This window comes from Callithrix jacchus, chromosome 3, assembly GCF_049354715.1.
Source record: "Callithrix jacchus isolate 240 chromosome 3, calJac240_pri, whole genome shotgun sequence".
Lineage (NCBI taxonomy): Eukaryota > Metazoa > Chordata > Mammalia > Primates > Cebidae > Callithrix > Callithrix jacchus.
The window spans coordinates 33,854,694-35,008,126 of record NC_133504.1 but is presented as its reverse complement, the minus strand read 5'-3'; the positions used below and the strand labels follow the sequence as shown (position 1 = coordinate 35,008,126).

General features: G+C 34.7%; 2 protein-coding genes and 1 pseudogene across 9 annotated transcripts; 1 reads left to right on the top strand and 2 right to left on the bottom strand.

The window, feature by feature from the left end:
* The first annotated feature begins 172,168 nt into the window (after window positions 1–172,168).
* On the top strand, window positions 172,169–175,614 carry LOC100385660 (glutathione S-transferase Mu 5 pseudogene; annotated as a pseudogene).
* Window positions 175,615–240,306: 64,692 nt separating this feature from the next.
* On the bottom strand, window positions 240,307–1,088,334 carry FSTL5 (follistatin like 5). 8 transcript variants are annotated; one of them, XM_002745278.7, is made up of 16 exons: window positions 1,087,915–1,088,334; window positions 1,039,747–1,039,888; window positions 953,365–953,398; window positions 822,552–822,800; window positions 675,276–675,472; window positions 654,954–655,074; window positions 542,722–542,888; window positions 483,358–483,478; window positions 425,440–425,601; window positions 420,688–420,822; window positions 383,810–383,836; window positions 373,366–373,484; window positions 346,759–346,908; window positions 326,661–326,768; window positions 322,390–322,514; window positions 240,307–242,831 (listed from the first exon to the last, which is right to left on the bottom strand). In XM_002745278.7, the coding sequence occupies exons 2-16, from the start codon at window positions 1,039,870–1,039,872 to the stop codon at window positions 242,129–242,131; spliced, it is 2,544 nt and encodes an 847-aa protein (XP_002745324.3). In that variant the 5' UTR covers window positions 1,039,873–1,039,888; window positions 1,087,915–1,088,334; the 3' UTR covers window positions 240,307–242,128. The 8 variants fall into 8 exon arrangements, with proteins under 8 accessions (XP_002745324.3, XP_008990771.2, XP_035148651.1 ...); XM_008992523.5 differs by having other exon boundaries at window positions 953,365–953,395; XM_035292760.3 differs by lacking the exon at window positions 1,087,915–1,088,334 and adding an exon at window positions 1,086,947–1,087,188.
* LOC100413631 (large ribosomal subunit protein eL38) lies at window positions 525,842–526,200 on the bottom strand. The gene has a single exon (XM_035292762.3). The coding sequence runs from the start codon at window positions 526,102–526,104 to the stop codon at window positions 525,892–525,894; it is 213 nt and encodes a 70-aa protein (XP_035148653.3). The 5' UTR covers window positions 526,105–526,200; the 3' UTR covers window positions 525,842–525,891.
* Window positions 1,088,335–1,153,433: the final 65,099 nt, after the last annotated feature.

The window sequence follows — 1,153,433 nt, the reverse complement described above, 5'->3', positions numbered from 1 at the left end:
TTTACACTGTTGGTGGGAGTGTAAATTAGTTCAACCATTGTGGAAGACAGTGTGGCGATTCCTCAAGGCCTTAGAAATAGAAATTCCATTTGACCCAGCAATCCCATTACTGGGTATATATCCAAAAGACTATAAATCGTTCTACTATAAGGACACATGTACACGAATGTTCATTGCAGCACTGTTTACAATAGCAAAGACCTGGAATCAACCCAAATGCCCATTGATAATAGACTGGATTGGAAAAATGTGGCACATATACACCATGGAATATTATGCAGCAATCAGAAATGATGAGTTTGTGTCGTTTGTAGGGACATGGATGAATCTGTAGAACATCATCCTCAGCAAACTGACACAAGAACAGAAAATGAAACACCGCATATTCTCACTCATAGGTGGGTGAAGAAAAATGAGAACACATGGACACAGAAAGGGGAGTACTAAACACTGGGGACTATTGGGGGAAAAGGGGAGGGCCAGTGGGAGGGGGAGGTGGGGAGGGATAGCCTGGGAAGAAATGCCAAATGTGGGTGAAGGGGAGAAGAAGAGCAAAGCACACTACCATGTGTGTACCTACGCAACTGTCTTGCATGCTCTGCTCATGTACCCCAAAACCTATAATCCAATAAAAAATTAAAAAAAAAAAATTCTTTACAGCATTCTTGGCTTTTTCTAGTACATACTTGAAAACACTTCCAGCCACAACCCATTATCCAGTTATAAGGCACTTCCAGATTTTTATAGTAACACCCCACTTCTCTGTACCAATTATTGTCTTAACTTAATATCTGTAACACAATATCATAGATTAGGTGGGTTATACCACAGATATTTATTTCTTAGACTCTGGAGGCTGCAGGATCCAAGTTCAAGGCTGGCAGACCTGGTGTCTGGGAAGGCCCAATTCCTGGCTTGAAAACAGTTGCCTTATATCTGCATGCTTACATGGCAGAGAAAGAGACAGGCAGAAAGAGAAAGAGATAAATGAAATGAGGGGGCAGAGAGAGACAGAGTGGAGAAGGAGAAGGCAGAGAGAGAATTCACTCTGTTCTCTTTTCTTGTAAGAATACTAATCTCATCATGAGGGCATCTCCCTCATGCCCTCATCTCAACCTAGTTACCTACCAAAGACTGACCTCCAAATGACATCACACTAGGGGTCCGGGCTTCAAGATATGAATATCTTGAAGACACAAAAATTCAGTTCCTAGGGGAATGGAAGGCAGACACAATGACAGGACATGTTTAAAGTGTTAAAATAAATTGTGCAACTTCTAAACCTCTACCCATTACAAATACCATTCCATGGCTATTATTAAAATGTCAAAAAATAATAGGTGCTGATGAGGTTGCAGCGAAAAATGAATGCTTATATACTGTTGGTGGGAGTGTACATCAGTTCAGCAATTGTGGAAAACTGTGTGGCAATTCTTCAAAGACCTTAAAACAGAGGTCACCTTCAACCCAGTAATCCCATTACTGGGTATATGTCCAAGGGAATAGAAATCACTCTATTGTAAATATACAATGCACAGTGTGTGTTCATTGCCACACTCTTCAGAATAGCATAGACATGGAACCAACCTAAATGTCCATCAGTGGAAGACTGGATAAAGAAGATGTCATACATATATGCTACGGTATACTATGCAACCATAAAAAATAACAAGATCATGTCCTTTGCAAGAACATGGATGGAGCTACAGGCCATTATCCTTAGCAAACTCTCATAGGAATAGAAAAACAAATACCACAATTTCTCACTTGTAAGTAGGAGCTAAATGGTGAGAACACATGAACACAAAGAGGGGAAGAGCAGACACTGGAGCCTACCAGAGGATGGAGGGTGGGAGGAGGGAGGGCACCAGGAAAAATAACTAATGGGTAAGAGCCTTAATACCTGGATGATGAAATCATCTGTACAGAAAACACCCATGACATGAGTTTACCTGTATAACAAACCTACACATGTACCCCTGAACCTAAAATAAAAGTTAAATAAATAAAAGAAAAAATAATAAATCATTCCAAAGAAAAGTAAACATAAGACCTTTCCAAAGAAACAAAACCTGAAAGAGTGAACTGCTGAGAGGTTGTGCTAAAAGAAAAACTTAAAATATCTTCATGTGGAAAGAATATGATAGCTGATAGACACTAAGATTCACACAAAGAAAGATCTTTGCAATGGAATCTATGAAGCAAATATAAAATAATTATTTTTTCTTTTTAAATTATAATTGACTAACACAAAAATAATATAATAATTTGTAAGGAGGTTTAGAACTAATGTCAAAGAAAAATGTATGATAAGAATCACAGGTTTCCAGTTACTTAGCAGGATGAAAAGCTTGTAGCCCACAAATCTATTGCCCCCAAATTATAAGAATCTCATTAATTAATAGTTAATATTAGCTTTTAATCTTGAATTATTAGATTATTCAATCTACATTTCCCGAGATTGATATTTTTTAGTGTCATGCCTCATTAAACATAAATTATTGATTATTAAATTATTTAGATTAAAGAGAAAGTAGATTTAATTCTCTAGGTGTTTAGTATATGCAGTAAAATGTACAAAAGGAAGATCCCAGTGTAAGTCTTGACTGGAACCCTTTTCGTTCAAAACTGGTTTGGAAGACTGTTGAAAAAAAACCATGTCCAAAATAAGTTCCAGAGTTGTAAAATCCAGCTTTTTTATTAGAAAAAAGGTAGTTTATTTAGAGACCTCTGTGGCTTAGTCATATAAGCATGCTCATTGTTATTACATTGTGAAAAAATGAAAATATGCAGAGTGTATAGCTTTTCTTTACATGGTGCTAAATTCATTCTGTGCTCCAATTATGAGTATCTGTGTTTGTATGTTCACTCTGTGGGTTCATCTTTGTTATGTATGGGAGGAGGAGGTGCAGAGCGATAGGAAAAAAATATGAAAATAGAGTAAATTGGCATATGTAATTTTTCCTTTGTGTTTGTTTCACTTGAATAGACAATACTGTTTGAACTCATTTACAGTTTACAAAATTTGTGTTTTAGAAAAATGTAACACAAGATAGTATTTTCAAAGATTCCTGGTTGGGAAGAAATAACTAGGGTTATTGAGATCATGTCCCTAGAGAATATACAGTAGGTATTTTGTTTCTCTGTTCATAGTGCAATAAATAGTCGCAACCTGGTTTCCAGTGATGTGTGAAACAGTCTTAGGAGATACATTGACTTTTATTTATTTATAGAAACCAAATGCGTAATGAACATGTCCAGAGGAGCTGAAGTGTCAGTTTGAGTCCGCTGAGTGTCATCTAATCAAATTTCATGAATTAATGTTCTCAGCGAGCATTATTTCTTGGAGATATATTGGCTAAGGTGAAAAGTGGAAATGTAGATTAATTGAGAATCAATTTTTCGAACAGATAATGAATGGGTTCTTAGGTAATATCCCACTGGTAGGTAAGCTTAAATGCTCTGGAAAATAAAAGAGATGCTAATTGCATGGAATTTTTGGCCATTGTTCATTATGTAATAGTCCCTAATTTCATAAATATTACTAGGAGTATAATTATTTGTGTTTATGTTGGCTTTTTGAAAGCCGTATTATTTGGTTTTAAAAACTGTGGTACTTCGATTTATTTTGTAGTGTCACTCAAACTGCTACAATTTATCATTTGCAGTTCTCACTCTGTAAATTCAGGGCTTCTATAAGCTCCTGGGTGTATTCTCCCAGTAATGAGACATTTATAGTGAAGGGGTATTAAGATGAAACATTTCATTGAAAAAGTCATTAGAGATCTAAATTTATAAGTAAGCCTATTTGAATGATGTTGTAATGACCTGTTCATAAGTAGTAGAAAAATCCTTAAAGATGTGTTATTACTGGAAATAAAACTGCAAATATATGTTTAAAATTAATTGTTATTCAGTAAGTCAGATGTAAAAGCTTTAAGAGAGACTGAAGCTCATTTAGATTTGTAGTTTCCATGTGAGGTTGCACAGTAGAATATTCTGGTCTCTAGAAGTTCTTGTTCAGCAAGACTCTTTGGGAGGCCAGAAATATGTGTTTCAAGAATGATAACAAAAAAATTCTTCACATAATTTCAACACAGCCAATCTGTATAATTGCACTTGAGAATTCCTGTTCAAGAATAGTTCTTTAATTTATATAAAAAGAAGGTGACATGCAGAAATAATAAGACCCCAGGTTAAAAAACAAGAAGATCTCAGGTTAACAATCAATTTTAAATTTATTTTAAATTTTGTCCAGTTTCTTTGTTATTTAGAGAAGAGGGGAAAGTTGAGTACCAGTTATTCCAACATGGAGGCTGCTGACATTCAAATAATTATTTCATGTATTATTTATTTTCTATACATAATTGTTGGGTATACTTCCTTTGATATTCATACTGGTTATTTAAGGGCTAAAATAGGCATTATTAATTGATGAAAATACATTTAGAGTCAATATTGCATTACTTGCACTTTGTTCTACATACCTCATTCTCTGTATTTCATGCTTCACCCTTCACAATTATCAATTTTTGGTTCCAGACTTCTATTTCTGACTTTTCACATGAAATAATGCCATAGGAGTACAATTCTCTGTATCTACCCTCTTATCAACATGCAAGCATGATTTCATGCATTGTTGTCATATCTTGTATTACCATATGTAATATATACCCCATTTTATATTTTTAATAATTTCATTTTCATCTGTTATGTCCTAAGAATGACATAAAAACAAAACAAACAATCCTGAAGTCCTTTATGCACATTGACTTATTTACCTTTATTGGAACTCTTCTTTCCTCCCAGGAGATCAGTGTTTCTGTTTGATGTACATATCTTTCAGCATGAAAACAGCCTTCTGCATTTCTTGTAAGGGCCTTCGGACAACCAAATCTCTCAGTTTTCATTCATCTAAGCACATTTCTATTTTACTTTTGCTTTTATAATAAGAGTAGACAGAATCTAGTTTTGTTTGTGTATCTTTCCCTCCCTCCTTCCTTCCTTCCTTTCTTTTCTTTTTTCTTTCTTTCTTTTTTTATTGTTTCACTTTAGTTACCCATGCTGGAGTACAATGGCATGATCTTGGCTCACCACAACCTCTGCTTCCTGTGTTCCAGCAATTCTCCTGCCTCAGCCTCCTTAGTAGCTGAGATTACAGGCATGCACCACCATGCCCAGCTAATTTTGTATTATTAGTAGAGACAGAGTTTCTCCATGTTGGTCTGATGGCCTAAAATTCCTGATCTCAGGTGATCCACCTTCAGCCTCCCAAAGTGCTGGGATTACAGGTATAAGCCACCGCACCTGGCCCCATTTGTGGGCCTTTCTTTTTTACAGCCTTTTAAAATACCATTTTTTGGACTTCCATTATTTCTGATGAGTAGGTAGAATTTTGTACCATTGATTCTCTGTGTGTAATATTTCTTTTTTTCTTTGAATGCTTTCAGATTTTCTACATTTTTTCTGCAGTGTTGAATATTTCAAGTTCATTTGTTTATTTCACATTTGTGAAGTTATTCTCCACTCTTTCTTCAAAAACATGCCCTACCCCAATCACATATTATTCTGTTTCCAGAACTGTCGTTACATGTATACTAAACTGTTTTATTTTGTTCCTCAATTGCTATTATGTGTATCTTTGTCTCAAATGTATTTCCTTCTCTCATTTAGGTAGTATAATTTCTACTGATTTATTATCAAGTTCACCGATTCTCCCCTAATGTATAATGCACTGTGAAGCACAGAAAACTTTCCCTCAGTGATTATTTTTTGTTTTAGATTTTTATTCTTTATAAATCTCATCTCTTTAATGACATTTCATCTATTTGCACATTTTATCCCCTTATTTTTTTCTATTTTTGTTTCAGTAGTTTTAAAATAATTATAAAACCTGTTTTACTTCTTTGAACTAAATAATATCTGCTTTAAACTTCTTGTCTGCTGTATTTCACATACAGGTTATCACTGATTGGATATCTATTGAATGCTTGTTTTACTAATAATCACACAGTCCAGAGTTTCTTTGTATATCTAATAGTTAAATTTATGTTTTACTGAATGTTGTTGATGAGACATTGTAAAGACTCCAGATTCTGTTAACCTCCTCTAAAGTGCATTTATTTTCTTCTGCTGAGGAGTTTAATTACTTGATGATCAAACAGTCCTTATTTATGTAGGCTTTACTAACATTTGTTGCAAAGGATCTTTGGGAAGTCCAAATTGTTTCTCAAGGACATCTAACTTCATAGGATTTAACCAAACTCTGTCTTGTGGGATGTGCAGGGCTTGATTTTAGCTATGCTAGGAAAGAGGTAGTGTAGGCATCCTTTAGATCATGGAACTTACTCATAGCTCTGATCTTTCTGGTACAACTGCAAGAACAAGGGTTAAGGTGGTGTAATGAGATTTCTTCCTTTGGGTGAACTTAGCTACCAATGTCTCTGAGCACTATTTCATCTCCTGGTTCTCTGTTTGATTCTCAACTTTACAGTCACTGTTGTATTGAAGCAGGAGTTAGGAGAAGCAAACCTCTCGAATACTGAACTGAGAAAGGAAGTGGCTTTTTATTTGGCCGGAAGTTGTAGGGGACTACAGCCTCATTCACTGAGCTCCCTGAGAAGCAGCTTCTTTCTCCGCTTTTATAGGCTTACAAGCTAAAGGGGAAACTGAGGTGAAACTAGGTCATTGTCCATTGGTTGGACATCCAACTTTACAATCTTTTGGCTTCATTGATTTGCTAGTTCATATGCAGCATGAGCAGGAAAAGGCAGGGGAGGTGGCTTACAGAGACAAGACAATGACAGTAAATAATTAGTTGGCAGAGGTGTTTCCAGGAGGGAGCCTGGGCCACGCAGACTTGGGGGCTTAACCCAGAGCAGGGCTCCAGACAGTAGGGATAACATTCATTTGCAACTCTTTTAGGGTTTACAGATACCAGAGATGCTGGGAACTGAAAAGGGAGTTATTTTCTCAGCTCTTTGGTTCCTTCCTTCCTTCCTTCCTTCCTTCCTTCCTTCCTTCCTTCCTTCCTTCCTTCCTTCCTTCCTTCCTTCCCCTTCCTTCCTTCCTTCCTTCCTTCCTTCCTTCCTTCCTTCCTTCCTTCCTTCCTTCCTTCCTTCCTTCCTTCCTTCCTTCCTTCCTTCCTTCCTTCCTTCTTTCTTTCTTTCTTTCTTTCTTTCTTTCTTTCTTTCTTTCTTTCTTTCTTTCTTTCTTTCTTTCTTTCTTTCTTTCTTTCTTTCTTCTCCTCCTTCCTGTCCAGAGGGGAGGAGCAGGTGAAGGCCAGGAAGCAAGAGGAGGGGAAGGGGTCTCCCCTCTCAGTATGGTAAATCCTGCAGTCTTCTATTGTGTACATGAGACCTTGTCTTGAGCTTTAGATTTGTGAGGAAACCTCACACACATATCTGGGAATACCCTGTGCATGGATTGCTCCTCTTAAAGTGACCTCATCAGCAGAATTTCGCTGCTAGCACACTTATGAATTCTGATCTCTCTCTCTCTCTCTCTCTCTCTCTCTCTCTCTCTATCTCAGTTCAACCATCATGATTCTGCTTGGAGTCCAGATTGTTGATCCATCATTAGGAAATTTTCTGCTGATAGAGAGATGATTGTGGAGCTCACCTCATAAATTTCCTTGCATCACGAATCTGCAGTTGTACATTCCTTACTTTCCAATTTATAATTGTTACCTTATATATTTTCTGTTTCCTCAGCTGTTTACAATAGAAGGTCTAACCTACTGTCACACCATCATACTTGGAAGTAAAATGTCTGTGTTGAATGTGTAGTGTATTTGGTATTAATAACAGACAAACACGTGAGACTTAATTGTACCTAAAAAAATAAAATTGTTTTCAATGTTGAAAAAGTAAGAGTAAACCTAAAGCCCATGTGAGTTCAAGACAAAAAGAACACAAGTGCTTGTGTTATCTTATTAAAAGGCAATGATAAATCAATAGATAATGTTTAAAATTATCTAAAGTGAATATCTTAGTTAAAAACCAATCAATAATTAGAAAATTATATAACTATTCCACACGGGGTAAAAATAAATGGGAATCAACAGAATAATGTTACTAAGATAAATTACCATATTTTGTTGAAAACAATAGATTCTGTCTAATACTAATAAATCTAGAATTTAAGCAGGAAAATCATCATGAGAAATACTGCATATGAATTGAATAAATAGCACGTTACTGAAGAAAGATGAAAAAAATAAAGGAAATTGTTGTTCTCCTTTCTAATCTCCTTTTCAAATTTATGTATCTTAAAAACTTATAAAATACTATATAATGAATAAACATATTAGTTTTGACATTCACTTATTACATGATAATTGGTCAATCTGGGTTATATGATGAAAATATCTCATTTTTATTCCCTATGTGATGATTTTATTATTTCATTAACTTATTTATTTTTGAGATGGACTTTTACTCTTGTCACCCAGGCTAAAGTGCAATGGCATGATCTATGCTCACTGCAACCTCCACCTCCTGGGTGAAAGTGATTCTCCTGACTCAGCTTCCCGAGTAGCTGGGATTAGAGGTGTGCACTACCACACCCAGTTAATTTTGTATTTTTGGTAGAGATGGGGTTTCACCAGGTTGGCCAGGCTTGTATCAAACTCCTGACCTCAGGTGATCCACCCACCTCAACCTCCCAAAGTGCTGGGATTACAAGTATGAGCCATTGTACCTAATCTGATAAATTTAGGCAATTAAAAATGCTTAAATAAATGTTATTTTAATGTGTAAAAATTGCACAGTCATGCAAATATTAAGCACAGTGCTCCATTTGTATTTGTCATCTGGTTTTGTGTTTGTTAGCCTGTATTTATATATATATATATATATATATATATATATATATATATATATATATATATATCAGTTGTTTATTTGTCTGCCTCAACATTCCTCAATAACCTGGAGACCCTCATAAGTAACTGTCCCTAAACTACCTAATGACATCCAAGAATTTCACTCATGCTTTAGCGAAATTTGTTCTAATGAATTTTTTCTGCTTTTACCATGGATTAGTATTTTACCTGCTGCAAATGAAATGAATTTTTTTTTTCCTGAAAATTGTATCCAACCAGTATACAGAGCTAGCTAACTTGGGATCCTAAACCCACTTTATGTTTGCTACTTTAAATCTGCGATCATCTCATAAGCAGCACCCGTGGTGACTGGTCATTGTGTCTAAGTAGTCAATAAGCTGGTATAGTTTTAATTCCCATCTTCTCCACTACCATCAATTAGGTTTGTCGTGTACATGAAATATGGTGTGGTAGTTCAGTATTCTCCTGAGAATACTGTGAAACTTCATTACTTTAGAGGTTTTTTGCGTCTGAAAACGGAAGCAAAAACAGCACTCTCCAAGAGGATGACTTGTGATACCAGGTGGAAGATGGTATGTTGAATCATGCTTCAGAGCCTTTTGGATAGGCAATGACCAATAATGAGACTACGCTCGTTCTACTGCGGTGTACAGTTATCATTACACAATTCACCACTGACGTTTACCATAGGTTATAAACATGCTACAAAAAAAGTAAACAAATATATTTAACATTCTGCTCTCTCCTGTGTATTGTGTTTTCTACATATTTTCTGAACTTTATTTCTTTGCAAACTTGCTGACATTGCATTTTATTCAAAAAGTTGTAACTCCTAAACTTAAGTGGAAAGGTTCATTTTCCTAAGATGACTATCCTGCTTAGTTTTATTTTGTACCACTTCACATTTTACGGCATAAAATAAAATATCTTTAGATAGTAGACGTATGAATCATTTAGTGTCCTGGAAAATATGAATATAATTGACATCTAAAACTATAGAAAATACATAAAAGAATTTGAGCTCCATGGGCAAATTTTTGTCTTGTGGAATACTATATCACACAATAATGACAAAGAGAATATAGACTGTGTAATTCAATAATCATCTCCATATAAAGACTGAACTCAAGCCTATGTGGTTATTTAGTAGAGAAATAACTCTGATTATTAATATAGGGAATGTTTAATATAGTATGCTAGTTATCCCAATGTATTCTACTGTAATAAAACTCATTTTACTTTGATATTTTCCTGAATTCACCTACAAGAGAAAGGTAATTAAAAAATGAAGATGAAATGCTTATTCCCATCACACATCATACTTTATTGTAATGCATACTTTTAGATACACATTTAAAGGGCATCCATCATAAATTTTTATGTTGTACATGAAAAAAGTGGGTAATATTCCAAATAGGTAATAACTTTACAAATTGTATGGAAATGAATGGCACAAATGCATCGGTACTGCTTCATTTTAGAAACACACAGCAGTAAAATTCATCATTTAGGAAGATTTTTATTCAAATGCTTATGTGCTCAGAAATCTTCCTCTATCAAGGCCTTTTTTCCTGTTTCTTTTGTTGTTGTTGATTTTGTTACTAATATAGAAAAGAAGTGAATAATTGAACTAGAATTCAAAAGATATTGTTTTCCAGTATGTATTTTGAAGTTCAGGCATAATTTCTTGGAGCATCAGGGGTCTGTCACACACACAGACGTTTTCACATCTCTTTTTTCTTTCTCAAGGTCTTTGTGCAGGAATGGGATTGATCTAGGGACAGAGAATTCATCCATTAAAATCTGAATGGTTTGAAAATTAAGTCCAATGTCAAGCACTGATGTAGGGAGATAAAATATTGTGGTACAATCACGTACATATTTTAAAGCTATCTATCACTTTCTTCCAATGAATTTTCACTTGGAAATTCAAAGTGTGTATCAACTGCTGTGGCTGAAGCATGCATGGGCTTTCTTTTATCTTCCGTGCTTCACCTCTTAGATTTTAACAGTTCTTTCTTAGTATATCCTGCACCTAGAAGGGCCCATAAAAATGTTGTTTCAGCATTGAAGAAAAATCATGGACATTTTAAAAATGTGTATATTCCATCTCAGTTCCATCATTTATAATAAGAAAATAATAGTGGTTATTTCCAGAAGTTATAAGTAAAGTAACTGAAATAATGGATTTTACATGTCCTTAAGAGTTACTTAGAAGTAACAAGTTCAAGGCCAAGAGCCACTGCTCAGACCTGTAATTCAAGTAGCTTGGTAGGCTTAGGGTGGCAGATAGCTTGAGCCCTGGAGTTTCAGACTAGCGTGGGCAATATGGTGAAACCATATATCTACAAAAAATATAAACCAAAAAACTAGCCAGATGTGATGATGCATGCCTGTAGTCCTTTCTGCTAAGGAGTCTGAGGTGAGAAGATTTTTTGAGCTCATTGGCTCAAGGTTACAGTGAGCCATGGTTGCAACACTACTCCAGCCTAAGGAGGCAAAGTAAGACCCTGTCTCAAAAACCAAACAACGAGCTCGAAACAGGTGTTAGATCTATCTTCTTTAGATTTACTTGCAAGAAAGACTACCCACAATATAATCACATAGGAATCCAAAGTAAAATGTCCTCATTCTCTAGAAACAATTAAATGGTTACTAAAATTTATGAGTTTCAATAGTCACACAGCTCTAACAATAACTTGTATTTTTTTAACTTTATTTGGGTAGGCTAGACACTGGAAGAATAATGACCTTAATTCTTTTCATTATTTATTCATTAATTTACAAAGTATCAAGGGTCTGCTGTAAGGTAGGCACTGTGTGAAGTTCTGGGGATAAAATACTAAACAAGGCAGACATGCTCCCTTCCATTGTGGCATCTATAACTTAGCTGAGAATAAATGTATTTAATAAATACAAGTAATATGGTATGGCTGTGTCCCCACCCAAATCTCAGTTTGAATTGTAATAATCCCCATGTGTCAAGGGTGGGGCAAGGTGGAGATAATTCAATTATGGAAACAGTTCCCCCCATACTTTTCATGGTAGTGAATAAGTCTCATAGATGTTATGGTTTTATAAATGGGAGTTCACTGGACATTGTCTGTGGCGTGCTGCCATGTAAGATGTGATTTTGCTCATCTGCTTTCTGCACTGTAATATCATACTCCTAGCTCATCAGCTTTTGGACTCTTGGACTTACACCAATAATTTGCCAGGGGTTCTCAGGCTTTCAGCCACAGACTGAAGGCAGCACTATCCGATTCCTTATTTTTGAGGTTTTGGAATTTGGACTGGCTTCCTGGCTCCTCAGCTTGTAGATGGCATATTATGGGACTTCACCTGGTGATTGTGTGAGTCAATTCTTCTATAAAACTCCCTTTCATATATTCATCTATCCTATTAGTTCTTTCCCTTTAGAGAACCCTCATTTCATTTTATAAAATAGTATATTTAAAATACGTATAATAGATATAAAAACTTGCAGGAGGAGGAAGATGAATGAAAGTAGCAAGCATTGCTATGAAAATACACACCGGTAGAACTTTCTCTTTAATAAAATGGGGTTTCAATGTGGATTAATATCCTTCCTCAGTCAAGACTGTACACACACACACACACACACACACACACACACATTTATATATATAGCCAGGTTGTGTGGTGTAGGGGAGCACTTAGCTCCTCTGAGAGGACATTTTTACAGGTTCTTGATTTCTCATTGACCAAAGAATGGCAGAGGGGACCACACTAGGTTCAGTAGGCTCATAAAGTAAATACCAGACTCCAGGAAGTTTTTGAAGACAGTGATTTATTTAGGCAGAGAAAGAAAAAAAGGAGAGAGAAAAATACTTCCACAAAGAATGTGGAAGGGGACCTAAGTGTGGAATCCAGGAGAGGAATAGCAGCTTCAACAAGAGTGGAAGGGGACCCCAGAGGGGGGAAGTCCGTCCAGATGAAGGAGACAGGGGCTTTTAACCTAGGAGGAATTCCCACCTTCTTCAAGCCTCCTGGCCAATAAAAAGAGTTCCTTTAAACTTCTGCTGGAGTGATTGACTTTTGATTCTTTCCCACACCCATGAAAATTAAAGCAGAAATTGTTAAATCTCCCTGATGGAGAGGTATGGGAGGGGGCATAGTCACTTGGAAGTTCTTGCCCTTAAAACGACGACCCCTTGTGGACCTGGAAAGAGAATATATATATACACACATATATGTGTGTCTGTATATATATATACACACACATATGTGTATACACATATACATATATACATAAACACATATATACACATGTGTATACACATATACATATATACATAAACACATATATACACATGTGTATACACATATGTATATATACACATATACATATACACACATATACACATATGTGTATACACATATACATATATACATATGGCATATACACATATACATATATACATATACGTATATACATATGGCATATACACATACGTGTATACACATATATATGTATATTTATTTTTGTAGACAAAAATAAATGAATTTAGTATACACATACCCACTAATTCAATTATGTCAGAGCATGAAGTTGGCAGCTGCTTATATTTAATTCAGCCCCTCTAAAAAGCACATATAGTCTGTACTTTGTTTATGAGTATCTTAGGCCCTCTGTGCCCCCAAATTTATATTTTGGTGAAGCTGTGGTGCACTATTAATTTTCTGTTACAAAATGCAGTCTAAAGATGCAATAAATATGATGACCTTGATAGTTTTAATGAAATACTCAATTCCTGCAGCTACTGTGTTTCGGAAAGTGATTAAGCAATATTCCTCAAACCTGATGATTCTTGGATATTTAGCTATTGTCCTCCAAAGAGTCGTCATTTCACATTTTCAAAGATGTGCTTTGTGCTGAAGATAATTGTCAGATATCCTGTGCTTCCAGAGTATTTTTATCTTCAGTTTTATTTAATATTGTTTCATTTTGTTTTCAGAAGACAATGTTTCAGATATGTAATGGGGCAAACCACTATAGATTTCTGTTGGATAGAAAAATGAAAGGTTACTAATAAGTTTAAATTGATCCTTCAATGACTATCAGTACTGTTGATATACTAAATAGAATGTATGTCTCAGAAGATGATTTCTGTTTAAATTTATGGTCAAGTTACAACAACTGAATTCTAATATGGATTAAAAACTCCAGGTAAATATTTAAAAAAAATTTTTTATATATTTTTGAAAGGCAAATCAGAAAGATAAAAGGATTCTGATTCTTTTTTTTTTTTTTTTTTTGAGACTGAGTCCTGCTCTGACGCCCAGGCTGGAGCGCTGGAATGTAATGGTATGATCTCAGCTCACCACAACCTCCACCTCTCAGGCTCAAGCAACTCTTCTGCCCCATTCTCCCGAGTAGCTGGGATCACAGGCAGGCGCCACCACACCCAGCTAGTTTTTGTATTTTTAGTAAAGACAGGGTTTCACCACGTTGGTCAGGCTGGTCTCGAACTCCTGACCTCGTCATCCGTCCCTACCTCACCTCCCAAAATACTGGATTACATGCGAGAGCCACCGCGTCCGGCACAGGATCCTGATTCTTACATGTTCTGCAACTATTTTCTTTAAACTCTCCTGTCTCAGAAAAGGTGGAATGGGGGTCATGCTTACTCCTGCATATCAAACCAATGAGTACTGGGCTTTCTGACTCCCAGAAAGCCTGAATCATCTGAAATGTTGACTCATGAACCTCAGGTGTCTGAAATGGAATGTGAACCAAGTTAGCTTTCCAAGGCATCTTTGTATTTTCACTTTCCTTTCTCCCCCGCCCCGCTCTTTGGATGACTCACTCTCCTACCACGTAAGAGTCCAGCAGCAGGCAGGGAGGACCCCAAACCCTCTTTGGAAGAAGAGCAGACTTTCAAATGGTCGGCCCCAGATCCCCAGTTAATTCAGCACAGCTGTTTTGCCTGCCAATTCTAGAGCCTGCAGTTTAGACTGAGCCTGTCAAAAATATGTACATATAAATATACATATGTATACATATGGCATATACACATATACACATATATATATATATATATATATATACACACATACACACACACATATGTGTATATGCCAGATGGCTAGATAGATAGATACATAGATACATAAATGATTGAAACACATCTTGCCATCCTAGAATGTATGGGAGTGGGTGAAAAGAAATAAAAATAGGTTGATCTCTCAAAGTAACTAAAAAAAGAAGTATGAATATAGAGTATTGGTCCAAGGAGAGTGATGCCAATTGGTCTTAGAAGTAAGGGAGGGTGATATAAACAATGCCGAACATTAAATTACTCTGAATTTGTAGGACAGAGGAAATATAATTATGAATATCCAACAAAGGAAGCTAGAGGAGTTAAATATCCCTTTCTTACAGCTCTACAAAAATAAATGTAAATGAAAGAGATTACCTTGATGCTTAAATCCTAAGGGATATCTAGAGAAATTAAAACAAAAACAGACAAACAAAAACAACTGAGGATTTAAAGGTTTGTAATTTGGGAAGAAAAACAGGTAAGTGGAAATTGCTGATGTTCATCCAAGGCATATTTAGTGGAAACTCAGTGGGAGATCCAAAGAAACATTCTGTCCCACCCAGTGGGCTCTCAGTTATGTCCAGTTTTGAAGATGTAAGGTTTTTTTTGTTTTTTTTTTTTTTTGTAGGACACACTTTCTATCCTTTTAGATGTTGTGGGCATCTTGGGGAGTGTTTTTCTGGCATTTCTGAAATCCGGGCCAGCATTTGGCAAGAAAACCATGTAAAACCAGAAGTATTTTACATTAAACTCAACACATTTAACAAAATGGTGCCAACAAATTAAATTGCACTAGATTGAGCAGTAATGGTGCTAAATGTATTGGTGTTGGGTAAACGTCATCTTGGTTCAGAAAAAAAGATTAAAGTTACAAGGTTATGTCTCAGATCCAAACACATTTCTCCGGATGACATAGCATAACCATGAAAGTTGTACACTGAAATGTCTTCAGAATTGCTAAAATTATCCCAACTTGGGAACTTAAAATCCTCAGTTTTGCTGATTAAGGAGCTGAGTATCTCTCCACAGAGCCACTACATCTCCTTGGATTAGTAGTTCATGGTACCAGGATGCATAAGGTCAGCATCATCACCTGAATGACACATACAGCATTTTGGTGTCACATAGTGGGGTTTTTTTTTTCTAATGCACCTTTTATTTACACAGGAAAGTTATTTTAAGTAATAGATAACATGAACCAAAAATATTCATATATGATCTATAATATGCACTTACCAAAGGGAAACATTATACTTCATAATTCACAATGAGATTCATGATTTTAAATTTTAAACACAAATTCTACATGATCACATAAAATGACGGAATTGAAATAACAGGTCCTCTCTTTCCTTGTCTTTGTACTTATTATGCTATTGTTGCTTATTTCAAATCTACTGATTAAGTATAGGAAAATGTTTCATAATAAGGGCTGGAGACAAACCTGAATCTTAAGTGAGCCAAAACAAACACAAATTTGATTAATTTACTCTTAAAAATGCATAACTCTTTAAAAAGCTGAATTTGTATGATTTAGGTAGTGACTACATAACTCGGAGTTTTCTAGATTAATTTACTTGTAGAATATATAGAGAGTACAATGTTCATTATGGTATAAATAATAAAAGATGTGCTAATTTGAAAACCACCCTCACATGTGCACACACACATGCACACCCCACACATATGTGTATATATATATATATATATATATATATATACATATATATATATATATATTCATTATGAAGTACATAATGCTTTGAAACTCAGACCAGTATAATTTTTATTGAGGAATACTTTATTACTAACTTTATTTGAATTTGCCTGTTCATGTTTATATTATAAAGCCTACCAATTGTTAGTTGATTTTATTTGGTTCTTAAATTCTCTATAGAAAGTGTGTTGCCTTGTTGCATGTACCCAGGACAAATAACTCCCACATACCAACCTGGCACTCCACTGAACCACACCCACTTAAGAAACCCCTGCTTGATATCAGGAGAGATGTTGAATTGAGTAGCAAATGCCTCTGTATGCTAGCTGGGGCTTACAAACCCCACACAGCATTAGAATTAAATTCCCTACTTTCCATTAAACTGCAGCTCAGCAAAATGATTTCCCTTTTTAAGCTTACCTATCACTAAGTTCATAATTTGATAAGTCCCTATTGTGTCAGTGGTAAGAAAACAATATCCATCCATTTTCTTGCCTTCTGTTTATCTTCTGTACAAGAGAGAAAAATCTCTCTGCTTTCAATGCAGTCATTTCCAGTCTTCAAAAACTTGAATGACATCACAGGGAAAAGTACAATTTCTCACTCAATGATTAGGATGTGAGCTGAGCAAGAGTGGAATCAACTCAACATTTAAAAAATCTGTAGCTTTACTTAAAGGCAGTGGACACAGAAGACGTAAATTACATAATCCTAAAGCCCTGCAGATGGGAATAAAGACTTCCCTAGATAGGGATTAAGGTTTGGTAGAATGGGAAAAGACCTGAAGAGAGTAATGGAAACCTGCACATGATAGGAAACTCATGGTGGGAGGTTGCAAAGTGGTGATTTGTAATGGGTAAACGTTCTTCACAAACACAAGGAAGAAGGAGAAATGCTCTAGGAACCAAAGGGATTATTACTAATTAGTGGTTTACTTTATAGATTTCCACTATGCTCCATAAATTAACTGAGAAAGACATGAGTACTTTCAGAAATACTACCCTGTGATTCTAATAACTATGCAGGCGACTATGGACACTTTTGAAAATAGCAGGAAGTATGTGTTTCTTCTGATCATATGCACCTGCAGATATTCAGGTATAATTTCAATTTGGTGCATTTAAAAGAAATTGTTTATACTAAGATAATCTATTCAAAATAATGTCAACCTGAGAAGCTACTAGAATTAGGATACACTGGCATTCGTTTTCCCTCCTTTTTAAAAGAACATCAGAACTTGTATGGCATTATTTAGAACAAAAATCTTTAATGTGATTAAGAAAGAAAGGACAGAAAACATGTTTGCCCTTTATGGATTCCTGGCTTGAACCTAGACAAAGAAAAGATGAATTCCTGACAATGAAAAGGCTTAACACATCTATATTTTCCAAAATTGTTACAGGTAGTGAGAACCATTCATGTTCTTGAGGAGAACCCTAGGAGATTTTACAGAATTAACTTGATGAAGACTGCAGCTGAAAGAGCAAAGGAAGCAAAGGCCACTCATGTTGATCCACTCCATTTCCTGCAGAACATGTGCCCTGATACCAAGCTCAAATTCCCCAGCAGTGATCCAAACTAGACTGCACAGAGTGGCTCTCCTCCCAGCTTCACCTCTCTCAATCTATCAATGCCATGACTGTAAAAAGATTAGAGAAAATAGTTGAAATGATAACCCAGCGAATCCCACAGCTTCAGGATATCTAGAGTCAAAATGTGACAAAATGTTTTCTAGAATACGACATGAAGATATTAGAGAGGAAAATGACGTGGAGATGTGTGATTCTTGGAATTCAAAGAGAGTGACAAGCAACAGCTCCAAACCAAATCCACCAGAAAATCTGTGACTATTTTTGTAAAAGAAAAAAAATTTCCTTTTATCTATCATTACAAAAAAGAAAAAAGAAATTCCAGAATATTTGCTCAAAACTTTCTCAGTGTAAATGCAGCATACTGTATTATTTCTAATGCAAAGAGGAAAATGTGTCTCAAAGACACATAAATACCAAATACAAATCTAGTAAAACCTCAACCAAGTGGCCTTATGAGCCCATTTCAAAAATTTGTTTTTTGTATTAACTAAAGGACTTACGGGATACTTTGTATGCTCATGTTCCTTCAAGTCTTCATTGTGATATTCTTACATAATCTGCTACTCTATATATTTTTTCCTTATAAAAGGTCTTTATTTTTACTATACTGTTGAGATTCTATGCTGCCTAATGCCATTTTTCAAGGTTCTTGACAAATCTTAGACATACAGAAGTTATCTGATAGGCAGAGTGAAGTAAACAAAAACTAATGAATCTAAAATTTTACAAAACAGAGAGAAAAGTATTTATTTTGTGGCCCTAAAGTAGCATTTGAAAGTCAATCAGGATGTGCAAAAAAATCACTCAAATAAAAAGTAAATGAACAAAACAAAGGGGAAAAAAAAAAAAGAAAGAAAAAGAAAAATCTGTGAACTTATTTACCTCAATGGCATATTGGAATAAGTTAACTAACAAACTTGATCCCCAAAGAGAGTAAAACCACAAATATTTAACTTTAATGTTTTTATATCTGATGATATAACCCCATCCCTGAGAATACCTGACTTAATTATATGGTGAATCCTGATCATTAATAATCTTATTCTTACTTAGAAGAGCTAATGTTCCTCTCATTTAGTTTATACTTTGGCTATATTTGTTCCTGACAATAAGCCCCTGACCTCCATTTTCCTAGGGCATTTAATTTACAAAACACATAGTTGTACGCTTTTTCTCTGCCTCTCCCAGCCTCGTGCCAGTTTTAGAACCCAGGGATGTATTTCTCAATGAGATGAGCACTATCCTGTTCAAATGTAATCATTAAGGACATAGGATCCCAATTTCCCAGCTTGTGTTTCAAGTTGAGTTCAACCTCTCTTGCCTATTGCAATAGTCTTGAATAAAGCCTTTCTTGCTTACTTATACCTGTAATTTTGTTTACACTTCCTTCTTAAAATTTGAGAGAGGCATCATCAGATTCAACCTTTGATAGCCAAGAATTACCAATATCTCAGTACAAAACTAAAATTTATTGGGATAATTCTATATCTAAAAATAAATAGTAAAACAAAGATAAAACAGCTGCCCTTGGTGTGAGAGTTATTTTAAACTCTTCGTTTATCCAGCATTTTCCACACCTACCCATGACCAAGGTAATGGTATAGGTTAGGAGTTTTCCCCTTACAACTCTATTAATTGGCTCATAAGTAAATTCTAACAAAAAGAATTTTAAGTGTATTCATTCAAATATAAGGAGTGGCATGTTATAGCAAATTAAGAAGGTATTTGCAAATATGTATTTAATTTTTCTATGGTCCAGTAACTTAAAAAATTAGACCTTGATAATTTCTCCTCACCCCCCATAACAAGCAATCTATTATTTCTGTGAGTATATTCACAAGAAACTACACATAGCCACAATTACTGAATCAACACTGCTATATGTCATAGAATTTTATTGTTTCCGTGTTTTGTAACTCTTCTGCTTATCAAATTCCCCGACTGAGCACTTTTAGATCTTTTTTCCCTTAATTGTCCAGCAGCTACTATAAAATTTTAAAACCACAAATTCATTATATACTGTGGTCCTTTAGAAATCCACACACCTTTGTAGTATCATAGATATACTGATTCCCAAAGAACAATTTTCACATCTTTGAAGGTGTTACCACTCACTTTGAGAATGCATGGTTCAGATAATTATTTTGACAAGAGACAAATTGCATTCTTCTCTATAATATGGTGAGTATAAATACAAAATCTATCTCTACCAATTGATTTATATGCATCTTATATAAACCTCATTACTTTACCAATTTAAATGCCATTTTAGCTCACCAGAGTCAGGAAAGAGGAAGTGGGAGGGCACGTTGTGGAGGTGGTAACAGAAATTCAAATTACTCTTGGAGAGGACACACCTTTTTAAGCTTATTCTGGAAAATATTATCAAAATGAGCCCATATACAATTAACAATGACCATAATAGGAGCAGTTAAAGGACCTAAAAATATTGAGAGAGGAAGAATTAGTCCCCTAAAAAGCAGCTTTGTGCATTCATTATTATCCCCATTTATATCTGTTTTATTATATATGTCTTTTTTATATGATGTTGACAAACAGACAATTTTCTATTCACCCTGGAAAGTCCCACAGCATGTCAATCATTTTCTTCTGAGTTCTTAATGAGATGCTTTACATTTCAATAAAGAATGTTGTTTCATTTGGGAACTCATAAGGAGTTTTCAGCAATTCATTCTCAGACAACGTTTTATGGCATCATGATGCCAACTTTTTACGAAATAATTTCACTCAAATCATTCAATAGGAAAATACCTCTGTACCTAGTTTTCCTGAGGTTCACAGCATCAAGTAATGGCAGCCTTTAAAAAAATCCTACTACAATATTGTTGTTGAATGCAAAATGTTGAGTTTGATGATTTCATTATATCAAATGCTTCAATCAGAACCAATTAGTGACCCTATGATGTAATGGTATTTTTAACATATGTTGTATATATATTTACATATACCTGTTATATATATACCTATGTTTATATATATATATATATATATATATATATATACACACACACATATATATGTGTGCCTGTATGTATATGTATACAAATAATATTTTACCTCTTTTAATTTGCAGCATTTTACCCCAATTAAAGCCAGGTTTACATATGCAGGGAAAAATGGAAATGTAATATTTAGAGATTAATTATAAACCTTTTATTAAAAGCAATTGTTGAAACAGTAAGATAATTCAATCAAAGCATCTTTTTGTTGTTTAAAATTCTAAATGATTGCTTTGGTTCTCTTTCCTTTATGTGTATAAAATATGCTAGAGTAATATAAGAAAATAACTGTGATTTAATATTGGGTACTTTTTATAATAATAAACTAATTCTATAACAAACAAATCCTTAACCTTCGATAATGCATTTAGCTATTAAATTTAAATACATGGAAATTCAAACAAGTGGAAATTAAACCTATCTGTTGGGAGCATGGATTTTGGAACAGAGCTGCTAAGCTTGGACCTCAGCTCTGACATCTACTGTCTGAATAACCTTCACCTAATAATAATCAGTCACTAATTATTTATTCTTCTTACCTTACTTTCCTTTTTTTGTGAAAGAGGATATTAACAGTGTTTAGATAGAAAGAAATCAGACACAAGAGTTTATATTGTATGATCCCATTTGGGTGAAAATTGAAAAATGAAGATGTTTGACTGTAGCACTTTACTATTTTATTTTTTTGATACATTATGTATATATTTATGGGGCAATGAGGCATATATCAAATTTTATTACATGCATAGAATGTGTAATAAGTCAAAGTGGTTAAGGTATCCATCACTAAAATATTTGTCATTTTTACATCTTGAGAACATTTCAGGACTCTCTTATAGCTATTTTGAAAAACATAATAAAATGTCCACTCTCAAACATTAGAAATAATTTCTTCTATCTGTTTGTACACATTAACTGACCTCTCTACATCCCTCATCTTCCACCCATGCATCCTTCCAAGTTTGTGATATGGTTTCACTCTCTACTGCCATGTGATCAACTTTTTCAGCTCCCACATATGAGTGACAACATTCAATATTTGTCTTTCTGTGCCTGAATTTCACTCAACTTCCATATAGTTCCATCTGTATCACTGTAAATGACATGATTGTGTATATTTTTATGGATGAATAGTATTTAATTGTGTGTATATAAAATACATTTTCTTTATCTACTTTTTCATTGATTGACACTTATGCCAATTCCCATTCCTTTGCTATTGTGGATAGTGCTGCAATAATTACTGGAGTGTGCCTATCCTTTGACATATTTATTTCTTTTCTTTGCATAAATATTCAGTAGAGAGATTGTTAAATTGTATGGTAGTTCTATTTTTAGTTTTTTGTGAAATCTCCATGCTGCTTTCCATACTGCCTGAACTAATTTACATTCCTACCCGCTGCATGATATTTTAGGCAATTCAAACTAAACCCTGATAGAATTCAGAAGAGATGATTAGTGATAGTAATCAACTGGGAAAAGCTGCAAAAATTTTTGCCATGAGAGGATGTTCAGTATCATAATAGAGGAATCAGTTACGTGGATGTATGTATTTGTCAAAATTAATCGTTTTCCCTTAATATATCTTAGTTTCTTTCAATACTTTAAAAAAATATGATGATAAAAATATTCAATGTAAATGTACTCAAGTATAGAGTAAATGTATCCTAATCAAATGTCAATGACTTCTGTGGATGTCAGGACCCTATTTTGCCCATTACAATGCTTCTAATTGTTAGTTTTGCACCGTATCATCTTCCTTCATCAAGTTACATTTTGTGTGCCTTCATATGTAATTACATCAAATACACAACTCCTTCTATCAGGAAACTGAAAGTGAAAGTGAAGCTAAACTTAACCTTCCTTAGCTTTCCTCCTCATCTATAAAAGGAAAGTTTGATGATTTTAAGTTGTCCTTTAAGCTTAAGCTAAATTGGGAATTCATTGTTCATAAAACAGAACTATGTCTCATCTGACTGGAAGTACACTTGGATCTACAGAATAAAAATATGGCGTTTTGGCTCCTATTTTCTTCTGTCCATTTATAAATTGTTTTTCTTTGCATATTTTTTTTTCTGTTTTGTATTAGACACATTCATAAGGCCAGGAAAATTGGTGGAAATCTACTGACTGACACTCACAAGTGTTTGTCTTAAAGAATGACAGACCCTTTTTTACCCATGGTACCTCTGTCAAAAATCAGACAAATATTGCTTGTCTGGCCCTATAGCATAAATTTCTGGTAAAACTGTATTCACATAAATCCCATGGAATAGGTTTCCTACAAGAAGTAAGACTCAGTTAGGTGGAAAATGAATGATGGGATACCAATTACACCAAAACAATCATCACATACACTGAAAAGTAGAGTTTAGAAAAACCACATACTGGGTACAAAAGCAGGTGTCACAAGTTGTTTGCTATATGCTTTTATAAATTTACTTAAAATCTTAGTGTTTAAATTTCATTATTCTTGTGTCAGTTTGCTGAGAATGATGGTTTCCAGATCCACCCATGTCCCCACAAAGGACACAAACTCATCATTGTTTACGGCTGAGTAGTATTCTGTGATATATATGTGCCACAGTCTCTTTGTCCAGGCTATCAAACCATCTTGCCATGTATGTTCCTATGCAACGATCCTGCATGATCTGCACATGTACCCCAAACCTAAACAAAAAAACTTTTCATTATTTTAAAAATATCAAGCATAATAATATCTACCTCATAGTTAGTAAACTAACATAACAAAAAGAAGCATTTAAAATGACCTCTGGGTCTATGTAAATGTTTGACTCATAAAATCTGAACTCCACAATATTACTCCACAATTGTTTCTATTGTCATCGTTGTACTAGTAGTTACAAACTGCAGATACATTCTGAAACCTCCAAATACTTCAAAAGACCATGAAATTGAAATCCTGTTTCCGAAGACCAAGCACAATAAATAGACCTTCATGCAGGATCTGTTCCTTCCTTGGAGTTTAGTTTTCAATAATATAAGAATGGAATGCAATAGCCCCTTAAACATGCCGGTTTGAAAGATACATATATATCATCAAACTATATATAGATAAAACTTCAGTGCATTGTAAAAGCTATGAAACTATGGATGTAAAATAAATAATTGCTTGTGGTTGTCACAAAAGAAAGTTAATTTCATCAAAATTTTAGTATTCAAATGCAGCATCTTATAAATGTCAAAAATTACATTTTAGCTTAAATTTGCCAAATGTGAGTTCTTACCTGGGTTTTAAAATACTGAGATATCAGGGGAGAATTTTTGTCATTTCACTGTGGAATATGATAATATATCTGGGTATTTTGGAAACCTAGAGACTGCAGAAAATCATTCTCTTTCTCTTCGGACTCTTTATAGAGATGCATATAAATATGTGACATTTTCTTTTACCTTTCAGTAGCAATGGTGTATCCCCACTGACTTCATGGATTACATCGTGATAAAAAGTAACAGTGCTTTACCACCACACTTTATGCCACAAGTAATTTCCTTTGGAACCTAAGAGAGCCCAGCAACTTTATATTCTTCACTTGAGGGAGCCACTTCTGGTGTTAAAACAAAACAAAAATAAAACACCAAAAAAAGTCAGCACCTTCGTTTTTCAAAGTTGCGTTCATCCAAAGACTTCCCATGATCAAACACAAAACAGCTGTAAAACCTAAATGAAGGGCTAGAGTCAAATAATTCTTAATTGCCTAGTTTTCAATACCGTCTGTTCATTTGCTTTACTTGGTAATGTGCCACTAAATAAGTGAAAACAAGTTTGTTACACTGTATTACTCTAAAAAGATTTAATGTGTTAGTAAAGATCATGAACCTTTGTTTATGTTGGCTTCTAGAAATAGATTAAATAAATAAAAATGCCTTTCTCTATGAATGAATTGTAAATGCATTCCATTCCTATTCATATTTTGCTTTATGTCGGCTTGCTAATAGGTGAGGTATTGAGATTAAGGAGTTTTACTTGGAAGCACTGCAAAATATATGGCATTATTTATAATAGAAAGGCAATCATCACCATTGTTGAACAATTATGCTTTTCTGTGTGTGTCTCTCAGAGGGTCTTACAATGTTCTATTCCTGGTTACTATTGAGAGAAAGGTCATTTATATTCAGAAGGAGGCTATCTAATAACCAGTTAAGGTGGAAAGTAAAACTAAACAAGTGTTTGTCTTCCTGCATAAGAAATAAATGATGCTTCAGTTCATTGATTTAATTCATGCATCTTTGTGTTTGTATACAAAGCTAGTGATTAAAAGAATGTTTATCTAGCCACAGAAAAATAGCCTGTGATGTTATTATTTTCTCAAAATAATGAGAGAACAATTCTGTTCCAACAAGCTCTAGAGAGTTACTTCCTTTTTTCTGGACATGAAGTTAATTAGGAAAAGAGGAAAGCTAATAAAAATAATTGAGTGTTTACCAGATGCCAGCTGCTTATCAAATATCAAGAACAGTGCCAGAAATGGTAGTAGAGGGCTTAAGTACACAGGCTTTAGAGTAGGACATAATTCAATTTTGATTAACTTTTTGATGACCTTCAGCAAATTTCTTACTTCTCTACAAGAACCATCCCCTCAAGCATAAAATAGAAATAATATTGTGAAGCACCCTTAGTGATTTCTGTAAGAATGAAAGAAAATAACATGCAAAAGCTTTAAGTACCTAAAATATTTTCTGTCATTAATTCATAATGGTTATGTTTAATCTTCACAAATTTGAGACATACATATTGTTTTCATTATACAAATGAGAAGAATGAGGTTCAGAGAATTTACATGAGTTGGCCAAATTATGCTTCTATTTAAAGTAATTTTAACACAAATCTTTAACACCCATTTGTTTTTTTATTGAAGTATGCTATGCTCACTTGTCATTTTTCTGGTGTCTTTTTAGGTAATGATTTTTCTGTCCATACCATACCACCATATAGTTCATTGTGTATGAAACAGGTAAACTATTCACATAGAGAACATCAAGCTTACAATTTTGGTGCATATCGTAATAAAATCATCATTTAATAGTCACTTCCTTTACCTGCTGGGCATAGTATAAGAATAAAAGTAATTATCCCATTTAAGTTTCAGGACATCCTGAAAAGCAGGCATTATTACTTTTTATTTTGCAGTGAGAAAATTGCAGATTGCAAAGGTTAAGTGATTTGTTTATGATCAGGCGAAAATGTGAAGATTCATTCCTTGTAACTATGTCTATCATATTCTAAAGTTTATAATGTAATCACAAAGCAATACTGCCCCCAATCTGGGTCCAGAAAATAAGGTTAGATTTGTAATTTCAAGAATTGCTCCTGCCAGCATGAAATGTCACATTCACCTCTACTCTGAGAGACATGTTACTGGGTCATACACCATACATTTATGACTTCCAGCTTTTATGGCAGTAGCAGAAATATTAGTATTAAATATTAGATTGGTGCAAAAGTAATTGCAGTTTGTGCATTAGTTTTAATGGCAAAACTGCAATTATTTTCCACCAAGCTGATAGGTGGGAAGTTTAAAAAGCAAACTATCTCCTCTTATTTTCTTGGAGTATTCAGAGTGCCAAAACAGTGGCAGTTTCCTGAATAGCTTTAAAGTAAACCAGTCCAGAGGTTTTCGATGGCAGCAGTATGAAATACTAGACCTTATACTTTTAGAGAAGTAGTATGATGTATATAAAGTAAAATCTAGGCCTATATTTTGGGATATTATCATACATAAGAATAGAGATTCTTGTTAGAAAATCCAGCCCTGGGAATTCTAGATTTGCTTAGCCAGATCCTACAACTATGTGTCCTAATTCCTGGCAATAAATCCATGTAAAATTAAATAACTCATTCATAAATTACATAAATATGTATCCCGCTAGTTCTGATTTTATGGTTGAATGCTTCCCAATACAACTACCTTTTCCTTAATCAGTTAAAACTTCCTGATTAGACTAAGCAAATTAAAAAGAAGATTGGTACTCATAGATTCCAGACAGTTTTTTTTTTACTGAGGGGGGGATAGTGGATGGCACACTCTCCTGAAGATCACTGGCTACCCTCTAATCAAACTAGCTGCATATGCTATTTCCCTTTTCAAATGTGCAGTTTCTTTTGAGTCATCATAGTTTTTGTTCTTTGCCCTTGGACAATCCAATGGATAAGAGTGAGCACATTGATTTTTAAAATTTTATCTATAATGTCTAGCTAAATATTTTGTGTCTCCAATTACAAGCTGTGCTCCACAAAGCTGGTGGTATTGAGCACTGTGTGCCTTTGGTTGCATGCTCCTACTTGCTTGCCCTTCTCATCACAGGTATGTTCCCCAAGCTAGCAGGAGCTTTCCTTATAGGGGAAACACATGGAAGAGGAAATACATGGAAGTCAGTTGGCATGGAGAGATATCTAAGGAAGCTGGATAGGATGAAGAAAAGGTTCCAGTTTGGTCCGTAAGATGGAGTGATCCCCTAAGGAGCTTGCCAGTGGCTAATAATTTGGGGCAGAGATTCAGGGAAACCAGATAACTGCAAATAAAACTTAAAGGCACATGTTTTGTAAGGATGAGACATGTCCTTAAACATAAATCAGTCTACATAGTTCTTAGAAGAAATAACAAACTAGGAGTTTGGAAAAGTAGTTCCCTAGTGGGAGGACAGTTAAAAATTACAACTGTTAATTTTCATTTCAAATGCCTGCCATACAAAGTTCCTTGGACTGGACGGTGACTATTGTTCTGTTGGCTTTCTGTGTCAAAATAGCAGTTGGAATTGCTTATTGTGACCTTTACCGATGGCTTCAAAGCAGCAACTGTTGCCAAAAAAAAAAAAAAAAATTGCTGATAGAAAAGTCCACAAAAGAAAGGCAATCAATACTCAGACCCCCTATTGTGACAAAACTCAAAACTTACAAGTAAGCGGAGGATGGAGAATCTTGGCGAGCTCTGCTTTGTAACAGCTTTGAACTTAGCAGGCAGATGGATGGATGGATGGATGTCTTAGCAGGCAATTCCTAATGCTTAGATGAAGGGCAGCTAGATGGATACAATTTGGGCACTGATTTCATTTCAGGTGGTTCCACAGATACTCTCTTGTGTTGCCAGAGATCACATATGGTGGCAGAATGTTCTCTGCTGGGTAAAAAAGAAGTTTCACACTCAAGGGGATGAAAATCCCACTTCATTAGTAATAAATACTGCTAAACTCCTGAAAGTGGGATCAGAAGGATAATATCTTCCTCTCTCTTTTATTCTGTTCTTGACTCAGTTAATAAGGATTATGTTTGATTATTCCTTCAGAGCAAGAGTTCACTGGGCAGAGACAAACAGGATTTTCTGCAAGATTAAAGACTATGACAATTCTGTTTGCATTACTTAGTGATGATCCAATGTGTACCACTGCTAGGTGGTAGAAGAATCTGTGAACTGCTTCAGCATTCTTTAAGGTTTTCCAGTGACCTCCGTAAGTAGCTGGTGTCCAATCTCAGGCTGCTAATATACCATTTTTAATTTCATTCAAACACTTTTTGCATAACAATGTAGAATATATTTTGCTAAAAATTCTTCCCCTGGAGAACCATGTTATTTCCAGCTGTGCCTAGTCCAAACATGTCTTTCTTTTCAAAAGATGCCAAGAGAGCAGGGGGCTGCTGGTAACTTTCTTCTTTCTAGTTGACAAATATGATACTTAATAGTGTTTGCCTGAGCAAATAAATTCATCATACACATGACACCACAATTGCAATAACTGTTCTCAGCTTTTCCACACATTTCTAGACAGACACTCAGACACTGGAAATGAGGCCAATGTTGATGTACAGTATAACATACCTCCTCACACTGTTTGGTATGTACTTTAACCTTAGCAATGTCACACACAGAGACATATATATTTGGGCATTTTCCTAGGAGTGAGCAAAATATGATACATATAAAATAATAAAACATATCTTATAGTTTTGAATTTAGAAACACCATTTGATGTGTACCTTGTATATTCTCACAATTATAAGCTAGTGAATTTTTCTGTCCTAAATTAGCTCATATGTAAACAATTTTAAGTCATGTCCCACCCATAGCACTGTGTGTATAAATGTACTTTTTTATATTCACATATATGTAAATGTACCAATTGGTGAAACATTATCCAATAAAATTACTCAAGTTTCTAATAGCAATTTGACTATACTAGCAACTTAATCATGCTTTTCATAGCAGCAACTCCAAATCCTGCAAGTTCTGATCTTGAATGCCAGACAAAGGCACTAAAACTATTTTAATTATTGCCTTTCTTTCATCATCTAGAAAGAAATTCAAATCCTTAAGAAAAGTAGTTTTCTTGAAATTCTGTGGAAGAAAACAGTTTTATGTTTACTGGAGGAGACAGTTTCAATTTCTGAATTTATTTAATTACATAGCTTTACTCCATAAGTTGTTATAACACATAAGTCTCAAAATCTAAGATGAAGTCTTCAAGAAAAGAACTGATAAATGCAGATGACAAATGTTTCAACCACTGAATTACTTCTAAATCAGCTACAGAAAATTAGTAATTACAGTAGATTTCCATTCTTTAATTGCATCTATAAAAGATTACCAAAAGGTAATTAATTCAAAACCTATATCAAAATTTTTAAAATTCCTGCTTTTCTACCCAATTTTATTGACACCACAACTCTTCTGTAGTTTCTCATGCCGGTAAACCACAACTCAGCTATCTCCAGCTCACAACATTGTTTCTCTTCTCTTTCTCTCCTCTTTTGAACTTTTTGTTAAGTGAAGTAACCCAGCCCCTCTCTTCCACTGATTAATAGTATGTTCTATTTAGAGTATAATATAATAATGACAGGAGAAATAGACAAATGCAACGATCTTGGAGAGCAAACAAGGGTTTACAGTCCTCAGTGTTCACATGCATGTTTTCAGTTCCTCCCTGTATCTGTCACTTGCTGTCTGACATAACTGATGGAAGTTAAGATAATAAGAGCCTAAGTTAGAGATTATGTGAAAAACAAGCGCAGTAACAACCTCTCCCTAATAGCATCATCCTGCTTCTGCTATGCATTGCATGACACCTGTGACAGTGCTTGGAGAGACCATCATTTTTCTTTCACAAATGGATCTCATAAGGTTCTATGGTTTCTCTTATGCACAATGCAATTCCTCATAGTTTTATGATAACATGTAAGAATCGTCTATTCTTCTTACAACTATTCCAAAGTGTGCAAAGTGCAAGATGTCATAGACAAATGTTCACATTTTAAAGACAAGTTTTTGTTAGTTAAGATAAAATAAAATGGGTTTAAGAGGTTTGGAAGTAAAATATAGCAACACTATTTGTTGCTGTTGTGAGCATAACTCCAAGGAAATGGGATTGAGTCCATTATATGCTCTTATCTTGAGTTTAATGGAATACTTGAAACTAAAGAGTGCCATTTTGGGGGCACAAAGATGGTGTCTACTGTATCCATGAATGAGACTGGGCTTTTTAAAAATGCGTATTTAGGTAACTGTAATGCTGAGTGCATCATTTGAGACCATGAGCATACACAGGAACATTGAGAATTCATTCTTGTTACAATACTGGTTCTGTTTTTATTCATCTGTTGGGTGACCTTTTTTGGAAGTTTCACAGGAAATATGCAACTCATAGTGTTGGTCATCCCTCATTGCATTTCTCAGAAACAAGACTTTATTATGCACAATTAAGTCTGCTTAAAAGAACTTCAAATGTTTTTAATATGGTTGCCACCATAAAGATCTCAGTATTTTATGAAAATTTATAATATTCTCTTTCTTACTTTATAACACAGTGCAGTTATTATAATTGTTAATTTTCTCCATGGCTGCTTTTACCATTCATATAATTCATTTGTTGCCTTTTTCTTTATCTTGTCACAAAAACAATTTGTGACATTGAGAAATAGAAGAACTAAATATACTTTTCTTAACTTCATCTTTGTATATTTATGAAAAAATTTACTAATACCCGTGTTGAAATATATTTGTCAGCATAGCATACTGTCATATTCATCTATGTTACGCTCTTCTAAAGGCATGGCATCCACAGTTTTAATGTCTAAGCCCTTTCAACATATAATGTAATCACAATGCTGCTGCCAGTATTATTATATCTATTCACTAAAATTTGTTAATGACATTTTATGGGCAAAATTAATAGCAAAGTATAAGCACTCAAAAGTTATTTAAATTTTGAACATAAAATATATTGATAAAAATAAAAATTAAATTACAAAATTCCAAATTTAAAAAATCTTTCTTCACTTATATATTCAAATCCTTAAGGGTCAAAGTTGAGGAAGTTTAATATTACATTCTACAGAGTTACATCTGTAGATTTTTGCTAAATGTCAAATTTACTCTTGTCTAAAGCTATCATTTTTTTAAAAATAGGAAAGTATTTGACCGTAGAGGAATAAGGATAGAATTTATGGACATACATTTACAGTTTGCCTTTTGATTAGCTGTTTGAGTGCAAAAAGATCTCGTTTATAGAGAGGAGAGAAGTAGTAGATAATATTATTCTTGGAATTCTCATTCTTTTCATTACAGAAACCAAGACACAGTTCCCAAAGGTTAATTTGATTTAGAACTTTGTAGCTCAAACCTTTATTATAGATCACTTCAATTTCCCTGGAGTGGAGGAGATACTAATCAAAGAAGAGACAAACTGAGAAATGTATAGCTATGGGGAATAAAATATTTGTCTATATATTGAAATATAGGAAAAAGGCATAAGACTTTATTCAAACTAGTTTGTGTCAAACTCGATTGAGTCTATGTGCAGATTTCCTTAATAATCATTCCAGAAGTCAAATCGTGATTCAAAGTTATCCTTGTTGATGCTTCACTAGCATTTTGCTTATCTCTAATTGACTCTCTAGTGTTTGTCCCACAGGTACTATCACACAAGGATTCATTTTACTTTATGTTCCCAAGCTCAGCTCATTCTCACTCCCCCTCAATAATGTAACTTGTCTCGTACCTAATAGAAAATCCTGATTTTTTTCTTATATCTTGATGTCATCCCAGTATAGCAGTAAAAATACATGTACCATTTGTGAAATTAGCATACAATATCTTTTCTCTAGTTATCATCTTTTGATGTATATGAGGCATTTTTCTTAAGAATATGTCCTTCTTTTCTAACATGTCCAGACTTGTGCTAAGTGTATCTTTCTTTATTGATTTAATTAATTTTTTTTTTTTTGAGATAGGGTCTCACTCTGTTGCCTAGGCTGGAAGGCAGTGATGCAATAATAGCTCACTGCAGTCTCAATGTCCCAGGCTAAGATGCTCAGATGATCATCCTCTTCAGCCTCCTGAGTAGCTGAGACCATAGGCATGTGCTACCATACCTGACCAATTTTTTTTTTTTTTTTTTTTTTGTAGAGATGGACTCTCACTATGTTACCCAGGCTTGTCCAGAACTCCTAGGCTCAAGCAGTCCTCCCACCTTGGCCTCCCAAAGTGCTAGAATTATAGGCATAAGGCACTGTCCCAGTGCCAGATTTTTTGAAACATTTGGTGTCACTGATCTCCCATTATATGTAATTCTTTTCATTTTTCATGACATTGTGCCCTGTTGGGATTCTTAATGCAGTGGTAAATTTCTCTTCTGTATCATTGTCTCTCTTTATTTTTTTTCTTACTTCCCAGGTGGTGTCTCTAAAGCTTCATTTCCATGCTTTAAAAGTAACACTCACAATGCCAACTAAGCCTTTAAAACTAATTTACAAAAAGTTTTGACTAAATCTAAATTGTTTTTATGTTTATTTGACAACGATTGCATCTATTTATGAGGTACAACATGATGTTTTAATATACATATATGTTGTGAAATAATTATCACAATCAATTTAATCAATAGATACATCTCCTCACATACTTTTTTTTTTGAGTGAGGAACATATAAAATCTACACTTTCAGCAATTTTTAAATATATAATGCATTATTATTGGCTATAGTCACTATGCTATATAGATTTCTAAAACTTATTCCTCTTTTATAGCTGAAACTTTGTACCCTTTGACCAACATCTCTCCATTCCCCACCCTTCATCTTTTCCAAATGTGATAACCAGCATTCCACTCTCTACTTGTATGAGTTTTGACTTTTATTGATTCCACATATAATTGAGATCATGCACTATGGTGCCTGGCTTCTTTCACTTAGCATGATGTCCTCCATGTTGTTGCAAATGACAAAATTTCCTTTGATTTTAAGGCTAAATAATATTTCACTATTTATATATTCCACATTTTCTTTTTTTATTTTTTTTTAAATTTTTTATTGGATTTTAGGTTTTGGGGTACATGAGCAGAGCATGCAAGACAGTTGCGTAGGTACACACATGGCAGTGTGCTTTGCTTTCCTTCTCCCCTTCATCCACATTTGGCATTTCTCCCCAGGCTATCCCTTCCCACCTCCCCCTCCCACTGGCCCTCCCCTTTTCCCCCCAATTGTCCCCAGTGTTTAGTACTCCCCTTTCTGTGTCCATGTGTTCTCATTTTTCATCACCCGCCTATGAGTGAGAATATGCGGTGTTTCATTTTCTGTTCTTGTGTCAGTTTGCTGAGGATGATGTTCTCCAGATTCATCCATGTCCCTACAAACGACACAAACTCATCATTTCTGATTGCTGCATAATATTCCATGGTGTATATATTCCACATTTTCTTATCCATTTGTCTGTCAATGGGTATGGGTTTTTTCATATCTTTGCTATTATGTGTAATATTACAACACACACGAGAGCAGATAACACTTCAAGGTATTGACTTACTTTTCTTTGGATGTATATTCATATTGTGATGGTTGGATCATTGCTTCATAGACCAGGAAAGGGCAATTAGAGGGCATCTTCTGGATAACTCTTTAGAGCCAATTGTATGAGACAATCTTTCTACCTCTTTTTAGGAAAAGAGGTTCTGATACTTGAAGGAGGGTTCTATGTCATTATCTCTCTTGTCAAGTTCAATCAATTGGAATCAGGCTACATATCTTCTCAACATAAACACTGAGCCTGAAGTACTTAGAATTTCACTTACCAGAAACAAATTGTAGAAGTAGGTACCAGTTCTCCAAAACTGTCCACATGCTTATATCACAGGCTGGTTCTGGTAGACCAGCTACTTGTCAATCATGTTCTTTGCACTTATAAATTTATTATTTTCATTTCTAAAATGTCCATAATTTTTTTAATTCCTCTGAAGCACATTGATGTCATTGTGAATTAAACATCTTTAATTCAGGGAAAATCATTTTAAAGCACAGAGGTAATATAGATTTATAAAATTTAAGCCAAATTTCAAATAGGTTAATTTTAGTAAAAACATAAAGAAGTTTTCTTTAAGTTGGCTTATCTTTTCTGATGTATTTTTTCCTATTTTAAAGCAGTTTTATTTCTATAATCTTAGTCATTTTTGTCACTGTAAAATTTGTTTCACCCTTCATATAACAGTGAACAAACTAAATTCAATCCTTTTCTTGGCTCCTTATGTCCTCTTCAAAGATCATCAAACAGTTTTAGATAAACAGTTTTATCTCACCTGCTTTACTGAATTTTTTTGCCCATTGTCATCCTCAGTGTATCTCTAAATTAAAGAAGGACATTCTATTTCCCCACACTTTGAAAATACGATTTTATAGCAAACCAACATTTAAAAATCTTCTCAGTAGCCAGCAGCAATGATGACCATCTTGTAGGCATATGTCTAAGGAGGTTATCTCTTTCCATTTCCATAAAGTTGAAATCTCAATAAGTGCTTATACGTATGTTAGGAAAACTGAAAAGTGAGCAAAATCTTTATTATGAAAGTCTCGATATCTCAAGTAAGGGAATCTCATTTTTTTTTAGAAATGTTGTGTTCCAAGATGTGCAGGGTACATAACAGGTAAGATGTTTTCATTTTTAGCGTAAGAAGTTTATAAACTAAATAGAATTTACAAAAAAATACATTTGCATCATGAGTGACACATGCAGACAGATGATCAAAAACTGGTTTGTATTTGGACAAGATATCAATGATCATTTGTCTCATGTTTTCTGCAGTTTTATTAAAATCCTTTTGAAAATCAAGAAGATAATTTGAAACTCTACCTGTCAGATTAAATACAATTCAACATACTTGGTAAACCATAGGAAGCATGATTATTGGTAAGCTCTCCATAATTAGTACTATACTGTAAAAGACCGCAACATCCATTATTAAAATATTCCTTTGTGACTGCTCACCTGACATTCTATTGTCACCTCTGAATCACGAAATGTATTTTACTCAGTTTTGTAGATAACTCAAAGGAACAACAGGAAAGCGTGTGTTTGTTACTGTGTTTTGCCCGCGTTAATTTAGCAGCCGCTACTTTCCATATATTGTTCCTGTCTTTTGGGGAGATTAAATATCTTTTGGTTGGTTTAAAAGTATTTGTATGTCTCATCCTGGATTTGTGAATTTCCATCTCCATGTATGCTTTCACATGTTCTGCTCCACCAGGTCCAATCACAAATTCTTTGCAGATTGTCCAGTTGACTCTGTTGAGGTTATTTACCTCCCTGATCTAGTGGTATGTGTCCTATCTGTCATTGAAATAACACAGTTGGTTAGTCCTCTTTTTCACTAATGTCTGGCCCCTCTTGGCATTGATATTGTAATGATTCATTCTGATTATTATTATCTTAATTTTTAGAAAATTTGGTCACAATATGTTAAAATGTTTCAAATGATAAAAATTAAGCTAGCATTATCACAATACAAAGCATTACAGCTGACTTTGCCAGAGAAAAGTTAACAATAAAATATTAACCTTTGCAATTATAAACACAAATTGCACATGTAAATCACACAATTTGGAAGAACGGAACAATGAGGGATCTATGACCGTGCACTGCAGATCAGAGTTGCTAATATCAGAAGCCAGAAAAAAGTACGAGAGTACTGAAGGCAGATAGTCAGTGACATATCCATTTAAGGCTAACAACAGTGTTGATTTTAGACTCAATATTGGTGACTGCAATATGGGTTCTATATTTTTCTTGCAAACTTCAAAATTTGTTATAAAAATTAAGACTTTTTAAATCCTGGAGAGGATTTTTTCCAAGGTGCAGCATTTTTTATTGCTAAAATCAAAGAAATCCCAGAAAAATTGTCCTGAACAGTTTTTAACTCCATTATGTTAACCCCTAGCAATTTTTTTTTTTTTTTTTTTTTTTTTGCCTAGATGACAATACATGGATCAAACTGCCTACTCTTTCTCAGAAGGCTAAAAAGCACTGGAAAGGAGAAGACAAGAGAGGCAGCATGTTTGTTAAACTGGCACATTGGCATCCAGCAACCTTGTTGAGAAATGGAGCAGCCGTTTATCAAAATAACAACAGGCTAGGTACAGTGGCTGACACCTGTAATCCCAGCACTTTAGGAGGCTCAAATGAGAGGATTGGTTGAGCCTGGGAGTTTGAGACCAGTCTGGGCAACACAGTGATGCCCAGTCTCTACCAAAAAAAAAAAAATTGCCAGGATGGTGGCATGTATCTGTAGTTTCAGCTACCCAGGAGGCTGGGTGGAAGCATAGCTTAAGCCCCAGAGTTTGCAATGAGTCCTGTTTGCACCCCTGCACTCCAGCTTGGGTGACAGAGCAAGGCTCTGTCTCAAAAAAAAAGAACACATGATAGCAAAAATATTATCCTGCAAATAGACATATACGCATGAGATAATCTCTGAGAGTTCCTATGAATAGAATCAGGAGAGGAGACTGGGAACAAGAAAGTGTGAGAGTGTGTGTGTGTGTGTGTGTGTGTGTACTATAAATCAAAATGTTTCTGAGACAAATCTAAATTAATTTAGAGGTTTATTTCACCAAAGTTGAAGACATACTCAAGAAAAAGAAATACGAGTTATAGTAGTATCTGTGGCCTGTGCTTTTTCCAAAGAGGATCTTAAATTCTTCAATATTTTAAAGGGAAAGAACAAGCATGAGGGGTGAAGGGAGAAAACGAAGAAGGATAGGCAATGAGGAAAGTGGTTACAGTCTTCTGAGGCTTTAATTAGAGCTCACAGAATCCACATTTTACATGAGAAAAGAGAGGAGTAGGGATGAAATGTCAAACGTGCATTTGTGTCACGCTTGGTAGATCTATATTTTACACAAGACAAAGTTAAGATTATAGCTATCTATTTGGAATTTGTAAAGAGGCAATTTTTGCATGACTCCATTCCCATGTTTAACTTTTCATTTGGCATAGTGAGTTTGGGGCATCGAGATTTTATTCTGCTTTTGTAATACACACATGCACTCACATATAGGTACATATATACCCAAAGTTTCTTACTTTTACAGTAAGCGAATTATTATACAAACATATGTGTGTATATATATATTATACATACAATTTTACTGCTTTTATAGTATACCTGCTATTTAAGCCATATATGACAAATTTTTTAAAATTGTGTTCCATTATTCCATACATTTGATTTTGCTTCTGGAAGGCAGCAAGATTAAAATAAAGAGGAAGAAAGAAAAAAGAGAAAAAGAAAAATATGAGAAAAAGTGTTCTGAAAATTAATTAAAATTAGATAATAAATGAAAATAGAAAACAACAAGGATATAGGTGTATGTGAATTGAACAAAATAAAGTATTTCAAAAATTTTAATATCTACTAGAAAATGTGTCATGATTACCCCAATAATGTAGTAAATTTTTCTTAATGTTTTTTGATAGATTTAACTGTATCTTATTAAAAGTACTATTATGGCAAAAATCACATTTAATAAATGTTATAGCTTTAAATATTCCTAGAAAAGGCTGAAGTTTTGCAAATTAGAAAAAATGTATAGTCATCTATGGATATTTTTCTCTTCAAATACTTTATACATACCTGTTATGCTATCAAAATACGTTTCAAAATCTTAGAATTATAGTAGTAGTCACCTTTCCTTTACCATTAATATCAATTTTATTTGAAGAAAGAAGTGCTAGTATTTTCTATTTAGCTGGTCTGAATACAGTTGTACATTGTTTTGTCCTTTCAATGTAAATACAATATGTTTTATTGGTTTTATTCATATTGTGGGATTTGCAACTATAATTTACACAAATCTTTAAAAGGCAAAATAATGTCCATTTCTTTGAGGATCTCTTAGATTAATATACCCTTTCTAATTCTAGCTACATGGAACCTATTTAAACTGTTATCTCTATGCAAGTATTCACTTCTATAGGTTAGATATTTGTACTCTTAAAATATTGCTATTCTGAACCTAACTTAGTAGTTAAAAGTTAAGCTATATATTTTTGTAAGAAATTATTTTTTATCACAGACATATTTTTTTTTTAATTGTGCTTTAGGTTCTGGAGTACATGTGGAGATCACATAGGATTGTTGCATAGGTACACACATGGCAATGTCCTTTGCTGCCTCCATCCCTTTATCACCTACATCTGGCATTTCTCCCCATATTATCCCTCTCCGACCTCCCCAACACCTTGCTGTTCCTCCATTGCCCCCCCCAACAGACCCCAGTGTGTGGTGCTCCCCTCCCTATGTCCCTGTGCTCTCATCGTTCAACACCTACCAATGAGCGAGAACATGTTGTGGTTGATTTTCTGTTCTTGTGTCAGTTTGCTGAGAATGATGGTTTCCAGTTTCATCCATTCCCTACAAAGGACACAAACTCATCATTTTTTATGGCTGCATAGTATTCCATGGTATATATGTGCCACATTTTCCTTGTCCAGTCTATCATCAATAGGCATTTGGGTTGGTTATAGGTCTTTACTATTGTAAATTGTGCCACTATGAACATATGTGTGCATGTGTCTTTATAACAGAATGATTTGTAATCCGTTGGGTATATACCCAGTAATGGGATTGCTAGGTCAAATGGAATTTCTATTTCTAGGTCCTTGAGGAAGTGCCACACTGTCTTCCATAATGGTTGAATTAGTTTACACTCCCACCAACAGTGTAAAAGTGTTCTGATCTCTCCACATCCTCTCCAGCATCTGTTGTCTCCAGAGTTTTTAATGATCACCATTCGAACTGTCATGAGATGGTATCTCAATGCGGTTTTGATTTGCATTTCTCTAATAATCAGTGATGATGAGTATTTTTCATATGTTTGTTGGCCTCATAGATGTTTTCTTTTGAAAAGTGTCTCTTCATATCCTTTGCTCACTTTTGGATGGGTTTGTTTGTTTTTCTCTTGTAAATCTGTTTTAGATCTTTGTAGATTCTGGTTATCAGCCCTTTGTCAGAGGGGTAGATTACAAAAAATTTATCCCATTTCATTGGTTGCCGGTTCACTCTAATCATTGTGTTTTTTTTGCTGTACAGAAGCAATGGAGTTCAATTTGTTTATTTTGGCTTTTATTGCCAATGACTTTGGTGTTTTAGTCATGAAGTCCTTGCCTACGCTATGGCCTAAATAGTGTTGCCTAGGTTTTCTCCTAGGGTTTTTATGGTGTTAGGTCTTATGTGGAAGTCTTTGATCCATCTGGAGTTAATTTTAATGTAAGGTGTCAGGAACGGGTCCAGTTTCTGCTTCCTGCACATGGAAAGCCAATTTTCCCAATACCATTTATTAAACAGTGAATACTTTACCCATTGCTTGTTTTTGTCAGGTTTGTCAAAGATCAGATGTTTGTAGATGTGTGGCATTGCCTCCGAGGCCTCTGTTCTTTTCCATTGATCTATATCTCTGTTTTGGTACCAGTGCCATGCTGTTTTGATTACTCTGGCCTTGTAGTTTAGTTTGAAATCAGGTAGCATGATGCCTCTGGCTTTGGCCTTTTTGCTTAGGATTGTCTTGCCTATATGGGCTCTCTTTTGGTTCCATATGAAGGTTTAAGGTGTTTTTTCCAGTTCTGTGAAGAAGGTCCTAGGTAGATTGATGGGGATAGCATTGAATCTATAAGTCACTCTGGGCAGTAATTTGGCTCTCTGTTAGTCTGTTATTGGTGTAAAGACAGAATAATTTAGCTCTCTGTAAGTCTGTTATTGGTGTATAGAAATGCTTTGATTTCTGCACATTGATTTTGTATCCTGAGACTGCTGAAGTTGCTTACCAGTTTAAGGAGATTTTGGGCTGAGATGATTAGGTCTTCTAAATATACAATATCATCTGCAAATAGGGAGAATTTGACTTCTTTCTTTCCTAATTGAATGCCCTTTATTTATTTTTTTTTTCTTGCCTAATTTCTCTGTCTAGAACTTCCAATACTACATTGAATAGGAGTGGTGAGAGGGGGCATCCTTGTCTAATGTCAGATTTCAAAGGTAATGCTTCCAGTTTTTGCCCATTCAGTATGATATTGGCTGTAGGTTTATTATAAATAGCTATAATTGTTTTGAGATACGTTCCTTTGATACTTAGTTTATTGAGAGTTTTTAGCATAAATGCTGCTGAATTTTGTCAAAGGCCTTTTTTGCATCTGTTGAGATAATCATGGGTTTTTTTTGTTTGGTTCTGTTTATGTGGTGGATTAAGTTTATAGTCTTGCATATGTTGAACCAGCTTTGCATTCCGGGATGAAGCCTAATGATCGTGATAGATAAGCTTTTTGATGTGCTGTTGCAATCAGTTTGCCAGTATTTTATTGAAGGTTTTTGCGTCAATGATAATCATGGATATTGGCCTGACGTTTTCTTTTTTTTTTTTGTTGAGTTTCTGCTGGGTTTTGGTATCAGGATGATGTTGGTCTCATAAAATGATTTGTATTTTTGTATTGCTTGGAATAGTTTCAGAGGGAATGCTCCCAGCTCCTCTTTGTATGTCTGGTAGAATTCAGCTATGAATCCATCTGGACCTGGGCTTTTTTTGGTTGCTAGGCTATTAATTACAGCCTCAACTTCAGCCCTTGTTATTGGTCTGTTCAAAGTTTCAACTTCTTCCTGGTTTAGGCTTGGGAGGGTGAAAGTGTCCAGGAATTTATCCATTTCTTCCAGGTTTACTTGTTTATGTGCATAGAGTTGTTTGTAGTAATCTCTGATAGTAGCTTTTATTTCTGTGGAATTGGTGGTGACATCCCATTTTTTTGTTTTTTATTACGTCTATTTAATTCTTCTCTCTTTTTTCTTTTATTAATCTGGCTAGCAGTCTGTCTATTTTATTGATCTTTTCAAAAGACAAGCTCCTGGATTTATTAATTTTTGAAGGGTTTTTGTGTCTCTAACTCCCTCAGATCTCCTCTGATCTTAGCTATTTCTTGTCTTCTGCTAGCTTTTGAGTTTTTTTTTTTTTATCTTATTCCTCTAGCTCTTCCAATTTTGATAATAGGGTGTTGATTTTAGATATTTCCTCACTTCTCTGGTGGGCATTTATTGCTATAAATTTCCCTCTAGACACTGCTTTAAATGTGTCCCAGACATTCTGGTACATTGTGTCTTCATTCTCATTGGTTTCAAAGAACATCTTTACTTCAGCCTTCATTTCATTGTTTATCCAGTCAACATTCAGGAACAGGTTGTTCAGTTTCCATGAAGTTGTGAGGCTCTGAGTTAGTTTCTTAATTCTGAGTTCTAATTTGATTGCCCTGGGGTATGAGAGACTGTTTGTTATAATTTCCCTTCTTTTGCATTTTCTGAGAAGTGATTTACTTCCAATTATGTGGTCAGTTTTAGAGTAGATGCAATGCAGTGCTAAGAAGAATGTATATTCTATGGATTTGGGGTGGAGATTTATGTAGATATCTATTAGGTCTGCTTAGTCGAGATCTGAGTTCAAGTCCTGGATATCCTTATTAATTTTCTGTATTGTTGATCCGTCTAATATTGATAGTGAAGTGTTAAAGTCTCTCATTATTATTGTGTGGGAGTCTAAGTCTCTTTGTAGATCATTAAGAGCTCACTTTATGTACCTGGGTGCTACTGTATTGGGTGCATGTATATTTAGGTTCATTAGCTCTTCTTGATGCATTGATCCTTTTACCATTATGTAATTCCCTTCTTTGTCTCTTTTGATCTTTGTTGGTTTAAAGTCTATTTTATCAGAGACTAGGAGTGCAACTCCTGCTTTTTTTTTTTTTTTTTGCTCTCCATTTGCTTAATAAATCTTCCTCTGTCCCTTTATTTTTAGCCTATGTGTGTCCTTGCACATGAGATGGGTGTCCTGAATACAGCACACCCATGGGTCTTGACTATTTATGCAATTTGCCAGTCTGTGCCTTTTGACTGGGGCATTTAGCTTATTTACACTTAAGGTTAATATCATCATGTGTGAATTTGATCCTGCCATTTTGAATCTAGCTGGATGATTTGCCTATTAGTTGATGCATTTTCTTCATTGTGACATTGGTCTTTACCATTTGGTATGTTTTTGGAGTGGCTGGTACTGGTTGTTCCTTTTTGTTTAGCGCTTCTTTCAGGAGCTCCTGTAAGGCAGGCCTGGTGGTGGTGAAATCTCTGAGCAATTGCTTATTTATAAAAAATTTTGTTTCTCCTTTACTTTTGAAGCTTAGTTTGGCTGAATATGAAATTCTAGGTTGAAAATTCCTTTCTTTAAGGATGTTAAATACTGGCCCCCACTGTCTTCTGGCTTGCAGGGTTTATACAGAGAGATCTGCTGTGAGTCTGATGGCCTTCCCTTTGTGGGTAACCTAATCTTTCTCCCTGGCTGCCCTTAGCATTTTCTCCTTCATTTCAACCCTGGTGAATCTAATGATTAAGTGCTTTGGGGTTGCTCTTGTTGAGGAATACCTTTGTGGTGTTTTCTGCATTTCCAGGACTTGAATGTTGGCCTGCCTTGCTAGGTTGGGGAAGTTCTCCTGGATAATATCATGAAGAGTGTTTTCCAACTTGGATTCATTCTCTCTGTCACATTCAGGTACACATATCAAATGCAGATTAGGTCTTCTCACATAATCCCATATTTCTTGGAGGTTGTGTTCATTTCTTTTCATTCTTTCTTCTCTAATCTTGCCTTCTCATGTTATTTCATTGAGTTGATCTTCAATCTCTGGTGTCCTTTCTTCTGCTTGGTCTATTCAGCTATTGAAACTTGTGCATGCTTCGCAATATTCTTGTACTGTGTTTTTCACCTCCATTGGGTCATGTATATTCTTCTCTAAGTGGTTTATTCTAGTTGGCATCTCATCTAACCTTTTTTCTCAGTTTTCAGTTTCTTTGCATTGGGGTAGCACATGCTCTTTTAGCTCCGAGAAGTTTGTTATTTTCCACTTTTTGAAGCCTGTTTCTGTCAATTCATCAGATTCATTCTCCATCCATCTTTGATCCCTAGCTGATGAGGAGTTGTGATCCCTTGGAGCCACAGACTCTGCCCAGCTGCTGTGTGAACTACATCGGTAGTGGTGGACTGCCTCGGTAGTGGTAGACTCCCTTCCCCGCACTGAGCTGGACTGTCCTGTATCAGATTGCTTGTTTTGTGGGGGTGGTACCCACCAAGCCAGATCACCTGACTCCCTGCCTCAGCCCCCTCCCTTTCAGTTCAATGGGCGGCTCTGTTTCCCAGGTGTTCCAGGAGCCAGTTGAAATGGCTGCCCAGATTAGTGTGAGTTTCTGTGAACCAACCCGCGGCACCAGCCATGCTGAAAACTCGTGGCACTTTTTGGCTCAGGAATAGCCTGGTCTGTGGGCAATGAAAACTTGTTTGGAAATGCAGTGAGCACTCACCCTCTGTGTTGTTCTTGCTGGGAACTACACTCCAGAGCTGTTTCTATTCGGCCATCTTGGATCCTCCCATCCACAGGCATATTTTACCAAGTCTATGTAAAGACAAGAAGCATTGGAATTTAAAAACAATGGTGGTAAATTTATTTTTAATGGTGTTTATGAAACATTCTTTGGTTTCTTTGGTATATTTCACATATATATGAAGTCATATTTTTCATAATATAAATTACTTTATAAATTATTATAAGGGAAACTTCAGGTGTTGCATTCATAAATAATATTAACAAAACTCAAAATATTGAGAGATCTAGAGACAAATGTCATTGTTTTATTGCTGAAAGGCAAGAGGAACCCTATGTGTGCTGAATTTGGAATAAAGCATCTAATGAAACAAAAATTTGTGCTTCATTTGAGATTAGTGGGAAAAACTCACAGCACAACAGTGGGGGAACTGTGGAGGATAATGGAGTTTTGGGCATGCGATTGCAGATGGAAAAGAATCTCAAGTGTTCATGAAAGGAATCATGCGTTTGAATCATACTAATCTCTATATTCGACACATCTGATACAATGTGTTCTAAATTATTGCCGATTTTCTCCTGAAATATCATAAACCTCTTCTGCTAAGTGTTTAAAATAGAAAACAGGTCAATGTATTTATTTCCATTTATACTCCTTCTGTGTCTCTAATTCTTACTATTGTGTACAAGAAAAATCTTCATTGCCAAAGACATTATCCTGATAACATAAAATATCAAATGTACTCAAATAAACATTTAAGTTAATCATATATACGTATTAATCTAACATTTAAATTGGAGAGAAATTTACACATGATCATTAGTTATACATAGGCCACACAACAACAACTTTCAACTCTGCATAATATCTCACTCTATACACCTAATTTTGAAATCACTTGCTTTGGTTAAATTGATGGCATTCACAGATACAGGTTGAAGAATGTGCTTAGTAACTTTTTCCAGGGATCATTATCTAATGTTTCTCTTATTTTATTATCAGTGCATATAAAATTACTGTTTTAGTTTTATTATGGTCTGATTCCCTTTTTAAAAGTCCAAGAAGTTTAACTGAAAGTAGAAAAAAATAAGCTTTAGCTTAATTCACTCCAGGTCTACATTTGCAAAATGAGAAGGCTGATAGAGTCTGCACAGCAGCTCCAGCCTTGCTCTCTCTCATTGAGAAAATAAAATTTCTTTAAGCCTCAAAATTTAGAATGCTAAACCTTGAACTTTCCACAATTTAAAAAAGTATAGCATTAAAATGATATATGTTGTCATACTGATATTATAGACAGAACACTATATATAACTCCTTCTCCCCACATCCCAGACAAAAAACAATATCCCCAGAATATAGAAGGTTAAAGGAATCAAAAATGTATATAAAGAGCTTTACACTTAGATTTGTCAAACACCACAACAGAAATTCACTGGTAGCTGCTGGAAAAGAAGCAATGAAAATAGTCAGACACAAGATATCAATCAGTCTTCTTTGGTTGTTCAGAATTATGACACGTGAACTTAAATAAATTTGGAAAAAATCAAGAAAACATCAAGATTAGTAGGAGTGCTATGCATTTACTATTGTGGCCAAACAATTTAGTTATGCATTACTTCTTAATTTTCATTTCTTGTTTTAGCATCATGTTTCTTTGTTTAATGTCATTATCTGGTTGTTTATAAATGGAAAAAAGACTAATATTTGATACAGAGAATGAGTAAAGTTTTTTGATGTAGAGTTATTTGACTTGTATTAAATATGATCATAATTCAGTCAACAAAGAGAGCCATGATTTATTGGTGATCTCTCTGCTATCCCTACTGTCAACCCAAAGAGTCAAACTTCCTGAAATATTTAAACAGATTTATTCTGAGCCAAGTATGTGTGACCAGTGTACCATGACATGGGCCCAAGGGAATCCTAAGAACATGAGGTCAAAGTGGTCAGCCTACATCCTGGTTAAATATATTTTAGGGAGGTATAGGACACCCATCAATACATGTAAGATATACATTGGTTTGGTTGAGAAAGGCAGGGTAACTGGAAGCAGGGGCTTCCAGGTCACAAGTCAATTCAAAGATTTTCTGACTGGCAGTTGGTTGAAAGAATTATCTCGAGACCTGGAATGTCTGGATTAAAGTAAGAGATTGTGGAGATGCAGGAGATCTGTCAGAGACGTGGGAGAAACTATAGCGAAAGGAGCAGGCCTTCGGAAAGGGAGCTTCAGGAGAGAATAGCTGAAGACAGCTGATTCTAACCCTGAGGCAGAGGGCAAGGAGAAGGTACAAGGGAGTGTGCGGGAATTTATCTTAAACAGGCTTGTTTACTTATGTTGACTAGGAACTGACCTTTGGTCATTCACACATGTGACTGTTCCTTGAAATGGGAACAATAAATGTCAATTACCTACAGGTTGTATTTGCTGCTGGTTTTCAGCATGGTGCCTGCACTGAATAAAAAGCAAGCCACTCCAGCTTCTTGGGGCTGCCTCTCTGGCCACAAGAGCCAGGCAGTCACCTAGCTTCCTTACACTGTATACCTGTGTCTGAGTACTCATTTCATCCATCGGTAGTCCAGGGTTTGCGGGACAGACCTAGCATGGAGACCAAGCTTTCATCATGCTTCTGAAGTCTCCAGGTAACAGGTTTCAGAGAGGATAGATTGTAAATGTTTGCAATCACACTTAAAGAGACTGTTCTACCAGTTTTAAGATCTCTGAGTTGATGTTAATGCTGGTTACCTGTTCCTGAATTCCAAAAACAAGGTGGGTATATAAGGAGGCATGCCCAACACCCCCCTTCCCATCATGTCTTAAACTTGTTAACTTTGTCCAAAACAGATTAATTTGTCCAAACAAATCAACTTTGGAATGCCTTTGGCCAAGGGTCAGATCTATCAGTCAGCTGGGGGACTTCGAATATTGTTTTTCTGTTGACACAACATTTATTTTGTCATACAGGAACAGTGAGAAATTAAAAATAATTGAACAGTGGCCTTTAGAAAGATGAAAGCATGTAGCTGAACATCTGGAAGTCTCATGAATGTGTCCATATAATCATGGTGTGTAGAGCCTTTTACTAGGTCTGATTGTCCCTTCAAGTCATACAGGTGATTTTGCTGCTATCTGGACAAAAAGCTTTAAGTTTTCAAGGCAAGTTACTTAAAAAAATCACTTTATCCCTTTTTCTATATTTTCCCAATTATGCTCCAGTTGAAGGTCATAGGCAGACAGAGCCCTTAGTTATGAACCTAAGGAAAATGAACCTCTCAGGCATGTCCCAATCTTCTTTGATGGAAGTTCAGAGTAAGAATTCATTAGAGGGTCAATATTAGTTGTTAGCAAATGGAATCACACCTCACCCCAACTCTCCCACAATGAAACTGGCAGGCAGCTAACATTTGAATAGTCTCCTACATAAGGAAAAGGAAGCCCACACAGTTGTTGTTGGCATTAAATAGAAAGAAAAAGAGATGGGCTGGCTACAGGCTTCTTTAGTAAGAGACTTAGCAAGTTTTCAGTGTGTTTACTTCAACTTGGAAATGTTTAGAAATAAATCAGTAAGAACAGTGACTAATAAGTTTGTTTTTTAAGAAATTTACTGTTAAAGATACCACAGATCTGGATTCCAAAAGCCAGTTGTAGCAGATGGTATTGATCCTATCCCATATTTGAGTTCACCTGCAGGTATGCAAGTCAATTTCCATCAGAAACTCCCTCTTCATGCACTTTTGTCCCTCCACAGACTAAGAGCTGACCAAAGAATGGGGGCTGGGGTTGGTGTTAAAACCCAGAAGATTCTAGATGCAACACTGAGAACATATGGGTTTGAATGAATAAATGCCTCAAATGGGATAATTCCTCTGCTGAGGCAACTTTGATATATCCTGTGTGGTTTCTCAGGGATTCACTGTGGAATTAAACTCCAGTTGCTCACACAGCTACCGTCGTTAATTTTGCAGCCTTTTTGAGTTTCTTCATTCATTCTCTAACTGTCCTCATTTGTCTTCTCTGAATTACCTTTTTCTCAACACTCTGGACCCAACTGCTCATTTTGAGGTCTTTTTGAGATCCCAAAAGTTGTACTAGTAGGAAATAGGCTATGAAACAGCATAACCTCCAAAGAAGGATAGAAAAGAAAATTATCCCCAAGAGCAAAACCAGTGCTAGCCAGATGGCTTACTCCTCTCTCAAGGTGGGGATTTTTGAAATTATCAGACTAGCAAAATGTTTAGATTGCTATGGACAGCTGACTAGTGTGTGCTTTTTATTCATGTAGAGAATGCTGGCTGTTTAACAAGATTTATATTCCTGCACATCTGTCTTAGATAAGAATATGGATGTCCAATCTAGCCACATTTCTCAGCCTCTTTTTCATTTGTTGTTTACCTGTGACAAACTTCTATCCAGTGAATTCTGAGCCAAAGCATATGGGCAACATCTGAACATGGGCAAAATTTAAATCTCTGAAGTGTTCATACTTTACATTTTGGGAGCTTTTATTCAAGCAAATTAATAATCTGTAAATATTGTAGCATTCTTCCTTTTTCTAAGTGAAAATTTTTATGAGGTTTATTGTATTTTTTCCCTGACATTATATAAGGTAGATATGTTTGCTTTATTTTTTATTTGTTTTATTTGTTTATTCGTTTATTGGAGACAGAGTCTTAGTCTGTTGCCCAGGCTGGACTGTATTGGCATGATCTTGGCTCAACTCCATCTCCAAGGTTCAAATGATTCTTCTGCCTCAGCATCCCAAGCACCACCACACCCAGTGAAACCAACAAAGAAGGTGGGTGATTTCTGCATTTCCAACTCAGGTACCTATTTCATCTGACTGGAACTGGTTATATAGTGGGTGCAGGCCATGGAGGACAAGCAGAAGCAGGGTGGGCTATTGCCTCACCCAGGAAGTGCAAGGGTCCAGGGAACTTCCTCCCCTACCCAAGGGGTGTCATAAGGGACTGTGCTATCTCTCAAAGATACTATGCTTTGCCAACAGTTTTTGTAACCCACACACCAGGAGATTCCCTCATGTGCCTACACCACCAAGGGACTGGGTTTCAAGCACAAATGTAGGTGGCTGTTTGTGCAGACACTGAGCTAGCTGCAAGAGCTTCCCATCCGTCCCACTCCCGTACATCAATGGCACCTAAAACTCCAGCAAGACAGAACCATTCACTCCCCTGGAAAGGGGGATAAAGCCAGGAAGCGAAGTTGTCTCACTCATTGGGTCCCAATCCCATGAAGCCTAGCATGCTAAGAACCACTGGCTTGAAATTCTCACTGCTAGCACTGAAGTCAACCTGAAACAATTGAGCATGGTAAGGGGAGGGGCATCTGCCATTACCACTCAGAACATAGGCATGGGCAAAAACTTTATGACTAAAAGAGCATAAGCAATTGCATCAAAAGCTAAAATTGGCAAATAGGATCTAAACTAAAGAGCTTCTGAACAGCAAAACAAACTATCATCAGAGTGAACAGGCAACCTAGGGAATAGGAGAATATTTTTTTAATCTATCCATTTGACAAAGGCTAATATTCAGAATCTACAAAGAACTTAAACAAATTTACATGAAAAAAAAAAACAACAAAAAACAACCCCATCAAAAAGTGGGCAAAGGATATGCACAGATGTTTTTCCAAAGAAGACATTATGCAGCCAACAAACATATGAAAAATACCTCATCATCACTGGTCATTAGAGAAACACAAATCAAAACCCTAATGCGATACCATCTCACGCCAGTTAGAATGATGATCATTGAATAGTCATCACACTACCTGACTTCAAACTATACTACAAGGCTACAGTACTCAAAACAGCATGGTACTGGTACCAAAACAGAGATATAGACCAATGGTTAAAAAAATTTGGAGACAACAGATGCTGGAGAGGATGTGGAGAAATAGGAACACTTTTACACTGTTGGTGGGAGTGTAAATTAGTTCAACCATTATGGAAGACAGTGTGGTGATTCCTCAAGGACCTATAAAGGGAAATTCCATTTGACCCAGCAATCCCATTACTGGGTATATACCCAAAGGATTATAAATTATTCTACTATAAGGACACATGCACACAAATGTTCATTGCAGCACTGTTTACAATAGCAAAGACCTGGAACCAACCGAAATCCCCATCAATGATAGACTGGATAAGGAAAATGTGGCACAGATATATCATGTAATACTATGAAGCCATAAGAAATGATGAGTTCATGTCCTTTGTAGGGACATTGATGAAGCAAACTGATACAATAACAGAAAATAAAACACTGCATGTTCTCACTCATAGGTGGCTATTGAACAATGAGAACACATGGGCACAGGGAGGGGAGCATCACACACTGGGGTCTGTTGAGGGGGAATAGGGAAGGTACAACTGGGTTAGGGAGGCTGGGGAGGGATAACATAGGGAGAAATGCCAGATATAGGTGATGTGTGGATGGAGGCAGCAAACCATATTGCCATGTATGTACCTATGCAACAATCCTGTATGTTCTGCATACGTACCCCAGAACCTAAAGTGCAATAAATAAATAAATATATACACACACAAAGTCAGGAAACAGACACTGGAGAGGATGTGGAGGAATAGGAACGCTTTTACACTGTTGATGAGAGTAAACAACTCTAATGTAAATTAGTTCTTGTGGAAGACAGCATGACAATTTCTCAGGGATCTGCAACCAGAAATACTATTTGACCCAGCAATCCCATTACTGGATATATACCCAAAGGATAATATTCTGTTATATAGATACGTGCACAGGTATATTTATTGCAGGACTATTTACAATAGCAAAGACTTGAAGCCAACCCAAATGCCTATCAATGATAGACTGGATAAAGAAAATGTGGCACATATATACCATGGAATACTATGCAGTCATAAAAAATAATTAGTGCATGTCCTTTGCAGGGACATGGATGAAGGTGAAAACCATCATACTCAGCAAACGAACACAGGAACAGAAAACCAAGCATTGCATGTTCTCACTCATAAGTGGGAGGTGAGCAAGGAGAACACATGGACACAGGAAGGAGAACATCGCACACCAGGGCCTGTCGGGGCGGGGGGGGGCAAGTGGAGGGAGAGCATTAGGACAAGTACCTAATGCATGCAGGGCTTAAAACCTAGATGATGGGTTGATGGGTGCAGCAAACCACCATGGCACATGTATTCCTATGTAACAAACCTGCAGGGTCTGCACATGTATCCCAGAACTTAAAGTATCATTAAAAATTAATGAAATCAAAGAATATTTAATGCTAATGCCTAGCAACACTATATCTTTTCTAAAAAAAAAAAAAAATTGTACGTAAATAAATATACTTAAGCCAGCAGCACCATGTAACAAATCAACCAGAGTACAGTTTTAGAATTTCTAAGTGAATAAAGATATAATATTCATATGCTTGTTAAAAATAAGATTATTTTAAAAATAACCTGTATACTCTGAAACGATTATTAGAACAACATGTAAAAAATGGTTTGTATATCCAATTTCTTAGTTGACAAAAATTTGACTAACAATCACAAATGAAAACAGGAATTAAAATAGGACATTTTAATTGTAGAATTTCATGAACAGAAAAGTAAAAATAGGGCCGGGCACTGTGGCTCATGCCTGTAATCCTAACACTTTGGGAGGCCGAGGCGGCTGGATCACCTGATGTCAGAAGTTTGAGACCAGCTTGACCAACATGGAGAAACCCTGTCCCTACTAAGAATACAAAATTAGCCTGTCGTGGTGGTACATGCCTGTATTCGTGCTTACTCAGGAGGCTGAGGCAGGGGAATCACCAGGAGAACCTGGGAGGCTGAGGTTGCGGTGAGCAGAGATCACGCCAGTGCACTCCAGCCTGGGCCACAAAAGCAAAACTCCGTCTCAACAAAACAAAGTGAAAATATTTTCATACCTCAAAACATTTATATTAATAATGTTAATAAACTACTAAAGAAGTTTATAGAGCTATTGCTGATAAAATAACTTCAAAGAAAGCCTTAACATTCAATATGATTACATTTTAGACAAATAGTTGATTTCTTGCAACATAATAATTCTAAATAAGCAACATACACCTGGATCAAAAACTACATCAGCATGCGGCTGACTAAAACATGCAAAACATTTTCTATTTCTTTTTAGTAATGTATCCATTAAGAGAAACAAATTAAAAACAAAGAAGTTTTAGAAGGATATCTGCATTTCACAGACTTTGTATTAAATGAGTATAGCAGTGAAAGGACCAATAGGCCTCACCTGTGACTTTATTAAAGATGAATGTAAATTTTCTTAATATAAAAAATACATATTATGACTTTTTCTGTAGTCACATCTATAAGTAAACAAAAAACATCGATTTTTCCTAAATATATTATTGTATATGTTGTTTGTAGGAGGCCACAGGTAAGCATTTTATGAAATTGTCATGGAGAATATTGGGCTCAAACTAGCTCTTTGATGTATTTGCTAGGGGAATTTGGCCATATTGCTAGCTTTTGTGACACTCAGCTGTTTGTTTTCTCTTTTTTTTTTTTTTTTCTTTTTGAGACGGAGTCTTGATCTGTCACCCACGCTGGAGTTCCGTGGCTGCAATCTTGGCTCACTGCAACCTCTGCCTCCCAGATTCAAGCAATTCTCCTGCCTCAGCCTTCTGAGTAGCTGAGGTATGTGCCACCACATCTGGCTAATTTTTGGTTTTTTTTTTAGTAGACATGGGTGATCACCTTGTGATCTGGCGACCTTGAGCTTCCAAAGGGCTGGGATTATAGGTGTGAGCCATCGTGCCCAGCCTGTTTTAATTTTTTAATGTAAAAAGTATGGAAAAAATCTATAACTTGCAGCATTTGTTTAAAACCCTTATTATCTGCTGAGCACTATGCTGTTAGGGAGATAAAAAGTTAACAAAGACGAATCTTCTTTAAATAATATTATATCCCAGGGGGAGAGATGGACAAATATGTCAATGACAGCAAGAAAGTATTATGTGTGCAGGGTGTTAAAAGTCCACAGCATGGGCCGGGCGTGGTGGCTCATGCCTGTAATCCCAGCACTTTGGGAGGCCGAGGCGGGTGGATCACGAGGTCAAGAGATTGAGACAATCCTGGTCAACATGGTGAAACCCCGTCTCTACTAAAAATACAAAAAATTAGCTGGGCATGGTGGTGCGTGCCTGTAATCCCAGCTACTAGGGAGGCTAAGGCAGGAGAATTGCCTGAACCCAGGAGGCGGAGGTTGCAGTGAGCAGAGATCGCCGTTGCACTCCAGCCTGGGTAACAAGAGCGAAACTCCATCTCAAAAATAAATAAATAAATAAATAAAGTCCACAGCATTCTATGTGTTTAGGAAGGGAGAGTGAAGATCTGCCAGCAAATGAAGCCATGGGGGCTCCTTGTAGGAAATAATGCTTACCCTGTGCCTTGAAAATGGACTGGAGTTAGCTGGATGAAAGGGAGATGTGTGTTTCAGGAAAGAGCACGTGCAATGCCGCTGAGGCATAAGATGACAGATAGAGATTGGTGATAAATGAGACAAAGCAGCAGGCACCAGCCAATTATAAAGCCTTTAAGCTCTAAACTAAGCATTTTAAAATAACAATGTACTGCTACTGAAATATTTAAAGCACGTCTGCATTTTAGAAAATTTATTTGGTTATGTGTGGAGGATGGGTGAATGTTCTTGAAAACAAGAGCAAGAAGTGCAATTGGGAGTCAAATTTGGATATTTAGGCAGAAATAGCGAAAGGAATACAATAGCTAGAGGCAGTGGAAATGGAGAGAAGGTGAAGCTGCAAAATTTAACAAGAAGGGAAATGAACAGGAACAGATGGTTGATCAGGTGTATGACTGAGAGGGAGAGAAAATAATTCCTTAGTCTGGGGGCTGGCCAACTGTAGAAGTAGGGACATTCATGAACAAAGCAGGAAAAGAGGACATTTCGGGGGCAGATCATCCTTAGGTCTGTACCTACTTAGCTTAATTTTTGAGAAAATTCAGTACAGGGCTTTGGTTCAAAGGATAAACCAGAATTAGATTTGGAGTTATTGGGAGTTTTGGTATGTATTAATCAAAAAATTATTAAGATGAGGTCATCCAGGAAGGACATATGTCAGCTAGATATAGTTTTTGAACATTTTAAAACAAATAATGATATAATGTTTATATGCTTGTTAAAAAGTAAGAGTACTGTTCAAAAAATAATATGTATCGTCTCAGCTGATTATCAGAGAAAGCAGAGCTCTGGGAGCAAGGACGGATAACAGACAAACAGAAAGGCTCCACAGATTTTTTGTGACGACTAATTTAAAAAAACCTTGATTTTATATGGTAGTAAATGCAAAAATGTTGACCATTTGTCATATGTATAATTTGGCATATGTAATTATATATAATAAAATATATAACATAATAAACACATAATGTAATATATGAAAAATTGTGTTCAATATTTAAGTAAGTATATATATGGCATGTGTACTCACATATGTGTGTACATGTATATATCTCTAGATATAGATATAGATATAAATAATTAGTAGATTCCTGTAGCTCTAGAGTATACGGCAACTCTAAAAGAAACAGCCTGGCCAGGCATGGTGGCTCATGCCTTTAATCCCAGCACTTTGGGAGGCAGATCACCTAAGGTCAGGAGTTCGAGACTAGCCTGGCCAACATGGAAAAACCCCATCCCTACGAAAAATACAAAAATTAGCCAGGCATGGTGGCAGGCACCTGTTATCCCACCTACTAGGGAGGCTTAGGCAGGAGAATTGCTTGAACCCAGGAGGTGGAGGTTGCAGAGAGCTGAGATAGCACCATTGCATTCCAGTCTCAGAGACAAGAGCAAAATTCCATCTCAAAAAAAAAAAAAGGAAAAAGAAAGCAAGAAACAGCCTTCTTGAATGATTATAAAATAAAGTATATTTTTATATATACATACATATATATATTTTAAATGTTTCCATTTTCATAATAAAATGTGGGAAAATAATTTAATAGCAAATCTAAATTATGCCATTTAGTGCCATAAACTTTCATTTTTTTTTAACCTTTCCTACTGTAGTCTTTAAATTAGTTTCACTAATTTTTCCCTCATGTGGCATCCTCTGTTTCTCCATTGCATTTCACCCACCTCAGACATCTTGGAAACATTTATTGGCATAAAAAATTAAATTGATCAGAACAAGTGTCAGCCAGATATAAGCGCATTTTGTAGAAGATAAAAGAAACATCTGGCAAGAATAGAAGTTAATATTATATTCTTATAATACTTTGTATGTGGCTTATTTTAAAAAATTGAAATAAATTGTTTCCTAGAATCTATAACATATCATGATGACTTTTCATTATATTGCAGAATGAATAGAATAAAAGAAATTGTATTATTATATAAGTGCCTTTTATGTGTCCTGAATGAAAATTTACTGCATGATAAACAACAGATGATTGTTTTATGATCTAATAGCCATAGACATCTGAGCACACAGCTTCAATAAATGTGTGATGAAGCTAGGCTGCCTGAAGTCTTCAATTAAGAAAAAAAAAAACACAGCCTTCAGGTCATTGGAGGAGAATAGAAAACTGCATTGCAATTAAGGTTTCCACTGGGAGAAATAGCTCAATCTAATTCCATTTATAAATAACAAAAGGAACAATGATAGGAATTTATCACCAGTCATTGCCAAGAAAATGCACTGAAAAAGATAACCAGAAAGATTAAACACAAACTAGGTTTGTGTGCTGGGCGGGGTGCCTAAACCAAAACTAAGTGTGGCAAATTTGGGGGGACATTCAAATCTGCTTATGATTTCATTTTCACTTTAAGAAATCAAAACTTAAAAAAAATGTTCCACATATTTATTGACAAATAAAAATGTGTATACTTGGCTGGGCTCACACCTGTAATCTCAGCACTTTGGGAGGCCAAGGTGGGCGGAGCACGAGGTCAAGAGATCCACACCATCTTGGCCAACATGGGGAAACCCTTTATCAACTAATAATACCAAAATTAGCCAGGCATGTGGCACATGCCTGTAATCCCAACTACTCAGGCAGCTGAGGCAGTAGAATTGCTTGAACCTGGGATGCGCAGATTACAGTGAGCCGAGATCATGCCACTGCACTCCAGCCTGTCAACAGAACAAGACTTCATCTCAAAAAAAAAAAGTATATATTTAAGGTGCACAATGAGATGTTTTGTTATATACATATATTGTTAAATGATTACCACAATCAAACTAACAGATACATTACATCACCTATTTATCAGTTGTATGTGGGGTAAGAAGAGTTTTTTACTATCTCTGAAAATTGTGAGTAAGTAATATGTTATTATTAACTATAGTCCCCTGGCTGTATATAAGGTCGCCACACTTATTTATCTTATAACACAAAGTTTTTGACCAATATCTCCCTTTCTCTCCACCCCCTCCATTCACTGGTAACTATCCATTATTTTAGTTTCTGCTTCTACGATCTCAACTTTCCCAATTCCACATATAGGTAAAATCATGCAGTATTTGGCTATGTCTGGCTTATTTCACTTAGCACAATGCCTTCCAGCTTCATCAGTGTTACCACAAATGGCAGGATGTCCTTCCTTTTTTAAGGCTGAATAATATTTCATTGTATATACATGGTACAATCTCTTTATCCATTCATCCATAAACAGAAACTTAAGTTGTTTTCATATTCTGGCTTCTATGAATAATGCTGCAATGGCAGATAATTTTTGGGGATAATTATTTAATTTCCTTTGCATATAGACCCAAAAGTAGGTTTACTGGACATATGCTATTCTATTTTTACTTTTTTGACAAAACTCCATGTTTTTTTTACAATGGCTATACCTATCTACATTTCCACAAGCAGTGCATCAGGGTTCCTTTTTATCACATCCTATATTGTGCCCAGCCAAATATACACATTTGTTATCTTTTGACTTTTTGAGAATAGCCATAATAACAGGTGATCAGTGATGTTAAGCAGCTCCATCAAAAATGGGCAAAGGATCTGAACGGACAGTTTTCAGAAGACATTTATGTAGCCAACAAACATATGAAAAAAGATCATCATCACTGGTCATCAGAGAAATGCAAATCAAAACCACATTGAAATACCATCTCATACCAGTTGGAATGGCATTCATTAAAAAATCTGGAGACAACGGATGCTGGAGAGGATGTGCAGAAAGAGGAATGCTTTTACTCTGTTGGTGGGAATGTAAATTAGTTCAACCATTATGGAAGACAGTGTGGCAATTACTCAAAGACCTAGAAATAGAAATTTCATTTGACCCAGCAATCCCATTACTGGGTATATATCCAAAGGACTATAAATTGTTCTACTATAAGGACACATGCACACGAATGTTCATTGCAGCACTGTTTACAATAGCAAAGACTTGGAACCAACCCAAATGCCTGTTAATGATAGACTGAATAAAGAAAATATGGCACATATACACCATGGAATACTATGCAGCCATAAAAAAGATGAGTTCATATCCTTTGCAGGGACATGTATAAAGCTGTAAGCCATCATTCTCAGCAAACTAACACAAGAATAGAAAACCAAACACTGCATGTTCTCACTTACAAGTGGGTGTTGAACAATGAGAACATATAGACACATGTAGGGGAACATTACACACTGGGGCCTGTCTGGTTGGGGGGAAGGTTAGGGGTGGGATAGCATTAGGAAAAATACCTAATGTTGGTGATGGGGTGATGGATGCAGCAAACCACCGTGGGACATGTATTCCTATGTAACAAACCTGCACAATCTGCACATGTACCCCAGAACTTAAAATATAATTTAAAAAAATTTTTAATTATCTTATTTGCAACAACATGGATCTTTCTGGAGGATATATGCATCGTAAGTCAGAAACAAAAAGACAAGTACTTCATGATCTCATTCATATGTGGAATATTAAAAAGTTGAACTAGAAGGAGAAAGTAGAATGATGGTTACTAGAGGCTGGGGACAGTGGAATGGGCAGTTGTTGATCAATTGATACAAATTTCAGATAAACAGGAAGAATAGGTTTTGAGATCTGTTGCAAAGCAGAGGATTGTGATTATTAAGAATATATTGCAGGCCTAGTGCAGTGGTTCATGCCTGTAATCCCTAAACTTTGGGAGGCTGAGGCAGGCAGATCACCTGAGGTCAGGAGTTTGAGACCAGCCTGACCAACATGGAGAAACCATGTCTCTACTACAAATACATAATTAGCCAGGTATGGTGGCACATGGCTGTAATCCCAGCTACTTGGGAGTCTGAGGCAGGAGAATTGCTTGAACCTGGGACACAGAGGTTGAGGTGACCCAAGACATGCCACTGCACTCTAGTCTTGGTGACAGAGGAGACTCCATCTCAAAAAAAAAAGAAAAGAAAATACATGGTAGATTGGGCACAGTGGCTCACGCCTGTAATTCCAGCACTCTGAAAGGACAGGGTGGGTGGATTACCTGAGGTCAGGAGTTCGAGACCAGCCTGGTCAACATGGTGAAACCCCATGTCCACTAAAAATACAAAATTAGCCAGATGTGGTGACATGCGCCTGTAATCCCAGCTACCTGGGAGGCTGAGGCAGAATTGCTTGAACCCAGGAGATGGAGGTTGCAGTAAGCCAAGATTGCACCACTGAACTCCAGCATAGGCAAAAAAGAGCAAAACTACATCTTAAAATTAAAAAAAGGAATACATTGCATATTCAAAATAATTCAGAGGATAAATTTCCAGTGTCTAGCCATAAAAAATGGTGACAGAAATGTTAATAATGTTTTATTTCCTCACTGCACATTTTATACATATAGCAAAATATATATATGCAATGTATCATGCTATATTACATAAATATATTTGATTTCAATTTGTCAAATATAATACATTATATCTCATAAATATGTATAACTATAATTTGTCAGTCATATATCATATTAATTTTTTAAATAAAAATTAGTTGAAATCTTTTTAAAAGCTAATATAGTGGTCCTGTCTTCATTCTGCTTCCAGTTAAGTAAACTAGGGCTCTACTCATGTTGTATTTATTCTTTCCAAAATTTCAGGCTAACTGCATAACTTGTGACTTTAGCTCCCTGGTAGGTTCAAGAAAAGATATGATTTTGTATAATATCTAGAATTATCTTATTAGTGTGATAATACAGGGTGTATGGCAACATTCTCTAGAACTTTCTATACAGTAAGCAAAAGTCAAAATATATTTTGCAAATAGTGTGGTTTTTTATAATAGCCTTTAAGGTAATAATAAGGCCAGGCATGGTGGCTCACACCTGTAATCCCAGCACTTTGGGAGGCCAAGGTGGGCAGATCACAAGGTCAGGAGTTCAAGACCAGCCTAGTCAACATAGTGAAACCCAGTCTCCACTAAAAATACAGAAAATTAGCTGGGCATGGTGGTAGGTGCCTGTAATCCTGGCTACTCAGGAGGCTGAGGCAGGAGAATCCCTTGAACCTGGGTTGTGGAGGTTGCGGTGAGTGGAGATCGTGCCACCGCACTCCAGCTTGGGGGACAGTGTGAGACTCCATCTCAAAATAAAATAAATAAAATAAAAATAAATATTACAAGTTTAATTTCAAAACAATAAATTCTTAGAGTACAGGTCAAATCTTATTAAAAAGAGAGAATCTAAGGCCAGTGTAAATTCCAAAATCATCTATAATTATAGATTATTGTAGAAATATTGTTATGACTAAAAACAGTTGACAGATTTTGGTAGTATAAAAAGACAGATTTTAAGTACTTTGTTTCTGGAAAACTAATTTAATTAAAAGAATTTATTTTATATAAAGTTTAAAAGAGAAATATAATCAATAAACTATGCTTCCTATACTGTCATTGATTGTGAGTAAACTTCAAGAATATTTTTGAATTACAGTTTACACTAAAGAAAGACTTAGATTTTATTCTGTCACGTAGTGAGCCTTGACAATATTTCTCGTGCATTTATGTATTTGTCAATAGCATGTCTAGGACATTTCTATATAAAAAGGTGGTCCTCACAATAGCAGGATGACTTCAGCTGGGAGCTTATTAGAAATCATGTCTGTAATCCCAGCACGTTGGGAGGCCAAGGCGGGTGCATCACAAGATGGAGAGATTGAGACCATCCTGGTGAACATGGTGAAGCCTGTCTCTAATAAATATACAAAAATTAGCTCTGCATGGTGGCACTCACCTGTAGTCCCAGCTATTTGGGAGGCTGGAGCAGGAGCATTGCTTGAATCTGTGAGGTGGAGGTTGCAGTGAACCAAGATCGTGCCATTGCACTCCAGCCTGGCACCAGAGCGAGACTCCATCTCAAAATATATATATATATACTGAATCTTAGGCCTCATTTTAGACCTGCATCACAATCTATATTTTAATAAGGTTGTTGGTTGATCTATATATACCTAAGGTTTTAATATTTGACTAGTGCTTTACTTGACCCTCAGCTTAATTTAGTCACTGGTCAAATATTAAAAGCGAATGTATGTCACAGATGATATAACCATAATGGAATGTTGGACAAGTCACTACAACTTAGAAGGCATGATTTCTTTTAGTTTTTTAAACTCAACGTGACCCAGCACAGCAAAATACACTTTTCCACTGAGAATAACTTCTCAACACAAGTTTCTCAGAAAAAAAGAAAAGAAACAAAGAGAAAAAGGAAACAATCAATTTTCTGAATTCAGTCAGTGAGTCTGCTTTCTCTGAGTTGAATGACTCACCATATTCTATCAAAGGTAGCCATAGAGATGTATTATCAGGATGAATGTACCTCCTGTGTAGATGTAGAAGGAAGGCAATGCAAGTCCTTGTCAAAAACTCAAATTGCTTCACCAGTTTTTAAAAATACTTATGATAAAACTATTCAAGTATATACATTAAGCATAATAATCATGAAACTGTATCACCAATATCAAATTTAAGATACCAAATCATGAGTAAAAATATGTTATATTTATTTAGTTCACTTGTATGCATTTAAAAGTATAATTAACAATCTTTGTTCTTTAAGTTGTGAATTGTAATGGCTTTGTATGGAAGCAAAAATTACACAGACTCACTAATTTGTGTTTCAGACTGAATTCTCTTTTACTTTCCTCTGGAACAGTTTGTGTGTGTGTGTGTGTGTGTGCATAGTGTGTTTAAATTATAAATATATAGTCTGTTATATATACAGAATAAATTATACTGTGACTGTACTTATATACATATATACACACAAATACTACACACACACACACAAAAACACATAATACAAAATTCTGATTCACACACACAGAATAAATATTCTGAGTCTCCAGACAACCCAGACTAATACAGAGATACGCTCTCAATTAAAGTATGCACTATCGGAAATACAACTGCCTGCAAAAGGCAGTGCCGAATAATATACTTCTGTCTCAGCATAGGCGCTGGAATTTGTAAACACAATTCTATCTTTAGTCATGTTTGGGTCTGAATTAACAAAATATAGGCAGTCTGGGAAATTAATGAATTTTGTATAAAGTGTTTATGATTTGACAGCATCCTGAGCAACTAAGAGATACTCAAGAAATTCCTCTTTGGATGTAATTACATCCAGGCCTCAAAGATACCTTTGATGGATATTCACAAAATACTAATTCATGCTAAATAAAAGAGAAAAACCTGAATGTTTGATATGACAAAAGGGATGGAACCAAGTTGATAAACTGGGTAAAAAACAGCATTTTCAACCAAGAGCGGTGGAACATATGCTTATGTACACAACGAAAAACAGAAAATCCTTGACTTTCACTTTGCAGCATATATAGTAATTAACTCAAAATGGATCCTAGATCACAACGTAAAATGTCAAACTGTAAAATGTCTACAAGGGAAGGTAGGACAAAATTTTTGTGACCTTCTATAAAGAAAGGATTTGAGGGACTGGGCACAAAACAGCATAAATTGTTAACAGATAAATCAACTTCAAAGCCTAAAGGAGCTCTTCAAAATGCACCAGAAGAAAAGTAAAAGCCAAGCCACAGATAGGAAGAAAATATTATTAATACAAAGTATTGACAAGGACTGGTATTTGGAATATATAAATAACTATTACAACTCAATAAGACAAACATTGTTCCAGTTTTAAAAGTCTAAAATATCTGAAGTGAAGTCCAAAAAGACTATTCAAATAGCTAATATATATCTTTAAAGATGTACATTGCCTTTATTTTTTTATTGCATTTTAGGTTTTGGGGTACATGTGAAGAACATGCAAGATAGTTGCATAGGTACACACTTGGCAGTGTGATTTGCTGCCTTCCTCCCCTTCACCTATATCTGGCATTTCTCCCCATGCTCTCTCTCCCCAACTCCCCACCCCCCACTGTGCTTTCCCTATTTCCCTCAACAGACCCCAGTGGTAGTGCTCCCCTCCCTGTGTCCATGTGTTCTCATTGTTCAATACCTGCCTATGAGTGAGAACATGTGGTATTTCATTTTCTGTTCTTGTGTCAGTTTGCTGAGAATGATGGTCTCCAGATCCATTCATGTCCCTACAAAGGACACCAACTCATCATTTTTGATGGCTGCATAATATTCCATAGTGTATATATGCCACATTTTCCCTGTCCAGTCTATCATCGATGGGCATTTGGGTTGGTTCCAGGTCTTTGCTATTGTAAACAGTGCTGTGATGAACATTCATGTGCATGTGACCTTATAGTAGAACAATTTATAATCCTTTGCATATATACCCAGTAATTGGATTGCTGGGTCAAATGGAATTTCTATTTCTAGATCCTTGAGGAATCACCACAGTCTTCCACAATGGTTGAACTAATTTACACTCCCACCAACAGTGTAAAAGTGTTCCTATTTCTCCACATCCTCTCCAGCATCTGCTGTCTCCAGATTTTTTAATAATCACCATTCTAACTGGTGTGAGATGGTATCTCAATGTAGTTTGCAATTGCATTTCTCTAATGACCAGTGATAATGAGCATTTTTTCATATGTTTCTTGGCCTCATGTATGTCTTCTTTTGTAAAGTGTCTGTTCATATCCTTTGCCCACTTTTGAATGGGCTTGTTTGTTTTTTTCTTGTAAATCTGTTTTAGTTCTTTGTAAATTCTGGATATCAGCCCTTTGTCAGATGGGTAAACTGTAAAAATTTTTTCCCATTCTGTTGACTGCCAATTCACTCTAATGACTGTTTCTTTTGCCATACAGATGCTGTGGAGTCTTCTCAATTTTCTTTAAAGGTATATATTAGTCATTATTTATGAAAGAAATACAAATTAAAACCATTCTGTGATGTTACTACATATCAACTAGTATAGGCACAATTAAAAAGACCAAAAATACTCAATGATGGCAGGGATTCAGAGAAACTGGGACCCATACTTTGATGATTTTAATGTAAAATGACATTGTCATCTTGAAATGCAGTTTGGAAGTTTCTCAGAAAATTTAAAATGCACTTATTTTATTACACAACAGATCAATTTCCACGTATTTGCCTAAGAAAAATGAAAACATATATTAACTCAAAGATTGGTGAGAGATCCAAGATGGCTGATCATTAACAGTTTGGGATTGTGGCTCCCAGTGAAAGCACAGCAAACGAGAGGACGCCACACTTTCAGATGAATTTTTGTTGCTCACAGACCAGAAGATTCCCAGCGGAGGAGCCCCACGGGTTGCCACTGCAACTCTTGTTGCCAGTGCAGCTGTTTTGCCGGCGCCTTGGCATGGCAGTTCTTGGTGCAGAGTGAACGGGACTGGTTCCCCTTTTGGATGACATTTGGGGATCCGGGAAGGTAGAGTTGAAGGAATTTCCGACCAGAGATTCCTGGGCAGAAAAGCAGCAACAATCTTAACACCACTGTTTTAGCCACTGCAGTGGGTTGCTCAGATTCCAGCGCTGGTGAATCAATAAATTGGACATCCACTCAGAAACCTAATTAGAAAGTCAGTAATTACAAAGACAACAGATGGATAAATTTATAATGAAGGGAAGAAACCAGCCTAAAAAGGCTGAGAATATCCAGAATCAGAATGCCTCTCCCTCTGCAGGGGATCACAGTTCCTCATCAGCAAAGGAACGAGGCCTGATGGAGAATGACTGTGTTCCATTAACAGAAATAGGCTTCAAAAGGTGGATGATGAGAAACTTCTGGGAATTAAAAGAACTTGTTTTAACCCAATGCAAAGAATCGAAGAACTTTGAAAAAAGGTTTGATGAAATACTAACAAGAATAGACAATATAGAGAGGAATACAAGTGAATTAAGAGTTGAAAAACACAACAAAAGAACTTTGAGAAGTATGCATAAGTTTAACAGCTTAATTGATCAAGCAGAAGAAAAAATATCAGAGGTGGAAGACCAACTTAATGAAATAAAATGAGAAGACAAGAATAGAGCAAAAAGGATAAAAAGGAATGAGCAAAGTCTCCAAGAAATATGGGACTATGTGAAAAGACCTAATCTACATTTCATAGGTGTACCTGAATGTGACGAAGAGAATGAATCCAAGCTGGAAAATACTCTTCAGGATATTATTCAGGAAAACTTTCCCAACCTAGTAAGGCAGGACAATATACAACTCCAGGTAATACAGAGATCACCACAAAGATATTCCACAAGAAGAGCAACCCCAAGGCATATAATCCTTAGATTCACCAGGGTTGAAATGAAGGAGAAAATACTAAGGGTAGCCAGAGAGAAGGGTCAGGTTACCCACAAAGGGAAGCCTATCAGACATAGCAGATCTCTCAGCAGAAACCCTACAAGCCAGAGGAGAGTGGGGGCCAATATTTAACATCCTTAAAGAAAAGAGCTTTCAGCCCAGGATTTTATATCCAGCCAAACTAAGCTTCATGAGCTAAGGAAAAATAAAATCTTTTGTGAACAATTAAGTACTCAGAGATTTCATTACCACCAGGCCTGCTTTACAAGAGCTTCTGAAAGAAGCATTACACATAGAAAGGAACAACCAGTATTAGCCTTTCTAAAAATATACCAAAAAGTAAAGAGAATCAACATAATGAAGAATTTACATCAACTAATGGGCAAAATAGCCAGTTAACATCAAATGGAAATCCCCCAATCAAAAGATACAGCCAGAAATCCATAGGTATGTTGCATCCAGATCCATCTTACAAGCAAGGATACATACAGACTCAAAACAAAGGCATAAACAAATATTTGCTAACCAAATGGAGAGTAAAAATAAATAAATAAAAAGCAGAGGTTGCAATTCTCACCTCTGATGGAATGGATTTTAAAGCAACAAAGACCAAAAGAAGACAAAATGATAAAAGGATCAACGCAACAAGAAGAGCTGACAATTGTGGTTGTGTATGCACCCAATACACGACAGAAAATTAATAAGGATATCAAGGGCTTGAACTCAGATCCGGAACAAGTAAACTTAATAAACATTTATAGAACTTTCCACTTTAAACACACAAGATATGCACTCTTCTCAGTACCACATCACACCTACTCACAGGTTTAAATGAAATATTGGTTGGCTATTATTAAGCACAATTGATGGTATAAGGGAGGTTTTCAATACCCATTTTTAGACTGTATTCTAGACTGGGCAATTAAGTAACACTCCTGTTCTCTCTCCCTCTTCCTCTTCCTCTTTTTCCCTCTTCTTCATTTCTTTCTTTCTTTCTTTCTTTCTTTCTTTCTTTCTTTCTTTCTTTCTTACTTATATGAAAAAAAGAAATCACATATTTTTCTCTGGTTATTTAACTTTTTGTTATGTACTTTTAAGTAAAATTTACTTTTTCAAAACCTTTTCAATTTATCCCTAACAGAAAGTACAAATCAATCAGTATACCTTTCTAAGACTACCAAATGTGAAAGAGAGTAATTTTTTTTTTACTTATGAAGTTGTTTGTCTACTTAAAGTATTTATATGCAATATGTCAGTTCATTCACTTAAGATGATTCACCTCAGTGAATAATTTAGCAGATTCAGGATTTGTTTATCTTTCTTATAAAAAAAAGAGATTTCCACCAGCTTCTGTAGCAGTTAGCATAATGTACATGTCCATTAACTAACAAATGGTTAAACAAATATTCCTGTAATGGAATATTACTCTGAGATACAAAGAAATCTGTTACTGATATTTGCAACAACATAGACAGACTTGAAAATCATCTTGCTGAATAAAAACAATCTAGACACAAATGAACATATAGCTATGACTCATTTATATTAAACTAGAGAGAAGATAACTCAAGCACAATAGTGGTGGCCTTGGGTCAGGCACGAAAGTCACTGCAAATGGGAAAAGGGAAATTTGAGACGATAAATATTTTATATCTTAATTGTGGTTGTATTTACAAAAGTATATATATATTTGTTAAAACAATTTAATTTTGTCATTTTAATTCTTTTCTACCACGTTACTTTTAATGAATATTAAGTTTAAATACCAGATTACACTCAATTTAAAGGAAATATATAAGTTGTCAAATAGATTTGTAAAGTGTTGAGAATGCAGAAATATGCACAGAAAAATTTAGACAATAAGAACAAAGGTGAAAAACTTTGGAAAAGTTTCAGGAAAAGAAATTAGAAAAAAAAAAAAATATGGGCTATTAAATCTCTGAAGAGTTAATGACCAAAAATTGATGGAAATTGTAAACCCTTAGATACAAGAATAACATATTTCAAACAAGGTAGAAATCTAAAGTATCCTCAAACATATTGCAAAAATCTGTAGAATGTCAAAAACTAACAGAAGATCTTAAAAATATCAATGTAGAAAGAGAGAGAACCTTCTGGGAAAAGTACAAAAACAGTGAAAAATGTTATCAAAATTATTCTCAGCACCATCTTAACAGCTACAATGAATATTTTGGCATTTTACCTCTTTTATTATGAATTCTAAATTTTGAGAAAGAACATTGCAGGCTTAGAAGTATTAACAAAAATAGACGAACAGAGAGAAGAAAGCTAAACTTGGATAAAAGAAACATTTCTTTTCCCAAATTGAATCCACTCTGGCAAGATTGTATAGTATAGTTTTAAAAAAAATTTACATCTTGGGTCAGAAAACATATGTATGAATAACTATGTTGATGGAAAATAGGTTGGTTTACGCTGCCAAATCAACTCCTCTGGCTCTATCAAAGAAAGGGGAAGGTTACAGAGAATTTAGACAAATGGGGTTGTGTATGTCTGCCAGTACTAACCTCTGATAATTCATTACAAAAGTGAATACACTGCTTTTTCTCTCAAACTTGCTTCTCCTTCCAGTGATACATTTTGCAAAACAACACAACTGTTCACTTAGTTAATAGAGCAGGAAGCTTATGTAATTTACTGACTTTTCCTGACACCTCATCTGCCTATATTCAATCTATTAATTGCTGTTTTATCTACCTGTGCAATGTGTCTCAAACTGGTTTTTTCTTTGATTTTCTACTCCATTCCCATTTACATTGCTTTATTTGAGGTTTTGGCCTATTTCAGTTGGCAATAAATGTTAATTTATTATTTAATTTTTACCATATTTACTCTTTATTAGACTTTCAAAGTGAGTTTTCTGAATGAAAATTTGACCATTTAACTCACCCACATAAAATATCTTATGGATTTATACTATGTGCAAAATAGAATTAAAATCTGTATCATATTTGGTCATACACACTTCTGTTTAAATTGTTTTAATTACTGATATACTAGGGTTTTGTTTCTCTCATTTTGGAGCTTCTTTATGTCTTTTAGAGCATTAGATTTCCTTACTGTGATTTTTATTGGAGAGTGCATGTTTTTTGTTTTTGTCAGATATACAATGAAGTTTAAAACATATTAAGGTAGTAGAAACACATATGTCTTAAATATATGATCTTGAATATATATTTTAAATATAGGTCTTAAATATATATATATATTACTTTCTCAAATCATGGAGAAATACTTGGCCATATGAACACATACATTTGAATGGCCATTGTCAGGGAAGGGCCCATTCAAGTAAAGTTCTCTTTTCAGCTTTGCCTTACTGGCCTCTGCCTGGGATGGGTACTAAGACTTCTAAAAGCAGAGACGAGCCAGTATAATGCTGAGCAGATGTGTTTCTGGAAGAACACTGCCAGTGTTTGAATGCACCACTTATTAGCTGTATGACTTTCACTGAGTTACTGAAACTTTGCATTTCTAGTTCTTATACTCCTATCAGTAACAACACCCAATCCATAGGGTTGTTCTGAAGGTTAAGTGGGTAAACACATGTGAGACAATTAAGATAGTACCTAGAAAATAGCAAGTACTCAATAAATGTTAGTTATTTTCATCAGCATTATAACTTAAAATGTTATACATAACAAATTGATCAATCAAATGTATGGGTAAAATAAGTGCCTTATTCAAGACTTAAATGGGCCCAAATTCACATCCTACAAACCTGTTTCAGGGACGTTGTAAGGATATGTTGCAGCAATGGAAGATATAAATTGAGCAAAGGGAAGACTGGGGTCCTATAAAGAGTGGTTTCATGCTAGAAATGCTCCACAGAATGGCAGGTGATTGGCTAATAATACAAAACCACAGTGGAGCAGAAAACTTGAAGGTGAAGGGAGGGAAATTCTAACCAATTAAGAAGACTCAATAGGAATTCATTAATAAGACAGTTTGTGAAAATAATTGGTTATTATAAAGGCATGTATTTCATTTAAAAAATCTGAATATACATTAAAATAGTATATACAGCTATTTCTATAGTGTATTGGTATGTTTCATAGTGAAAACTTTTGTACAAATATAATAATGTAAACGCTTGATTATGTTTTCTTATCTTTAGATGAAAACTAAGGATAGTGCCATGCAGTGTTTAAAGGACAGAATGTAAAATTATTTACCTGGAAAATATAGCATTATAGTAGAGACTGCAGCTATCAAGGGGTGGAAGCACCTTAAGAGAGGATAAGGTTTATAGTGCCTTCATCAATAGGAAGTCAAGTGATATTTAATTTATGTTTGCGAGACTATTTAAGAAAATCAATGCAGCAGATAGAGTAATTAAAACAGGGATATACATATGGTGGGAAGATGTTTGGGTGTAAGGTCAAATAAATGAGCAAAGTTCTCATATATTGTCAGAGTAAAGTAATAGCTATTATCTGAAATTCATAAATTAAACATATGTGAGAAAGCATATTAAGTATTTATGTAGTGGTAAGTGACAGAAGAATGACCTAAAAGAGTCAAGGGAGCTTGCCTGGGAAACAGTAACAAGAACTGGTAGATGATGATAGTGGGGGGTAGTGGCTCCTTTTTCTTAATGCTATATTTTTCTTTTTAAAACTGTGAATATATTGCATTGATAATAACAGTAAACATAATACACTAAATAATAAATACATTTCATAGCATACAAAAATATGTTTTTTCATACTAGCAATCAAATAATTTCTAAATTTTAAAAATTATGTGGGATGCTTATTTTTGTTCAAGTTAGACAAAAATGTTAAATTATGATATAAATAAGAGGCTACAAGTCATAAGATGTGCCAGTGCACATCTTGGTTCTAGTAGAACCATAATTTAAAAAATTATATTTTATAGCAAATTAGCATTAAGTGTTAAATATTTTTAAATTTCCTCTGTAGAAATCTGTTCTAGGTAAATAATCAGAAATTTAAATAAAATTAGACTATTAGAATGCAAATACTAATAATTGAATATTCATTATACATTGCATCTGTAATTTTAAATTCCTGTCTTGATTTAAAAATGAGAATTATATAAATACATTGCACAATCCAGAAATTTAGATTATGCATTTAGAAAACTAACTGCATTAATAAATTAGTTTAAAATAAGAATAATCAAATCAATGTTGACAATATTCAAAATTATCAGCCCTCCTCATGATATTCATAACAAAATAAATAAAATTATGTAATCATATGCTAATTGCATTTGTTTTGTGTAAAGGAAGTTTTTTGGGTAGATGACATGTTCCAGCATGTGCTCGAGCTGCAGAAAATTGTTATTAATCTGCTCATTGCAACTATGCAGATTACATAATCTCATAAGGAAAAATAATTTGCTATTCTGTTTTTACAGCTAAATTCTCAGGATGTAGTAAAGTAACTCTCTTAGCAGGTTTTCATGAGCACTTGTCAAATAATTAATTAATGAAGAATTTAGAACCACTTCTTATTTTTGATGATGGATTTAGAAGAGTATTTTACTTACCAGGGAAACAAGGAGATAGTCATTCGATGTACACCACAGTATACCTGTGAAATCCTAAGGGCCATCTATTGAATTCATAATACTCTTGATGTGGCTGGATTTCTTGATTAAGTCATTATAGTTTTACAGGCTGAGGTAGCCATGAAAATGTTAAGATTCAAGAATTTACCGAAATCTGAGTTAAGTAGTTGAAATTTCCACAATACCTGGGCTAGACAGGAATATAAGCAAATTTTTCCTTTATCTACATGTAGCTAATAACTAGCATGTAAGTGTCATATGGGTTTCAGTTTGAAGGTTATATGATTTTTTTCTAATCTTCAGAATAGCGTACAAAAGAATTAGCATCCTCTTTTTATTTTCCAAGACATTTAAATTCTGAAGACATTTAATGTATTTATTCAGCATCTTTGGCAAATTCTACTAAGACATTAGGAGTTTTATGAAACTATTATGTTGAGATCTGAAAATTAGAGAAGTAGACTCAGTGGAAAATAGAACAAAGAAAATATGGAACCTGTTGACGCAAGATTGATCTAGGAAGGCTTTGATTGTGAGATGTGACAGAAGAAACAAGATGATTAATGCACCTTATAATCATCAGTTTTATTTGTAGTCACATATTGTATATTTGCTAAACTTTCCATCTAAGTTAGAATATTAAAATGAATATCATAGATATATTTTATAAACACAGAATATTGAGTTTCATCATGGTGAATATATATTTGAAAAGTTATTATGTCAGAACTCTATATTTATCAAAAGACTTTTCACAGCCTGTGAATTTTTTCTTTTCTTTTTCCAAGAAAGTTAATAAAAAGCAAGAGAAAATTCACTGCAGCTGAGAAAAAGCAAACAGCTGGTACATAAACATGATTATAGATTCATTAGATCATGAATACATATTCACACTTACCTACCATTCCAAGGTGAGAAAACTTTTAGTTATTGTGAAGACCATAGTGTTGCAATAGCTCATTGGACTTGAGACTGCTTAAAATATTATAAGTAAGACATCTAAGGCAATCTTATGGGGAAAAGGGAAACAAATGTAGCTGAAGCCAAGAAGAAAATAACGCTACCCATATGGCTCTACAAAACCGCTGCCAATAAAATATATTCCCAGCAAATATAACTGTCTTTATTATAGAGGTTGACTATAATTCTAAGTACTATGAAAACAACTCTCCTTTGTCTGGAAGTAGTCTAAGAAAACACTACTTTTCCCTAGTCCAATATAAAGCCCACACCCATAGACCTTATGTATTATATGTAGTAATAAGATCTGAAGAAAAAGAGAAGGATGTTTCAGTGAACTGATGGCAAAAAAGACTAAATATGTACTTAAAAGCCTATAGTCTTTGAAAAATTAGAGGAGAAATGAAAATTTTACACATTTTGCATATAAATTTTGTATGATAAAAGGAAAGCATTCTGTTTAATCAGTAACTAAACTGGTTATTCAGTACATCCAGAGATTAATAGAGGACATTGTTTGAAATGAAAACTTGAATTAGTGGCAGTGGCAAACAACAGCTGAGATCACCTTTCAGAAACTTCCAGAGCAATTTTCATAGAAAAATATTTCTTCTTACTTTTCAATGTTTAAGAATGAAAATCATAAAAGAGGTTCTGTATTTGCATTTTAACATTTGCATAATACAAATGCCTAACAATTTCATGGGTTCTAGAAAAATATTATTTTAAAAATACCATGTAATATTTTGGATGAAATTGGCTCTGGCTACAAGTTTTACTGATGAATGTGGTTTCAGTTCATCCAAATATGAAATTATTGCATCTTGTCTTAATTAGTTCCACTATCATTCCACATTTTCATTTTATTCTTTAAAATATGCAAGATAGATTGATTCATGTATAAGCCTGCTTTAACACTGCTATAAAGAACTACCTGAAGCTGGGTAATTTATAAAGAAAAGGGGTTTAATTGACTCACAGTTCTGCATGGCTCAGGCTGCCTCAAGAAACTTAGAATCATGGTGGAAGGTGAAGGTGAAGCAAGGCACATCTTATGTGGTTTCAAGACAGAGAGAAGAGGAAATACCACACACTTTTAAACCATTAGCTCTAATGAGAACTCACTAACTCTCGTGAGAATAGCAAGTGGGAGGTCTGCCCTCATGATTCAAATACCTCCATCCGGGCCCTTCCCACAACATGGAATTACAATTTGAGATGTAATTAAGTCACCATTAACTCAAAAGTCCATATCCAAAGTCTCATGTGAATCAAGCAAGTTTCTTCTGCCTATGAGTCTGTAAAATCAAAAATGATTTAGTTACTTCCAAGATACAGTGAGGGCAGAGACACTGGGTAAATGCTCACATTTCAAAAAGACAAAATTGTCCAAAACAAAGGGGCCATAAGACCCATGCAAGTCTGAAACAACAGGAAAGTCACTAGGTCTTAAAGCTCATGATTAATCTCCTTTGATTCTATGTCTCAAATCCAGGGCACACTGATGCAAGGGGTAGGCAGCTCCCCGGGTCTTGTACAGCTCTGCCCTCTGGCTCTGCAGCCTCTCCACCACAGCTGCTTTCATGGACTGGTGTTGAGTGCCTCCACCTTTTCCAGGTACACAATGCAAGATATCAGTAGATCTACCATTCTGAGGTCTGGAGGATGGTGACTCTCCTCTCACAGCTCCACTAGGCAGTGCCCCAGGGGAAACTCTGTGTTGGGGGCTCCAACCCGGTATTTCTTCTCCACACTTTCCTAGTAGATGTTCTTCATGAGGGCTCTGCCCCTGCAGCAGACTTCTTCCTAGATATCCAGGCATTTCTATACATCCTCTGAAATCTAGGAATACACTCCTAAATCTCAACTCTTGTCTTCTGCACAGAAAATACATGGGCCCAACACCACATTGAAACAGCCAAGGTTTATGGGCTTGAACCCTCTGAAGAAATGGCCTAAGCTGTTCTTGTCCCCTTTAGCCAAAGCTGGAGCTAGAGTGGCTGGGACACAGGGTGTCATGTCCTGAGGTGGTGCAGAAGAGTGGGGCCCTAAGCCTAGCCCAGTAAACCATTTTTTTCTTTCTAGGCCTCCAGGCCTGTGATGGGAGGGGCTGACATAAAGGCTCTGAAATGCCCTGAAGACATCTTCTTCATTGTCTTGGTGATTAATACTCAGCTCCTCATTACCTATGCAAATTTCTGCAGCTTTCAGTTTCTCCCCAGAAAATGTTTCCTTTTTTTTTTCCTACCACGTGGCTGGGCTGCAAATTTTTCAAACTTTTATGATATGTTACTTTTTCAAATATAAGTTCCACTTTCAGATCATCTATTACTGAGTGCACCTGACTTTGTGCTTTTAGAAACAGCTAGGACACATCCTGAACACTTTGCTGCTTAGAAATTTCTTCCACTAGATACTCTAAATTGTCTCTCTCAAGTTAAAGTTCCAAAGATTTCTAGGGCATGGGCAAAATGCCACCAGTTTCCTGACTAAAACAAAGCAAGGGTGATTTATACTTCAGTTCCCAATAAGTTCCTAATCTCCATCTGATACCACCTCAGCCTGGACCTCACTGTCCATATCACTATAAGTATTTTGGTCAAACCACTCAACAAGTCTCTAGAAAATTCTAAACTTTCCCGCATCTTCCTCTCTTCCTCTGAGCCCTCCGAATTGCTCCAACTTCTGCTCATTATCTAGTTCAAAAGTTGCTTCAACATTTGAAGGTATCTTGATAGCAGTGCCAAACTCTTCTGGTACCAATTTTCTGTGTTGGTCTTTTTTTCATACTGCTATAAAGAACTACCTGAGACTGGGTAATTTATATTTAAAAAGAAAATGATTAATTGACTCACAGTTCTGCATGGGTGGGGAGGTCTCAGGAAACTTACAATCATGGCAGAAGGAAAAGGGGAAGCCAGGCACCTCTTACATTGTGGCAGAATATATATATATAGAGAGAAGAGGGAACTGCCACGCACTTTTAAAACATCAGGCTTGTGAGAAATCACTCATAACAATGAGAACAGCAAGGAAGAAGTCCACCCCCATGATTCAATCACCTCCCACCAGGCCCCTCTCCCATACACATGGGGATTATAATTTGAGATGAGATTTGGGTAGGGACACAGAGCGAAACCATATCAGTTCACCACAATCCTTATTTAGTTATATTCTAGCATTGACTTGCAGAGGTCTCTTGTTAAAAATCCTTAAGAGAAATGCAGATTGACTTTCTTTTTATTTTAATATATTTGGCTTCATCTGAATATTTTGTTTCTAGAATAGCAGTATCTAAGGTAGTAATCTGAATATCCTGTTTCTAGAGTACTTTAACAACATAATCAGATGAAACAAATAGTACCCCAAAACTCTAAGAAAGTTAATAAATTATTCCAAATAAGCAATATCACTTCAGATAATCTGAACTCAAATAGATTTTGTGTTGACCTATGTACAGCTCTGAATACAGGATGTTCCAAAATTTGATATCTTAATCTTTAGTCGACATATTGACATGTCTGTTTTGTTGCCCCAAAATATTTAAATTGAGTCATACAAAAATAATTGTTTTATAAAAATAACAAACATTTTTATTATTTGGGAAACAATTTTTGCAGCAAAGTTTATTAATGAAATTAATTATTTGTTTTCTTAAAAGCATAACAGTACTTTTAAAATGTAATTTTGGGCCAGGCACAGTGGCTCAAGCCTGTAACCCCAGCACTTTGGGAGGCCGAGACTGGTGGATCACGAGGTCAACAGATTGAGACCATCCTGGTCAACATGGTGAAACCCCGTCTCTACTAAAAATACAAAAAAAAAAAAAATTAGCTGGGCATGGTGGCACATGCCTGTAATCCCAGCTACTCAGGAGGCTGAGGCAGGAGAATTGTCTGAACCCAGGAGGCGGAGGTTGCCGTGAGCCGAGATCACGCCATTGCATGGGTAACAAGAGCAAAACTCCGTCTCAAAAATAAATAAATAAATAAAATTAAATTAAATATAATTTTACTCAAAATTATTTGGCATCACTTATTTGCCTTGATAACTTTTAAGCAAATATTCAATAAGAAGTTATGGTTAATGCCTATTTTGATGACTTATGGGTTGAACTATTGTTAATAATATTTTTGGTTAAGTTTTACAAATAAGTCTATTATTTCTGGATTACATTATTATGGTATGTTTTATTTGAAGTGTTCAGTCTTCTGTTAATTTATTCTTAAACTGTTAATTCTGTTTTTAAAGCAGTTAATAATTTTAGAATTTGTACTTTTAGACATCTTTAATTTGATTTTCTATTGAGTTTTTATCCAATTGTGGGTTATTATTTTTCTTAATTTTTGTGGTTTTCAGATTTAGAATTATAATAATGAAGATATAATTTCTTATTCATACCAAATTATTTTGAATTAAGCTTTAAAAACTTTTCTTGAATTTCTTTCTAAAATTGCTTACAGTTAGGAATTGAAAATAATTGTTATGTAGTATGTAATTCATAAGAGGTTACTCCATGCTGCTTTATTTTCTAAATTAGTGTGTGAGTTACACATTTCTTCAGTACATTTCTGATCATTTTACCACAATATCTATGCCTTAAAAGTGTTTAGAGGCCAGGTGTGGTGGCAGATGCCTATAATCCCAGCACTTTGGGAGGCCAACGTGGGCAGATGACAAGATCTGGGGATCAAGATCATCCCAGACAACATGGTGAAAACCCATTTCTACTGAAAATACAAAAAGTAACTGGGCATGGTGGTGTGTGCCTGTATTCCCAGCTATTCAGGATGCTACATCAGGAGAATTGCTTGAATCTGGGAGGCAGAGTTTGCAGTGAGCCAAGATTGCACCACTGCACTCCAGCCTGGACAACAGAGCCAGACCCAATCTCAAAAAAAAAAATAAAAAAAGTGATTGGAAAGGTCATATTAATTTCAGAGAGCAGAGGTATTCTTATTTTATAGCAGATTTTGTAGCTTAAAAATAAGCATTAAAAATGCAATAATTAGAACAATTTGATAGACTTTTAGAATTCCAACTTATATGTAATTCTGTTCTTGGATATGCAAAAACAGAATTATCAGCAAGATTGGTCATCTTAGAAATACTGTTTGAAAAAAATTCTCTAATTTGAGGTGTGTTATCTTTATGTCACAGTGTCCAAGGATTGCTGCAGTTTTCTACATTTAGAATAAGCAAAACCAACTAAGTATTGAATATACAAATCAGCTCACCAGCTACCAATTCATGAAATACTGGACTTCCTATAAACTTTGTTTTTCATATATTCCCTTTTTTTTTCTCCTTGGATTCAATCTTATTGTTTTCTTTGACTCCTATACAATTTTTATAGGAACATAATTCAGGATATCTTTTTTGTTACTGATATAAAAATGCTATGGATGACTTAAAAGAAATGATACCCCAGGAGTAATAAGCAAACTCAGCACCCAGATCTTTGTTTACAATAACATTCTTCAATGAAAGATACTAGGTCTCCTTGGAGAAATGGCTGACTTTTGAAGTAGAGCTGAAAACTTTCAAAATGAGCCTAGAGAATCTGGTAGTGCCAGAAAGAAAGAAAGTGCTCAAAAACAAAAATAAAATGCATTGACGGGAGTGTGTTAAAAGCGGCACAGCAGACAAGCTAAGAGCTTCCAATAGTAAATGCTGTAACAATTGGATAAAAGAAATAAAGTAGTCAAATAGGATTATAACCTAAATTATAAAATAAATATCTATGAATCCATACCAATGTAAACAAATGACTTAAAAACAAATAAATGAGGGAGGAAAGGCAAATCTCTTATGAAAGAATTCCAAATAGTTATGTAGATAAACAATTGCACTCAAAAGATAAATCATAATTCTCCACTCCTTATCTGCACACTATATATACTGACTTTCTTCTGAAGAGTAAATATGAAAATGGCGAGGGTGGAAGAAAACATAACTTTGCACTGAGGAAACGTAAGAAGCACTATTTCAGCCAGGCGATCAAGCTCACTGTCAACAATTAAATTAACGTTGGTAAAGTGCACCCTGGATATTTGATGAAAATGAAACTTTATCTCTGCTTACTTCCTCACAAACTCCTAATCTTAGTATTAACATGAGAAAAACATCAGAGAAACTCCAATAAACCATATTCCTACAAAATACCTCATCAGTGCTCTTCAAAGTGTTAATATAAAAAATTACTGTGAATGTTTGAGAAGGTGTCAAATCCAAGAGGAACTCAAGAAGCCAGGACAACTTAAAAGCAATGTATCCTGGATGCAACTGATGAGCAATAAGAAAACATTAAGTCAGAACTAAGGATACATGAATAAACTATGGAATATAATGATGATAATGTTTCACTATTGGTTAAGTAATTATAATAAATGTACTACATTAGTGTAAGAAGTTAATAGGGAAGTCTTTGTACAGGGCATATGAGAACTGACTACATTTTTTCTCAATTTTTTTCTGCACATCTAAAATGGTTCTAAAAACTAACGTATATTACAAATACTATGGCTTACTACTGTTAAATATTTTCCCTGTGGGACATATCCTGTAGCCACAACAGAATTCAAATATTCAACACACAATTAGACTCATGGCCTAATGCTCCATTCACAGAGTGAAATTAGCAGAAGTCATTTTGCCAGCTATATTGTGCAATAAGTGTTTTAACAGTGAAACACTCAGGTGCTCCGGATGTCTATTCTCATTCTGTGAAGAGTGCTTACACAGTACTTGTCCATGAACCATTTAGTTTGCAGAGAGCAAGCCCTGAAAGTCTTCCATAGGATAACTTATTCAAGTATTACTTTAAAATTCCACTTATTTGAGACCTCTTTCATCTTACTTATGAGCAGGATGCAGTAGACTATGACCAGCTGTGACTCCTGCTAAAATAGAAAAAACATCAAAAGAGCAAACCATATTTTTTGTATTCACTATTTTTTTACTTAACAGACTTTATTTCTTGGGGCAGTTTTAGATTCACACAATAATTGGACATACCTTGTAATTCCATGTACTCTTTTTCTACCTACTTAATTTCTCCCATTATTAGTAACTTTTTTTAATGCTGTATATTTGTTTCAATTCATAAAAAAATACCGATACATTCTTATGAAAGTTCATAATTGGTGTGAGGGTTCACTTTTTGTGTTGTACAGTTCCATGGGTTTTGCCAAATGCATAACGGCATGTATTCATCATCACAGAATTATATGGAATCGTTTTGCAGCTCTTAAAAATTTACCTATTCCTCTCTTACTCATTCCCCAAGCCCTACTCCAGACACTGGCAACCATTGATGTTTTGGCTGTCACTATAGTTTGTTTGGCTTTTTCAGTATATCACGTAGTTGCAATTATATAGTATGTAGACTTTTTAGCCTGCTTTTCACTTACCAATATATGCTTTCATTGGCTTAATATTTCATTCCTTTTTATTGCTGGATAGTATTCTACTAAGTGGATGTAGCACAGTTTGATTATTCACTTACCTGTTGACAAATAACTTGATGGTTTTCCAGTTTTGTTAATGATGAATAAAGCTCCCAAATATCTATGGGCAGGTATTTGTGTGGACATAAGTTTTCAAATCCTTTGGGTAAATATCAAGAAGTGGCATCACTAGAATGTATTTAGTTTGTATAGCAAACCACCAAGCTGTCTTCCAAAGTGGCTCTATCTTTTTGCATAACCACCAACAATGAAGAAGAGTTCCTGTTGCTCTGCAATCTCATCAGCATTTGATGTCAGTGTTTTGGATTTTAACCATTTGTAAAGGCTAATATCAAATGTCAACTAGATTGGATTGAAAGGTGCAAAGTATTGTTCCTGGCTGTGCCTCTGAGGGTGTTGTTAAGGAGATTAATATTTGAGTGAGTGGACTGGGAGAAGCAGAACTACACCATATATTCAGTTGCAAGCATGGCCAGAATAAGAAGCAGACAGAAGAACATGAGGAGACTAGACTGGCTTAGCCTCCCAGCCTACATGTTTCTCCCACGAAGGATGCTTCCTGACCTCGAACATTGGACTGTAAGTTCTTCAGCTTTGGGTTGAACTGGCTTCCTTGCTTCTCAGCTTACAAATGGCCTATTGTGGGACCTTGAGATCATGTGAGTCAATACTCCTTAATAAACTCTCCTTTATATATACATCTATCCTATTAGTTCTGTCCCTCTAGAGAACCATGACCAATACACCATTCTAATAGGAATGTAGTGGTAGCTCACTGTTGTTTAATTTGTAAATCACTAATAATATCTGATGTTGAAAATCATTTCATATGTTTATTTTCATATCTTTTTAGTAAAGCGTTGATGAATATCTTTTGCCAACTTTTAAACAGGATTGCCATCTGTTGAGTTTTAAGATTTTTTTTGTATAATTTGGATAATATTCCTTTATTATAAATGTATTTTGAAAATATTTTCCCCAGTTTGTTGCTTGTTTTTTCATTCTCTTAATGATGTTATTCACAGATCATAATTCTAATGTTGTTCAGCTCATAATGTATTCCTTCCATAATAATAATTTTTTGTGGTATCCAAAAACCCATTGAAAACCAAAGGTAGATTCACCCCTTTGTTATCTTCTAGAAGTTTTATGGTTTTCTTTTGCATTTGGTATATAATTCATTTTAATTAACTTCTGTTAAAGGTGTAAATTAAATGTCAAGATATAAGTTTTTTCATGAGTATGTTCAGGTTACAGCACCATTTTCCATTTGATTGCCTTTGCTTCTCTGGCAGGGATCAGTTGACTATGTTGATGCAATTCCATTTCTGGGCTTTCTATTCTGAACCAGTGGTACGTCTATTCTTTTAACAATATCACACTTTCTAAATAAGAGTATAGTAAATCTTGAAGCTGATTAGTGTCTGTTCCTCAACTGTGTTCTTCTTAAGTATTGTGTTGACTATCCTGGGTTTTTGTGTTTGCTTGTTTGTTTTTATATAAACGTTATCAGTCTTTCAATATGCAAAAAATAACTTCTCAAGATGTTGGGGATTGGGTTGAATCTATAGATAATGTTGGGAAGAACTAATATCTTAACAATAAAAAGTTTTCATCCATGAACATGGAATGCATCTTTATTTATTTAGAACTTCTTTCTCTCATCAGCATTTTGTAGTTTTCATTATATAAATCGTGTACATCCTTTGTTAGATTTACATCTTAAAATTTTATTATTTAATGTTAAATGATGTTGCATTTTAATTTCAAATTCTGATTGCTCATTGCTGATATACAGGAGGAAAATTAACTTTTCATATTTACCTTGTGTCCTATAACATTACCATAATATATTCTTAGGTTTATAAGTTTTTAAATTGATTAATTCAGGCTTTCTACATCTGATTTTGAACTAAGACAGTTGTACTTCTTTTCCAATCTCTAAATCTTTATTTCTTTTTGTGGCCTGAATGCTGCATCCAGTAGGACTTCTAACATGATCTTGAAAAGGAATGAGAAAGGAGACAACCTTCTCTTGTTTCTGATTTTAGAGGAAGAACTTTTAGTGTCTCTCCATTAAAGATGATGTTATGCATGTTAGTTGTAGGTTTCTATATACACTTTATCAAGTAGAGAAAGTTCTTCTCAGTTCCCAGTTTTCTAAGGGTCATCATCATAAATGGGTGCTGGCAGAACAGAAATCCATTTTCAAAAACACCAGAACACAATGGAAATAATAAGTACTAAAATAAACTAATATTAGATTAAAATTCCATAAAAAAAAATTTTCCTAATTAACCTGATGATGAGCAGCCATTTTTCCCATGAGGGGATTTGCCAACTCTCCATGTGACATGTTAATCAGGATTAGCCCAACAGAACATTCTCTGTGGGGGCGAGGGGGGATGAAAATCTTTAAGGTTACTTGGACTGGCCTGACAATTCACCAACACACAAAAAAGTCTGGATTTACCCCTGGCACATCTGATGTATTCTGATTTCTGGAGTGACACAGAAATGTGGATGTCTGGGTCATAAAGACAAAGTAAAAGCGTCCAACATACAGTGTCACACTGCTTGAAATACAAAGGAGTGCTGGCAATACAAACATAGTCTCTCCCTCATAACATAGGTCAGACTGTCATAGTGTGTAGAAAAAAGCTAAGGAGCTCAACTCAAAACTTCTGAGAGATAGAATGTGGTTTTTCACATCTGTTAGCTCTGAGGAATCAGAAACTTGCCACATTCTCAATCAATGACTAGTAGAGAGCCACTGTTTAGACTTTGGCCTACAAAGCTTCTACAGAAACAACTCTTTTGTAAATTAAAAACAAACTCTGGATTAGATACTAAAATCCTAAAGATAGTGGAGGGTGAACAAAGCAACCCAACTGGATGACACTTGAAGGAGGGGAATGCCCCAGAGTAGGTTTTATGGCTTTTGGCTTGAGGCAGGCTGCTGGCAGTGCTACTTGGAGAGCTGAATTTTTAAAAGAAAATGTGAAATCTTTCTGGCATGAAGAAGAAAAGTACTAAGTTTTAGACCACCACAGGGCTGGACAGTGGGAGTGGACTCTAAGGAGAGAATCGGAGAAAGAATACTCCAAAATCTATGTAATCACTGCTTAAATATGTAGGTGACCCTTGAACCGTATGTATGTGGGCGGACACCAAACAGCTAAAACTAAGAACTAAAGAACTAAATTACACTTGAGCTTCTACACAAGACACTGTTGTTTGAGTCAACTAAGTTAATTGCCAAATAGAAGACACACAAAAATTGAGCAAATATTTGCTATTTTGATGCTTCCAGCAGTCTTATTTTTGGCTTCAGCCAGGATACTTCATTCCAGTTATGCTTAATTTTTGTAGAATGAATTTTGTTAAATGAACTATTTAAAATTATTTTGAAATAAAGGCATATGTGAAATAGTTCAAAAGCATTTGTAATTTTCTACTATGTATGAAGCTAAAAAAACCATACATTTAAATTACTGTAATATTACTTACATTACTACATTTCTTTACATGTGTAGCAGTTTTGTCACTACAATATTTGTTTTTTCAAGCCATTTTGCCACACCAGAGGCTATTTTGCATGCCATTTCTTTTGGAAATGCCGAACTTTATCAGAAAAAAAACAACAAAACAAAACACTAAGCACCCTTAAATAAAAACTAATGCACTAAGTCATATAATATGAAACCTCACACACAGAAATATTCACTGTGTGAAGTATTGAAACCAGTTTGTGATACAATAACATGAACACTGATGATTTCTTTTTAAACAATTCCCAACCTTAAAATAATTTAAAGGAGAATTTAAACAATTCTCCTTTAAATTATTTGCCTGGTTGTCTACCCATGCATTCATGCACGCATCCATCCATCCAACTATCCATCCATCCACACTTCCATCCAACCACCCATCCACCCACCCACCTACTCATTCAACCATTACTCATCCATCTGGCACAACAGCAAAAACTGAATTATAGATATACTCAGGAGAGGTTATCCATTCTGACTTAAGGGTCAGTGAACTGACTACTACACTTACAATTTAGAGATTTCACAATTAGAGCATTTTTTAACAAAATAATTTCTGGGTCCATATGTCTAATTTTTTTTCTTTCTGTGCTATCCAAATAATTTTGGATGCTTGAGCTACAGATTACATTTGTATGGTGTAATTTTTTTTTCCTTTGGTCCTGTGTCACAATGCGGGGTAATTCAGCGGAGTGTAGAGTAATTCCTAAAATGGGAATGGCCAGCCATACTCTGTAAGTCCTAGAAATACATTCCACTAAACTGGAAGATTTACTAAAAGATTCCACTAAAAGGAGAACATTCCTCAACTCGTCAAGGACTCAATAAGGAATTTGAGTCCCTAGCTGAACTCAAAAGTGTCCATGATTTTGTCTAGTATCAGCTAGTATGAGGAAAAAAGTGAAGGATGGTAAGATAAACAATTAAGAAGTAGGAGTTTTTAGTAATTCTGTTTAAAATCTTACTTTGAAAGTATTACAAAATACAGAACTTGAACAACAAATATCCCTGAGCCCTTCCATAAGCTTTGGAAAAATCCCATGAAAGTGAAAGCCCCAAAGTTTGAGTTTTGTTAGCCTCATTTTAGCATTGTTAATTTGCTAATTACTGGTTGAAATTCCTAATGAAGGCATAAAGGGAAGAAAACCTTACGTTTTTTCATACTTATCTTTCCATAGGGGACAACAATTTAGCAACAGGGTCAAAATATGTAATATTTCCCTCATTCATACATGAAAACCAGAGCAAACTATATTTCCTAAAATTACGCCTATGTAGAAGTTATTTTGTGAGCAGAAAAAAACATAAGCATACACTTAAGATGTTTCCATGTCTATTTTGTTTCAAAAGTTTTGGAAAAGAAACACAAATGTTTTGGAAACTTAAAATTGTTCAAATAAGACATCCATTCGAATCTCCTCATTAATAAAAACTATCTTTGTATTTTATAGCATTGTTTTTGCATTGCCTAAGGAAAAGGGATAAAACCACTTTGCTTGGTATTCAAGGGTTTCTAAAAAACTATTAATACCTCTATTCAACTAAAATCTTTTGTATTTTCAAGGCTTCAGCCAAATGGATTTTCTTTCTTTTTATATGGGCACCATGTGTTTTCTCACCACCCATGCTGTTTCTTCTTCTGGAGTATTTTCACCTTTCTTGTTGAATAAGTCCTATCTTCAAGAACCAGCTCTTTAATACAAGCATTCTCTCTGTGCTCAAAATTCATGCAACAATGTATCCTTTTTTCTGTTTTAAATACTAGGAATTTGAGCCTTAAAATCCAGCTCACCTTTCCTACTAATTGCAAACTCCTAACGGCGTATTTTTACTTTGATTTCCCCAATGTTACCTTGACAGTACCATACAAAATATCCATACAATAATTATTTGTTCAAAAGAGGGACAAAATTATACACTATACATTAAAACAATAACATAGTTATACCTAATTTGGACCCCATATGAATTATCTCTGGGCCTTCCCTGTTCTAAAACACAGCAAGTCTTCTCAACCGCCTATTTATCTGATTAGATTTTCCTAATATACATATTTAAAGTTAATGTTGCTGTAAGAAAAATCCAAATATTTATGAATACTTTTCTACACCATACATATACATTGATTTTATCTTTATTTTTACGTTCAATCTCAATGCACTGGCCCAGTTATTTTGACTCAGTACAAAATAACAACAACAAACCACCTTATTTATAGTAGTTACATTGTAGAGTATAAATGGGAAATGCCTGCTTCTCTCATAAATCGTCAAATACCACAGGGAATGTGAGAGAATGATATACAAAATCCATCCTTAATAAAACAAGGTGACAAAGGGCTTCAAGGAGGCTAAAGACAACCCCTACTGGCTCAGATCTCAGGGATGTGGGGCAGAAAATTGTTTTTTAAAGGAGGCAGCACATCTTGAAAAGAAAAATATCCACCCTTTTTTAAAGCAACGGGAACATGGTCCAGGGATTAACATGAGCTTTTTTGGACACGTTTACTATGAAGAAGGAGCTGGAAAAGTTAGCATACCTGTGAAATCCTTAAGATATGCCATATTTATACGAAGCTGCCTGTTGGTGAGAAAATATGGTTCAAGAGCAAATTATGATCAGCCCTATATCTGCAGATACCTGACAGCAGGAAATCATAAAAGCTAACACAATATCACAAATTTACCCTGCATCATAAATAACTTAACTGATACTGAAGGGAATTTTCCTTATGCTTAGATACTCTTCATTTAGTAAACTTTTCTAGCATTTAGAATTTTACTTCATTTATATGTTATGTAACAGATAAAATGACTTAATTTAAAAAATAAACTGCCTGTATGACTGTTCCTCATTAGGTAGTTAGCAAGTGCTTTGCTTGTGGGCTTGTATTTCAGAAGGTAGTAGCAATGGGAAGTCCACTGTGTATTTCAGCATATTACTGAGGCATCCTCCTGACTTCGGCACTATTACTGTACTTCCACTGAGTAGTGTGGTGAAAATTAATAAAATAATTATTAGAAACAGTACTGCTTCTTTTTAGATAAATGTTTACTACTATTGTTATTGTTATACTTATATAAGTCCAGTTAATACAATAAGCAGAGAATAAGGATAGGCAGTAAATATAATTCCTTAAACTTGCAAGTCACATGCATTTAAAATAGGTCATCAATTTATAGGTGGCAGCTACTCTGGAAAAATATATTTCTTAGATGTTGGCTGAATTATAGGAAATAATCCTTGAGTGAAGTGAAAAATTCTATAAGCCACTTACTTTATTCACATGACCCAAATAAAAAATATTTTGCTCTTTGTTTTTGATTCCAAAACTGTTTAGATCACCAGTTTTTATGCACCAGTTGCCCCATTTCAAAATTAAATATGATAGCCCATAGACTCTTCGTTATTTAACATTTTTGTTTTTCCATACCTAGAGGTAACTGAAAGTTGAGTAGAAGTTAGAACTGGGTGTTGATAATCAGAAGGGAATGTTTAGAGTTTGCTAGCTTAATTATTTCATTTGAAACATGTTCACAGGTTGTAGAGACACATTCTTATTTGGAAAGTGTTTGCGCAGCAGTAATGAATACATGATAGCAGCGGGTCCATATAATACCTATGATGTCAGTAATAACAGCATTTGTGAACTGGTAAGTAGCATTTTCAAGACATGAAGCACAAAGCAGTGAAGTAATGCCTCATTCATATCCTTCTAAAAGCAAACTTGATTTTGATACTTCGGTTGGAAGTGAAAAACAGTCTTTACATTCACAATAGTCTCTTGTTTGCCTAAGAAATAATACCACTGCAGAAGCAGTTGTAAATGCAAAGTAGAAAGCATTATGAAGAAAAGCAAAATTCAGCCACGCTTGCTGTGTTTGAAATATAGTCACTACAATAAGAACATACATTAACAGGTGTGCAATTGATGACTGGCAGACTGAATTAACAGATTTTCACACAACTCTATAGGAACACAAATAAACCACAATAAAGGAACATATGTCCAGTCAAAACATTAGGATGAAACATGTGATGTCTCGACTTCATAGATTTTTGCAGTTTGTGTGTGTGTGTGTGTGGGTGCACGCATGCATGTGTATATGTGCCTGTGTGCACACATGCATATATTCATGCTTCCTAACTTAAAGCTGTAGAGATTTTAATCAGTACCCAGAGGATAACATAAGGGAACTAATAACGGGGAAAGACTGTCTTCCTATAATACAAATTGGAAAAACTGATGTAGAGTAAATGAGATTAGCCTTCTACTAAAGTAACTAAAAATAAAGCAAAATCTGTAATCATTGAATAAAATGCATCTTGAGTAGCCTTAATCTAGTCAGGGTGTCTAGACTATAGTTTCTTTTACATGATCATTTTAGTAAGTAAAACTTAGTCATTATCTTATCTACATGGGTCTTGAACTAACACAATTTTTAAAACATTTATTTTCAAACTTTTTTCTGTAAATATAATAATCTAACTATAGAAAAATATATCTTACTGGCTTGTGCCAGTATTTCAGATCCTATAATGGTTCTGATTTAAAATAAGTATTTTTCCAGTAGGAGTATAATTATTGACACATAGCAAATACAGACTTGGTAAGTACCCATTTACAATTGTACATTATCAAGGTAAAAGTACACCAATGGAAAGAGGGTTAGGGTTTATTCTATGACTATTATTCTTTTTCCTCAATATCACTAAGTCAGAATTTATGGCTGTTTTTGATCCTTCCCTGTGCTAACAGCATTTCTGGATATGGAAGCATTTCTGTGGACTGGATAAGGAAGATAACTAACATAAATTTATTTATTCATTAATTTTGTCAATACTGATCAGGTACTTTGTGTTCAGGGCATGCACTTAAATATGTTGAAAGCACAAAGAAAAATGAGGCATTTTATTCTTCCTCAAGGTGATAAAAGTCTAGTCACCCACCATCACTGTAAAAATGGCAGTTTTTTAGGACTATCACTTTCTTCATTTCTAATGACCTTGCTGTATCTCTTTCCTTATAGGTTAATTTATGTGTGATGATATAATTACTTATTCTCTATGTAAGATTTCTTGGGAATCTGTCTAAAGAGAAGTCACTGGCACTTCAAAGAAAGCAGTGGAAAATAAAGGTTTATAATATCATGGAACTAGTTTTTCGGGAGGAGAAGCAGTAAGCAGAAAATTATGCATTTAATTATTCAGCGTTAATAAGTCCTACAAATAAACAAGGGGTACTGGCCAGGAGCGGTGGTTCCCAACTGTAATCCCAGCACTTTGGGAGACCAAGGTTGGCGCTGTCTGAGCTCAGGAGCTGGCGACCAGCCTGGGCAACACAGTGAAACCCCGTCTCTACTAAATACAAAAAATTAGCTGGTCGTGGTGGTGGGCGCCTGTAGTCCCAGCTACTCCGGAGGCTGAGGCAGGAGAATTGCTTGAACTCGGGAGGCGGAGATTGCAGTGAGCAGAGATCGCGCCACTGAACTCCAGCCTGGCGACAGACTGAGATTCGGTCTCAAAAACAAACTAACTAACTAACTAACTAAATAAATGGTGCTAAATAGCACATACATGGAAATTAGAGTTCATGTATCAGAGAAAACTAGTCTGAAAAACAAGATTAGGTTGAGATTGAATAAAATTAGGACTAAGGTTGAGATGGAATAAATATAAAACAGATGTTTGGCATTAAGAGAGAGAGAGAGTGTGTAAATGGTCTGGAAGCTCAGAGTTGTGTTAAGCACTCGAAGTAATGACCTTATACAATAAATTTCTTTCCATCTAAACGTTTTTGAATCTGAATATTTCTTCTTTAATCTTCTTTTTAACTGACCTACAACTTTTATTGAGATGTAAGACTTTGAAAAGATGTTCATTATCTTTTCATGAGTGTGACTTCCCGAAAACTTACCTAAGAAGCAAAAATCATTTGTTCTCACAATCGCTCTATTAATACAAAAAAAAAATCAAATATCAAACACTTTCCTTTCAAAGTTCTCCCGTAAGCACTTCGGACTATTTGCAAATGAATCTTGTACAGTGGTCTCCAAGGACTCTCACTTACTGCAGCGTTTTGTCTTTCACAGGTGAGAAACTTCAAGTGCCTACAATAATTTTATTTGAGCCTTAACTATCCTTTCAAAGCAGGTGCGAAAACCCAAGGAGCCATGATATTCATCACTCAGCAAGATTTTTATGTATCTAACATTGAAAGAAAGGTGCAAGTTTTATTTGGGATTACTTTAACAATCCCAAGAGAACTGAGTTATCCCTCAGCAGCTTGCCTGACATACTCCATTTATTCACAATTACGTTGATTATACCCTGTCAGACTTCAAGGAATTTCACTTAAATTCACATTCACATGGATATTCTGAAAAATGGTCTTATTCACATTGCTAAATAAGGGAAGCAACATCCTTAAAAATATTTTGTATAGGGCAGAAGACGTTTGTATTGGTCTCTTTGGGCTGGTACCACAAAGCACTACAGATCAGGTGGCTTATCAATATAAAAATTGATTTCTTAACATTTTGGAGGTGGGGCATCCCCAGATTGAGGGGCAGGTAGATTCATTGTCTGGTGAAGGTCTGCTTCCTGGTTCTAGATGGCCATCCCCTAGCTAAGTAATCGCATAAAGGAAGTGGGCGGGGCCTGCCTGGTGGCTGTTTTATAAGAATTCCATGAGAATGAAATCCTCAAGACCTAATCACCTCCCAAAGGCCCTACCTTCTAATAACATCATCTCAAGGGTTAGGATTTCAACATCTGAATTTGGAAGGCGACACAAATAGCCAGATCACAGAAGGCTAGTATCTTAAATGAGATGCTAGAACTATACATTGCTCTGTGCTAATAAAATAAAATTGTATTTACCAATTGTTCATGCAAAGGTTCAACAGGAATTTTCATTATGAATGTCACCACAGTCAAGTATTATGAGCATGTTCATATATTTCTGCCATCACAATATATAATTAACATAGGGAAGTAATTCATATAAAAATACCAAATGTTTCCCCTAAGTGATTATTTTACTATGAAATTGCAAAAGTAAATTTATTTATAAAATACAGTATCAAATATTTATGTATGCTTTTTAGATGCGGTCAACTTTGCAGGATCTTTCCTAGGAGAACTAAGATGTTGCAAAAATAAGAAATAACCCAAAAGTTATTGTTATTTTTCTTTGGATTCAAATCACAGAAACACTCAGATATACATCTTTATTATCTTATGATGCCAAATGGTATATCCAGTTTGACCTATGCAATAACAATTATTACTTATGTATATAGACAGTGGACTTTTAGAGAAATTAACTTTAATTGACAATGACATTCTTGAAATATTTTTTTCTGAATCTAAGACAAAACCTAAATCTTTCTCTCCCATTTTAACAACTGTTTCTTCATAGTTTTGTACACACAGATATCTTTAGTTTTCAAACTAATGAAGATTATTGTTCATGAATATTTTCATGCTTATGAAACATAAAATACCAGCATCATCCACTCTATTTATTAAAGAAGACTGGCAAACATAGTTGAAGGCCGATTCAATAGGAAAAAATGCTTTGAAGGCTGGAGATGCCTGGCAGGTCAGGCAGGTCTCCCTGATGGCTGAACTGGCAGACCTCAAGAACAACTGTTTCAGCACTTACTGAGTGGTTAAGCTAAATATTAAAAGCTCATAGAGCTCCCACCTGTAATCCCAGCACTTTGGGAGGCCGAGGCCGGCACATAATGAGGTCAGGAGATTGAGACCATCCTGGCTGAAATGGTGAAACCCCGTTTCTACTAAAAAGACAAAAAAAATTAGCCAGTTGTGGTGGCCTGCACCTGTAATCCTAGCTACTCAGGAGGCTGAGGCAGGAGAATCACTTGAACTGGGGAGGTGGAGGTTGGAGTGAGCCGAGATGGCGCGATGGCGCCACGGAACTCCAGCGTGGGCGACAGAGCGAGACTCCATTTCAAAAATGTAACAAAAACCCACCAAGAGTTTTCCCTAGGCCTTTCCTAGGCTTTAAAGCATGACAAGATAATGAAGAAATTCTTAATAGGACCTGTTTAGGATTAAACAAGTTTTATTGGGAGTCTGAAGGAACTCCCCAAACTTGCATGATTTAGCAGGAGACAAGGTAAAAGTAATCACCCCAGCTCCTGTACACACTTAGATTAAGTAAATTTACTGAGGATCCAGAGGAAGCTCTTGAGGACTCAGATCTTAGTTACAGATAAAAAGAAATTAATTACTTATGTCTTTAGATGAATCACACTTCCACATAAATATGTAGCTTAGACGGTATATAAGCTCTGGAAAACTTACTAATTTTGAGTTTGTCTGGCAACATTTTCCAGGCCTTCTCCTTGTACCTGGTTACAGAAATAAACACGCTATTCTTTTTCAGTTCATCTGCATCTTGTTATTGGGCCAAGAGAATAAGCGACCCAATCCATGGTTTATTCCAGGAACAACAGTGTTTTTTTGTTTTTGTTTTTGTTTTTTTTCCTGAAGAGAGTTAGAGACTTTTTTCCACCCATCTGTTTACAATGCAGGATAAGGAAGCCAGAGAGCTTTCTCCCCTCCACAGAGATTTGTTTATGTGCCACTGTTTCTCTCTCCCTAGAGGAGAGAAGGATCAATGTGCCAATCACCACTTGGTTTATGCTCCAAGTCTCATCATTCCATCATCATTCTCCGGTAGCACAATCCCACTGCATGCATCAGGTAACATCATGCTTTTACCTCATTACCCTGTGGAAAATGGAGCTAGGAGAACCAATGCTAAGATGTGCTGAAGGTAATAAACAGGCTGCCTTCTGATCCTAAGACCTTATGTTTCACATCAGAGTAGGTGTGTGTAAATTCACCCACATGAAAGCAAGATTCAACGACAAAGCACTAGAACAAGTAAAATGCACTTGCTTACGGGTTGCTTTGCAAGGAAGTCAGACCTCAGAAAGATTCGCTCATCAAATAAAACACACACACACACACACACACGCACACACACACACTCACACACAAAGCATTTTAAGACAGGAAAAAAACTGCAAAATTACCAGAGTTAGCATGTTACTACCAGTTATGGAAAATGGACTCTCATATAATTTCTATATCCTCATAGAATGTAACATATCTTCCAAAATCAGCATTGCACAGCCCAGGGATAATGGAGTTTTTGCTTCTGTGTTTGTTTTCTCACATCCTAGTCACCAACGAAAAGAAAATGCTTAAACTATTACACTCTTTGTTTATCTCAGGGAACAAAGTAACACATACTTTATCAAAAATGCTCAAGATATTATACTGTTTGTTCATCTCAGGGTAAAAACTATTCCATATTTTATAAAGTCTAGGAAATTATATTTCTGTTTTTTCCTGAAGGCAGTTTAACTAAATGTCAGTTTTGGTTCCCCAGTTTTTTCTTGTGATCAAACCTCTGCTCCTAAGGCACAGAAGTTGATATTGAAATGTTTGGAATTCAATACCATTAATTTTTCATTGGCCAGGTTTATCTGCATACATAACAACAAAATATGTTAAATAATATGTCAACACTTACTTGTCAAGAGATAATGATTAGTGGACAAAGCCATTCTTACTTTCTGGTTAAGAAAACTGAAACCTACACAGTCTTCTAAAGTCTCTAGGGTTGTAATTTATTTCAAAAAGTCAGAAGTATTTCATTTCCCATATCATCTTCTCTGCAAAATCAGAAACCAAGAACCTTTGAATCTAACTCATCCATGTTTTACCTGTGGTACCTGTAACTATAAAGGTATATTCTGTCTTTCTGAGATCCCAAGGTTGTTAATATTCCTTTCCTGCCAGAAGGTAATGTTCTTTACTACCTTTGTTTGTAATTTTATAAATTGTAGAAAGATAAAAGGCTCGCTTCCAGGTATCATTATTAAATGTGAAAAGAAATCCTATATTATATTTATCATACCTAAGTAATGAGATTTCTATCATGGTTTAGCTACATATTTATCTAATTATGTCCTTTTAGGAAAAGGTTATATTCCTAAACCTAAGTAGAGAATTACATAGATATCAAAAGTAAAGAAATACGGTAAATGCACTTGGGAAATATTTAAATACTATCACTACGGTTTTGAACATTTTTTGTAAATAAGACCAATTAATACTTATAATTATTTTCCAAAAGTGTTATTATTGTTTCCCTGAAAAGTATTACCATATAAACAGTGGTAATCATTTTGGTAAGATAATTTTGTTTAATTCTAAAGATTAGATATATCCCTTTGTTTAAGGGATATACTATATCCCTTAGTGATATATGATATATGATAAATCATTGTTGAATTCCTGTTTGTATCAAATTTATGTACAGTATAGCTATTCTATATGCACATGGATATAATTAATATTTATATTATTGTATAAATGTTGTAAATCATTGTTTCAAGATAAAATACATGGTCCATTTTTTTCTGTTTGAATAATATTTATTTTTTATGACCATACAAATGATGACTATTTGTGATAAAAATTTGGAAAATTAAGAAAAGTAAATTTTAAAAATTCACCTATAATTAGAGGCAACTTATAAATCTGGCTCATTTTTTATATGTATATACATATATTTATGCATCTAATTTTAACATTCAGTTGAGATTTAATGTATATAATTTTTGGATTCTGCTTTGCATTCATGTTATGCTATAAGCCATTTTTCTCTATTATTTAATATCATTTAAAAATATTTTTAATGGTTAACAAGATTCTATTGGCTGGGTGTAATATAAAAATTTATTTAACCATTAGTTTATGTGAAATATGTAGAATATACTTAGGTTCTCAATTTACTTACTAAAAGGGTAGGATTTTATTTTTTTTTTCAAGAAACAACAAACATACAAAAATGAACATTGCTGGAAAAAAAGAAAAAAAACCCAGTCAAGCCGGGAACAGTGGCTCACTCCTGTAATCCCAGCACTTTGGGAGGCCAAGACAGGCGGATCACGAGGTCAAGAGATCTAGATCATCCTAGCCAACATGGTGAAACCCCGTCTCTACTAAAAAAAATACAAAAATTAGCTGGGCATGGTGGTGCGCACCTGTAGTCCCAGCTACTCGGGAGGCTGAGGCAGGAGAATTGCTTGAACCTGGGAGGCGGAAGATACAGTGAGCCGAGATTGCACTCCAGCCTGATGCCTGGGGTTGGAGCGAGACTCTGTACCAAAAAAGAAAAAAAAAAGACACAGGCGAGAAGTTACCTATACTTGAGTTATATTATAGTAAGATATCCCATACCTTATGGACATTATGAAAAAAAAGTTGTTGGCTTAAGTTAGGACATCTCTGCAACAAAAAAATCTGGTTGGTAATAGAATTAACCAGTACTTTAATAATAAAATACTAAATAGGTGAGTTTACCTGTTTTTTGTAAAACAACTGGTTTTCCTTATGATGTAAGACATGAAATGGGGTATTGTGGTGGGAGAAGTTGAGGGTTTTGAATAAATCTATTTGTATGGAATGATTTTTATTTTACCTGAAATTGGTTAAATGTTCAAATTTCTAAACCACATATTTAGAGTGTTCTATAGTGAAATGAGAGAGTTCCATGACCCCCTAGCAGGACATGCAACAGGGGTGTGGCTTGTCTGTTAGGCCACTGTACACTCAAACCCTCTACAGAAAGGGGAAGGACACAGACAGGCAGGTGCAGGAGCTGGGGCAAGCCATGCTAGCAAGTAATGGTGGGTGCCTGTGACTCCCAAAGCCAGTTGGGTGTGTTAACAGTTCTCTTTTAGCTCTGCTATCTTCAGAGGGCTTAAATGTTAACCAGCACAGTGCCCTCTTTCTACCCAGTTCTTGTCTGACATACAGGAAGAATAAGGCCAGAGAGACAAATTAAAGGATTGTAAAGGCTGGGAATTGTATTGCCAGATGGATTTGGCTCCCAGAAGGATGGATGGAGAGCTGGAAAGGAGATAGAGTGGAAAGATGATCTTCCGCTAGAGTTCGGCCGTCCTGTGACGGATCTCCAGTTTATCCCCAGCCCAGCTCCTCTTGATATTCCAACACTCCTTCTCTTCTCTGCTCTTCTGCTCTTCTGTTCATGGAGGCTGAAGTTTGGAGTTTACACAGGTACAGGATAGGGAGGTGTGGCAGGCCAAAAGGCAACAATGAGGTGCAAATATGTAAAAGTCTGTTCCCATTTAGGCCTGTGGGTTTCTAGGCTTGACAGTGGGGCCTTTGATGAGGAACTGCCCTCTTCTACTCAATATCTCTCTGCCTCCTGTCTGTATCAATAGTATCAAAGTAGAAATCTAAAATAAATGTCAACTGTTTTTATTTATAGCCTAACTAGAAAAGGAATTGAAAATGCTGGGTTTCATTATGTATTCAGGTTGATTTGACACAAAACTCATTACTGCTATTATCTAACCAATTACTGGGGACTTAATTTTGTCAATTACATTTATAAAAATTATATCTAATTACTATTCTAAATTTCCCAGTTCCACAGAATTAAAATATATATTTTCTTTGTATGACAAATATTTTTATTTTACAGATAAAAATCTTTTTACATAAAACATGCAAAGTAAGTAAAAGGAATTTTTCAGCTTCTCCACTTATTCTCATATACTAATAGCAAAAATAGTTAACCAATTAGGAGCTTATCCTTTCAGGTATTTGTAATATATATGTTTATGTAGAAAATTTCTATTTTATAAATAACACACATGTATTTACAAAATATTTATATATAGATATGATGTTTAGTATATTATCTAGAATATTATATTACATACAGTATATTAAAACAATGTTATTCAGTATTAGGTTTTCACTTCACAATATTTATTGTGTCCCATTCAAGGTCAGTGAATAAAGATCTAGCTCATTCTTTTTAAAAGCGTCATAGTGTTTCATGTCACATGGACAATAACACAATTTGTTTTTGATATTTGTTATATTTTGGATCAGCTGATAATTTCTCTTATAACTGAGCATCACCATTTAATTTTGGAGTCAGTGTTTGGTGTGCTCTTTATTAATGATTTGGTGACAAGTAGTTCTACTTTAACCTGGAAGAGTGAATGCACATTGAACTTTGAAGATGTGACTTAAAAAATGTTTTCATATCAAGTGAAATCTCAGTGATATCATCACCTTGTACACATTAAAGTTCAACAATAGTTCCAAATTTTGTAAATGACAGAATTTAATCCTGATATGTCACTCATAAATCTAGAAATGACAAATTCAGAAGAATTTCTCATTCTGTTGACATTAATATCATAATTAAGCCTCTCTCAGGAACTAAACATCAGCACATCATTCAGAACATTAATTTGCTAATTAAAATTTCTGTTTGTATAGATCTGTCAATATTTAATTTGTAAATTTGATTTGATTGTATAGCTTCATAGGAAATACAAGCATAAGAGATTGTATCTAGATTTTAAAAGTACTGAAAGTATTATTATATTTATATTTTAATAAAATATGTGAAAGACTGGGAGTTTACAATAATTTAAGTATTTTCTTAAAAAGAGGCCATACTCTCTTCAGCTTTAAGAGACACTGTCCTAGGAAATAGTCTTAAGAAAGGTAATACTTGCTGTGTAATGTACATTTAGCTACTGAAAATGTGTGTGAATTTTATACTTTAAGCTGTTTCAATTTCATAATTAAAAATGAAAGAGGGCATATCTAGGTCTTTCAGTTACAAGAAGACAGAAGTTAAGCAAAGGAAGAGTTTTTTGATATTATTAATGGAAATATGTAAAATTCAATAGAGCAATGATGTAATAATATATTCACCATGGTTTTTCCAGTGTCTAGAAAATTTTGTTTGTTCAATAAGTATCTGTTTACAATAAATTTGTGAATGAATATACACATATGTGAATAACAGATTATCTCATATTGTAAATAAGTGTATTGTTTTTCTTATTAAGAAGCACATTTGATAAATAATTATTTGGGTGGAGACCTGAGAAGTTAGTGTTAGAATTAAACCCCTAATCTTTTTTTGGAAAAAGAAAATTCTGTCTAAATTTTAATAGAGAATGTCACAAGAAATATTAATATAGAGAGGAAGCCTTAAAGCATTACTTTTCCACAAACGAAGATTACTCAGCCTCCAAGCACTAATAAAAGAGTAAATAGAAAGGCCGAACTTACAGAGTGGCAGAAGAAGGTCCTCCAAAAATTTACATAATCAAAAAGGCATCATGAAACTGTCAACAATATGAAAATCATACTTTTTTTCAAAACTCTGAAATTAACCACAAGCTTGTGATAATTTGAGACATGCTTATTTAAAAATGAATTTCATAAAAACAGTGATTTTGGAACATGTTAACTTGCCCTTTTCCCATCCACCTCTCCCCAGGTACATAGAAGACTTTAAAATGGCAGCCTCCAAACCATGAAGCTATAAAATCTAGCAACCTAGTAGCCATTGGATGGGGGAAAGGCTAGTATGTAGCTCATTCAAAAGTCCATACCTAAAAATTTTTTACTGTTTGGCATTTTGGAACACCCTGTCAAAGTCTCATTTCTATAGCTGACTGTTATTAGATTCTATTCTGAGCTTGCTTAATAAAAAATGTTCTGTTGCCCAAGAAGTTGCTGAAAAGTTACTTTCAGCTATTTAACATTGCAGTTGACAAATGCAATGATATCAGTTGGGACAAATAAGAAGAATTCAAAACACTTATAAGAAATATATGAGAAATAAGTTGTTCACAGTGGCTTTGAAACCTCTTCATTTTCCTAGGGACCTAAAAAGTTTGTGTGACAGTGCACATGCTCAGAAAAGCCCAAAGTATGCAATAATACCTCACTCTTATCTGATTGTGAGACTCAATGCAAACAGGAAATGAAAGCCAAAGCAGAGTAAAAAGCTGCTCACAAGTGCATTGAACACATGACTAATACCAGAAAGAGAGGACCTTGGCAAACTCTGGGAGACTTATTGATTCAAGCCATTTAGGAAAATCTCTGTCTGAAACATTACTTAATTACGAAGTTAAATAAACAGAGACTTTAGTAACCATAACTGTCAAGGAATACAGACTTTATAGATTCTTTTCAGGGTTGTTACTAAACAAACAAACCACAAAAATAATAAGAAAATCACTTCCACCACTAAAACCTAGGAAAGAAAGAGGAATCTGATATCCAGGCTTACAATTCAATTTATACTATCTAAAAAATGCAGTTTTCTATATGAATGTTTTTAAGAAAATTTTTTTAAAAAGCATTAAATTATGCCCCATGCCAATAAAACAAGCAGTCAATAGAAGCTAACACCAAGGAATAACAGGTATTGGACTTACTAGATAAAGATTTTAAATTAGCTACTTTAAATATATTTAAATAACTAAAGAGAATCATATCTAAAAGACTAAAGTATAAGATTGACATCTCATCAAAGTATCAATAAAAAGACAGAAATTCAAAGAAGAACCCAAAAAGCAATTCTGAATATAGAAAGTATATTAATTGAAGTTTAAAATCATCGTAAGAATGACTCAACAGCAGATTTAATTTACTTAAAAAAAAGAATTAGAACAATTAAAAAATAAGTAAATAGAATTTATTCAGTCTGTGGAGCAAAGAGAAAGAAGAATGACAAAAGTGGGCAGAGCCTCAGAGGTCTGAGGGACACCACAACACATACCAACATACAAAATACTTGGGGCATAAGAAGAGCAGAGAGAGAAAGAGACAGTAGAGGAAACAATCAGAAAGCTCCATATATGATGAAAACATGATTTATACATTCAAGCAATTTCAAGCTTCCAAGTAATATAAAATCAATTATATTTGTCACAGGATTCTTTGGGTGTCACTTTTCTGGCCAGAAACCTCTGTGGCCAGTAGCACCTTTGCCCAAATTTCACTCAGGCCCATTCTGCCCACTCAGCCTTGCAGGCTTTGCTTGACCTATGCTACTCACCTGGATCCCACACCTGCCAAGGGTGAGCCAGGCAAGGAATGGTGAGGGGTATCTGAGTAAGTGAGCATGGGGTCCAGTCCTGCACACAGCCAGGCACACTGGCTGAAGTGGGGCAGGAAGCTCCAGGCACCAGCATGGGTGCCAGCTCCTTTCAAGGCTGCGGTTGGACCAGGTGTACTGCAATCAGCTTCCATGGCTAGCCTGGAGAACACAGTGGCACCTAGAAGTTTGGAGACAGCAGGAGCCACAGAACCTAAAAGAGGGAGTCAGCTCCTCCTGACTTGGGGAGCTCCTAGTTCTGGGCTTCCCAAAGGGGTACAGCTCTTCTCTCCTTCTCATTGCCTGCAACATTGACAGCAAGGGATGTGTTTCAGCCCTATTTTTATTACAGCTCCTTTAGCCCTGCTATTCAGTGGTATTGACTTCTTGTCCTGCCTTCAGGAAGAACGAGGTATGCAGACAAATAGAGGCTGAGCAAGGTGAAGAGGTGCTTTATTGAGTCATAGAACAGCTCAGAGGAGACCCACAATGAGAATCTCCTCTCCACAGGCAGGTTGTTTGTTTGATGCCTCAAATCTGGCTGAGTCCAGGGTTTTTATGGGCTTCAGAGGAAAGGAAGCATGTGCTGATTGGTCCATAGGCGGCCATGGGCAGGCCCAGAAAAAGCACCATAAGTTTTAACTCAGGTCCATGGAACTGACAGCTCAGCCCTCAGGCTTAAGGCCATCCTTGAATTGACGGTGGGGCTTCACCAGGAACCTACCCCTTTCCAGCCAGTACCCTGTTTCCTGCTGAAATTAACCTGCCATCCATGGTACCCACAGTGCCCAGGCTATTCCTGCTGAGGGGTACCTGCAGGCCCACGCTGAGCAGCCATCAGCCCTCCCTCAGCTTCCCCATGCTTATTGATGCTTGAAGTCCAGAGGGAGTTGAGGCAGCAGGGGGCTGGTGTGTCAGCACTGCCCTGAACATGTGCTAACCTGGCCAGGTCATGACTATTCCTGTGCTTGGCAACAACCTTGCTCTAAATTTGGAACAGGCACTAGATGTGGGAAGAGGCCAGGCAGCAGGAGCAGGCACCTCTGAGTCTGTTGGGGAAGTGGGGCTTCCCAGGCCTCTGAGCATGCAGAGATGCCCGGGTTCCCAGTCATCACTGGGCAGCTGCAGCTGCATGTGGGACAGGGGGACTGTTGCCCCTCCAACTTGGAAGTGGGCAGGGCTTCCACTTGTTCCCAGCTCCTGCAAGCTCATGGAGCTCACAGCCCCTGATGTACCACCTTTACTGCAGCTGACATCATGACAGCGGCCATCCCAGACAGAAAACTGCTGCTGTTATATTCCCACATTGACACATTTTAGTCAAACTTTCAAAAGCCAAAAACAGAGACCTTCAAAAGCATCATGAGACAAAGAACTCATGAAATAGAAAGGATTTACAATAACACTAACAGCAGCATTCTCACAAGAACTACAGAGACCAGAAAGCAATTTCTCTGAATGATGTATTTGAATTGTTGGGGGGAAAAAAAAGGCCATCATTAGGTTGGATGCAGAAGCTCAAGCCTATAATCTCAGCACTTTGGGATGCCAAGGCAGGAGGATTTCTTGAAGCATAGGAGTTTGAAACCAGCCTGGAAAACAGGATTACCTCATCTACACACACACACACACACACACACACACACACACACACACACACACACAAATTAACCAGGCTTGGTGGAACATGCTTGTAGTCACAGCTAACTGAGAATCTGAGGTGGGAAGATTACTCGAGACTAGGTGTTCAGGGCTTCCAAGAGTTATTATGGTGCCACTGCATGCTATCCTGGGTGAAACAGTGAGAAAGAGAGAAAAGACAAAAAGACAGAAAGACAGTAAGACAGCAAGGAAGGAAAGAAGGAAGGAAGGAAGGAAGGGAGGGAGGGAGGGAGGGAGGGAGGGAGGGAGAGATCATCAACTAAAATTTATGCAGCAAAAAAAACCCTCAAAAATATAGTTTTATGTAGATATAAAAATTGTAACCCCAGAGCAACCATAAAGAAAATATCTCACAATATATATTAAAAGGAAAAACAAGGAAAATAAAAGAGAACTAAAAAGAATTTATTTTACACAAAAGAAAACAAATAGAAAGAGACGAACATTGAAAATAAACCTGATACACACACACACAGACACACACACACGTAAACATATGTATGAAATAAAATATTATAACTAATCTTAATTTATCAGTAATTTCACTTATTGTAGATTTGTTGAACATTCCAATCAAAAGATGTGTTGGAAGAATGATAAAAAATATCCAATTATATGTTACATATGAGGACACACTTTATATTAAAAAGCACAAGTGGCCAGGTGCAGTGGCTCACACCTGTATTCCCAGCACTTTGGGAGACCAATGAGGGTGGATCATGAAGTCTGGAGTGTGAGACCAGTTTGGCCAACATAGTGAAACCCTGTCTCTACTAAGAATACAAAAAATTGGTCAGGTGTGGTGGTAATGCACATGTAATCCCAGCTTCTCAGGAGGCTGAGGCAGGATAATCATGAACCTGGGAAGAGGAAGTTGCAGTGAGCCAAGACCACACTATTGCACTCCAGCCTGAGTGACAGTGTGAGACTCTGTCTCAAAAAAAAAAAAAAAAAGGGGGGGCATAAGTAAGTTAAAAGTTAATGGGTAGAAAATATACCATTCAAACAGAAACCAAAAGATACCTAGAATTGTTCTATTAATGACAAAAAGTATGATTTAAGAAGAAATGTTATTAGAGAGACGGAAATATATTTTAAATGATAAAGAAGTCAAAATATCAGGGAGGGCCAACAATTACAAACATACAGCTTTTAATAGCCAAGCTTTAAAATAAATGAAGAAATAACAGAGAGAACTGAATGAAAGCATAGGTAACTTAACAGTAATAGTTGGAGACTCAAATATCCATCTTTTAACAAAGGGTAGAACAAATAGCCAGAAGACAAATCCAGGAATAAAATTTTAAACAACATATTCCTAATAGACATTATATTCATACATCAATAGTTAACGATACAAAAATTATTCCACCCACAATAGTAATACAGCTTTCATGACTGTAGGAACACCAGAGACCTTGGTTTTGTACCAATAGGATTGATGACAGGGACACATGTGGAGTGGTTTTAAGAAGTGAAAAATTTAATAGGCAAGAAAGGAGAAAGATAGAAGAAAACAGAGACAGAAGGAGGTGGGCTTGGTAACAAAGAGGAACCCCATGTGCAGCAGAAAGGCAGTCAGTCCATTATATCAGGAAGCTGGAGGAGGTGTTGTCTGGTTTGCACAGGAGTCAAAACAAGACACCTCCTCCAGACAACACCTCCTTCTGCATAGGGCCCAGAGGATTTGTTTGACCCAGTGTGTTGGTGAGTCATTAACATAGCCCTCCCATCTTAGCCTTTTATTTTTTTATTTTATTTTATTTTTGAGATGGAGTTTCGCTCTCGTTACCCAGGCTGGAGTGCAATGGCACAATCTCGGCTCACTGCTACCTCTGCCTCCTGGGTTCAGGCAATTCTCTTGCCTCAGCCTCCCGAGTAGCTGGGATTAAAGGCACGCGCCACCATGCCCAGCTAATTTTTTTAAAATATATTTTTAGTAGAGACGGGGTTTCACCATGTTGACCTTTTAATATGCAAATGTGGGTACTCATGATGTTTTGAATATGTGGTGTTGTGTGGGGCAGCTATGACACTTGGCACACCTGGTAACAAGGAGAAGATGGTGGCAATCACCATGTTGGGTAGACCCAGTTTGTATTTTCTGGCCTTTGAATATCAAAGATTGATGGCCTGGCTTTTTAATCCACCTTTCTGTTAGTTTCCACCAAGAATCTTTACCCTATCTAGCTGCCTAAAATAATTTCCTAATAATTCCTGTATTAATCCCCCCTCAAAGAGAAGTAAGCCTAATTACTGTTACGGGGTGCTGAACGACAATTCTTTCTGGCTACTTCCTGAAGAAAGGGGGTATTTGTGAGGGAATTGCAGTTGTGCTCCCTGAGGTTGATCTAAGGGTTCTCAGAATAATGCCGTGTCCATGTGTGGCTTTGCTCGCAGCACCGTTTGGAGTTTGATTCCTTCCAGGTGAAAAGAGATAAATTTTACAAGAAGGTTTAAAATACAGTGTTTGAATATGAGCATTAATATTACCACCATTAGTGGGGGTCCTTTACACTATAACTGACAGTTTGACACCTGTTATTATACCAATGGACTGCAGTACTGATGTGCCTCTGCTAGATGCTGCTGTACATTACTAGAAATGTTAATATAAAAGTAACATTTTTCTAGAGAAAACCATATATTTTTCCTTGGCTTGCCATGAGAGAGTAACTTTAAGCTTAGGCCATTTTTACAACTTGTAATATGATTGGGAGAGATACATTATTGGGTGGCTAAAATAACTTTAGCAGTAATTATAACAATTCCTTTTCTTTAATTATTAAATTATTTTATGACTTGTATAGACCATTTTACATTATTAAATTTTTTGAATTTTTAAAAATACCAATTATTTAAACAAGCAGTAATTTGTTTTTAGGACAAGTATTTACCACACGGAACTTTTCCTTATATAAAAGTTCTTTCTTTATAACTGTTTTTCATAGTTTGGAGTGCATTATATTACCAATCTTCAGTTAAAAAGTCTTATTAAATTTAATGATGGTAAAACTTTTTTGCTTATTTGTTATTAATAACTATAAGTAAATTCTGCTATAGGAAAAACAATCTGGATTAAATTTTTTCTGCAATTATTAATCATGTTATAAGGATGACAATCAGGCAAAATATTATACTAAGAATTTTACAAGCAGAATTTCACATTGTAGGTGCCATAGTATAAATGATAGGGTGACTATAATAATTTCCACAAGGGTGGTGTAGTAAATAATTTTTGTCTAAAACTTTACTTGCCAAGATATAATAACGTTTTCCCTTGAGGATTTAAAAAGTTACACATGTAGTCCCATGTTTATTTAAAACTAACCCCGTAAACATGTATTAAAAAGAAATATTAATATTTGGTGGCAAATTTGGGAGGAAAGGGTAAAAACAATATTTGGTATTTGGTGAGGTAGGGGTGGGACTGAGTGAAATGAGTAGTCCTTACTCAGTTACTTCTGTTTTTTGACTTCCAGCTTAAGATATTCTTTTTTTTTTTTTTAATTCAGGACGTTCCTCTGGGCTGTCAGAGGTTGCTCCCAAGCTCTTCAGGCTTGACTTGAGTGTGACGTATCCAGGAGTTTATTCCTGTAACTTTCACTGCCGAGGGTCTTGAAAGCACCGTGTAGAGTGCTTCTCAGCTTGGGATAGGGAAGGAGACAAGAGATGAGAGTTCACGCTAATATCAAATTTCCTGGGTTAAACAGAGGTGGTTTCTGTTGGAAGTGAGCTAGAGAAGTTACATGCGTTACCAATTTGGAGGTTTTCTGCCTGTAAACAATCTCTGACCGTACTGAAGTTTTATCCTTTCCCAAGGGAAAAGCTTGGTGAAGGATTTTAAGGACTTTCCATTGGCTGAGGACTGGCAAATAGAGTTTGCCATCTTGACTGTAGCCATCCTAAGGGCTGAAAAGAATGTCCTTGACTGGTGGCCCATTTTATTTTTGCAAGGAGATACCGAGGTTTAATTTTTCTTATGGAGTCTTCCTAGATTAGAAGGGGTGTGAAGTGTGTTAACGCTTTGAGGCTTTCCCCCTCCGATTAGCTGCCTGATTAGATAATTAGCTACCTTATTTGTTTCTGTTTGATGTTCCCTACAACATATCCTTGCTAATTCTCATGGAAGAAAAACTGAGGGTAATAACCTGTTAATTTCCTGGTACTATTTTATGGGAATTTATTAGTGGTAAAAAAATACTTTTCCCTTTAAATGGCAGCATGAGCATAGAGAATTAGGAAAGCATGCTTGGAGTTAGTGTAAGTGTAAGCTACTTTTCCCTTGCTTAATTTAAGTGCTTTTGTATGAGCTGCTAGCTCAGCTAATTGAGTGCTTGTGCCTGGGGTGAAATGTTACTTAGAGCAACCACTGCTTATCCCACGTTATGAAATTCTTGCTTTACCATCTGTTTGTTAGCTAAGAGCTCCCCCTAGAGGACAGCCATCCTGCGGCCTTATGTGGAGTGTAAAGAGTTAAATGATGTCCTAGGGCTAACTTGGAGGCTTTTCTGACTAGTGGTAATATCCTGACTATGACCTGGAAGCAAGTGTAAATAACCGCAACTTTTAACTCCAACTCAGGTTGAGAAACATATTGGATGAAAGTTTCTCCTGAGGTGCCCCTTACAGCCATGCTATGGGAAGAGGAGAGGCCTGGATTAGAGAGGAGAAAAAAGAGAGACTGACTTCAGTGTTTAGAAGGAGGTTTACTTTCCCTTCTTTAATTTCCAGAATCACAAAGGGATTCTGTGCTATAATGGCAGTTTGAGCCACTGGAGCTGGCGCTTGAGCCTCAGGTCCTGCTGAATCACCTGAGAGACTGGTTCTGAACCCAGTGACCTCTGTCTCTGGGAGTTCAGTACACATAGGTTTCCACCACAGGCTGGACAGGGTTGAGGGGCTATTGTTTTACTGTGTGAGCATTCCTTTTTAAAATGTCGTGGCCTGCTACACCGAAAGCAACTAGCAAATGCACCTTGGGTATCTTGGACTTTGTAAGCCTGCAAAGCTGCTACCAGAGGCTTTGTTCTTCTGTGCTCTCTGTCTTTCCTTTGGTCCCTATTATTAAAGACCAAAGTGGCCACTTTCAGGAGATTCTTTAAGGTGCTTTCTGGTCCTGTAGCTTGCTTCTGTAGATTCCTTCTAATACTGGGAGCTGCCTGTGTAATAAACTTGTCCTCCAGAATGAGCTGTTCTTTGACTGAATCAGGGCATAAGCAGGTATGCTCCATTAGTTTCTTTCTTATTCTTTCCATAAAGGCTACAGGATTCTTATTTGGCTTTTGGTCTATTATACACAGTTTATAATAGTTGAGAACACTTAAAAAGTGCTTCCTTTTCTGTTTATTTTCTGGGCTATTGGGTTTTCAGTCAGGGTTGTTTACCAAATATTGCTTCCCTCCCTCTTAGGAATGATGTTTCTGCTAATTTTTTTTTTCTTTTCCTATCTGCTTTTTCTTCTTTTGGTTAATTATAGGAGATATTTGGTGTAGCTCCAAAATTCTTTGCTGTTTTGCAGAACTGCCTACTTTCTGTCTGCAATTAGGGTCTGATTTAGGAGCAATATAACATCCCTTTATGTGAGGTTAAACAGCTGAAATAAATTTTGGGAAGCTTCTATACACCTATTAGGATCTTTAGAAAAATCAGCCTAAGTTTTACATTATTTGCCTAAGGTTCTTTAATGAGAATGGAACTTGAGGGGGTCTCAAATAAGAAGACTCTTTGAAGGTTCCCCTGGAAGTTGCTTTTTTAATTTTAGGGGACCATTTCCTCTGGGCCTGCCCAATATGATTGTTAAAAGAGCTGCATTGATCTTACAACACTTGCAAAGGTACAGTAAGAATGTCATGCCCTTGAGCAAAAGCAAATGAGTCACTTACCTCTTCAAAGTCCTGAGGATGAAGAAGTTCCTGTGTAAGAGTGCACTTCAGAGGCGTGCAACCTGAAGATAATCTGTTACACATCTAGAAAAAGAAGTGAAAATAAAAATGTCCTCTTAGCCTTTTTCCTTTCTATATGACCCAGAGCAGAGGAGAAGACAGGGGACGTTCTCTAACTGTTTCCTCTCCCTGGTTTCTGGATCCTTCATCATGTTAAATGTGTCGGTTGAAGGCATGATCCTGCAAGCCATGGAACTGGATGAACTAAGTGATGGGACTAACCATGCTTACCCATGCAACTTGGCTTATCTCCATTGTGTGATTCCCGTTTGACTTCCTGAACCTGTGTGATTTGCCTGGCTCCCCAAAAAATGGTTATTCCGAGAGACTGTGTTGCCTTTGGGCAAGGATCCACTTACAGAGACAATATACTAGATTGCCTGCTATTATGGCAGTGATAAAGCATCTATCCTTAAATAAAAAAATGGTCTGGGGTAACTTCTGAACTTAAAATCCCCTTATTAATTAAGTACTGTTTTAATTGGAGACAATAGGTGACTTAAAAGTACCTAGAAACTAAATGACCATTTTCCTGCTGATGAGACAATATTGAGACTAAAATCTGGCTACGTAAGACATCTAACTTCTAATCTGTTGAAAGAAAAATTTCCTGGCAGCAGAAGCAGCATAGAGCCTAGTTTCCACTAGAATAGCTCAAAAAGGAAAAGCTGGAAAGCTGCAATGTACCTCAGAGAACCAGTAAGGTGTCTCCTGAGAAGGATTTCTATTTCCACTAGGTTGGAAAGTTAGCTTAGAAATACCATGTACTCACCAGAGAATTAGTAGCAAGTAACCTTACCATGGGGAGAAAGAGAAGAACTCTGTTTCAAAAAGATTCAAAAGGCATTTTCCTGAGTTTATTTTTTTGACACTATATCATTTTCTGATCTTTCCAAACAGCATTACTTCCTGTTAGGCTGTAAACATTCCTTCACATTTAATACACAGAGAATAAAAGGCCACAGATAGAGAGAGAAGTTTTGGTGGCAGGTTAGCTGGAAGAGAGCCTTGAGATTAAAGGGGACATTCAAAGTCGGTCAAGATTTGCTCCATACTTACCCCTCCAATGAATGATTTCCCAGCCAACAAACCAAAACGATCGGCTCCGATGACTTGAAGAACACCAGGGTCTTTAGTCTTGCATCAGTAGGGTTAACAACATGGACTCATGTGTAGTGGTTTTAGGGAGCAAAATATTTAATACACAAGAAAGAAGAAAGATAGAAGAAAACAGCTTTCACTTACAGAGGCAGAGGGGCCTCAGAACAAAGAGGAATCCTGTGTGCAGCAGAAAGACAGTCCATTATATTGGGAGGCTGGAGGAGGCAGCGTCTGGTTTGCATAGGGCACAGGGAATTAATTTCACCAGATGTGTGAGTCACATAGCCCACAACAATCCTGGCCCTCCCACCTTAGTCCATTAACATACAAATGTAGATCACCATGAGGTTTTGAACACATGGTGCTATGTGGGGGCCACCATGACACCTGACACTCCTGGTGACAAAGAGAAGATACCAGCAATCACCATGTTGTGTAGATCCAGTTTCTATTTGTCAGCATTTGCATATCAAAGCTTGCCAGCCTGGCTCTTTAAGCCACCTTTCTGTTAGTTTCCACTGAGAACCTATCTAGTGACCTACAATTATTTCTTAACAACTCCTATATTATTAGCATCAAAAGCACTATACTTCTTTGAAATATGCTTTTCAAAAGAAGTGAAAATTTTTCACAATGAAAACTAACAACTATTAACTATATTTTTAGAATTTATAAATTAAATATGGTTATAAAAATTTCAAAATATGAAAAGGTATTATATGCTCATGAAGAAGAAAACTGAATATTATGGCAAAATACCCCAAATTGATCTAAGATTCAATGAAATCCTTATTCAGTGATAATAATCCAGATGAGGTCATCTTGAAGATTTTACACCTGTTCCTTACCCTGTCCAATAAGTCAATTTCTGAATCTACTGTTTTTTAATGTTAAAATATTTTCATATGTCTACAAACGTCTTGTAACATTAGAACAGAATAGAAGTTCAATTTCCTATTTTGTCACTTGAATTTTACACAGTAGCCTTCATTCTAAAGCAAAAAAGGTAAGGTATTCAGAACATCAGCAAACCATTTATCTACATAGTAAATTAATTTGTCTCTAATGAAAACAGTGCATTATAAAATCACTGAAAAGTTTCTAGTGTTCTATTTTAAATGTTGCAAAAAAGTAATGATCTATGACAACAGCTACAGATTCCTTCAGATCAGTTGGTGTGAAAGACAGTTTTCTACAGGTATGACTGATTTATAAGCCACGTCTATCATTATTTTAAAAAATTTTAACAAGTAAGAAATAAATGCTAGGATATTTTATTTCCATTTAACAAAGGAGAAGTTAATATTACCTTCTTTCAAATGGTAAAATTTGATCATTGGTATATAAGACACATCTAAAGATGTCATTTACAAGTCTATTCTTTGTTTTTTCTTTCTTAGTAACAGGAAGAGACATTTAGTAGTAATAAGACCTGGATCTTATACTAATTCAGAAGTTGAAAGGAAAATTAGGTCTGTTTCCTTAATTAGCCTAATTGCTTCTAACAGGAGTATGCTATGTAAATAGAGTTGCTAGAAGGAGAGCCTAGAAACAATTTACATCAGTGTCAAATGCAAATCATGCTTAAAGATTTTGGAGTCTAAGAACCGACGGTAAGGTAGGAACATCTAGTATAATTAAACCTGTGTATGAAACCAGAATAAAACTATAAAACTCACCCTTTAAAGAATATTGAAGTGTCATACCTGAGAGTGACAGCTTTCCAAAACATGTTTTTAAGTGAATTTTAACAATCACAATATCTATAATTTATTTTATTAATACATAAAAGAGTAAGCCCATTAAAAATAATAGTGTATGTAGTAAATTCTTTTTTTTTTTTTTTTTGAGATGGAGTTTCACTCTTGTTACCCGGGTTGGAGTGCAATGGCATGATCTCAGCTCACCACAACCTCCGCCTCCTGAGTTCAGGCAATTCTCCTGCCTCAGCCTCCTGAGTAGCTGGGATTACAGACATGCGCCACCATGCCCAGATAATTTCTTGTATTTTTAGTAGAGACGGGGTTTCACCATGTTGACCAGGATGGTTTTGATCTGTTGACCTCGTGATCCACCCGCCTCGGCCTCCCAAAGTGCTGGGATTGCAGGCGTGAGCCACTGCCCCTGGCCTGTATTAAATTCTAAATGTAAGAGTATCAATTCAGCCTAGAAATATCCTTTTATGCACACATGTATTTTAAAAACTGCTGCAATATCTCCCCTTTGTTTAAGCCAAATTGATTAGGATCCACTGAATACAACAAAATTTTGGATTTTATTATTTTGTTAAACTAAGCTCAATAAATGAGCAGTCCTTAATCTCTTAAATTAATAATGTGTTAAAAATCAAGGATAAAATTATCCCCATATGTGATCAATAAAATAAGTGAGGAAATATATTCAAATAATTATGTGGCTCATGAGGACATTAAAATGCCAATTAATTTATCTTTAGATTATAAGTTATCACTTTTCCTGTCTTCCGTTTGCTTTGTGAATGGCTTTGATGTCTAAAGAAAATCCGTCTTCCTGCAGTAAATAGTATGAGTGTGCGAAAGAAAAAAAAGTGAATGAGGAGAATGAGATGGGACAGAGAGATGAGGGAGGGAGGGAGAGAGAGAGAGAGAGACAGAGAGAGAGAAAATTTCTTACCTGAACAGAGAGCGATCTATGCTAGGGAAACTAAATGTGTCCATCTGGGAGATTAAAAAAATCCTATAAAATGAATACGGTTAAAATTTTTACATCTTTGATGGGCTGAGAAATAAAAGGGAGATTATTTTGACTAAAAGAAAATGAAATAAATGTCACTTATTTTGCACAACTGATTTTGCAGTATAAGATTCAAACCTACCACAATCAGAAGAAAGTTTGTAAATAATGCTACACGTATGTAACATAGTTAATACTAACGAACAGAAAACAAGTCATTTGGGAGATTCTGGTGTTATGAATGATGTTAAGAGTCCTTTAAAACAAAAATACCATCTTAAAATAGCATTTTAATAAAATCATTTAATTTTACCAAGTTATTTTATTTTAAAATATATTATTTGAATGTTGATGGCTTTAAGAAAATATTTTATTTTAGTTAACAATGTTTAAGCTTTCATTTGCAACATAGGGGCTAACAGTGACCCATAAAACATGTCAGATTAGGTAAGGCTTTGGTCCAGAAATTTTCAGACTTCTCATCTCATCCCAAGTAACTTCAAAGTTCTCACAAGCACCTTTAAAATTCTACATGACCTGACCCTTAATTCACCTCTATCTGACATCATCTTCTCTTTGCCTTGCTTCCTGGTCTCCCGCTCCATTGGCCTCCTTGCAGTTATAGCCATGTCCCCTCTTTCAGGTCTTGCTCCTCATTGTACATTGTACATACAACCTGCACACCTACATCTAGTTTGTTGTTGTTGTTGATTATATAGTTTTATTCAGCATTTCTAACAATAACTAAAATGTGTAAAATATATGGCAAGGGGGAGGACTCAAGATGGCGATGTGAGAACAACCCAGGATTGAAGCTCTCACTGGATGCACAGAGAGGGTGAGTCGGGGACGCATTTCCAGAGGGATCTTCATTGCCCACAGAACGGGGAAATTCCCAGGTATAAAAGAGATGCGGGACACCAGGCAGAGGTCTTGGCTGGTGTAGCTGGCAGCTGGTGCAGCTCCGGCCTGCGCCAGAGTGCAGAGGCACTCCACAGCGCTCCAAACAAAAGTGCACTGTTACGGATGCCCTGTTGAACCAGCAAACTGAGACCTGAGAGGGCTGAACTTGAGACTGAATGGGACTTGGACAGTGAGCCAGCCCAGGAAATCCCAGGGCACAGCATTTGGGATAGCGCAGTTTGACAAACAAAACAGGGATTCCAAACGCTCCTGGTGAGGAGGTTTTCTTAAAGCGCAGCTCCGTGGGGGAGGGACGTCCACCATTACTGAGGCAATCAGCCCCCACTGAGGTACACGCCCATTGCTGACACAGCTTGCCATTGCAGAGGCAACCTGGTACAACAGAAAGACTCCACTGCAGGGCTTAGCTGATGGCAACAAGGCAGAGACCGCAGCAGAAGGGCAGAGCCTGCAGCAACAGGGCGAACCTCACACCAACAGGGTGGAGCCTCAGCAGGCAAATAGTGACTAGACTGCCTCCTAGCTGGGCAGGACAGTGAGGTGGACACTCAGAAGGAAAGCCCCAACCCCCCCCAGACAGAGCATCTGAAAAAGAAGGGGTGTTTTTATGAGTTATGTTGCAGCAGAATTAAACATAGCAGCCTAACAGCCCTGAATAAAAAACAGAGCTCACAGCTCAGCACTTCAGAGCTCCTAAAAAGTACAGACTGTCTCCTCAAGCAGCTCCCTGACCCCTCTATATTCAAAAGACTGACATTTGGCAGGCAGCATTCTGGGACAAAGATAGCAGAAACTGGTAGCATCCCTCGCTGTTCCGCAGCTGCTATAGATGCACCCCAGACAAGCAGGGCCTGGAGTGGACCTCAGCAGTTGTACAGTGAAGGGGCTAGACTGGTAAAAGGAAAACCAAGTAACAGAAATACTTCACCATCAACAATCTGGGTGTCCACTCAGAGATCCAATCGAAAAGTCAGCAACTACACAGACGACAGGTGGAGAAATCCACAAAGATGGGAAGAAACCAGTGCAAAAAGGAGGAAAACACCTGAAACCAGAACACCTCACCACCAAGAAAGGACCAAAACTCCTCACCAGCAAGGGAACACAGCTGGATGGAAAATGACTGTGACGAAATGACGGAATTAGACTTCAGAAGGTGGATAATCAGAAACTTTTGTGAGCTAAAAGAGCATGTTTTAAATCAATGCAAAGAAACTAAGAACCTTGAAAAAAGATTTGAGGAAATGATAACACAAATGGATACCTTAGAGAGGAGTATGAATGAATTAAAGGAGCTGAAAAACACAATACGAGAACTTGGCGAAGCATGCACAAGTTTCAATGGCCAAATTGACCAAGCAGAAGAAAGAATATCAGAAGTCGAAGATCAACTCAATGAAATAAAATGAGAAACCAAGATCAGAGAAAAAAGCGCAAAAAGGAATGCACAAAGTCTCCAAGAAATGTGGGACTATGTGAAGAGACCTAACCTAAGTTTGATAGGCGTACCAGAATGTGATGAAGAGAATGAATCCCAGCTGGAAAATAATCTTCAGGACATTATCCAGGAAAATTCCCCCACCTAGCAAGACAGGCCAACACTCAAATGCAGGAAATACAGAGAACACCACAAAGATATTCAGCAAGAAGAGCAAGCCCAAGGCACATAATCATCAGATTCAACAAGGTTAAAATAAAGGAGAAAATACTAAGGGCAGCCAGGGAGAAAGGGCGGGTCATCCACAAAGGGAAGCCCATCAGACTCACAGCAGATCACGCGGCAGAAACTCTACAAACCAGAAGAGAGTGGGGGCCAATATTCAACATCCTTAAAGAAAAGAACTTTCAACCCAGAATTTCATATCCAGCCAAACTGAGCTTCAGAAGTGAAGGAAAAATAAAATCCTTTGTGAACAAGCAAGTACTCAGAGATTTTGTCACCACCAGGCCTGCTTTACAAGAGCTCCTGAAAGAGGCACTACACATAGAAAGGAACAACCAGTACCAGCCATTCCAAAATCACACTGAATGCTAAAGAGCATCAACATAATGAAGAATCTACAACAACTAACGGGCAAAACAGCCAGCTAGCATCAAAATGGCAGTATCAAATTCACACATAACAATATTAACCCTAAATGTAGATGGACTAAATGCACCAATCAAAAGATACAGACTGGCAAACTGGATAAAAAGCCAAAACCCGTCAGTGTGCTGTATCCAGGAAACCCATCTCACATGCAAGGATACACAAAGGCTCAAAATAAAGGGATGGAGGAAAATTTACCAAGCAAATGGAGGGCAAAAGAAAGCAGGAGTTGCAATTCTCATCTCTGATAAAATAGACTTTAAAGCAACAAAGATCAAAAGAGACAAAGAAGGCCATTACATAATGGTAAAAGGATCGATACAACAAGAAGAGCTAACAATTCTAAACATATATGGACCCAATACAGGAGCACCCAGATAAATAAGGCAAGTTCTTAACGACTTACAAAAAGACTTAGTCTCCCACACAATAATAGTGGGATACTTTAACATTCCACTGTCAATATTAGACAGATCAACCAGACAGAAAATCAACAAGGATATCCAGGGCTTGAGCTCAGACCTAGAGCAAGCAAACCTGATAGACATTTACAGAACTCTCCACCCCAAATCCACAGAATATACATTCTTCTCAGCACCACATCACACCTACTCTAAAATTGACCACATAATAGGAAGTAAAGCACTGCTCAGCAAATGCAAAACAACTGAAATCATAACAAACAGCCTCTCAGACCATAGTGCAATCAAGTTAGAACTCAGAATTCAGAAACCAACCCAGAACCGCACAGCTTCATGGAAACTGAACAACTGGCTCTTGAATGTTGACTGGATAAACAACGAAATGAAGACAGAAATAAAGAAGTTCTTTGAAACCAATGAGAACAAAGACACAACATGCCAGAATCTCTGGGACACATTTAAAGCAGTTTCTAGAGGAAAGTATATAGCAATATGTGCCCATATGAGAAGAATGGAGAGATCCAAAATTGACACCCTATCATCAAAATTGAAAGAGCTAGAGGAGCAAGATCAAAAAACTCAAAACCCAGCAGAAGACAAGAAATAACTAAGATCAGAGCTGAACTGAAGGAGATTGAGACCGAAATACCCTCCAAAAAATCAATAAATCCAAGAGCTGGTTTTTTGAAAAGATCAACAAAATAGACAGACCACTAGCCAGATTGATTAAAAAGAAAAAAGAGAACAACCAAATAGATGCAATAAAAAATGATAAAGGGGAAATCACCACAGATTCCACAGAAATTCAAACCATCATCAGAGAATATTACAAACAACTCTATGCACATAAACTAGTAAACCTGGAAGAAATGGATAAATTCCTGGACTCCTGTGTCCTCCCAAGCCTAAACCAGGAGGAAGCTGAAACTATGAATAGACCAATAACAAGGTCAGAAGTCGAGGCAGCAATTAAGAGCCTACCACACAAAAAAAGCCCAGGTCCAGACGGGTTCACAGCTGAATTCTACCAGACACACAAAGAGGAGCTGGTACCATTTCTTCTGAAACTATTCCAAATAATCCAAATTGAAGGAATCCTTCTCAAATCATTCTATGAGACAAATACCATCCTGATACCAAAACCCGGTAGAGACCCAACAAGAAAAGAAAACTTCAGGCCAATATCCATGATGAACATAGATGCAAAAATCTTCAATAAAATATTGGCAAGCCGATTGCAACAGCAAATCAAAAAACTTATTCACCATGATCAAGTAGGATTCATCCCGAGGATGCAAGGCTGGTTCAACATACGCAAGTCTATAAACATAATTCACCACATAAACAGAACCAAAAACAAAAACAACATGATTATCTCAATTGATGCAGAGAAGGCATTTGACAAAATTCAACAGTCCTTTATGCTAAATACCCTCAATAAACTCGGTATCGATGGAACGTATTTCAAAGTAATAAAAGCTATTTATGACAAACCAACAGCCAATATCATACTTAATGGGCAAAAACTGGAAGCATTCCCTTTGAAATCTGTCACTAGACAAGGATGCCCGCTGTCACCACTCCTATTCAATATAGTACTGGAAGTTCTAGGCACAGCAATCAGGCAAAAAGAAGAAATAAAGGGTATTCAAATAAAAAAGGTGGAAGCCAAATTGTCTCTATTTGCAGACTACATGATAGTATACCTAGAAGACCCCATCACCTCAGCCCAAAAACTCCTGAAACTGATAAGCAACTTCAGCAAAGTCTCAGGATATAAAATCAATGTGCAAAACTCAGAAGCATTCACTACACCAATAACAGACTTAAAGAGAGCCAAATCAAGAATGAACTGCCATTCACAATTGCTACAAAAAGAATAAAATACCTTGGAATACAACTCACAAGGAACGTAAGGGACCTCTTCAGGGAAAACTACAAACCACTGCTCAACGAAATCAGAGAGGACACAAACAGATGGAGAAACATTCCATGTTCATGGTTAGGAAGAATTAATATCGTAAAAATGGCTATACTGCCCAAAGTAATTTACAGAATCAATGCTATACCCATCAAGCTACCATTGACTTTCTTCACAGAACTGGAAAAAACCACCATGAACTTCATATGGAACCAAAAGAGAGCCCGCATAGCCAAGTCAATTCTAAGCAAAAAGAACACAACGGGGGGCATCACACTACCGGATTTCAAACTATACTACAAGGCTACAGTAATCAAAACAGCATGGTACTGGTACCAAAACAGAGATATAGACCAACGGAACAGAACAGAGGTATCAGAGGCAACACAACATATCTACAACCATACAATCTTTGATAAACCTGACAAAAACAAGCAATGGGGAAAGGATTCCCTGTTCAACAAATGGTGCTGGGAAAATTGGCTAGCCATGTGCAGAAAGCAGAAACTGGACCCCTTCCTGACCCCTCACACCAAAATTACCTCCAAATGGATTAAAGACTTAAACATAAGACCTGGCACCATAAAAACCCTAGAAGGAAATCTAGGCAAAAACATCCAGGACATAGGAGTAGGCATGGACTTCATGAACAAAACACCAAAAGCATTGGCAGCAAAGGCCAAAATAGACAAATGGGACCTAATGAAACTCCACAGCTTCACAGCAAAAGAAACAGTCTCTAGTGTGAATTGGCAACCAACAGAATGGGAAAAAATTTTTGCAGTTTACCCATCTGACAAAGGGCTGATATCCAGAATTTACAAAGAACTCAAACAGATTTACAGAAACAAAAACAAAAAAGCCCATTCAAAAGTGGGCAAAGGATATGAACAGACACTTTACGAAAGAAGACATATATGAGGCCAACAATCATATGAAAAAATGCTCATCATCACTGGTCATCAGAGAGATGCAAATCAAAACCACATTGAGATACCATCTCACGCCAGTTAGAATGGCTATCATTAAAAAATCTGGAGACAACAGATGCTGGAGAGGATGTGGAGAAAAAGGAACACTTTTACACTGTTGGTGGGAGTGTAAATTAGCCCAACCATTGTGGAAGACAGTGTGGTGATTCCTCAAGGCCTTAGAAATAGAAATTCCATTTGACCCAGCAATCCCATTACTGGGTATATATCCAAAGGACTATAAATCGTTCTACTATAAGGACACATGCACACGAATGTTCATTGCAGCACTGTTTACAATAGCAAAGACCTGGAATCAACACAAATGCCCATTGATGATAGACTGGATTGGGAAAATGTGACACATATACACCATGGAATATTATGCAGCAATCAGAAATGATGAGTTCGTGTTGTTTGCAGGGACATGGATGAATCTGGAGAACATCATTCTCAGCAAACTGACACAAGAACAGAAAATGAAACACCGCATATTCTCACTCATAGGCGGGTGATGAAAAATGAGAACACATGGACACAGAGAGGGGAGTACTAAACACTGGGGTCTATTGGGGGGAAAAGGGGAGGGCCAGTGGGAGGGGGAGGTGGGGAGGGATAGCCTGGGGAGAAATGCCAAATGTGGGTGAAGGGGAGAAAGCAAACAAAACACACTGCCATGTGTGTACCTATGCAACTGTATTGCATGCTCTGCACATGTACCCCAAAACCTAAAATGCAATAAAAAAAAAATTTTAGCTTACAGATGTTAAAAAAAAAAATATATATATATATATATATATATATATATATATATATATATATGGCAAAATCAACAGTTCTTAGCTACCAAATATATAAGCCTAAATTTGCAAAACTAGGCAAATGTCAGAAAAAATGTAAGAAAGCCTTCAATTCTCTCTCTTTCTCCACTATTTGGCTTTCTTAAGGTATTTGTTAATTCCAACATTAGGTTAAAGTTATCTTTGGCAGCAGATCTTTACTGTGTTTTTTCAAATAGAATTATAAGCACCATCATAGTAGATAATTCAGAACAGACAAAGCTGATGAAGTATGGTGAGCAGGATGGAGGTCATTAGAGCTGTTAGTCTCTGAGGCTTTGCCACATTACATCAGGACTACGTGTTAAAAACCACTGGTGTTTTATATATTTATTGTTAAACTGCTAATATTTGCTTGCCTCTTTGAAATTTTCTGGTAATTTGTCCATCAGATCCCTTTTATCTGATGTTTTCTTCCTGTGTCTCTGGTGGTTTAAAATCAGTTTTGCTGATTTTGCTCAAATTAACTTTCTAAAATAGTAATAAGGCAAGATTCTTTGTTGGTTTTGTTTTAGGTCAAGATTGTCTTTCAAATTTTAGAGTCTGGATATTCCCATGGACTACTTCAGAATAACATTCTTAGATTCATAAAATAAAATGTGTGAGGCTGAAATAAAGGCATTATTAAAATGTATGTTTAAAAATATCTTTTATAGGTAAGGTATATGCTTCATTTGCAATACATTAAGTAACACAATCTAGTGTCTGCTACATTTTGAAGTGGTGATATCTTTGACAACTTTATTATGATATTAATATTTGATTTTCCAGTTGACAAAGTCACAAGCACTGCAAATAATGGTGTTTATTGCCCATATTCATAACAGAAGAAAGTCAGTGAAAATTAAGTGATATTTTTCTCATTTATGTGCATGGATCATGGCAATATTTCCCATAATAATAATTCCTGGGGCAGGGGGAAATTAATGATTCAAAGCTACTTTACCAGCAATGAGAAAATAATTTGGCCATTGATTTTTTTCAGGCTAATTGAACTTTTATCATTATATAAGGATTTTCTATGTCAAGAGTAATGCATTTTAGTTTAAGTTTATATTGCCAGATATTTGCATAGGTATCCTACTTTTATATAGCTGGCATTTTCATTTCTTTTTTATCACTTTGTTTTTACACATTCTCATGGTCTTGTGTTTAGGCTATGTAGGTTATGATAGTATTTAGTTGATTTTTAAAAAAATTTCCATTGGAAGTATGCCTTCTAGTATTATTTGATATCTATTGGTTTATTATTTGCTGTTTTCCACATGTTCTATTCTCTCTTTCTCTCATCTACCATCCCTCCTTTCCTTTCTCTCTCTATTCTTATTCTGAATTGAATTGTGTGCTTTTTAAAATCTTTTGTTCTAACTATGATACAGGAAAAGTAGATTATTTCCATCAATTTTATTATTACTCCATAATTTAGAACTGAATAGGGTCTAAGGCATAACAATTACTTACTACCCTTCAAAGTAGTAATAGTTTCTCTGTATCCATCACCCAACCTGAACACTACTACTTTCAGTATTTTGATTTAGTCTTTATTGTCATAGTTAAAACATTGTTACTGCTATTACTAGCACTCTGCTGGTCTATTTAAATTTAGCTACAGGTTAACCAACAACTCTGTTTACCCTTCCTTCCAGTATATCAGCCTCCTTTATAGTGTGTTTTATTACTAAGGGAACTTCTCTTTAACATAGATCTATTACTGGTAATTGCTTATAGTTTTATTGTCCTCTTTTCATGTGTCTTTATTTTTCTCATTTAATTGAAAGATTACTTACCCTACATACATTTCTAGTATTCTCATTTCATGTTGACTAAAAATTATCTTCTGTATTCCTTTGTCATATTTCCCAAATATTCAGCTGGTAATCTATTATCCCACTGTAGATTATCTGTCTTTTTTCTAAGTGCTTTCAGAATCTTATATTTATTTTTGGCCTTTCTGCAATTTTACTAGATACAAATTTATTTTAATTCATCCTGTTTGGAAAAAATTGTGATTTTTGTATTAATTATTAATGCCTTACATTGAGTCTGGAAATTCCTCAATCATTAATTCTTTGCCTTATCATCTTCCTGTTTTCTCTTTCTGGAACTCAGAGTAGAAAATGTGAGGCTTTCTAAATACTCCTTATGATTTATTTCATATTTTCAATTTCTAGTATTCCTGGAGTACCTTCCATATAACTTCTTCACATTTTCTTTTCATTTCTCTGACCCTCTCCTCAGCTCTCTGAAATCTATTATTTAACTCATTCAATCCATTTTTCAAGTTTTTAAAATAATATATTTCTGGATTTTTTGCCAAATCTTTCTTCTGCTTTCTATTATTTCTCATTGTTCTTAGTAATTTCATTTTACAATAATATTTCTTCTTTTACATTATTCTTTAGAAACATTCATTCTAAATGCAAATTTTATGGTCACTGATAATTCTGATGTCTGAAATCTTTGGAGAACTGATTACACTGTTTATGTTCTACTAATTCTCACTAATGGTCCTTCCTTGACTCCTTGACACCCTTTGGTTATAAACTCTTAATAGGCTGATCTTGTAAGTGGAAATTCTGGCTCTAATTTTCAAATTCTGTCCTCCAAACAGAATTTGCATGTGTTTCTTATAGAAATCAAAAGTAACTACTAAGTCAGGGCCACATTATCTCCTTTGCATTTGCCTTGGCTTAATTTGAGGACTGCAGATACTGCTCGCCTGCCTTAACCACTAGCAAAATACTTCATTTCAATGCTGAAATACTGACATACACACTTGTTTTTTCTGGGCAACCTCTTTTTATTATATTTCCTCTCTTCTCAGATACCACTATTTCTCTGATTTCATCTCCACTTTTTCTCTTCTTTGATATTTATTTTATTTCCTGTTACCTATGGAATATAATGAAAATTATGTTTTTATGTGTAAATTACTATTAAGAACATCTATTTTAAATGTTATTTCATAACTGTTTTTAAGGTAAAGCATAATAAACTTTAGATACTGAATTTTATATGAATGAGGGTAGAATAAATCAAATGAAATTTTTTATTAACCTGGTATAAAACTCAGGAGTAGTGTTGAATATTACAAAATGACACTGTCAGATCATCACTTTCTTGCTTATTCTTTCTCTACAATTAAGCAACTAACTTTCCTTTCTAAGCTTTGATTTTAGAACTCTAAATTGGGGAAATTAATAATACACAATTTGTATTATTTTGTATTGGTTCTTAGTTGTGTTTCCACCTAGTAAATGCTCAATATCGGGCAGCCATTATTTGTCACTATTTATCAATATTTGTTAGCTAATGCAGCGATAAGGAAAGGAAAGGACAGGAGGGGTAGCAGAACAGTAAGAAAGTTAATCAAGAGCAAATATTCAGTTGTATGTGGCATAAGATAGAAAGAGCAGAAAACTGAGAGAAACAGAAAGATGAAAGGAAACATAAACAAGCATAAAAGCTCTTGAAATAAGATATAGCAAAAAAAGAGGTCTTTAGGTTCAGACAGAATAGATCAGATGCAAATAAGGAAAAGTGAATACAGATAAACAAATTAAGAGAAAAATCAAGAGACAGTGAGAGACTCTGTAGATACTGAGTTGAATTATATTTGTAAATATTTATACTTAAGTCACTGAGTATAAAGAAATTATAAAATTTCTTTGAATTCAGGCTATTTCTATTTTCAATTATTTGTGAATGTTATTACAACCTTTTTCAATTCATTTTTGTATTTATATAATTCAGTTAAATAAAACAATATTTACTATTTTAATATCTACTTTTACAAGAATAAAGCATGAAAATTTATATTCTTAAGATGGTCAAATTATACCTAACTGGTTAATTTTTAAAATTCAGTTGTATTAATTTATTTCTACTGCCTTTTCTGTAATTGTCTCAAGTTACAGCAAAAGTTAGGTTTATAATTACTATCAGCAGTGGGGGAAAGAAAGAAAACTCAGAAAATCTATCTATAGTTTGATTAATTGGAGAAAACATATAATAAGAATCAAAACACAGAATATAGTTTCCAGGAAGACAGAAGCTACATATTATGTGTGTTCACACCCATAAAATCTATTGAAATGTTTGGCATATATGAATAAACAAATGCATGAATGAATCACCAAATATATAGAAAAGTAAGAAAAGCATGAGGAATACAGACATTTATGGAATGCCTGCCAAGATGTATTAAGCATCCTTCTTTTGTGCGCCATTTAGTATGCACAACTATCTTGTTTGAAAAGAATTACCCAGCTCATTTTCAAACTAAGCTGACGTTCAGGGACTCTTAGTAACTCACTCAAGGTCACACTGAGGTTCAGTAGTATAATCAAGCTTCCTATTACAGTTTGCTAGGTTTCAAACCCATTAACTTTCCACTCCAGTTTGCTCCATCACCAGCACAAAAATATAATTCTCAGAATTAAGTAATTAGATACCTTATTAAACTTCAGAAATCTATCATTATTAATATAGATTCAGCAACTCACTTATTGTGAAGGATTATTCTCTAGACTGCAACTCACCTCACCTTATTCAAATTAAATTGAATATAGCACATGGAAAATTGCACAAGCAGTCCTGAAAACAAGTTTCTAGTCCTACTTATGGCATCAGCTAGAAACATGACTTCGGAAAATTTACCTAATATTTACCATCTATTATTAAATCTCTCATAAAATAAGATTTAGATTAAAATGTCCACAATAATTAGTTTAGATAATTTAAAACCCTAATCAACATTTTCACCTTGTATATTCAACTAAAACTTGTAGCATGCTGTAAATTAAACATCTGAACATCACATGCCTACTTGTCCATTCTCAGTATATTTCACAAGCTATTATGCCATTTAGCATTCTTTTCCTAATGGAAAATCCATCTATTTCTTGATGTCTACCCTTATGGTAGACATAATCCTTGCTTGAGTTAGCATTTGTGCATAGGGTCACTGACTAAAATTTGTTCTATTCAAATTCTAAAAGTCATTCAAATTTGTAATTATGTTTTTCTATATCTTATTTTCTCATTTTAATCTTGGTGCCTGTGAAGAATTGGCATAGAATTTGAAATGAGTTGATAACCAAAGTTTAGTGGCTGGTAGTAACTTACACTAATTCTAAGTGCATGATATGTTCTGTGTATATATCTTATATGTTTGGTTTGTGAAGCCTCCAAATTTGAGACAAGTCTCAGTTAATTTAGAAAATTTATTTTGCCAAGGTTGAGGACACATATCTGTGATACAACCTCAGGAGGTCTTGACAACATGTGCCCAAGGCAGTCAGAGAACAGCTTGATTTTATACATTTTAGGGAAACATGAGACATCAATCAACATGTGTAAAATAAACATTGTTTTGGTCCATTAAGGTGGGACCACTTAGAGTAAAAGTGGGACAACTTGAAGCTTCCAAGTCACAGATAGGTGAGAGATAAATGATTGCATTCTTTTGAGTTTCTGATTAGCTTTTCCAAGGAGGCAATCAGATAAGATATGCATTTATCTCAGTGAGCAGAGATTGACTTTAAATAAAATGGAAGTCAGCTTTGCCCTAGGTGTTCCTAGCTCGAATATTCCCTTTAGCTTATGATTTTGGGGGTCCAAGATATTTTCCATTCACTGTATGTATGTTAATATATATGTATTCACCTTCGAGGTGATTTCACAGGCTGGTGTTGAGTGTCTGTGGGTTTTCCAGGATTATGGTTCATGCTGTCAGTGCCTCTACCATTCTGGGATCTGGAGAACAGAGGACCTCTTACCACAGCTCCACTAAGGAGTGCCCCAGAGAAGACTCTGTGTGGGAGCTCCAACCCCACGTTTCCCTTAGGCAGTACCATAGCACAGTTTCTTTATGAGGGCTATGCTTTTGCAGCAAACTTCTACCTGGACATCTAGGCATTACCATATATCCTTTGAAATATAGGCTGAGGTTCACAAACCTCAATTCTTGACTTCTGTACACCTGTAGATTCAACATCATGTGAAAGCTGCCAGTGCTTGGGGCTTGCACCCTCTGAAGCTTGAGCTGTACCTTGGCCCCTTTTAGCCATGGCTGGAGCTGAACAGCTGGGATGCAGTGCACCATATCCTGAGGTTGCATAGAGCAGTGATGCCCTAGATCCCTCCCACAAAACCATTTTTCCCTTCTAGGCCTGTGGCCCTGTGATGAGAGTGGCTGCCATTAAGGTCTTGGACATGCCCTGGAACATATTCTCCATTGTATTAGTGATTAACATTTGAGGCCTTGATACTTATGTAAATTTCTCCCCAGAAAATGAGTTTTTCTTCCCCTTATTTATTTATTTATTTTTTTGAGATGAGGTCTTGCCTCGCTCTGTCACCCAGGATGGAGTGCAATGGCACAATCTCAGCTCACTGTAACCTCTGACTCCCAAGTTCAAGTGAATCTCCTGTCTGAGGCTTCTGTGTAGCTGGGATGACAGGCACATGCAACCACACCTGGCTAATTTTTGTATTTTTAATAGACAGGAGGTTTCACAAGTTGGCCAGGTTAGTCTTGAACTCCTAACCTCAGGTGATCTGCCCACCTTTGCCTTTCAAAGTGCTGGTATTATAGGCGTGAGCCACTGTGCCCAGCTGAAAACACTTTTTCTTTTCATTGCATCATCAGGTTGAAAATTCTCTAAACTTTTATGCTCTTCTCTCACTTGAATGCTTATTACTTAGAAATTTTTTCTACCATATACCCTAAATCGTCTCAAATTTCAAAGTTCCACAGATCTCTAGGGCAGAGGCAAAATGCTGCTGGTCTCTTTACATAGGAAGAATGACCTATATTCCAGTTCTTGACAGGTTTCTCATTTCCATCTGAGACCACCTCATCCTGGACTTTACTGTCCGTATCACTATCACCATTTCAGTCAAACCCATCCAACAAGCCTCTAGGAAGTTATAAAGTTTCTCACTCCTTCCTGTATTCTGATCCCTCCAAACCTCTAGGAGGTTCCAAATTTGCCCACATTTTCCTGTCTTCTCTGACCCCTTCAAACTGTTCCAGCCTCTGCATGTTACCCAGCTCCAAAGTAGCTTCCACATTTTTTGGGTATCTTTACAGCAGTACCCCTACTCCTCTTAGTACCAATTTACTGTACTAGTCCATTCTCACTCTGCTATACGGGCATTTCCAAGACTGGGTAACTAATGAAGAAAAGGAGAGAGATTTAAGGGACTCACAGTTCCACAAGGCTGGGGAGGCCTCACATTCATGGTGGAAAGCGAAGGAGGAGCAACGTCCCATCTTACATGGAGGCAGGTAAGAGAGAATGTGCAGGGGAACTGCCCTTTAGAAAACCATCGGATCTTGTGGGGACTGATTCACTATCACGAGAACTGCACGGGACAAACCTGCCCCCATGATTCAACTACCTCCCACTGGGTGCCTCCCATTATACATGGGGATTATGGGAGCTACATACAATTCAAGATGAGATTTGGGTGGGGACACAGCCAACCATATCAGGGTATGATAAAGAGAGGATGATTAATGGGTACAAATATAGAGTTAGGTAGAATAAAAAAATTCTAATGTTGAATAGTGGAGTAGGATGACTATAGTTAACAGCAATGTATGATACATTTCAAAATAGCTAAAAGTGAGGACTTCAAATGGTATCAACACATAGAAATGATAAATGTACATGGTGATGGATATCTTAAATACTTGACTTGATCATTACATATTTCATGCATGTAACACAAAGACATAGTTTTAAAAATCAATGTAATATAGACACCATACATTGCCTTGAGAAAATAAAGTAAAAGAGACACTACCGTGAGGAAGTATCACGAAGTATTCTTAATAATATTGTTAAAACTAAAAAATGTATTGCTACCATATTTGGTATATAGAAACTTGTTTCACACAACTGAGTTGACATTATTGCTGATTTAAACTTTTTATCTTCTTTTTCCTCTGAAAATCAACACGCTGCATTTTAGTGAGATACAAGGTCTATTATAAAGAAAACATGGAAACAGAGGAAAAAGGAAAGTAATTCTAATTTTTTGTAGTTTTAATGCACTTGTTCCAAGAATGGTTAAAAACTGTTATATTTTATTCTAAAAGTCACATATTCTTACTATAATATCAGTAAAATACTAATAAAAAGGAAAATTAAAGGTTATTTTAATTTTAAAGCCTATTCTCATTTTTTTCTTCCAAGGCTTCTAAGTATGTGTATCATTTAGATTCATGTATATGCATATAATATGGTTTGCATTGCATATTTATATTTTATATGACATTTAAAAGCATGTTTTGAAAGGCATTTATTATCATTAACCTTAATAATCATTAATGTGTGTGATTTCAACTTATCACTATCCCATAATATTTTTAAATTCCAAGAATGAATAATATTTCTGTTTCCAATTCAAACATTTCTGTCAATGGCATTTTAAATATAAAACACTGAATGAGATAAAAACGGAGATACTTAAATTTATGGCAATCATTTACACATTATTATTGAGAGCTATTCTTAGTTTTTCTTGAATTCTAAAGCAAAGGGAGTAAATTATTAAATATGATAGCATAAAAGAGGCCTAATTTATTTATATGTAGAGAAAAGTTTCATTTATTTACTAATAGTGCAGAAAGAAAGCAAAGTAGAAAATTCAGTAGACCTTATGTTTTAGATCTGGTGGCTGGTAAGGAATAAATGTATTGAGAAAGTAATAATGGAGATTGAAAAATGAGAAAGATAATTTTGAAGTAATTTCTGGAAGCTTCATACTGTTTTCTTTCTTTCTTTCTTTCTTTCTTTCTTTCTTTCTTTCTTTCTTTCTTTCTTTCTTTCTCTTTCTCTCTTTCTCTCTTTCTCTCTTTCCTCCCTCTCTCTCTTTCCTCCCTCTCCCTCTCCCTCTCCTCCCTCTCCTCCCTCTCCTCCCTCTCCTCCCTCTCCCTCTCTCTCTTTCTTTCATTTCGAGACAGAGTTTTGCTCTTGTTACCCAGGCTGGAGTGCAATGGTGCCATCTCAGCTCACCACAACCTCTGCCTCCTTCTCCGGCCTCAGTCTCCTGAGTAGCTGGGATTATAGGCACACGCCACCATGCCCAGCTAATTTTTTGTATTTTTAGTAGAGACGGGGTTTCACCATGTTGACCAGGATGGTCTCTATCTCTTGACCTCGTGATCCACCGGCCTCGACCTCCCAAAGTGCTGGGATTACAGGTGTGAGCCACCACGCCCGGCCCCTTTACTGTTTTCTTTCATATTCTACTAGCTAATCCAAAAGTGTCTTCATTCTAAATGAAAATCAATATTTTTAAGACAAAATGTGATTTATCAGTACGTTTATTTTAAGATCATACTTTCTTTTAAACCTTGTTTTCAATGACTTAGCTGATTAAAAGGTGGTTTGGGATGTTCCAATAAACAGAACATATTTATTATAGTCATGTATAGTTTATGTATATTTTCAAATAAAAATTAAGCCACTTTGGTTTTTAGTATCTAACAGAGATAATTATATTTTTTCCCACAGACTTTATACATGCAGCTTGTGAAAAAACAATAGCATCACCACCAGCATTCATTCACTATTATGCATCTATGATCAATCCACTGTGTTCTCGTTACAGAAGAAAAGGCATACACTACAGTGACCTCAGAGGGAGATAAACGCCATTGCAGTTCATAAACCTGACTACTCTTCCTGCCTACAGATACATTTCTGCCAAGGTGAAGTGAGAAGGAAATAGGAAAGAAAAGCCAGTGGAGACCCATTTTTCTTATCAATTCCATTAACAAAATACAAAGATTCAGAATCTGAAGTCAATAGACAGTAAATCACTTCATAGCTAACTTCATACACAGAGAAGCCCTATGAAAGATTATTATAAAAAATTCCTTTTACGGGGTGTTCACAGAATAGAGATAAGCGTAAGATTTTTCTCTAACTCCTTGCTGAAAAATTAATGAGCATTCAGATAATAAGCTCATTTTTTTCCCAAGCTAAATCAGGAAGTTACTTTCTTTCATTGTAGCAGTACAAAGTGAAGCTGGAACCAACATGTTTGAACCAGATAATTTAATTCTGCAAATATTCCAATAAATGTTTTCTTTATTTATTTCCATTTTGAGGAAAAATAACCAAGAACTAAGAATTTCCCCTTCATATGGTGTTTTGAGAGAACTGTTGAATAATAAACCTTAACTCCAGCTAAGGGGTTAATGTTTTAGGTCTCTGAATGAAATATGGTGATTGTTAAAGGAAGAATAGTGATGCTTACCACTGAAGAATTACCTGGCCCATGCTTCTTAGAAAATTAAGTAAAAGAGATGGGTTGAAGTGACATTTAAATAATTTAAGTACATTTTTAAAGTCTTTTAAGATTGTCTTCACAACAGTTTGTGACTGGAGAAGTTCATTTTTTTGAAATGGTTCAGAGGTGAAAAACATATATTTCCAAATCCAAAACTCTGATCTGTGTATTTTTTCAGAAAGCACTTGGTATTATAATTATAAATCAAATTCGTATTACATTATCTGGATAAGTTTCTGTAATAACCATTCCTTGTTATATGCCTCCTCCTTGAAACATTTCTCCTTTATGTATTTTAAATACTGTGTTGCTCCTAATTATGGAGATATTTAACATTTAAGCTTTATGGGAAATAAAACATCTTAAAGGTGATTATGTTTTAATTTGTCTAGTAGCATGAATTCTAAGTTAGGTTATTTATAAGAAACAACATTCATCTGAGCTGATCCTCCTCCTCCCCAGCCCCGCCATGTACTAGTGGTTAAAGCATGGCCTGGAAAGCCATCTAGTATACCTGGTCACAGTAATTTTCTCCAGGGTAGGAAAAAAATTGGATAAAGACACAAAATAATTATTTTTTCCTTGATTATTGTTTAATGAAGTCCTCTTTTTTTTTTCTTTGTCAAATGTATGAAAAAAAAGACAAACCTAGATCTGATCCCAGGATTCTGACTAAAATTTAGCTATCCTTGAAGCCAGAAGTCTCCTAGAGGTTTCAGTTTATGTAGCTCAATATATACTCTATTTGTGTAAGCAACATTGGTTCAGGATTTTGGCACTTATAAAGAAAAATCACAGAGTAATATAAGAGGAATTAAACTTATATGTGGAATTTCAGGAACATGAGCCAAGAAGCCATGATAGTTTTTTGGTTTGTTTTGATTCTAAAGATGGTGCCCCCAAGCTATCATTGTTAAGTCACCTCTATGTCAGACACAAATTTTTAAACATGTAATTAGCCAATTATCACTCATCTTGGTCATAATTTATATTTCCACATGAATACCACTGTATCTCATCTATTTTGGTAAGAACATCTTGTAAATTTATGAAGAAACAGACTTTTGGCCTAAAAAGATACATTACTCTTCTTGAATGTCTTGAGCAAATGTGTGTAAATGTACTCTTTTTTTAAAAAGTGGCATATATAAGACAAATTTTATATTTATTTGATTTCTCTGATCAAAAGTTTTCCAAAGCACTCTTCTCAGATGGTAATAAAAGTAATTGGTAACCACATCTGTCTTTAAACTCCTTTCAGTGGGTTTGCATGTGAGATATGGCAGGTTTACAGCATTTCAGTAAATTAGTGGAAATGACAATTAGACATCAACATTCCATTTTTATGGTGTTTGTGGTATTTTCTTTTAAAAACGTAACATGAGTCCTTGATTGACTGTTTAATATTTACTGAATACCAATATGAGCTTGGTGGCATACTTTATTACTACACTTTGAGATATCTATGTTACACTTAAGCAGAACACATTTGTATTTATTCTACTCACTTGGAAAAGAGCATAATCTCTGGATCAAATGTACTTGAAATATTTGTTGTAATTTTAGAATATTTGTTGCTAATTTCAGCTAGCAAATGCAGTCCTGTCACGTTGATATTCTTAAATATAGATATTGTTACAATGAACATGTAGATAATATTATTTTATTGTTTCCTTGACGTATTGGTGTAGAACTTCTTCAGGAAGTAGGCTGTAAAAATGTAAGTGCTTTCGTTGGCTAAAAACAAACTGTGTCAACAGCAATGGGAAGTCAACATAAATATATGTAGAATTAAAACTTTTAATGAGGATTTACCATGTGCCAGTTAGTGTTCTATCTAAGTGCTTTTGCATACAATTCTTATTTCTTATTCTTCAGTTCCAAGAATGGGAGATGGATTCAAGAAAATAGATTAGAGGAGGGACAAAGGAAAGAAAGAAAGGAAACCACAAAGAAAATAAGGCAATGTTTCTGGGAAGGCCAGTCTTCTCAGATATTTCCTTTCGATGGCTGACTATGGCATAAGAATGAATTGACTTTTTCAAATAATTTTTGGAGAAACGGTGAAATAAGTCAGTTGGACTTAAGCACTAATTTTTCAAGAAAACTTACAGCACAATGGAAATAGGAAGTCATTTGAAAAATGCTTTTAGCAATTGCATCTAAACTGCTAAGGATAGTACAGTTCAGCCATATAGTTTGGGGAGAAAATGAGATATGCTAAGGTCTTAATACAAAATTTCTATAGCCAGATATTTCACTGAGGATTCGATCAAGGAAACAGAGTCATTACAAGTATTATGGATGAGAGATTCACTATATAAGTTTCACCTTTTACTTTTATGAAAGTAGCTGGAGCAGCAAAAGGCTGGGAGGGAAATTAAAGAAACAGAGAAATTGCTAACCAATCAATCTTAAAGAACAAGCATGTCCAGGCACAATTGTGGGACTGAGAAAGAAAACCTCATGGTGAGATCTACAAGAAGAGGCTGCTCTGTGTAGCTGTCATCTCTGTGAGTCCATGGCTAAGCATGTGGTATGGGTGTGGAGCCCTCTTGGTCAATGCAATTTGAAAGGAAAACTGAGGAGAACAAGGAGAAGTTGGAACCCATGGGTGTGTGACAATCTTGAGAGAGCAATGACTCCTGCTTCTCTCCCATTTTCCAAATCTTATGTACACTTTGCTTTTAGCCAACTCTAACCTAGAACTATACAGGGAAAGAGATTCTGAAAAACATAGTTCCAGCTTAATCAAATCAACAGAACCCAAAACATGACCAGGGTTTTAATATCATGTTGTCTAAAACCAACCTTGAGAGAACAAAATAAACCAAAGAGGGTGTACAACCTTGAGCAATGCTGGCAGAAAAGCACATATTGAGTAGCAATACATACAACATTTTCACTTAACTAAAGACAATCAATTTTGATCAAAATCTTGGTGTTTATATATGTACAGCTTTAACTGTGACTACGAAAGTGTTGTTCATAAAAACTGACTCCAGGAAAGGCAATGTCACACACACACAAAATAGAAATGATAAGAGAAGTGCAATTTTCCTGACTAGACAGAGAAAAATGCCTTGTATATAGCAGTAAAACATAAAGAATGGATGAACAAATGCAAAAAGACTGAGATAGATGAAAGCCAGAGTAGTCATAGGAAAACTAAAGAAAAGAAGTACCTCTTACAGTTTCAAGAAATTGGTGCATAGAGGATACAAAAGGGATTGCAATGACACACTCTTTTTTTTTTTCTTTTGAGATGGAGTCTGGCTCTGTTGCCCAGGCTGCAGTGTTAATCTTGGCTCACTGCAACCTCTACCTTCTGTGTTCAAGTGATTCTCCTGCCTCAGCCTCACAAGTAGTTGGAATTACAGGCTCCCGCCACCATGCCCAGCTAATTTTTGTATTTTTTAGTAGACACGGGGTTTCTCCATGTTGGCCAGGCTGGTCTTGAACTCCGGACCCCAGGTGAACCACCCGCCTACGCCTCCTACAGGCATGAGCCACCACGCCAGGTCTGGAATGACACACTTAACTATCATTGCCTGAGGAGAAAATTACTAGCCTAGGAGGACAATACAGATTCCATGGATTGAAGGACACCACACAAAAGTGGTACAGCATAGGGCATTGCCTCTAGTTAGCTATCTTTCACTACAACACTGGAATAGTTCTTGATAAAGAGAAATGAGCAACTGAACAAAAGAAGGCTATTGTTAGAAAAAAAATTTATAATATATATCCCTCCATATTAAACTTTTAATTAATTTATGATATTTTACTTATTGTATTATTACAGATTATTTTAGAATTTGCATTTAATTCTGAAGTACAATTTGAAGTAATCCTTTTGTTGTTAACATACAAAATCTCTTATCCAAGCGGAACTAATTAACAATTTCAAAATAATTTTGATGTATGTATTGGTAATTGCTAACCAACTGGTTCATTGACATTTAGCTGCTCAGACATGAACTAATCATAATGGGTGTCTCTCTCAGAATACAATTTCTTATGTGTTGCTGCGTACTGTTCAAAAATTACTAGCAGTTTACTTATACATTTCCAACTCTCTATCTCCCCTCCTTTACCACAAAAGTTGAAAGACTAATGCTACATTTGTCATTCTCCTTTGCAGGTAGAGTTCAATATCTATTTATAAGGAATACTCTCATGAAATTTGAAAGAAAGTGAAGCATTCTATCAAGTAAGATCTGGCATATATAAATATTTGTGGCTGATTCCACGTTTTTGTATTTAGCCACAAGTTTCATAGTTGTGAGCCAAACATGAAGACGCAATGGTGATAGCCATACTTGAATATTTCTTACCATCTGGCCTCCCCATCTTTCAACCAATATTGTAACCAAACACTTCCTCTATTAACGTGTTCCTGATAAAATACCTGAAGGGTATTTGTACACTGGTTTCTTACATTAAACTTTGACAGGTACACATGAGCCTCTCTGAATCACTGCTAGGTCACATTGATATCAACTGGAATCCTAATGAACAATCACAAGAGAAACTAAATTATACATACTTTGGCATAATATTTGCTTCATTGAGAGGAAAAGTGTCCTGTTGGACTGTAAGGGAGTGACTGCACAGTCGTACATTTCACACATCAAAGTAACCTAAGAACATAAACAATATGGCTTGCCTTAAGTCTTATGTTACTTTCCCTCAATTTCCCCAAATCACCTGCGCCTTACTTATCTTATAAGTAAGATTAGATATGCACAAACCTATTGGAACACTCCCAAGCAATAATTATGTATGACTTTCAACGATTATACTTGCAGTTATATAAAGGTAATGTGATAGTACCTCTCACCCTCAAAAATATGTAGATACTTTTGATTCTGCAATTGTAAATAAGAAAAAAATTGGTATAACATATTTAAAATCAATCATTTGTTCATTATCTGTATTTTTACTATGCTTTACTTATGTGTAGTATTAATGCCTCATTTGATATTGTTGATAAGCTTATTTCTACACACCATACAATGTCCCCACTTGCCTTACTCTCTTGCTTCCCTCAGTTTAAAGTAATAATGTTTATCAACTAAAGATTTCATCTGACCATATCCTGAGCAGGCTACTCAACACACTGACATCTCGTACATAGCCGCTGACAGACTATGCAGTTAGTGTCACTGAAGCCCTGGTATTTAGTGTGTAGAAAAGCCCTCCCTGGTCCACCACCTTTTCCTTCCATCTTTCACCTCTACCCCTTTCATTATCATGTTGCTGCATCTTTGTAACTGGATTTCTACCAGCCTGGATTTCTCTGTTCAGCAGTTGTGTGCTCAAATTCCGACACTTCACCAATCAAAGGCAAGCTGGTTGAAGCTCTCACCTTCTATCATTTTTTTTTGCCAGTCCCTCCCCCAAAATTGTGTTTCTTCAGCAGTGGCCCTATTCTAAGCAGACTGGTCCACTATTACCTGTATTCTTCCAAAAATTGTGTATCATCTGTGTTCTCACTTTATTTTTCAACCAACTTAATGGGTCTTGTCAGCTCTCCAGGGCTGTCCAAACCCAGGCAGAGTTAAGCATGGCCTCTTGGATGCAGCCGGCTCTGAAGTGCCCTATGTTTCTGCGGATCAGGGCCTCCTTAGTCAGGTTACAGTGATCAGACTTTTTGCCACTCCATCTCATCTGCTTTAGCACCTCTCTCTCCCCTTCTGTTAACATAATAGTCTGAAAGCTCAGCTTTTCTCTGCTACACATAATGAAAGCATTTCAGTTTTTCTTTTCTGTTACACTCTGCAGACCTCATAAATCTTACACTCTTTCAGAGCAAGATAAGCAGCTTTCAAGCATTTAAAAACTTATTTAGATGTTTTTCTGGATGTGTAGCTTTTTATTCTGAATGATTGGAAGTGTATAGGGAAGCTAAATAATTATCAACAGATAGTATCAGACTATTCCACATTCTAGGAGTAAAAGAAATATTGATTAAAAGGACTTCCAAGCTGTTCTGCAACATACACTCTTTTCATTGTTGTCGATTTCTTGACAAATTTCCCTGACCTATTATTTCAATATAAATAGCTTTTCCGGAAGTTTTACACAGATCAAAAACACAGGATAAAGAAGTGTTAGATGTCCTTGTGTGTAATACCTTCTTTATACAGTTTTTTTTTTCTTTTAAGAGGAAAATCCCCTTATGATGTATTAACTGAAGTCAATCATAATGTGTGCTACTTTTTAAGTTAGAGTTAGATTTGTCATACTGAGAATTGATTTTGCTGACATATCAATAATAAGGGAAAACTTGAAAACAAAGTACATTTATTAAAAAAACACAAAATAACAAATGCTTATTAGTTCCACATGAATGTTCAATTACCACATAAATATTTTGCACAATTAAAAATAACCATTGTTAATTCTATTTTCTTGGTGCCTCTTTCTTATTTTTAAAAATTCAATGCATTGGCTAACTGTGGGTGCACTTTCTATGACAGCCCTGCTCTGCATGGAGCAGAATGAATAAATGAACAAAAAATAAAATTCAATAAATGAGAAAAATTATGTTTGATTATAGTTCTGAAATTCTTAGTTCTATAAGTCCAAGAAAAGCCCCAATCTTATTAACCTAATTGAGAAAGGATGTGTCAAAAGATAATGCCAACTGAAATAATAAATTGTTTTCTTATGATTATATTCAAGTTTAAAATGGTTTTATTTAAAATCAATATAATAAACTCTCATTTAAAAATTTTTAAACATGAAATTATATTTAATAAAAAGAAAACAGCCTCCTTTCAAAAAGCTGTATACTTTGAATGTACTATAAAAAATTAAAAGTTTATTAAAATTATTGCCCTATTGTGGTGTATAATGAGAAATAGTTACTCCTGAATGTGAGTCTTTAAATCTAAATTTAATCTAGTTTAAACTTGATGGTAAAATTCAGAAAACATGTATTTTTTTAAATCTACTTTTTTTATCATTACATAAAATGATTTTTTTAAATGCCATGAATGCCATATAGGGAAATATACTGTTAGTACAATGTAATTTAGACTCTGTAATACAATCTGTAATTTGGACAATGTAATACAATCTGTAATTTGGACTCTGGGATAATCTAATAATAAGTTTTAGTTGAGGAGGAGTCAGGTATGGTTGCGGAATACAGGTATAGGATAAGTAGACAAAAATCTGGTTTGGGTTCCATCCCTAACTGTCTGTATGACCTTGGTTATTCTTTTATGAAGTCTGATGTCAACTCTTCCATGAAGTGGGTGGGATAGACTGAAAAAGTTGCATAGCTCACTTCAACTCTAAAATCCTGTATTCCTGTGAGTCTAAGTACAGACATCCCCTTTACATTGCTTTCTAAACTAAAAATCAGGGCATGTGATCGCCTGATGAAATTCAGTATTCTTTCCATTCATGGGAAGCAGTTTAGATGTGGTGGAGATGCCAAAATGATATATGTGAAACAGCGGTAGCACAGTGGCTAGAGCATAATAAGCACTCAGCAAATACTAGCTTCCCTTCTTCCCACTTTCCATCCTTCCCACACTATGGCTAGGATGATTTCCCAACAGTAAATTTTGGTGAAGGGGGAAGTGTTAGGGTGGATTCTAAAGAGAAGACATTGTGAGAGAGAAATATTCATGCAAACTTGTCCCTACATTGTGACTGGCCTATGGTCCCTGATCCCATCTGACATCTCTGTGTCCTGGTCTAAGTGTGGTCTATGCCTGTTATTTATTTTTAAACTTATACATGTATTTGCTCCCTAAGTACAGTCTTGCACCAAAGACAGCAGAAGACTGCTTCACTGCCAGGCATCCTAAGTAACATCAATGTGGCCTGGCTAACAGAAAAGACTTTTCAAAATAAAAACAAGTCACCTGAGCAAGTATAAACTCATGAAACTTCTTGTGGTCAAATTTTATATGGTCACTTCTGAAAAGTGATCCTCAGCAAAAACACACTAGCTGCATGTCAGAATAACCTGTGGAACTTTCTAAATTCAGGGACTTTACCTGTATTATCTGACGAGTGTTATGTGATACATTGCAAGTTCTTGCCCTTTCTCTCTTCTGAAAATTACCGCTATTATGGCTTTGAGTGATGGTGAGAGTATGATGTAACCTTTCAGTGAAAATATTTGGCAGCACAAATGGTTGAAAATGTAGCATACTGCTACATTTCTTGATTATAGCAAAGAACCAGTTAGTTTAATGTACCTCTTCTCATGCTCACACTGTATTATATTTCCAAACATATATCATAAATGTAGATATCATATAAGATTTTACTTTGATACATTTACTAAAGAGGTGACACTGAAAGTTGAAGTAACTTTTTTTTAAGTCCCATTTTTCTAACTGGATGAATTTGAGAATGTAGCATTCAAGGTGCCTGACATAAATGTGTATAGCAAACTATTGTTACACATGTCTAAAACTTAGACTCATGTCAGGTACCGATAAGAGCAAAGAGTTATTTAAAATTACTTGATAACCTTCATTGCTTTTTGAATTGACTCTGAGACAAATATATTCTAATATTTAGGGAAGCTTGGCTGAGAAAATAAGACAAAAGATATGATACTTGAAGATATAGATGTAATTTGAAGGGAAGATTTTGATAATATAGATTACAGTAAAAGATATTTTAGAAAAGAGTGAATAGAAAGAAATGTCAGCAGTACAAAAGAAAAAAGAAGCAAGCTTCTGTAGTAAATGGGAGGAAGTTTAATTCAGAATTCAAGGGTCATACTACCAGACTCATTACCAATAATGAGTCTCATTTGTTGTCAAAATTAAGCAGATAAATCATTTACCAAACATCATAAATTTTTACCCACTCTCATTTGCCAACTGGATGAATAAAATATATACGCAATAAAAGTATTACTATTAATATTTCTGGCCTCTAAAGATCGTGGACCACAAATATAAGGAAACTTAAATCCTTTAAAAGGAAGATACCACTCAGGGCAAACTATTTCAAGTTGTTCAGCATTTGAACCAAAAACTATCTGACAAAGAAAATATATTGTCATATTTCTGCCCTTTGTGAGTCAGAACTGATTAGTAATTTACTGACAGAAAAGAAATTCTAAATTAGAGTCCTGAAAACTGCTAACCTCAAGGGATTTTTGTCTGTAGATTTTTTTTTTTTAATTTACTAGTTAACCAGATATTGACAGTGAGGTTGTGCACAGCATTTTAGTTCAGTATATAGATAATAATATTTCTAGTATCACAGTTTTACATTTTCAAAAGCTAAAATATTTATGTCCAAATCCAGAGAGAATTTAAACAAATTTTATTAAAAATAAATTCAAATAACTATAAAATCTAAAGTCTAATACAGTAAATAATGTATATGGTTCATGTATTTCTATAATTTTTAATTCTACAGTTTTCAAACAATAGATCACTAACTTTAAAATCAATAACTCCTTAACAAATATTCTTGAATATAGGGATAACCTCTTTATGTTTAAAAATTTTGTTATCATTTCTTTAGTTCTATACAAATCACATACTTTGCATTTTCCTGAGTTAATTTATATGATACATATAAATTATAAATATATAAACATATATGTAATAACTTTTGTTATAATTATTGTATATTATTTCAATTATGGCTGAAATTTCTCTGGATCTATGGTAGAAACTTTTTGAGATCAATTCAGCGTGATAGAAATCTAAAGTATTAAATAGTAAGCAAGTAGTTGAAATTCGTACGTGAGTACTGCCACTCATTCTATAAATAAGGATTTTGGACTCTGAAAATGTGAATTAGAAAACAGAAGCTTTTTGTCTTCCTCACTCAAAGTCGTACCCTCCATGGGCTTCATTATTTTGTTTCACTTTCAAGACCTCAGACTGGGTGAATATCCTCCCTAAATACAATCTTTTGTCACCAGTCTTTAACACCTCACACTTTGTTTCCCACAACTGCCCACACTTACCCACCGAACTTGGGCTTGACTAGACTGTAATCAGCCTTCTGCAGACCCACACGCTCTTAAACTTTCGCTTGCTCTCAGGATTGTGCAAGCAGCAAAACATTACGGTTAACAATACTCCTCTCAGTAGCTCATTTTGATAATCAGCCAATCACAGAAACAATTCCGTCTGATGCATTCTGACTTACCACCTGGTCACGACCCACACTTGCCTTCTCCCACAAAGTTCCTGCTAGTCCACTTATGCATTTATATAAAATAAATGTTTGCAATTTTTTTTAGGTCAGAGCATCCTACTTATTGTGAAACCCTTTTCTGAAAAAATAAAGGCTCTATTTATCTAAGTTAAGATTTATTTTTACACTGATCTTCTCTCTCACAATGATAGCTAATCACTGATCAATTGCGTCCTTCAAACCCTATCTAGATGTGGTTATACCAGCTATTAATTCTTTTCTATTCCTAGACATCGATACAACCAAACTATGAATCTATAACTTAATATTCTCAGATTGATTATTAATTGTTAAGTAACAAATGTTTTACGTGGATTGTATAATGATGCATTTTACAACCCTGCCTTATGTGTGCTGTATATTAAATGCTATAAGGAGTCCTATAGTGGGAGCACCTGCTTGAATTTTTGCTATGTTAACCACAGAAATATTTTTATCTTAACTACTATTACAACTTTAAAACTATTTTTAAAGAACTGACAATTGCTGCCTCAATGTTTTCAAGAAAAACAAGATAATTAGCATACGGATGTCTAAAATTTTCATCAAGGTAAACAATTGTGCTCTAGATACCATACTATCTAGATATCACCTAGAAACTGCCCTGGATAATTGACATGTCATTTAACTGCAGTTAACTCTTTGACATTCTTCCTCCACTCTCTTTTCCTTCTCTTCATATTAACCACAAAACACTCCAGGAAAATAACCCTGGCCCATGCTTTAATTTACTCTCTATTCTTCTGGTTAGATGACTTACAATCCTAGTAAATATACATTATTTTATTGTGTCTCTTACTACTATGATACAATCACATTCACTTTGAATCTTCCTCACTTACTCTAAAATTTCTCTCTTTTTTTTCCCTCAATTTTCACTGTTAATTTTAGTTTTTTTTTCTGAATTTTGGAATAGTCCCTCGATTATTCTTTCTTTTAATTTGTTTTCAAGAAAAACTTGTAGAGTTATTTTATTCTTCTTGAAGAACTTCTAATGATAATGCAGACTGGTCAAAAGATTCAAAATAAAAAGTTGTCTCTCTCTATCTTACATAAAAAAAAAAAATCTACAATCACACTTAGCTTCCTGATGTATTTTTTGATATCTCATAAAATAACCATTAACTTATCTAAATAATACATCCACTATTTCTTCTTCTTTTTTTATTTTTATTTTTATTTTTTTTTTTGAGACAGAGTTTTGTTTTGTTGCCAGGTGCCAGGCTGGAATGCAGTGGTGCAATCTCGGCTCACTGCAACCTCTGTCTCCTGGGTTCAAGCAATTCTCCTACCTCAGCCTAGTGAGTAGGTGTGACTACAGGCATGTGTCACCATGCCCAGCTAATTTTTGTATTTTATTAGAGACAGGGTTTCACCATGTTGGCCAGGATGGTCTCGATCTCTTGACCTTGTGATTAGCCTCCCAAAGTGCTGGGATTACAGGTGTGAGCCACTGCGCCCAGCCCACTGTTTCTTAATGTAATTTATATTTCCTTTCTTGTTATATTTAATAAGCTTAAATTCCTTAAATTTTATCCAACTTTATATGTGATAAGTATTAATAATATAGAGGGGATTAAGAATGTAAACATAGAAAACAAATTTTGTTAATTTTAAAAAGTTAAAAAAATTTTTAAATTTCCTCCAAATGATAATATTATTAAATGACTTTTTAAAAAGTCTTTGGAACTTTGTTTTTCCTCACTCCTCATGTGGGCATTTGGTGCTATAAATTTCCCTCAAGACACTGCTTTAAATGTGTCCCAGAATTTCTGGTACTTTGTGTCTTCATTCTCATTGGTTTCAAAGAACATCTTTATTTCTGCCTTCATTTCATTATCTATCCAGTAGTCATTCAGGAGCAGATTGTTCAGTTTCCACGTAGTTGTGTGGTTTTGAGTGAGTTTCTTAATTCCGAGTTCTAACTTGATTGTACTGTGGTCCAAGAGACTGTTTATTAATTTTTCATTCTTTTGCATTTGCTGAGGAGTGATTTACTTCAAATTATGTGGTCAGTTTTGCAGTAAGTGTTATGTGGTCCCGAGAAGAATGTACATGTGTATTTGGGTTGGAGAGTTCTGTAGATGTCTATTAGGTTTGCTTGGTCCAGATCTGAGTTCAAGTCCTGGATAACCTTGTTAGTTTTCTGTTTTGTTGAACTGTCTAATACTGACAGTGGAGTGTTAAAGTCTCCCACTATAATTGTGTGACAGTCCGAATCTCTTTGTAAGTCATTAAGAACTTTCTTTCTGTATCTGGGTGTTTCTGTATCAAGCTACCATTGACCTTCTGCACAGAATTGGAAAAAAAAACACATTAAACTTCATATGGGATCAAAAGAAAGCCCACATAGCCAAGACAATCCTAAGCAAAGAAAACTAGCTGGAGGCATAACACTACCTGATTTCAGACTATACTATAAAGGTATAGTATAGTAATCAAAACAGCATGGTAATGGTACCAAAACAGACATATGGACCAATGGAACAGAACAGAGGCCTCAGAAATACCTCCACACATCTACAAACATCTGATATTTGACAAACCTGACAAAAACAAGCAATGGGGAAAGGATTCCCTATTTAATAAATGTTGTTGGGAAAACTGGATAGCCATAAGTAGAGGGCAGAAACTGGATCCCTTCCTTACACATAATACAAAAATTAACTCCAGCTGGATTAAAGATTTAAATGTAAGACCAATCATAAAAACCCTAGAAAAAAACCTAAGCAATACCATTCAGGACATAGGCGTATGCAAGGACATTAGGACTAAAACACCAAAAACAATGGTAAAAAAAGCCAAACTAGACAAATAGGATCTAATGAAACTAAAGAGCTTCTATACAGCAAAAGAAATTATCATCAGAGTGAACCAGCAACCAACACAATGGGAAAAAATTTTGCAATCTACCCATCTGACAAAGGGCTAATATCCAGAACCTACAAAGAACTTAAACAAATTTAAAAGAAAAAAAAAACAAACAACACCATCAAAAAGTGGGAGATGGACATGAACAGACACTTCTCAAAAGAAGACATTTATGCAGCCAAGAAACACATAAAAAAAGCTCATCATCACTGGTCATTAGAGAAATGCAAATCAAAACCACATTGAGATGCCATTCCATGCCAGTTAGAATGATGATCATTAAAAAATCTGGAAACAACAGATGCTGGAGAAGATGTGGAGAAATAGGAACACTTCTACACTGTTGGTGGGAGTGTAAATTAGTTCAACCATTGTGGAAGACAGTGTGGCAATTCCTCAAGGATCTAGAAATAGATATACCATTTGACTCAGAAATCCCATTACTGGGTGTATACTGAAAGGATTATAAAACATTCAATTATAAAGACACATGCACATGTATGTTCAATGCAGCACTGTTTACAATAGAAAAGACTTGGAACAAACCCAAATGCCCTTCAATGATAGTCTAGATAAAGAAATTGTGGCACATATACACCATGGAATACTATGCAGCCAATAAAATGGATGAGTTCATATCCTTTGAAGGGACATGAATGAATCTGGAAATCATCATTCTCAGCAAACTGACACAAAAACAGAAAACCAAACACTGCATGTTCTCACTCATAAATGGGTGTTGAACAGTGAGAACACCTGGATACTGAGAAAGTACATCACACATCGGGGCCTGTTGGGGGTTGGGGGGGCTAGAGGAAGAATAGCAGGGATTGAGGGGATGGGGGACAGATAACATTAGGAGAAACACCTAACGTAGATGATAGGGGATGAATGCAACAAACCGCCATGGGATGTGTGTATCTATGTAATAAACCTGCATGATCTGTACATGTACCCCAGAATTTAAAGTATTAAAACAAGTCTATGGAAGACTGTGGAATAATTTTTTTAAAACTTAATGCACATTATTAGACTTCCATTTTTCAGTTTTTTGTTTTTTTTTCTTGAGACGGAGTTTCGCTCTTGTTACCCAGGTTGGAGTGCAATGGCACAATCTCTGCTCACCGCAAACTCCACCTCCTGAGTTCAGGCAATTCTCCTGCCTCAGCCTCCTGAGTAGCTGGGATTACAGGTGGGTGCAGGAATGTCAGCAGCTGTCCTGACAACAAGTAAAGAGATGATCACATTGAAAAATCAATAACTCCTCTTAGAGTCATGAGGAAGGGAGGGCACGTGACAAACCACTGTCCCCAAAATGAGAGTGACAGACTAAATTGCTTCATGCTTCTGGCTGGATGAAAGGAAATCTTTTTTTTTTTTTTTTGAGATGAATATTGCTCTATTGCCCAGGCTAGTGTGCAGTGGCATGATCTCAGCTTACTGCAACCTCCGCCTCCTGGGTTCAAGTAATTCTCCTGCCACAGCCTCCTGACTAGCTGGAATTACAGGCACTTGCCACCACATCTGGTTAATTTTTATTTATTTATTTATTTTTGTATTTTTAGCAAAGACTGAGTTTCATCATGTAGGCCATGCTGGTTTCGAACTCCTGACATCAAGTGAGTCCCGCATTTCAGCCTCCTAAAGTGCAGGGATTACAGGCACCATGGAAGAAATACTTAAGAGCACTGTGTTATTCCTAACATGGCTTGCCCTTGGGGGAAATAAGTTAACCAGAGTCTAACCTGCTGGGATATTATGAGAGACCGACCTCAAGAGAGAAAATACCCAACTTTATTCAGCTGTAACTTTCTGTATATGAGAAATACCCAACTCCAGCCATTCTAGCTATACTGGCCCACGTCCAGGGAGAGAGAAAAACCTGAGAAACATTTGTGAAGTTAACAATTCAAGGGAATGCTTTCCTTATCCCCACAACTTACCACCACATTACTAAAGGCCTATTTGCATTAGTTCCTTTTATGTAGTACAGCACATCTGGCTAATAAGAAAAAATTACACGACATGGCAAAAGGAAAAAAAAAATGAAAGAGAGCAAGCATCAGAATCAGACATGATAGAGATGTTGGAGTTATGAGCTTGGATACTGAAAACAACTATAATTAATATGCTTAGACTATCTATAATGGATAGACAGCTGAGATAACAGATGAGCAATATAATCAGAGGAGGAAATACCAAGAAAAATCAAAAAGATATGCTAGAGATCAAAAGCATTGTAACAGAAACAAAAGATGCCTTTGACGGACTTACTAGTAGACTAAGCATACCCGAGTAAAGAGTCTGAGTTTGAGAACTCAGAAACTTCAAAGATGAAAAGTAAAAAGAAAATTCAGACTTCCCAGCCACATGGCCAAATAGGAACAGCTCCGGTCTGTGGCTCCCAGTGAGATCCATGCAGAAGGTGGGTGATTTCTGCATTTCCAGCTGAGGTACCTGGTTCATCTCATTCGGACTGGTTGAACAGCAGTGTATCCCATGGAGGGCCAGCCAAAGCAGTGGGGTGTAGTTTCACCTGGGAAGCACAAAGGGTCTGGGGATTCAACTCAACTCCCCTAGCCAAGGGAAGCCCTGAGAAACTGTATCAAGAGGAATGGTACATTCTAGCTAAGATATTGCACCTATTAGAATGGCCAAAATCTGAAACGTTAATAACACCAAATGCTGGCAAGGTTGTGAAGAAACCCTCATTCATTGCTGGAGGAAATTCAAAACTATATACCCCTTTGAAAGACAGTTTGTCAATTTATTAAAAAAATAAACATACTCTGCAATATGATCCAGCAATCATACTGCTTGGTTTTTACCTAAAGAAGTTAAAAAGTTATGTCCACACAAAAATCCACACACAGGTGTTTGTATCATCTTTATTAACAATGATCAAAGCTTGGAAGTAACTAAGATTTCTTCAGTAGGTAAATGATTAAACAAACTGTGGTTCATCAAACAATAAAATATTATTCAGCACTAAAATGAAGTGAAATGTCAAACCACAAAAAGACATGGAGGATTCATAAATGCATATTACCAAGATAAGCCAGTCTGAAAAGACTACATGCTGTATGATTCCCACTACATGGCATTATGTTAAAGTCAAAATCATGAAGAGAATAAAAGATCCATCATTCCAAGGGGTTAGAGTGTTGAGAATGCTCAATAGGCAGAGCACAGAGGATTTATAGGGCAGTGAAAGTGCTCTGTTTGGTAGTATAATGTTGGATACATGCCATTTGCATATGTCCAAACTCATAGAATGTACGACATCAAGAGTGAATCCTAATGTAAACTATGGGCTTTGGGTAATTATGATGTGTCAGTATAGGCTCATCGATTGTAAGAATGGACCACTCTGGTGGGGCATGTTAATAATGACACGATAAAGAGTATATGGGAAATCTCTATACCTTGCTCTTTTGCTCTGAACCTAAATCTTCTCTAAAAATGTCTTAAGAAAATATAATGTTCAAATCACAAAAATAAATGCTGATAAATTTGACTACATTTTAATCAAGAGCATCTTTATACAATTAAAAATAATAACATAAGGGATAAACAGAAAGGGAAAAACTGGCAGAAAACATTTGCTTTGCATACAGTCAGAAATGTTTTAGTGTTCAGAATATGTAGCGTATCTACCAGTAAGAGACACAAGCACTATGACAAAATACTGGGGTAAAATCATGTTCAAATATTTCACAGAAGTAAAAATAAACCTAGTTGATAAAGATTTTATGAAATTTCATTATCATTATTAACATGAAAACTAGAAACTAAATACACAATTGAATACCATTTCATACTTACCAGATTGAAAAACAAAATAATAAGCCTCAAAACTAATAACTTGGAGAAGCATCAAGTATTAATAATGGCTAAAACAACACTCTCAGTGGAATATAAATGGAAACAAACACTTTTGAAAACAATTATGGATTACCCTGTGAAGTTCAATATATGCAATTTCATTCCTAGAAATATTCTTACACGTCTGTACCAGTAGTTATGTATAAGAATGCACATAATAGCTTTACTTCTAGAAATAAAACACGACAAAAAAAATCATATTGATATTTGAATGTACAAGTCAGGTTTTAGAAATTCATACAATTAAATATTCAACTGTTAAAAGTAATTAACTGCCATCAAATTCATCAACATATATAAACTGTAAAGGAGTTATTTAATGAAAAACTCAAGTCACAGTCAGTATGCATAATTAAATTGAAATAACAATCGACTGTATAAAGTTTTGAAGTTAGTAAAGATACATAAATAGACTATAATGCTATGAAATAATAGATGGTAAATGAATTTCTGGGTAGTGACCATCTTTCTCAAGAGGGAGAATTATTTTAGAACATAGCCAATGAAAAACTTGATTGTAAGAGTAACATTGCAATCAAGGTTGGTGGTTGCTATTGATAGTTATTTTATTATTGTCTCAAAATATTTCTAGACACTTTATACATTCTAGGCATTTTATGCATTCTTTTTTATGTATATTTATTAAAAATGGGTAAAGAGAGAAAGAAATGGAAAAGGAGAGCGAGTGGCAACATTGGAGCCAGACAGGCTGGTTTCACATTTTGTCTTTTCTACTTCCAGAGGTAAGTAGGTGAATTACTAACTCTTCTGTGTAGTTTTTTTTCTTATGTGTACATGAGTAATAATAATGGCTGTATCAGAGTTTTCATGAATAGTAAGTTAAATGAAACATGTAAAACGATTTAGACACTAGCCACTAGGAACTAGTATATACTAAATAAATGTCCATTTTCATTATTTCAGAAGAAAAAAATCTCATCTTTGTACATTATACCATTGACGTGGTGGAAACAGTAAATAACTCGAACATGTTATTAACACTAATATTCTAAATATTTGTTGGATTTTAATAAAACAATTAATTACAAAAATAATATTACAAAAAATCTCTCTATACACGGAAACGCACACGTGCACATCCACACATAGAGTTTATAAATTCCCTGAATGCTCTGGGTCCTGCCAACCTTTCTTCACTCTTCAAAATCAGTTGGTATCAGATGCATTTCCTGCTGCTATTTTTGCCATGTCAAATGCATTATCTGCTGCTGGTATCAGATGCATTTTCTCTGCCATTTTTATGTGCTGTTTCATTTATCTAGAATCCTGTATACTCAACTCTTTACATATTTGGTCCACTTTCATAGGTTAATTCTGTTCATATGTGTCCCTTCCTAAGATAGATCTGCACAAGATCTTTATCCAAAACGTCAATCTATATAACTTCATTTATATTCTCTTTATAGCACCTTTCACCAGAATTAATATAATTCCTTGTTTTTGCCTGTTTTATTCCAACACATAGTTACTTAAATGTTATGGAGTCTGGAGCGACTTAATCTTGCTGTGCACTGTATCTTCATCATTAAGAAATGTGCCTAGAACTAAGTAGGTGATCATACATATTCATTAAATAAATGGTTGAATAAATTAATACACTCTTTTCTTTTATACTGTTAGATGTTTAGTTATTGCTTTATAATTTAGTCACATAACTTAGCTGATTATTTTTATTTCCATGATCAAAATGTTTGCTTCTCTTTTTTTGATGAGGAAAAATCGTTATTTCACAAAATCTGTTGTGAAATATAACGGCGATTGTGTTAGCAGAAGTTTTCAGTAGATAGATCTGCAAGTCCACAGTGAATCCCCTTAAAAATGACTGAAGTCATGCATTTCAGCTGAATGGTGAAATGTGTGAGAGTTTATGAAGAATTAGGCAGAAAGGAGTAATTGCCATAGATAGGTTGAGGAGTGGTGCCTTTCCCCAGCTATAAAATTGTTGACATGGATGATATAAGCAGTAGTAAAACTTTTTAAAATGTCATGTTGAAGACAGCTAGGAAAAGAAAACCAGTAATAATCCTTTTGAGAAACAGTTATTCAATACTAAATTTATATCTCTAGATTACTTTTAAACCATAAGCTATCTCTGAGACCATTAATGTTTAAGAAACTAGGTTAATACATTTAAAAGTAAGTTATGAGCAGTTCATATTGAAAAGTTGGAGCCTTAGAGCTACTTAAAATGTCAGAATTGCCTTCGTAGGATGAAGTGAGGGTGGGAAGTAGAAAGTCTTAAATGCAAACAATATATTACTTTACAGATTTGCTTTCTATATTTGCCTTGGTCTTCTTCAGCTGATTCTCATAATGCTATAAGTGCATTTCCCCCCATCGGCGCTGTTCTTAAGCAACTCAGATGGCAAGAACATAAACCATATTACTTGCAAATATCTTATGCAAAATGGAAACAATGTAGACAGGTGAGTCATATAAGTGAAACTATCTTTCAAACGCTATACCAAAAACCAAGAAGTAAATAAATAAATAAAGCACTTTCAAATGAAATATTTCAATAAAAATAAAGGTGCTTATTGATCAGTGGGTTGCTGGTTTGTTACTTTTTAAAGAGAAGCTTCATGGATTCTAAATAAAAATCTATAACAAAGAAGCATTTCAAGAACAAAACTGATATGGTGAATAAATTCTTCAGAGTCTCAACAATCAATATGTGGAATCTTTTACAGGCAGTGTTTCTGTAGTTTAGGCAGCTATTTTGAATGGTCTTCTTCAAGAGGCTTTGGCAGCGGGACACTCAGTGAGGATCCACATCAATCACTGGCAAATCATTCCAGCTCACATAATAGTGAGAGCTACTAAGGTGAATCCTAGAGTTTAAACTTGATAAAACAAACTTGAAAGACTATATTTTGCAATCCTTGTATATCAACTGGAAGTATCCTGAAAAAATATGAATAACAACTTGAGGACATTGATTTATAATTCTCAGTTTTTTTAAACATATCATAACTTTAACATAAAAAGAGTCTCTGCTTGTGGATAACAACAATGTGAAATGCTTATTTGTTTTTTATTTTACTGTGCAGAGCAGTTTTATATTTATTCATTTTTACTTTTGTATTGCATATGTTTATGGGGCACAATATGATGTTTTGATACAGCTGTACCTTGTGAAATGATTCCATTGAACTAATTAACATATCAATTTTCCAACATACTTACCATTTTGTGTGTGTGTGTGGTAATAGCATTTAAAATCTAGTCTGGTAGCTCATGCCTGTAATCCCAGCACTTTGGGAGGCCAAGGTGGTTGGATCACTTGAGGTCAGGGGTTCAAGACCAGCCTGGCCAACATGGTAAAACCTCATCTGTACTAAAAATACAAAAATTAGCCAAACGTGGTGGTGCACTCCTGTAATCTTAGCTACTTGGTAGGCTGAGGCAGGAGAATTGCTTAAACTAGGGAGGTGGAGGCTGCAGTGAGCAGAGATTTTGCCACTGCAGTCCGGCCTGGGCAACAGAGTGAGAACTCCATCTCAAAAATGAATGAATGAATAAATAAATAAAATAAAATCTAGTATGTTAGTAATTTTCAATTTCACATTTTTATTAATCATAGTCATCATGCTGTGCTATGGATATGCAGAATTTATTCCTCCAGTTTAGCTGAAACCCTTTAATTAACGTCTTTCCATCCTTCCCCACCCTGCCAAACACTGGTAAGTACCATTGTATGGTAAGTGCGATTGACGTATGGTTTAAATTTAAATTTTTCATTTTTAAGTTAATTTTTAATAGAAACTTTTCATGTGTTTTAACATGGATAACTTACTTAGCATCACAGGATAACCCTAAATTCAAGCCACCTATTCTTTCTGTAACTTCAAAATGCTACGTAAGAGTCTATAACTCATTGAGAATTTGGGTCTTCATTGTGAAGCCTCCCATGTGTAAATGTTAAATAATGTATATGCCTTTTCTCCTATTTAAAAAACAAAACAGGCTGGACGTGGTGGCTCATGCCTACAATCCCAGCACTTTGGGAGTCCGAGGTGGGCAGATTATGAAGTCAGGAGATCAAGACCATCCTACCCAACATGATGAAACCCCATCTCTACTAAAAATATAAAAATTACCTGGGCATGGTGGCATGTACCTGTAATCCCAGCTACTCAGGAGTCTGAGGCAGAAGAATTGCTTGAACCCAGGAGGTAGAGGTTGCAGTGAGCCAAGATCACGCCACTGCACTCCAGCTGGTAACAGAGTGAGACTCCAATGCAAACAAACAAACAAACAAACAAAAAAAAAACAAAACAAAACAAAACAACAGTACTTATCATTTGACCTCTGTTTTTCTGTTTTTTTCTTTTTAATAGAGACAAAATGATGAACAAAAATGAAAATTATTTTAAATATCAGTTTTAAGTTATCCTTTAATGAGAGGCAACATTGTGTGGCAGATACAATTTAGAGGACCAGCCTCAGTTTAAGATCAACTTCAACAATGATAAATTTTGACCTTGGGTAATCTTATTTTAACTTCTTTGTGCCATCATTTTTCTTGGTAAGAAACAAAAAACAAACAAACCAAAACTTATGATGGGATCCATCTCAGGTGTTGTTTATATAACCTTATACAACATACACAGAATTGAGACTGGTATAAAATGTGTGTGTGGGCTTGTGTGTGTGTGTGTGTGTGTGTGTGTGTGTGTGTGTATAAACACATATATTTCCAAATTCTTTTGAACTTGTGTAATTTTCATCTTATTTAGGATTACTATAAAAAACTAAATGTAATAGATTTATTTTCATGATCAATTCTGTCAGATTTTCTAGGATTATCTACATATAAAATATATTTTTTACACTGATTTTTTAAATTGCATTTTAGGTTTTGGGGTACATGTGAAGAACATGCAAGATTGTTGCATATTTTCCATTGTTCCCACTGGTGTTACCATTACATTCACACCTATAATATTTGTAAGTCTTGATTATTACAAGCACCAATGCCATTTTGAAATAATATTAAAATTCACATAGAAAAACTAATGTTTTGATAAAATCTATTTGACAACACAATAGCACTATGACTCTTGTCTACTACAATTTTTAAAAATTAACATTTGTGGCCGGGCACGGTGGCTCAAGCCTGTAATCCCAGCACTTTGGGAGGCCGAGGCGGGTGGATCACAAGGTCAAGAGATCGAGACCATCCTGGTCAACATGGTGAAACCCCGTTTCTACTAAAAATACAAAAAAATTAGCTGGGCACGGTGGCGTCTGCCTGTAATCCCCACTACTCAGGAGGCTGAGGCAGGAGAATTGCCTGAACCCAGGAGGCGGAGGTTGCGGTGAGCCGAGATCGCGCCATTGCACTCCAGCCTGGGTAACAAGAGTGAAACTCCATCTCAAAAATAAAAAGAAAAAAAAAAAAATTAACATTTGTTTTCGTAATAAATAGTAGTAGCCAACACAGGATACTTTTAAGAGCTTTCATATAAAACCAAAAACGCTCTCCTTATCATAATTCTGGTGTCTAAGAAAGGATTACTGGGATAAAATAAACTCAAACAGCTTGCTCCACTGAGTATTTAAGAATGTCCATCACAACACCTATATGACTTAAATATGACTAGGGAAAGAAAATCTCTCAGATAGTTTTTAGGATAAACAAGAAGCAGAGCTCTCAAATTGTCATGCTGAGTGTTTTCCTAAGGGGACTTTATTTTTGCTCAGGGCCTAAATGTCTGAAACACTTTTTTTTCTGCACATATGATGTCAAATTTAATATCACTCTTCCTATAAGAAACCTAGACAGTGAACTAAATAAAAAATACATGGTATCATGCTTAAGTTGCAATATAAGACAACTGAAATAACACTCAAATACGTTCCCGGGTCTTCTAAATCCACATGCTTAGCAGGGCCTCATATATAATATTAATATAAATAAAAATTTAAATCAAATCATCAATTATGAACATTTACTGAGCAGATACCTTGCTATTCTTTCTGTCTCCGATGAACATTAGGAAAAAATGCTTTTCTGTAATTAAATAAAATTATTACAATACATTCTCATAGAAACATATGCTGTTCTTCCAACCACATACTAAAAATATCCTTAGAAGGCATACACTAGAAAACATTCTAGCTCTACTGGGCACGGTGGTGTGTGCCTGTAATCCCAGCTACTCGGAAGGCTGAGGCAGGAGAATTGCCTGAACCCAGGAGGCGGAGGTTGCGGTGAGCCGAGATCGCGCCATTGCACTCCAGCCTGGGTAACAAGAGCAAAAAACTCAGTCTCAAAAAAAAAAAAAAAAAAAAAAAAGAGAACATTCTAGCTCGAATATTTATTTCTCATTGAGAATTATATATTTCCACTTCTGCTCCTAAGTTACAGTTTAGAAATTGGGGTTACACTTGAGTTCTCTTTGAGATAACAGACATTCAGAGTTAGAACGGTATCTTCACTAAGTGTTTCCACTTTAAGAAAAAAAAGCAGGCCGGGCACAGTGGCTCATGCCTGTAATCCCAGCACTTTGGGAGGCCAAGGCGGGTGGATCACGAGGTCAAGAGATTGAGACCATCCTGGTCAACATGGTGAAACCTTGTCTCTACCAAAAAATACAAGTCCCAGCTACTCAGGAGGCTGAGGCAGGGTTACCAAAAAAAAAGTCCAACCAGCACATTTCTATGAATCTGTCATCATCATGCTTTTGTCCAATTCATCAACAATCCCTTCCGAGCATAGAGAGAACACTCTATACTACTGCCAAACAAATTTGGATCCTCCCCAAGGTGAATAAGCGTCCTGCTTTTCTTGTGTGAACCTTTACATGCTAAAACCGGGAACGCTCAGGCACACAGGCATAAGTCGGTCACTGTATTATTTGTCTCCGGTCTGTTGCCTCAGTTCCATTGTGAAGCACTCATGGCATTAAAGAATGGATTACTTTGAAAAAAAAAGTTGATTTGATTTATCAATTCTAGTACCTTAATAGCTATCCAACAAGTCATTAACATACAGAAACATGCATCATGAGAAGCAAGAAATATCACCCATCCCTTCTCCATATTAGCAACTTGTCACTCCTGAGCAACAGTGCTTGAACCCAGGAGGCAGAGGTTGCGGTGAGCAGAGACCGTGCCATTGCACTCCAGCCTGGGTAACAAGAGTGAAACTCTGTTTCAAAAAAAAAAAAAAGGAAAATTCTATTTAACATATAAGGAAATATTAAGTAAGTCCGGAAAATTAAACAGTAAATTTATTGACTATATTTTATATGGTAAAATATGTAAGAAATGCTAGCCACATGATTAAATGTCATTTACATTTTTAAAACATTTTATGAGAAAAATGACATATAAATTGATGTAAAAATTTGGAAAATTTACAAAAATTATAAGTAAATAAAAATAAATTTCGATTAACAACAACCTAGAAAAATTCTCACAACATTTTCATATACAAATTTTTTAATGTTTTAAAATATTTTAAATTTTTTTGAGATGGAGTCTTGCTCTGTTGCTAAGCTGGAGTGCAGTGGCGCAATCTCAGTTACTGCAACCTCCACCTCCCAGGTTCAAGCGATTCTCGTGCCTCAGCCTCCCAAGTAGCTGTAGCTAGAACTACAGGTTTGTGACATCATACACAGCTAATTTTTGTATTTTTAGTAGAGACTGTGTTTCACCTTGTTGGCCAGAGTGGTCTTGATCTCTTAACCTTGTGATCTGCCCACCTCTACCTTCCAAAGCACTGGGATTACAGGCATAAGCCATGGTGCCTGTCACTTTTATTTTTCTATGACTAGAGATGATTACAAGAAGAACTAAGTTTCAAATGGCCAGGCTAAAATTAGATTGCTGTATTACTAAGTTTCACTCCAAAAATAGTTTACTCTCTTCTGTCTTGCTTTTTAAAATAGCACTTACATTGAAAATTAATTGTTTAACAGAATTAAGTATCAAATGAATAGCATATATAAACCTCAGTATATAAGGAAATTTAATGTAAATAAATACATTCTAACAGCTGTCAACTTTTATTTAAAAACTGATAAGAGATAAGAAGATAAAGGATACTTTCCTTCTGGCTCATTGCAAATATGTAATAGATCAATTGCTTCTACCTGACTCCTGTGAGAAGTCTAACAATAAAACACTTTTGAGCTTTTATACTTCTTTGAGACTTGAGTAAAGACAACCTCAGAATTGGTATTTTTCGAGTGTTCCGCTTAAAACTCTTTTTTTGTGAGTAAAATGAAACCTTATGTTTAAAAAAAAGAACCACAGAGAATAACAGACAGTTAAAAATGTCAGAAGTGAAAATAGAGTTAATGGGAGACTTAATAATAAATTTAGTAATAGTTTTCAATCCTTCACTACCTCTCCATAATGTGTTATACATTCACATCATTTTGCCACTTAGCTTTACAGTAGCTCTCAGTAGAACAGGCAGAGTATATATTACCACCCACTGACCATGTAACTTGCTTGGAAAATAAAAAATTAACAGATGTGATCTAAACAGAAGTTTCAAAATGGGTGTTGTTGGACTCAGTCACCTGGGCTTCTACCACCTTCTATGAAAAGAATATGCTCTAGCTAACTGTTGGCACTTGCAATGAAGAATACATTGAGTCTAGCTAAGATCAAACAAGTCCAGCAGAGATTAAACAGTAGCCGACTGACAGATTGATAAGCAAGAAAAAAAAGTATTTGCTGTTGTATGCCATTGAGCTTAAAGATTGTTATACAACAGCATCACAGTAACTGCTTGATAATACGGTTTTTAAGGCTTTGAAGAGTCAGTCTGACTCTGGATCCAGATGCCTGTGTTTTCATTCTTAACACTACTATTTTTTAATTGAATAACATTGGTTAAATTAATGGCATTCTACTGCAGGATCCTTTTTTTTTTCTTTGAGACAGAGTCTTGCTCTGTTGCCCAGGCTGGAGTGCAGTGGTGTGATCTTGGCTCATCGCAAATTCCACCTCCTAGACTCAAGTGATTCTCCTGTCTCAACCTCCTGAGTAGTTGGGATTACAGGTGCATGCCACCACACCTGGCTATTTTTATATTTTAAGTAGAGACAGGCTTTCACTATGTTGGCCAGGCTGGTCTTGAACTTCTGACCTCGTAATCTGACCACCTTGGCCTCCCAAAGTGCTGGGTTTACAAGCGTGAGCCACCACACTGGTCTGTAGGATCTTCTTTTAGGCAAAGGAGGTATAAATAAATTTAAAACATCATTGTTAGAATTAGACAAACTGAGGCATATAACATGTTTAGGATAAGTATGTGAAATGTAAATGAGATTCAATTGTTTAATACAGTATAATATTCTATATAACTTCACTTCAAATGATGGTTTTTATTTTAAAAAGGATTACAAACTATCAGTTTCTAAATATAAATAACAAGGCTAACTGAAAGTTAATAGATAATTGTGTGTGTGTGTGTGTGTGTGTGTGTGTAAATCCTAGATGTAACTGGTAAGTAATTGATTCATCTACAATGGCTCAAAAAAATTAATACATTTTGATATTTTTTGACCTTACAATCGATTGTCGAGAAAATTAAATAGCATGACCACAAATGTTTCAATAGAGCAGGACTTTGCAATTTCTGAGTGGAAAAATATTTAGATCAGCATTCATTTTCGATTGCTGCTGTGATAAGTTACCAGGAGTTTAGTAGCTTGACAAATACAATTTGTTATCTTAAAGTCTATAGGTCAGAATTCTGAAATAGGTCTCACTGGACTAATATGAAGGCATTCCTAGGGCTGAGTTCCTTCTGGAGGCTCTGAAAGAGAATTTGATTTCTTGCTTTTGCCATCATTTAGAGATGGCATGTATTCCTTGGCTTGTGGACTCGCTGTTCCATCTTAAAAGACAGCAAACTGACAGCTCTTATTTTTAATTCCAATACCCTCTTTCACTTTGAAGTCCCCCGTGATTGCAGTGAGCTCAGTAGATAGTCTAGAATAATTTGTGTATTTTGTGATAAACTGATGAGCAAATTTAACTGCCCATTTAACCGTTATTCCCCTTTGCTGCTAGAACATTTCACAGGTTCTAGAGAACAGACATAAACATCTGGAGAAGAGGGGTGTTATTTTTCGGCCTACTACAAATACTCCATTCCTGAGGGTGAAATATATTGCCAGTTCTATTACAGTAAAAATCAGGGACTTATTGCCACAAAGTCCATCATGGAACAATATACAATTTTTGTGGGTTGCTCTTTTTGTGAATTTTCACTAAGGATCTTTAGATATTTTCATATCTATTATGTTTGATTGTGCATGTGAATGTGTCAATATGAAAATATGCACCTACTTACAATAATAACACATTATATTTTATACATCATATTACATTGTATATTGTGTGTGTGTATCTACTATTTAGAAACCATTGTCAACAACAGAGGTGTTTTAAAATTGTCTAACTTAGAATACAAAAAATCAGTACACATCTATTCTTTATCATGGCTGTTCTATTATGAACGTCTTATTTTTAGTAAATCATTTTTTACTCTTATACACTAATATCTATGACACAGTGCAATGACAACACTTTTATATGAAGCAAGGTAAAATTCCACAGGATATGTTTTGTCTACTTGTGGCAGTCAGAGAAACACATGTGTACTTCAATTTAAATATGAAATCTATCATAAATGTGTGTTTTTATTCTATTTTCTTAAAATTAGCAAAGTTTACATTCTCACATTGCTTCAGCTTTTCCTCCTAAATTATGGAGAAAACTCTTGTTTTACAGAGCAAGACATGAAGTACTTTGTTTGTACTTAGGGCATAGTTAAATACAATAAAATTTAGTATGATACAATTAGTTAAATGTTATATAATAGCATGATACAATTATTTTTATAGATATGATCTATAAATCAATATACAACTGCTATCAATCACTATACAAAGAATTACGGAAAAATCTTAGTGTAAAATGTAATCTTGTTACTTTCAGTCCCTTATTTTTCCTTTTGGAAATGTATTACAGGGAAAGAGTTGTTAAGAAATGCCGGGAGATCAATTAATATGAAAACCACCACTGGATGGTTGAACTCTGGGCATCATTTGACAGTGATCAAGATTGTATGGTACAAAAGCCTTCCTTTTCACCCTCATTTAGATCTTTTACAATAAGGCATGCTAACTATTAGATTTAATATGACATCTATTGAGTCATTTAAGTCTTAAAAACTGAAAGCACAACTGACTAAAGATTGTTTATTGGTATAACATTCTAAACAAGCCAAGGGTAAACCTGCTGACAGAGTGACTTTGCTAAAGAAAATTAACAATTTCGGCTGTGTAAACTTCCAGTAGGACACACGAAGATACATTTCTGTAGACTCTGAAGATTGTCACAAAATGCCAGTTATACTGAACTTCTAAAAGCCTGTAGGCCTGCAAATAGCAAACATTACATGATTTAAAAAATGGTAAACCCAGTAAGGGGCAGAATAAAGTACATTTTTAGGTCAATAGCCTTTTAATGCCTAGGCTGGCAAAATTGGTACCATTATTGCAAATTTCTAACCATGAGGTCGTTCTACTTATTTCTGTTTTGTAAAAGAAAAAGGATAAATTTTAGGGAAGATGGCTACCAGACAAAATTCAGCTCTAAGATGGTTTATCTTCAGGTTGCAAAATGATGGACCCTTTTAAAAAATATTATAGTTCCTCAAACGTTTCTAAAGTAGCAAAATATTAGAAGCCTTTATGTGACCTGGAACACATTATCTTTATCTTGTTTATGTATTTGTTTCCCTTCCTTAAAGACACTCTAAGGAAGAGTTTACTTCCTCTGTTCTCAGCTAGCTCTGATATATCGTGTTATTTTCAAGAGTTCTGAATTTTACAGGGCTTACATTTACGACTTTAATTTTCATTGTCATGTTCTTTCCAAGTGCCAATAAAAGCTGACTTTAAAAACATAAAAGCAGGAAGCAGTTGACTATGTAATCTTATTTGGCCTTTAAACAATCAAGTTTCTAATAATTGCTCATTTTCCAACTTGGAAATAACAATAGAAATGTTATAATGGCAAGGTGTTCATTCTATCTCCTAATTAAATTCAAAATAGATTTTAAATATAAATGTATTTAAAGAAAATTTAAACTTTAAAAACTGTGATTTCATACTCACCATATTTATTCTAATGAAACTGCCTAGATAAAACAGTTTAAAATATAGCATATATGAAAATGAATATAAACAATACAAAGTAATTATCCCTTACTCTCTTGGCAACCTGAAGTTAATTATGATTAAAACTATTCTTTGTATATTATTTTGAGAACCAGAAAACACAATCACTTGCCATGGCTTATTTTTTAATTTAAAAAGGTTTGCTAGATGATATGATTTGAAAATTATAATGAGTCATAATAAAAGTAAATGAAAAGCTCTGAAGCATAAACATATTCATGTAAATTTTAAATGTGCATAGTTATGTCATTACCCAGATATAGAGTTGGAAGAAGGACACATTTCAGAACCAAAAAGTTTTAATTGAATGTGTTTGTCTGCAAAATATTCTTCTAAATTAATCCCTCCCATGCCATGCCCACCTTGCAGCTTTGAGAAATATATAATCAATACAAGTTTAAAGTTTTGCATGAGGTATGTTACAATATTCAACACACTTTTTTCCATCACTCATTGCAGTCAAAGTCTAGAACTTCTCAGTCTATCTTCAATTTAGCAAAACACCTCCATGTATAAGGCGGAAGTAGCTCTTAAACAAACTTGAGTATGCTTTATCCAAAATTATGCCACTTTTCTCCTTAGTTACTGCTTTAATTATTTTTCTAGAATAAAATATCCAGATGAATTGATGTGTTTTAATGTAAATCCACATAAGAGAAGTATGTTGATTCTCCTGGAACACGTTCTTGCTGAAGGATGTAATTTATATCTATCGGCACTTACCCAAATATTCCCAGTTACTAGTTTTCCTGTCAGAGAATAGCTATATAAAATGGCATTGGGAGGCTGAGGCAGGAGAATTTCTTGAACCTGGGAGGTGGAGGTTGCAGTGAACCAAGATGGCATCATTGCACTTCAGCCTGGGAAACCAGAGTGAAATTCCGTCTCAACAAAATAAAATAAAATAATAAAAACATAATAACAATCCTCAGTTGAAGAAGTGCCTTAATCCTTAGAAAAATGTCTTTGAAGCTAATACTGTTCCACCTGAACATTTTTCTTCCTGCCACAAATTAGCCGCAATTAAGTGGGAAGAAAAGCATAAGCTTTAAGAATCAAATAAATTAAGTAGACATGAGAACTATGCATCAAGAAAGTTTTGTAGGATTTTACTGACAGCTTGAAATGCCTGCAGCAAACGGATCAGAAACATAGTACATTTTTTTTTTTTGAGGGAATTGTTTTGTCAAAGAAACAACAAATCCAGTATATAAAAAAAAAACCACTTTGACATTTTTTCTTCAACCCTTGCTGTTCAGAGCTGCACAAGTAAGAAGAGCACTACAAAGACTCTATCAGACAGGTGATTTTTCTTCCAAATTACACTCACTTCAGATATAACCATAGAGGGTTACAAACAAGAGGAATGTCTGAGAAAATAAAAGAAGTCAAAGAACAATGAGGGAAAATAAGGACGGTCTGATTAAGGTATTTCTCCATTGAAGTAGGAGTTCCTATAGTGTCTGGACTACAACGTTTTATTATTATTTTGGAAAAGTGATTTTGGTGTGTTTCTCATTCTCTACTTTGCCAAATGGGACTTTTTATCAAGGTTATTCATCTGCTTCTCCTTCATAGAAGTGTACAGATGTAAAAGGAGACATATAAGCAGATAGGCAAAATGTCTTTTGGTTTTTAGGTTATCAAACAATAAGGGGTCCATCAATATCAAGTGAATTACCTAGAGATCTTGAATACAGTTGAGCACAGTAATTAGACAGAAGTTTGTTTTATCTTATCTGAAAATACTGGGTTGACTGTTGCTAAGACAAGATATGTGTTTACCAAACCTAATCTCTTCTTGGAGATCCAGTAACAGTGTTTATGCTGGCCTCCTTAGTATTTGGATGGACTATAAGCAGAATTGATGTGAACCACTCCTAGAACTAGCTTTTAAAAACTTCCTATGTGGCTGGGTGCAGTGGTTCATGCGTGTAATCCCAGCACTTTGGGAGGCCAAGGTGGATGAATCACGAGGTCAGAAGTTCAAGACAAGCCGAGCCAACATAGTGAAACCCTCTCTCTACTAAAAATAAATATATAAAAGTAGCTGGGTGCGGTGATGGGTGCCTGTACTCCCAGCTACTCGGGAGGCTGAGGCATAGAATTACTTGAACCTAGGAGGCAGAGGTTGCAGTGAGCCTAGATCATACCACTGCACTCCAGCCAGGGCAACAGAGTGAGACTTCGTCTAAACAACAACAAGAACAACAAAACTTTCTATGTATATTCTTCATGATTTTTCTTCCCTGCCAACTGAATTAGAGAAGCATAACAACTTTAAAACCCACATGTTGAAGATGATGGGCCTAAAAGACGGTATTTTCTTGTTTTTTAATCATCACTCAGAGAAATACCCATTTTAGACTGTGTAGGATTCAAAAAATAAATTAATCCATAACAAATTATAATTCTTGTTTAAAATAAACCTTTACAAATGTGTGAGTTTATTTGCAGTCTTCCAGGTTTACCTTATCTAGTAGACATAGGTCATGAAACAATATGATATAATTTATGCATGTCATGTAATTTGTACATATGCCTCTTATTTATAAATTTAATCAGTTTGTTATTCACAGATTATCTCAAGTTAATTCATTCAATTAAACAAATAGCTCTGAGTAACCATTTATATGCGATACTGAGCTAGTACTGGAGATACACCAGTAAGACAATAATGTTGTCATGAAGAATCCTATGGTACACAAGAACTTAGATAAATGCAGTCAAGCACCACATAATGATGTTTGGATTATTAATAGACCATATAAATGATGGTGGTCCCATAAGATTATAACAGAGATGAAAAATTTCTGTTGCCTAGAGATGACATCATCGCCATCATAATGTCATCATAGTGCAATATGTTATCACACATTTGTGATGATGCTGGTGTAAACAAACCTACTGTGCTGCCAGTTGTATAAAAGTATAGCACATATCTGGGTGTTGTGGCTTACACCTGTAATCCCAGCATTTTGGGAGGCAGAGGTGGGTGGATCACCTGAGGTCAAGGGTTCAAGACCAACCTGGCCAGGTTTCAGATGATGAAACCTCATCTTTACTAAAAATACAAAAAAAGAAAAAGTTAGCTGGATGAAGTGGCAGGTACCCATAATCCCAGCTACTCAGGAGGCTGAGGCAGGATAATCATTTGAACTTGGGAGGCAGAGGTTGCAGTGAGTCAAGATTGAACCATTGCACTCCACCCTGGGTGACAAGAACAAAACTCCATTAAAAAAAAAAAAGTATAGCACACAAAATTATGTACTGTATGTAATACCTTGCATTTATAATAAATGACTATGTTGCTAATTTACTTACTTATGATACTATGCCTTAATCATTATTTTTTAGTATACTTCTAATTTTTTAAAGAAAATATTGCAGGAAGAAAGCCTCAGGCAGGTCATTCAGAAGGCATTCCAGAAGAAGACGTTGTTCTCATAGAGATGACAGCTCCATGGGTGTTACTGCCAGTGGGACAAGTAGACCTTCCATTGCAGTGAGATGTGGAGGTAAAGGCAGTGATATTGATGAACTTGGCCCTGTAGAAGAATAAACTAAGGTATCTTATTTAAAAAAATTAAAAAATAAAAAACAAAACTGAAAATAGAAAAAATCTTACAGCATAAGGATATAAAGGGAGGAAAATCTTCTTGTTTAGCTGTGCAATGTAAAATGTGATTGTGTTTTAAGCTAAGTGTTACAACAAAAGTCAAAAATTTAAAAAAAACTTACAAAGTGTATAAGGTAAAAGAAATGTTACAGTCAGCTAAGTTAATCTATTATTGAAGAAAGGAAAAAATATTGTTTGTTAATTTAATGTAAACTAAGTGTCCCATGTTTTTAAAGACTGCAGTAGGGCACAGTGAGGTCCTAGGCCTTCACACTCACTCAGCACTCATTCACTGGCATAGCCACATCAACTTCTAGTCCTACAGGCTCTATTCACAGAAAGCACCCTACATGTGTATCATTTTCAATCTTTTATACCATTTTTTTTTTTTTTTTTGGAGACGGAGTTTCGCTCTCGTTACCCAGGCTGGAGTACAATGGCGCAATCTCGGCTCACCACTACCTCCACCTCCTGGGTTCAGGCAATTCTCCTGCCTCAGCTTCCTGAGTAGCTGGGATTACAGGTGCACGCCACAACGCCCAGCTAATTTTTTTGTATTTTTAATAGAGACGGGGTTTCACCATGTTGACCAGGATGGTCTCGATCTCTTGACCTCGTGATCCACCCGCCTCGGCCTCCCAAAGTGCTGGGATTACAGGCTTGAGCCACCGCGCCCGGCCTATACCATATTTTTACTGTACCATTTCTATTTAGATATGTTTGTATGCACAAATACTTCCCACTGTATTACAATTGCCTGTAGTATTCAGTGCAGTACTTGCTGTACTGATTTGTAGCCTAGGAGCAATAGGCTATACCAGCGGTCCCCAATCCCTGGGCCAGAAACTGGTCCATGGCCTATTAGAAACTGAGCCACACACAACAGGAGGTGAGAGAACAGCAGAAGAGTGAGCAAAGTTTCATCTCTATTTATAACTGCTCTCCATTGCTTGCATTACTGCCTAAGCTCTGTCTCCTGTTAGATCAGCAGCAGAATTACATTCTCATATGAGTGTGAACCCTGTTGTGAACTGTGGATATGAGGGAGATTGCACACTCCTCACAAGAATCTAATGCCTGATGATCTGGGATCATCTAGTTGTGGGAAAACTGAACCTACATTATGGTGAGTTACATACTTACTTCATTATATATTACAAGTGTTTTCCTCTGTTTTCAAGCTGCTTATAAAGACATTCCCAAGGCTGGGTAATTTACAAAAGAAAGAGGTTGAATGGACTCAGTTCCAGGTGCCTGATGAGGCCTCACAATCATGGCAGAAGGTGAAAGGCACATCTCGCATGGTGGCAGACAAAAGGAGAGAATGAGAACCAACAGAAAGGGGTTTACCCTTACAAAACTGTCAGATCTTATGACACTTATCCACTACCACAAGAATGGTGTGGGGAAACTTCTCCCATGATTTACTTATCTCCCAATGGGTCCCTCCCATAACATAAGAGAATTATGGGAGCTACAATTCAAGATGAGATTTGGGTGTGGACACAGCCAAACCATATCAACAAGGTAATAATAATAGAAATAAAGTGCACAATAAATGTATTGTGTTTATCCCAAAACAATCGTCCCCTCTCCAGTCTGTAGAAAAATTGTCTTCCATGAAAGCAGTCCCTGGTAGGAACCATGCACTCTTGTCAAGGGAAAAGGAGAGGGATAGAGACTTTTCTGTGGTTCTTATATATGGGAACCTATATGACATTATATCCAGGTCTCCTTTGAGAAAAAAATTAATATTAAATGACATCTGGAAGTTTGGGGACAAACATGTGACCCATGATATTGATCAGCTTGTGGTCCTTATTGGCCAGTAGGTAAAGCTATTTCAGGTGTCAGTTACTATGTGTTCCCACTCCCTGATGCTGAGTGCATTATAGGCGTTAACATTTTGGCTGCTGGTGGCATAGAACATCAATGCCACCTGAGGGCCCCCTAACACATAAGAATTTGAGCCGTCATAGCAGGGCAAATCCACGCCTGTCTCCCATCTGAGTTAGTCCAAGGGTTATTCAACAAAAGCAGTACTGTGTATTAAATGGAGAAAAAGACATTACTTTGTTAACTCAGGACTTGATACAAATGACTGTGTCATTGCATAACAGCACAGTTTGGCTAGTCGAAGATGTCTTCAGGCCATGGAGACTGACAGTGGATTGTTGCAGACTAAATGCCAAGACTATGTGGACAGGAAGCCAAAAATATTTTAGATACGGTCAAATAAAATGTTTAACTCTGGCAGCATCCACTAATAAAAGGGAGATCCAATAGTTGGAAGGCCCTTTGGGTACTGGCCCCAGCACATACTTCACTTGACTGTTCCTCTGGTCCCCTTTGTCAAGATTACCAAGATTACCACCAACTTTGGATGGGTGTCTTTGCAGTAGCAAGCCTTGAAAGCATTCAACAAAGCCATGGTCTAGGTACTCCCTTTAAAACTTTTAGAGGCTGCTAACCCAATACAATTATAGATGACTACAATCCGCATGTCTGCAGATTAGAGTCTGTGGCAAAAGAAAACTGCCAGTGGGGTGCACAAGCCTCTTGGACTTAAAAACATAAACTGCCTGAGGCAGTCAGAAGACATACCCATTTTGAAAGTTAACTCCTTGCTCACTACTGGGCACTTGTGCAGATTTAGCATGTGTGGCTGGAGTGTCATATGTGATATGTTTGACAAACTCTGTTTACACTGGGAATGTTTCTGGAGCCTTGGGGTACCAGTTAACGATGGAGCCCAAGATTATTTTATCCCTTACTGCCCTATCAGTAAGAAATAAATTGGCTTCATATAACTTGTTGCATGTGAGTGTGTTCTGTCTCACTGAACTCAGACAAACCAGAAATCAGCGCATGGCAAACCTGCTTTGCTGTGGATTAAAATGTGTGTTGTAGACCGAATGTTTATGTCTCTCCCAAATTCTTATGTTGAAATCCTAACACTCAATGGGATGCATTTGGGGGTAGAGCCTTTGGAAGGTGATTAGATCAGTTTAGGGCCCTTATAAAAAAAAAAAAACTCCAAAGAGCTTCCTTGCTGCTTCCATTCTGTTAGGAAACAGTGAAAAAAGATGGCCTTTAGGGAGTAGGAAGCTGGCCTTCACCAGATAATCAATCTGCTAGCACATTATCTTGGACTTCCCAGCCTCCCTGATCTTTGAGAGCTAATTTCTTTTGTTTATAATCCACTCCGACGATGATATTGTGTTACTGCAGCCTGAATAAAACAATATAATGAATTCAGTCTGAATTCAGGATACAAAAAATGTGAAACATTTTTATGCAGGAGAATTTCTGTCTGAAGTAAGATAAAAATATTTGACAAAAAGGAAAGTAGCCATATTCAAGAGTCGGAGGAAATACTAATAAGATAAGATTGTTTATTTCATGATTGATGGATGAATATGATCACAGTGGGATGTAATTAATTAAGATCTTCTGGTTTCTGGCATGATATTACTTATTGAATTAGAGAAAACAGGAGTTGAAATTAAGTTTTGGATGTATTAAGAAGAATTACATATTAGTACTGTGGCAATGCTAGACAGAATTATTTTATAGCTGCACTGGAACTCAGAAATTGATCTTGACTAAAAATATGCACTAGAAATGGGTAAACCAAGAGCATAGAGAACAACATAAAAATTGAACACAATGTGTTATATTATAATGCAATATTTTTGACATCTTCAAAACCAACATTATAAAATACATGCAACTAAAATATTTGCTTCTAAACTTAATACTCTATTCCTCATTCCTCTGTCCTTAGATCATTGAAAATATCAAAGATGACCAAATACATCTTTTAAAATGTAGTAGTATACAATTATGTATTTCTAACTATTTACAGTTGTACTGCTGGAGACATTAAATATTACCACCAAGTGTTATTTACTACTATCAGTCCTGAAATATGCTAGCTTTACCATCCACACTGTAACATACCAATCAGCATACATGTTATCTCTTAAATTCTAGTTCAGTGTAACATACCAATCAGCATACATGTTATCTCTTAAACTCTACTATGAATGGTATGTAGCTTTATTTATTTTTATATATAATAGCTTCCAGGGTAAATCAGTGGAAGCGCAGTCTTTTTTTTCTTTTTATCCTGTGAGATGATAATTAAAATAAACATGGCAACTGATTACTTTGTGTTATGGTTTGAATGTAAGTGTCTCTCCAAAATTCAGATGCTGGAACTTAAACTTCAAGGTGATAAAGAGGTAGGGTCTCTTGGCAAGTGTGGTCTCTCGGCTCTGCACTCAGAAATGGAATTAATGCCATTATAAATACTGTTTGGAGAACTGTTAGACTTCCCATTTTTTTCTGCCATGTGAAAAGCAGCAGGAATGTACAATCTTGGAAGAAAAGGGTAGCCCTCGCAAGATATAGAATCCACTGGTGCTTTGATCTTGTACTTCCCAGCCTCCAGAGCTGGAGAAATAAATTTCTACTATATATAAATTATAAATTCTATGGTATTCTGTTATAGCATCAGGAACAGGTTAAGACACTTGGTAAATATAGTGGTGGTACAATATATATGTTTAGAAAGTCCTCATATTAAAAGACACTAAGGGAATGGAGAAAAATAGTGAAGTTTCCACTGCAGCAAATGCTAACAAGTATTTTGAGTTGTAATGTAGTGATTAAATGAAAGTGAAAATGGTCTTATACATATTTGAATTACATGTCAAAAAATAAAGTACCCATGCACAGCACTGATATTATGCTCAGTGCATCGATTTTGTCATATCATACACAGATCTATTTAATATCACTGTGAAAACATTTAAGAGTTTAAATATAAGGGCCGGGCGTGGTGGCTCAAGCCTGTAATCCCAGCACTTTGGGAGGCCGAGGCGGGTGGATCACGAGGTCAACAGATCGAGACCATCCTGGTCAAAATGGTGAAACCCCGTCTCTACTAAAGATACAAAAAACTAGCTGGGCATGGTGGCGCGTGCCTGTAATCCCAGCTACTCAGGAAGCTGAGGCAGGAGAATTGCCTGAACCCAGGAGGCGGAGGTTGCGGTGAGCCTAGATCGCGCCATTGCACTCCAGCCTGGATAACAAGAGCGAAACTCCGTCTCAAAAAAAAAAAAAAAAAAAAAAGAGTTTAAATATAATGTATCCTATATAATGTGGCTATATTAATATTAGATAGTTTAGGTAGAACTGTACTGGCTCTCATTGTCTGAAGGTTCTCTTTCAAACTACTGGAGAAAGGTTTTACTATTAATATTTATTTATTTAATGTGGTCTTACAATATTTCATGACATATTTATTGCTTTAGTGGATATCATTATATATTTGTTATTATCAAAATATGCTTTTTTAAGTACTGTATTTCTGTGTTTTGGGATCCTCCGTCTATAATATGTATTTAGATAATGACATTTCTCAGTTTTATTTTTCATGGAAATTTCTATAATCTGTATCCCTCATGAATGACAAGAGATTTCTATATAGGAGGTAGATAACTATTTATTTAAATCTCATCAGTAGAGTTGCCTGTTAAGTTGCACATTTTTAGCAAGTCCAATTTTTTAAAATAATAGTAAATAAACACACTGTGTTTGACTATATAACATTGGAGGTTATATAAGATTCAGCAAATAAATGTTGTACTTTTAAAACCGGTATAAAATTTGAATATTATGACTGTTTACTATATTTTAAAATGAAAAATAAGAGTTAGAAAGCTGTATGTCACACGTGTACTTTGTTCATATCTCACTTCAAGGCATAGTAATTGAAACTTATTGCTTTGAGAACTACAATCATCAATATACTTTTATTATTTTTTGCTACACAATGTTTCCAATTCTTTCTGTCTTTGAATTATACATTCTGAAAAATACCACAAATTTTAAAAATGACTATATTAAATTTAGAATAATCTATCAGTTTTTTCTATAATTATAAATTTTGTATTTATCAGATGTTGCTAAATTCTGAAGTTATAATGATGTCCAAATAACCCTATTATAAATTGATAAACTACAATTAAATATTCATCCACTAACGTTTTTCTTACCAGTGTTATAAACATTCATTTTTCTTTTGGGCATAGGCTATTACTTATTACCTAAACTGTAGAGTAATAGTTCTTTTATGTCTTTTCTCAATCTTGATTTTGTATAATAGAAAAAAATCAACATAGAATGAAAAGACATAGGTCCAAGTGCTAACCATGTTGAGTGCTTTTGCTGAGGACTTTCTTCTTTGCTGAACCTCATTTTGTCAAGTGACAGTGAGAGCTGGTGGAGTTGAGTGAAACAATATCATCATGATGATTTCTTCCTATTCCAAAGTCTCCTTTTTTGCTTATGGACACTCTCTATACATTTGTTTTCTGAAACTGTGACTTTATTAATAACATTCAGCATTTTTATTATTATGGTTGTTTTTATTTTCATATTTAGTGTTGTCTTTTTGAGATGGTATGAATATCACCTTAAATGAGGATATATATTATTGTGTACCAAATAAATTATAATTATTTTACTCCCAAATATGTATACCTATATGAGAAATTATTGGAGAGGAGAAAACCCAATCAAATTGGACCTGTACTCAAGAAGCTTCCATTGTAGCAGAAGATAGTTATGGGAACACAGCGCACTTAGCAAAAATACATTTATATTGAGCATGTTTAAAATCTACAGCATCTCCTATCATTTGTAATGATAATACAGAAAACTAAGATCAAAGAAGATTGAAATCTCTGAAAATATCTCATGGAAGATGTAACTTTTGAGCTACAGCTTAACAATAGATTAACTTTTGACTTGCAAGGATTTTTGAGAGAGGGATTGAGTGAGTGGCAATGTTTTCAGTCCATTTTGTGCTGCCATAACAGAATACTTGACACTAAGTCATCTGCAATGAATAGAAACATATTAGCTCACATTTTGGAAGTTTGGAATTGCAAGACAAAGAGGTTGTCACCTGGCAAGCCTCACTGTTTCATAGCAGAAGGCAGAAGAAAAAGAGAGGGTGAGAGGGAGGGAAAGGCAAAAGAAAAGAACCTATTATCTTAATAAGAGCATGAATCCATTCAGTATACCCTCATGGCCTAATCACCTCTCATTAGGCCTCACTGTCTAATACTGTTGCATTTGAGATTAAGTTTCCCACACATGTTCTTAAGGGACATATTGAAACCACAGCTCTCATTAACTATACTCTACCTTTATGTGGTCTTCTAGTTCCAAACACGTAGTGACAAATCTTATAAAGGCGAAGTGTCTAATGACTTTTGCATTTTTTTTACTACTCCTAAGGCAATTATAAGCTTTGAGAATATTTATGGAGATCTGATTAGCTACACCTTCATGCACAAAAATTGTCAGACAGTTTTCTTTTTTTTTATTTTTTTATTTATTTTATTTTATTTTATTTTTTTTAAAAAGAAGGGGAAAAAAAGAAAAAGAGGGAAAAAGGAATATTACTTCATTCCTAAAATGGGTTTCAATAATGGCCGATCAATATTTTGAGTGTTTAAAGTGGTTAATGCATATTTTATGTGTTTAAAATGGAGACCTCTATTGTGTTTATTTGTTCTGGCTCTGAGTTCAAATCCTGGATATCGTTATCAATTTGTTGTCTCGTTGAATCTAAATCTCACTATGTGTCTTATGTATCTGGGTGTTAAGATCTCTTATTGTTACATTAATCCTTTTACCCTTGTATCCTTATAGCTTTGAAATCTATTTTGTCAAATGTGAAAATTGCAACTCCTGCTTTTCATTTATTTATTTTTGCTCTCCATTTGGTTGGTACGTTTTTTTTTTTCCAACCCTTTATTTTGAGTCTATGTATATCTTTGGATATACCGTTGGATTTTGTCTGTATCTTTTGATTGGGAGATTTGGTTGATTTAACTTTAGGGTTACTGCCATTTGATATTAACTGGCTATTTTGTCCTTTTGTTGATAAAAATTCTTCTTTATGTTAATGCTCTTTACTTTTTGGTGTATTTTTAGAAAGGATCATACTGGTTGTTCCTTTCTGTGTATAATGCTTCTTTTAGAAGTTCTTGTAAAGCAGGCCTGGTGGTAATAAAATCTCTGAGTACTTGCTTGTTCCTAAAAGATTTTATTTTTCCTTCAAATGTAAAGCTTAAATTGGCAGGATATGAAATTCTGGGCTGAAAGTTTTGTTCTTTAAGTATATTGAATATTGGCCCCCACTCTCTTCTAGCTTGTAGGGTTTCCGTTGAGAGATCTGCTGTAAGCCTAATAGGCTTACCTTTATGGGTAACTTGATCTTTCTCTCTGGCTGCCCTTAATATTTTCTCCTTCGTTTCGATCTTGGTGAATCTAACAATTATGTGCCTTGGGGTTGGTCTTCTTGAGGAATATCTTTGTGGTGTTCTCTGTATTGCCTGGGGTTGAATAGTGTCCTGCTTTGCTAAATTAGGAAAATTTTCCTGGATAATGTCCTGGAGAGTATTTTCCAGCTTGACTTCATTCTCTCCGTCACATTCAGGTACACCAATCAAGCGTATATTAGGTCTTTTCACATAGTCCCATATTGCTTGGAGACTTTGCTCATTCCTTTTTATCCTTTTTTCTCTATTCTTGTCTTGTCGTTTTGTTTCATTAAGTTGGTCTTCGACCTCTAATACCCTTTCTTCTGCTTGATCCATTCGGCTGTTTAAGCTTGTACATATTTCACTCAGTTCTCGTGTTGTATTTTTCAACTCCATAAGTTCATTTGTATTCCTCTCTATATTGTCTATTCTTTTCAACATTTCATCGAACCTTTTTTCCAAGTTCTTAGTTTCTTTACATTGGGTTAGAACAAGTTCCTTTAACTCCCAGAAGTTTCTTATCATCCACCTTTTAAAGCCTACTTCAGATAATGGAACACAGTCCTTTTCCATCAGGGCTTGTTCCGTTACTGATGAGTCCTTTTCCATCAGGGCTTGTTCGGTTGCTGATGAGTCCTTTTCCATCAGGGCTTGTTCCGTTGCTGATGGGTTCTGATTTTGAGTATATTCGGCCTTCTTAGGCTGTTTTTTTCCCTTCATTATAGATGAACCGCCTTTCTAATTAGTTTTCTGAGTCGACGTCCGACTTACTGATTCCCAGTGCTGGGATCCGAGCCACCCACTGTGGCAGCCTAAATAGCAGCGATAAGACTTATGGTGCTCTTCTGCCCGGGAATCTCTGGTCTGGCTTCCCTCTTGAGTCCGCAACAAGCTGCTCTGACTTCCGGAGCTCCAAACTCTGGTCAGTAGGGGAAGCAGTCCCGTTGGCTCTACGTGAAGAGCTGCTGCGCCGAGACGCTGGCAAAACCGCTGCGGCAGCCACAAGAGTCGCGCTGGCGACCCGTGGGGCTCCTCCACTGGGAATTGGCTAATCGGTGAGTGACGAAAATTCGTCTAAAGATGTGGCGTCGTCTCGTTCTCTGAGCTTTCACTGGGAGCTACAATCCTGAGCTGTTAGTGGTCGGCCATCTTGAATCTAGACAATTTTCAATGTAGGAATTAAAATGAAAACGAACTTACCTGCAAAAGGTTGATTCTGCAATGGAAGCGTATATTGTTACAATTATAAATATCCGGAGATCACCTAATTTTAAATCTATTCATTATGGAGATCTTTTCTGCAGTAGCTTTTATAAGTAATCCTGACACTCTTTCAGGACCTTAGCTGATACAGTTTCCATATCCTGTTTTTATTAAACACATCTTTATTCATCAACAGTTGTGTAAATCTGGGCACATAAATATCAGTAAGATATTGCTTGTGTCATAAGACAGAATGAGATTTCTTTTTTACTTTGTTTTGTGTCTGTCTTATATTGAGCTTGCCACTGAATTTAGCATATGGCATTATGATTACTGTTAATTTGCTCCTCTAGTACACAGTCTGCATTATTTGTATTTATATCCTTGAGATGTAGCAAAATACTTGTCACGTATTTGATAACCCATAAATATTTGTTGTAAGACCAAATCAACCTTCGAGAAACTAAGATTTTATGAGGATGTGATTGAATCTGAGTCTTAAAGATGGTGAACACATAGCTCGAAGGGAAAGAAGCAAAATATAGGAGAAATTCAGTCTTTGCTGAAGGAAAATTGTATATGAAAGAACAGCGTCTAAAAGGAGTGTTAACAATTTAAGTGTGAAGATAGTCAGTGACAGTGACCTGTCAAAAACTTAATAATGATCATAAAGATAGCTAATATTCAGGCAGGATTGGAATAAATTCACTCTAATAGAAAACTTCAGAATTTTTTTGTCTCCATTCTCAAAGTGTTTCATATCATTTGCTTAATGTATTATATCATGTGGTAAATGACTCTGCTATGATTTTTTTCCTTTTTATCATTGTCTTAGACAAGTATACTAAATTATTATATGAACGCTTTTGGTTTTGGTAAGGTAAGAAAATATTTTTTGAGGGGTGTTGAATTAGAGTATCACACAATTTAGGTATAACATATCTACATAATTTTAAAGTTTTGATGTATGGCATGGAGTAATTAGAAGATTGCCCATCAGTCATATTTGGCGTTACAAATCATGAAATGGCAAAGAAAGAAAAACCCCTTGCAATAAGGAAAAGGAATTATTCTCCACCTTCATAAAAGTTCACCACTGTGGGTGAGAAGAGAAATTAGGAGGAAACAGGAGAAGATAACAGCAGTTTCTGTGACAAATTCAGTCTATTGGGTGACATTTATAGGTATATGCTCACTATACGGCCAACACATTTTCATTAATATAACTAGAGAGCTTCTGACTCCATGTTACTTAAATATTGGAAGGAGTTTGTTTATTATGGCCTATTAAAGAGAAGGAATCAGCATGAAATTTTCAGAATACTGAATGGTGACCTCAAATGAATCACATCTACTAGAACTTAAAATATGCAAGGTGAGAAGAGGAAGACCACAAGGTGGCAGTATTAAGGGCCTGACTACTGTGCTGTGGATGGATGTGTGGTGCCAAGGAGTTTTTAACCTGACACTTTAAAATTAAGTAGAGTTTTTTCAAGAAAGAAGGTAAGAGCAAATGGTACAGAGAAGTCACCAGGGAGGAGACTAGAGAAAAGGGAAATCTTGATTTTTTTTGTTATTGTTGTTCCAGGAGTTACATGGAGTACTATATAGCCAAAAGATAAAATGTCCCAAGAAGATAAACAATTTTTTTTGATGGAGTCTTACTCTGTTGCCAGGCTGAAGTGCAGTGGTGCGATCTCAGCTCACTGCAACGTCCACCTCCCCGGTTCAAGAGATTCTCCTGCCTCAGCCTCCCGAGTAGCTGGGACTACAGGCATGCACCACTACACCCAGCTAATTTTTGTATTTTTAGTAGAGATGGCGCTTCATCATGTTGGCCAGGATGGTCTCGATCTCTCGACCTCATGATCCACCAGCCTTAGCCTCCAAAAATTCTGGGATTACAGAGGTGAGCCACTGCACCTAGTCATATGAACAGATCTTAATACAATCTACCAGTACATCTTTGGAGATCCAAATATGATTTTGGCTGGAAGAGCATGTGTGCTTATTTTATTTTTGATGTGGTACTAAAATTAGTATTTTGCAGAAAGACTAAGAGCTTCCAAAACATAAGTTCATGCAGTTTTCTATTGCTGATTATCGCTGATATATTAACAGCTCAGAAAAGCCACAGAGTATTTTGTTACTACTAAAAGTTTTTTTAGATATGATTGTAAGTTCACTGAGGGCACAAACTCAGAGGGTGTATAGATGTTTTCTCCTGGCCTGTCATAATTATGGTACATATTATGAACACCTATGTTAATATATATTTGTTTAGCAAATGAAAACAAGGTTATTTCAGGACTGTTCTCCAGATGACCTTGGACCAATCTAGTGCTTTTCCCTTTCTCACTTAAAGTTCTTAAGAATAACTGTAGAATGTGCTGGGAATGCAACATCTTGAGATGGGGGAGTGGTCAAAACAGTTCAGGTGGTGTTTCAGCCACTCCCAAAACAAGATGTTTTTCAGTGCTTCAGTCCAGTGAGTCATGTTGCCCCTTGGTATAAGATATGGTTTGGATCTGCGTCCTCAACAAAATTCCATGTCAAATTGCAATTTCCAATGTTGGAAGTCAGGCCTCCTGGAAGGTGATTTGATCAAGGAGGCATTTCTCATGAATGGCTTGACACCATCTCCTTGGTGCTGTTCTCATGATAGTGAGTGAGTTCTCAGGAGATCAAGTTGTTTAGTACCAGTGGTGTGTAGCACCTCCCACTTTGCTCTCTCTTTCTCTCTTTCTCGCTTCTGTTCCTACCATGTAAGACATGCCTGCTCCAGCTTCACCTTCCAACATGATTGTAAGTTTCCTGATGCCTCCTCATCCATGCTTCCTGTATAGTCTGTGGAGCTATGAGCCAACCAAACATCTATTCTTTATAAATTACCCAGTCTCGAGTATTTCTTTACAGCAATACAAGAATGGACTAATACAATATAAAAGCCAGGAAGGATGCTTTCCAGGGCTCCTTAGCTGTGGTGCAAGTGAGAAATTTGTAGACAAGAATCCATCTGCCTGGGCAGCTTTCCTAAGCTGTGGGTGATCAACTCGCCCAGAATCCTTCTGTTGCCTGTTGCTGACAGTCGGTAAGTACTAAACCCACTTGTAACTTGTATGTTTAAGTGTTCTGTCTCACTGGACTTGGGCAAGTAGTAACAGTCATGCAATGGTGAATTAAGAGAATAAATCAAGAGTCAATAGTGCTCAGATTAACTGCCCATCAAAACAGACTTTGACTCATTCAAATTCTTAGACCTCAACAGTTGCATTTAGCCCTGGCTCTGCACTTATAATTTCTTATTTTTCATTTTTTAAATTGTTTTTCTATTTTTGACTCTTGGGTAGGCCAGTCAGAGTCTAAGATAAAAAAGAAGTATTAGAGCAATTAGACCGATTGTTTTTTATTCCCTAAGATAAAATTTAAAGAAAATAACAATGCCAACAGAAAGATACTACAACCAAAGGACACATTATTAATGTATTTAATATGTATAAGCCTGCTTCTGTGTATACCGGAACACATGCACATATACACATGCACACTCAAAAAGAATTCTAATGGGTTAGTTTTCAACACAGTCAAAGGCAGTTGGTTACAGAAGAAAGGTGAGACTTTGAGCCAGAAGTTGATTCAAATTATTTTTCTATCATTTATTAAATGTGAGGCCTTAGTAAAATATTTGATCATATTGAGCCTCAATTTTCTATTTTATAAAAGGAAAAAAATCAATTCTCTTGTATCCCTTGGAATACTTATGAAGATAAACTATAGTATTACAGGAAAATGTTTAATGCAGTGACTGAGTTAAAAACAAAAACTTGCCAAATATTAATTTCAATATCTATTATCAAAGAGCCATTGCCTGTTAGCGTAGATCCAATAATTAATTGGACGGAAATTTGAAAGAACAAAACTGAAAACTCTTTGCAAAATGTCTGAGAACAGGTGTACTGATTGGCGTCTTCGATTAGGCAGGTTATGTGGATACTTGTGTCACATATAATTGTCCATCAGAAGACATCCCCTGTGGAGAAGGCTCTCTTGGCTTTAATTACTGACAAGACGACTCACCATAAATAACATGACTTTCATGGCAGGAATGGAGGTTTTATCAGGGACCAGTGACAAACATTTTCCTTATAGGAGACTCTTTTATCCACCAATGCTATTGAACGAATGCACAATTTTCTAAGAACACAATCCACCACTGAGTTTCTGATAGGGTGCCAGAGGGCTACCTGCTATGAAGTGCATTATACTGACCCTCTCTTATCATGTATGAACATTACTGTCCTCCTACAGAGATGGAAAAATATTCCAGATAAGAATATGCCTCCTCTTTCCACAGGGCTTCTGTCACCATTGTAATTCCTTATCCTTTCCATTGTTGTATGACAGTGTCCTTTATATTCAGGAAGCATGTTGTGTGGCAAAAGAACCTGGCAGTGACATTGTGCTTATGGATTTCACTGACAATAACACATTTTTATCACTCAGTGGCAGCAACTTTATTGTCAGTGAAGTCTCCATTTAATGTCATGTTATCTAATAGGCCTTGATATATACATATATATATATATATATATATATATATATATATATATATATATATATAATTTTTGCTTCAGGAACCTCATTATTGGGCCAGGAGAGGTGGCTCACGCCTGTAATTCCAGACCTTTGGGAGGTGGAGGCAGGTGGATCACAAGGTCAAGAGATCGAGACCATCTTGGTCAACATGGTGAAACCTCGTCTCTACTAAAAACACAAAAATTAGCTGGGCGTGGTGGCACTCGCCTGTGGTCCCAGCTACTCAGAAAGCTGAGGTGGAAGAATTGCTCGAACCCAGGAGGCGGAGGTTGCAGTGATCCGAGATTGCGCCACTGCACTCCAGCCTGGCGACAGAGCAAGACTCCATCTCAAAAAAAAAAAAAAAAACCCTCATTGTCAACTACCAGATACCAAGTTACAACCCTACGTGAAAGATTTTAATTGTGTCTCTGCTGAAGGACCTGTTCAATTCATACTAGATATTAAGACATTTGTACCTGATGTTTATCAGCCCATATTCAGTGTAGTCATATCTGAAATTATATGAAATAAAAGAGACAACAGACTAAGACAGAATCCTTAGTGCAAGCATCAACCCTCCTTCTGTTCTTACTTCTGCATGCTCCAGCTACCTCTCCTTGTCTTCTACTAGCTAACCCAGCTGAGGATACCATCATTATATGAATTGAATAGACACATTTCTGTCTTGCATTACTGAATATTTTCATTCAAAGGATATCTTCCATCTGAAGATGCTTTACAGTTTTTTTAGCCAATTCAACTTCTATCTATTTTGGAAGACAATACTTTATGAATATTTCATGGCCTAGCTCCAGTGAACAAAGTGCATTGACAATCTTCCTCGGAAGCTAGACATAGTGTCTTCTTCCAGATCAGAAGACATTTGCTTCATGATCAGCAAAACAAAGATAGAGAATGTCTATCAGCAACCTTTCTAGGACAGTGAAATAGCCTTGTGTACCTCTCAGAGTAAAGATAAAGCCTCACTATCTCATTGGAGAAAAACATGAGCAGACTATTAGCTTTCCTAATTTCTGAGTTCCTCTTCTCTTATGCACCCCACTGCATACGTGGGTGTCATTTGTTCCTCAGTGGGTCACCGCGTAGAAATTGGAACTCAGGAAACCAGAGCAAATATTGCTCTGTTTGCTGGACTTTCCCAATCTGCCCTACTTGATTGATGGGGCTCACAAGATCACTCAGAGAAACGCCATCCTGCACTACATTGCCTGCGAGCCCAACCTGTGTGGGAGACAGGAGAGAAGATTCAGGTGGACATTTTGGAGAATCAGACCATGGACCACCGGACACAGCTGGTCATGATCTGCTATGACCCAGAAGTTGAGACACTGAAGCCAAAGTACTTGGAGGAACTCCCTGAAACATTAAAGCTCTACTCAGAGTTTCTGGGGCAGTGGCCATGGTTTGCAGGAGACAAGATCACCTTTGTGGATTTCCTAACCTATGACATCATTGACCTGAATCGTATATTTGAACCCAGCTGCCTGGACGCCTTCCCCAACCTGAAGGACTTCCTCTCCCAATTTGAGGGTCTGAAGAAGATATCTGCTTACATGAAGTCCAGCAGATTCATCCAAGGTGCTTTGTTTGGGAAGTCAGCTACGTGGAATGGCAAATAAGGCCCCATGTTGCCAGAAGATAGGAGGGACGAGCCTACCCTGCTGCCTGGGGAGAACGCTGGAGAGCAGCCCAACTCCCTGGACCAGACTTCTTCCTTTTCCTTCTTTCCACTTGCTGTTCCCCAAGGCTTCACTGACTTCCTTTCTTCTAAATGATCCCTCGCTGCATTGAGGCTATTTAAAGCTTCAGCTCCATACTCTCCTCCATCAAAGTCCCCCTCCTAACGTCTCCCTTTTCCTGCACCAACGCCAGCCTGACTGCTTTTCCTATCAGTGCTCGTCTCTTCTTTGAGAAGCCAGACTGATCTCATAGTTCCTCAGCATCGTCCTCAAAGATCATCTGCAGGCTCTGCTCCCTTTGCTGGGTCTCTATACCCAGTCCTGTGTGATGCTCAATAAAGCCTTAACCATGAAAAAGAAAATCTGGTCTTTGTGACTCAGATTTCTTAGTTTTTCTTAGTATATGTATATAAAACTGACAGGCCACTTGTTAACTTACAAGTAGAGTAAAATCTCATACCTTCCACAGTTTTCTACGGTGGTCCTAGCTCTGGAAGAAGCCCTCTAGGATTTTGTCTCTCTTAATTCTCTAATCGCTCTCTTATTATCATTAGGGAACTCACATGGAACTTCTTTCCCCATAGCAAGCTACTTGAAGTCAGAATACTGATGGTGAGACATCTATCCTTTCATTTGCCTCACACAAATTATCTCAGTACTCGGATGTTTTGAGGGCACCCCGCCAAATTGGGGATCCAGTACCAGAGTAGCTGGCAACCCTGCCAGGACAGAAAATAAAAGAGAACTGGATATGAGTGTTTACTGTGTGCCTTATGTGGGATAATTTCTTTTTTATCAAGTGGATAATCTAATGCCTAATTGGGTAACTAGTAATCAGTGGGTCTGTGACCAAGTAACTTGTTTATATTGGCAGATGTGTTTATAGCTTTGCTGACCCATAACCTGCTTATGCCTGCCTGACTATAGCCCTGGCATGAGGAGCCTTATCTTGTCTCCTCATTTCATAAGTCCAGGAAAAATTCAGCTTGGGGTCTCCCAGATTGTTCAAATGGAAGGCACAAATTCAATACATCACCACAATAAGCAAGTTCCAAGAATTTTACTTATAGATCTTGGGCAGGGAGGGCATAATTATCAGAAAGATAGGCCTCTATCCACAGGTCATATGAGGCAGGAATGAAAAGTCAGATAGAGAGAGAAAAGAAAGAAAATACCCATGTCAACTACCAGTATATAACTAGAAATATACACATATATAACAGGGTGCAGGTCACCCTAAGTTCACAGGCAAATGCCTGAATGGTCCATTGAAAAAAAGTGATGGGAAAGCCCAGTCTGCCAGATGTGAGAGATATCTCTAAGCTCTCATGTTTGACCACTGGCTTGGGCCATTTGGGTGTGATGTTCTACTTGCAGTGACTAGAAACAGTCTTTGGTGTGTCATTTTTCTAACATCAATTCATATCGAGTTTTATTAAAGTAAACCAGATTTGAAAATGTTTTTGAACATTCTGAAATTTTCTTCCACTTTGGTATTTACTTCCTTTTTACTTGTATTTGTGTTTGATTATTCCAGTCTGTGATTTCTTTATAACCAGTACTTTTCCCCTCATACATTAAAAATTGCCAACGCAAATAGTTTTGTGTTTAGTAACAGTTGTTCCAGTAACAACAGATATGTCACATCTGTCCTTGTTTTAAATCAGAGTAAATGCTTTTTCATCCTAATCAATATTTTCTGATGTAGCTATAACACAGAGCTTACTAATTTATCATGCTTTTATTGTCTAAACAGCTGTATATTTTTCTAACTTTTGTATTTTGTGCATTGTTTATATACCTGCTTAAGGTATGCTGCAAATACAAACCCTCTTAGAAGCAAATGTTTCTATGAAAGAAATTAAATGAGGTGTCTGAAAGGATTATTATAATATATATTTATTTTAAACGGGTTGTAGTAAAATTTGACTATTACAGTTTACTTTATATAAAAGATTATGCCAATGAGGATATCAGTATGACTTTTACCTAGTTGTACATTAGGCCAAGAACACCTCTGAAATATAAATATCTGCAGTTAGAAGGATTATCATTCATCCCTCAAGATACTTTGTTTTCTATTTCATTCTTTGTGTATTTGACCTCTTGCTATTTAGAATAGGCTGTGCAATAAAAAATTTAAACCATTGTAAGTCTATTGAAAAAACCTTGTAAGAAGTCTTCCTTTACTTCATTTCATGTATGATATTGTATCTATGTGGTAGCTTTTTATAGAAAAAATCAGTGTTATGTAAATAAGCATATTTTCAATAATAATCTAACTTTTCAGTAATTCTCATTCAGATTACTTCCCTATGAGACATAGGGATGTATGTATCTGTGTGAACATTTGACTATTGAGTGTGTGTTAATGAATATGATTGTTTTGTGAGTGTGAGTAGTGTGATCATAGATACGTTAGCGTATCAATGTGAATGTATATGAGAATGCTATATATACATATTTATGTTTAACCCTTTAATTTTCAAGGAGTAAATATCATCTGAGTTTGTTGTTGTTTCATTGGCTAATAGGATGGTTTATATCTGACAAATAGATTTCAGTTTAAGAATAAGTCACCAAAAATTCTCATATATTTAAAAAATACTTCTACTGATCTGAAAAAGATGTCACTTTCACTAGTGAAATTTTAATAATAATGCACACTCTTTATTTTGTTTAGTTGTGCACTATGACCGTACAGAAGCACATCTTGTTCTCAATTCTTTAGTTTGCTGCTGTGTTGTATAAATACCACTGTATTGGCCAGGCACAGTGGCTCATGCCTGTAATCCTAACACTTTGGGAGGCCAAGGCAGGTGGATCACAAGATCAAGAGATGAAGATCATCCTGGCCAACATGGTTAAACCCCATCTCTACCAAAAATACAAAAATTAGCTAGGCGTGGTGGCACACACCGGTAGTCCCAGCTACTCAGGAGACTGAGACAGGAGAATTGCTTGAACCCTGGAGGCGGAGATTCCAGTGAGCCCAGATCACACTATTGTACTCCAGCCTGGAAACAGAACGAGACTCTGTCTCAAAAAAAAAAAAAAATCCTCTATCTTCCATCATGAGCACATTCATTACAGATTAATGTAACCCAATTCAAATGTCCACTACTTTATTCCCAGAAAGAGAAATAACTTACTCTTAAAGTTCAAACTGAACGTTTATCATTAACATCAGTGGAGTTTTCATTGATTTAAAATAATAATGAGATAGAAATTATTAAATTGTGGTAAAACGTCATACACAACTGATGTGTAATATAAATACCACTACTAATAATCCACTCCAGTGCTTCTGATATGAAATTACCTCATTTTATCTACTTTATTCTCCATTGCATGGGCCTGTCTGGCCTTGGTGCAATGCTTAGAGTATCTGGAGATCCACCATTGATTTTAGCTGTTCAACATTATCCTCCTGCCCTTGGCACTGGCAGCACTTGATATTGTGACTCCACAGAGGTTTTGCTCACACTGAGAGAACTTGGTATGCAGCTACTGATATTGCAATGCACTTTTTTGACATCTTTCTGCACTTAAATAATCAGGATCAATTTGCCTGTCTGTGTAATGGGCTGCAGTACAACTTTAGAGCCATACTTGCCAGATCCATGAGAGAGAAGCCATGAAAATTCTGACAATGTCCTAGACTAAGCATACATACACAGACTGATACTGTCGTCAGAAGATGCTGAACTAGCATGAAAAACCAGTCCCGCTTGGCAAACCTAGATAAAGCTAAAGATACAGTCCAAGGAAGAAATGACTTTGGCCAACGGGCCAGGGAATTCTTCAAAGATAGATCATGTTGGCTCCTGAATCCCATCCACAGTATTTCACTGCATCTTACTGCAGCTGACAAATTTTCCAGAATTGACATAGTCCACCTTCTATATTCCTCTGACTGGGGCCAAATTCTCCATGTCCTACAAGACAAATTTATCGCCTATTCAGGTTCCCTGAACATATTATTAGCTGATATTGGCCCTAGATCTACAGCTCAAGCTTCACAATACTGGAAGCAATCATGGGCTATACCATGAATTCTACATGCTCCATATTAACCCCAAGCCATAAATATAAACATTTTAATGGAAAGTTAGATGGCAGGCTTTAAGCTGCTGATGAGAGGGAATGAGATAACCATGGCCTGAACTACCCATCTCAAGCTAGCGTCCTTGGATCTCAATGCAGGGATTCCCTGAGAAGGTTATTCTTATTCATACCCCTTATTTGATCAGGCTGTCATCCCTGTTCCTCATTTTCTACATCATTCTTTTACAATTATTGGGGCTTTTTTTTTTTTTTTGAGATGGAGTTTTGCTTTTGTTACCCAGGCTGGAGTGCAATGGTGCAATCTCGGCTCACTGCAACCTCCGCCTCCTGGGTTCAGGCAATTCTCTTGCCTCAGCCTCCTGAGTAGCTAGGATTACAGGCACGCACCACAAGCCCAGCTAATTTTTTGTATTTTTAGTAGAGACAGGTTTTCACCATGCTGACCAGGATGGTCTCGATCTCTTGACCTCGTGATGCACCCGCCTCGGCCTCCCAAAGTGCTGGGATTACAGGCATGAGCCACCGCGCTCGGCCTATAAGGGCTTTTTATCCCCTTTGACCCTTTGCTGAAGACGCAAACCAAAGGGAGATCAGGATGGACATTAAAAACAATAGGTGGTAGACAATGAACTCCTTTATTTATCTCCCAGTTGCAAGGCCCAGGTTTTTGTCTATAAGGTGGGAGACAATGAATTCCTTCTTCATTTGTCTCCCCGGTACAAGACATAGGTTTTTGTCTGCAAGGACCACAAAAATAAAGACCATCAACTTGAAGTCCTTTTCTATTTAGAATAGGCTGTGTAATCAAAAATTTAAACTACTATATTGAAATGCCTTTGTTAAGCATTTTCCTTAATGTGGCCCTTCCACTTTACCAAGTATAGCCCCATGAGACAAATATATAAAACAGATCATTTTATTGTGCAGTACAGAAGAGGATGTAAGTCTAATTTTATGAATTTGCCATCCTGGAGGTTAGGTCAAGGGTTCTATCATTAGCAGTGATATAGGACAGATTGCCCAGGTCAGAGTCAGTGGGGAGAATTCCACCCCCTAGCTGACAGGGTGCGAACGAGCACATTCACACTGAAGAGCTCACCTCTGAGGGAAAAGAATAAATCAAACATTTCTTCTTTCTCTTCCACAGGATAGGTAGCCCAGGTGACCTGTGTTTTGCCAGATTTCTGGGTTTGCCTATTCTAGACAGTTACCATTATCTTGAACTTGATCAACTATTGGATGCCACCTTTGCCGAATCCTGCAGATAAACATGTGATAACTATGTCACTGTATATCACAAATGGACATTTCTCTAGCAATAGAAATTTCTATTATACCAGGTGTCCCAACCTTACTAATTTAGACCTGATGAATTACTGCAACTGGAGTTTGTCAGCGAAGGACTAAAACACCTTCCTAAATGTCAGTGATCTCTTAACAAAGCCGATGGCAGTGGGGTCAACTGGAACATCTGGAGGAGGGGGCATGGGATCCAACACTAGGGCTATTTTGCCCGTGAAAGCAAGAGTCTTAGCCTCTGCCATACTCACCCCCCACTCTGCAGACTGTTCAATTACATTCAGGGACTCTGTCTACCAGGAGAGACTCCCAGTTGGTTGAGTCCCAGAGCAGTCAGCGATTCTTACACTCAATTCCTTATGTATTTCTTTCAAACATGTTGGCTAGCCTATTGTTTTCCCTCTTGTTATTCACCACCTTGGGCAGCTGCCATATTGCTGCCAGCTTGTTAGCACTAGAAAAGTCTCAGACAGTTTAAATAAAGCCAGCTTTGTAAATTCAGTTTTCTAGAGAATGCTAGACATATAAAATAGTTTTAAAAATCTCTTAAAATGCAGTTTTGAAGAGACTCCAATCCAATTTTATAACCTCTAGTGGATACCAGGTGACTGGCTTTTACTGTGACTGTGATCCATTGATTTATCAAGGTGACCAGAGAGGAGAAGGGGAAGTTGAGATGAGGATAAGTTAAAATGTCACAAAGCTAGTTATTCTTTTTTTATTTAGCTTTTTTTCTTAAATGAATGTTTACCAGATTGCTGAAAGTTTTTGGCTAATTTCCAGAATCTAAAAAAATTGATTTTGATTTTGATTTTTTTTTTGGCCAGTGTCCTTGTTGCTTTTATGGTTAAGAAGATATCAGGCCTGGCATAGTAGCTCTAGCTAGTTATCCCCAAATTTTGGGAGGATGAGATGAGTAAATCATTTGAGTCCAGGAGATCGAGAACAGCCTGAGCAAGATGGTGAAACTCCCTTCTCTACAAAAAATACAAAAATTAGCTAGGCATTGTGGTACACACCTATAATTCCAGCTACTCATGAGGCTGAGGTGGGAGGATCCCTGAGGTTGAGGCTGCAGTGCACTGTGATAGTGCCACTGCACTCCAGCTTGGGTGACAAAGTGAGACTCCATCTCAAAAAATAAAATGATAAAATAAAGCTTGGGGCCAAGCTTGAGGACTGCAGCCAGGGACTGTAGATTCAAGTCGCCATGAATGTACACTCTGATTAGCGGCAGTTACAAGTAGATTTTTAAAGAAATGAAAGGCAGTTCCTGAGTCGTTTATCAAGAATGTATTTAAGAAGGCCTTGAATATATTTTAGGCCTTCTTGGGGATCCTGGCATTTTTCTCACTACTTACGTAAGTGTATATATTACAAATTGATATTTTGAAGCTATTTATCTATATCTCTATGGATATATCAATATATATCAATCTATATTTCTATATATATCAATATATATCTTCTAAATATCCACTTTTAATTAAGCTGACCTCTGGCCATAGTGCTCTAAAAGGAAACCTTTCCAAATCCCGGCTTACTGGATTTCAGCCGGACAAACAAGAAGTAGGTCTCTCTTTTAGTTTTCCTGGATCGAAAACAGCTTTTTTCAAAAATTACGCATGCAAATGAATTATTTTAAATATTTCGAAGGATCCCTATTTTGGCTACTACTGATTATGACTGCCCAGGTTAGGCAGGCCCACTTTCCTGCCTATTTACAAGAGGTTGCCTTCTGAGTGGTATGCATAAATCCATCTGGTGTTTCTAAAAGGAGTGTTCAGATTTTGAGACTTGATTTTTCCTTAATTTTGGGAAAGCGATCAAGGCTGGAAATGTATTTTGGGTTTAAGTGTGACATGTCTCAGACTGTCTCTAACTGCCAAGTGGTAACACAGTGCTCAAAGCATGGGACATAAGACCCCGTGTTACACCTGCCTAGAAGAGCAAAAACAGGGCACACTTTTCAGTTAGGAACTAACAGGAATAGGTCACGAATGATCGAAAACAACTGTAGTCATAAACGAACGCTGTATAAAATGAAACCAACAGTACCTATTGCTAATCTTTTGACTTGAACCTCTGCTGTGAGACTAAGGTGGAAATAGAGGCAGTTCTCCGCGGAGACCTTTCCCTAATTCTCTCTCTTCAAAGACAGAAATTGAAAGGAAACAGAGGGTTTGAAAAATAGTCCAAATAAAGTCTAGACTTTCAGCCAAAGAGTGGGAGGTCCAAATTCAGGATAACTCACTCAAAACAACTCATGAGACTTCTGAGGACAGAGAGTTCCTGCTGGTACCAAGCCCCACTTTCAGAGAAAGACAAGGTGTTCATAAGGAGTCTCTGTGAATCCTGTTGACTTACACCATGTATGTTGACCTAAGTCGAGGAAGCTGAGGCAAAAATTAATGTAAGTAGGGAGTTTATTTGTTTGTTTGCTTTTGTTTTGAGGCGGATTCTCTATCTGTCGCCCAGGTTGGAGCACGATGACATGATCTCGACTCATTGCAACTTCCGCCTCCTGAGTTCAAATGATTCTCCTTCTCTACCTCCCCAGTAGCTGGGATTACAGGCACCCACCAGCATGCCCAGCTAATTTTTGTATTTTCAGTAGAGATGGGGTTTCCCCATGTTAACCAGGCTGGTCTCAAACTCCTGACCTCGTGATCTGCCCAAAGTGCTGGGGTTACAGCCGTGAGCCACCGTGCCCAGCAAATAGAGAATTTATGGGGGCCAAACTTGAGAATTGTAAGCAGGGGTCATAGATTCAAATTGTTGTGAAAATACTCATTAGTGGCAGTCACATGTAGCTTTTTAAAAGCAAAGACAAAGCAGTTCCTGAGTTGTTTGCCAAGAATTTACATTAAAATAACATAAGCTATTGACTGACTCTACTTTCTTTGTATCACAAGTTGCAAGAATGTGAAGATAAGGGTGAGAAGCTTGTCAGGAAGAAAATGCCTTTAAACAATTGCCCATGGCATGGGTACCGGGATCATGACTGAAGTCTCATACTCATGTCTCTCTGGGTCCGCGGACCTCATATAGCCCAGACCATTCTGCCCATTTTTATTCCCTCTGTAATCAAACTGATGTTATATGTGAGTGCACATGTCTTAGGCACTGTCTCTCAGTTGGTCCAGGATATGGCCAAGGAGTATGAGTGTCATTCACCAGTCTCCACAGCCTCCGGTATTATGAAAAACACTATAAAAATTGTTCAGACTTAACATAAGGATCTCTATACTTCAAAAGGTTTAGTTACAAACAAATTAACAAGAACTCATTGAATGTTTAGTATATATCAAATATCCCCTCTTTAGTATATATCAAATGCAATCTATATTTTATATTTAATTCAAATTCTTCTTCATAAGGAGACTACTTACTAAGAGATTTTGGTAAGCACTAATCTCTAGACTATCTGACAATACATTATCTGTATTAAAAATTAAATAGTTCTGTTGTTTACTTAGCTTTGTGTTAGATGGCATAGCTTCCCAAAAAGAGAAATGCATTCTGAAAAACAAATATGATTAGAATGTTTGTCCCCTCCAAATCTCATGTTGAAATGTGACCCCTTCATGTTTGGAAAAAGGCCTACTGGGAGGTATGTGGTTCGTCACGATGGATCCCTCATGAATGGTTTGCTACCAACCCTTGGTGACGGGTGTGTTCTCACTCTGTTAGTTCACATGAAAGCTGGTTGTTTAAAAGAACATAGCACTGCTCCCTGTACTTTATGTTCCCTCTCACCATGTGACACACTTGCTCCCGCTTTGTGTTCTGTGATGACTGGAAGATTCCTGGGACCTTAGCGGAAGCAGATGGTGGTATCATGCTTTCTGTGCAGTCTGTAGAAACATAAACCAACTAAATCTCTTTTCTTGGTCTGCTACCCAGTCTCAGGTAATTCCTTGATAACCACAGAAAATGGACTAATACAACGAACCTAAATTTTTTAAATTTCTCTGGATATTAATTCATAGAAAATTAATACACTTTCAAGTTCTCAACTTGAAATAATAAAAAGGGTCAGAATCCAGTTCTAAAGAGTTAATACAAATAAAGCTACCCAGGAGGTAAAAACTCCAGCAAAATGTGGTCAGCGCCTCAAAGTGAAAAGTTAAGTATTGTTTTTATAGGTAGAAAACAAAGGAGTTTAACAGGATTACAGCATTTCCTAGTCGTGGCTGGTTTGAGATTGCAACTAATTAGTTGCAGTTCATTTTCCTTTCTTTACCACCTGTTTTCATTTGTTTACAGCTGGTTTTCATTCTCTTTCCAGTTTAAAGAGTGCATTTAACAGTTCACCTTAAGACAATGTGATAGCTATGAAGTTATCCTGTGAGAAGAGGGAGTTTAATCTGTTGTGAAGGCAAAACATGTAGAAGGAAGGAAGCTTTCCCTGGTGCCTTTCAGACATTTACATCTTACAGGATGATACAGATAAGGAAGAGAGATTCATCTGTAATCAGACACAGTTTACAGCTTCCTTGGTTATAGCTGCCTATCACGTGACTTTAAGGCTCGAAAAATTTAGTTTCAGTAGCCAAGACTTTTAGTTACTTACTTTCATAAAGTAGCATTTATTGATTGGGGATATAAAATATATTAAAGTATGATCCAACATCAACAACATGGTAAAGTAGAGGATAACTAATTTTGTTTATAAATGTTTCTGTCACTTTAAAATAATAACCCCAGAAAAAATTTTCAATTTTTTTAAATATATAAATTAGAATAACACTTATTCTATAAGATGGTTATGCTTATTAAATGCAATAATTTATATAGTATGTAAGACATAATAAAGATCAGTTGCCTTCCCTGCTTATTCTGGGGACACTAAATATTTTATTTTAAAGTATTTATTTTAAATATGGCTTAATGTGTTTAGTAAAACCTCTTGACTCTTTTTTGTAGTTGTGGCTTATCATATTTGTAAGCCACATGTTTTTTCCAATATGTGTGACAGTTGAACAGGAATGTTCTGTTTTGTTTTGTTTTTCTCCATGATTCTGGAATAGACCATCAATGCAAAATATTAAAAATATTATTTTTTCTAATTAAGAACTTGGCAGTATTTGAAAACAGGGTTGATCTTTTGTATAACACTCTTATCTATGATATAATATTTGTTAAGCATAATGTCAGGTCCACCTTCAAACTTTAATTAACAGAAATAATCAGAGGCACAGTTGGTAACTTGCCACTTGAATAGGAATATTATATAAGTATTCGTCCTGGAGTTTAACAGAATCTTCAGGAATTAACAATACCTGAGAAGTGTCTTCTCAACCAATGTCATACATTTCATTTGTCTGATGACTTAGCTTAATACTCACGGGTAGGAATTTGGTAATTACCTCACTACAGGCATTGTCAGATGAAATTTTCTTTGTGAGTTTGCTTAGAATCTTAATACTATTCTATTCCTTCTCCACAATATAAGTTAAAACTTTTTTTCTTTCTTAGCTCTCTCACTCTCTCATATCTTCATGTATTTTAGATAATTCAATAAAAAGTACTTTAATAGTTAACACTTATTGGGCACTTACTACATACCATTATTGCTCTAAGGATATAGTTGTTTATTAAACATTTATAATACCACTTTCAGGTGGATGCCATTAAATTCCAAAGTTCATGAATAAGAAATCTGAGTTATAATGAAGTTTAACACCTACTGGCCTGTTTTCCTGGTTATTAAGCTAGTGTCTTATTACATCAAATCTACCCTACTAATCTACCTTACAATTGATCCTGAGTTTCAAGCTCTGCAAACATTTCTCATTGCAACTGCCTTCTTATTACCTTCTGACAATAGATGGCAACACAAGAAAGAAACTATGAGGCAAAGTAAAGAAAGATGTTTTTCTTTCCTGTGTGCTTTCTACTCTTGTCACCATCACCATAATGAAAGCAGTCCACCCCAGCACCAGCAGTTAGTTCTGCCTCCAGGTCCTTTTTGCTCTCCAGCACTGGCATCCTTGAAACATTTCCTGGAACTAGTAGCAATTGGCTCAGATGTCTTCCTTAGAAGTCTAACCTCCAGCTTTGCAGGACCACTCTTTCCACAGTCTGCATTATGATAATCCTAACTTTTTCTTTTTACTCCCCCAGATTTAAAGGTGACAGACTCTCTTGGAAGTTATTATCTCTGACTTACCTCAGGGTTTTCTTTTCTTACTCATTTAGTTTATTCAGCACCTATATAAGCAACTCCCCGCAAAATTCCTGCATTTCAAATAGAGTAGGGTTTCTGTCTTTCCTACCAGCCTCCCGGTCGATAAACTCTCTTGGTCCATTTTATTTTTATTTTATTTTATTTTATTTTATTTTATTTTATTTATTTTATTTTATTTTATTTATTTTATTTTTAGAGACAGTGTCTTGTTCTGTCACGCAATGCAGTGGCCTGATCATAGCTCACTGTAGCCTCGAACTCCTGGGTTCAAGAGATTCCCCTTCCTCAGTCTTCCTAGTAACTGGAATTGCAGGCATGTGACACAATTCTTTCTCTTTAATGTTAGAACTCCTAATTTAAGTACCTTGTGTACCAAAAAGTAAATTCTATGTTTTATGCCATTTTGAATCATTATTGCTATAAACAAACAAATGCAAATACTTCTTACATCCTGGCTGAGAATAACAATCAACTAAGTAATGAGAATGACCTGACAGCTCACAGTGCCAAGGCCCATGCCAGCTAGAAAGGGTACATAGTATGCCCACAGGCTCATTTCTGTGTGGTCTTTGGTCTCCTGGGTTCTGACCAATATTACTCGTACTCAGAACCTGCCAATAGGTTTCAGAAGTGCAACTCTCCATCAGTCAAAATCATGCCAATATCTACCGTCCTTGTATCAACTCCTTACCTTTCCATGCCATCTTATTTTAAAAATCTGAACCCATGTCCAAGTTTCAAAAGAAATTAAGCATTACCACGCATATTAACTCATACAAATAGAGAGATAGTATGTGTTATGTTGACTATGTTCCTGAGGGCTTGATATGCCCATCCAAACACTGGAGGTTTCAGAATGACTCAGTAGCCAATTAGCAATGTGTGAATCTAGTTTATTGAGAGGCCTTTACACCTCACCAATCATGCAACTTGTATTCCACACACATAGGCAGTTATAAAAGGAAAGTAACACACCAAAGCCATGTCTGAGGAGTTCATCACAAACACAGCCAGGTCCTGGCTGCTTTTATAATCCCCACAGATGGATCTGCTATGATCTCAGCCACCTTGCACTGGCTCTGGGTTCCTTTCCGGGTTAGGATGATATCAGGCAGCTGCAAGTGTATGAGCTCAGTCTATTACATGCACGTTTATGGGGAAACAACTTTACAGTGGGCTTAAAATGCTACTGGACATGAGTGACTACATTTTGAGATATCAAGATAGCAAATTATTGTGATATAGCAGAGAGATAGATGAGAGGAGAGAGAGAGAGAGCGAGGATGTGTCTGTGTGCATTTGTGTGTGTTAGAGTATAGGTGGTGTTGATGGTGATCCCGCATGCCTGTTAATCTCCAATGTTAAGTTCATCCTGGCTGAACCGTCTGACTCAACCGCACTAGACAGGTGGACAGGACTGGCCTTTGTCATTTGCTAGTCCTGGGATTTTGAATAAATTACTCAAACTCCTTGTGCCTTAGTTTTCTTATATCTAAATGGAGATCTTGAAAGTATCCAACTTGAAGATTATTATAAAGTTAAGTGTGTTAATAAACATAAAATGCTTAGAAAGTGGAATTGTCATATGACAATTACTAAATGAGTGTCAACTAATTTTATTATTGTTATTTATACTGTGCCCTAGACTTACATAGGCTGAAGAAATACAAACTAGAAAAAATATTATATTTTAAAACATATGCGGAAAATTTCCGTAAACTAGAGTTTGCTCAAAAATACAGAAAGTATAAATTTGTCATTATTTTTTCCTTATGCTTGGTTTACTGATGGGTAGAACTAACCCATGTATTACTATTTCACCCTTCTGGACAAGGGAGTGCCTCAGGTCAAAGGAAGTGTGAAAACACTTACTTCAACTTCCTACCCCTCATTTCACCAGTCCCATATGTTTCTGGAAGAAATGTTAAGGCAAATACCAAAGGCATAGGTAGTTTTCATACTACTTATAGAAAATGTCTGCGGATAAACTGCAAATGCTTTATTTGTTTCCTTTAGACAATTTTCTTAATCCTGTATGATTGGATCCAAATAATTCAGGTTAAAGAAAACTTTTCATATTTCCCTATTTTCTGTATAGATCCTCCTGTCAGAGACTTCTCCAACGATGAACATTTAGTTCAGAATAACTGTTGCTATAATGTGTGCTAAAACGGAGATCAGAGAAAATACTTTTTAAAAAATCTCAACTTTGCCAATCTGATTCTAATCACAGGATACTGCTTTCTTTGTTTTAACTGAAACATTTTCAATGAAAAATATGGAAAATAGTTATATGAGTATGCTACCTTATCCTGTGAGGAAAACATGTTGCAGAGAAATAGAAAATATCTATCAATATCTAATCATGGACAGTCTTTCTATTTCAGAAGAGAGATATGCGCTGGAGAAGGCAGTTCTGACAACACAGTACATGAAAAGGAAATATCACCTGTGCTCCCATGTGGAGTTATCTAACTCCTAGTTATTTAAAAAAAAAGTGTGAGCAGGTGTAGGTGTGGAACCTACTTACATATAGTGTCACAATGCGATTCATTAATAACTGCATAACCTGCATTTTTATCTAGTGTGACATGTAATCATCACTGGAGTTAATATGCCTGTTCTCTTTCAGACTGAAAATCAGTTACCCTGGTCCTAGAAATCTCTTTTTTCCTCTATCTCTAGCCTTGTTTCTTTCTCTTACTGATTCCCTTTTCTTTTCTCTATGTATCTAACATTTCCCCTCTATTTTAAATGCATTTTTATTCCATGAAATGTAATAACATTTTGATTGACAAAACAACATGCTCTTCCAACATATAAATTTTTTATATGCTTATTTATTTTTTAAGAAGAGCAACTGAGATCCTCAAAAGAAAAACAAAAACCAGTGGGAAGAGGAAGTCACGGGGAAGTTACATTTCCTAAATAATGTTTAAATTCTTGTTTGTTACTAATTTCTACATTTGCCTCAATCCACCCTGTTGAATCTCCATTTCTAGCAATATTATAACAAAAACTTCTGCTCTTGTAAAATTTTATATACATTAAAATCAAAGAACTCCAAGAGTTAGGTTTATAAAAAACTAAAGAATTTGTCCTGCTTCATTCTGTTACATTTTCTTGTATTTTTTAAACAAAACTCAATTTATCAATTTGAGAGAGGGTAGAACATAAAAGTAAAGGATGTTGCCATAAAAGTTGGAAATATATCCTCTATAACAGCTTCTGGGGCTGATCTGCATAGCAAACTCTCGGTTGTTTATTCAGTGTGAAAGCTAATAAATCTATTTGTGAGAACTCCTAAAAGGCAATCATTTCCAGAAAGAGCAAATTCTGGCAAAAGCTATTGTTTCAGCAAATCCAAATGACAAGTGCTGTAATATGACAACATTTGCAGTTCTGAGGGCACAGTACATTTTGGAATCATAAAAGTAGCAACACATTCTGTGTGGCAAGACATACTGTTGTTTAAATCTGTCTTACTGCAATGAGCTGCTAATGGATATGTACAATTTATTAAGAGGCGGAAGAATGACAAATTATAAACCTACAGAGATCTAGTCATTTTGCAAGAAAATCTTTATTTCCTTTCTTTATATTTAGCTTTTCATCCATCTGTTTTAGTTAAAACATACTCTCCAAATTCAGTTAGAAAGTCTTTCTCTGGAGAGCCTTCTCTCACTGTGTTTCTGCTTTTCTTTATGGGGCATGCATTAGATTTCCCAATAAAAATAACCTTTTACTCTATTGACAGCAGTAAACAAAATTTAGTTATTTTTACATTCATGAATTAAAATACATTTTTTTATTTTTAATATGTGTACAAAGGAATGATTTGTGATGCCTTGGAAGGTAAAATTCAGTTTTCATTTAGTTTACCTCTTCTGTTTCTTTCTCTCTCTCGTTTTCTTTTTTTCTTTCTTTTTATCTCTGGAATACAGTGCACTGAACATTGTGGAAAATGAAAAGTTGATAGTCTTTGCCCTGAAGCTTACAATCTGAGAATAAAAACTTGAGACAGGCAGAGTTAAAATAGCAAAGCTGTAGCAAAGTGAAGTAAACGTTGTTAGAGGTAAGCAATAAGAAGGAAAAACAATATCCTGTAAACTTGAAAGTAGAGACAAAAAAATTGTGTTTATATAAGAACTGCCAGTCTCTCAAACTATATGCTCCTAGATGACTACTAAAAATCGTAATGGGCTTAGATTTTTTTTTTTTAGAGACAGCTCTTTGCCTGGACTGTGATTCCTGCCTCAATCCATACATACATAGCATTGCTGGGAAAACACACTGAATTTCTAGAGGCATTTCCTCACACACTGTAATCTGCCCCAGTGTTTTCTATCACATTTAATCTAACCTTTTCAGCTAAGTCTTTTTTCTTTTCTTTTCTTTGTTATTTTTTTGGAGACAGAGTCTTAATCTATAGCCCAGGCTGTAGTGCAATGGCGCGATCTCGGCTCACTGCACCCTCCACTTCTTGGGTCCCGGTTCAAGCAATTCCCCTGCCTCAGCCTCCCGAGTAGCTGGGATTACAGGCACGTGCCATCATACAAAGCTAGTTTTTGTATTTTTAGTAGAGACAGGGTTTCACCATGTTGGACAGGCTGGGCTTGTGTTCCTGATCTCATGATCCACCTGCCTCGGCCTCCCAAAGTGCTGGAACTACAGGTGTCAGCCACCGTGACTAGCCTAATCTTTTAAAGTTCTCCCTGCTGTAGACCCACTTTCCTAATAGGTCCACTCTTCCTAGTCAATATTCAGACCAGATTCCTTGTGACCCACCACTTAATTGAAGTACTTGGTTCTGTGCTCTACTTATTCAAATCCCAATGTCACTAAAGTTTAGGTTAACATTCACTTCCTCCACCATTCTAATACTTGGTTATTTTATAGCTCTCAATGACTAAATCACACAGAGGTTTGCTTTGTAGATTTTCAGTCACTCTGTGTTTCTCTCTCAACTAGAGAATGTGCTGCTTGAGGAAATCTATGATGCAATACTCCAATATCTCTCAAAATGCCTGGAATAGAACGTGTGCGCTATCAACTCAAAACCATTCTTGTGGGAGCTAATTAGAAATGAACATGACTATGTTTCTTAGACAAGTTCTTCATTAATAAGCATACAAATATAAATGATGAGTTAAGGGAAATGTGACTAAATGCACTTTAAACCTTTAATGTTTATTCTTAGAAAAAGTGTTTGGAATATAACATTTGACTCTTGGATATGTTTCCATAATCATATTTTTTTTTCCTAATTTTCCTCCACTTACTTCCATCCTAATTAATGTGAAGGGGAGGAAAGATTTTCTGTTGTAATTTCTGGTTGACATAATACAAGTGAGAATAGTGTATAGTCTCTTGAATACACAGATATACATACGTATATTGACTTCAGCTTACCTATTTTAAATTATTAATGGGTTACACTGCCTTATCACTAGCATATCATTTCATCACACTTATCGAATGTTTTTCTTTGTAAATAACTTATATATAGGATATGCAGGCACATAATCATATTTATTGTCTTTGTTAACTTATTTTAGATTCATGGGTACATGTGAAGGTTTGTTATTTAGGTGAACTCATGTCACAGGGATTTGTTGTAGACATGACTCTGTCACCCAGGTGTCATGCCTACTAACTGATCCACTCCCTCCTCCTGGCCCCACATTCAAGTACACCTCAGTGTCTTTTGTTCCCTTCTTTGCATTCATGAGTTCCCATCATTCAGCTCCCATTTGTAAGTGAGAACATGTGGTACTTAGATTTCTGTTCCTGTGTTAGTTTGCTAAGGTTAAGGGCCTCCAGTTCCATCCATGTTCCCATAAAAATATCTCATTTTTTTTATGGCTGCATAGCGTTCCATGGTGTATATGTACCATATTTTCTGTATCCAATCTGTCACTGATGGGCATTTAGGTTGATTCCATGTCTTTGCAATAGTGAAGAGTGCATGCATGTGTCTTTATGGTGGAATGAATTCTATTCCTCTGGTTATATACCCAGTACTGGAATTGCTGGATAAAATGGTAGTTCTACTTTTAGCTCTTTGAAGAATTGCCATACTGCTTTCCACAATGCTTGAACTAAACTTACCCTCCCACCAACAATGTATAAATGTTCCCTTTCTTCACAACTTTGCCAACTCCTGTTATCTTTTAACTTTTTATTAATAACCATTCTGACTGGTGTAAAATAGTTTCTCATTGTGGTTTTGATTTGCATGTCTCTAGTGTTCAGTGATATTGAGGATTTTTTCATACTTATGTTGGCTGCATGTATGTCTTCTTTTGAAAAGTGTCTGTTCATGTCTTTTTCTCTCTTTTTAATAAAGTTGTTTTTCTCTTGTGAATTTGCTTAAATTCCTTAAATACACTGGATATTAGATGCATGGTTTTATGCATCTAAACCTTGTCAGGTTTGTAAAATATGTTCTCTAATTGTCTTGGTTTTCTTTTTACTCTGTTGATAGTTTCTTTTGCTTCACAGAAGCTCTTAAGTTTAATTAGACCCATTTGTCAATTTTTGCTTTTGTTACAATTGCTTTTGGTGTCTTTGTTATGATATCTTTGCCTGTTCCTATTTCCAGAATAGTATTACCTAGGTTGTCTTTCAAGATTTGTATAGTTTTGGGCTTTACATTTATGTCTTCAATCCATCTTGAGTTGATTTTTGTATATGGTATAAAGAAGGAATCCAGCTTCAATTTTCTGCCTGTGGCTACCCAGTTATCCCTGCACAATTTATCAAATAAAGGAGCCCTTTGCCCAACCATCACTTGTTTTGTCATCTTTGTTGAGGATCAGATGGTAACAGGTGTGTAGCTTTATTTCTGGGCTCTCTATTGTGTTCCATTTTCTATGTTCCTGTTTTTGTACCAGTACCATACTGTTTTTATAACTGTAGCCCTGTAGTATCGTTTGAAGTCAGTTTTGTGATTTTTGTTTAGTATTGCCTTGGCTATTTGAGTTCTTTTTGGGTTCCATATAAATTTTTAAATAGTTTTTTGTTTGTTTGTTTAGTCCTGTGAAGAATACTATTGGTAGCTTGATAGGAAAATAATTGAAATATAAATGGCTTTGGGCAGTATGGCCATTTTAACAATATTGATTCTTCCTATCTATGAGAATGGGATTTTTTCCATTTGTTTGTGTCTTTTTTTGTTTTCTCTGAGCTGTATTTTGCAATTCTTCTGGTAGAGAACTTTTACTTCCCTAGTTTAGTGTGTTCATAGGTATATTATTATTTTGTGGCAATTATGAATGAGATTGCCTTCCTGATTTAGCTCTCAGCTTGAATGTTGTTAGTAAGTGAAAGTGTTAATAATTTTTGTAAGTTGATTTTGTATCTGATACTTTGCTGAAGTTGTTTTTCAGCTTAAAGAACTTTTGGGCTGAGACCATGCAGTTTTCTAGATACAGAATCATATTGTCTGCAAACAGAGATAATTTGACATCCTCTCTTCCTATTTGGATGCCATTTATTTCTTTTTCATCTGATTGCTCTGGCTAGGACTTCCAGTACTACATTGAATAGGAAGATAAGAGTGGGCATCTTTGTCTTGTGCCAGCTTTCAAGGAGAATGCTTCCAGCTTTTGCCCATTCAGTATGATGTTCACTTTGGATTTGTCAGAGATGGCTCTCACCATTTTGAGATATATTCCTTGAATACGTATTTTATTGAGAGTTTTTGACATGAGGGGTTATTGAAGTTCTTCTACAGCAATTTTCTGCCTCTACTGAGATAATCATGTGCTTTACATCTTCAGTTTTTTTATTTGATGAATTGCTTTTATTGATTTGAACATGTTGAACCAAACTTGTATACTGGGGATTAAGCCTATTTATCATGATGGATTAGCTTTTGGACATGTTGCTGGATTCAGTTTGCAAGTATTATGTTGAGGTTTTTTTCATTGATGTTCATCCAAGATATATGTCTGAAGTTTTCTTTTTGTTGTGTCTCTGCCAGATTTTGGTATCAGGAGTTGAGGAGGAGTCTGGTTTTCTCAATTTTTTGAAATAGTTTTAGTAGGAATATTACCAGCTGTATTTTATACATCTGGCAGAATTTGGCTGTGAATCCATCAGGTCATGGAATTTTTTTTGTTGTTGGTGGTGGTGGTAGGATATTCATTACTAATTTAATTTTTAAGCTTGCTATCGATACATTCAGGGAATCAATTTCTTCCTGCCTCATTCCTGGGAAAATTTGTATGTACAGGAATTTATTCATGTCTTTCAAGTTTTCTAGTTTGTGTGCATGGAGACATTTGTAGTAGTTTCTGACGGTTGTTTTATTTCAGTCGTAACATCCCCTTTGACATTTCTAATTGTATTTACTTGCATATTCTGTATTTTCTTCTTTATTAGTGTAGCTAGCAGCCTGTCTATCTTTCTAACTTTTTAAAAAAAAATCAACTCTTGAATTCATTGATTTTTTTTGAATTTTATTTTGTGTGTGTGTGTGTCTAAATTTCCTTCAGTTCTCCTTCATTTTGGTTATTTCTTGTCTTCTGATAGCTCTGGAGTTGATTTTCCTTGCTTCTCTAATACTTTCAGTTTTGATGTTAATTTTAGATCTTTCTAACTTTTGATGTGTGCATTTAATGCTATGAATTTCCATCTTAACAATACCCTAGCTTTGTCTCAGAGATTCTGGTATGTTGTATCTTTGTTCTCATTAGTTTCAAAGAACTTCTTGATTTCTCTTAAATTCATTATTTACCCAAAACAATTCAGGAGCATATTTTTTAATTTCCATGTGATTGTGTGGTTTGGGGCAATTTTCTTAGTCTTCACTTCTCTTTTTATTGCAGTATAGCTCAAGACTGTGTTTGTTGTAATTTTAGTTTTCTTGCATTGACTGAGGATTGTTTTATGTTCACTATGTGGTCAGTTTTAGAGTGTGTGACATGTGGTGATGAGAAGAATGTATGTTCTGTTGTTTTGGGATGGAAAGTTTTGTAGAGGTCAATCGGCTCCATTTGGTTCAATGTTAAGTTCAATTGCTAAATCTTTGATAATCTGTTTAATACTGTCATTGGAGTATTGAAGTATCCCACTATTATTGTGTGGGAGTCTATGTCTCTTTGTAGATCTCTGATAACTTGCTTTAAGAATCTCAGTGCTGCTGTGTTGGGTGCATATATATTTAGGGTAATTTGGTCTTCTTGTTTAACTGAACCCTTTACCATTATGTATTGCCCTTCTTTGTCTCTTTTGATCTTTGCTAATTTAAACTTTGTTTTGTCTAAAATTAGGATTGAAGCCCTTGCTTTTTATTTGTTTTCCGTTTTATTGGTAGATTTTTCCTCTAGCTCTTTATTTTGAGCCTGTTGGTGTCATGTTAGATAGGTCTCTTGAAGACAGCATACCACTGGGTCTTGCTTTCTTTTCACTTTTCTTTCTTTTTTTTTTTTCTTTTTTGATTCAGCTTGCCACTCTATGCCTTTTAAGTGGGGGCATTTGGGCCATTTGTGTTGAAGGTTAGTATTATATGCATGGACTTGATCCTGTCATTGTGTTGTTAGCTGATTATTACACTGGCTTGTTTGTGTGGTTGCTTTATGGTGTCACTAGTCTGTGTATTTAAATGTGTTTTTGTATAAGCTGATAGCAATCTTTTCTTTTCAAATTTATTCCTTCTTTCAAAAATCTCTTGTAAGGCAGGTCTGGTGGTAATGCATTCCCTGGAAATTTACTTATCTGAAGATTATCTTATTACTCCTTCACTTAGGAAGCTTAGTTTGGCTGAATATGAAATTTTTGGTGGAATAATTTTTTCTTTAAGAATATTAAATGTGGGGCCCCAATCACTTCTGGCTTGTTGGAGTTCAGCCGAGAGGTATGCTGTTAGCCTAATGGGTTTCCCTTTGAGGGTGACCTGCCTTTTCTCAAGCTGCCTTTAGCATTGTTCCTTTCATTTTGGCCTTGGAAAATCTGATTATGTCTTGGATGTGATCTTCTTGTGTATAATCTTGTAGTAATTCTCTATATTACCTGAATTTGACTGTCAGCCTCTGTAGAAAGTTAGGAAAGTTTTCACGAATGATATCTTGAAATATGTTTCCTAAGTTGTTTGCTTTTTTCCCGTCCTTTTCAGGGATGCCAGTGATTCACAATTTTGGCCCCTATATAATCACACACTTCTCAGAGGTTTTGTTCATTCCTTTTAATGTTTTTTTATTTATTTTTGTCTGACTTTTATTTCAGAGAGCAGGTCTTCAAGTTCTAAGATTATTTCCTTCACTTGGTCTTTTCTGCTGCTAAGACTTGTGATTATGTTGAAAATTCTTGTGTTATTTACCTCTGTCAGACCCATTCGGCTCTTTTCTATTCTGGCTATTTCATCCTTCAGCTTCTGTATTGTTTTATTGTGATTCTTATTTTCCTTTGAATGGGTTTCACCATTCTCCTGAATCTCAATGATCTTCATTTCTATCCATATTCTGAGTTTTATTCCTGTATTTTCAATCAGCTCAGTCCAGTAAAAAGTTCTTGCCAACAAACTGGTGTGGTCATTTGGAGGACATATGATACAGGCCAGTTGAGTTACTGGAGTTCTTGTGTGGGATCTTACTCATCCCTGCATGTGAGTGTTTCATGAACTGCATGTAGTGTAGATTGAGTACAGTCAATAGACTTCTTTTCTGGATATTTTCACAGGACTGAAGCTTTGTGCGGGGTATTTATCTAAAGCTGACCTCTTTGGCTTTAGAGTGGATATGTTAGTGATATATTTCTGTGTCAAATCCTTGGGGTATGATCCAGTAGGTGGCATGTAGGTATATTGGTTACTTGGTAGACACTTGCTTGGTTGTGTGGCTCCCTTATGTTTCCTCACAGTTTCAATTGTGTTCCCTCTCAATGCTCTGAAATTGTGGGTCCCTCACTCCCTTGAATGCTGGCTATAGATGGCAGCTTGGCACTTCTGGGCTGCTCACTAGAGTTCTGGGATGATCTCAGGGTTTATGTTCTTCTCCAACTTGGAGGCAGCAGAGCAAGGGACCTTAGTAGTTGTTGTGGCCAAGGGTGTTTTCCTTGTCTCCTGGGGGCTCCACCCCAGAGAGATGCAGGCCAGCAATTGCTCAGTGTAATCAGCATAGAACAAAGGGTCTCTGCTGTGGACCTAAGCTCGAGGTCCCTTGTCTGGTGACAAAGGCTGGGGGATAGATGGAAGCCCTGGAACTAATTTTGTTGGGTTGTCTGAAGCTTGGTGTGGATAAGGAACTTAGGGTCTTTGCTCTTTTGTTAGTCTGGGGCTAGCAAGGGCAGTTCCACTGCAGAGGCAGTGGCAGAGAGGGTTTTAGTAGACCCTGGGGATTTTGTTAATTGAGTTACAGAGCTGCTATTGGCATTATAGCTCTGCTAGAAGTTGGCTGGAAGTCCAGGCCTAGAGGACCGACTGGTGAAGAGATACAAGAATGGGCCCCCCATGCAACAGTTGGGCCACTTTTCCATAGGGCTGCTGTGGTATGCTAGGGGTCTGCTCCAGTCCCTAGTCACCTTGGATTTTCAAGTACCTGAAAGTATCAACAGTGAAGGCTGTGAAAAGATGGCAGCTTGCCCCTCCCACTGGGAGTTCCATCCCCGGGAAGTACAGACCTGTTGCCTTCCCGAATGTAACTGTAGAAGGTGGGTGGAGACCCTGGTTGGGAGGTCCTGCTCAGAAAGGGGTAATAGCATTGGGGACCCACTTAAAAATTCAGTGTGGTCATGTTTTTGTAGAGCCACTGTACTGTTCTGGGGATCCACTCCAGCTCCTGATTGCCAAAAGGTGGAATGGATAAGTAACCCAAACAACAAAGATGGCTACCTGCCCCTTCCCCTGGGAGCTCCACCCAAGGGAGGCTTGAAATTTCTGCTGTCTGGAGAACACCAGTGGGGTTTACTGGAGACCCAAGTTGTGAAGTCCCACTTGGTGATGAGGAATGGGACCAGAGATCCACTTATAAAAGCAATCTGGACACATTTTTGTAGAGCAGCTGTGTGGAGCTGCTCTGGGGGGTCTGCTTCAGTACCTGGTTACCCCAGACTCTCCAAAACCAGAAGGCCAGAATGGCAAAGTCACCCAGACAGCAAAGATAGTGGCTACCCCTCCTTCTGGGAGCTCTGTCCCAGAAAGATTTGAAATCTTCATAGGCTGGAGAAAATCAACAGGGATGGCTGAAGATCGCAGTTCAGAGGTCCTACCTAGTGAGGAGGAATGGGATCAAGGACCTACTTTAAAAAGCAGCCTAGCAACATTTTCATAGAGCAGCTCTGTTGTGCTGGGAGCCACTTTAGCCCTCAATTGCCTTGAACTCTCCAAAGCCTAAAGGCTAGAATAGCTAAGTTGGTCAAATAGCAAAAATGGTTGCCTGCTCCTGCCCCTGGGAGCTCCAACTTGGAGAAATGCAATGCTGCTATGGGTGGCTGGCTGGAGTTCCATGGCACCATATTCTGTGAGGTGCCCAGGAAGCAGTGCCTGCAGACTGTCGCTACTCAGGCCCATGGATTCAGCCCCTTTCCTAGGGCTGTGTACACTTTGCCAGAGTTGCAGCTGCTTTTGCTGGGAAGCATGGAAAGCTTGGCTCTCAGGTCTCTGAGCATTCCTGCATAGCTGCTCTGCTGAGACTCCATGTAGCTCTGTGTGTCAGATGAAAGGCCTGGTGGAGTGGGTCATGAGGGGATCGTCTAACCAGAGTTGCAAATATCCATGGGAGAAGCGTGGGTTCCCAGGGTCACACATTCACTCACTGCTTCCTTTGGTTGGGGGAGGTTCCCCAGCTCCACGATATTCCTCAGTGGACTGTTGTCCTGCCTTACTTTTCTCTGTTCTCCATTGATCGAGTTGTTTTCTTGATTAGTCCCAATGTGTGTACCGGGATGTTCCAGCTGAAGGTGCTGGATTTACTTGTCTGGTTCATTCTTCTCTGTGAGAGTGGTGCACACTAGCTGCTTCTAGTTGGTTGTCTTGGCCTCAGTCATATTTATTTCCTGTGAGCTTAAATTCTTTCAGATATTGTTTGCTTTGGTTTTGGCTTAAATTCAGTAATATTGTCTGGGTGTGATGGCTCATACCCATAATCCCAGCACTTTGGGAGGCTGAGATGGGTGGATCATGAGGTCAGGAATTTGAGACCAGCCTGACCAACATGGTGAAACTCCAACTATACTAAAAATACAAAAATTAGCTAGGCATGGTGGCACATGCCTGTAATCCCAGTTACTCAGGAGCTGAGGCAGGAGAATTGCTTGAAACGGGAAGATGGAGCTTGCAGTCAGCTGAGATAGTGCCACGGCACTATAGCCTGGGCGACAAGCAAGGCTCCATCTCAAAAAAGCCCCAAATCAGTAACATTACTAGGTAAATAATGCAACACAGATTAGTGAAAGATTTACTGAAGTAATTTATACTACTATAGTCAGTGTTGTTACCGATATTAATAGCATTTTTATAGTATTCCCAGGAAATAGTCAATTTTCCTAGGTATATCCTAAGTAGAAAATGTAAAATGAAATGAGATTCAAATTCTGATCACTCTGCTTCTGATGCCTGTTTTTTTCCACTTTCCCATGTTTTTCTGTTTTTACATGCTTAAAGTGGAAAAGTGACAGTAAAGAACATCACAAATACTGAGGAAGTTCTTATACACAAAATTACTCATAAGCATGTTTTAGGTAGGTTTTTTTTTTAACAGTATCAATGTTAAATAGTGAATATCATTATTTACCTGTCTCTGACTCATAGAAAGTGTGTATGTTCATGTGTGTGTGTGTGTGTGTAATTACTATCTGAAATATATTTCTACAGTAATTCTCACATTTCACTTATAATACAGTTCAAACAATTACCTGTATTTCATTCAACTTTTCTATTACTGTCCTCACAGGCACTCTAATCTGAACCCAGCTCAAATTTCTTGTAGTTTTAAAAATATAACCCGATCTTTTTCATCAATCTCTTCACCTCTCCTCCTCTCGTTTCCTGAGATTATTTCCATTTTCCTCTTAATTGCTAGCTTTAAACTCAAGGGTTGTTTTCTACTTGAAGCTGTCATGAGATATTTCTTTTCTCAATCTAGTTTCCATATCCTTCTCTTGGCATTCAGGAATCGCCAAGTATTCTCTTTTCCTGCACTTCACAGGCTATTATGTGGGCCATAGAAGTGTGGTCTTAGTCATCCTAGTGAGTCAAACATCAAAGGCAGTGGTTGAGCAACAATGGGTACTCAATAAAATGTTACTGCTATTGTTGGAGATACATCATGTGGAATTTTTCATGAAGGATGGAGTTTAAAAGTTTCAGAAGCCTCAATTTTCAGAAATAGGAGGTTTAGAGACTGTCGTTTGAAATACTTATAATAGAAATTTGTGGGAGTATAGACACTTGTAGCTTCCCTAGGCTGATATCCTCAAAAAAAGAGTGTTTTAGGAAATAATAGATGAAAAGCCCAGAAGGTAAGGTATAGTCTTTATTGTGCTTGTGCTGTTTCACTCCTAAATAGACAGTTCTAAAACACATAGCATCCTACATGTGTATATGGGCAATTGCAACACTTATAAAATACTTTTATGATTTTTGTGCCTAATTTCATAGTTATAATGATAAATAATGTAAAGCATAAGCTAATATTATTATGAAACTTAAAGATTAAGAGATCAGGCCCTAGAAAAATATTTCTCTAATGTAATTACTTTGTTAAATGAGGAAAGTTTAATTTAATATGACAGACTTCCATAACCTTAATAACGTGAACAAGATATTTCAACATTCTCTTTTCTATCCACCATATTGCCTCTCTGCTCATTCAGCTGTGGATTTAGTTTAAAAAGCATTAAAAAGTAATTGTCTACACTCAGGTTCAACCCACATCTCAACTAATGTTTCAAAAACAAAATTGCTTTCCGGTCGGGCACGGTGGCTCACGCCTGTAATCCCAGCACTCTGGGAGTAGCAGGCAGGCTGGTCAGGAGGTTGAGACCAGCCTGCCCAATATGGTGAAACCCCATCTCTTCTAAAAATACAAAAATTAGCAGGGCTTGGGGGCACACACCTGTAATCTCAGCTATATGGGAGGCTGAGGCAGGAGAATCACTTGAACCGGGGAGGCAGAGGTTGCTGTAAGCCAAGATTACCCTGTTGCACTCCAGCCTGGGGGACAGGGTGAGAGTCCATCTCAAACAACAATAATAATAATAGTAATACTTTATGTATTCTATAAATAAATCGTTCCTAATTGGGAAGTGGAGTTAGTTTTGAGTTCATATGTGTTAATTGCAATCACTCCATACTGTTTTTTAAACATTATTTTATCTATCAATTGCCAAATTTCCCCTTTAGGTTACATTCTATTCATTGTATCAGTGTATCTTATAGAGAGTATTTATATATGGCTAATTAATTTTTATTTTTATTTTATTTTATTATTATAATTTTTTTTTTTTTTTTTTTTGAGATGGAATTTCGCTCTTGTTTACCCAGGCTGGAGAGTGCAATAACTCCGATCTCGGCTCACTGCAACCTCCGCCTCCTGGATTCAGGCAATTCTCCTGCCTCAGCATCCTGAGTAGCTGGGATTACAGGCACGCGCCACTATGCCCAGCTAATTTTTTTGTATTTTTAGTAGAGACGGGGTTTCACCATGTTGACTAGGATGGTCTCCATCTCTTGACCTCGTGATGCACCCGCCTCAGCCTTCCAAAGTGCTGGGATTACAGGCGTGAGCCACTGCACCCAGCATTAATTTTTATTTTATACTTATTCAAAATGTTATTAAGATCTTACTCAAAATTACGTTTTCTATGCATAAGGTTTATGTGAAACCAAGATCCTCTTCCTGATCCTCACATTTTGTTAATTATTTCAGTTGGTACTGAGATCAGGTTATGGGGCGTGGGGGAGGCTCTGCCCCCGCTGCTAGGATGTGTTCTTCCAGGTCATTGGTCCCTCCCTCACCCAAGAATGGGAGAGAGGACTCCACTGGGCACAGTGGCTTATTTGAATAAATATCAGTCCCCAAAGAGTTTTTGCAGAAAGTGATTTATTTCGGCACAGAGAAAAAAAGGAGAGAGAAAGAGAGAGAGAGAGAGAGAGAGAGAGAGAGAGAGAGAGAGAGAGAGAGAGAGAAAGAGAAAGAGAGAGAGAGAGAGCAGCTCCCTTGAGGTCGTGGAAGGGGATCCAGAAATGGAGTCCACCTGGATGTGGGAGAAGGGGACTTTTAACCTGGTAGATATTCCTGCCCATTTAACTTTTCTGGCCTATGAAAGGAGTTCCTTTAAACTTCTGCTGAAGTGATTGACCTTTGATTCCCCGCTTCCCCACTGCACAGACAAAAGTTAAACAAAGACCTCTAGTCTCCTGAATGGAGATGTGGGTGGAGGTATGGGGCTGGGAAGTTCTTGCCTTTGAAACTACACCCCGTTCTGGACGCTGGAAGAGAATACATTGTCTTCTTAGAGTTTCCTAGAAAACTGAAACTTTAAGAAGAGAAAGTTCAGACTTCTGCCACACTGCCAGCACCTGTACACATACTCTACTTTCCGTTCAGTATTTGGCTTCTTCCACTGTGTTCTGAATCCTATCTGCACTCATGTTCTCAAGAATATGCCTCTAGCAATTTTGCTTTTTCTATTCTAATTGCAATTATTAAAAAACAATGTTCTTAGATTTTCCTAAGAAGCTAATTTACATAATGTTATTTCTACATGTTTAGGAAAATACTAAATATTTGCTAGTGGTAGCCACTATCCCGATTCACTACTTGGCTATTCATGATCAACTTTCTGACTCCAGTTTTCTTCTCATTGCCCCTTAAACACAATATAATCAGGCTTTCAAACGCACCTCTGCACCAAAACTGTTCTACTCCAGGGAACCAACAGTATCTACATTGATAAATCATGCTGTCAGCTCTTCATACGTATCTTCTATCACACATTAAGTATGTTTAGCATATTTACTGCTACCGATAGTCATTTTTAAAATAGCGATTGTAATATTATATTAAATTATTTTTCATCTATGTCACTTCTCTTGCTCCAGTTCTATTTTTCCTCAAGATCACCTTATGTTAGTTCCTAGTCCCCTTCTTTTTTCTATTTGTAAACATTCTCTTGGTGATCTCATTTAGTTCCATGAATTTAAATATGATTGAAAATTGACTAATTTACACATTTATATCCCTAACTTCTATATCAAATACACATCTAATACTCAATGAATCTACTAGTGAACTCTTAACTTTTTTCTTCCAAGCCTGCCCTATCCTATCCTTCCCTAGCCTGGCCTTCCCATTCTTTGCTGATGATAACGCCAACTTTCCTATTTATTGGTTAGAAAAATCATAGTCCTTCCTGATGCTACTCTCACCTACCACATCCACCAGGATATCTTGTTATCATCTAGATTTCATATTTCAATGATTTCTCTCTGTCTCTTAACTTCTTAGTCTCTTCACCCTGGTCTAAGTCGTTGTCCTGTCAAGTCTGGATTGCTGCAATAACTGGGGGTTCTGCTCTTGCCCCTGTAGTCTCTTTTTAAGATTGATGCTGCAGCAATCCTATACAATGTGATGCAAATCTGGTCTCCTCTCTAATCAGAACCAGGCAATGACTTTCCATTTCTCTCAGAGTGAAAACCAACACTTCAACATGAGTGCCCTGCAAAGTCTAACCATGCTGTGGACTGAACTGTGCCTTCCTCCCCCAAATACATATGTTGAGGCCCAAACCCCAATGTGATGGTATTTGGAGAAGGGGCCTTTGGTAGATAATTAGGTTTAGATGAAATCATGAGGGTGTGGCCCTCATGATGGGATTAGTGCCCTTATAGGAAAAATCACCAGAGAGTTTGCTCTCTCACTTTTCTGCCATGTGGAGATACAATGAGACGGTGACTGAGTGTAATTCAGAAAAAGGGCCCCCAACAGAACTGGACCATACTGTCATCCTGATCTCAGACTCCCAGCCTCCAGACCTCTGAGAAAATATATTTCTGTTGTTCAATGCACCTAGTATTTGGTATTTTATTATGGCAGCAAAAGTAGACTGATACTGACCTTTACTAACTTTCAGAAATATCCTTCTAATATCTTCTTTACTCCAATCTCAGCTTTTTTTTTTTTTTTTTAAATTCATAAAACCACAAGGCAAAACCCTCCACTAGGATTACTTCTAACTCTTCACTCTGCCTGGAATAACCTTTTGGAGGACATCCACTAGCCAAAAGATTTTACCTCATTCAAGGCATGGTTAAAATTACTCTTTCTCAGCAAAGCCCTATTTTATACAGCACAAGCTGTCACATCTACACCTCTTCTCAAGACTCTTAGACTTCTCACTCTGCTCTAATTTTTTTTCTCATATAACATACATCTTCTAATCCTAAGTTTGATGCTGCGGTGACCCTAACATCTAAGGATGAAACTTTAAGGTATTTTATACTATCTAGGTTAATTTTTGCTTGATAACTCAGAATATTCATTTCTTATGTTAATTATTATGGAACAGATTTCATAACCATTTTCCTCCTAAAATGTGTGTAATAAACATTTATTTGTAATCTTCACTATTAACATTAAAACCTTTGTATGTATGTGCCTTACTATTTTTAAACTTTCACTTTGTTAATACAAAAGTCATAAACTCATTAGATTATTTCTTTTGAAATATTAAATTTACACTTTCCTAATGTGCCTTATCTAGCACAGAATATTTATTTCAAAGATCTAGAGTTCTTATTGTGAAACCCTTTGCAATATCATATAATCCAAAGTATTTGGTAAATATGTGATCAAAACAAAAACATGTCTATCCTCAGTCTTATATTATCATGATTATATCTCACATATCCTGTAGCTATGAATCCAGGATACAAACACTATTTTTGAGTTACAAACACCATTATTATCTTTTGACCATTTTCTTTTACAGAAGTTTCTTTTATGCCATAAGGCTTGTATTGGAACTTTCTCAAAGTCACTGTTGAAACCATTCTTATTCTACTCACAATGTCCTTTCCAATTTATACATTTTGACCTTTAATTTTCATTCTTTATGTTAAGATGTTTCTCTGAAACCTACATTTGTGGCATTTTAAAAAGCTTTTCTTTGTTCTTGTGGATTGTGAATTTCTCTTTAATAAGTCAATATATGTTAAACAACTTTAAGACAGATGTAAGTTTTTAATATTCATTGCTCTTTTTTTGGCTTATACATAATATAACTTTATTCTGTTTAATCAGCACTTTTAAAAATTCTAGACTGTAATAAAAATTATAAACTTTTTGTTATAGTTTACTCCTTTCTTTTTATTATTTTGTACAGATTTCTTTCAGTTGGTTTTTTAAAAAACCTTACTGTCTCTCCATTATCAGAATGAATCTAGAAGGTTTTATTCACAAGTTTACTCTTTGGACTCAATTCCCTGCCTGAGAGTGAATTAGGAACTTAGAGAAGAACATTAACACCTACAATGCATGAGTAATGTTCAAAACAGAACCCAAGTGCCTACAAAAAATTATGCACCCAATGCCAAAAATACTTACAGGGCCTGAATAAGGTACCAGAGGAAAGGAATAACAGAATGAGTTAGAAAGGATCCTGGGAGATTGCATTAGTTTATTCTCACACTGCTATAAGGACATACCCAAGACTGGGTAATTTATGAATAAATAGGTTTAATTGACTCACAGTTCCCCAGGGTTGGGGAGGCCTCAGGAAACTTCCAATAATTGTAGAAGGGGAAGCAAACATGTCCTTCTTCACATGGTGGCAGCAAGAGGAAGTGCAGAGCAAAGTGCAGGGATAACCCCTTATGACACTATCAGATCTTATGAGAACTCACTATCCCAGGAACAGCATGGAGGTAACCACCCCCATTATTCAATTACCTCCCACTTGGTCTCTCCATGACATATGGGGATCATGGGAACTACAGTTAAAGATAAGATTTGGGTGGGTACACAGCCAAACCATATCAGAGATCATCTGCTCTAGTTCTTTGCCTTCAGGCAGACACATGTCAAAACTATCCAGGACAGATTTTATTCTAATATTGTTCTAGAGATCTAGTGTTCCTTTTTTCTTCTCTTTAAACTTACGATAGTTGCACAATGCTATGTACCAGGTGCTCACTGACACTTTCTAAATAGAATGCTTACCTTGGATCATTTGTTTTCTGTTTGTAAATATTCACATGACCAAGTGTAATACTGACCCCTATTTTATTTGAACTAATATTAGTATTCTACTGCTTTAAATATAGATATTGAAGATAAACTAGGATAGGTAACCTAAAAGTATAAACAAATATTTTATTAGGAATCAGAAGAGATTCAATATGATTCTGTCACCAGAGTCTTGCCACCTCAAAGACAGCATTTTCTTTCCTTGTAAGTTGTTAAAAGTATTTAACAGGGGTATTTACATTGACTACGTCATTGGATTGTTGTAAGAATTAAATAAACAAATGCATGTGACAGTGCCAAGAAATCTACAGGATGCTGTTTAATCATAAGGCCTTTAATCACTACCTCTTTTATGCCACTCACAGATTTTGTTTACATAGCTATTAGAGCACTCAGGACATCATTTCCTAGGATTAAATGTCTCTCTTCAATTTCTCATCACCAAGATTGTAAACTGTTAGAAAACAGGGCTCCACTTTATTGTTATATTCCCTGATTATTAAGAATTCCATGCTGTAAATATAATAGCCAATGCATAAGAATGCAATTAATCAGTAAATGAAATATGTAAATTTTATGTAATGATTTACAAAATTAATATGAGTAACTATCCTATGTTAGAAACAGAAAACAAATGTATAGTAAAAATAGTCTGAGTTGTAAACTACCAGATTTCAATGGTAAAAAGTTACGTAGTTTACTTAATTGTTTTAATTTCTAGCTCCCACAGATAAGTGAGAATTTGTGAAGCCTCTCTTTGTGCTTGGCTTATTTCACTTAACATAACATCCTCCAGTTCCAACCATTTTGTTATAAATGACAGGATCTCATTTTTGTTTTTGCTGTTGAATAATTTTCCATTGATCACATGGAGCTAAAGAGTAGAATGATGGTTATCAGAGGCTGGGAAGGGTAGTTGGGAAAAAGGGGAAAAGTGGGGATGGTTAATTGGTAGAAAAATATCATTAGATAGAATGAATAAGATCTAATGTATCACAGCATAAAAGGGTGACTATAATAAACAACAAATTATTGTATATTTTAAAATAACTAAAATAATGGAAAGTTCGTAACACAAAGAAATGATAAATGCTTAAGGTGAGAGATACCCATTTACCCTGACATGATTATTACACACTGTATGTCTGTATCTCATAAATATATATATATATACTGTGTATTCACAAACATTCACAATTTAAAAAAAACATATGTAATGTAAATTTCTACCACAAATGTATTACCAACACACATTTTGAAGAGAATATTAATGCTTTAAACCTATTTGAGAGAGATAACTCATTTCAAAAATTAAAGGTCTAATATTATCATTTCTAACTATGTCTGCTCCCAGTACAAAAGTCCAGTGTACTATGCCCTAAGGAGTGATGGGATACCTGTGTAAATACTAGTTCTGTCATATTGTCATATCAAGTATGATCTTAGGAAATTGTGACATTTATGGTTCATAAAGGACAGTGATATCTACTACCTAATTCTAAATATTATGAAGTATTGCCCTGCTTTGTAACCATCTCATTTCATGTTTCAAGCCTGCTATGGTTTGGGTCTGTGTCCCTACACAAATCTCATGTCAAATTGTAATCCCCAATGTTGGAAGTGGGGACTGGTGCGAGGTGATTAGCTCGTGGGAGAAGATTTCCCTTCTGGTGCTGTTCTGGCTTTAGTGTGTGAGGTTTTATGAGTTATGGTTGTTTAAAAGCGTGTAGCGCCTCTTCCTTCTCTCTCTTGCCTCTGCTCCAGCCATGTAAGACATTCCTGCTTCCACTTTGCCCTCTGCCACTATTGTAAGTTTCCTCACTATTGTGAGTTTCCCAGCCTGCAGAACCAGCCAGTTAAACTTCTTTCCTTTAGAAATTAACTAGTCTCAGGTAGTTCTTTATAGCAGTGTGAGAACGAATTAATATGAAAGCTTTAGTTAAACCTGCTCAAATTTGTGGGAATTCAGGAAATTAGAGGTAGATAATTCAACAAATGCAGTAATTTAGAGTCTAGCACAACTAATAGAAATATAAAAACATCATTAGCTGGGCATGGTGGTGGGCACCTGTAATCCCAGCTACTTGGGAGACTGAGGCAGGAGAATTGCTTGAACCTGAAAGGCAGAGTTTGCAGTGAGCTGAGATCGTGCCCCCACACCCCAGCCTGGACAACAGCGATACTGCATCTCAAAAAAAAAATGACAACCCACAAATATAAAAACATCAAGGACAACCTGAAATATTTGAATAAGTCCTTAGTTATCACCATATTTGGGAGACATATTAAGTCAATATTACTTTAACATAAAAAAAAGAAAAAGGCTATTTTGAGAAAGCTTGAGGATGCTGACAAAATTGTGGTATACTTCAGAGAAAAAGAAAAACTATGTACAAATACAGAGCATAGTCTATTTACAAAATAGTGAGACTTTTCACCTGAAATTAACTTCTTAGAGTTTTGTTGAAATTATTGAGATTGCAAAATATCTTCTGCTGCTGCCCTGCGTTCCTGGGCTTACAGCCACATCACCCCAATCTCAAATCACCTCCTCCTTTGTGTTTCTCTGTGTAAAATCTCCCTCTGACTCTATTTTATTAGGACACTTGTGAGTGCATTTAGGGCTTATCCAGCTAATAGGATTATCTCTTCAAGTCAAGATTATTAATTACATTTCCAAAGGCATATTTTCTTTTTCAAATAAGGTAACGTTAACAATTCTGGAGATTAGGACTTGAAGATTACTGGTCCTCAATATTCAACATACTATGTAAGGGCTTTGACTATTGCTGTGTGTATAACTTCTAGATATTTGGATGATTTTATTTTATGACTAAACTTATCACTGTTAAATAACAGATGAGCATAGTCAAAGTAGGGAATTCAGCAGTAGACACAAGAAGAAAAAATATCTGGGGCAAAGGAGGAAGGCTCAGGAGTAGCATGAATTCTCAATGATAGCTGAAGAAAGGATGAGCCATATTGCAAAAGAAAAAATAGTAAAACTATGAGAAAAAAGTGTGCAAAATACAACACAATAAAACAATAATAATAAATAGGTGTATTAAAATTATGTTTTTCAACTTGATATATAAGTACTTCAATAATATAGCTAAGATGATTAACACCTTGGAATGAACATGATGTCTTTTTTTGAGGCGTCTATTTTACTTGGTAAATTGCATAAAAGCACTTGCTGAAATAAAATTGACTAATGTTTTGGGGATATTTATTTGTATTTGTCCTTTAAGAACTCTATTATTTCTATTGAGATGAAGAAAACCAACCCTGAATCCCATCTTGACTTTTTATTTTCCTTGAGCTATTTCCTAATCCATTTGCAATATCAGCCAGGATACTGATAAAAAACAAATAGAGAAAAATTTGCATCATTTAAAAAAGTGTGGGCAGGTTTAAAAACAGCTTGAAGAGATGGGACAGTTCTTTAGTTGTCGCAACGTTAGGGCGCTGTCACTAACACTGGGCCTATAGGAGCCAGGCAAGATGCATTTACGGGAATTTAAGAGAGAGCTGAATGGAGAAGCCTTTCTGGCTTAAGTTATGTACTTTGATGGAGTCGTTGAACCATGTTATGGTGGTGCAGTAGACAGGGAGCCAGCGAAAAAATCCTGACTTTACCGGCTTCCTGCTTTATCATATTCTTGTTTCTCACGGTGGATACTGGAGGACGCAGTGCTCATGATATACACCATATGGGTCATCTCTGCAGGCCACGGCATCTGGAAAGATAAGGAGTCATGGGTGCCAAGAGCAGGTATCCACCTACATTTTCTTAGAACTTTTGGATCCTTCCTCTGCCCAATTTATAATATCATTTCATGTACTCTTTGCATGTAAACAATTAGCTGTGTTGTGTAATAACATCCTTGTTTAAATGCATTTTAGATGTCACCAAGTACAGTCTTGGGACCTCTTTTCATAGAGTTATTTGATATTCTTAAGTAATGAGATGAGTCTCACCCAGTGCCAAGCTGCTGGATAATAATTATCTTTCAAAAAGGGAATAAATGACAAGTATAATCACTGTGCCCAAAATCTATGGATGCTGCAGAGAAACTTCTGACAGTTTTTTCAGAGGCTTCTGTCTCTTTGTAACTCTTGTGGGTGACACTTAAAATGTCACAGAACAAATATGAAATTTATTAACATCTTCAGAACATCCTTTTCTAACCTGACACATATGTTCTTAAATTATATCCAGTTTAAATATATGATTTCACCGAAGTCCAAATCGTTTTACTTCTTGATAAAAGTGAGAACAGATATCAAAATAACCTTTTTTTTCTTTATCTGTAATAGTCTATCTTAGTAGGTCATGTGTCTTTGCAAATTGAAAATCATTTCTCTTTGTGCATTAAGAAATCAATACAATTTGTCAGAGTACAGGTTGTGATTGCCACAATATTTCCTGACACACTACTACTCTTCATACAGTATTATTATCATTAAATAATGATTGCTGCCATTAATAATAATGACTATTATCATTGAAGAAGAATTCACCTATTGCTAGAATGACATACTAAGGTATTTTGCATTTTTTTCCCAAATAAATGTAAACCTTCTAATTATCTTTGGTAATAGATGGAAAAGCGAGCGTTAGCAGGACTGATGACAGTATATTCTGTTCCTCTGGCTTGCTGGACTTCTACTTCTCTCATAATTAAAAGCATGGACTCTGGAACCAGACATCCTAGATTCAAATTCCAGCTCCACTTCTTATTAGCTGTGTGACTTTGGCCAAATTCTTTAATCTCTCTGTGCTTTATTTTCTTTAATTGGTAAAGTGAGCTTTAATAGTATGTACTTCATGGAGCTTTTGTGAGCATTAAAAGGATTAAAACATGTAAAACATAAGAGCCTAGAAACATAAAATGGTGTTTGCTATTATTCTTATGCCCCAAACTTTAGTATATACTAAAGTTTGTACTGTATATATTAAGTTTGTATATAATTAAAGTATATACTTCCTTTAATTGGAAGTCATATTTTCTGAGATCAATCTGAAAGTCTATGCAGTTTAAAATTTTCCACTGCTTTTAGCTTAAGTAAAAGAGATCAGAGGGGTTTCTATAAATCTTCCCACTTAAATCTGAGAGAGGGGCAGGCACCCTATATATCAGTGAGATTTTGGTATTTAGTTGTAATTTCTACATGACTGTCTTATAATAATCACCATGCCACTCGGAGCAGATATCATGCTAAACATTTGTACCTTTCTCTTCATCACTTTGACCTTTCACTACTACAGCCCGACATCTGTCAAATGTTACAATAAATGCTGTGTCTCACAATTCAGAAATAATGGCATAAGCCACAGAACCAGAAGTCTCTTCCGTAGTATTTGTGCAAACTTTGTTGTCTCAATCTTCTCTGGAGCAGCTACCAGCAACCAGGGGAATGCAATAATTTATTCTTTTAAAAATTGTAATGTAATCTAATGAGCCAGACCACTAAGATGAGCGTAATAGTCATACTCCACTGGGAATCCTACTTGTCATGATGTATCTTAATATCTGAGTCAAGGGAGATCATCAGCCCAACAAAGCATTACATCCTTCTTCCCCACCTCCATTCCCTTTATCACCCTGAAATTTTTCTACTGAGATTTGTCCTAAATGGTCGAGTTTCCATGGCAATTTCATCTAAACTATACATACATAAGTTAGTGCAGTCAAGATATGTGACACAGACAATCATTATTCTTCATAAGAAACAGTGGTACTTGGTCTTGTAAAAACAAGGAATGTCGAGAATTATTAAATATAATGTTGGGTCAGGCATGGTGGCTCACCCTGCGATCCCTGTACTTTAAGAGATTGAGGCAGGAGGATCCCTAAGGCCAGGAGTTTGAGAACAGCTTGGGCAACATAGTGAGAGACCCTTTCTACAAAACAGAAAAGAAAAAAAGGAGAAATTATGGTATGAAATTGTAAAACTTAAAAATTCTCATCTGCTTAAGGAAGTAATAACATGAGAATTACATCAGATTTCCAGGATGCTCAAATAAACCATCCAGACTCAGCCATATATTTATCAAATTGTTTTGTAATGACATATTTGTGCCGTGATTGCTAAAAAATTCAGTAAAAGGTGGAAAGTCATATTAGTGTGTAATGATTCTAATGAACTATGACTATTACATTTGCATTTAGAAGACACTCAGTGACTCTAAGTTGAATTGACAGTGGCATGACAATCTTGATAAAGAGATTATTAGTGACTATGGAAAAAAGCGCCAAGGCTAGCTTTGTGGAATGTCATCCCTTCTCTATGTTTTAACTCAACAGCAGTACATTTGTGTATATATATATATGTCTCTTCTTCTATCCCTTTCCTCTGGGAGCCCTGTGCACTGATTGACAGAAGAAGGAAGATAGAATCACCTGGTGAGAGGTAGATAACAAAGCATAGAAAGTAGAAATCGGAATTGGATGAAGCGCAACTTCTGAAACCACTACGAAGAGCACTGAGGGTGGGGGAAGGAGTGAAAGAGTTAAGAAAGAAGAATAACAGGAAGCTTCTCCTCCTGTCTCCTACCCCAATACCCACTAGGACGTAAGTTCTGTTAAAGGCAGGTCTTTGGTTCTCATATAACCAGCCAACTGTGATTTGTTCCTATATAACCAGCACCTAGAGCAAAGCCTAACAATATATACTTAATAAATATTTCATAAGTGAATGAATAAGAGAACAAAAGTAGTAGCACAGAAAAAGGAGAATTTGAAGATTAGAGGATCGATGTAGCTAAGGAAATTGAGAACACTTCTGCTACAAGCGTCTGGTTGCTAATATAGGAAATGCCCATCATTCCTAGAGTAAATATTTATTGATTCAGGGAAAGCTTCACTCTATAAAGCACAGTAAAATCACACTCATATAATGCCTATTTATCAAGTGCCGAAATTAACAGTGTTGCAAAAGACAAATGTAAATGATTGAACTGATACAGTTAAAAATGTCATCAAACAACAGTTGAAAAATATTTGCTTAATTTGGTTGTTTATTCCTTTCTGGATTAGTAACCTCTCATGGACAGGAGTATCTCATTGGTCTTTGTTCCCTGGTAGTTCGCGTTATCTGATTCAGAGTAGTCATGCATTTATTAATTTAATTGAACTGAATCCCAAGCAACATTCTCAGCAAAACATACATCCTGGCAGATCAAATAAGGCCTCTCCTAATCTGTGAAAACAAAGGAAGATAGTGTTGTTACACAGTTAAATCTTCTGTAAAACAGGTAACATTAGGAAATTCTTCCTCTGGTTTTAAAGAACACGTGCATTGACACTAATTTGATTTTCTTTTAAATGTTTTGCTTTATGTAATTCTGTCAGTTGAGCCTTGCACTGCGAATCTGTCTTGTCAGAAAACTTGTAGCCACCCACTGCCTGTCAGCTTCTCAGAGGATGGTGGCTCTGTCAGAGAAAAAGCATTTATACCTCTGATGATTCAACCGATTGATTTGGGAAAGCACCACTTCTAAGAGAGCACAGCTTCCACACAATGAGAAAAGCTTGTACTTCAGTTCCTTGGGCTACAGTTTGATTTGTGTTGAAAAGTGTTGTCAATATGTTCCAACTGAGACTGGGGAGACTAGTATATTCAGCAAAACAGCAGACATACATATTTTAAACAAAACGGTGACAGTGGGAGGTGAGATAATATGTAGAAACATGGGATCTTAAAGTGTTCTAATATATTTCAAGGATAAGTAAATAATTCTGAGGGGATTATAGCCTAATCAGCTTTACACAGATAAGAAGAGGTAAGAATAGACTGAATTAGAAGTCATATATCCTATGTATTAGATGAAGAGTTTCCACTAAATTAAAGGCTTTCAAACTGGAAGCTTGAGAAGTCTACTGCTGTTCAGTATGATAGACATTAGTGTCATGTAAGTGAAAAGAAATTTTAAATTAATTAAATAAAATTACAAATTTCTTTCCTCACTCACATTAACCACCTTTCAAATTTCCAGTAACCATAGTGGAGTTGGCAAAATACAGGATAGGGAAGGCTCAGAACTTTCCCATCAGTGCGGAAGGCAACTTTGAACATTACAACTCTTAGATTTTGTTTGCCAGTGACTGCTGCTTTGGAGTTCATACTCATCTCAGAGTAGTAAGTATTTCTGCATGTTCCTCGAACCTCCTGTATTTGATTTCCACATAGGATTTCGCATAGAAATCATCTTAAAATAATGTAATATAACAGCAACTGTTTGACTTTGTTTCTGTTGCTCCAAGGATAGTCCCATAATCCTGCTTAGAAATGATCTATCCTGCATTTTTTATTTATGATATGTTGTTACACTGGTTTTCTAGGGCTGCTGTAACGAAATAACACAAACTAAGGAGCTTAAAACAACAGAAATGCAGTCTCATAGTTCTGGAGGATGGAAATCTCAGATGAAGGTGTTAGCAGGCCCATGCTGCCTCTGAAACCTGTGGGGGGAGAATTTATTCTATGCCTCTTCCTAGTTTCCAGTAGTGCTCAGCAATCCTTGGCATTCTTGGGCTTGCAGCTGTCACACTTTAATTGCCCCCCTGTGATTAAACAGTCTTGTCACATGGTCTTCTTTTCTCTTCTGTCTGTATCTCTTCATCTCTCATTTATGAGGACACCAGTCATACTGGACTAAGGGCCCATCACACTAGTATGACTTTATCTTAACAAACTACACCTTCAATGACCCTATTTTCAAATAAGATCACATTCTCAGGTACTGGGGATTAGAAATTTACACATCTTTTTGAAGGGAAAAAATTCAACCCACAAGAGTTACTTACAAAATTTCTTATAAACTTTCATATATATATATGGGTGTGTGTGTGTGGGTGTGTGTGTGTGTGCACATGTGTGTATATGAAAATATAATAAATATACATGTGTATATTTCCACATGGGAACACACATTCAGAGTTAAATCACAAAATAAGAAACTGTAACTTGATCATAAAACAGATTTGCCGTAATTGGCAAGTATGTTATTTATTCATATCATTCATAAAAACTGACATTAGGCCAGGCAAACTGGCTCACACCTGTAATCCCAGCACTTTGGGAGGCCAAGGTAGGATGATCATTTGAGGTCAGTATTTGGAGACCAGCCTGGTCAACATGGTGAAATGTCATCCCTACTAAAAATACAGAAATTAGCCAGGCATGATGGCTGGCACCTGTAATCCCAGCTACCTGGGAGGCTGAAGCAGGAGAATCCCTTGAACCTGGGAAGCAAAGATGGCAGTGAGCCGAGATCACACCCACTGCACACCAGCCTGGGCAACAGAGCCAGACTGAGTCTCAAAACAAACAATCAATCAACAAACAAACAGAAGAACCCTGATATTAATATAAATATAGTACTCTATTTCAATATAAATACAAAATGTTAAAAATATTTTAAGATAAATATAGACTTGGAGTCTATATATATGTCATGACCACATATATCTTACAATATAATGTGTACTCTTCACCCAAGCTCCATTAATGTTAACATCTAGCATAAGATAGCACAATATCAAAACCAGGAAATTACTAGAAATTCAAAGTACAGAGTTTATTCAGAATTCAGCAGTTATCCATGAGCTCATGTGTATGTGTGTATGCATCCTCATGTAGCTCTGTGAAGCTTGATTACATGGATAGCTGCATGTGCTCACCATTAATCAGGACACTGAATGGTACTGTCACAGAACTTCCACATGCTACTTCCTTTGTACCCATGTCTTCTCCACCCTGCCCCCAACCCAGCAGCCACCATTCTGTCCCTGTCTCTATAATTCTGTAACTTAACAAATGTTGTATAAATGGAATCATGCAATATGTATCACTTTGTAATTAGCTTTCTTTATTCATTTCAATTTTCTTGAAGTTCATCTAAGTTGTGTGTCTCAATAGTTTGTTCCTTTATATTGCTGAGGAGGACTCCATGATTCAGATGTTCCACTGTTTGTTTAACCATTCACCCACTGAAAAACATTTTAAGAGTTTCCTGTTTTTGGCAATTATGAATAAGGCTGCTATGAATGTTTATGTATAAATGACCATATGTAAAAAATTTCAGTTGTCTGGAATATTTGCCAACAGTGCAATTCAATTTGTGGGTCATATGTTAAGACTATCTTTAGTCTTAAAAGTAACTGTCAAACTCTTTTCTGAGGTTACTGTACAATTTTACATCCAAACTGTTAATTTATGAGTCACCTAGTTTTGACACATTGTTGACAGTATTTGTGGTGTTATCACCATCTTTAAATTTAGGCATTCTGAGAGGGAGGTGTATACTGATATCTTATTGTGCTTTTAATGTGTTTTCCTTTTTTCTTTTTTTTTCTGAAACAATTCCAAACAATCCAAAACCAGAGAATCTTTCCCAGATCATTTTATGAGACCAATATCATCCTGATACCAAAGCCTGGCAGAGACTCAACAAGAAAGGACATTTCAAGCTAATATCCATGATGAACATTGATGCAAAAATCTTCAATGAAATATTGTCAAACCAATTGCAACAGCACATCAAACAGCTTATCTATCACGATCAAGTAGGCTTCATCTGGGGGATGCAAGGCTGGTTCAACATACACAAATCTATAAACGTAATTCACCACATAAACAGAACCAAAGACAAAACCCACATGATTATCTCAATAGATGCAGAGAAGGCTTTTGACAAAATTCAACAGCCCTTTAAGGACATGATTGTGTATTTACAAGACCCCATCGTCTCAGCCCAAAGTCTCCTGAAACTGATAAGAAACTTCAGCAAAGTCTCAGGATACAAAATCAATGTGCAAAAATCATGAGCATTCCTATATACAAATAACAGACTTAAAGAGAGTCAAATCAACAATGAGCTGCCATTCACAGTTGCCACAAAGAGAATAAAATACCTAGGAATACAATTAACAAAGGATGTAAAGGATCTCTTCAAGGAGAACTATGAACCATTGTTCAAGGAAATAAGAGAGGACACAAACAGATGGAAAAGCATTCCATGCTCATGGTCAGGAAGAATCAATACTGTGAAAATGCCCATACTGTCTAAAGAAATTTATAGATTCAATGCTGTCCTCATCAAGCTGCCTATGATCCTCTTCACAGAACTGGAAAAAACTACCTTAAACTTCATATGGAATCAAAAGAGAGTCTGCATAGTGAAGTCAATTCTAAGCAAAAAGAACAAAGCTGGAGGCACCACACTACCTGACTTCAAACTATACTACAAGCCTACAGTAATCAAAACAGCATAGTAGTGGTAGCAAAACAGAGATATAGACCAATGGAACAGAACAGAGGCCTCAAAGACAACGCCACACATTTACAACCATCTGATCTCTGACAAACATGACAAAAATAAGCAATGGGGAAAGAATTTCCTGTTTAATAAATGGTGTTAAGAAAACTGTCTAGCCATGTGCAGAAAGCATTAACTGGATGCCCTCTTGAAACCTTACACTAAAATTAACTCCAGATGGATTAAAGACTTAAACATAACACCTAACACCATAAAAACCCTAGAAGAAAACCTAGGCAAAACCATTCAGGACATAGACATAGGCAAGGACTTCATGACTAAAATACCAAAAGCATTGACAACAAAAGCCAAAATAGACAAATGGGATCTAATTAAACTCCAGAGCTTATACACAGCAAAAGAAACAATCATTAGATTGAACCGGCAACCAACAGAATGTAAAAAATTTTTGCAATCTACCCATCTGACGAAGGGCTAATATTCAGAATGTACAACGAACTAAAACAGATTTACAAGAAAAAAACAAACAATCTCATTCAAAAGTGGACAAAGGATATGAACAGACACTTTTCAAAAGAAGACATTTATGTGGCCAATCCACATATGAAAAAATGCTCATCATCACTGGTCATTAGAGAAATGCAAATCAAAACCACATTGAGATACCATCTAATGCCATGTAGAATGGTGGTCATTAAAAAGTCAGGAGGCAACAGATGCTGGAGAAGATGTGGAGAAATAGGAACACTTTTACACTGTTGGTGGGAGTGTAAATTAGTTCAACCATTGTGGAAGACAGTGTGGCTATTCCTCGAAGATCTGGAAACAGATATACTATTTGACCCAGTTATCCCATTCCTGGGTATATACCCAAAGGATTATAAATCATTCTATTATAAAGACATACACACAAGTATGTTCATTCCGGCAAGGTTTACAATAGCAAAGACTTGGAACCAACCCAAATGCCCATCAGTGATAAACTGATAAAGAAAATGTGGCATATATACACCATAGTATACTATGCAGTCATAAAAAGTATGAGTTCATGTCCTTTACAGGGACATATATGAATCTGGAAACCATCATTCTCAGCAAACTGACACAAGAACAGAAAACCAAACGCCACATGTTCTCACTCATAAGTGGTGCTGAATAATGAGAACACATGGACAAAAGAGGGAAACAACACATACTGGCTTCTGTTGGGGGGTGGGGAGCTAGGAAGGGATTGTAGCAGGTGGGGATATTGAGGAAGGATAACATTAGGAGAAATACCTAATGTAGGTGATGGGGGGATGGAGGCAGCAAACCACCATGGCATGTGTATACTTATGTAACAATCCTGCAAGATCTGCAGGATTTTTTTATGTTTACCCCAGAACATAAAAAAACAACTTTCAATAATATGTTGACTGAGAAGGTAAGAGAAGACATCCTTGCTTTCTTCACTGTTAAGTGATAACGCATTAAGCCTTTTACCATTTGTTTAATGTCATCTATAGGAATTTTATAGATGCTCTTCATTAAGTTATGGTCACAGCTTGTATTGAGATTTATGAGAAATGTATGAGAAATTTTGTCCATTTTTGTCTACATAGATTAATATGATTATTTGCATAATTACTCTTGATTGACTTTCACATTCTGAACCTGTCCTGTCTATGGAATAAAGCCCACTAAATCATAATGTATTATTCTTTGTGTACATTGCTGGGTTGAAAAGGCAAAAAATAAAAATGAAAAGTTTAGATTTAAATTCATGCCAGATTTTGTTCTGAATGTTTTCATTGTTGCTTTATTTTGCTTTTCTTTGCCTTTGATTTTGGTTCAAGGATAAGTCTAATCTCTCAGAAAATGGGGCCAGGGAAGGATATTATGCATTATTGCATAGTGAGAGACATTATGTAAAATTGTTGTTAATCCTTTGAATATTTGGTAGAATTCTCCAGTGAAAACAATTTATCCTGGAGATTGGCGATTGCTTTTTCAGGATTTTAAAAATTACAAATTCAATTTTTTTTCTCTTAAAACCTTTTATTTTAGGTTCAGGGGTACATGTGCAGGTTTGTTATCTAGGTAAACTTGTGTCACGCAAGCTTGTACAGTTTATTTTGTCACCGAGGTACTAAGACTGGTACCTAATAGTTATTTTTTCTGCTTCTCTCCTTCCTTCTACCCTCCACCCTCAAGTAGGACCCAGTGTCTGATGTTCTCTTCTTTGTATTCATGAGTTCTCATAATTTAGATCCCAATTATAAGTGAGAACATGTGGTATTTGGTTTTTAGTACCTGTGTTAGTTTGCTAAGAATGACAATCAATATCCCTGATGAACATCGATGCAAAAATCCTCAGTAAAATACTGGCAAGCTAGATCCACCAGCAGATCAAAAAACTTATCTAACACGGACAAGTCAGCTTCATTCCCAAGATGCAAGACTGGTTAAACAAAATTAAAAAAAAAAAATTTGGGCGTGGTAGTGCATACCTGTGGTCCCAGCTACTTAGGAGGCTGAGTTGGGCGGATCACTTGAGTCCAGGAAGTCGACTGTGATCGGGCCATGCACTCAGCATGGATGACACTGTGAGACTCTGTCTTAAAAAATAAAAATGAAAATAAAAAATAAATTTAAACATTAATATACTTAAGTATTGATTTGTACAATTTAATGTGTTTAAATTTTTTGGCTAATTACTTTGGCTAGAACATTCATTACAATGTTAAATAGAAGCGGCAAAAGTGAACATCCTTGTGTTATTCCTGATATTAGGTTTAAAGCATCAAATAATTCACCATTAAATATTATGTAAGCCATGAGTTATTCATACATGCTGTTTTTCATATTGAAGAATTCAAATATTTGTGTCATGAAAGGTAATTTTCCATTATGAGTTGTTATCACTTCTTTATTCCAATAAAGCTTACACAACATATTTTTTCTGTTGTATATTATCGAACTAAAAATAAAATTACAAGCATATTATATGTGAAATTGTGTTTTAAATGTGAGAAAGGAGAAGACATATATATTTAGATTGTCTTTTATAATTACATAATAACCATTACCAGACTTTTAAAAAATACAGATTCAAATTACTATCTCAGGTCCTATACTTTTAGACTAAAGAGCTTTTAGAATTTATTTTCTGTTAAGCCTGAAAGCAATATATTCTGTTTTGTTTCTCTGAGAATCTTATTTTGCTTTTTTTCTTTTTAAAAGGATAGTTTTGCTGGATATAAAATTAAGGTTAAAAGTTATTTTCTTTCAGTATGTCATTCCACTGCTATATGGCCTCCACTGTATATGATGATGCATCCACTGTTAATCTTGTTGGTATCCATATAACTAACAATAATTTCTCTGTTTCTGTTATGATGATTTTCTCCTTATCATTTGATTTTAACATTTTTAGTATTACATGTCTAGATGTGAATATCTTGGCATTTATTTAATTTTTATTGAACTTCTTGGATGTAAATGTTAATATTTTCTATAAAATTTATAAAATTTTTCACCATTATTTCTTCAAATCTTCTTTTTCTGTACTCCATTTATACATTTTGACATGCTTAATGATGCTCTACATTTATATTAGGCTCTGTTCATAGGCCTTTATTCTCTTTTGTCTTTTCTTTACATTGAATAATCATTATGCATCAATTTTCAAGGTCATTCAGTTTATCTTCTGTCAATGTTAATGTACTGTTGAGTCTCTCTAATGAATTTTTCTTTCCAGTTTTTATATTTTTCAGCTTAATAATCTTCGTAACTTCACTTTGTTTCCTTTTTAATTTCCATCTCTTTATTCATGTTCTCCTTTTGAGGAAATGTATTCTCTTCCCAGGTCCATGAAGAGGCATAGTTTCAAGGCCAAGAACTTCCCAGCACCATTTCTCCCTCCCCTCTCTCCATCCGTTGATTAGAGGTCTTTGTTTAAATTTTCAAGGGCTCGGGAAAATAATCAAAGTTAATCACACTATCAGAAGTTTAAAGCAACTCCTTTCATAGGTCAAAGGGCTTGGAAGAGGAGGGAATTCCTCCCAGGTTAAAATTCCCCTTTTTCCATACTCTATTGGATTCCATATTTGGGTCTCCTTCCACAATCTTCACAGAAGATTTCTCTCTGTCATCTTTTTCTCTCTCTTTTTTCTCTTTCTCTGCCTAAATAAATCACTTTCTGCAAAACCTCTTTGGGGTCTGATATTTACTTGTGAGCACACCTCGCCTGCATAGTCCCCTCCCCCATTATTGGGTGAATGAGGTACCAAGCCTGGAAGAACAGCCCACAGGAGAGCAAGCTGAGTGCTCCCCTGCACCCCAAAACCTGGCAACACTTTCATAAGACATTGTCATTATATGTTCCTTTATTTCATTAAGCATTTTTTCCTTTACTTTCTTGAACATATTTATATTGACTGCTTTGAAGACCTTTCTGTTCAATGCAACAGCTGGGCTCTCTCAAAAGCAGTTCTACTACTTGCTTTTTTTGCATTTCCAATTTATTTATTTATTTATTAAAAGCAGTATCTGCTAGACAACTTATTTTGGAAAATCTGAATACCCCAAAACAGAGCTTATTGTTGCTGGCTTGCTTATTAATTTAGTGATTTAGCTGGATTATTGTAGTGAAATATACTCCTCCCATACCATTAGGCCTTTCATATCACTACTCAGTTGGTGTAGCCTTTGGTATTCTTACAATCCTTATGGAATGAGATTGGTTCGAGCAGAGCTTTCTTTGACTATTTCTTTGCATGAATTCTGTTAAGCTGTCTTTCTGTGTGTGTGTATGTGTATGTGTGTGTGTGTATGTGTAGGTGTAGGTGTAGGGGTGTGTGTGTGTGTGTATTGATATAGCATCCAGTTGTTAGGCTCCACTAACAGTTTATTGATTTTGCTATTATTTTCAACAATGCCTTGGAGTACAAGCTACTCCACAGTGTGGTCAAATGAAATGCTGGCTCTTCTGCAAGTATGGTATTTGATGCCCATGTTTGTGGTTTATTGTGACACCCGGAATGTTCTTCCTGTCTCTTTCCTTGATTGTCTCTAGTAAATTAGTTAGCCTACAACTTACCTTGTTACTGTCATGAAGCTATCAGCATTCACTTAATTGCTCACAACCAAAATCTTTGTAGTTTTCAGGAATGCCATTAGGCTTGAATTTCTTCATACTTTTTAAAAAATACTCTGCTCTCTGGAGGCTAATTTTGGAGATCTCTGCTCATACAACCTGTTTGTCCTCCTGGGAAAAATGTCTGGCTACTCCTCTGGAAGTAAATGTGGGGAAAGGGACCCACTTTTCTCTGGCTGCTGACACTCATGTTTGAAGAGCAGAACACTGAACCTGGATTATAGACACTGGTATTCTTGAATTTCCTCTCCTTTCATTAACGTCCAGCTTTTAAGTAAGCTGTATGTGGTTAGTCATGGTATCAGCATTTTCAGTTTGTCTAGGCTCACACAGATGCTCTGCTCTTCAAGTGAGCCGCTGCCAACATCTTGTTTTATGATTCAACATATCAGGTACTACTGGTTTCATGAGGTACAGTTGAAGTCAAATGGTAAGTTTGTCCAACATAGTCAAATGTTTAGTTTCTACTTACACCCTGTAGCAAAGAATCAGCTACTTTTTATTTAAAGAAATCTTTCTGTCCCAGCTACTCAGGAGGCTGAGGCAGGAGAATTGCCTGAACCCAGGAGGCGGAGGTTGCAGTGAGCTGAGATCGCACCATTGCACTCCAGCCTGGGTAACAAGAGTGAAACTCCATCTCAAAGAAAAAAAAAAGAAAAGAAATCTTTCTCTCAAAAGATGATGTGAATATACTTCAAAGCACAGAAGAACTTGCTAGAAGTTCTTCCAATAGCACTAGTACTGTTGGTTTAATAATGAAGCAGCAGGGCACCTGATATTGCCACTTGGACCTTTTATTAATCAAATTACTACCTCATTCTATTAACAATGAAATACCTTATGCCATTAGCAATGCTTATTTTAAAGTTTTATAATATTATGGTTGGAACTTTAAATTGGATAGAGTTAGATAACACAATGTACAATTTATACATAATACATTAGAGCTAAAAGAATTCAAAAATAATGTATATCAGTGTAGAAAGCAGAAATTCATCAATCTTAAAAAGTTTAAATAAAATTATAGTTATTTTTAGTATTGAATGGTATACTTTTTATTTGATGAATTAATCTGAAGACATAAATATGAATTACCAGCTCATATTGCTATAAGACACCATAAATACAACATTCTTTAATATAAGCATGTTTCTTGTAGTAAGGCTAATATGTAAAGAACATGCCGCCTCTATAAATAACTAAAGGACTGTGTATATTAATTTAGAGTTTAATAATATATGAAAGAGATTAATTTTTAACAAAACAAACATCATGTTTACATAAGCAATTACATTTACATTGAAATGGCAAATATTTTTAAAAGACATTATCTATTCAAATATTCATTATGTGTCTATTAGCTCTAATACATTAGAGAATTAGGGTATATTAAATAGAAAACACCTGCCTGAATGTTTTTACTTTTAATTATCAGAGTTTAATAACATTCAAGGCATGCAATTTGCCATGATTTGAGAATCTTAAAAAGTTAAACACAGAGGACAAAAAAAAGAGGGCAAGAGTTGAATAAAACAGCAATTCAATCATCTCTCATATCTTTAGTGACTGCCTAATATCTGTCTCCTACATACAGAGCCTTGTTGTGGATGAGGTTTAAATAAAACAGACAAAAATCCTTTCTTAATAAATTGCATTTTTGTATGTGTTGGATGGGGTGATGTAGGTAATAAACAAATAAAATTAAACATATAACACATTAAATGTCTACAAAATATGGAAATGCATAAGCAGCATGGTTGAATAGGCATATTTTGGATATTGTGGAAGGTGACTTTCAATTTTGCTTAAGGTAATCAGGAATTCTTATTGATAGACAGACACTTGAAGAAGGTAAAGAGACCATTCATGAGGATATCTGAGGAATGTGTATTTGCAGTGGAAGAAACAGCAAATATAAAGGCCCTAGTCAAGAGTATGTATGTTCCTTTAAGAGAAGGGAAGTCATATGACTGGAAAGATATAAGTGAGGGAGAAAGGGTAAAGAAAGATTACCAGATGTTAGGAGAACTAACAGGGTGCTACATCATGTAGGTCCATGTAGACATTTTCTTTTTTTTTTTTTTTTTTTTTTTTGAGACAGAGTCTTACTTTGTCACCAGGCTGGAGTGCAGTGACACGATCTTGGCTCACTATAACCTCTGCTTCCTGGGTTCAAGCAATTATCCTGCCACAACCTCTGCAGTAGCTGGGATTACAGGTGCCTGCCACCACGTCCAGTATTTTTTTTTTCCTTTTTGTATTTTTAGTAGAGACAGTGTTTTACCAAGTTGGCCAGGCTGGTCTTGAACTCCTGACCTCAGCTGATCTGCCCACCTCAGCTTCCCAAAGTTTTGAGATTACAGGCATGAGACACTGTGCTTAGCCTAGACCATTTTAAGGTTTTAGAATTAGAAAAGCTAGCAAAGAAAAATGGAGACTACCTATCTCCCACCTTGTCCTACTCATAAAGCTAGAGTGTCACTTCAAGCGTAAAGGGCATGGTGGCTCATGCCTGTAATCCAGCACTTTGGGAGGCCGAGGAGGGTGGATCATGAGGTCAAGAGATCGAGACCATCCTGGTCAACATGGTGAAACCCCGTCTCTACTAAAAATACAGAAAATTAGCTGGGCACGGTGGTGTGTGCCTGTAATCCCAGCTACTCAGGAGGTTGAGGCAGGAGAATTGCCTGAACCCAGGAGGCGGAGGTTACGGTGAGCCAAGATCACATCATTGCACTCCAGCCTGGATAACAAGAGCAAAACTCCATCTCAAAAAAAAAAAAAAAGAGTAGAGGGCAACAATCTTCACCACCAGCTCAAGAGCTGTGGTCCAGATATTTTGCAGATGATAATAACAGAGGGAGAAGTTAAAAAAAAAAAAGGCAGGAGACTATTCTTATAAAAACAATGAGGTAACTCAGATTATTCTGTATGTGGGCAACATAGGACTTTAATCTTGGGGCAGCCAATTTGCCAGATGTATCCAGAAAAAAAGACAACAAAATAAAGCAAGGTCAGGACAGACCTGTAGGGCAGAGACCAAAATGGCACCTGCAAAGGAGTCTGAATTTAACTGGAACATACTGTGGAGAAACTTGTTTCCCAGATAATAAAAACATCTGGAATAACAGTAAAATTATTGATACCAATAACAAATTCAGTCAGCAATTAGTGAAGACAAACAGGTGTGTATTACGTAAAACAGGCTGACCAATGTCATCACAGGATTATTATACACGTGCCCAGTGCTGTGCGCACTGAGATGTGATATCAAACTTTCACAATGTGTGGGATTTATATTTCACTACAGTAGTCCAGCTAAGTCACTAAACAAATAAACAGGGATGCAATAATAACAAAAAGCTTAGGGAGAGAGAATATTCAGAGTTGCTACAATGTCTTATCCAAAATGACCTGATATTAACAAAAAATATGCTACATGCAAAGAAACAAACAAAAAAAAATGTTTCCCACACAAGGTAAAATACCATGAACATCCAAAAACCTTTCAGAGGATCCAGTTGTTACATTTAATAAGTAAAGACTTCAAATAAGTCATTATAAATATGTTCAAAGAATTAATTGGAATCATTTAAAGACTAAAGGAAGGCAAGATGCCAATGGCTTATCAAAAAGATAATATCAGTAAAAAGGTAGAATTGATATAAAAATAGAATTCTGGGTTTGAAAATCAAAGAAAAATAAAATTTTACTAGAATGGTTAAGCAGAAAATTTGGACTGGTCGAAAATAGAATAATGCCCTTGAAGGTAGATGGATAAAAAGTCTACAATCCAAATGTTAGAATTCTTTTAAAAATGCACTAAGCTTCAGATAAACGTGGGGTACTGCTAATCATACTAACATACATATAATCAATTGACATGAAGAGGAAGAAGTGAAAGGGAAAGTAACAGAAAACTTACTAAAATTTACAATGTCTGACAAGTCCTCAAACTTAATGTAAAATAATATTCTAAACATTGAAAACGCTCAATAATCCCCAGTTACATAAACTAGAGGAAATAAAAACCCAGACATGTCATAGTAAAAATATTAAAAGACAAAAACAAATACTTTTTTTCTCCTTTTGTGAGACAGGGTCTCATTCTGTCACCCATACTGGAGTGCAGTGGCGCAATCTCAGGTCACCAGCAATCTCCTACTCCCAGGCTCAAGCAATTCTCCTGCCTCAGCTTCCAAGCAGCTGGGATTACAGGCATGCACCACTATCACCTGGCTATTTTTCTCATTTTTAATAGAGACTTGGTTTCTCTATCTAGCCCAAGCTGGTATCAAATTCCTGACCTCAAATGATCCACCCACCTCGGCCTCTCAATGTGCTGGGATTACAGTCATGAGGTACCATGCCTGGCCAAATACACAATTTCAAAAGCAGCACATCACATTTATAAGAATCTCAGTAATAATTTTAGCATATTATAACAAAAAAACAATGAAGTGTAACAGATAATGGGATGACATATTCAAGTTGCTAAAATAAAAAAATTCAATAAAAAATCTAATATCTGGAAAATTCAGCTTTCATAAATGAAGGTGAAATGAAGATCATACCAGAGAAAAAAAAATTGAGAGAATTTCTTGATAGCAAATCCACCTAAAAAGAATTAAATAAATTTCTTTAGTGAATATAGGAAATATTTGAATATGGATACATGCACACACGCGCACGCGTGCACACACACACACAGGTGCACAATAGAAATTTTTTTGACAAAGCACCAATAACACAAAGCACAATATACACAGTAGACAAAGCACCAATAATAATTACACAATGAAGACATTATAAATGCCTATATCGTCTCTTTTCTGCTTTTTCACTGATAAGAAATAATTTGTTTTAAAATGCGTATTTTATTGCAGACCTCCCACATATAGTTATGCAATATATTTGACAGTAAAAGCAAAAAGGAGGTCCCTCTATTGCAATGAGAAAGGGGTAGCATTAAATCCACAGACACCTATAAAGAGAAACAGAAATAGTAAATAAGAACATTTTTGTAACAATAAATAGATGTACTTCTCCTTTTTTCTCATTTAAAAAAAACACAAGATTATGTAAAGTAACAATATAGATAATATCAGGCATTTTTCAAATATAACCAAAATCGCACAAAATAAGGAAACAATAGTGAGAGTTACATAGGACTGACATGTCTGCATCTCCCTGGAATTTAGTTAGTACAAATCTGAAGCTCATTCTAGTAAGTTAAAATTTATACGGTAAGCCCCAGAGCAACAACTACAAAAACAATTTTTAAAAAGTGAAAATATCATTAAAGGAATTGAAATGTTACTGTAGGAAATATTCACTTAATTGAAAAGAAAGTAGTAAATGAGGGATAGAAAGCAGGAAATACACAAGACCTATAAAAATTAGCACAGAAGTTTTAAATTCGACAATAGCAATAATACATTTAATGCAAATGGAGTAAACAATACAATACAAATACAAATATAGACTGATGAGAGTAAAAAGAGAGATCCAAATATATGGTGTTTAAAGGAGATAAATTTCAGATTGGAAAATCCAAATAGATAATAAAGAAAGGAAACAAAATATGCAAAAAGCATCTGTAAGAAAGCTGGAGTGGCTCTGCTAATGTCAAACAAATTAGTCTTAATTAAAAAGTGTTATTAAAGTGTATCTCTTTAAAAGTAAGTGCTGTACTTTTTCTCACATTTCACTAGAAATGTTTCACTGCTCCTCCTGCAGAAGTGAAAGTCTTAGTCTTTTGGCAGCAATATATTGACCTGTGCTTTGCAGATGAAGAAGAGAGTATTTGCCATCCCCTCGTCAGAGGCAACAGGTTTTGCTTTTACTCCTTCTAGAAGCAATGGACCCTTCCCTGTTCCGTGGCGGTGAGAAAGATGCCTGCCCCTGCCTTAGCTACTTAACACTTTTGCTTCTTAGGGCAGAAGAGTAAGGACAAGGGGACAAGCTCATCTCCCCAAAGCAGTTGATCTCTACTTGCTCACCACACTACCAACGAAGCTAGCCATTTCTGGTCTCCCACCCTGCCTTTTTCTAAGCACATGGTGAAGTTCTGTGGAAAACATTTTATGAGTATAAACTCTTCCTGTGTCTGAGGCCCCCAGTCTTTCCAAACTGACAAGCAAGCCTACACATTTCCTTTAAGAAGTTATTAAAGCGTTAGCTGATTTCTTTCTACATGCATTTATGTAGGCCATTTCTTTCCCCTGTGCTGTGCCAAGGGTGAAATTATTCTTTGTCCCTCATTGGAAATTAGTTTACTTGGTGAACTTATAAACCCAGCTGTCTAATAGGCTCAAGTAACAATATGATTTTGTGGATTTTCTAGCTTTTTCTCCCAGAGTGTGTATATGGGGGAGGGGTTACTTGCGTTGCAGCTTTGTTCTGTCTAAGCAATGTAAGGATCTCCATATTATTTCTGCAGCATAGTGTTAGCATCATTATTTAGAAAATCTGTAGTTTGTACAGATCTCAATTTGATTTCATCTTTATAGTGCTACTTGTGAATAGTTTTGCATATACATGCTTATGTATTTGTTTACATACATATTATTTGTTAAGTAATTGAAATTTTTCTCATTTTATTCCAATGAATTTAGACTGTTTTCTAGTTTCCCTTTATTGAATTCGTGATTGCAATTGATTTAAAATATATTTAGTGATTGTGAAATATATCAAGGAAGCAATTTTAATGCATATGCATATGTATGTATTTGTATATTTGTTTATTAGAGCTATTACATCATACAGAGTCTGTATATAATGACACATCCTAATTTACTTGATCTTATAGAATCTCCAGACCCAAGGCCCACTGATTTTGTGTTTCTCTGATTTCTCCTCATATCTTGGGAATCTATATATTTTTATTTTACTTTAGGTGAATACTACATCTGGCATTTCTCCCCATGTTTTTCCTCCCCACCTCTCCATCACCTACTGTCTCTCCCCTACTGCCCCAACTGCCCCCACTGTGTGATGTTCCTCTCCCTGAGTCCACGTGTTCTTATTGTCCAACACCCACCTATGAGTGAGAACACGTGGTGTTTGGCTTTCCGTTCTTGTGTCAGTTTGCTGAGAATGATGGTTTCCAGATGCATCCAAGTCCCTACATAGGAACTCATTGTTTTTTATGATGTATATGTACCACATTTTCTTTGTCCAGTCTATCATTGATGGGCATTTGGGTTGGTTCCAGGTCTTTGCTATGGTTTGCTATGGTACACAGGACTGCAATGAACATAGGTGTGCATGTGTCTTTATAGTAGAATGATTTATAGTTCTTTGGGTATATACCCAGTAATGGGATTGCTGGGTCAAATGGCATTTCTATTTCTAGATCCTTGAGAAATTGCCACACTTTCTTCCACAATGGGTGAACTCATTTACACTCCCACCAACTGTGTAACAGTGCTCCTATTTTTCCATATCCTTTCCAGCATCTATCATCTCCAGATTTTTTAATCATCGCCATTCTAACTGGGGTGAGATGGCATCTCAATGTGGTTTTGATTTGCATTTCTCTAAAGACTAGTGGTGAGCTTTTTTTAGTATGTTTGTAGGCCTCATATATGTTTTGTTTTGCAAAGTGTCTGTTCATATCCTTCACCCACTTTCAAATAGGGTTGCTTGTTTTTTTCTTGTGTATCTGTTTTAGTTCTTTGTAGATTCTGGATATTAGCCCTTTGTCAGATGGGTATATTGCAAAAATTTTTTCTCATTCTGTTTTGGCTGGTTCACTCTAATGATTGTTTCTTTTACTGTATGGAAACTCTGAATTTTAATTAGATCCCATTTGTCTATTTGGCTTTTGTTGCCATTGCTTTTGATGTTTTAGTCATGAAGTCCTTGCCTATACGTATGTCCTGAATGGTTTTGCCTGTGTTTCTTCTAGTGTTTTTATGGTGTTAGGTTTTATGTTTAAATCTTTAATCCATCTGGAGTTAATTTTAGTGTAAGGTGACAGGTAGGGGTCCAGTTTCTGCTTTCTGCACACTGCTAGCCAGTCTTCCCAACACTATTTATTAATCAGGGAATCCTTTCTCCATTGCTTGTTTTTGTCAGGTTTGTCAAAGGTCAGGCGATTGTGGATGTGTGGTATTGCCTCCAAGGCTTCTGTTCTGTTCCATTGGTCTATAGCTCTGTTTTGGTACCAGTACTATGCTGTTTTGATTACTGTAGCCGTGTAGTATAGTTTGAAGTCCAGCAGTGTGATGCTTCTGGCTTTGTTCTTTTTGCTCAGGATTGCCTTGACTATGCAGGCTATCTTGTGATTCTATATGAAGTTTAAAGTCGTTTTTTCCAGTTCTGTGAAGAAGGTCATTGGTAGCTTGATGGGGATAGCATTGAGTCTATAGATTACTTTGGGCAGTATGGCCATTTTCACAATATTAATTCTTTCTAACCATGAGCATGGAATGTTTTTCCATCTGTTTGTGTCCTCTCTTATTTTCTTGAGCAGTGGTTTGTAGTTTTCTTAAAGGGTCCTTTACATCCTTTGTTAGTTGTATTCCTAGGTATTTTATTCTCTTTATAGCAGTTGTGGATGGGAGTTCACTCTTGATTTGGCTCTCTGTCTGTTAATGGTACATAGGAATGCTTGTGATTTCTGCACATTGATTTTGTATCCTGAGACTCTGCTGAAGTTGCTTATCTGTTTGAGAAGATTTTGGGCTAAGATGATTGGGTCTTGAAGATATACAATCATGTCATCTTCAAATAGAGACAATTTGACTTCCTCCTTTCCTAATTGAATACACTTTATATCTTTTTCTTGCCTGATTGCTCTCACTAAAACGTCCAATACTATATTGAATAGGAGTGGTGAGAGAGGCCATCCTTCTCTAGTGCCTGATTTCAAAGGGAATTCTTCCATCTTTTGACCATTCATAAAAAGGTTTGTCATCTATTGCCTTTATCATTTTATGATACATTCCATCGATACCTGGTTTATTGAGAATTTTTAGCATAAAGGGCTGCTGAATTTTGTTGAAGGCCTTCTCTGCATCTTGAGATAATCATGTGGTTTCTGTCTTTGGTTCTGTTTATGTTATGAATTACATCTATGGATTTGCATATGTTGAACCAGCCTTGCCTTCCTGGGATGAAGCCTACTTGGTCGTGATGGATAAGCTTCCTGATATGCTGTTGCAATCTGTTTGCCAGTATTTTATTGAAGATTTTTGCATTGATATTCATCACAGGTATTGGCCTGAAGCTCTCTTTTTTAGTTGAGTCTCTGCCTGGTTTTGGTATCAGGATGATGTTGGTTTCATACGATGAGTTAGAAAGGATTCCCTCCTTTTCTATTGTATGATACAGTTTCAGAAGGAATGGAACCAGCTCCTCTTTCTACGGTTGTTAGAATTCAGCCATTAACCCATTCAGACCTGGACTTTTTTTGGTTGGTAGGCTATTGATTGCTGCCTCTACTTCAGCCCTTGTTATTGATCTATTCAGGGTTTCAACTTCCTCCTGGTTTAGTCTTGGTAGAGTACAAGTGTCTAGGAATTTATCCATTTCTTCCTGTTTTACTGGTTTATGTCCATAGAGCTGTTTGTAGCAATCTTTGGTAGTAATTTGTATTTCTGTGGGATCAGTGGTAATATCCTCATTATCATTTTTATTGCATCTATTTGATTCTTCTCCCTTTTCTTTTTTATTAATCTCGCTAGAGGTCTGTCTATTTTGTTGACCTTTTCAAAAAATCAACTCCTGTATTGATTCAAAAATCAATAGATTTTTTGAAAGGATTTTTGTGTCTCTATCTCCTTTAGTTCTGCTCTGATCTTACTTATTTCTTGTCTTCTGTTAGCTTTTGAGTTTTTTGTTTATCTTCCTCCTCTAGCTCTTTCAATTTTGATGATAGGGTGTCAATTTTAGGTCTTTCCTTGTTTCTCATGTGGGCATTTATTACTATAAATTTCCCTCTCGACACTGCCTTAAAGGTGTCCCAGAGATTCTGGTAAGTTGTGTCTTCATTCTGATAGGTTCTGAAGAACATCTTTATTTCTGCCTTCATTTCCTTGTTTATCCAGTCGACACTCAGAAGCAAGTTGTTCAGTTTCCAAGTGATTGTGTGGGTTTGAGTGTGTTTCTTAATCCTGAGTTCTACTCTGATTGTGCTGTGGTCTGATAGACCATTATTATTTCTGTTCTTTTGCATTTGCTGAGGAGTGATTTGCTTCCAATGATATGATCAGTTTTAGAGTAAGTGCAATGTGGTGCTGAGAAGAATGTATATACTGTGGATCTGGGGTGGAGCTTTCTGTATATGTCTATTAGGTCTGCTTGGTCCAGCTCTGCATTCAAGTCCTGGGTGTCCTTGTTAATTTTCTGTCCCATTGATCTGCCTAATATTGACAGTGGAGTATTGAAAGCTACCACTATTATTGTGTTGGAGTCTAAATCTCATTTTAGGTCTTTAAGAACTTGCTTTATGTATCTGGGTGCTCCTGTGTTGGGTGCATATATATTTAGGATAGTTACCTCTTCATGTTGGATTGATACTTTTACCATTATGTAGTGCTCTTCTTTGTCTCTTTTGAACTTTGTTGGTTTGAAGTCCATTTTATCAGAGATTAGGATTGCATCCCCTGCCTTTTTTGTTCTCCATTTGCTTGGTAAATCTTCTTCCATCCCTTTATTTTGAGTCTATGTGTGCCTTTGTATGTGAGATGGGTTTCCTGAATACAGCACACAGATGGGTCTTGACTTTTTATCCAGTTTGCCAGTCTGTGTCTTTTGATTGGGGCGTTTAGGCCATTTACATTCAATTTTACTATTGTTATGTGTAAATTTGATTCTGCCCTTTTGTTACTGGCTAGTTTTCTTTCCTGTTAGTTGATTCATTTTCTTAATGGTATTTTTGGTCTTTGCAAACTGGTTTGCTTTTGCAGTGACTGGTGCTTGTTCCTTTCTGTGCTTAGTGTTTCTTTCAGGAACTCCTGTAGGGCAGGTCTGGTGGTGATAAAATCTCTCAGTAATTGCTTGTCCGTAATGGATTTTATTTCTCCTTCACTTACAAAGCTTAGTTTGGCTAGATATGAGGTTCTGGGTTGAAAGTTCTTTGCTTTAAGGATGTTGAATATTGGCCCCCACTCTCTTCTGGCTTGTAGGGTTTCTTCCGTGAGATCTGCTGTTAGTCTGATTGGCTTCCTATGTGGGTGACCTGACCTTTCTCTCTGGCTGCCCTTAGAATTTTTTTCTTCATTTCAACCCTGGTGATTCTGATGATTATGTGCCTTGGGGTTGCTCTTTTTGAGGAATATCTTTGTGGAGTTCTCTTTATTTCTTTTTATTTATTTATTTATTTTTTTGAGATGGAGTTTCACTCTTGTTACCCAGGCTGGAGTGCAATGGCGTGATCTCGGCTCACTGCAACCTCTGCCTCCCGGGTTCTCTTTATTTCTTGAATTTGAATGTTGGACTGCCTTGCTAGGCTTGGGAAGTTTTCCTAGATAATATCCTGTAGTGTGTTTTCCAGCTTGGATTCATTCTCCTTGTCATATTCAGGTACACTGATCAAGCGTAGATTAGGTCTTTTCACATAATCCCATATTTCTTGGAGGCTTTGTTCCTTTCTTTTAACATTTTTTTCTCTTGTCTTACCTTCTCTTATTATTTCATTGAGTTGATCTTCAATCTCTGATATCCTTTCTTCTGCTTAATTGAGCTATTAAAACTTGTGTTTGCTTCATATAGTTCTTGTGCTGTGTTTTTCAACTCCATCAAGTCATTTATGTTCTTCTTTAAGATGGTTATTCTAGTTAGCATTTCATCTAACCTTTTTTCAATGTTTTTGGTTTCTCTGCATTGAGTTAGAACATGTACTTAGCTCAGAAAAGTTTATTATCCACCTTCTGAAGCCTGTTTCTATCAATTTGTCTCACTCCTTCTCAGTCATGTTGTGTTCCTGTGTTGTTGAAGAGTTGTGATCCCTTGAAGGAGAAGAGGTGTTCTGGTCTTTAATTGCTTCATTTTTTTGCACTTTTTTTTTTTTCCATCTTTGTGGATTTACCCGGCTGTGTTGTCAGGGAGCTGCTTGATGAGGTTGCTTTTCGGCCTGTCGAGTCCTGACTGGGTTGCTAGGGACTCCTTCAGGTTACTAGGGAAGCTTCCTGTGTCTCTTTTGTTTACAATGTGGGTTTAGGCCCACCTCTTTCACTGACCTGTTGGTGCTGCTGGGTGGTCAAGAATGCAGTCCCATTGCTATGTAGGCTTTCTGTATATTTTGTTAAACATGTAGCCCAGTTCCACCCCTCTAATGGTGGGTTGTGCCTGTCCTCCACTGGGCTGGATCATTCAGGGTTCAGCTCAGACTGTGGCACTGGCTGTGCAACTGGCTAGAGTCAGAGCTGCAGCTCTCTGGGGTTTGTAGGGGAGGGTAGAGACCTGCCCAGTTGCACGAGGCCATCTCCCCCTTTCAGCTTCCTCTCTCTCCAGTCAAGGGATAGGGGCCTGCCCAGCTGCTCCCACTTACAACTCCCTCTCTCTCCGGGCGAGGGGAGGGGGCTGTAGCTCCATCCACTGGCTTTCCTGGCGCCTTTTTGGGCTTATGCATCTCTTTAGGTCTGTGCTCCAATCTGGGACACCATCCTGGATTATTATTCAACTCTGTGCTTGTAATTTCTGGTGTCTGACTGGCAAAGATCACCTGTTCTGTGTATTGCTGAGGCTTTGAGGGAAGCACTGTATCTGGACCAGAGTGCAAGAGGGGGAACCTCCAGCTTGCCAGTCAGATACACTTTCTGGGTGAAGCAGCACACATCCCTACCTTGGTCTGCCCTGCATGAGCTTTGCTCACCCTCAGACCAGACCCATTAAAATGCACCTGGTACCTCGGTTGGAGCTAGGAGGTTTCTGGATTTCTGTGTCTCCTTCACTGGGTGTTGTGCACCAGAGTTGTGTCTATTTAGCCATCTAGGAGTGAGGGAATCTATATTTTTATCTATTTGAATGCTATGAAAGACGTGAGATTCTGTGATCCATAATCATTCTGCAAATTTATACAGAAATCCTATATTGTAATAATCTTTATATAACTCACTATCATGGTTCTAGATTTAATTGTCATTCCAAAATAGTAATATGTTTGAATGTTAAACTTCATTCTCCAATGTGCCTAGATGTACTTCAACTTTCGTACCCTCAAATTAAAACACACACACGTGCACATGCACGCACACACAGTGAGGTGTTTACTTCCTCAGAGTGGAAAAGTGCATGGTATATGGTAGATTTGCACCAAAATAGACAAAATAAAAATGATACTTCTATCAGCAAGCAACTTTTAAAAATGCTATAAAGTTAAAATGTTATGTGTTAGCAACTTATCAATATCTTCACTTTTGCTCAATTTATAACAATTATCCTATAGAAAAATTCATGTTTGAAGATAATGTTTATTAATAAAGAGAAAGTGATAAATTATACTTTATAAGGTCAAATGTTGATTTTTCTGGCTAGTCTTTGTTAATAGTTCTGAAAGGACAGAAAATGAAGAGCAAAAGTAGTTTAAAAGCAGGTGGGTGAGCAGAGTCATAGCAGAATAAGTAATATCTAACATTTTTTTTTCTTTTGAGATGGTGTCTTGCTCTGTTGCCAGGCTGGAGTGCAGTGGCAGGATTTCAACTCACTGCAACCTCTGCCATCTGGGTTCAAGCGATTTTCCTGAGTAGCTGAGACTACAGGCGTGTGCCACCACTCCCAGCTAATGTTTGTAGTTTTAGTAGAGACCAGGTTTCACCATGTTGGCCAAGATGGTCTCAATCTTTTGACTTTGTGATCTGCCCATCTTGGCCTCCCAAGTGCAGGGATAACAGGCGTGGGACACTGACCAACCATATTTGACATTTTTTAAAGAGTTATTTGTTTTCACATATCTGCCTTGATTATCATGAGATATTTTATTTATATTTTGTAACTTTGAACAAGTTTATGGATCCAGGTGTAAAATAACACTGTTTGTTTTAATGGAAATACAAAAAGGATCTTGAATAATAAATACTTAAATAATTATTGAATATTTGAATAACTGAATGTCTACTTAAATAATGTGGACATTTTTCCAATTGAAATATAAATATTCTTTTGACACTGAGGTGATTTAGATTCTTCTTCTAAAAAGGAGAATAATGTGTATTTAGAAATATTCTTTCAATACATTTACAAAACATCAAAACAGAGTATGTTGGATATTTTGGTGTGTTGTTTGTCAATTTCAGCCAAACTTAATTATAGCCTTAAAAACAAGTCCCAAAATATTGAGAATATTATTGGTAAACTCTAGTGTAAAAGAACAACTGTTAAAACTTTTCCACTTCACCAACTAGCTGTAAATTACTGTAAAATAGCTGTACAGTATCCACTAAAAACCAGAGACAGTTTCATTTTGCTGCTGAATATTACTGAAAAGCTAAGTGCTTTTCCATTTGCTAACAGGACTATGCAATTTATTAAAGGCAAAAAAAAAAAAAAAGCTATGCTCCTATGGTGAAGATTTAGTCTTCTAGAAAGAGGGGAAAATTTATCATGACTTAAGGCAGCAGATGACAATTTCCATAGCATGAATTTCAGAATATGTTTCTGCCTCTGAAGTTTCTCAGGAGAGGTAAATGATATTAGACTGGGATTGAAAGAAAAGTAAAAGAAGATGTTTGGTAGGGGCTTCATTTGTTCTCTTTGCTCATTCATAAAGAACATGGTAAATGCAGCATGTGAAAATATGAGTTCCTAAAATTGCAAATTTGGTTTGTACGTTTTTATTTCATTTTATTGGTTTCCATAAATAGTGAAAACATCATATAAAGATGTTTTCCTGAATATCAATAATGTTCTTAACCTTTTTCTGTCTTTAAATATTTGCACAATATAATAAGTTGTCAGGTATTATTAAACATTATTTTATTATGTAAAATCTTGGTTAGTAAAATTCAACTGAATTAATTTCATTAAAGAAAATTCTGAGAATAACTTTCGAGTGAGAATCAGAAAGGTAATTAGGTCCTAAATCACAAATTTTTTTGAGTGCTTCAACTTTACATGGATATAATTAGTCAGAAGGTAGAATGACTCCTAAAAATTGTATTATTTGCTGTATATGATGACACTTCCCTGGTAGTATATCCATTGCCCTGTATTTCCAATTAATTTGTCTCTTATCCAGCTCTTCATTCTGTCACCTGAATTCAGTTCTCCTTTATGGCTTTTTTATTTCTATCAATGGTGTCATATTTTAGTCTCATCATTTTTATTCCGTTTGTGATCCATATTTATTCAGTTGCCATTTCAGATATGGTTCCTTAACAAGTCTTATTTTTTAAAATTTGCTTTCAATTTAATTGTCATGCATTAAAGGTCCCAAACTCACATTTTTGCAAAAGTTAGCTGAGTAATTCCATTTCCTCCAATTTTCTTATTCTTCAGTTAAATTTTAATTCCACTAAAAAATCATAAATTTAAAAAAATATTGTTTTCACTATCATTTTCTTTTTTTAGAAATTAGTTTTTCAGTATCTACAGAAGCAATAAAGAAATTATAATATTGATCCAAAAATGTGGATTAATTCCAAAATTTTTAACCAGTTTCAATCTTCACCTTTCTCCCTTAAAAGCTGTTTACAACCTACTTTGTCTTACTTATATCAACAATTTTAAATAAATCATTTACTTTCTTTTTCAATTTTGCTCAATTACCTCCCTACACTGTATTTTTATTTTTGCTTTCATACCTTTGCTCATTCCATGCCTGTCATTGCTATAATTTCATTTTTATATTTTGTCTGTTAACAATCTACTCTTTGGGGTTATAGCTTCTTTTTAAGGCAGTTTACTCATAAATTTATCCTAGTTTTTCTTCACTTTCACTTTTTACATACACCCACATTAGTGCTGATAAGACTCTTTACAGTACGCTTTAATCAGGGTGTGCATAGAATCATACACTGCATGCTATTACTTACTCAACCTTTTACTCTGTCTTTGAAGAAAGAAATATCTACTTCTGATGTAACTGTAGCATAAATGTTCATCTGATGTTTTTAAAGCTCACAAATATTAGTATTTTAAAAAGTGACTCAATATTTGTATGATTAATGCTGTAAGGTCATGGAAAGAAAAGCATTTTCTTCTGAGTATAATTTTGATATTCCAGTTCAATATTTTCATGAATACACAACAAAAGAAGAGATTCTGTAGAAATAGACATCATGTTATGAATATATGCCTTGTTGTAAACATTGAAAAATCAAGGGATATTCAATTTAGATTTCATATAAAAAGACAAACTAACTTCTTCTTCCTTGATTGATCTCAGTTTACCTTACCTTCACCTGATCTCATCACTTTAAGAATAATGCCGAGTACTACACTATATCTGAAGCATTGGGAGAATTTTAAAAAAATGTTATGCATATTAAATCACTGACTGAACTCTCAAGGGTTAAAATGTAAGAGGTTTATTCTCCTTTTATCAAGCAATGTCTACAGACAGAGCATCCACATGATGTAAGCTACAAAAGAGGAATGTATGCGACAGACTTATATTAAATCATTAAGTCACAGACATTTTATATGATTCATGTTCACAAGGAAGAAAACTGCTAAAAAGTAAAGCAGATTCAATAAGTAGAAACATAAGCTGATTTTTGTTGTTTATTAAATCTACCTTGCATAATGTTTCTGCTAAGAAGAAATCCACTGTATCACACAGCTCAGGATGCTATATACACATAAGATATTACACACTATAAAATTTCAGGTTTCTAAGCAGTTTTACACAATTTAAACTTGAGTAAAATTTGTGTATTTAAAAAAGACCTTACTGGATTATCTTAAGTAAACGGAGGTCATTTCAACAGCCCATGAACATTTTTGCAACAAGAAAAACAAAAATAGGTATGAAGATTTTCAAAACATGTAAGCTATTACTTTAAGCCTGGATAATTATCTGCTTATTTCAATAAACTACCTCTCTAGCTTTAATCTACTTCTGCTGGCCTTCTCATTTCCTCTTAAATCAGAAGAGAAGCAACGATTTTTACTTCTCTACAGTGTCTCAGTAGGAGGATTAGTTAGGTTTCAAATTATAGCACATAGTGAGAAGGTGCTTTTAGGATTACATACATGAATTAAAGAAATCATTTGGGGAAGTTATTTGGAATAAAGGTTTTTGATACATTATATTTAAATAGCAAAATCAATGAAGAAGTGTATTTTACTTACCATTGTGGGGCTACCCCTTTATTCCCAACTTATATTACTAATTCTTCTAAGCCACTAATACCTCATCAATTCTATTGCCAGTTTTCTTTTCCTAGATTTTAATTTCCCTTATATGATTTACTTTAGCAGACCAAGGTAAATATTTCTTTTTTTGAACTGAAAGCTCCTGATGATGCAATATTGGGCTACATGAAAGTAACTATCTATTAAGAAAGAGTCTATTCTGCTAGTAATAAACATCTGTAGGCAGTTGACATCCCAGACAAACTTGCATTAAAAATATAATGCACTCTAGTGATTGATAGCAAAATGAGTAGATTGCAAATATTTTGATTGTAATTATTTTTTCTCCCTTCCTCCCCATCTTCTATAGCATGCTGCAGATTATACAGTAAATGTCAAGTAGAGATTGATACCTGTATACAACCTAAGGCCAACGTATGCCTTCAACTGATATTTCATTGAGGATTAGACAGAAGACTGAAAGCAGGATTTGGCGCAAGAGATGTTTTCTAACAACAAGAGATTTATAGTTATGAGGGCATTTAGTATGCAGGCTTTAGTCTTCTTTTTCCTCCTTTGACATTCCCTTCAAGGCACAAAATATTATAAACAGTGGACAGGACCGAATGTTTTGAATTAAGAATTTTAAGGTTCCACAACACCTTTTATTTCTTGTTTAATCATACCAAAAGGACAGAGAAAAAAAATAAACTACCCTCAAAATGAAATAATGCTTAAGTCATCTGAAATTCCCTGCAGTTTAGTTTTTTAAATGATTTAAATCCTATTTTATTGTTTAAAGCATAATTACACATTTGATTCTTGTGACTCATGATTTCTCATTAAATATTGTGGTAAAGATTTCTAATTAACCAATATTAATAATTGTGTATGTCTTAGTCAAAAACAATTTATTTTATTTAGACCAACCAAGTAAATTTTGTTTGGCTAGGATATAAACTTGCAAAGTTGTTAAACAATGGATTAAGTGCAATGTATTGTAAAACTCTTCATTCAATAATTGTATCATAGGGCTTTTAGGCATCTCCAACCCAAATGACTGTATTTCCTTTCTCAACTTCAGTGATCTCACAGTTTAATTTATTGAGTCGTCCATCTAGTATAAAGAGAGAGTCCTTGGAAGGTGTCATCAGGTATTGACCGAACAAGCCACTGTCCTGGATTTGCCTGTTTTTCTTGTTCCACGGCCATTCTTCTGCCTTGAGTGGTTCCTTGAGACTCTTTATCATCTTGACCTTCCCAGAAGAGAGCTCTACAAAAAGCACATCAGTTTGTGTGCTTGAACTACCATAGATGTTATATTGGTGGGCTTCGGTAAAGGATGGCTGAAATGCTAGATCAGATATGTGCAGATTTGTGTGAATAACAAAAGCCTCCTGTATTTCTCCTCTGATGGTTATATATTGAACCCTTACAAGACCTTTCACGTCATTAATGCTGACAAGGTAGTGGCCATCTGGAGAAACATATGGAGTGCCCGTCACATCACTATTAAACCCAATGACTGAGTCAGTTACACCGTCCACCATGACCTGGGAGGGAACTGCCCCAGTGCTGTCAGGTTTGCAGCCAATGAAGTAGTAGCCTCCCATGTGCGTATAAGCCAGTGACTGAGGAACACACTTATAGTCCTTCAAGTTAATTGTCTTGATGTACGACATGGTTTCAAGATCAATTTTTTGTAGTGCAGCTTCATCTTTATGAAGAATAAATCCAAATCTGAAAAAAATAAAAATCTGAGTTAGACAGGAAAAACAATCGAGTTTTTGCCTTAAGAAAAAACTATATACAGGTAGAAAGTTCCATCACAAGCCCAGGCTCTAATTCTCAGGCAAAGCAGCAATTTGTGTTACAATTGTGCTAGAATTAATCTTTAGCTTGTGCCACTCTCCTTCTTTCTCTAGGTCATTCTTTCATTACATCCAAATCATCATAACTCATGATGTAGAAAGAAAGATAATTAAAAGCAATACATCTAGTTAATTGCAGCAACAAATTTTAACATAGAGGGGAAGAAGTATACATTATTTCAAAATTCTGTAAACCATCTGATCTTAAATAAACTTGGTTAACTACTGACAACCCAGAAAGTGTAAAAGGCTTGAATATATATCAGTTTCATTTATTTGATTTACTTATTATATTGTGTTTTGACCATCAAATAAGTGCGACACTCATGATTATTTAGATAAAGTTAAGGAGAACATTTTTCAACCTTTCCATGTTTATATTGTTATTTTTAAAGATATGCTTGCATTTTATTTGTTATCCTATAATGAATAATGAATAACTTTATTTTTGTATTAAAGCCAATTAAACAATTTTTGTTTGTTTGCTTTGTTGGTCTTAGATTATTGCAGTACTTTTCAAAGCATTTGCACTAAATGTTGGCTAATAATGAATAGAGATACCTGTGCAAGTATAAATATAGTTTTAAACTCACCTAGAACACAAGCAGCTTTCTAGCAAAAATAAGTTAAACAAGACACAATGAAATAGAAACTATTAAACAAAATTATATCCAAAGTGGATTTGGTCAATGGAATTGTAAAGGACTTTTATTTATGTTTGAATTAATAATATTGATTAAGTCACCTCCTAATAGTTCTAAAAGCTCATAAAAATAAAAACAAGAGAAATATTTTTCTATTCCCTATGTTCATAAGTAAAACAATGAAATGACCTTACTATAAGTATTAAGATAAAGCAAAACAAAAACTCTAAAGATAGCCAATTATGTTATCATCACCTTTGTAATTATCTTTATGCTAATTATCACACATAGTTTTATTTATGTAAAAATAAAATGACCATTTCCACAAATAGTACAAAATATGGTGCAATCAGGGTAATATCTCCTTAAAATTTCAAATGTAAGCATGTAGCAAGCTCAAAAATATACATGAACTTAGGTATCAAATATCATAGAAAAATAAATATTCTCAAAAATCAGTCCTGTTGTGCAATTGCAGAAGAAAGAGAGTGCCTAAGCACAGATGCTTTACAAAAATAGACATAAAATTGTAATTGCTTCCATTCTTCTTACATTAAATGTGGTTGACAAACCATATTATCATTTGAACTATATTTAAAATTTATGATGAGACTATTTGTTGTCATTGGAAATAATAGAAATTCTTCTATATGAAAGAAAATTTTCAATGTATATTTATAAAGCTTTCTTAAATATTTGTTAAACAATTAGTAAATACAAGACACTGGAAATGTATTGGAGATCAACGTAACTCTCCCTGTCTCCAATGAGTCTACACATTTTGTGTGATAACAAAGTGAAACAGGGCTAGTGAATAAAGCTTGATTTTAGTATTCTGCTATACTATTATCTAATTTAGTAACTGTTTCTTGTTCCATATATTTGAAATGGCAAAAAGCAACATATTTGAAAATAATATTTTGAGTGTATCTCTGAATCATGCCCACCACTTGTAGCTTTTTTGCTAGCTCTTTATTCTGTCCTTAATAAATGTGTTTGTGACTTTTCAGTAAACACAGCTCATACCGTACCCATTCAGGATAAATCTTTAGTCTTGATTATGATGGTATGAAGAAACATTCACACTGTTGATAATTACTTATAAATATTTTCATTTAAATATTAATGCCTTGTACATAAACCTAGTGTAGTTTTAAAATCCTGAGTACTAATGTATAAAAAAGTTTCAAACTGTCAACTGAGTCCCATATTTCTGTGTCTGCAGCAAAAAATTATAAACATCTTAAGTATCACTATGTAACCTCAGATTTGTCTGATAAAATAACTCCATTTACTATAAACAAAAATATAATATTTTTCTGTTAATGGACCACTGTTAAGGATATTTAGGTGGGTAAATATATTGGTATTATTTGAAAATCATGAATTATGTTGAAAAATATATTTCTGTTATAAATTGTACATGAGCCCAGAGGAAAAGCCGTAATAGGCTCATTGAATAAAAGCAATAAGCCAAACAAGGTTTGGCATTTCAGCTCTCCTCTTAACCTTGAGTCTTCTAGTCCCTTTGGGCTAGATTTCTGAATGCTAATGAGGAAGAATGAGACAAGCTCTCTTTACTCCTGAACAATTTTAACTTTGATACTATCAAATGTACTCAAGTTGTCTGTGATAAAATCTAGCTACTTTTGGAAGTAATTAAAATTTTAAAAAATGGTCCACTTAAAAATGCAGAAGATCCATGAGGGGGGCTAAAATTACATCTATTTTGGCATCTGCATTGTATCTCCTTTAGGGCTAGAGATCTAGCTACATAAGCAGATGCATGAGAATGCCTGCAGTTTTTCACCACTGATTTATTGGTTAGGAAGTGGTGTCTCTAATTCAAAATTTCCCCTAGTACAGATTGATATTCAGAAGTCTCCCACTGTTCATTAGTCTCTGATTAATATTTACGAGGCTCTCAACTTTCATGCCTGCTTAGTATAAAATCCTGCACAGTATTAGGTCTAACATAGTTTGTCTAGTATTTGTCAGGATGTATACAGAAAGTTGAAGATTGAGAAATAAGAGAGTTAAAATTGCTCTCAAAATCACTGCTTTTTCTGGAAATTCATGCCCTAAGAAAGTATGGGCTCTCTGTATAGCATTGTGTGGATTGTCAAATTTGGTGAAAAGAGTTATAATAACTTTTTATTTCCAAATCGTTTTCTGAATGTCTGATCAATGTAGTTTATTATAAAGTTCATAAAAGCCTCAACTTTAATTATTGCTTTTATGATTTAAGCTAAGATTCTGAAATGATTCATATGAAGAGATTTGTTTTGGATGAAGTAAGGGCTTTCATTCCAAGCTAACTTATTTTCATGATCCAGATTTTCAAAATAATAGACCTTACATAAATGTGACCTTACGTAAAGTCCTTGACTTCCAGGAGTTCCAATTCCCTCATCAGCAGGAAAAAGATAAAAGTACTACCTTCTCTGAGGATGACAGTAAATGCATGCATATAACCAGGCACGCAGTAGATTCTCAATAAATAGAAATTGCCAGTCCTTTACAACTTGAATAGCCTTATTTTCTGATTATTAATCACATAAAACATTTTCTATGGGACAAAAGATTATTATAACCCAAGGATGAGAAAAACAAAACAAACCTATTATCAATTTTTCTGTGCAGCTAATATCTGCACAGTGTTAAAAATAAATAGTGATACCCAAGTGTGGCTATAAAAATACATGTTTTTCTTCTTGCTCTCACTTGTGCCAACAGTATCAATGTCTGGTCCACATACTGGTTTATCCCCAAATACATCACATTGTTAAAAATGAAGACAGTCTAGCTCGCTCCACCTCCACCTTCATTAGAGGCACTGCCTCAGTACCTACTGAGAACATAGAGGAGGGGCTGTGGTGGACTAGGTGAACCCGAGCTCTGCACAGATGATGAGATTTGAAATAGATCCTTGGCTTACTCAAGAATATTAGCTAAAAGTCACAAAAAAATGTTCTGGCTTACTTTAGGACCTCAATATCTATGGATATGGAGAGTGGTAGTCAGCATTTATGTTATGGCAATTCAGGAGACTTGTAAGGGAAATTATTTGGCAGAGGAAGACAGAGAACAGTTTTGAGATGCATGGTTGAAACACCACAAAGCCTGATAGAGTCAGTGTGTGAAGGTCTCCACATCCCAAAAAGCCAACCAGCAGTTCTTGCAGTTGAATAATGAATAGTTTCCCATGTCCTTTGCTCAGTCCCCAATCACACAGTCTCATAAAAGAGGATTTCAGTCTCTGTCACTTGAGCACTTGCCATGTTGTAGTGTTCCTAATCACCTGAGATGCTACTGAAGAAATCTCATGATTGCAAGCAATTCCTGTGTAAATTTGTCACGGTCATCACCAAGAGCAATGTCCTCATATGGTCCCAGATACATTAAAGCTTATAAGTAAAGAACTCCAGAAGATTTGCACAATAACAATTTTTGTGTCTCCTGGTTCTTAACACAGCATGAACCGTCTCCAGAGTCCCTGAAGCTTATCATCTCAACTGTTCTTCTTACTACTGACTTTCAGTGTTTAACCACTGTGGCTCAACCTCCATACAAATAGCTGGGAAAGGACTAGATGCTTCCTCTCCATTCCTATATGATCGTCATCCTCAAACACCATCATCTACACCACCTCAGATTTGAAAACAAGTCTTTGCATGCGCATTAATGGTTTCAAATGAAAATTAGTGAGTGGTGACTGGTTGTATTTGAGGAATGGGTTAGCCAGACACTCTCCTGTTATAAACACCAACCGTGCTGCAATTCACATCTAAAACAAAAGCATTTTGAAAGCTGTTCTGAGGTCCCAATTATTCAAGTCATATTCTTTGAAAAAAAAATTTCCAGAATCACAGATTTTGACCAGCCATAGGAATTGTATGATGGGAATTTTACTTGTGAAGGCTTAAACCCAAAACACACAATGAAGTGGTTAATGTTTAATAAATAAGTGTGAATAGGATTATTAATATCTAGCTTTTCTTATGGGATTATAAATGTCATGCTCTTCTAACTGAAAGGTAAAAAATGCTGAACATTTAAGATACTATAATCATAATTTTTCCCATATGCATAATTAATATATAAACTCACATGTACAATATGCTGTTTCAATGACATCTTCCATTATGCTACAGCTGACACAGTATTTTCATGGACGTAAACCATAAATCTGACATGAGTTATCATTCATTTATTTATGAATAAATAAATATAAAGGAATTTATATTTAGTTGTTTTCTATTATCACACACCAAACCTTGTAAGAAAAGATGGAATGCTCTTCCTCTTTTTACTCAAGTACTAGAGGATTTAGTTTTTATCTGAACATCATCACATAGATAGTTCGGCAAAACAAATCTGTTTATAAAGAGTGGTCACATTCAGGTTTGGGAGAAGAGAAGCAGAAAGAAGCAGAATTGCCACATTTTGTAAAGATTTATTATGAGAGCAAGGACAGTTTCTCAATGGTCCTAATGCTTAGATGTTTTTGAGAATTATAGCATTTTTAAGTTTTCTGTTTCCAAAGCACAGAATGTACTTCTGTAAGTACATTATAGAAATTCTACATTACACATTTTTGCTACATTACTTCTTTCTTAAATTTTCATTTTAAATTTTTTTGTTAAAGAATGTGCCTCTGAATATGGAAGTCCTCATTTTCTTTCAGTATTTTATTTATTCTGATATGTAGGGAGTCTAGTTGTTCTAGGCAAAATCAAAACTTAAATGCATAATTTAGTTATAGAACATTCAGAATGTCTAATTGCTTAACAAACTTGGTATTGTAGTATAGAGGTCTATCACTTCTAGTGAGTAATTGGTACATATGGCAAAGTCAGATTTTTAAATTTTAGACTTTATTTACTTATTTTTTGGAAAAGGGTTTTTACTCTGTTGCCCAGGCTGGAGTACAGTGACCTGATCTTAAGTAACTGTAGCCTCTGACTCCTGGGATCAAGGGAATCCCTGTCTCAGATTTCTGAGTAGCTAGGACTAGAGGCATATACTAGCATGCTCTGATAATCTAATATTTTGTATAGATGGATCTTGCTGTGTTGCCAAGGCTAGCCTTGAACTCCTGGATTCAAGGGATCCTCCCACCTTGGCCTCACAGTGTGCTGAGATTATAGAAATAAACCACTGTGCCCTGCTAAAATCTATGTGCATCACATATATTGTAGATTGTATTTCAAATATTAAAGCCCTCTACCTCTTTTTGAGGAGATTAAGAGCTTAGGACACAAAACTGACTATTATGTTTTAAGGTGGTATTTTATATAATTGGTTTTTCCTCCTACTTTGGGATTGAAAAAACAACCTGAAAATCTGAAAAGAGTAGCCTCCCTAAAGTTACTCATTTTTCTGATTAAGATGTGTTTTATGTAGAAGTTGATCGATTCAGAGGTGGAATAGCAGAAACAGAGTAAGCAATTAAAAGAGGTAGAAACAGAAAAGTCAGATGAAACAAAGGCAAAAGCATGGCCGGGCCCTGTGGCTCGTGCCTGCAATCTCAGCACACTGGGAGGCCGGGACAGGTGGATCCCTTGAGGCCATGTATTCAAGACCAGCCTGGTCAACACAGCGAAACACCCTCTCTACTAAAAATACAAAAGTTAGCCAGGTTTGGTGGCATGCACCTGTAGTCCTGGCTACTTGGGATGCTGATATGGGAAGATCACTTGAACCCAGGAAGTGGAGGTTGCAGTGAGTCAAGATCAAGCCACTGCACTTCAGCCTGCAGAAAAGAGTTAGACTTTCTCAAAAAAAAAAAAAAAAAGCAAAAGCAGTTTTAAGGTCTATTAATCAGTCAAAAATATTATCAACGTGTCCATTCTAAACATGCAAGACAGAAATGGTAAGTGAAAGAAAAGTTTTATGAAGAAACAGGTTTTGCATGGGTTGGATTCTAGATACCATATGACCAAATTCAATAATTATTCATAACCTACTATGTGTATACACTGTGTAAAATACTATGAAGGAAATGGAGGAAAATAAATGGTCTCTATCCTTAAGGTAGACTACAGTCAAGCAGCAGGGTGCTTCTACTCCTATGCCCTGACTTTCAAAGAGTGTTTCCGGAATCTCTTCAAAGATGGGAGAAGGGATGGATGTAGCTACATCCTGACTTCAACTAATAAATTACATTTTTTGTTATGTTAGGCTTTCATTTGAAGAGAGAGTTTATACTGGTCTAGATCCCAGAAGAAAAGGGAAAATGCTAATTGGAATAGATCAAGACAGGCACAATAAGGTGACTATTTGCAGAGAAGTGTCAACTGACCACAAGGGATAGTGCAGTAATATGAGGAGAGTAACAATGAAGCTGTTACCCCTGCTAGTCCTGGAAGAAAGGAGCTATTTGCAAATGTGTGCTTTGTGAGAAGCTGTGAACTCTGATCTGAGGAAACCACTGCTCTCTGCAAATGAGCAGACAAGGAGCTGATGGCAGGGACTAGGACTCTGGTCCCACTCCTTGTAATCAGTCAGACCTCTCATTTTCCAAGCCAACCAGTATTGGGATGGAGGGCAAGGTGGAGATACCTGGAGATGAAATGCAGAACAGGGTTCCTTAGCTAAATAGTCTGAAAAACTCAAGGCTACTGAATGTATAGAGCTACGTGGAATGAGGATTGTGACATGTATATTTAGTTTCTAATTGGGATAATTAGCCAACTGATAAAGAAAAACTGTATCAACTTTGCAAGTTGAAGAACATAATTTTTTTAACTTTTTACCCAAAATGAACATTTAGGTAATATTTTTTTACTTCTGGTAAAGTTTCAGAAAATGCTTCTTAACATTTAATTAAAGGTAAAATACACATAATTTTAATCACCGTGTAGTAAAGTTTACACACATGATAGATACTAGTTGCTGTACTATTTTCCTAAAACCGTTAACATTTTTTTCAGAGACACTAAAAGTGCCTGAGTAATTACTGCTTACCAGACTATATAATATACATAAAATAGGTTGTAATATATGTTTAGAAACTTATCTGGATCTGCTTATGTGTAAATTAGGGAAAATAAGGTCAAAGTTGTGTTTTGCTTTTAGAGTCTCCAAATTACCTCTAAATAAACATTTGGAAGAATTTTAGCCTTTGACTCCTATGTTTTACTTGACCTATTCAATTAATGGTTGGTTTTATTTAACTATAACTGATTTAAGAAGAAATAGCCTTTTTGTAGATAGCAAATTTTGAATCAAAGACAAGATAAATCCTGAAGGGATTTAAGTAGCAAACAGATTCTAGAAGCGAGTATTCTGAAAACCTCCAAGTGAACTAATTCACCAGGTCAAAGGCTATTACCAAAATTATATTTTAGAACTAAAAATATAATATTAACCATTATAACAATAAAAGATGAAGATTTTTAGCTGATTAGAAATTGCAAAGAGGGAGCAAAGATAATAAAATAGAATACAGGTAGCACTAGAAAATCAACTATAAACCTACTGTTAAAATGGAATAATTCAAAATGTCAAGGGGCACAAAATAATATTCAGATATTAATATTTGTATACATACAAAAACTAACTGAGAGAGAATGGGAAAAATGACTGACTAATATTAGCAACTAAAAAGGTAAAATATCTATAAACACCCTGAAACAGAAATATATTTTTCTTTATATTACAATTAAACGTGACTAAAATAAGTAGAAATCCATCGTATTCCTTTAAAATATGTTACAACTCAGTCTATAAATTTAACATACTCTTTCAAAATATTAACATTTAGCAATTAGATTGGATAATTCTAAAATCTAAACACACTAATGCTGTTTAACTTGGTAAACTTAGTGTAAAGTTTATGAAAACCCTACCAAAAAGGAGCCAATAAGTTTTGAGAAGAAAAACTGTGGGAAAGTTATTCTTCTGCATATTCATTCATATTATATAGGTTCTATAAGGAAGACAGTGAATAATTTATTTATGAAGAAAGAGAAAGACCAATGAAATAAACAGAACATTCAAATATACTACGTATTCAGAGGCTGCAGGTGGAAAGTAATGGACTATTCAATAAAATCGAGACCGATACAAAGCTACCTAAACAGAAAAACGAACAGTTGAACTACTGCCTTAAATGCTAGATCATTATAATAGTGGTCTCCAACTAATCCTACCTGCCAGTATCAATGCCTTGGGTAGTTCTCTCCCACACTGACCCTGTTTATGCCCATGGAACATAAGCAAACAGGAGGGAAGCAGAGACTTGATCACTTAGGGATTTACTCTTAGAGTACTGCAGTCACTTTTCAAAGAATGTTGTATAGCATAATTGATGATAAAAAAAAAAACACACACACACACACAAAGAGAAGCCCACCCATCCTAGGTATCCTAGCTGAGCTCAGCCACCAACCAATCTAAAAGTGACCAAAGTTACATGAACGCATACACGATGGATTAAGTAAAATATGGTGGGCCAAACTATAGATTTCTATAGATGATTATAAAACAGTAGACTAAATATGTACAAAGCAACAAGAATATTTCTTCAAAATGTAGAATTGAAAGAAAATAAGTAAGACACAAGTGTGGTGACTCATGCCTGTAATCCTAGCACTTTGGGAGATCAAGGTGCAGATCACCTGAGGTCAAGTTCGAGACAAGCCTGGCCAACGTGGTGAAACTCCACCTTTACTAAAAATACAAAGAAAAAAAAAAAACAGCTGGGCATAGTGGTGTGTGCCTTTAATCCCAGCTACTCAGGAGGCTGAAGAAGGAGAATGGCTTGAACCTGGGAGGCAAAGGTTACAGTGAGCTGAGATTGTGCCACTGTACTCCAGGTGGGTGATAGGGCAAGACTCTGTCTCAAAAAAAAAAAAAAAAAAAAAGAAAAAGAAAAGAAGTAAGACACAGTACAGAATATAGGCCATATTATTATTTATATAAATAAAAAATGGAAAAAAAAAAACAGACAAGCCAAAAAGCAACACCCTTACACCCATTTTATAAGACAAATACAAAGCAAAGGATACTTTAAACATGAGAGGTGTTGACTACGTGGTTTGGAGAATGAAATTAAAGTGTGGAATAAAAATAAAAACAATTGGCCATGGGTGATGGCTCACCCCTGTAATCCCGGTGCTCTGAGAGGCTGAGGTGGACGGATCACCTGAGTTTGGGAGTTGGAGACCAGATTGACGAACATGGAGAAACCTGGTCTCTACTAAAAATACAAAATTAGCCAGTATGGTGGCACATGCTACTCAGGAGGCTGAGGCAGGAGAATCACTTGAACCTGGGAGGTGGAGGTTGAAGTGAGCTGAGATTATGCCATTGCACTCCAGCCTGGACAAGAAATGTGAAACTCTTTTCTGAAAAGAAAAGAAAGGAAGAAGAAAGGAAGAAGAAAGGAAGAGAGAGAAGGAAGGAAGGAAGGAAAGAAGGGAGGGAGGGAGGGAGGAAGGAAGGAAGGAAGGAAGGAAGGAAGGAAGGAAGGAAGGAAGGAAGGAAGGAAGGAAAGAAGGAAGGAAGGAGGGAATGAGGAAGGAGGGAAGGAGGAAAGGAGGGAAGGAGGGAGGGAGGGAAGGAGGAAAGGAGGAAGGGAGGGAGGGAGGGAAGGAAGGAAGGAAGGAAGGAAGGAAGGAAGGAAGGAAGGAAGGAAGGAAGGAAGGTTGAAAAATAAAAGAAGGATCTTGTACATATAAAAAATTTTGATATTCTGTAAACTAGGGAGTCTAATGAATTAACTCAACTCTCTTTACTCTCTTCCACCCAAAATAAAAAGAGCAATTGTGTATTTTGAGGATGAGAGTAGCCCTTTACAAGTGTAGAAACTGTTAGGTGAAAGGCAGGGGACAGAAGGGAGATTTTTAAGGATATATAACTTCTGTATGCATGTTTTTCACCATGTGAATTTCTTACGCATTCAACAAATTTTGTTCTAGGGCAGAAGGACAAAGAAAAACTGTTAGATGTTATTTTCCAAAATATAATATAAATTTCCTGATTTTATATAGTACTTGGATATGTATGTATACATGCCCATAAAAAATTATATATATGCACATACATAGTACACTCCACTGTTATCTATTTAAACAATGTAGTGATGTTTTAACAAGGCAGAAAATATTGATGGTATAGAATAAAGACTTTAGAAGCAAACATATCATATGTGTAAAATTAATAATAAAATAAAGGTAGCATTTTATATCAGCAGGAAGATTTAGGCTATATGATAGAGTGGCTTGAGCTAACCACTGTATAATCTAGTGTATTGAGGTAATTTAATATTAAAAATCATGTATAATATTTGAAGATTGGTGTCAGTACTATTATGACACTATTAGAAACAATACATAATTGAGGAAGAGGCTTTTTAAAGCAAGATAAATGTCATATAAATTAAAAGCATAAAGCTTGATAAAGGTGACTATTACAAATAAACACATGAGAGAAAATATGATAGAAAAGGTCAATATTCTGACTATAAAATGAATTATTAATAATCAAAAAGAAAATAACTGAAAAGAAAATGTAACAAAAAATGACTAGTACTCGTATAGGAGAAGAATTAATAATCTATAAATATCAGAAGATTCACAACCTTATAAATAATTAGTTGAATGTAAATTAAATCCCTAAAAGATACATTTATTTTCACCAATTAATTAGCAACAATAAAGTGTGTTAAGATCCAAGACTGGTAAAGATGTGAACAAATATAATCTCTCATATATTATTGGTAGAAACAATTGTTTTAGGTTTTCTGGATAATAATTTGGCATTATTTCATAAAAGTTGTGACTCTGCTTTGAAAAAGCAATAATGTCTGTCAGTATTTCCCCTTAATAAATGCTTATAAATGTCCACAAAGTAGCACACACAAGGATATTTATTGCAGCTCTGGTTGCAACAAGAAAATGTAGAAATATTCAAATGTAAAACAATAGAGAAATGCTTAAACTATGAACTTTCCACCAAATGAAATTCCACACTACAGTTGTAAAAATGATAGTGTATTAGTATTGACACAGAGATGTCTCCAAAATTATTCATTTTTAATTGAATACATTCCATATACAAAAATACTACATATTTTAATAATCTTTTATGTAATTTCTTCAGTATATAGTCAGAGATTACTCAACAACCTGTCCCATTCTCCTAAAGTGCTAGGAGCCCTTATAAAAACAAACTTTTACTTATTATCATATATACTTCTGCATGGATTGGCTAGCACTTCTATGCATCAAAATATAGAAAGAAAATATTCAGTCCCTGAATGCACCCAATCTTGTCTGATCTTGGAAGCTAAGCAGGGTCAGACCCGGTTAGTACTTGAATGGGAGAAAATATTCAACTTTTCAACTTCATTATTTTTTAACTAAATGAAATTGCATCAGTTAGATATCATTTTAATTTTCACAAATTAGAAGAACATAATTTTAAAGAGTGCTCAATGGAATTGACACTTTCTTCTATTCCTAATGGCAGTGTAACTTGTATGTACAAAATAATTAGTAATTAGCATAAAAGGTCTTCCACATATGACTGCCCCTTGTGATACTGACTCACTTCCTGGTCAAGTATTCTCAGGAAATAATAATAAATATGTATAAAACTTTATACACAAACACATTCTTATTATTATGTGTGGTGCAAAACATTTTAAGCAATTCAAAAGCCCAGATATAAATAAATATGGAAATGACAAGCGGTATAGCCACTTGGTGTAATAGAATACACATATTGTGAGGATGTTTCTTAAACATTCATTTAAGACTCAATAAATTATATAAAAAATAGCACAGTGGTGTATGAATAGTGCTAAAAATAAAATAAGCAAAGTCTATACATGGACCAAAGAGATACATGCTCAGAGGTTAACTGTGGTTATGGAGAACTGCATTAAAACGTAGGGGATAGACACTGATGTCATGCATGGTCAAAAACTTTTCGCTCTCCAAAAATGTAATTACTAATAGTCTACTGTTGATCTGAAGCCTTATTAATATAAACATTTAATTAACACATATTTTGTGTGTTACATAAATTATATACTTTATTCTTACAATAAAGTAAGTTAGAGGAAAGAAAATGCTATTTAGAAAATCATAAGGAAGAGAAAATAAATTTACAGTACTGTACTATATTTCTCATTGCCATAAGCTTGCATCATCTGTTTACAACACGAATAATCTGTCTAAAATGGCAGGAAACCACAGCTATAGACCTGAATCTACAGTACATATCAAGCAAATGAACCTTTTTTTTTTAACATCGTGACTTTATTCTGATCCTTGGGAGCACTTCCACATCACTTAGTGGTACTTTGTATGTGACTCATAGTGTTATTCAAAGTTTATGGCATTGCATGGAACATGGTAAAAAATACTTGAGCACCGTGAGTGAGTGATCATTGTTTACTGTGATACGAAATTTACTGGAGAAGATGAAATGCTCACGCGGAGTGGAGAAGATTGCATTTTAAGAGGATACTCCCAACACTTAAGCTCACTGAAAGAGCAGTAGGAGGTGGCTAAGTAGTACAGTATGTACTACAGTTAATTTTATGCAGTCATTATTTAATATTGAATCTTGGTTTGTTTACATTTCTCTGGACTGTGAATGGCAAGTGATTCTGTGCACAAGTCTGGATAAATTTTAACTTATAGTAGATTTGTGTGTATTTAATAATAATAAATAATAAAATAGACTAGTATCTAAATATGTGCTTCATAATATATGTAACTTTTATTTCATTTCTTCTTACATGGTTCATCTGAGAATTTTTTTCAAATTGTCCAAATCTCCAAAACAAATTTTAATATATTTATTGAAATAACATCAGTGTTTAAGTGAGCCAATGTTCAAACCTATATTATTCAAGGGTCAACTGCATTTTAACTTGTTTGGTTTGTGTTTGCAGTCTTTGCTCAGTAGACATAAATGCTTTTGTACTAACAAAAAATATATACATAGATACATAATTAGATGAGTAGATAAAAATACAAAAATATATATGAGCTCTAGATAAAATTTCAGATAGTTCTCATGATTACTTATCATTTTAAACTTGAATGAACATATGTTTCTCGGAATCCATATATATATATATATGCAGACAGTACTTGATGCTTTGGTGAAAAGATTCATCCATATAAAAGATCCATCTTTAAGGAACTATAGGTTCAAGATACACGTGGTGAATCATTTACAAAATACCAGAATATGTTTAGATATAAAACTTAATAGAAATATTTATAAATAAAAAGATTCCTTATAGTATAGTTGAATCAATCAGGGGAATAATAAAGCTATAAGTAAATAGTATAAGAAAAGGCATAGTAACTAAATATCATGTAGAGAAACAATGACAGCATTATAATCTATTAAATAATATAGGCAAATAAATTTTGTATTACAATGACACTAAAGGTTTCCAGGATAAAATGCTTGCAGGTATTATTTTAGTAAATAGAAGTGTACATGAGGAAACAATTCAATAGTAAAATTATAATAAATTATTTATCCTCTTAAGACATCGTTCTATTGTTAATCAGAGATAATTTTTTATAGTTCCCTAAACTATTCTCTCCTTGAAAATCTATTTTGAATTTCAACCCAGGATTAACTAATTACTTTTCACAACTTCTGTACTCAAAATGACACCTTTGATAATTTTCTTGACTCTCATTTTCAACAACATTTGATTGTTTTCATTTTTAATTTTATCATGTGCAATTTAGTGACTGAACTTTAGAATTTAACATTGAATGTGGTTTTGCTGCAATTTTCTGAGAAGGCATAGTTATATTAGAGATTGAACTAAGCACACAAAATACATAGGTGAAGACAAACAAGACTGAAGTTGTTGAATATTATAACTACTTCATCCATTCTACCTGAAAACGTAATCTTACTAAATTTAGTATCTTTTCTCTGATGACTACTTTTTTAATTGACACAGTGATGTTATGGAGAAACATGTTGAGAACTTTTATGAGGAAGAAAGTAGAAGCAGAAAGCCAAAGTATGTTGAAAATACTTAAGTTGTAAGTCTGCCTCAATACTGTCATTGCACTGGTTTGGTTTTTGTTTATAATGGTGATTATGCTAAATTCAAGAATATTCAGAGAATAAATTAGTTTTAAGAATCTCAGTGTTTTAAATCATAAAATTTCTACAAATGGAAAAGTACATATATAGATTGTTTATAATACCAAACTGAAAATTGGTTGCAATTCACTTGGATGGAAATTTATTGCTGTTACGTGTTTAAAATATGTAATTAATGCTAACTAATTTATCACTTAATAATGACAGATATTTCTTATTTTGCTAATTGATTTTAAATTTCTTATAATTATTAGATTTGATCTTTTCATTTACCCAAAGTATTTGTAAAGTGCTTTACATATCTCTATATGACCGGCAGTCAATTAAGTGTAGATGAAAGGCACAAAGGAATTCTTACTAGAAGGATCTAGCTGCAGGGTTCTAGCTAACACTTTCGATGAAAGCCTGGAAGAAAAGAAAATGAAACACAAGCACACACACTTCAGAAAATGCATCACTTGCAACAAAAAGCCATCATTTAAAAAATTATGTGCAAAACATATTTTTAGCATTATTTCAAATAAAAATGAATGTTAGTTATCACTAAAAATCTGAAATATTCATAATGTAAATTATTAATCACTTTGGATTAATTCTTCCGTTGAAGGATCTACACAGCTGAACTCTTCTGTACAATACTCACAATATTAGGAGCTGAGCAAAGCATTTTTGAAAAAATGGCACATCGTGTTTTCTTTTCAGAATATATTTGTAGCATCTACAGATTATGTAAATTCTTTTTATTTGAGTGCTGGGATTCAGTAAGGTTTGTTCCTGGAAGGAAATTACTCAGATTCTCTTTGCTTATATCTCAATCTAGTGTTCTTCCTTGTGTTGGCTATACATACACTATACAACCCCCGTACAATATTAGGTTGTTGGAATGGGTCTGATCTGCTGTCACTTTTATAGCACTTGCACCATCTTTTATAGAGCTTTGAAAATGTAGATTCAAATCCCACTTAGGCCGTCTACCATGCAATCACAGGCAAGTGATTTAGCTATTCTTTGAACCCAATTTGTTTTTCTGAAAACATCAAAATAGCAATTAGTACCTCCCAGAACTATTAATAATAATTAACAACAGTCAAAATATTGACTCACTTTAAATATTTAAACGCCATAAAAATCACTACCATTTTTCTTAATTCTACATAGAGGATTTCCTGATTTACAAACTTCTTAGGTGCTAGAATTTCTTGCAGCCTTCACAAGACTACCACAGATTTTTTTAAAATGAAAAACAAGAGAAACTTTTAAAAAATTAAAAAGTCTGAAAAGGTTTTTAAAAATTTAAAGAACTACTGATTACTCCAGCAAATATGACCTACTTTATCACCATGGAAATATATTCAATGTAGGCTAGTTTTCTGCATTTCCTTCCTATAGCATTCACCAGAAATTTTTCTGCTTTTATTCTATTGTTAATTTATGTTTGAAAATAGAATTTATCCCATCTTTTTTTCTCTTTTTAGAAAAATAACACAGGATTCATAATAAGAAATTGCACCTATGCCTTCTTCAGCAAGAGGGATATATATAACCTATATTGGAGCCATAGCATTTTTTCAATGGTCTAGTTATTGGAAAAATTATATGCCAAGAATATGGTTAAAGCAAAAGACATCACTACTCATTCCATTTTAAGTAAAGAAATACATGGATTTCACTAAATGTCATTAGCAAAAACAATTTGGAAGTAAATTCTAAGGGTCTGTCCCTGCACACAAATAGAATAAAGACTGCCAGAGTCAACTTCGGAGCCTGGGAAAATTGTCAAAGATTTACAGCAACAAAGCCTATAAGTGAACTCTGTGGCATTTCAACTTAACCTAGCCTTGCCTCATCCCTCTTCCTAATTGGTGGCAGTCTTGAAAATAGAAGCCTACATTCCCAGTGTGGTTACCTGATTGCAGAGTTAGCAGAGTGGAACTTGTTGCCAAGTGACTGTGTTTGTGCATTTCTAGTAGTCTTAAAGTTCCCTGAAGTACTAAATGCAAGGTGCTTGCCTTTGTTTTGCTCACCAAAATAAAACTCTCTTAATGAGGAGAAACAGCTAAGCAGAGGGTGTTACTGAAAAATATCAAGAGGCAAATGAAAAAACTATTGAAGCCTGGGTCAATTGATTACAATTGGGCCAATCAGTAGATATATTAGAAGCCTTGACAGAAAATTCTCAGAAGAGGATTATTTTGACAAATGAAAACTTTGAAAATTCTTAATGTATAGTGCAGATCCCAGATAAATGTGGCAGTACACATGTTCAGTGAGACCTAGAAGATCCTAAGCTTTTAGCTACAAATATCCTGTAGATGCATGTAAATAGGAAGTAAAGGCTAAGGAAGAGTTTTAAGTTTATCACTAACAGTGGAAAGAGTGCCTCAACATAGGGCCAATCCTGTGTTGGCCAGCAGATTAGATAATTTTTTTTTGCTTTATTTATGTATGTTTGTATGTTTGTATTTCTTGGCTTTCAGGCATTTAGAAAATCTTTGTTAAACCACAAGCTGGCCAAAAGGTAAAGTAACTAAAGTTTAAGTGACAGTATACACAATAAATAACATATTAATGAAAGTGTTTGAGATAAGTGACTTAACCCCCAAACAACAATGATAATACACAGAAAATAACAATAAACTTTGAGGAGGGAAAAAATTATTTCTGGTGTTTCTACATTATAGATTAAATATGTTGAGTTTAAAACAAAATGTTTTGCAATATATAAAGAAATAAGTAATTACAGACCACATCCAGGAAAAAAAAAAAAAGAGATAAATACAAACTTTCTGAGGAAGAACAAACATTTGAATAACCACACAAAAATTTTAACTTAGCCAATTAAAACTTTGCTCATAGCTAGGTGTAGTGGCTCCTACTTGTAATCCCAGCATTTTGGGAGGCCAAGGTGGGTGGATTACCTGTTGTCAGGAGCTGGAGGCCAACCTGACCAACATGGTGAGACCTCATCTTTACTAAAAATAGAAAAAAATTAGCAGGGCATTGTGGCACGCACCTGTATTCCCAACTACTTGGGAGGCTGAGGCAAGAGAATCGCTTGAACTCAGGAGGTGGAAGTTGCAGTGAGCTGAGGCTGCACCACTGCACTCTGGCCTGGACAACAAGAGTGAAACTTTGTCTCAAAAACAAAACAAGACAAACAAACAACAACAAAAATGTGCTCATGAAGCTAAAGGAAAGCATGGATCAAAGAACAAACTAAACTAAAGGAAACTAGGAGAATGATATATAAACAAGCAAAAATTAACAAAGAATTATACATATAAAAATGAGTAAACCAAAAATTCTGGAGCTGAAAATTATAATAACTTCAATGAAATATTTACTGGAAGTTTTCAGTAGCAGATAGGAGTGTGCAGAAGAAAGAATCAGCAAATTTGCAGAGGTAAATGAAATTACTCTGAAGACCAGGAAGAAGAAAAATAAATGGAGCTTAAAAGGCCTATGAGACACTGACAAGCATATCAAAATACCAGTTATGCAGTTTTCCAAAAAGAGAGGAGAGATCACGGAAAGTGTGCTTGAAGAAATAATGCCCCAAACTCCCCAAATTTAATAAAGTAAATGAATCTATATGTCAAAGAACTATAACCATTTGAAGAAGAATAAATACAAAGAGATCCACATGATAACATTTTGTACCCAAATTGCTAAGGACAAAGAGAGAATCACCAAAGCACCATAAAAGAAGTGACTCATCATGAACAAAAGATCCTAAATAAGATTAACAATATATTTATAATCAGAAGCCATGAAGTCCAGAAAACAATAGCATGCTAGTTTCAATGTGCTGAAAGAAAAGATCTGTCAACCAAGAATTCTATGTCTCACAAAACTATCCTTCAAAAATTGAGGTGGATTGAAGGCATTCTCAGATTTTTAAAAATTGAGAGAATTCACATTACTAGATTTATCACATAATAAATTCTTAAAACTGTCCCGCAGAATGAAGTGAAAAGGCACTAGATAGAATTTGGATAAAATCTTATAAAACAGAAACCCCCAAACTTATATAATTCATGTAAAGCAACATGAATATATAAAGACACATGTAAATGTAATTACATGGGTAAAAAAGACAGGCAATGTTATTGTGTCTTAGTCTTATTATACCATGTTTTTGTTTTCATTTGCCTCAAAGTATTTTCAAACTTCCTTCTGATTTGTTATTTGACTCACTTTTTGCTTAGAGTGTATTAATTTCTACATAATTAACTTTTGAATTTTCCAGCTTCCCTTCTGTTAGTGATTTCTATTTTTATTCCATTGTTTATGAAGAAGATACTTTGTGTAATTTCAATCTTTTAAAATTTATCAAGACTTGTTCTACGTCTTAATAAGTGTTCTATCCCAGAGAATATTCTGTATTTTCTTGAGAAAAATGTATAAGTTCACCTTTGGAGATATTAAGTACTCCTTTGGAGGTAATCAAGCCAAAATGCTATTTGGGGGATGAAATTTTTCAAATATGTCTGTAAGTTCTGAGTAGATTATAATCATTTAAGTCTCATTTTTCTTTATTAAAAATCAATCTGGTTTTTGCTCTAATATCAAAAATAAGTATTATAGTCTCTATTCCTGTAGAACTGTCTATTTCACTTTCAATGCTGTCAATACTTGCTTCACATGTTTTAGGACTCTTTAACAGTTTCCACTTAAAATCTGTTTTGTCTGGTATTAGCATAACCATACCATCTCTTCTGTGGTTACTATTTGCATGGAATATCTTTTTCCATCTTTTCCTCTTCAACCTATTTGTGTTTTTAAATCTAATGTCAGTCTATTACACATAGAATAGAGTGGATAATGTGTTTAATTCTAATCAATTTTGTTCACATCTACCTTTCTTAAGGTTCCAGAATAAGTATATATCTGTCTATTATAGTGTTCACTTGATTTATATTTAATGTATTTTATATGTCTAATATCATTTTTTTCTCCTTTCTCCTCCAGTACTGTCTTTTTTTTTTGTAGTAAATTCCTGGAATTGGGGCAAGAGAAATGGGAAGCAATTTGTAATTTCATATAGGTTCTCCTTTGGAGGTAATCAAAACATTTAGAAACTAGAGAGAGATGATGGGTGCCTAATACTGTCAATGTATCATTGTCATGAATTGCATTCTTGAAAGTTTTTGATTTTGGATTTTATGCTTAGCAACAGTGCTTTCCAGAATCTTTTTGGAGAAGATGGTCTAGCAGGTACACTATTTTATTTAGCAAGATGGCCAAGTAGATGCAGCCAGGAAGTGCTGCTCCCAGAAAAAAAAAAAAAAAGATTTCAACCACACCAACATAATTTGAACAGATCTTTAGAGATAGAACACCAAATGAGGATGGGGAAGAGAGCAGTCACCAATCCTGAAGAGGGAGGAAGCTGGAAACCTAGCATGAGAGGCCTCAACAATATGGCTAGTTCCCCTCTCCAGCAGTGCTTTGCAAAGGGATAAGTGAAGGAAATGAAGAACCGTCTACCCTCACTGTGGATCTCTGGATTCCTAGCTGCCAGGACTCCACACCTCCACAGAGGTATAAGCTGGAAAGGGCATCTTCCTGGAGATTAGATGAGGAGACAGAGTTGTATCCTTTAGAGTTGTCAGCTCTAGCAGTGCCTGACTATAAGTGGCCACCTGCCGGGGCTAACCATCTATCTCTGAGAGGCTCTGGCCCCAGCTAATCTCTATGGAGAAAGTGGAGAAAGTAGGACCTGCTTCCCCACGAGACTGGGACACATCTATCCCACAGGCCTACCTACCTTCCACCCCTCCCTGGGTCCTGGCTGCCTCAGGAATGTGTACATAGTTCAGCCTCTATTGCCCAGCCTGATTGCTTGGCTCCACCTGAATGTGTTCCAACAGCATGGGAACCCTTCATATTTCACATCACACAAAGAACCCAGTCTCAAGCAACCAGAGGGGATAACCATGAGGAGGTCCTAGTATACCAGAGCTGTGGGCTGTAGCTAAGAAGGGCCTAGCTGACATTTGAATGAAAGAAGAGGTCTCACTCGCAGAAAACAGAGAACCAAGTCACACAGGTTTGTGGGCTGGTGTGGGACCTAACTGTCACTCCCTTCACAAGGTTGTTTTGTAACAGTGTGGCATTGGAGGTAGCTTTCCCAAGGCCCATGAACAGACATGGTGAGAGGATCACCTCTCTTCTCCTCATACCACAGAACACAACTTCAAATGCAGAGACACACAAAGGAACCATGTGACTGAATAAGAACCTATCTACCGCCCATTGCTCTCAATCAGCACTTATTGAATCACAGCCTAAACTTCAACACCAAAAATCCCTTTACTAATTCTCTCTCACTCAAAACCAAGAGCAATAATTCTACCATCAATGAAGACCCTGTACGGTGCTTTAGTCCTCAAAAAACATCCAGAAATAAAGTCAAAAGATGACACTCAATTTATACCACAATTAAAGAAATACCAGTCCTTTCAAATGAGAAAACATCAGCACAAGAATGCTGGCAATTCAGAACCAAAGTATCCCCTTATCTCCAAATGAGTCCACTAGCTCCTGAGAAATAATTCTTAACTATTCTGAATTGTCTAAAATGACATATATGAAATTCAGAATCTGGATGGCAGGAAAACTCATTGAGATCAAAGAGAAAGTTAAAACTCAGTCCAAGGAAGTCTATCAATACAGTAAAATAATTCAAGAGCTAAAAGACAAAGTTCTCATTGTAAGAAGCATCCAAACTGAGCTTTTTGGGCTGAGAAATTCACTACAAGAACTCCATAATGCAATCAGAAGTATTAGCAGAAGAAGTTGAGGAAAGAATCTTAGAGCATGAAGATTAGTTTATCAAATCAACTTGGTCAGACAAAAATTAAAAAAAAAAGAATTAATAAAGTTGAACAAACCTCTGAGACACATGGGACTTTGTGAAGAGACCATATCCATGTCTCATATTTCATATCCATGACATATCAGCATTCTTGAGAGAGTATGAGAAAAATAAACAACTTATATTTGAGGATGTAGTTCATGAAAATTCCCCTAATCTTGCTAGATAAGTCAATCTGCAAATCTAAAGAATACAGAGAATCCCAACAAGATACTACACAAGATGACTATTTCCAAGGCACACAGCCATGAGATTCACCAAGGTCAATGCAAAATAAAAAAATCTTAAAGGTTGCTAAAGAGAAAGATCAAGAGACCTACATAGAGAACCCTATCAGGCTAGCATCCGACCACTCAGCAGAATTCTTATAAGCTAGAAGAGAATGGGAGCCTATTTTCAATGTTCTCAAAGAAATAAATTTCATTCAAGAATTTCATAACTTACCAAACTAAGCTTCTTAAATGAGGGAGAAATAAACCATTCCCTGACAGCAAATGCTGAGGGAATATGTTTCAGCTAGACCAGGCTTGCAAGAGGGCCTCAGGCACATGCTAAACATGGACTCAAAAGAACAAATCTGCTACCACAACAGCAACCTTTAACACATAGGCCACAGGCACCATTAGCAACTACACAATCACATCTATATTTTAAATAACAAACAGCTAGCAACACCATGACAGGATTAAAATCACATATCAATTTTAACCTTGAACGTTAACCCCCCACTTAAAAGACAGAGTGTAACAGGTTGCATAAAAAGACAAGATCTAACCATCTGCTCCCTTTAAGAGACCCATTTCACAGCTAGTAATACCCACAGGCTCAAAGTAAAAGTGTGGAGTAAGATCTACCATGCAAACAGAAAACAAAACCAAAGAAAAGCCAGAGTTGCTATTCTTATATCAGATAAAACAGACTTTAAACCAATAAAACTAAAAATAATAGTGAAGGACATTACATAATGATAAAAACCATCAGGAAGCTATAATTATCCAAAAAAATGTATGCACCAACATTGGAACACCCAGATTTATACAACAAGTTATTCTTTGCCTATGAAAAAAATTAGTAAACCAATCATAATAGTGGGAGACTCGAACACCCCATTCACCATTAGAGAGATCACCAAGGTAAAAAACTAACAAACACTGTACTTAACCTTGACGCTTGACCAACTGAACCTAGTAGACATATACTGAACACTCCACCCAACAATCATAGACTATACATTTTTTTTCTTATCTGTGCATGGAATGTATTCTAAGATCAACAAAATTCTCAGTTATAAAGCAAGCCTTCACAAATTTAAAACAATGAAAATTGTAGCAATTACACTCTTGGACAACAATGAAATAAAATACAAATTAATACCAAGAAGATCTCTCAAAACTACATAAAAACATAGAAATTGAACAAGCTTATGGCTTTAAAATATCTTCATTAAGAAGTTAGAAAGCTCTCAAATTAACAGTATAATTTTGCATTTAAAGGAATGAGGAGAAAAAAAAAAGTCAACACCCAAGCTAGCAGAAGAAAATAAATAACTAAAATTAGAGAATAACTTAATGAAATTGAAATGCAAAAATTTATATGAAAGATTAATGAACCTAAGGGTGGGTTGTTAAAAAAAATTAAGACTGATAGAACTTTATCTAGATTAACAAAGAAATAAAGAGAAGATCCAAATAAGCAAAATCAGAAATGACAAAGATGAGATTGCAACTGATCCCACAGAAATACAAAAGATCCTCAGAGACTACTATGAACAACTCAATGCACAGAAAATATAGAAGAAATAAATCCCAGAAGTAGACAGTCTCCCAAGATGAATTAGGAAGAGATTGAAATCCTGAATAGATCAATATGAACTTCTCAAATTAAATCAGTAGAAAATAATCTGCCAACCACACAAAAAAAAACCCTGACCAGACAGATTCACAGCCAAATTCTACCAGACACACAAAAAAGAACTGATACCATGACACTCCTACTAAAAATTTTTCAAATAATTGAGAATGAGGGATTCCTTTCTAACTTATTCTATGAAGCCATCATCAGCCTGACACCAAAATCTGTCAGAGACAAAACAAATAATTAAAACTTAAGGCCAATATCCCTGATAAAAATAGATGCAAAAATCCTCAACAAAATAATAGCAAATAAAATCCAGTAGCACATTAAAAAGTTAATACACTATGAACAAGTAGGCTTTATTCCTGTCACACAAGACTAATTCAACATATGCAAATAAATAAGTGATATATCACCTAAACAGAATCAAAAGGAGAAACCATATGGTCAACTCAATAGACGCAGAGGAGGCTTTCAATAAAATCAACATCCCTGCATGACTAAAACCCTCAACAGACTAGACATCAAAGAACATACCTAGAAATAATAAAGAGCCATTTATGACAAAGCCACAGCCAACATCATACTAAATGGGCAAAAGCTCAAACCATCCCTTTTGAGAACTAGAAAAAGGCAAGAATACCCACTCTCACCACTCCCATTTAACATAGTACTAGAAGTCCTAGCTAGAACAATCAATCAAGAGAAAGAAAAGAAAGGAAAAAGGGCATCCAAATAGGAAAGAAATTCAAACTAACTCTCTTCACTGATAATGTGATTCTACACATAGAAAATTATAACATCTCTGCTAAAAGGTAGAATTGATAAACAATTTAGTAAGGTTTCGGGATAATCAATCAATGTACAAAAATCAGTGACATTTCCATAAACTAACAACATCCAGGCTGAGAGTGAAATCGAGAGCACAGTTCCACATACAATAGCCGAAAAGAAAAAAAATCTAGGTATACAGCTAAACAAGGTGAAAGACCTTTACAAAGAGAACTAGGAACACTGCAGAAAGAAATCAGAGATGGCACAAATAAATGGAAACAAATTAAGTGCTCATGAATGGGAAGAATCAATGTCATAAGAATGGCCATACTACCCAAAGCAATTTACAAATGCAATGCTATTCCAATCAAACTACCAATATCCATCTTCACAGAATTAGAAATAAACTAATCTAAAATTCATATGGAACCAAAAGGCCCAAATAGCCAAAGCAATCCTAAGCAAAAGAACAATCTTAGAGGCATCATATTACCTGACTTAACACTATACGGTAAAATCACAGTAACCAAAATAGTTTGGTACCGGCACTAAAACAGACACATAGATGAATGGAAAAGAATAGACAACTCAGAAATAAAATCATATTCCTACAACCATCTGATCTTCAATGAGGCAAAAGAAAACAAAAAAACAATGTGGAAAGGACTCTCTATTCATTATACAGTGCTGGGATAACTGGCTAGCCATATGCAAAAGATTTATGCTGGATTTCTAACTTTTAACATATAAAAAAATTAATTCAAAATATATCAAAGATTTAAATGTAAGTTCTCAAATTATAGAAATCCTGGAAGACAATCTAGGGAACACTCTTCTCAGCACTGGCCTTGGCAAAGAATTTTTGCCTAAGTCCCCAAAAGCAATTTTAATAAAAACCAAAACAAAGAAGTGGGACCCTTTTAAACTAAACAGCTTCTGCACAGCAAAATAAACTATCAATAGAATAAACAGACAACCTACAGAATGGGAGAAGATCTTTTGAACCTATGCATCTGACAAAGGCCTAATATTCAGAATCTATAGGGAACTTCAATTGACAGGCAAAAAAAAAAATAAAAAGTTAAAAAATGGGCAAAGGGTATAAATAGACACTTCTCAAAAAAAAAAAAAAACATATAAGTGGCCAACAAGCATAGCAAAAACATATTCAGTATCATTAATCATCACAGAAATGCAAATCAAAAACCACAATGAGATACCATCTAACACCAGTCATAATAGCTATTAGTAAAAAGCCAAGATTGTGGAGAAAAAGTCAAGCTTATACAATTATTATGGAAATGTAAATTACTTCAGCCACTGCGGAAAGAAGTATGGCAATTTCTCAAAAGACTTAAAACAGAAATTAAATCCAGCAATCCCGTTATACTAGGCATATACTCAAAAGAAAATAAATCAAAAAACCAGCTCCTGGATTCGCTGATTTTTTGAAGGGTTCTTTGTGTTTCTGTATCCTTCAGTTCTGCTCTGGTCTTAGTTATTTCTTGTCTTCTGCTAGCCTTTAAATTTGTTTGATCTTTCTCCTCTAGTTCTTTTAATTGTGACTTTAGGGTGTCAATTTTAGATCTTTCCTTGCTCTCACATGGGCATTAAGTGCTGTAAATTTCCCTCTAGACACTGCTTTAAATGTGTCCCAGAGATTTTGGTACATTGTGTCTTCATTCTCATTGGTTTTGAAGAACATCTTTATTTCTGCCTTCATTTCTTTGTTTATCCAGTAGTCATTCAGGAGCAGGTTGTTCCGTTTCCATGTAGTTGTCTGGTTTTGAGTGAGTTTCTTAATCCTGAGTTCTAATTTGGTTATACTATGGTTTGAGAGACTGTTTTCTAGCCAGACTAATAAAAGAAAAGAGAAGAATCAAATACATGCAATGAAAAATAATAAAGGGGATATCACCACCAATTCCACAGAAGTACAATCTCCCATCAGAGATTACTACAAACAACTCTATGCATATAAATCAGTAAATCTAGAAGAAATGGATATATTTCTGGACACTTACACTCTCCCAAGACTACACCAGGAAGAAATTGAATCCCTGAATAGAACAATAACGAAGTCTTAAGTTGAGGCAGAATTAATAGTCTATCAACAAAAAAACTCCAGGATCAGATGGGTTCACAGCTGAATTCTACCAGAGGTACAAAGAGGAGCCTCTACCATTCCTTCTGAAACTATACCAAACAGTACAAAAAGAGGGAATACCCCCTAACTTATTTTATGAGACCAACATCATCCTAAAACCAAAACCTGCCAGAGACACAACTAAAAAAGGAAATTTCAGGTCAATATCCACAATGAACACTGATGTAAAAATCTTCAATAAAATACTGGCAAAAGGAATTCAACAGCACATGAAAAAGCTTACCTATCACAATCAAGTTGGCTTCATCCCAAGGATGCAAGGCTGGTTCAACATACAAATCTATAAACATAATCCATCACATGAACAGAACCAAAGACAATGACCACATGATTATCTCAATAGATGCAGAAAAGTCCTTTAAGAAAATGTAACAGCCCTTTATGCTAAAAACTCTCAATAAACTAGGTATTGATGGAACATGTATCAAAATAATAAAACTATTTATGACAAACCCACAGCCAATATCATACTGAATGTGGAAAAATTGGAAGCATCCCCTTTGAAAACTGGCACAAGATAAGGGTGCCCTCTTTCACCACTCCTGTTCAACATAGGATTAGAAGTTCTGGCCAGAGCAATCAGGCAAGAAAAAGAAAGAAAGGGTATTCAACTAGAAAAAGAGGAAGTCAAATTGTCCCTGTTTGCAGATGACATGATTGTATATTTACAAGACCCCATCATCTCAGCTCAAAATCTCCTTCAGCTGATAAGCAACTTCAGCAAAGTCTTGGGATACAAAAATCAATGTGCAAAATTCACAAGCATACCTAAACACCAATAAAAGACAAACAGAGAGGGAAATCATGAGTGAACTGCCATTCACAATTGCACAATTCCAAAAAAAAAAAAATATCTAGGAATACAACTAACAGAGGATGTGAAGGACCTCTTCAAGCAGTACTACAAACCACTGCTCAATGAAATAAGAGAAGACACAAATGGATGGAAAAACATTCCATGATTATGGTTAGGAAGAATCAATATCATGAAAATGGTCCTACTGCCCAAAGTAATTTACAGATTCAATGCTATCGCCATGTAGCTACTATTGACCTTCTTCACAGAACTGGAAAAAAACACCTTAAAGTTCATATACAACCAAAAAAGAGCTGCATAGCCAAGATAATACTGAGTGAAATAAAAAAGCAAAGTTGGAGGCATTATGCTACATGACTTCAAACTATACTACAAGTCTACAGTAATCAAGACAGCATAGTATTGAAACCAAAACAAAGCTATAGACCAATGGGACAGAACAGAGGCCTCAGAGGCCATACCAAACATCTACAGCCATCTGAGCTTTGACAAACCTGACCAAAAAAAAGGAATGGGGAAGTGATTCCCTGTTTAATAAATGGTGTTGGGAAGACTGGCTAGCAGTGTGCAGAAAGCAGAAACCAGACCCCTTCCTGACACCATACAGTATAATTAAATCCAGATGGATTAAAGACTTAAGCATAAGACCTAACATGATAAAAACTCTAGAAGAAAATCTAGGCAAAACCATTCAGGCAAGGACTTCATGACTGCAACACCAAAAGCAATGGCAACAAAAGCCAAAATAGACAAATGGAATCTAATTAAACTTAAGAGCTTCTGCACAGCAAAAGAAACAATCATCAGGGTGAAGGGGCAACCAAAAGAATTGCAAATCTACCCATCTGACAAACGGCTAATATCTAGAATCTATAAAAAACTTAAACATCTCTGTTTTGGTACCAGTACCATGCTGTTTTGATTACTGTAGCCTTGTAGTATAGTTTGAAGTCCGGTAGTGTGATGCCTCCTGCTGTGTTCTTTTTGCTTAGAATTGACTTGGCTATGTGGGCTCTCTTTTGGTTCCATATGAAGTTCAAGGTGGTTTTTTCCAGTTCTGTGAAGAAAGTCAATGGTAGCTTGATGGGGATAGCATTGAGTTTGTAAATTACTTTGGGCAGTATGGCCATTTTCACGATATTGATTCTTCCTAACCATGAACATGGAGTGTTTCTCCATCTGTTTGTGTCCTCTCTTATTTCGTTGAGCAGTGGTCTGTAGTTTTCCTTGAAGAGGTCCCTTACGTCCCTTGCAAGTTGTATTCGTAGGTATTTTATTCTCTTTGTAGCAATTGTGAATGGCAGTTCTTTCTTGATTTGGCTCTCTTTCAGTCTGTTATTGGTATATAGGAACGCTTGTGATTTTTGCACATTGATTTTATATCCTGAGACTTTGCAGAAGTTGCTTATCAGTTTCAGGAGTTTCTGGGCTGAGACAATGGGGTCTTCTAGATATACTATCATGTCGTGGGGAGGGATAGCATGGAGAGAAATGCCCAATGTGGGTGAAGGGGAGGAAGGCAGCAAAACACACTGCCACGTGTGTACCTATACAACTATCTTGCATGTTCTGCACATGTACCCCAAAACCTAATATGCAATTAAAAAAAAAAAACTTTAACAAATTTACAATAAAAAAAATGAACTCAGTCGAAAGTAGGCAAAGTATATGAACAGACAATTCTCAAAAGAAGGCATTTATGCATCCAATCAACATATGAAAAAATGCTCATCATCACAGGTCATTAGAGAAATGCAAATCAAAACCACATTAAGATACTAAGATACAATGTAAGATACAATGTAACCACACTAAGATACAAAAACACATTAGATACTAAGATCTAATGCCAGTTAGAATGGTGATTATTTAAAAAATCAGGAGACAACAGATGCTGGAGAGGATGTGGAGAAATAGGAATGCTTTTACACTGTTGGCGTGATGGTAAATTAGTTCAACCATTGTGGAAGACAATGTGGTGATTCCTCAAGGATCTAGAAATAGAAATACCATTTGACCCAGCAATCCCATTAATGAGTATATACCCAAAGGATTATAAATCATTCTATTATAAAGACACATGCAGACATATGTTCATTGAGGCACTGTTTAAAATAGCAAAGACTTGGAACCAACCCAAATGCCCATCAATGATAGAGACTGAATTAAAAAAAAACGTGGCACATATACAGCATAGAATACTATGCAGCAATAAAAAAGAATGAGTTCATGTCCTTTGAAGGGACATGAATGAAGCTGAAAACAATAATTCTCAGCAAACTGACACAAGAACAGAAAAACAGACACCACACATTCTCACTCATAAGTGGTGTTGAACAATGAGAACACATGGACACAAAGAGGGGAACATCACACCCCAGACCTGCTGGGGAGTCGGGGAGCAAGGGGAGGGATAGCAGGGGGTGGAGGCATTGGGGAGGGATAACATTAGGAGAAATACCTAATATAGGTGACCGAGGTGATGGATGCAGCAAGCCACCATGGCATTTGTATAGCTATGTAACAATCCTGCACGATCTGTGCAAGTACCCCAGAACTTAAAGTATATTTAAAAAAAATAAATAAATAAATCATTATACCAAGAAAGACATGCACTTATATGTTTATCACTGTGCTTTTTATAGTACAAAGACAAGAAAACTACCCAGGTGTTCATCAATTATAGATTGGATAAAGAAAATATGGTACATAGATACTATGGATACCATGCAGCCATAAAATGCAATGAAATCAAGTTCTTTGCAGCAGCATAGGTGTAGCTGAAGGCCATAATCCAAAGCAAATTAATGTAGAAACAGATAACCAAATACTGCATGTTCTCCCCTATAAATGGTAACTAAGCATTTCACATGGAAATAAATACAGGAGCAATAGGCACTGAAGAACACTAGAGGGTGGAGGGCAAAGAAAATGGGGTAGGAAAACTACCAATTGGGTATCATGCTAACTACGGTGAAAGGATCCCATTCTCCAAACATCTGTATCACCCAATATTCCCATGTAAAATACCTGCTGCAGATATACCCCTTGTATCTAAAATAAAATGTTGAAATAAAAACAAATAAAATGCTTAATTTAGTGTCAGGAAAATTTCACTTCAATAAAAAAATATTAAAATAAATAATTTAATTGTAAATATTAATTGATGATTAAGCTGAAACTAATTCATATCGAAGACAAGTAGAAATCAATGTTCAATTCTAACTCAAAATAACACTGATGACATAGAATCCTGTCTCTGCCTTGTGGAATATTTGAATAGTAGTTTTATCACATCTGCACTTAATTTTAATTACCCTTCAATCTACCATTAATTTTAATTAATAGATTATATAACCATCCACAGAAGACCATAGTAGTCATTTAGAAGCAGAAATAAAATGAGACAAAATATTATACATACAATTTAGATTATTTACCTGAAATAAAAACATTAAAATGTGTGCCTTTAGAGAACTTCTGAGTCTACCAGCATCAGAGCGTCAGGGCTCTAGAATCATTGGTGGAATTTTAGCATACAGTTCAAAGAGGCTGTTTATTTATCATCAGAACATCAGTCAGGTGTCATGAATCATTTTATCCTTAACAATTTACATAGGAAAATCAGTGTAGGTCCAAACTAGATGAATGTCTGATATTTATCATTTAAACCCATTAAAAAGGTTAAAAAATTACAGGTAGAGAAGCCACAAAAGCAAGAAAAGATTCAGAAAAACATAAAAGATAAGAATAACACCAACAAACCAGCAATCCCAAAAGCAAACTAACTGATGGTTCATTTCCTTCTGCATTTGTAAAAAAAAAAAAAAAAAAAAAAAAATAGGATTTACTATTTTCTTTTTTTAAAAATAATAATATGAATTCTAATGTCAAAAGAAAATATTCTGATTCAGGTTTCTAATGATTCTTTGGTGAAAATACATGTTCTGGAGTTAGATCTGACTTTGAGTACTGGTCTCATATATCTTAGTTTATGACACATTGAATAAGCAACTTTAAACTTTAGTGTTTTTCTTTGTTTCTTTCTTAATAATGTTTCTTTGATTACTTTCTAATAATACATAACCAGTGAAAATTAGTAAAAAATATAGTTGAAATCTGATATATTGGAGGTGCCTAGTAAGTTATAGCTATTATCATTAAGAATAATTTTATGGGGGGTGGAGCAGCTCTAAGTGCAGTTCTCATCAAGAACAGAGCAGAGGGTGAGTGCTCACTGCATTTCCAAACAAGTTTTCACTCCTCACAGACCAGGAGATTACAGGGCAGAAAAGCACCACAAGTTTTCAGAATGGCAGTTTCAGCCAGTGCCAGGTCTGTGCACAGAAACTCACACAAGTCTGGGCGGCCCTTTTAACTGGTGCCTGGAATGCCTGGAAGACAGAGCTGCCCATTCAACTGAAAGGGAGGGGGCTGAGACAGGGAGCCAGGCAATCTGGCTCAGTGGGTATCACCCCCACAAAATAAGTAATCTGAAATGCTCTGGATTGAGAGTTTCACAGCAAGTGCAGCTGGACCCAGGATGGTTAAGTTCAGTGGGGGGAAGGGCATCCACCGCTACTGAGGCAGTTCACACAGCAGCTGGGCAAAGCCTGTGGCAGCTCAGTAATGCCTCTGCTGGCAGACTGCAACTAGACTACTCCTTGCAGTGCAGAGCATCTATGAAAAAAGGCAGCAGCATGACAGTAACTTACAAATAAAGCTGACCTTCCTAGGACAGAGCACCTGGGAAAAGAGGTGGTTATGAGTTCAGCTGCAGCAGACTTAAAGGTACCTGCCCAGAATCTCTGCATTCAACAACAGAGCTCCCAGCACAGCACTTGAGCTCCTACAAGGGACAGACTGTCTCCTCAAGCAGCTGCTTGACCCCCATTTAACCCAAAGAGACACCTCACAAAGGAGAGCTCAAGCCAACATCAGTGGGTACCCTTCTGGGAAGAGGGTAGCAGAGGAAGAAACTGGTGGCAACCCTTGCTGTTCTGTAGCCCCCGCAGGTGATCCCCAGGCAAGCAGGGTCTGGAATGGTTGTCCAGCAGTCCTGCAGCAGAGGAGCCATGACTGTTAGAAGAAAAAGTAAGAAGCAGAAAGAAATAAATTCAACATCAACAAAAAGGATGTCCACTCAGAGACCCCATCCAAAAGTCACCAACTGTGAAGGCCACAGGCAGATAAAGTCACTAAGATGGGAAGAAACCAGTGCAAAACAATGAAAACACCAAAACCCAGAATGCTTCTAGTCCTCCAAAGAATCACAACTCCTCACCAGCTAGGGTTCAAGGATGGATGGAGAATGAATCTGATGAATTGACAGAAACAGGCTTCAGAAGGTGGGTAATTACAGACTTCTCAGAGCTAAAAGAACATGTGCTAACCCAATGCAAAGAAACTAAGAACCTACAAAAAAGGTTAGATGAGATGCTAACTAGAATAAACAGCTTAGAGAAGAATATAAACAAGCAGATGGAGCTGAAAAACACAGCACGAAAACTTCACAAAACATATGCAAGTTTCAATAACTGAATCAACCAAGTAGAAGAAAGGATATTAGAGATTTAAGATCAACTCAATGAAATTAAATGAGAAGGCAGAAATAGAGAAAAAAGAGTGAAAAGAAATGAACAAAGCCTCCAAAAAATATGGGGTTATGTGAAAAGACCTAATCTACCTTTGACAGATGTACCTGAGTATTATGGAAAGAATGAATCCAAGCTGAAAAACACTCTTCAGGATATTATCCAGGAGAACTTCCCCAATCTAGCAAGGCAGGCCAACATTCAAGTCCAGGAAATAGAATACAACAAAGGTATTCCCCAAGAAGAGCAACCTCAAGGCACATAATCATCAGATTCACCAGGGTTGAAATGAAGGAAAAATGCTAAGAGAAGCCAAAAAGAAAAGTCAGATTACCCACAACAGGAAACCCATCAGACTCACAGTGGATCTCTCAGCAGAAACCCTACAAGTCAGAAGAGAGTTGGGGGCCAATATTCATTCAACATCCTTAAAGAAAATAACTTTCAAGTAGAATTTTACATCCAGCTAAACTAAGCTTCATAAGTGAAGGAGAAAGAAAATCCTTATGGAAAAGCAATAGCTGAGAGATTTCATCACACCAGGCCTGCCTCACAGGAGCTCCTGAAAGGAGCACTAAACAAGGAAAGGAACAACCAGTACCAGACACTCCAAAACGTACCAAATGGTAAAGATCATAGAAACAATGAAGAAAATGTGTCAACTAATGGGCAGAACATCCATCTAGCATCAAAATGGCAGGATCAATTTCACACATAGCAATACTAACCTTAAATGTAAATGGGCTAAATACCCCAATCAAAAGACACAGACTGGCAAATTGGATAAAAATCAAAACCCATTGCTGTGCTGTATTCAGTTATTCCATCTCTTATGGAAGGACACACATAGGCTCAAAATAAAGGAATGGAGGAAGATTTACCAAGCAAATGGAGAGCCAAAAAAAGCAGAAGTTGCAATCCTAGTCTCTGATTGGTTGGTTAAAATAGACTTTAAACCAATAAAGATCAAAAAAGACAAAGAAGGGCATTACATAATGGTAAAAGGATCAATGAATCAAGAACTAACAAGCCTAAATATATGCCCACCCAATAGAGGAGCACCCAAGTACATAAAGTAAATTCTTAACGACCTACAAAGAGACTTAGACTCCCACACAATAATAGTGGGAGACTTAAACACTCTACTGTCAATATTAGGCAGATCAACCAGACAGAAAATTAACAAGGATATTCAGGACTTTAACTCAGATCTGGACCAAGCAGATCTAATAGATATCTACAGAAATCTTCACCCAAAAGCCACAGAATATACATGCTTCTCAGCATCACATGGCACCTACTCTAAAATTGACCACATAGTTGGAAGTAAATCACTCCTCAGCAAATGCAAAAGAACAGAAATCATTAGAAACAGTCTCTCAGACCACAGGGCAATCAAATTAGAACTCAAAATTAAGAAACTAAGTCAGAACCAAACAACTTCATGGAAACTGAACAACTGGCTCCTGAATGTTGACTGGACAAACAATGAAATCAAGGCAGAAATAAATATGTGCTTTGAAACCAATGAGAATGAAGACACAACATACTGGAATCTCTGGGACACATTTAAAGCAGTGTCTAGAGGGAAATTTATAGCAATAGATGCCCACCAGAGAAGCAAGGAAAAATCTAAAATCAACACTCTATTATCAAAATTGAAAGAGTTAGAAGAGTAATCAAGTAAACTCAAAAAGCTAGCAGAATAACTAAGTTCAGAGCAGAACTGAAGAAGATAGAGACACAAAATATCCTTCAAAAAATCAATAAATCCAGGAGCTGGTTTTTTGAAAAGATCCACAAGATAGACCACTAGCCAGATTAATAAAAAAGAAAATGGAGAATAATCAAATAGATGCAATGAAAAATGATAAAGGGGATATCACTGCTGACTCCACAGAAATACAAACTACAATCAGAGATTACAACAAACAATGCTATGCACATAAACCAATAAACCTGGAAGAAATGGTTAAATTCCTGGACACTTGCACACTCCCAAGCCTAAACCATGAAGAAGTTGAAAACTTGAATAGACCAATAATAAGGGCTGAAGTTGAGGTAGCAACTAATAGCCTACAAACCAAAAAAAGTCCAACTCCAACAGGTTCCCAGCTGAATACCACCAGACATACAAAGTGGAGCTGGTACCATTCCTTCAGAAACTATTCCAAACAATACAAAAACATGGAATTCTTCCCAAATCATTTTTATTTAATTTTTCTTTATTTTGCAGAAGTGGCTTCCTACAGCTCTGCCACTGAGGACTTTGAATATAGTTTTCTTTTTTTTTTTTTTCTTTATTGCATTTTAGGTTTTGGGGTACATGTGAAGAACATGCAAGATAGTTGCATAGGTTCACATGTGGCAGTGTGATTTGCTGCCTTCCTCCCCTTCACCTATATCTGGCATTTCTCCCCCTGCTATCTCTCTCCAACTCCCCGCACCCTCCCCGTCCCTTCCCTATTCCCTCGAACAGGCCCTAGTGTGTAGTGCTCCCCTCCCTGTGTCCATGTGTTCTCATTGTTTAACACCCGCCTATGAGTGAGAACATGCAGTATTTAATTTTCTGTTCTTGTGTCAGTTTGCTGAGAATGATGGTCTCCAGGTTCATCCATGTCCCTACAAAGGACACAAACTCATTGTTTTTGATTGCTGCATAATATTCCATGGTGTATGCATGCCACATTTTCCCTGTCCAGTCTATCATTGATGGGCATTTGGGTTGTTTCCAATTCTTTGTTATTGTAAACAGTGCTGCAATGAACGTTCGTGTGCATGTGTCCTTATAGTAGAATGATTTATAGTCCTTTGGATATATACCTAGTAATGGGATTGATGGGTCGAATGAAATTTCTATTTCTAGGTCCTTGCAGAATCACTACAGTCTTCCACAATTGTTCACTAATTTACACTCCTACCAGCAGTGTAAAAGTGTTCTGATTTCTCCACATCCTCTCCAGCATCTGTTGTCTCCCGATTTTTTAATGATCGCCATTCTAACTGGTATGAGATGTTATCTCAATGTAGTTTTGATTTGCATCTCTCTAATGACCAGAGATGATGAGCATTTTTTTCACATGTTTGTTGGCCTCATGTCTGTCTTCTTTTGTAAAGTGTCTGTTCATAACCCTTGCCCAGTTTTGAATGGGCTTGTTTGTTTTTTTCTTGTAAATCTGTTTTAGTTCCTTGTAGATTCTGGATATTAGCCCTTTGTCAGATGGGTAGACTGCAAAAATTTTTTCCCATTCTGTTGGTTTCCAATTCACTCTAATGACTGTTTATTTTGCCATGCAGAAGCTGTATAGTTTGATTAGGTCCCATTTGTCTATTTTGGCTTTTGTTGCCAATGCTTTTGGTGTTTTGGTCATGAAGTCCTTGTCTACTCCTATGTCCTGAATGGTTTTGCCTAGGTTTTCTTCTAGGTTTTTATGGTTTTAGACATTATGTTTAAGTCTTTAATCCATCTGGAGTTAATTTTAGTTTAAGATGTCATGAAAGCATCCAGTTTCTGCTTTCTGCACATGGCTAACCAGTTTTCCCAACACCATTTATTAAACAGGGAATCCTTTCCCCATTGCTTGTTTTTGTCAGTTTTATCAAAGATCGTATCATTGTAGATATGTTGTGTTGCCTTTGATGTCTCTGTTCTGTTCCATTGGTCTATATCTCTGTTTTGGTACCAGTACCATGCTGTTTTGATTACTGTAGCCTTATAGTATAGTTTGAAGCCTGGTAGTGTGATGCCTCCTGCTGTGTTCTTTTGCTTAGAATTGATTTGAATATGTGGGCTCTCTTTTAGTTTTATATGAAGTTTAAAGTGGTTTTTTTTTTCAGTTCTGTGAAGAAGTCATTGGTAGCTTCATGGGGATAGCATTGAATCTGTAAATTACTTTGGGCAGTATGGCTATTTTCACGATATTGATTCTTCCTAACCATGAACATGGAATATTTCTCCATATGTTTGTGTCGTCTCTTATTTTGTTGAGCAGTGGTTTGTAGTTCTCCTTGAAGAGGTCCTTTATGTTCCTTGTTAGTTGTATTCCTAGGTATTTTATTCTCTTTGTAGCAATTGTGAATGGCAGTTTGTTCTTGATTTGGCTCTCTTTAAGTCTATTATTGGTGTATAGGAATGCTTGTGAGTTTTTCACATTGATTTTGTATTCTGAGACTTTGCTGAAGTTGCTCATCAGTTTCAAAATATTTTGGGCTGAGACAATGGGTCTTCTAGATATGCTAACATGTAGTCCACAAATAGAGACAATTTGTCTTCCTCCTTTGCTATTTGAATACCCTTTATTTCTTTTTATTGCCTCATTCCTCTGGCTAGAACTTCCAGTACTATATTGAATAGGAGTGGTGAGAGAGGGCATCCTTGTCTAGTGCCAGATTTCAAAGGAAATGCTTCCAGTTTTTGCCCATTCAGTATGATAGAGGCTGTTGGTTTGTTGTAAACAGCACTTATTATTTTGAGGTATGTTCCATCAATACCTAGTTTATTGAGGATTTTTAGCATAAAGGGCTGTTGAATTTTGTCACAGGCCTTCTCTGTGTCAATTGAGATAATCATGTGGTTTTTTGTCTTTGGTTCTGTTTATGTGGTGGATTACATTTATAGACTTGCATATGTTGAACCAGCCTTGCATCCCCAGGATGAATCCTACTTGATCAAGATGGATAAGCGTTTTGATGTGCTGTTGCAATCGGCTTGCCAGCATTTAATTGAAGATTTTTGCATCTATGCTCATCATGGATATTGGCCTGATGTTTTCTTTTCTTGTTGAGTCTCTGCCGGGTTTTGGGATTAGGATGATGTTGGTCTCATAAAATGATTTTGGAAGGATTCCCTCTTTTTGGATTACTTGGAATAGTTTCAGAAGGAATGGTAACAGTTCCTCTTTGTGTGCCTGGTAGAATTTGGCTGTGAACCCATCTGGAACTGGGCTTTTTTTGTGTGGTAGGCTCTTAATTGCTGCCTCAACTTTAGATCTTGTTATTGGTCTATTCATGGTTTTGACTTCTTCCTGCTTTAGGCTTGGGAGGATGCAAGTGTCCAGGAATTTATCCATTTCTTTTAGGTTTACTAGTTTATGTGCATAGAGTTGTTTGTAATAGTCTCTCATGATGGTTTGAATTTCTGTGGAATCTGTGGTGATTTCCCCTTTATCATTTTTTATTGCATCTATTTGGTTATTCTTTCTTTTCTTTTTTCCAAATCTAGCTAGTGGTCTGTTTATTCTGTTGATCTTTTCAAAAAACCAGCTCCTAGATTTATTGATTTTTTGAAGGCTTTTTTTTGTGTGTGTCTCTATCTCCTTCAGTTCTGCTCTGATCTTAGTTATTTCTTGTCTTCTACTAGGTTTTGAGTTTTTTTAATCTTGCTCCTCTAGCTCTTTTAATTTTGATGATAGGGTGTCAATTTTTCATCTCTCCTTTCTTCTCATGTGGGCACTTATTGCTATATATTTTCCTCTAGAGACTGCTTTAAAGGATGTCCCAGAGATTCTAGTATGTTGTGACTTTGTTCTTGTTAGTTTCAAAGAACTTCTTTATTTCTGCCTTTATTTCATTGTTTATTCAGTCAACATTCAAGAGCCAGCAGTTTCCATGAAGCTGTGGGGTTCTGAGTTAGTTTCTGAATACTGAGTTCTAACTTGATTGCACTGTGGTCTGAGAGACCGTTTTTTATGATTTCTGTTTTTTGCATTTGCTGAGGAGTGATTTACTTCCAATTATGTGGTCAATTTTAGAGTAGGTGTGATGTGGTGCTGAGAAGAATGTATATTCTGTTGATTTGGGGTGGAAAGTTCTGTAAATGTCTATCAGTTTTGCTTGTTCCAGGTCTGAGTTCAAGTCCTGGATATCCTTATTAATTTTCTGTCTTGTTGATCTAATACTGAGAGTGGAGTGTTAAAGTCTCCCACTATTATTGTGTGGGAGTCTAAGTCTCTTTGTAAGTCATTAAGAACTTGCCTTATGTATCTGGGTGCTCCCGTATTGGATCCATGTATATTTAGAATCATTAGCTCTTCTTGTTGTATTGATCCTTTTACCATTATGTAATGTCCTTCTTTGTCTCTTTTGAGCTTTGTTGCTTTAAAGTCTATATTATCAGAGACCAGAATTGCAACTCCTGCTTTTTTTTTGCTCTTCATTTGCTTGGTAAATCTTCCTCCATCCCTTTATTTTGAGCCTTTGTGTATCCTTGTATGTGAGATGGGTTTCCTGGATACAGCACACCGATGGGTTTGGCTTTTTATCCAATTTGCCAGTCTGTGTCTTTCGATTGGTGCATTTAGCCCATTTACATTTAGGGTTAATATTGTTATGTGTGAATTTGATGCTGCCATTTTGATACTAGCTGGCTGTTTTGACCATTAGTTGATGCAGAATCTTCATTTTGTTGATGCTCTTTACTATTTGGTATGTTTTTGGAGTGGCTGGTACTGGTTGTACCTTTCAATGTGTAGTGCTTCTTTCAGGAGCTCTTGTAAAGCAGGCCTGGTGATGACAAAATCTCTGAGTACTTGCTTGTTCACAAAGGATTTTATTTTTCCTTCACTTATGAAGCTCAGCTTGGCTGGGTATGAAATTCTGGGTTGAAAGTTCTTTTCTTTAAGGATGTTGAATATTGGCCCCCACTCTCTTCTGTCTTGTAGGGTTTCTTCCAGGAGATCTGCTGTGAGTCTGATGGGCTTCCCTTTGTGGGTAACCAGACCTTTCTCTTTGGCTGCCCTTAGTATTTTCTCCTTCATTTCAACCCTGGTGAATCTGTCGATTATGTGCCTTGTGGTTGCTCTTCTTGAGAAATACCTTTGTGGGGTTCTCTGTATTTCCTGGACTTGAATATTGGCCTGCTTTGCTCGGTTAGGGAAGTTTTCCTGGATAATATCCTGAAGAGTATTTTCCAGCTTGGATTTATTCTCTTCATCAAATTCAGGTACACCTATCAAATGTAGTTTAGGTCTTTTCGCATAGTCCTCTATTTCTTGAATACTTTTTTCATTTCTTTTTGTGCTTTTTACTCTAATCTTGCCTTCTCATTTTATTTCATTGAGTTAATCTTCGACCTCTGATATCCTTTCTTCTGCTTGGTCAATTCAGCTGTTGAAACTGGTGCATGCTTCACAAAGTTCTCGTGTTGTGTTTTTCATCTCCCTCAATTCACTTACATTCCTCTCTAAGTTGTCCATTCTTGTTATCATTTCTTCAAATCTTTTTTTAAGTTTCTTAGTTTCTTTGCATTGAGTTAGATCATGTTCTTTTTGGCTCACAGAGGTTTCTCATTGCCCAACTTCTGAAGTCTGATTCTGTCATTTCATCACACTCATTCTCCATCCAGCCTTGTTCCCTTGCTGGTGAGAAGTTGTGATCCCTTGTAGGAGGAGAGTTGTTCTGGTTACAGGTGTTTTCCTCCTTTTTGTGCTGGTTTCTTCCCATCTTTGTGGATTTATCCATCTTTTGTTTGTGTAGTTGCTGATTTTCAGATTGGTTCTCTGAGTGGACAGCCAGGTTGTTGATGATAAAGTTATTTCTGTTTCTTAATTTTCCTTCTAACAGTCTGGCCCTTCTGCTGTAGGACTGCTGAGGTCCACTCCAGGCCCTTCTTGCCTGGGGACCATCTGCACCAGCTACAGAACAGTAAGGGTTGCTACCAGTTTCTTCTTCTGCTATCTTCGTCCCAGAATGGTGCCTGCCAAATGTCTAATCAGTCCTTTGTGAGGTAACTCTTTGGATATATGGGGGTCAGGGGGCTACTTGAGGAGACAGCCTGTCCTTTATAGGAACTCAAGTGCTGATCTGTGAGCTCCATTGTTCATTCAGAGCTGCTAGGCAGGTACATTTAAGTCTGCTGCCGCAAATCTCATAAACCCCTTTTCTTTTCTATGGTGCTCTGTCACAGGGAGTTAGGGCTTTATTTATGAGTTTCTGTTGTGCTGCTGCCTTTTTTTTCCAGGGCTGCCATGCCCAGCAAGGAGGCAGCCTGGTCACTGTCTGCCTGCAGAGGCTTTGCTGAGCTGCTATGGGCTCCACCCTGCTGCCATGTGAATTTCCCTGCAGTCCTGTATATATGGGTGTGGTTAGAACTGCCTTGCAATGGTGGCCCGCCTCTGTAATGGAGGACTCTCTCTGTTATGGCAGGTTGCCTCAGCGACAACAGGTTGCCTCAGCAACTGCAGGCTGCCTCAGCAATGGAAGACTACCTCCATAGGGGTGGAGTGCCTCAGTAATGCCAGATGCCCCTACCCCACAGAGCTGCACCATCCTGGGTTTAGCTTGCCATGAAAGTCTCAACCTTGAGCATTTCCAATTGCTGCTTTTTTTTTCTTTGTGGGGGTGGGACCCACCGAGCCTGATCACCTGGCTCCATGACTCAGAGCCTTTTTATTTTTTTTAAGTTTTATGGTTGACTCTCTCCTAAGTGTTCCAGTTGCCTGCTGAAAAGGTGCTGGGATCTATGTGATTTCCCATGTGGTGACCCACTGAGCAGGCTGAAACAGCAGCACTGAGATTCGTGGTGCTTTTTTGCCTGGGAATCTCCTGACCTGGCTCCCTATTTGAGTCCCCTGTTTAATTAGATGAATGGGCAAATCTGCCTTCTTGGAGCTACAATTGCCAGCTTAAAAGGTCAACCAGACCAGTGAGTTTTGTACAGAGAACTGTCACACCGGGGCACCAGCAAACCAGCTGTGCCAGCCAAAACAGCCACACTGGTGACACTTGGGGCTCCTCTGCCTGGGAATCTCCTGGTCTGTCGGCAATAAAAATTTATCTGAAAATGGGGCATCCACTCACCCTCTGCACTTTCACTGCGAGCTGCAATCCTGAGCTGTTCCCAAATGGCCATCTTGCTTCACCTCCCCCAAATCATTTTTTGAGACCAACGTCATCATGATACCTAAACCAGGCAGAGACTCAACAAAAAGAGAATGTCAGGCCAATATCCATGATTAACACAGACGGAAAAATCTTAATAAAATGCTAGCAAACTGATTGCAACAGCACATCAAAAAGCTTATCCATCGCAATCAAGTAGGCTTCATTCCAGGAATGCAAGGCTGGTTCAACATATTGCAAGTCTATAAACGTAATCCACCACATAAACAGAACCAAAGACAAAAACCACATGATTATCTCAATAGATGCAGAGAAGGCCTTTGACAAAATTCAACAGCCCTTTATTCAAAAAACTCAATAAACTAGATATCAAAGGAACATATCTCAAAATAATAAAAGCTATTTACAACAAACCTACAGCCAATATCATACTGAATGGGCAAAAACTGGAGATGTTCCCTTTGAAATCTGGAACTAGACAAGGATGCCCTCACTCACCACTCCTATTCAACATAGTATTGGATGTTTTAGTTAGAGCAATCAGGGAAGAAAAAGAAATAAAGAGTATTCAGTTAAGAAAAGAGGAAGTCAAATTGTCTCTACTTGCAGATGACATGATTATATGTTTAGAAGACCCTATCATCTCACCCCAAAATCTCCTTAAACTGATAAGCAATTTCAGCAAAGTCTCAGGATACAAAATCAACAAGCATTTCTACATACCAGTAACAGACTAACAGAGAGCCAATTCATGAGCAAAAACTCCCAATTGCAATTGCTACAAAAATAATAAAATACCTTGGAATACAACTAACAAAGGATGGAAAAAACTTCTTCAAGAGAACTACAAACCACTGCTCAACAAAATAAGAGAGGGCACAAACAGATGGAGAAACATTTCATGCTCATGGTTAGGAAGAATCAATATCATAAAAATGGCCATACTACACAAAGTAATTTATAGATTCAATGCAATCCTTATCAAGCTACCAGTTCTTTACAGAACTGTAAAAAACCACCTTCAACTTCTTATGGAACCAAAAGAGACCCCACATAGCCAAGGCAATCCTAAGCAAAAAGAACAAAGCCAGATACATCATGCTACCTGATTTCAAACTATACTACAAAGCTCCAGTAATCAAAAAGCATTGTACCGGTACCAAAACAGAGACATAGACCAATGGAACAGAACGGAGGCCTTGGAGGCAACACCACACATCCACAACCATCTGATCTTTGAAAAACCTGACCAAAACAAGCAACAAAGAAAAGATTTCCTGTTTAATAAATGGTGTTGGGAAGACTGGCTAGCATTGTGCAGAAAGCAGAAACCAGACCCCTTCCTGACACTTTACAGTAAAATTAACTCCAGGTGGTTTAAAGACTTAAACATAAGACCTAACACCATAAAAACCCTAGGAGAAAATCTAGGCAAGACCAATCAGGACATAGGCATAGTAAAGGACTTCATGATTAAACCATCAAAAGCATTGGCCACAAAAGCCAAAATAGACAAAGAGGACCTAACTAAACTCCAGAGCTTCTGCACAGCAAAAGAAACAATCATTAGAGTGAAACAGCAACCAACAGAATGGGAAAAATTATTTTGCAATCTACCCATCTGACAAAGGGCTAATATCCAGAATCTACAAAAACTAAAACAGATTTACAAGAAAAAAACAAACCCATCCAAAATTCAGAGAAGGATATGGACCGACATTTTTCAAAAGAAGACATATATGAGGCTAAGGAACATATTAAAAAATGCTCATCATCACTGGTCATTAGAGAAATGCAAATCAAAACCACATTGAGATACCACCTCATGCCAGGTAGAATGGCTATCATTACAAGATCTGGAGACAACAGATGCTGGAGAGGATGGGGAGAAATAGGATCACTTTTACACTGTTGGCAGGAGTATAAACTGGTTCAACCATTGTGGAAGACAGTGTGGCACTTCCTCAAGGACCTAGAAATAGAAATGCCATTTGACCCAGCAATCCCATTACTGGGTATATACCCAAAGAATTATAAATCATTCTATTATAAAGACATATGCACATGTATGTTCATAGCAGCACTATTTACAATAGCAGAACTGGAACCAACCCAAATGTTCATTGACAATAGACTGGACAATGAAAGTGTGGCACATATACACCATGGAACACTAGGCAGCCATGAAAAACAATGAGTTTGCGTCGTTTGTAGGGACATGGATGAATCTGGAAACCATCATTCTCAGCAAACTGACACAAAGAAAATCAAACACCTCATGTTCTCACTCATAGGCGGGTGTTGAACAATGAGAACACAGAGAAACAGGGAGGGGAGCATCGCACACTGGGATCTGCTGCAGGGGGGCCAAGGGAGGGACAGCAGTGGGGTGGGGAGGTCGGGGAGGGATAATATAGGGAGAAATGCCAGATGTAGGTGACGGGGGGGATGGCGGCAGCAAACCACATTGCCATATTTGTACCTATGCAACAATCCTGCATGATCTGCAGGTGTACCCCAGAGCCTAAATACAATTAAAATAATAATAATAATAATAATAAAACAAAAGAATAACTGTATAGTGTCAAGAAAATACATTAAAATTATAAAAATGCAAATAACACTCACCAAAAATTTCTATCATTTCACTGAGAAAGTAAGACACATAAATATACGTAAGAGTTACATGTTTCCCCCTTGGGCCAGTATTTTTTGTCTCTTCCCTTTTTTTTTTTTTTGAGGTGGAGCTTCCCTCTGTTGCCCAGGCTGGAGTGCAATGGTACAATCTCAGCTCAATGCAACCTCCACCTCCTGGGTTCAAGCGATACTCTTGCCTCAAACTCTTTTGAGGTTCGCTTAGCTACTTTGGTTGAAAAGAATTTCTCATCTTTTACCTACTCAAAAAGAAACATGTTGTATTATAGGAGATATACGTGTGTGTGTGTGTGTATATATATATATATATATAACATGTGTATATATGTATATATACATACATATATATAATATGTGATATATGTATATATACATGCATACATATAGCATATCATATATATATATATATATATATATATATATATATATATATAATTTCAAAGCACAAGAGCTGCTATTTGACATTGCTCTTTAATTTATGTCTACCGTGGGTAAGTGCATGATGATAGCCTGTGCAGATTGCTTCTTTATTCATAACACTCAGATTTTTTTTAAATGTCATATGGAGAAATATTTCAGGTTAGCACAGTCAATATATAAGACAATGTTTACTTTAAGTCTAATTCCACATCTTTATATATATTTGCTGATGAGGGTTTTCTGTTTTTTTTTGTTGTTTTGTTTTATTTTTTTGTGACGGAGTTTTGCTCTTGTTACCCAGGCTGGAGCACAATGGCGTGATCTCGGCTCACCGCAACCTCCGCCTCCTGGGTTCAGGCAATTCTCCTGCCTCAGCCTCCTGAGTAGCTGGGACTACAAGCACGTGGCACCATGCCCAGCTAATTTTTTGTATTATCAGTAGAGACTGGGTTTCACCATGTTGACCAGGATGGTCTCGATCTCTTCACCTCATGATCCGCCCGCCTCGGCCTCCAAAGTGCTAGGATTACAGGCTTGAGCCACCGCGCCCGGCCCTGTTGATGAGTTTTTAAGGTCAATTCATCAACCTATATAGCTGGAATGGCAAGTGTTTTTCCTAAAGCACAATGATCTAGTGCAACACATAATTTTGTCATTATTATCTCAAGAGAAAAATTTTTTAAAACTCCATATGATAGACAGGTCACCAAATGCTTTTCTTTTTCTCTGATGAGTATGAAAGGTTAAAAGTATTGTTAGATTCCTATGGCTTATTAGAATAATCAATTTTGTTTAGACAATTGACAGAGCCAGTGACCTTTCATTTAACTTTTGAAATTTCTCTGTGCCATTAATAACTTTAAAATTGTCATTGTATATCTTTCACAAGCTTTTTCTGTTTGTTGTTTTTATTTATATGCAAGATTTTCTTTCCATATATTTGTCTATTTTAAATGTGAATGAAATCATTAATTGCTCTGTCATCACGATAGTTTCAGTTACATACAATGTGTTAATCCATCAGCACATTTTTCTGAATTAATTTCTGTAAGTTTTAAAAATATTCTGCATGAAACCATTACCCATTATTGGTGCTTTTTCTTCTCTGTATAAATAAATTGACCATATTCTAAAAGAACCTCATCTCTACCTGTAATATTCGGTATGCTATACTAAATTATCTGCATTCAAGGGCTTCTTTTTATGCTGTTTATTTAACAAGCATAAATAACACTATTTTATATTTCAACAGTAGCCTAAATCTGATGTAGCATGAGATAGATATTTAACTGTTTTTGTTTGTTTGCTTTAACTCTAGCTAATTTTGCACAACAACCAATAACTCTCCATGCTAATGTACCCTGACTGTGCTCCTCCCTCCTGTAATCATGCCATCCATAAAATAATTTGTGTGTTATTTCATACTAATTTGCAGTAATGACACCTTACACTTCAGCCAAATTTACAAAGTTACTATTTTATTTAATAATCCTTTCCAGAAAATTTTAAATTTCCTCTTTTCATAGTGTACCGTTTAAAAACTAGCCTAGATACTAGAATTACATCATTGTATGTGCAATGTCATTATGCTTGAGGAATTTACAGTTGATTAAGAATTAAGGATTGGGCCCAGGGGCCAGGTTACCTGCCTTCAAATCCTACCAAATACTAACTATGTATCCCTTCGAGATCTAGTTTTCTCATCTGTAAGATGACAATAATAGTAACATTCACTCACAGGCGTCTTGTAAAGATAAAATTAGTTAAATCACATAACACAAATAAAACAGTATCTTGGACATACGTCCACATTCATTTGTTAAATACTTAAAAGGGATGCTAATGGATGCATAAATTACTGTAGTACCATGTACTTGGTGTTATGAATAGTCATGAAGTTCCATTGGAAAATGAACAATTTACACAGACTGATGGAGATTATGAAAGTCTTTCTGGAGGAAATTAAGTACAGCAGGTCCTTGAATAATGTTTAGTTCAATACTATTTCATTGTGACATTGATGAGAAAAAAAATTCATCCCAAGACCACTGTGTGAAGCTTACAAGTGCTCCCAATGTCTGGGTGGCTTTAAAACTCAAGTCCTACAACCCAGTGATGCATACATTAGGTTCACTGGTGTGTTTATATGCCGCCAGCGTAGTGCGAGTGTGGGTGCATGTGTGCGATTGTGCCCTGCCATGGGATGACATTCTATCTATGGCTGGTTCTTCCACTGCTCTCCAAGCTGCCAGGATAAGCTCTGTCCACCATGACCCTGAACTTGAATAAGTGGTTTACAAAATAAAAAATAAATGAATATAAATTATTGACAAATAACAATTTGTAAAGCAGATGATAATCATACAAATACATTACAACAAATGATACAGTACAAAAACACTCAGCAAACCCACCATATTTGTTACTGCTTGTTTTTGACTGCAAGGTGAGAAATGGTGCTTCTTATAATTTTTGCTCTGCAAATATTTCTTCTTTGGTTTAACCCACCACCATTATGACACAGATCACTCATTAATTCACCAAAAGTTGGATAAATAAAATAATTATATTGCTCTTTTATATTAATCTTTATGTATAGCTCACATTTAATTCAATGTTTATTCTTGAAAGTGTCTTGGGTTTTATTTAGAAGATTGGTGATGTTTATATTAATTTGTCTATAGGAGAACTGGCTTTAAGTCATTAGTTTATATGTCATTTAGTTTAAAGTCACAATTTCCAAGAAGCTATTCATAATGGTAAAGACTTACTGTATTGAAAAATGTTAGTCAGATAAAGAAAGGATAAAACCCATTCAAATATTGGGAACAAAATAGGTAACATAGTCTGTAATAGCAAATACAAGCTGTCTTGCATTATGTAAGTGAAATGTGTACAGTGAAGATGTATTTCATTCTCTTTTTTAAGCTCCTTGAGATGTAAGTCTTCGGCTAGCCCATCTGCAGTCATCGTAGTGTCTAACACAGAGCTTTTATATAAGAGTCACTCATCAGCTCATGCATTATTCATAAAACAGCTTTCTAAACATCTTAAACACACTTCTCAATCATCATTTCAATCTATTTCATGTAGAGCTTCCAGGATAACCTATAATACACACATAATCCCTCAAAAGAAGAACAGACTGAAGATCTTCAGTTGTTTTTTACCAATGGAGTTGAACACATAGTTTTTCTTCTGGCACTAGTCATATATTTTTTTCATAATTTAGGTCCTCTTTATTATTTATTCAGCCTTTGTAATCATTTAAGTTATTTTTCTTCTGTTTAAATTATACATATTTGCCAAATAGTTGATACAAACATGATTTTCCTAACAATTACATATGTATTTTTGTATAGCATTATTTAAATAAGGACATTAAAAAATGTAGTGGGATAAGCAGGCAAAGCACCAGCCAAAAAAAAAAAAAAAAGAAAAAAGGAAGAAAATTATCCTAAAGAAAACAGGTATGTTTTAGAATACTATTTCTGACTACCATGTCCTTAAGGAATCACTGCCCTGAGGTCTTGTCCTTAGATTTCAACGTCTACATTACCTTACGAACAGTTTGCCAAGCTCTGTGTTCTAAGAATCTAATCCCAACATCATACAATGACACTTTGACACTTTTCTAATGAAAATCAGATTCCATCACATTTCTGATGAAAGCTTCCAGTGGCTTTCCCCTCACTCAGAATAAAATGCAACTGGCCCTGTCTCTCCAAACTCATCTCCTAACTCTAAAGCTCAGATTCATAGGTTCAGGAACCAAGGGGTAGAAACAAGAGTGGCCCCAGTCATTATTATACCCCGTGATCCATTAGCAGAATTTCCTATTTCTGCAACTGTATGCTGGGCTGGCCTAGAGGTCTTAATTTCAGAGGGAGGAATGCTTCTGCCAGAAGACACAACAATTATTCCACTGAAGAGGAAGTTAAAACTATCACAAGGGCCTGGTTGAGTTCCTCATGCCTCTGAATCAACAAGCAAAGAAGAGAGTTATGGTGCTGGCTGAGGTAATTGATTTTTGATTACCAACAGGAAACTGCTACTCTGCAATGGAGGTAAGGAAGAGCATGTCTGGAACAAAGAGGACCCCTTGGGGCATCTCTTAGTATTACAGTATCCTGTGATTAAGGTCAAAGGAAAACTACAAGTAAATCCCGGTAGAACCACTAATGATACAGACTCTCCAGGAATCAAAGTTTGGGTAACCCCACCAGGTAAAGAACCACAACCAGCTAAGCTGCTTACTGAAGGCAAAGGGGATACACAATGAGTATGGAAGAAGGCAGTTATAAATACTAGTTACGGCCATGCAATCAGTTACAAAAACAAGGATTTTTTATACTTATGACTATTAATGGTCATAAGTATCTCCACCTTAGCTTGTTATGAAAGTGTATGTGTATGTAAGCTGTGTGTGTGTGTGTGTGTGTGTGTGTGTGTTAGCAAATGTCTTTAAATATATTTTGATTTAAAGAGAGGGTTATTATCCTTCCTCTCTTATTTCCTTATCATGCAACATAAGATAGACTGACTTTATTATAGTATTAAGTATTTAAGTGTTGTTGATTTTATATCACAGTATTTGAGTTAAAGAATAACAAGGGGAAGAGTAAAAGCCAATACCTGATAATAAATCTCTTCATATACTCATATATTATATACCATATCTGTGCCACATATACAACATTATATATGGCATATATATTTTCATGTGTTGAATATATGATATTGAATGTATGCAATATCATATATATGCCATATACATAATATTATATATGGCATATATATTTTCATGTATTGAATATATGGATATTGAATATGTAAATATGTAAAGAGATGTATTACATATTATATAAGCTATAACATATGTATGGTGTTACACATGTATATTATATATATATAGTGTTGGTTTTCTCTAGAGAAACCAGATTAATATAGTTGTCATTACATAATTTTTATATTTTACTCTCTATTAATATCTATAAATTTCTGATGTAAAGGATTATTATGAACACTGCAAATATTATAAAGAACTCAGTAGATAGCCTAGCACAAAATAATGTACATGTGTCAAAGACATTATCTCTTCTTCTAGGTGAGAGATAGATAGTTGTACACAAAATAATTTTATCATTTTGGTTGGAACTTTGTTATTGTCTTTATTTTGAGATTATGGTTTGAGGAGATGTGTATGGGAGCCAAGTTGAAAAGGAGAGGACCTGTGACGGTTAATTTTATGTGTTGACTTGACTAGAACACAGGATGCCCAGATATCTAATTGAATATTATTTCTGGGTATGTCTGTGAGTGTTTCTGAAAGATTCACATTTGAATTGGTGGACTGGGTAAGGCAGATGGCTCTCCCTAATGTGGGTGGGCATTGTCCAATCTGTTGAGGGCTTGAATAGAACAAAAAGGAGGAGGAGGCTTAAATTTGCTTCCAGCCTGACCGCATGAGCTGGGGCATTGGTTTTTCTACTGCCATAAATGCTCCTGATTCTCAAATCTTTAGAAAATGACTGGAACCTACACCTTCAGCTTTCCAGATCTCAGGCCTGCAACTATACCACCAAATTCTCTTAATCTCCAGCTTGTAGACAGCAGATTGTGTGACTTTTCAGCCTTCATAATTGCATGAGCCAATAACTTATAATAAATCTCTTCATATATTCATATATTCAATGTCTTATATGTGCTATATATATTATATATGTCTCATATATTTTCATGTATTGAATATATGAATATATGGAGAGACTTATGTGTATTATGTAGGCCATGGTATGTATATGGTATTGTATATATGGTATTGATTCTGTTTCTCTAGAGAAGCCAGACTAATATAGTTGGCATTACATAATTTCCATATTTCATTCTCTATTGATATCTATAAATTTCTGTTGTCAAGAACACTGTAAATGTTATAAATTAAATACCCAGTAGATGGTCCAGCATGAAATATTGTGTGTGTCTGTGTGTGTTAAGAAAATATCTTTCTAGGTAAAGACAATCTACTATTACTATGATTGATATTCTAATGAGAGCCATGATACTTTTGAACAAAAAACAATTTTTTCTCCTGAGCTAGTGAGAATCTTTTTAAAAGTCCAGAACCAGTTTTCTTATTTTGATTGCCTTTGAATATTTCAGAAACTAGGAAGGTTTGGAATGATCATAGAGAAGGTGATGATGGTGCCCAAGAGATGTAAAGTAAAAGCATGAAAGCACTAGCATATCTCAGAGAACCTGAGCATCTATGCTGGACGTTAGGGCTGTCTACATTGCTAACCCTTACTTCCTTCTAGCAGACTGTGTGCAGCAACAACAAAAATAGCAACTGCTTTAAGAATTCCCGGCAGGACACCTAAATACTACTCTTCAAAGTACCCTAGGGAGTTTGCTTTATTTTTCTGAGCTAAATCATACCAAAATGCATCACATTTCTTCCTTAGGAAAGGAGAATACAAAAGAAGTCAGCGTTGCTTTGGAATGAACCTATGGACTGAAAACACATTACAGCATAATACAATCCGATCACAGCTTCACTTATCTATTTGGAAAGGCATTTATATTGCACTTATTACCTAGTACCTGTTAAAGCTGTTTATGGAGACCACAAGGAAGAAATAATTTTTATGCTTCTTTTAGTTTGCTATAAATTCAGAAACAATTTTGCTTGAACAGCTGATCTGTGAATTAATAATGAGAGACTATAACTTTTTTTCACTGCAGTATGTCAAGTACTTCCTTTATGCTTAAAAATTGATGAGGCTTAAAACTCCATTTCTTTACAGGAAACCAATTTCAAAGGGACAACTTCCCATATGAGGGAAATGGGACAATCACCATTTCCCTCATATGGAAGGTCGTTTCCAAGTTCATGTCTTGACTAGTAAAAAATAAATAAAAACAGTTAGTGTTGAGTTTAGTATAAAATATTATAATCCTTCTTTAAAGGTTTCCTGGAAATATTCTTTTGAAACATCATGTGAAGAGTAATTTTTAGTAAAATATATTGTGATTTATCTCAGAAATGCTGGCTATCAAAAGAAACAACTGGCTGAATCTTTAAAGAGAAAAATCCTCTCAATTGCCTTCATTGACTATGTGTTTGAAATTTTAGATTTTTAGAAATTTTTGTTTATGTTTTTTGAAAGTGGATAATTCTCTTATGCGTTCCAGTTTCCTTCGTATCTTTATTTGACATGATAGCTCATTATTTTCCTTTTTTAAAAAGTTAATTAAGGACTTTATTTGTTTAGCCCTACTATATCTTTCATTCAGTATTAGCTTGAATTCCCCAAGACTGAAACATTAGTGAAAGAAAGCACTTGCATTCCATCATTGAGATAATTGGACAGATACAGGCCATAATGGAAATACCTTCTTCCAGGGTGATGTGTTAGTCCTGCAAATGAAATAACAGCAGTTCACCCAAAGCCAACTCGAAAGTGGCTTAAGGCAGCAGACAAGGCTTGATCTTTTCTCGTTTTTCAAATTGCGTAGCATTATAATGGGAAGGGGAAATAGGCTTGTGCTGACCTTGAAAGATTGCTCAGATTATCCATGTAATAAGAGTAATTCTTGAAGTGGTTTTAATATTATTATTTTGTCTTTGGATATATATTGTTCATTTCATTAAAATATTCATTTACTGTTAGTGGGAACATAGGGCATAGTGTCCATGATATAATGTTTTGCAGGCAACTAGTTTACTTTTCTTAAGGTTTTATTTTTGAGGAGCAGGAAGAGAATTTCTGAAATGTTTCCTGTAGAAGACTTGCATTTTTGTTTATTTAAATAAAAGCTTACATCTCCTTTTCCTCCTTTGTAACATTCCCTCATCTATCTCTTTTTGCATTTTTTCTAAAGAAAGGGAATGTTGCTTCTCTTTTATTTTTTTCTAAAACTCATTATGCTGGTAAGATTTTGCAAATAACCAGAGTCTAAGTGTAGAGATTGGAAATGTTAAAGGAAAATTCTGGGAGGCCGCTATTTTGGACTAAGATCCTCTACAAGGTCCCCGCAGACAAGTACAAATGAAAATGAAGTCACTTCTGCTAAATGTCAGATAATCAAACTCAAACTTTATAGAAGTAGATTGATTTCAAAACAAACCAGTTTTTCCCCAAAACAGAAGATTTCATTCTTCCAGAGTCAGTGTAATAAGGGAGTCCTCTCTGCTTTAACCCTTACAAAAAAAAGCAAACTCAAATAACTAAATGTTAATCAATAGGCTTTTTTCTATTGTTCTATTTTCTTGTTCTCACCTTACAAAATTAACTGTTTTGCCACTGTCCAGTGTGAGCTCTCATTACATTCTTTTGGATGGAGCCAGCCTCAATTCATGAATGGCAAATGAAAGCCATTAAATCTATAAATAAATTGGTTGTAATTTTTTCTTTCACAGAAATTGTCAGAATGTGGTAGAATACTACTTTGGATCTTAGAAAATAACACACTGCAAATGAGCTTTAATTTTAAGAATTAAAAAAATAATTATATATTGTTGAAAGTTTTTAGAGGCTGACACTTAAGTTAAAGAAAATCTGAGAGCTAGGAAAAAATATATATAATCCAGAAAATATACCATCATGATTTAATGTCCAAGTTTTCCATATTTACCTATCAGCGGTATTGAGGTATGTTAGACACCAGATCCAACGAATATGGGTTTGTCTGTTTCTGGTAGGATGTCAACAGAATAGGTTTTATAGAGCCTCGGATTTATTTATACTTAAGTATAAATAAATACTTATTTATATTTAATTTATAAATAAGTACTTGTGCACTACCACAAGATATTAGAGAGAAGAATAGCACAGAAAGCCGGATGTTCTGGTCTGAGGCAATCTTAAGACCCTAGAGTTTGCTTTGCCGCTGGAGTGACTTTGGAGATGATCTGGTTCAATCCCCTCACTTTACAGTTGAAAATCTTGAAACCCAGTGAGATTAAAGGATATACCTGAGATCACACAGCTCACTTTGAAGAGTTTAGATTAGATCCCATGTTCCCTAATTCTCTTCTCTTTCTTTCTCTCTCTCAGGAATAAGGTGGTCAAGCTTAAAGGTGCTGTAAGGATTTTTTTTTTTATTTTAAATTGGTGCACAGAAAAAAAAGAAAGATTAGTTTATCAAAGATTCTAAACTTTACAAAGGGTTAGAAAAAATGCTTAATGACAAAAAATGAACATCTTCTAACTGGTATCTCAATCCAGACTACTTGCTTAATAGTATTTATGCTGTGCAGCTCATAAACATTTTTGTATCTGCATATTAATCATTATATATAATGATTAAATTTTTTAATTAATTAGCTATATGTACCTATGCAAATAGCACTTACTTACCAACAATTGTCTGCTAATTATTTCACTGTGTGAACAGTTAACAAATTCTAGTACCTAACATCTACAATCTTAGTATCTAGACAAGTGCAAAGATAAACAATATGATAAATGTTGCAATAGCGTTAATTATAGTGTTGAGAATATAAGAAGGAATCAGGGTAATATCACTGAAGCTGGGCAATGGTACAGGAGAAATCTGGAAAGATTCTTAGAACTAACAGACAGAATTCAGGGTGAATTTAAACAAAAGACAGGGCTTGTAAGCAGATATGAAGATGAATATTTTGGCACAGAAATCATTCAGCCTTCACTTCTGCCCCTTCCCCCACCTCCTCTCTAAGCTTGAAAGAACAAATCATCTAATAGAAGATTTTTTTTTTTTTTTGGAGATGGAGTCTCACTCTATCACCCAGGCCGGAGTGCAGTGGGGTGATCTGGCTCACTGCAACCTCTGCCTCCTGGGTTCAAGCAATTCTCCTACCTCAATCTCCCCAGTAGTTGTGAAGAAAAGTAAAACAAACTTATTTTGTGTGATCTCTTGCTATCAGGGACTTTAAAATAATTTTTACGTAATGCTTGTTTACCTAATGGTCTCTAGCCACTAAAATGTTTGCCAACTATCTCAGAGAAAACAGCAAAATATACTTTACTAAAATATACATATTTCTTACCAAAGATCATTTAAATATAAATTATATCAATACTATGACAACAGATTTTAATGGTCTAAATGAATCATTGAGTTGAAAATGTAAATAATATAATATCTAATATAGAAAACCAAGTGTTACTAACATGCAGATATTATAAGGATATGAAATAGAAGTTAGCTAGGTTAGAGGACTCCTACATTAGACACTAATGTTTGATAATAGAAGTTAACTTTACAGTTTTGTCCAGATCTTAATAAATTTACATAGGACAGGGTCCCCCTTTCTATTCTTATTTCTAATTCAGTATAACTAAATTTATTTTATTATACTTCTGCTGAATATTAACTTCTGTAGCAGCCACTTTTTATGCTAGGTCAGCCATGGGAATGAGCCTATCAGATCTTCTACTCCGGGGAGCTTAATTTGACAAGGGTCCCACATCTTTGCTTTGAAACCTATAGCTGGCTTTGTAAAATAACCGTGTTTTTCACAAGCTGTTCTGAGCCAGTGACTGAATCTAGCGCTGATGCTAAAGCAGAGATGATGTGAGGATTCACTGCATAAGGACTTCGGCTCTGGAGCTTCCAACAGCATTGCTAAGCATTCCTTAGACTCTATTTCAGTCTAAGATGCCTTCATCCAAACTGACCTTTTTTGTTATCATCATTTTCACTCAAGGTCAGACCTTCACCGTGGTCAGACTTACTCTGCTCCCTCTCCATTTTTTATCAAAAAGGTGTTTCCCCAAATAAACTGCTTGTAATCAGCTTGGTGTCTGCTTCTTAATGGACTCAGAATAAAACACACATATATAAATAAAACACACATATATAAATGTTAAAAGACAATGTCCAATAACAATAAGTCATATTTTGAATGTGACAAACTGTCAACAGAAACAACAAATTATTTTTAATCAAGAAGTTGAGGAGGTGGGGCAAGATGGCTGAATAGAAGACTTCACCAATTCTCCTCCCTGCAGGGACACCAAACTGAACAGTGATCAATACAAAATACCACCTTCATAAAAAAAGCCAAAAATCAGATGAGTGATCACACTATTTATTTTTAACTTCATATCACTAACAGAGGCACTGAAGAGGACAGATAGAAAAGACAGTCTTGTATTCCAATGTAGCTCCTCCCTCATCCCATAGCAGCAGCCACATGGCACAGAGAGAAATCAGTGTTCTCGGGAAAGGAAAGTGCAGTGGTCTTAGGACTTCATATTGGAACTCAATGCCATTCTGTCAGAACAGAAAGCTTAACAGCAAGAAGACTTCAGATGGAACCCATGGAGGGATAATTTAGCCCAGCATTCCATCTATCCCAGGTGTCAGAACTTGAGTTTTCATAGGGGTCAGAACTTGAGTTTCCACAAATCTCATTCCCATGGGCTAAAGGGGTCTGGGATCCTAAATAAACTTGGTCACAGTGGTGTTTGTGTCACCCCTCCCCGCCCCCCGAGCTCCATTGAGTTCAACACAGAGAGACTTTGTTTGAGAGGACGTAAGGAAGAAAGAAAGAGTCTCTGCCAGGTAATCAGGTGACTCTTCTGGACCTTATCTAGGAGCATCAAGGCAATACCTTTCAGAATTTGCAGGAGCCACAGTGTTACTGAACTTGGGGTGCCCTCTAATGCAGATATAGCTGCAGAGAACAAAAGCTCAGATTACAACACAGGAGTCCCTTCTAATATCTGGAAAGCCTTCCCAAGAAGGCTGGGTATGAATAGCCCGGATGGAGAAAACTTAATCCGAAATTCATAAAATAGAAATAATAAAGATAAGAGCAGAAATAAATTGAAAAAAATTACAAAAGATCAATGAAATGAAAAATTTAGTTTTTTGAAATATAAGTAAAACTAACAAATATTTAGCCAGACAAGGAAAAAAAATAAGACTCAAATAAATACAACCAGAGATTTTTTTTAAGCAGATATTAGAACTAATACCACAGAAATTCAAAGGATGATGGGAAGCTACTGTGAGCAACTATATGACAAAATATTAGAAAACTTAAAGGAAATAAATACATTTCTAGATACATACAATCTACCAAGATTGAACAATGAATAAATTTAAACCTGAGCATACCAATAACAAGTAATAAGATTAAAGCTGTTATAAATAGTCTTTGAGCAAAGAAAAGCCCAGGACATGATGACATCACTGTTGAATTTTACCAAATGATTGAAAAAATGAATAGGAATCATACTCAAACTATTCCAATCAAAAGACAAGAAAATAATTCTAAACTCATTCTATAAGACCAGCATCACCCTGTTACCAAAACCAGAGAAAGACACATTAAAAAAACCTATATGCTAATATCCCTTATGAACGTTGATGTAAAAATCCTCAGTGAAATATGAGCAAACTAAGTTCAACAATACATTTTGAAATTATTCAACATGACCAAGTGTGATTTATTCTAGAAATGCAATGATGGTTTGACATACGTAAATCAATCAGTGTGATACATCATATTCACAGAATGAAGCATAAAAACCATATGATCATTATAATTGATGCAGAAAAAACTCTTGATAAAATTCCATATCCCTTTATGATTAAAAAAAACCTCAAAAGACTTGGTATAGAAGGAGCATGCCTCAAAATAATAAAAGCCACATACAAGAGAACCACAGGTAGTATCATACTGAGTGGGGAAACATTTAAGCCTTTCCTTTAAGAGCTCAAACAGGACAGGAATGCCCATTTACACTACTATTATTCAATACAATACCGGAGTTTCAGGCTAAAGCGATCAGACCACAGAGAGAAATAAAGGGCATCCAATTTGAAAAGGAAAAAGTCAAATTATTCTTGTCTGCAGATTATATAATCTTATATTTGGTAAACCTAAAGATTCCACAGAAAACAATTAGAGCTGATAAACAAATTCAGTAAAGTTGCAGGATAAAAAATCAACATACAAAATCAGTAGCATTTTATGTGCTGACAGCAAACAATCTGAAAAAGAAATCAAGAAAATTATCCCATATGTAATAGCTAAAATAAAATTACATACTTAGGAATTAATGAAGTATCTCAACAATGAAAGCTATAAGCACTGATGAAAGAAATTAAAGAGGACAAAAATTAAAAATAGAAAGTCCACATTCTGAATTGAAAGAATCAATATTTTTTAAATGTTCAAACTACCTAAAGCAATCTATAGATTCAATGCAATCACTATTAAAATACCACTGACATTCTTCTCAAAAATAGAAAAAAAATCCTAAGATTTATATGGAAACAAAAAAGTCCCGGAATAGCCAAAGCAATCCTGAGCAAAGAGGACAAAACTGGAGAAGTCACATTACCTGACTTCAAATTATACTACAGTGCTGTAGTAACCAAAACAGTATGGTATTGGCATAAAACAGACACATAAATCAATGCAACGAATTAGAGAATCCAGAAACAAATCCATACACATATACGTAGTGAAGTCATTTTCAACAAGTTGCCAGGAATATACATTCAGGAAAGGACAGTTTCTTCAGTAACTGGTGCTGGGAAAACTGGATATCCATATGCAGAAGAATAAAACTAGACCCCATCTCTTGCCACATATAATAATCAAATCAAAATGGATTAAAGATTTAAATATAAGACCTTAAAATATAAAAGTACTACAATAAAACAGAGAAAACTTTCCAGGACATTGGACTAGGCAAAGATTTTTCATATCCAGTAAGCACAGGTAACCACGACAAAAATGAACAAGTGGGATCACATCAAATTAAAAAGCTTCTGCACAACAAAGAAACAATCAACAAAGTGAAGAGACAATGTATTGAATGGGAGAAAATATTTGCAAACTACCGTCTGACAGGGGGTTAATAACCAGAATATATAAGAAGCTCCAAAAATTCTATAAGAAAAATATCTAATAATCCAGTTAAATGGCAAATAGGAGTATGATAGAGTATAACAGGTGCTAACATTGATCCTCAAAGAAATATGGATCAATACGACAATGAAATATTATCTCACTTAGGTAAAATGGCTTTTATTCACCAACTAAAATTGGTGAGTATGGAAAGAAAAGGGAACCCTTGGGACAGCTAGTGGCAATGCATATTAGAAAATCCACCGTGGGGAATAGTTTGGAAGTCCCTCAAAATAACTAAAAGCAGAGTTACCATATTACCCAGAAATCCCATTGCTAGGTATATACCAAAAAGAAAGGAAATCAGTATTTTGAAGCAATATCTACACATCTATGTTTTTTTTTTCAACACTGTTCACAATGACCAAGATTTGGGAAGGAACTAAGTGCCCATCACCAGACAAAGGATAAAGAAAATGCATATATACACAATAAAGTATTGATCAGCTATTCAAAGAAATGAGATCCTGTGATTTACAACAACATGGATATAACACAAGGTCATTACAGAAAGACAAATATCACATGTTCTCACTTATCTATGAGAGCTAAAATTTCAAACAATTAAACTAATCCAGATAGAGACTAGAATCATGGTTACCAGAGGCTGAAAAGTGTAACCGGGGAGGGGAATGGAGAGAAGTGGGGATGGTTAGTGGATCCAAAAATATAGTTAGATAGAATGAATAAAATCTAGTATTTGATGGCAGAACAGGGTGACTACAGTTAACAATCATTTCTTGCACATTTAAAAATGACTATAAGAGTATAACTGGATTGTTTGTAACACAGAAAAGAACAAATGCTTGAGTTGATAAAAACTCCGTTTACCCTGATTTGATTATTATGCATTTCAGGCCCATATCAAAATATCTCAGGTAATCCATAGATATATGTATAACTCCATATATATAAAAACATTCACAAATTAAAAAGTTTTTTAAAAGGAGTTGAGTCTTCATAGTAAGCCATCAAAACCAGACGATCCATCAGCAACTCTCAGAAACACGAGTCAGATTTGTCAGTAAAAGTAGCACTTATAATTCTACCATAAAGAAACAATTGGACATCCCCGCAAAGAACCAAAACATTTTCTTTTCTGAGACAGAGTCTCACTTTATTGCCAGGCTGGAGTGCAGCTCACTGAGTCCCAGCTCACTGCAACCTTCCCTTTCCAATTTCAAGTAATTCTCCTGACTCAGCCTCCCGAGTAGCTGTGGCTACTGGCACGCACCACCACGCCCAGTAAATTTTGTGTGTGTGTGTTTTTAGTAGAGATGGGATTTCATCATGGTGGCCAGGATGGTCTCAATCTCTGGACTTGGTGATCCACTTGCCTCGGCCTCCCAAAGTGCTGGGATTACAGGCATGAGCCACCAGGCCCCGACCAACCAAAACATTTTTTTTTAATTTTACTTTATTATAAAGTGCACCATACTTTTTCATTTAAACCAGGCTTTATATGTGTTATTTTCTTTTTTGTTGTTTGTTTTGTATTTAGTAGAGATGGGGTTTCACCATATTGGGCAGGCAGGTATCCAACTCCTGACCTTGTGGTCCACCCACCTTGGCTTCCCAAAGTGCTGGGATTACAGGCATGAGCCACTGCACCTGGCCATGTTTCCTCACATTTCTTGTGTTTCCTCACATTTCTTGCCTTGATTGGCTGACAAATCCCTTATGGTGCAAAGTTTTGTAGTTGTCATAGAATAAAAATTTTCTAAGAGAATAGAGCAAAAAATACTTATTCTTTTAAAGGAGGTCAAATACATAAGAGAGCTCTGTGTAGTAACCAATTCAGGCAGGGGACACAGCAGAATGCTTCCAGTTGGAGGGGTAATTTTCCTAGCCTTGAAGTCCCCATAAAAGTACCCAACTATTCATGATAGCCTTTAAATAGGGTAAAAATCTAAACAATTTTTTCTTCCTCTCCTTCTCAGGACACTTACATACTCTCCTAGTTTCTCCTAACTCATAGGAAGCTATTGCTTGCTTGCCTGCCTAATGTGGGAAAATCATAATAGTTCCTGAATATTTGGTGGTTAATTAATGTTCAGTTTTCTTGGCAAACTATCCCTTGACAGTTTCATGTGCCAAGCTTTACTTTCTCCCATTTCTTCAGCATCCATTTTGTGCATCGTTGTGTAGGCCACATTTCTTCTGACTTCTCCAGAATGGGTCCACCTTCACTTCTGTGTGAAGTGTCTCAATGATACTTCTATGATAACACAACATAATGCACCCAACTCTGTTTATGCATTAAGCTATTATAATAATGAGGGTCAGTCTTCATTACAATATAGGTATATGTAATATCTGTATCAAAACCCTTTCTCCATGCCTATGTCCCGTCTATGCCCACAGATGGTCAGATTGGGCCCGTCAGAACTTTGGAAAATTTATGTCATTTTGAGTAATTAGGATTATCAGCTCTTGCTTGCAATAGAGAAAATAAAAGAAAATCTTAAGGAGTTTTAAGATTGAGGATAAAGTTTTCAAGGAAGTCAGGAAGTAACTTCTACTGAGTATATTCAATAATTCCTTCACTTAACATTCTGAATTTGTACCATACACCATGCAATAAACTATGCACTGGGAGTAACAATACAATTATTATAATTTTGTTATTAAAGGCCTTATTCTCATAATGAAGACAAATATGTGAAAAAATATTTAAAAAATGAATTCTACTATTATAAAAGCTTGCATATAATTCTATTAAAATGGAAATTGTAGGGATTGGAATAGGTTCAACAGAGGAGGTGAGGAGAAAAGAAACACTGAAGCCTAAGAGAGCTTGGCATGAAAGAGGCTCTGTCAGTAGTTTGACAGAAGAAGATCACTGTGAGTTTGACAGTAGGACTGCCAGCTGGTGAGGGCAGGGAAAAAAGAAAGGAAAGAAAACAATGAGGTCATGAAAGGTCTTAATCCCATGAAAGTATTTTTTTTTATTTCTTTTAAAGAGAATGGGTATTTTATCGTATTTGAAGCAATGACTTAATTACAAACGCAATATGAGCAATAAGGCAATGCAACAAATTAAAATATACCTGTTGGTGATAGAATTGTTAGCATTCGGTAATCTGAATGTGAGAAGTGAGATGGTGGATGGATTTTCCACATGGAAGCAGAAGTCACTTGGCAGGGCTTGGCATAGAGAAAAAGGAAGTTCATGATGTTGTCAATAGGATTTTCATAAAAGGGTGGCTTTGATGCTGTGAGATAACAAGTAAGAAGACTTGGGAGTGATACAATTGAGACAGGAAGACTTACTCCTCTAAGAGGATGCTTTTGTCTTTTTCTCACGTTGGTAGAGGATTATCCATAAATGACAGTGTAGGCAAAAATGGGCAAGGCAAACAAATCCCCCCCTCATTCCTGCACAAGTCAAAGCTGTTTAGAAAAGAATACCAGGCATATGTGCACAAGAAGCCTTCAATAAGAAGAATGGATTTCATTAAAGGCAAGAAGGGTGAAGAAATATACTGGGGAAAGTCTATGGATGTAAGGAAATTTAACTTAAATAGCTGTCTATAAAAGCGAGATAATGTTGAGCCATCTGAAGTGATTCTCTGCCTATGAGCACATCTGGCCATTTCAGGTTTTCCTATTTATCTGTAAGTGGGCCAAAGCTTATTCTTACTATTTTCTTCTTTTATGTGCTTAATGTACTAGAGAGAAAATAACAACTGCTACTCAGAATAAGTGAGCAGCTCATTGTACTAGATGCGCTCATAGTGAAAATGAATATCCCACTCAACAAAAGGATTTTATCTAAAATCTTTTATATGTTGCCTTTTAATTTCCCCTTTTATTTCTTACTAATGATAAAAAATAAGCTGCCCAATTAGCTTCTTATACAGCTACAGAATGATGTTTTTACAATGTCTCATGGTGAAAGTATTTATAACATTCTAAAGAACACCCGAAATCATTTTGAGTTCTATGCCACATAAATAGGAATGAACAAAATGTAATTGAATTGAATTGAAGTATATCAATATGTACAAGGATTCAAAAGTAAAATTAAATCGATGAATCAAATGTAATGAAGTAACTGATACTCCAAATGATTAATTTTTTTACAAACTACTATATATGAAGTAATGTTTAGAAAGAGACAAGTAATGTATTTTGATATAATAGATTACAGGTGAAAATATATTTTATAGTTATTATTTTCCCTTATGGTAAAAACATAAGTATAGGTTATATCTCTTCTAAAGTCCATTCTAATATTATATGACAGTGAGTACAAATATTGATGATTACAGTTTTTTGAAAAAAAGAACCACATTGACAGCTGTAAGGGACACTCTTAGATGATACTGAAAATAATGAATGAGCATGCTTATTTTCTCCTGGAAATAATATAAGCATTGAAAATACCAGAACATAGCAAGTACTGAATTGTTATGAAATGGATAATCAATATAATTTTATTCAGTCCATGTCTTTTAAAATGACATAGAATTTATTGCCAATTAACAATAGACATATCTCAAAAGCCTGCCCTTTAAACAAGTTTCAGAAATATATCTGACCATATAATAGTTTCAACATGCCTCCACAGAACAAACAAACAAATGGTGGCTATGTAAACAAAGACAAGGCAAATGTTAAATGGCGGTGAGTGTGTATGTTTGGTGTTTGTGGGTGAGTGAGTCGGAGGCAGGTAGTGCCAACAGCTGGGTGAAGTGCCTTAGGAAACTGACACACAGCACTGCAACCAGACTACGGATTGTTTCCCAAATCCACAATTCAACAACCATATATTCTTGTGTGAATCACTTTGATGTATCTGTGAGTCTGTTTTCTAATTCATGAAATAAATTATTATGATACAGTTGTTATGATTCATAAAGCACTTAATTATGACTAGTTATTTGTGAAGTGATGTTAAAAATATCTGCCCATTACTAGGTAACAAACACCAAGAATTAGAATCTTTGACAAGCTTAAGACAAGCCCTGATTGTTTAATACACACACATATGCACACACAAGCACATACACAATGCAGATAGATGATAGATAGATAGATAGATAGATAGATAGATAGATAGATAGATAATAGATAGATAAATGATTACAGTTTTTTATAGTTTTTCTTAAACACACTGAAATCTGTAAGGGACACTTACATTCTTATACACACACACACATATTTATATGGTCGTGTGTTTGTGTACGTGTATGTGTGTATGCCTTTCTACAAATATATGTATATACAAGGTGATTTGAAATCAATTGACACTTTCAAATTTTTTACTCAAAAGTAAGTTATATAGACATCAAGTTATAGAGTTACTTTTTGTGCATCTAAGAATTGTTTCAGGCAGCTTCCCAAGTAAATCACCAAAGTGGGTGGGGTCCAAATTAGGCATTTTCTCATCCACTGGTCAGGCAAATTTCCCATAAGTAATTGATGATAGAGTATTGCCATTTCTAGAATTTGCGGTGTCTGACCGAAGTAGATAATTCCAAACAATCTGATAATATTATAAGATTTATGGAGAAGATTAAGATGACTTTCCAGGTCAACACACAATGAAACATTACTATTTATTTTTCCCTTTTGAGCAGAAAGAAGAATAGCCTTAATGCTCCACAAAAGGCACTAAAAATGAGCAAACCACCATTAAACATGTAAGGGATTCACCAACAAACAGAGATTTATTTCATTAATTTTTGTACAGAACATAATGAGAGCAACATCGCATATCTGGACTTGAAGTATTTTTCTCTCCTATACCATGATTGATGTCCAAACTTTTGCCTTTCCTGAGCCATAATGTAAGAAGAAGCATTGTCTTGGGGTACACATAAAATACACTAACACTAATCACAGCTAATGAACTACAAAAAAAGGTCTGTGCATAATTTTTGTAATATTCACCACAAGAAACAGATAAGCGGAAAAGTCCTGCATTCACAGGGTTGGGCACAGCTGTTTTACACCTACAGAAAGTCTCTGACAACTTCATTTTCCAGAAAAATGTGGTTCTGTCGTGCTTTCCTCATGCTTTTCTGACTTTCCTAATAAATACCTACTATGATGCTGACTTGCTCATTCTGTTTCTGACACTGATCTGCTTCTGGATTGCTATATATCACATTTCAATGACTTCTTATTTTAGATATTCTTGTTTTCATTACATTTTTCCTTTTGGCCTTGAAGAAAGAAAAGTCTCAGTAACAGCTATGATTTTAACCCCTGATGGTGTTTTTCCTCAAAGGGTTGAGGTAAATTACATTATAAGATTGAAATTTACATTTTAGACCAATGGCACCCATTGAGGATGATAGAAATCATTGTGAGATCCATTACTAATTTATTTTGCATGTATATTGATATTCTTATTAAATTGCCTAATAAATCTTGAGTGTCTAACCATTTACTTGCCTGAAACATATAAGATAATAAGCATACAAGTTCATTATTTGATTACTGACATTTAGAAAAATCCTCCAGCATTCCATTTAATAGTCATTTATTTAGAAATCTTCCATATCATCTTTGTTACAGGATGTTTTTCCTCTAAATATTTCTGGTAATATATAAGGCACTCAGGGGAACTACGGCACACCCTAAGAGTTGTGTGAATCATCATTGCTCATGATTGACAAACAGACAAACAAAAACTGTCCTACATTTTGAATATCTTCCATCTTTTGTTTGCTGACAACTATGATTTGCTTTCTCTACAACACCAATACTGAAACTCCAAATTAAGTGAACAAACAAGGCTTCCTGAGCTTTATACATTACTTATTAAAAATATTTAATATCGACTTTAGATGATATTGTTTTTTATTGTTACAATTTAATAACGTTCAATTTTCAAAAAAAAAAAAAACAGCATTAAAGTCTGTGCAGAAATATCAGCCTTGAGGTCGTTGAGATTCCAACTTATAAACTTCACCAACAACCATTTCTGTAAACTAGGTTAGTACTAAATAAAAACTGAGAAGCCTAATGAAATATTCACCCCAATAGGCTTTGCTTTGAACCAGAGAAAATTTCACTGAGTAAAGTCTCTAGGGATTCTTCAGAATTGTGTGAAAAACAAATTTTGAACAAGCAATTTAGGAGATTTAAAATAAAATCTACCTGAGGAAAAAATAGGTTCTCTAAACCCTACAAGAATTTTATTATTCCCAGGGTTCAAGGTTTTGTGAATCATAAGTTTCAATTAAATCCTAAACAAAATAAATGGTTTCCCTTTGAGGAAAGCCCGTGAACTTTCTCTTCTTGATAGCACTGTTAGAATAAAACGGTGAATCCCCTGAGCAGACCATGGCCAGTTAAGCCATGAAGCCAACCTTGACTTTTGCAGTCATAAGCACAACTTAACTTGGGATATTCACTAACATAAGTGAAACTTAACTTGAGCTAGTTCTTGTAAATGCTTTCTTATATTAAAGAAAAGTGAAACTTCAGCTTAACCAACTAATTTCAGAAGCTACCAACTAATTTATAGTTACATAACTAGTGACTTTCAAAGGCATAAACTAAAAAGGTAACTAAATAATTGTAACCAATCAAGACTTTGCCTTGCTTTGCTTTCAGTTCACCCTATAAAAGGGTCCTTTGGGTTCCCTCAGCAGAGGCCAAAAATCACCTTCAGTTCGGTGCTTCCTAAATAAACTCTAAATATTTCATTGTGTCTTAGTTTACCTTTTAAAAGCAATTAAAGAAAATGTGAATTTGTATATGCCATACAGATAGATGCCCAGATAAATTAAACCAGTGGCTCCATCAATAACTGTTATAATTTCAAAGACACTGAGAAAATCTCTAAGAGTGGCATGACGTTAGTTTAATTGTTACTTTTGAGGTAACTCAAGTGCCACAAATATCTTCAAAATGAGTTACCATTATATGGTGTTATGCAAGTGGCTGATAACTGGCAGTTCTGTGTCCTCAACACCTAAGCCCATGGAGAAGTTTCAGTAAGATAAAAATTGGGACTTGGCTCACTGTAAATGTTTCTTTTATGAAGAATTACCACGGTAGCCAGATATTTAAAGAAACTTTCTTAAGTGCATTATTTTCCATGAAAATTCACTGAGTGCTAATTATTATAACCACTATAGGAAATACTATGCCAATTCATCGTACCAGTGAAAAAAGAAAGTAGCATTTGTTAATCACTCATTGCATGCCAGTAACTCTACAAGAGGATGCAATCAAACCAAACTAGTGTGAAGTGGATAATATACATGCTTTAGAAATCAGAAAAACTATTATCTTCTTTTGTAAATAATAGAAAATTAATTCTAAATTTTTAAAAGCCAAATAGAATTTGGGGCCTCACAGGTAGAAATTCTGGAGTTAGGACTAGCTAAACCATAGCTGAATTTTTGTCTACACTAATGTAATCATAACCTATTTTTTTTCTTAATCTGGAAGATAAAAAAAAATGGCTCCTGCATTTTCAATATTAGCTTCAAAGTCAGGCTTCAAATGCTGTGACTGCCATCTCTTGAGAGTCTAGGGTGGTAAACACAAAAGAAAGCAAGTCTCTTTCCAAAAGTCCCAGTAAAAGTCTCACTGCAACACATGGTTTCTGAATGGAGTGCATGCCCACCCTGAACTACTCACTGTGGTTAGAGAGAACTCAAGGGCAAATTTGCTTAGGACTGTGTCAGGAGCTCTTCTTCTTTATTTGATAAATGAAAAAACTTAGGCAAAAGACACAGACCAGCAAAGAGGGAGGGTGAATCCTTAGCGGATTAATTTTTTTAAGTTTATTCCATTTAATTTACCTGGAATCACACTATAGTAAGTGGCAGAACATGAATTATGATTTATATCTTTATCATTCCAAATTACGAGTTTAAGAAAAATCTTCATTTTTAAATATTTATTAAACTATAGTAATATTTATATAGTACAGTAGCAAAATAAGAGAAAATCTGTATGCCATTTCCTATTGGAGCCCGGAATTGTGTCTGGGATTTGAAAAGTTGGTATTATTTGCAATCTTATTGAATAAACGAAGTGTGTTCATAACTGATGTAAGGTTGAATGCCTTCAACAAGAAGTAACTTCTGAGGAGAATGCTATCTTTTTTTTGTTGCATTTTAGGTTTTGGAGTACATGTGAAGAACATGTAAGATTGTTGCTCAGGTACACACATGGCAGTGTGGTTTGCTGCCTTCCTCCCCATCACCTATATCTGGCATTTCTCCGCATGTTATCCCTCCCCAACTCCCCACCCACTGCTGTCCCTCCCTTAGTTCCCCACCCTCCACAGACCCCAGTGTGTGATGCTCCCCTCCCTGTGTCCATGTATTCTCATTGTTCAACATGTGCCTATCTTAAATGACCAGAGGAGCAGGAAAAGTTGCATGAATAAAAGTGATATTGAGTTTGGCTAGCAGATTGCTAACAATTAAGATGATCTAACTCAGAATTGGAAAGGGCGTTTTAGACAAAACAAGTAATTACATGAAAGCAGGAAAGTATGGGAGCTACTCAGATTCTTCTGGCCTGGACCATATAATGTGTGCAGATCAACATTAGGATGTGAGGCTGGTGAAGGAGGGAGCTTCAATGTAGCTGCGAAATAATCTGTAAGCAACAGGAAGCCCATCAGTTTTTTTTTCTTTCAATTGGAGTATTATATCATTCTAGATATAACCTAAAAAGAGGAATCTAGTGGTTCTGTTTGGTAAACTGAAATATGCAGAAAATGATAAATATGGAAAACAGGAAAGAGTTAATTGTGTTAAGAAGTTGAGAGGCAAGAGGCCTCAGCTTGGGGCTGTGTCTGTGAGACTGGAGAGGAACAGATTAATGAGCAGACTTTATGAAGCTCGACATGAGCAGACAGCAAAAATTACTGCAGGGTCTGCAGGGACTACCGGCACAACACTATATTTTTGTCTCTCCCTTCTGAAATCATTTACCTTTGGAAGAGGAAAATCAAACTGATCTAGGAGATATTAAATACTCTGTTAAAGGTCTCAAAAGAGCTGGAAATTGAGTTTCCAGCCTAGGTCCGTGTGGTCTCAAATTCTTGCTTCTGCATGCATCTCATACAAATGAAAAATAATGAAAATTTAAATTGCCAAGAGGACTTCAATTAGGGAAATTTCAACAAATTTTATAAACAGTGGCTTTAAGGTAGACCTGGAAGGATTTATTAATATCAGGCAGAGGATAAAGAAACAAAGTTTTCTGCAAGTGAATACAGATAAGCACAGAAATATAGTGTAGATCTGTTGTGAGGAGTTGAGTTTTGCTGTAGTAAAATCACGTAAATGGGAGAAAAGGGAGTTTGCTAAGCTTGGCTTGGGATGACTTGTACAGTGCATCAGTCATTAGGTTTTACCCTGAGAATGAGGAAATAACTTGAATTCTATCATGTATTGAGTGGCAACTCTAAATTTGGACTGAACTGAGTTTATAGCTCATTCCAATACATATGAAATGATTCACCATTTGTAGAATAGGAAAAAAAAATATGTTGCTGCTAGTTTTAAATGAGACAGAGCATAAAAATTGCTTAGCTCAGAATCTGGCATAGAGTAAGTACTCAATGTTTGTTAATTACTATTAACATATATAATAATCTTAGTGATAAATACAAAAATCTACAATTGAGCAATATAACCTGAAGGCATGAAAGTGGTATGGTAAACTCGAACACTTTAAATGATTATTGTGCATAGGAAAAAAAAAGATAGAAATTATTACTGAAACTCTATGTTGGACTATATGAATAAATAGTAGTATAGTGCCTCTTTCAGTAAGTTTCTCATATATCTGGTTCACTTTTCTTTAAAATTGTCATCTGTTTATTTCTTACTAAAATTCAAATTCTTGACATTTCTATACTTGACATAAAATCACTCTATTTACCGTAATAAAAAAGTTAATCTTTCAATTATTTACATTATAGACTTAAAATAAAAATTGAACTTTTTTATGTTTTACAAGAAAACAGGATTTCCTAATGAATTTGAAATTTTAACAGTGAAATTATTAATAAGAATAAATATTATTTATTCTTCCTCTGTAAACCGAATATTGTGTTAGTCCAAAAACTGTTTTTAAGTATTTTAAAATATTAAAAGATGTTAAAACAGGTCAATTTCTAATTTATCTGTTAAAATTGATCTGTTAGTGGTAGAAGTATCAAAAGGATTATCAACACATCATTTTCAACCATGATAGATGATAATTTAGATAAAATACACTTTCTCCACGTATCTACTAATTTGCTGGATATCCCTGTTATGGTTCATTTTTAAAGCTCCATGTCATCATTTTCATGTACTTCATTTTTGTTTGAACCATATCTTAAAGAAGCGAAAAACCTGACATTTTATTGAATTATTTCTTGTTCATAAGGAAAAGCAAGACATAAAACATTATACCAGAAAAAGTAAATGTGAACAAATAATCACACCTGAATAAAATAAAATAAAATTTAAATTTAAAAAGGAATGTGATTGTTTGAATATTTGCCTCAAAATAACCAGTAATTTCTTTATTGTATATGGATAGCTATAGGGAAGATATAACAGCAGATTTACAACTCAACTAAAATGATCCAAAGTATTAATTTTTTACAGCTTCATATCATTGTGAAGATGTAGCATAGCAGTGCCACCACTGGTGCCCACCCAGAGACAGCCACCAAAACCACCACCACTAATGTTACATGTAAATTAACTTTGCTTTAATGATCAAACAAAACAAAAAACTGATGTGTATATAATAGAAGCATTTAACCATATGCAAAGAACATTTCCAAATGTCTTATCATTATTTTATGCATGCATTCTCAAAGAGCAGTTATTTATTTAATGGCGTTGCTTTGTTGAACCACAGTAGAATGCTTTAATTTAAGGGTTTCTGTTAAGTTATATACTCCTATATGTGAAGTTTTATCATTTTAATAATTACATCAATAAAAATTTCATAAATTCATAAAACCAATGCTATGATAAAATATAGCATGTGCCATTTTCCTTTGACAGAAAAATAATATATCCACTTAATGCAACAAAGAATTAAAGACCTCAGTGTACATTGTCTTTTTCTTTACCAAAACTTTGTGAGACCTAGCTAATGCTATCTATGATTAATTAATAATATTACAGTCTACTGTGTTAAATATATGTATTCATAGGCCATGCAATGTACACATTCAATTCATGTAAGAAAATGCTTAAATTCTCACAATGAACTCTGCCCATCTCTTGTGGTATATTCATTACATTGTATCTTAACTTTTGGCATATTTCTTCATTCATTTTAATTCATATTTGGGAGTGATTTACTAATGAACAAACAGAGTAATCTCTGCAACCTTATAACTGACTCGTTTAGGGTAAGGTAAGTGTGATTTACCATTATCAGTAAACCCCAAGTCATATGTATGAAAGGAAAAAAATACCTATATATGCATATATATTTGCTTATGTTTGTATGCCACAGTTGTCTCTCAGGAGAATACTGGATCCCGTGAGATGGACAATCCTGTTTTGCTGAACACTTTGATAAGTTACATAAGGACCTCTGAGAGAAGCAAGAGCTATTTAACTTTGCATAATAAAACTCAAGAGTCAAATTGGCAATGTGGAGTGTTTCTAAATTATGTGCTATTAGTGCTCCATTGACTTCTTCACTAAAAATTGTTATAAAATAAGTCTATTTAGAGTCTTTATTAAATTTTAGAGCTTAGAGTCTACCAATAATACCTGTACAAACTCTTATTTTTTAAAATAATCACATATATGTATATTAAAAATAACTTGTTCTTTAAATCCAATCTCATTCACCAAAAATATTACATAGCAAATGTATGCTAGTAACATGTCTAACAAAACATTCTGTGAAAAGAGGTGCAAGTCTATTTTGTTCATTCACTTTGGATGCGAGACTCCTTTCTTACAAGTGTCAGAGCAGAGCACAGTTAACCCAGAACAGAGACCGAGAAGGGAAACAGACAGGGTCCTCTTACTCAAAAATTAATAAAGGTAACAAACTAAATGGCACTCTGTTTTTTCTACATAAGCGTTTTCCACTCAACATGTGGTCGGTATTAATATGCTAAAGAAAGCTGAAAGTATTGCTTAAAATAAAAGCAAAGCAGGAAATCATAATGAAAAAGAAAGAGTAACATTATAGATCAAAGCTTAAAGGGTATCATGTGCTTACGTCATTAGAAATAAGACAAAGAAAGTTATCCAGTGTTTATGTAGATGAAGCTTTGCACCCATAGAAGAATGTTGGGAGGTTTGCTAGCAGCGGTTTGCATGTATATACACATAAGCATATATAAAAGTATATGTGTATACTTGTTTTGACAATTTTTCAATATCTTTTGTTTTCAGATAGTGCAGTAGCTCTGAGGAGGTAGGTATCCCATGAGATAACAGGGTCTACAAATACAGAATTTGTCTTTGTGTGGAGTGGAGAGGGGGTGTAAAGAAGGCAAGAAAAACTGTGAAAGGGAAGGTCACAATTTCAGAACTTAGGCATATTTGAATATTCACTGTTTCAGAGAGTGCAGACAGAGTTGGCTCTTGGGATATTCGGAATTCTTTGTTAGTTTCTCTTTGTGGAAGCATGCATATCAGGAAGCATATCAGGATGAATGGAGTTAAAACACACCTCACTGAATTGTGACTTTTGTGAGATTTTCATCTACAAAGCATTTTTTGAAACAATTTTAATTGCAGCTTATCATCCCAAGATTTTACTTTTCTCTAAATGCCGTGGAATGACAGGTATTTTCAATTTCTGCTGTGCTAGGATTTCAATGTAACCAAAGCTGTTTAGTGCTAAAATTGTGTCTCTCTACACCTGATCCATGAATCAAGTTATAGATGAGTTGTCTTGATATATGGTTACCCATATATATAATTTTTGCTTTAACGGATTTGATAAAATATGGGGGAGAATGATATACTTTAACTTTCACTTTCACAGAATGTTTATTTTTCCCTTGGAGGAGCTTTAAGAAAACATATATCAAACTCAATCCCTTCTTAATCATTTCCTTGCTGTAATTTATGACAGAAAAGGAGTGCTATAGACCACTCTCCAGACTGCCAGAGCAGTATCCGCTACTTATTCTCTCATCTTACTTCATCGTTGTAGCAAAGCCATAGCCATTGGCTGTGCAGGGATTATTACAGATCAGAAATGAGATAAATCCTTAGCCCCTTACTACCCCATTTAGCTCCAAGTACTCTTACACTCTTAGCACTTATTTCACTGTTAAGGATCCTAAAGGAGTGCCTTCCAACTACCCTGGTCCCTTCCAACCCATTTATATTGAAGATTAACACTGAGGTCTGGTTCCTGGAATTCCTGAATTATCCTATAATACTCAATTCCAAACCAACATCATCTTGGGGTATGGTGCTGGGGAGGGAAGGGATGTTATAAGAAAACCTCTTGAACCCTAGTGGTTTGTTTTCTTGTTTCATTTAGCAGGTCAAGTCATGCCAAATGAAGCAAGCAAACAGAGGAGGAAAAAGTTGTGGGAACTGGCATTTCTATGATTTTACATGAATGCCTGTTGCTTAAAGTCTCCCTGTCAGTGTGATTTACAAATCTCTATTCATCTTATTGCTTATCATATAATCACTGACTGAAATAAATACATGTACATGCACAGGTACATACACATCATTCCACATGCATTCATTTTAAGACACTACATAATCAACCAATCAACCTCTAAACAAAAATGGCAGTAATAAGTATATCAATTTCCTAACTGTTGCATTTTCCTCTCAAGAAATAAGAGCAACTTAAAGATTTATTTTTATAGAAATACAACCCAAAAAGATGAAAGCAGTGGTTTGAAATTCTAAACAATATAATCAAATGGTAGTTGGGGTAGAGGGGATGGTTTCAAGAGTAGCTAAGCCTTTCAAGACATTTCAAATAGCATCACCCAAGTTTCTGCCTTCCCTCACTTCCCACAGGACTAGTCCTGGAGTGAATGTATAAATCATAAATCATCTCCTTGAATTCACTCTAAGTGACCTCTGTGCCAATTGACATCAGCATGTTTCAGCTAGATCGGATTAAATTTGTTTCTGCTTGAACTCTAACTGGGAGAGACAGGAGAAGAAATGGGAAAGGAATGATTTGCAGGTGCTACAAAGGGCAGGCTATAATACATCTTTATTTTTTGTCATCAAATAACACTTGTTTTAGATTGTACCAGAGGTATTATTTTAGTCAGTAAGAACTTTAAAGGATTTCTACTTATAACACCCAATAACCCAAATGTTAGCTGTTCTCTTGCTATCCAGGAGAAAATATTTTGCTGTTATTCTCCTGCCAACCCGTTATATTCATGCTACATCAAAAGCTCTAGGAAAGACTTCTGCTAATTCTTGCATTTGTGGTAGATTACACTTTCTGGCCTTCCTGGTAGCCGGCACTCAGATTTATTACATTTCCCTCCTCTGTACCACATTGGCCTCCATGTAGTTCTCACTTTCTTTCTTTCTTTCTTTCTTTCTTTCTTTCTTTTCTTTTCTGTTTTGTTTTGAGATGGATTTTTGTTCTTGTTGCCCAGGCTGGAATGCAATGGCGCCATCTCAGCTCATTGCAACCTCCACCTCGCAGGTTCAAGCGATTCTCCTGCCTTAGTTTCTTGAGTGGCTGGGAATACAGGTATGTGCCACCACACCTGGCTAATTTTTTGTATTTTTAGTAGACACATTTCTCCATGTTGGTCAGGCTGGTCTCAAACTCCCAACCTCAGGTGATCCATCTGCCTCAGCCTCCCAAAGTGCTAGGATTACAGGCGGGAGTCACCACACCCAGCCATTGTTCTCACTTTCATCCCCTTCTATCCCAAAGAAATAATTCTCAGGAAGAACCAATGGAGATTTTTTTGACGGAGGTTCTATGGAAAAGCTCCATGGAAATTATTTATTGCCTAATATCTGCCATCTTCTAAGTGTCTCCCCTTCTTTTATCATTTATCCTCACCTTTCTAGAATCTTTACTTATGAAAAAAATATAATGTAACTGCCTAACCTATTGATACTAATTTATTATGCAAATTCTAGTTGCACCTGTACAGCAAGCTACAATGTTCACACATAAGAAACTGATACTTAAATTGTTCTTTCTTCACAATGGCAGCAAAAGTAAAACAATTGATTATGTAAATCCTCATGCTTTATGAGAATTACTTGTTTTGAAATTTAACACAAGCATTGTGAAAACTGTTTCACCAAATCTCCTATTCATTAACCATATAATTAAAAAAATTAACAATAGTAGAATTATATTATTCAAATATATCTATTTACATGCAATGATATTGTAATTTCAATTTAATATGACAACTAAGTTGTAAAGCTTACTTCTTTGGGTACAAATTACACATAGAATAATGAAACGTTGCTTTACATTTGTTTACAGTTGATTTTAAAAGGTAATGTATTATTTCAAATTTTATTAAATTAGACATAATTGACTGTTATGAGAATTACATTCATCTTCATTTTTAACAGTCTCTTCTAATTTTACCTATCTGTATATTTTTATTTATAAAAATCTAAATTGAAATTCTTCCTGTAAGAAATTTATATTTCTTATGTCATTCCAAAATATACTTCTTTTGCCCTTACAAATCTTTTCAACTTCAGAACTACGGTTCCTGTAGCTTATTAACTTCTTGCTGAAGTTTAAATTTTTTTAAGAAAATTATTTACTAACTTCAAAATGAAAATTTGTCTTAAATGGTATTCTTAAATTCCTCAGTCATTATTTACTTTATGACACCACATGCTTATGTGATATGCTTAAAGACTACATTAAAGAAGCCTGAAAATTCCAGGCACAGAAACAGAAAAACTGGAGGAAAATGAGACAAAATCAGGCAGGGAAAACACAGATTTTTAGGAAAATCGTAAATAATCACAGGGGAGCCATCGTTCCAGTGGAGATTATGAAGTGTGGACAACAGCTAGTGAGCAGCTGAATACTCAAGCATTATTTTATTCCAGTCCTTAGAAAGTAATGAAGGAAATTGGCTAAGGTCACCAGAGTCAATGATGAATGGTGTTGCTGGGATGTTCAGGCTTAGATCTGTCTGAAAGCAGATGTAAATTATTATTACTGTAGTTTATTGGTTCCATACAATTTGTGTGCTCTGAACACCATCTCCATGTAACGCTGATAATGCACTAGATGCTGAGAAATCCATATATAGGAAACACAGTTCTTCCCTCAGTACCATATAATCTGGTTTAGGAAATACCATAGCACTTTCTTCCCTCTTCCATTCCTATGAGAAACATAGTGGTTTTTGGACACTAAGAATATAAAAGCCTGACACTTGTCAAGAAGCTTTTCAGACACTGAAGATATAAATTATTTGAAAGAAGTGTACTAGCATGAGAGAGAAGCAGATTAATGTGATGGAGAGTCAGAGAAAGAAAACTAATATTAATTCAACACATATGTTTAAGACCCCCTGCCTGGCATGGAAGTATGTACTGAATCCAACAGTCAGAAAGTAGTGTCAAATTCTGAAAAACACGAGTCATAACAATTCAATCTCAGCAACACATATTTAAATACATGCTGAATTTGCTTAGAAATATACTATATGGCCAGGCGCGGTGGCTCAAGCCTGTAATCCCAGAACTTTGGGAGGCCGAGGCGGGTGGATCACGAGGTCAAGAGATTGAGACCATCCTGGTAAACATGATGAAACGCTGTCTCTACTAAAAATACAAAAAAATTAGCTGGGCATGGTGGCACGTGCCTGTAATCCCAGCTACTCGGGAGGCTGAGGCAGGAGAATTGCCTGAACCCAGGAAGCGGAGGTTGTGGTGAGCCGAGATTGCGCCATTGCACTCCAGCCTGGGTAACAAGAGCAAAATTCCATAAAAAGAAAGAAAGAAAGAAAGAGAGAGAGAGAGAGAGAGAGGGAGGGAGGGAGGGAGGGAGGGAAACATATTATACGAGCTGGGCATGGTGGCTCACTTCTGTAATCCCAGCACTTTGGAAGGCCGAGGCAAGTGGATCACCTGGAATTCAGGAGTTCAAGACCAGCCTGACCAAGATAGCAAAACCCCATCTCTACTAAAAATACAAAAATTAGCTGGGAGTGGTGAAACTCCTGTAATCCCAGGCACACTCCTGTAATCCCAGCTACTCAGGAGGCTGAGGTAGGAGAATCACCTGAACCCAGGAGGCAGAAAGCCGAGATCACACCATTGCACTCCAGCCTGGGCTACAGAGTGAGACTTCATCCCAAAATAAATAAATAAATAAAAGATAAGAAATATACTATGTTAAACTGGTAGGCAACCATATTCATTGCTCAAGTGTTCCTGATGTGGAATAAATCCTCATTATGTTAAAAAAAAACCTTACGTAGTTAACAGTTTATTTTTGGAAATGCATGCTAATTTTTACTCCTCACATTCACTGTAGTAAAATGAGTAATTACTTTGAAATGCACTAAGAAATTCGATGATCATTCATGTTCATTAAAATGGGATTCTATATGCAGGTAGAATTGCTATAATTTGATTTTTATTCTTACTAAATTACTTTTACTAAATTAAATACATATAAATAAAGTACTGACAAAATACCCATGCATTTACTGCAAATTCTTCAAAGGAATATAAAGATGCTTAAAAATATCCTCTGTTATACTTTTAAGACTTTTTCATATTATATAGAACTAAATAATAGAAATTTGTGCCTTATAGTTGTTCACAATATTTAGATGTTTTCTGAATTAATATTAGCTCCAATTCGAGCTCTGAGGTAATCATTTAGAGCCCGAAGAGATGCTATGCTCTGACAACATATAAATTATTTCTAAAAATACAGAATTACACATAGCACTTACTGCATGCAACCAGTCTATACCCTTGCCTCCAGTAAGTATTTTAACATAATAATCACTTTACATATTATAGAGTGAAAACACTCCCAGCTATAAACAATTATATCTAGAAGTGTCACAGACACTAGAATTTTTCTCATAGAAATTGTATTAATAGTAGATTTTTAAGAAATAAAGTTGAATAGCATATTAAATACAATAATAGGAAATAGGAAAGTGGAATAAACAAAAACAAAGGCTATATATTTAATTATTGATTAATTGTCAATAACCTGAAAATAACAAAGGAATATTTATTAGTCACAACACCCAATGTCAATTAAATGAAATTTTATCCTTATCAAATATGTATGAAAACTTCATATATTCTGTAGACATCATTTTAAGTGGTACCAATTTAGTTCAACTCTAATTATTTAAGTTCCTGAGCTATTACCATCAGAACCTAAAAACTGTTATTTTTATCAGATATTCTGTAGTTTCAATAATTTATTTTCCATAAAAATGTATAATATTTGTTTCCTTTTTTTGACACAATCTTGCTCTGTCCCCGAGGCTGCAGTGCAAGGTGTGATCTAAGCTCACTGTAACTTCCACCTCTCAGGATCAAGCGATCCTCCTGCCTCTGCCTTGTGAGTAGCTGGGACTACAGGCGTGTGCCATCATGCCCAAGTGATTTTTGTAATTTTAGTAGAGACAGGGTGTCTGCATGTTGCCCAGGCTAGGTTCAATCTCCTATACTCAAGCGACGCCACGGCCTTAGCCTCCCAAAATGCTGGAATTATAGGGGTGAGCCACCCTGCCCAGCCTGCACATTATGTTATTTAAACACTTTATTGCTGAGTACCTAATAGGCATTCTGAAAATAATGGGTAATACATATCAAACTTTGAAAATATACTTGGCTGTGCCACAAATAATTTATTCTATTTTTGACTATGAGTTACAATTCTGGTTTATTAGTACTGCTTTTGATTTTTGCAAAGTTGAATTTTGCTCTCTTTCTTAATTCCCGCAACTGCAATTTTTAGATGATATAATATTTAATTTAATATAAGGAAAAAATATGCAAATAATCTGATAATGACACATATAACATAGCTAGAGCAGTTCCCACATATCAGAATTAACCTGAGAGAAAGGCCAGTCTTTGGTTCAGATTCAATTTTAACATTGCTGAGCAACTATTTTTTAAATCGCCTCAATAAATGCTAAAGATACATAATAGTAAATATCATGATATGCCAATCTTCTCCTCATTTTAGCATTTAAACTTTTTTTATAAAGATTTGGAGTTATAGCACTAGAAGTTAACGTTACTTTTTTACCTCTTGTAAACACATAAAGAGATAAAACACACTATTTCTCAAAGTGCAGACCTCAAACACTTCAACTTCTTGTATTTCCTAATACAATTTTATATCAACTTCAAAATGACCAAGAAATAATATAACAGTGAACAAAATATTTATATTGAATATATTTCTGACTGTGGCTGCTTTATGATAGCAAGTTCCAACTAACATTCTCTCCATTTGAGAAGTGATTTTATCCTTTAAATTATTTATTTTGGGGAAAAATGCCAGCATTTTGCAAGAGCCCAGTAAGAGAAATATTAATGACAATTTGAAAAAACATTGTTAAAGTGATTTCAAAAAATAAAATTCTATTTTCACAAATTCACATCTCTATTAGGCATAAAGAGAAACAACACTTTATGGGAAATTCATTATTAATGTTGATAAACAAAGGTTCAGTAAGCCGATATGACACAGCTAAAGCAAGCGCAATTGTACATGTGTATTTTTTATAACCAAATTTATTTATGATTCCACATGGCTTTCTATTAAAATTGGAGAGAAATCTTTAAAAAGTTGATCACTCAACTCAGCACTTACCTCATATGGGTGATAATGAGTGTTGTGGTGGGAATGAAAAAATCATCCACTCTGTCAAATTGCTTTCCCACTGGTTGGGTGTGGATCGTGTGGTGAGGTACATTCCCACTGGCCAGGGTAATTACCTACACAGAACACATCTTGGTTAGCCCTCAACAATGCAGTCACCCAATAGTATAAGCTTTAATGTTATTTAGAGATAAAATAAATGTTTCCGGCAATTTCTCGCATAGGCTTTATGCCATTCTCAAAATTAACATATTATTATCCAAATTCCAATTCTGATATTGTGTTGCTTGTTTTCAATATAGAAACGTTTGTTTCCATAAAGAAAAAAATAGAAAAATACATGTCTTAAACAATTTCAGCTTAAAATATAAAATAAATAGGTATATAAGTAACTTCTGCATTAGAAAACTCCTAATCTCCTTTTAATGAGAAAGATAAATGCAAACATACAGATAATGTGAAATATCAGAACACAATTTCTCCAGTATAACATAACTAGCAACATAGTTCTGGAAACTTCAAAATAAATTATGTGAAACATTCAAAAGTTTTAAAATCTTAGAAAACATAAAACCATATTCTAAAACTTTTCCTCCTATCATTGAAATATAACTGTTTTAAGTGTTTTAATAAAAGAGATTTCATCTTTTATAATAAATTGTTTTTTAAACTTTTATGGTGTTTTAAATAAAAGGTCGCTATATTTAAACTAGTTGATTTCTCCTATTCCATTAGTTAACAAACCCTATTAGTTCGTTCTTCAGATCTGTTTGTACCCGTAACCATTCATGTTTCCCACTGCACAATCATTGTTCTGGGAGCCTTTTAAAGGGCTTTTTTCCTGCTTTGATTTATCCCCTTTTAAGTACGTTCTACATATGGTCACCAAAGCAACTTCCTAAATTACTAAGTGCTAATTAGTGGTTGTGCCTCAAGACTAAAATTTTCCTTTGGTTTCTATGACAAGATTTTATTTAATTCGTTTTATTTTTAGAGTTTGTTTTTCTTAAAGGGCCATTTTTCTTCATTTAAATGAATATACTTTCATTGAGTTCCATCAGAATTCCACCTTGTTGGGGCTGAATTCCTGAACAACAGCAAAATGGAAGACCTTTATTTCAAGTTATTTCCTGGGAATATCTTCCTCTCTAATTACTGTGCATTTGATAGGACATTAATTATACAACAATTATGCAATTTGTGGATTACAGAATCATTATAATTTTTAAAACAGCATTTCAAAAGGTTTATAAGACACATGTGACTTTTAAAAATTAAACAAATTATAATAAATATTTGAGAATCCATCTGAGGACACTAATTGGAAAATATTGTCATATATCTAAAATTCTGAAACTTAGTTTTTACCAATTATAAATACCTCAGAAAATACACATTTGGCTTTCATATTTGACAAAGATGTATGGATTAAATTGTAATAAAAGTTAAAGCACAAAGAAAAAAGTTAAGTAGAATTTTCTGATCCTTGAGATCATGCTTCAAGGGTCAGTGGGTACCATTAGAAGATATACTGCATCAGGGAAAAAAAAAAAATTAACTTCCTACCCTTTGCAAACTAGCATTGATTTCTTTTCCAGCCTAATCTTTTAACATTATGGCATGGGAAACACTAGAGCCAAAATGAGGGTTTGCCCATATTTTTGACTTTGTGAATTCAGTTTCTCCAAAGGAAACATATCTTAACTTCTGTTTCCTTTGTGAATGGTTCCTGATAATCTTTTGGGAGACAATTATCCATGAATATTTTGACATTTCTGCGTGTGAGGTCTTTCACAACAAAGAGCATTGGCAAACTAGGTTTAAGGCTGATGGCATAGCAAAAATGCCTCGGAGACTAGTGATACTATCTTGCTCATGAGAAATTTAGAGAATTATCTCTTTTGAACCATTTGCTGATGTTCAAGGGAATTGACCTACCCTCCCCTTCCAGGGGAAGATCTTCATACATTCCAGAGTAATGATGATTATCTCTCCAGACAGAGGAAAGACTGATATGTTAGCAGTTTAAAAACCACAGACTTATAATTCTAGGGTCTCTCTCCTTTAATGCAACTTTGCTGGACACACAGGGTAGCATTAGTTTCTCCACATGACACAAAGTCTATTTGGGCTGGGGCATAAACACTAATATGCCTCATGAGTGAGACATGGTCTATTCTCTGATCCAGAGACCTTGTGTTTCTTATCATATTGTTTGCCTATCTATCTATCTATCTAATCAATCATCTATTTAATCAATCTTATACCTATATTCACATAACACACACACACATAAACTTTATGTAAATAAATCTTCTTGTATATACCTTTGTAAAGAATACTTCTTAATTCCTACACTTCATTTTATATTTTCAGTTGTGACACTTACCTTTCACTCCCACCCAGGAAATATTTTTAAAATTTACTATATTCCATTATCACGAAATATTTTTATTAAGCATCCAGAGAAAAATAAAGAACCCATTTTTAGATAACTGGATAACGTGTGTAAAGAATACCTCTATAAAGCTTTTTTCTCTGTACAATATCAAAGGAATTTGTTTAAATTATTTTGTGGCAGAATTGTAACACTGGGAAGGTTGTTAATCTATCCAAGTAGGATGGTTCAAAGGGGAGAGGAAGGGATCAACTCTGAAGAAAATTGTATATTAAAAATATATGCAGCTTTATTTTTTATAAAAGATATGAAAAAAAGTAAACATTTAAGCTATGCTAATCTTAAAATTAATAGTGTATTAAAATAATTTATAAGAGGATTTTTTAAAAAATCATATATATTGACCTGTTTTACTCATCTTGTCAAGGGTATACTTAAATACAAACTCTCAAATAACAAACAACTATTACCATATTGTGATAGATCATTGTAAAAGTTGCCCACTATGAAGACTGTGCTTTTTCCACCAATCACTCTGTCACTCCATCCTCTTGAATCTGGGCAGGCAACATGACTTGCTTTGATGAATAGGTTGTGGCAAAAACGGCTTTATGTGAATTTGGAAGCCCATACCTTGCCTGGTCTTGTAGCTTCCACTTTTGTAACCTGAAACCATTATGCTGTGAAGATGCAGGATGAGTGTCACATGCAAGGGACACAAGGCACCCAGCTGAGCACTAACACCATGTGATAGACATGAGGGTGAGGCCATTCTGAACCTTCCACCTCTAGCCAAGTTATCAGTAACTGGAGTCCATGAGTGCTCCCAGATCACATCAGCAGAGCTGCCCAGGTAGCCAACTCACAGAATTGTGTGTCATCCTTCAATTTTATGACCTCATGTTTTGAGAGCAGATTCATTTGCAAAATAAATAACTGAAATACTATAATATAGTTTCAATGTTTCATATGACACATATTTCTAGTGAATATAAAATGACCCATCATTATACTAGCTATATGAAAATATTCTATTTAAATAAAAATTTCACTTGTAAGTTAAATATTGCAATATTGAAAATAACTCAGAAACGTTAAAATCTTGGTAGTGACAACTGACTAAAAATATAACTATTTTATTTAACAGAATTTATTTTTAAATGCCCAAAAGTTAATAATTTGGGGTTTTGTTAAGAGAGGGATATTCAAGGCAGTAGTAAAATTGCAAAGCATCTTGAAAAATATTGTAGCATAAAACTCATTTCCAGGGCCACACACTCCTTCCCATTCCCTTTCTGTTTCTGCTTAAACTTGTAATTATAAAAGTCTAAAGACTGTTTGAAAGGGTCATGATCAAAATGAAGATTTTTGTTTTTCTGATCTGTGAAGTTCTCACATAAACAACTTCAAGGCAGAGGTAAAATCCACAAGAATAACACCACTATTCTTCCTTTAGAAATAAGCCTGTGCTCAGATAATACAATATTATCAGATTAGAGAAAAATGGAGATGGTTTTGAGGACTTAGCTGTTGAATTCTCTTTGTCTCTATTGCACATGCCTTACCAAAATTGTTGAATGGTAAATTATGTCTTTTTTCCCCCCTCTGATGGCATCAGCTTTGTCACTATAGGTTATTCTTTTGGCTTATAAATATAACCGTTAATACATATAAGCTATGATTTTTCCCAATCTGAAAGCACTTGAGGGTCAACTATTTTGCCCTTTTCTTTGCCTTTCTAGTTATGATTAAAGGTAAAGACCTCAAATGGAAAATAATCATTGTTAAATGATCACAAATATCCAACAAAATGTCGAAAGCTTTAAGGATCATTATTTTCTCAAGTATACTGAGATGCACTTACCTGTAGTGTTGGTGACGTCTTCTCCAAAGAACCCCAGCTTAGCACCCAGACCTGATCATGCGATTTGTCATAGTGTAATTTAACTGGGACAGGGTCTGTGCTCACCGCCTTCAATAAATAAGAATGGAAAGAAATGTTTTAGACTAAACTATTAGTTAAAAGCTAGGCCAGAAATTCTGAAGATTCTAATTTAGAAATCAGATTAAAAATTTAGTTTGCTAAATATATAGTTTCCTAAGCTCTTATCTGATCAATTTGGAAATGTCATACTTTAATATGATCTTTCTAAATTATCATATTTTGTCATATATGATTATCATGATCACAATTATTATGTACATGATAAACATTTTGTTTATCATTTGCACAACTGTACATAGCTTTAAGTTCATTCATTACCTATGCACATTGTGAGGCTAGGATAAGCTACTTAGAAATTCAAGATAGAAAACATTAATATGTTCACTTTAGTTAAATGTTGAATCCAGGTGGGAACTATGTTTACACAATTAGACTTATTTGATCCCAATTCTGGTTATGGGATTTTACTGTCTGTAATGTTAAAATGCCAGCAATCTGATATATGGCTGTAACTCTAAGGAATGATTAGCTAATTAAGTTTCCTTAATGAGAAACTCAAAACCACAGAAGAAAAATGAATGCCGCTTCTTTCCGTTTTTCTTTTTTCTTTTTGCAATATGCTTGGTATGAAAATGTGTTTTTCTGCTAATATTTAGCATTTACTTAAAACAAAATTCTCAGAAAACAAATTGATGCCAGGAAGCTACTTCATTCACCTTAATTTTATTCTATTCATATTACAAGCTAACAACCTTTAGAATTAATTTCCAGGTGTAGGTACTTATATATTTTCTGATTATATAACATAAAACAAACTTTATCCAAAAGTGAAAGCATTTCTTCCCAAGGCTCTATTAAATAGCCTTAGAGAATTTTCTAAGTACTTATCCATAATTCAATGTTCTTCTCAATGCATTAGTAACAGATAAACTATCATTGTGGTTGGAAACATAGAAATTCATATTTTAAATTAAATGTTAGCAATTAAGTCTTACTAAGGCATCTCTTTTCTAAAATAAGGCCCTTTACTTGGCCTATTTAAAACTCTTAATATTCTTGGATTACTGAAGTAATTATTGGATTTTGGAGGAAATCCACTTAAACATTTTTATATTAGAGTCTTTACCCCTTTTTTCCTTGCTAAGAGAGCCAATATACTGTTATGGAATCAGATGGGCAGCAATGTCCTCAGGAAAGGTAGCCCACTTGGCCAGCACCACGGATCCAAGGTATAGACTAATTTTATATCCTTTTGATTAATATTGAGTTTTCTGGCCTCTTCAGAGGCTAGGAGTGGTCACATTGCATATTCTATTTTCTATATGTAAAGATTAAAAGAGTGCATGATTTCTGAGAACGATACTGCATTTCATGAACAGAGGTAACAGGAGAAGGCTTCCATCCACCAAACGTTCTCTTATTTCCCACTGTGAATGCAGTCCTGTGGGGATATTAAACCTCTAGTTTCCGAAGTCATTTTGTGGCCATGAAGCTATTAGGTTAAGAGGAAAGCCCAATACTTTGAGGGTACAGAGGAGAAAAATAAAAGGAAACTGAATACTTTTATAACTTTGAGTTGCTACACAAACATAGAACAGCTATTCCCAGATTTTATTTTATTTAGGTAATTAAGTAGTTGTAAAAGAATAGTTAATCTAAATTTTGTTAGTTGTGTTTGAAAGCCAGATGTTTCATTTAATTTTTTTCATGTACTAATCAATAATTTCAAAGCATATATAGCCCTAAAAACCCATAATTAATCACTACACTAATGACCAAGCCATGGGAATCTTTTGATTTTTCATATTTTATTTTTATATGTTAAACTTGATCTATATGTGAATGTAATAGCCTATTTTGCATGCAGCTTTAAGTGGAATAATCTTTAGATCTTTAAAATGTTAAGATAAAATAGCTTAACACAAATGACAAAAGCAACAATAAAAATGATCTTATTGTTACTTAATTGTAAGAATATATCAAAGGTCTGTAAGTAACTATAAGGATCTGGGAACAATTTGAATGAAAATTTCCAGCGTGCCAGCTCTCACAAGTTGCTTTTCTTTTCACCAGACTTTTCCTAAGTATTATCTTACAGAAAAATTCTACAAACCATAGGTTATGCTAACACCCACATTTAATGGGATAAGGAAAGGGAGGATCAGTCATGGTGGTCGTCAGCCAATAATCAGGACAGCTGAGATCTGATAGCTTGTGTTACTTTTCGATATGGGAACCTCACTGCATGTGAAAGACACTCCCTCCTAGATGGTTGTTTATTCTGGGAATGTGTGGATATGTTGCTCTCTTATTTATGCCTCATGCATAAAAAAACATTCTTTTGGGTCTTTTTTTTCTGTATTGGAGATTGAAAAGAAACCCAAGGGGCTCAAATACATTCTGTCATCTCTAGAAGCAATACAATCCTAGCAGAGAATCACTGAAAGTCAGTATAGATCATGTTTCTGAGCATGTATTTTTAGTCAATTTCTAACTTTAACTCACTTACAATAATAATGACTGCAACAACAATAATAGTACCTTGGGAAGTTACTAAATTTTTCTGTGGCTCAGTTTCCTCTACAATAAAATGGAGACTGTAATAACATCTTCTTCAAAGGGTTATAATGAGTATTAGGTGAGACAGTAAAGTGCTTAGGCTGTACCTGGTGAATATTAAGCACCATGGAAATATCACTCATACTACTACTGTTACCATTAGAAACACTAACTGAGCTAGATATTTTAGTGACTATAGCATCATAATGTTTTAAGGTTAGATAGTGCAATTTCTTTCTTTAATAAGTGAAAGAACTGAGACCTACAAGAGAAAATAAATCCATTTCTGTCCTTGAAGAATTTATAGACTAGAGGGTGAAAACAGCACTTAAAGCAACTTGATGTGTGTCACAAAATAAAAATAAGGACCAAGCACTATGAAAGCCCAGAGGTAAAAGTACAATGCAGCATAAAATATAAGGAGAAGAGGTAAGGCTTTGATTGAGCCTTAAAGAATAAATATTTTTATGAGTGGAAAGAAAGAATATTTTTAAAAGTTAAATTATGGGAATATTTTACAGGAAGTGTCAGAAGGTAGTTCATGATGAATTGCCTTCACATAAATTAGGATATATGTATTTGGAGGAGAAAAATATCAATCAATTTTCAAAATAACTTCAGACTTTGAAAAATGTCTGCCCAATGATCTCCAAAAGCTGTGAACATTTTGTTTCAGCATTTCAAAAGTTTTGTACTAAATTCAGTTATTTTGCTGTCTGGTTATAAAAGTTCACCAGAACTGGAAAAGACATGAAGAACAAAATAAAGAAATGTAATGTAACATTATTTGGAAAAATCATAATTTTTAAGAAAATGTATCTATATTCAAATATGATATAACACATTTTACACAAGAAATATTTATATGATTTTCTATGTCAATAGAATCATATTTTAAGGATAAAAAATATTCCCAAGTGAATATTTTCAGGAAAATATTTCCATGACCCAAGTTTGGGTCAGAAAAGCAAGTATGTTACTATTAATACCATCAGCTTTGGCAAGGGAATAAATTATGTGTTGGATTTTACAAAATACCTGCTAGTATGCTATTGAAATTGATTTTAAAGAATCAGTAAATTTAGACCAATTGCTGTTTGTAGAACAGAAGGGCAATATTTTTTACACTTACAAAATTTTGTTTTGCCACAAGACAACTTCTGAACTTCTTTGTCACAAAAAATTTGAAATGGTTCTCTACATGTTACACAAAGGATTGAAAGATTCTGTCATCTTTGGCCACAGTCTTCCTCCCACACTTCACAACCTCAGGAAAGGCTATGGAATCTACCTTCTAGTGATCCCTTTGCAACGTCTCTGCTAGCCCCAGGAACACAGTCACCATTATCATTATCCTATGGTGTCTATGGTGTCTAACTTTTAACCTTATACACCTCGGTCTTTCTCACAGATTTGTCTCAGTGATTTTTTTCTTTTTCTTTTTTCTTTTGAGATGGAGTTTCACTCTGTCATGCAGGCTGGAGTGCAGTGGTGTGATCTCGGCTCACTGCAATCTCCACCTCCCTGGTTCAAGTGATTCTCCTGCCTCAGCCTCCCGAGTAGCTGGGAATACAGGTATGCGTCACCATGCTCGGCTAATTTTTTTGTGTTTTTGGTAGAGATTGGGTTTCACTGTGCTACCCAGGATTGTCTCCACCTCCTGACCTTGTGATCCATCTGCCTGGGCCTCCCAAAGTGCTGGAATTAAAGGCGTGAGGCACCAAGCCTGGCCTCTTTTCATTCTTTAAGCATCAGACAAGTCATGATAGTCATCAGCTCAAAGCCATCAATTTTTGAAAGGGATAAAATGTGTGTTGGATTTTACAAAATACCTGCTAGGATACTCTTGAAATTTATAGACTCTTCTAATTTGTTTTAGGGTGAAAGCCAAAAGTCCTTATGTTGACTACCTGGCCTTACCTGAGCTGACACCTCTGCAGTCTTCAGCCTTGTCACCTTCTACACCCTCCTTGATATCTCTGATACAGAATCTCCTGGCCTCCTTTGCTGTTCATCCAATATGTCAGCCATGTTCTGCCTTTTGGAGGGTCTTTCCCTGTAAAGTTCTTGCCGAGAATCCCAGTGACTGCTTCCTCAGCATCTCTGCTCATAATTCACTTTCTCAGCATGGCCAGATGTATCACCCTATTTAATAATAAAACCTTCCTTCCCCAACACATACCCCTTCTCAGCTTTTCCAAGCCCCCCTGTCCTTGTTCTGTGGTTTTACATTTTCCAAAAGCACTTAACATCTTGCATATCACATAATTTATACTTTAGTGTATTTATTTCTTTTTGTATGCCTCCATCTAATAGATTCTGTGCTCCCAGAAGTTAATCTTTGTGTTTGTTTAGGTCAATGATATAAACCACGCACTTAGAATAATACTTTGTGAAATAATATTCTCAATTTATAATTAATAAACTTCTAAGTCTGCTTAATTGTAAAAAGTTGCAAAATTGTGTAGCATGGCAACTAGTTATTATTATTAAGATCATTTTATTATTGTTTTCTTAAACATATTCTCTCTTCTGATGTTGATATTGATATTATTATTTTATATAACAAAAATAATTATACTCCTGCACCAGGCTTATACAACCTGGCTCTTTTAATGAGGTATTTTACAGATATTTGTATGAGATACCAATTGTAAAAATTTAATTTTCATAACAATCTTTCTGTTGAAGTATGCACTATTGTTATCCCTTTTATACATATAGGTAAGAGTAAACAGAAGACTAAGATTACCAGTGTTGATCCCTTCATATTGTAAACTCCCACTTTCCTCTCAAGACACTAGGGTTCCCTATATGTTACCTGACCATCCAACATGCAGATAACTTTAGGTCTTCAATATTGATCCATATATTAACTTTTTATTTAATAAAATATGATTTTTTAAGATTTAAAAAACTTAAACAGATCTTATGTATTCTCTTCCCATAACTAGTCACCTGTAAGTTCTTTGGGTTTCAATGCTCCACTTTGGAGACCATTGATGTGCACACTTCTTGATTATGCAGTCACCATCCAATTAATTTAGGAGAATGACATGAAGTAAATGCAACATTCAGGAATATATGATTAGGAAAAAGCATTGGTTATGTGCTCATAGTTTATTTGAAATATTAACCTATATAATGCTTATTTATTGCTTATTCTAATTTACATAAAAAAATAAAGATGGGTCTTCCTAGTTGCCCAGGCTGGCCTCCAACTTCTGGGCCCCAGCAATTTTCCCACCTCAGCCTCCCAAGTAGCTATGGACACGTGCCACCACAACCACCAGTATAATTTACATTTGACTACCCATATTTATTTTGCTAGAAAAGTTGTTTTCACACTCTTGAGAAGCCTATGAAAATGAGACTTACTTATAACTGGCCATTCAAATCCCCATCATAATAGAACAAAGGCAAGAAGTTTGCATCTATTGAGTGTTACTGTAAGATTTTATTTAAGTGATACCTTCCAATTATAAATTTGGAATTTCTCTCCTACATAAAAATCACTAAAATAAATGTTGTTGACACAGTAGTCTTTGCTTAGCTTGGTGATATGGAGGTTATTAGTTTTATTGAATTATTAAACATTTTCAAAAAAGTTTCCAATAATTTTTAAAATTGTACTAAATGGATAGAAGCGGTTTATATATTGGAGTTCTCAAATCTACATTTCTTAGTTTCTTATACAAGTACAATTTTCAGTGTAATATTGTTATGATCAATAAACTTTTTACCTTATTGCTTTGTAAAATATGTTAACATAAAATATACAGTGTAATAATAAAAATGCTTTTATTTGTTGTAGCTTTATACACATATGGATAAAAACATTTTTTCTTTGCCATTTTAAAAACATTGCTGAAGGATACACAATTATTTATAATATAAGATTTTTTTTATTTCTTTTGTTGCTATCTAAACTTAACTCCCTCATAATTCCAACATGCATAATATTAAAAAAATTATCAATTTTCTTGATGGGGTGCCTATACAACAAATTTAAAACAGATGATATCGTAGTCAAGGACCAGTTGTATCAACTTCTAAATATGAAATACTGACAAAAGCAGCAAAGATACACTGAACTTGCGGTTTGTTCTTGACATGAAGGAACAGTGAAGCACAGCTTGTTTATCAGTCTGACAAGGAAAGTACCAGCTGGCTAATTAAGTGAACCTAATTTAAAATAATGATGCAGTTCTCAAGATAACGCTCTAATGGCTGAAGGAGACTGCTGATGATACTTAAGAATACTCCTGAGGTGTTACAATAAGCCCCTTCTGCAGGCAAGCAAAACTTGATCTTTCTCCATAGACGACAAAATGAGGCCAGTTGTTTACTAGCTAATCTTTCATACTACAAAACATCACCCGTATGACATTCTTACAAAAACTTTAATGGTGAGAAAAGCAATAACTGAAACAATTTGACATTTAAAGCAACACGAAGTTTATAGATTCCATTAAAAAAAGGTGACCTTTACTTTTTTAGCTGCAGATAAAAAATGATATTCATTTATTTGCTTAAAACAAATATACCAATGATCTCCTAATGCTAATAATTTATGTTTGTAAAATCTTATATTGTCATGAAAATACTTGTCATTTTAATAATATGTAATATAAAGTTTACATTTTAAAGAATGTTTAGTCTTTAAATACACTTTTAATACCAGTCCACACAGTCAAATACATGCAAAAATCAGAAAATATCTCACAGAACTAGAAAAAACCACCATGAACTTCAAAAAACAAACAAACAAACAAACAAAATCAGAAAATATCATTTCATAGATCAGCATAGCATGAAATACCATGTGCTCAGTTTAATTGGATTGAAAAAGAAAACTTCGAAGTGTAAATTTCAATAAGTTTAACATTATTTTCTTTATTGTTATTGTTTTCAAGAAGGCATTCTGATTTTTCGACTTCACTGTCTCATTTCTATATCCATACTATGTATAATGTATAGCATTTTTATAATGTTTGGGAGATAATTAACTAAATTTTGATAATAATTAGTATTATTCATTGCCTCTGTATAATGTACTCAGATTAGAAAAAAAAAGTAAATAAAAGCACCTCATACAGTAAGGAATTAAAATGTCATTTGGGCATGAAAAAACCTAACTTTGAATCTGGGTTCAGTTGACAAAAGTGGTCAAATTGAGAATTGGTGCTTTACTTTTTACGAAATTAACTTTCTACTTTGCAGTTCACTATAAATGTGTGTGATATCTTTATACACTTAAGTTACTAGAATTATTAATCTATAAAACAGAACTAAATATTTTTGTTTGTAAAATTGACCATTTTACATGTTGTTTTAAATTAGAAAAATCCTCAAGAGAATTTCAAATTCTAAAACATGAACTATTTTCAAGTATAAAAATAGAGTCATTAGCATATTCATAACTCAACTTTAAGAATGTACTTTGAAGACTGAAATTCACATACTCCTAAGGTAATATTAAGACAAATCTAAGGATGAGTTATTTCACCCAGCAGGTAGCAGAGTTATGGAACTCATTATCTAAAGACGTGCACAGGCTAAAATTATACATAGTTTTGAAAAAGCTTAGGCAAATTCAAAAAGAGCACAACTTAAATTTTTTAAAGAGAAATTTATGTATTTTAGTGGCATATATATATATAATACTTGGGGTTGATATTTACAGTCAACAACATGCCTCAAAAAGTACTTTCCCTCTCAGAAAGAATACTACAGAGATATACCCTGTATGGGAAGTTTCATTCCATACACTCAGGTGATCACTAAATTTCTATAGGACAGTTTGTCTAGAATGGCCCAAATAATTGCAGTTCTTATTTTACTCTCCTTTCTAGCAAGGTATTTAATAGCTCTCATAATTGAAAACACCTTTTTTATAATTATAGAAAGGTAATAATCAGCCATATCATATACCTCTCCAGAGTTGAGTGAGCAACATCCACTACATACTACTGTCTCTGTGTTTTGCTTTGAGGATTAAGTGCCCACTTTTTTTTTTAACAGTAGGAACATATTTGATATGTTGCTTTTGCTTCTGACTCTTCTCCTAATGGAGGGCAGCTATAGAAAACGGGGCAATAAGGCTGATAAATGGTGGCATTGGACAGAATGTATCAAGAGAAGGTAAGGATTTGTCTTTGATAGTAGAATATATGAGACTATACAGTGACTATTAGAAAAACTTGAATTATAGCAGCAGGTCTACACTGGCTTTTTAGTTTGCTGTCAGCAACCCTATTCCTCAGGATAGTTGAGAATGTCCTCTTATTTCCAGAGCATGTAGAGAGAAAAAACAAGCAATCAACTGCTTAGTTAATGAAGATACACATTTTTACATTAACAAGAGAATCGTTTTTTGTTTCAGTATTCATAAACCAGTTCATTTGGTCAGTCATAAAATAATTTTTTCTTGATTTCTTCTTGGGTTTCATGTTATTAACTTATATTTTCTCTTTAATTTGGCCTCTCATAGTCTTTTTAAATTTTACTAGCAAGGTTTTAACTTGATATTTTTTAGTTGATTTTATTCTCTGTAAGACTATGTGTATATTTCTTCCTTCATTCAATTCTGATAGTATTAATTGTGATTTTTGTTTTTGTTATTTGCCAAAATTCCCAGATTCACCTACTTCATTAGTCTTTTTCTTTTTTTTAATATATTTTGGTAGACATATTTAACATAAAATTTACCATCTTAACAATTTTTAAGTGTACTGAAATATATTCATAATCTGTGCAACCATCACTACCATGAATCTCCATAATTCTTTTCCTTGCAAAATGGAAACTCTATAGTCATTAATCAATAATTCTTCAATTCTGACTCTTCCTCACCCTGGAAATTACTATTCTACTTTCAGTCTGTATTATTCTGACTACTCTAATTACCTTGTCTAAATGGAATCAATCAGTTTTTGTCTTATTATGACTGCCTTATTTCACTTAGCATAATGTCCTCAGATTACATCCATGTTGTAGCATATTTCAGAATTTCTTTCCCTTTTAAGATTGCATAATATTCCATTCTATTTATAAAGCACATTTTATCTTTTCATCTTTCAACTGACACTTGAGTTATTTCCACGTGAAAATTCTATTTTTAATTTTATAAATAACCACCAAACTGCTTTTCAAAGTAGCTCCTGCATTTTATATTCCCACCAATAATGCACAAAGATTTCAATGTCTCTACCCACTTGCCAAAAGTTATTTTTTGTTTGATAGTAGCCATCCTAATAGATATGACATGACATCCCATTGTAGTTTTGGCTTACATTTCCCTAATGATTACTGATATTGAAAATCTTTTTATATGCATATTTATATGCATATTGAATAGCTTTTTATATGCATATATATAACATGTTTGAAAAAAATGTCTATTGAAGTTCTTTGCCCACTTCTGAATCCAGTTTTACTTGAGTTTTAGTAGTTCTCTATATATATGGGATAGTAATCTCTTATCAGATATATTATCTGTGTATATCTTCTTCTGTTCCATGGGTTGCCCTTTTATTTTTCACTCTATTAATATTATCGTTGAATGAGGAATTTTTTTAACAATGTTGTGAAGTTCAATTTATGTGGTTTTTCATTGGTTGCTCGTACTTTGTTGTCACATCTAAGACATCCTTGCCAAATCCAGTATTATGAAGCTTTTGCTCTCTCTTCTAACAGTTTTGGTTTTACATCTGAAATTTAGTTCTTTTATCAATTTTGTGTTAGTTGTTATTTATGGTGTTATGTAAGGTTTTAACTTCTTTTGCATGTGGATCTCCAGTATCCCAGCATCACTTATACGACTGCCATTGCTCCACTGAATGGCCTTGGAACCTTTATCAAAGAGAATTTGACTATATATGTTTATTTACGAACTTTATATTCTATTTTATTATTCTGTATGTCTGTATTTTTTATGCTAGTACTACACAGTTTTACTTATTGTAGACGTTGCAATAAGTTTTGACATAAAAAATGAGAGTCATCCAGCTTTGTTCTTCTTTCTTAAGATTACATTTACTATTTAGGGTTTCTTAAGATTCCTCTGAATTTTAGTATGGGCTTCTCTATTTCTGAAAAGAATAATGCCTTAGGGATTTTGATAAGAATTTTACTGAATCTGTAGATTGCTTTGGGTAATACTGGCATCCTAACAATATCTAGTCTTTCAGTTCATGAGCATGGGATGTTTTCCCATTTATATATCTCCTTTAATTTATTTCAGCAATATTTTGTAATTTTCCTTGTATATCTTTCACCGTCTCTCTTAATCCCTGTGTATTTAATATTTATTATGTTACTGTAAGTTAAACTGTTTCTGTAATTCTCTTTGTAATTTGTTTATTGTTAGTGTATAGAAATGAAACAGATTCATGCACGTTACTTTCTGTTCTGATATTTTATTAAATTCACTTATTAATTCTAATAATATTTTTGTTTAATTTTTAGGATTTTCTACCTGTAAGATTGTGCCATCTGCAAATCACTATCTACTTTTCTTTTTAATTTGGAAGGCTTTTATCTTTCTAGATTAATTGTTCTGGCTAGAAGGCCCAGTACAATGTTAAGTACAAGTGGCAAAAGTGGGCATCCTTATCTTTTTCCTGATCTTAGAAGAGAAGCTAAGTTTTTTATCATTGGGTTTTTCCCACCTGAGTTTTATATGTTGTACTAGTTTCTTTTCTTTCCTAGTTTTTTGCATATTTTTATCATTAAAGAGTGTTAAATTTTATCAGATGCTTTTTTGCATCAATTGAGATGGTCATGTAATTATTCTCTTTCATTTTGTTAAGGTGGTTTATTACAATGATCTATCTTTGTATGTTGAATTATCCTAGCATTCCAGGAATAAATCCTGCTTAGTCATGGGTATGGATATGATGCAGTTATGTGCTGCTGAACTTGGTTTGCTAATATTTAGTTGCGTGTTTTTACATCAATGTTCACAAAGCATCTTGGGCTGTAGGTGTGTTTTCTTGCAGTCTTTTTGTCTGGTTTTGGTATCATGGCAATGTTTGCTTCATAGAAATAGTTAGGCAGAATTTACTCCTCTTCAATTTTTTAGTAAGGTTTGAGAAATATTGGTGTTAGTTTTCATCAGGTTTAGGGCTTTTGTTGGGATATTTTTGATTACTGATTCAATTTTCTTAGTAATTGAAAGTATATTTATTTTTTCTATATTATTATAATTTAGTCTCACTGCATTTTGTGTGTCCCTAAATTAGTACATTTTATCTAGGTTATGCAATTTGACAACATACAATTTTTCATGATATTTTCTTATAATACTTTGCATTTCTGTAGCATTGGTATAATAGTAATCCCCACTTCGTTTCTGATTTTATTAATTAAAATCTCTTTATTTTCTTATCCCATTTAGCTAACATTTTTGTCAATTTTCCTGGTCTTTTTAAAGAGTTAAGTTTTGGTTTCAATGGTTTCCTCTATTCTCTATTTTATCTCTTTTCTAATTTTTATCAATTCTTTCCTTCTGCTAGCTCTGACTTTAGTTCTTTTTCTTTCAGTTTTTTAAGTTGTAAAAATAGGTTGTTGATTTGAGGATATGTCTTGATTTTTTTAATGTAAGTATTTATCATTCTAAATTCTACTCCCCCCGCTTCCTTCAGCACTGTTTTCCAGTGTCCCATAAGGGCTGGTCTATTGTGCTTTTATTTTCATTTGCCTCTGAGTATTTTCTAATTTTCCTCATAACTTTTTTTTTCATTGGTTGTTTAAGGTTGTTTTAATTTCCACAATTTAAAAAAATTTCCAATTTTACTCTCATTATGGACTTCTAATTTTATACCATTATGCTTAGATAACATAGTTTTTATTACATCTAACTTTTAAAATCTATTGAGACTTAATTTCTGGCAAAAAATATGGTCTATCCTAGAAAACATTCCATGAGTACTTGAGAGAAAAATATATAGTATATGCTGCTGTCATTGGTTAGAGTATTCGGTATATATGTGTTAGATCCGTTGGTTTATTGTGATAAGTCCTCTATTCTCTTTATTATCTTGTGTCTGTTATTTCTATCAATTATTGACAGTGGGGTATTGGCGCTTTCCATTATCATTATAGGACTCTCTATTTCTCTTTCTAATTCTGCCAGCTTCTGCTTCGTACCTTTTGATAATTTGGTATTAAGTATACACATGTTTATAATTTTTAAATCTGCTTTCTGTATTTAATTTTGTATTAATAAATTATCTCCCATTTGTCTCTAGTTTTGTTTTCTTTCTTTCTTTTTTTTTTTTTTTTTTTTGAGACAGAGTCTCACTCTGTCACCCTGGCTGGAGTGCAGTAGTACAATCAAAGCTCACTGCAGCTTTGACTTCCAGGTTCAAGTGATACTCCCACCTCACACACAAAAATGTGGGATTACAGGTGTGTCACCACACCCACCCACCGTATATATATATATATATATAAATATATATATATATATATATATATATATTATATATGCACACACATTTGTATATGTTGTCCAGGTTGGTCTTGAACTCCTGTATATGTTGTCCAGGTTGGTATTGAATTCCTGGGGTCATGCAATGCCCCTGTTCCGACCTCCCAAAGTGCTGGTATTAGATGTGTGAGCCAAAATACCAGGCCCTTGTACTACCTTTTTAATCCCTTAACTTTCAAACTTCTGGTGTGATTATACCTAAAGTGAGCCTCTTGTAGACAGCATATAGTTTGATCATTTTTTAAAATCCATTCTGTCAATCTCTGTCTTTTGATTAAATAAATTAAGCAATTTATATTTAAATTAATTAGTGACAAGAAGGCACTTAACATTTGTTATCTTGCTATTTGTCTTCTATATGTCTCATTGATTTTGCCTCTCATTTCCTGCATTACTGTTTTCATTCATGTTTAGTTAATTTTTTGTAATGAAATGTTTAAACTTCTCATTTTCTTTTGTCTATATTCTGCAGCAATTGTCTTTGTGGTTAGAATGGGGATTACATTTCATATGCCAAGTTGTAGCAGGTCTATAGTAGCTGAACTTCAATAACATACAAGACTCTGCTCCTTTAACAGCTCCATCCTGATCCCTTTCAGTTGTTCATGTTACAAAATTACAGTTTTGCACATCATGCACCAAAATACATAAATGAATAATTTTTATAAATTTATAATTTTCTTAAACTATTTGGAAAACAAAAGGGTTTTTGCAAATCAAAGTTACAATAATGATAGTTTTTGACTAATAATATTTACGCATTGATCTCATATCAGGTAAGAGACAAAAAGTGAAGTTATAAAATTTTGTTATAATCAAATTAGCTTTCATGATTTTCCATGTATTTGCATTTATAAAGACCTTTATTTTTCATATGAGTTCAAGTTACTGTCTAGAGGTTTTTGTTTTTGTTTTGTCTTTTTTTTTTTTTTTTTTGATACAAAGTCTTACTCTATCACCCAGACTGGAGTGCAGTGGCACAATCGCAGCACACTGCAACTTCAACCTCCATCTCTCGGGTTCAAATGATTCTCCTGCCTTAGCTTCCTAAGTACCTGGGACTACAGGTGCATGACACCACACATAGCTAATTTTTGTATTTTTAGTAGAGGCAGGGTTTCACTGTGTTGGGCAGGATGGTCTCAATCTCCTGACCTCATGATCCACCTGCCTCGGTCTCTCAAAGTGCTGGGATTACAGGCATGAGCCACCGTGCCTGGTCTGTCTAGTGTTTTTGTTTGTTCATTTGTTTGTTTAATTTACTGTGCAGGACTACCTCGAACATTTCTTACAGGACAAGTCTAATTATAACAAACTCGGCTATTGTGTATCAGGCAATGTCTTAATTTCTACCTCACTTTTGAAGGATAATTTTTGTGGAATATAGGATTCTTGATTGACTTTTTTTTTTTTACCTTGTATTACTTTGAATATATTGATCCACTGCCTTCTGGCCTCCATAGATTCTAGTAATAAATCTGTTAAAAATCTTATTGAGGATATGCAACATATATTGAGTTTCTTCCCTCTTACTGCTTTCATGATTCTTCCTTTGACTCTGGTTTTTGGAAGTGTAATTCTAATGTGTCTTGATGTTGGTCACTATTGTTTATCTTACTCGGACTTTGTTGATCTTCATGGATGTTTATATTCACGTTTTTCATTAATTGGGAAAGTTTTTAGCCATTATGTCTCCACATATTCTCTTGGCCATGTCTCTCTTATCTTCCTGGGACTGCCACAGTGTATATTTTAGTACTCTTGACTAAGTCTCATAAGTCCCTTAGACTTGGTTCGCTCCTCTTTAATTGTTTTGCTTTCTGGTCCTCAGACTCAATGATTCCATTGTCCTATCTTCAGGTTCATTGACTTTTCTGTCTGCTGGAGTCTGCTTTGGAATACCTCTAGTAAATTTTTCATTTCGATTATTGTACTTTTCGACTTTCAAATTCTTTAAGTTTTTAAAATTCTTTATTAATATTTTTATTTTTTTTGTACATTATTTCCTCAACTTTCTTTATATCTTTAGTGCTTTGAGCATCTTTAAGATAGTTGTTTTAATGTCTTTAAAATCTACCTCCGATCATTTTCAGGAATACATTCTGTTGATTCATTTCTGTTTTTTTAAATGACCATATTTTCCTGTTTCTTTCTATGCATTATGACTTTCTTTTCTTTTTTTTTTTTTTTAAGACTAGGCATTCAAATCTAATGATTGTGATAACTCTGGAGATCAGATTCTTCCCATTCCTTGAGTTTTCGTTTTTTTAATTGCAATTTTTGCTTTTATTTATTATGGTAGGCTATCTCCACGTCAAGGTTCAACCTAATGTAATCTTAAAGTCTTCTTAGGTATTTTTCTAAGCCTTTCTCTAGGCCCAGTTTACCAATTTGTCAATCTATTTTTTCTCCTATATGCAGTTGTTTTTGAATAAACTTGTATTTAATGCCTGGTTCTAAAAAGAAGAACTAGAGAAAAATGAAAGAATATTATAAAAGAACATTAGCCCTTTAAATTTCCTGTAAGTCACTTTGCCAAAGGAAGAGGAGCTTGCAACAATGCACAAGGTGTAACCATGTTCACCCACCTCTCTCTATAGCTCTGTAATCAAAAGTGTCAATCAATAATCAAAGAACAGATATGCAAAAATAAAGGACAGGCTCTTTTTGCTCACCCTGACTCCTGCATTCTGTGTGCAAGCTGCTCCTGTTTTTGTTGTTGTCAACAGTTAATATTTGAATTGATCATATATATACCAATTTCCTTGCTCACTATCAGATCAAATTTATGGCTATTTTTTAATTCCTGAAGTAAACAATTTGTTTCCATGTTGTTTCCATTTACATTGGTAATAATATCCATGTTTTTGTGTGTCTGACACAATAAATAAATCATGCCCTAGGTTTATAATTTTTTAATTGCGACTTAGTCTTTTTGTAATATTTTACTTTATTTTGGTGTTCATTATTTCTACCTAGAATTTGCTACCATCTCATAGTAATTTGTCTGCCTTTTTTTTTTTCAGAGCATCTTTTTTTTATTGCATTTTAGGTTTTGGAGTACATGTGCAGAACATGCAAGACATGGCAGTGTGTTTTGCTTCCTTTCTCCCCTTCACCCACATTTGGCATTTCTCCCCAGGCTATCCCTCCCCACCTCAAGATCTTCCCTTTTGAAGTAATACAACCAGAAAGCAAAAGGAAGATATTAAAAAGACAGATAAATTACTGCCTCTTTAAAGTATATATACATTTTTTTCATTTGAGTTTCATTGTCATCCTGAATCTGAGAATTGACATAAGTGGTTCTATATTTTTTATGTTATATAAATTATTATAGTTTATTATACTTTATGCAATTATTACTTATTTGGACCTAAATATTATTAACTTTTTACTTTTCTATTATCTATTTTAGGAAATATTATTACACATATGTTAGTCCTGACTTTATATCTTAATTTCTCATTTATATTCTCCTCTTTTCTGCAATACACTGCATTATTTAAATTACTACATTATTTGTAATTCAGGTCTATCTCTTAACTTATTTAATCAATCTCCTCTTTTATTTAAACTATTGTTTAATGTATACATAGCAATTTTAATTTTAATAATTAATTTTAATTTTAAAAAATATATTTTGGCATTTTTCAATTTTAATAATCTATTCAAGAAATACTATTATAAAAGTTGAAAACAAAATTATAACAAACAAAATGATCATCAATGTAGAACTATAGAAAAAGTCTCAATTGTGTAAACATTTCACATCTCCGTAATTTTATCAGTAGATTAAATATAATATTAGTTAAAAATTTAGCAGTAAATTATAGAAATTCACTACTGCTAGTCACCTATGCTATTTTTGGAAATGAAATATAATATAACCACTTGGAAAAGTATGCACCTTGGATAGCTTAACATGCATACACTCACATAAACTCACATGTAATATTTGGTCTCACATTTTAACTCATATAAGTCTATGCCCAAAGAATTGTATATTTTAACACACAAAAATAAAGTGCACAAAATTGTAGCAAGTCATACTATTCACCATAGTACAAATTTAAATACACCTTGCATGTCTGTTAGCAGTAGAATGGATAAAGATAAATCTAGTAGTCACGTATAGTAAATTATAATTATTTATGACAGTTTCTCTATAAATCATCACTAACACCAGATTACTGAATACTGATTTCCTAAAGGAAATGAAGAGTTATGTTGTCCTGAGCTTCTTTTCACGTTATTTTAATCAATCAATCATTCAATTCATAACCTTGTTATATGTACGTATCTGTCTAAAGACACCTTATTTAATAAACATCATTGATTGAGGAAGATGGAACTCATGGCCAACAACGTTACTACTCAGGCCTGAACAAAGCTTATCATTAGGCACATCACAACCTTCGTGTATTTGGAACTCTAGACAGCACTTCAACACTATGTGTGGAGGCCATTTTAAACAGCAAAATTGTTAAAAGCACCAATTCTTTTTAAAAGGGACTAAACCGAGCATGAAAAGGATATTCTTTTGGAGTGTGAAAGTTAAAACAAGAAGTCAAAATATCTTCTTGTTCAAATTCAGCTAGGAATGTGTATATTTAGTACTAAAAATTTTTGCCACACCTAGGTATGCCCACAAATGACCATGAAATGACATGGTTATGAATAAGTTTAAGCAAGTAGGAAGGTAACTGCAAATATAGAATCCACAATCTACAGGAACCACAATCTATAGGAATCATATGTTTCTCCACAGCAATAAAATTATTAAATTAGCAACAGCTACAAACAAAATGATTTTGCAATCATAATATAAAACACAGCCAGATTCAGATAGGGAGTATCATATATATCTGTTTATATAATGTTCAAAACCAGCCAATTGTTATATGTGGTAATAGAAATCTACATAATGATTTCCTCCAAATAGGTAATATCTAGAAGGATTAATGCAAATAATAATTATTATAATAACATGGTCATAAGGAGAACCCATTTGGACTGGCCCAAATTTGTCAGCATAAAAATGTGTTAGATACTAAGCTGAAAAATCTCCACAATCATGATTGTATCACAATATTATTATTATATGCTTTAGTATTTTGTGAAGTCTTTTAAATTCCCCTACTATTTCATAGTCATGATAATCATTTTGAAAAATAATACAATTTATGCAATTAGTATCATAGCATTTGAACATTTTATTATTAATATTTTCTGTTAATTTTAAATGTGTCACCCTTATTTGACCGTGGAATTATATAAATAATAAGTGATGTTAGCTTTTTCCACTTTTGAGCATCAAGTAGATAATTTATATTCAGTGAGTGTAGTTCTCTAGTTGAAAACTCAATTTAAAAACCAGCCTGATTATTTCTGAAATATATTTATAATTTTAATCTACCAACAAGGAGTTTCAATAATCCCAAACTGAATGCTTATAATTTGTGTTGGCCTATGTTGTGGCTGAAATAAAAAGCCAACTTAGTTAAAATCCAACAGTCTCAAAAATCAGAAACAAAAGAAATAAAATATAATTTTTTCTCACAATAAATATCAGACCATTAGACCATATATTCATAATAAATGTGTTACCCTCAGGGCCTTAGGGTGTTCTATTAGAATAGCTATTCATTGTTTTACCCATGATTGTAGTGCTCATTTCATATTAGAAACTGAACCATTAGGCCAGTTATTTAATGTCAATTTGTAAACTTGGAAGTGCCAGAACTTCTTAGCAGAAATATTTTTCATTTTTGTATTTGTGAAATAAGAAACACATAATAAGCAATCATTAAATAAATACTGAATACATGGATGAAATGCTAGATGGGCAAATAAATGGATGGATGGATCGAGGGATGAAGGGACTGATGGACAGATGGACAGATGGACAGACAGACAGATGGATGGACGGATGGAATCATGTGAAGCAGTTACTGACTTTTAGAATGGGTAGTCCTACATTGACTACTTAACACTTTTTGAACTTCTAAACACTTTTTGAAGTTCTAGACAGAAATCAAAATTAAAGGGTAAATTTCAAACCAATACTGACTCAAAACATTCTCTGTAAATGTGAGGAATGTTTTGGGTCCAGTTTCCCTAGAAATTTTGATAGGAAATAGGCATATAGCACTTCCATATGCCAAGTTCTACTATAAATGCTTTACATGCATCATTCATCTAATCCTTAAAATAACTTCATAAGATACATATATTTAATATTCCCATTTATCTCATAAAACTATTGAACTTAATTTCCTATGATCTGAGAAGCAAAAGATGAAAATAATTAAGGACTAGACTCTAAACCCATACTGACTAGACACCAACCTTGCCCTTCACCTTGATTGTTGCACAACTGATTTCAGGTAAAGAGCATGGGCTGCAACAGTTAGTGGCTCAAACTTGAAGTATAAATTCAGCGAATTGTGAAAGCATAACCATGACGACATTTAGCAGAGATCGCTTTCTCTAACTTATTTACATATTATTTATTTTACTCCTATCTGGCAAATTCAGCTAAGTTACTGTGATCTAGTGAAGCCTACGATTGTCTTGGTCTTTGCTAATAATAAAATAAGAAGGCCTCAGTTCTGGTTTTGGAATGATAAACAGGAATGTCTTAACTGGCCTCTGCCTGCTCTGACTGTGCCTTGCTCTAGATAGAATATGCAGCTGAAAGATACATTTATGTGGAGCTAGGCTGTTAATATTATGATGTGTTCATGGATCTAATTTTTGAAAACAAAAAAAAATTTAACAATCTCCTGAATTCATTAGGTTTAAGAAACCGAGTGAGAGAAGAGTTTCCAGAAAATTTATAAATTTTATAGTTATTCAAGTAAGGAAACACATTATCAGTGACTATCAAGTTAAAGATTACTGCATTAACACGAATCTTTTTTAGAGATTTACTTTTTCAAGAGTAGTAATTATTCATACCTGAACAACTTTTTGGGACTGCACATCAACAATAAGGACTCTGTCCAAAGTTGGCTGCGTAACATAAATGAACTTGTCTTTGACATTAACAGCTGATGCCCACACACACCTCTGAACGTCATCTCCCTCAGCTTTGGGGCAGACTTCATCCTGTAATTTAGGAAAGAGAAAATGAAATGTATATCTTCAGTTATAACACATGCATGACAATATCATGGCTAAAATTAATGTTTCATACTTTACTAGTTTCAGCATCAAATGTGAAATATATATATGTTTAATTAATAGAACATATTTCAGTTCATTAAATATGTATAGAAAGCAATGGAAATGAGATTCTTTTAAAATAAATTTTATGTTCTTAATTACTTATTTTTCTAGTAAAATGTAGTTCTTCCAGTTTTTCCTACTTGGTTATAACTCAGCAATTTCAAAAAGTCCAATGTTTTTCCCCGAATTTTTCCAGTCTCAAGTTTCTTTAACAGAATAAAGGTCACATTAGAGTATATTCAGAGCTTTTCAGAACATTGGTGGCTGTCCCCATGGCAAATTTATAGTTTTGTCAAGTGTCATATAATCCTCTGGATATGACTGCAAGGGTATTTTAATTTGTAGTAAATCAGAAGCTTAGATAAATTATAATAAGGTAGTTATTCACAATGCTTATTTTATTTTTCAATCAAGGTCAAATTTTATAAAATCTTTCAATATTCCCAACACTTTTATTCTGCTACCTTATCCTAGCACTACCTTCTGGTTGAAGATTCCACACTTTGTGTTAGATGACAATAAATGAGGCCAAAATAACTCCTCTATTTCATCTTTTCCTTCACATTGTCAAAAAATGATTAGCGAAGAGATACACAAGACCTTATGATTTATACTTGGAGTCACAGCATGAGTAAAAATGTAGTAAGTGTTCTCAGGTTTTCTTTTATTAACTGTTTTGTTATGGTTAGAAAAACCACTAATGAGAGATACTGCTTAAAATATATGTGCAGTAAGAAACAGTTGTTTATATAATAACAATAAAATGATAAACAATTATTCCAGTATTTCATCTGAATTTTTGTCTGATAATTAGCAACTAGTGTCTAATTTCATTTATTTTATATCCAGTTATTACCTCTAAGCTAATTTAGAATAACACGATTTTCTAATACATATAAAAACATTAGTTTTTCAGCAGATGCCATTCACTATGTATTTAATAATCATAAGACAAAATCAACCACACTTTCATTATCAGTATCACTAAGCATTTATTTTTAAAGATAACACTGATGGCAGATATACCACATTTGACATTGAGTAACCATATTTAACAACTAAAAATGTAACCCTTCTCAGGCTACATAACCATTATAGGTTGGTTTTCCTTTTTGCATAAAATTTGGAAATTAATGCGAATACCAACGCACTTTCTAATGAGACATCCAGTGTGTTGCCTACTGTTTATGTTCTCCAAATGTCAGCTCTAATTCAGGAAGGCTCTGGAGTGTCCATTAATTTTTAAGATCTGGCTCAGTATTGCATGGTTTAGGAGCATAAAACAATCGTGTTCCCCTCTAAATGGCACAGATTATTCTAAGCTTCTAAGACATAAGTGAGAAAACTGAAAATTAAGCACACAATTTATGATGTTTTAGGTAATCCTGGAGTTATGAAATTAACTCTAAGTACCATGGCCATTACAGGTGATCACTCGTGAGGTCAACCTGCATAAAGTCCAAGGCATTCTCTTTTTTTTTTTTGAGACAGAGTCTTTCTTTGTCACCCAGGTTAGAGTGCAGTGGCGTGATCTCATCTCACTGTAACCTCCACCTCCTGGGTTCAAGTGATTCCCCTGCCTTAGCCCCCTGAGTAGCTGGGATTACAGATGCACATCACCACATTTTCTTTTTTTGTGTATTTTCTTTGTCTATGGAGACGGGGTTTCAACCTGTTGGCCAGGCTGATCTTGAACTCATGACATTGTGAGCTGCCCGCCTTGTCCTTCCAAAGTGCTGGGATTATAAGCGTGAGCCACCATGCCTGGTCAAGTTCAAGGCACTCTTAAGGAGGTAGCCCAAACCTGGAGACAGAAGTCTGTCTTCACTACATACTTAGAATGTAGTATTGCACTTTCATTCAGCAGATCCTACTGACACATTGTTTTTTATGTCAACCTTTTCTTCAGAAGTATACTGAATGTCAAGGACAGGAATCCATTTTACAAGAAACAGACACTAGATAAAATATGTACTTGAGAGACAATAAGAAGTGGGAAAAAAGTAGGAACTAAGATTGGTGAAAGCCTCTGAATACAGGGAAATTGTTTACAAATTCTTCACCATTGTGTAAAACCTGCCAAAGTAATGAAAAGTGTGAGTGACCTGACACATAACTGTCAGCCAAACAACTGCTGAACCACAGACGATTTCCACCCGTTTGTTTGCTACAGAACTATTCAACAGTAAAATAAACTGCTCTGCTGGGAATTATTTTCTATTTGTATGCTGTCCCCATAAGACATCCTTGACCAGACTTAAAATCATTTTTACAAAGCCATTAAAAGCTTCCTGACAGTCATCCTGGATTTTCTTTGCTTTGGTTTATGCTATTATTTCTGATTATATTATATTATTTCTTACTTTACAGTAGCACTCTTTTATTTTCTCAGATTAATATTTATTTCTGTGGAAGAAAATAGTAGAGGAATGTTTTTAACATAAATTAGAGATGTAATGGGAAAAAGAAGACAAAAAGAATTCCAGAGATGAAAAATAACATTAAGATGATAAATACTAATTAGGAAAACTGCCAGGGATTGTATAAAGGAGTATTAGTAAATCACTTTTTACAGAAACGTGTACTAACATTTAGAATGAACAGAATTAATAAGATATTAGAGCTAATAGAGATGAGAGTCAAGGAAAAGGCTATTCTAATTTATAATTAGAATTTATTTCTTTTGGTTTTTTACCATATTTAATCACATATTTCCTATATATGTATTATACTTTCCCAAATGTTAAGGAGTACAAGTTATATCACTACTGATGGTATACATTTTAATTAGCAATTAAGATTATATTACTAATATATGCTTTGCTAAGCTAAAGCAAATCAAACAGAATCATAGATACCCTGGTCTTCTACTAAGACTTTGCCATTTGTATTTATTATACTAATTACCTATTAAAAATACTTTGCCCTAAAATCTTTAAATTCCAATCTTTCCTTCCTTCCTTCTTCTTCTTTCCTTTTTTCTTATTCTTCTTCTCAGGTTATCCTGCTTCATTCTTGGAAAAGACAAATCTGTCTCATAAACACCTCTGTTTTCCTTGTTTCCACCTCAACAAGTTGCTATCAGGACTTCCTCCTCTCATGCTTCTATTTAATCATAAAAGATGTGTTCACTACTCCTTGCTTTCAGAAGGACCTGCCCTAAATTTCTCTTGTAACTCAAAACATTCAAGTCTTCAAACATTCACATTGCCCTATAAATTTAAGAAACACTCCATAAAACAGCTTCAATTGAATTAATCTTTCCATTCCAATCATCAATCTAATTATCTTTAGACTTTTGAACAAGGTTTCTGGAACGTTACTTCCATTTCCCGACCTTAGAGTTTAAAGTGACCACACTTCAAACTGGCTTTCATGGCATTATCTCTTTTAAAAGAGATGTTTTCAAAGTCACCAGTGGTCTTAGAATTTTCAATTATTTCTCTTCACTTCTCATTGGAAAGCATTTATTGAGAGCTTACTATGTGAAGAATATTGTGCAAAGTTAACGTTTGAAAATAAAAACATAAATATGAGAGACTGCTTACTCTCAAATTGCTCCTAATTTCTGCTACATTTAGTTGTTTCAGACACTTGATTTGTCATAAAATGTTCTTTCGTTCTTGCAAGGCAGAGATACGCAAATAATGGTTGCCCAGGCCAAATTTGGCCCGCTGCCTAATTTCGTATGATCCAGAAACTGGGAATGTTTTATCATTTAATGGTTGAAAAAATAGAAAAAGAAGTACATTTTCATGGCAAGTAAACATTATATGAGATTTAAATTTAAATTTACAGAAATGAAGGTGTATTGTAACCCAACTACACCTATTCATTTAAATATTACGGCATATTTCATGTTATAATGAGAGACATAGGCACTGAAAAGTTTAAGATATTTACTTACTATCTGGCCATTTACAGAATAAAAATGTTGCTGATCCCATTTTAGCATACATTCTGACCTTAGTTATCATTTTCTGTCCTATTATTTAAATTCTTTCTGTGTGTAGTGGCTTCTTTATCTTCAGTTCCCTGGTTGCGGCTTCAGAAAAGCCGAGGCTCAGACTTTAGTTTTTTGCTCTATTTCCTTTGCATTAAATTCCTCTGAAAACTCATCCATTCTGATTGCCTAATCACTATCATGGTCAGGTAACACCCAGACACTAGTATGGGTTTGTCACTCACCAGGCTTTCCTCCTCTGTCTCCTTCTAGAAAAATTGTTGAACAGGCAGTTTCAAAGACAGAGATAATATAGAACAAAAAAGTGTAATATCTTAAACTATTAAAGTTGATCCAAAACTTAAAGAAAAAAATAAACCAAAGGATAAAATACTTGCATACCTGAACACAAAGAAAGAGTGATTTGTATTACAAACGTTTTGAAAAACTGAGTAGTTCTATAAAATAGGAGACTATTGGATAGTAAAATAACAAAGTAAAATTCACAATAAAAATATTCTGAACTTATATATTGAACATAATTATAGTTTATATGTTAAATGTCTTTTAGAAAAAAGGAGTGAAAGTATGGACTTTGGAAGACAGAGAATTAAATCACTGAAAGACTCACTAATTGAAACACTAATGAGGCTGGGCACGATGGCTCAGGCCTGTAATCCCAGCATTTTGGGAGGCTGAGCCTGGCAGATCACTTGAGGTCAAGAGTTCAATACCAGCCTGGCCAACATGGTGAAACTCTCTCTGCTAAAAATAGAAATACAAAAATTAGCCAAGTGTGGTGGAACATGCCTGTAATCCCAGGTACTCTGGAGTCCAAGGCAGGAGGATTGCTTGAACCTGGGAGGCAGAGGTTGTAGTGAGCTGAGATTGTGCCACTGCACTCCAGCCTGGGCGACAGAGGGAGACTCCGTCTCAAACAGCAATGACATGGACAACAACAAAACAACAAAACATGCTAATGAGACAGGTTTTTCTCGGATATAAAGATAATATCTGGTTCTCTGTATAATTTGGATTACCAATGCATTCTGTAATTTATGTGAATAAAAGCAAACTGTCACTGAGATTATGAAGAATGCAGAAATACAAATGTGATAAATAAGGTGACCTAAGATGTATACATTCAACTTGGGTTCTGAATTAGGGAACCTTGTAGATCTGCCTGTGTTTGTTATGTAGACACAGCTAGACAAGTACTGAAAGAAAACAGATGTCGAGACAAAGGTGGAGAGAGAGGGTTTGGTGTCTTAATATATCAATAAACAAAGGCATTTAAGTCTGAAAACTTGTGGCAGCCCTGCAGACCTGGTTCACTCACTGATCTAGGTAGTAGTTATGAAAAATGAACATATTTTAGTAGTTTTGCATTGTTTTACTTTTATGCTTCTCTACCAATCAGGTTCCTAAGACAGGCAGAGAGTCCTTATCCACTTGCTGGAGTTGAAAATTGAATTAGGATATTCTCTGGGCTGCCAAAGTGTGTAAATTAACCACTCTCGGCTCCTTCCTGCTACAAATAATGCATAACATTGCATCATAGGGAAGAGAAAGAGCTGCCAACACAATCTTTTCTGTTTTCTACAGTTTCTTTTAATTATTCTTCCCCTCATTTGTAAAAACGATAATAAATTTTTGTGTGAATTTTAATTAATTACAAATGTATATTTGTTACATCCATTGTTCATCAACAAATGTCCTGTCCATTAGCTAAAACATTCTACTTAATATTTCATGAAAAACAATGATTTTCCACGCTATAGAAAAGCACCCCAAATACTTTAGTGAAATTATTTTCAATCTATATTTGGCAGCCAAATTTCCAAAGCCTACATAATTCATTCCTAACTTCTAGGGGTTTCACTGATTTTCTTCTTGTCTGAAATTTCACAGAATTTATATTTTGTGACACATAAATTGGCAATGAACCATATATTATATTTCCAATTAAAATGTTAGCCTTTGCTATTCCTGTATTTCTACACTTCCTAAAAATAATGCTGAAGGTACAATATTTGCTTGGTAAATATGTGTTTAACTGTCACTTATAATAGCCAAAAAAATAGTCAAGAAGTGATGCATATTACTCAGTCATGATGCTAACCAGCATGCATTGTCACGCAGAATCATTGAGAACTGAATTCTAGAGCATTACTAATCAAAATGTGGTCTGTAAACTGTTGCCAGTTGGCACAGCCTTTGCTACCAAGCTGAGGATTGCATAGAAATTGAAAAGAACTGTTTAGAACCTTTTATAGCAATTTGACATTGCCATAATATCCACGTATGTGAGCAGTAGACCTACCTACTTTAACAGTATTTAAACCAGTTTGGGTATTATCAAATTTGCCTGGAGGATTTCATGTGGTAAAAACTACCCACTGGTTTTACAAGAGAAAAACAGACTGAGCAAAAATCAGTGATTTTTTTCCCTCCCACAGAGTTTAGGAAGAGCTTATTTTATGCTTTTTATTCTAGCTCCCTCTCTTTCTTTCTCTCTTTCCGTGTTTCTTTATTTTAAGTATATATTTTTAACTGAAGTTGTCACAATCTGAGTCTATTGCTGTAAATTTTAAAAATGAATAATGTAATACTTGGAGAATTAATATTCAGTTTATCAAGTGCAAGGAATATAAATAATTCTGAATGATGATTTTTTTCAGTTTGTCATAAATCAAAGCAAATACAACAAGATTTCTTTTGTACTGAATTAGAATATTCAGGTTTGGATTCCTAGGATATATTTATAATCATGTAGAAATAAGTATCTGTATACAAATATGATCAAGGCTGAGCTATCTGTGAATATGCTAGATAAAGTGTTCCTTTCAATATTGTTTGCAATATTGGGAAAAATCAATCTTACAAAAATACATTAAACAATTTATAGCATTGAATAGCTTCCTAATTTGGCCATTTTTTAAAGCACTGAGGATAAAATGCTTTCATCAATATTTAATTGAGATTACTGCTTATAACCAAAGCAAGACATGTTTTTTTCTAAAATGAGATATATTCAATTTATCCCATTCAATTTGCAATTTTATTTATAAATATCATAAGTAGTCTTTCTCATATTAGTCAGAACATAGGTAGTCATGGTAACTTGAGGGCTATATTTTCCTAATTTGTGCTGCATTGACATACTGTCTCGTAGCATGATTTTGCTTTAGGATATCAAAGGTTCAAAGGCTACATTACAGAAATTTCTATGCTTTCTTTTAATATATTATGTCTTTCAGCAATACAATAAAAATAAAAAGTTTATGACACTATGCTATCATCAACTGAGCATTGTTTTCGCTGTATAGGTAGTGTATTACAGAGGTTAAATAGGCTTTGAGGCCAAACAGACCTCAAAGTAATGTCCAAGGGTGCACTTATATTATTTGTGCAAGTTCCCCTGTTGAGCCTTGTTATCTCATTGGTAAATTGGGTATAATAATATCACCTATCACATGGAGTTATTGTGAGAAGTAAATAAAATAATATTCAAAAAGTTCAAGTGATCAATAAAAGTTACCTCTTATTTTCATATAGAAAATTATCGATTTACCACATTTGGCAAAAACTGTAACAGTCTACATATTTTTAAAGCAAACTTTTAAAAAAAAATTTACCAAATGTTTTGGAGGGAAGTTTGCTGTGCATGTTCAAGAGATTTAGAGGCTACTTTAAATGTGGCATGATTATTGCATATAGGACAAGGAGAATTTTAGTCTCTCTATCTGGCATTTGGCAGTTCTGTGACCACGCAAATCACTTGATCTTTCTCATTTATCTGAAAATTGAGAGAATTAAATTAGAACTTTGTCATAAAAGGAAAAAAACAGTTTATCTGAATTATTTCAACTCTGCTTAAATGTAAAATGTTATAATGATTTATAAAATATAAAATTAGGTAAGAATAGCTGGTTGAAAAAATACAACTGTTTGATGTCAAATTTCAAATGCTTACAGAACGTGGAAAACAAACTCGAGAAGCTTTGTGAATGCAGGAGTAGATGACTGCTTTTCCGGTTTTTGTAACTATTTTAAAGGAGCTGCAATACTAGCCAGTAGGAAGGTTCAGGGGCCAGTAGACACTGAGAACAGGAGAGGCAGGCACTTAACGTCCGTTCGGAAAGGCATACATTTGAATAACAGGGAAAACAAATTAATTATCAAGACAAAAGTTCTAGAGTTAGGTCAAAAAAACAATAAATACAGCTTGACAAAATGTGCTGGAATTGAAAGCTAACATTAAAGCATTAGAGAAATAGGACAATTACTAGGTAGGTATCTGTAAATGTAAACTGTATGAACCCTGAGGGTTTACGGATCATACAATTTTATACCTAGTATAAATAGTTGAAATTAAAGAATTAGATGTGTTTAATTTTTCTCAAATAAAACGAATATTTAAATTGTATAACAGCCATGATATTTTTCTTTAACTTGTGTTACACAGCACAATTAGTAGGTTGGTTAGTGAGGGAAAAAATAAACTAAAAAAATAATTATCTTATAATAAATGAAGTTAACTGACCACCAGCTGCGGATTAATAAATTTTTATTTTTAAAAAATCAATAAAATATTTATTTTAAATGCCAAAGTACACATCTTTCTGTACAAGTTTTCTAACAATAGATATCCATCCTTTTTATTAAACTTTGAAAAGAGGGAGTTTGGGATTTTTTTTTTTTAATTTTTTATTGGATTTTAGGTTTTCGGGTACATGAGCAGAGCATGCAAGACAGTTGCGTAGGTACACACATGGCAGTGTGCTTTGCTTTTCTTCTCCCCTTCACCCACATTTGGCATTTCTCCCCAGGCTATCCCTCCCCACCTCCCCCTCCCACTGGCCCTCCCATTTTCCCCCCAATAGACCCCAGTGTTTAGTACTCCCCTTTCTGTGTCCATGTGTTCTCATTTTTCATCACCCGCCTATGAGTGAGAGTATGCGGTGTTTCATTTGTGTCAGTTTGCTGAGGATGATGTTCTCCAGATTCATCCATGTCCCTACAAATGACACAAACTCATCATTTCTGATTGCTGCATAATATTCCATGGTGTATATGTGCCACATTTTTCCAATCCAGTCTATTATCAATGGGCATTTGGGTTGATTCCAGGTCTTTGCTATTGTAAACAGTGCTGCAATGAACATTTGTGTACATGTGTCCTTATAGTAGAACGATTTATAGTCTTTTGGATATATACCCAGTAATGGGATTGCTGGGTCAAATGGAATTTCTATTTCTAAGGCCTTGAGGAATCGCCACACTGTCTTCCACAATGGTTGAACTAATTTACACTCCCACCAACAGTGTAAAAATGTTCCTTTTTCTCCACATCCTCTCCAGCATCTGTTGTCTCCAGACTTTTTAATGATCGCCATTCTAACTGGCGTGAGATGGTATCTCAATGTGGTTTTGATTTGCATCTCTCTGATGACCAGTGACGATGAGCATTTTTTCATATGATTGTTGGCCTCATATATGTCTTCTTTCGTAAAGTATCTGTTCATATCCTTTGCCCACTTTTGAATGGGCTTGTTTGTTTTTTTCCTGTAAATCTGTTTGAGTTCTTTGTAAATTCTGGATATCAGCCCTTTGTCAGATGGGTAGACTGCGAAAATTTTTTCCCATTCTGTTGGTTGCCGATCCACTCTAGTGACTGTTTCTTTTGCCGTACAGAAGCTGTGGAGTTTCATTAGGTCCCATTTGTCTATTTTGGCTTTTGTTGCCAATGCTTTTGGTGTTTTGTTCATGAAGTCCTTGCCTACTCCTATGTCCTGGATAGTTTTGCCTAGATTTCCTTCTAGGGTTTTTATGGTGCCAGGTCTTATGTTTAAGTCTTTAATCCATCTGGAGTTAATTTTAGTGTAAGGTGTCAGGAACGGGTCCAGTTTCTGTTTTCTACACATGGCTAGCCAGTTTTCCCAACACCATTTGTTAAACAGGGAATCCTTTCCCCATTGCTTGTTTTTGTCAGGTTTATCAAAGACTGTATAGTTGTATGTATGTTGTGTTGCCTCCGGTGCCTCTGTTTTGTTCCATTGGTCTATATCTCTGTTTTGGTACCAGTACCATGCTGTTTTGGTTACTGTAGCCTTGTAGTATAGTTTGAAATCCGGTAGTTTGATGCCCCCCGCTGTGTTCTTTTTGCTTAGAATTGACTTGGCTATGCGGGCTCTCTTTTGGTTCCATATGAAGTTCATGGTGGTTTTTTCCAGTTCTGTGAAGAAAGTCAATGGTAGCTTGATGGGGATAGCGTTGATTCTGTAAATTACTTTGGGCTGTATAGCCCTTTTCACGATATTAATTCTTCCTAACCATGAACATGGAATGTTTCTCCATCTGTATGTGTCCTCTCTGATTTCATTGAGCAGTGGTTTGTAGTTCTCCTTGAAGAGGTCTCTTAAGTTCCTTGTGAGTTGTATTCCAAGGTATTTTATTCTTTTTGTAGCAATTGTGAATGGCAGTTCGTTCTTGATTTGGCTTTCTTTAAGTCTGTTATTGGTGTAGACGAATGCTTGTGATTTTTGCACATTAATTTTATATCCTGAGACTTTGCTGAAGTTGCTTATCAGTTTCAGGAGTTTTTGGGCTTAGGCAATGGGGTCTTCTAGGTATACTATCATGTCGTCTGCAAATAGAGACAATTTGGCTTCCACCTTTCCTATCTGAATACCCTTTATTTCTTTTTCTTGCCTGATTGCTCTGGCTAGAACTTCCAGAACTATATTGAATAGGAGTGGTGAAAGAGGGTATCCTTGTCTAGTGCCAGATTTCAAAGGGAATGCTTCCAGTTTTTGCCCATTCAGTATGATATTGGCTGTTGGTTCGTCATAAATAGCTTTTATTACTTTGAGATACGTTCCATCGATACCGAGTTTATTGAGGGTTTTTAGCATAAAGGGCTGTTGAATTTTGTCAAATGCCTTCTCTGCGTCAATTGAGATAATCATGTGGTTTTTGTTTTTGGTTCTGTTTATGTGGTGAATTACGTTGATAGACTTGCGTATGTTGAACCAGCCTTGCATCCCCGGGATGAATCCTACTTTATCATGGTGAATAAGTTTTTTGATTTGTTGTTGCATTCGGCCTGCCAATATTTTATTGAAGATTTTTGCATCTATGTTCATCATGGATATTGGCCTGAAGTTTTCTTTTCTTGTTGGGTCTCTGCCGGGTTTTGGTATCAGAATGATGTTTGTCTCATAAAATGATTTGGGAAGGATTCCCTCTTTTTGGATTGTTTGAAATAATTTTAGAAGAAATGGTACCAGCTCTTCCTTGTGTGTCTGGTAGAATTCGGCTGTGAACCCGTCTGGACCTGGGCGTTTTTTGTGTGGTAGGCTCTTAATTGCTGCCTCAACTTCAGACGTTGTTATTGGTCTATTCATAGTTTCAGCTTCCTACTGGTTTAGGCTTGGGAGGACACAGGAATCCAGGAATTTATCCATTTCTTCCAGGTTTACTAGTTTATGTGCATAGAGTTGTTTGTAATATTCTCTGATGATGGTTTGAATTTCTGTGGAATCTGTGGTGATTTCCCCTTTATCATTTTTTATTGCATCTATTTGGTTGTTCTCTCTTTTATTTTTAATCAATCTGGCTAGTGGTCTGTCTATTTTGTGGATCTTTTCAAAAAACCAGCTCTTGAATTTATTGATTTTTTGAAGGGTTTTTCATGTCTCAATCTCCTTCAGCTCAGCTCTGATCTTAGTAATTTCTTGTCTTCTGCTGGGTTTTGAGTTTTGTTGATCTTGCTCCTCTAGCTCTTTCAATTTTGACGATAGGGTGTCAATTTTGGATCTCTCCATTCTCCTCATATGGGCACTTATTGCTATATACTTTCCTCTAGAGACTGCTTTAAATGTGTCCCAGAGGTTCTGGCACGTTGTGTCTTCGTTCTCATTGGTTTCGAAGAACTTCTTTATTTCTGACTTCATTTCATTGTTTACCCAGTCAACATTCAAGAGCCAGTTGTTCAGTTTCCATGAAGCTGTGCGGTTCTGGGTCTGTTTCTGAATTCTGAGTTCTAACTTGATTGCACTATGGTCTGAGAGGCTGTTTGTTATGATTTCAGTTGTTTTGCATTTGTTGAGCAGTGCTTTACTTCCAATTATGTGGTCTATTTTAGAGTAGGTGTGATGTGGTGCTGAGAAGAATGTGTATTCTGTGAATTTGGGGTGGAGAGTTCTGTAAATGTCTATCAGGTTTGCTTGCTCCAGGTCTGAGTTCAAGCCCTGGATATCCTTGTTGATTTTCTGTCTGATTGATCTGTCTAGTATTGACAGTGGAGTGTTAAAGTCTTCCACTCTTATTGTGTGGGAGTCTAAGTCCTTTTGTAAGTCCTTAAGAACTTGCCTTATGTATCTGGGTGCTCCTGCATTGGGTCCATATATGTTTAGGATCGTTAGCTCTTCTTGTTGTATCGATCCTTTTACCATTATGTAATGACCTTCTTTGTCTCTTTTGATCTTTGTTGCTTTAAAGTCTATTTTATCGGAGATGAGAATTGCAACTCCTGCTTTTTTTTGCTTTCCATTTGCTTGGTAAATCTTCCTCCATCCCCTTATTTTGAGCCTTTGTGTATCCTTGCATGTGAGATGGGTTTCCTGGATACAGCACACTGATGGGTTTTGGATTTTTATCCAATTTGTCAGTCTGTGTCTTTTGATTGGTGCGTTTAGTCCATTTACATTTAGGGTTAATATTGTTATGTGTGAATTTGATACTTCCATTTTGATGCTAAGTGGCTGTTTTGCTTGTTAGTTATTGTAGATTCTTCATTATGTTGATGCTCTTTAGCATTCAGTGTGATTTTGGAATGGCTGGTACTGGTTGATCCCTTCTATGTGTAGTGCCTCTTTTAGGAGCTCTTGTAAAGCAGGCCTGGTGGTGACAAAATCTCTGAGTACTTGCTTGTTCGCAAAGGATTTTATTTTTCCTTCACTTCTGAAGCTCAGTTTGGCTGGATATGAAATTCTGGGTTGAAAGTTCTTTTCTTTAAGAATGTTGAATATTGGCCCCCACTCTCTTCTGGCTTGTAGCGTTTCTGCTGAGAGATGTGCTGTGAGTCTGATGGGCTTCCCTTTGTGGGTAACTCGACCTTTCTTTCTGGCTGCCCTTAGTATTTTCTCCTTTATTTCAACCCTGTTGAATCTGACGATTATGTGCCTTGGGGTTGCTCTTCTTGCGGAATATCTTTGTGGTGTTCTCTGAATTTCCTGCAATTGAGTGTTGGGCTGTCTTGCTAGGTGGGGGAAGTTTTCCTGGGTGATGTCCTGAAGAGTATTTTCCAGCTTGGATTCATTCTCTTCGTCCCCTTCTGGGACACCTATCAAACGTAGGTTAGGTCTTTTCACATAGTCCCACATTTCTTGGAGACTTTGTTCATTCCTTTTTGCGCTTTTTTCTCTAATCTTGGTTTCTCATTTTATTTCATTAAGTTGGTCTTCGACTTCAGATATTCTTTCTTCTCCTTGGTCAATTCGGCTATTGAAACTTGTGCATGCTTCATGAAGTTCTCGTGTTGTGTTTTTCAGCTCCTTTAATTCATTCATATTCCTCTCTAAGTTATCCATTCTTGTTATCATTTCCTCGAAAGTTTTTTCAAATCTTTTTTCAAGGTTCTTAGTTTCTTTGCATTGATTTAATACATGATCTTTTAGCTCACAAAAGTTTCTCATTATCCATCTTCTGAAGTCTAATTCCGTCATTTCGTCTCAGTCATTCTCCGTCCAGCTTTGTTCCCTTGCTGGTGAGGAGTTTTTGTCCTTTATAGGAGGCGAGGTGTTCTGGTTTCGGGTGTTTTCCTCCTTTTTTCGCTGGTTTCTTCCCATCTTTGTGGATTTGTCTGCTGGTCGTCTGCGTAGTTGCTGACTTTTAATTGGGTCTCTGAGTGGACACCCTGAATGTTGATGATGAAGTATTTCTGTTGCTTGGTTTTCCTTCTACCAGTCTAGCCCCTTCGCTGTACGACTGCTGAGGTCCGCTCCAGACCCTGCTTTTCTAGCGAGGGATGCTACCAGTTTCTTTTTCTGCTATCTTTGTCCCAGGATGATACCTGCCTAATGTCAGTCTTTTGGATATTGAGGGGTCAGGGAGCTGCTTGAGAAGACAGTTTGTACTTTATAGGGGCTTAATTGCTGAGCTGTGAGCTCTGTTGTTCATTCAGGGCTGTTAGTCTGCTATGTTTGATTCTGCTGCAACAGAGCTCATTAAAAAAAACCTTTTTTTTCTCAAATGCTCTGTGTTGAGGGGTTTTGTCTTTATTTTTAGATGTCCGTTGAGGTCCTGCCCAGCTAGGACGCAGACTAGCCACTGTTTGCCTGCCGAGGCTCCGCCCTGCTGTTGTGAGGCTCGCCCTGGCTCTGCTGTTCTGCTGTTCTCTGCCACTCCCTGCGGCGGAGTCTCTCTGTTGTAGCGGGTTGCCTCGGCAATGGCTGGCTGCGTCAGCAGTGGGCGTGTATCTCAGTAGGGACGGGTTGCCTCGTCAACGGCTGGCTGCGTCAGCAATGGGCGTGTATCTCAGTTGGGGTGGGTTGCCTCGGTAATGGTGGCCGCTCCTCCCCCTCAGAGCATCTCAGGCTGTCTGCATGGGGCTTGTTTGAAATCGCAGTTTTGTTCGTCCCACTGGGCCAACCCTAACGCTCTGTCCCGGCAATCCCCTGGTCTGGCCCACTGTCCAAGTCTAGCTCAGTCTCAAGTCCCACCCTCTCACGTCTTCGGTTGCCGGTTCAATGGGGCACCTGGACAAGCACGCCCTGTGGGGAGCACTGGGTAGGGCCGGCCGCCGCCACCCCGGCTGCCGGCTTCGCCAGGCGGAATATCTGCCTGGCGTCCCGCGTGTCCTCCTCACTTGGGAATTTCCCCATTCCGTGGGCAACAAAGATCAGTCTGTAAATGCAGCTCAGACTCACCTCTCCGCGGACACAATGAGAACTCCAATCCTGGGTTGTTCTCACAGTGCCATCTTGAGTCCTCCACTCTAAATCTGCTTCTTTATCTGGATCAGGATATTTTGTTAATGCAGCTTTCAAAACATGGCCGTCGAAATTAAAATTCAGATTTTTCTTTTTTTTTTTTGTACTTCAGTGCTATCTTGTAGAATTTATTTTCTCAGCCTGATGTTTCATTTCAAAGGTATTAGTTATTTCAAAATATACATTATATTTGTTTTATTCATATAAGAAAATAGAGATGTGAAATTTGTTGAAATAAAAATTCTAGTTTATAAAAGACATTTAATATGAATTCTAGTTGAATTTAATATACTGTGATCCTCTGAATTGCTAATATTATTGTGGAATAAATTTCATTATTTCTTGTCATTACAAATTCATAAAAAAGGGAAACAAACTTTTAAGGAAAAGCATCATACAGTAAATGATTGTTTTTCCTTTTAGTAATGACACATGAGTTCTGATAACACATGTTGTACAACGTGTATGTTTGGGAAGCTTAGTTAAGGAGTGAGAAAGGTTTTATTAATTACTGTTCTAGATATGCATACCTAGGCTTTCTCTGTGATTATCTCACTCCGTCTACTAATTTTAAAAATGCTGACATGGAAGTCTTACAGAATATTCAGAAAACCAGAGAGACCAATGGGTGAAACAGGAGGTTTTTATTAAGGTGGCCACTAGCTCAGCAGATTGGCATTCCCAGACTGAGCCTGGAGAAAGAAAACATGTTACTTTTTACACATCCTGGATAACATAGCAGCTAACAGATTTAGATAAGCCAGAACAAAGAACATTTAGTTAATTGGTAACATGAAAAACAGAAGTGTTGAGATGCCTGGAAACTTTGCTGAGAATGTGGGGAGAATAGATGAGGTAAGTTTTACAGGGAATTCCTGTACGTTGTACAACATGTGTTATCAGAACTCATGTGTCGTTACTAAAAGGAAAAACAATCATTTACTGTATGATGCTTTTCCTTAAAAGTTTGTTTCCCTTTTATATGAATTTGTAATGACAAGAAATAATAAAATTTATTCCACAATAATATTAGAAATTCAGAGGATCACAGTATATTAAATTCAACTAGAATTTAATTTTAAGCAGAACTGGGGGTTAAGTTTTATATTAAACAGCACATAACACAGCAAAATTTACTTTATTATATAGCAACTACAAATTATAATGTTTTGTTTTTACTATTATTGCTATTATTTAATTTCCTTCTTCAAAAAGATAAATCAGGTGGATTTTCTGATTGCTGGATTATCCACATTTGATTCACTACAGTATATCACTTAGGAATTAAACTTTTTTTTCCTGTGGCACATTATCTCACAATGCAGACGGTGTTACATCATTTTAACTTAGTTCTTCTATCTTTTCATATTGTCTTCCATATATTACATGAAAGAAAGACTTAATAGGTTTTGCAAGAAAATAGGTATTGGCTGAAAAAATTACTCTGAAGTGTAATCAATTTGTCTTTAAAAATTATAAATGTTTTATGAGATAATTATGTGTATGTAATTTTTAAGCATTACTGTAATTACAGTAATTCACACATAAATTTGTTCTACATAAGAATGACTACAAAGAACTCTGCATTCAATTTCTTACAGTTATATGGTAAAATAATATTGAACAAACAATTGTCATATGTGTATCCTATTGCTATGTTTTATTAATCAAAGAAAAAGCATAAAAATATTTTTTTCAAAAAGCGTCTTTTAAAATCTGTACTTACCTTAATTTTAGATGAAAACATAGAAATGAAAGGTACATTATCTTTGTCTACTACCTTTAAAACTATATATTTTTTATTATATATTATCAAAAAATTACATTTTGTCTGGCCTCTTTAAGTAAATAAAATTTAAATAGGAGTCCAGGTCACATTATCCATTTTAGGAAAATTCTTCAAAGTAAAAACTTGAAAACAATATTGAGAATTCACGAAAACTGACCTGGAGATTTACAGTTGAATGCAAATCCTTAGAAATATATACAGATTATATAATCAGTAATACTATTATTTAATTCTATCCTTGTATTTTTCAAATAAGTTCCAAAGGGAGCTATTGGCTCTTAGATATATTTTGTGAAATTATATTAAATACTGTTTAGTGCAAATCACAGATTACAGAGTTAAGTATTTTTAACGTAAATGATACTAAATATACAGATATTTAACCATGTAATCTCATTCTCCTTTTCTCCTATCATAAGGAGTTAAGTTTACACTTTAAAATAGAGATGGTATAGAACTGATGGCTTCTCTTTCAGGAAGGAAGCAGTAGCACTTTTAAGAGAGCCAACAGGCCCCGCATGGTGGCACATGCCTGTAATCCTAGCACTTTGGGAGACCAAGCCGGACAGATCACCTGAGGTAAGGAGTTCCAGACCAGCCAGGACAACATGGTAAAACCCCATCTCTACTAAAAATACCATAATGAGCCTGGCATGGTGGTGTTAGCTTGTAATCCCAGCCACTTGGGAAGTGGAAGCAGGAGAATCGCTTGAACCTGGAAGGCGGAGGTTGCAATGAGTCAAGATTGGGCCACTGCACTCCAGACTGTGTAACAGAGTAATATTCTGTCTCAAAAAAAAAAAAAAAAAATAGATCCCACTCCCCATTCAAGCAGAAACACCACCTTGGTAGTGCTTTTAGGCAACATCTTTATGCTGCCAGTAGCTGCACCCTTTAAATGTGTTTTATGTTACATTTTCTTTAAAGCTATATAGATGAGATTTAAAATGGGATTATACATACACAGCTATATGTCAATTTTATCTCCCTTCTACCCTTGTATATCTTTAAGACAGCTCAGTTTCCTGATATTTTGAAAGATATTTAGGTCAGAAGAAATTCAATAGTACTATTTCCTTTTTGTACCCCCAGTGTGCATCTGTCCGTAAGAGCAACCCTTATACTTGATTGTGCTTAAAATTTATGTATCTTTTACATTATTTTTTTCTCTGCCCTGCCTATCACAATACTTGACACAAAGCAAATTCCAAATATAGATACACAAGTAAACAAAGCTCAGCCCATTAGTGATAATTTGGAAGTCAATATTTAATACATCAAAGGTAGATATCTATAAACTATTGTAGAAGTATACTATGAAATATTTATTTTAAAGTATAGCTAGAAACATATATTTCATGTATGTCTATTATTAACTTCTAGTATAACTTTCTATTAACATGTATATATGCATATATATGTAATACGTATTTACACGAAAATGGCAGCTGCTTTAATTCTGTTGTTTTTTGAAATGAAGAAATGGGTATATAGCATAGCTCCTGGTACAATATGGTTTTTTTTGTTGTCATTTTGTTTTTAAGATGGTGTCTTGCTCTGTCACCAGGCTGGAGTACAGTGGCACAATCTCAGCTCACTGCAACCTTCACCTCCCAGATCCAAGAGATCTCATGAGTACCTCAGCCTCATGAGTACCTGGAATTACAGATGCCCACTACGACACCCAGCTAATTTTTGTGTTTTCAATAGAGTCGGGGTTACACCATGTTAGCTAGGCTGGTCTCAAACTCCTGACCTCAAGTGATCCACTTGCTTTGGCCTCCCAAAGTGCTGGGATTATGGGCATGAGCCACTGCACCTGGCCAAGTATAGCTATGTTGTTATTTGTAAGTTCTAGATGAAATAGTGACCCTGCCATTGATTTGCCAAATGATCCATAATATGTCCTGTAGAATTGGATCAAGAACATTTTGAAAATAAATGACTAAGATAGAAAAAACGAATTATAATGGGCAATAACTTGGCAGCTTAAGTACTTAAAATATGAGTGTTAATTCTGAAGTTTAAGTTATTTTCATTGTAGTTCTTATTATTTCATTGTAATTTCGTTCATTGTAAAATTATTATATAGTTCTTTCTTAATTTCCATGTAGACAACATAGTATATAAAATAATTGTGTAGTATATGGATAAATGTAAATGTATCTTTAAATACTGAGGAGTTATTTTTTAATATTTACCAATACAAACATTTAGTAAAATAAAATTGAAACACAATTTCCTGTAGTGTGCTTTTCTTTCTTCACCGCCTCCCAAATGCATTTGTGACTTTTTTAAAATATAGAAAAAATTTAAAGAAATTGATGTCTTCAACTGAAATAGAAATTAAAATTGAACTGTTAAATTGAAATTGTGAGAATTATTGTTGAAATATTAAAAGTAAACAATGAGAAATGAAGCCAGTGTTCAGAAACTTATATAGCTATTTGAAAATTTTTATAAATTTTGAGAAAAAGAAAGCTGAAGATTGAAATAATCATTAGAAGTATCAATTTGATCCATGAGTAGGCTAAAATAATTATGTAATTTTCAATATATTTAGAAAGAAAAAATATTAGAATTATATAAACAAAATTATTTTTTTTTATAGAGGAATACTAACAGATAATAGTTAATATTGATAATTTTTTTTTCTTTCTTTTTTTTTTTTTAATATAGGGCTGGGGTCTCTATGTTGCATAGGCTGGTCTCCAACTTCTGGCCTCAAGTGACCCTCCTGACAGCCTATCAAAGTTCTGGGATTACAGGTGTCAGCCACCACACCTGGCCTATGATACATTGCTAAATGAATCCCTGCGAATCCTGAAATCACCACTGCAAAACTATAACTGAGACCGTGAAAGAGATCTGACCTAAGTGACCGCATCTGTCTTCTTTTTTTTTTTTTTTTTTTTTAATTTTTTATTGCATTTTAGGTTTGGGGGTACATGTGCAGAACATGCAAGACAGTTGCATAGGTACACACATGGCAGTGTGTTTTGCTTTCTTTCTCCCCTTCACCCACATTTGGCATTTCTCCCCAGGCAGAGAGAGGGGATATTAAATTAAATATTGATAATTTAAGAAATGTCTCTAAGTACGTTTTTTAGTGATTAAATGTAGCAATTGATTGTATGAGCTAGCACTAGACATAGGGAGACATGAAGGAAAAATCTATTATATTTTATAATAAGATATTTTGTTTTGTTTTACATTTGTCATGAAAATATATTTACCTCAAAAAATTAGGTAATTTTTGTATTTAAATAAATCTTATATGGAAAGACACATTTAATATGATAAATTTGTGTGATTTTGTAAATCTCAGCTAAAAGGTTTTGATGTAGAAAGATATTTGTATCAATAATTTTTTGTCAAAATTTTCAATTTAAGTAGTTTCTATCGAAAAATCTAAATAACCTTAAACACGTTTATTTGTAAAGTGTGTGGAATGCACTTTCGTATATGTATAAGTGAGTCCTAATTAGTTGTACAAAAATGTCATCCATGGATTGTCTAAGACACACATCATTGTAATCACATCCCTTCAAATACCTTGGCTACTTCTTATCCATAATCTCTTCAAAGGACCTCATAGCTGCTTGGCCCACTTAATACACCTCTACCACTCCATTACATTTATAAGCCTTCCCACTGTTGTTCCCCCCAATTTTAGGCATACATATTAAAGCTTAACAGAAATACAAAGTGTGAATTATAAAACAGTGTGATTATTAAGGAACTTTTGTAAGACCTCTTTACATCTATGATGGCAAGCATCAATTTCTTAAATTTATTTCTTTTTAAAACTAGAGAATAATTTTCTAAGGAATAGTTAGAAGTAGTTTACATTCCTCTCTTCAGGAAGCTCTTTGCAGGATATCATTGCAACCACAAAGGGACAAAAGCTCACATTTTTATCATTCTATAACACTCTGTAAGTTAAGCCATGTTTGAATACAGACACCCTGAGAAAAAGAAATAAGAGGGGAAACATTCTGATTGCCTTTCTGAAAGAAGGTGGTGTTGTATTCAAAAGGATACTCACTGGCTTCACAGAAAAATTCATTGTCTGCATCATGTAAAGGGGCTTGTAAAAGGAATATTTTTAAGGCCAAGTTTGCAGACGTATAATTGGACTAGAAACAGAACAAGATGGTTGATGAACGCCCTGAAGGCTGCTTTGCTTGAGATAAAGGGCAACTACATCAGAGAAAGAAACGTGGACCACTGACGTTCCCAATTTCTAATCTCAGCTTCAGTTTCTTGAAACGCAAATATTCTGGAATTTATCAACAACCTGTTTCTATGAAGAATTCTTTTCTAACAGACTACTAATAGTATGTTATAAAGGTAAAATAATTTTGGTATGTCGAAACTCCAAACCTGGGTAACAGACATTTTAGAGGAGACTTACAACAAACTCCCTGTATAAAGTATAGTGAGTTCAGTTCTACAGTTCAGTATTATTCAAGGTAGCATTAAAAACAGGAATAGGCTGGATAAGGTGGCTCATGGCTGTAATCCCAGAGTTCTCAGAGGTTAAGTCAGGAGATTATCTTGAGTCCAGGAATTAGAAACTAGCCTGGGCAGCTTTTTGATGCCCCATCTCTACAAAAAAAATTTTTTTTAATTAATCACGTGCAGTGGCTTGCACTTGTAATTTCAGCTACCCATGAGGCTGAGACAGGAGGATCACTTGTACCCAGGAACTTGGGCCTACAGTGAGCTATGAATGCACCACTACACTCCAACCTTGGCGAAAGAGTGAGACCCTGTCTCAACAAAACAAAACAACAACAAAAAATCTGTAGTAGAGCTTTCAGGATCCATAATATAAGGCATATGCATAGTAAGACACGTGGATCCTTTTAAAGTTATTTTAGTATTCATTAAATACTAAGTAACACCTTGGTATATGTGAAGAGCAGCAGCTAGATCTATAACAAACAAAGAAGGTGACTGAATGAAAAAGTATCAAAGAATAGAAGAGTGATAGAAAAGGATGGAACAGTAGCAGAAAACCGGAAGAGTAACAAAGTTCGTAATCTTGGGAAAGCTTGTTTTTGAGCCTGTAATTTTAGCCATTTTCCAAACTCCTTTTCAGTTTGAGTTCTGAATCCCTAAGTCTGAAATAGAATTTTACTTGCTTGAAGTTCATACCCTAGGTGACAAGATGAAATCGTGTGTACAACTAGGATGAATATAGAAATAATCACATCTAGTAAAACTACATAACGAGATGGAAAAAAAGATGAAAAAATAGCTAAAAGTATGTTGTATATATCCTCACCAACTCACTATCAAAAGTTGAAATCTAATGTAATCTGACATTGCACCAAAATTGAATTTTTATTTACAGCAAGCAAACACCATTTTCAGAGAGATTTGATTCTATATTCTAAATATATCAGGTCTTATCTAAACTTTATTGATCAATGAGTTATACTGGGAAGTACACAGCTGCTCTCCCTTAATGTCAACCATAAATTTGAAAAATATAATATTCACATTTAATTCCTTTTCATGGAAAAAATTATTCCAAAGGCACATTTCCACCACTGGTATTCAAGAAATCTAATCTCTAAAATCAACTACATTAGCGTTTTTTTTTTTCTGTACTAAAAACTCATATATAGTGCATTCGCGTAGAAACTTTTCGTTATTTGTTCCTGAATTAATAAACCCATGAGGTTATAGTCACTCTAAAACAATTCAAAGATAAATTACTTTATGAAACATTTTTCACAAACACATTGAAAGAAGAACACTGGTGGCAATTGTAAATTAAGGGGAAATGTTAAGATGAAAAGAGAATTAGATGTATACATCTTTAAACTTAGAGAATGCATAAAACGATGAATAACTAAGGCTCAAAGAAATAGAATTTTTGTTAAATTCATTTAGCAAATGTTTCTTGGCCCGTCACATGTAGGACTTGTACCGAGCGTGTTGAGAATACAAACACTAATCAAACTTAATCCTTGACTACAAGAGACAGAAAGATGTGATGATTGATTTATATGTCAGCATGGCTAGACTATGATGCCCAGTTGTTCAGCCAAACACTTGTCTAGATGTTGCTCTGAAGATGCTTGTGGAGGTGATTAGCATTTATAATTAGTTGACTTGAAGTAAATAGATTACCCTCCCTACTGTTTATGGGCCTCATCTAATCAGTTAAAAGAATTAAGAGCAAAGACTAAGGTTTTCTCAAAAAGAAGGGATTCTACCTTAAGACTTCAATATAGAAATCCTGCCTGAGGTTCCAGCCTTCTCTATGATTTAAAGATTCAAGACTACAACATCAACTCCTCTTTAGGTTTCCAGACTGATGACCTGACCAGTAGATTTTGGACTTAAGACAGCAACAACATCAACTCTTATTTGAATTTCCTGCTGGCTAGCTAACCCTACAAAATTTGGACTTGACATATTCCATCTACAATTGTGTTAGCCAATTCCTTAAAATAAAACTCTCAGTATAGGAGAGACATAGAGAAAAAATAGAGATAGAGACAGAGAGAGAGATCAAACCAAAAAGAGACAGAGAGAAAGGTAGCGGTAGACATAGTGGTGGGAATAGAGGTAGAGGCAGATAGCAATAGAAATAGAGAGCCTAATGATTCTGTTTCTCTAGAGAAATATTTTCTTACTGCACAATATTCAACAAATTTCTCCTGAAATTACTTCATAATTAGAAATATATTCTTAAGAGAATGAGGCACCAAATAGCTTCCACACTCAGAAATTGCCATCTATCTTGTTTTTAAATGTAGAAAATATTAATTGTATGTAAAATTATTTAGTTCAACACTTATTCTCAAAGTAGAAGATGATCAATGTGCTTTTCATAATACTATTGCTGTATATTTGTATATACCTGACAGAATTTGTGTATATATATTCTAATTATTTATGCTTATTTTACATTAAAGAATGAAAAATGACAGAGTAATATAAGAGTTTATGCTAGTCTTTTTCATACATGTGGCACATAATAATTACATAAGAAATATCTTTCCTTTATGTCATGAGTGATTGTCCGCATATTCTGTATTTAAAAATAATAAGCAGAATTTAGTTATAGCAATTCATTTTCCTTATATTATTCTTGGTGCTTTACAAAATGTTGGTCAGCTTAAATTTTGAGCTGTATTTTAATTTCAACATCCAATGCAGTAAAAATGTCATAAATGTTTTCAAAACCAAAACACTATTTGATAGTTTTCTCTCTTCTTAAAAATGCAAACATGCTTTTCTTTTTACTCTTTTCATTACTCTTCCATAAAAGTACAGAAACCTTTATAAACTGTTTATTATAGTATAGGAATGCAAACTTTCTATCCTTGCATGCATTTTGATTTTGAAGTATATGTTTCCAGAATAACTTCATGTTCTAGAATAATATTTATCTCACATGTAAGATGACTATAGATTTCCAGAGACTGTGACATTAGAAATCTGATGTAGTAGGTTAGTTATTAGTAACTAATTATCCCTGCTTTGTCACTGTTGGTGTATGCTTGTGGATAATGCTTCATTGGTTGAAGAAAATAAGTTAAGGTTATCACCATTGATATTTGATTTCTATTTTCTCTTTAATAATTGTTATCAGAAAATTATTCATAGTTTGTATATGCAATTTTTCTCTGTATTAATATGTTATGTATATTTCTCTATGTATGTATACATAAATACATAAGTATCCATAGAGAGCTGTATACATCACATTGCTTTGGCCTACAACTTTATGTCCTCTCTGTATATATATATACATATATGTATACATAGAGAGAAATAAATATACACACTTATTTGGATACATAGATAATATGTGTATACATAGAAAAATAAATACACACATTTCTACATTTTTTTTAGTTGCTTTAGAAGAACATCTGAGTATTATAAAGCTTTAAAAGAGAGAAATTCAGGTAAATAATGCTCATGTCTTTGTTGCCCTGACATGTTGCAAAACTGTCACATCAAATTTTTGCTTGTTTTTTCAACTTGAGATTCCAAGGGATTAAATTAACTCACTCAGAGCTGTCAAGAAATGTTCTGGAAAAGCATGCTCTTTAAGACTTAAGTCAGGCAGTAATGAAGCATTTACTGTTACCCTAAAATATCACACATGTGGTGCAGGAAGAATATTCTTTGTCTCTAAATTTGCAAATCAGATTCTTGAAGTGATAGTTTTGTGATGAAGAGTATGGATTTCACAGCCTATCTTATTAGTATTAGTAATTGAAGTTTCGAATTCTGTGCTATAACCAAGACGTGTGTCATTAGCTGCAAAACTGCTAGTCCTGTAGAAATCAGAGAGATACAATCTCCTATAAAATTATTTTGCTCTGATCTGAATAACAATATTTATATTTGACACCACACTACCTATATCTGCATATTAGTCTACGTTTCTCATTCAGAATATTTTTGTAAAAATAAGGGTGTGGCTTACCTTATTTGTTTTATCAGCAGTAATTTGTTTTTATTCATGTACTTATGTATTATACACATACATGCAGACAAACACAACTTATTCAAAGACTGACAATATTAATAATGTAAGATCATAAAAGAAAATAGATTCAGGCATAGTGTAATCCTAGCACTTTGGGAGTCCAAGGAGGGTGGATCATGAGGTCAGGAGTTTGAAATCAGCCTGGCCGATATGGTGAAACCCCATCTCTATTAAAAAGACAAAATTGGCCAGAGGTGGTGGCACGTGCCCATAATCCCAGCTATGAGAAAGGCTAAGGCAGGAGAATTGCTTAAACCCAGGAGGTGAAGGTTGCAGTGAGCCGAGATCGTGTTATTGCACTCCAGCCTGGGTGACAGAGCAAGACACCACTTGAAAAAATAAAATAAATTTGCATGTGCAATTCAAGACTTTTTGTACATATAATTAAGTTATAACCTAACCAAAATGGTAAGAATATTACTTAATCATTTAGCCTATGGCTGAAATAGTTTTAAATAAAAGGACATTATATGTCTTTGTCCTACAGAAAATCTAGAAGGAAACTGACCTATCTTATCTTCTCCGATAATTTTTTTTCTTCTTTGCATTCCAAGGCATAGATTTAAGGTATAAATTATTATATCCATATATTAGTATATAACAGCAACACCACCTATGGATAGGCTGAAATGAGTAGTTGAAAAAAATTGATATTTTCCCTTATTTATCTGAATTGTTCATTCAATTAAAACCATATGAAGAATGAGATAAAGAATAAAAGTGGTTTTACATTTATTTATAATGTATATAATATACACCAACTTCCCACCAGATTATTTACAGGATTTTTTTTTCTTTAAGTATTACATTACCTACAAATACAGGAGGTAATCTAAATTGCAGAGTGGGCAAAGATATTGCAGGTTGCACATCCCTAGCATTTCACTTTTCTTACCTTCATTTAAATTACAAACAAATACTTAGGATACATAGTCTATTATTTTCCTCCTCAGATACAAAACCTGCAAAGAATAATACTGAATATCATGGGTTTCATAATTTTCTTCCAACGCAAGTCTCATATGTGTGTAGGTTTTGTTATACTTCCACGAAACTTCAAAGGAAACTTTTAGATACTTGCCTGAAATCCAAGGAGCTTTTCACTAGGCTTAATGTGCCTCTGAAATTCACATTCTATGGGTTGTATCACTTTGATTCCATCTTCATAAAAAACATAGAACATGTTCCCAATTCCCAGACCTTAGGAATAAAAACACATTTAAATGTTCAAAATATAATTATTATGAAACTTTACAACAAAAAATCAGTGCCTCTCATAGCTGTAGCAGGAGACCCATTTGTGAAGTTGTGTAATGCTAATAAAGCAAACCATACAGGACCTTTACTGTATACCCACACCACTTTGTTTTACTATGCAGACATTATACTTCATTGTTCCTGAGCAGCAATTCAGTGGTTTCTTTAAATTAATTCCATAAGTGTTTCATGGTTTATAACAATTATAAATAGGGAGATAAACTCTTGACATATAGATTATATTGGATACCTTCCCCACTTAATGTAGGTGTTATTAAGGAATAAAAGCACATTTTGAAGAATCAAATATATTTTACTATTTTTTTTTTGGAGTTCACTAGGAAAAGTTTAATTTTGTTCTTTGCAGGAATTTAGTTTATATGAAGATTTTTAGGAAGAAAAGGATCAAATGTCCTAGATTTTGTAGACATGTATTATATATATTTTCTGAAACTAATTTTTGCTAAAATAATTCTAAGTAGAGATCTTACATATCAGTTTTAATATTGTCAATTTGGGAGGTCTATTTCTATACCTTAAAACAAATTATTTAAAGGTCTTTGAAAAATCTTAATGTTTAAATATTAATCTAATGTTAAAAATCTTAATTTAATGTTTCTTTTTCATACTATAGATCTGAGTGTGTGAAATCTCAGAAATTCAAATTCATCTCCCCAAACTTTTTGTTGTTGTCATTGTTGAGATGAAGTCACGCTGTCGCCAGGCTGGAGTGTAGTGGCACAATCTCAACTCACTGCAACCTCTGCCTTCCAGGTTCAAGCAATTATTCTGTGTCAGCCTTCCAAGTATTTGGGACTACAGGCATGTGCCACTTGGCAAATTTTTTATACTTTTAGTAGAGAAAGAGTTTCACCATGTTAGCCAGGATGGCCTCAATCTCCTGACCTCATGGTCTGCCCACCTTGGCCTCCCAAAGAGCTGGGATTACAGGCTTGAGCCACTACACCCAGCCCATCTTCCACCACTTTCTAAATCCATGGCCAATGGGTGCAGGAGGCTAGTTCAGAACCTGTGTAGCTTAACCAAAGCTTAAGCCTAGGGAACTTCTGCATACTCGTGAACACCTGTTCTCTTTGTTTTCTCAGCTTCTCCCCATTCCAATGTGCCCAGCCCTGAGCTCTTGTAATCCTTCCTTTTCTAATCCTTGCCTATATAGCTCTTTTGTCCTGTTGTATTGGTTTACACAGATTTATTCAATATAATTATGTCTTGCATAATTCAGTGATAGCATGTGCTCTTTAAAAGATAGCAATAATATTAAAATCTTGATAGTTTGGAAAGTCAAACTATTGTGGCTCACAGTGTTTACATTCTAAAAACATTTGTAAAGAGAAAGATAATTTCTTTAAATACAAAAATAATTTTCTAAGCATAATTAATTTTTTCAATTGTGAACTCCTGCAAGATCCAGCCTGGGTCTTACATCCATTGAGAATCACAAAAAAAAAATGTTTATTGATTTGTAAAAAAATATGTTTATTGAGCTTAAGTCATATTTTATCGCAGAATATATATGTTCCTAGGGAATAAAAAGTTATCAGTTTTTCCCATACAACTATGTATCCATATATTCTTACGATTCAGAGAAAAATGTATACACACTAAACTATTATTTTATTAGTGTTTATACACAGTGTGCATACAATTTTTCTTTTAACACATGAAATTATTTATAATAATATATATATACTTTACTCCAGGTTGTTTGATGCAGCTTATTATTTTATAAATTATTCTCAGTACTTCTATTTTAATAATGCAATCTTTGTAATTATCCATTATCATTCCAGAGAGCAATACATAATGATGGAATATTCCTGAACAGTAGGAGAAGTGGCAAGAACTAAACTCAAGGCATGTTTTTTAATAAAAAAATTTAGCAGTTGTCAGCTATTGTTTATAATCATAGTTGTGCTTAAAGAAATATAAATATTACATGCACAAAAGAGAAAGCTGAAGCAAAGCACATAAGTGTTTATGCAAACGTGTTTTGATTTGTATCAGCAAAGCCTCCATGTAAACATTAACATAAGATCAATGTATGCTTTATATCAATAACTATCAATTTAACATTATTGGTTTCTGAATACTGTTGTTGAAACTTATGAACATAACAAAGTCATAATGTGGTGCCTGATTTTCATTTGTGTCTGTTACATACTATGCTTGATTTTTATTACTAAGCTCTTAACATTTTTCAGGGAATATGACTACATTTCTTTAACTTTGCCAAAATACTGTTCTACAATTATGAATTTGAATGTGTTTGGGCCTGACAACTACTTTAAGTCCAGACTGTTTGTCATGTTTCTTGAAATATTTCCTTCCCTTACTGCTATGCATACTTTTATTAGGTTATTTTACCATATTCTACACAGAAAAGAGTCAGCAGAATTCCACTATGGTATGTTGCACTGGTGGAATTTGTGAGCTGTATTTTCCACTAAATATCACTTAATCCATTCAAATCACTCTTTCAAGTTCTAGAGTATATTTTCTTACTTTAAAAATTATGAATTACAGATCAATATTTTTACAAAACATAAACTACTTTTCAGGTTACAAGTTATTTAGGAAATACAGATATTACTCAAGATTTTTTCAATTTTTTATTTGACTCTTTTCTTTCTTTTCTTAGTGTTTATGAAACAGTAATGCCAATAAATTATACAACTAGATTAGTTAAAATAGCAATTATAAAATAAATGCCTATATGTTGATAACTCAGCTTATAAAATAAAACTTCTAATATATTTAATACTGTGAGTCTCCTACATACACAAGACTTGATATTTTGCCATTTACTTGTTTGAAAGGCATATTTTCGTCCTCAAAAGTTTTATTTGGATTTTTGCAGCAAAATTTCTGATCTGAACATATGACCTGATGTGTTTCTCTTTCAATATGCTGCTTTGATATTGTGCACATATAAATTAATTAAGAGTATACTCAGCTATAGGTAATGTAAACTACCTGATGATGGAGATACTGGAAACTGAAGACACATGCACATTTCATTTGAGACATTCATTAGCTTTATCAGTAAAAAAACCTATATGTATATGTTTCCATATATTCTTACTAGCTACTAAGTTTATATATATTATATTTCTTGATAAGTGTAGGGATGAGGAACTATGACAAAGAGAGAGGATGAATTTCATTATCTGCATTCAGACAGATCAGAGGCAAATCATAGCTATAGCACTTACTCTTTTACCATGAGAATGTTAATTAGACTGTGTGACAATTTCCCCATATCGAATTTAAAGATAATAATTATACTATGTCAGGCAGCTGTTGTAAGATTTAAATTAGGTAGAGAATGTAAAATATTTAGCAGTGTAACACACACAGTAAGATTTCAAAGAATTTGTACCTTTATTTTTTTTCGCAGCTATCTATTCATGAAACACTACCGAAAAAGCAAATGATGACATGATATATAACCAGAATTTGATTACGATTCTCATTTTTCCTCAAACCCATGCTGTGGAATATACTGCTAAATTTTAATTTTCTATGCCATAAAATGTTTTCTTTTTTCCCAGAATCCCTAGCCAACTAAAAGATCAACTTTATTTTCTAGTAAAGCATTTATTAAATTTGACCCCTTCAGGGAGTCTACCAAGCCCAAACTGTTTTCCTAATTCACCTAAGATGTCACTCACATTTATTCCTCTATTTTTTTTAACGTAGGATTTAGTTTGCAACAGGCTACATGAAGTTTAATGTTACGTGAGGTATCACAACAATTCAATGCAGAAGCAGATATAAGAATCCAACATCTTCTATTAAGCCAGAAAGTTAAAGGACTTGCAAAACGTAAATGGTGTATTACCTTTTAATTTTTTGAAAGCATAGCTTTCAGAAGATCATATGCTGTTTATGGCTCCATGTAACGGGTTTATTAGGGCTATTTTAACAAGTTAATAAATGTGTATTTTAAAATTTTCTATTTGCATTTCTAATACTAACTATGAGTAGGTAGAAATACTCCTCCCCTCCTGACACACACACACAAACACAAAGGTCAAGTTCTCAATATGTCAGTGTAAAAAGATTGAGTCTCAAAAAGTTTGAGTAGTGGTGATCGTTACTTCTCTCCATGAACACATCGTGGTGAAGGCAGACACAAACACTTTATCTTTTGGGGGGTTGATTGTTAATCTAACAGAATTCAGTGACTCTAGAAGTTATCCATAATTTGTTTGTTCCTTGAGAGCTTTCTTTTTGCTTTTTCTTTCTATACACAGAAAAGACATAAGCAAGAATTACTCCTGCAGTCTCATAAGACAGAAGTATTTCCCAGAGGATTTTCTAATCAATATTGTACCCTTAAATACATGAAATGGAATGAGAAAAAAATAAATGTAATGCACATTCTTATCTTCATCCTTTGGAAATGGGAACCACTCAAGAACAGTAGTGTACTGTGAAACATAGTTATACTACTTATTATATAGAGTGGACATATGATATGTAATGTATATTAGCAATACAATTTGATTAATTTCTGATTATTGGATGCATGTTTATGTGCATGATAAAAAAGATTTTATTGTGATGGTTTTTTTCCTCTGGCTTACTGTCATTACTTTCGTATTCATATTATAGTCAATTAGACGTTAAAACTCTATGACGTTATTTGGTAGCTAATCAAAGGTGCTTCAATAAATTATGGTTTTATACAAAATCCTTCATTTGTTGATATTATCCTTTTCACTTTCAAGTGATCCTAAAGTTATGCATACTTTTGAAATATAGAAGAAATCTCCCCTCTTTAGATAAAGAATAACAAAGGCAAGACTAGATTGTCTGCATTGCATTTCTCACGGAATAGCTCAGCAGGGATAGATTTTTTGTTCATGAATGTTCTCATTTACTATATCCTGACTTTGGAGCTAAAACCGTCTTTGTACATTGAGTAAAATCATACCATTTCACATCAATAAAGTCTTTATATTATGTGCAACTTGAACAAGACTTGCTTATTCTTTCATTCTTGCTAGAAAGTTTTCTGCGAGTGAGTGTGTCAATCTCTTTATTTATGCCCTGTCAATCCAGGAAGTGGGTATCATCTGACCACTATCTATATTGGGCAGAGTGTTATTGTTCTAAAATCAGTCTTTTTAAGCAAGTATACCATCTCCTTAATTTCCACAGATGTACTGGAAAAAACTGAAGGGAAATCTGCTTTATTAACTTCACACAATAATTAGCAGGGCAAATGCCATAATGTAATAGAATACTTGTCTGCATTATAAATGACATTAGTTGAAATCATCTATAATTATGTCTATGTGGCTGGGCATGGTGGCTCATGCCTGTAATCTCAGCACTTTGGGAGGCCGAGGCAGGTGGATCACGAGGTCAAGCGTTCGAGACCATCCTGGTCAATGTGGTGAAACCCCGTCTCTATTAAAAATACAAGAAATTAGCTGGGCATGGTGGTGCATGCCAGTAATCCCAGCTACTCAGGAGACTGAGGCAGGAAAATTGCCTGAACCCAGGAGGCAGAGGTGGTGGTGAGCCGAGATTGTGCCATTGCACTCCAGCCTGGGTAACAAGAGCGAAACTCTCTCTCAAAAACAAATTATGTCTATGCACACATATATGTATCACATAAGCATCTATATTATTTAAGCCAATATCATTATACACCTTATGTACAGGTGCACATATATAAATATTGCTGCAAATAGATATCTCTTACAAGATCACATTTTTTATTTAAAAAATTGTAAAATGATTTAAAGAGCTTAGATTTACATAAGTTTTTAGCAGATGGGTTAGTGAACTAGCCAGTGGAAATAACAACAGATTGATTGTGATTTAATTGGCATCATGTACTAGTCATCAGAGAATATAGTCTTCCACTCTCCCCATACTGTGAGTACATCTCATGTATTCAGAAGACTTATTCTCTGAATGTCTTTTTATTTTATATTAATACTTGTTTAGGCCCTGTTATTTTTGAGCCAGGATATTCCTTTGTTACCCAGTTTGGACAGTGGTGTGGGTGGCATAGAGGGCAGTGGAGTGATCACTGCAGCTTGAGCTTTCGAGTTTAAACGAACCTTCCACCACAGTCTTCTGAGTAGCTGGGACTACAGGCATGAGCCATCACTCTTGGATAATTTTTTGTTTTTTTAATATTTTGTAGAGGCGGATTTTTGCTATGTTGCCTAGGCTGTTCTCAAACTCTGGCCTCGAGCAATCCTCCCTCTTTGGTCTCCCAAATTACCGGGATTATAGGTGTCATCCACCGTACCCTGATCTTTTTCATTTTATTATTATTTCAGTAACATTTTGAGACAGTATTATTTTTAATTTTTTATTGCCATACATCTTTGGGGAACAGGTGGTGTTTGGTTGTATGAGTAAGTTCTTTAGCAGGGATTTGTGAGATTTTGGTGAACCTATCTCCTGAGCAATATACACTGAACCCAGTTTGTAATCTTTTATTCTTTTCTGTAAAAAAAGAGTTATACCAGAGGTTTTTGAACCACACTTAGTAGCTATATGCTCTTCTGTATGTCCCAATCTCCCTAGCAGTGTCCTTTTTTTGTGGCTAATCAAATTTTAAATAATTTTAGTCTGAGGAAGCTAAGCTGGACTGTTTTTCAATCTGTTTTCCCCCAACTAGATGGCATTGGAAACCTCATATTACAGATCATGGAACTATTCATGAAGTGTAATGTAATATATCAATTTTATGACATAATTTCAGTGCATTTCTTTTTTTTTTTTTTTTGGTTTGGTGTTAACCCAACTAAATACGATTTATTTTAAATGTTTCTATAACATATTTTTGTGCGAATAGATACATAAATTTTACAAGGAATAAAAAAGACAATTTTTCTAAATATGAATCTTTTTCTGCTTTTAAATTATTCAAATATTATATGAAACCAGCGTTTTCCAAGGTATGTTATGTTCTATTCAATATTGATTTAAACAATATTTATCAAAATAATTCATGAACTAACAAATTTAAAGAATGCCATGTTATATACTGACTCATCCCACATCTCTCCTTGGAGATTGAAACTAGCATATGTCAAGTTTATATAAATCCTTCAATGAATCGAATGATTTAAATTAGTATAATTGAGTGCCCATATGATCTAAAACATATGTTATAAACTTAGACCTCATAGCATAAACTTATGCCCACAAAATAGACATTAAAAATACTTTATTAAATTATATTTAATTATAAATACCTTAAATATAATAAAAATAAAAACCAACCATAATGACTATTTTAATATATATGTAGACATATATATTAATACATGTATTTTTATGTGTATTATCTAATATATTGTAAAACTACTCGTCAGTAAGAAAGGTTTATGCTTGAACCTTCTAGATTGAACATTTCTTTGGAGCACATACTAGATCTTATTCATCTATGAATTTACAATATTTTCAAAGTGTTTTAATTTAATAGAATCTTTAAAAATTTGTCAACAAATGAGTGAGATATTTCCATTAACACTGTCTTTTTATTCTCCTATAAAATATAAAGATAAGTAGAAAAGAACTAAAAGTGAAACCCAGAGAAGTAGAGGATGTTGTGTTCCAAGTTTATATATTGATGCAATTGGTAAGATAATGCATATTAAATTCAGCTGAATCTATTTGGATTCTAAACTTTTCACTAAACTAGATTCTGATGTTCATGCTTAAAAAAATCATTTTATAATTATTAGCATATATTAAAATAACATAGGTTTAACATCTGGAGATGAGTTAAATGGCATTATGAGAGGAATTATCATTTCAACTCTTGCCATTATTGGCCCTAAATGGCCTACGTTCTAAGGTTCTCTCTGAGATAGATTTTTCTTGGCTATAGTAAAGAGGTAAATATATAAATATAAAACACTGGTAGAATGAAGATAAAAGTGGATCTCAGAAATATGTAGCTCATATTTTTTTATTCTAATTTTAAAAACAGAGAGACAATTTCCTTAGAAAATTAGTTACCTATAATTTTAATTATTTGTGTGCAATACTTATGCTCAATGATGGGGTTCAGTGATTCCTCAAGCCGGTTTTTTATCTCTGGTCACCATTATTACTATTAGTGCATTCAATCATTTTTATTGTATTGCCTTGTCAATAATTTTGGCATTATAAAATAAGTTACAGATGTCTACGAATGAAAGTCAAATATGCTTTCTTCTTTAACCTATTTTTAAAATGTTCTCTATTATAGAAAACAACAAAGTACTCTTATAATAGCTGTATATAGAAAAGAAGGACTTTAATAATTTACCCAAAGACACTTGTTTTATGTGACTTAAGAGTATCTGTAAATTATATTTTTGTCAAGCACATTTTATGTGTCGAATGAAATCATAAAGCATAAGAACATTATTCTTAATGGAGAATGATTACTGAGGTTATAAAGTTCCAAAAACTGACAATACATTTTTAAATAGGAAATAATCTGGTTTTATATAATGAATTTCATCATGATTTTAATTAATCTGAAAGCTTCTATATTTTGAGGGTGGTCTTGAGCATTGTTATTATTATATATTAAAATTACTATAATAATGTCATGGTGGTTATCGAAGTTCATATATAAGAAAGAGTAGTTCCACATGCTTCAAGTTGGTTTACATAGCACAGATTGGTGAGGTGAGTATCATCTCTATTTCAAGTATTGTTTTGGAAGCATCTGGCTCAGCAAGGCAAAATAACTCATCCAAATTTTCCCAGCAATTAACCATCAGAGCTAGATCTGTCCTTTGACTCAATAGGTGTTATTATTCTCATTACAATGATAAAATAAAATCAATTTTTTAAATGCCCAGAGAAATCTTGCCCAGAGAGAAGACAGTATAATGAAATGTTGTTTAACAGATATGTGGGCCTGTTGCAGTGGCTCATGCCTGTAACCCCAGAAATTTGGGTGGCTGAGACAGGAAGATAACCTGAGATCAGGGGTTTGTGTCCAGCCTGGCCCACATGGCGAAACTTGGTCTCTACTAAAAACACAAAAATTAGACAGGCATGGTGGCTCACACCTGTAATCCCAGCTACTGGGAAGGCTGAGGCAGGAAAATCATCTGTACCCGGGAAGCGTAGGTTGCAGTGAGCTGAGATTGTGCCATTGCACTCCAGCCTGGGCAACAAGAGTGAAACTCCCATCTCAAAATAAATAAATAAATACTGATATGTCAAGACTACTTTCAATAACGACAGAATTAGGTACACTTAAAGGTGAAATATTTGAAGTGGAATAAAAATAGAGGGTATAGTTATACCAGAACTTCTTTAATAAGACCAGGTTTTAACGGAGCTCACACAAAAGAGTTAAGGAGCAACAAGTTCTAAGAGAAAAAAATAAGTGAACTGACTCATCCCTGAGCATGAAATTGAGATGGCTAAATTCCAGAACTACTTGTGGTTATGAGACTGGCTGTCACAGGACACAGAGACTTGGGTTCCTACAGGAAGCTATAATCAGGGGAGAGAAATGATGTCTAGGGTGGGTTGTGAAGGCAAGTTTTGGCCATTGCTTACTGGGAACATAATGATGACTTTTAGCTATTTTTCCCCTAGGAATTTTATTTAACCACAACTGATGGACTATTTAAACAGCTGAGCACACATATTCTTCCCAGCCTTTGTGACTAAATGAGGAAAAACAATGACAATTGCAATAATATATAAAAACTGTTACTGTTTATTGAGTGCTGATGATAACTAAAGAACTGATAACAACCCTCCCGAGTATTAACAACTACTATATTCCTTTTCCATATAAGAAGATTATGCAGGGTAACTTACCTTACTGTTTGTAAACTTAAAGACCACATTTGAAGCCAGATCCTTCAAGTTTATAACCCACATTTTAAAATAATTTACTATATCCCTTTGATAAGGCATGTTTTTATAAATATTCTTACTCTGACATAATCAGTTATTATGTAAATTATGTTTAACTGAGATTGCTTTTATTTCTTTGATGTGATTTTATACTCTTAAAACATTTCAATATATTGCAATGAAACTTTCTGGCTATGTATCAATAATTAATCAAGCTGATGAGAAGTGATAAATATGTGTAATGGTAGCGGGCTTACTCAAGAATATTGAAATACAATCAGTTAAAATATTGGATCTGAATGAAAAAGAAGCTAGTTAACATGCAAAAGATAATCAACAAATCTAATAATCAAGCAAAATTGTCACAACAATATAAAAACAATTCAATTTAGTACCTTCTTCTCTCCATAATATGTTAGCTACTGCAGCATGTTGAAAAGAAAGAGCAGAAAAAGAAAATGAGTAAAGAGGGCTTTTGCTATATAGTGTATGAATATCATTAAAGAGGTCAAAAATCTCTGTGATAGAATGTGTATATAAACATAGTGACAGTTAATTCAATGACCTGCTTTAACAGAACCATAGCATGTTGGAATTAGCTAATAATGCTTTGTACATTTTTTGATATAGCCAATTATTATTTGTCATACAGATTTTGTTAACAAACAAGAACATTTTACTCTGCATTGAAAAGAACAGGGGGTTTAAGTTAATTTAATTAAAATATATTTTTAGAGCAAGCATTGGTAGTTAAAACTATTAGGCTGACAGTTTAAGTTAATAATAGCAAAAGTTATATTCTTAAAATTTGCAATAATCACAATATATGATGTTCCTACATAATACGAAATTTCCTGAACAATAAGAGATCTTGAAAATCCAACATCTTAAACACAAAATTGGCCTATTTTTACGTGGTGTATGTTTTTACTGTTTTAAAACATATAGAAAATAGATCTAAGTATACTTTGCTTATTTTAAAACATACCGAATTGTTCTTGAACAATAGATTTAAGAAATACTATATAGAGACTCAAGAGCTAATATATTAAGATAGAAATTAAGAAAAAATATCTAGTCGAAAGTATTTTCAAGGAAATGCCTGCCTCTTTAATAATTCAAAATTACAATAACTCTATATGTTCCTAAAGCAAAATTATAAAAGTGTAACTAATAGAAAATCTCATACACAGCAAATTACTTTCAGTATTTTGACTATATTAAAACTTAATCATTTGTTTTTTCAACTGAACCCACATGTGTATGTTTCAGAGGCAAGAATAGAGTGTAGCACTCCTCACTTCAGTTTATGGCCCAAATCATGAAGTTTTCAGCATCTGCTGTATTTCTTTAAAAAAATAAATTAATAATGCTAAACATTTTCAATTTTTAGTTTTTAATAATATTTATTCAAATGCAAACACATTATATGTGCATTCCTGTAGCACATTTTGTGCTGTTGGTCTTCTGCCTGCAGTGCACTTCAAACAAATATGAACAAAGTTTAACTTTCAATGATGAGTAAGTTCTGGACATGTAATGTACAATGTGGGTGATGATGGATGTGTTAATAGATTGTGATAATTATTACATAATGTATACATCACCCTTTCATCTTAAACATACTCAATCTTTGTCAAGTAAATATGTTATAAAATAGTAAAATGACAAATCTTACTCTCAAGGAGACGATATAGACATAGGAGGAAAGAGAACCATGAAAACAGAGGGGAGGATCCAAGGTGATCAAAGAGTAACAGCTCTGGAGTGCAGATCCCAGCAAGAACAATGCAGAGGGTGAATGCCCACCACATTTACACACAAATTTTCACTGCCCACAGACCAGGAGATTCCCAGGCCAAAAAGTGCCATGAGTTTTCAGCACAGCAATTTCAGCTGGTGCTCGGTTGGCACATAGAAATTCACACAAATCTGGGTGGCCGTTTCAACTGGTTCCTGGAATGCCTGGGATACAGAGCCACTCATTCAACTGAAAGGGAGGGGGCAGAGACAGGGAGCCAGGTAATCTGGCTAAATGGGTACCACGCCCACAAAATAAGCAATCTGCAGGCTCTGGATTGAATGTTTCATGGCAAGCACAACTAGACACAGGATGGTCCAGCTCAGTTGGGGGAAGGGTGACCACCACTACTGGGGCAGTCCACCACTTCCGAGGTAGTTCACACAGCAGCTGGGCAGAGCTGGTGGCAGCTCAGCAACAACACTGCTGGCAGACTGTGACTAGATTGCTTCATGTTGGGTAGAACACCTATGAAAAAAGGCAGCAGCATGACAGGAACTTATAAATAAAGCTGACATTCTTAGGACAGAGCACCTGGGAAAAGAGGCAGTTATGAGTTCTGCTGCAGCAGACTAAAACATACCTGCCCAGAAGCTCTGAAAAGAACAACAGAGCTCACAGCTATGCCCTTGAGCTCCTATGAAGGACAGAGTATCTACTCAAGCAGCTCCCTGATCCCTGTATAACCAAAGAGACCCCTCATAAAGGAGAGCTCAGGCTGACATCTGGCAGGTACCCTTCTGGGACAAAGATAACAGAAGAAGAAACCAGCAGCAACCCTTACTGTTCGGCAGTCCCTGTGGATGATCCCCAGGCAAGCAGGGTCTGGAGTGGACCTCCAGGAGTCCTGCAGCAGAGGGGCCTGACTGTTAGAAGGAAAATTAAGAAACAGAAAGAAATAACTTCATCATCAATAAAAAGGATGTCCACTCAGAGACCCCATGGAAAAGTCACCAACTACAAAGACCACAGGTAGATAAAGCCACTAATACGGGAAGAAAGCAGTGTAAAAAGATGAAAACACCAAAAACAAGAACACCTCTCCTCTTCCAAGGGATCACAACTCCTCATCAGCTAGGGATCAAAGATGGATGGAGATCAAAGATGGATGGAGAGAGAGAGAGATCCAAGATGTCTGATCACGAGCAGCTCAGGATTGTAGCTCCCAGTGAACACACAGAGAATGAGAGGACACCAAACTTTTAGATGAATTTTTGTTGCTCATGGACCAGGAGATTCCCAGCGGAGGAGCCCCATGGGTCGCCAGCATGACTCTTGCAGCCAGCACAGCAGTTCCTGGTGCAGAGTAAATGGGACTCGGTCCCCTTTTGGTTAACGTTTGGAGCTCCAGGAAGGCAGGGCCCCAAATCAGCTGATTGAAGAACGGATTCAAGAAGGAAGCCAGACTGGAGGTTCCCAGGCAGAAAAGCACCATCAATTTTAATGCTGCTGTTTTAGCCAGCACAGTGGGTTGCTCAGATTCCAGCCCTGGGAATCAACAAATTGGATGTCCACTCAGAAACCTAATTAGAAAGTCGGTAATTACAAAGATGACAGATGGATAAATTTATAACGAAGGGAAGAAACCAGCCTAATAATGCTGAGAATATCCAAAATCAGAACACCTCTCCCTCTACAGGGGATCACAGTTCCTCATCAGCAATGGAACAAGTCCTGATAGAAAAGGAGTGTGTTCCATTAACAGAAGTAGGCTTCAGAAGGTGGATGATAAGAAACTTCTGGGAGTTAAAAAAACTTGTTCTAACCCAACGCAAAGAAACTAAGACTTTGAAAAAAGGTTTGACGAAATGCTAACAAGAATAGACAATATAGAGAGGAATATAAATGAATTAATGGAGTTGAAAAACACAACACAAGAACTTTGAGAAGTATGCATAAGTTTTAACAGCCGAATTGATCAAGCAGAGGAAAGGATATCAGAGGTCGAAAATCAACTTCATGAAATAAAATGAGAAGACAAGATTAAGGAAAAAAGGATAAAAAGGAATGAGCAAAGTCTCCAAGAAATATGGGACTATGTGAAAAGACCTAATCTACGTTTGATAGGTGTACCTGAGTGTGACAAAGAGAATGAATCCAAGCTGAAAAATACTCTTCAGGATACTATTCAGGAAAACTTTCCCAATCTAGCAAGTCAGGACAATATTCAACTCCTGGTAATACAGAGAACACCACAAAGATATTCCTCAAGAAGAGCAACCCCAAGGCACATAATTGTTAGATTCACCAGGGTTGAAATGAAGGAGAAAGCACTAATGTCAGCCAGAGAGAAAGGTCTGGTTACCCACAAAGGGAAGCCTATCAGACTCACAGCAGATCTCTCAGCAGAGACCCTACAAACCAGAAGAGAGTGGGGGCCAATGCTTAAATCCTTAAAGAAAAGAACTTTCAGCCTAGAATTTTATATCCAGCCAAACTAAGCTTCACAAGCAAAGGAAAAATAAAATCTTCTGTGAACAAGCAAGTACTCAGAGATTTCATCACCACCAGGTCTGCTTTACAAGAACTTCTGAAAGAAGCATTACACATAGAAAGGAGCAACCAGTATTAGCCTTTCCAAAAATATATCAAAAAGTAAAGAGCATCAACATAACAAAGAATTTACATCAACTAGTGGGCAAAACAGCCAGCTAACATCAAATGGAAGTAATAAACTCACATATATTATTATTAATCCTAAATTTAAATTGACTAAATACCCCAATCAAAAGACACAGCCAAAACTCATTGGTATGCGGCATCTAGACCCAACTCACATGCAAGGATCCATAAAGACTCAAAAGAAAGGGATGGAGAAAGATTTACCAACCACATGGAGGGCAAAAATAAATAAATAAATTTAAAGCAGGAGTTGCAATTCTTGCCTCTAATAAAATAGATTTTAAAAATAAAATATATTTTAAAGCAACAAAGATCAAAAGAGGCAAAAAAGGTCATTACATAAAAATGGTAAAAGAATCAATGCAACAAGAAGAGCTAATGATCCTAAATATATATGCACCCAGTAGAGGAACACCCAGATACATAAGACTTATTAAGAGACTTAGGCTCCCACGCAATAAAAGTGGGGGACTTCAACATCAATATTAGATAGATTAATGAGACAGAAAATTAACAAGGATATTCTGGACTTGAACTCAGATCTGGAACAAGTAAACTTAATAAACATTTATAGAACTCTCCACTTTAAATACTCAAAATATACACTCTTACCAGTACCACATCACACCTACTCACAGGATTAAATGAAATATTGGTTGGCTACTTGTTTGTTATTTTCTTCCCTCATTTTTTTCTGTATCCATTATTAAGCACAATTATTGGCATAAAAGAGGTTTTCAATACCCATTTTTAGACTGCATTCTAACCAGGGAAATAAAGTAACACTCCCTTTCTCTCTCCTTCTTCCTCTTTCTCTTTCTTCCTCTCCTTCATTCTATTTTTTTCTTTCTCTCTCTCTTTCTTTATTTTTTTCTTTAAAATAAAAAGAAATGCTAATTAAAGGACAGACCTCACAATCACACAAAAGAAGCTCTGCACAAAAGTCTTTTTATTTCATTAAAAAAAAGAGAGAGAGCAAAATGGCAAAATGAAATTACATACTCTTCATCCTCTCACTCAACTTTCCAAGGACCAAACACAATTACTTTCTGTTAGGCTTTAGCTTGAGGAAAATGCTTTGTCTCTAGGAGATTCTCTACCCTTTAAGGTATAAGAAAAGGAACACTGGATAACCCAAAGTGTTTCCCTTTTTTCTTTCTCCCAGGAACCTTTCAATCAAATTTAAAAACAAAAAAAAGATGGAGAATGAATTTGATGAATTTACAGAAACAGGCTTCAGAAGGTGGGCAATAACAAACTTCTCAGAGCTAAAAGAACATGTGCTAACCCAATGCGAAGAAATTAAGAACCTAGAAAGAAGGTTAGAGGAGATGCTAACTAGAATAAACAGCTTAGAGAAGAATATAAACAACTTCATGGAGCTGAAAACAAAGCAGGAAAATTTCGCAAAGCATATACAAGTTTCAATAGCCGAATAGACCAGACAGAAGAAAGGATATCAGAAATTGAAGATCAGCTCAAGGAAATAAAACCAGAAGTCAATAATAGAGAAAAAAGAGTGAAAAGAAATGAACAAAGCCTCCAAGAAATACGGTATTATGTGAAAAGACCTAATCTATGTTTGATAGGTGTATCTTAATATGACAGAGAGAATGAATTCAAGCTGGAAAACACACTTCAGGAAATTATCCAGGAGAACTTCCCCAGACTAGCAAGACAGGCCAACATTCAAGTCCCAGAAATACAGAGAACACTACGAAGATATTTCTCAAGAAGAGCAAACCCAAGGCACATAATCATCAGATTCACCAGGGTTGAAATGAAGGAAAATGTGCTAAGGGCAGCCAGAGAGAAAGATCGGGTTACCCACAAAGGGAAGCCCATCAGACTCACAGTGGATCCCTTGGCAGAAACCCTACAAGCCAGAAGAGAGTGGGGGCCAATATTCAACATCCTTAAAGAAGAGAACTTTCAACTAGAATTTTATATCCAGCCAAAGTAAGCTTCATAAGTGAAAGAGAAAGAAAATCCTTTATAGGCAAGCAATTGCTGAGAGATTTTGTCACCACCAGGCCTGCCATACAAGAGCTCCTGAAAGAAGCACTAAGCAAGGAAAGGAACAACCAGTACCAGCCCCTCTAAAAACATACCAAACGGTAAAGACTATAGACATAATTAAGAAAATGTGTCAACTAATGGGCAAAATATCCAGCTAGCATCAAAATGGCAGGATCACATTCACACATAACAATATTAACCTTAAATGTAAATGGGCTAAATGCCCCCAATCAAAAGACACAGACTGGCATATTGGATAAAAAGTCAAGACCCATCAGTGTGCTGTATTCAGGAAACCCATCTTATGTGCAAGGCACACATAGGCTCTAAATAAAGGGTTGGAGGAAGACTTATCAAGCAAATGGAGAGCATGAAAAGCAGGAGATGCAATCCTAGTCTCTGATAAAATGGACTTTAAACCAACAAAGATCAAAAGAGACAAAGAAGGGCATTACGTAATGGTAAAAGGATCAATGCATCAAGGAGTGCTAATGATTCTAAATATACACGCACCCAATACAGGAGCACCCAGATACATAAAGCAGGTTGTTAACAAAGTACGAAGAGACTTAGACTCCCACACAATAATAGTGGAAGACTTTAACACTCCACAAAATTATCAAGGATATCTAGGACTTGAACTCAGAGCTGGACCAAGCAGACCAAATAGACATCTACAGAAATCTTCACCCCAAGACCACAGAATACATGTTGTTCTCAGCACTTCATTACACCTACTCTAAAAATGACCACATAATTGCAAGTAAATCACTCCTCAGCAAATGCAAAAGAATGGTAATCATAAAAGTGTCTCAGACAACAGGGCAATCAAATTCAAACTCGGAGTTAAGAAACTAACTCAGAATCACACAGCTTCATGGAAACTGAACAACTGGCTCCCAAATGTCGACTAGACAAACAATGAAATGAAGGCAGAAATAATGTTGTTCCTTGAAACCAACAAGAATTAAGGCACAACATACCAGAATCTCTGGGACACATTTAAAGCAGTGTCTAGATGAAATTTATAGCAATAAATGCCCACATTAGAAGCCAGGTAAGATCTAATATCATCAAAATTGAAAGAGCTAGAAGAGCAAGATCAAAAAAACTCAAAAGTTAGCAGAAGACAATAAATAACTAAGATCAGAGCAGAACTGAAGGAGATAGAGACACAAAAAACACTTCAAAAAGTCAATACATCCAGGAGGGGTTTTTTTGAAAAGATCAACAGAATAGACCACTTGCAAGATTAATAAAAAAGAAAATGGAGAAGAATCAAATAGATGCAATAAAAAACAATAAAGGAGATATTACCACTGATTACACAGAAATACAAACTACAATCAGAGACTACTACAAACAATTATATGCATATGAACCACTAAACCTGGAAGAAATGGATAAATCCTGGACACTGGCCCACTCCCAAGCCTAAATCAAGAAGAATTTGAAACCTTGAATAGACCAATTACAAGGGCTGAAGTTGAGGCAGCAATTAGTAGCCTACGAACCAAAAAGAGCCCAGGTCCAGACAGGTTCACAGCTGAATTCTACCAGACATACAAAGAAGAGCTGGTACCACTCCTTTCAAAACTATTCCAAACAATACAAAAGGAGTGAATCCATCCCAAATAAGTTATGAGACCAACATTATCCTGGTACCAAAACCCAGAAAAAACTTAACAAAAATAGAAAACTTCAGGCCAATATCCATTATGAACATAGATGCAAATATCTTCAATAAAATACTGGCAAACTGATTGCAACAGCACATCTAAAAGCTTATCCATCATGATCAAGTAGGCTTCATTCTGGGATACAAGCCTGGTTCAACATATGCAAGCCTATAAACATAATTCACCACATAAACAGAACCAAAGACAAAAATGACATGATTATCTCAATAGATGCAGAGAAGGCCTTTGACAAAATTCAACAGCTCTTTATGCTAAAAATTCTGAATAAACTAGGTATCCAAGGATCATATCTCAAAACAATAAAAGCTATGTATGACAAACCTACAGCCAATATCATACTGAATGGGCAAAAACTGGAAGCATTCCCTTTGAAATATGGCACTAGACAAGGATGCCCTCGCTCACCACTCCTATTCAATATAGTATTGAAAGTTTTGCCAGAGCAATTAGGCAAGAAAAAAAAAATAAAGCGTATTCAATTAGGAAAGTAGGAAGTCAGATTATCTCTATTTGCAGAAGACATGATTGCATATTTAGAAGACCCTATCATCTCACCCCAAAATCTCCTTAAACTGATAAGCAACTTCAGCAAATTCTCAGGATACAAAATCAATATGCAAAAATCACACGCATTTCTATACACCAATAATAGACTAACAGAGAGCTAAGTCATGAGCAAATTCCCATTCACAATTGCTACAAAGAGAATAAAATACCTAGGAATACAACTAACAAAGGATGTAAAAACCTCTTCAAGGAGAACTACAAACCACTACTCAACAAAATAAGAAAGGACAGAAACAGATGGAGAAACATTCCATTCTCATGGTTAGGAAGAATCAATATCAGGAAAATGGTCATTCTGCCCAAAGTAATTTATAGATTCAACGCTATCCCCATCAAGCTACCAATGACCTTCTCCACAGAACTGGAAAAAACCACCTTAAACTTCTTATGGAAGCAAAAGAGAGCCCGCATACCCAAGACAATCCTAAGCAAAAAGAACAAAGCTGAGGCATCACGCTATCTGATTTCAAACTATACTATAAGTCTACAGTAATCAAAACAACATGGTACTGGTACCAAAACAGAGATATAGACGAATGGAACAGAACAGAGGCCCTGGAGGCAACACTACACATCCACCACCATCTGATCTTTGACAAACCTGAGAAAAACAAGCAATGGGGAAAGGATTCCATGTTTAATAAATGATGTTGGGAAAACTGGCTACCAGTGGGCAGAAAGAAGAAACCGGACCCCTTCCTGATGCCTTACACTAAAATTATCTTCAGATGGATTAAAGACTTTAAAATAAGACCTAACATTATAAAAACCCTAGATGAAAACCAAGGCAAAACCATTCAGAACATAGGCATAGGCAAGGACTTCATGACTAAACCACCAAAAGCATTGGCAACAAAACCCAAAGTAGACAAATGGGACCTAATTAAACTCCAGAGATTCTGTACAGCAAAAGAAAGAGTCATTAGAGTGAACTGGCAACCAAGAGAATGGGAAAAAATTTTTGCAATCCACCCATCTGACAAAGGGCTAATATACAGTATCTACAAAGAACTAAAACAGATTTAAAAGAAAAAAAAAACCCATCCGAAACTGGGGAAGGATATGAACAGACACTTTTCAAAAGAAGACATATATAAGGCCAACAAACCTATAAAGAAATGCTCATCATCACTAGTCATTAGAGAAATTCAAAACAAAACCACATTGAGACACCATCTTACGCCAGTTAGAATGGCAATCATTAAAAAATCTGGAGACAACAGATGCTGGAGAGGATGTGGAGAAATAAGAACACTTTTACACTGTTGGTGGGAGGGTAAACTAGTTTAACCATTGTGGAAGACAGTGTGGGACTTCCTCAAGGACATAGAAATAGAAATTCCATTTGACCCAACAACCCCAAAGGATTATAAATCATTCTATTATAAAGACACATGCACAGGTATGTTCAAAGTAAAATTGTTTACAATAGTAAAGACCAGGAATCAACCCAAATGCCCACTGACAATAGACTGGACAAGGAAAATGTGGCACATATACACCATGAAATACTATGCAGCCATAAAAAATGATGAGTTTGTGTCCTTTGTAGGGACATGGATAAATCTGGAAACCCTCATTCTCAGCAAACTGACACAGGAACAGAAAAGCAGACACCACATGTTCTCACTCATAGGCGGGTGATGAACAATAAGAATAGAGGGACGCAGGGAGAACCACACACTGGGGTCTGTTGTGAGGAGCCAAGGGAGGGACAGTGGATGGGTGGGAAGGTTGAGGATTAAATGTGTAGAAATGCCAGATGTAGGTGAAAGGGGGATGGAAGCAGAAAGCCACATTGCCATGTGTGTACCTATGCAACAATCCTACATGATCTGCACATGTATCCCAGAACCTAAAGTACAATTAAAAAAAAAGAATTTGTTAAAAATAAAAAAAGAAAACAGATAATAGCAAACATGATAAATGAAATAGAAGAAGCAAATTTCAAAATCAGCAAATGTGGACAAGATAGAATGATCATCTCTGAGAAGAGATTGGGAACTAGAAGGACAGCTTCATTAAGATGGTGCTCCACAAGAAATGTAGCATTACTAAAGCTTACAATTGTGCTATGTAGGGTAGGGGGCTAGAGAAGTTATTCCATACATTAGAAAAAAAAAGAAAATATATTCAAGGTGTATCAACCAGAAGCATCAGAACATATTGAGAGAACGTGTCAAGTAATTTGGTATATTTGGAGGGTAAGACTGGTTTAAAAAGATAAAGCTGGAGAATTTATTCATGATTAAATCAAGTCAGTCTGCATACACAAGAAAAAAGAAATGGACTTTTTTGGTAGTTTTAGGAACGGTTGAAATATGATTAGTCTTATAATTCTTTCCTTGGCCTGTAAAAAATAACTAAGCATGTTATTTCCTTATATCTCCATCCACTCACTTGGTGAGTACCAATTGATTACCTAACATATGTTAGATGTTGTATCCAGCACTACCGTACATAGGTTAGAACAGGCAATCTTTGTGTTCATGAAGCCTATATTCTAACTGGGGTGACAAAAAGTAATCAAATGATGACAGAAAAAAAGTTTAAAGTTATGAATTTAGTGTGTTATTAGAAGAGAGAAACTTAGTAATGTGAATGCATTTATTGGGTAGATTAGACATCCTTAAACTGGGGAAACTTCTCCAATTATGATCAAGGTGAAGTTTGAGAAATGAGTAAGAATAAACTAAGTGAAGGATATGATTCAATTTCCAGATACAAAAAAAGCATGTGAAAAATTCTAGTGGCATATTAAAGCACCACTATTTTAAATGAGTAAGGACATTAGAACTATGGATAAGGACATTTTTAAGGTTAGAAGTCATGTAGGAATACACCCAAAAAAGTACAGAGTTTGTAATACTAAAATAAGATAAAATAAAATTCAAGGCACTTCATATTGATTTTAAAATTATATAAGCTAAAACATTGTATTAAAATAGGAGACAGAAACTGTTAAGGTTGGATGTAAAATTAATAAATCACAATCACAGTCTGTTGTTGGGGATTTTTTTGTTTGCTTGTTTTTTGAGACAGAGTCTTGCACTGTTGTCCAGGCTAGAGTGGAATGTCATGATCTTGGCTCACTGCAACCTTCGCATCCCAGATTCAAGCGATTCTCCTGCCTCCTGAGTAGCTGGGATTACAGGCACATGCCACCACACCTGGCTAAATTTTGTATTTTTGGTAGAGACAGGGTTTCACCATATTGGTCAGGCTGGTCTCAAACTTCTTACCTTGTGATCCACCTGCCTTGGGCTCCCAAAGTGCTAGGAATACAGGCATGAGCCACCACGCCCAGCCCAAGTTCTGTTTCATTAACATATTACTCTCAGTATTTGAAAAATAAAAAAAAAAAAGACAAAGTTTTAAAAATACAATTATCAAGATTGAATTACTGTATTTGTAATGAATGCTTCCTACACAAACAGAAAGCATTTTCCAGTTTTATTAACAGATGTTCGAGGGTGGCCACAAAGTGAACTACAAAATAAAAGCCTTGAAGCCTAGCTCTGCTCTGTAAATATGTTCCAATAATCAGTGATTGTTTCTGCATTTTCAGACAACAATAAAGATGCAAATATTCAAACCTTTAAACCCACAAAAGCCATCAACAAATTGAATATTTGTAAAAACCAAATATAACCACAATTTATATAAAACACAACAACAACAAAAAAGAAAATTAACCATGCGGACCCAAAGTGTTTTAGAAAAAGGACAATGCATGGATTTAACTGAAGCACTATTGAGCCAAACAAAAGAGAGTTTGAGAGAGAGAGACAGACAGAGAGAGAGAAAGAGAGAGAAAGAAACAGGAGGAGGATGAGGAGGAAGAGGAAGAATGGGAGGAGGACAGAGGGAAGGAGAAAGACATGGGAGGGAAGGAAGAAATGATGATAGTTAAAATAGTTTTAAATTAGTGAATTTAATAATGTGGATATTATTTAAAAATCTAAGGAAATACAAATTTCCAAACTGAACATGAAGAAACTTAAATATAAATAACCGTGGCACTAATTAAAATATTTTTGAAAATAATTTTCTTCCAAAATATTCAAGAGTCTGAGGTTTTTATCCTGAGTATTTATTAATTTTATGAATCATAATATTCCAAATGTATTGGAATATATTCTTAGAATATAGTTAAAGACAAAACACCCCTATTTGGTTTATAAAGTCAGCAATTTTGATGTAAGTACCTCATAATATCAGAATAGAAAAGGAATTATAGTACAATTTTACTAGTGATCAAAAATATAAATAAAATGCCAACAAAATTTACCAGAACATGAAAAATCTGATTACAGACAAAAATTATTCTGGAATGAAACAATAATTTAACAGAAAGTTAAGAAATTAACTAATACATGGAAATCAAGACCAAGAAAATCACTCAAAACCATACAATCTCATGAAAATTAAGTAAACTGCTCATGAATGACTTTGGGGTAAATAAAAAAATTAAAGGAGGAAAAAAGAAGTTCTTTGAAACTAATTATAACAAAGATACAACATACCAGAATCTTGAACACAGCTAAAGCAGCATTAAGAGGGAAATTTATAGCACTAAATGTCCAAATAAATCACAATTTGCTAACCTAACATCACAAGTAACAGAATTAGAAAACCAAGAGCTAACAAACCCAAAGCAAGCAAAATACAAGAAATAACCAAAATTAGAGGTGACCTTAAAGAAGTAGACACACACACACACACACACACACACACACTCACGTACAAAACATTCAGAAGATCAATGAATCCAAGAGCTGATTTAAAAAAAAAATTAATAAAATAGATAGTCCTCTGTCTAGAATAATGAAGAAGAAAACAGAGAAGATTCAAAAGAAGCACAATTAGAAATGACAACGGAGGGCCGGGTGCAGTGGCTCACGCCTGTAATCCCAGCACTTTGGGAGGCCAAGGTGGGTGGATCACGAGGTCAAGAGATTGAGACCATCTTGGTCAACATGGTGAAACCCCGTCTCTACTAAAAATACAAAAAAATTAGCTGGGCGTGGTGGCGCATGCCTGTAATCCCAGCTACTTGAGAGGCTGAGGCAGGAGAATTGCCTGAACCCAGGAGGCGGAGGTTGCGGTGAGCCGAGATCGCACCATTGCACTCCAGCCTTGGTAACAAGAGCGAAACTCCGTCTCAAAAAAGAAAAAAGAAAAGGAAACAAAAAAGAAATGACAAGGAAATTTGACTACTGACCCCAGAAAAATACATATGACAATCAGAGAATATTAAGAACATCTCTACACCCACAAACTGGAAAATCTAGAAGGAATGAATAAATTCCTGGACACCTACACCCTCCCAAGACTGAACCAGGAAGAAATTGAATCCCTGAACAGACAACAAGCTCCGATACAGAATCAGTAATAAATAGCCTACCAACCAAGAATAAGCCTGGGACCAGAGGAATTCACCAGATGTACAAATTGTACCCAATGTACAAAGCAGAGCTAATACCATTCCTACTGAATCTAGTTCAAAAATTGAGGAGAGGGGTCTACTCCTTAACTCGTTCTATGAGGCCAGAATCATCCTGACACCAAAACCTGGCAGAGACCCAAAGGCATAAAAAGAAAACTTCAGGCCAATATTCCTGATGGTCATTGATTAAGAAATCCTCAACAAAATAGTGGCAAACTGAATCTAGCAGCACATCAAAAAGGTAATCTATCATGATCCAGGAAGCTTTATCCAGGGGACATAAGTTTGGTTCAACATATGCAAGTCAATAAATGTTATTAAGTAAATAACAAAATTAAAGACATAAAACTCATGATTACCTCACTAGATGCAGAAAGGCTTCTTGTTAAAAACTCTCAATAAACTTGATATTGAAGGAATGTACCTCAAATAATAAGACCCATCTATTACAAACCCACAGCCTACTAAAAGGGAAAATGCTGCAATCATTCTTCTTGAAACCTGGTACAAGACAAGGATACTCTCTCTCACCATCCTACTGAATGTAGTATTTATTGCAAATTTTGCCCAGAGCAAGTAGGCAAGAGAAGGAAAGAAATGGCATCCAAAAATGGAGAGAGGAAGTCAAGCTATCCCTGCTTGCAGAGAACATAATCCTATATGGAGAACACTCCATGCTTTCAGCCCAAAGCTCTTTCAGCTGATAAACAATGTCAGCAAAGTCTCAGGATACAAAATCAACATAAAAAATCAGTGGCATTTCCATACACCCACAACAGTCAAGCCAAGAGCCATATCAGGAATACAATTTTATTCACAATTAACCCAGAAGGAAAAACAAATACCTAGGAATACAGCCAACTAGGGAGGTGAAAGATGTCTACGATGAGAACTACAAGATACTGCTCAGAGAAATCAGAGACAACACAAACAAATGAAAAAACATTCCGTACTCATCAATAGGCAGAATCAGATTGTTAACATGGCCGTACTACCCAAAGCAATTTATAAATTCAATGCTATTTCTATCAAACTACCAGTGACATTCTTCACAAAATCAGAAAAAAAAAAACTATTTAAAAATTCACATGGAATCAAAAAAGAGTTCAGATACCCAAGGCAATCCTAAACAAAAGAAAACAAACAAACAAAAAACTGGATAAATCATGCTACCCAACTTTAATATATACTACAAGACTATAATAACCAAAACAGCATGGTGCTGATGCAAAACCAGACACATAGACTAATGGATCATAATAGAGAGCCTAGAAATAAGGTCACACACCTACAACCATCTGATATTTGACAAAGCTGCCAAAAACAACCCATGGTGAAAGGACTTCCTATTTAATAAATGGCGCTGGAATAACTGGCTAGTCATAACCAGAAGATTGAAAGTAAATCCCTTCCTCATACCATTTGCAAAAATCGATTCAAGATAAATTAAATACTTAAATGTAAAACCCAAAATTGCAAAATCCCTGGAAGACAATCTAGGTCATACCATTTTGGACATAGGAACAAATAAATATTTTCTGACAAGACAACAAAAGCAAAAATTGACAAATGGGATCTAATTAAACTAAAGAGTATCTGCACAGCAAAAGAAACTATGAACAGAGTAAACAGAAAACCCACAGAATGGGAGAAAATATTTGCAAACTCCACAAGTGACAAAGATCTAATATCTAGCATCTGTAAAGAACTTAAACAAATTTACCAGAAAAAAAAAACCATTAAAAAGTGAGCAAATGACCAAAACTGACATTTTTTCAAAAAAAGACATACATGCATCCAACAATCATATGCAAAAAAAGCTCAACATCACTTGTCATAAGAGAAATGCAAATCAAAACCACAATGAAATACTATCTCACACCAGTCAGAGTCAGAGTGGCTACTATTAAAAAAGCAAAAAAAAAAAAAAATTGTAATAACGGATGCTGACAAGGTTGTGGAGAAAAAGAAATGGTTATATACTGTTGGAGGGAGTGTAAATTAGTTCAGTCATTATGGAAGGCACTGAGAGATTCATCAAAGTCATAAAAATCAGAAATACCATTTGACACAGAAATACCATTACTGGGTATATACCCAAATGTGTATAAATCATTCTATTATAAAGACACATGCACACATATATTCATTGCAGCACTATTCACAATAGCAAAGACAAGGATTATTTTTTCATAAAAGATGGTAAAATGTATTTGTTTCTTCATAAAAATTATGGGTTTGCAAAATTTTTATATGTTTAGCTACATTCCTATGATTCTTTAACTTTGACCTCTCAAATCTTGTGTCCTCATATTTCAAAACCAATCATGCCTTCCTAACAGTCCCACAGGTCTTATTTCAGCATTAACCCAAAGTCCACAGTCCATAGTCTTATATGAGTAAAGGCAAATCCCTTCCACCTATGAAGCTGTAAAATCAAAAGCAAGCTAGTTACTTCCTAAATGTCCATCAGTGGTAGCTTGGGTAAAGAAAATGTGGACTAAATACACCATGGAATACTTTGCAGTCATAAAAAAGAATGAGATCATGTCATTTGCAGGACCTTGGATGGAGCTGGAGGCCATTATACGTAGCAAACTAATGTGGAAACAGAAAAAGAAATACCACATGTTCTCACTTATAAGGGATCTGAATGATGAGAACACATGGACACATAAAAGAGAACACACTGGGGCATATTGGAGGGTGGTGGATGGTTGGAGGAAGAGTATCAAGAAAAGTAACTCATGGGCACTAGGTTAATACTTGCATGATGAATAATCTGTACAACAAACCCCCATGACACACATTTACCTATGTATCAAATCTGAACATGTACCCCTGAACTTAAAATTTTAACAAAAATAAATTAATTTAAACATCACATTAGTTTGTCAATTAAGGACAATCAATATAATTTAACCAAACAGAAATGCAATTTGTTAAAATACATCACATATTACTAAGTATAATATAAATGCTCTTAGTGAACTAATAAACTAAGTATAGCGGGATATATAAATTAATAAAAAAACATACACCAGAATAATAAATGTGACCATCAATGGATGATTGGATAAAGAAAGCATTACACACACACACACACACACACACACACACACACACCATGGAATGCTACTCAGCCATAAAAAGGAATGAAATTGTGTCTTCTGCAGTAACATGGATGGAACCACAGGCCAGTCTCCTAAATAAAATAACTCAGAAACAGAAATTCACATATTGAATTTTCTCACGTAAAGGGAGATCTGGAAAATGGGTACACATGCACATAGAGAAAGCAATACTAGACACCAGTGGGAGGGTGAAGAGTGGGTGAGGAATAAAAAATGACGTGTTGGGTACAATGTTTATTATTCAGGTGATAGTTATAATAAAGGCCTAGAAGATCCGTGTAACAAAACTGCATTTGTATCCCCTAAGTCTATAAAAGTAAAATTGTAAAAATAGATATATACATGGAGAATCAAAATATTGAATTGTGATTATTACTTAAAATTAATTTTTGATTGGTTGATCAATTCATTAATCTAAGAAACAAATATAAATTGCAGAAATATTATAAATAGAAAACAATCAAAATTTAAAGGTAAAATGAGTCACAAAAGATTAAAGTAAAAGTACAAATGAAGTTCATAAGACAGATCAGTTATTTAGCAAGATACAAGATAAATATTCAGTATCTATATTCTTCTTCCTTTAGAATAAAATCCAGTATGCAATTTTGTTTACAATAACTTAAAAGCATAAAATAATGAGGGTTTACTAGAATATAAAAAGCGTAGCAAATCAAGTGTAATAGTCATGAAAGATAAGCTAGATGTGAATATGAACTATTTCTAGATGAAGATAATGAATACTATGTAGATAAAATGTATTCTGATATTTCTGATATTACTTAACTTAAAAATTATGCATATTGTTATTGTATGTTTAAAATATATTCCATTTTATGTACAAAGTTAGAATGTGCATTAAATTAAAATATACCTGGAATTTAATTGCCCTGGTATAATAATACATTATCTTTTTGTTTGTTCAGTTCTGGGGTTGTTTGCTTTGAGATGGAGTCCCCCTCTGTTGCCCAGGATGGAGTGCAATGGCACGATCTCGGCTCACTACAACCTCTGCCTATTGGGTTCAAGAGATTCTCCTGCCTCAGCCACCTGAGTAGCTGGGATTACAGGTTCCCGCCACCATGCCACTCTTTTTTTTTTTAATTTAATTTTACTTTTTATTTTTAGTAGAGACTGGGTTTCACCATGTTTGTCATGCTAGTCTCGAACTCCTGACCTCAGGTGATTCACCAGCCTCAGCCTCCCAAAGTGCTGGGATTACAGGCATATAATATATTTTTTATGTCTTTTCATTATTTTTCTGATTTTCTTATAAATGCCTACATATATGGAAATGTATCTGATAAAATATATAAATATATGATATATAAATGTAAGTTTACATTCTTTTTATTCATTTGTTATAACATGTCTAATCTAGTCTTTATACAAAGTTTCAAACACTGTTTCATCATATGAATCTCTGCCTTTTAAAAACATTATGATTTACTTCTTTATTAAATTCTAACCTAGTACCAATATCAGAGGCTAGTATAAATAATAGAACCTCAATAAATACCATGGACTTTTATCAGTCATACAGGTGAATGTGTATGTGTGTGTGTAGGTGATTACTGTGGTGACCCTCCCACTAAGTAATTATTTCCAGTAGTATATGTTCCTGCAAGAGGTATGAGAGTCTTTAAAACATTTAATATATGCCAGGTTGATTTCCAAAAGATTGTTACCAGCACCACTAGCAATCTGTGAAATTATGCATCTCAAACACTTCAGGTGAACTATTATTGCATGCGTAAGTGTGTGTGTATGACTGTGTGCACAGCTTACCAAATATGAATATATATACACATAGATCATATATATATATATATAAAATTTAAAAAGAAAATGTATTATATATTTATATATGTTTGTTTGGTTATCAGTGATATTGACTATATTTGCAAATATTTAGAGAAAACTTTTAACTTCTGCTTATGTCCTCAGCTCCTTATTTATATTAGGGTATTGCCATATATATATTTGACATTTTTAACAGCTGCATATATTGGAATGACTTTGTTTCATCACATTAATATATCCTTCATATAATATAAACAGCTACATATAATAAATTCAGGCTTAAATATGTCACTACTGTGAGATATATATATATATATGTATAAATATATAGATGTGTGTGTGTCTGTGTGAATTTATCATATGTAAATATGCATATTTACATATTTTTTCTCAGCGTCCTTAGTATGTGTGTGTGCATATATAAACACACTAAGCATATGTGTATGGTGAATTTATTATATATATATATATAAACCCACACACACACACCCACACATATTTTTTTCTCAGTGTCCTTAGTATAGCACATAGGAGCTTCCATGATATGTCCTTGTCATTTTCAACTCACATTCCAAACATCAGGTCTCTTTGAATCTTTTTATTTTAAGGGATATCCTTACCAGAATTCTCCACCTAGTTTTTTCCTCCAGTCATCTTTTACGACTCAGGCTCTGTCACCTAGGGTAGAGTGCAGTGGCTCAATCTCTGCTCAATGAAACCTTCACCTCCCAGGTTCAAGTGATTCCTGTGCCTCAGCCTCCTGAGTAGCAGGAATTACAGGTGCACACCACCACACCCAGCTAATTTTTGTATTTTTCGTAGAGATGGGGTTTCACCATTTTAGCCAGGCTGGTCTCGAACTCTGTACCTCAGATGATCTGCCCACCTCGGCATCCCAAAGTGTTGTAATTACAGGTGTGAGTTGCCATGCCAGGCGGACCCAGCTTAGTTTTTAAACAATAGTCTGTCTGGAACCAAGACTTTGGACTAAGTAACTTTTCCCTTCACACATGGAATCCTGTGAAACACCTAATGCACTCAATATACAATAAACATTATCTGTTTTAATATTTTTTTTTCAAAATTAAACAATAAAAACCTCAAAGTTATATATCACTTAATTTAATATGTATTCACTACATAACTGAAGTGTAAAGATTTTTTTTAAAGATAATATACACCTTATACTGAAAATGTGGCTCAATGAAATAGGTACCTGAAAGGATTAGCTGAAACCTTTATTAGTGCCTTTTAGTAAATTGCCTTATTTTATATATTAGGATCTTACACCTATTTTTAAAGTGATAGATCTTGTATTAAATATGCTGTCTATATAAAGAAATTTATGTGGAGAGCTGAGAGACACTACATAAGCAACAGCAGTAACATACTTACTTAACAGCATGCTGTACTACTGAGGAGCTACTTTCCTTGGCTATTCATGTGTAAGTTGCCTGAATATTAATTTAAATAGTTTTTTTTTCTTGTCCCTCTCCTTGTCTGAAAGTTTAAGGTTTTCACATTGCAAATCATTTTTTGATAAAGTGAATTTATGTAAGGATAACATTGAAAGTAGATGTCTTATTGACTGCTTTCCTTTCAGATTTAAGAAACTGATCCAAATTCAGCAGGCAAATTAAAAAGGGCAACCTTAAAACAAAAATGTGGAGAAAAGCGTAATCTGTAAAAATGTATGGTTAGTGCTATGGCAGTTGAAATTTCTTTGAATATACATATGGAGAATGAACTGAGACATTTAAACTATGCTATTTTTAGGCTAGAAACAACATTAGATATGTCAAGAACACTGCCTGCCATATGCCAAATTCAAAGCCACTTTCAAATAAACCTATCATTCTTTGGAAATTAATTGAAGATGAATTCCCTCTGTGACCGCACCAACCTCTAACCTAGGGTCTAACATTAGCGATTAGGCTGTAGCGTCTGGTTTATATTCGGGCATGAAATACAGAAACCAGCCAGAAAACCGTGGCCTTCATTTTTATAAAGTGATGAAATGGGATAATCAGATTCTTTTGGGAGGTAACTGGAATCAAGAAATGACACTAGAAAAGCAGAGATCAGAGAGAACAAGAGCTTTAAGAATGCAGAGCAAAAGGCACCATAAGGTGGTATAGTCAGGACTATGATAACTTGTGACTCAAGAAGGTATGACGTGGAAGAAGAGTCCACGCAACCCAGGAAAGAGGCAAGAAAAGTCAGAAATTGACTATGTAATGCAGCTTTCTGGGTCTTGAAAGTGGATGCATCCCTGACTGCTTCACATTGCCAGTTTAAAGTTACTGTAACATGCCAATAATTGTTAAAGGTCACAATTTCTAATAGTTATATTACTACTACATACTCTGAGCTCCTCACTGTTTAACATTTATTTAAGTGTGTATTTGAAATATATAATATATGTAAGCTTAACATATAAATATAATTGTATTTACAATATAAAATAAAACAGCCCATCTTAGAAGGAAATTGACTACTTTAAAACAATATTTATTATCAAGATAAAGATTGCTATTTTGTGAGGGAAATTATAAATTAAAATTGAAAACATTGGATGCATCTAATGCATACATATCCTGCTATTTAGGCATTCTGGGTAAATACATAGTTTATAATTCAAGTAAACTGGCTTATTTTTAAAGACATATAGGCATAAAGACATTCTATAATCTACCATACCAACTAATTATATGTGGTTAGAACAAAGGAATAACTAACTCTAGAACTGAAGTTTTCTTTAAAGTACTTTAAATAGATCTTGGTTCTTGAACAAGTCTGTGATAGAGAATTATACAGTAAGAATTTTGATATCAAAAAATGGAGAATTACAAAACAATTTATTTCATAAACAATGAAAGTTTAAACATGGCAGAACTTAGGATCTTGAATTAAAATGTATCCTGGTGGTCCCAAGAAGATGCATTAATTGTAGAATTAATTTGCTGGCCATTTTATTTGTTTGTTAAATCATTTTGTTGAATTTTGGATGATTTGTCACTGGCCAACTCATCGTTAGCCTGGGGTATCTCTGATTCTTTTATTCTTGGATATTTTTTTCTTCTCTGTGATTAAATTTTGAAAGTAGCACTTACTCAAGAAACATTAATCTCTTTGCTTTACTTGCATTAGTGGGGACAGAGTGGCAGCTTCTGCTTAAAATGTCATAAGCTCTAGATGTTTTGATCCCAACTCTTCAGTGTTACCACTTATAGTATCTGATGGAGGCCTGGCAGGGTGGCTCACTCCTGTAATCCCAGCACTTTGGGAGGTCAAGGCGAGGGGATCACAAGGTCAGGAGTTCCAGGCCATCCTGCCCAACATGGTGAAACCCCATCTCTATTAAACTATAAAAAAATTAGCCAGGCATGGTGGCACGCACCTGTAGTCCCAGCTACTTGGAAGACTGAGGCAGGAGAATCGCTTGAGCCTGGGAAACAGAGGTTGCAGTAAGCTGAGATTGTGCCACTGCCCTCTGGTCTGGGGGTCTCAGAGAAAAAAATGATGGTTAGGCTTCTACTTAGTATAATTTACCTATCTCACTAGATGAATTAAGTGAAATTCATGATGATTTGAATATTACAAATTAAGAATCTCAATATATTTAAAGAGAAAGGAAAATGTTCAAATTAGAAAAATGTCTCAAGTCACCCACAGTGTTTTATTTCCTGTGATAACTTACATGTCTTACATTAATATTAATACATTAAATCCTCTGGTCATAATGCTACCTGATTTTAAATCTCTATTTTGTCAGAAGCCTTAAGTCTTCTCTGTTGAGAAGTTGTCATTAATATTTTTAAGTGCCTGTAAATGAGTTTGAGAACCACAATTTTTCTCCTTAGTTTAGAAGGAAAAATTAAAGCATAGAAAAGTAACATCAATATCTAAGGCTGGTTAAACAAAAACCGATGCTCCACAACTACAAACTTCAGATTATGAATTTGGAGTCACTGTCCATATTGTTTTATCACTTCTTGTCTTCTTTCTTTGAAACATTATTGCTCCAGTTAGGGGCTGTCTCACTAATCCAAATTGTTACAATGGAGAAACACGTGCTGGAATATGACAAATATGCCTGTTCTTCCCTAGACCTACCTTCCCTCTCTCTCCCCTTCTTTTCAGTTTCCACCCCCATACAATATCGTACTATATTAATAAGAGAGAGCAATGTCAGCTGTTCTTCCTCCAATTGTCAACACTGAAACAAGGGCAGAACAAACAGCAGATAGCAGCTGCAGTTACTGGCACAGAGAAAAAAGAATGGGGTCGAAGATGCTCAGCAGAGAAGTGGCAGGGCTAGCAAGAAAATTAGGCCAAGTAGCAGCAGTGTAGCCAACTGTGGCTGTGCTAAGAATGAACATGGGCACTGAAATGTGAGAGCATTTCCAGCTGACACCTTCTGATATCACAGAGGCTTCACACAAATGTAAACTTTAATTACTGCTCACTGTTCAAAATAAGATGTGGTCAAGCAAGACTTTGAGAATAGGATATAAAAAGGCTTTCCCTCCTATACATATATATATATATATATATATATATATAGTAAATAAAAGATATGTTTTTTACTAATAAAATACACATGTTACCAAAAAATATATTCTGCTAATATAGATATAGCAAATACAATATATGTTGCATATATATATATATATATATATATATATATATATTTTTAATAACATTTTGGAAACTTATCTTTCCCATACTTTACAAGACAGACAGCAAAGAAAAATGATCAGATTTAAGTGAAACTATATAATGTTCCTGGAGAATTCTTCTCAAACTCGAAGACTAAATGTTTCATGTGAATGTGATATTCAAAAATGGAATGTAGCTTCTCTGAAGGGTAAAATTATACCTAGATACAAGAAGAAACAGTCGAATAGTTGATTGCCATGATTCTAATAAAAGTATAAGCAATTCCTAAAATATTTGAATTTAAAGTATTTTAATATTAAATATAAATATAAAATATCTCATTTATCTTTTCTTAAATAGTCCTGTATCTAGAATATTGTACTATTATTTTTGCCCATTTGAATAATTTTTATCCACTATGAAAATTTTAAATCTAACAATCATCAACCTGGAATAATAACAATAATGATAATCAGGGGAAACATTTATTGAGCCCTCATTACGTGTTAGACATTGCCAAGTATCCTAGAACACTGGAGCCACTAAAATTTCACTTTTACAAATGTCTCTAATCAAGTTCTATAAAAGCTTAATATGAAAAAGCAAAATCGGCTGGGTGAGGTAGCTCAAACCTGTAATCTCAGCACTTTGAGAGGCCAAGTCTGACAGATCACCTGAGGTCAGGAGTTTGAGACCAGCCTGGCCAACATGGTGAAACCCCATCTCTAGTAAAAATACCAAAATTAGCTGAGCATTGTGGCAGGCACCTGTAATCTCAGCTACTTAGGAGGCTGAGGCAGGAGAATTGCTTGAACTCGAGAGGCAGAATTTGCAGTGAGCTGAGATTGCGCCATTGCACTCCAGATTGGGGGACAAGAGCAAGACTTCATCTCAAATAGTAAATAAATAAACAAGCAAATAAAACAAGCATGTGTTGAAAAAAGATGAGAGTAATCAAATAGGGTGTAGTCAGTAAGAAAATAATTTTGTAAAAGCAAATTGACAAGCAGAACATCTGTTTCTTTTAAATACTACATAAAATATTTTCAGGTTAGGCTCCGTAGACAAAATTGTCTTTCTGACCAAACCTGTACCAATCTTATGTATATATAGGCATGAAGGAAAGGATGCTCAGTGAACCACAAAGGCATGAAAAATGGACAGCAGATTATTTTCTATTATAGGAAGTTTTTTTAAATGTCAGTTTCGCTCCAATTTAATTCTCATCATTTCATAGGCATAAGAAGCCCAAGGCATAATTCAGTCTTTATTTTGATAACATTCCACAAAATGAAAAATAATATCTTGTGAATGCACTGGTTTTATTCCTAGAAGTTCACATAGGCTGTTAAGCCAAGTAACATTATCTTTTAGGAAATTCTATTATGAAAAATAATATTCAATAGATGGATAAAGGAAGATAATTGAATACCTATATTAACTGAGTTCCAGCAGCATGGTGTAATGAGTTTCCACAATAGATATTTTCCCCTTAAGATTAAATAGTGAACTACAAGACAATTTGTCTTATAAACTTTGCTGGGAATTGGAATTTGGATTAAATCTACCTTGTATAATAAATAATATACTTAAATGCCTACTGTATGTGAAACATAAAATCCAGCATAAAAATGTTTATTGTGGTATCTCCAGGATAAACATTAATAATGAATTTGTAGAAAAGAACTTTTACCTTTGAAGTGTAAACCAAAAATAAAATTCTAAGGTCCCCAAGCCTAACCATCTGAACGGACTTTCTCCTCAGTCAGGACTCTTAAAATTTAACCATAAGGGCTGGGAGCGGTGGCTCACACCTGTAATACCAGGACTTTGGATGGCTGAGGAGGGCGGATCACCTTAGGTCGGGAGTTCGAGACCACCCTAACCAACATGGAGAAACCCCATCTCTACTAAAAATATAAAATTAGCACATGGTGGCACATGCCTGTAGTCCCAGCTACCCGGGAGGCTGAGGCAGGAAAATTGCTTGAACCCAGAAGGCGGAGGTTGTGAGGTTGTGGTGAGCCAAGATCGTGCCACTGCACTCCAGCCTGGGCAACAAGAGCAAAAAACTCAGTCTCAAAATAATAATAATAATAATAATAATAATCATCATCATCATCATCATCTAAAAGGCTGTTTCAGGTTGGTAAGGCTGTTCCCATGACGGGAAGTGGGGATGGAACATGTCTCACTATACCTGTCTGGCATTAACTCAACACAGACTTAAAGTCTGACAAGAAACATTTTACAGCCTATTCTTTCTGAAGCCTGCTAGCTAAAAGCTTCATCTGCATAGTAAAACTTTGGTCTCTACAACTTCTTATCGCAATCAAGACAGCCTTTTCTATTGATGCCAGGTCTTTAGACAAATTCTACCAACAACCAGAAAATGCTTAAATTTACCGATATAGCCTGGAAACCCATCCCTCCTCACCCCTACTTTGAGTTGTCCTGCCTTTCTGGACCAAGTTAATGTATTTATTGAATGTATTTGATTGATGTCTCATGCCTCCCCAAAATGTGTAAAACCAAGCTGTACCCCGACCACCAGGGGCACACGTTCTTAGATCCTCCTGAGGGCTGTGTCACACTGTGGTTACTCATATTTAGATTGGAATAAATCTCTACAAATATTTTACAGTGTTTGACTCTTTTCATTGACAGACGAAATACAGCTTTTATGTCTTTTCTAATTTGGCTTGTTTTTATTACACTTCAATGTCTTTCTTAATTGGATTCTACATCACAATACATTCTCATCTAGTATTGTAAATATTTTTATAAAGTTAACCAAACACACCATGTATTAATATTTCCTGACTCTTACCTAGGTTTGAGGTTCTCTTAAGTCTCCAGCTATGGAAGTGTCACCACAGCCACCAAAGATCAGCTCAATGTTCATTACCTCAATAGTGACTACTTGTTTCTGTGTCTGCAGTGTCATCACGCTGTGCTTATGTGCATATTAACAGCATACTAACATTGTATTGGTTGCCTTCAGGAGAAAATGTTAGGACTCTCTTTGAGATTTTACAATTCCAAAGGCTTTTTATGTAGTTAAACCTTTACCAAATAACTGTGTTCTTAAGTTTAACATGTATTATTATTGCCCTTCATTCCCACGGGCACTCAACTTTCTTTCTGAAAGAAGGACTTCAGACTTTTTGAAAATAGAGAATTGATGTATTCAGTGTTGACCACCTGCTAGCAACATTTGTTTCTTTGTTCCTCAAGAAATACTTAAAAGGTGAAAGCATGTATGAACAAACCTATTGTTCTCTGCAGAATTTTTATTCTCCTAACAATGAAAGCTCTTAGTCACCTTCTAAATTTTGTAAATGTCTCTTTTCTAATGTACAATTAAGAAACAAATAGTTAAGTCTGGGGTAATACTTTCTTGGTATTCACATACTTTGCAAGGTAGCTAGCTTCACACAAATTTGAATTATAGGGGTCAAATTACAGCCATTTCAAAGTGTATGCTTTAAATTAAGTCAGTTTAGTTCAATACAAATGTTCAATTCAAAGACAAAAAAATTATAGCAAAATATTCAATCCATGGGAGATTCTTCCTAAACAGTTTCTGGATGTATGGGAATTCAATGCATCTCTAATGTGGGAAGGTGCTGGCTCTAAAGGTACAGGCAAAATTAACTCTAACAGATAATACCAAAATGCTTCCCAAAGGGCAGTAAAACTAATACTACTGCTGGCAATGTATAACAATTCCTAATTTTTCATATCTCACCAAGTCTTGGTAATATGTAACTTTTTAACTTTTGTATTATAGTGGATGTGAATATGATTTCTCTCTTATTTTAGGTATTTCTCTATGATTTTAATGTTTTGTTTTTTTTTACAATATTGAGGATTAGCATCTTTACATAATGTATAGTGATACTTCATTTTTCCTTGTCTCTGAAATGCCTTCTTAAACCTATAGGCTAGTTTTTGAGGGGTTGACTTTATTTATGATAACTAGGTTCTGTCAGCTACTTGTGTTGACAATAACTTTAGGCGAATTTTTAATATTACAACTTCTTAATCTTAATTATACAGGGTCCTCTGGTGTTTTATTCTGCATTGTTAAACATAACTCTGAAATTACATTCTTACAATAATATTAGTACAAATATAACTTATACAATAATAGTTGAACTATGAATATTATACACACACAAAAGTTTTACTTTATAGTAAGAAATTGTATTTTCAAACACATTTTGACCTATTAGGGCATGTTTGAAATAAAAGTAGAAACATTTTATTCATTAATAATTTGATTCTATTAAAATTTTTCTATTGTATAGTGTTTCCAAAGGATGTATTATCATGTATTATTCTTTATACCAGAGTTGAGTATAACCATATGTGTTGAAGAGCATATCAATTTAGGGGACAGATATTGAAATGGGCATATAATTTTACTGCATGAGATAGAAAAGTATCCTTTAAGAAATTTCATATTTAACAACATTTTGTATTTAACATGAATACAAAATGCATAATAGTTGGGATATAAAACAAATAAGGAGAAAAAAACAATAATCAAACGGAATGACTTACCCTTCCTGCCTAATTCAGCCACAGTCAGACTTTATCAGAATTCAGATATTTGTGTAAACAGAGGACAATAAGATACATGTATGTATAATCTGGGCTGTTGGCACACAGTTAATAAAAATATATGGCATAAATTGGATTTCACAAAACTTTGAGAAAACACCTGACTTCAGCCCCTCACCCTAGAGCCTGGGCATTTCAAAGGTATATTTGTTTTGCTAACTCTTTGCACATTTACTCCATTATCTGACTGAATTCCTACAACAGAGGACACTAAGAATCATGAAGTGATGGTAATTCTACCTTTGTTAAACTTAAGAACACAGTTATTTGGTAAAGGATTAACTACGTGTAAATCCTTTGGAATTGTAAAATCTCTCTAAAAAGAGTCCTAACATTTTCTCCTGAACACAACCAATACAATGTTAGTATGTAAATATTTTAAAAGTTTATAGAAATTGTATACTCAGTGCTGTCACTATATGTAAGTGTATTTAGGCTACATGCCTAAAATCAGATAAATAAAATTTCTTCATCATAATCACTTATCCTAAAATTAATCAGTGATGTTGGCATTGTGTAATATGTGATAGGAGGTCCATTAAAGTTATATAATGCCTTGTGAAGAAAATTTAGGCAATAGATCAAAATGAGAAAGTTTTACCTCTTATTTTGTAGTGTAGACAATAGTTTATGGTTGCTGAAAACCTATCAATTTGTGACATTCAGGTCACATAGCATCTTCTTAGATAACAAATCTCTGCTTTTGTGCAAAAAAAGGGCAACATGTTAGAAACAGATCTATTTAATGACTGACATTGAAGGGTATTATTTTTAAAATATAGTCTTCAGATACAGAAATCACAAGGCAGATATTTTCAGTATGTTCTGGGTCAAAAGATGAAAAGATTTATAGAACAAGTTACCTCAAGGATGTAGCAATGTCATTGGCCCAATTGAGAAGCATGAATATTGGAATTTATTATAAGTAATGAAAGCTTATAAAATAATAAATGCTTATCAAGCATGGTTAACCTCGACATGACTCTTTAAGGGCATTTTATTTCATGATAAGCTTATTGCTATATAAATGTCTATATCAAATATTAAATAATTTGGGGCTTTTCAAAAAGAAATATGAATTGTTCATTCTGCTTTAAATTATAAATAGTATATATCTTCTATTGAATTACATTTAATAAAATATATAAAAATTAATATTTTTATTCATTGATTTATTTTTTCCATAAATATTTGTTTTAATTTGGTTCTATTTGACTCAAGCTTTTAGCTCATGACTATCAGAAGGAAATCTTACCCAGGCTGTGATGTTTGCACCTTATCTTTAACTATAGATTTTCTCTATATGTTATTATTCTACCTATCTCACAGCTATTGAGTGTAAAAAACAAAACCAAACAGAGCAATTATTAATCTGATGACTGCTGCACCTAACATTGGCTGAGTTTAGAAATAACCACTTTTGCATCTGGCTTCATTTATAGCACTTTATAGACAATATTATTCAACTGTTTATATTATCTTAGTAGCCTCTGTAGAGATTAATAAGATCCTTATAAGTGATCTCATTAAATCCATGCAACCTTCTTTTTGAAGTATTTTCTCCATTCTATAGAAACAGAAAGTAAATGAAGACAAAAGAGGGTAATTAATCCGCTTATGTTACCGGAATCTATTCTACTTCTAAAGTTTACAATAGTCAGATTCACACTATCTTTATAGGTAAAAAGACTGTGTTCTAATCTATTTTAAGACCCTTTCTTTTACTTCTAAACTTGTAAGTTACCTCATAAGCATTCATGTTTTCAAAATTTTTTTTCAAGATAGTTGGAAACAAATGGCTGGATTTTACAATATTGCTAAATCGATTATACTTATTTCATTTAATAATAATTATTAACTTACATAAATATTATGCTTCTATTTGTTTATTCAAATAATCTTATAGACCTTAGCCATTAGAAATGTGTTTTTTAAAATCTTCAAAGTGTTTTATTTTATAATAAATTATGAACCATCAAAATATTAACTTTTTTAGATATACAGCCAACTAATGTTAATTTACTGGAGCTAATTCTAAAGAATTATTGCAATAAGGTAATATTTTTAATGGCTTATGACAATAATTTTTAAAAGGTGCATATAGCATTATAGTGTATTATCTTTAGACTATAAAATTCTATTATAATATATTTAGACATATTCTAATAATCTAAAACAGCTGGATTAATTATATTCCTTACTAAAATCATAACAAGGTGTGAGTCAGTCTGTTTTCAGCACTTAATGCACCCAGTAGCTTAAAAGCTTTCTATAAAAGCTATGTTCACACCACTTTTTATTTACCTTCATATTGAGGATGAATCACTATTATCTGGAAATTGACTTCCCTTGGGAATGAAAATATGTCAAGTGCTCATGCTACGTACAAGATGTTTTCAAACAAATTATGTGTTACCTCTATCTAAATCCCTTCACATAATTTATATCTTCTCCTACTCCCTGTTGTGAGCACCATACAATCCCCTATAGTCCACTTTTACTGTTCTTTGCATTTAAATCCTCCCTGTATATCACGCCATTAAATCTTATTTATAAAAACCTATCCCTAATGTAACTCTAGAGTATATTATTTTGAAGCACATATTTTTTTGTAGTTCAATTTCTCACATGAGAAAATTTCCAGTGAAATTTGTTGACAAAGTTAGACACTGTAAATCAAAGTTTCCCATTTCAAAGATTAGGGTAGAAGCAACACACAAACTCCTTAGCCATGTGGCACTTTGCATGAATTGTTCTCTCAATAGTACCATACTTCTGGCAAAGGTAGTGTAGGAAAAGATGTGATTAATACTACTATGAGCTCTTTACTATGTAGAAAATAGCTGGATGATTACTCTGAAGCTGTTTCCAAACAAAGTAACTATTTGTTGTGTTGTTTACCCCCAGAGTTACAAATCTTTCCCCATTTTTATTGCTGTTTACATGGGATTAAATACCTTTCTTCTCTGCATCTTTCAAAAACAGAAGAAAAGTGCATTATAGAATAATTCTCAAAATATAATAGAAATATAAATTGACTCAATGTCAAGGGAGACTAAAGTGTAGCTTCTGCTTTGTGACAAAAGTGAACTCTGGCAAAAGATTTTGACTTTTTATTAAAAGTATATTAATGTATATGCTAAATGATAGAATGCATATTCGAAACAGTTGAGTCCATTTTTTAAATTTGAAGAGAGATATTTCATATTTGAATGCATAACAATGAATGCCCCTACATATGCATATACTCATATCTACCTATAGCTATGTTATCAATATCTGTATACATCATTAGAAAACTGATTTCTAGCAATTACTAGGTTTTCTAGGCTATTGAGAGATAGATTTTTGTCAGTGTTTTTAGCAAGCAATTAGAAATTATATTTATAAAACAAACATGAGTCAGAGGAAGACCTACTTTATGTCTCACACTATGAAAAGTGCTTTATAATGATATCTAAACAGAAATCTCTTAGTGTATTAGTATTTATTTTATATTGAAGATAAGAAAACTAAAGCTCGTGGTAGCCCCAAATAGGAGAGGTATCATGTGATTCCAACCATTCCATTGGCATATATTCCAGTACATTCCATTTTGCAAAATATATACTATTCTGTTACAACAGTCTGATTTTTCATTTAAAAATTGAATTCTACAAAAAATATTGTATTCTATCACTACTAACAACAATCTCTGAATTTATTTTGGTAGATTTATATGTCAACAATTTCTTAATATGTGCAAATAAGAAGAGTGTATTTAATACTGATGGGTCTGTGATTGGTTCCTTTGGCAGTTTTGAAAATATATTTCCAGACACACAATAATAGTGGAGGACTTCAACCTGCCACTGACAGCATTAGACAGATCATTGCAGCAGAAAACTGATGAAAGTAATTATGGACTTAAATTAACAGCTAGCCAATGAGACTTAATAAACAGCTATGGAATACTCCACTGAATAACCCCAGAATATACATTCTTCTCTTTTGCACATGGATTGACCACATGCTTGGCCATATACAGTCTTAATAAATTCAAAATAATAAAAATAAAAATAACATCAAGCACTCTTTCAAACCACACTGCAATGAAAAGAGAAGTCAATACCAAGAAGATCTCTCAAAACAACACAAATACAGAGACATCAAACAACTTGCTTCTGAATAACTCTGGAGTGAATAAAATCAAGCAGAAATAAATAGAATCTTGGAAATTAATGAAAACAGAGACACAACTTAAAATTTTTGGGATGCACCTTAAGTAGTGTTAAGAGAAAAGTTTAGAGTGTTAAACGTCTGCATCAAGAGGTTAGATAGACCTCAAATTAGCAATCTAACATCAGTCTGAGAGGAATGAGGAAAACAAAGAGGGCAATCCACTTCCAAAGATGTTAGAAGAAAATAACTAGAATCAGAGAAGAACTGAGCAAAACTGAGAACTAAAAGTCCATACAAAAGATTAATGAAAGCAAGAGTTTGTTTTTTTGGAAGAATAAAAATGATTGACCACTAGCAAGATTAACAAAGAAAAAAAAGGAGAAGATCCAAATGATTTGATTGAAATCACCAGTGACAAAGATGACATTGCAAATGATCCTTCAGAAATACAAAAGATCCTCTGAGACCATTATGAACACTTCTATGCACACGAATTAGAAAATTGAGATGGAATGTATAAATTCCCGGAAAGACATAACACTTCTGGATTGAACAAGAACGAAAGTGAAAACCTGTGCAGAACAGTAAGTTTGGAAATTGAGTAAATAAATAATAAGAAATGTACCGACCAAAAAGAGCCCTGGACCAGAAGATGAACAACCAAATTCTACCAGATATACAAAAAAGCGCTGATACCAAAATTCCACTGAAAGTAATCAAAACAATTGAGGAAGAGAGCCTTCTCTTTAACTTATTCTATGAAGCACGCATCATCCTGATACCAAAATCTGGCAGAGACACAACAACAGCAACAAATAAAACTTCAGGATAATATCCCTGATGAATACAGATGCAAAAATCGTCAATAAAGTACTAGCAAACTGAGTCCAGTAGCACATCAAAAGGATAATTCATCATGATCTAGTATGCTTTCTTCCTAGATTCACGGGTGGTTCACCATATAAGTAGAATTAAAAACAAAGACCATACGATCTGTCAATAGATGCAGGAAAAGCCTTTGATAAAATCCAATATTCATTCATATTTCTGTTGGTAAAACCTCAACAGAATAGGCATCAAAGGAACATAACTCAAAATAATAAGAACCACCTATGACAAACCCACAGCCAACATCACCTCAATGAGCAAAAGCTAGAAGCATTTCTCTGGAGAACTGGAACAAGATAAGAATGCTTGCTCTCACTACTCCTATTCAACATAGTACTGGAAGTCCTACTCAGAGCAATCAGGCAAGAGAAAGAAACAGAAGGCATCCAAATAGGAAAGGAAAAAGTCACAGTATCTCTCTTTGCTGGGAATATGATCCTATACATAAAAAAAACCCTAATGACTCTGCAAAAAGTCTCATGGAACTGACAAATTCAGTAAAGTTTCAGGATACAAAATCAATGTACAAAAACCAGCAACATTTTTTTTAATTAGTATACCTTAAGTTCTGGGTTACATGTGCAGATCTTGCATGATTGTTAACACAGGTATACACATGCATGGTGGTTTGCTGCCTCCATCCCCCCGTCACCTACATTAGGTATTTCTCCTAATATCATCCCTCCCTCACCTCCCTACCCCCTGCTATCATTCCCCTAGCCCCCACCTCACAACAGGCCCTGGTGTGTGATGTTACCCTCCCTGTGTCCATGTGTTCTCATTGTTCAACACCCACTTATGAGTGAGAACATGTAAAACCCAGCAACATTTCTATATACCTATACCATTCTAGTTGAGAAGCAACTTGAAAACACGGTTCCATTTATAATAGCTAAAAATATATATAATATCTAGGAATTATTTAACCAATGATGTGAAAGGTCTCTACAAGTATAACTGCAAAACACTGCTGAAAGAAGTCAGGGATGACACAATTGAATGGAAAAGTGTCTCATGTTCATGTACTGGAAGAATCAATATTGTCAACATGGCCATGCTATTTAAAGCAATTTATAGATTAAAAGATGTCTCTACTAAAATACTAACGTCATATCTCACTAATTTAGAAAAATCTACTCTCAAATTAATTTGGAGCCAAAAGAGAGCACAAGTAGCCAACACAATCCTGAGCAAAAAGAACAAAGCCATAGCCATCACATTACAGCACTTCATACTATACTACAGGGCTACAGTATCCAAAACAGCATTGTACTGATATAAAAACAAACACAGACCAATGGAATGAAATGTACACCCCAGAAATAGACCCATCCACTTACAACCATCTTATCTTTGACAAAACAGACAAAAATAAGCAACAGGGAAAGGACTCCCTTTTCAATAAATGGTCCTGGGATAACTGGCTAGCCACATGCAGAAGAATGAAACTACCACTACCTCTTACTATACAGACAGATTAACTCGAGATAGGTTAAAGACTTTCATGTAAGACCTTAAATGATAAACATTCTAAAAGTAATGGTAGGAAATACCCTCCTCAACATTGGCTTTGGCAGAGAATTTATGGTTAAGTACCCAAATACAATCACAACAAAAACAATAATTGATAAAAGTACTAATTAAACTAAAGAGCTTCTGTATAGCAAAAGAAATTACCAACAAAGTAAACTGTGTACAGAATGGGAGAAAATATATGTAAAGTATGCATGCAATAAAAGTCTAATATCCAGAATCTACGATGTACTTAAATCAACAAGCCAAAAACAAATAATCCAATATAAAAAATGGGCAAAGCATAAGAATAGACATTTCTCGAAGGAAGCCATACAAATGGTCAGCAAACATCTGAAAAATGCTCCACATCACTAATCATCAGAGAAATGCAAATCAAAACTGCTATGAGATAGCATCTCACATCAGTCGGAATGGCTATGACTAAAAATTTCAAAAAATAGTAGATGCTGGCAAGGCTATGGAGAAAAGAGAATGCTTGTATCCTGTTGGTAAGAGGACAAACTTGTTCAGTCACTGTGAAAAGTAGTTTGGAGATTTCTCAAAGAACTTTAAACAGACATATCATTTGACCCAGCAGTCCCATTTCTGAGTTTATATCCAAAAGAAAATAAATCATTCTACCAGAAAGGCATATGCACTTGCATGTTTGTTACGGCACTGTTTACTATAGCAAAGACATAGAATCAATCTAGTTGCCTACCAATGGTGGGCTGGGTAAAGAAAATGTGGTATGTATACATCATGGAATACTATGCAGCCATAAAGAAGAATGAAATCCTACCCTTTGCAACAACATAAATGAAGCTAGAGGCCATTATCCTAAGTGAATTAATGTAAGAACAGAAAACTTAAAACCACATGTTCTTACTTATAAGTAGGAGCTAAACATTGAATACACATAGACATAAAGAAGGGAAAATAGACACTGGGGACTCCAAAAGAAGCAAGGTCTGGAAGGAGGCATGGGCTGAAAGACAACATGTTGAGTGCTATGCTCACTACCTGGATGATGTGATCATTTGCATCCCAAACCTCAGCATCAAGTAATATAACTATGTAATAAGCCTGGATGTTTCCTGTTTATAATAAAATTTAAATTATTGACAGAATAAAATTCAAAAATAAAGAAAATATCTAGCACTCCAAAATACAAATGTGCCATGTATAACTAGTATTGGTCTCTTTCCACGAAATTACTAGAAAAGATCCCAGATCCACAATCCTTAAAATGGGGATTACAAAAGGCAGTGATTTTCACTAATGTGACATCCATGTAATTTTGGTTTTATTTTGTTATGCAGGATTCTAGCATTTAACTATTGGGAAGTATCCCAAGGGAAACTGTCTTCTATCAAGCAGACATTATTACTTTTGCGGTTCATATTTTTCTGGAGTTACTAACATTCTATTCGGTTTACTTATCTAGCATTGTCCTGATTTTAATCATATACATTATTATTTTTTAAATGGGCACTTGTACTTCAACAAGATTTAAACCTTGTTGAAAATTTAATTCTGTTGAATCTTCCCCTTAAATTTTCCTAGAATTTACACACTAAAAGGTTGTATGATTTACAGATTAAAGAAGCTTTGGCTAGGTGTTTTACTGTTGTAATGAGGGAAATATATTAAAAGGTACATGACAAACACTGAAAGAAAGTAAATAGAGTTGAAAATCTATTTTATAAACATCATCATAAGGGCAAAGAAAACAAACATTTTTAATTACTTGTCCCCTAAAATTAATTTTTAACAGAAAGAGAATTATAAATTAGTGCTGGCTGTACTGCATAAAAGGAATAGAGTAAAGGAATTATGGGGCAGTGAGTGCCTTGGAGTGGCAGTTACCACTGAACCTTCTGTAGAGAAGGATGCTGTACAGGTCTTAATCCAGTGACGGCAATGTAACTGACAGGAAAAGAAATATAGTAATTCATTCCACCTATAAGACACACCTTGGATACATCTGGGGCCTTGAATTCCCCACATTTAATTGAGGAGAGGGATTTTGCCAGAGATATAAATTCCTCCAAGAGCAAATGGGAAGACAGGACCTGAAACACCATATGAACACTTGCAAAAAACATAAAATCTAGTGTTGTAATGAAAATTTCACAACTTTTTTTTCATCTTGAAATCTGCTTTGAGTATTTCAAGATTTCTATCCTTTCTACATATAAAATCTATTTGTTATAATGCATTGTGAAATTCACAGTTTTCTGGTGCCTTTACTTTTTAAAAAAGCTGTAAAAATGTATGTTGAGTATGGTGTGTGCATGGTGGGGGGCAGTTCAATACATACGGGTCTTTCTAGCAGAGTCTTCCACAAAAAGAGAAGAGATATCTTCATCCACTCCTGCTTCATTCTTTGCGATACAAGTGTATGCTCCAGTGTCTTCATAGCGCACGTTGCTTATGTGGACCTCACTGCCATTTGCTGAAAAAAGAAGGGAAATGCAACTTGTAAACTACAATTTCAGTTTTGGTACAGTGCTTTCTGGTTACACAAACAGTTCTCTTGACTTGTCCTAACTAAACCGTTTTCCTTCTTACTTCCATACTTTGAAGGCATGCTAAATGATTCCAGAAGCATTCAAGTGTGCATAAATTGTGCTGTCATTTTGTAATAGAAAGCCCGATACTCTATATCAAATGCATATTTTATGTATTGTATCATTCCCTATATTCTACATTGTATATGAGGTATTTCATAATGGTAAGTATAATTCCATTTATGTATTTACTTAAAATATTCAGAACTTGCATTCCCCTAAGCTTTACAGAAGTCTGTAATAGCAACATAATTAATTTGCAGGTAAATATATATGAAAGATGTTTTCATAATTAATTGAGCAATATTATGCAGCTTTACTATTGCCATTCATCAAGCTTTATCTTTTATTTTTTTGAGACGAAGTCTAGCTCCATCGCCCAGGCTGGAGTGCACTGCAACCACTGCCTCCCAGGTTCAAGCAATTTTCCTGCCTCAGCCTCCTGAGTAGCTAGGACTACAGGCACACGCTGCCACACTCGGCTAACTTTTTTTGTATTTCAGTACAGACAGGGTTTCACCATGTTGCCCAGGCTGGTCGAGAACTCCTGACCTCAAGCAATCAGCCTGCCTCAGCCTCTCAAAGTGCTAGGATTACAGGCGTGAGCCAATATGCCCAGCCCAATCAACTTTATTGAGTTCTTATTCTATGTCTGTTATTATTAGGTAAAGAGGACAGAAAGATAATCACACATGACTTGTATACAAAAGTTTCAGTCTATTGTCAGAACTATATGTAAGATAAACATGGAAAATATAGAAGTTGATATAGAATGTATGAACAGAGAGTTAAGGGTGTGATTAATCTAAGTTTTACATCTTGGTGAGATAATTTTTAAGCTAACCCTTGAATAATGAGTAGAATTCTCCAATGTGAAAAATCGGGGTATAATCAATCATTTACTATATATTGGCAAGATTCTAGGAACTTTCACATGTATTATCCTTCAACATCTCAGATAATACATAACTATTAGGTGAGGAATCGGGGAGTATAGAAAGAAGTTGAGCGTGTCATTTGACTGTAAGTATAAAAGCTGAACTTTTGACCTATCTTGCTCTAAAGCTGAGTATTTACTATAGTCATTTGTTTAAGTTTCTCTTTCTTTTCTTTTTCTTTGTTTTCCTTGTTTTCTTTCTGTGTGCCTGTGTATGCTTTGTGTGTTTGTGTGCATATTCGTGTCTGTGTGATCCATGTTGTTCAGTTACAAGAACCACACATGACTATCTGTGGTTGTTTGGAGAAAAAAGGGTAGAAAGCCAGTGAGAAAAGAGCTTGATTGCCATTGCTAGGAGCCAGTAGCTCTCAAGGGATCTAAGATATGGAGAGGCAGTGGATGTGAATGTTTTAGAGAGAATAACTTGAACTTCTTCTTTCTTTATTTGCTAATGCAAATACATGTTGTCATGTATATACATCCTTATTCCCCTCATCACTCGTCGAGAATCACTACTCCAAAAAAGAGGTTGGCAGGTTTTCATGTTGTCGCAAAAGGCCAGGTGTAAATAATTTAGGCTTTGCGGGCCACATAGTTTCTGTGGCAACTACTCACCTCTGCCATAGCAGCATTAAAGCAGTCACACAATAAATGAGTGCCACTGTATTCTAAAAACTAACCGCCACCACCAACAAAAGCAAAAGCAAACAAACAAAAAATACCATTACTTACAAAAACAGACAGCTATTTAGATATGGTCTATGAGTCTTAGTTTATAGGAACCTGCTCTAAAAGATAGGTAGTAAACAACATATTTAGATTTGCTTCACCTTCTTATTTTATATAAAATATGGCCTCCTCCAAAATCATACCATTTTTTTTTTCAGGATCCACATACTTAACAAACTAAATTCTCTAGGCTTTGTTTTGAAGCATCAAATAAATTGTTTCCTTCTTTAAATACTGTCTCCTAACATTTTTACATGTTCTCCTAACCACTATGTCCCATTGTCTTTCCTTCCCTTCTTGTGTAATCTAGCATTCTTAGATGTTACCACTCTATTGCCAGAACTATCATCTCTTTGTCTATTTACCATCCTGACACATCTGCCTTACTAACCTCTAGAACTAGAATAAGCTAACCTATCTCTGCACCTGGTGTCCTTGAAGCTAGGTCTTTGAGAAAGTTATGAGACTATTGCAAAAGCAAGTTTATAATTTTCAAATTCAGTTTATAATTCCCAGGACATTCAAAACTACTTGCTATTCATTTCACTTGACCTTTACAGTAAGGTGCCTTTCATATCTGCCTCTACTTTTACTTCAAATCTTTATATACTTTGTTTGATGTTTCCCATCATAATACTAACTTGACTCTCAGCAAGTGATCTTGATCTTTCAATCGTGAGGTAAATAGAAGTGATCAGAAAGTGACCTCAAAACTTCCTGTTCGTAGATTCCCTTTGATTTTCTTCTCACAGGAAATTTTCTGTTTGTTTCCAAGGCAAATCTCCCTTATTTCTTATTGATTTCTATGACTCTTCCTGCATCCTTCAACCTTCTCATTTCTCCCTACTGCTACTTTCGCAAGATTGAGAAATTATCCAAGAAGAAATAACTCAATTAGTCCTAAGCCTCCCCAACAGAAGCTGCTGCCTTCTATTTTTTTTTCCTTTCAAAATCTGGCCAAAGAAGATTTGTGTATTCCTTGTCTTCTTTTCATTTCTAAACCCACTGAAAACTGATTGTTACCAATACTGTTTTTCTAAATGTCATAAGAACAAGCTGATCACCTGAAGTAAACACTTACCAATAACTTTTGCAATAAAAATAACCTTTCTATGCATTTGCCATTGTCAAACTCTATTTTTAACTTGCTCCTCTTCCATACTATCATCTAGTCTTCTGCCTCTTGATGAATTTTAGTTTCTTTCTATTACGTTCTTCCCTTGCCTGTTAATAAAATATTTATGCTTTGGGAAAGCACAAATATTTTATTTACAGGCAAGGGAAGAACGTAATAGAAAGAGATTAAAATTTCTTTCTTTCACTCTCTAATTAACATATTATCCCAGCGATTGTCATAAACAATGTCCTGGACTTTGACTTCACATACAAACACCAAAGAAACATCTGATGGGTGAGTAGATAATTAAATAGGATTAAGCCACATGGAGTTTTATACCCCACGTACCTAGTATGATCTCTTCAGTTAACCTCCCTTCCTTCCTTTTATTTTGTGCAATATTCTCTCAAAACTTTAACTATTTTTTCCTGTCTTAAAAATTAACAGTAATTTCTTTGCAAGCACCTCCTCCTTTTAAATGCTGAGTCTGGAGTGTTAGAACTTCAAAAATTTGTTGCCATGTATATACCTGAAAGCAAAAATTATATATACTTTTATAATATGGTTTACTGCTATTAAATTGGCAAGAGACAAAATCAGAAGCTAATTAGACTTTTATTCATTTCATTTACGTTAATTAGATACATCTCTTCTCAGATTAAAGACCTCTTGATGTAATCAGTAGGTATATGTGTAAATGTTTCTGACCTACATATACACATTAGTGATTTCCAGGATTAAAGTTTTTAAAGTTTAAGGACACTGAAAGACATGTCTCTGTTGACTTCCAAAAATAAGTAAAAGTTTTAATAAGTTTTATTTAAAAATGTGTAATGATTAAATATATCCAGTGTTAAAGCAAAATAATAAAACTCTATGTAATAAAGTGACAAAATATATTTATGTTTAATAGTATAAATTAAAAAAATTTAAAGTCACAAAATAAGAAATGTAATTTCCCCGCAGAAGACACTCCAGTAAAACGAGTGTTGTGTGCTACCCCAACAATGAAAAAGAGCTTTCTGCTTTTTTTTTCCTGACAATATAATCAATATATTATTTGCAGCTGCTTTTGGACTATTCAAATTATTTGACCTTACAGATCTTGCCCGGTTTTGTTTATTTTCCACATATTTGGGAATGTTTTTTATCTATTATATAGTAACTTATTTATGTCTACACATTAGAATATTAGAATATGTAAAATATTTTATATACTAAAATATAGTACAGACTTTAAAAAATGTAAATGGAAAACGTAACTTTTTGATATTTTTCTTCTTTCATTTACAGAATATGCTAAAAAATTCACTAAAAAATTCTGTATTGAAATTCCCTATAATACATATTTAATGTATTATTTAAACATTTTCAAAGTAACTTCAGAAACAAATTTCTATGAAGATATCTAATGATTCTGTTCAGCATAACTGCTATAATTCACAGGACAAGTATTTTAAAGACACATAATTTAATAATTTTGCCTATCACCAAAATAATGACATCATTCATCATTATGACAAGACTATTATTAAAAACATTAAAATGCTAAAAGACTCTTTTCCATATAATTTCTTAGATATAAGCATTTTTTTATATTCATGACATTTCTGTTGCCACCAACACTCATTTTTCTCTTTTTTTCCAAAAAACGTTATAAATTTTAGTATAAATCTTCAACGTGGTCATTTAAGAGAAATAAATGCAAGGAAAAGGCACCTTGAAGCGTGAGTTGTTTTGACAGCTTTGATGTAATATCAATTCCATTCTTCAACCAGCCAAGCTGAGGGTTTGGAATGCCCTCTGCATGGCACCTAAGACTGGCAGTTACCCCAGGCTCTCTAGCCTGGCTCTCTGGATACACCCGGATGACTGGAGGAACTAAGGAAAGAAATGAAAGAGAAAGTGAATTAGTGATTCATATTTTGTATTTAATTTTCCAAAAGAAACAAAAATTGCAATAAGAGAAATCATAAATTATGCTATACATAAATGATGCTATACATTTCTACGTAGTTTCCAAATAGCATAATACACTGAAATATACAAGTGTTACCTGGATAAAAATCTATTCTGGGATTTTGCTAGGGAATATATAAAATAAGCCTGGAATACCTTGTTTCAGAAATTACAGAAGTCCTCAAAGAATGATGAGACATACTAGACATACTAAAAGAATATAGAAACCAGTTTAAAGAGACTCCAATTTGCTAAAGATGGGACAATATGTTAACGGAAATAATTAGTAATTACAAGGGAGTATAAGGAATTAAATGAAACCATTAATTCAGTTATATAAATAAATGAATGAATATATAATGGAAGGAAAATAAAGTCTGTTTATTATTATAGCACGTTGGGAAATTAATAATTCCATTTACAATAGTATCAAAAATTAGGTATAAAGTTCACCAAAGAAATGCAAAACTTTCATATTAAATACTATGAAACTTTGTTGAAAGAATTTAAGGAAGACCTAAATAAATAGGAAGCCATCTTGTATTCCTGGATTGAACGAATTGATTGGTAACATAGTACAAATTGATAAAGACTATTGGTAAGATGAACATACTCCCAAATTGACAAAGACAAGTAAAGGAAAGACAAAGGTACAATGTAATTCTTACCAGAATTCTAACTGCATTTTTTTTGAGAAATGAAAGAGCTAATCCTCAGATAAATATGAAATTACAGGAGACCTCCAAGTAGCAAAAATTTAAAAAATTTTTTGAAAAAGTATGAAGGTGGAGGGCTTATACCTGCTGATTTCAAAACATCCAATGAAGCCACAGTAATTAAAGGAGTGCAGTAGTGACACAAGGATGGAATAGAGTTGAAAGTGCAGAAATGTACACATACATTGATGGTCAGTTTTTCTTTTCAATCATTCTGGGGCAATTGGAAAACCATAAGCAAGAAAATAAACCTGAATTCCTACCTTATATCATGAATAAAATTGAATTCAGAATGAATCAAAGCCCTAAATGTAGGAGCTAAAACAATAAACTTTCAGAAGAAAACATGGAGTAAGTGTTTCTGATCTAGGAGTGGATAATGGTTTCTTCTAGATATAACACCAAAGCACAAGCAACAATAAAACAAAATAAATATATTAGATTTTGTGGCTCATCAAAAAAAAGCATAAATACAACTCACAAAACAGGAAAAGATATTTGCAAATTCTGACAGTATCCATAACATGTAAAGAACTGTTAAAAATCAGCAACTAAAAAGCCAACAACTTAATTAAAATTGGGGACAAAAAATTGAATAGCTGTTTATCCACTGAAGACATATAAGCACAAGAAAATACTCGAAAATTTTAAAAAAATCAAAAAGAGGGAAACGTAAATCAAAACCACTATATGATACCACTTTACACCCTCTAGAATGGCTATTTAAAGAAATAAACAAAACCCAGAAAATAACATGTTGTTGAGTACATGGAGAAACTGGAACTCTTGGCCATTGCTGGTGAGAATATAAAATGATGTAGCCATGCAGTAAAAGGAGGAAAATACTAATGCATTCTACAGTATGAATACTGGAGGCTTTGTGCTAAGTGAGAGGAATCTTACACAAATGTCCACATATTATATTAATCCATATATAAAACATCCGGAATGAGCAAATCCATGGACATAGAAAGTATATTGATCATTGCTAGGGAATGAGGAAAGGGAGGAATGGGAAATGACTGCTTAATGGATATAAGGTTTATTTTGGAGGTGATAAAACTGTTCTAGGGGCTTACGTATCGGCGATGGTTACACAATCTTGTAAATGTGTTATAAGCTACTGAATGGTACATTTGGACACAGATAAATGGCATGTGGATTTTATCTGAATAAAATAAAGAGGGAAGGCAAAGGATGGCCAATGAAACACTCTTTTATTGAAACTCATCAATAAAAGAGATGAGTTACAAGAAATAAATAAAACATGCAAATAAATATTGGGTCTTGGACTAGGAAAAATAAGCTATAAAGTATATTACTAACAGAATTGACAAAATTTAAATATGGTCCCTGTATTAGATATTGAGATACTACTAATGTAACATTTCTTGTTTTGATAATTGCATTTTGATTAAGTAAAATAATTTTCTTTATAAAAATTCCACACTGAATTAACTAGTATTGAATAAAATCTCAAACATTTTTGCCATTACATATATATGTAATGTATATACACATATATACGTATGTATGTGTGTGTGTGTATATATATATATATATATATATATATATATATATATATATAATCATTGGTATTAAAATGTCTTAAATACAACATTGGGCATAATTATGGAAAGACTCAATAATTAAAAGTGAGATCCAGATCAATTGATAACTTTCTGTTTCTAGTAATGTTGAAAAAGTGAAAATGATTGATTCTGATCAATTATCTTCCTGACTAGAACTTAAAGACCTGGAAAAGTCTGCAGAAAGCATTTTCAGAAAACATAAGTAACTCAGGGATATAATGGGGAATGGCAGAATGAGTACAGAAGAAACTTTAAGGCTCAAGGAAGTGAGCTACAGCTGTTTCTTCCTCAGGAATATTTCGCAAACCAGGTGGAGATTCTGAAGTCAGAGTTGATTACTAATCAAAGGCATTTTATATCTGTCTCTCCCTCCTGTGTATATACATACATAGATGTGTGTGTGTGTGTGTGTGTGCGTGTGTGTAATTTAAAAAATAAGACATCTTGAGAGGTTTTGTATTTTTTTTTCTTTTAGCTATTAATTAATTCAGTGTGTGTTTCTTTAAGATCTGGCCCTATTACTGCATTGAATCAAATACGGTGATTTATCTCTTCTACCTTACCAGACCCCAAAACTTCTGGAAACCCAGGATTATGTGTTTATTTATGGTTTCCAAATACATGCTAATATCTGGGAATCAGCTGATTCTGGTAGTCAGCCTCAGCTAAAGTAAACCAACTTAGTATTGTGGCCCACAATTATTTTGTCTGGAGATCATGGCATAGTAATCCTTTTTCTCTGTACTGGGTCACTAGTTGCATTGAATTCAAGTGGCCTGAAAATGTCCAAAGATTCATTGCAGCCTCTCTAGTACCCCAGCGCCTGGTAGTTATGGATGAAATAACTCTCTTAACCTATTTTCTTTAGATTTCAAATAATTTCTAAAATGGTTTATTAAATCAAGTTGGCTGAATGCAACACAATATCTCAAGACTTTCCTCAAGAAAATACAAACTTAACCAGTAAGAATAAAAACAACAGCCAACTTTTAAAGAGCCACAAAACTCTGGTAACTGAAGTTATTACTCATGTATGTTTCCTGTGTTTAACGGGTTGATAGCTAAGCATAAAAAAGTTTGGAAGTTATAAAACATAATGTTGTAATTAAAATGAATCAACTAGAAACGCTATATTTTTAATGACAAAAAAGAAATTATAAATTTTTATATTTAACCCAGATTAGATACAGCTGAAGAACAAAAAGAGCTAATAGAAAGTTAAGACAGAAAAGAAAAATCGTATCCAAAATAAAGCACAGAGGTATAAAATACAGAAAATACAGATCAGAGAGTAAGTGAATACAGAATAGATTAAGAGTATCTTATATATATTTAACAGAAGTAAAAGAAGAGAGCAATATTTGAAGAGGTAACCATTGTGATATTGTCAGACCTGTGTAAGACATCAAACCAGTGATTCCAAAATCCCACTGATTATGAGCTTCCTAAAAAAGGTTGATGTATAGACATTACAGTAAAACTATATAATACCAAAGAAGAAAAGAAAAGTCATTAAAAGCAACTCCAAAAAACAAAATGGCAAACCAAGAAAGTCCGATTGAGAACTAAATTCTTACAGAAATGGTACAAACTAAAGAGAACAAATTATAGACAGTTTTATACCAACACATAACTTTAAATAAAATGAACAGATTTCTGGAAACACAAGCATCTAGCAGAACCACATAAAAAGTAGTACAAAACCTTAAAAGTCTTATAACATTTAAATAAATTTAATGTATTTAAAAACTTTTAATCAAAGAAAACTTAGAACTTTTCCAAAATAAAGTAAAAATAACACCAATCTTATACAAACTCTTCTAGAAAATAAAATGGGGCTGGAGGCATCTCTTTGGTACTATTAAAATATCTCTATCAATTTTTGACACTCCTGCCTTCAAAAGCTAGAGACTAACGTTCCTTACTTTACACATGGGACCTGTGGGCTGGATTTAATGATATACTGTTAATGAGCAGATCTGTGGCAAAGTAATGGTGCCAAATATTCAACATTAGGTCATAAAAGGTATTGCAATATTCTCGTTGTTCTCTTGCTCTTGAAGAATTCAGCTGCCATGTCATAAGACACTTAATCAGTCTTATGGGGATGCTTATATGCTAAGGGGCAGAAAGAGGGCCCATGACAACAGCCAGCAAAAAACTAAGGCCTCCTGCTAGTAGTCATTTGAGTAACCTTGGAATTAGATACACCAGTCTCAATCAAGCTTTCAGATGACTATAGCTCTGAGCAACAAGAAATGCCAAATGTGGGTGAAGGGGAGGAAGGCAGCAAAACACAATGCCATGCGTGTACCTATGCAACTATCTTGCATGTTCTGCACATATACCCCAAAACCTAAAATGCAATAAAAAATAAATAAATAAATAAAAAGAAATCTCAGAAAAGATCTTATGCCAGGATCACCTAGCAGAGCTGTTCTCAAATTATTTGATTCTCTCATTTTTGTATTAATTATTGCATATCTTGATTTTCCTACTATCTCAAAGGACATAAATGTTGTTGTTTTAACCCACTAATATTTTCACTAATTTATTATGCAGCAGAGATAACTAATAAAATCCCCAGCTTCGTTTTATGAGGTCGACATGAACTTAATGCCAAAATGTGGCAAGACATTAGAAGAAAGAACAATTAGTGATCAATGTCACTCAAAATAGATGAAAATTCCCATACAAAATACTATCAATCAAAATATATCAGAACACTAAAACAGTAATATACCATAACACATTGGTTAATCATAGACATTCAAAAAATAATTGAATTTAATTCACTATATTAACATTTTAAAGAAGTAAAATTGTATGATCTTTTTCATAATTGCAGAAAAGTCACTTACTTTTAGAAAACAAGAAAATATTTTCTTTATTAAGAGTTATCTTAAGCATTTTTAGATGGCATAGAGTAAATTAAAATACAAAAGATTATTTAGACAAATTGTGATAACAAGTGAATTTGGTAAGTTTGCATGATGCAAGTTTGCATATTTGCAAATATCAGTAACAAAATATTTCAAATATTTTAAATTTAATAAAGCAAAAATATACTATCTATAAATGTATTTAACATATGGTCTTCAAACCCTTTGAGGAAACATTCCAAAACGTTATTTAAAATGGTATTGATAAAAATGAAATAAGACTAAAATCAATGGAGTAATAAACCATGTCCATGGTACCTTTAGTTATTATTGCCTTTAGTTACCATTATGTTAATTTTAGCCATCAAATGTTTTTTTCATTTCCATTCCCGTTCCACAAAATTGGTAAAAACGATCTTTGTAGAAACCATCTAAATATTGTACCACTTATGAAATACTAACTTTTGTTCATTTAATTAGTCATTCATTGATTACTTAACATATGTGATAAACTGTAAACTGTTAATTGACATAGATGGACAAGGCATGTCTCGTATTCTCAAAGTATGTGCTGCTCAATAATGAGAACCAGAAAACAATAATTGTAACAGAACACTTTATGTCCTGTAGTAGACTTGAAAGAGGTGTGGTAGTTACATAAAAAAGGGAGTTATCAACACAAAGTGCTTTAATCGTATTTTGAAGTGTTTAGGGGAGTATGACAGGCAGTGTAGTGAATGTGGCTGTGGAGAAGACATTTACAGTATATACATGATGCTGAGTATTTTACACTTTTCCAGTGATGAGTTATGTCATAGGTTGTTTGATAAATGTCACACACAATTGTATGGACAGTCAATTACCCCATTTACCAGCAAAAATGCTGTGAAAGAAATCCTGCACTCATTGAGTAAATGTATATGTATTGATTATCTGCAAGTGCCAAGCATTCCAAGAACACCATAATTGTCATTATAATGTACTAAACTTTGTGGGAAATGATTCAGAAATTATGCAATGATGGACTATTAATTGTATAATTTTCAAATAATCATTCTATGTAAAGTTTTGAGGTTAGATGACATTTGGATATATTAGGGCAAATGGTTTAGACATTTTAATTCCAATATCCAAAAGCATGCAGTTCTTTCCAAAAAAAATTAACATGCTATCTCTAACACAAATATTAATTCTATTCACATTGAAAGCTAATTATTCTGGACAGCTGAATTTTCTTAATTGAGGAAATGGTACTTAAGATTTAAGATGCATATTATTTTATGAAAGTGTTCCTTAAGTGAGTTCTGGACCTCAGATTTTGAAAAATTCCTGCTAATAAAAATGTATTTATTTGTTGTCATTTAAAGACATTTAGACTGAGACAAATGAAGATTTTGAGTCTGCATTCTGCTGCTCAATAGTTATGTGATCTTGAGTTCATTTTCAAACTTTTTGAGTCTTTTTCCTTATATATAAAATAAATGTTGTACCATATTTTAAGGTTTCAAAAATCAAACAGAATTACAAAAATACAAAGAGTTGTATATTGCAAAGCAATATGTTATAAAACAATATATATCATACAGCAATATATGATATGCTATAGATGATTAATAATAGGCTCTTTGAGAGAAGAGGTTTTGCCTTATTTAATTACTAAATTCCTTTATGTAGCTGAGTGACTGATGCAGTGAAGACCATGAGGAAGTGTTCCACAGGATGTGTGTGGCAGGCTTATCACAGTTATTCCTTTCTCACAGTTATAATTTAGCATTTGCTATTTAGAATGAGCATGAGAGTATACATAAGATACATTGTCCTTAATAAGATATATGACTTGGTAAATAAGGAAGAGGACTCTAGTTCTCTGTCAAAGAAGCTTCTGCAGGAGATATCTTATCAAAAGCAAAAACAGGACATAAAAGTTTTGTTCACCTGGACCATCCACTCTCTGGTTAATGCATGTAGTTTGAACTACCTGATATCCTTTCCTTTCAGTCATCAGGATGCCAATAAAAAACTACGAGGTCCAAAACCAAACTGAGACTCTATTTGGTGATTCAAATACAATGCAAAGTTAATCTCACCACTTTTTTTGTAGTGTCTGAAGGGTCCATTGTATATACAAATTTCATTGACTATTGAATAAGCTCCAATCTTCCAGATTTACTAAAACTATAAAGTAGTGGAAACCAAGAGACTAGTTAAAGCCACCACGTCAGGACTACAGCCTACCACTCTACTGCCTATTAGTTCCCTTTCCCAGCTATACTCTGGAAGTATTAAAAATTTAGACAGCCTAAGTCTGCTTGAGAATTAGTTTGAAAGGAAACACACCGATCACCTAAATAAGAGCAATAGATGACACATTATTCACATTGAAAAATATCCATATTATATGGGCCACTTACACTGTCACTCATACTCCCCAAAGGAAACCTTTTAAAATAAGATGTTCAATTTTCTCCTTCATTCCTAGCTGCTTCTACTTTATTGATGTACTTATGAAGGCACAGAAAGAAAGCTGGTGAATAATAACTTTTGTCATATGTAACTTTAATTCTCATATAGATTGTATATATGTATGAAAAAAGAATATCTTTATGTAATTAACATGTGTCTCAGTTTATTGGTGTTAAGTGATTTTCTGAAAAGTGTCTCTTAACTCACGTAGAAATGAAGGATAAGTGATTGGCATAGCAACTATTTAACCTCAGTGACAAGCTACACATTTAAAAGTAGCTTACTTCTCCCAGGATACATATTATGAAATATAAATGAGGATTGATGGCAGCCTGAATTAAAAAGTCAATAATCCTCCAGAGAACATTTCAAACCATTTGTTACAGTCATTTTTTGTTAGAAAGTGCACTCTATAAACTTGTCTTTTTTTTTTCTATTGAAAATGCATGAAAAAAAGAAATTGATGAAGACCACCTAAGTGTTTTCACATTGGATTGAGGATCCAATGTGCATGGACTACCATGAAAAGCTATAAATAGGCTCCTAACAGTTTATGAAAAAGGTGATATTTAAAGATAAGCTTCTAAACGCTAAATAATTCCAAATGATATTTGATGTCTTTAATATAGCTCAGGAAATGCCTTCAACTTAAACAGTTTAAACTGATTGGTTTTATATAATTATATCCAACACAATCATATAATATCCTGTCAAACAATATAATTTTGTGTATATATTAATACAGAAACATTATAAATAGCATTGACATTTCATATTCAAATTTATTCTACAAACATGTAATCAAATAAACTTCTACTACCTAAAATGGAAGGAGATACAACAGGATGTAAATGTATATATTTTATTCAAAAATTAGGTAAAGCATAAAATTTGATTTATTTTTGAGTTTAAAGATAATAATATATAGCTATTCACTGAGAAACTTCTGAGCACAATACATTGTGCTGGTAACTTTGCCTATTTCTCACTTTCTTGTCTATATTACACATCCAATGAGTGATAGATTCAAGTTGAAATTAGCCAAGTGGAGCACTAAAAAAAAAATGCAATCTTACCTTAAATTGTTTCATCTGGTCTTAATAATAAAATATACATCTTCATAAAAGTATCCACTAGAATTTGACTACATGGCATCCACAGTCATTAAATTATGAATTAGATTGTGAGCTATAATACATAAGGCATGTTTAAAATCCTGGAAGCAATTATATTTAAAAGTAAAGGTCAAATAAATTAGTGCATTTAGAGTATTTCAGAGCAGTATTAATAAGGCATCTCTAACTTTTCAAGGAAACTGAACTATTGCTCAGTTTAAAAGTGATATCACCATTTAAATAAATCAAACAAATCTAATAACATTTTATTTAGTTTAATGGTTTTTAATGCATCAAATGCAAATAATCAGACATGCACTGTATACTCACGACCAATTGCTCTAAGAATACATAAGACTAGTACATTTTAAGATTATACAAATTCAGAAATTAAGGTGATGTTCTGACACTTAAAAAATAGAAATGAAAAATGGAGGAAATTAATAAAAGAAAATATATTTACATTCACACAGGTTTTAACTTTGGTGTTTATATGAAATCCTTGTAAACATTTATCATCACAAAACCATTATGTGTTTCATGATGATGGTAGGAAAATAAAAGAAGGGTAGATAGATATATTTCTCAAAGGCCCATAACTTAACTGCATTAGATTAGAGCAGTACTTCTCTCTATATTAGGAAGGATCTAATAGAATTCATTTAATTTAATAATACTTCTAATCTAATATTAGATTCTAATGTGATTTTTAAAAATCTCTGTAAGACTAAATCTTATTTTTTTCTTATTCTTCATACTTTCATACTCTGATCTTTCTTTAGAAGTTTCTACGTTATTGCCAGAAAGTATGGAGACAGTATAACCTGGCTGTTTTCAAAGCCTGAATTTAGTCCAGAGGCAGAGATCACTGACCCAATACAGTGACTTCATTCTAACTGAAAACAAAAATGAATTTAAGGTGCATCGTCAGGTCACTGGTACATAAACAACTAAGCACTGGCTATTTTTTTTTTTCTGATGCTATTATCTTGTATTCTCTTGAAAAATTCTATCATGGTTCTTCCACAAATTATTCAAACAGCTGCAACTGTTAGAAAAGGTTCTAAGAAAGCTTGAGGGTAAGAATATAAATGTCTCTGAAGTAGTGCTGACTCACAGCAGCAGCTGGATTGTTCTGTTTGTATTATGACTTCCTTTGTCATTAAAGTAACATTCCTATGAAAAATTACAGACTCGGTTTAATAAATATTTTAAATGCTACTGAGCTTGTCCAATGCCTTTTGTCTCTGACATTATTAAAGCCATCAATTTCTCTTTAACTTTGTCCCAAAGCAGTCTTTTTATATTCATGACTTTCACACTGTCTCTTGTCAATATTACAAAACCCTCTGATCACATTATTGCAGTCTTCATGAAAGTGTAGAGGATGCAACAAATGTTGAATGCAAAATATAAATTAAGAATAACATTCTTAGGGTCATAAACTTTGGTGAGTTTTTTTATTAGGTCTTCCTGTTTATCCTACATCATTGTAAGAAATTACAACTCTTTAACCTATTTTGAAAGAGAGAGTTCACCCTAGTGTAATTAACTTAGATGTAGTCTATTAATCCTTAAAGTTAGTGGCCTTTTTAATCCCCAATTTCAAAGTCTGAAAAGCCACCATTTTAAGAAATTGTGTCTGAAACACAAAGGAAACTATAACAAAAGTATTTAAGATGATAATATACATAAGATGTTGTTTCTTTTAACCTAAAGAAAAGAAAAAATAAATGAGGAAAAATATAGCCTGGCATATGCTGGATGCTGGTCTCTTTTTGATAGACCTTAACTAATTTTATTTAATGTATATCTAACTTAGAGATCAGGAGTTCTCGAAATGATTATTTGAGGCAGGAGTTGTGTAGCTGATATGTCACAGTAACCTCCTACTAAGCAGAAAATTTGAAAGCATCTCTAACACTTTCTGCTATGCTGTAAGAGATAAAATATTCCATTTCCGAGTCTTGATTTCTCCATTTGTAAAATTTGAAACTCTTCGGAGGATTAAATGGATTAAAGGAAACACTCTGGTAAATTCCCAGCCAATTGCTAGGCATGAGTCAGCATGCAAATGTTAGGTGTCTACTCACAAGTTTTGCTGTTTTTGAAAATATGAGGATTTTTTTGGCTAGTTACACAGAATGTCTAAGACTTAATAAGAGGAATGGAACATGTGTTTAATTTCACTTGTCAATACCAACTGATTAGTAGAAATGACCTTCTTAGAGATGAGAATTGAACCTGCTTAATCCCAGGAACTAGTTCAACAGGAAAGAAAACTGTAATTGATCAGCAATGTCTATCAGGACTAGAGACAGGGAAGTGGAAGCATGACATATTCCAAACGGGTTTAATGTTCCAGATGTAAATGTAAACCCTATCTAAATACAGTGTAGAAAGAGATCTATTCAAGGCTGTATCTAAACACATTTTAAACAGATTAAACACATTCTTAGCTCTTTCACTCACATTTGCACCTGAATTGTAAGTGATGTATTTGTGTGTGTGTGTATACCCTGTAAATAGGTATTTTGCAACTGAAAGGTAATAAAAACATTGCATTAGGGCTTAAACATAAAGAAAACATTTGTCTTTCAATATTATATTGAAATGTGTTGCAAAATATATATGATTCTGGAAGCTTTTGTTTACAAATTTTTTTACAGCTAGTTCTCTACCTAGCCTGTCTTCTACCACCATTTGTGTAAGAAACAGAAGAATTTTAACAACATGTAAGACTATAAAATACAACATGCCATGAATCAGACAGGATTACTCAAGAGGAAGATTTTGATTTCAACTTGTAACTGACTAGCTATGTGATTTTAGAAGACTCACTCCAACTCTATGAGTACTTTTTTACTCATTTGTAAAATTAACATTATAAGGAAAATAATATGACAACACTTAAAAATATAAAATGCTATGGAGATAGAAATGAATTCATGACAATATTGTTGAAAATCTTTCCAATAAAGTAGGAGATAAAAATTACTAATATTAGATAATTTTACTCAAGAAGTGTTATTACATTTAATATATGTAAAAAAGCAAAAAAAAAAAATAGAAGACTTAGTTGGTTATAGTCATCCATATGTTAAGAATAACAAACTTAGTTACTTTGTAATTCTCCGAAAATGATTATATATATATATTGTTTTATCGTGGATTCAGTTCATTTTGTCAAGATTAAGTAATTTCTTTAGAAACTACCTAATTTGTCTTAGAACAATTTTTATATAAACTGACACACTGAGAGTTATAAATATAATTTTCTAATATCAGAATAGCTTCATATTGGGAATTGTAAATGAAACCTACTTTTACTTGGAAGTTGTCATGTAATACAGATCTATAAAATTAATTTAATAAAGTCATGTGAAAGAGAGGACTCAAGATGGCGCTGTGAGAACAACACAGGATTGGAGCTCTCGTTGAATCCGCAAAGAGGTGAGTCGGAGCAGCATTTGCAGACTGATCTTTGTTGCCCACAGAACGGGGAAACTCCCAAGTATAAAAAAAGAAATGGGACGCCAGGCAGTATGTCTGCCTGGCGAAGCCGGCAGCCGGGGCGGCGGCGGCCGGCCCTACCCAGCAATCCCCACAGGGCGCGCTAGTCCGGGTGCCCTGTTGAACCGGCAACCCGAGACTTGAGAGGGCTGAACTTGAGACTGAATGAGACTTGGACAGTAGGCCAGCCCAGGGGATTGCAGGGACAGAGTGTTCAGGGTACCCAGTGGGACGAACAAAACCGCGATTTCAAACAATCCCGAGCAGACGGTCTGAGACGCTCTATGTGGGAGGGGCGTCCACCACTACCGAGGCAACCCGCCCCAACTGAGATACACGCCCACTGCTGACGCAGCCAGCCGTTGCCGAGGCAACGCGTCCCTACTGAGATACACGCCCACTGCTGAGGCAGCCTCCCGTTGCCGAGGCAACCTGTCCTTACTGAGATACTCACCCACTGCTGAGGCAGCCTGCCGTTGCCGAGGCAACACACTACAAGGAAGAGACTCTGCCGCAGGGCATGGCGGAGACCACAGCAGAGCCTGCGGGAACAGGGCAAATCACACAACAGCAGGGCGGAGCCTCGGCAGGCAAACAGTGGCTAGTCTGCCTCCTAGCTGGGCAGGACACCTCAACGGACATCGAAAATAAAAGCTCGAACCCCCCAACACAGAGCATTTGAGAAAAAAAGGGTTTTTTTAATGAGCTCTGTTGCAGCAGAATCAAACATAGCAGCCTAACAGCCCTGAATGAACAACAGAGTTCACAGCTCAGCAATTGAGCTCCTAAAAAGTACTGACTGTCTCCTCAAGCAGCTCCCTGACCCCTCTATATCCAAAAGACTGACATTTGGCAGGCATCATCCTGGGACAAAGATAGCAGAAAAAGAAACGGCTAGCATCCCTACTGTTCCGCAGCTGCTATAGGTGTACCCCAAACAAGCAGGGCCTGGAGTGGACCTCAGCAGTCGTACAGCGAAGGGGCTAGGCTGGTAGAAGGAAAACCAAGTAACAGAAATACTTCATCATCAGCAATCTGGGTGTCCACTCAGAGACCCAATCAAAAAGTCAGCAACTACGCAGACGACAAGCGGATAAACCCACAAAGATGGGAAGAAACCAGCAAAAAAAGGAGGAAAACACCCGAAACCAGAACACCTCACCTCCTAGAAAGGACCAAAACTTCTCACCAGCAAGGGAACAAAGCTGGACAGAGAATGACCGTGACGAAATGACGGAATTAGACTTCAGAAGGTGGATAATGAGAAACTTTTGTGAGCTAAAAGAACATGTTTAAATCAATGCGAAGAAACTAAGGAACTTAAAAAAACATATGAGGAAATGATAACAAGAATGGATAACTTAGAGAGGAATATGAATGAATTAAAAGAGCTGAAAAACACAATACGAGAACTTCGCGAAGCATGCACAAGTTTCAATAGCCGAATTGACCAAGCAGAAGAAAGAATATCTGAAGTCGAAGAATAACTCAATGAAATTAAATGAGAAACCAAGATCAGAGAAAACAGTGCAAAAAGGAATGAACAAAGTCTCCATGAAATGTGGGACTATGTGAAAAGACCTAACCTACGTTTGATAGGTGTACCAGAAGGGGATGAAGAGAATGAATCCCAGCTGGAAAATACTCTTCAGGACATCATCCAGGAAAACTTCCCCCACCTAGCAAGACAGGCCAACACTCAAATGCAGGAAATACAGAGAACACCACAAAGATATTCCGCAAGAAGAGCAACCCCAAGGCACATAATCGTCAGATTCAACAAGGTTGAAATAAAGGAGAAAATACTAAGGGCAGCCAGAGAGAAAGGTCGAGTTACCCACAAAGGGAAGCCCATCAGACTCACAGCACATCTCTCAGCAGAAACACTACAAGCCAGAAGAGAGTGGGGGCCAATTTTCAACATTCTTAAAGATAAGAACTTTCAACCAAGAATTTCATACCAGCCAAACTGAGCTTCAGAAGTGAAGGAAAAATAAAATCCTTTGCGAACAAGCAAGTACTCAGAGATTTTGTCACCACCAGGCCCGCTTTACAAGAGCTCCTAAAAGAGGCACTACACATAGAAAGGAACAACCAGTACCAGCCATTCCAAAATCACACTAAATGCTAAAGAGCATCAACATAATGAAGAATCTACAACAACTAACAGGCAAAACAGCCTCTTAGCATCAAAATGGCAGTATCAAATTCACACATAACAATATTAACCCTAAATGTAAATGGACTAAATGCACCAATCAAAAGAAACAGACTGGCAAATTGGATAAAAATCCAAAACCCATCAGTGTGCTGTATCCAGGAAACACATCTCACATTCAAGGATACACAAAGGCTCAAAATAAAGGGATGGAGGAAGATTTACCAAGCAAATGGAGAGCAAAAAAAAACAGGAGTTGCAATTCTCATCTCTGATGAAATAGACATTAAAGCAACAAAGATCAAAAGAGACAAAGAAGGCCATTACATAATGGTAAAAGGATCAATACAACAAGAAGAGCTAACGATCCTAAACATATATGGACCCAATGCAGGAGCACCCAGATACATAAGGCAAGTTCTTAAGGACTTACAAAGAGACTTAGACTCCCACACAATAATAGTGGGAGACTTTAACACTCCACTGTCAATACTAGACAGATCAACCAGACAGAAAATCAACAAGGATATCCAGGGCTTGAACTCAGACCTGGAGCAAGCAAACCTGATAGACATTTACAGAACTCTCCACTCCAAATCCACAGAATATACATTCTTCTCAGCACCACATCACACCTACTCTAAAATTGACCACTTAATTGGAAGTAAAGCACTGTTCAACAAATGCAAAACAACTGAAATCATAACAAACAGCCTCTCAGACCATAGTGCAATCAAGTTAGAACTCAGAATACAGAAACCAACCCAGAACCGCACAGCTTCATGGAAACTGAACAACTGGCTCTTGAATGTTGACTGGGTAATCAATGAAATGAAGGCAGAAATAAAGAAGTTCTTCGAAACCAATGAGAGCGAAGACACAACATGCCAGAACTTCTGGGACACATTTAAAGCAGTCTTTAGAGGAAAGTATATAGCAATAAGTGCCCATATGAGGAGAATGGAGAGATCCAAAATTGACACCCTATCGTCAAAATTGAAAGAGCTAGAGGAGCAAGATCAAAAAAAACTCAAAACCCAGCAGAAGACAAGAAATAACTAAGATCAGAGCTGAGCTGAAGGAGATTGAGACACGAAAAACCCTTCAAAAAAATCAATAAATTCAAGAGCTGGTTTTTTGAAAAGATCAACAAAATAGACAGACCACTAGCCAGATTGATTAAAAAGAAAAGAGAGTACAACCAAATAGATGCAATGAAAAATGATAAAGGGGAAATCACCACAGATTCCACAGAAATACAAACCATCATCAGAGAATATTACAAACAACTCTATGCACATAAACTAGTAAACCTGGAAGAAATGGATAAATTCCTGGACTCCTGTGTCCTCCCAAGCCTAAACCAGGAGGAGGCTGAAACTATGAATAGAAAAATAACAAGGTCAGAAGTCGAGGCAGCAATTCAGAGCCTACCACACAAAAAAAGCCCAGGTCTAGATGGGTTCACAGCCGAATTCTACCAGACACAAAACTCCTGAAACTGATAAGCAACTTCAGCAAAGTCTCAGGATATAAAATCAATGTGCAAAAATCACAAGCTTTCCTCTACACCAATAACAGACTTAAAGAATGCCAAATCAAGAACGAACTGCCATTCACAATTGCTACAAAAAGAATAAAATACCTTGGAATACAACTCACAAGGAACGTAAGGGACCTCTTCAAGGAGAACTACAAACCACTGCTCAACGAAATCAGAGAGAACACAAACAGATGGAGAAACATTCCATGTTCATGGTTAGGAAGAATTAATATCATGAAAATGGCTATACTGCCCAAAGTAATTTACAGAATCAATGCTATCCCCATCAAGCTACCATTGACTTTCTTCACAGAACTGGAAAAAACCACCATGAACTTCATATGGAACCAAAAGAGAGCCCGCATAGCCAAGTCAATTCTAAGCAAAAAGAACACAGCGGGGGGCATCACACTACTGGATTTCAAACTATACTACAAGGCTACAGTAATCAAAACAGCATGGTACTGGTACCAAAACAGAGATATAGAGCAATGGAACAAAACAGAGGCGCCGGAGGAAACACAACATATCTACAACTATACAATCTTTGATAAACCTGACAAAAACAAGCAATGGGGAAAGGATTCCCTGTTTAACAAATGGTGTTGGGAAAACTGGCTAGCCATGTGCAGAAAGAAGAAACTGGACCCCTTCCTGACACCTTACACTAAAATTAACTCCAGATGGATTAAAGACTTAAACATAAGACCTGGCACGATAAAAACCCTAGAAGGAAATCTAGGCAAAACTATCCAGGACATAGGAGTAGGCAAGGACTTCATGAACAAAACACCAAAAGCATTGGCAACAAAAGCCAAAATAGACAATGGGGACCTAATGAAACTCCACAGCTTCTGCACGGCAAAAGAAACCGTCACTAGAGTGGATCGGCAACCAACAGAATGGGAAAAAATTTTTGCAGTTTACCCATCTGACAAAGGGCTGATATCCAGAATTTACAAAGAGCTCAAACGGATTTACAGGAAAAAAACAAACAAGCCCATTCAAAAGTGGGCAAAGGATATGAACAGACACTTTACGAAAGAAGACATATATGAGGCCAACAATCATATGAAAAAATGCTCATTGTCACTGGTCATCAGAGAGATGCAAATCAAAACCACATTGAGATACCATCTCACGGCAGTTAGAGTGGCGATCATTAAAAAATCTGGAGACAACAGATGCTGGAGAGGATGTGGAGAAAAAGGAACACTTTTACACTGTTGGTGGGAGTGTAAATTAGTTCAACCATTGTGGAAGACAGTGTGGCAATTCCTCAAGGCCTTAGAATTAGAAATTCCATTTGACCCAGCAATCTCATTACTGGGTATATATCCAAAAGACTATAAATCGTTCTACTATAAGGACACATGTACACGAATGTTCATTGCAGCACTGTTTACAGTAGCAAAGACCTGGAATCATCCCAAATGCCCATTGATAATAGACTGGATTGGAAAAATGTGGCACATATACACCATGGAATATTATGCAGCAATCAGAAATGATGAGTTTGTGTCGTTTGTAGGGACATGGATGAATCTGGAGAACGTCATCCTCAGCAAACTGACACAAGAACAGAAAATGAAGCACCGCATATTCTCACTCATAGGCGGGTGATGAAAAATGAGAACACATGGACACAGAAAGGGGAGTACTAAACACTGGGGTCTATTGGGGGAAAAAGGGGAGGGCCAGTGGGAGGGCGAGGTGGGGAGGGAGAGCCTGGGGAGAAATGCCAAATGTGGGTGAAGGGGAGAAGGAAAGAAAAGCACACTGCCATGTGTGTTCCTACGCAACTGTCTTGCATGCTCTGCTCATGTACCCGAAAACTTAAAACCAAATAAAATTTAAAATAATAAAAAATAAAGTCATGTGGATAATTAATTCTTGGAAGAGCACTCTAAAATAAAGCAATAGTAACACATGTTTGGGTATCATCACTTCATACTTTAACCAACAACAACTTTTAAAAGAAGTCTTTATATTTCAAAATTACAAATAAAAGAACAGCCTTAAGCATTATGTATAAATCATAGTAAGCCTAAAACTTGCTAAGCAAAGGTAAAATATATCTGTACCTTATTTACATAATTTATTATGTAATTTGTTCTCGTACTTTTAAGTATGCTAGAATTTTTAATCTTCAGTCCTCAAATCTATAAAATAATTCATGACAAGCATACTAAACTGGCTAACTCTGAATAGAGAAGAGATATGCTGTTATTTTACACTTAGTAAAATTAAAAATGTTTACAATATTCCTTAACTTGACAGACAATGACATAGTTAATTTTCCATAATCAAAACCTGGTATTTTTATCATCTTATAGAGACATGAGGCAAAGATCAGTGTGTGTCTTTGCTTCATCTAAAATCATGGGTCACATGGAACCAGACCGATCAAGGCTGGAGGTCATAAGCTCAGAAAACTTAGGATATTTAGCCTTAGAAATCTCAGTCATGTGCACTTGCAAACTTCCTAAGCTTTCTTGTTCTGAATAAACAATCATAAAGTCAGCATAATAGCCAGTAATCTCCAAGGATAGTTGAGAAATAAAAGAGAAATCACGCCTGTAGAAAAGTCATTAAAACAATGCTGAAAAACAGAAATTATTTATGTTGGTTATCACTTTCTTCTTTTTATTATGTCTGTGTTATTGATTTCTCAAGGCATCTCACATTTGTTACAAATACATTATATACAGTTCATAAAATATTATCTTCCTCTACCACAGATTTGGAAATAACCAGGCTTAACCGTTTAATATGGAAATATATTTGTATTTGCTAAAGTTTTATTTATTCTAAGCTATTGGAAAAAATAAAGAAAAATATTTCTCAATTGTAAATAACTCATGAAGAACATACAAAGCAAAAGCTAGTATGTGCCCAATGAATAGAATAAAACTTCCTAAGCAAAATATAAAAGCTAAAGGATTTCTGATTGAAACTGTAACAATGGTGAGGATTTTAATATATGCTTTAAAAAGAATTTAACAAATGAACTAATTAAGAATTAAGCAAGAATAAAGATGTTAACTCAATCAGTATGTTTGAGATACAGTTTAGATAGATAGATGTCTGGATGGCTATTATACCAGTGCTCTCAGTTATTCATTTTTAAAATCATGTTTTGTCTGAATAAGAGTGGGGTTTTGTTGAATTTCATAATAGTTGGTTCTGAAAAGTATCTGAAAAAAATCAGCTCTGATTCTTAAAAATTCTAAATTACATATAAAGTGAATCAAGCTATATTTTATAATGCTTAGTTTTAAAATACTAACTAATAAGATCAAGGACACTAAAGGAAAAAAAACCTCACTAAAGAGTGGGCAAAGAAGATGAACAGACACTAGACCCTTCTTTTTTTTTTTTTTTTTTTTTAATTTTTTATTGGATTATAGGTTTTGGGGTACATGAGCAGAGCATGCAAGACAGTTGCGTAGGTACACACATGGCAGTGTGCTTTGCTTTTCTTCTCCCCTTCACCCACATTTGGCATTTCTCCCCTGGCTATCCCTCCCCACTTCCCCCTCCCACTGACCCTCCCCTTTTCCCCCCAATAGACCCCAGTGTTTAGTACTCCCCTCCCTGTGTCCATGTGTTCTCATTTTTCATCACCCACCTATGAGTGAGAATATGCGGTGTTTCATTTTCTGTTCTTGTGTCAGTTTGCTGAGGATGATGTTTTCCAGATTCATCCATGTCCCTACAAACGACACGAACTCATCATTTCTGATTGCTGCATAATATTCCATGGTGTATATGTGCCACATTTTTCCAATCCAGTCTATTATCAATGGGCATTTGGGTTGATTCCAGGTCTTTGCTATTGTAAACAGTGCTGCAATGAACATTCGTGTACATGTGTCCTTATAGTAGAACGATTTATAGACTAGACCCTTCTTAAAAGAACATACATGTGGCCAACAATCAATCATGTGAAAAAAAAGTCAACATCAATGATCATTAGGGAAATGCAAATAAATCCACAATGAGATCCCATCTCAAACCAATCAGAGTGACTGTTATTAAAAAGTCAAATAACAGATGCTGAGGAGGTTGTGGAGAAGAAGGAATACTTATACACTCTTGTTGGGAGTGTAAATTAGTTCAGTCATTGTGGAAGACACTGGGTGATTCCTCAAACAGCTAAAAACAGAAATACCATTTGACACAGCAATCCCATTACTGGGTATATACCCAAATGTATATATATATATATATCATTCTATTATAAAAACACATGCATGTATATATTCATTGCAGCACTATTCACAATAGCAAAGGTATGGAATCAATCTAAATGCCCATCAATGATAGATTGGATAAAGAAAATGTGGTATATTTGTACCATGGAATACCACACAGCCATAAAAAAGAATGAGATTATGTTCTTGGCAGGAACATGGCTGGAGCTGAAGGCCATTATCCTTAGCAAACTAATACAGGAACAGAAATCCAAGTACCGTATCTTCTTATTCATAAGTGGGAGCTAATGATCAAAGCAAAGGGACATATACATGGAAACAAAACAAACTGGGGCCTTTTGATGGGTAGAGGAAAGGAGGGAGAGGGCCAGGAAAAATAACTAGGTACTAGGCTTAATATCTCAGTGATGAAATAATTTGTACTACACACCCTCATAACCCACTTTTACCTGTGTAACAAGTCTGCACTTTTACCTGTGAACTTAAAAGCTTAAAAAAGAAACTTTTTTTAACATCTAAAGAAGACAAAATAGGGTTATGACCTACCATAAATATTCACTGTTTTTCAAAATTGCTTTGAAGTTTAAAAATATAAATATTATATAATAGCATTGAAAGACTTTATTTGCAGATGATATGATGGCTTACTTCTGAAACTCAGAAGACCAAAATCTAAAAGTATTTTAACTAAAAGCAAATTAGGGTTCACAGACTTTATTATCTATAAGTATATATAAAACACACATTTTCCATTAAAAGCAAAATAAAAGTTTAAGAAACAAATAGCACAAAAGTTCTACATTACAATTTTAAAAAACTATAATTATAGTAAAAGACTTAGAAAATAATGAGACAAAGCATGGTGCCTCATGCCTGTAATCCCAGCATATTGGGAAGCCAAGGTGGGCGTACCAAGAGGCCAGAAGTTCAAGACCAAACTGGCCAACGTGGTGAAACCCTGTCTCTACTAAAAACTACAAAAATTAGCTGGGCATGGTGGCTTGTGTCTGTAATCCCAGCTACTTGGGAGGCTGAGGTAGGAGAATTGCTTGAACCTGGACTCAGGAGGCAGAGGTTGCAATAAGCCGAGATTGCGCCACTGCTCTCCAGCCTGGGCTACAGAGCAAGACTCTATCTCAAAAAAAAAAAAGAAAAGAAAAGAAAAGAAAAGAAAAGAAAAGAAAAGAAAAGAAAGGAAGGAAGGAAGGAAGGAAGGAAGGAAGGAAGGAAGGAAGGAAGGAAGGAAGGAAGAGAAAATTAAAGAAAAGAATGAATCCACTGATGTTTCTAGATTGGCATATGTCTTAATTTAAAATAATGTACACTTTCTTAAGTGATAAGTTTAATGCAATTTATATCAGAATAGTGTCTACGTTTCCTTCCTTTGCTGTTTGTTTCTTTATTTTCCTTTCCCCCTTCCTCCCTACTTCTTCTCTTCTTCCCTTTTTCTCTCTTCTTGCCTACATTTTCTTCTGAAAAAATGAATAAATATGGGGAAAGTACTTAAAAACTGATAGAATGAATAATTTGAATACATTTGTTGTTAAGGATTCAAAGACTTACTTTAAAGCCATGTTAACCAAAAATATGATACAGATCCATGGAGTAAATAGAATTGATACCAGAAACAGATACAGTTTGTATGCTTGTAAAATTATTTCATGTGTAAACATATCATAGTGTGTATATAAAACAGAAAATAAAAGTGAACATGTAAGATATATGATAAAAATATTACAATGATTATTAAAATATTATATATAAGTGTGATGAAAAGAGAATATCAAATTATGGAGAATATATTGTTTTATTCATCGGTAGTATGTAGGATATAGTTGGCCATTATCCTTAGCAAACTAATGCAGGAAGAGAACATTACATACTGCATGTTCTCATGCGTAAGTGGGAACTTAATGATAGGAATACATGGACACATAGGAACAACAGGCTATGGGGCCTATTGGACAGTGAAGGGTGGGAAAAAAAATCAGAAAAAATAACTAATGTGTAATAGGCTCAATACCTGGTTGAAAATAATCTCTACAACAAATCCCCATGATACAAGTTTATGTATGTAACAAATCTGCACATGTACCCCAGAACTTAGGCTGAGGCAGGAGGATCACTTGAGGTCAGGAATTTAAGATCAGACTGGCCAACATGGTGACACCTCATCTCTACTAAAAATGCAAAAACTAGCCACATTTGGTAGTTTCCACCTGTAACCCCAGCTACTCAGGAGGCTGAGGCAGGAGAATCACATGAACCTGGGAGGTAGAGGTTGCAGTGAGCCAAGATCGCACCACTGCACTCCAGCCTGGGTGACAGAGAGAGACTCTGTCTTAAAAAGAAAAGAAAGAAAGAAAGAAAAAAAAAAAAAACAGAGAAACAGAGAGATAAAATTAGGTTTTTAACATAGTGTGCAAAAATGTTATAAATCTCACAGGCAAATAGATTTCAAATTAGATTGTCATCTAATTCTAAATAAAATTGTGTTAAAGTAAAATAAAATTTAGAATTCATTATTTAGAAATGTATTCCTATAACTTTGAATATAGGGGTTAATATTTCTTTAGTAAGACTAGAAATTAGGTAGGACAAAATAAATGTTTGAAATGTGGCATTAAATAAAATTATTGTGCATTGTAGTTATTCAACAGAAATGGAGTTAACATATGTAAAATATGTGAAATTAAGGATCATTGTACATTTCTCCACTTGAATAAGTGTTACCACATATTGAAAGAAAAGTGAGCAAGGGCTATAAGCAATCAATTCAAAGAATAAATCAAAATGGCTGAGTATATGAAAACATACTCAAGTAATAATTAGTGAAATTACTAATTTTAATGAGGAAACATTTTTCAAAATTAAGAAAGATTAATACAAGGTATTTGGGTGAATTTGTGGAAAATGGACATCCATACATTTCTTAATATTGGGAGAATAAATTGCTACAAAATTATAGCATAGCAATATAGCATTATCTATCCAATTTTAAATGCATATGATATTTAATGTAGCAATTCTTCTTTGATCAAGCTAAAAGAAATGAAATCGCCAGTATGTAAGTACAAGCATGATTCTGTAAATAATTGTGTAGAATAGAAACTTGTGAAATCTGAATCATCAATATTAAAATTGGTGAATACATTATCATGTCATACTGTGAAATATTATTAATCAATTAAAAACAATGAGATAAGTTACATATATTGCATGTATTGCTCAAATATACATCTAAGATATCTTAAATTAAAAAAAAATCCTGAGTAACTTACCGAGAATCAGCCCATATTTGAGAAACAAACATGTGCATATGTGTTATATGGGAGCATGAGGTTATACAGAGGTACACCTTAAAGTTTAGTCATGTGTCCCTTAAATACGGTGATGAGAATGACTAAAATAAAACAGTGACAATGCCAAATACTGACAAGGATGTAGAGAAACTGAATTACTCATACATTACTAGTGATAATGTGAAATAATCCACATATTTTGTTAATTTCTAAAAAAAAAATTAAGCTACCATACTACTTGGCAATTAAACTCCTGAGTATTTATCCCAGAAAATGAAAATCTATGTTTACAGAAAAGCTTGTACATGAAAGGTTTTATTTTTTGTTTGTTGGTTTGTTTTATCGGCAGCTTTATTTATAAAAAACAACTGGAATCAGCCAAAATGTTCCTCTGCAGCTAATGTTTAAACAAACTCTTTTGCATACATACCATAGAATACTGTTCAGCAATAAAAGGTATGAACTGTGGATATTTGCAACAGTGCAGATAGATATCCAGACAATTATGCTGAGTGAAAAACCTTTTATAAAACAATCGCAGAAGGATATACATTATATTATTCCGTTTATGTAATATTTTTGAAATAATAAACTACGGGAATGAAGAACAGATTAGTGGTTGTCAGTGCTTAATGAGGTGGTGGGAGCAGGAGAGAGCTCAGTGTGGCTCCAAAGGGTGTCATTAGGGCCTTTGTGGTGATGAAACTCTTCTGCCACTTGACTATCAATGTCAATCTGTTGGTCTAACGTACTACCATTTTACAGGATCTTTCTGCCTTGTTACTTTAAACTACATAAGAATTTACAGTTATCTCAAAATTAAAAAGTGTAATAAAATATTTTGGTCTACTTTAAAGAAACATGATTTATTTCAGTAGTAAAAAGAAGTTGTCAGTGAGTAGCTCAAAGAAAATTGCCACCTCCCTGGACCTCTCAAAATGCTACTCTTTCTCACTCAATCCTCTGTTCCTTGTCCTGAGTTATTCTCTGCATGCACACTGTTCTGGTTGGCTCTGGTTGTACTTAATATAGTTCACTGCTTTTCCACACTACTAGTGGAAATGCGGCTGCTGGCACCAACAATTCACAGAGGTCACCTCTCAATACACCACCTTCTATTTAAAAACAGCACACTTCCTGTAAGTTCATTGGAAAGCAGTGAAGTCACTATGTGTCTAGCCAGACTAGAAAACTGGTAGTCCTCTGTGACTTTTCACTCTAACTCATTAGTAACTCTCCCAACCAATCAACAACCCAGTTATATTTATGGCAACATATTTATTCCCAATTTTATCTCAATTTTTTACGTTTTTCTTCCTTCACTTTAGACCCTTACTGTTTCTAGCCTTTGTGTAAAACCTGCAAACTGCTCTTCCTCTCAACGGCCCTGCATAAATCCATTCTTCACACTGCTGACAAAATTATTTTTAAATTAGAAGTATGATGTTGCAACTAATCCAATTAAAATCCTTTACTGTATCCCTTTTTTTTTTCAGATTAATATCCTTAATTACCTGGTCTACATTAGCCTCTCAAGATTTATATATGGTGAATCTCTTCATAAAAACATGCATTGATGTTTCCAAACTATGTCCTCTCCTTTCTTTCTCTTCCTACTTAGACTCCTCTTTCTAACTCTTAACTTTCTGACAACTCCTAAAATATCTCCTATTTCCTTCCATCCTCCTCCTCTTCTTCATTTTCTCCTTCTAATGATTCTCCCGCTTTCCTTTCCAGCTCTTTTAGTTTCCTTCACTTTTCTTCATTGTCCTTTATCTCTTTATTCATCCTCTACTGTTTCCACTTTTTAAATTTATGTTTTGGTTTTAAATTTTGCACTGTTAATTTCATTATTATTTTTGAACAGATAATGCGTTAGCATAGTTGAAAAGATAAACACAAAAAGTAAGCTGTGAAGTCTCCCTCTCATCTTTATCTCCCTGTTTTCTACTTCTCTCTCTTCCTGGAAGTTTGTTTCTCATGCATTCTGAGGGAGCCTATACGTATATAGTCATATATATAATTATGCATAATAAGTACATAATATGCATGTATAATATACTCATGCCTTAACAAAGGTGATACGTTCTGAGAAATATGTTCTTAGGTGATATCGTCATAGTGGGAAGCTCATTGAGTACATAATCAAACCTACTACACACCCAAGGTATAAGGTATAGCCTATTGTTCCTAGGCTACAAACCTGTACAGTATCTTACCGAACTGAATACTGTAGATCAAGCTTTTCCAAGTCGCAGGCCCCAGGCCACATACAACCCAGGACTGCTTTGAATGCATCCCAACACAAATTCATAAACTTTCTTAAAACATTATGAGTTGTTTTGGGTATTTTTTTGCCTTTTAGCTCATCAGCTATCATTAGTGTTAATGTAGTTTCTATGTGGCCCAAGACAATTCTTCTTCCAGTGTGGCCCAGAGAAGTGAAAAGATTGGCCATCTCTGCTGCGGTCAATTATAACACGATAGTATTAATATATCTAAACATATGAAAGGTGAAGTAAAAATAAGGTATAGTAGAAAAGATGGTGCTCCTGTACAGGGTACTTACCATGGATGAAGCTTAGAGGATTGGATGTTGCTGAGTCAGTGAGTATGTAGTGAGTGAATATAAAGGCCTAGGACATTCTTATACACCACTGTACACTTTATAAACACCAAACACTCAGGCTGTGTTAGATTTATTTTTAAAAATTTCTTTCTTCAATAATACATTTCCCTTAGCCTATTATAGCTTTGTTACTTTATAAACCTTTTAATTTTTTTCAACTTTTTGACTCTGTAATAACAGTTTCAGTTATTTGTACAGTTCATACAACTGTACAAATTTTTATATCTTTTATAAGATTTTTTCTGTTGATATAATTTTTTAATTTTTCCTTTTTAAAATTTGTTTATTAAAAACTAAGGCACAAACCCACACATTAGTTTAGGGATACACAAGGTCAGGACCTGTGTCAGTCCTGTCTTTATATGACTGCCTTCCACCTCTACATCTTGTCTCACCAGAAGGCTTTCAGGGGCAATAACCCATATGGAGTTGTCATCTCCTGTGATAACAATGACACGTTCTAGAATACTTACTGAATGACCTGCCTGAAGCCATTTTAACATTAACATTTTTTAATAAGTAGAGGAAATATACTCTAAAATAACACTAAAATCTATAGTAAAGATGAACCAGTAACATAGTCATTTATTATTATTATCAAGCATTATGTAGTACACATAATTGTATATGCTATATATTTACATTACTGGCAGCACAGCAGAATTTTTACGCCAGCATCACTACAAATGTGAGTAATGCATTGCATGGTGACATTGCAATAGCTATGACGTCCCTAGGAAATAGGAAGATTTCAGCTCCATTATAATCTTATAAGACCACGATCTTACATGTGGTTCATCATTGACAGAAACATTGTTATGCAGTGCTTGACTGTATTTCAGATAGATAGATAGATAGATAGATAGATAGATAGATAGATAGATAGATAGATACACAGATACACAGATAGATACATAGATAGATATTTGTTGCAGGGATTTGACCTTATAAAATTCTACTGTAGGAGCTGGAAAAGGTATCTCTGTAAGATTCCTATCTTCCTGATTTGGGGCTTGATGTTCACAGAGCAGGCAGTCAAATGGGAAGATCAAATGGAAAGTGAGAGAATAGGTAAATCCACAGAGAGAGTAGATCAGTGATTTCCAGGAACTACATGGTTTGAGATAGATGCTCTGTGGCTGTAAATTGGCTCAGGATTACTTTTTGGGCTGGTGAAAATGTTGTCAAGTTAAGATAGTGATGAAGATTGTAAAACTCTGAGGCTATTCAAAAAAACATTAAATTGTGCACTTTAAAGGTGAATTTAATAGGGTGGAAACTGTAGCTCAAAAAATAAAAAACAATAAAAACAAAGCAAGAAAATGAAGACAAATGTGTGCAGTATGTTTTCATTAGTGTGAAGAAAAAGCAAAAAATAATAGTGGTATGTAAATGTCTGAACTCCGGCCAGGCCCAGAATTCTTTTTCTTCTACATTTCCAGTTAGGATGGGTCATATTTAATTTTGCTCAAAGTTTTGGGGGCAAAGAAAAGTTAAAGCCACTTTGAGTGCTGTGGCACAGTCACTGTGATCTTGTAGCCCATACACATTGCTGCAAAGCTAAGGAGCGTGTTGTTGGTATGGAACAAGAGTATGTAACTGCTCCACTTTCCCTAAGCTTTGCCGATTTCTTGGCATGGCATGCATCTGGTTCTGTCCAATGGGAGCCAGAATCTCAGGACACCCACCTTACTGAGAGTGGAGGTGATGAGAATGGACATGCAATGGGAAGGGACATGGGTAACTAAGCCAATCTCATGGACTCCAGTTTATGCTCATGGTTTGCCATCTTTTTTTTTTTGCTCTTCCCCACTGGACATTCATTTTTCCCTCCTCTAATTCTTTCAGTTTTGTTTCATTCATCTATGTCTATGCTGTGTCAGTATCACACCACTGACATTACTGTCACTTGGTGGTCAGTTTTGAAGCTGGGAAGTTTGAGGTCCTGAGGTTTGTTCTTCACATGCAGGATGGTTTTGACAATTCCAGATCCTTTGAATTTTCTCATAAATTTTAAGATTAGCCTGTGAATTTCTGACAGCTGCAATTCTCATAGGAACTGCATTGAATCTGACCATTAATTTGGAGAGTATTGCCATTTTAATAAAATTAAGTATTGTAATTTATGACCTACTATGTTTTTCCATTTATTTAGGTCTTCTATAATTTATTTCTATAATTCTATAATTTATTATTTGTATGGCTTTCAGTATAAAAGTCTCCTACTTATTTGGTAATTAAATGTACTCTTAATGACCTTAGTTTTGGATACTACTATAAATGGATTCTTTTCCCTAATGTTGTTTTTGAATTGATCATCACTAGTGTGTACAAATCTATTTGATTCTTTTCAACTTGTTTATTGTGGCAAAATACACATAATATAAAATGTACCCTCTTACCACTTATAAGTATACAGTGCAGTGGTATTAAACAAATAGATAAGGTGCAACCATTACCACCAACCGGCTACATAACTCTTGCTATTGAAATTCCATAACTATTACACAATAACTACTTTTTGCCTCTATGATTATAGACCTCTGAAAGTACTGCATCTACATAGAATTATGCCATATTTATCTTTTATAACTGGCTTATTTCAGTTAGCATAATGTCCTCGAGGTTCATGCACATTGCGGCATACTGCATAATTGTCTTCTTTTTTTAAGTCTGAATGATGTAACAACAACATGAGCCCTAGATTAGCAGCAATATGAGTGGGCTACAGGGTCACATAGTGACTGTGCCCCAGCATTCAAAAGTAGCTTTGGCTTTTCTTCTGCCATCCAAACTGTGAACATTATTAAATATGACTCAACCTAACTGGAAACATATTTTATGGACTTACCACATTTTACTTGGATTGCTTCCAGTGTTTGTTGATTTTAGCTCTTGTAAATAGTACTGTTATGAATGCGGGTATAAAAATATTACTTTGAGATCTCATTTTGAACAGTTTTGGCTATATATCAAAAAATGGAAATGGTGAATCATATGACTATTGCTAATTTCTGCAGAAATGAATATACTGTTTTCTAGAGTAGCACTAACATTTTACATTCCCACTTATAGTGAATAAGGGTTCCAAATTATCCACATTCTCAACATTTGTTATTTTCTGGATTTTGTTCATTTGTTTGATAGTGACCATTGTAACAGAGGTGATAATTCTCATCGTGGTTTTGATTTACATAGTTCTAATCATTAGTGATGTTGGAAATCTTTTCGTGTGCTTATTGGCCATTTCTCTATCTTCTTTGTAGAAACATCTATTCGAGTAGCATTTTGGCATCAGGTTGTTTATCTGTTTTGGTGGTGGAGTTTTAGGAGTTCTCTCTACATTTTGGAGATTAATCTCTTAACAGATAAATGATTTGCAAATATTTTCTCCCATTCTGTGGGTATTCTTTTTTTTTCACATTCCTTGGTGGAACAGTCACTTCTTTTTTTTTTTTTTTGATTTTTTATTGCATTTTAGGTTTTGGGGTGCATGTGCAGAACATGCAAGACAGTTGCATAGGTACACACATGGCAGTGTGTTTTGCTTCCTTTCTCCCCTTCACCCACATTTGGCATTTCTCCCCAGGCTATCCCTCCCCAGCTCCCCGCGCTTGCTGGCCCTCCCCTTTTCCTTCCAATAGATCCCAGTGTTTAGTACTCCCCTCCCTGTGTCCATGTGTTCTCATTTTTCATCACCCGCCTATGAATGAGAATATGCAGTATTTCATTTTCTGTTCTTCTGTCAGTTTGCTGAGAATGATGTTCTCCAGATGCCTCCATGTCCCTACAAATGACACAAACTCATCATTTCTGATTGCTGCATAATATTCCATGGTGTATATGTGCCACATTTTCCCAATCCAGTCTATCATGTTTTTAATCTATTAGTAATGTCATTTTATGCCAAAAAATGTATATTTTCGTGCAGTCTAATTAGCCTAGTTTTTCTACTTTTTCTTTTATTGCTTGTGCCTTTAGTGTCATATCCAAGAAATCATTACCCAGTTCAATACCACAAAGTTTGTTCTTTTTGTTGTTGTTGGTTGTGGTGGTGGTTTTTTTCTACAAGTTGCAGGGTTTTAGGTTCTACATTTAGGTCTCTGATTCATTTTTAAGTTAATTTTTAATTTTTAATGGTGTTAGAAAATGGTCCAATTTAATTATTTTTCATTTGGTTATACAGAGTATCAAGAATAATTCGTTGAAAATACTACTTTTTAACCATTAAATGGTCCCGTCACCCGTGTCAAATATCATTTAAGTATATACTTAAGGGTTCATTTCTGGTTACACTATATATTTCATTGGCATTTATGTTTATTTTTATGCCAGTGTCATACTGTTTTGACTATTGTAGCTTTTAGCAGCTTTTGAAAACAGAATGTGTAAGTCCTTCAGCTTTATTTTTTAGATTGTTTCAGCTATTAAAGTTTCAATTGCTTTCTGTATGTATTCTGCAAAATTTCTGACTCATTTGTTAATTCTAATAGTCTCTTTGTGTTTAGACTTCTTAGTATTTTCTTTATAAAATCTCATGTTATCTGCAAATACATAAAGTTTTACTTTGTCCCCTCCTATCTGGATGCCTTTCATTTCTTTCTCTTACGCAAGCGTTCCAGCTAGAACCACCAGTAAAATGTTCACGAGAATTGGTGAGAGCAGATATCCTTGTCTTATTACTGATGTTAGGAGGGAAACTTTCAGTCTTTCACAATGAAGTCTTCCATTAAAATGTGTGGGGTTTTTTGTTGATGTTTTTTATCAGGTTGAGAAAGTTCCCCTCTATTCTTAGTTTGTTGCATTTTTTAAGTCACGAAAGTGTGTTGGATTTTGTCTTTTTTGTGTGTGTTTGTCTACTGAGATGACCATATAGTTTCTGTCTTGTAATCCTTTTCCTTTGGTTCTACTGCAGTCTGTATTCCTTACTATGCCTTGCCTCTTGTCTCTGCTCTCTTACTTTTCTTTGATGCTAAGCTTTTGTATAGGCTGCATCCTCTGGTGGAAACAACCCTAATCTCATAAATTCCCTCTATATACTTAAATGATTATCTATATACTTAAATGATATTTGACAAGGGTGCAAGGACCATTTAATGGGGAAAGAAACAGTATTTTCAACAAATTATGCTGGAGACTCTGGATAGCCATTCCCTTTGTCTGTCTCCCCAGAGTCCCAATGTCTGCTCAGCTGTCCTTTTATCTTTCTCCTACTCATTTCCAAGCACACCCATCACTCATGGCTGTGCAGGTTGTGTACTTTGGAAACCTCTAAGTCTCACTGATATTATTCCTTATCATAAAGGTCTGTATTGATTATAATTTCTGACTGAAGGTAGCAAAGTTTTTTGAGGAAACGGTAGTTTCTACTCAAATATATAGGAAGATGGTCTAGCAGCAAGGATTATAGTAAGCTCTCAAAGAAGATAAAGTCATTCCTTGTATCCATGGGAAATTGGTTCTAGTTCCCTCCACTTTCAACATCAAAATCCATTTATGCTCAAGTCCCTGATATAAAATGATATAGTATTTGCATATAACCTATGTACATCCTCTCATACATTTTAAATCATCTCTAGGTTATTTATAATACCTAATACAAAGTAAATGCTATGTAAATAGTTGCTATGCTATATTGTTTAGAGAATAATGACAAGAAAAATGTCTGTGCATATTTAGTACAGGCACAGTCTTCCATTTTAAAAAATACTTTAGAATCTTGGTTGGTTGAATATATGGCTGTGGAATCTACTAGTATGTAAGGTCAAGTATAATAATATTTGTTCATTATTGGGTCCTCAGCATCAAGTATAATATATAATAAATAAATATATGCCAGAAAATAAATAAATTACAGACATGTAAGTAAATGAATGAGATCTTGACAACCTTTTAATTCTGATAGTCACCATCATAATACCAAAGTTGGTTCTAATCTCATCTCAGCTTCCATTTGTGTGCCTCACCACTTAGGCTGTGCTTCTTTATGATTATATCTGCTCTGATCAATCTTACTGCCTCCTCCATGGTACCTATTAATGCTGTAGCATACATGTCCTTTCAGCAGATAATCTAATCACACCTTAGGAGTCAATGGATGTTACCACTGCTGTCTACTCTTGTCTTTTCCGTAGCCTTATTTCTCCCCAACAATCTGGCCAGACAGTGCACAGATTGTTCTTGTCAGGTATACCATGAAAAATTTGGAAAAGTTATGGTATGATTTAGAATTATTGAGAATAACATTACTATAATCTAAATTGGTTAGATGTGCCAACCTGATTTGAAAGTTTTCTAAGTAGTAGCACATTATCATATGTAATTAAGCCAAAATTAAAAGAAAAAAAAAAAGACAAAAAAATTGTCATAGTAGGATGCTAAAAAAAGATATGCAAATGCATACATGTTAAGATATTATCTGCATATTAAAATAAAAGGAATAAAAATAAAACTATATCCCTCATCCATCCAGTAGTATTTATTGCCTAGACATTTAAAAAGCATTTGATATTAATTCTCTTCAGTGAATAATATATTTGTATTCAAATTTACATTATTCAGATAAATCACAGCCAGCCCAATTAAATCTACAACAGTACTTAATGTGTGTTATCAGAAATGTCAAATTATGAATCATATATATGTATATATGCATGTATACATGTATATACACACATGCATGTACACACACATTTTAAACACAGTTCCAGTATTTAACCTGATCACATAATAACATAATAATAATCATAACAATAAGGAATCATTAGCTCTGGAATTGTATACCTATAAATATAAAAGTGTTAAGTTTACTTAAGAAGAAACTGTTGTTTTTAGTTTTATCAATAGATGGCACTACTATTTACGATACTTTTTGCTAAAATATAACAAAATATTTGCTGAAATATATCAATTGATAACTAATATAATTATTTAATTAAATCAAAAAATTAATTTAATTTAATTTTTCAACGTAAAAACTTGCTTTCAATAAGCCATTTATTTTTTCCTTGAAATAGTAATTATCACCTGTAAATATTCATTTTCAAAATGATACTTATAATCTTTCATCTTTCATTAATACAACATGATAATTACTCTAAAATGCATTTTTGTTATTTACAGACTTTTTAGATACTTTCTAGGACACATTATTGTATTATTATTATTTTAGGCATTCTAACTCAGAATAGCATTTGTAGGGAAGATGTCTATTGCAGGTGTCAAGAGCAGTGTTTTCACTCGGTGTTCTGCTCGCATATTATTTGTTTTTATTCTAAAACTTCAGTGGTGTTAAATCAAAAAAAAATGAGCTGGAGTAAATTTCCAATTCAATAGCATAAATTATCTATAACAGTGATAGAACACTGATCATCACAAATGATATATTGTCTATTGATAATACTTTATAAAACTATATGATGGACAATATTATACATATTTTGTTATGAAACGCACTTCCAAATCACTATCATAGAAGCCACAGTATACAGAATCTTCTACTTACCCTCTGGCAAAGTTTACTTAAAATGAATTGTGTTAAGTGGAAATGTGGGGCCGAAAGCAAAGAATTTGTAAGTGCCTCTCAGACTTCTTTATTAAAAGCAAACCAATCAGAGTCCTCAACTCTATACAGATTTCTGGGATTCATTTGACATACATTGCCTATCATCATCATCGTCATCATCATCATCATTCTATTTATTATAATTAGCCATAAGAACAACATCTTATTGCATTTGACTAATATGAATGTTTTGATTGACATTAAACTCTTAGAAGTAGGTTGCCTAGTAAATGTCAACTAAATTGAAATCCACTTAAATTTAATATAATCTCAGTAAATATATTGAAATAAATACTTACATAGGTTTTTGAAGGAAAATGCTATTTGCATTAACACATTTTTCTTTGTGATCCTCATATATAATTACTTATCTTACCTGAGTGGCAATCTCGATTATTAAAAGAAAATTTAAGCAGACCAGAAATGAAATCTTGGCACCTTTTTAGGCTGTTTTCCTTTTGCACTGTACACACAGCTTTCTGGACTCATCTGACACCTCAAATTTCAAAAATCCTACGTGGGTCAGAATGATATTTTTGTTGTGGCACAAGAACATTTAATTGGTAACTTAACCTGTTATAAAATTAGTCTGAGGGCTGATTACCTTCTTGTGAGCATAGTATTACTTAAGATATAAATGCAATGGTTTCATATAGAATGGCCAATTTCCACTTATCCACAAATCATTTAATTAATTACTTCAATATATTTATTTTTTAATTCCAGTTTAACAAACAACGTTGATCATTAAAAATTTATTTACTGTCTACTATTCACAAAATTAAACCTGTGAGATAAAACAAAGAATTTATGAGATATGGCTATTATTCATTGGATACCTAATTATTAAGACTACATATACATGAAAACCCTGATAAAGGTGACATACTTATCAAATTAATTACTACTACTTGAAAAGTATTTAGTAATGCATGATGTCTGAGGTGGAATACATTACTGTGAACTACAATGTTTGCTGGCATCTTGAGGTAAAACATAAATTGGGCTTTCAAAAAATGATCTGACTTCTGGTCACGGTGGCTCACAACTGCAATCCCAGCACTTTGGGAGGCTGAGTCAGGCAGATCATGAGGTCAGGAGTTTAAGACCAGCCTGGCCAAGATTATGAAACCCCATCTCTATAAAAATACAAAAATTAGCCAGGCATAGTGGCAGGCACCTGTAATCACAGCTACTCGGGAGGCTGAGGCAGGAGAACTGCTTGAACTAGGGAAGCGAAGGTTGCAGTGAGCCAAGACCATGAAATTGCACTTCAGCCTGGGCAACAGAGCAAGACTCCATCTCAAAAAAAAAAAAAAAAAGAATGATCTGACATAGGCCAGAGAAAGTGAAACACACATGCCAATACTTGTGCCCTGATAAACTTTAAGAACTAATGGGCTGTAATAGCAAAAGAAATAATCAATGGAGTAAATAGATAACCTACAAAATGGGAGATAGTATTCACAAACTAGACATCTGACAAAGGACTAGTATTCAGAATTCACAAGAAGCTCAAATTGGCCAAAAGAAACAAATCTTATCCATTAAAAAGTGGGCAAAAGCTATGAACAGATATTTTATTAAAAAGACATACAAATGGCCAACAAACATATATTTTAAAATATTTAACATCACTAATCATCAAGGAAATGGGAATTAAGACCACCATGAGACATTAAGCCTGGTCAGAATGGCCATTATTAAAAAGCCAATAAACAATACATGTTGGCACAAATGCAGTGAAAAGGTAACACTTAGACACTGTTGGTAGGAATGTATATTACTACAACGTCTATGGAAAACTGGTGATTTCTCAAAGAACTAAATGTGGATCTGTCATTCAACCCAGCAATACCACTCCAAGATATCATCATATAAATAGGTCATCATATAAACAAGACATCTGCACATATATGTTCATAATAATACAATTCACAATTGCAAAGATATGGAACCAATCTAAGTCCCCATCAACCCATGAGTAGATAAAGAAAATGTCATATATATATACACTGTGGAATGCTCCTCAACTATAAAAGAATAACATAATAATGTCTTTTGCAGCAACTTGGATGGAACTATAGGCAATTATCCTAAGTGAAGTAACTCAGAAATGGAGAATACATACATGTTCTTACTTATAAGTGGAAGCTAAGCTGTGGGTATACAGTGGCATAATGGACACAAGATTGAGAAGGGAGGATGGGAGAGTGGTAAGGGGTGAAAAATTGCCTATAGGGTACAATGCAAACCATTGGTGTGATGGGTAACCTCAAAACCCACTTTATCACTAGACAATTCATCTATGTAACCAAAAACCATTTCTATCCCTAAAGCTATAGAAATAAAAATGAATACACAAACAAATAAACAAATAAAATAATTAATGTATTAAAGAGCAAACTGCATTGAAAAAGTTCCTGGATCATTTTCATTAAATTTTATTTTAAAGTAAATAATTGAACGTATTTTTATTTATTTATTTTTTTAAACTTTCATTATAGGTTCAAAGGGCACATGTGCAGTTTTGTTACAAGGGTATATTATGAGCTGCTGAGGTTAGGGTTAGGAGTGAATCCATCTCACAGACAGTGAACATAGACTCCAATAGGTAATTTTTCAGCCCCAGTGCCATCCTCCTCCTCACCTTTTGTACTCCCTAGTGTCTTTTGTTGCCATCTTTATGTCCACTTGTACCCAATGTTTAGCTCCCACTCATCAGTGAGGATATGCAGTGTTTAGTTTTCTGTTTCAGCCTTAGTTCACTTACAATAAATTGCCTCCAGCTGCATCTTTGTTGCTGCAAAAAATGACCTCCTCTTTTCTATGACTGCATAGCATTCCATGTGCCACAGTACATACATGTACCTCAGTTTCTTTATCCAATGCAGGGTTGATGGGCACCTAGATTGATTCCACGTCTTTACTATTGTGAATAGCACAGTAATGAACACAGGGTTGCATACGTATTTTGATAGAACAATTTATTTTCTCCTGAGTATATACCCAGTATGAAATCTCTGGATTGAACGATAGTTCAAGATTTAGTTCTTTGAGAAATCACCAAACTGTTCTCCACGGTGGCTATACTAATTTACACTCCCACCAGCAGCATGTAAGTATTCCTGTCTCCACAGCCTTGCCCTCATCTGTTGTTTTCAGACTTTTTAACAAAGGCCATTCTAACTGGTGTGAGATGGTATCTCATCTAGGTTTTGATTTGCATTTCTCTAATGATGACAAACATATTTTCATATCTCATGGAGGGAGCGAATAGCAAAAATCAAGGAAGTGAATTATAATAATTACTCATAAGTATAAGAAAGGCATTAAAAGATATTAATCTGGGCCAGGCAGGCACGGTGGCTCACGCCTAATCCCAGCAATTTGAGAGGCCAAGGCAGACAGATCACAAGGTCAGGAGATTGAGACCATCCTGGCTAACACAGTAAAACCCTATCTCTACTAAAAATACAAAATACAAAAAATTAGCTGGGCATGGTGGTGCATGCCTGTAGTCCCAGCTACTTGGGAGTCTGAGGCAGGAGAATTGCTTGAACCAGAGAGGCAGAGGTTGCAGTGAGCTGAGATTGGGCCACTGCACTCCAGCCTGGACAACAAAGAGAGACTGTATCTCAAAAAAAAAAAAAAAAAAAGAAGAAGTATTAATCTGGAGAACTCATAAAAGCCCATGTGTATTCTGTATTTTCCCGGGGCACCAGAGACAGCATATTATTTCCGAAATTCCTATTACATATGATGCTCTGTTTTATTGTTAATTTCTAAGACATTCTTCCCATTAGATCAAGTTCAAAAATGACACAGATGTCAAAGAATGAAACCAAATATGCTATATATTACATGATTCAATGAAGGATGCTAAACAATAGAAAGATTAGAGAATTCCAGTCATAACTTGTCATAACCACCTATTTTTTTAAACTTTAGAAATGTCACTGTACTATTTTAAATTGAACTACAATTGAAACACGATATAGAAGAAATAATCATAAATTATACACAAAGATTTGACAAAGCACCATCACTAATAGTAAAACAACACAGAGAAAGAGATTAGATAAATTAAATGAAGTGAAATTTATTTTTAAAACATATGGATTAACAAGCACACATGCAAATTGAAAAAGGTGCTTAAAATCTAATTAAGCTATCTTGAGAGTGTCCTCATGTTAAATCTTTAAGATCAAATAAGCCTCATTATCATATTAACCTTCTTTCCACTCTCTTGTTATACAAGTGTCATTACATTAATTAGTCATTATACTGTTTTTTAAGTGCTGGCCACCTCAAGAGTGTTTTGTAACATTACCTGGTACCTGTATACACAGAAGTAATCTGTGATATATCACTCCTACTCCAGGAAACCATACCATGCTAATTTAAATATGTGTGTAGATATAACCAGATTATAATTTTATGTAGAAAATAATTTTGTAATATCAAAGACAAGATACAGTACATTCAAATTACCCGTGTAAAAATTCTGGCTGAATGAATCTAAGTTTAAGTCAATCGTAGATGAATACAAAATAATAGTATCTGAGATGAGTCACCTATCTGAGATTTATTCCTATAAACAAGAGAATCTATACATGTATTTGATTCATATAGAGGATTTTCTTTCCTCAACCCTTACAAATGATGTTATTTTATTGCTACTTAATTTCTAAAATGATCTTCCTACTTGGTCAAAGGAGGAAGAGGGAAGAATTGTCATTTGGTGTGTTTTGAGAAAGATTAAGCACATTGAGCTCATCCTTTCTCATGTTTTGGATCTGCCTGAAACGAGGATGCATTCTATTCTGCTCTCTTGGCAATATGAGGTCAGCAGTGTGGGCTCTGCCTCTGTGTGCTGAAGTCTATGGTTGTCCAGCAATGCCCATGACTTGGTAAATTCTGGAGTCCATATTTGCCATATATCTTAACCACCTTCTCTAGGCAGCTTTACCCACAATGTAGGTAATATTTTGTCCTTTATATCAATCAGTATTGCATCTTTCTCTTAAGTGGGTCTGAAGACAAGGATCAGGAGGAAGAAGAGAGTGGTGTTAATTTACTGATCTCTTATATGCACAACATCTGATGCTTTGAGAACTCTTGAGAAATTTACAAAGAATAAAGTGTAGATGACACAGTGACACCAGGAGGAATCAAAGATTTTGAAAGGGCTCCAGTGGGCAACTTAGCCCTGATGGTATAAGCCTCAGGTCTGATCTTTTTTATAGTAGGGAAGTTAGCATTTATATGCTGCAGCCTCAGCAGGTGTCTTTGAATGTTAAGCTTTATTAAATATGACATAATTCAATGTTATCCTATTGGGTGACTTTTCCCCATAAGTGAATAGTTCTGTTTGTGCAGGCAGAGCTGTGTCTAACAAATACAGACATTTGGAAGCAAGTCACTCTACATAGGAGCTCTCATTATTCAGCTTTGAATTACACAGATCAAGTTTGGTCTGGTATAAAAATCAAGGTTAAGGCAGAGGTAAGTCATCTTATGTATCAGTAAGTGGCTTCTGCTATGTTTCTTAACCAGGTTTCTAAGCAGTTTTTCTTTTTTTGTTTACCTAATGCATAGGCAGCTAATTTCCATTAGTAATACAAAGCACAAATATGGATGATAGCAGCTATAGTAAGCTATAGCAGCTATAATAAGTAGAATTAAACTGACGAGCTGACTAACAAAATTCCTTGTACTACCTTTAGTTATATAGAAGGAATCTTGCAGGGTTAACTTTCTATAGAGAGGCTTGTTCAAAGGTAACAAGTATCCCAATTCTGTTATGTATGTATTTTCTTATCATGTCTGTCCACAATGTGTTGTCACCCAAAGAAATAACATATATTATATTATATTTTATTAATTTAGTTTACTTTTTTGATATAAGGTCTTGCTCTGTCACTCAGGCTGGAGTGCAGTGGCATGATCATGGCTCATTACACCATCAACCTCTTGGGTTCAAGCAATTATTGCACCTCAGCCTCCTTAGTAGCCGGGACTATAGAAACACAGGTGTGCATTACTATGCCTGGATAATTTTTTAAAAAATTTTTAGTAGACATAAGATCTCACTATGTTACCCAGATCAGTCTTAAACCAGCTTTGATGTTTCCTCTTTGGCCTCCCAGAGTGCTAGGATTACAAGCATGAGCCGTTAATGAACAAATAGAAAGTAAAAAGCCATAGCTGCTATAAACATTTCTTGGTATCTAAGATCTGGGTCCAAGGGTTTCCTGTTTCAAATACCAAAATTACCTCATAGAAGTTGCAAAGGCCACCATTAATCCAAGGAATGTCTCAAACTATTACACCAAGAAAAAAGTATCTTATTTTAGAGAAACCAATTTCAAGGGATGGGTAGAGAAACAACTCAAAGAATGGGTTGCCAACTTAAAGCCTAAGACCAGTAATTCTATTTCTGTTCCTCCACTGTCTCTAAGAATTGGGTTTGCTCAAGATACAACTGAAGTGATTTGAAAACATACACCTTTGATTTTCCATCACAACATAAGTAGTGGAAAATGAAAGCAAAATGCAGGAAGAAAGACTGATTATGCTGGATGAGGTTTATTTAAGAGGACGTCTTGGAGGACATAACAGCCAGATATGAAAAGAAAAATGAGATATTTAAGTCCAACACCACACACACACACACACACACATACACACACACACCCCACAGAGTGGCTCCAAGGACTAAATTATTTTAAGGATAGTGTCATTAGAAAATGAGGAAATGCTTTAGTTGTCTAGCGAATAAAACCTTAGGTGGGATCTAGCAATGTAACAGAACGTGAAAAATTTCAGGGAGTAGAAAGAGTGGACATGGCAAACTATCCAGGACCAGGAACTAATGAGAAACATCTATTCTACTCATGTGCGTTTATTCGGCAAGTATTTGCATCAGAATTATGTGCAAGCCACTGTTCTACTTACCTATAAGCAGCAAGAGAGAGAAAGAGAAAGAAAAAAAATCTCTAGTGAAAGTGGACCCCCAAAAATCTATTGACATATTAAATAAGTAGTTTACCTTATCTAATTGAATCTAAAATATTATTTGCATACCAAAAGAGAAAAATGCTACCTCTTTAATAGATACCTTTGTTTCTTTTGTAACAATATAATGGAATGTATCCTTATTTCAAAGACATTAGTACAGGAAGAAAAAATAGTGTATAAAGAATATGTTAGGCTATGTGCAATTTTATAGAAGGTAAAAAAAACTGTGCTGTGAAAAAGAATGAGTGAAGAGTGGGGTGGGAGTGTAATTAAAATTTTAAATAGTGAAGTCTGGGTAAGCTTCACTGAGAATGTGACATTTAAGCAGAGTTGAAAGAGTTTGAAAGAGACTTGTGGAGATCTGGCAAAGAATCTTTTGGGCAGGGGAAATAGCCAGGTGCAAACACTTGTTATGTATAAGGCTCCAAAGGAAGTGCACATTGAATGCAGCTGAATTACATTTTTTTTTTTTTTTTTTTTGCAAAGGAAAGTGTAGTAGGGTCGGAAGATATCCGAAGTACTGATAAGTCAGAACATTTATGGTTATTTAGGGCATTCAAAGACTGGCTTTTAATCTAAGAGACACTGGGAGCCAATGGGATTTTAAGTAGAGAAGGGATATGACTTGACCTCATAAGCATGAAGTTGGAGACACATAAAACTAAGAATAATTGAGAAAATTCCTAATATTCAGAGATCATTATCAAGTGTTTACAAAAATTGTGGATAACATTGTGTAAGAAAGACAACACTACAATTCTCATGGCATCTCTCAATGTATTTCAAAATACCACTTGGTAGGTGAACATGCAGCTGTCCCCTGGATCTAAAGGCACATGACCAGGAAATCTATGGAGTTAAGACTCCAAGGGAAGACTCTGCCAAGATGAAACATAGTAAAAGGAATCTGGAGAAGAAAGCAATGGATCATGTCAAGATATACATTAGATGTTGCTCTAATGGGAGAAAAGCCCTCAGATGCAATCAGACAAATCACTAAGGAAAAGGTGTAAAGTATTTGAACAGTGGATGGTTTTGGCACGCAGAGATCATATTTCCATATCTCTCACTGTGACAGACCCCATAGAAAAATATAGAGAAGAATACATGAGAAGAAAAATATTTGGGCCAGAAAGCAGAGGGAAGTAAAAAGGAATGAAGACAAATTTCTGGCATACCGCCGTCCCAAAGGAAAAAAGAAAAAAGTCCAGATCAAAAAGCAGAGTAAGCTGTTAGAAAATGACTGACTTCTCCCAAAACAAAGAATGGAACAATTAAGGAAAATAGAAGATTAGAAGGAGGGGGAAAATGTAACAAAAATACCGCACAAGATTGAGAGCCTTTATAAATGGAGGAAATGACATTTTATGGACTTTTTGTTGGGGTGTAGGTCTGCTGGATCCCCTGGAGGATGCAGTCTTCAGAAACATTAATCTCAATTTTAGATTTAGAATAAGCTAAAGAATATATGGCAACCGAAACAATGTGGAACCTTGGTGAGATCCTGTGGACTGCATTTCATAAACACAGGTAATTCTGTTGTGTTGCTGTTCCCAAGAGGCACCATGAGTGTCTTAAATGTTTTCTCAGAGTAGTGACTCTGCAGAAACTTTTCTTATCCAAAGGCTCTGAGCATTGTGATCTTGTGACAAAATTAGGCTAGAGACACAATAAGCATATCCCCTCTTCTTTCTTAAATACACAACTAGCTGTCTTTCAGTAGAACGCACTGATTATGGACCAAGCACAGTGGCTCACCCCTGTAATCCCAGCACTTTCAGAGGCTTGAGATGGATGGATCACCAGAGGTCAGAAGTTTGAGACCACTGATACCAGCCTGATCAATATGGTGAAACCTCGCCTCTACTAAAAATACAAAAATTAGTGGGCGTGGTGGTGCACGCCTGTAATCCCGACTACTGGGGAGGCTGAGGCAGGAGAATTGCTTGAATCCAGGAGGCAGAGGTTGCAGTGAATCCAAGATTATGCCACTGCACTCCAGTCTGGGCAACAGAGCAAGACTCTGTCTCAAAAAAAAAAAAAAAAAAAAAAGAGGGAGAGAAAAAGAATGCAGTGATTATGACCCCTAACAAGTAGGCAAAAGTGTTGTTGGCTGCACAAGGCCTTCCCTACAAAACCTCACACACCTTCCTTCACACTCTTCTGTTGTCTCCCAAACAGACCCAGAAGACTCAGTGAAGGCCTCCAAGGCTTTAGGGAAGTGATGCTAAAATGACTTGTGGTGGGAATCTATTTTCCCACCAATTTTTGTACTTATCAGAAAATAAGATTACTTACATAGATACCATAGCAATATAAACTTTCTAGCAAAATTTTTAAAGCTTACTCATAGTTTCTATACTTTGTCTCATGTACAGGTAACAAGTAGTGCATAGACTAGAGTGAGAACATGGAATAGCATTGCCTTGTGTGATACTCTGACCTCAAGAGAGAAGATGTCTGCATCCCTGGGTGAGTGCATGAAACAGAATTCCTCTACCAACCTGTAATCGGACTATAAGAGAAGTGAGAAATAAACTTGACAAATAAAGGTAGGATATGGTTTAAACTTCTAGAATAAAGTAACCAAAAACATAGTGCATTAAAAAGACATAAATCCTGATATTTAATCATAAAGTGATGTGGTGGCTCGATGATTTGGGTATGGGGCAAGCTGTCATAACAAAGAGACCCCTAGCAGGTGGTCTAATCAAGATGTAAGTAAACCAGCCCTCCTAGATGGTCAAAAGACAGTTCAGTAATTAGATCTAATTGCATAACTCAGTGTATTGTTTCTTATTGCTGCTATAAGAAATTTCACAAATTTGGTCAGGCATGATGGCTCACGCCTGTAATCCCAGCACTTTGGGAAGCTGAGTCAAGCAAATGGCTTGAGTCAAGGAGTTTGAGGCCAGCCTGGTGAACATGGCAAAAACCTGTCTCCACTAAAAATACAAAAATTAGCTGAGTATGGTGGCACTTGCCTGTAGTCCCTGCTATCTTGGAGGTTGAGGTGGGAGGATTGCCTGTGCCCAGGAGGTAGAGCTTGCAGTGAGCCTTGATTGCACCACTGCCCTTGATTCCAGCCTAGACAACAGATTGAAACCCTGTCTCGACAAACAGAGAAAAGAAAATAAAAGAGAGAAGGGAAGAAAGAAAAGAGAAGAAGAAAAGATCACAAATTTAATGGCTTAAGGCAACACAAATGCATTCTCTTATGTTCTGGAGGCCAGAATACCAAAATCAGTTTCACTGAACTAGAGTCAAGTTGTGGGCACAGTTAGTTCTGCTTGGAGCTCCAAAGGATAATCCATGTACAAAATGCAATTTCTGGCTTATTGAAGATGTCTGCATTTCTTGGTTGATGACTCATTCATCAAATCACTCCAACCCCTTGTCCTATTATCACATATCCTGCTTCCTTCTTTTACCTTCTTGCCTTCATCTGATGAGGACTCTTATATTTAGCACCCACCTGGATAATTGCACCATCTCAGATTCTTAACCTAATCATATGTGCAAGTCCCCCCCACCCTGCCACAGACCTTTGCCATATAAGGTAACATTCACATGCTCCAAGAATTAGAATGTGGATATCTTTTGGAGAGACTATTCACCTGGCCACACCCAGGCACCTTCTATCTTTTCCTTCTGCTACAAAACATGACTTTCCTTATTAAAAAAAATTATTTATTTTAAATTTAACTTTAAGTTTTGAGATGCATTTACAGAACGTGCAGGTTTGATACATTGGTATAAGTGTACCAGGGTGGTTTTCTGCAACCATAAACTCAATCATCTAGGTTTTAAGCCCTGCGTTCATTAGATATTTGTCCTAATCCTCTCCTTCCCTTGCCTCCAATGCCTTGACAGGTCCCAGTATGTAATGCTCCCCCTCCTTGTGTCTAAGTGTTCTCATTATTCAACTCCCACTTAAAAGTGAGAACATGTGGTTTTTGCTTTTCTGTTCTTGTATTAGTTTGCTGAGAATGATGGCTTCCAGCTTCATCCATGTTCCTGAAAAGGAGATCAACTCATTCTTTTTTATGACTGCATAATATCCTATGGTATATATGTGCCACATTTTCTTTATCCAGTCTATCATTGATCAGCATTTGAGTTGGTTCCAAGACTTTGCTATTGTAAATAGTGCTGCAGTAAACATACAAGTGCACATGTCCTTATAGTAGAATGATTTATAATCCTTTGGGTATATACACAGTAATGATATTGCTGGGTCAAATGATATTTCTGGTTCTAGATCCTTGAGAAATCGCCATACTGACCTCCACAATGGTTGAACAATTAATTTACACTCCCATCAACAGGGTAAAACTGTTCCTATTTCTCCACAGCCTCGCCAGAATCCATTGTTTCTTGGGTTTTTAATAATTACCATTCTGACTGGTGTGAGATAGTGCCTCACTGGGGCTTTGATTTGCATTTCTCTAATGACCAGCAGTGATGAGCTTTCTTTATATGTTTGTTGGCTGCATAAATGTCTTCTTTTGAGAAGTGTCTATTCGTATACTTGGCCCACTTTTTGATGGGTTACTTTATTTTATTTTTTTGAAATTTTTAAAAATTGTATATTCTGGATATTAGACCAGTTTAAAAGAAGTTTTCTCCTATTCTGTAGGTTAACTGTTCACTCTGATGATAGTTTATTTTGTTGTGCAGAAATTCTTTAGTTTAATTAGATCCCATTTGTCAAATTTGGCTTTTGTTGCAGTTGCTTTTGGTGTTTTTGTCATGAAGGCACCTTCTATCTTTGTCCATGCCTAGGTCCTGAATGGTATTGCCTAGATTTTCTTCTACAGTGTTTATGTTTTTCTTCTACAGTTTTTATGTTTTAGGGTTTCACATTTAAGTCTTTAATTCATCTTGAGTTAATCAGGCAAGAGCAAGAAATGAAGAATATTCAAATAGGAAGAATGTTTAACAAATTGTCTCTGTTTGCAGATTACATGATTGTATATTTTGAAAACCCCATCATCTCAGCCCTGAAACTCCTTAAGCTGATAAGAAACTTGAGCAAAGTCTAAGGATATAAAATCAATGTGCAAAAATCATAAGCATTCCTATATACCAAAAATAAACAAGTAGAGAGCAAAATCATGATTGAAAGCCCATTCACAATTGCTTCAAAGAGAATAAAATACCTAGGGATACAACTTACAAGGGACATGAAGGACCTCTTCAAGGAAAACTACAAATCAGTGCTCAAAGAACTAAGAGAGGACACAAACAAATGGAAAAAAATTCCATGCTAATAAATAGAAAGAATCAGTGTCAGGAAAATGGCCATACTGTCCAAAGTAATTTACAGATTCAATGATATTCTCATCAAGCTACCATTGACTTTCTTCACAGAATTAGATAAAAAAAAATACTTTAAATTTTATATGGAACCACAAAAGAGCCTGTATGGCCAAGACAATCCTAAGCAGAAAGAACAAAGCTGGAAGCATCATGCTATCTGACTTCAAACTATACTATAAAGCTATAGCAACCAAAACAGCATGGTACTGGTACAAAAACAGATATATATATACCAATGGAACAGAACAGAGACCTCAGAAATAATGCCACACAACTATAATCATCTGATATTCAACAAACTTGGTGAAAACAAGCAACAGGGAAAGGATTGTCTATTTAATAAATGGTGCTGGGAAAACTGGCTAGCCATATGTAGAAAACAAAAACTTGACCCATTTCTTATACCCTCAACTTTCCTTTTTCAAACTGAAAATAACTCCTCCAACTATCAACATCACACTCATTTTTCAACAAACAGAAAGAGAAATAGATGACCTATAGCTCTCCTTTTATTATCATAATTGAGATATGAAAATCAATAGTTACCTTCACAACTATTGGCCAAAAATTTGTCACAAAAAGTTTCAAGGAGGTCTGAGGAAGGTAATCTTTAGGTAGGTGGCTATAAGCTGGCTAATATTGAGCTTCAATTACTAAGGAAAACTATCAAGATTTACTTGGTTGATCACAAATACACAGTGATGAAATTAACCTTTCCATGAGAAGTTATGATACATTCATATAAGTTCTTTAAATTTATTCCATTGCTATAGGAAAACTGTATTTTAGCACAAATAACTCTTCTTTTTAGAGGAGGGATTTGTTCTCCTTTCTTGTACTACTGAGTATATGCTATGGTTTTTTGACAGAATTATGTACTAGACTCAGAGAACAAAATAGGTGTTACTTAAATTTTCTAAATTTATTGGCTGTAGAGCAGATATTGCCAATATTAGCCATGTCTACTAACTTTCAGAACTTTTTACAAATGAGAGGTGTTTTGTTTTGTTTTGTATGTTTTGTTTTGAGACAGATTTTTACTCTTGTTGCCAAGGCTGGAGTGCAATGGTGAGATCTCAGCCTAATGCAACCTCTGCCTCTTAAGTTCAAGTGATTCTCCTGTCTCAGTCTGCTGAGTAGCTGGAATTACAGGCATGAACCACCACGCCTGGCTAATTCTTTTGCATTATTAGTAGAGATGGTGTTTCTCCATGTTGGTCAGGCTGGTCTCGAACTTCTGACCTCAGGTGATCCACCTGCCTCGGCCTCGCAAAGTGCTGGGATTGCAGGCATGAGCCACCGCACCCAGCCACTAATGAGGATCTTAAGAAAACTCTCCTTTATCCCATACAAGTTTAAGGCCTTTAAGAATAATTGACATGATGGAGGTTATGGTGGAAAACTTATAACTTAAAACTTGTAAGCTATCTGCCATAGGTAAATAGAACAAATATGAAATGAGTGTTACAAAACATTGGAAAACGAGCAGCAGAAAATAGCAATCCCTGAAAGAAGAGAAAAAAAAGATGAAAAAATATATATGACGTGGTATAATTGTCTTGGCTTTCTTCTTGGCAGCATTCATTGACATTGATGCAGAATGACTGAACAGAAGGGTCTCGCTGAACTAAGGGTAAAAGTGGTTGGAATTCACTAAAAGTTATCAGCTGCATTTTCTAGAGAAGCATAGAACCCTGCAGAGAAATAGCTACAGGAATCTAAATACAGGTCTGCTGGGGCTTTGGCTCAACACCTAGGATGAAATTATTCAAAATCAGGCAAAAATTTATGACTAAGGAAACAACTACAATCAGGAAGCTTATGTTTAAAAGCTACAAGAGCTTATACAAGGATAGGTGTCACGTGAGTTATATTAACCAGAGTGGAGAAACTTAACTGAAAAAGCAGGTTGCGGAGACTTCACAAAACACCTCATAACGCATATCATAAGGTGAGTGAAACAAACCCTACTGTAAAGACTACTCTAGACAAACTCAAATATAGTCGTCTGTTTTTTTCTTTTTTAATGTCTTGAAAAGATTCAATTCATCCCTAAACAAAATTCAACACTTCTCAAAATATTGGCAAATCTATACTCTCAACGATGTTTGGCATTCAATAAAACAATTAACAGATGTAAGAAGGAGTGAAAAAGTATAACTCATGCAAGAAAAATGTTAGTGAATAGAAAGAGATGATAATTTCCAGACATGATAGAATTTGCAAGCAAGGATTTTAATTAGCCAATATAAATAGGTTTAAATGTTTAAAGGAAAACACAAATACAATGAAAGAGTAACAGAGATTTGTTTTTTAAGGAGAATTTATATGTTTGAAAAATATAATATCTAAAATAAATTTAGGAAAAACAAACTATGATTGAGATTAACAGTTGATTAGACATACAGATAAAAGACGAAACTGTCACCTTAAAATCAAACTATAAAAACTATCTAAGGTGAAGTGCAGTAAGTACAAATGTTGAAGAGACAGAGAGAAGAAAAGGAACAGAACTCAGTGATTTATGGTAAAATATCTAGGAGACACATGTACTTATAATTTGAGTTCAAAGAGATGGAGAAAGCAGAAATCTATTTGAAAAAAATAATGGCCAAATATTTATTCAAATATTTTTTAAAATATATATCCCAAAGTCCAAGTATTTGAGTTATCTCTAGCAGAAAAAAATCCAAGTAAAGAAAAGCTAACCAAGGCTTACCATATATAAAATCCTCATCTCCAATGTTAGAGAAAATCTTCAAAGCAGTCAAAAAAAACAACAAAAAAAGACTAGAAATACAGCAAATGTCCTGTTAGAAACCAGGCAAGTGCAAGCCAGAAGACAACAGAATATCTGTACATTGTTAAAAGAAAAGTAAAAACCAAAAACTGTCTGCTTAAAATATAACGTCCAAAATAACTATTATTCAATAAAAAAATAAAACAACTTCACACAAATAATGGACGAGAAAATGTATCAGGAGCAGACCTGAATTTCAGGTTATTAAAGTATGTTTATTAGGGTAAAGGCAAACTCAGAAATTCAGTTTTACATGAAAAAATGAAGAGAATCAGAAATGCAGATGTTTTGTTCTCTTGCTTATTTTTAAAAACCTCTTTGAAAAATATTTAACTTTTAAACCAAAAATGGAACAACATATTGTGTGTTTTATAACACATGTAGAAGTTAAATGTTTAATAATATCCTTACAAAGGATACAAAGGGGAGAGATCTAGGTGTGCTATTTTAAGGTTCTTACTTTATACATTAGGTAGTAAACATTATTTAAAAATATATGACAATAAGTTAAGTTTCATATTGTTAAGCCTGGCTTATAGCACCTAACACAAATGTTTTTAAAAAGGTATAACAAAGAAATCAGTAGTAGAGATAAGATGGAATTCTAAATGTTATGTGAAATACAACAGAAATCCAATATAAAAAGAAATACAGAATAAAGAATGGATGTGGTCCCACGTGGTGGCTCATGTCTGTAATCCCAACACTTTGGGAGGTCGAGATGGGTGGATCGCTTGAGGTCAGAAGTTCAAGACCAGCCTGGCCAACGTGGTGAAACCCCCTCTCCATTAAAATACAAAAATTAGCTGGGCATGGTGTCAGGCACCTGTGATTGCAACTATTCAGGAGGCTGAAACAGGAGAATCGCTTGAACCTGGGAGGCAGAGGTTGCAGTGAGTCAAGATTATGCCATTACACTCCAGCCTGGACGATAGAACCAGACTCTCTCACAAAAAAAAAAAAAAAAAAAAAAAAAGATGTGTTCTTTTGACAATGAATGGCAAAACCCAGTGAAAATAAGCCTAGGATGCAAATGTTTAAGTTATCCCCAAGACATACATTTTCAAGGACTTCTTTTCCCTGAAAGTGACCAAAATAAAAATCAGGGAAAAACTCGGTTCTTCCAACTTTGCATGTACTTTAAACTTTTAGACTTTCTTTAGACTTTAAATTATAAGGACAGAAAAATTTAATTTTGGATATTAATTACTTTGGAACAATTCTTTTGGATCTTAATCTCTTCAGTTTTATTTCTTTCTGGGTATTCATAATTGGAACATTTATATATTAATTTTTGAGCATGTCTATATTCTTGCTATTCAATAACTGAAGTATCTTGACATCATGATTTAATTTAATCACAGAGCGTCTGAAGAACTCTATTGTAAACTCAACATCACTAGTGTAACTCAACATAATTTAACATGAGACACAATATATAGAGGAAATTTTGAGGCTTTGAAGTTAATGAATTAATGTACCGTTTTATTATAGTTCAAAGCCTTCTGTAAACAAACATATAGTGCCCATTAGTAATTCTTAGAGGAGGCTACAATAAAGCAGCAATTGTGAAGAACTTTAAATTTATTTAATGAGTATCTCCCAAAGCAGCTCTGAGAAAAGACCCTGGGTTAACTAGTTTTTATTTGAGAAGTGGTCCCACGAGACACAAGTGTGAAAGGGGGAAACCTTAGACAATGGAAAGGAAAACAGCAATAAAAAGTACGAGAAAAAAGGGGATGCATGCATGAGATTCATCACTATGGGAAAAGAAAAGGGACCAGATTCTAGTGTGGAACCCTTGAAAAATGTTCCATGCACCTCAGGACCTTCCCATTGAGTGAGTGGGTGGCTGCGCTTCTTACCCACTGATTTGTGTCCTTCTTTGATTAATGATGGTCACTGGCGACATTCAATCCCTGGCATATTAGTGCTGCCTTCAGTGTAGCTGATAAAGATTCTTGTGCAATTAGGTTAAAGCAAAAGTAATTGCAGTTTCGCCATTATAAGTGAGGGCAGGGCCGGGCGTGGTGGCTCACACCTGTAATCCCAGCACTTTGGGAGGCAGGCGAATCATGAGGTCAGGAGTTTGAGACCAACATGGTGAAAGCCATGTCTACTAAAAATACAAAATATTAGCTGAGCGTAGTGGCGGGTGCCTTTAATCTTAGCTACTCAGGAGGCTGTGGCAGGAGAATCACTTGAACCCAGGAGGTGGAGATTGCAGTGAGCTGAGATGGCACTACTGCACTCTAGCCTGGGTGGCAACAGGGTGGCAACAGAGTGAGATTGGCAAAAAAAATAAAAATAAAAAATAAAGCAATTACTTTTGCCCCATCCTACCTTATAAATAAAATCTTAAGGAACCGTTGCATGGCAGAGAGATTAGCTTTTGCAGTAAGAAGCTATCAAGGGACATTCACCATAAATCAGGGAGCCTGCCTGGGCTATGGAGCAAGACATGAATACTCTCTGCTGGGGGGCATCATGAGGGAAAAGGCTGAATGATATATGGCTGATATCACCCCCCAAGCAAGAGCCTATATCTCCCAGATGACAATCAACTGAAAGTTTTAATTCAAAATTGAAAGAATAAAGAATTGACTGATACGAAGAAGGAAAATATATTCCCACCTATTAATTTTTCAGAAGGGAAACTGGTAGAATAGTAGTTCTCAAACTTTATCTTCAGGATGACCCGGAAGGTTTGTTAGAACACAAGATGTTCTATGCCATACTTAGAGCTTGTGACTCAGTAGGCACAGATGATCCCTGAAAATTTGTCTTTAAAACAGGTTGCTGTTGCTCCTGGTGCATGAACCATAGTTCGATAATCACTGAGCAAGAGTAACCCTCTAGTTTTTTACTCCCTCATCCTTTCTTAACTCATAGTGGGAGGAGAAGAGAGGGTGAAGGAGAGCTCTTACTTCCTGCTTTCTAGATTTCACTGTTTACAGACAGGTTTTATTTTCCTCTGCACTCTGGCCACGCTTAGCTAGGAAGGTTTAACACACCCAGCGCAGAGATTTCAATGTTGCCTATAACTAGATGAGGAAGCTGAATTCTATGATGCAAGAAAGAAAGCTATTGTTGCCCAAGACTTAAGCTGGTTTTCGAAATAATAGCTTTGTCAGCAATGACACATTTGCATCTGTTTATCTGGCTCCTGTGTCTTTCTTACAGATGTTTCCAAACTTTGAAGGAGAAACATAGGGGTGTTCTATATAGACAGCTTGTAAAAGCAACAAATAACAACCACTTTATGCAGAATTTTTTTTATTTCAGTAGGAAAAAACTCCACACAATATTATGTCTGAGGACTTAAGTAATTTGAATGAGAGAGAAGTAACAGTGTACATATAGGTTTACTGTGAATATGGACAAGCTTTCTGCCCAGAGGGGAGTGTAAACACTGATGACTTTTAAAAATTTCAAACATTCTGTATTATAAGCTTAAGATCTAAAACCGATTTGCTTTATGTAAAAAGAGAAAGAAAAGCATGAAATGAAATCCACTGGTACAGTCAAGCTACTTTGATTTATACATAATGTTTTTCCAGACAATGACACAGAGCACTTTCATATTTCAATAATCTAATTTTACATTGTTTGAAAAGGAACAAGGCTATAGATAGATTTTTATTTGGCTTATGCCCTAGGATATTTAAATAGACTTGAACTTCAAAAATACTCTTTTACAAATTCCAATAGCTTGTGGTATTTTCAGTGCTTGTCATGGGAATCAATGATATATTTTATTTTTATTAAGAATTGGCAAATTGTTAAGATAAATATTTTAAATTCTGAAAACAGGATTTTCTAAAGGTTTTTTTAACATTTTCTAAGTGAATGAAAAATATAAGATGAGTTAAACAGTTTTAGAGATTTATTGAATTCAACAAATGTGCTATTTGGTAGATAATTTGCATTTTCTTGCATTTTCATTGTATTTTGGCCAGTGTTATTCCTCATTCCCAACTACTGTTTTTGTTACTAACTTGTAACACTTGAGTAATCCCAAGTTTATTATACTTGGTTACATTAAAAAGACATGTGGTTAAAGTATTATTCCAAATACAAAGTACCATAAAACCAAAGGAAAGGAGCACACCAAAAAGATATAGCACCAATTTTAGGGCTGTGGTTGTATAATTTATCCCACCATTTCTAGATATGTTACTATAAAGTGTCATTCTATTTTTGTTTGGCAAAGTATTTTGATACATCAGAAACTTTGTAAATAAGGTGGCTAGTTACCTATTCAATATTTATTTCCCCCTTTCTTCTAATTAACATAATCTTTATATTGTTGTGGGTGACTACACATCAAAGTCAGAGAAATACATCGTACTATGTCTTTGCATTAAGGGAGAATCAATGGAAGTTATCCCTGGTGCTTTCATTAAAATGTTTTAAAAAGTGCTTTCTCATGTGTCAGGTGTGCCTTCCCCCTTCCTCCCACTTCCAGTTTCCCTGTTGAAAGGTCTACAGAATTTCCACCCATTTTGAAATCCCATCACAGGATTTCAAAATGGGTAGAAACTACATGCTAATCATAATAGGGGAAGCTTATGATATTGATGACCATATAGATCTTCCATCCCCAAACCGCCTTATCTTGCCTTACTTTATAAATTAGAAAAATACACTTGTATCTCTTTGAGCCTCTGTCTTTTTGGGTCTATGTTATAGCAGTTAAATGCAATCCCTCACTGTTAAAAATAAAAACAAAATGGACATTGAAACACACTTACTGCCTTCCCTTGTTGATAAAAATGCGGTAGAACAAGTTTTTGCTCAATGGTGGTTGAATTGGATAAATCACTGTTATTTTATACCTTATTTCTCCTGTGGTTAAGGCTCGAACTGGCAAATTAGATTTAGAACTTTTGGGCTGCTTAAAACCCTAGCAAACCTTAGTGGTCCATACATTCCTTTATATAGACGTGACCTAACTAGAAACATTTTTTCATAAACAGAAATTTCCAGCTTCTTTGAATGAGAGTATTACATATCTTCCTCTCTAGCACCTCATCCTAGTAATATTTGACCAACTTGACAATGCTAGTCAATTTTCATGTCACATTTATTATGTCCTTGTTTGTGTCCTTATCTCACACTTAGTGTCTGGTCTACCCTAATCACTCCCTTGTAAACTTATTTAACTTCTTCACTCCTAACTATCTCCCACTTACTCACCTGATAAACCAAACACTCGCTAAATCAAAATCTTTTATTCCTCTCATGGCCACTTTATAGTCAGCCACAACAGAGGGAAAACATAAGTCATGAATACTCCAAGCTCTTCCCTACATACAAACTACATATTGCTATTTCAATCTCCCTCCTGCACTGCAAGATAATTATTTTACATCTCTCCCCCTCCTCAAACCACTAAAGCTATTAGAAACTCTTCACTTTCAACCGTCAATATTATTCATTTCCCTGAATAAAATGTAGGTGGTGCAAAAAAAAATATCCTCATCCTCCTACACAGTGAATCTTTTCCCAAACAGTTTGTCTTTCTCCCCGTTTCAACAGATGAACTATTCATCTTCCAAACACCAGTCCCTTATTCTGTAAATTAGATCACATAAATTTTATATTTAATTGATTTGTTACTATAATTATCCTTTTAGCCTTATAAATTATATGTTTTTCATCTTTACTTGATTATTCCCATCAGCATAAAAGATGATCATATCTATAACTTTTATAAATTTCGCTCCCTTGAATGCAGGCACTTTGCAGCTACTGCAAAGTTCTCTCTTTACTTTCAGCAAATGTTCTCCTTTAAAAGAGTTAATTATAGAAGTGTTCATTTTTCCACTTTCCATTCTCTCTTGAATTGACTATAATCATAGTTTTATTGCCAATACTTGGCAAAAGCTGGTCTTGGAAAGGTTAATAATGGCACACAAGTACTGAAAGCAAGTGCTTAAATTATACTCCTCATCTTGTTTGCCTTCTCAGCAATGATAATATCATTGTTTTTCTCCACAAATCCCATCCCTTCCTGAAAACCTTTATACCAAGAAAGTCAGAGCAGTTTAAATGTTGTGGGATGTAATGGAAAAAAACTGCTTTTGCGACCTGTGAGATATTGGTTCAGGGACCCTTGCACCTAGAAAAGAAAAAGTGTTAGAGTTTAGCACAAGCAATCACTACTAATATTGAATTCCTATTGATTAATTCATAAAGCTAAGGTTGATAGGGAGCACTCTGTTTCTGAGACCTCATTATTTCTTTATTCCTGTATTCTATCTTCAGAAAAACCTGAGATCAGAGAGTAAGCAGTTTATTCACAGGGGGAGATGAAATAGGGAAGCCGCCTTTCGCCAGTGCTGCTCAGTGCAATCTTGCAACATGAAAGTCCGCAGTTTGACTCAAAGTCTCCTTCCTGGGTTTCCCAGCTGGAGCATGGCAAATGAGTAAGTTATGTAAGAAACCTACATCAGACATGAATGAGGAGCAGCAACTCCTGAAGAGCAGCCGTTTAGAACAGTTGTCACACTTTACCATGTATCACAATTTCCTGGGAAGCTTTGCAAAATGCAGATTTCAAATCAGACTTCCTGAGTGTGCTGGTGAAGGCCAGCTTCTATGCTTGTGATTTTTTTTTTTTTTTTGTCATTCTGATACAGGCAGGGAACATGCAACATACACTCTAAAAACTACTAAGAACTCTTTCACAGAAGAACTAGGACTGGGAGTGAGGATAAGAAATAAAAGACAGAATTAATTGTCAGCCAAAAATGAAACTGGAGACTCTCTATCTCTAATACTAAAAAAGAAAAGAAAAGAAAAGAAAAAAAGCAGGGCATTAATCTTGTTGAATGCGCAGTCAGTCAGTAAGCATTCACCACAAAATAGAAGGTGAGGGCCAGACGCCCAAGAACAATTTCCCCGAGGATGCAGCATCTACATCCAGAGGAACAGTCTCAGCACAGATTTGTCCTACCCTCTCAAGATCATGTATGAGCAGGTACAATTGCTATATATATGAAAGTCCATCTCCAAACATCTGAGGCCACTGGGAACAGCATGAATCTACTTTGAATCTGGCCTGCTTTCTTCCCTGATTTCATTGAAAACTGGGTTCAAAGCTGGGCGTGGTTCCTCATGCCTGTAATCCCAACACTTTGGGAGGCTGAGGAGGGCAGATCACGAAGTCAAGAGATTGAGACCATCATGGTCAACATGGTGAAACCCCATCTCCACTAAAAATACAAAAATTAGCTGGGCATAGTGGCACACGCCTGTGGTCCCAGCTACTCGGGAGGCTGAGGCAGAAGAACTACTTGAACCTGGGAGGCGGAGGTTGCAGTCAGCCGAGATCGCACCACTGCACACCAGCCTGGCACCTGGGGACAGAGCAAGACTCTGTCTCAAACACACACACACACAAATGAACAAAAAACTGGGTTCAAAGACTTGATCGTGTCTAGATGCCAACTGGATTTTCATCAGAAACCAAGAACTAGATCTGCTTCCCTTGAATGTCAACAATAGTCCAATCAGATTACCCAATATTTTCAAACTTTTGGGCATGTTTCCTCTGACTTCTAAGTCATTCCTCTGACTTCATATCCATATATGCTCATTTCTAAAGAGACCTCATTAGGCTCAGATTTATGACTTTAAATGCAATGTATATACATTGTTATTATCTGAACATAGGACTTTGAGCTTTCATGTTCCTCACTTGAATACTTGCCATTTCCATTGATAATTATATTTAAGTTAACATGCCAAAATTGAATCATACCCAATCTCAAAGTGTGTTCCTTCTTCAAAGCAGTAAATGCCCCACCCCATAGCCAACTGCTTCCTTCAGATTCCTTAGGCTCATATTTTCACAGTCTCTCAAACTCACATGCTATTCCTCAGTGATACTGACAGAATTACTTTCAAAATATATTCCAAATGTGACCACCTCTTTACAACTCCACCATTAAGACTACATTTTGAGCTACCACTGTCTCTTACTTGGACACTAAAATAATTTCTGAATTATTCATATATTTTAAAACAAATCAGAATGTGCTACTCCATATACTAAACACTTCGATAGCTTCCCCTTACACTTAGAATGGAAATCCAAATATTTACCTAGGTCCACAGGGCTCCATGGGATCTGCCCCGAGGCTACCTCGGCAAGCTTATTATCTGCCAATTTCCTCTTAATTCATGCCCATCACACTAGCCATCTTGCTGTTCCTACAGAAAGCCAAGTAAGTTTCTGCCTCCTTTTTACAAATCGTAGACTAACATATGTTACAATAAATTATGGAAATGAAATATTTACTAATAAATTATATATGCAATCCTGTATTAATTCAAGTAAATAACCAAAATTTGAATTAAATCAGGAATAAAGAAAAGTTCTGATTGTAGGAGTGATAAGCCCACTGGGGCTTATCATAAATAGCCATTAATTAACCATCAAGAATATAAAATTTGCTATACATGAATAATAGTATTCTATATCATTAGTACAAACAGATTATCTGTTTAAATTTTGTTTTAATAATCCATGCTTCCATAATTGTTAATATTCCAAACTAAAATAATATAAATTTCCTGTGTTTTAATTTTCCAGTTACAGTGAGTTACTCTAATATTTTATGATAATAAAAATAAAGTACCAATTTATAGTGTTTATTTACTTGGAAACTTTGTAACTTTGTACAGCTTTTTTTTTTACTTAAAAGACGTTTACATTTTCAGTTAAGTCTCAAAACTTGAAATATTATTAGTACCTTATAAAAATTAAAATATTGAAGCCTTCCCTTGTGGTGTTCTTTGAATAGCGAGGGTAACAAAAATCACTTCTTACCATTCACTTGGAAGATGTGAGTCTGACGGACTTGTTCATAGCCATCTGCATAGCAGGTGTAATTGCCCATGTGAGTTGTGGTAACCTTAGTAATATACAAGGACCCATCATCTCCAAAGTCCTATTTAAAAAAAAAAGTAAAATAAAATAAAACTTTGCATTTAAAGTTAGTTGTAACAATTGTACTTTTTAAAATGTGTATTCAGGTGCAAAACTAATAGACAAATATGTTTTAAAATTATCAAAATGAGCATTGTTGGGTGTGTAAATGTAAATATCTATAATTATAATTTTCTAACGATTTGTTTTGTTTAAAAGGATAATATCACTCATAAATATAGCTTTTACATATTTATTTGAAATGCATTTTTAATATATTAAGTAACTTAATTTCCACATATGTGTTCTAATTTAGTTCCCATTTTTAAGATTAGTACAGGCTGGGCACAGTGGCTCACACCTGCAATCCCAGCACCTTCAAAGGCAGAGGCAGGCAGATCACTTGAGATCAGCAGTTTTAAGACCAGCCTGGCCAACATGGTGAAGACATGTCTCTACTAAAAATATGAAAATTAGCTGGGTGTGGTGGCAGGACCTGTAGTCCCGGCTACTTGGGAGGCTTAGGTAGGAGAATTGCTTGAACCTGTGACGCAGAGGTTGCAGTGAGCTGAGAACACGCCACTGCACTCCGGCCTGGGCAACAGAGTGAGACTGTCTCAAAATAAACAAATAAATAAACAAACAAACAAATAAATGAATATTTAAAAATAAAAAAAGATTAGTGCAGCTATAATGTGTTTTCTTATTTATAGCTAAAACAAACACCTGCCAACTGCATTCTTCACACAGGTAGTTACCCAATACTCTTTTATTATTTAATTATATATTTACCAATAAAAATAATTATTAAAGTAGTGTGATCTCAGTGATAACACTTAGAGCCATATCATAAAATAGCATTTATTTTGCAAGCCCAGATATCATCAACACGTTCAAATAAAAATAGTGAAGACAAATGCATTTTGGAAAAAAAGAAATAAAAAAAAACCTTCACTCTCTGAATCAAATCTATGGAGCACCTCCAGAACAGCAAAGAACAGAAAATCTTCTCTTCCATTAAACTGACTATTCTGGCAAAAAATGCCAAAATTAATTTTTTTTTTTCAGAATTCTGTTAATAGAGAAATGCTCACAATAGTCCACAGAGTATTTATTCAAGAAGTAGCTTTGTCTTATCATGAATGGCAAAATGTATGAAGCATTTTAACGTTACTTCCTCAATACCTCTCCACAGCTGCATGTTGGCCTTGAACCAGCAGCCTTGAAACTATGCCAGCTATGAAACTCATCATCCTAGAAGACATTGGTAGGAAAAGACCAGGTCTTAAGCTCTCCAAGGCCTCATCCTCAGAGAATTGTTCTTGTTGGATAGATCCAGCAGGTCTGCCAAAACTTACATTTTCATTACTTTTTATTCGAGCAAGACTTAAAGCTCACTCTGTGTAAAGAGCCCTCTCCCTAAACTGAGTCTTGGGTTTAATCAATTCTCCTGCCTCAGCCAACCCAAGTTGCCAGGGCCACAGGCGCATGTCATCATGCCTGGCTAATTTTTGTATTTTTAGTAGACAGGTTTTCACCACGTTGGACAGACTGGTTTCAAGTGACCTGCCTGCCTCAGCCACTCAAAGTGCTGTGATTACAGCCATCAGCTACAGTGCCTGTCCCCTAAAGTCTCTGTTGAAAGAAAACAACAGTAGTTGTTTAACATTACAACTTCCCAACTTCCTGCAACAGAGATACTAGTTTTAGGTAACAATAGTCTGACTAAAAAGCATTACAAAATAAATCTAAGGAATGGGATCTCTGCAGAGAAATGGAAGAGTTCCACATATTCCTAGGAGTCTAGAAGGCCATACAAATGTGAAGGACTGTGTGCATGCTCAAAAGAAATGTATGAATCCCTACAGTCTTATCTCATATGGTTCTACACAAGTAGAAATTGAAGGCTAAGGCAGAGTTGGGAATTATATATGAACACTCATAGTGTGACACAAACAGAGATAGAGAACCTCAATAAAGCCTGGGAGATTTACTGATGTAAAGCATTTAATTAAATTCCTGTTCAATCATTAGATCATCGCTAAGATAGTTGAGCAAAGCTTTTAGCGGCCACACAGAACATATTAAAAAAAAATAGGTAAATTCAACTTCATCAAAATTAAAATATTTTGCTCCTCAAAAGACATTATCAAGAAAAAAAAGATGCCCAATAGAATAGAGAAAATATTTGAAGAAAATTTATCTGATAGGGATCTTCTATTCTGAATATATAAAGAGTTATTACAATTCAACAATCAAAAAGCAAATAGTAAAGCTGGGTGTGGTAGTCACACCTGTAACCCCAGCACTTTCAGAAGCTGAGGCAAGTGGATCACATGAGGTAAGGAGTATGAGACCAGACTGGCCAACATGGGGAAACTCCATCTCTACAAAAAATACAAAAATTAACTGGGTATGGTGGTGCATGCCTGTAATCTCAGCTACTGGGGAGGCTGAGGCATGAGAATTGATTAAACCTGAAAGGTGGAGGCTGCAGTGCAACACTGCACTCCAGCCTGGGTGACAGAGTGAGATTCCATCTCAAAAAAAAACAAACAAAACAAAAACAAATAGTCTAATTCAAATAATGGCTACAGGATTCAAATGAACACTTCTCAAAAGATTTAGAAATGAACAATAAGCACATAAAAGCATGGTTACTAAGGATATGCAAATAAAGACCTCAGTGAGATACTACTTCATATGCTCTACATTGGCTTAAATAAGAAAGAGACAATTGCAAGTATTGAAGAGAATGTGGAAAATTTGGAACCTTCATACATTGCTAGTGCGAATATTAAATGGTGCCTCTGCTTTGGATAACAGAGTAGCCAATTTGGCCACTCCTGAAAAAAATTAAACAAAGTTACCTAAGACTAGCAATTCATTTCTGTGTACATACCCAAAGGAACTGAATACACGTCTAATACTAACTGTATGCAAATGTGCGTGAAAGGCAAAAAGGGAAAACAACCTAAATGTCTATCACTGGATGAATGGATAAATAAAATGGAGTCTATCTGTACAATAAAATATTATTTGGCAATATAAAGGAATAAAGTACTGATAAACATTGCAACATGAATAAACCTTTTTTTCAGTCTTAGCACTTTTGTATGAATCTTGAAAATAATATGCTAAGTGAGAGGAGCCAGATACAAAAGGCCACAAATTGTATGAATCTAATTATATGATATGTCCAGAATGACCACATCCATAGATACAGAAGATAGATTTGTGGTAACCAGGGACTGAGGGAATGGGGTGGGGGGATAACTGCTAATAAGTCTGAAGTTCTTTTTAGAGGAATGAAAATATTCTAAACTTTGATAGCAATGATGGCTGCACAATTTTGGAATATACTGCAAAGCACTGAATTGCACATTTTAAATAGGTTAATTTTATGGTTTGTGGAGTATTAGACAGTAAAGCTGATGTTAAAATAAAATCAATGAGAAATACTTAAATACAAAAAATTATGTATGTCATAACAAAACTATATATATATTCTTAATGAAACCTTCACTAAGTATGAAAAAAATTAGAAATCAAAAAAGAAAGAATAATTGACATGTTTATATGAAGAAGAAACAATCTTGGATTTCAAAACATTGCAAGCTGTACAGAAAGCTAATTAACCATACATTATCTATCAAAATATTAAAGACAGAACTCAATGCATTTAATCTTTATTTATATAGCAGTCAGCTGTATGCCAGACACTACTGTAAATACTTCACAAAAATGGACACATTTCATCTGTATGTTAAACCTGTAAAACAAGATCTATTAAAATTCTACCTTGTATAGCCGGGGATGCCATGATGTCAAGTAAGCTCCTAGTTCCACTTGGCCTCTAATTAGTGGAGTTAGGATTGGAAACCAGGTAAGCTTACCCTACAGTCTGTGTTTCTTGCCCCACACCACACTGCCTTCCTTGTCAATCATAAGTTGAAATAGGGAGAAAGACAGGAAAAGAGAACAAAGAGGAAATTTGAAGCAAAATGCTCAAAACAAAGAGGTCAAATGCACTATGAGGTTTGAAGAAAAGAGGCTGGAAATACAGTGAGAGTTCATGCGCCATACAAGAAAGGCTGAGCAGATCCACTGAAGTTCGAGTCAAAAGACAACATTGCAGAACATGTCAGCCTCTGTATTCTTCCTTTTCTCAGCTATAGAGAATGAGCATATGAGGGTGCTGGAATGGAAATTTTGTTTTAAGATGTAATTGACAAATTTTGAATAGAAGTAGTCTTAAAGATTTTTTTCTCATATATTTACTCTCAGAATTTACCCTCCAAGAGTTTTTAGTTCATTTCCACTTTGCAATTTTAATTTTGGTTTTAGAATTTTTCGTGTTTACTTCTAAACTTTTAATGTGTTGCTCAGTTTTTAATTATATATATTTATCCATATAAAGCTAGCATTTATCTTCATTTTTGTAAAATGTAACTAATTGTGTTAGCATCTTTTGGTAAAGAAACTGTTTTCTCTATGAATTCTGATTTTTAAAAAATGTTTATTTATTTAAAATATGATAGTATTCACTGACTTATCAATGTTCACATACTAGTACTCCAAAAGCGTATCTTATATATTTCTGACATTATTTATGCTAGGTGGATTTCTATTAAAAATAGCTTCCCTCAAACTGATACCCACTATAGATTTGTTGAAAATGAGAAAATTATTGTGGAGCTAAAGAACCTGGCCTTAAAAATGATGAAAATCTGACAGAGGAAAAATAAAAAAGATCAGAGGAGAGAAGAAAAAAATTGGGGAAGAGAAGAGGAGAAGGAGGATGAGGAAGTCAAGGAAGAAGAGGTGAGAAGAAAAGGAGGAGAAGGAGGGGAAACGTACTGTATACTCTGCTATCATACTGTTTAACTGAATATTTCCTTAATAACTCTCAGTAAAATATAAATCCTCAACATCATATCATATAAGAATAATCCTACCACATTTCTACAACTCCCAGAGGAAACTGTCATGGTGCCACCCTCACTGACTTAATGAGAGAAAGCCTTATGAGCTACACAATAGGAGAGGATTTGGAGCTTGAACCTCAACAAGAAAGCAACTATGTGATACAAACAGGGTAATATAACTCCAGGCTTCACCACAGGCTACCATTAAAAACATGGCTCATACAGAGAGAACACTGTTAGGGAACTGAAATTCTGAGTAAAAAGACAAAAGGCCGTATCCCACGTGAATAGTAAGCAGATATTTGACATTTGTAGAGTAGAATGAGGGAAAGCCAAACTTTTGTAGAAATCAGTTGAGAAAGTTTAGAATTAAAATATTTTTAGGAAGATTCTGAGCAAAAAAATCATTGTTGATAATTGGAAATACAACACCAAGATATCTAGTCTGCATGATATAGACATAAATGCAGGGAAACCACGTAAAACTCATTCCAACCAGAAAATATCATGGAGACCAGATCACAACAAAGAATTTTTTCACTGGAAAAGAATAATTAAAAACAATAGTGAAAATTCTGAATATATGTAGATGGCACTTCTGATTATGTTTCTATTCAAACATATGCCAAACTGTTTATTAACCTTGTCATGTATATTTTCAGATAATTCTTTTAAAATGTCCTTAAAACCTGAAGTAAACAACTTTTGCACACATTTTATGTAACTACCTACACAGTATAGTCTTTCCTTTTCTACTATAATCAAGATTCCTTCATCCAATGATGTAAAAATTATCCAAGACTACAACTTTTAAAGTATTTTACTGAAATACGTGTTATTCCATAACACCAAATCTCTTTTTGTTAGAATGCTCGTCTTTCTAAATTACCATATCTAAGTTACCATTACCATTTATAAGCTATATTTGTTGGTTCATGGTTTTATCTCTTTCCTCTAAAAGGAATTAAAATATTCCAGCCAAAATTTTCTCTAATATACAATTTTATAAACATCTTTTCAGACAGCTGTTTGAATGAGGTAGACTTTAAATAATATCCTCTTAGGAGTTTGAATAAGGCATAAAGGGTAGATATTTTCAATATATTTAAAATAAAACAGTATATTTTAGTATATTTAAAATAAATAATATTTATCAATTATGTAAATATGTTGAGTGCTATGCTAAACAATTTAAATGAAACATAAAATTTTATCCTTTAAACAACTTTGCCAAAAGGTCCCATCCTTAACCCCATTTTGCAGAGAAGAAAACTAAAATATACTGATGTTGAGTAACTTGGTTGAGGTCACCAAACAAGGTGAGGGGGTCTCTGATTAGCATCCCAACAGACTGTGAAATTTAGCTGTTCTTGTTATATAATTCTTAACACATTTAACACCTCCTTTTTTTTTCTAGAATCCCCGTTAATTTTAGCCAAGCCTCAAAATTATGCTTTGAGTTTTGTTATATGTATAAACATATATCAAACCTACTCTTTACCTCCATCCTGATACAGCATTTCTGATCTTTTATTTTCTCAGCAGTTTTCTATCTTAAATAGATCAAATGAAATGTGTGATGTTGGGGCTCAGCCATGGTTGAGAGTTACGGCCTTAGAAAGACACTCTGAATTCAGGGACAAAATCTTGCCCTTATTCTGAACCCCTGTTACACCTTTATAATCTTGCTGCCAATAGACACTCCATAAATATTTCCTCAGCGATTAAATCTTTATGAGCCTCTACACCATTACAGAGTTGCCTTAAGGCATTGATGTCTAGAAAGAGTTTATAGGAAAAAACACAAAATCATTTATTTTGTTGAGTTGATTGCTTATATTTTTTTCCAGGTACTGGAAATGGGAACTTTGGAAAAAAGAACATATGTAAAATTGTGAAAATTTTTATGGCAGCTACCAATTTATTATAATCAATTATGTAGGAGTAACAAAACATTTAAAACCCATAGATGTTGAGCACTGATTAATTAGAAAGTACAAGGCAGGAAAAACCAGGTATTGGTTATATCAGAACATAACAGCTGAACTTGAGGTTCATTTTTAGCCACATGTTTTTAACCACATTGTTTAGATTGTTCCAATCTGAGTTTCATCTGTTATAAAATGGTAAATTTTCAATGTAAGTCCACCTTCTTTTTCATATTATGTTTCTCCTTTTAGTTCTAAATTGTATGGTACCAATATTACTTACACTTTAAAAAGTTTCTGTATAGTCTATTAAGCACACAGGGCTGAAGCAACTTGATAAGGTTAGCCATATAGAAAATTCTAAACTGGACTTCTACCTCACAGCATATACGAAACTCAAGAGCAAAGAAACAGTACACATAGGTTAAAGATAGAACTTTAAATATTTTAGTATAAAATTTAAGAAAGTATCTTCATAGTATTCGGCATTTGGATATTGGATGACATCTTAAATTGAGAAACAAAATGAAGAAATCATTTAAAAAGTAATTTAAAAATTAACCCATGTCAAGATGAAAAATACATCACAAAGACGATGAAAATAAAGCCGTAACTGGACAAAGAAACCCATTATCTGTAACTGACAAAGGGGGGAAAAAAGCTAAAAACTCAATTAAAAAACAAATAAAGATGTAAAAAGACATGTCCTGAAAATGAAATTGCAAATATCGCTTATATTTATAAAAAGATATTCAATATCACTACTAAAAAATCATTACAATTAAATTTACTGCAACAACAAGGACACCTTTTAAACATCTATTTGATTTACAAAACTAAAATGCCGAATCCCAAGTGCTGACCGACGTTACAGTCTATGAAAAGTCTCTGGAGAAATGCCAAATGTGGATGAAGGGGAGAAAGGAAGCAAAACACACTGCCATGTGTGTACCTACGCAACTGTCTTGCATGCTCTGCTCATGTACCCCCAAACCTAAAATGCAATAAAAAATTAAAAAAAAAAAAGAAAAGTGTCTTAGACTGCTAATGAAATTGTAACTTGCCAAAACTAATCTGTCAAATATAAGCTGAAATATGAGTGTATTCTACAACTCAAACATATGAATGGACACACAGAAATTTTACTATTGTAATGTTTATAGCACCATTTTTAATAGTAAAAATCTGGAAAATAACCGTAAGTACAACAGATTAATCATTCAACACAATCATGGTGAGTACTAAAAATACTACTTCAATAAAAGCACTATTCCAAGTGTTTTAAATATATGCAGAGTCAGATTTGCCATGAAGCTAATAACGGCCAAGTTTATTAAAAACGCCACACTTGAACAAAACCATTCCAAAGATCTGATAGCAGCTCTGCACATGGCCACGTATTTCTGTAAAATTTGCAAATAAATTTATGATTTGTTGTAATTTATTTTCTCTTTGAAAATAAACATCCATTAACATAGCTAACTGTTATTTATAATTTGTATTCTTTCTCCAAAATGTAGGTGCTTTAAAACTTCAAGATGACCCTTATAACCTTGAAACACTCCTATCTATATTATCTATGTATTGACAATACCATATTTTGCACATAAAGAAAAAAAATTCAGAAAGTTTAAGTAATTTCCCTGTGAAGGTTATTAAGTTCACAGTACAAAATTCAAAACTAGGTCATCTAAATCTACATTTCACATTCTGAAATTCCATACATACATTGCTACAGATATCAGCATGAATGAATCCCCAAACACAATGTCAATAAATACACACATACACACAAACAGTATGCTTCCCTTTATGCAACATTCAAAAACAGCCAAAAATGCACTCTGTCTTAGGCATGTATATATTTATGGTAAAAATATAAAGAACAGCAAAGAAAAGGTTAACATGTAATTCATGGCAGGAGTCATATGCACAGGAGAAGGAGACTGTAATGAAGACAAGGGTAGAGGGGGCTTCAGATTCATTGGTAATGGCATATTTTGTAAAAGGTTGTCAAGTCTGGATGTATCATCTTGTTTTAATTGTAAGTGACCTATATAAACCCTTGGGTTTAGGTAACGCTGAAATGCAACACAAACTGATATAGAAAAAAATATCAAACTAAGCTTTAAATAAGTATCTCAAAGTAAATAACTTCCCCTATGTACATGCAGAATATCCCAGTTTCTTGTTTCCTAAATCAACTTGGATTGTACTTCTTAAAAATTAATTAGAAAAAAATAGCCCATTTAGGTTTTAAACTATATTATGTCATGTTTCGAAAGCAATACAAGTTTATCTTGGTTTCATCAAAAATATTCATAACCCAATGGCCCAAAAACCCTAAAATTCTAGTAACTCTTGTATCATTAGTAAACTAATACACATTCCAAAATTCTGGCTTTATCTTTGGACATAAATGGAAAGAGTTGCTATCCAAACAATGAGATGAAGCTAATAATCTACACAATAATTTCTTTCTGGAGTTCATCTGAGTGCTAACTTTGCAGATCAACTGACTATCTTAAAATCTGAGGACCCTGAGCCTCTAGAAAGAGATAAAACACCAGCAATTATTCACCTACACTAGAGCTTTGGAAAAAACAAGGTACCATACAAGCAGGTACCAAAAATGTCAACTGATTTTTTAAAAAATAGCTTAAAAGCTGAACTTGCACAAGTTGTGAGAGTATAAAGCCCTGGGAGCACAGACATCGAGATCAGTAACTTTTGCAACGTCCTCTTCATAGACCACACACTTTGCTCTTCAGAAAGACTGGAGACAGGAGAGGCATTTCTTACGGTAAAACAGGCCGGGTGTTGAGTAACAGCTGTTGCTGAGGTGAAAAACCAAACAAACGAAAAACTCAGTTCTTACCTACATCCTTCTTTCTAGTGACATGAAGTCTTAAATTTATATATATAAAGGCCGGGTGTGGTGGCTCAGACCTGAAATCCCAACACTTTGGGAGGCCGAGACAGGCAGACCACAAGGTCAGGAGTTTGAGACCAGCCTGACCAACATGGTGAAACACCGTCTTTACTAAAAATACAAAAATGCGAAGGGCATGGTGGCACACGCTTGTAATCCCAGCTACTCAGGAAGCTGAGGCAGAGGTTGCAGTGAGCCAAGATAATGCCACTGCACTCCAGCTTGAGCAACAGAGCGGGACTCTGTCTAAAAAAAACAAAAACAAAGAAAAACAGTGGGGGTCCAGGCACAGTGGCTCACACCTGTAATCCCAGCACTTCTGGGAGGCCAAGTCGGGCAGATGACCTGAGGTTAGGAGTTTGAGACCAACCTGGCCAAAAAGGCGAAACACCATCTCTACGAAAAACACACACAAAAAATTAGCCAGGCATGGTGGTAGGCACCTGTAATCCCAGCTACTAAGGATTTCAAGGGAAGAGAATCACTTGAACCTGGGAGGCGGGAGTTGCAGTGAGCCCAGATCACGCTATTGCACTCCAGCCTGGAGGAGAAGAAGGAGACTTCATCTCAAAAACAAAACACAAAAAACAAACAAACCAACAACCAAAACAACAATAACAAAGGGCAGCCACTCCTGTCCCTTTCAAAACACATGTGAAAACTCACTGAATTTTTAAAAAGGTAAAAGATCCTTCTTGTTCCAGCAAATTAACAATCCTTTACCAATGTGAACAGATAGAACACAGAAAATTCTGCTCAAAAGGCTTAAAGGCATATAACTACCTAAGGTTGATACTGAGTGAAAAAATGTATAATACCACCTTGTCCCCCACTACCCATGCTAGCGAAGAACAAAGAGTCAAGAAACAAGCAACAGCAAACTACCCCTGGTAGAGGAACAAGAGCATGAAGAAACAACTTCTCTTGGGTGCAGGTTCACAGTGAACACTTGAAATTCATCATGGATCAGGCACACTCAAGAATGTGATCAATTAATCCATATCCCACCATAAGCACAAAGTCTAAAGGAATAAATATATTGTAATCATAGTGGCTAACAAAACTGAAACAAGCTCAAAGTCTCAATAAAAATTTCTCAGAAAAAGATGCATGCCTACTTTCAGGCATAAATACTTTAAGCTTGTTCTCCACTACCTGGCACAGAATAATATATACATTTTAATTAAAAATTATGAGACACACAAAAAAGAAAGAAGAAATAATAGGCTGTTAAGAGACAAAACAACCAATGGAATGAGTCTCAAATATAATTCTATTTTTGAAAAAATTAGAAAGGGAATTTAAAATTACTATGATGAATATGTTAATCTTCCTGGGGGAAAGACCTGAAGAAATCCATGAATTGATGGGTAATGGTAGCAGAGAAATAGAAAAAAGCAACAAAGTGTTGAAGGACATGCTATAAATAAATATGACACACACACACACACACACACACAAACACAAACACGCACATATACACACACACAGACTGAGAGAAACAGAAAAAGAAAGAGAGAGAGGATTGATGCATCAGTGGCCTTGGAAGACTCATCAATAGTCCTGACACATTCAAGAAAAGACTCAGTGAACCTGAATATAGGTCAGTGGACGTTATTGAAACTGAAACACAAATGGCAAATTAGTGAGAAAAAGAATAGAAAAGGGTACCCAAGAAAAATCAGTCAACATCAGTTGATTGATTTCCAGAAAAAAAGACACATACTACATACAGAAAGGCAAATGTAAAAATTACTGCAGGCTTCTTATCAGAAGTTATGAAAGTCATAAGACAATAAAGGCTGACATACTGCTAGAGTATGGATGAAGCAGGGGGTGGGGAGAATTAAGGGACTGTCAGCCCAGAATGTTATGTACAGCAAAAGTACCTTTGTGGTGTGAGAAAAAAAAAATTTGTTCAGTCAAAAACTGAGAATTCATTAACAGCAGATTTGCATTGCAAGAAATCCTACAGGGAACTCTTCAGGAAGAAGGAATGTAATACCAGAAAGACAGTTGGATGTGTACAAATAAATAACAACTTTCTATTTTGGTATATTTATAATTTACCATATTAAACAAAAAAAAGATATTTGTGTATTTGCATCAATGTGAGAGTAAAATGCATAACAACAATAGAAAAAAAGAGATGAGAGGGAGTATTTGAGGGTACAGAGTTCTAAGGAGCTGACATGTCACTTTATGTGGAACAGTATATGAAAATATATAGTAATCATACACACACACATTGAAGTACCTTGGATTTATTGTAGGTGCAGTTTCAGACCTTTGCAATCAAGTGAATATGTCAATAAAGAGAGCCACGCAATTTTTTTTTTTGGTTTCCCAGTAAAAAGCACATATAACAAGTTATGTTTCCACTGTATTATAGTTTATTAAGTGTGCAGCAGCATTACAACATTATGTTTAAAAATAAAGATGGTATCCCAATCAAATAGGATTGGTAGCAGTTTTATAATAAGAGGAAGAGCTCAGTCTTCCTCTCTCTCTCTCTCTCTCTCTCTCTCTCTCTCTCTCTTTCTCTTTCTCTCTCTCTCTTTTGCTCTACTTGCACTCACCAAGAAAACACCATGTGAAAACACAAAGTAAAGGTGGCTGTCTGCCATCCAGGAAAAGAACCCTCCCCAGAATCTTAATATGATGGCATCCTAATCTGAGATTTCCGGCATCCAGAACTGAGAGAAAATAAAGTTCTGCTATTAAAGCCACCAAGTCTGTGTTATTTCATTTTACATCTCAAGCTAAGACAATACATATATTTTTAAAAATATTTTTCAGTATAGGGAAGAATGAGATAACTGCACTTAAGTTGTGTACTATATACAACATGGATCAGAGCAGAGAGTCCAGAATGGTGTTTAAGAGATAGAACGTCTCCTAAACAATAACCAAAGTAAAGGAGTCAACATACCTGAAAAAAATATTGCTTATAATTTAGAAGAAGCAATGTTATGCCCCAAAGATTAAGAAAAATCAGGATGTAAGGGAATAATGTCAGTTCTCCAGTACAATGTATTTTTTTTACCTGGCAAAGAGAAATTGGATCACTTGGTCATCGATAGCCTTTGTTAAAATTAATCAATCAATCAATTAATTGTGCAGGAATAGGTTAGCAACAAATATGTGCAATTTTAAAAATAATCATATTCTGATGTCCCTATACCTACAAATCATAAAACTAACGAACTCTTGATATTTGTGCTTCAATAATTTAATTTCTTATTATTTTTTCTATGGCATTTTGCTAATCATCTTTTCAGCATGTTCTTGGGTTGATTTTAATATTCAGTTCTCTTAATAGATATTTTAATGGTCATGGAATAAATTATAAATACACTATTATGCAAAAAACTACTCTTAGCACTGTTATCACGGATCATCGGTTTTGAATCAGAAGAACTCTGGGGTCCTGAATAAGGCAAGCACATCATTTAGGAACGGATCAGAAGATAAAAATCACACAGTAACTTGGACATGGAAATTTTAAATAAAAATAAACTGTTAACTATAACAGGGAATTGGACTAATGAAAAATTATCTACTAAAGAATGAAGGGTACTCTAAAAAATACTAAAAAACAAAAAACAGATATATGGCAAACCACTACCCCTTGGAATGACCTAGTACTCCCAAGGAACAGACTCTTCTCTAGCACTATTGAGATGCAGACTTCTTTTTTTTTTCCTTTGAGACAAAGTCTTGCTCTGTAGCACAGGCTGGAGTTTAGTGGCGCGATCTTAGCTCACTGCAACCTCCGCTTCCCCAGTTCAAGCAATTATCTGACTCAGCCTCCCGAGTAGCTGGGATTACAGGCTTCCACCACCACATGCAGGTATTTGTTGTATTTTTAGTAGAGACGAGGTTTCACCATCTTGGCCAGGCTGGTCTTGAACTCCTGACCTCATGATCCACTCGTCCCTGCCTCCAAAGTGCTGGGATTAGAGGTATGAGCCACCGTGTCTGGCCTGAGAGTGAGCATATCCATGATTCACTGGACAGTAGAGAAACTCACTGGGGTTCCAGAACCACCCACGGGGGTACAGGAAGACTTTTGTTTTGTTGTGAGACTTCAGCTCTTTCACCAGGCTGGTGTGCAGTGACATGATCTCGGCTCACTGCAACCTCCGCCTCCCGGGTTCAAGCGATTCCCCAGCTGGATTACTGGCACGAGCCACCACGCCTGGCTAATTTTTTGTATTTTAGTAGAGGCGGGGTTTCAAAATGGTCAGGATGGTCTCGATCTCCTGATCTCATGATCCGCCCGCCTCGGTCCCCCAAAGTGCTGGGATTACAGGCTTAAGCCACTGTGCCTGGCCTGGGAGGACATTTTTAATGGGATGTGCCATATTGGAAACCCTCCATTGAGAAGGCACTCATGGTGTTACTGGGAAAATCTGCCCATGGGGACTGCTGTGAGCTGCTATTTATCAAGCACTGTTGGATCTAGGAACACCTAAGTTTCATGTTCTGCTGGAGCCTGAGCATTCAGGAAGTTGCACACAGTGCAGGAGCCTGCCTAAAAGAACACAGCAGAACCAGAACGAGAAACCCCTTTCCTCATTCACAGTTAAGTAGGTGAAATATTTACAGAATCTGTGCTTACATATTGTATAGGAGTTATTTCAGGGTGATTTAGAGCACAGAGTCAATGCATTATAACCAGTAGCTGAATTTTTAATATACGGCAGGGAAAACGCCAAGTTAAGAAAACAAATGGTCAACTATGTGGTCTACTGCGGGCCACATGTTTTGCTCTGTACTCATTTTATATCCTACTTACCCGCCAATAAGAAGGGAAAGAAAAGGGATTCGCGCTTAGAAAATAAATTCAGAAGTATGCCAGAGCTGGTTACATGAGTGCTTTTAATTTGTGAAATTTTATTTACCCATGTGTCTATATCGTTTTTATACTTAAATAAAAACTTGTGCAGTAAAATATCCCATAGCCCATAGCCTTCCACAGTATCCATGAACTGAGCCATATTGACACATGTTGTTATGCTGTAATTGCCTATTTAATGGCAACGATTTAATTACTTATAATTTTATTTCTAGGCTCTAAATATATGTAAATCTTAAATAAATATTTGTTAAAAAGAAATTGAAGAGTATATCTATTAACACTTGCAAGCATTCAAGTTAAGCATTCAAAATACTTTTCCCCAAAACTTCTCAGCTTTTAGCTTGTAAGTGAACACCATTGCCATAAGAAATGCTATGAGGAAACTGCCTTCAAGAGTATTAATTATTTTCTGGTAAAAAACAAATAACCTCTATTTCATTACAAAATTCTTGTCCTTTCATGAAAGTTACTCCTTGGAGATCCAATTATTCCCCAAATGACTGAAAATTGAAATGTCTTCACCCTTCAGTGGAGAATCATTTCCTGTCTTTGAAGATAAGTCTTTTGAACAGTGTTGTGAACAAATGAATTGCCTTTTGTGGTAGACTGATTTCATTGATGGTCTTAATTGCTTTTCTAAACCATGTCCTTTGTTCTGTAACTTTCTGGTCTTCTTTTTTTTGGACTATGTGCTGTGCTGTGTTAATTTATCTGGCTGAAGTGCTATTAGCAATGTAATGCAAGCAGAGACTTGGAAAAAGAAAAGTGTGCATTTCTTCTCGTTCTATCACTGCATGACATGGCTGCTCTCTCTTGGATCCTTGCCATCAATATGAGAACAGACAAGTTTACTGGAAGGTGAGACACCACCTGGTGTACAAGAAAGGCATCTCAGCTGAGGCCATCCAAGACTAGTTGGCTTATATGTTACCCATAAGTTTAGATATGAGTAAATGAGTAAACCCAACCAAGATCAGTGAAGTTCAATCCAGATCAGCAGAACCTCTAAGCCGACCCCCAAATTTTCCAGAAATAATGATTATCTGTGATTTTAAGTCACTAAATTTTGAAGTAACGTGTCATGTTTGTAACAAGAACTAGAATACATTTTTTTTCCTTGAGCTGAGTTTTTTCTCACTTGATTACTTTTTAAAATTTGTTTTATATTAAAATTTGTTTTGTTTTCTTAAGAAATAATGTTCAGAGCAATTTACAGGAGTCATTGCATTGGAAAATTAAATGAAGAACAAAAAACTGAGATTCTAATAAGAGATGGTCAGTTGGATTTCTGAATATCTGGAGAACATTTTTCTTCACACTGGCAATGGGAGATTGTGAATCTAAATTGCATTACAATGAAAATACAGACTATCATGTACCATAAACTTTTACGGTTATATGGGAAGAGATAAAAGTTCACATTTAAAACTCCATAAATGTTGAGTCTGCCAAATGACATAATTGGTTAAAAAATAAAAATTAAAGAATAATATTAGTTATTCAATTTTCTCATTAGGAGAGTTTGCAAGAGTTAAATGAAATGACTTGAAGGTTATTCAGAAATGTTTTACAACAAAAAAGGTGATAATTCAATAACATATACATACTGACAGTTGGTTTCACAGAGTGCGCTAACCCACAAGTTGTTATTAGTAATATAATGAATTTGATGACTGTCAATTAGGTAACGATAAATAGCTGCAGAAAATTGTACCGTTTATGTTCTACATTATTATGAAAATGTAGAGGAAAAAATCTTAAGACTTACGTATGAGAAATATACTGCTAAATTTTATAATCTTTTTTTCTGTGTGCAGCTAGATGATACTACAGTTGTTGACCCAGCTGCCTCAAGTCGGGAAAGAATTGGGGGTTTTGCTGTGTTAATTGCAACACATGATGGCTGACATATATATCATACAATAAAGCAACAGCTTTTTTTCATATGTATGCTGTCTGTTTCTGCAATAAAAATAGCTAAAAGTTAAGAAAATCTAGAGCATTAAAAACTTTCTCTAAGACAATTTGCTTTTTTTCAGGAAATGTTTGTTGGGTACCTTTTTTTTTTTTTTTTTTTTTGAGATGGAGTCTTGCTCTGTCACCAGGCTGGAGTGCAGTGGCAAGATCCCGGCTCGCTGCAACCTTCATTCCCGGGTTCAAGCGATTCTCCTGTCTTAGGCTCCCAAGTTGCTGGGACTATAGGCATGCACTACCATGCCTGGCTAATGTTTGTATTTTCAGTAGAAATGAGGTTTCACCATGTTTGTCAGGATGGTCTTGATCTCTTGACTTGGTGATCCACCCAATTCGACCTCCCAAAGAGCTGGGATTACAGGTGTGAGCCACCGTGCCCGACCAGGCACCTGTTCTTTCTGGTCACTAATAAAGATTGCATGGCTATATTTTCAGATGTCCTATGGGAACGGATAGTTTTCTTTTAACTAATCACAAAGAGAAAGATAGAACTGGTTTGAGAACTGGAATAAAGCAAGCTGGTTCTTGTGCCACTTCTAATCTTAAATCAGTCCACTCACCAGTTCGATGTAGGCTTATGTCAAACAAAAGTTATCTAGAGTATTCACCAGATGCTGATTGCTATCTTTAAATATTTATTTTCCTATTCATTCTTTCTGCTTCCTTCAGCTATGGTGGATGATATTATATAACCACACGTACACAATACTTTTTTCCATCTAAACTGTGCTTCCCAAAGAAGTGGTGTTGTTGCTTTTGTTACCTTTATAATAATTTAAATGCAAGTATTTAGCTTGTCAAGTATTTGGAAATAAAGACTTGGATCTGAAACGCAGCTTTGATACTGATGCATTTTAAGAAATTGGACAAATTTATTACCGTTTTCTAGGTTTCAATTTCCTAATATGCCCAATGGGAATTAAAACATCTGCTCACCCTTCCTCACAAGTAGATATTAAGAACAAATTAAATAATATTTAGGAAAATTCTTTGTAAATTAAAATAAAATGTCAAGTCTCTTAATCATAAGGAATAAATAACTTGAATATCCACACATCTAATTTTGCATGATTATAAATTTCTAAATGGGAATCAACTTGTTAAGATAACAAGGAGTACTATTTTAGAATTTCTTCTAACAGTTCATCTCAATGCCAATGGTCAACATGTTTTCTTTAATGTGATTGGTAAATTTAAGATGTGCTGGAGTTCTTTGATAAGTGAAAGTGGATATTCTTCCTTCCTCATGACAGGACTATTTCTTGTCTTTTTGCGGGGGAAATAGGCTCAGACACCTTCTTTTAAGAAAAATGTGTAAAAAGATTAATTGTAAATAAGTTATACTTTATAATTTGGAAATTTTCTACACATTTCTAAAATTACAGAAAATGATGAAGTAAAAACATGACTATGAATCTTTAAAAAATAATATGATTGGTTTCTAGAGTAAATACAGTATAATCTACAATAATGTAAATATCTGTAACAAATATTTTACACCTTAGCTTAACATTTGTAAGAGAAAGGAGGATATATGGTGTAATAATAAAATGTCATATGAGTTTTAAATTTCACATTAAAAACGTATCTGATGACTTCCCTAGACTTTTCTCCTGCAAATAGGCTCCATTCACAGTGATCTCTGTCAGATCTTTCAACTGGCCACAGTCTTTTCCACATTGGAGTTTTCACACTTATTTCCTGGTATATACTTTCCAGAATATCTTCTGCGTTCTTGTGATATTACTTTAAATCGCCCATTGCATAACATAAATTAGGTCCCCTTTGTATATTTTATCATACTAACCTATAATTTTATTCTACTTTTAATGTAATTATTAACACCTTTTAAATTTTGTGTGATTTGTTAATTGTCTAAATTGAAGGCCTAATACATGAAGGTGGATGCTGTTTAGTTCACTGTGTTATCCTCAGCATGCAGCACAATGATTGGTGCATACGCAGTGTTCAATGGGCATTTAAATGAATTAATAAATACATTAATTATAACTTCTTATTGTTTTAGCTCACAGGGATTTATTTGGGAAAAGTATTTTTAAAAACTTTTAAAACATACATAATGCTGAAAACAAGTCGCTTTTTATCTTTGACTAGATTTACTACTAAGTGATATATTAAGTTTTGCCATTTAGATTTATCAAACTTCCTTGGATAATACTTCCATAGATGTTTGTGTAATGATTTAGATTATTATCTAACACCATGCTGAGCTTTCCAGTTTCCAAACCAACAAATATATGTAAACACTTAAATTATTTATTTCAATGGATTATGTAGTAATTTTTTTTTTTTTTTTTTTTTTGAGACGGAGTTTTGCTCTTGTTACCCAGGCTGGAGTGCAATGGCGCAATCTCGGCTCACCGCAACATCCGCCTCCTGGGTTCAGGCAATTCTCCTGCCTCAGCCTACTGAGTAGTGGGGATTACAGGCATGCGCCACCATGCCCAGCTAATTTTTTGCATTTTTAGTAGAGACGGGGTTTCACCATGTTGACCAGGATGGTCTCGATCTATTGACCTCGTGATCCACCTTCCTCGGCCTCCCAAAGTGCTGGGATTACAGGCTTTAGCCACCACGCCTGGCCTGAAAAAATTTTATTTAGACATGATTATCAAATTAAATTCAATTTTAATATCGCACATGATTGTTTTTCTAGATTAAATCAGTTTAAGTTGTCAAGAACTATGAATAAACTAATATTTTTCCATATTTTAAGCTAATAATTCATCCTGACCCAGTTTCATGAATACTGGAAGAAGATACAAGATTCATGAATCAGAGACAAGGTACAGCAAGCATCATGAGCTTCATACGTGCATCATTCCTTTTGTTCTCTAAGTCCCATTGGGCCAATGCAAAGTAGCTCAGGTGACTGCTGCAGACAGTAAAGAAAGCTGTCCTCTGGTCCACAGGGAGATACTATTTCTGTTTTCAAAGACTGTTTGCTACACATATATTCTTGTAAATATATTCCAGAACTAAAATTGTCAATGTTCTGCTCACCAGACATGCAAGAACATGAGGGACCCAGGGAAAATTGTCTCCGAATGTACTCTTCCGATATTAATGTAAATGTTGCAGTTCATACTTTGGAATAACCACCTTATTCATTTTATCTGAGTATTATGTGTGTCTGTTAAAAATTTTAAATTTCAATAGGGTAAATTTGAAACTGCTAATACTGTACTAGAGAAATTATATACTGGATTATTGAAACTCTTCTTGCTAGTAAAGAAGGATAACAATATGAGGTTTTAAAAAATGAATGTTGACTTTACCTCTTAGATTGTATTTATATAATCAATCATGTTGCATACACTTGTAAAGTGCCTGTTGTATGTGTAAAAATTAAGCATGCTGTAATCACCAAACTGTACTCTTTATTATAGATCTTTCAGCTGGCAACAGTGATAAAGATGACTTAGTCAAAAATGGCACACCATGTATAACACTGAAAATCAATTATATCGGTTTTTCAATCCCAGCAGGTGTAGATGGCCTAAGAAGGAAACTGATTCTATCCCTTTGTTACAGCAAAGTTACAGCTTAACTTTGCTTTAAGTTTGAGAAACTGAGGTGATCCCATGACCAAGGCCAATATGTAAAACCCAGCTTTATAAGATCTAATGCAGGACTGCACTAAACAAGGAAGCAGGGAGCATTGGTGCAGTACAGGCAACACTTTCCTTCTCCTGTGTAAAACTAAATCCGAATCTAATGGAGAGATGTTGAAATTGGAAACTAGGAATCTGCTGCAAATTTCCTTCTTGAAATAATTAAGTCAGCCTGCTGACACATTGATATGAAATCGTTAACATACTTAAATCGATTTCCTTTTTAATTTATTTTATTGATATTTTGGTTGTAGATGACGTTTTTCTGTGGAGATTTTCTGTGCCATAATTTATATCTGGTAATTTCAGGTGTAGGTATAACAAAATAATCTAGACTCTGCTAGATCTAGATTCCCAAAGCTATTATATCGACTTTTCACAGCCCCTTATCTCATTCATAAGACAAAATGGGCACCACAATTAAACTTTAAGCTTACAGAAGATGGATATATAATTAATGGCAACAGTACTTAATTCAGCATTCTTTATTTTATCAGAAAATAAACTGAAACATAGAAAATCTGCAGAATTTGCCCAAGGTCTCAGAGGAAGTGAGGAGAAGAAAAGAAAGATGTTTGTATACAACTTTCTGAATCAGTAGATTGTGTCATTTATTACACGAAGGCCTGTTTATGCCTGCAATTTTAACATTAATTTATCAAAAAAAAGGAGATTTATTTTCTTTACATTTCTTCATTCATCTATTATGCATACACCTAACAAATATTAATTTATAACCTTCTGTATATACTCTTATAGCAAAGCCTTACCACTAAATAGCTAAAATTTAGCAATGTGTTACATGTTTCCATTTATGCATGAAATTTTAACATCAATTTATAAATATTTACATAATACATATTTGGGAATAAACACTATTCAAGGCACCGTGTATATAGAAGTGAATCTACTAACCAATGAATTGTCCTCATCAGGAGGCATAATTCCAGGGAGGAGCATCATACAGTGAACACATAGAAATTCTAATTTTGTGGTGTAACAATTATGGTAGGGAAAAAAATAGGATAGAAATGTTACTTTAGATGCAATGCTGATAAAATTTCCATCTACCAGGAGGTAACATACTTTCTAACAGAAATATAAATGTTGAAAAGAAAGCAACATTGGTGGAGTCAGAAAGTGAAAACCAGGAAAAGGTCCTCCAAACTCAAAGCCCCAAAGGGAGCAAAGGAAAAGGTCAGAGCTGATGTAGTTAAAACTGCAAATGTCATGTGTACTTAATTCAGGGCTAGATTAGTTAATTTGAGGAAGGGAAGAGGGTTGAGGCCAAAGCCTCCAAAATCCAGAGGTGGTTAGTTGAGGATCCACTGGCAAAAGAGAGGACTAAGGAGCAACACTGAGCAGAAATAAAAGCAGCCATGTGTGGGAAGCCAAAAGAGAAAAGAGTTTCTTCACATTGTGTTCTTTATAATAATTAGCAACTTACATTGCAGAACTTCAACTAACTGCAAAACATGTGAAGAAAATAGTCATTCAAAGCACAAAGTTCACTTTTAACATTACTTTAGAATAAAGAGAAATCAATAAAATAAAATATAGAGGAAAATGAATTTTGAGTTAATGAATGGAAGTATTGTACTCATACAAATAAATAAAAATTTATTCCTACTAATTTTCAGGGTAATACAATGTCATTTAATAGCAAAGTAATAAAGTAACCAAGATTTATCTCTACCAAAGTATTAATTCTTGCGTTGTTCACTCAAGGAAAATATAGTGGCAGTCTAGAGGGCTAGAGAAGTCAAATTTCTGTACTTTTGCATTTCAACACAACTGTTCTGTGATTAGAATAAATGAATTTGGTGCTTTAAATCCATACTACTAAATTCAACTATTGAGCTCTGACATGTGTTAGCCTCCATTAAGACATTAAAATAGAGTTGTGATATAATTTTATAAATGATTTTAACAGAAACAAAAAGTCATGTAATTCACTTGGGGATGAAAAGTATGAAGGCCAAGTTCCTTCATTAGCATATTACCTCAATGAAGCCATGTGACACTATAAAACATCAGAAGAAATTTCTTTTCTGGACTGACAAACTGGCTGACATGAAGGTTAGGGATTGGGAGTTGTGGGGAACAGTATCGAAGTAGGATACACATACACAATACAAACAATGATGTGATTCTTTTTTCAGACTTATCTTCTATAAAATAGGGATGTCAGGGGTATCAATTATGTTACAAGAATAAATGATCTAATTTTCATAAACTACAAATGTGTGGCCCAGCATGTGGCTCACGCTTGTAATCCCAGCACTTTGTGGGGCCAAGGCAGGTAGATCGACTGTGGTCAGGATTCATGATCAGCCTGGCCAACATGGTGAAACCCTGCCAACTGAAAATAAAACAATTAGCCAGGCATGGTGGCGCAAACCTGTAATCCCAGCTACTTGGAAGGCTGAGGCAGGAGAATCACTTGAACCCGAGAGGCAGAGACTGAGGTGAGCTGAGATCCTGCAACAGCACTCCAGTTTGGCCGACAGAGGGAGAGTCCAACTCAAAAAACAAAAACAAACAAAAACCAAACGTGTCTGTGAATGTGAATGTAATATAATGGTATATTAGTGTTCTTTTGTTACAACTTTAACAGTTGTATCTTAGGTTGAATGCTGGAATCAAACAAGCTTCGAACTAAATTAGATAGTAACAGATCTTTTAGCCCTGTCAGAGGGTGACTAATATGTAATGAAACCAAAAGATAATCAGAGCATTTCTTGGAAAGTAGGACGAATACATAATAATTCACTAATGCAGCGCCTCATATAATGCTTCCAACATTTAATAATGATAACCTGTAATCCCAGCACTTTGGGAGGCCGAGGCGGGTGGATCACAAGGTCAACAGATCGAGACCATCTTGGTCAACATGGTGAAACCCCGTCTTTACTACAATTACAAAAAAATTAGCTGGGCACGGTGGTGCGTGCCTGTAATCCCAGCTGCTCTGGAGGCTGAGGCAGGAGAATTGCCTGAACCCAGGAGGCGGAGATTGCGGTGAGCCGAGATCGCGCCATTGCCCTCCAGCCTGGGTAACAAGAGCGAAACTCTGTCTCAAAAAAAAAAAAAAGATAAATAAATAAATAATGATAGCCTAGTCATATGATAGGTACTCAATAGTTGGTAAGGCTGATCATAGACAGACAGTCACGAAGAGGGTAATTAGATAATGTAGAATGGGAGTGCAGGACCAGGAGACAGGGAGACAGAAGACAAAAATTCCCACATGACTTCTGCAAATATTATCCACGGTAAGAAAACACTTGTGTAAACCTAAAGGAAAAAGTCTCGTTTACATTTCAAATCTATTCACCTAATCTTTAAAGAACACATTTCCTTAGCATCTTTTAAATCATTAATTATGGATTTTGTTTCATGTGTAAAATTTCTGGAACATATTTGTTCTGTAACTGACTAAATTTAAAATTATATGAAAGCAAAAAAAAATGTAACTCTAAAAGTCATGTTTGACATATTTATTTTCTGCTAAACACTTTGAAGCAAAGTATGCAAAGTGAATTTCTAATATAGCTTAATTATATACATCATTGACTAATTAAATCGTGTTTATTTTATTTTTAATCACTAGATATCACATTTCCAAGTGCTTTTTATGTTTGAAGACACAAAATTTCTGAGGGTGTAAATAATAAAAATGATTGGCTTGGAATAGATTATTTCTATTTAAAATACTTTATTTTACAATTTATTTTTTTAATTGCATTTTAGGTTTTGGGGTACATGAGCAGAATGTGCAAGATAGTTGCATAGGTACACATATGGCAGTGTGTTTTGCTGCCTTCCTCCCCTTCACCCACAATTGGCATTTCTCCCAAGGCTATCCCTCCCCAGCTCCCCTCCCCTGCTGTCCCTCCCCTATTCCCCTCAATAGACCCCAGTGTGTAGTATCCCCTTACCTGTGTCCATGTGTTCTCATTTTTCCTCACCCACCTATGAGTGAGAATATGTGGTATTTCATTTTCTGTTCTTTTGTCAGGTTGCTGAGAATGATGTTCTCCAGATTCATCCACGTCCTTACAAAGGACACGAACTCATCATTTTTGATTGCTGCATAATATTCCATGGTGCATATGTGCCACATTTTCCCTGTCCAGTCTATCATCGATGGGCATTTGGGTTGGTTCCAGGTCTTTGCTATTGTAAACAGTGCTGCAATGAACATTCCTGTGCATGTGTCCTTACAGTAGAACAATTTATACTCCTTTGGATATATACCCAGTAATGGGATTGCTGGGTCAAATGGAATTTCTATTTCTAAGGCCTTGAGGAATTGCCACACTGTCTTCCACAATGGTTGAACTAATTTACACTCCCACCAACAGTGTAGAAGTGTTCCTATTTCTCCACATCCTCTCCAGCATCTGTTGTCTCCAGAGTTTTTAATGATTGCCATTCTAACTGGTGTGAGATGGTATCTCAATGTGGTTTTGATTTGCATTTCTCTAATGACGAGTGATGATGAGCATTTTTTCCTATGTTTGTTGGCCTCATGTATGTCTTCTTTAGTAAAGTGTCTGTTCATATCCTTTGCACATTTTTGAATGGGCTTCTCTGTTTTTTTCCTGTAAATCTGTTTGAGTTCTTCATAAATTCTGGATATCAGCCCTTTGTCAAATGGGTAAACTTCAAAAATTTTTTCCCATTCTGTTGTTTGCCAATTCACTCTAGTGACTGTTTCTTTTGCTGTGCAGAAGCTGTGGAGTTTGATTAGGTCCCATTTGTCTATTTTGGCTTTTGTTGCCAATGCTTTTGGTGTTTTGTTCATGAAGTCCTTGCCTACTCCTATGTCCTGAATGGTTTTGCCTAGATTTTCTTCTAGGGTTTTTATGGTGTTAGGTCTTATGTTTAAGTCTTTAATCCATCTGGAGTTAATTTTAGTGTAAGGTGTCAGGAAGGGGTCCAGTTTCTTCTTTCTGCACATGGCTAGCCAGTTTTCCCAACATTATTTATTAAACAGGGAATCCTTTCCCCATTGCTTGTTTTTGTCAGGTTTATCAAAGATTGTATGGTTGTAGATATGTTGTGTTGCCTCCGATGCCTCTGTTCTGTTCCATTGGTCTATATCTCTGTTTTGGTACCAGTACCATGCTGGTTTGAATACTGTTGCCTTATAGTATAGTTTGAAGTCCGTAGTGTGATGCTTCCCACTGTGTTCTTTTTGCTTAGATTTGACTTGGCTATATGGGCTCTCTTTTGGTTCCATATGAAGTTCATGGTGGTTTTTCCAGTTCTGTGAAGAAATTTAACAGTAGCTTGATGGGGATAGCGTTGATTCTGTAAATTACTCTGGGCAGTATGGCCATTTTCACGATGTTGATTCTTCCTAACCATGAACATGGAATGTTTCTCCATCTGTTTGTGTTCTCTCTTATTTTGTTGAGCAGTGGTTTGTAGTTCTCCTTGAAGAGGTCCTTTACGTTCCTTGTTAGTTCTATTCCTAGGTATTTTATTCTTTATGTAGCAATTGTGAATGGCAGTTTGTTTTTTATTTGGCTCTCTTTCAGTCTGTTATTGGTGTATAGGAATGCTTGTGATTTTTGCACATTGATTTTATATCCTGAGACTTTGCTGAAGTTGCTTATCAGTTTCAGGAGTTTTTGGGCTGAGGTGATGGGGTCTTCCAGGTATACTATCATGTCATCTGCAAATAGAGACAATTGGGCTTCCACCTTTCCTATTTGAGTACCCTTTATTTCTTTTTCTTACCTGATTGCTCTGACTAGAACTTCCAGTACTATATTCAATAGGAGTGGTGAGAGAGGGAGGGATTTCAAAGGGAATGCTTCCAGTTTTTGCCCATTCAGTATGATATTGGCTGTTGGTTTGTCATAAATAGCTTTTATTATTTTGAGATACGTTCCATCAATACCGAGTTTATTGAGGGTTTTTAGCATAAAGGCCTGCTGAATTTTGTCGAATGCCTTCTCTGCGTCAATTAAGATAATCATGTGGTTTTTGTTTTTGGTTCTGTTTATGTTGTGAATTACGTTTATAGACTTGCATATGTTGAACCAAGCTTGCATCCCCGGGATGAATCCTACTTGATCATGATGGATAAGTTTTATGATGGGCTGTTGCCATCGGCTTGCCCGTATTTTATTCAAGATTTTTTCATTTATGTTCATCATGGTTATTGGCCTGAAGTTTCTTTTTCTTGTTGAGTCTCTCCCGGGTTTTGGTATCAGAATGATGTTGGTGTCATAAAATGATTTGGGAAGGATTCCCTCTTTTTGGATAATTTGGAATAGTTTCAGAAGGAATGGTAACAGTTCCTCTTTGTGTGTCTGGTAGAATTTGGCTCTGAACCCATCTGGAACTGGGTTTTTTTTTGTGCGGTAGGCTCTTAATTGCTACCTCGACTTCAGACCTTGTTATTGGTCTATTCATAGTTTCAGCTTCCTCCTGGTTTAGGCTGGGAGGACACAGGTGTCCATGAATTTATCCATTTCTTCCAGGTTTACTAGTTTATGTGCAAAGAATTGTTTGTAGTATTCTCTGATGATGGTTTGAATTTCTGTGGAATCTGTGGTGATTTCCCCTTTGTCATTTTTTATTGCATCTATTTGGTTGTTCTCTCTTTTCTTTTTTATCTGTCAGGCTAGTGATCTGTCTATTTTCTTGATCTTTTCAAAAAACCATCTCTTGGATTTATTGATTTTTTGAAGGGTTTTTCGTGTCTCTATCTCCTTCAGTTCTGCTCTGATCTTAGTTATTTCTTGTCTTCTGCTGGGTTTTGAGTTTTTTTGATCTTGCTCCTTTAGCTCTTTCAATTTTGACGATAAGGTGTCAATTTTGGATCTCAGCACTCTTCTTATGTGGGCACTTATTGCTATATATTTTCCTCTGGAGACTGCTTTAAATGTGTCCCAGAGATTCTGGTATGTTGTGTCTTCGTTCTCATTGGTTTCAAAGAACTTCTTTATTTCTGCCTTCATTTCATTGTTTACCCAGTCAACATTCAAGAGCCAGTTGTTCAGTTTCCATGAAGCTGTGTGGTTCTGGGTTGGTTTCTGTATTCTGAGTTCTAACTTGATTGCACTATGGTCTGAGAGGCTGTTTGTTATGATTTCAGTTGTTTTGCATTTGTTGAGCAGTGCTTTACTTCCAATTATGTAGTCAATTTTAGAGTAGGTGTGATGTGGTGCTGAGAAGAATGTATATTCTGTGAATTTGGGGTGGAGAGTTCCGTAAATGTCTATCAGGTTTGCTTGTTCCAGGTCTGATTTCAAGCCCTGGATATCCTTGTTAATTTTCTGTCTGGTTGATCTGTCTAATATTGACAGTGGAGTGTTAAAATCTCCCACTATTATTGTGTGGGAGTCTAAGTCTCTTTGTAAGTCATTAAGAACTTACCTTATATATCTGGGTGCTCCTTTATTGGGTCCATATATATTTAGGATCATTAGTTGTTCTTGTTGTATCGATCCTTTTACCATTATGTAATGATCTTCTTTGTTTCTTTTGATCTTTGTTGCTTTAAAGTCTATTTTATTGGAGACAAGAATTGCAACTCCTACTTTTTTTTGCTCTCCATTTGCTTGGTAAATCTTCCTTCATTCCTTTATTTTGAGCCTTTGTGTATCCTTGCATGTGAGATGGGTTTTCTGGACACAGCACACCAATTGGTTTTGGTTTTTTTAATCGAATTTGCCAGTCTGTGTCTTTTGATTTGTTCATTTAGCCCATTTACATTTAGGGTTAATATTATTATGTGTGCATTTGATAATGCCATTTTGATGCTAGCTGGCTGTTTTGCCTGTTAGTTGATGCAGATTCTTTATTTTGTTGATGCTTTTCAGCATTTGGTGTGTTTTTAGAATGGCTGGTACTGGTTGTTCCTTTCTATGTGTAGTGCCTCTTTCAGGAGCTCTTGTAAAGCAGGCCTGGTGGTGACAAAATCTCTGAGTACTTGCTTGTTCGCAAAGGATTTTATTTTTTCTTCACTTATGAAACTCAGTTTGACTGGATATGAAATTCTGGGTTGAAATATTTTTTTCTTTAAGAATGTTGAATATTGGCCCCCACTCTCTTCTGGCTTGTAGAGTTTCTGCCGAGGGATCTGCCATGAGTCTGATGGGCTTCCCTTTGTGGGTGATCTGACCTTTCTCTCTGGCTGCCCTTAGTATTTTCTCCTTCATTTCAACCCTGTTGAATCTGACAATTATGTGCCTTGGGGTTGCTCTTCTCACGGGATATCTTTGTGGTGTTCTCTGTATTTCCTGGACTTGAATATTGGCCTGCCTTGCTAGGCTGGGGAAGTTTTCCTGGATAATATCCCAAAGAGTATTTTCCAGCTTGGATTCATTCTCGTCATATTCTGGTACACCTATCAAACGTAGGTTAGGTCTCTTCACATAGTCCCACATTTCTTGGAGACTTTGTTCATTCCTTTTTACGTTTTTTTCTCTAATCTTGGTTTCTCGTTTTATTTCATTGAGTTGATCTTCGACTTCTGATATTCTTTCTTCTGCTTGGTCAATGCGGCTATTGAAATTTGTACATGCTTTGCGAAGTTCTCGTGTTGTGTTTTTCAGCTCCTTCAATTCATTCATATTTCTCTCTAAGTTGTCCATTCTTGTTATCATTTCCTCAAATCTTTTTTCAAATCTTTTTTCAAGGTTCTTGGTTTCTTTGAATTGATTTAGAACATGTTCTTTTAGCTCACAGAAGTTTCTCATTATCCACCTTCTGAAGTCTGATTCCATCATTTCATCACACTCATTCTCCATCCAGTTTTGTTCCCTTGCTGGTGAGGAGTTTGGGTCCTTTGTTAGAGGTGAGGTGTTTTGGTTTCGGGTGTTTTCCTCCTTTTTGCACTGGTTTCTTCCCATCTTTGTGGATTTATTCACCTGTCGTCTGAGTAGTTGCTGACTTTTCGATTGGTCTCTGAGTGGACGCCCAGATTGTTGATGACAAAGTATTTCTGTTACTTAGTTTTCCTTCTAACAGTCTAGCCCCTCTGCTGTACAACTGCTGAGGTTCACTCCAGGCCCTGCTTGTCTGGGGTAAACCTGTAGCAGCTGTGGAACAGTGAGGGATGCTACCAGTTTCTTTTTCTGCTATCTTTGTCCCAGAATGATGCCCGCCAAATGTCAGTCTAATCAGTCCTTTTTGAGGTGACTCTTTGGATATACAGGGGTCAGGGAGCTGCTTGAGGAGACGGTCTGTACTTTATAGAAGCTCAAGTGCTGAGCTGTGAGCTCCATTTTTCATTCAGAGCTGTTAGGCAGGTGTGTTTAAGTCTGCTGCAGCAGAACTTATAAAACCCCTTTTTTTCTCAGATACTCTGTCTCGGGGCATTAGGGCTTTCTTTATGAGTATCCATTGCACTATCCTGCCCAGCTAGGAGGTAGCCTAGTCACTATTTGCCTGCTGCAGCCTCACCCTGCTACCACGGGGTCCACCCTGTTGCCACGGGGCTCTGCCGTGCTGTCATGGGCTCTGCCCTATTGCTGTGTGCTTCGCCCTACTGTCGTGGGCTCTGCCCTGTTGCCTGTGAGCTCTACCATGCTGTCATGGGCTCCACCCTGTTGGCAGAGTCTCTCTGTTATGGAGGGTTGCCTTGGCAATGGCAGGCTGCGTCAGCAATGGGAGTGTACCTTAGTAGGAGTGGGATGCCTCAGTAATGGCGGATGCCCCTCCCCCACTGAGCTGCACTGTCCTGGATTCTGCTGTGCCCGCAGTGAAACTCTCAACCCCAATCGTTTTGAATCTCCATTTTGTTTGTCCCTGTGGGGGTGGGACCCACCGAGCCTGATCACCTAGCTCACTGCCTCAGAGCCCTTTTTCTCTCTGTCGTTTTTTTTTTTTTTTTTTAGTTCAACGGTTGACTCTCTCCCAGGTGTTTTAGACACCTGCTGATAGGGCACCAGGATCGGTGTGATTTCCCATGCAGCGACCCACTGCGCAGGCTCAAATATCGCTTCCCGGGAATCTTCTGGTCTGGCTCACTGTCCATGTCCCGTTTAATCAGATGGATATGTTAATCTGCCCTCTCAAATCTCAGATTGCTGGTTTAACTGGCTCCCAGACCAGTGCATTTTGTGTGGGTTGCCGCTGCACTGTGCCACCAGCCGATGAGGCAGCTCAAGCTGAAAGGGCTGTGCTGGTGTCCCGTGTCTCTCCTACACCTGGGAATTTCCCTGTTCTGTGGGCAACAAAGATCCATCTGGAAATGTGGCTCAGACTCACCCTCTGCGTCTTCACTGAGAGCTGCAATCCTGAGTTGTTCCTACCGCGCCACCTTGGACTTCTCCCGCCACTTATGTGTTATTAGGTGCTTGACTGTGCCCGTCCTAGGCCTGGTGGGAAACATACTGGTTGCTGTTCTACAATTGATTTAATCTCCCTAAAGTAGGGGATTCACAGTGCAGTTTTGTCTTAGACAGTTCTAAACTCTTCTGTCATATATGAAAGCTCTTGTTTAATAATTATTGTATCTCAGATTTACAACAAATTGATTTAATTAGTATGAATATTAAAGATTTTGTGTTCTGCATGAACTCTGATAAAATTCTCAATCTTGTTCTAGTGTGAACCAAATACCTGATGTTTAACAGTTGTATCATGCTGAGAAGATAAGTTGAGCTCTTTGAGTATGTTTTCTTATCTTCAAAATAAGGTTAATAAAACTTCCTTCATTTTAAATAAATAAGTTGCAGTTAGTAAGTCTTCTAGTATACTGCCTGTCACAAAATAGACCTTCGTTAAATCAGAAGTATGAAAGGTAATTTAGCAGAGTGACAAAAAGTCAAGGTTTCTGAAATTAGAACAACCTTAGAAAGAACTGGAATTCATATACAGTATACTTACTGTATATGTTTCAAAAAATATTTGACTTCATTATTAAGAAGAAAAATGTTTATGTTGCATGATATATACACATGACATCTCCAGTACATTGTAAGTAATCACTATCATTTACAATTTATGATTATATAATATACATTTATATTCCAACTCAGTGTGCTCATTAACATATTTTCTACCTATACACTGATAGCAAGTTATTACTATATTCCAACCACTGTACAAAACATTGTAATTAAAATAATTTTATTCTCAGGGTTTAAGTATTCACAATATTTTAAAAACTAATGAACCACTTTTTGATTATTCAAAACATTGAAACAAAGGAGAATTTAACTTTAATATATGAACACTGAATTATCTATTGCTATCTCTTATGGATCCTCAAATAGAAAAAGTCTATTGAGATGATAGAAACTGTAATCAATCAACAAAAATAAAGTGATCAGGCAGAGTACCTAAAGAAATAAAGGGCTCCTAATTAATTATATATTTCTTCCTCCAGATTTTTTTTTTGGTTGTAGTTTTTTTGAGATGGAGTTGCCCAGGTTGGAGTGCAATGGCGTGATACTGCTCATTGCAACTTCTGCCACCCATGTTCAAGTGATTCTCCTGTCTCAACCTCCCGAGTAGCTGAGATTACAGGCACCTGCCACCACGCTTGGCTAATTTTTTGTTTTTAGTAGAGATGGGATTTCACTATGTTGGCTAAGCTGCCCTGACCTCAGGCAATGCACCCTCCTCAGCCTCCCAATGTGCTGAAATTACAGGCGTGAGCCACCTGTGTCTGGCTTTTCCTCCAGATTTATGTACACATCTACACAGACACACACACACACACACACACAGGCACACACAAAAACTGCATTTATCAAATGGTATAATTATATCTAGGGTGAAAAATTATAAGTTTTTTCCCCTTAAATATTAAAATCTTTAAACATAAAAAAGATTTCAAGGGTTTTATTTCCCACAAAAACATGAATTGTTTCATGGTAAGCATATCACCGTCTGTAGCGCAGTGTGAAATGTTAAGGTTAAATGTTAAATGCTAAAATGACAATAAGATTGAATTCTCCTTGATAGATAAAATAAACCTTAGAACCGATGCACAAATATTCTTCATTTTTTCACAGGGTTGCTGTATTTACACTATCATATTTCTGACACCATCAATATTTTCCATAAAATATAAGACTTTTTAACAGGCCAATGTAACAATCTATTTTTAAAATGTAACGCAATTCATTTTTCTTCATTCAAAAGTTATTTTATTATGCCACACCTTTAAAATTATTCAGATTCTACTTGCTATTCTTTAATTTTTCCTAGTAATATGATTTACAATAAAGCAACACTTGCTCTTTCTTTCATTAGGGTTTCTTTTCTTTTGTTTCTTTCTTTCTTTCTTTTTTTTTTTTGAGATGGTGTTTTGCTCTTGTAGCCCAGGCTGTAGTGCAATGGCAATATCTCAGCTTACTGCAACCTCTGCCTCCCAGGTTTAAGTGGTTTTCCTGACTCCATCTCCCAAGTAGCTGGGAATATAGGTACCCACCACTACACCCAGCTAATTTTTTTGTATGTTTATTAGAGACAGGGTTTCACTGTGTTGTCTAGGTTGGTCTCGAACTCCTGAACTCAGCTGATCTACCCACCTCAGCCTTCCAAAGTGCTGAAGAATGTGGAAACACTCGATTGGCTTAGTCCTGCAGCCTACATCTTCCTCTCGTTTTGGATGCTTCGTGCCCTCGAACACTGGACTCCAGATTCCTCAGCTTTTGGATTCTTGGACCTTTGGCCACAGACTGAAGGCTGCACTGTCAGCTTCCCTACTTTTGAGGTTTTGGTACTCAGACTGGTTCCTTTGTTCGTCAGCATACAGATGGCCCATTATGGACTTCACCTTGTGATTGTGTGAGTCAATACTCCTGAATAAACTCTCCTTTATATATACATCTATCCTATTTGTCCTGTCCTTCTAGAGAACCCTGACTAATACAGAGGGGAACAACCCACACTGTGGTCTGTTGGGGGCGAGAGTGGGGTGGAGTAGGGTGAAGAACACAAGGATAAATAGCTATGGCATACAGGGCTTAATAGCTCAGTGACAAGTTGATAGGTGCAGCAAATCACCATGACACATGTTCACCTATGTAACAAACCTGCACATCTTGCACACATTTAACATTAAATTAAATTTAAAAACATAACCAGAGTAACCTTAATGTATGTTCTTATTGTCTAGTACCCAATTTAAAATCAATCAGACATGCTAACAAGAAAATGTGTGCAAACTCAGGAGAAAAAGAACTAAATATCTATCAATAAAAACTTAACCTTTGATGATTTAGTTATTGGAGTAAGTACCAAAAGACTTTACAAGTTTATAGACATACTGCTCATAAAAAAATAAAAAAGTTTCCTTCCAAATTATTACTGCTCATTGACAATGCACCTAGTCAACCAGGAGCTCTGATGGAGATGTGCAAGGATGTGAATCTTGCTTTTATGACTGCTATCACCACATTCATTCTGCAATACATGGATCAAAAAAACTTTTCTTTTCTAGTCTTGTGATTTAAGAAACACAGTTTTGTAAGGCTACAGCTGCCACAGAAACATCTGGGCGTGATAAATTGAAAATTTGTTGGAAAGGATTCACCATTCTTGATATCATTAAGAACATTCATGATTTATGCGAAGAGGTCAAATATTTATATTAACAGTAGTTCGGAAGAAGTTGAATCTAATCCTCATGGATTGCTTCAAGTGGTTCAAGAGTTACAGATGTGGTGCAAATACCAAAATTAGAATGAGAAGTGGAGCCTGAAGATGTGAATGAGTTGCTACAATCACATAATAAAACTTGAACAGATTAATTGCTTCTAATGGATAAGCAAACAAAGAGTTTTCCTGAGATGCAAGCTACTGGGGAAGATGCCATGAAAATTGTTTAATGATGAAAAATGATATAGAAGATTATGTAAACTTAGTTGATAAAGGCTTTAAGATAATTGACTCCAATTTTGAAAGAAATTCTACTATGTGTAAAACAGTATGAAACAGTATTATATGCTGCAGATAAATCTTTAAAAAAGAGTCGATTGATACAGCAAACTTTATTGTTGTCTTATTTTGAGAAATGGATACAGCCACCACAATTTTCAGCCTCTACCGCTCTGCTCAGTCAACAGCTATCAACAGAGAAAAGACCCTCCACCAGCAAAAAGAGTATGACTTGCTGAAGCTTTGGATAATTTTTAGCCATTTTTTAGAAATAACATACTTTTAATTAAGGTATGTATATTTATATTTTATAAATAATGCTATTACACTTAATATGCTTAATACACTAAAAATATCTATGAATACATGTTAGACATACATTGTAGTATAAATATAACTTTTTATACGCACTGGGAAATCAAAATAATTAGTGTGACTCTCTTTATAGCAATATTTGCTTTATTGCAATGGCCTATAACCAAATCTTCAAGATCTCCAAGGTATGCCTGTAGGTCTAGAAAATGTGTTTTTGTTAGATACCTTTATTCAAAAGTACAGAACCTCAAAATATCTTAACGGTTTATTATGTAATATGAACTTTAATAATTCACCATATATTTATACCCATTACTATATTTCATATAACAAAAGTAGTATACAGCCAGATAATTTTCCATATAATAGTTTTGAATATCACAAAATATTTTTCTGGAGTATTAAAGTGAAAGTTGACTAAAATAAAAGCATTCTAGTCTGTATATTAAAAATCATATAATTTTACATCTGATACAAAATTATTATAAGAATAATTTTTATTTATATTGCCATGGTCATACAGATATAGACTTTGAAAGAATTTTATGATGGTAACATATGCCAATATAACTCATTTTTAATTTAAATCCGATATCCATAAAAGAATTAGCCATGAAAGGAAACATTCCCACACAGACAAAATAGTACCATTTGGAACCAAAAAATCTAGCTTTTAATTCTTGCTTTACCTCTTGCTTTCCTTTTGGTTACATAAGTACCTGAGCCTCAGTTTTCTCAGACATAAATGGAGAACGATGCCCCTTTCCATACAACATTTGTATGATGGTTAATTGAACAAATTAATATAGCACATTCACACTGTGTCTGGCCTGTGAAAGGTACTCAAAAATGCTAATGCTCTTCCCCATAAGTTTCTAACATTCTTATATAGACTTAATTGAAAAATCCATAATCTCTTTTCCTGATATAGATTATTCTAGTTGTAGAAAATTATTTTAAAAAGCAAGAAAATATTGAAATTAAAGTATCAGTGGGATCCTGATTGGTCTAAAAGTCTTTTTAGATGGAAATGTTACGCTCCAACGAGAAATATGACAGCATTGATAAAAACTGCTTAAAGGAACCACAGAAATTGCAGCTCCATTTTAAACATTATGTCTAAAAATTAATATATAAAATATAATATCAGAGTATAATTATTTTACTAAGATTAACCAAAGATGAATGATAGTCATATTACTTTTAATGTGCAGAGAGGTGCCAAAAAGGACATCTGAAATCACTTTAGCTCATTAAGTGTAACATTAAGTCCCAATGAAATTTAAGTTTGAATTCTACAATGCATCTCAATCTTAAACCTCCACCACTAATTGGTAATTTATTTCTCTTTACTTCCTATCAGGTTGGCCTTGCCAATCTTATTCCCTTGATCACAATGCTTCACTTGCTCATTTCAAATGTCAAGAATCAGACTGCTAATGGACAGCCATGAAATTCTGCCTGGCTGTACCATGAAAATCACTGATCTCCAGAAATAATAAAGGTCTATATATCTTATTACCTGGTTATCATATTCAACTCAACAATATTTATTAAAAAAATCTTCTATAGAGGTATAATTTTGGTATTTATTATAGGGATACAATTTCTCAAAGATCCTGGAATTTAGCGGAGGAGCTACAACAAAACATCTATAGATACGTGTTAGACAAATTAGAAAGAAATGACATCAATTATTGGTTAAAACTAAGTTAGTTTTGTCCCTGAAGAGCAGTGGTTTTCATGGTATAACACAGGCAGCAGAACCCTGTGGCTGTCCAACGGAAGTCTCATCACAAGCTGCTTCTGCTTCCTTCGTGTTTTAAGTGACCTGCTAACACATACTACTCTACATACAGCTCTGTTTTCTGTTCCAAGATACAATGAACATTTCCAAACATATGTTTTATTAGTAAGGAACAGTAAAAACACAAGAGACTAAATGAAAATCAGTAAAGTTTTAGTAAATTACATAATTTTGTTTTTGAGACAGAGTTTCGCTCTTGTGGTCCAGGCTGGAGTGCAATGGCACGATCTCGGCTCACTGCAACTTCCACGTCCTGGGTTCAAGCAATTCTCCTGTCTCGGCCTCCAGAGTAGCTGTGATTACAGGCAGGCACCACTACTCCCAGCTAATTTTTGTATTTTTTATTAGATATAGGGTTTTACCATGTTGACCAGGCTGGTCCTGAACTTCTCACCTCAGGTGATCCACTTTCCTCAACCTCCCAAAGTGCTGGGATTACAGGCGTGAGCCACAGTGCCCTGCACATATAATGTTTTTAATGAGAACAGCTTGAAGGGAAGAAAATGTTTTTTCCTTTTTTCCCCAAGCCATACCTGTATATGTTTTTGGCCAAGTCAGTTCACACCAAAATTATTGAGAAGCTGGGCTCCTGGCCAAATACTCATGTGTGAACCTTTAGGCCTGACTACAGGAAATTACAGAGGCTTTACCTGGCAGGTGTCAGAGGGGAAATCTATCCTCTGCACAACAGAGTTGGTGCACAGCCAGTACACTGCAGTCTATGATGAGACTTGCAGAGACTCAGGATGTGCTGGCCAGCCATTCTCTTACGCATATCTTCATTTGTAGCCCAGGGGCCTATGGAGGAGTCTTCTTTAGACAGCTCAGCTGAGGCCTTTTAGTGGGGGAATGGGGGAGAATTAGGAGATACTTTACTAAGTTTTAGTATTTTTATTTCCTAATCCTTACTTCTCCTTCCCCTTCCCTCCCCAACCCCGCTCCACGTCCATAAAACTGCAGAGTCTTTTTGTTCAGCTTCACTGTGCAGTGAGGTGATTCACCATCTTTGTGCTAATCCAGCTGACCCTTGGCAGGTGCTGTTTCATGTGGGAAAATGAATTGTGGGGTGAGTTAGTGCCAGGTCTCATTTAGCCCCTGGCTCATATTTTCATGCTAAGTGATCACAGTCTTGACAGTTCCTTTCGTTTTGGTTTGTGGTTTCCATCAGCTACTACAGCACCTGGCAATACAGCTCTCTCCAGGTCAGCTCAAGCCCTTGAAATTATGTGCTTTATGAGCCTTTCTTGTTTGTGAAACAGAGGCAGCAATAACCTTCTCATCATAAGTATAATAGATAGTATATGTGAATTTCCTAGGACAAAACCAGCATTGAACAGTAGTAATTTCAAAACCACAATTGTAACTGGAAATGTGAAGGATCAGAAAGAGAGTTAATGATGGTGACTGGATATAGCAATAACTTTAAATATTGATATGTCTCTACAAAGATTAATAACAAATATGACTTTGAACTATACACAGTTCATTCAATCACCTCAAAGTCAACATATGCATATAAAAACTATACTATTATTCCAAAAGAAAACCAACTTAAACAATTCTTCTTTTCTACCAATGATACTTTCATTTTTTGTCACATGGCCCCAAAATATTTACTTATATTTTGTGTCTGCTTTTGTCCTCATCTGTTGACAGAACTTTGCTTTATGTGAACTTGTCACAGAAATTCTTTCTTATTGCTTTTATTGTTTTCTTAACAGGAATCCGACACAAATGCTTTTCTGTGTTTTTCCAATATTCTCATAATATATGTGTTCAATAATAAACAATCAAGCAAAATATAAGAAACTAATTCATTATATGCCATGCTAATTGATTAAATGTACCAGGCATTTTTTTGTATTGGTTTAGGTTCAAGAAAACTTATTCTTCACTGGTTCCTTATACCAAAAGCCACTACAGCAATGTAATTGTTTGATTCTATGCCCTATGAATAATATTTGCCCATTTCTACCTTCATACTAAAGCCACTACGATTAGAGTTTTCTCGTATTCCGTTAGAATTATTCTACTTCTTCTTGTCTTTCAAGAATAAAGTTTGAATTCCTCCATTAAACTTTTTAGTTCACCAGTTCATAATCTGTCCTTCTATTAATAATTCATGTGGACGGATCCTGCATTTTGGGAGGCCAAAGCAGGTGGATCATCTGAGGTCAGGAGTTCAAGACCAGCCTGGGCAACATGGCAAAACCCATCTCTACTAAAAATACAAAAACTATCCAGGAATGGTGGCAGGCACCTGTAATTATAGAAGTTACTCAGGAGGCTGAGGCGAGAGAATCACTTGAATCCAGGGGACGGAGGTTGCAGTGAGCCTAGATTTTACCACTTCACTCCAGACTGGGTGAAATAATGAGACTCTGTCTCAAAATAAATAATAAATAAATAAATTTATTAATTAAAATCAATAATTCATGTGGCACATAACACTAATTTGCCGCTTGATGCTATGTTATTAAATTTATTTAGTAATATGACTATTATTCAAGGGGCCATAGAACCTCCTTTGACACACAAATTACTACAAAATTTTGACTGGACAACACTAATAGCAAACTAAAAGATTTAAACTACATCTTTATTATTCATGTAAGAAAAATAGTTTCAAATTTGTACAAGTGCCTAAATAAATTTGGTAATTAAAGAACACTTTACAATAAATTTTAGCATCTTATTTATGTGAGAACTCAGGTATTTTCTTACTGTTTCTCATTTAAAGTTCCTTTCATTTAGAAGTACAATGAAGCTATATTTGGTTCATGCAAAATTTATCTTAGTGTATAGAAAGATCAACTCCAACTCTGACAACTGTTTTCAATTGAATGACTTTCCCGCTGCACAGAAGTAAATTTTTAAGAGAAAAATGGATTCAAGTTAACATGGGGCAATAGTACATTTAGACATTGCTGTGCAGTTTTTCAAAGTCCTAAAAATAAAATTACTTAATGGCCAATAACATGTCTTTCTAAGTAAATAATCTGGCCACAAATAACTTTCTATAAATGCAAGTGTATTCAGTTGACTATTCTTCTACATTTATAGCTTGTGCATTTAACTCTGTGAATTTACATCAAAAATATATATATATTCTCTAAAATTACTAGTCTGAGTTTAAAGAAAGAGTTTCTTATTGATTTCTGCATTTTTTAGTTAGAAGGTAAGCATTACATATTTCTGCAAAGTATGTATTGGAGTTATATATACTTTTTTCTAATTTGTTTACAAGTTGATTTTTTAGTATTTTCATGAATAAAATATTCAAATACAATAGAAAATGAAGAAGGGAATTTAAACAAGGGCCAGAGAAGTAAGAGTGAAAGTCCTTTGAGGGATGGAAAACTAAATTTTATTCAATATTCACTACTTACCTGATTTTACCATAAAAATGTATATTTCATTTAATATAGTTTCTTTTTTTCAGAAATCTCTAAGAGAAGTTGCTAGAATGAATTTTGTTTACCTTATAAGTAAGAAGGTTGTTATTTAGAATGATTGTTAGTTTTGCTAACATCCTGTTACCTAAGAAATGATAGCACAGTGAGAGAGTAGAATGGTGGTTGTCAGGATCTGGGAATTAGAAAAATGGGAAGACATGGCTCAAAGGGTTCAGAGTTTCTATAACGCAGGATGATTAAATTATTGAGATCCGATGAAAAGACTTGTGACTATAGGTAATAATGTTTATTGTATACTTAAAATTGTTAAAAAAAAGATGCTAATTACTATCATCACACACATATGAGATGGCAACTCTGTGAGGTAATAGATACGTTAATTGCTTGATGTTTTAATCCTTTCACAATGTACATGTGTAACAAACTATCACATTGTATGTCATAAATGTATACTACAATTTTTATTTGTCAATTATACCTCAATAAAGCTGAAACAAATCTTGTCATGAAACTATGTTTGCTCAGATTTTCTCTTAAAAACCATATCTTCCTCCTACACAAAATGTCAATTCACTGACTACTAGCTTCATTTTTGATGCCGGAGTTGTTCTTATTACAAATTTTTAAAAATCCATCTAGCAAATCTAACATCACATAACACAAAATATTTCCCACATCCTAAACTCATACATATCTGTTGATGCTTTACAAAAGGTCATCGATAAAGTTGTTGAAAACATCTATTCAAGTTAACTCATAGTTAACTACAACATGGTAGAATAGAAATAAGTAAGAGAGGGATGGCTATTTTTCTCAAGAACCACTACTGATTCATTATGTTTAGACAAAAGTTATAACAAAATCATATTGCATTTTCTCCACTGAAAGAAATGTTATTCATCATGATAATGTCAGTATAAAGATACTTGAACATTGGCTATAATTGGAGAATGTTTACTAGACATATCCACCATAAATACAATTCATTTTCAGGAGTAAAAAGCAGTACTTTGCAAACAGTTGCCAACAAACATGTTTCTAATACAACTTTGATTTCACATACCTCTGCATCAACAAATTCCTTAAGTGGGAAAAAAATTGTTTTTTCTGTTATTTGTGTTTTTGTTTCCTCGTGTAATTTTAATAACATATGTAGTTAGGAAGAAAAGATATGATAGTATCCACTGTATTCTAAAACTCTGCTAATTGACAGAAAAAAATGTCCTTGAAGGAAAGGTAAAATTGGATATCATTAAATAATTTATTTTCTCTTCTGATTAATCACCTCTAATATTTTTAAATTTCTGTCCCTAAGGTACTGAAGAATACTCAGAATTATGCTGTTAATGGTGTATATGGATACTGTTTAGAGTCAAACTGTACCAAAAGGGGCAAGATAAGGCAAATATGAATCAAACATAAAGTAACCGGTTGTCTTTGTATGTTAAACATTATCCATAATATCTTGTGCCTTCAATCATGTAAGAATATTTTAACTTTTTGAATTCTGGTGGTTGTTAAGCAACTAAAACACTATAATTTTCCTCTTAGTTCTGAAAAAAGGTAACTTTGGAGCAGATACATCTCTGACAATCTAGGCACTATTATAAATGTGAGGCAGAAACCTAACTGTAATTAAAGGGTAATGAAAAGTCTATTGTGAAATGATGATTATATAGTTGATGGGATTGGCAAGATCACTTTGCATAAGCTACGTATTCTTCCTGTGGTGCTTGCTCTTCTGTGCTATGGAACTGAAAAGTTGCTTAATATAGCTGCATTGTTTATTTAATTACAGTTTCACCTAAATATATGACCCAGGTGTCTAGAGGAAGATATGCTGCAAAAAAACCATAAATTATTATTGTAATTACAGAGTTAAAAATCAATTTAAATGAATTTTGAGAAGATGGTGGAGTTCAAAGCACCAGGAACCTGACCTAGACAATAACTGCACTGGCAGCCTTTGCCTGATGTAGCTGTTTTTAAATTCTAGAGTCTGTGGAAGGCTTGGAAGGTAACTTGAGATGAATTTCCATAAATTTCAGCTATTATTGTCATAGAAGCCACTCGTTTCCTGGCTGGCAGCTGAGCACGTCTTCTAGAAGCAGCTTTCACACAGCTTGCAGGAGCCACGGTTGGGAAAGGGGATCCTGTCATCGAAATATGGGGATTTGTACTCTGCTGCTTCTGATCCCACAGGTTCAGACGATGAAGTGGGTGGTCACTGTTTGCTCCAGGTTGCAAGCTCCCCTCCCTCAGCTAAAATGCCTTGCAGAGTATTTAAATGTTCAGTGCCCTTTTCCTCCCTGCTTCCTTTATTGTTTTCTTCTTCACCTTTTTGGAACAAGACTTTTAAGTAAGAATTTTCAAAGGAAACTTGAATACAGAGAAAACTAGAAAGTGACTGGATGTGCCTAGGAGAATGCACAGGCTCAGAAAAATTCTCAGAAAATCTTACATCTCAGACAGATCTTTTCGTACAGACAGACTGCAACAGTAAATACAAACTAAAACAATAAAAAAAAATCAAAAAGAAGAAAATTCTGGGGAAGAAAGAGAATCTGATATTGAGTTACAGTATTAGATTCAACTGTCTAGTTTTCTATAAAAATATAGCACGTACATGAAGAAATGGGAAAGCCTGGCTCATTCAAAGGAAACTAGTAAATAGACAGAAAATATCTCTGAAGAAGATCTGATATCAGATCTATGCAACAAAAATATTTTTTTTTTATTTTTAGTATTTTAATACAGGTCAAATCAGTGTTTTGGTTCATTTCAGTTCCTTCACTGCCAAACCAGGGGGCAGGGACTGCTTCAGTTTCTCTGCCTTCTCCTTGTAAGTGATGACCAGGGTGTAAAGGTATCGGCTGCATCGAACTTTAAACTTCACATTGTCCTTATTTTTCTTGATCTTGACAGATTTGGCATCTTTTCGTCGGGCTGTGAGCAGAAAGTCCTTGATTTCCTCAATTTTCTGAGGCATGATGACGAGACGCGCTGGGAACCGGCGCGCACCGGGACCTTCTCACCGGCTTACCACCCTACAGACGCTCACAGAGAGCAATAACCGAGGAAGAGCCAAAAATGTTAAACAATTGTTTTCTAGAGTCTCAAAAAACTAAGAAAGATGTGAAGAATGTCAAGAAAAGCATGTGCAAACAAACATCCATAAAGAATTAGGAAGCCTAAATAGAAACCAGAAAGAAATTCTGGAGCTGAAAATACAGTAACTAAAATGCAAAGTTCACTAATAGGATTCAAATCCAGATTTTTTTCAGGAAGAAAAAAGAATCAGTGAACCTGAACGTAAGACAGTAGTAATCACTGAGCCTCAAGAACAGAAAGAAAAATGATTGAACAAAAGTGAACCAAGCCTATGTGATTTGTAGAATACCATCAAGAGTTCCAACATATGAATTGTGGAATCTTCAAAAGAACAAGAGGAAGAAGAAGAGAAAATATTTGAAAGATAATGGCTGAAAACTCTCCCAATTTAATAAAAAACATGAATCTAAACATCCGGAGTCTCAACATACTCCAAATAAGATGAACTCAAAGAGTCACACACCTAAACACATTACAATCAAACTTCAAGAGCAAAAAGAAAGAGAGAATTTTGAAAGCAGCAGGAGAGCAGCAATGCATTACATAGAAGAGATCCTTATTATAATTGTTCTCAGCATTTTTAATCAGAAACTCTGAAGGTCAGAACGTGGTAGGTTAATATATGCAAAGAGCTAAAAGAAATAATCTGCCAACCAATAAGCCTATTTCTGGCTTAGTTCCTTCACACTAAAGAAGAATTAAGATATTCCCACATAAACAAAATCTGAGGGAATTTGAGATCTGTTCTCCTGTCCTGCTAAAAATACTTAAGGGAGCTCTGCAGGGTGAAATGAAAGTTTACTAGACCATAACTGAAATCTATATAAAAAAATAAGGATCTTAATAAAGATAAATGGAAGGACAATTATAAAAGCTAGTTTTGTTGTAATAGTGCATTGTAGCTCCACTTTTTAATTTCTACATGATAAAAGCCAAATTATTACAACTTTGGTTTGTAACTCCACATTTCTTTTTCTATATAACTTATTGAGACTACTTCTTTTGAATTAAGTAAGAGTTTCTATTTTGTGGTACGCAATATAAAAAGATGTGATTTTATGACATCAATAACTAAAGTGTTGGTGGAGCTGTTAAAGGGGCAGAATTTTGTATGTTATTGAAGTTGGTAAATATTCAAAGTAGAGTGGTTTAAGTTGAGAATGTTAAATGGAATTCCTGTGGTAAACACAAGGAAATACTATAGAATATATGTAAAAGAAAATGAGAAAAGAATTAAAACTTCTCACTACAAAATATCAACTACCCACAAAAAAGATAATAATGCAAGAAATGACAGAAAAAAAGCTCTAAGGCATATAGAAGACAAATAGAAAAATGAGAAATAAAATTTTTCCTCACCAGTAATTGTTTTCAACTTTACAAAGACAGAGTTGAAAAATAAAAATTGTGTATGTTTAAGGTATGCAGCTTGATGATTTTATATATGTATACGTTGTGAAATATTTGCCACAGTCAAGTTAACTAACATAGCCATTACCTCACATGGTTACCTTTGTGTGTGTGTGTGTGGTGAGATCACATAAGACCTCTTAAATTTTGCTAAGACACTCTTAGCAGATTTATGTATACAATACAACATTGTCTATTATAAGCATATTGTTCTGGCAATGTACAAAAGTGATTTCCAGAACTTACCTTGCTTAACTAAAATTTGTACCCCTTCCCCATGTAAGTATTACTTTAAATGGCAATAAATTAAGTTTTCCAATCAAAAGACAAAATTGGCAAAATGTATAAAATCATGATAACTATGTGCCTTCTACAAGAGACTCACTTTAGAAAGATACAAATATATTGAAATGAAAAGAAGAAAGAAAATATGCCAATAGTAACCAAAATTCACCAGGATGGCTATACTAATATCAAACAAAATAGAAATTAAATTTTAAACCGTTACAATATTTAAGGAAGAAAATTACATTTTAATAAAATTTCAATCCAATAAGGAGATACAATTAAATATTTACATTTGATAAGACAAGGGACGAATCTTGAGGTATTCTGCTAAGTGAAATAAGAACCAAAAGGTAAATACTCTATCATTTTATTGATACTTAGAGTATGAAAAAGACAGAAAGCAGCATGATGGCTGCTGGGGCTGAAGAGGAAGAAAAAAATGGGGCATTCGTGTTTCATTGGTATAGAGCTTCAACTTTACAAGATGGAAAGAATTATGGAAATAAATGTTGGAGATGGCTGTGTAACATTATGGTTGTATTTAATACCACTGTCCCTCATACTTAAAACGATGAAGTGGGCCAGGCACAGTGGCTCATGCCTGTAATCCCAGCACATTGGGAGGCCGAGGTGGGCAGATCACCTGAGGTCAGGAGTTCCAGATCAGCCTGACCAACATGGGGAAACCCGGTCTCTACTAGAAATACAAAATTAGCCAGGCATAATGCACATGCCTGTAGTCCCAGCTACTCTGGAGGTTGAGGCAGGAGACTCGCTTGAACCTGGGAGGCAGAGTTTATGGTAAGCCAAGATTGCACCATTTCACTGGGCAACAAGATAGAAACTCCATCTCAAAAAAAAAAAAAAAATAAAGTGGTAGATTTTTATGTTATGTGTATTCAACCACAATTTAAAATTGGAAAAACTCAATTTAAACATTCACCTTGTGTATGGACATAGAAATGTTGGTTTACATAAGTCTTGTTTTGCTAAATACCTGAGTTAATATTTTTAAATTATGATTTACAATGTTTGAAAAGCATTAAGTATTCAAGTGCTATATTGTGTCATATGTTTTAAATATAAATGAACAATTCAATAATCAGATTCAGAAATGAGTTTAGTTCTCATATTCAAGCCTATTCTTGTTCACAATAGTAGCCTATTCTTAGGCATAAGAATGGACTTTGAACTTCACTGAATGTACCAGCCTTTCTCAAGTCTGTGGTTCTCTTACCGGGAACACTGATCTATTACACTCTTTCCCCTTGCTATCACCTAAACTGAAAGACCAGTGTGTTATTAGAAGTGTACTTTGGCCTTCAGCAATTATATTTGACTTCCCTTTCTGATTATTACATAGTGTATATATTTCTGAAACTGTTTTATATTGCATTATTAAATGTAATGAGGTTGTTTTCTTTTTCTTTTTTTTTTTCAACTTTTCAATCAGTAAAATTTTGAAGACTGAAATGATATCTCTTACAATTATACCTTTAGTATTTAACTGAATGCCTAGAAAAGCATAGCAGTTAAATCAATATTTGTTAAATGCATGAAGATTAAACAATGATTATGTATGTATTTCCCCTCATCTTTTTCTTGCCTACTTTATTGCATATGATGGGAGATTAAATTGAAAGTGTAGCAAAAAAATCAATATGCCTAATGAAAACTGTTATTGAAATTGAATCTAGAAATCGTTGAGCTGTGCTAGGTTTAAATGATTGATTGCCAATAAACATCAGTTGATTGATAATTCTGCACGTGGCTACCATAAGAAAATAAAATTTTCAACATTTTAAATAAGGTAATTCACAAAAATTCAACCATGCATAATTTCAAATATAAGAACCATCACTACATGACTTGTTATTTGCACATTTAAAAAATACTGAGTACCCACTATGTGTGAATACAGTGCAAACATTGTAACACAAAATTGAATTGGTAAAAGTCCTTTGCACAGAATTTCTAGTCCAGAGAAGAAAATGAGAATAGTAATAGTTTTATTCTGATGCAACAAGTACTCTAGTTTTTGGAAGAAGAACTTAAAATAAGAGCAAGTACAGGCGCAAGAGGCATTTGTTAACTTTTAAATGACACGCTGCATTTAGGTAGATAAAAACAAGAAAAGGTTTTTCATTAGAGAGAGAGAAGAATGTGTTCAAGAACAGTAGTAATTAAACAACACAATTAGAGAACAGCTTGTGTTAGGAGAGCTTGTAGTAAAGAGTGAATATGGGAGAATAGTAGGAAGAATTAATAAAGAAATAAGTTTTCTGGAATACGCTATTTTTTTTCTCAGAAAGCTACAAGAAGCCATTAAGGGATTTTCAAGGGGAAAGTGAAATGGTCGCATGTAAATTTTATGAAGATATCTCTGGCTATGATATGAAGTGCAGGTTCAAAGTGAAGAAGCAGTCGCAATAGTCAAGGATAAAGTTTGAAGGTGAGAAATGACAGGCCTTAAACTAAGACAGCTACAGGGGAAATGAGACGACATAAAGAATTTGAGATAAATCAAAAAGTTAAATTCACAAGGTTTTGTGACAGATTAGAGTTGAGGAAAAATTGAGGGTTAAAACCCGGACAGACTGAGTTTTCTAGTTATGTGGATGTTAACTAGAAAACACCACTAGCATAGGTTTGAAGATAAAAATATTTTTAAAAATTTTGCATATTCAGATGAAAAAATTGAGACTAAAAAGACAAATTGCAAGTGAGACTTAACTTTGGAATTTCTCAAGGTAAACATAGCAGTTGTAGCCATGAGTTCAGAAAGATATGCAAAAAATAAATAAAAACACATGCTTCATACATTTAAAAATAAATATAAATAGTCACTTAGCTAAAATTCTTATTTAAAGAAAAGAAAGTCATGGTAAAATTATGTTTCTATATTAATATTCTTTTTGAATTTGTAAATAATTTAAAAATAATTTTAGAAACACAACTTAAAATTACCAGGTACACCACAAACTCCTTTGTAAATATTTCTGCCACTCACTTACATGTGGACATTGTGTTTTTATATATTGCTATCTTTACTGGTAAGTTCCAAAGCAATATGAATAAAGACTTTTAAAAATACATTTTAAATTACTGATTTTAAGAGTTATTTGAGAAATGAATTAAAATACCCAGCACTCTAATAAATCCCCAGAAAAAAAGTAATTTAGAAAGAATACTCATTTTAAAACAGTGTACTATTAGACAATATTTATGATTACATGCCATTTCTCTAATTTAATAGTTACTATTAAACCTACAAAACCTGCATTAATTTTCTGTATTTTGGCAGCAAATTAATGCATGCATGCTGCTTGTTTTAAATTTGTGAAAGAAATCCATCTTCCTCAGCCATGCCAGTACTCCCTGCTTTATTAGGCTTAGAAGCATTTGAATCATAACTATTCTCTGCTTTCACTTGGATTTTAAAAGCCACAATGTCCTCAGGCCTATATTAAAAATGAATCAGTGATGAAAAATTATATGGCAAATGATGTATTCTATTCAAAACATTAAATTTCTACAATTTTAGTTAAGTGGAATAAGAAGTATATTAATTGTAGTCTAGAGAAAAAAAATGTCAATAGCTGTATTTTTAAATATCTGGGTTTGATGGTAACGTCTACCACACACTATCTTAAAAAACAACATGCTAGGTTTCTAAAATATTAAAAAACAATTTTTCAGATTATTTTTATCAGTGATATAAAATTTGGGTTCTGTTAGCAATAAATAGCCTAAAGGGCAAAAATAGCCCTTACATATATATGTATGTGTATAGTCTTTAAATTTATACTTTTAAGGAGAAAAGTTGTATTTTTATACTGTTTTAAATATTAAAATTCAGTGGTTCAGTTAGAAGCCTCAACTATTAAAATCTCTTAGTCTATGAAATCTTGATATAACTTGAGTATATTACTTATAATTTTGAAGTATAATACATATTCAGCAATCTTTTTATGATTAAGATAAAAGATTAATATAAGATATAATAAGATATTAAGAATGTAATGACTTTTAAAATTCAGACATATCATGAAAATTTTATTATGTTTTGTTATGTTTCTCCCCATTTCTAATTTTGCTAGCTATATACTAGAGAAAATCTACTTTTTTACAAACAGGAAGGTAATCTGGCAAGCTACCTCACCTGCAATTGAGTTCTGGTTGACTTAAAATTATAATGTTGATTGTTTATTATCTGTCTGTTTTTCTTTTCAGCAGAACACTTTACTTTAAATAGAGATCAACTGTATATGCTATGAGCCACTTCAAATAAGTTGCAGAAAGAGAATTACCTTACAAATGATCTTTTAACCAGGTTACTATTGTTTTTATTATTACTATTTTTATTTATTGTTTTCAATTGAGTGGTATGAGCTATTGATTGTTTCCTTTGCTATGCAGAAACTGTTTAGTTTGATGTACTCTCACTTACCTATTTTTGCTTTTGCTGTCTGTGCTTTTGGCATCATATTCAAGAAATCACTGCCAAGACCAATGCCATGAGCATTCCTCAAGGCTATGTTTTCATTTAGGAATTTTATAGTGACAGATATTTATTTAGATACTCATTTCATTTTGAGCTGACTTTTGTATAAGGTGGAAGATAGAAGTCCAACAAGACTCTTTTGCATGTGAATATCCAGTTCTCTCAACAAGTTAAAGAAATGATACTTTCTCTAGTGTGTATTTTTGGCACCTTTCTAGAAGATCAATTGAACATCCATGCATAGACCCTGTATTTTTTTCCATAAGTCAATATATATCTGTCTTTATGCTGGTGCCATGCTGCTTTAATTACCGTGGCTTAGTAGTAAGTTTTTAAGTAAGAAAATAAACTACTCTAGTTTTGTTTCTTTTTTCTTAGTATTATTTTGGCTAGTCAGGGTCCTTTGCGGTTCCATATAAATTTCAGGATTGTTGCTTTTATTTCTGTAAAAAAAATCCCATTAAGATTTTGGTAAAGATTAAACTGGTTCTGTACATTGCTTTGAATAATATGGACATTTTAATAATAGTTTTCTGTTCACTGAACATGGAATGTCTTTCCATTTATTTGTGTCTTCTTACTTTCTTTTTGAAAGTTAGGTTGATTTTAATGTATTAAGTCTTTCACTTCTCTCGTTGAGATTATTCCTAAGCATTTTATTTTTTTTATTCTATTATAAATGGAATTATTTTCCTAATTTCTTCTTAGATGATTTATTGTTACTGCATAGATTTACTCAAATCAACAACTGAAATATGTTAATGTGGTATCTTTCAACTCTACTGAATTTATTTATTACCCCTAATGTGTTGGGGAGATGTGGGTGTAGTTTTAGGGTTTTCTACACATATGATCATGTCTTTTGCAAACATATATAATTTTACCTGTGCCTTTATAAGTCAGATGCCTTTTAATTCTTTTACTTGCCTAATTGTTCTGACTAAAACTTCCAGTCTATGTTGAAAGAAGTGTTGAGAGTTGCATTCTTGCTCTGTTTCTGCTAGTAGAAAAATAGGTGTATTTTTCAACATTGAGTATGATGTTAGGGGTAGGATATTTTACGTGATTTTATTTTATTAATCCCCTCTATACTTAGTTTGTTTAAAGTTTTTATGGTGAAATGGCATTGCATGCTGTGTACCTTTTCTGTGTTTCAACAACAGCCCCCCACACACACACACAAACGATTAAAAAAGAGTAAGAGAATTGAATAGACATTTCTCTAAAAAAGACATACACATTTCCAACAGATGTTTGAAAAAACGTTCAACATAATTAATCATCGGGGGAACTCAAGCCCCAAGCACAGTATGATATCACCTCACATGTTAGGAGAGATTCTATCTGTCTATCTATCTATCTATCTATCTATCTATCTATCTATCTATCTATAAAACACTTGCTATCATGTGTGTGTGTGCGTGTGTGTGTATGTGTATGTGTGTTTTCAAGGGTATGCACACTGTTGGTAATGTAAATTTGTGCATCCACTATAGAAAACAGGATGGAGGTTCCTCAAAATATTAAAAAAATGGAACTATGATATGATACAATAATCCCACTTCCAGTATAACTATAATAATTGAAATCAGGCCGGGCGCGGTGGCTCAAGCCTGTAATCCCAGCACTTTGGGAGGCCGAGGCGGGTGGATCATGAGGTCGAGAGATCGAGACCAACCTGGTCAACATGGTGAAACCCCGTCTCTACTAAAATACAAAAAATTAGCTGGGCATGGTGGCGCGTGCCTGTAATCCCAGCTACTCGGGAGGCTGAGGCAGGAGAATTGCCTGAACCCAGGAGGCGGAGGTTGCGGTGAGCCGAGATCGCGCCATTGCACTCCAGCCTGGGTAACAAGAGCGAAACTCCGTCTCAAAAAAAAAAAAAATAAAATAAAAAATAAAATAAAAAATAATTGAAATTATTATCTCAAAGAGAATCTACACACACGTTATTGTAGCGTTGCTTACCATCGTCATAAAAGGAGATAACATAGTGTCCATCAACAGATGAAAGGATATATATATAAATAAAATAAAATAATTCTTTCTTAAAAAAGAAGAGAATATCTTGCTGTAAGTCACAATATAGATCAACATGAAGGATATCATGCTGAAGGTAATCAGCCAGTTATAGAAAATAAATGCTTCATGATTCCACTTATTTGAGAAATCTAAAGAAGTCAAAGTCATAGTAACAGAGAGTAGAATGGTGGTTTCCAGGGGTTCCAGGAAGGGGAAACAGGGAGTTGTTCTTACAGGGTATAAAGTTTTAGTAACGCAAGATAAATAGGTTTTAGGGATCTGCTGTAAACAACATGCTGACAGTTGACATATTGTGTTGTGCACTTCAGAAAGTGTTAATTATACGGGAGTGCTGAGAAGAGAAAAGCGTGGTCCTTTGAAATGATTCAGAAAGGGGGAGGGAAGGGAAGTGCTGGGTAGAGGAGTGTTTGAGCCCAGGGTAAGGCTCCACTCCCACGGACATACGTCAGAACAGCCATTTTTGTTTTTCTGCCCAAATGTTGCATTTCCCAAAACCACCTGGCCTATCACACTCCCATCCTGTGCCTATAAAAACCCCCAGTTCCCTAGTAGGCAGACACACAGGCAGCTGGATGTCGAGAGAAACACTGACAGGCACCAGCCCACCGACAGGCACCTGCACACTAGCAGGCCTGGGCACACTGGCAGGCCACTGACTGGCAGAAGGACACAGAGTTTTGCTTCAGCAGTTGGAGGAGAGCCCAGGCCACCAAGCAGCCTGACTCCAGGGGAAAACCATCTCCCTTCTGGCTCCCCAATCTGCTGAGAGTTATTTCCACTCAATAAAACTTGCACTCACTCTCCAAGCCCATGTGTGATCCTATTATTCTTGTATACCATGGCAAAAACCTTGGGATACAGAAAGCCCTCTGTCCTTATGACAAGGTAGAGGGTCTAATTGAGCTGGTTACCACAAGCTGCCTATAGAATGCAAAACTAAAAGAGCACCCTGTAACACAAGCCCACTGGGGCTTCAGCTGTAAGCATTCACCCCTAGACACTGCCATGAGGATAGAATCCCACAGCCTGCCCATCAGTATGCTCCCTTAGAGATTTGAGCAGTGGGGCACTGAAGAAGTGAGCTACACCCCATTGTATGCCCTGCAAGGGGGACAAGGGAACTTTTCTCATTTCATAAAAGGTAGAGCTTATGTTAAGTGTTTTTACCTCAATTTTTAAAAAAGAAGTGAATTGGGGAGAAAAACATCTCTTTAGCACTTCTTTCATGATTACTGAATCTCATGGTTCTAAAAATGGCACCTAATGCACAAATTTGCTGTAAGACAAGAATAAATCCAAGATTTGTCAGGTCTAATGTTTACACAATTTGGGCTTGGTCCTCTTTAAAAAAAAATAATGCAAAACTATGAATACAAAATTGCCAGTGCCCCTCCTGTGACATGTACGATCTATGCACTGAAGGGCACCAAATTTAGGTTCTATTAGCAACACTAAAAAGATGCCTGTCTTATGGTACTAGAGACACGATTTTTTGGAAAGTTGGAGTTTAAATTCACAAGTGCCACATCTTTTTCATTTACTGATTGGCTCCTGAATGTGTACATAACAGTAGGTTTTATGGATAAAAGCTAAGAACATGTTCTGTCAATAGTGGAGATCTTCTACAACTTTTGGAAAATTTCAATAAGCACAAAGACTTCAATAGGTCCAGGCTGATGAGAGCAGCTCAAAAAAAAGCTACTAGAGTCAGATATGCAAAGAACAAAATTTCTAATGAAAACTATATTGAACTGTTAATAGTCAGCTCAAACAACTACACAACAGAACATCTGAACCAGATGTTCAGATGACTAGAGGGAAAAATTTGGTCTAATTAAAAATCTTAAAACCTATCTAATGAGAAAGATAATTCAGCATCTTGTAATTTACATGTGGACTCAGAATTTTAATTTTAAATTAGTATGTCTGCAAATTCCTTTTCTCAAACTGTTTATGAAACTGATGTTTATACTTCTTTTCTAGACAGTTGAGGTTCTCATGAAACCTGTTATATTTTTCTCCCTTGACAGCAGAAATAAACTCAGTCCTTACACACACACAAAAAGTTTAGCATAAAAACACATCAATCTGAATGTCAATAAACAAATAAATAAGTCTTATTTAAGAAAAGACCTATAAAAGCAAAACAAACAACAAACAAACTGAAGTCTGGTTCAGTTTACCAAAGTTATAAAAATGGTATGCAGAGTTGCTTAGATTTGAAATACATTAGATACTCATATTTAATCAATTCAGAAAAACAAATATATATATATATATATATATATATATATATATATATATACTTGGATATATATAAATCCATTCTTCTGTTCTTCCTTTGTAACAGAATGCTAAGTAGTGTGCTTAGCGAAATGATTATATTTACTAGCCTCACTGCTATGATTTTTGTAGTTATTGCAGGCCAGAGACCTTTAAACGGTTGTGGGATATCCAGGAAGACTCTTTTTAACAGCAACAATAAGTGTCCTTTATCTTTAACCTGCTTTGTACTGCTATGGAACTGGAATACAGATGGATAGAATATAATTGATGGCTGGGGCTCCAGAAGCCCGCTTGAACCCTGAGATTACCTTGTGGATGAAAGCTATGGTCTTGGAATGCTAGAGAAAAAGATAAGTGATTGAGATCCAGATACTTATGGAGCAAAAATCATGACAGCTGAATACAGTATGTTTTATAAAATAATAAATTCCAATAAGTTTAACTTATTTTTCCTCCAATCTATTCTACTCAATGCTGGAAACTAATAATAACACAGTTTAGTTAGATGGAGAGAAGAAAATACTAAGAGGAACAATGAGAAAACAAAACAAATATACGAAAGTAACAGATAAAATTCACATGATATCTTGACAGTTTGAACATTAGATCCCAGTGATATAAGCTACATTATTATTTGTAGGAAAGTCGCTTAAAATATATAGTAATCAAATCAATTGAGTTTCATGTAAGTAGAGTGCCAAACTTATCAAATATAGCATTGGAAGAATTAAATTAATGTTGAATTTCAGATAAACACAAATGATTATTGTAAGAGTATATAATACATAAAAATATTTGTGGTATATATGAAATTCAAATTTACTTGGGAGTTCTGTATTTTGTTTAGCAACTCTACCTATAAAGTGGTTGAATTATATTAATACAAATCTCGTAACATTTTCTACAAAGAAATATTTTTTGGAGCTTACTATTATAATTAGATAAAATTTGGTTCCAGCATTTTCTGTGAATTCCCCATCTTTCTTGGTACTATATGTGACCTAATAGTCAATTCCTATTGTTTAAGATAGGTTAATGGCATCTGTACTCCTTGAATCATATATAAGGAGGAAGAGAAGAAAGGGGCAGGGAGGGGAAGAAAGGAAAAGAAAGAGAAAATGCAGATGTAGTTTCATATAAAACTTGCAATGTGCCTCATATGGTGTTAACAGATTTAAAGTGTTTTAGCTCATTAATTCTCACCAAAAAATGAATTAATTATATTGTTATCTTTGTTTTACAGATAAGGGTGCTGAGGCACAGAGAGTTTAAATAATTTTCTTGAGATCACATCATTCCTAAGTGACTGAAGATTAATTGGAATAAAGGCACTTTGAATCTATAGCTCCTGCTGCAAACCAGTGTCATACTGGCTCCTGGAGTTTGGTGATATGCTTTTATTCATTTGATGCAACATATAAAAGAGACAAAATGAAAACCTTAAAACATCTATTGAATATCAATCAGACCCACACATAATAGCACAGCATAGCAAATCTAGCTGTAACATATAAAGGTTAGAATTATTTGGGATGTATTTTCCAAAAAGCACCACAAAACTCTGATTGCCTCATTTGTACACCGTAGTTAAACTCCTGATCTTGAGGCAATCAGGCTATGTAAAAATCTAGCACGTAATACCACTTAGTTCAGTGACCTTGGGTAAACAGTTACGTACCTCTATCTCTTTTATCATAAATGTTTAGGCCAGACATGGTGGCTCATGCCTGTAAACCCAGAGATTTGAGAGGCCACGGCAGGAGGATCACTTGAGGCTAGGATATTAAGACCAGCCTGGGCAACCCAGAAGCCCATCTCTACAGAAAATTTTAAAAATAGCTAGGTTCAGTGGCTCATGTCTGTTTTCCTAGCTACTTGGGAAGCTGAGGTGGGAGGATCACTTGAGCCCAGGAGTTCAAGCGTACAGTGATTCTACCACTGCAAGCCAGCCTGGGCAACGAACCAGACTATTTACAGGACAAAAAAAAAAGTTCACCTATGTAAATGGGCAAAAATCCCTGCTTAATGAAGTTGGTTTTCTTAGAACTAGTGAGATAATGAGGTAATGAGATAATGAAATAATATTAACCCATCCTATTAAAGAAATAAAATCGTATATGAAATGCATGAAAGGAGTAAATGTATGCATATGGGATTTTTTCTACACTTAAGAATTGAATAAAAATATTTTTAATTAAATATGGCAATATAAAAGTGAGGGAATATAAAAATGAGTGGCAGTTATGTTTTTAAAATACATCTGTATTATTTTAATTGTTTGCAATCAGAATGTGTTTTTGTATTGTCTAGGTGACTATATATTTAATCTTACCTAATAAACATATTTAGAAGTCAAAACAGATATTGCAAATTGTCATTGCTTTCCTTTGACATGAAAGGTGCTTATTAATTTAACTTTATATAATTTAATGGGAATTAAATCCATTTTTGTACAAATAGATAATGTACTTATAAGGTATATAAACTGACTCACATATGACCTTTTTGAAAGTCTATTAACACAGAAGAAATCCATATCTAACAATGAAAAACTCATTTTATGCAAATAGAATTATAGGTTTCTTAATGTAATTAAATCTCAAATTAATTAGACCACATTCTTAATGGCAAACAGCAGAACCCATTCCAGCTAGTTTTAAGCAGGCAAGAAATTTAATAAATACTATTAGGAAGCTCATAGAACATTCAAGGGAGCAGAGCCTTAAGCTTGGGTTCTAAAATGCCAGCAGAGATGTCCAAGCCACATATTGAAACTGGCCTATTGGAGACCCCATTGTAGCTGAGCACTGAACAACTCCAGAGCTTTTGTCACTGTTGTCCTTGAAAACAGTGTCCTCTGTCACAGGAAGAATGGTGGGGAGTATCCATTTTGTAAAACGCCTGCATTTTCCTGTTCTTACTCATAAAATAGAATCTGGTTCATGGGTTTCTTTGTAAGATCCTTATTTATATATCTGCTCCCTAATTACAAGGAGGACTAAGCAAGTAAGATTTTTAGTTTCCAACTCTGACAGCAAAAGTAATAGGGTAAGAACTGCAAAACTCGAAAGGTCTGTTCCAAAGGGGTTGGGTAACCAGAAAACACATCAAATACCCACTAGACAGTGCTGAAAAATGAATAAATAAATATATATGTTGTTTATTTACATAGCAAAGCCCTCATTCACAGATTTTAAGCATAAATATCAAATAAAACACAGTGAAATTTTACAACATTTATCACATTATATAGTTATATTGATAAATGCTTCAAAAGGTATTTTGATAATTTGACTGTTGATACTATAGTACTTAAACAAAACACTAAGAATATATTGGAAAATTGAATAAATATTCCTCTGTGAAAGATATCTTTGTACTTTGCTGTTTTAATTTTGAGAGGTTGATAGTTCTATGTACACTATAGATTGGGAATGTTTGTTCAGCTTAACTAAATAGGGCTCAAAATGAAACTGAAACTTTCTAAATATTGAAAACGTTTTTAAAATTCTCAAAATGTATCTCTTCTATAAAGTTTATCCAAGAAAAATAAATCTATTGGAGCTTACTTAATATTTATATATATTTTAAAGACCTGACTTATCCAGTGATTATTTTTTTTTAAATTTTGAATTTCTGAAACAAAGTGAAGTATTAGGATGGAAATGAAATAATTTCTCAGATCCATGTACAAAGATGTATCCACTTTGGGCCAGGTGCAGTGGCTCACGCCTGTAATTCCAGCACTTTGGGATGCCAAGGAGGGGTGATCACAACATCAGGAATTTGAGACTAGCCTGGCCAACGTGGTCAAAACCCATGTCTACTAAAAATACAAAAATTTTCTGGGCGTGGTGGCACACATCTGTAATCCCAGCTACTCAGGAGGCTGAGGCAGGAGAATTGCTTGAACGTGGGAGGTGGAGGTTGCAGTGAGCTGTGATCCTGCTGCTGCACTCCAGCCTGGGAGGCAGAGCAAGATTCCATATCAAAAAAAAAAAAAAAAAAAAAAGTCCACTTTTGCAAGATGTCCAGAGAATATCACTCATAGATACTTTCAAGTTATTTTAGAAATAATTTAAATGAGCTTGCTTTTATTTTTGTGGTTTTAAGACCACAGTACCCTTGAATACATTAATTAGGTTTATTAAAAACAATACTGGGAAGTGGAAGAGTATGGATGGCTGTAAAAATAAAAGATAGAGTAGAGAAATGACAACCCATTAAGCAAATCCATAATTTGTCTCTCAAAGTAGCTTAAATGCTCCTGAGATAGTTCAATATTCTTAGTTTCTTAGAGAATTAAGCATTATTCTCTAGATAGTCTTTGAGAAAAGTTTCCACAAATATGCAAACTTAGAAAACCTCCATCAAAATAAAAAATGATGAAAGTTGAAGAAGCTCTGTGTTTTTGATATATTCTAGAACATTAAGCAAAAATATTAGGAAGCCATAACAAGTAGGACTTTGGGCTTGGATCTCAGGCCTGTGTTTTAGGGGTTCTTTATGAAGCAGCAAAGAATAAGAGGAAAGGTGATGGCTTTTTCAAGTGATGATAAAAAATATGAAAGAGAACGTGAAACTTCAAAAATCACTGAGGTAAGGGATTGCCCCACCTGATTTCCACAGATATCCTATTAGCACATAATTTTTACTTTTTATCTTGTAGGATAATGTTCACATATCGCTGCTCCCTTTCAACAGATAGCATGGAAGGAACAGATGACTGTCCTTGTTTTGTTTTTTGTGCACTTTTGAAGCTGTATTTTATTGAATTGAGTTTAAATTCTGAATTTCTTAAACAGAACCTGAGTAGAAAGACATGTTCTTTCATGCTGGGAAAATATATATTTGCTTTGATTAATATTTCTTGTCTCTAATACATTATGACATACTGAAAGCAAAATGTGCTTTTATTGTCTTCTGATTTGTCACAAGCTATAGGCTGTTTCTCAACCATAAGAGTGTTAAATAATGATTGTTGATAATTATAGATATTCTGAGAGTCAGACCTTTGACATACAAACATTATTTCTAGAGATGATTAACCAAGACTAATAGAGTACAAAGGCTTCTGAGAGCTTTTCTTTTTCTTGACCTACTCATTCATTGAGAAACTATCCAGCTCTTACTCAATAATAACATAGATGACTTCATGGGAGTTGGTATTGTCCATATTGGCCCAGTGAACACATGACCCCAGACTGACCAATCAGAGTATTATATTCTTGTACTTACTGTAATTATTTCAGTGAAAGCTACCTGATGCCAGTTATACAAATTTGCAATCTTTCTAGAATGTGTTTCATAGGTGTTAGAACATTATTAATAAGTGACTATGCCAAGTATTAGTTTTTAAAATCCTTTCTTATTTAAAATTAATATATGCAAACATTAGAAATGCAAAAAGTGACAAAGAATATCTCTTGGAAGACTAATTCTGTCCTGATCCCATCCCTATCCTTAGAACCAACACTGAATTGTTTCATAGAAATAGTTTTACAAATTTTCTATAAATTAACAACATACACTCGTACAATCCTATTTCCTATAGATGGCATTCTAATTGCTCCTTTTACAAAATTGTGAAGGTGAACAATTTCATACTATGTACTTGAATACACATATAAGTTTATTAATAGGAATAAATCCCAGATGTGGATTTAAAGGATAAGGATATTCACATGTTAAAACTTAATAGATATTTTCTGTAAAGATTTTGTACCAATTTATTTTCTCACCAATACATTGCCACATAACCTTTTTCCCACACCAATAGAAATAATTTGGATAATTCCAAAGGACCTATAGTGCACCTCTCAGTAAATAGATTGGTTATAGCAATGTTCCAATAATTATCTTTTACTCTACATCCAATATTCATTAAGCTCCCCAGACATCACAAGTCTAGAGTAGATTATGTGAAATATACACATTATAAAGCAACTCTATTTATGTACTCACATTGATGTCTTCCAAATCTAAAGTATTTAGAATAATATTGTTCCTTTTCCAAATGATGGGAGGTCTAAGAGTTCCTTGAATGGCACAGCTCAAAACGGCACTTTGTCCCACCGTTGCTGCAGTGATGCTTAGTTTCTGATCTTCTGGCAGACTCAATTGGATCACCTCTGTAAAGAGAAAGATACAGTGTCAGTAATGTTGATAACTCATATAGTTTTGTAAGGTTAAGTGGTATAAAGTTTCTGAATACTAGTAATTAAGGCTTTTAATTCGAATAAAAGGGAAAAAAGCTTGTGATGAAATGAAAAAAGAGAAAATTGTTTCCAATAAAAGGTCAGAATGACATTTCAATTTAATTGATTGACAAGCATCCTCATGAGGCAAAGAACTATTAAGCATGAAATGAATATCAGAAGTAGAGTTATAATAAGCCTGGCAGATTGCACCCAAAAGAGAGATAAATTATTTAACTGCCAAAACGACATGTAGTGTGTCATCGGCACTGGAATAAAAATGATGCTGTTTATTCACTGATAGATTTATATTGTAGGTGAGGTGAGATCATCGCTGGCTGCCTTCAGAGAACACTAGCACAGTGGAATGGGTAAAAGGCATCTTTATGCTGGGAAACATATTGACTCTGAAGGAATAAGATTTGGTTGGGAAGTTGAAGAAGTGAAAATCTGAAGTTCACTGACCAAACAGCAATTAAGTAAAATTCTATCAGCTCTCTTTTTCAGAACACATTGGTATTGAATTATTTCATCATTCTTAAATTTTAGAATTAAATATATTTAAACTAAGCAGTGTACACATTACTACTGAAAATTTCTGCCAATGTACACATTTCTGTCTATTGCTGGACAACATTACTGAAATCTGAATCTGGCTTTCCTTTTGGTTTTCAGACAATCCTTACCAACTAGGAGAATTATCAACAGTGTCATTGTCAATTACCATGAAAGAAGACTAGGATAATATCTACCAATTCTGCATCTGTGTAAAAAGTGCCCTTTGGTTTCCTGCTGGCATTCACAGACATGAAGTTTTCTACATTATGATGTGAGTCTTGCCTTTTGATTTTGTTCAGTCTTGACCACATTAGAAATACCTCAAATGACTATTCTGACTTAAATGTCAATGTAGAGAAGTGAAATAATGTAAATATCCACTAAAGAGTTATTTGGTTTTTGGTACCATCACAAATTGCAATGCCAAGCATGGTTTATGCGTATGGATTAAGACCTGGATTAAACATATAATCCATTACCCCCTCAACACACACACACATGTTAAATGTTGCATAATCTGCAGTGTTACCACTGGCTGACACCTCATTGTCTGATTACAAGAAACAGAAATACACTGGCACTCATATTCTGTTATATTGTATCTAATCTCTAAACCAAAAGTCACGCTTATTTAAATTATCAATATTTTGTGTTGTCAAAGTGAACAGAAATGATCTTGCAATTGGATAATTCTACTAGAGAAAGGCTCAGCCCAAACTTATTCTTTGGTTTGTTACATGACCCAAAATAGAGACAGATAATCAGATAAAAATGGGTCACAAACATCTTGTCCATTCCTTTGTGTAAAGAATCTAACCTTGATTTACATTTATCTATAATCCCATTTATTTCAATGCTTCCTGAGTAATAAGAACATAGGAAGGCTGGGCTCAGTGGTTCAAGCCTGTAATTCCAGCACTTTGGGAGGCCGAGGTGGGTGGATCGCTTGAGGCCAGGAGTTTCAGCCTGGCCAAATGGTGAAACCCCATCTCTACTGAAAATACAAAAATTAGCCAAGTGTGGTGATGCAAGCCTGCAGTCCCAGCTACTCAGTAGGCTGAGGCAGGAGAATCTCTTGAATCAGAGAGGTGGAGGTTGCAGTGAGCCAAGATTGTGCCACTACACTCCAGCCTGAGCATTGCAGTGAGACTTTCTCAAAAAAAAAAAGAAGACAGGGAATATTTACAGTCTGTTTTACGTTATTCATATGACATGTCTCTATCATATATCATATATGTGTACACATACAAAACTACACAGAAACATAAACACACACATACACTCCTATAGAGATGTATACATAGATATGTAAAACATTATTCAATTAAATAGAAACATTGAAAGTTGAAATCTGCAGGCAGTATTTATGTCTTTAATGTTACAAACTTACAGAAAGTGAGAACATTATAAAAGTAATAGCATCGTGTAGAGTACCATGTAAGAATTATTAATAATTTCCAATTTACATTCCTGAATTTCAGCTTCTGGTTCCTCATTAAATTATAGAGGAGATAATGGGACATCTGGTTCTAAAAACAGCATGTTAACGTTGGCTATTCTGCCATTTAGAAATACAATTGCTACTAAGTTACCCTGGAATCTCTTCACTAACCTTCCGCATCTGTTATTAGGTCCCAGGCCATTTGAATTGGTTGTGCTTTTTATAGTTATACATTACAATGGTAATTAGATAATGTAATCATCTTAGAATAAATGCTGAGATTTGGCATTACATTATGTGGGCAATCTTTCTAAAATGTATTTTTTAGAAGCTGTGTAATTAGAATAAAGAATTACTATTCATTAGGAATATTAACATGCACAGAAAACTTATTTTTTAATTTTATGACTACATTTTAAAATGATTTTAAATATTTTTCTTGGTAAAATATATTTTTAAATAACTATATATTTGATAATTTCTTAGATTTGTTTTCTGCATATTTCACATTTTATGTTTCACTTTGCCTCTACTATGTTGTACAGAAAAAAACACCAAACCAATTATGTTTACTGGTTACAACTCAAAATCCAGTGGACTTTTCCTGAAATAAATTTTGCAGCACGATTTATTTTAGCTACAAAATTGCCATGATCTTCTTTACTTGTTTTGTGATAGTCATTAAGAAGCACAGATTAGCACAGATTTAATCTTTAGTACAAATTAAAAATATTAAGAATTTTTATCCTTAAATTATATCAATAATGTTTTAATATTGAGTGAAACGCTTATAAAATGCCCAAATTATAAGTTCTGTGGATACATAATCATTACTTCTAGAAATGCATTACTACTTGAAACAATAACTATGAATCAGGCTGTAATTTAATATAAAAATGATTTTTGTATCTATTATTGTATATTGTCTCTGAGTGTGCCTGTACGTTTTAGTGACTATAGTTGCTACTTTAAAGAATTTTGGAACAAAATATTGAAAAGAATATTTTTGTAACTATGGTTAATCAATGTTTTCTTGGATATACATTAATAATGACATTTCATTTTATTGCATTCTATCTGCAAACAGCTTATGCTAGTTATGTACGGAAACTATATTTGCAACAAATAGCACCAACCAGTTTATACCCCTCTGCATCCTTTCTGCTCTAATGATCTCGACATGTATCATGTATTGAGAGTCAACTGGTGCCCAACAAAAGGTAAACACTTATATTCAAAGTATAACACATGGTACTGAGTGTTTTGACACACTTCAATCCTTTTTTTGTCTATAAACTTCGCTTCCTTTTGGAAGCCTTCTCGAGTATTTAAGGCAGAATTTTAATGATTTTTTGTTCTGATCTCACATTATGAGGACAATTACTACCTTTTTAATCCAACTTTTGCTTTTGATTACTTAGGGAAGTTAAGAAGCAAGTAAAGAAGCAAAAAGCATACTAGCATTAAAATTAACGTCTCAGTAATCAGTATTAACATTTCTGAGGACCATTATTAATTCTGAGAACTGAAATTGGTGCCTTGCAAGAAAGTTTACGAGCTCTGTCAACAAGCATTCAAGGTTACATCTGCTAGCAGAGTAGTGTTAGGAACCTGGCCTTATTCTCCGACAATCGCAATTTTTCCTTCTTTTTGTAAATTGGAGAAGATACACTTGGCATCATGTATGAAGGCTAACTTGTTCATGCATTTCCCAGACTATTTATGGGGAATTGCAATTTAAGTTGTTGAAAAGTATTAATATGGTATTAAGCTTAAATAATACATAATGGGACTAAATCGCCCATTAAGCCACTGTTATTTTTTCTTCCTATCTGGCAGGGCACTTGATCCATTCCAAAGTCGAAAACTGGACTGAAGCTAAATTTGTACTTTTCATAATATACATTCTGCTTCTGGCTTATCTTCTTGGTACATCAATATTAATTGTAAAGTTTATTGTGTAGTATTTAACCGCTGAATTTCCTATTTTATGTTGTGCTTATGTGAACCCCTTTGTGAAGGTCCCTTTTTCTTGGATGTGAACTTGTATGATCCTTTTAAATGTACAGATATTTTGCTATAAAATCGGTGCAGTTTTTTATGATTTTCACACTTCTCTTTAATTCCCACCTAAGCCTCTGGGTAATATTGTAAATATTGTTTTAAAATGCATCAGCCTATGCTATACAATCTGAATGTTATTTTATCTTATAGTTTTTTTTAAATATATAGATTTAACTACAAGGACAGTTTAGGGAACAAGTTACCTACCACATTTCACTTTAGTGTAACTATTTACGGAAAGTTTAAACTGCCACCTGTGGCCACATTCCCATAAATGTGTACTTTAAAAAGAACATGCCAAGATTTTGTCTTTCTGTGGAATCAACATTTATTTTGATTAAAAATAGCAATTTGACCATAATACAGATAGTTGGACTTCCACTACAAAGCAGCTGTTTTCCAAAATTCAATGCTGACCTGTATATGTTAAAATAATTGCCTATTTATCTACAAGTAGACAATGTTGGCATGTTCTTTTCCATTTATTAATAGGCCTGCTTCTTAGCAGTATTAGAATGTTTTATAAAAGCAGTTCATGTTACTTTTTAATTTAAAAAAAAAAGTACCCAAGATGGCTGATCGTTAGCAGCTCGGGATTGTGGCTCCCAGTGAAAGTGCAGAAAACGAGAGGACGCCGCACTTTTAGACGAATTTTTGCTGCTCACGGACCAGGAGATTCCCAGTGGAGGAGCCCCACAGGTTGCCACCACGACTCTTGTGGCCAGCGCAGTGGTTTTGCCGGCGCCTTGGCACAGCAGTTTTTGGTGCAGTCAGAAAAGCACCATCAATCTTAACACTGCTGTTTTAGCCGGTGCATTGGTTTGCTCAGATTCCTGCACTGGTGAATCAATAAATTGGACGTCCACTCAGAAACCTAATTAGAAAGGCAGTAATTACAAACACGACAGTTGGATAAATTTATAGTAAAGGGAAGAAATCAGCCTAAAAAGGCTGAGAATACCCAAAATCAGAATGCCTCTCCCTCTGCAGGGGATTACAGTTCCTCATCAGCAGAGGAACAAGGCCTGATGGAGAAAGACTGTGTTCCATTAACAGAGGCAGGCTTCAGAAGGTGGATGATAAAAAACTTCTGGGAGTTAAAAGAACTTGTTCTAACCCAATGTAAAGAAACTAACAACTTTGAAAAAAGGTGTGATGAAATGCTAACAAGAATAGATAATATAGAGAGGAATATAAGTGAATTAATGGAGTTGAAAACTACAACACGTGAACTTTGTGAAGTATGCACAAGTCTTAACAGCTGAATTGATCAAGCAGAAGAAAGGATATCAGAGGTTGAAGACCTACTTAATGAAATAAAACGAGAAGACAAGAATAGAGTAAAAAGGATAAAAAGGAATGAGCAAAGTCTCCAAGAAATATGGGACTATGTGAAAAGACCTAATCTACGTTTGATAGGTGTACCTGAATGTGACGAGGAGAATGAATCCAAGCTGGAAAATACTCTTCAGGATATTATTCAGGAAAATTTTCCCAACCTAGCAAGGCAGGACAATATTCAACTCCAGGTAATACAGAGAACACCACAAAGATATTCCTCAAGAAGAGCAACCCCAAGGCACATAATCGTTAGATACACCAGGGTTGAAACGAAGGAGAAAATACTAAGGGCAGCCAGAGAGAAAGGTCAGGTTACCCACAATGGGAAGCCTATCAGACTTACAGCAGATCTCTCAGCAGAAACTCTACAAGCCAGAGGAGAGTGGGGGCCAATATTTAACATCCTTAAAGAAAAGAACTTTCAACCCAGAATTTCACATCCAGCCAAACTAAGCTTTACAATCAAAGGAAAAATAAAATCTTTTGTGAATAAGCAAGTACTCAGAGATTTCATTACCACCAGGCCTGCTTTACAAGAGCTTCTGAAAGAAGCATTACACATAGAAAGGAACAACCAGTATTAGGCTTTCTAAAAATATACCAAAAAGTAAAGAGAACCAACATAATGAAGAATTTATATCAACTAATGGGCAAAATAGCCAGCTAACATCAAATGGCAATAATCTTAAATTTAAATTGACTAAATCCCCCAATCAAAAGATACAGCCAAAACCCATTGGTATGCTGCATCCAGACCCATCTTACATGCAAGGATACATAAAGAGTCAAAACAAAGGGATGGAGAAAGATTTGTCGACCAAATGGAGAGCAAAAATAAATAAATAAATAAAAAGTTGAGGTTGCAATTCTTGCCTCTGATGGAATGGATTTTAAAGCAACAAAGATCAAAAGAGGACATAATGGTAAAAGGATCAATGCAACAAGAAGAGCTGACGATCCTGGATGTGTATGCACCCAATATAGGATACATAAGACTTGTAAAGAGACTTGGACTCCCATACAGTAGTAGTGGGATATCAACATCAATATTTCAGATCAATGAGACAGAAAATTAACAAGGATATCCAAGACTTGAACTCAGATCCGGAACAAGTAAACTTAATAAACATTTATAGAACTCTCCACTTTAAACACACAAGATGTGCACTCTTATCAGTACCACATCACACCTACTCACAGGTTTAAATGAAATACTGGTTTGCCATTATTAAGCAAAATTGATGGTATAAGGGAGGTTTTCAATACCCATTTTTAGACTGCATTCTAGCCTGGGCAATTAAGCAACACTCCCATTCTCTCTCCCTCCTCCTCTTCCTCTTTTTTCCTCTTCTTCATTCCTTTTTCTTTCTTTCTTTCTCTCTTAAAATAAAAATATAATAAAAAACATTTGCAGTCAGGTACAGAGGCTCATGCCTATAATCCCAGCACTTTGGGAGACTGAGGTGGGCAGATCACTTGAGGTCAGGAGTTCGAGACCAGCCTGGCCAAAGTGGTGAAAACCCATCTCTACTAAAAATACAAAAATTAGTTGGGCTTGATGGTGCATGCCTGTAGTCCCAGCTACTTGAGAGGCTGAGGCAGGAGAATCACTTGAACCCGGGGCTGGAGGTTGCAGTGAACTGAGATTGTTCCTCTGCCCTCCAGCCTGGGCAACAGACCAAGACTCTGTCTCAAAACAAACAAACAAACAAAAAACATTTGTATATATTTATTTTAGAGACAGGGTTTCACTCTGTCACCCAGGCTAGAGTGTAGTAGAGTACAATCATAGTTCACTGCAGCCTCAAACTCCTGGGTTTAAGCAGTCCTCCCACCTCAGTCTCCAAAAAAAAAAAAGAAGAAGAAGCAAGTAAAAAATAGTTTCCCACTGTGAATCCTTCTATATGCTTTCTCATTTTTACAGCCTGGCTTAGAGAAAAATTAAGAGCTTGCTTTAAAGGAATGAAAAATTTGAAGTGGCTGCTAGAAGAATCTGAAGCCAAATAGAAAAGCATAGTTAAGTACAACTTTCAACATGACTACTGGTTATTTATGAGGCATTTATTTCAGTGGCAACTAGGTCCTACCAGTAGTAAAGTACATTTGAGTAAAAATATGATGCAATTTTTTTTAAGTTTTATTTTAAGCTCAGGGATACATGTGTGGGTTTGTTGCGTAAGTCAATGTGTGTCATGGGGATTTGTTGTGCAGATTATTTCATCACCCAGATATTAAGCCTAGTATCCATCAGTTACTTTTCCTGATCCTCTCCTTCCTCCCACCTTCCATGCTCCAATAGGCCCCAGTATGTGTTGTTCCCAGCTATGTGTCCATGTGTTCTCATCATTTAGCTCCCACATATAAGTGAGAACATAGTTGGTTTTCTGTTCTTGAATTAATTTGCTAAAGATTATGGCCTCCAGCTCAATCCATGTCCCTGCAAAGAACATGATCTTGTTCTTTTTTATGGTTTCATAGTATTCCATGATGTATATGTACCATATTTTCTTTATCCAGTCTATCATTGATGGGCATTTAGGCTGAGTCCATGTCTTTGCTATTGTGAACAGTGCTGCTATGAATATTTGTGTGCATGTGTCTTTATAATAGGAGAATTTATATTGTTTGGGGTATATACCCGGTAATGGGATTGCTGGGTCAGTGGGAGTTAAATTAGTACAACCATTGTGGAAGACAGTATGGCAATTCCTCAAAGATCTAATATTATGTAATTTTAATACATATAAAAAAACAAATATTATGAATATTTGTGAAACACTAGTATGACATTAGAAACTTTGATTAAAGGTTTCTTTTAAAATCATAAGAAGAATAAGCTTTTCATAATCAAGATTCTGCTCTTCAAAATGTCTACATCTTTGAAGTCCCTAACTATAGACTTATAGACTTACATTAAATATTTCATTAAATCTGTTTAAACACTAGACTCATAATCTTATTATCCTGATCACACCTATAATTCCTATTATAAAAAGGAAGCCTAGAATACATTTTGTCAGTAATATTTCCTAATAACAAGCACTTTACCTTTCTCTACTTCAGTAAAGAAACTGCTAATTAAATGCAGATAGCAATATAATATTAAGCCAGAAATAGATCAGAAAAAGAAAATCACTTAGAAACCATAAATGAAGTAAGTTAATTATTCTCATATTAAGATAACCACATTACTTAATAACAAAGGTTTTAACTAACAGGGAAATTCTAATGGCATTGTTTTGTCAAGAAATAGGTGATTTCAAATGAATGTTAATTCTTGCATAATTTAGACATATACACAAATTTATTATGATAAAATGCCTAGAATCTTTGAGCCTAAGTATCTACCTGTTAAATATTATATGCTTTTATTATCATTGGTCTTATAAAATTAAAACGATGTTCCAGAAAGTTTGTTTTGGACAAGAGTCCAAAAGTCTTGGACTAACATATTCATAGAAGAAGTGAAACTACAGCAAACAGACACATAAACAGTATGAACCAAATACAAATGCTGTAAGCTAGTAAGTGCAAAATCACCTCTGAGACAGAAGTAAGCCAATTCTGAGGGTCCTTTATTGCTGGCAGCCACAGAGGACTGGCATTTCTCTAACCTGTGGCCCCGAAAGGGGAGTGTCAAGACCTTTTATGCCCATAAACCACCTCCTGGGCAGGGGTGGGGGCGAGGGGCTTTGGACATTCCAAGGGCCAATGGACCTTGGGCATTCTATAAACCATCTCCTGGGTGAGGGTGAGGGTGAGGGGCTTTGGACATTCCGATTGTTACTTAAGTGGTTCACAGAAGTCAAGATAAGTGTTAGTTTACACATTGCCTGGATAGGGTGGAAATTACAGACCTTAGTTACTTATTGCAAGTCACAGGGGCCAAGATGGCGTGGGTTTGGACTGCTTGCCTGTCACATTTGGGTTACAGAGAGCAGTTTCAACAGAAAGCCGAGGTATGGTTGAGGTATGCAGTTTTATGGGGCTTTTACCACGTCACATTCCCCCCTGGTTTTATTTACAGGAATTAAATCATTAATTCTTCCAGTAGGTTAGTATTGTTTGTTTGTTCTAAGAGGGGTTTGCTATAGGGATTTACAGCAAGGATTAGGGTGGTGAAGGTGGTGACCGCGAAGAGCACACAAGTTTTAGCTTTAGTGAACCAGGGAATGAGTGTTGGATGCTCCATTGTTCTTCTGCTGGGGCAGTCTTGATGTGGGTGTGATGAATCCAGGCCGCTAGTCCGTCCACCTTGAGTGTGGTGGATGTGGTCAGGATAACCGTGTAGGGTCCCTTGCAACCGAGGGTGAGGCCAGAGGTGGCGAATCTTTTAACAAGGACAGAGTTTCCAGGCTGGAAGTGGTGTGTAGGCTGGTCTGTGAGGTCCAATGGTGTGGGACACGTATCCTTAATGAGCTGGTGTATCTGGGATTGAACAGACTGGAGAGCCTGTAAGGACTGACTCCATTGACCATGAAGCTGTTGCCATCAACATACAGTACCTCCTCCGGATTCTGGACTGCAGTTGCCATTGCCGATAGCTGGACCATGAGTGGGGTACAGCAACTTGCTAAGCCAGAGGAATTTTCTTGGAACTGGCAGAAGAGGTCTGATGTTGGTGGTTGATTTGGCTCTGAGGATAAAGCTTCCTGCAAAAGATACTTATCTGACAGAGCACAGGTGATAAGGATTTGCTGAGGTGACCTTAAAGGCAAGGGAGGAGGAATTGAGGAGCAAGCTTGACTCTCACAGAAATATTTGCTTGAAGTTTGTGAAGTAAGTCCCATCCTAGGAGTGGGTACAAATACTCTGGCTAAACTAAGACGGAATGGGTAACAGCACCATTTTTTAAGTCAATGACTCGATTTGTGGTCCATGAACTGGTCATGGTTGTTCCTGTGGCCCCCTGGATGACTGTTTTACTACATAGTGGTCCCAGAGGCTGAGTAAGGACTGAGTGGACCAGCCCACTGTCTATGAAAAAACTGATAGGTTTGCTTCCAGTCTTTAAAGTAACCCTGGGCTCCAGGGGGCTTAACAAATAAGAGCCCCAGCCTGGTCAATCCTGACTTTTTAAATTGAGGATAGCCCTCCATGGCTTTTCCTAAGTGGTTACCGGTCTTTTTCTCTCAGGGCACTCATTTTTCTAATGTTTCTCTTTTCTACAGTCTGCACATTGGTTTCTTCCCAAAGGGGGCCAGGGACCCCAGGGGCACTTTTGCAAGGACCCTGCCCTGTCTTCTGAAGGGCTGCTATTACTGACTTAGCAACTTTTTTGTCTTATATGGCTCCAGGAGCATCCCTGTTATTAAAAACCATCTGGGCAATTTCCAGCAATTGGGTAAGATTTATTCCCTGGAATCCATCTAGTTTTTGTAACTTTTTCCGGATATCTGGGGCTGACTAGCAGACAAAGGCTAAGTTAATGGCCCGTTGATTTTCCAGGGCCTCAGGGTCTATAGGAGTATAGGTATGGTAAGCCTCTTGTAGGCATTCCAGGTAAGCAGCCTGCGACTCCTGCAGCCCCTGAGTCACTGTTCCTACCTTGGAGAGGTGGATGGGCCTCCTAGCCACACTTTTAACCCCTGCTAAAAGATACTGGTGAAAAGTGTTCAGAGCCTGGTGACCACCGCAAGGTATTATGGTCCCATTGGGGTCGGGTAGAGGGAAAAACCTCTTTAATTCGGTCCCGGGTCTCTTCTACTCTTCCTCCCCCTGGACCTATGATGGCTTTCAGGGCTTCTGTAATTCTGCCTTTTTCATCTGTGATGAACAGAATCAGTAATAATTGCTGGCAGTTGTCCCAAGTGGGGCAATGAGTCTGGCTGAAGTACAGATTCCAAGAGCCCTGTCAAAGCCTGGGGCTTCTCAGAGAAGGGGGGATGTTGAGCCTACTGACAGAACTTATTCCATTTTAAACCCCGCCAAGCCACCACCTCAAGTTCCCCAGCCTCCCAGCACAACCCCCTCCTGGTGAACTTTCCATTTCAACAGGTTTCTAACCCTCCCCACTCACCATTTTAGCAGTTCTCCACCACGACTCCCTCCCAGGAACTATTAAACTCAGCAGTTCCTCAGCCCCTCCCCTCCTGCACAGCCCCTCACACTGGATGCATCTGCCAGCTTGCAGGCCATAAAAATCCCTTTTGCTACACCTTGGGTGCTGCCAGCCAATTTTGGGTGCAGCCTGGCAGCTCTTCCCTTGCTTTTAATAAAGCTTGTTCCAGCACTTGATGTTTCAGCCCTCTTTTTAATTTATATTACTTGCCAGTTATATAAGTCACTTGACAAGAAGGGGATGTGAACAAAGAATGGGCAACGCTGATTGTTTTCTCCCATTGGAGGCGCCTCTCAGAGATGAAGGACTGCTGGTGGGGGTGGAGCCCTGCTGTGGGTGTGAGGGGGGGCAAGGCTGGTTACTGTCAGGGGTGGGGGTGCTGAGGCCCTGCTTCAGAGGGCCTTGAGTAGGGTAGAGGTAATTCCCGATTCTCAGCTGGGGACGGAAGTATGACTTTCACAGAAGGGGCTTTCTTGGGGCCTGCCAGCATAACCTGTAACCCAGCATGCTTAATGCAGCATTTAAGCCAAGAGGGGGGCTGCCTAGCCACTGTTCAATGTATGGAAACTGATCTGGGTGCCCAGGGGAGCCTGTCACCACATTCCATACAGCATGCATCACCTTGGGAATATATGTCCTAGAATCTGGCCACCCCACCTCAAATGATGGCCACTTGAATTTACACAGAGTGTGGAGTTTTATGGGGTTAGTTTTACCCCATATTGGCCTAAAAATCTAGCCTTGAAATTGGCTGTCATGCACCGGAGGGGGAGTGTGGGGCCAGGAACCAGAAGATCCCATCTGGTTTTTTTTTTTCACCAATTCAGATGGAAAAGTTCTGCTGTAGAGAGAGCCAATCCTAAGCAACACAAATTATACACAGCATAAAGTCCTATATAGCCTTCAGCTTTTAAATTTCTCCAAGAAGCTTTTCCCCATTTAAGACTGGCCCCACTAAGAACTTGAACCAGCAACCTTGTTGTCGCATGCCCTTTACCTTGACTACTGTCCCATTAGGCCATTTGCATTAAATATAGGCAGAAATCTTCCTTAAGCGGTATTTTGGATGCAAATACTGCACCCTGAGGCTGTGTGGCCTGCCTGAAAGCGGGCCCGGCTGGGGGCCGGCAGATTTAAAAAAAGAAAAGCGATTTGCATCGGTTTAAAACTGATCTGGCAGCTGATGGGCCGTTGTGAGTTCCCCACCCCTGAGGCTTCTGGCTGCCTTGACACAGGGACCCTAAAAAGCATTAAATACCTCTCTCCCTATCTCTCTTCTCCAGGGACTCTAGAAAACATTAAATTCCTCTCTCCCTATCTCTCTCTCTCCTCGCTCTCTTTTTCTTCTCTTTTCTTTTTCTTCCTACTTTCTCTTTCTCCCTCTCCTCTCTCCCTCCCCTATCTGTCTCCCTCTCCTCTCTCCCTGCCCTTTCTGTCTCTCTCTCTTTGTTCTGTTTTTTTCTTCCTTCTTTCTCTCTCTACTCTCTCACATCTCCGTCTCTCTCCCTTTTGTCTTTCTGTCTCTTTTTGCGTTCTACTTTGTCTGTCTCTTTTTCTTTTGTCTTTCTGTTTCTCTCTCTTTTTTTTTTGACAGAAGCGTGGTGGCTCAAGCCTGTAATTCCAGCACTTTGGGAGGTCGAGGTTCGTGGATCACGAGGTCAAGAGATCGAGACCATCCTGGTCAACATGATGAAATCCCATCTCTGCTAAAAATACAAAAAAATTAGGTGGGCATGGTGGCGCATGCCTGTAATCCCAGCTACTCATGAGGCTGAGGCAGGAGAATTGCCTGAACGCAGGAGGTGGAGGTTGCGGTAAGCCGAGATTGTGCCATTGCACTCCAGCCTGGGTAACAAGAGCGAAACTCCATCTCAAAAAAAAAAAAAAAAAAAAAGAGAGACAGTTACTCTTTTTTCACCCTAAATGGGTGAAGAGAGCTGGTAGTTTTTTATTTAAGGTTTGATTCCCTAAGACAGAGAAAAAACTACATCCAAATCATTGGGGGCAGAATTTTTTCTCAGACATGAAAAAGACAAAGAATGAGGCCTCAATGATAGAATAAGAAGAAGAAAAGGAAAGAGAACAGAATTATTTCCCGGGGTATAAACTCAATCAGAGTTCCTTGAAGTCAGTGGTCACTTAGGCAATGGAGAATATTATCCACCTCAAGAGTAACAGGTCTAAAGCACTGTATATCAGCTAGTAACTGCCTTAGGAAACTAGGGGACTTACACTAAAGACAGACCACATGAGAGATAGATGGACATAGGGTGGGTGTCCCCCAAGGGAGACCAGTCTGATGCCTGCCCTGCCACGTCCCCGGAGGGATGTTTCAGAGCATCTTGGATATGGTGTTCCCGTATAAATCCCAGGCCTGGTCATCGCGAGGGTGAATCACCATTATGCCCTATGAAGTCCCTGTGGAACTGTGGGTGAAGGCCCACACAAGCCCTGTAGCCTGCCTGCCATGGGACTACACATGTACACTTTCACTCTCACACTCATACAAAGGTTATGGAAGACAACTGAAAATGAAACCAGTGACATCTCACGGTAGGCTTGCCTAGTCAGGGATTAACGACTGTGTCAGGTCTGCTCACCTAGGCCCCTGACAGACCAGTCATCTGATTTCCAGACCTGACTTACCTCCGGAAGTTCCAGAAACCCTGAGGAATTTTGGGTAAATGTCAGCCACGCAGCTGCCCAGTCACCAAGGGGCCGGAAGGGGCCCTGGAACGTCTCATGGGGTGCCTCCCCTAGGGGTCCCTGGGGCAGGGAGTGGCTGTCCGAGCGAGGCTCTGAGGGTTTGTCAGGGTGATGAAAAATCTCACTGGGCCTCCAAATATTGCAACCAAGTGACTACAGCATCACCACTGAGACAAAAGTAAGCCAACACAGAAGGTCACTTATTGCCAGTGGCCACGGAGGACTTGAGTCTCTCTAACCCGTGGTTGTAAGGAGGGTGTCAAGACCTTTTATGCCTGTAAACCACTTCCTGGGCAAGAGTGGGGGCGAGGGGCTTTGGACATTCTGAGTGTCAGTGGACTTTGGACATTCTGTAAAGCACCTCCTGGACAGGGGTAAGGGTGAGGGGCTTTGGACATTCCGATGGTTACTTAAGTGGTTCACAGAAGTCAAGATAAGTGTTAGTTTACACATTGCCTGGGTAGGGTGGAAATTACAGACCTTAGTTACTTATTACAAGTCACAGGGGCCAAGATGGCGTGGGTTTGGACTGCTTGCCTGTCACCTCAGGGTTACAGAGAGCAGTTTCAACAGAAAGCTGAGGTATGGTTGAGGGATGCAGTTTTATGTCGCTTTTACCATGACACACAAATAATGTAATCTTAAAAGCATTAGAGAAATAACAGGATAGTGAGAAATTGCTTGGTCTATGTTCTGAAGAGATCTGTAACTCAGAGATGAGATTACACCTGGAATCACACATTCAGCTGAGTATTTTTTCATTTTGAAGATGTAACAGAGATACTTAGATGTTTTTATGTGGCTTATTGCTTTCCAGGCATATGGAATAGGGAAAATAATGGAATGTGTCCATCTCTGAGCTAGGACTTTAAGGTGCCACAATCTGCAACTGAATGCCTGAACTGCAGCACTCTTATCTAGATGTCTTAAAAATATATCTCTCTGGAGTAAGTTAATATTGTTACATTCATCCAATCCTTCTTATAAACAACTCTGTATTTACAATAACCAGAAAACTATAAACTATTATATGGCCCACCAAAAGAGAAGAATTCATGATGAGAAGGAGCAGAAACAACACATAATGGTAAAAGTAATCCAGTAGGAGTGTAAACTGTATTATGTTTATGAAAATAAAATTCCAGGTTAGAAATTAGAAATGTTGACCAAACAAATAGAACTATGAACATTACAAGACTGTGACATCAGGTAAAAATTATAAAAGTAAAAAGTATCCTAAGTAAAATTAATAATTAAATGTATGTACTTAAGGTCAGATTACACACAGCTAAAAAGAGAAACAGTAAACTAGAAAAGAGATTAAAAGAAACTTTATAGAATAAAAAGCAAAAACCAGATAAGGTTAATGAAACCAGAGTTCTTTTGAATACCAGAATGAGGAAACAGAAAAAAATCGAGGAGAAGTAGTATTTGAAGAAATAGCAGCTGACAGTTTTCCATAAATGTAAAAGACACCAATCAATAGATTGGAAAAGCACATCAAATTTCAAGCAAAGCCAACAAAAACTATACTAATTCACAATGAGTCACTGTATTAGTCTGTTTTCACACTGATGATAATGACATCCTCAAGACTGGAAAGAAAAAGAGGTTTAACTGAACTTACTGGGGAGGCCTCAGAATCATGGCGGGAGGTGAAAGGCACTTCTTACATGGCAGCTGCAAGAGAAAAATGAGGAAGAAGCAAAAGCGGAAACCCCTGATAAGCCCATCAGATCTTGTAAGACTTATTCACTCTCATGAGAATAGCACAGGAAAGACTGACCCCCATGATGCAATTACCTCTGCCTGGGTCCTTCCTACAACATCTGAGAATTCTGGGAGATACAATTCAAATTGAGATTCTAGTGGGGACATAGCCAAAGCATATCATTCCTCCTCTGGCCACTCTAAATCTCATGTCCTAACATTTCAAAACTAATCATGCCTTCCCAACAGTCTCCCTAAGTCTTAACTATTTCAGTATTAACCCAAAAGTCCACAGTCCAAAGTCTCATCCAAGACAAGGCAAGTGCCCTCCTCCTATGACTCTTTAAAACCAAAATAAGCTAGTTACTTCCTAGATACAGTGAGAGTGCAAGTATTGAGTAAATGGAGCCATTCAAAATGGGAGACATTGGCCAAAGCAAAGGGATTATATGGGCATACAAATCCAAAATTCAGTGAGACAGTCACATTTTAAAGCTCCAAAATGATCTCCTTTGACTCCAAGTCTCATTTCCACGTCACGCTGATGCAAGAGGTGGGTTTCTATGCTCTTGGGAAGCTCAGCCCCTGTGGCTTTGCAGGTGTACAGCCTCCCTTCCAGCTGGTTTCACAGGCTGGCACTGAATGTCTGTGGCTTTTCCAGGTGCATGCTGCAAGCTGTCAGTGGATCTACTATTTTGGGTTCTCCAGGATAGTGACCCTCTTCTCACAGCTCCACTAGGCCGTGCCCTAGTCGGGACTGTCTGTGGGGCTCCAAGCCCACATTTCCCTTCCACACTGCCCTAGCAGAGGTTATTCATGAGGGCCCTGCCCCTGCACCAAATTTTTGCCTGGGCATCCAGATATTTCCATACATCCATTGAAATCTAGATTGAGGTTCCCCAACCCCAGTTCTTGACTTCTGTGCACCCACAGGCTCAACAGCATGTGGAAGCTGCCAAGGCAGCTTCCACTCTCTGAAACCACAGCCCATGCTGTATATTGTCTCCTTTCAACCATGGAGTGTGTGGGAATCAGGGCACCAAGTCCCTACCCTGCACACAGGACAGGAACCCTGGGCCCAGCCCAGGAAACCACTTGTTCTTCCTTGCTCTGTATGCAAATTTTTGCAGCCAGCTTGAGTTTCTCCCCAGAAAATGGGTTTCTCTTTAACCTTTATGCTCTGTTTCCCTTTTAAAATAGAATAGTTTTAACAGCACCCAAGTAGCCTTTTGAATGCTTTACTGCTTGGAAATTTCATCTCCAAGATCTTCTAAATCATCTCTCCCAAGTTCAAAGTTTCAGAAATCTCTAGGGCAGAGGCAAAATGCTGCCAGTCTCCTTGCTAAAACATAACAAGAGTCATCTTTGCTCCAGTTCCCAACAACTGCCTCATCTCCATCTGAGACCACCTCAGTCCCAACATTATTGTGTTCATATCACCATCAGCATTTTTGTCAAAGCCATTCAACAAGTCTCTAGGCAGTTACAAACTTTCCCACATTTTCCTGTCTTCTTCTGAGCCTTCCAAACTATTTCAACTTCTGCCTGATATCTAGTTGAAAAGTTGCTTCTACATGTTTAGGTATCTTTTCAGCAATGCCCCACTCTACTCGTACCAGTTTACCATATTAGTTTTCATGCTGCTGATAAAGACATAACTGAGACTGGGAAGAAAAAGAGGCTTAACTGGGTTTACAATTCCACATGGCTGGGCAGGGCATGGATAGAATAATGGTGGGAGGCAGAAGGCCCTTCTTACATGGCAGCACAAGAGAAAAATGAGGAAGAAGCAAAAGCGAAAACCCGATACACCCTTCAGAACTCGTCAGACTTATTCACTATCATGAGAATGACAAGGGAAAGACCAGCCTCCAGAATTCAGTTACCTCCCCCTGGGTCCCTCTCACAACATGTAGGAATTCTAGGAGATATAGTTCAAGTTGAGATTTGTGTGGAGACACTGCCAAACAGTATCAGTCACTAAACAATGAAATTAAACAAAATAAGGAAAGCTCAATTTACCAGTGTAAGAAACCTGCACGTGTAACTCTGAACCTAATGGAAAACTTAAAAAAAAAAAAAAAAAAAAAAAGACTATGCAAGACAGAGAGAAATCTTAAAATTTTCCAAATTGAAAGATACAGCCTGCCTATATGGTCAGTAGAATTAGACAGGTAACTTATTACATCAGCAAAAGTAGAAACAAGAAAACAGTAGAATGATATACTGGAAATTATGCAACAAAATAAAAATTGATCTTAGAATTAAAATAAAATTAATATATTTTCAAAAAATAGAAGAAAGAACATGCATGTCTAGTAAACTTGCCTTAAAGTAAATTCTAAAAATAATCTTCAGACAGAAGAAAAATGATTTTAGATGAACATTCACAGATGCAAGGAGTGGACAACAACAAAAATAAATAAAATTAAAAAGAAGAAAAAAAATTAAATACAAATGTTAAATTTTACCAGTAAACTTTGATGGTGCAAGAATGCCAAATAATATAATATTTCCATAACATTGGCTAGAAAAAGGTTTTTTGTTAACCAGACACAAATGAATTCATCATAAAGTGATTTATAAGTTTGACTACATTATAATTTAAAATATCTATTCCTCAAAAGATACTATTAAAAAACCAAAAACACAAGTCACCAAGCAGAAGATCCTTGTCACAAAACTAACAAAAGCATTATATTTCAAATACATTCTTCTACACGTCACTAAGAAAAAGTTAAACAACTCATTAACAAAACAATCAAGAACTCGACAAAAGACTTCAAGTGCTTTGCGAATTAGTCTATCTGGCTAAGAAAAATCTGTAAATTGTTGAACTATCTATGCAATTAGGGAGACAAATATTTAAGCCAAATCCGTTAAGACTGGCGTGAATTTAAAAGTCGAATGAGAATAACTGTTGAGAAAAATACTAAGCAACATAAATTCTCATATACCACTAACAAAAGTGTAAATGTGTATATAGTCTTGCTCCATTAGTAAATGAAGCCTCATCTAGCAAACATTCCAGGTCAACCCATTTCCAAGGACCAAGTTAGCCATATCCCTTGTAGAAGCTTACAGTTACGACATAGAAAAGGCAGAGTGTTTATCTCATATAAAGAGATAACGGAAGTAAGAACACATACCTTTTAAAGACACCTTTAATATACACGACAGAGAAGAAAGGAGAGTCATATGGGGAGAGAACAGTATGATATGGAATAGGTTAAAAGAATCTGGAGTTTATTCTGAGAAAAAGGGGCCAGTAGAAAGAAAAGTTCTAAATATAAAATTGAGAATAGAATTATTTCTGCCAAATTTCTGAAAGTAATTAGGAGAACTTATAATCACAAATGTAAACAAAAACATTTAGCAACTAGAGTAAAATGGCAATTTCTTCCTATGCTATTAGTGAAGATTGAGAAGTTATAAAAATATATGAATAAAAGACTTTTCAATGAAAGCTTTTCTCAAAATCTGTGAAGAAAAAATTCTTGTGCAAAATTGAAATTTTGTTTTTTATTTCATTATATTCTTTATCCTACAATAAGGATAGTACAATACTAAAGACGGAACTATATTTTGATATTACTTCAAGCAGTTTTACATATTAACAATAGTGAATCTCATTTTCTTTTTTAATTCATAACTGACATTCTTTTAGTGGTCTTATAAATGTACAATTATCTTTAAAAGGATTTGTTCAATTTCATTTAATTTTTCTCTTTCAAATGAATTATATACATTTGAATTTTGAAGTAAAATAAGTAAAGGATCAGTCTACTTGTTCAATGATATGTGTGACACACACAACTTGGAAAACAATTCTTTATTATGCAGAATAGTTTCCATGTGAAACCTAACCTAACAAAAACTGTACTAACTGAGAGAATTGGGTGGCCACTCAAAGTAGTCAAGTTAATTTTAACTTTATGATTTGGAAAAATTCATGGATGCAGACAACGGAATAATTTTAACATTATAAGCATATAGCTTGGAATAGTAAGGTATTGACATTACAAGATTTATTATATTAAGTTTAAAATCTCTTTACAACTGATTTACTCCTTGTAGGACATAGGTAAAAGAAATAATTGTCAGCATTAACTTAACACATATTATTTGCTAGGTATTGTTCAAAGGATTTGATTCATTTAATCTTCATAACTGCCATGTGAAGTAGATACTGAATCTGATTCTGAGTTTGATTTTGATTTTTCTACCTGTGATGCTCTTGTCACTGGGGGAGCAAAATTTCAGCTGGATTGCTTGGTTCCCACACTGGGATTTGAACCTGGGCTGTCTGGGTGACAGGCGCCAAATTCTAACCACTAGACAACACAGGTTCTTGGCCTTGCTAACCCTGAAGAATGGGGACAGGACACTGGAGGCATGGTGAGCTTACCATTCAAATAAATATAGTGGACCCAAAGGGGTTTGTGGAAAAGTAATTTATGAGATAGGGAGAGAGAGAGAGAGGGAGAGAGAGAGGGAGAGTGGGAGAGAGAGAGGGAGAGAGAGAGGGAGAGAGGGAGAGAGAGAGGGGGAGAGAGAGAGGGAGAGAGGGAGAGAGTGAGAGAGAAAGCTCCCATACTGTTGTGGGAGGGGACCCAGAGAAGAAATCCCTATAGGTAGAAACAGCTTGAGGTTTAACCCTTGAGTTATTCCTGCCACATTCATGGTCTTGTCCAATGAGAGGAGTTCTTTCAAACTTTCTCTGGAGTGATTGATCTTTCACTCTGATACCAGATTGGCTACTTGGTCCACAACTCTGAGTAATAGAGCCCTGTCCTCCTGGAGCTTTCCTGGGATTTTTTGGGACAAAGGAGCCTCACCTGGCTTTCTATACCTAGTCCACACGCAGGGGGAAACCCAGACAAAGACCTTTACATTTGAAACCCCTCTGGTTCCCAGATGGAGGTGTGGAGCGGGGAAACTCCTTTCTTTGAAACCATGCCCCTTGCAGACCCAGGAGAGAAGCTTCTATAACACAGTCCCTCACTCTCCTATGAGGAAGAGATAATTTAAGCTTTATTAGCCATCTTGTGGTCATGACGGAAACATTCTCAACGCATTAGAGATGAAAAATGCAAAGAGAAAGGACTTCAAGTCCTTGATTATAATAGGTGAGAAGAGAGAAAACAATCATTTTAAAAAGATTCAGGCATTGAATACATATATTCGAAAAGAGGAAAGATTGAAAATCAATCATCTAAGCTTTTACTTTAGGAAATTAAAAAAAAAAAAAGCAAATTAAATCCAAAGTATGCAGGTAAAAAGAAAGAATAAATATTAGAACAGGAAAAAATAAAATAAAATTGAAAACAAAAAATCAATACAGAAAAATCTATGAAAAAAAAGTTTGGTTATTTGAAAGATAAAACCAATAATCCTCAATCCAGAGTAACTCAGAAAAAAAGAAACAGGGTAAACATTACTAACATCAGAAATAAAATACAGCATTATTACAAATCCCACAGACATTTAAAGGATAATAAAAATTACGCAAAAAATTCTGCACCCACAAATTTGATAACCTAGATTAAATGAACCAATTCTTTGTAAGACACAGTCTGCTATAATTCATTCAAGCAGAAACAGGTAATCTGGATAGGCCTATACTTGTAAAAGAAATTGCATTACTTATTAATCACCCTTCCCAAGCAAAAAGTATCGAGCCCAGATGGATTCATTGATGAATTCCTCCAAACATTTTAAGGAAGAAATTTTATCAATCCTCTATACTCTCTTTCATAAAATAGCAGAAGAAATACTTTCTAACTCATCATATGAGCTCATTATTATCTAATACCAAAACCAGATAAAAGTATTACAAGAAAAGAAAGCTGCAGAAAAATCTCTCTTCTATTTTTGCACTGATACAAAAATCCTCAACAGAATATTAGCATATAGAATCCAATAACATATGAAAAGAATTATCCAGGCCAGTCACAATGGTGGTTCACGCCTGTACTCCCAGCACTTTGGGAGGCCAAGGCAGATGGATGACAAAGTCAGGAGTTCAAAACCAGCCTGGCCAACATAGTGAAACCCCATCTGCACTCCAGCCTGGGTGACACAGGGAGACCTTCTCTCAAAAAAAAAAAAAAAAAAAAAAAAAAAAAAAAATTATACACCATGACACTTTGGTATTTGTCTCAATTATGCAGGACTGAGTCAACATTTAAAAATCAATTAAATTTGCTCATCATATCAACAAGCTAAAGAGGAAAACAAAACACATACAAGATATATATAAGAAAATATTTAAAACTCTGATGAATTTATTAAAGAAGTAAATAAAGAGATAATCCATGCTCATGAAAACCAAAACTCAGTATTATCAAGATGTTAGCTTTTCTCTACTTCATCTATAAATTTAATTCAATCCCAGTCAAAATCCCAGCAAGTCATTTTGTGGATATCAACAAACTGAGCCTGTGTTTTATAGAAAGGCGAAAGATCAAGACGAATGAATGTTGTAGGAGAAAAGCAATGCTAGAGGTCTGATAGTACCTGACTCCAAGAGTTATTATAAAGCTACAATAATCAAGACAGTGTGGTACTGGTGAAAGAATAGGCAAGTAGATCATGGGACAGAGAGGCCAGAAATATATCCAAATAAATATAGTGAACTGATCTCTGACAAAGAGAAATGACAATGCAAGGTAGAAAAGTAACATTTTAAACAAATTGTTCTAGAACACATGGACATTCACATTAAAAAAAAATGACGCTAGACAAAAGCCCTATGCATTCAGAGAAACTAACTGAAAGTACATCACAGACCTAAATACTAAACAAAAAAACTATAAAAATCCTGGATGATCATAGGAGAAAACTAAATAATCTTAGGTTTGGTGATGACCATATTTTATGTACGCAAAATAATATTGGTTTCATTTTCATAGATACTAATTAATAACAAGAGGAAAACCAAGGTCATTTATAGACCATAGGTAAGATAGATTATAAGATGTTTATAATTTAGTTATATTATCACATAAAAACTAAGTGTCCTTAAGGTTGTATTTAAATATATCTACACAAGAAAAAAGACATCAAGTATAAAGATAATCACTCTTTTCCTTACAAAAATATCAATGAAATGTTAAAAAAAATTAAGTATTTTTTCCTGTATGATTTATTGGTGTAAATACCATGTTTGATTTGAAAAAAAAATTGACATTATATTCTAGACTTGTAAAATATTGAATGCATAAAAAATAGAATTAACTTACCAGCTTTAATATATTTTTTTAAGTTTCAATATTTTCTCATACTAATGAAATGCTATGTGGTAGACTGGGGAGAGCAATGGGATATACACATGAAGGAAAGAATCTAATCAGAAGAGTTCACTGTGAATTTTCATTTGCTAGTCAGGGTGAAGCAATCAGTTAATCAATACCCATTTCCTGTATGTTAACAAATGTGTTCAGTGCCATGTTGAAAAGCTATTACAGATGTGAGAGAAGAATGTTAACCTGTGTTCATTTCTTCAACTTATCTCAAGGAAACCCCGGGACATTAATGTTGGAGTCAATCAAATGACATATTATTTGCTCTGTCTTTAATAAATTGAACAATTTTCACTATGCTTTAGATTACAGTCAGTCAGAGCTAAATTAATGAACTAATCCCTCCATGTGGTGTAGTAGAATTTGAGCCTTTCAGACTAAGAAAGACTTTAATATTGTTTGCCTAATTAAAACAATTCAGCTAAAAGAGATGATTATTTGCCTAATAACACACTGCTGTTACTGATAAAACTGAAACTAGGATCCACAGAATTTTCCTTCACTATGAAGTTTTACAGTGAGTGTTCCTTTAGTAGGTTGCAGCAAATAGATGTAAAATATGGGGAATTGAACACTGGCAATCAGTTAATCAGTTAATTTTGGCAGTTCTTCACAGGGTCCGAAGACAGGGCCTTAGCTATGCAAATCTAGAAACAAATTTAACAATTCATCCAGAATTAATTAGGCTACAGGGGATTAACTCAGCTAATCAAAATCACAGGATACCTTTGTTTATACTGGAATACCAATTTATTCACTTACAATGGGAAAAGCATCAGATTTAGTAATGACTGTCAGCTGTGAGCCTGGGAATCTTCCTTCTAATGCACAGGTCAAAAGCTTCATAAGATTGATGAAGAGAAAATTACCAAAAAGGGAGTCGGCTATTCTCAAGGCAGTCAAGCTCTAATCAGCTAATGAATTGCCCTTTTCAACTCTAAAGACATTTCTGTCTAGAGAGCCTTTCTTTTCTTGTCACTTTCAAGTTTATTGACAGATTCTTAACCTCCATTTTACATTGTGCATATCACCATATGTGTGCAACTAGAGTACTAACTCAGGTAGACCATGAAAGAGTTAGGTATATTAGAGCCTTCTTTACATCAACAAATGTTCCCAAGGACTTAGAATCGACAAACTATGCCCATGGACCAAATCTGTTCTGCCACCTGTTTATGAAAAGAAAGTTGTGCTGGAACACAGCCATACCCATTTCTTACTGTCTAGCCTCTATTGCCGTCGATGACTGCTTGCAGCTCTATATATGCAGAGTTGAGCAGTTGCTACTAAGACCTGTGGTATGAAAAGCCTAAAATATTTACTCTCTGGGTTTTTAGGCAAAGTTGCCATTCACTGAAACATTACTTGGCTGCTTTAACATTTCTTAGACATGTGCAAGTTTTTAAAATATGTTCTGTTTATTTCTGTTCATTCTCTTGGTTCAGAAGACTAAACCTAAGATAATTGCATAGAGAGTGCATGAAAATTACTCTCATTTATATATGAGTGAGTTCATAAACTACCCCACTACTTAAAAAAAAATCTTTGAGCTTTCTGCATATAACGACACAGGATGAATTTCTACAACTATGATAGTTGCTACACCCAGAATCCAAAACAACATGAAAAAAGAAAGTCATGTTTGTCTTGTCCAAATGCAATTTCTAGTCCCTGATGGTAGCAGCCTATCAGGTCTGACTTCCTAAGTCTGTCACGCAAAAGAATTATCACTCCTTCTCTCTTCTTAACATCTAATCAAAATACGAATTCCCAGAGCACATTCTCAGCCAGAAGGAAAGCAATCTGATTATCCCATGTAAATCACTCACAGTAATAATCTGTGAAGAAGTTTGATTCTCCAAGAGAGTATTTACATTTTAATAGGGATCATTTTAATCCAAATATGTCTTTAACCAGCAAAATGCTTAGAGAGAAATGCTTTTGAGAAGGAAACCTACCAAATAATTGTTGTGAACTCTTTGCCACCACTTTCTCTCTTAGAAATCAGAGGGACCTGAATCTGACCAAAAGTCCCCAAATGTTTCCCTCTGCCTGACTCAGCTTCAGACAGGTTTGCTCCTCTGACCTCCCTGGGTATTTAGTTTACAAAATTTGCAACTATATATACTTCCTGTGCCCCTTTAAGATAAAAATCTTCATCCAGCTTCTTAACAGTTTAGGACCCAAGATTATTTTTCTCAAAGTGCTGGGAGTCATCACAGAAGGTAATGCCCCTATCTCAGTCTCTGTAGGAGCACAGGAGCCTGACGTCAATCAGTGTCAATAACAAACACAATTAGAAATCAGGTTTTTGTCTTTTTTTTGCTGTAAGAATCACCAAATTTTGCATTTCTCCAACACTCATTTCATTCATGCTTAAGAGAGAGTTTACAAAGTATTAATGAGATGACCAGTAACATTTATTTACAGTTTATAATTCTAAAGACATAGAATTGAAGAAAAATACAAATTATACTCTCCTAGTTTTCACCTGTCCCAAAATAAAAAGCCGCAAACTTAACATTTTTTCTTTATTTTAGTTAAGAAATTTTTAAAAACCCAAAAAACTAATAAAAATGCAAGGTGTTGATTAATTTAATGTAATCTTTAAATTAAAAACTAAAAATTTCTTAAGCCTACAATTATTGCCATACAGTAATCATTTTATATCACATATGTGGCCAGGAATGTATCATTTCTGCAAATGAATAGACTTTTAATTACTTTAAATATGTACTTCTCTTAGTATCTTTTAGACATAATTTAAAAAATATTACTGCCTTGAAACTGCAGGTCTTTAACAATGCTAGGTACTACAGTACAATTGGAAGATTTCCATGAAATCAAATGCTATACAAATGCCTGAGAACTCAGGTTTTTGGCAATTTGTCTTATCATTGAAACAAAAGATGTGAACAAGTATAGAGTTAAACATTGGAAAAAATGCTCTGTACATTTATTGCTAGAAATAATGTATAGGATTTAAATTATATGGATTGAAAATATATTTATATAAAGTATAATTTATAGGATTCTGTCTGTACCTATCTCAGATTTTCTATGGGATATTAGATTATTTAGAAGAGAAGTTGAGAAAAATTGATTTGGGAATCGACATTTTGTGGCTTTTTTTTAATATGTAAAAGTTCTGAACTTTTATGTAATTCAATAGTTGCAGTAAGTTTCTCAATTTTGTAAATATTTTATCATGGTAATATATCCTGATCATTTGAAGTAATTTGCCTAACTGTTTTTAGGAGAAAAATTAAATACATTTCCTCCTTAAAGAAGCTATTGAGACAAATCCAAAAGGATTTAATAATCTTTGAGTAACAGCAATCTAAACTAGTTATAGCCTTTTGTGAAAAACAAATCAAACAGTTATTTTCAGTTAAGTAGACAAAAGTATGAGTAAAACTCACATGCAGATCTATTCTAGCCTCCTACAGTATATTAATTTCTTTTTGTAATAAATAAATGTTAACAAAGTATAGTTCTAGTGTCGTGTCACTGTTTTTATATTTAAGCCTGAGTTTGTGTTATTAATTTTGATATAAAGTTTGTAATTTAGTTTACCAGATATAATTTGTTTACAGTTTTCAATGATTATTTTTAAGAAGTATTTTTATATTCATATTAAATTAATAATACAAATGTTTATAATTTGTTTTAAATATTATAATACATGTAGAATTAATAGAATATTTCAACATGAATTCATAAAATGTCAATTAAAAAAGCATTCTAAACTTTGTAATCTGTCTCATTTAAAATTAAGACCCTTTTAAGACACGATCAAACACTGTATTACATGTAAAATTGTTAATAAGAGTGACTTTATTTAGGCTAGGTACTATTCAGCACACCATTAAAGGAAACAGAGGAGTTACTGCAAAAGAAAAGCAGTACAGATTTTAACAGATTAATAGAACTGGTTTTAAAAAACTATTATGGTAGTATATTAAAAACATATATTTAATAAGAAGCTTTAAAAGCACAAATATATATATAAATATATTAAAAGCACAAATATGTACATACATATATGTAAGAAGCTAAAATTTAATGTTTTACAACATTTACATTATAACTAAAAGAAAATACTTGCAAAGAAAGCCTAAGTGGGAAAGAATAGAAATGAAAGAAAAAATAAAGAAGTTTTGACACAGCAGATTCAATGCAAGTTGTGTACATAATAAAAGATAGAGAAAATGTCTTGTGGAGAATCACATCACCCACTGATTTCTTTTAAGCATTGCTGCCCTGGTATTTGATGTAAAACATACTAAAAATAATATATTGTCTGCATCACTTTATATTTACATTCCTTCTTGGAAGAAAAGAAGAAAAATGATCTAAGACTCAACAGTCAGAACTGCATAGTCTATCAACATATTTTGGATGTTCTCCAGTACCACTGAGGCATGGCACTGCAGTCACATGGATATGTCACACTGTAAAGGGTCTCCATATTCGGCTTGTTTGATTGGGGCATTATACATTTAAGAGGTACATAGTCACCATGCTATGAGTTAAGGTCTGTAACTTAACAGTTTACCAAGAAAAATGTAATAAAGGCAGTCAATATGCAGTAGGCAGAAAGAGAAATGCGGAAGATGCTTTTCAGTCAAGTCATCCTACTCTCGTCATCACAGAGTTGCATATAGATTCTGTCCCTGAGAGTACTCTCCCGGGTTTTCACGTGTAGTGTTCCCACACTTCTGGGGCTCCATTGGGAATGGAGACCCTCTCTTCCACACAGAGGTCTTAAGAATCAGTATCTGAGATTGGCTTTATACTCTGGATTGACTCAGTTGAGATATGTTACTAGACTAACAGCATACCAATCGATATAAAGGTGAATAACAAGAATATAGATAAAGCAGGATACTTCATAAGCATTTCAACTCACCAGATAGGTATGACTCTAAATAGGAATGCTTCGAATCACTTTAATGAAAACTAAAACACATAACAATTGATCAGTAATTATTAAACTACTCATTCACATTAGGAAATAAGACACAAAATTATGTGAGAACATATTTCATTAGTGTTATTCTTTCTATAAAATGAGAAATGGGGCCGGGCGCTGTGGCTCACGCCTGTAATCCCAGCACTTTGGGAGGCTAAGGCGGGTGGATCACGAGGTCAAGAGATCGAGACCATCCTGGTCAACAAGGTGAAACCCCGTGTCTACTAAAAATACAAAAAAATTAGCTGAGCATGGTGGCACACGCCTGTGATTACAGCTATTCGGGAGGCTGAGGCAGGAGAATTGCCTGAACCCAGAAGGCGAAGGTTGCGGTTAGCTGAGATCGCGCCATTGCACTCCAGCCTAGGTAACAAGAGCGAAACTCCGTCTCAAAATAAAAAAGAGAGAGAAATACAGAGATTTGCTATTTTATCTTTGAATTAGGGCTATAAAATGCATATCAACTAGTATTCTATTTATTTTCAAAATCATAATACAAATGAACACACGATACAATATTTATCTAGTATTGCTTAATTATCAATTTAATATTATATAACTCAGATATTAAGTTCACCATTTTGTCAAAATAACCTAAGAACATACTGAGTTCAGAAAAATTACTTTCATATGATCGATTTTTTTATTTATCAAAATTCTCATTTAGTGGTTTTCAAGAGACAAAGAATTTCTGTATTATCATAAAAGCATACATTTGGATGCATTAATTTTCTCATTAGTTCAAAAATTAAAATTGTAGTTAGACAAGAAACTATTTTTTTTCTGAAGGCATGCTTTATAATTAGATTTTAATACATTTCTAAGAAATAGTTCTGTAATGTTCTTTAAAGGAAAAAAATTTTTTAATTTAAACCTGGAACCAATTTATGCTAATGAGATACCACCTGATAAAAATTTTAAAAAAATTGTTAATGTATATCTTATAAGGATAATAAAAGTCATATATTTGTAGAAAAAGAAATATTACAAAGGATGTACTGGGTTTTAATTGCATGAATTATTATAACAAATGAGATATTACCTTGGAATGTGGCATACTACCCAATATAAACTAATTTGTATGATATAATTGTAGGAAGCAAATCAAATTAGATAAATGCAAGCTGCCTTCTAGCATGATTCTGTATTTGAATTCTATCACTTGCTAGTTACAGAATCTAAGTTTCAGCATCTGGAAAGTAAAGGTAATGGTAATAGCTATATCATAGAAATCTTCATTAATTAATATGAAATGTTTAGTAGGCATTCCACAAATGAAAGTTATTAACATAATGAGACTACTGAACATTACCAATCCAAGTAATTCCAATCTTATGGTATGACACCTTATCTACTTAAAACAAACTTATAATTTTTCACATCAGCATTTGGGAAATACACACACAGACACACACACACACACAGAGAAAGTAATATGCAAAAATAATTGCTTTCTTTGAGATCAATGCAGTTTTTAAGGTTATTTTCAGGTTTTCCAAGAATACTCAAACATTAATTAAATCACCTTCTATTCCACACATTAATTTCAACATTAAACATTTAAAATACTCTTTAATATTAAAATATATTATGGTAGCAGTATTTTCAAACAAATTTTAATAAATTGTTAAAAATAGCAATACATTTTTTACCAAATGAATGTGTATGTACAATTCCCTTTTTTCATGTACAATACAATTTAATAAATATTAAAAAATACTTTAAAATAAACAATTGACTTCAACTTAGGAGATTTATATATAACAGATATTGAATTTTGATTATAAAATTACAAAATGCTCTTTTGAGACTACAGAATTTATTTTTTGAGAAATGTTTTGTCATTTAAAGCATTTAATTCACATATATTTCCAAGTAAAGAAAGAATACAATGAGACAGAAAGAGAGCCCGAGGGAAAGAGAGTGAGCCAGAGAGAGGCAGTTAGAGACAAAGAGAAAGAGGAAGTTAGAAGAGTAAAACAAAACAAGAATAAACAAAGCATTGCATCTTAGGGAAAATACATAATCTAAGATTGAAATCAATAGGTGCCACTTCATAATATGTTGCTTTTATTACTTTTTAATGGTCATAGTTTAATTAACAATTATTAGTGTCTGCCTGTTATGTATCATACATTTAGAAACCTTATTCCTTCTCTTTGTGATCATATTAGTACTATCGGAGAATCACAGGACATAAAATACCTACAAAGTTTCAAGAACATCAAAACGAAACTCTGGTCCATGTTGCTTCAGTGTATGAACAGAAAGGAGGGTGTTCACCTTCCTTAAAGCTGACATTTCAGTTTGCACTTTAGTTTTCTCAAGACTAAGAAGACTGCAATTAAAATGTACTCTTTAGGAATTTTCAAGTATACAATACATTGTTATTAACTACAATTATCATGTTGTATAATAAATAGATCTTTTGAACTTATTTCTCCTAACTGAAATTTTGTACTTTTTGACCAACACCTCCCGCATCTCACTACAAATAATGTGATTTAATGCATATATCTATTAGCTTAATTTTGCCATTTCACAATGTATACATAGTCTAAATATCATGCTGCACAGTACATATATAATTTTCATTTGTAAATTAAAACATAAAATTAATTAAAAATATTAACCCCTCAAAAGAAGACTGCAATTGAATGATAAAAAAATAATAAACCAAAACTTAGTTTTTTATAAGCAGGTTGGTAAATATAAATATCTGAGATGAATGCAATGATTTAATGTATTATACAAATATGTTTATTATATTATATAGTTTAATATAACATATAGTATACTTATTATATAATATATAAATGTACAAATATATGTGTGTCTGTGTGTATATATATATGGCCCACACACTTGGAAATAAACCCCAGTGATCAACCTCACTCAGTCCATCCTCATAGAAATCAATTAAATTAATTAAAGGTGTGCTTTTTCCTACTTCAGGGAAAATAGAATAGTGTCAACATTTTTTTTTTTTTTTTTTTTTGGCATTTGGCTTAGAGAAATGAGACAAAAGAAGAGTGAAATAATCTTTGTGGTTTTAAAGGCCCATATTCTTTCAAGTTTTGTTTTCATCTTTATTATTACTTCTGTTGATAGTAGAATCTACACAAATAAAACACTGAAAATATAGAAAGAGGATATTACAATTAAATGAATCAAGTTGGATTTAGAGGGAGCTCTATCATCACTTTTGATCAACAGAAAGAAAAGTATGCATTTTTCACAGCTGCAGATATATTTTCAAAGTAAACTGCAAACTCAGTGAAGGTGGAGAAAGTTTCAGCATGATGAAAAGTGAGAAAGGGAAAGCAGAAAACAGGATGAGATTTAATTTAGATAAATGTAAGGTAATACACAGAAGGAATGCCAAGAGAAAGGAACAAGCTGAAGAGTATTGTTAAGAGAACATCATTTGGAGATTTACTGTGGATTATTTTAGGAGAGAATTTTGATACCTAAGAGTGAAGTAAAAGCTAAATAAAACATTAGTTTTAGCATATTAAGTGGTATTAATATCTTTTTAACTTAATACCTAGGGTACATTTTTATCAAATGGCAATATTGTGAAAAACAGACAATAGTAATTATAATACCTAAAATGTATTAAACACTACGTATGTGCTAGATGTATTAAATTCTTTATCTTAGTATTGAACACTTCAGTAAATATTGAAGCAAGTACTCTTATTATCTCTATGTTCTGATGAAGAATTAGATCTAGAGACCTTAAGTAAATTTTCAAGGTTGTAAAATTATAACAGGAGAATTATGGATGATGTAAAATTGGAAAACTTATAGAGTAAAACTTAAGAAAAATAAAACAAATATTGCAAAAGCACTGGAAATTAATGTATAAGAATAATTTCACGGAAACGTAATGTTCAGAAATGACAACAGCTATCATACACTGAGTACCTACTAGGAGCTATTTACTCTTTTTTTATGCTTTGCACGTTTTGACTTATTTAATAATAAAAAATTATATGAATTAAGAGTATTATTCTATTTGAATATCAGGGACACTGAAGCAGGAAAAAAGTATGTAACTTACTTAAGTCACATAACTATAAAGTGGTAAAGCTGGGATTCAAATTCCACACTTACCATTTCAGCCCTATGAATATGTGCTAGTTATTCCTATGCTATGTTGGCTCTTGTTTTAGAAAAGGGGGGAAATGTAGTAGAAAAGAAGCACAGAAATAATAATATGCAAAAAGAGGATTATTGAAAACCTGTACTTGGTATGCAGTATAATTGTTAACCGATATTTATTGAATGCATAGAAAATAACCTATGTGAATTAGATAAAGTCTGAGACAAACATCTCATTGAGAGAATAAAAATAATAAACCAATTTTATTTCCTCATTCAGTTGACAATATGAATTGATCACATACTATGTGCTAGGTACTCTTCCAGTGTACAGAATACATTTTTTGAAATAGTGAAGGGTCATGCCCTCACCCAGCTTATATTCCAAAAAGCACAAAACAATATTAAACTGGGTCTCAAACATTTGCAATTTTATTCTGAATTATATTTTTCCAACAAATTTGAATCACAACGTAATTTCATGATGTAAAGTAAAATCCATTATTATATCAAAGATAATTAAAAGATACAATTTTAACTTTAAATACTTTTCTTTACATAATCATTTGTTTATGGAAGATAATAATATGTTAAAAATGCATATAACCCAGGTCTCAGTTTAAGTACCTAGTGCTTTTAAATTCAAATTAATTTGATTTAACAGGATACAAAGCCCAATGTCATACGTTTTGCTTGTTTCATTGAATCCTGAGTTCTGAATCCACTTTAATGAGATCCATGTTGGGCCACCTAGTCATTTTGTCTCAACCTAAGCTATTCTTTATTATTTCCCTTACTCATTTCCTCACTCCTTCAACCTTTCCATCTCCGTATTCAGCTTTAGGTCTACTAAGGTTAGATTGACTCATTATTTGATCTGTTTCATAAAGGGTTATTCCAAAGCACGTGAGATAAAGTGGCAATAACTTTCTCTTTTGTTTGTATGTTTTTTTCTTTCTCCCTCTGCTAGCTTTCTTTGGAAGAATAAGAATGTGGTATACACATTCATTTCCCAAATGATATGAATTATGCCACCTTTCTTAAGAGATGAGTTTGCTCTTATTTTAAGTGTTTTATTTTTTATTTCTATTACATAAGAAATAATTTATGGAAATAATTATAGTAAAATATATTTTTTATATGCTCTGGTAAATTTTCCCCGTGAGAAAATGTCTGGAAAACATTTTGTCAAGTAACAAATTTATAAAAGATTAAGTAAACATTTCAGAACACACACTAACTGTAGCATTATAAGGCCTAAAAATATATGGCACATTAAAAGACTGAAAATAGCAAGATTCAAATTCTATGTTTTCTATTCTTTACTGTTTGTAAGCTCCTTTCTGGCATTAAAGGAAAACATAATAAATCATTCAGTTCAGTGAAGTGTAACACTGCAAATGGTAATGATGTGAAGATGCAGTCTAGAAATCAAGCTGAATTACAGAGTCAAAGCAAAAGTTCCGTTACATGAGAGAGTTACTATGGAAATCAATTAATGAAGCAGATGAATTTAATTCTGGGTCACGTGAATTGAGAAAAATAGCCTGTGTATGTGCATGTGAGTGCCTGATTTGAAAATAATCTTATAAAACAGAAATTATTAAACTAAATATGTTTAAATACTCTAATTGAAAACAAACCCCTTAGACCACCACTGGCTTTTGGTTTCTTTTGTTTTCTCTGTTATTAAAGGAAGATAAAAAGCAAAAAACTACATCACCGAAAATTTGAGAAATACAAAATCTAATTAGGAAACAAGTTAGCAGACATAACTAGCATTTTGTAGATTTTTTTCTAGCTATTTTTAAGTGGATGATGTGTGTAGTTTTCAAGCATGTTTGTGGTTATTTTCCATGATTGTAATTAGGGGTATAGTAAACATATTTCACAACGAATATGGCATTGACACTGACCAATAACAACAGGTGGTGCAAGAGACACAAGAGATACTGCAAGATCTACCCATGCCAGTGTCATAACAGGCCTGGAAATAACCAGGATTTGCATGACATTGAAATCTTATTCATAATCATAATTAAAAAATACCTGGAACATACTGTAAGGAATATATATAATTTATTTAAATATTTATCTTTTAGTGCAATAAATACAGTAAAAATAAGGTATATGCTCTTAACTATTTTTTCCCCTCATATTATCTTATCTGAATTTAATTTAATAAAGTAAGTAAATCGAAACATTTAATTTTAGAATATCTTAAAACTTGGTATCTGTTGTCAAATTGCTTTACAAAAGAAAAATAATAACAGGAGGTTGCTATATTTAGTCATGTATCACTTAATGACAGTGACACTTTCTGAGAAATGCAACATTAGGTAATTTCATATTTGTGTGAACATCACAGAGTATACTTACACAAACCTAGATGGTACAGACTACTACATACCTACAGTAGTTGGTATAGCCTATTACCACTAAACTACAAATCGGCATAGCATGTTATGGTAATGAGTACCATTGTGAGCAATTGTAACATAATGGACAGTATTTGTGCATTGAAATATTTCTAGACATAGAAAAGGCGCAATACAAAATTGTTTTAAAATATTAAAAAGTGGTGCCCTTGTATGGGAAATTCACCATGAACGGAGCTTGCCAGACAGAAAGTGGCTCTGGGTAAGTCAGTGAGTGAGTGGTAAGCGTATGTGAAGGCCTAGGACATTCCTGTGTACTACCATAGATTCTAAAACCACTGTACACTTACGTTACACAAAGTTAATTAAAAATTTCTTTCTTTGGTCATAAATTAACCTTATCTTACTGTAACTTTGCACTTTGTAAATTTTACATTTTTTAAAACTTGTTGCCTCTTTTATAATAACACAACTTACAAGATAAATACATTGTACAGCCGCAAAACCATATTTCTTTCTTTATATCTTTAATCTATAAGCATTTTTCTAATTATAAAATGTTTTATTCTTATTTTTAAAATTCGGGAAACTTTTTGTTAAAAAGGAAGAAACAAACACACACTAGCCTTGGGCTACATAGGAACAGGAACATAATCACCATCTCCATCTTCCACGTTTATATCTTATCTCACTAGAAGGTCTTCTAGAGCAAAAACTGATATAGAGCTGTCATCTCCTAGGATAACAATGCCCTCTTCTGAAATACAACCTAAAAGACCTGGCAGAGGCTGTTTTACAGTTAACTTTTCTTTTTTTAATAAGCAGAAGAAGTACAGTCTAAAATAAATATGGAAAGTGTAGTAAATACATAAATCAGTAATATACATAAATCAGTATACTTTTACTATAAAAGTATAGAAAATACACAAATCAGTAATAAGTATTGTAAGTTCATAAATCAGTAATATAGTTATTATCTATATTAAGTGTTATGTACTGTACATAATTGTATGTGCTATTCTTTATATGATGGGCAGCACAGTAGGTTTACTTGTAGCAGTATCACCACAAACACATAAGTAATGCATTACGATACACAACTAGGGGCTAGAAATGTTTTGGCTCCATTGTAATCTTAAGGAACCACCTTCGTCTATGCAATCTATCTTTTAACGAAACACTGTTATGTGGTGCATGATTGGATAGTAACACATATAAAATATATAATACATAATATATGATATATATGTGTGATTTTTGCATTGGCATTATTTGTTTTTCCCTAAGAAGAACAGTGTTAATCAAATTTACTACTTTTCACATTAGAATTTTAATAATTTTACAAATTAAATATATTATCTATAGAATTTTTATAGTATTTGAGAAAAAGACAGAAAAATAAAACTACATTTAAGAATGGTCATCTATAATACTCTACTGAAGTATTTTGATATATGTAGAATAATTATAAAAAGAATCTAAATTCTGCTAAATGTTTATGTGTGTACAAATTATATTATAATATGTATCCATATAACATAAAAATTACATGAGTAACATTTTATCTACAGGTTAGTAACTTTTTTCTTATTAATCATTTTTATTTCTACAGGTTAATGGGGAACAGGTAGTGGTTGGTTACATGAGTAAGTTTTTTGGCAGTGATTTGTGAGATTTTAATGCAACCCTCACCCTTTGCCCAGTGTTTCTCTGGGTCTCCAAAGTCCTTTGTATTATTCTTATACCTTTGAATCCTCATAGCTTGGCTACCACTTATGACTGAAAACATATGATGTTTGTTTTTTCATTCCTGAGTTACTTCACTTAGAATAATAGTCTCATCCAGGTTGCTGTGAATGTTATTAATTAATTCCTTTTTATGGCTGAGTAGTATTCCATGGTACACACATACCACAGTTTCTTTATCCACTCGTTGATTGATGGGCATTTGGGTTGGTTCCACGTTTTTTACAATTGTGAATTGTGTTGCTATCAACATGCATATCCAAGTATATTTTTTTGTAAAATTGCTTCATTTCCCCTGGGTAGATACCCAGTAGTGGGATTACTGGGTCAAATGGTAGTTCAAGTTTTAGTTCTTTAAGGAATCTCCACACTGTTTTCCATAGTGGTTGTACTAACCTACATTCCCATCAGCAATGTAGAAGTGTTCCCTGTTTACTACATCCATGACAACATCTATTATCATTTGATTATGGTGGTTCTTGCAGGAGTTAGGTGGTATCACATTGTGGTTTTGATTTTCATTTCCCTAATCATTAGTGATGCTGAGCATTTTTTCATATGTTTGTTGTTCATTTGCACATCTTTTTTTGACAATACCCTATTCATGTCCTTAGCCCACTTTTTGATGGTATTGTTTTATCTCTTGTTGATTTGTTTGAGTTCTTTGTAGAGTCTGGGTATTAGTCCTTTGTTGTATACATAGTTTGCAAAGATTTTCTACCTCTTTGTGGGTTGTCTGTTTACTCTGCTGACTGTTGCTTTTGCCATGCAAAAGCTCTTTAGTATAATTAGGTCCCCGCAATTTATATTTGGTTTTATTGCATTTGGTTGGTCATGAAATCCTTGCCAAAGCCATTGTCTAAAAGGGTTTTTCCAATGTTATCTTCTAGAATTTTTATAGTTTCAGGTTTTAGGTTTAAGTTCTTAACTTAGCTTGAGTTGGTTTTTGTGTAAGGTGAAAGATGAAGGTCCAATTTCATTCTTCTACAAGTGGCTTGCCAATTATCCCAGCACGATTTGTTGAATAGGTCCTTTCCCTTTTTATGTTTTTGTTTGCTTTGTTGGAGATCAGTTGGCTATAAGTATTTGGGTTTATTTCTGGGTTCTCTATTGTGTTCCACTGGTCTTTATGCCTATTTTTATACCAGTAACATGATGTTTTGGTGACTATGACCTTATAGTATAGTTTGAAGTGAGGAAATGCAGTGTCTCCAGTTTTGTTCTTTTTGTTTAGTCTTGCTTTGTTTATGCAGGCATGTTTTTGGTTCCATATGAATTTTAGGATTTTTTTTTTTCTAGGTCTGGAAGAATGATGGTATTTTGATGGAAATTGCATTTTTTTTTTTTTTTGAACGTATTGTAAAGGGGATTGAGTTCTTGTTTTGATTCTCAGCTTGGTTGCCTCTGGTATATAGAAGAGATACTGATTTGCGTACATTAATTTAGTATCTGGAAACTTGGCTGAATTATTTTGTCAGTTCTGTAAGCTTTTTGGAAGAGTCCTTAGGGTTTTCTCGGAAACAATCATGTCATCAGCAAACAATGACAGTTTTACTTCCTCTTTACCAATTTGGATACCCCTTCTTTCTTTCTGTTGTCTGCTTGTTCTGGCTAGGACTTCCAGTAATATGTTGACGAAGAGTGGTGAGACGAATGTTCCAGTACTTAGAGGGAATGCTTTCAACCATTCCCCATTCAATATTATGTTGACTGTGTTTGCCATAGTTGGCTTTTATAACACTGAGGTGCGTCCCTTGTATGCCAGTTTTGCTGAGAGTTTTAATCATAAAGAAATGCTGAGTTTTGTCAAATGCTTTTTCTGCATCTATTGAGATGGTCATGTAATTTCTGTTTTAATATGTTTATGTGGTTGGTCACATTTATTGACTTGAGTGTGTTAAACAATCCCTGTATCCCTGGTATGAAACCCACTTGATCATGATGGATTACCTTTTTGATATGTTTTTGGATTTGTTTAGCTATTATTTTGTTAAGAATTTTGGCATCTATATTCAACAGGGATATTGGTCTGCAGTTTTCTTTTTTGATTATGTCTTTTCCTCGTTTTGGTATTAGGGTGATACTGGGGTCATAGAATGATTCAGGAAGAGATCCCTCTTTCTTCTTTGCATATATTTGTATCATTGTGATAGTTCTTTGTCTTCTTTTGATAACTGCATTGTATTACCTTCTGTAGAGGCAAAATACTTATAATTTATTTAATCAATATTATATTTTTGGCATTTTTCTCAGTTCCATCTCCATTGCATCTTATTCTAACTAAATGGTAACTTGTGTGTAACAGGAAAACTTTTAAAATAAAATTGTTTTATACATTACATTAAATTCCTAAACATGGAATATGTGAAACAAATTTTGTGCCAAAATGATAATTTAATTTATATCTGAAATTTGACTTGCTAAAATGAATTCAAATTTTTAATTTAACAAACTGGACGAAGATCCTGTGTCTCTCTGGCTCCTGCCAACACTTCATTATCACAAAACAACAGATATGCACGCACACACACACACGGACACACACACACACTTTATTACAATTAAGTAAAAAATTGTGCTTCGTTACTTTAAATTGCACTTTCAATGATATAATAGTGGTTAAATAATATTTATTATATTCATGATGATTTAAGTACCATTTCTAGTGACATTTATCTGCCATAAATGTCACAAATAATTTTGTCATTCATTTATACTATACAGTCATATTTAGTAAATGAAATCCACTTAACACATGTACTTCAGGATATAGTCCATTGGTGCTCTACTCAGATAAGACCCATCTTTATAATATTTTCTTTAATTACTTTATTCTCCTATTAAATATTTTATTATCCTAATTCGTGGATTTTTATATATTTATTTTTTAATTAACAAAAATGTTATCTTTTTAAATTCATTATATATTTTGCAGAACAAACTACCTTAAAACTTGTGACTTGTGGAGACAAACATATACACTCATGAATGTATAGGTAAGCATTTCTGCCTCCATTCAACTAGGCAATTATTTCACTTTGAACTTTTTCACTTTGTTGCATTCGGTTGGTAAATTGCTAGGCTGGAATGTGTAGGAAAGCCTCACTCAAATTTTTTTTTTTTTTTTGAGATGAAGTCTCACTGTGTTGCCCAGGCTCGAGTGCAATGGCTCGTTCTCAGCTCACTGCAACCTCTGATTCCCTGGTTCAAGTGATTCTCCTACCTCAGCCTCCAGAGTAGTTGAGATTACAGACACCTACCACCACACCCAGCTAATTTTTGTATTTTAGTAGAGATGGGGTTTCACCATGTTTGCCAGGATGGTCTCCATCTCTTGACCTCCTGATCTGCCTGCCTTGGCCTCCCAAAGTGCTGGGATTACAGGCGTGAGCCAGTGGGGGCATGTGTGTCACCTCAGTGCTCTTCCACTGAGCCATTCTCTCTCTACCTTGCTCTTCCTCACAACAGAGTGATCTCTTAGTATTTGGACTTCTTACACCTTGCTTATCTTGCAAGGAGGAGAATATCAACAGAAGGAAAATACTCTTCTTTGAATGTGTTCCCCAAAACTCACATGTTGGAAACCTAATCCACAATGCAACAGTGCTGGAAGGTGGGGCTTAATGGGAGGTGGCTCAGTCATGAGGGCTATGCTCTCATTAATGAATTAATCCTGCTTTGGAAAGGCTTAAGGAAGTGGGTTCCTTCTTTTCTGCTCTTCTGCGATGTGAAGACACAGTAAGAAGGCACTAAGGAGAGGCTGGCATCTTGATCTTCTCCAGTATCCTAAATTGTGAGAAATTAATTTCTGTTCTTTATAAATCACCCAATGTGTGATTTTTGTTTTTGTTTTGTTTTGTTTTAAGAGTCAGAGTTTCCCTCTCTTTCACCCATGCCGGAATGCAGTGGAGTGATCACTGCTCACTGCTACCTATAGCTCCTGGGCTCAAGTGATCCTTCCAACTCAGCCTCTGTGGTAGCTGGGACTACAGGTGAGCACCACCACACCCAGCTAATGTTTTTAATTTTTATAGAGATGGAATCTCGTTTTTGCTGCCCAAGCTGGTCTCAGGCTCCTGGCTTCAAGTGATCCTGCCTTGGCCTGTCAAAGTACTGGGATTACAGGCATGAGCCACCAATGCCTCCTGGCCCAGTCTGTGATACTCTGTTATAACACAAAATAGATGAAAACAAAAACTGCAGTTCTCTAAAGGCTTGGCATTAGCTATACAGAAACATTTCTATCACATTTTGTGGGTCAGAGGCAGTCACAGAGGCAGCGCTTACTCAATGGAAAAAGATATACTACACCTCTGGAAAGGAAGCTTGGCAAAGAGATTAGGGCCATTTATATTTCACCGTATCTTTAAAAAGTAGGTTATGGTTTTTCATTTATAGAAATATGACTATATGCTTACAATTCTACAGAATTTAAAATTTCCTATTACAGTTAATATGTTTTTATGAATAAGTTAATAGAAAATATTGAACTATATTCTTTATACAATAAATGGCATCTTTCATTATGTTTTCTAATGTGTATTGCCAGAATCAGGAATACTGCTGCTTGTTCATTCCCCCTTGAAACCAACAGCCTTCTCAATTATAATCCTTTTTAATTGGAAATTTTGGTTTTCTAAATATGCAATTACATCATTTGCAAATAATAATTGACTTTTTCTGCCCTTGTTTCTTACTGATTTTATTAGCCCTATTATGGTTAGTTAATTTCAAAATAAACAAATTACTTGAAGTCATAAATTACTTCATTTCATGCAGCACTAAGTTTTGTTGGGAAACATTTATGTTTTATACACAGCTGTATATATTCTGCTCATACAATATCCTTTTTGGTAGTTTGTAAGTGAAGACTATGGAAAGAGGGAGATGCTATTGTGAGTAGGAAAAAAATGTTTCATTAAAATATTAGTTGCAAAATAGAAACATGTAGTAAATGATGATCATTTAAGTTCAAACAAGTTAAAATTGAAATGAAATGCACTGCTGTTAAAAGAGAAAGGAAGGAAGAAAGAAAGAAAGAAAGAAGAAAGAAAGAAAGAAGAAAGAAAGAGAGAAAGAAAGAAAGAAAGAAAGAAAAGAAAGAAAGAAAGAAAGAAAGAAAGAAAGAAAGAAAGAAAGAAAGAAAGAAAGAAAGAAAGAAAGAAAGAAAGCCTTCTTCACTTTCCTGGGATAGGACTGATGATTTTTTTCCATGTTTAATAAACTCTATACAAAACAAACTGTATAAGGGAAAGTATTTTTTTCTTCATAAGGAGATGACTTTTGCTCACTTCCATAGAAAGGGCTTTTAGTTTCTATTGCTGCATATTCCAGAACAGTAGGCAACAGCCATATGTGATCACTGAGCATTTGAAATGTGGTTGGTTTGAATTGTGATGTGCTGTGAATATAAAATAAATAATTTTATAGACAATACAAAATATAAAAATCTTAAACTGTTATACTAATCATATACTAAGTAATTTTTGATGTGTGGGTTTCAGTAAAATGCATTTTAAATTTAATCTCATACATTCTGTTTTGCATTTTTAACATGACTACTAGAAAATCAAAAATTATACTTGTGGCTTGCAGTATAGTTTTATTTGACAGCACCATTTTACTGAATTTTTTTTTACTGAGATTAAATACACATAACATATAATTCATGATCTTAAACTACACATCTTAGTTCATTAAGTATATTCACAATGTTCTGCAACTACCACCTTACTCTGGTTTCAAAAATTCTGTATAATCTTGGAAGAACACACTGTATTCATTAAGCAATGAATTCTTATTTTACAATTCCCTCATCTCCTGGCAACTACAAATCAGCATAATGTCTCTATCAATTTGCCTATTTTGGTTAGTCCATGCAAAAGAAATCATTCAATATATAACCTTTTTGTCTTTGTTGTTTCACTTATATTTTTGAGATTCATCCAAGTTGTAATATGTATCAGTATTTCATTTGTTTTCATGGCTGGATAATATTCCACTAGGCACATACACCACAGTTCCTTTTCCCATTCACTAATGGATATTTGGGTTATATCTAAATTTTGGCTAGAACATATATAAGCAAGTATTTACTTGAGCTCCTTTTTTTTTTTTTTTTTTTTTTTTTTTTCTTAAGAGATGGAGTCTCACTCTGTTGCTGGGGCTGAAATGCAGTGGTGCAATAGATCACCACAACCTCTACCTCCCAGGTTTAAGTGATTCTCCTGCCTCACCCTCCCGAGTAGCTGGGACTACAGGTGTGCGCCAACATACCTGACTGTTTCACTATGTTGGCCAGCCTGGTCTCGAAGTCCTGACCTAGTGATCTGCCCACCTTGGCCTCCCAAAGTGCTGGAATTACAGGCTCGAACCACCGTGACTGGCCTGAGCTCCTGTTTTTAATTATTTGGAGTAGAAACTGAAGGCTAGGGCATATGGTAAATCTACATTTAACAAACTACCAAAATTTTTTCTACAGTGGCAGCACCATTTTACTTGACCACTAGCAATAGGGTTCAATTTTCTACCTCCTGTCTATACTTGTTATATTCTGTTTTGTTCTTATGGTTCTTATTTTTAAAATGTAATATAATTTTTATTTTATTTTTATTGAGGTAAAATACACATACAAAACTGACCATCTTGTGATGTTATACATTATTTTGGTTTTGAATTGAACTTTAGTAGCAAATGATGTTGAACATTTTTGTATATGCTTGTTGACTATTTGCATGTATTCTGTGGGTAAAGGTCTATTCAAGTATTCAAGTCACTTGCCCATGTTTACATTTGATTGCTTGTCTTTCTGTTGATGAGTTGCAAGAGTTCTTTATAGAGTCTAGATACAAAACTCTCATCAGACATATGATTTGTAAATGATTTTCCCTTTCTGCCGATTGTCTTAAAAACATTGAGTCATTAAAGGATTTTTAGTTTTTTTTTTTTTTAACTTTTGTTTTAAATTGAGGGGCACAAGTCCAGATTTGTTACACAGGTAAACTTGTGTCATGGGTGTCTGTTGTAGAGATTACTTCCTTGCCCAAGTGTTAAGTTTAGTACTCATTAGTTATTTTTTTCTGATCATCTCCCTCCTCTCACCCTCTACTCTATGAAAAGCCCAGTATGTGTTGTTCCCTCTTTTTCTGTGTGTTCTCATCATTATCTCCCACTTAAAAGTGAGAACATGCAGTATTTGCTTTTCTGTTTCTGGATCAGTTTGCTAAGAATTAAGGCCTCTAGCTCTATCCATGTCCCTACAAAGTACATGATTTTATTCTTTTATATGGCTGCATAGTATTCCATGGTATTTATGTACCGCATTTTCTTTACTCAGTCTATTAAATTCCAATTTATCTATTTTTTTTCTTTTATTACTCATGCTTTTTAGGTCAAATCAAATAATACATTGTGAAATTTAGGGTCATGAATATTTGCCCCTATGTTTTCTTCTAATAGTTCTATAGATTTAACTTTGTTAATCAGTTTATTCATTCATTTTAAGTCAAATTTTGAATATTAGGTAGGGTATTCAACCTCATTCATCCACATGTGCCTATCCAGTTGTCCCAGAAATTTCCTTTGTGGATTGCTCATTAGTGAAGTATAGAAGCGCCACTAATTTCTGTCTGCTGATCTTTTATCCTGTATCTATGCTGAATTTGTTGATTATCCCTACCAGTTCTGTGTGTGTGTGTATGTGTGTGTGTGTGTGTGTGTGTGTGTGTGTGTGTATTCTTTGGACTATATATATGTATTCATATACACAAGTATATTCAAAATATATATATACAAAATAATATAATCAAATCACTCAAAAATAGAGGAATAGTTAATTTTTCTTCTTGACTAACTGTTTTTAAGTAAGACTTCCAGTATGATGTTGACCAGCAGTGGTGAATGTGGGCATAATAATATTTTTTTTGAAATTAGCAGAAAAGCTTACACTCTTTCACATTGAGTATGATGTTAACTGCAGAATTTTCATAAATATTCTTTATCACATTAAGGTAGTTCTCATTCTTTCTTATTTTGTTGGGTATTTTTATCATAATAATGTGTTGACTTTTATCAAATGCTTTTTCCATGTCTATTGAGATATGGAGATAGTGTGTGTGTGTATGTGTATGCATATTTTCCCTTAATTCTGCTAGGACAGCATATGACATTGATTTATTCTTTTACCTGTATCACCTTTTTGGGTTAAATAATGTCCCCTCAAAATTAATAGGTTTGAGCCCCCACCCTTACCTCAGAATAAAACAGGTTTTGAAGATAGCACCTGTATAAAACTAGGTTAAAATGAGTTATTAGAATGTGCCCCAATCCAATCTGATTGGTGTACTTATAAAAAGGGAATATTAAGACACACAGAAAGACACCCTGGGTGGATGTGTCTAGGGGGACAACCGTATGAGGAGGCATCAAGAAGGCAATCACCTGTACATGAATTTGAGAGGCCTCAGGGGAAATCAATACTGTTTGTATCTTTATTTTTCTGAGACGGAGTCTCGCTCTGCTGCCAGGTAATCTCGGCTCACTGGAACCTCTGCCTCCCGGGTTCAAGCAATTCTTTTGCCTCAGCCTCTCTAGTAGCTGGGATTACAGGCATGTGCCACCACGCCCACTTAATTTTTGCATTTTTAGTAAGACAGGGTTTCACCATGTTGGCCAGGATGGTTTCAATCTCTCACCACATGATCTGCCCACGTCACCATCCCAATGTGCTGGGATTACAGGCGTGAGCCCACGCATGCAGCCAATTGTATCTTAATATTAGACATCTGGCCTCCAGATTGTGAGACAATTTTTTATTTGTTTGCTTATCACTCAGTATATAATATTTTGTCATGGCAGTTTTAACAAACCTTGACCACCTCTGGATTCCTGGAATAAATTCCACTTGTGCATGGTATACCAATGTGCTGTGAATTTGGTTTGCTGGCATTTTCTTAAAGATTTCCATGCCCGCATTCATAAGGAATGTTAACTTGGAGTTGTCCTTTCTTTTGATATCTTTATCTGGCTCTTGTATCAAAATAATTCTATTCTTATAGAAAATATTATGATGTGTTTCCTCTTATATTTTTGTAAGAGAATTTTCTGTTAAAGTTTGGGAGAATTCAGCATGAAAGCATCTAGTGTTGGAGTTTATTTGCTGATGGATTTATGATTACTGACTCAATATATTTTCTTCTTACAGAGCTATTAGAATTTTGTTTCTTCTTGAGTCAGTTCTAGTAATTTGTGTGTTTCCAGAAATTTGCTCATTTCATCTAGACTGTCTGTTCTGTTGATAAAAGAATGTTGAGGTCTTGATCTCTTGACCACCCACCTCAGCCTCCCAAAGTGCTGGGATTAAAGGGATAAGCCACCGGGCCAGGCCTATTTTCTTGTAATCCTTTGAATCTGTATAAAGGTTTTGTGGTAATGTCTCCACTTTTATTTATTTGAGTTATTTGCTTCTTTCTTTTCTTCTCATTCTAGGTAAAATCTTGTCAAATTTATTAATTTTTTTCAAAGAACAAACTTTTAGATGTATTTGTTCTTTCTGTTGCTTTACTGTTCTCTATAATCTCTTCTCTAATCTTAATTATTTCCTTGCTTCTGCTGATTTTAGGTCTATTAGATTTTCTTTTTTCTCTGCTTGCTTAAGGTGTAAAGTTAAGTAACTGAGAATTTTCTTTTTAAATATAGATATTTAGAACTACATAGAGAAAGAAATAATGTTTTATGCCCCTTTATCTTTTCTTCTCTTTCTGTAATTCCTATAAATGTTACTTTAATACACCTGATGGTAGGTAACTTAGGCTTTGTTATTTTCTTTCTGTTTCCCAGTGAATATTGTATTTTTCTTATGCCTGCTCAAATATGCTACTAAAGCACTCTGGTAAGTTTTTCTGTTCAGGTATTGTATTTTGAAACTACTATTTCCTTTTTTATAATTTCTATTATTGATATGCTCTACTTATTCTTACATTATACCTTGCTTTTCATTATTTATATATCCATAGTTTTCTTAAACTCTTTGGGAATATTTATTCGCGGTTGCCTTTAGCATAGTTAAGAATGTTATAGTCTTGGGATAATAAATTCAATACCTAGGCTTTTTCAGAGATAATTTTTGTGATTTTTTTTTCTGTGAATGGATTTTAATTGTACAATTTTTTAACCAACACGTTTTTTTGAAATATGGTATCTCTGGAAATCAGATTTTTGCCTTTTCCTAGGGATTCCAGGTGTTATTGTTAATGGCTGCAGTTGTTCTTTTGCTTGGTGTTTTTTTTTTTTTTAATGCCTTTCTGTTTACTTTTATTTTCTTTCTTTTTTTTTTTTTTTTTGGCAAAAAGATGTATTCCTTGTCACATGTAATCAAGAAAGTCTTTATTCAATTTTCACTTCAGTAAACCAGTGAATCTGACAGAGATTTTCTTAAATGCATGACTTCAACTAAAAAATTTTAGAAATGTGTTTTATTCTCTTTAAATTCTTTTTTTTTAATTTAATCATCTATTTACCTTTTTAAATTTTTATTTTTTTTTCTTTTATTTCCCTACGTCATTGGGGAACAGGCAGTATTTGTTTACATGTGTAAGGTTTTTAGTGGTGATTTGTGAGATTTTGGTGCACCCATAACCTGAGAAGCATACACTGCACCCTATATATAGTCTTTTATTCCTCATTCCCTTCCCAGCCTTTCCTCCTGAGTCCCCAAAGTCCATTGTGTCATTCTTGGGTCTTTGCATCCTCATAGCTTAGAAAACATACGACGTTTGGTTTTTCATTCCTGAGTTATTTCACTTAGAATAATAGTCTTCAATCTCATCCAGGTCGATATGAAGGCCATTAATTCATTCCTTTTTATGGCTGCATATTATTCCATGGTGGATACATACATATATATAACACAGTTTCTTTATACATTCAGGGGCATTTGAGTTGGTTCAAAGACTTTGCAATTACAAATTGTGCTGCTATAAACATGCATGTGCAAATACTTTTTTCATATAATGACTTTGCCAACATCTATTGTTTTATGAGTTTTTGATTATGGCCATTCTTGGAGAAGTTAGGTGGTATCACATGGCGGTTTTGAGTCACGTTTCCCTGATCATTACTGATGTTGTTTTTTCTAATTCTGTGAAGATTGATGGTGGTATTTTGATGAGAATTGCATTGAATTTGTGGATGGCTATTGACAGTATGGTCATTTTCACAATATTGATTCTACCCACCCATGTACATCGAATGGGATTCCATTGTTTTAGTCATCTGATTTCTTTCAGCAGTTTTTTACAGTTTCCCCTGCAAAGATCTTTCACCTCCTTGGTTAGGTATATTCCTACGTATTTAATATTTTTTGCAGCTATTATAAAATGGGGTTGAGCTCTGAATTTGTTTCTCAGCTTGGTTGCTGTTGGCATATAGAAGAGCTACTGATTTGTGTACGTTAATTTTGTATCCTGAAATTTTGCTGAATTCTTTTATTAATTCTAGGAGCTTTCTGGAGGAGTCTTTATGGTTTTCTAGGTAAACAATCATATAATCAACAAACAGCAACAGTTTGACTTCCTCTTCACCAGTTTGGATGCCCTTTATTTATTTCTCTTGTCTGATTTTTCTGGCTAGGACTTCCAGTACTATGTTGAAGAGAGTGTATATCCTGAATTCTTTATTACCAATGCTGCCTAGGAAGCCATTAAGTCAGCCTCTGCACCAGCAACAAACAGCTCTATCAACACACAACTAAGATCTTTATAACACAACGTGCTGTTGCCCACCTAGACCCCTGTGAGTCACACCAGGAATATGCAATGCCATCCTCAGGGTCGCCTGAATTGGAACTGAGGAATGGGGATGGAAACTACTATTGGAAATATCAAAATTCTTCAAAATTTACCAGACTTTTTCTTTGTCAAGCTCTGCCCTGATCACTAGAACTGTTTGCTTAGACTCTGGAGTTGTGAGACAGTTGATTCTTGTCAGCTCAATATCTTCTTCAGGGGAGGAAATATTTCCTTGAGATTTGTACTTAACCTTCTTCTGTGACATTCTTGTCTTCATTTATTTTTCAAAATGTATTTATTTATTTTTAAATTGGCAAACACAATTGTATATGTTTATTGTGTACAACATAAAGTTTTAAAGTATATCTATATTATGGAATAACATTTCAAAGACATATCGCATTCCCATGTTTATTGTATCACTGATCACAATAGATAAATTACAGAATCAACCTAAGTGCCTGCCAATGGATGAATTAATAAAGAAATTGAGGTATCAATACATAATGGAATACTATTCATCCAGAGAAGAATGGAGGTTATGAGAGACTGGGGTGGCTGAGGGTGAGTTGGGGAAATGTTGAATGATGCAGAACTACAGTTGGATTGGAGGATATAGAATTAACTTCAAGAGAGTTATTACATTGAATTGTGACTATAGTCAATGATGATAAATTGTATTCTTGAAAAATGCTAAGTGAGTTGATGTGAGGGGCTGTTTTGAAAGCAGTGTGGAGAAAGGACAGCTGATAACCAAACCTAAAATTTGAAATTCACAAAAATAATGAAAGTTTGGGAGAAGGTGGAGGGTAAGAGAGAGTGAATCCAAAGAAGAGGAGAAATCATTTGATGAATAATTTAATTACCAGCAATTTTAAAAAGTGAAAAATGTGAGGCATAGAGAAATGAAAGGGAAACTACTTTAATTCCTGGGCCTGCAATTAACTAGCTGCATGACTTTGACTTATTTAATATTTGATAATTTTTTTCTTTATTTTTAGAATAAGGGAATCATGATTTCTTTGATTCTTTTTACCTATAAAATTTTGAAATTTGTGGTCATAAAACCTGAAAGTATTATTTTTTAAACTTTTCATATTAAATTATGCCTTTTTGTAAACCTGTGATGTATACATAAAAAGATTTCATGTAAATGGCTATAGAAATATTTTCACTATCAATTATATAATATTCACCACTAGCTGAACATTGAACATGTGTTATTTTTCACTAGTCACATGGATTCATAGTCTTTTCAGCTCAAAGACAATGCAAAATCAGCCTGTGTTCTGCCTTCTACAACTTCCGTTCCTTGTGTTTTCTAGAAAGAGCCCACTGTGTTTCACAAGTAGCAGCCTGTGTTGAGAAACCTTGGAATTTGTTGTGTGATTTGCAGGCTATTTTCAAGTACAGCTTCTCATTATTTAATATAAAGATAACCTATAAGACACACATTAATTAACTTTCATTTAAGAATTACAATGATAATGTAATTATTGCCATTTTTTAACTGAGCATAAAATACAAATTGTTAAATGTTAGAGTAACATTAGTTTTGCATTATTCATCCCAGACTATGTATCCTGAGAGCATTGCTATTGTGTTACCATTTATTGTTTTTGTGGGACTTGTGGCCTGTATCTGACGCCAGAGTTGATGGGGGCAAAGAATGATTCAAAATCTGGAACAGGAAATGAAAAAGCAACAAAGATCCAGTATTACTCTTTTTTATATTCCATGCTGTTTTTAAAGTATCAAAATCTACCAAGCTTCAAATGTTTAGTAGAGTCATTATCGCTGGATTTCTGTTATCTGTTTAAGTGTTACAGTTCTTAAATTATTTTTCTAGTTTCTAAGAGCAGAATCATTGGCACTTTATGGATTTTTTTCATGAACATTGACAACACAGTTCTTGTTGCATGAAGCAAAAAGTATTAATTTAAGAGCTCATGAGTACATATTGTTTACTATATGCTAGTTACTATTCTAATGTTCACATAAATCAATATATCTAATCCTTAAAATAATTCTGACAAGGTGGTCTACATTTCTGCTCATTCTACTATAGAAAAACTATGGCACAGAGAGGTAAAATATCTTGCCCAGAGTCACACACATCTAATGTATGCTGAAGCCATATTTCAGATCCAGGTAGTCCAATTCCTGAGTCTGTGTTCATCAACGCTATGCTATAATTCCTCTATTCCTAGGTATGAAAATAATAATATAAAATGAAGTGTTAAAAAAGAATTATATGCCCACATGTCAAATATATTCATTTTGGTGGGTGAGGGGAATGATAGTAAATTTATTTTTATTTTTATTTTTTGAAAAATTGTTATTGATTTATTTATTTTGAGACCAGATTAGGAGACTGGCTAATTTTGGAATCTTTGGTAGAGATGAGGATTTGCTATGTTTGCCCAGGGTGGTCTCAAATTCCTAGCCTCAAGCAATCCACCCGCCTGGGCCTCCCAAAGTGCTGGGATTACAGGCATGAACCACTGTGCCTGGCATAGAGTAAAATTTTCTTATCTGCATCAAAAGTAAAGACAACCTACTAAGAATTCAGAATGATGCTCTCAAAAAATTATACTGAATTTCTGTAGAGAATGATGATATACATTTATGTTAATTGGTATATTTTTATGTCTGTATTTTTATAATGCATATACCATTTAAAAATTACAAAATCATTAAGACAGAAAGATTTCTACTCAAAATATGTTTCAATTACATGTTTTCATAACAATAATGTAGTTCACAGCTTCTCATTTTTCTTCTTATTCTGGCTCACAGTTTTCCCAAAACTAATACTAAAATTCTAAACTAATAAGTCTAAACTAATAATATTCTTTATATCTGAAATTAAAGCTGAATTAAGCTTGTATTCTTTTCGTCTCTTTAGAATATAATTTTAAAGCAATCAACATTTAAACTGACACAAAACATTCTACAATCTATAGCCTATGCTTCACATTTAATGAATATTTCACCCTATGCCCATGTATAATTTGATGCACTTTGATGCATTCAAGTATCGAGAAAGAAAATAATAATATATACTTTAAGAGATAATATATGTTTCAAGGGCCTCATTTTCATGCATCTGGATGAAAAAGATACTTGATACTCATTGAAATTAATATTTTGCATTCTCTTAAATGTCATTATCACTTAGAAAAATAGTAAATATATGTTAAAACATCTTTCCAAAGAAACTTTCACAAGTAAAACTCAGGAAACTGTTTTCTCCTAAAAAGAAAACAGATCTATCTTAATATCTGGTTATAAGAAGTGAGAAGGGCCGGTAAATTACAATTTTATAATCTAGTATAAAGTCAGAACAAGTTTTACATAAAAGAAAGTGTGACTTTTATGACCAATTTATTAAATAATATCTGTATTTATGTAATGACCATTCATCCTAACCAATGGTAATGTTCTAAGCAAATGTTCCTTATCATTCAAAGTATGTTAAAGATTTTGTCAAAAGTACATATAGCTAGAGGACTACTTATTTGACTTAAATAGTTGTTAAGTGGTTTATTCAGATGTCACATTCAAACTGTTTGTGTATTCAAAAACAGAAGGCCATGAAACAGTTCAAAAATGGTTTTACTTATGTTTTGATACTTGATATAGTCAGTTGCAATGGTGTATTAGATTTATATACATCCATGCATTACCTACATACAAATATGTTAATATACTTCATTACAATGATATATTTTTATCAGATATTATGTGGCTTTCATATTATATCTTATTATGTACTTCTTTAGTACACATTTAAACACATTCCAAAAGTGTACAAATATGTTCTGACATGGGTAGCATTCATGGGATCTTAAAAAAAAAATGACCACACCCTTCTTGATTTACAAAAAGAAATACAAGCTACTTTAGGACATTGAAATTAATTGTTTTATGACACCCAAGTTGTAAGTAAAACCACAGTAAAAGTTAAAAATTTTTGAATCAAATGAAAGTTTAGGTCTGCATGAAGATGATGATAAGTGTAATCAAAACATTGCATTTTGATAACCACTTTATAAAATTGTTACCAGGTTGATTTAGTTCATTTGAAATCTCTTCGAAGATACCTCTTCTAACTCTAATTCCTCTGTCTTAAGCATAGTTATGGAGAGTGTTAGGAAATTTTCATAGATAGTGATGCATTAATGGCCATTTATCTATTAGCAGCCATACAGTCATCCTCCAACAAGGGATGCCACACCAGGGTGTCACTTTAGAGGAAACTGAGGATGTTTTTACTACCTGGTCTTCATCAGGCTATGATCATTTTGATAATAACAGATATGACTAGCTCCAAAGCTAAAACACGTTTCCCCAGGTTGCCACAGCTGTAGAATGCTATATAAGTTTCTACCTTCTATTGAGTGTTTTCTCCTGTAATAGCACTCATCCCCAGATGCACTTTGGTGTTCTCATTTTCCTTAAAAAAGTACTGACTTCAGTGATTGCTAATCCTCCCATTCTTTATGACAGCAACCAGCACAAAACTGAGCTCCACTTATCCTCTCCCTACTGGGATAAACAACTGATACAGAGTGCAATGGACTGAATTGTGTCCCCTACAAAATTTATATGTGAAGATCCTAATCCCCACTACACATAAATGAGACTGTATTTGGAGAAAAGGCTTTGAAACAGGTAATTCAGTTGCAATGAGCTATTAGAGTGGGCTCTAATCCATGGTTGATATCCTTATAAGAGGAGGAGATTATGACATAAAAAAAAAGGTGCCAGATACATGCACACGTAGAGAAAAGACCATGTGAGGACCCAGAAAGAGAGGGCCATCTGCAAGCAAAGGAGAGAGGCCTCAGGAGAAACCAAACCTACTGACATCTTGATTTTGTACATCTGGCCTCCAGAGCTGTGAGAAAATTTATATCTCTTATTTGAACCACCCAGTCTGTGGCATTTTGTTACAACAGCACTAGCAAACTTGCAATAGTTGTTCTCTGCTTCTCCCAAGCTGTTCTCAGAATCTCTCCATCTAAGCCCAAACTTCACCACACATGCCTCTCTCCCTTTAACATAGATGCTACATGATTCTCCTTCTATGGTCTTCCTTGTTGCATCAAGTTAACATATTTAAATTTCTTTGACCCAAGATTTGTTCCTGGTGGTCTTTAAGTGATGAGCATTATCATCCAATTCTTGAGATTCAAAATTATTCTTGAGCTCAGGTAAATCCTGTTGAAGCAAAAAACTTGCGCTCTCTCTCCCTTTCCTTTTATGTAGTTTTATCCCCTCCGTATGTGTAGACCTTTATAGTAACAGCTTTCTATGAATTGCCTTATGGGACCATCACTCACATTTGGCAATTACTCTGTTTTCCATCCATGAAATTGATTCTGAAAATCTCAGACCCAATGTTGCTAAACAACATATAGGAGAGGTGATATACAATTTTTAATATTCAATTGATGAGTCTATAGAACACAGTCATAAAATTTCTTAATTTCTCAGTTACCTGCTATAATATTGGGACTTATAATGTACACCGAAATCTAGCTCTACCTTTATTCCATGTATATTTCATCCCTTTCTTTGAATATGGAAATGTACTATTAACCTTTGTGCATTAAAAACACACAAAAAAATTTCACAGAAAATAAACTTTGTTTTATCCAATATATAATTTTTAAGCATATTCAACCATAAAGATCCCAGCTCTACCTATTACTTATTAACAACCTCTTGTGAGAGAAAAATAAATCTTGCCCCACCAACCCAAAATCACTAAGCTAAAGAGAAAAGTAAAGCTGGGAACTGCTAGGGCCAATCTGTCTCCCATTCTATTCAAAGCCACCCCTCTGCTCACTGAGATGAATGCATATCTGATTGCCTCCTTTGGAGAGGCTAATCAGAAACTCACAAAAATGCCACCATTTGTCTCTTATCTTACTAGGACCAGGAAGCCCCCTCTCTGCTTTGAGCCTTCCTGCATTTGTTTGGAGTTGTCCTGCCTTCCCAGATCGAACCAATGTTCATCTTGCATATGTTGACTGATGTCTCATGTCTTCTTAAAATGTATAAAAGAAAGCTGTGATCTGACTAACTTGGCCACACGTCGTCAGGCCCTCCTGAGGCTGTATCACAGATGTGCGTTCTCGACCTTGGCAAAATAAACTTTCTAAATTAACTGAGACCTCTCTCAGCTGTTCAGGGTTTTCATTCTTCAAACACACTATGGGGATGTTAAATTCTTAAGAGAATTGATTACTAGTTCTTGTCAAAGTTTCATCACAAACTTGCAATAAGGGACCCCCTTCCAAGAAAGGTCAGTCAATTTTTTTTTTTCTGATAAAGAACTTTTCATAGAAAGAAAGGATGATTTAAAAACACTGGTAAAGTAGTACATAGGCAAAATAGCACCTAGTTAAGTGTATTAGGCTCATTACAGTTGATGGTTACCTAAGCAGTTTACAGATTAAGTCCATCAGTCAATTTCTTCACTCTATTTTCAGAAATGCTACCTACTTCCTAGAAGGGACTGTTAAAACTGAGACAACAGAGGTCCACTCCACATTATCTTTCTCAGGTTTGAGACCATCGTCTTTCTTATCATGAGCTACTACACATCCATTCCTCTGTGTTTTGCTCACAATATTCCCTCTGGCACTTTCCTTGTCTGCCTTACTCGTTTTTATTCCTGAAATCCAGATATGATTTATTTTTCAAACCCTAACATCTATTACTTGAAAAAGCCTCCCGTGGACTCCAGATTGGGTTTATCCATCTGTATTCTCTAATAGCTTCCTATTTGTGTCTCTACTATAATACTTAAAATATTGTTTTCATTCTGAAATTATATTATTTTGAAATCATCTTTCCAAACAGTTTATATACTCCTCAGATACAAGAAAAACATCTTATTTATATTTGCAACTCTATGTTTATAAATGTAGATATATATTTATATATTTATATTTATATTGGCAACTATGTCAACACAAAAATTCTAAGTAGATATTAAGCAAATGTTAAAATGAACTAAACTGGTTATGACAACTGATTAGAGATGACATATTTATTTTCATGAGGAGATTTGGGAAATGTTTTTTCCCTAAAAAGAAAATGCAAACAGTAGTATTGATTTTGAATTTAAAAGAAATGAGAAGTCTCTTAGGAAATCAGGGAAAAAGTATGTCCCTGGTGTTTTATACAAAATAGCTGTGTTTTAAAGTGCCCTAAGTTCAAATTGTAAAGGAGAATAAGCACAATATTAGATAATCATTACGGAAATGTCTTTTTTTTCTTTTATGCTTAAATGCAAAAGATCTTGGTCTGAATTCCAGGTCAACTGCCCACTGCCTGCACTACTCTGTACTTTGTAATTTGATGAAATTCTCCTTTTTTAATTTCAATTTGCTCATCTAAAAATATTAAAGATAATATCTGTTTCACCAATCTTCTGTACAGAGTTACTGTGAATACCAAAAGTTAAAAAATCTTCTCTACAGAGTTACTGTGAATACCAAAAGTTAAAAGGTATAGAAAAGACTGCATCATTATAAAATATTTTTAAATAGTTACCATAATGATAATTTTATTGTAATATAAGTAAACTTAGGAGAATCACTTCAGCCCAGGGAGGTCAAGACTGCATGCCACCGAACTCCAGCCTGGGAGCTTAACTCCAAAAGAAAATATATATATATATATACATATTTTTTACACACACACACACAGAGAGAGAGAGAGAGAGAGAGAGAGAGAAAGAGAGAGAGAGAGAGAGAGAGAGAGAGAGAGAGAAAGAGTATACTTTTTTACTCTTTTGATAATAGGTTTATGGAGTTATCTAGCATACACCACTAACTTTATGCCGGTAAGTTGAGTTTAGTTTGGATTCAAACAGGGAAACAAGAAAGAACAAGTAAAAAATATGTATCTTATGTCACTGGCACCTCTTGAGTCTTAATTGCATTATCTATAGAAACATTCGGCAAATACATTAGCGTTAGAACTTACCTATTAGCTTTTATAGTAAGGAGAAAGAAGCCACTGTCTGTATCCTTTAAAAAGGAAAGCAGTTGATAATAATTTCCTTTTTTTGGTAAAAAGGAGGAAAATTTCATAATTTTAAGCCATTTATTATTTAACAAAATTATTTAACTTTAGATGCAGAAATAACTTATCCTCAATATTTTAATTCTTATTGAAAATAGAGTTTATATATAAAAATGTTACTGAATCATCCAAGCTTGCAGAGTTAAGAAGTGCTAGAAAGAAGGCTGGAAACTGAATGCCCAATTGCCAATCGAATGCTTTTTTAAAAGGGTAACTCTAACAATTTGAAAGGAAAATTAGTGAAAGCTTTTACAGGATATTTGTTAATATTGAGGTGTCCTCTTCTTTTATTCTTTCTTTAAATATATGTCATTTAAATATTTTCATAGATTAAAAGTGATTTATAGATATTTATACTTTTCTAACATAAGTGATTTTTGAGTTAAATAAGAAAACGTACACTTAGTGACATGTTAGGAGATCGCTTAAAAGGTAAATCTGAATGAACCAGATTGTTTAAATTGATCAGATAATATCATATTTCAGAGCAATTAAGTTCCGGATTCGAATTTATGCTCTCAAAATTAGTCTTGTGGATTGAGATCGTTTCATTAACAACATAACCCAACTATTAGGAAAATATTTCATTGAAAAGTGACATGGAATAACCTCAAAATATTTACATATGTAGAACTATTTGCCAATGCTTCCTACATCAAAAGCTAAGGCATTAAATTATTAATATAAGAACACCATACAGTAAAAAGCCCAGGATGGTTTTACTAAATATTTACTAAAAATTTCCATCAAACATTTTGAAGAATTAACACCAATTCTTTAGAAACTCTTTTTAACTCTTTCTACAAAGTCAGTATTACCCTGATATCAAAGCTATTCAAAGACAACACAAGAAAAAAAATTTAATAACAATATCCCTTATGAATATTCATGTAAAAATCCTCAACAAAATACAAACAAACCAATATCAGAAATATAAAAAGAGGGCTACATGCTATGAAAAAGTGGGATTCATCCCATGAATCTGAGGCCGGGTCAACATCTTAAAAGCAATTAACATATAGTGTATCATATCAATAAAATGAAAAATATAAGTACTGGAGCTATCTCTGTAGATGCCAAATAAGCATCTGTCATAATCCAAAACCTTTGTAATAAAAACAATCAATAACCAGGAATAAGGGGGAACTTCCTAAAGCTGACAGAGGTCATCTATGGACAATCAACAGCTAGCAGCATGCTTATTTTGCAAGGCTGAGTGCATTCCTCCAAAGATCAAGTGTAAGAAAAAAATGTGTGTTTTTTTCACCACCAACCAAATGTTGAGGTGGATGGGGAGTGACTGCCAATGTGCAAGGCATCTCCATTTTGGAAGGTAGAAATGATCTAAACTTAGTTGTAGGAAGAGATGCACAACCCTAAATAAACTAACAATCATTGAATTTGTACACTTTATATGAGTGAATTAAATTTTATGTAAATTAAACATTGATATGTGTTTAAAAAGAATGAATAACATAGAGATAAGACCTGTTGTTGTGTAGAAAAAAATTAGTGCTAGTAAATAGTGTGAAATTCATCTAGGTCAAATTTGACCATTGGATTAACCCTCCTGGTAGCAACTCTGTTAAAAGCAAGTACCACGTTCACAAAATAAAGGAGGTCTTCTACAGAAGTAAATCAAGACTAGGAGAGTTTGAATGACAAAATCAGATAATTAGTGCCAACTAGTTGCCTGTATTGATATTTAAACACTTAGAAAATGCTGTTTTCAAATGATACACAGTTACTGATATGCTTTGGATGTTTTCTCCTTCTTCAACATTTGAGGCGGGCCTAGAAGAAGGGGTTTGACTCCCGGGGGCAGATCTCTTATGAATGACTTGGTGCTGTCTTCACATTACTGAATAATTCTCACTCTATGAGTTCATTAGAGATCTCATTGTTTAAAAGAGGTTGACCACTCACCCCTCTCTTTCTTGTTCCCTCTCTCGCATGTGATATGCTGTTTCCTCCTTCACCTTCCACCGTGATTGTAAGCTTTCTAATGCCTCATCAGAAGACAAGCAGATGCTGGTACCATGTGAATTATACCACCTGCAGAACCTCCTTTCTTTATAAATTGCCCAGTCTCAGGTATTCCTTTATAACAACACAAACAGACGAACACAGTTGCCATGTCCAGATAAAGTAAATATTTAGAGGTATAGTGCATAATTAATTCAGGTACAGGTGGTAAGTCCAAGCTCTTCCTAAACAACTTTGTGATTTAAAGGAATGTCTCCTTTCTAGTCTTGCTACAAAAAAAAATTGTCAATAACAACAGTTAATAACATGACAGAAAAACAAAATACTAAAACGTATTTTATAAATGCACATGCTGTTGATAACTTTGCTGGGAAACATGCTGGGCACTGCATAAACAATGGAGGTTAGAGAGTGTTTCCCAGTCCATACTCAGTAGACAGTTGTAACTTACAAGGAGTTTCCTAGTTAAGTAACAGGAAAAAGTTGGATAACACAAAGTCAAATGTGTTTTGTACTGTGTGACTTTACTTTGAAAAGCTAATATTCACCATAACTTTCTAAAAAGGTGTTATTGTATGACATATAATCATAAAATGTTCTTTCACAGAACACATTTTAACTGTTTTCAGAGTGGAAAAACAGTACATGTTCTACATAAGGAATGAAAAAAATATTACCTGAAATCATGAAATCATGACAAAACATTTATTATCCATTCAAAATCACACACACACACACACACACACACACACACACACCCCTACAGGTAACTCTGCATATATTTAGGGTTTTGCATTAATTACATTATTCTCTATATGATACTTTATACTTTATTTTTTTCTTAACATTACAAAATAGGCATATTTTTCTGTGATTACATTTTCATTATTCTTAGCTTCATAGGTTTCTCTATTTTAACTACTTCATTAATGATGGAATTTGGATTGTTTTACATTTTTTCCACTTAGACTTTTAATTGTAAAGTGTTTACATTCTAATTCTTTAACATCTATTGTCACGTTGTTCCTCTAAAATATGTCATTTACACTCTCAATGAACATTCTTTACCCATAACTGTGTGAAGCTTGTGCTGTCACTTTTAAAAACCTATTGTATTTATAGATATTTGAAGCCATCTCATTGTTTTAAATTTTCTTTCACTGTTTACTAGTTAACTAATAGCTTTTTCTGTTTAAATTGTTTCCTTCCTCAAAACACTCTTTGGGAAGAGCTGTTTCAGGAGCCTTCCATCTGAAAGCTTCCATTTGAGCTAGACCACTCAGAGGACAGGTAGAAACTCATTAAAGTGTGGACAAGGATCTGACGTCACTTCCTGACACATTTTCCTCACACAAAGAAAATGTAAATCAAAACCTGAAATTAATATTCAGTTTAGTCACAACCAGTATGCACCTCAGAGTATTGTATTATGAGTTTTGTTTGATTCAGTTAAAAGTGAACTCCATCTTACTTAATTCTGCTTCTATTTTTGACTTAATGTTCAGACATCAAAAATTCAAGAAATAATATACACAGAGAAAGCTATTGTGAATAAGAGAAAAATAATTTTTAAAATGGGTTTCAAACCTCCTAATCCTTTAACAAATCTAATCCATTAGCCTGTCTCTTGTAATAAATGTTCACTCTGTAAGCTGGATTTGCTGTGCTGCTAACTGGATCCTCGCTTCCTACTTTCAGCCTGACACTGTCATCTGCTTACATTTATGATTATCTCAATGTCACCTTTACATACTAACCAATCTCTTCTAGAAAGAAGAAAGCAGAAAAATACCAGCTCTATTTTATAGGTTTTTTTAAATTTCCATACAAGCCACAATTTTTGCACAGAAAGAAATAAACTTGACTTTGCACTGGTTTGATTATAGAAACAAGAGGTGCAGCTTGGTTTTAGATTGATTGAGATTTTTTTCATAAAAGCCTTGGGTTTTTTCTCTATCCAAGATGTACTAGGAATAAAAACTCTGACTGTCAATATCAATCTTAATATACACTTTTTTCTTTCAAAGTTGGAAGTTAATAAATACTAAACTTTAAAGTTTTACTCAATTTAGAGCAGGATGTTTTATATGAGACAAACTATACAGAATGTTTGAACTACTAATAATTTTTGATTATTTAAAATAATAATAGAGGCTATATTATGAGTAGAGCCAGAATTGCTATGATGAGAAACACATGTTCAAAAGAGGAGGGTAGTGAGAGAAAAGAAGAAAAAAGTACTGAGAAACTACTACTTGTGAAACATTTACCAGATATTCAGGTTTGAGACTCCATTTGAAAATACAAACCAAAGTGCCGAAATGTTAAGGTGCAATACTGTTAATATATGCCCATTATTTCATATACAAAAAGGCACTTTTACATAGTTTAGAAATCAAACCAGATTTTTCTAACGCCCAGATGTTTGATAATAGTGAATCATTCTCTCTTTAATAATATATTCTATTTGGCTTCTTAAATGACACAGCCTGTGGTTTTGTTTCCAATCTCTGTGGTCACTTATCCTATATTCTTTGCTGGGTGTTTTTCATCTTCCTGACTTTTAGACAGTGGAGAAAAGCATCACTCACATCTGAGAATATCCATGTGAGCTCTCCATCCTCCACTTTCTCCTGTTCCATGGTTTATCAACCGTAAAGCTAGTGGTTTTGAACTTATAATTTCAATGTCAATTCGTCTTCTAAACTCCTGACTTCTGCAACCAAGAACCATCTCAATATCTCCACTTAGATGTTGACAGGCATCTAAACAGAAAAGGTGTAAAACTTGCTCCTTCCTAAGCCTCCCCTCATGTACAGAAGTTATGTTTATCCAAGTGTTTAGAGCAAAATTCTAAGAATCATCCTTGATTTTCCTTTTTTACTTATTGTACATCCAATGAAAAGATATGTTCTGCCTTTGAAATAAAAATCTGAATAATCTCTAGCCTAGATTAGTGCCCAAGCTAGCATTTTCTTTGCCACTGCCATTCTTGCTCTCTCCCTATTCCATGGACTGCATTCTTTATGTTGCACCCAAATAAATTCCACAAAACAAGTAAATAATCGGCTCATTACACTCAGCAAAACCCTGGCAATAGTTTTAAATAACATTTAGCCTTGGCCACCTCTCTGACAAAGTATCCCCACCACCTTCCTTGGCTCACTGGTCTCCATCTCCATGCAGATCCTTCAATCCAAGGAATACACCCCTGCTATAGGGGTTTCATACTTGTTCTTCTCTTTATCTGACGATGCTCTCTCCTCTTCACACATGCTAGATGTGTGTATGGCTTCTTTGACAGCATTCAACTCTCTTGTTTGCTTCACCTCTGACAGGCCTTTCCTAATTCCTTTATATAAAATAGCACTCCCAGCCAGGTACAGTGGCTCACGCCTGTAATCAAAGCACTTTGGGATGCCGAGGTGGACAGATCACTTGAGGTCAGGAGTTCAAGAGCAGCCTGGCCAACATGGCAAAACTCCATCTATACTAAAAATACAAAAATTAGCCAATGTGGAGTTGTGCATCTGTAGTCTCAGCTACTAGGAAGGCTGAAGGAGGAGAATCACTTGAACCCAGGAGGCAGGAGTTGCAGTGAGCCAAGATCATGCCACCGCATTCAGGCATAGGTGACACAGCAAGACTGTCTCAAAAATAAATAAATGAATAAATAAATAATAGCACTTTCCATCACTTCAAATCCATTACTTTATTACTTTTCATATTATTTCTGCTTGATATTTTACATGATTATTTGTTTATTTCACTCTCTCCACCCTCCAGTAGAATGTGAGACCTCATGTATTTTATTTACTCTTTACCCTTAGTGCCAAGAACAAATCTGTACAGTGCCTGATATAAATATTTGTTCACAAAATGAATAAATGAGATGATTCAAAATAGCTAAAGTCTAGAAGATAAATAATTTTGATTTTATCGAGATCAGGGCATTGAAGGTAGAGAGAAGTGGTTAGATAAAAATACCTGTGTAGTAGATTCATTACAGGCTTAAAAATGGCTTGAAAATTTTTATGCTTAGAAAAGAGAAAAACTCCTAGGTTAAATATGCAACTATTAATTGCTTTTTATCTGGGATTTTAATTCATTTTTGAGGGAAACAGACTTTCCCTTTGTTTTAGAGAATTGTTTTTGGTAGGCAGTAATTCTTGGTTAAGACACCAATGTAGTGACATGACAGGACCCAAATGCCCTTAATTCAAACTGGAAGATCAATGTTCTTTTTATTAAGGGAAACTAGCAAATCTACAGGTATGCAGATTATATTTTCTTGAGAGATTTTATTTCCTGAGCAAATATTTAGAGTGGGCGGAGTACTTACATTGTGGAGCTCCCACAGCTGAGTAGATCAGTAGGAAAGATCATCTCTTTTTCTTTAGGTGAAACTATACCTGGTTTCCCTATCAGTAGCATGTCTATTTTCACTTGGACTTTCCAGAGGCAGTGGGCTCTAGCAACTCTGGGGTGTGCCACAGTAGGTAGGGCCTGGAATTCAACTGACATAGCATGAAAAATCCTACAGCTTACATAAATGAAGAAATTTTTGTCATCCTCACATTCGAATTCCAGTAGGGTCAAATAAGCAAGACTGATGTCTTGAGAGGACTGAATCTTTGGGGTCCTTGAATTGTGCAAAAGAGTCCACTTGATGGAAGGATACATTTCTTGTGATCAGCTAGATGTATGTTATGTAAACTTTTATGTGGAAAAAAAAACTCAAACTTTTTTGTTCTTAACATAAAGTTAAAAATATGTTTTCATTATCAACCAAAACATTAGCATGAAATGATATAAAATCACTTCATTTTTTGATAAACATGTAATTATAAGAAAATATGTTTTTATAGCAAAAGGTTTTTTAATTAATGATAGAATATTTACATGTTTAAAGATATATCATTTTTTCTTATAGAGTAGGTTATAGTTATTAAAATCACATATTTGATAATGCAGCACAAATGATGCAGTAAATCAGTTAGCTAAGGGAAATATTCATTCTGTCATACGTGCAGTCTCTTATTGTATCTTATGGAGTCAAAAAGAAAAAATGAACTATGTTTATCATCTAATATTTGAAAAGATTTCATCTTGTGTCTATAAAATTCAACTGGCATACTTTTATAGTAACGTTCATTTCTTAAATGTAAATAATAATATACACTTGGAAAATTCTCTCTGCCATTTTAAAGTGCTTTTCTTTACATATAGTTGGTTAGACTAATTTATAACTCAATAATTGAAAGGAAATTAGAAATTATTCTCACTGTATTCTCAGTTTATTATGAGTAATGTTTGAAGTCTAAGAGACAGTTTTACATAGTAAGTAAAGAATTAATTTAGCTTAATGATTTTTACTAATTTATGAACATCATCTTGGGGCAATTTGGCAGAATTATTAGCATTTTTATATTATTCACTAAATTGTTTTACATCAAATTTTATTTTAAATCATGGAGAGATGAGAATATAAAAAATACACTTTTTCTTTTGAGATGGAGTCTCATTCTGTCACCCAGGCTGGAGTGCAGTGGTGAGATCTCTACTCACTGCAACCTCCACCTCCTGGGTTTAGGCAAGTCTCCTGCCTCCCAAGTAGCTGATGCCAACACGCCAGGCTGTTTTTGTATTTGTAGTCGATATGGGGTTTCACTGTGTTAGCCAAAATGGTCTCTATCTCCTGACCTTCTTAACCCACCCACCTCAGTATCCCAAAGAGCTGGGGTTACAGGGGTGAGCCACCACACTCGGCCTAGAATAAATATTTTAATATAAACCATGGAGTTTCACTAAAGTATAAGTTTTACCATATGTATCTATCAATTGGAACATGGTATGGTAATGCACTAACACCACAGCAACTATACTAAACACACCAAAAATGTTAAGAAGGATTTGAATCATTTTATACTTTTTTATTTTAACTAAGCAGATGTTTACTTGATAAACAAATTAAAATTCACAATCTTTGCTTTAAATTAGAAAATAAGCCCAAACTCTTCAAAATTCTTTGGAAACCACTAGAAACCCATTGGTTACAGTTGGGATACATTGATATAAATTATTAATGTATAGACTTTCATCTATAGTTTCATCAAACAAAATTCTGAAATTTTAAATGGTTAAACTTGAGCTGATTGATGTAAATGGCCTGAGAGTCAGTTTCATTCGTTTGCATGCAGACATACGGTTTTCACAGCAACGTTTATTGAAGACACTATCTTTTCTTCCTTGTGTATTCTTGGCAGCTTTGTTGAAGTTTAGTTAATTACAACTTTATGGGTTTATTTCTGAGATCTCTATTTTATTTAGTTGGCCTATATGCCTGGATTTATTCCAAGACCACACTGTGTTGATTACTGTAGGTTTGAAATGATTTTTTTTTTTTTTTTTTGAGGTGGAATCTCACTCTGTTGCACAAGCTGGAGTGCAGTGATGCCATCTTGGCTCACTGTAACCTCCACCTCCCAGGTTCAAGCAATTCCCCTGCCTCTGCCTTCCAAGTAGCTGGGATTACAGGTACATGCCAACATACCCAGCTAATTTTTTTGTATTTTTAATAGAGATGAGGTTTCACTGTGTTAGCCAGGATGGTATCAATCTCTTGATCTCATGACCTGCCTAACTCGGCCTCCTAAAGTGCTGGGATTACTGGCATGAGCCACTGTGCCTGGCCTGAAATGGATTTGAAATTAGGATATATGATACTTCCAGCTTGGTTCTTGCTTAAAGTTGTTTTGGCTATTCAGGAAGTTTTTAGAAGTGTGTTTCTTATTTCTGTAAAAAGTGCCATTTTTGTATTTTGATAGAAATTTCACTGTATCTGTAGATCACTTTTGGTTGTATGGCCATTTTAACAGTATTGATTTTTCCAATGCATGAACATAAGATACTTTTCCATTTATGTGTGTCCACTTGGATTTCTTTCATCAATATTTTATAGTTTTTAGTGTATCAGTCCTTCACCACCTTTGTTAAGTTTATTCTTTTTTTTTTATGCCATGTAAAGGGGATTGTTTTTTTAATTTCCTTTTCACACAGTTTATTGTCAGTGTATTACAATGCAAATAATTTTTGTATGTTGATTTTGTTGCCCGCACGTGTTCTAAATTTGTTTATTTCTTCTAACAATGTTTTGGAGACCCTTTAGAAATTTATCTTATACAATACACAAAAAGCAACTAAAAATGGATAGAAAAACTTAAACGTAAAACTTGAAACTTTAAAACTCCTAGAAAAAAACATAGGAAAAATCCTTATGACTTTGGCCTTGGCAAAACTTTATTGGCTCTTATACCAAAAGCATAGGCAACAAAACAATAATAGACAAGTGGAATTACATAAAACTAAAAAGTTTTGCTCAGCAAGGGAAAGAATCAGCAATAGAAAAAGGCAACCTAAATAATAGAATAAAATATTTGCAAACCCAAAGTTGATAAAATGTTAATATCCAAAATATATACTAAACCCCTACAACACAATAGCAAAAAAAAAAATCCAATTAAAAAGGGGGAAAAAGACAAATAGACATTTCTCTAAAGATATACAAAGAGCCTACAGATATACGAATAAAATGCTTGTCATCATTAATCATCATTGAAATGCAAATCTAAATTATAATGAGATATCACCTCATACCTGTTATGATAGCATTATATTTTTTAAGAAAGATAGTGAGTGTTGGCAAGGATATGGAGAACAGAAAACATTTTTACACTATTGGTGGGACTGTAAATTGGTGAAGTTATTAGGAAAAAGCACAGAGATTACTCAAAAACTTTAAAATAGACCCACTATATGATCTAGCAATCCCGCTCCTCAGTATATATCCAAGGAATTGAAATCACGATCTTGTAAAGAAAACTGTACTCTCTTGTTCATTGTGGTATTATTCACTATAGCCAAGACATGGAGCCAACATAAATGTCCATCATTTATGGACAAGTAAATAAAGAAAATACGGTGTATTCTTACAATGAAATATTATTCTGTGCTAATAAATAAATAAATTCCATCATTTGCCACAAAACAGATTATTCCAGAGGCCACTATGCTACATTAAATATGCCAGACACACAAGGGCAAATACTACATAATACCGCTTATAAGAGGAACCCAATATAGTCAAACTCATAGAAGCAGAAAGTAGAATAGTGATTGCCAGGGGTTTAGAGGGGAAAGAAACAAGCAGGTACTGGTCAAAGGGTACAACGTTTACGCTATACAAGATGAGTAAGTCCTGGAGATGTACTGTACAGCATAGCACCTGCAGTTAGCAAAGCAATACCGTATACTCAAAAGTTTTCTAAGAGGATAGATCTTATGTGAAGTGTTCCTATCACAAAAAGTTTTAAAAATACATGTGTAAATACAAATAGATAAAGTCTCCTGGGCAAACATTTATGGAGTTGATTAACTATGTTAATGAAATTGATTATCGTAATGGTTTCACACATAAATACTTATCTCCAAACTCATTAAGTTGTATGTGTTACACACTTACAGTTTTCTGAATGTCAATCATACATGAAAAAGGGGTTTCAAAAAATTCTGAACTGCTCAGGTTGAGACAGAAAGTAGGGGCCCGAACCCCACAAGCCAGGATCCCTCACTTCCTATGTCAACTTTCGAGTTATTCCCTTGTAATGCAAGACCTCCAGAGATCGAATTTTGAAAACCTTGACCTCATGGGCTACGACACAAGTCACATTGTGTCAGAAAAATGAAGTGAGAAAAAAATTAAAGGCACTATGCCATATAGGCAAGCTTTTCTTTGGAATAAAGCTACTTAACTTAATAGAAATTCTTTGAACACTTTCCTTGGTAAAGATTATACAAGAAATTAGTGAGTGCATTTTAAAATAGTTTGCAAAGGGATAGTTTAAAGAGGCATAACCAGGTATCATTGTAGTAGTGAGCCAGGGGTCAAAGTAATTGAAATTGTAAAAAGACACAAAGGATATCTGGTGAATTAAATTATAATAGGAGAGGGATAACATCTTCTTATACATAACATGAATGCAAATACAAATGAAAAAAGAGACTTTTAAAATGTCTTGTTCTTTTGTTTCTCTTTGGAATGACATGCCTAGCTTCTATATCCTTGCCTTAAGGATTATGTGTGTGTCTGGGATTAGTTCCCAGAAATGTTAATATTACTTTATTTTCATCCTCTCAATGATGTGAAAACACAGCTGGGGAATTAAATGCAAATGCAAACATTTTCCTAGGCAAAATTCTTTCTACTCTTGTAAAAAACCTCTTGCATCTATTTGTTTTAATGATGAATACCATTCAAATTTTGTCAGTAAGTTTTAATTAATTCACAACATGGATCTGATTCAAAATGAATAGTTAGGTCATCTAAATCTTTTCAGAATATTTATTTCCAGGTTCTCTTTGGCTATCAAATTACTGAATTTCAAATAATTTTTTCTCCTACACTACAGACAAATCTTATTTAATGCTCAGCTTTCATTTCCTATATCTCCTTTCAGTTCATTTATTTTAGGCAATTTTTTCTACCTGTAGTTTCTAGCACCTTTGAATATTCTGATGTATGTAAATTGCAATGATGTATTTCCTTATAATGGCACTGCTGATCGAGCTACATGCAGAACTAACCCTGTGGCACTTAACTAGGTATTGCCTTCATCTAGACAATTTCCATTGTAATCATTCTCACAGCTTTTATTCTCTTAAATATATTGAATTATATTCTTAGCCGAACTATTTTTAAATGGCATATCTCATAGGGCATGACTGATTACCTTCTGAAACTAAATATACTAAATGTCACTAGAAGGTTCACGGAGGCATAATAATTTTGGGCCACTAAGAATGCCACTGAGACTTCTTGGCCTTAAATAACTATTGTTAAAGCATGTCTTTATTAAAAGTACTCAGTAAAAGCTATATGTGGTTTTTTATAATGTCACTCTTACATTTATAGGGGACCAGCTACATTTCTTTTTGTATGGTATGCAATTTTAAAAGAGCAGAAATCGGCAAGGCCAAGTCATCTAAGGGGCCAGCCAGGAAGTACATTTCTGAAATCAGAATGCATCTTTATAATTAATGTGTACATTTAAGGCATATTTTTTTTTGCCTGCTGAAATGCTACTTGTAAGGAAATGAGGGAATATATGGATATCTATAAGGAGATTTAGCTAAAAGTCAGGCTTTATTAATTGATTTGATTAGACACTTCCTCCATCCACTAAAATACTTATGAAGATAAAATTAGCCCAATCAAAACTTACACTATAAGAAAGTTGTTGTCAGAGGATAGAGGAATTTTTCACCAACTATAAATGGATTACTCTTAACAAACAAACAAACAAACACCATAAGTGGACAACTTAGGCTTTTTTAAAAACAGGCAATTGGTTCTACCCCCACATTCTGTCCTCAGGGACATCAAAAATCTGCACCAAACAGAGTATTAGGCAGGACACAACATCTTTAGGGCAAACTGAATATTTAAACTTTATTTTCCTTTGCTCCCCATTCATATTTCTATATTCTTTTATGAAAGGTACATTACAAATGTATTAAATAGCAATTTGGGGAAAAGAATATTAAATGTGCATTGCATCCTGGGAGATGGAATGGCTTCAGAACTGGAACAATGCCAGCAAACTGAGAAGCATGCTTAAAGCTGTGAAGATCAGTGTATGCACCTTGATTTGAAAATGAAAACTAACACTATCCAGTGTCATTGTGCAGGACTGATATCTAGACAGATGTTTTCATTAAGAAGAGTAAATTGAAGTAAGAAACCTAAAAGAAAACCAACACCAGATTTGAAAAAAGATATTTAGTAAGTGAGAAAGGATTTCCAAGAAGAAGAAACATACATTTGAAAATAATTCTACAAAAAAAACTTACTGTTTCAGATGTTCAATGAAATTTAAATTAGTATTAAAACTATGAAAAGTTGAAAGCTGTAAGAATCATAAAGTCTTTTTGAAAGGATAAAAAGGTAAAATGACAGTACAACCAGATGAGATTAAAATGAATAAGATCATGGAAAGAAAGGATCACAGAGAAAGCTAAATCTTATTAGTAGATTAAAAACTGCATGCAAGGCACAAGAATAGATTTGATAATGCAAAAATCAAATAAATGATGTTGGGGGAAAATGACAAAAATGTTTCTGAATATTTAGAAAAAACTAAAAGAAAATGCAAATGAAGAGAGGTGATAGATAAAGATAACAGGTCTTAAATATTCTTCATGCTCCTGAGTCAACACCAGAATAATAAAATTAGCATTGTTTGCAATTAATGCAATTATTAATAGCAAAAAAGATCTCCTGGAGCTAATAGTCCTGTGTACATAGATCAAGAAAATCCATCATGTTCTAGTCAAAATAAATGGAAAAGTGACAAAAAAGACATATAAACAAAAACATTCACTTATATATGTACATGTAGATATACAAAATATTTGGACATGGATAGGAAGGAATATATAATATGAGTAAATAAAATTATGAATCATTCTAAAGACTTCTCTGGACTTCTTTGAAGGATGTACATACTATGCCTGTGATGTATGATTTTATATTTGCACATTTAAGGCAATCAGGCATATACAATTAATCAGGAAAGATACCAATTACATGTCCTAGTTACAAAACCTTTTTAAAGATATACTCTTGCTAAATGGCATACATCTAAATTAAATGCTTAGTCATTTGGGCAAAGGAATATCGAACATTTTTAAGTGAGGAAGAAGCATAAGATTTAATGTGGAACAGCTCAACAATATAGTTAATGCAAATAGGATATAAACCCATATATTTCATATGCTCATAATTCATAAATGCTTGTGATGTGTTTAGAATAACTCTGAAAATTGGACAGGTGTGGTGGCTCACGTCTGTAGTCCCAGCACTTTGGGAGACTGAGGCAGGTGGATCACAAGATAAGGAGTCTGAAACCATCCTGGCCAACATGGTGAAACCCCCTCTCTACTAAAAACACAAAAATTAGCCGAGCATGCTGGCGTGTGCCTGTAGTCTTAGCTACTTTGGAGGCTGAGGCAGGAGAATCTCTTGAAACAGGTAGGCAGAGGTTGCAATGAGCCAAGATCATGCCACTGCACTCTAACCTGTCTCAATAAAAAAAAAAAAAAGAAAAAAAAAAAATACCTCTGAAAATTTACTTAAATGGCTTGGAATTGGATGCCTCCAGGAAGATGAATTGTGTTTTAGGAAAAAGGAATAAGGGCAAAATTCTTCATTATCATTGACTCTACAAATTCTTCAGTATTATTGATTTTGTACAATGTGCATATAGTTACTAATATTTTAAAAAATAAATGAAAATCAAGTTTAGCAATATTATAATAACTTGACTGTCTTTAAATACTGTTAATTTTTAAAAATAAATCCAAATATAAAATTGAAAATATTTGCTATATTAAAAGTTACTTACAAAGGAAAATTGATAATGTAAACAAAATATTATGAAATATATAAAAATATTCTATATAATTAATATAAACATGTTTTTTGAAAAAAATGTGTTTTATTTATAAGCATCAGTGACAGCAATCATTTTTAGTATTGTCATTCATTGCATTTGTAAAAAGACCAATCATCATTTTGACTAATAAAATAGTCAATTATTTAATCCTAGGAGTCATCTGGATATTCAAAGAGAAAGACAACCTCAATTATGGAAATAATGATAATGGTTGCTGAGTGCACTGTGCAGTGTTCTCAAAATCTGATATATTTATTCATTTATTTTTCATTACAACATTATGAGGTAGGAGGTATTATTAGGTTGTTGCAAAAGTAACTGCCGTTTTTGCCATTAAAAGTAATGGCAAAATATAATATAATCCCCATTTCACAGCTAAAAAAGAGGAATGCTAATTGGTTAAGGAACTTAGCTATGGTGAAAAAGCTGGTGAGGAGCAGAATCAAAATGTAAACACAAGCTCTCTGGGTCCACGTTGCACTAAGCTATTCTGCTTCTAAAATGAATTCAACCAAAAAACCACATTATACATGAAAAATGTTGATGTGATGATCTTTGTAAAAAAATTAGGATGCAGCTCAATGCTGTAAACCTAGTTCTGAAATAAAATCACATATGTATTATGCGTACAAAATGAACTGGAAGAAAATAGTTACAGAGACTTTAACTGTACCTGAATCACGTAGCGCTGTTGTGTAAAATGCCATTCTTTTTACAAAGACTAAAGCATGGTAATTCCTTTCACTATAAGAAATGTTAAAAGTACATTATTTGAAAATGAATGATTATTAAAATCTTTACTATATATACACACACACACACACATATTATCTGGAAGCTGATAACGTCATAGTATTTCAGATTAAGGTAGAGTTATTACTGATTAAGGAAGTCTAACCTATCAAGAGTCACTCAGTACTCTAACGAGTTATTACGCTGAACAACAACAAAATTTAATGTAATTGGCAATGTCTACTGATAAAGAAAAGCATTAAAATACAATCAAAGTGTAATTTTTTAAATTGCATATGCAAGTCTTACTTTAAAACTTTCAGAAAAAAATGAGACATTTTAAAGAGATATTCTGACGGTCAGTGGTATCACTTGCTGATTTTGATGCTGAACTGGGAAAGAAATGTACTTCTTTTGTGCTGCATCAAATGTGAAAATTGTCATGGCTGAACATTTACCCAGGGGCAGAATCCTGCTGTTGCTTGATGTTATACACATTTTTTTGACAACTGACTTCCTTATTTATATCACTAGTCTTAATTCTTTGAGATAATAGTTGCCTTTCATTATTCTTTGACTATATTCTAAAATGATTCAAATTGTTGTTAGTTCTTCACAAGTAGGGAGCCAAAATGAGAGAGCAAGGACATTATGTGTTGCTCTACTTCTAATTTAGATTCAACAAGAATCAGATATATTTCTATATTCCCAGGCAGACAGATACAATTCTGCTTCAGTGGTTTTAAAAGGGAAGCAAATCGTTGAATAGAGTGAAGCTGGCCAATTTGCCAAACGCCACTTCACCTTCGTCATTTAATGAATGGCTAACCTGCAAAATGGCTGAAGAGGCTTCTCACAGTTTTCATGTATTCCCTGACCAGCTGTAATCCCTGACCCTAACCTTGAATTTTTACATGGAGTTTGGTGCCATTTTTCCTAATATAAGCTGTATTTTCGTATACTAGGAAAATATAAGAAAACATACGCCTTTATACACTTACGCCCCTCCCATTGCCCACTTCTGCATTAAATGCCTCGATTTGCCCTTAAAGCAGCAGAAGGGAAGTGGCAACAAATAAAGTGTAAATATAAAAGAAAGTTTTCTGGAAAGGTGGCGTCTTAGTTTTACACTAACTGGAACTAGAGAAAGGAGAAGAAAGGGTGTTTAAGAGTGACTTTCTTAAAACCACGGGTTAAAACAAAACATGGAGGTTGCAATGAGCCAAGGTCGTAACATATTCCAGCCTGGGCAACAGAGTGAGATTCTGTCTCAAACAAACAACCAAAGAACATGTTAAAGCAAGGGTGGCAAATCAAAATTTATGAGGATGGAAAGTGTTATAAATAAGAAAGAAAAACAAAATGATGCTCCAAAGGTAAGCAGAATTCAGATGATAAGAAGTCCGGGCTTGATTCCCAGAGTCATAGGGATCCATGGAGAGATTTATAAAGAGTAATCACTTAACAGTTTTGAAGTTTAAAAATATCTATGGGTTAGCAGCCTAAGGAACAGAAATTAAGTTGAGAATCCTTGAAACAGAAACATTACCATGGAGTGTGTTTAATGATCAACAGAAAAACACTCAAAATCTAGCCAGCTGGCAAACATGTAGATGGAAATGGAGTCATTTGGAGTGATATTTAGCTAAGTCAAATTTTACCATTGATAACTAATTGTAAAAGGTAAGAGGAGAAAGATACTAAGGGCTGTGCAAAGATTTGGGGCTGGAAAATCAGTGCTTACCTAATAGAGGAACTAAGAAAATAATGATGGCATGCAGTGATGATGATAATGTTGATTTATTTTGAGCTAAAATGTTTATAGGACCATTTGAGGGAACATACATGACAATTCATCTAATCACACACACACACACACACACACACATATACACACACACATATATATGACAAAGAATATAATCAATATTCAACCATCTAATACTGAATATGTAATAAAGTAATGTATATCAGGCAAAAGCTATTTTCTTTTTTTTATTTTTATTTTTATTTATTTTTTAGGAAGGGAGAAAGGGAGGAAGGCAGGAAGGGAGGAAAGGAGGAAGGGAGGGAGGAAGGAAGGAAAGGAGGGAGGGAGAGAGGGAAGGAAGGGAGGGAGGGAGGGAGGGAGGGAGGGAGAGAAGGGAAGGAAGGAAATCAAGCAATGAGAGAGACATTGCCGACCTGGATCTAGAGGTCTACAAATTGATTTCTTTTTTTTTCTTTTTTTGAGAGAAGGAAAGAAAAAAAAAAAGGAGTGAAGGAGAGGAAGAAAGAGGAAGAAAATGAGGGAGAGAGAACGGAAATGTTGCTTTTTTCTAAAAAAAAAATGGGTATTAATAATGGCCAATCAATATTTCATTTAAACCTATGAGTAGGTGTGATGTGGTATTGACAAGAATGTATATTTTGTGTGTTTAAAGTGGAGAGTTCTATAAATATTTATTAAGTTTACTTGTTCCGGATCTGAGTTTGAGTCCTTGATATCCTTATTAATTTTCTGTCTCATTGAGTCTAAGTCTCTATGTATCTGGGTGTTAGGATCGTTAGCTCTTGTTGTTGCATTGATCCTTTTACCACTATATCTTTGTTGCTTTAAAATCTATTTTATCCGATATGAGAATTGCAACTCCTGCTTTTTATTTATTCATTTATTTTTGCTCTCCATTTGGTTGGTAAATCTTTCTCCATCCCTTTGTTTTGGTCTTTGTGTATCCTTGCAAGTGAAATGGGTCTGGATGTAACATGCCGTTGGGTTTTGGCTGTGTCTTTTGATTGGGGGATTTAGTCGATTTAAATTTTGGGTTACTGGCATTTAATGTCAACTGGCTGTTTTATCCATTCGTTGATGTAAATTCTTCTTTATGTTGATGCTCTTTACTTTTTGGTATATTTTTAGAAAGGCTAATACTGGTTGTTCCTTTCTATGTGTAATGCTTCTTTCAGAAGCTCTTGTAAAGCAGGCCTGATGGTAATAAAATCTCTGAGTACTTGCTTGTTCATAAAAGATTTTATTTTTCCTTCAGTTGTGAAGCTTAGTTTGGCTGGATATGAAATTCTGGGCTGAAAGTTCTGTTCTTTGAGGATGTTGAATATTGGCCCCCACTCTCTTCTGGCTTGTAGAGTTTCTGCTGAGAGATCTGCTGTAAGTCTGATAGGCTTGCCTTTGTGGGTAACCTGACCTTTCTCTCTGGCTGCCCTTAGTATTTTCTCCTTCGTTTCAACCCTGGTGAATCTAACAATTATGTGCCTTGGGGTTGCTCTTCTTGAGGAATACCTTTGTGGTGTTCTCTGTATTACCTGGAGTTGAATATTGTCCTGCTTTGCTATTTTAGAAAAATTTTCCTGAATAATATCCTGAAGAATATTTTCCAGCTTGGATTCATTCTCTCCGTCACATTCAGGTACACCTATCAAACATAGATTAGGTATTTTCACATAGTCCCACATTTCTTGGAGACTGCTCATTCCTTTTTATCCTTTTTTCTCTATTCTTGTCTTCTCGTTTTATTTCATTAAGTTGGACTTCGACCTCTGATATCCTTTCTTCTTCTTGAACAATTCGAGTGTTTAAACCTGTGCATGCTTCTCGGAGTTCCTGCATTGTATTCTTCAGTTCCATTAATTCACTTATATTCCTCTCTAAGTTGGCTATTCTCATTGTGATTTCATCAAACCTTTTTTCAAAGTTCTTAGTTTCTTTACATTGGGCTACAACATGTTCTTTTAACTCACAGAAGTTTCTTATTATCCATCTTCTGAAGCCTGATTCTGTTAATGAGATGTGCTCCTTCTCCATCAAGTCTTGTTCTCTTGTTGATGAGGAACTGTGATCCTCTTTAGAGGGAGAGCCGTTCTGATTTTTAGTATTCTCAGCCTTCTTATGCTGGTTTCTTCCAATCATTGTAAATTTATCCACCTGTCATCTTTGTAATTACCAACTTTCAAATTAGGTCTCTGAGTGGACGTCCAAGTTGTTAATTCCCAGGGCCAAAATATGAGCAACCCACTGCGCCGGCCAAAACAGCGGCGTTAAGACTGATGGTGCTTTTCTGCCCAGGAATCTCCAGTCTGGCTTCCTTCTTGAGCCCGTAATAGGCGACTCTGCCTTCCAGGAGCTCCAAACCTCAGTCAGAAGGGGAACCAGTCCCGTTTACTCTGCACCAAGAGCTGCTTCTCTGAGGTGCCGGCACAACCGCTGTGCCGGCCACAAGAGTCGTGCTGACGCCCTGTGGAGCTCCTCCACTGGGAAGCTTCTGCTCCGTGAGCGACCAAAATTTGTCTCAAAGTGTGGTATCCTCTTGTTCTCTGAGCTTTCACTGGGAGCTGCAATCCCGAGATGTTAGCGATCAGCCATCTTGGATCATTCCTCGCTATTTTCTATATAAACCCTATATAATAAAACTAAAATTTTAAGTGTAATTAAGATGTGACAATGTAATAAAGACTTGGAGAACCTCTCTGTGAGTAGAATATGAGAGAAATGCAATGGTACATCATGTCCTTTGCGATCTCCCAGTAAAAATTTTCAAATTAATAGATATTATTTTAGAAGTCTTCTTTAACATTGTTAGATTAAAGGAGCCACTACCACTTGCAGTTAACCTTGCCACTGCTACAACACAATAATGGTTGCCATATGCAGCTACCCTATCACTAATCTAAGAATGGCCTCGAAAGCCCTGAAAATCCATCATGAAAGCAGGGTGCACCCACAATTACTTTTTGGAAGCACTGACACAGAGGCTAGCTTTTCCTGAGGCCACCTGAGCCTGACTCTTAACTCTTGCCTCTCAATTCAAAGAGCAGCATATGTATTTATTTGTTATTTTCTGTGATTTTACTATCAGTAATACTGAACCCTGGCTGCCATCCCTCCAATTCAAGATATCCTTTTAGAGAGTGTGGCCAGAATAACAATTTTTTTTTTTAATTTACATTAGGTTCTGGGGTACATGTGCAGGTCATGCAGGATTGTTGCATAGGTATATACATAACCAGGTGGTTTGCTGCCTCTATTCCCCCTTTGAATATATTCAGAATTTCTCCCCATTTTATCCATCCCAACCCTTCCCACCCCCTGCTGTCTCTCCCCTACTCCCCCAACTGCCTTCCGTGTGTGAGGCTCCCCTCCCTGAGTCCACATGTTCTCATTGTTCAACACCTGCCTATGAGTGAGAACATGTGGTGTTTGGCTTTCTGTTCTTATGTCAGTTTGCTGAGAATGATGGTTTCCAGATTCATCCAAGTCCCTACAAAGGACAGGAACTCATCATTTTTTATGGCTGCATAGTATTCCATGGTGTATATGTGCCACATTTTTTTTGTCCAGTCTATCATTGATGGTCAGTTGGGTTGGTTCCAGGTCTTTGCTATTGTACACAGGGCTGCAATGAACATATGTGTGCATGTGTCTTTATAGCAGAACGATTTATCATTCTTTGGATATATACCCAATAGTGGGATTGCTGGGTCAAATGGAATTTCTATTTCTAGATCCTTGGAAATCACCACACTATCTTCTACAATGGTTGAACTAATTTACACTCTCACCAACTGTGTAAGAGTGTTCCTATTTCTTCACATCCTCTCCAGCATCTGTTGTCTCCAGATTTTTTAATGATTGCCATTCTAACTGGCATGAGATGGTATCTCTATGTGGTTTTGATTTGCATTTCTCTAATGACTGGTGATGACGAGAATTTTTTCATATGTTTGTTGGCCTCATATATGTCTTCTTTTGTAAAGTGTCTGTTCATATCCTTCACCCACTTTTGAATGGGGTTGTTTTTTTCTTGTATATCTGTTTTAGTTCTTTGTAGATTCTGGATATTAGCCCTTTGTCAGATGGGTAGACTGCAAAACTTTTTTCCCATTCTGTTGGTTGCCGGTTTTCCCTAATGATGGTTTATTTTGCTGTAGTGAAGCTCTGAATTTTAATTTGTCTATCTTGGCTTTTGTTGCCATTGCTTTTGGCATTTGAGTCATGAACAGAGAGCCAAATCAAAAGGGAACCCCCATTCACAATTGCTACAAAGAAAATAATATACCTAGGAATACAATAAAGGATGTAAAGAACCTGTTCAAGGAGAACTACAAACCACTGCTCAACGAAATAAGAGAGGACGCAAGCAGATGGAAAAATATTTCATGCTCATGGTTAGGAAGAATCAATGTCCTGAAAATGGCCATACTACCCAAAGTAATTCATAGATTCAACGCTACCCCCATCAAGCTACCAATGACCTTCTTCACAAAACTGGAAAAAACCACTTTACACTTCATATGAAATCACAAGAAAGCCCGCATAGACAGGACAATTCTAAGCCAAAAAAAAAAAAAAACAAAATTAAATTTACCTTTGAGAGAGTTTCAAAGCATAATCTAACCCACAACCTCCATTATTAGAAGTTCCTCAATGACTCCCATAAAATAATTATCATACTTTTTTCTTCCCATCAGTTTTTCTGTGAGTTTGGAAGTGCACGGGACCAAGACACATAGGCAGATGAGAATATTTTATGATGTCAGTCATGTCCAGTTTTAAGCTTTATCAGTTTTTAAACACATACTTCTGAATGACTCTACCCACATACCTGATCTTTCTAGCCCAGCAGTCTTAAAAAAGATGGCAATTAGCACTTCATCATATTCAGTGATATATAATTTCTGTCTCCTTTTTATTCTTTTCAGTGGTTTAAAGATTTGGAAGGAAGAACAAAAGTAGATATTTGAAGTAAAAATAATTCTGAATTATAAAAATCTATTGAAAAATACGAAAGCTCCCTCAGCTTTGAAATAAAGCAAGCAAAATCCGACCCTTCCATGTACAACTATTCACTGATTTCCACAGGTGCTTATGATGAAGATGGGCAATAACAGTTGGTTATGATTAAAGCTGACCTTCAAGGAATTTCAGTTAGAGGAAGATGGCAAAGATGGGGGAGGTTATATGCTCTTCTGTACAGCACAGAGGATTCAAAGAGACAACCTGTAGCTAGACTCAATCAGTGTACTACATGCCAGGCAATGCTGATCACTTACTTCCATCTATGTGTAAATATAAGGCTGTAGTAATTTAATATTATAAACATATAGGCTTTATATGTATAGTTTCATAAGAACATACGTAAATTTCAGCCTGGAGCATTCTAAATAGCATTTATTAGACGTGCTTATGTGTGTGTGTTTTATTCATCTTTTAAAGATGAATGCCTTTATTCCATGACAATCTTGTGTCTAAGTTTCTGTGTTTTGTGGCTTCAACTCTTTTTCATGTATATTTAAGCATGTTTGCATGTTGAATCATATGACAGAAGAGCTTTGTATGAAATTAATTTTCTTTTGATGATTAGTGAGCATCTATTTTGAAACACTGGTAATAAAATATAGTATCAGAGTAATTACAAATAGAGTTTTTTGGAGACACTGTTCAATAATATAGTACTCTTCTGAACCCATTTACAACATATATGAAATAGGAAGTATTATTTAATCAAAAAAATTATATAAGAAGGTATTTCATCTTTTAAATTTATTTTAACAAAGAATTTGTTTAAAATTATTTTTTATTTTTAATTGTTTACTATACATTTTAAATAATGCTTCACAAAAATTCATTGAACATATGAAGATTTTTCTGCAACGGCATCCATAGCAGATGGCCTCTAATACAGAAAATTTGCTGCTGTTAGAATCTGTGTTCAATTGTTGACTTTTCATTTCCCTTTTTAGCCAGATTCTCAAAAATCTAGTCCTTTCTCTGAAATGATACTGTGTCCACTACCCAGAATGCAGGGTCTGCTGATCATATATTTAGATTCAACAGTAATCTACATGTTCTTGCTTGCGCTTGAATATAGATACAACAGAGATTTGAAAGAAATTGAGACTTACAGATGAACGTTGAAATACAAGTATCTCATGTGTGCTAAATGGAAATTGTTAATAAAATCACGAATATTCTTTTATCAAAAGACCAAAAATTGAGAATTCACTTGGATGCATCTATCCCCAAAACAAACAAAAACAGATTGTAAGTGCCCATGCAAAGGCAATAAATACAAATCTTTAAATTAATATTTAAGGTTATGTATATTTATTGTAGATCTTTAAAACACTTACAGTTACCAGTCACTATCAAAAGAGGTTTTCTCTTAGTTTTTAGTTAAAATATATGTTTTGCACCTTTAAGGTAAAAAAGTGATATAGGTGAAATTGCACATATTTAAATGCGTGAGTTGACGAGTCTTGGTGTGTACACATATCCATGAAATGTCGCCACACTTGAGATGATAAATCTGCCAAGCCAGGCTTTTTGTGTCCCTTGATAGTCTTTCCTTGCACTATTTATCCCCAACCTCACCCCCTTCCCAGACGAACACCGAGATGGTTTGGCTCTATGTCTCCACCCAAATCTCATTTTGAATTGTAATCCCCAGGTGTCCTGGGAAGCACCTGGTGGGGGAAGGTGATTGGAACATACGGGCAGGTTTTCCCCTCGCTGTTCTTGTGATAGTGGGTGAGATCTCACGAGATCTGATGGTTTAGAAGTCTGTGGCACCTCCCCCTTTACTCTCTCTCCTGGTCTGCCATTGTAAGAGGTACTAGTTTTCCTTCACCTTTCACCATGATTTTTAAGTTTTCTGAGGCTTCCCAGCTATGCTGCCTGTACAGGCTGGAGAACCATGAATGAATTAGAACCTCTTTTCTTCATAAATTACCCAGTCTCATGTACTTCTTTACAGCACTGTGAGAATAGACCAATACAAACATTGACTCTCTCGATTACTATAGATTACTTTGCATTTTTTTTCAGAACTTTTACGAATAGACTCTAGTATGTGCTAATTTTGATCTGGCCTTTTGTACTCAGTGTAATAATTTTGATTAATCCATTTTGTCGTGTGCATTGGTAGTTGATTCCTTTTTATTGCCTAGTTGCTTTCTGTTGTAAAGATACACCACAATTTGTTTATCCATTTATCAGCTAGGGAACATTTGAGCTATTTCCAGTTTTTGACTAAAACAAATTAAATTGTTATAAACATTTTGTTTGACATTTACTTTCTTTTTCATCTTCCTTTTTTTTTTATTGTTCTAAGAGTGCATTGGTTGTGTCATGTGGCAGTTCTATACTGAACTATTGAGAAACTACCTGGTTTCCAAAGCAGTTATTCCATTTTACAGCCTTCAGCAGTGCATAATAATTTCAGTTGCCTCATGTCTTTGCCAATAACAGGTATAGGCAATATGTAACCTAGTAAGATTCTATAGCTCGTTGTGGTTTTAATTCTCATTTATCTAATACATTAGGGTGTTGAGAATTTTGTCCTATGTACATTTATTATAAATAGCTTCTTTAGAAAAAATATATGTATTTTGCTCATTCCTAAAATTAAGTGTTTTTGTTCTCCTATTATTGGGTGGAAAAATTTTTTATCCTTTTTAAATAACATATTTTGTTGAGTATATGGTTTGAAAGAGAGTCCCCATTCTGTGGGGAATCTTTTCAATTTTATAATGATGCTTTCCAATAAACAAGTTTTAATTTCAATATGAAATATTTGAATAATTGTTGTTGCCTAAAGTTAGTGGTTTTTATATACAATTGAGAAAGTTTAGCCAAAAAAATCAAGCAAAATGTATTCTATGTTTTCTTTGAAATTTTGATTTTTTTAGTTCTTGAATTTAGTTTTATAATTTCCTTTGAGTGACTTTCAGTTTGTGATGTGATGTAAGGATTTATTAATTTTGTCTATGCATATTCACTTGTGCCAGGACCGTTTGTTGAAAAGATGGCTCCTTCCTCATTGTATAGCCTTCACACTTTTGTCAAAATCAACTGACCTTATTTGATTTTTTATGATTCTCTAGTCTCTTCAATTATTTTATATGACTGTCTTCATGTACATACCACAGTTTTTAATGCTATAGTTTTGTAATGTTTTAAAATTAGATATTAATTTTTCAGCTTTTCTTTCTTAAAAAATATAGCTTTGGCTATTTTATATACTCTTTCCTTCTGTGTAATTTTATATTCAGGTTGCTGGTTTTTGCTGAAAAGTGTCCTGAGGTTTTATTTGGAATTGTATCTATCCATAGATTAATTTTGGTAGAATTTATATCTTAATATTATTGAGTCTTTTGTTTCCTGAACATAATTTACTTCTCCATTAATTTCTCTCATAAAAATTGGTCTTTGTACTGCACAGGTTTTGCCTATCATTGGTCAGATTTGTCCTAATGTATTTCCTATTTTTTTTGCTATTGTAAACATTTGTTGTGCTCTTGTTGGTATTTTTTAAAAATTTAATTTCTAGTTGTTTGTTGACAGTTCATAGGAATCAACTGATGTTTTTATTAATATTATATTCTTTGCTCTTGCGGAATTTATAAGTTCTAGTAGATTTTAATTTTTCTTTTATAGATTTGTTGGAGTAATAGCACTTATTTTTTAAAGAAAAACATTTTTGCTTAATTTTGAATCTATATGCTTTTCATGTCCTTTTTCACTGACTTATTATTGCACTATCAAACCTTTTTTACTGTAGTTTTTTTTTAGATGGAGTCTCACTCTGAAGCACAGGCTAGAATGAAGCGTCATCATCTCAGCTCACTGCAACCTTCATCTCCCGGCTCACAGTTCAAGCCATTTTCCTGCTGTAGCCTTCCAAGTAGCTGGCATTGTAGGCACGTGCCACCATTCCCAGCTAATATTTTGTATTTTTAGTAGAGACAAGGTTTCACCATGTTGGTCAGGCTGGTCTTGAACTCCTGACCTCGTGATCCATCCACCTCTGGCCTCCCAAGGTGCTGGGATTACAGGGGTGATCCACCCCATCCAGCCTGTATAACCTTTTGTTGAATACACATGAAGAGAGCAGATGCTGTCTTCTCAGTCATAGAAAGAAAGTATGAAGTTTGTCAACTTTAAGTATAATGATTGCTAAAATCTTGCACTGATGTCTTTTAGCAAGTTAAGAAGTTTTCGCCTAAGTTTGCAGACATTTTATATCAGTAATGGATATTGATATATTAAAATTATATTTATACTTATTACTTGAGTACAATTATAAGATATTTTAACTGTATTTACTTATTTTTATAATCAAAACTTATTAAAATATTTGTTTATGTTCTTTTGTATGTAATTAACTTGGTGTATCTTTTTGAAAAGTAGGGAGTTGGAGGAGTTATCTAGTGTAAACCATATATTTAGAGATTAGGATTGTGATTTCCAGTTTGTTTAAATGACTGTCTCAAGGTCACTCAAAATCAAAAGTAAATATACGAAATTTTCTTCTTTCTTCATTTCCTCTCTTCATTAAAATACATTAATTTTTTGAATTACATATTTAATTTATTTACTAAGCTACATTTCCTATTCAATGGGAGAATATGAAAAGATCTTTGGGAAGTGAATAATGCTAATACAAAAGCATTTTAATAGGTGGGGAATAATTTTTTTTTAAACATTACACTGTGCATGAGCTTTTTTGTAAATATCAATTTTGTGAGTACTAATTGGATTTTTTAGTAATAAAAAAGTAAAATTTAGACACAAAATATATAGCCCCAAATAGAAAGTTTCTTTACAAATGGAAATAAAATATTTTTAAAGCAGTTCTAGTTTTTATAATTTACAATTGAGACACGTAAAATATAAGCTACATTGAAGCAATATTGTAGTATGAAAGTAAAGCATGAGCTTAATGTCCAGACAGCTGTGATCAAGTTTCACTGGCTGACACTATCACTTCGTGAAGCCTTGGAAAACTGTCTCTCATCTCTGAGCCTTAATTTTTCTAATCATTTTAATACTGATGTCAATGTAAGTGGTGTTTTGGTTCAATTTTTTTGTAACATCTAATTAGACAGCTTAAGAATATACATTAATGTCTACCTCAAATCAGTGCAGTTGTTTTATTATCCATTAGCTAAATTTCTTTTGATTCTTTGAGTCTAAATGGAACAACAACAAAAATAATATAAAATTAACAAAAAAAAACTGTGACAAACTGTGTTTCCCCTGTCACACCACAACAATCAACACAGGAGACCTCTGTGACCAACTGTCTGGGGGCTTTTCCCCATGTGCCAAGAGAACCAGCAATTCTGGGAACCCACCAGCCAGGTATCTTCCAACTCAATTCATTTCTGACACTTCCCACCTGGAGACAACGGCAGAGCTCACAGGTTGAAGACTCATTTCCCAACACTGGCCCTCAACTCTCCATTGCCAATCACAAGCCCCACGTTGTTTTAACTTACGGGCTATAAATCAGTGTTCCTGTAATCCTCTTTTAGGATTCAATTAATTTGCTAGAAAAGCTCATATAATTTAGGGAAAAGCTTATTTAATGCCTATCAGTTTATTATAGGGAATATTACGAAGTATGTATATGAAGAGATGCATAGGGTGAGGCATGGGGAAGGTGCCTGAAGCTTCTATGCCTTCCCAAGCACACCACTACCCAGGAACCTTCAGTGTCTTACTATTCATACGCTCCCTGAATCCTGTGCTTTTGAGTGTTTATGTAGACTTCATTATTGAGTCATGATTGATTAAGCATTGACATTTGGTGATCAACTTGAGCTTTAGCCCCTCTTATTCTACCCAGAGGCCTTTCCTTGACAGGTAGTCTATCAATATTAAACCTAGATAAATGAAGCTAAATACATAATTTTAAAAATCAGGAGGTTATCCTGTTTTCCATTATCATCTAAGATCAGTTAGCTGAGGTCTAATTGAATCACTTAATGCCAGGCATGTTTTAATTAAGAAAATTTTACATTTTATTTGAAATTTATCATTTATTTGTATAGTATAAATACTTTCATTTGTTATTAATGTATGTATAACTTTAATAAAAAATATCAGAAGATATTTTTAAAACTACTGGTTTATAAACACTTAAGAGATTGCAGTTAGTTTTTGCTTACCTTTAACTAAATGTACATTCTCCCCAGTATACTATGTAATATGGTGAGAATTTACACTGCATTATATATTGATTCTTATAAAGAGGGCAGGTTATAAATTACTTTTTCCTTAAAACTAAGTTATTTTCAAATAGGATAGATTATTCAAAACAACTTTATGAAAAAAGATAGAGACAATAAGAAAGAAAAAAGAAGAGGAAAAAGAAGATCAGTGTAATGTGAGAAAAACTGTTCAGGGGCTGCTCTATTTCATGTTCAGGAATCATAGAGGTCAAACTTCTACAATCGTTAAAGTGGGGTTCTCAGTTCTCTCACTCAGCTTATTAGATGAGGATGCATGACTTTTTTTACGATATTTAACATACTTTAAAGTTTAAAATTGAATCCTATCCCAATATTTGTAACCACACATTTGATTACGGAATGTTGTTTTCTTAAAATTACCAAAATGAATGTTTCATGCTATATGACTCTTTAGAAGATAGTTTACTGTGTCATCTAACTCACTGTTTTATTACCATTTTGTATTAATAAAAATACACATTATTAAGTTTTCTTGCTTAAGAAAATGTGGTATTATTACATAAATTTACTTTAAATTTGAATGTAGAGTAATAAAACGAAGATCCCCAAACAGCTATTTAATGAAGTGAATCTACCACATAAGAAGCAGTTTTGGCTCTATTAATGCCATCCAACAGATTTTGCACTACATAAAAAACAAATATTTTATTGCCTTTCTAAACCTTGTAGATGATATTTTAGTATTGGATAATCAAATGTAACTGAAAGAGTGACTTCACATTGCCCTCCGGGAGAAAACAGAAATAACAATGATCATGCAAATGAATTTTCTATTTTTCTCTTGTATGTAGCTTGGGAACTGTCATTTTGAGAGCTCCTTTAATATTTCTAGAGATCCAGGTGAGAGGGCTGCATAATCTGAAGAGGAAGAATCAGAAAATCTGTCCTGCAGATTAATCAGAGGCAGTTAAAAACAGATTCCTCTGTATGGGGTTAGATTGCACTTGCGGGAGATGCCTGTGGATATGTGAGTCTGCATGCGTATCTACAGTGTGCTACTCCTGGAAGCTGTAAATAAGAAAGAATCATTTCTGTGCCATAAATCAATGAGCAATACTCTAAGTAACTTGGATTTACCCCATCCATATTTACTCTGGACGATCTGGGAAATGAGGATTGCCAACTATAGCGTGAAGATTAACAAAATGGGTCTCAGAGGAATGAGGAAAATTCCCAGAGAGACATCAGTTAGAAAACAGGAAGAGCAAGGAAGGGTAATGACCAGGGAAAGCCATGAAAGAAAGAATGTATTGTTGACTCTGGGTATCTTGGCTTTGGTTTATGGGAATGTCACATTTAAAGTTCCAATTTTTGCTTTTTCTATTTCTATGTATAGTTCCCTTTAGTAAACTTAACCCTTTATCAATATCTGACATGTCTATAAAGCAGTGTGGTTTAGCTTTATGGAAAATGAGGAAAACTGAGAGGAAAAGGAAATAAAATCTGGCCTACAGTCAATCATGGTGGTCTCGTACTGAGGAATATACATGAGACTGTAGTGATAAGCTGAAAAGGAAATTTGTTCCTATAAAATTGAGCAGAAATACTAGGAAGGATCACATAATGTGGGGAAGAAGGTCACATAGGTGATCTTTAAATCAACTATGCTACTGTATAACTTTATTCTGCAACAATAACATACATTTCAAAATATATATTAATTTCAATTTATTATCTTTTGTGCCCATTTCTCACCAGTTGAGCACAAGTATGAAGAAGCTCTTTAGCATTATTTTTGGCATTTTTCATATTAAATTTAAAGGGTAAAGGAAAATCAACAATTAAATACAGTTTAATTTCCAAATAACAAAATCTTTGTATGTAAATCATTTCCAAACTGAGAAATACCATACCCTTTTAATCCCTTATGTTGTATAACTTCCACTGTTGACCCATATTTATGTGTAGATGTTAGAGATCGAGGAAAAAAAGACAGACGGGGAGCAATTTTCAGCCCTTTCTGAGTCAACTACTAAATAATACAATTTATAACTTAATTTTTTTTAAATGGTCATATATGTATTTCAATGTAACCATTCTTACTCATTTTGAGAATCAAAAATCAAGACCCACACTCTTCAGGATTTTAAGGCTTTTGAAGATAGAATGAGCAGGATGATCATATAAATTAAGACCATGTATAAAAATAAGGACATTCGTTTGTTACTGTTTTTTTCTGAGTGATTAAATATACAATAGTTTAAAGAGGATGGCTACTATCTGATAATAATTACGTTATACATTTTCTCTTCTTGCACTGAGTAGGAATAAATATTATTTTATGATTAATAAACTACATTTTCTGGGCAACATTTAGTTTTCTTCAGAGTGTTATTTTACCTGAAGAAAATAAAATGGAGATGGCTCATTAAACAGTTTTTGTGCTGAGAAGTAGCCATTAACCTATAAATAATCCTAACAATGCATCATCTTATGGTTCTGTCTTAAGAAGCCTAGGAAGCCTTTCCAATGCACATGATTTGGCTCAATAATTATAAAATAATAGCTCATCATATAATTAGTAATAATTTTTATCAGTGACAAAATAAGAAGATGAAGAACACTCACTGAGAAAGGAAGTTCATTATTCTTTCCAGTAAAACACTCAAAAAGCAATTGAAAAAATGCATTCTATAAGTAAGAGTAAAATAAAAAGCAGAAAAGCTGGCATTGATAATGACCCAGATAAAAACATAATTAATAAAATAAACTGTGATCAAACTGTAGCTTGAATTATGTCAAAGATTTTCAAAGTGAATAAAGATATAGAAGAGACACCTAGCTGAAAGGTAACCACATTAATTGGTGCTGATCAAACTCAAATAACAATGCTTCACATACTTGGAAAATTGCATGGGAAGACAAAACTGTTTGGCCTAACAGAGTATTAGACTACAAAATAAACCTTTGATTATTCACATATTTTTTGATAACACTTAAAAGCATATTTCCACTGTTTCTTCTAATGATTCTCACATACTTCCATATTTTGGTTAAACCACTTGCACAATTCTTTAATTATACTGACTGTCATCAAGCCCCTTTCAAGTACTCTATTATTTCTAAAACGTGCAAAGAAAAATATTCTTGGCCAAATTTTTTATAATACAGTGTTTGTGAAGAAAAACTTCAACAATTGTTTCATCTTATAATTCATGTTTCAGTTATTTGAAAAAATCTGATGTGACTACTTGTGTTATGTGTTTAACCATACTCCTCCCTAAATTCATATGTTGAAATTCGAATCCCCAATATTTTAGAATGTGACCTTACTTGAAACAGTGTTGTTGCAGAAGTAATTAGTTAAGTTGAAGTCATTAAGGTGGTGGGCCTAAATCCCATAAAACTGATTTCCTTATAAAAAGGGGAAATTTCGACATAGCATCTTGACACACGTATCAGGAGAATGCCAGGTGAACATGAAGATGGCAACCTAAAAGCCAAGGAAAGATGCCTGGAACAGATTCTTCACTCACCCCTCAGAAGGAACCCACCTTTATTTTGAATCTCTAGCCTCTAGAGTTGTGAGATAATAAATTTCTGTTATTTATGCCACTCAGTCTGTGGGATGCTGTTATGGCACACCCCTAGCAAATTAATATCATCTGCTTATGTCTCTTTATCACTAAAATGTTCTGCAAATTTAGGACAATTGTAGAACCACACGTTTTCTACCCACTGAATCAAATATTTGGACAAAGTTGTCTTCTATGGGGACTAGTTGTATAAGCAGAAGGCAAGAACTGGGGACTCCTTGGTGCCCAGGGCAACTCCAGGAACACACCAGAATGAGAACCCAAAGGCAAAGGTAAACACCCTAGATTTGGCCAAAAGTTAAATGTCTACTGAACAGTACAAAAAGGGAAGGAATGGTAGTAGACTGAAATATGTAAAAGGTATCTCTGTTTTGTTGTATCTAGCAAGTATAAAACATCAGTAGCCAGATGAATTCAGTTGTTTTTAAAATTGGGCATAAACGGACTCCATAGAAGTAAAAAAAAAATTGTTGAGCTAGTATCTGGTTTTTTTTGGACTATTCTAAGACATAAAACATCCTTATATTTAAGTTCAAAAGATAATTTGAAGATAAATAATCCCAGATAGTAATTCATGTGTTCTTTATTTATAGTATAGTTTCACTTTATTTATTTATTTATTGAGAGGAAGTTTTGCTCTAGGTTGGAGGACACTAGCATGAACTCCGCTCACTGCAACCTCTGCCTCCCTGGTTCAAGCAAGTCTCCTACCTGAGCCTCCCCAGTGACTCGGAGTACAGACCTGTGACACCATGCCCTGCTAATTTTTGTATTAATAGTAGAAACGAGGTTTCACCATGGTAGGCAGGCTGGTCTTGAACTCTTGATATCAATTGATCTGCCCACCTTACTCTACCAAAGTGCTAGGATTACAGGCGTGAGCCACCATGCCCAGCCTACAATAGTACAGTATTGTTTTTAGTATTTGATTGATGATATCCTAATTGTTTATGGAGGTTTAAGAAGAATTTTTATATACTATCTGAGTAAAGCATTTTTATGAGATAAGTATATTGGACCCTATTTCAACCTCCATGTTATGGAAGAAAAAAACAAGGCAAGTCTCCAAACAAAACATGATTTTCAAGAAATAAACCCTTCAAAGAAAGAATGGTGAGAAGCATAGTTGAGATAAAAATACGTCTCTTGCATTGAATTTCCATGTTATTTATACTATATCACATTGTACTGACACATGGTAAACTTATATCTGTGCAATAATTTTCATAGGTATTGAACAAACATTAAGCTTTACACTTATAAATTTGATATATTTTGGAATTCAGTGATCGATTATTGTTTCATTCATAAAATATGCATTTGGATTACATTATGTACTCAGACAGTGCATGTCTTAGTCTGTTGGGCTGCTGTAACAAAACACCATAAATGGGGAAGTTTATAAACAACAGAAATTTATTTCCCAAAATTCTGGAGCTGGAAATTCCAAGATCAAAGTCCTGACGTATTCAGTGTCTGGTGCAGGATCACTTCCTGGTTTAGATATTCCTTTTCAGTATCTTCTCACATGATGACAGAGGCAAAGAAGCTCTCTGGGACTTCCTTAATAAGGGCACTAATCCCATTCATGAGGGTTCTGCCTCATGATCTAATCACCTTTCAAAAGCCCTGCCTCCTATTGTCATCACACCAGTGATCAAGTTTCAACGTATGAATCTGATGGAGACAAACACATTCAGGTCATAGCAGGGAGGTAGGAAGAATAATGACCCCACCAGAAGATGTCCTCATTGAATCCCAGAATCTTTGTAATGGCTGTTACATGGCAAAGGAGAATTAAATTTACCAGATAGAATTAAGACTGCTAATTAACTGACCTTCAGATGGAGAGATTATTCTGGATTATTTAGGTTGGTCAAATGTAATTATAAGTGTCCTTATAAGTGGAAGAGGGCAGCAGGAAGAAGAGAACCAGAACAATAGTGGTTTTAGGAAGACCTGGCAAAATGTTACTGGTTTTAAAGGTAGAGGGTTGAGCCAAGTAATTCTGGGGGGGGGGGGGGCTCTAGAAGCTGAAAATAGAAAGAACAAAAACTCTTCCCTGTGGGTGAAGGGGTGAAAGCAAACAAAACACACTGCCATGTGTGTACCTATGCAACTGTATTGCATGCTCTGCACATGTACCCCAAAATCTAAAATGCAATAAAAAAAAAGAATAATAAAAAAAAGAAAGAAAATAAAATACCTACTAATAAAAAAAAAAAAAAGAAAAAAAAAAAAGAAAAAACTCTTCTCTGGGACTTCCCAAAGGAATGCAGCCCTGGTACTGACTCCTTGATTTGTTCCCAGGAAGACCTGTGTCTTATTTCTGATTTAAAGTCCTCTAAGTTAATAACTTTGTGTTGTTTTAAGCCAAGGTAGAAATTTCTTATGACAGCAACTGAGAGTGAATACACACTGCGTTCCAGATCAAAGGACTACTCCAACCGAATGAAGAATGCAGCAAAATACACAGAAAATTACAAAAAACCGTGGTAAGTGATAGAGTGGAGAAGTATGATTTTTTAATAAGAATATCTAAAAAGTCTATTAAACACAGCCTAGAGACTGGAAAGGAAGTGAAACCAGAAGCAAGAATGTGTCTTATGAAAAGTGTGAGTTAGTGTTATGACTTAAGGTGAGCGAACAGCTTGTACAAAGACCAAAAAGCAAAAAGGAATGTGGTGGTTTTGGATAATAGGACAAAATGGTAAGTTTGTAATTTGTTGGTAAAAACAAAACAAAACAATGCAGAACAAAACAGCTTAGTAAATAACTAAAGTACTAGTTATTTGAAAGATAAACTTTTTAGGGAGGGTGCACTTGATATTCTGAGGGAACTGAAGGACCATTGAAATGATCTCAGGTTGAGCTTTGCATTTTAGAAAAGATATTCTTGGGGCTCTGTAAAGGGACTGGATTAGGAGTCAACAAAACTAAATGCAGGGGGATCATGCACAAAACTGCATTGTTATCTAGAAATGATGGTGGTCTCAACTATGAGGACTCATATTGAGGACAAAGAGAAGAGACCAGTTTTTCAATTGTTTAGGGAAAAGATTCAAGATGTATTTTTCATTCCTCCAGAAATAAAGGCAAGGGAGAGAATTTCTTTAAATTTTACTATTGCTATAGCAACTGGGTATAGGGTAATGTAATGCTCTCAATTAGAAATACAGAATAGGAGTAGTCCTCAACATGTGGCAAACTGAATTTAGGTTTAAACAAATGGCAGTGAAGTGCCAGAAGAGAGTCCAAGGGAGTGTCCAGTGGGCCAAGGATGGGTTGTAGAGACTGACAGATGAGTATAATAAACTTCGCAAGTTTCACCGTGAAAAATTATGCAGTTGCATCTGCAGTATATTTTAGCTGAAACCTATTTCAAATATCCTAAAATATCCTAATGGTGTTTTTGCAGAAACAGAAAAAATTAAAATAAAAGCCAGTGGCCATCTTCTTGGGTAGATGACCAAAAAGTACATTAAAAGAACATATTGGGCTGGGTGCTATGGCTCACACCTGTAATCCCAGCACTTTGGGAAGCTGAGGGGGGCGGATCACAGGGTCAAGGGACTGAAACCATCCTAGCCAACATGGTGAAACCCTGTCTCTACTAAGAATACAAAAATTAGCTGGGCGTGGTGGCGTGTGCCTGTAGTCCTAGCTATTTGGGATGCTGAGGCAGGAGAATGGCTTGAATCCTTGAAGTGGAGATTGCAGTGAGCCAAGGTCATGCCACTGCATTCTAGCTTGGCAACAGAGGGAGACTCCATCTCAATAAAAGAAAAATATATATAGATATATAGCTATATCTTTAAGTATGTAAAATGGAGATATTTAGGTATTTGCATATCTTTGAAAAACTGTCTATTCAAGTACTTTGCCAATATTTATATTAATCTGTTATTATGTAAATGATTTGCAGTTTTCTCCCATTGCTTGTATGGTCTTTTCACTCTGTTGATAGTGTTCTTTGATGCATGGAAGTTTTTAATTTTGATGAAATCTAATGCATCTATATATTCTTTTGTTACCTGTGTTTTTGTTGTTATAGCCCATAAAACATTACTAAATCAGATGTTGTGAAGAGTTCCTCCTGTGTTTTCTCCTGAGTTTTATAGTTTCAGCTCTTACTTTTGGGTCATTGTTCTATTTTTGAGGGTTTTGTTTTTTGTTCTGGGGGCAAATGGATATTCAGTTTTCCCAGCACTAGTTGCTGAAAAGACTGCTCTTTCTCCATTGAGTGGTTTTGGAACTCTTGAAAATTATTGGACAATTTATAGGAAGGTTTACTTCTAGAATCTCTTTTCTACTCCATTTCTTTGGTTTACATGTGATTTAGTGCCAGTACCATACCGTTTTGATTTCAGTGGCTTTGTACTAAATTTGAAAATAAGGAAGAATGAGATCTTCTCCACCTTTGCTTTTCTTTTATTAAATTGTTTTGGCTACTTAGGATTTCATGATATTCCATATGAACTTTTTTTTTCTATTTCTGAAAAACACTATTAGGATATTGATAGGGATTACATTTAATCTGTAGAATACTTTGAACAATATTGACATTTTAACAATATTAAGTCTTGCAGATATATTTTAAATTTGCCGAATTTGCAGTTCTTTCTTCATAAACTGCTTACAAACAAAAAAATTGGCATAGATCAAAAATGCTTACAAATTTAAAAATAATATAAATACATTTTGGTTATAAAATTATATATTCACAGATCATTTTAAGCTTAGAGATGAGTAAAATAAGCTTCACAAGTTTTCAACAGGAAGAATTATGCAGTTGCATCTGTGATCATGTTTTAGCTGAAACCTATTTCAAACAAAATGTAGCAGAATTTTTAGATTCAAATATGCTTACACTCTTCCTTCTAGTAGAATTCAATATGTGAGTTTACTTGCTAGATTGCTGACAAGTTCAGAAACATTTAATCAGTTATGCTCACCAGTTGCAAATTCTAACACTATTATAAGAACATGAAAAATACAAGGTGTTTTTTTAATCATCCTATTTTTTCAAAGATAGATGCTTTGTACACACTACAGACAAGCATGCTGAAAGTGTGTATGGTCAAGGATGCATAAGGAATGAGCACATCACTATGACAACTTTTTTGGACAGTAACACTCTGTGTGGCCTCTGTCCAGCTAACTTAAGAAATCTATCTGCACCACAAATTTATGAATATGATTTGATTATGCATTCAACTCTTATATATAGCTTTCAGGGCCCAATGAACTGGTAAAGCCAAAGCTGAGATGAGTTGTACCTTCCCCACGTTGTTATAATGTTGAATTATATTTTCTATAACTTGTTATAAAATGGCTTAGCAGCAATAGTGGTACACTTATTTCCCTAATTTTATGTCTATACATTTATGAAGGTGTGGTAAATGAGAAAGCCAATTCTTACACCTAATTCTACCATATATATATATATTTATTCATATAATACCACCTGGCAGTAGAATTAGTTTCTGTTGAGGATGTGACAAGGAATTCATCCACTGCTAACTATCTAAAGTCCCTGATAGTCATTGAAAGGAACTTAATGGCTCTTAACGATCAAATTGGCATAAATCAGTTCTCAACACCCTGAAATCATGTCTCAGCTACAGTCAGAAGAAAAGCCTCATAAAATTGTTCAGAAAACCTTTTTTTTTGGTTTAAACTAACACTTTTAGAATTATGTTATCATGCAAATGTGAAGACAATTTCCAAACTGATATTTTGTTTCTGTGGTGACAGTTACATAATATACAGCCAAATTTTAATGCTTTCAGGTATTAGTCGTTTTTCAGTGGCTGTCTATGCATTGAAAAATGGTAAAAGGTCACATAATACAAATTTGAAAATAAGTTTTAGGAATAGGAAATCTCATATCAATTCATTCTGCTTTATCAGATCAAGAAGCAAAAGTGAATAGTTTCTGGAGAAAAAAAATACTTTCCTAAAAAGGCCAATATAAAAAAAAAAAAAACAGTGACAATATAGACTGGCTTTGGGGGAATATTCTTGATTGAAGCTGATAAATCCCACTATCCCCATAAAGTAAGAAAATTGCCTTTAAAAATTCCAAAATTTCAGCAAGTAATAACTTAATGAGTTCAGTTTGAAATCAGCATTTAAAAATGCTAATATATCCCAAAGAATTAGAAAACACAGATGAAAGAGAAAGTGCGCTCTCATATAAAAACCTTTTACTGGCATTGTTTATTTTGTACATCTGTAACTATATATGGAAATGTGCTACTTTCCTAGATATAAACACCAGAAACACAGTGTTCATACAAAATCTTTTTCCAATGTGATATTAGGATAAATTTATTTAATATGGAGTGATAACAACAGTGCAATATATAGGCAGTGGAGTATATGGCATTTTCACATGTTGTTTAAACATATTTAAAAGGCATTAAAATATTTAATTACATATTTTGGTTGAATGTTAAATGTCTACAAACAGCAGGAAAGTAATCTAGACTTTAATGGAACTCCACAATGATAATATTCTTTCTATAGGAAATGTGTCAAACTATAAGCAAAAAAAAAACAACCCCAAAACTCACTCATTGTATCCGTAAGATAAATTCCTGATATTAGAAGTGTCACCACTTCATATATCCTAGCAGAGATGAAATCATAAAGAATGTTAAGCCATCACCTATGTCATTTTCAGCATGCTAATATAGATAGTTCTTATAAAACATGATTATAATAAAATGAATTATGTCAATGAAAATATGAGTTGTATCTACAGTATTAAACATGACTATAGGTTTGAATATTTAGGTTGCTCAGCTAACATTGATATTCTCTCAATATAAGTTTTTCATCAGTAAGAAAAAAATGTTAAATTTTAACTTTAAAACTTTTGGGCCGGGTGGGGTGGCTCAAGCCTGTAATCCCAGCACTTTGGGAAGCCGAGGAAAGTGGATCACGAGGTCGAGAGATCGAGACCAACCTGGTCAACATGGTGAAACCCTGTCTCTACTAAAAATACAAAAGATTAGCTGGGCATGGTGGCGCGTGCCTGTAATCCCAGCTACTCAGGAGGCTGAGGCAGGAGAATTGCCTGAACCCAGGAGACGGAGGTTGCGGTGAGCCGAGATCGCGCCATAGCACTCCAGCCTGGGTAACAAAAGCAAAACTCCATCTCAAAAAAAAAACAAAACTTTTGATAAGTTCTATTTCTTACCCTTGAGTAGCTCAAAAAGTTTTTAACAAATTCATCAGAAATTATTTTATCTACCAAAATCCATCCCATCACATATATAAATTATTTCTGCTATAATACATTTTTAAATAACATTTCTGGAGATACGGCAAATCTTTTTTTTTTTTTTAATTTGAAGTTTGACAAAGTAAGAATTGTCACCAACTTATTTAGATGTCTTCTCAAAAGTCACAACCAACTTGTTGACAGGATTATTACTAACTTTGAATTTATTTGGGATTGCGCAATGTAAATATTCTAAGACTCTTTTCTAGAAATTCTTAGCCATCTCCATCACCAATTGTGTTGGATCTTTTCTCCTAAATATTCCTTCAATCCATAACCTCTTATTTACCCATTTGCCCTTGTTCAATCCCTCAAAACTTATCACTTAGAGAATTGCAGCCTGAGTGAATAGTGCCCTGGTGAATGTTTACATTCACCTAAATGTAAACGGTGGTGGTAATGTGTTGGGGTAAGGGCGCTGACTGCAGCATTTGACAATATCTGTGCTGTAAAGGTTTTCACCATGGGCCAATTTCAGGTTACCAATGTGACATCATGATAGCACAGTTCTTGAAAATGTAGTCATTAACCCCAAAATACCACTGACTGCACTGATCTAGTTGTTTCTGCTTCTCATGTTATTTCTTAAGGCGTTTTGCACTCAGTTTCACAAATGATCTCTCAAATGTAAATGATAATCCCTGTATCACTGTCAGTGTCTTCACTATACCTACATGAATTATCCAATTTTTCATTATTGTGTTCACTAAGTTTCGAGCTCTAGTCCCTCCCTTCTGAGCCTCTTTTTTCACTAATTTCTAGTTTGTACTTAGTCTCCCTAACTCCCCCAAAGGCTTGCAATTTCCCATACATTAGGCTTTGCTGATGGGCTCCAGTTGGCAGAAAATCACTTGGCTTCTTGGACTTTGTCCCCAGGGAATCTTATTCAGTTTGCATATGTAATTCCAAAGTTATCTTTGCTTAGAATCCATCCCTGTTGGTGTTCCTTTTTCATTGTCCCTTGAGATATTATATTGAAATTGCCTTTTACTTTTTAATTTCCTAAAGAGGAGAGTTTATTATCCATCTTTATATTTGTAGTAACTAGCCTTAAAAATATGTCATAATATGTCATGTATAAGAACATAACAAATGTTGATTTTTGACTATGAAATTAAATATGACTTGAAACATTAATTTAAATGGGTAAAATTACGAAAGTGAGTCATTGCACAGTTGATCAATTTTAAACTACAAAATACTTAAAATATACCACATTTATTATTCTTTGTCTGGCTTTCTTCTTCTCTCGTCAATCTCTCTTTTTCCTTCTCTATTTTCTCTCGGTCTCTCCTCCCCCCACACCTTGCCAACATAACCTTGTGTATTTTTTATTTGAAAAGTTTCCTTCTTTTGGAATTGACAAGTACAATATACCATACACTAAGATGTCTAATTTACTTATTTATTAAATAAACTTTATCATTAATGTTAATTAAGCAACACTGAAAAGAACGAGGGTAATCTTGTGATGTTCTCTAGATAGTATCATTTAATGTTAATTAAGCAACACTGAAAAGAACGAGGGTAATCTTGTGATGTTCTCTAGATAGTACCTATAAATGTGCATATCCTTTCAATGTGATTTGTAATCTGCAACTTCTATAAAGCTTTAAACATCATAGATGCATTTTGTTTGTCCCAGATGATCAGCAACAAGGCTCTGCTTACTTTACTTGAATGATTAGTAACAAGTTTACTGCAGTTTCCTTCCTTTTTATAGCAACAATTTCCATTAGGAAGAACACATTTTACAATGGTGCATTGCAGGTGATATACAGCACTGAGGCCCTAACAAAATCCTCACTCAGGCAGTTACATGGCACTTAGTGTAGACACTTTGTTTCCATTTTTGTTGTTTATTTAACTTCAATCTATTTTTAATTGTCACCTAAAGATATAACAAATATATATTAGCAATTTAACATAAATATACTTTATATCAATTAAAAAATTATATACAAATTTACAGCAATGGTAGATGGTGCTAGAAATTTACACCCAATCACACTACATAAAGAGACATAGATTATAAATTAAAAAGAGAGTATATAAAGAAAATCTTTAAGAAATTAAACTTTGTTATTTGACAAAACAGAATAAAACAAAAGACTGATGAGTACTAAACAGAGTATTAGGCATGAGTGCAATAAATAGCTAATCATCATCAAACTAATTACTTGTATTAAAGCATAAAGATGGATTTGTGTTAACAATTTATTCAGATCCTTGTAAAGGTGTTAAAAGCAAATTTGTTACTGTTTTTGAAATACCTATGAAAGGAATTGCCACAAAAAGTATCATGCACTGAATTACTATAAGACTTGTTAGGGCCAGACATGGTGGCTCACACCTGTAATCTCAGCATTTTGGGAGGCTGAGGTGGGCAAATCACTAGAGGTCAGGAGTTCGAGACCAGCCTGGCCAGCATGGTGAAACCCCATCTTAAAAAAAAAAAAAAGACTTAAGGTATTTTGCACATACCTTTTCAAAAGTAAATATGTGCACATATTTATTTTCATTGTGATGACCCCAAAAAAGTATTTTAGCATTTACTAAATCTTTAAATAATTATGTTCCAGGTATCATAGTAATTTTCCCAGAATTCTCAGAGGTAACAATATTCTGGAGCTATTTGTAAAACTTCAAAACATTGAGTGTAAAACATTAATCCATGTGGTATATAAGGTTGTACAAGCTTCCTACAAGCTGTTTCACTGTTAATTGCTCGACTGAAATAATGCAGAGGGGAACACTTTTTTTCTCAGGCAGAACAGTATCGCACATCAAAAGACTTACATGATTCCTGTTTTTCTTTCAAGTAAGGGACAGACACGAGTCATTAGTTACTAAAATAAGATTATTTTAAAAGTTAGAACAGCTATATTTTAGGTACTAACTGTGGACAGAAGATTTATAGTTTCAATGCCATCAATAAGAGCATTTGAAAAACATTTATAGATGGTGTCATTAAATATATTTTATTGACCTGGGCAAAGGACATGAAGAAATGTTTCTTGGAAAAAGACATGCAAGTGGCAAAATATATATATATATATATGCATTAAAAATGTCTAACATCATTAAGCATCAGATAAGTGCCAATTAAAACCACAATGAAATATCATTTTACAGCAGTCAGAATGGCAATTACTAAAAAGTCAAAAAAAACAACAATTGTTGGCATAGATGCAGAGAAAAGGGAACACTTATACAGTGTTGGTGGGGATGTAAATTAGTTCAGCCACTGTGGAAAGCAGTATGGAGATGCTTCAAAGAACTAAAAATAGAACTACCCTTCCTCCCATCAATCTCACTACTGGATATCTCTCTACCGAATAGAAAGGAAATTGTATATAAAAAAGACACCTGCATTCTTATGTTTATTGCAGCACCATTCACAGTAGCAAAGTCATGAGTCAACCTGAGTGTCCTCTAATGTTTGACTGGAGTTAAAACAATATGGCACATGTGCACCATGAAATACTATGGTGTATTACATTAAAAAGAATGAAATAAAGTCCTTTGCAGCAATACGGAAGGAGCTGGATGCCATTATCCTAAGCAAACTAACACAAAGCAGAAAACCAAGCATCACATGTTCTAATTTATAAGTGGGAGCTAAATAATGGGTACACATGGACATAAAGAGAAAGATAGACTCAGGAGACTCCAAAAAAGGGAGGGTGGGAAGGGGGTGAGAGTTGAAAAATTATTTATTTGGTAAAATCTTCCCTTTGGGTGATGGGTACACAAGAAGCCCCATCCCCACCATTACATCATATACCCATGTGACAAACACAGATCTGAATCTAAAAAATACAATATGATAGATAGATTTAATGTAACCCTTTCTAAAATAAATATTCTATTTAGGTTGAGAATATATATAAATAAGCTTGTCTCTTAGATGAAATTATACTCATTTTAGTGTATAATTTTCTGAATTTCTGAAAAAATAAATATTAATACAAAGTTCACACCATGCTAATTATGTAAAAATGGAATTTGCACTTAAATTCATATTTAAAAATAATTGGAATAAAATTTTAGATGGAGAAATTGTTATTCATTGACACTCTAATGTTACACTGTCCAAGAGGGTAGCCAGTAATTAACTACTTGTGGCTATTGGACATTTGGCTTATCCAAACTGAGGTATCCTGTACTGTAATAATGTAAAATATACCCCTGATTTCAAAGACTTGGTAAGAACAAAGAATGAATAATATTCACTTAATGCTAATATTGATATAATAATAATATTTTGGACATGTTCAAGTAAATAAAATATTATTAAAATCAATTCTCCCTGTTTTTTCTTTTTTTAATGGGACTGCTAGAAAATTTCAAATTATTAGAATGGCCAGCATTTTTTGTTTGTATTATATTTTAATAGACAGTGTTTCTCCAAGGATAAAAGTGATAACTTGAGAATGATAGAAAATAGAGTATTACTTTTATAATTTTGAAGATTATTATACTTTCAAACAATGGTAGCCATTAAAAGATGATATTCATTTGTATTTTAAACAGTTACGGTATAGTCTCACTTATATGTAGAAACTAAAAAGGTCCATCTCTAGAAACAGAGAGGAGACATATCCCTATCCTAGCCATATCAGAGGCTACGAAAATGGGAGAATAGAAGGAGAGAAAAAAGGGAAGAAGTTGATCTTCCAAAGTTTTAGTTAAACAGCAGAAATAACTTTCAGTGATCTATTAATTGCATGGTGACCGAAGTCAATAATAATATATTGTCTATTTCAAAATTGCTAAAATAGGTTTTTAAACAATAAAATTGTCATTTGATGAGGTGATGAATATGTTAAATAGCTTGGTTAAATCTTTCTATAGTGTATACATATATCAGAACATCACATTATACTCCATAAATATAAAAAATTATTTGTCAGTTAAAATTGAAAAAAAATTCCAAAAAATGTTATTTTAAACTATATTTGTTGATGATATGTTTCCACTATTGAATTAAAAGAAAATTAAAACAAATATTGAGCCAATAAAAGTAGTGGCTTTTGATAAAATATATGTGCATGTAGGTCAGGTGCAATGGCTCACATCTGTAATCCTAGCATTTTGGAAGGCTGAGGTGGACAGATCGCTTGAGCCCCAGAGTTTGAGACAAATCTGGGCAACATAGCAAGATTCAGCCTTTACAAAAAAAATAGAAAAATTATCTGGGTGTGGTGGCACGTGCCTGTAGTCCCAGCTACTCAAGAGGCTGTGGTAGGAGGATCAATTGAACCCAAGGAGGTAGAGGCTGCAGTGAGCTATGATAGTGCCACTGCATTCCAGCCTGGGTGAAAGAGTAAGACCCTGTGTGAAAATAATAATAAGAAGAAAATATTTGTGTATATATATGTTATATACAAAAATATACACATATTTTATATCCCACACACACACAAACATGTATGCCTCAGAATGATGACAACTGAATTGTGAAATTAAAGTTGATCCCTGTTTAGTCCCTTATAACTTTTTTTTTTATACTTTTACTAGCACAACACAAAAACAAACATAAGATAAATGGATACAGAATTACAGCAAGCAGGAAAAAGACTTAGTGGAATTTTTAGTAATTGAAAATTTGACTTAAAATTCATAAAAATTAATAAACCCATTATTGTTGTTTTGATTCATTTCTTTTCCTGTTTTTTTATTTAGCAAGACAATGATTTTAACTATTCTTTCTTTAAACTCAAGTTTTATGATTTATGTATGTAATTGATGAAATCTACCTCAAGTTTCATGTTTTCTCTTGTTATATCCATGAAACTTTATGAAAGTTGTAGTGATGGCAGCGATGGTATAAATATACATTTATATTATATATTTATAATATATATAAAATGATATAAACATATCATTTTATATATTATATAAATACATGTTATAGTGACATTTATTTGATAGATAAATGTGCCTTTCTGAAAGATCATTTGGCAGAGCAGAATCCAGTTAAGAAACTTTCAACTGAATAATGTAAATAGAATTCCTCTTCTCCCAAGCTAACCCAGAGAAGGGAGTTCGGAAAACAGCTAGTAATTAAACATGATATATTGCATTCAAATTGCTTTAAATTGTTGAACAATAATTGACTAGTTGAAAATTAAATCCCATCAGTGGAAACAGTTTGGAAATTTGAGATACTTTAAAATGAAGCTAAGGCTTTGGCGCCAGGCTGCAGCAATTCTGTTCAAAGCAGTCAGCCCTGGGCAGCAGTGTAACTGACAACCTTTAGGGTAAAGCCAAGGAATAGAAGTTGCTAGAGAAATTTGGACAAAATCACAGAGCAACCGACTCAAGTTGCTGACAGATTTTGGCCATTATGAGGACGCCATCCAGATAGGGCTGCAGAACCACACACAGGACCATGCAGAGTTCAATTCAAGGAGTTCCTGAGAAATGGTACAAAGCCAATGCCAATGTAACACTGATTTACAGAAATTATTTGAAAGTCTGAAAACATACTCCTTGGGCAAATCCTACCTAAGATTACTGTAGTGTAAACACTGGAAATAAATTTTAGGTTAGATGCACTAAGATATGACTGACAATACATGGTACAATATGGAGAATAAGAATGATTGGTCAATTCTCATTTTATTGTACTGCAATTATGCTTTGAGTCAGAAGAGGCAATTCTCTATCAATATTTATGATGAAAAAGCAAATACTTTACGAAATAAATACAATAAATGTTTCACTTGAACTAATTGTGTCTGCTTTTCGGATTATGACTCATTATGTTAGAAGGCAAAATGTACCAATTAGAGATCAGAGGGTGAAGAATGCCAGAATGCCTCAAGGCACAATAGTGGCAACTCATTAAGGTAATCTCACCAATGTGGGATTCAGGGACAAAATGAAGGACAGGGTTAATTTACAGTGGGAAAAACCTAAGACTTAAAAATATTACAGTTTAAATTTGTATTGCCTCTCTTTCTCTTTTACCATTACAATTGGTGTATACAAATAATTAGCTATGTTTAGGAGCAATAAACTGTCCTTTTGGAATAGATGTCTGTAGGCTGGGTCTCAGCAATCATTTCGGACAATCCTTTTACTAAGAACCCAGATAGCAACAGCAACCCAAAGTAGAAAGCAAGGAAATAATGCTGAGTGGTATTTACCAGTAGAGCCAGGGGAGAGCTATAAATTCTAACATAAAAAGTTATATAATCAGCCCTGGCGCAGGGACTCACACTTGTAATCCCAGCATTTTGGGAGGCTCACTTGAAAGCAAGATTTAGAGACCAGGCTAGGCAACATAGCAAGATCCCATCTCTATTAAAATAAATAAATAAATAAGCCAAATGAGGTGGTGCACTCTTGTAGTCTTAACTACTTGGGAAGCTGAAGTGGGAGGGTTGCTTGAGCCCAGGAGCTCAAGGCTGAAGTGAACTATGATAGTGCCACCACACTCTCGGCCTGGGTGACAAAGGGAGACCTTGTCTCAAAAACAACAACAACAAAGGAATAACCCTGAAAACTAAAATGCACATTATTAATTGTGCAATGCTACTATGTTATAGAAGAATTATTCTCCAAATATGTCAGGTGATTCCCTTGCTGCAAGTTTCATATTATAATAATCTGTGCATATGGGGTTATTTTATGGTAGCTGTAACATTATCTTACACAATGATTCCCGAGTCGAAGTAAGCTTAGGATTAGCATTGCTTTTGTGTTTGAATGTAATTAGTCTTTTAGAGATAATTCATGAGCTCTGTGCCAGAGGTGAATTTAGTTGCCCTGGTAAACTTTGTTGTTTTATTTTTTAAATAGCAGAGATGCAAAATGGTGACACATGATGTATAAAGCAGTACACCTGAACAAAGTAAAGATGTCTGTGAACCCGCTATGCATGTTAAATATAGATGATACATTGTCAGATAGATAGACACATAGATAGATAGATAGACAGAGAGATAGATAGATAGACACATAGATAGTTAGATAGACAGAGAGATAGACAGATAGACACATAGATAGATAGAGAGATAGATAGACACATAGATAGAGAGATAGATAGATACATAGATAGATAGAGAGATAGATAGACACATAGATACATAGATAGATAGATAGACACACAGATAGATAGATAGATAGACAGATAGATAGATAGATAGATAGAACATAGATAGATAGATAGATAGATAGATAGGCAGACAGATAGACACATAAATACATAGATAGATAGATAGACACATAGACAGATAGATAGATAGACACATAGATAGATAGATAGATAGATAGATAGATAGATAGATAGACACATAGATAGATAGATAGACAGATAGATAGATAGACACATAGATAGATAGACAGATAGACACATAGATAGATAGATAGATAGATAGATACATAGATAGATAGATAGATAGATAGATAGATAGATAGACACATAGATAGATAGACAGATAGATAGATAGATAGACACATAGATAGATAGATAGATAGATAGATAGATAGATAGATAGATAGACAGACACATAGATAGACAGATAGACACATAGATAGATAGATAGATAGACACATAGATAGATGGACACATAGATAGATAGATAGACACATAGATAGATAGACACATAGATAGATAGACACATAGATAGACACATACATAGATAGATAGATAGATAGATAGATAGATAGATAGATAGATAGATAGATAGACAGACACATAGATAGATAGATAGATAGATAGATAGATAGATAGATAGATAGATAGATCCATAGAATGTTTCCAGCACCATAGATGACCTGATGTTTTCATCTCATTCATTTTCCTTTCTTGCAAAGGCTACCATCGTATTAACTTCTAAAACCATAGAGGATTTTAGTTGTTTTTGATTTTATCTAAATATATTCATACCTGATGGATGCTTATGTGCTCTGCTTCTTTATCCAACATTATTGTTTTTCAGTCTCCTTACATCCAACTTCTCCACCATCCACACTTTTGCTTCTGACCCTACATCTATATTGAAAGTGTCATGAACAAAGTTACAAGTAAGTTTCTTATGGCCAAACCTAGTGGCCAAGAAGAGCTCACTTTTGGGCCAGGTGCCATGGCTCACACCTGTAATCTCAGTGCTTTGGGAGGCCAAAGCAGGCAGATCATGAGGTTGGGAGTTTGAGATCAGCCTGGCCAACCTGGTGAAATCCCATCTCTACTTAAAATACAAAAATTAGATTGGTGTGGTGGCGAGCACCTATAATCCCAGCTACTCAGGAGGCTGAGGCAGAAGAATCTCTTGAAATCAGAATGTGGAGGTTGCAGTGAGCCGAGATCACACCACTGCACTTCACCCTGGGCAAAAGAGTGAAACTCCCTCTCAAATAAAAAAAAGAAAGACGAATCTTTTGTTTGTTTACTTGTTTGTTTTTGCCTTGTACTCGACTTTGAAAAATGCAAAACTCCCTCTCAAAAATAAAAAGCAAGAAGAGTCTTTTTTTTTTTTTTTTTTGCCTTGTACTCAAGTTTAAAAAATGTTCAATTCTTCTTAGTAAAGTGTCATGGTAGTGCCCTGCTTTGATACAACCTATTAAAGTGCATTTCAGTTTGAATTCCGGTATAGACTGAATTGTGTCTACTCCAACTTCACATGTTAATATTCTAATTCGAATCAATGTGACTATATTTGGAGATAGGGCCTAAAATAACGTTAAGTTTTAATGAGGTCATCAGGTAGGTCCTAATTTGATATGTTTTGTGTCCTTATAAAATGATACATCAGAGGGCGTTCTCTTTCTTCAGTGACAATGCAGCATGATGGACATTTGTTTTCAAGCCAGAAAGACAGCCTTCACCAGACACTGAATTGGCTGGTACCTTTTGCTCGTTCTTTCTCTCTTTTCTCACCTTGAATGATCCAACCTCTTGGTAGAGATTCAGTTTCTATTTATATATTCCCTATCTTTATTTCTAGATGAGGTCCCCTATTAGAACCACAATATTCTCCAACCAGAAGTTTTGTATTTTTAAAAAATGTATACCAACCTGTCCAAAATTTAACTCAATGTCTTTCCCTAAACTTGTATCTCTCTCTGTGTCCCTCGATTTAATAAACAGAGACATCATTCATCTTAGTAGTCAAGCTAGAAATCTGGGTATTATCTTTGACTCAAATCCTTTCCCTGTCATGTATATTTAATCACTCACTGATTCAGGATAATTTTGTTTGTGTTATTGCAGAGATACGGCCACATTCCTGCACTTTTATTATTCTTTGGTTCTGGCACCAACACCACTTTTTGCCTATATTACTGCAACATTCTTAATTTTGTTCACTAAACTCTGCTATTTTTTTTAGCAAAGGTTTTCATATACTAATGATCTAATATCTACAAATGGTAATGCAATATTCATTTTTATTGTTCTAATTATCAGAAGCTTTCAATAAGTAATATTTTAGTGCAGCAGTTCTGCTTTTCCTAGAAAATGGATTTTATTTTCCTCATAATGTCATTATCAAATCTATACTGCATTAAGAAATGTTTCATATAGTGTGATGATATTCTGAATATACACATTAATGATTAGGTGATTTTAAATATCTGTTCTTAGTATTTTAGAATTTTGGAATCATAGTAACTTCTCTTAAAGAAAGAAGAACAATAGAGCTATTATACAATTAGTGTCAACATGATGTTCACAGTTGATGCATTATGCTTACAAAAACTTAATTTGCTTTTTTTTTTTTTTGAGATGGAGTCTTGCTCTGTCACCCAGGCTGGAGTGCAGTGGCACAATCTCAGCTCACTGCAACCTCTGCCTCCTGGGTTTAAACGATTCTAATTTTTGTATTTTTAGTAGAGACAGGGTTTATGCACACTAGAAACATACCTTCTTTTGGGTATTTGTACATATAAAGGGCATGTTGAATTAATAGAAATTTTTAATAGTATAACATTAGAAGTTTAACACACAAGAATACATACACATCTTAAAGTACATATATATGTATATATGTATGTATATATATATATTTGGGAGCTGCATCTTAGAACAGTTTAATAACACCTCAAAAATCTCTCACAGTTACCAAAATGTCTCATGCAGTTTTAAAAGTTCATAGTCTTCATAAAATTTCACACAATTTTAAGGCTTAGTATCACAGTCAAACTAATTTATCATTTAACTCAGGAAATGAAGTACATAGGAAACATTTTCAAAACAGATTCTTTCTCTAGGGAGTTGATTATACCATTCTTGGTTATCTACAAAATCTAAATAAAGTAACTCATTTATAAAAGCAATAAGCATATAATACTCTTTCATCATTTCAATTGAGCTTAGTCACCAAACTAAGTAGATATAGACATTTATTTGAGCATCACTTCCGAAATTAAATGCCTCAATTAGTACATAATAATCTTGTCGGATGACACATCACTTATATTTACTGACAGATTTAAATCAGAAGTATGTTGTTACATGCAAGTCATATATAATGTCACAATTTGATTAAATTTGAATTGGAAGAAAATGAAATATTTAGTACTTGGTATATAATATGGCACTATTAACTCATTTTTAATTCTACCAGAAACTTTTGCACTGAAAGATGAATGCACTTTACTGTATATACTCATGACAATGAAATTCCAAGATGAAGGATGTACACCACCTTACCACCTTAACAGAGGATTTGGTATTTCCTTTCTCTATTCAAAGCATGTTACTAAACTTACTATTTATTGGATCCTATTAAATAGCTTTTCAAGTCTGTTAATCAAACAAGGCATGATATGAAATACTTGATAAACAAAATGAGAATTTATTTTAAATACGTTAGTTAAAATCAAATTATATGTAATACCAAAACTTATAAAAAAATTGAATTGACCGTTCAATATCAATGGTAAAGGATTATAATTATTTGTCTAATCCATAAAGGAAAAAGCTATTTTTGAAAACCATCATATAACTACTGCAATAATATGGCAATAATATAATAATACTTGATAATGTGCTATTTTTTTTAACCATTAGCTTTTTTCTGTTTGCAAATTACCCTGTACTATCTTCCATTTTATACCATAGCTGAGAGAGTAAGAAACTGGAACTCATGAAATCTGTCTACGTTTTTATCCACCAAAAGACAATTAATGGATCATGATAGGCTTCTAACTTCTTCAGCCTTAGTTTATCCCTCTGGATATTCACTGAAGACTTTTCTAGTTTTTTGAGCTTCTTTTTATAAATTGTGTGGAGAAATGCATCCTCAATGTGGAAAAAAGTGATTCATTTTTAGTCTTAATATATCTGTCACTTTGGTCACTGTCTGTCTAAGACGATGTACTCCTAGGGTAAAGGAAACCTGTCTCTGTGAGTCGCTTTGACTTCACAACACTCAATACACAAAGGTACATAATACGTGATTTTTAATAGATCGTTTTTCCCATTAGTGTTATACATTTTTTATTCATGATACCTTAGTATTTTCCAACTTTCTAAAATCATGTCATTTTACAAAGCCTGTCACTAAACTTCACAAAACCCAAGTGGATTTAGTTACCAGGTATTTTTATAGAGGGAGAAAAAGAAATTGATATGTGTTTATAATTCTCATTAAAGTATAAATGTCTTCTCAATAATGCAGGTACAATCCACACAAGTCAGTTCTGTTATCTCTGAGGGATCATTACACAGTTTGATACCTAGTTTAAGTAAGGATGAAGCACTGAAAATGTAATACTTTACAAGAAATTTGCTTGGTGAGATCACAAAGAATATTAAAATATTTCCTGTAATTGCAGCATTACTTAGAAAAAAAATTCCACTAAATGATGTTGTGAACATCATTTTATCATTGTTATGGAATAGTTTTGATTAACTAAAAATAAAAAAATAATAATCTCATGAGTTCTGATTGCCAAGCAATTCATTACCCAACATCTCTTTATGACTATTAAAAATGTAGAACTTTTGTATTATACATAAATTTGACCTAATGACAGAATTATTACTATACTCACTAAATTTAGTGTATTTACTACAAATAATTTCCATACAATTTTTAATGTATTACTTTATTTTTTTTTCTTTTTCTTTTTTTTTTTTTTGAGATGAAGCCTCACATTGCCCATGCAGTGGCGTGATCTCGGCTCACTGCAACCTCCGCCTCCCAGGTTCAAAGGATTCTCCTGCCTCAGCCTCTTGAGTAGATGGGACTACAGGTGCATGCCACCACACCAGGCTAATTTATTGTATTTTTAGTAGAGACCGTGTTTCATCTTATTAGCCAGGATGGTCTCAATCTCCTGACCTCATGATTTGCTTGCCTTGGCTTCCCAAAGTGCTGGGATTACAGGTGTAAGCCACTGTGCCGGCCACATATTACTTTCTAATAGTTAATAAAATCCACATAGATTTCCTTGTCTTCAAATTCAATAATCCCTAGTACTTTTATATGTAATGTGTTTTACTATATATTCATTAAGCTTTTTATTAATTATTTATATTTCTGACTTGTAAAACATTATCAGAACAATGTACTACCTTCTTTTCTCTGGCAACATCAAATTATATCCTAAAACGGAGTATTATTTTTCCCTTTGGCAGGTGCAAGCAGTAGTATTCGAGGCAAGATTATTATTACTGATAGGGTCAGGGATTGTTACTCAGTGTCTTTGCTGGCTGTCATAAAAATAACTTCTTACTCATTCACGTATTTTTATTGTTTCTCTTCCACTTTCACTACCAGCAATAACTCTATATTGAATAAAAATCTTACACAAACGTATTCACTTAATACACTTGTTGATGCTGAGTAAACTATATACCATTGAAATTATTTTCAAGCATGGCTGTAGATTTTGCCTGCTTTTTTTAGCCAAGTCTATATATCTTTCTGTTGAGAGATAAAGGTAGGAGTTAGGAGATTAGACTGCTTATTTATTTAAACTATTTAGTAAAATTGCCAAAATAATTTATACATTTTCATAGAATTTCAAACTGCAACAGATAATGCAGTTGGATTAGCTTTTTCTAAATGCCCTGATATGCCAAGTATATGACTTTTTATTTATGTTATTCTTTCTGTCCAGTACCATTTGCTCATTGCCAAAAATTTAAATCCAGTCATCCTGAACACTAATTTAATTTCCCCCACCTTCATAAGGTATCCATGATTTCTAAAACTAAATATCGTATTTTGAACTCAATATTTCTGTAGGCTTTTAAAATAACATCTATTCTCTTCTATCTTATATGATAGCATCATTCATACAGACATAGGCACACACACATATTATTATATGTACACATAAGTTATTCCCCCACAAACCACATTTTATCCCTGTTATTCTGCCACCACGAGCACACAAAAGAATGGCCACTACAGCATGAAGCATAGTGAAAAACACTTAGACTTCATAATTAGGTCAACATGAGTTTGATTAGAAACTCAGGAACTTATTTCTTAATTTCTGTGTATTTCATCTCCTTCATTTAAAGTAGAATAATGTTGCCTGTCCCCTCCTTCCTTCCTTCCTTCCTTTCTTCCTTCCTTCCTTCCTTCCTTTCTTCCTTCCTTCCTTCCTTTCTTCCTTCCTTCCTTCTTTCCTTCCTTCCTTTCTTCTTTCCTTCCTTGTCTCATTCTCTTGTCCAGGCTGAAGTACAGTGGTGTGATTTCAGCTCACTGCAACCTCCACTTCCTGGGCTCAAGCAATTCTCCTGCCTCAGCCTCCTGGATACCTGGGATTACAGGAGCCCGTCACCATACCAGCAAATTTTTGTATTTTTAGTAGAGATGAAATTTCTCAAAGTTGGTCAAGCTGGTCTCAAACTCCTGACCTCAGATGATCTGCCCACCTAGCCCTCCTAAACAAAGTGCTGGGATTACAGGCAAGAGCGAGCCATCAGGCCGGGCCAATGCTCCTTTTGTTTTATCATTTTTGAAAAGTACCTAATGTGGCAACACCCTTGTAAGGAACTAATGGTTTACCAATCATCCTGTGCTGTATTCTGCCTAGTAACTTAAACTGAATATGTGGCTTAACTATATCCAAAGAGCATATTTTATCCTGATTTAAAAAAATTATAAGAGACAACTTTTTCATATATTATTTTGCTCATATAAAGTATCACATAAAAATATAATACGTTTTAATAAAAATTATCATGCAGTAACAAAATGCTTTATTTATATGAATTTTTAAGAATAAAAATACATTTAATTTCTCCAACATTATACAGCTGATAAATGGCTAAATGTCAGGGTTATAATTCAGAAAAGATCATTTTACACAAGTACATATTCTACTCCATAACTTTTCTGAGGCAAAAAAAAAGAATGTTGGTTTCATGTTCTGAATTAAACTGAATCCTTTTTAATTTTCTTTATTTGGTGATTTATAATACCAACTAGTGAATTTACTTTCTTTCTTTTACACATACCTCCTAAATCCTCTTTGTTTGTTTGTTTATTGCTTCTTAGTTCTTCCTCTTTGAATAATTTTATTTAAAAACCTTTTTTTTTTTTGAGATAGAATCTTGCTCTGTTGCCCAGTCTGGAGTGCAGTGGTGCCATTTCGGCTCACGAAAACCTCCATGCCCAAGTTCAAGCTATCTTCCTACCTTAGCCTCCCAGTAGTTTTAATTATAGGCATGTACCCCAACTCCCAGACAACTTTTTAATTTTAGTGGAGACAAGTTTCTACCATGTTGGCAGGCTGGTCTTGAACTCCTGATTGCAGGTGATCCCCCCACCATGGCCTCCCAAAGTATGGGAATTACAAGTGTCAGCCACCCATTGGCAGCCTCTTTGAATTATTTTTAAAGACTAACCTGATAAGTGATTTTGGTTAATCAAGTCATCTTTATGACTCTGTTCTAAAAAGCACATTTAGTCCATCTGAAGACCACATCGGATTAATCCATTTTGGTTTCCCAGTGAAGTTAAAAAATTTGTGTATATAATTGTATCTGATACCTGGTGACAACTGGTCAGAAGCTGCTCCTCCTCTGAAATAACCTTGGAAGTAGTATTGAGAACCTAATGTCATAGCCGAACGCAATGGCTCACGCTTGTAATCCCAGCACTTTGGGAGGCCAAGGTATGCGGATCACAAGGTCAGGAGTTCGAGACCAGCCTGGCCAATATGATGAAACCCCATCTCTGCTAAAAATACAAAAATTAGCTGGGCATGGTGACGCATGCCTGTAGTCCCAGCTGCTGGCAAGGCTGAGGCAGGAGAATTGCTTGAACCTGAGAGGCAGAAGTTGCAGTAAGCCCAGATCACACCACTGCACTCTCCAGCGTGGCAACAGAGTTGCCAAAAAAAAAAAAAAAAAATCTAATATCTTAAATTATAATCCATCTCCAAAAAAAAAAAAAAGAATCGAATCTCTTAAATTATAATCAATGAGAATTGATGATATTCATGATTATCAAATATTTCTAACTGTTCATTTCGGAGCCACTAAATCCCTTAGCTTTTTCATGTTTCAATACAACTCAAAACTTAAATTCACTAAATTATATCACTTTTCTTCAGAAACAGCTTGTACTATGATAGCAAGCAAACAGACCATATTGTGGAAAGCAACAGGAAAAAGAACAAAGAGAAACTGGAGAATGAATCTTGTACTCACGGAATGCTCTATAAAATTCTTCAAGAGCCAGGTGCTTGTCAGCATTAAAATCATCGTATTTCAGTAGATCATACAAAGTGCAGTCAAAACGATCCTTGCCAAGTTCTTCCTGTTTTATCACCTAAAAAGAAAATTATAAGCATACCTTTATCTTTCTGTCTTAAGATTTCTATAATATAATTTATTATATGTAATAATCACATAACAGATCACTTTATGTCTGCAACAGGGCAAAGAACTCAATTTTTTAAAAATCCTGGTTTTTAGTTCCTGAACAATTATTTTTCACCTTTTCAAAGCTATAACGTTATGATGTTAAGATAGGTAATTAGAATTTTCTTCAAACGTTCTAATATAAAAGTTTCACAGTGGGACTCAACAAATCTGAACACTTAAAGAACATTTTGTATTTCACTCATTTTCTTTGTTCCATTTATACTGACTCAAGGAAATACTTCTGCATGAAAATCGCCTCCTGTGTCTCAGTGACCTATGTCAAAATAAAACAGAGGTCTTTCCCAACAAAAATAGTGAGACAGTTTGCTCCAACTTTCTTCCTTATATGATTTGTAAAATAATGAAGTTAGATTCTTTTTTCTCCTCTGCCTAAACTCCTCCCCAGCTGGAAGTTAAGTCATTTGGGATTGTGCATGAACTCCTTTGGTCACAGAAAAGCTATTAACCAAATGACTGTTTCCCGGAGCCAGATAGAATTAATGCACCGATTGATGGTGAAAGTCTATCCAAGCGCGAGTGAAGAAATTTATCAAACTTCTTTTCCAGTCTGTGCTCAGTCCTATGGAGCACGGCTGTAGCTTTTTGGTACTCCACTGATTTTGACTATTGCCTGTCATTTAAGAGAGCTTCCTAAGATTGTTCAGACATTTCTGCCATGGTAGCTGCAAAGCTGTGTCCGTGGTCTTTCATACTCTCACATACAAAGGCAGTGATTTATATTGCTTGAAGCTGTGTATCACAGTGGTTTTTGTTTGCTTTAAAGGTGGTGCAGTATAATCAGAAATCATAGGCTTCAAAGACAGCTGGCTCTGGGTTTGGGGCCTGCCAATGCCATTCAATACCTCAATAATTTCTGGCAAATCATTTATGCTTTCCTCAATTAGAAAATGAATGTGAACATTTACACACAAACACACACACACATACACAACAGGAAAGAGTCATGTGTAAGACATAACATAGAGCATACACTCAAATGTGATCATTTAACATTAAAAATAATAATTTTTACATAATACATTGGTACTTTAAATAATTCTCTGCAGACTTCCAGACACGGGCTTGTGCATATTATGGTTGCACATTCACAACGAATTATTGTTTCTTTTGGTGGAGCAGAATATCTTGGACTTTCTTTAGTACAGCAAAGGCAGATTGGTGATGCTACTTTTCTAAAGAGTCTCAGATGCTTTGAGCTATTTTTTCAGCTTTTCTGGAACACTCTTGTGTTGAACGTTTCATTATGTCTGAGCGTAGATGGGCTGTGGAGATAACTCTGAAAATGGAGCTGAGCATGTGGGTCACTGGAGCCTCCAGCACCCTCTCCAGCCAGCTAAGCAGCGATATGCAGTGTTAGTACACGCCATGCTAAATAGAACTTTTGCAACATAGCGAGTTCTTTATTTTTGTGTACGTACCAGTGTTAAAATTATATTGGCTAAGCTAATATTTGTTACCTTGAAGAAGAAAAAAGGCAAAAAGCTTATCTGGGTTAACAGATTCATGTAAATAGAAATTGTAGATAGCAAGCCCCAAGCTTTTGCATAGTCCAGCTAGATGGATTAACTACCTAATGCTGAAGCCATCTCTTCTATAAGACCAACTAACAAAATTAATAAATGATAAATGCAGACCAGATATGGTGGCCCACACCTTGTAATCCCAGTGATTTGGGAGGCCGAGGAGGGCGGATCACGAGATCAAAGATCCAGACCATCCTGGCCAACATGGCGAAACCCTGTCAACTAAATATGCAAAAATCAGCCAAGCATGGTGGTGCTAATATTGGCTACTCAGGAGGCTTAGGCAAAAGAATTGCTTGAACCCAGCAGGCAGAGGTTGCAGTGAGCTGAGGATCTCACCACTGCATTGCACTGCAGCCTGGGCAACAGAGTGATACTCCATTTAAAACAACAACAAAAAAAATACCCAAAAAAACTATTTTTCTAATTAGAAAGCAACAGGGCTCTCAGTCATTCTCCATTTCTTATTGGTTAGATCACAGAAAATGACTTTTGAGTTTTCCTGGGAACTGGGAGAAAGGGCAGTGTGCACGATTCTATTCCTCTATGCAGTAAAGATGTGCAATGTTAGCATTGTGGTAATATTTAGGATGCAGTGACATCAGGGTTTGTTCAGATATTTTAATGACTTTTAGTCAGTCTCTTATTTATTTCTAAGTAGAGATGGAGCAGAAAGATGGGGGCAAAGCTTTAGTCATTTTCTGTCTCATTTTTATTTCTGTTTAAATATTTTGTAGAAATCATGTATTAGACCAGGATATTGGACTTCTACCTATATGCTTATCACTGGCTCTTGCATAAGACTAGCTTGATCTTCATTTGATGTTGACATTGCCTTGATCACGATGATACAACTTAAGCTGGGCAGGCCATTTTAATACATGTGATATAGAAAAACCTGTCCTGGCTAATAAACTTTTTATTTTTTAAGTCCTTATCATCTATACTGAAGCATATCCATGCATAGGGCAAAGATGACTCATTTTCTTATTCTAAATATTTCAAATATGTATCTGCTCATTTATTTCATTTAAATGGTCAATGAAATACCCAACTTAAAACATGATTCTTAGTAACTATTCCTCTCCTTCATGTGTCCCAATGGGAAGCTTTGGCACATTCTGGTTTTTACTAATGAGGGAGGTACTTTCCTATGACTTTTCATCTTTTCTGCTTTTTCACATCTTTATTGGGGTATAACTAATATAAAAATGACATGTATTTAATGTATAAAGTTTTATGTGTTTATAGGACATTTTGATCAGAATGGAAAAAATGATTTTGATACCCAAAATTTTTATAGCTTTACAGTCATGAGTGCTTGATGGTCAAAAAGAAAGTATGAAAAACTATTCAAGTAGACTTTCTTCCTCAGTCCACAGTAACGACTCTTTGGTTCAGGAGATCCAAACTTGTAGGGCTTTAATCGTTCCTTGCACTTCTTTCATTTAGTGTTTGACACTGATTCCAAAAACTCACACTAGGCTTTTCAAAAGGCACGTGTTACTTCTCAACTAGCGATTCATGACAGGGCCGGATTCACAGATTATATTTGAATACATCATATTCAAATATCTTACGATACTTCATTATCTCATACCATTTCTTTTCTCTTATACCATTTTACCTCTTATAAATGGTGTAAGAGTTAATAGGTGGTATAAGAGGTAAGGAGATACCCTCTTACGATCTTGATTGGTCAAAAAAGACCAATCATAATTTTCCTTGTTACCTCTGATAAAATGGTGAAGATTTTCCCCAAACTTACCAAAGTTGGTAAACTCCTTAAGGATATAAAAATCAAATCTTTTACACTTTTGTTTTCACTGATCAGAGGTCAAGTTACATGAATCTTGGGCTCTCCAGTGGTTTGGTTCAGTGTGATAAAATAGAAGTATTAGCAGAATGCATGGCATCAGGGAGTTCAGACCCACAGCATCCAGCAGCAAATAGAGAGTCCATTTTGAACTTCAGTGTAATGGAATTGTCAAAGTTGCACAAGGCCGGTAACAAATCAGGAATGACTCACTGTACTGGTACTGTATCCTCTTTTGTTCCAAAAGAAACAATAGAAAACTCATGACCCTCTTCAAAATGAACTATTCTCCTTATTGTCTTTACTTTTCTCCTTCACTCACTTATTCAATCATCCATTTAACAAATCCTTTCAGACTGCCTACTATGTGTCTGGCATTGTCCAAAACTCTGAAAACACAGCAGACAACAAGATAGTCAAAAATCTTTCCCCTATGAAACTCATATCCTGGTGAAGGGTTAGTAAAGAAATATAGTTGTAAATATATATGTTGCCATAGAATGATAAGTGATATACAAATGAATAAAAGTGAGAAGAAAAATTGAGTGTGCCTAAACTGAATGTAAAGGTTTTGTCTCCCTAGTATAGAGAAGTATGGGTGTTATATTTCTGGGATTAAGGGAAGATTTGGAAGTCCAAGATTATTACACTGAATTTCATGAAAGATATACAAGACATGGCATTGATTTTGATAGTGTGAAGGCAATCCATGGCAATAAAGCTATCGGTGTAAGGGAGAGAAGGACAGAAAAGCCGGATCTTCCAGTTCTATGTCCACTTATTTACTCTCTTTGGTGGGACAGGTGATAAATAGCAATTGTGAACTCACAGAGCAACGTACCACTCATATTTTGATGTTATTTGAGTCCTTCTCTATCCTTTGCTAAAATATTTTTCCCAAACTAATCATGTTGAAGTCATATGCACAGTGCCCTGTGCTCCTCTAATTAAAAGAAAGCCCATTTGAGTTCTTTATTGAGTTGAGGAGAGGAATATATACTATTTCTTTACTTGGCAAACATGTACATTACATCAAAGACTAAACATGAGAAAATAAGTTTACTCCTTTGGTAAGAATCCATATTTCCAGGTATTAGATGTATGCTTCTCCCTTACATTCAATATGAGTTGGCTCCTGAACTACTTTGTCTGAACAGCCTCTTGTCTTCCCACTTTCTTTCTTTCTTCTCTTTCCTTTCTTTCTTCTTTCTCTCCTTTCCCTTATTTTCAGCTAACATGTGTCAAAAACTATGCTGCTGCTGGAGGTGAGTTAATAAGAATGACGCAGTCTCTGATCTCATGGAGTTTTTATTCCAGAGAAGATGACTGGAAACATGCAATCTAATTATTAAGTGAGATAATTACATATTATCCACAGTACTCTAAACAATAGATCATGTAAAAGGACAGAGAGTAAGTAATTAATATTGCACATTTTATGTTTTTAATTATATATAACAAATGCTATCCTACAAGAGATGTGGTTTGCTTGTTTTTTTTTTTTTTGAAGGAGAGAGAGAAAGAGAGCATTTCACCCTTTTTTTCACTCTTTTTGCCCTGGCTGAAGTGCAGTGGCACCATGTCAGCTCACTGCAACCTTTGCCTCCTGGTTTCAAGCAATTCTCTTGCTTCAGCCACCCTAGTTGGAACTACAGATGCAGACCACCATGACCAGCTAATTTTTGTATTTTTAGGAGAGGCAGGGTTTCTCCATGGTGGGCAGGCTGGTCTCCAACTCCTGCCTCAAGTGATCCACCTGCTTCAACCTCCTAAAGTGCTGGGATTACAGACGTGAGCCAACACACCCAGCCAGGAGATGTATTTTTTAAAAAGATTGAATGGAAATAATTTAACCTAAGTTTGCTTTTAGGTTTTCTAAATTGACTAATATAACCTTTTTTTTTTTTTTTTTGAGAGGGAGTCTTGCTCTGTCTCCAGGCTGGAGTGCAGTCGCTCCATCTTGGCTCACCTGGGTTCAAGGGATTCTCCTGCCTTCCAGACTCAGCCTCCCTGGGAACTGGGACTACAGAGGTACACCACTTAACAATCAATACAGTGAACTTTAATTCTTTTGAAAGACCAGCTGAAGAGAGATTATTATTTTTATTAAATCACTGGTGGAAAGAAAAGTATTTTACTTGTAAGGTGTCCCACATGCCTCACAAGGACTTTCTGAACACAAATACCAAATTTTTAAAATGCACCTTGGCATTCTAAAGTAAAGATACTATAAATAATATGTTTGAAATTTTGAAGCCTAAATGTTAATACTATAGTTGTCCTGTGTGTGTTATGAACAACGCTTAAAAAATAACTGAAACTACTTACTAACATTTCCAGGTACAATTGAGAGTACTAATTTTTAATTATAGCTTTCAGCTGGGCATAAACCAACAGTTACAGGCTTTACCTTTCTGTTAAGTGGTCATTGTGGCCCTTATTATTCTCAAATCTTTAGCTATTGGCAAGGAAATTGCCAGCACCACTAAAATCTACCTACTGGCATTAACAATGTCATTCTAAGTCAAATACCTGGTTTCCACTCCCTTATTTTGTGTTACTGATAGGATTACGGGCTTTTAAATGCATGAAATAGTTGTCCATTCTGCTCTAAGGGATGATCTGGACAAATACCGTTGTGCTTTATACTCTCTGATGTTAAATAGGATTAATTACCATGGCATTCCCTGGAAATCCTCACTTAATCTCACTCTTCTATCAATCAAGGGCTTATTTATTTGTATTTAGTTTGTTCCACTGAAACAGCATTTTATCTGTGAGACAAAATGATTATTATAAATCTCATAGCAAATAAGTATTTTCACTAAATCAGAACCTTTTTAAAAATACTTATTGTGAAAGACTTTATGAACTCAATGTAAAGATTAACTGTTCATTCCACCATGTAACATTTCTAATAATTTTTAAAGAAAAATACTTAATTTGTACAAATGCTGCAAAAATCTCATTGGCATGCCTATCTTGCAAGCTTGAAAATATACATTCTTATTTATGCTTGCTCTTTATTTAACTCTGTAAGTGTATTCACATATGGTAGTCATTGAGTAAATGGCATTTAAGTAAAATATGTATAACATAACAATCTAAATCCTGTGAATAAGTAGTTTTCATTATTTTAATAAGAGTTGACATATTTATACATAGGAAAGTATTTTATTCTAATGCACAATTTTTTTGAGACAGCATCTTGCTCTATCACCCAGACTAGAGTGCAGTGACATGATCTTAGCTCACTGCAACCTCCATCTCCCAGGTTCAAGTGATTCTCCAGCCTCAGTCTCCCAAATAGCTAGGATTATAGGCATCTGTCACTATGCCCAGCTAATTTTTGTTTTTTTAGTAGATACAGGGTTTACCATCTTGACCAGGCTGCTCTTGAACTCCTGACTTAGTGATCCACCTGCTTAGGCCTCTCCAAGTACTTGGATTACAGGAAAGAGCCACCGCCCAGCCCTAACATGCATTTTTAATGTAAATCAGCTTATTTAGATCTAAATGGGGAAAAACCTAAATCAATGTACTCAATACAGCTGCTTATCTAAACTCACTATCACAGGGGAATGACTTTGCTCACTTAAATTCTGTGAGTGTTATTTGATCAAATGGGGAAAGGCCTAAGAAGCAGATTTTCCATGTTGTTATCACCATTTTACTCCAAGTACTCTGTTTGCTGTTGACAAACTAAGGCCATCATTCTACTAAGTGAAACCTGCTGTGCCGTCCCTCATCTGACACTGTAAACCAAACGACCACAATGCCAGAAATAGTTGCCCATGGGCCTCTAAGGAATACTCTGGACAAACGCTTCTGTATTTCATACCCTGGATTATTTCTGTGACCCAGTGAGATCTATGGTTCCTCATATTGCTCTGCACATTTTCCAGTCTGGCTTCTCCTACCGAAACCCATCATTGTGTCCTCTGGAATTTCTTGTCTCTGATCAGAAAACTCTCTTTTGCCCTCAATTTCTTATACAAATATGTTCTTCACCATACTGACTTTAGAAATATATGGCTGCCCCTCAAAATTATTTGTTCAGTAATTTTAGTAAATTTAATCAGAGACCATTTTTTCTCATGTATCTGTTCCCCTTCAGTGTAAGAAAGGTGCAGATAACTGCTGTATAGGCACTTCTAGATTATTTGTTTTTCTCAAGCAAGTCTTTTTCCAGATAAATAGAAATACAGTGAGATAATAGATGGGTGTATAGATAGATGGTAGAGAGAGAGATAGATCATAGATAGATCCTACTCCTTTGACTTTCAGGTCATTCAGTTCCATGACTCTCCTAGTCTCTCTTCATCATTTAGCTCCTATTTCTTAGTATTTCTGTCTACCTGTAGTCTTTCAACATTCCCAGTGACTTAAGTAACAATGTGAATAAACCACCCAGAAAAGCTCTATGCTCCTTTTCATAAGACATTATCATTAACTTCTTTTTTTGCAGTGACTTTTTTCTACATGTTGGCTTGTCAGAAAGAACATGCCCATAACTTAGATTATTTCATTCAGAATTTTGCTTTTAAGCATTGCCCATTCAGGTCTGTTTTAGGGATAATGCATGTTCCTAAAACCACAAATGTGTTGTGTGACTGACTGCCTGACCACAGTAGACATACATACAATACTTATGGGAGATACTGTGATGCTTTGGTCAAGTTTATCACCACTCTTTCTTCTTTACATGTTTATTGAGGCTTTTCTGGATTTATTCTCTGAGACATTCATTGTAAAATTAAGTCAATTTAGACCATTGTGTTTTCAATCACAATTTTCACTAAGTAAGCATTATTGAAGCTCAGCTTTTACAACAGCCCCAAAGAGAATGCTGAATTCTTACTGTTGGAGAAGATACCTTAAAAGAAGGAACACAAAGATCCTGATAACAAAGATGGACCTCAGACACCTGTTTATATTGTAAAGGGAAAAGCTAAGGCAGAGATTTCACACCTAATGCAAATGGTCCTCAGGAATAGCAGGAACTTTTGGCTCTTCCTTTAGTACCAGAATTCCTTACTGGTAGATTAAGTAGGACCATCCAGAGTTCCACATCCTCATTCTGAATAGGACTCAGACAATATAGCACAGATTTAAACAACAACAACAAAAAGAAGGCCACCCAGATTTAAATATTCAAATTCTCATCTACGTATGTTCAATAAAGAGAAGAAAAGCAATGAAAAACAAAGACACACAAACAGAAAAAAACAGCATGTGTAAAACTTTACCTTTTTTCAGATAGTAATTAAGGCACATATGTGAGAGAGAACAGTTCTGTTCTATTCCTGTAAAACACACATTTGGTAAGTACCACACTCTATCTTATTATGTAAGTCTGTATTTTTTTGGAGAGGAAGAAACCCTCAAGAGAGGGTTAAAAGTGGATATGATACACATTTGATGACACTGACAAATATGAGGATTTTACCTGGCTCTGAAGATGTAAAATATATGGCACAAGACAGAGACCAGGCATTTCCACTAGCCTCTAGAGCTCCAGGTATCTGTGCCTCCTGAGGGAAGCTATGACAAATACTGCTATTAATCTTAATACTATTTTCAACTCTACCTTCCTTTCTTAAAAATGAATGGCAGCTTATAGAAGATATACCTTGCCATTCATTTTCAAGGAAGGTAGATGTTGGTTACTGTGAAATGTGATATATTTGGTCATACAAATTTAGGAGGATATAAATACGATCATATTGTTTTACATAATATGGAATTTGGAGCCTCAGGGAAAGTACAGAAATTAGATCTGAGAGACAGACTTAGCCATTATATCTAGGGTGTAAAGAATGTGAGGCGCATTCTATACAGAATACATGGAAATAAAACATAAAGGAAGTACTCAATCTAAACTGTATTTCAATGTGTGATTTGCGTAATATGTAAGCCAAACCCACCCTCTATCTCTCATATACATCTTCAATCAAATATTCATACCTTTTTGCAAATGGATTTTTGTTTTTCAGAACTCAAAGGGAAGAGCAAAGGAAACAACAAGGCCTACATCAAAAGGGTGGAAAAACTTTAAATAAACACCTAATAAAGCATCTTAAAGAACTTAATGCATCTCAAAAAAAAGTGAAAGCCAACCAAACCCAAAGTCAATAGAAGCAAAAATAATATAAAAATTACACCAGAAATTGATGAAATTGAAGAAAGAAAATAAAACTAATCAGCAAAACAAAAAGTTGGTCTTTTGAAAAGATAAATAAAATTGACGAACCTTTGGTCAGACTAGGATAAAAAGAAAGAAAGCCAAAATAAATAAAATCAGAGATGAAAAACTAGACATTAAAACTGTTACTACAGAAATTCAGAGGATCATTAGATGCTTCTATGAGCAACTATATGCCAATAAATTGGAAAACATAGAAGAAATGACAAATTTCTAGACACATATCACCTACCAATACTGAAGCAGAAAGAAATCCATTATCAGAACAGACTAATAACAAGTAATGAGATCGGAGCTGTAATAAAAATTCCTCCAGCAAAAATAAAGACAGGGACTCAAGCTTCTCTGTTGAATTTTATTAAACATTTAAAGAACTATACTAATATAACTGAAACTATTCTGAAAAACAGAGGAGGAAGGAAAACTTCCAAACATATTCTAAAATGCCAGTATTATCCAGATTCCAAAGCCAGAGAAAGATATATCAAAAAAAAGGAAAACTATTGGCCAATATCCCTGATAAACATTGATGCAAACACCCTAAACAAAAACTAGCAACCTGAATTCAACAATAACTTCAAAAGATCATTCATCATGATCAAGTGGGATTTACCCCAGTGATGCAAGATTGGTTCAACTTACACAAATCAATCAATATAATACATTATATCAACAGAGTGAAGGGTAAATCCATATCATCAATCATCTCAATTGATGCTGAAAAAGCATTTGATAAAATTCAATATTGCTTCATGATAAAAACCCTAAAAAAACTGGGGTTAGAAGAAATATACAACAAACCCACTGACAGCATCATACTGAATGGAGAAAAGCTGAAAGCTTTTCCTCTAAGGTCTAGAACATTACAAGCACTTTCAACACTGCTTTGCAAAATAGTTCTGGAAGTCTTAAACTAGAGCAATCAGAAAAGAGAGAGAAATCAAGGGCATCCAAATTTGGAAAGAAAGAAGTCAAATTACCCTTGATTGTCAGGTGATATAATATTATTATTGAAAAAACCTAAAGACTCCACCAAAAAAAACCTATTCACAATAGTTTAGATTGGGAAGCAATGTAAGTGCTTATCAACAGATAAATGGATAAAGAAAATGTATACATCACAGAGTATTATTCAGCCATAAAAAAGAATAAAATCCAGTCATTTGCAACAACATGGATGGAACTGATGGTCATTATCTTACATAAAATAAGCCAGGCCCAGAAATGCATAATTCACATATTCTTACTTATTTTTGGGAGATAAAAATTAAAATAATTGAACTTACAGTAATAGCGCATAGAATGATGGTTACCAGTTGTTGGGAATGATGGTGGGTGTAGATTGGTGAGAAGTGGAGTTGGTCAATGGGTAAAAAAATATTTAGAAATAGTGAATAAAATCTAGTATTTTATAGCACAACAGAGTGACTATAGACAATGCTAATATTGTACACTTTATACAACTGGAAGTGTTTAATTGGATTGTTTGTAACAAAAAGGAGAGATGCTTGTGGTAATGGATATGCCATTTTCCATGATGCAGTTACTATATATTGCATGCCTATAACAAAGTGTCTCATATACCCCTTATGTATATACACCTACTATGTACCCACAAAATTAAAAATTCATAAAAAGAAGTGACAGAATCTTGATTATAGTCATGTGTAACTAAAGACCTATAACTTTTTCAATAAATTGTAAAATGTAAATAATGAGAATATATTCTTTTATCACACACGTGTGTTCTCTTGTTAAAGAAAATGCTTTCATTATTTTTAAAACTTAACTTTATGAACAAGAAAAAACTGCATGAATTTAAGTATTTAATAATTTAATATATGTGGTCATATTTTAATATAATATTTACTAGCAACTCAAAATGTAATATATGTGATATTTCTTTGAAATTCAGTTTAATTTAACATTTTATCTATAAAGGCATAGACACTATGTTATGTTAAGGGGAAACAGCCCAGTATCACAGTGGTTGCAGAATGACAATGTTTACTTGTCTCTAGGACAGAATTCTTGGGATTAGGAACACTCATGCTAGCTATATGGGACAGGTAGATAAGCTCCTTGAGTGAAATGAACAAAACAAAGCATGCTATCATTTATTTTTCTGATTTCTTGAAATAAGGAAAAAATATTCCTCTTCTATGGCATGACAAATATTTTATTATAAAAATCAGTGTTAAAGTTTTTACTAGCATAAAGTTGTGCACACGGATTTCTGGGTTATAACGGGTGCTTACAATATTTGATTTGTTTTTACCCATTTTCCAACTGTAAGCATTAAAAAAAATTCATCTATCACTCATCCACTATTTCAAGCTTGTATTTTCCCTTTATCTCTATTATAATCTACCACATCTTCACAAAAGGTATGAAAGTATAATTATAACTAACAAATACATCATGCTTTCCATGTGTTGGTGATGTTTTCAATAAGTTTACATGTTCTAAATAATAACAGTGTCACATGAAAATTTTGTACTGGGTACTACTATTAGGACTATTTATATAGAGAGAAACTAAGCCACAGAAGCTTTAAGTAAATTGCCATACTACTTGGAAAGTAGTAGAGGTGTGATTTGAACTCAGGCTTTGTGATGAGTGTTCTCAACCACTATGACATGATCATCAAAAAGACAACTTTTTATAAATATCCTGGGATTTTATCAATTTAGGGCCACTATTCCTCTGCCATTTGAAACATTTTATCTTGGTCTTGAAAATGAAATGCATGCATATTCCATCTTAATCTTTGTTGACATTTCTTCTTTAGTTACAACCTGTTTTAACTCTTCCATATGTTTAATTGATACTAAGGGTTTTAACATCAATGTTGTCAACTTCATAAAACACAGTTCTTGTAAAAGTTTAACATTTCAGCTGGGTGCTGTGGATCATGCCTGTAATCCGAGCACTTCGGGAGTTTAAAATTTCGCTTTGATATATATTTGCATTTTATGTTAGATATTCTCTAAACACAAAATATGTCTCAGACTGAAAGGCTAACTGTGCAATTATAGACAATTTTGTTAAGCTAGAATGATGAAGGGGTGGACTGAATGAGATCTAGTTCTATAACTGGTCAGTTCATTTTAGCAGACCTTTTCACTATGACAACCTGCTAGCTGTGATTCTAAAGAGTCTACCTTCTTTATCTACTGATTTTTTAATTCTCTTTTTCTAACAAAAAGACAGGCCTCTAGGTTCTAATTTACTTAAAAATTTTGAAGTGAAACTCAAGAATATATCTTCATTATGTGGGCTAAGTATAGAATGTGTGCAGCCAGCTTTTCTGCTGCATTTATAAAACCCAGGGACAAGTTATATTCTTTAACTTTTACTTAAGACTGGCTGTAACTTAGACTTATATATTATATTCTTTTCTAGGAGTAGTTTGTAAATTATTATCAGACATCATTAAGATCATTTCTCCTTTTATTCTAATTTAATTTATTTTTAAATTCAATATTAAAGGGTATCCAAATTGGTAAAGAGGAAGTCAATCTTTGCTGTTTGTTGGTGATATGACAGTATACCACAAAACTCTAACAATTCATCCAAAAAGCTCCTAGAACTGATAAATGAATTCAGCAAAGTAGTTTCAGGATACAAAATTAATGTACACAAATCAGTAGCTCTGCTACACACCACCAGCAACCAAGTTGAGAATAAATTCAATAACTCAATGCCTTTTACAATAGCTGCCGAAAGGAAAATATTCAAGAATATACCTAACCAAGGAGGTGAAATACATCTAGGAGAAAATCTAAAAAACTACTGAAAAAAATTATAGATGACATAAACAAATAGAAACACATCGCATGCTCAAAATAGGCAGAATCAATTTTGTAAAACTGACCATACTGCCAAAAGCAATCTATAAATCCAATGCAATTCCCATGAAAATATTTCTGTCATTCTTCACAGAACTAGAAAAAAAAATCTCAAAATTCATATAGAACCAAAAAAGAGCATGCATAGTAGCCAAAGCAAGATTAAACAAAAAGAACAAATCTGGAGGCATCACATTACCTGATTTCATACTATACTGTAAAGCCATACTTACCAAAGCAGCATGGTACTCCTGTAAAAGTAGGCACACAGACCACTAAAACAGAATAGAGAACTCAGAAATAAAGCCAAATACTTACAGCCAACTGATCTTTGACAAAGCAAACAAAAACATAAAGTAAGGCAAGGACACCCTACTCAACAGGTGGTGCTGGGATAATTGGCAAGCCACATGTAGAAGAATGATACTAGATCCTCATCTCTCACCTTATACAAAAATCAACTCAAGGTGGATCAAAGACATAAGTCTAAGACCTGTAGCCATAAAAGTTCTAGAAGACAACATCAGGAAAACCCTTCTAGACATTGGCTTAGGCAAAGAGTTCATGACCAAGAACACAAAAAAGCAAATTCAACAAAAGAAAATATAAATATATGGGACTTAATTAAACTAAAAAGCTTCTGTACAGCAAAACAAAATATCAGCAGAGTTAAAAGACAACCCACAGAGTGGGAGAAAATCTTTGCAATCTGTATATTTGACAAATGACTAATATCCAGAATCCACAAAGAACTCAAACAAATCAGCAAGAAAGAAAAAGCAAAGAAAATTATCAAAAAGTGGGCTATGGACATGAATAGGCAATTCTCAAAGGAAAAAATACAAATGGCAAAAAAATATGAAAAAATACTCAACATATCTAATGATCAGGGAAATGCAAATCAATACCACCATGAGATACTACCTTACTCTTGAAAGAATGGCCATAATCGAAACTTTAGAAAAAGAAAAGTTGATGTGGATGTGGTAAAAGAGAACATTTGTACACTGATGGTGGGAATGTAAACTAGTACAACCAGTATAGAAAACAGTGTGGGAATTCCTTAAAGAACTAAGAGAAGAACTACCATTTGATCTAGCAATTCCACAACTGGGTATCTACCAAGAGTAAAAGAAGTCATCATATGAAATATATAGTTGTGTTTATATCAACACAATTGGCAATTGCAAAAATAAGGAATCAGCCCAAATGTCCATCAATTGATGAATGGATAAATAAGTTGTGTGTGTGTGTGTGTGTGTGTAATATATATATATATATATATATATACTACTCAACCAGAAAAAGGAAGAAAATAATGGCATTCTTAGCTACCTGGATGGAATTGGAGACCATTATTCTAAGTGGAGTAACTCACAAATAAAACATCAACATTGTGTGTTCTCACTCATAAGTGGGAGCTAGGTCATAAGGATGCAAAGGCATATGAATGATACAATGGACTTTGGAGACTCAGGGGTAAGGGTGGGAGGTGGAGTGAGGAATAAAAGACTACACATAGGGGTTCAGTGTACACTGCTCAGGTGATGGTGCACTAAAATCTCAGAAATCACCAGTAAATAACTTATGTAACCAAACACCACCTTGTCCCCAAAAACCTATTGAAATAAAAAATTCAATATTGAGTCATGATATTATATGCTTTCAAGTTTATAGAAAAAATGATATGCATTAATGTTTATAGTATCTAATGCAAAGGTTTTGTAAAAGCACCTGAAACCTAAAAACACAAAGTCAGAAAATATTTTTGCTCTAAATATCTGAAAATTTTTTTATGTGTTTCACAGGGTTTCTGTTAAAGCCTTATGCTTTTTTTCAGAATTCTTACTGATGGATGAGATACTGACATTTCCATTATATACTGATAAAAGAATAAGTGATTTGTGTAGTGTGGGATGGATGCAGAAGAATATCACTAAAAGTCCTATGAACCTCGAAAGAAAAATAAAGAAATACTATGAGAACCTGTATGTCACAAATGTAATATTCTAGATAAAATCAATCAATTTATTGAAAGACATATTTTCAAACTCATATAAGAAGAAACAGACAATCAGAATAGACTTAGATTTCTTAAAGAAATTGAATCACTAGTTACTAGCTTTCCAACACAGAAAGCACAGGCAAGGATGGGATTATTGGTGAATTTTTTCAAACAGTTAAGAAATACTTTGTATCAATTTTCCACAATCTCCTTCAGAAGATAGAAGCAGAGGGAATACTTCCTAAATCATTCTATAAATCTTTATACTAATTTCAAAAACAGACAAAAAGATTACAAGGGAATGTAAACTTCAGACCAACTTCTCTCATCAACATAGATGCAAAAATTCTCACTAAGTATTAGCAAATTGAGTCTAACAATGTATAAAAAGAATTTTACACCATGAGCAAGTGGTATTTCTCCAGTGTTGCAAGATTGTTTTAGCATTTAAAAATCAATTAGTGTAACATATCATACCAACAGCCTAAAGTAGAAAAATCCCATGACTATATCAATTAATGCTGAATAAGCACTTGACAAAATTCAAAAATCACTCAGGACAAAAACTCTCAGTAAACCATTTCCTCAATTTGATAAAGAATATATGTATATACAAAAAACCTATAGCTAACATCATAATTAATAGTGAGAAACTTGAAACTTTTTACAAAAATCAAGAATATGGCAAGGATAACAACCCCTCTAATCACTCCTCTTTGACAGTGTACTAAAGACTTGGCTAATGTCATAAGATAAGAAAAGAAAAGGAAGACATATTATAAAGGAAGAACTAAAACTATCTTTGTTAAAAAATAATATTATTGTCTATGTAGAACATATAAATTAACAAAAATCCTTCTGGGGCTAATATGCAACTACAGTATGTTTGCAGTATAAAAATGTTAATATACAAAAGTCAATTGCTTTTTTGCATACCGTCAATGAACAAGCAGAATTTGAAATTAAAATCATAGTACCATTAACATTAGCACCCACCAAAATGAAATAGGAATACACCTTATAAAACATGTATATAATCTACATGAGGAAAACTACAAAACTGTAATGGATACAATCAAAGAACTAAACAATTGGAGAGAAATTCCATGTGCATGGATAGGTAGGTCAATATTGTTATGATGTCATTTCTTCATAACTTTATCTATAAATTCAATGCAACTTCAATTAAAATCTCAGCAAGTTGTGTCATGGATCTCAACAAACTGATTCTAAAGTTTACATGGAGGGACAAAAGACCTGGAGTGGCCAACACAAAGATAAAGAAAAACATAGTTGAATGATGAACACTCCCAGACTTTAATACTTACTATAACGCTACAGTAATCAAGACCCTGTGTTATTGGTGAAATAATGAACAAACCAATGAATGGTACAACAAAGGAAGCCTAGAAATAGACCCACATAAACTCAGTCAACTGATCTTTGACAACAGCACAAAGGCAATAAAATAAAGCAAAAGTAGTTATTTCAACAAATGGTGCTGGAACAATTATAAATTCACATGTAAAAATAAATAAATATAGACACACACCTTGAATCCTTCACAAGAAATAATTTAAAATGAATCATAGACGTAATTTCAAAATGCAAAACTATAAAACTCCTACAATATAACATAAGAGAAAACCTAGATTACTTTGTGTATGGCAATGACTTTAGATAAAATAGCAAGGGTATGGTCTATAAAAGAAATATTTGATAAGCTGGACTTCATTGAAATTTTAATAAACTTCTGTTACATAAAAGATAATATCAAGTGAGCTAGAAGACAAGTTACAGTCTAGGAGAAAATATTTGCAAAGGCTTATCTAATAAAGGACTATATCTTGAATATACAACTTTTAAAGTATAATAATAATAATAATAATAATACAATTAATAAATAAGTCAATGACCTTAACAGATACCTCACCAAAGAAGATACATAGATGGAAAATAAGCATATGAAAAGATGATCCACATCATCTCATCAGGTAAATGAGAATTAAAACAACAATGAGGTATCATTACATATCTAACAGATTGGACGAAATCCAGAACGCTGACAACACCAATGCTGATGAGGATGTGGAGTAATAGGAACGCTCTCAAAATGTCTTCTGAAGTGGAAATACCATTTTGTATTCCCACCAGCAGCGGGAATGCAAACCACTCTTTGTGTAGAATCTAAAAGGAGATATTTCAAACTCTACTGTGGCCTATGTGAGAAAATCGTGTATCTGGTGATCAAACCTAGAGGCAAGCTATCTGTGAAACTGCTTTGCTATGTGTGCATTCATCTCAGAGACCTGAACCTATGTTTGATTCAGCAGTTTAGAAAAACACTTCATGTAGAATCTAGAAATCAGCAGTGGAAATACAAAATGGTATTTCCACTTCAGAAGACATTTTGGCAGTTTCCTCCCAAACTAAACATATTTTTACTGTATGATTAAACAGCCATGCTCCTTGGTATATATCCCAAGTAGTTAAAACCTTATCTCTACACTAAAATCTACATATGGACATTTATAAAAACCTTACTCATAATTGCCAAAACTTAGACATAATCAAGATGGCCCTCTGTAGGTAATTGGTATGTATGCAGAAGGAAGTCAGTAAACATAAACTTCCCAGACTATTACTTTCATGTACCTCTTGGTTGGCCAAAACATAAATAAGATTATGAAGACATTTTCTGCTCTCACAACATAACTTTCATGTGAATTGAAAGGACCCTTTTCAAACATAATGAAAGTCAAATTAGAGAAAGCTGAAGAAACAAAACCAAACTTCATAGCAAATAAAGTTTCTTATGGGTTGAATTGTGTCTCCCAAAGGAGTTTTAAAGACCTTAGACCCAGTACCATAGAATTTGATCTTATTTGGGAATTGAATCACTGTGGATGTAACTAGATAATTTAAGATGAGGTCCTAATGGATTAGGGTGAATTCTTAATCCAATATGACTGATGTTCTATAAGAAGAGGCAAGACTAGGCAAAGATAAATACACAGAGAGGACAACATATGATTATAGAAGCAGACTGGGGTGATTTCCCGACATTACAAATGCAAGAGAAGTCTTATGGCCACTTGAAGCTGGAAAAAGCAAGAAAGGACCCTTCCCTCACCCCCGCCTCGAGTTCAGAAGAAGTATGGCCCTGTCAGCACCATGATTCAGAACTTCTAGCTTCCAGGAATGACAGAATAAATTTTTGTTGTTTTAGCCACACAGTTTGTAGTATTTTGTTATGGAAGCCCTAGGAAACTAATGCAAAACATGGCAGAAACTTGAAACGTATATGAGTAAAGTGACATGCATTGGCATTCTCCAGTGACCAGCAATCTTTTTTTTAGATTTAGATGTCCAAAGCCAGACTAGACCAATTTGATCTGATCTTTTTTTTTTTTTTTTAAATCAAATCAGTGGCTATAGTGGTGCAGATATATAAATGAGAACTAAAACAACAAAATCAACAAAAATAGATAAAAACTAAAAATATAAAAAGTAAAAACTTTCAAAATACAATATATATATGTTAGGTACACATAGATAAAAGTGACATGATTAAATTATACATTTATTTTATTTTAATTTACTAGTCATTTATTATTACTATAAAGTATAAATTTCATTCTTAAAAAATAAATCATGAGGTATACGACAGTATAGATATCTTAATTAAAATATCTTCCTGTTTTACTCTGAATTCCTTAAATTCCAATGCCTAGGACTTAGTAACTACAAGATAAATGGGAGGCTGCATTGGAAAAGATCATAAAAATGATATGAATTTTAATTAGTTTGCATGATGATACCTATAATCAATTTGCTTACAATGTTACTTTGAGATAAAGTTTTTTAATTAAGTTACACTATTGCAAAGCTTAGAAATACTTGTTTAATAAGACCAATACTTTACAATGTCTGATTTTGGAAATAAGCCATAAAATTAACCAGAAAAAAATGAATAGCATGATACTATAAAAATAGTCTATTTTCCTCCCCAAACCTATATTCACTGTTAAGGGTGGGAGTGAAGTCCACCTCAAGATATGTTACAGGGATCATCATGAAGTCATCATTGTTCCAGGGCCTAAATGGGCTTCTTCCCTTCATTGTCCCCTAAAATCAGTGTATAGTTTTGAAGAAATTCCTTCTCTCTTATTTTATTTTCTACTACTAAACCAAATTGAATATGCTATAATTGATCCTTAATTATTGAAGGCATATTGGAATACATCACTGATTCAACTATTTTAAATCATTTATATACATTTGGTTATAAATATGCTCAGTTGTTGTTCAGTAGCGCCCTTATATGTTGGATAAATCAGCTTTTATTGACTTATAGAAAGTTAAACATTGCATGAGCTCCAGAATATATTAGGAGAGATATTATAAATTCCATAAGATAAAGAACTTGTAATTCCTTGAGGTATTTAAGATATAGATATCTATCAAAAGTAGATATCTATTTTTAATCTGTCAAACACTATATAAATGTTACTTGAAATTAATACTGCTGATGACATAGTCAAATTGCTCTAAAATGTTATTTTCATACTTTTCTATTACTCAAATTAAATATACATTTTATTATTATAGAGTAAATTGAAAAAAGTAAATATAATATGCATGCTATATTTCAGTAAGTTTGTTAATATAGTCACTAATCATACCTGAATTAGTTCATTAATATCTACAAGTCCATTACTGTCTGCATCAAAATATTTAAACATTTGGTCCACCAATAGCTTCTTCCGAGATATGTCGTCGCCATTAGGATTTTCATTTTCTTGCATAATATATTTTTGATTTTGTAAATCTAAGAGCATATTTTTCATCTTGCTGTATTCAGTAGTCTTGCACTTATCTCCTGCAAGAAAAGAACTAGTTATTCTCAAAGCAATATTATTGAAAAGAAATTGTTTATTTTATTAATGTCTAGAGGCTAGTTTATGCATAACATACTATGTACATAATTTTTACTTTTCTAGTGTTGCACGATTTACAACTTGTACAAGAAAAATGAAATGGGCTATTTCCATGGTAAGATAGAAAACTTTTATCTCTATCATATGTGATAACAACATATTTCTGTGTTGTTTGTTTATGAGGAAGGCATTGATGCTGTGAGGGACATAGAAAAGCATGATAGCTCCAGCTGGCTCCAGCATTCAAATTTATGGTTTTTATCCTTGCTGTATATCTCTGCATTGATTTTTTTATAGATGTAAAAAATAAGGTACAAGGAGGTGAAATAAATTGCTGAAGGCAAAGAATTCAATTGTTCTAGAGTTTGTATTTAAACATATCTATATAGTTCCAAAAAATGATCCCACATTTTAAATCTGAAATATGTTTTAGACATTTGGATTTCCATTGATTACATTCATATGTATATATTTACATTTATTTTATTTTTTTAAAAAAATTAATTCTTACAAATAAATAATGGCTGTACATATTTATGGGTTATGTGTGATATTTTGATACAGGCATACAGTGTGCAGTGATTAAAATCAGGGCAATTGGGATATGTATCACCTCAGCCATTTATGACTTCTTTAGGTTAGGGACTTTCCAAATCCAGTTTTTAATTATTTTGAAATATACAATAAATTATTGCTAACTACAATGGCCCTGTTTTGTTACCAAATATTAGATTTTATTTCTTCTAACAGTAATCTGTACTCAACTAATCAACCCATCTTTATTCTCCTGCCATCACCCCTGCCAGTATCTTTCCCAAGCTCTGGTAACCATCATTTTACTCTATACCCATGAGTTCAATTTTTTTTTTTTTTAGCTTAACTCGTATATGAGTGACTACATGTGATATTTGCCTTTCTATGCCTGGTTTTTTTTCACTTAATGTTGTTGCAGATGTCAAGATTTCATTCATTTTTATGACTGAATAATATTCCATTATGTATATATACCATATTTTCTTTATGTATTTATCTGCTGATGAGCCCTTAGGTTGATTCCGTATCTTGACTATTGTGACTAGTGCTGTGATAAACATGAAGGTGCAAATACTCTTTGATGTTCTAATTTCCTATCTTATGGCCATATATCCAGCAGTGGGATTGCCTGTACACTGCGGGTAGAAATGTACAAACACTATGAAGAATACTATGAAGCTTCATAAAAAAACTAAAAATAAATGTATTTTCTTAATTCTGACTTCTTAATAACACTAAGTTCACATTAGTATTCTTCTAACAGTGTTTTCTTACTGTGCTAATATTCATTCTTTTCTTTTTTTTGGGACCCTGGTATATAATGTGATATATATTTGCACTTTATATTTTAAAGTATTAAGTTTGCCTCTCCACAGCTAAATCATAAGCTTCCTGAAGCAAGACTGAATGACAGATATTAATAACCAGCACAATATTGAGAACATCATAGTTAGTGAAAATAATTCCTTGGATTACTGTCTCTCAAAAGTAAATAACATCTGGGTATGGTGGCTCATGTGCATAAATAATCTCAGCACTTTGGGAGGCCGAGGTCAGTGGATCACCTGAGATTAGCAGTTCAATACCAGCTTGGCCAACATGGTGAAACCTCACATGTACTAAAAATACAAAAATTGACTGGTTGGGGTGGCAGGTGCCTCTAATCCCATCTACTCAGGAGGCTGATGCAGGAGAATTCCTGAAACCTCATAGGCAGAGGTTGCAGTGAGCTGAGATTGCACCACTGCACTGCAACCTGGGTGACAGAGTGAGACTTCGTCTCAACAGGTAAATAAATTACTCTGATATCTTTACATAATTTTTTATGTGAGAAAAAATTATTTTACTTACAATGGCCTCAAGATACTATCTTTACCAGTGGTGTATTGAAATTGTATGTATGTATACTGCCAATGGTAAGTGGGATATGAAATTTACAAAAATGCAGTGCATAATATAATTTGAAAATTAAATAATAGGTTTTATATTAGCTGAGATTTTTTATAACATATTTTTAGAAAAAATTCTAACTTTAATTATGATCAATTTTGACAATTAGACTTAAAAGCATCTACAATTTTAAAAGAAAATGTCTAAAGATATTTACATATGTGTCTGAGAAACATAGGGCTGCAAAACACTATTTGAATCTCATTCTTTTCTGAGACAAAATGCACAACGATCTCTTCCAGAGAGATGATAGACTGTCTTTATTTTTCAAAGACAGTGAAATTACTATTGTTCACTTTTCATTTCTAGCAATCCTGTCAACAAGTTCTTTCTCACAACAAAATGTAAACTTTGTGCTGCAGATTAAGTCAATTTTGTATCATTCTGTTCTCACTAAAGAATAATAATAAGAATATGTTTTCATAATAGCAAGAAACTCATTGACAAAAGAGAGAAGTAATCAAATCCGTAGCCATTGCTAGCAATTTTGGTATCTGGGAAAGCAGCACAAAGGGAGCCTTCAAATAGCGAACTCGTGTTTATCAGTGCACAGGTGTGCATCAGGAAGGAGAAAAATATGTGACGAAAAAATGCTGAAAAGGATTATACATAATTCCAATAGCCTCTCCTTGGATTTATGTATATGACCCTGTATCTGTATTGCTTTCATTTCTATCAGCTGCCAGTGGGTGCCATATGGAACGGGGGGGCTGACCTTTGACCAATGGCAAGGGGGAGATCGGAATGTTGGAGCGAGGTGGATGGGAAATAGGAATTAAACACTGAAGACCTTTCACTAATATTTAAAACGAGGGAAAGGATAGAGTTTGGGTTGCTCCACTCTAATTTTGATCTAATCTAATCATTGTGATCATCATAACACTCTCACTAATGCTTCATTTCCCAAACGGTTGTAAATTTCTTCTCGAGTCCAGAAATTGGGGTAGTTGCTGGAAATCCAAATAAAATAACCATAAAAACATTGCAGTTAAGGCGTTCATATTCTGTAAGTATGTACAATATGTAGGTGATTATTTAAATTTTTGTAAACTTGGCTAGTTTAAACAACTTCTGTCATAGATTTTTAGTTATAATTAGGTATATCTGTTATTAATAAAACAGTGCATGTAAGTCATGTAAGAAAGCCTTCCTACGTGCCAGAAACTTTACATATATTAAGCCATTTTATACATATTGAATCTTCACAACAATCCAAAAAGAAAATCAATGTGAGAACCATCATTTTACAGATAAAGAACAAAGGCACAAAGATGTAAAATAACTCGTTCAAGGTAACAGAGCTAGGAAGGGCAGATTTATTTTAACATACGTGCCATATCTCCCTTTTATCCAATAACTTGACTTCGCTTGTTTTCAGAATTGAGCTTTTCAACTATTTTATTTAGTAATTAAAATTAAATACCGTCTAGAGTCTGTAATTTGTCCAAGAGTAATTTGTAAAGTGAGAGATAGATGTCATAATAAACCCTAGTCAGTATCACTGTTTATATTACAGAAGGAGAATTATATACACACCACACACACACTCACACACACACAAATGTAGTATATAAGAGGTAACATGTAAACTATTAGAATGTATTGAACAGAAAGCTAAAGGGGAATCACTTTTCTTTTTTTTTGAGACGGAGTTTCCCTCTTGTTTACCCAGGCTGGAGTGCAATGGCGCGATCTCGGCTCACCACAACCTCCGCCTCCTGGGTTCAGGCAATTCTCCTGCCTCAGCCTCCTGAGTAGCTGGGATTACAGGCAGGTGCCACAGTGCCCAGCTAATTTTTTGTATTTTTAGTAGAGACGGGTTTTCACCATGCTGACCAGTATGGTCTCGATCTCTTGACCTCGTGATCCACCCGCCTCGGCCTCCCAAAGTGCTGGGATTACAGGCGTGAGCCACAAATGTATTGAACAGAAAGCTAAAGGGAAATAACTTTTCTAGCAATAGAGTATGATGAAATGTAAGACATTTGAGAGTAAAAGCAAGATAAACAAAACATGCCCATTGGAGTCCTTAAACTGGAGGTAATTAGTAACTTTAAAGAAAAATGCTAGTGACTAAATGGTGCAAATTTTACATTACAGTGGGTTGTATAGGGTAACACATATTTAATATTTCTAATTCCCCACTTTGTATTTTCAAAGAGGTAAATACAAAGTGAGAGTTTGGAAATATTAAATATGTACTATCCTTTTTATAATTATTGATAGGAAAGAAAAACAAATAACATGATTAATAAAGAAGAATAGACATTTAGAAATTATGCCCCTGCCCCAAATCCAAAAATAGCACCAAGCAGGAAGGAAAGACTTTCTTGTTTGTTTATATGGTTACTTTGATAAAACCATTTTCTTAAGTTACTCGACAGGCAATGTGAGATTGGCATAGCTAAAGAAAAGAAACATTTTCCTAGATTCACCTCAGGCTCTGAGAGACCAGTGCAAAATCTCCTCTGCTATTCCTGTTCTAGAGACAGAGAATATACTGGTGAACATGACAAAAATCCTTATTTACTGGTATCTATACATCATCTTCCTTCTCATGTACTCTGTGTCTCTAGGGCTGTGCTGACTTTTGACTCGGAGTCATCCTAAGGGCAGGGAAAATCCACTGGCCTTGTGGGGACTTCGAGGATGCTGAATCACTGACACCCAAATGCCTGCACCTGTGTAGCTGGCAGTGCCTCTCCAAGTCACACAGAACTGAGGACAATGACACCCTATGCATCTGAGAATGCAACCATCAGTTTTGAGTACATGATAAATGCTAAAAGTTATAGATTATATCAATTATTCTTAGTATAATGTTTTTTTAAAGGCTGCAATTTGTTCTTATCTCTTTGAAATTACACATTTATCCTTTCCTCATATCATCCAGTAAAAAGTATCAATTCCCTTCAACACAAAAGATTCAATCAAAAGTGTAAAAGAAAACCATGCTTTGTTTTTTTGAAATTTACTGGAAGAATTTGATTAGTTTGATTCCAGTATAAGCTGGAATCTTAGAAACTCAAAGAATAAAAACTTATTGTTTATATTTAGTGTAAGTTCCATTTGTATATTATACTAATGTATGCAGAAAGTATTTTTCCTAGAATTATTCTATAATTGCTAATAAAACATAAACATTTTGCTAAATATTTTGTATTTAAAATGAGAAGCGTGTCAAAATTTCAGTTGATTTATTTAATATGCATATATAAATCAAATTCAATGTGGAAAGCTATCACATTTATACTAATTATAAGTTGTGAAACTATGTATACCAAGAAATCAAAATTATCTTGGTTAAAAGTAGTCTGAACATTATTTTTAAAAAACAACATTAAACCTAAACTGTAATATCTACCTAAATTTCAAAAAGACAAAAAGTGTAAATTGTATTGTATTATTTGAAGTTTATTTAAGTATACTACAGTTATATATAATAGTAATGCAAGCTTACTGTGTTTCCGTGCTAGTCTAGTTCTAGGAATTCATTAGTACAAATACACTTACACATACCAGGTTTCAACATAGCACATTTAACAAGCCATGATTATCATAAACACAGGGACTTTTTTTTAAGATTTTGATTTTCAGTGTTTTAGGCTTACAGAAAAATTGAGCAGAAATTACGGAGTTCCCATACATCCTTGTCCCCCAACACATGCAGCTGTTCCCCAACTATTAACATCCCACATCAGTTACAATCGATGAACCAATATTGAATAACATTATCACCCCAGATCCATAGTTCAACTTATGCTACTTTAAGCATATTAAAGTTCTTGGTATTGTACATTGTATAGGTGCTGACAATTGTATAATGACATTTATCTACCATTATACTATCATTTACAGAATAGTTCTACTGCCCTAAAAATCCTCTGTGCTCCATCTATTCATCACTCCTTCTGTAACCCTTGGCAACCACCGATCTTTTAATGCTTTCCATAGTTTTACTTTTTCTAGAATGTCATATAGTTGGAATCATCCAGTATGTAGACTTTTTCAAATTGGCTTCTTTCACATGGTAATATGCATTTAGAATTCCAGCATGTCTTTTCACGGCTTGATAGCTCACTTCTTTTTAGAACTGAATAATATTCCATTGTATGGATGTACCACAGGTTATCCATTCACCTGTTGAAGGGCATCTTGATTGTTTTTAGGTTGTGGCAATTTGGGATAAAGCTGCAATAAACATCTGCGTGACGGTTTCTGTGTATAGATTTAAGTGTTCAACTCATTTGAATAAATACCAAAAAGCATGATTGCTGCAAGATATGGTAAGAGCAGGCCAGGCGCGGTGGCTCAAGCCTGTAATCCCAGCACTTTGAAAGGCCGAGGCGGGTGGATCACGAGGTCAAGAGATTGAGACCATCCTGGTCAACATGGTGAAACCCCGTCTCTACTAAAAATACAAAAAAATAGCTGGGCACGGTGGCACGTGCCTATAATCCCAGCTACTCAGGAGGCTGAGGCAGGAGAATTGCCTGAACCCAGGAGGCGGAGGTTTCAGTGAGCTGAGATCGCGCCATTGCACTCCAGCCTGGGTAATAAGAGTGAAACTTCGTCTCAAAAAAAAAAAAAAAAAAAAGATGTGGTAAGAGCACAATTAGTTTGGTAGGAAGCTGTCAAAGTCTTTTCCAAAGTGGGTCTACCATTTGTATTCCAGCAAGCAATGGGTGAAACTTCCTATTGCTCCATATCCTTGCTGGGATTTGGTGTTGTCAGTGTTTTGGGTTTTCATCAGTCTAATAAGTGTGTAATGGTAGTTCCTTGTTGTTTTAGAGGGGATTATTTTAGTTTGTAAGTGATTATATTTTACAAGACCTTAGTTCCTTTATCCTACCCTGACTTTCTACACACATAAAATATGATTTGGCTTAATTTAATATTGCCATAAGCATTGTTGAATAGTTAAATAAATAATGAGTGAAAATGTGATTAATTTGACATGCTTACTGATTAATTTTGGGAATTAATCTTACTGGGAATAAAAAGGAAGTATTTTGAGTTACAAATTAATTACCCAAACACTTTGCTACTTAGGATGTAACTTGTCAATTATATGCCACCTTGTAATTGGCAACTGTCTTCAAATGTAAGCAGTAGTAAAAAAAAATAGTTTGATATTTTAGTTCAGCAAATGTGATTATGTATTAGAATTTCAATAAAGATGTTCTAGTATCCAGTATCACTTTTCTCCTTTAACCCTCAGATAATGTTAATTAAAATATTTCTGAGGGTTCCAATTATATTCATCAAATATAAAACACTTGGATCTTGTGTGCAACTTAGCTATCTCTTCCTTTCTTCATCCCCTCCCACCACTCATAAACACAAAAGTAAATCATAACCATGCAGAGAACATGGGCAGAAAACACAGCAAAATAAAACAAAGCACAATACAATGGTGAAATTGATGATCTAGAATATGTAGAAACTGAAATAAAAAATGTAAATTTATTTTACCCCAGGAAAATACAATTTAAATTTAGCTATCACATTAGCGATCATATCTAGTCAAATGCATTAATACTTCGTGAATTTAATTACCTTTTAAATCATTATCCTTAGAGTAAATCTCAGGAAAATATAATATACTTTATACGAAAAGACATGTCTTGTATAGAATATATGAAAACTAATGCCATTAAATAGTTTGAAAATTAAGTTTTTTCTCTATTTTTTTTTTTTCTGGGCAACCTATCTATAAATAATTTGCATGTCACATGCAAGGCCAGTTAAATGTAAGTGCATTATTTCTCCTTCTCCTCCTCCTCTTCTTCTTCTTCTCCTTCTCCTTCTTCCTCTTCTTTCTCCTTCTCCTTCTGCTTCCCCTTCCCCTTCCCCTTCTCCTTCTCCTTCTTCTTCTCCTCCTCCTCCTCCTCCTCCTTCTCCTTCTCCTTCTCCTCCTTCTTATTCTTCTTCTTCTTCTTCCTCTCTGACAGATTCTCACTCTGTTGTCACCCTGGCTGGAGTGCAGTGGCATGATCTGACTCCTGGGTTCAAGGAATTCTTATGACTCAGCCTCCTGAGTAGCAGGGATTACAGGTGTGTGCCACCATGCTTAGTTATTTTTTTTTTTTTTGAGATGGAGTCTCACTCTGTTGCCCAGGCTAGGGGGCAGTGGCCTGATCTGAGCTCACTGCAGCTTCCATCTCCCAGATTCCTGCAATTCTTCTGCCTCAGCATCCTGAGTAGCTGGGATTATAGGTACACACCACCATGCCAGCCTTATTTTTGTCTTTTTAGTATAGACAGGGTTTCGCCATGTTGGCCAGGCTGGACTTGAACTCCTGGCAAAAAGTGATTCACCCCACTTGGCCTCCCAAAGTGCTGGGATTACAGGAGTAAGCCACCTTGCCTTGACAATTATGTCTTATATATTATGCTACATAGGTCTTAAGAGTTTTGATTGAATCAGCCTGTGCTTTATAGATCTCGTTAATTCTGATTTATAATTCTGTGAATTTATATTACTTTTGGGAGTAAAAATATATTAAATATATTTGTTGACTTTTTTATGAATTTGACTTAAATATTTTTTGTAAATAACCCAATTACCAAAATGTAAATCTATGACGTTAGCAAATATAGTCTAAAGATGCATGTGATTCTACTAAGAGCGAGTCTCTTAGTGCTCCTAAACACAAAATAATCTATCTTCTTCACAAATTTGTATCATTCAAATATATGACTCTCAACGAAAAAGTTATTATTTCTATTCATGTTATAGAAGATATGCTATCCACATCTATGAAATCATAGGCATACAACAAAATTTTAACCCAATATTTGCACAGTGATCGTATTGCTGGCAGTGTTCCAGGTGTTTTACAGATGTTAAGTTATTTAATCTTTATAATGATGTCAAGAAGTAAATACCATTTGCGATAGCATATCTTTGAAAACACAATAGACCCAATAATAGACTCAACATTCCACTTTACATGAAGATCTGAGGAACTTCTTTCCATAGAATGGTAATCAAGTATCTCAAAAATAAATTCAAAAGTTTCTCATGAAGTACAGAAGCTACAAGTTGCATCCATTTGTCTTGTACGAATGTAGAGCTTTACTGTTGTTTATTCTGCAAATTTATGTGAAATTCTATCCAGAATTCAGTCTCAGGAGGACAGCTTGCCTACATGTAATCTGATATGCATATTCAGTAATAAGTCATATTTTCTCTGTCATCTGCACTGGAACAGAAAGAGCCTTTGGTTGATAAGGTTTTTAAATTTCTCCAAAAAGTATTGGAGCTACTAAATAATAATGAAAGGGATGACTCAACAAGACTGTTCAAATCTCATGTTTTTTATTTATCTAACAATGTAACTTATAACTTCAAAAGTTGTAAATCAAATGGTGAAAAAATTATAAGACAAGCTTGATAAATGACAGCCATAGAGAAAAACTGTAATGCAGCTATATGAGAAATGTATATCAAGCAGCCATAAGGCATAATGCCTTGGTTTGGACTAAATCCAGAAATGCATTTTTATAGGAATATAGTACTCTTCTTTAAGAATGAAGTTTAATGCTCACCTTATATATAGTTAAAGGTTGAGGTTCAGGTTAATTTTTTTCTGAAGTGTATTCATAAGCCCTGGGACTTTTGGCCAGTTTGCTGTTAAAAATTGCTGTCTATAAACATAAATATATTTTGTTTTTCTGGCCAATGAATATATCTGTCAAGAGTTTATTTATGCCTTGCCTCAATATCTCAGTCATTCTTTGTCTCACTTATCACAAGGAAAATGTGAAAGTGATAGTGAAATACAGGATTTCTTCTACAGTTTATTCATCTATATTCCTTACACTTTCATTCTCTTTGACCAAACAAGCAAGAGATAATACATTTATCAGTGTATATTGGCCTCTGGCCACATCGTTATCCTATCAGATCTAACACCAAAAAAAAAAAAATTCCAAAATGCATCTAATTTATTCTATATAATTGTAAATATTAAAATACTAGCATATGATATTAAACATAATATCAACATTCATAGAATTATTGTTATTTTATATTAGATGATTTTATGTAGGCTTAATTATTGTAGTGGGTTAATATATATAACAATTTACAGCATGTTACACTGGGGAAGAAATATCTTGTATGTAAGTGGGAAAAGTTGCCTTATTAGATCTTATGTCAGCACAATAACAGATAAATAAAAGAATCTGAATAGATGTAACCTGAAAAAAGTCACGTCGCTTAGGTTGTCAGAACTGTATGTTAACTGTGATTACTTCTTTTAAGTACAGCCAAACTTTGAGAGACATTGTCCTGTAAGAGTCTTGTGAGAGTTCTTATTTTAATCAGCCATAGACTGAATGCTAGCATTTTACTTCCTAATTTTCCCCAAATCAACCAAATAAATAAAAGTGATTCTGACAATCTGTGTCCCTCCAGAAAGAGGATTACTCAGTGTTCTCAAGTAAGACTTTGTTGTGGTGTATAGTTAAATGGTCAAGAGAAGATTTCTTCAGCTAGACATGTATCTACCATTATCTTCCATATATCAATTGTCTCATGATGATTTTTGCAATATTTCCAAACAATGCAAGCCCTATTTTCCTATGAAATTTCAAATCCCATCCATACAAATACTATGCATTAAGAACAGCTGGTATGTATAACGTATCTGCCAATGTCCATCGCTTTTTTTCTAGAAAATTATAAGTGCCAACATTAATTTCTCAGTATTACACATTACATATTTGACATTTTTATTCACACATTTGCAAGATAAACAAATATATGTTTAATTGTGAATTTTCTTGTGAATATGCATCATGTTTTAACAATATTCAGAAAATAGAAAAGGTAGAAGTGAAAAGTAGGAGATAGAGTAAATTGATACTTGACATTTTCTAATTTAAGTGACTGTGATGGCATCAATAGAAATTTGGTTTATATTGATGATATTCAATATATCTTCAGTAGGTAAATACAATGAAAGTGACAAATTAATTTATAAATGAGATGTTTAAGGTAATTGTGGAATATCCTGGTAGAGACCTTGATAAGAGAACAGAAAATAGAGTTTGATAGCTTTGACGCTCTGTAGTTTAGAAGAAAGGAAGTGCTTGTTGAATTGTACTTGTGAGTGATTGGTGAGTGCTTGACAGTTGAAGGCATGATTGTAAATGAGATTAATAAAAGAGAACATTTGTAAAGTGTGAAGTGAAGGTCACCATGGTAGAATTATGACCATGCATACTTTATAAGGAGTAATATTCCACAGACTATTTAAAAAGAAGGCTGCTAAAACATTGATTAGTTTGGTGGAAGAAGAAACGAAGATGGTTTAGTCATTCAACTTTAGGTGCCAAAGTCTATTTCTTGATAAGGAAAAATATCATATAAGTACCACAAATCAGCTAGAAAAATATGGTGAAAAAGATGTTGCTCTTCTTTGAAGTAAAAAATGTTTTCTGTAAAACCTAGATGACATTTTGATATCTACCATATGTAAGGATGTGGGTTTGAGTGTCTGTGTATGCTTGTTGAACAAACATAGAACAAAATCTGTGGTTATGTTAGTAACAGAAGCAACAGTTCATGTAGAGATATATTCCATTGATATGGTATTGACATGTTCAGAAATAGTCTTTAAATTAGGTTACCAAAGATAGGTTCAAGATAATTTTGACCATGAATAGCTGCTTTTTCAATAATTTGCCTTTTCTCCAGTCACTTTTTTTTGCAACTGAAAAGCATGTAACTTATAAATATGTTTAAGAAAAAAAAATTCAATTAAAATGTGTGAAATTTCTAATGTCAGCTCAGAGATATAAAATTTCTAATTTTCACCTTGTGCATAAATAGAAGAGGATAATTACTTAAGTATTTATCCTTTTCATTTATGTTGTCAGATGAAAATGAATTGCAGAGCCTCTTTTTAAAGTTTTATTTGTTTTTAATTGACATGTAAGAATTATGTGTCTTTATGGGTGTATTTTAATACATATATACATTATGTAATGATCAAATCATTATATCCAGTGATGGATATAATTACTATATCCAGCACTTTAAAAACATATCATTTCTTTATGATGCAAACATTCGAAATTCTCTCTTCTTATTTTGAAGTGTACTATACGTTATTGCTGACTACACTCACCTTATTGTGCAATAGAATCCCAGAACTTATTTCTCTACCTGTTACTTGGACCCATTAACCAACCTTTCTATCTCCCTCCCTTCCAAGCCTGATGCTCCCCAGCCTCTGCAAACTGTTGCACTATTCAGCTCTCTACATCTATGAGTTCAACTGTTTAAGAATAACATTTCGGAATATGCAATATTTTGTCTTCTGTGACAAAGCTTTTGTTATTAATTCAGTTTAACAGGTGAGTTGATGAATTAGTTCATAAATACACTTTGAAACAACATCTGGGGCAGGCATTCTGGTTCACACCTATAACCCAGCACTTTGGGAGGTAGAGGATCCTCCTGATCCCTTGAGACCAAGAATTCAAGATCAGCCTGGGCAATAAAGTGAGACCCTGTCCCCATCTCTCAAAAAAAAAAAATTAGCCGAGTGTGGCGATGTGTATCTGTAGTCTTAGCTACTCAAAAGGCTAAGGTGGGAGGATTGTTGAGCCCAGAAGTTTGAGATTAGGGTGAGACATGATTGCGCTACTGCACTCCAGCCTGGGTGACCGTTCAAGGCTGTGTCTTAAAAGTAGCAAAAATGCTTTCTGCACATAGCTAGCCAGTTTTTCCAACACCATTTATTAAACAGGGAATCCTTTCCCCATTGCTTGTTTTTGTCAGGTTTATCAAAGACTGTATGGCTGTAGGTATGTAGGTGTTGCCTCCAAGGCCTCTGTTCTGTTCCATTGGTCTATATCTCTGTTTTGGTACCAGTACCATGCTGTTTTGACTACTGTGGCCTTGTAGTATAATTTGAAGTCCAGTAGTGTGATGCCTCCCTCTGTGTTCTTTTTACTTAGAATTGACTTGGCTATGCAGACTATCTTTTGGTTCCATATGAAGTTTAAGGTGTTTTTTTCCAGTTCTGTGAAGGTCATTGGTAGCTTGATGGGGATAGTGATGAATCTGTAAATTACTCTTGGCAGTATGGCCATTTTCATAATATTGATTCTTCCTAACCATGAGCATGGAATGTTTCTCCATCTATTTGTGTTCTTATTTCATTGAGCAGTGGTTTGTAGTTCTCCTTAAAGAAGTCCTTTACGTTCCTTGTTAGTTGTATTCCTAGGTATTTTATTCTCTTTGTGGGAATTGTGAATGGCAGTTCGTTCTTGATTTGGCTCTCTTTAAGTCTGTTATTGGTGTAGAGGAATGCTTGTGATTTTTTCACATTGATTTTGTATCCTGAGACTTTGCTGAAGTTGCTTATCAGTTTCAGAAGATTTTGGGCTGAGATGATGGGGTCTTCTAGATATGTAATCATGTCGTCTGCAAATAGAGACAATTTGGCTTTCTTCTTTCCTATTTGAATTCCGTTTATTTCTTTTTCTTGCCTGATTGCTCTGGCTAGAACTTCCAGTACTATATTGAATAGAAGTGGTGAGAGAGGGCATGGTTGTTTAGTGCCAGATGTCAAAGGGAATGCTTCCAGTTTTTGCCCTTTCAGTATGATATTGGCTGTTGGTTTGTTGTAAATAGCTTTTATTATTTTGAGATAGTAAAATTAACTGCAGATGGATTAAAGCCTTAAACATAAGTCCTAACACAATAAAAACCCTAGATGAAAATCTAGGCAAAACCATTCAGGACATAGGAGTAGGCAAGGACTACATGATCAAAACACCAAAAGCATTGGCAACAAAAGCCAAAATAGACAAATGGGACCTAATCAAACTCCACAGCCTCTGCACAGCAAAAGAAACAGTCATTAGGGTGTATCAGCAACCAACAGAATGGGAAAAATGTTTTGCAGTTTACCCATCTGACAAAGGGTTGATATCCAGAATCTACAAAGAACTAAACCAGATTTACAAGAAAAAAAAAAAAACAAACAAGCCCATTCTAAAGTGGGCAAAGGATATGAACAGACACTTTACAAAAGAAGACATACATAAGGCCACAAACATATGAAAAAATGCTCATCATCACTGGTCATTAGAGAAATGCAAATCAAAACTACATTGAGATACCATCTCATGCCAGTTAGAATGGCGATCATTAAAAAATATTGAGACAACAGATGCTGGAGAGGTTGTGGAGAAATAGAAACACTTTTACACTGCTGGTGGGAGTGTAAATTAGTTCAACCATTGTGGAAGACAGTGTGGCGATTCCTCAAGGACCTAGAAATAGAAATTCCATTTGATCCAGCTATCCCATTACTGGGTATATATTCAAAGGACTATAAATCGTTCTACTATAAGAACACATACACATGAATGTTCATTGCAGCACTGTTTACCATAGCAAAGACCTGGAATCAACCCAAATGCCCATCGATGATAGACTGGACAGGGAAAATGTGGCATATATACACCATGGAATATTATGCAGCCATCAAAAAGGATGAGTTCATGTACTTTATAGGGACATGGATGAACCTGGAGAACATCATTCTCAGCAAACTGACACAAGAACAGAACAGGAAATACTGCATGCTCTCACTCATAGGTGAGTGTTGAACAATGAGAACACATGGACACAGGGAGGGGAGCACTACACACTGGGGTCTGTTGGGGGGAATAGGGGAGGGACAGCGGGGGGAGGGTGGGGAGTTGGGGAGAGATAGCATGGGGAAAAATGCCAGATATAGGTGAAGGGGAGGAAGGCAGCAAATCACACTGCCACGTGTGTACCTATGTAACTATTTGCATGTTCTTCACATGTATCCCCAAACCTAAAATGCAATTTAAAAAAGTAGCAAAAATGAAAACAAAAACAAAACACTGCCGGCATTTCAAAAGTTTTTGAGGAAACAGAAAAAGTATATTTTTCCTTCACATATACACCAAAATTGTTATTTATTTCATGTATTGATTTTATTTATTTACTTCACATATACACCAAATGGTTATTTATTTCATGTACTGATTTTGTTATTTGTTTATAAACAGCAGAAACAAAAATATCCTCTCTTTTAAGATGACATACATTAATATTCATATAACTATATTTTATATATTTGCATCTGTACCCTAATATAAAACATACAGTTTAGTAATATTTTATTTTCTTAAATTACATTTTTTCTTCTTATGATTTATAATTAAAAATAAAATAACAGTAGCTTATGATTGTCGTTTTATGTTACTTGAAATCTGTTTAGATCATACACTGATATCTGGTGTTTGGTAAATACGTTTGGGGTAAGCAAAGAGATGTCTAGATATTGGCAATACAAAAATTTATTATTTACAGCATGGCTTCCTAGGTTATCCAATTCTAGCCTTTTGTTGACTTTGAGGTATTTTATTACCCTGTAAATTTTAGATAACAGATAGAAATTAAAAAGTTATTGTCTATAGGTGTGCAAATGAATTCTGAATGGAAGAAATTCAATTAACTTTTCTCTCCCTCACTCTCTGAAAGAGCCAGGTTCATTTCTATTTGGAAGTTTATTACCACAATCATTTTTTCCATATACATTTGTGGCTCTTTGCCTTTTAGCTGATTACATCATCTGCCTAGTTTTTTTTATAAGTAATGAGCTAATTTAATATTTAACAGGCGTTCATTTATATTTCTATGATAGTCATGATTTTATTTTAAAAATTATTCTTTAACACTCTAAATGCATCATTCTTTTTTTTTTTTTTTTTTTAAGAAAAGAACAAAGGCCTGGCCAGGTGCAGTGGCTCAAGCCTGTAATCCCAGATCTTTGGGAGGCTGCGGCAGGTGGATCACGGGGTCAAGAGATCGAGACCATACTGGTCAACATGGTGAAACCCTGTCTCTACTAAAAATACAAAAAATTAGCTGGGCATGGTGGCATGTGCCTGTAATCCCAGCTACTCAGGAGGCTGAGGCAGGAGAATTGCTTGAACCCAGGAGGCGGAGGTTGCGGTGAGCTGAGATCACGCCATTGCACTCCAGCCTGGGTAACAAGAGCAAAAACTCCGTCTCAAAAAAGAACAAAGGCCTAATAGCCAAATGATACTTACCTATATAATACACAAGTAAATGTACAGAAGTAAATTTACAAAGGTCAATATGAATATATTTTCAATAAGTTTAACAAAGTATTGTAAATGAAAAGATAATCCAGATAGAAAGTATGTAAAGTATATTTTTGTTTTGATTTTTCCATTCTTTATTGCTACACAAAATAAGCTTCAAAAAAGTAGAGCTCAGCAACTGAATTAATTTTCACCTTTCTAAATAAGTATACTTATGCTACCAGTTTATGTTAAATAGGATCTTATTATTTTTAATATTGTAACATCCTCTCAAGGAGATAACACTGTCACTTTGTGTTACGATGGAGAAATAATAAGTAGGAATTTTTACAAGGTACAGAGTAAACAAAAATAATTAGGATCTGGCTTCTGTTATTTTCTGAAGACACAATGTTTTGATTGGTTAAATTCAAAACATTTTTAAATTGCCATGCACTTCTAACATGGCAGTTAAGACTTTACAGCACCTTACTGTGAATTAAGAAAGGTGTTCACCTGACTGTACACAATATTAGGTACAAAGCTTTGGGAGCAAGCACAGCTTTTGTGGAAAGAAGACAGCATTGTTACCCCCCAGTGAATATAAACCTACCCTAGGTTCCCTGACTTGGCAAGAACTGGGCAGCCTGAATTGCAGCCCCACTTATGTGCTGCCTTGACCAGGTGCCTTTGCACTGTGCACAGTGTTATAGTAACCCTGCTTCATCATTTTCATTTTCACACCAGGAAAAAAGCTTTTAATTATGAATTCTAATGAGGGGCTTTTTCCTGAGGATGAATCTAATATTTTATACACCATATATATTGGCTTACCATAGTGTTGCATAACTAATGTAGAGAGATCAACTAAGAACATTTATAATAGTCATGAAAATATTGTGAACATCTTGCTTTAAAACAGTTATTAAAGGAAAAAAATTAAAGACAAGTAAACTAGAGACACAGTATAAATGGAAATGGTGTCAGATTTAGTTAATATCATGCCCATTTAAAAAGGTGCTCTTTTTATATTTCACTTTTTTCTCATTCATAGCATGCATTTTGTACTAATATTCAAAAGAGAGGAGCACATGATCCCACTGACTGATTCCTGCTATTATCTGATCATGGCACCCTAAAAAACTGATGATATTTGGGCACTCAGTATGTGGCTCATGACAATGTCCCTAGCACAAGTCCATCTTTTTGAAAGTTTGCCAGATCTAGAGACAAAACAGCAAGATATGTGAGGCATGAACTGCATTCTTATCATATTTTAATAGCCTTCAAATCAGCCTTGAATGATCTTTCCCAGACTTGGTCCCAGAGAAGCAAAGAAAAATTTAGCACTTAATTTGGGGGAAGATGGCAAGCATTTGCGAAATCCAAAGAATTGAGCAGATAGGAAAATTGTACCATAGAAGATAAAAAATTGGAAGTGAAAAATGAAGGGAGGGTGACAGAGAGAAAAGAAAATGATCAAAAGAGATCAATTACACACATTTCAAATATATAAGGAATAGAATTGTTTTACAAATAACTTGTTTTTTATTAGATATATTGGTAAAGAACAATTTGAGAGAATTAGTAATTTCAAGTATCTTAAATTACAGATTAAAACAAAATTAATCTATAGCCAGTTTGGGCAAACTCTTTTTGTAAAGGACCAGGGGGTAAATATTTTAGGTTTCCTGGCCTACATCGTCTTTTCCACCACTCCTCAGACCTGCTGTGGTAGGGCAAAACAGCCATCAGCCATGCATAAACCAATGGGCAAGGCTCTGTTCCAATAATATTTTATTTACAACAGCAGGCTGTGGGGCACAGTCTTCTGACTTCAGATTTATGTAATGGTAGCACATAGGTTGGTATCAGTATAAAATTCAGTAACATTATTCCTGGGTTATTCTTTGGTGGGAAGAGTCTGATCTGATTTGCTGAAATGTTAAGTACAGTTTTTGAGAATGAGTGAAAATCATGTTGCTATAGATATATTCAATGCTGAATTCCAATACAGCATTGTTTTCATTAATATCTTGATTTAAAAGATCCTTTTGATGACAGCAACAGCCCATCTGGGGCAGCAGCTGCAGAAACATTTGCTGCAGTGGGGAAGGCATGGCCAGGGCTACATGCAGCAGGTGTTGGGAACAGACAGGAGCCAGGGCCCTTTCCAAGATAGCAGGTTGTAAGCCCCATCCTGCCAGGCTTAGCTGCAGCTGCAGCCACCCAGCCACAGCTTCAGACCAGGCATCACTGCACTCTTGGGGACCCACAGAAGTCCCCCATCCCCAACAGGCTTGGAAATGCCAGCACCTGCTGCCTGGCCTCTCCCTACTCCTGGTGCCTTCTCTGGTTTTACAGCAAAGTTGAGGCCAAACCTAGGCACTGTCATGACCCAGCTGAATGTATTCACATTCAAGGCCGTGCTGACACCTCAGTGCCCTGCTGCCTTAGCCCCCTCTTGGCTTTGAACACCACCGACGAGGAGGGGAAGAAGCTAGGGGAGGGAGGTTCAGGGATAGGGATCATTGGGAGGTTGAGGGCAACTTGGCATGGGCCTCTAAGCACCCTTCAGCATGAATAGTGTGGGTGCATGGATATCATGGATGGCAGGTTGATAGCTGCAGGAGGCAGGCTTCTGGTGGAAAGGGCAGGTTTCTGGTGAAACCCCACCCCAAGCCTGAAGCCTGGGGACTGGGCTGCTGGTTTCATGGACCAGAGTGAGTACTTATGGTGCTTTTTCCTGGTCCACCCATGGCTGCCAATGGACCAATCAGCACACACTTCCACCCCTCTGAAGCTCATAAAAACCCCAGACTCAGCCAAACCTGAGAAAATGAAGGGAGGCCTGGCTGCATATAAGAGCTACCTACTGTGGGTCTCCTCTCCTCAGAAGCTGCAGACTCGATCAGATGATATGCTTGTGAATAGCAGCTACCTACCTCTGTTCTCATCTCCTGAGAACTGTTCTGCTGCTCAGTAAAACTCCTCTCTGTCTTGCTTACCCTCTGGTTGTCTGTGTACGTTACTATTCCTGAATGTGGGACAAGAACTTGGGACCCACCAATGGAGGGACTAAAAGACCTATAACACAAACAAGGCTGAAACATCCCCTCCCCTGCTTGCCATGCTTCAGGTAACAAGGAGAGAAGAGCTATGGCCCTTCATGGATCCCAGACCTAGGGTCTCCCCAAACCAAGGTTGTGACACCCTCTTTGGGTTTCTGCAGTTCCTGGTGTCTCCAAGCTTCTGGGTGCTATGGCATTTCCTTTGTCCAGACGCACATGCCCTCAGCAGAAGCTGTGTGCCGTACATCTGGTCCAGCTGCAGACTCACAAGAAGTCAGCACCTGGACCAGTGCCTGGAGCTGCCTGCTTTGCTACAGCAGACAATATGCCTGGCTATGCCCAGTTGCCAGACCCTGTACCCATTCACCCACACACCCATCACCACTCCATGCCTGGCTAACCCTCGGCAGGTATGGGGTCCAACCTGGTACCATGCTGGGCCGAGTGGGCAGAACAAACCTAGCAGGTCTGAGCAAAACACAGCCACAGAGGTTTCCAGCTGGTGAAGTAACAACCTAATGATTCTGTAACACTTTAACTTTGTTCATATAAATGCATTTCTCAAATACAGCGTAAGACATTAATATTTTACATAAATTCAGGATATATCAGTGTCAGAATAAAGAAAGGCTGATGTAACACTGATAACCTGGGAAAGTCACTCATTTTTTTTTAATGTAATGAAAGAGTGGTTTGAATTTTTTTCTTTTATTGAAATAACAGTTTGCCAAATAAGGTTGCTTTTGGGGAAATCATTTTTTTTTAGATGGAGTCTCACTCTTTTTCCCAGGCTAGAGTGCAGTGCTGCCATTTTGGCTCACTGCACCTCCACCTCCCAGGTTCAAGTGATTCTCCTGCCTCAGTTCCTGAGTAGCTGGGACAACAGGTGCATGCTACTGTACCCAGCTAATTTTCATATTTTTAGTAAAGATAGGGTTTTGCCATGTTGGCCAGGCTGGTCTTGAACTTCTGACCTCAGATGACCCTCACACCTTGGCCTCCCAAAGTGCTGAGATTATAGGCATGAGCCATGGCACCTGGCTGAGAAACCATTTTTAATATATAACAGGTAAAATGGATATTACATTACTTGGTATATACAAGAAAGGCCTATCACCTAGTGAGAGTGGTCAGGAAAGTGAGACAAACAGGTTAATTCAGACCACAAAGAGTAGTTTGGACACAGCTTGAAGTTGCTTGAAAGGCATACTGAATGAGAAAATAGGTCTCTCAGAAGCAGTGGTTCTCAGCGTGTATTTCACATTATCGTCACCTGAGGAGCTTTAAAACAAAAGGTGCCTCGGCTGCATTTCCAGCAATGCCGATTTAATTGATCTGTGGTGGAGCCTGGTCATCAGCATTTTTTCAAAGCACTCTAGATGATTTATATTACAGCCAAGATGGAGACCCACTGTTTCAGATTTTAAATAAGTTGATTCAGGTCATTTCCCTGTAAAAGGAAAAGCTGAGACTTGATATGAGTTCAGGTGAGGTGCTTTCTTACTCACGTTGACCTAGTAGATATGTAGCAAAACATGTCTTGAGCATTTAGGACTTCTTATTATTTGTGCATATAAAGTAATTATAAATCTGAGTTAAATTAGAGGAGCTGCAGAAAAATATGCTTTTATCAATTAATTGCCTCCCAGGTCTCATTCACTTTTAAGGCCTTGTATACATATAGGGACAAACTAGCCAGTGTCCCCCCTCATTGGGGCTCAGAGGGCAATGGTGTGTTTCTCCTTTTAAACTTCTTTTCCTAAATCGCATTTTCTCTCTCTCTGTGTCTTTACCTTTTAATTTTTAGAATGTGTGTTCCCCTTCTTTTAAACCACGACATGTTAATGGTAAGAATCATTTATGATTCACTTACATATTATCTGCAGTTTCTTTAATTGGGTTTTGTACTCAATTAAGTTTTAATAAAAAGTCACAAATTAAATACCAAGATAAACCATTGTACCTTTCTCTAATCTCTCATCATATACATCATCTATTTATATTATCATACATAAACATCATAACTAGCTTATTGAAGAAACTATACCTATATTTATATCTACCCATCAATCATCTATCTATATAAACATGCATATTTGTTTATTTATATATATATATAAACACACAAAATATATTTGTATTTTTAGTGCTTATCTGAATGCTAGGCACCTATTTTCTCATTAAATATTTATTGAATATCTTGACATCTAGTTTTAAAAGAGACAAATACACATGACTAATAGAGTGCAAAAAATAAGCATTTCAATTATCACTAGGTGTCAGATTTAGAAAATAAAAATGGCGAACATTTTAAAATTTTAGAGAAACAATGAATAATGTTTTAGTATAAAGTTTCACAAAATTACACTGTATTTCATCTGACAACCCTTGTTATATCGCCCCTAAATTGTCTACCTTCATTTAAAATGGTACTAAATTATCTGTATTTGAAAGGGCTAAGTAATTTGAAGACCAGAAAGAATACCAATGAAACAGACAGACACTATCAGGCCGAGCACTTCATGAGAGAAAATTCTGGAAGAACCCTATTATTTTCTTGAGCTAGAACAGAAATTAGTTAAAGTGAGATTTTATTTCCTGTCAGTGGACAATTTTCTTTATTCCTCTTAAAAAAAGATTGTATATATTTAATGTATGCATCATGATATTTTGATTTATATGTAGATAGTGAAATTAATACTATAGCCAAGCAAATAAACAATTCATCATCCCACCCAGATATGGGTTTATTTTTGCATATAATATAAGATAAGGGCCTAATTTCGTTCTTTTGTATGAGGAAATTCAGTTTATCTGACACTATTTGTTGAAGAGACTGTTCTTTCTCTTTTGTGTCATGTTGGTGCTTTTGCCAAAAATAATTTGACCATGTATGTTTGAATGTATTTCTGAGCTCTCTATTCTGTTCAATTGGTCTATGTATCTGTTTCTATGCCAGTACCATACTGTTTTGTTTACTAAAGCTTTATACTACAGTTTGAAGTTAGAAAGTGTGATGCCTCCAGCTTTTTCTTTTTCATCATTGCTTTGACTTTTGGGGGTCTTCTTTGGTTTCATAAAACTTTAAGAAATCTTTGTGATGTAAACCCTCTTTGAAAACCTGCATATATGTAGGAAAAAGTACAAATTCAGATTTTCTTTCATTAGAAAATAAATTTTGTCTCCTAGGTCATTTTCTTGAGGATATAGATTAAAATGTGTATCCCTCAACCTTATTTTAACACCAAACTCAACAAAGTTTTATTTAAATTACTCATTCAATTTTGAATTATTTATGAGTTGAATATGTTATAGAACTCTACTTCCACCAAATGATAAAGCATATATTTTCTAAATCCCTTTGTAACTTAGTCAAAAGCTTCCCTCACCTGAACTCTGTGGTCAGTGCAAATTCTAGTTCGTAAAGAGAACGATAAATAATTTTATTGAAGAATGGAAGGAATGGAAGGAATCCCAAGACTCCTTATGAAATCTTCTCAGTGGTTGATTATAATTTGAGGTCTAAATGTGAAAAAAGACATGAATAATATGGGGAATATTGTGTAAGGTGGGAAAACATGATGAATATATTGCTCTGATGTAAACTATGGTATCTTGATCCTCCATAAACAGATTTTTAACATCTGAGCTTCTCTTTTAATTCATGAAATTAGTCAATTTATGTTCATTTTGATTATTGATATCTTTGGAATTATTTTTACATGTGCACTTTGTGTTTGCCATTTTTTTTATGTTCTCTTTCCAAATAGTTAATTCATTTTTCATTTATTTTAAAAATTCATCATTTTTCTATTATCCAGTATGAAATTTATGTACTTTTTTTGCTTACTTTAATGTATACATTGCATATTTTATTATACATCTTATAGAAATACATGTTATTCTTTTGTGTCTTTAAGAAATTTACTTAAAATGTTATTCATTAGTAGCCAAGTATTTTACAAAATTATTATTTTACTCTCATTTTTCAAAGTCGTAAGGCAAGGAAAGTAATACTTAATTTCAGTTGGTGGTTTTCCATCTTGCTTTCTTAATATCTATTATATTTCTTCTCCATCCATACTGCTACTATGTAAGTTAACTCAGGACTCTTTCATACCTCGTTTGATTTTAGCATTACTTTATAAATTGGGACAGTGTTAACTCCTTTTGTTTTCCATCTTGCTAACTTCAATCTAATTTCTATATTATTGTTAATTCATCTTTAGAATAATATTTAGAACAATATTTCTTTTCTGCTTTAAACCTTATGGATCAACAGCCGTTTCTATATTAAGTCTGAACATAAACACAGGATGCAATACTGTCTAACTCTATTATTTATATTATATTTGTTTTAGATGCTTAAGATTGCTGAGGGTTGACTTTGTTTACTGGCTGTTTGAGCAAAGATGTTCTGCTATCTATTCAGCTGGGTAATGGTACAAAAAGCTTATTGAAGATTCACAGTATGCATATTTCTCTCAAATGGGTTAAATGTTTATACACATAATACAATGATTATAAATTAGGTACTGTAACATTCTGAAAACCACATAATGAAATTTGGTACAGGAGTTAATTTTCCTAGTTTATTTATATTAGTTTTATTATAATCACTTAAAACATTACTCTTTACTACACTGTACTCTTACTCATTCTTACAGAAAAATGACAAGTATTCTCCAAAATTAGAAATTGAAATATATGTGCAGTCAAATAATTGATTTATTCTGATGATCATATTTCAATTATAATATACACAAACCCCTATTAAAAATGAATTTACAAACAAAGGTGGATTCTATAGGCTGTTTTACAAGTCCTCTGTTTATTAAAGGATTCAAATATATTTCTATTAAAAATAAAACATAATTTTCTCATGAATAGCAGTCTATCTGATGCTTCATTAATATGATATTTTTGAAGGTTTTTTCTATTAAAAATATTTTAATTATAGAGCTGCCTGGAATATTTCAACTGAATTAAAATGTATAAAAGAAATGCAAAATATCTTTAGGCAAAATCTGAATTTCACTTTGTCTCCTAAATGTTATGTCCATCACATCTTACCAGTTAGTAAACCCACCAAGCAAAACATCTACATTGCGAAAAGCACAAAGCTCATTATCAAACTAAACGTTTAGACCTCATTTATCCCTCGCTGTGCTTGAGTTATTTCTCTAAGTGTCTTACATATATTAACCTATATATAAAAAACTACTTAATGTAATATTTCTATTATTGTTTCCATATTTCAGACGAAGAAATCATGGCATAATTTAATCATAGGTTGATAGATTTATGAAATAGTAGAGCTATAATTTGAATTTAGGTAGTTTGGCTAAGAAGTCTATGCTACTTTCCAGTTTGCCAAAGGATAGTGAACAGTATTAATCATTGTAACTTACAAATTCTATTGCAGCCTCCTGTTCCACAACAACACACTTTCTTGTCTGTGAAATATAGAAATGTAACTAAACAATGTAGAAAGAACAAACACTAGACTTAGCATGGAAGGTTTATCAACCTCTATCTTTATAGATTTTTGTTAGTGTAGGATTTTTTTCAAGGGTTAAAAAATACAAAAGAAAAATGACTATTATAATACCTTTTTAAAAAGTATTTAGTATTCACAGGAAAACAGCAATTGAGAGTATCTTCAAAATCTACAATATTGGTCTACATTTGTGTTTCACATTATAGTTAAAATGCAAATTCTCAGCTCCAATCAAGACTTAATCATTCACAAACTCCTGGTATTTGGTCCAACAAACTGATTTAACAAGCTCGTCAGGTTAACACTCAAATTTGACAGCCACTGGTTTTTATTTCTGACAGTATAATCTGGTGATAGGACCCATTTGGAAATCTAACAAACGCAATTTAAGTATCTTAAAGATGAGCCAAATGCAAAAGGGTTTTGTTTTAATAATCTGATTTAATAAAGAAAAAAAAAAACCTAAAACATTAGAATTTCTAAACTGATGTGAAATGGAAAGAAAAGTGGAATGTGAGGGAGGTGGGATTTAGAAACACTTGAAACCCAAGGGAAATTATGAGGGGGTACGAAGTTGTTATATTAAAACCCTACTGAAAGATCAAAAGGTAAACCCTAGATGAGGTTTGCTATTAAGACTATATATTATTAAATGATTGCTCCAAGTTGCCAAAAGAAAAGGTGCCTAGATTTAGAAATTGACTGTAATACATACTGGTTGTGAAGTGAGGAGGAGTCATTTGATCTTTCCATGACTTGGTGTTTTAATACAGTGATATCAAAATCTCATTCATTCATTTTTGAAATGATTAAATTATGTGTTAAGAGCTCAATGCAGTTTATGGCACATGGCTAGTTTGCTCCCTCTGTGCCGCCAAGTGTTAGAGTCTCCTTTTAATGTAAACATAAGACATCATCTAGTGATGAGTGATTTATGAGAGATCAAATAAAATGTTAATATTTTACTTACAACTGTTTTTAGTTTAATATTAGTGATATGAATTCAGTTTGAAGATATCCTTTTATGATGTTCTGATGTTTGCAAAAGGAATATACGTGAAAAAAACAATAAAGATTTTTGCTTGAGTTGTTTTGATGGTAGAAGCAAAGAGATTTTTGACTCAAATTACTTTACTTTTAATCCCCATTTTCCTCTTGACATCCTATTCACCTAGTCTACATTTTAGTATATTACATGACTTGCTAGACTTCAAAAAAGAAATAAGAAAGCAAGATATACTGTATACCTGAAAATGACAACAGCCAATTAAAAATTATGTTCAAGCAGAGCATTAATACATTTATTCCTCATTACTATTTTATGAGACAACGCTTACCTTTTCTTTCACAAAAAGTTAAAACTATGAAATACGGTGTTGAGTAACTAACCAAAGATAGGGTTCGTGAATGCTGGAGATAGGTTATGAAATCAGGCAGTTAAACTCGAGTCTGTGTATTTAACCACAGGGTTGTTTTTCAAGACACTTGAAATAAGGATGTTTACAAAGTAATATTGATTCGTAGCCATAACAGCAATTCAAACATTGACATAACATGCAGGGCATCTGTTCAAATTTAGATTACCATATCATACAGAGGAAGTACAGAATGCCAAAGATGCTAAGATTACACTTAGCTACCTGATTATTCAAATAGGGTTGTCCTTTCTTAAGGCATGAATTATACATTTTCTTTCTAAACTGTGGTAAGATTCCTTTCCCATCTTCACCTGTTTGGATCTAAGTTTAATTTCCACATGTAATCTCTAAAGATCTGCAAACAGGTAATGTCTTATTCTTCAGTAGGTGGTTAGAAAGAAACTAAATTACAAATCTTGCCTCTAATGGTTAATTTCAAGTAATGGGATAAATATAGTCACACAAAACTAGTTCAAACTGAAGATAAGCATGTCTAGAAAAGACCGAGAGAAAAATTTTGATATGGCAATTAATTCCTCCTTTAGAATATAAAAACTAGAGCAACTGCCACTGTCAGCAGCTTTCCCCACATGGCCTGGCCAATTTTCACCTTTCAATATTTATGTCAAAGGACATTTCAGAGTCTTCATATAGTCTAAATTTAAATTGTTAAAGAATCTTTAAAAAGAGAAAATCTTCCTCAAGCTGGCAGATGGAAATGAATATACAAAGACCTCCTTTTGTTCTCAATTGAGACAGAATTGCCCTGATTTCTTTACCTCTTAAGTCAAGCTAACTTTTAATTTAGATTTTGTTAGGTTGCCGTTTTCATAAATTACCTGTGCTAAGTGACTGAAGCAGTAATTGGAAATGTAGGAATTTCATTTCTATTAAGGTTCAGTGATGTTTTAATTCAGAAAGTGCCATGAAAATTTGTTACCTTAAAAAACGTGAACTCAAAACTGTGTAAGTAGTTACAATAGATTATTCTTCAGGAAGTATAAATAACTTTAACATAAACAAATATTTTTATTAATTCTTACAAGAGCCTACGTAATCCCTTATAATAACTTTGATGAATATTGTGAAACATATTTTGGTCATATATTAAGTGGTTGACAAGTTTATCATAGTCTATGTGGATACATTAATTTCAGTTTCTTTCTATGGGAGTTTGGAAGTACTAGCAACCATTAGGAAATAACGATATATGATAGCGAATATATTTCACTAAGCAGCTACAGTGGTTGGTATTAGGTGGTGAGAAGTGCTATACCTGTCATATTATGAAGATAAAAAAATAAATAAAACAGCATTTTGCAGTCTCAATATTAAAAAATACTTCAGTAAACATCTTAATGTTTGCATTTTTTTTTTGCTCATTCATTTATTCTTGGGGTAAAGTGGTTCTCGGAGGACAAGAATAATAAAACCGCATATTTCCTTTGTGAACTATATTTTCCTATATGAACTATATTTCTTCTCTTTAATCTTTTTGTGGCTAGTATTTAAAGTAATTAGCAAACAGCAGGGGTTCTATTTAGGCTTATTTATTTATTCAGTGCATATTTATTCTGTAGAAGACCTAATGGGGCCTGGCAATGTCATTCTCAGTTCAATGTTTTCCTGTGGTCTGGGATTTTCTTTAAGAAAAACCTCCTTAGAGAAATTGAGAAAGAATCATCTTTGCAATTCAAGAGAACCTTCTATTTTATCACTCTATGTTCCTAATGGGAAAGCTAAACTCACTTTTTCAGACATTCTAGGTTCTACATGTAAAATCTCTTATCTCTTATGTAGTCCTAAAAATAATACTGTAATACTGTAATTAGAATTTTCAATATGACTGAGACATTCTTGTAAAACTGTAATTGAATATTTTATTTCATTTCTGTATTATATATAAATATTTATAAGCATTTTACCTAGCTAATATGTATAATAATAATATAAAGGTTTTTGAGAAAATGGTCTCTACCTAGCAGGCATTCTATCAAGTTTCTGGAACACATGATGAGTTGTGATTGAAATGTATGAAAAACATATTAAAAAGAAATTCCTGTTGTGTCTCTATTAATACTATGCTTCCTTTCTCTTAGCAAATAAACTACAGGATATGGAATTTTTATGTCTTTCTCCTTGTCTGTACAGTGTTTAAGACTAGAATCTAACTTTATGATGATACTCAAGCCACAACAGTGGGTAGAATTATTCAGTCTTTGAAAAGTCTCACATCTCTGTATTCTTTTAAAAAATAGTCATGTGCTCTTCTTTTAATAAAAAGAAGCCTATTTTTACCTCTTTTAGAATTTTCTTCATGAAAAAATAATGGATTATTTGAATTTTCCTTTACATGTACCTGAGATGAAATCACATTATACTTACATTGTTTCAGTTATGTTTAAAATAGGCACAGTCATTGGTCATGAAACAAAAGAAAATTAACTATATCCCATAAAAGTTAGTTCTGGGACTTTGATTATAACTGCTCTAAGCATTTGCATAACCCATCAATGTAAAGGTAATATGTATGGGGGTATATGTGTGTGCATGTATATTTGTTTGAGTCTAACACAATGATTACACTTATAATTATTCAATCCAGAGGACACTGGCAAATTATGAGATGGGCAATACACTCAGGGAAAGTGATGTAGAACTCTGTTCTACTTGCATATACATTCATCTAGTTAAGGAAAGAAGGATAATACACGTTTATAGGAGCAGCCTTCCTAAGTCTGTATATTACATCCTTCCCAATCCCATAGCATTAATTGTATTTGTTATTATGTTAGTACCTAGAATGTTCTGCTTCATTTTGAATAAAATTTAATGGTTGGCAGGTGTTATACCTCAAAATGTCTTCAATTTATGTGTCACTGCTGCTAAAAATAGAAGACAAATAATATTTATGCTGCTATTGAACAGAGAAGCTCCATTTATTTGTGGATAACAAGACTGAAAAAATTATTCTGTTGTATCAATGATAGCATTCGCCATTTTATAGAACAAAAAAATGCTTCCTGAAAGTTTGCACTTGAAGATAGTTGAGCTGGAAATATTTCATGGTAATCACTTGAAAATAATTTCTGACACAATAATCCACTATCTTTGAAAAGTAATTTTCTCTAATTATTATGGTAAGAAAATGCAGAAATAATTAAGATACAAAACACACATATTGTGCTTTTGGAGATTCTGGAATTTAGTATTCTTGGTTTAAAGTTTTAAAAGTGAATTAACTTGCTGCTGTGTTGCAAAAAGAAAAGCATCATAGGATTTCTGCATAAGGTCAATACATAAATGTTTATTCTGTTTTTCTGCATGGTACTAACTCAGTGTCTATTACTGGCTTTGTGATTTATTAATTGAGTAAAATCCATCCTCTAGCATAATAAGGTGCAGCTTATACCACAACTATATCTAAAAGATTCCATATTTAAAAATTGGCATTTAAACATTTACAAGTTCTTGTAGACAAATTATATACAACCTATATTGCCTTTAATATCTATAAATCTACAAAGCTTTGAAGATAATATATTCTGTTCTGACTCAACATAATTGTCAAATTTCAAAGTTTTCCATTTTGAAATATTAAAAATATTCATAGTGATGAATATCCCTTTTACTTCATTAAGGAAGTTTGTGTAAACAGATGTTTTTCCATATGTAAAGAGAGTGACCAAAAATTTATGTAAAATTGTAATAACTAGATGTTCATTAGCTTCCAATTGCTGCCCTACATATTATTGCTAACTTGGTCTAAAACAACTCAATTGTATTTTCTGACAGTTTCTCAAGTCAGAAGCCTGGTGCACTGTGTCACAGCCAGATCCTCTCCCTTGACCTTCACAAAATTGACATAAAGATGCACTTTTATTTTTCTAGGGACTTTAGGGTTCAATCTTCTCCTATGCTCATTCAAGTTGTTAGCGAAATTCAGTCTTTGAGAATGTAGGGCTAAGGCCTTTTTGTTTTGCTCTGAAGTCTCTTTTTCTTGCTATTAGCTGGGGACTACGCTTAGCTCCTCTGTGGTTCTTGTACGTGGCACATCTCAGAACCAGCATCTGCATATCAAATCATTCTCATCCTTCAAATATTTGTGACTTTCCCTACTGTCACATCTCTCTGGTTTTATCAAGAGAATCTCTTTGTTTTTAAGAGATCATGTGATTAGATTAATCTCACTCAGAGATTAATCTGATCTCTCAGGGTAATCTCTCTCTTTTAGGGTCCCTACCCATAACTCTATCTTTAATGTCTTTTTGCCATGTAATATAACATACTAACAGATGCCAAGAATTGTGATACAAACATCTTTGGGATGTGGGACCGTTTCTGCCTACCACACATATGTTCTGAATTATTTTCATATCTTCTTCTTCCTAATATTGAATTATTTCAATTCCATTTTAATTCCAAAAAAATACAAAAATTAGCTGGACGTGGTGGCACATGCCTGTAATCCCAGCTACTCAGGAGGTTGAGGCAGGAGAATTGCCTGAACCTGGGAGGCGGAAGTTGCAGTGAGCCAAGATCATGCCACTGAACACCCAGCCTGGGTGACAGAGTGACACTTGGTCTCAAAAAAAAAAAAATGTTAAACAATTTTCTATATGATCAAATATGTTCTATAAAACCATTGCTTTTTTTCAAAGTTAAAAGAAATTATCATACTTTCCATTTTTATGGTATAATTATTACCATATGGATGAATTGATATCACCTTTTAAATAAAAATTAATAGAAATTTAATGAGGAGGGTTTTGAGGAGATGTGCCTAATGAAAATTTTAAAAACTGAATTTAGCTTATTGAGATAAAAAGATTAATTGTGTACTCAGTTTACCTGGAGATGAGCCTGGGGAAGAAAACGTATGTAACTATGAAGGAACTCTTAATATCTTTAAAGTATTTTGAACAGTACCTAAATTGCAATTGTTGTGGATGATATAGTTGGCCAATAGATCCTTAAGATCTGAAGCACCAATTTCTCAGCTCCTGGGAATGCAGTTACTGATATTTTCCATTAACTACCTCTTTAAGAATTATCTGTTGCCAAAGACAGATGGGACATCCTAGAAAACATGCCCTTTTGAGGCAACCTCCATTTAATGACTAGTGAAAACAGCAAGGAAAATAAAGTCCTATGCCCTGTGCTCAAAACTGGACAATTCTGTAGGACCACACATTTCAGGAGCTCACCATTGGTTCACCAAAAGTCTTTGAATCACAGTTCAAGTTCTTCCAATGTCAGTAGCTACTTTCTTTATACCAAGGGTATTCCTGATACAATTTTTGCATGAGTTCCTCAGTTCTAAGAAAACTTTCCAATAAATATTAAATATGAAATAAATAGTGATACTTCAAGATAGTCTAAAGAAAAATATGTTCTGATTAGAATTATTTGCTGACAAAATTATTCCAAGAAAGCAGGATTATAAAATCAGATGTAGTTAGAAAACCTCTAAGTATTTCAGATAAGAGAAACGTTTGTCAAAATAGAAGAAAGGCTATGATAATGGATCAAAAGAGATGCATCTTATAAATATGTACCATGTAGATGTTGCAGACTTTGGTAACTCATTGATATAGAGAAACAAGACAAGAATGACATCCAGATTCTTTCCTCAGACAATTGGGAGGATGACAGAATAATGAAGCAAACTTGTATTGGCAGACAATGGATTTGAACTTGGCTTTGTTGTGTTTAGGGCATCAGGACAAGCATTTTCACAATACCATGAAAGGTAGTATATGTCACCTAAATAAAACTATTGATGAAAGAATTGTCACCATAAAATATGGGAACTTTAAGATCTATTGACCTGCAGGTGCTCAGAGGGGGAGACTTTGAAGACCAATCCTAACATTTACAGTATACAGTTATTACAGTAGTCCCCTCTTAGCTATGATTTCACTTTCCATGGTTTCAGTTAACCTGGTAATCCCTTGTCCAAAAACGTTACATTCAATAAGATATTCTGACAGAGAGAGAGAGAGAGAGAGAGACTACATACACACAACTTTTTGTTATAGTATATTGTTATAATTCTATTTTATTTTAGTTACTGTTATTAATGTCTTACCATACCTTACCATAAATTAAACTTTGTCATAGATATATTCATATAGGAAGAAAACAGTACACGCAGGGTTTCTGGCATCCACTGGGGGTCTTGGAACATATGCCCCATGGGTAAGGAAGAACTACTTTTCTACATGCACGGCAACACTGCAGCACTCTATGCACATTAACTCACTTGTCTTTAAAAAATTATGAGATAGGTGAAATTATTAATATTTTATAAATGAGAAAGCAAGCCAAAGAGAAGTTGAGAGATTTTTTTGAGTTAGACAGCAAGTTATGATAGCACCTAGATACAACACCCTTCCCGTTAAGTTATGTATAACCTTTCTGCAGAGTATGTTGGAGTGTGTCCATTTCTCCCATCAATATACCATTGTTGGTCATATAGTTTCTCAAGCACTCTAAGAAGGATGAAGAGGGACTGGAGGAAAAATAGAATGCATGTTAAACCAAAATTTATGGGATAAGTGTCTGTAAAAGAAAGCAATGAAGGGCAAATATGAGAATGAGAAGAAAAATACTGAAAATGGCTGTCAGATATAGCAATAAGCAAGTCACTGTTGACATTAAAAATGCCTTGGAAAGCTACATTCTCGTTAGCCCTGAGCTGGATAGTCAGTAGAAACACAATACAGTGGTTACGAAATGAGGAATAAATGATGCTTTTTGCAACACAAAAGAGAAAAAAGAAATCAAGTAATATAGCGTTCACCAAATGAATTGTTAATAAAAATGAAATATTGTGGGCAGAATAATAATAATAGACATAGAGAGATAGATAAAATCAGTGGATAACTCAAAGTAAAAGATAAAGAGAGTTTGACAGGCAACAGAGAGGTGGGTTCATGAGAGTTCTCATAGATAGATAGATTAAAACTGTAATAGACAAATGTATATGTTTGGTTACTAATGGGAAGAATGGCAGAAGTCAAAGTTAATGAATGGATACAGTAATGAGTAAAGTATAGAAACAATGAGAAAGGGCGTGTGAGCTACAGGAATATCTTTTATTACAATAAGAGGTACTCTACAAAAATGGGTTGTCATTTTTTCAAAGATATCAAATCAATTAATTTGAATGATCAGTCAAGGCCATCTACTGAGACTATTTGAAGAACACATGAGAATATATACACACACACCCAGCCTGGTCTCAAACTCCTGGGCTTAAGCAATCATTTTACCTCAACCTCCCAAACTCCTGGGATTGTAGTCGTGAGCCAGGTTCCCAGCCCAGGAGAACATTTTAAATAGTCATTGCGAAGTATGGGAGATAGCGTTGACCTGGAAAATGTAAAATTATTACTGGGAAGAATTGAAATTGAAGTTATGGCTGAAGTTATGATGTTATTTTTTGCAGTATTTTTAATACTGTGCATGCAGAGTTTAGCAATTTTTTTTGTAAATTTTAGATAATAAATATTTTAGGTTTGGTAGGTCAGAGTTTCCTGCAGCAAGTACCCAACTGTTATTTTAACACGATAGTAGCCATAGACAATATATAAATGAACAAATGAACATGGTTATGCTTCAAAATGTTTATTTAGAAAAATAAATGATTGGTTGGATTTGGCCCATAAGCTAAAGTTTACAGATGCTGAACCACAGGAATGTATGTTCATTTAGTTGGAATCAAGGAAACAGATACTTGTATTGCTCTGGGGTCAAATTTCCCAGTCAGTGGACAGGTTGGGTAAGAAGACATGGTGATTGAAAAGACATTGTTTTTAGTGCTTGAAGTCCTGAACCATTTTAAACAAACTATGCTGGGAATGACAGGTAGTTAATTCAGGAAGCTAAAGAACAGAGAGAAATTAGAAAAATCAAAAGGCAAAGAGCATGAATAACATTTGTGATATGGTAGTTACTGAGTAGAAGAAAAGGAAAAGAAATAACTGACTGAAATATAATATACTGAGTCCAGATTATGGCAATTTTTAACAAATGTAAAGAAGAAAATATTTTGGGGGAATGTAGGGAAAAAAAACTAAGTGATATAGTTTTCAGAGAAAGATTGTAAGAAAATTAAAATATTGTTGGCAGAAATTAATAATAAGATACATAGATGATTGATTAATAGATAGCCAATATATGATTGCAAAGTAAAAAAATTACATAAGGATTTCTAAAAACATCAAACATAGAATTACCATAAGATGCAGCAACTCCACTTCTAGGCATATACCACCCCCCAAAAAAACATGAAAGCAGGAACTATACAGAGTTCCTGTACAGATATGTGTACACTTATGCTCACAGCATTATATAGAATTGTCAAAATATGAAAATAACCCATGTCCATTCATGGATTAATAAAAAAAAGTTGACTTTACCTTTACCATAAGCAAAAATTAAAATGAATCAAAGACTTAAGCATAACAACTAAAACTGTAAAACTCTCAGAAGAAAACATAGAAGAAAACCTGCATGAAATTGGACTTGACAATTATTTCTTGTATATGACACCAAAAACAGGCCAAAAAATTAAAACAGATAAAATGAACCTCATCAAAATAGAAAACTTGTGTTCATCAAAGAACACACTCAGTAGAGTGAAAACACAATGTGCAGAATGGGAGAAAATATTTGCAAATAATTTCTCTGATGAGGGGTTAATATCCAAAATATATATGCAAGTCTTACATCTCAACAACAACAACAAAATTAAACAACTTGATTTCAAAAATGAGAAAAGACTTGAATACGCATTTCCCTAGAAAAGACATAAAATGGCCAGCAAGCATATAAAAAGATGTTCAACAAATTAATCATCAGAGAAATGCAAATCAAACCCACATTGATATATAACCTCACACTCATTAGAATTCTATTAGGATGACCACTATTTTTAAAGGGGGATGAAATAGTAAGTGTTGTCTAGAATGTAAAGAAATTGGAATCCTTAGAATCATTGTACACTCCTATCAAATATAAAATGATGAAACTGCTATGGAAAACAGTATAGCAGTTTCTCAAAAAATTAAAAATAGAATTACCATTTATTCCAGCGGTTTCTCTTCTGGTTATACAGTGTTTTCAAAAAAATAAAATAAATAAAATCAGGGTTTCAAAGAGATAGTTGTACACCCACATTTATAGTAGCATTATTCACAACAGCCAGGAGATAAAAGCAATCAGTGGAAGTGGGTCAACGGATAAACAAAATGTAGTATATGCGTACAGTGGCATATTATTCAGCCTTAGATAGAAGAAACTTCTGACATACGCTACAGCATGGAGGAGTTTCAATGACATTATTCTAAGTGAAATATCAAGTCACAAAAGAATAAATACTGTATGATTACAATTATATAAGCTTCCAAGAATAGTTTACATTCATGAAGACAAAGTGCAGTGGTTGCAGCTAGGATAGGTGGGGAGAAGACAATGAGAAATTAACATTTTATAGGTATAGAGTTTCAGTTGAGTAAGATCAAAAAGTTCTGAAGATGATTGGTGATGACAGTCACACAACAGTGTAAATGTACTTATACCACAGAATATTTTGGTCACTGAGTAATAGGCTCTGGAGTCAGGATATCATGGTTTGAATCAAAATTTCATTGCTTACAAATTGGTGAGCCTAGACAAGTTAAATAGTCTCATTAAGACAGGAACAATTTCAGATGTTAATTATAATGATGGTTATATGACCCTGTAGTTGTGATGAAATGTCATCACAAGTATATTTAAAAAACATTAAAAATATGAGTACTTGCAAGAAAGACTAAATTACTGCATTTTAAAATAGGAACAATATTAAAACTTAAATCATTACAGTATTGTGAGATAGAATGAGATAATATGGATGATGTATATAGCCTAAGTTGTGGCACACAGACAATAATCATCAAGAGTTAATAATTAGTGTAATGCTATTAATATTTCAAGTTTTAGGGTCAGTGTTGAGTAAGAGTATAATAGAATACTAATATAATTAGAGACCACAAGGAGGGAAAATGAATGTCATATAAGATGGCCACTATAATGAGTATATTCACTTTCAGCAGCTGAGAAGAAGGCTGTAGAAATGTAACACGAAATTGAGAATTGATGACCACCTTGTGAGTGAAAGTTCCTGACAAGAGACATTAATTTGGTAATTTGTGCCATAAAATATTTTCATTTCCTACAAAGCTAGGCTACGCAGCTGGAAGAAATAGATAATGAATTAACTCAACTCTGCTACCAATGTGACCTTGGGCATGTTACTTAAAGTCTCAGTGAAAGACAACACTTACTTCATAGCTTTGTTCTAAAGTTAGTTTACATAATTAACTATAATAATATTAAACATTATGTAATTAATATAATTTGTATAAACTGAACATATAGAAGATAACCAGATATTGTTGCTGTAACAAAAAATAGTTATTGTTATTAAAATCAGATGACATAGATACCTGAGCATCTAGTAATAAAATCAACCACAGCAACAAACAAAAGAGTAACACCACCTATACGAGCTACTCTTTTTTGTTAGATATCAATTAATTTATTTTATATATATATTATTGCATTTTAGGTTTTGGGGTACACGTGAAGAACATGCAAGATTGTTGCATAGGTACATACATGGCAATGTGATTTGCTGCCTTCCTCCCCATCACCTATATCTGGCATTTTCCCCTATGGTATCCCTCCCAACTCCCCATGCCCTGCTGTCCCTCCCGTAGTTTCCCCCCAGAGACCCTAGTGTGTGATGCTCCCCTCCCTGTGTCCATGTGTTCTCATTGTTCAACACCCACCTATGATAAGAACATGCGGTGTTTGATTTTCTGTTCTTGTGTCAGTTTGCTGAGAATGATGGTTTCCAGGTTCATCCATGTCCCTACAAAGGACATGAGCTCATCGTTTTTTATGGCTGCTCTTTTTAAGGCACAGAGCACTCACAAAGTAACTATGTGTGTCAGCCTTGCCGTAAATGTTTCACATGAATTTCCTTCCTCCTTTAATCTTTCAAAACCTTCTGGGAGATTCCCCTGCTCCAAACTTCCTGCCATTATTATAGGTAGTGACGATATAAATAATAAACATAAATAAATACAAATAAAAACAAACGAGCTGAATGAAGAGATGAAAAATGTGGCATTACATTGGAGAACACCGTTCTGTTAATTGAAAGAAAAAGTGAGAGGAGCGAAAAAAAAAAAAAAAAAAAAATCAAGGAAGAAACAACCAGAGAGCCAAAGGAGGAATGGAGAAGTTCAATCTCATGGAAGCCATTAAAAATATACAAATTATGTGACTTTTCTTTGCTGGATAATTAAATTATAAGATCAATTTATAATGATATTTTAAAATGTTTTTCTTTCATGTAGATGCCAAGTATTTGAATTATTGAGTGACTTGCACATTGTAACAGTATTTTAATAGACTTTCTACACACATCAAAACTGAATCTAAATTTCCCTCACTGAGCTTTCATTGAAAAAAGCTAGAGATAATCTTAAAATGACTCTACTGAGAAGGGAGTGGTTTTGCATAGTGAGAGTACATTATGTCTGAAACCACAGAAATGAAATCACAAGTGAATAGTTTACCCAAAAGCCTATTTGCTGGTTATATAGACACGACCAGAAAAAAATAAAAAATATGTAATTAATCATGACTCAATTGATCAAATAATTAAAACACAATACTGAATTTAGATGCCATTTTTCTGCATTAAATCAGAGAATTTTATGCACAATACTTCATCTAAATATTTAATATTACATTCAATATGACTTAGCATCAAATATTTATCTTAGGAATTAAATACAAACTAGAATTTATCTCAAATACGCAGTCATTTCCAATTGGATCTCAGGTCTGCGTCACAGAATACACATAGAATGTTCTGAGGATTGCTATTCCCAAAACGACTTTTACTACTACTCAAAAAATATTTCTAACCAATGGGTTAAGTGTTGAAGTAAAACTTGACAATAATGGCTGGGAAATATGTGAATATAATATAAATATTAATGAGACATATTTTTCTCACAGAATCCTAGAACTTCTGTTTTTATATTAAAATACATAAAATGGCAATGTAGCTGAAAATTCAATAGAGGTTATAGAGATTGGTTCCTAAATTGCATTTTAGGCAACATTAGTTCTATAAAATATTAACAGATGTTTCATTTAAAAAATAGTTTGTGGGACAAATGAATTTGGAAATGCTGAAGTGAATATTCTTAAAGAGATTTTTAGGCCTTTTAAGAAAACACTGTGAATTTTTAAGAGAGGATCACGTAGGTGAAGGCTTCCGCATTTTATATACAGGATCACAGAGTCAGTCTCCTGTGCGGTATTGCAGAGAAGTGGCTGAGAAATGAACACTGGAGCCACACTGACTAGGGAGAAATACCACCTCTGCCACTGTTCAGCTATGTGACTTGATACAAATTGCTCAACCTCTCTGTGTCTCAATAGCCCATCTGCAGTGAAGAAAAAACATACACACAAAAATGAAACAAACAAAACTACCACGTGGTTTTATGAAGACTAAAAAATAGTATTTTGAGGCTTTAAAGTAGTATTTGGAACATACGAAGCCCTCATGAATTGTTGGCTGTCCTCATTGACTCCTCAGATAATCTTTTCTGAGCAGCCTTTCAAAGGGAAATGCCAGTTTAGCACATTTCATCACTATCCTAGGCTATATTTTCAACAATATTAGCTCAGAGTTTGTTATTCCTTACGCTGCCCATGCTGAGAGCTTGATTAGGTATTTATTGAGTGACATAAAGGTAAATCTTTAAGGTATAAGGGAAGAATTTTATCCAAACAAGATATTAAATCCCACAAACAAAATCTGTTTTAGAAGAATAAGAGCCAGTAAGGAATCTCTTCTCAGGTCATTGATAACATTTACATACATCCCAGACTCTTACAGAAATTCTGTCGGAGTTAAGGGAATGGGGACAGGAAACTATGAATGATTTGTTAGAATTACATAAGGCCAATTCTATTGCCACAGTTAATCAACATACTAACTTGGTAATAGTTTAAAAATGTAACAATTAATAAAATGTTTTGGAGGCAGCATGTTGTAGTGGAAAGGTAATGGAGAATTCATAATCAGCCCCTTCATTATGTAGTGATCATGGAATAGTTTAATGTCTTTAAATTCTAACTTGCACTTTCAGGCTGTTGTGAGAATGCTAGTTGACATTTCTCCTTCATACACAGTCAACATGCTGTGGGTTATGTACTGGCCTGTTTACATTTAAAAAGCAGAGTATCTCTAGAAAATGATTTCTTTGACTTAGTTATTTTATCTAAATGACCTCCTTGACTTTAGCAGAGTACAGAGAAGATAGCATAGTCTTAATTATGTTTATTTTATTATTCTATACAAGAAATTAGGAATTAAAGAATGAACATGTTCTCGGCAAAATTCTCTAACGCCAAGAAAAACTAGAAAGGAAAAGAAGATGAAGTATAAAGCATATTTTATAAGAGTTGTGTGCCTGTTTTTCAAATTTTAGTTAAATATAAAAGGGAAAATTTATCTTATAAACATAAAGAAATGTGCTTTTGTGTAATGAAGAGTTAATGAAGGAATTCAAAAATGAAAAACACATCGTCAAGTGAATTAGTAACAAAAAAGAGAGGAAAGGAGAAAATGCAAATGCCTTAAAAAATGAAAGTAAGTGTGAGAGGGAAAGAGTAAAATGTTTAGGGAAGAGAAAGGTAGAAGAATGTATAAATATTCAAGAAGATGAACAGAAAGGAGAAAGGGAAGAAATGACACAGAGAAGGATAAGAAAATGAAAGTAGAGAGAAAATTAGCAAGTACATAAAACATCAAGACATTTGCTGCTCTATGAAAGTCTAATTAAACTATTAATCCTGAAACCTTGGGTCTCAAGTCAAGTTAGTATAAATAAATTTCTTCAACTGAATTACAGGCAAGATTATTCTCCCACAATTCATGGAACAAACACAGGGAAGGGTTCAAACTGCTCTGTAAAAGAAGTTCTTGAGCTCAGTTCTTAATACATTATTGTGTCTGTTGACATTAAAAGGTTCGAACTGATTACATTGGCATCTTTTATTTTAAATGTATATAAGGTGCTAGTTCATCTTAGCTTCAAGTGTCATTTCTACAATACAACTGGAAACTAGGAAAAACACCCCACAACGACCTTCAGGCTGTAATGGACTTCCGTGCAATAGTAACATTTACATAATTTAATGGAATTTTTGGTACATATGACATTGCTTTTCTGAAGCTAAAATGTTTCAATATCTGGATTAAAATATTGAAACATTTCCAACCTTAATAGGCTTTGTCTTCCTATATTTAGCATAATATCTCATTCCCTGCTGCCAAAAAATGTGGAGGTTTGAGCCAAATATATACTTTATACTTTATCCACTTTATACAACAGGCCTGTATTAGTTCTCTATGATGAGATAGTATGTTCCTAATACTCTGCAATGTCTCACGGCAAAAAGAAGACATAGCCCTGATTTTGGTGGGTTTATAGTACATATAACTAAAATCTAAGTGCACGCCAACTGCACATTTTTAGGATCATACAATTCTGATTGATTTTTTAAATTTAAAGACTGCCATTGCAAATATTCATTGCCATTACGCAATGTGTTAAAACAGCATTATAAAAATTATTTGTCTGAAGAAGTTTTAGATTATATCTAATAGCTTATATTTTTAAAATCTTTATTTTAAACTTCAAGGCTAAATGAATATCATTTCTAAGCTCTTAAATATATGTTTAAATTTTAATTTCAAATTTATTATTATATAGAGCTTATTAAATAATCACACATATTATGGTACTATAAATATTGGATACTATAAATAGAATGGCATAAATAGCATATTGTTCACAATATGTGATAAATTATTTCAGCTGATATTTATTTTTAATTAACTGGAAAGTAGTGTGTCACCTCATTTCATTGATGAGATATCAACTTGGAAATAGAAACAATATTTAATTATGAAAATATTTATATTCTAAAAATAAAAATAGTCGTTTCAATCATATACTATTCTATGTACAGCAAAATATTTGTCTAGAATTTTCACTCTGCAAATACAGACAGCCTTAGTTTTTTTCTTACTTTAAAAATTTTGTAATCCTGGTAGTTTGATTTTACCAAAGATCTATTTATCATTTATTTTCATTCTAATTTAAGTGACCCTTTATTCAACTAGCCACATGTCAGTAGTTATATAATCAGTATTATTAAAAAATAATTTCCTAAGAATCATTTTGTAGTTTAGACATTGCTAAACGGTAGATACAGTATATTCAGCAAATAATTTAGCATATTTCTTGGTAATGTATTTTCTGTGTGTATAATAGTTTTAAAATATTAAATTTCATTATTTTGTTGACTTTGCTGCAACTACGTCATATGCGACCGAAGGATAGTTTGTTAAATGTGTTGATTTGAGTAAGGATAAGTAAGTCCAATTAAAGTCTTCTCCCCCTCTGCCCCACCAAAACTTAAAAATGAGTAAAAATAGAGTGTCTTGAAAGCAGATGCTTTTCCTGAACCAGCAGCTTATCTGGAACATACAGTTAATCACATAGAACATTAAAAAATTGGCATCAGTCCTGTGGGCTAGATTAATGTGAATTATTTTCTTGTATATGAATCCCCTGGAGTGCAGAGCTAAATCAGGCAGATGAGCTTTTAGGATGGGTTCTGACTCTGGACCCTAGCAAATAAACTGAGGTAATACCATGCCATGAGGCTGTCACTCACTCTTACACAGGTGCAGATATTGGTTAATGTGCAGGTGAAGATGGTTCCATGCTACCAAGGGGTTAAAACTCAAGGAACTCTTTCTGAGGAATTAAATGTGAGTAAGATGTAAAAAAAAAAGACTTCACCCAGACTAAAAGACATCAGATAAAAAGACAATTTTAGAAATTGACAAACCAAGTGAAAATGAATCATCCTATCCAAACAGGATAGAAAGAGATATAAAGCCTGGGACAAGAGTCAAAGGGCAGTAACTGGTCTCCAGATTTCAAGGGACCGCAAACTATTTCTTCAGGTCCAATTATGGAAAGGCTGATGAAAAGGAAGAATTCCTAGCAACCACAATATTGTCCAATGTTATTTGTGATTTCTTATACTTCGTGTAATTAATCTGTGTCCATCTCCCTCCTCTTCGTCCCATCAGAGGGCCTTTTAGAGTGCTGAACACTGTAAACACATTTTGCCTGACTTTTCATAGAGTTGAACAAAAATGAAGTAATTTTAATTATCAAGTATATTGCAAAGTCAAGTAAGTAAATTGACATATCACATATATACTAGCAATGATTAATTTTAAAGCTTCTAAACTATTCATAACAATGACATAATTTTGTGGTTATCCAAATACGAGTAGTAATGTAAGAAGACAGGCCAAATTTATAATAATATTTTATTAGTGGAATACTTATAGCTAAAACAAGAGAGTGTCATTGTTATGACCAAGAGTTCAAAAGTCAAACACATGCAACAAGTTGAATAATTAAATCAAAGGTCTAGATCATAAGAAGGAAGATAAGATACATTCAGGGTCAATGATGAAACTGTAAAAATGTGGAAGATAAGGTACAAAGCCAAGAACAAATTTGGAATCCAAAAGCTACTTAGAAAAGTCAATTCTTGAGCTGTTCTCTCAAGGGTCTCACTATACTCGTGGAGAGGCTGCACAAAAGTTAAAATGTGTTGTTCAGTTAACGAAAAATAAATTAATGGCTCATCAGGGTAAATTTTTTAAAAATCACCCTGTATTCTTATGATTTGTATTCTGGTTTTTGCCAAACTACCATCGACAATTCTTAGCAGTTTAAATTTTTTCTTGAGTATTTAATATTTTCACAGCTTAATTTTTAAGTTTTATGGAGATTTAAATTTTGATAATCATATACCTGAGAATTGATTGTGAAGTCATATACGTGTGTGTGCCTGTGTGCACACATATGTGTGTTTATTTTTGGATTAAAATGTGTGGGATCATAAGCATTCTTCAGTTATTGCAATTCTCTCAAACAATTGGATCTTAATTTGTATTGTAAATCTTAGAGTAATGTTGTTACAGAGGTTCTGGGAAGGGAAGAGCGGTCCCTTTAAATGATACATGAGTGGGGAAGGGAAGTGCTGGGTAGAAACAGTATGATATTGAGTTTGGCTGGGGCAGTCAGAGAAGAACCCAGGCCGCTGGGCAGTTCGACTCCAGGGGAAAAGTGTCTTTCTCCTGGCTCCCCCATCTGCTGAGTGCTACTTCCACTCAATAATACCTTGCACTCATTCTCCCAACCCACGTGTGATCTGATTCTTCCCATAGATCAAGGCAAGAACCCGGGGATACAGAAAGCCCTCTATCCTTGCGACCAGGTAGAGGGTCTAATTGAGCTGATTAACACAGTCACCTATAAAAACTAAAAGAGCGAAACTAAAAGACACCCTGTGACACATGCCCAGTAGGGCTTCGGGAGACTTCTAGACACCGCTGTGGGGTCAGAGCCTGTCTATATTCTCCCCTAGAGGTGTGAGCTGTTGGGTACTGAAGAAGTGAGCCACACCGTCGTTGCAAGCCCTGCGAAGGGGACAAGGGAACTTTTCTTATTCTATAATATTTTTGATCGCTATTCAAGGAGCAGTTCTTTTTCTTTTAAGAGACTTCTAGCATTTAATGTATTTTGAACTAATGAGAAACTTCCATACTTAAAAAAAACCTCTCCTCAGTAATTATAACACATTTCACAATATGATTTTTGTATCTACAGATAGGTGTCCTTTTAGAGTGTTGTTGCATTATATTTTTCTGGATGTATTTGGTTTACTAGATAAATTGTGACTTTTTTAAATGTTGGAATTTTATTTTCCTTTTAAAATCATCTTAAGTAATAACTTTGATCTTCACTCTCTTGAGGCTTAATAAATGCTATATTTTTGTAATAATAAGTGAAAGGAAATTCATAAGCCAAAATAAATAAAACGAAAGTAATGCTATTTAAACACTCTAAATATTAATGTCCATGGCATATATGCATTAAATTGCTTAATGTAATAAAATCTATTAACCTTACTTTTCTACTGTCTTAATATGTGAAGTTATATGTTTAATGATAACTAAGTTGAAAATATTTTAGTAAAATAAATTTGTTTTTCATGATCAGAATGTGAAGTCTTTAATTTTTCAGTATTCATGGAAAACTAAAAATGTCTACTGTTTCATTATCTCTTATTTCATTTCTATTTGAGCTTTTTGGATTTTCTCTCTTCTTTTCCTGGGTTATTTCACTAATAGTCTGTAGTTTTATTTCTCTTTTCAAAGAAACAGCTTTTTGTTTCATTTATATTTTGTATACTTTTAATTTTCATTTAGTTCTGCTTTGATCTTCATTATTTCTTTTCTTCTGCTGGGTTTGCATTTGGTTTGCTTTGGTTTCTCTAGTTCCTTGAGGTGTGGCTGTAGATTGTCTGTGCTTTTTCATACTTTTTGATGTAGGCATTTAAAGCTATGAACTTTCCCCTTAGCACCATCTTTGCTATAACCCAGAGGTTTTGGCAGGCTGTGTCACTATTACTGTTCAGTTCAAAGAATCTTTAAATTTTCATCTTGATTTCATTATTGATGCAAGTATCATTCAGGAGCAGGTTATTTAATTTCCACATATTTCCATTGTTTTCAGGGTTCCTTTTGGAATTGATTTCTGAGTTTATTCTCCTGTAGTCTCAGAGAGTACCTGATATAATTTCAATTTTCTTCAATTTACTTAGGCTTATTTTGTGACTATTGTCTATCCCATGTGTTGATGAATAGAATGTATATTCTGCAGTTGTTGGGTGGAATGTTCTATAAATATCTATGATGTTTACTTATTCTAGGGTATAACTGAAATCCATTTTTTTTGTTGACTACCTGTCTAGTGTTGTCAATGGTATATTTAAGCCCCCGCTTATTGTGTTACCATCTGTCTCATTTACTAGGTCTAGTAGTAGTTGTTTTATAAATTTGAGACTTCCACCATGCATATTTAGAATTGTCATTTTGTTGCTGTTGTTATTGGACAAGTTATTTTATCATTATATAAAGTCCTTCTTTGTCTTTTGTATGACCATTGCTTTAAAGTTTGTTTTATCTGATATAAGAATAGCTACTTCTGCTCACTTTTGGTGTTCAGTTGCATAGAACATCTTTTTCTACCTCTTAACCTTAAATTTATTTGAGTCCTTATGTGTCGGGTGAGTCAAAGACAGCAAGTACTTGGTTGGTAAATTCTTATCCATTCTGCCATTTTTTTGTCTTTAAAACAGATCATTTAGGTCATGTATGTTCAACATTGAGATGTGAGGTACTATTCTAATCATCATTCTATTTGTTTCCTGAATAACTGTTTTTTTTTTTTTAATTTATACGTTGTCTTTTTGTTTTATAGATCCTGTGAGATTTATGCTTGAAGGAAGTTCTATTTTAGTGTATTTTTGAGGATTTGTTTCAAGATTTAGAGCTTTTATCAGCAGTTCTTGTAGTGCAGGGTGGACTACGTCAGAGGAAAGACCTGGGATTCGAGGGCTGCTGTTAAGATTCTTTTGTCCCACAGTGTGCTCCTTTAATGTGTTGTTCTCCCTCTGACCCTAGGAATGGGGCTTCCTGAGAGCTGAACTGTAGTGACTGTTAATTCTCTTCTGGATCTAGCTACCCAGCAGAGCTACCAGGCTCAGGGATGGTTCTAGGGAGTGCTGGCACAGTTCTGTCATGTGAATCATCTTCAGGTCTCTCAGCCATGGATAGCAGCATCTGCTGTGGTGGAGGTGGCAGGGGAATGAAGCAAACTCTGTGAGGGTCCTTAGCTGTCGTTTTGTTAATTGCACTAGTTTTGTGCTGATTGGAGGTGGCACTTTCAAGAGTGCATCAGCTGTAGTAGCATAGGGACGATCAGGCAATGGGTGGGGTTTGGACTTTCCAGAGAATATGCCCTTTGTCATTGACTACGAGGGATGGTAAAGAAAGATCACCCGGTGTTGGAAGAGTTAGGCATGTCCGAGCTCAGACTCTCCTTAGGCAGGGCTTGCTGGGGCTGCTGTGGAAGATGGGGGTGTGGTTCTCATGCCAATAGCGTTATGTTCCCAGGGGGATTATTGTTGCTTCTCCTGTGCCATGAAGGTTACCAGGGAAGTGGAAGAAAGCTGGCAGTTACAGGCCAGCTCCCACGCAACCCAAAAGGCTGGTCTCACTACCATTATTCTCCTGCCAAACAGCAGAGTTTGTTTCCAGGCATGCTGAGAACTTGCCCTAGGCTAACAGCTTCCCAGCTGTGAAAGCAAGCAGAGCTTTCAGATTCTGCACCACCCTGCCTGCTTCAGTTTCTGTGCTGCACTCTGGATTCCATCCCTCCCCTGAGTACTGTCCAGGAATCTTTTAGTTCAGTTGAAATTGTTACAAGGTTCAGGTGGAAGTTTCCTTTTCCCTGTGGTCTTTTCCCAGTTCCCCTCCCCAAGGACCTCTGTGAGACAAAGTCAGAAATGGCTTTCTTGGGGACTGAGAGAGCTCACCAGGCGATTCCCACCACATCTATTGCTATATTTTGCTTGGCTTTCTAAAATTGTATCAGCTCCTGGTAAGGTCAAATCATTTTTCCATGATCTGGACCTTCGGGTTCTGCAATGCTGGTGTGTGTTCAAGGGTGGACAGTCCCCCTTTTACTTTCACACATTGGGCACTCAGTTTTTGGGCTGTCTCCTGGGGCCTGCAGGAGCTATCTACTTTCTTCAAAGGGTCTGTGAATTCTCTCAGCTTTCCTGGAATGTTCCTATAGTTCTAGGAGTAAAAGTTCATGATGCATGTGTCTCCACACGCTGCTCTGTCTGTCTCAGTGGGAACTGCAAGTTAGTCCTGCCTTCTATCTGCCATTTTCCTCTCTCAGCAGTCTGATAAGTTCTTTTGGATCATAGTGAGATTCATATTTTTCAAAGTGTTACATTTGGGAGGAGGTATTACTTAATTATAGGAAATCATTGTTGATGTTTTAGAACAGTACCTGACAATTTTAGAATCTGTGTTTTATTCTACTAGTTACACTTTTTTTCTCTGGGAATTGAGTCACATGTTATTAACTTAGACTAAGATTTAGTGATATTTGATAAATAATAGATGGTCAAAACACTTTAATTGAATAATTGAATAAATGTATGTACTTTGTCTCTAATTTTAAGTTATAACATTTGTTACATATTATTAGTACAACACATTCTTATTAGTTTTCACAGTGTTTTATAAATGCAATATGCATACAAAGAAAGAACAGAGAGATAGAGGTAAATATTTTGATCTGCTCTTGCTATGGACAGGTATAAATCCACTAAAGTTTTTTTCAAAGGCTGTAGTAATAGAGCAAAACATGGAGTCGTGTCTTTGACTAAGTCTCTGGTTAAGAATTAAGTTATTCAAGGAGTTAACTTTATAGTCTGGTACTTTTTATGTTTCAATGGTGGTGAATTTAGTTGACATTTAAAATATAATTTTTCCAAAGGGGAAAAATTAGACAAAGTTAAAAGAGCTTCAGCCATATCTATATCTATATACACACTGTATATATATATATATATATATATATATATAAAATGAAGTTTATGTTATATGAATACATGCATCTGAGTGTATATTTAAATATATAATCTGTTATTCAAGAGGAAAACCTCTTAAAGTTTTAATCTTAATTAGCAAAAATAGAAAAATATTACTTTTTCCTTTTATTGGTAAAATCTGAAAGAAAAAAATAAGTTTGTTTCAAGATAAATTGCCAGTAAATAGAAGGCATTCTGCTTAAACAATAGTAAATCAAAAAATAAACCAGAGGAAAACTAGATATTTAAGCTAAAAATCAACACATATCATATTTTGATTAATGTATACAATTACGTATAATAGTATGCAGTTAAAATTTATCATCATTTCACTTCAAAATTGTCTTAAGTATTTCTTATGAATAAAAAATAATTTCTAGTTTTATTTTGAGCCATCAAATAGCAAACACTTTGTAAATGAGAAGGAAACAAGAATCTATTTGGCTACTATGCCAAGAGGGACCCTAACAGCAGGTGATTACAATAAAAACCACCTTGTTATATAGTTAACATCTGTGCTTTCTAAATGGTAAAGTAAATGAACATAATGGATATAGTTTTGGATTCACATTTTGCCACCTGCCTTTACACAAGCATACACAGAATGTCTTCAAATCACAGAGCCAAAATCTCAGACACATCCTGCCAATTTTCCTTAAATGACTGTATGCATCAACGACAAGGAACAAACACATTTTGCAATTTTGTTTGCAAGGAAAAAGCAAGACTTAAGTTTATAAAAAGTAAAGATTAGAATCAGCACCATTTTTTGAGATGTATATACTAGAATGCAAAGATCCAATAGAATCTCAGAATGATCTTACTGTTTTTTAAATAACTGATAAAAGAAACAAAAAATATATGGACTTCCTGGCTAATGTAATAACATTCAAAAGGATTTCTCTTAGGTAAATATATTTAATATTATGCAAATAAAATGTTTCATTACTTAAGGTCTTCACTTGTGGTATACAAAACAATTGGCCAATCCCTATCGGATACATTTTTTTTGCACTGCTGAAACACCTGGCATGTTTTAAAGAGGCTGCATTTCAACGGTCAATGAACAGCCTGCCAACTAATTCCAGAGATTTTACTTCCTGTTATAATGTTATTTCCAAGTTCTTATGTGGATAGAAAGGATTAACAGTAAATATACTTACAATTTGATTTTTTATGAATGTTTCTTTTTCTTTTTCTTTTTTTTTTAACATTTAAGTTGACGAAACTTACATTGCCCTGCTTAAATTAAAGATTTTGATTAAAAATGAAATTAGGTTAGCAGGCATACTTTTTATTGAGCTTTTTATTATGAGTAAGGAAAATCCTAGTTTCTCTGTTCATTTATGTTGTGGCCTAGGAAAGATACTTAGCATCTCGGGCCTTCAGATTCTCTGTCTACCATAAGTATTACTACTATTGCAAGCTGAACATGCTTTTATCTGTTTAACAAAACAAAAATTCAATGAAAAGTGTCCCTTGATGAAATGCGTGTGAGTTATTCTACTGCCTCAGAATATTAAGCACGTTGAAGAATTTTGCAGCAAAACAAAAAAATATAAAAATAGGTAAATAAACCAGCATTTCTTCACAAACTGTTTGATCAGAGTATACAAAAAAAAAAAAATTGGTGGCTCACACCTGTAATCCCAGAACTTTGGGAGGCCGAGGTGGGTGGATCACGAGGTTAGGAGTTTGAGACCAGCCCGACCAACATGATGAAATCCCATCTTTACTAAAAAAAAACAAAAATTAGCCAGGCATGGTGGCACACATCTGTAATCCCAGCTACTCAGGAGGCTAAGGCAGGAGAATCACTTGAACCTGGGAGGTGGAGGTTGCGTAAGCCAGGATCATGCCACTGCACCATTTCAGCCTGGGCAACAGAGCAGACTCTCTCTCAAATATATACATATATATATATCGGGGGTGGAGGGTGTAGAGTTAGAATGTATTGCCATCTCCCTGACTTTCTAGGATTCTGCATTGTTATTTTAATGATGGTATTAAATGACATGCGGGTCCCTATTAATAATATTTAGCTATTATACTTAGCATACTTGAAAATCACAACTCAAATGTTTTCCTAGAAGCTGAAATGAAATTTCCATGTCCTTACATCAAAACATATTTTTGTATTCGGGATTTTTGGTAAATTAGTAAACTACAGCTGCTTTTGCCATTAGAGTGGGGAAATTCATAGCTATGTGAAAGGATGGATATGTTAATTCCTTCCACTATAGCAACCATTTATCATGTATGTATATTTTACAACATCATGTTGTATACCTTAAATATATGCAATAAATTTTATTTAAAAATGTGTGGTTGAGTGGGGAGATGAGTCTCGCTCTGTCGCCCAGGCTGGAATGCAGTTGGGCAATCTCGACTCACTGCAACCTCCACCTCCTGGGTTCAAGCAATTCTCCTGCCTCAGCCTCCAAGTAGTTTAATCATTCTAAAAAAAATCCAGTCAATAGAGATCATGCAAATTGTTGTTAGGATATTTAAATTTTAATTTTTTCTCGTATAAAATGTACCTCAAATTATATATCTGATAGGACAAACAATCACCATCTGCCTGGTTATTAAATTGACATTTTCATCAGCTGAATGCGTTTTTGTGGAATTTTTGAGAAGGAAATAACACAAAACTTAGAAATTAAATGGAAAGGTCCGGGCGCGGTGGCTCAAGCCTGTAATCCCAGAACTTTGGGAGGACGAGGTGGGTGGATCACGAGGTCAACAGATCGAGACCATCTTGGTCAACATGGTGAAACCCTGTCTCTACTAAAATTACAAAAAGTTAGCTGGGCACGGTGGTGCGTGCCTGTAATCCCAGCTGCTCAGGAGGCTGAGGCAGGAGAATTGCCTGAACCCAGGAGGCGGAGATTGCGGTGAGCCGAGATCGCGCCATTGCACTCCAGCCTGGGTAACAAGAGCGAAACTCTGTCTCAAAAAAAAAGAGAAATTAAATGGAAAGTTTTAAATATTTAAGGTGACTTTCTGTTTTGTTATAGAAAAAGCATATAAAATATAAAAACATATCAGCTTACCAATTTTAATTCCCTGTATCAAAATGTTACATTAAATGTATTTGAGAGTAAATAAATTTCAATTTATTCCTATTGAAATTAAATAGAGTCTTTATTCTATTTTTCTACAATTTGAGTTTTAAAAAGAATATCTCTCAAAATAATGTTATTCATTAAATAACTTCTGTTGTATATCTAATATATCATGTTTCTGAACAGCATAATAATATATAACAGTTTACATATACATATATATGGCATTCTGAAAAATTTTAAAACTTTTAATTTTTGAATTTTATTCTTAGGGTTTTTGAGAAAATTTGCTGAAAACTTTATATAAAAAGACCAATGAAAATAATGACTGTGGCCTTGTTAACCTTATTAAGTGATTCAGACACTGATAAGAGACATTGACCAGTTAAAACCATGCATTCATTGAACAGATTCTTGCTATGTTCTAGGGACAGGTAATACAGAGATGAGGGATGTTGAAAGAAGGTTATGGAAAATTCTTACCTATAAACAACCACTTTCCTACAGCATGGTAAATGTTATGATAGTTTTATGTGTGGTGTACATTTATAAGACTTAAGGATCCTTCAGATGAACAGTGACTAACAAAGTTTCCAGGGAAAGGACAGGGAAGAACTCACATATGATATGAAAACTTGAATCTAATGAAGGAGCTGTATGATAGGAGAGTGCAGTAGTATTTTGGGGAAGGTAAGACAATCATTCCAGATAGCAAGAATTGCAAGAAATCATGGAGTTCATTATAAGTAAGAAATGTTCCTGCACCAGCACACAGTGCAGTGTCCTTCAAGGAGAGGCTACTAAACAGGCCCAGTGATGATGAGCTGGTCATGGAGGCTGTTACATGCTCTTTTAAGGCATTTGAACTGTAGTAGGGAAACTATTTTAAGCAAGGCTACTGTACATCCAACTTTGGACATTAGAAAGAGCACTCTGGAAACAATATTGAGGATAGGTTGTTGAAGAAATTTATAACAGATATTGTGAAATTTTGAAATAAAAATAGTTTTTTGAATATTAAAATAGCAAGAGTATGTAAAAAAGGAGATAAATGAAAAGATACTTAAGAGGGCAGAAAATAATTAAAAAATAATCTGGACTATTTCTTTATTTTATGATTTGAATAATTGAGTGGATGTTGACTTCATTCTTTGAGATAGGAACAAAAAGAGGAAGAACAGTTTTGTAAAATGGTAATAAGTTAGGCCTGGGTGCACTGAGTTAGAGACAGCTATGTGCCATCCAATTGAAGTCACTAACTATGTAGTTGGACCTGTCAATCTCAAAGTTCAGAACATATTTTTAATTTAGGAGTTTGTTAAAATGTAGTTGAAGCCATAGGGAAAGTCTTTATATTAAAAATAGGGTTTGAAAGGAGTGAAAAATTCTTTAGATCATCCAGAAGTGATTTGACAACAGCAAAAGAGAGAGTATATTTTTAAAAAGATCACTAATTATGGGATTGGAAAGATGTTTGCTTAAGAACAATTAAAGAGAAATAGGAGTCCATGAAATTGACTAACAAGTGTGTAGGGGAATTTAGAAAACCAAACTATCACGAATTTAAAGACATATGAAGAGCATAAAAATCTCAAATACTATAAAAGTTAAATGAGATAAATCCTGAAAAATGCTTATTATATTTGGTAAATAAATAGGATGCCATTGAAATTAGGGAAAGTGCTCAGAGAATTTTTCTGAGGACAGGGCATTCCACTAGTTTGAGGTGAAAAGACAGCAAGAAATTTAAAATACTGAAATTAAACAAGGATTTTCAACTAGATAAAGCACTTTATAATCATTAATAAAATAAAAGTAATATACTACTTAATCCATGAAGTGTCTTCTATTGTAGTCTGTTCATGATTCATAAAAAAAATCCAATTACAGAGCAAACCTTAATGTTTGATATACTTAAATAAAAACAAAATGCTTTATAAAGGTTAACCTTTACTAAGTCTTGAAATAAATAAGATGTATGGCCTATGAAGTGGATGCATCTTCTCTATTACATATTTAATACCCTTTACTCATAAAAGGAATGCTGACTCACTTGAAATTTTGAATATCTCTTTATTTATAAAATATATATACTTGCCTTTCAGGATCAATAACACAAATGTTAGTAAATCATTAGGGAAATTATATAATGATCACCATTTTACTTGATGGATTTCTATGCTTAAAGAGCTGATTTTATTGTATTATTTTAGGTTATATGTATTTCTTCTATTTTGACAAGTAAAGGTGGATTCAATAAGATATATCCAGATTTTTATGAATTTTTGATAAATAATAATGGTAGATAATTATTGAAGCAAAAAAACCCGAGATAAAGCTGAAGCAAAGTGAGACAGCAAACAGCAACACTAAAGTAATACTGACTCACTGGTGTTCATAAACAAGGACAAAGGTAAAAAATTGTATATGTTTTGCCTTTTGTACTTTTATGAATTAAAAGTAAACATTTTAATTTATACTGAAATGTATCCTTATTCTTAAATTTTATCTATATAAGAAAAGAGTATCAAGGTTGGCATGTATGAACATTATGATCCATCTTTAAAACTGTTGTTACCTATATCAAAAAATAGTTTCTAGGTGCCCAAATGTAAATATAAATATATAATAGAAACTATAATATATAATATTGCCACTGCAGACTTGTTAGAAAAATTAAACATCTGCATATGAAAATTGAATTCAAAATATCACATAAGTTTAAAATGTCAGAATAGTAGAATAGATTTTGAATTATACAAAGGTGTGCTGGAAATGCTACTCTAAATATTGAAAAGTATTACAAATTTAATCAGAGTGATTATAGGAATAGAAGGTAGTAATTTATAATTAATGTTGATTTCTGTAACATTTTTATAATTTCTGTATGAGAATCCTTGACTAACTTTTATTTTCTCATCTTCACATGTCTGAAATACAAAAGATTGTTTTTATTGTGGGTTATGCAAAAGACTGCAAAGAATCGTGGTTTATTGTACACAAATGAATAGAACATACATATAAGGTTGCCAGATAAACATGAGCAGTCAATTAGATATGAATTTTAGACAATAAATACATAATTTTGTGGTGTACATCTCAACATTTTATGTGTGTGTGTGTGTGTGTGTATGGATATATATATATATGTATATACATAAATATATTTATATGTAATAATACAGCTATATATAGCTGTGTAAAATGTTAAATATTAAAATGGCTATATATATATATATATATATATATATATAGCTGCATTTTTATTTGCCAAATATGGCTAATTTAATGAAAATAATAACAATGTAATCATAAGGAGAGAAACATTACTGTTGTACAATTCCTATATTCATACACAGTCGTATCTTATCTGTAAGTACATTGTGATAAGTTAAATATGCATACTGAAATTACAAGGCTACACAGAAAATAATACACAAGTTTAGTGAAACTGCCAACAGAAGAAATCAAATGAAATGAAATCTTTAAACAAGGTCAGAAAAGGATGGTAGGAAAAATATATATGAGAAATTATAAAACAAAAAGCAAAATGGTAGACTTCCACACAAAATTAAATTATTATATTAAATATAAATGGCTAAGCACTCCAATTTAAAAAACAACCACCAAATATGATCATTGGATTGATTAAAGTATCATGGCCACAGTCCTGCTATTTACAAGTGAAAAAGCTTAAATGTAAAAGCAAAGTTAGTAGCAAAGTAAAAACATCGAAAGAATGTAATCTATAGGATGTATGCATAAAAAATCTGGTCCATTTATATTTATAGAAAGCAAATTGATTTCAGGACAATGAATATTGTAAGACTAAAGAGAAAAGTATGACAATACTTATTGTATATTTCAAGAACAATAGATGTAAAATGTATAAAGCAAAGCCTGACAGAAACAAAGGTAAAAAGAGACAACAACAATCATAGCTGGGTGTTTTAGCTTCTCTTTCAAAAACCGTTAACATAGGTAGTCAAAATAATGGTTATTGAGTAATGGTATACAATATATGAGCAATAAAATATTTTGAAGTATATATACAATGTGGAATAACTAAATGTAGATAATTATAATTAAGAATTATGTTTAAAATTTAAAAAGCCCCAAAATGCTGAAATATCTGAACTTAAAAATATATGTATTAGACCAGGCATCCCAGCAATATATATTAAGCCTTCAATCCCAGCACTTTGAGAGGTCAGTGCATACAGATCATATGAGATCAGGAGTTCAAAACCAGTCTGGCCAATGTGCTATAACCCTGTCTCTGCTAAAACACAAAAATTAGCCTGGTGTGGTAGTGTGCACCTGTAGTCCCAGCTACTAGAGAGGTGGAAGCAGGGGAATTGCTTGAGCCTAGGAGGCAGAGGTTGCAGTGAGCTGAGATCTCACCACTGCACCCCACAACCTGAGTGAATGAGCGAGACTCTCTCTCTCATTTAAAAACAAATTTTTTAAATTTTGTTAAAAATTTAAAAACCCCAACGCACATAATCGTCAGATTCACCAGGGTTGAAATGAAGGAGAAAATGCTAAGGGCAGCCAGAGAGAAAGGTCGGGTTACCGACAAACGGAAGCCCATCAGACTCACAGCAGATCTTTCAGCAGAAACCCTAGAAGCCAGAAGAGAGCGGGGGCCAATATTCAACATCCTTAAAGAAAAGAACTTTCAACCCAGAATTTCATATTCAGCCAAACTAAGCTTCATAAGTGAAGGAAAAAGAAAATCCTTTATGGGCAAGCAATTGCTGAGAGGTTTTATCACCACCAGGCCTGCCTTAGAAGAGCTCCTGAAAGAAGCACTAAACAAGGAAAGGAACAACCAGTACCAGCCACTCCAAAAACATACCAAATGGTAAACAGCATCAACACAATGAAGAAACTGCCTCAACTAACAGGCAAAACAGCCAGCTAGAACCAAAATGGCAGGATCAAATTTACACATAACAATATTAACCCTAAATGTAAACGGGCTAAATGCCCCAATCGAAACACACAGACTGGCAAATTGGATAAAAAGCCAAAACCCATCAGTGTGTTGTATCCAGGAAAGCCATCTCACATGCAAGGATACACAAAAGCTCAAAATAAAGGGATGGCCGAAGATTTAGCAAGCAAATGGAGAGCAAAAACAAGCAGGAGTTGCAATTCTTGTCTCTGATAAAATAGACTTTAAACCAACGAAGATCAAAAGAGACAAAGAAGGACATTACATAATGGTAAAAGGATCAATGCAACAAGAAGAGCTAACGATCCTAAATATATATGCACCCAATACAGGAGCACCCAGATACATAAGGCAAGTTCTTAATGACTTACAAAGAGACTTAGACTCCCACACAATGACAGTGGGAGATTTTAACACCCCATTATCAATATTAGACAGATCAACAAGACAGAAAATTAACAAGCATATCCAGGACTTGAACTCAGACCTGGAACAAGCAAACCTAATAGACATTTACAGAACTCTCCACCCCAAATCCACATAATATACATTCTTCTCAGCACCACATCACACCTACTCTAAAACAGACCACATAATTGGAAGTAAAGCACTCCTCAGTAAATGCAAAAGAATGGAAATCATAACAGTCTCTCAGACCATAGTGCAATCAAGTTAGAACTCAGAATTCAGGAACTAACTCAGAACTGCACAGCTTCATGGAAACTGAACAACTGGCTCTTGAATGTTGACTGGATAAACAATGAAATGAAGGCAGAAATAAAGATGTTCTTCAAAACCAATGAGAACGAAGAAACCAATGAGAACTGGAACACATTTAAGGCAACGTCTAGAAGAAAATATATAGAAATAAATGCTTACATGAGAAGCAAGGAGAGATCTAAAATCGACACCCTATCATCAAAATTGAAAGAGCTAGAGGAGCAACATCAAAATCACTCAAATCTTACAGAACACAAGAAACAACTAAGATCAGAGCAGAACTGAAGGAGACAGAAACACAACAAACACTTGAAAAAAATCAATATATCCAGGAGCTTGTTTTTTTAAAAGATCAACAAAATAGACGACAAGCAGATTAATAAAAAAGAAAATGGAGAAGAATCAAATAGATGCAATAAACAATAATATTTTTTATTATCACCTCAGATTACACAGAAATTCACACCATCATCAGAGATTATTACAAAGAACTCTATGCACATAAACAAGTAAACCTTGAAGAAATGAATACATTCCTGGACCCTTGCATCCTCCCAAGCCTAAACCAGGAAGAAGTCGAAACACTGAATAGACCAAAAACAAGGTCTGAAGTTGAGGCAGCAATTAAGAGCCTACCACACAAAAAAGCCCAGGTCCAAATGGGTTCACAGCCAAATTCTACCAGACATACAAAGAGGAACTGGTACCATTCCTTCTGAAACTATTCCAAATAATCCAAAAAGAGGGAATCCTTCCCAAATCATTTTATGACACCAACATCATCCTGATACCAAAACCCAGCAGAGACTCAGCAAGAAAAGAAAACCTCAGGCCAACATCCATGATGAACACAGATGCAAATATCTTCAATAAAACACTGGCAAACTGATTGCAACTGCACATCAAAAAGTTTATCCACCATGATCAAATGGGATTCATCCCAGGGATGCAAGGCTGGTTCAACATACTCAAGTCTATAAACACAATTCACCATCTAAACAGAACCAATGACAAAAACCACATGATTATCTGAATTGATGAAGAGAAGGCCTTTGACAAAATTCAACAGCCTGTATGCTAAAAACCCTCAATAAACTAGGTATTAATACAACGTATCTCAAAATAACAAAAGCTATTTACCAAAAATTCATAGCCAATATCATATTGAATGGGCAAAAACTGGAAGCATTCCCTTTGAAATCTGGCACTAGACAAGGATGCCCTCTCTCACCACTCCTTTTCAATATAGTACTGGAAGTTCCAGCCAGAGAAATCAGACAAGAAAAATAAATAAACGGTATTCAAATAGGAAAGGAGGAAGTCAAATTGTCTCTATTTGTAGACGACATGATTACATATCTAGAAGACCCCACCACCTCAGCCCAAAATCTCCTGAAACTGATAAGCAACTTCAGCAAAGTCTCAGGATATAAAATCAACATGCAAAAATCACAAGCATTCCTACACACCAATAACAGACTTAAAGAGAGCCAAATCAAGAATGAACTGCCATTCACAATTGCTACAAAGAGAATAAAATACCAAGGAATACAACTAACAAAGAACATAAAGGACCTCTTCAAGGAGAACTACAAACCACTGCTAAATGAAATAAGAGAGGACACAAACAGATGAAGAAACATTCCATGCTCATGGTTAGGAAGAATCAATATCATGAAAATGGCCATACTGCCCAAAGTAATTTACAGATTCCACACTATCCCCATCAAGCTACCAATTACCTTCTTCATGAACTGGAAAAAAACACCTTAAACTTCATATGGAACCAAAAGAGAGCCCACATAGCCAAGTCAATTCTAATCAAATAGAACAAAGAGGGAGGCATCATACTACTGGACTTCAAACTATGCTACAAGGCTATAGTAATCAAAACAGCATGACTCTGGTACCAAAACAGAGATATAGACCAATTGAACAGAACAGAGGTCTCAGAGGCAACAAAACACATCTACAACTATCCAATCTTTGACAAACCTGACAAAAACAAGCAATGGGGAAAGGATTCCCTGTTCAAAAAATGGTGTTGGGAAAACTAGCTAGCCATGTCCATAAAGCAGAAACTGGACCCCTTCCTGACACCTTATACTAAAACTAACTCCAAATGGATTAAAGACTTAAACATAACACCTGATACCATAAAAACCCTAGAAGAGGCTGAGCGTGGTGGCTCAAGCCTGTAATCCCAGCACTTTGGGAGGCCAAGGTGGTGGATCACGAGGTCAAGAGATTGAGACCATCATGGTCAATGTGGTGAAACCCCATCTCTACTACAAATACAAAAAAAATGGCTGGGCATGGTGGCGCGTGCCTGTAATCCCAGCTACTTAGGAGGCTGAGGCAGGAGAATTGCCTGAGCCCAGGAGGCGGAGGTTGCGGAGAGCTGAGATCGCACCATTGCACTCCAGCCTGGGTAACAAGAGCAAAACTCCGTCTCAAAAAAAAAAAATAAAGAAAACCCTAGAAGAAAATCTAGGCAAAGCCATTCAGGGCATAGGCGTAGACAAGGACTTCATGACCAAAACACCAAAAGCATTGGCAACAAAAGCCAAAATAGATAAATGGGACCTAGTCAAACTCCACAGCTTCCGCACTGCAAAAGAAACAGTCATTAAACACTCAAAACATAATGTAAATCTCACAGACAATATATAAAATAAAATAATTCTGGCAAAAACTGTATATATACTATTGGCTCCATTTTTGTGAAATTCTAAAACAGAAAAATAGTCAAAATTTAAAAGTAGTAGTATATTTGGCTGAGAAAGGAAGCTTAACTAAAAAAGGAAATGAAAGACTTTTCTGGAGTGATAGGCATACTCTATATCTTGATTGGAGTGGAGATTACATAATGTATGTATTTGCTAAAATTCAAAAAACCAAACACTTAAAATAGTGTATGTGTCATTGTTATTTAATTTCACAGAAGTTAAAAAAATTTTAAAGAAAAACATAAGTGTGAATGAGTTTGATTCAGGAGAGCATGTAGAAAGAAACGCATTGAGCAAAGGCTGGAATTTTGAGTGACAGGTAGATTTTTAAAAATGTTTCAGAGTTCAAAAGGTATTTACGGGGAAACTATGATGTTACAAAAGCCAAGGAACTATAGATTTTTAATACTGTTAAATAATGTTGGTAGTTATGATTGTTCACCAGTGTTACCTCTTACTTACAGAAACCCTGTTAGCTAATGAGTGAAAAGTGTCGCCGTGTTTGGCAGATACAGCTGAACTTAAGGAAAGTGATTCCATTTACTCTCATGAGCAGAAGTCATATAGCACAGCATTGAGGTGTGACTGCGAAATGAAGGGTGAAAAGGATGAAGATAAATGTGGAATTTATATTTTCAAATTACTTGATTAAAATGGGAAGAAGAAAAAAAATTTAAAAAGAAAGACGAGAAAAATTTAGAAGAAATTGGATTGGATGCTTTACATATCTAAAACAACTGTTATACTCTATTTAGAGGGTTATATTATAGTGCTTATTTCTCAATATATAATAAAATTTTATTTGCATATATATTGAAAAGCATCAGTAGCAAGATTTTCATTCTCAAGACTAATTCTCAAGTAATAGTCCCAAACCCTGTTGATATCTGTAGACGTGAACAGTAGTAAAAGTGAGAACTGTTTAGGTAACCCTCAAATTTAATTTTAGCTTCTCTGTCTCTTCTGGGATATTTCTCCTCAACTAATCTCACTCCAGCCCAATCTGTGTAATATGATAAACAAAATTTTGTAAAGTCCTCTCAACATATTGCTAAAATTACAGTACAGGATAAACTGGGCAATTGATGTGTTCATGCTCCAAGTTGGGGCCCCTTCCAGATCTTTGCTTAACTTGTATGAATGACTTCAAGAAGCTGCCTTTCTGTTTGATTTCAGAGTTCAGCATTCAAGGAAATAAGCAAGAAATTGAAGGAGGAAGGAGTGTGTAATGGGATAGATAAGTAGACAGAGAGATACAAATAAACTGTGAATTAGATAGAGAAAGTGATATCCTTTCTTAACAACACCTGGAAGCATTGCTGAATATTGTCTGCATGCCTTGAACTAACAACACATTTCCTGTCAAGAGTGCTCTTCTCATATCTCTCTTTCTCAGTATTCTGATCACAGCTGTTTTCTCTGGCCTTTTCAGGCTTAAAATTGAGAATGGGACCTTAGTGTTAGTAGGCTCTGTTCACACTTCTATAAACAATTCCTTATTTAAACTCTCAATATTGCCCAAAGTGCATGTCCTTTTCTTTTCCTGCCAGAATTCAACTGATTCAACTCTTTTGTTGTTTAAAAATATTCTAAACGAAATAGGAAAGAAAAACCATATGCTATTGTTGCAATTTCTTAGCTACGTCTCATAAAAAGTATTTTACAAAATATATTGATAATACAAATTTGTAGGGCCACAGAAAATATAGTAGAATTTATGTTGTTTATCTGATGATATTAAAATAACTCTTCAGTCCCATTAGGTATGTGCAAAATGTGCTTTAAGGCTTCTTGTATAATATTTGGAACCAAAATCCCGTAGGTAGACATGCGGGGTGCTATTTATTTGATAAATATTTATTGAGCAGCTTTCTAGGAGACAAAAATATATCATTAAACAGAACAGGCAAAGCCACTGCTCTCACAGAGCTTATAGCTAAGCAAAGAAAGACAGGCAACAAATAGATTAAAAAATAAATAAATATATAAAAATCGTTGATAGTGTTAAGTGTCTAATTAGGTAGTGTTAATTGCTGATCCTAAAAGTTTTTTAAAGAAGTTATTTTAGAAGTACAACTGTGGCCCCTGCAGTAGTTACATAGTGAATGAGAGCATAATTAATATTTCATTGTTTATTACACTAGCTGGCTCTTTAACAACTGTTTTTGATGCTGATGAGGCTTCAGCATCCTCTCTGTGGGCCTTAAGATCTGCTCCCAGCTGGGCTGCCTGTCTGTTCAGATTTGAGTGTGTGTTGGCATTGAAGGATGTGAGGCTGTCTTTACAGTGAGCTTCAGGGAAAACACAAGTGGGGCTTCTGCAGGGTGTCAGCCGAAGGACTCCAGCAGAGCGAGGGCACCTTGTGACATCAATATAAATAGCTGCAAATTGACAGCTGGTACCTCATAATCAAAAACAGGTGGCTAAATTTGAACTGAAATGTGATGTTGATTATTGTATTTTGAAGGTAGTCTGTAAACCTTTCTGTGTGTAATTAAGAAGGCTGTTTGCATTGTAAATGCTATAGGCTCATTCCAATCTATACCTATGATTGTACCAAGTTGGCCCCCGTGCTTGGTTATATCATTTCAAACAACTGTCCTTCTATACAGTTCATTTTTACAGTTATAGAAAAATATGAGCCTAAGAGTGATCTTCTAAAAATGAACATCAGTATAATCATTCTTTTGGATTACTCTTCAAATTACAAATGATCCAATAATAAGGCACAAACATATTATCCTAAAATAAAATTGGTATCTTTATATAGATAAATATGCTACTGAATATTACACTACTTAATAATTACCATGCATTTTATTTCAAGTCTATCATCTGTTTTAAGTCTAACAATAAACTTACCCCTAATTAATGTCACTAAATTGAATGATTATATGTTCCTGTAACAATTTCCTATGTCCCTGAAATCTTTAAAAATAGTCTATTTATCTTCTCTATCAAAATGTCATCCTATCAGAAAGAAACAATATGCAATATACTATTATTGATTTTTGGCAAATAGAAATGGCTTCTTAATACTACCTTCTTTCTCTAAGCAGTAAGTAGTCATTTTATTAATTCTTCCAATAATTTTCTGTGCTCTGAAGTTCAAGTATTATTAGTATAAAACATAGACATATTTTATAAGACATAACAATCCTTTGAGATTTTAATCATGAATTCTCCAACAGAATTACTGGTACTCTAAGATAATAAATAATTTTTGATACTTTAAAGAAATGAGAAAAACTAGAATACCTATTTGCTAACTTGATTGTGTTTGCCCCACTATATTTTTTTAACATTTGTAAATTATTTCATGTGATTTAATATTTCTTTCTTAAACTGTTAAGCTATTACAATATAGGCCCTGTTCTTTATTGTTTGCTGAGCAGTATCATTTTTCTAGATACCCTATTTACACATTTTTTGTGAATACAGGACTGAATAACCATCACATCATTCAGATAAACTCTGTTATGCTACTTATTCTCCTTGTCATATGTTCTAAAGAGGTGATAATGTGGTCTCCCACTTTGCTGTTTTTGCTTAGGATTGTCTTGGCTATACGAGATATTTTTTGGTTCCATATAAAATTTAAAGTAGTTTTCTAATTCTATGAATAAAATTAATGGTAGCTTGAAGGGATATCTTTGAATCTATAAATTACTTTGGACAGCATGGCCATTTTCACGATATTGATTCTTCCTATCCATGAGCATGGAATGCTTTTCCATCTGTTTGTGTCCTCTTATTTCCTTGAGCAGCGGTTTGTAGTTCTCCTTGAAGAAGTCCCTCACATCTGGCTATTAGATTAATGTACTCTTCTCAGTTTTGATAACTGATTGCTAAATACCTTTAAAACTAAATAAAACATTGTTGTTTTTTCATTTGAGTTTTGTTTTAACTAATGCTGTTGCTTCTCTCTACTTATGTTGTCTTTCCCTTTGCAGAAATGTAACAGACTCTTAAAACAGGGATGGATATTGTTTTTCAGGCTTCAGAGTATTTGGAACCAGTTTACAATTACAATGGAAAATCCATCTCACTGTTTAATGACAACGGATATTATTAAGGTTGATTACTCATTTTATCCACCAGACATGAAGGAGTTCTGCCTTCAAAGACAGCACATTTACAACCCCTGAATATATTGGAAACATTTGCCTTAGTATTCAAATGTAATTACAAAGAAACTCAAGACATGTTTTCAGAAATGCCAACATTTTTAGATTTTCATTTGATATTAGTTTATAATGTAATTCATTACTTACTTCACAAATTTGTAATATTATTCTTAGCAGGTATCTTTAAGTGCTTTATCTGATGTCAAGAACTGTGAATTGTGGGCCAGGCCCACTTCTGTAATCCCAGCACTTTTCGAGGCCGAGGTGGGTGGATCACTTGAGGTCAGGCATTCAAGACCAGTCTGGCAAACTTGGTGAAACCCTGTCTCTCCTAAAAATAGAAAAACTAGCTGGGCCTGGTGGCAAGTGCCTGTGATCCCAACTATACAGGGAGCTGAGGTGGGAGAACTGCTTAAACTCCAGAGAGGCAGTCTGTGGTGAGCTGAGATCATTCCACTGTACTCAAGCCTGGGCAACAAGCAAGACTCCCTCTCAAAAAATAGAACTGTGAATTGTGTGTGTACTTGTGTGTGTGTGTGTACAAGTGTGTGTGCTTGTACTGACCTAAGGATTAAACATTTCAGGTTTACAATATTATTACTCTTTGAGTAATTTTTAAATTATTTTCTGTAATGAAGTGAAATATTAAAAAGTAGATGTACGTATTTTTGCACGTTTGTATTTTCAAAGTGTCTTCTTCATTCAAAATTATGTAATTTTACCATGCATCAAAATTCTATAATCATATAATCAACAATTTAGTACTTAGATTTGTGTTACAAATTCTTCTCATTTATAAAATAATAGACAATATATAAATGACTTATTAATGCTTGAATGTATTACTTGGACTTACTAGATAAGATAACCTTTTGAGACATTTATACAGTTTTACTGGTACCTAAATGTTAGTAATGACTATTTACAATGCTATACGTTTACATGAGAAAATTCTGTATGAATAGTAACTCCGTAAATTGCTATGAAGAGAATGCACATTGATTAACCAATCACAATCCGCTCTACCAAGGATTTTATTTTCTTTATTTCATTTTTTTTTCTTAAAACCACAGTACCAAGTAGTTTTTGTGTTATTGACATTTTACAGATAAGAAAATTGAGGCACTGTGAGTTTGTGCATTTATATAGGTCAACAGGTTTGGCAAAGTTGAACAGAGGATTAGAACCAACATATTATCTGCTCCCGGAACAATACCACTTCTCGATACAACTATGCAGTCATGTGTTACCAACTTTGGCATCTAAAATGATATTTTTTGTAGCTCATTAGGAAAAAAGTAAATCTTTTTGATAAATAGGCATAAATGTATGCACCTATTTGATTTGAATATAATTCAAAACATATATTTAACCCTGAAGCCTAGACCAGATGTGAGGCTTCAGTGTTCTAATAATCTACCTTAGACTTTGCTGTTATTTCAAGTAAGTGTTTGGAGCTACATAATAGTATTATAGAATTGTCTCCTTAAAATGAAAGCCTTTAAAACTGAGACTAATAAATAATAATTAATGTCAGAACAGTTATATTACTTTTATTCACGTTCAAGTCACATGATATATCAATTAAATATAATTTTTAGAAAATATCCATATCAGGGTAAAGTAAATCCAATGTCCCTACAAAGTTCACTCCAAAGTTTTATAAAGGAACTTTACAGAAAGAGAAAGAAAAATTGGTTATCTTATAATTACACTAAATAACTTTTGTTCAGGGTTTTCAATATAAAAGCATTATCTAAGCATTTTTAATGAATACAATACAATAATTTTATTAGAGGGAAACCGTTACCTTTCCTATTTTACAGATGAGAAAGCATACATGGGTTGGTTAAGTCACTGGAAGGGCTGAGACTTAATGCCAGCCAACGTAGCTCCGGAGCTGGCTCTCTCAAGTACAATTTACTGAATTCTTAGATCCCAGGCACCTTTAAAATCACTTGCAGGTATTTTTTCAAAAGGTGAGTTTCCAGTTTTTTGTTTCTGTTTTTGTCTTTTTTGTCCCTCTTTCTCTGTTTGGGTGGAGTTCGAGTAAACTATAAAATAACTTCCAAGTTTGCTTCAGCATTTGTAACTATAACCTTAACATTTTAAATTCAATTATTAAAATCATTCTCTAGTTTAAAAAATCCGGTACACTGCTGGGTGCGGTGGCTCACACCTATACTCCAAGCCCTTTGGGAGGCCAGGGCAGGAAGATCATATGAGATCAGGAGTTTGAGTCCATCCTGGACAACATTATAAAATTCTTTCTCTACTGAAAATACAAAAATTAGCCAGATGTGGTGGTGTGTTTCTGTAATTCCAGCTACTCAGGAAGCTGAGGCAGGAGAATTGCTTGAACATGGGAGGTGGAGGTTGCAGTGTGCCAAGATAGCACCACTGCACTCCAGCCTGTGCAACAAGAACAAGACTCTGTCTCAAAAAAAAGAAAAAAAAGAAAAACCCAAGACATATCAAACAGCACATGAAAGTTTTTTCTGATGTCTTGTTTGAAGAAAAGGTAATTGCCTGCAGTGTTGTAAACTTACAGTAATTTTAGTATACTAAAATGACTTACTGTTTATCAGAAATGTATGATTTTCTAAAAATAATCCATAAAAATGATCTCAGACATAATTAGGCTTTTCATAAATATAATAGCTACAATGAAAGTATCATCAGCCTTGTAATTTTCAGGAGGCTGATTTCTTGATTATTTTAGTTTTGATTTAGGAGAGAGATGGTTATTTTTTTTGAAATTACATTCTCACGATTTAAGTCCTTTATTACTCTTCTAAACTAATAGTCTCCTAAATTCATTTTTTGTCATGAGAACTACAAGAAAGAAGTAATATTCTAAGATCTTTTTAAAAAGATGTTGATAAACAGTGCTTAAAGAATTTTTAATATTTAATATGACATGTATTGTAAAGTTTCAGGAATTAATATTTATGCTACATATTTGCATATTTTATGTAACATTATGTTTTCATGGATTAATCGGGAAAGCATGTATTTTTCTTTTTTTGCAGTGCAAATAGTCAGAAAATCCCTATCTTCATTTTCACAATATGCTGGTTCAAACTCTACTCCATGTAATCGTCATTTAAGAAGTCAACCTGTGTGGCTGCCTCTCCTTGGAAATTTTCTGATTCTCATGAAAATGGGAAAAGTCCTGACAAATCATAAACCGGTTTTTAATCAACTTAGAAGTGATGCATATCTCACTTTTGCTTGCATTCAATTGGCCATAATAAGTCATACAGGCACTCTGAGTTCATTAGGGTGGGAAATACAGCCATCGTCACCTGAGGAATTGTACAAAAACTGCATCAGTGAGGCAGGGGCAAATGTTGCTCCCCTGGGGAAGGAATGAGAAAATGGGAAATGTATTATTATCTACCATGATTTCTATAAAGGGATTAGTGTCATTCATTTACTTTACCAAACATAGTAGTTGCTACATAAATATTTTTAAATGAATGTTAAATAAAGTAAAAATATTTCAAAATTAAATAAATTTTCTTAGGGAGATCTTTAAAAAGTGGGCCCACTCACTTTTAAATCTAAGAAGAATCTGGAATATTTATTCAGAAAGAAGCACCAATAACCACCAGTGGCATGATTATGTTTCTTGCTTTTCTGCCTCCTTGTACATCCCATGGTATCAGTGGTTACAAGGTCTGGCCTATTTGAGTCCTTACCAATACACTGAACGTTATGTGTTAGCTAGCCATAACAACAGCATGGAAACTAATCACATGGGTTAAAACTGCAGGGAATAAAATAATTTCTAAAGCTTTGGTACATCTTCTATATTAACAGTATCTGTGACTAAGAAACACTAAAGTATGGTTATTAATGGCTCCAAAGTACTTTAAATGTTTCATCATTGCCCTTGACCTACACACACACATGCGTGCACGCACGCATACACAAACACATACACACACAAAATTCTCAGATCCTATTGGATATTTTCTCTCTTTCTTTCTTATTAATCTTCTTTGCTAAAGAAAGAATGGCAGTATTTAATGACTCAAGGTGTGAAAAGATTAGATAACCTCTTTTACATAAATTACAGGAGGAAAAATGTTCTAAGTAGAGATGAAATATGAGACAAGTATATCTCGGGGGAGGACTCAAGATGGCGCTGTGAGAACAACCCAGGATTGGAGTTCTCATTGTGTCGGCGGAGAGGTGAGTCTGAGCTGCATTTCCAGACTGATCTTTGTTGCCCACGGAACGGGGAAATTCCCAAGTGAAGAGGAGACGTGGGACGCCAGGCAGATATTCCGCCTGGCGAAGCCGGCAGCTGGGGTGGCGGTGGCCGGTCCTACCCAGTGCTCCCCACAGGGCGCACTTGTCTGGGTGCCCCGTTGAACTGGCAACCGGAGACGTGAGAGGGCTAGACTTGAGACTGAGCTAGACTTGGACAGTGGGCCAGCCCAGGGGATTGCAGGAACAGAGCGTTAGGATTGGACCCTTGGAACGAACAAAACCGCAATTTCAAACAAGCCCCATGCAGACGGCCCGAGACGCTCTGAGGGGGAGGGGCAGCCACCATTACGGAGGCAACCCGCCCCAACTGAGATACACGCCCATTGCTGACGCAGCCAGCCGTTGCCGAGGCAACCCGTCCCTACTGAGATAGACGCCCACTGCTGACGCAGCCTGCCATTGCCGAGGCAACCCGCTACAACAGAGAGACTCCACCGCAGGGCGTGGTGGAGAACAGCAGAACAGCTGAGCCAGGGTGAGCCTCACAACAGCAGGGCGGAGCCTCCGCAGGCAAACAGTGGCTAGTCTGCATCCTAGCTGGGCAGGACCTCAACGGACATCCAAAAATAAAGCCCAAACCCCTCAACACAGAACATTTGAGAAAAAAAAGGGTTTTTTTAATGAGCTCTGTTGCAGCAGAATCAAACATAGCAGCCTAACAGCCCTGAATAAACAACACAGCCCACAGCTCAGCAATTAAACCCCTATAAAGTACAAACTGTCTCCTCAAGCAGCTCCCTGACCCCTCTATATCCAAAAGACTGACATTAGGCAGGCACCATCCTGGGACAAAGATAGCAGAAAAAGAAACTGGTAGCATCCCTCGCTGTGCCACAGCTGCTAGAGGTGCACCCCAGACAAGCAGGGTCTGGAGCGGACCTCAGCACTCATACAGCAAAGGGGCTAGACCGGTAGAAGGAAAACCAAGCAACAGAAATACTTCATCATCAACATTCAGGGTGTCCACTCAGAGACCCAATCGAAAAGTCAGCAACTACGCAGACGACCAGCGGACAAATCCACAAAGATGGGAAGAAACCAGCGCAAAAAGGAGGAAAACACCCGAAACCAGAACACCTCGCCTCCTAGAAAGGACCAAAACTCCTCACCAGCAAGGGAACAAAGCTGGACGGAGAATGACTGTGACGAAATGACGGAATTAGACTTCAGAAGACGGATAATGAGAAACTTTGGTGAGCTAAAAGATCATGTATTAAAGCAATGCAAAGAAAGAACCTTGAGAAAAGATTTGAAAAAAGATTTGAGGAAATGATAACAAGAATGGATAACTTAGAGAGGAATATGAATGAATTACAGGAGCTGAGAAACACAATACGAGAACTTCGTGAAGCATGCACAAGTTTCAATAGCCGAATTGACCAAGCAGAAGAAAGAATATCTGAAGTCGAAGACCAACTCAATGAAATAAAACGAGAAACCAAGATTAGAGAAAAAAACGCAAAAAGGAATGAACAAAGTCTCCAAGAAATGGGGGACTATGTGAAAAGACCTAACCTACGTTTGATAGGTGTACCAGAAGGGGACGAAGAGAATGAATCCAAGCTGGAAAATACTCTTCAGGACATCATCCAGGAAAATTTCCCCCATCTAGCAAGACAGGCCAACACTCAATTGCAGGAAATTCAGAGAACACCACAAAGATATTCCGCAAGAAGAGCAACCCCAAGGCACATAATCGTCAGATTCAATAGGGTTGAAATAAAGGAGAGAATACTAAGGGCTGCCAGAGAGAAAGGTTGGGTCACCCACAAAGGGAAGCCCATCAGACTCACAGCAGATCTCTCGGCAGAAACACTACAAGCCAGAAGAGAGTGGGGGCCAATATTCAACATTCTTAAAGAAAAGAACTTTCAACCCAGAATTTCATATCCAGCCAAACTGAGCTTCAGAAGTGAAGGAAAAATAAAATCCTTTGCGAACAAGCAAGTACTCAGAGATTTTGTCACCACCAGGCCTGCTTTACAAGAGCTCCTAAAAGAGGCACTAGACATAGAAAGGATCAACCAGTACCAGCCATTCCAAAATCACACTGAATGCTAAAGAGCATCAACATAATGAAGAATCTACAACAACTAACAGGCAAAACAGCCACTTAGCATCAAAATGGCAGTATCAAATTCACACATAACAATATTAACCCTAAATGTAAATGGACTAAATGCACCAATCAAAAGACACAGACTGGAAAATTGGATAAAAAGCCAAAACCCATCAGTGTGCTGTATCCAGGAAACCCATCTCACATGCAAGGATACACAAAGGCTCAAAATAAAGGGATGGAGGAAGATTTACCAAGCAAATGGAAAGCAAAAAAAAGAAGGAGTTGCAATTCTCATCTCCGATAAAACAGACTTTAAAGCAACAAAGATCAAAAGAGACAAAGAAGGCCATTACATAATGGTAAAAGGATCGATACAACAGGAAGAGCTAACGATCTTAAACATATATGAACCCAATGCAGGAGCACCCAGATACATAAGGCAAGTTCTTAAGGACTTACAAAAGGACTTAGACTCCCACACAATAATAGTGGGAGACTTTAACACTCCACTGTCAATACTAGACAGATCTATCAGACAAAAAATCAGCAAGGATATCCAGGGCTTGAACTCAGACCTGGAGCAAGCAAACCTGATAGACATTTACAGAACTCTCCACCCCAAATCCACAGAATACACATTCTTCTCAGCACCACATCACACCTACTCTAAAATTGACCACATAATTGGAAGTAAAGCACTGCTCAACAAATGCAAAACAACTGAAATCATAACAAACAGCCTCTCAGACCATAGTGCAATCAAGTTAGAACTCAGAATTCAGAAACAGACCCAGAACCGCACAGCTTCATGGAAACTGAACAACTGGCTCTTGAATGTTGACTGGGTAAACAACGAAATGAAGGCAGAAATAAAGAAGTTCTTCGAAACCAATGAGAACGAAGACACAACGTGCCAGAACCTCTGGGACACATTTAAAGCAGTCTCTAGAGGAAAGTACATAGCAATAAGTGCCCATATGAGGAGAATGGAGAGATCCAAAATTGACACCCTATTGTCAAAATTAAAAGAGCTAGAGGAGCAAGATCAAAAAAACTCAAAACCCAGCAGAAGACAAGAAATAACTAAGATCAGAGCTGAGATGAAGGAGATAGAGACACGAAAAACCCTTCAAAAAATCAATAAATCCAAGAGCTGGTTTGGACAATGGAGAGATCCAAAATTGACACCCTATCGTCAAAATTGAAAGAGCTAGAGGAGCAAGATAAAAAAAACTCAAAACCCAGCAGAAGACAAGAAATAACTAAGATCAGAGCTGAGCTGAAGGAGATAGAGACATGAAAAACCCTTCAAAAAATCAATAAATCCAAGAGCTGGTTTTTTGAAAAGATCAACAAAATAGACCACTAGCCAGATTGATTAAAAATAAAAGAGAGAACAACCAAATAGATGCAATAAAAAATAATAAAGGGGAAATCACCACAGATTCCACAGAAATTCAAACCATCATCAGAGAATATTACAAACAACTCTATGCGCATAAACTAGTAAACCTGGAAGAAATGGACAAATTTCTGGTTTCCTGTGTCCTCCCAAGCCTAAACCAGGAGGAAGCTGAAACTATGAATAGACCAATAACAGGGTCTGAAGTTGAGGCAGCAATTAAGAGCCTACCACCCAAAAAAAGCCCAGGTCCAGACGGGTTCACAGCCGAATTCTACCAGACACACAAGGAGGAGCTGGCACCATTTCTTCTAAAACTATTTCAAACAATCCAAAAAGAGGGAATCCTTCCCAAATCATTTTATGAGACCAACATCATCCTGATACCAAAACCCGGCAGAGACCCAACGAGAAAAGAAAACTTCAGGCCAATATCCATGATAAACATAGATGCAAAAATCTTCAATAAAATATTGGCAAGCCGATTGCAACAGCAAATCAAAAATCTTATTCATCACGATCAAGTAAGATTCATCCCGGGGATGCAAGGCTGGTTCAACATACGCAAGTCTATCAACGTAATTCACCACATAAACAGAACCAAAAACAAAAACCACATGATTATCTCAATTGACGCAGAGAAGGCATTTGACAAAATTCAACAGCCCTTTATGCTAAAAACCCTCAATAAACTCGGTATCGATGGAACGTATCTCAAAGTAATAAAAGCGAACCAACAGCCAACATCATACTGAATGGGCAAAAACTGGAAGCATTCCCTTTAAAATCTGGCACTAGACAAGGATGCCCTCTCTCACCACTCCTATTCAATATAGTACTGGAAGTTCTAGCCAGAGCAATCAGGCAAGAAAAAGAAATAAAGGGTATTCAAATAGGAAAGGTGGAAGCCAAATTGTCTCTATTTGCAGACGACATGATAGTATACCTAGAAGACCCCATTGCCTCAGCCCAAAAACTCCTGAAACTGATAAGCAACTTCAGCAAAGTCTCAGGATATAAAATCAATGTGCAAAAATCACAAGCGTTCGTCTACACCAATAACAGACTTAAAGAAAGCCAAATCAAGAGCGAACTGCCATTCGCCATTACTACAAAAAGAATAAAATACCTTGGAATACAACTCACAAGGAACGTAAGAGACCTCTTCAAGGAGAACTACAAACCACTGCTCAACGAAATCAGAGAGGACACAAACAGATGGAGAAACATTCCATGTTCATGGTTAGGAAGAATTAATATCGTGAAAATGGCTATACTGCCCAAAGTAATTTACAGAATCAACGCTATCCCCATCAAGCTACCATTGACTTTCTTCACAGAACTGGAAAAAACCACCATGAACTTCATATGGAACCAAAAGAGAGCCCGCATAGCCAAGTCAATTCTAAGCAAAAAGAACACAGCGGGGGGCATCACACTACCGGATTTCAAACTATACTACAAGGCTACAGTAATCAAAACAGCATGGTACTGGTACCAAAACAGAGATATAGACCAATGGAACAAAACAGAGGCACCGGAGGAAACACAACATACATACAACTATACAATCTTTGATAAACCTGACAAAAACAATCAATGGGGAAAGGATTCCATGTTTAACAAATGGTGTTGGGAAAACTGGCTAGCCATGTGCAGAAAGCAGAAACTGGACCCCTTCCTGACACCTTACACTAAAATTAACTCCAGATGGATTAAAGACTTAAACATAAGACCTGGCATCATAAAAACCCTAGAAGGAAATCTAGGCAAAACTATCCAAGACATAGGAGTAGGCAAGGACTTCATGAACAAAACACCAAAAGCATTGGCAACAAAAGCCAAAATAGACAAATGGGACCTAATGAAACTCCACAGCTTCTGCACGGCAAAATAAACAGTCACTAGAGTGGATCGGCAACCAACAGAATGGGAAAAAATTTTTGCAGTCTACCCATCTGACAAAGGGCTGATATCCAGAATTTATAAAGAACTCAAACAGATTTACAGGAAAAAAACAAACAAGCCCATTCAAAAGTGGGCAAAGGATATGAACAGATACTTTACGAAAGAAGACATATATGAGGCCAACAATCATATGAAAAAATGCTCGTCGTCACTGATCATCAGAGAGATGCAAATCAAAACCACATTGAGATACCATCTCACGCCAGTTAGAATGGCAATCATTAAAAAATCTGGAGACAACAGATGCTGGAGAGGATGTGGAGAAATAGGAACACTTTTACACTGCTGGTGGGAGTGTAAATTAGTCCAACCATTGTGGAAGACAGTGTGGCGATTCCTCAAGGCCTTAGAAATAGAAATTCCATTTGACCCAGCAATCCCATTACTGGGTATATATCCAAAAGACTATAAATCGTTCTACTATAAGGACACATGTACACGAATGTTCATTGCAGCACTGTTTACAATAGCAAAGACCTGGAATCAACCCAAATGCCCATCGATAATAGACTGGATTGGAAAAATGTGGCACATATACACCATGGAATATTATGCAGCAATCAGAAATGATGAGTTCGTGTCGTTTGTAGGGACATGGATGAATCTGGAGAACATCATCCTCAGCAAACTGACACAAGAACAGAAAATGAAACACCGCATATTCTCACTCATAGGTGGGTGATGAAAAGTGAGAACACATGGACACAGAAAGGGGAGTACTAAACACTGGGGTCTATTGGGGGGAAAAGGGGAGGGCCAGTGGGAGGTGGTGGTGGGGAGGGATAGCCTGGGGAGAAATGCCAAATGTGGGTGAAGGGGAGAAGAAAAGAAAGCACACTGCCATGTGTGTACCTACGCAACTGTCTTGCATGCTCTGCTCATGTACCCCAAAACCTATAATCCAATAAAAAATTAAAAAAAAAAAAAGAAATATGAGACAAACACATACTACCTATTAATAATGAAAAATATAAAGTCTTAATGTCTCTAGTGACACTGTCAATATACTTACATCTAACTTAAATAACCTCTAACCCCTAGGTCTTTTCTGCTTTAATGATTATGAGGTTGATATTGCTATTTTCTTTGATACTACCACTGCTGTCATAGATAATCCCTAGGCAAAATTAGATCTTCTGGGTCTTAACATGACAAAATTCAAGGAAATCCATGTATGTCTCAAAAATATATATTTTTTTGTTCCATTAAAATGGAATTGCTTGATATCACCAAGATCTTAAAGGAAATGCTAATTTTGCATGAAAGATGGTACAGTATTTATACTGTTTAAGGCCTGGGAAAGTATGCATTATAGAAATTAAGGCTGCAATTATCAATAATTTGCAGCATGTAAACTCTTAGTTTCAGCAAACACAGAGTTAAATAGTAGCCTATAACTTAGGGAAAGGATGCTAAGGTTTAGGGGGATTTTAGCCAGAAAATGGAGAAGCTACTATTTATGCAGAATAGTAACTGTGGGTTTTTAGAATTAGCACTGTTGAATGAAAGTTTCAGGGTGTAAAGGGAAATAAATTAAAATTTTTTGACTGTATCACTGTGTACCATTACAGAATTTTTAAAACGTTCAGCCATTTAATTACTGGAGTAGCCATTCAGCATGGTAAGACAAGATACTGAAAACTGGTTTTTAGCATACTTGAATTATCTCATGCAAAAGATACATGTGTGCTTGTACATGTGCATGTGCACATCTGCTGGGTGAGGACAAAGAAGGTGGGTTAGCAATATTCCTCCCAGTGAAGAAGAATAATGTTTCTATACCAAACACATTTGCAAGGATGTGGGGTATCTGGCAATTGTCACCAGCTAACAAAAAGGAATTACTGTCTAAGCCTGATGGGAGCTGATTGTGCATCCAATAAAGTGACTTTTCTCTTCATTAACCTGCAGAATTTCAAGGGGTAAGTTATAAAAGAAAAGCTATGATCTATCTACTAATGTAAAAATAGACAAAGATGACTGCAAGCAAATAAGGTCAGAACCAAGGATGTGAATTTCAAGGTTTAAGTTTCCCCATATCTCTAAAGATAACAATGATTTAAGCAAAATCTGGTCTTCTCTAGTAATTATTATTCCTATTAATTACACATGACAAAGTCTATAAAACCAAAATTCTTTGGTCGTGATGATTAACTAATACCTAATCACAGCCAGGATTTGGAAGTTGATTATCCTGACACTGTAGTTCTCTTTTAATTCAAATATATAAAGATAGAAGCTACTTTCTCAGATTTTTACAACATAAATCTAAATGTGGGTTTTATTCAGTTTGTGTTGTCGTTATAGTGCCACTATTAGAATAATCTGTTTAGTTGTTTACTCTCAGTCATGTCTGGTTAACTACCTAAGGACACAAACACAGGTGCACATAATCATATGACCAATTTGGGAAACCATTTCAGGTATCTTTCGTAATGATAAACTGCCAAATAAAACAAAAAGTGTATGTATAAATATATATATATATTACATTTTTGCATATGCATATACACATAGATATTAATATATATGCATGAAATATATGTATGTATAATTTCTAACACTATTATAACATTTTCCCAGGTATAAAATAATTTAATTTTGGATGTTAGTTTAAACACTATTAGAATATTTTATTGTTAATAGGAAATTTTTTCAGTAACTCTGAAAATGTTGGAGTCATAGATATTCCCTCTATTATTTAGATAATATATTTTTCTTTGCATAATATATTATTTATAACTTTGGTCTCTCTTAAAGTTATGTAAGTTAACCATCCTAATGTTAAAGTAAAATAGAATAAAGGAAAAACCAGTTGATCTCATCCCTGCACATACAGATGTACATGTAAACACATTTTACCACATTTAATTTAATTGCATTTTGATTTAATGAGTAATTATTCTTCATGACAATTTTGTTATTTTTGTAAGTCAAAGCATTATCAGAAAATGCATTGTAAATTAGTTTATTTATGCCATCTTTCAGAAGACTATGTTTAAGGATCACCACAGTTCCTCATATTGTTAAATAAGGTTAGTGACATTGACTGTCACCCTTTCAATTTACTAATTGAATACACTCTTTTAACATAAGTAGATATAAAATACATATATGCATTTCAAATCATACATATAAGTTCTGAAAGAAAATGACTGCCAACTATTAAAGGACCTTAAATAGCATATTTAAAGATAATGGAATTTACTGAAAAACAAATAACAAAAATTCAAATAGTAAACAAACAATTGCAAGGTGAAATTAAGATTTCTTGCCTTAGTCAAAACCACAGTGAGGTACCGTCTCACACCAGTCAGTATGGCAACTATTATAAAGTCCAGAAATAGCTGATGCTGGTGAGGTTGTGGAGACAAATAAACAGTTTTACACTGTTGTTAGGACTGTAAATTAGTTCAACCATTGTGGAAGACTGTGTGGTAATTCCTCAAAGATCTAGAGGCAGAAATACCATTTAACATAGCAATCCCATTACTGCATGAATACTCACAAGAATATAAATCATTCTATTATAAAGATACATGCATGTGCATGTTTATTCCAGCACTATTCACAATAGTAAAGACATGGAATCAACCCAAATGCCCATCAATGATAGACTAGATAAAGAAAATGTGGTACATAAACCCCATGGGATACTATGCAGACATAAAAAGGAATGAGATCATGGAGGGACATGGATAGAGCTTGGGTCTGTTGGGGTGCATGAGAGGCGGGAGAGCATCAGGAAAAATAGCTAATGGACACTGGACTTAATACCCAGGTGATGGATTAAAAAAATCTGTGCAGAAAATCCCCCTGGCACACTTTTACATAAAAAACCTGCACCTGTACCCCTCAACTTCAAATAGAAGCTGAAGGGGAAAACATTTCTTGTCTTGTTCTTTCACATTTTTTATTTCTGTATTATTCTATCATTTACTTGAGTAAAGATGGTTTCCTAATAGCCCTCCTTAAGAATTACATAGAAATACTTCGGTCTTATTTTGTTAAGCTTGTCTGTTTTCTAACTATAATGTAATTATCCGACAGGAAAGTTGAAATGAAAACTGTAATCATGCAGATTATGTAGATAAATAAATGTTAATTTAAATGAACATTTCACTTTCAAAAAGGAAAGTCTTAAGCTTCCCTAAAAGTTAATCATTTATTTGTTGCTTTCTATTTGGATATATGTTTGCTTCTGCTAGAATTTTCACACTTTAATAGTTTGATACTATTGGTATAGCCAAGAGAAAACAGTTAACCTTTCTTGGGTAGGTATTTACTCCTCTTTATCCTGATTAGAAAAAAAATACAGTAAAACTGATTTCAGATGTTCTTATTCATTAAATATGGTTTACCCAGATTCTGACAGAAAACAGACAGGAGGACATTAGCATTTTGGAATCAGATAAGACTATCAATAATCTACCACTCACTTGCTATGCAAAATTAGATAAGTTATGGCTTTGAGACTCACTTTGCTTACCAATACAACAAAGCTGATAATCTCTGTTTAATAGGCTAGGGTTCAGGGTTGAATAAAAGAATTCATCTACCACCATAGTAAATAATAAAAACTATCATAGCATCATCTGTTTATACATGTAGATCATAACCTATATTTATTTCTTTGTAGTAATAACTTTAAAGGCAAGCTTACTCTGGAACTTAAAGTTGGAGGAGTATAGGACTAGCCTGGAGGAACAAAGAAAGCTTTCTACTGGAATCTTAGGAAGGACTACTAGTGATGAGTTGATCAGTTATACTTTGCATTATGGGAAGAAAAAAGATGACTAACATTCACTTCCCAACTGAGAACCATTATTCAATAAAGTATATTTTGTCCTTTTGGCTTCTGCCATGCAATGAGTCTTCCAGGAGATAAAGTCAGCACTTGGCATCGAGGCTGCTTACACAGGAAAAAGTGACATCAGTTATCTTGGTGAGTATTGTCAACTACTGTGAAGTCCCTACATGATAATTCCTCTTTACAGAGGTTTTCATGGTAAGCATTTGCATTCACATTCACTGGAACAATTACTTGTATCTTTACCAGCCTAAGAACAAAAGATACATTATGACACACTGGATGATGGGGTTTTAATTATCCATGGGGATTACTGCTGTTAATCCAACAACAACGAAATAATTTTGTAGATTCTTTAGTCAGAGAGTGTGATTCAAGTAAGAAATGTCAGGAATAAATAAGGTAGGTTAAACTACTATGCAAAACAGCAGCTGGCTCCATGAAAATTGAGGAGTCATGAGAAATATACACAATACATAATAAGGGATGAACTATATAAACTATAATATACAAAATGCAGTATGTGCTGCATAATATATATGTTCATTTTAAGGTTAAACATATACTTGCTATATAAATATTCACACGAACATATTTCCCAAACTCAGAAGGTTATTTTAATAATATTATAAAATATTTTTCTAAATATAAAGCTAATCATAATTAGCATGTGTACAACAATATTGATTAAGTCAATCTTCACATTTCTTCTGAGGAATACAGTTGAGTGGGATTTTCTTGTTGTTTTTGTGCTTTTTTTTTTTTTTTGCTTACTACCATGAAGTTCTACCATTTGGAAACAAAGATTGAGAATATTCTCAGAAATGTGGCTCCAGGTGGTAATACTGAAGATAAAAGAGTCTGATTAAGCTCGAATTGTGCTATTTGGGGTAAATTAATTATATTGCAATAAGTATAAAAATTAAGATTACCAAAGTTTTATGCTCTGGGCTATGTAAACATAAGGCAATACTGCCATAAGGTATCATTAGAGAATTTTCTAATTGGTACATTCAAGGCTACTCTGTATTCCCTTGAAATTTCACAAGAGAAGAAAATTATATATTCAGTTCCATAGGAATACATAGAAACAAAAGAAACTTCTTCTTTGAGCATAAAACAGACACATTTTATTTCAGTATAATATCAATGTTCTTGTTTGCAATCAGAATACTAAATAACAATTTGTTATAGAATTTATCATTAAATTGAAAATCCAGAGAGAGATAAAAATTTGCTCCTAAGATTTTGTTATATCAACGCCAAAAATGTAGGAAGTGCAGGAAATACATAAGTAGGTACCATATTTGGTCCTTGGACTATACTTGAAATTTACAGAAAAGGTAAGAACACCCACCTTCTCTGAGTCTTGTTTAATTGTAGGGTTTTTTCTTATTCATATGGTAACTCAGCCATTTTATATGGAATGTAATACAGCGCTATTAGAGAAACTAATCATGTTGCACTAAAGTTAATTTAATAATATTTAGCTTTCTCACTTCAACTGGTAAAATATATACATCAAAATTAAATACAATTCCAGTTACTGGACATTTGTTCCAACCTGTACTGTGAAAGTGTGTACCATTTTGGCTAAATTGGAGAAAATGTTTCAAAGAACGGAGGAAAAAAAATCACTAAAGAAACGTCATCTACATTTGAAAAAGCGACAAGGAACAGGAATAAAACCAAGATATTTAAAACTTTGCTCTTCAGCTGTGTGTCTTTTATTCTTAAATGTTAATATGCATCATGCCATCCAGGAGCTTACAGTCTTACAGGGATAAAATATAAACCACAATTAGCAATATGTCAATAATACCAAGCACTCATTACTAATAAAAGCAAGAATGTAATATTTTGAAGTCGAGAAAATGGTGATCTTTGTTCAATTTGGGAAATTAGACAATTCTTATGTACCAAAAGAAATATGAATTTTTCTCAAAAGATCACTTGGGCTTAATTTGTTGATATTGTACATAGAAGAAACAGTATGACAAAAGACATAGAGATGGAAAGATGTATTATAAAATTAAATAATAATTTTGAGAGCATCCACATTGGTCATATTTAAAAAGGCATTTTAAAGCAACACTATGGTTTACTTATATGCAATCATCAAACATTTATTGGGCATGTGTTGAGCTAGATACTCTTCTCAACTTAGTGATACAAAAGTGAACAAAGACAAATGCCTGTCTCTCTTTATGGAATTTATATTTTAACAGAGAAGAAAATGTATTTCTGTTTATATCTGTGGCCCATTTATTTGCATACTTAGGTATATATACATATATAAATATACAAAATATGCATGTATGTATATGTGTATTCACCAACCAAGGCAAGCAAGTAAATAAATAATGTAAATACATATAGTAATAAGTATCATAAGGAAATCAAACCAAGAAGTGGGAGAGTAGATTTGGATAGGAGGTAAAGAGGAAATCATGGATGAGTTGAGAAAGCTGAATGATTAAAGAAATAAGAATTGCAGAAGCATGGGACAACAAGGATAGGCACATTACTCAAGGCTGTGAAGCCAGATTGAGGTTAGCACATTGAAGGAAAGAATAAACAGGCTAGTTTGAGTAATGCAGAGTAAATGTGGAATGATGGAGAGGCAAGATAGATACAGAAGCCAGATATATAGTCTTCATTATCGCATGAAGTTTGGAATTTACTCTAAGAGCAATTGGAAAGCCATACCTTGGAAAAGCCATAGCAAACGTGGCAGGGGCATGATTTGACTTGCCTTTGACAAGGTCATTGCGATTGTAAAGTTGGAAGCAGAAAAGTGGTGTTAAAAGACACAGCTACAGTAAAGGTGAGAGGTGAAAGTGGCTTGGATAGGTGATCATGGTGAAAATGCTGAGAATTGATCAGATTTTCAAATCAGGTGTATATTTTAAAGGTGTTGACTACAGTGTCTGCTGACAGATTGCATGTGAAATAGGAGAGGAGGAATGGAGAAATCAGTATTTTCTGTGATTTGGTCTGAGTAACTCAATGAAAATGTATTTAAGTCCATTTGGAATTATATTTTTCTAATACCAAAGTACAGAACTTTGCTCTTTAGTTGTGTTTCTTTTAATTTTAAATGTTTATATGCATCATGACATCCATGACAAATGTGTAATATTCTTAATTGATACATAATACTTATCTGCCTGGAATGCTACCTCTCCCAGCTCATCCCTCAGTCTTTTCATGGAGCTAACTGCTACTCATTCTTCATTACTCAGTATAATTATCTTTCCATTAAATATTTCTCTGCAAGCCTATGTGAGTAGATTTTAATAAAATTATCTCAATTTTAATTATTTAATATTTAGTTTATTAATTTACTTATTTCATCCCCATTATGAAAACTCCAGAAGGGCCAAGACTGTCTGTTTCATTCATAGATTCTTTGTACTACTGGGATCTTGAGGAATATGAAAGAGTAAATTTTTGTTGAGTACCTAATTCTTTTTTCTTGTCTTGTCTCTTTTTTCCCCAGTCTTTTATTTGGGGGTATAAATAATCTTTTTCTATCACTTTTTCTTTTCCCTATATTGGTTAACTACTAGTCAGTTAACTGTTGAGGGGAAGTGGCTTTTAGCCTAACTTTTGTCAAACTACCAAATTCAAAGTTGTTCTGGGCAACAATTTAAGTATCCTACTGTGAAAATCTGAATGTCAATGCCTTCCACCCTAAATTCATATATTGAAATCCTAACCATAAAGGTGAGAGTATTAGGAGGTGGGGCCTTTGGAAAGTGATTAGGTCATGAGACAAGAACCTTCATGGACAGAATTAGTGCCCTTATATTAATAAAAGAGGCCTCAGGGAGATCCCTATCCCCTCCACCATGTTAAGATAAAATGGGAAGTTAGAAGTCTGCAACTCGGAATAGGGCCCTCATCAGAACAGGCTCATGCTAGCACCTGATCTTGGGCTTCTCAACCTCCAGAACTGTGAGAAATACATTTCTGCTGTTTATAAGCCACCTAGTCTCTAGTATTGTGTTATAGCAGCCTGAATGGATTAAGACATCCACCCTGAAGATCCTTGACTTACTTGCATCATTAAATTCATGAAAGGTATACTTGGCTCTTTCTATATCTAGGCACTATGATAGACACTGATGATAATATAGTGAGCAAAAGCAGGCATGATCTCTCCATTATGCAAATCAAAATCTGATGGAGGAGACAGATATCAATCATACAATCCCATAAAATACACTTACTTTCAATTCACTTTAGCTAACCTCTTCTAAAGATACTATTTTGAACTTCTCCACCTTTGAAATGGTAGTGCTAATTCTTTTTCTCAGACTACAAATTTGACTCTTGCACCATTCTCAATATATTAGCTCTGCACTGTGAATACGGAGACTTCAGTACATGACCATGTCTTTTACATGTAGATGTGTGTCTTGCTTCTGTCTTTACTCCTTTACCTCTTTCCTTGGCATTCCATGGAGCCTCTCTCTTGCCTAGAGCTTTATCTCCCTTAATAATTCCTTTCAGCCACAAACTCTTGTTAAACCCCATTCTGTAATACATTTACGTATCTTGCATTCCCTATGCCTGTGGGGATGTTCAATATTGCTCGGGGGAAAAAAATCTCATATAAGTCTTAATCAGTGGCTTTGCAACTTGTGGTTTCACATCTTCATTGGGAAAATATCTCGGTAGACTTCTTATTGTGTTCCTGGTCAGGTCTCTCCCGTTTCCATTTTCTCCAGGAAGCTCTCTTAATGCTGTTTTCTACTTCCTTAGCAGATGATAGTTCTTCCACTTTTAGGAGCATTTGGTCCATGAAAAATGAGACCCTTGAGTTAATGCTGTGGTGCCTGCAAAGTTACCTACAGTCACAAACTTCCCTACTTAGTTTATTTCTATCTTAGAGGAATAGATGGAAACTTCTGCTCTTTCTCAAATCCTATCATCCTCCTCTGGTTTAAACCAATGCTAACTTACAAACCTTTCTCAGCACTAGATCTTTTTTCTTAGGCTTGTCATTCATTTCACCACCAGGTTAGCCCTAGGAAACCATATTTTATTGGATTACATCCACTTCTAAAGACTTCAGAAAATTTCTTTAAACATTTAGTGTATTTTCCAATTTTTTCATTTGGTTAGTAAAAGCTCTCTGAGACATAACTCCATGATAACAACTCTTACTCTAAAATATGAGCTATTTTATTGATTATTTTTCCCAACATTCTGCATCTTTCATTATTTAAAAAATTATACTTGCTCAATTTCCAGATACTTGGAAAGTGAATTCAAACTGCACAGCTATTTAAAAGGTACAGCACTAACTGCTGGAAAAAAAAATGAATAAAGCAGATCTGTTCCTTACCATCACTACATCCCTACTGCCTTTACTTCTATCTTGGAATAGAAGGGAAGTATAGCAACCCATGGAAGGTAGCAGATGCTTGAATCCCATGGATTACGTGTTACTATGCTCATGTGCACAGGGCTGATATGGAGCATGGTGGAAGGAAGTGGGAATCAGAGTGAGGTTTAAAGTAGGGTTTCAAGGAAGGCTTTAAAGATTAGGTAACAATTAAATTAAGGACTCCAGAATGAAGTGAATGTATTAAATGGAAAGAGACATGGTAGGGAGAAAACAACAATGTGTGCAATGATTTTCTGAATGGTAAAAGAGAGCATGAAATTTAAAATCTTGTTTGGTTGAAATGTAGAGCTAATGGTGAGAATGGGTGAGAGATGAAATTGAATTGATAATAATGTCATCCTATGGCATATTAAGGAGCATAAGTATTATAACAAAAGCACAGAAAGCTTTGAAGAATTCAAAAGTAATAGGTCAGACTTAAACTTTTCATAACAATCTGCTTCCAGGGCAGAGAAAGTTTCCAGAGGCTTAAAACCAAAGGAAAGCTTTGGAATTAGGAGGAATCTATATGCAGGCAATGGCAACACACATCTAGGTATAGACACTGGGGCTCTACATAGTCTGTCCTATGGATATATAAAAATTGATTTAACTGTTTCTCTAGTGTTTTGCATTCATATTCTATTTTTGATTCTCTGAGAAGGGAGTAAAGTATATCATATTTCTTATACATATTTGCCTTTATTTTTTATAAACCATCTCCAACACTATACTTACCTGGTCCACATCAAGAAAAGCTGAACAAAGTGTTGATTAGTTACTGGTAAATGCCTAGGTGTATACCCTATAATACAAGTACCAACTTTATAGACCAAGAAATCTTGGAAGGATGTTGGACAATTGGACATGTATTACTTCCCTCTCTGTCTCTGTCACACACACACAACACACACACACACACACACACACACACACTGCACATCATATGATACTTCACAATAAGATAATATCTTTACAAGAAATTATGCTGTGTTTCTTTACAAGAAAACATGTTAAAACACAATTTACATATCTTTATTCAGTGAATTGTGTGCTACGTATTGTAAATATTTGTAGGGATATTATCCCTTTTACTGGCACTATTAGAGTGTATTGTATCTTTTTTCTTGTCAGAAATCCTAAATGCAACCAGGCATGGTGGCTCACATCTAAAATTTCACCACTTTGGGAAGCTGAGGAGGGTGGATCACCTGAGCTCAGGAGTTTGAGACCAGCCTGGCCAACATGGTGAAACTTTGACTCTACTAAAAATACAAAAAATAGCTTGCCATGGTGGTGCGTGCCTGCAATCCCAGCTACTCTGGAGGCTGAGGCAGGAGAATCGCTTGTACCCAGTAAGTGGAGGTTGCAATGAGCTGAAATGTCACCAATGCACTCCAGCCTGGGCAAAAGAGCGAGGCTCCATCTTAAAAAAAAAATCCTAAGTGCTAGTTAAATGATATAACTCAAATTACAAGATATTGATCTTCATTCAAATATGGTACAAAAATCCAGCCAACCAATTTTGATTTTAAAAAAATCCAGTTAGCATTATATTTTTTGATAGGTAGAGGCTGACTTCCTTTTTGACTCTTGCTAGAGAAGCAGCTAAAGAATTTACTGGGCAAGATTAAACTTATTTCTAGCAATCTTTGGAAGTTGCTTTTTCACTTTAATTCTCTGATGATAAATGCGGTGTAATAATAGTTGACAGCAAGATGAAAAGAAAATATAAAAATACTTAGAATAAACTACTCACAGACAATCTGATCAATGCATGTGTCTGTGGCTAAGAAATTATTTCTCCCTTGATGCAAATTTAGTTCATTCCATCTCACTGAAAAGTAATGTAACATCATTACTCTTTCCTCACCTTGTGAAACTGACATAGCATACTCAAGAGACTTCAGTTTCCCTCTTTGGGAGAAACTGTAATATTGAGATCAAATTAACTCTCAATGGGAATGAATTTTTTATTCAAATATTTGCAATTTGATAAAAACTGTAGAAAAACATTTTTAAAACTCTATAGTTATATGTAGATAAAGTATCTTTGATAATCTTTTAACTTTTTTTTATTAACTTGTGGTATTTCACTGCTGCCTTTTAGTTGTTAAAATAAGATATAATAAGCACCAACATAAATAATTATTGTATGTATGAGTAAATATGAAAGATAGACTATGAGCCTATAATTATTTGATAATTAATGGTTTTCCTATAGTAAAATACACAAGATTGAGTTGCTTTTATGATTTCAATTTTAAAGTAGTAATAACATCACTATCAAAATGAGGCAGGCAGTCTTGATATTGGAGAGGATGCCATATTCAGTGTAGGCTGGAATGATCTACAAGAAGTCACTATAAGAGAGAAAGAAATTATAAAGAACCCAGAAATCCGCAACAGTTGTCTGTTATCTAAAAGAAGGTGAAGAGTTTTCAAATTCACTTTTGTTATAATGCAATCTGAAAAAATATAAGCTGTAAATGATGGGTGAGTAAAATATATACGTATTGGTAGTTCTTCATTCAGTATAAAATATTCTCCTTATCAAATGTCAGTGATAACATTGCAGTTTGATTTGATCAAATTGACTACAAGTAATATAAAATAATACTTAATATATGGAAGGCCCATTTTCTACAGAAATTTCTACTCAGCAACAAAATAGTCTTTCAGTTTTCTATCAGTTATAACATTGTAGCATTCATATTTCAGTGAAGAACTAGATTCTAATTAGAGCTATCTGTGTTATAGGTATAAAGGAAGAAGAATGAAACAATGTAGTGTTAAGAAATTGGTGGTTGTGCATAGGGATAGGCAAATGATCTTGTTAGATATAAACAGTGTATAATCATGAAATCATGATGAACAAGGTAGGTTTAAGTAAGAAGACAGAAGACCTTGTGGTCCCACCACTTTTTACTATATATAGTAAAGTATTCATTTTGTTTAGTTTCAGGCAAGGGAGGTTTTATCATCAAAGACAGGCAGGAGGGTCAATGTGTTAGTTGAGGTCATGGGGAAAGTTAACACAAAATGCAAAATAAAACAGCAGAGGAATCAGTTTGTTGCAATTGTTACAACAACACAAATAGAGAACATTGAGAGGCATGATGGTAGCAGAATTGACAGATTGCATATGATGCAGTAAAGAAAGACTATCTGCATCAGAAACTCAACCTGTGTAAATAGCATAAAAGAGTTTGTGTTTTCCAGTTCCTGGTTTACACAATAAGTAATTTTCCTCACCCTTCCTCCCTTGCATTGGTTCCACACTCAAGAAATAGTTATTTGTCTTGTTTGAAAATGTGGAAAGTATAATTTCATAACCTTGCAACTCTACGAAACTTTCCCTTGAGTGCTGCAGCGCTGCAGCCAGTGAGCTGACAACCATTTCTCCAGGAGCCTTGTTTCTTCCAGGGAAGGACTTCAGCACTGTTGGGAGGGGTCTGGCCACTTCCAGAGTCAGAGTTTTTGAGGCTGTAAGGCTAGCACATTTAGAGTCATGTCTTCCAACCTTCATTTTATCAGTGAAAAAAAATGGTGCTTGTTTTTTTGTGTTGTTGTTGTTGTTGCTGTTTATCGTTTTTATTGAAATTTGTTATAACTTAAGGTGTTCTATTTAATTGGAACTCCCCTAAGGCTTCAAGAGTAGTGTCAACTTTCATTTCTCCTGTGGATTGGTTTGATATTGGGCACATTATTTTAAATGTATCCTTAGAAACAAATCACATCATGCTTGATCCTGAAATACTTCACAATCCAAGGAGTTATAATAGTATCGTGAGAGGAGCCACGGAAGGATGTTATGAAGGAAGTAACATAACACATTTCAGGTTCATTCTCACAGTAATGTGTAGTGGTGACCAAGTTTATAATTTATTCACTGGCTTTGGAGTCAGGTGAATCAGGACTCCAGTCACATCCCTGATTCTTAAAAGTTATGTGGTTACAGACAATTTAAGTTGTGTGGAGTTCACCTTATAAATCTGTAAAATGGGGATATTATGACCATCCTCTCTGGTTGTTGTGAAGATTAAATAACATAAAAATAAATGTAGCACTTAGTTTAGAGCTGGGCAAATAGATTAAATTAAAGGCAGTTTTTATTAATGTGAGGAGCCAAGCTAAATGTAGAGGGAAAGGTAGGAACATGCTGCAATTTTAGAGTGAAATTATTTTAAAAGCATGAATGATAGTGGATAATTAGTGCAATTTTTGACTGTATTATGTTCATAATGTTGGTGAGCTATCTTGGACTAGATATCTATCAATGGGACATAGTGTAAAGGAAGAAATGTTGTAATAATCAGACATATACAGAGTTACATAGAAAAGCAGAGTGATAAAAACAAAACCTATGGATTTATATAAATGGGCCGAAGGATAGAACATAACATGAAAAGAGTGTCAGTTCCCCTGCCACCCTGGAGGACACCTGTATGTATCCAGTGAAAAGAGAGGAAGAGACACCAATAAAATATACAGTGCTCAGAAGAGAACCACAAAATGGCAGAAAACAATCAGAGATTGTCAAGAGATAAAAAGTGACCAAGAGTTTTAAGTATGTCTGCAGAGCAATAGTTGTAAGCACTATGGGGGAAAAGATTTTATTTTCTTCATTCAGTTTAAAATTAATTGTTGTTCCAAAGGGTATTCTTCAATGTATAAGTCAGTTTCAGAATAATTTGAAGCGAAATCATAGGTAAGAGAATATCATCATGGCTGGGAGTGATGGCTCACACCTGTAACCCCGTCACTTTGAAAAATCAAGACTGCTGGATCACTTGAGTTCAGGAGTTTGAGACCAGCCTGGCCAACATGGCAGAAACACTTTCTCTACTAAAAGTACAAAAATTAGCCGCGTGTGGTGGCAGGCACCTGTAATCCCAGCTACTTGGGAGGCTGAGGCAGGAGAATAGCTTGGACCTTGGCAGTAAGCCAAGACTGAGCCACTGCACTACAGCCTGGGCAACAGAGCGAGACTGTCTCAAGGAAAAAAAAAAGCTTATCACCATGAAGTATTTATAAAAGTAAATAAAAACGTGCAATCAATGATGTGATGATGTACATGAAAGCACATACTATTTTTTCTCGTTTATTAATCATATTATAATTACAGTAAAATTTTGAAAGCTCTACTTATAATAAACCGGGATGTCAGAAAACTCATGATAAGACATAGATTCAATGAAATACTGCCCAGGTCCAAGCTATTATAACATTACAATATCCAGATTTGCTTTCTTTTTTTCTTTTTCTTTTCCTTTTTTTTTTGAGTAGGAGTTTCGCTTTTGTTACCCCTGCTGGAGTGCAATGGCCCGATCTTGGCTCACCTCAACTTCCGCCTCCTGGGTTCAGGCAATTCTCCTGCCTCAGCCTCCTGAGTAGCTGGGATTACAGGCACGCACCACCATGCCCAGCTAATTTTTTGTATTTTTAGTAGAGACAGGGTTTCACCATATTGACCAGAATGGTCTCGATCTCTTGACCTCGTGATCCACCGCCTCGGCCTCCCAAAGTGCTGGGATTACAGGCTTGAGCCACCGTGCCCGGCCCCAGATTTGCTTTCTTTACAAGATATTTCTGTAATCTTTCAAAGGTCTAAAAAGCCTTCTGCTTTGATTTTAATTACAGTGAAAAAAATAGGTTGGTTTGACCTATGAGACTGCATATTCTCCTTAGATTGCTATATGATATTAAGATATACTCTCTGTAGAATACCAATTTTAAAAACTTTAATTTTCTTTGCTACTATTGCTTGAAACCTATTGGATGCATAAACAGAAATTCTTTTACAAGAAAATTTAGTAGATCCTTCTTTCCAGCTGCTGCATGCCTTTTTCCTAGCCAGCTATGTCAAAGAAATTCTCCACAAAGTGTGTAAATCACAGAAAATATTGTAACTGGAAAACAGGAAGAAGAACTACTCACTGGCGGAAATTCTTTAAGTGTTCTAAGTGCTTCCAGAAATTCTTCCTGGCTACTGGAGTAAGGAATTACTTCTACCTCACATCGTATTTGGAAGATATTTTAGGAATTGTTATTAGTTTATCTACAGAATAATGGTTCCCTTTTAAAAATTACACTCCAGACCCAGCATTGTCAATAAAATATTCTCGAAGATTTAGGCAGTTTTTATGGAATTACTTTCTGGAACTTTACCAGAAGTATCTGTTTATTTTTATTAAACACAGTAATTTTTTTTTCTTTGCCTCTTTGGTAAAACTCTTTCTCTTCTGGTTTCTGTGGCACATCACTTTCCTAATTTTCTTTTTTCTCTTTCCAGACCTAGATGTCTGTAGAACTTGTATGCCTGCTGGGACATTTCATAGGTCATTTGATTTGATGCATCATTAGGTGTTAAATTTTTCATTTGGATGTCTCATAGTGTTCTGAACTGTAGCGTGTGTGTGTATATGTATGTGTGTACGTGGTTTCAGTTCTTCACTCAATAATCCAAAGCACTTGCCTCAGGTTCTTACTACAGGATCAACTTCTTAAGATGGAGACTGACTCTTTCCAATACTTTAGCCCTCACATATTACCCAAATTCTGAGTGAATTATTCAGTGTAGCCTTAACAAGAACTATAATTTTAATAAAAATATAGTTTATTCTGATTAAATTTAGTAATAAAATTAAAATATATATATTACATATGCATTTTTCTGCATATTAAATTTTTTTCTGTAGCTTTCTAAAATAGAATTGTTATTTTCTGCCCTGTAAGACTAATACGAGATGTACCCATTTGGAAGTACATACCCTCGAGGAAACAAAGAAATAAATGATGATTTTTATCAATTATTTATTTGTATGCAGCAACCAAGTGGTAACTTTTTCACTCTATTTTTAAGTTCTTCCACAAGAGAAAAGCAGGAAAGACAGCATCAAATGTAATTTGTAATTGGCTAGGAAAATGACTTCTCTTTCTCACATACTTGCCTATGGAGATATTTAAGTTTATTGCTAATTCAAACAGAAAGGAAAATAGAATGATATATTAGGAATTTCAGGTCAAATTCTGACTCACTGCTTTATCTATTGACGCTTCTATCAAATTGGCTCAGTTTCATACATATACATTTTATATTCACACACATTTAGTTACAATTGCTTCTCTAAATAAACTATATAGTCTCTTAAAATTAATGCCTTACGTAATGCAAGGTATTATATATTTAATTTATCAGTGTTTTCAACTATTATTAACCAACTTAATAAACACTTTTTGTGTGATAGCAGTTGATATTTGAGCAAAAGCATAAATAGGCAATATAAAACTGAAGAAATGCAAATATTTTAAATGAGTGTGGATATTATCACACTTCTGTCATTTCCAGACACTTTATCCACAATAACACATAAAGCATTGTAGTTTAGACCTATAAAATATACCAAAGTTATATAAAGCTTTCATATATAATTATTTGCATATGATATGGGCAATGAAAAATAATTGTATTAGTGTTTGACAAGATCCAAAGTAACTGGCATACTTAAATATTACTTTTGTAAAAATTACCTAGTAAAGTCCATTAGGGAAGAAAGAAAGAAACACATAAAAGGGGCTTTAAATGTTCATAAACTTTGATTCCATAAAGCAAATAGCAAGACATTATTCTCACCAAAGAATTAAGTACAGAGAAAATAATTCACATTGTAAGATGGTCATTTCAGTTTTTAAATAAAATATTAAATTTTATTTGAATTTTATTAATTATTGAATAATTAAGGTTTAATTCAATTACGTCAGTTTAATAGAATATTATGAAGACATTCAGTTATGTCTGTGTAAAAAAAAACATAGATGAACACGTAAAAAACTAAAAATGAGAGAAGCATGATACAAATTTATCTATAGGATGTTCTTAACTGCATTATGTAGATAAAAGCTGAATCAGAATATAAAGATAACCAATTTGGAATTTAATTAAATATATATTATCGAATAGCATAATTTTAACTAAAACAGGATTTTAAAAAAATTGGGGAAACACAGTTTTGAAGTGAAATAGAAATACATGTTGAATTTAGTCTACCATTTCTTCATTCTTTTTTTTTTTGAGACAGAGTTTCGCTTTTGTTACCCAGGCTGGAGTGCAATGGTGCAATCTCGGCTCACCGCAACCTCCACCTCCTCGGTTCAGGCAATTCTCCTGCCTCAGCCTCCCGAGTAGCTGGGATTACAGGCACGCGCCACCATGCCGGGCTAATTTTTTGTATTTTTAGTAGAGACGGGGTTTCACCATGTTGACCAGGATGGTCTCAATCTGTTGACCTCGTGATCCACCCATCTCGGCCTCCAAAGTACTGAGATTACAGGCTTGAGCCACCGCACCCGGTCTACCATTTCTTCATTCTATTCATCACCTACAATCCTTATGCTCTCTTAAACCTTTCTCCCTATTTTTTCTTAGCTTTCCACTTATCAATATTGTACTAATCAAACAGTCAAGACAAAAATATGATTGTCACCTTCCCTTTTACGATTTCAAATCACCTAACATCTCTTGCAGATCTCATATTCTGAATCTCTCCGGAATTTGACTTTGCCTTTTAAGCTATTTGTTTAGCTTAAGTGCACATCTTTCACTCAGCCTTGCCTGAACTACCTTATCTGTCTGTCTCAAATAATCTCCTCCTCCTTCATCAATTTGATCTCCACAATATTGTCAGAGTTATCTTTTTTACAAATTTGTCCTACTATTAATTTTTCTGACCACAGTTTTTCAATGACTACTTATCATTGACTGTATCTAAATTCTTTAGCATAAGTGGTTGTACCTTCTGTCACTTCCAGCCACTTTATCCGCAATAACATTTAAACCATTGTACTTTCTTAATGCTACATTATCTCATGGTTTTGTTTATTTGTCAAAACTAGACCAGATATTTAATGTGCCTTTCTTGGATATGTTCCAGGCCGTTCTTATTCTCCAGTTTCATAAACTAGCATCTCCTTTAATCATCTTCTTTACGTCTCTCTCGGGCATATTTAGAAAGTCATAGCCTTATATTCTAAGTCATCTCCTGCAGCAGTAATGTTACTGTGAAAAGATAACGAAAGGCCGGGCATGGTGGCTCATGACTCTAGTCCCAGTAATTTGGATCACCCGAGGTCGGGAATTCGAGATGAGCCTCACCAACACGGTGAAACCTCCTCTCTACAAAAATACAAAAATTAGCCAGGCATGTTGGTGGGTGTCTGTAATCCCAGCTACCTGAGAGGCTGAGGTGGGATAATGGCTTGAACCCCGTGAGGCAGAGGTTGCAGTGAGCCGAGATCATGCCACTGTACTCCAGCCTGGGCAACAGAACAAGACTCTGTCTCAAATAAATAAATAATAAATAAATAAATAAAATTAAAAATGCTTATCTCAGGGAACAGCTATGAGAAAAATGTAGTAATGTATGCAAATTCTTTTAAATAAAATATTCAGTGGGTGATAATAACTATTAAGGAGGGAAAGTATATTATATTACTTAGAATATCTTAATCTATATTGGATCCTTTATCAGCAAAATGAGAATAACACTGTTGTTGACATTATGGCTGACTCCTAGGACCCACTCCACCTTCCCCAGTTCTAGGCAGAGATTATGCTAATTTAGTGATTTTTCAGCAAAGATAGATTTTGCCCTGTAGAAAAAAATCAGCTATGTCTGAAGACCTTTCTGGTTGTCACAGCTGTGAGTGTTACTGGCATCTAATAGGTAAAGGTCACAGTAGGATGCACATTTCACAGTGCATAGGAAAGCCCTTCAGAACAAAAAAAAATCTGGCTGAAAATATCAATTGTGTCAATGTTGAGAAACCTTGGCCTAATAACAAACCGTGAATGTCCCAGGCACTGTGCCAGTGTTAACACATTAGCATATGGCATTTTCCTACAGATAGGTATTTGTCCAGGGTATATGTGGCTTACATTGATATAATTGGACTTATATGCAGAAATCTTATTCAAGAGTAAAATCTCTCTTTCATTCATTTCACCACTCTTCTCCCAGCTTCAGTCTCTTTGCCTTTCCTTTCCTCCTCCTATCTCATTTTCCCCATTTTCTGTTCTCCCACTGAAACTGAAGAACAACTATAGCTCTGATTAATATCTGCAGTCATCTTAAGACTGCAAGGTAAATCTGTTGCAGTGGAGACAACAAAGAAGGTGACTGCATTGGTTTCTTTTTGAACTATCACCCTTGCTAAATTACAAACCTCCTAAGATAAAACATGTATAACTTGTTCAACACCCGGTACATAACACAGGAGATGGCATATATATGTGACGTATAAATAATAAATAATTGTTCTCCTGCTTTGTTTTGTGTCTGTGTTTTCACAAGAGGATGTCACTTAAGAATTTTCCTTTTTCCATCACAAAGATTAAATATTATTTGTTCAATCATACACAGAGAGAGAGAGAGAGAGAGAGAGAGAGAGAGAGAGAGAGAGAGGAACAAAAGACAAAGAGTATCATGGTATAGTGGAAGTTCAACATATCTGAATAATACCTTAATCTTGGCTTCTAATCTTGACCCTGTCTATTTTATAACACATTATAGTGTCCTCCATGAATGCAGGATTTTTTTTTCTATTCAGCAATGTTTTCCAGGTTCCAGAGTAAGCAAAATCTGGCATATACTTGGCACTCAATAAATTCTTAATGGCACTCAATACATTCTTAATAAATGCGTAAATATCACTTACCTTTTCAGAGGTACAACTGTTCCTAATACCTTAGGGTTGTATTAGGATTCAATTAAGTAAAGTAAGCTAAGTGCTGGGTGCATTACAAATGTTCAATACATATTAATTTCTTTTCTTTATTTTCCCAAATGACTTTCTGCTAGGAAACATCTCAGACAGCGGGATACTAATCAAGTGTACTAAATGGGACAAATTCTCTGCATAATGAAAACAAACCCAAAAGGAATGACAGATACGGGACAGAATAAAGCTTGTTGATGCAAAAAGATTCCTTAATTTATGTAGATACATCTAAATCATTAATTTTATTTGTATCTTAAAAAATATAGCCACTTCTTTGAAAACTACAGACCCAGTAAACACATACGACTTTCATAATCTTTTTTTTTTCCAGGTCAAGAATGATTGAATATGTATCATACGAACATCTGATCAGTCTATTAAACAAGTAATGCACAATTGTTTAATTCATAAAACCAAATATTTTAGGACTCTATTTCAGTTTGTTTTATGAAGGTTTGTATAATGTGCCTTAGTAGCACAGATTACTGAAGTTAATACAGCTTTACCTTATATAGTTAACATAGAATATAACATAGATATTAGCCAACCAGGCTGTACATATTTGCACTTAGTAAAAAACTGCATCATAGACTTATTTACATACTTTCAATTTTCAAGATTAAAGATAGTTTTTGAATTTGTTTTATAGATAAATGAATTACTAATTTGTGGAAATGTTAGTATTTCATACTTTTATTTGTCACACATTTTATTAGAAGAATTATTGCAGCCAAGATTGCTAATTTATTAGAATTTTCAAAAAGCAATCCAATGAACCCAATAGTTACCTAATTTTGTGTTGTATATGATATAAACCTACACATATGACCCTATATACTATTCACGATGTTTCACAACATATTATGAGATACATAGGAGCTAATGTTCTTCATTTTCAAGGAAAGGAACAGCCATTTAATGTTGAACAAATGCTCGTCTGATCAAAGGCTTATTTGACCATCTGCAGACAGATTATTTTTTTTCCAAACTGATTTATTTGTTAATTTAATGAACATATGTGTATTGAAGCTACAAGTGAGAAACAGATTTGAATCATGGCTCCAGCTTCTGTTAGCTGTATGACTTTGAGCAGAGAATAAACTCACCCGTACCCCAGTGTAGATAATTATAGGATCTATCACATAAGGTGTTTGCATGAAATCTATCATTGGATTCTTGGACAGCAGAGAAACATAATTGATGCATCGTAAAAGCATAGTCATAAAAGCTATTATTATTAATTGAAAAACATCATAAAATGAACTTTTTTCTTTTTCTTTTCTTTTCTTTTCTTTTTTTTTTTTTTTTTTTGAGACAGAGTCTTGCTCTGTCACCGAGGCCTGAATGCAGTGGTGTGATCTTCGCTAATTGCAGCTTTGACCTCTTGGGCTCCAGTGATCCTCCCACCTCAGCCTCTTGAGTAGCTGGGACTATAGGCACATACCACCACATCCAGCTAGGTTTTGTATTTTTTGCAGAGATGAGGATTCATCATGTTGTTGAGGTTGGTCTCAAACTCCTGGGCTCTATCTGCCTCAGCCTCCCAAAGTCCTGGGATTACAGGCATGAGCCACTGTGCCCAGCCTAAAGTTAACGTTTCAACTGCTAAACTGATTTTGTTTGTAAAGTTTGCAACTACATATTTTGTTTGCATCAGGGTATATTGCTTAGTTGAAAAATAAACTTTGTTGAGTTTTAGAAGTGTCTTTCACACCCTGATGCAGTTGCTTTGAAAATGCCTAATGGTCTTCTAGAGATCTTCAAAAAATTTCACATTTCTAGTCTCCTTTCCAAAAGTTTTTGATCCAGAAAGTACTGGCCAAAGCTATATTTATGCTATTCAACTTCCCAGTGCATTTATAACTCAGAAAATACGATGGGACATTTGCTATGTGCCAGGCACTATTTTCAGCATGTATGATTAGAGTGGCAAATAAGAAACACAAAATGTATTGAGTATCAAGAGTGACAGCCAAAGACCAATTCAGGCTGAAGTGAGGTGAGAGATAAAGGGCTCTGACCAGCTTAGTTAGTCATTAAACAGAAAGAATAGATAGATGTCTGCCACTGTTTGCATGTAAAGTTTAATACAAGACTTGACATTTGAGGAAAACTGAGGAACAGAAACTGAAGAATTTTGTTTTTTATTTGGCAAACAATAATTGTATGTACATGTATGAATTTTGATGATTCTATTTTGTTGACTGAAATAAAAAAGGGAAAGACTGAGAATGGGATAGATTTGAATGAGAGGGGAAGAAAAGAACTCTATTTTGAACACACTATGTTTGAAACATGTGTTAGAAATTCATATAGGAATGTTAAAGACAAAAATATTCTGGAACCATAGAAAAAAGTTGTGGCTAGAGACAAAATGTGTGCTTCTCCAGAGTATTTTTGCAGGCATCTAAATTTTTCTGAGAGTCTAATTGTTAAGAGAAAAAAGCCACATTCAACCTTAGAAGCAAACAGTGTAGCCTGTTTCACCGTGGGTCAGGTACCCTACCCTGCCCTAATCAGCTGGGGTCCTAGACCCTAGACACCTAACATGGCCTCTATGGAAAAAAGGATAGAATAGTTACTTGGGATTCTGATAAATGTCTGTAAGCAGATTCCACAATGATGAATTAACAGTAGCAAAAATAGTATGCAGAAAACTCCAAAGAACCTACTATCAGTATGTCCTTTAGGGTAAACTCTCAAAAAGAAAAGAAATAGACATAAACAAGGGTGACATAAAATTACCAAGTCAAATATAAAACTATTTTAATAATATTTTACAATAATAAAATTATTTTCTTCCTTCCTCCCTCCCTCCCTCCCTTCTTTCCTTCCCTCCCTCCCTCCTTTTACCTTCCTTCCTACTTTCCTTCCTTCCTTTCACTCTCCCTTCATCCCACACTCCTTCCTTCTTTTCTCTCTTCCTCCTTTTTTCCCTAACAGAAATTTAAATATATATGTAATGTATAATCTAGTTGCCATATGTCCACTACTTATTTTAAACAACAGAACTTTAAACATTTCCTATGTTTTGAAGCCCCTCAATGCCTGCATTATCAACTATTTTTATTCACTTGCTTCTATTTATACTTTCTCACACAAAAATATACCAAATATGTTTCAATTTTGCATTTTTAACTTTCTGGAAAAGAAATCATACTACACAATTTCTTGTTGTTCATCTCCTTTTTGCTTATTCATTTATTAAACGTGGCTATAGGGCATTCATTTTCACTTAAGCATAGAGTTCTAAATATGTGACTGCATTGTAACTTATTTGTCTTTTGTATTGTGAAATTCCATTTGGATTGTTTCTAGATTATTGTTGCTATGATACGCAATGTTAGAATAAGCACTTGTATATTTCTCTTAGTATATGGGAGGTATTATTCTCTGTACTGTACGCTTTGATATGGTAGTGTTGTGTGTTATTGGGTATGAATACAGTTAAATGCATTAGATGATACAAACTTAGTCTAAGGGTATTGTTTAATTTAATCTCCTAACACCAGTGAATATAATTTACCATTAATCTATATTCTCTCAAACATTTGCTACTTTTTAATGTTATAGATAATTGAACACTTTGTCTATATGCAACAATACAATTCTCTTTGTAATAACAGTATAACCATTTCAGGGAAATATAAATTATATATTTTATTGACACCTAATAATGCATTCTTAGTCACCCAGGTAACCAATTTACCAACAATAAATTTACCTATTTGTATAAATTTATTGAGTACACCTGCAATTTTGTTACATGCCCAGATTGCATAGCGGTGAAGTCAGAACTTTTAGGTGCAATATAAGTTTTTCAGCTGTTCATAACCTAAAAGTGAAGCCAGAACTTTTAGGTTATCCAACAGTTGAAAAAGTTCTGGCTTCACCACTACCCAATCTGTGCATGTAACAGCTGAAAAACTTACATTGTACCTTTCAAGTAAATTTACCATTTAAAAGAGAATTCTGCCAGGTACAAGTTCTAATTTGATATTCTCAGCTCTCTTAAGGCTTTTACAAAATTAGCTTTACTTTTACTCTTGAGACATTAGTCTACATGTTAATAATTATTGCTGTTCTGCTTCAGTGAATATGTTTTATATCTCTGCTTTTAGAACTTTTATATTTTCTTCTGCGTTTTCACAATCGTGTTTTGGGGTGAATCTCATTTATTAATTCTTTTGAAGAATATTTCACTACTGGAATCTGATAATTCTTGCTTTTCCTAAATTCCAGAAAAATTTAGCTGTTTTGCTTCTAAATATTATATCTCCCTCATGCTCTCCACGGCTTCCTACCAAAATGTTTTAGAAGTTTGATTGACTTTTGTACTCTGTCTTCTCTCAGAATCTTTGATGATTTCCATTTCTTTGTGCCACATACAGGGTAGTACTTTGGCGTACGCATTTGAATTGATAAATCTTCTTTTCAGCTGTATTTAATCTGTCATTTACTTCTTTCATTAATTTTTTGTAATTTTAAATATAGTATGCATTTCATAAATAATGTAAACAAATTAATGTATTTCAGGCATAAATTCCCAGGCATGAATTCACAATTGGCAAAGCTAACTGATGAACATATTCATTATTCAAGCCAGAATGTGCTATTTGTCTATTATTTTTCTCTTATTTTCCTGCTATGAGTGATACATATGTACACACACACACACACACACACACACACACACACACAAGCCATCTATAAATTCTAGGCTTTTTATTTAGAACTCCTTATTTCCACAAACTTTTGCACTTTCATCACATTTCTTAAAACCCTTTAAATATATGAAAATTATAGATTTGATATTGTATACCTGCAGATATGATTACTTTTTCTCTCATTCTGTTTTTTCCCACTTAGTTTCTCTTGCTTCAGTATTTGGAAAATATATATTTTTTTATTTGGAGGCAGGAAACCTAAAGCTGTTTCACACCAACTTCCTAGAACTAAATTGAAAGGAAAACTGTAACTTTCCCCGCCTAAGTCACAAAAGGACCAGAGGCTACTTCCTTTGACTTTTCTGCATGGAAGATGGGAAATTGGCTGTCCCTAACAAATCAGACTGATTGCCCAGTAGAGTCTTCCTTTGCAAATTAGTTAACTTCACCCTAGCCTCTGTCTTGTTGCTTTTGCAACCAGTCAGATGTTCGCACAGGAGTGTCCCCTTGGTAACTTCACTTCACTTCTGGTTGGCTGCTTTCTGGAACTGATCATACTGACTGTGTGGGCTACCACTTCAGTTTCATGAAGTGAGCATGAAGCGGCCAATGGGAAACTTCTAGGGGTTATTTGAACCCAAGAGGATTTTGTATCTGGGCCCTTGAACCACTGCTCAGGTCCACTCCCATACCGTGGAGTATAATTTCGTTTCCAATAAATCCATGCTTTGTTCTTTTGTTGTTCCATTCTTTCTTTGCGTTGCTTTCGTTTTTACATGGGCTTTTCCCCTAACTTGATTGACAAGATGACAGCTCCATATCACCAGGCTTTGGCCAATGCTGGGGGTATCAGATATATTTTTTAAATTTTGAATTATCTTACTTTGCTTTTGGTTGATGCTTTTTTATGCAATCTGATTGATTTACAAAAGTGTTTGGGGTTTAAGGCGGCATTTGGTTTTTATTTGGACTACTGTTTTTTATCAGCTGCAGCATACAGCCACAAATGAAAGTCATTCTTTTTAAACCTTAGTATGTGATGCTCCCCTCCCTGTGTCCATGTGTTCTCATTGTTCAACACCTGCCTATGAGTGAGAACATGCAGTATTTGATTTTCTGTTCTTGTGTCAGTTTGCTGAGAATAATGGTTTCCAGATTCATCCATGTCTCTATAAAGGAAAGAAACTCATCGTTTTTATGGCTGCATAGTATTCTACGGTGTATATGTGCCGCTTTTTCTTTATTCCGTCTATTGTTGATGGCCATTTGAGTTGGTTCCAGGTCTTTGCTATTGTAAACAGTGCCACAATGAACATACGTGTGCATGTATCTTTATATTAGAACGATTTATAATTCTTTGGGTATATACCCAGTAATGGGATTGCTGGGTCAAATTGAATTTCTATTTCTAGGTCCTTGAGGAATTACCACACTGTCTTCCACAATGGTTACACCTATTTGCACTCCCACCAACAGTGTAAAAGTGTTCCTATTTCTCCACATCCTCTCCAGCATCTGTTTTCTCCAGATTTTTTGTTGATTGTCATTCTTACTGGCATGAGATGGTATTTCAATGTGGTTTTGATTTACATTTCTCTAATGACTAGAGATGATGAGCACTTTTTCATGTTTGTTGACCTCATAGATGTCTTCTTTTGTAAAGTGTCTGTTCATATCCTTTGCCCACTTTTGAATGGGTTTTTTTTTTTTTCTTATAAATCTGTTTTAGTTCTTTGTGGATTCTGGATATCAGCCCTTTGTCAGATGGGTAGATTGCAAAAATTTTTCCCATTCTGATGGTTGCCAGTTTGCTCTAATGATTGTTTCCTTTGCCTTGCAGAAGCTCTGGAGTTTAATTAGATCCCATTTGTCTATTTTGGCTTTTGTTGCCATTGTTTTTGGTATTTTAGCCATGAAGCCCTTACCTATGCATATGTCCTGAATGGTTTTGCCTAGGTTTTCTTCCAGGGTTTTTATGGTGTAAGGTCTTATGTTTATATTTTTAATCCATCTGGAGTTAATTATAGTGTAAGGTGTCAGGAAGGGGTCCAGTTTCTGCTTTCTGCACATTGCTAGCCAATTTTCCCAACACCATTTATTAAACAGGGAATCCTTTCCCCATTGCTTGTTTTTCTCAGGTTTGTCAAAGATCAGATGATTGTAGCTGTGTGGTGTTGTTTCTGAGGACTCTTTTCTCTTCCATTGGTCTATACCTCTGTTTTGGTACCAGTATTATGCCATTTTGATTACTGTAACTTTGTAGTATAGTTTGAAGTCAGGCAGCATGATGCCTCTGGCTTTGTTCTTTTTGCTTAGGATTGTCTTGGCTATGTGGGCTCTCGCTTGGTTCCATATGAAGTTTGAAGTGTTTTTTTTTTTCCTTTTCTGTGAAGAAGGTCATTGGGAGCTTGGTAGGGATAGCATTGAATCTATAAATTACTTTGGTCACTATGGCCATTTTCAGGATGTTGATTCTTCCCAACCATGAACATGGGATATTTTTCCATCTGTTTGTGTCCTCTCTTAATTTCACAAGCAGTGGTTTGTAGTTCATTTTGAAGAGGTCCTTTACATCCTTTGTTAGTTGTATTTCTAGGTATTTTATTCTCTTTGTAGAAGTGTGAATGGCAGTTCATTTTTAATTTGGCTCTCTGCTTGTCTGTTACTGGTGTATAGGAATGCTTGTGACTTCTGCACATTGATTTTGTATCCCCCGAGACTTTGCTGAAGTTGCTTATCAGTTTCAGGAGATTTTGGGCTGAGGAGATGGGCTCTTCTAGATATATAATCATGTGGTCTGCAAATAGAGACAATTTGACTTCCTCCTTTCCTATTTGAATACCCTTTATTTCTTTTTCTTGCCTGATTGCTCTGGCTAGAACTTCCAATACTATATTGAATAGGAGTGGTGAGAGAGGAAATCCTTGTCTAGTGCCAGATTTCAAAGGGAATGCTTTCGGTTTTTGCCCATTCAGTATAATATTGGCTGTTGGTTTGGCATAAATAGCTTTTATTATTTTGTGATACACACTTCAATGCCGAGGTTTTTTTTGAGGGTTTTTAGCATAAAGGGCTGTTGAATTTTGTCATAGGCCTTCTCTGCATCTATTGAGATGATCATGTGGTTTTTGTCTTTGGTTCCATCTATATAATGGATTACATGTATAGATTTGCATGTGTTGAACAAGCCTTGCATCCCCAGGATGAAGTCTACTTGATCGTGATGAATAAGCTTTTTGTTTTGCTGTTGCCTTCTGTTTGCCAGTATCTTATTGAAAATTTTTGTGCTGATGTTCATCATGGATATCGGCCTGAAGTTTTTAGTTGAGTCTCTATGTGGTTTTGGCATTAGGATGCTGTTGGTTTCATAAAATGAGTTTAGGAGGATTCCCTCTTTTTGCATTGTTTGGAATAGTTTCAGAAGGAATTGTACCAGCTGCTCTTTATACATCTGGTAGAATTTGGCTGTAAACCCATCTAGACCTGGGCTTTTTTTACTTGGTAGTTTATTAATTGCTGCCTCAACTTCAGCCTTTGTTATTAGTCTATTCAGGGATTCAACTTCTTCCTGGATTAGTCTTGGGAGACTGCAAGTGTCAAGAAATTTATCCATTTCTTCCAGATTTACCAGTTTGTGTGCATAGAGTTGTTTGTAGTAATTTCTGATGGTAGTGTGTATTTCTGTGGAATCAGTGGTGCTGTCCCCTTTATCGTTTTTTATTGCATCTATTTGATTCTTCTCTCCTTTCTTTTTCATTAGTCTGGCTAGCTGTCTGTCTGTTTTGTTGATCTTTTAAAAAGCAGCTCCTGGATTTATTGATTTTTTGAAGGGTTTTTTTCTGTCTCTATCTCCTTCAGTACTGCTCTGATCTTCATTATTTCTTGTCTTCTGCTCACTTTTGAGTATTTTTATCTTGCTCCTCTAACTATTTCAATTTTGATGATAGGGTGTCAATTTTAGACCTCTCCTTGCTCCCCATGTGGGCATTTATTGCTTTGAATTTCCCTCAGGCCACTGCTTTAAATGTGTCCAAGAGATTCTGATATGTTATGTCTTTGTTATCATTGGTTTCAAAGAACATCTTTATTTCTGCCTTCATTTCATTGTTTATCCAGTTGACATTCATGAGCAAGTTGTTCATTTTCCATGAAGTTATGTGGTTTTGAGTTAGTTTCTTAATACTGAGTTCTAATTTGATTGCACTGTGGTCTGAGAGACTGTTTGTTATGATTTCCATTCTTTTGCATTTGCTGAGGAGTGACTTACTTTCAATTATGTGATTAATTTTAGAGTAAGTATGATGTGGTGCTGATAAGAATGTATATTCTGTGGTTTTGGGGTTAACAGTTCTGTAAATGCCTATTAAGTTCCCTTGGTCCAGATTTGCATTCAAGTCCTGGATTTCCTTGTTGGTTTTCTGTCTTGCTGATCTGTCTAATATTGATAGTGGAGGGTTAAAGTCACCCACTATTATTGTGTGGGTGTCGAAGTTTCTTTGTACGTCCTTAAGAACTTGCTTTATGAATCTGGGTGCTCCTGTATTTGGTGCATATACATTTAGAATAGTTAGAACTTCTTGTTGCATTGATCCTTTTACCATTATGTAATGCCCTTCTTTGTCTCTTTTGATTTTTGTTGGTTTAATATCCATTTTATCAGAGACTAGGATTCCCAACCCTGCTTTGTTTCTGCTCTTTATTTGCATGGTAAATCTTCTCCCATCCCTTTATTTTGAGTCTATGTGTGTCTTTGTATGTGAAATGGGTCTCCTGAATACAGCACACTGATGGTTCTTGGCTATTTATCCAATTTGCCAGTCTACGTCTTTTGATTGGGGCATTTAGTCTGTTACATTTAATGTTAATATTGTTATATGTGAATTTGATCCTGTCATTTTATTACTGGTTGGTTGTTTCCCTTTGGTTGGCATAATTTCTTCATTGCATCGTCGGTCTTTACCATTTGGTTCTTTTTTACAGTGGGTGGTATTGGTTTTTCCTTTCTGTGTTTAGTGCTTCCTTCAGGAGCTCTTGTAGGGCTGGTCTGGTAGCGACAAAATCTCTCAGCAATTGCTTGTTCATAAAGGATTTCATTTCTCCATCACTTATGAAGTTTAGTTTGGCTGGGTATGAAATTCTGGGTTGAAAGTTGTTTTCTTTAGGGACTGAATATTGGCCCTCACTTTCTCCTGGCTTGGAGGGTTTCTGACAAGAGATCTTCTGTGAGTCTGATGTACTTCTCTTTGTAGGTGACTGGACCTTTCTCTCTGGCTGCCCTTAGTATTTTTTCCTTCTTTTCAACCCTGGTGAACCTGACAATTATGTGCCTTGGGGTTGCTCTTCTAGAGGAGTATTGTTGTGGTGTTCTCTGCATTTCCCATATTTGAATGTTGGCCTGCCTTGCGAGGTTGGGGAAGTTCTCCTGGATAATATCCTGAAGAGTGTTTTCCAGCTTGGATTCATTCTACCTGTCATCTACTAGTACACTGATCAGGCACAGATTAGGTATTTTCACATAATCCCATACGTCTTGAAGGTTTTGTTCATTTCTTTACACTCTGTTCTCTTTTCTTGCCTTCTCATTTTATTTCATTGAATTGATCTTTAATTTTTGATATCCTTTGTTCTGCTTGATATATTCGGCTATTGAAACTTGTGTATGCTTCATGAAGTTTTTGTGCTATGTTTTTCAGCTTCATAAAGTTGTTTATGTTCTTCTTTAAGCTGGTTATTCTACTTAGCATTTTGTCTAACCTTTTATCAAGGTATTTTGTTTCTTTGTATTGGTATAGAACATGTTCCTTCCTTTAAATCAGAGAAATTTGTTATTACCCACCTTCTGAACCCTGCTTCTGTCAGTTCATCAAATTTGTTCTCTGCCTGCTTTGTTCTCTTACTGGTGAGTAGTTGTGGTCTCATGGTTGGGGAGAGACGTTCTGGTTTTTGATGGTTTCATTCTTCTTGGGCTGGTTTCTTCCAATCTCATTTAATTTATATAGTTTTGATCTCAGGTAGCAGCTTGGGGAGGTGGTCTTTCCTTTGTCTGCCTGCAGAGGTATTGCTGGGCAACCACAGATTCAGTGGAGCTGCTGCATCTTTTACATACTCAGGAATTAGGCCAGCTTCTGCAATGGTGGCTGCCCTTCCCCCCACCCCCCCTTCCCCCACGCCACTGCCTCAGGTTCAGTTCCCCTTCTTACCGGAGGATGGGTAGCTCCCTCTGGCTGGCTTTTTGGCTTTCTCAGCATCAGCCATTGCTTCCCCCTAGATCTATGCCTACAGCCAGTGTATCAGCTGGAGTTTCTGTTCTACTCTGTTCAGGCAGATCACTGAGGCTTTTCAGCCTGGCAAATATCTCCTGTTCTGTGGATTGTAGAGGGCTTGGGTGGAGCGCTGTATCTTAACTGAAGTCCCAGTCTCAATCTGCAAATATTCATCACAGAGGAGCCAAACAATTGTTTTAAAGTGTAAATTTCTTCACAATACTTTCTCAGGTAAAGCATTGGGATACTTTCCCAGGCAAAGTATTCCAGTGACTTTCTTTCATGTAAAGAAATAAAATCCAGAATCTAGACTTCATACCAAAGTGTTTAAATCTCTACAAGAGCTTGTCTCTGTCAGTTCTGGAATACCATCTCCATTCAGTATCTCCTTCCTCACTCTTCTTTCACACAGACAAGTCGTTATTCTCCAAATACATCCAATATGGTGCCACCTCAGAACCTTTTCAAGCTCTCTGCCATATATCTTGAACTTATTTTCCTGTATGTGACATGTCGATCATCCCTCACTTCAGTCTTCCCAAGTCATTTTATGTGAAGTAACATCTAAGAACTAAAAGCATGATCTTCCTCCTCCACCCTAGGATGCTTCCCTATCCATTCCTCTTGCTTACACTTACCACTATCCAGCATATTTTATAGTTATTTATAATATTTCCTTAAATCTATTCTCTCTCACTAGATTGTTAGCTCCATGGGAGCAACTAAATTTTTTCTCTCAGCTGAATTCTCTGATTTTAATTTCTTAAATGTTAATTTACATTAATACTTAAAGGCAATTTGTTAATCATATTGGTAGGCATCTTTTTCAGGATCCTCAGTCACATCAGCAAAGGCCCTTTTGTGAGATATTCCATGTTTTCCATACATTCATACTTTCCATGGATTAAGTCCTAGAAATATTTGGCTGTGAGTTGGGGGGCAAAGAGGGGTCACTGGAGTAGTAGAAATGGTAAAGGTAAATTTTACTGCATGTAAATGTTAAAGGTTTAATTTTCAGGTGTTCCATGATATAGTAATTTGAGATATTTTGATTAATGAAACTTCATAAAATTTGATTTTTAAATTTTGAAAGAAAATAATTTAGCTTTTAAATCATTTTAATATTTTGGTATTAATATTAATATATTTAATATTTTAATGAACCTAACGTTAGTCAGTCTACCACACTGATTAAGCACAAATCATAAATATTAAATATAATAGAACCTGGACTGTTGTACACATAATTTTGTCATTTATAAAAAACAAACTGTCATATAATGTTGAACTTGAAAATAGTACAGACTCTCTGGAAAACAGTTTGGCAGTTCCTTAATAAATTAAACATATTTTGACCTTAACATACACTTTATTGTTCTAGCATAAACATTCCAATACATTCACCTGGGAGAATAAAAATTTATAAAACACATGAATGTTTATAGCTGCTTTACTCCTAATGGCCAAAATAGAGAAACAGCCTAACTGTCCTTCAACAAAAGAGTGAATAAACAAACTGTACAACATTCACACAGAGAAATACCACTCAACAATGCAAAGAAACAAATGATGACACACACTGTAAGTTAATTTCAAAGGCATTATGCTTAGTGAAAGAAGCCACTTTCAAATGGCCCCATACTGTATGGGTCTATCCATGTGACTTCAGGACAAGGCCAAACTGTAGGGACAGAGATCAGATCAGTGGTTACCATGACATAGAAATAGAGAGAGAATGTAACCACAAAGCCTCAGCACTGAAAATTTTTTGAGAGTAAGCAAACTGCTCTGCATTCTACATATGATGGTTATTATGCAAATATATACATATAAGAAAGCTCAATAGAGCTATGCAGTGGAAGAGTGATAAAGGTAAATTTTGCTATATGTAAATGTAAAAGGATCATCTCTAGGTATTACATATTAATATAGTAATTTGTGATAGTCTGATAGATAAAAATTTATTCCAAAAATTTTGATTTGTGAAAACAAATTATTTTGGTTTAATTTTTTCATATTTAACATTAATATTAATATAGTTAACATTTTAATATTAATATTTTAATAAATCTAGTTGATAATTTAATAACTGTATTTCAATTCAACATATTGTTCTTTGAAACACACACACACAGACACACACACACATCTTTTTTTTTTTTTTGGAGTGGATTTAAATTAGATACTATAGTTGTATCAGCAAACTTCAGGACTTGAGGATGCAAGAGTAGTTGGGAAATATTCTTCGTAGTTTTAAGAATGTGCCAAACCAATTACCTCTGTCACCATGTAATACAATTAAAAAATAAAGTAAAATAGGCATACAAACAGCTATCCCTTATTCACATTTATATTCTAAAAATCACAATTTAGACTACTGTTGATTATTCTTTCTTGAAATTTGAACTCCAGCACCCTTCTTGCTAATTATTATTTTTCTTTCAACAGTCAGAATTGTCCTGGTGCTTTACAAACTCCAGTGAAGAAAGTGCATTCTACTAATAACAAGAAAGGACTTGGGTCACTGCACTTTTGTTTTGTTTTGCTTTTATGGGGGAAAAGAACTATTTTCCCTAACACAGGCATATTTGAGGCCATCTGGCTCCATTACAGTCACAAAGGAGTTGCATGTGCAGTGTAATATTTTGTGATCATTTAGTATTTGGGCCTTAAAAGACTTTTTTTCTCTATTTGAATTGTTTCTCTTGCTTGATTCCCTGATTCTATTTCTTAAATGTTAATTTGCATTAACCCTCAAAGATATTTATTAACCATGTCAGCAGGCATGGATTTTATAAAATGACCTCAAACTGATATTTGAGGTTAGTTCCAAATAGCTCAGACTGTTCTTCTGATTAGTTAAGAGTTCTATTTTATGAGGCAGTTTATGACAAAAATATACAATGGCTTTGCAAATGATCAAAATATTGCTTTAATATTTGATTAAATCAGATTCAATCTAATATAGTAAAGCCCTTCTTTTCACTTCCTCTTTCCTCCTATGCTCTGGTCAACCCTTTTTCAGCCTCTGTGAGCACTACAGTGTAACATTTTTTTTTCTTCTTTAAGACCTAAGCCAGCAGTAATGGACTTTAAGCTGATCACCCGTCTTATCTTAAATTGTACTCTTTAATTCAGGATTTTCTCAAATCATTGCTGACCTACTACTTGAAAACCACAAATCCTCAACTAATTCCCTACACAGCAGATTATTGGGAAACTTCATCTGTTGTACCAAGCAAAATTGCAACACTTAGAAAACTGAAACATTCAAACAGCTTTTGCCACTCTCTTAACTGAAAGATTTTCTGTTCTTATCTGTTTGTTATTTTACACATCGTTATTCTAATGGTTTTATCTTTGAATCCAGAATAAACATTTAGAAACTATATGTTATCCATAAATTCAAAAGAATCATGACAAGATCTTTAATGGTTTTATCTTTGAATCCAGAATAAACATTTAGAAACTATATGTTATCCATAAATTCAAAAGAATCATGACAAGATCTTTATTCAGGAAAAATAAAATCTTCAAATGATGAATAAGAATAATACATCTATAATGTGTCCCATTGAAATGGATTTTAAAAACTAACAATAAAAATAATTTTTAAAACATATTTTATCTGTATTCTCTTCTTCTGCACCACATTTCCATTTCCATTTACAGCGGAATAATTATTTCACAGAACTCAAGTCATCTTTCCAGTTGAGGAAAGAGCCACCGACCCCTTACACAGTAGAGCAGGTGGCATTAGCAGTAGAATTCTCTGGCGATATATGTAGGAGGATAATTGCTAAATGATTCATTGAAATGTATGAATAGTTTGGATTTCTTTTACCTCCAAAAGACATTTTTCCCACATGCTCATGTACTATCTCATTGGGATCAATAGTGAATTCTAGGTTTTCAGTGACCGTTGCTGAAAAACGTATATCTAATCTAATTCTGTGTTGAGTTAGTTAGATATGTTTAGGATGTTCGGAAACTGTATGACATTCAGGGAACTATGATTTTTTTTCTTCATAAATCAGAAGATTACAGTCTGAAAATAAGAAGTAAAAATAAACTCTAAAACAGGATAAGTGTACACACCTGTAATACTGTAATCTCTAATCCATAAACTCTTCAACTCCTGCTGAGACTGTCAGTAAGAGTTTGTTTTGATCTGAACAGAGTGAAGAACGTTCAGTCGAACAAGACCTATTCACTCAAAAACGTTCTTTAACAAAACATTCTCTAAGTGCCTAACTTATCAATAATGTATGTTGTTAAAATAACGATGTATAAATTATGTCTTTCATTCATCACATTTCTCAATGTCACATTAACTCTGTCATTATTGTCAATCTTATATTAGTCTCATGCAGTTCTTTGCTAAGTAATTTAAAATTCAAATATAATAAAATCTTCCTTGATATGTACTCCAATAAGTAGGGAAAGCAAAATCAGCCCTCAGGGATAATAAAAGTGTTTCAGTACGATTAGTCTCAGATTTAATAATCCTGGTCTAAGTTACCATTTTATTTAAATAAAATTTTATGGGGAAACTATTTCTACTCTATTTCTAATAACTAAGGTAAACTGATATAAAAACTAATGTATAGGTTTAAAAAAAGTGTCAGTAAGTAAAGAAAAATATTAAACTCCCTTAGGTATGAGAACCAGAGCTTCACATGGCTGAGAATCTCCCCCCACCCTTTTTATTGTAATATAGTGTGATTTATTGAATTTAGATTTTATCAATCAGGAATTAGTTATTGGTGAAGGGGTCTAAGCAGATGTTTGGTTTTTCTGTAATAAACCCTTTCTTCAAAACAATGTATAATTGAAAAAGAAATGTTTAAAATACTTCAGGGATTAATTATTCTTTTTATTTTTATTGTACTTTAGATTCTGGGGTACATGTGCAGATCACGCAAGATTGTTGCATAGGTACATTCATGGCAAGGTGATTTGTTGCCTCCATCCCCCCACCACTTACATCTGACATTTCTCCTCATGTTATCCCCCCCTGCCCTCCCCCATCACTCTTGTAGCCCCCCACAACAGACCCCAGTGTGTGACACTCCCCTCTTTGTGTCCAAGTGTTCAATACCCCCCTATGAGTGAACATACAGTGTTTAATTTTCTGAGAATCTCCCTTAATTCATCTAATGATGTTATGAGCAGAACAGAAGACTCGAAAGTTGACAGTTTTCTGATAGGCAAGGATACATTATTCTATGTTCTTTACAAAAAAAATTTCTCAACTCTGAATATTTTCTGTGAGATTTGTTTAATCCTTTTAAAGAAAAATTTTACATATTTGATAATGTATTTAATATGTTTTTTCTATGAAGTTATGCTTAGGGATCAGAATTTTATACATTTTTTTTTTTTTTTTTTTTTTTTTGAGACAGAGTTTCGCTCTTGTTACCCAGGCTGGAGTTCAATGGCACTATCTTGGTTCACTGTTGAATTTATGATGTTTAAATCTTTTTAGTTGTTCTTATCAGGGTAAAATCTATGTCCCTTAGAAAGAGGTTGGTATAAAAGGAAAGATGGAAGGAGAGAATGCTACATTAAAGGCTACAGGTGTGGATTTCAGTTCAAACTTGAGACTAGACGAGGAACTGAGGATAAGGTTTGACCTCTGTGATTCTCACCACCTACAGATATGTCAGGTGAACTAGTAGAGTTGTTTTGAGAATTAGATGAGAGAACAAATGTGAAAGACAGGCAAGAGACCCACAATGTGTGTCTGACATCAATTTAAAACTGAGTAGCCCTTTCTTCTCTCTTCCACTACTGTATCTTTCTTGAGAGACAAATTTTAATGCACAACAGAGCAAAATGCAAAATAAAATTGTTTGCATTCTGTTGAAATAAAAGAGGATAGAAATAATTTAATCAATAATTTGCTTGTCTTCAATTTATAAAATGCCATTTAATTAAACAGGGCTTTCATTTAGGTAAAATATTTCTTACATAAAATCTAGTGTTGTAAGAATGGGACGAATCTAAACAACAGACATTTTCAATAAAATATTATTTAAAATAGATAATACCACATTTTTCAAACATGTTTTTCCAGTTTCTATTAAAAATCTCTAGAATGTTCACTACACCACCGCCTTCAGTCCTTACCAACTTTACATCCTGTGCTATACAAATGTAAGGAATTACTATATCTATGACAACAAAATACGGCAAGCAGTAAAAGATTAGTGAAGGTCTTCCTCCCTAACTCTTATGAGGTTTCTAAGTGCTATTTTTTAGTATGTTATGAAAACTACACACACACACAATTCTGCAAAAAAAAAAAAAAAAGATACACACTTTCTATCATTATTTACAAAGTTTGGGTTTATATTTCCTTTTGTTTTTAAATTACCTTTATGCTTGACAGCTGCTGTGATAAAAATAGACTGTTGATGTGAACCTATTAGAGCTTTAATTTATAACTAATAAATTAATTTAATATTATGGCAGCTATGTTTGTCAAAGACACTGCTTTGCTCAATACATTCTTGATGGTATAGTCTGTTTTGGAAATCTAACTTTGCATTTTAAATTCTAAAGAATAAATATATGTATATATCACAAAGAAGTGTATACATACAATGGCAAAAATGCCCTACTATATTCATATTTTTGAAAGTTTATTTCATTTTTGTTGTTGTTGTTGTTGTTGTTGAGACAGGACCAGTTGCCCAGGCTGGAGTACCAGTGGCACCACCTTGGCTCACTGCAGCCTCACCCTCCCAGGCTCAGGTGATCCTCCCACATCAGCCTCCTGCGTAGCTGAGACTACAGGCATGTGCCACCACGCTCAGCTAATTTTTTGTATTTTTTAATAGAGACAACATCACGTTGGCCATGATGGCCTGGAGGTCCTATTCTCAAGCAATCCACCCACCTCAATCTCCCAAAGTGCTTGGATTACAGGAGAGAGCCACTGTGCCCAGCCCCTGCATATTGATTTTATTTTTCCTTGCTTCTTTTCTTGTTTTAGGGTTTATATGTGATTTGGGAGACAGCATTGTGGGTGTAGGTTTTTCTTTGGCAGGAATCCTTAGATTCGAGTTGGTTAGATAGACAACTGGCAAAACTGATCCTTAGAAAACTGAGAAAACTGCATTAGAGGAATGATACGAAGAGTTATTGGAAGGAATTAAAAATAATGTAACTGATACAGACTTAACTGATAGCAGACTTAACCAGATCTTATTTTTCTTTCTTTTATTCAACAAATCAACAATTATTTGTTAAAAAAAAATATTGAGAAGGAGAAAAAAACATTGCATACCAGGGCTTGGGCCAGGCACTACTGAGACAATTTGTGATACTATTGAATTCCTCCCTACACAGAGGTTACTATGTGATTTGGGAGAGAGACAAGCAAATAGGTTCTTACAACACAATTTGAAAATGTCCTAGAGAGCAGCTTCCTGTGTCATTACAATCCACAGAAAAAGCAGTTAACTCAAACCTGGGAGGTCAATGAAGCCTTTCTCAAGGTGTATACATTCAAGTGAAATGCATAGCAGTTGCATAGGAAAAGTGGCCAATAGACAGAGACCAAGTTCCATTATGTGTGGAATTTAGAACACAGTTTTACATAATACTCTAAAAGGTGATCTAAACTGGAGTCTTTTTTAGTGAACTACTGTAATTTTCAGAGACTAGAAGTCCAGCACTTTCCACACAAATTCATATTCATGAGTAGCTGATGGAAACAGCTCTACATTAGAAGAAATGTATTTGATTTCAATAAATAAAAGGCATTAGATAAACATCTGACATATTTCTTCAATCATATTTGGATACAAAAGGAGTCAGTACTTTCAAAGTGTTGAGTAGACTACAAAGTAGACAACAGCAAAGCATTACATTTCCATATCATCGTTATTTTTTATTAAAAAGTCAACATTAATAATTGATATATCAGAAAGCTTAGTATATTCTGAAAGGTCCATCAGATTTGTGATATGTTATATTCCTAATGCAGAAAAACAAATAACACATTCTTCATTTTAGAAAATGCATATGCTAAATACGATATTGAAATACATCACAAATATTTCTATAACAATTCAGGAATCCCTGCTATGTCAACACAATTCTAATATAAGCTAACCTCTACAAAATGACTGTATACCTTGATTAAAAACTTTGCTGTTTAAATATATTTTTCAAACTTGGTAAATGTAAGCTTTAAAATAGCTATATTTATGAATGTTAACATTCTACAGCTTTGGTAGTTCACAAAACATGCAATATTTAATGGTTCTGAAGAATGTCTGTGTAACAAATTCTCAAATCTCAAATCACGTTAGAAGGGAAAACTGATAGTATCTTAAACTAAATTAATATTGCATGTTTCAATGGTATCAGCCAGTTATGTAAGCACAAATAAGTTAAAGACTGAGAGCTCTGCCCAAAAAATAACAAAAAATAACAATAGCGGAAACAATGACAAAAAAAAGAACGTTGCTGTATCCACTACAATTAAGTTTATCTCATCAAAATTCAGGCATATTTCTAGTACTACTTAGAAAGCAAAATAATTCTTTACTGATTTTATTGTTTTTGAACCTCTGTGTTGTACCATCCCTGTCTATCTATCTATATCTATCTATCTATCATCAATAATCTATCTATTTGTCTATCTACCTCTATTATCTGTCATATTTACACCACTGAGTTTCTATGCTTTCTAGATTTTCAAAGTTTCTCAGACATTTTTATCTTTTGCGACAATATCCTTAATGGTACATGTATCATCTTTTAATTTTTCTTAAATTCATCTCTATTCATATTTTTTAGAATTTAGTCCCATGATTTTTCTACCTAAAATACATGAGTATAATTCATAGATAAGCAATACCTTTTGTTAATCAAGTATTTTCTCTTATTCAACTGTCAACCTTACAATTTAATTTACTTTCTCCTTATGACTAGTCTTCTTAATTGTAAGGAACTATACTTAATCTTCCATAGGAAAATGTTCAGTAGAGACCACACCCAGTATAATTGATTCATTTTACAAGTAAGAACACTGAGGTCTAGAACAAATAAAACTTGCCAAACAATCAGGATTCATCTAGTCCTATATACAATTATGACTCAAGTTTATTTTCTCTTTATTCTTTTTCCCCCATTAACCCATTGATTTCATCAAAATCCAACTGGAAGTTGTCAGAGTTTCTCTAGGGAAATGGATGAAAGTATACAACAGTTACAATAGACACTAACTAAGACTCCCTGATATGGTTTGGTGTTGTGTCCTCACCTAAATGTCTTCTTAAATTGTAATCCCAACATGTCAGGGGAAGGACCAGGTGGGAGGTGGATTGGATCATGGGGGCAGTTTCCCCCATGCTGTTCTTGTGTTAGTGAGTGAGTTCTCATGAGATCTGATGGTTTTATAAGAGGCTCTTCCCTTTTCACTTCCTACACATGCTCTCTCTTGCCTGTCACCACGTAAGACGTGCCTGCTTTCCCTTCTGCCATGATTGTAAGTTTCCCGAGGCCTCCCCAGCCATGAGGAACTGTGAGGCAATTAAAACTCTTTTGTTTATAAATTACCCAGTCTTGTGTATGTCCTTATAGCGTGTGAAAATAGACTATACATTCCCCAAACCCATTTCCCTTCCTCCTCTGCACAAAACTAGACTGCATTTCCCAGCCTCCCTTGAAGTTAGGTATAGCCATGTGACTGAATTTTGGCCAGTGCAAATTGATAGAGTAATGTGTGCCACTTCCACCTTGGTTCATAAAAGCCTTGTAGGAGTGATCCTCATTTCCCTTGGCCATTCATTCACTGAATGGAGAAGACCCATAGTTCTTGCTCTGAAGCAGAGGTATAAATGAAGGAAGCCTGAGTCTCTGACTACAAGAGAGAGCCCACCCAAATCTGGAAAACACATGTTGGACTGCAAGAAACAGCATTTTAGCTGTGTTACATCATGGCTGATTTAGGAATTGTTTGTTACAACAAGTAGTATACTTGACTAACAAACTTGGTATTATACATATATTATTTGGCAGTTTTACCCTTGGTATTTTCAGCATAGAATTTTACCAGAAATTTCACTGACATTTTCATTAAAATGCTATCTTTATTGAAACATAATGAATATTCTAGTGGTAATGAGTAATAAGAATTTGAAATTATATTTAATATATATTAGATTTCAGTAATCAACATTTTTAATTTAGGAAGTCATGATTTGATTCTGTCTCTTCCTCATTTAATTACTTTAACCAAATAATAATACTTAAAATATCATGACAGTGATTAATTTCAATTATTAAATTTAAAATAAATATTAATTTTAAAACTCTGATTAATATTTCCTTTATTAAAGAATTAACTCAGGATTTCTTCATGAATTATCTATATATGTAGCATATTATGTTTTTATTTTTTAACTATTTCACAAAACAATAGAGGATGGTCACTCTTGTGTTATAAATTATTACTTGGATTTATGATATTAGGTGTATGAGGAATTAGGAATTAATTTATTGACATGCATACAAAATACATAAGTGACTGTATGTCACTGATAAAAATGAACTATTATTTTTAAAAGATATTTTTTTCTTCCACAATTAGAATAGCCACCTAAATATCCTAGAGTCAGCCTAGCTTTGAGTAGCAGTTTGTGAGCATCCACAAGATGGATAAGGCCTGAATATTCTGCTTTAAACTATATTTGGTTTTGTTTAATGATAGAAAATTCCATTTTATCAAAATATTGTGGGATACTTGGATATGGTTTGATTGATGGGAAGTGCAGGGTAATGATAATCCATGTTTATCCTTGAACAGCTTGTAAAGCATGTAGTAGGTCTGGTGTGGTGGCTCACGCCTGTAATCTCAGCACTTTTAGAGGCTGAGTCAGTGGATCACCTGAGGTCTGGAGTTTAAACCAGCCTGGCCAACATGATAAAACTCCATCTACTAAAAATATAAAAAAATTCTGGGCATGGTGGTGCATGCCTATAATCCTAGCTACTCAGGAGACTGAGGCAGGAGAATCACCTGAACCCAGGAAGCAGAGGTTGCAGTGAGCCAAGATCGCACATTGCACTCCAGCCTGGGCAACAAGAGTGAAACTGTCTCAAAAAAAAAAAAAAAAAACCCCACAAATTATTATAACCTTATTTGAAATGTAAGAAAATTCACTTGCATGTAAATAAACTGCTGCTTCTCCAGTTTCTGATGTGCCTAACTGTAGTACAGCCAGTTGAAACACATGATAGAAACTTGTGAGTTAAACAGCCGAAGAATACAGGCCATCTTTATCCACCCTTCTATAAAAATTTTTCTCTAATAAACATTTTATGTTTTATACTGCTTCTCTCCTAAAACCATAAGATGTATTTATAAGAAGGAATATGAAGCTTGAGTGATTTTCATTTTAATTAATGTTATAATATTTTGTAATATAACATAATTTTGAGAAACACTAGATCAGAAAATCAGTGCCAATAATGCAGACATTGGGAGGAGATTCCATCTGTCTGATATGGTTCTGAATCATATAAGATTTACAAAACTAGCACATCTATATTTTTATTCCTCTTTTCTATCTATGTCAGTGAATATAAATGAATCAGCCTATATAATGTCTTTAAAATCAGTTTCAATAAACTGCAATAGGCATAAAAGGAAGAAAGTTCATTTGCCACAATTTGCTTGGTTGGCACCTGATGGCTGTACACGATTAAATGTTGAGTTGATAGAACATTGAATTTTAGATGCAGAATGATATCAAATTATCCATGTTAAATTAATACAAATCCAAATTTAGATGTACGATAGTGTAATTTCATTTTCTCTATTAATTATAGTGCAAAACAAAATATCTTAAAAATAATGGATCTGTTCTAATATCTTTAGTGTTATATTATGTAAAATGAGGACAAATATGTGGAAATACTTTGGATCCAGTAAAAATATTTATAAAATTCAGTTAATGGAAACCATAAGAAAACCTTTTTTTAAAAAAGTGTTACTATTCACCTTCTGTGTCCCTCTGTCTCTTTCTACCCATGTGGCTCATTTGATTGAATTATAAAATTATATTCTGTTTCTAACTCAAAAGCAACTAGTTTCAAATAAAGGCATTGATATTACTGAGTTCATAGAAAAATTCTCCCTGATTTCTTTTCCCTAGAACCCCGTTACTGTCAGTCAAAAATTCTGTAGTTCCCTAATTCTTTTAATCAATTTGATTTTATCTTCATTAACTATTATCACATTATTATTTATATTTCCAGTTGTCAACTATGCATCTTGCTGCTTCTAAAGTATTTTTCCCCCTATTTTGATCCTTATTTGTCACATTTGGTTAAAGGTCTCCTGTTTTAACTTACCCATTGTTTCTTCATGTCATTCCTGAGAATTTACTCGTTATGTTAGAATTTTATTTTCTTACTTTTCTTTTGTTCTATTTCATACCCAGAATAGTATCAAAAGGAAGCTCTGTCCTTTGCTCTCCTTTAAGACAAATGTTACTCTATTTGCAGGACTATTTGGACAGTCAGAAAAACAATTTAGTTGGCTAGAAGCGTAGTCTGGTAGAATAAACAAAGATAGTTTACTCATCTGGTTTCGAATATACATTTCATTAGATAACAGCTGGTGTTCTTACCTAATTTAAATAAAATAATGTCTCATAAGTAAAATGTGGATATTAATACCTAGTCTATTACAATGTTTTGAATTTTAGGCTAAATCACATTTACTAGTGATTAAATCACTTTAACCTAGTGTAAAGTTAGGAATCAGTAAGTAACAAATGTAGTATTATTTACTTTGGGGAAAATTTTGAAACAAATATTTCATCTCTATAGCAGTCATAACTATGATTGAATTAGCAGTACATTACGATTGCATAGTACACCAATGTCACACACTTTATCCAGTTTGGAATCTTATTATGTCCAACTTTTTTTTTGTTTTGAGACGGAGTTTCACTCTTATTGCCCAGACTGGAGTGCAATGGGGTGATCTCGACTCACTGCAACCTGCGCCTGCAGGGTTCAAGCAATTCTTCTCCCTCAGCCTCCTAAGTAGCTGGGATTACAGGAATGTGCCACCATGCCTGGCTATTTTTTTTTAATTTTAGTAAAGAAGGGGTTTCTCCATGTTGGTCAGGCTGGTCTCGAACTCCCTACCCCAGGTAATCTGCCTGCCTCAGCCTTCCAAAATGCTGGGATTACAGGTGTGAGCCAATGCACCCAGCCTTATGTCCAACTTTTAAGCATCACTTTAGGTAATGTTAGAGAAAGATGAATTAGTTGGTCTGGACTATTACAGACCTTTTAATGCTCATGAAGAAGAAAATAGAGATGTGGCTCTTCTCCTTTTGTTCCATGGACCCATTTTCTTCACAACTATTGAGGCTTATACTAGTCTGTCTTCAAAAGAAGTTTTTTGCCATCATAGAAGTCCATATGAATGACTGGCTTTGACAGTTTTCCCTCAATTTTTTTTACTCTCATATATAAAAAGTTTCATTTCCAATTAATATTAGCTATCCATGTTTATGCATGCATCTAGAATATTTTCCTGATGTTGTACTTGTTTCAAACACCTTACAATACAGTATTCTCTCATATAAATCATGTCATCATTTGAACAACTACCAGCTTTTAATAATAACTTTCAATCAATAACTTTCTTTTTTCTACTAACTTTTCAACTTAAACCGGCTTTCATTTGCTTCTCTTCTTAATGACAGTCCCACATAATCCATATGCTTATTTTGTTACTTAAGGTTAAATTACTTCAGCTATTAAAATAATTTAAGATGAAGTCATTTTTTACCAAATACACTATATTTCTATTAGTTGTAGTTTCAATAAAACAGAAGTTAATTAATTTTATATTTTATAATTCTTCTCAGTTCACACTCACTATTTTAAAATACCACCAAATTTCTTTGCCAAAGACATTTTGATTCCAACTTTCTCTAAATGTGCAAACCTTGTAGAAGTCTATAGGGTCAAATATTTGCAGGCTGTATCTCTGTAATTATTCTTCACAGGTTTTCAAATTTGAAGAATCAACCCCAAATTAACTCAAAGTATTCCATAAAAATTCAATAATCTCCACATCACACTTTAATCTGATTTATTAATTTTTACAAATATAAAATATCATTAATTATATATAAGAAATTAAAATACCTCTGAATATTGTTATTTTAATTAGTAGTTAAAGAATATAGCAAGTGCATATTCTTCAGGTTCTCTTTTGAAAGGAATGTCAGAAATTGAATAATATTTTATATATTATTTCGTGCTTTCTTTATTCGAATAATTACATGTACATTTCAAAAGTGTTTGCCATAATACTGTATTCTTAGTTTATATGTTCCTATCTTCTTGCAATAAAGGAAAAATGCTATTTTTAGAATGATACAAGTGAGTGTTCTCCCACCATAGCTAAAATTTCTGTTTTAACACTTAGTCATACAGTAAAAAAGATGGATATATTCCCTGTGCAGCCATTTACCATCTGGTTAAGCAAATATACTTAAAGATACTTCTGCTTTTGTGATCAAGTGACAACAGATCTAAGAGCAGACAGAGCTTGGACTCTAAAATGATGATTGTACAGCTGTAGTTGGCATCATTAGGGACCAATAAAAACTTTATGTTTCATTTGGATGGCAAGGACCTTTATCAAAAGAAGCTCAAATGGCTAAATAACAAAGAAATGATCCATTTAGCAGTTGTTTTAAATTTAAGACAGATAATGGAACTTCAAAGTCATAATTAGCTTTTAACACTAGAAAGATTGTTTTCACATTCTATATTCCATTCTAATATTTTAAACTTGTCATCTTACCATAATGCTTTGATTGTGCCTTTGCTTCATTTTTCTAATGTTATCATCAATATAAACTAAAGCCATCACATTATTCTTAACAGCTACATCACTGAGATGATCAGAATGTTTCATACTATTATCAAACAGAACAATAGAAAAAAAATCACTAAATGTCATTTGCCTAGAAAAAATGAGCAGACATACTCTTTTGTTTTCTCATCAGGTAATTCAAAATGGTTTTTGAGCATTGGATATTCATTCCAGTCTCTGTTAACGGGGTAATTCCTAAATAGCTGTATAAGGTCTATTAAAACAGAACAAATGAGCACAGCACATTGCTGACTGCTTTGCGGTATCAGCAGTAAGCCCTTAAAAATCACCCTTAAGAATTTTCAGTGCTTTAAATTGACATCGGCAGTTTTTATCAACTGACTTTTTTTTTCTTACCCTAAAGATTCAACAATCCTGGTGCCTACATATTTTCATTGTGTTTCAGACTGGCAAGTAAAACCAAATTTTTATTCCTTCTAACTTTATTGTCAGAATTTCCAAAGGAATGCCTGAAGACCTGGAATTTTGCCCATTGTAGAAACATAGGTATGATTTTTATCAAATTTCTATAGGTTGTTTTATAAAATGATTGAAGTTGGGGGCTGGTATATAGTTCTCATTTTAGAATTTTAAATGTAACTAATATTATCATAATATCATTATTTAATATTATGTCCATAGATGAGGAAATATAAGTCTTAGAGAAGTGTTTGGATGAAGTCACACAGTAAGAGGTGGAGCATGGGTTAATGTCAGGCCTCTCTGACTCGAGTTTCATTTCCGTTCTGTTACATGATAATGGTATTAGTCATTATCATCAGAAAAGCAAAGACAAATGGTATTAGTTATTGTCATCAGAAAAGCAAAGACAAAATTTGCAAGTTCAATACTATGTAATTTTTCTTAATGCATGCTCACATAATCTACAGTATCACCACCAATGCCCATTTCTGTGTAGTATTTGAAAACCTAAAAGCAAAACAAACAAACAAAAACCCTCTGTTGGTCATTTCTATGGGTCAACCTGTCAAAAAATACACAGATGTTTATATGTATATATGTAGATATGGAGTCTTGCTTTTGTTGCCCAGGCTGGAGTTCAGTGGTGCCATCTTGGCTCACTGCAACGTCCTCCTCCCAGGTTCAAACGATTCTCTGGCTTCAGCCTCTGCAGTAGCTGGGATTACAGACATGTGCCACCATGCCCAGTTAATTTTTGTATTTTTAGTAGAGACAAGGTTTCTCCATGTTGGCCAGGCAGGCTGGTCTCAAATTCCTGACTTCAAGTGATCCACCAGCCTTGGCCTCCCAAAGTGCTGGGATTACAGGTGTGAACCACCATGCCCGGCTTATTCAAAATGTTTTATGTAGACACATATACACATGTTATGTTTGATGCATATTTCTATCAGATCCCACATTGCACATGAAACTTCTATAAGACAGGAAATTATTCTCTTCAAGAATGGGCACATTGCTTTGTAAAACTCAGCTATATTATATTTGTCAAAAGCAAATCAACGCTTTGAAAAATCCATCATAATAATAGCTAACATACATAGGCTACTTATTATGTCACAGGTACCACGCTTCGGGAGTTACATTCTTTAGAACCTTCAATCAACACAATAACCTTGTGGGGTAGGTACTGTTGTTATCCATTTTCTAGATAAGAAAATTCAGAACTGATGTTTGGGTAACTTGCCCAAGGTCTCACAGCTAGTAAGAATGAGGAGCACAATAGCCAGATTTAAACTGACTCTAGTGCCCTTGTTTTAACCACTAATTACACTGATTTTGATTATTATATTTCCAAATAAAATGAGAAATGCCCTTTCTTTTGTATAAATAAAAAGTAATCTATTTTGACGGTTCTTTCCACCACCTTACAGAAAACATTAATTTAAAAAATGCAAATGTACTTTTAATCAAAACCACTTTTTAAACCATATTTAGGATTCACACTTAACTGATGAGCTTAATTACATTGCAAGACTTGCCATACTATTAGTAAATAGCAGGAAGAAATATTGAGGCCAATGTTCTGATTTGAAGCCCAGAGCTATCTTGATAGGAGAAAAAATAAAGCTGACATGATACTCAGATTTTTTTGTAGTTAGGTTCAGAGTTTTTGGAATTGTTTGCTATGGCTCTATCCACAGCAGTTGTAACTGTGATGCTATGAATGATATGTCATGGCAGAAATAGCCTGGCAAAAGAGGAAAATAAAATATTAATGTCAATGATTATAATTTATTTCAGAGTTCACTTAACTCTGCTAACCATTGTGATAAAAAACATTTATGCATGTGGCATCTAATCCTCACAAAACACTATTAGGATTGTTTTTTGCATATCACAATGTATTTCTGCATGTGTTAGTGAGCGACCAGAGGACTACTGGTTTCTAGGTGGCAGTGGTGGGATTCAAAATTAGTATTCAGGATTCCAGAGCTTACACTTTCTGTTTTACCACAGACAAAAATATATGGAAGCCTATCTACTGATATACTTCCTATATTATTTCCAGTTAGAAATCTGATGATATTGGGCTTTACCCAATTCACAGGACAAAAAAGTAACTTTCTTCTTCCACCAGCGTGATCATAGAAATACATGTTTTCTACACGGAATAAATATATGTCTAGGTAATTAAGCTATCAAATATCAGTTTAGCCTTCATACTTTTGATATGTTGACATTACTCCTGAATTATTTAATGTTTCTAAACTCTCAGAATGACTGCCAATAACTACATAAACATTTATTGTACCTTCATTGTTTTGCTATCTGAAGTATCTCATTCCTTAATTAATGGTAAAAATGATGGATTACACGTAAAATGAAACACTGAATTAGTTGTTCTGCACGTGAATATGGCTGAGTGTTAGTGATTTCTTATGCTTTGAACTAATTGTCTTATTTCCAGAAATGATCATGCTGCCCTTGCTTATCAGGTCATACTTTCTTTAATTTACCTACGTCAATATATTAAAACTTTAGATGAAAATTTTAATTTTAATGCTAGAGAGATGGCTTCCACACATACACACCTACACTAGATAGTATTAAAGTGGCTTAATTGAACTGAGAAAAGTTTATGTCTTCATTTTGTTTTATATTATATTAGGAATTAGTTTGTATTTGTCCATAAATAACAATGATTATAATAGATAAGATACAGTATACATCTATAAGTGCTGGAGCTATGGAAGCTGATAACATAGGAAATCTTTAATATCTTAAACCTGTGAAGAACTACTAGATTTTTTATAGTGAGGTAATCAGACATTTACATAATTACACAGGAAAAATCCTTATAAAAATCCAAAAGACAGTGTTTCCAGTCTGTTAAGATCTCATGAAAAATACATAATTTTATTTTGTATATTTATTTTCTACAATTTTTTTTTTGAGATAGTGTCTTGCTCTATCACCAGGCTGGAGTGCAGTAGCACAATCCCGGCTCACTGTGGTTTCCAACTCCCAGGTTCAAGCCATTCTCCTGCCTCAGCCTCCTGAGTAGCTTGGACTACAGGTGCATGCCACCACACCCAGATAATTTTTGTATTTTTAGTAGAGATAAGGTTTCACCATTTTGGCCAGGATGGTCTCAATCTCCTGACCTTGTGATCCAACCGCCTCAGCCTCCTAAAGTGCTGGGATTACAGGTGTGAACTACCGTGCCTATCCATATTGTACATTTTTAATTCCTTTTTGAAAGCATAGATAAATACAAACCTATTTATCTTACACAGTCTAAAATGTAGAGTTTTCTTTCCTTGGGCAATTAAAAATCCCATTGACATAAATAACAAACAAGGCTCTTACAAAATAAAAAATATATAATAATATTAGATACTTTTAAAATGAAAAAGAAACTTCATATTCAGAGTTAAACTAGATCATACTGTTCATGAAATAAAAAATTATTAAAAAATAAATTTTGTATTTTATTCAATTTAATTTAGATATTTATAATAGGTTATTAGAGGAATACTAAGTGGCTCATGTATTCTAATGGTACATATATTTTTGAAAGTAATCACTGTTTTTTTTTATCTATCTTTTAAGTCTCTAAAATTCCTGAGTTCTCTGTGATATGATATAACCTACAACTTGTTATATTTTTAAGAAGAGGAGTTTTTTGTTTGATAGAATTTATTTCCTATAATAATTTTATAGAAAAATATGAGCAGATAATTCAGAGAGTTTTATACACATACAAAATTCCAGTTTCCCCTATTATTAATATCTTGAATTAATGTGGTAAATTTGTTACAAGTAATAAGCTGATAATCGTACATTATTAAGTAAAGTCTGTAGTTGGTCTTAAAGTCCATTCTTTGTGTTGTGCATTTAGTCTTATCGATTTTTATAAATGTACAATGTGATATATATGCCACAACAGTCTCACACAGAATAGTTTCAGGTCCCTAACACTACTCTATGATTCAGCTGTTCATTCATCCCCTTACCTAAAAGTTTGAGACCCACTGATCTCCTTACCGTCTCAATACTTTTGCCTTTTCTAAAATTTCATATAATTGGAATCAGTCTATAGTCTTTTCAGGATGGCTTATTTCACTTACCAATATGCATTTAAGGTCTCTCTATGTCTATTTGTAACTTGACAGCTCATTTATTTTTATTATATTTACTTATATTTACATATCATATATTTATTTTGTTCTATGAATATTATATTAATATAAAAATGAGGTTACAGTTAATATGCTATATATTTATGGGTATATTATAAATATATTTAAAATATTAATTTCTTACATAATATAGTTATATTTTATTTGAACATTCATATTGTTCATGTATGTATTTATAAAAAGAATATATCACTGTTTATTTACCCATTCACCCACAGAAAAACATCTTGGTAGCTTCCAATTCAGGATAAATATGAATAAAACTGCTATCAGCATTTGAGTTTTTTTCTTTGTGCACATAAATTTTCAATTCAATTGTGTGAAACCCGGAATGTATGATGATACAGCAAGATTATGCTTAACTTCATAAGAAAGTGCAAAACTATTGTGTTCTCACCAGCATTTGGTTGTTATTATTATTATTATTTTAGCCATTCAACTAGGTGTGTTTTGGTATTTTGTTGTCGTTTATATATTTGCAATTTCCTAATGAAAAATTTTCAGTGTCTTTCATGCACGTATTGGGCATCTGTGCATATTCTTTAGTGAGATGCTCATCACTACTCTGTCTCCATCTTCCTCCTGCAGGTAAGAGCACTATAGTTTCCTTCTGGAAGACGCTTCTCCCTCATACTATATCCTCTTGAATAGAGTAACTCCATCATCAATATTTGAAGGAGATCTGTGATGGGGCTGTGGGGTCAGTGGGCAAATAAATAGGAATGGACATGCTACCCAGCTGTGTCAACCATGGGATTCTAATCAGAATTTGTGTGAAAAAGTTTTTCCAGCAGACAGAGACATGAAAAAAAAGTAAGCCTCAAGATGCTGTGGATACATGAGAAAAATATCATCCTGATGGTAGAGCTGATGCAGAGGAGAAACAAAGAAAATAAGGAGAAAAGTGGCAGAGGACACATTCATAGGCTATTATATAGGCCCCAGTGCCCTGCTGTACTCTTCCCTTGTCATTTTAATTATATGCACCAGTAACTCTCCTACTCTTTGTTTAATTCAACCTATTGGACTTTATGTTACCTACAATCTCAAATCTGTGACTAATACATTTACACACAAGTATCATCAAAAGGCCTCCAGTTCTTCCACCAGTCTTAGTGAACTTCCAGATAGCTGCTCTATTCCTATTCAATAGTATGTAAAGCTAGTGCTTATTTACTGACTACCTACTATGTGTCAGATACTGTTCTAGGATCTGAGAATATAGCGATGAAATATCAAATAATGGCCCTCATCTCCTGAAATGCCATTTTGGGGAGGAGGGAGACAGAGAAAAACAGTCAATATATGTTGACAAGTAAGTAAATCAAAGACAAAGTGAACTCCTTCTTCTAGCGCAGCCAGAGGTTTGGGAAGAAAACACCAAAGCAAACTGCACCTAGCAGGTTTCATTTAGTGAACATTAATCAGCGGTACCTCCAAACCTCTGAGCCATGAGTAGAAAACTGAGGGTGTAGAGTGAACTTAGAAAATCTTAGCTTTGCCCCAGCGCTGTGGTTCACTCCTGTAATACCAGCATTTTGGGAGTCCAAGGTGGCTAGATCACCTGAGATCAGGAGTTCGAGACTAGCCTGGTCAACATGGCAAAGCCGTCTCAACTAAAAACACAAAAATTAGCCAGGAATGGTAGTGGCCAACTGTAGTCCTGAGGGACCTCTGTTCCGCAGTCCACCAGGGGCGTGGTTTCAAAGACAGGAGTTTCCCAGCTCCATGCCTCCGTCCAGGAACCAGAGGGGTTTCAAATGTAAAGTTCTTTGTCTAGATTTCCTGCACAGGTTAGGTCGAGAAAGAAAGCCAGGTGAGGCTCCTTTGTCACAAAAAAAAAAAAAAACAAAAAACCCGGAAAGCTCTGGGAGGAGGAGGCTCTGTAACTCAGAGTTGTGGACCATTGGCTAATGCGGTGTCAGAGCCAAAGATCAATCACTCCGCAGGAAGTTTGAAAGAACTTCTCTTATTGAATGAGAAGATGAAGGAGGAGGCAATAACTCAATGTTTAAAACTCTAGCTGCTCCTACAAATAGGAATTCCTTCTCTGGGTCCCCTCCCACGACGGCCTGGGAACTGTCTTTCTTTCTCTCTCTCTGCCTAGTAAATCGCTTTTCCACAAAACTCTTTGGGTCCACGATATTTATTCAAATGGCAAACTCACCATGCCTCGGGGACCCCTTTCCCCATTCTTCGCGGTTAGCAAGTCCAAGGACCTCTTCGGAACTGGGAGCTGAGTATGCTGCCCCTTTACACTACCAGCTACATGGAAGGCTGAGTCAACAGAATGGCTTGCACTGGGAGGCAGAGGTTGCAGTGAGCCATGATCACACCATTGCACTCCAGCCTGGAGACAGAGCGAGTCTCCGTCTCAGAAAAAAAATAAAATAAAAAGAAAAAAAGAAAATGAAAGAAAAGAAAACCTTAGCTCTATGACTATGTAATGCTGGAGACAAAAGACACCATTGAAACAGAAAAGTTAACACAGTGAATGAAGCATAAAGAGCAGCAGGAACAACGAAGAAATTGGCTAGTAATTTGTGTTCTGAGCAAGAACAGAAGCATGTTAATAAGAATGGCAGATATGGAAGGCCGAGGTGGATGGATCAACTGAGGTGAAGGGTTTGAGACCAGCCTAACTAACGTGATAAAACCACATCTTTAATAAAAATACAAACATTAGCCAGGCTTGGTGGTGCATGCCTATAATCCCAGCTACTCAGGAGGCTGAGGCAGGAGAATCACTTGAACCCAGGAGGTGGAAGTTGTAGTGAGCCGAGTTTATGATTGTGCCATTTCAACTGCATTCCAGGCTGGGCAACAGAGCAAGACCCCGTCTCAAGAAAAAAAAAAAAAAAAAAGAATGGTAGACATTAAGTCATTGCCGAGATGCCTGAGTATACCTCGAAACATGAGAAGATTAAGACACGTCAAAACAGCGGAATTGTGGCACTTGTTTGGTTATACTTGGTTAGAAAATACTTACCAACTCTTTATTATAGAGAGATTGTCACAATAGTAAAACATGTTTAATAATATGTTTGTGAGTATCAGTACTGTTTAACGTTTTTCTCTTTATTTTTTTATTTACACTATCCACCTGGAGATACCATTTAACTCTTTAGAAAACTCATTTATTTTCAATCTGTGACTGTTTTTCTAAACCACCTTTATAGTCATATTTTAAGATATTTTAAAAGACTTTTAAACATTCATTCATCATCCCATTTTTACTGAGCTGCTACTGCATTTCTAGATGCTGAGCTATAGCAACAATGTCCTTGTCCTGTCGGAAGTTACACTTTAATGGGAAATCTGGACCAAAAAACAAAAAACAAAAACAAACCAGAAGACATAAATTACTAGTAACATTTTTGGTAAGAATTTTGAAGGAACATGTAGAAAGGTATTTTAAATAGGGTAGCCTGTGAACAGGAGACATTTGATTACTGAATGAAGTGAGAAGATGAACCATCTACAAACAGCAAATAGGGCCTCAGGCAGGAGTGAGGGTGTTTTACTACTGATGTAAAGGAAGATGAGCTGATTTGTATCATGCAGATAGAGTGAGCACACAGGAGGAGTGATAAGAGAGTGATCTAAAATATACATATGGCCAAATCACATGAAATCTTCTAAGCTGTGATTTACAAAATGAATTTTGCTGTAGGTATTAAAATTTACTTTTGGTGTTTTGAGAAGAAGAGCACCATACTCGTGTATGTCTTTTACAAATAGTATTGAAATCCTTGCAGTATATGTGTAATTAGAAAAAAAACAAGGGTAAGACTGTTTATAAAAATTGAAGCCAAATAAAGATTAATATGCATGTGGAACATTTTAGATTTCATCTTTTTCTTCAGTTTCTTCACCTAGATATCTTTTGTTACATGTGTTCTGATATTTTATTATTCCTGGTTTCTTAAAATACTTACCAACTTTATATTATAAATTACCTATAATGATACTTTGCCTAGTTTTGAATTACTTTAATGAAGACTGTTCCTACCCAAAAGGTGGTTTGTAAAATCAGTTTAATGTAGAAATTTATATGTAATCTATCAAATAAGCATTTATTTATATTAATTCACTAGGTTGAAAATAGAGAATCCCACTGATATGATTTTAAGTAATAATCAGCTTTATCCAAACTGTCTTCCTTTTTCTGCTATAGTAGTGAAGAGAGGTGTTTAGTTTTGTAAAATACGTAATGTTTTACATTATCAGTCAAGAAAATATGGACACATTTAATAATAAAATAGGGAAAACCTTGAATTAATCAGTGATTCTCCTTTTTAAAAATTTGTCATTGAATGTATGTCTTGTTAAAGTAAGACTCAATGGATTCAAACATAATATTTTTCTATTTAAAAATAATTTCCAAAATAAAAACTTTTGTGGGTATAATTAATTCTTGCCTACCCTCCTATCTACTATCTTAAGTTGCTAACTTGCCCACCAATATTAAGATTTTGGTAACTGCTTTTAGATGTTTGAATGGTAAGGTCTAATTAATCAGCACAGTAAGTCTGCTCTTACTAGAGACAGAGTTGAAGGTAGATTGTATTAAACATCACGTGAAGACTTCTAAAATGGTATCTCTTTAGTAGGCGCTATCCCTACAGGATGTCAAATTCTAGGCTTTACCATTTTTTCATGCCATTCATTCATTTTTTTCAAGCTAGGTTACTAAGTCCTTTATAAATCAGTCTCCTTACTGTATGTGCCATCTCTTTAGCACATTTTAAAAGACGAAATTGATGTGACCATCCCTGTCCCCAAGTGTTCTATTCAAATAGTTTTTATTTATTTCTGGCACAAAGAAATACTTTTAAAATCTTCTTTTTTTAGTTCCTATCAAACACTATTATACTTCTCTCCCATGAAATTTTAGAAAAAGAAACACTTTTTTATTTATTTCTTCAAACATTACTGCATAAAACCAGTTCTTTTCTTCTCAACCCCTGCTCCAAATTAAGTATAGTTTAATGAAATTTCTTTATTACAATTATACTGGAATTTCAGTAAAATTTTTTAAACAATTACAGTCTTACAAGATAAATTTTATGTATAGAACCCTAGACTTTGTTAAAAAAATTTCTAAGAAAGGCCAGACAACTCGACTACAGGAGTTCCATCAGATTTTCCCCAAAATCAAACATACATAGGATTTTTATTGAGGCCCATGGAGAATTTTTTGGTATTTAGTTATAGACATTAAGTCCCTTGGAGGGATATTAAATGGATTTTCTGAAGTACATTTAGAGGGTTTTTTCTCTCTCTCTCTAAATGCATAAGCTGCCTAGAACAATTATAACTGAAAGGCAAAGATCGAACGTTGTTGGCCACACATTGTGTTCCTCTGGGGCTCCTAATAATTTTTCAAGTCTTCAGTCCTTGTTCCAATTATATAACTGTAGCAGAAAGTGAAAGCCAAACTGATAAAAGTGACAAAAACTGCGCTACTAGAAAAACTCAAGCCAATCTGTTGAGAAAATATTAGAAAAAAGAAAAATGTCCTTGAATATCCTAAAATGCATTACAAAGCCATATACAGAGAAAAATCTTTTATTTTTTTCTTATGGACTCAAATTTTGAAACTTTAAAGAATATTTTTTCTCATAATTCTCAGATTCAATAATATAGAAATTCACAAGGCAAAAAAAATCTCATGGATTCTAGCACTTTTAGGCTCACAGGGCTTGGCATTTTAAATATAAATATTAGCATGAAATTTCAGGTACAAAACATGCATGTGATCATTTTATAACTTGAAAGAGCTAAGGAGTCAAGATGATAATTTCTTAAAATGATTTCTAATTTCACTTATTCAACTGTTTTAGGAGTTTGTAATTAGAAATGGAATGTTCTATTGTCTCAAAATCCAACCCAATATTGATTAGTGCTAAGAACTCATATTTAAATGATTCTATTAATTTATTTTTTCAGAATAAAATATCTATTAAAATTTATTCCAAGTAATTTATGAAATTTATACACTGGTAGTATACAATTTCCATGAAAATTATTTATGTATTTTTAAAGACATATTCAGCAGAACTCAGATTATAAAAGATACTTATGTTTTTAGAAAATAAAAAGAGAAATAATCACAATAAACCTACAAAATAAGTATACATGTTTACTTAGTAAAGAAAAAATATTAAAATTAATAATGATTTGTGTATTAACACCAGTATAAATGTGCCTTTTCATTTAATTTGTTATTTAATATTAAAATCAATGATTCCTCTGACAGTCAAGTATGAAGACATATGAGTGTAACATGAAAGCCAGGCTTTTAAAAAAGTCATTGGTCTTTTGTCATAATATTTGGGAAAATAAAACTTATCACATTACTATAAATGCTAAAGTTTCATGTAAATCTGTGTATGTGTGTATTTCTATTTTTAAATGTATATTTTCAAATTACCAAAATCTTGCCTAATATCATGAATGTATTATTACACACCTATCATATAAATGGGCAGTTGGAAGATATTATGCTTCAACAAACATAATATATAAAAACTCATTTTATACTAAAGTAAATTAGGAAAAATTATCATTTGGCTAAATAATTTTATTTTATAGGTGTTCTTTCACATTACAGATTCTTTACTATTTTAAAAAATGGTTTAATTTATACACAATTTTTATAGACAATGTTGGACAATATTGTCTTTGCTTAACAATAGACTATATCTTCAATGCAATTCATATGTTATAGTCGGTGCTTAGTTAAAAGTAACTGAACTTTCTATGCTCACCTATAGATTTTACCACCACATTGCAGATGTTCTGTGTTCAAGGAAGAGTTCCTTGAATGGCCTCAAAAAATATCTGATATAAAGCAGATGATGAGCCACTTTTTACTTTGCAAAACAATTACAACCAAATTTTGTGAATCTCTCATTTATTTATTTATTTGCTTAGAAAAAAAAAACAAGAAACAAACAAAATACTGGTTTCCTCCTGTTGATTTGGGGACTCACCAGTAGATAAGAAATTTTGCCACTGATGTTCAAAGCTAAGGAACTCTGCGAATTAGACCAGTGGAGACCTAACTGAGACTGCTTGATGGTAAAAGACACTGAAACTTCAAACTGCTACTAAGAGGTAGAGGACAGGTTTGTGAGAAGGATTTCTTCTGACCCGGTATGTGGCTGAGCCTGGAAGCTTCTCAGAGCCCCACCTTTAAACAGCAATGTTTTAATCTGATTTGGGCATATGAATTCTGAAGTTAACTTCCAATATGCTTCAATCTGTGCTAAGTTCTCAGAATCAAAATTTCCAAACTCCTGACTGACAATAAAAGACATAAATTTTATGACAGAAGAGTGGAAAAGAGACTTGATTGCCATAAAGAAAAGTCATACCTAAGTCTCCCAGGAAAATTATAAGAAACCAGTTGGAATCAAAGCTTTTGAATCTTCACTGATAACCATATGTTCTTTCTTTAGTACTAGTTACCGGTGGTTAAAGAAATTCACCAGTCTCCAGCGGTAGGAATACGGCACTATTAGAATGACCAGAACAAGATTCGGGCAAGTAGTTTGATGAAAAGATATATTTTAAAATAGCTACAGGCTCACTAACATTCTTCCAGTTGCTCCAATTTGATTGGTGAAAACGGCTGCTTTTTATGTGCTTAACAGTTTGCTCTTGAGTTTTTCTTTAAAAAGGGAATCAGTAGATTTGGTTATAAATAGCATCCTTGTCCAGCCTCTTCAAAAAACCACTTTGTAGGGATGTATTTCTGTCAGAATTACTGCTTGTTAAGTCCAAAAGACCAAGGAAATGGTTTCCATTTGGTGAGAGGGGAACTGGAGTGAGGGAGGGATTTGCCTCTGAATGACAAAGGCAAGCATCTGCCAGTAAATTTTATAAATATTTATGATGACCTGGAGTCAAATGCAGCAAACATTGCTAATATGATCATGTCTAGATAAGATTTGTATTTCTTTCTCCATTTATTTTTTTTTTTTTTGTTTCTGTTACTGAAATAATTAGAATTACATGGAAAGGGTATGACATACTCTTTATTTTATATATTTATAGATGTATTTAAATGGAATTTGTTTCCATGCCTGCTGCTTCCAGTAGATATAGACACAGCAGTAACAAATTTATATGGGAGTTGGTATGCATGCTTACTACGGAATTAATGAACAAAGCTGTTGCAGTGTGATACGTTAGTTATTTTTGAATTACGGAGATTGTGCCAATGTGTCATGTAAATGTTTCCACTTGTTAAAATCTTTAAAGGCCAAAACATGTGCTATGTTACTCAGGCATATTTTTCCCTAGGATTTTAAAGTAATTTTGACATAAATGTAATCAAATCCCCAAATCCCACTCTTACGTTTTATAGACTGTCATCACAGCTAAATGCCGTAGTTATTGTTCAGAATACGGAAAACACACTGTATAGAAACTTACATGTTCTTTTATGTTTCACTAAAAGTGCAATTGATATGGGCCTATGTGCCTTTTACAAGTAAAAGTTAAACAAGAATCAATTCTATGGCCTTAAATAGGGAATTAACACACATGATTTTATTTTGAAAACATGTAAATATGATGATACACAAAAGACATTATGGGTTTTGATGGCACATAAAAACTCCACCTCAAGGCTACAGCTGTGTGGTTAATATTCTGCCTTTGGGGGTAGATAAATGCACAACGACCAGACAGATACAATGAAAATGAGAAGTTTCAAAAGTTTTTCTCCTTATAATATTCACTGTAGTCAAAATCTGACATTCACCAGACATTGTTTTCTAGATTTTTAAATGTGTTCATAAACTTCTGCATACATGGGTGCTGATTCACTTGCTATCTGTAAGTGAGGGTGAATGAAGAGTATCTCTCTAGGTTTTCAGAGTAAACTTAGCAAGGTTGATGATGAGGACTTTTAAAGGAACACTGCCTACTGATTAAACCGATATGCAGTATCTTTCAAAGCTGCAGGAGGATAATGTGCATGACAAAAGGTGTAATTAATTCTCCACACATTCTTTTTGAGTTTTAACATCTATGCTGTTGTCTTAAGTACCTCATTTGCTGCTATACGTGATTCCCATGAATCCCTGCTCCATGTTTTAATTTGGACCTCATACTCAGAAATAATAAACTGGCAAGAGAAAAAATTGGATGTCCGTGAATAATGATTAGATATAACATGGCACATATATACTATGGAAAACATGTTTCATTTACAAACGGCAGATAGGTTTGTTTTGACAGAATGATTTCAATGTCCCTGAATATCACAGACAGATGTTAATCTAACCTAAAGGAATGAGAGTCTCCTGCAATGGAAAAAAATATATACCATTGGCCATGAATTGATTTATCTAACCACTCACCTCCACGGATTTGGAAAAAATAACACTGTGTTCTATTTTCAACTTTGCAGAGAACCTTAAGAATAGATCTGCCACCTGATTAGATTACAATACATGATTATCAGTGAACAACTAAAAATATCATAATTGTTCATACTTATTTGTCCATGATATATATATGCACATATTTTATCCCTATGGATGTATTACATGAATTACTACCTAAAATCTTTTTGACAAGCATATAGCACCTTGAGCACTTATAAAATTAATCAATTTATAAAATTAAGACATAATATTTTTCCTTGCAATTAATTACACCATGTTTCTCAATTTTTAAGTAGCACGTTCTTTTGCTTCTAGGAAACATTTATTTAAAATATAAAATAAAAGCCAACAACACTGCAATCATCACATTTACTAATTCAATCTATATTCAATGGTTGGAAGACTGATGGATTAAAACACATACAAAAATAAAATAAGCGTAACTTAAAAAAATTAGGTAAAAAATGTTTTAGCTTCCCAAAACTTTATACACTTTGCTTTATTCAAAGCAGTTTCTTTTATCAAAGTTTAACCATAGCACAATGGCTAGTCTCCATAAAGTTTACTTATAGTCTGCCTACAGAATTAGTAATAAAGTGATATAGGATTATATATGTTTCAAGGTAACTGCCCATCCATACCATGTTTTGAAGAGTTGTCAGTTGGCTTTTCTTGTCATAAATAAACAAATTTTGTATGATTTGTCCTATGCCTACTTTAGTGACTGATCATTGAGCAGAAATGGAAAACTCATTGAAATTACACAGCTACTGTAGACCTATATGCTTTCCAAATACCTAGGAAAGGTGTGTCCTGGCTTACTAGCCTACGCAGAGTCTTACTAATGGTTTAACTAAGGGGTACAGATATGAATTGAATGCCAATATTAAGTTATCTCCATGTTAGCCAGGCTGGTCTCAAACTCCTGACCTCAGGGTCCATTGCAAAAAAACAAACAAACAAAAAATAGAAGTTATCTCAAAAATGTGTACGGAAATTTCCAGGATGTCGAGTTGGCTGGGGAGTCTGTTTTGGTCCATACATAAACTGAGGCTGAAGATGCCACCAGGAGCTCTCTGGATGCTAGAGTCTCTACAGTAAAGTGAACATAACATAAGAATACTGCCCCTATGAGAGATAAAATATAGAGCTTTGGATCGTTTCTTTAAATAGATTTTTTTCCTGAAAAAATAAAACTCCTAGTTAAAATCACTTCTTCAGCTACTCAGTACATTATCCTAAGCAGCTAACTATATTTGGAGACAACAAAACCACCATGGAAGTCTATCAAATTTGTGAACAGCAGTCTCACACAGTCCCTCAGCACTGCTAGAATTCCTACATTACACCACCAGTCTTTTATTATTCTTCTGTTAATCTCATAGTTTTTTTCTCTTAAAATTTCTCAAACCTTGTGTTACTTGCAATTGATGCTTTATTTCTTAATTCATTGAGAAAAATAAGAACAATCTGATGAGAATAACACATATTTATACCATGAAATATTCAGCTACCTGCATCCAATCTTGATTTTCCTTTCTTTCTGTTAAATGAGTGAAGAATCCATGCTGTCATTTAAAGCTAAATCTGCCATTTGTGCATTGGGTCCCATCCTCTCTACATTTCCAGAGATTCTGCTCCTTCAATTGTCCTGCTTCCCTTGCCTTTTCCTTCCATGTTTCCTTATTTCCATCCACCTCTCCCTCCTGATAACTACACACATATATTGAATATTGAATATCCATTATACACGTGTAGTTGTCAGGAGGGAGAAGAGATGATAATAAGTTTTGAGAACAAAAAATCTCTAATGAGCTTGAGAGCTCATTTCCTTAGCTCTTATTTTCTGTTTTGCCAAAAGTTAACCGTGGCCTTAAACTTTCTAAATCAATGTTCATTTCTCAAATCCTCATCATACTTGATTTCAGCAGCAATTAAGTCAGCCCAATCCTGTGTTCTCCTGATGACTTTTTTTCTTGGCTTCTGTGTATCTACATTCTCTTGGTTCGCTGTGTTACTTGGTGACTAAGCATTTGTCTCCGGTGCTCGCTTCTCCTCTTCTTCATGACCTCCGAAGGTTGAAGTACACCAGAGTTTTACCCTTAACTCTTCATTCTTCTCAATCTGCACTCATTCTTCACCTCATCTTAACTATACAGTCCCTTGGCATTTTCTTTTTATTAACATACTTATAGCTCCTATTGTATCCAAATGGCCAACTGCACAAATAGAATCTCGCTCTGTTGCCCGGGCTGGAGTACAGTGATGCAATCTCTGCTCACTGCAACCTCTGCCCCCTGAGTTCAAGCACTTCTCCTGCCTCAGCCTCCCGAATAGCTGGCACTACAGACGCACACCACTGTACCAGGCAAATTTTTGTATTATTAGTAGAGACAAGTTTTCACCATATTGACCAGGCAGGTCTTGAATTCCCAACCCTGTGATCTGCCCACCTCGGCCTCCCAAAGTGCTGGGATTACAGGTGTGAGCCAACACACCTGGCCACAAATGGCATACTCTTTTACTTGTCTAAAATACATTAAAATATAACTAATCTTAAATTACTATATACCTGTATATATACGCTTCTTGCATACCTTAACAAGGAGATTCCAGTGTTTTGTGTTTCAGTAAATAGCTCCCCAAATCTTCTGTTAGCTTAGCTAGTTTCTTTAATTACCATGAACTTCATATTTAATCTGTGGCAAATTAGGTCAGATAGTCTGACAACATTTTATCAGTGGCACTTCTGTCATTTAATTGAAATTATCATAATCTCTATATCTTTTTTGGACAATCACAGGAAGGCCTTAATTGACCTTCCTTCTTCCATCTTGCTTCTTTATATAATGAATTCTAATATAGTCCAAACATAGACATAGTAATTTCTTCCACTTAACTTGTCTGCAAGTGATAACATTTTATTTATTTTTCTATGAATCTGCCAGAGTTCTTAATGTATCCTCATCCTTTAAATGTTATTTACAAATGTATTTCCACACTTCTGCCTGTGGACTTCAAATCACAGTAACTGGAAAAGAATCTGTGGAGATGAGTATCAGCTATTTGAATCAACTGCGATACCACTTTTTATTTTACACATCTATATAAAATTATTATTGATTTTTGAATGCCATTATTGAGTTATGTTAGAAATAAGCAAAGTGAAAATTTCCATTCAGTAGCTCCACCATTACCACAAAGTTTTATGCTGAAACAATCTGTAATTGTCTTTTCTCTACAAATTATTTTATGTGTGTATAATTCCGAGGAAAACTGGAACCAAACATCTTACTCTCGGTACATATTCAAATTAGAACCTAATTATAGTTCAATGTTGTTTCTATGTATTGAAGACTATTTCATCTTGGTCTGGAGATCAAATCTATTCAAGAACTTTGGCAATCATTTGTGTGCTCTTCAGGTACCGAAAAGGGCAAAAAACATTGAAAAAATATGTGATTAAAATTCATGTTCAGCAGGAGGCTGAGGCAGGAGATTGCTTGAACCCAGGAGGTGGAGGTTGCCGTAAGCCGAGATCGTGCCATTACACTCCAGCCTGGGTAACAAGAGCGAAACTCCGTCTCAAAAAAAAGTAAAAGAAATTCATGCTCAGATTTCAGGGGTGCTTTTGGAAAGACATTGTATAAGCTACTAGAAATTCACATATTGATTAAAGGCACTTAAAAAAACAAGTTCTTCCAGTGACTGGCACACCAAGAAAGACATGATGTGTGGAGCGTTGTTGGAACACACAGTAGTCAACAGTTTGAAGCTTTATCAAAACCAGAGGGCTGATATGATATGATGTCTTAAACCAAAACAATCAGCTTATCACTGCATTAAATGAATAGAATTTTTTAAAAATTGATTTGAAGACATTCTTTGAGCTTTGCTTAACCTGTATGAAAAGAGCAATATTGCTAACTAGTCATGCTTTTTTCATCATTCGGGAAAGTGCAGAATTTCCTTTATTTATATGATTCCATCCAAACACTTTTTTCACATAGCTACTGGATGATAAGATGCAAAGCTTTTCACGTTTCCCATTTGGCTTTAAATTTTTATCAATAATAAGTTTTCATATGCTCTCTGATATATCCGTGAGTGCTCTTCAGAAAGAATTTTAGAAATGAAATATAAATCAAAGAGAACCATTTCAACTGTATTTTCTAGAATATTTTATCCTCAATTACATATTCTGAATGTAATAAATAAAAATATTTTTTATCATGTTTATGCACAGAAATATAGAAGAAAAATCAACTATATTGAAAAAAATGGTTCTTTACTTTTCAGTATTTTGTAAGTTATAGAAATGTTGCATTCAGCATTTGACAAGCAGATATTGAGAAAATGAACATGTTAAGTGAAGTGTCTGTGGGAGTTGATACAGTTTGGCTGTGACCCCACCCAAATCTCAACTTGAATTGTATCTCTCAAAATTCCCATGTGTTGTGGAGGGATCCAGGGGGAGGTGATTGAATCATGGAAGCCAGTCTTTCCAGTGCTATTCTCCTGATAGTGAATAAGTCTCACAAGATCTAAAGGGTTTATCAGCGGTTTCTGCTTTTCCTTCTTCATTTTTCTCTTGCCACCAGCATGTAAAAAGTACCTTTCAACTTCTGCCATGATTCTGAGACCTCCTCAGCCATGTGAAACTATAAGTCCAACTAAACCTTTTTCCTTCCCTGTCTCAGGTATATCTTTATCGGCAGCATGAAAATGAACACATACAGTAAATTACATACAGCATGAAAATGAACACATACAGTAAATTACATACAGGATGAAAATGAACACATACAGCATTGCTAAAAAGATATTTGAAAATGTGGAAGCAACTTTGGAACTGGGTAACAGGCAAAGGTTGGAACAGTTTGGAGGGTTCAGAAGAAGACAGGAAAATGTGGGTAAGTTGGAACCCGCTAGAAACTTGTTGAATGGCTTTGACAAAAATGCAGATAATGATATCAACAATAAGGTCAAGACTGAGGTGGTCTCAGATGGAGATAAGGAATCCGATGGGATTTGGAGCAAAGGTGACTCTTTTTTATGTTTTAGCAAGGAGACTGGTGGTACTTTGACCCTGCCCTAAAGATTTATGGAACTCTGAACTTGAGAGATATCATTTAGGGTATCTGGTGGAAGAAATTTCTAAGCAGCAAATCATTCAAGAGGTGACTTGGGTGCTATTAAAAATACTCCACTTTGAAAGGGAAACAGACCGTAATAGTTTAGAACATTTTCAGCTTGATAATGCGGTAGAAAAGAAAAATGTATTTTTTGAGTAGAAATTCAAGCCAGCTGCAGAAATATGCATAAGTAGCAAGATGCCTAATGTTATTCTGCAAGACCATGGGAAAATGTCTCCAGGCCATGTCAGGGACTTGCACAGCAGCTGCTTCCATCACAGGCCTGGAGGGCCAGGAAGAAAAAGTGGTTTGCTAGGCTGGGTCCAGGGTCACCATGTTGTGCCTAGGAACTTGGTGCCCTGCTGTGTCTCAGTCACTCCAGCCATGGCTAAAATTGGCCAATACACAGCTTGGGCTGTGGCTTCAGGAGGTAGAAGCCCCAAGCCTTGGAAGCTTTATGTGGTGTTGAGCCTGCATGTGCACCGATGTCAAGAATTAAAGTTTGGGAATCTCTGCCTAGATTTCAGAAGATGTATGAAAAGGCCTGCATGGCCAAAACAAAAGTTTGCTAAAGGGGCGGAGCCCTCATGGAGCACTTCTGCTAGGGCAGTGTGGAAGGAAAATATGGCATCAGTGCCCTCAGACAGAGTCTCTACTGGTGCATTGCCTAGTGGAGTTGCGAAAAGAGGGTCACCGTCCTCCCAACCCTAGAATGGTGGATCCAATTGACGGCTTTCACTGTATGCCTGGAAAAACCACAGACACTCAATGCCAGCTCATAAAAGCAGCCAGGAGGGAATCTGTACCCTGCAAAGCCACAGGTGCAGAGCTGCCCAAGACCAAGCGAGGCAGAGTGACCTGGATGTGAGACCTGGAGTCAAAGGACATCATTTTGGAGATTTAAAATTTGACTGCACTGCTGGATTTCAGACTTGCATGAGCCCTGTAATCCCTTTGATTTTGCCGATTTCTCCTACTTGGAATGGCTGTATTTACCCAATACCCGTACCCCTATTGTATCTAGGAAGTAACTATCTTACAGGCTTATAGGTAGAAGGTGCCTGCCTTGTCTCAGTTGAGACTTTGGACTGTGGACTTTTGGATTTATGCTGAAATGAGTTAAGACTCCAGGAGATTGTTGCGAAGGGATAATTGGTGTTGAAATGTGAGGATATGAGATTTGGAGGGACCAGAGGCAGAACGATATGCTCACCCAAATCTCAACTTGAATTGTATCTCCTACAATTCTTATGTGTTCTGGGAGGGACAAGGTAGAAGAAAAGAAATATTTGACCTGATTAAATATTCTTGTGGGGTTTTTTTTGTCACTTCATTGTGCCCATAACTATTAGTGGAATATGCATAAATACATGAAAAGCACAAAATAAAATAATAAGCTTAAATGCATATTTCACACCTTGAAACTAAAAAGAAAGATATAGCATAAAAACGTTAAAAACATGATAAAACTGTCTAAGTATTTGAAAGTTAAAGTTAATTCATATGTATATATCACAGGGGAAAATTTGACAGAAATGAAATACAAAAACAAACCCATTTCATAATCCCTAAAATATTTTTTTGGGGGGAGTTGTAGTGGGGTGGCAAAATAATATTAAGTTATAGATATAATAGATATTCTATTGGTCATAAAAGATAAACAAAATTAACCTGCAATAAATCATCAGTGAGAAAGATGACAATGTGTTAAAGTTTTACAAATGTCAATTAATAACAAATAAATTTCCAAACCCATTGTAGTTTTTTTTTTTAATATAATTATCTAACATCAGAAAATTGACCACCACCAATTAGCCTCTTATAATCTTGGAAACTCATTTCTATGTTAATATGACCAGTTACAGGACTGTAACCCAACATAAATTCGAAAGAGAATATGTGTGACTTCACAGACTCAAGTCTGAAAATTTATTATATTCAAATGTGTACGTTTACTAAAGTTCTAGTCTTAAACCCAATAATAATTTCTTATTGTGTTCTTCTGTTGGCCAAGAAATACGTTAAATGTATGATTTAATCTTCACAAGCACCATAGACAATAGATTGTTTCTAAAGGATGTCAATTATTCACATAGAAAGGACTATGAAAAGTAAAATGTATTAAGAAATGTAGGCAAGTGAGATAATCATGATATTGTAGCCTTAGGCAGGCACATTTGGAAAAAACATGCACCAAATGGGAAGCTCTGTCCTTGGTTCCTGTCCCAGTTCAGTGTTAACTTACTGTGGGAATGTTGACAGGCTATTTGTAAAACTGTTAAGTTTGTTGCCTTCACTATAGTATACTGGCTGTTACAATGATTAATATAATATTGCTGGGCACAGTGGCTCACGCCTGTAATCCCATCACTTTGGGAGGCTGAGTTGGGCAGATCACCTGAGGTCGGGAGTTCAAGACCAGCCTGGCCAACATGGAGAAACCCCATCTCTAGTAATAAATACAAAATTAGCCGGACATGGTGGCACATGACAGTAATCCCAGCTACTGAGGAGGCTGACACAGGAGAATTGCTTGAACCCAGGAGGTGGAGGTTGTGGTGAGCAGAGATAGTGCCATTGAACTCCAGCCTGGGCAACAAGAGTGAAACTTCATCTCAAAAAAAAATAATAATAAATAATAATAATAGTAATATAATATTTCTGAAAGTGTTTTGAAATAAATAATATTCAATTTGTTATTATTATTATTATCATTGGCACTACTCCTGCTGGCATTCTCTCTAACCCACATCATCCCCCTCTCCCTCTCCCTACCTGCCTTTCTTCTCTTCCTCTCCATTTGTCCCCTTCTCTCCACCTTCCCACTCTCTGGTGACATTTGTTGACTAGTCCTAATGTCTAATATCCCTAAATCTCCCAATGAGTGATGAGTTTGCCTAAGTATTAATCACCTCTTTTAGATTAGTTTTATCATACATATATAAGACATCTATCATATATCTACTATGTATCTATAAATGGCAGGTAAACATAACAAATATGTGTGGTTACATGCCACCGAATTAAACAGTTTTTACGTAGATCTACCAAACAAGGGATTAATAAATTGGTTTTGATGTTGTGAGTACTAAGTGAATTCAGAGGAAGTGGAAATACTGTGTGCCAGTGTTCTGGCCTCAAAAAAAGTTTATTTACATTTTTTAGTGTCCAAATTATTAATTTCATCATCAACCTGCAGTTTCAATTGGCCAATACTGACAAAAACAATACAGAACAAACAAAAAACTGAATATTATTTTTTAGTGTACATATGTTTATTCAGATCCTTATTTTTGCTAAAATGGTATAAAATTATATAAAGCAGAAGCTTTACCGAGGTGCCCTGTTTTAAAAAATACATGTGGATTAGCACATGACATTTACTAATATATTTTAAAATATATCTGGCAGCCAGTTTTTTAGCCTAAGTTCTACAAATTCCTTCTAAAAAAAAAAAGGAAGAAGAAAAGTCAGGTAAAATAACCAATTTAGATACGTAATAAAAAAGTCTGTTCAGATTATGCCTCAAAAATGGAAACAATGTCAAATCTCATGCTCATAGTACACATATAGCTGTGACACCATATTTCTCAAGTTGTTATTGTTTGTGATGCACATTTAAGCTCACAGAACATTTGCCTCTATGGCAGTTCTATTCTCAGCACAGTAAATAGCAGAAGGGTTTCTGTTCAATTGACTCTCATAAAAGGTTTAAATCCCTGTTCATTTTGGCATAGGTTATATCTTGAGTTTCTTACTCCAGTTTACATCTATGCTCTGAGTAGTGTAGATGTTTTGTATGAGGGAATGACCTGATGTCAGGGTGAGAAGAAATTGTGCTTGCTTTAAGGGACCATGTGAATTGCTGCAGTTAGAAAGTCCTATGTGAGGGAGATTACTTTAAGGCAGAACTGCCTCATCACGAAAATGAACAGCTAGGCATTATATAAAAACAGAATGTTTTATGTTACACTGAGCATCATAACAAAGTATCTGATGCCAATAAACAAATGCTCTAATATTCTATATCTGATTATAGCCTATTATGATCAAATAAATGTGAATAGGAATACATTCAAAAAATATTATATTCATTGGTATATTGTTTATTGTAGCTCAAATTCTACAAATAATAACTCACTAAGAAAATTCTTGGTAAATTTATATGTACATTTAAAATCAATAATAATAAAAAAGGCTGAGATTACCACAGAGGCATTTCAATATGTAACACAAGTAATAGAAAGAGGATAAACAGATATAAGTATATATAAAAACATTTTCTATGGAAATACGGATATTTATGTTTTAATATGGATTTTAATTTTAACTTTAAAACAATACATCAATTCACTTGATTCTACATATATGAATTATTTTAATAAGTTTAAACATAAATGCCAAATATAAATCTGATATAAGCAAAGAGGACTTCCCTTAGATGCAAATCAGTAAGGAATAATGCAAATCTTGCTTTTTAAAAAAACTTTTACATATTTTCCAATAATTTTCCAGCACTATTTAATTAAAATCTTCTTTGTGAGATGCATTTGTCAGAAATAATACAGACATATCCCACATATCTTTACCCTGTTTCTCTCTTAAAGGTAGCATTGTATAATATTATAGTACAATATTCTAACCAGGATATTGACTTTAATACTATCCCTGAGTTCTGCTGTTTCTGGTTTTATTTCCACCATTTATGTATATATTTAGTTCTACTTAATTTTTATTAAAATGTTGTAGGTGATGATGAATGGGTCTCCATATTCATCGAGATAGTCAAGAAAATGCATAATGGTAAAGATCTACTAATTTTTAAAATGAATTTTAAAGTATCAGTAATCATTTAAATTAGGGGTTAACAAACTTTTTCTGAAAAGATCCACATAAAAAGATGTTTAGCATTTAGAAGCCATAAGATCTCTATTGCAACTACTCTACTCTCCTTTTCCAATGGGTGTAGCTGTGTTTCAATAAAACTTTAGTAAAAGAAAACCAATCATGACCTGGATTTTACCAATAGTTTTTTAACCCCCATTCTAAGGTTTTCACAATCATCTTTTAAAAATCTAAAAGTAGCAAAGATATTTCATGTTTTTTAACTTTTTGTTTTTTTTTCTTTAAATACATCTAAATGAATATAAGGTTTTGCAGTTATTAAACCTATTATTTTGATTTGCTTCTTCCATTGGGCCACTGTAGCAAGCAATATAGCTTGCTAAAACTCCACAAATATATGGTTCATAATTACGGAATTAACTTTATCACAACAATATCAGGCCTCAGCTTTACAGAATCTTCTTCTGCAATCAAAACTTGGCCCAATGCACAGTAATAAGACAGGCAATTTATTGTTTTGGTTTATATTATTTACTCCCTTCTGATAAAATAAATTCATTTTATAAGTTTGTATATTAGGCAAAACACCAAGTTAAGTACATAAGCAAACAGAAAACCCACAGTTTCTGAGATCTGAAAAATATGCTAATCCTTGGTAAATAATCCAGACAGTATAAATAAAATTTTAATACTATATTTGATGAGAAAGTATTTTAAGTAACATTGGATCTAATAAATGTGCTTAGTATAAGACTGAAGAACAAAAATTCCTCAAACCATTATTGTATATGTTTACTTTATAATAAAATCAATCCTTTGTTCATCCATCCTATGATGATATTCAATGGTATGACGTCTAAGCATACAGCTACAAAACAAAACATTAAATACTATTTACTGTTTGTTTAAAACCAAACTATTTTCCCACATTATATTTATTTATTTATTTTCTTAGATGGAGTCTCGCTCTGTCACTCAGGCTGGAACGCAGTAGCGAAATCTTGGCTAACTGCAACCTCTGCCTCCCGGGTTCAGGTGATCCTCCTGCCTTAGCCTCCTGAGTAGCTGGGATTACAGGCACCCGCCATCATGCCCAGCTAATTTTTGTATTTTTGTAGAGACAGGGTTGCATCATATTGGCCAGGCTGGTCTTGAACTCCTGACCTCAGATGATCATTCCATCTCAGCCTCCCAAATTGCTGGGATTACAGGCATGAGCCACGGTGCTAGGCCCCCACATAATATTTATTATGTGTTTCCATATAGAAGTCAAGTGAACAAACCTTTAACTTGAGAATATGATGCTAAGTTCAAATATTGAAATAGTTACACGTTATATATTATGTACATAATTTTATAGTGTCATGTATCAGTGCAATAGTGTAATTTCTACTGTATTATGTTGTGTCAAAATGACAGAAAAAATATTCCCTAATATTGTAAAAATATTAAGTTTTTGTAAACTAGATTTGATAAAAAAGGGAACTAAACTGAACTTGAAAAATCAAAGTGAATGTTATCCTTTCAGTTAAAAAAGGGGAATCTACTGTCATAAAATTCTCTGTACATGTATATAAGAGGCACACAGTACACTATGGTGAGTAAATTATCCTAGTTTTACTTCAAATGTGTTAAAGAGTTTCCTACAGCAACAATAACAGAGTATTGTATCTTGCAGCATCTGAAAAGCTCTACATGTCATTTTTAAATCACGTTGGAAATCATATTGTGTTAGAGCAAGTTTGAAAAGGGATAGTTTTTAAATATTCAATTTACCTATTAAGGCAGATGAGTGGAGTATAAGAAATTATTTTTCGGCTATAAATTTAAGCTACGGGCCAGGCGCGGTGGCTCACGCCTATAATCCCAGCACTTTGGGAGGCCGAGGCGGGTGGATCATGAGGTCAACAGATCGAGACCATCCTGGTCAACAAGGTGAAACCCCGTCTCTACTAAAAATACAAAAATTAGATGGGCATGGTGGTATGTGCCTGTAGTTCCAGCTACTCGGGAGGCTGAAGCAGGAGAATTGCTTGAACCCAGAAGGCAGAGGTTGCGGTGAGCCGAGATGGTGCCATTGTACTCCAGTCTGGGTAACAACAGAGAAACTCCATCTCAAAATAAATAAATAAATAAATAAATAAATAAATAAATAAATAAATAAATAAATAAAATTTAAACTAGGAATAAAAATATCAAACAAGTTTTTAAGTGTAAATACATTTTAGAAACATTCTGAGAAACTGGGACTTGGCATTGACTGGAGGTTAGAAATCAGATTCATCATTGATGGAAGTTCTATATATTTCCCTCTAGAATTTCAGACTGAGTCATGACTATCAACAAGAAAGTATTTCCAACAGCATGAACAAGTAAACAACAAATAAATATACAATAAATGAATGACGTTAAAACTGTTCAATGTTCAATGATTTATACAGCATGTAAAAATAATGTATTGAATTACGAATTCAGTATTTTTTTTATAAATAAATGATTTGCAAATGCATGAAAGTAAATACCAATACTGAAAAATTTTTTAAACTATTGTTACCTCTGATTTACTAATGAGATTTAGCATGAGTTCATCTAGTTATTTATTTTAGTGGGCAATTACCGGTTCCATGTAATTTGAATTATGTGGTGCAAACTGAAACCATCGTTTTTAATCAGGAAGTAATGAAATGTTATCACAGCATGGCTTGGCATTCACTAGTCCCTCAATTCCACTCCAGGTGCTTTTTACTGGGTAAATTTGGCCTGCAGACTGAATTGGCCACCCTATGTCCCTAAGATAATCCATGATTGGGAAGCCATATGGTGCAATGCTGGAAGCTATATTAAATTTTGAGTCATATTTTGGCCAGCTTTATTCTCATAACTGAATATCAGAATTGTTTGCATGTAACTTTCCACACACTGCTACTTAATGGAGTACTTAAGCTGTTTCATTTTTCTTTTCTTTTTTAGACTCTTGCTGATTAAAAATTGCTAGAGTTTAATCTTAAAGGCACTGCTTAAGAAAGAAAAGAAATATAGTGGGGTGACACTCAAGGTTCACCCTGCATTTACCTTTAAAGAAGCAGTCTTCATTGTGAACAATGGTAATCTTTTGTTTTTTCAGGCAAGCAGCTCTGTGCACTTCACAGTGGTTTTCATAAAATTCTCCATCTGATCCACACACAGGTTTGTAGTGACGTTTGCAAAGGTCCATGCAGGCACATTCTGCTTGCCCTGTCTCTCTGCTGATAACACAGTGTCTTCCCAAACCACAGTACTTGTTTTCACAAGATCCAAAAGGGCCATCCTGAATCATAAATCCTGAAGAATAAAAATAAAATTGACAATTATTTGTTCATATGCCCAAATATTATGTGTATTTCAGAGAACAGAAAAATAAGTGTGCTAAGAAAATTATAGTATAGTGTATTCAAGGCTCAATTTTCAGTGGTGGAGATGCTTTTATAAATAACTACACATGAACTTTCTCAAAATGCTTTCAGTATTCTTTCCCTCTTCCTCTCCTCTCCTTGAGCTGTCTTCTTACTCCCCAGAGGAGTGCAATGCTTAATGACAAGGACTGTAAAGCTAAACTGCCTGAGACCAAATCCTGGCTTGAGCACTTACTAGCTTTATGTTTTGGATAAATTCCTTCTCTGTGCCAAGCTGTCCCATCTGTAATATGGGAATAATAGTATGAAGCATCTCTAGAGTTGTTCAAATTATTACATGTCATAATCCACAGAAAGCACATCCTTGGCACATGATAGGTGTTTCATAAATGTTAACTTTTACAGTAACAGCATGCTAGATAGGAGAAAGTACATGTATGTACATAAGGCAGAAAAGATGAGGAGAATGTGAGGAGACAGAAGTGAAAAGTAACTGTCTGTCAAAAACTTTTTGATATCTGGTCCTTTCTTGTTTTGACCTGTGCCACCTGACAATCACTGATGCATATCGTGACTAAATCAACAAATCATGAAGAACTATATTTTCTTTTTAGTCAAATACACTCAATTTGCATCAGAAAACTTTAAGTGGATTCACCAGTCTTGTACTAAGGCTGAAATTAACAACTTCAATTTCTTTTGCTTTTCTAGACAGATTAAGCTTTGAGAATTGTGGAAAATAAAAATGGCAGTAAATTGAATATATATATGCACATATATACACATAGATATGTATACACACATACATGTGTATATATATTTAACATCAATGACACTTATGTATTGCAAAAAAGAAAGTAAATATTTGAAAGGTTACAAACGTAAGTTATAGTAATTTTTGAGTGCTTACTATATATTAATATTTTCAGCCGTTTCTTTAAACCATTGCTACAGAATGGCATCATACTAACTAAGAACATGGACTTTGATTCCGAGTCTAAATCCTAGTTGCAAGCTTCAGGGACCCAGGTGGTTGCCTAATACATCTGTAACTCAGGTGGAACTCAGTTTCCTCATTTGTAAAATAGGGATAACAATAGTGTATCCTAATAGTTTTATCAAGATTAAAGGGCTGCAATTGCCACATATAAAACTTCTTGTAAGTGTTTTTTTGTTTGTTTGTTTGTTTGTTTTTGAGACTGAGTTTTGCTCTTGTTACCCAGGCTGGAGTGCAATGGCGCGATCTCGGCTCACTGCGACCTCCGCCTCCTGGGTTCAGGCAATTCTCCTTCCTCAGCCTCCTGAGTAGCTGGGATTACAGGCACGCGCCACCATGCCCAGATCATTTTTTGTATTTTTAGCAGAGACGGGGTTTCACCATGTTGACCAGGATGGTCTGATCTCTTGACCTCGTGATCCACCCGCCTCGGCCTCCCAAAGTGCTGGGATTATAGGTTTGAGCCACCGCGCCCGGCCAAGTGTTATTAATTATTATTATCAACTCTAAAAAAACTGGTTTTCATAAGGTCATAAATATGTGAATGGAAATATATTTAAGTAATTAATTTTGGGTTTTTAAAGGAAACTCATGCATTTTTATTTTCATATTTATGCATGGATTTCTAAATGGACTTTAAATTTAAACAATTAAAATTACACAAAAAATCAACACTACCAATGGCATATTTAAAAAAAAAATTATATTTTCTGATAGCAGTAAAAATTAGAACAAATCTACTTGTAAAAAATGTCAAACTATTTCACTCTTTGATAAAATATCTTAATTCTGGATGAAGTATTTCATGAAATTTAAAACAAGTAAGTGGAAAAATATTTTATTGAAAAGATATTTCCAATGTAGCTCCAGTGTTATTTTACATATTGATAACTCACTGAAATATTTTAACAAATTCCTGTATGATAAAATCATCTGCATAATAAACTCCCATGACACACATTTACTTATGTAACAGAGCCGAACATGTACCCCTGAAATTAAAATAAAATAAATAGCAAAAAAAAAAAATTTGGGAAAATTTATGTAATGCAGTGGTTCTTGAATTTTGGCATGCTTAGAATGACCCAGAGAAGTTATTAATATACAAATGTTTTCTCCAACTCACCCTAGAGTTTCTGATTCAATATATCAAGTGTATAGTCCAAGATTTATATTTCTAACAAGTTCCAAGCTGATGGTAATATTGCTGCTTCCAGGATCAAACTTTAGGGCACTGACTTACTGAAATCCTAATTTATTATTAAAATATAGAATAATAAGAGAAAGACTAGGTGAATAATTATGAGATGCTCTTAGGTGAAAAAAGATGAGAAGTTAATGTTATAATAAAAACCATATAAAATAATGCAATTATTTGGAAGATACTAGGAAAAGAAATGAAAAAAAAATGAACATAGTTGATTAGCTAGGTTGATATGGTATTGGGCAAGTTTTGCTATTTTTACATGATTGCTTTCTAATGTTCAGTATGCTAAATAAGCAGGAGTCTATTAGCTTGATGCTGTGTCTCTATTTTGAGTTTCTAAGTAAGAAACTGCACCCTAACTTATTAGTATGTAAATAAGTCAAAACTGATTTTATAAATATATTTTGTAGCAAATAACCAGGTTTCAGTCAATCACATGCAATCGATTTATCAGACAGCTCCCAAAAAAGACAAATGCTTCATCCCACCATGCCCAAATAACATAGTAGTCTTGTGGTAGCCAAGCAGGTCATTTATTTATTTTGCTTCTGTGTTTGGCCAATAATAGCTCATTGCTAGGTGGAGCTTTCTGAATCTCTTCTGGTCCTGAGTGCTGCCACATTCCTGAATTGTTCTTTGTGCAAATAAACTCCGTTAAATTTATCTAAACTTAAAAAAAATTAATGTGTGAAAAGAAAGTCCAACAGCATATCAATTATTATCATAAAATAAAGTAGAAAAATACTGATTTCAAAGTAGAAAAATATTTTGCCATCCTTATACCAGTATTTAGTTAAGCAAATTGTTGATTTAATGTTTATAGAGTTCATATGGGGCTGCCATTATAATACAGAAATTTGACTCATATAGTTGTATTTTGTATAATTTATTTCTTACATTTTTCACTATCAAATAATGAGTTGATATTTTTCAAGACAGTGTTTTGTTTATTTTAGTATTGAAGAATGAGTTAATGTTTTCAGAGTTTGATCATTTTACATTTTAGTCACAAGTTGATGTAGCTTTCTGAATTAGTGCAATTTCCCAATTTTTAGGGGAATACTCTATAATAACGTGTCATATCGAATATATATAGGTTGGTCACATTATTTCCCATATTTTCTCTTAAATCCTTTCTCTTAAAGCCTCTACTCTAGTTCAGAGATTTGTATTAGGATATTTTCCATTTTGGAGAAGTTAATGAACTATTTTACACGAGCTAGAAGCTATGTGTTGCATGTAGCTGCTACAATTAAAGGAAATTTAATTAATTCATATGCAATCCAAAGAAAGCTCATATTATGTAAATGAATAGCTAGAACATACCCTTTCTGACAGTAATTATCCATGACTAATGCCGAACTTAAGTTTCAGCTGAGATTAAATCAATTTAATCTGATCAACGTGTCAAAGATTTCTTCTAAGTACATTCAGTCAGATAACACACTAAATGAATTTTAATCAAGAACTTATATCCTAGTAGCATATAGTTTGATAACATAGCATTTGTTTCCAAAAAAGGAATATATTTTTAACAAGTTCAGATTTTATAATTTTTATTCCTTTAGAGCATTACAAAAATTATTCATATTTAAGAATAGATAAAATATTAAAAGATTAAAGATACCTAGCAATAAAGGAAAATAATTCTTTGTTATTCTAAAGATGATATTTTCAGATTCTCAATAATGAATGAAATTATCTTAAAAATTTATTTATTTTCTTGTCTATATGTGTATCTAACATATCAACAGAGAGTGGATCTAAACTGAAATAAACTTTAATAAAATACAGTTGTTTCTATGAGTAAGGTGGTATGTTGGTTGGCATAGTATACATAAAAAGAACAATCACTGACACTTAAGTCTTTAAGTGGCTTACAAAGAGCATAGCATAGGACTTGAACCTGCTTAATTAGAGAGGCTAAGATTTAGGGGCACATTTAAGGGCACAAAGGATATTGAGATCATGTGTGACTTCACAAACAATGTACCATGTAATACAAATAATTGAGGTTGTGTTTAAAGAATTGGTTAGGAGTTCAGATGGCTGAAAAGAGGATATACAGGGTATGAAATAGAGACAGATGCTGGATTTAAAACAATGATGAAAGAGGAAGTGAAGAACCAGATTTTGGAGTTAGCTACCTTTAAATATTATTGTGGAATATTAATTTATTGTTGTATTTAAAGTGTCAAGTTATTTGAGGTGTTCACTATCCCATAAAAATGTTTCATGTTAAAATACAAACTCTAAGTGTTATATTCACAATTGCTTGTTAAAAAGGACAGCAGATTTTGGTCATAGAGCAGCACTTGAGTCTTTGCTCTTCCATTACACTCCTGTGTGACCTCAACCAGGCTGCAATCCCATTGGACCTTATTTTATAGTGATAAAATAAGAGGTAACCAGCAATTTATCTTTGGATTTGATCTCATCCAAATAATCCTTTAATTTAATAATGCTCAGCAAAACACAGTTCTAATGAAAGCTAATGTATGGTGAGTGTATTTAGTAAGTTTTCTTTATAATGTCTAATACTTATAGTTCACCTGCCTTGAACAATCATATATTTCTCTAATTTAAATCATATTTACATACTCTGGAAATAGCCTCAGCTATACAAAATGCAAAATAATTTTGACTTTGATTTTCTAAATTACTCTTCTAAGACTTTGAATTCCTTTTTGATTCATGCTAATACGATGCAAAAATACTTGCGATTTTTGCCATTGAAAGTAATGGCAACACCACAGGTATTTTTGCACCAACCTAATATTTGCACCAACATGTTGGGTTTTAAAGTCAAAATCCTCTATTTGTATTTTGACTACAAGTATAATTTTTAGACAAGTTAGATAAAATCACTGAGCTTCAGTTTTCCCATTTAACTAGAACATAGTAGGAACTCAGTAACTATTACTTCCATGAATATATAAAATGATGATAATAATAATTACAGTAATAATAATATCATGTGATTAAGAATATCAAGTTGAATTATGCACCAAAAATTCCAGGCATAGAATATCTGCTTAACAAATGTATTTAATACTGTTATTAAGACTCATCATTTATACAGATTTGGCACATAGAACATATTGACTTAAAATTACTGAATTAAATAAATAACTTCCCTCTACAGATCTTAGTATGATAGTCTTTGGAAATACATTTAGGCGAGTGTTGTAGCACGTGTGTTCTCAAAGAATACTTCTAAAATTTTTATGGGCATTCACTGTATAAGATTTACTTTCAGCTGCAAAAAGGGAAAAGGAAAGAAGAGAAAGTTCAAAATTATATTACTAAAGTAAGTATTTTGATTTAGAATGAAGTATAATATTTTGATGATGTTTTACTCCCCACAAATGGAAAAATTGTGAGACTCTCTATTAAATAAAAAAATACAATTTCCAGTTGCACACTGTAAATTCTAACAAAATCCATTCAAACCTCACAAACTTCATGGCAAGGGTCAGTTCAAGTAAATACTGGAATGCCCACAGAAGATTGAGCACAGTATGATCTTTTCATGACCTGTAATTATTGGGATGTGCGTTTCCTGCTGCTACTTTGTGAAGTCAGTCAAAACAAGGCTGCCTCACTAAAAGTTTGCTCAGCGTGCCACTATTGAAGGACAATCCTTTTCAATACTCTCTAGTTGCATACTCTGTAGTTCAGTGAGTTTGAACCCTTCTTTTCTATCTTATTGTAGACAATCCATTACTTCTGCAAGCTTCTTCATATAATTCTGCAACTGAAGATGGTTTTTTTTTGTTGTTGTTGTTTTTAAAGAGTCCAGTATGAAAATAATAAGTAGAAAAATGCCAGGGATCCAGGTAATTTGCATTCATCCAAATTATAGTTTCTGTTGTATATTAATGAATGTTTACTAGGGGATATAATTTTTGATGTATCATTTCAGGAAGTTAAGTAATTTGAGATCAGTACCTAATATGGCAACAGTTATTTCTTGGGGTTATCAAATGAAGTGTGGTAATTCTGAAAGCAGAACAGAGTGTGATACAATCTCAACACTCTCTATCCTCAATGTGTAACCTTGATAACAAATTCTACAAAGATTTTTCTAATTATCAATTTTATTCTTTCTAAGTTCCATCTGAAGGATTTCTCTTATCTTAATATCTCCATCCCACTAAAAAATTAGAGTAGTACTTACCATTACACACTTGGACTAAAAGTGAAAGGACTTATTTAGATATAAGTTGGTTTGAAGCCAAATATATTTCACTGTTTCCCTTAAAAATACTTTAACATTATCAATAGATTGGTAGATATAGAAACAGAAAGACACACAGACCATATGTGAATTTCTGATATTTAAAGTCTCCTTTTGGATAACTGAGACTTGTGATTATCAGAAACAAAGTATTTGTTCTAAAGTATTTTAATTCAGTAAATTATTTGAATGACATTCAGAAAAGAGTAATTTTTTGTTTAATAGTTAGCTGCCACTCTCCTCTATAAACTGTGTTGATTTAGATAATAAATAAGAAAATAAATCAATTAAAGTAAATAAAATAGTATTTTATTTTATATAAATCTATGCAATGAGAGGAAAGGCATATGCTAAATCATCTGGGAGACTTAAAATATTTCAGGCTTTGGACTGAACCCAACACTTAAAAAATATCTTAGTTCTTATTAAAATTTAAAGTAGCAGATAGATTATTTGCAGAAAAAAAAGACAGTTTATGCAATGACTTTAAAAAATTAAACAGAATATTAAAAATTTTTAAGTGAAGATCAAACATTGTAATAGGAGAGTTGATATGTCCAGCCATACTTCAGATTATAATGCTTATTGTTAGAGTCAGTCCAGTAATATTGTTAATATAATTTTTAAAAGGATATAGTAATTTCTGTTATAATAATAAAAATAAATGACCACTAGGAAAATAATATTTTTTAGGGTTTAACTTTAAAATCAACTCTAGTAAATTATCTTTTTATAAAATGCTTAATTTGTTTTTTCCTCTCTTAGAGTAAAATTGAAACCAAATAGTCTATTAATCTAAAAAGTAAATGTTAGTCATTAACACTATTATTTTATAAAGAAAAATTAGATTTTCCAAAGAAACTAAACACTAAAATGAAAAAATGCATTTAATTTCTTTAAAAAATTGATTATTTTCTTAATGATAAAGTGTAATACATTGATATTTACTCTTTTAAATTAAGAGACTATTTCTTAGAGCAATATAATATTTACAACCAAACTGAATGGAAAATGCAGAGTTCCCATATATTCCCTTCCTATGAAAACACACAACCTTCCCCATCATTAACACTCTGAACTAGGGTGGTACATTGTTTAAATCCATGAATCAATTTTTCCAGATCATTATGAGCTCAAGTCAATCTCTCCCTCTGTTACCCTCAACCCTTGGTAATAATTTATATTTTTAATGACTCTATAATGATTTTGCCTTTTCTAGAATATCATAAAGTTGGAATTATACAATATGTAGTCTTTTATCATTGACTTATTTCATTTAATGGTATGCATTTAAGAAACTTCCATATCTATATCTGGCTTAATAGCTCATTTCTCTTAACTGCTGAAAAATATCCCATTGTATGAATTACCATGGTTTACTCATTCATCACCCGTTGAAAGGCATCTTAGTTGCTTCTCAGGTCTGGCATTGTAAATAAAGTGAGTTGGTATTAAATATTTATGTTCGGGTCTTTGTACATAAATGGTGAGGGCCTACTTAGTTTTAAGAGATACTACCGGAGAAAGATCCAAGATGGCTGAACTAGCAGCTCAGAATTGTAGCTCGCAGTGAAAGCACAGAGAATGAGAGGACACCACACTTTCAGACAAATTTTTGTTGCTCACAGACCAGGAGATTCCCGGTGGAGAAGCCCCACGGGTTGCCAGAGCAACTCTTGTGGTTGGCGTGGCAGTTTTACTGGTGCCCTGGTGCAGTGGTTCTTGGTGCAGAGTAAATGGTACTGGGTCTCTTTTGGTCAACGTTTGGAGCTCTGGGAAGGCAGAGTCCCCTATTCAGCCGATTGAAAAAGGAACTCAAGAAGGAAGCCAGACTGGAGATTCCTGGGTAGAAAAGCACCATCAATCTTAACGCCACTGTTTTAGCCAGCACAGTGGGTTGCTCAGATTCTGGCACTGGGAATCAACAAGTTTGACGTCCACTCAGAGACCAAATTTGAAAGTCGGTAATTACAAAGGTGACAGGTGGATAAACTTACAATAATGGGAAGAAACCAGCATAAAAAGGCTGAGAATGCCCAAAATCAGAATGCCTCTCCCTCTACAGGGGATCACAGTTCCTCAACAACAAGGGAACAAGGCCTGATGGAGAACGAGGGCATTCCATTAACAGACTTAGGCTTCAGAAAGTGGACAATAAGGAACTTCTGTGAGTTAACAGAACATGTTCTAGCCCAATGTATAGAAACTAAGAACCTTGAAAAAAGGTTTGACAAATTTCTGATGAGACAATTTAGAGAGGAATATGTGAATTAATGGAACTGAAGAATACAATACAAAAACTCCATGAAGTATGCACAGATTTTAACAGCTGAATTGATCAAGCAGAAGAAAGAATATCAAAAGTCAAAGTCCAACTTAACGAAATGAGAAGACAAGATTAGAGAAGGAAGAGTAAAAAGGAATGAGCAAAGTCTCCAAGAAATATGGGACTATGTGAAAAGACCTAATTTACATTTGATAGGTGTACCTGAATGTCATGCAGAAAATTAATCCAAGCTGGAAAATAGTCTTCAGGATATTATTCAGGAAAACTTTCCTAACATAGTAAGGCAGGACAATACTCAACTCCAGGTAATACAGAGAACACCACAAAGATATTCCTCAAGTAGAGCAACCCCAAGACACATAATCGTTAGATTCACCAGGGTTGAAATAAAGGAGAAAATTCTAAGGGCAGCTAGAGAGAAAGGTCAGGTTACCCATAAAGGGAAGCCTATCAGACTCACAGCAGATCTCTCAGCAGAAACCCTACAAACTAGAAGAGAGTGGGGGTCAATATTCAATATGCTCAAAGAAAAGAATTTTCAACCCAGAATCTTATGTCCAGCCAAACTAAACTTCATAAATGAAGGAAAAGTAAAATTTTTCACAAACAAGCAAGCACTCAGAGATTTCATCACCACCAGGCCTGCTTTACAAGAGCTTCTGAAAGAAGCACTACACACAGAAAGAAACAACCAGTATCAGTCATCCCAAAAACTTACCAAAAGGTAGAGAGTATCTTTATAATGAAGAATCTATACCAACTAATGGGCAAAATAGCCAGCTAGCATTAAACAACGATATTAAACTCACAAATATCAATATTAATTCTAAATTTAAATGGATTAAACACCCCAATCAAAGACACAGAAAGGCAAATTGAATAAATTGTCAAAATCCATCGGTATGCTGTATCCAGATCCATCTCATAAGCAAGGACACACAAAGACTCAAAACAAAGGGTTGGTGGAAGACGTATCAATCAAATGGAGAGAGAAAAAAAAAAACAAACAGGAGTTGTAACTTTTGTCTCTGACAAAAGACTTTAATAGTAACAAAGACTAAAAGAAACAAAGAAGGACATTACATAATGATAAAAGGATCAATGCAACAACAGGAGTCAATGATCATAAATATATATGCACCCATATAGGAGCACCCAGATACATAAGACAAGTTCTTAACGACTTATAAAGAGATTTGGACTCCCACACAATAATAGTGGGAGACTTTGACACCACACTGTTAATATTCAATGGATCAACAAGATAGAAAATTAACAGGGACATCTATGATTTGAACTCAGACCTGGAACAAGTAAACTCAGTGAATATTTATAGAATTCTTCACCCCAGGTCCTCAGAACATACATTTTTCTCAGTATCTCATTACACCTATTTTGAAAGTGACCACAAAATTGGAAGTAAATCACTCTTCAGCATTTGTATAGCATTTTACAGACTTGAATGAAATATTGGTTGGCTGTTTGTTTGTTATTTTCTTTCCTTATTTCTTCCTGTCACAGCTGTTAAGCACAATTATCTGCATAAAGGAGGTTTATGATATCTATTTTTAGACTGCATTCCAGCCTGGGCAATAGAGCAAGATTCCTGTTCTCTCTCCCCCTTTCTCTTTCAAGACAGAAACTACCAAACTGTCTTCCAAAGTGACTGTACTATTTTGCATTCTCACCAGAAATGAACGAGTTTTTCGCTGCTCTACATCCTCATCAGTAGTTGGTGTCTGCAATGTTTTAGATTTTTACCATTCAATTAGGTAGTTGTGGTATGTTGAAGTTTTAATTTGTAATTCCATGATAATAACATTGATTAATTATATTTTCATATGTTTATCATTTGCAAATCATCTTCAGTGAGGTGTTGATTTTAGTATTTACCTATTTTTATTGCAAAGGTTTAGGAATTTGTATATTTTGTGTACCAGTCTGTTATCAGATGTGTCTTTGCAAATATTTTCCACCAATCTGTAGCGTGTTTTCTCGATCTCATGACAGTGATTTTTGCAGAAAAATTTTTAATTATAATTAAGTACAACTCACCTCCAAACTCAGCCTTCTGGATGTCCTTCAAAGAGATCATCTAGGAGTTTTATAGTTTTGCATATTTCATTTAGTTTAACTAACTTTTTATACTTTTGCATATTTCATTCCAGTTTAACTAACTTTTTTGAATTATTTAAGATCTGTGACTAGATTTCTTTCTCTCTCTCTCTCTCTTTTTGTATATAGATATCCAGTGTTTCAGTACCATTTGTGGTCAAGAACACTCTTTCTTCATTTAATTACTTTTGCCTATTTGTCAGTCATCAGTTAACTCTAATTGTGTGGGTCTGCTTCTGGGCTCTCTATTCTGTTCCATCACTCTTTTTTTGTCTTTCCTTTCTCCAGTGCCATACTGTCTTAAAGCACACATCTTTAAAGCTACGGTAGTATACATTAAAGCACACATAAGTGTACAGTAGTACCCTTAAAGCACACATCTTTAAAGCTACGGTAGTATATATTAAAGCACACATAAGTGTACAGTAGTGCCCTTAAAGCACACATCTTTAAAGCTACTACTGCAGCTTTAAAGTATATATCGAAGTCAGATAGTTCAGTATGCCTGATTGTGTACTCCTTCAATATTCTTTCAGATTGTCTAAAACTTTTGCTTTGCCATATAAACTTTAGAATCAGTTTTTCAGTATCCAAAAAGCAAGCTGGGATTTTCAATTGAGTAATATTTATTTTTATGAAATTTTATGTAGAATCTACATAACTGGAAGTGACACTAAATGTTGCCAGTGAACTAACTTAATTATTGGAACAATACGCCCAATCACAATCTTAAATACTACTATAGAAGATGTGAGTAGGTACGTGCGTGCATGTGTGTGTGTGTGTGTGCATGCATAGTTTAAACTTGGAAATTATAGTTTAGAAAAAAATATGGTGCAAAAGTGCAGTATATAAAATAATCCAAAGTGTCACATTCTGATTAAAGCAGTGGTGAGAGTGAGTCCCAGGCATGGCTTCCCTCAGTCTTTCTGACATTTAGTAAGGAAAAAGTGGAAAAAGTCAGGATTTCTACAGAGCACTAGACTAAATGATGTCTCATTTTCCACTCAAGTGTATAGTTTTTGATGTGTGGTTGGTTATTTTTACTTCACATTTTTTTATAACTAATGCATGATAAACAATGTCAGGTTTTTTTAAAAAGCTATATTTATAACAGTTGCCTTAACATCAGTTTTGGGGAAAGATCCTTTTAACTTCTAGAGTTTTCTGGCCATGAGTCATAATCAGTGATGTAGTGATCAGTGTGTAACAAAAGGGACTGTTTGTAGCATTCTCTGGTTTCTGTGTTTTAAAATACTCCCAGAGGGTCTGATTTGAAGCTACAAATACGACATCACTAAGCCTGAATTTAAGAAGATATGTGGCAGGCTGCTCTCATAAACCAGTATAAGCCAGCTCCAGCAAAACTAAATTTTTAGCTTTGGCATAAATCTAAACAGCGTCAATGATTAACAGTTTTTTCCTCCCCAAGCCCCTCTGTGGTTGACTTAATGTACCAATTAATTCATTAATTTCTTCAACAAACCTTTGCATTGGCGAGAACCTTATTTTCTACAAATCAACTTATTACCATATGTGAAGCACTATTCCTCCATGTAGTTTAAAAAGATTGTATCAGTCATTTGTAAAGCTTCTTTTTCTCTTTTAAGGACTAGGTCAATGTTAGTAGCGTTTTCTAAATAGCAAAGCGTAAGAAGTAAACACAATGTCTTCAGGTTCAGATCACAGATCTCATCACTGATATAATTCTGGTTGCCAGTCACATGATCACTCAAGTTCCTTGGATAGTTAAAAAAAAAAAATAGAATGGATAGCACTCTCTCTATGCTTATAAACTCATTTCCTTCAACTCCCTACCTCTCTGCTCAAACAGATGTGGTTTAAATTCATTTCATAACTAATTTCTCCAAAAACATTGTTTATTCCTTGAATTCTTTCATTTCCCCTAGCTTAGGTGTTTAGAATAATTGCAAGCTTTTTCAAATTTCCATGTGCTTCTGTGTCTTTTGCTCCTTTCCTTGAGCAAAAGACACAGAGTCAATCTGCTGCATGAATTAGACAAAGGCTAGGGGGAAATAATATAATACTAACTCAAAAATATTATGCCACCATGACAAAAGAAGGACACTCGGCTCTGTCTAGTAGGAGTCCCAGAAAGCATTCTAAAGAAGAAAAGTCTGTCACTACATAGAAGTTAGGCATGTGGAAAACAGATGCATGGAGGATATTTTATGCAAAAGGATATATATCTGAGCAGGTTGATCTAATGCTGCCGAAGGGGAGAGATAATGATTATGTTGTTCAAGGTGTTAGAGAATTAGAGAGAAGATGATGATAGCCTTGCACAGTGTGTTTAGGATGTGTCCGTAGGAGAGTAGAAGCTGGTTTTTAATAGTTTTAAGGACTCTATGTAGGATAAAAAAGAAACAACAGAAGTCAGGAAGCCACTACCTTGGTCTACGTGAAAATAGTGTGAGTGAAACAAGAACAGCAATAGCAATTAATTTATGGAGCAATATAGTATGAGTCAGAAAGAGAAGAGACAAAGAGGGTAGTTTTGCAGAAAAGGAAAGGAGTTAAGAGTGGTTATAAATAAAGACAGTTCTGTCAACAGCATTGTGAGAAGTGGAGATTCAATATTGTACAATAACATTGTGATATTATTGCTTCATGAGTATTTCATGTGGTCTGCCTGTACTATTTAATTTAATAATATACCAATATGGAAATCTTATTTTCATATTTTCAAATGGATAAACTGGTGGTCAGAAATTTTAAGTTTTGGACTGCAAAGAAAGTGGGTGCCACATTTGAGCCTTAAAGTCAGATAGGTCTGACTGATTAAAAGTACATGTTTTCAATCTCCATTTTGTATGTTTTCTTTGCAGTAAGAGGTAAAATTCTCTCTCTTGTGGAAGAAAAGCCATTTGTTAAAAAGCATTCTAGAATAGTCATTTTTAGTACAAAGAAGATAAATAATGGGCTATGGACAAGATGCCATCATTCGCAATGGTATAGTCTAAACATCTTCAATTATACCAGTGTGCCAAGTTACAATGCTATTTTTCAGCAAAACTCAATCAGTTTAAATATGATAGTGGAGAATTAGGATTATGAGACTATTTAGAGTAATAGTTCTCATTGTCAAGTGTACTGGAAGTGTGTGAATGGATAAAAAACAGAAGCAACTCAAAAAAAATGTATTGCAGACTGGGGTACGGAAAACAGTGTTCAAGTAGGGTAAACAAAGCATAGTTTTTCAAATTCTTGCCTTGCAGTTTTTTGTAGTATTTTACTGTCACTTACAGTAAAAGGGTTAAGTCCAACACATTCTTTTCAACTGAAGCATTAGAGAACTATTGTGATGGTTCTCTAATATATAAAAATAATAAGTTATTCTTTCCACCCATAACAAAACTACTTTTAAATTTAAAATTGCCAAGTTCTTTAGTCATTTCTTAGATATTGTTTATCATATTTTTATTCATAAGTGTTTATACTTTCTGCCTTCCTTATGTCTGAAAAGTAAGCTCTATATTGCATATCTGTAAGTTAAATATCTTAAAACTAATAATAGTGGCTATCCTATTGGTATGCGTATATAGAAATACACACACACACACACACACACACACACATTTATGTAAATACAATATGTTTGTATTTTAAAAATCTCATGTAGCCTATGGACCACTATGATTTCTCCATCTTTGTGTCTTATTTATTTCTTTACATCCTATAGCTCTATAACTTTTGTTTTTGAAGTATGTCACTTAGTTGATTATTTTATACTTTTCTGATGAGCCAATATGATTGTTCAAGTTGTTCCAAATTTACGACTTTTGCATATTTGGAATCTTTACTCATTCACAAAATAAAATTAATATTTTAAACCCGTTACTTATTCAAAGCTAAACGCTTCCCAGTTATTTTTAAATATTATTTCATTAATGGTATTGGTTATTTGAAACTTTTCCTAGACTTCTAAATGTTTGATTGTTCTTCCCACCACTAGTTTTTGGTCACATTCGAGATATTGATAAATTCTCTACAAGTTATAAAATAAACAAAGCTAAACAATACAATACATCAAGAAATTATCTTTTCATAAATATTTTAGTTTGCATATGATAATCTACACTTGCTTTTATATCCTGTGTAAATTGCTTAGACAATAATATTGTTATTTTATTGTCCATTTTACGTTGTTGGCTGACACGCATGGCAGATTAGGTTTCTATTTAGGGAAAGTGTGACGTAGTTGGGCACCTCACTCTCCCTACCCTGCCAACATATTAGAATATCACTGCTTTTTGCCGGTTTTCTCTGATCACGCCTTTCAGACGCCAGTCACAGGAGCCCATTGGATTGCTGTTTCATGGTGCGTCCAGAAAGGTTAACCACTTGCGATGTCTTTCTGAAAAGATAGATTTATACTGCTTCATCTCCATCTTCTTACTGATTACTGCCTCATATATCTAAGGAAGTTAGTGGTCCTTGAATGCACTTCCATTATAAAAAGTTTGATTAACACCTAGTGTTACACAGATAAAGATCTCTTTAAACACAAGACAGAGGTAATTAAAGGTTAGACATCTTGGCAGGACTGTTCATGGAACTCTTCTAGAGAACATAAAGACTTTTTTTAAAAGCTGGTGGATATCAAATTTGCCCTCCTCCCTTTCACATGTCTCCATTGCTTCTAATAGTCTTTTTTTGTTCCCTATCATGGTTTCCACATTCAACTTTTACCCATTCTGTTTAAATAACAGATGTTCTTCCTTGGCCTCTCTGTGTTTCCAATGGAAGGAAGAATCTACACATCCTTCACAAATTGTTTTATGAGAAATTGATAGAATGAAAATGCATAGAGTTGAAGACTTTCTCATATTCCTTTAAATAAAAATAAAACCAGGCTGGGTGTGGTAACTGATGCCTATAATCCCAGCACTTTGGGGGGCTGAGGCAGGAGTATCATCTGAAGTCAAGGGTTTGAGACCAACTTGACCAACGTGGTGAAACCCCAGCTCTACAAGAAATACAAAAATTAGCCAGGACTGGTGGCTTAGGCCTGTAATTCCAGCTATTCAAAAGGTTTGGGCATGAGAATTGCTTGAACCCAGGAGTCAGAGACTGCAATAAGCTGAGATCCACTATTTTATCCGACACAGAGCTTCCCTGAATGGAACAGAGATTAGTTGTGAATTTAGGGAATTGTAGAAATTAAAAAAACAAAGAAAGTTCTTTTGCGTATATCTACACATACATATAAGATATATAATCTAAGTGTGTGTATGTATGTGTATATGCTACTATACATGTGTTTTCCTCTTAAGTGAACTCCTAATTTACTATGGTACATTGAAGATATTGACATTATTTTACTATCTTCTTAAATCCTTTGAGACCACTAAAAAATATTTTAAAATACGTCTGCATGGATGGAGAGATCTGAAGGAAACAACAACAAAATATTGGAATCTTGTAAGACTATAGATAAGTGGGAACTGACTTAGTGGCACCGAGCAAGCTGAATCCCAACATTCTGGTTAGCAAAGCTGCGAGCCTTATTTATGCAGTTTCCTCAGATAAATTAGCAGTATCAAGTACCACAGGACATGAAAATGACAGCGATTACTGAAATATGAAGGCCTGTTGAAAATAATTGCGAAGTCAATAAACTGTCAGATACCCTCCATTATGCAACCCTGGTAGAAATCTGGAGATTTATTCTTTCAGGACACAGCTAAACTATATGGAATCTGGAGAATACCAGAAACTGAATGCCATAAAAGGCAGCCCTCTAACACAGTGCATCCCACACCAGACTCCGCAGGAATGTTGAAAGCCATAATCTTGGCCATCAGGCAGACTCTGAAGAATTTTTTATGTAAAATTGAGAGTTCCCTAAAAATGATTCGCCCAGGTGACTCAGAGGAAATTTGATGTTTCAAAAACTTTACTCAGTGCTCAGAAATTCTAAGTCAGATTTCTGATGTCCTTTTCTTAATCAGAACAAAAAGCCCGCATTAACTGAGCATGTGAGTAAACCCTCGAACATGAAAGATGAGACCAAAATAAACAGAGGTTTAAACAATTGAAATGAGTAAGTGCAGGGAGAAAAATACTGTAAAAGCCAAACAGAACAAAACCTGTAACTTGTAGCCTCAGATAAATGAGATAATAGACAATCTATGAATAAAAACAGAAAGAAACTTTATAAAAACCAATGATATAACAGATAGGAGAAAAAAATGTAAAAAATTATAGATACCACTTACAGAATTCCAAAGTCCAAATAATAGAAGGTCCAGATGGAGAGGAAAGGAAAACAGATGGTAGGAAATAATTAATAAAATTATTAAACTATTTCCCAGAACTCAAGGACATGAATTGCCAACTTGAGAGACTTCACCCAGTGCCCAGTAAAATGAATTAGAATACACACATACCATGCCTCACTGTAAAATTTTAAAATATTGAAGACAAAAAGAATTTGCTACAAGCCTCCAGAAGGAAAAATAAAGTGCTCTATCACACAAAATGGATTAGGAATTAGATTTGATTCTGACTTCTCAGCAGCAACAGGGAAGTCTAGAAGGCCCCAGAGCAGACACAAATCTGAGGGAAAGAATGCTGTGCTGATTATGACCTTAACCTTGCTCTCCTTTTCATGCCCTGATTCTGAGTCAGACACAGATATATTTTTCTCCTCAAAGAGATATTTCTGCTTTGGCATGCTCCTGAGCACTGGAGCTAAGCAATGACAAACTTAGAAGTTAAAGATCAGCATCTCTCCTTCTCCCCATATACATGCTGTACTTTTCAGTGTTTTGTGCACAACTCAGCCCTGCCTGTTACCCTACTTATTGAAAAATTCCTGAACTTCAAGATATTCTAATGAAGTTTTCCTCTGACATTATCTCACCTTTCTACCAACATGCCCAGTTTCTTTGTCGAATTTCCATTCATCATATAGGTCTCATCTTACCTGATTTCTCATTTAAAAGACCTTCCTTTATACTCTGCCTTTCTATGCTTCTTTATACCACTTTAATATTAAGTGGCTCAGTCTCACCACCATATTGACATTGATCCATCAATATCAATGCCCTTCTGTAGAACTCTGTGTTCTTTCTGCATAACACCTAAAACATTGTGAGTAGAGCTACTAGTATAAATATTTGTTTACTATTGACACTCGTTATATCTTTGTTCCAAGAGAGCAAAGATCTGTCTTTTTGTTCAAAAACTTTATCATCAGGAACTAGCAGAGTCTCTGGTGATCTTGATAAGGGCATAAATGAATACTTCATATACTAATTTACTTATTTTATTCAACACAATAAAAATGTATTGTCAAATCGTACTACAATTTAAAATATTACACAGTTTTATATATGTATGCCATTTAAAAGTTATATATAAACATATAGGGAGATATGAATATTCATCAAAAATTATTCTCTTAAAATACCAAAAATCAGGCAGAAAATTGTTTCTGTGTGAAATATTTTGTAGAAAATATGTCATATGAAAGACTGGTATACACCTTCATCTTTTTTGTATGAGGGTTAATTAAAATAGATACAATTAGGAGGTTGGAATAGTAAAATTTCCAATGATGAAATATAATAAGCTGGTCAAATAACATATGCTTTATACAATTTGGGATTATAAAGAAATATTGAATTGTATATTATATGTCAAAATGATTGCCTTTGATTTCTACTTTGTCAGAGCACTTGGTTATAAGATCTTTTTAATAATTTAATAGCTGTATTCTTGTGAATAAGCATTATCTTCATTTTAAACTTTTCTGTATGGAGAACTGGCTATCCTTAATTTATACTTAAACTTGAGGTTTCTTTTTTTAATTGGTGACATAAGGCACGGGACAGGTTTCCAGCATCTAATATTAGCTTCTTAATCAATAATTTAAAAATCATATTTATTGCCTTAGTCCTCAGCTAAAAGAGCAATTAACATAAAAATATATTTAGAAAATGTAGTCACAGAGAAAGAGAATGGTATTGATTGTACTACATCGCTTTTCTATACCATTCGTTACACCATCACTTTTAGCTGATACCATTAGTTCCACCATACAAGAAATGCAAAAGACATTGATAAAATATTATTACATTGTGCTAAGTACCACTATTTTCTATATTGTCAAGCAAACTGTAAAAACATTCAATAGTAAGGAAGATTCATTTAAAAATTAAGCTTCTCTGATTTGCTTAGAATAAATAATTTAAGAATCTCTCCATGTATTAAATTGGAACAGCTGAACAAACAATATAATGAGTTATTAAAATGTATGTTTTTGCTTATACTACAGTAGTTATGACTTGAAATTATATTGACATATTTGTAAATATAAGAACTTTCTTTTTATCCTCTTTTTTGAATATTTTTATTTATTTAAGTCCCAAATAATTAAAATAAGATTTATTTCTGTTTTAAGGTTATCTAGTCCATGATTTTAGTGTTTTCTTCTTGATAACCTTTAGCTGATTCTCATGTACTTTGGAATCAGGCTCATTAAACTAGCTGACACATTTCATAACTCGGGCTTGAAAATGATCAAATAATGAGGACTATAGAGGGGTCGATTTTCGTTACGAAAGGGCAAAGTATAGCAATTCTTATTACCAGTTGAGAGAGTTTAGTTCCATTGAACAGAAAATAAAGTGTCATTCTGAATTACTGAACAAACACTAACCTGAGGATAACAGTGAATCAAAAAGGTTTATTTTAAAGCTATGTCCAAAATGAGATCAGCAGTATTAGTATAGAATATAGCTCCACGGGCCTATCTTACCACAGAAACATAAAAAGTCAAGCATAAACTGTTCAGAATCATCTTTAAATAGCTCAAAAAAAATAGCCAAAAATGCTAACAAACTAAAGGAATGCTAAATCAAAAAAAAGGCAAATTAAAAATGGTAGAAAAACTTTGCTACATTTTTACTTACCTTAGCACTCCCCTTTTCTCAGGTCAGTAATGGTGCTAAAAACATGAGCCCATGATTTTCAAAACTCTGGCTCTTACAATAGTTAAAAATTATTACCAGTTATTGAAAGAGCCAGAATTTCTTAAAAATTCTATCCTCTAATAAAGTTTTCAATAACTGAGAATTATTTTCAGGATTTTAAAAGCAGATTTTAGCAGGAAGAAAACATAATTAGAACATATGAAGATAAGTCAATTGAAATTATCCAGGTTGTTGAGCAAAAATTTTTAAAAATTGAGAAAAATGAACAAGCCTTGTGAGATCTGTGGAATGCCATCAAAGTACTCTATCTGCAAGAATAGTAGTCCCGGAAGAGAAGAGAGAAAAAGAGGGAGACATTTTTAAAAAACAATAAGCAAAATCTGCCCAAATTTTATAAAATACATGAATTTACATATCTAATGAACTTTAAGAAGGACATGAAAATATCTGCACTGGGCCCAATTATAATAAACTTTTGCCAAAGCAAGAATCTTGAAAGCAGAGAGAAACAACTTGCCATATAAAAGAAAAATTCAATACAAATAACAGCGGATTTTTAAACAGAAACCATGGAGGCCAGAAGGTAGTGGGAAGATAAGTTTAAAGTGCTGATATAAAAATAATGTCCACCAATAATTCTATATTTGATAAAACTACTTTTAAAACTGAAATAGAAAGGAAACATTTTCAGATAAAGGCTGTAGGAGTTTGATGCTAGTAGATCTCCCCTCCAAGAAGTGGTAAAGGGAGACTTTGTGACAGAAATAAAAGAACTCTAGACAATTACTCTAAGCAACATGAAAAAAGAAAGAAAAAAAAAAGAAACACTGGTAGAGGTAACTAGAGAAGTAAATACAAAGCCAATATTATAGGACTGAGAGTAGTAGCTCCTTTTCTGTTTTTCATTACGTCTAAATGAAAAGCAAAACCCAATAACTGTAAATCTATATTAGTGTGCACCCAATGTATAAAGATGCAGTTTGTGAAAACACGTAAAAAGAGAGAAATTTAGTTGTAAGAAAAAATGTTTTGGCATACACTCAAGGCTATGATAATATTAATTCAATTGGATTGTTATAAATGTAAGAGTTTAAATATAAAAATTGGGGAAAGCACCAAGAAACTCTCTGAAAATATGCATAAAAGGAAATGAGAAACAAATAAAAATAGTACACTATAAACGTTAACTGAACACAAAATAAGGCAATAATGGAGAAAATTGAAAAACAAAAAATATGTAAGATGTGTAAAAAATAGGGAAGTATACTATAATATTATCCATCATACAGTTGTAAACATAAACTAGGTAGAAAATTGTATTATAAGAAGTTGCCATATGAATACACACACACACACACACACACACACACACATTTGAGATGGAGATTCACTCTTGTCGTTGAGGCTTGAGTGCAGCGGCACAATCTCGGTTCACTGCAACCTCTGCCTCCCAGGTTCAAGCAATTCTCCTGCCTCAGCCTCCAGAGCAGCTGGGATTACAGGCATGTGTCACTACATCTGGCTAATTTTTTGTATTTTTAGTAGAGACGGTTTTCACCATGTTGGGCAGTCTAGTCTCAAACTCTTTCCTTTCACTGTCCAGATAAATACTATTTATACTAACTTTCAGGCTAATCATTTATAAATTAAGCTCCACATGGATCTAATTACAACTTCTAAAGTTGTAGTGTGAAAACATGTGCTATATGTTTTATGCTATAGTTGAGAAATCTATTTATAACTAATTTAGGGATTTACTGCATGTAAGGATTTGATATGTTATCATAGATTTTTTTCTAGATCCCTTTATTGAGCTAGCATGAAAGAAGATGTATGCTTACAATAAATATGATCATATAAAAATAATTACTAGAAGAATCTAAAAATTACCTCTTGGCTATTGTGTTCACTAATAGAATGCAATACACCCATGTAAGTTATCTGCATATGTACATCATGTATCTAAAATAAAAGTTGAATAAAAGATTTAAAAAATAAAAGCATTTTACTCCCTGTGTATTCTTATCAATGAAATTAGAGAAAACAACATAAACAATATAAAACTAAAGTAGATTTCTTCTGGAGGATTTTTAGAATACAGGGGAAGAAAAGAAAACAAACTTCAATTCTCTAGAAGTTCGCATAATTTAGAATCTTTTGTAAGAAAGATGTTCATACCTCATAAATAGATAATAATCAGGGTCTTCATATAATTTCCATAGTACAGGTATGTCATATGTTAACATGCAAAATACAGTGGTGAATAATTAGTAAAGAAATAATTACCTAGCTCAAGGGGAAAAAAATATTTAATTCGGAAGTTTTTCTTGACAAAGGATAAACAATAAAAGTATAAAGGAGCCTGGCACAGAAATCCATAGTTCAACAAGCCAATACAGCACTGGATAACAAAGCAAAATTGTTCTATTATAAAGACACATGTACACATATGTTTATAGTGGCACTATTTACAATAGCAAAGACCTGGAACCAAGCCAGATGCCCATTGATAATAGACTGGACAGGGAAATTGTGGCACATATACCCCATGGAATACTATGCAGCCATAAAAACAATGAGTTTGTGTCCTTTGTAGGGACATGAATGAATCTGGAAACCATCATTTTCAGCAAACTGACACAAGAACAGAAAATCAAACACCACATGTTCTCACTCATAGGCAGGTGTTGAACAATGAGAACACACGGATACAAGGAGGGGAGCATCACACACTGGGGTCTATTGAGGGGGACTAGGGGAGGGACAGCGTCAGGTAGGGAGGTTGGGAATGGATAATATGGGAAGAAATGCCAGATATAGGTGATGGGGATGGAGACAGCAAACCACATTGCCTTGTATGTACCTATGCAACAATCCTGCATGTCCTGAACATGTACCTCAGAACCTAAAGTGCAATTATATATATATATATATATATAACAAGAAAAACAAACAAACAGAAAGAATAAAAATATTTTACGATATCATGGACAAAAAAAATTGAGGTCATACATTTATAAGTGCTGATTTCTATGTTTAGATTGTATCAGCAGAATTAAAAAAAAAACGTATTTTGGGGACCCAACACTGTGGATCACGCCTGTAATCTCAACACTTTGGGAAGCTGAGGCAGGCAGATCATTTGAGGTCAGGAGTTTGCCACCAGCCTGACCAACATGGTGAAACTCCGTCTCTACTGAACATGCAAAAAAATTAACCGGGAGTAGTTGCATGCGCCTCTAGGCCAGCTACTGGGGAGGCTGAGACAGGGGAATCGCTTGAACTTGGGGAGATGGAGGTTTCAGTGAGCTGCAATCAAGCCACTGTACTCCAGCCTGAGTGACAGAGTGACACTGGGTCTCAAAAAAACCAAACCAAAACAAACCTATTTTTAAGTTTATTTTTTGTAATATATATTATATAAATATATCTTACACATATTTAACTTGATAGATAGTTTGTACCTAGAAATCTGTGAAAGGTTTTATTTCTAACTTTTCTCCAAATTATTAAGCTTTTCTTTTAAATTTTAAAATTAAAGTAAACCATTTTAAACCTTTATGATTTCCGTTTTCAATGCTGATTTACTTGTCTTAGTTTGCCATCTTGGGACCAAGTAGAGAAGAAAATGAGACCATTTTTGGAGGTAAGTACAAGGCTGGCAGCTTGAAATTTACATAGAAAACTCCCAAACACCTCAGTTGCAAATTTGAGAGAAGATTCTTTTATTTGTACTTAGGTTAACTTTGTTCTATATTGCATGAAATATTTTTGTTGTCGCTATTAAAATAACTCAGCAAAGGCTCAAGTCTTCTGATTAGCAAATTAGTGACAATGTCCTATTCTTTTCTAAAGCCAAATACTATATTTTATGTAGATTTAGGATCTTTTCCTGATATAATTCATTTACAGTCAAACGATAGAATGGCACGTTTTAAATCTCTTACATGAAGCATAATTCTATCCACAGTGTTTTCTCCTTCCCCAATTCCACAAACTACAAAGAGAAATGAGAAAATTCTGGAACAGGTTGGCACAAAATTCTTAAGAGTTAAGAGTCTGAGAAAACAAAGAAAAAATAAACTTTCCAAAGAAGGTCTCAAAGAGGAAAAGAGATAGAGACAGGGAAACTGTGAGCAAGAGAGGGAGAGAAAAACAGAGAGCGAGAATGTTCTGAAGACTTTTAAAAATTTGAACAAATGAAATCAGGGAATAAACAACAGAGACAAGGAAGGGTGAGTGGAAGTAAGGGGTTGATGAAGCGAAGTGGGTTAAAGGGTACAAAGTTACAGGGTAAGGAAGGAAGAGGCTGGGCACAGTGCCTCACACCTGTAATGCCAGCATTTTGGGAGGCTGAGGCAGGTGGATCACCTGAGGTCAGGAGTTCTAGATCAACCTGATCAATATGGTGAAATCCCATCTCTACCAAAAATACAAAAATTAGCTGGGCTTGGTGGCATGTGCCTGTAGTCTCAGCTACTTGGGAATCTGAGACAAGAGAATTGCTTGAACCCCGGAGGTGGAGGTTTCAGTGAGCTGAGATCATGCCACTGCACCCAGCCTGGGCAACAGAGTGAGAATGTCTCAAAAAACAATAAAAAAAAAAAAAAGGAAGGACTATATTCAATGTGTGATAGCAGAGTAGGGGGACTTTAACTAAAAAAATGTATTGTACTCAGGTGATGGACACCCTAAATATCCAACTTGATCACTACACATGTAAAAATTTTCATGTACCCCATAGATTTGCATGAATAAAAAATGAGAATTCTTTAGAAAAGTTTCTTATTATAATTATAAATTTAAATTTTTCTAGTGACCTCTTTCTGGATCTGACTAACACCAACAATATTGCATATTCATTTGCATAAAATAACTTATGGTATATATTTCCACAAAATATAAGAAACAAACTTGTCTGGTTTCTTTATTAACTCACCACATATATTTTATGTACACTATAAAGTAAATCAAATTTCAGATTTCTTTGTCACAGTAGGTATAAGTCAGTCTCATTTCTTAGTTCATTAACATTTTTAAAAAGTGATGATTCTAAATTATATAATCTCCAACCTTTTCTGGTGACTTGTGAACTTTGAGTCATAGTGATTAATTTTGTATCCATTAACTGCTGGGTCCATTAATTCTCCCATCTACTTCTATTATTACAGCTTCAGAAGACAATGCTTTAACAAAATTATTAAGTTATGTTAAACTCTAGTGGGCAAATTCACATCATTTGTGCTATAATGTATAATATAATTATGTTTGCCATCATACTGAAAGTCATAAATTATTCTTATTATTTTGCATTTGGGGGAAGGATACCATCAAGGCAAATGTGCCTAGGGACCACGAAGTCAAAATCCATTCCTGATTTCTGTCACCATAGAAACTTTTGTCTGTTTTGAACTTTATGTTAATGAAATCAATCACACAGTGTGTATTTTTTGTGTCTGGCACCTTTCATTCAATATCATGTAACTAGCAATCATTCATGTTGCTCTTTCATTTTTCATGGTGAGCCTTATTCCATTGTTGACAACATCAATATCTGCGTACCCATTCTACTGTTAACAATTACATCACGTTTTTACTGCATGGGGATAGTATGAATAAAGTTGCCAGAAACATTCATGGACAAATATTTTTGTGAAAGTATGTTTTCATTATTCTTAGGTCGTAAGATAGATCAATGTTTAATTTTCTGAAACACTGTCAAACGGCAACTTTTATTTAAAGCGGCTTATTATATTCCACTCCCACATGTGAGTGCCACTTGTTATATCTTAGACTTGTCATCTCTTTTCATTTTAGCCACCCTAGTGGATGTGGCATGATATCTTACTGTTGTGTTCATTTTAATTTTCCTGATCAACAATTATATTGAATATCTTTTAATGTAGTGATGGACATACAATTTTCATTTTTCAAAGTTTCAGTTCAAGTCCCTTTTGTCTAGATTTATTGGATCAGATATCATTTTATGCTGAATTTTCAAAGTTTGCTACAGAGTCATTTGGCAGATATATGTGGTGTGTATGTGTATGTGTTTATGTGCATCTTATTCTGTTACTACTTGTGGTTTGCTATGCTATTAGTTTCCTCAATAGACCCTTCTGATGAGCAGAAATTTTGTTTTTTAATGTTCTATCTTTTTTTAATTGATGTTGCTTTTTGCGTGTTGTGTAAGATTCCTCTGCCTATGTCAAAATCCTGAAACTAATTTTGTGTTTTTTCTAGAGGCTTTAAGATTCCAGACTTTATGTTTTAGGACTATGATATATCTTGAGTTAATATCTATTCATAGAGTAAGTTGAAAGGTCAAAATTCTTTTTTTCACCCTATAATCATCTTCCCCGGACATATGTGTTTAAAATAGTTTCCTTTTCTCATGTGATGGCTTGGTGCATTGGCCCAAAGTTATGAATGTCTAGCTTTATTTTCAGATTTCTCATATTGTTTCCCACACATAAATCTATTTTTTATTACTGTAGCTTTGTAATAAGTTTTGGAGTCAGATAATATAAGGGATAAATCATTTTTTAAAATTTATTCATTAGGTGTTTTCTCAGAATACTTTGGGCTAGTCTAGATCTGTTGAATTTCCATGTTTTTCAGAATCATATTGAAAGCTCTACCAAAAAAATGTCTTCTAGGATTTTGATTGGAATTCAGATAAATTTATAATCAATTTGTAACAAAAGGGCAACCTATCAACATTCAGTTTTCAAATCCACGATTTGGTATGACTTTCTATTTATTTAGATTTTCTAGAGTTTCACAGCTTTTCCTAGACTTATATTTAGGCGCTTGATTTTAAAGTCATTTTAAATGTTATTTTACCTTATTTTATTTTCTAATCAAGAAAGAAAGAGAATGGTGGGAATGGTGGCTCACACCTGTAACCCCAGAGCTTTGAGAAGCCAAGATGGAGGAATTGTTTGAGTCCAAAAGTTCAAGGCCAGCCTGGGAAACATAGCAAGACCCTGCCTCTGGGTGATGTTGTGTATACTTATAGTCCTAGCTACTTGACAGGCTGAGGCTGGAGGATCACTTGAGCCTGGGAATTTGAGGTTGCAGTGAGCTATGATCATACCACTGCACATCAGTGTGTGCAATAGAGCAAGATCTTGAATCTAAAAAATGAAAAAAAATGTAAAAGAATGATGGATTTTTTGTAGTACCACTGGCTCTGTACAGCTTTTAAAATTTATTGTTATTTTAATGATACTTATAGCACAAGTCAGGTGGAGAGAAATTTTTTCAGCTCTTGTTCTGCAAGTGTGTTTATGTTTTCATTTCCACTTTCTGAGGAACATTTGCTACACTTTGAATTCCAGATGAACAGAATTTTGTTATTTTCTTTTTTTTTTTTTTTTGACCGAGTCTCACTTACACCCAGGCTGGAGTGCAGTGGTATGATCTCAGCTCACTGAAACCTTCAACTCCTGGGTTCAAGACATTCAGCCTCCTCAGTACCTGGGATTATAGGCACCCACCACCATGCCCATCTGATCTTTCTATTGTTAGTGGAGACTGAGGTTCACCATTCTGTCCGGTTGGTTTTGAACTAGCGACCTCAGGTGATCCACCTGCCTCGGCCTCACAAAGTGCTGGGATTATAGGCAGGAGCCACCATGCCTGGCCGGAAGAACAGAATTTAAATATTAAATTTGTATTCATTTATAATTTATTTATTCTTTAAAAGATCTTATTCCATCATATTCTGACTTCCACTCTTTCTGACAAGAATTTAGCCATTTTTAGAATTATTTTCAGTATGCCCTGTGGCTATTTTCTCTCACAGCTTGTATTAATTTCTCATTGATGCTGTGAGAAATTACCACAAATGTAATGGCTTAAAACAGTTCTGGAGGTTAGAAGTCTGAAATGGTCTCATTAGACTGAAATGAAGGCATTGGCAGAGCTGTGTTTCTTCTGGGAGGTTCTTGGGGAGAATCTGTTTCATTGCGTTTTTCCAGCTTTCAAAGGTTGCCTGCATTCCTTGGCATGTGGTTCCTGTCTCTGCCTTCAAAGGCAGCAGCACAGCACCTGGAAATACTCTTTTCTTCCCCTGATTTCATTTTCTCGTTCTTTGGCTGTCATTCTCTTGTCTCCCTCTTGCCCTTCTAAGGACCTTTGTAATTATATTGGGCCCACTTGGATAATCCAGAATAATCTCTCCATTTCCATATCCTTCACTTAATCACATCTGCAAAGTTTCTTCAGTCTTGTAAGAATTCAGATAGGAACAAGTTTGGGGAGCTACTTTTCAGTCTACCATATGCTGAAAAATTTATTTTTCTTCATCCTTGATTATCTTTGGTTTTACTTTAACATACCTGAGTGTGGCTTTCTTTTTTATTTTCCTCTATAGAAGGTTTACTGAACTTCTTGATTCTATGGTTTATTGTATTTTCCAAAATTTTTAAAATTTTGGTAATTATGTCTGCAATTCTTTTTCCTGCTCTTATTCTTCTTTTCGCCTTTTTGAACTTCAGTTTACATATGGTAGAATATTTCTTTTTGTTCTACATATTTCAGATGTATTGTTTATAGTTATTATTATTAAGTGTTTTTTCCATATCTTTGTTTGTATATTTTTTATTTATCATTATTTAATTTTAGGGAGTCTTTGCTCTCCTGTTTTTATGTTTCTTATAAGTTAAAAGTTTTTTTTTTAATAAAGTTTTTGTTTGGATTTTTAAAAAGGAAATTCTCTGCTTTAATGCCTCATCCACTAACTCAAGTTGTTTCTTTTCTACTACATCGTTTAACATATTTATTGTAGATATTTAAAATGACCTGACAAATCTAACATCTAAGATATTATTTCTACATTTGCTTCTATTGTTTTGTCTCAATGATTTTATGACTCCTTTGTATGTCTCGAAATTTTTAAAAATTAAAGAGATAAATAATCTTATCTTCAGTGATGGCGCATTCATTCTTTCTTGGGGACAATCATGTGAGTTTTTGAGTCAATACATTTGTTTTTGAAATAGTTTTGAGCTAGACTACTGATTCAGTTAAAATGAATTCAGTGCTGATGAGGCACATTCTCTTCAGCAGGACCTGGGATCTTAGTACTAAGGATACTCAAAGAATTTCTTTTTGCTTTACAGCACAGCTGCCAACATTCTTTAGAACATTTTAACGTGGGAGCCTTAACTCTTAGCCATTTTAGTTCCTGAGCAATTCTATTTGCTCTCCACTCTTGTTCCTCATTTGATGGCATTCAGGTGCTCTCTTTCTCTGTCCTGCTGCCATGAGTCTACTCTTTGAAGGACTGTAGTTCAATATTTAGTGAAAGCTCAAAATAAATGACTTAGGAAAATTCCTCTCGACCTTCCTATCCTGCCCTATCCTTGGGGCTTTAGTGCTTCTTACTCTGGAAAGTTCCAGGTGCCTCCAAGCATCTTTCTAGTTCATCTTCTGTGGCACAACTTGTAGCAGACAGGCCTCCTGTTTCCCAGGGATCAGAAGGTTTACCTGCCATGAGTTCTGCTCTCCCTTCAGTGTTCTGAAACACACCTCACTGAAGGCCCAGAATGGCTCAGTTTGCTTCCTCTCAAATATCCTGCCCTGTTCTCAGCCTACAACAGGCTCTAAGTGCCTCAGGGAAGCTCTCTCTATCCACTCCTACTCTGTTCTTTGGACTTCTGGCTACAGCTCAGGTTACTCAATGGAAAGAGTTTTAAGGTAGATACACATCTGCCTGGAGATGGGATCCTTCAGGACTCCAAGCAATCATGCCAGAAAATATGTGGCCATTATTATTATTGTTGTTGTTATTATTATCATTACTACTTGATATGGTTTGGCTGTGTCCCCACCCAAATGACATCTTGAATTGTAGCTCCCATAATTCCCACATGTTGTGGGAGAGAACCAGTGGAAGGTAATTGAATCATGGGACTAGTGTTTTCAGTGCTGTTATCATGATACCAAATAAGGCTCACAACATCTGAGGGTTTTATAAAAGAAAGTTCTCCTGCACGTGCTGTTTTGCCTGCTGCCATGTAAGACATGCCTTTACTCTTCCTTCATCTCCTACCATGATTGTGAGGCCTCCCCAGCCATGTGGAACCGTGAGTCTGTGAAACCTCTTTTTCTTTATAAATTACCCAGTCGTGGAAATGTCTTTATGAACACATAAGAACAGACTAATACACTACTACTACTACTACTACTACTACTACTACTACTACTACTATTTCTATTTTAACTTTAGCTTATTTCTATTAACTTTATTCTCTGGTGAATTCCTCCTCCTTCATCTATTCCACCAAGATCAAAAGCAGCCAGAAATGTCTTCTCTACTGAAAAGGGTTTGTCTTTTTAAGAATTTAAGTTCATTAAGGTGTTTTTACATCCACAAATCTCTGCTGGGTTTTCTTGACAATCTGTCTTTTTCTCATTATTTAGAGTAAAAAGTAGCATCATTTGCAACGTTCTACGTCTTAGCAGCAGAAGTTTGTAATGCTTGATGCTAAATATATAGTAACTAATCCTGAACTAAAGATATAGCTTTGAAATTAACCTAGTTATTAATATTTAAATTATTTGAGCTATTAAATGCATTTTACACAATTATATAACTAAATTTTAAATATTAAACATCACAATGTATTAAGAACTATTACTTTTGACTAAAAAGCCTTCTAGGATACTTTGGTGCAAAAATTGTTGAAATGTACTTTGAGATTTTAAAGTTACCGTACATGTGAAATTTCATATATTGTTATGTCTTTATATGGAGAAATTTTTGTATGGATGTCTTAACCTAATCCTCAATTACTAGATAAAAATAGCTTTCCATTTTATAGGAAAGATTTAGATGTACTACAAACAAATTCGTTGATTGCTTATTTGCTTGAAATATTCTTCAAGGTATCGTGTCTTTACTTAGTGATGTTAATGAAAATATAATTCTCTTCATATAATATGATTAAGAATAATCTCTGAAAAAAAAAAGCTTTCCAGAAATATAGCTAAGGGAGTTTAAGAGTTCAAATGGTAAAATAATGGATCTTTCTTTTTAGTGTGGCACCATCTGTCTCACCAGCTTTGATCAGACTGTTAGGTGTTCTCTTCTCTCTATTTTTGATAGAAAAAACTTTTAACACTTATCAGACACAATCAATAGCTCTTTTTTTTACCTTATAGGAAAAATGTGTCTCAAGGGAACTAGGGATGAAAAGTGAGAGAGAGGATAAAAATCAGGACATGGGAAAGAAAGAAGGTGGAATGTGATGCAGTGGTTTTCAGGTGATCATTGTAGACTCATTTGAGTTCAGCAGAAAATAATTTATCTCATCATACAATAGCAAAATAAATTAATACTGCATTTTAGCCAAAGCTTCAAGATATGTCTGAAACCTTTAGTTAGGCCTTAATTTAGGTTCCAGATAGCTAGTTTAAAAGTGTAAGAAATGATGTCTTCTTTGGATTCACAACATTGTTATGCAGTGAAGGCACGCCACCTGGCTTTGAAAATGAACATGGTCAATGTTTTGCCTTAATATTTAAATTCAATAATTAATTAAATGCATTCATTTATTTAAAAAATATGTAAAGGATGACAAACATGGTGCTAGATTGAAGAATAAAATAATGACTAGAGTACTGATACTTTTTAGTTTCTATCGGGCCAGTTAAATGAAATCTTAACATTAATTGCTTCTGAAATTATCATTATGTAACTCAAATTTAGTCATCATAGTCATAAATTTAATAAATATCATTTTATTCCTAAAAATATAAAATTTATTATTACAACCATTCAGAAGGTACAAAAATTTAATGGGTACGTGTAGAACTAAGCATACATTAAATTGTATGATCATCTGCCATTGGCTCAAGGCAAGGTTCCTTATCTTCATGAAGACAAGACACAATTCTCAGAAATGTTTTAGACATTTATGTTCCTGAAGGCCCTGAAGATAGATGGCTGGATCAAAGGATTATTTTAGTTCTTTTTTTCCCCTTAACTGTTATCTCAGGCAATCTAAGTAGGTCCTTCAGAGCATATTTTTAAAACATATCTGTTTGCTCTCTATATTACAAGATTTGTATTTTGCAATATACCATACAAGCCTGTGAATTTAACTCCAGTACACAACTTCAAGAATAATACTGAAAGTCTGCTTAACTTTACAATTAGCTTATCTAAATCTTAGCAAGATTACATAACTGTGAAACATAAATATTACACAACTTTAAATGTATACCTTTAAATTTTAATTCTACATTCCATGAAGTTGTAATGAGTTATGCCTAAATAATCTGGAAAGAATGCTATGAAATATAGGAAAACTTGCTTTATGGACAAGATAATTGTTTTATACATACAGAAGATACATAATAGAGACTGCTACTTAATAGGTTTTAGGTAACCAAATGTGAACTGTTTTACTGATTAGTCACACATTTCGTAAAATTTGCATACTACTTTTAAGTAGATAGGCTATCTTTGCCTTAGTAAAGGCAAATAATCATTTTATATTATTTTAATAAGATTACACAATTTCAGTTAGCCATAGAGTTAGCAAGCCCATATGTCTTTCAATGTGAACAAATATTTTAAACCCAGAGGGAACAAAAAGCACAAAATAGCTTCAGTTTTTGCATCTCAGACCCTGCAATTATCCCACGGAGAATTTTCTTTTCAATGACTTTCAAATGTTTCTGTATAATTATAAGTTAGATAACTTGGTAAATTCTGGTAACAGGTTCCAAAAAATGCATTTAAATTTGAAATTGGTTTTGCCAAAGAGTAAGTAATTTATATCCATTGTGTAAAAACACAAATGCAAGTGAAACAAATTTTGATTGACTACACAATATAATATACTGAGATATTATATGCTAAAAGGACTGCAGAATAAGTGTTCATTATGCAACAAAGTGCTATGTGTTAGAGGATACTGTTGCCAAATATTGCAACATATTACAAAATTCAGCTATGATTATATATAAACCCTATAATAACATTTAAAACAAAAAAAATGAGGCTGTAGCAAGTGAATTTTTTTTAAAGGATTTGAATCACTAAGGGACAGATCCACAATGTGCATTAATGATTAGGGTATCATTCAAACTCTGAAGAGAAAAATAAGTGGCATTTTTCTTAGTTAATTTTAATAAATAATTCTTTCAAATGAGAGTAAAGATATTCACACATTAAGAATCAAAACACATATAAAATTATTAAAAATTTTTAGAGGCTATTTCAAAATTTCCACAAAACATCATGGACAAAATGCCTTCGGTATGTGGCTATGTATAATTAGCACAGATAATATTATGAACTAATTGGAAATTAGTGCCTGCAGATTTTTATTGCTATTCATCCCTTTGGACCACACATTGCATATTGGGATATACCAGTAAGGTATGTGTGCATATGTGTACATTTGTAAAACGTATCTTTACATTCTACATATGTATGCCTGTATGTACTTATGTATTTATGTATGTTCATATGTATCCATTTATCCATTACCTATCTATCATCTATCATCATGCTATACATGGCTTCAATTTCCAGTAAGGCAAGTTTGTCCTTTATTTCTTCCTTCTTTTATCACTATTTTTATTCACCTGTACCAAACGTATTGCATTCATCTGTCAGAACCAAAATCACTAAGCACAGAACACTAAAACATGTCTCAAATAAATGTCTCAGTAAAATAAAAATAAATAACGATATAGTAAACTAAAATGAAGATGGTATAATGAATTCAGATAATGTCAAAAATCATGTGGAATTTAAGGCCCTATACTAAATAGGAAAAAAAGCCAAATTCAATGATAAAAGTGGTAACATGCAATGAAATCATAATGACAATTTATGTTTTTACATTGAACAACACAATAGGGCCAGGCGCGGTGGCTCATGCCTGTAATCCCAGCACTTTGGGAGGCCGAGGCGGGTGAATCACAAGGTCAAGAGATCGAGACCATCCTGGTCAACATGGTGAAACCCCGTCTCTACTAAAAATACAAAAAAATTAGCTGGGCATAGTGGCGCATGCCTGTACTCCCAGCTACTCGGGAAGCTGAGGCAGGAGAATTGCCGGAACCCAGGGGGCGGAGGTAGCGGTGAGCCAAGATCGCGCCATTGCACTCCAGCCTGGGTAACAAGAGAGAAACTCCGTCTCAAAAAAAAAAAAAAAGAAAAGGAAAACACAATAGGGGGGAGGACTCAAGATGGTGCTGTCAGAACAACCCAGGATTGGAGCTCTCGTTGAATCTGCAAACAGGTGAGTCGGACCTGCACTTCCAGACTGATCTTTGTTGCCCACAGAACGGGGAAACTCCCAAGTATAAAAAAGACACGGGATGCCAGGCAGTAGGTCTGCCTGGCGAAGCCGGCAGCCAGGGCAGTGGCGGCCGGCCCTACCCAGCAATCCCCACAGGGCACGCTTGTCCAGGTGCCCTGTTGAACCAGCAACCTGAGACTTCAGAGGGCTGGACTTGAGACTGAACGAGACTTGGACAGTAGGCCAACCCAGGGGATTGCAGGGACAGATCATTTGGGATACCCAGTGGAACGAACAAAACCGCGATTTCAAACTATTCCGAGCAGACGGTCCGAGATGTGGGTGAGGGGCGTCCACCACTACCGAGGCAACCAGCCCCAACTGAGATACACGCCCACTGCTGATGCAGCCAGCCATTGCCGAGGCAACCCGTCCCTACTGAGATACACGCCCACTGCTGACGCAGCCTGCGTTGCCGAGGCAACACGCTACAACGAAGAGACTCCACCGCAGGGCGTGGCGGAGACCACAGCAGAGCCTGCAGCATTAGGGCGAGCCTCACAACAGCAGGGTGGAGCCTCGGCAGCCAAATAGTGGCTAGTCTGCCTCCTAGCTGGGCAGGACACCTCAACAGACATCCAAATATAAAGCCCGGACCCCCCAACACAGAGCATTTGAGAAAGAAAGGGTTTTTTTAATGAGCTCTGTTGCAGCAGAATTAAATGTAGCAGCCTAACAGCCCTGAATGAACAACAGAGACCACAGCTCAGCAATTGAGCTCCTATAAAGTACAGACTGTCTCCTCAAGCAGCTCTCTGAGCCCTCTTATCCAAAAGACTGACATTTGGCAGGCATCATCCTGGGACAAAGATAGCAGAAAAAGAAACTAGTAGCATTCCTCACTGTGCCACAGCTGCTAGAGGTGCACCCCATACAAGCAGGGCCTGGAGTGGACCTCAGCAGTCATATAGCGAAGGGGCTAGTCTGGTAGAAGGAAAACCAAGTAACAGAAATACTTCATCATCAACAATCTGGGTGTCGACTCAGAGACCCAATCGAAAAGTCAGCAACTACGCAGACGACAAGCGGATAAAACCACAAAGATGGGAAGAAACCAGAGAAAAAAGGAGAAAAGCACCCGAAACCAGAACACCTCGCCTCCTAGAAAGGAGCAAAACTCCTCAACAGCAAGGGAACAAAGCTGGACAGAGAATGACTGTGACAAAATGACGGAATTAGACTTCAGAAGATGGATAATGAGAAACTTTTGTGAGCTAAAAGAACATGTGTTAAATCAATGCAAAGAAACTAAGGAACTTGAAAAAAGATATGAGGAAATGATAACAAGAATGGATAACTTAGAGAGGAATATGAATGAATTAAAGGAGCTGAAAAACACAATATGAGAACTTCGCTAAGCATGCACAAGTTTCAATAGCCAAATTGACCAAGCAGAAGAAAGAATATCTGAAGTCAAAGACCAACTCAATGAAATTAAATGAGAAACCAAAATTAGAGAGAAAAGCGCAAAAAGGAATGAACAAAGTCTCCAAGAAATGTGAGACTATGTGAAAAGACCTAACCTACGTTTGATAGGTGTACCAGAAGGGGACAAAAAGAATGAATACCAGCTGGAAAATACTCTTCAGGACATCATCCAGGAAAACTTCCCCCACCTAGCAAGTCAGGCCAAAACTCAAATGCAGGAAATACAGAGAACACCATAAAGATATTCCGCAAGAAGAACAACCCCAAGGCACATAATTGTCAGATTCAACAAGGTTGAAATAAAGGAGAAAATACTAAGGGCAGCCAGAGAGAAAGGTTGGGTCACCCACAAAGGGAAGCCCATCAGACTCACAGCAGATCTCTTTGAAGAAACACTACAAGCCAGGAGAGATTGGGGGCCAATATTCAACATTCTTAAAGAAAAGAACTTTCAACCCAGAATTTCATATACAGCCAAACTGAGCTTCAGAAGTGAAGGAACAATAAAATCCTTTGCGAACAAGCAAGTACTCAGAGATTTTTTCACCACCAGGCCTGCTTTACAAGAGCTCCTGAAAGAGGCACTACACATAGAAAGGATCAACCAGTACCAGCCATTCCAAAATCACACGAAATGCTAAAGAACATCAACATAATGAAGAATCTACAACAACTAACAGGCAAAACAGCCTCTTAGCATCAAAATGGCAGTATCAAATTCACACATAACAATAGCAACCCTAAATGTAAATGGACTAAATGCACCAATCAAAAGACACAGACTGGCAAATTGGATAAAAATCCAAAACCCATCAGTGTGCTGTATCCAGGAAACCCATCTCACATGCAAGGATACACAAAGGCTCAAAATAAAGGGATGGAGGAAGATTTACCAAGCAAATGGAGAGCAAAAAAAAGCATGAGTTGCAATTCTCATCTCTGATACAATAGACTTTAAAGCAACAAAGATCAAAAGAGACAAAGAAGGCTATTACATAATGGTAAAAGGATCAATACTACAAGAAGAGCTAACGATCCTAAACATATATGAACCCAATGCAGGAGCACCCAGATACATAAGGCAAGTTCTTAATGACTTACAAAGAGACTTAGACTCCCACACAATAATAGTGGGAGACGTTAACACTCCACTGTCAATATTAAACATATCAACCAGACAGAAAATCAACAAGGATATCCAGGGCTTGAACTCAGACCTGGAGCAAGCAAACCTGATAGACATTTACAGAACTCTCCACCCCAAATCCACAGAATATATATTCTTCTCAGCACCACATCACACCTACTCTACAATTGACCACATAATTGGAAGTAAAGCACTGCTCAGCAAATGCAAAACAACTGAAATCATAACAAACAGCCTCTCAGAACATAGTGCAATCAAGTTAGAACTCAGAATACAGAAACCAACCCAGAACCGCACAGCTTCATGGAAACTGAACAACTGGTTCTTGAATGTTGACTGGGTAAACAATGAAATGAAGGCAGAAATAAAGAAGTTCTTGGAAACCAATGAGAACGAAGACACAACAGGCCAGAACCTCTGAAACACATTTAAAGCAGTCTCTAGAGGAAAGTATATAGCAATAAGTGCCCATATGAGGAGAAAGGAGAGATCCAAAATTGACACCCTATCATCAAAATTGAAAGACATAGAGGAGCAAGATCAAAAAAACTCAAAACCCAGCAGAAGACAAAAAATAACTAAGATCAGAGCTGAACTGAAGGAGATTGAGACACGAAAAACCCTTCAAAAAATCAATAAATCCAAGAGGTGGTTTTTTGAAAAGATCAACAAAATAGATAGACCACTAGCCAGATTGATTAAATAAAAGAGAGAAAAACCAAATAGATGCAATAAAAAATGATAAAGGGGAAATCACCACAGATTCCACAGAAATTCAAACCATCATCAGAGAATATTACAAACAACTCTATGCACATAAACTAGTAAACCTGGAAGAAATGGATAAATTCCTGGACTCCTGTGTCCTCCCAAGCCTAAACCAGGAGGAAGCTGAAACTATGAATAGACCAATAACAAGGTCAGAAGTCGAGGCAGCAATTAAGAGACTACCACTCAAAAAAAGTACAGGTCCAGATGGGTTCACAGCAGAATTCTACCAGGCACACAAAGAGGAGCTGGTACCATTCCTTCTAAAACTATTTCAAACAATACAAAAAGAGGGAATCCTTCCCAAATCATTTTACGAGACCAACATCATTCTGATACCAAAACCCGGCAGAGACCCAACAAGAAAAGAAAACTTCAGGCCAATATCCATGATGAACATAGATGCAAAAATCTTCAATAAAATATTGGCAAGCCAATTGCAACAGCAAATCAAAAAACTTATTCATCATGATCAAGTAGGATTCATCCCGGGGATGCAAGGCTGGTTCAACATACGCAAGTCTATCAACGTAATTCACCACATAAACAGAACCAAAAACAGAAACCACGTGATTATCTCAATTGAGGCAGAGAAGGCATTTGACAAAATTCAACAGCCCTTTATGCTAAAAACCCTTAATAAACTCAGTATCGATGGAACGTATCTCAAAGTAATAAAAGTTATTTATGACAAACCAACAGCCAATATCATACTGAATGGGCAAAAACTGGAAGCATTCCCTTTGAAATCTGGCACTAGACAAGGACGCCCTCTTTCACCAGTCCTATTCAATATAGTATTGGAAGTCCTAGCCAGAGCAATCAGGCAAGAAAAAAAAAAAAAAAAAGGGTATTCAAATTGGAAAGGTGGAAGCCAAACTGTCTCTATTTGCAGACGACATGATAGTATACCTACAAGACCCCATTGCCTCAGCCCAAAAACTCCTGAAACTGATAAGCAACTTCAGCAAAGTCTCAGGATATAAAATCAATGTGCGAAAATCACAAGCATTCGTCTACACCAATAACAGACTTAAAGAAAGCCAAATCAAGAAAGAACTGCCATTCACAATTGCTACAAAAAGGAGAAAATACCTTGGAATACAACTCACAAGGAATGTAAGGGACCTCTTCGAGGAGAACTACAAACCACTGCTCAACGAAATCAGAGAGGACACAAACAGATGGAGAAACATTCCATGTTCATGGTTAGGAAGAATTAATATCGTGAAAATGGCTATACTGCCCAAAGTAATTTACAGAATCAACGCTATCCCCATCAAGCTACCATTGACTTTCTTCACAGAACTGGAAAACACCACCATGAACTTCCTATGGAACCAAAAGGGAGCCCGCATAGCCAAGTCAATTCTAAGCAAAAAGAACACAGCAGGGGGCATCACACTACCGGATTTCAAACTATACTACAAGGCTACAGTAATCAAAACAGCATGGTACTGGTACCAAAACAGAGATATAGACCAATGGAACAAAACAGAGGCACCGGAGGAAACACAACATATCTACAACTATACAATCTTTGATAAACCTGACAAAAACAAGCAAGGGGGAAAGGATTCCCTGTTTAACAAATGGTGTTGGGAAAACTGGCTAGCCATGTGCAGAAAGCAGAAACTGGACCCCTTCCTGACACCTTACACTAAAATTAACTCCAGATGGATTAAAGACTTAAACATAAGACCTGGCATTATAAAAACCCTAGAAGGAAATCTAGGCAAAACTATCCAGGACATAGGAGTAGGCAAGGACTTTATGACCAAAACACCAAAAGCATTGGCAACAAAAGCCAAAATAGAAAAATGGGACCTAATGAAGCTCCACAGCTTCTGCACGGCAGAAGAAACAGTCACTAGAGTGAATCGGCAACCAACAGAATGGGAAAAATTTTTGCAGTTTACCCATCTGACAAAGGGCTGATATCCAGAATTTACAAAGAACTCAAACGGATTTACAGAAAAAAAACAAACAAGCCCATTCAAAAGTGGGCAAAGGATATGAACAGATACTTTACGAAAGAAGACATATATGAGGCCAACAGTCATATGAAAAAATGCTCGTCGTCACTGGTCATCAGAGAGATGCAAATCAAAACCACATTGAGATACCATCTCACGCCAGTTAGAATGGCAATCTTTAAAAAATCTGGAGACAACAGATGCTGGAGAGGATGTGGAGAAAAAGGAACACTTTTACACTGTTGGTGGGAGTGTAAATTAGTTCAACCATTGTGGAAGACAGTGTGGCGATTCCTCAAGGCCTTAGAAATAGAAATTTCATTTGACCCAGCAATCCCATTACTGGGTATGTATCCAAAAGACTATAAATCGTTCTACTATAAGGACACATGTACACGAATGTTCATTGCAGCACTGTTTACAATAGCAAAGACCTGGAATCAACCCAAATGCCCATTGATAATAGACTGGATTGGAAAAATGTGGCACATATACACCATGGAATATTATGCAGCAATCAGAATTGATGAGTTTGTGTCATTTGTAGGGACATGGATGAATCTGGAGAACGTCATCCTCAGCAAACTGACACAAGAACAGAAAATGAAACACCGCATATTCTCACTCATAGGTGGGTGATGAAAAATGAGAACACATGGACACAGAAAGGGGAGTACTAAACACTGGGGTCTATTGGGGGGAAAAGGGGAGGGCCAGTGGGAGGGGGAGGTGGGGAGGGATAGCCTGGGGAGAAATGCCAAATGTGGTGAAGGGGAGAAGGAAAGAAAAGCACACTGCCATGTGTGTTCCTACACAACTGTCTTACATGCTCTGCTTATGTACCCCAAAACCTAAAATCCAATAAAAAATTAAAAAAAAACACACACAGTAAAATGCATGAGGGAAATTTACTGAGAAATGTAAATATTTAAAACAATAAATTGTACCCCTAGATTTTACTCTTATAAGACTTTTGTGACATTTACATAAAAATGACTTAAATAATATAATTTATGAGTAAAATTATGGAATATATAATTTTCTATAGGTAATGTTTATTACTATAATTGTATATGTAGAGACAGAGTAACTGAGAGAAAAACAATGTCCCCTACAGAAAATACACATTTTTTTTTTGTTTCTAAGAAACAGCAACCAAACTAGATTATGAACCTAAACACTAAGGAAATTTCAACGAAGCCAGAAAATAGTATTCATCCATACCACAGTCTTTGAACTTAAGGTAACAAAAAAGCAAATAAATAACCAAAGAATAACCCAAAAGTATATAATTTGATTGAACAAAAATGTTTTAAATAAACCTTGTGCTAAATAAAAATTAAAGTAGAAATGTTTCAGAAATCAGTGCAAAGCAGTATCAACATATCCAATACTTATAGATGCAGTTACAGATGCAGAAACTCCACAGAAGGAAAAATGTTTATCATCTTCTCATATGTTTCAACACTAAGCAGAACTCTTGAATTTATTACCCTTAGCATTTATTATAACAAATAAAAAACTAAGCAACAAAATACATCAAAAGTTAGTAATAGTGTGACACATGACTAGCAGCCTAGTTAAAAAGGATTCTCCTGTTGCAAACAGAATTTCCTTTGGAAGGCCCAAGTGAGTCTAGCCTAGCATATTCAGCATCTGTAACTCTTACAGTCACAGTGACCATGTGATTTTGGTTTGATTAATAATAACTAATGTAAAAATAACAGAATTAGAAGTTTTAAGCAATAAAATAGAAGAAAACATTTTTATCCAGGAGAGAGTTGTTTTTTGCTTGTTCTAATTTTTGCTTTTTGACACTTGTTCTTTATCCTCTTCCATTCTTGGAACACTGAGAAATGCCTAAACATACAGTAGTCCTGAGATTTAAGAATGAGAATCACATGCTACTGATGGCAGAGAAAGAAAGTGAGGGCAAAGGAGACTGTCACAGGGAAGTTGTTGTACCAATTACCTGATTTGCTTGTTATGATAAAAATTCAAATTAAAAAACCTCATTTTTCTTTAAATTTGTGCAGAATTTCTACTACAAATTGCCAATTAAGTAAAGTAGAACTAAGGAAGGGATAAATGATGAAATAGCAATAAGTGAATTTCAAAATAAACATTACTACAAAGTTTGGTTCTTTAAAAATGTAAATAAAGAGATTGCCCAATTAAGAAATAAGAATAAAAGAAAATATATACAAATAAATTATGGAAAAATGTATGTACGACACATAAAATGACTGTACACCTATTATGTAAAAATACTAAAAAGCAATTTTTGTAAATGTGTGAAAGTCTTATCCAAAGTCCCACAATTAAAAAGAACAATACTGAGAGATTTGACTGCAAATATTTTTGTTATTTTTTTACTTCAAATACTGCAAAACAGAGATAATTATTTGCAACACACTAGAGACACAAAAGATTCGTATCTATTAGGTCAGTGAAAAGTCATTACAGTTTTAGTTGTTAAAAGTAATGGTAAAAACCACAATTACTTTTGCACTGACCTAATACAACATATAAATGATTTCTACAAACAAATGACAGCATGTAAGTCAAGGAAAATTGATGCAAGTGACACTGAGAAAATACTTGATAGAGGAAGAGATGCAGGTTAACGTAAAAAAAAAAAAAGGGCTGAAACTCTCTATTAAAAATATGTACATAATAATGAAAACTGATGTTTGACCTAACAGATTGGCTAAAATTTCAAAAGTTTTAACAGTAACTGTTGAAGAAAATATATTTAAAATGTCTCAGATATTGATAATGCACATTTAAGTTGGTATTATTTAATAGAGTGATGTGGTACTACCTTGCAAAATTTTAAATACACAAAATTTATAAGTGTACTTTTCAAAAAGCTATGGAAAGAAAAAACAATTCAACTACATTAGCACAGCATAGGCTATTTATTGGCACATGGTTTTTAATAATGAAAACCATAGAAAAGGGGGTAGTTATATAAAACATGCAGATATTAACAAAAGTGAATTAGTTTTTATATACCAATGTGCAAAGATATAAAGCTATCCTGGAACTATAAAATGACAGTATTTATTTAAAACCCTGAAAATACATGGTTATGATTGAATGGGTAGATAGAGCATTTTTTTCCCAATGTTTAGTTCTTTGAGGAAATATAATTTATATATTCTACATATAAGTACCTATCAATTCAAAATTATAGCACCATAATTTTCAATTAATGCAAATTAAATATTAGACTCCTGAACAAACTTTTATTATTCTTTCATTTTATAAATCTCAGTTATAATAATTGTACTCTAATGTCAGTCACAAAATAAATAGATAATACGTTTTGTTCATTCTTTTCTTGGCATCTCTCCTTGGAAGTGGGGCATTGTCTCTCATCTGTTATTTTCTGTGGCTAATAGAATGTTAGAAATCAGGAAAGAAAAAGAAATTTGAAAAGTTCTTGTTCTCTTATTACTCTTGCTTCTTAAAGAATGGAAGTATGCCCACAACAGCTTGCTGAAGGGAGGAGGCAGACATACAGAAAGAGCCAGAGCCACCTTAAACCAGCCAAACACAGTCTTTCTCCATTAAATAACATATTTAAGATATGCATTATGTAGAATCCTCATTCTTTTTTCATTTATTTTATTATCTTTATTTGGGGATAATTGACATGTCTAATGACACATACTTAAAATACAAAATTTAAAGCTTTTATATCCTTTTAAAAATGGTAAAGTTACAATTTAAAGTGTAGTTGTTGAGATCCATATACAGCTATCGTGATTTTTCTTGCATTGGGGGACTGCTGGGCTTCCTGGACATGTTGATTTATCGTTTTTTCAAATTAGAAAAATAAGTTTTGCTGTCCACCTTAACTTCAATTTCCAGGTTTCCTCTTACATATATATTAGCTGCTTGAAGTTATCATTTTCAGTGGCAGAAGTTCAATTGGGGTGTTATTATATCTTCTGTGTTTCTAATAAATACATTAAATCCTTTCTGTAGTTTCTTGAACATGTAAAATAAATTATAATATTTCTTTAATGTCTCTATCTACTAACTCCTTTATTGCTGTCATGTCTGTGTTCATTGTAACTACTGGTATTTCTTCATGTTGTGTGGTATACTTTCCTGATACATGTCTGCTGAATTTTGATTTGATAGAATGCATTGAGAATTTTACTTCTTTGAGTGCTCCATATTTGTGTACTTCTATAAATATTATTGAGGATTTTTTAGGGTGGGGGATGAAATTAAGTTGCATAGACACAATTTGGTCTCTTTGCATATTACTTTTTAAGTTTTCTTAATGGGAACAAGAACAATGTTAAATTTGGCCCACTAATGAGGCAAGACCCTTTTGGGTACTCTCTCCAGTCTTTTGCTTTTTGAATTATGAGGTATTCTATGCTGGCTGCTGGAAAATGTATTCCTAACTCTATCTCCCACCACTGAAAATTTTCTCACATGCTTACTCTGTGCAAAGCAGTGGAGGGCTTGATAGCAGATCAAATATCGCGGAGGAAAAGACTGCTATCTCTAAATACATTGAAGACTCAGCTGAAGACTTGAGAAATAATTTCTGTAGTTGTCTAGTATTTTTCTCTGTGCAGTACTCTCCTTTCAAGTATTTTGTCCTTTGAACTGTAGCCTTGGCCTTCCTAGACTCTCAACTCTATCTCTTCAATTCAGGGAGACTGTTTGCTCTTTTGAGAATTATTCTTCCTATGTTACAGTCTGAAATTTCCCCACCAATGATCAGGGCAAGCATATGCCCCATACTGATGACTGCATGTTTCTCAGGGATTGCTATACATTGTTCCCTGATAACTAATGTCTTAAAGAAATGTTTTAAGTACTTTATCCTGATATTTGAGTGGCTTCGGTTAGAGAAAGAATATATTCCCTATTCTTTGGTCTTACTGGATGCATAAGTCTTGCAACAGAGTTTGAAATTTTATTATTGTAAAACCATTATTATACGAAAGGTGACAAAAATATTTATTGTGTTATGATGAACAAAATTTTATAACTTTCAAATAAATATATTTCCTTAAGATTCATATTTCTCATGTCTTAATATAGGCATAATATGCTAATTTGGGGATGTTATTTTTATTTTGTAGTACCAATGTCATTCTACATTCAGTGTAATTTGTTACCTTAAACATTTACATATATTTTAAGTAAATAGTTTCTAATGAATTAATGTATAATGATTACATTTTCATGTTAAAAACATAGAGCTCTTATGTAACAGAAGTTCTAATAACAGTTAATTGAGGTAATATTAGCAAGACCTTTAGTCATACTTTTAAATGAATATATTTTAATAATGTAAGCAATTTTTAACTACATGAATGAAAGTAACATATGTGTGGGAAGTATTATATATTTAGACTAGAGTTGTTTCTTTGTATACAGATTTTTTTTGACATTGTTGTGTTAATAATGTTTCTGCCCTCTAGAGTTCTGTGCTTTACAATTTATTGGTTGAGAATTGGCCATCTGAGAAAGCTAATTCAAAGATGTGCTATTGAATTAGCCTTTAATACAAACAGTAATTCACTAAATGGTGTCTTAGTTGCCTAAAAGAATGAACTATGATTCAAATTTACATCCTGGGAGTAGCTTGCACAGAAGACCAATTCTGGCTTCTCCTTTTCTTATCAAAACATATAGAAAGTATTTCAAAGCATTTTCAGACCTCAAACTAAAACCATGTTGAAACTCCGATTTGAGCAAAATAAGGTAGATACACACTATATGATGTTATTAAATTAAAATAACTTTAGAAGTTAACAGTTTAATTAGTTTATTTGCTTTTTCAATATTTATTTCTATGCTGCAAATAAACAGATTGAGAAAAGTAGAATTTTAATATAATTCTTTTTTTTTTTTTTTTTTTTTTTTGTTTTGAGACAAGAGTTTCTCTCTTGTTGCCCAGGCTGGAGTGCAATGGCACTATCTCGGCTCACCACAACCTCTGCCTCCCAGGTTCAAGCAATTCTCTTGTCATAACCTCCCAAGTAGCTGGGATTATAGGCATGTGCCATGATGCCTGGCTATTTCCTTTTTTAATATTTTTAGTAGAGACGAGGTTTTGCCATGTTGATCAGGCTGGTCTCGAACTTCTGACCTCAGGTAATCAACCTGCCTTGGCATCCCAAGGTACTGGGATTACAGGCATGAGCCACCACTCCCAGCCATTTTAATATAATTGTAACCAATGAAATTATATGTAGAAATCTGACCAAACAAAAGCATACTAAGATGTGTCTAGTTGATATGCAATATGTTTGCTTATTACGTAGAAAAACTTATATAACTGGCTAAACCAAATTATGTTAAATTTAATATATATCATTATTGTTTTATAAAACTTTATTTCAAATATTTAAGCTATAGTTTTGACATATTAATGTCAATACTTACTATTTATATCAAGACAGAAGCAAATTATTTTCACCAACACAAGTCTGATAGCATTAAAACAGTAAGGAGACCCAAATAAGATACTTTAAAATAATAATTACCTCAAAAGGATCAGATGGAAATAGGAAAAATAAATTAACAAGTCAGGGTTTAAATTTAGAAGAGTCAAGAGCCACAATAAAAATAAATCAGAAAATGTAGTAGTTCCTTTGTTTTTTGTTTTGTTTTGTTTTTGTTTTTGAGATGGAGTTTCGCTCTTGCTACCCAGGCTGGAGTGCAATGGCACGATCTCGGCTCACTGCAATCTCCGCCTCCTGGGTTCAGGTAATTCTCCTGCCTCAGCCTCCCGAGCAGCTGGGATTACAGGCACGCACCACCGTGCCCAGCTAATTTTTTGTAATTTTAGTAGAGACAGGGTTTCACCATGTCGAGCAAGATGGTCTCCATCTGTTGACCTCGTGACCCACCCGCCTCGGCCTCCCAAAGAGCTGGGATTACAGGCTTGAGCCACCACGCCCGGTCAGTAGTTCCTTTGTAAGTGAATATAAAAATTTTTAAATTTAAATTCTCATCCTAAACATATATCTCTTAAACAAATATAACCATTTGTTTAAGAATTTTAATTTATGCTATTTTCATTATATGTGCTTTGAATTTGCTTTATTTAGCTATTTATTCTCAAAATAAGAGCAAATTTGAGAATAGGTAATTTGGATTTTAATACATCTTTCTATTTTTTTTTTTTTTTTAAGAGATGAGGTCTTCCTTGTCACCCACACTGGAGTGCAATGACACTTTCCCTGCACCCTTGAACTAGTGGCCTCAACTGATCCTCTCACCTCAGTCTCCCTAGTAGCTGGGATTAGAGGTGTGGCCATTGTACTTGGCTAATTATTGTTAGTTTGTTTTTGTAGAGATAAGGTCTCCTAAATTGCCCAGGCTGATCTCCAAATTCTGACCTCTACTGATCCTCCTGCCTCAGGAACCTATGACTGTGGGATTGTAGGCAAGGACCCCCATGCCTAGTTTATCCTAAAATTTTAAATATCACTGCCTCTTAACTAACTGAACTGGTATACTTGGTCCTAAAGAAGTAATTAGTAATCAAATAATGTGATATACATCACATTACCCTAGAAAGAAAAAAATATGCATACATATACATGTATATATGTATATAATTGAGCTCTGAAGAGCATCCTTTCTTTATATTTTCATTATATTAAACACTCCTTCATAAATTGGAATTATTTCAAATTAGACACTCTCCATTTATTCCAAAACTTGCTGTTAACAATAGATTTTTCCATAGGAAACAACAACAACAAAATGTCAACTTCTCCAAAGTTGAAAATTAGCTTTTTAAAAATTATAAATACTAGTTAATACCTGAATAAAGATTTAAAGATTCTCATTTCTACTGACTTGAGTTAATTTGAATTGTGTCATTGTCCTTATATTTATTACATTACCTAAGTTATGATAAAATTTAGAAAGAAGATATTGAAATTATAAAATGTGATTTATTGCCCCAAATGGGTAAATCTACGTAAATGTAAGCAGATTAAATAGTTCTTTACCACTTATTTTGACATATACAAAATATATTGTGTGTTTACCACATTATTATAAATAGATTAACATCACATAACGTTGTATAACTGTTATAATTTGTTAAATATGATTTTTTCAAAGAAAAGTATTTTTTGGAGGAGCACTTATAAGCCTACCCAAGTATATCATAAGCTATTCAAAAATAACTCAGAGCCAGTCTTGTGGATGGAAATGCAGTGCTTGATTTGTGTTCTGCTTAAAGTTGTAACAAATACAGATGAGTTAAAATAATAATAATAATAATTTTTTCATAAAGATTAACTCCCAAGCACTCATAGAAATGTTGAATATGAGTACAATCTAATAAAGAAAGTATTTAAGTATTTTTATATTCTACTATCACATTTAATAACTAGTCCTAGTATTATTTAACATGTTACTATTAAGAAAGATCCAGAGGGGAGTGGACCCAAGATGGCGCTGTGAGAACAACCCAGGATTGTAGCTCTCGTTGAATCCGCGGAAAGGTGAGTCGGAGCTCCATTTCCAGACTGATCTTTGTTGCCCACAGAACGGGGAAATTCCCAAGTATAAAGGAGACACAGGACGCCAGGCAGTACCTCTGCCTGGCGAAGCCGGCAGCCGGGGTGGCGGCAGCTGGCCCTACCCAGCACTCCCCACAAGGCGCGCTTGTCTGGGTGCCCTGTTGAACCGGCAACCTGAGACTTGAGAGGGCTGGACTTGAGACTGAATGAGACTTGGACAGTGGGCCAGCCCAGGGGATTGCAGGAACAGAGCATTTGGGCTAGCCCAGTGGGACGAACAAAACCACGATTTCAAACGATCCCAAGCAGACGGTCGGAGACGCTCTGTGGGGGAGGGGCGTCCACCATTACCAAGGCAACTCGCCCCAACGGAGATACACGCCCACTGCTGACGCAGCCAGCCGTTGCGAGGCAACCTGTCCCTACTGAGATACACGCCCACTGCTGACGCAGCCTGCCGTTGCCGAGGCAACACGCTACAACGAAGAGACTCCACCACAGGGCATGGCGGAGACCACAGCAGAGCCTGCAGGAACAGGGCGAATCACACAACAGCAGGGCAGAGCCTCAGCAGCCAAACAGTGGCTAGTCTGCCTTCTAGCTGGGCAGGACACCATATCGGACATCGAAAAATAAAGCCCGAACCCCCCAACACAGAGCATTTGAGAAAAAAAGGGCTTTTTTTTAATGAGCTCTGTTGCAGCAGAATTAAATGTAGCAGCCTAACAGCCCTGAATGAACAACAGAGATCACAGCTCAGCAATTGAGCTCCTATAAAGTACAGACTGTCTCCTCAAGCAGCTCCCTGACCCCTCTATATCCAAAAGACTGACATTTGGCAGGCATCATCCTGGGACAAAGATAGCAGAAAAAGAAACGGGTAGCATCCCTCACTGTGTCACAGCTGCTAGAGGTGCACCCCAGACAAGCAGGGCCTGGAGTGGACCTCAGCAGTCGTACAGCAAAGGGGCTAGGCTGGTAGAAGGGAAACCAAGTAACAGAAATACTTCATCATCAACAATCTGGGTGTCAACTCAGAGACCCAATCGAAAAGTCAGCAACTACGCAGATGACAAGCGGATAAACCCACAAAGATGGGAAGAAACCAGCGCAAAAAGGAGGAAAACACCAGAAACCAGAACACCTCGCCTCCTAGAAAGGACCAAAATTCCTCACCAGCAAGGGAACAAAGCTGAACGAAGAATGACTGTGACGAAATGACGGAATTAGACTTCAGAAGATGGATAATGAGAAACTTTTGTGAGCTAAAAGAACATGTATTAAATCAATGCAAAGAAACTAAGGAACTTGAAAAAAGATATGAGGAAATGATAACAAGAATGGATAACTTAGAGAGGAATATGAATGAATTAAAGGAGCTGAAAAACACAATACGAGAACTTCGCGAAGCATGCACAAGTTTCAATAGCCGAATTGACCAAGCAGAAGAAAGAATATCTGAAGTCGAAGACCAACTCAATGAAATTAAATGAGAAACCAAGATTAGAGAGAAAAGCGCAAAAAGGAATGAACAAAGTCTCCAAGAAATGTGAGACTATGTGAAAAGACCTAACCTACGTTTGATAGGTGTACCAGAGGGGACAAAGAGAATGAATACCAGCTGGAAAATACTCTTCAGGACATCATCCAGGAAAGTTTTCCCTACCTAGCAAGACAGGCCAACAACCAAATGCAGGAAATACAGAGAACGCTATAAAGATATTCCGCAAGAAGAGCAACCCCAAGGCACATAATTGTCAGATTCAACAAGGTTGAAATAAAGGAGAAAATACTAAGGGCAGCCAGAGAGAAAGGTTGGGTCACCCACAAAGGGAAGCCCATCAAACTCACAGCAGATCTCTTGGCAGAAACACTACAAGCCAGGAGAGATTGGGGGCCAATATTCAACATTCTTAAAGAAAAGAACTTTCAACCCAGAATTTCATATACAGCCAAACTGAGCTTCAGAAGTGAAGGAAAAATAAAATCCTTTGCGAACAAGCAAGTACTCAGAGATTTTGTCACCACCAGGCCTGCTTTACAAGAGCTCCTGAAAGAGGCACTACACATAGAAAGGATCAACAAGTACCAACCATTCCAAAATCACACTAAATGCTAAAGAACATCAACATAATGAAGAATCTACAACAACTAACAGGCAAAACAGCCTCTTAGCATCAAAATGGCAGTATCAAATTCACACATAACAATAGTAACCCTAAATGTAAATGGACTAAATGCACCAATCAAAAGACACAGACTGGCAAATTGGATAAACATCCAAAACCCTTCAATGTGCTGTATCCAGGAAACCCATCTCACATGCAAGGATACACAAAGGCTTAAAATACAGGAATGGAGGAAGATTTACCAAGCAAATGGAGAGCAAAAAAAAGCATGAGTTGCAATTCTCATCTCTGATACAATAGACTTTAAAGCAACAAAGATCAAAAGAGACAAAGAAGGCTATTACATAATGGTAAAAGGATCAATACAACAAGAAGAGCTAACGATCCTGAACATATATGGACCCAATGCAGGAGCACCCATATACATAAGGCAAGTTCTTAATGACTTACAAAGAGACTTAGACTCTCACACAATAATAGTGGGAGACTTTAACACTCCACTGTCAATATTAGACAGATCAAATAGACAGAAAATCAACAAGGATATCCAGGGCTTGAACTCAGACCTGGAGCAAGCAAACCTGATAGACATTTACAGAACTCTCCACCCCAAATCCACAGAATACACATTCTTCTCAGCACCACATCACACCTACTCTACAATTGACCACATAATTGGAAGTAAAGCACTGCTCAGCAAATGCAAAAAAACTGAAATCATAACAAACAGCCTCTCAGAACATAGTGCAATCAAGTTAGAACTCAGAATACAGAAACCAACCCAGAACCACACAGCTTCATGGAAACCGAACAACTGGCTCTTGAATGTTGACTGGGTAAACAATGAAATGAAGGCAGAAATAAAGAAGTTCTTGGAAACCAATGAGAACAAAGATACAACATGCCAGAACCTCTGGGACACATTTAAAGCAGTCTCTAGAGGAAAGTATATAGCAATAAGTTCCCATATGAGGAGAAAGGAGAGATCCAAAATTGACACCCTATCGTCAAAATTGAAAGACGTAGAGGAGCAAGATCAAAAAACTCAAAACGTAGCAGAAGACAAGAAATAACTAAGATCAGAGCTGAACTGAAGGAGATTGAGACACGAAAAACCCTTCAAAAAATCAATAAATCCAAGAGGTGGTTTTTTGAAAAGATCAACAAAATAGACCACTAGCCAGATTGATTAAATAAAAGAGAGAAAAACCAAATAGATGCAATAAAAAATGATAAAGGGGAAATCACCACAGATTCCACAGAAATTCAAACCATCATCAGAGAATATTACAAACAACTCTATGCACATAAACTAGTAAACCTGGAAGAAATGGATAAATTCCTGGACTCCTGTGTCCTCCCAAGCCTAAACCAGGAGGAAGCTGAAACTATGAATAGACCAATAACAAGGTCAGAAGTCGAGGCAGCAATTAAGAGACTACCACTCAAAAAAAGTCCAGGTCCTGACGGGCTCACAGTTGAATTCTACCAGACAGACAAAGATGAGCTGGTACCATTCCTTCTAAAACTATTTCAAACAATCCAAAAAGAGGGAATCCTTCCCAAATCATTTTACGAGACCAACATCATTCTGATACCAAAACCCAGCAGAGACCCAACAAGAAAAGAAAACTTCAGGCCAATATCCACGATGAACATAGATACAAAAATCTTCAATAAAATATTGGCAAGCCGATTGCAACAGCAAATCAAAAAACTTATTCATCATGATCAAGTAGGATTCATCCCAGGGATGCAAGGCTGGTTCAACATACGCAAGTCTATCAACGTAATTCACCACATAAACAGAACCAAAAACAAAAACCACATGATTATCTCAATTGACGCAGAGAAGGCATTTGACAAAATTCAACAGCCCTTTATGCTAAAACCCCTCAATAAACTCGGTATCGATGGAACGTATCTCAAAGTAATAAAAGCTATTTATGACAAACCAACAGCCAATATCATACTGAATGGGCAAAAACTGGAAGCATTCCCTTTGAAATCTGGCACTAGACAAGAATGCCCTCTCTCACCACTCCTATTCAATATAGTACTGGAAGTCCTAGCCAGAGCAATCAGGCAAGAAAAAGAAATAAAGGGTATTCAAATTGGAAAGGTGGAAGCCAAACTGTCTCTATTTGCAGACAACATGATAGTATACCTAGAAGACCCCATCGCCTCAGCCCAAAAACTCCTGAAACTGATAAGCAACTTCAGCAAAGTCTCAGGATATAAAATCAATGTGCAAAACTCACAAGCATTCGTCTACACCAATCACAGACTTAAAGAAAGCCAAATCAAGAAAGAACTGCCATTCACAATTGCTACAAAAAGAATAAAATACCTTGGAATACAACTCAGAAGGAACGTAAGGGACCTCTTCAAGGAGAACTAGAAACCACTGCTCAACGAAATCAGAGAGGACACAAACAGATGGAGAAACATTCCATGTTCATGGTTAGGAAGAATTATTATCGTGAAAATGGCTATACTGCCCAAAGTAATTTACAGAATCAACGCTATCCCCATCAAGCTACCATTGACTTTCTTCACAGAACTGGAAAAAACCACCATGAACTTCATATGGAACCAAAAGAGAGCCCGCATAGCCAAGTCAATTCTAAGCAAAAAGAACACAGCAGGGGGCATCACACTACCGGATTTCAAACTATACTACAAGGCTACAGTAATCATAACAGCATGGTACTGGTACCAAAACAGAGATATAGACCAATGGAACAAAACAGAGGCACCAGAGGCAACACAACATATCTACAATTATACAATCCTTGATAAACCTGACAAAAACAAACAAGGGGGAAAGGATTCCCTGTTTAACAAATTGTGTTGGGAAAACTGGCTAGCCATGTGCAGAAAGCAGAAACTGGACCCCTTCCTGACACCTTACACTAAAATTAACTCCAGATGGATTAAAGACTTAAACATAAGACCTGGCACCATAAAAACCCTAGAAGGAAATCTAGGCAAAACTATCCAGGACATAGGAGTAGGCAAGGACTTCATGACCAAAACACCAAAAGCATTGGCAACAAAAGCCAAAATAGACAAATGGGACCTAATGAAACTCCACAGCTTCTGCACGGCAAAAGAAACAGTCACTAGAGTGAATCGGCAACCAATAGAATGGGAAAAAATTTTTGCAGTTTACCCATCTGAAAAAGGGCTGATATCCAGAATTTACAATGAACTCAAACAGATTTACAGGAAAAAAACAAACAAGCCCATTTAAAAGTGGGCGAAGGATATGAACAGACACTTTATGAAAGAAGACATATATGAGGCCAACAGTCATATGAAAAAATGCTCATCGTCACTGGTCATCAGAGAGATGCAAATCAAAACCACATTGAGATACCATCTCACGCCAGTTAGAATGGCGATCATTAAAAAGCTGGAGACAACAGATGCTGGAGAGGATGTGGAGAAAAAGGAACACTTTTACACTGTTGGTGGGAGTGTAAATTAGTTCAACCATTGTGGAAGACAGTGTGGCGATTCCTCAAGGCCTTAGAAATAGAAATTCCATTTGTCCCAGCAATCCCATTACTGGGTATATATCCAAAGGACTATAAATCGTTCTACTATAAGGACACATGTACACGAATGTTCATTGCAGCACTGTTTACAATAGCAAAGACCTGGAATCCACCCAAATGCCCATTGATAATAGACTGGATTGGAAAAATGTGGCACATATACACCATGGAATATTATGCAGCAATCAGAAATGATGAGTTTGTGTCGTTTGTAGGGACATGGATGAATCTGTAGACCATCATCCTCAGCAAACTGACACAAGAACAGAAATTGAAACACCGCATATTCTCACTCATAGGTGGGTGATGAAAAATGAGAACACATGGACACAGAAAGGGGAGTACTAAACACTGGGGTCTACTGGGGAGAAAATGGGAGGGCCAGTGGGAGGGGGAGGTGGGGAGGGATAGCCTGGGGAGAAATGCCAAACGTGGGTGAAGGGGAAAAGAAAAGCCAAGCACACTGCCATGTGTGTACCTACACACCTGTCTTGCATGCTCCGCTCATGTACCCCAAAACCTACATTCCAATAAAAAATTAAAAAAAAAAAGAAAGATCCAGATTTACATTTTGACTATTTATATAAACATTACTAACAAGATTGTAAGCTCTGTAAGAGTATTGTTCTGGTTATCTTTTCAAATATTTTGTCACAGAACCTTGCATAGCTCTCTATGTATAATTATTTAGATGTGAATTGGAAAGTAATCTCTGATTTCCACTGTAGCCAAGACGGTTCTTGTTGCAACATCTGCAGATCACTTTTCTTCTATCGCAACCCTCTGGAACACTAATTTGTATCTTATGAACTTGGTAGGAATAGTACTTCCTCAGAGCCTTTTTTTTTGTAGTTACTGCTAATATATCTGTGATTCTTTTTTTTATTTCATCAAAATATTAATGAACCCATATTGCTCATTTGAAAATAGAATTATAGGCATTGTATGATAGCATCTTCTATTACTATCTTTAGTGTTGCTCTGTCATTTAATTTTCAGAAGTTGACGCCCTGTCTTTTAAGATTCTCTAGGGCAGGGACCATGAATTAAATATAATTTTGCCACTTAGATAGCTTATTAACTTAGCTCTTCATACTCTTTCAACCACCATATAATTACTAATTGAAGTTTCAGGCATGTTAGAATTAGAGAATTTTAATTTCTGAAGACATGTAAGGATTCATTTAAATACATTCATTTTGTAGATGGGGAAAATTCATATAAAATTTTTATATTGCAGAGATTCTTGATTTTCAGAGCAGAATTTGTGCTCCCTTTCTTCCAACCAGCCTTCTAAATACAGGCTTTGGGGTCAGAACTAACTTTGAATTCCAGTTATGCCTCTTGTTATCTATATTTTGTTTAGCTCAAATTTGCAACTAATATGTAAGATATACAGTATCTCACAGATTTGCTATAAATTTAAATAAAAGTATTTAAGTAAAATACTATGCAAAACACCTGGCAAAATAAGAATGCCATAGATAATAGTTATTTCTTGTTTCTTTTCACTTTCTTGTAATTTGATTCAAAATATCTATGAAATAATTTCCCTTTGTTCTAGCAAGTTTTTATAGACTTGTCCTTAAGACATAAAAATGTTCTTTTTTAAATAATACATTTAAAAATCCCTCATATATTGTACATAGTTACAAGATGAGTATTGTTAAGTTGGTCTTGAAACTTAAAAAGTATAAATCAAAGCAATTAAAGCATTCTTACCTAGTCTCTTCAATTGTAAAATTATCTATTGTATATGATGATTGCTGCAACTGAATTACTACAATAATCTTGGTCCCCTCACAGATAATGTGATTTCCCTCTAATACATCTCAGAGGTAAGGAGACCCAAGACTGTGCCTGAACTCTCATATAAAAAAGAAAATCATAACAAAAAATATAAAATGTATTTAATCTGCATGTTTCTACATACTCTTCTCTTTGAATAAGTCTGGCCTTTTCTGAGTAAATGATGCAATTGAGTACAAAGAGTTCTTAAATATTTCTTTTTTCCAAAAGTTTGCCCAACTATTATTGTTTGCAACATAACGTGCATACTTATAATTATCAAATAATGGCTTTGGATAAGTATAAATATTACACTATGCCAAAAAATTAAGAAGGCATCTTTCCTGCTCATGCTGATACATGGATAATTGTAAAATACAATGAGAAGTGATTGAGTAATTTCAGAATATACTAAAATGCTTCAGAAACTGATTGTAATAGTGATCTTTTAAGAGTACTTCCTTTTAGGAATATAGCTCCATGAATTCTGAGATTACACACAGAAATGAATTACTGGAACAAAGGATTTCAGATAATATAATAAAAAGTAATTTTAAGTAATACCCTTTTTTCTCTAGATTTATTCAGGCTTTATGAACGCTAAATACTAGCTATTCACACTTAATACTGATTTGAGCCTCTACTGAATTCTGATGTGACCCTGAAATATAACGGATAATAAATGAAGACTAAATTGAGGTGGCTTTTATTGTAATATTAAGAATATCTCTGAGAATATGTTCTGGATTGGCAGTTATCTGCCTGGGGTGAAAAATTTCAAGTCAGATTTAACCTCTAGCAGAAAATGACATCTTCACACTTCAGGTCACTGATACTGGTTTTAGATTATTTAATTAACAACAAATTTATCAAATTCTCCATTAGATTCCACAGAGCAGTGTAGCAGCTCCTGAAACATGTCTACGAATTACCATGTAGATTGTTAAAAAGTTTTTCTTTCAAAATCACATAATACAATGAAGATACATTATGTTGAAGAATACAAAGTTTTAGCAAAAATACCTGGGATCACTTATTTATTATTTACCTAAGAAAATCTCAAGCTTTTTAAATATAGCTGAGTGGAAGATTTAATATCAGAGGTTAACTGTTTTAAAGATCGTGGCTTTCCTTTTTCTGTTACCGTAGGAAATCAACTATCAGATTTTTGGTCAGTTTACGGTGTTCTTCTATGAACACAGGTCATATTTAATTTATAATGTTTGCTTCATTCTTAGTCTATAAATATTAATAGCTTCCTGTGTTTGCCTTCAAGGTCTCAGCATGATAGTAATAGAAATTTGTGAAACATGATTTTTGGCTTCCATATGTAACAGTTACATTTTGGAATGAAGTATTTCCTCATTTTACAACACATATGGTCACGATTCCTTATTTTCTTTTACCTGAGCTTCTTGAAAACTATAATAATTTCTTTATAACAAATTAGAGTCTCCTTAATTGTTGGTTTATCATTCCATTGCTTTATTTCATTCTAGAGCAAGATAATGCTTACCTAATTATCAAGCAAGCATCTAGAGTTGATATAAAATGATTAAGATTTCCCTAAAGCATCATTACAGCTAAAAGGGAAGTGATAATTAGTAAGCATCCATTAATTGTTTTTAATATTTTTTCTAAAGCACATATTCATATGAATACTAAAGTTTTATTATACCTTTATATCTCTATATATCCTTTATGTCTCCAATGGGTCTACTCCTGTTATTACTTGACCTAAACTTCCATTCAATATCCATGACCTGTTTTAAAATTATTTTCAGAATCTCTAGCACATGACCACTCTCTGGACACTCTTACAAGTGCTACAAATTGATAGGACTGGAGAGTATTTATACTCCTTCTGTATCTTATGTACATATATTATCCAGCAACCCTACTTTGGAAGAAGTACAAGACAGGCTCAAAGGATTTTGGTATCTTCACCTTGGAAAAGTAAGAGGAATTTTTGTCTGGACTAGAGAAGAAGTGACGATTGATCTGTGTGTGTCTCCTATCTTTTACTCTTGATGTAATTATTTATTCATTTCAGTATTTATTGTTAGTAAACTATGTGGTGGCACAGAGTTTCCAGGAAGAGCGGATGGAATTTTTCTTAACACATGGGTGTTATGCCTAGTGGAAATGAACCAGGAAGGACTGTGACCTACAAATCTACTGTGGAGACTATCCTATTTTGTAACTTTTCTTCCTGTTCTCCTTAAAAATGATAGTTAAATGTATCAGAAACTGATAAATCATAACTTGCTTAATGCTGGGCATATTGTTCACTAGTTCAGGCTGGGCTGGGCTGAGGCACTTAATGGGCGAGGAGATGGCAGAGATTGTCATTTTTTACTACTGTCCCATTGTAAGTGTTTAAGAAATTCAACTTAAATGCCTTGGAAGTGTTTCTTTTTCACCATTTATCAGTAGAGTATCAGTCATCTGTCATTGTTTATAAAGTTCCTACATACTTAGCTTATAAACTTAAGGACTATTCACTACCCCAGGTAAGACAGATAACATGTAAAACAGCTAGGACTTAGTATATTATAGTATGCATGTATATGTGTGATAAATTCTAATTTTGTGTTAGAATATATAAGTGGGTTTATACTTAAAATTTTCTTATTGCTACAAAGACAACTTGGCTCCAATGAAATCTTATGGTAAGAACCACAGCGTTATTGTAAGAAAACAATGTATTTTATTTAATTCATAGTGAGTTTCCTACTAAGACATGAGCAAGTTAAGTGAGGTTGTGGAACCTAAACTTCAGTTCATGCTGAAACTTGGCTTGGAACTTTACAATTGGAGACCACGTATCCTGATTGTGTTGATCTCTAGATGTCTATTCTCAGTTTTACTAAATTCCCACCCTGTATAGCTAACTATTTAAAAAACACTAAATGAATTAATTACTCAGGAAATCTTCTGTAAGACATTTTCATGGACACTTAAGGGAATTTCTATTAATAAGCATATAATTGGCTGCATTGCATCCCTCAAATGTAAAGTACAAAACCCCAGGATGGAGACTGTGATTATATTTGGAAATGGGGTCTTTACAGAAGTGATAAAGTTAATATAAGATATAGAATAGATGGTAATCCTATATGATTGGTGTTCTTATGAGAAGATATTTGAACACAAGAATGTACATAAGAAATGATGTACACATCATCCTGACCTGAAGACACAGAGAAAACATGGCCATCAGCTGAGCAAGGAGAGAGGTCTGAAACAGACCCTTCTCTTGCTTCCCTCGGAAGAAACCAACCCTGATGACAGGTTCATCTTGAACTTCAAACATCCAGAACCATGAGAAAGCATATTTCTGTTGTTTAAGTCACCCAGTCATTGGTATTTTGTTATGGTTGCCCTAGCAAACACACGTGGAAACTCTTCCTTAATCTTGCCCTCATGATTATATCTGGGGACATCTATTCCATTTTTCTAAAATAATGCTTTAGTTAATTTAAATTAATAACCAAGTTTGCCTGAAATGTAACAAAGCTAGAACTTTTACAGTGGACATAGTTTACACAAGAGAGACTTAGTCACAACGTAGACATAACAAACTTGCTAACCCTCTCACGATAAAGTGAACTAATTAAATGATTTGGGTTTATGTTTTACCAAAAAATTGTCTCTTAGGAACACTATTTTATAACATTACTCAAATATCATAATTTGATGAAAATTTTAGTTTTAGTTTAGCTGAGATAGTCTCCTTGTTACATCATCTTGAAATTGTCCAGGCTAAAGCCACAGCTGTTGAAGCATTTTACATATCCCTGTCGAGTATTGTCGAGAAACTCCACTTACAAAATTTTCTTTGACTCCTCTGGAAGCTGTACTGAGCTAGATACAAAAAAATAGCCTACTTTGTACATCCTAAAAAACCAATATTTTCCTCAGCAAAACACAGACAACAAAAATAAACCACAAAAACAGAAAAATAAAAAGGAAGGAAAGAAAGAAAAGGAGTAAATAATGGATATAAAAGGAAAAATAATAAGCAGAACAAAACAAAAACTCATGAAGAGGAAAGTTAAAAAAGGATAGTGCCTAGATTTAAAAAAAAGAAAGAAATATTCAGTAATAGGAAGTAACTTTGTAAGTTGTTGATTTGTTAAATGATGTAAACATAACTTAAAACCTATCTTTTGTGTTATATTGAAAGTATTCTTAAAATTAAGTCCAGAAAAAAACCATTCTCTGACATTATTAATTTCAAGTGATAGCTTTTGCAGAATAAATTGGCTTTTCTTTCTAAAGCCATTTATCATTGAGATTACTAGGTTTAAAGAGCCTTCTGTATTATTTATTTAAAATAAAAAAAATATTTTTTATTTTTTCAAACTAACAAATAATTTAAAATGCTGACTGAGGAATTTCAAACCATCATATTTAAAGAAATATCTTAATATAACTTACAAACAAACCTTGAAAGTGATAATATTTTATGTTGAAAATAAACCAGATAATGTTCCTCAAGAGTTTGTCTTTAAAATCTTCTGTGCTTAAGAATATTTCAAAAAGAAAATAAATGCTTGTGTATTTACTTGGTTTATTTGTTTGTTTTAAACAGACTATAGTTGTTGAGAACAAGGGCTTTGGTGTATTTCTCACTTTGTTAAATACTCCAGTCCTTCACTTTTTAACTTTGCAACTATTGGTAACCAGTTAATTATGCCACACATTATTTGCTCATCTGTAAAATGTATTGTTCTGAATGTAAAATCCAAGAAAATTTGTTCTAAGTGATACTATTTGGCAGAATAATTTTAGAAAAAAATTGCTTGAAAGAGAAGTATGTCTTCATTATTAGTTAAGAGGATAAAATAAAATACACATGCACAATATAAATGCAATCTCTGTGAAAAAAATTATCTTCTTTATCTTTGAGATAAATATGTCTATAAAAGCTATAAAAACACACAGAGTTGAAAAGCAGTAGATTTATAAATTAAACAACTGCACTACTTTTATATGCAATGTGGCACATTCGTATATGCAGAAATATAAAATATTATTTTTCTCATAGAGGAAATTTAGGACAGAACTCCACCTTTTAATATTTAAACTATACATTTGGGAAGAAGGCATTTTAAAAATGTGGTCACCTGGAGTTTAGAAGGGACCCCAGAGCTGTTCTAAAACAACAATTCATCTGATATATTTTAATTTCTTCAACAGTATTGTAACCAATCATTCCATGTATGTTTGAACACCTGTTGTGACAAGCAACATCACATATTGCCAGCCAAGACTTGTTGCTAGCATCTTGATTATTCAAAGCTAACATTTGGTTTATATTGAGCCAAATATGGTCACTTTAGCTTTGGCTTATTCATCCTTTTGGACATTAAAAGACAGGAAAGGCTGAGAGAGGTGGCTCACTCCTGTAATCCTAGCACTTTGAGAGGCTGAGGTGGGTGGATTGCCTGAGCTCAGGAGTTCAAGACCAGTCTGGGGAACAGGGTGAAACCTCATCTCTACTAAAATACAAAAGAAATTAGCCAGGCGTGTCAGTGTGTGCCTATAGTCCCAGCTACTTAGGAGACTGAGGCAGGAGAATTGCTTAAACCCAGGATGAGCCAAGATCGCACCACTGCAGTCCAGCTTGGGTGACGGAGAAAGACTCCATCTCTAACAACAACAACAAAAAGACGGGAACATATCTCTTGTTATAAAAGATTTTAATAAAGCAAAGATTATTATACCTGCTGCTACCACCCAAAACACACACACACACACACACACACACACACACACACACACACACGAACAAGGCCTTTTCCCTATATAAAATAAATTTCCAAGAGCCATGAACTTATGACCACCTTGCCATGAAAGTTTTTACCACATCAACTGTATTCCACCGTGTAAGTTGGAGGAGCTTTATATTTTGGAGTTGTATACCCCACCTGGATGTGAAAAAGAAAAATAGGCTAGGCACGGTGGCTCATGCCTGTAATCCCAGCACTTTGGGAGGCAAAGGCAGGTGGATTACTTGAGGTCGGGAGTTCAAGACTAGCCTGACCAACATGGAGAAACCTCATCTCTACCAAAAATACAAAATTAGCTGGACGTGGTGGTGTGCACCTGTAATCCCAGCTACTTAGGGCAAGAAAATTACTTGAACCCAGGAGGCCGAGGTTGCCAGGAGCCAAGATCCTGCCATTGCACTCCAGCCTGGATAAGAGTGAGTGAAACACCATCATACACACACACACACACACACACACACACACACACACACACACAGAGAAAGAAAATAAAACACTCCTCCATATTTAGTTTGGATAGAATACAGTTATCAGTTGATTTATCTATTCTGTCATATGATCTAGTAAGTATAGACAAATATATTTAATTCATACTGTATCTATTACTTTACTTTTTTCTTTCCCTATATCTCTCAAATTATTTTATCCACCTAAGTGATAAAAATGACATATTTTATCTGGTTTATCTGATTTTCAGCCTTCTAGAGAAATGAAAGGTGAAAATTAAGACACTATAGGTGAGGGCAGCCATCTGTCTATAGAAACATGTAAAAAAATTTGATGTGCAAAAATAAATAGCAGAATTTGTTAGAAATGATATAGAGATTAAAATACCAACTTAGGTGTTTTGTTTTGGAAAAAAATCAAGTTATCATATATTCCCCCTGGCTGTGAAGTTAGACATTAAGTAAAACATACAGTGATACAAAATATTTTCAAAATACTAAAACAAAAATGAACTCATTCTGTCTTCCACTGGATACAAAATGCAACCAGTTGTATAATACACACTTATTTCCTGTCAAACGAGAAAGAAAACCTGCTAATGTTTGTGGCACGCTGCAGGGAAACAGAAGAAACACAACTTAGGATGAATATGTTTTTGGAGAAATTGATTTGTGACCCCAATCATTAAAAAACAAGAATTTAAAAAGGTGAATAAGAAATGAGGGATGATAATAATGCAGGCAGAGGAAATGAAGATTCGAGAAGATAAAGATATGGTATGTGATTGAAAAATGCAATTATTTTAGCATTTCTGTAGTGTAGAAGTCGATGCACAGAGTGAAAGAGTGTGAGCTCAAGAGTTTGGTGAGGACCAGACCCTTGTGTTCTGGGCACTTTGGGAGGTGGGTGAATCACCTAAGGTTAGGAGTTTGAGACCAGCCTGACCAATATAGTAAAACCCCTTCTCTACTAAAATTACAACAAATTAGCCGAGGAGGTGGGTGGTGAGTGCCTGTAATCCCAGCTACCCGGAGGCTGATGCAGGAGAATCACTTGAACCAAGGAGGCGGAGGTTGCAGTGAGCCAAGATTGCGCCATTGCCCTCTAGTCTGGGCAACAAGAGCAAAACTTCACCTCCAAAAAAAAAAAAAAAAAAAAAAGAAAGGCAAGAAAGCAAGAAAGAAGGAAAAGAAAAAATTCAACTGGATTTTATGGTGAGTCAGTAAGTTTCTCATTAAGGAAAATTATGTGATGTTTTGATTGATTTGTTTATGAACACTTGTAATAATGTAGAAGGTGTCTTTCAGGAAGAGAGAGTAAAATTAAAGCCTTGTTTACACTATTAAAATAGTCCAGATGAAGGTAATGAGGACCTAAGTTGAGATCACTGAGATAGGAATAAAAACGCAGAGATAGATTTTAAAACCCGAAGGATTTAAAATCACAGGTCTTATTCTACATTTAGCAAGTTTATCTTGATGTATCAGTAATAATATTTTCCAGGACTATAAGGGACCTATTGCAATATGGAAACACTTTAATTGATTCTGAATATCAGTAAGAGTTTGGGTCTAGGAGGAAAAGAACACTGGGGAGGAATACAGATTTGTGACCCATACTTAATTATTTGAAATGAAATACTGAAAAATGTCATTAGGGGATATTAAATCCTGTTGAAAAATAAACATTTTAAAAAGCTTTACTTAAAATTACATTGCAAATCTCTAGACTCTGGTGTCCAGATTAAACTAAGAGAAAAAAGTAAAACGTCGTCTTATGGAGAAGGCATCTGTACAGTGGGAAACAGAGTTTTCCATCCTGTACAAAAACTCTGAGGTTAGAATATTACTCAGAAATTTTTCTAAAAGGTATAAAAATGTAATCCTTGTTCAAGAAAAGGGCCATTAAAAACAGAATATTAGAAATAAAATCCCCATGGCAAAGTACACAAGTATTCAGAATATAGTCTCTGAATTGCAAAAAAAAATTCAATAGATGATTGAAGATTAATTTGTATTCTAAGCAACTGTACCTATATCAGTTATATTTGAACAATGAATTTCAAGTGAATCACGCAGAAATTAGAGTTCATACCAGGTACGGATTCTATTTCATTTGTGTACTCTCTTTATGTGAGACAATTACATAAAAGTAGAGTGGGCTCATCACAAGAAATTACTTTTTCGGCTGGGTATATAAATTATTAGGAAACAATAATGATTTCCTACTAATGTAGATGTCAGTTACTGCCATATCATAATAGCTATAGCAAATATTCAATTTTTTAAATATTTCATTAATATAATATGACAGACTAAAGATTTCATGTGATAAATGTAAGAGAGTTCTCAGATTAGACCTCTTCTAGCAGGTTGATAGTCATCTCTGATAACGTATTATCACATCTCTGATAACGTATTATTCCTGTAAAAGGGCCCTTTTCATTAGGTCACACATGTTGATATATTAGAAATTTTATATGGTTCTACTTTAAAATATCATAAATTTACATTACAGATACTTTATTAAAGTATTCCCAGAACATGTTTTAAAAATTCAAAAACATTTCATTTAATCCTAGGTGAATATAAGATTAATTATTTATATTCACACCTTTTAATTATATTCACATTTCCTGTCTCCAGCAATCCCAGAGAATACATCCTCATACATGCAGTTCTCTCCTCTGAAGAAGTAGATCTATTGCCAGGCATTACTACTAGGAGGTAACCAGGAACACGAAATATGAATTGTAATTACCTAAACATTCCTGGGGAAAATATTTAAATACGTAATATAGGTTAATTATTTAAAAACTATAAATTTCCTGAGCTTAAATAATGCTATGTCCAGCATACAAGGACATCAGTCATGGTCTATCAACTGACATAATGCAAAAGACATTCACACATATTAATTTTAACATACCCCCAAAATTCAAACAAACAGTTATATAAATACTGATTTTATGTTAGTAAATTGTAACATCTTTTCTTCAATTGATTGTAGGGTATTGAAATTATTCTCATTCTTACCTTACCCAATCTGTTTCCCAGTTGATGATGCTTTCTAATTATCTCAAAACTCTATCAACTTTCCACCACCAATAACCATGCCAAGTCAAAGTTACTGTGGTGTACAGAGTCTAAGATGGTCCTTAATGACAGCTATCTGCTGGTATTCATTCACTTGCACAATTCCTTCTGGCCACTGCTCCACTTCTCTCATTAATTTTGGGAAGAAACTGTGACATGCTGCTGCTTATATTTTTTCCAATGGAGTATCACTCTTGTTGCCCCGACTGGAGGACAGTGGCACAATCTGGGCTCACTGCAACCTCCGCCTCCTGGGTTCAAGCAATTCTCCCGCCTCAGCCTCCCAAGTAGCTAGGATTACTAGTAAGTAAGTAGGCATCCGCCACTGGGCCCAGCTAATTTTTTTTATATTTTTCATAGAGATGGGGGTTTACCGTGTTGGTCAGGCTGGTCTCAAACTCCTGACCTCAGGTGATCCACCTGCCTCGGCCTCCTAAATTGCTGAGATTACAGGTGTGAGCCACCAACCCCATGTGATTCTTTAATAATATGATGTAGAAAACATAATGGGACACCATAACACTCTGACATCCATCTTCTTGCAGTCTTTATCTTGCTTGCTCTGCTGAAGCAAGCTCCCATGTTGTGGGCTGCTGCATGGAGTGACCCATGTGGCAAGGAACTGAGGTTGCCTTCTGGCCAACAGCCAGCAAGAAACCAAGGCCCTTAGTGGAACAGGCTTCGTGCCTTCAGGAAACTGAATTATGTCAACAACCAAGTCAGCGGGTAAGTGGATCCTTCTTCTCCAGTTACAGTATCAGGTAAAACCCCAGCCGTGGTTAACACCTTGCATGTGAGAGATCCAAAGCAGAGAGCCCAGTTAAAGCTTGCCACATCTATTACATATAAATGTGCTCTAAGTATCTAGGTTTGCGAGAATTTATTACCAGAAATAGAAAATGCAGTGCCAGCACTTTCCCATGGACTACTTTTTTTTAATAGCATCTCCTCCAACAACCATCTAAAACATTCATCACCATTTAGCCACAATTGTTTATAAAAAATGCAAACAATCATATCGCTGCCTCTATTTTTCAACTGCATGTACTGCTTAAAATACTTCCTTGAATGGCTTCTCACTGATTCTCAGGAATTGATATTTTCTTAATATGACCTAAAAATCTTATATGCATAGCCCTTAACTATTTCTCCAGTCTCCCTTTACTCTCCTTTGGTAGTGTTTTACTTCAGATTATCTTGTTATCCATGAAATCAGTATTTGGTAAAGTGGTTCATGTTTTTGTGTACTACTTAGTAAACTGTATATCGAGACAGTTTTAAATGCACTGATTTCACCCAACAAAGAAAGATGATATGAGTATATTTAAATACCATCGAATGAAGCTGTGAGGTCTGTAAATATGTCTGAGCTCTATGGTAGCCCTATTCTGTTGAATATTTTGATTGTAAGTGTAAGAGAAACTAGAAGTAATACACATTTCCGCTGCAGATAGCACATTAAGGGTAGTTAATACATGGAATAATTAAGTATTTCAAATTATTGGACAATTGAAATCAACAAAGCTATGCTTCAATTTCTTCATTAGCAGTGGATAATTCTTCACTAGCAGTAGAAACAATACTAAATAAGTGTATATATGTATATCACCATAAGATTATAAGAAAAATTAAATGAGTTAATACATAAAAAACAGTTTTATGCCTATTACAGAGTGTTTTTTAAAATGTTCAAAATGTAATTCAGTCTAATAAGAAATTCTCCCACTTGCCGTGATGTTAGGAAGGTTACATCACTGAAGGGATAGTCAATTCTGATGGCAAGAGCGTGAAAAAGTCTTAACTGTGTTTGCTGTAATGCGACCCAGCTTCTACTATTGAACAATCAAATAAAGGCAGGGGCCAAGTCAGAGTCAGTTAAAGATTACCTCTAAGCATTTCATCTCCACTCATATTTCATCTCAAGTGGGAAGCAAGAGGATAAGCACGCTCTCCTTTGGCAGAAAGACAGATTACAGAGACGGGGAATTAATGCTGTTAGTCTTACTCTCTTCACTACATCGAATCATGAAGATCTCTCCTTGATGATCCTTATATTAAGAGTGATTAATACAAGATATGCATAAGGGCTGGTAAGGGAAAAATACGATATACTTTCTCCCAATTAATAAACATCAAAATTTCTCAGTGTGGGACACAAGTATTATTCGTTTTTAACAGGTGACATTAGGTTAATCAGGTGCAGTTAGGTTTTATAAGTCTAGGAGTCCAGTCAACCCCATGGGACCTCTGGAAGAGAAAAGTATTCTATACAAATGAGAATTATAAATTCATTCAAGACTAAGTTTCTATGATTGAACCTTTGTTGATATCGAGATAACCAATTTTCTTTGGAACTGCACAGCGTCTTTTCTATTTTCCATGGAGACTATAATGGCTATCTTTATTTTATCCATTCAGGTAAGGACAGTTATAAAGTAATGGGAAGAAAACTCATTGATATTGTAAAACATTTCATGATATATTATTGTTAAAAACAGAGAAGAAATTACATTCCTTGAGAAGAAATTACAATCCCTGAGAAGAAATGGGATATGATAGATCAAAATTTTATAATTGTTACAAAAGTTTGTAATTGAAAATGTCATCTATCATACTTACAGACTTTATAAAGAAAATGATGAATATATGTGACACTTTGAAACTCTACATTCAAGTTCATTTAAATGGTTAATTTTGTTATGCATATTTTACCACAATTTGAAAATAATCTATTATTTAAAAAAATTTTAGCAAAAAATGATTGATTTCATCAAGTTATTTTGAGTCCATCATGGGATCAGTAACAAGAAATTGGAATTCAAATCCAGTTATAAGTGAACCCACCATCCCTTTGTAATCAGCCACAATTCACCAAAGCAGAAGTGGACTGACCAAAAGGCTCCATGGATGCAATATTCTATATTAATTTATACGTCAATCCAGAGACTGATAATTCAGAATGCTTATTCAGCTGTTTACATCACCACAAGGAATTAACATATAAAATCTGTGATTTATCTTGATGCTGTCATAACAATGCAAAATCCATTTATTACTCATGTCATTATACTGACAATATCAAAATGATATTAATAGTATTGGCCTTTCCACCTTCGTTTAAATTGTGAACATCCAGAGGCCACTTACTGTGCCTGTACAGTGCAGCTTGTATGCAGCAGCCACTGAGAGTAATGGCTTCTAAGGGTTCCTATTATTTATACATAAACCATAGGAATTTTCTAGACCTAACACCATTTATGCTTCATTTAAGTAAAGTATAACATGAAATACCCAAATGTATGTTTATATGTTTATATGCTTTATATATCTCGTGAACTTATTGATTATAAGATATTAATAACTTCAATGGGGAAAACAAAACAAAATAAAACAAAGAAAAAAACCCAGAAAACCCTTTACCAGGCATTTAAGGTTATTCAGACATAACTTTTTTCTGTTGATTAAATATTTAAATTAAACTGATTAATATGCTTTATTTTTATTTAAAAAGTCATTCTTGCTGTTTTATTTATTTACAACCTAAGAATAGTTTTAAATTTGACCACTTTCTATGAATTTATTTGAAAATAAGCAGCAGATGTCATGAATTTTACCACCAAATGTTTCATCATTTATCTTTTAAGAATAATGATGGTCTTCTACATATGGTATTATTATCACACTATAGAAAATTTATGTTGATTTAACAATACACTTTAAATTTCACTGTTATGGCTCCTTAGTTTCTGTAGTATAATACTTTTATGTTACATTATGTGTTTTGAACATTATAAAGCCACTTGTCTTCTAGAATTTTCTATATTTTAAATTTTCCTGTTGCTTTCTTATAATTAAATTTAAAGTTAATTACTTTTTTGAGCAAGAAGATTATTTTAGAAGTGATATTCTATCATATCAGTTGTCATATAATATCAGGTATTTAATCACCTATTATTCTAAGTTTTATCACTTAAACAGTAACTACAAGATACATTCATGGAATAAACACAATATTTTTCTCTCTGAACCAAATGCCTCATCTGTAGGGCATAATTTAAATATGAATATCCCAAGGTCCAAAACATTTTTAGACTATTATACAGATTAGCTCACGCTAATGTATTAAATCCTGAGATAAGTATTTACTCCTGCTTCTTGGATCTGTACTTGGTGAGGTGACTTACTTTGGTCTATGGGATGTCAGAGGCTTGAAATATCCTTGCCCATTTTGGCTTATTCTTCTGCACTCTTTCCTTTGACCATAAGAAGAATACGACTTGATATGATAGACACTAGTTCAAGAAGAATAGGAAATATATGGCAGAGATCTGAACTCAATTTGTGCCTGGAATAAATCACAATCTCAGTTGACCCATGGATATATAAGAGAAAAATAAATGTGCTTTGTATATGCCATAACATGAGAATGTATAAGAATTGAATATAAAATATACTGATGTTTACTTGATTCAGTAATCATCTCGTGGTTTGCAAAACAATGATTTTCTGATATTGTCCCCCTTCCATTTATTAGCCTTTCTTAAAAAGAAATCTTCCTCCCCTCATTCCTTTCTGTCTCTCTCTCTTTCTCTCCCTGTCATTTCCTCATTTTTGTGAGTAACAGTTGAGTTTATTCAATATCTTACAGTATATTATCATCATTATTCTTTTTGACATGTAAATAATGTCAAATTGTACCAAGGGGTACCTGTAACACTGGTTATTATGTTCTCTTGGCATGATAGTATTTTTTCTCAGTATTTATTTACTTTCTGTGATAACAGTGTATGTATTGCTGCCCAAATCTGGACTCACCCGTTCTTTCAATTATCTCTGGTGGGGATTGATACTTAAAAATCAAGGTGTGTGTTCTATGCATGTTCAATTCCATAATGAGTGACTGCTTCTTGGTCTTACTGGAGGACAGACTGACAGACTTAAGAAACAAATATATAATGACTTAATACAGATGCCTCCAATGCAAATTCAACATTATGATGCATCTTTTTCTTTCTAAAATCCTCAAGTTCTCAAATCATTTCCCATGAAAAAATTAAAAAAAAAATAAAAATACAAAACAGAAGGAAAGACAGAGAAAAAGAGGGAAAGAAAGAAGAAAGAAAAAAGGAAGTGAGAAAGAAAGAAGGAAAGAAGAAAAAAGAGAAAGGAAAAGAAAGAAGAAAAAGAGAAAGAAGAAAGAGAAGGAAAGAAAGAAAGAAGAAAGAAAGAAAGAAGAAAGAAAGAAAGGAAAGAAAGAAAGAAAAAGAAAGAGAAAGAAAGAAAAGAAAGAAAGAAAGAAAAAGAAAGAAAGAAAAGAAAGAGCGAGAGAGAGGGAGGGAGGGAAGGAGAGAGGGAGGAGGAAGATAGCTTATGGAACCGAGTAAATTATCAAGAGACAGAAGGATTTAGAAAGTAACATTGGGAGAGAAGAGCAGCTGCTTAAGACCAAAGGACGATGACAATTTATATCTATGACACCCTGGCACCTGTTCTTTTGTTTTCCTTATCCATAAACACAGCAGTTAGCTTTTTGTTCCTTCCCAACTGTCTCTTTCTTTGCTTATTGTAATTCTCTCTCTACATTTTTATATTCTCTTTCTTCCTTGTTTTATTCATATAATCCTCAATTTAGTCTTTTGTCTCTCATTTGTAATCTATATCATGTAGAATTTAAGGGCAAGTGAGTAATAATTTTATCTTCTACTTGATCTAAAAATTCATCTCCTAGAGAGACCAATCTCTTGTCCTAAACATATGGACACATCAAAGAGATTTAATAATAAATGTAACTCAGTTGTACTTTCTTCAAGTAACTTTTTTTCTGAGACAGGGTTTCTTTGCCACTAGGCTGGAATGCAGTGGCGTGATCTCGGCACACCACAGCCTCCACCTACTGGGCTCAAGCAATTTTCCTGCCTAGCTTCCTAAGTAGTGGGGCCTACATCTGGCTATTTTTTCATGTTTTTAGTAGAGATGGGGTTTAACATGTTGGCCAAGCTAGTCTGAAACTCCTGATCTCTGGATGATCCGCCTGCCTCGGCCTCCCAAACTGCTGGGAGTACAGGCCTGAGCCACTGTGCCCAGCCACTCTTCAAGTAATTTTTGCAAAACTTAGCATATATGTAACCTTTATTCTTTTTCCTGCCAAATGCCAAAGAATACTTTATAGTTCTAAGACATCTATTGTTGAAAAATCAGTAAAGGAAAAGATTTGATGAGACAAAGAACTAAATTTCATGTGCTCCCTCCTTGCTGAGATACAGTTACAAAAATCCTAGCTTTCTCAATTGAAATTCACTAGCATGCACAACACACATTCTCTACCAGAAGTTAGATCCATTAAAAGATAATGAAACCGCTTTGCTATTATAATGGTAATCATGTATTTTATACTAACTTTCCAGTAAGAAAGCAGAGTAATGAAAAGACTTCCAGGGATTATCTAGCAAAGCTCTGTGTCTTTTTATATGCTACAACCAGAAATGTAAAAATTTTCACTATTTCATGACCTTAATTCTGGAGGTGTCAGTAACTGGCATAAAATATCACTTGTAGTTTTGAGTTTTTACATGTATATTGACCATATTTCTCCCTTATTTTCCTCTTTTACTGTAATGATAATGGCATTATACTGTCTTGTGTATCCATAATGACATATAATTACACTCTAAACACACAGCACATGGCTAGTCCAGATACTTTGCTAATGTAGGTACTTTCTAAACTTACTTGGAAATATAAGTTTGGATTTTTGCCTTTTTGGTCTTTAACTTGGTCTTCAACTTAATATTTTAGTGTTTAAGCACATTTCTTCCATTTAATATTTATTCCAGCATATGTATTATAAATACTGACATTAAAATAAACTCCGAAAATGAATATACTTCCTTTACATGTTTAAATTGTATATTTATATAATAATGGTGACCATGATTGATTTTTATAAAAATAACTTTAGTTACCTCAAATTAATTCAAGTTTTTTCTGTCCAGAATTAATATTTTGGAAAATTTTAACGATTATAAAATTCTCAAAAAATCTAGTTCATTAATTCTGACTTATTTCTCCTCAATTCATGAAATTTTAGAGCCCAGTTTGTTATGCTTATGGCTCTAGTGGGTCCTAAAGACCAAATTTCAGCTACCGCAATTTACTTGAGGGTTAGGCTATGATTTCCAAGTATGACACATTGACTCATGTATAAAAACAGAAATAGCAGCTTTTTGAGACCTGGTCTTTCTTAAATCAGTCTAGGTTAGGAGGTCGCCTTGTGAGAATGAGCCTCACAAAAGAGATATGACTCATTGATTTTTTTATTTAGGATCAATGCTTGTTTTAAGGAACTATTGTGGACCCTCCTCCTGCTGGCAGTATTCATAAGAAATTGAAACCAACCCTGTAAAAATGTCTGTTGTGAGGATAAAGAGGCACTTAGCAATTAGAAAATAGAATGGTTTTCTATGCGTAAGTGACATTTTTCTTCAACACATAGTTACAGATAAGGGAAACAAAGTTTAGCATAGAAAAACAAATTATTTTCCTACTCCTGTGTTTTTGCTGAATTCTACTAATTTCTTTGTATATTCCCGACCACACTTGTATTACATATTTCCTTGTTTAGAAAACACAAAACACCATCTATATACATATAAAAGAATTCCTCTCATGTAGTTTTGAATACATGAATAATATTTGAATATTTGACTTAACATATGTACACTGAATTATAATGTTCATGTTTATATGCACAGCAATTATGTCCTTTAGACTACAATTTATTTTGATAATAAATTAAGAAAAGTTACAAAAGAAACTACCAGTGTTTTCACTCATTGATTTGCTAAAAATATTCATAGACTCCTTGTTAGGTCTACATATTATTCTTTGGAATGTAAGATTTTTGATAATTTCTACAACACATTAGTTATATCATGACACTGGATACAATACTGTATATACATCGAACTTAATTACCATCAAAATATGCCCTGCATTTCCTTAGTTTTGGAAACTTCTACACTATTATCATATTCAAATCAAACCCAAATACTATACTTTGATATTTTAATCTTCAAAAAAAATCAAAGTTATGATTAGAGCAAATGATAAGCTAATCAGAGAAATCCAGGAAAGTTCCAGTTTTTGTATGTATTACACTGACAAATTAGGACAAACCAGGAGAAAAAACAGTCAAGAAAGTTTTTCCAGCATGAAAAAAGATGAACTCCTAAGGAAACCACGTCATTCACATCAATGATAAGTGCTACATTAGAAAGTGATAGAATAATTTTCTGCCAAGTCAGGGGTGTGTCTGTGTGAAATCTTTCCTTTCCATCTTTTATGACTTCCATCCAAGCAGGTAGCAAGCTGTGCCTACTTGTCCCGATGGACTTTTGAGGCAGCCAAGAGAGCAAAATTTGTCTGTAAAATTCTTCCCTACCTGGTTTTTGTTTCCAAAGGTGAACAAGTCAAGCTATGTAGTTAGTTTAGATGACTTTAAGGACAAAAGCAGAAATATGGACTGCTGGCAAAAAGCAAGAACAACTTGTATTTCCTGCTAACCCAATGTAATGTGACTTTGAAGTATAAATTATAGGAATATTTTATAAAGCTTATGTCTGTGGTTTGAGATTTATACTTGCTATTTTATCATTAATATGAAATACGTGTCTTCCCTTAGAAAGTTTCAAAGATCTATGCATTTCATGAAAATGACAAAGGAAGGATTAAAATAAAGCCCAGGACACTCATTTATACATCAAAAAAATTGAGACGTATCTTATGAATATATGTTTTTCAGTATGTCTCACACCAAAATAACCTTAGGGCATGCAAATAAAACTTCTGAAAAACCAAATGGCACAAAATTATATAATTCATGTTAAACTCTCATGATTTGGGGTCCCTTAAGCATGATATTATACTTCTTGGTTTCCAGTGTTGAATTTCTATGTTGAATTTTTAGATCCTGAAACATACTCCATGTCTGTTCATAGGGTTTCATGAAATTGACAATATCAATAAAAAACTATCCTGAAAAAAGATTTTATACAAAACTGCTCTTTTCTTTATCTCTTCTCTTATTATTTTTTACTTTTATTGAGACAATATCTAAGCCCTAAATCTTTTAAATACTTAATCTGATAAACCTATTTCTCTTAATGCTTTCATAATTAAGTTTAAAATATTACAAAATACAATATTCTAACAGTTGCAAAAAGGCTTTAACTTTCTTTTTATATTGCACGTCATGCTACCTATTTGAAATGTGGGTTTCTCTATAATTTTTTATTTCTATTGCGAAACTTACTAATCATGTTTTTCTAACAGTAATATGTAAAGTAAAATTAACTAGAAATTGATTAGAATTATATACTTTCAAGTTTATCTGCTATAGATCTTGGCTTTTTTGTCATAAGTTTTTCTGCAGTAGCTTTAAATTTACTTCTGTGAATATTTTTGAATATTTTATACATGGTATGTTGTATTCATGTTAAAAAATACTTTATCAGTACCTACTGCATGAATGTTATACACATATTTATTTTATTCTCTCAAACTGTTGCAGATAAATCTCGATAAGAAGAAATACAAAATACAGTAGAAATAGCTCCATTCACTTTAAGATCAGGTTTCTATAATGCTGTTTTATTATTTATTATTTATTTAAAACTAGATTTCACTTTCTTGCCCAGGCTAATCTGTCTAACTCTTGAGCTCACGCAATCTTTCCTCCTTAGCTTCCCCAGTAGAGTTCCATTATTTTTAATTTACTTTAGCTCACAAATCACCAGTCATTTCAAAAAGATTACAATGATGTTAACGGTAATCAATGTGTGCTTATTTTAATATCTAAAATTAAGATAAAAGTATTCTTAATGTGTTTACTAGTATAACAGTGGTACAAATTTGACTATACATCAGAATGACCAGGATAGCTTTTAAAATTCAGATTCCTGGCCCCAGTTAGAACCACTAAATCAAAATCTCTAGAAATGGGCTTTAGAATCTCTTCCTCTTATGCCTTGCTCTCTCTCTTAAACACATTATCTGAATTGTATATATATAATTTGAGATAGAGTCTCACTCTGTTGCCCAGGCTGGAGTGCAGTGGCATGATCATGGCTCACTGCAACCTCTGCTTCCCAAGTTGAAGCAATTCTTGTGCTTCAGCCTCCAGAGTAGCTGGGATTACAAGTGTGTGCCACCATGCCCAGCTAATTTTCATATTTTTAGTAAAGATGGGGTTTCACCTCTCTGAATGATTCTTATATTTACCCAAGATTACTTGCAAGCCAAAATGCCATCAAAGTTGATTTGGTTGTTTTATATCTCAATACAAAATTTAAAAAAAATATTGTAAGATTCTTTAGTCTCAGTATTGAGGACATTAACATTCTTCATGAAACTTCATGAAAACTCCATTGAATCCACTGAAATATGTTACATCACTTAACAAAAGCATAATTCATTTTTTGGAAAAGATTGTGTTACTCACAAGACAAATTTGTGGTTTACACAATCATTCCATTTATTAATATTACATAACTTTGAGGGACTGTATTAAGGAAAAAAACCTGTCTTCCCGGGTCCACAAGGGGTGTGGTTTCAAAGGCAAGAGCTTCCCAGCACCATGCCTCCTTCCGCGCTCCATCCGGGAACCTAGAGTTCTTTGCCTAACTTGCCCGCAGTGGGCTAGGTAAAATTCCAGGTGTTCTTCATTTAAAAAGCCCTGAAAAGTTCTGGGAGGGTTGTGGGCTGGGCAGCCAATCCGATATCAAAGTCAAAGATCAATCACTCCAGCAGAAGTTTAAAAGAACTCCTCTCATTGGGCAAGAACATGAATGGGCGGGAAAAACTCCGAGATTAAAGTGCCCTGCACCTTGCATGTGTGCATTTCTCTCTCCCGGATTCCCTCCCGCAACAAAACGGGAGCTGTCTTTCCCTCTCTACCTGTGCAGATATCTCTTTGGATTCCCCTTCCACGGCAGACTGGGAGCTCTCTTTCTCTATCTCTCTGTGCTTAATAAATCGCTTTCTGCTGAACTCTTTGGGTCTGATATTCATACAAATGGTAAGCTCACCGCACCTCCAGGGCCTTTCCCGCCATTCCTGGAACAGGGGAAGCCGAGAACCTTGGGCATATCCAACTCAGGAGGGAGCTGTGCTCCTTCCCATCCCACAACTGGGTTACAGTTTCACGCCAAATTTCAGTTTTTGACATAAAGAAATCTGTTTTTGAACAAGATAAATTTCTTTAAAATACAATGTCTCCAGGTTTCACTGCAGTAAGGACAAGCTCAATGCACATAGTGGAATTTAATTTTGAATTTGCCTTTTTAAATATCCGTATACTTATATGCATGCTTATATTTTAAATACACACTTATACATTAAATATTCTTAAACACTTAATGCTACTTAGTTTTGATAACATATGTTCCTTTTTATAAATTAAATAATATTAAAATTACATATGGGAAAGTTGAACATTTACACACTGAGAAATGTATCATTCAAATGCCTACATTCCATGTATATCTAATAATTTGAGTAGTATGTACTTATTCATATGAAACAGACATTATTTTGATTGCATTCCTTGAAATATGGAGTCCCTCATGGAACTACTTTCCTGACCACCTGCCATAATCATGTGTAACTGTCATAATTTATTTAAGCTGCACTTTTTATAAAGCTTTTATACACTATATATAAATTCCATGTAGACATACACGGAATGAGGTATTTCCCATGAGAAATGTGACTATATTCCTTTGATATTCCTGCAGACCCTTATACCTAAACTAATTAAATCACATTGTTATTTCTGCACACCTTATTCTCAGAATGTAATGATTTTGAGGGTAGGGAAAGGGACCCTTGTCAATTGACAATTGTAATTTCAGTATTTACTTAATAACATGGTATATGGTGAATAATATATATTTCTTTAAAAAAAAAAATGATAGGCTAGGCGCCATGGCTCACCCCTGTAATCCCAGCACTTTAGGAGGCCAAGACTGGTGGATCATTTGAGGTCAGGAGTTCAATAACAGCCTGACCAACATGGTGAAACCCAGTCTCTACTAAAAATACAAAAAAAAAAAAAAAAAAAAAAAAAATTCTGTGCTTGGTGGTATATGCAGTAATCCCAGTTACTTAGGAGACTGGGACAGGAGAATCACTTGAACCCTGGGGTCAGAGGTTGCAGTGAGGCAAGATGGTGCCACTGCACTCTAGCCTGGGCTACAAGGCAAAGCTTTATCTCAAATAATAAATAATAAAATAGAGTAATAAATCTATAGATTAAATACATTTTGAAAGAGCTTTTGTAATTATTTCAAATGTATGCACATTATTTAAATATTAGTTCCTAGATGGGATAACTGAATGGAGAATGGAGGCCAATTTTTTCACCTTGTGAATTAAAACTTTCTGAAAAGCAGGAGACAGAAAGAGTTAGAGACAGAGAAGCTAGGATAGAGGGTGGCACAGTTCATCATGTTTGACATTGATGGCTCCAGTCCTTGCCTTTAGGGATTCCTGCTCAGATAACTGCTGAAAGCAAGGATTATACTTAATTAGCACTTGAGAATTAGGGAAAACCACCACAGATCCATCACAGACCTTGAAAGCTAAATCTTAAAAGTATGATATGCAAAACTAGAAGTTGAGAAATTGACCACTGAGGAAGCGGAGGCCTATTGGTAGTATCCATAATTTTCTTACTGTACTCTGAACCAAAGCCATGCTCTCCCCTAAATACAGTAATTCCAAAACAGTCACACATACCCTGCATTTCCCCTTCCTGTCTCAGTCTAACCCTTTCTCTACCTCTAGTTTTATCTTATCAAACCCAATGCACTTACTTTCATGTCGAAGATAGCAGATTTTAAAATAATCCCACTCCCTTTTTTTTTTTTTTCTTTTAATTTAAGGTGCTTACTTGCTTATGGTTTATAGAGGTTTTGTTCTTTTGGTGGTTGTTTGTATTTGTTTTCAGCACAAACACTTCCATAACCCAAACAAATGGATCTATTTTAGTGGGCTTTCAAAAATAGTTAATGAGGCAGTGAGGGAAGATATTTCCGAATGGTGGGAAAGGAGAATAACTTTTCAACTACAGCTACAAGCATGCTTGTATAGTGAGTTGTTACTTAGGAGTTATATCAGGAGTTATAAATATATATATTTACATATGGATAAATTGTTGAGAGTTATATTAGAAGTTAATTAGGAGTTATAAATACATATATAATATATAAACATATAAATTTTACAGATATAGAAAGTGAGTCTCAGAGAGGTAACGAAATTTACTTTCAGTTTAAAAATTTCAAATTGAAAATACAAAAATATACAGATTTTATTGTGAGAGAATAAATGATTGGACTAAGAAAGGCACTGAAAAAGCAACAGAGAAAAGTAATGGGAGAAGAAAGATATCTCTAATACTAGAAAAGCTATAGCATTTTCTTTGATTTTGCAAAATTGGCAAGGTAAATAGGATTTAGGAGAAGTGGGGATTTTCTGTCCCATGGTATTCAGCAAGATTTATTTGTTTTTATAGCCTTGAAATCACAAAACACGAGGGTTAAAATGGGAAAATTACAGATAGGCGAAGTGATGAAAGCATCCTTTTTTGTATGTAAGGTGACAGAATCATTGAAAACAGAAAATGGATCATTAAATAAAAGTTGGTATAGAAAACAAACACGGCAAAGGAGAAGATGTGTAAAACAATTACAGCAACAGTCAGTACTTCTCAAAGATATGTTAACATTTTAAAGAGAAGAAATTTTTGTACAAAGTAAAGCTAGGAAATTGTTAATCAGTTTAAAACTTCCACATTAAACAATTTTCAATTGAAGCCAGTTGAATGTGATTAAAATATCAGAAACCCCCAGGGAAGATAAAAATCCTTGAATGCATATACTTCAGAGATTAACTAAATCAGAAATATGATAACAAATTAAAAATGTATTTACACATATAATCCAATGTTTTATGAGCAAAGAAGTTATTTCTCACATATTTTAATTTTTCCCTTTTCTGGTGATTTATTTTAAATTAAGAAATATAAGATGCTAAGTCAATCTAATTTAAAGTTTCAGTAGAACTAATTCTAATAATGAAATAACCCCTTACAGCAAGTCTTTGAATCATTAGAGGATTTTCAGATAATTTCTTGTGAATGCAAACAAGATAATCATAGAAGTGCATATATCAAGTAGCCCTTTCTTCAAACACTGGTGGTCATGCATATTCAACAGAATGCAAATATTGACTTTTCTGATAGCAAGAGGGGCAAATTGAAAAAGTGTCTGATGGGAAATTGTAATCATTTTGTGGAATGTGGCAATGACCTTCATGCCCCCTATGCCAAGGATGTATTCTACTTAAATCTTTGATTCTGCTAACCTTTAAACAGTTTCCACAACTTGAGAAATAAAATAGACATCTGGAAAAGGGCAGTCTCTGCCAGTACAATAAAAGCTTGGAAGAAATAAACAGGCCTTGTATCTCATAATGTTTCTCAGGAGATCCAAGGCAAGAAAGCCTCAGGTTGCAATTGACTTCTCAAAAAGACAAACCAGCACATGAAAAACTTCCTCCCTGTGAGTGAGCTGAGAGGAGAATAGGAAAGGTCAGCCCATTGTATGCCTAATAATCAATAAGCTTTGGAAATATAAGACCCAATTTAGATTTAATTATTTAATATTTTAAAAGTGAAAATATCTTTCAATCAAGATATCAAAAAAATTATAGCATGTTTTATATTTGATGAATAAAGACTTATCATGCTTCAATACCAGACAAAGCATAGCTACAGGATCAAACCTAAATAAAAAGATGACTGATTGTAAACTGAATTTTATATATGCATCCTAATAAATTAAAAACAAATGCTACTTTATTGAAATATCAAATGCATTAGGTAGAGTGAAAGAAGCCAGTTCACTCGCAAAATGTTACATATTACATGAGTCCATTCATATGATACTCGGCAAAAGTATAGGGACAGAATGATGAGTGGCTGGCAGAGGTTGTGTTGGGGAGCTTTGACTATAAAGGACAGGAATTAGGGGACAGTTTTCAGTGATGGATCTTCAGTAATCTTATTGTAGTGGTGATTACAGGATACTAAATAGGTCTTGAAATTCACAGAACTATATACCAAAATATGAAATTGAATACATGTGTGTAGATCAATATAGATATATATTTACATACCTCTTGACTATATTGGTGGTGGTGGTGGTTGCATGTGTGAATACATCGCCAAACCCCTGGAACACTTACGATTTAATTATACAACAATAAAATTGTTTTTTAACTTGTGTTAAATAAATTTGCATGCACAGGAAATAACTTTGTGAAATCTATTTCCAGCACTTTAAATTAAATGTAAATTTAAACAATAAGATCAAATTGAGGTACATCACAGCTTAGTGAATTCTATCTAAACTAGTGGTGCTAGGTCTTTGAATAGCCCACTTTGTTTTAGAAAATTAGACCATATAACCGATATTAAAGCAGTTTCTGTATGATTCCTCTCATATTACAGTGAGACAATAAAATACACTGGAAAAGTATACTCAATTTTGATAGCTTTTTATAAGTATTTGTTGCATCTTCAAATAAAATGGCAAATTTTATAATCTTATAAAACGTTAAAATAGATTTAAAGCATTTTAAAATAAGAACAAATTATTAAAGAATACTACCTTTTAGATAATATGTATAATGATAAAATTACAGTAATACCTAACAGAAAATATAAAATATAACAATTATTCTTATAAACTTAACATTAATTTATATGCACATAAATTATATTACCATTATATAAATTATTTTCACTGAAACACATTAAGAAGATACAAGCAGGAATACATTTAGAAATGAAAATGTATAGTTTGATAAGAACAGAGACTCTATAGTGTAAAGTATTTGGCATTTATCTTCAAGTATAATCTTGGTGGTTTTGGGGTAAACATTTTCAGCTTAATTCTCTATGAAGTCTAATAACTTTAGCTAGAAATAGATTGAAACAGCTCACTCCTGAACTCTTTCTATTAAATGAAATATGTGAGATATAACACACAAAATTTTAAATTGAATTTGGGCACCGAATCATGATTCTCTGTGGTTAGATGTTGGGTGTGCGTGTCCAAACTTGTTGTATTCACTCACCTGGAGATTAAAACGCAGCAACTACTGGCAGGATGTTAGCAATGGGGTCCCAGAATTAAGCCAATAGTAATAGACTTGGATTAAAAAAAACAATTCTCTAACTATGAACCAAATCCCAACACTAATTTTCTAACACTTATTTTACTACTATTGATTCAGAACTGTCATTGACATAGAAATGAAAGGACTATTAAGATAGTCAAACTGGAAATATCATGTTTTAATTTCATATAACTTTGCATTTCATTTTAATGTAAATTAGTTCACATAACTCATTGGTTTGTCTAACACCTACTGACTAACCACTGTAGTTAGTGGTTACAGTAACTAATACAATGCACACAATTTTATACTTGAAATGACTGAACTTGAAAGCAAAAAGAACTAAGCTTCTAAAGACTTAGGAAATAATCAAAATCATCAAGTTATTTTGGTCATTGCAACATTGACTTTATTCTAGTCTTTTTCTCCTTTCTCTCAGTTAACACAATATTTCTGCTAGAAGATAGTGATTTGGAAGATTTTCCTCATGTTGTCTAGCTAACATTTTAAGATACAAACACAGATCAAGCCTCCATATTATTAACTCATTTGAAAATATGCATTAAAGATCTAATGTGCCAAAAAGTATTCTAGGGAGAAAGTGTAAGACTCATGAGTTTGAACTGTGTGGGTTAACTTATACAGGGATTCTTTTCAAAGACAGATCATGAATATTGTATTGGTAGGATGTGTAGCCCATATACACAGAGGGCCAGTTTTTCATATAGGTAGTTTCCATAGGGCCAACTGTGGGACTTGTGTATGAGTGGATTTGGGTACATGCAGGGATCCTGGAGCTAATCCCCTGCAAATCCAGAGGGATGTCTGCATATAGTTTGTTAGAAGTCGGTAAGGCTATAATGAAGGAGAAAGCAGAAGTAGAGGATAGGAAGTCCTAGGAGAGTGAGAGATTTCCATTTTAAATACATAGGTAGACCTTACAAAAAAGATGGCCTTTAAGAATGGAATGAAGGATATAAGAGCATAAACCATGCTGACAACTGGGAAAATAGACTTTCAAGCAGAAGCAGCCTCAAGTGCAAAAACCCCAGCAAGAGGCCCCCTGCAGTGTTCCTGTTCAAGAAGCAACAAGGAGCCAGCGAGGCAGGAACAAAGCCAATGAAAAGGAAGTGGCGCTAATTGAGGTCAGAGAGATTTAAAAGGCAGGAACATGTCCTGTAGAGCCTTGCCAGTGATTTTTACAACTTCAGCTTTCATACAAGATAAAGTAGGAGCCATGAAAGAGAGTGGTTTGAGCAGTGTGACTTTATCTGAATGGTTCTGGCTGCTAGGGGAAGACTTCCAGGGAGAAAGGCGCAGGAACAAGGAAAGTATATGGAATAGACTTCTAGGCCGAGACAAAACCAGCTTGAACTAAAGCAGTAGAAGCAGAAACAGTGGGGCAACCTACAGCTTGAGTATATTTTGGAGTAACCATTGTTTGGGAAAGGAAAGACAGCAGGAGGTGGAAGTATTCTGTTTTGGAAGGTGTGAGCGGTCTTTCGATATGCAAATAGTGGCAGCAGGGCACGGTGGCTCACATCTGTAATCCCAGCACTTCGGAGGCCCAGGCGGGTGGATCCCCTGTGGTCAGGAGTTGGAAACCAGCCTGACCAACAGGGTGAAACCAGGTTTCTACTAGCAATACAATTAGATGTGTGTAGTGGCGGATGCCTGTAATCCCAGCTACTCGGCAGGCTGAGGCAGGAGAATTGCTTGAACCTGGGAGGTAGAGGCTGTGGTGAGCTGAGACTGCGCCCTTGAACTCCAGCCTGGCAACAAGAGCAAAAACTCCATCTCAAAAAAAAAAAAAAAGAAAAGAACGATATGCATGTAGCGGTATGTTTCAATAGGTTGCACAAGGAGGATGGGTGTGGAGGGGGCATAATGCTTATTCGATATTGAGTGGTCACTCCATGGTTCTGAATATCAAATATAAACAAGAATTTTTTTAAAAAATTAACTGTTTGTCAATACTTATTTATCTTTTTAGTAATTCAGTGATACGGTTGTATACAAATCAAAACCATCACGAGGCTGTCATCTAACTGAACTCATTTTCAATAGCCCTTCATAGATCATGCTTTATTTAAAAAATGCCAAGGCTTATAAATTGGTATTGTAATGGAATAACGACAAGATCAATTAAGAAAGAAAAAGATATAGTATTTGCAGTATTTATGAGAAATATAATAAGGGTATATAATCATTGAAAAATTAGAATAATTTACTGGAAATGCATGTCCTTTTGAAAAGTATTATTTACACTTTCGTATGATTTTAACTGTAAGATAAATTACTCAACAGTAAATGGAAAACAATACATTCTTAATGAATATATGATAATTGCACATGATTATAGGGTACATGTATTTTGATATATGCATATAATACACTTTTGTGCTTTGGATGCACATTAAAATAAAAAATTTTAATACTGTAAATATAGGACTTATCCCTTGTAACAGGCTCACAAAGAAAGACTACTTTAAAAACCCTGGCTTTTGAATTAAAGATATCTTTCTAGTAAGCTTGTTGTGTAGATTTAAGGGAGAGAGAAGTGAAGGTTAATACAATAAAATTAACATTAATGTTAATTTTACCTCATTTTCAGTTTTGTCAAAGTATTTGTGTCTGTGTGTAAAAAATAGTTTTCCAATGTGGAATACATGATTGACTAAAAATATCAACAATTTTCACAGAAAGATTTCAAGTTTTTTTTTTAACTTTTTTATTTGGCTTTGGGTACATGTGGAGGTTTGTTACATAAATAAACATGTGTCTGGGGGTTTGCTGTACAGATTTTTTTTCATCACCCAGGTGTAAGCCTAGTACCCAATAGTTTTCTTTTCTGCTTCTCTGTCTCCTCCCTGCTTTCAACCTCAAGTAGGTGAGTGTCTGTCGTTCCCTTCTTTGTGTTCATGAGTTCTCATCATTTAGCTACCACTTATAAATGAGAACATGTGGCATTTGCTTTTCTGTTCCTAGGTTAGTTTGCGAAGGATAATAGCCTCCAACTCCATCTATGTTCCTGCAAAAGACATGACCTCACTTTTTATGGGTACATAGTATTCCATGGTGTATATGTACCACATTTTCTTTAACCAATCTGTCATTGATGGGCATTTAGGTTGATTCCATGTCTTTGCTATTGTGAATATTGCTGCAATAAACATTCCTTCATGTGTCTTTATGGTAGAATGATTTATATTCCTCTGGGTATGTACCTGGTATTGGAATTGCTGGGTCAAACGGTAGTTCTGCTGTTAGCTTTTTGAGAAATCGAGATACTGCTTTCCACAATGGTTGACCTAATTTGCACTCCCTCCAACAACATGTAAATGTTCCTTTTTCTCCACCTCCTTGCTAGCATCTGTTATTTTTTGACTATTTAATAATAGCCATTCTGACAGATATGAGATGACATCTCACTGTAGTTTGGTTTGCATTTCTCTAACGGTCAGTGATACTGAGCTTTTTGTTTATATGCTTATTGGCCACCAGTATGTCTTCTTTTGAAAAGTGTCTGTTCCTGGGTTTTTCCCACTTTTTAATGAGGGGTTTTGTTTTTGTCTTCTATATATATTTAAGTTTCTTCTACAAGCTGTATATTAGACCTTGCCAGATGCATAGTTTGCAAAAGTTTTCCTCCTATTCTGTATGTTGTCTGTTTTACTCTGTTGATAGTTTCTTTTGCTGTGCAAAAGCTCTTAAGTTTAATTAGATCCCATTTGTCAATTTTTGCTTTTGTTGTGATTGCTTTTGTGTCTTTGTCATTTGAAATCGTTGCCCATTCCTATGTCCAGGATTGTATTGCCTACGTGGTCTTCCAGAATCTTTATAGTTTCAGGTTTTACATTTAAGTCTTTAATCCATCTTGAGTTGATTTTTGTACATGGTGTAAGGAAGGATCCAGCGTCAATCTTCTGCATATGGCTAGCTAGATTTCAGGTTATTAAGAGAGGTTTACTCTGATAGAATGCAAGTTTATGGAGGGGAATGAAATGCTTATTTTGTAGTTAAAAAATGATAGTGTTCGTATAAAAATAGTGTTTTGTGCCATAGATCAGGCAAGTTGAATTAGATTATGCATGCTTTTACATCCATAGCATTAGTTATTAGAATTACTCTATTGGATAATCTGAAATTATATCTTTTTACTAACAAGAAAACTGAGAAGTGCAGTAACTTGCTTTACAAACAAGAAAACTGAGAAGTGCAGTAACGAACTTAACACAGTGAAGATGCAATTGAATCAGGATTCCAAACCAGGTAGTCTGACGTTAGAGCCTGCGCTTGGTTTGATATTAATATGTTAAATTTCTATGTATTACCTATACCCTTTGGGTGACTGACCATCTCTGAAGAAGTGCCCTTTAAGTACGTAAAGGAAAAACTGTGATTGTTCTTATCAGCCTTAAGCAGATGGACCTGGGTTATTCACTTGTCAGCACCAAGGAATGCAATAATTAGCACTCAGTATCAGTGCTTTCCTAGAATAGATACTGTATCACATCAGAAGTATACATTAGGATACAGGCCACTAAGTTGTTAATTAATAAATAATTAATTTTTGTTCTCCAAATATGTCCCTGAATAAATTAACATTTCCCTAAAGTATCTATTAACATGTAATGAGTTTTTTTAATGATTGGATTTTTATTCTTTTCAATTTCTAATGAGAAAACACTGCTTCTCTAAGTTAACTAAAAGAACTCTCAAGGGACCTACACACTCTTCAGATCACCCATCAGAACATTAAATCCTGTTACTCTCCTGAAAGTACCATCAGTGTCCTAAAAAGGCCATACTCTTACACAGTAGCCACCTAAAAGAATACAAAGCACTTTATTAGCAAGATAAAAGAACACTGGAGTTAACGCAGTTACAGAACTACTTACTAAGGCCCAGACAAAGCAGAGAGGTAAAGCCTGGTGCCTGGGAAAAGAAAACTTTTGTTATCTGGATAATTGTATGAATTAACTATTACAATCTCCATTCTACAATAGGAGCTGAAATTCAAAGACACTAAGTAAATTGCCCAAGGTAATCTATTCTGTACATGGCAAAGTCCCATATTAACCATGAGCTGTCTTACTCCAGTGGGTGGCTGTAGCACCTAAAACAAAGATTGCTCACCCGTGAAATACTCTGCTCTGCACAGTATTTCACTGGTGAAATACTTCTTCCAGGAAGAAAAGCAGAAGCCGCTTTTCTTCCTGGAAACACATAACAACACATAACAAATATCCAGGAACTTGTGTATCATCTACATTGCTTCCTTTCCTCTCACAACCAAAGGTTCACTGTCAATTCTAACTCTTCACCTATCCCAAAACTTCCCCACCACTAAAACTTCATTGCCAATGCTGTAATTTTAGGCATCCATATTTCTCATAAGCTCCACTTGCGTGTCTTGTCACCCTCATTCAATCCATAATGCATTCTTTCTAAAATATAAAACTAATCATATTTAACGTCATTCAATAGCCTTTGTCTACAGCCTAATATTTTTCCTGCCTTCTGTTGTGTTACATTTTGCACAACCTGGTGTGCATTTTTCCCATTTTGGAACCCTAGGCGCAGTTGACTGATAAGTCTCCCAACTTCATTTGCTTCTGACAGTAATTGCTCTATGTAGTTATATTTTCTCATGTCTTGAATATTTGGTTATCAATAAGGAATCCATCTGTACTTTAAGTGTAACATCTATTGCTAATTAGAAAATATTTTTAAAGCTGCAAAACTCATTCTCTTGAGATACATGTTATGATGGGGAATTTTTTTTTTATAGTTGAAAATATGTACTGCATTTTAGTGGGCAATTTTATTTGAAGTGTGAAATCACCACTCCAATGAAATTTATGTGAATATAGTCAAAACATATGCTAATTAGTTTTTCATGGGATGAGTCAGACAGATGTATATTGTTTTTATTTTATTGTTTTACAACATTTTATTTAACTTTTTATTATCACTTTGGTGAGGAGCAAATGAAGTAGCTAAATTAAATTTTTAGCAATATTTGAACTAATAAGGTCCTCAAAAGTTGGAAAAATAAATATATCTAGACACATAATTTTATCACAGAACTTAATTAAACACAACTTAATTTGTCTTATAGAAATTTTATGTGTTAGCAGATTTTTCCTTATTTTTTTTCAATATATCTTAAGATGTAAGATAAAATGGGCACAATTGATAAAAGAATTATTTGCATGAAGTATTGAGGAAGAAACGTGGGACACACATATAACTAACATCATTCCTTAAAGAACCTAGACAATTCTATGCATAATGCTTGACTATCTTCTCCATATTTAGCTCTACTGTCTAAAATAGATTTATTGTATAGATGCACCTTACAATGCACGTTCCTTTCAACTGAATGCAAATCAAATATACCTTACTACAAATGACAAGTTTTAAGACTTCATATGAAATACACATGTACATATGTGTGTACATGTTGTGTATATGAATATATACAGGTGTGTGAATGTGAGGATGGATTACAAAGTCCATCTTCTGTACCAGCTTGTGATAGTCAAGACTGAAGCTACAATGGCCTCAAAGGCCACCAATTAGGAGAATACAAAAAATTGAGTTGTATGCCTGTAACAGTACTTCATCTAAAGCTACACAGAGGAAACGACTCTGTCTACTCTTTGCTTTAGAATTTCTACAAGGTTCAATGCATCTTAGTGACCAAGAATACCTTAAGGTTTCCCTCAGCTTGACTAAACTCCTTTTTTTTTTTTACAGCATTTACTTTAAATAACTTTTTACTATAAATACTGTCTCTTCTTCTTTGAGTTGTAACCCCACCATAAGCCAGGGATGTTTTCTCAAGGAACTGGAAACTATCCTTTTAAAATATAATTATCAAAAAAGATAGTACCCCTTTCTCTCAGTCTCTGGGGGAAGATAGGAGCCTATCTTCAAAAAACAGCAATTAACAAACACTGTGGCCTGATCACATTGACCAACCTCTTCCTTTAGGAAGACTCACCTGTAACTTTTTCTTTATATATATACACACACACACATATGTTTTAAAATGCATGTTATTACTATTAGAAAATTTAATTGGCAGGTGAGATATATCGTTTCTTACATATATCATTTATGAATGCATTTTTAAAAATCCAATAATCACCCAAATTTATTTATTTATTTATTTTTTCTTTAACTGACCTCAGCATTTAAAATCCTCACTTTTGTTTTGGCTTGAGTTGAGTTCAGTCTCTCCCCTATTTCAATATTCATCACTCATATTCCAACAATATGGAAAGAAGTCTTCTTTGACATTTTTAACAAGTGTCTAATGCAATTTTTCTTTTACAATAGGTATTTAACATACATAGCTGAAAGAGAATTTGATAGAATTGCTTAGGGTTCAATAATCAATCAATTAACTAAGATATTTACCATGCAAATGGAACCTTAAATAGGTTATTGATGTCTCCTACTATACAAAAGAAATTGCATAGACAGACTTGATCATCTGTTTGCCCTTGCATGGTGAAGCAGTTAAACAAACACACAAACACACACACACACACACACACACACACACACACTCACTTGAGTAAGGTTGGAATTTGGTATCTTATTGCTACAAAGAGTTTGTTTCATCAGCCTTAAGATCTCTGTTTCAATGTAATGCTGGTTAGTTGTGCCTAAACTTTAAAGAGAGAAGGTTCTAATAAGGCTTGTCTAACCTTCGTACCTTGCATCATGGCCTAAACTACTTTTTCAGGTTTCTATGGGGATCTGGGCCTATGGCCAAGAGTAGGACCCATTCAGTCAGATAAGGAGCTTAGAATTTTATTTTTGGTTTATAGAAGACATTAAGTCATTTTACTTTCACATTGAAAGAAATATGAAATTAGCTATAAGAGAAATACTATATGCTGCTATAAAAATATAGATATTTTCTGATTATGTGGATAAATGCAATAATATGTGAACCAAAAGTTATAAAGTATCTAATCTTCTTAAAATGCTGATAGAAAATAAACAATATCCTGAAATTAAACTTTATAAATTACTATTGTAATTTGTAAATTTGTATTATAAGTTGAAACTGGAATATTACCTTTAAGCAATATATGTTTATATTTATAAGAACAAATTCATATTAATTGATATTGAAATATCCTTTTGTGTTAGTAAATATCTTTCTAATTATGTATAATAAGTACTTCATGGTGTCACTAACATATTTGCACTCTTCAGCAAATATAGTGTCTACAAAAGTCTAATAAGAGAATCATCTTCTGGAAAAATTGCAATGCATTTTATATTTATGTAAATGAGCATTTAAATATTTTAATGTAGCTAAATGATCACCATGATAGGCAATAAATTTCATTTATACTTCAATTATCACTTAATTTTAGAAATGAAAAATGCAAGTACAATCTATAAAGTTTATAAATTTAATGCACTACACGAAATCATGATATATAATGCACACTCCTCGCCATGCTTCCTCGGACAATTCACATGAAAACCATAAGTCATGTCTCGTCTATTCAAAAGCTAGAAAAGACTTCAGAGGCCAAATTCAGCTCTGATTTCCCAAGTAAAACACAAGTAGATTTTTAAACACAAGTAACAGTTTTTGCTGAATTCTATGGGCATCATAAGGTCAGCTTGTACTAAATGATTGAAGATTGAAATTGATTTTGATGGCCTAATCGGATATATTGGATTTGAAGTTCTTTTGCTTAAGGGCTATCAGGAGAAAAGGTGTCAAGAGGTTTGACTTCTGGCAAAATCAGCCAAAAACTCTATGCTTACACTCATGCCTGCTATGCACAAAGACGCAGGTGTCCATAAGGTTGAATAGTCTATGCTCTAAAATTGCAAATTGAATATTAAACCACTTACAGTCTTTAAAAATTGAAGATGCTACTTCATACATATATATTTCTTTAAACATCTATGAAATATGATAAAACTAAGGTAGTTTTCTTGGGTAATTGACAAAATCACCTCTGACAATGACCTCTTAATCTAATGATGGGATTGATAAATTTTATTATTAAAAGAAATGCTAGTATCTTCTTCAGCAAGGTCATAATTATAAACTATCTTACATGAGTTAGGGAAATAGACTTAAAATAAGAATTACAACCCTTGGCACAAAATAAGAAAGCACCAAATGGGAGACAGAAGAGGGGATGGAGGGAAGGAGGGAAAGAGGAAAGGAGGGAATGCTCGGCACATTTGCCAAGATATTTAAAACTATAAGGGTCAGAAATGGATTACTAAATGTAGCATCTAATTATGGATATGAAATGGAATTTGCTATCTCACTGATCCAGATCTAATAAAAACTATGCATCTTAAACTAAGGGGACCAGCACAAACAATTTTAAACTAAATTCAAAAAATAAGCGCAATGACAACAAGAAGCCCTGTAGTTTTTGTCATTTTGATAACATTTGGTTCCATAATAACAAACAAGTAAGAATTAGCAGCTACCAGCTATGTGCCAGTAACTGAATATTGTCTTTTATATCTTTATCACATTCCATTTTTATGACATTCTTATAGGGTAATTGGTATTATTTCCTGTTATACAGATAGAGAAGCATCATATATCTGTATCTCTCTGCCTATCTATCTATCTATCTATCTAGAGAGGCAGGGAGTAAAATTGAGGAGATATTTAGCACCTAGTTAAGACTGAAAAGGAGACATCATTGAATAGTAGTTAAGAGTCATACAGTCATGAATTTGAATCACAACTTAATCACTTTCTGGCCATTAGATGTTAGACAAATCACATTGTTTCTATGAGATCTAGTTCTCCACTTTGTACATGAAGGGTCTGATAGTGAGCAGATTTATATGTTGTGAGTTGTCAGTTGGATAATATACATAGAGTGCCTTCTGCTAAGGATGCATGCATTCTGTGTGTGTGTATGTGTGTGAGAGAGTGTATATACATGTATGCATTATGTGTGTGTATATGTGCGTGCATGGATGCATGCATTATGTGTGTGTGTATGTGTGTGAGAGAGTGTATATACATGTGTAACATTCAGCTAGTTTTGGTGTACATGTTTAGTACATTAAAAAATGATAGTGTTTTTACCAAGTGTTAGTACCACTCTTCAAGCCCAGGGTTCTTTTCTTGTGTCAAAGCCAGTGCTTTCACCACTTTAGGGTCAAAGTCACAAGCTTCTTGTTCCTGTGCTCTTTTGACACAGAGTACAAACAACGATTTTTTCTTCTTTTTCTTTAAAATGCTATTTGTAATCAGGGATTTCATTTCAGGCATAATGACGCTTCAAAGGCCTATAGAGAGGAAACCTAGTCCTAAATTTTGTAAGGTTGCAAGGTAGGATTGAACCTGTCAACTTTTTTTTTTTAAGTACATGGTTTTGTTTGGTTAGTTGAGTTAAAAGCTTAGCATTTCACACAGGAGTGTTGTACCTACTTGACTATATGAAAAACTTCCAAATATAGACCTTCAACATAAATATGGACTTTATTATCAACTCAGAGATTTATATTTTATGATTTCATGTGCAACCTTTATAACTAGTAAATATATGCTTTCTTGCATAGCTGCAATTAGCATCCTAACACAAAAATACTGAGTTTCAAAAAAAATTTCAGAGAAAGGGATTTACTTTAAAATCTATAAATGTCTTCCCCTAAATCCAGCTTGAAATCCTATAATTAACTTCCATTTATATTTCAGGTCTCAGATTAACCTTACTTTTTTTAAGCTTCCCCTGAATTGAATCTAATCACCATATTGGGGCTCCACAGGATAGGCACCCCTCTTAGGCTGTCCACAATATCTTGTCTTACGCTATTATTTGTTTAGAGTCATTATTTTTAGTTTAATTGTGGATTATATAAATATGGTTGGCCATTCTATTGACTGAACAAATGGCTAAAAATGCACAAGTAAATGTATTACTGGTTTGCTTCAGGCTATGTTTCATGGTAGTCTCATAGGAGAATACTAGTTTCTAGCTCTGTACTTACAAAGAGACTCCAGTAGAGTCAGATAAAACAATAGCTGCAATCTACTACATAGACCCAAATATATTTATGTTTGTGAAGCTTTTTTCCTATTATACTAAACAGCCTGTCTTCTATGTTACTGCAGATTTTAGCTACTGTGGTCATCAGATATCACATTTATTATTATCGTTATTTGTTTACATGTGTGAGTCTGACTTTGCTTCCACAGACCCTGGATTATTACAAATTAGCAGAGGCCACTTATTATTCTCTTTATCTCAACTTAATTCATATGTATCATAGTTTCTGACTAGAATAATAATGCATTACCCATACATTTCCATTACATTTTCTGTTTGCCAGATGCTGTTTTATGTGTTTTACTCATTCCATTACCCAGTGGTGCTATGTTGGTTGTATCCTTCCCACTGAAGAGATGGGTAACCAAGTCAGAGCAACAAAGGGAATTCATAATGTATCCTGGATGCCGGGCTTTGAAGTTGGGACTCTCAATCATTATATTTTGGTGTCTCAGCAGAGTTGGTAATGATAAATAAATGCTTAAATAAATAATGGAAGAGATCATAGAAAGAAGAAATAAAATAAGGAATGAAGTAAGGTAAGAACATAGTAAGGCAGTCAAGCAGAAAGGAATAGAGAGGAAAGGTTAGTGTTTTACTTACAGTGAATAACATGATGAAAATGGAAAAAAATAGTATCATTACCATCCATAGGAAAGACCAATGTAGTGTTATTTTTGTGTGTAAATATATATTGTAAATATATATGTATATGTAATAGATGGCATAAATGTATTATCTTTAAGGACAAAAATAAGCTATTGAATGCAATGATATGTGCAAGTTATGTATTTTATTCATTTAACATTTTATGTGAATAAAGGGCTCTCTTCCATATTGCTTCATTTTTTACTCCCCCACAAATAATAGAGACATAGGTAGTTCATGAATGATTGTGCTCATCTGGCAAATGAAGATAAACCTGGATAGAAGAAGGGAGCCTTCCAAAAGCATCTAGGTAGCAGAATCAAGATTAATAGCATTCAACCTAATTCATAAGTCAGAAAAACGCTGTTTTCATCATTTTTCTACCACTTCATAGCTTCATAATTGGGCAAGTTAAATAACCTCTCCACATTGTGTTCTTCACCTTATAGAAGTGAATATTTCTATTGTTTTCTAAACTCTAGACCCAGGTATTAAATTTCCCTATTCATATCAGTAGCATGCAGCACAACTTCAAACACCCCACATTGTACTCGTGTCCTCCTCTTTAAACATTCTCCTTCTTTTGTGTGGCCAGTGGAGAAATGTCCTCCTCAATTGTCTGTTCAAAGGTATAATAGCTATTCTTGATTATTTTCTTTCACTCATTGCAACCACTCCATTACTAAGTCCCACAGCTCTGCTTACAAAACTCAAATCTGGCCACTGCAATTTACTATTAGAGCTGCTGCCACAACTCAAGTATGATCATCTGTGCTTACTTCTTGGACCTCATACCAACCTCCACTTCACTCAGAATGACCCAATCACATGTGTCCTCCTTCCATCTTCTGAACACCTTAAGATTATTCCTGCCTCAGGGTTTTTGCTCTTGCCATTATATCTGGCAGCCCCTCCTTCTAGATGCTTGTAATTTGGAACTACTCAAACATTGTCATGTCTAGTAGTTATCATCAGACCACATGCCTTGGACTATCACACATCTTTGCTTTCTTTCCCAGACTTTTTACCAAATAAAATTATTTTCGTTTTCTGTACTGGACACATCACTACTTGAAGTAAACTTGTTTATTTGAGTATTTAATTATAGATTTTAGTTTTATTACACTATAAAATAACCTTTACAAAAGTAGTAATGATCTCTATATAACTAACTTCAGTGCCTACAACAGTGCCTGGCACACAGTGGACATCAGTAAATATTGACTGATTTCTATACCAGCCTCCAAACTGGACCCCATGATTTTGTTCCTGCCCCATCCAATTCATTAAGGGAGGTTTTTCAAAACACGCTCCACACTCCATTGAAATGTCAGTTGTTTTGTATTATCCTTAAAACATTTCTAAACTCCTTAAAATAGCCTGCCGGATGCTGTGCATGTCTCTCTTGGATAATGTAATATATCCCTGCTAGAAATCTCTGCTCTAGCTGCCTTGGCCTATTTCTGTTGCTCCATTGTGTCCCATTTTTCCTTCCTCTGTGTTTTCACATGTGTTGTTCTTTCTGCCTAAAAAATGTTTCCCAACTCCCAGTGCTGGTTCCTGTAGGCAGCCATTTACTCATTATTTAGGACACAAGTTTAAATGCAAATTTCACATGGAAGCATTTAATTCTCTGACTAGGTTGTGGTCTAATTTTAATGGTCCCACAACACCCTCTGTTTACATGTTTATTTTCTCTCTTTCTTACTAAACTCTACTTTCAAAGAGTTATGTTTTCTCTACTCCTGTCTCTTTGATAGTCCCCCCAACCATATTAGTGCATTGTTTTATGTATTATTGAATAGATGGTGGTTGAGAAAACCATGTGGTTGAATAAGAATGCCAGAGAATGAGAGTTAAATGGGAAAACCACTGAGATGGGAACGGGATCCCAAGAAAACTCAGAGTTGAAGAGGAATGTAAAGCCTCAGAAAGAGATCAAGGAAAAGGGAAGAAATAATAAGTGGTGTTGGGAAAACTGACTAGCCATGTGCAGAAGGCTGAAACTGGACCTCTTATATCTTATACAAGAATTAATTCCAGATGGATTAAAGATTTAAACATAAGACCTAACACCATAAAAACCCTAGAAGAAAACTTAGGCAATACATTCAGGACATAGGTATATGCAAGGACTTCATGACTAAAAACACCAAAATAATGGCAGTAAAAGTCAAAATAGACAAATGGGACCTAATTAAACTCCAGAGCTTCTGTACAGCGAAATAAACAATCATTAGAGTGAACCGGCAACCAACAGAAAGGGAAAAATTTTTTTCAGTTTACCCATCTGACAAAGGGCTAATATTCAGAATCTACAAAGAATGAAAACAGATTTACAAGAAAAAGCAACCCCATCAATAAGTGGACAAAGAATATGAACAGACACTTCTCGAAAGAAGATTTTTTTTTTTTTTGAGATGGAGTTTCGCTTTTGTTACGCAGGCTGGAGTGCCATGGCGCGATCCCGGCTCAACGCAACCTCCGCCTCCTGGGTTCAGGCAATTCTCCTGCCTCAGCCTCCTGAGTAGCTGGGATTACAGGCATGCACCACCATGCCCTGCTAATTTTTTGTATTTTTAGTATAGACGGGGTATCACCATGTTGACCAGGATGGTCTTGATCTCTTGACCTCATGATCCACCCGCCTCATCCTCCCAAAGTGCTGGGATTACAGGCGAGCCACCGCGCCCAGCCAAAAGAAGACATTTATGAGACCAACGAACATATGAAAAAATGTTCATCTTCACTAGTCATTAGAGAAATGCAAATCAAAACCACACTGAGATACCATCTCATCCAGTTAGAATGATGATCATTAAAAAATCTGTAGACAATAGATGCTGGAGAGGATGTGGAGAAATAGGAGCACTTTTACACTGTTGGTGGGAGTGTAAATTAGTTCAAGCATTGTGGAAGATGGCGTAGCAATTCCTCAAGGATTTAGAAACAGAAATACTATTTGACCTAGCAATCCCATTACTGGGTATATATCCAAAGGATTATAAATCATTCTATTACAAAGACATATGCAGAGGTATGTTCACTGTGGCACTGTTTACAATAGCAAAGACTTGGAACCAACCCAAATGCCCATCAATGATAGACTGGATAAAGAAAATATGGCACATATACACCATGGAATACTATGCAGCCATAAAAAGGATGAATTCATGTCCTTTGCAGGGACATAGATGAAGCTGGAAACCATCATTCTCAGCAGACTGACACAATAACAGGAAAACAAACACTGCATGTTCTTTCTCATAAGTGGGTGTTGAACAATGAGAACACATGTACACAGGGAGGGAAACATCACCCATCAGGGCCTTTTGGGGGCTGGCGGGGGGGCAGAGGAGGGCTAGCAGGAGGTTGGGGGATTGGGGAGGGATAACAGTAGGAGAAATACCTAATGTAGGTGACAGGGGGATGGATGCAGCAAACCACCATGGCATGTGTATACCTAGGTAACAATCTTGCACAATCTGCACATGTACCCCATAACTTAAAGTATTAAAAAAATGTGTTGGTGAGGGGAGAATACTGCAAGCCTCATGTTTCTTTCTCTTTTGATTCCTTCATTCCATCTGTTTTGGTAAATTATGGTACATTGATATTGGTGATGTGTCAAGCACAGTTCTGACCCCTATCTATACACCATTACATTCCATCCTCAGTATGACACTGTGGGATAAGCACTCTTTACAACTCCACCAGCACATAAACAGCCTCAGTAACTTGCCAAGGAAATAGCTCTAGTAAGTAGCTGCTACTACATATTTATAAAATTCTAATTCCACCAGTTGTGTATTTTCCTGTTTTGGTCTCAAAGTATGTATGCACACACATTACACTACCTCCCTTCTCCCTTCACCCTACAATTAACTAGTGGCAGCTAGACATGCGTCTTAAATGTTATCAGCTTTCATTGCATAAATTAAAGGATAACATAGTTTTTTTTAATTTAAATATTGTAATTAAGAAATTTGAAAGAATGAGATGCTGAGTGTCTCAATTTGAAAGCAAAAATTAAATTTATACTTTATACTCGTTTGGGTAGATTCTTACAATTTTATTCCACATTCAGCTTAATTGTTTGTTAATAACATTTGTGTTAAGTGTAAAAAATGACTTTCCTTGTTTTATTCTAAACGTTGTGACCTAGATCATTTATGAATTCAACAGAAAATGAGTAAAACCAGAGCTTTTAAAATAATCATCTTGCTTTCATTTTGAAAATTGAACTCATAAACATGCATGCATTGTGATATGAGGGAAATGATAAACAGATAAACAAATGAGTTATATTGAAAATACAGGCAATACATGTTTTCTGTGTTTTTTGTAAAGAAATTTTATATGTTGTTATAGAAGCGAAACAAATTCATAATTAATGACAACTTTTCTACATTTCTACATTAGAATGAGTATTCAAGAATTAGCATTATTATTCATTTAGTACAAGAAAAATTTCAAATTTTCTAAATTCCCAGTATTACTCATTGCTCTAAATGGCTAAATTTTTAATAACCAACACAATTTCTTTTATTTTGGTTTATTTGCATTTTTTTCCAATTAGTATTTCCTGCTTTGACAATTATCAGTTCCAATGGACCCTTTTCAATATCACAAACAAAATATAAACCATTTCCAGATTTACTAGTTATGTGGTATTTTCAAGTATTGAGTATTTGCAAAAACAATGAAATAGTCTCATGGTTTTGGACAGGGATTGCTCAAGTCTTTAAATTGGTGGATCGGATCAGAAAATATTATTTTGTTCAGTTAAAAAATAGATGCATAAGGCATCTGCTAACATCCTCCATGTTAGTCCTTGAATACTGCGACTTGCAGATATTCAAAATCTTATTAGATGGTTGGGAACTAAGAGATTTAAGAAAGTGGCTCCATTCATCTGTAACTTATTGCCAGGTCCACAATTACCAGGAATTCATCAGACATTGATAAAATGTTAGTTATTATAAAGAAAAATTTTTAAAGATAGCTATTTAATTTAAAATACCATAAAGCAAACTACTGTCCTAGAGGAGTGGTATGTTAATCCAAGTTTAGGCAATTAATCCTTCCTATTAAACATACAGAAAGAATGACCTAAAGTTATTTACGCTAAGAAAGCATTTTTTGGATAGACGTTGAGTTGTAATTAACATTCTAAGTTGAGTTATTAACATAAAGGGGCAATTAAGTAATTATATGATGTATAAGCATAACAGCAAAATATTTTAAAATCAATTAAATGTAATTTTTAAATAAAAATGTAACAGAAAATTATGATAAAAATATGTAGAAACAGCAGCTTTTTACATATTTGGATTTTAGGGAAAATATTAGGCATATTATGTCATTTAATCAATTTTGTATTGTGTCTTTCATTATATTAACTTTGCAGCATCCAGAACAGAATATTTCATCATATCCGGTTATTTTTTTTTAAAAAAAAAACATAGTAGAAACAGTACAGTGTCAAAAGACAAGCAAAATTTGATGTGACTCTGCTGTGTGATAGGCAAATACCGCACAATACAATGGGTAAATGAATTGTGCCACAGTGGCACACAATAGCAAAACACAATGAACAAACTACAGCTTAAAGTAACATGTACATAAAAGTTATGAAAGATGAGCTAAGCATGAAAAAAATCTATATTACATTATTCGCATGCATATATACAGTGAAAACTGGTGGTGCCTCAATGCCTATAATCCCATCACTTTGGGAGGCCAACGGGGGTGGATCATGAGGCCAAGAGATGGAGACCATCCTGGCCAGCATGGCGAAACCCCGTCTCTACCAAAAACACAAAAATTAGGCGGGCAGTGGTAGCACACGCCTGTAGTCTCAGCTACCAGGGAGGTTGAGGCAGGAGAATCGCTTAAAACCAGGAGGCAGAGATTGCAGTGAGCTGAGATCCTGCCTCTGCACTCCAGCCTTGCAACAGAGTGAGATTTCCTCTCAAAATCTCAAAAAAAAAAAAAAAAAAGGAAAGAAAATGGAATGATAGTGGTTAACTTTTGTAGTTTCCAGTGACTGGGGAATGGGTAATATTAGTGAGTATAAGAGGAACTTGTGGAAATTTTTATTTACTGATATGGCATTTACCAAAGCATGTACTTATGATTTGTTTATTTCAAATAAATACTATAATAAAGTATTTATTTGAAAAGGTATAATGAAAATTGTGTATAAATGGAAAGTCACTGTATGTTTTGCTAGATGTTCTGAAATTTAAACTGTTTGCCCAGGTTAATGTGATGACCATGAATGAGAGAACTTCTCTTTCCAACGCGTCTTCATCTTCATCTTTACAAAACTTATACTGTATAAAGTAAAGAAAATACAGATGTTCCACAAAGTTATAGTAATAGTTAAATGTAAGCCAAAGAACCATAGACTTAGGCATAGTAGAAGATGTTAGGAGCTAATGTTAAGATCTACTACCATACTGATTTCCAAAAGCCTCTTTTAATACTTCAGATTACTTAGGCCCATCTAATGCTGATAAGAAAGACTGCTATTTAATAGAGGACATTAATTTCATTAAGGAGGATGCAATAGGGAAATCATCTTATTTTAATTTTTAATCTGGAGATGGTCTATAATTCATGCTCCACTCCTGAAGCAGCTGACAAAATCTGATTATTCTTTTTCTGTATAAACAATGACACAATCACTGAGCTCATATTATTCAGGAATAAATAATTAGTTATTAAACAGTGTTTTTTATCTGTGTTATAGGAGATAGACACCTTTATAAAGAGCACTATGAACTACATACAAAACTCCTGGGCTCTAATCTCCTTTAGCATAAATGACTTTAGGTCATTCTTTTTAAATATTTAATATAAAGGATGAATTTCCTAAACTTAGGCTTGATTTACATAGTACTCCTCTAGGATAGCAATTTGCTTTATGGTATTCTAAATTAAACAGGCTTAGTTACTCAAGAAGCTATTAAAATGTAAGACTGTTTCTCTTCTTACTATTTAGCTTACATAAAGATACCTAATTGTGTAGACATATTAAGTTGAAAATAAAAAAAGAAATTTTAAAATTGACCTTTGATTGATAAAAATTCCTAACATCCTACAAAATGTATCCAATAATTACACACATTTAAGCTACCAGATAGTAATAGTTGTGTTCTCTTTTAGCAAAACCTTTGTCGAAATGCCATTTTTTCAACACTAATCAGAACTGACAGCCTGGTCCACGTTTTAGGATAAAGTGGCATGCAGTCTTGTTAATGTGACCTATTGAAATAAATGGAAAATGTACTAATGCCCCAATATAATTTTTAGCAGCAGCATTTTAGCAGGCTTTAATTTGCACTTCACTGTAATATCTCTTCTCAACTTTGATATAAATGTTAACCAGAGCTGGCACTATTAATAGCAAGCTAGGATGTGGGGCAGGGGCAAGGAGTGGTCTTAGAACCAGAACATGACCTTAATTGTTAATAAAAAGTGGCAGTTCCATGAAAAGGCAAAAGCCCAAAATGAATACACTAATTGTTTCAGTAGGAACCTGCATAATGGAAAAGACTACAATTATAAAATATGCCACCCCAAAAGGCACTCCTTGGATTCATATTTCAAGGTTACATGAGCTCTGATTGCCCTTTAAATTACCAGTGGACAATATAAGAGAAAAAATACATCTTAATATATAATTAATAACACTTAAAGGCATTAACTCATAGACTCAAAGCTAATAGGTGGCATAAAAAGAAAATAATAAAACTGCTATACAAAGAAAATAAGGATTATTTTTCATTCCTATGTCATTCTATGCATGCATAAAGACTTCAACATCATTTAGTACTTTGTGTTTCTTCATATGTACATTATGTAAATAGTCTTTCAACTCGATAAACTTCTGATCTATTTTCTACAAATTACGTGGAGTAGCAGCAAATTATAAAGATAAAATATAGCACGCAATTGTTGGTGTTCGATTTTGACATGCAATGTGAACTAAAATCTCTTGGTTTATTTTTTTGTTTGTTTTGTTAACAAAATAGAACCTATTAATCTTTCCACAATTTTCTTATCCCCTTGTACACACTATGAACATAAGTGGAGATTCTAAATCATTTCTTGATGCTTTGTTTTTACTTTCAGGTTAATTTGCTTTTTACAGAGTTCAACATACTGAACTTAGGAGTTCAAGAGACAACACTCTTTCAAAACAACAAGGTTGTATCAGGCAGTATATCACAAACTCTTTTCTTTCCATTTTCTAGTGCATTGGTATACCTACAAAATTTGAAATTTCTCAAAGCACTCTGAGGTGATAAAATAAAAATAATGCGGAGAAAATACAAATAAAAAACACACTCACTGATGTAAATTATTGAAAAGTAATTTATAGGTACATTTAATTCTTAAACATCACAGAGAAGTTAAATATTAATAGGACGTACTGTCTTATGTAATGATTTAGTTATCATGCTAAAAAGAAACAAATGATGGAGGAACATGTAAGAAATAATTCACATACCATGTAGTTCACTCTTTTAAAGTGTAAAATGACATTCACAGAGTTGCTCAACCATCCCCACAGTCTGATTTGAGAACATTTTCATACCCCAACGCCACCCTACCCCTATTAGCAGTCTCTCTTCCACCACTGTCTCTCATATCACCATTCCCAGGCCTAGTAACCCCTGTTATATTTTCTATATTTACAGATTTGCCTATTCTGGTCATTTTATATAAACGAAACCAAAGAGAAGGTGGCTTCATGCGTCTGGCTTCTTTCACTTCGTGTGTTTAAAAGGCTCATCTGTGTTGCAGCCTGTGTCAGTCTCATTTTCTCTTCCTGAATATTATCCTATTGCATTCACACACCATATATGCTTAACTATGCACCAGTCGAAACATTCTGATTGTTTCCATTTTTTTAATTGAAAATGCTGTTATGAACATTTGTGTACAACTTTTTGTGTGGACGTATGTTTTTATTTCTCTCGTGTATCTATCTGGGAGTTGAATTCCTGGGTTATATGGCAATTCTGTGTTGAGGCTAAGTAGTTTTTCAAGAATGCTATATAATAAAATAAAATTCAGGAACAGCAGAACAGTTTATAGATGCCCCACGAAGGTGGAACATATCTGATTTTTATTTTTATTTGTCTCTGATTATTAGAAGCGTTCAGGGCAGTGAAACTAGCGTGCAATGATTCCTGGAAGGTTGGGGGTTTGGAGTTAGGGAAAACTCACATATCCAGTAGCATTTTTCTGCTGAGTCATTGCTCCTTTTATCATCAAACCTATTACGATTTCCATTCCCAGGCTCATATATGCCAGAAGATATAACATGAATTTTTGGAATTCAATTTGGCCCCCACTCCCAAGATCAGATTTTCAAAAGCAAAACCTAGAGCATATGGTTTAACATATGGGCTAACAGTAACAAAAATCATATTTTTCTTAAAATTTGAAGACATACGTTTCCTGTGTTTCCTGACTCATCTCTGTCCAGCCCTCTCAAGGAACCAGTGCTTGTCATTTTACTCTTTTTTTTTTTTTTTTTTTGAAATGGAGTTTTGCTCTTGTCACCCATCATACAGTGCAGCAGCGTAATCTTGACTCACTGAAAACTCTGCATCCCAGGATCAAGCAATTTTTCTGCCTCGGTCTCCCAGGTAGCTGGAATTACAGGCGACTGCCACCATGCTAAACTTTTTTTTTTTTTTTTTTTTTGTATTTTTAGTAGAGACGGGTTTTCACCCATGTTGGCCAGGCAGGTCTTAAGCCCCTCACTTCAGGTGATCTGCCCACCTGGGATTGTGTCCTTACAAAGTGCTGGGATTACAAGTGTGAGCCACCACCCCCTGCTATCATTTTACTCCCTTAACTCTTACACTTGGTTTCAGTTGTTTTATTTTTTTCTAGTGCCACGTCAAATCTCATTCATTTGAAAGTCTTCCTAAAACCTGCTATTTATTATTCTTCTCTAGAGTCTTGTTTGTTCTGTCATTACATTTCTCTATGTGTTTGTTTTTGACTTATCTAGCAATTCACGAGCTTCTAGAGGGACAGGTGATGTATTTTATAATTTTATATTCTTATTATACCTAGGTGAGTACTTTGCACTTGCCTTGATGTTCTGTAAGTGTGTACAGCTCTAAATCTCTATGTGATGCACTATGTTCCAAGGGTAAAAGCCAGGAATACACTGCCTGGTTTATATCTGAAAATGAAATGCCACTTTCACAAGCCCTTTGTGTGTGTTCCCTACAGGGCGACACATGGAGATGAGACATTAAGTCAAGTGTAACCTTTCAGGTGAGGACAATGAAAAAATATAGTTTATTCTGAGGAACATGTTACCACAGAAATCCTGATAATTTTTCAGCAGTAAAAAATGTTAAATTTTAATACTCACTATTCTAGCTGTTCAGGTTATTAGAATTTTATTCTTTTGCATTGATATAACCTTAGATATCTGAAGCGAATATAGATTATTCAAGTAAACATGGGTTATTACTGAACAGAAAATTACAGCTATTATTTAAGTTAAATAATTTAACTTGAATTTAAATTCAAACGTAGTTCAAAACGTTCCAATTATTTCTCCAATTAAGAAAAATCTGGCTGGGCACACCTGTAATCCCAGCACTTTTGAAGGCCAAGGAGGATGGATCATGAGGTCAAGAGATCAAGACCATCCTGGCCAACATGGTGAAACCCTGTCTCTACTAAAAATACAAAATATTAGCTGGGCATGGTGGTGTGCACCTGTAGTCCCAGCTACTTGGGAGGCTGAGGCAGGAGAATCACTTGAACCTGGTAGGCAAAGGTTGCAGTGAGCCAAGATCACACCATTGCACTTTAGCCTGGCAACAGAGCAAGACACCATCTTGAAAAGAGAAAAAAAGAAAAGAAAATCTATGGAAAAATTTTAAGTAACAGTAAATAATCCTAAACATATGAGCTTTAATCCTACCATGCCAAATAATTTTGGGGATAAAAATATTCCCCTTTGCCAATATTTGAAATTCTTATAGAAAGCTTTAATTTATTTTTTTTAGTTTTTAGTTAAATTATATAAGGAAGTAATTTAGACATAGGAAATGCATATTGAGAGAAAATCAAACATGAAATATCTGAAGGCTTAATGCTATAATATTGAAGGAGGCTTTTTTTTACAAAATTATGTTTTTCACCATTTTCTCTATATATTATATTTAATTAGAATTTTTGAAACTTATAGCATTATGAAATTTACTCTGTTAGATACAGCTTCTCAGCTGGGTGCGGTGGCTCACTCCTGTAGTCCAAGCACTTTGAGAGGCAAAGGTGGGCAGATAACGTGAGGTCAGGAGTTCAAGACCAGCCTGGCCAACACATTGAAACCCTGTCTCCATTGAAAATACAAAATAAGCCAGGCACAGTGGCACACACTTGTAATCCCAACTACTTGGGAAACCGAGGCAGAAGAATTGTTTGAAACTGAGAGGTGAAGATTGTAATGAGCCGAGATATTGCACTGCATACTTTAGCCTGGGTGGCAGAGCAAGATTCTGTCTTAAAAAAAAAAAGAAAAAAAATACGATTTTTCAGTATAGCTTCACAAATGTCTATTGTAGTTGACACTGTTCTCGAGATCACTTCAATATTCAGTCTGTTCACCCAGGCCTTTGGGAATGACAGTGCTGAAAATCAGGAAGTGGAGATTAGATAGAGGAACCTTCTTCCTCTCCTGCTGTTTCCTTCTACATGGAGAAACAACATTAGTGTGACATATAATGCTCCCGGTTTCTTTATTTCTTTACAGAAAGTTTTGAAGGACTGTTACGTAGCAAAATAAAATCCAGGAATTCCAGAATAGTTTATAGATGCACCCAGGAAGGTACAACACATTCTTTCTAAGGGAAAAAGGAGGAGTTATCTGAGAGTAGAATTTGGGAAGGGAAAATAGAAGCTATGCTTGTTCCATAGGTCCTTTTTTGTTGTTCTAAGATTCTTCTTCTCTGCCTTGATGATGTAGGCTTTATGGGTTGGGATTATGGCACATGGCTTAACTTCAGACATTAGTAAAAGCATTAGTTTGCTCACTTTTTGTCTGTTTTTTTAGAGGTTTAGATTAAATTATGTAAATAAATGTAAGGCTGTCAACAGCCTAAATCAAACACGTGGTAACTTTTTAAACTATTGTCTATTTTACTTCAGTTGGTAACGGTGGCATTTGAAAAACTTATCCATAGGCCTTAAAAAAAGTGCCTGCAAACCTCAAGCCCTTAGCAAAAGTGTGCTGACCTTAACAAAGGTTCTGAGCATCCTGGATTTAAGCAAACTCAAGAGCTTCATGGATCTCGGAAACCAAAATGCACCGTATGAAGGCAGCCAAGGCCACACCACTCACAGAGCCTTTACAGGCAAGGAAAGGGCCAGGCATGGAGGTCTGGGGTGAGCTGGCTCTCCAGGGCAGTCTGTGGCAGCTCGATTTGCTCCACCCTGCATCTGTGGAGGCAAGTGGGAGGCTCAGAAGCTACCACCAGTGGGCTGCAGAGGCTGTAATCCTCAGGTTTATCTGAATCAAGAATTCATTCGTATGGAAAAGAGCATCCTCCTATGTACCTACCACTTACATTTTAAAGAACACTACAGTTATTTGCTATTTGCAAAGTGCTTTCCAGCCTTGTCTACAAGGAATGACTTTTATACTGTAAGGCAGCTGGACTCCAAGCATACTACATAACACTACTGAGGTTCTGGTTTGAAATTATTATAGTCAGGCTAAAATTTGATGTTTCAAATTTCACTTTGCATTCAGGGCTAAAAAGGAAATGGTGAAAGAACTTAGCTTGCATTCATGGAGTTAATCCAGATACCAGAGATTTGAAAAATAATAAATTAATTTAGATGATGACAATATAGTTAGTTGTTCATTCAAGAATTACCTGTGCCTTGAGGGAATGGGTTAGATAAATTTGTGGAACTAAGACCATCAATGAAGGCATAACAAAAAGGGACATGACAGAAAGGCAGATGGGATGAGGGTAGACTGGGCCCATGCTGTGGTTATCTCCAGGGCGAGATTATCCACATCAAGAAAGTGAAAAGGAACATGATTTGTTTGAACAATGGATATATTTGACAGGCTCAGAATATATTGACTCTAAAATCTGTTTTTAAAAGTCTAGATAAAAATATAATATGGTTAAAGGAAGCAAAGCATTTAAATCCAGAAAATAGCTATCATTTGACATAGAAGAGAAGAGACTAACTTTATGAACAGATTACTAATGGCTTTAAAATGAAAAGAAGAAGAGTAGGAAAATAAAAGTTGTTTTCCATTCTTGCATGAAAAATAGCAACTGGAAATGGCACTCAAGCTCAAAAAAAATTCAAAATTTGAGGGGTGATAATGGCTTGAAGAACTATGGCAGATTGATTACCCTCACTTTGTTCCTAGTGAAAACTTTCAGAAGCATGAATGGTTCAATAAATTTAAAAATCTTCTAGAGTGATTTTACAATCAGAAATGGAGTAAAACTTTCCCACAGGGAGAGAACTTACAGATATAAACAAAAGCCTATAATAAGGCAGTATTCTGAGAAGGGGCGATAAATGTTAGTCCACATGAAGGAAGGGAGGCAGGGTCACTAGAGTCATAGGCTTTGCAACATTGGTGTAGCAGAAACACAGAACTCAAGAAAAAAGGGAAGTGTGATGGATTCAGTTTCACTTGTCATTCCAGATATGCTTACTTGCTTTGAATCCGGACTGAATGACTCAAATCACAGCTTATCTGTTCCTTCAGTTGTGGAGCCAAATAAAAAAGTTTCCGTTTTCAAAATAGTTTCTGGTTTATGCATTTGTTCTCTGATATTCATGGGTATGTCCCAGTAACGTGTCATGCCACTCCACACTCTGTCCACTAAAGCACAGATATAACTTAGCATGAGCCCAGACTCGACTTTGCAGTGTGGGAAACTTAGTGCCTGTAATGGGATATGGGGAGTGGTGGATAAATTTAGATAAATTCTTCTCCCTTCCTTACGATGGTTGGACTATTTGCTGGAGAATTAGCTTCATAATAGTTTTGTTAAAAATGTCCTGCGAGAGCAAGTAAATAACTAGTCATAAGCTGTGAGGACCAGGTTGGCAGAGCACTGCCTCTGTGGCTCTTCAACATTCTCCTCCTTTCTACTTTTTTCTATACTCTTCAATCTCTGTTTGTACTAGCCATAAAATAGTACATAAAGCTTTTCCAAAGGCTCTGTTTTTAAGGAAAGTTCAGTTGAGACAGGAGATTAAAAAGAGTTTCATATGCTGGATGAGGAGAAATAAAAAACTATATAAATTAAGACTTGGCAAGGCTGTTTTTACTCTACATTCCTCAATTTCAAAAAAAGGTGTTCATGTTTCACTAGTCCCTCTCTGAGAAAAGAGGGAATGTTTATTAGGTATTACTTTACTCACAGATACAGTGAATACCCTGCCATAATTAATCTCTTGTTGGAAGTATTCCGATTGACTTACTCTCAAAGCTCATGAATTTGGGCAACTGGCATCCACCTACTGGCATCCCAAAGTGGCTGCAATAAAGTATATTCTTATTCTCTAGCCTTATTTGCTCAGATAGAACTGAGTTTCTGTTACCGTTTTGGCCAAAACTAAATTCCGGGTTCTAAATATATACTTTTGAGTGGAATAACTTTGTCTAGGTTTTGGAAATAAGCTGCTTTTCAAAACTTGCTTGATAAGAATAAACTGTGATTATCTTTGGACTCTGAAAAAGAGACACACAAAATGTAGTACTGATGTAATTCAAATTCTAAGGTTGTCAGAGAATCACGTCAACCCTATGGAAAACAGCTGGCTGGGCTGCAGCTGCTGAAGGAAGCAACACTGCAACCGGGCTCCAGTATTCCCTAGGGCAGGATGAGAATGGAGAGCAGGAGAAGAAATGGAGAAAACTTGATTTCTTTAGACTTAAAGGAGGTTGATCATGGATATTTTTGAGTTATAATTCCTTTGGACTTTTGTGTCTTTAGATTTTAACTTACATGAGGATTTAGTCTTATTCAATTTCTCTAATGGCTTCCCCAGGCTTCAAGTAAGAATGAGTTTTATAATTATATTTGGAGTATCTCTATGTTCTTGGCATTTTTGACCATCTTTTTAATGTTATAATGTATCAATATAGACCTTTGGATGAATTACCATTCACAACATGACTGGACATAATTTGGGAAGTCAAAAAGAATTAGATTTTCAAATTTGGAGGCAGTAGTCTTAGAGATAAAGTGTTTTTTTTTTCTGACCCATTTCAGCAGCTTTCGGAGATAGATATCTACATGAAACATCAGTATATCTGTAGTCTTGTTTGAAAAAGGATTTGTAAACTTAGGAAGTCCTACAACTGTGCTGATAAATTCCAAGGAGGTTGATCACACTGAAGATTAAAATAGGCTTAATAATTTAGTTACATAGTTTAAAAGTAAAGTTTTTAAACATATGGATGAAGAAGATAGACATTCCCTTTGCACTTACTCTCTATCATTGTCCTTTAGAGTCAGTCTTTGCAAGTATCCCTGTGGTTACTTATGCAGCACTTATGATCATAGGACCTGAGGTATGCAGACCGTATAACAGATGGGCTGATGCTATCATCATGTAGATTATCTGCCAGCATGTTCTCAGAATCACCAGAAAAAAAAACAAATTCTTTCCAACATCTCTACCTAAATTTGTTTTTGTTTTTTCAGATAAATTATTTGACTAATAAAAGCCCTACAATAAATGTAAATGCGTTGTTCTTTGATAACGTGATTCCTGATATTTCTGAGTTCTATTATATCACATTAAAATTATTATAAATGTTATCTGGTACCTATGAGATGATTATATGAGGAGGAGGATGTGTTAAATTTACAATAGAAAGTACTATAATTCAGTACAGGGTTTCCACTGAAGAGTAAATTAAAGCAGCTTAATCTTCGAACAACAATGCAAAATATTCAACTGAAAGGCATGCCATTTTCTGGGTTTTCATGTTGTTTGTTTATTTTCATGCTTCCAGCAGACCACTAAGCATATGAAAATCAGTGGAGAATGGGGTCAGCAGAACTTTAAAATACGTTTGAAAATGAGACAACGAAATGGATGGCGCTTTTTCCTGACACATAAAAGTTTGATAACAAGTTTATTACACTCTCAAAATTTTCAGAGTGTAGTTTTATCTCATGTAAGTCATGGTTTTTCCAATCAGAATCCCTTATTTAAACTTACCTGAATACAAATTTCCCTACTCCTTTTACCTTTCTTAGATCATATTGTCCAACTAATTATACCTCCTAATGCAGTGCTGCCGCGGATTGTGCCGTGCGGTTCCTGCCTTGAGCTTCCTGCTTTGGCAGAACTCCTCCAGCCCCGTTTTGTCTATTCCCCTCCTCACAAGGCAAGCAGTTCACGGGGCTGAGTCCAGTTCTGTGAGTTGCCCCTCTCTGGGTCTTGCTCAATGTAATCAGACCCCAGAATTCCCTAACAATAGCCTTGTGCCTGCTTCCTGGTCCTACACGGGTCCCGTCTCAGATTTTCCTTGTTTTTAATTTTCCAAGGGGGTAAATAATAGAAAAGGCATGTGGTTAGGGGTAAGAGAAGAGAAAGAGGGCAAACAAGGCGTGTGGGCTGGTGGAGTGCCTTATTTGTTCTCTTGATTCAGGCCTCACCACTTTTAGAGTTGGGCCTGGTTAAAAAACGTCTTAACCAAGATTATGCAAGTTAGCATAGCTTCACCCCAACAGCATAAGTTGTACATTGTTAGAATATTGTTTTCCACTAAATTGCGAAAAACTCTATTGATATCTAATATTATAGTTAATTGGTGATAATACTTAGAATTTGTGAATCCATATTTTTTATTTTGCAACATATTGTGTATGAGTAACCATTTAATAATTATCAAATGCCTACTGGTAATATTAGTTTAGATTCTTTCTCCCTTCACCATTTTTGGCAGTAAAGCCTATTTATCATAACTTTTTTGTCTGCCTACATAATATTTGTGTTTTGTGTCCAATAGCTCTACATTTCTTTAATTAAAAAAAAAATCAGTGCCATCTGCTAACTCAGTACTTTTTCTCAAGTTCCAGAAAACATGAGGAAACACTGTGCCCTAAATAAGACCAAAGTCAGTTCCTTATCTTCTGGGACTTCACAGTTAATAGTTCTATATTAAAGGAGTATGTATTTTCCTATTTTGCATTTCAGTTTAGACAGATCTGTCTTCTTCACTAACTATCCCCATCAATTACATGCGAAATATATTTTAATTATAAACTTTGGAAACAATGTTACAAGTCTAAATTGTCCATATGTTATTTATAGTAGGACTGCAGTAACTAGTTCACTGATAACTAAATACATCATCCTAATAAAATAGTTAAAGTCCTCTTGTTGTATCTGTAGCCCTTTGATATTTTCATCCATGATATTTGGACCTATACATCTGACTTTGTCAGTCACCCATACAGAAAGGTTTTTTTCTCCCTGTTTCTGAAATTTGGCAGTTTGTGTGATATGACACACATTTTTTCCTCAACTGAGGGAAATGAAACTTAGGTAACACATTTGTAATTCCTAAAGCTGTTTAAGAAATAAAACCAATTTGCACTAATCACAATATATGTATGCTACCCATTAAAACTCTAGCTAATCATATGATCTAGATATCAACTGATTTTACAATTCATTATGAAAATGTGTACTTCCAGATTTGCAACTTCAATTCTTGAAATGTTATAGGTGACAATAAATGTAAAAAGCTTTAAAAAGTTAACAGTAGTCTATGCTACATTCTTTTTCTAGGTTATACATTATAAGAGATCACTGAAAGAGAATATATTTGCTATTATTTAAACATAAAACATGGTGGAATGTAATAAATCTGGATTTTAAAAAGTATAACATTTCCACTTAGAAATAGTTTATAAAATTCATGGTGGGTTGTATTAAATACTTTTATATGATTTTATAATGACATTTTGTGCCTAAACACATCTTACTACTTCACTCAACACTTACAAATATGTTCTGAATATCCTTTATGAAGCAGATACTACTTGGAGTGTTTATAAAGATATGAAAAGCGGATTTCTTGGTTGTGTCATTAAAGAAACAGGTTGTGTGTGTGTGTGTGTGTGTGTGTGTGTGTGTTATGATTTGCTTTTCAAAAGATGGAAAGTGAATTTTATATATTTAAATATAGAAGTATATATATGCATTTATTTTAAAATATTTTATTTCTACAAAACCTTGGAAACATTATTGTGAATTTAATGTTATTTATTTTAATGTATAAAGTTAGATATTCACAAACGGCAATTTGATTTAAACTGAATGAGCATATATTGAGTACTTACAAGATTCCAGGTAATGTGCTAAATAATGTCTCATATATTATCACATTCATTATCTTATTTGATCTTCACAAAAAAACTTCCAAAAATATCTCCATAAAATTTATGGTTATCCATTTGAATAAATGCCACAGGACTTTCATTCCTTGATTAACTAGGGTCATGGGACACAGGCTCCATGGATACACTTATGCTATGGACAAAATTTAAATACTTAAGTTGTTGAATAAAATGAATTCAAAGTAAGTCTGTTTAGTGAAAGTTCAATTCAATATTTTTTTTTAAATAGATGATTAGATTTAACACTACCAATGATACCCATGTTGGAAAGTATTCATCTCCTTGCTACATCTATCTGTCTGCTCCCATCCATGGGAACTCATAGTTATTTAATGATTCTGTAATAGTTATTTAATGATTCCCTAAGTCTTAGTTCACATATCAAGGAACTCAGTAAATTGTAATAATATTTAAGTTAGCAATTATTAAATATTAACTGTGAAACTAAAAGTGCTCCTCTGTAGAAAATCATAGTTAACCCTCACCACAGTCTCAATAGACAGGGACTATTGTTTCATTCTCAATTAGAGAAGAGAAAAGGGAGTCTTAGACTAATTAGATATCTTGCCTATAGTCACATGGCTAGCAAATGTCAAAACCAAGTTTTAATATAGGCCATTTAACTATTTATCACCTGGCAGAATTATTTAACTCTATTTTACTAGGCAGATGAATATTAAGTTATTTCTTATTTAACTAAAAGAAAAAAGACAGAAAAATGTTACTTCTGCTTTAATTAAAAGAAAAGAACAGAAAACAACAAAAGCAAGGATAAAAGTATTTTAAATATTTATTTTTCAGCAAATATCTTGAGCTTTGTGCTGACTGAACCAAATAATTGTTGCATTATCAGTCACCTTATGAAAGGTCCTTTCATGCTTCCATTTTATTTAAAAAATGTTTTAAATTGCTGTAAAAGTGAGTAAAATTATTTTATTTGTTTAAATCAAAGAGCAATTTTATTGCTTGCATTATAGAAAAAGTTTAAGTCTGTCTCCCATTTCATATTGTTCAAGCTGTTTAAATTTTTTTTTTTTTTTTTTTTTTTTTTTTTTTTGGATACGGAGTTTTAGCTCTTGTTACCCAGGCTGGAGTGCAATGGTGCGATCTCGGCTCACTCAACTTCCGCCTCCCGGGTTCAGGCAATTCTCCTGCCTCAACCTCCTGAGTAGCTGGGATTACAAGCACGCGCCACCATGCCCAGCTAATTTTTTTGTATTTTTAGTAGAGATGGGGTTTCACCATATTGACCAGGATGGTCTCGATCTCTTGACCTCGTGATCCACCCACCTCGGCCTCCCAAATTGCTGGGATTACAGGCTTGAGCCACCGCGCCCGGCCTGCTGTTTACATTTTTATCTGCTGTAATGAATACCCTTTTCAATTGAATCCTGACATCTAAATTATTAACCTATTTATTCAAATTTTGAGAAGACTGAACTTTCCATCTGGCAATGGATACAATATAGTCTGTATTGGTTACTACTAAGCAACTGCAAATAAACATATCTTTATATATAGGTCTATCCCAAAATAGAAAGACTTAACTGTATTGCATTGAAATAGGACACACAGAAATAATTTCAAGAATGACAATCTCAAGTAAAAGCAGTGCAATTAGTTACATTTAGCTTCAAGTGTTTATTAAGAGTATGATCTTGGGCAAGTACTTAATCTTCAAGGCTCATTTGCCTTATGTGTAAAATTATACCTCCTTCCCTGAGACATTTTCCAATATTTAATAAACTGAAGAAATGAACAATAGGTTTGTGGAACATGGTAAGAAATTTATAAATATTGGTTTTCCTTTGAAACCTTTGTAACACACACAACAAAAACATAAATACACACATAAATAAATCATAACGAATGGAAAACTACCCAGCCTTAGTATGAAAGAATGAAAGTATGTGTTCTATAGCAACAAGGATGGAATTGGAGACCATTACCGTCAGGAAAACAACTTAGAAACAGAAAGTCAAATGCAGCACATTCTCACTTAAAGTGGTAGCTAAATAATGTGTACAAGACAGCTCACGCCAATTAGAATGGCAATCATTAAAAAATCTGGAGACAACAGATGCTGGATAGGATGTGGAGAAATAGGAGCACTTTTACACTGCTGGCGGGAGTGTAAATTAGTTCAACCATCATGGAAGACAGTGTGGCAATTCCTTAAGGAACCAGAAATAGAAATAGACATTCCATTTGACCCAGCAATCCCATTACTGGGTATATATCCAAAGGATTATAAATCGTTCTGCTATAAGGACACATGCACACGAATGTTTATTGCAGCACTGTTTACAATAGCAAAGACCTAGAATCAACCCAAATGCCCATCGATGATAGACTGGACAGGGAAAATGTGACACATATACCCATGGAATATTATGCAGCCATCAAAAATGATGAGTTTGTGTCCTTTGTAGGGACATGGATGAACCTGGAGAACATCATTCTCAGCAAACTGACACAAGAACAGAAAATGAAATACCTTATATTCTCACTCATAGGCAGGTGTTGAACAATGAGAACACATGGACAGACAGAGGGAGGGGAGCACTACACACTGGGATCTGTTGAGGGGAATAGGGGAGGGACAGCAGGGGGTGGGAAGTTGGGGAGAGACAACATGGGGAGAAATGCCAGATATAGGAGAAGGGGATGAAGGCAGTAAATCACACTGCCACGTGTGTACCTATGCAACTATCTTGCATGTTCTTCGCATGTACCCCAAAACATAAAATGCATTAAAAACAAAAAGAAGTTACTGCAGGGAGCGCTGGGTCATGCCTGTAATCCCAGCACTTTGGAAGGCTGAGACAGGCAGATCATGAGGTCATGAGTTTCAGATCAGCCTGGCCAACATGATGAAACTGTCTCTACTGAAAAACACAAAAATTAGCTGGCTGTCGTAGTGGATGCCTGTAATCCTAGCTACTCAGGAGGCTGGGGCAGGAGAAACTTTGGAACCTGGGAGGTGAAGGTTGCAGTGAGCTGAGATCATGCCACTGCCCTCCAGCCTGTGGGACAGAGCAAGACTCTTGTTTTGTGGCGATAAAAAAAACATTACTTAATAGGTATAATGTAGACTATTTGTCTACATTACCTTTTATATGTAAACAAGTAATTAAAAAAATATCTCCGATAACTTCATACTTTAATTGTATTAATGAGATATTATTTACATATTAAACATGATATATAACCTATAATATTGCATTTCATATATTAATATTTTATATTAACACTGCTTATAATTTACATATACTCTCCATACCAAGAGTTTTAAATAAATCTAAAACACAATTTAATAAAAATTATAGTAGATAATAATGTTCTACCCTATCCATGAAAGGATAGCAATTTGTATGGTAAATTAGAGAGACTGCCATATAAAGAAACAAAAAAAAGTAATGGTACCTTCTCATGTAAACCCTAACTTAGGCTCCCTTGTGTTCTAAGTTATCCTATTAAAGGCATTGCTTCTTCATATCCCTGAGAAAATAAAATGTTTATGAAGCCCAAATAGGGTCAATAGGTGACATAGAGTCCTTTCCTTTTATGAATTCATGCAAATTACATCATGAAAATTATGACTTAATCCCCGTGATTCTAAACCACTGGAAAGAGTTTTAGGGGCAAGATTAAGAGATGGATGGAACTAGAGGTCATATCTTAAGTGAAACAAGACAAGCAAAGAAAGTTAAATATCACGTATTCTCACTCCTAAGTAGGTGCTAAATAATGTGTACACATGAATGTGGAGAATGGAATGATTGACAGGCAATGAAGACTCAAAAGGGTTAGAAGATGGGAGCAGCGGGGAATGATAAGAAGTTAGTTAATGAACACAACTTACATTATTTGAGTGGTGGATACCCTAAAAGCCCCAATTTGGCCACCCACTGTACAATCTGTGCCTGTAACAAAACTACACATGTATCCTCATAAATTTGTAGTTTTTTTTTAGACGGAGTTTTGCTCTTGTTACCCAGGCTGGAGTGCAATGGCGCGATCTCGGCTCACCACAACCTCTGCCCCCTGGGTTCAGGCAATTCTCCTGCCTCAACCTCCTGAGTAGCTGGGATTACAGGCACGCGCCACCATGCCCAGCTAATTTTTTGTATTTTTAGTAGAGACGGGGTTTCACCATGTTGACCAGGATGGTCTCGATCTCTTGACCTCGTGATCCACCCGCCTCGGCCTCCCAAAATGCTGGGATTACAGGCTTGAGCCACCGTGCCCGGCCAGTTTTTTGTTTGTTTGTTTGTTTGTTTTGTTTTGTTTTGTTTTGAGACCGAGTCTCACAGCCTTGAATTTCTGGGGTCAAGTGATTCTCCAACCTCAGTCTCTAGTGGGACTAAACTACATGTATGTCACCATGGTAGGCTATTTTTTATTTGTTGTAGAGAGGATCTCACTATGTTTTTTAGGCTGATGTTGAACTCCTGGCCTCAAGCAATCCTCCAGCCTCCAAAAACACTGGGATTGCAAGTGTGAGTCACTGCACCTGTTCCCTAAATTTAAATATATGCCATTATTGTAACATCAAATTCATACTCTGAGAGAATAATCCATTATTCCCTTAAAATAAGGAAAATATCTTTTACGTATCTATTTATGGTCAAAGTACTGTCTACTGTATTTATTTTCATTATGATGCTCCATGCATCATGGTAGGAACAAGGTAAGAATAGTGTTAGTCTAGAAATAAACATGACAGTACAACTAGAGAACGCTTAATGTCAGTAGGTCAGGTATCTTCAAGTTTGGAAAATATGTGAATTGTTACTTAAAATTTCATAAAACAATGTTTCAACATAGAGGTCAACATTGCTTGATCTCTAATTTTAACATTATATGAAATTGAGGCTATCTAATAAATATATTTCTACATGAATGTATTTAAAACATGATTTTTTTTTGCATTTTACTCAAAAGGCTCATATAGTTAACTTTTAATCCTTTTAACAGCACTTTGTGACATATTATATTTACATTACTGGTTAGAAAAAGAGATTTAAAAATCTAGGGGGAGGATAAATAACTGAATCTAGCATTCTGAGTCTAAGTTCTGGGATAAGAATTACGTAGAAATTTTGCAATAGCACAGAGCACATTTGACCAGAATTTCCACTCATTTTAAGTGTCCTATGAATAATACCATGCACCAATAGTTAAAGAAACAATGACATAAATTTTAGTAGAATGACATTATTACTTATTATCTAAGTAATTGAAAAAAGTTATTACCCATATAATGAGCTGCAACTATGAAATATTTCTTACAATTATTTAAAGGGGATATTATTTGGTTTTTGGCATAATAGGTAAAACTCTAAATTAACTAGTATATCATAATTAAACAAGGAAAAATCATCTATCTACTTAGTATCATAGAAGTCACAGAGTATGATACCACTTACAGAACTGCAAACCTTTATATGAAATTTTTATATTCATAATTCTAAAAAAATTCAAATAACATAAAATACATAAAAGGCACTTAACTAAATGCTAAGTTCTAAGATAAGAAGGACGAAATACATGTTCTAAAAATCTAAGCAAATATAATCTCTTTAATAAAGTCAAATTTCGTGTTTGTAGTGTCTGGACAAAGCAAAAAAGGAAAGGCCATAGATTGTGTAATTTTTATTGGAAAATGAAACAATGACTTTCATAAAAAAAAAATGCAGTAGTCATATAAGCATTTCAAGAGCTACTCTTTCATAAAGGCTAACCATTCTAGGTAAGTGAAGTTATTCCTTCAAGCTAAATAAATGAATTCATCAAACACATTTTGGTTAATATTACTTGATACTTCTTGAAACATGACATTCAACTATTTTAGGAGACAACTTATGTATTTTGTTTTTGAGATGGAGTTTTGCTTTTGTCACCCAGGCTGGAGTGCAATGGTGTGATTTCGGCCCACTTCAACCTTCTTCTCCCAGGTTCAAGCGATTCTACTGCCTCAGCCTCCTGAGTAGCTGGGATTACAGGCAGCTATCACCACACCCAGCTAAGTTTTGTATTTTTAGTAGAAACGAAGTTTCACAATGTTGGCAAGACTTTCTGGAACTCCTGACCTCAAGTGATCCACCCGCCTTGTCTTACTAAAGTGCTGGGATTACAGGTGTCACTTTAAACGTATTGTTTTTTTTTTTTTTTTTTTTTTTTTTTTTTTTACAAAACTTCCACTAGAAAGCATTTAGCTCTTTGTTAAGTCTAGAATAAAGAAATCTTGTTGTGGTGTTTGAAAGAAAGAACTATATTGAGATGTTAGTGCGTAGGTTAAGACAATATTGGATTACTCAAATAAAAGCCTACTTAAGTGTGTGAATGCCATTCATTTTATATCCCATGCAGATTTAATTCATTATTTATTATTAATAAAAAATAAATAAATCAGTTTATTCTGTGTTGTTTTCCCCAAGATCGCGAATGTGTGGATATCTTTTAAATAGCACTGCCTTCTGGTGGGCAAATGAGCTGCAAAATAAATCACCCTGAAATGCAGAAGAATGATCCACTGGATAAGATAATTTATTGGTGGTAACCTTTTGAAAACTAGAGGATATATGCAAAATTAGGAAAGAAAGATTATGTGCTTGGCACATTAGGAATTGAGCCCTTCTTAGAATAAGTAAGAAATATAACCAGTTACTCTTTGAAAACTTCCCTGGTTGCTGATAACGGGATTAATAAATTATTATTAAAGGATGTTTGTCTCCCTGCTTCCTGTGGCAGAAGGATGTGCATCAATATCATTTTAAATGGTAATGATTTCTTTTGATGAGTTTTTTTTTTAATGGCGAATGAATACTACATTTATACCCCAAAAAAAAGTTACTACTTACATTCAGATCTATACTACTTGAAAATAATTTAGGGAGGAGTTTGACGGCATCATTTCAATTATTTATAGCGAATAGATTTAAATTTGATTTAATTTTCTTTTATAGACTTGGTTATTGTTTTGTAGAATTGTTAATTTTGAACAATTGCTAATTATTTATTGTTTTATAGAATTGTTTATTAGAACTGAAATTATGCTTTTGAATGTTTGTCAAAGTAGCAATTATTATCTCAAGTAGGTAATGGCTTTCAAAATTTGTATTCAATGTGTTATTATTTTATTTCAAAAACTTATGTTATCACAAAAACATAAATCTCATTCACATAAAGACATGACATATTTTTTAAATAGTACACTTCATAAATGGAACAGATGTCAGCTAACGAAATCAGAAAATCAATGTGCTCATAATTGAGAATTACATTTTAATTAATTAATTAGTCAATAATTTGCATTCATATTGTCAAGTCAAGTATAAAGTTAAGTATTTTGAAATATTTTAAATTATCTTATTGGTAATTAGAGTTGCCAGTTAATCATCCACTATCAAGTTATGTATATGTGACCCTGTTATTTTGCTGTAAGGTAACCAATGCTTACTCATAAGAACGCATTCTCCCCGCATTTAATTTTGAAAATTAATTTTTAATACAAGAAATCTGAGAAAATAGAATTGTTGTCATATAGTGCAATTGCTATGACATAAAAATTATAGTATAAACCATTTGTTGTCCTCTCGCATTCTTTCACAAGACTGAATTATTTTTTAAGAATTACTATTACAATAATTAAGCTGCCATAATAAACTTGTCTGAGGTTTATTCAGCATTACTGCTTGCTAAAAACAACCAAGAAATTAAATCATCAATCCCTTGATTGATATTTTCAAGGTGTAAGTTTTCTTTTCTTCTAGGTACCTGAGGATTATAATATTGAGTATAATAGATGAAAAAAGTTTTCATAAATCTTATAAGCAATAATTAACTGCAACAATAACTTTCTGGACTACAAACTAACAAACAACATTCATAATAATGCATATATTGGCTGGGCTTTGTGGTTCATGCCTGTAATCTCAGTACTGTGGGAAGCTAAGTAGGGTGGATCACCTGCAGTCGGGAGTTCGAGACCAGCCTGGCCAACATGACAAAACCCTGTCTCTACTAGACATACATAAATTAGCTGGGCATGGTGGCACACATATGTAATCCCAGTTACTTGGGAGACTGAGACAGGAGAATCACTTGAACCCTGGAGGCAAAAGTTGCAGTGAGCTGAGATCTCACCACTGCTCTCCAGCCTGGGCAACAGGTGAGACTCTGTTTCAAAAAATAAATAATAAATAAATACATTACAAAGTAAATTAATTAATAATGCACGTATTGCAGTTCACTAAAAATACAATGACTGCATTTCATGAGATTGTGATAAACTCCATTTCAGGTATTATTTATGCTACTGGCTATATTGTATTTTATAAATATAAAGACATGCAATAATTATACAGAGTCTTATATAGGGCTAAAATACATGAGTTACCATCTTTCAGTTTTACATGACATTTTATTCAGTCAATATAATGTAGCAAATGACTTTCAGTACTAAAAATCTAAAGGCCCATTTCTATCTAATCATCATCACTGACTGGCCACCTGAACTTGAAGTAGAGAGCCAAGCTCAGAAACTTTGAGATTATTCTACCGGAAAGAGCTCTGAATATTCAGGTATTCCAGATTTGGAATTCAGTATTTTGATCCTCACAGCAATGCCCCTCTGACTTGATTGATATAAATATATTTCCCTAGATACATTAGGTGATTTTCAGTGATTTGAGGTACCAGTATACAATCAAGAAAATAAAGGAGTATCTGAACACATGGTTGCATAAAAATAAACTGAGGTGTGGCTGGCAATACGGCCAAATAGGAATAGCTCTGGTCCATAGCTCCCAGGAGGATCAACACAGAAGGCCAGTGATTTCTGCATTTCCAACTGAGGTACCTGGCTTATTTCATTTGGGACTGATTAGACAATGAGTGCAAACCACAGAGGGTGAGCAGAAGCAGGGTGGGTGTTGCCTCAACTGAGAAGTGCAAGGTGTTGGGGAGCCCCCTCCCCTAGCTAAGGGAAGACATGAGGAATTGTGATATTAGGGGCAGTGAAATCCAGCACAGATACTATGCTTTTTCCAAGGTCTTTGCAACCTGCAGACCAAGAGATTCTCTCAGGTACCTACACCACCAGTGCTCTCGGTTTCAAGCACAAAACTGGCCAGCTGTTTGGTCAGACAGTGAGTTAGCTGCAGGAGCTGACTTTTCATACCCAAGTGGCACCTGGAATGCCATGGAGACAGAAACATTCACTACCCTGGAAAGGGGGCTGAAGTCAGGGAGCCAAGTGGTCTAGCTCAGAAGATTCTACCCCCATGTAGCCCAGAAAGCTAAGATCCACTGGCTTAAAATTCCTGTTGCTAGCAGAGTAGTCTAAAGTTGACCTGGGATGCTAGAGCTTGGTCGAGGGAGGAGTGTCTGACATTACTGAGGCTCGAGTATGCATTTTTTTCCTTACAGTATAAACAAAACCCGGGAAGTTTGGACTGGGTGGAGCCTGCCACAGCACCATAATGCCACTATAGCCAGACAGCTTCTCTAGATTCCTCCTCTCTGGGCAGAGCATCTCTGAAAGAAAGGCAGCAGCCACAGTCAGGGGATTATAAATAAAACTCCCATTTCCCTGGGACAGAGCACCTGAGGGAAGGGCAGCTGTGGGTGCAGCTTCATCAGACTTAAATATTCCTGCATGCTGGCTCTGAAGAGAGCAGAGGGTCTCCAAGCACAGCACTCAACCTTTGCTAAGGGACAGACTGTCTCCTCAAATGGATTCCTGACCTCCATGTCTCCTGAACTGGGAGACACCTCCCAGCAGGGGTCCACAGACACCTCATACAGGAGAGCCCCAGCTGGTATCTGGTGGGAGCCCCTTCTGGGATGACACTTCCATAGGAAGGAACAGGCAGCAGTCTTTGCTCTTCTGTGGTTTCTGCTGGTGATACCCAGGCAAAGGGTCTGGAATGGACCTATGGCAAACTCCAGCATAGGGGTCTGACTGTTAGAATAAAAACTAACAAACAGAAAGGAATAGCGTCAACATCAGCAGAAAGAATATCCACATGGAAACCTCATTAAAAGGTCACCACATCAAAGACTAAGGTAGATAAATCCACAAAGATGAGACAAACCCAGTGCAAAAAAGACTGAAAATTACAAAAACCAGAGCACCTCTTCTCCTCTAAAGGATCACAGCTCCTCAGTAGCAAAGGAACAAAACTTGAAAGAGAATGAATTTGATGAATTGACAGAAGTAGACTTCAGAAGTGGGTAATAACATAGTCCTCTGAGCTAAAGGAGCATGAGGAGCAGATTCTAACCCAATGCAAGGAAGCTAAGGACCTTGAAAAAAGGTTAGATTAATTGCTAACTAGAATAACCAGTTTAGAGAAGAACATAAATGACCTAACGGAGCTGAAAAACACAGCACAAGAACTTTGTCATGCATTCGCAAGTATCAATACCTGAATCAATCAAGAAGAAAGGAAATCAGAAATTAAAGATCAACTTAGAAAAAAGAATGAAAACAAGATTAGGAAAGAAAATGAAAGCAAGTGAACAAAGCCTCTGAGAAATATGGGACTCTATGAAAAGGCCAAACCTAGGTTTGATTGATGTACCTGAAATTAATGGGAACAATGGAATCAGGTTGGAAAACACTCTTCAGAATATCATCCAGGAGAACCCCCCAACTTAGCAAGAAAGGCCAACATTCAAATTCAGGAAATACAGAGAACACCACAAAGATATTCCTCAGGAAGAACAACTCCAAGACACATAGTCATCAGATTCACCAAGGTTGAAATGAAGGAAAACATGTTAAGGGCAACCAGAGAGAAAGGTTGGGTTACCCACAAGGGGAAGCCCATCAGACTAATCATGGATCTCTTTGCAGAAATCCCACAAGCCAGAAAAGAGTGGAGACCAATATTCAACAATCATAAAGAAAAGTGTTTTCAATCCAGAATTTCATATGCAGCCAAACTAAGCTCCATAACTGAAGGGGAAATAAAAGCTTTTACAGACAAGAAAATGCTGAGAGATTTTTGTCACCAACAGGCCTGCCTTACAAAAGCTCCTGAAGGAAGCACTAAATCTGGAAAGGAACAACCAGTACCAGCCACTGAAAAATCATACCAAATTGTAACAACCATTGACACTATGAAGAAACTGCATTAACTAACAGACAAAATAATCAGCTAGCATCAAAATGACAGAATCAAATTCACAAATAACGATATTAACCATAAATGTACATGGGCTAAATGCTCCAATTTAAAGAGACAGACTGGCAAATTGAATAAAGAGTCAAGACCCATCAGTGTGCTGTATTCAGGACACTCATTTGACTTGCAAAGACACATAGGCTCAAAATAAAGGCATGGAGGAAGACTTACCAAGCAAATGGAAAGCAAAAGAAGCAGGGGTTGCAATCCTAGACTCTGATAAAACAGACTTTATAAAAACAAAGGTCAGAAAAGACAAGAATGGGCATTATCTAATGGTAAAGGGATCAATGCAACAAGAAGAGCTAACTATCTTAAATATATATACATGCAATACAGGAGCACCTGGATTCATATAGCAAGTTCTTAGACACCTACAAAGAGACTTACACTCCTATGCAATAATAGTGGGAAAATTTAACACCCCACTGTCAAACTTGGACAGATAAAAGAGACAGAAAATTAACAAGGATGTTCAGGACTTCAACTCAGCTGTGGACCAAGCAGACATAATAGACATCTACAAACACTCCACCCCAAATCAACAGAATGTACATTTTTATCTGGCACTATATTGCACTTATTCTAAAACTGACTACATAGTTGGAAGTAAAACACTCTTCACAAATGCAAACAAACAGAAATAATAACAAACAGTCTCTCAGACCACAGTGCAATCAAATTAGAACTCAGTATTAAGAAACTTACTCAAAGCCACATGACAACATGGAAACTAAACAACCTGCTCCTAAATGACCACAGGGTAAATAAAAAAATTAAGACAGAAATAAATAAGATCTTTGAAACCAATGAAAACAAAGACACATGTACCAGATTCTCTGGGACACGGCTAAAACAGTGTTTAGAGGAAAATGTATAGCACAATGTGCCCACAGAATAAAGTGGGAAGATCTAATATTAACACTCTAACATCACAGTTAAATAAACTAGAGAACCAAGAGCAAACAAATTCATAAAGCCAGCAGAAGATAAGACATAACTAAGCACAGAGCAGAACTGAAGGAGATAGAGACACAAAAAACCCTTTGAAAAATCATTGAATCTAGAAACTGGATGTTTCAAAGATTAACAAAATAGATAGATTGCTAACCAGACTAATAAAGAAGAAGAGAGAAGAATCAAGTAGACAAAATAAAAAATTATATAAGGGATATCACCACTGATGTCAAAGAAATAAAAACTACCATCAAGGAATACTACAAATACCTCCACACAAGTAAATTAGAAAGTCTCAAAGAAATAGATAAGTTCCTGGACACATACACCTTCCCAAGACTAAACCAAGATGAAGTTGAATCTCTGAATAGACAAATGATGAGTTCTAAAATTGAGGCAGTAATTAATGGCCTACCTATCAAAAAAAAAGCTTAGGACCAGACAATTTCACAGCAGCATTCTACCAGAGGTACAAGAAGATCGGGTACAATTCCTTCTGAAATTATTCCAAGCAATAGAAAAAGAGGGACTTCACCCTCACTTATTTTATGAGGCCAGCTTCATTCTGATATCACAGCCTGGCAGAGACAAAACAAAAAAGAAAATTTCAGGCCAATATCCCTGATAAACATCAATGTGAAAATCCTAAATGAAATGTGGCAAACTGAATCCAGCAGCACATCAGAAAGCTTATCTAGCATGATCAAGTTGGCTTTATCCCTGGGATGCCAAGGGTGTTTTGACATATGCAAATCAATAAATATAATCCATCACATAAACAAAGCCAATGACAAAAGCCACATGATTATCACAACAGATGCAAAAAAAGGCCTTCAAGAAAATTCAACACCCCTTTATGCTAAAAGCTCTCAATAAACTAGATATTGAGGAAATGTATCTCAAATCATAAGAGCTATTTATGACAAACCCACAGCCAATATCATACTAAATGGGCAAAAGCTAGAAACATTCCCTTTGAAAACCAGCACAAGACAAGGATGCCCTTTCTCACCACTCCAATTCAACATATTATTGAAAGTTCTGGCTGGGGCAATCAGGAAAGAAAAAGAAATAAAGGATATTCAATTAGGAAAAGAGGAGGTCAAACTGTCTCTATTTGCAGATGACATGATTTTATACTTAGAAGACCCCATCATCTCAGCCCAAAATCTCCTTAAGCTGATAACCAACTTCAACAGTCTCAGGATACAAAATCAAGTGCAAAAATCACAAGCATTCCTACACACCAATAACAGACAAACAGAGAGAAAATCATGAGTGAACTCCCATTCACAATTACTGCAAAGAGAATAAAATACCTAGGAATACACCTTTCAAGGGATGTGAAGAACCTCTCCAAGGAGAACTACAAACCACTGCTCAAAGGAATAAGAGAGGGTACAAACACATGGAGAAATATTCCATGCTCATGGATAGGAAGAATCAATATGAAAATGATCATATTGCCCAAAGTAATTTATAGATTCAATGTTATCCCCATCAAGCTACCAATGACTCTTTTACAGAATTGGAAAAAACTACTTTAAGTTTCATGTAGAACCAAAAAAAAGCCCATATAGACAAGACAATCCTGAGTAAAAAGAACACAGCAGTAAGCCTCATGCTACCTGACTTCAAACTATACTCCAAGGCTACAGTAACAAAAATGGAATGGTACTGGTACCAAAACAGTTACATAGACCAATAGAATGGAAAAGAGGTCTCAGAAGTAATGCCACAAATCTACAACCATCTGATCTTTGACAAATCTGAAAAAAAACAAGTGGTGGGGCAAGGATTCCCTATTTAATAAATGATGTTGGTTGAACTGGCTAGCCATATGCAGAAAACTTAAACTGGACCCTTTCCTTACACCTTAAACAAAAATTAACTCAAGATGGATTAAATACTTAAACATAAGATTTAACACCATAAAAACTCTAGAAGAAAACCTAGGCAATATCATTTGGGATATAGGCATGGGCAAAGAATTCATAACTCAAACACCAAAAGCAATGGCAACAAAAGTCAAAATTGACAAATGGGATCTAATTAAACTAAAGAGCTTCTGCACAGCAAAAGAAACTATCATCAGAGTGAACAGACAACCTACAGAATGGGAGAACATTTTTGCCATCTATCCATCTGACAAAGGTCTAATATTCAGAATCTACAAGAATCTTAAACAAATTTACAAGAAAAAAACAACCCCATCAAAAAGTGGGCAAAGGATATGAACAGACACCTTTCAAAAGAAGACATGCAGCCAACAAACATATGAAAAAAAAGCTCATTGTCACTGGTCATTAGGGAAATGCAAATCAAGACTACAATTAGGTACCATCTTATGCCAGTGGGTATATATGCAAAGGCTATCATTAAAATGTCAAGAAACAACAGATGCTGGAGAGGATGTGGACAAATAGGAATGCTTTACACTGTTGGTGGGAGTGTAAATTAGTTCAACCATTGTGGAAGTCAATGTGGTAAATCCTTAAGGATCTAGAACTAGACATACCATTTGACCCAGTAATCCAAATAGTGGGTATATATGCAAAGGATTATAAATCATTCTACTATAAAGACACTTGCACACATATGTTTACTGCAGTACTGTTCACAATAGCAAAGACTTGGAACCAACCCAAATGCCCATCGATGATAGACTGTATAAAGAAAATGTGGCACGTATATACCATGGAATACTATGAAGCCATAAAAAGGATGAGTTCACATCCTTTTAAGTGACATGAATAAAGCTGGAAACCATCATTCTCAGCAAATTAACACAGGAAAAGAAAACCAAACACCACATGTTCTCACTCATCAGTGACAGTTGAACAATAAGAACACCAGGAGGGGAAGAACACAAGCCAGGACCTGTTGGATTGTGGGGCCTAGGAGAGGGATAGCATTAGAAGAAATACCTAATATAGATGACGGGTTGATGGATGTAGCAAACCACCATGGCACGTGTATACCTATGTAACAAACCAGCACGTTCTGCACATGTAGTCCAGAACTTAAAGTATAAATAAATAAATAAAGTTTAAAAGAATACTAGAAATAAGCTGTCTGTTAAAAAATTTTTTTAACTGAAAGTACTACATATGTACATATAAGACTATGAGTATGTGCAGACTTCAGGCATCATAGTTCATTTATTGACTCAAATACATATTTCTAATTTTATTAGATATTATCTTAACATAATGTTTTCCTGTGGTTTCATATACATAGAAACATATGCTTTATAGGAGGAACAATTTTGTGGCTTTCCCTTTTCATGTACGCCAATATATATGATATAATACTTGTCGCATTAATCTTATAGAGAATTACAGAGTTTTGAAAGATAAATGTGTATAATAATAGCACTGTTTAATGTCCTTGTAAAATTATAAGGCTTGGAATGTCATATATGTAAAGGACTTTTGATATCATGGGTTTACCATAAAAGAAGAATTATATCAAGGGACATTAAGTCACATCTCAAAGATAAGTATTTAGTAAGCAACCTGGCACAAGTCCTAGATACCTCCTTAGAACACTACTGTGACTTGATTATCATCATTGATTTTTTTCTTAAAATTATGAAGCACTGAACAGTATGTATATAAATTTGCAATAGTGTCAGTATTTGTAACCACACGATTAAAGGAAAATAACAGATAAAATTCTTATCAATAAAATTTGTAACAAAAGGCACCATTAATAACAGCATGCTAAATTTACCTAATGTACAATTGGTAATTTGTTAAATAAAATATGACCCATTTTAGGAAAGAACAAAAATGGCAATATTGATCTAAATTCTTCCTTATTTTTTCTTTTTTTTAAGAGACAGAGTCTCTCTCTGTTGCCCAGGCTGGAGTGCAGTGACAATCTCTGCTCACTGCAACCTCCTCTTGGCTTCAAGCGATTCTCCTTCCTCAGTTTCCTGATTACAGGCATGCACTGCCATGCCTGGCTAATTTTTTTTTAAATAGAGATTGGGTTTCACCATGTTGGCCAGGCTGCTCTTAAACTCCTGACTTCAAGTGATCTGCCTGCCTTGGCCTCCTAAAGTACTGAGATTACAGGCATGAGCCACCATACCCAGCCTGAATTGTGTATTATGAATATGATTTCTCAAAATGCTGGCATGTATTTAAGCCTTATTTAATAATATGTATTTGAAGATTAAAATGAGATGATACATGTAGAAAACTCAATACAATGTCTGAAATCTAATAGATATTTACCAAAATGTAAGTATTAAAATATATGGAAGTAGTCATTAGGTGACTTTGGAGCTCAGTGTCTCTTAATTGCAGAATCTTAAAGTAATCAAAATATAAATGGAAATGAAAAACAGCTGTACTTTATTTTTATCACCTCTGAATTCATAAAGGCAAGAGTGTCCATTTGAAAAGATAGGAGGAGAAAATTGTGTGATAAAAGCAACTGAACTTTTTCAGTGAATGGACAGTCTGACATCCTTTTATTTACAGAGCAAGGGTCAGCCTGATACTGAGGAGCATTCAAGAGTGTAATCATACAGGCACTTTCCATAAAGGATATTATCATTATGGTTGTCATAAACCTTTTAAATGATTTAGAAAGTTAACAATTTTATTAAATTGACAGAATATGTAAGTTTTTTGCAGAACCAATAATTACTTAGATTTCAAAATCTGTTACCATTTTCTCTGAGAACTCTAGAGAGATGCTCTCAAATATAATTGAATAAAGAAATCATAAATTTAAATACTTCTCTAAGAAATATTAGGGGTGAACTAATTTATTATGCTTCTTATTTTAGATATGTCTTTCAAAGGAAAATATTGTCTAATAATAGTTATAACATTCTCAATGCATTTTAAGTACTTAATGTACAATATTTTAACATGTTTTATCTGTTGTATGACTGAAGAATACTTTACCAGATATGGCTGCCTACTAGTTGACCTTTTCTTTCAAACCTGTAGGACTACCTCATTTTTCTGTTATAGTCTTCAATGCAATTTTATGCAAGATTATCTTTAACAAATGTTTTATGTGTTCATAAAAGTTCAGGGCTCTGATATCATTACATTGGTGTTGCCGTCATTAGCAGAAATAGGCACAGAATGAAGAAAACAAGACGATGACTTCCTGGAGACATAATGTGTTTGGATAAATGAGGTTGACAATTAGGAACTTCAGAGAATTACTAGCTGATGATCGAGCTACTAATTACCAGCTGATAATTGAGCTAAAATGAGGGCATAGCTCACATTTCAAAAATTAGTAATCAATGAATATAAAATATTTGATTTTCAGAATTTTTGTCATCTACCAGTAGGTAAGCTATAGCTTTCCTGGTTTAGAATGGGTTTTTATCTTTTCATATTAACATTTAAAAACATTTTTAAGAAGTCATTCCTAATTTCTTGTAAAATAACATTTCAAGATGATTCACACAAATAGTCAAGGAAAATGTAGTGTTCTTCTAAGGAGAAATAAGCAATGAGTCTCGATGTAAATATGTATATCTGATATACTTAGAAGTCTAAACGCTACAATGTGTGTGAAAGGTCTGAACCATGTGCTAGCTAATAATAGTGAATGGAGTGACAAGCATCATCTTGAAATTTTTATTGCATTATAAAAGAAAACATGTGCCTAGATAGTACTTGGAAAAACATAATTTCTACTACTTCAGATGATATGATTTTTATACCCCAAGGCAATAAAGCATCAAGAAGAAAGCTACACTACATTTATTTCTACTATAACAGAATGCAAATATGATTTAAGATACACCTAAAACACTGGAACTCTTCATGAGAAGGAAGATGCACACTCAGTAAGCTTAAAATGCATATATCACTTAAATGCACATCATACAGCAAATCTTGAAGTAAAAATTCTCCTTTGAACACAAAAGTATAAAACTTGGAGTTAATATGAGTGCTCTGAGGATAAATAAGTATAATAATTTCACATAAAAAATAACAAACAATACTTCATTTTGCTGAAAATGCACAAAAATAGTCTTGGAATCACTGGAAGAACAGTCTTACATAATTCATTTGAACAAAATAAATATAGTCAAATTTAAAAAATGCAATTGCATGTGTTTTTTACTCTTCAGCAATATAGACACACAGATGAACCAACATGGAGAAAAATATTGTAAAATCAGTCGGTTGTGGGAAAATATGTGGAGAGGATTTTATTTGGACTTGTTATAAATAAACAAGATTGTAGAGACCCTCCAAAGTGTTACTACCCTTTCACTATTTCAGAAGACTATGTAAGCTTAATAACTACTTCATATTGATTTTTTAATTTTTGCAGAACATTGAAAAAGGTAAAAACAGTACATATCTTTCTATTCAAAAAGGAGGGAAAGAAACTGGACTATTGTGATTTACTCCATAGACAGGCTTGAGGCTGGAATGTCTTTGGGAAGCCCAAAATGTAGATGAAGAAGAGCCAGAGCCTGAATGGAGAGGCCAGAGGAATTGAACTAAGAAAAGTCTGTGGTGTGCCATCATTATGATCAGCAGAAGCACAAGTTAATGGAAGCCTTTTTTTGAAAGATGACAATCTATGTAATTTAATATCTCAATGAGTAAACTTCAAAATTTAAGAATGTGACTATAGAGAAAAGAGTCTTCCAACATTAGAATAATGTTGCCTATGCCATACTAAGAGCTATTGCCAACTTTTAATGTATAAATATATTCTAGACTTTTCGTGAAAAATTAACTAGATGGCAATGACTACATAGTTGGGTCTTCATGAAACACATTTTGATGAAATCCATTTGCCAATACATAGAAGTGACAGAACACCAACCTGTGGGGACAAAGGTTCGTGGAGGAATTCAGCCACCATAATATAGGGAAAAAAAACTGTTGGAGTTTTCATGAGCACTATATAAAGATGAAGAACATCCACACAGACTATTCGTTGGCCCTGGAGAATCCTCAAAGGGCTCAAAATGGCTTTAAAATCAAACTGAATATTTTAAATGATCCCTAATTTCTCATTTTTAACTTTTCATTCAAAATGGCATCACATCTCCTTTTTCTTTTTTTTTTATGAATGTATATAACTGTTATCTTAAAGCAATAATTTCTTACCTTTGATTCTTGAACTTTCTTGATTTTTTTCCTGCTGGAAATAAAACAGAAAATAGGTCAAAATATGTAATTAAATACGTGATCAACAGTTTGATATAGTTTCACTATATAAGGATTACTAAAGTGTTTTATGTACATATTCCAAGGAACATGATTCTCACCTTTGAAGAAATGCATATACTGTTTTTGAGAGAGCATTTTGCTCTGTTGCCCAGGCTGGAGTACAATGGCATAAACATGGTTCAATGTAGCCTCGACCTCCCAGGCTCAAGTGATCTCCCACTTCAGCCTCCCAAGTAGCTAGGACTACAGGCATGTATCATTATGCCAGGCTAATTTTATTATTTTTTTTATTATTATTTTTTTCATGGGGACGAGGCTTCCTTACCTAGCCCAACATCGTCTTGAACTCCTGGACTCAAGCAATCTTCCTGCCTCAGCTTCCCAAAGTGCTATGATTAGAAGAGTTATTACTACACCAATAAAATATTTTACACTCCACTTATGTAAAATATTTTATTGGAGTAGTAATAACTCTTGGTGGGCACAGATTTCTCTAAGAAATCACTAAATTAGATGAATGTGGATTTATAAATAAATTACTAATGAATAATAAATAATCATGCCTCTCAAATGCCTTAGGCCATTCCATTTCATTCTAACAGATATTAAATAATGCCTTGAAAATTTCCTTAAAACGGCCCTACATTAATCATAAATTGGTGAAGGAATAAGTTTAGGCATAAACATAGTGACAAATTTTACTAAGAGGATACAAAAGACGTTTCAATGGTCTTTTCTTTGGTTTAACTTATAATTGGACCCCGTCTCACTTCTTTAAGCCTAAAGTTGACAGCAATTCTGTTATTTATTCAAAAGGCTGCTCCAGTCAGACTTGTCTCTCAATTTGACATTCTCCTTATTAGTTACCAGGCAACCCCAAAAGAATTTGCTTGCTTTCAAGTTTTAAAGTGGATATTGTACACTAACTTCTCAATTAATATGCAAGCACAGTTTACTCTGTCTAAAGTTTCAGGGTCTCACACTGAAAATAACTTTGAAATATGTTTCTAAGAGAAAATGACAATGACATATAAACTGAACTGCAGAATTGCATGAATGCCAATAAATTTTGGTAAAAGAGTAAGAAAATAGAAAGAACTGATTTTGCTGCAAACATTAATCCCAGATTTAGATCTTGAGAATAAAATGGATGATGACAAAGGTATATTTATTGAATTAGCTAATCTAGTGATATAATTCTGTTAGACTTTAAAACTTGGTGTTCTAGTTATCTCATCCTAACTCACCCAACCTCTGTGTTTAAATTCTTTCTGCTCTTTACTAATTGTTTAATTTAGAGTAGCTGTTGGTCACTTAAACTAAAATTTAAATGTAAGTTACTTGCATTAAAAATACAAGTTTTTCATAATTATATAACTAGCAGGCTTAAGTTTTCCAGAAGAGCATTTGTTAGTGAGAATCTCTCTTTCCTTCCCTCTCCTCTATTAACATTTATTCATTCAGTCAGTCATTTAGTCACTCATTCTTTCACCAAATATGTATGGATCATATTCTATGTGCCAGACACAATTCCCAGTGATGAGACTATAGGGGATGAACAAAATAGAAAAAATTTGTGTCCTCATGGAGTATACTGCATAAACTTTATTCTGAAAAGATATGCTACAGAAGGTGACAGTGTTGGAGTGGAGTGACTGCAATTATATGTATAGCCACAGTGGTAAATTGATTTTTGAATAAAATTCTGTGAGATAAATATGATCCAAGCATATATGTGTAAAAAACATGTCCTAGCAGAGAAAACATTTTCAAATGTCCTGAGTTACATACAAGAGTTCTTAGCATTGACAAAAATGTTAAAGAGACCAGTGCGTGTGGACTGGATTGAGGGAAGGGAATTTAGTAGGAAACACAATCCCAGCAGTAATAGGGGCCAGACAGACTGGCACTTGGGGCATTTGGTAGGACTTTGGTTTTTACTCTGAGATAGCTGAGAAAAACATACATATCTTCTCAGGGAGTAAATATCCAGGTGTAGTTATCTGGATTACATTTAAATAGAATCACTGGCTATCTATTAAGAATAGGTAAAGGGCAAGGACAAAGTCAGGGAGGCCAGGAAAGAAGGTATTGGAGTGATTCAGGTGATCAGTGACAAAACCATAGAACAACGTGGTAGCAGCGTATTTGAAATACCTACTTAGAGAAAGGCTTGCTGATAGATTAAAGTTTCGCTGTGAGAAACAGAGCCAACAAGGATGACTCCAAATGTCTGAGCTACTAGAAGGATGGAAATATCTGTAAGATGAAGAACAGGGCCCAAGAAAAAACATTTATTCCTTCTTCACCTGTCTTGCAGCACTGCCACACACTCAGATTTTCTTCCAGTTCCCCGGCTACCCCTATTGAGTCTCCTTTACTGCTTCCCCATTTCCTAAGCACCAGTTCCCTAGGCGTTGAGGTCTTATCTTTCTTTCATACAGCTTATTCTTTTTGCGATCTCCTCCAATCTCTTAGCTTAAGTTTCATTCTTTTGCTAAGGATTTATGTATCTAAACCAAACCTCATCATTGAACTTCAGACTCACATATTCAACTGTCTTTCAACATCCCTATTGGATTTCTAATAGCATAGCCTACCTGTAATGTTTCAAACTGAATTTCTGGTCTTCCCTTACTTCCTTGACCATCTTTTTCATCTTAGTTACAGGTAACTCCATTCTTCTAGTTGTGCATATCCTTACTGTCACGTTGTGTTACTCTGTCTCAAGAAATAATCAACCTCAAATTTTCATTATTAGGACTTTTTAAAATGTTGCCTTTGAAATTACTTTGACTATATGTGCAAGGATTCAAAGTAGGTAAATAAAACTAATAGGACGTATTTCAACAAGGTGCATAAAGTTTTAAGCCACCAGCATATGTGTAAATTATCACTTTATAAATTAGAACATAGAGTAAAGCTCACTAATCTAGAACTGAGTATTGTAAAATGTGTAAGAAAAATTTAAAGTCGAATTAGCCAACGAAGGAGGATGGAAGCATAAAAAATTATAGGAGAAAGAATTATGGAATCCCAAGGAACATATTATTTGGAAGAAAATTTTCAATAGTATAGAATTATTCTTGGAAGTCAAGTACGATTAGGTCTAAGAAAATGTCTATTCATTATATTAACATAGATAGAATAACTGACTTCAGATAAAATGTTTTTTGATGCTCATATGGAATCAAAAGTCCAATTCAAGTTATTTAAGGAAGAGAGGAGGGTGATTGAAACATGTATGAAGTGGTAAAAATTACATGATGGAAACATGACTTGGAATGAAAAGCCTGTTATGGTGTATATCTGAAAACTAAAGTCCACAGTGGTTTTGTGTTGGTTGTTTTTTGGCTTTTTGTTTTATTTTGTTTAGTTTTATAATATTATATTATTTATATCACTGAGATTTGAGAATATATAAATGATGAAAGATACATAGTAGAAATGGATAGGATTAGGATAAAAGGAAGAGATAGCATGACTGATTTTATAAGGTTACTGAAAGGGTGGGTGTGATAGAATATAAATGGGGGCAAAATTTAGATAGAAGATCAGTCTCTGTAATATAATGAGTGGGAACAGGAAGGCCTAGTAATAGATGCAGGAGGTATCTAAGTTTGATATGACAAATTAAACATGTTCAATCTCTGATGATTTATTTTCTTTATGTAACAAAAGAAAAGGTGAGTAGAAGCTGAGTGTTTTGTCAGAAATTTGAGAAGACAGAGAAGATTTTAAGGGAATTGTTTTTTGCAAGGCAGGTGACAAGAATCACACATACAGCTTGGCATGGTTGAGCCAATCCTAGTTGAGTTTTGTCATCAATTTGTAACAATCTTGGGCTTAGTTTACCTATAACTGAATGGGCTTTTTATTGATATTATATTTCATTTTATTTGTTTTCTAAAATCAAGTTCTCTATGCAGCTTTATATAATTATAAATTACCTATTTAAACCTGCCTAAATATTCTATAAAAATAAGTATTTAAAAAGTAAGAATTTGGAGAAGATAAATTAATAATTAATTTAGTAGACTGGGAAGAATGACAATAGATTTACGAAGTGAGAAGGAAACTTAAGGGTAAACTGCATGTCTGTCAAAATTGTATAAACTCCCTTCACTGGAGACTTATTTAGGATTTGTAAATAATAACTGTTCCAATTTGCTTTTATTGCTTTCATGTTACATTATTCACAATGGCAATATAGATTTTCCACAGTTTTGTTTTACAAACTATAACTTCATGTTTCAAATATTTACTTTAAATTAGATAGCACTATAAAGAAAATAGTGATTAGCTAATTATGTGAGAATTCATGAGTGATCAGAAACATGTGTGATTCATGGTTCATTTGAAAACATTCTTACCTTAGAAAGACTTAGGTCTTGTTCATAACAGCAGAATGTTTATATTTCTAGGTATAACTTAATTTTAACATTCTTTCAGAAAATTTTCTAATAAAGTGAACTTAAAATAAGTAATATATTGAGTCATTTGTTAAAGCTAAACAATTGAAAACTATTCATGTTTTACATTGTACTATGCTATTTCTTGGAAGAATCCCAAACTGCTGCATGTTAATTACATCAGCATATTTCATGAAATCCAGCCCAGTAATGTAAGATGACTAAAAGCTCTAGCACACAGTATGATAAAGATTGGCAGCTGGGCTTGGTGGCTCACGCCTGTAATCCCAGCCCTTTGGGAGGCCAAGGCGGGTGGATGATGAGATCAGGAATTTGAGACCAGCCTGACCAACATAGTGAAACCCCGTCTTTATTACAAATACAGAATTAGCTGGGCATGGTGGCACATGCCTGTATTCCCAGCTACTTGGGAGGCTGAGGCAGGAGAATGGCTTGAATCCAGGAGGTGGAGGTTGCGGTGAGCCGAGATCTCGCCATTGCACTCCGGCCTGGGCAACAAGAGCGAAAGTCCGCCTCAAAAAAAAAAAAAAAAAAAAAAAAGATTGGCAAAGGCAATCTGAGAAGAAGTATGGATTTAAAATAAACACATGAATCAACAATATGGTCTCTTAAATATTTTAAAACAGAAATATAGTAAATGCAACTTAACGAAACCAAAGTAAAATTAAATCAAATTGGGGTACACAGTAGATTAATGACACTAGTCCTTTGCTCTCTGGTCATTACCGAGAATACTACAGACTTCCTTTCACATGGAGGGACAGAAGAGTGAAGCACGTGCAGACAGAATTGAGTTGGCCCCCTAGGAGTTAAACAGATGCTATTTGACTCTGAGAGAGTATACATAGTCCTTTTCACTATACATAAAAATAATTTGCTTCTATGGCAAAGGGGGTCGAAGATATCAAGTAGATATAAGGCAAGGTCCTTTTCTCTTTTAATATGGGAGTAATGAGGAAAAAAAAATCTAGTTTGCTATTGGTTTTCTTTATCCTCATGTGATTTGTGTGCATTTGGTAACTAATAAAATGCATATAGTAAGACTATGTTACTCTAGATAATTAACGGAATTAACATGACTATTTCTAAAAACAAGTCAAAGTCATAAGGAAAATCCCTGTGAAAATTTCTTCTATCTCACTGCAGCAATATTGGAAAATTATTTTCTTTGTAAAAAATTTCCTGTTGTGCAAACATAGCATTTCCGTCAGTTGAGTAGGTGGCATAAGCTGACAAACTATAAAGTTCAAGAGGAAAAACCAACTACTTATTTATGATTTTCTTCTGACTAATAAGTGCAATAAAGTACATTTAAGCTGTGTTCAGCCTGACTATACGCTGAAAATAAGTAATTTTTCTCATGGGATTTGAGAAAACTCAGATGTATAGAAGACTTTTACTGGCATATTGAATAAAGCCCAAAATAAATCAATAAATTTAAAATGTATAAATTAGCAAAAGAGAGAAATAAATTCTGCCGTAGTCAAAAGGGATGTGTTCTAGTTAAAGGAATCTATCACTCCACATTATCCATAGTTCTTCCAAAAGTAAACTGATAATATCATTCACCAAGGCGTTCTTGTGTATATATACTTTAATGCTCAGATGTAAGTACGTAATTTCAAACTCATGAAAAATAGTCAACAGATCCTAACACTGAAAATAGTCAATGGATAAAAATAAAGTATATAAAAATATAAATTTAGTGGTAAATATGCATAGAGGTAAATCTTACTAATTTTAGCAGTCTGCCTAGTTTAATTTTCTTCTCAGAAATCTTCCCTACTATGTGATGTAATTGTTACTTCCCAGACAAATGTTACCAATTAAAAATGATTTTGAAAGCAACAATTTGCATCAGAATATTCACAATAATCATATATTTGTTATCATGTGCTGTATGGTGGAAATATAAAATATTGAGGTGTTTTAAAAGATATTTATTAGATGTACTAAGTGATATGGATTGGAAATTCAAGGAAGTTGAGAATAGGAGACTATCTTAGTAGATCCAGTGTCCAATAATTTCACAACAAATTTATTCTGTGCAATTCTGACACATGAATACTCATGAATATGTGAGCTTTCATTCTCAAAGCCACACACACACACGCACACACACACTTTATAAAAAATATCTCTTTTGTTGGTGGCAATTAAATTATAAAAATGGGGAGGTGGTGGGCATAAAAAATGCCTGAAAAATAGAGATATTGTCAGTCATAATCCACTATATTTAGTGTACTCAAACTGGAAGTCATAGATATATTATCAGTAAACTATAAAGCCAAATTTCCGGTTCTACTTTGTTCAATCAAATTTTATTATCTTTTATTTAAAATACTTTTTCTTAGAAGTTGAACCATGTCCCTGATCCAGTCTTACCTCTTCAACAAGGCCTTCCCTGAGCATTCTATCTAAACAGCACCTCCATCCTTATTATCTAACTTTTTATTCATTTTTTACAGAAGTCACTACTTCTAAGAATAATATATGTTTGTCCATTGTCTGTTCCTCACACTAGAATGTATCTCCCGTGACGAAATGTATTCTGCAGTCTCAGCTGGCATATCCTCAATGTCTTAGCCCCTGCAAGAGTGGACTCTTTTTCAACAGAAGCTTTGAACTCCAGAATTCCATGCTCAGGTGGAGGGATAGCCAGAGACACACACAAAATATATGCCATAAAATGTGATACTCAATAGTGGAATTAGTATCAAATCTAGATAGTACAGTAAAGAGAGGAATGCATTCTTTCTTAACTTGGGCAGCTGAAGGTGAGCTGTGAGAAGGTGGGGTACTGAAGAATTTACAGAGAAAGATGAGATTGTAAAAAAAAAAAATAGGTTATCTCCACAGCAAAGTGAAAAAGCACATTCTATCTAGAGGACATAGCATGGACAAAGTTCTAGATCCAAAAGAGTGCATGGTAAGACTGCTAAACAGCAAGTAGTGTGTTCAGTAGTGCAGAGTTGGAATGATTACGTTACGAAAGAAGGTTGGACAAGTATGTTTCAAGGATTCATGAAGAAATAAAAGTAACATTCTTATGTTAGTAAGAAATGTCATAAGATTGATTAATAACCTAATGAATATATATTTAAATCCTATCTGAAAAAGCTTCAGAATCTCAGTCAACTGTAAGCCAACTTCTCTTTTGCTTTAACATTTTGATGTAAGGTTATTCATTCCAATACTAAAATTATAGTTGCTTCTTTTTGTGTATTAATATTGTATTTGCTTTGTTTATGTAATTTTCAGTAAGAAAATCTAGAGATAACTTGCTATTGGGTTGAGATATTCTCAGTATTACCCCAAATTATAAAGAGCATAACCAAGATATCAATGACATGCATTTGACAAAAAAATCAAACTAGAGCAGAATTTACTCACCGGAATTTTTAAAAATTGTATTCTTATTTTATTGCATACATATTCTGATGTTACATATTACATTTAGAAGTTAGGTGAAGCCAATTCTTATGTGTCTAAATTGAAAATAATGGGGAAATATATTTTCCATTATGAGAAATATTACTAATGGTTTGGAAGTAGTTATAAACATAAGAGAGTTTGTTGTTGTTTGCTTGTTTTTCACCAAGATCTTGTATGTTCGAGTCCAATAAATATGACATATATACTAACAATCAAAACATTCAGTGTCAAAAAGAAGCAACTTTTTGTCTATTTGAATTTGGCCATAAGATTGTGGCAATTTAGTCACATGTTAAAGCTTCACTTCTAATTCTAGTGATCTTGTCTCTTACCTCCTTCACTGAAGGGTGGAATGACGAGAAATAATCTTTAAGGCCGGAATCACCTCCACCAAAATGGTTAAAAATTGATATATTGACCTCCTTCCATGAATCATGAATGTTCTTAATGAGATCTGGAATGGTGAATCCTTTCCAGAAGGTTTTACTTTAATTTGCCCAGATCCAGATTCATCAGAGGAGTCACTGTCTATGACAGCTAAAGTTTTACAAAATATATTTATTAAATAATAAGAATTGAATGTCAAAATTACTCCCTGCTTCATATACTACAGAGTGAATGTTTCGTTAGCAGACTTGAAAGCACATTAGGCTCCTTGTAAATCTACATCAGAGCTCATGGGTGACCAGGTACGTTGTGAAAAAGGAGTGGTATTTTAAAAGGAATTTGTTTTCTGAGCAGTCGTTCTCAACAATTAGTTGAAAGTATACAGTAAACCGTGCTGCAAACAGGTGTGCTATCATGCAGGTTTTCTTCTTTCATTTATAGAGCATAGGCAGAGTGATTTACCATAATTCTTAAGGACCTCAGGGTTTTCAGAATGGTAAATGAGCATTTGCTTCAACTTAAATGCTGCTTCGCCAGCAGCATTAGCCCCTAACAAGAAAGTAAACCTGTCCTTTGAAGGTTTGAAGTCAGGCATTATGTCTTTCTCACTAAGAAAGTGGCAAATGGCATATTTTTTCCATAGGAGGCTGTTTCACGTACATTGAAAATCTCTTGTTTAGTGTAGCAAGCATCACTAAATATCTTAGGTTTTCTTAATAACTTTCTGCAATTTCTGCCTCAGCACTTGGTGCTTCGCCTTGCACTGTTGTGTTATAGAGATAACTTCTTTCCTTAAGCCATCTGAACCACCCTCTGCTAGCTTAACTTCTTCTGCAGCTTTCTCGCCTCTCTCAATCTTCACAGAATTGAAAAGAGTGAGAATCTTGCTCTGAATTAGGCTTTGGCTTGGAGGAAGATTGTGCTTGTTTTCATTTGTTAACCAGACCACTGAAACTTTCTCTACATCAGAAATAAAGCTATTTAGTGAAACATTATTCATTTATTCACTAAAGTAGCACTTTTAATTTCCTTCAAGAACATTTCCTTCATACTTACAACCTGGCTAAATATTTGGTGCAAGAGGCTGAGCTTTCAGCCTATATTGGCTTTTGCTATATTTTTCTCACTACGCTTAATGATTTCTAGCCTTTGATTTAAAGTGAGAGACATGCAATTCTTTCTTTCACTTCAACATTTAGAGGCCATTGTAGGGTTATTAATTGGCCTAATTTCAGTATTATTGCATCTCAGGGAATAGAGAGGCCTGAGGAGTGGGAGACAGTTATGGTAATGGCCAGTCTGGTGGAGCAGTCAGAACGCACACATTAACAAGTTAATTTCAGCATATTATCAAAGTGCAGTTCACGGTGCTCCAAAGCATTTACAGAGGTAACATCAAGCACTCTTCCTGATTTGATCATTACGATTTCATGCTTCTATCAAAATATCACATGTATCCCATAAATATAAACAAACATTATGTATCTGTAATAATTAAAAATTTAAATTTTTTTTAAAAGATCACTGATCACAGATCACTAGAACAGATATAATAATAAAAAAGTTCAAAATATTGTGGGAATTACCAAAATGTGACACAGTAATATAAAATAAGCACATGGTGTTTTATAAAACGACACAGATAGATTTGCTTAACACCAGGCGACCACAAACCTTCCATTGAAAAAAAAATCCTGTATTTGCAAAAGGAAATCAGATAAGGTACAATAAAAACAGGTGGGCTTGTGCTTATAGGCCACTTCTCCAGTTATTAACTGAAATGGAAATAAAATAAATAATTTATTAACTTCTGTTAGTATTCTCAGACAATGCTCCCCAGTGAAAGAATTAACTCAGAAACATTTAAAGCGTGTACCTATTTAATTTTACAATATTGTGTGATTCTTTCAAGATGATAATGAGGGACATAGCATTTTTCATATATATATGAGACACATTTTATCTAACTAGCTTTTAGATATTCTACCTCTACATCTCATTTTTGTCTAACGAAATTTGAAGTATCATTGGAAGGCATCAAATTTCCTATTATCATATTACCATTTTAGTAGGCTATTGGCACACTAAATAACCACTCACTATTTGAACATGGGCTTTTTTTATTTGGAATGTACATGTCTAGCACTGCACTAGAAAATGGGGATTAACTATAAATAACATAGATGTCTGGTCTCTGAAGTTCATATTCCATCTGGAAAGACAAATAGATATTACAACACAATGATAAAGAACTTACAGGGTGATGTGGAAAAAATGATGTAAGCAGTTGCATTTGCTGAGTTACGGGGCAAAGGGAGAGTCTCCAAGTGAAACTGTAACTTAAGCTAAGAATTAAAAGATGGCAAAATAATTTACTGGGGGAGAAGAGCATTAAGCTGTGCAAAGGCACAGAGTTGTAAACTCTTTAATCTTTTGGGAGGAACTGTGAACAGTTAAGCATAGCCAGCTGCAAACTTTTTTAGACATAGCATTATATAAAAATACATTCAAGAAAGTTTTCTCCTTGTTCAAGAAGAAAAAGTATGCCTAGTTAAATATTATAGCTGAAGCTATTTGGTAAAGAGCCAAGAAATTAAATAAACATGCCAATTATTATAACAGTTTTCACAGTGTACTTTTAGTGTGATAAATAATGATGATTTTTTAAAACAAAAATAACTAATTAAAAGACTTGTAATTAATGGAAATATAAATTATAAATTAATGATTTGGTTATGAGAATTAGTGAATTTAAATTATTTAAAATGTAGACATGTACATGTACATTAGAATTCCTTCTATAATATGTTTATCTCTTAATAGATTTGGGTTTTTAATTTATTAAGTCTGTAAACAGTCCATAAGTAAGAGTTGTAATAGAAATCTATTTGGGAATAGAAATCTAATTCCCAAACTAGGGAATTCACAAACCAAATAAGAGAGACTAGGGTATCCTGATCTAAATTTTAGATAGACTACAAATAAATAACATTTATTATTGAAAATATGCTTTGCACAAAAATAACTATATTCTGTGATATAGAAAATATAAAGATGTATGTCCAGATACCCTCAGGCAAGCCCAGACTAACACAAAACACTCTGGGCATTGGCAACTAAGCTTCTCCGTAAGGAGATAAGCACAATGTAGGTCAATAGCATGGAGACTCAGTACAGATACTCAACCAGTGCTCACCCTGAGAGACACAGAATTGGTTGTAGCTCTATGAAATCATGTTGGGACTAGTTTTATTAGTTGAGAAATAATAAAAATAACAATGATAAGATTAAAACACATATCATTCTTACTATGTAGCATGCAATTTTTAAGTTCTTTACCTAAATCTTCTTTGAGATGCCCAAAAATCATGGTCTAGCTTTCCCTGCTTACACCCTCACAACTGGAGGGTTCATGGAGTTCTCCAGGGGATAATGATTGCACTATGCACAGCAGCACTTCTAAGCAAGTGTGACTTCGTGTGAATAGAGCCAAACACATGAGTCAAATTTCCATTAAAAAAATTATGAGTTCTGCCGGACACAGTGGCTGACACCTGTAATCCCAGCATTTTGGGAAGTCTATGTTGGTGGTTCACTTAAGGTCAGGAGTTCGAAACCAACCTGGCCAATGTGGTGAAACCCAGTCTCTACTAAAAATACAAAAATTAGCCGGGTATGCTGGTGAGCACCTGTAATCTCAGCTATTAAGGACGCTGAGGCAGGAGAATCTCTTGAACCCAGGAGGCGGATGTTGTAATGAGCCAAGATTGCATCACTACACTCCAGCCTGGGCAACAGGAAGGAGCAAAACTCTGTCTCAAAAACAAACAAAAAACAACAACAAACAACAACAAAAACTATGAGATCACCATATGGTTATGTCCTTAAAATAAATAAAAGATTATTTGACAGGATTTTCATTCCTGTTTTGGCAGGTACATAGTAATGCTTATCATATAAATGAGACTAATTTTAACCAAAAGTTGAGTGAGCCTGGAGCATTTGATTTACAATTGCTCATATTAAAACCTATTCCTGGCTGGGCAGGTGGCTCGTGCCTGTAATCCCAGCACTTTAGTAGGTTGAGGCTGGCGGATTATTGAGGTCAGAAGTTTGAGAACAATCTGGCCAACATGGTGAAGGCCTGTATCTACTAAAAACACAAAAATTAGCTGGGCGTGGTGGCATGTGCTTGTAGTCTCAGCTACTCCGGAGGCTGAGGCAGGAGAATCGCTTGAACCCAGGAGACAGAGGTTGACGTAGCAGATAAGGCACCACTGCACTACAGTCTCCAACCTGGACCACAGAGCAAGACTCAGTATCAAAAACCCAAACAACAACAAAAAACCTATTCCCTGGAAAAACGTACAATCTGCTCTAAGGACTAAAACATATGCAAGATTAAGAAAAAGGAAAAGTTTTAGAATAATTTACATTGAGAACACTCAAGAACATGTTATAAACAAAGATATAATTATACCAATAAATCAGTCATCTGAGATCTTCACTATTGTCAGTATTATTTTCTTCCTCTTTAGGAAAATGCTGACTTACTGCACACGTACATTTAATACTGAGAGACTGCCTGTGTTTCAAAGGCAGGAATTTCCCAGTGCCATACCTCCATCCACCTCCCCCGCAACGGGGAATATAAAGTTCTTTGTCTAACTTTCCCATGCCGGGGCTAGGTAGGAGCTGTTTTCCCCTCTTTCCCTGTAGGGATGTCCCCTTCGGATTCCCCTCCAATGGCATGGTGGAAGCGTGCTCTCTCTCTTTCTCTCTCTGCCTAATAAATTGCTTTCTGCTGAACTCTTTGGGTCTGATATTTACTTGAATGGTAAGCCAACCGCGCCGCCAGGGCCTTTTCCCCATTCCTGGGGCAAGTGAGCCCAAGAACCTGTACACACCCGGTTGCATCTTTGGCGAGCACAGGGAGGGAGCAGAGCCCCTGCCATCACTCCTCCTCATTACAATACACACACATACACATGCACGAATTAGACACATCTGACTGAATTTGTAAGTACATTATTATTTCAGAGCTTTTGTTGATTTCAAGTAGTATAAAGTCATCAAGAAAATGAATGCAAAGACGTTAATAAGAAATAATAATAAATGATGAAAAATGTTAGAGCTGTCGACTTATGGTAATATTATAAACTAGATATTCTGAAGAAGATATCCTTTTGGAGTTATGGGGTTCCAAATTAAAAGAGGTAGCTGAAAATAAAAGCTGTCAGCTGATGTTGAAACTGTGGACATTTTTCACTCAGCATAACCTATAAGGTGAGGTCAGACAAAGGGTCTTAGGACAGTGCAAATTAAAGTTTTGGAACTGAGATGTTGGCCTAACGCTAAAACTCTTGAAGTGGTACATTTGGATCATATGCTAATTCTTTGAAAAATACATATATGTATACATTCGTATATATATATTAATGAGGTTAATAATTCAATATAGGGAATATAGATGGGTTTTCATGCAAGTAAAGAGATTATCATAAATTCAGTGATAAACATATAGGAAAGAAAATGATCTTGACAAGTGGATTCATAGCCAATGGGAAGTGGTTGAACACCAGCGTGAGGGAAAGCTTTGAAAACTTGCTTTTGGCTCAACATCTTCCCAACTCTAAATGTTTTATTAGTGGATGCGCTATACATTAGCAATGTATCATATATGTTTGCAAATAAAAGCCCACTATTAGCAAGATAATTTTAGTGTAACCTGAATCCCCAGCTGGAGTGAATGGGTTGATTACATATACTTGCTCACATATTCTTCCATCTACCCTATTTCAAAATACCAGAAGTGTATGGATCAAACTAAAAGCATTACATCTTCACAATGTTGTTTGTTTGAAAGAGTTCAAAGGAAAACTTCTCAGTAGGAGAATTCCATCATGTGGGAGATCAGAGGTGGTTCTTTGGTTTTCTCTTTGGGTCTCAACTCTATAGTCTCTTCTCCTCCTTTCTCTTGAGTTTAGTTGCGACTAACAAGGAACATTGGCTATCTTTCATGCCTATAAAAAGGAAGAATAACTGATCTTCCTGTGAAACGAGACCTTGCAGATAAAAATAACTAGCCCAATCAGGAGTACAATCTAGAAAAGAGAAATCAAAGGCAACATAAACAATATAAAGCATTTAAAACGACTATAATTTTAAAATAAGCATGATGAGTATATTTCAGAAAAGAGTTTGGCAAAATAAAATAAGAACAAGAAAGACTAAAGAAAACCTAAGTGAAAATATCAGGCATGAGAAAATAATAGGTGACATAAATATGAGAAAGGATTTAATTAGCAGGAAAAATGAAGCTGAATTATTAGTAAAGAATAAGATTGAATTAAGGCAAATAATTCTGCAAAGAAAGAACATATATCAGAAAAGTGATATAGGTTTCTAAGTACCAGATCCATTAACTGTTCATAAGAACTCCAGAAAAATAGAAACATTTAAACAAAAAGTAGGAAAGAATTAAATATGTTGTAAAAATAAATTTTTTCACAAGTAAATAAACAATCTAAATCGAAAAGTTTTTTTTTTTTGTTTTTTTTTTTTGTTTTTTTTTTTTTTTTTTTTTTTTTTGCGACGGAGTTTCGCTCTTGTTACCCAGGCTGGAGTTCAATGGCGCGATCTCAGTTCACCACAACCTCCACCTCCTGGGTTAAGGGAATTCTCCTGCCTCAGTCTCCTGAGCAGCTGGGATTACAGGCACACGCCACCATGTCCAGCTAATTTTTTTTGTATTTTTAGTAGAGACAGGGTTTCACCATGTTGACTAGGATGGTCTCGATCTCTTGACCTCATGATCCACCCGCCTCGTCTTCCCAAAGTGCTAGGATTACAGGTTTGAGCCACCGCGCCTGGCCGAAAAGGATTTTTAAATGGCAATTAGTGTAGAAGAAAAAATTCACAAATACTTGCATAGAACAAAACTTAAAAAGGCTAATTACCAATATATGTGTATATTTAATTCTGGAAAAAATAAAAAATAAAAGGAAAAAGAATTATATTGACCACAGATTCTCAATAGTAAAATGAGTATAATGACAATTGAATATTTAAAAATTAATAATTAAATGCTACAAATTTATATGTTATTTCATAATATAAATATGCTTAGGCATAGACAAATAAAAATAGCTTCAATATTATGGATTGTCAATAAATCAGGATAGTTTTGAACTATTTATATTTGAATAATTTATTAATATTTGAATACACTTAATAACTTAGTATTTAATTATTGCACAACCATTTTTGCCTTTCACCTTGAAAATCACTCTTGGAAAAAAGACTTTATTAAAAAAAAATTCCAGGAGAATTTGACAAGAAAAGAATTGTATGACTTCAGGCATATTTTACTTAAACAGAAAGCATAAAAACAGAAAAAAAGAAAGAGGGAAACTAAATCCATAAGAATGTAACTGGAAAGACATACTTGGAGTTGGGGGCTGGAAAACAAAGGAGTTTGAATTTAATCTAAAACTCTGTCCTTTGATGGAAAGATATAAATGTTAATAAAGTAAATAAATTTAAAAAAGAATATACAAATAGTTTTCTGTCATCTTTATTCATAATAATGATAAAAACTGTATTTGTAGATTAAATAGAAGAAATTAGGTCTATAAAATGAAAGCAGGAAATAGGAAAAATAAGAGTACAGCAAAAATATACATGGTAGAGGAGAGAAATAAAGCCTAATGTAAAAATAACAATAATAATTGTAAATGACTTAAATTTACCATTTAAATCTCTTCTGTGGATCAAAAATATGATCTAGTAATGTGTTGTCTTCAAGAAACACTTAAAAGGACAAAAATGTATGTACACAGGTGTGTGTGTGTGTGTGTGTGTGTGTGTGTGTTTTGTTCAAATAAAAAACAAAGCAAATTTGGTATAGCAATACTAAAGTCTCAGATAAAACGTTGATTAAAAATTATTGTGGCCAGGCACTGTGAATCCCGCCTGTAATTCCAGCACTTTGGGAGGCCAACACGTGCAGATCATGAGGTCAGGAGATCAAGATCAGCCTAGACAACATAGTGAAACCCCATGTCTATTAAAAATACAAAAATTTAGCCAGGCATGGTGGTGGATACCTGTAATTCTAGCTACTTGGGAGGCTGAGACAGGAGAATCACTTGAACTGGGGAGGCAGAGGTTGCAGTGAGCCAAGATTGTGCCACTGCACTCCAGCACAAGTGACGATGCCACACTCCCTCACTAAATAAATAAATAGTAAGAGAATTAGGGTGGATATATATCTGTAACAGGTATCCAAACAGGAAGATATAACCATCATCAACATATATTCATCTAATAAGAGATTTAATACTGAATTAATATATGTTAATTATATAAATTAAATGGATTAACGGAGAGATAAGTAGATAGATATACAAGTAGATCAACAAATGATGTTGTGATCTTCAATGTATCTCACAAAGCAAAAAGTTCAAGAGAAGAATCACTTGAGACAGAAACAAATGAAAAGGAAGCAGCTCAAACTATTTGAAATAAAAAAAGTCATACAGAAAACCCTACTAAACATATAAAGAATAACCACAAAAATAGCATTCCGTTAAACACACACTAACAAAAATATGAGTATACTAGGCCATAAAGAAAGCTTCATAAAAATCTTTGGAGGAATTATACATATAATTTTACCAGATATCATTCAGTAATGGTAGAACAAATATCAATAGGCTGCTGAGAGGAGCACACTATAAACAGAAACCAAGTAATATTGTTCAATAACCCTCAAAGGAAATCATAATATGATTATGAAATATTTAGATTGAACCAAAGGAAAGCACCGCATGATAAAATTCATGGAGCACTGAAAAAAAACAACAATATTTGTGGAAAATTTATAGCTTTAATTATCCTGAAACAAGAAAGGTTATAGAATAGAAACTATACATCTCATATTAAGAGTTTGCAAGATAGTAACAACATTAGCAAAGGAAAAACAAGAAGGATAGACATCAAGGAAATAGTGAACAAAAGAAATAAAAATATAAACAAAATTTGAATCATAATTTCTGTCATTAATATTAATAAAATATCGTAGCCAAAACTGTTGCAAGTCTGAATCATTAAAAAAGTGGAATTTTATAATAAACAAAATGTAGAATGAAAATAACTGGTAATACAAACAATGGAGATTTGATGTAAAGGGTAGTTATTACATTCTAATAAGTCTAACCTATTTATTCCAAGTGTAAAATCATACATTTCTGAAAAAATACAAAATACTAAAAAAGGACAAGAAGAAAAATAAAACATATAGGTGAGTAAAATTTGAAAAAAAAAAAAAAACCCAAAAACAAATAGTAACAAAAAATGCCTTAAATGGCTATCACTGATGGCCACAACCAAATGCTTTTTTAGATGACCTAAGAAAAAAAATGGTTTCTATATTATACATACGGTCAGAAATTCAAAAAATAAACAGTTTCTATATTATAACTTTTTCAAGAAATAGATTGTGTGAGACTAAAGCAATTGAGTACAAGTAATCCCCTTCAACTCGTTATTATAAAAGCTTAGAAATTATTTGAGTTTCATAAGGGATCCAGTGCAAGGATGACCATCAGAGTTCTCTGTGGCGATTCATGTAGTCATTGATTTGTAACAATAAAGAATTCAACAATTAGAAGCAAAAATCAAAGTACACAGAAAGATCTTAAGAACACAGTGCTGAGTGAAAAATTAAGCAGAGATGTGACAAAAATATTATGTGAATTAACAGCATGCAAGCACACACTTTTTTGTGGTGAGTATACTTAAAATCTTTCTTAGTTTTCAAGTAAACAGCATATTGTTTCTAACTATAGTCATTGTGTTATATAATAAATCTCTTCAATTTATTTACCCTAATTGCTGTTCAAAAGCACACACACAGCACAATAAAATATGTTTTATAATAATACTAATGAAAGTAAGTCATGAAACAAACTAATATAGTTGGCAATGGAAAAAAGAGTTACATAGGGAATGATGAAACGAGCAATAAATAGATGAGTGTCCACTCATCTGGTTGATAAATAGTTACAAATAAAGTAAAATATTAATTTTGAAAGGCTAATTATTACAGGCTCCTGTGTGTGTCTGGAATTCAAACAGGAGATGTAGATAGATGATTATAAAATTGGTTAAAAAGAACTTTTTGGCAAATGCAAACAACATGAGAATGTATATTTTCAATTTGTGCTTTAGGTATAGAAAAAACACTTTCTTATTTTCTGAGTATTTTTCAGAGTATCTGTAACTACTAGCATGTCCTTTTAAGGGTTGCAGTACAAATTTATACTACTGATATAGTTATAAAACTCAAGATATGTGTTAAAATGCTCCTTCTTTTTAGTAATGCCTTAAGGTCCTTTGCAGCAGAGAAGTACTTCATCTTTGAGAATCTGTGTCCTGGACTCATGCCTCACAAGATTCTCAAAGAGAGATAAACAAAACACATTTTCAGAGTCCAAATGTACAAAATACGTGTGCATAACAAGTTACTAGAATGAATGGCTGTGGACTCAACAACAAACTATGCTCCCCCAAATTTCAAATACTTGGATTCCTGAAATAGAATATGAATTGATAACATTAAATATGTTTAAGAAGATATAGAGAATTACTAATACACGTGTAATCTCATGTGTAAGGCATGAGACTCTTATATGAATAAGTAAGAGAGTTTGAAAAATAGCTAATCAGTTAATGAGTTATAAAACACTGAGCTGAGATATATTAGCAAACTGAAATACAAATCTGAATAAGGCATGGAAAAATATGAAATATACAAAAGTTGAACAGCCGAGCATGGTGGCTCATGCCTGTAATCCTAACACTTTGGTAGGCAGAGGTGGGTGGTCACTTGTGATCAGGCCTGGCCAACATGGTAAAACCCTGTCTCTATTAAAAATACAAAAATTAGCCAGGCGTGATGCTGGGTGCCTGTAATCCCAGCTACTTGGAAGGCTGAGGCAGGAGAATCACATGAACCTGGGAAGCAGAGGTTGCAGTGAGCCCAGATCCTGCCACTACACAGACCAAGACTCTGTCTCGGATTAAAAAAAAAAATGTTGAAAGTTATTTTAAATCACACAGAAACAAGACTGAAAATCGTTAAATGAGATGATGTCTATCTATCTATCTATCTATCTATCTATCTATCTATCTATCTATCTATCTTTCTATCATCTGTCTACACATACAAATACATATGTGTATATACACATGTATGTAAAGTAAAAAAATATTAAAACTATAATAACCTGAAATTTTTTCACTGACAAAATACAAATGTTAATATAGAAGGCACAATAAATTCCAAAACTTAAAAATATATCTACTAGTAAACATATTAAAGATAAACTTCTAAACACAAATATAAATAGAATATTTTTAAAGTAACTAGAGAAAGGGTGAAGATTATATATATATATGACAATTTATACATATATATATATATATTTCATTAAACTTTTAAGTGATAACAATGCCAGCCAGTGTATTGTTTAAAAAAAGATTCACGATACAATCAGAAATTAACTGGCAACACAACATACATACAACTATACAATCTTTGATAAACCCGACAAAAACAAGCAATGGGGAAAGGATTCCATGTTTAACAAATGGTGTTGGGAAAACTGGCTAGCCATGTGCAGAAAGCAGAAACTGGACCCCTTCCTGACACCTTACACTAAAATTAACTCCAGATGGATTAAAGATTTAAACATAAGACCTGGCACCATAAAAACCCTAGAAGGAAATCTAGGCAAAACCATCCAGGACATAGGAGTAGGCAAGGACTTCATGAACAAAACACCAAAAGCATTGGCAACAAAAGCCAAAATAGACAAATGGGACCTAATGAAACCCCACAGCTTCTGCACGGCAAAAGAAACAGTCACTAGAGTGGATCGGCAACCAACAGAATGGGAAAAAATTTTTGCAGTCTACCCATCTGACAAAGGGCTGATATCCAGAATTTACAAAGAACTCAAACAGATTTACAGGAAAAAAACAAACAAGCCCATTCAAAAGTGGGCAAAGGATATGAACAGATACTTTACGAAAGAAGACATATATGAGACCAACAATCATATGAAAAAATGCTCATCATCACTGGTCATCAGAGAGATGCAAATCAAAACCACATTGAGATACCATCTCACGCCAGTTAGAATGGCGATCATTAAAAAATCTGGAGACAACAGATGCTGGAGAGGATGTGGAGAAAAAGGAACACTTTTACACTGTTGGTGGGAGTGTAAATTAGTTCAACCATTGTGGAAGACAGTGTGGCGATTCCTCAAGGCCTTAGAAATAGAAATTCCATTTGACCCAGCAATCCCATTACTGGGTATATATCCAAAAGACTATAAATCGTTCTACTATAAGGACACATGCACACGAATGTTCATTGCAGCACTGTTTACAATAGAAAAGACCTGGAATCAACCCAAATGCCCATTTATAATAGACTGGATTGGAAAAATGTGGCACATATACACCATGGAATATTATGCAGCAATCAGAAATGATGAGTTTGTGTCATTTGTAGGGACATGGATGAATCTGGAAAACATCATCCTCAGCAAACTGACACAAGAACAGAAAATGAAACATCGCATATTCTCACTCATAGGTGGGTGATGAAAAATGAGAACACATGGACACAGAAAGGGGAGTACTAAACACTGGGGTCTATTGGGGGGAAAAGGGGAGGGCCAGTGGGAGGGGGAGGTGGGGAGGGATAGCCTGGGGAGAAATGCCAAACGTGGGTGAAGGGGAGAAGAAAAGCAAAGCACACTGCCATGTGTGTACCTACGCAACTGTCTTGCATGCTCTGCTCATGTACCCCAAAACCTATAATCCAATAAAAAATTTAAAAAAAAAAGAAATTAACTGTAAATACTTTAAACTTTGTATCACCTAAACTATTATTTTTAAATGACAAACATCAGAGCAAAATGAAGACATTTTCTGCGAAAGAAAAACTAAGTTTACAGCTGACAAAATTTAAATGGAGGAAATTCCAAGAACTTCAGGTAAAGAAAAACAGTCTTAGAAGGAAAGTCTGAGCTCAAGAAGAAATAATGAGCAAAGCAAATAGAATACACACAGATAATTTGAAAAGCAAACAAAAAATTAAATAAAAATAAATAAAACAAATGTGAGAATTTTAGCATTATCCAAACTCATAAAATTTAATTTAAATACTAGACAATAATGATATAAAAAGAGTAACATTTGTAGGTTTTTAAATAGGCTAATGTCCTTGTTATGATTTAGGAAAGGACAAAGAATGTAATGCAATTTGGGATACACTTGTAAATATATGATCTTTACGGCCTCAAAAATATGAATATAGTGTATAATTTCAAATTTTAGAAACTTAGAAAAATATTTTTTAAACATTTAAATAAAAGTAGGTGGAATGGGTAGAAACGTTAATGTAGGAAAAAGACATTTAGAAAACACAAAAATTAAATGAACAAGTAATTCTAAACCTACAGTCTTGTCTATTTCTCTTCTGTAAAGAGTTAATAAACTAAGTTTGCTACTTTAACAAAAGATTTTCATAATAAATCTTTAAAAGTTAACCTTAAACTGCTTAAAAATTAAATAAATAATTTAATTAAATAACCAGACAAATTACATAACAACAACCCCAAGAAACAAAACTAGAAGTAAAAGTAGAATTTTTGCCAGGGAAATCCCAATACACAGCAACTAAGATGAAAAAACCCTTAACAAGTTTAGTATTTTCAACTGAACTTGAAAAAACTCTCAACAGAATCATTAGAGGTTTAATTCACCCAAAAGTTTAAAAATGTATGTAATCAATAACATAGTTTCCAGTTGTTTAAATAAAAAATTGATTAGACTCAGAAATTTAAATGAGCTGAATTATGAATTCACATTTTTTGAGAAATTTTAACACATTACTTTCTGCAATTGATATGCACAATTTAAAACTTTGGAATTAAAATGAATACTTACGAACAAATCTTACGAAATTATCCAACAAGCTACACATTGGTATTTAAATTAAAATTCATATATAAAATAGAAATGTCAATGATTGGAGATACATTGTGGTAGATACATGCCAACGTGGTGTTGTTTTTTTTTTTGGTTGGTTGGGTTTTCTTTGAGCTGGAGTTTCACAGCGTTGCCCAGGTGGTAGTGCAGTGGCGCGATCTCGGCTCGCTGCAAACTCCACTTCCTAGGGTCAAGCACTGCTCCTGCCTCAGCCTCCCAAGTAGCGGGGACTACAGGTGTATGCCACTATGTCCAGCTAATTATTTTTTTTGTATTTTCAGTAGAGACGGGTTTCACCATATTGGCTAGGACAGTCTCATTCCCCTCCTGACCTCATGAACCACTTGCCTTGGCCTTCCAAAGTGCTGGGATTACAGGCGTGACCCAGACCACTAAAGATTTTATATAATGATTAAATCAGTATTGTTTTCAGGTATGCAAGGAATATTTATAAAATTAGTATTGTAGGCCAAAACCAAATTTCAATTGATGTCAAGGTATAAGTGTCATAGAGAATGCAATCTGTAAACTTAATACAATTAATTTAGAAATCAATGGTAACTTTAAACAAAATTGGATGTCTTCTACACTCCTAACTAACCTATGAGTAAGTGGAAATTTTTTTCTGATAAAAATTGGAGGAAAGCAGAACTACATAATATTAATAATATAATACCCCCTTCTTATCTGCAGTTTTACTTTTGGGTTTAATTTCCCTGAATTCAAACATGGTCCAAAAATATTTAGTTGTTAGAAAAGAGAAAAACAGTGAGAGAGGTCACATTCAAATAACTTTTATCATACTATATAATTTTATTAGTAGTCATTGTAGTTTATCTCTCATTGTACCTAACTTATAAATTAAACTTCAGTATACTATGTATGTGTAGGGAGAAAGATAGTATATGCAGGATTCAGTACGATCTGTGGCTTCTGGTGTCTACTGAGGGTCCTGAAACACATCCTACTGAGAATAAGCAAAGACTACTGTATTGCACATCAAAACCTATGAGGTAAAGATAAAATAGCCATTAAATGTATATATTGATTATATATTTTAGTTAAGAAGAAAAATTTATAATTACTAATCTAAGAATTTAACTAAAGAAGTTAGAGAAAGAAAGCAGACTTTTCTTTCCCCTCAAAAAATAAAAGTTGGTAGAAAACAATGATTAAATCAGAAATCAGTAAAATAGAAGGCAAAGAAATAATGGAAATAAACATATTCAAGAGATAGCTATTTGAAAAAACATAGTAAGATAGATGAGTTTCCAGTATAGTTGACTAAGAAATAAAAATAGAAGACACAGATAATTGATTTTATAAATGATTAGATTATCTTAACACAGATACAGATAAGATTTAAAATTAATACAAGAATAATATGAACAATAATATGCAAATAAATTTTAAAATTTATTTTAAAAGATATAGTGTAGAAAAATACATATAACATCAAATTCAGTTTCAGAAGATATAGATTATCTACATAATTGATCTTTATTTTTTTAAGTCAACATTCTTTTAAAATTCTACCCAAAAATTCAATAAAAACCTAAAACCCAAGGTAATTGAGTAGATCATTGAAAAAGTAGTTCCTGTTTTATGCAAATTTTTCCAGAGAAAAGAACAGGAAGGCCAAATTTTCCTCATCTCATTTGATGAATCTAGTATTTAGTATTAATGTAATAAATCCCAATGTGAAATATTATGGATCAATTTACTTGTAAAATAGATGCAAAATTGATAAAATACTAAGCAAAATGAATGCACCAATATGCAAATTTGAGCACAAATGTATACACATCTACATCGATCTTATGTTAACTCTAAGTATTCAAGATGCATTTATATTAAAAAATTTAGTATTACTATTAACCATGTAAAAAAGAAATTGATCATATTAATATATGCCCAAGTATGCATAAGTATCCGCTCACTAAAAATATAAATAAATTAGCAAACTAGTAGCACTCTATTGAGAACATCTGTCAACTAGTGAATAGAATCCTGCAGAAAACACTTTGTGATGAAATATTAGATGCATTCTACTTAAAACCCTGATATTCACTGATATTCAATTCATGATTCAATTCATGATATATTGAATATCATGATATTTGATTCATGATATTCAATTCATGGATTCATGATATTCAATCCATTACAACTTGCTGGCAATTTCAAACATTACAATGATAAAAAATAAATGATATAAGGACAGAGAAAAAAATGAATGACACTACAATTGTTTGAGAAAGTATATACTTGTCAATATAGAAAGCAGAATTAAACTTTTTAAATGTAAGAGCAAGTAAAATAAAAATGAGAACAAGAGGTCTAATTCTTTTTTTTTTTTTTTTGAGACAGAGTTTCGCTCTTGTTACCCAGGCTGGAGTGCAATGGCGTGATCTCGGCTCACTGCAACCTCCTGGGTTCTGGCAATTCTCCTGCCTCAGCCTCCTGAGTAGTCGGGATTACAGGCACGCGCCACCATGCCCAGCTAATTTTTTGTATTTTTAGTAGAGACGGGGTTTCACCATGTTGACCGGGATGGTCTCGATCTCTTGACCGCGTGATCCACCCGCCTCGGCCTCCCAAAGGCTGGGATTACAGGCTTGAGCCACCGCGCCAGGCCCAACAAGAGGCCCAATTCTGTTGAAAATAAGGGAACAGATGTCTCATCACTGTCTTTTTCTTAGTGCATTTACTTTAAATAAACCTATAGTCATAAGTTCCTTTTGTGTCTCTTTGAAGTGTGTACAACTTTTAAAAAAGGCTAAATAAGCCATTTGCCATCTTGAAAACAAAGTTGTATCTTTTTCAAGGACTTGGGTAATATTTGTCTGAAATGTAATGGTCGGGGCAAGTGTACCTGTATCCCATTGTCTCTGGGAGAGGTAACTTCACTACAAGTTGCAAAATTACCTTTTGTCATAAAGACATAAGTTAATCGTTCCTTTAAATAACGCCTATTAGTTACATAGGTAGTCACCAACTGAATTGCGGATTAACTCTGTGACAAATGATGCTGTCAAATCCAATTACTTGAGAACTAGTTATTGTTTTTTTCTGGACATCATGTGTGAGATGGGCTATATCTGCTTGGTTATAGAAAACGGTAAATTTTGCCCCCGCACAGTGGTTCACACCTGTAATCCCTGCAGCTCCGGAGGCCAAGGAGGGTGGATCACGAGGTAGAAGTTTGAGACCAGACTGGCCAATATGGTGAAAACCCACATCTACTAAATATACAAAAATTAGCAGGACATGGTGGCACTCGCCTGTAGTGCCAGCTACTCTGGAGGCTGAGGCAGGAGAATTGCTTGAACCTGGGAGGAGGAGGTTGCAGTGGGCTGAGATCACGCCACTGCATTAGAGCTTGGGCGACAGAGCGAGACTCAAGAAAGAGGGAAGGAAAGGGAAGAGGAGAGGACGGAAGAGGAGCAGAGGGGACAGGAGAGGAGGGGAGGGGAGGGGAGGGGAGGGGAGGGGAGGGGAGGGGCAGGAGGGAAGGAAAAGGGCAAATTTTATTTCTGACTTTTCAATGTCTTAGTAGATTGCTTATGATGTGCATGAAATTGTTGTTTAATGCTTATTCAATAATAAAACCACTTATTTTTTTTCTGCTTTATAGAGTTTTGCTAGGTTGTGAAATTTAAAACTGTGTTTCCTTAACAATTATCATAATTAGTACTATAATTTAAAGAGCAATTTGATCAATATACACAAATCAATTACATGCTTATATACAAAGTATATATTTAATACAACTCTAAATATAATGCCATTATAATAGTAATACTATATACAGGAATCAATTTAGTAAATTATCTGTAATGCCATTGTGAAAATATTCTTTACGGAAATTATAACAAATGGCATTGAAAGACATTTTAAAATATATCTATTGATCCATATATATATATATTATATATATATATATATATATATATTATATATATATATATATATATACACATAGAGAGAGAGAGGTAGATAGAAGATAGACAAATTGTAAGAAAATCAATATATTAAGCATCTTAATTCTTCTTAAATCTACTTCAATCAGAATGTTAATTGTTTCATTGAAATATTTGGAAGTGTGATGACTAAGAACTGATAAAACAATTTTGAAGAAAAGAAGGTAGAGAGATTTACTCTACTATCTATTAACACTTCCTATTATTTTTACTAATATGGATAGGCAGAAAGGCAGTTGGATTGCTAAAACAAAATAGAGACAAGAAATACAATATGACATGTGCAAGTTACAAATATGCCACTGCAAGTCAGTGGGGAAAGAATAGATTATATAATATGGCATTTGAACACTTCTGTATATTCACATAGATAAAAATAAAATAGAGTTCTGCACCACACAAGACCGAATAATAATTACATTTAGTTCAAAGATCCAAATATAAAAAACAAAACCCTTAAATGTTTTTGAAAGATAATATGTGCTTCTATATGACCAAAGAGTCAGAAATAACTTAGTAAACAAATGCTAAAAATAAAACCATGAAGAAATATTGATAGTTACCAAATTTAAAAATATGTCCATAAAAATATCTATTTATGATGTGAAAAGACAAGCATACATTGGGAAAAAATATTTGCAATGAATGCCACTAGTAAAGCTTTAGTTCTCAGAATATATAAAGCAGTAAAAGTCAATTTAGAAACAAAGAATCCAATGGTAACAAAAATGGGTTACATACATGAACAAGACCAAGAAAGAAACTAGAGTCAATGCTGAGGCTTTTCACCAGATGGTGAGTAATACTTTTGTTGGAGAAAATCAGTAACCCATTTCTAGAGTAATTCGTAAACAATAGCTATATTTTAGCATGCAGATATTCTTTGAGATAGCAAATCCACTTTTGAGGGTGTCGCCTAAGATAATTTCCTTACACTTGAAAAAAATGCATAAAAATGTTTCCAGCAGCATTGTAGTAACAAAAAATTGAAACAAACTGTCCTTTATGTGATGAATGTGATATATTTGTAAGTGGGATATTATAGAGTAAATAAATTAAAGCTAATGGAATCAATATACAATCAATAAGTTCCAATTATATAATATGCAAAATCAGTATTCTTTATCAATATTTGCATATATATCAAATATATAAAGAATATAATGGGAATGCTTATCAAAAACTTCAAAAAAGTTTATTTTATTGCATTTTAGGTTTTGGGGTACATGTGAAGAACATGCAAATGTGGCACATATACACCATGGAATATTATGCAGCCATCAAAATGATGAGTTCGTGCCCTTTGTAGGGACATAGATGAACCTGGAGACCATCATTCCTAGCAAACTGACACAAGAACAGAAAATGAAATACTGCATGTTCTCACTCATAGGTGGGTGTTGAACAATGAGAACACATGGACACAGGGTGGGGAGCACAACAAAAAAGTTCTTTTTTTAAACAGTGGTCAAGTAAGGAATATAACTGGGGAGAGGTACAGAGAGACTTAAGCCACATTGTCCATATCTTATTTCCTCCTTTTCTACTGGATTCACCAGGCTTTATTAAATTATTTATGCATATTATTGCATATCTGAAATCTTTTACAGTAAAATGAGGGAAAAGGACATATATGTAAATGCCAAATTCCAATCTTAAACTAATAAAAATACTGTTATTTAACTTCAGACATCTGTTGTGAATTTCATTATCACAGAAGAGTATGTGTTGCTACATGCAGACATTTGATTTTGTGTGTCTTCACAGGAGTGTGATTTAAACTGCTGTTTCACATAGAAAGGCGTGCGTGCAGCAGGTTGCAAACAGGTCCTGAGGGGACAGCACATCCCAGCTGGAGTGTGTGGCCCATCTGCCAGATTAGCACCATGGCTGAAAGGAGCTGACAAGCAGCTTCTATTTTTGTCTAATCTTTAAATTCCAGGAACCTCATTTCACTAAATCATAGCTTTCGAGTAGGATTGTAAAAGCTTTTCCCTCTGCTCATTCCTTTTTAATCTAGGTTCTTCTCAAGAGCTCTACTCATGGAACGCTCTTTTCTGATAAACTGTCCATCTTCCCTGCCATTACAATGTTGAAATGAAAATCCCCTGAGCTAAAAGTAAAACAAAATAGTGTCTAAGGATAACTTAGCAATTACTCATACTGTTAAAGGTATTTCAACAGATTTAAGAATTTAATATTTTCTGTTTTTAGACAGCTTTTGCATTGTGTGCATAATGTAGTACAGTATACAAAGATAAGTATATTTACAATTGCTTTCGCTACTTTGCTTAGAGACAATAAAAATGCACCTGTGAATTTATTAACCATTCCTATCATTGCTTTTTTAAAGTCAGTTTTAATTTTCCTTTATATTTAATGCATGTTTATCTTTGAAAGACATAATTCAGCTGGGTGCAGTGGCTCATGTCTGTAATCCCAGAACTTTGGGAGGCTGAGGTGGGTGAGTCGCTTCAGGTCAGGAGTTCGAGACCAGCCTGGCCAACATGGTGAAACCTCATCTGTACTAAAAATACAAAAAGTAGCCGGATGTGGTGGTGCACACCGGTAGTCTCCCAGCTACTTGGGAGGCTGAGGCAGGAGATTCACTTGAACCTGGGAGAAGGAGGTTGCATGCAGTGAGTCAAGATCATATCATTGTGCTCCATCTTAGGTGACAAGAGTGAGAATCCCATCTCAAAAAAGAACAAAAAAGGCCATAATTCTAGGGTATTGGGTAATGGCAAGATAGTATGACACACAAACATTCTGAAAGATAGCATAATGTGTTAAAAGTAAATTTTAGTATCTAATCAATGGCACATGTGTGTGCATACTTAATTGATTCCAGTTACAGTTAGTTAAGGGCTCATAAGATATATGTACATGGTTATGAGGGTGAATGTGGGCAATTAAATACATGAAGACGGTATGAAATTAGAAGAGGAATCCATATGATCTATTCTTTACATCAGTGATGAGGAAGCAAACAGTTTCCAAGAATTAGGGCCAAGGGAAATGGGAATAGAAGGTTTCAAATGGAAACCTATGTTTTGGCCATATGGGAAAGTGAGGATATCAAATGACAAGAAATAGACTAGCCTGTGCTGTCGGTTTCTAAAGGGAGAATAATTCTGATCAGTCTTCTTCTTTCAACTGATCCATTCCTTTTTATTGTTGTTATTATTAAATGAAGTCTCGCTCTGTTGCTCAGGCTAGAGTACAGTGACGAGGTCTCAGCTCACTGCAACGTCCACATCCCAAGTTCAAGCAATTCTCCTGTCTCACCCTCCCGAGTAGCTGGGATTACAGGCAGGCATCACCATGTCCAGCTAATTGCATATGTTTGGTAGAGACAGGGTTTCACTATCTTGGCCTGGCTGGTTTGGAATTTCTGGCTTCAAGTGACAAGCCTACCTCAGCCTTCCAAAGTGCTAGGATTATAGGCTTGAGACACCTCGCCTGCAGCAACTGATCTATTCAATTAGAAATTTTTATGTTGACATGCAATTAAAATGGAGTTACATTTCAAAATTAATACAAGGAGGATATAGTACTCACTTTAAATCGAAGATGAAATGTATTTAAATTATTTACACAATTAGGAAAATAATCAATGAACGAAAGACTTTCAATTATATAATTCATTATCACATCTAAAACATTAGCATAATTGCATTAGAAATGCAATTTCACAAACTTTTTGTTCTTGGACTAGGGTAATTCAATTAATTTCAAATTTTAGAAAAGAAATACAACATTTAAAATGATTAATAGTTAAAGGGCCACAGGTATAACTTTTAAACAATAATATAAGCTTCTGAAAATCTAAATATGTATCAAATAAGTTGAGATAATCTAAAATTATTCTATCCCAACAAGTGTTAAGAGGCTAATATTTTTTATACAACACAAGTGAAAAAAAGAAAAACACAACAATCATGTACTAATTTATCATACCTATTGATAGTCAAAAATTTTCAGTTCTTGAAACTAAAATATGAGCCATAGAACATCATGGTAGAAAGCATAGATTCTTACATTTTAAAATTGTGGTTATGTTAAATCACTCAAATTTTAAACTTATTTCTGAGGCAAATAAAAATTAGATTGCAATAGAATAATTCAGTTAGATCTGAGGCTCTAAATTACACCATCCTATTGGGAATTGAGAAGAAAATTGAAATACATATAATATCCATTTTTTGTTTATCAAGACTGTGTAATATCATCAGTATTTTCAAGTATGATATGAAAGCCACATTCCATTTCTTTCAAAACACAGTAATATCATAGTAGTCTGCTAAGCCAGTGCACAATCACAAAGGTCAAGAAAAGTCCAAAGGCACAGTGAAATAGAAATATTATTAATAGTCTATAAATAGCATAATCTATAACTCATACAAATGAGAAACAGCTATGTTTGTAAGTATGAGGGAGATAGGGCAGGATCGTGCTCAAAATATAACTGGACTCTGTGGGAAAAGATGCACTGCAAAGATCAAAGTTATGAGATCAGAAACTGACACACACATGTCTGACTTTTGGATAAAGCTCAGAGGTCCAGAACAAATCTTTGAGAATTTGTCAACTGTTAGTGTGCATAAGAATCACCAGGGACCTTGTTAAACTTTCAGCATGGATCCTACTTGATGAGAAGTGAATTGATTCAATATTTTCTGTCTAAAATATCTTAAAAATAAATACATCTTGGGAGCCCTTTCTTACAGTTTATCTCAAAATTACATTTAAAATAAGAAATCAAAAACACACATCACAATTGAAGTATATAATCAATTGGTTTGTATTTATTTGGGATTAAATTAGTTCCACATTTTTAGTTCTGCTGTTTTTCTTATCTCTACACTGTTATCTTCCATAATCTGATACAATAACTTTCTTAAAATTATAGTTGAGATATATTATTGTAAAAGTTTAGAAATAATAGCAGTCTCAAGTTTATACTCAATTAGTGACTCAGCTGGGGAAACTAAAACCAACGTAGCATAGTAAAGCTTCTATAAATCACAGTATTTCCTTTGAGTTGTGAAATGGTAATTATATTTCTCTAATATAATTTTAGGGAATTCTCTTTATATGATGAGAATAAAGTTAGTTTAATATTGTATGAGTCTAAGCTTCAATATTAAAAATTAAAACTTTTTAAAAAACTCATTTGCTTTGGTTTTCATAGTCTAATATTGTTCTTATGTAATATATTCTGCACGTCATATTCGGCTGTTGATTACTTTGGTTGTTTGTGGATCTAGCTTTCTTCTTACTACATTGTTCAATTTGTTTGGATTGTTACTTGATTTTTATTATTTTACTTTTATTGCTTCTTTAGTAATTTATGAGGTACCCTATCAAGTGATATATCATCTATCCTGTTTATAACCTTTTACATAAATTTTGAAAAAGATTTATTTAAAAATATTTTTCAACATATTACACTACACTTTGACATCGTGAAAAAAACCACGTGTTCTTCTATTGACAACTATCTTCATACAGGGAAATTTCTGAAAGAGATATTCTTCTCTCAATATAACCGAATTCAACTTCTCAAAATCAAAATTATGAATCAGATACCAGAAAGACAAAACATTTGTGTCTGTATTTGCTAATCTCTACTTATTTTTACCCATGATTTATTTTAAAATAAGGGCAAGTTCTCATCATAATAAGGTACTGAAATGTATGTTTAACTATATGTTTTTACTTTCTTCCTTCTTTATTTATGTTGGCTGTGTTATTCATTGAATTTTGTGCCCTCAAAAGAGGTGAGTCAGATTGCTAAACCAGTACCTTGGAATGTGACATTAATTTAAATAGGTTTAGTGACAATGAGTCACTAAGACAATGGAGGAGATATGAAGACGGCCACTTCCCTACCAAACCTTGCCAGCGGAGACATGGGGAACAATGAAGACAAAGGGAATGTTGAATCTAAAGGAGCTGCTATGATGAGTGACTCTGAGATGCTGATATCCTTTGGAATAGTGGTGACATGTACAATGATTCATTCTCTCCTTTCCAGGTCAGTGGATAAGATGCCTCAGGCACCCAGAGTGTTGGAAATGGTGTTAGGAGTATCAAGTGACAACACTTTTAGTATCTCCATTTCTGCTTTCATGAAAAGGCAAAAGCAGCAGACTCCACTCCCACCCTGATGACTCTCAGAAATAACTGAAAGGAATATTTGTGGAAACAGGGCCAGCTATATAACATGCAGGGCTTAGTACAGCATGAAAATGTAACACATTTTGTTCAAAAATTAAGAATTTTAAGATGATGACAGGAGGGTTTTAAAACAAAGCACATTGCCCTTCTAAACACGGGGTCAGAGGCAAATGCATGAGTCACATAACCATAAAGGCAGCCCTACCCGAAGACAATGCATGCTTAAACACAAATGCATATACATGATATAGTATTACTAGCATAATAAAATTATGGTTAAATATGTAATCAATTTTCTGTAACTCCTGTATTATGATAGCTTTTTGAAAGTTTAATTTTTAAATTTTCTGTTTTTTAACTTTCTTTTATTTAAAAATGTAAATAATGCATGTACTAAGAGCATCTCTCTTAATAAATATGTTTTAAACTATTAAATGACTCATAATTTTATAAGCTTATTCTTTAGTTTCATTATTTAATGACTACTTATTCAAGAAATGTTTTCCAAACTATCTGAATTGTATCCATCATGTCAAAATTTATATATAACAAATATTATATGACAATAATTTATATATGACAAATATTTCTGATTAGCAATATTAATACAAAGTTGGTGATGTTTTATTACAGATTAATAAAATAAAAGCCAAGTTTGTATCTTTTTTTTGAGACAGTCTCACTCTGTGGCCAGCACAGAGTGCAGTGGTGTGATGTCAGCTCACTGCAACTTCCACCTCCTGAGTTCAAACAATTCTTTTGCCTCAGTCTCCCAAGGAGCTGGGACTACAAGCATGCACCACCACACCCAGCTATTTTTTGAATTTTTAGTAGAGACTGGGTTTCACCATGTTGGCCAGGCTTGTCTCCATCTCTTGACCTTGTGTTCCACCTGTCTTGGCCTCTCAAAGTGCTGGGATTACAGGTGTGAGCCACCTCACCCAGCCCCAAGTGTATCTTATTATGAATTTACTGTTTTCCATGGGATGGATTTCTAAATAGTAGCTGAGTAGTCTGTTTTGAATATGAATATATACCAGCCAGGCCATCTGTATATACAGAAAGATAAATTCCTAATATTGTGTACTTGTTGGGAGATTCAGAATACTTACGTTGCTTTTTGCTTAGGTCAATTTCTACTGGAATTTCCTGAAAATGAATTAAAATATCCTAGCCTTTCCTATCCAATACAGTATCTGCCTTCCTGCCTTAGAAAAGGTAGCAAATAAACCCTTTACTTGTCTTCCCTCTTACATTGTTTCTTGGAACAATTTACATTCTCAGGCCTGACATTTCCCATCCTCATTTTATATCCATATAGAACATCTTCTAAATGAGAAACCAATTTAGGATTGATTTATTGTAATTAATTATTTAATACTATTTTAAATATCTTTCTCATATTTCCAGTTGAAATTAAAGTGTAAGATAAAATAAAATTTGCTTAAAGATTGTTAAAAATATGTATTTTACACACATACTTTTTTGCTCACTCTAAGAATACTTTCAAATTTTTTCATTATATTTTATTTAATAAAACTCACAATAATAAAAGTCATATGATTCTCTTCTGAAAGACATTATAAAGGGGCCTGAAATCGAATTTCTATATAAATAAAATATTCTGTTTTCTAAAATATATCCAGTAATTTATTAATAGCATTCATGGTTTTTGCCTTTGGTTCAAATAATTCTTTCATTTATTATTTGTATTATATGCTACTATTTTAAATTGTGCTTTTTTTTCTTTGTCCTGCAAGTTATTTTCTAAATATCTTATCTCAATATCTTGTTCACTTCTTCAGTCTATTGTGACATTTTAACATTATTTAATCCATTCATAGGTCCCTAACCCTGCTGGGTTTAGCCTTTTAATTATTTCATGTTTATTATCATTTGTTGTTATTGTCTTTTTTCATTAGATTTTCCTTATTCTCTCTTTTTTCACATCCGTAAAATTCTAAACTATTTTTACAGTACTCGTTTTCTATCTGTTTGTTATTCAAAAATATACATAGTTTTAAATAACAAAACCCTTTTCCAATGCAGTTTTTATAAATTTCTCTTATACAAGAGAAATTCGCATATTTATCCATACATATTGTAAGGGTTAGTTTCCTCATCAGGTTTATTGCCGAGTTTAAAATGAGGAAACTGAGGCCAGCACAAGAAAATTAAATGCCAATTTATTTAACTCATGAACGAGGTTCTGTAGTGCCTGGGAAAGGGGCCAGGGAAGTCGCTCCGGACTCCTCTCGGGCTTGGGGGTTTTATAGGAAGGGAAGGCGTTCTGATTGGCTGTGGAACAACAGGACTGTGGACGGGGCAAGCTGCTATTGGTAGGTAGGCGGGATTTCCAGTGAGCGGGCTGTGCTATTGCGCAGGTTTGGCAGGGCTTCTTTTAAATTTTGGCAGGGTTTTCTTACATCTGGCTAGGTGCCAAGTGCAGAGTTTAAGTGTTGAGTGCAGATTCTGGTGATGTAATTTTCAGGCATGGAGAGGGATGGGCATGTCCAAGCTCCCGGCGAGGCAACCAGCCTTACACATATAAAACAGTGATTAGATTATAATTTCAAAAGGCCTATTTAAATGACTTCCTAAGTTTTATTGATAGCCTGAATTGATCAATGTGCTGTGTCAACTAAAATTCTTTGCACTGAAATAAAAGATCATGGTAAAATCTATATTTTCAAATCTTATATTGAATAGTGAAAATTCCCAAATTCATATGATCAATTCTAAAAGAAAAACAGCATACATTATTATATCTGAAAATATGCTATCTTGAATTTGACCTGGAAAGTTAAATCATTGATTTGTTTTTAATAAAATGTTGTTGATTTATTATTGTTTGATCAAAGCTACCTTACAATTCAGTTTTTGTGCTTCTCTAACACATACAACAAACTCTTTATTTTGAGAGATTTGAATTGCAACAATAATGCTTCTTGAAGTCATTTCTCTCTAATTAACAAAGGTTCCCATCTCACAATACTTTTCTGAGCTATTCTCACTACTTATAAAGCAAATTCTTACCAGTAGGCTCTCCTTTAGAGTGTTTTATTCTCTCCTGTAGTAATCTATCAGAGATGTGTAAACTGTCTAAATCCATCTTTATCCATTATAGATGATTTTTTAAAAACAGACTAACAAACAAATATACTTTACTCCTGTTTCTTCTCTTGGCCAGGAGTTGCCTTCTGTATCTTCTCTCTGTTAATTATTTAACAATTTCTCTTTTGATATATTCATCTAACTTCTCTTGGTCTCCCCAATTGAGTTTCTTCAACATTCTCTACTATGCTTGTATGTATTTCTGCTCATCCTTAAAACCATTTGTAACCTTAGTAGAATAGTGTTAATATTTACTGATAAGAATTTTACCAAAAATTGCCTTTGAGAATCTGCATGATATTCTCTAATTGCATCTGTGGCTACTTGCTAGAAGAGATGTGACATTTTTTTATCAAAAATGATATATGCAATGATTCATTTTATGTATCAACTTGACTGGGCTGTGGAGTACCCAAACATTTAGTCAAACATATTCTGTGTGTATGTGAGAACTGGTTGACTGAATAAAGCAGACTGTTCTCTTTATAGAGAAATAGATGGACCTCATCCAATTAATTGAAGACATGTATGAAAGAGAAAAGCTAAAAACTAGTTTTTTTGCCTATTTGAATGAGGATATTGGTCTTTTCCTGCCTTCAAACTGGTACTAAACCATTGACTTATCTTGGATCTTGAACCTGCCAACTTTCAGACTAGAACTACATATCAGCAATTCTAGTTTCCAGATTGCCAACAACAGATCTTAGCGAATTTCAGCCTTAATAACTGTGTGAGCCAATTTCACATATATACCTGTTGTACCCATGGGTACACCATCCATGCTCTACCTTAGATATCAAGAACTCGTTCATCATATAACTGAAATCACATATTTCTTGGCCAACATGTCCAATTTATTTCACCACCCACTTCCTAGAAACCACAATTCTACACTGTTATTAAGTAATGTTGGGGGGGGGAGAGGGGGTTTCCCTAAGACGCTCCCAGATCCGAAGAGGTCCTTGGCCTCTCCGACGGGAAGAATGGGCAAAGAGTCCACAGAAGCATGCTGCGTCTGCCATTGGGATAAATACCGTGGATCCAAAGAGTCTTGTAGAGAAGCGATTTATTGGGGTGGGGGGGAGGGAGAGAGAGAGAGAGAGATCCCATGCTGCCATTGGAAAGGATCCAGAGAAGGAATCCATATAGGGAGGGAGCAGCAAGATTTTAACCCTTGAGTTATTCCCTCACCATTTATGTTCTTGTCCAGTTAAAGGAGTTCTCTCAAACTTCCTCTGGAGTGATTGATCTTTGACTCTGATACCAGATTGGCTCATTGGTCCACAACAGATCCCCCTCCTCCCAGAGCTTTCTGCTGGATTTTTGGACAAAGGAGTCCACTGGATTTCTCTACCGACCCACGGAAAACCCAAACAAAGAACTTTACCCTCCTGGATGGAGGAGCGGAGACGGAAAACTCCTGCCTTTGAAACCGCGCCCTTTGTGGGCCCAGGAAGAGAAGTTATTCTTTAAAACAGTCCCTCAGTAACCAAAATAGTATGGCATAAAATCAGACCTGTAGATTAAATAAACAGAATAGAGAACCAAGAAATAAGCCCATGCATATATAGTCAGCTAATCTTTGGGAAGAGTGCCACGAATACACAATTGGGAAAGGAAATTGTAAGTGATTATGTAGAAATTGAATATCCACATGCAAAAGAATGAAATTAGGCCCATGTCTTACGCTATATACAAAAATTAACTTAACATGAAATAAAGACTTATATGTAAGATCTGAAACTATATAACTCCTAAAAAAAAAAAAAACTTAGAAAAAAATCTCTTTGACATCAATCTTGGCAATGATTGTTTTGAGTGTCATACCAAATGCACAGGCAGCAAAAGCAAAAATAAACAAGTGTAATTATATCAAACTAAAAATCTTCTGCACAGCAAAGGAAACAATTAACAAAATTAAAATTCAACCTACATAATGGGTGAAAATATTTGCAAACCGTATATCTATTAAAGAATTAACAACCAAATACGTAAGTAACTCACAAAATTCAAGATCAAAGAGACCCCTGAAGCCTAAATAAATATGGGCAAATGACATGAGTAGACATGTTTTCCAACAAAAACATACAAACAGCCATATTATTTATATCACTAATCATCAGATAAATACAAATCAAAGCTAATGAGAGATCACCTAGTACATGCTTGCATGACTACTATCAAAAAGACAGGAGGCAACACACATTTGCAAGAGTATGGAGAAAGGGTGTGAAGAAAAGGTATACATTTTTTATGTAAATGTAAGTTGGTATAGCCATTGTAGAAAATGGTGTAAATATTACTCAATAAACTGAAAATAGAACTACCATACAATCTAGCAACACCACTTCTGGGTACATAGCCAAAATATATGAAATTAATATCTCAAAGAGTTATCTTCACCTCTGTGTTTATTGTAGCATTATTCACAACAGCCAAAGTATAAAAATAACACAAAACGATTCTGTTATCATTAAGAAATGACTGTCTTTATCCTTGGTACTATGCTTTACCTTGAAACTAACTTTGTCTGATAGTGACATTGCTAATCTACCTTTTAACCTTATATATCTTCCATGATTAAACTTTTATTATATTTGAATATATATATATATATATATATACACATACATAAAGTGCATTTTTATAGAAAGCATATTATCTTGGCTTCTTATAAAATTATACAGTATCTGCCTTTTAAGATTTAGAACATTTATATTAATGTGCTTATGAATATATTTATTTGGAATCTATTATCTTGTTATCTTTCTGCATTTGTGTTTTCTGTTGTTTGATTCCTTTCCACTCCTTTTATTCCTTCTGACTTTATTGAACATATTTTTGCATGCTTATTTGCCATCTATTTACCTTCTCTGGTTAGTATCTGTTAAGAATTTTGCCCATTTTGGATTGAGTTCTTTCTCTTCTTCTCCTCTTCCTCCTCCTCCTTCTCCCTCCTTCTTCTTCATCATCTTTATTTTTTTACCTTTTTAAAAATTTTTAAAATCTTACTTTAAGTTCTGGGATACATAGGCGAAACATGAAGGTTTGTTACATAGGTATACATATGCCATGGTGGTTTGCTGCATCTATCAACTGGTTATCTAGGTTTTAACCCCACGTGCATTAGGTATTTGTCCTAATGCACTTTTTCCCCTTGCCCCTCCCACCCCCAACAGGCCCCTGTGTGTTGTTTCCCTCCCTGTGTCTATGTGTTCTCACTGTTCAACTCCCACTTATGAGTGAGAACATGCAGTGTTTGGTTTTCTGTTCCTGTGTTAGTTTGCTGACAATGACGGCCTTCAGTTTCATCCATGTCCCTGAAAAGGACATGAACACATTCTTTTTTATGGCAGAATGGTATTCCATAGTGTATATATGCCACATTGTCTTTATCCAATCTATCATTGATAGGCATTTGGGTTGGTTCCAAGTATTTGCTATTGTATGGTGCGGCAACCAACATTCGTGTGCAGGTGTCTTTATAGTAGAATGATTTGTGATCCTTTGGGTAAACACCCAGTAATGGGATTGCTGGGTCAAATGGTATTTCTGGTTCTAGATCCTTGTAAGTGGCACACTGTCTCCACAATAGTTGAAATAATTTCTTTTTGTTTGTTTGTGTTTGTTTGAGACAAGGTCTTGTTCTGTCACCCAGGCTAAAGTGCACTGTTGTGATCATGGCTCACTGCAGCCCTGACCTTTCTGCCCACAGACTCAAGCCTCCTTTCACCTCACCTGCTCAAATAGCTGGGACTACAGGTGACTACAAGCACATGCCCCCACAGCCAACAATTTTTGTATTCTTTTTTAGAGTGGGTTGCACGATGTTGCCCAGGCTGGTCTCAACATCCTAGATTCAAGTGATCTACCTTTCTTGGCCTCCCAAAGTGCTGGATTACAGGCATGAGCCACCACACCTGGCCTATTCTTTGTTTACTTATTGTTGAATTTTAAAAGATGGGTACTTGGGTTGATTCCATGTTTTTGCTATTGTAAATAATGCTGCAATGAACATATGTATGCATGTATCTTTATAATAGAGTGTTTTATATTTTGGGGGGTTTATACCCAGTAATGGGATTGTTGGGTCAACTCTCAATCAACTCAGTATTAAGGAAAATACCCCAAACTAATAAGAGCCATTTATGACAAACCCACAGTCAATATCGTATTGAATGGGCAAAACCTGGAAGCATTCCCCTTAAAAACCAGCACAAGACAAAGATGCCCTCTATTACCACTCCTATTTAACATAATAATGAAATCTCTAGCCAGGGCAATCAGGCAAAAGAAAGAAATAAAGAGTATTTAGATAAGAAGAAACAAAGTCAAATTGCCCCTATTTGCAGATGACATGATCCTATATCTAGAAAACCCTATTGTCTTAGCCCAAAAAAACTTAAGCTGATAAGTGACTTTAGCAAAGACTCAGTATAAAAAAATCAATGTGCAGAAATTGTAGGCATTCCTATAAACCAACAACAGACAAGAAGGGAACCAAATTATGAATGAACTCCCATTCCCAATTCCTAAAAAAGAATAAAAAACCTAGGAATACAGTTAACAAGAGAAGTGAAGGACTTCTTCAAAGAGAACTATGAATCAAGAAAATGAAAGAGAACACACACAAATGGAAAAACATTCCATGCTCATGGATAGAAAGAATCAATATCATGAAAATGACCATACTGCCAGAAGTAATTTATAGATTTAGTGCTATTCCCATTAAACTACCATTGACATTCTTCATGGAATTAGAAAAAACAATTTTAAATTTCATATGGAACCAGAAAAAGAGCCCATATAGACAAGACAATCCTAAGCAAAAAGAACAAAGCTTGGGACATTATGGCATCTGACTTCAAACTATACTACAAGGCTACGGTAACCAAAACATCATGGTAATGGTACAAAAACAGACATATGGTGCTTGGAAGAACTGGCTAGCCATATGCAGAAAATTGAAACTAAACTCCTTCCTTATGTCATATACAAAAATTAACTCAAGGTGGATTAAAGACTTAAATGTATAACTCAAAACTATGAAAACCCTAGATGAAAACTTTGGCAATACCATTCAGGACATAGGCACAGGCAAAGATTTCTTGATGAAACCACCAGAAGCAATTACAACAAAAGCAAAAATTGGCAAATGGGATCCAATTAAACTAAAGAGCTTCTGCACAGCAAAAGATACCCTCAGCAGAGCAAACAGGCAACCTAAAAAATAGGAGAAAAAATTTGCAATCTATCCATCTTACAGAGATGTAATATCCAGAATCCATAAGGAACTTAATCAAATTTACAAGAAAACAAACAACATAATTAAAAAGTGGGCAAAAGTCATGAACATACACTTCTCAGAAGAAGACATTTATGTGGCCAGCAAACATATGAAAAAAACTTCAACATCACTGATCTTTAGAGAAACGGAAATCAAAACCACAATGAGATATTATCTCATGCCAGTCAGAATGGTGATTATTATAAGGTTAAGAAAAAACTGATGCTGGTGAGGATTTGAAAAAAATAGAAGTGCTTTTATACTGTTGGTGGCAATGTAAATTATTTCAACCATTGTGGAAGACAGTGTGGCAATTCCTCAAAGACCTAGAATCATTAGTCTTTTATTTCCTATAACACATCTAAACTGAACCCTACTCATTAAAGCATCATCTACTGATATTCTATTTTTAAATTTCATTTTAATTATTTTAAAATTGGCACATAATAATTGTACATATTTTTGGGTATAGAGTGATCGCTTGATTTATGTATGCAACATGTAATGACCAAATCAGAGTAATTAGCATATTTCACCCTTTAAACATAAATCATTTCTTTGTGTTATTAACATTAAAATCCTCTTTTAAGTTTTTAAAATATACAATAAATTATTGTTAACTATAGTCAATCCACAGCTCTTAAAATCACTAAAACTTATTTCTCCTATCTGTCTGTAATTTTTTGTTTGTTAACTAACCTCTCCTTATTCACCCCTTCCCCTGACCGTTTCCAGCCTCTAATAAACACAATTCTGCTCTCTACTTCTATGAGCTCAAGTTTTTAAGCTCCTCTATGTGAGTTAGAGCAAGTGGTATTTATCTTTCTGGGTCTGACTCATTTCACTTACTAGAGTGTCCTCTGGACTCATCCATGTTGCCACTATTGACAAGATTTCATTCTTGTTTGTTGCTAAATAGTGTTCTAATACGTATATACATGTCACCTTTTTGTTATCCATTCATCTGTTGACAGACACTTTGGTTGACTCTATGTCTTAGCCTTTGTCAATGGTCCTGTAATAAACATGGGAATGCAGATATCTCTTTGACACACTAATTTTCTTTTCTTTGAGTCAATATCTAGTAGGAGATTGATGAATCATATCATATTCCTATTTTAATTTTTAGAGAAGCCTCCATAATAGTTTTCATAATGTCTGTACTAGCTTACATTTCCACTGACACTGTGTGAGTTTCTTTTCTGCACATCTTTGCCATCATTTCTTATTTCATATTTATTTATTTGTTTGTTTTTTATAATAGTCATTCTAACTTGCATGAGATAGTATCTCATGTGGCTTTTGTTTGCATTTTTCTTATTTCCCAGTAAGTGACATTGGGAATTCGTATGGTTTCTGTTGAAGAAATGCCTATCCTTTGCCCACTTTTTAATAGGACTTTTTTGTTTGTTTGTTGTTTCTGTTTGCTGTTGCCTTTAGTTCCTTGGAGATCTGGAGTATTAATTTGTTATTAGAGAAATGCTTTGCAAGTGTTTTCTCCCATTTTATAGGTAATCTCTTTAGTCAATTCATTATTTCTGTGCAAAAGCTTTTTAGTTTGACATAATATTTTTATCTATTTTTGCTAGTTCATCTCAAGTCTTACACATGTGTGTGTGTGTGTGTGTGTGTGTATGTCTATATACATATGTAGATATGTAAAAATATTTATTATAAAAATTGTCTCATGCACATTACAGGCCAACCATTCCAAATGAAATGAGTCACCAAACTGGACACCCCAGATTGCTGATGGTGTAGGTTTTCTCTGAAGGCTTGAGTCAGTGCTTCAGTTCAAGTGCAAAGGCAATAGTCAATTTCTCAGTTGGAAGGCAGCTGGGCAGGAGGGAAGATCAGCCTGTTTTGTTCTATTGAGGATTTAGTGTTTGCATAACTGAGGGAATATATTCTCTTCCCAGGTCCACAAGGGGGCGTAGTTTTAAGGGCAAGAACTTCCCAGCACCATGCCCCTTTCCCACGCTTCTCCACATGGGAGATTTAACTGTTTCTGTTTTAATTTTCTCTGGCTTGGGAAAGAATCAAAAGTTAATCACTCCAGGGGAGGTTTAAAGGAACTCTTTTCATATATATATATATATCCCATTATCTTATTATATCTGTTTCACTGTAGAATTATATGTTTTTGTTGTTGTTGTTTTGTTTTTGTTTTGAGACGGAGTTTTGCTCTTGTTACCCAGGCTGGAGTGCAATGGCGCGATCTCGGCTCACCGCAACCTCCGCCTCCTGGGTTCAGGCAATGCTCCTGCCTCAGCCGAGTAGCTGGGATTACGGGCACCCGCCACCATGGCCAGCTAATTTTTTGTATTTTTAGTACAGACGGGGTTTCACCATGTAGAACTATATGTTTTTAATAAATTGTACTATCCTGTGTATGTGTGTGTGTGTTTGTATATCTGTATGGGTATGAACTCAATATAACAATATTATTTTGATTTAAAAAATAACATTTTGAAATTGATCAGTTTAGAAAATATCTGTTTCTTACTGATACGTGTCTTGAAATAAATTATATGATTGATAAATTGCAAACACCACAGTTAAGTTTTTCATATAAAGTCAAAAACATATGAATAAGAAACAGATATTATAAAATATCACATATTTTTAATATACCTGTAATCTTTGCAAAAAATAGAAAAATGTTACATCAAGAAATGTCTCAGGAAGCAGAAAATTGTAGGCTTTAAGCAGCTATATTTTAAAAATATGCTTCTGACTAAAAAGAACATAGATAATGTTTAACTATAACAGCAAGTATAAAAAATATCCATTTACAGTGATTATAGTTCACTTCAGTGAGTTAATTTTTGTCAGCATAATATTTAATGGGTAAAATTGTAGGGAAATTAATAGTTCTAAATCAGAAATTCTATTTCTTCTGGTATAATTGCATATAACATTGAACAATCTTGCAGTACTCTTTTCAGAAATAAGGTAGCGCTGATAAGCAAATGTTTGTATTGTTCGCAAGTGATTCCCACAGCATGCTGTCATTAACATCCTCAGGCCAATAAATTTTTAAAGTAAATTAAATACAGAGCATTTTATATTTTTCAGCTTGGCAATGAGGAAGTAATACATGTCAAAAGCTATTTTTTTCCTTGTATTTTCACATCTCTCAGTTGTTCCACTGTTCATAAAAACTCTTATTCTACTATAAAAAAAATTAAATTAGTTCAGCACAATTAGCCCCTCACAAAGTCAGCTGAGTTATACATAGCAACTTCCAATTTTAGGTTATTTTAAATTATGCTTCCAGTGACCAAATAATTGCCAAGAAAAAAGTATTTCCTCACCACTTAGTAACTTATAGATTTATCATTTCCCTTTTTCTGAAAGAAATTCTTTTTTTTAATGTTAGCTACATTTATTATTTTTTATGATCATGGTTATGTATTTTTCTTTGAATACTTATTGTTTAAATTACGATATTCTTGGTAATGGTTGCAAGGTTTCTATTTTTTTAATTTGAGTCATTTGTTTCTTTCTAAATTTATTAGTTTTAATCTTGTAACTTTTTTTTTTTTTTTTTGAGATTGAGTTTCATTCTTGTTGCCCAGACTGGAGTGTAATGGCATGATCTTGGCTCACCACAACCTCTACCTCCCAGTTCAAGCAATTCTCCTGCCTCAGCCCCCTGTTTAGCTGGGGTTACAGTCATGTACCACCACACCTGACTAGCTTTGTATTTTCAGTAGAGATGGGGTTTCTCCATGTTGGTCAGGGTGGTCTTGACTCCTGACCTCAGTTGATTCACCCACCTTGGCCTCCCAAAGTGCTGGGAATACTGGCGTGAGCCACCGCTCCTAGCCGATCAAAGGATTTTTTCACTAAAGACTATGTTTCAAAATGGGATACCAGAGGTACTATGTACCAAGTATAATATAAGAGACTTGTTTCTCCTACTATGCACACACTGTGGAATTTTTGTGTCTAGTCTATATTTCACCATCATATGAACCTTTGTAAGCAAGTCTCAGATCTTTCTTTTTCTATTACTTTAATTTACAAATAAAAATTATATATACTTAGGGTATAGAACTTGATTTTTTACATATGTATACATTATGGGATGGTTGAATCAAGTTAAATAATATACCCCTTTCCTCATGTATAGATGCTTTTTACCTTACAATGAAGTTATATACTGATAAATATAACATATGTTGAAAATATCGTAATCGGTATTTAGCCTACTAAACACCATAGCTTAGTCTAGTCTACCTTAGATGTGCTAAGAACACTTTCATTATTCTACAACTAGGCCAAATTGTCTAACACAAGGCCCATTTTATCGTAAAGTGTTAAATATCTCATGTCATTTATTGAATACTGTAATGAAAGTAAAAAAACAGGGCCGGACGCAGTGGCTCACGCCTGTAATCCCAGCACTTTGGGAGGCCAGGGCGGGTGGATCACGAGGTCAAGAGATCGAGACCATCCTGGTCAACATGGTGAAACCCCATCTCTACTAAAAATACAAAAAATTAGCTGGGCACGGTGGTGCGTGCCTGTAATCCCAGCTACTCAGGAGGCTGAGACAGGAGAATTGCCTGAACCCAAGAGGCAGAGGTTGCAGCGAGCCGAGATTGCACCATTGCACTCCAGCCTGGGTAACAAGAGCGAAACTCCGTCTCAAAAAAAAAAAAAAGAAAGAAAGTAAAAAACAGACATAACTTATATCCACAACCCCAAGTCCACAAGGATAGTTTTAAATATGCAATGTCTGTGCCATAGGAAGATCCAGGAGAAGTTATTAATGCACAATTTGGCCAGCTGAATATACTGCTGAAGCCCCATGTAGAATCAAAGCCAAAGCTCTCCCTAGGATGTGTGCCATCAATGACATCTCTCAACCTCCTAATTTCTCAACCTCTTGTCCATTCTGTTGGTTGGATAGACAGAGGGTAAAACTCATATTTCCCAAACTTCCTTTTCCTCAAGGATTTGGATGTTAATTGAGTTTCTCCAATTAGATGAACTTGCATGAGATTTGGAGTCACTGAGGCAGAGGCCATCTTCCTGATACTGCTGCGGCCAGAAAACAATGCAGTAACAATGAGTGTTAGACATGGTCAAGGAGGCTTGAACTAACATTCCAATGTCCAGGTGCCAGAAAACAATGCAGTAACAATGAGTGTTAGAGATGGTCAAGGAGGCTTGAACTAGCATTCCAGTGTCCAGGTGCCAGCTCCATGAGGATCTGAGGCAGGGATGTTCCAGTGTTTTGTCATCACGTTCATGAGTATGAGAGTCAGCTGTGATGGAGCACCAATAGCTTCCTGATGTTAACTGGGGGATCTGAGGATTTACACTACTTACACACTAGCAAATTAGTCTGCACAGTTTCATAGATATTGATAGAGGACACCAGTATCCTGGATCATACATAGGCAAATGACTTTATTACTAATACTAGAGCAGAAAACTTAATTTTCTCCTTTGAGATAATGTCCCATTATCACACCAAGACAGTGAAGAGTCACCCATATAGATGCTGCACATCTTCCTTAGGGACAGTCACAAGTGGTGATCAGTTAAAAACTAAGTTACAAAGTCTGTCAAAATTGTGTCAGTTGAGCCATTCTGGAAAGATCATCCCAGCTTCAGAACTCCCGGTAGGTTTGGCTGGAGTCCCTGTTGAAACTGCATTGTAACTTAATTCCTTCCTCTGCACACTCCCGCCTCTCTCATTATATAAAGTGATTTCCTCAGAGTATTCCCCAATAACGCACCTGAACCCAAATCTCTTTCTCAGCTTCTGTTTCTGGGAAACCAACTGAAGACATATACTATATTTGGAAGAAAATGAAAACTATTCTTGGTATCTCAAGCACCAATACTTGAATACAGTATCCAATGCTTACAAAATCATTGAGGCAGCTGAGGGAGTAAAGATTTGAGGCCACAACTGGACTACCAGTTCAGAATGTCACATAGCTACAACTATTTTTAGAGTCTGTTGTTGGAACACAGTTCTCCAAGTGTTTCTGATGTTTCTGCACATTTGCGCATTTTGAGAGCAAAACATTCACTGCCTTCTTTTTCCTAAACAGTGTTGTCAAGAATGTTTGTACAGTGCACTATCTAAAGGAGAGTGCAGGTTTGTTTGATTTTTAGTATAATAAAGATAATGTGCATCACATTTATGTAGGTAAAGCATTAACGGGTGGCAGGCAGCTCATTTCAAAGTTTGATTTGGGATCTCTAAGCTCTGGGTAATTCAGCTGTGAGACAAACCCACAATTATTCAATGACAAATGATTATATAGATTATCATCTGAGGTTATTTGGGATAACGTGCCTGTGAAGGCAAAAATTCCATGAATAAAGTGACTGCTGGGATCCAACACTGTGATGAGAAAGAATACAAATATGAGGGTGGAGTAATGGCTGCTTCAAGCAGGACTGTAATACAGAAAATTATAAGCTAAGGCCTTCATATGCTCAAATGTCAGGCCTAAATAGGTTCTATAACTGCCCTAAAATTATGTATTATGTTCTGCAGACACAGGGCTGATGTATCAAAAAACCACTTGTACAATCGAACCATATAGGTTGCTGAAATCGAACATAAATTAAATTTATAACTTTGGTATCTCTCTTAAGTATGAGCTAGTGTACCACTTAGGGAAAATCAGTCTCTGAACATTAGAATGGATCTAACTGGATACTTTGAGATAGAGCATACAGAACTTCCATTGCCAGTAGAATCAGCTGTATTTTTATGTGCCTTAATCCCTTTTGTGTTGTTGAAAACCTGAATACCTGTAACTAGGTAATTTATAATAAAATATATTCGTTGGCTTTGAGTTCTGAAGGCTAAGAAGTTCAATGTCAAGGGGCTGACATCTTTCAAGGACCTTATTCCTGTGTTCTTTCACAGCAGAAAAACACGTGAGGGCAAGAGAGTGACAAGGGATAAAGAAAGAGGGAGCCAAACTGGTCCTGTTATAATGAGCACACTCCTACTCCCACGATGTTGGCACTAATCCATCGATGAGGGTGCTGCGCCCATTACCCAAACACCTCCCCAGAAAACTGCATTGTGTATCCAGTTTCCAACACATAAACTTTGGGGACCACATTCAAACCATAGTAATGTGTCTAATCAAACTATTTCTGTCGCTCTTAAAGACACTGTAATAAGCTCACTTAATGTAGCTACCTTACAATCACATGCTGATATTTGTTCTGTCCCATTTATTTTTTATTTTTTTGAGACAAAGTCTCACTCTCTTGCCCAGGCTGGAGTGCAGTGGTATGATCTGGGCTCACTGCAACTTTCCTCTCCCGGCTTCAAGCAATTCTCCTTCCTCAGCCTCCTGAATAGCTGGGACTACAGGCACCAGGTTAGCCAGGATGGTCTTGATCTCCTGACTTTGTGATCTGCCCACCTTGGCCTCCCAAAGTGCTGGCATTAATTACAGGAATGAGCCATGCCGCCCACCCTGTTCTGCCCCATTGTTACCCCTCAGTGTCAGATCCGGCACGGCTTGTGGGGAAATACAAATTCTGACTAAGGAGGAGGTAGCTAACACACCAAAATACTTGTAAAATTTTAGTAATTTATATCACTTAACCCAGAAGAACATATGTGTGAAAATTTAAAAAATAACTAGAGAGGAAGAAAAATAACTTTAGATTAGACCATAGTTATCAATACAGGTATGGTATTCTGGATTTATTAGGCTAGTTTCAGAATATAACAGTGGATTACTTTGCTTGATTTATTAATCAAAATAAAACACAACAGTGCCCTAAATTAATTAATATTGAGAGTTCTAAGTTTTCTTAATATATTGCAAAATATTAAATAAAGTACTCAAGTTGACAGTCAAGTTAGAACAGCGTCAGCATTAACTACATACTCAAGCATTTCAATAACAGCTTAAAAGACTAGACTGTAAAATCTTTAAAAAGACATTGGTGAGTTGATCTCTATGCTGGTCATATTAGCAGCAGAAATCAACTCTAAATGCTTGATTTAGCACCTGTACATAGATGGACCAGCCAATTCCTAGGGCAGGTTGATTACATGGGTCACATTCCATCATGCAGTTGGCAGACATTTTCCACACTAGAATAGACAGTAATCTGGGTATGGATTTACCTTTCCTGTCAGCAACATTTCTGAAGCTGTCTCCTTTTTGGGATTTACCAAGTGCCTCATGTACTCCTATATATACCATAAAATATTGCTTCTGGAACAAATAACTCATTTTTAGGCAAGATAAGTGATTTATATGACAATAAAATTCACTGGTCTTACATAAATCCCAATATTTAGAAGCAGCTGACTTTACAAATATGTGTAATGGCTTAATTTATTTAGTATTCCTTTATGTTGCCATCTAGAAGAAAAACATTGCTGGTAAGTTCATGATACACGATGAGATAGACATTATAAATTGGTAACCAATACATGATGCTGTTCCCCCATCTCCCAGAATACCAGGGAACAGAGAGAAGGGGTAGAAGCAGTGGAAATAATTCTCACTACTACACTTAATAAACTATTCTCAAATTTTGCTCATCTTTCCTTCAGCTTCAAGGTTTGTTACTTTAGTATGCAAAGAAGGAATGCTTCCACATAGGAATCAAAGAAACTTTCCATTGACCTGGATGTTTAAATAGCCACCTGATCGTTTTACACCTTTATGCAATTGAAGCAAGAAGTAAATAAGGAAACTGATTATGAGTATAAGGGAACTGAGTCACAAGCACAAATCATCTGTCTGAAAACTCAAGAAATTCCCTGGACTAACTCACGATATTTTTACATGCTTTGGTAAATATCGATGGAAGGTAACAAAGACTAAATACAAGCGAACTCACTAAACACTCAGGACAAATTTCAGAAAAGAAATTTGGGCATGATCGATGGCAAAAAACATCAGTAACAACAATAAGAAAACTCCAGTGGTTGAGGTATTGTCTAACATGCAATTATTAGTGGAGGAAGGGTGTTTTATGCTTTATGATCCATTTGAAAGTTACAAAGTATGGAAACACCCTGGATTTCCACTTTCCTCTATTCTATACCTGTTGCAAATATCAACCATTTGAAAAATATTAATCTAGTTTTCTCCTGTGGGTTTACATAAGATGTGTAGGTGGTGGTTAGCTTTCTAATTTAGCTTTCAGGTTAGAGCATATCAAACTGACTTTATATAACAAAACTAATGCAATGAATATCCTCTCAAGATGCATCCCATGAGTAACACAGCTCAGCATGTCTACATGTCTACTTCTGGGTGTATCATTATGGAAACATGACTTCTGGAGACAGAGTAGAGAAGGGAGGAGAAAAGGAGAGAAGGTTTTAGCTGTATCTGTTTCTTTTTCATGTTTTACAAAAAGAAAGACATGAAAAAATGTTAATGTTTATAAAATGGTTATGACGTGGATTTCTATTATAGATTTTTCTCTATATTTTATGTGTTAAAAGTTTTTAAAACTCAATAACAAATATATAAGGATGGATTTGTGAATATTGCTCTTAAACTCACTTATGTAAATATTTGGTTATGGTAAAAAAAAATACCCTTTAATTTGATAAAATATTCAGGGTAGGAGCAGAGCAACTTCAAAGCACTGTAATTTCCAAAGTGAAAAAAGTCATAAATAATTTCACTTACATTTTTATAACATTTACTTTTCTTTGACAAATTGTGTAAGGATTTATTCTGGCTTAATGTATTTAATGTGCATCCTAACGCTGATATGAATAATTAAGCCTCATGCCGCAGGGCATAAGCTGATTGCTAGAGGGTTTTAGGAAAGTATGTCCCTTCTGTGCTCAAAACTGTGTAATGACAAATTAAAACACACACAGAGAAAGAGAGAATCTGATGTCCATTGTTCAGTAGGTACTGACATAAAAACTGCTCTGAACCCCAAAACCTAAAATGCAATTAAGAAGAAAAAAACTGCTCTGGAAATTTCTAAGTGAGAGGTTAATAAGAGAAATTCTGGTGAAGTTTTATAAACTGTGCCATTTATGAATGTACCATAGATTGGTATTTTCCTTAAAATTAGTTATAAAGCAATCCACTTTTAAAGTTTTACTATTTTCTTATATGATATATTTCAGATTTCATTCTCTTGTCTCTACAATGTGGCTTTTCAGTTTAAGTATCAATATTTTGAAACTGAATCTGCACAAAAGCCCCCATACCCTCAAATTTATTCATGTGTTCTTTTCCTTATTGAAGTTTTTGATGTGAGTTTGAGAAACAAACTCTGTGCTATAGATTAAATGTAAGTGCTTCTAAAACACAATTTTGAAACACAATTTTGTGACAGACAAATTCTAAATAAATGGACTAAAATGATCCTAGAGTATTTAAATTGCTGAAGGTTAAAATTATTACTGTGAACTAAGCATTAATAAGCTGTGTTACTTTAAAAAGTATTATTCTATGCAAACTACTCTCTAGGGATTTATTTTTTCCTAAAATAATAATAGAAATTTCCAGGTTTCAAGCAGACTATTCAGTTGACTGAGCTGAAAAGTTCATTTGATGGAGTATTTTTATCCATGCTTTCTAAATAAACTCTACTTTCAGAAGTATTCTAATTATTTAATGATGAATATTTAATCACTCTTCATATAATACCAATCTCTCAAAAACTAGAAATACTGGGGCTTATACAAAATCAGAGTTTTCCAGGTTCTGTAGCACCAAAATGCTCTTAACATGCAGTCCTCATTAGAGTTGATTAGAACTGACACAATATAATGGATCACAGTAAAACTAGGAGTTCAAGGGCTACTAGGGGAGGATCCTTTGCTAATGAAGCAGATCAAAGGCAATACTTTGGTCAGAATGATTTAATTTTCATTTTTCTCTGGCCTGGCTTTTGGTCAGTCAAAGGCCAATTTGCAAAGTGATTCTCTCTGTTAGTGAGTAAAACCCTGATAAATTAAACAATATATATAAAATAATAAACACAGTCAATCTTCACCCTCTAAAGGCAAAACAGACATAGATAAGAAAGAGCTCACGTTTTCGCCATTGGAATAAAGTTATAGAAAAATGGTTAGACTATTCCTTTAGTTCTAAGGAGGACATTGCAAAAGTGTTGTAGTTATTATTTAACAATATCACAGAGTTAATATAATAATTGGGCAAACAAGAATTCATCTATAGTATGACACCTTGTTCATAGATATTATAAAATAAAGAATGTGTGTAATAGGAAAATAGAACCAATAAGAAAATTAGAAAATTACTTCTCTCTTTCTCTTTCTTTTTCTTTCTTTCTTTCTTTCTTTCTTTCTTTCTTTCTTTCTTTCTTTCTTTCTTTCTTTCTTTCTTTCTTTCTTTCTTTCTTTCTTTCTTTCTTTCTTTCTTTCTCTTTCTCTTTCTCTTTCTCTCTCCCCCCCGCCCCCCCACACACGCACACACCCCTTTTTAAGCAGGCAAAATTTATATGAATATTTACTTCAATGATTTCTAAACAGAATTCAATAACCAAAATCAGTTCTTAATCCAAATAAAATATCTTAAACAAGTGGCCAATGGGTTCTTCAAAATTATCTACAGCACAGTGTTTTAAACATGCATTGATTCTGACATGTAAAAATTAAGGTATTTCATACCATTATGAAAATGTTGCCTTCTCTTTTCAAAATAAAATTATTAGTTTCAAGGAGCTTATTTATTTCTGCCTTCATTAATTATTTACCCAGTAGTCATTTAGGAGCAGGTTGTTCCGTTTTCATGTACTTGTGCAGTTTAATTTGATTGCACTCTTGTCTGAGAGACTGTTTGCTATGATTTCTGTTCTTTTCCATTTGTTGAGGAGTATTTTATTTCCAATTATGTGGTCAATTTTAGAATGACTGTGTTGCGGTGCTGAGAAGAATGTATATTCTGTTGATTTGGTCTGGAGAGTTCTGTAGATGTCTATTAGGTCTGCTTGGTCCAGAGCTGAGTTTAAGTCCTGAATAACCCTGTTAATTTTCTGACTTGTTGATCTGTCTAATACTGACAGTGGGGTGTTAAAGTCTCCCACTATTATCGTGAGGGAGTCTAAGTCTCTTTGTAGGTCTCTAAGAACATGGTTTATGAATCCGGGTGCTCCTCTACTGAGTCCATATATATTTAGGATAGTTAGTTCTTCTCATTGCATCGATCCTTTTACTACTATTTAATGCCCCTCTTTGTCTCCTTTGATCTTTGTTGGTTTAAAGTATGTTTTGTCAAAGACCAGATTGCAGCCCCTGCGTATTTGCTTTCCATTTGCTTGGTAAATTTTACTCCATCCCTTTATTTTGAGCCTATGTGTGTCTTTTCACATGAGATGAGTCTCCTGAATATAGCACACCAATAGGTCTTGACTATTTGTCTAATTTCACGGTCTGTGTCTTTTGATTGGGGCATTTAGACCATTTGCATTTAAGGTTAATATTGATATGTGTGAATATGATCCTGTCATTATGATGCTAGCTGGTTATTTTGTCTGTTAGTTGATGCGGTTTCTTCACCGTGTCAATGGTCTTTACAAATTGGTATGTTTTTACAGTGGCAGGTACAGGATATTCCTTTCAACGTTTAGTGCTTCCTTCAGGAGCACTTGTAAGGCAGGCCTGGTGGTGATAAAAATCCCTCAGCATTTGCTTGTCTGTAGAGAATTTTATTTTTCCTTCATTTATGAAGCTTAGTTTGGCTGGATATGAAATTCTGGATTGGAAATTCCTTTCCTTAAGAATGTTGATTACTAGCCCCCACTCTCTTCTGCTTGTAGGGTTTCTGCAGAGATCTGCTATTATTCTGATGGGCTTCCCTTTGTGGGTAACCTGACCTTTCTCTCTGATTGCACTTAACATATTTTTCCTTCATTTCAACCTTGGCAAATCTTACAATTGTGTGTCTTGGGGTTGCTCTTCTCAAGGAGTATATTTGTGGTGTTCTCTATATTTCCTGAAAACGAATGCTGGCTTGTCTTGATAGATTGGGAAAGTTCTCCTGGATAATATCCTGAAGAGTGTTTTCCAAGTTGATTCCATTCTTCCCATCACTTTCAGGTGCAGCAATCAAATGTAGGTTTGGTCTTTTCACATAGTCCCCTATTTCTTGTAGGCTTTGTTAATTCCTTTTCGTTCTTTTTTCTCTAATCTTGTCTTCATAGTTTATTTCATTAAGAACAAAGAGACAATATGCCAAAATCTCTGAGATACAGCTAAAATGGTGTTTAGAGAGAAATTTATAGCAATAAATGCCCACAGGAGAAAGAAGGAAAAATCTAAATTCAAGCCCTAATATCACAAAAGCAACAGCAAACAAATTCAAAAGCTAGTAGAGAAAATAAATCTAAGGCCAGAGCAAAACTGAAGGAGTTAGAGACACAAAAAGCCCTTTAAAAAATTAATAAATCCAGGAGCTGGTTTTTAAAAAGATTGAGAAATAGACTGCTAGCCAGACTAATTAAGAAGAAAAGAGAGAAGACTCAAATAGATAAAGAAAAAATGATAAAGGAGATATCACCACTGATCCCACAGAAATACAACGTACCATCAGAGAGTACTATAAATACTTCAGTGCAAATAAACTAGAAAATCTAGAATAAATAAATAAATTCCTCACACATAAACCCTCCCAAATCTAAACCAGGAAGAAGTTGAATCTCTGAATAGACCAATAGCAAGTTCTAAATTTGAGGCAATAATTAATAGCCTACAAACCAAAAAAAGTCCAGGGCCAGATGGATTCACAGGTGAATTCTACCAGATGTACAAAAAGGATCTGGCACCATTGCTTCTGAAACTATTCTAAACAATAGAAAAAGAGGGACACCTCCCTAACTCATTTTATGAGGCCAGCAACATCCTTATACTGAAATCTGGCAGAGACACAACAACAACAACAAAAATTCAGACCAACATCCCTGAGGAACAGTGAGGTGAAAATCCTCAATAAAATAATGCTAAACAAGTCCATCAGCACATCAAAAAGTTTATCCACCATAATGAAATCAGCTTCATCCCTGGGATACAGGCTGGTTCAACATACCCAAATCAATAAATGTATTTCATCACACAAACAGAATCAAAACACATGATTATCTCAATAGATGCAGAAAATGCCTTCCATAAAACTCAACACCCCTTCATGCTGAAAACTCCCAATAAACTAAATATTAAGTTAATGTATCTCAAAATATTAAAAGCTATTATGACAAACCCATAGCCAATATCATACTGAATGGGCAAAAGCTAGAATCATTCCCTTTGAAAACCAGCACAAGACAAGGATGCCCTCTCTCACTACTCCTATTCAACATATTATTGGAAGTTCTGGAAAGGGAAATCAGGCAAAAAAAGAAATAAAGCATATTCAATTAGCAAAAGAGGAGGTCAAATTGTCTCTATTTGCAGGTGACATGATTGTGTATTTAGAAGACCCCCATCATCTCAGCCCAAAATCTCCTTAAGCTGATAATCTACTTCAGAAAAATCTCAGGATACAAAATCAATGTGCAAAAATCACAGGCATTTCTATACACCAATAATAGACCAACAGAGAGCCAATCATGAGTGAACTCCCATTCACAATTGCTGAAAAGAGAATAAAATATCTAGGAATACAACTTACAAGGGATGTGAAGAATCTGTTCAAGGAGAACTACAAACAAGTGCTCAAGAAAACAAGAGAGGACAAAAACAAATGGAAAAATTTTCCATGCTTGTGGATAGGAAGAATCAATATTATGAAAATGACCATACTGCCCAAAGTAATTTATAGATTCAATGCTATCCCCATCAATCTACCATGGATTTTTTTCACAGAATTAGAAAAAGTTAATTCAAATTTCATATAGAACAAAAAAGCAAGAGCCCACATAGCCAAAGCTGAAGGCTTTATGCTACCTGACTATAAACTATATTACAAGGCCACAGTAACTAAAACAGCATGATACTGGTACCAAAACAGATATAGAGACCAAATGAATAGAACAGAAGCCTCAAACATAGCATCACACCTCTACAACCATCTGATCTTTGACAAACTTGACAAAAACAGGCAGTGGAGAAAGGATTCCCTATTTAATAAATGGTATTGGAAAAAAACTGGCTAGCCATATGCAGAAAACTGAAACTGGATCCCTTCCTTACACCTTATACAAAAATTAACTGAAATTACACCTTATACAAAAATACTTAAATATAAGCCTTAAAACTATAAAAGCTCTAGAGAAAAGCCTAGGCAATACAATTCAGGACATAGGCATGGGCAAAGATTTTGTGACTAAAACACCAAAAACAATTGCAACAAAAGCTAGAATTGACAAATGGGATCTAATTAAACTAAAGAGTTTCTGCACTGCAAAAGAAACTACCATCAAAGTGAACAGACAATCTACAGAATAGGAGAAAATTTTTTGCCATCTGTCCGTCTAACAAAGGGCTAATATCCAGAATTTACAAAGAACTTAAACAAATTTACAAGAAAAAAACAACTTCTCCAAAAAGTGGACAAGAATATGAACAGACACTTCTCAAAAGAAAACATTTATGCCTCCACGAAACACATGAAAAAACAAGCTCATCAACGCTGATCATCAGAGAAATGCAAAGGAAAACTATAGTGAGATACCATCTCATGCCAGTTAGAATGCTGCTCTTTCAAAAGTCAGGAAACAACAGATACTGGAGAGAATATGGAGAAATAGGAATGCTTTTACACTGTTGGTGGGAGTGTAAATTAGTTCAACCATTGTGGGAGACAGTGTGGCCATTCCTAAATGATCTAGAACTAGAAATATTATTTGACTCAGCAATCCCATTATTGGATGTATATTCAAAGGATTATAAGTCATTCCACTCTAAAGACAAATGCACATATATGTTTATTGTGGCACTGTTCACAATAACAAAGACTTGGAACCAACCCAAATACTCATCAATGATAGACTGGATAAAGAAAATTTGGCACATATATACCATGGGATACTATGTAGCCATAAAAAAGGATGAGTTCATGTCCATTGCAGGGACATGGATGAGCTGGAAACCAACATTCTCAGCGAAATATTGAGGGAATGTGTTCTCTTTCTGAGCCCATGAAGGGGCATAGTTTTAAGAGAAAGAATTTCCCAGGGCCATGCCCCCTCCTATCTCTCTCCATCCACCAATTTTAATGGTTTATGTTTTAATTTTGTGCAACAGAAGAAACTAAGTAAGAGTCAATCACCCCAGCAGATGTTTAAAGGAACTCCTTTCATGGCCAGAGGAACTTGGGAAGCTGGAAATTTCTCCCAGGATAAATTCCTCTGCTTGTTCACACACGCTGGATTTCCAGCGCTCTGGAATCCCCTCCCACATGGTGGGAGCCCCCTCCGGGATTTCCCCTCTGGAATCCTCTTCCACAGTCTTTGTGGATGTCTTTCACTTCTTCTCCTTTCCTTCTCTTTTCTCTACCTAAATAGAAGCACCTTCTGCAACACATCTTGGGTCTGATATTTACTTTTATGAGCATATGGTGTACCTACAGTGGTGCTATTGCTTATTCTTTAAGAGACTGGAGGCCAAGAACCCACAGCATTCTTTTGGGGTAGCTGTACCTCACCAGCTCCCAAGAAAAACCAGGCTACACTATCACATGAACAGAAAACCAAACACTACATATTCTCACTCATAAGTGAGAACTGAAAAACAAAAACATGTGGACACAGGGTGGGGAAGAATAGCATTAGGAGAAATAACTAATGTAGATGACACATTGATGGGTGCAGCAAACCACCGTGGCACATGTGTACCTATGTAACAAACTTGCATGTTCTGCACATATACCCCAGAACTTAATGTATAATAAAAATAAAAAAATAAAAAAATTATTTTAATATCATTTTGGTATTATCTGATTTTTAGAATGTAGATGAATAACACTCAGCTGTGGAGCCACCTGATTCTTGTGCCTTCATCAGTGTTGATCTCTAATCTCTTTTCCAACTCCTTCTATAGTAGTTGTAGAATAACATTTCCACTTTCATCTGAGTTGATTTTGAGAGTTTGCATTTTTCAAGGAAATTACACACTCAGTCTAAATTTTCAAATTGCTGCAATTGAATTGCTGTAAAAATTGCTTATGACTATTTTCCTCTTTCCTGGTACTTCAAATTATTGTTCACATATATATTATTGGTTAGGCTTAAAGGAAGATTTTATATTTTATCAGCAATTTAACAAAAGAGTTTTGAGATTTATTTACCTGTTCAACTAATTTTTATTGTCTGCTTTCACTTTATTAGTTCCTTCTTCCTGATTTTATTTTACTTATTTTGTTCAATTTGAGGATAAACAGATTATTTTTTTTCAAACTCTTTGATGATGAAGATATTTAAGTGTATATCAATTTCTCTGTTTTCTAGTTTGTCACAGCATCCACTAGGACCAATTCATTTAGTTATGTTACTTACTTAGTTTTTTAAATTATTGAATTTATAATCTCTAAATATCAGCACATCAACTTTTAGAAACTCTAAGGTCACAGAATTTTAAATATAAACATATACATCTTCTGATGTCAGGATCATTTTAAATTTAACCCATAGACACTAAGGCAGGACATAAAACTTTTTTCTCCTCCCCCCCCCCCACCTTTTTTTGGAGACAAGGCTATAATATAAATACTTTCACACGTTCAATCTCAAGTGGCATCCGAACACATTCAGAAACTAATCACGGATAAAATACTTCCATACATACTATAAAGTAAATCAATATCAAATACAAATTTAGATGGCAATTTTGATGTCACTTCATACTGAGATTTTATGAGCTTGCTAAATGAATGGTATCAGTAAAAGCAGCTTCCAGTATTTAGCACTTACTCAATGGCAAGTGTTTTGAGAGACATTTGTTTGGAAAATAGTTTACAATAAGAATATTCCACCGTGCGTGGTGGCTCAAGCCTGTAATCCCAGCACTTTGGGAGGCCGAGGCGGGCGGATCATGAGGTCAAGAATCGAGGCCATCCTGGCCAACATGGTGAAACCCTGTCTCTACTAAAAACATAAAAATTAGCTGGGTGTGGTGGCGTGCGCCTGTAATCCCAGCTACTCGGGAGGCTAAGGCAGGAGAATTGCTTGAACCCGGGAGGTGGAGATTGCAATGAGCCGAGATTGTGCCACTGCACTCCAGCCTGGCGCCTGGCAACAGAGTGAAACTCTGTTTCAAAAAAAAAAAAAAAGAATGTTCATGCCAGTGACAATATACTATTTTATCCCTTGTTATACTTTGAACAAAATGGCTGAACATGATCTTTTACAATATCGATTTACCATACTTTTATTTGAAACATGCTGAGAACATAGAAGTACCAACACTTTGTGATTGTTTTAGATTAATGGCTAAGAAAATGTAAGGAAAGTCTTCACAAGGTTAAATTCATAAAAACTAATGAAGAATCATTACCACATGCTATGCTCAATTCTCACAGAGATGAATGATATGTACATGGCTTTATTCAAAGCATGAAAACATTAGATAGTTCAACTTTAGGGTGTAAAATAGTGACTCTCTCCTCAAGAACACAGAGTTTAGGGTTAAATATATGTTTTCATTCAAAAGTTTTTGCAAAATTACCTAGACTTAATAAAATAAAATGAAATAATTTTAAAAAATCACTTCTTTTGGAAGAGATTTCCCCGGAAAACAAGATTTTTAACTGGAAAAAAAAAAAATATATATATATATATATATATATGTATATTTAATAGGAAAATGCATGTAGCTGGCTGGTTACAAAATCCAGGGCCTTTTAATATACTTGCAAGGAATAATTTCAAATACTATCCAAACATCAATTTATAATAGCAGAACATGTAAAACTCTTAGAAATAAACCTAACAAAATAGGCAGCATCAATATTAGGAGAACTATGAAACATTACTGAAAAATATAAAGGAAATATTTATTGAAATGACATTTACTTCTTTAAGGGAAAAACTAAATTCATTATATGAGATAAATATTTGATAGAACAAGTTAATTAATAACTTGAATGTAATGAAACAGTAAATCATTTTATAACTTAGACATTAAATCAATGTATTCTTGTGGTTAAAAAAAAGTATCAAATAGAATGAATATAGAGAAAATAATTAAGAGGGATGATATATGCCCATTCAAATATTAAAATATATTATAAAGCTGTGATAAATAAACTTGTAGCCCTTATGCTAGAATGAACAGATGCATCAGTGATGTAAATTATGAATTATACACCCAGAATTTTGTACAGCCGATTTTTAGCTGATATTAGCAAAAAATAATCCTGATTGGTCAATGTCTATACTATACTTATTGTTAAGTATTCAGAGTATCACCTCCTGGAATCAGGTTTATATTGCAATTTATTTTACGATTAAATAGCATTTTAAAACGTTGAATAAAAAACCCAACACATTTATAAATAACATTTGAAAACCAGTCAATCATATGGAAAAAAGAAAGATTCATGACCCAAATAAAAATACAAAATATATCACAAACTTCTTAGAATGTATGTTTAAACTTTTAAATGTAAATGTAAATTATTAAATCATATAACTTCCAGGATAAATATTCTAGAATGGCATTTTGTCCTTAGCACATTGCCAGTATAGGGAGGGGAAAAAATCTATACTAAATAACAGCTGTTACAAAAAATTAGGAAACATTCCCATATAAATAAGACAAAATATTTTTAAAGACATAAAAGAATTTATTCTGTCCCAACAAATATTTTGCATTTTTCATCCTGAATATTCTATTTACTAAAATCTTCTGAGGCTATTGAATAGACTGGTAGAAATTTTCTAGTAATTGGGACTAAACTGTTCATGTATTCAATATATTATCAAGCACTGTTATATGGTTATAAAATATAAAATTCCCATGGTAAAAAATCACAAAGATAATTCAAGTGCCCAATAAATATAAGTTATTTAAATCACTAAAAAGTACTTAGGAGAGTTTTTTTAGTTTTAGTATAAGAAAATTTGAGTGAAATAAATTTTAATTGTAACAATTTTTCAAAATAAGATATATAAGATTTCTCAGTTGTCTACAACTATCCAGTATTTCAAATATAAGTGTGTGTATGTATATGTGTGTGTGTATGTGTGTGTGTGTTTATATATATATGTATGGATATATATATGTGTATATATGTGTGTGTGTATATATATATATATATATATATGCATCTCCAGCATCCAGTACATAGCTGGTACAGAAATATCTAATCACTAGCCATGTGTTAAATCACCAGTTTCATTAAGAAGAAATGTTACTGAGATGGATGTGGAAAAGAAAGATAATGATACTTGGTGAAGTATGGGCTGGGACACCCAGAATTCTTTCCTCGTCGTGGTAGCCCTGCTATGTTCTGTCATTTGTGTGGTGGTTCAATAGGCCTGCATGGATTCAGTCTCTTGGATACTAAAATGTAAAGCTTTGGATTTGATACCTTTGAGTTATCCAACTATTATGCTATGCGATTTTATTTATGTGAATTCTAAACAAATTTCATAATTCACTTTACATCACAAACGGTCATAGTTACATTAAGTAGGGACTCCTGAGCAAGGTAAAACAAATGTAAATATAGTCAATGTTTTAAAAAATGTACAGCACATGAAGCAGGTAATCTCTGAAGTTGAATTTGTTGGTAGCCACAGGGCATTGTCAATGTGGGAGCTAGATGTAATATTTAATATTCTCTTCCCTCTCTCCCTTAATATTTAATACATTGAATGTGTTTTTTAATCAGTCATTATCAGAGAGCATTCTTTAAATATCTAATTTTTCTAGGCACCAGGCTAAATCCAGAACTTCTCTAACCTAGATTAGAAAAAATATACTCTCTGAATGTCTTTATTTATGTAATTTCCATCCCACATATTGCCATTGCATTTGTGTTCTCTCTCACGCTCCTCCCCCTTCCTTCCTCCTTCTTCCTATTTTTTTCTTTATTTCATTCTCTTCTTCAAATCCTTTATTTTTACTATTATTTCTTGAACTTCAATTTTCATAATAAATTTATTTTCTCAATTATGTGTTGACTTAGTATTCCACGGCAACAGTAACAATATACAGGATGGTTATAAACTTTCAGTTCTGTCATAATGACTATGCACTGTGCTATCATTACTTTTTAATCATCAAGGCTTACATCTCTGTGGGATGCATTGGAAAACTGATGCCATCTAAAATGTTTTTCCTTTTTTATTACCTTTTTTAATGCCGAATTTATGATTTATTTCAAATGTACTTGGTCTGTGGGATTTGCTTTTCCTTTTCTGGTTTCTCTATGTCTTTCATACCATTTATTGATCTGAGAGCTACAGATTTGTATATTTTTAAAAGAGCTTAAATCTTTATTTCTATATATTTAACAAACTTCTATCGAACTTCTATTTAGGAAAATAATAACAAAATTTTAGATTTAGAAAGAAGTTAATGCTTCTGTAATGTTCAATATTTAAGGAAAATGAAATCAAGCATATCTGATAGTTTGATTAGTATGTGACTCCAAGGCATGTAAATAAAATTTTATAATTACATATGGTCTTGTGAATATCAATATGACTATTTGAATATTTAAAAGAGATAACCTTGGTCTGATGATAAACATTTTCTTTTATTTATAGCCATGAATCTTAATTCACTGATGAATCAAATTTGAGAAAATCTATAAAGAAATGAAAGCATTCTTGTAAAATGCAGCTATTGAGAGAGATGCCGGAACTCTCCTCTAGATTTTCAGTGTTTTCACCAACACAACTACCTTATCTTTACCAAAATGAAATAAACCAAACTTTAATTATTTTTGAAAAAGAGAATGAAAAAAAAAAGTAATTCAAATTCCATCTAAACCAAACACTGCAATTTCTTTGAGCAGGACTTACATAAGACTACTTCAATTAATGGAAGTTAGGATGAGCAAAGAAACGTTTAGCTATTTATGGGTTTATAATTTTCTGTACTAAACTATAAAGCACAGAAACCTTAATTTTGGTTATGAAGTGTTATGTAAATATTCCCAATTCTTATAGTGATAGAATAGAGAGGAAAGAGGAGAAAATGTACAGAATTTTCTTCTCTTTATAAATACTTTAAAAATCGTTATCCTTAAAAATGATTTTTAAAAATATAGTATATTTAATGGAAAAGGAAAGAAAAGTACCAGTAACGGTTCTCTAACACTTTGATTACAAAGTCGATTGATCTAACTCTCTGCCCTTCACTTATTGTAGAAATCATGAGAGCCACTGGAATTTCAGGGCATTTGTATAATAAGCACAAGTTAAATATTCCATTATCATTCTCCTTTGTAGATAGTTGTTGACATACTCTAACCCAGCCTTTCAGAATTACTAGGGACCTTCCCATCACAGTGCTGCTTTGGAGGTGACAAAATATCATTGCACAGTTCAAACCCAGAATCCATGAGCTCACATTATATATTAATCAATTGCGTTCTTGACAGAATCGCTATTCAAATATATTAATCAATGAGATATATTCAATTGACGTTACATAAGCCATTTAGAGTACAAAAAAATTGCTTTGTCGTAGTTGTTGGAGTGGTTTTCGGATTATGGTTGTGATACGCTTTAGTGCTGTAATGATCAGTTTATTGTTTATAAATTAGGGAAATACTCAAAAAAAAATAATACTTAGCTTTTAAAAAAATCTCCAAGGTGTAAGTAGCACTTTAGGTTAACTTCTAGATTATTTTTCTTCTTCCCCCATTTTTTGTAAATTATCCAAATTTAATGATATTTAAATAATATTTATGACATTATAAGCAAGTTAAAGTTTAGCAATAATATTCTAATCACAAGATATATCAAATGTGGCAAATTGTGAATTAATAATATATAATTTTTAGAATCTCGATTTTCTTTGGTGCCTAATAGAATATTAGGTTACCTTGTGTGCCCCATTCATCTTTTTATAAGGAAATGCATAGAATTGTAACTCAAGTATTCACTTTTCAAGATTTTTGACGTTACTTAGAAAATTATAAATTTTCTTTCAAATGTCATTTTGTGTAGATATAGATTTAAATATTGCTCAAAAAAGAGCCATTGACTTATGATAAGAAAAATGACACATAACAGCCACAATTTTACTTTAACCTCAATAAGTTACTCAAAGTAATTTACTATAAGCTACTCTTTTCCACACCTATCTGAGAGTTGTCAGTCAAAACAGAAACAATCATCTCAGACAAGATGATTTTTAACATACTCAAAATACATAACTCTAAGTTAGCTACTTAAGAGAGAGGAAAGAATTATGATTTAGACACTTAAATACTTACAAGAAACGAACTTAATTTTGTAGGAAAAAAATAAATAAACTACTTGTTATGTTAAAATCTTTAAGTAAGGAAAACTGAAACATTGTGTCTTATGCTTTCTCTCATAAGGCAGTGGTTCTCAAATGTTTAAGTGATTCTCAAATTCACTCAATTCCCAGAATTACTAGGAAGACTGATTTTAATAGATGTAAGTGAGGTCTCATAATTTGCATTTCCAGCAACTTCCCAGGTGCTATGGTCTGAACTTATTCCTGCAAAAGCCTGTATAGGACGCTTGATCCCCAATGCACCAGTGTTGGGAGGTGGAATCTAAGGAGAGATGATTAGGCCATAAGAGCTCTGCCCTCATCGGTAGATCAATGTTGTTGTCACAGGAGTAGGTTTCTTTTTAAGGAAACAGTTGCAAATCTCTTCCTTTCTCTCTCACCCTCTTTTGTCTTCCATGGGATGATGCAGCAAGAAGGCCCTTGCCAGTTGCTGGCATCTTAATAGTGTACTTCCTAGTATTCAGAACTGTGAGAAATTTTGTTTCAAGTTACTTAGTCTCTGCTATTCTGTTACAGCAAAACAAAACCAGCTAAGGCACCAAGGGATGCTGATGGGGTTGGCTCTGGGGCCATATTTCCTGAACCACTGCCTTAAGAAATTGGGGTTGCAGTATCATTGCTATACTTAAAAAACAAGTTAAACTTCTGCCTATAGAACAATACAAATGGAACTCCAGATTATTTTGCAAAATAGTTTTCTTTCCAAAGTATTATTAAGTAATGCTTGATAAAAAATTGCTTCTTTAGAAAATTACATTTCACTAAAAATTAGCAAAATATGTTATTAAACTTTAAGGTGTATAAAATTACCAATGTGTTTTTAAAAAATTTTTGTGGATACACATTTTATTTTTTCATTATATACTTTTTTCCATCTGATCTTCAACAAAGCTGAAAAAAACAAGCAATGGGGAAGAGACTCGCTATCCCGTAAATGGTGCTGAGATAACTGGCTAGTCACATGCAGATGATTAAAGCTGGACCCCTTCCTTACACCATATTCAAAAGTCAACTCAAGATGGATTAAATACTTTAGTGTAAAACCAAAAACTATAAAACCCTAGAAGATAACCTAGGCAATACCATCCCGCACATAGGAACAGGCAAAAATTTTACAACGGATATTAAAAGCAATCACAACAAAAGCAAAAATTAACAAATGATATCTAATTAAAATGGGGTTGTTTTTCTGCACAATGAAAGAGAATGTCAACAGAGTAAACAGACAACCTATAAAACTGGAAAAAACTTCTGCAAACTATGCATCTGACAAAGTTCTGATATTCAGCATCTATAAGAAACAAACAAATTTACAAGAGAAAAACAAATAACCCCATTAAAAAGTGGGAAAAGGGCATTAGTAGACGTTTCTCCAAAAAAGACGTAGATGCATCCAACAAGTATATGAAATGAAAGCTCAATATCACTAAGCATTAGAGAAATGCCAATCAAAACCACGAGGAAGGCTGCGTGGAGACTCATGCCTGTGATTACATCACTTTGAGAGGTCGAGGCAGGTGGATCACTTCAGGCCAGGAGTTTGGGACTAGCCTGGCCAACAGCATGAAATCCTGTCTCTACTAACAATACAAACATTAGCTGGGTGTTGTGGTGCATGCCTGTAATCCCAAATACTTGGGAGACTGAGGCATGGATCACTTGTACCTGGAAGGCAGAGTTTGCAGTGAGCCGAGATTGCACCACTGCACTCCAACCAGAGTGTCAGAGCCAGAAAATCCCACACACATACACATACATACATACATACATACATACATACATACATACACACACACATACACATACATACACACATACATACATACATACACACACAATGAGATACCATCTCACCAGTAGTAAAACAATTTACCAACATCTTTACATTCCTTTTTCTTAAAACCTTTCCATAGATTCCTCGTCAATCTTAGAGTAAGATGTAAAAGTTGTACTCTTGTTTACAGTGCCTCATCACCTTTCTGCTCCTTATGTTTTTAAACTGAGTTACTTACTGCCTCTGCCTTCTTCTATATGTTAGTTTTAATCACTGACAATATTGAAGTGATTATCAGGTTTGTGAATATAAGCCTTGCCTTCCACTTAGAATACATTTACTCCTTCTTCTTAGTAACTTCAAAATTATTTCTCTCAGGTTTCAGCTAAATTATCACTTCAGCCACTCTGCCCTCTACAACCAGATTGAGAATCATCCTATACACTCAATTGCACTCTGCAATCATCTCAAGTTTTTGGCTTGATGAATTATCTGTTTTCCTGACTAATCACTATACGCTGTTGAAATCTCTGTGCTATTAAATACTTAAATAAATGTATATTAGTATTGGGAGATTTTAAAAATCTAAACCTCAGATAGGCATCTCACTTCATAATCTTCAACTACTATCAGTTGTGACTTAAACTAGTACATATTCTCCTTGTTAGGAGTAGACCCAACCTAGTATGAACAAGTGTCTTGGGTTTTAGGGGATTTATCACAGCAAGTTTTCATTGAAAGTTTCCCACCCTCATTCCCCAGTTAACGTAGCAAACAGTTATGCAAATGAAACATATGATGCAAACACTCTTCTGGAAGTTGGAGTCATTTTCCAAGGCCTCATTTGTGACCTGATGAGTATTAAGTTTGTTTGTCCTCTGCTAATGTAATGTACATATTGTAGTGACCCCTGTCTCATGCACCGCAAATTGACTCTCTCTCTACTCAACGTTGTTGGACTATTGTTCTCTGGTCTTCCAACACTTGAATCCATATAAAAAAAATCATGACCAACACAGAGTCCTCATCAAAGTAGGTTTCCTTTTATATTAAACTACTTTTATTAGTTATATTTATATATAGAGATAAATTATATATATTCCTCTATAAGGTAATCTATAGAATATATGTATGTTTTATATATTTAAGACAATATATGTATATTTATATATATTACCTTATAGAACAGTATATATAATTTCTATAAAATATATAATTACATATCATATATAGAATTTGTAACATTTCCAACTTTAAAACACTTAAACACTAATCAATATTTTTACAACTTTTTGATATTCAATCCTAGGGTACATTAATACAATGATTCTTTACCAGGACTGTTCTCTAAAATAATCTAGGAACTTTTATAAATACCCATGCTAGACTCCAGTTTCCAGAAGTGCTTATATAGTTTTTGAATGGAATGTACCAGGCATCTGCATGTTTATATGTTTTCAGGTGATGCTAATGTCTAGTCAAGATTGATAACCACTGTGTTAGAAGCCCTTAGAGTCATTTTACACCTGGAATTCCTTCCTTGAAATATTCTTAAATCATTAAAAATAAACAAGTTGGATAGAAAATATTTTTCTGCAGATTTACATAATATTTAACCATGAAGATACTAAACATAAGTTTTCTGTTGGCAGTCAGTAGTATTTGTTCTTATTTATTACTGCTAAGAGATAAATTTCCCAACAGATGATCATTTTGCTGCTGGAAATTATTTCACCTGACTTACAGTCCTCAGAATAGCAATAATACAACATTGAAAGTAACTCATTTTGAGATCATTTTCCTAAAGTTTGATAAGTAGAAGAAGTAAGCTACATTAGCTTTATCTAGAAACTCAAAAATTCTAACAACCAGCACATAATTCAAAAGATAGCTGGGCTTGTGTCTTTCAGTGGTATAGAGGCTTACACCTTATAAACATAGGTAACTTAAACAAACTCCTAGATTCAGCAAGTGTCTGTAATTAATAATAATGAAACTACAAGAAAAGTTCAGGACAAGTGAATATCAAGTGTCAGTAAACACTGAGATAAACTAGAATGGCAAATGAGAAGCATGGTGATAGCATAAGACTTTGGTGTTCCGACTGATACAAAGAAAAACTACTGCAATACGGCAGTGCTTGTTTTTGAGTGTTTGCTTTATTTCTTAAATGCTACACTAATTTCAGATTTTCAGCTAATTTTTTACTTCTGGAAAATTTTAACTAACTTGAGAAATACTAGATAGCAGGTGAAATGTTTGTTGGGAAATCCCAACACTTCTCTGAGATAAAGTTATTATGTTTTCCAGTGGCATACTCTCTACCAGAAGGAATGAATGTTTCCACAGTAAAATATTATTTTATTAATTACCAGAAAATGTTACAAGAAAGCAATATTGAAGACAATGCTGACGGGGATTAGGAGAGATAAAAGATGGTTCAAATTCCTTCTTTTAAAAAAATATAAATATAAAATGCCACATCCAAGAGACTATTTTTATATAAAATAATTAGATGTTAGAATATTTGGTGTATTTTTTTATAGAAAAGCTATTAAAAGTTTAAATTGATAATCACTAAGTTTCCTCACATATCAAAAGAGGGAAATGTCTTTAAGAAAAGTTTAAAGCACAAATTTCTGTGATTTGTTTATCATTTCAGGCAAATTCATAGTTGCAGAATAACTTTTGTTCTAAATTAGGTATTGCATACTAATTCACATTTTATAAAATATTCAAAAAACAAATTTATGAGAAATTTTAGAGACTCAATATTAGCATTTTTTTCACTTGGATTACGAACATTCAGTCATGAAATCATTTTGCGTCCTGCTCAATATCTGGCTGCCAGCAGCAATAATATATCATCTGCTCACATCTCATCTTTTTTAGGTAGATTAAAAAAAAGGTAAAATTAAAATTATTAAGAACCATTTTGATATATTTTATAAAAACAAATATACTGGCAGAAACAGTTTGTTAAACTCTTAAGAATTATCTGCTTAAGCTAAACATGTCAGCTTTATGACCTAAAATTATACTCCAAGAGAAATGAGTATATAATACCCAACAAAAGGCATACACGAGAATGTCATAACAGCGCCAAACCAGAAACAACCCTAATTTCCACCCGTAGTAGATTGGATAATAAATTTTATAAGAAATTTTGTATAATGGGACATTGCAGAGTAACAAAAATGATAGTTTTCTGCAACAGTCAGACAGTGTTAAGCAAAAAATATAATAAAAATAAAAAAACAGACATGAAAAAATGCCTGCTGTAGAATTCTGTTTATTCTGTTTATATGAATTTCAAAGATAAAACTAATTCGTAGTGAAAAATATAAGGTTATGTGCCTTCAGAAGATGGTGTTTCAACAGTATATAGTAATTAATCAGAAGTGGCAAGAGTAAACTTCTGAATTACAGGAGACATTTTGTGTCATAATTGGAGTGGTGGCACTGTAAGTATATACAAATCTAAATATGGAGTTAAGTATACAATTAAGCATTTTACTATACCTATATTATATCAATTTTGCCTCTGAGGAAGAAACAGGAAATAAATAAATTAGTTCAATTAAAACTTAAAAATTGATCTATTTCAACATTTTTCTTTACCCATACAGCCTGGGTTCTGATAGCAGTATTTTCAGAAATGGCATTTCCTATACATGGCCAGCACATAATTTAAATTCTATATTACAATTTAAAAAAAAAATTTAAAAAACAGCATCAACAGTCTCTTACCAGAAAAAAAATACTTTGACATCTAGATTAATTAAAAAAGCAAAAATTAGTTTACTATACTTTGTTATTCATAACTATAAAATTATATTTGATAAGATCTTTAACATTGTGGGTTTCAAGAGAGGCCAAGTCTGCTGATACGTATAGCAACAGTTAATTCTAAAGCTACCAGAGCAGAGTTTCCCAAATTGTGTTTCCCAGAACATAAGAAGGTGTTCAAAAATTTCCATAGTCCATTTAGTTGGGAAATTCTAGGTTAAGCAAAGTTTATAATGTTTCTCAGACTTTAATATGCTCTTGTGCATTGTGGATTTCCACAGAAGCATAATATGCAGTTTTCTCCAAATGACTTAGCCATTAGAATCCTTTTTCAGTAGAACATTTCACAGAAATAATGTTCTCTGGAGCAATGAATGGCGACTCCTGGGAAGTGAATAAGGGACTTTATTGTATCAATCAAAAGAAAAATTCATAAAATCTTGAGAAAGAGGTTTTCAAAGAGGGGGACACTGGGCAGAGCAACGGGTTTTTAACTGCAGCACATAAACCAATTTTAGTTATGCTTTTAAAGAGGATGTTTTTTATTATAACGGTGGACTTAAACAATGGCTGAAATTTCATGGGGAGAATTAAATGCTATTGTACTTACTTTCGGAGAACATATAGGTATTTAGAACATCAAGGTCTGAAAAAAAATTTATATAGGAACTGATTTTGGTAGAATTGATAGAAATATGCTTGTGGTGGAAATGTTCGTACTTAAAATGTACACATAGGTTACATGTGTAAGTACTACGATTGAGCATTTTAAACAAATACATTAGAAAAAAAAATGTCTCTAATGTGTGAAGTCTCTGACTATATTTTGTTAGAAGACCAGAGTTTTATTTCCAACTCTACCACTACTTGATTGTAGCAATCCAGACACACGCATATAATGACCTAAATTTTTCACTAATAAAATGAAGATATTACTCTTGTAATATCTTGAAATGTAGATAAGCTACATTTCAACTTTAAATTTCCTTGATGCTTTTGTAGTAGTTTTATAAATTAATGCAATAATGCCTCCAAATATTTAATTTGCTATCCTGAAAAAATTTTCTGAATCATCCTCTATTTTTAAAAATATATTTTGTCATGGCAAGTCTCCATCCTTCAAAGACCAACTTGATTTATGGAACTAGCTAAAAACCATTTTAAATCAAAATTCACAAATCACTAGGTTGTTGCAGCAGAATCTTAAGACCAATCGTTCAATAACTTAACATTTCTTAAGGAATCAAAACATTTTCCTCCAGAAAAACATGATGAGTTACAATTTATAAATATAAATAATATATTATTTATATATTATAATAGATATACAATCAGAAATGCTTTAAGTGAAGTGGGAGTAGGCAATCAAGAGGGCTTGCTTCTCAACCTTCTGTCTGTCTTGCATTTTCATTTATTATTTCTTGGTCATACCCAAGTAACCTTAAAGCTAAACATAAAACAAAATGAAAACTGGAAATCTGGTGCAGTGACTCATAGATGCCTACATACCCTTTCCCTTAGTATTTCTACAACTTGTCTAATGTGTGTTCTCCATTCAAAGGAAAAAAATAGTTGTTGTGGACAAATAATGTAGCTTTAATTTTTTTCCAAAATAATATTGCTTAAGTATTAACAAGCTTACTATAGGTTCTAAAATGTATTCATATTTATTTCCTATATAACTATAAATCAAAAATAAAGTTAGAGGATTAACATAACAATTTTTTAAAGTTAACAATATTCAATTGATGAAATGAAATTGATACAATGAGTGAAACATGACTGAATCTCTGCTAACACTTGCCACACATCTACACTGACAGAAATGTAGAACTCAGTAAGACTGCATACCCTTTGTTGTTTTATTCTTTGAGGTAGTAGTTTATTTTTAAGAGTTGTTAAAATCTAAACTATAAGATGATAAAGCAAGAGATGTTTTCTCATCACAACAGTTATATCTTTTTTTACTACTGCTTTTCCTAAAGATTTAATTTACTCTTTCCAATATTATCTTTGTAATTTCTAGTTTGAGTTTAGTTCATCTTCTCAGAGAAATGAGTTATACATATAATATATTATGAAAATACTGTTTTAAATCTTAAATTGGGTGTAACTGACTATCCTTAGTGGCTGATAAATTACTGCAATAGAGGAGAGAAACTACTATTTTTTTAGCAATGAAACATTGATGAAATAAATATGATGTGTGTTTGTATATATATTTGTGTATAGGTATGTATACATGTGTATATGTAATATTTAAGTGCAATTCAATAAAATATATAATAATATGTATCTGTGGCAAGCTATAACTTTCAATTACTTTATTATTAAATGTTTAAAATTTCTGCCCAGCTATGACCCTTTTATTGTCATAATCAACATCGTTTTTTATAAAATTACTTTAAAGTGGAAAACAGTAGCTTTAACTACCTTAGAATTTTACAATGGTATAAAATAACTATTTCTATAAAATAATTATATATCCTTTGTAGTGTTAATGAAATATAAAGTATTTCAACAAGTACTTAAAAATGAGAAAAAAAAAAACAATTTACAACATAGGCAAAGGATTCAAGTAGACACTTCACAAAAGAAAATTTATGAAAAGTCAGAATGCAAAAGAAAAAGCTCAACATCACTAATTAACAAGAAAACTAAATCAAAACTACAATGGATAATACTACACACTCTCCAGAATGTCTGAAATTAAAAAGACCAAAACAGCAAATATTGCCAAAAATGTAGACCACCTGGAAATTTCATACAATGCTGTTGGGAATGGAAAATTGTACATCTATAAAAAAAGTTCCGTAGTTTCTTATTTTAAAAAATGCCTACACTTTGAAACAGCAATTTACTCTTAGTATTGATCCAAGGAAATCTGAAATAACCACAAAAATGTCACATGAGGATGTTCAGAGCAACTTTATTTATCAGAATCCCATTCAGGTTTCCATCATACTAAAAGGAACCGAAGAGAAAATAACCAAAAACCAGAAACTGTAGTTATCTACACTGGGTAGTATTCCTCTAACTAGGTATATAGAAAGGAATGTACTACTGATAATCAAAATAGCATAGATTAATCTTAATATTGTTCTGAGTCAAAAACATGGCACATAAATCTGCTATATGTTATGATTCCATTTACAAGAAAATCTTAAAACAGACAAACTTATATCATGGTAAAAAAAAATCAAAACATTGGTTGCCCAAGAAGAAATGGAAGCAGAGATTGACAGAGAAAAGACCTGAGAGAAATGTTTGAGGGGATGATAACATTCTATATCTTCATGCATCTATGTATTGATGTATTTTGCAAAAATATTCAGTGTTGTTCAAGACTCAGAGAATATGCATGTAACACCTGGGCTGTCCACTGTACAAACAATGATTCAGATACAATGAGTTAACACAAAATAATTCAATGAAATTCCAGTCAAAGCTCAAGAAAGTTATTTGGTGGATATGACTAAACCAATTCTAATTTTAGACATGTTAAACCCTCAAAATAGTCAAGTCGATGTTGAAAGAGAAGGACAAAGTCAGAGTACTAGAAATACTAAATTCAAAACTTAGTATAATATAAAGTTACAATAAATAAGACTGGTATTGGTGAAAAAACAGACAAACATATCATTAGAATATAATGAGAGTCCATAAATAAACAAAACCACGTTATCTTGGAAAAAGTTGCAAAAGCAATACAATCGAGCAAAGACAGTATTTTCAACAAATGTTTCTAGAGCAACTGCACATTTACATGCAAAAACAACAACAAAAATAATCCACCCACAGACTTTAAATCCTTCAGAAAAATTAAGTCTAAATAGATCATAGAACTAAATGCAAAACAAAACTATACAACTTAAGGGTAATTAAATAGAGGATTTTCTTCTTCACTTTCAAGTTTTTAATTAAGACATGACTGCATAAATTTCTGGCACATGTGATAGTTTGATACGTGCATACAACACTTAATAATCACATCAAGATAAATAGGATAGTCATCACCTCAAACATTTATCATTTATTTGTGTGGTAGGATTCTACATATTTTCTTTGGGCTATTTTGAAACACAATAAGTTATTGTTAACTATATCACACTAAGTGTCTACATAAATCCAAAATATTTAAGAAAAGAGGAAAATAATTGAATTGAAGAAATATTAAAGTGTTTAAAATGCCCAATTATAGTATAAAAATACTGTTTAAAGCAGAATCAAATTTGTAATTCTCAGCATTAATTTAAATAAATCATTTAGAATTTTTATTGTTAAAATAGAATATAAAAACTTTTATATAACTAAATTATGCCTGTCATGGCAAAAAGAAGCAGTCATTAGAATGAATCGGCAACCAACAGAATGGGAAAAAGTTTTGCAATCTACCCATCTGACAAAGGGCTAATATCCAGAATCTACAAAGAACTAAAACAGATTTATAAGAAAAAAACAAGCCCATTCAAAAGTGGGAGAAGGATATGAACAAACACTTTACAAAAGAAAACATATATGAGGCCAACAAACATATGAAAAAATGCTCATCATCACTGGTCATTAGAGAAATGCAAATCAAAACTACATTGAGATACCATCTCACGCCAGTTAGAATGACGATCATTAAAAAATCTGGAGAGAACAGACGCTGGAGAGGATGTGGAGAAAAAGTAACACTTTTACACTATTAGTGGGAGTGTAAATTAGTTCAACCATTATGGAAGACAGTGTGGCAATTCCTCAAGGACCTAGAAATAGAAATTCCATTTGACCCAGCAATCCCATTACTAGGTATATAGCCAAAGGATTATAAATTGTTCTATTATAAGGACACATGCACATGAATATTCATTACAGCACTAATTACAATAGCAAAGACTTGGAACCAACCCAAATGCCAATAGATGATAGACTGGACAGGGAAAATGTGGCACATATACACCATGGAATACTATGCAGCCATAAAAAGCAATGAGTTCATGTCCTTTGTAGGGTCATGGATGAACCTGGAAACCATCATTCTCAGCAAACTGACACAAGAAAAGAAAATCAACCACTGCATGTTCCCAATCATAGGTGGGTATTGAACAATGAGAACGCATAGACACAGGGAGGGGAGCATCACATACTGAGGTCTGTGGGGGGGGACTAGGGAAGGGACAACAGGGGGTGGGGAGTTGGGGAGGGATAACATGGGGAGAAATGCTAGATATAGGTGATGGGGAGGAAGGCAGCAAACCACATTGCCATGTATGTACCTATGCAAAAATCTTGCATGTTCTTCACATGTACCCCAAAACCTAAAACACAATAAAATATATATAGATAAAGAATGTATACATAATAAATTTATGATCCACAAAAACGATAATGTAGGAGCAAATCTAGATAACCTTTGGTATGGTAATGACCTTTTAAATACAATAAAGGCACAGTCCATGAAAGAAATATCTAGACTTCATAAAAATTAAAAATTTCTCCAATAAAAATAAACACTATCAAAAGAATGAGAAGGCAAACCACAGTCCGAGAAAAAACATTTACAAAAGATATATCTGATAAAAGACTGTTATCCAAATTACACAATGAACTTGAAAAACACAACAAAATTAAAACTGATAACCCAATGACAAAATGGACAAAAGAGCTGAACAGACACTATCATCAAAGACAGACAATTAACAAAATCGTTTCCTGTTTTCATAGATATTAAACATCATAGTTCATTAGGGAATTGAAAATTAAAGCTACAGCATCCACTATTTGGATAGCCCAATCCAAAATACCGACAACACCAAATGCTGGTGAGGATAGTGGAGCAACAGGAACTCTCATTCATTGCTAATGGGAATGAAAAATTGTACAGCCACTTTAGAATGCAATTTGGCAGTTTTTTACAAAATTAAACATATGCTGACCATATGATGCAGTAATCATGCTCCTTGGTATTTATCCAAAAGAGCTGAAAACATATGTCGACAGAAAAATCTGCATGGGGATATTTATAGCAGCTTTATTCATAATTGCCAAAACCTGGAAGCAACCAAGATGTCCTTCAGTAGTGAATGTAAAAACAAACTGTGGTACATTCAGAAAATGGAGTATTATTCAGCACTAAAAGTAAATGAGCTAATGCGCAATGAAAATAGATAGAGGAAACTTGAACGCATATTACTAAATGAGAAGACAATTTCAGAAGGGTGTGTACTATATGATTCCAACTCTATAACGTTTGGTGGAAATGAAAGATGAAGAGGCAAAGCACAGATATTTAAGGCAGTGGAACTATACTGTATAATAACATAGTGGTGGATACATATCATTATACTTTTGTCAAAACCCCTAGAATATACAACATAAAGAGTGAACCCATTGCAAATGATGGACTTTGGGTGATGATAACGTGTATTCAATGTAGGTTTGGTGACTATAAATGTATCACTCTGTTACAGCATGTTGATAATGGGAAGGCTGTGCATGGGTGGAGGATGGAGTATAGAGGGACTCTTTGTAATATGCTCAATTTAGCTGTGGACCTAAAATTTTCTAAAAATAATATTTGTTTGTTTGTTTTTTAAAAAGTAGTGTGAAAGAGAAAAGAAGCCCTTAACTCCAGAGAAAACAAACCACACTGCTGGCATTTCTGATAACATTCGCAAGCACAATTTTGACAGCCTGTTGGAAATAGATATTTATTGCTGAGTGTTTCTACTTACTGATTGTATAATGAACGCCAGACCCACTTTTGAAAGGGGCCATGGTTTTAACCTACACAGGTGATAAACACAAAATCACCTTCAGATAGCCAGGTGGCTAGTTCAACATCTTAGACTAAGCATGCTTCTCTTGTACCTAGTCTGGCAAACACACTTAATCAACCACATTTATTTTCTTGTAGACTACCTCCTATAAAGCAAACTTTGCATTGGCTCTCCTTGAAGAACTACTCCTCTGTTGCACATCTAAATAAGGTTTTGAAGTGTGTTTTCAGTAAATTCATTGGAGATGTTTGCTTCAATAACAGTCAGTGCAAGTGAAGCTGTGTATTTAAGAACTTGATTTGAACTGTTTTATTCAGTACTTCATGTGTAGTAGGTACTTAACAAATATTTGCTGAAGTCATGAGTGAATGTATTTTTTTATTGTTAAAAACTGAACTTAAAGTCTTAATTTGGGGAGAGAGCCTTAAAGAAAAACAACTGTTCTGGAAGAGAGAAAATCTAGGCTATATTCTTGGCTGAAAAGTACTTGGCTATATCACTATCAACTTAAAAATCTCTGCCTCTCAAGCTCTCAGTTTTCCCATCTGTATTATTATTATTATTATTATTATTATTATTATTATTATTGAGATGGAGTCTCGCTCTGTTGCCAAGCTGGAGTACAGTGGCACAATATCAGCTCACTACAACCTCTGCCTCCTGAGTTCAAGTGATTCTCTTGCCTCAGCCTCCCAAGTAGCTGGGACTACAGGTGTGCACCACCATGCCCAGCTAATTTTTGTATTTCTAGTAGAGATGGGGTTTCACCATGTCGGCCAGGCTGGTCTCAAACTCCTGACCTCAAATGATCCACCCACCTCAGCCTCCCATAGAGCTTGGATTACAGACATGAGCCACCATGCCTGGCCCATCTATATTATATATTGTTTTAAACAGAAGAAATATTTCTACCATCCTATAACACTCAGTTCATATGCAAAGTAACTAAGGCAAAAAAACAACACAATAAGTAATACTGGTTACAAATAAAACCCTTTCAGTTGTGGCTTATATAATGGTTTTTATTCTCTTAAACATGCTGAATGTCAAGCTCATAAACCAGAGTATTTCTTTTCATTTGTAACCCAGAGCTTTGCTAATTGAAGTCACAATGGAATTTTTAATAATAAAACATGAAGAAAATAACTTATCATTAATTCACACATTGAAGTAGTGACAGCAAATGCCAGCTTGCCAATGGATAAATACAATGATTAGAAAATGTATCTTTACCTCATTCACTTATTTTTAACTCATAATGCTTCTTCCTACATATACATGTTTAGAGTATCCACATAGAGGTCTCTTGAAAACGACCACACCTATATATTATTTTTTGAATAGGTGGAAGCACAAAGTGCTTAATTAATGTAGATTTGGGTGTGTTGATTATTTTTCTTTAGCTAAGCATTACTGTTTCCACAAAAACTGTGAGACAAGGCAAAGAGATCTAATGGTAAAAAAACTTTGGAAGTCCAACAGAAAAAAATAAATAAAGAGTAACCTGCTTAACTCACCTATGTCCTAATATTCTGATGCCTTTTTATCTGTAAAAAGTCAGTGACTCTTCCTGGAAACAAGAATAAATCCATGTCGTTTTTCAACTATTGAAAAATTACATATATATATATATATATATATATATATAACACATATATAAAATAGAGCTCTCTATATAGCTCCATTTTGTCAAGTTATATATATATATATATATATATATATATATACATATATATATGTAAATATAGAGAGGGATTGGGGTAAGAGAAAGTACTGTATTGTGTTTTAGGTCGCTTGAAAATTCATATTTGGGTGGTGGAAAACATCATATGTGCTAAAGGCTGGCACATAACTGGAGTGTTCGGGACTCCTGACAAGCTTGGCTTTAATATACTATACACATTTGACTTTATTTGCCTACTTTGTCTTATTTGTATTCAATAGATTTAAATAGGATGCTGATGCAACACATTTTTAGCATTTCAAAACTTCAAACTTGCAAAGGAAAGCAGCTCTATTTTGCCAAGTTATAGTTACTTTTAAAGCTTTACGCTAAATATTTTAATGTAGGGTCATAGAGGTATGAAAGAGTAACTGTTTTTACATACCACCTATAGATCTATGAGAATAGTATTGCTTTGGGAATTCATTGCCAAAGATCAAAGTCCATTTTCTCTAGTAGGTCTTCATCTTGAGAATTTTAGAAGTCAGATCTATCCCTTTATTTACTTGCAAAGCAATTCAGTCCACTGAATGCCAGTTTTCTCTAGAATAGCAAATAAAGTTGTTTTGAAGAAATAAACATGCAAATAACACATTCAAAGGTCAACAAAACTTTGTATTTTCTTAAAACTCTTAAAAGGACAAAACTAGGTAAAAGGTAGAATGAAGCTACAAAGAAGTACCTGGTTTTCAGATTAACTCTGTCCACACAGCATTTAGCTTTGGCCTTAAACAAATGTATTTAGTGGCAATAATGACCTAGAGTATGTAATAAGTGGTACTGTTAATGTATACTGGTAGCCAGTTCTCCATTAATGTTTCTGCACATTTTGTGATCAGAGACACTAACTTCCATCTGTTCTGGGCTATCTCTCTGTTCAAGGATACTTGTGTAACAAAGTCTTGGAACATAGAGACAATGTCTCTCTCTGAAGCAAAAGGCTACTAAACTCACATCTGGTAAGTTAGGAATTGTATCGCCTTTCGGAACAAAGGAAATGACCACATATTGTTCCCTAAGATAAAGAAAATGTCTTTCTTTAGAGCAAAAGAACAGACATGCTCATACATGGTGTACTTCAACTCACAGGTCTTCCTGTGTAACATACTCTATAGTGTGCACTAGTGTAACCCGCATTGCCCTGTGGAAACTGGGCTTACAAAATAAGTACAAAGGACACTCTGGCTACTGCTACTACTGTGAAGAATGAACTGTCCTTTATCTTTGACCCAGGAGTCTTTTGTTTTCTGTCACTATTCATGAAACTGTGTGACAGGCTATCTTAAGAGTTTGCAAAGAGGATAAAATCTCAGACCTTTCACAATTCTTGATATTATTCAGTCACTCACTGAAGCAAACTTGCTTAAGTTTTTCCCTGCCTGACTAAAGCTTGGAAGACAAAAGGACAGAGTCCCTCAGGAGAAAAAAAAATAGCCTACACCTTGTCAACAGAATCATCATTATAATACAGAGTTCCTTCCAGGCAATTAGCATGAGAATTTTAACAATAAAAAAGCATCTAGCCTATTGGAAATCCAGGTAGAGAGAATTTTTAATTTAAAAAAAAAAAAGTTGGTTTTAATATTTTCTCCCGTCCAGATTTATTGAGGTAAAATTGACAGAAAATTGTATATATTTAAAATGTACAACTTGATGTTTCACATGCATTGTGAAATGATCATCACCATCAATTAACATATCCATTACCTCACATATTTACTATTTACTTTCTTTTTGTAGGCTTCTGTGGTGAGAACATTTAAGATCTAATATATTAACAAATTTCAAATATACAATAATGTTAACTATAGCCTCCATGCTGTACATTCGATATCAGAACTTATTCATCTTGCATAACTGAAACTTTTACAAACCGCTTTGTGATTTGATTTTTGCCTAGGCCTCTTAAAGGACTATGAAAGCATTTTTGTTAAAACTCAAATGATGTTTCTTAGATTAATTTTTCCCACTTGTAAAAAATGTGGAACTATTATTTATACTTTGATCTTGTTAACCTAGGGCTTTGATTTTTTAAATTATCCTTCAATAGTTATTGTACAATCACAAAAGTAGGGATAGGATGGTGTTAGTTAATAATGAGATATAATTTGTCAGGAAAAATACATTTTTCAAATATAGTTTATTTTATTAGAAAAAAAATTCTGAGATTTATCAACAATATTCAGCCTTTTTGGTATACACAGAATAAACATAGCAATATATTAATTGGTATAATCCTATTTAGTTAATTAATTCTTTAACTAATATTCTTTTAACTCCTCTCACCGTGAACATATTTGCTCTCAGATGGTGGTCCAAATTGCTTCCTGACCTCTGCAAAATACATTAACATTTCAAAGGACCTTTCTTGAATAATGCTGCCAAAAATCACATATTTCAGAAGGGATAGCAATTTTTTTCTCAGTCAGGAAATAATGCTCCTGGGTCTGCCTGAAGGTTCACAGCCTCTAAGCAGTCAAAGTTTTGATGTTTTCTTTAATGTTTGTCTGTTTCCCTAGAGTTCTCTACTGCCACTCTTCAGCAATCCACATCTCTTACTCCTTTAATACCAAAAGTTAAAAAAAAAAATCACATCCCACAAAGGAATTCTTTGAAATATACTGTACCATGGTAAATAGCAACCCTCTCAGGAATTACTAAATGTACACTCTTTGCCCTATTTGCTCAGTAACTACCTTCACAGATTTAGTAAGTAAATAATTTTGATTCAGTAAGTAAGGGAACCATATGTCAATTTAGATTTGCAAGGGTAGCTCTGCACTACAAATTTGGATATAGTAGTCTCTGGTTAGATAGAGATAAAAGCATTTTAAGGACTTTAAGTGGTCCCACTTGGTATACTCAAAGAATACTCTTGTCTGTCCTCATAAGATACTCCCTCAAGCCTGACTTTGATTATCATCATTAGCAAACAATGTAGCAGTGTGATCAGCACCGTAGGTAAGAAAAACCGTTGTAAGCTATGCTGCTGACCTCAAGAGGATTTACCAGCAACCAATTAGGTACATGTTAATATGCTGAAATATTAATACATACATATTATATCATTATAAATATACCTGGTGATTAAATTGGGATGGAAAATTATGATCAAGCAAGTAGTGAGAAAAAAGGAATAGTGGAGACATGAGAATTTTAAAAGGGCGACAGGATAAATAAAACAGGGAGCCAAAATGATAATGAAAAAGAAGCACAGAGCCAGACACGGTGACTCATACCTGTAATCCCAGTATTTTGGGAGGCTGAGGTGGGCAGATCACCTGAGGTCAGGAGTTCCAGAGCAGCCTGTCCAACATGGTGAAACCCAGTCTCTACTAAAAATACAAAATTAGCCAGGCATGGTGGTGCCTGCCTGTAATCCCAGCTACTTGGGAGGCTGGGGAAGGAGAATTGCTTGAACCCATGAGGCAGAGGTTGCAGTGAGCTGAGATTGAGCCACTGCACTCCAGCCTGGACGACAGAGAGAGACTCTGTCTGAAAAAAAAAAAAAAAAAAGAAGAAGAAGAAGAAAAAGAAGCACAGTATTTGTAATTAGGTGATGTGGGTTTAAATACTAGTTCTGCCTTGATTGCAGATAAAGCTAAGGTTTTAATGACATAACCAACAACTTCCAAATCTCAATGATTTACAAAATGAAGGGATTTAAAACCCTACAGTTCTTATTCCATGACAATCTCTAATTGCCAGGACATTTCACTCATCATAGTTATTTAGGCAGTTTGGAACACTTAAGTAGCCCCCACCTTGAACAGGTGCTGTTTGCAATGCTTAAGAAAAAAGAGAGTTCTGAAAGGTTTTACTGTGATCCAATATGAATTATGATTCAATTCAGCCCAGAGGCATTGCATGGCACTTCTGCTCCCAACTCATTGGCCAGAACTGATCACATGGGTCCTATCCAAGCACAAAAGGGCCAAGACATGTAAGCCTGAGTTACTATCACATGATCAGAATGTGGGGAGAACAGGAAATACATGGGATACAGGCCAAATTACTACAAAAGTACTCATTCTATCACCTCTATTAAGTTATTTAGACTGTGCATTTCCAAATACTGCTGTCTGGGTTTCCAGCAGTGACATTAAGTAGTTAGTAAACATCTGTGAACTCCAGTTTCCCCATTTACAAAATAGCAATAAAATCACTTATGCCATGGGAATATTCATATAATTAAGTAACCTAATGCATGGAATATAGCTACCAGAGTACCTACTATATAGTGAATGCCTGATGACATGTTAACTCAAGTTCATCCTGGCTGCTCTGAGTACACTAATTCTAAAGACAGCTCAAAATTTGGGAGTGTCCAAGAAACTTTCTCAGACATGCACAAGGCTGTCAATAGTTACGACAGTGTGCTCACACACAGATTTTGGATCACAGACTTGGAATTAAGATGGTTAAGTATTGCTTCTTAGTGAGTCTTCATTGTGAGGTTGGCCTAATTGAGGACTGCAACAACCATCAGGAGAAGACATTCATTTTGGAAATGGATATGGGGATTCTATGGTTGTGCTTATGGAGGTACAAGAGAAATAAACTGAAAGAACTTAAGGTATTTCTCCTTGAGGTCAATGTCATTTTGCTTTAATATCATCTTTTTCATTTATCATTCTGGCCTCTTTTTTTCCTCTATGTCTGACCTACCTTTACTTTTACCTGATTTTAATGACCTCGATAATTCTGTGGTTCTCTCTTTTTATTGGGAAAGTTACTTTACCTTTCTGAATAAACAAGAATAACATTCCCTATATCCCAGGATTATTATATAAATTATGATAATTAGTATATATGAAACCACCTAGCATGATGTAAGTATGCAATGTTTAAAATTTTTTAATTGTTTTAATAGCAGTATATAAATTAATTTTCTCTTATTCACTATTTTTAAATAATGAATAAATTACAATGATAAATAAAATCCACTTTTGGGATTTGGACTTGGTAATCGTATTTTACAATTCTAGAGTGTGAATAAATTTCTACACATGATGTTTCACACATGCTTATTGAGTATGGGACAAAACATGTGATTGGCTTCCTTCCTTACCTGTGGATTATAAGATTTCCATAATTAGCTTAATAGATTGTTGTGTCATTCATTTTTATCTCAATATACAGACAAATATTCAATTACATTTATGTTTACATAGAGTTGTAAATGATATACCTGCATACATTTACATTTGTATCTACAATATTTCAATGTAATCTGACAAATAGGTCTCATATTTTTATTCTTGATTCCAAAATTGGATTCATTCTATGGCCGGCACAAAAATATTTGGTAAAAATGAGTTCTATACATGCATTTGTTCAGATTCAAAGTACTGAAACTCTTTTAGGAAAAATGTAAAATACGGCTTCTCAGACCCGAAGATCTATTTTGCGTATTATTTATTTTATACTTTTCTAGTCAATAAATAATATTTAACATTAGTGAAACCTAATACAAATGAATTTTGCATTCTTTTCTTGACAAAAATACAAGTATTTACACTTTTGCAATTTAAATAGTCCATATAGGTTAGAAATAATTAATAAGAGAAAATTAATTTATATAGTGCTATTAAAACAATTTATTTTTAAAATTTGAAGTACTGTGCTATTGATTTTATTATAATAAACAGGAAAATAAATTTTACTTATTTTAATTAATAACTAATGATATAAATACAAATGTATATGCATATATGATATATATGTTGTCTTGATTTCAGTCTTATTATAGCCATCTGATAAAGTCATTCATTCGCTACATATTTATTGAATGTGTACCATGTGCTCTATACTATCCTTGTTCTAGGGCAAGATGAAAGTAATTAACATCCTAATGAAAGAAAACATCCAACAAACTAAAAAATAAGTAAACTATATGTCTTGACAAATGATGCCGAGTTTTATGGATGAAAATAAACCAAAGAAATTGACAGGGAAGGTTTATGGCTTTCTGTTTTCAATCATGGTTTAGTAAGGGCTCACCAATAATGTGATATACGGACCCAGTCGGTTCATAATAGGAATCAGTGGGAAAAGGAAGGCCAGAAATTTCTGGGATCCTAATTTTGATTGACACAAACAAAAATAAAAGTTCTGATACAATCTTCAAGGTGTCAGAGAAAAGAAGGTAATTTCAGAGTTCTGAGTATGAGGGTTGACAATAAGTACAAAGCATAAGATAGGGTTTTTACAGGGACTTGTACAACCCAGAATCCCTTGTCATTCCAGTCAAATATCCACTTTGTCACACACACAGGCACACATATTCACCAAATGCCTTCCATAACTTAATCTCAACTCTGCCCAAAGTTGTTTGAAAGTTGGGTATGACCAGGCATTCTCTGTCTCTGTGCTTTTGAATGCCAACAGTCACATATTATTTCTAACTATTTAGCGGTAAAGACACGCAGATGTAGAAAATATTAGAAGGTGACTTAGATGATTTTTGGTAGGTATTAGTGCTTCTCAAGTTTAACCCAGCGTGTTATTTCTCTTCTTTAAAGTTTTCTTAAATCTCAACACATAAATTTTTCTTTGGCATCCAAACTTAATTAAAAATAGTTTGTTTATAAAGGTATATGCTAACACATTAAGACTTGTGGTATTACATTTAGCAATGGAGCATTCAGAAAAGCATCGCCATGCATTCCACCTGTCATTTTTCTGCCATCAACTTAATTAAACAGTGCCTCTTATGTTCATGGCACCAGAAATAAAAGTATATGAAAGAAAAGCATAATTCCTCATTTCAAGACACATAACTTAGAGCAAACAGCACAGAATAAATATTCAATGGGTACACAACACTGTATACCAAATTGCTGTATTAATAAAGTGTTCTGAGAACATTAATACAGTAGTTATTATTTCTAAGCTTTGGATGGGCATATTCACCTTTCTATGACTTAATTTATTGTCTATAAAATGAAAATAGTTTCATTTCATAGAAACAACCTTCTTCATAAGGTTGTTTTAAAAATTAAATCAGATAATACATTGAGGAGATTAGTTTAATGGTCTGCTACACAAAAGGCCCAGTAAATGTTGGCTATTGTACCAAAATATATAATACTTACAAAGAATTTCAGCAAAAATATATGCAGTGAAAATGCACATCTTAATTCCAATGGAAAAAAATATTTATTTATTTCAAATGTCTTTCTTATAGACAAGTTGAATAAGAAATTTTACAAATATATAAGATTTTCTCCCACAATTAGTATATTATTTTTGGTGTTTTTCCTAATTTCTTAAATCTCAAAAGTGAGTTATAAAATATTCTGTGATTTAATAAAAGGTTGAGAATATTGTTTTCAGCATCATGGACTGCTATTAAAATGAAATACTAGTTTAATTGACTGTAAGCATTTAATATTTATAATTTATTATATGTCTAAATATCAGATTATTTTATACTTGAAAACATTTAACGTAAGAAGTGGAGTATTTGCCTAACATTAGATAACCCCATATTATGATTTTTGATGGAATTAAAATTTGTAATAATTTCTATGGAAGCAAATTATTTGCCAACCTATGTATTTGCAGATGATGTAGATATATTTTCCTGTTTATCTTTATGGCTAATCATGAAACATAACACTTTTTTTAGTTTCAAATCTCCTAAATCACAATTAATATGGGAGTAATAGAAATTATCTGGTAGATTGGGTTTTATATTTACTGCTTTATAAATTTATAAATATCACTCTATGTAAATTCTAATAATTATATTTTTAATGAGCCACCTATATTTTTTGTGAAGAAGTAGTCAGTTTTCAAAATTGTAAATTTCCAAATTTACTGCTGTTTCATGTATTAAAATATGCCTTTTAAAAATAATATGTAAACTACTGAAGGCATATTCTGAAATAGGTGCTCCTAAGTGAATAATAAACCAGAAAACTAATAGCTCAGTTTATAATTGGCAGACACTATGAGCAGATTCAGAAAACTGACTGTACCTTATGTCGCAATCTCATTAGAGGCTGATAGGATTTAAAGCCATATCCTCCTTCTTTGGTTGGCCTTCCTTCTGACTCCAGCAAAATGAATCCAAGAACCAAGACCACTGACCAGCACTTAAACATCCTTGTTGGTTTTCACCTGTCAAAATTAAAATTGCAAGTAATCAGAGAAAATGAGTTGTATATTGAAAAATATGTATCATAAAATATTTACTCAAAACTTGCTGTTAGTTGCCAAGTGAAATGAGAAGTAAGTGTCTCCAAATACTGATTATTCCTTTGATTATAACAAACATTTTTTTTTCATTCAGCTATACAGAATATGAAAAGAGAAGAAACATAGGGACTGATAAAAATGTAGTAAGAAAACAGTTGATAAAAAACAGGTTGAAGGAAAAGGGGGAAATAGAGAAAATATTGCATTATAGTTAGTTTTCTAATTATCTGTACAGAACACAATTATGGATATATAAATCTTGAACTTCTCATTGAGTATAATTTGTAAATAAATCTTAATAGACTTATAGTTATTATAAGTCACTGGTAAATACTGATGAGTAATTAATAAGATAGCCTAGGATAGGTAGTGCTTAATAAATTAACTGAGTACCACAGAAGTTATGCAGGTGGATTATATTTAGTTATTAATGTACTTTTTAGTATTTAAAACGGCATTTCCTAGAAAATTGCTTTACAGTTACGTTAAACTAAATGTTATGTCTACTTCAGCCTCTCTCTGTTTTCGGATATAAATAAGTTGTAAAATGCCATAAACTCATTATTTTATAAATACGAACTTTTTTCCAAACATACAAATCTAAGCTTTCAGTTCAAGTATATTCTGCTTCATCACTTTCACCAACATATCTCCTTCCCTACTGTGACACAGAGGAGCATTTCCTTCTCCTATTGAAGCCAATCTGTTATTTCTGACTTCTTGAGAAACTTAACTAATTAACATTGTTGTATGCAGTATTTGGGGTTTGTTTTAGAGACAGGGTCTCACTTTGTTACACAGGCTGGAGGGTAGTGGCACCATAAATGACCCTCCTGCCTCAGCCTCCCCAGTAGCTTGAATGGCAAGTATGTGCCGTCAGGCCCAGTTCGTTTTTTATTTGTACTTTGCAGAGACAGGATCTCACTGTCTTGTCCAGGCTAGTCCTGAACTCCTGGTGTCAAGTGCTTTTCCTGCCTTGGCCTCCCAAAGCACTGGGATGACAGGCGTAAGCCACTGAGTCTGGCTCTTAACTGAATTTTAACTCTCTTTCTCAATTATTTTCTTCCATCTTTAGACAGGCTGAAATGGCCTATATTTTAAGATAATTTGTCTCCTCTACTTTCTGAATTGCTGGAATAGTTATATATATATATCATTCCATCCATTTTCTTTCCCTAGTTCACTCGGTCATGCTTCTGAGTGAAAATCATCCCATTAAAGTGACTTTTAACTTTCTCAAGGCTAATCACCACAATCACACACATACACACACACACACACACACACACACACACACACACACCACACACACACCTCACAGTGGGCACACCTAATCCAGTTCTTTCAAGACGTATAGGACATATGCTGGCCATTTCTTCTTTTCCCTTTTTTGAAAAAATTGTCACTTTCTTTGGTGTTCATAACACTTGTCTCTTCTCTTTCTGTAGAATTTGTAAAAACTCCTCAGTCCTTTAGGAGGTTCAGCCTACTTCCTTATTTTGTCATTAAATATTGTGGTTTATCAAATCACATTGCTAGCCGCTTATCTTCCTGGTTCATTCATTCAGCCCAAGTTACCTCAACATCAACTCCGGTCTTTATTTTATATATATATATCGCTTCACATTCTACCTCTAGATTGGGATAGTTTGATTACTTAACAGCTCCACCTTTATGTTTCAAAAGCAACTCTTCATAGTATGCATACCCTCATATAACACCACACCTTTCCAGATTTTTACATCTGTGTACTCAAACCAGAAACCAAGGAAACACCCTTGATATATTTCCTTTATCCTTTACATTAAACCATCACCAAATTCTTTTATATCTACCTTCTAAATATATTCCCAAACTTCGATTCCTCTTCAAATTGACCGTCCCCACTCTATTGCAAGCTGTCAAGACAATTCTCGCCAAAACTGCCCCAACCACATCCTTGCTAGTCTTCCACATTTCTGTACATGCATCTTAAATCCATTCTCCACGTAAGAGCCTGAGTGATCATGTTATTGCACTCATTAATAACTTTCATATATTTTCATGTACTTTTAAGATAAAAAAAAATTCCTGACTTAGCTGATGAGTTCCCAATGTCTGGGTTCTGTGTTGTTTCTCTCTCCCTCTAGATACCGCCTCCAAACTTCATTCAGTTTTTTCAACTTATTTTGCCAGTCTCTGCTATAAGGCTTGTGTAAGGTATTTTCTTCATTTCAAATATGGCCCTTCTCCCCATCCCATTGGTCACCTAAAAACTTTCAGACATCAAAATATCTCTCCCAAGAATCCCTTCCCTGAGTTGCTTGATTTAGTTACTCATTCCCATAGATCAGGTTTCCTTCATTTCAGGGATCTCATTATAAATCATAACCGTGATTATTTGAAATATGTTGCTCTTTTCCATTAGGTTATATGTCTTTTTTCTCCTCCGAACTTTGTTAATGCACTAATTTGTTTGTTCGGTTTTGCATTGTTTTTGAGATGGAGTCTTGCTCTGTCGCCCAGGCTAGAGTACAGTGGTGTGATCTGGGCTCACTGCAACTTCCACCTCTTCCAGGGTTAAGCAATTCTCTGCTTCAGCCTCTGAGTAACTGGGATTACAGGTGCCTGCCACCATGCCCAACTAAATTTTGTATTTTTAGTATAGGCGGGATTTCAACACCTTGGCCAGGCTGATCTTGAACTCCTATCCACCTGCCTCAGCTTCCCAATATTTGTTTGCTTTTTTTTAATTTAGCATTATATCACCTGGGCCTAGCAAATAGCCTGGCACCTACTAAACAATATATGAATGCATAAATGTCATTCTGCATTCAAGGATAAAATAAAAATCATATTTCCTTACATTCTGATAATATTGAATGTAATCGTATTTCCTCCGATGCTACAAAGCTTCTGAAAACTAACCTGAGCAAACTAAATATTTTGATTTGCAACCCATTCCCCTTTCTTTGTCATTTTGATGTATAGCCTAATCCTTTTCTGAGAGGTAAATATTTGTTTATAAGACATCTGGATGGAAGATATTAAATCCAAGATAGAGCCCAAGAATAAAACAAAACGGACAAGCTCAGGTTAAGATATATTTTCCACAACGTTCTGAATACATCTGCTGCTTTGGTTGTGCATGAGGAGAGGCAAGAAAAAGGCATGAAAGCAACTTCCTTCCACCCTGACTGTGGGTACAAGTGAGGTCAGAAATTCCTTTAATATGCTCACAAAAGTTTCTCTTTCTCTGCCCTCCTTCTGATTTTCTCTCTCTCTTTTTGCCTCTCCTGTTTCTCTTTGTGTGTGGACATGCACACACACACACACATAATCTATACGGCTACAAATATTTCAAGCATTATAAAATATAGAGCAAATTAGCAATTAATTTTAATAGATTATTAAAAATTTTATAAACCTCCTGTAAGATCCCATGCATTCAGACTTAGATCAACATTAACTTGAAATATTTTATCTGCTCAAAGGTAGTAAGCTAGAAATATCTGACTTACATTTCACTAAAAGTCAATAAAAAATAAGTCAGCATGCAAATCTTCAAGGCAGTATATGCAACCTATTTGTGCTATTTTCATCTATATGTCTCTACATCTCTTATATGATTAAACATAATTAATTGTTTCCATTGATAGTCCTAAGATTTCCAAGTCCAAAATCTCTCCATAATACAAACTTACACAAAAATCAATATACATATATTATTTACCTTAGCAAGATTTATCATATGACTGGAATGATTTACTGGTATCACAAACAACACTAAACAGAACTAATAGTAAAAATCAGATGACTTTTTTTTTCTTAGGAAAACTCTGATTTCTATTACAGATAGGCATTTGAGCTCAGCAGTGCAGAGGTAACAGCCAAAAGACCAGAGAAAGACCCAGTTTCTGTGCTTATCTTTTGTAAATAACTACCTTGTAATTTTTTCATTGAAATATCACTAAGGAAAACGATTGAAACCAATTACCTATCAAACAGTAAACTCAGTTAAAAAATAAATGGCTTTTCTCGATGTATGCTCAGAGAATAATGATCATCTTCTTATTCCTCTTTAGATACAGAATCCAAAGATACCATTATTTTATCTTTAAAAGTTTACTCATCTACAGAGAGTGTTCTGGAAATTGTTTGTAAATCAGCAGTAATCGATCCCATGATGAACTGTGTTATAATCTTGCTTTCTCAGTATAGTAACCTCTGACAGCCTGGTAGGTTTTCATAATTAATTGGCAGTTTGTTGACAGCTCACTGAGAACACTGAAAAGCACGTGACTAAAACAAACCAGCTGGAACAGATGGTGCAATAATGATCCTATGACTTTTTCTTATAACTTCCATGTTCATAGAAACGCATCAGAAAACAATCTCATTATTAAAGAAAAAATATATGTGTATCTAAAAAGTATCTGCCTAACTTCAGATCTAACACAGTGAGACTTTACAATGGTGAGGGGGTGGCCAGAGACCTCTCTTCTTCAACAGATAATATTTTTCTCTGAATCAAGCCATTTTTATTTTCACTTCATGGCAAAACATGCCATGCTGCCTATGGGGCAGGATTTAGAGTAATTACTTTATTCAGTAGATTTAAATTTGAGGGATTTTGATTTGTTTACATATTCTCCACAATGTCACTTCTAATCACTTGAGAAAACTAGGACCACTGAAGCATTGCCTTAAGAATAAAATGCAGCATTTGAGATGGAGAAGAAAACTGTCCTTGAACGATGCAGGCATGCCTATGGACGAAAAGAGTGTTAAGATGAAGCAAAATCTCCAACATTATCAAATGTTGCAGAGAAGTCAAGTATCCTCTCACCGGCCTCTCACTCTGTTGTGAGCCGGCCATTTCAGGTTCTTCACTTCATGGCACAAAAGACTTTGAGAGCTAGTTCGAAGTGAGAGTATACAAAGAAGTTTATTGCAAAGCAGCATTACGCTGTGAGATGCAGAGCTGGCTGACTGCTGAAAGGGCAAGGCTGCAGCTAGTGCCTTAAGAGGAATTCCGTTCATGGGAACTGTACATGAATATTCATAAAATATTGGTGAGGTAACATGTGCAAAGGCCGACCCCTAATTGGCTCATGAGCTCAGTACCTGCATGCTCTAACACACTGCATATATTATTAAGCATATAAAATCTCCACCTACGTGTGAGCTTTTTACTACTAAAATGAGGAAAGGGTTACTATAAGTTAAATCTTGAGCTTAACCTGTGCATGCAAGACCGCCCCCCTGCCACCCATCTCCTACCCCCAGGCAAAAATGTATAGCTAATAGCTTCTTGGGCTTTTGTTGCTAATTGGCTGGAGACTGCGGAGGCCACATCAGGAATAAGGGACTTTTGTTCTCTCTCCCGGGCTGTACTAGATATCAGGAACTTGTAGCCATCTGGCGGTCTGCTGGTATCCTGTAGGACCGCTTACCTTATAAAAGAGTTAGGAGCTGATGCAGGAAGGGGCAAGGGAAAAGAGCCCGTGGGGCTTCACACAAGGGAGACATCAGTATGGCCTCCTAATCTTACTTATCCTGCCACAACTCCATGATGGAAAACTCCTCACCCTGTCCTAGAAAACTCCTATGGGTCTTTCCAGAGGTAACTCCGACCCGATTCTTCGTGAGACCTTTCTTTGCATTACACAGGCTTTCCGCTCTCTGCTGCAATTTTTATGTATCTCCTTTATGTGACTTCACCTTGCACTTTGGCTATTGCTTTTTAGAAAGGCTATCATTCTTACAAAGATGGAGAAGAAAGTGCACTTAAACTAGTACCCACAATCTAGCAAGTTTCTTAAATGCCTCAGACTTCTTGCTCTATTATGCAGCAGAAAAGAGATATAATGTTCACTAATGCCTTTTTTTCTTTTCTGGTATCCTAGAATTCTACGAGACAGGAAAACTGATTCCTAGACTGCCTTGGGTCTTACTGTGTAACGTAAGCAAAACCGATTACCCTGGGGGGGGCGGGGGGTGGCCCATCTGTAAGAAGGGAATTACGATCCAATAAACTGTAGCGCCTGTACCAGATTATTCCCTCTCAGTAGACTTATCAAGTTGGAAAAGAGAAGGGGAGAAGAACAGATTTGAGAGAGCAAATGGAAGTTTCTTTTTAGAGATTCCATTTGGTAGTCCAAATGGAGATATAAACTAAGCCTTGAAATATAGGAACCTGGAGTTTAGCAGAGAGATATGGGCTAGAGATACCCGTTTGGGTTCTTAGCATTTATAAACCACCCAATCTAGGTCTGAGATAGGAAGAGGATGTAGTTAGAGAAGAGAAGAGGTCCAAAGACTATGCCACCAGGCAGGTTTAGTTAAAATACATTATATATTTCTGGAAAATAAGAATAGTGAAATAGTAAATTTGGAAAATGATAGATGAAAAAAATATTCAAATGGAATGACTGGAAGTCACAGCTCTTTTCATCATTTGATTTTGCTACACAGCTATTGGCTTATTTATTCTCTGTATCCAACCACAAATTTAACTAATAAAGACAGAACTATGTTAACCATCTGTGTAATAAATATTCTGGGGTAAACAAAATAATAAATAAATTCATAATAAAAATTAACTAATTTGAAATAGTAGGTATACATTAAGTGGTTTTTAATTATTCTTTATATAATTGAAAATATTTGTTTGCATTGACTGTGAAGTGAGTTTAAAAATGAAGTCGCAGTTAGTACACAAAGCTATTTCTTTTACACTTGGATCAAAACTAGGCTTTCCATGGAAATTTCTTTTGGAAAAACTTCCCTTGTCAAGGACAGAAAAAGTTTTTCTTCCTTAGCTTAACTGGAATTGGAAGGACCAGAGTGGCTTCTCTTATATCCATCAGGCTAAGTCTGTTGTAGCAGTTACTTTCATTTATTTAGACACTTTAATTTCACACCTACTGTTATGAACTCTTTGGTTGAGTTCCACATTAATATTTTGCTTAGGAAAAAAGCAATCTCCAAAGAGTCCAGTTTTATAAGAGCAATGGACTCCCTCTTTCAGAGAAGTGGATTTTCTCCATTCAGAAGCACCTTATCCTAATCAGAGCAATGGATGCTCCCTATTATCGCATTGGATGCAAATGCTTTTTCTTTTCTTTTCTTTTCTTTTTTTTGAAACAGAGTTTTGCTCTTGTTACCCAGGCTGGAGTGAAATGGGGCGATCTCGGCTCACCACAACCTCCGCCTCCTGGGTTCAGGCAATTCTCCTGCCTCAGCCTCCTGAGTAGCTGGGATTACAGGCACGCACCACCATGCCCAGCTAATTTTTTGCGTTTTTAGTAGAGACAGGGTTTCACCATGTTGACCAGGATGGTCTCGATCTCTTGACCTCGTGATCCACCCGCCTTGGCCTCCCAAAGTGCTGCTTTTTCTAACTAGCACCATTTACAACCAAAATAAGGAATTACTACTTTTCATGCTATATATCCATAAAGAAGAGCCATAAAGGAAAAACAGATCCTATGCATTCCACTAGACATAGTACAATAGTACCCCAGATGGTATTTAATTCTCCAAAAATATTTTCAATAAGTGTCATTGCTTATATATGACTAACATAAAGAAAGATGAAAGCTTATAGAGATGAAGTGTCCAAGTCTTTAGTTTTCAATTATTTGTCTTATTGGTCCATATGGTGAAAATAGCCAACATTTTTCAATGCAATGCTCTATATTGAAAGATTACAACATGGTCAGGACACATTTATTCTTAGTATGTGAGATAAGAATAGAATTTTAAGTGATAAATAAAAAGAATTATGACCATTAATTTAATTTTACCCTCTCTAAAAAGGAGGAAGTTTTCCTTCAGTGACATCTCAGTCATTCATTTGGATGAACAAACTTTCCAAATTGTAATCAATTATACTTTCAATCACCAGCTTGATTTGAGGCTAAATGTAGATAAAATAATTGCATTGCCATTTTAGAGATACTGAGATGTAAAATGTGTAAGAATTTGAGTTTGCATTAGGAGAAAGTATTCACTCTTTGTTCCATTATTTTGTTTCAAAAAATGTATATTATCTGCTTTAAACAAATGGTACTTATGAAAGCCCCACATTATTAGAATCATGTTATGTGGTAAATATTTGTTGTCTAAAACCATCCATGCCTTGAAAAACTATGCAGTTATATTAACTCCTCTGGTCCACAAAAACACGTTTTAAAGCAAAGTGTTTAAGAACAACATAATACAACATGGAACACAAGAGAACAGAAGTGAAAACAATGCTAGAAACATAGTCAAATCCCTTCTTTTAATATTTGAAGTCAATGAGAATCAGTGAGGTTAACAGTATGCGTGTGATTAAATGTGGGTCTAAAATACAGCTGTCCTTATTCCTGTAATTAAAAGTGGATCTAAAATACATCTGTCCTTATTCCTGTGATTAAAATTGGGTCTAAAATACAGCTGTCCTTAGCATAGTATTTTTAAAAATACTACAGCATACCTGACTATAACCCATTCACTATGGAAAGAAAGAACACATATGTACAAATGCTTAGTGTCTAAGACATGTTTTGACATCTCTGTGAGACATAGTAAAGTTGTTTTTACTATTCAGCAGAATTTCTAAAGTCAACTGAAATAAGGTCACAGTAACCATCTTTATAGAATCATTTATTTAAGTAGAAGTTTTGGAGCTTTTGGTTCATACATTGGTTTCTCACAATGATGTTCACTGACAGTGTGGTAATATATAGTTATGGTTCTAATATAGAGATGGTTACAGTTATAGTTATAGATAAATATATATAAATTTGAATTTGTATATAAATACATACATAGCTATTGATATACAAATATATAAACATATAGATATGTATAATTATTAACTATCAAGAGAGATATATAGTATAGCATATATATTTTAAAGCATTTTGACAACCTTGAAACAGAATAAACCTTGAATAAAACTTAATCAAGGAAATTATATAATATTACCATAGGCTGGGACTGTGAATGGTATATACTAGTGTCTCAAATTTAGGTCCAAAAAAACAATACAACATATAGTGAGTGATTTTTTTATGCCTCAAAACGGGTTCCTGGAATTTATTGTAATTTATTCATGATTCAGTAGTGAAAAGGTATGTTACATATTGCCTCAATTGAAATTAACTCTACATGTCCATTTTTAAAATTAAAAAAATAATAATATTGTCTACCTTCAGAACTCTGGATTATGTATGTAGGCTTGTACACAGAATGGACCATCAGTCTCCCCCCTTGCTCAAAGCTGAAGTCTGTATCATGGTGTAAAATTACTGGTTAAAACTATGTCCTAATATGGCCAAAATAATGTGATATATTTCAGTATGCTGCACTTAGCTCTTTTCTACTGTGTATCAGCTTTGCTTATATATGACAGTATGAAAAAACAGTCATTTCAGTATTGACCTTTGAACAATGTTGGTGTGAACTGCATGGTTCCATTTATACATGATTTTTCTTCTGCCTCTGCCATCCTTGAGGAACCAAAACCAACCTCTCTTCTTCATCTTCCTCCTCAGCCTATTCAACGTGAAGATGATGATGATGAAGACCTTTTTAATTATCCACTTCCATTTAATGAATAGTAAATGTATTTATCTTCCTTACGATTTTCTAAATAACATTTTATTTTCTCCATTTAACTGTATTGTAAGAATACAGCATCTAATAATATCACATACAAAGTACGTGCTATTTGACTGTTTATGTTACTTTTATGACTGTTTATGTTATAAGCCTTCCAGTTAGTAGTAGGTTATTAATAGTCAAGTTTTGCAGGGGGTCAAAAGTTGTACTTGAATTTTAGACCACGCAAGGGGTTGGCACCGTAACCCCCATGTCGTTCAAGGGCTAACTTTATTCCTCAAAACTGTACCAATTCAGAAAAAGTAATTTTAATACTCGGCAGTGACATACTATAGCAGAAAAAACAACAGGTTAAAAGTCAAAAGACATGATTCTACTTGTGGCTGGGCTCATAAACTGATTTTCTTAACACTTGCGTTAACATTCTCAACCCAGTGCACTCTGCTTCTACCACCAACGAATCCACTTAAACTCTTTGCCGGGAGGTCACCACTGTTCTTGATCTTTCCTCCCTGTAGCTTCAAACACACCAAATATTCTCTTGATTTCATTTCATTTCCTCGTTATGCTTTTGTAGTTTCTTTTTCCACTTCCTTTACTCACCTGCTCTCATAAAGCTACAGGTTTGCTACGTTAAATTTCTGAAAACAATTTAATCAGCCTGATACTGTTTATTTTTTTAAATTTTATTTTCAATACTATCTTCAATAAACATTGAAGGAACAACATCTGTATGTCATAATAACACAAGCTGAAAGTTAAGAAAAAATATCTTATTACTTCTCAAAGTAGATACCAACTAGATGTTATCATGCCAAATGAAATTACCCAATCACATGGATCCTAGCTTTACTTTTTCTCCTAATCACTATATATGTACTTTATTGTATATTTCATAAGTGTCCAGCATGAAAGACCTGTTACCCTACTTTGTATGTAAACTAAACCTAAGTTTGCCTACTTAAATATGGAAAAATGATGTTTTAAAAGTTTGAAAATAATAACACATTATATGACCTTGAAGATCATTCCCTGGTTCAAGAAAAGGGAAATTATTATAGGCTCTGTCTTCTGAATTCATTGCCTTCTACCTTGATGAGCACTTAAAATGTAAATGAAGGAAGAATACAGCTCTTAGGACTGACGTTGCTTAAAATCCCAAAGGTACTATGTTACAGATTTTATTTGCTATTAAAAAAAAAATCATTGCAATTTTGCCAATGTCAGACAGATTTTAAATTCAACCTGCTCCGTACCAAGGTCTCCAGCAGCCCGTGTTCTTTAAATCTGGAACTACATTTATTGTACAATAAAAAAAAAACTGTCACAGTTTAACAATGAAGTGCTGCACAGGGAACAAGTTAATTTCCTCTGTATTTAAAACTGAAATGCCATAGGGAAAACTTGTCCATTCATTGGGGTCAACTAAGTTTCAGAGGAATTCTCGTTCATTCTTAGAATACTGTGGAGAGTCTGAGAATAGTCCACAGTTAGCAGAAGTCATTGAGACTCAAGACATTTTTCCAGAGAGATCCCAGAAGGAGAGATATGGCCACCCTGGTGTGCAGAGGAAAGAAGGAGGAAGGGTAATGACACACATAGTTTCTTGGAATCAAAATCTCCATGTTTTCTTAGAAAATATGGAAAGCAGAGAGTAAACTATCCTTTTAGATGAACTTTAGCTCAGTCAACTGAAGACTTGAGCACATTTCTAGCGGTTTAAACCAAAGCAGACAATAAGCACTGAAACCCTGCAAGAAAACTCTAAAGCAATTGGAACTATTTCATCTGGTCACATGGCCTATCATAGCCAGTGGTCAGAACCCAAGTCATGAGCAAATAACACAGCAGAAGTCGAGTTTGTTTTTAGCAAGAGACATAAAATTTACATTTTATTTTAGACCAGTGTCTCAAGTATGAAAAAGAGGCAATAGGCAAAAGAGTGTTTTTTTTAACTAAAGTGTATCAGATTTTGAAAGAAAAAAAAATGAAGGTGAAAATAAAGCAGTAAGATAGTGTTTTATAATATAACAATTAAAAGTGTGTATTGGATATATAATGTGTTCTAGGCAGTTACACCATGAGCTGTCATAAAATTCTTGATAATCTGTCAACATAAAATATACTAATCTAGGTAGACTACTCAAATGAGTTCTGAAAATATATCTACAACAGCACTTAAAAATATATGTCTTTTGAAGCAAATGCTTTTAACAGGTAATAAAGGCAAGACATTGGTACTAGTATATCTGAGAATCTTGCACAAGTGAACTTTCGAAATGATGTCTCTAATTAAATTTATTACATTGAATTTAAGAAATATAGAATTAGAATTTATATGCTACTCATCAAGATGCCATTTCTAGGCTGATGGTAGGTATCAAATATTCAGTGGCATCATCCTACCACCCACTTACGGCCTGCTTCAGAACCCCTGTAATTCTGTAAAATCCACAGTAACCCTTACCACCAGTTATTTTTAGCAACATTCTCCATCCTCTCTTCTTCTCTGGGTAGTTAATATAAAATTCCCAATAAAACTCTTGGGCTCAGATTGGTAGTGAAGTGTATCTCCCTTCCTCTGTTCTTAAAGGACTAGAAGCAGAAAGCATTAATTACTTTCTCTGGGTGGAGGCTGAGAGAAATGTCTCTTTAATGAAAGACTTGCAAAATAAGGCCTTGAACACCCAGAGACTAGCCAAAATAATACTGAGCACTGGCTGGAGAATATATCAAAACATACAGCAAAGCTTCTTTTATTTCACTACTTTTCTTTAGAAAGGAAGCTGTAAGTTTGATTCTGTCCACTGATTGTCCTACAGCAAACACAAAAATAACTAAGGCCAACCCTTAAGTAGTAGAATTGCTTGTAAAGCGTGTAGGGACACCAACCTGGAGCACAGCCTTCTATCAACATTGATTTCTGAACATTTTATCTTATAAAAATGAAATTTTAATTGTATTTTAAATTTTTACTTTATAATTTATATAACTTTTAATTATAATTTATCAATTCATTGGATTATGTAATGGTTTGTGATAAAGCTGTCATGTTTGAGAAAAGCTACCTTTGCAGTTTACAAAAATATTCTTATGCCTTTTTGTCTGAAGTTTTTGATTTGAATTTTTAATTGATCTGATATTAATTTTGAGGTATATTATGATGACAAGATTTTATTTTATTCTTGTCAAAAGTAAACTGTGGTTTTTGAAAACGTTATCTAATTTATATTTTGGTTAGATGTAGGATTTACCCGTGTCTGTGGTTATGCTTTTAAGCTCTCTATTTGTTTCCATTAAATTATCTATTTCTATGCAGGTACCACAGCTTTTAACTACCAGAGTTTGCTAATGATTCTTGATATTCAATAAGAAAATCTCTGGCCCTTTTCTCCTCCGTATTCACTTTAGAATGAACACATATAGTTCTTCCTCAGACATTTTAATTCCTATTTGATTTGCATTTGTGTTTAATCCTTGTGGACTTTACTTTAGGTGTCCATTATTTAAGTAGTGCATGAAGTTGGCTCCTTACTATGACAAAAATGCATCTTTAAGAGATAAACTTAGTATCTTTACATTTATTAAGATGCTAATATATTTGCACATATTTCTACAAAATACGTGTAGAAATATGCCTGTGTGTGTTTACCATTGTATATCTTTAATGCTTCTGTTTTCTTTCTTAATTTAAATTGTGTTGCTACACATTTTCAATGTATCGGCTTTTTTCTCTTTGTAGAGGCCTATAGAGTCTAAAATATTCAGTCTTTCCTTTGAACAAGACGAAATCTTAAGCTTTAAACACGTTTTGCAAACACATATAAAATTAATGAGAATAATAATTCTACCTTTAAAAGATAAAAAATTAGTTTTTATTACAATTAAAGTCAATAGTTACTTAACTTCTGTGCTTGCCATTTTTCCTTGGATGCCATAACTTTCTAATAGATTACTTTTATGCTGAAGTAAACCTATCTATAGTATTTCAATATGGGCCAATAAGAGGCAACATCTCTTGTTCTTTGTATCTTAAATTGTCTTTGACTAGCCTCAATATTAAAATTACTAACTGAAATAACTTTATTATAATTTTAGATATGTAAATAATTCTAGAACTTTCTCACAACACTTTCAAATGTTTTATGGCATTTACAACTTGAAGAGATGTTTCCTGTTAATCTAATTATCATACTTTTTTAGGCAATGTGTCTTTTCTTTGGTAGTTTTTAACACCATTTTCATTAAACTTACTTTTTCTCTTAAGAATCTAGCATATTATTTTGATGAAATTCCCAGTAGTATTTACAATTCACTTTTTCCTTTTATAATCTAATGTGTAGCCTCCCCATTTAATTTTTACTTAAATGTCTATAGATGATTTTTGCCAAGATTTTGCATCATTTGCCTTTTAAAAGTATCAACTTATTTTATATTTAACTTTTTCTGATTTGATTTTGTAATTTCTTGTGATTTTTGGACATTATGCATTTTTTTTTTAAATTCAGGTATTTACAAAATTTTATTTCTTCTGGAATATAATCATATGCATTTGTGTATTTCTTTGTTGGTTGTGTGTGTACATGTGTGCCTGGCAGAGGGTACGTGTTTGTCTGTGATTTTAAGTCTACCCCCCGTGCTGATACTGGCAACTGTGTTCTTCTACCATCTGACTATGCTGAGAGCATTGCAGATTGAGTCACGAACCTAGTGGCCAGCTGGCCTGATCGCCATGTTTTTTAAGCCTCCACCTCTCTCAACACACAGCTTTATCTAAGCCACATCATTTACCAGCCCATCTCAATCAATATTATCCCTTTGCCTGGATTGAGGAACTGGTTTGATTGTGGCAGCTTCCAAGAACTTGCAATGGAATGTTTTCTTTTCCATTTTCCCAAAAAAGCAAAATCTCCAGGCTGCCTTTCCTGCTTCCTTGGAAACTCTTAACTTTCACCGGTTACACCTCGTACATCCCCACAAAGCTATGCCTTTTTCATTTTCCTCTTTGTATTTTATTTATTACTATTTTACCTTTTATGCTTTGTTATAGCTTCAAAGTCTAAGTAAAACAATGATTATGTTTTGTTCTGTTTTAAAATTGCTGGTGTACCTGAGGCATGCTCATAATTCACCTGAAGCTTTTGGACTTGCAAGGATGAATCAAGCGTTAACTATTTATTGAGTAGACACAGAAAATAAACTTAAAAGTCATTACAAATTTTTTAAAGTTTTACGGAAATACCATTATTAAGTTATTTTATGACAATATATATCTTGCAACCTTTGTTTCTTTGAAGTTACTTACATGATAGCATTTTCATGAACTTTTCTTATGATAAAAGTGACGTAGGTAATTTTATGTGCATTCATGAGTTTTGTTAAACGCAAATTTGAACTGAAAATGTTAATATATATACAGTTTAAAGATGGAACTGAGACTTTACTATAAAAATCTGGAAGAGAAAATAGAGAAAGATGCCAGTCTGAAAGGGATCTTTTCTAAACAAGGGTTGACATGTGGTTATATTAGATATACACTAACTGAAACCCTTGGGTGAATAAAATTGATGATACCATTGGCAAATCATCAATTTATGAGATACATATCCTATAAATAATTCAAATTATTCACTAAAGGAATTGTTATTAAATGAATTTCTTTTTAAATGAAATCCCACTAGTTGTACGGATTTTCAAAAACTATAGCACAAATAATTAATATGCTAAACTTAACTTGATTCAACATAAATCTAATTCATGAAACATGTAAAACTAGAATTTTATATGTATTTGCAAGACACCTTAAAATATATATAATACAAAAACACTTCTCACAGATAAATAAGAAGAATCAGCATGATGAACTAAACTCTGTGTATAACTAATTAATTCTAGTAATATGTCTGGAATATTTCTAGATATTCATAGAGGAATATATCTAGATATAAAGTTTTCTAAAACTCAGAGTCTTTTCGAGTTTCCACTCTAAGTTTCTGCTATGGTCTGAATGTTTCTGTCTCTCACAAATTCATACTTTGAAATTCTAACAAGCAAGGTGATAATATTAGTAGGTGGGTTTAGGGGGAGGTGATTAGGTTATGAGGGGTGGAGCTCTGAAAACTGGAACAGCGCCCTTATGGAAAAGGGTTAAGACCCCGTCCACCATATGAGTACATGAAAGAAGACACCTTCTACGAACCACAAGGTAGGCCCTCACCAGACAACAGATCTGCATTGATCTTGGGCTTCCCAAGATCAATGTGCAGAAATAAATTCTTGACATTTATAACCTTCCAGCTTATGACATTTTGTTATACCATTCTAAATGGACTGAGACAGATTTTAATAGAATAACTCCACATGATTATTCCAATATCATAGAAGATGCAGAAAGACGATTAAGAAAATAGAAAAAGGCTGTTGGCATTTTCTTTTTCCTGACCTTTCTATCTATTTCATTATTTAGTATACATATATCTTCAATAATGTTTGCAAATTACATGTTTTTCTTAAAATGACTCGCATCGTAAAAGACTTGATATAAAAAATATTGGTCACATATCGGCAGTATGTTATCCGTAAGTTAAATTTAGCTATCATACCTTACTGTTAGAGACTATCGATTTGATGGTTAATTAACTCATTTGTTTTGTTCAAATCCCCACCTTACCTAAAGTGTAATCCTTCAAATATTATAGTGATAACCTACTGCATATCATTTGTATTTTAAGCTTTAAATCCACATCTCCCAGAAAACTCATCTGAAATTTAATATCTTCAAACAAGTCTCTGAAAATTGTCATATTCTTTACAAAAAGATAAAGTGAGAGAAAACTTTTATAAATATACTTAAGGGTGCATAGCAAGTTTTTAATTAAAGCACAGTAATCAACAGATACATAATAATAAAAAATATTAAAAGAACGTTGTTTACAATCAGCCCCAGAGAAGGGACTTAAGCCTTGCTATGTAATGGTGAAACTTTCCTAAACTGTCACAAAATATATTATGGCAGTATTAATAAGAGAAGGCATCTCACAGCTCCATATTGAAAACAAAACAAAATGAAAAAATAATCCTCTCAAATTTGTCTTACACAGTAATTCAACGTAAATTTAAAAATTTTGTTATATTTATCTAATTTATGCAGATGATAAATTTGAATAAGCAATCAGAACAATTTTCCAAATTGTATAGCTTTAGAGATAGTAGTCAGAATTATGTATAATATAAAGGAAGGAGAGGAAAGATTTAATCAAACAGAGCCATCGTTTCTTTTAGATTTACTTATCACAAGACTTTAGATGTGCCCTTTTTAAAGAAACAACATGCTAGCACTATAAATATATTTTAGGAAGACAACACAGTGAGATTACAAATATAAAGCAATAGAATTCTAAAGAGCCTAGAGGGATAAAGTCCACACAGATATTGAGCATTTTTCATTTTCTGAAATCACCCTGCCATTTTAAGCAACGAAGTGAAGGTCTTGTAAAATGATTGTAGTCTGCTAACCCTGAGCACTTGATGAAGAATTTAGGAAAAAAATCATGTGTCTGATAGTGGAAAATCTTTCTTTTTGTGTTTTGTTTTCACTGTCTATGTGAGTTCATTCTTAGGAGGGAAGAATATTCCTAAACCCATAGGTTTAGTAACATTAGTATTAAATGTTTCATTATAACTATACATTTACCTATCACCTGCATAATAAATAGGTTTATAGGTTTGAAAATTGCATATAGTCTTTTAAAACAAGCTCAATTAAACAAGAATGTGTGTTTCCTGTGAAAGTGAGAAGGTGTATGAGCTAAATATCCATGTCCTATGTGAACAAAAGTTTATTATCCTTACAACAATATTTTTTCAAATGACTGCTAGTCTATATGAAATAAGAAAAACTTCAAGTACAAGCAATTGTTTTATTCCTAGTTTTTTTGTTTATATAACTTGCATTAGGGCAAAGAAAACTAGAAATATTTTTTCAACATGTGTCAAGCCCCACAGAGTAAAAACAAAATAATAATGACAATAGCAAACATTTTCTGAGTGATTACCTTATTTGGGGATCTAAATTACATAGCTTTTATGAATAATTCAACTTAAACTTATAACAACAACAAAAAAAAGCAGAGGCTTAAGACTGTGCAGTGATTGGCCCAAGATGAACACATTGACAGAAGATTTAGAGCACAGTGGAATAGGCACTGGCTATATAGTTTTCAAATGTTAGCTTTATCAATATTTTTAATAATATAGATATTAAATATGGCCAATAACAATGCATTGAACATATTAGATATGTGAATAATATTAAATGAAAAGAAAAATACTTTTAATCACATATTATTTTAGAGAGTCACATTTTCTGGCCCAAATACTGAAAGCCTATGTAAAAATATCATTTGAACCAGAACACAAATTATGCTCATTGCAAATGTGGTGGTCCAATGGGTTTATATATAATTGTCTGCTCTGTTTGCTGTAATATAATCCCTTTAGAAGATTTAAAAATGTATTTAAAGCAAAAATACATAATTAAACAGTCACCCTTAAATTGAATAGAATTAGAATCTCAAATATCTGAGTAGTTTGAGTGACCACAGGACATGATTTCTCACTGGAGGATATCTTGTTATTTATGAGCCACTAATAGAGTTCTATACATATTTTATATTAAATGAATGAATGTATTTATTTATACTCACATGGTGACAAACTATGGATTGTGGGTACAAAAATATCAAATTTGCTTAACATAAAAAAATAAAATTTAAAATATGTGGATCCATTGTCCACTTAGGAAAAAGTTCATTGATCATTTCTAAAATTGCCATCTGGTGGCTTCATTTCAAATTGCAATCACGTTCCAAAAGATATACTTTGGATCTCTGGAGGATGTGGCTAAACAATTCAACTCTATTTACAGAAATTATAGTAATCAAATGGCACAATGATATAAAATTACTCCACGGAATTGGATAGTACCTACTGTAGCAGAGGCTTCTCACTGAGAGAAGATTCCCTGGGCTAGAAAGACATAAGCAGCATGAGAATGAGTCAGAAGTTTCAGTTACAAAGTAAGAGCCCACTGGTGTCTGCAACGACACTGCTCTATGCTAGTTTCCACCTCACCGGCTTTCTGAGCTTGCCTTCTCTTTTTCTTAGACCAGCAGACCTTATACCATGTTTACAGTTACCAGATTTTGGTGGGAAAGAAAATTATGAGCAAGGAGTGTTTGACAAAGTTCCTAGGCCAGATCAAGCATATTCTGTTTCTAGGGGTCTTAGACGAGATCCAAGAATCTACAATTTGAACAGGGATCACAGGTGATTTCAATACAGTTGGAGCAAGCCTCATACTTGTGAAACACTGTTGTATAATATCTGCTATAGTCAGGTGAATAATAGATTAACCTTAAAGCATTTGAATTAAAACTTCTATACCAAAGTCTAGGTGATTATCTGTGGGTGGCTATGCAGCATTCTTAGAACATTATCTAAGAAGCAAACCATGTGATTTCAGTGTTTAAGTTTAGGTTTTCTTGTCTACGTAAAGAGGGACAGGCAGAATTGTTATCTATATAAGTACCCTCATTTATAGGGTTGGGGTCAGAAAATAATTGTAGGCACCACAGCGCTCCATCAGAGGCAAAATATTGCACAATTGAGAATTTTAAAAATCCATTATTTCTAACCTGCGATGCAATTGTTAGTGGCATTAAAAATACTACATATCGCATTGCTCCTCACAGTTTGGCAATAAGGCATCTATGCCTATTGCATAGATGTGCAAACTATCTCTGCTTCTCAAAATAATCTTCAGAGCACGAAGAAGAAGCTGCACTCAAGAAAATTTCAAGTAATTTGAATTTCTCTTTGAATTTTTGCCATCTACTCTCCAGAAGGAACTCCGTTTTATCTTCTAGAGAAGGAGGTTGTTTGGCTCTCAAGATTGTCAACCTGGAAACTGTAAACTTTCACATGGTATTAGGTGATTATATCTAATTTCTAGAAGTCTGACCTTTGTTAATATTTAGAAATACATCAAAATCACTTCAAAGTTTAGCAGAAAAAGTGGTAGTAACGCAATTCTAATGTTGTCAGAAGGCTGTAGTGTTGAACTCAATCAGTACTTTGATATGCATTTAAACTTTTAACAGAATTCAGAGTCTAAATAGCATTGAAAGTGAGAAAGGAACAAAAAGTCTAGTCTGCAGTATATGATTGCACAAGTGAGGCTGCAGTAAGTGAGTGGGTTCCCCAAGGTCACGCAGACCATATGTTACAAGGTCACCCTACCACTCAGCTCTTTTGGTTCCTACTCATGTTTCTACAGCACATCAAGTGGAAGAAGCAGTCATTGTCAATTAATATGCTTTTCTTTAACTTCCAATGCTTTCTCTTCTCACCTAAATCTTGTTTTTTTTTATTTTATTTTGTTTTTGTTTAGCTTTGACATTCTATGCAAGATTTCATTTTAATATAAATATTGGTAACATTCAGACACCTTAAATATACAAACTATATAAAATATAGCCCTTATTGTACATGAGGTGAGTGGTTCAACTGGTGCCAGTCACATAGTAGACTCTTGATATGTATTTAATAAGTGAATAAATAAATTTCTATCATAAAATGACAAAACTTCCTCAATGTGTTATTTGTTTGTTTGTTTGTTTTTGAGACGGAGTTTCGCTCTTGTTGCCCAGGCTGGAGTGCAATGGCGAGATCTCGGCTCACTTCAACCTCCGCCTCCTGGGTTCAGGCAATTCTCCTGCCTCAGCCTCCCGAGTAGCTGGGATTACAGGCATGTGCCACCATGCCCAGCTAATTTTTTGTATTTTTAGTAGAGACGGGGTTTCACCATGGTGACCAGGATGGTCTCGATCTCTTGACCTCGTGATCCACCCGCATCGGCCTCCCAAAGTGCTGGGATTACAGGCTTGAGCCACCGTGCCCGGCCCTAAATGGTTATTTTTGAATCTATAAAATGATGCTTCATTTCTTCTGTTTCTGTTTTTAAAGAACATGAAGAAAACAGCTTTATAATGATAAAGGATAGAGATCTTAGCAAACATTTTATGAAATTCAACTTCCTTTCTTCTCAGTCAAGATTCTCTCTTACCTGGAGAGCCAATGCCCACCAGTTGTTCTCTAAGATTCTCTGATGACCTTGACTCTCTCAACAACTAGAGTCATGGTGCTCCCATTGGAAGAGTAATTAATTTTAGAGCTGAAGGACTTGTGATCTGGCCTCAACTTTGTGCCTCATTGGGTAAATCACTGAAATTGTTTTGGTGTTTGTCAACTTCAAAATCTGGAGTGGATGATCTCCATGGTTTCTTAAATCTCTGATTTCTAGTTCATACTTCCCATGAATCTTCCTTTTTACTATATCCAGTTTATTTTCTTTCACCTCCATCTCTGGGCTACAGCACTGTAAAATGTTGAGGAATAAGAATCATCCTGGTTATTTTAAGCACGGGGATATCTCAGGCTGTGGAAGCTTAGTGGAAGTGAACTAACTGGAGGAGAATAATCTCTGTCAGAGGGACCTAGAGGTGTACTGAGTAACTCAAAGTAATCAATTTCAAAATATGTGATTTCACTGCCCCTGAGGTCTTATACATTAGAAGGTGCATATAAATGTTTAGTTGGTTGATGAGCTTGAGGCTAGCAATTATACACTATTTTCTGTAAAATGACATGGGAGACCACCTGAGAATATTTCAAAAATATTTTCATTTGCTTATGAAAGGCACCAGGAAACAAAACAAAACAAAACAACTTAATAACTCATTGGTTTCCAAGGTATATATCTATTTTTAACAGTACAATACCATTGGAAGAAAAATTAATCATTTAACCCTTTCTCATTTAGCTTATGGAGAATGTAATTTCATAGTCCCATTCACTTGCTAGAGGGAATAGAGAACAACAAAGGTATTATCTTACATAGTTCTCAGAGGAGTTGTTTTAATAGAATGGAATCATGACTGCTGATCTCATTTTCCCATAAATGCTCACAACTCAATCTCATGGAATGGCTGTGTTTACCACCACTGATGTTTATAATCAGTGTTAACGTGGGAAACTTAGTCAGCCAGACAGTCCTTTTCTTCTGTTGTTAACTAGGATTGTTATTACTGTTTCCTCAATTTACTAGAGGATTCATGCACATAATCATGTCAGCTGCTAAACTGGTGGGAACTGAAGCTATTGCATATTTTGAAAGCATTCTCATGTACTAACTTGGAAACTACATAAATCAATGCTTTGATTACTACTTTTAAAAAACTTCTACCAGCTCTTAGTTTGGTAGATGTGAATTTTCAGCATAGTACAAGTGGAGTTTCTGCAATTATCCACTTTATTAGCTCATTATGGAGCCTATCACAACAATGAGGTCCTCAAAATGGGTTTACTCCAATTTTCTCATTATTATCATTTGTTTGAATACTCTGGTTAAATTCATCATGTTTATCAGACTATTAACCTATGATGTTTTGCCTCAATTTATTTATATTAAAAAATAATTTATTTCAATAAAATAGTGTTTTTCTTTTGTTAACATAATAAATTATATATTTTCTTTTTAGAGAAAGAGTATGCCTTCATTGTAGGCATCTATAAAACAGATAAGAAAAACTATAATGAAAATAACTTGTAATCTCACAGCCTAGAGGCAATGAAAGCTCATAGTTTGTTATATTTTCATCTTTTCTTCATACATATAACCTAAACTAAATGACTTACAGCTCAATCAATTTCAATATGGCTTATTCCACCTCTGCTCCATAAAAAGTGATTTCCCTGGGTCTTTACAGCCTCAGTGGTATAAAGGTTAACCAATGCCCCATCTTAATATTCTCTCATCTGCCTTGACTTTTCCCAAATATTTGGATATCATGTATTTTAAGATCCATGAGGTCAGAGATTGTAACCCTATTGTTTATATTTGTAGTTTAGCACCAGTGTAGTACCTGGCAGATAAAATGGCTTTCCAGATATTTTGTTGAATAAATGATCAAGCCTTTGATCTCAAAGAAATGTGTAAATTTATTTCACAGCAATAACATTTTTGGATTTTTACTACTTATCAGAAGAATGTTCAAAACTTTCTTTTTCTTTTGTTCTGTATACACATTTTATGCTAGTGAGTTTCTGTTTTTGACCTTCATCTTTCACGTTCTCTCTGGCTTTTCACGCACTGTTGTGACTCCAGTTGCCATACAGATTATCTTTCCTAAATCAAAATCCTTTACTGATCTTCTCTCCCTGAATTCAGAAGTGTGACTGAGTACTGTAGTTTCCTACTGTGATATATCCATCTCAGAAACATGTCTTAAGTCAAAAAAAAAAAACACTCTCTCCCACACCCCAAAATTCCCCCAGCAAGAAATAAATAAAAATTGATAAATATTTTCTACATAACATTTTTAATATGTGCCAAAACATTTCAACATGCATATTTAACATCCAGCTGTGAGATCTTTAGAAACAGTCACACTGAAGTGAGCAAGACCGTAAGGGATGATGACAACTCAGTTATCAGAGGAAAAGAAGAGGAACTGAAGATCAGTCTGAAGGATTCACAGGGCCGTGATAATTAGTTTGGAGGAAAATGCACCAGAAAACCAAATTACTTACTGAGAATGTGTCAAATTTTGATTTTACATCTTTAGAATTGGGGGAGTTGTAGATATAAGGGTTCCTGCAAAATTAATTGAAATAAAGATGGGAACTTGGTTGGAGTAGTAATGAAAAAACTAGACAGAACCCTACAGCAGTGGATCAATGAGCCCAAAACATGAGAAAAAGGCTGTAAATCCGTGCAAGAAAATCTAGCCTGTAGATATAGCCATTTATATACCAAAAGGCAGTAATTCAAAGTATTATTGCAAAATGATACATTTCTTACTTTTAACTGTATTCTGCAGAAAAGTAGTGATGTATTAGTTGGATGTACATAGAAATAAAACAGACTCACATGGTTAAATAAGGATTGGAAATACTGAGATTGAAAGAAAATCCTAGAACATTTCTCAGAGACTTTAGTATGACAATGTTTCAGAAACACCAAAAGGAAGCTGTTAAGTATGCTGAGTTTCTTAAACATATTTAATCAAGTTTTCTATTTTTTTAAAAGAAGAAGACATTAAGGGATAAGTAGACCTGTGATTAAACTTTGAAATAGACTGCTATAAATAGTTGCAGGCAACCCCGTTACCCACAGTAGGTACTAAGTAAAACAAAACTGAAAAAAATGAAACATACCAAATAAGAGAGAATACATGATTAAAATATACTTCAACTTTTTCTCAGCTATTTTCCTACCTTGGCTATAAATCAGTAGTCATCATCATTACTCTCTGAGCGAGAAATAAACAAAAAGTGATAATATTTTCCATAAAATAAATGCTTTATATCTATACCAGAATATCTCAACTTGCATATTTAATATTAGTTTATTAATGTCAGATCTCTATCAGCCACTTCCTAGGTCACATCTTAGCAAAGTTCACTTCTTAAAAGTCTAAAGATCATTTAGTGATCCAATATGCCAGGGCCCGGGGGTTTATTTACAGAGACTATAGTCCGAATATAATATTTGCTTTAGGAACAAGGAATTTCAGCTACACGTGGACAAAGTGGCTAGTGGCCAAGTACCACATGCACGCATATGTACCAAAATCTGTCTTAACATTTGGGATCGTATCTGAAAACTCCATTAGGATTTCTTCATAGGAGACTGTGTTCTTTATTATTTTTGCCTCAATGTGTAGTTCAGTTTGTCACAAAAAATGTTTATTAGCTGATGGTTTGAATAAGTTTCTTTCTTTGGCAGTAGACATCTGCATTATTTACAAATTTATGAAAAAAAGTTTGAACAAATATTACTTGAAAGAGGTTTAACCTGTCTACCAACATGATCACAACTTACAGAAAAAAATCGCTTTTCTTTTCCAGAGGTGTTGCTAATTATAACTATATGATATTATTCTATTACTATCAAAAGACAACGTAATAGCTAGCATATCATAAACTAACGCATTCATTAACAAAGTAATGTCAAATAAGCTAAGCTTTTAGGGAGGATAAAATGTTCACTTAGGAGTAATGGAAGTGTGAAGTACATGTCAGTGACCACAGTCTCCTGGCAAGAAGGGGAACTCCGATGTTCCAAGGCGCACTCAGAGAGCTGGTGGGAAGGTGGCGTGTGAGACACAGAAGCAAAAGATAAGACCTGCAGCAAGCTTTAAAAATTTCACTGAGGTCGTAGATAGCCGAAAAGCAACATTATGAAAGCATAACTAAGAAAGTAAAATATATATATACATAGAATATTACTTATATTTATATCTATATAAGCCTTCTTGCTCTTCAATGTACTAAATAATATGTGACATTCAACAATCCAGGTCTATTCTGAATTTGAAGAAGTTTTTGAGAAATTACAGTATGATCGAGAGAACTCTTCAGAGTTACAGAACTTCAATTAGGCAATTAGCTGAATTCATTAATTTGATTGGTAGCTATTGTAATTTACTGCATTTACAGATTAAAGGACAGGGATACTGAGACTAGAGCATATCTCAGTGCATACAGATACTATTCACTTAATAAAAAAGTCAGTGTATGATAAACACTCATAACAAACTAAGAATAGAAGGAAAATGCTTAATCTTTAAAAAGACCTCTATTTTTCTTAATGTAAAAAGAAAAATATCAAGACTATCATATTAAAATTTATCATACTAAGATAAATGTTAATAAGGCCAGCAGCAACAAAAAATGTGTGCTATTACCCATTCTGTTTAGGATTGTACTGGATTCCTAATCATTGCAGTTAAAAACATAATAAAATAAAGTCTGTAATAATTAGAAGATTGAGACAAAACCTTGCTTATTTTTAATGAAGTGCTTGTTTACATAGAAAATCCCAAATATGTTTGTATTATTAGAATAAGTAAGGTTTGCTGAAAAAAAGAAGAAAGAGAAATCTGACATGCAACACGTAATAGAAAACCTTTAGACTACCACATTCCATCAGAAAATGTATTTCACGTATTTTCAATGAACAGAGTACCAATAAAAAATATGTAGAAGCCCTTTATGGAAGAATTTTAATATTTTATTGAAAACATTAAATATTACTTAAATGGAGACGTTTGGAAATAACTCTCTATAATAAATGTATCAATATTTTTCAAACTGAGTTGTATAGAATTCGTGCAATTCCAATTAACTTCATAATAGGTTTCTTTTCTCACCACGTCTTTTTCACTTACTTTTCTAAAAATTTTAGATTCCAGGGTACATATACAGGTTCATTACATGGATATATTGCATAATGGTGAGGTCTGGGTTTCTAGTGTACCTATCAGAAAAAGAGTGAATATTGTACCCAGGTGGTAATTTTTACACTCCCCTCCCTTCCAACTTCTGGAGACCATTTTGGAGTTCCCTGTGTCTATTATCTCTATCTGCATGGCCACATACACCTTAATGGAGTTCTTTGTAGAATTTGATAAGTAGATTTTAATTGCAAGGACAATTGGAAGAGAAATTGAAAAAAGGGGCCAAGAACATCTGAGAAATTCCTGAAGAAAGAATAGGGAGAGGATTTTTCAAACCATATTTCAAAATATATCATGAGAGTGTACATACACACACACAGACACACATACACACACACACACACACACACACACCACATTAGGCAAAAGTTAGAGGCAGCATACATAAAATTTTATCTTTTTCCTAAGCAGACTTTGCACATAAATGTCAAAAGATGAATTATGTGATTGACAAATTGTGTAAGGAATATTGAATAGCTGTATGAAAAAAATTAATTTCTGTCTGACACAAGGTATAAAATCTCGTCTTCTATGAAAAGCCAAATGATGAAACTTTTAAAAGAACGCAGGAGAATTTCCTTACAAATGTGTGTAAGGAAGAAATTCTCAAGGAACAAAAGTCACACATCATAAAAGATAGCTTGCAAATCATATTGTGACAAAAATAAGAATGCCACTAAATCAAAGGATGCCACAAAGAGAGTAAAAAGACATGGTACAACTGGAAGATCTTTGTTTATCTTTGTCATCACCAAAGAATTTTTATCAACAGCATGAGATCAAGAGGCTCCATGAAGAAATGGACAACAGACGAGTAGAAATTTTGCATAAAATAAAATGTTAAAAAACTCATAGATACCTAAAAATATGTTCACATTCACTATTTTTAGGTAAATGCCAATAAATAAATATTTGGAATATATTGTTACACTCTAAGCAGTTGGCTTTTTTTTTTAAGGCATGAGAGTATAACATACTAGTGAGAATAGGAAGCAACCAAAAAAATACATACTGCTGTTGGGAATGTAAATAGACACAATCACTTAAAAGAGCTACTTACTCTGTCTAGTAAGGTTGAACATTTACCTGCTTTGCAATTCTACTCCTTTACAACAGTAAAAACTAATGTATGAAAGCTACAAGAATCCGGGTGCGGTGGCTCACGCCTATAATCCCAGCACTTTGGGAGGCCAAGTCGGGTGGATCACGAGGTCTAGAGATCGAGACCATCCTAGTCAACATGGTGAAACCCCATCTCTACTAAAAATACAAAAATTAGCTGGGCATGGTGGTGCGTGCCTGTAGTCCCAGCTACTTGGGAAGCTGAGGCAGAAGAATCGCTTGAACCCAGGGGGCAGAGGTTGCGGTGAGCCGAGATTGTGCCATTGCACTCCATGCACTCCATCCTGGGTAACAAGAGTGAAACTCCGTCTCAAGAAAAAAAAAAAAAAAAAAAAAAAAAAGCTACAAGAGTCATCATAAAGAAAGAATCCAGTGAGGTCAGACAGTTAACAGGGCTGAGGAGCAGTTTGAGAAAGTCATTGAGGTTCATTTTAATAGCATTGGCTTTTACTCTAAATAAAATAGAAAGACATTGGAGGGTCTGACATGAGTGAAACTGCCTGACTTAGCTTTCATAAGATCGATCGTTCAGACGGATTTGTTGATAATACATTAAGGATAGAGATAAAAAGCAAGGAGATTAATCTTAAAAGTCATATAATCAACGTAGAAACAGCATTGACTTGTTTAAAGGTAACACCAGTGGAGGTGATAAAACAACGTCCAGTTTCTACATGTATTCTGATGTTAAAGAACTGCTGAAGAATCTGAAATGAGGATTAGGAGAAAGAAAAATGGTTAATATGACCCCAAGATGTTAACATAAGTATATAGTTTCGATATTTGTCTCCTTCAAATCTGAGGTTAAAATCTGATTCCTAATATCGGAGGTGGGGTCTGCTAGGAGGTATCTGGGTCATGGAGGTAGACCTCTTAAGAACGGTCATTCAGGCTGGGTGCCATTGCTTGTGTCTGTAATCCCAGCACTTTGGGAGGCTGAGGCTGGTGAATCATTTGAAGTCAGGAGTTCGAGACCAGCCTGTCCAACACGGTGAAATCCTGACTCAATTATGAGATCATGTAGACATGATTTAAATAGCAGTGATGGCTGTAATCCCAGCACTTTGGGAGGCTGAGGCTGGTGAATCATTTGAAATCAGGAGTTCGAGACCAGTCTGGCCAACATGTTGAAATCCTGACTCTATTATGAGATAACATAGACATGATTTAAACAGCAGTGACGGCTATAATTCCAGGACTTTGGGAAGCCGAGATGGGCGGATCAAAAGGTCAGGAGATCAAGACTATCCTGGCTAACACGAAGAAACCCTGTCTCTACTAAAAATACAAAAAATTAGCCGGGAGTAGTGGCACACACCTGTAGTCCCAGCTACTCAGGAGGTTGAGGCAGGAGAATCGTTTGAAATTGGGACTTGGAGGTTGCAGTGAACCAAGATGGAGCCACTGCACTCCAGCCTGGGTGACAGAGCGAGACTCCATCTCAAAAAAAAAAAAAAAAATTCTCAATGAGAGTAATGAGTGAATTCTAGCTCTATTAGTTCACTCAAGAGTTGGTTGCTTAGGAGAGTGGCACCTCCCTCCCTCCTTTCTTTTGATCTCTTTTTTGCTATGTGACACATTTTCTCTGTCTTTATCTTCTGCCATGATTGTAATGATTGTAAGCTTCCTTAGGTAATTCCCAGAAAAAGACGCTAGCACTGTGCTTCTTTTACAGCCTGCAGAACCATGAGCCAAGTAAATCTAATTTCTTTATATTATCCAGGCTCAGGTATTCCTTTATAGCAATGCAAATGAACTAAAACAAGTATTTAGAAAAACAGAGAATTCTGCAGACACGCACGTGGTTGGTGGTGGCGGCGGGAAGAGCAGAAGATAACTAGTTCAGTTTGTGATACTTAAGTTTGAGGGGCTTCATAGATCCTCAAATGTATATGTAGAGAAAGTAGTTCCATTTACCAGTGTGGAGGTACAGAGAGAGGTCAAGCCCCAAATAACAGGTACTGAAAGCCATGACTGGGAGTACTGAGGAAGTGTGCACAGATAGAAAGAAGAACTTGAGAGTACTCCACCACTACAAACAGTGGTTCTCTACCAAAGGTGATTTTGTCCTGAATATTTGGTTGTTCCAGTCAAAAATGAAGGTGCTATTGCATCTAATGGGTAGAGGTCAGAAATTCTGCCTAACATTCTACAATGTATATGGCAACCTCCACAATAAAGAATTACCCACCCAGAATCTCAGTGATGCCAAATTTAGGAAACCTTGTTAAGAAACCTGGCTTTGGCATTGGGGCAAAGATCTTACAAAGAAAATGAGATTGATACAGCCTGAGGATCAGGAGGAAAGGAAATTGTGGCAAGTCAAGGAAATGTTTGAAGGATGAGGAGGTAATCTTAACTATGGCAAATTATCTAATAGTTCAAGCATTATTGAGACCAAGGTATTTAATAATCTGTAGATTATTATTAGAATTCAGGAAATGGTCTAGTAGATTTGCGAGATATATATAGAGAGAAATTTGAGACAGCAGATAGAGATAGCTCTTCAATAAATTTTGGCATAAAATAAAGAAGAGAAAAACAATTCTACATGGAAATCAAGAGAGTTTTGATAGTTGTTTTGAGTTTCAAGACAGGGAAAATAGCACCATACTTTCATGCTGATAAAAATGATCCAGAACAATGAAACAAATTGATAAGGTGGAAAAGAGAATGGAAAACCCTTGGAGCAATGCCCTTGAGTAGCTAAGAGAAGATGTAATATGGTTATTGATATACTCCAGTGTTTTTTGAAAGGTAAAAGATAAAAGAACAAGCATTCTCAATCATAAACATGCCTACCTGCATGAAATTTATTTTGATGCTGTCAATCATTAGCTATGTGATTTAACCAAATTATTCAGTCTTTCTACTCAGTTTTCATCTGTGTAATCTTTCCTTCATATAAAGCTGTTTTAAGAATTAAACAAGATTATGTATGCTTGATACCTAATGCATCGCTTTGACACACACTAGGCTCTCAATGACAATTATTACTATCATTATTATTTAATGATAAAATCAACTACTTCATTCTTGGGATATTTCTGATTGTCATCATTATTTAAAGCTCTAAATGTTATGTCTGTAGCTGTGTAGCAGCACCTTAAGAGAGATACCTCCTGCTCAAAAATGCTGATGTCTGATTATAGATAACATTAGGCATATTAACTCAACAATACCTATACATTTTACATCATTAGCCATCTGTAATTTTTATTTACTTTGGTCATTTTGTTTCTTGCACAGCTATTAAATTACAATAATAAAAATCTAATTTATAAAGATTATTGACTTTACCTTGATTTATATTTGGGCATTAGAATATGTGTTTTAAATTCAAATATATTCCATTTGATTTAATTCATTTTTATTTTATTTTAATGTTTATTTATGGATGTATGCTATCACTTATCTGTGTTGCTTATATAATTTAAAGCTGAGAGTAAATGATTGTTTTCCAAGACCAAAAGCAATTCTTCAAATGTTTAGTGGTGAACACCATTGCTAATGCTCCATGCTAATTGCACATAAAATTGGCATCATTATTAGTTTAAATGTCCAAAGCATATTATTATCTGTTTATCTCTTTTTACTGCAATATTAATCGGCCTCCATTACTGTTATCAGCTGCATGTTTTAGAGGATCTGGATCTTTAAATCATTACTAACTGTTTAAGACCCGAAGGCTTAGAATCCTAAATCCTAAAAGCTAAGGTGACTTTAAATACACACACACACACACACACACACACACACACCAGGAAAGAAAAAATCTTTTCAGTTTCCAAGCAAAACTATCCCTAAAGTCTCCCCGACCCCTGCAAAGATTATATAAATAAAGTACAAACATTATTGTTCTCATGATAATGCATATTTTAGAGTCAAAATTATTTACTGAAGAAGTGCAAGACATTGAACTTCCCAGGGCGATGGCCCAATTAAAGAGCTTCTATAATTAGGTCTAAAACAAACCCTGCTGGCAGAGCTTAAGGCTGTAGTTGTAGCACAGCAAGCACAGTGAACAGGGAAGAGACTTCATTGGCCTCACTGGAGAAAAGAACCTGCCAAGAGACTGGTCTGCAGGAGATAAACAAAACATATTCTAATGTGATCCAAAGTTAGTGAACTTTCAAGCATGCACACAAGGAACAAAATTCAAATGCACACTTCAGTGATTTATACAGCTATAACTTAATTATTTGGGAGGAATTTCCATTTGTGTTATATGTTCTATTATCGATGTAACTCAATTGGATTGCCTTCTTATATTTGCATTTTAATTCACTAAGAGGATTTAATTTGAACTCTTCTCCTACAAGGCTCTTCCAAACGAAAATTTATTTCTAAGTTACTATTTGAGCTTCATTCCATTCACTACAATCAACCTTGTCAGAATATGCTATGGTGCATGCAATCACTCAAATACAGAGTGTATGATTAGTATGGAATCAAATTCGACTTAATATTTTAAACAACCTTGTCAGCTTTGCCTGATGACACCACATACAAAAGCAGTGCTTCTTGGTGATGAGGTTGTAAACATCAAGAACATCATGGTTCTTTTAAAAATTGATTAGACAAATGTAAGAATCCATAAAAATGTAAATACATATTACAGTAAGATGCCAGTATAGAAAAACAAAGAGAATTAGGTGAAATATGATGTACACGTATGTTGATAATCTGGTTCATTAATCGTTATATTTTTAATTTTCTTTTGTTTGGAATTTTCTTATATAAAGAAAATAATAGTGATTTTTGTGTAACCTAAAGCTAAACCTATTAAGCACCCAATGTTGTTTTCTTTCTAACACTTGAATGGAGATATCTATATAAATATAATGTTGATATATATGTATTTATATATTTATCTATAAATCTATGCATATATTTGTCTATCCAGCTGAAGAATATTTCCCTTTTAACTGAAACATCCATGTCATTTTGGAGTGAATCTATTCCAATAATTCCAATAGACGGATCAATAAAAAATTTCTAGAGTAAATTCCTTAATACTGTACTAACTGATCACTACATCTATAGCTAAAATAGCCATTTTATAACATACTTTTATGTCTCTCTCATTATATTTTATAATTTAAAAACTATAAAATTTTTAAATTTTATAATAGTTTTAAATATACAGAAAAGTTGCAAAGATGGTACATATACTATGTATTAGTATCATACACCCTATTGTTAACGTCTCATGTGAGTATGATACATTTGTCACAACTAATAAATCAGTGCCAATACCTTATTACTAACTGAGGCACACCTTATTCTGAGTTTCTGTTTCACCTAATGTCTTTTTTTTTTTAAATCTTTTTTTCTTTCTTTCCTTTTCTTTTTCCTTTTTTGTAAGAGGGAGTCTTGCTCTGTTGCCTAGTTTTGGAGTACGGGATCTTGACTCACCACAACCTCCTTCTCACAGGTTCAAGCCATTCTCCTGCCTCAACCTCCCGAGTAGTTGTGGCAACAGGTGCACACCACCATGCCCTGGCTAATTTGTGTATTTTTAGTAGAGACCAGATTTCACTATGTAGGCAGGCTGGTCTTGAATTCCTGACTTCAAGTGATCTGCCCACCTCGGCCTCCCAAACCACTGAGATTACAGGCATGAGCCACCACACCTGGCCTTAACGCTTTTTTCTTTCCTAAGATCCCATTCAGGACATAACATGGCATTTAGTTATCATGTTTCTGTAGGCTCTTCTTAACTATGGTTTCACTTGTTTTCTTACTTTTATTTCTTCAAAATTTTATAATTATTCTTATCCGAGAATTTGTTTCTAAATTTAGCTCTTATTTCTCTTTAGTTCGCATTCTCTAACTTAACATAAAAATACTGCTTTTCAAAAAATGTCCATCAAGTTCAACATCAAGAAGCACATCACAAGAAGCCATCTTCACAACAGGCGAAAGGTGGATCTTAAATCTACAATTATTCTTTCATGCTTGATTTTTTAAAGTGTGGCCAATAACAAAAGCTGTAAGATTAATTTGTAGTACAGAATTATACAATGGCTCTATTGCTATAAGAAAACAAACAGCACTTTGGGAGGCAGAGGCAGGCAGATAGCGGGATCAAGAGATCGAGACCATCCTGGTCAACATGGTGAAACCCCATCTCTACTAAAAAAAAATATATATACAAAAATTAGCTGGGTGTGGTGGCATGCACCTATAGTCCTAGCTACTTGGGAGGCTGAGGCAGGAGCATTGCTTGAACCCGGGAGGCGGAGGTTGCAGTGAGACGAGCTTGCGCCAGTGCACTCCAGCCTGGCACCTGGCAACAGAATGAGACTCTGTCTCAAAAAAAGGGGAGGGGGAGGGAGAAAATACAAAGTAGAGTAATAAATCCTCATAAAAGTCACATTTTTGTATACTATATAAGTAACAGTTTTTCTTGAGATTAATTAACTGTGTTTTCTTTGAAGAGGCTTTTCAGAAACATTTTTTGTTTGTATTGGTTCCTTAGTATTTCTACTTTTTATTCATTTATATCCATAAAATTAATGTTTGGGCCAGGCATGCTGGCTCATGTAATCCCAGAGCTTTGGGAGGCCTAGAGGGGCCTATCACGATGTGAGGAGTTCGAGACCAGCCTGACCAACATGGTGAAACTAAAAATACAAAAAATTGATTGGGCATGGTGGTAGGCGCCTGTAATCCCAGCTACTTGGGAGGCTAAGGCAGGAGAATTGCTTGGACCCACGAGGCGGAGGTTGCCGTGAGCTGAAACCTCACCAGTGCACTCCAGCCTGGGCAACACAGCCAGACTCTGTCTCAAAAATAAATAAATAAATAAATAAATAAATAAATAAATAAATAAATAAATAAATAAAAATTAATGTTTGAAATATGTAGACTACTTATGTAAATAAGACATTTGTATCTAACCAACCAATCCATCTTTACTTACACCACAATCTGAGTTACATTGAATCTGGCAGATCACTAGTTAATATTTAGTGAAATTTGATATCTACAACTAATAAATAAATACAATAACACGGAAGTTATTTGAACCTTCCCATGTTAGGTGAGTTGGTGAATAAATTAGACTATTCCAAGCTGGTTGACCAAATCTTCCCTCTGAACACCTCAACTAGTCTGCCATTGAAAAATTGTTAAACAGAATCCAAAATAAACTGAGGAAAAAAAATTCACTATTTGTATTTTTTTAGTGTGATAATTATTGTGGCACCCTAAATTCCTCTTATGTCCTGAATTTGGACCTTTAATATATTTTCAATCATTATATCTGATATATTTGTGATTCTAGTGGCTCCTCAAATTTTAATATACCAACATAATGCTTTATTAAAAATGCACTTATCTGCACATTAATGGGTCTAAAAAACACCCATTGATTTAATTAAAAATTGTAAAGATTATGTATATATATATTCATATATTACAAAAAACAAATTTTCAAAATAAACATGATTAGAGTGTCCACTGTCTATAATAAATTATCATTTTTGTAGCTCATTCCCCAAAAAAGATTATTGTGTTAATCTTACACAGGTAAAGTTACTTTGTAATGTCTTCCAAATATGCTATGAAATGTTCCAAAGTGCATGTGATTCATCACTATACTTTCTATTTTGGGAGTCAGGCATTATTAATCTGCATTTCAATAAGAAGTGATCACACAAACCATTTTTTAATGAATGTAAAATCTATAATTGTAAAAGAATTTTAAATGTTATAGTGATTTCAATGGGTAAATTCTTCAGAAACACCAGATTTAGTAGGCAGCCTGAAAGGAATATACATAAAACAAGCAAGCAAGCAATCAAACAAAACTATGTTAGATTACTCTAGCCAAACTTTCTTGAGGAAAATTACTGCAAAGTCAAAACCAAAATGTTTTGTATGTGTGTCATTTACCATATGATCATAGCTCTGTAGCCAATACAGTTTTAATATTCAAAAGTTATTTTGAAAACACTCCCCAAAACAAAGTAGCTGAATGTTATCTGTTTAGAATTATCAACAAATCTGGGAGTGTTGAGTAATTGAAATGAAACTCATACAGAAGATTCTTCCCATTACAAGTCATATCTGGCTGCAGTGGCTTATGTCTGTAATCCGAGCACTTTGATGACTCAAGCCTGTAATCCAGGCTGAGTCGGGAGTTCAAGACCAGCCTGGGCAACATAGAGAGACCTTCCCCACCAACTCTTCAAAATATAAAAATATTTTTAAAAAATTTAGCCAGGTGTGGTGGATCACAAGCCTAGAGATCAAGACCAGCATGAGCAACATAGAGAGACCCCCATCCACAAATAAATCTAAAAATTAAAAAAAAAATTAGATTTGTGTGTCGCTGCATGTCTGTAGTTCCATCTACTTGAAGAGCTGATGTGGATCAGCCCCTCATGGATTGCTAGAGCCCAGTTGGTAGAGACAGTGAGCTATAATCATGCCACTACTCTCCAGCCTGAGTAACAGAGCAAGACTCTGTCTCTCAAAAAATAAAAAATAAAAATGCCAATGTAGATTCAATCAATTTGTCTATGTATTTGTATCTACATGTATATATATATATATATATATATATATATATAGAGAGAGAGAGAGAGAGAGAGAGAGAGAGAGAGAGATACAAATATATATGTATAACAGACTTCTGAAAAAATATTTTTGTTCCCAGTAGGAATGCTACCTTATGATTTTACTCAATTTGTAACTCAGTTTCAATACTATGTTCAGTTTGACATCTGCTACTAAGATAAAACATGTGGAGTATGCCTGAAATAGAATTTTCACTATTCTGCCTTTTAGTGGTAAGACTTGAATGAAAAACAGATATATAACCACATTAATAAAATTAGTTTTATTTTTTCCTCTAAATAAGGGAAGCTTTTAATTAGTGGTAATTTTGTTTTTTGCTAACAGTTTAGAATTTCTTAAAGAATATTAGATAATCAAGATTACATCAGAATAATATATTTTGTTTGGAATCATAGATATTCAAGAGATAAGATATTTTGAAGAAATATTTACATACTTGAGAAGGCCAAGTGCTTCCTAGAAAAACATACTGGGCCTGATGACTTTTAAGGAAGACTTTACACACTGAAGTATAATCAATTTACATGGAAAATATAACAGTAAAGTCACAGAGTTCTTAATATAGAACAGAGATCCTTGGGGCCTTTTGAGCCAGAGAGAAACATGCACGCTTCCTGTCTGAGACAGTATGATCTGTAACCTCTCAGAAATCTTGATTTCATCTTGGTTCTACCTTAAAAGCTCTTCTAAACTTTTATCAAAATAACTTAATAGTGTCTAGCAATGTGTCTGAGGTACAGTAATAGTTCAACACACAATTATTATTATTCTACGGCATCTATTTTCATTGATTCCGTACAATCAAGCAGGCGCGGTGGCTCAAGCCTGTAGTCCCAACACTTTAGGAGGCCCAGGCGAGTGGATCGCGAGGTCAAGAGATCGAGACCATCCTGGTCAGCATGGTGAAACCCCGTCTCTATTAAAAATACAAAAAATTAGCTGGGCATGGTGGCGCGTGCCTGTAATCCCAGCTACTCAGGAGGCTGAGGCAGGAGAATTGCCTGAACCCAGGAGGCGGAGGTTGCGGTGAGCCGAGATCGCGCCATTGCACTCCAGCCTGGGTAACAAGAGCGAAACTCCATCTCAAAAAAAATAAATAAATAAATAAACAAAATAATAATAATAAAAAAAGATATAAAGAAACGTTACAACAGAAGAATTACTACAAGAAAAAAAAATTAAAACATCACACTCACCAATAAGCAAAAGTAAATAAAAATCCAAAGTGCATTTTTACTCTTAACAAAATTATAGCACCCAGCACTATGGTTAAATAATATCTCAACCATTACTAGATTTAATCCTCATAAAAAAATAATACAATAGTTATTCTTATCACTTAAAAGTGATCATGTGATTTTTACCAAGTAATTCAACTTCTGAGGAAATGTTATAATAATAAAAGCATAATTTAATTTCAAATATACATTTCAAAAGCTTGCAGATCACAAAACATTTATATAAAAACTGCATGCCAAATAAGCAAATTTTACTAAAATTTGGCTTCACGTAATCTCGATAATTCACATATGCTGCTATTAAATTTAAATTTCATACAGAAAAAAATCAACTAATTACAAAAATGCCATTATGGAGAAATCCATTAATTTAGTATGAAATCAGGAATGAATGATACTATAAAAATGAAGTTATGTTAAATCATTAGAAATACATATTTGTTTCTTTTTCCAGAATGCTCCAATGGAGGTTTTCAACTGAATCATTAGGACATATACTATACTCTTTGTCTCTGATAAAAACAAAAAAATAAAAAATTTTAATTGAAAAAAGTTTTTAAATTGGCAGGATATTTTAAGCAGGATGTTTAAAAATCATATAACAACATCCCAATCAAAAATAACTTGAGATAGTTTTTATTTTCAAATATGTGAGGTATATAAATGTGGGACATGGTTCTTGGTGTGAAGTTGCTAACTGTAAACATCCTGTCTGTTGAACAGTTTCTGGAGACTGATACGTTTTAACTTTGTGCCAGTTTTAAAAGTTTGAAAGGTTCTAAAGTAGAGCAAAAAATAGTGGTTAAGTCCGTTGTAGTTGAACTAAACAGCAAAATTTTAGGAAATGACCTGCCGTACTCTAATGACCACCACAGATTGAATGTAAGCCTGTTGGTGATTCACAGAAGCCTCTTGTGTACTCGGCATCCTGTCACATTCTATTTTCTGGATCAAGAACCCAGTGTTAAGATCTAAAAACTGGGGCAGTAAAAGCCTGAGTATCACACAGCGGGGTTTCCATAGTGTCCCTTTACAAATCAAATCCATTTAAGGTTAATAATAAATAGGACACAGCGATTTTAAGAGCAACAGTGTGGCTTCTCCATTTAAACAATTCTGAATTTTGCAAATTCAAAAGGCTATTTTGTGCTTAAAAATACCCTTATTTTCTCTACCTGAAGACTATTTTTGAGGCAAAACATAGTAGCACCAGAAGGCCAGAATCAGAATATCCTTAATGCCTTCTTGAGCTCCCTCTGCTGATTTTTGGACAGTTTTTAACTTAAGTGAGATGTTCGGCAAAACATGTATAATTAACTAGAAGTCCAGTAGAGTGCTAGCATCTGGAGCAGGTTTCACAGCTGGGCACACAGTCCTACTACAACATTATTAATTAAGTTGTACTATTTGTGCACAGACAGGGAAACAAACTGAATGAAAGCGCTTTGACTATCTCAGGCCTCAGGACATGCAGAGAAATAGGGCACTGACTGAAAGAAAATAAACAGTTGCAGAGGGTATTAATTTGAAATTGTTGTTGTCATGAATTGCAAATAAGTCGACTTTACATGCAAAGCGTTTTCTAGAATCTTTCTTTTCAGGTTTTAATTATTTTTACCCCAATTAATTATAGCTCTATGAGAATTCTCACCAAGGAAATAATTCAGGAAAATCTTTGGCACAATTCACGTATTACTTTCAAGTCTTATTTTCTTTGTAAGTGCACTAACTTTTGATATTCTGCCAAGGGATTGAGATATTGTGTGCATTTAATTTTTGCACTTATTTTCTAAAGGTATAGATGTATTTTTATTACTATTATTTTCTTTTGCTTTTTTCCTAAAAAGTAATTGCCCAATAATTTACTAATCTTAGGCTACATAAACAAGAAAAAATTATTCATAGCACATAGATCTTCTTTTGAAGATCTTTTGAACATGACATTTTTTTCAAATGTTGAAGTTTTTGTAAAAGTAAATCTAAAATACATCTTTTGCACTTTTCCTAAATAGCAAGTGTAAAATGTCATGTTCACTTTCTATGTAATTATTATATTATCTGTTAAGGAGCATAAATATAATATTAAATACAAGTCTCTGACTTGCATGAAAATAGTCCATGTTTCATGCAAATAAGATCATAATAAAATATCTTTGTGTGGTTCTCAGTTAGGCAGAGACCAAAGTTAAGAATGGGAAGACACAGCAGATTACCGAACTCATATAACAACGCCATTACCCAAATCCATGAGCATGAATCTACTATAGTTCTACATCTATGAAATATTATGTAATAAAAGCAAGTACAAAATGAGAATAAAATCCAATGAGAATCAATTAATCAATTAATTTACATATATATAAAGTCATTTTAAACTTTTTAAACTATGCATTTTTAAACACAGAAGTTTCTAGGCTTCTTCCTATAAAAGGATTAATTAGGAAGAACAGCCTACGACACATTAAAAAATCTAGAAGCAACTCCAAACTGTCTACTACACAGTTTAGGTCATAAATTTAGGGTTAGAAAGAAGAGTTCAGTGGCATTCAAACAATAAAGACTAAGGTTTAAGTAAAACTTTAACCAGGTACGTTAGGCAGAATGCCCCATGAATCCCAATGACATACTCTTGTATAATCACCTGCCTTTGTATAAATAGGCAGGACCTATATTTTGCTTTTGGCCAATAGAACCTGGCAAAGGTAATGTGCTATTGCTCTTGTGGTCACATTATATGGCAAAAAGAAGGGATTTAAAGATGTAAAGTCTCAAATCAGTTGACTTCATGTATATCAAAGGGAGATTAGTCTAGCTGGGCCTGACTGGACAAGTGAGCCTTTAAAAGCTGGGTTAGAGGTCAGAAATAGACGCAGTGAGATTAATTCTTCTGCTGGCCTTGAAGAGACAAGTCTCCATGAGTTCTGAGCTGCAAAGAAACAAATCCAGCCAATGATCCTGAGCCTCAAATAAAAACTCAGGCGGAAACCTTGATGGTGAGGTCCCGAGCAGAGGAACCAGCTAACCTGTACCCAGACTCATAGTTCATGTAAACCGTGAGATAAAAATGTTTATGTGGCTATGTCTGTGATAATTTGCACGTCAACAGAAACATACATATGTTTTAAAAAAGTGAACAGTTTGGTGAGATCCAGGGTGACACTGACATGACATTTACTGCAACAAAAAGTACAGCAACTCGGAGAATCACATGGGAGCACAATATGCTCTCACACTATAAGAACATTTGACAGGATGCAGAGGAGTGGGACGCAAACTGGGATTCTCGAAAGTCCAAGAGTCCAGACAGGACATTGTGTTTATACAGAGGTAAGAAACTACTCTATGCCTTATATTTTAACTTATCTTTGTTTTGCATATATGCATTTCACATATCAGAAAATAGAAAAGCAAGTTGACTACTTACACAGGGTGTGTAAGAAGAAATTTTAAAGCAGCAGAGTGTCAACTTAATGTAAAAATTAGACATATAGTGATTTCTGAACACAGTGGCATTTTAAAACATATTTTAATCAAGAGAAATCCAGAAAAAATATGAAATCTGTAAGAGCAGGGCAGAAAGACTAGGATCTGATCACGCAGTTGACTTCAGACAAAACTTGATCTGAGTCTCAGCTCTGTGGGCAACACTTTAAGATGTGGTTTCAGAATACATACAAGCATGAACAAATGTTCACCAATCAACAGAGACATGCAAATCAAGCCACAATAAGACACTATCTTGCACCAGTCAGAATGGTTATTATTAAGTCAAAAACAACAGATACTGGTGAGGCTGCAGAGAGAAGTGAAGTCTTATATGCTATTGGTCAACATATAGATTACTTCAGCCACTGTGTAAAACAGGTTGGAGATTTCTCCAAGAACTTAAAACTGAACTAGAACTTGACCCAATAATGCAATTACTGGGTATATAGCCACAAGAAAATGAATCGTTCTACAAAAAATATACGTGTACTGGAACACTCATTGCTGCACCATTCACTATAGCAAAGATATAAATTTAACCTAGGTGTTCATCAATAGTAGATTGGATAAAGAAAATGTGGTACACTTATACCATGTAATACTCCGCAGCCATAAAAAAGGACAAGATAATGTCCTGTGCAGCAATGTGGATGCGACTGAAGACCATTATCCAAAGCAAATTAACACAGGATCAGAAAACCAAGTACTCCATGTTCTTCTCACTTATCAGTGGAAGTTGAACATTGTAGACACATGGACATAAGGATGACAATACCAAACACTGGAGACTATAAGAGTGGAGAGGTAAGAGGGGGGCGAGGACTGAAAAAGTAATTATTGGGTACTATGCTCAGTACCTGGGTATCGGGATCACTCATACCCCAAACCTGAGGACCTATGTAACAAACATGCACATATATCCACTGAATCTAAAATGAAAGTTGAAAAATAAATTAACTTTTTTTTTAAAAAGATGATTTTCCTATATCAACATTGCATATAAAATGAAACTGTTTTTATAAATGCGTAAGACTATGCATGGCATATTATGAATCACCATAAATTTTATCTCATTAATTATTATTAGAGCAGGAAGAAACAGGAATAAGAGACACTAGTGTAAAGGAGGTCCAAATAATTCTGTCTCAATTTGGACAGTCTGGGTCCAGGTCAAAATGATAAGAGAAAAAATAAAGAATTGGGAATCAGGTAAAACTACATGATAAAGCGAGGGATGTTAAAACTTGTGTATCTGCTGCATATTATATAGGAAGAATGATGTAATATTTAAATATCTGTAGATTTTTAGACCAGAGAAAATTGAAAGAGAATTTGCCATTAACTGAATGGCAGAAAAAAATAGAATAGGGGATCATGTTAGGGATGAGCTCATGAGTTCATGGGGTTTGTGCTGTCACCACGAAATCAGAGCTAAAATGTCCAGCAGACCTTTGTAAATACATTAATGGACTTCAAATCTGGGTCAGAGCTACAGATTTGGAGAATATCTGTGAAGAGATGATTATTGTAGCGGTTAGAGTGAATGGACTTCCCAGGGCTCCATAGAGAATGAGGAACAATGAATTCAACAAAACAGTATACACAATTTCATAAAAATTTCAAGATTAAAAACTTTTATGCCAGACTCCATGTCAAAAGTGAAACATTAATTATTGCTAACCAATAGGTAAAATATTAAATAAAAGGCCCTACATGCTTTCCATTTTAAAGTTAAACTTTCTTAACAAAATAAAACTGTTTTATCTCCTTTGGGATCCATTTAGCAAAGACGACAAAAACTTGTATAATGAGGATTCAGCAGGGAGTCTGATGCAACTTTCTGGCTCATCTGGAAGCTGTGTTATAATTACTGCAAACAGCAGTTACCTCTTCTCTTTCTGTCACCCTGAATGCTATATGAAAACAAAGAGCAAGAGCTAGTGGCCAATATTTCCCTTTACCTCAAATATAATTAAATAGAAACAATAGAATAAAGTATTTAATGTTTCCAAAGTCTTCAAGAGCCCACCTTTGATTACTTCCTTGGTATTGTGCCTCAAATCCAGATATTTGTTTTGATTATTTTATTTAATCTTGATTTAATCTCATAGCTAAATTTTAGTAGCTAACTAACCTTAAGGATTACATGTGAATAGCAGTTGATACTACAAATGCTGATTGTTCAAAATGGTCTAAATTTCACCAAGTGTTTGAATTTGATCTCCTACTGGACTTTTAAGGGAAACAAGAAAAACAACGTGAACTCCTAGGAAACATTAACTATTCTATTGTTTCTTATGGGTTTGAGGCTCCAGGGGAAACATTGGGTGGTGCTAATATTTTGAATATTCTATGACATCAAGTAATGTAGCATCTTTATAACATTAAATAGAGAGAAAAAACTCCTTAAGGTCTTTGGTATTATGCATTCTAAAGTGTATATACTAAAGAATATACGCTATAAAATAATTTCAATGACTTAATTAAGGAATAGTCTTGGGGAAATAACAAGAGATATTTACATATAGTAAAGAGATTATCACAGTTAAAAAGCTTAGTTTTGAAAATGACATAAATTAAATTGAACTTTTGATTTAAGTAGAGGTACTAGACATGTACAGTGTAGCTTGCAAACTTGGTTTGATTCCCTAAGTAACCTATTCCTGGTTGTGTGACCACAAAATACAGTGGTGTGGAGATCTGATGTGAGTTTCTGCTTTCTCATATTAATATGAATAATTAAGAAATAAATAGTATCAATATTTTCAAAGCCATGTAAATGTTACATGACTTAATATGGGTGAAATGGCCTGATATCAATAAATACATATGAATACCTATGCTTTGAATGCTTTCTATGTCTATCTTATTCCTCTTCCCAGATAAAAAAGCAAATCCAGGATCAAAGACCAAATGGCAAAATATCAATAGGTACTCCATTATGAAGCAACAAATATTTTTTACTAGTAGCAACTGACTGGCTCTTTTTCTTTAGAAATATGAAGGCCCAGACTCCCTAAACCTAAGTGAGGCAGCTCAGAGTCTGACTGACAGTAGAGTCACAGCCATTGGTGGGGCTTTGAGAAAAGGGACATGTAACTACAAAGGGCCGTTAGGCTTTTGTGTTGTCATGTAAAGACTTTTACTTTTAGGGTTTTAGAAGATTTTTAAAAACTAATAACTCAAGAGACAGTAAAACAGTATCTAATGTGTTTTGTGGGGGATGGTCCAACTAACAAAGGTAAATTACTTCCATTTCATCATCATCTTTGGGGAATACAGTTCAGGTGTGTATGTTCTAATTGCTACTGTGTGTATATCTTAATTGCTACCTTAGTGCTATATTAACAGAGAAAATACATCGGTAAAGTAAGTTTCTCTATTGCAATATATGTTTAAATACAACTTAATGAAGTATTTTTAAATCATTTGCTTTAGATTTGTTAGTTGCGAGATGAACTAGTTATGATTTGAAATAGTATTTTATGTATTAACCTGCAAATGAACTCACTAAGCAACCACTTTGCTTTAGAGAATTACATAATTTGATACCAAAGCCACATTAAATTAATATTAATGACATGATTTTAAACCAAGAAAGTTCAGAATGAAATTGTTCTCCTATTTCACCACATCTATGCATGAAAACATTAATAAACAAGGAATGAAAATATGTTATGTGGAGGGATATCCAGGCTCTGTTCCACAAAGGGAAGATTTGTAGGAAGTAAACCTGATGTCTTACTTTTATAGACAGTAATTTTCAAATCCTTCATCAGAACTTATATTTTCTCATAATTAATGTGATGCTATAAACTCTTCATTATGTACACATCCATTTTGTTTTTTAGTTCTAGAAAATTTTCATTTTCAGTTGTTCCTTGCCTTGCCAATCAGCATGAGAGGTTCTAAATGTCATTTTCATGCCAAAGAAACCGGTATGTGCACAAGCATTCTAGCCAAAATAAAAAAATAACAGTCTTTAGAAGACAAATTTGCCCCTAAAAGTTATATATTGTATTACAGCTTATTATCTAAACTATTTTGTATTAAGTAGCATGTCTTTAACTTGCATGTTCTAGGTCATGGCTCTTGCATGTTCACTGTAGAGTAGAATTTACATATAGATGTGTATATACATATATGTGTTGATATATATGCACATACATATATTCATACACACACACTCTCTAATTGTCTCAAATACGTATACTATTATTTAATTCATCGCCTTTCAGAAAACCCATTGGAACTCTGAGTTTATCAAAACATGATCCCATCCATTATAATAATATTAATTCCTCAATACTAAGGTGATTTAAAACACAAAGGGACCAATTGCTTTGCTGTATGGTTACAGATTTAATTGGAAAATTAGAATATTTCCACAAGCTATTCTACAACTAACTTTAAGCAGACTATACCCAAAAGACATTGGAGGTGTTGAAGCAGAAGGTGATTACGTCTGTTTGGTAAAGGATAATTGGTCACTTGACTGTTAGAATTATGCATATTTCTATGCATATGAGAGATAATATGGCAATTTCGGGCAAGTATGAAGGACTAATAGATGTCATTCAAGACCTTTAGGTCTCATTGACAAATGAGATTTTAATATTACTTTTTAAATGGTCATTATTCAAAGAAAATTATCAATAAATTAGTAGGCAAATAACTTTTTAAATATCATTTTAAAAGGTATTTTAAATTTTTTTTCAAAATTTTTAGAGTAAATTAAGACTAGTATTTCTCTATTGCCCATGTTAGTAAATTGAAAAAAAAAAAAAAAAGAAAGAAAGGAAAAAAGAAAAATAAAGCATATATAGCCGTGATAATGGAAGTTCCAAATTTATCCACCCTTATCATAAATCTCACAAAACATAAATAGGAATCCATCTTATTTGTAAGGAGAAACAATCTATTTACAAATTTCATTTTTGACTCAATTTCTTTTTGTTTGATTGATGAACCTTATGAGGTTGAGTAACAAGAAAGACAAATCCAGTATGTCATGTAATATGTAATTAAATTATTTTAATAATTTTCTATAGACTTTAAGAAGTTCATCATTTTTGTGCCACCAGTGCTGCATATATTTGCAGTGTGTCCGTAATGAAATGAGTTAATGTCTTAACAAGCCATCCACTGTTGTGTTACTGAATAGTCCTTTATGTTTTACATGAATTCATTATAACTCCAAAATATGGTCATTCCTTTGTGGATCAAAGACTTAATAAGGGGCCACCACATTTGAGTACCTTTCATAAGTGTCTTGAAAGTTGGCAATTTTATTAGTTTCAGTGGGAATCTTGTTTTGCATTTAAATAGGGTCCCTATATGCTAAATTTGGACTTACGATGGGAATCCAGTTTAACTTATTTCAGGACTAAGATACAAAAGCTAAATGTATAGAAAGATCAGAAAAAAAAAGATTCTAATATTTTACATTTACAGTCTCATCAACTCAACCTTTGGTTAGTATTCCAGTAGCTTAGTTTGACTTTAGTGTTCAGCTATGTTACTGTTAGATGAAACTCTAAATTTCATCTGAATGAATTCCAGATATTGGTACTTCCAGGTAAATGTTTATACTTGAGTAAAGACGTATATCTTGGAAAACTTTGTGCAAATGGAAGTCAATGACATACTCAGATACATTTTGAGTAAATATAATCTTTACATATTATACTGCTCTTCAAATAAGTTATAAAATTAAGATATATATTAATGTTTCAAGATAAATAAAATGAAAAATAAAATAAGCCATAATTCTGTTAGAAATTTCACAGTCTAAATATTTATACCAATATAATTAGTTTTAACAAGAAAATTTCAAAATTTGTAATAGTAAAGAATGATTCTTTGCGCACTTAAAGGAGACTATGTTGTATCAATTTCCTAGCTCAGAGTTTTATATATTCTGTTTTGCCTTTCTACCCAATCCAGGCTTTCCAAATTCATGTGAATATTTAATTTAAGATCACATGACTGACATGAATTCTACAAAGAATATCTGTATAGGGTAAAAGATGTGAACAACTTAAAAAGATTTATATTTTACCTCTAGTATTTGCAACAATATGCATTTCTTGTGGCAATCACTCTCTTGTAAGGCTGTATAGTAAATACAATGAAAAATATCTACCTAGACGGCTTATTTTGAATCATGAATTTCTAAAACTGAACTTCATCCTAGTAGCTTTAATGCAACTAGAGTAGATATTTTATAATATTTTGAAATATACAAATATTTAAACTTTGTGTACTCCTGCTGAAAAGCATAGCTCTAATCTGTTGAATAATATTTAGTAAGTATAAAACAGCTTTATTTTTAACTCATTCTTATTAATGTTGGACGTGTACTTGCAACCTAAACTCTCTCTCTCTGGAATGCAAAGGAAATACCCCCCCATACCCCCATGCTTTTCCAGCCATCATTTATACTTAATCTAATGTCACTAAATGACATAAATGAAAGACCACAATTCCATTTATCAGGCAAACTATCACACCTGTCAAATAAAGTCATGAATAGTAATAAGTAATACAAAGAGCACAGGATAAACTTCTATCATTTAATAATTACTCACTATGAGAAGTACTGTTCAGTCATTTTCCACACTGAATTCTTTCTCTGTACACACCCAGAACACACAGCCAATTGACAAAAGGAACATAGCTTCAAAAGAAAATCTTCTAAGTACAGAAAAGCTCTCTGTTAAGCATGCAAGAGGTTAAACATTGCTGAAATAGTGAGACATTTTCTCAGCCCATGCTTCCCAGTTCCATTCAATTACCAACAGCACAAGCGACTATAATACAAACTAATACTGTATTATTAAATCAGGGCTTCCAATTTATATCCACCTCTAACCTGAAGGGGGGCAAGGGAATGACATTTACTAGTCAATAGCAGAACAAAAAGCCCCAACTTGAAATACACATGACCTTGGGGTGTGGAATTCTCAGAGACTGAGTTTCACAAGTTTTATTTGGATCTACTGCATAACAATACATGTAAATGGACCCAGCATGATATAAGTGTTCCTATCTCTACCCCTTCCCTTCCAAAAAATGTTTAGAGAGCTCTGCACTTTGAAGTCTATGCTTTAGACATAGGAAATAATACTGATGATTAACCAGAGATTAGTCCATTCAAATAATTACTAGATTATATGTGTTCTAAACAACTTGTTGGTTGATTTATTTAATATCATTTTCTTATATATTTGTGGGTTTTCTTGAATACTTCCTATCCCTTGAACCCTGCTGGAAGTATTGCTCTAAAATATTTATATTTATAAAGCAAGATAGAACATGATGACATTAACTTCACAAAAAACAAAGCTCTCAAACTTCCCCTCTAGAATTTAGTGCATAATCACTAACAGTTGATCTTGCAATAATAATAATAGCAATTATTAAAATATTTTTGCAATCATTGCCAAAAGTCCAGTTTCAAATGATAAAAATAAGCATAACTTGTTTTAAAATTTTTATATAGCAGTCTGTATTTCTCCCCCGCTTTTAATCATTTATAACATATTTTTTTTCTTACCTTATTTTAACAGTCACAAAAGTCTCCCAGAAAGATTCCTAAACGCTGTGGAAATATAAATCACAATTAAAAAAAAAAAAAAAAAAAAAACAAAACTAAAAAGATCCTCTTAGCCGGGAAAAAACAAAACAAAACAAAACAAAATAGTTTGGTCTAAAACTATAGAAATCTCCGAAGTCACGCCTGAATGAGCGCCCAGGTGGCAAACAGAGGACTCTCTCCCACGTCCGATACCACACTCCTTTGTCAAGTTGATGTGGGTCCTGTTCGTGAAGCCGGTCCCACAGGGAACAGAGGGTGCAAGAGGGCGTTGCCCCCAGGTGCTGGAGCAACTGGTCCGCTCGCGTCTCAGGTTCAGCACCGACAGCGCAGTGGACAGTACCAGCGCCTCTCACCTCCAGTTGTCTCAGTCACTGAACCAGGCTGATTCTCGCTCCTCCTCCCTAGGCAGGAGCTGCTGCCACTCAACCCGGAGGTGCCCCGCCCCCACCATCTGACGTAACTGTTTTGCATATCAACTCTCAGAGAGGTGAGGGGCCGCCCCCTTGACTGGGCTTCTGTTGGGGTCAGCTGCGGCAATTGAGTCGACAAAATTCAGGCTTAAGGTCAGCGTGGGCATCTTTGGACTTCAAGATGTATTCTCAACCAGTCCAGTAGAAACTAAACGCTTTGGCGGTGCTGGAGCCTTTGCCTTCGCTGGGACTGCCGTTTCTGCGCACTCTAGAGATCGCTGCAGGCACAGCTCTGGAGGGAAGACGGGGCGGAGAGAAGGGCAGTGGAGCGTGGAGAGGACCGAGTGGGAGGCGGTGGGGAGGAGACGGAGAAATGGAAGGAATCTGTTCAACCATTCTTGAAAACATCCCCTATCCTTTTGATCTTCCTAGCCAAACTTTGCTGCCTCTCCCTGCCATTTGGTTATTTGAACGCAAATTTATTTGGTGTTCCTGCTCTCTTCCCTGGATTCACGGAGCCGCTGGAGGGAGTCGCTGCTGCAGAAACTTGCCTGGAAAAAAAAAAAATGCTTGAGCACTGGGAGAAAACCTGAAAGCGCTCCATAGTATATATCAGACTTCATATGCGTTCCTATAAAACCGACAGAACCTTCCCTATTCATTATCATGATTTAAATATATCCTCAAACTGTATAGACTTGGAGATTACAGAGTAAAAAGAAAATTAATTTTATAATAAAAAGTGAAAGTTCTCAGCTTCAACTTCCACTGCCAAAATTCTGAAGGTTATGTTTAATATATCAATTGTTCTATGAAAGATGGGATATGCTGGAAGCATTATATAGCCTTTAGCAATTCTTTCAGTATATGTGATATTTCTTCTTCCAGTGAGGCTCTAAAGACCTTGGAAGCAAGAAAAAAGGGGCCTGTCATGCCAAATTCCACCGACTGCTTGAACTTGTAAACAAATACTTTCAGTGAACTGAAGCTATCAGTCATCCAGAAGGGTGATGATTCGCATTCCATGCACATGTCCCACCTACAGCTATCATGACTTACTTGTACAGAGAAGCGGGTATTTAAAACTAAGCTTAAATTTTCTTAAGTTGGATAAAGCATGTTTAATAAAAAAGGTTGTTTATTCAAAAAATTTCATAGCATTCACACATTGTTATCCATCAGAATGCATATATACTGATATGTGTCATCATACTCCAGGAATCTGACATAATCTAGCACTGGATCCACTCACAAGCATTTTCAGGGACTCTAATCAAATGAATACACTTGTTTATTCCTGCATCAGGAGAAATAATAAATTTTATTTTCCACCATATTAAGAAGTTATTTGAGGAGGTATATTTACTTTGTGGACCCATACCCCTAAACTCCTTCTTTCTAGCGACTTAAAAAGAAAAATAGAGGAAAAAATATGGTGTTTTTGCTTGAGGGAAGGAACATTTTTTTAATTCCAATTCACACCCACAGAAACCTTTCCCTGTGGCTTTATTCCAGAAATTGCCAGTTTCTATTCTGAACATATAACCCCCCGTACTATTTCTCCAACACACATTGACTGTGATTGCTGCATTTTGGGTTATCTGCAATATTTTTGTTTTCTTAGACAATTACTGATTTTACATTTATATGTAAGTGTCAAAAGCCATGACTTTTGCACAGATATACATGCATGTATTAAGAGTGCTTAAATTCCCAAAGTCATTTTAATAAAGGTGGCAGACACCATGATAGGGCAGGAAGATGATCCGTGGGATCAGATGGGTGTTGCACGATTATTGTTTCAATGGAGCCAACTGCTTAACTTGAACTTAGGCTGGCTGTGGCACCCATGATATGCTGCTTTTGAGACAATCACATAGCACACTGGCTGCTTCATGCCAATGTGCCAAAATGTCAGAGAAATCTTAATAATTCACTTTAACAATGTGTAAAGTACATTATGTATGCTTCTAAAATTCCACCAAGACCTATGTTGTTTGTATAATGGACACTATTTTTCAGTTTACTCTAGTGATCATAACGTTTTGGGCTATGAATTCAATTAAAGCAGTCATAATATTATTGAAAAGCCTGAGGGAATAAAACTGGAAAACAAACCTTCCTTTCAAAGATGAAAAGGAAGGCAGATCATTTTCTCATGTTTTTACTGTCTTTAAAAAGAGAGAAACAGAAGAAAGAAAGAAATGAAAACAAAAGGAAAAGAGCCATCTTGGCAAGCTTGAACAAAGATGAAAACACGCAGAAAAGCATTGAGAATATTCTCCTAGGGCATTCATGGTTTTGTTCTGTCCTAAATGGCAATGTGACTGAGGGCAAGTTATTTAAACCTTTTCATCACACTCATCATTTGTAAAATATGTAGGTTATTCCATTGTCTCTAAAACTCATTACATGCTTGTCATTCTGTAATTTTATATTAGACTTCAAAACTTCAGAAATTTCTATATTAGAATTCAAAAATTGATATTAGAATTTAAAAGCTTAAGAATTTTTCCCCTAATGGGATAAACTGGCATCTGGTTACTAAGCCTGTCAAAAGAATATCTTCATATAATTAGGTTGGGAGGTGGGGAGAGGGGAAGGGTGGCTAAGATCAACTATGAGGCAAAGAGAGGTCAAAAAATAAATTTTATCCACCCAGGTTAAAACTAAAAGAAGGCAAAATAGGCCCGTTAAAACATACATTTATTTTATAAGCATATTGCAATAATCTCTCATATAGTCACAGATATAATTACTGTACAGGATATTTAAAGTAATTTTAAAGCAACAATAAAATTTAAGGCATGCAAAAATGGTTAGATGGATTTTTTAGTTGCAAATTGGCACTGAAAAGATGACTAAAAATTAAGCAAGTATGCTTAAGGAGAATTTCTTTAAAGCTGGATGACCAACATCTACTGAAGGATTTTAATTTAGGTAATTTACATGAACATATTAGAATGTAATACACGAAAATTATGAAGCACATTGTAATGTTGTCTTGTGAATGTGCATATTTTGGGGCTTCTGTAGTATCATCAAATTTTACAAGCTCCTTTTCAAATTATAATTATTTTAATGCATTTGCAGTACATTAGAATTATAAATACTCTAAAGAAAACAGTGTATGTTTTGTTAATATTTCTTTTTGAATCAAATATGAGAAGATTTGCTAGTAATTGAGAACATGCTTATTTTGGAAAGCAAAGATACACTTTTTGCATGAAAACTAATTTTCATGCTTAGTTTTTAGGGATCAAAATAAAGCAGGTCCAGAAAAAAACTGATAGCTATACATAACCCTTTTTTAAATAAAAGAGAGCAGAATGATTCAACGTAAGCACTAACATGATTAAGAGAGCAATCTCAACATCCCTGAAATATGAGCTTTTACATGATTGCTATCTCTTGATAATGCATATGCACATAAGGTTTTCTAAAGAGTAGATGCTACATTTATCCGTTAGATCTTACAAACCAATCTGTGGCCAAAACTAATTTGTGCTTCTTCTTTTTAACCTTTTTACAGTGATTAGAAATTTTATATACATATATAGTATACAACATGACTTGTATATTTGAAATTTGAAATATGTCATTTTGTTTCCTTTTTCTTTCATGCTTCTTTACTTCTATTAATTTCTTACCTTCCTACTTTCTATCTTTTGCTCCCTTGGGGACTTTTGTGCTCTTCACCTATGTTTTAATTCATTTTAACGTTCTATTTAAAATATCTATTAGTTATATGTCTACTGTGCTAAAAGACATTTAAATATAATATGTCATTATTGAATGAAATGTTGATACAATACATTTATATTAAATTTCTTAGCTAATTCTAAACTGTGACCTTAAACACATTTGTGTGTGTGTGTGTGTGTGTGTGTAGGTAGGTACGATATACTAAAGAGGATTTTCAAATATGTTCTCTTAAAATTATGGAAATAAACTTTAAAATATATACATTTAAAGCTCACTGCTAATAAATAAAGCTGCAAATTAACACTACATCATTATGCACACGCAGATACTTGATCTAAGCAGCATTTACAAAGAACTACATACTTTTCATGAGATTATATCAGTTTAATTTTAAATCTCAATTAGTTTAATTTGGATTATTTGAAATCTCAATATATGTTAAAATTGAGATTGTGTTGTTTATTTTTCATTCTCTGTTAATATCATAGCATAGGCATTTTGGTGGCATTGGACAAGATAGTTAAATTTAATCAAGACTATTGTGAAAGGTCTTTTCTCGCTGGTATTTACATTAACATATCATTTGTAACTATAATTACACCATCAAAATGTTGTAATTTGATAAAGAAGTAGAGGACTTTTTCAGAAATACCAGGCTAAAAGTTGACTATAACTCTTTGCTATTCTACGCCATTAATTATCAAATTAATGCACATAGAAACATTAATTTTTACTGTTTAAATAGGCTTCTCAAATTCTACCATAACCAGGAAAAATGTATCCTATGAATAAAAGTTACAGGTTTCAGAAATTGTTTGATATCAATATTTATTGAAGTAATATTAATTGGAGAAAGATGGTTTAATAAGTGTTGCTCGAAAGGAAAGGTGAAACCTACCACGTTTAATACAGAAACCTATGTTTGGCTTTAAATAATAGATTTGCTCATTGTAATCGATAATTTGGGGTGAAAATAAATTCAGAATTATAGTAACTTAAAGGATGACTGCAGAACCAAAGGGTGTACATTGAATGCTGAAGGTGCAAAGACAAGTAGCCTTGTTTTATTCTCCATGAAAAATATAGATTCTTAATGTAATCTTGTAAGTTTCATCTTCTTAATTTAAGGAGAAAAATCTGCTCCTTTTATGGCCGTATCATGGGGAATCAATATTAACATACAGATTGAGCAGACTCGGATTTGTGTTAACTATTCTCATTTTCATGCATTTTTGTATTTTATTTAGTTGTCAACTTCATAGACACACTCTTTCTGGTTTCCAAGTAATACTACTAGGAGTTTCCTCCTAAGCTGTATTTTGCCTTCTGTTTTGGCTTGGTAAAAATGTTTGCTTTTTCCACACTAGTCTGTAAACAATGGAAATTAACTTTCAGTAAGAGATATCAAGTATTAACATGTCCATGCCCAGAGTTCTTAAGCTCATATGAATAAATTCAATAAATATTGCTCTATAAAATATAGATAGAAATGATAAATTGATTGAAAAAATTAATAAGGGCCAGGGGTGGTGGCTCACACCTGTAATCCCAGCACTTTGGTAGGCCAAGGCTGGCAGATCAGGAGGTCAGGGGTTCGAGGCCAGCCTGGCTAACATGGTGAAAACCCATCTTTACAATAATTACAAAAACTAGCCAGGTGTGGGGGCAGGCATCTGTAATCCCAGCTACTCATGAGGCTGAGGAAGAAAAATTTCTTAAACCTGGGAGGTGGAGGTTACAGTGAACCGCAATCGCATCACTGTACTCCAGCCCAGGTAACAAAGCAAGACAACATCTCAATAAGAATATCAATAATAATGAGTATAATTAAATAAGAATTAAAAATTGTTATTATAGAGCTATGTATCTTCACAATTTAAGATAACCTTGTTAGGAAGATGTTAGATATGGACATAAGCCTGTAAGTGAATCATTTGTTCCTTGGCTTAGAAAAAAAATCCATGTATAATATTTTATAAACCAAACTTGGTGAGATAAGAACATAGTTTTATTTTGCTAAATTTATATAACAAATATATTTAAGTATAAGAATTAACTTCAATGTTAAAAAATCTAGAAGTAGTAATCATACTTAAATTATCATCCATTAATAGGACTCTAAGTATACTCTACTAATAGCTACACTATAGAAAAATGATTGAAATTATAGTAAAAGCAGCAAACCCTAAAAGTATCAGCTAATTCAAGAAATACTTTACAACTCAATCTTATCTGCTTCTGTGATTAAATTAACCCTAGAATTATATTTATGTACCACAGTAATAAACAATATTATTGGCTGAATTTATAAAATTAGAAATAGTTATGTGAATCATAATTATTCTCTGTATGAATAGATTTTCAAATCAATTCACTCAGTTTTCCTTTCTTTTTTCTATTACTTTAATAGAATTGAAATTCATATGTCAGGAGGCAGTTTAAAGTTTGGTAATATTAAAAGTCTTTGGAATCTAATCTATGGTGCTACTTCATAATTGAACGAAAAAAAAGCATGAGACTTGCTGATATTCAAATAGACAACCTTCATTCTTAGAGTTCTTGTGTTTAGGAGAGCTCTTAGGGCATCTATTGGCCAATGTTAGTATTGCATATGAGAATTACAGTTTGTACAACTTGAGTTATATATTTACCCACAGTGATTAAAATATGTGCTGCTGATGAATAGGTTGGAAATCTGTAATAGCTATTGTTGAATTTAAAGTATTAAGCGAATGCACAAAACAAATAGGGATGGGAGTTAGTCTTACAAACGTTTCAATATTGTCTATTTCCACACTTAAAAATGAATGTTAATTGTTTTTTAGAATCTAATATGTCACTGTGCATATTAGTTGCCTTCAGTATTTTACGTACACTTCTGAATTTTTACAGGACAGACAAAATAATTGTTCTTTCAGGTTTCAAAAGTACACACAGTAACATATTTTACATTATAATCTTTGACAGCAGAATCTAAAAGGACATAGAGAATATAACTTTAAGTCTTGAATTCAGAAATATCATAATGTGTAAGAAAATATAATGTTACTCATGAAAATAATCTGCATATTTGTCCAGACAGAGAAGTTATTCTTCCCAAAGTATCACAGGTACTTGCTAGGGAAAAAAAGCACAGCTATGAGAAAGGATGGAGAAAAATCTGAAATTCAAGTTCTTGCATCTGTATGTGAAAAATGTATGAATATTGTAGGCATGTAATAATACATAAATTAATAACTCTATAACTAAAATTCTATTATAAGATAGGTAAGTTATAAATGAAAAGTATATAGAGTAATTTTGCCGGTCAAAATTAGTAAAATCTCAGGTACAAAGTGGTACATCTTTCAGGCGAAGTAGACAAGAGTTTGGCAAAGTGAGAAATTACTACTGATTTTCCTGTATACTTTTTGGCCTTTCCTGTACAGAACATCCTTCTAAACCATATGATCCAAAGTAACTGCTCCAGTTTTTGAACCCAAGCATGGCACTAGAACTCTCTGGGAGTAAATGTGGTAAGGGACCCAACAGAAACATTTATGTTACTTTTCCTAAAGTCTCACTTTTCAAATGTTCAGTGCTGTTGTTTGTTGATATTATGCACAAATTATTTGAACTTAAGTAGGCAAACTGCTGAAAAAGAAATTTGAAACAATTCTACATAGTAGATTAGATTAGTACATTTCACAATATACTTGTTTTGTGTGCACCATGGCTGCTTACCGCATCATGGCCACTCTACTGCTGTGCACATATTAGAATCATGCTCTGTGGTCTCCAGTGGTTGAGTAAGTCCTGTGCCCACTTCTGTACAAAGAATCCTGAGTGATGCAAGTTACTTTTGGGTTGAGAATTTAGCTGTTGATGCAAGATCCTGTGACTCTTTCTCTCTGTCAAAGTAATTGTTAACAATTGAAATAGTGACTGCTTAGACAGTGGGCTTCTGAAGGACAACCATGAACCAAGATACATTTGCTGACGCATTATAGACACAAAGCATGAGCAAGAAATAAACATTGATTGTTTTAGGCCACTGAGATTTAAGGTTGGTTGGTCTGTTGCCAAGGCATAAATTGATTAAGGAAATTGATACATTTCAGCAACTAAACTGATTTTGAAATAGTTGCGTATGCACTAATCTCTCGCCAATGCCTTAGTTTCACATTTTCTGAGTTACCTAGCTTCTTATGTGATAGATCACACTGATTTCCTAAGAAAAAGGCTTATTTATTCTCTATGTTTCATATTTACCTGGAATTAGATAAAGCAAATCTCATCTTTTAACTACCCTCTTTTCTCCTGTGCATGTTTGGATCACATTCTGTGGTCTCTAACGATTGAGTGGAGCCATGTGTCCACTTCTGCACAAATAATTAGGAGTGGAAGTGATACAAGTCACTTTGGAGCTGAAAATTTAGTCATTGCCACAAGATCCCTCTGTATTGTTCTGTACCAACTTAGCTTTTCTGTTATTCTGGCCCAGATGCATTACTCTAGAACTAATTATCTGAATTTCACTCTGCACATTGAGTGATGGCTTGCTATCCTTCAGTTATCTGAATTTCATTTCCACTTACCCATACTTGCCCAGAATAAGAATCTACTTAGTTCTTTTCAAGGATATCTTTAATTATCTATTCAACAAATAGAAATCAGGTGCCTACTGTTACAGATATATGCTGGGAATTAGAGATTAGTAAATAATATATAACACCATAATAAGACCCAACCAATCCATTATAATACACTATAATAAGAACTCGATTATTGTGATATGCCTAAAATCATCCCAGTCTGATAAGCCTTAAGGTTGTTTCTACAAGGGGCAAAAGTTTTGCCTTTAAAATTTATTCTGAAGCACTGACTAATATGATTTATAGATACTGTCCTAGATATCAAATACCTGACTACAGATTTTAGAGTATTGCTTGAGTGTGTTCTCTACTTTCAGGCTCCATCCTCCATCCACTAGATTGAGCAACTACTAGTTAAATGCATATTATGCTATTCTATCTACTGAGAAAAAAAGAAATTACCTTCTCTTTCGAATATGGTGATTAACCAGATGACTGAATTTCAGCAATTAGCCTCCATTGCTTTTTCTTTAAAAATTTTTATTTCCATAGATTATTGGGGAACAGGTGGTGTTTGGTTACATGGGCAAGTTCTTTAGTGGTGATCTGTGAAATTTTGGTGCACTCATCACTTGAGCAGTACACATTACATCTTATTTGTAGTCTTTTATTCCTCACCCCTTCCCACTCTTTCCCCTTGAGTCCCCCAAGTCCATTGTGTCATTCTTATGCCTTTGCATCCTCATAGCTTAGCTCCCACTTATGAGTGAGAACATACGATATTTGGTTTTCCATTCCTGAGTTCCTTTACTTAGAATAATAGTCTCCAGTCTCATCCAGGTTGCTGCTAAGGTCATTAATTCATTAATTCATTTGTATGGCTGAGTAGCATTCTATCATGTATGTATATATATATGTGTGTGTGTGTGTGTGTGTGTGTGTGTGTGTGTATACATAAATATATATGCCACAGTTTTTTTATCCACTCGTTGATTGCTAGGCATTTATGTTGGTTCCACATTTTTGCAATTGCAGATTGTGCTGCTATAAGCATACATATTTAAGTATCTTTTTCATATGATGACTTATTTTCCTCTGGGTAGATACCCAATAGTGGGATAGCTGGAACAAATGGTAGTTCTACTTTTAGTTCCTTAAGAAATCTCTACACTGTTTTCCATTGCTTCTGTAAGGTAGGGCATTGATCCAATTTTGTCAAATCCAACTGCTTTTCCAAGACTTATACTAGTCCTAAATTGTTAGGACAAACTATTTAGCAGATATATAAGGAATTTCATCCAAGTGCAAAGAAAAGTTATAAAGAAGAAAAATAGCTTTAAATGAGAAAATATTTGGCATCAAACACTGCTAGATCCTTTAAATCTGTTATTTATTTTATAACTCACTAAGATTTTTTGACTTTATTATTACTATCATTGGTTTACAGTTGAAGGAATGCAGAGAAGTTAATTAACTTACCCAGTGTTGAGGATCGAGAAAGTGAAAGACACCATAATTAATCACAGCCTCTCGAATTCTAAACTTCCTTCCACTTACCATCATAGTATGTCTCTATAACCCTTTGTATTTTAAAGTTGTTTTGTTGAGGTATAGTAAAAAGAGTAAGAAGACAACCAATTTTATTTACAGAAACAAGGGATTACTTTACAAAAGGGAAAACATCATTGCAGGCACAGGAAAATATTCAAAAGAAATGGTGTGTGGAATAGTTGGTTTTATGGTTTATAAAGTCTTCCAGTATCCAAAACATAAGCTCCATGATGTTCATGAAGAGAGTCAAAGAAACAGCAGGAGTTTCTTTTTAAAAATTTTCTCCGATCATTATCTTCATTTTCTCCTCTTGCGTTTACTTCTCCATGTATTCTCCCTTTAAAGTGTCTGCTCCAAACATTCTTTAGTATCTACTCTAGTCGGAGTCAAATAGATCTGTTTCAATAAATTTCAAGAACACCTTTTCTTTCAGGAGTTCTCAGAATCACTTAACACCGTTGTCCACTCTGGCCTTGGAACGCATTGTTCATTTCACATCTCTGACATTACACCTCCAGGCAATTTGATTAAATTGCCTGATCATTTTTAGTTTTGTTTCTTTATTTTTTCTTTACGTTCTCTACTTTTTCTCTTTTCTTCCTCTCTCTTTCTCTCTTTCTTTTTTTTTCCTTCTCTTTCTTTCTTTCTTTCTTTCTTTCTTTCTTTCTTTCTTTCTTTCTTTCTTTCTTTCTTTCTCTCTCTCTCTTTCTTTCCACATTTGCCTCTGCCTTCCGATACACTGTTTCTCAGAGACTGGATCACAACTCTTATTTTATTCTACATATTGCCTTAGAATTCTCTTCTTCTTGTTTCACAACTGTCTATATTTTGTTGACCCTCTTTGTTGCTACAGATTCAAATGCCTCGTTGAACAACTCTAATGAAATTATTCTCAGGCATCTCCAATCCAACATGTCCCAAATTGAGTCCATGTGTCTCACTGAAATCTTTTCCTTTTACATTCCTTTTCTTATTGAATGACACCTCCTTCTATCAGAACTGAAGTTCAAGATCTTGCTGTATTTTTTTTTTTCTTTTTGCCTTTTGGCTTAGATGTCACATTTTAAAATACCTGACAATTCTGGAGGCTTAATTATGTATTTCAACATGATGGTCAATTATACCTTCAATTTTTCCAAAATTATATTTCTTACATTATACAATTACATATTTAAGCATATAGCCTGTTTCCTAAACTATAATCTCCATGAAGGTAGATATCATGAGAAATTTCATTATCAGATCTTGAACATTAACCCACACGGGTCTCACAGCATAGAGTCAATTGTTAATGACAGTTGTATTAAATATACTGGATTATGCAAGTTCAAGAACTTGAGATTTCCAACAAACTTTTAATAAAGGAGTGACAATGTGTACATTGAGGATGGGTTAGAAGGACAAGATGAAATAATAGATATGGAGCTTAGGTAAAAATATAGTAGCAATTCTAAAGGTAAAGATGTGAAAGATAGTGATTATCACCATTATATATAAACAAAGAACAATTCAAGAAAAACAACAGCAATTGCTCACTGAAGTTTCAAAAAAATCACACAACTCCATGGAACTTTATTTTAAGAAGGTTAACAATGTCTTTCATGAATTTTTTTAAAAACATCAAGAGTTATTGTATTGACTATTTTATGTAGCAGGAGGATTTGTTAAGTGGTGAAATTATAACTAAACGGCAATTGGAAGAAGTCTTGGGAAGGGAAGACAGAAAAAGGAGGAGAAAAATAGTTTCTGATGATAACAAGGAGGAGTAGGATGAGTGAGAATGGAAAACAGGTGAAACAAGAAGAAATCACCCTATTCAATAAATGGTGGTGGTAAAACTGGCTAGCTACATGCAGAAGAATGACACTGGACCACTATCACCATATTCAAAGGACAACTCAAGATGGATTAAAGATGTAAATGTGAGACTGAAAACTATAAATATCCTAGAAGAAAACATAGGATAAACTCTTCTGGATATCAGCCTATGCAAAGAATTTATGAGGAATATCACAAAAACAAGTGCAACAAAGCCAGAAATAGACAAATGGGATTTAATTAAAAGTTTCCTCACAGCAAAGAATTAATTAACAGAGTAAACAGACAACATACAGAATAAGAGAAAAAAATTTCAAATGATACATCCATAAAAGGATTAATATTTACAATCTACAAGTAAATTAAACAACTCAACATAAAATTCAAACAACCTCATCAAAAACTGAACAGAGCAGAAGTTCGAAACCAGTCTGGCCAACATACTGAAACCCCTTCTCTACTAAAAATACAAAACTTAGCTGGGCATGGTGACACATGCCTGTAGTCCCAACTACTCGGGAGTCTGAGTCAGGAGAATCACTTGAACTCGGGAAGTGGAGGTCACAGTGAGCTGAGATCACACCACTGCACTCCAGCTTGTGCAACAGAGGCTGACTTTGTTTCAAACAAAACAAAACAAAACAAAACAAAAAAACTGGACAAAGGACATAAACAGACACTTCTCAGAATAATTGCAAGTGGTCAACAAAAACATGAAAAAGTGCTCAGCATTATTAATTTTCAGAGAAATGCAAATTAAAGCCAAAAAGACAAAAAGTGACAGATATAATCATAGATGTGAAGCAAAGGGAATGCTTGTTCACTTTTAGTGAAGTGTAGATTTGTTCAATGTCTACGAGAGAACAGTATGGAGGTATCTCAAGGAACTAAAAAGATTGCTGCCTTTCAACCCAGCAATCTAACTACTGGTTGTTTACTTAAAGGAAATTATTATATAAAAAAGACACCTGCATTCATGTGTTTATCAAAGCAGTATTCACAAGAGCAAAGTTATAAAACCAAACCAAGTGTCTTTCAACGGTTGATTGGATAACGAAAACATGGTCTGTATACTCCAGGAAATACTATGTAGCCATAAAAAAAATGACATTATGTCCTTTGCAGCCGCACAGATTCTGAATGAAATAACTTAGAAGCAGAAAATCAAAAACCCATGTCTTCTCACTGATATGTGGGAGCTAAATAATGGGGGCACACTGACATACAGATGAAAATAATAGACACTAGAGACTCCAAAGGTGGAGACTTGGAGGAGGATGAGGGTTGAAAGAATAACTATTGATACAGTGTTCAATATTTGGGAAATGTGTACACTAGAAGCCCAATCCCCACTATTATGCAATATACCCAGGTAACAAAAAATGCACGTTACCCATGAATTAAAACAAACAAACAGGCTGGGTGCGGTGGCTCAAGCCTGTAATCCCAGCACTTTGGGAGGCCGAGGCGGGTGGATCACAAGGTCAACAGATCGAGACCATCCTGGTCAACATGGTGAAACCCCGTCTCTACTAAAAATACAAAAACTTAGCTGGGCATGGTGGCGCGTGCCTGTAATCCCAGCTACTCAGGAGGCTGAGGCAGGAGAATTGCCTGAACCCAGGAGTCGGAGGTTGCGGTGAGCCGAGATCACACCATTGCACTCCAGCCTGGGTAACAAGAGTGAAACTCAGTCTCAAAAAAAAAAAAAAAAAAAAAAAATAGACAAAAAACTCCACCATCACCAAGAACAAAATAACATTTAAGGAGTTACTATTGTCTACTAAGTCAAATAGAAGCTCCTGAAAAGCTCTTGGTGTTGCCCAAACTCCTAACTAACTTCTCACGCAATTGAAATTGGACAGCACAAATTTTGCTAAACCTTGTAAGTTTATTTCTCACTGTTACACACCTTAGTCCAACCTACCATTCTGTGGACTCATCTATTATATTAGTAATTTAATTGATCTCTTTACTTTATTTCTTCCATTAAACTATTTTCTACACATCAGCTATATTTTTTAAATGTCAAATTATGTCATTTCTTTGCTGAAATTTGACATCTCATTTGTCATTTGGTATTTCAAAAGTCCTTATTATTTACCGTTTTCCCCGTATCTTTTACTATCAGGTATTCACATCTTTAATACCAGATTTCATTCCTTTCCGTCTCTTCACTGGGTTCCAATCACTGTATTTCTTGTTCTTTGAACATATTCTTGATGTTTCTTCTTCCAAAATTGTTTCCTCAGACTTCCCTATGGATGACACAGTATCATTCAGTTCTCTGAAGTGGCTTTTCCTGCCTGCCAATACACCATAGCACAAATTCTTAATCATTATGTTGCTGCTGCTGCTTCAGATAATCATACATGAATGTCTGAAATTATATGTGGTTGATGCAAATGTAACGGTGGTTTTTGCCATTACTTTCAAAGGCAAAAGATGCAATTACTTTTGCATGAACTTAGTATTATTTATTCATTTGTCAATATCATGCCTTCTCCCACCCAAATGTTACCTTATTGCATGTAGGGCCCAAGTTCTTCACACCTATATTCTGAATGCCTAGAAAACTGTCCATAATATAAGTGATCAATATATATTCACTGAATAAATACCTTAATTAACTTGGCAATACATTAATTTCCTATGCCTTTTAGCCTTTTAAGATTCTACCTATTTTTTAAAGAGTATGTAGCCTTTTAAATTCTACCATTTTTAAAGAGCTTATAGAATGCTATTTCTTCCGTGGAACTTTATCTGCAAACTGATTGTGACACTTTCTTTTAACCACTGTAGAATTAAATCATGATGTTAATTCTAACTTAAAAGATGTTTTTTCAATTCCTCTGTCTAATCACTAGATAGTGATCACCTCCAAGAAAACAGTTAAAATTTATGAGCTTGATATCCATAATGTACTGTAAATTTCTGGCTCACAGTAAATACATAATCTAAAAGCATGTGTATTTACTAATTTATGTCTTTGCTCTCTCTCTACTCATTTACGTTTGTTGTCTGTCCTAGAATAAGGGTTTGGACTTATTTTTTGTTGAGTACTATATCCTCATCTCCTACTCAGGAACTGGCAAGTAGGAGAAACGCCATAAATAACTGCTGAAAGAATGAAAATATGAATATTTGTTTCACTAATATAACATTCCCTAAAATATTCTAGAAACTTGTTAGTGAGATTCCTCATATTATCATCTGTTAAATTTAATTTAAGCCTGCTATATCTTCACTGATCATTTAAATGTCTATTCTATCAAGCAATGTCTGAACATTACTCTAATTTTAATTATACCTAATTTTATCTGAAAATAGTTAATTTAATATTGTATAAACATTTACAAAAATGTATGTCAGGTTCTAGGTATAACGTGGCTAGAAAATTTGTTATCTGAGAGTAAGCATGCACACTCTGATTTATACGTTTCAACTTTCTAACAGTGTCTCAGCTTACTTTACTCTGTAAAGCACTTTCTAGACTCTTGGTCTATACTTATTCTTGCTAAAAGTAGGAGAGAAATGTAAACAAGGGTAACTTAAGGATAGGTTGGTGCAAAAGTAATTGTAGCTTTTGCCTAGGATTTCTACCTAATATTTTCCCTGAGGAAACCAGTGGCAAATAAAATAAATATTTTGTTCTATAGGATTTAAATATTATGTACAAATATACTTATTTCCCCTAAAAATGGAGATTAAAGTAATGTAATTATTATAGAGAAGGAATTTAGAACAAATTAATATAGGCAGGATACATTAAAAACGATCATAGTTAAATTATCCTCAATGGTGTATAGCAATTATGAGTAACAATACCATGTTACGAAGTTGTTTCATAAAACCTTAGCCCAAAGAGTTTTACAGCGTCACTTATTTTACAGAATGCTGCTTAAATTACTGAAAATAGTTCTATGAGGACATTTTATACTGAATAAATAAAAGTGTTTTGTTAGCCAGTGAAGTATGAGAAAGAAATTAAAAGTTATAAACAAAGAGAAATAGCACATTTTAAAATGCATCTTGAAGATTAATATGTTCTATTGGCTATGTTTTCTATTTGAGTACAAAATATCAAGACTAGTAAAGAAAATTTATGAAAAACATTAAAATAATCAAATGCCTCAGGCGTATGCAACAATTCACTGCACACATAATGCAATGTTTTGTTTGGTTATTTATGTATTTTTACTTCAAATCAAGCCCTGCTCCTGGTACACTGTTTTATTCTGACTCTGATTAAGTAACAAGTTTCACTTAGCTACACAATAGATGTCCCAGAATAATCATAGGTGACTTCATAAAGCTGATTCTTCAGGTTCAGTTCTCAGATAACCTGCCTTATTACATATCTTCATGCTCAATTAATGGTTCCAGTTCCCTTGTTTCATTACCGTTTTAACATTTAATCAATCCTAATTAAACCAGAGCTGAAGATTCTCAACATACTCCACCTCATCTATTATAGAAGTTCATATTTTTTCCTATAAATGTTCATTGCATTTGCTCCAACTTAACACTTTCATAAAATTCTTTGACAAAGATGGATTACTGGGTAGTAAATCAACTTTAACTGTGTTTCAAGACCATTTTTTCTAAATATAAAAAGAATATATTTCCAATGGATTTGCTTCTAAATTAAATATTAAATGAGTGCATCTGCCTGATACATACACATAAATTAGATTATCACACGTATTTATCACTTTGATCATTAGAGAAATATGTATTGAGCATCTTCTTTGGGTCGGATGTTGTAAGAGTCACTGGAAATATAGCAGACAGAGAAAAGCAAGTGATGGCTAGCATGTGGAGGAACTGGAATCCTTGAGCACTGCTGGCGGAAATGTAAAATGGTGCAGCTGCTATGGAAAACTCTATCAAGATTCCTCAAAAAATTAAAAATAGAATGACTGTGTGATCCAGCAATTCTATTTTAAAGTATATACTAAAAAGAATTGAAAGCAAGATCTCATAGAAATAATTGCATAATCATGTTTATTACAGCAGTAGTCACAATGGCAAGAGGTGGAAGTAAACCCAATAATGATCAATGGATGAATCAATTTTTAAAACGTAGTGTGTACATACAATGGAATATTATTCCACCTTTAAAATACAAAAAAATGCTGTCAAATATTACAGCATGGATGTGAAGACATTATACTAAGTGAATTTCATTATAGTAAGTGAAATAAGTCACTCACAGACATAAACTGTATGACTCCATTTATGTGAGGTACCTAAACGACTTAATCTCAGAAAAACAGAAGGTAGAATGATGATTGCCAATGGCTGGAGGAAGTGAAAAGTGGAGCATTGCTATCCAATGCATACAGTTTCAGATTTTCAAGATGAAAAACTTTTAAAGATTTTTAAAATTTTTGCACAACAATTTACATATAATTAAAACTACAATATCACACATTAAAATGGTCATTTTTGTGTAGTTTTCTTTAACCTATAATTTTAAAGAGGTTTATGCTAAAGTTTATGCCCAACTTAGAGATGCAAACTGATATTTTAAAGTGTCGGAAGGGGCAAAACTAGGCTTCACCTCTTCCTGCCTCAATCTGACAACTTTGATTTTTCTACATTCTTTACTGGTAGCTACAATCTTTTTCCTCCAAGAAAAAAGTTCAGGTTTATAGGTACTTGTATTGAAGCAGAAAGTTTTCCAGATGGCACATATATGCCATGAATTGCCAGCACGTAGATCGGGAGATCACAAGTAATTTTCAACTTCATAAGGAGAAAAAGCTGATAACATTGGTATGTTCTCTCCTCTGTTGAAGACAGATTCCTAAATATAGGCTAATAGATGTAAGACTTTGATGGATCTGTGTATGAGAACTTAGGAACAATAGAAGCAACTTTAAGATCGAGGCAAATCCTAATTTAAATCACTGGACAATAAAAAGTCATGCATCCAAAATTTACCATCATCTTCCTCATGCCAGACTCTGTTTTGTCAATTTCATATTCGTTTCTTCTATTAACTTTTTCTCTAACATACAATTTCTCTTATTCTCCAACTTGACTATCTTCATTTCTTCTTTCTTTTGCTCCATAAAGTTATAAAGTTATATTTCCCTTTTTCTGCAAGATTGTAGATTTCTCTGTCTCTCCTGATTGAACCACTACTTTGATGGACTTCTGACCTTCATTTTGGCACCCCTCTGTTGCTCACACAACCTTGTGACCTGGAGATATCCTCCTGTGCATTCACACATGCTCATTCTCCTGTTTCCCTGAACATGGCATTGAAAGAAGCAAGCAGAGGAAATGGCAAAATAATGATAGACATTGTCTAAGAACTAGGACATTCTTATATTATTGCAAATATTTAGGCTGCATACACCCTCCTTTTTCATAATGCCAAACACCAATGCGTAGCATCAACATTTTTGGCCAGAGTCTGAAACTAACCCCTCTTTCATATTTTTATACTCCTAAGTATATACCTATAATGTAATTTAGTATTTATTTTTAAGATACTGAATGTCTTGGAAGAACAATATTATATAACATATATTATTCTATATTTAATCTTATTACCAAAAAATGGAAAAGAGTATCTATGCATTGAGGGGCCTAACGTTTAATTTTTTTTTTTTTTTGGCATTTGGATGACTTTTACTTCAAATCCTACTCCACACACATTTCCATCAGTTTAGTCACCTCTGATAAAGTTCTCCTGTTTTTAACACAACTGAAACAATTTCTTACCCTTTGAAAAGTACCATATTCCATCAAAAGTCTTGACAGTGCCTTCCTTCTCATATCTGTTAGACTACTGCATTATTAGTACTAAATTATATAATTGTCAGCATATGTTTTATGTTTGCTAAATGATTATCTGTTTAATGTATTTTGCAATGAATGTCTTAACAATGAGAAACGTGATAAGCATTGTAACCCTGATATTACATGGATGCTTCACATTTGTTCATGATTGTATGGTTATGCAAAAATAACTGAGAAATGGAATTTATTTAATACCAACACCTTTAAGACAAAATAATTTTTAGTAGTGTGGTTAAAACTATGCTCTTTTTTTCTATGCCAAAATTGTATGAATTTTGTTTTGGAAATTCATAAAATTAGCCTAAGCAATTTGGAACATAAATCAAGGGAAATTCTTTTATATCTATATCTGGACTTCTGTAAAATATCATGATCTGTGTTCTAGATTGCACATAAGAAATAAATAATTAAATTTTAACGTCCTGGATTTAAAAATGGATAACTTACTGTATTCAAAAATGTTGGAAGAAGAAGAACAACATGTTAACATGAACTGAAACGTAGGATACTGTGTCTGCAAGGTAATAAATTCTAGGGATTGGTGGCAAATCATCAGAAGCATGGTCCTGATTCTCCCTCACAGCCTCAGAAGAAACCTAACTTGCCAACACCTTGATTTCAGACATCTAGCCTCCAGAACTCTAACACAATACATTTTCATTGTTTAAGATACCCAGTGTGTATTCTTTTGTTATGACAGCCCTAGCAAACTAAGACAAACAATGTAGGAAAAGCACATGAGACACTGGCACCCGGGTTCCCAGCACCTGTTAACATAGAGATCTGAATGGTCAGAGGAATGAGGAAAAGTTACTGGTCCCTACAGAAAAGAAAGACTATAGGGAAGTGACACTTCACTCAGAAGGATGCAGCCAGTCCAGGAAACCTCTCAAGTCAAATGGGGGAAAAGTATCTTAAATTAGCTTTGCCAGTTCCCATTTACAGATGTCCCTTCTGAGTCACCTACTTGATGAATTCAACTGAAAAGCCAGTGATATCATCCTCTCATGTTTCTGCCGTGGCAGGCACAGCGTAGAGTTGGCTAGATATGCATCTGGAGGGGCAGAAAAAAATACCCACTGCACTCTCAGTAGCTTTTAAAGTATGTTTTATTTATTTATTTATTTATTTATTTATTTATTTATTTATTTATTTATTTATTTAGACGAAGTTTTGCTCTTGTTACCCAGGCTGGAGTGCAATGGCGCGATCTCGGCTCACCGCAACCTCCGCCTCCTGGGTTCAGGCAATTCTCCTGCCTCAGCCTCCCGAGTAGCTGGGATTACAGGCATGCGCCACCATGCCCAGCTAATTTTTTGTATTTTTAGTAGAGACGGGGTTTCACCACGTTGACCAGGATGGTCTCGATCTCTCGACCTCGTGATCCACCCGCCTCGGCCTCCCAAAGTGCTGGGATTACAGGCTTGAGCCACCGCGCCTGGCCTAAAGTATGTTTTATTTATTAACAGGTTACTACATTTCTATCATGGAGGTTTATTTAGAGTAATTTGAATTAAAAGATACTTTTAAAAAAATCTTTGGGTCTAGTTAAATTCTATTTCTCTAAGAAAGATTTCCACAGAATATTTTTATCTAAAAGCATAGTAAGCATAGAAGGTTGGCAAAAAGTGCTGAAAAGTGACATTCATTACATATAATTTTCATTATACGGAATGTTGATTCTATGGGACAATATGATAGACAACTTTATAGTTAATCTTTTAAAAATTGTATAACATTGTTTGTGCTAGGATGAGCTGTTGTTATACAGGATAATATGTACAAACAGGAAAGCATAATCACTTGTGAAAATTTTGGAAAATATGGGTTTTTATGATAACAGTTTTTAAAATCAACTATACATATAAGTGACTTACATAGCTAGAAATTCTGCAGACAAATATATATTGGCATCTTAGTGTTGGAAGTGCAATAATTTCCCAAAATGTGTTAAGTCACAGAATCCATAATAATTGAAGCAGCTTTTTTTTTTTTTAAGTACCTACAGGCCAAGAAGACAATCACAAGGCTTTCCACAGGTTAGTGGTATTTTGATAATCTCAGTCACTCAGGATTCAAACCTTGCAATCAGCGCGAATTCTTCAGTCTTTCTAATAAAGTATTTAACATCCAACATCTTTTTATTACATATCTGTAACATTGCTCTGATCAGCTTGTCAAATATAGGCTTCTTTCCTTTCTACTGTCCCTTGCCTAGTGCAGATTTTCAGTATATTTCCTGGGATGATTGAAGTAGACACTTAATTGGTTTCTCTGCTGCAGGTCTTTCTTATCTTCATTCCTTTCTACACGTTTCTTCTAGATTAATCTTTCTAAAGCATTGCCCACATCATGTCATTATCCACTAAACAGCCTGTCATGGTTTTCCATTGCTCCAGTGACCATATAATTTGTCATCCAAACTGGGAGACAGGTGAGACTGAAAGAGGCATGATAAATAATCACTCTCAAGCAACAGGTGTAAACCAGGATTGTCCTGGCTTCTACCCATTCCTGCAACCCTTCTTTGATTCCTTCCAAAATTTTCATTTATCCTTTTCAGACAAACTGAATTACTATATATCCTGACTACTCACCTCAATTTTTCTGTCATTTAATTGTGGATAGATAGCTTTCAGATTTTTCAAGGATAAAATTAGATAATATAAATACATGGAACTCATTGGGCACTCAATGTTTCTGACCATCTTATTTAATCAATATCATTAAAATATATGCAGAATATCCACACTTAACATATAACACTGGCAATAAACATCACGTTGGTGGTTTTACATCTGTTGACATTGTTAAACTCTAATTAATCCAAATGTTTCTTACAGTTGTTTGGCAAAGTCTCTACAAAATTTCTATTATTTACTTTTCCCCTCTACCAATGATAAATATAAATTTGGATTGATAAAAAACAGTAACATTTGGATTAATGCACACATAATATCATTATAAACCATTCTGATTCTTTTGTTACAATTTTGGAACACACACACACAAAATCATTATTTTAAGTGTTATATGCATAAGTTAATACTAATTTTTCTTTTAAATTGTTATATCACATTTTCTGTAACAATTAAAAAATTTAGTTTTTTGAGGGATTACTGAATAATTTAAAATGGCATTTGATGTCCCCTTCATTGAACAATTCAGAAATGTTAAATTATATCTTAATTAGGAAGTAGAAAGTGAACCCTGCCTTCAAGAATGTCTCAGGCATATGTCAGAAGGATATTCTTCTACATAAACTATAAGCAATTAATTATTTTATGAATACATGTATATAAAATGGTCTTTAATGAGATAAATTTGATCTACTTTAAGTCAATGTATTATTCATCTGGCCCATATTAAGATATCAATCTCCATAGATTAAAATCAAATTAAAAAGAATTTGTTTCTTGTATTTCAATTTATCAAATTAAATTTCAAGTTTTTTTCTTCCTTTAGATATTTAATCTACCAGAATAAACTTTACTTCTAGCATCTTATTTTCAGTCTTTTAATTTTTGCCTTATGATGTACATGTTACTAGTGCATTAATCTCCAATGATATTACTTTTATATATTTGCAACAGAGACTTTTACACATTTTGTTGTTTGCTTAATTATTTAAATTCTTTTATTTGTGGTTCAACTTTAATGATTCAGTATTTTTGATTTAGTAGAAGTTATTATTATCAATAATATGATGAATATTCTACCTCAAATAAATATTCAGAATTATAAGATATATTATATATATTGTTTAAATAATGCTAATTTTTATAATTCACTCTCAATGTACTTTGCTTCGCAAAGAAAAGTGTAGTTATAAATTTTTGTCAAATATTTTGATACTTTAAAATTCTAAAATATTCTTAACAATGTATAATTGAACCATTTGAATACTGTATGCAGTCATTTTTGAATACTATTAATTTGTTTGGATTTTCTCTTAGTGACTAAGCAACTTTAACCCACTTCTATCTGCAGTACCACAAGTTTTGGATTAGTGATGCTTTTAATATTCATTAGATTCTTATAATCTTATTTTTAAAATGTCTGAAATTCTTTGGGTCAAACTGTATACTTGAAACCCCACCTTCACTAAGTAATAGTCTAATGTGGTACAAAAAACTCTATTAGTGTAATAAAAATATCTACTTCCTTGGAAATGTATTAGTTAGAATCATCTATGAGAATTCTCTACTTACATCTTTTCAGACTAAGAATTTTTGACACTTACACTTTTTGAACCAGAATTTATAATCATTACAATAAATATGTCCATAATAATGTAGTTTCTGACCCAAACATAAATGTGAAGTTTCATTCTTATGATTTTTTTCAATAAACTGTAGAATTTCAGGTTTAGTAGGTTCCTTAAAGATGCTTTGTTGAGGACGTATTCCTACAATATCCTTGAGGTATAGCCATCCAAACTTCTGCTTAAACAGCCAAGGAGCAAAGTCATACAAGATAGTTTAATAATTGATAATTCTCAGTGTAATTATTGAAGTAACCAGAAAAAGTAGCTGAAATGACTTGGAGCTTTAAAGTAACATCTGGCTTGACTGCTTAGAACGTCAAAGATTGTGGGCATTTAGTGATTTCACTTATAAAATAATTAAAAAGACACATTTAACTTTTATTTTTTTTTATTATTTATTTATTTATTTTTTTTTTTTTTTGAGACGGAGTTTCACTCTTGTTACCCAGGCTGGAGTGCAATGGCGTGATCTCAGCTCACTGCAACCTCCGCCTCCTGGGTTCAGGCAATTCTCCTGCCTCAGCCTCCTGACTTTTATTTTTTTTATTCTCAATTTTTATACATTAGACAGGATTCATCACACAAAACATACATAGATCCTTGAATCATAACTTAAGTTGTTAAGGATTGTATAAGACACATGTTGATTGCCTGAATGGAAAATAAGATTTTCAAATGGGCAGACAACATTGAAGAAAAACTAGTGTTCTTTTTGCTTTCCGTATGACCATTCTGTTACTGATTTGATTAGTATAGGTAGATTTTTCACTCAAATGTGAAGAATTATTGATATTTCAGCTCATTTTTATGTCTACTGTATGAGATTTAATTAATTTTGGAGATCTCTTGGTGTTTCTTGAAATGTATAGAAATCTTTTTGATTTATCTAGCGAGGTAATAATTAACAGTTTGACTTGTGAAGGTAATGACCTTTTCTGCACTTTGCTGATGTTAACATATTCTTATTTTGAGTTAATGTTTACTTAGAGCAGAAATGTGTCAGGGTAGGTATACATTGGTGTGTGCATGGAATCATACTTTCAAGCCTGACGCTTGAGAATAGTACTGAGTAGGAAGGTCATACCTTCCATTCAAACATTAGCTTTATGTTAATTCAAAATTTTCTGAAAGCTGTGATGACTGTCCTTAGTATCTAATATTCAGAGCCCAGATTATGATATTTTTCTGTGTGTTAAGAACAAATATACCCAGAAAAATTGATAAATCATTTATTAGACAAACATTAAACAAAGTCATTTCAGTTTCTATGCATTGTGCTAAGTAAAGAAGATATAATCTTTCTATCAGTCAAAGAAAAGAACAAAGAATAATAACAAAGCAATATTTTGATAAAATAATGAAGGTGTACAATTAAACCTAAAAAGAACTAACATTTATTTAATGCTTTTTTGGTGGTCATTGGTATATTTCAGTTACACAGGTGAAGAAACTAAGGTCAGATAATCTTTCATTTGTCCAAGGTCAGCCAGTATGGAGCTGAGGTTTGAACCATAGTCCAGGCACTTTGCTCCTTATACTTAACCAGATGGCAAAGAGAATGTTATGACAGATAAGGAGTGTCATGTCCATGGGTAAAGAAAAAAATCTCATTTGTATGTGGTAGTAAATTTAACCTAAATTCATTTAAACTCAAATAAGGGGGGGAGGACTCAAGATGGTGCTGTGAGAACAACCCAGGATTGGAGCTCTTCTCGTTGAATCCGCAAACGGTGAGTCAGAGCTGCATTTCCAGACTGATCTTTGTTGCCCACAGAACGGGGAAACTCCCAAGTATAAAAAAGACACGGGACGCCAGGCAGTAGGTCTGCCTGGCGAAGACGGCAGCCGGGGCGGCAGCGGCTGGCCCTACCCAGCAATCCCCACAGGGCGCGCTTGTCCGGGTGCCCTGTTGAACCGGCAACCTGAGACTTGAGAGGGCTGGACTTGAGACTGAACGAGACTTGGACAATAGGCCAGCCCAGGGGATTGCAGGGATTGGGATACCCAGTGGGACGAACAAAACCGCAATTTCAAACTATCCCGAGCAGACGGTCCAAGACGCTCTGTGGGGGAGGGGCATCCACCACTACCAAGGCAACCCGCCCCAACTGAGATACACGCCCACTGCTGACGCAGCCAGCCGTTGCCGAGGCAACCCGCCCCAACTGAGATACACGCCCATTGCTGACCCGTCCCTACTGAGATACACGCCCACTGCTGACGCAGCCTGCTGTTGCTGAGGCAACACGCTACAATGAAGAGACTCCGCCGCAGGGCGTGGCGGAGACCACAGCAGAGCCGGCAGGAACAGCGCGAATCACACAGCAGGGCGGAGCCTTGGCAGCCAAACAGTGGCTAGTCTGCCTTCTAGCTGGGCAGGACACCTGATCGGACATCCAAAAATAAAGCCCAAACCCCTCAACACAGAGCATTTGAGAAAAAAAAAAAGGGTTTTTTAATGAGCTCTGTTGCAGCAGAATCAAACATAGCAGCCTAACAGCCCTGAATGAACAACAGAGTGCACAGCTCATTAATTAAACCCCTATAAAGTACAAACTGTCTCCTCAAGCAGCTCCCTGACCCCTCTATATCCAAAAGACTGACATTAGGCAGGCATCATCCTGGGACAAAGAGAGCAGAAAAAGAAACTGGTAGCATCCCTCGCTGTGCCACCGCTACTAGAGGTGCACCCCAGACAAGCAGGGTCTGGAGCGGACCTCAGCAGTCGTACAGCGAAGGGGCTAGACTGGTAGAAGGAAAACCAAGCAACAGAAATATTTCATCATCAACATTCTGGGTGTCCACTCAGAGACCGAAATGAAAAGTCAGCAACTACGCAGACGACCAGCGGACAAATCCACAAAGATGGGAAGAAACCAGCGCAAAAAGGAGGAAAACACCCAAAACCAGAACACCTCGCCTCCTAGAAAGGACCAAAACTCCTCACCAGCAAGGGAGCAAAGCTGGACGGAGAATGACTGTGACGAAATGACGGAATTAGACTTCAGAAGATGGATAATGAGAAAGTTTTGTGAGCTAAAAGATCATGTATTAAATCAATGCAAAGAAACTAAGAACCTTGAAAAAAGATTTGAAAAAAGATTCGAGGAAATGAAAACAAGAATGGATACCTTAGAGAGGAATATGAATGAATTAAAGGAGCTGAAAAACACAATACGAGAACTTCGCGAAGCAAACGCAAGTTTCAATAGCCGAATTGACCAAGCAGAAGAAAGAATATCTGAAGTCGAAGACCAACTCAATGAAATAAAATGAGAAACCAAGATCAGAGAAAAAAGCGCAAAAAGGAATGAACAAAGTCTCCAAGAAATGTGGGACTATGTGAAAAGACCTAACCTACGTTTGATAGGTGTACCAGAAGGGGACGAAGAGAATGAATCCAAGCTGGAAAATACTCTTCAGGACATCATCCAGGAAAATTTCCCCCACCTAGCAAGACAAGCCAACACTCAATTGCAGGAAATACAGAGAACACCACAAAGATATTCCGCAAGAAGAGCAACCCCAAGGCACATAATCGTCAGATTCAACAGGGTTGAAATAAAGGAGAGAATACTAAGGGCAGCCAGAGAGAAAGGTCGGGTCACCCACAAAGGGAAGCCCATCAGACTCACAGCAGATCTCTCGGCAGAAACACTACAAGCCAGAAGAGAGTGGGGGCCAATATTCAACATTCTTAAAGAAAAGAACTTTCAACCCAGAATTTCATATCCAGCCAAACTGAGCTTCAGAAGTGAAGGAAGAATAAAATCCTTTGTGAACAAGAAAGTACTCAGAGATTTTGTCACCACCAGGCCTGCTTTACAAGAGCTCCTAAAAGAGGCACTACACATAGAAAGGATCAATCAGTACCAGCCATTCCAAAATCACACTGAATGCTAAAGAGCTTCAACATAATGAAGAATCTACAACAACTAACAGACAAAACAGCCACTTAGCATCAAAATGGCAGTATCAAATTCACACATAACAATATTAACCCTAAATGTAAATGGACTAAATGCACCAATCAAAAGACACAGACTGGCAAATTGGATAAAAATCCAAAACCCATCAGTGTGCTGTATCCAGGAAACCCATCTCACATGCAAGGATACACAAAGGCTCAAAATAAAGGGATGGAGGCAGATTTACCAAGCTAATGGAAAGCAAAAAAAAGCAGGAGTTGCAATTCTCATCTCTGATAAAATAGACTTTAAAGCAACAAAGATCAAAAGAGACAAAGAAGGCCATTACATAATGGTAAAAGGATCGATACAACAAGAAGAGCTAACGATCCTAAACATATATGGACCCAACACAGGAGCACCCAGATACATAAGGCAAGTTCTTAATGACTTACAAAAGGACTTAGACTCCCACACAATAATAGTGGGAGACTTTAACACTCCACTGTAAATACTAGACAGATCAACCAGACAGAAAATCAACAAGGATATCCAGGGCTTGAACTCAGACCTGGAGCAAGCAAACCTGGTGGACATTTACAGAACTCTCCACCCCAAATCCACAGAATACACATTTTTCTCAGCACCACATCACACCTACTCTAAAATTGACTACATAATTGGAAGTAAAGCACTGCTCAACAAATTCAAAACAACTGAAATCATAACAAACAGCCTCTCAGACCATAGTGCAATCAAGTTAGAACTCAGAATTCAGAAACCGACCCAGAACCGCACAGCTTCATGGAAACTGAACAACTGGCTCTTGAATGTTGACTGGGTAAACAACGAAATGAAGGCAGAAATAAAGAAGTTCTTCGAAACCAATGAGAACGAAGACACAACGTGCCAGAACCTCTGGGACACATTTAAAGCAGTCTCTAGAGGAAAGTATATAGCAATAAGTGCCCATATGAGGAGAATGGAGAGATCCAAAATTGACACCCTATCGTCAAAATTGAAAGAGCTAGAGGAGCAAGATCAAAAAAACTCAAAACCCAGCAGAAGACAAGAAATTACTAAGATTAGAGCTGAGCTGAAGGAGATTGAGACACGAAAAACACTTCAAAAAATCAATAAATCCAAGAGCTGGTTTTTTGAAAAGATCCACAAAATAGACAGACCACTAGCCAGATTGATTAAAAAAAAGAGAGAGAACAACCAAATAGATGCAATAAAAAATGATAAAGGGGAAATCACCACAGATTCCACAAAATTCAAACCATCATCAGAGAATATTACAAACAACTATGTGCGCATAAACTAGTAAACCTGAAAGAAATGGATAAATTCCTGGACTCCTGTGTCCTCCCAAGCCTAAACCAGGAGGAAGCTGAAACTATGAATAGACCAATAACAAGGTCTGAAGTCGAGGCAGCAATTAAGAGCCTACCTCACAAAAAAAGCCCAGGTCCAGACGGGTTCACAGCCGAATTCTACCAGACACACAAGGAGGAGCTGGTACCATTCCTTCTAAAACTATTTCAAACAATCCAAAAAGAGGGAATACTTCCCAAATCATTTTATGAGACCAACATCATCCTGATACCAAAACCCGGCAGAGACCCAACGAGAAAAGAAAACTTCAGGCCAATATCCATGATGAACATAGATGCAAAAATCTTCAATAAAATATTGGCAAGCTGATTGCAACAGCAAATCAAAAAACTTATTCATCATGATCAAGTAGGATTCATCCCGGGGATGCAAGGCTGGTTCAACATACGCAAGTCTATCAACGTAATTCACCACATAAACAGAACCAAAAACAAAAACCACATGATTATCTCCATTGACGCAGAGAAGGCATTTGACAAAATTCAACAGCCCTTTATGCTAAAAACCCTCAATAAACTCGGTATCGATGGAACGTATCTCAAAGTAATAAAAGCTATTTATGACAAACCAACAGCCAATATCATACTGAATGGGCAAAAACTGGAAGCATTCCCTTTGAAATCTGGCACTAGACAAGGATGCACTCTCTCACCACTCCTATTCAATATAGTACTGGAAGTTCTAGCCAGAGCAATCAGGCAAGAAAAAGAAATAAAGGGTATTCAAATAGGAAAGGTGGAAGCCAAATATTCTCTATTTGCAGACGACATGATAGTATACCTAGAAGACCCCATTGCCTCAGCCCAAAAACTCCTGAAACTGATAAGCAACTTCAGCAAAGTCTCAGGATATAAAATCAATGTGCAAAAATCACAAGCATTCGTCTACACCAATAACAGACTTAAAGAAAGCCAAATCAAGAGCGAACTGCCATTCGCAATTGCTACAAAAAGAATAAAATACCTTGGAATACAACTCACAAGGAATGTAAGGGACCTCTTCAAGGAGAACTACAAACCACTGCTCAACGAAATCAGAGAGGACACAAACAGATGGAGAAACATTCCATGTTCATGGTTAGGAAGAATTAATATCGTGAAAATGGCTATACTGCCCAAAGTAATTTACAGAATCAATGCTATCCCCATCAAGCTACCATTGACTTTCTTCACAGAACTGGAAAAAACCACCATGAACTTCATATGGAACCAAAAGAGAGCCCGCATAGCCAAGTCAATTCTAAGCAAAAAGAACACAGCGCGGGGCATCACACTACCGGATTTCAAACTATACTACAAGGCTACAGTAATCAAAACATCATGGTACTGGTACCAAAACAGAGATATAGACCAATGGAACAAAACAGAGGCACTGGAGGCAACACAACATACATACAACTATACAATCTTTGATAAATCTGACAAAAACAAGAAATGGGGCAAGGATTCCATGTTTAACAAATGGTGTTGGGAAAACTGGCTAGCCATGTGCAGAAAGCAGAAACTGGACCCCTTCCTGACACCTTACACTAAAATTAACTCCAGATGGATTAAAGACTTAAACATAAGACCTGGCACCATAAAAACCCTAGAAGGAAATCTAGGCAAAACTATCCAGGACATAGGAGTAGGCAAGGACTTCATGAACAAAACACCAAAAGCATTGGCAACAAAAGCCAAAACAGACAAATGGGACCTAATGAAACTCCACAGCTTCTGCACGGCAAAAGAAACAGTCACTAGAGTGGATTGGCAACCAACAGAATGGGAAAAAATTTTCGCAGTCTACCCATCTGACAAAGGGCTGATATCCAGAATTTACAAAGAACTCAAGCAGATTTACAGGAAAAAAACAAACAAGCCCATTCAAAAGTGGACAAAGGATATGAACAGATACTTTACGAAAGAAGACATATATGAGGCCAACAATCATATGAAAAAATGCTCATCGTCACTGGTCATCAGAGAGATGCAAATCAAAACCACATTGAGATACCATCTCACGCCAGTTAGAATGGCAATCATCAAAAAATCTGGAGACAACAGATGCTGGAGAGGATGTGGAGAAAAAGGAACACTTTTACACTGTTGGTGGGAGTGTAAATTAGTTCAACCATTGTGGAAGACAGTGTGGCGATTCCTCAAGGCCTTAGAAATAGAAATTCCATTTGACCCAGCAATCCCATTACTGGGTATATATTCAAAAGACTATAAATCGTTCTACTATAAGGACACATGTACACGAATGTTCATTGCAGCACTGTTTACAATAGCAAAGACCTGGAATCAACCCAAATGCCCATTGATAATAGACTGGATTGGAAAAATGGGGCACATATACACCATGGAATATTATGCAGCAATCAGAAATGATGAGTTCGTGTCATTTGTAGGGACATGGATGAATCTGGAAAACATCATCCTCAGCAAACTGACACAAGAACAGAAAATGAAACACCGCATATTCTCACTCATAGGTGGGTGATGAAAAATGAGAACACATGGACACAGAAAGGGGAGTACTAAACACTGGGGTCTATTGGGCGGAAAAGGGGAGGGCCAGTGGGAGGGGGAGGTGGGGAGGGATAGCCTGGGGAGAAATGCCAAATGTGGGTGAAGGGGAGAAGAAAAGCAAAGCACACTGCCATGTGTGTACCTACGCAACTGTCTCACATGCTCTGCTCATGTACCCCAAAACCTATAATCAAATAAAAAATTAAAAAATTAAAAAATAAATAAACTCAAATAAATGCAAACTTTAAATGATTTTTTGACCCATAAAGTTAATAGAAAACTATACTTCTTCAAATCTGAGTCTATGTGTGTTTGTGTATACATATACACGTATGCGTGCATGTGTACAAATACACGCACATATCTGAAAACTTGAGGCAAATTAAATTTAGCAAAGTTAATTTGATCAAAGGATTATTCATGAATCAGACAGCACTCAGAATCAGAAAAGTTTCAGAGTGTTTCACTTAGCAAAGTGTGAAGTTAACCTTTATTGGCTGAACACAGGAGCAAAGTAGACAATTCATTAGCTTGGCTACAGCTAAGCATTTGTTTTATTTGGGTATGATCTGATCAACTGGCTGCCTATGATTAGATGAATCTTGGCTGTTTGTGACTGATGAAGCCCATGTATATTCATTATATACATATACATATATATATATACATATGTATGTATATATACATATATATACATATGTATGTATGTATATATATATATATATATATTCTTAAGCAAGGTTTCAGCAGCCTTAGGCTAAGAACCTCCTGCTTATTTTCACACACACAAACACACACACACACATTTCCTCTACATAATCTGGAAATGAGAAGCATGTAGACTATATTCTTCCAGTTATTATTGACATTAAAATCAGAATTCCCACCAAAAAAATATTATCCTGAGATGTGTATTTTAAATTTAATCACTCTTACTCTGTGCCTAATGGTGATTTTTTTTCTTTATTTCTAATTAGGTTGAATGTACTGGTTATACTTTCTCAAACAACCCATGCATATATACATATATATATTTTATTGCACTTTAGGTTCTGGGGTACATGTGCAGAACATGCAGGATTGTTGCATAGGTACATATATGGCAAAGTGGTTTGCTGCCTCCATCCCCCCGTCACCTGTATCTGGCATTTCTCCCCATGTTATCCCTCCCCAACCTCCCTACCCCCCACTGTCCCTCCCTTGGCCCTCCTCAACAGACCCCAGTGGGTCATGCTCCCCTCCCTGTGTCCATGTGTTCTCATTGTTCAACACCCGCCTATGAGTGAGAACATGTGCTGCTTGAGATTCTGTTCCTGTGTCAGTTTGCTGAGAATGATGGTTTCCAGATTCATCCATGTCCCTACAAAGTACACAGACTCATTGTTTTTGATGGCTGCATAGTATTCCATGGTGTATATGTGCCACATTTTCCTTGTCCAGTCTATCATCAGTGGGCATTTGGGTTGGTTCCAGGTGTTTGCTATTGTAAACAGTGCCACAATGAACATACGTGTGCATGTGTCTTTATAATAGAACAATTTATAATCCTTTGGATATATACCCAGTAATGGGATTGCTGGGTCAAATGGAATTTCTATTTTTAGGTCTTTGAGGAATTGTCACACTGTCTTCCACAGTGGTTGAACTAATTTACACTTCCACTAACAGTGTAAAAGTACAACTTATATGTTTTAATGAATAAGTTATTTCTTCTTCTGCACATTTTATGTAGTAGTTTATATACGTAGATATGCATATACATATATATTTGTCAAATCATGTGTTCTTTATTTTCTCTTTTAGCAATGTTGCAACACTCTAAGAATATGAGGTAAGTAGTATTAATGTTGCTATCCTCTTGAAAACAATGTTATTAAAATTGTTTGACAGATGCAAGTTCAAAGCAATGATTTTTAAAGGTATAAAATCATATATTAAATGAGAAGTTTTAGCTTGGTAGCACTTTAGTGTTTTAAAATCCATTAATGCTTTTATTTACAAAATTATCAATTAGTGAATGTCTTAGTCAAAATTATCAGATTAATTATAGATAATTGGTATGTCTGCCCCTGCTTATTTTTATTGTCATACACACCGCACACACACATATATATATATATATACACACACACACACACACATATATATATTTCCTTCAGGTATGGGGAATCAAATACATTTTTAGGCCTCTGTTTAATGAATTTTAATTCAATTTAATTTTCATATAAGGTGTGCTCTCCTAATTTTGATGGACTAAGTTATGTATCTACATTCAAGAAGGTGCTGTTTTTGATTTAAAGAAAAAACACAACTAAATAATTTGTTCCATTTTCACATGATTCCTTGTGGTTTCTGAATAAACATCGTAATCTATAAGGTTATAAATGCTGATTATCTTACAGTAAGTGAAGGAAACTAAAAGCTAAACATATTTTCTCTATTTCACTAGAAGTTAATCACTCAACTGAGCTTATTCATTTGTTTAGTTGTTCAAATAAAAATTGAGAACTTATTGTGAGACAGGCAGAGAAAAACAAAATTATAAGAAGTATTATTTTAGGTAGAGTAATGAGGGGCGATGTCTTGAATATTAAACATTCAGTAGACGCATGGAAGGTGTGCATGAGAAAGCCACATGATTTCCTGAGAGCAGGGGTTCCACGCAGAAAGAACGGTGAGTGCAGAGGGTCCGTTTAGCAAGTTTCAAAAAGAGGCTGGTATGACGGGAGTAGAGGAAGTGAGTATAGTGAAGAAGACAAAAAGTGAGATGCCGGAAAATATTGGGAAGTGGGAGGTTGGGAGATGAAGCAGAACCACTCAAGACAGAAACCATTTTTTCTAATTACTTTAAGCTCTGGGATACATGTGCAGAACGTGAAGGTTTGTAACATAGGTATACCTGTACCATGGTGGTTTGGCGCACCCATCAACCAGTTTTCTAGGTTTTAAGCCCTTCGTGCATTAGGTATTTGTGCTAATGCTCTACCCTTTTTACCATGTCAGAAAGTTCCCTTAGGCCTGGTATTGACACGCAAGTCAATGAGACCATAAAATATTTAATCCTTTTTGCCTGCCTTCTTTTTATCACCATCTTTGTGAGATTAGCCCATGTTGATTAGTGTTTTTATAATTCATTATTTGTTAGTAATGGGTCAGTACTCATTGCAGGATTATTATCTTAGTTTGTTTTCCATTCTTCTGTTCATTACCTCTGTATATTGCTTCCCCTCTGAAAGTTATCGTGAATAAAGCTGATATAAATATTCCTATTCGAGACTGTTTGTTGACATGTATTTTTATTTTTTCTTGACTTACATTTGTATTAGTTTTCTAGGGTATTGCAGCAAAGTACCACAAAGTAGGTGGTTCACCAGGAGGCGAAGGTTGCGGTGAGCCGAGATCTCGCCATTGCACTCCAGCCTGGATACAAGAGCAAAATTTCGTCTCAAAAAAAAAGTAGGTGGTTCAAAACAATAAAAATATTGTCTGATACTTCTAGAGACTAGAAGCCTGAAATTGAGGTTCTATCAGCTGGGCCATAATCTCTCTGAACCCTATAGAGGAATCCCTGCTTGCTTCTCCCTAGTTACTGACAGTTAGCTGGCAATTGTTGGCAGTCCTTGGTGTGTGGCTGCCTAACTCCAAACTCTGCCTCTGTTATCAAGTTTCCCTCGTGTGTCTTTATTGTCGCAAGCAGTTGGCTTGCAAGGACACCGGTTATATTGCCTCAAGGGTACACTCTCCTGGAGTAGGACCTTGTCTTGGCTTAACTAATTACATCTGCAAGAACCACACTTCCAAATAAAATCGAATTCCGAAGTACTGGGATAGGACCTTCACATACATTTTTTTGGAATGACGCAATTCAACCTATAACAAACACCTGGGAGTAGACTTGCTGGCTCTTACAGCAGAGGAGTGTGTGTGTGTGTGTGTGTGTGTGTGTGTGTGTGTGTGTGTGTGACTTTACAATCCCACTCCTATGAACAACGAATGAGAATTTCAATTCACAAAGCTGGTGTAGCAAGTTTGAGGTGACATCTAAATCTGGTTCTCTCCGTTTACTGATGTATTTAATTTCTTGAAATAATATTTTGTAGTTTTCAGTATAAAATTATGCTTACATTATATTAGATTTTAGCTAAGTGGGGATACGTTTTAGCTTTGCTACTATGCATATAATCTTTATTCTATTTTGTTTTTCAAATGTTTGTTGTTAATACATAGATATGTAATTGATTTTTGCATATTAACTTAGTATCCTTTGAACTGATAAACTCACTTACTAGTTGTAGCAAATTTGTTTACAAATTTAGGATTTTCTATGTAAACAGCCATGTCATCTGTAATTTCTTTATACTCAGACACATTCTACTTTTCTGGTTAATCATTAAATAAAGATGTGAGGATAGACATCACTGCATTTTTTTTTTTTTAGCTTATGAGGAAAGCATTCAACTTGTACCATTATTCATGTTGTTAGTTGTAAGACATTTGTAAATGTACTTTGGAAAATTAAGAATGCATTTTTCTATTCCTACTTTGTTGAAATTATTTAAGTAGTAAGTGAAAGTGAGATTTTGTTACAAGATATCACTCAATTCCTGGATCAACCCCATTTTACCATGTTGTATAATGCTTTTGTGTATTGTTTAATTTGATTTGTTATAACATGGTGAAAGATTCTGTATTAGTGTTCATAAAATATACCTACCTTTCTTCTTCTTTTTTATTTATATTTTTTGTAATGCTCTTCCCAGCTTTGAAAAGAGGATGATTCTGGGCTTTACAATATGGCTTTAGTGTTGTTTCCTTTCCATTTTAACAGTTTGGCCAAGGATAATGTTTTGACATCCTGAAATATTGGCCAGAAGTCTTCTTAGTCAAATGCAATTATTAAATAGATATAGTTCAAATTATGTTCTCTATGCTTACTTCTAATTACATGTATCTACCCTACTGTTATTTGACAGTCTTTATAAAAACTTTTTTCTCCTCATGGTAAAATCTTTGGATATGTCCTTCTTCTGCAGTTTAAAATTAAATGTGACAATATAATCACAATGAAGCAACAGTTTTTGCAACCTGTGCTGATGATCTTGACCTCTTTGGGATCTTTAGGATTGAATGCATACTTTTTACGTGTGTTGAAGTGCACCAGAGTTTTATCTGCATTTCCTTTTTGACTACATTATAATTTTGTTTTTTCCTCATTTGGATCATGTATTGCTGGAAGTTAAGTAGTCTCTGTTCAAAATGATCAGGATGTTTCTAACAACATGATATTTGTTTCCTTGATAAGAGTGACGCATAAAATATAAATTGGTCAAATCGGCCTTTCATTGCTTCAAATTTATTTTCATCTGTTCCAAGGAGTTGGCAATTTCTCCAACCATAGTGCCTTTACATGGTTTGTAATAGAAAATCTTTTGTTCACACATAAATGACAAAATGTCACATAGCTTTGAGTATTTCTGTGTCTTTTCTCAGATCCCAGAAGCCATTGTGTTTTTCCTTTACAAGAAAATGTGAATTGTAAACATGTCTCAAATAACAAATACTTGTTTTACTATATTAAATGCACATCACCACTACTGTTTCCAAGCCTTTTTGTGTATGAGATAACTTCTGTGTCAATGTCAAATCCTAGCATATTCTTTTTTTTAAGGTATATTACACTCAGTATGCATGGTTCGAAAAACATCACTCCGATAAAGTAAAGACAATACTCACAGCTTTGGTCATGATGTATACACAAGCATTTGCAATTGTATTATGACTGGTGTTTGGCTGACTGACTAGAAAAGTCCACTGTTATAATATGCAACCAGATTTTACCTACTGCTTCATGGTGTACACATTAGAAAATTTTTTTCTTAAAGTTCTAGCTAAGTCCTCCAAAATAGTGCTGAAAATATTAGTAAGAGCCGTTATTAGTATCTTTTTGTGAATGTAATGGAAATGGATTCAGGGTTATAATATTTAATATTAGGTTTCCTGTTACTTGGAGTAATGGACTTTATTATAAGAAGTGGTTTTCTGAATTGATAGTTTCTTCTTTGTTTTTTATCAAATTGTAACATATATTTACTATAAATTGTTAAGTAATTCAGTAAGTTTTGTCCACTGCTTCCCTTCCACTTATAATTTATCAAAAGCATTTTACTTTTAAAAAAAAAATCTGTTGTTTTGCTATTCATTTCTACATTTCTACATTGAATTTCTTTCTGCTTTTTTTTTAAATTTTACCTTTTCCTTTGGAAGTTTAAGGTCTAGCTTACTATTATACGCCTTATAACCTAAACAGATGCACTCACACATTAGTTTCTATGCTTTCAATATATTTCTATGCTTTCAATATATGCTATTCAATATATTATAGTATCTATTAGATTTAAGTTAAGTGATTAAATCCTCTTGAGGTAAGTCAGGATTTCAAAGACATAACCCCTTGGAGAAGAGGTTTATACATCTGAAAAGGGAGCACCAACCATGTTACTTCTGAAAGCTATTGGAAACCTAGTTCTTGGCATTGTAAATAAAGCCAGATGCTGGGTAAAATGATGGTGCTGGAGAGATGCTAACAGGGACAGAAAACATAAAAGAAAGGAAGGCACTTCTCCGTTATTCTTGCCTTGCAGTCTCCTTTGTGCCTCTTTTACAAAAATAGCTGGAACTACTCTGCCCCACCCATCTTCTACCAGAATGGGTAGTCAACGCATCCCATAGGGCCCCTGGTTCACTCTCACAGGTCCTGAAGCCTTTAATTTCTCTTAGACATGAAAAATGGTGCTGGGAAGATGTGATTCCCAGGAAAATACTATAAGCAGGGAGCTTCTAAATCCTGATTGCCTAGCCCGAGTAGCATGTATAACTTGCTGACAAATTTCCTCATCTCTAAGAAGGTAGACCAAAAGGATTAATTTCCACAAGTCCACTGAGTATACAATGACAATTATTGACAATTGCACATCTTTTTGTGTTATAACAAAAAAAGTATAAAATCTTTGTGTTTTTTAACCTTCTGCTTGCTTATTTTCTCTACAAATTATCTGTGATCCATAGTATGCTTTTAACCCAAGTCCCAATCCATAACACATGGTTTTCACATGCTTGTTTCTACTATATTTAAAATAAAACACTATATTTATGGAACAATATTATAATATATTGTTTTATACTAGTTACCATTCATCTTTTTTGTTAGTAGCTATGCTAACAAGTATTAGATTATATATCGCTATGGTTTTAATTTGCATTTCTCCAGTGGTTAGAGATGTTGAACCTTTTGTCATAGATTGGCCATTTGCATGTTTTCATTTTGAAATGTCTATTCAGGTTCTTTGCCTATTTTTAATGGGGTTATTTATTTTTCTATTACTGAGTAGTTTGAGTTCTCTGGATGTTTTGAGTTTTGACCCCTTATCCAATGTATGATTTACAAATACTTTCTCTCAGTCTGCGGGGGTTTCTTCACACTATTAATGGTTTTATTTTCTGTGAAAAAAGCTTTTAGCTGGTTGCAATTCCATTTGTCTATTTTTGCTAAGGATGCCTGTTCTTTCTGGGGTCATAGTCAAGAGATCCCTGTCCAGATCAATGTCATAGAAATTTCTTCCTGTGTTTTCTTTCCGTAATTTTATAGGTTTACATTTTATGATTAAATACTTAATCCAATTTTAGTTGATTGTTGTAAAAGGGGTGAGATAGAGTTTATTATCGTTGTTCTGTATGTGGATATCCAGTTTTTCTAACACTATTTTTTTGAGTAGACATTCCTTTTCTCATTGCATGCTCTTTGCAATTTTGTCAAACATCACTTGACCACAGTGTGTGAGTTTATTTCTGTGTTCTTATTATTTTATTCTATTGCTTGATGCATGTGTTTTTATGTTGGTACCATGATGTTTAGATTACTATAGCTTTATAATAGATTTTGAAATCTGATAGTGTGACTCCTCCAGCTTTGTTATTTTGGTTATAATTGTCTTGGCTATTCAGAGCCTTCTGTGTTCCATAAACATTCTAGGATATTTTTTACTATTTCTTTAAAAAAGTGACATAGGAAATTGGTTCAGGATTGCATTAAATCTATAGATCATCTGGGGTAATATGAATATTTTAACAAACTTAATCTGTTCAATCCATAAAAATAGGATATCTTGTTATTGACTCGTGTCTTATTTAATGTCTATCAACAAGGTTTTATAGTTTCAAGGTTATAGATTTTTACCTCTTTTTCTCCCATGTATTTTTTTTTAATCTCATTTTAAATGGAATTGCTTTCCTTTTGCTTTTTTCAGATAGTTTGTTGTTAATGTAGTTGTGATACTTATTTTCAAAAGTTGATTTTGTGTTCTTAAACCTTACTGAATCCATTAATTCAGTTTTTGATGGCATTTTCAGGGTTTTGTACATATCAGATCATGTTGTCACTTCTTTCTTTCCTAATTGGATGCCTTTAATTTCTTTATTTTCCCTAATTGCTCTGTCTACGACTTCTAGTAGTATGTTGAACTGATATGGTAAGAGTGGGCATCCTTGTCTTATTTGTGATCTTAGAGGAAAAGCCTTTCAACTTTTCACTGTTGAGTAAAAATTTAGCTATGGGCTTGTCAAATATCTATTTATTGTGGTTAAGAACATTCTTTTTATACATAATTTGTTGAGAGTTTTTATCATAAAAGGGTGTTGGATTTTGTTAAATACTTTTCTTATGCGTACTGAGTTGATCATATGGTTTTGACCTTCCTTATTTTAATATGGTGAATCACATTTACTCATCTGTGACTGTCAGACATATATTACAGAGATAAATCTCAATTATGTTGAATGATCCTTTGAATGTACTGTTAAGTATGGTTTGACCGTTTTTTGTGAGTATTTTCACATATATATTTATCAGTAATATTAAACTGTAGTTTTATTTTCTTGTGCTACTTTTATCTGGCTTTGGCATCAGGCTAGTGCTGGACCCATAAAATCGGTTTAAAATTACTTTCTCATCTTTGCTTTTTGGAAGAGTTTGAGAATAATGAATATTAGTTCTTCTTAACATATTTGATAGAATTCTGTCTGGAAGCCATGTGGCTCTAGGCTTTTCTTTGATAAGAAATCTAAATTACTAATTGAATGTCTTTATTATTGATCTGTTCAGATTTCCAGTATCTTCATGATTCAGTCTTGGTGAATTATAAGCTTTTAATAATTTTGTCCATTTCTTTTAGATTGTTTAATTTGTTGTCATATAATTGTTCACAGTGTTCTCTCTCTCTGTTTTTTTTTATTTCTGTGTTAGCTAAAATATTTCCTCCTTTATTTCTGATTGCATTTTTGGAGTCTACTCTCATTTTCTTCTTAATTAGTCCATTAAGGGTTTAACAATTCATTATTTAGATTCTTAAGTTTTGTTGATCTTTTTTACTGTTTTCTAATTATTATTTTACTTATTTCTGCTCTGATCTTTATTTTTTTCCTTGTGCTAACTTTGGGCTTAGTCTCTTCTTCCCTTTTTACTTTCTTGAGCTATAGTATTTGGTTGTTTTTTGAGGTATTTCTTAATTTTTATCATTGGCAGTTATGAATTTCTATCTTAAAACTGCTTTTTTGATTCACATAAATTTGTGTATGCTGTGTTTCCATATAAATTTGCTCAAGATAAATATTTTTTTTAATTTTCCTTTTAATTTCTTCTTTAACCCGATAGTCGTTCAGGTGCATGTTATTTCATTTCTACATATTTGTTAACATTCCATAATATTTCTTGTTATTGATTGCTAGTTTCATGTTATTATAGTCAAAAAAGATACTTGATATTACTTCAATCTTCTTAAACTTTTCTAAGTCTTATTTTCTGGCCTAACATATGATCTATCTTACAGAATATTCTGTGTTAACTTGAGAAGAATGTGTGTTTTGTTGCTGTTAGATGGGAAATTTTAAAATACATAAATAATAAAATGTAAATTGTGACATCAAGTCTTAAAATGTGGGAGGAGAATGAGTAAAAATGTAAATTTTGTGTATGTGATCAAAATTAATTTGTTCTCAATTTATACTAGTGTGTTATATGTCTAAGATGTTTTATATAATTCTCAGGCTAATAAACAAAAAAAATTCATAAGAAAACACAAAAAAGATAAAAACAGATAAATCTTACCACTGCAGAAAGTCATTATACTACAAAGAATGAAGGCAAGAGAGAAACAATGGATCTACAAAACAGTTAATAAAACGGCACTAGTAGTACTTATCTATCAATAATTTATTTGACTATAAATAAGTTCTCCAATAAAAAGGCATAGAGTGGCTGAAAGAATTATTTTTTTTTAAGACCCAACTATTTGCTTTCTATAAGAAATTCACTTTACCATAAAAGACACACACAGAATGCAGGTAAATGGATGGAAAATAATATTCCATGCAAATAAAAAACAAAAGGAAATAGGAGTAACCGTATTTATTTCAGACAAAATGGAGTTTAGGCTAAAAACTTAAGGTCAGCCAGGCACAGTGGTTCAAGCCTGTAATCCCAGCACTTTGGGAGGCCGAGGCAGGTGGATCACCTGAGATCAGGAGTTCAAGGCCAACCTAACCAATATAGTGAAACCCAGTCTCTACTAAACATACACAAATTTTCCAGGTGTGGTGGCAGGTGCTTGTAATCCCAGCTACTTGGGAGACTGGGACATGAGATAGCTTGAAACCCGGGAGTCAGAAGTTGCAGTGAGCGAAGATTGAGCCATTGCACTCCAGCCTGGGTGACAAAGCAAGACTCTGTCTCATAAAACAAACAAACAGAGAATACTTAAGGTTATTATAATGATAAAGTGGTCAATTCACCTGAAGGATTTAACAATTGTAAATATATATGAATGCAACATCAGAACACAAATATATATGATGCAAACATTAAGAAATCTGAAGTAAGATATAGTCTATAACAATAAATTTAGGGAATTTTAATACCTCAGTTTCAGAAAGAGACAGCTGATCCAGAAAGAAAATCAACAAGGATTTCAAACTGCTACAATAGGCTTGAACTGTACTTTAGACCAAATGGACCTAACAGACATGTGCAGAACATTCCATGCAATAGCAACAGATTACACATTTTTGTCATGTTAACTCATTTAAAAACAAGAATTTTAATTTTTAAGAGTCAAAACCATGTTGTTTTTAGTAATATTTCACTGGTAGAAATTACAGTAATCTTTTTACATCAAAAGTCAAGTAATCAAAAGACATAATATTAATTATACTGAAACTTTGAAATCACTATTCTAAGCTCTACAGGCACCCAGGATCACATGTTTAAAACTATCTCACCATGACTTATAAATATATTTTTTATGAATCCCTGTAGAAAATGTTCATCAAAAATATCATTTTAATTGTATCTCATATACTTTTCTGTTGTAGAAATTACAGGCAGTACTTACTTTAAATGATTCTGATCTTCGTGAGTTTTAGTTCCCATGGTTTGTTTAAATAATACTAGTTCCTAACAACATGGTTCAATTTTCAGTTTTCATGGTCTATCAACTGTAAGAGAATAAAGTGCAAAATTTTCTGCTAGCTCCTCAAGTCCACAATCTCTAAGTAAATAATAGATGTACATAATAATCTGTGACCAACTGAGCCACTTTTTTCAAAGTCTAACGAGACTGTTCTCTGTGCATGTGTTAGTCAGTTTTCACTCAGACAGCAAGGCATGTAGTTGGGTTGTCTCCTACCGACTTAATGAAAAGCCCATGTAAGATTTTCCTAAAATGGATAATAAAAAACAGAATTGCCAATAAAGATGAAAGTGTAGCAAAACAAAAAAAAAGTGATAATACTGGCATCTTTGTCATGAAGTCTTTGTCCTTGCCTGTCTTAAATGGTATTGCTTAGGTTGTCTTCTAGGGTTTTTATAGTTTTGGGTTTTACATTTGAGTCTTTAATTCATCTTGAGTTAACTTTTGTATATGGTGTAAGGAAGAGGTCCAGATTCTGCATATGTCTATCCAGGTATCCCAGCACCATTAATTGAAACAGGAATCCTTTCTCCATTGCATGTTTTTGTCATATCAAAGATCAGATAGTTGTAGGTGTATGGTCTTCTAGGTTCTCTATTCTGTTCCATTGGTCTATGTATCTGTTTTTGTAACAGTATCATGCTGTTTTGGTTACTATAGCCTTTTAGCATAGTTTAAAGTTAGTGTGGGTAGTGTGATGTCTCCATCTTTGTTCTTTTTGCATGGGATTGCTTTTGCTACTAGCTCATTTTTGGTTCCATGTGAATTGCAATAGTAACAAAAGCAAAGAATTTATGAATGGAATCTAATTAAAAAGCTCTGCATCAAACAAAGTTCTAATATCCAGCATCTATAAGGAACTTAAACAAATTTATAAGAAAACAACCCCATTAAAAAGTAGGAAAAGGATATGAACAAACATTTTCTTCCCCCTTTTTTTTAATTTCCATAGATTTTGGGGGAACAGGTGGTGTTTGGTCACATGAGTAGGTCCTTCAATTGTGATTTGTAAAATTTGGTGCACCCATCAACTGAGCATTATACACTGTACCCAGTTTGTACTCTTTTATCCCTCACCCCCTCACACCCTTTTCCCCAAGTCTCCAAAGTCCATTGTATAATTCTTATGTCTTTGCATTCTCATAGCTTAGCTCACACTTATAAGTGTGAACATGTGATGTTTGGTTTTTCATTCCTGAGTAATTTCACTTAGAATAATGATCTCTGATTCCATCCAGGTTGCTGTGAATGACATTATTCTACCCTTTTTATGGCTGTATAGTATTCCATAGTATATATAAACAACTATTTCTTTCTTGTTTTAATTATACTTTAAGTTCTAATACACTGTTGTTGGTAGTGTAAATTAGTTCAGCCATTATGTAAGACAGCATGGTGATGATTCCTTAAAGACTTAAAGACAGAAATAGCATTCAATCCAGCAATCCCATACTAAGTATACACCAAAGTTATATAAATTATTCTAGTATAAAACAAATACACACAAATGTTCATTGCAGCAGTATTCAAAATAGCAAATACATAAAATGCCCATCAATGAATAGACTGGGTAAAGAAAATGTGGTACCTATACACTATGGAATACTATGCAGCCATAAAAAGAATGAGATCATGACCTGTAAAAGGAGCTGGAGGTCATTATCTTTAGCAAACTGATGTAGGAACAGAAACCCAAATACTGCTTAGTTTCACTTACAAGTGGGAATTAAATGGATGGAAACACATAGGTATATAGAAGAAAACAACACACAATGGGGCCTATGGGAGGACAAGGGGTGAGAGGAGAAAATAAATCAGGAAAAATGGCTAATGAATGGTAGGCATAATACCTGGGTGATGAAATAATCTGTGCAACAAATTCCCATGGTACAAATGTACTTGTGTAACAAACCTGCACATGTACCTTTGAAGTTTAAATAAAAGTTTAAAAAATTGTAAGAGTGATAATAGTGGTAGTGAAATTTGAATCAAACATAAAAGGAATCGTAAAAGAAAAGACCTGGGTGTGGAGCCCAAGCTTATTTATTTATTTATTTATTTATTTATTTATTTATTTATTCATTCATTTATTTTTTCAGACGGAATCTCACTCCATCATGCAGGTTGGAGTGCAGTGGTGCAATCCCTGCTCACTGCAACCTCCACCTCCCAGGTTCAAAGGATTCTCCTGTCTCAACCTCCCAAATAGCTGGGATTACAGGTGAGTGCCACCAGGTCGGATTAATTTTTGTATTTTTAGTAGAGATGGGATTTTACCATATTGGTCAGGCTGATGTTGAACTCCTAATCTCAAATGATTCACCCACCTCGACAGTGCTACTTTTCAAGAAAATCTAGATATGCAACGAGGGGAACTTAGTCAAGGTAATCATGTTGACATCATGAGAAAAGTGATGGTGATGAAAATGATGAGTATGTCCCAGAGGAAGTGACACTGGCAAAAGCTTCACATTAAGGGAACTTCAGAAGATATTTCACAACTTTGAAAGCACAAAAGATAAAGTGTTGGAAGCTGATACAAAGTTAGGCATATTAAATATATTTGCTTCATGGTGCATTTTACAATGAAAAGAAAGCAAACGCTGTTGATGCTATACTTTATAAGTATTTTACAAAAAATAATGCTTTAATTCTCAATGTTTTTAATATTTTACAGAATACTAAATAATTGATTTTTATTTATCATCAGTGAAAATATGAATTTTTAAGATTTTGATGAAAAATATATAAGATTATTAAAGTTATATTTTATATGAGACAAATATAATATATAATATTGTTTATTAAGATTACTTGTATGGCTTGAATTTGCTCATCATTTTACAACCCATTACTACTGTGAAAAATGGGGATTGCTTATAATGAACATATCTTAGATATTAATGTATTTTTTAAAAATTGCATTTATTTGAAAAACAAATGAGGCTTTTATAAGAAATCTATAAACAGTAGACCAGCCTCTAAAACAAGTGTTTTTGAACCCATAGGACCTCTATGATATATGTACAATATAAAATCTATGATACTTTGCCTTCGTAAAATTAAAAATGAAATGAGTTTCAAGAATGCTTGAAATAAAAATGCTTTTTTTTTAGTATTATTTAATAATGTGAAAGAAAACACAGGTTTTAGTAGCTTATATAAGAATCCTCAAAATGAGTGTGCATGTAAATTGTCAAAGAAATGCATTAAAATGGCTTTTTTATGTTTAAGTGTTTCTTACATGTTTCAAAACTATTTTATTTATATTCCCAGGAAAAGATTAAAGGTTGGTCACTTCTTGAGTGACTGTGTTTGAAAGACCTATACCGAACACATAAAATCTTGAGATCAGTGGGCTGATCAGAGCCGAAGGTTAGGAAGACACGCAAGGGATACATGTGCAAAACCCACTGTGGGGTGAGTATTTTTTAAAGTTACATCTTATTTTTGTGATTTCTTTGTTCTATTTGCAGTATTTTGTTACTTAATTTTCTTAGTCTTCTGAGCATGGGAATTTTATCTAATTCGTATTTTATCCCTAGCACCTAGGCCAGTTCTTGTCTTCTAAATACTTAACTGTATAAAACACAATAAATAATAATGTTTCTATGGATTTTTTTAAGATTTCATAAACCTTTTTCTAATATTTCAATATATCGTGATCTGTTTCCCATTATTTATTTTTCCAGAAATAATTATCAATGACTACAAAATATTTTAAAGCTTTTGACATTTATTACTTATTTGCTTTCCAAAACAGAGATGTCAGTGTACACTCTGACCAGTATTATTTAAGAGTATCATTGCTGGTTTCCCTGCATTCTTATCAACATAACGACTTAAAATTTTCTTCCACTTGTGTAAGTAAAAACTGGTGTTTTTGTGTTATAATATTTATTCCTTTATTTACTAGTAAGAATGAACATATTTATGCTTCTGGTTACTTATAGTTTTTACCGTTCATCAGTTCCTTGTTTGTATTGTGGCATCAATTTATAATTTGGAATATGTTTTTTAATGTGTTCTTAAAAAATACCCTCAAAATATAAGAAAAAGAATAAATTTAGAAAATTGACCTAAGAGATAAAGAAAAAATAGTTGAAATATAAAAAGGACTGAAATAGGTGAAAGTATTTTCCAACCTTAGAGTGTATGATGTGCTCAAGTGTTCCAAATGAATGCACTGTGAAATACATGAGTGTTACCGGCCCTGGATAAAACAAAAAAGCTAGTTTGGGAACTGATTTTTTTTTTTTTTAAGACAAAGTATTGCTCTGTCAACCCAGCTGGAGTGCAGTGGCACCATTTGGGCTCACTTCTTCCCAGGTTCAAATGATTTTCCTGCCTCAGTCTCCAGAGTAGCTGAGACTACAGACATGTATCACCCCCATGTTTGACTAGTTTTTTTGTATATTTTGAAGAGATGAGGTCTCACTGTGTTGGCCAGGCTGGTCTTGAGCTCCTGACCTCAGGCGACCCTATTTCCTTGACCTCCAAAAGTGCGGGATTACAGGCAGGAGTCACCGGGCAAGGCCTGGGAACTGATTTTGAATGGCCATACTTTGGATACTATATATTAATTCACTGATAAAGCATAACCATTTACGTTTTCTCCCCTTTGAAGAGTGTTAAAAGAGGCTTTGTTATTCTAAAGCTTATATAATTTTATGTTCTAAATTTGAAGTTAAATTAAGTTAAATGAAACTGGGCTTGACATTTTAAGCCTATCAGAACACAACGAGAACAAATATGAAATGTAGATTTCTTCTCTAAGTATAAATGTAGCTATGATTTGATTAAATTGCCAGAGGGGCAATATCATCCAGTGACAAGAGTACAATTTTATGCAATTTTAAGATTTTTTTAAATTCTTGTTTTACCACTTTCTATTTGTGCAATCCTAAAAAAGTTACATAAGGTCCGTGGTAGGAAGATAAACATTTAATCAAACTTTTCCTCTATTTTCACACTAACACCACAACAGTCACCTACACACAAGACTTCTATGACCAAATCTGTAGCAGTTTCTCCCCACACCAAGCAGTGCATGCCAATTGGCATTATCTATCTGGAGATAGTATCACATCTCACAGGTTGGGGGCTCAGTCCCAAAGACTGACTCCCCACTCCACCCATGACACCAGTCTCAAATCAAGGCTTCTGTAACGTCTGACCAATTGGCTTAAGTTGAGTTTTCCACAACCCCCTCTTTGGATTTGATTAGTTTGCTGGAATGTCTCCCATAGCCCAGGGAAACACTTAATATTTACTGGGTTATTATAAAGGATACTGTGAAAGACACAGATGAAGAGATGTGTAGGACAAAATATGAAGGAAAGAGTAGGGAGTTTGCTCACCCTTCCTGGACACTCCCACCTCCAGTAGCTATCTGGAAGCTCTTCAAACACAGTTTGTTTTGTTTTGTTGTTTTTTCACTGCAATTTCTGCCTGCTGGGTTGATGGAATTCTCCTGCCTCAGGCTACTGAATAGCCGGGATACAGACATGCACCACCAAGCCCAGCTAATTTTTGTAATTTTGATAACGTTGGGGTTTTTCCATGTTGGCCAGGCTACTCTCAAACTCCTGACCTCAGGTGATCTGCCTGCCTTGGCCTACCAAAGTGCTGGGATTACAGGCATGAGACACTGTGTCCGACCTCCCTTGGGATTTTATGGAAGCCCTCTGACATGACGGTTCCTTACCTCCACTCTCTGGAGTATAATGTGGGGCTCTCTCTGGGTGGGGTTTTAAGACTCACAATCATAAAGGTGGGGAAAGACTGAAATCCTGCTTTGGGGCAGGTGAAAGGATGGCAGGAGAGAGATTCTGTTTCCTGGAGCCTGCTCCTGAGGCCAAACATACCCAACATTATATCAAAATACTGTAAAGGGATATGGGAATTATGAACTAGGAACCTTGGATGAAAACCAACATATATCACAGCACCACCATCCATAAACCAAACTTTGTCAAAGGTGCCTCCCAACTACTGTATTTCAACCCACAATAAAGAAATTAACCAATGTTTAAGCTATACTGAGTACATACTTGATAGATTTTGGAAAATTCATTTTTGTTTTTACTTTTGATTAGAAAAAGGGCTTTGCCTTATCTCCCAAATGGAGAAATAAAGCTTGTTTCCAAACAGTATTTCAAACGACACCACCCAGAGTACATTGTTCGGCTTGAACGTGTTAGTGCTGTTTATTTGAGTATTTGTACCTTAATGGTTGAATTATTTAAACTTCCCTTGTTAGAATGTCTGATTTTTTGATTTCTCCAAAAATAAACAAATTATTTATGCACCCTGGAAATGCTGCAGAGACCAAATTAAATGGCAAAGTATCTGCATTTTAACAAGACAATCATATGAAATTAGGCAAATTATGTTCTTAAAAGTCTGGTTGTTAAAATATACTCTAATATGATTTAGATTATTTTTAGTTTCAGAAAATGTCCACTAATTTTTTCTGCTTTCATTAATACAGATGATTAATCTGAAGGAAATGCTGAAACCCTTATCAAAAAACCATCATGTACTAATGTGTCTTTTTCAAAACAGCTTTGCATTCTTTTTGTTCATCCCATCTCCATGGTCACTACCCTAATGCATGCCTTTATTACCTCCCATTTGCATTATTGAGAAGGACCACAAGAAATAGGACTCCATTTGTGATTTTTGCCCTCTAATATAACTGCATACCACAGCTACACTGGAGATTCTAAAGAATTATTTTTCATATATTGTGAAAAATGTTTGGTGGCTTTCACTTATTCATTTTTTAACATGCATAAATTACATCACCTTTTTCCTGTGTAATTTCTACCAGCTCACTAATTTTCTCTGCCTGTTTATCTAGTCTCAGGTTTCCAGTCTCAAGTAAATATTTTCGTTTCTACTACAATTTAATATAGGTCTATTTGGTTATTTTTTAAAATTCTCTTGCCATTTTTGATATCTGTTTCCCCCTTCATAATACTTTTCATACTATCTTTCCAGTCTTTAAACATATTAAATATCTGCATACATTTTAAGATATATTCTATGTGTGTGTCTGCTGACTTTCATTAAAGAATGTTCATTTTCAAGTTCATCTGCAAGTTTTGCTTCATTTTGTTTTGTTTGGTGTGATCTCTATACATTTATCTGTAATAATTCTTCCAGACATATTTTTCTTAAATATTTGGTTGTACCCATATTATTTCTTAAATATTTGGTTGTACCTCGGATAGTGTCAACCTGAGACAGCTTTAAATTTCTGCCTTGTCATTTCTCTGTTAGTATGAGTGGACATGACGTAAGAAATCTTTTCTTCCCTTGTTTCTATGTTGTTTGTTTTTACTTTTCCTTTTTTTTATTTTGTTTTTCCATGCACCCACCATAAAAGAAGAGACAGACAAATATCACCATCTTCCTATGCACTGCGGAAAATTATCTAGTATTCCCATTTCAGGTGTAGATCTTTATTAATTATATAGTGTCTGATATGTCCCCTGTTTTGGAGGTTTACCTGGCTATTTTATGCCTTTTGAGTAAAACCTCAGTAAAGACATGTCTTTAGGCCACCTGGAGACAGCATCAAGTAGCCATGGCAAACGGCAGTTTCCTCCCTAGATTTGGTTTGCCTCCTTTCCAGCCGCCACAGATTTCCATTATTTTACAATGGCTGGGCTGTGTCATTTAGCTTAATGACTTTATGTTTTAGGTTTACATTTGAATTAACTTTAGACTTACAGAAGACTGGGGTAATAATGCTGAATTTTCATATATCCTTTACCGATCTACCCCTAGCATTCACATCTAAAGTAACTGTAGTACAAAGATCAGAACCCAAGAATTAAAATAATGCCAATTTCCCAACATAGGCATTGTTTAAATTTCAACCTTTTTTCCGCTTTTTTCTGTTTATAGGACTCTCTCAGGATCCCACATTCCTTGTAGACAACCTCCTGCAGTCTACAACATTTTCCCGGTCTTTTCTTGTCTTTTATACTTCAAAGTTTTGTTCTATAATGGACATTCCTTGATTTGGGTTTATTTGACCCTAACACTTTTTATGATTCATTGAATGTTCTGCATTTTTTACAGGAATGCCATGAAAAGTATGTTGTACCACCTCTGTGCACCATATCTGGAGGTTTAAGATACCAGTACATGTTACTAGTGATGTTGACCTTGATCAATCTGTTGCGGTGGTTTTGTTAGGTTTCTTTACACTAAAGTTACCAGCTTTCTCCACTGATTCCACAAATATCTTGAGGGAGATACTTACTTTACAATTACAAAATTGCTGCTTTTCTTTAAAGTTTTGCTTGCTAATGTTAGTGATGGCAGCAGCAGCCCATGTGGAGCAGCTGCTGTGGGGACGCCAGCTGAAGTCGGGGAGGCATGGCTGAGTGTGTGCACTGCATGGAGCCAGTGGGAGCCAGCAATAGGTGGGAGCCCCTCCCACTACCGAGTTGGTGGAGTTGGGAGCCCTGTACCCCCAGGCACAGCTGCAGCCATCCAGCCATGGCTCCGGACCCAGGGAAACCTGTGCTCTTGGGAGCCGGGGAAGACCCCCACTCCGCAGGCTCAGAAGTGCCTGCTCCTGCTCCTGCTCCTGCTCCTCTCCACCCCCAGTGCCTGGTCCGATTTCAGAGACATGTTGAAGTCAAGCCTGAGTGCTGTCATGATCTGACTGGGTGTATGTACTCGAGAAAGCACTGACACACCAGCAGTTCACCCTGGTTCCTCAGACTCCTCCAAAACTTTGGACACTAAGGAGCTCAGGGAGGGAGGCTGGGGGAAATCCGAGGACAGGTCTGCTGGGCCTGCAGGTGAACAGCCTGGACACTGTGGATGACATGTTGATGGTGGGAGGCAGACAGGCTCCTGGTTGGAAAGGTGCAGGTCCCCATTGAAACCCCTCCTTCAAGCCAGGAACGGAGGAACAGCCTGAAGGCTGGGGACTGGGCTACCAGTTCTGGGTAGAGTCCAGAGCCCAGAGTGAGAACTTCTGGTGCTTTTACTCCTCCCATGGCCACCTGTATACCAGTCCACATGTACTACCTCCCTTCTGAGCCCATAAAAAACCCGGACTCAGCTGGACTCACACAGATGTAGGAATGGCCTACCTGTGGAAAAGAGCTATGCACTGCAAGTCTCCTCTCTACTAAAAGCTGGCGCCCGACACTTGTTGGGATCAACTCCCTGAGGAAAGAAGCTACCCATTTAGGGTCTCCTAAGAACTATTCTGCAGCTCAGTGGAGCTCCTGCTTGCCTTGCTTACCCTCCAGTTGTCCAAGTACCTCATTCTTCCTAGACACAGGACAATAACTCGGGACCTGCCATATGGTGGGACTAAAAGCTGTAACACAAAGAGGGCTAAGACAAGCACTCCCACCCCAACTCACCAGGTTGTGGGTTACAGGAAGGAGAGGATAGAGGCAGCCCTTCAGGGAGCCCAGAATTAGGGGCTGCCCAAGCCAGGCCTGTGACACCCTCTTTGGAGTTCTGTGGTTCCTGGTGTCTCCAAGATTTCTGGGTGTTACCGCATTCTCCTCGTCGAGATGCAGATGCCTGCAGCAGAAGTGGCATGCATATATCTGGTCCAGCAGCAGCCTCGTATGGAGCTGGCACCTGTGCCAATGCCTATAGCAGCATACCCTGCTGCAGCAACCAACTGCCTGGCTGTGTGCAGTGGCCAGACCCCACATTCACTATCTCACACACCCCTCGTTTTCTGCACCTGGCTCACCCTTGGCATGTCTGAATGAGGCAGATAGCATGAGCCAAGTGTAGCCTGCTGGGCAGAGTGGGTAGAACAAGCCCAGTGAGTACAAGCAGTACTCAGGCAGAAGGCACTGCCAGCCACACAAGTTTCTGGCAGGTGAAGTGACACCCCAAAAATCCTGTGACATTCGTATCCATAATTTGACCTTGTCTACAATATTATATACTAAGGTATTTGCCTAACAGTGATTTTCTATTTTTCAAATTTCTTCTACATTTGGTAGCTAGAATTCTACTGCATTTGAGAGCTGTCCTTCTCCTGTGCATTTATTTAATTAATTATGTATATGCATATGGACTCACGGATTTTTATTCTATGGATTATAATACAAAACCATTAGTATTTCATTATTTTAGAGACTCAAACTCTTCCACCTTTGGCCATTAAGAGTTTGAGGTGAACTCCTGTGGTTTTTCAGTGACTTCCTTCCACTATCCCTCCTTCCTTTATTTGCCTTCCTTTCTTCTTTTCTTGTACTTTCTTTTTTTGTGGCACTGCAACGTATTTCATGTTCATCTTGTATTTTTCCCCCCAAGCTTGTAATCAATTACATCTGCAAGATGTTCACATTTCTTTTTGGAAGAATAGTGTTTATAAACAAGTAATGGCCCTTACACATGACTTTTGTTAATGAGAAATTATCCCTTCCAATTCCTCTCAGTGTTTAGAATAGCAATTATATATATATATATATATATATATGCTAACCTACATGTATATACACGTCCATATATATATATGCTAACCTACATGTATATACACGTCCATATTTCTATACTTGTGTGTGTGTCTATATGTGTATATATATGGTTATCTAGCCTGTCTGCCTATCAATCTAGCTACTGAAACCATGCACACATCTTGACACTTTGGATACCAGTTTAATGCCACAGGGTGAATTGTAGCCCCCATACTCTTTTTTAAATGTGCAAATTCCTGATATTATAAAATCCAATTCTTATTATCTACAATTATATATTCATGTATTTGTTCAATTCTAGTATTACAGATTATTATTTCAGAACTATGAACATATTTACCTATAGATTGCAGTATTTATTATTATTTTTTGTTTTAGTTTTAAAGCATTCACTCAAGGCCCATTTTCCAAAGTTCCTCAGGTTAGTTTTCCCCTTTCCCAATCCCTTCATTGTGAACATTTTATTTATTTAATATAAAGTTAGGTTTATTTGTTAGGGATTATATTTCATTTTGAATTCTTCCTTATATTCTGGTTGGTTTAAATTGTTTAGTTTTTGAAGTATGGGATGTGTACATAAAACATTACTATGATTCTCCGAGAAGGAAATACAGAAAAAGATATATTGAGAAAAGTATTACTCCCCACTCATCCCTGCTACTAGGTTCCTATTGTCCCTTTTTACTATCCCTTTCTGATGACCAAGCCCATATAGGTAAAAAAAAATTCTCCTTAGTTTCTAGTTTATACTGCCCTTTGATTATTTTGTACAATAAATAAATGCATATCTTTTGTAGTATTGAGAAGACAGTGTGAGATCCATCTTCATTAAATTTTTAAGTGCACAGTACAGTATAGTTAACTATGGACACAATATTATATAGTAGTTCTCCAGAACTTATTCATCTTGTAGAACTAAAACTTTATAATATTCACTGGACAACAAATCCCCATTTCTTTCTCCCCCAGCTCCTGCGAATCACCATTCTGCTCTTTGTTTCTACACTGCCTTTTTTCACTTAGCCCAATATCTTCCAGGATCATCCATGTTATCACATATGGCAGGATTTTATATATTACATTTACTTTATTCATTCATCCGTCAGACATTTAGGTTGCTCCTATATACTATCTATTGTGAAATCATTCCTTGGACATGACACCAAAAGCACTGGTAATAAATCCAGAATTAGAAAAGTGAGAATACATCAAACTAAATAGCTTCTGAAGAGCAACAGAAATAACTAACAGGTGAAAAGGCAACCTACGGAATGGTAGAAAATATTTACAAACGACATATTTGGTAAACAGTTAATATCCAAAATATATAAGGAAGTCCTATAAGTCAATAGCATAAAAACCCAAATAACTAATTAATGGGCAAAGGACTTGAATAGACGTTTCTGTAAAAGGCATACTAATGGCCAATAGATACATGAAAAAAATGCTCAGCATCACTAATTATGAAAGAAAAGCAAAATAAATCTGCAAGTGAGATATTGCCTCACATCTGTCAGTTTGCATAGTATGAAAAAGATAACATGTGTTAGCAAGGATGTGGAGAAATTGGAACCTTTATACACTGTTGCTGAGAATGTAAAATGGCACATTTGCTGTGAAAAACAGCACAATTTTTAAAAAGTAAAAATAAAATTACCATATGATCCAACAATTTTTACACTTGGTTTTATATTAAAAAAATAGTAAGCAAGATTTTGGAGAGACAGATGTAGTCCCATGTTTATTGCAGAATTATCACAATATCCAAGCTATGGAAACCACTTGTTTATGGACATATTTTCTTCACATTCTTTTTTTTTCTTATATGGAGAGTAGTAGATTACAGATTTTGTTTGTGTGCAATCTCCTGTTTCTCACTTAACAGCGTATCCTAGAAATCACTGGATATCAGTTCACAGAAATTTTCCTCTTCCTGTTCTACAGTTGCATAATACTCCATTGTGTGAAAGTTGCATAGTTTATACAACCATTTTTCTATGAATGAGCATTTAGAATGTTTCCCATATTTTGCAATTCGAAACAGTAAACCAAAGAATAATCATGTCCATCTGTGCTTTTGTAATTTTAGAGGTATATCTTTAAAACATATTGCTAGAAGTGGGATTAATGTGTCAAAGGTAAGTAAAATATCACCGAATATTATTATTCTGTATAAGGCATTTTTTTCTGGATAATAAGTAAGCCACTTGAGATACATTAAACATTTAATGTAATTCCTTAAAAAAATAATGCCATTCCTATTAGGAGAATTCTGCTAAAGAGCTTTCAGAACAAGCTTCTCAAGTATCATAATGACAGTTTTTTACCTCAAAATCCTGTCTATCAAAACCTCCAATCAAACAGTGATACAGCTATTTTTATAGATGCAACAGATATCACAAAATAGATTTGATCTTTTGATTGTGAACTAAGCAAATTTTATTCTAAAAAATAATGTGTAAACACATTTTTTAAGTTATTTTAAATCTAAGTGTATTCTCACATTTTTATGCCTTGTTAAAGCCATTAAATTTTTTAAAAAGCTGATGACCTCAATGTTTTGCAAGATTTTTTTCATTTGACTCTTTTTCTTTGTAGAATAGTGAAGCTATTCATCTTTTTTCTGAAATTTTTCATTGAAAATATTTCCACTAAGTTGTCTGGATGAAACAGGCCAAGGAACAAGATTTTCAATATTCTTACTACTTATTTACTCTAGTATTTCCACTTCTCACCCTCAATTCTGTTACCATATTTTCTGTTACCATATTCTGTTACCGTATGAGAATGAATGACAATGCTATAAATGTAAGGATTTCAAAATTGAGTTGAAAGTTTACAATTACTTCTGTGAGAATCAAAAAAAATTTGCTGTTTTCGGAAAGAAATATGACTGTTAAGTGATTATTAAGGTCTAGCAAATATTACAAATGTATTTTTTTACAATGATTATTAAAGGGAATATTTGAACCTAGCTATGCTTTTCTTTCCATCACAACAATGGATAAACTGTCCACAATATGTTGGCAATTAGTGAAATACAAAAGGTAAGCTATTAAAAAGAGGCTCAACAATGCAGAGAACAGATATATCTCAAAAAACAAGGCTGTTAGGTCCCAGCACCCTACTGCTACCTTATCAATACAGGAGCAATTGGCAGAAACTATGGGAGGCATAAGGATATTCACATTTAAAAGGTCATTTATTCATAACAAAAATATCATTCAATTTGAAACTAGGAACAAATAATCTATTATGTAGAAAGACTTTTTATATTAATATACTGATAATCTAATATTGATAATGGATATGGTTTATTGTTTGATGTATATAATTTTCAATAATGTTATTTAAATCTAATTGGTGGACCAATTAATTTAAATATTAAATAAATATATAATCTGATAAGTAAAGACCAGTACCTTTGTGTATGCAAATTATTATCTGAGTTTCAGCTAGAATCCAAGTGTGAGTAAACTAGCCTCTCATCATATCCTTCTGGTACTAAAAATTGTTCCTTTTAAAATCGAATCATACATTGATTATCAGTACAAAACACACTTTAATTCTGTAATCTTCATTTAGAGTACAGTCAACTGACAATTTCAACATTCAGAACATATTTCACAAGGAAGATAGAGGCTTTGGCCTCTAAGCAACAATATAACCATAATAACATCTCCACAGTAAAGATTATGTAGTCTTTTGTGAATATCTTCACTTTTGTCCTCATCTACTCCTCCCCAGAATGTTCTCTCTGCTTGGAGATACATTTTTCTTCTTTTAGAACTTAATGTAAGTGCTTCTCTGACTCACAGAAGCAAACTGAGTTGCTCCCACCTCTGCCTTGCCATTTCTCATCTATTATACATTTTATTTTCAATATGTATTTCTTTTTTTTTTAAGATCTTGTCAGATGTGGTACTGACAAGAATGTATATTTTGTGTATTTAAAGTGGAGAGCTCTATAAATGTTTACTAAGTTTACTTGTTCTGGATCTGAGTTCAAGTTCTCGATATCCTTATTGATTTTCTGTCTTGTGGATCTATCTAATATTGATGTTAAAGTCTCCCACTATTATTGTGTGGGAGTTTAGGGAGTCTAAGTCTCTTTATAGGTCTTATGTATCTGGGTGTTAGGATTGTTAGCTCTTACTATTGCACTGATTCTTTTACTATATCTTTGTTGCTTTAAAATTTATTTTATCAAATGTGAGAATTGCAACTCTTGCTTTTATTTATTTATTTATTTATTTTTGCTCTCCATTTGGTTGGTAAATGTTTCTCCATCCCTCTGTTTTGAGTCTTTGTGTATCCTTGCATGTGAAATGGGTCTGGATGTAGCATACTGTTGGGTTTTGGCTGTATCATTTGATTGAGGGATATAGTTAATTTAAATTTAGGATTACTGCCATTTTATGTTACCTGGCTGTTTTGTCCATTGGTTGATGTAAATTCTTCTTTATGTTGATGCTCTTTACTTTTTGGTTTATTTTTAGAAAGGCTAATAATGGTTGTTCCTTTCTATGTGTAATGCTTCTTTCAGAAGCTCTTGTAAAGCAGGCCTGGTGGTAATAAAATCTCTGAGTACTTGCTTGCTCATAAAATATTTTATTTTTCCTTCAGTTGTGAAGCTTAGTTTGGCTGGATATGAAATTCTGGGCTGAAAGTTCTGTTCTTTGAGGATGTTGAATATTGGCCCCCACTCTCTTCTGACTTGTTGGGTTTCTGCTGAGAGATATGCTGTAAGTCTAATAAGCTTCCCTTTGTGGATAACCTGACCTTTCTCTCTGGCTGCCCTTAGTATTTTCTCCTTCATTTCAACCCTGGTGAATCTAACGATTATGTGCCTTGGGGTTGCTCTTCTTGAGGAATATCTTTGTGGTGTTCTCTGTATTACCTGGGGTTGAATATTGTCCTGCTTTGCTAGGTTGGGAAAGTTTTCCTGAATAATATCCTGAAGAGTATTTTCCAGCTTGGATTCATTCTCTTCGTCGTATTCAGGTACACCTATCGAACGTAAATTAGGTCTTTTCACATAGTCCATATTTCTTGGAGACTTTGCTCATTCCTTTTTATCCTTTTTTCTCTATTCTTGTCTTCTTGTTATATTTCATTAAGTTAGTCTTCGACCTCTGATATCCTTTCTTCTGCTTGATCAATTCGGCTATTAAAACTTGTGCATATTTTGCTAAGTTCTTGTGTTGTGTTTTTCAACTCCGTTAATTCATTTGTATTCCTCTCTATATTGTCTATTCTTGTTAGCATTTCATCAAGCCTTTTTTCAAAGTTCTTAGTTTCTTTACATTGGGTTAGAACAAGTTCTTTTAACTCCCAGAAGTTTCTTATTATCCACCTTCTGAAGCCTACTTCTGTTAATGGAACACAGTCCTTTTCCATCAAGCCTTGTTCCGTTGCTGATGAGGAACTGTAATCCCCTGTAGAGGGAGAGGTGTCCTGATTTTGGGTATTCTCAGCCTTTTTAGGCTGGTTTCTTCCCTTCATTATAAATTTATCCATCTGTCGTCTTTACAATTAATGCCTTTCTAATTAGGTTTCTGAGTGGAAGTCCAACTTACTGATTCTCAGTGCCGGAATCTGAGCAACTCACTGCACTGGTGAAAACAGCAGTGTTAAGACTGTTGGTGCTCTTCTGCCCTGGAATCTCTGGTCTGGCTTCCTTCTTGAGTCTGTAATAGCCGACCCTGCCTCCCTGGAGCTCCAAACGTTGGTCAGAAGGGGAACCAGTCCCATTTACTCTGCACCAAGAGCTGCCATGCCAAGGTGCCAAGAAACCACTCCTCCGGCTACAAGAGTCATGCTGGCGACCCATGGGGCTCCTCCACTGGGAATCTTCTGGTTCGTGAGTGACAAAAATTTGTCTGAAAGTGTGACGTCCTCTCGTTCTCTGCACTTTCACTGGGAGCTACAATCCTGAGCTGTTAGCGATCAGCCATCTTGGATTAAAAAATACAAATGTATTTTTTAATTGAATAAAAATGGTTACATGTTTTGAGGTTTGTGTTTCTTTTCTTAGATAGTATGTTTTTACAATAGCCATACTGAAAATAGACATGTAATTTTTATAAATGAAGTTTATGCCATAACAGCTATAGATTTATACAGTCAGTGTATTGTAAAACTGATGAACATAGGGTTAAAGTGATGAACTATATCAAATGTTATTTAGAGAATTACTTTTTTAAATGCATGCAGAAATTTTCTGAAAAGAACTCCCTGATCCTACAAATGAAAGATAGTAATATTTAAATATCTATGATTGCTTATTTTTCTGATTCATTATGAAGTATCATGTCATTTCAGCTTTAATCTTTATTGAAGAGAGAAATACATGATTTGGTAATAATAGATACTTAGATACCTCATGTCTTAGTCCATTTTTTGTTGTTATAATAGAATACCTGTGGCCTGGTAATTTACGAAGAAAAGAGGTTTAGAAACCTAAGGAGTATTCTAAATACTTTGAATATTTAGCTTAGAGTTCTACGGGCTGGGAAGTTCAACATCATGGCCCTAGCTTCAGCAAGGGCTTTCATGCTCCATCATAACATGGTGGAGAAAGTCAAAAAGGAAACAGACACATGTGAAGGGCAAACCTGAGGAGCATCCTTGCTTTGTAACAACTCACTCTCATAGGAACGAATCCTTTCCTCTAAGAACTAATTCAGTCTCACTGGAGCAAGAACTCACTTACTGTTGGAAGAACAGCAACAAGCTATTTATGTGAGATCTGCCCTTATGAGCCTAACACCTCCCACTTAACCCACACCATCATATTGGAAATCAAGTTTCAAAATGAGTTTTGATGGGGACCCATTCAAAGATAGCACCTCACTTTCAATAATGGATAGAAAAACTAGACAGAAATGTAACAAGGAAATAGAAAATATGAGCAATATTACTAAGCAACTAGATTTAACATAAATCTATGGCACAATTAACCTAGAAGCAACAAAATACGAATTGTTCCCAAATACACATGAAACAGTCTCAGAGATAGACCATATTGTTATTATTTTAGATTGTTAGATATTTAAAAGCCATGTTAAATGGAAAGTGTTTAAATCATACAAAGTTTATTTTCTGACTATAACAGGATTAAAATCAATGATAGAAGTAAAGTTCAGAAACTCGAAATATATGAAAATGATATGACACTCCTATTTAATCAATAGATTTCTAATAAACACAAAGGATATCAAAAAATAGCTTTATATGAGGGAAAACTACAACATGGTATTATATACACATAGGCTGCAGTTTAGAAAGGGGTTAAAAGGAATTTACAGCTGTAACAACCAACCTTAGAAACTAGAAAAGGAGCAGTGAACTGAACTCAAAGCAAGCAGAATGAAGACAGCACGTTAAAAAATGAAGTGGAGAAAAGAAAAATAATTGACAAAAGTCAAACTTTGCTTTTTGAACAGAAAAAAAATAGCCAACTTTTAGCTCAACTAACCAAGAAAAGAGACAACTAAAACCAAGAATCAGAGAGAGGACATCACTGTTGACTTTATTAAAATTAGAAGGATTATAAATAACAGTAGGCTATAAACCATTGTATACCAGCATACTAAATAACTTTGACAAACTAAACAAATTCCTAGAAAGACACACTCTCAAACTGACTCCAGAGGTAAATAATCTGAATGCAACTACAAGTAAAGAGAGTGCATTAATTAGAAAAAGAAAAACTCCTCAGCTGGGCGTGGTGGCTCATGCCTATAATCCCAGCACTTTGGAAGGCTGACACTGGTGAATCACTAGGTCAGGAGATGGAGACCATCCTGGCTAACATGGTGAAACCCAATCTCTACTAAAAATACAAAAAATTAGCTAGGCGTGGTGGCGTGTGCCTGTAGTCCCAGCTACTTCAGAGGCTCAGGCAGGAGAATCGCTTGAACCTGGAAGGTAGACGTTGCAGCGAGCCAAGATCGTGCCACTGCACTCCAGCCTGGGTGACAGAGCAAGACTCCATCTCAAAAAAAAAAAATAATAATAATTAATTAATTAAAAAAATAAAATTTCAGACACAGATGGCTTCACTGGTAACTTCTACCAAATGTTTAAAGACTAACCATAAATCCTTAACAAACTGCTTCACAAAAACAGAAACACAATAGAAAGGAATACTTTACAACTTATTCCATGATGCCAATTTCACCTGAATCCTTACACTGGACAAAGACATCTCAAGAAATACAAACAATAACTAAAAACAAGTAGCCAATATAAATATAGACAGACACATCCACAACCAAATAGTAGTGGACTGGATTGCATAATATAAAAGAATTCTAAAAATGATTATATAACATGTGCAAGAAGGATTTATCTCAGTAATGTAACAGGTTTTAATGTATACAAACTCAAGGTAATACATCATATAAATAGAAGAAATGGCAAACACAACATGGTCATCTCAATAAGCGTCAGAAACAATCGTTTAGCAAAATTCAACACTCGTGTTATGATGGAAACACTCAATAAACTAGGAATGTAAGGGAGTTTCTTCAACTTGATAAATCTATGCAATGATAACATGTCACTTAATATGAAAGATTGAATGTGTTACTATGAAAGTAAGGAATCATACAACGATGTCTGCTTTCATCATTTCTCTTTAACATTGTCCTGGTGGTGACAATATTTTCCTGGAGGCATGAGCCACCACACCCAGCCTTGGAATATTTAAAGAACAATGACAACACAGCAATAAAAAGACAAACCAATTCAAACATGGGTAAAAGGTTTAAATAGACTTTCCTCCAAAGTAGATACACAAACAATCTTCAAGAACATGAAAAGATGCTCAATATATTTGGTCATCAGTGAAATGTAAATCCAAACTTCAATGAGGTACCACTTCACACCCATGAATTTAAAGAAAAACGCTAGGCAACAAGTGCTGTTGCTGGTGTGGAAACGTTTTAACCCTCATGTATGGCTGATGGGAATGTTAAGTGCGCAACTGCTTTGGAAAATACAGTGTCAGTTACTCGAAAATCTAAATATAGTGTTATCATATTACCCAGCAAGTCTACCTCTAAGAATGTAACCAACGGAATTGAAAACATATGCCCAGGCAAAAAATTTGTACACAAATGTTCAAATCAGCATATTTATTTAGAGTTACTGAAAAGTAGAATAAGCCAAATGTTTGTAACTTACGAATGGTGAAAAAAATATGATATATTCATATGATAGAATAATACTTAACAATAAAAAGAAATAAAGAACTGATACATTCCAACTCATTCCATGATTAATTTCAAGGAGGAACCTTGAAAATGTTATAAGTTAAAGAAAACAGCCATGTAAAACACATATTCTGCAATTATATGGTAAATCTAGAATAGGCAAATTCACAAGACAAAATAGATTAGTGGTTGCCAGCGGTTGAGAGAGGAAAAAAAAAATGGAGAGAGACTGCTTTTATGTACACACTTTCTTTCTAGAGTAAAGAAAATGTCTAAAATTGGATAGTGATGATAGTTGCACAGCTCTGTAAACTGTACACTTTAAAAGAGTGTGTTTTCTAATATGTAAATGGTATCTCGATAAAGTTGTCAGAAAAAAAAAAAGTTATAATCAAAGAACTGCTGACCTTGGGAAATGAAGAGGATTTGGAAAATGAAGCATATCTTAACTGCTTATGTGAATACATTTTTCAAAGAGAGGAAAAAATTAAAAGACAACTTTACTCATTTTGATCAGGAAGAAATTTGAATCATAGTGATCCATATAAGGCAGTGATTAAACTTTTCTTTGTTTTTTGATGCCCTTTTCTGTTTTATTTAAAGCTGTTTACACTAGGATTTTGTTCCTGCTAATGAGTATTTTGCTCACATTGATCTTTCTGAGGTGGTATTTTATTTGACATATTAATGGCTTTATTTCAGCTCCTCATGCTCCCAGGGTTGTTGTAATGCAAGCTTGGAAGCCAGGGCATCTTTTATCAGTCTCTTTTTTGCCCCCTTCCTTTGTCTGATATAATGTGAATGAGGCTTATTAGTGAATTACCTGTATACATTCTTAGGCTACAAATTCTAGCATGTTCAAATTTGTCAAAGATTTTAAAAATGAGGTTATTCAGTTGTAAAAAAGCACATATTTAGTTTTAAAAACACAAACACAGTAAGTCCGAAGGAATTAAATCAGTGTGCAAAAGTTAATGAGCAGTCATTTAAGTCTTGTGATAACATTTTTAAAATGTTTAAGTATTTAGAAATTTAATGGCCAGGCACAGTGGCGCATGCTTGTAATCTCAGCACATTGGGAAACTGAGGTGAGTGGATCATAAGGTCAGGAGTTTGAGACCAGCCTGGCCAATATGGTGAAACCCCATCTCTACTAAAATTAAAAAAATATTAGCTGGGCATGATGGTAGCCAGCTGTAATCCCAGCTACTCAGGAGGCTGAGGCAGGAGAATCGCTTGAACCTGGGAGTCGGAGACTGCCGTCAGCCGAGATACTGCCATTGTACTCCAGCCTGGATGACAGAGCAAGACTCTCCTCATGGAATCAGGATGCAATGCTCTGCTGGCACATCAATGCGTTCACCACCCAGCCAAGTTAAGTGAGCTTCAGTTTGCTATGTTTCTCTTGGCTATTTCTGGTGTAGGCTTGATTGATGAAATAATTGACTAAACCCTCATTTCCTCCCCAAATGTCAAGCTCATATCATCTTTCTCAAACCTCCAACCCACTAATCATATGCTTCGTCTTTTTACTTTCCTCAGTTTCCCCATCCTGAAACTACTGAGGGACGCCTGACTCATCTTAGTAGTGTAATCTGAAGCATATTTCTAGGCATCCACTGTCAATGCAAAGTCACCCTTATTCCTGAAGAAATGTAAAAACTTTAAAAGCTCCACTCTAGAAATGCTGAAAAAGACAAGACAGCTGTTATATTTTATGATATAAATATATGGAGATTTAAAATGCTGGATTTATTGTCACAGTAAATATTATTATTAAATTGATAATTTCTTATGTTAACATTTCCAAACTTAAAGCATAGCCATCTAGATTTATTTCTAATGTCTTTTTTAGTCAGGATTTTTATGGGATAAATTTGCCTTATCATACCTCCACAGATGCTGCACTATTTTTCATTCTAAATTTTCAGAAATGTCTCCAAAATAATTCTATAAAACTATAAAAAACTCAATTATAGCATAATTTAAAACAACTTATCAAAATTTGTATTTACTTTGGACTTTTTGACTTTCTAATTTCAGAATTAATATAATCCTGATAAAGGCCCACCATCGTTCAAATGATCACAGACATGGGTAGTAATGTAGGAAATTAATGAACTTAGCCTACTGAAATTTACAATTGTGGTTAAATCTCAAAGAAAAAAAAATTCCTAGTCATTGTTTTCTTTCAACACATCTTTACTAAACAGCTACTTTGTGCTTAGCACTGTTCTAAGCATTAGGTTTATCAACAAGCAAGACAGACAAAAATCCTTGCCTTCACAAAACTTAGCATGTAGCACAAAGTGAGCAGACAATAAACAGAGGAAATACATAAGATATGTAGCAATCCAGATTGTGTAGTATTCTAAAGAAAAAAACATGGCAAAAATGTGAGACAGAGAATATATTCAGGTTGAGATTTGCAATGTTAAAACAACATAAGAATGAAAGCAGTCCTAAGAATGTGACCTTTGAGAGGATCTGAAGATGGAGAATAAGTGAACCTATTCATGTATCTTAAAGAGAATCATTCTAGGCAGAAGAGGGTCAAGTGTAAAGTCCCTGGATGAAATGTACCTCGTTGTTGAAAAGCAAGAAGTGAAACAAAACTCAGAGAGAGAAGTGCGTACAAAAAAGAGTGAGTAAAATAGTAGGAATAAATAAGGTCGGAGAGGTGTGATAAAATTTAATGAGGTCTTGTAATTCACTGTGATAATACTGTTTTCTTTCTGTTTTTCTTTCTTTCTTTTCCTGAAGTCAGTAGATGGTACATCCATGAGCTCTGAAAAGATGAAAAAGAGTCCCCGGGGTAATCAATCTGTGTTTACTTATCACAACGTCAACAAAGTTTCTAAAAAGACACAGCCAAGGCTCCATCACAGCTACAACATAACTAATAGCTTTCCTTATTTGTGACTGCTGCTCCTTTAAGGCGTCACATCGTTCTTGCCTTCTGAACTATTATACCCAGGCTGCCCAATTTCTAACTGGCCCTGCTTACTAACAATATCTCTCCAAAACAGACTTTTGCTTTCCCAATTCTTTAGAATCTTATAATAAGGTCCTCCCTTTAAGTCCTGTCTTATTGAGATTCCCTGTTTCCTCTGATGTGAACTTTCTCTTTCTGCAACAAGCTAGATAAACCTAATACTGACTAAAAACGTGTTACTGGTGGGATTAGGCAGTATTGAACAGAAAAGTTATATTATAATTTACATTTAACAGGATAATCCAGATGTGTTGAGAGTGGACTGGAGTAACACAGGCAGAAGAAGGCAAACCAATTAGAA

What these genes read in the sequence shown, in the direction of transcription:
- FSTL5 (XM_002745278.7), bottom strand. Translation starts at nt 1,039,872, where the DNA reads ATGTTTAAGTGCTGGTCAGTGGTCTTGGTTCTTGGATTCATTTTGCTG. An exon ending in AGAAAGTTCAAGAATCAAAG is followed by an intron (nt 822,801 to 953,364) that starts GTAAGAAATTAT and finishes TTTATTCTTCAG; the next exon opens with GATTTATGATTCAGGATGGC. An exon ending in AGAATTTTATAGAGCATTCC is followed by an intron (nt 542,889 to 654,953) that starts GTGAGTACAAGA and finishes TTCTCTTTACAG; the next exon opens with AGGTGATCCAATTGAGTCTG.
- LOC100413631 (XM_035292762.3), bottom strand. Translation starts at nt 526,104, where the DNA reads ATGCCTCAGAAAATTGAGGAAATCAAGGACTTTCTGCTCACAGCCCGA.